The sequence below is a fragment of the Malaclemys terrapin genome, chromosome 25 (genome assembly GCF_027887155.1).
Source record: "Malaclemys terrapin pileata isolate rMalTer1 chromosome 25, rMalTer1.hap1, whole genome shotgun sequence".
NCBI classification, from domain to species: domain Eukaryota; kingdom Metazoa; phylum Chordata; order Testudines; family Emydidae; genus Malaclemys; species Malaclemys terrapin.
The window spans coordinates 7,211,795-8,343,033 of record NC_071529.1 but is presented as its reverse complement, the minus strand read 5'-3'; the positions used below and the strand labels follow the sequence as shown (position 1 = coordinate 8,343,033).

At 45.8% G+C, this 1,131,239-nt stretch overlaps 7 protein-coding genes and 2 long non-coding RNA genes across 21 annotated transcripts; 2 read left to right on the top strand and 7 right to left on the bottom strand.

The window, feature by feature from the left end:
- Positions 1 to 8,709: 8,709 nt before the first annotated feature.
- DCAF7 (DDB1 and CUL4 associated factor 7) lies at positions 8,710 to 32,459 on the bottom strand. Its single transcript, XM_054014196.1, has 7 exons — positions 32,059 to 32,459; positions 22,060 to 22,218; positions 21,443 to 21,554; positions 20,205 to 20,323; positions 18,554 to 18,763; positions 17,741 to 17,858; positions 8,710 to 16,585 (listed from the first exon to the last, which is right to left on the bottom strand). Exons 1-7 carry the CDS (start codon positions 32,194 to 32,196, stop codon positions 16,413 to 16,415), a joined length of 1,029 nt encoding a protein of 342 aa, XP_053870171.1. The 5' UTR covers positions 32,197 to 32,459; the 3' UTR covers positions 8,710 to 16,412.
- A 5,854-nt stretch (positions 32,460 to 38,313) lies between these two features.
- Positions 38,314 to 136,272, bottom strand: KCNH6 (potassium voltage-gated channel subfamily H member 6). Its single transcript, XM_054014412.1, has 14 exons — positions 136,048 to 136,272; positions 128,461 to 128,691; positions 89,159 to 89,314; positions 70,826 to 71,037; positions 55,589 to 56,014; positions 52,430 to 52,829; positions 51,326 to 51,525; positions 48,565 to 48,817; positions 46,927 to 47,120; positions 45,184 to 45,283; positions 44,045 to 44,341; positions 43,424 to 43,604; positions 40,821 to 41,019; positions 38,314 to 39,729 (listed from the first exon to the last, which is right to left on the bottom strand). Exons 1-14 carry the CDS (start codon positions 136,121 to 136,123, stop codon positions 39,451 to 39,453), a joined length of 3,204 nt encoding a protein of 1,067 aa, XP_053870387.1. The 5' UTR covers positions 136,124 to 136,272; the 3' UTR covers positions 38,314 to 39,450.
- Positions 136,273 to 157,318: 21,046 nt separating this feature from the next.
- Positions 157,319 to 221,015, bottom strand: ACE (angiotensin I converting enzyme). Of its 2 annotated transcripts, none has more exons than XM_054014398.1 (25): positions 220,449 to 221,015; positions 200,143 to 200,310; positions 192,333 to 192,426; positions 191,207 to 191,350; positions 190,138 to 190,329; positions 188,135 to 188,232; positions 186,116 to 186,288; positions 183,788 to 184,011; positions 179,403 to 179,547; positions 178,217 to 178,315; positions 176,676 to 176,798; positions 173,678 to 173,889; positions 172,913 to 173,049; positions 172,387 to 172,545; positions 168,977 to 169,064; positions 168,138 to 168,281; positions 167,017 to 167,208; positions 165,641 to 165,738; positions 164,317 to 164,486; positions 162,659 to 162,882; positions 162,262 to 162,406; positions 161,822 to 161,920; positions 160,299 to 160,421; positions 158,820 to 159,031; positions 157,319 to 158,090 (listed from the first exon to the last, which is right to left on the bottom strand). In XM_054014398.1, exons 1-25 carry the CDS (start codon positions 220,659 to 220,661, stop codon positions 157,894 to 157,896), a joined length of 3,873 nt encoding a protein of 1,290 aa, XP_053870373.1. In that variant the 5' UTR covers positions 220,662 to 221,015; the 3' UTR covers positions 157,319 to 157,893. The 2 variants fall into 2 exon arrangements, with proteins under 2 accessions (XP_053870373.1, XP_053870375.1); XM_054014400.1 differs by having other exon boundaries at positions 158,844 to 159,031; positions 220,449 to 221,013.
- A 48,471-nt stretch (positions 221,016 to 269,486) lies between these two features.
- On the top strand, positions 269,487 to 292,390 carry LOC128829108 (transmembrane ascorbate-dependent reductase CYB561). Of its 2 annotated transcripts, none has more exons than XM_054014293.1 (6): positions 269,487 to 269,626; positions 286,000 to 286,245; positions 287,225 to 287,323; positions 287,652 to 287,755; positions 288,113 to 288,270; positions 289,249 to 292,390. In XM_054014293.1, the coding sequence occupies exons 2-6, from the start codon at positions 286,041 to 286,043 to the stop codon at positions 289,442 to 289,444; spliced, it is 762 nt and encodes a 253-aa protein (XP_053870268.1). In that variant the 5' UTR covers positions 269,487 to 269,626; positions 286,000 to 286,040; the 3' UTR covers positions 289,445 to 292,390. The 2 variants fall into 2 exon arrangements, with proteins under 2 accessions (XP_053870268.1, XP_053870269.1); XM_054014294.1 differs by lacking the exon at positions 269,487 to 269,626 and adding an exon at positions 273,476 to 273,604.
- A 1,255-nt stretch (positions 292,391 to 293,645) lies between these two features.
- TANC2 (tetratricopeptide repeat, ankyrin repeat and coiled-coil containing 2) lies at positions 293,646 to 904,526 on the bottom strand. Of its 9 annotated transcripts, none has more exons than XM_054014267.1 (29): positions 904,364 to 904,526; positions 902,983 to 903,040; positions 787,065 to 787,128; positions 720,048 to 720,147; positions 598,781 to 598,852; positions 587,536 to 587,715; positions 507,744 to 507,854; positions 467,351 to 467,499; positions 458,143 to 458,329; positions 437,770 to 438,033; positions 413,989 to 414,114; positions 392,795 to 393,076; positions 388,519 to 388,652; positions 376,004 to 376,235; positions 370,451 to 370,617; positions 367,481 to 368,088; positions 343,809 to 343,917; positions 334,078 to 334,200; positions 332,325 to 332,561; positions 329,280 to 329,465; positions 327,209 to 327,302; positions 321,469 to 321,602; positions 320,303 to 320,426; positions 311,189 to 311,364; positions 310,780 to 310,912; positions 309,187 to 309,278; positions 305,900 to 306,046; positions 303,403 to 303,503; positions 296,414 to 301,275 (listed from the first exon to the last, which is right to left on the bottom strand). In XM_054014267.1, exons 4-29 carry the CDS (start codon positions 720,112 to 720,114, stop codon positions 299,334 to 299,336), a joined length of 6,177 nt encoding a protein of 2,058 aa, XP_053870242.1. In that variant the 5' UTR covers positions 720,115 to 720,147; positions 787,065 to 787,128; positions 902,983 to 903,040; positions 904,364 to 904,526; the 3' UTR covers positions 296,414 to 299,333. The 9 variants fall into 9 exon arrangements, with proteins under 9 accessions (XP_053870249.1, XP_053870242.1, XP_053870250.1 ...); XM_054014275.1 differs by lacking the exon at positions 902,983 to 903,040 and adding an exon at positions 310,204 to 310,233 and having other exon boundaries at positions 296,414 to 301,272; XM_054014274.1 differs by lacking the exons at positions 296,414 to 301,275; positions 902,983 to 903,040 and adding an exon at positions 293,646 to 295,975.
- Positions 904,527 to 946,230: 41,704 nt separating this feature from the next.
- Positions 946,231 to 951,337, bottom strand: LOC128829099 (uncharacterized). Its single transcript, XR_008443290.1, has 3 exons — positions 950,499 to 951,337; positions 946,860 to 946,971; positions 946,231 to 946,353 (listed from the first exon to the last, which is right to left on the bottom strand). It is a non-coding gene; the product is annotated as an uncharacterized LOC128829099 (long non-coding RNA).
- A 3,783-nt stretch (positions 951,338 to 955,120) lies between these two features.
- MARCHF10 (membrane associated ring-CH-type finger 10) lies at positions 955,121 to 1,026,159 on the top strand. 3 transcript variants are annotated; one of them, XM_054013992.1, is made up of 11 exons: positions 955,121 to 955,290; positions 961,348 to 961,453; positions 964,909 to 965,064; positions 979,238 to 979,373; positions 988,450 to 988,599; positions 995,809 to 997,201; positions 1,000,696 to 1,000,862; positions 1,004,342 to 1,004,451; positions 1,007,906 to 1,008,019; positions 1,016,157 to 1,016,190; positions 1,025,846 to 1,026,159. In XM_054013992.1, the coding sequence occupies exons 2-11, from the start codon at positions 961,367 to 961,369 to the stop codon at positions 1,025,884 to 1,025,886; spliced, it is 2,388 nt and encodes a 795-aa protein (XP_053869967.1). In that variant the 5' UTR covers positions 955,121 to 955,290; positions 961,348 to 961,366; the 3' UTR covers positions 1,025,887 to 1,026,159. The 3 variants fall into 3 exon arrangements, with proteins under 3 accessions (XP_053869967.1, XP_053869968.1, XP_053869966.1); XM_054013993.1 differs by lacking the exon at positions 1,025,846 to 1,026,159 and adding an exon at positions 1,021,122 to 1,021,180; XM_054013991.1 differs by lacking the exon at positions 1,025,846 to 1,026,159 and having other exon boundaries at positions 1,016,157 to 1,016,268.
- Positions 964,636 to 966,234, bottom strand: LOC128828960 (uncharacterized). The gene is made up of 2 exons (XR_008443265.1): positions 966,099 to 966,234; positions 964,636 to 965,998 (listed from the first exon to the last, which is right to left on the bottom strand). It is a non-coding gene; the product is annotated as an uncharacterized LOC128828960 (long non-coding RNA).
- Positions 1,026,160 to 1,032,544: 6,385 nt separating the features above from the next.
- Positions 1,032,545 to 1,123,646, bottom strand: MRC2 (mannose receptor C type 2). The gene is made up of 30 exons (XM_054014042.1): positions 1,123,304 to 1,123,646; positions 1,086,661 to 1,087,068; positions 1,085,026 to 1,085,199; positions 1,084,007 to 1,084,171; positions 1,082,022 to 1,082,135; positions 1,080,396 to 1,080,539; positions 1,077,349 to 1,077,537; positions 1,075,183 to 1,075,337; positions 1,074,088 to 1,074,198; positions 1,060,506 to 1,060,621; positions 1,058,880 to 1,059,028; positions 1,057,877 to 1,058,094; positions 1,055,750 to 1,055,892; positions 1,054,432 to 1,054,534; positions 1,052,977 to 1,053,115; positions 1,048,704 to 1,048,739; positions 1,046,473 to 1,046,633; positions 1,045,809 to 1,045,876; positions 1,045,160 to 1,045,260; positions 1,044,378 to 1,044,523; positions 1,042,767 to 1,042,881; positions 1,042,375 to 1,042,538; positions 1,041,025 to 1,041,133; positions 1,039,137 to 1,039,375; positions 1,038,876 to 1,039,044; positions 1,038,090 to 1,038,239; positions 1,037,345 to 1,037,464; positions 1,036,160 to 1,036,339; positions 1,033,499 to 1,033,525; positions 1,032,545 to 1,032,765 (listed from the first exon to the last, which is right to left on the bottom strand). Exons 1-30 carry the CDS (start codon positions 1,123,404 to 1,123,406, stop codon positions 1,032,545 to 1,032,547), a joined length of 4,437 nt encoding a protein of 1,478 aa, XP_053870017.1. The 5' UTR covers positions 1,123,407 to 1,123,646.
- Between the last annotated feature and the right edge of the window lie 7,593 nt (positions 1,123,647 to 1,131,239).

Here is a 1,131,239-nt window from a genome sequence, read left to right as displayed (position 1 = left end):
GACTCTGAAATGCTTTTGAAAATCCAAATAAATTATGTCAGCCTGTTCCCTTTTATCCGCTACTTTGTTGAGATGCTCAAAGAATTCTAGCAGAGGCAGGATTTTCCTTTACACAAGCCAGGTAGCTGCTGGTTCCCTTCACCTCTAGAGCTGATTATCAATATCTCTGCAGTGCTAAGGATGCAAATTTTTTCACAGCCTTGAGCTATGAAGCCAGATCAATCTAAGTTTTAAGTGTAGAACAGGCCTAATACAAACAAATAATTTAGTATTTCTGCAATGTCCCTACCCTCTCTGGCACTGTTGACCCCTATAGTTAACCAGCAGACCTAAGACTTCCTGCTTCTGCTATACTGAAACAATTTCTTGCTCTTTGAAGAGTAATTAGCCAAAGGAAAGAAAAATCCTTAGCCCTCCTGAGTTATGTATATTATGCTCCTATTGGCTTCAGAAGGGTTTTCATAAATTTCAAGGCAAGAAAGGACCATTATGGTCATCGAGCCTCTCCTCCTGCATACCACAAGCCATTTAATTTCACCCAATAATTCTGGGATCAAGCTCCATAAACTGTAACTGAGCTAGAGCATCTTTTAAAAAGACATTTATTCTTGATCTAAAGACTGCAGGTGGGTAGAATCCCCGCAACCCTCATTGTTAGACATTTAATCCTCGTTTCCAGTTTGCATTATTCTAACTTCCACCTCCAGCCATTGGATTCTTTTTTATGCCTTTTCAAGATTAAAAGAGGTTCAAATAGCTTCTTCCTGGGTACTTAACCAAGTTACCCCTAAAGCCCCCTTTTTGGTAAATTAAAAAAAATTGAGCTCCTTCGAAATTCTCATTGCAAAGTGTGTTTTCTACACCTCAGGTCATCCGCGTAGCTCTTCGGAATCCTCTCCAGTATTTACAACATGCTGGTTGAAGTGTGGACTGTTGTATTAATTTTGATGGAAAAATGGACCCAGAGAGTCAAAGAAGTTACCGGTCACTGTCTGCCACTAAAGTTGAGTACAGAGACCTCACACTGCTTAGACTTATGGCAATCACCACCGCTAAACATTTTTATAGCCTTTTATTAAAGATACAGAAAAAGGAAAAAAAAAACAGTTAAAGCGTTTCAAATGCAAAGTATCAAGTAAACCTTTCATTTTAAACAATATGTTATTCCCTTTAGCTGTAGGGAGTTTTTATAAGGAAACACCTCTGCCGGTCTTTTAGCTGGTATGAAAGATGACTGATATTTTTGGGAAAGAGAGAAAAAGTTAGTTGAGATGAACTGAAGCTGCCGTTATTTTTTTTTAAAGTCCAAGTCCCCTTCCTTTAAGACAAACACATGCACAAGGGAACAGAAAAGAACAGCAAAGGTAAGAAATGCAACTTCTGTCGCTGGTGCTGACTTTCCCAGCACATGGTCTTAGCAGTGACAGGGCTAATAGGGTGAGCAGGAGGGGTAACCTCCACCTGGCAGCCTTTAGGTACATGTTTGGTGCCTTTTCAAGCATATTATGAAATTGACAAAGAGAGGTGTCTGACACAAATTTCACACAGGGCTGGAGAGCAAGCCCATCCCCACACTCACTGGGCAGTGGTGGCTCCTGTCCCATGTGAGCCCAGCTTCCGACTCCAAGTGTTGTGACCTGGCGGATGGGGTCACGTGGCGCTGCGCTCCCATGAGTCACATCGCACCACCACTGACTCCAATTTGGCATGGCTGCTTCTCCATCATGAGAAGAAATAAGGTGAAAAGGAAAAACACCACAAGGGAGGGAGGGCAGGAACCCAGTCTCACAACCCAGATGTTATTTAGGATTTAACCAAAGCCCGTGGAGGCAGTGATGTCATTGGTTCCTTTCCCTGGCCTGGTCTAGTCAGGACATCTTTCAGCATTAGCACAACAAATGCCCAACAGTGCCATGGTGGATTCCAGGTTTCCCAGAAGATGGTGACCGCGGCAGCCATGACAATGAAGCTTGCTCCTTCCAGTCCACATGTCCCCAGACATTTTGATCTCTTCTCCCACAGCTGAACTCTCTCTTCTAAGGACCCCAAAAGGCAGTGATGAGCAGAATAGCCCATCCCCTCATTATTTTGTTCACCAATTAGGTCTAGTTTCCAACACACCAACTTTGGCCCATTAATTTCCAGTTCCGTTCTCTTCTTGTTTTCCAGAGGTGGTCTCAGCATAGTCCTTCAGCTGCACCTGTGGACCCTTTTCTTGTTTGGACTAATCCAATCTGTTCCCCTTTTGTACCTTTGTCTACATTTTGAGTTATCTCCTTAACTACTCACATTTGGTTCTCAAGGTCACAAGTTCAAGTCCTGCTGAAGGCCAAGATTGATGCTAAAAATGAAATGACTCAGTGTCTGGTGCAAATATTCAAGTTTAGGGGGGGAGGGATAGCTCAGTGGTTTGAGCATTGGCTTGCTAAACCCAGGGTTGTGGGTTCAATCCTTGAGGGGACCATTTAGAGATCTGAAGCAAAAATCTGTCTGGGGATTGGTCCTGCTTTGAGCAGGGAGTTGGACTAGATGACCTCCTGAGATCCCTTCCAACCCTGATATTCTATGATTTTATATAACAGTCAGAACTGGATTTTTGTTACCTTGGACAGCTCAAGAGTACAGGGCTCTGCCCAACAAGACACCACAACTGAACACATTATTCCAGTAGTGGCCTCACTGACACTGCACAGAGAAGTAACATCTCCCTACTTTTACTCAATATTACCCTGTGTCATGACCTGCCCTGTTCCTAGCACCAACACTGCTGTCTCTGGCTTGCTAGTACAGCCCTTTTATCCCCCCGAAGCTTCCTCTTTGGAACATTCGCCTGTGGATATTGTGCACCTCTAGCTGCTTTTCCTAATTCTATTTCGAGGGCCCTACCTCTCTTCAAAATCCCACTGATTGTCACTGCCTCCAAATTCTGGGTTTGAAAACACACTGTACTTTTATTTAGCTAGATTAAATCTAGCAAACCTAACAGTAGCTCTTCTCCCGCTTACTCCCAGAGGGGAAGCCTAATCTTACTGGAGTGCAGCAGCCCTTCTCTTCCTGATCATGGTCTAGCTCCCCGGCCCACTCTGTGATCTTGTTCCCTCTCCCTTCTGGAACAATCTGATGCGCCTCCAAATTCAAGCCCCAAAAGATCCAACCGGACAGGCTGAGTGGAGTGTCCATCCAGGAATCTAAGCCTCTTTGTCCCTGTGCATCCAGCAACAGATGTCCTTTTTTGTCTTCGTCCCACAACGTATCTCAGCATATAATTTCAAGTTAACATAGTTCCTTCTCCACACCATTTATACCGCCAAGGATCAAGTTAGCTCTCTTTGCCACAGCACGAAGATGAGAACTCACATTCAGGCGGTTATCCACCATTGCCCCCAATCTTTGTGTCACCTGCAAACTTTACTGGCACCAATTTGGTACTTTCTTCCAGATTATTGATAAAAATATTGGGCTCAGAACCAAGCCACACAAGAACACTGACATACCTCTACTCTCTGGTTCCCCATCAACAGTTCTGTTTAGAGACCTGTCAGTTAGCCTGTTTGTCATTTAATATCTATCATCGATTTTGTGTGTTTTATTTCTTTAAATTATGCAGTTACACAGTACTAAATCAAGAAGGAAGTGTTATCCCCAATTCACAGATTAGGAAACCAAGCACAGAGAGAATAAGGGACTTGTCAAAGGTCCCACAGGAAGTCTGTGGCAGGCAACCTGGGTTCAATTCCCTGGTCCTGCGTCCCAGCCCAGTGTCTTAATCATCATCCCTGCGTTTTGGCTGGATTTCCATTTTCTGAAGGATACCTGTTTGACTCAAATACCTCTTGAGCCTTGCAATTACACATACTGTTTCTTTTCTTTCCTTCCTGCTTCCTTGTTTCAGGACATGCATCCTTCCTGTGGCTCTTAGTTGCCTCCATGCTGACTCCTTTATTGAGCTAAAAACGTCCTCAGTTACCCTCTCAACTGCCCCATATTCACACAAATTGAACAGGAGACGCGACGAGATAGAATCCGGTGGAAGCCCACCTGAGCCCTTGCAGCAAATATTTACTCACCTGATAGTGTCCTGCTGGGATTTCCCAAAGAAAGGAGTGAAGTTACTTAAGAGAGATGATCTACTCATAGGTTCTGGAAGTGCCATCATCTCATGGTCAACGTCAGCAAAAGCACTTGAGAGATCCAAGTATCAGCATGGATACCTGATACAGAGCATGATTCAAGTCACTTCTCTGCATTTCTTCTGCTACTCTTCATTTATCTTGCCTACCTGGACTGTCAGCTCTTCAGGGAAGGGGCTGTCTTACTATGTGTACGTACAGCACCTAGCACAATGGAGCCCTGATCTTAGCTGGGGCCTTACAGGTACGACTGTACTACAGATAATAATTGTCCAGCCTCTCTCCAGGATGAGATCAGCTACCAGAGTTGTCTGTGCCATCCCTAGGCCTAAACGGAAAGTGAAGGAGACCTAGATAAAATGGGTATAAAACTGATTGAAAACTGGCAGCAGGACCATGCAGGAATGATGGATAGCTAAGAATCCAATTGCAGGACAGTGTCTAGTGTGGCAGGATGGGTGTAGCCTGGCCTCATTCCTACCTAAAGGCACCAGACATTCCTCTGAAGCAAAAGAGAATCACCCCCACACCCACCCACCCTTAGAGACACACTCGGGGCTGCCTCCTTCCCCAGGGAGCCATTAGGACACCTGCCCCATTCTCTGCTGATTCCATAAGGGGCCAAGCTCTGCTCTGACGGCACCTATCAGTAATGATGTTGACCAATATCAAAAATACCGGACCTGCTCAATGGGTAAAAGAGGGATCATCTGCGAACATGATTAGCAGTTCTCTATCAGCCCAGCAGAGGGGGCTCTTAGCCAGTTTATTTAAAGAATTAGGAGCTGTACCCTCCTCTTTAGGAAGGATCAAGTAGGCAAAAGGGATGGCATTGTCAAAAATGGCCTTACCTGTTTCAGAGACACTGACAACTCAGAAGCAAATGATCTAGAATGTTTATGGATCACCCCGATAGATATAGATGGGGTACTAGTTGGTATCTGCTATAGATGACCAAATCACATTACAGAACACTTATGTAGGTGTAGAATATAATAACTGATCATTGGGGACTTCAGTCTGGATGCCATACGGTGGAGGTCTCATGCTGCCAGTAGGAAAACCTCCAACACAGAATTCTGGCTCAGGCCTCATCTTGACAGATAGACAAACTGATCTTTGAACTGAAAATTAGTGATTGCTTAAACACAAGTGATCATGACTTGATTGCATGTATTAGATGTGAAGAGAACTGAGGCCCCAACCAGTAATAAATATATGTGTATATATACATATATATATACACACACACTCTCTCTCTCTCTCTCTCTCGGGGCTTTAAAAGGGCCAGTTTCACAAAGCTGAAAATAATTAGTTAAATCAGCTGGGAGGAAAAATTGAAACAAAAAATATGAATGATAATTGGAAACTGTTTAAGGATATTTTAGTAGATGCCCAAAACCCACATTCCCACAGTTGAGAAAGTCAGCTACTTTGGTTAAAAACAGCCTGACAGAGGGGAAGTGAAAGCAGCAATATAAAACTCAATATATAACAAATGGAAAAAAGGGGAAGTTGATAGCTTCTCATTTATATTTATTAGTAGAAATTGTCTTTTTGCTTCCCATATCAATTTTCTACAAGGAGACATCTCTATCCAGCAGAGTTAAGGATGATAAGGAGGTGGTTGTTACTAGTAATGCAGAAAAGGCAGAAATGTTCAATAAATATTTGTTTTGTATTTGGGAAAAAGCCAGATGATATACACCTCTACCTCGATATAACACTGTCCTCGGGAGCCATCTTACCACGTTATAGGTGAAACCGCATTATAGCAAACTTGCTTTGATCCACCGGAGAGCACAGCCTGCCCCCCGGAGCACTGCTTTACCGCGTTATATCTGAATTCGTGTTATATGGGGTCGCATTATATCAAGGTGGAGGTGTATTTCACATCATATGATTAAATGGTTTCCATTCCAATAGTGACGAAGGATGTTGTTAAACAGAAGCTGCCAAGCTCCACACAGAAGACACTGGGGAAAAGGAGGAGGGCACACACAACTTTTAGCCCAGTGGTTAGGTACTTAGCTGGGATGTAGAAGGCCCCTGGTTCAAGTCCCCCTCTGCCTGCTGAAAAGAAGGGATTGAACGTGGATTTGCCACTTCTCAGATGAGTGCCTTAACCACTGGACTATGGGATACTCTGATATGGGGCTCCCTCAGTCTCTCCTATTAAAGCTATTCTACCTTGGCTAAACAAATAGTCATCAGCACAGGGGGGCCAGATCCTGTATCTTGTACCTCCTAGGTGAGTGCCCTACCTCCCAGTCTATAGAGTCCTTCTCACACTCTCTGGCCCAATAACCAATCATTTATCCACAGCTTAAATGGGCAAGATTCAGGGCACCCCACATCCCATAGCCCAGAAATTAGGGCACTCATGGCAGATCCACGTTCAAATCCCTTCTCCTCAGGCAAAGGGGGGATTTCAACTGGGTTTTTTTTCTACATTCCAGAGCCAGTGGGCTACAAGGGTGAGGAGTGTCCTCTTTTCTTCCCTTGCAAGAACTGCCTTAGACAGCTGACTCCACCTGAGGGTTCACAGCCGAGAATCCAATGTAGAGAGAGCACCAAACTCTGGGATCGGACTTCAGACACGCTCCTCTCTTCAGCATGTCCCATTGGCTAGCTTAGGCAGCTCCCCACCCAGGATGCTGGCTTTTGAGAATCCCATTCTCATGTGCTGCTCTCTCCTCATTCATTGGATAGGGAGCCTGAGCACCTAAACACAGGTATGAGCTTCTAGAATATCACTAGGATTAAGAGTTAGGCACAATGACTAAGTCCCTTTGTGAACCTAGCCTAACGCGACCAGCCAGCTCTCCACAGTTGGGATTCAGTGTGCTAGCCAACACCCCTTCTCCGTCATGTTCCAACAGGCTATTGGCCTACATAAGGGGAAGGAAGGCAAATCCCATTCAAAGTTTCCAATCAACAGATCAATTTGAATTAGAAAAGGAGGATATTTCATCTGGATGGATTTCTATAGCATCGCTCGCTTGAGTACGTGTGCCAAGTAGTGAACTCTGCCCATGGTAAGCAAAGGCAGCAGTGGGAGTTGTGTGCGGATACCAAGTGTGGACATAGGCCCATAACGAGTGCTCACTGAAATGCAATGTTTGGGCTCACAGGGAACGGGAAAGGTGATCGAGATGACAAATACTTCTCACCGGGTGTCTGGATGCACAAGCCAGTCCTCTAAGAACAGCCATTTGTCCAGACTTTGCTGGATTTCACATACCCCAGAACATGAAGCTATACAAAGCAAGTCAGGAGGAGTTAAAAATGTCAGACAAGTGTATTTGTCCCAAGCGGGAAGTGGCTTACTTGCTACACCCTGGTATACCGACGAATTGTTGGCAGGGTACTCCACCAGAGACAGCAGCAGGGAGAAGTCAGTGGAGACAGCAATAACTAAGTGGATGACAATTGGGAAAGGTTTCCGTGGAGAACAGTGAAGTTTAGATCCCGGAAGCAGCCCCATGGGGATCTAAAAAACTTTTCTAGGGTAAAACACATTTCAGAATGATATTATGACAAATAGAAGCAAAAGGCCAATGTCACCATTTTCCACTAAACCTTGATTACTGGAACAAGAAGTCTGCGTTTTGCTAGGAGTAGGCTAAGTGTCTTCAGAGGTAACTCCTTTCTTCAGGGCCATAAAGTTTAGTAAGCATTTCCTTTGAAACCAAAATTCTAAGAACGAGAGGCAGACAGATCCAGAAACAAGATTATTTTCATGGACAATAGATTGCATTTGCTGCAATTCCATAAGCTAGCACATTCATTTGTATATGAGAGCTAACTGTTTAATGTCAGTACATACCTATTTTACTTAGCTCTTATGAAGTAAAGTGGCATTTCCAATTCAGGCATCAACTGACCTCTCCATCAGGATTACAGAAAACAAATGGTTCCATCTGAGAAGGCAGGGTGCCTCTTCAGAAGCCAATGAAACTGGAGGGACTGAGTAGTTAATGAACAGTGCTTTCCACAATTAAGATTGTAGGATGATTTTGTCCTAAATTTACAACTGATTAAAACTTCAGGGATCAAGTCATCATTTGAACTAAAAATAATCCAACTGCCACCCTTTATTTTGATCACTAGAGACAGATTCAATGCACAATAATAATTCGCCAGTAAGTGCCATTTAATGAAGACCAAAATTGTGAATGAAAAGAGAATCCAAAGAACCGGGGTAATAGTGTTTGTATTTTGGGGTTTTTTTAAGTTTATTTTAAAAATAATTACCTGAAAAGCACTTAAATGATCAGTTAAGGTAACCTAGATAAAGGTTTAAGTGCTTTTCAAATGTAGTTCTATGAACTGATCTGTTTGTATGTAGTTTTTGTAACATGTTACTAGCAAACTTAACTTTGAGTTGGTAAAGTTCTGTCTGGGACTAGACACATGAGAACAAAGATGATCATTGAATTTTATTAGCCTAGGAAGCCCGTGGAAAATATAAACCAATAACCCCTTTGTCTGCACATCAGTGAACCTGCAACAAGACACAAAACAAAATCAACATGTTTTAAGCAATCAGTTTTAACTCACCACACAGCAAACTGCATTCAATCTATAAATGTTCAATTTTTATTACAAAGTATGAAAGGCAGAAAATACTGTACCTAATACACAGGAGGCTGAAACTTAAAAAGGTTAAAAAATTGAATAAAACTACATAGGAAGCAGGAAATAGCATAAAAGGATGCAACAGTCCACTTTCAAGCGGTTTCATAAAAGACTGACTTAATTTACAGAGTTTCAATAATATGGTTCCAGGGTTCAGGTGTTAAAATCCACTGTAACAAAACCTTTTATATGGTTTCTCCATAAAAATAATTAAAAAAGGAATACCAGGACACTGCAGTTACTCGTGGCAACAACATGTCTGAATCTGCCCGATAATGGGATGCTAGGATTCCTCTAGTAAAGTATAGTAGCAAAGTTGCAAATCTCAAGCAATATGAAAGAGGGAGGAAAAAAGTGTGCAAACACCTTAGGCTATGCATGACAGCAGTAAAATCGCTATTGCTTTAACATATTTTAGTGAGAACAAGAAATCTGGGATTTCATATGTATGTTTTACAATCATGCTACAAAGATCACACCTTCAGGAAGTTATCACAATGGGACTTTAAAGGGGAACAGCAGAAGGGAATACACATAACAAAATGAACATCTATTTAATTACTAGTAGTAAAAAAAAATAAAAAAAAAAAAGCTTCATCTCGACAGATTTATTCATTACATTGTACACTGCTGGCAACCCAAGTAAAAAAAGTTCCTTTTAAATAGCAGATACCACAAATTCATATTCACCAGGTTGTCGAAATAACATTGCTTCACAGCAGTACTATTTACTGCCAGAGTCCTTCCCCCTTTGTTTAGCAAGTCCTGTGTGCCTTCATTTGGATTTGCCTGACCAATTACTGTCTCTCGCATAGAAGGAAACTTGCATATTTTACAAACAGGAAAATGGACATTCTAAGAGACGCTGACTAGTGTGTATAAATGAGAGATGGAACCAGGGCCTGTAGTTTGTCGTGGCTGCAGAACCTTGCAAAAATTAAAAAAAAAAAAAAAAACCCTCAGCATTGTCCTTTATTAGCTTATCTGAAAAGGAAGCCAAGCAAGTCATTTTCCTCACCAGCAAGGAAATTCTAGATTGATGGTATCTGTGCGCCAGAAGAGGCAGTTGAAGATACTGGGCAGACTAAAGGCTGTCTAGAAGTCTAGCGCAATAGTGTGCAACTTCCTCTTAGAACTGCTCTTGCCTCTATGTTCTGTCTCCAATTGCCAGACAAGCACCCCGGTAGCTGGTGTCTAGTCACACGTTTGTTACTATTTCAGTGCTGGTGAAAGGTGCTGGATCAAAAACCTTAGAGAGTGAGACCCTCTGGCTACAGCATGGGCAGTGCAAGTCTCTTCACTCCCCATACCTTTGCCAATGTACCTCACCTATGACTTAGAGCGACCTTCCCTAGGGAAATTTGGTTGCCAAGCAAACATGGAAAAGTGCTGTTTAAGTGCCACCTAGCATTAAATCCGTAGGCTTCCCTGCAGACATTAATAAGGGGGCCCATCTAGAGCCAAATGTACTCCTGCCCATTAGGAACCAGATCTGGAAACAACCTAATTTCATACAGACCACGGATCAAAACAATGCCTAGACTGGGATTTGAACCAGTGGCCTTGGAGTGAAAAGCAATTGAAGTCATTCAGAGATACCTTAACCGTCCACTGACTGGATAATGCTTCCCTTGGGTTTGAAGTGGCAGAACCATTTTGTGTGGCAGTAGTGGGATGACTAACCCTTTCAATACTTTGAGGGAGGTATAAACAATTGTACAGCCCTACTGTGCACGGAGCTGCACCTTGTGATTTATTCGTTTCTGCCTGTGCTGCGTATACGGAAAGGGTTAAGATAGTCAGTACCAAGGAATTTTGATAGTCAAAGATCTTTGAATTCTGCATCTTAAGTCACAGAAAGCTGCATCAATTTTCCTGACATTATGGAACTGACAAAGACTGCAGAATTCACCTACATCCCAAGATAACTATCTACCCAAACCACCTATCATTACTGCCATATGTTTGAAAGGGCACCTAATTCCAGGGTCTCCCAAACACAACTAGGCAATAATAAAAGTACCCAAAAGAAGCAAAACAAAGTTGTGTTTGGGCAAGAGGCAAAGTCAAGTGCTTGAGAGATCCCTACGGGATCATGCCGTCATCGGCATATAAAGCCTCACAGTTTGTAGTGTTAACAGCATTTTCAAGTGCTCGCATTTTTGGTGTTGCTTTTCAGGTGGTTCTGGCGTGAAAGAGGTCCCCATGTGCTGACAACCAGAGCCAGTTTGGAACTGCAACAGTCAGGAAACTCTCACGCTGTATTTAAGATTTTATTAATCGGACACAGGGTTCAGAGTCAAACGCCAGCCTTAAAGGACTGAGGTAGGAAGGTTATTCCATTCCTAACCCTAACAAAAATATACCTGCTAAAGTTCCATCTAGAGCACGAAAACCGACGTGCTCAGCTTCCAGAACTTATATTTTTAAACAAAAGTCCAAAAAAATGTATGTATATGCCAATACATTAGCACAGACATACATTTCTCCAATCGAATCGCAGTTAAGAAACGATCTACAGATCACACGGCTGTGGATTTATCATCTCATCAATGAATCTATTCTGGTTGCTGACCTTTGTTATCCAGTGTTCAAAAAAAGTAATTAGAAGCAATGCAGATGTGTGATCACAACTATATTTTGAAGGGATCATGAATTTTGATTCTGATGGGAAGCAAGGCCTTGCTTCCCATAAGTACCCACGGGGCCTTAAAATAAGGAACAATCTGCAGTATCAACCTCTTCTCTTTCTGTACTTTGAGACCACTGAATTTCTTACTCAAGAGATTGTCAAGGCAACCTTGACTATTAAATCCTAGCACATAGCAGGGTAAGTTTAGTTGCAGTAACCTACCACAGACTGATTTAATTCAGTGCTATACAGATTTAACATACAAATGCACTGGCTCATCCTCCAGCTAGCTTTGAGAGTCTCACCTCATCTTTGGGTTGGGAGCCAAAACATATTAGCTGCCCATGGGATAGTTGGTATCCCGGGCAACTGGGTTTTTAAAATGCAGCCCAATGGCTGGAATTAGTTAGCCAGAGAAAAGATACAAAACTACTGAAGTTGGAGGAGAAATGGCACTTCAGTCCCGTTACGAAATTCACTTCTGTGCCAAGCTCACTGATGCTTCGGGAAAGGTCTAAGGCTGTGGTTCTCAACCCATTTACCACTGGGGGCCACACATGCAGTTCTCTGTGTTATGTGGTCTGCACCCACACAATATATATACACACTACCTGTATGGCCCTGAGGATGTCACATGGGCCTCAGCTGTGTGCTGATTGGGCCACAAGCGGTCCACAGGTTATGAACCACTGGTCTAAGGTCTCCCTCTCTATTCTCCCACCCCGACACAAAATGTAAAGGCAGTTTCTCTGTATAGTCTCACAATCATTTAAGAAGCCACCACCAAAATGAGTCACTGAACCAGTTATTTCCACTAACTCTGGAAGAAATAATGCTTATGGAGATTGGCAAGAGGTAAATGTAAGGGGGGCTGAGGTATTTAAATTCATCAGCATAAAGGAACCCTGCAAGGTTTCCACATCTAATTGGACTATTTAGCGGGTGGAATCTGCTGCTAAGTAGTTTTTTGGTCATTAACCCTCAGCCCCAAATACCTCTCGGAGAAGGGGGTTAATTTGCCATGCAAACAAATGAGCTGATGGACAGTTCAACTCCTCCCTCATTGCCCCTTTTGTGAGAGCAGGAAGGCGGGGGCACTGAAGCCTCATTTCCTTACCTAGATGGACATGCCATTTGGATTACTGAACTCCTTATCTAGAAAGGTTTGGGGTAATTTTCAGTAATGCTCATTAAGCTACCAAATGACTTCTGGAAACAAATCATGTCTGTGCCCTCAATGTCCCCTGGCTTCCACCTACGGAATGACAGCAGGACATGACCCAAAGCAAGTAAAGAAGCCAAAAGCAGTCCAGCTGGCCAAGCGAGCAGGTGCTTCCATTGCAAGGACCTTTGGATCAGAAGCCTAATCGCTACAGACAAAGCCACAAACGTTCTGCAAGAAATCTTAGGGAGGAAGGCCCCCAAGCGGAGGTCTCCTCAGCATACATAACAGAACCACTTCTGCTGGTAATGGAAGCTATGAAGTTGTGTGTACTCATTAAGTCTCATTTTCACATGCTTTTAATGCTCAATTCTCATTGGTCTAAAACTCTGTTCTTAGTCAAGGTGGGATTATATTTTTGGAAAGTTTGAGGAAAATCCCTTTGGCTGTTTCAGATGGATGTTTATTCCCTTTCCTTAACGCAAAAAACTCTCTCTCACTAGATCAACTAAAACGTCTCCAAGTGAATTGTCCTCCATGACCACCGCTCAGCTGGGTGGGAGGAAGAGTGTGGTTTAAAAGGTGTTCAGATATCACAGTAATGGGCATAGTACAAGATGTGAGAGAAATAAAGCATCTGACTTGCTGTACCCAAACAAAAAGTGAGAACTGTGTTTTTCTCCGACAATCTACAGAGAAGAGTCAATACCATTCTGCCTAATACAGCTTGTAGTGGGCAGAGAAGCCACATAGCTCAGTGTCTGGCCTGACCATAAACAGTTTGCAGGAAACTAAGTTTCTCATTGAAACATGAACCTATCAAGATCAGACTAGAGAAAATGGTGGACAAGAAAGAAACCGTTATTAAGATCATGGGATCCACCTTTTTTGATACATTCTTTGTAGTTCTGCAAAAAGCGTTCAGCTTAAAGAACATTACGTTGCTATCATTTTTTCCTTCTGAAGACCGCAGCTAGAAACAGATGTTCAGCTACACTGTTAACTCAGCCTTGCGGAAATCTGTGTGCAGCCACGCAGCAGCAACGCAACCTTTACCCACACAATTTACATCAACAGAATAAAACTTCAAAGCCTAATTGGGACTATTTAAATACTAACATTATGAAAGTAGTCCTCCCCCCATCTCCCCCAAAACCCTACTTCCCCAAAACATGAAATGCAAAACTTATTGCAATGTTATATAAACACATTTAGTTTGCACAGTCAGGAAGCAAAAGGTTTACGCTTCTCTCACTGGCATTAGCTTGTTTATACTGTGCCTAGTACTTGTATTTAGATACACATGCAAGAATTTTTCATGTACTATTGTTACAAGTATATCTAAACGAAAGCAGCCTACACCATACAAATGAATGTTGCTATGAGAAACGCAACTTTCATTTTCTAACATGCTTGCATATTTAAGTTTAACTTTAAAGGCGCAGCTCTACTTTGAAGAGTGCCCAAGTTTAATGGGTGGTTCCACACTTGTGGATCAATGATTTCTGGAGCAAATTCGCTTGGCAGACCAGAGATGCATGTGTAAGCTATCTGGCAACCATGCCAGAATCGGAACATGCAGCCATGCTAGGAATCTGAACACCAGACAGTTCTTTATGGCTCACCCATCAATAAAAATTCTGCAATTGGAACTTAATGAATTTTATTGACAATGTGTGAGACTGAACAGAATGCGCCTCATTCTCCCAGAGACGCGTTTGCTCTGCACTGTTAACGGGAGTAAATATCTGTCACGAATGAGAGGTGATCAGATGAATAAGATGCTTTCGTATACTCTGTTTTCTATTTTTTAAAAAGTCACCCGTAGGATAATTTTTGCTTGTTGTTACCAGAAACATCTAAGATTCTAATTGAAAAAGCAGACATCTCTATTTTTCAATTTTAATCTGCACTTGACAGCAGGCTGAACATTTAGGTTCATTGACTCATTCCGGTCTTCCCTGTTTGTCTGGGTCTCAGAACAAGAGGGACAGAGCATTTAAAATAAAAACCTGTGGTTGCAAGAGAGTTGGCCAGGGACTTGGGAGAGAAGGTGTATGTAACTGAAGCTACTTCAAATTGGAAACCTAATATTCTTAGAAAAAAAATTAAATTTTGCCTTTTTATGTATAATGCTACCTTTGGTTTTCACTCAATATCAAGATTGTCTCTCAAAGTAATGAGTCAGGGTCAGCTGCTCTGGATCTTGACCTCATCAGCTCAGTCTATTGTTACAGAACAAGGTGATGGTTAGACCTCACCAGTGTGGTGTTCAGTGTGTCACCTTCTCATTTGAAGGGTATTGCAGTTAGCTGATCAAAACAAGAAAACGACATCATTCGAACTACCCGCCATGTTAAGACAATGAAAGAATTTTGCTATCCCTCCGCATAAAGCATCATGGTGACAGAGGGTCGGCCTCGCTCTCCTTCACCTTTCCACTTCAGAAAGGGAACTTGGATGAAACTAGAAGGCTCCCCGCACAGCATACCTATCCTGCTCCTCTTACAAGAGTTGCAGTACCTAAGAATGACAACTAGAGCCAAAACAAGGTCTCCATTTGAGACACACATTGGGCAACTTCTTTTAATTTAGACCCAACCCTGTATGTTACTTTAGGAAACTTTCCTTTACAGGGGCATGACTTGCCTTTGGACAGCAGACCAGCTGTTCTAACTGCTTCTATCACAGTCATCCAACAAGATCTGACAGTACAATGCTAATGCTTCTCTCCTTGCTCTTAGGAACAGAAGCTAGCTCTTCACTCGTTCACTTTCTAGAACTCCCAGGAAGACGAGCCAAATGCAAAAGAAACTCCAAGGGATAGGTTAGATACAGAATTTTGCTTAGAATTACAGTTGCCAATCAAGTAAGCTAGAAGGTGTGAAACCATTTTGGTTCAGATAGGAAGCTTTCTAGAGGAATCATTTGACTGGAAGTGTCTATCCAAAATGCATTACAAGTCGCATTTTTTACTAAATGTTTTCAAAAATAGCTCTAGTCATGCCAGTATCTTCTCTCTAAATCTTGTCACCATTCAGTTAAGTAATACAGCGGTGGGAGACTCAATAATTCAGTGATGATCTAACTGACAGCCCACCACAGTAACAACTGCCTCTAGCATCAGTTAAAAAGACAGACCTGTGCGACAAGTAATGGTACTTTACAGCACCTGGCAATTCTGACCAAATGGTCAGGGGCACGTAGCCAAGGCAACAGCAACAGTTTTACTGCTAGGAAGCCTACAATGATGCTCATGACCCATCATCATCATCATCAACAGATCCTGCTTGGGGCTTATGGAAGTGGATCACATGTCAAAAATAAGAACTGGGGTGAAGAGCCTACTTAATAGAAACTTAGTCCAATATATAAAAACGTTCAAACGGTTTAGGGACGGTAACAGGAATGATTAAAAATTCCTGCAAAGGCGGTGGTTAATATTAATGTCTTTTCTTTCCACCTAGTTTTGCACTTACATCTATCAAACTAATTGGATGTGCTGCCTCTGCTGGCTGACAAACACATGGACGTATGCAGCAACTTAAAACAGTCATTTAAAGCCTGTAATGCTCATTAACACAGTCAACAAACAGATATACAGAACTTTTTAATTGAGAAAAATATTAAAATCAAAACCCAGAAGGTCCAAGAGGCTGGGTGCGTCCCTTCGTTTTCTGAGTCTTGTAGGGACAGCCGACACCTGCCATTAACTCCAGCAACAGTTTCTTGGAACAGTAGATGCAAAGCAACAAAAGATACTGGCCACTTGAAACATGTTTGTTCTTACTTTAGAGGGGAGGGGAAGTTATAAAGCCCTGCCTCAGTTTGCCACAGACCAATAGTGTTACACTCTCAAGATCTCCAGACAGTTGTTGTAGCAGATAGCTATCCAGTCCGGCTGAGTCGATGCCCACTGTACATTGTTGATTTCCCCTTCTGCTGTGTAGGCCAAGATTGGGTCCTCAATGGCACGAGGCATTTGCTGGATATCCCAGATGAGAGCCTGATGGTCATCCGCTACAAACCGGTAAGAAAGAATTCGAATCAATCATCTCGGAAATAGGTAGAGGCATATTTACATGGCTAGTTGGAGGGATATTGTATTTTAGCTTGCTTTTGAGACTGAGTGAGAAGTCCAAATGAAACAAACAAACAAACAAAAAAGTAAAGTTGGGCAATTCCCCCAAATATGGAGGAAACGAAGATCACATAAAATGAAACAACTCCACTCCACCATAACCCCGCTCGAATAGCTCTTTAGATCACTACACATCTTTGATACACTCTCAAGGGAAATGGTGGCAGCACCATCGATAGGCACATTTAAGAACCAGCACTTGGAGAAAGCACTGAATATACACTGGCAGGAACAATCTTGCATTGGCCAAGGGGATGGACTAGATGGAACCTAAGAGACCTTTCCTGTCTTTAACTTACCTGGTTTTAAGCTTTGTGTCCAAGGAGATCTGCCCAATTTTCTTAGAAAATTAATACCGTTTTCTGACCATGGGTGCACAGCTCCCAATGACTTACATGAGAGCCCACACACTTAGCCAAAACCAAAAGCATGGTCTAATGGATGTTAAGAAGCCATATACTGAATCTCTACTGTGTGTGCAAATATATTACACCTTCAGCAAAAAAAGGGCCCTCCACAAAATATTCAGCCAATAGCAACACTAAATGCATCACAAACTAAAAATGCAGAATTTGAGCACTGCCAGCAACTATAGTTTTATTACACGGAGAGAAAACAGCCCTTTGAATAAAGTGGTTAGCTGTTAGGGAATGCACCTAAAGCTAATGAATGACTCCAACATTCATGACGTAAGAAAGGTGTTGCCTCTTTCACAGTTCAGACATTGGGACACAGTCCCCCATTTTCAAGGCGAGACAGCCCAATATTCAAACTGCTTAAGAGGCAGCAGCTTCTCAATTTCCCTGGAGAATTCTGGGAAATGGTGGAGGTAATAAAATGAGCACCTATGACAGCTGGATAGATCTACGGCCCTAGTCTTATTTTTTTTTTGCTCAAAGAGCTGGAGAGATTAGAGGTAGTGGAAATTATTGCAGGAGTCCCAGGATAGAGGTTCATACATTCAGAAAGCTCCTGGGGGACAAGACCAAAGAGGGAGGAGCTGAGAAGGAGAACAGATCTCTCCCCATGCTCACCTGCCGTACAGATATGACAGGAAGAGTGAGGCGCCCAGGCAATGCCATTCACACATGCTCTGTGGTTGTTTAACCTGGCAACAGGTGTGCAGGGAACTCTGACGTCTAGAATCACCACCTTCAGAAGCAAAAGTAAAAATGTTTATTCATTTGTTTCCTGCAGAAAAAAACACCAAAAGAAAATGAGACACTTTGGCAGAATGTTATAAATACAGCACTGTCTCTAAAGACACACACGACTGACCAAAAGCTGTTTTGAAAGCAGCTAGAGAATCACTGTACACGTTGTGTAATATGTAACACAGGCAGAGTGAATTATGAAGTTACAATTCTATGGAGGAGTACTGGTGATGTCGAACTAAAGAAAAATCTACAGTGCCTTTTGGCGTCACTGAAGCAAGATGGAACTTAAGAGTATCAGCTCAGAGGCATAAGGACCAGTCTCAAAATCAGCTACAGGTTAAAGGAGCCTTTCAACATCCCAACACCTACAGCTGCAAATAAGTATACAGCCATATGAAATCAAGTCGGCTTTTATAAAGAAGTGTTAATAGTGAAATTCAGCAAGTATGAGAACTTCAATACATTTGGAAAATGAACAATGCAGTGAACAACTCCATAGAATAACTCATTCCAATACTTTTCTCAGAAGCTGGGCTTCTTGCAATCCGTATCTACAGCCCTGTCCCTGATACCCAATATTAAGCACATATGTAGTCCTCTTCTCCTCCAACATGCTTTACAAACATTGACTAATCAGTAAGCCCATCTAAAAAGTCCAACAGCCTATAGGGCAAATGCTCAGTGCCTCACCTCCATACCATCCATGGCCATTGTTGCAAGATAGTTGGGATCCTGCTTGTTCCAGCAGAGACGCAGCAACGGATGGTGTTGTGGATCCTCATAGATAATGGTGCTGTGCTCCAGATGACGAAGGTCAAACATCCGCACTGAGCCATCTGCGCCAACTGATGCAAACATGTCTCTCCCGCCACCCGCGCGGCTAAATGCAATGTCATACACCTGCTCAGTGATAGGGGAGATAAGAACATGGCATTATTTTAACATTCATTTTGGCTCCCATTTCTCCATTTTCAAGGAACGTGCCCTATTAATTCCTCCTCCTCCTCCCACCAGTTAGTGTTTGCAAACACAAGAACAGCACACAGGCATGTCAAAGTAATGACAGCACTGCTCTCTAGGCAGTTTGAGATGGGAGCATGCTAGGAGTGCTAACCACACAGCTGTGCCAGCTTCTTCATTATCTACATCTGGGCCTTTTCCTCTCCAATAAAAATATCACCATTACATAGCTGGACTGCATGTGCTACATATACTTACAGAGAAAAATACAAAAGTCTTAAGATCCATTGTGGCACCAGTTTATTACCAGATATGTTCTCTGTCTGAGGAATGCACTAAGAGTGCTTTTCCATCTAAATAGTGTGTCATCACTAACTATTTACTATGTCAGGCATTTGATTTTACTAGGGAATTGCAATGAATTATAGCAAATACCACAGGTATCTTGGTGTAGAACAGGGATCTCAAACTCAAATCACCACGAGGGCCACATGAGGACTAGTACATTGGCCCGAGGGCCGCACCACCGACACCTTTACATATAAAGGTACAAAAGCCCCCCCCTCCCCCCCTTCCATCCCCTCCATTGGGCCCCACCCCTGCCTCGCCAAAACTACTAAAGACTCTAGTAATGCTCCCTGAAGTAAAGGGGCAGAAAGTCTCAGGGAATGAAGAACCCTTTCCTTTCTCCCCCACCCCCATCAAAATGCTCACAGAGGCTTCCTTCGAAAGGCATAGGCAGCAAAGAACCCCGCTCCACTCCCTCATAAATGCAGCCAGGGAGCAAAAAAAATTTGTTTAAAAACAGGGAGTTAGAATAAGTCTTAGAAAAATGCTTATACTATACAGGCCTGATCCTACAAACCCGTAATTGCATGAGAAAGTCTGATATGATGTCCCAAGTATAAAAGGAACAAAGAAGGAAAGTCTAGAGGGTTCTGTCACTACAGGGTGATTTGGGTGCCTTAACTGTATGTTTCCATGTTTTGCTATCTTTAGGTTTCTTTTAACTTTAAAAAAAAATTAAAAATGAAGAAAACATTAAAAAGTTTTACCACCCTTAAATTACGAATATAGCTCTCAACTTTAAACTGGAGTTAAGTTGTGTCTGGCAACATTTTATCAATTTAATACAAACTAGAACAAAACAGCAAGCATATTCCGCAGGTCACTGTCTAAAATGAGTAAAAGCGAGTATGTAGAATTTTCAGGCTACAAGCAACTGAATTTTAGACAGATATGTAATGTAGAATCCAAGTCTTTTTTCTAAATCCTCAGATTTTTCTGGAGAAAAATGGGAGTTAGGTTCATTCGATAGACCTTTAACAGGTTTAATGCAGACAACTGTATGAATGAGAAAAAAGAAGAGTAATATCATCACCTCTTTGTCATGTGCAATGAGCTGGGTCTTGACATGGCCCGATACCAGATTTACTCTTCCCAATACCTGCCCAGTCTCCAGACCCCAGATAGTACAGGTTGTGTCAATACTAGAGGTACCTGAAACAAAAAAGTGTCTGTTAATGGTGGTACTAACATAGAGCTGCAGAAATGTCATCTTATCACTTACGGGATTAGTCTCAGATGTGCTTTGAGATCTCTGGGTGAAGAGAACTCTGCATGAGCCAAGTATTATGGTTAAAATGTTTGACATGCCTGAATTAAACGATGCATCACAGGCTGGATCTGGCCTGCACATGTGTGTGGCCCACATGACTCAGGTTGTGCAGAAATTTTGTAGTTAATTCTCTAGCCCTCACAGCTGTAGAGAAAGCCTTACAAAGATGAACCAAGCATAAAGTGAGATCATCTCTGCCTGAGTGTAAAGACAGCCTAAGATAAAGACTCAGTGGGGTGAACTCCCCTGCCCGATACAAAACTGACTGGAACAGCAGCTCTAAAGTCCAACAAGGGTGGTAGTGAAGCCCTTCGGGGTGGGAATTGCTGCAAAAGAGGAAACAGCGGAATAAATGTTACTACTGAAAGGAAGTATTGCCCCCTTGATCTCTGTTCAAACTTCCCCCTGATGCTAGTGGAGGTCCTGACTATGAACAAGGGGAGTATAACCATCCTGGATTCATACCCCATCCCACAGATTATAATTAAACAATGAATTTAGCTCTCTGCTCCAAATGAGAGGGACACCTGGTTTTACTCCCGTTGTTGCAGAGGCATTTCACTGTAACCAACATGGTGCAGTGGCACCAGTGGGGCAACGTTCTGTCCAACATCATCTGGCACAGTTCAGCCATTTGATTGTAGCTGAAGAGTCTGTGTATAAATTTAACACTAACAAAAGGTGCCAATCTGACAGCCTTGAAGACTGAAACCCTCTATTCAACATATAGGCTGAGCACAAGCGGCAGCCAGGGAACACTCCCAACCCATGTGCACAACCCTGAACTGGAGATGCCTCCTGGGGGGTGGGGGAGGAGAGAGAGAGTGTTCAGTCTCCATGGGCTGCTCTTTTGTGACATTTAAGGGAGCAGGTTTTTTGCGATGTAGAAACAGGGCCACTGAACACCCATGAGCTGGTAGTAAGTTCTAGTCACTACTCACCTGGGCTAGATTCAAAATGGTCCATTTTATATTGAGTATTTAATGGGTCAGCAGTCTTACCTAGAAGATAAGGATCCACTTCATTCCAATCAAACGACGTTAACGGGGCACAAAAATCAGAGTTCTTATTATTGTTCAGCAAGCACTCCAGTCGGGTCTCAGTTTCACCCACCTTCAGGAAGAAGTTAAAGACACAATGACTGCCTTATTGAATGGCCTGGATGCAAAATCCAAGAGGTGCCCCATAGAGCATAGGCCTTCAGAACTTCAAGTCTTAACTGTGTTTGACATTGGTTTCTTCCATAAATATCTACTGTGAAGAGCTTTCAGAGTGTTTGAAGTAAAACTGAGAAAGGTACATATGCTCTCCCCTAACAAGTAACTATTGAGCCTTGCCATCACATTTAATAAGCTACTTTCATAATTCTGACATTGCTAGAATACTCAAGATACCTCGCAGCCATTGTATTGTTATTCAGAGAGGGTTCTACGTTACTTTGAGACTGTAGGTAAAAGAACAAATTATCCACTATGTTGGCTTCCCCTCCGGCAATATTGGTGAGCATAATGCTAGAGATAATGTGCCTCAAAAGAAATGGGACTGGGAGAGAAGGGGATCAAAATGCAATGCAGTTAATGGCACATACGTGGTGCTTTTCAAGAGGCTATTTACTTACTCTCCACACACGCAGGTAATCACCGCTGGTTGCCAACAGGTCTGGATATACTCCCTTGGTGTCAGGAATCCACATGAGCTTTGTAGTAGGATATGGGTGATCAAAGGTGTTCCTGCAAATGAACTCTGAGCTCTCCTCATCTAAACCAACAAGCTGGACCTGTAAGAAAACGTCTATCAGTTAAAAACTCACTTTTCTGCTTGGCAAAATAACCATGTATATAACAGTATTAAGACAATGTGTATAAGTGCTGCATTTTAAATGCTATATTAGCAATTAAGAGTCTATTAATGATATGCCAAAATAAATGCCAGTGTTCATCTTGACAAGCTGCAAGATACCTTCCTCTCTTCCACCTTCTCAAATTTTAAGGAATACAGTCTATGGTAGGACACGAAAGATCTACTGCTAAATACAAGTCATTGATCTACCACTACCATTATATTTTGCACTTCTCTAGTACTTGCCAACCAAGTAACTCCTCTAAAAGCATTTTGAGATAACAAAACCAAACCACTCAGCTCCTTCTGAGGTACAAAAGTATTAACTAATTTCATTTTATAGAAGGAGAAATTGGGGCACTGAGAGATGAAGTGAGTTGCAAAGTCATAACCAGACCACAGATCTGTCCCCCAAAGATGAATGCTATTTCTTCTCTTCCACCTATGCTGCTTTCAGATTGACAAAAAATTTATATCAACTTTAAAAAAGGAAACATGCCCAGTCTTCCTACATATAAACCTCAGAGTGCTTCCTGGTTTCAGTAGATGCATATGCATTACAGAAGCCTCTTTTCTAAGAATATGGGTTTACAAGGTAAGTGAATGAAAGTGACATGCTAGGGTGCCATATTTATTCTCTTTACATGACTTTAAATCAGTTTCCAATTCATAAGATTCACCCCAGGTCTCCAACAGCAAAGTGCTTAAAAATCATAGCAGATGGTATAACACAAGTGACGCAGTCAGAGTGACAGTATTACAAATACTCTAAGACCTGGAAGAAGAAATCAAACTTTAAATTTTTCTGCTCCTTTATATCAAAGATTTTTAGCAGGGTGGTCTATGAAATTTAGTATTGACAAGCACAAATTAAGGCACAAAGTGGGGAATAATTTGAACTTCTCCAACACTTCACTGCATTCTAAACTGGACTATGTCTACACTGCACACCTTGCAGCCGCGCTGTTGTAAGGCACACTATGTAGCCATTCTATCACCGGGAAAGCTCTCTCCTGGCGACAAAATAAAACCACCTCCAACGAGGGGCAGTACTTCGTCACCAGAAGGTGGCTCCTACTGACGAAGTGCTGTCCACACCTTTTGTCGTTCAGGGGGCAGGGGTGTTTCACACAAAAGCAACAAAAGCTTTAACAACGGAAGTGCCAGGGTAGACAAAGCCTTAGATATAACACGGGGGGGGGGGAAAAATCCTGGGTATTTCTGTGGCCTGCTCAATGAAAGTCTCTGCCTCGTCCTCCATGGGCTAGAGGTGAATGCTACAGCTAATCAGGGCCCTGCTGGCTTAGATCAAAGGAGCTGCCTGGCCTTAGCTATTCAGTTCCTGGCTGGGACCAGAGGGGGCAAGGAAGGGTGCTGCTCTCTGGAAAAAGGAACTTGGGGGTATATCCAGAGTTTGTTTTCTGGCTGCACTTTGCACAGCTCAGTTTGCAGAGAGAGAATCTAAGAACCTTAACCCTGAGATTAGGGTGAACCTAAGGGGCCAGATAGCAAGAGGCCCAAGGAAGAGATAGCAATTAATTGAAACAAGCCATATATGGGTGTTTATAGGGTCCATCAGCTGGAACCTGGAGTAGTGAGTGGGCCCAAGTTCCCCTACTGGCCACAGGAAAAGTGGTATAAACCCCAAGAAGTGATGGAGCTTATTTGGGAACCTGAACAAAGGGCCGAATTTAAAGGCCGCAGAGCCCTCTGAGGGCAAACAGACTGTTTATTGGACTCTAATACCGTAAAAGAGGTTTGTGGTGGGGCATCTGCCCCACACTAGCCCATAAAGGGTTAACAGAACCCTAGGGAGGCTGTGCAGGAGACAGCCAATTGGAGTGGAGCAGCCCCTCAATACCAGGCAGGCTCATATAAGAAGAGCAGCAGGGCAGAGCAAGTCAGTCACTCCCTGGAGCTTGGAGGACTGGCTGCCTTACAGGCAGAGGGCAGATAGCACCTTGGACAGAGCAGTGCTGGGCAGGATCAGGGGAGCGAGAGTGAGTGAGTACTGGCGTGCTGAGACCCTGAGACAAAGGTGGAGAAGATGCTGGGGCTGCGGGAAAGTGGCCCAGGGAAGTAGACAGGGGTGGGAGGGGACGCAGCACGTGGCTGCCATCCACAGGGTCCCTGAGCCGAGACCCGGAGTAGTGGGTGGGCCTGAGTCCTCCTCTTACACCAGTAACCACTGAGGAAGTGGCTGGACTGCCATTCCCCTGGAAGGGGGGAGAACGGAGTGTGACACAGCCAGAGGTCCTTGTGGTGACATGGGTCCAGGAGCAGAGGTGACAGTGGGTGAGACACCACCAGAAGACGGTGCACTGCCTAGCTGATCCCCGGGACATCCAGCAGGAGGCACCACAGTGGTGAGTCGCACCCCGTTGTAGGGTTCATTTGGACTTTGTGGCTTGGCTGGAGTGCCAAGCCACAGAAGACCCACCAAGGTCAGTCAGCAACCTGCCGAAGGCATCAGGGGCGAGAGGACTGCAACACCATACTCAGCCCCAAACAGGCACTCAAACAGGAGCATGCCCCTTCAGTTCCTCTCAGTTCTTTCCCACTTTCTTCCAGCTCTCAGGTGGAGAGAAGGTTTATTACAATAACTTTTCTAAGCAATAGTTTATTCCTGAGGGCATTCTGCACCAAACATGTAAAAATTCTGCACCGAAAATAAAAATTCGGCACACAATATTTTAAAATTCTGCAAATTTTATTTGTCAAATAAATGTGGAGGCTCCAGCATGGCATGGGGGAGCACAGGCGACTGGCTGCACAGAGGTGGGAGATCACTCTACAGCTTCCCCAGGGACATGGACTCAGCATCCAACCCCGACGCAGCGCAAGGACCAGGCCTGCCCCTCTGCATTAGGTGCACCAGGTATGGGCAGGCAGGCTCAGCCCGGCAGGGGTGGCGGGGCTTAGTGGGGGGGCGGGGGAGGAGCCAGGTGTGTGTGTGTGTGGGGGGGGGGGGGGGGTCTGTGTGGGACCATCTAGGTTTGGGCGGCTCAGCAGGGGATCTGGGTGCAGGGGAGATCTGGATGCAAAGGGGCTTGCTAGAGGGTTCTGGATGCAACGGTAATGGAACGCTGCAGGGGGTTCCAGGTGAAGGTAGGGTAGGATGCTGGGGGAGTGGCAATCCAGGTGCAGCTGGTTGGGGCACAGTGGGGTGGAGATCCGGGTGTGAGTGGCTCATCGGGGTGGTCCAGGGTGAATGGGGCTCATCAGGGGGGTTCTGGATGCGGGGGGTGGATGAGGCTCTGCAGGAGGGTCCTGGGTATGAGGGGTCTGGATGGATGACAGATGGGGGAGCAGCTCCCCGTACGGTGCAGTTCCCCTGCAGCTGAGGAGCGATGGGTGCAGGAGGTGGGGGGACAGAGGGGAGTTGGCAGAGCTTCCTGCAGCTGGGGGAGAAATCTGCGGGTTGGTCTGACCTACCCCTGGATGCCGTGCAGGTGAAGAGGAAGTCCCATCTTCCCCAGCCCAGCGGGGACTAGTGCTGAGCCCAGCACAGGGTAGGAGCCACCAGCCAGGTCTTCCCCATTCCCACCCCCTGCCCTACAGTGATTTACCTCTCTGCCAGCTGCCATGGGCACCCAAAACATACAGCTGGGGAAGGTCGCATGACTGCTCTCGTGGCTTCCCTTTGCTTCCCCATCAGTCATTTTTCTGGCACCTAATGCCATCAGCAAAGAAATCTACGGGGGACATAAATTCTGCACATGCGCAGTGGCGCAGAATTCCCCCAGGAGGAATAGTTGTATATTTGCCATGGCAGCCTATGTTGTCAAACAGTTACTGAACACAAAAAGCTTTCTTAATGCAACATTAAGCTTGCACTGCTAAAAATCAAGTAATCAAGAGCTTAGATTCTTACAGCACTGCTAGCTTGGCCACACTGCGCCTACGCGCTATAACGACACTGACAGACTCTAAATACGTTCTATGGGTGCAATACCCGAGATCACTTATTCACTGATGCTTCAAAAACTCCCACATCCCAATCTGGGTCTATGCTGGTTATGTCCTATGTATGTATCTTGTGAACCTTGTACTTGTAACCTCTCATAACTTAAGCCTGACCCCAGATGTACAGTACCTTCCTTCTTAAATTGTATAAATTTGATTTTAAAGAATAGCTATAAAATTTTTATGTGAAATATATTTAATAAAGTTTCACATGCTCTGGACAAGTCAATATTCCTGTTCATTTCTGAAGAGGATTTTAGATTAGAAACTGATTTAACATTAAAATTTTCCTCCTTCTTTACTTTTTCTCCATCCCTGGAGTCTAAATGTCCCCCCTCTAAGCTGGTTTAAGACCTTCAAGTCAGTTAAGTGCTTGAACTACTTATATTAGTGAGCACTTTAGATGCAATGCATGGATATACAGTGCAAAGTTTTCTATTGCATACAAGCAAAAAGCCAACTTCTATTTGTAAATTAATATCCACTTTCTTTCAAACTTGATTATGGACAATTCTCAATGAGTACTATTTACCTGCCAAAGGTAACTATTCAGCTATTTGAGTTGTGTGTAAAAAAGTGTCTTTTTTTAAAAAGACTTTTGTTTTTCCACTGTTTAATTAAGAAACTGTAAGGATTTTACAGCTCCCGCATCTTAACCCTCCTGACCCCCAGACACCACACACTGAAAAACTTCTGCCTCAAAATATGAATTTTCCAAAGAAAGTTATGAGTAAAGGAAGGTAAGATTGCAAGACAACTTGTCCCTAACTGAATGAATCATTGCCAAATTAATTCAACGGGATTTACGCAGCCATATGACAAAGTGATTTCTAGCTTAGAACTAATCTGCAACAGACAAACATTGTTACAATAAAAAGAGCATCTTGCTACTCCGGAAGGCAGACTCCTATCAGAGTATTCAGACCTTCCCTCCTTTGAACCCTCCCAGGTCTCTCACCTGATTAGTTATACCAAGGTCTTGTCTGCCAGACACATAATGGTCTCAACAGAACAGAAAGATTATGAACACCTTGGGAAAGGAGGTTGTATGTTACCCTGAAATGTTCGTAACTCTGAACAAAACGTTACGGTTGTTTTCAAAAATTTACACCTGAACAATGACTTAATACAGGTTAGAAACTTTACGATGAAAAAAATGCTGCTTTCCTTTTTTTAGTAGTTTACATTTAACAACGTACTGTGCTTTTTTGGGGGGTCTGCTGCCTGACTGTGTACATCTGGTTCCAAATGACGCATGTGGTGAACTGCTAAGTTCGTAACTGTGGTGATCGTAACTCCGAGGTTCATGCTGCAGGGAGAGTATGAATTGATACGGACAATCTGGCTAGGTTACTGACCAGTATCTCAGCTGTAGTTTTTGGTTTAGATTGCAAAGAAGATTGTGATAAGACAACTTGGCAGATCTATTGCTTCAAATCAGCATTTCCTAGATGTGAAAACTGAGCCTCCCCTTCAAGAAAATGAAAACAATCCATCCCTCTTTAACCCTGCCAAGTGTTGGTAAAGGCTTAGCCCCAGATGAGTGGAGACAGATTGTGCCATTTTCACGGCAGTGCTTCCTTTCTTGTAGGCAGTGTTGCCTAGCGGCTAGATCGCTAGGCTAACTCAGGAGACCGGAGTTCTATTCCTGGCTCAGCCACCTTGGGCAAGCCACTTCACCTATGGGGGGAGGGATAGCTCAGTGGTTTGAGCATTGGCCTGCTAAACCCAGGGTTGTGAGTTCAATCCTTGAGGGGGCCACTTGGGGATCTGGGGCAAAATCAGTACTTGGTCCTGCTAGTGAAGGCAGGGGGCTGGACTTGATGACCTTTCAAGGTCCCTTCCAGTTCTAGGAGATGGGATATCTCCATTAATTTCTAATTTTCTATGCCTCAGTTTCCCTATCTGTAAAATGGGGATGATTATATTAACTGCTTTGAGATCTACTGATGAAAAGTGCTCTAAAATCTAGGTATTATATGCTTTGAGTAATGAAAGTTTACAGTGGTGACATCGGAGTTTGTACCCACTGAAACAAATGGGGCAATTCATAATCTGATTATTGTATCAACCCCCCTGCAAACTCAGATGGCTAGGACTACAGTTAACCTTGAAAGTGTGACTGAAATGTCTCTTTACAACTTTGACAGCTAAAAATCTTGCTTTAAAAAAAGAGTGAAAGCTGAAACCGTGGAGAAAAATTAAGAGTCCTATCTATATCCCTGGCTAATCATTCATGCCTCTCACTTGTAAACAGTGCCTTAAACGAATCCAGAAACGTATTGGGTGCAGAATGTGGCAGTCTACTGGAGTGGAGGACCAGCACCGAGTAACACCAAGTGACAGCTCACACCACTGCTTCCTATTGAGTTCCAGTCTGAACATACAAAGACCTTAATGATTTGGGATGTTGCAATCAGCTAAGCTCCCTGGGTCCAAAATAACTCATGTCTGTTGGCCTTCATGGCATGCTGCGAGAAGTGCACTTATTCCTATGGACTGCTCCAGATGGTGGGGCCTGAACTGCCTCAGGCAGGGAGATGATAAATTGGGTTTTATAGGGGGTTATATTATGTTGTCTGTCAAGGTTGGGGGGTAAACTGCTGTTGTATTATTCATTTTGTATCTTGCATCAGGAATGCCCTTTTAGAAGAAATCCAATCCAATCCAAATCAGATAAGAATCTGTCCTGCTTTCATCCACTGTAAGCAGTTCTGCTGTTGAATATGAGGAGCATTGAATCTTTTAAAAAGCACCAGGCTTATTTTTCTTGTAAATAAGGAAGAGAGGAATATTGGCATGCTTTCAGCAAATCTACCTTCCTAAATAGGAACAAAATGGATGATATTCATTACAACGTTGACTTGCAATGCATTAGAAACACAGGGGAAGCAGAGAAGTCAATGTTCCCCAAAGCAAGGGGAATAAAATTAAGAAAAAGATTGTTTTGCAGCTTAAGAAGCTTTAAAATTTACGAATATGAAAAGTCACGTTAGTTTTAATTTTTCCTTTAAATGCTACTGACTGTACCTCAATTTTTTGTAGGTCATTAGGCTCCCTTATGTGATTGGCAAGGAAATTTGCCAGCGGAGATAAGGCACATGTAGTGTGACAGTTTTCAGACCTGCCCTATAAAGCTATCCTCCTCCTGTCCCTGAAACTAATCAGTTATCAAACCAAGAGTGGTCATGTACTTTACAGTCCCAAATTACAAAGCTCCATTTAACTGAAACTTAAATAAGTTCTTTCATGATCCCAGAGGTTATATCGTACCCATGAATAGATATGGACTAGATCTGAAAGAGCCACTTTCCAACTAGCATGGCCCCCATAGAGTTAGCTTGCATCTGCACCACTGGAGGACAAACTTCCCTCCATTTTCCTAAATGTTTCCTTGCAACATTCAGCAAACTGGATTATATCATTATCACAAGAGTCTCAGTGGGGTAACCACCACCACATCCCAGTGCTTGTAGGCTTTGTTTGCAATCAAGAGTGAAGAGGCGTCGGAGACCATGCAGAGCAAAGACACAAAGTACTGGAGACACTACCATTACTCTAAGAAATAGCTCTACCAATACTCTAAGCAACAGCTACAGTTTTATTTAATGAAGACTGCAATCTCCCTGCCAACATTAGGTATCTTTTTACATGGGTAACTACTGATATTTGTTAGCACCATGAAACTGAAAACCTATACATGATGTCAACAAGTCTGGCAGTGTTTGATCAAGATCCCTTTTGAGGAACAGCCAAATGTGAAGTTTGAAGGTCTTGTTTCAATTTTTAAAAGACTGAAGAAAATATGTACCTTCATTTATTTCTACAGCAATATCAGGCAAACAGATTTGCAACCCACTCATCATGCCCTCTATTTTCAATTCTACAATGTAAGTCTCCCACTCTTCAGTACTCAGAGGGAATGGAAAACAATGGGACAGATGCAGGGCAGTAGTAGCCCAATTGGGAATATCCCCAGGACACAGGTTAGGCTACCACATGTTAGAGCCGCTTTAGAAATGGCCCAGTCTTAGGGAAGTGCAAAGATGGCAAAGACACCTTCTTATCCCCCAACCCCCTTCACATAAGCTGCACATTCAGTTACCTGTCAAGAGTCACAGCACAGAACCTTGCCTATGTGCTTTTAATCAATCCTACCACTTCTAGTCCAATCCCCATTTGAGTTTATTTTAGGTCCTTTGCATACACAGTGCTAGAGCATCGTATTTACAATAGATTGTTACCTGACATCATGCATATAGCTAGAGAGTGCAGCTGCCTTTTTTAATCAAATGCTTTGGATTTAATTATGAGACCATTGTTCTTTTAGCCTCTCAGATTTTGGTCAGTTTGATGGTATTGACAGGGTAGTGTCAGATCACGGACAGAGTATCAGAAGATAAGCGTATTGAGACAGTTCTAGTACAGCAGAAGCCATTGAACTCACCCTTTGCCAACCACAAATACAAAATTACCATAGAAACATACTAAAGTACTGGGTTAACACTGGTATCTCAGATACCAAACCATGAAAAATTGTTGACAAATGCTCACAATGGCTGTCATTGCATTTTTCAGGGAGTGTTTCCCCCTTTGTCCTATAAAGCTTTAACTTTCAGATGTTTTGGAATTAGCCACTGTAAGGGGCTTCCAAAAGTGTTCGTGTTTTCCCTCCCACCTCCCAAAGAACTCAAACCAGATAACTGGATTTAATTAGCATTTAAAAAAAAAATCTTTGGGTTGAAACCAAGCTGGAAAGTTTCAGGTCAAGAGACTTTTTGGAGGAAGCTGCAATTGTCATTACATTCATTCATTATCTGCCACTATGACAAAGACCAAATCTCTCTCGACCCAAAAATGAGCATTAACCCAACACAACTTAGTTTATTAGTTTATTTTCCTCCCTACTATCACCCCACACTCTTAGAAGAGAAACCTGCATTTCTCTCTGCAAGTTTACCACCTGCTATTACAACATCTAATATTATTGTAACTGAAACACTTTTTTCAGTCCATTCAACAGCCCTCTGTATAGTCAGTTTTCTCCTGTTTGTATGGGTCTTTCACACAGAAATGGGAGATTTAAAGGGGAAAATGCAATTGTAAAATGACAAAAGTTGGCATGGGAATGCAAGGGAGAGTATAGTGTCATAAGATATTTTAAACTAATTTTTTAACAAATGAATGGTTTTCAAGTTGACAGTCTCAGTGCCATTTGTGCTCCCATGGCCCCAACGTAACTCACCAACTGTGAGTGTGACACACATACAGCCTGCTGGTTAAAACAACTGCACATCATACTTAGTGCTCTGGTCATCTACAGTGCTATCCATGTGGGCAACAATTTAGCCATTGTAGAGGATGCCTCCCCAGCCCCCAAATTGCCCCCCCCTTGTTACATTTCTCCACAAAGTTGTAAGCCATCCCACTCCCCTACACCAACTCTGTTGTACTCTTCCCTGCTTGGAGGCTTCCCATTATACAGATCCACAAAAGGACTATGCATCCCCAGCCCCGCAATCCCACCGCCCTACCCTTAACTCTGCCCTCCCCCCCCAGCCCCGCGATCCCACCCCCTACCCTTAACTCTGCCCTCCCCCCCAGCCCCGCGATCCCATCCCCTACCCTTAACTCTGCCCTCCCCCCCAGCCCCGCGATCCCACCCCCTACCCTTAACTCTTCCCCACCCGGCCCCGCGATCCCACCCCCTACCCTTAACTCTGCCCCACTCGGCCCCGCGATCCCACCGCCCTACCCTTAACTCTGCCCCCGGGCCCCGCGATCGCACTAGCCTTCTGCGCCCCCCGCGCACCTTGTTGTTGTACTCCTCCACGAAGCTGCCGAGCGCCAGGCGGAAGCGCTTGTCGGGCCGGACGCTCCAGTTCATGGCGTACACGGTCCAGGGCGCCTCGTACTTGTAGATCTCCTTCCGCTTCCCGTGCAGCGACATGGCGGGGCCGGGGGGCGCGGGCAGGGGCCACGGGCAGCCGGCGAGGGGCCGAGGGCCCGGGTGAGGCGCGCGCGGGGCGGGGGGGGGTCTCGGTCCGAGCGAGGCCTGAGAGACGCCGAGCGGGGCCTACGGAAGCCGGGCGCAGACGGGCCGAGCGGGGGACGCGGGTGGAGGGCGCCGCCGGCTCCCGGCCCCGAGTCCCGGCTCCCAAACCCGGAGACACTGCGAGCCGCGGCGGAGGCCGTTTGGGATTCGGCCCCTCACACAACAGGAGCGGAAACCACGCGGGCTGCCCCGCCCGCTGCGCGTCCATTGGCTGAGTCGACCGCCACTCAGGGCATCCCGTACAGCCGTTGGGTGGGAAACCTGCCAGTCAGAAGCGTTCCGGTCTCTTATTGGCCACGGTACCGCTCATTCTAAGCAGGCGCGCGCCGCGTTAGTAGAATCATCTGCCACTCCGCTCGTTCCCGCCCCAGAAGGATGGGATGCTCTTTCTCAACATCTCATTGGCTGCGATGGGTCGCAGTGGCTTCGCCCCTTCATGAGGCGGGACCGTCTAGCTCACTGTCCTCCTATAGGCTGGGGAAAAGTGTCAGTCAGGGGTGAGCTGTTGGGCAGCAGGCGGGGCTTGGGGCCCAGCAGGGGTTAGCAGAGCAATTTGAGCCTTCGCTTTAGACGTATCCTGCAGTGAGAGAGGTTCGAATCCCAGCTCCGACAACTAGCGGGGCTGTAAACACCCTCGGCCAGATCAGGCTCCTCTAAGGAGCTCAGCTCCCATTTAAGCAGTAATATAAGGGCAAGATTTTCAGCTGTGCCAAGCAGCCCATATGCTGAGCAATTTTGAAAACCATGCCCCAGGTCAACCCTTGTAGGTTTATTCAAAGGGCGGGTGAGGCTGCAGGTCGCTGCTGGGCTGTGGGAGGAAAGAGTCCATGTTGCTTAGACTCAATGAGTGTATCCCAACATGGATGGAAACACATTTCCGTATGCTAGGGACATTTTTCAAAACCTTTGCCCCATTGCTGACAGCTCTCCTAAGGCATGGGAGGAGAAGCAGAGAAAAGTCTAATTTGTATGGGGCCAGATTCTCAAAAGATTGCCGCACCTGTTTAGCCAGGTACCAAGGTTAGTGGCCAGATTTTTGCATAGGAAATAACCTCAGTGTCCTTGGCCAACATTTCTCATTCTCCCACTGTTGTGGTGTGGAAGGTAGCTACTGCCCTCTGCGTCACAAAGGCCAAGAGAGAGGTCTGAATAGTTGTCGTAGGCCAGCTGGTGAGGGGACGATATAACATCAGTAGTGAGATTTGTTGCAATCTTTGTTAGCCAAAAAGGAGTAATTTGGATGAGAGAGGGAGAATGGCACTTCTGATATGCAGTGGCGGCAAACAGAAGCCCCTTTCAAAGTTCTTCTGAAAAGTGGCTAAAATGGCCCCTCATGTTCTGATCAAGCCCATTCACTCTTGTTACATCCAAGCGAAGGTTGGATATTAGGAAACACTATTTCACTAGGAGGGTGGTGAAGCACTGGAATGCTTTACCTAAGGAGGTGGTGGAATCTCCTTCCTTGGAGGTTTTTAAGGCCCAGCTTGACAAAGCCCTGGCTGGGATGATTTAGTTGGGAATTGGTCCTGCTTTGAGCAGGGGGTTGGACTAGATGACCTCCTGAGGTCCCTTCCAACCCTAATCTTCTATGATTCTATGATTCTAAGGGACTCGGGCTTCTGCAGCTGCCTTCATTCAAGTGCCAGGTTAACCGTTATTCTCATGACTTTTCTAAATAATAGGATTGGGAGTTGGCACTCCTGCACTCTGCTCCCACCTTTGCTACCAGATCCCTGTGTGACCCTGGGAAAGTCACGTCTCCATTCTGTGCCTCAGTTTCCCATCTGTAAAATGGGGATAATCTAGCATGGAATAAGATAGTGGTGTCCTGTCTGTCATGTAGAGCTTCTGGGGCAGGGAACATCTTTGTTTCTTGTCTGTATGGTGCTAAGAACAAAGCAGCCATGAGTCTTGACTGGGTTCCTAGGTGCATAATAATAATAATTAATAATTAAAGAATTTGCCAATTACACAAGGCTTTTCCTGTTATAAGTGCTTTACAAGCTGCTCATTACTGTAGTTCTCACAATGGCCCATGAGGTGGGGGTAGCACCATTTTCCTCATCTTGCAGATAAGGAAACCGAGGCACAGATCGAGGTAAGTGACTGGGAAGATCTTGCAGCAGGCCTGTGACAGAGCTGGCATTCCTGATTCCACCTACGTGACTTCCCTGTGGGTTTCTGGGGCGGCACACGGAGGAAGGATTTGGGCATGTCGCTTGACAAGAGGCTGGAGCCATTTACAGGCACTATGAAGCCACAGGAGTGGGGCTCTGGGACCCACAGGCTGTATCTAGTAGCCTGCATTCCAAAACCCTCCATGGCGTAGGTGCCTCTGGTGCAGTGCTGTCCTGAGCAGCACAGCTCTTCCTCAGGCTTTGGTCACTTTTCCTGGCCTGGGACTAAAATTCACTTCAGTTCTGTGAGATCTACCACGGACAGGTGCTGAACGGACAAAGCAGGAATTTCTGTGTGTACATCAGGGTCATGAAATACAAGCATCCCGTTGTAGGCATTTCTCATCCCTTCGAAGAGACACTGAGGAACAGAGGAATTGTCAAGTCCATCTTGTCCAGCGTCCTGTCCCTGACAGTGCCCAGAACCCGCTGCTTCAGAGGAAGGTGCAAGGAACTCTAAAGTGGCTCGTGACGGGAGAACCTGCCCATAGGGGCAGTTTCTTTCTAAACTCATCGGTGGTTGGTTAGCTCGCTGTCTGTGGGGAGGACTGGTAGCACGTTACCGCTGCTGTGTGGATGAAAGACCCAGCCATGTGCCAGCCCCCAGAGATCCTAGGGGAGCTCAGTTGCCTTTTGCCTCTCCAGGCAGAGGCAGGAGCCTTGTGGGAGACAAAATGCCTGCGGCTAGAATGTCCCTGCTGCTGCAGAAAGATGAAACCGACGTTGTCCTGAAATAGAACTAGCTGTGTGGTTGGAGAGAGAGAGACTCTGTGTGTGTGTGTGGGTGTGTGGGTGTGTGGGTGTGCACGCGCAGCAGGGGCCTGGGACACGGGGCTGGGGTGAGAGACACAACAGCAACAGGTGCTGCAGCGTGGTGGAGAAGCTGGCTCGGTGAGCCCAGCCCAGTGTTGGCAGGTTGAAGGGTATGTTTACACTGCAAAGGAAGCTGGGATTGCAGCGTGGGCAGGCGTCCTGCCACTGGCTTTCATGAGGGTGGCAGTGGTGGCGGGGAAGTGGCAGCGTGGGCTCCTGTGCAGGCTAGTCACCCCAGCACAGGCCTGCCCCACGCCAGGATCCATGCCACAGCATCTTCACTGCTCTCTTCAAACACGCCTAACCTATAGATCCCCTCTGCCCCGCCGTGGCCCAGCTCAGAACCCTCCCCTGTACACACACCTCGACCACAGAACCTCCCAGGTACACTCCCCCCCAGCACATACCCCCTGCCCAGCCCCTTCTCCCCACAGTGCTTTATGGCGTTGAGATGGCGCCATCCCCTTCACAGCTCAAGCCCATCTCAAGCAGCAGCAGTGCGAGCTTCCCAGTCGGAAGGGCTCTCCCCCCTCCTCCCCCGAACGGCTGTGGAGAAACCAGACTGCGGGCAGGGGATGCTGCACAAACTCCCCTTCCCTTTTGCACGGCTGCTTCTGCCTTCTCCTGCTACGGGAGAGCCCTGGGCCCCTGCTGAATCCTGCGGCGCAGTTTCCATAGCGACGTTGCTCAGGTATAGCAAGGACATCAGTCATTGGGGTGCTGGCTGTGAGGGCACAGGCCAGACGCCTCCTGGCTGCAGCTTAGCGAATTCTCTTCTCTGAGCCCCACCACGCCCTTTAATGCAAGAGCTGCCTTGGCTCCAGCTAGCAGTTCACTGGCACACTCTCTCCGCCCTGAGTGACTAGGGTGGCTATGACTGAATAGCCAACACGGAGTCAGTGTTGAACCAATGCCCCAGCATGGGGCTGCTGGAGGAGCTGCAGAACCCAAAGTGTTGCCATGGGTAAGAGGAGGGTGGATCGGCTCGTGTTTCTGGCCAAATTCCCATCTCAGCAGCTGTCTCTTCACTGCCCTGCACCTGGTCTGGTCATTGATGCCTGCACAAACAGGTGTGTGCATACTGCAGGATCAGACTGGTACCACGTGACACCCAGGCAGCACACGTGGATGCCAACAAATGGCACAAGGGAGAATCAGAGCATGTTTTCGCACCACATTCCTCCCCATCCTATCTGACCCGCCACGGTGCCAATTCCAGTAATATCCTGCCCAGCTGCAGTTGAACCTGCCATTTCAGTCGGAGATGAGGTTTTTCACTTCCTGTCCTAAACTCTTGAGGAGTATTAAACAGCTGCCATGTTCCATCCAAGTGGTGGCTGCATTTCATTGGTGGGTGAAATAATTCTGGTGCATATATGCAGTGTGTAAAGTGCGTGGGAAGAAAGGGGGTATATCTCATTGCCCAGTTCCATAGGGTAGCTCATGGACTGTACCATGTTACTGTACACACATTTTCTCCTACTTACTGATACCCATGGCTGGCTCATCCACAGGGATTGAACCGGGGAACCTTTTGATCTAGAAGCATTAGTCTCTCTTGCGTGAGCTAAAGGAGAAAACGTCTTGGTACGAAGGCCATAGCAAATTCACTCTCCTCTGTATGTTATCCAGCCTCTATGGAGTGACAAAGCCCCAACTACCTGTGCTGAGATGCGTCACCGCTTCTCACACACACACACACTCAGATTAGGAATAGCATTGGGCTGGTGTTTAGCACATTTTGCTGTGCATTACGAGTGCAGCTATTACAGGCATTTGCTTTGGAAATGTCCTGCCGTTAGCCCCCATTACTGAAAGAAATGAAAACCATCTTTCACTACGAATCCTTTGTGCCTGTGGGTTGTTTTGGCCTCTCTGGAAATGGCCATTGTGCATCTTAAAGTCTCCCTGCCGCATCTGCTTCCAACGCAGGTGTTTTTCAGCCCCGGCAATTTAGTAGGACGCTTAGTTTTTACAACCCTTTAAACGCTGCAGCCTCTGGAGCCGTGAGCTCCGAGGTCTTGAAGAGGCAACAGCGTTCAGGCAGTTGCACTTCTAATCAGAGGCCGCAGGGTCCTAGACGAAAGCATCCAACTCATTGCTTTACCCTGAGCTGTCCTTCCTGAGGGGGTCGCCTGGGTAGCCCATCCTTGGAATGGCTGTTGAGACCATCAGTGTTAAGGTCAGCCAGGTAAACGGCCCACATGAGGAGATTCATCCAACAGTGCAAAGAAGACCAATTAAAGGCATGGAGCATCGAAGCTGGGCATTTTCAAAGGGAGGTGTTGGGTGCTTAATCCCCTTAGGCCCTCTGGGAGTCCAAGCTATAAAGCCGGCTCTGAATACAGAGCCAACATCTCCTGAGCCCACTGCTACACAGAGGTGGAGAAAGCCTGCCCCGTGCATGCGTAAGGGAAGCGCTGTGCCCTGGTGTCTCACACCTTTCTGAGGGTTCACAGCACCGCTTCCATGTGGCTGCTCCCCAGTGGCGGCAGGGTGGGAAGACTGAGGCACAAGGCAGGGGAAAGCAGGGGGTCCCCACATCAGAACTTAGTTAGGTGAGTGCCCCCAAAGCTCGTTTTCTCTCTGGACAAAGGGGAGAACAAGCAGATCAGGTGCCTCTGCCATGGTCAGAGGTGGCTGTTCAAATCTCCACCCTCTCAGATTTCTGCTCGGCTGCGAGCGCGTGTTGGATTATTTCGGGGGCAGGCCAGGCTGTCCTTACAGAACGACCTTTGCAAAGAGCTGGGCCGGACAAAGTGCTGAGATCCAGCCGTGTTCTCATTTCTGCCGAAGGGGAATTCCACAGACGAAGGCCCCGTCTGGGCTCCGGGAGAGTTGCACTCTGAGCACCACTGGAGTCCCTGACAAGGGCAGCTGACAGGGAGCGTCCGGAGATCTTTGTAGATTAGGAGCAGGGCTCTGTATTGGATGGGGTCAGGGTAGCGCTCAGAGCTCCACAACCATGAGCTCGCTCCAGCCACTCTCCTGGCCACTCGACAAAACACAGCCTTGAGCCACGTTAGGTGCCAAAAAACATTTATTAGCAAAGTGGACACTAAGAAACGCTCACAGTCTTGCTATTCTCACAGGGAGCTCAACATGGCGTGAGCCGGCGGCCGAGACTACCTCTACAGCATCTAACCGAGTGGAAGGCAGCATTGCTAGGCGGGTTTTCTCCTGCAGGGGAGCAACGGGGTCCCTCGGTGTGTGTGTGTGTAGGGGAGCATCTATGAAACCATTATCAAAGGAGACAATCTCCGGGCGAGAGCTGAAAACAACGCGTCTGGGGGTTGGTTTTGCTTTTCTGCTTTCCGGAATTGTGCTTATGGGTTTTGTGCTTTCCACTCACGCCGGGTCACAGTTGAGTTTGTCTGGGACGCTACGGGGGCTTTGCAAGAGTCGGATGCGGGCTGGAGGAAAGCTTCTCACGCCTGGCTGAAGCTTACGGTCAGCCTTGCTCTACGGGCTGCTGGCCAGGGACCTGTGCTGAAGCGTGCTAGAGGGGAAACCACCACCCTCGTTTCTTAATGACAGCCAGGTAGGACAGGGATTACTCCTCTCCTCTGCCCATCCTCTGGACCTTACACCTCCAGCTCCTTCATTCTCCCACTATCTGATGCCATTTATCCCTCTTTCCCTCTCCTCCTCCAGACAACATCGTCTCCAGGATGAACAGCCCCAGTATGGTGGTGCACAAAGGTCCCGTGGTGCTAGGCGCGGTATGAACACAGATGTCGCGGTGGTCCCCGCCCCATAGAGCTGCCAGCAAGGTGGCCTCCCAGCCGTGCATTCACTCTCCTCCTGCGGTTGTGGCCCATTTTGGTGGCACCAACACAGGGAGGAAGCCTTGGCGAGGAAGAGGAGGCTGGTGCCATCTGGCTCCTCCAGCCCGTTGGCTTCTTGGTGGCCATCAAAAAGAGCCGCGTTGGGTGCACTCTATAATGTGCAATTTGAATCTACTCTACATAAGCCTTTGGAGAACAACGATCTCTGAACTCTCTCCACTCCCCTCCACCGGGGCAGAAGACAGCTACAAAGTGTACCCCTGAGCCAATAACATTGTCCTCCTCGTCTTGCCCCCACAGTCAAAACTGAAATCAGTGAAACCAGTTCTCAGTTGCGGTTCCTCTTGGCTTGGTTTGGCGCGTGTGCGTCTCTAACTGCCGGGAAGCACCGGGTCGGAGAGATGTCTCTGAATGTCTAGGTGCTCGGAAGAGGCTTCAAGATGCTCGGGGAGGGAAGGGAAACGAGAGCCGCGGAAGAGTCCCCGTGTGTTTGTTGCCCTCTGGTGGGGCTCTGGATTGGGGAAGGTCTGGGAATGGAGTTCCGGCTGGGAGTAGATGGTTTTCTCTGAGGCTGCCAACAGGTGTACCCCGCTTGACAAGGAGTCCCTGGATTTCAGCTGGAACTTTTCTATCTCTGTGTAGCTTGGGCTCTGGTGGAGAAGGGGAAGAAAAGGAGACATGAGGGTGCGTTGTTATGAGATTAAAGTTCAGCAACTAGGGTCTTCTGGCCAAGAGGCCATAGCGTCCCCTAGAGAGAGAGAAGTCCATTGAGCAGGTGGTGCCAGCCCATACAGTGGGGCAGCTTCTTGCCTTTTCATGGGGACACCTTGGAGAAGAGAAGCCCCCACCCCGTCATTGGGAAACCCCTTACAGCTCACACACACACTCCCATTGGTCAAATCCTGCTGCTCTAGTGACGGCGCAACCCCCAGTGCTGGAGCCACATCTCAACAGATTCAGAGGCCTGGTCTACACCAGAAAATTAAGTTGGCTTGAGCAGTGTAGTTAAGCTGACCCGAGTCCCTGTGCAGCTGATTCATGCCAGAAAGGGGACTCTACTCTCTTTTTCTCCAGCACCCCAAAATAACGGCTTTGGGGTGCTGGGTGTTCTCATTCCAGGCTTCTGCTGGGCTTCATCCCCTATCCAGCCCCAAGGGCTTAGGCCAGAGGGGATGACCTGGGGGATGATGGGTTTCGAAACGGCCCTGGGTTAGTCGGAGAGGGAGAGGAGAAACAGGAGCAGGGGGACCTCGCCCAGAGAGAAGCAGTGGGTGAGGTGGTAACATCTCCCCAGTCTCTCCATCCCCCACATCGGTGAGAGGAAGCTGCCTCCCTCATGGCCAGACCCTTCCCCACACTGTGAGGAGAAATGGGAGGGGAGCAGCCCCTATTCTGGACCCTCAGCCCAGCCCTCTCTGCATCTGGAAGGCAGGGGCAGCCTTGGAGAGCCAAGTCGCTTTCCTTCCAGGGTCACGCGCGCAATGACATGCCAGGGGACCCCCTTGGTCTGTTCCTCTGGAGGAGGAAGCTGCTCTCCGCTGTGAGGAGACGGAAACATCTCCCCTGGAGCCCCCTCAGCCTCGGTTTGGGCTCCGCACTTGTACTGGTCTTTGCTGTGAAGCGGGCTGAGGTCGGGAAGTACTGGGACTAGATCTGCTGGGCTGCCTGAGGCGGAAGGACACCGCTGCCAGCCAAAGCGCTCAGTCTCAGTGTTTAGCCAGCACAGGAGTCTGTGAGTTACCTCCCCGGGAGGAGTCAGGTCCTTCTCCTGCAGCGGCGTGCATGGTGGAGCAGGCTCCATGCCCCTCGGGCCCATGCTGTACATGGCCAGGCTGTGGGAGGACGGCGAGATGGGGCTGTATGCGGGCGGCACTTGGGACAGCTGGCGCTGCAGGAGCTGGAGGATTATATTAATATCCGAAGACATCCTGGACTCCAGCCTGTGGGACAGATCAACCAGCGTTAGCACGGTGCATCCCAGGGCCACCCTCTTTCATCTGGGGCTTTGCCTGGGCAGTGGGCTTTGTTTGGGCTGCACGGAGCAGGCAAAGTGTCTGGAACCCCAGTGTGGCCAAGCCAGTGCGGCCCACGGAGGGTGGCGTGGGAACCAGCGAATCCAGGGAGTGGCCAGAGCATGGGGGGTGGGGTTTGTCAAAGCGCCTTTTGATTTTCCAAGGTTGCGGCAGATCCTCCCAGCTCAGGTTGGCGAGGGCAGGGTCAGACAGCCGGCTCCATCAACGGACAGAAGATGCTGCAGTCACCACCCACCAGAGCCAGCCCAGGAGAAAAGGCTTATCCCAAACAGCCTGGCCAAGGCGTTTTCCAGCCCTTCCCTTCTAAGGCAGGAGCTTCGTTTGCATCTTCTTGTCGTGTAGATGGGTCACAAGGACACCCAGTGTTAGGATGGCCAGTGCTAACCGAGAGTCTTGGAAGAGAGACAAACTCAGATCTCAAACCAATCGCTATTGGGATCACGCTGGACTGGCTATTGCAGGTTTTCTTCCACATTCCCCTGAAGCAGGGCCGGCTTTAAGCCAATTCCACCAATTCCCCCGAATCGGGCCCCGCGCCTAAGAGAGCCCCGCGCCCAGTGGCAGGGCTGCCGGGGTGGGGGCAAGTGGCCAAGAATCCCTTCCCTGGCTAGAGGCTCCTTTTTTATTTTTACTCACCCGGCAGCGCTCCGGGTCTTCGGCGACACTTCAGCGGCGGGTCCTTCACTCGCTCTGGGTCTTCGGCAGCAGGTCCTTCAGTGCCACCAAAGACCCGGAGCGAGTGAAGGACAAACCGCCGAAGACTACGAGTGCCCCTGGTGAGTACAAGCCCCAGATGTTTTTTTAAGTGTTTTTTCTTTTTTCAGTCATCCTTGCCGGGGCCCCGTCAAAACTGTTCGAATCGGGCCCCGCACTTCCTAAAGCCGGCTCTGCCCTGAAGCGTCTGCAGCTGGCCACTGTCAGAGCCAGGCCGCTGGGTTAGATGGAACCCTGAGCTGATTGGATCCAAACTGGCAATTCCCATGGTCTGTGGATTTACACTATTATTTATATTACAGTAGCAATTAGAGGCAACTAGAGCGGCAACCAAGCCCCATTCTGCTAGGCGTTGTGCAGTCACAGAGTCAGAGACCGTCCCTGCCCCCAAAAGCTACAGTCTAAATAGACATAACAAAAGGTGGGAGGGGAAACAGAGGCACGAGGAAGGTCAAGAAACTGCCTCAAGGAAGAGAACCCAGGTCTCCTGATCCTAATCCACTGGGCCATGCTGTCTCTTCAACAGCCAGGCCCAAACAAGAAGCCAAACTCCCAGGAGTGCTGGGGAAGGCTGGCTGCAGATTTGACTCTGGACTTCGGGGCTGTCCCTGTCTCCATGTGGGTCTGGTAGGGTGGAGTTCTGGGACCCCTCTCTGGAGAAGAATGACTGAGAATATTCCTGCGTTTACATCACAACCCAAAGGGACCATTTTTTTGAGAGAAGTAAATGGAAATTAAAAGACAGTTCTCCGATCTCAGCGGAGCCTGCTGCTGTCACTACATGGCCACCAGGGGGTGCATCATACCTAGTCGGCAGAGCACATGGGAGTTTTTATTAAGTCAGTGAAAAAACGGCTGAGTGATGCAGGGCAAATACTTCTTGGGCCTAAAGTGAGACACCGAAATCTTCACTTAGGCACCTAGATAAAAGTGGCCTGATTCCTAGAGGCACTGAGCACACACAACTCCCACTGCACTGAATGAGGGCTGCAGGCAGCCGCTGAAAATCACATCTTTATCGAGTTGCTTCCACATGGGTGTAACTTTTGGTCGCCAGCGGTGGAAATTCCAGCTGCACTACTGAAGTGGCAGATTCACCAATCTGAGCTCCTTTCCCTTCTCATTCAAATGCTGGCCCCTTCCTTACTATTTACACGGCAACTGTCACGGCTTCGTGAACAATTCACCTGCCTAGGATGGTCGAGCAGGAGGAAGGCGGCCGCTCTTCATATAAGCGAACAGCGGCAAATGTAAATGCAAAGCCTTCACTTCCTGTCCCCATGACTGAATTCTGTGGGAGCCACTGTAACTAAAGCCAGTCTGGGCCCTGCTGAGGAAATACGTTAGCAGCTGCTTCCAGATGTCACCACTAATCACAGTAGGGCAGGATGCTCCATGAACATGCAATACTGAAAATAGCCAGCAGGGAGAGCCCACGTCACATCACAGAGCTTTGTTAAACAGCCCTGTTCGATGTGGGTCTTTTAAGGGCGGGGCGGCAGATGCCATTCACTGGGTTGGCCCAGAAGGGGTAGCACCCTGAGCCACTCAAGCGCTGCAGGAACCCAGGCTCCGGCCTCGGAGGCGCTGCACCCACCTGCTGAGCTGAGCCTGCAGGAGCTCCAGTCGGGATTCGATCTGACCCTGCCCGTAGTCCAAGCGCAGAGGGTTGGCCCGGGAGTTGTGGACCAAGGACGCATGCGGCAGGGGCTCTGGGTGGAGATTTGGCTGTCTGTCCTCCCAGAAGGCGAGCATGTTTGGAATGTCCCCGGGGGTGGCTGCAAAGAGGAGAGTTCACAGCTGCTGTTGGAGCAGACCCGAGATAACCCCACCCACCCTGGCACCAGGAATTCCTGGTCAGAAAATCCCGACTCTGCAGTCCCAAACAAGCTCTCCCTGCAGCCCCAATGGTAGTTTGCCCACCTCTGGCCTAGGCTGAGGTTTGTATTGTGATACCATCACTGTCTGGATTCCCCAAAGAGCCAGATCCTAGGCAGGGCATGTTGCTCCTCCCAAGGGTCTGGACTTGCCTCCATCTCCCGAAGATGGGACACTCTCCCTTCTCCCTCCCACGGTGCCCCGCAGTGGTCACACTCGAACCCTGGACACTGGTCAGCCCTTGAGGGGCCCAATTGGATCTCAGCCCATCTCCCCTCGCTGATAGCCAGCGCTGGGCCCCCCGGCTCCCGGCAGCGCCCCAAGACACAATCACCGCTACCCGCGTAGGACTGGCTGTCGTCCGCCGCCTGCTTGCTGACATCGGTGCCACTGGCGCTGGGGGTGACCAGGCTGAGCACGGCTGGGGCAAAGTCGTCCTTGTCGGAGTCAGGAGAGGGCTCGGCCTGGGTGGGGCTGGGGGGCTTGGCCTCCTCGTCGCTGGTCTGCGAGCAAGGCGTGGTGCTGCTGCACAGGTCATCCCACTGGTCCTTGCTGAGGGGGCCCTGCAGGTTGGTGAGCTCCGAGTAGGTGTGGTACGGCTCGGCATCCGAGATGCCCGTGTCCAGCCCGTCCGGGTCTGTGAGGCAGGGGGTGCAGACAGGTTAGTACAGACACCCCAGGGCAGCCCCTTCAGACCCCATCCCCACCGTGATGCCAAGGGGCTTCAGGAGCCCACGAGAGAACCATGGGGAGCTTTGCCCAGCATCACAGGCATGAGGGGGAGGAAAGGGCTGGCGGGCATCTGCCTTGTGCGGGCTGGATGGTGCTCAGCACTGCTTAATAGACGGTGAACAGGAGAGGCCGGCTGGTGCTCACGGAGGGGGCCAGGCCAGCCAATACCATGTCTCAGGGTGGGCACGACGTGATCCAGTCAGTGCCCTGCTTTGCCTCTTGGGCAGTGGCCTGGGCCCTGCTGTGCCAGCAGCAGATAAGCTGGTAAAAGCCCCCCCCTCCCCCAGGCACTGGTCAGCCAAGGCTCTCAAATCCCCACCCTCCCACAAGTGCCCAGGGTGGAGAGCGGGCTGCCCCAGGGCGCTCAGCTGTCAGGACACTGCCCTGGCAGGGTGCAGGCCAGCTACCTCCCCTCCCCACAGCCCTTCACAAGCGCCAGACACCCAGACCCACCCTGCGCCATGGCACACAGAGCCGCCCCAGGCCCTGGCAGGGGAGTCGGGGCGTGGGGAGACCGTCGCTCTCTGAGTCAGGGGCCCAGATTGGCTTGAACCAGCTCTGGCATAGCTGAGGCCAGTCCCTCCTGTAGTGCTGGTACCACAGTGACAGGGGGCATTGGGGAGACGGGAGAGAAGCAGCTGGAGGGAGAAGGTGCGGGGGGGCAGAGACGGCTGTTCACACCCTCCCCGTCCTGCCCAGCAGCTGCCACCGATCCGAGGAGACCGAGCCCGGTCGGCTACGACTCACCGGTCTTGGGGGGCCGGCAGAGGGAATGCTTGCGCCGGCGCACGCGGCGGTAGGAGCAGTCGTAGTCCTCGCTGAGCGGCGAGCGGGGGATGCTGTCTGCCTGAGAGGGAAGAGGGCGCCGAGCGCGAGAGGGGACTGTTAGTGCTATGCAAAGAAACCCTGGGGTGCCTCGCCGCAGGCCATGCTCCCGGTCCCCTCTCCCCAAGCCCGCCGGCAGGAGATACTGAACCGGACCCTCCTGAGGTGTGATGAGAGACCCCCAAGGCTCGGTGCCCTGGGGGACATGGTACAGTGTGAAGGAGGGCGGATGGGGGGTGCCCCATTAGTGGAGTTAGGGGGTGTCTCTCACACACTCATCAGCCAGTGTCTCTGGAAAAAACAAACAAACGGTGGCAGCCAATCAGATCGCCGAGCAGGATTTAACAATAATGTTTATGGGGCAAAAATGACTCCAGAGCCTTCAGCCAATCACAGCCTTGATTGTTCATAAAAGCGGGGACTTCTCTGAATAAGCTTATTTGTGATTGGCTGAAGGCTTTGGAAACCCTCTTTTTTCCCTTAGCAATCTGACCCACCGTCTGATACCTGAAGTCAATTGGACTTAAGCATGTGGTTAAAAGTTCAGCGTACTCTTCTGGATTGGTGCCAAAGTCATGACGTTTACATAGTGATGTCATCACATGACATCATCAGTATACAATGACATCATCATGACAATGCCATCTCTATGGGACAGTGCCTTTAGTCCCAGTGTTGTAACAATGTGACCCAAATCACATCACGTCAAGACCAGAGAAGCACGTCATGACAAGACCATCACTGCACACTGCAGTAATGTGACGTGCTGCATCATGACAATGAAATCATGCCCTCACTCAAACCATTGTGTCACATCAGTGTTACATTGTGGCACAATGACATGGTGTCATGTTGAAACAATGCCCTCACGTTGTGAGAACAGCATCATGTCAAAACACGGGACAACAGCACCACGTCACGAGGCAACATGTCACAGCAAAACATCGTCATATGACACATCACGACACCACCATGTTGACATGTGGCCACATTGCACCAAGCCATCACGACACCACGCTGTCATGGCATAACACTGTCTTGTCACAACAAAACGGCACCTTTGATGACTGCACGACCCCATGCTGGGCACTGTCACGTCTCCCATACTCCCTCCCATCACAACCTAACGTCAACACGTCTTGCTGGCGTAGTCTTGCAACATGATGACCTTGCATCAGCCTGAAATAACCTTTGAGATGTTTTAATAGTGCTGTGGTCCTGCAAAACTGGGGGGAAGGGGGTTTAGCTGAGGACTCATGGAGCCACATTTCCAGAAGAGCTCAGGGCCAGATTTCCAAGCTCTCAGCACCTACAATCACGGCTCCTAACATGCCCCCATGGGCTGGGCTCTTGTGAAAATTTAGGGCCAAAATCATGATGTTCACAATCCCCAGGGGGGGGTGCTGAGCTCTTCTCAAAACCTGGCTCTTATTGACTCGAAAGCAATTAAAAGCTCAGACAAAGCTTTGAAAACGTAGCCCTTGGTGCCTAGCAAACATGTGAATGACCTGAGCTAGGAGCACAGAGCGCTTGTCAGTCTATGCTCCCCAGCACCGTTCCCGCCGGCGTCCCTCGGCCCCGTTCCTCCCCAGCGATTTGGATGGGGACAATTTGCAGCAGCTGCCTCTGTTCTCCTAACTCTCCACACCTACGCCTGAGACTCACATCTCTCAGGTTGAAGGTTATCTCTAAGTTGCTCCAGAAGTTGTCGGAAAAGGCCGGGTACATATCCAAGACCTCCAGGAGGTCCTCCCGCTGGATCTTATGCAAGTCGCAGTAGGTCAGTGCCCGGACGTCCGCGTTGGATTTCCCAGGCCGGGCATAGAGGCTGATGGGCTCCCCAAAGATGTCGTTCTTCCCTATGCAATGGAGAGAGGCTCATGAGGGCATGGGTGGTGGAGTTGTCCCCAGCGGCTCTAAGGCTTTAGAGAGATTGTTCTGCTGGAGTCTGGATTCACTCAGCAGTCTACGTCTGTGTCCTCCTCTCCTCCAGCTCCCCACCTTCCTCTGTGTCCTCTCCCCTGACCCACCCACTAGACTCCTGCTCGCCGCTTTGCCCCTTCTGCCACGCCTCCCTTCTCCAGATCCACCCCACCCCAAGGCCTCCTCTGCCAATCCCTTTGCTACTTGCGCTGTTGCAGATCTTTGTAAGCTCTGTAGGGCAGGGGCCTTGTCCCTTTAGCTGCTCTGTAACATGCCATGCGTGGGCCTCTCGAGGGCTCTAACACTGAATTAAAAGACTGTCCCCCGTTAGGCCAGGAGTGCTGAAATTCACCAGCCCTCGCTGAGGTCACGACATGTGAACCTCACAAAACTGTGAGAGTCAAGTCAGCTTTGTAGCGTAGTCAGCACTCCCTTCCACAGCTGCTTAGTCCAGGCCAGGACGCTGGGTAGACCCTCTGTGGAGACATGCGGCCGCACGGGCTGGGAGCTAGAGAGAACCCAAAGGGTCTGTCTGTGTCCGGCAGCCTCAATAAAAATCCCCTTGGAATTCGTGACAGGTGAGTCTTGGCTTTCCCCTGCCCACAGGGACACAACAGGATGAAACATCAGCAGATGTAAGTGCTCCTCCCAACTCTCAGAACCTCTTGGGTTTGGAGGGCTGGGAGAACAGGCCTCCTCTTTCATGATCTCCGATGCTTCTTGCTTTAGGCTGCGCCAGAGATGTCACAAGATCAGCCGTCTTGCGTGGGATTACAGTGATTGTGGCCCTTGCCTGCAGGGGGCAGCATTTTGGGAAAGAACAGGGTAGGGGGGTGGAGGAGTTGGGACCCGCCAGCTTCTTCCCAAACCTAGAAACAGGCAGAGTCCAGGGGTCTGAGCTGGGTTTGCTTCGACTCTGATTTGATCTGAGCTCGTTCCTCCACTCCTAGTCACAGCCAGGGGTGGATTGAGACCAAACCGGGCACGGATCCACCCGGCTGCTGGCATCTTCCAAACACACCCTCCCAGCCTCCTGCCCCCTCCCAGCCCTGGTGGATGCTTCTTCCCAGCCCCACTACAGCAGAGGGAGGATCTGGTCTTTCCTCCCAAGCGTGGGCTCATTCTGCCAAGTGAGTCAGCACTGGATGCTAGTGGAAGCCTAGAGTTGGGGAATGGGAACCAGCTCCCTCCTCTCCGTCCGCAGGCTGGGTGACCTTTTGGGGGGGGGGGGGTGTCTCACACCACCAGCTGAGACTCATGGCCCGAAGCAGGGAGTTATCAGGGGAGTGGGACGGTTCTCTGCTTTCTTCTGGCAGAGCCCCTTCTCTCTCCCCCACCTCCCACCCCCACATCGCGCGCCGGAAGGAAGGACTCTTCCACCTAGGATGGCCACCACAATGTCCTCCCGGAGAATTTCGATGGAGCCGCGGGAGATGAAGTAGAGGGTGGTGAGGACATCCCCGTAATGCACCAGGGTGTCTCCGGGAGGCGCGTGAGTCGTCTTGAACTTCATGGCCAGGGCTCGGAGGCAGCCCTTGCTGGCCCCCCGGAAGGCCTTGCAGTTCTGGAGCAGGGTGCGATTCAGGTGGAGGCAGATGTCAGCCTGCAGGCATTCGGGGAAGCCTTTCAGCACCTGCATGGGGAGGAGGGGGCAGCCGGTCACACAGCAGGCCCAGAGGATGAACCCCACCTCCCCCGCCCCCGGCCGTCCTATAGGCAAGCACAGACTGGGCTTCCCGTGTCGCAGTTAGATTGAGAAAGGGATCCAAGCCATAGCCTCCGCACTGGACGTAGCCAACGACTACGGGCTCTGTCTGTAATGGGACAATCCAACCCGTCCGCTCGCGGCACAATCCCCAAGCACAGGGGAAGGGGGGACGGACTTCAGCTCTCTCCAGCTCTCTTGGACGCAGGCTCCAATGGGATGTGCTGAGAGGTGGGGGGCTGGGAGTTTGTTCCCAGCTGTGGAAGGGGGTGGGAACCAGAGGGGTGGAGAGTGTGTTTGTGCGGAGGAGGGCGCTGAATGGCCTGTGGCAGCCCCAGGATAATAATAATAAAATAATTAATGGAAATATCCCATCTCCTAGAACTGGAAGGGACCCTGAAAGGTCATCGAGTCCAGCCCCCTGCCTTCACTAGCAGGACCAAATACTGATTTTGCCCCAGATCCCCAAGTGGCCCCCTCAAGGATTGAACTCACAACCCTGGGTTTAGCAGGCCAATGCGCAAACCACTGAACTATCCCTCCCCCCTAAAGGAGAAGCCCCCCCCTCCTCTTCAGTCCCTATGCTGGGCCCTGCACTGCGAATCCAGCCCTCTAGGAGCAAGTCAGCATGGTGCCTTCAGTAGAACCAGCACAAAGGGAACTGGCCTGGTTTTAGGTGAGGTCACTTTATAATAATCTAGTGACTCATCCGCTGGTGCCTTCCTGATTTTAGAAGCTGTTTCCTCACTGACCCCCAAAAAACAAATAAAAACACTTGGGAAATTCCAAACCCAAAAAACTGTTGTTTAAAAAAAAATAATTAAAAGTGATGGTTGCTTGCAGTTACCCCTTCCTTCTTTTACAGAACCCACGCCCTGAAAAGCAAGGAAATGAATAGCGAGGGGCATCCGAGATATCTCCAACCACATGACAGCCTCCAGATATCTCCAACCCTTAGTACCTGTCCTGAGGGTCCCCTGGTCTTGAGCTAATGACTGAACACCAGGCTAGGAGTCAGGAACTCCTGGGTTCTGTTCTTGGCTTTGACACTAACCTCATTGTGTAGCCTTGGGCTGGTCACCCACCCCTGGCTCTGTGCCTTAGTTTCCCCCGTTTAAAATGGGGGTAGGGATACTGACCTATCTCACAGAGCAGCAGGGTGAGTAATTAGTTAATATTTGTATAGCACCTTGAAAATATAAAGCACTCAGGATTACGATGAGAAACAGACCCCAGCCACAAAGTTTGGGGTGCTTGGACTTGGGGTTTGGTTTGGCTCATTATAATGCAAATGGACCAGAAGCAAATTTTGAATCAGGATCTGAATTTTTCCAAAGCTGGGGGGGGGGTGTCCATACCTACCATTCTGGCTTGGGCCCATCTCTAATTATTAGTATCAATGTCTAATCTAAACTATTTTCTTCAGTAATATCATGTGGCTGTGAGTTCCTCAGGTTAATTACACATTTTGTTGCTTGGCTTCCATTTCGCCTTGACCTGGTGCTTGTCAAGCACATGGAGCAGGGTGAAAATCTGCAAGCTGACCCAGCGAGGGGAATACATTCCTCGCCCGAGAGGCGAGATGGACTCTTTTTTATAATTGACTGTCCTCTCTTCTCCTCGGGTTCACAGCACCCCGTTCTGGATGGCTAGTGTCTAAGGAGGAGGGCTTCTCCCGATGGCGAAGGCTCAAAGGGGTCTGAGCGAAGGCCTTTCTCTCATAATGCTGCTCTCCCATTGATCCCCTTCGCTCCCTCATCGCGGCCTTTCCAGATGCTAATTAAACTGGACTGAAGTTTATTTAAATGCCGTCCTTTCCCTGTCACCCACAGCACAACCTGCTTTGCTTAGCAACCAGCGGCGCAGAGAGGAAGTTGGATCGATACGCGCTCCAGAGCCTTTCCCCAGCACCCAACGGAAACTGACGCTGGACCATAGCAGTGGGCTTTCAGTTCAGCTTCAAACCACCGGCAGCTCAGCCCGCAGCCAGGGAAAGCCTAGGAGAGCACACCCTCGCCTCCTCCCTTCTCCTGACCTCCCCAGCCACCAAGCTAAGTAGTGCGTATCTAGCTAGCTAAGTAATGGGTCTGCGTGGAGACAGACGGACCCACTGTTCATTCACATGGCTCCAATCAGGCACCCATGCGATACTGACGCGATCTCATCTTGCCCTGCTTTCTTCCAGCCCGAACTAAAAGCACTGAGAGTGGGACAGGAGGCAGTGGAGATCGGCTCAGGATTCTGCAGGGTGCCCACCACGGAGCTAGGAGCCTTCCCAAAGCAAGCAGCACCATAAATTGCCTTCCTATTTCCCTCCCCACGGATGCCTCAGGGTTATTGGCAGCGGCTCTGCAGGACCCGGGACCCAGATCCCTGCCTGACAGCGGCTCAGCCCCATGGGGGTGGCGGTTCCCCTCTCATCAGCCAGGCACTCACCGCGTTCATGTCGATACCGTTGGTGTAGGACCAGGCGTGCTGGAAGTACTCCTCCAGGCGCTGGCGCAGGGGGTTGGGGATCTGGTGGAAGCGGATGAACTCCTTCACCCTCAGCATCTGGGTGTGGTAGCGGGCCGTGCCCGAGTACAGGCGCTGGATGATGGCAGAGACGTTGCCGAAGATGCTGGCGTACATCAGAGCTGCAAGGAAAGGGCTGGGGTCAGGGATCCCACAGAAGGGATCGACCTTTGGTGAAGCGAGGGTTGGAACTGCTCCTGGACACGCCCCATGGACAGCAGCTCCAACCCCCTCCTGGCTGCCTTCTCACCAAGACACCTGATCCCCTCCCACGGCCCCCATGTGTCACGGCTGCTTCCCTTGCTGATCCAGGGGGATGTGAGCTGCTCCAGGTTCCCAGCCATGGGGGGTCATGGATGGCTAGGGGGACTCATGCTGGGGATTGGGGGCATGTCTGGCAGTGGAATGGGGGGCTGTAGGGCCAAAGCACACTGGGTATTGGAGTTGTCTCTTGGGTCAAGCTGGGGGGGGGATCAATCCATGCAAAAGTCCCTTACCCTGTTTCTTAGCTGCCAGAAACCCTCTCTCTCTCTGGTCTAGTGCCCCCTGCCTAACCCCTCCAAATGCTTAGTACAGGCAGTCTCTGGTTGTCATGGATCTGTGAGCTGGCCAGTTTCCTACACTTGACTCTCAGGAGCCTCCCCAAGCCAAGCTGGGTTCTCCGTGCAGAGAATACCTCTACAGGCAGCTGTCTGCACCCAGGTGCTGGGCCGGGCAAGCACTCCCCACCCTTCTCAATATGAGCTAACCCACTCCTCTCCCCAGAGCAGCCCCTGTGGCCTCTGGCCACCACTGCATCCCAGGAGGGCACATGGGAACAGGCAGGAGTGGGGAGGTCCCCCAGGTGAGGGTCACGTGGCCCAAGAGGGCGAGTGGGCAGCAGATGAGAAGTCCCCCAGCTGAGGGTTGTGTGGCCCAGGAAGGTGAGTGGGGTGTGGGCAGCAGATGGGAGGTCCCCCAGCTGAGGGTCATGTGGCCCAGGAGGGCGAGTGGGGACCAGGCTGGGAGGCCCGGCCAGGTACTCACAGCCAATCAGCATGACACAGATGGAGAAGATCTTCTCGGAGTTGGTGTTGGGGGAGACGTTGCCGAAGCCCACGCTGGTGAGGCTGCTGAAGGTGAAGTAGAGCGCGGTGACGTACTTGTCCTTGATGGAGGGGCCGGAGGAGAGGTCGCTGTCATTGTAGCGCTTGCCGATCTGGTCGCCCAGGTTGTCCAGCCAGCCGATCTTGTGCTCCATGTAGGGCCGCTCCACGTTGCCGATGGCATACCAGATACAGGCCAGCCAGTGGGCGATGAGGGCGAAGGTGCACATGAGAAGGAAGAGCACGGCCGCCCCGTACTCGGAGTAGCGGTCCAGCTTGCGGGCCACACGCACCAGGCGTAGCAGCCGGGCTGTCTTCAGCAGCCCGATCAGCGTGGTGGTCTGCAGATGGGACAAGTGGGGAAAGGAAATCAGCCAGCAACCAAATGGAATCCTCAGTGGAGGTGACAATTAGAACTGGGGACGAGGAGCCAGGACGCCTGGGTTCCATTCATGCTGCTGGGATACAGTGTGGTCTAGTGGTTAGAACAGAGGACTGGGAGTCAGGATTCCTGGGTCCTCGTCCCAGCTCGGGACAGGAAGGACCATTTAGTGGTTTAGGAAAGAAGCCAAGACTCTTTGGTTGTAGTCCTGGCTCTGAGAAGGGAGGTCTCTATTAGTGAGAGCAGACGACTGGGCGTCAGGACTCCTGGGTCCTTTCCCAGCCTTGCCACTCATTTGGCCAAGTCCCTCATCTCTCTGTGCTCAGTTCAAAGGGGATAATACCCCTGAGGGAGGGAAGCATAATTAATGAGTGTTGGTAACTCGCTTTGGAGATCCTTGGGGCTAAGGATGGGCGAAATATCAGGACCTGGTGTTCCCGATTGAAAAGAACAATCCCCAGCTGTGAACCGAAACGCCAATCAATGCCCGCTGAGCGGCTCCCTGGCTGATGGGGCAGGCGACAGCCAGAGTAACAAGGCTCCTGGCCACAAAGCCACCGTAACGAACAAGCTACAAAACTCCAATCGGAATCACAGAGGCACAACCACGTGGTCCGCACCATCCCCAGCACCTTTCATGTGGGGAAATGGAGGCAGAGGGGGCAGGGACTTGGCTGAGGCGACACCAGGATTCAGGGGCCAAGCCAGGGGACAATGCCAGCCCATGGAGAGGCTTAGGGAACCCCCCAAATACCCGAGACTGGAGACTGACTTATCAGCCCCCTCGGCAGTAAGCCATCCTGGCCTTCAGGAGCGGCTATTTCTGGCACTATCTCTGGCTGCTGTATGACCTAGAGCAGCGTTTCTCAAACTGGGGTCCATGAACACCTGGGGGTCCGTGAGAGTACTCCAGGGGGCCCGCCAGGCCCACTGATCAACTCCTCCCCCTCCTCCCCAGTGCCGCCTGCACGCCAAGGAACAGCTGTTCCCTGGCATGCAGGTGGCACTGGGAGGGAGGGGGAGGATTTGAGGGAGGGATGGGGAGGAGTTAATCAGTGGGGCCGACGGACCCCCTGGAATACCCTCAGCTCCCCGGCGTGCAGGTGGCACTGGGGGGAGGAGTTGAGGGAGGGAGGGAGGGAGAGGAGTTAATCAGTGGGGCCGACAGACCCCCTGGAGTACCCTCAGATCCCCGGTGTGCAGGAGGCACTGGGGGGAGGGGGAGGAGCGGGGGACGGGGTGGAAAGAGGTGGGGAAGAGGAGGGGTGGGAAGAAGTGGGGCAGGGGTGAGGCCTTGGGGGAAGGGGTGGTGTGGGGGCAGGGCCTGGGGATGAGTGGGAGGCTTGGAGGTCCTCAAAATTTTTTAAATCAAAATGGGGGTCCTCAGGTTGCTAAAGTTTGAGAACCGCTGACCTAGAGCAAGTCACTTCCCCTCCTGCCCATTGTCGGTTTCGACCAGGACAGGGACTGTCTCTTGCTATGTGTCCATCCAGCGCTGAGGCCTGATCTCTGTTAGTGCCTCTGAGTGCTACCCAAACACGAGTTAACAACAGTGAAATCGTCCCCAGGCGTTCCCTAAAACATCTTTCTAGGCTTAGAACGGCCACAGCAGATCCAGCTAGTCCAGCAGCCTCCTCGATATCTGGGGCAGATCACTGGTCTAACCCAGCATCCTGCCGTACTAAATCACAATCCCTGGTCTATCTACTCCAGTCTCCTTCCTCCTTCAGGGGGCAGGGGCCACTCCTCAATGGGGAAGCCCCCACAGTCGAACCACGCTGTGTGGACAGTGGCTTGTTCCTGGGGGCTCAGTCAGAACCACGAGGCAGCACTCCCTGGCTAGTCTGAAGTGCAGCTATATTGTCGTTGGGTTATTCACCAACAGCAATGTCAGCTCACAGCTGCTAGGTGTATACCAGGAAAAAGACGTTTCTCTGCTGCCCTTTTATCAATCTTCCCCCTCTCTCTTTATCTCTTCCCCCCTCTATCCCATCCCTTCCTATACAGCCTTTTCTCCCTGTCTGTCCATGGAGGACAGCCCGCTCAGAGTAAGGCAACTCCTGCAGTGTCTCTGTACCAGTCCTCTAAGGCGGGACTCAGACTTTGGCTATCTGCTATTTTAACGTTGCAAATAAACCCAAAACAAAGTAACCTCTTGGCCACAACACTTCCTGGACCCAGCTCCTCTCCTATCCCAGCTTCACCTAACATTCCCCAGGAGATGGTGCAGACAAGCCTTCTTAACTTGCCTGCTGGCTCCTGATTGGTTTTTGTCTCTTCCCAGCCCTTCTAGGCCCTTGGAGGACTAAGTCTTGTTGGTACCTTCTCTTGAGTGGGTTTCTCCTATGTAGGAGCTTGTCATGGTGCCTCCAGCAGGGGGTAGATCAGGCCGGATAGAATTATAAAATATCAGGGTTGGAAGGGACCTCAGGAGGTCATCTAGTCCAACTCCCCGCTCAATCCCCAGACAGATTTTTGCCCCAGAACCCTCAGTGGCTCCCTCAAGGATTGAACTTCAACCTTAGGTTTAGCAGGCCAATGCTCAAACCACTATCCATCTATCCACCCACCCCTCTATCCATGTCTCTCCCTCCTCCATCTGTAATTCCATCGTCAATATGGTGTTTGGGCACCAGAAACCCCAGGCAGACTGGTCTCTACTCTACCCTCTAAGGGCGCAGCCCAGGTCTCTGGGTTCTGCGTCGTACCACTGCTCACCTCATCAGAGCCGGAGCGGAAGATGAGCAGGTCGAAGGGGATGGCAGCCACCATGTCGATAAGGAACCAGCCCTTGAAGTAATGGATGGCGATCTTGCCAGGGTGGCTCACCACCTCGTCGTTGATGTTGACATAGGTGGTGCGGAAGTTGATGATGATGTCCACAATGAACATGATGTCCACAATGAGGTCGATGATGTTGAGCGGGTTGCAGGAGTAGCCGCAGTTCCAGCGCTTCTCCTCCTGCTCCTCGTTGAGCAGAAAGGCGGCCGAGTAGGGCGTGAAGACGGCCGTGTAGATGACCAGCAGCAGGATCAGCCAGTCCCACACCGCCTTGAAGGGGCTGTAGTGCAGGATGGTCCATCGGTGGATCCGCGGCGCCTGCAGCTTGTACTCCGGGAGGACATCCGCGCCCAGCGACAGGACCTGCCAGGGAGATGGGCATGGGAGGGGCACAGGGGATGCAAGAACCAGGGGGAAGGTGGGCTTAGAAGGTCCTGGAGCCCAACTTTGCCTGATGGCATCAAGTGTCCTCAACATCCCTTCCCCAATCAACCCTCCCAACTGCTCTGCCCTTCCCCAGGCACCCACAGGTGTTCTTCCAATGTCACCCCCCCAAATAAGGTGAGCTCTCTCTCTCTCCTGCCTCCAGCGTGCTGTTGCTTGTAAAAGGCCTAGGATCATTGGTCACCATTCAACAGCGGGGCGGGGGTGGGCAAGACGGGACATTACGAAACAGACTGTCACTCCATTTATCCAGGAGCTCCTGGTCCCCATTTCAAGGCAGGCAGCAAGGACTGGGTAGAGGCCAGCTGGGGGCCTAAAGAGAAGCTATAAATCTGGCCTGAATTTCAGAGCAACTGCAGTAAGCACTTAATGGAATTCAGGTCAGTGATTCTCCTTTAGTTGACTCATCGGCACCAAGTTTCTAATCTGCCAGGGGGTGCTCACCCTGACTCCACCCTGGCCCCGCCCCGCTGCACCCCTTCCCCCAAGACCCCACCCCTGCCCCGCCTCTTCCCGCCCCCGCTCCATCCCCACCCGCCTCTTCCCGCTCCACCTCTTCCTGCTCCCGCTCCATCCCCACCCCTGCCCCGCCTCTTCCCGCCCCTGCTCCATCCCCACCCCGCCTCTTCCTGCTCCACCTCTTCCCGCCCCTGCTTTGTCCCTGCCCCACCTCTTCATGCCTCTGCTCCATCCCCGCCCCGCCTCTTCCCGCTCCACCTCTTCCCGCCCCTGCTCCATCCCGCCTCTTCCCGCTCCACCTCTTCCCGCCTCTGCTTTGTCCCTGCCCCACCTCTTCATGCCTCTGCTCCGTCCCCACCCCGCCTCTTCCCGCTCCATCTCTTCCCAACCCTGCTCCGTCCCCACCCCGCCTCTTCCGCTCCACCTCTTCCTGACCCCACCCCACCTCTTCCACTCCACCTTTTCCCGCCCCCACTCCGTCCCTGCCCTGCCTCTTCCGCTCCATCTCTTCCCACCCCCACTCTGTCCCTGCCCTGCCTCTTCCGCTCCATCTCTTCCCACCCCCACTCCGTCCCTGCTCCACCTCTTCCTGCCCCACCTCTTCCTTCCCCTGCTCCGTCCCCGCCCCACCTCTTCCCGCCCCATTTCACCCCCCTCTCCTGAGCACCTCCTGCACACTGCTGAACAGCTGATTGCGGTGGGTGGGAGGAGCTGGGAGGGAGGGAGAAAGGGGGGAAGCTGATCCATGGCGTCAAAATGACCACGGCAAGACACTGTGTGACAAGATGGGTGTGATGAGGTAGTGGCAGCAGTAGGGCCCCAGCATGGGGCTGGGGAGGGAAGGAGCCATCAAGGAAGGGCCAAGGGGACATATAGCGAAGTATCATGCACTGGAGCCCTGCCTTGCTCCGGAGCCCAGGAGAAAACTTCCTCTCCCTTGCTGTAGTTTCATTGAGTTTCCGGCCAGACGGGACCATTAGCTCATCTCGTCTAACACAGGCCACTGCATGTCACCCTATGGTGAGCTTACTGGCTCCAGCCCCTCTCGGATCCATCTGACCAGGACACAGTGGGGAGATGCCAGGGGAGGTCTCGGATTCCCCAGTGGCCTGACAGAGGAGGGAGTTCATCTCCACGAAACAGAGGGATCGTTCGGGGTCTTTCCAAATCCAAGGGGAGCCGGAACCCATCTGGTTGGCACCTGCTGCCCGGAGGGCAGGGGAGGGATGTTCAGCCCTCAGGGTCCCAAACACTAGGTGAACCAGCAGCTCTAGACTTCCTGGACCCCGAAGGGAGAGGCCAGACGCCTGCTCTGCTCCAGTATCTTCTGCACCGCGCCCCAGCAGGATGGAGGAGGGAGCCACCCAAAAGTACCGCGGAGAAAAGCCAGCCCAGCGGGGTGGCCCTTGCTCACAGGCAGAGCCAGGCAGCGCTGCATGGCGAGAGCCCTGGCCTGGCCTCCCAGGAATAACACGGGGTGTCCATTTGCCTACACCCGTGGCTGAGCCAGGAGGTTGCTCACCATCCAGGGTTGAGCGTAAGGCCCCGGCCTGGTTGGTGCCGGCTCTTTGCTGGCTCGTTGGCTGAAAGGTAAAGGTCCCATAGCCCAGCGAGAGGAATCTGAGGGGACCTTCCTTTCCTTCCCTCCCCCCCCCACACTAGGCTCCCCCTGCCATCAGGGCCCAATTTTCCTCCCACTGACACCAGGTTTACACCACTGGTGTCCACGGAGTTACTTCCGATTTGTGCCAGTGAGCGACGAGGACAAGGCCCTTAATCCTGCCAGCGCTTTGGGCCTGATGCTCCATTGCCAAGAGGGGTAACGCGCTCCCAGGGCAGGATGGGCGTGTTTCACACTCTCTTGGCACTGGGGTCACTGGTGACATGACGGCAGCAGGCGGCCTGGTCCTAGGGGCGTGGCAGGAACCGAGCAACCCCAGCTGTGCCTTTGCCTCTTGATCCTCCTACTCCCCCCCCCCCCCCGCATACTTCTGGGGGTGAGCTTTACCGGAGCATCCACTGGACTCACTGGGTTTCTTTTTACCTGGCTGGTGTCCCTCCAGATACTGTCCACAGTCCCCTCCGTGTGCTCTCCCCTCATCGGCCCCAGCATTAACAAACCCAGCTGTCTAGGGCGAGTCCAGATCAGCGACGGCCCATTCAGATTGACCCCCCCAACCACCATATGTGTATCTCAGCCCCACCCTGCCACCCACTAGCCAGCCCCGCAAACCAGGGCCTCTCCACTGACCAATGGTCCTGCCCTGCATCCGCCTCCTCCAGCCAATGCCTCTCGACTGCCAGCCCCTTGCCCGCTGCCCCACCGTTAGGGTAATTCCTGCCTGTCCACGTCCCAGCCTGAAACTTAACAGCTGCTGGACCATGGCGTGGTTTGGATTTCCTGCACCCAGGCCCGGCTCCCCCCACAGGCAGCAAGATGGTGTCTCTCACACACACGGGTACATGCATGCCCAGACCCACATGCACACACGCCGGCAAAGGGCATTCAGGAGCCTGCCGCAGATTAATCAAAATCAATCAATGGCCAGGCCCCGGGTGGGGAGGAAGCCACCAATCAAGAGCCGGGAAGGCCAAAGACGTGGCTGGCAAGGGAGGGAGAGGGAGTGGAAAAAGTGACCGAAATCCAATCGTTCCGAAGGGGGATGTGCTGCGCTGGCGGGGTCAGGGAACCGACCGCCTCATCCCGACAGGAGCAAATCGGGGCAAGGGGAGGGGAACTGGGACCCCCCCCCCGAGCAATGCAAAGGATGCAGGGGGCAGGATCAAGCTGCCTTTAAGCCTGGTAGCAATGCCAGGGCATGATCCGAAGTCCTTTGGAGCCAACAGGAAGCACTCCCATGGATTGTACAAGGCTTCGGATCAGAGCCCGAGTAACAATCACAGCAGAGCAGGAAGCCCGTATGATACATTCCAACGGGGGCCTGATCCTGAGGGACTCCTCACGGCCCACTCATGGCAGTAGGAGTCAGGTGGTCTCAGCCCCTCGGCGGGTCTAACCTTTGGGGGGTGGCTAACACAGCTCCCTTGCCCTGCTCTGAGAGCTACGTATACACTGCTCACGTGCCAAGTTCCGCGTTATCTTTCTCGGCCGGCTTCCGGCACACGCCACCTGCCCGAGCTCCGGCCTTTTGGTTTCAAGGCTGAAACGAACCGTTTCAACATGAATCGGCGGAGCCGGGGAAGGAGCAAGGGAGGTTGGCTTATGGAATTCAAAAGGCTTCTCACTTGGCTGACCCTGCCCAAAGTGGAGGGATTTGGGGACCCTTCGAACTGAGAACAAAACGTGAGAGAGAAAAAACATCTCCCGGAATTACAGCCCAGAGCCAAGCCCCAAGTTCCAGCTAGTCTGTGTATCCGTCCAGCCTCTCCAGCGATCCTACCCAGCCAATGCATCCATCTAGGGAAGGAATCCGGATCATCTACCACCTCCAGTCATCGTAGCCGAGGCACCCGTTCACCCTTGCCATTGCTCTATGGGATTTCTAAGGCATCTGCTGCCTTCATATCCAAGAACCACTGGGTGTGACTCATAAATCTGGAGTAACTTCTCTGACTTTAGCGGGCTCACTCCAGATTCACTCTGGAGTAATCAAGAGCAGGATTTAGTCAGTCTCCTGGTCGCCGGCGGGGGGAGGGAGGGTTGTTTGCTTTTAGTAGCTGTGAGACCCAAACTCCCAGAACCCACAGAACGTCAGGCGGCAGAACAGGAGGGGAGAAGGAGCACGTCTTTCCCCTTCGTCCCCTCAATCCTGCCTCACTGCATCAACCCAAACCCAGCAGGTCTCTGACTAGCCCGATGCACCCAGGGCAGGAGGGGATGCTGAGGCTGCAGTAAGGGGCCCCACGCAGGGCCATGAGCTCAAGGCTGGTTCCCAGGCAGAGATTTGTACGTTCATCGCAGACGTGTGCGGCCGACCCCTCTGTGGCTTTAAAAGTCCAGGGCACAAAGGAGGCTGGGCCGCTCCACGCCAGCTCCCCACCCTCCCACCCCCGGCAGGAGTTTCTGCCTCCCCAGAGAGCAGGGCTGGCTAGGTCAAGTGGGAGTTGTTTCCTGGGGAAAGGACGGCTTCCCCCGCCCCCCTTCCCCGCAAAGAAAAGAGCCAATGTGTCCTGGCTCCCCTCTGGGGTTTAATTCACTCTAGGGACAAACGCCCCCTGGAGCCGCTCTCCCCATGGCAATAGCAGCCTCCCCCTGTCTCAGCCTTGCCCGTCCCCCCGTCCCGTCCCCCCATCTCACTGCTTACCGGCTTCAGCTTCAGTTTCAGACTCATGGTGTGCTGGAAGTAAGGCTGTGTGTGAGCAGGGAGCGAGGCACAGGCAGGGAGAGGATCCGTGTTCCCCAGCACAGATCTCTGGTGCTTACATCACTGCCCTGGGCAGAGCTGTGACCACACGCGACCCAGCCTCCGCCCCACCCCGGCCCCACTACCAGTGTCTGCTGCCTGCCAGACAGTGCGGCTTCAACCTGCTAGACAGGGCACTTCCACCCTGCCTGGCGCCTCTGCGCGGGAACTCAGACCCTCCCCTGCACACACGGCAGCTGCCTGGGGCTCGGGGTCAACGCTGCCCTGGTCTCCCTCTGGCCCCTTCGGGGCAGACTCCTGTCTGCCGCGCTCAGTGCGCTGAAAGGGAGCGGGGGGAACTGACATGCTGCGGTGCCACTCAGAGCCCCCACAGTTTAGCTGATGGTCCTCAGGCCTGGCTGGCAGCCCCCCTTACCCCCTGCTAGCCCAGGATTGGGGAGCAGACAGTGTGGATCCCAACACCTGACGATGCACCTCAGCCCTGACCAAGCTCCCCACACCCAGCTCTGCCTCTGAACCCTGGTCCTGACACGCCTGCTATCCCAGCTCTGGGCTCTCCACACCCAGCTCTGCCTCTGAACCCCAGTCCAGACCCACAGCCCCCTGCTACCCCAGACCTGGGCTCCCCACACCCAGCTCTGCCAGTGCCCTATAATCCCGACCCACAGCCCCCTGCTACCTCGGCCCTGAGCTCCCCACACCCAGCTCTGCCAGTGCCCCATAATCCGGACCCACAGCCCCCTGCTACCCCGGCCCTGAGCTCCCCACACCCAGCTCTGCCAGTGCCCCATAATCCGGACCCACAGCCCCCTGCTACCCTGGCCCTGAGCTCCCCACACAGCTCTGCCAGTGCCCCATAATCCCGACCCACAGCCCCCTGATATCCCAGCCCTGGGCTCCCCACACCCAGCTCTGCCAGTGCCCCATAATCCGGACCCACAGCCCCCTGCTACCCCAGCTCGGGGCTCCCCACACCCAGCTCTGCCTCTGAACCCTGGTCCTGACTCAGTGGTGGCTTGGTGATGGGGATCAGTGTCTACTGAAAGCTGGGATGAGGGTGCCCAGAATTCCTGTTTCCCTGTTCAATGAGCCAGTCTTTGGACTCAGGTCTCCCGTGGTGAAGGCCAGGCCAGGGCACCGATAACCAGCCGGGCACCTTGTGCGAGCAAGAGGCATTTGGGGCACACAACATGCCCCAGGGGACTGACGATGCTGTAATGCTCTCGGCCTGCACACAAGCTGGTGCTGGCCAGACCTCGGCGGAGCTGGGGCCCAGTCTGAGCTCTGTCACTTTGCACCCACAAGGCCCACAAGCCACCACAGCTCAGAAGAACGGCCAGACTGTATCAGACCAGCGGTCCGACTAGCTCAGGATCCAGTCTTCCGACAGTGGCCGGTGCCAGATGCTTCAGCTCAAGGTCCTAGAGCGTGGCCCCTGGATACCCGGCTCTCCTGAAACTGGGCTCTGTGGGACAGGGGCTTTTGTTACCCCAGGTGTCCATATAACACCCAGCATCCTGACTGGGGCCTCCACTATACACAGGGCCTGATGAGGACCAGCTCCTCCAATGCCTAGAACTCCTCCTCCCTGCCTGCCTTGGCCAGCGGACTTTGTGGCTTCATCTCAGCCAATGTCTCCCAGGAGGAACCTCCTTCAGCACAACTCCCGCGTCCACTCCCTCTTCTGAGCTCCCATCACCACCTCTGCCACATCATCCCGCCACTCCCCTGCCTTCAGCCTCTCGCCTGGACTCCTGCAGCTCCCTTCCCTGAGGCCACCCATTGCCACTCTGCCAGTCTCCTGCTGCTGCCAGGCTGGGCCCAGGGGCTCTGGTTTGGTTGGGGGCACTCAGGGGGATCAGTTGTGTAAGGACCCCAGTACAGATGAATGGCTCCTACTGTCCCAGGCCACAGGAGCGACCGCGGGATGAGGCCAACGTGCTCCGTGCACTTGTAGTCGAATCAAGCAGTGACCCCAGATGGGGCGAGGCCGCGGCTGTCAATCATACGGTCTGCAGGAGTCAGCCTCTGGTTCTCCCAGTTGCTGAGTCGTTACTTACACGGAGCACTAATGGGATTTCACCACCCGCTTTGCCTTGCCCGTGAATTATTTATCGTCACGGGGACTCGGCCAGGGGCATCTCTCCTGGACCTGAGCGGATGCTCGGACCCCCGGCTGGCCCATGGGAGGCCCACGGGGCCCGATTCCCTCTTGCCTTGCCCTCGGTGTCGTCACTTGCAGCAGTGCCACGCGGGGGGACGTTGCCACCATTGTGGTTTAGCAGCACTTTGTGCTCCCTTTGCACGGGGAGTGGGGGACAAGGCAATGCGCAGGGATGTTCTCAGCACACTTGCTTGTGAGCAGCTGGTGTGAGCGTTTGTGGGTCTGGGCCCGGGTCTAAGGGACACCCTGGGGCTTGATCCAATGCCAGATCCAGCCAGCAGCAGGCGTTAGAGCAGGGCTTGTCCGAGCAGGGTCCAGCGGCTCTGAGGGCTCCCGCGGGACCCCACCCGCATCTTCCAAAGGAGCTGCCACCAAAACAACTACCCCGGAGCCCAGCCCAGGCTGGGGGAGGGGGTTAGCCCTGGACGGCTCAGCTCTGCTCCCTTTGTATCGCTCTGAGCTCATTTTCCTGACGGACCTCTGCCTTCCCTCCCCCACCCACTTTCCTTCTCCTGGCCTGTCAATCTCTCCCCCACCCCCTGGAACCCACCCCCAGCTCTTTCTCGCCCCTCCAGCCCCTAGCAGGCAGGATCCAGGCACCCCGACTCCCTGATGACTGAGTCACTCCTCGCGCTGACCCAGCCAGGGCTGCAGGAGCTGGGCTGACATTTCAGCACCTGCAAGCCCAAGGGGTGTGAAGAGCTGCTCCAGAGAAAACAGGAGCTGGTAACCAGGCCTCCTGCAGCCTCTCACCTGGGCCAGGGGCCCGCAGTGCCAGGCTGGACATGGGGAGTGACCGCCCCTGGTCTACCTGGGCCTGACCCCCGTGAAATGGGACGGAGAAAGGGCTGCACCTCAGCGGGCACAAGGCCCCCCCAAGCTCTGCTGAACCTCCTCACTGCTGACCTGCTGCTCCCCTGAGCTCCCCCCGCCAGCTCTGCCAATGTCCCTCTACCCCCCTCTGCCACTTCCCATTATTCCAGCCCCAGGAAACCCCCATGAACCTTGCCCCCGTGCCTAATTCGATGACAGCTCCTTGATGTGAATACCCGACCCGAGGGGACTCAGGCAGAGGGGGGAGGCTCATCTCACCTGGGATCCAGGCTCGCACTAGAAACCGGGGGGGGGCAGGGGGAAGAGGGGTTTAGCCCCATGGATGTTGGGTGTGTGTCGCTGGCGCTAGCCTGAGTGCGCACAGCCAAACCAGGGCCCGAGTACGGCCTAGTGCAGGGCTGGGCAAACTTTTTGGCCTGAGGGCCGCATCGGGTTTTGTAAATTGTATGGAGGGCTGGTTAGGGGAGGGGGTCGTGGCCTGGCCCCCATCTCCTGTCTGCCTCCCCCGGGACTCCTGCCCCGTCCAACCCACCTGTTCCCTGACAGCCCCTCTGGGAACCCTGCCCCATCCACACCCCCCCGCCGCTCCCTGTCCCTTGACTGGCCCCGGACGCCCGCCGCCCCATCCAACCCCTCCTCTCATTCCTGATGGCCCCCCCCAGGACCCCTGCCCCCATTCAACCCCCTGTTCCCCCCCGACCCCTCTCCACACCCCCCGCCCCCTGACCACCACCCCTGAACTCCCCTGCCCTCTATCCAACCCCCCCTGCTCCCTGCCCCCTTACCACGCTGCCTGGAGCACCGGTGGCTGGCGGTGCTACAGCCGTGCCAGCTGGGTGGAGCCGGGCCACGCTGCCGCCGCTGCCACCACCCCGCAGCACAGAGCACCGGGTCAGGCCGGGCTCTGCAGCTGCACTGCCCCAGGAGCTCACAGCCCCACCGCCCAGAGCATTGTGCTGGCGGCGGAGTGAGTGAGCTGAGGCTGTGGGGGAGGCGGGACAGCAGGGGAGGGGCCGGGGGCGAGCCTCGCAGGCCAGGAGCTCAGGGGCAGGATGGTCCCGTGGGCTGGATGTGGCCCACGGGCTGTAGTTTGCCCCGCAGGCCGTAGTTTGCCCACCTCTGGCCTAGTGGGGGCTGGAAGTCAGGACTCCGGCGTTCTGTTCTCCCTTCTGGAGGAAAGTGGGATTTCGAGGTTGCAGCAGGGGCTGGGGGACAGGATTCCTGGGTTCCTTGCCCAGCTCTGGGGGAAACGGCGTCTAGTGGTTGAATACAGTGTGCAGGGGGGTCGAGATCCAGCAGAGATCACCCAGAACCCAGCCGGCATGGAGATTTAAGGGGAGAGGGGAACGGATATTTCCCAGAACACTCGCTGTGGATCCATGCCAGGGCCGGTGGGGAGCACACAGGCTCGATGCTGGCCCTCCCGCCCGCAGCAGGGACCTGTCAGCTTCAATCCCGTCACCTCCCAGCCACCTAATGACCCAGTATCGACAGGCTGGTGTGGCCGAGCCAGTGTCAGCCCCGTCGCCTAGCAGCGGGGCCCTGTGCATCGCGGCTGGCTGCCTCTGCCAGGCACGCTGGGCCCTCCGGCCCTGGTGCACATGGCATCCAAAGTCAATGTGCCGCTCGGGGTGGAGGCTTTTAGGGGTAAGCAGGAGAGGGGAGCAGTGTGCCCCTTGAGCCATTCCTAGGGGCTTGGCGGGGGAAGTGGGTGCTGGAGGAGGCTCCTCTCCCAAGTGCCAGTATTTGCCAGCTAGTTTAAGGGCACATTACCAACCCCTCTGGGGCCTAGTGGATTGAACACCAGGCTAGGAATCAGGATGGTGGTTGTTTTTTTTCCCACCCAACTCTGGGAGGGGAGTGGGGTCTAGTGGTTACAACATGGGACTAGAAGGAAGGACTCCTGGGCTCGGGAATGGGATTGAGTGGTTAAAGCAGGAGTCTGCAAGTCTGGATTCCTTTCCCAGCTCGGGGAGAGAATGTTATCTAGTGGTTAAAGCAGGTGATCTGGGGGCCTTGACTGCTGGTGTCCTTTTCTAGGTCTGGGAGGCAGGTTGGCATAAGAGATAGAGCATTGGGCCATGGAGCCGAGATTCCTGGATGTTATTCCTGGCTCTGCCCAAGATGTCCTGCATTACTTTTGGACAAGTCACTTGTGCGCACTGTGCCTCAGTTTCCCCATCCGTAAAAGGGAGATAAAGAGACTGATCCCTTGGGAGCACCTTCCAGACACTCAAGAAGAGACAAGCCCTAACCCAAGGAGCTCACAGGAGCCTTGCAAGATCCTTGGATAAAATGTGCTCTCTATGTGCAAAGGATAAACAGTAATGCTGCTATATGGTTATTAATAATAATAATAATAATAATAATTACTCCCACACTACCCCCTGGGTAATATCTGCTTTCACTCCTACCGTCCCATCTGCACTCCACATCAGAGCAATTCTTAACGACTTTTAATTCATTCAGTTAAACTCAAACAACATCCTGTGTGATTCTTTAAAACCCTTGTCTTTTATTTGCTTATGAGGTGGAACGCAGCCTGGCAGCCAGTCCTGCACTCCCTGCCCCCCCAGCTCTCTGTCTCTCTTAGGGTGGGTCCCAAATCCTGGGGATTGACAGCCCTTGTATAATTTGCACCCCAGTTAGTGACTCTGCGATGGTTATTCCCCAGTGTCTAATCCCTTCTTGGCACCTACTGAGCATTTAGCCTCAATCACATTCTGCAGCAGAGAGTTCCACAGGTGTCCCAAAGAACTTCCAGAATAAAAAATTGGGGGCAAAATCCTAACTTGCTTTCCACAGGTGAGCTGGGGGTTGGGGAAAGGGTGCAGGGAGCCCCTCTGCATGAGCAGAGCACAAGTGGGAGCTACAGCAACATTCAGGAGCTCTGGCTGACGCCCAGGAGTTCCACACATCCAGAGATGCAGCTTCCTTTGTGTGTTCTGCCATGAGGTGGCACTGTGCCTGGGCCCATCCCTCCCAAGCCATCCAGGAACATAAGAACAGCCACACTGGGTCAGACCAAAGGTCCATCTAGCCCCATATCCTGTCTTCTGACAATGGCCAATGCCAGGTACCCCAGAGGGAATGAACAGAGCAGGTAATCATCAAGTGATCCATTCCCTGTTGCTCATTCCCAGCTTCTGGCAAACAGAGGCTAGGGACACCATTCCTGCCCCTCCTGGCTAATAGCCATTGATGGACCTATCCTCTATGAATGGATCTAGTTCTTTTTTGAACCCTGTTATAGTCTTGGCCTTCACAATATCCTCTGGCAAAGAGTTCCACAGGTTGACTGTGCTGTGTGAGGAAATACTTTTGTTTGTTTTAAACCTGCTGCCTATTAATTTCATTTGATGCCCCCTGGTTTTTGTGTTACGAGGAGTAAATAACACTTCCTTATTTATTTTCTCCACACCAGTCATGATTTTATAGACCTCAATCATATCCCACTCTCCGTTGTCTCTTTTCCAAGCTGAAAAGTCCCAGTCTTATTAATCTATCCTCATATGACCACCATTCCATACCCCTAATAATTTTTGTTGCCCATTTCTGTACCTTTTCCAAGTCCAATACATCTTTTTTTGAGATGGGGTTACCACATCTGCACGCAGTATTCAAGATGTGGGCATATCATGAATTTATATAGAGGCAATATGATATTTTCTGTCTTATTATCTATCCCTTTCCTAACGATTCCCAACATTCTGTTTGCTTTTTTGACTGCTGCTGCACATTGAGTGGATGTTTTCAGAGAACTATCCACAATGACTCCAAGATCTCTTTCTTGAGTGGTAACAGTTAATTTAGACCCCATCATTTAATATGTATAGTTGGGATTATGCTTTCCAATGTGCATCACTTTGCATTTATCAACATTGACTTTCATCTGCTATTGTGTTGCCCAGTCACCCACGTTGGAGAGATCCAGTTGTAGCTCTTAGCAGTCTGCTTGGGACTTAACTATCTTGAGTAGTTTTGTATCATCTGCACATTTTGCCACCTCCCTGTTTACCCCTTTTTCCAGCTCATTGATGACTATGTTGAACAGGACTGGGCCCAGTACAGACCCCTGGGGGACACCACCGTTTACCTCTCTCCATTCGGCTCTTTCACTAGTGCCTCTCTGCGGGTCTCACTCCCTGAGCTCAATGGGCCATTCATTGCTGAGCCATTCACGTCTGCGGGTGGAAGCGGGAATACCTGCGGTTGGGCGTGTAAGGCCATGGACACCAGGGATGTGGAGTCTCAGTCTATGCATTAAAGGAACCGGGCTCTCTGCTCTCTGACAGACCTACCCGTAGGCGGGAAGGAGGTGGCCGGGTGGTTCCCAGTTAATGTAACCTCCCCCCCCCATGCTCCCTTCCCTTCCAAGGAGCCTGGAAAATGGAAATACCATCACCGTGCGCAGCCTCCCATATGGTGAAGGGACACTGCCACCTGGTGGCTGCCAGAGGAACAATCAGCAGCTCTGCTCGCTGGTGTCACCTCCACCAATTCCTGCACTCAAAGCACAGAAAGGAGACCTCCGCAGCACACACACAGACGGCCCAGCCATGTGGTTGGCTGGGGGGGGGGGGGAAAATCTCTTGAAGAGCGGGGGGCCAGGAAAAGCCATGCCAAAAGCAGGTACATCCAAGGCTGCCCGGGGGGCCAAGAGAGGCAATTTCCCACAGGCCCCACAGGGCCCCCCCCCCCGAGAATATAGTATTGCAACCAGGGCCGGCTCCAGGCACCAGCTTCTCAAGCAGGTGCTTGGGGTGGCTGCTCTGGAGCGGGGCGGCAGGTCCAGGTATTCGGCGGCAATTTGGCGGACCGTCCCTCACTCCGCCTGGGTGTGAAGGACCTCCCCCTGAATTGCCACCGCAGATTGCGATCGCGGCTTTTTTTAGATCGCGATTGCTGCTTTTTGTTTGTTTGTTTGTTTTGTTTTGGCTGCTTGGGGCAGCCAAAACCCTGGAGCCGGCCCTGATTGCAACTTTTTTTTATGGAAGGGGGCCCCCCAAATTGCTTTGCCCCAGGCCCCCTGAATCCTCTGGGCAGCCCTGGGTACATCCTCTTCCCCCCGCAGCTGGGCAGAAAAACATGCCAGGCCTGGGGCCTATTCAAGAGTAAGAAAAAAGAAAGTCAATCTGACTTATTTCAGGGGTGCATGACTGAAGGTGCAGATTTCACACACACACACACACACACACACACACACACACACACACACACACACACACACACCATGCGGCTGTCCCTGCACGCTCCCACTGCTGCTGAGACACAAAGCAGAGTTTTCACCCAGGAAAAACGACTCTTGTCGTGGAGGGTTGCTGCCAAGATGAACAGCTTGTTGGCGCCAGGAAAGAACGACGGTGTCGTGCCAGCCAACAGCCAGGGAGAGCCTCGCAGCTGGCACCAATCCGCGAAGGTTTCCACGGAGCACCGCCCGTTTATGCCAGCTGAAACCCACTCCCTTCGCCAAAGCTCCACTGATCACCAGCGGAGAGCCGGGCCCACAGGCCGGGGCTGAGCTGTTCTGTCCCTGGCCTGAGCCCAAACACCTCCCAGCAAGCAACCGAGCAGATGAGAGAGAGAGGGAGGAGATGGTGATTATTATGGGCTAGATCGTAACTGTGCCATCTGCCCCATTGTATCCCTGCTCCCCCCTTGCTCTGGGGGAGGAGGAATTACTTCAACCCTTTGCTCAAGCCGCTCCCGCCTTAAATATGCCCACCAGCTACTCTGGCTAATAAATAAGGGGGTGGAACCAAGGGCCAGGGCTCCACCTAGTCCCCGCCCCTCTCTGCCGTACGGCCCCACCCCTCAGAGGCTTGTAGTGGAGGGTGAAAGGCAAGTAGTAGCCACAATCCGAGCAGAGGAGTAAGGGAGAATGGACCTCCCGGTCATTCTCCTGCATGGCTGAGGAGGGCAAGGACAATGCAGCCCTAGTGACTGTACCCCCAAACAGTGACAGCAACCCCACAGCGCGACCTCCCCCGCATTGTGGGGTTTGCCCTAGAGCGGCCCCCCCTGGGTTGGACAGACAGACAGCGTCATGGCCAGCATCCAGCAGACGCTGGTTTTCTGGGGTTAAAAACATGTCAGAACGTGTCTGGAGCCCATCTTGGCCACGATCTCTTGTTCTCTGCCATGAGTGAGGGAAGCCCTCTGGAGAGCCACGCGCATGCACTGAGCCCACACGGGCGCTGGGAACAGCTTTCAGTGGGGCAGTCATAGGGGAGCCCAGGTGCAAAGAGAAAAGCATGGACAGAAAGAGTGAAACACTGCCAGGTGGGTGTGTCCGTCCCCAGCCCCGGCCGTGCCGGAGAGGAGACATGGAACTGAATACCAAGCACACAGGGACCCTTCCCTGTCCCTGCTCAGCCGCTCCATGAAATGCGTGAATCTCCCTCTGCCCTGCGGCTGTTCCACAAACGATCACAAGTGTCCCCACCATGCTATGGACGATGGGGAACGGCCTCACTCGGCCCCCAGGATCCCGACTTCTCCCCACAGGACACGTAGTCTGGCCAGGGTGGCCAGCCCACAAGGGAGAATGGGGACCTGAGCCAAACCTCCCAGGAGGCAGTGCGGCCCTGGTAGGGAAATGCCCTTTAACGTTGACTTGACCCCAACGTGACATTTGGCCATTTCCAACTCAACACTTTTCGGAACTTTTCGTTCCGTGAAAAATCTCAAGACTTCAACAGTTTGACCCACAAAAGAAAAAAAAAAAAAGTTGTCAAAATATTGCAATTTCTTGTGGGACAGAAATTCCAATTTTCGCTCAGCTCCACAAACTAATGTGATCTGCCCCTCCCCTCCAAATCTGCTCCACAAATTAGTACGCACGCCCCCCACCCTGCCCCATGCCTGCTCCATGAATTAGCATGATCATTCCCTCTACCTCCCAGGAGTGCCCCTGGCCTGGGGAGAACTCCCCCACACACCCCGTACCTGTGTGACTTTCTCGGTGACGTTCTGCGTACGCTCCGTCACCTTGTGGGGTGCGATGATCTCGATCTCAGTGGTAGAGCCCGAGCGGTGCTTCTCCAGGTTGAACTCCACAAAGTTGAGGGTGAACTGCGGAATCTGGCTGATGGTGCGGTACCTCGTGAGGTCTGACTCCGAGGTGGAGTTCTGGGGGTTGGGCTTGACTTGGGAGGCCTCTGGAACAAACCCAGGAAGGAGAGAAACACTCAGGAGGGCGTCAAAAACAACGATTAACCATCAGCGTCCTAGTCTCTGTGGACAAGGGAGCCCAGGATAAACCGTCTGAGAGAACCTCTCTGGAGAGACAACGCTATTGCGACGGGCCCATTTTGCATTGGTACCCAAACACAAAGGCCAAAATTCTCCAAAGCCACTCGTGATCTTGGGTGCCCAACTTAAGGTGCCTGAACGGGGCTTGGTTTTCAGAAAGAGCTGGAGCACCCACCCCCTAGAAACCAAGCCCCTCTCAGGCGTCTCAAGCTTGGTGCCGAAAAACGGCAGCACCTAAATCCCTAGTCACTGCCGAAGCATAGGCCAATTGGCCTTGATTTTGATAGCCACCATTGGTGGTGGCTGACGCGGCGGTGGCAGGATATGAATGTAAACAGAATCCAGAAAACTGTCAGAGCCCTAAAATTACAAACAGGGCCCCATCAGGCAAGACTCTTGAGTCTGTTTTGCCTCAGCTCCTCCTGCCCTCCGAGCTGGGTGGGCTGTTCATCCTGGCTCCTCAAACTAACATCTGCTGGAGGGACGGGGAGTGGAGCGCTGCTTTGGTAGGGCAAAGAGAGCCCAGCTGGAGTCCTACAATCTGCCTCCAAAGCCGTACTGCATCCCATCCAATCCATCCCTATGGGCCAGGGCAGGATGGTTCCCTGTGGGGGATTTTCTAGTGTTCTTCTGGTCTAGTTTAATGTTCCAGGCATTAAGGCTTCTTCTACCCCTTTCCCTGGGACATGATTCTCCAGCCCAGTGGATCTCACCAGCAGGACATTTTCCCTAAAACACCCTCAATTTTTCCAATATAAACAGCTTACATGTCAACCTTCCTTCATTCCACCCCCTGTTCTACCCAGCTAGTCTCATTCCCCAGCTCCTTGGGGTTTACAACCTTTCAATAGCTGTGGACTCTCATGTTCCCCTGCCTGACGGCGGCTTAGCCAAGTGGCACATATTCAGCTCATTACATAATACATGTCAGTATATAATGCCTGCATCTGTAACTTTTACTCTATGCATCCGAAGAAGTGAGGTTTTTACTCACGAAAGCTTATGCCCAAATAAATCTGTTAGTCTTTAAGGTGCCACCAGACTCCTTGTTGTTTCAGCTCATTACAATTTTCCTCCTCAATCAATCCCTCCAGCCTGCTGACCGTTTTAGTTTCTTTTCTCTGGTCCCCAACCTACTAGACAGTATCTTTCTTATGAGAACAAGGAGCCCAGAAATGCATTTGTCCCAGAGTCTTACAGAGGAGGACTACTTCCTTCCCTGCCTCAATGCATGATATCTCTGCCGCCACCCCAAAGTGTACTGGCCTTCTTTGAGACATTGCAAACTCCGGTCTATTTTATTGTCCACTCTCACCTCAAGGGGCCAGACGGCCAAAAGAACAAAACAAGAGTGGGACTGCCCTACCCTTAGTCCCTATCAAGTCAATGGTAAAGCTCCTACGGATGTCAATGGGAACAGGACAAGGCCAATGCTGACGGCTTAGGAAAATCCCACCTTTAGCGGGGAAATTTTCACACATACTCAGCACACTGAGTTCTTCTGAAAGTCTAGATGCAGGGGTCACGCTGGGGGCTGTGGCGCAAATCTGGCCCTCATTTAGGGGCCTAAATGGAAACTGAGCTCTTCAGAAATTCCAGCTCCAATTGTGGGTGCTGAGCACTTGAAAATGTGTCTGAGCTATTGAAAACATAGGCCCGAGGCCTTTCTCAGCTTTCCTGCTCCCCAGGTCTCCATCTCCCATCGCAGGACTGTCTGATGAATGATTTCCGCCCCAGTGTATTCACTTTGCATTTTTTTTTCTGAATTCAGTCTCTTTCACCCACCTTTCTAGGTCTCTCCGGATTATTTCTCTGTCCTCTCTGCATGTCTGCAGTAGAGCCCGTTGGACGTTTTTCAGTTAAACGTCTTTTTTTTCTTAAGTCAGAAAATGCCGATTTGCCAAACCCAAAACTCACGGCAGAAATGTGCCAGCTTCAATGCCAGTTTGGTGCAGGACGGCATTTCTGGTGCGATAGAGAGAGACCCATAGCAGTGGTCAGGGCACACGCCTGGCAGGTGGGGGATCCTGCTCCGAATCAGCTGCCAAGTGAGTTCCCAAACCACTGAGCTATTGGTTCTGCCGGCCTGACTCTCTCATGTTTGGTTCCAATGCAGAACTAAATAAATTTAAAAACTTCGACATTTTTCATGCAATCTGCAACGCCTCCCGATTCAGTATCCTCTGCAAAGGTCAACGACACGCCGTGACCATGGGGCTGGGGTTTCCGGATTAAATACTTGGTCTCTCATCCTTAGAACATGTATTATAGCTACTGTATTCACTCATCTAAACTCACCCCTCCACCAGTGGGACCGGAGTCAGGAGAGAGCCTGGAGGGGCTTGGACATGGCGGATTTACAGCGCAGACTGGTTCACTCAGAGACTTTCATACACAGACCCAGATCAAAGGCATACCGGTGCCTAACTCCCCTTGGTTTCAAGGATTTCAACTCCCATTGGTGTCAGTGGGAGTTCGGCACCTACATTCATTTCAGGAACTGGGCCGTAGAGACACTGCTGGATCTACAGGCCAAGACACATCCAGAGACCCCCACACTTGGAAACATACTGGAGTCAGTTTATGCTCCGGGAGACACACTCCTTATCGCTGCTTCTTTAAGGCAACGTAGGGTGAAAAATTCCCCCAGGGACCCTCAGAGTGGAGGGCCCATCTGCTGGAAGAGCTCTGCATCACCTCCCCATTGGTAGAGACACATCTGCTTGTGCTTTCCCCTACCTGAGTTCGCCCTCCTCTCCCTGAATTTTCTCTGGAACTCAGACCTGGTGACCTCAAAGTTGTCCAAGGAGGAGACCCTGCGGAGGTTGCCCCCGGGGCGAGGCCGAACCAAGCCCCAAGCAGCGTCAGACCCCGGTGGGCCCAAGAAGGGAGGCTCTCGTTTCGGGGATGAGTGATGCACGGTGGGGACGGCCTCCAGGCTCGACCTCCTCTCCTTTTCCAGGAGGGACTCGGTCTCTGACTGGACACAGTTCTCCTTGGGAGGAGTCTTCAAGTCCCTCAGAATCAGAGAGTCGCCCCTGGGCTTGAAGACAGCCAGGAGAAAGCGTTTGGTTAGGAGGAGTCCTGGAATGCTGAGGCAGGAGGGGAGGAGGGTCAGGAAAGAGGAAAGACAGAGGGCCGGGTAGCGCTGCCGTGTCGTGGGTTAAACTCCCACTGATACCAGAACTGAGCACACCTTGTTACATGGCTAATGGAATCCCACCAGCCTCAAAAGCCTGCGAGCCCCGACTCCATGTCCGACTGCGGGGCCCCACCAACAACGTCCTGTTCCGTTAAGCCTGGCTGAGCATGGGGTAGCTTGCAAGGTATTGCTGAGCCACTAGCAGAGAGTAAACGGGCCGGAGCAGGAGGAAAAGAGGAAACCCCAGAAGTGGATTTACCTGGCACGAGGTGGCTTCTATTCACAGTGTTTCTAGGACCTACGGCAGGAGAGTGAAAAGCTGAACATGCCCTTTCCTCTCCCCACGGCCTGCTGAGGGAGTTTAAAGAACCAATGTACTAAGTCCTTCACTTGCGGTTGACAGATGCCGCCTAATCCACACCAGAGAGCAAGATCACTGGGGAAACTGCCAGACGTGCAGATTCAGTTATTCACAGGTTTTCCTCTCCCACCCTCTCCTCGGTGCCTGCTAAACTCAGGGTTTTGGAGCGTGAGGCGAGGTCTCCTGACTTAAGAGACTTGTATAATGACAAGCCTGAAAAAACAACCAACCCCTAGCCCGGAACGTACGCTGCATGAAATCTCGGCGCCTCAGCAGTGTCACGTTTCTGCCTCTGGGCCCAACAGAGACCAGGCCCCAACGATTTAAGGAGTTTCCCCGCTGTCAGCCAGGGTAAAAAGCCCAAATTGCACATTTCAGGCTCTCGCAGGGTTTGGCGACCAGAAATACGGTGCTGTCCGTGACTCTTCTGAGGGAAACCAACCCAACCCCACCTCACCCCAAACACCCTGCCAAAGTACTGACACTAGCTCAACTCTGCTTTGTCCGCAGAGATTCTGCACAGCCCCCGCCAGGCCATTCTCCAGGCTGCTGGCCTCCATCACCGCGCTGTTCCTCAAAAACCTTCACAGCTCCATCAGAAGCGGAGTGCTTTTATTCTGCGGCTCACAGCCTTTTCTGGCTAAGCAAAATGGATCACGGAGATCGGAATTTTATTACCTCCAACTCTATTGCTGATGGCCCCTTTGCTCTTGCTAGGCAGCTATCACTCAGGGAAGACTCCACTCAAGGCAATAGAAAGTCAGCTTGTCCCAAAGGCACTTAGCAACACTCCAGATGTCTTCTATGTGGACATACTTAGAGCCTTTGACAGCCCAACAGGTGCCTTCTACCTATATGTCCCTAGAGCTTTTGACAGCCTAGCAGGTACATTCTACCTGTATGTACCTACAACCTTTGACAGCCCAACAGGTGCCTTTTACCCAAAACGTACCTACAATGTCAGGCAACACAGCAGCTGTATTCTCTCTTGACATACCAAGTACACTTGACAGCACACCAAGCACATTGTACCTGGACATACGTAAAACATTTGGCAGCACAGCAGATGCCTTCTACCTGGCTGTACTTAATGCTTGGCAGCACAACGAGTACCTTGTATCTGGACACACCTAGAACATTCGAAAGCACAGCAAGTGCCTTGTGCCTGGATGTGCCTAGAACCTTTGGTGGCACAGCAGGTGCCTTCTCCCTAGACGTATCTAGAACATTTGGCCGCACAGCGTGTGTTTGCTACTTGTCCATACCTGGAACATTTGCAGTAGCCAAGAGGATCATGAGAACAGCAACCTCTTAAAAAGTTCTAATACTAACAGGTCAAGAATCTTTTCCCTGCCCCATTAAGTTGATGCAGTCATGACTGTTGCTGGCCCTAATGCATAGGGACAATGTAATCTTTGCTTGTACAATAGTGGGGAAGAGCTGGACAAGATGACTCGTTAGAATGTATTTGAAACTCAGGGCTTATGATAATGCATGGGGTGACACAAGAATTGGCAAGGCAATTTTAAGAAATGTGTAATTTCAAGGAATATTTGCACCAAAATTTTGGAGTTTTGCCCATTGATTTCTACCAGATCCACGCAGCTCCCAGTGCCACCATCTCAACCCCCCGCTATATCCTTTCTTAAGAGCCATGTATTTGTGCAATATTTCCAGGCTCTCTTCCTACCCAAATGGTTCTAGAATCTGTTAACACTTCGACAAAGAAAGTCCTAACAAGCTCACCCCTAACCCTAATCCAAACCCCTGGGGGTTCCAAAAGGCATTTCTCACCGCTGCACTAAACTGTGCTGCCACCCGAGAGCAGTGGTAGGAAGGCCGGTGTGCGAATGCACATATGTAGTTGTATGTATATATGTACCACTTCTTCCTCCTGGTTGGAAACAGAGCAGTTCAGCTGTGCACCACAGCTTACGTACTGCCAGCAGCTAATGGGATTCTCCTTCACTTCTAGGGGTAAGGGCTGGAGCTCTTAACGCAGGAGGTTCTAGGGTCTGTCCCCACTGAAGTTCCAAGCAACAAAGGCAACAACCACAAAGTCCCTACCTAGCCACAGCTTTGGCTCAGGGTTTAACCATTAAGAGAAAGACACTAAATTCAGACACCACAGCCGCTACTGAAGGGGGCAGAGAAGGGAGAGCCAAGGAAGCGCGCTGGGTCCTGACCTAATGTATCAGCTTATATCGTACAAAGTCTACGGTTACCTTTCCATAGTCAATGGCTACTCCATCAAACTCACTGGTGGGCAGAGATTTCCGCTGGATTTTGAGTCGCCGCAGGGACGGGAGACTAAACTTCAACCTCTTACCTTGACCTTGTTAAAAAGAAAAAAAAAAACACAAACAAAACACAAGAGACACAAATGTAACCTAGCTGCAGGTGAAGCCAGGTGCCCTGGGCAAAGCGGGTAGGGGGGGGAACGGGGGGACAGGGCCAGGGACACAGCCGAGCTGTGCCCAGCCACGGGGAGGCACCCATGTGGGTGGCCTGATCGGACGGCTGCCGATGGCTGTGATGAACATTCAGCGGTTCTGGATTCCGCTGTCAGTTCTAGAGTCTGGCTAGCAGGGGCAGAATCGACGGGCAGCGAGGCTGGGCCGTCCCAGAGCCCGCCAGTGGTAACATTAGGTCACTACCAGTCCAGGACTGCCTGGGATGGGTGTCCTAGAGAGGAACGGTTCTGTATCCCAGCCCCCTGGCTGCCTGGACTCAGCTGTCACCCAATCCAGTGCTTAATTTGTGCCAGGGTTTAGCTCCGGCACCTCTGGTGGCAGTTCATAGCCCCGGCACCTACCGCATCAGTTATGAAAGTAAATCATTGCTTGAGCCTTGATGCCTCTTTCGTTACAAACTAAGCACGGACACAGTCCCTGCACTATGCCACAGAGACCAACTCCTGGACATTCGCAATGATCAGCTGGGATCCCACAGTGAAATCCAAGTTTCCTAGTGCCGTGCAAGGCCACGCGGAGAATTTCACTGGTGACAGGACGCGGAGCTCTGAGCACTGGCTCCATCCCACCTCTGTGTCCAGTTTATAAGCCCAAATGCCTCTCCTTAGCGGGGTGGACACATTAGGTCATCCTTTCTCCTGGTGCAGTCAGATGTCATTAGCTCATGGGACCTTCTCCCAACCCCTGCCCGTGAGAGGAAAATCCTGGTGTGGATTCTCTCCCCCAGGGAAACGCTAGCACTTGCCCCGATTTATTTGTCCCACCCAAGCTGGGAAATATACAGCTGAGATTTCCAAAGCCATCTAAGGGATTCGGACAGAATGGGAGCACAGCGTCTAAATCTCCTAGGTGGGCTTTGGAAATCAGCCTCTAAACCTACCACGCACCAAAACGATGTGAGAAGAACATCCGTCGGGTTGCGAAGCCAAGCGCTCCAAAGCTGGGGATTGCTAGAGTTAAGGTTGCCTGTGCCCACGCCTGCGCTCCCCGCTATGAATGCCCCGGCAACGAGGAGGAGGAAGCTGCTGGATCTGAGTGCAGAGGGGATACAAGCCGTATCTGGGAAAGGGGCAGGGGGAGTAGATTGGGGCAAGGGGGTGTGGGAAGGCAGGAGGACTGGCAGTGGGGAGAGGGAAACTGGGACTAGGACTTGGGATGGGTGTAAACGGGGATTGGCTGGGCGAAGAGGTTGGGGAAAGGACCTGGCAGGGACACTGAGATTGGAGGAGCTCAGGGAGGGCAACTGGGAGCCAGTAGGGCTGGGGGATGTGCGTAGGGGGTGGACAGGGTGACTAGAGGCCAGCGGGGAAAGACAGAAATAACTCAGACGAGGAGCTGGGAGAGGGAAAATGGGACTGGCTCAGCAAGGAGACTGGGAAGCAGGAGGGGAAGAAGGGGACTGGGAATCTGGAGCAGGACACTAGGCCTGGCTAGATAAGAAGAATGGGGTTGGGATAAAGATCCCAGGGTGGGGAAGAGACTGGACTGGGATAGGTTGGGAGGTGGGGAGGGGCAGAAGGGATCAAGCTTGCATAGAAGAGGCAGAAGGCTGAAGCCACTAGAGCCCACTCCCCTCCAGAGGCTGGAACGGAACCCAAGATTTCCGAGTCACACCATTGCTCTGCTGTCAGCAAATAATCTGTGATACCCACTGGCAAAGTGTCCCATCCTCCTCTAGTGCTGGCCCACACAACCTACTATTGCTATCAGTTACTCCCTAAACTCATATGACAGAAATCCGTGCAGTGAATCTAGAGGTTCCAACCCTGCTGATGACCCATGTCGGTGCCAGTATGTCGTCACAGGATGGAATTTGTTTTTTTCAGTTTGCTCTTTTAAAAACCTGGGAAATTACCCACAAAAAATATGTTAATAGAGCTTTATTATGGTTGCAAAGCCCTCAAAAGTTAAGAAATGCCAGAGTTAAGGTTGTCCGTGTAACCTTAATTCAGCCCCATTGTGTATATGCATTACGATACAGCCTCTAATTACATGATCACACACTATTTCTTCCAGTAGACCCCTGCCTCATTCAACGCACAGTATGGCCCTGCTTAGGGGATGGATCAGGGTTGTGTAATAAAGGAGGCAGTTGGCTGTAGGACCTTTGCCTCATTTGTTGCTGAAGTTGGGGTGGATAGGATAGGGGATTGCAGGCACAGAAAGGATGGCTTCATGGTTAATAAGGCAATTGAATGGTGTTCTGGAGACCTGGAGTCTACCTCTGCCCAGGTCACAAAGTTCCTGTATGATGCTAGGCAAGTCATGTAAACCAAACTTTTCACAGGTGGTCACTAAAGGCACGTTCCTCATTTCCTGGCTATCTGATTTGAGACTCTGGATTTGCCAAAGTGCTGAACACTCCCAGCTGCAAGTGAAGGCAATGGGAGCTGTGCTTTGAACATATAAAGGTGCTATATAATGTTAAGTACTCTGAAAAATCTGGTCCCACATACCTCAATGTGAGCACCCAAAATCAGTGGCAGTTTTGACTTCAATATCTCAGTTTCTCAGTTCCTGTCTGTAAAATGGAGCTAATACTGCTTCTCTGCACAGGGGTGTTGTGAAAATACATTGACTAATGTTTGTGAAGCACTCAGGCCTAGACTTAAATGGGAGTTAGATGCCCAAATAGCTTGTAGGATCTGGATCTCACAGTATTGTGTTAAGCGCCATAGAAAAGCCAAAGAGGAAATGAATAGGTCTGTATTGAAAGCCGGCTTTGAACAGTGTGCAGTACATAAGGCCCAGGGCCACACACCGAACAGGGAGAAAAGAAAACATTGAATAGCTACTCCCTAAAGGAGCATCATCCATCTGAATGAGGCAGGGGTCCTGTGGAAAAAATAACGTGTGAGCATGTCATTAAAGACTGTAACATAATGCATACACACCGGGGGGCCGAATTAAGATTGTAAAAACAGCCTTAAATCTGGCATTTCCTAACTTTTGAGTGCTTGACTTTGCCACCTCAATCATTCTTTTATCATAGTTTGTGTGTATAATACAATACATAATGTGCATAGTGTCTATATATACACACATACACACACACACACACACACACATACATACCCCATACAGATGTAATATAGTATTTTAAATAAGTAATAGATCAATACATACAGCAGAACCTCAGAGTTACAAACCCCTCAGGAATGGAGGTTGTTCATAACGCTGAAATGTTCATAACTCTGAACAAAACGTTCTGCTTGTTCTTTCAAAAGTTTACAACTGAACATTGACTTAGTACAGCTTTGAAATTTTACTATGCAGAAGAAAAATGCTGCTTTCCACTTATTTTGTTAGTAGTTTATGGTTAACACAGTACTGTACTGCATATATATATATATTTTATCTCTGCTGCTGCCAGATTGTGTACTTCCGGTTCCAAATGATGTGTGTGGTTGACCGGTCTGTTTGTAACTCTGGTGTTGTAACTCTAAGGTTCTACTGTATTATTTAAAATACTGTACAATTCATTGCTATATTTACAATATACTTACTATCTATGTTTTAACATAAGTATTAAATGTACTATTAATAATTTTGTATATTTATACACAAAACTATGTATACACATATATAAATCTACATTACTTCATATATAAACTAGTAATATATTCTGCACGTGTAGAATTGTTATATAAATCTAAACAATTATTAAATATTCACCTAGACAGGACAGATTACCATTTATACATATATCAACGTATGTATGGATAGTTTTTGTGTATAATTATGAACGATTATTATTAGTACATTTAAAACTTGCATTAAAGCACAGATAGTAAGTGTATTATAAAAATTACCAGTGTAGTGGAATTGCACGTCATTTAAAACCTATGGTTGGTCACTATATTTTAAATAAGTCATACTCACACATGCAAATACATATGTACAAGTATGGATATATTTCATACCCACACTCACTGTATATTAAATAAATTGGTTTTTTTATAGTGGCTCAAAATCAGCCTGTTATCATTGCATCTAAAATCAGTATATTTCATACTTTTAAAGTATATCATGTTTTTAATATATACACCTCTACCCCGATAGAACGTGACCCGATATAACACGAATGCGGATGTAACGCGGTAAAGCAGTGCTCCGGGGGGGCGGAGCTGCGTACTCCGGTGGATCAAAGTAAGTTTGATATAACACGGTTTACCGATAACGCAGTAAGACTTTTTGGCTCCCTAGGACAGCATTATATCGGGGTAGAGGTGTACACACACACACACACACACACCTCTTAATGCATCCATATATACACATGTATAATACTTTTATTAAGATTGGTGTAAGCTTATTTAGCTGTATGGATAGATACAGAGTATTATATAACATGCACACTATAGCAATTGAAATGTATTACCATACCATGTTTAGAAAACAGCATTTGATTTTTAAAAGGTTATGATGCCTTTGGAGATACTACGCACCTATCTCACCTTTAGGTGCCTAAATTCCTTTGAAAATCTGACCCTTCATCTCTCCTTGCCTCACTTTCCCATCTGTACAATGGGAGTTATAATTCTGCCCCTGCAAATACTTATTACGTTCTAGCTATGCTACTCAATTTCCCCACGTAGCCAATCGGTAAGGTCTCCAGGGCAGCAGCTGTTTCTTACTAGGTATTTGTGCTGTGCCTACACAGTGGGTGGAGGTTCTACGCGGAAGAGTGCTACAAACAATATAATCAATACTAATAGATGTCTATGTGTCTATAATAGAGAGTTCCGGCGAACACCTCTGAAATACCATGACACGTGGCATCGAGCCTCATTTCAACACAGGAACAGCTCGAAGCTTTGGGAAACCCAATCCGACACAGGAAGAAAACACTACAATCCCTGTATTGTTTGTGCACTCAGGGTTGACTGCACTGCACCCCAATCAATGGAGACATGATTAGGTGCCGCTCACCCCCCAGCTTTTAACCAGGTTAGAACTGGCCCCCGGACGCTGCTACAGTTGCAATGTAGATGGGCCCCAGACCCCAATTTCAAAGCCGCTGGAGAGCAGCGGTGTTTGGATCGAGGGTTACTCCATCTCTAAGAGAGAGGAAGGAATATGTTGGAGCCATGCTGGTTCCAGGACATTAGAGACACAAGGCGGGTGAAGTGACAAGCTCTGTGGGTGAAAGAGACAAGCTGTCGAGTGAGTCCCTTTCCTAGACCTGGAGGGCTCTGAGAAGCTCAAACTCTTGGTCCCTTCCACCAACAGAAGTTGCTCCAATAAAAGATATCGTCTCACCCACTTTGTCTCCCAGGAGGGAGAGACAGACACATGCTCTATATGGGCCAGCAAAGGGATAGCTGGCACGGCAGCAGGACGAGATGCCAAGGCACAAGTGCCCATCCCGCTCATGCTGTCGGAGGAAGGAATGTGGTGCCAGGCAGCCGCAGAGCAGTGCAGGGACCCGATCCTGGTGCATGTGGTGGGGTCCATCCTCAATCCACCACCATGTGTCCCAAGGGATCACACTCTGGCTGTGCCCAGGCCCCCCATCCTTTGGCCACCATTACATGGCTGAGTGGCCCGGTCAGAGCCATAGGGCTGGGCCTTTTAAACGCTTTGCTGCTGGCTTGGAATGCGCGAGGAGGCTCCTGAACTCCCCGGGAGGCTGCATTTCTGCCACCAAGCATTGGAGGGGCCCTATGCCCCTTAACGCAGCAGCAGTTTGTTTGCAGAGCTCCCTGTGCTCCCCGCTAGCACAGTGATGCGGGTGGGCAGCTTGGAATCTCCCATGGACATGCCCCCAGATCACCCAGCTCCTCTCGGCCCTGCCTGCAACAACTGCTCTGTGCTTCTGCTACAGGGGGGCAACAAAGCGGTCACTTGCCCAATGGGGCTGGCTGAGCACGGGTCTGAGAAAGGGCCCAAGGCTGCCAGCTCCGCATAGGAGAAGAATCCGTGCTGGCCCGTCCTAGGAGATAATTCTCTCCTTGCCTGGGGGGAGGAACAGCTCCAGTCCCCGGGGATTAGGAAATGGGAGGTAAGCCCTTTACAACGACTCTGCCCATCACGTCCATTGACAAGACTGCAGGGATCTGGTCCAGTGTGCAGGTGGCACTGCTGCTCTCTGCTGCATGGAATCAGAACTGCTCAGCTGTGTGTCATAGGACTTATACTGCTAACAGAGATTCCTCCTTAAGCTAAGCCACAGGGCCTAAGCGCACATTCCAAATCAGGAGGTTCCAAAGCCTACTCCGCTGCCATCATCAAGTTCCAAGTGGCTGCTGTGACAGCATAGTGACAACCATGAGGTTGCTAGGTGGCCACAGATGGTTATTGATGTCTCTGCCGTGAGGCTGGGGAGAGCCAGTTGCATTATATGCTGGTGAACGCTAGAGGGAGGTTGGGGAGGAGGGGCAGTGGAAGAGCTTGCACAGAGAAAGAATCCAGCATGCGGGACTGGGCCTGCGGTTCTTTTTTGGGCTTTCGCCAAATGCCAGAGTTCAGGCTGGCCCATTCCGAACAAACGACCTGTTCAAATCTTCACCTGGCATTGGCTTTCACTAGGGCCAGATTTTCAAGGACCTGACTGCCACAACTGGGGCCAGATCAGAGCTCAGTTCCCATGTAGGCACCTAAGTAAGGACCACATTCTCAAAAGAGCCCAGCATCCAATGTGGAGGGAGGGTGACAGGGCTAAGTACTGCTATGCTGAAAGGTGCTAATGGCTCCCAGGGATGGTCTGGAACCCAAAGACTATCACAGACCTTCTTAAGCCAACGGGGGTGCCAAGTACTCTTTTTTTAGGCTCAACAGAAGCAATCAAGCCCCTTTATGTAGTAACGACAGCTGCACACAATGGGGGCTACCACCCAAGGACTAGGCTGCAAAACAGGTCAGAGCTAAGTCAGGTAGATTAACAGGGTTTTCCCTCGTTGCAAACACAGTGGCTAAGATATCAGTTGCAGGGTGGTGTGAGGAACCAAGCCAGCAGAAAAAAAAAAAACAGTTGTGAGCATGACCCTGAAAAGAAGAAGAGAGACAGAGCTCCTTGGGCACAGAGCTCGCTGGAGTGGCAGACATGGGAATTTCTGAGCAAGGAAACTGCATGCTGTTCTTTGTTTCCACTGTGTTCAGGGGAACAGGACTTTGTGGACATTTCTTTGCAAATATACAAGTTTACTCCAAGAATAGACCTGACTCACCTCTCAGATTTTTCATCCAAATGTAAACAACCATGCAAGGCCCTGAATTTTGGCTAACTGCTTAGGCCAAAAGGGACAACAGTCCTGGGCTAACCAAACTGTGTTAGCTGACCTGGGCTAACCACTGACCAGCCAAGATGAACTAGTTACGGTAGTGAAGCAGTTTCAGTTACAACCTCTTCCCCACCCTGCTCTGTAACTTTCTGGCACGTTCTTTTTTAGGGGCCAAACTATCCATGCTTGGTCTGAGCAGAAAGGGTGAATCTGTAATGCCAACTTGGAGGAGAATCCGATCAGTCAAAGTCTGAATGATGAGAAGAGACACCCAAAACCAAACTTTTCTACCTGTAAAAAAAATAATATTTCCCCACACCACAAACAACTTCAACACAGAAGGAGTCTGAATCTTGCCAAGCAGATAATGATCATGCTGGAGGATGTCTGAGACCAGGCTGATAACAGTGAGATGAGACAGAAAAATCCCTTCTGATTATGTGCATCTCGAACTTGGTTACTCTGTCACCTCTGCGGTACATCCAGGGTGGACTATGTATTGTGACAACCTACAACACTCGTGACTTCACCGCTCCTAATAAGTCAAGCTGAGACGTGTCGATACGGTCATGTGACAATGGGAAAGAATCTCGGAAAAAGAGTCGCTTTCTTCCAAAACTGAACAAGGAACTTTACTGGAATCAGGAAACTGCTCTCGCAACTTCACTGGAGAGCTTCTGTCAAGACCGGTGGCTCTGAACCTTTTCAGATTACTGTACCTCTTTCAGAGTCTGATTTGTCTTGTGTACCCCCAAGTTTCACCTCACTTAAAAACTACTTGCTTCTAAAAATCAGACATAAAAATACAAGTGTCACAGTGCACTGCTACTGAAAAATTGCTGACTTTCTCATTGTTACCATATAATTATAAAATAAATCAACTGGAATATAAATATTGTCCTTACATTTCAGTGTATAGTCTATAGAGCAGTATAAACAAGTCATGGTCTGGATGAAATTTTAGTTTGCACTGACTTCACTAGTGCTTTTTATGTAGCCTGTTGCAAAGCTAAGCAAATATTTATCTGAGTTAATGTACCCCCTGAAAGACCTCTGCGTACCTCCAGGGGTACACATACCGTTGGTTGAGAATCACGGGTCTAGAAGCTTTCTTTAAATGGGGAGCTGGAAGCAGGCAAGAGGGGGTAGAGAAACGGGGCACATATCCTTCCCGAAAACACTGCACAGCAATCTGGAATATCGAGGTGACACTGGGCTGGATTCTCCACTGTCCTGCCTGGGGTCTTGCCATTTGCACCAGTGACAAGTGCGTGTAAATGATTCCACTCTCGCATGGTAGCGTTGTACACCCATTTTGCACTTGGGTAAGTAACTACCCAAGGCGCAGGGCCGTGGAGAAGCAGACCCTCAAAGGACAGCACCCAGCCTTTCCCAGTATGCCATGATCTAAAGCCCCTTCCTGATGGGACTCCAATGTCCCCCATGGAGTGGCTCCCGCTCGCATCAGCTGGAATCCTGGCCCGTTGTCACTGGCTCACGCTGCGACCAGCAGAGAGGAACCACGGACATCGCGGGTACTCCCCTGGCTTCTGGGTAGCTGCTGCAACTTTGCACACAGGCACAGCTCTCACATGCCAAAGGCCAAGAGCCGAACTAGTCTCCTAACAACAGCAAGCACCGCATATTTACGTATGCATGTGCCTTGCTCCAGCTGGCCAGACCTACCCTGCCTGCCCCATAAACATCTGCAGTGCTGTGGGCACAAGCTTCCACTTGCCCGTTGTTTTTTAATCTCCACATTGCTACAGTGACCTTGAGTCTGAGGCACTCACTGTAGGCAAGGGCTCACAGCACCCACTCACTGCAATGCAGCCACCTCTGGGGTGGAACACAGCTCACAGCAACCTCGGCCAACCTCTTAAGGCAGGAAATGGAGAAGAATCCCATCCCCCAGAGATGCTAGGGGAGGGACTGCAATTACCCAGGCTGGAATCTTTGAGGGATGCCAGACTCACGTGGAAAGCACCATAGGATCTTGAACAACCGTGACAGGCCAGGTGTATTTCTCAGCTGGAAAATAGCCCCTTGGTGGCTCCTAACCCCCTGCTGGAAGCGTTCGTTCAGCACTGGCTCAGAGGGCCGGTACATATAAAGCAGCCCCATGGCACTCCCAGGGTGTCTCCCATCCTAGCACTGAATGTGTTTAGTTGGTGAGACAGGCGTGATCGCCGTGCAGAGCGGCAGGGCTGCACTAGAAAGAGACAGACCGTTTATGCGAGGGAAGGGGGAGATACATGCAAAACGTGCTGGGCTGTCAGTTTCTTAGGAAGCTAACATGCTCTGAAAACCGATCCCTGATCTTGGCTTTCCAAAGGGCAGCTGTGGCAACATGAGCTCTGGAGTACAGGGGACGATGGCTCTGCCGGGGAGAGCAGCGTTAGAGTGTCTAGCCAGGAGCCAGCCGAACGGAGTTTGTGACGTGTCCCTGGGGTCTCATGCTGTGGGTCCAAGACTACATTACACTGTCCCCTCTGAATTACAAGATCTGCGCATACGATCTCCACCTGCCGGGGTAGCCCCGTATTACATTTGTATTGGACAAAAAAGTGTTTCTAGCTCGCACCTTCTGAGGATGGGTTTTAGAGACTCACTTAAGCCAATCCTATTGAGATGAAAACAAATCCAGAACCCCGCTCACACCCACCTGCTGCCACACGGATTCACACGGATTCCACGTACATGTGAGCATATGCAACAATCCAGCAAACCCACCTGCAGAACTGGCTGGATGTTTAATACACACGGCAAGAGCACACGACACAATGAAATACCTCCAGTCCAAACATATTTAAAGGGCAGCATCCCGCCTCCTGATCCCAGGGGAACTTGACTGGATCTGCTGGATTTTACATATATATTCTCTCCAAGGGGTGACGGAATTCACAGAGATGGACAATCCACCAGATTGGAAACATTTTAGACTAGAGAGAAGATGGAAACTACTTTGGAGAGCCAGTGGGCTGCTGTGTAATCTCTGGCAAATCACTTCATCTCTCCAGGCCCTTACTGACCTTCCCACTCTTTGGGACAAGCGCGGGCTGTTATTCTGTGTCTGTACGGTGCCAAGCCCCAGGGGGCCCTCCTCCCACTCCCCAGAGTTGAGAGAAGGACAAACACCCCCGCAATGTGAAATGCACAGCGGTGCTGTCCCTGCTCTTGCTTCCAGACACCCAGCCCCAGCATGGAAGCAACGGGGATGCAGTGACCCGTGAGACGACGTCGGACCTCACACACCAGCGCCAAGGGAAACAGGGCAAGGAAGGGACATTATCCACGGTCGCTCCAGCCAAGCCAGGGGTGAGCTGGGGAAACAGGACCCAGCTTCCAAAATCTTCTTTGCCCCCTAACGCTGAGGTCTCAGATCAGTCTGCTGCTCTGAGTTCCCTGAACACCCCTAGAGCCCAGTGACGGAACAGACTGGCAGCAGCCACTGCCTGACACGTCCAACCCCCTTTCCCCAGCTCCCCATCAGGCACCTGGCTGGCTGGGCCACACTGCAGCATGAGGGGAAGGGATTCCTTCCTGAGCCCTCAGGAGATCAGCTGATAGTCTGAAGCATGAGAGCTGCTTCCCACCCCCCCACCCGATAGCATCAAGACTAGTGTCATTACAGGTCATTGACGGTAGTATCGGTCTCCTGAGACTGAGGCTGGCATGCCAGGGTGCATCTCTCCAAACCAACAGACAACATTAAACCCAAGAGAGCGTTAGGATGATGGCCTTGCCAGTTGGAGGGGCGGGGGGAGAGCACGGACTCAGCTTTCACTGGAAATCCTGACCTCGGTGGGACCTCCCTCCAAGCTCCCGAGCCCCGTGTATGAACACGAGCCGGCAGCAGGGGCGGGGCTGCAAAGGGACCCGACAGGGCCGGCAGCAGATGTGCCAACTGGTAGAAGAGCAACAGCGATCCCGGTCAGGAGGCTGTCTCCAGGCAGCATGCCGGAAGGAAAGGGCTGGGCCGGGCCCTGAGCACCAGGCAACCCATGGAGGGCAAGAGGACAGGGGGATAGATACTGTACTTTAATGGCGGTACCTCGCTAGAAACCGAATATGTACAGAGTGTGTATATAGGGTCTGTACAGAGGCAGAGGACGGAGAGGAGTATAGATAGGAAAATACAGCTATAAGCAATGTATGGGCAAGTTATACAGCAAGCTAGCTCGAGAGGAGGCGCGGCTGTATGCGAGGCAGTTACAGATGTGCTGCTGGATGGGAGGGACGGGGGTACCTGCTAGCAGTACAGGCCCAGTTTGGTTAGGTGGGAGCGGATGAGCTATTGGGGAAGGGAGGGTTGGGTGACAGGCAAGGCGGGGTTCAGGTACTGTGTGGGGAGGTCCAGTCCCCTCTGAGGGGAGTTGGGGCATTAGGACACATCTAGGCGAGGTGTAACCATGTGTGCGCGGGGCGGGGGCGGATGCAAAGGGACAGGGAGGTCCGAGGGCAGGGCTTCCCCCGGAAGATTGGTTCTGCCTCAGGATCCCCAGGACTCAGTTTCCTCTCGGCCAGGGAGATTAGGCTCCATCTGCCTCCCTTTGCAGAGCTGCCTCCTTGTCTCGCTGTATCACTGCTGGGGAGTCGCTCTCCACGGCTCCAGAGTCTTCAAGATCGTCCTTTGGCAACACGCCGCCTCCCAGAGCCAATCGGCAACGAGGCCACCGCTTGGTCAGGAGCTCAGGCCACCAGCCCCACAGCTCAGGCACCTCTGAGTTCCAGAGAAAATTCCAGGATCGGCTTCACCAAGCGGAACCTACACAATCCCCCGCCCTCCCTCCCCGTCCCCGCCTGGGGACCCCGGCTCTTGCTCACCTTGGCGCCAGCCCTGGGACAGTCGCTGGTGGAGACTCCGGCTGGCGCTCTTGGCGATGAGCTCGGCCAGGTCCTCAAAGTTCAGGATGAACATGATGACGGCTGCTTCCTCGTTCTTCACCGGGACCACGTCCACCAGGCACCGGAGGCACGACGCTGCCGTGGGAAAGGGAGCAGGGGTCAGATCGTAGCAGGGGGAGGAGGACCTAGAGCATCTACCACCACTGCAACCCAACCCCCACCGAGTACAGCTCATACCCTAAAACCTGGGAGGAGAGATCACCAGGGCAGGGTCCCCTCTACCGCTGGGCATTCCCATTCGACCACTAAGTCCAGCAAGCTGAGCTCTGACAAATTCCCAGAGCCCCCGGCAGGCAGCGCGCTCTCAGCCTGCAACAAGCCAGACCCACCTCCCCGCAGGCTGCTGCAGGGGTCCGCCTGATGCTGACCCACGGCCGGAAGGGGCAGCAGATTTTCTGGGGGTGCAGCGGGAAGCTCTGTGGCAGAGCAGTGGCTGGGTCAGATAAACGGCAAGACAGGAGGGTGGGGGCTGCTGGAGGCATTTGCCAGTGCAGCAGCCCTCGTGTGATGGCCGCCATCTTGGCCGACAGTGGGGCAGATACCAGAGACCTCCGGAGCCACGACGCATGGCTCCCTGGCCAGCGCTCTAAGAGTTAGAGGCCCATATCACGTCAGGCTATCGATAAAGAGTTAAAGGATGGGAAATTAATCCATACCAATCAGCATGGATTCATAGAGGGGAGGGATAGCTCAGTGGTTTGAGCGTTGGCCTGCTTAAACCCAGGGTTGTGAGTTCAATCCTTGAGTGGGCCATTTAGGGATCTGGGGCAAAAAATCTGTCAGGGACAGTACTTGGTCCTGCTAGTGAAGGCAGGGGACTGGACTCGATGACCTTTCAAGGTCCCTTCCAGCTCTATGGGATAGTTATATCGCCATATATGACAACTGGGCCTAGCCAGACAAATTTGGCATTGTACAATGAGATTACAAGCTGGTTTGATAAAAGTAATTGCACTGATGTAATACACTTAGACTTCTGGCAGGAGTTTGAGTTAGTCCTGCCTGACATTTGGCTTCAAAAGTTAGCACTATACAAAATCAAAATGGTGTGCATTAAATAGATGCAAAACTGGCTAACTGATGGATCTTGAAATGTAATTGTTCATGGGGAATCATTATCAAATAGGAGCGTGTCTAGTAGGATCCCACAGGGATCAGTTCTCAGCTTGTAGAACTGATGAATGAAATTGTTTTTAATTGTTCACTTTATTAATGTAACTTCATAAGTAAAGTTTTATGAATGAAACAATATTCATTCATAAAACCGGTTACCCCAATAACTGGCTAATTAACAATTAAGATGCTTGTTAAGAGCCATAGCTGTTCAGTCAGCTGCCTTTGTAAGTTTCACTATCAATCCAATTCCTGCTTAAATCACTGAGACTTGCACTGTTTCAGTATTCTGTCAAGTATCAGAGGGGTAGCCGTGTTAGTCTGAATCTGTAAAAAGCAACACAGAGGGTCCTGTGGCACCTTTGAGACTAACAGAAGTATTGGGAGCATACGCTTTCGTGGGTAAGAACCTCACTTGCATCTGAAGAAGTGAGGTTCTTACCCACGAAAGCGTATGCTCCCAATACTTCTGTTAGTCTCAAAGGTGCCACAGGACCCTCTGTTGCTTGTTTCAGTATTGTAACTTCTGTTCACCATTTACCTATAATAAATATAGGTAAATGGTGAAGTGTTTTGCCTACAGTGTAACTTCTGTTCACTGTTTGCCATCCATTATACTTGTCTATATTGTAACTTCTGTTCACTGTCCCCATTTTACAACGCTTACTCCATTTTGTAAGGGCTTGCTGCAACCTTCATTTTTGCAAACCCTGCTGTAATCTTATTAGCTTAGTTTAGATGTGTGAATGAGGTATGTATGGATGATGGAATCAACCTCCAGCCCCAGCCTGTCCTGATTAAATAGAGTTCAAACACCAAGGGCTGAAGATGCAGACAAGAGCCCTAACAAAGTAAGAAGAATCCACCCTAAAAAGAAAAGGTACAATAGAAGGAAGATCAAAGCCCGGTCCCAGGCTGAAAGTCATGTCTGCAATTGACGGGTGATCAATCACCAAACCCGGAGGCAGCGTGACACAGCAAGACCTATAGACTCTGGATTCAAACTAAAGCCTACAGAAAGGATGGGTGAGATGGAAAACTTTGGAGGAGGGTAACATTCTGCTGCCAACATGGAAGGGCATCGGTGCATGCCCAACAGAGACCCAGCTCGTCCTTGTGCCCGGCTTTCCTGGCCAGTTAGCCACCACAAGCTACGAACCCAAGCTGCAAACTCAAGCCACAGACTGAAGCAGGACTGGTAACTATGCAGCACGTCTGTGTGTGTGTGTGTGTGTGTGTGTGTGTGTGTGTGTGTGTGTGTGTGTGTGTGTGTGTGTGTGTGTGTGTGTGTATTAGGTATAATGTGTGTGTATAAGGATTAAGATATTAGTTATTGGTCATAAATCAAATTGTTATCATAATCAATGTGGCATCTTTATCTTGTCCCCTTTAATAAGATCCTGCTAGTTTTTATTGGTATAACAAGCTCCGGGCTATTTTTATCAGTGATCTGGGAGGAAAAAAATGTTTTCTAAGGAGCTCAAAGTGCTGAGTGCACCCTGGGAACTGAGCTCTTGAATATCTAGCTCCAACTGTTGGTACGAGGACTTGGGACTCTGGCCCTGAGTTTTTTGAAAAATGTGGGCCTACGTGGCGTGTCTTAGCCAGTGCCGATTTGTCGTATACGGGTTTTTTCCAGGACAGTTATTTATGTTCATTAGTTTTTAATTGGCACTTAAAGCATTGGTAATTAAAAATTCAGAACAAAATCTGAAACTTATCTGTGCTCATTTAGCCTCCTGAGACTTGCGGTTCATAATCAATAAATAGCTAATTGCCATGCAATAACGGTGGCAACTCTAAGGATCGGTTTAAATTAAACAGCGTAATTAAAAACAACCCGTTTCTAAGCCTTGCGCATCATGTATCTACTTGTTCACTCCTCTCCCAGGGCTCAGGTGTGAGCTGCCTCACGCACCTGTGCAGGGCAGCAAGAGGGGGGGGGGGGGGGGAGAAATGTCCTGGCCAATCTGGGCTACCCACATCCCCAGTCTGGGGTGTGCCGATGGGGGAGGAGTGGGCACAGCCTGGCTCCACCCCCTCTAACACAGTGGCCATGCAGTTGAACCAGAGCAGAAGAGGAAAGAAGATGTGCCAGGCATAGGGCAGGCTGACACAGCCTTCTTCCTGCCTGGAGCAAGCGGGGACCAAACGGTAGCTCTTAAGGCTCAGTTGGGTCCCCGGTCCGTTGCTGGGGCAGTGCAATGACAGTGTCTCCCCTACTGAGGAACGTCAGAACAGAAGCAGGGATAGATTAGAACTTCTGCAGAAAAGGACCTAGGGGTCACAGTGGACGAGAAGCTGGATATGAGTCAACAGTGTGCTCTTGTTGCCAAGAAGGCTAACGACATTTTGGGCTGTATAAATAGGGGCATTGCCAGCAGATCGAGGGAGGTGATCATTCCCCTCTATTTGGCATTGGTGAGGCCTCATCTGGAGTACGGTGTCCAGTTTTGGGCCCCAGACTACAAGAAGGATGTGGAAAAATTGGAGAGAGTCCAGCAGAGGACAACAAAAATGATTAGGGGTCTGGAGCACATGACTTATGAGGAGAGGCTGAGGGAACTGGGATTGTTTAGACTGCAGAATAGAAGAATGAGGGGGGATTTGATAGCTGCTTTCAACTATCTGAAAGGGGGTTCCAAAGAGGATGGATCTAGACTGTTCTCAGTGGTGGCAGATGACAGAACAAGGAGCAATGGTCTCAAGTTGCAGTGGGGGAGGTTTAGGTTGGATATTAGGAAACACTATTTCACTAGGAGGGTGGTGAAGCACTGGAATGGGTTACCTAGGGAGGTGGTCTCCAAAGTGGGGTGCGCAAGAGGATCGTTGGGGGTGCGCGGCAGGAGGAACGCTTCCCCCCCCCCGCTTCATCTAAGCGGCTTTTTTTTTTGCGCTTCGGCAAAAATGGTAGAGCCGGCGCAGCAGGGGGTATGTGCTCAATTTTTTTTTTTTTTTTTTTTTTTTTTTTTTTTTTTTTTTTTACTGATATGGGTGCGATTGGAGACCACTGACCTAGGGAGGTGGTGGAATCTCCTTCCTTAGAGATTTTTAGGGTCAGGCTTGACAAAGCCCTGGCTGGGATGATTTAGTTGGGGATTGGTCCTGCTTTGAGCAGGGGGTTGGACTAGATGACCTCCTGAGGTCTCTTCCAACCCTGAGATTCTATGATATTCTATGAACTCAGATCCTCCTGCTCCTGAAGCCCAGGTCCTTGCCTGCTGTCCAGACTCCATCCGGGAGCGGGTCTCTCTCTCTCTCACACACTCACACACACACACACACACACACTTGCCAGTTCATTACACTGCCACATTACAAACGGCAGCACAGAACCGATTCACTTACTGTCTCAAGAGACTCTGTGTCAGAGCCTGGCTTGAGCCACTAGATAAGACTAATAACTGTTCTCCTGCATCTGAGTTTAATGAGCATTTAAACACTTTTATCCTGAAGGGTCACAAATATTTGAATCTGTAACTCAGCAGGCAGCTTTTCAAACACAGGCTAATAAAGATCTGTGTGGTGCACCTGGCTCCCTCTTTGTCTACCCAAGCGGGGGCTGCCTTGTCAGCATTTAATAAGCCAGTGGCTCCGGGGAGAGAAGTTTCCTTCGGTGAGGCAAGATGTATGGCTTTAATAACAATGGCATTTGACGAGCTGTATTCATCTGGCACGGAGATTGGATAACTACATCTTGGGAGAGCAGAACGCAGACAAACGGAATGCTGGAGTCAAACATCATCCGTGTAACGAGGTGACCCAGATCTGTATGATTTCAGCGTACCATCCTTCGCGGTCTGCTATTTAGCCAACCGTCCCTGATCACAGATGGAAGCAGGGCCTGGAGTCGGGTCAGGTCATTATCTCCACTACTAAGCAGCCGGCAGCCTCACAAAAATGCACTGGAAAGGATTTTGGTATCACAGCATGAAGATGCAAGTATGTCATGCCATGATATAGAGAGACAGCCAGAGAAATAATGAGCGAGGACAGCCATACACGCTGAGTATCATGTTCAGTACCATTCTAGTTACTTCCTACTTTCCCATTAAAATACATACTAATCCCATGCTAAGGCCCCATGAAGTGGCGTGGTCATTGCTTGCCAATCCCTTAGATGCGAAACACCCTCGTAATAACATGCCAAGACGTCATAAAGCTGCGTTGTATAGACCTGCTAACCATCATTGCAATAACATGCCCACTTCCTGGATCCCAACAGGACACCATGAAACTACGCTTTGATTCCATGCCAGGGCATCATGAATGCCCACTGCAATTCCATGCTAGGCCACTAGGAAATGGCACAGCAACGACACAGTTCTCCTGCCGATCATACCCGATGCACTTAAAGCAACTACAAGACTAATTGCAATTGACCTAGACTAGAGTCTACAATTAAAATCTTATGGCAGCCCTTTCCTAGAGCAGTATGCAATCACCCCTGGTACTGGGTGACCTTTGAAAGGTTTCATGTTTAGTAGGTTTCGTCTGGCAATGGGCAAGAACGGGCTCTCTCGGAAGATTCCCAGCCTGGAAGGAAATGTTGGGAGATGGAGCTCAGTTCTTCTTCACTTCCTGGGTGTCCTATCGCAGCGGTGTTAAACGGCTGCCCTGCCCTAGAAGCAGCTGCATTTCTACTTGTGCGCTGGGGGTGCGCAAAACCATAAAATGCCTTGGGATCCTCTGGGACGAAAGCTGCTATGTTAGTGTACACTATTATCCTAAGAGGGGGATGCACCAACACAATGCAGCACCGCACTGGCATTGCCCATCCTCATGTGCCTGGGCACATTTGGGCAACAGGAAACCCCATTGGCACGCTAGCCCCGAGGGGACGGCTTTCCTCCTTGGATCGCTTGGGGGTTTTAAGCTCTTGCACTTGCTAGTGGAGTCTGAGAAAAACTGCAGCAATCGCTCCTTGTGCTCGAGATAGGACCGTGGAGGTGGGCAAGTGAGAGAGAGAGAGAATATACTCCTGTTCTACAAACCCTCGCCTAGGCAAGGCTCTGCAGAAAGCAGCTCAACCTCTCTCAGTGGCAATTCGTTTCTGTTTTGTACAGCACTGATTCCTTATCTCCCTCATTCTGCTCTGTGATTAACAGGCGAGCAGTTCACAAGCAAGGGGGATTAGCACATCAACAAGCACCATGTTGCGCTGATGGTCCTATCGGGAGCTTCATTCCCTGGCATCGCCAGCATCCCCCTAGCCCTTTCTCTCAGCCATGGGGGGAAAGGGGAGGGAACAATCTCCTCGCTGCATGCAATTTTAAAGAGCTCAGGCTTCTGTAATCAGGAGCAGATGGCCGGCATCTCAGAACTTTAAAATCTGCCCTGACGTCAGTTACGCACACACACAAAAGAACGGGAAAGCAATGGTCACAGTTAAATCCCTTTAAAGGGCCAGACAGCGGGGATTATTTTTTCAATCGATATCGGATAAATCCATTTAGAGAGTGAGGTGGGCGGGGAGACAGGGCTGGTATTGTCAAGAGAAAAATCCACTTCGAGGGACGGGCTGGTCACGTAAGAATCAGAGCTGATGAAATAGTCAATAAAAAAATCCCAAACCGTCGACTCCACCCTAATTTGCAAATATTCGTATGAGTTAAAAAGCAGGGCTGGGCGCGCTGAGCTGTCAAATCACACTCAAAAGTTAAGTTGACCCGGCTACAATGTTCCGGGGTGTGAAAAATCTACACCCCTAAACAACATAGTTAAGCCGACCTAACCTCCGGTGTAGACAGTGCCAGGGGTTCTCCTGTCAGCCAAGGTAATCCACCGCCCTGAGCGGCGGTACCCACATCAACGGAGGAATTCTCCTGTCTCTCTAGCGCTGTCTACAGTCGGTATAGCTATGCCTGGCTGTTTCACACCCTTGAGAGATGCAAGTTCCCAGGATAGACAAGCCCTTAGTTACCACCTCTTGGGGAAGTGGATTAAATACAAGGATGGGAGAACCTCCCCTTCCATCGCTGTAGCGTGTCTACACTGAAGCACTACAGTGCTGAAGTGGTTTAAGTGCAAACAGAGCCAGAATCCAGGAGTACAGCCGCCAGGTATGCATGGTAATGTCTGTGAAATCCCGAAGATTTGCCTGACTGCAGACGCACGGGAAGATTCCAACCCAGAAGGGACCCTATTCATTAGCCACCTTAGTTCTTTAAAATTTTTCTAGCCATCCAATGAGAACCAAAGCCACCTGACAGAGCCGCTAATCACATGCCATGAAAAACAAACCAAGTGTTCACTAGTGCCCCATACGTGAAAATGACCAGCCCGTGGTGAATGCTAATGAATAACGAACACTGACCAAGAGAACTGGGATCAGGTATCACTCATAATGAACGTTATTCCTCCCAAAAACGTCAACCAGCGGTGACAACAACACTTTGCAATCAAACAGCATCTTTCGCCCGGAGGGGCTCGACGCACTTTACAAAGTGAGGGAAATATTAGTATCCCCATTTTATATCAAGAGAGAGTGAGACAGGGTCCGTGGTCACAAGAGAATTAGGGGCAGAGTCAGGCACAGATCCCAGGAGACCTGATTCCGTCTCCTCCCTCCACTCTGATCACTAGACCGCGCTCTCCCCAAGCTGGGAACAGAACCCAGGAGTCCTGACGCCCGGTCCCCTGTGCATCGTTTTGTAGGTGGTGGTGTAATTTAGGCCACACTATGCTACCTCCTGTAAATGATGCACTGGGATCCAGCTGCATCCCATGGCACCAGAGACCTCACACCAGGCTGCTGCCTGATTAGGTGAGGACGAGAGGCGGGTGGGGGAACTCCTCTGCCCTATGGCGCTGGAGCAATGCCCCCTGCGCCAGCCCCCTCTGAGTCTGTTGCCTGGGTTGCAGCACCTTTGCAGAGGGTGTCCGACTGAGCTGAGCCAAGAGGGAAGGTGGGTGTCATTTCAGACCGAGGTGGACCAGCTGTTTGCTGGGTGTCCAGTGGGGAGTCGGATGCTGCCCCTGGAAGCGACTCTGGGATCTCAGGAGAAGAGAGAAGAACAGACTAGTGAGTGGAAAGCAGCTTTCAGGGGGAACAACTGCTAAGCAGGGACAGATGCAGGGTCCCTCCGTTTCGCCTCCTCTTTTTCTCCCCTCCCGCCCCATAACAAGCCATTTAGAGTAGGGCGGAGCTTTCCAAAGGCACCTAGACCTGCACCTTCATTAATCCAAGGCCCAGATCCTCAAAAGGATTTAGGCACCTATCTCCCCGCGCCAGATTTTCTTAGGTAGCTTTGAAAGTCCCAGCTTGGACACTAACCCTGGTGGCCTTTGCTCCTCCAGTATTTACCTTGGTGAAGCAGGCCAGAGTCTGGGCCCCGACCCTTGTGAGCTGGACTAGGGTGACCAGATGTCCCGATTTTATAGGGACAGTCCCGATTTTTGGATCTTTTTCTTATATAGGCTCCTATTGCCCCCCACCCCCGTCCCGATTTTTCACATTTGCTCTCTGGTCACCTTAGGCTGGACAGACCAGACTGCAGGGGACTGTGCTTTCCGCAAACACTCCAGTCTCCGTCCCCGCCCGTGACGCTCAGCTGATCCGACCCCCCTTGCCCAGGGACACCCGGCTCTCCGCTGAGTTGCCTGGTTGTCCCCATCCCCACCGCCTCTGGCTCTGGGCGCTCACTGGTTAAGAGCCAGACGCTACAACTGCACACGGCAGGCGCTGGCTGCTCCTCGCAGGTTCTCTCTGCCAGACGAGATCGTACTGCACCATCTGGGCCCCAGGCTGGCAGGGACTTCCTGAGAAAGTCTCTCTTGGCTCCCAGCGGCGAGGGGGAAGGGAAATGGCAGAGGAGACGAGACAGTGGGGGAGGCAGCGTCCAGCCCTTGGAGCCAGGACTCGCCTTCTCCTCCCAGCCCAGAGGGCTGGTTGGGTGGGGATGCTGCAAGCCACCTTCGTGCTGCCCAGATTCTGCCTGTGCTGGGGGCCAGGGTAAGTTAGGTCAGACTCCCCCCAGCTACCTCCAGGCTGCTGCGCCAGCTGGAATTCCTGGGGAGCCAAGTGCCACCCCCCCCTTTTAACACAACCTGCCCCGGCTCTCCTCCGATGCCAGGGCCCGCGCGGACAGCAGCACAGAGCCGCTTACGCCAGCGCAACCGTTTCCACGCTGGGGAAATCCTCCCCTAGGCCGCTGTAGCCCACTGTGGCCACTATATGTAGCTGGTGCAGCCTACGAGACCCAGGGGAGAATTCTGAACCCATCCAGTCCCCCGTCTTCGGTGCCTGTCCCGATCCCAATCCTCCCGCATGGGCGGAGATCACTGTGCGCAGGTTGGACCAGGCCTCCAGGCTAGACTAGCCGCTGTATTGTTACCCTGCTGCATGTCTAGAGGGGCTCCAGAGGAGGATGGTCACTGTAATTAACCCCTTGCTCACTCAGGGGGCTTCCCCCATCACAGTGAGTTTGAGGGCACATGTGGACCAGTCCTAGGAAGCAAGTCTCCTGGTTTCTGGGCTAGACGCAGCCGCCTGGGCAGTGGATGATTTCAACCCCTCCTGGTGCCCCAGCCCAGATCAAAGATTAGAGGCCTGGGGACAGGATGTGTCACGCTGGGTCAGAGAGTAGCTGCAGTATCCCCCTGGTTACAGGCCTCAAGTTGTCCTTGCAAAATGCAGTAGTGTGACCAGACAGCAAATGTGAAAAATCTGGACAGGGGTGTGTGTGTGTGTGGGGGGGGGGGGGGGGGGTAATAGGAGCCTATATAAGGAAAAGATGCAAAAATTGGGACATCTGGTCACCCTAAAATGCAGAGCCCCTTAGAGTCAAAGCCAGCCCTGCTGTAAAGCAACGGGAGTTGCATCTGCTCACATCAAGCCTGAATTTGGCATAACGGCTCAGATCTGGGCATTGGGCTAAAATTCATCCCAGCCATACCACCACTGACTTCAGAAGCCTTTGGCCCAGTGTCCCCTTTCCCGGGCAAGGCCCAGAGGTTTCCCGGGATTCTCTCAATCTCACAGGCAGGCCGCTGGAGAGGAACCATCTGTGTGAGCAGAGCTGCAGCTTGGCCCCTGAATATTCTCGTAGACACAGAGTAATTCCTCCCGGCAGGGCCGTCCGCAGCTAGCGAGAACGACCGAGCAGGACCCTCCCCTCCCAGGGTCCCAGCTTCACTTCGGCTGAGAAACAGCTGCCTCGGTCAGACCCCGACTCAGGCCTCCTCCTCCCCCATCAGCCTCTGTTCCAGAGCCAGGAATATAGCGCTCTCTGCAGGGGAAGGGGGGATGGCAGGGCTGCTAGGCTCTCCTCTCAGCACTCACAGTGGGGCCTGGTTTGGCACCCGGGGGTCAGATTTTGCAAAGCGCCTAATATTGCACCCCCCCATACCAGGCTCTGGGGAAAAGCCAGTCACTTGGGGGCTGGCACATGGGTGCTGGAGCACTTGGAAAGTTGGCCTTAGGGCCCCAGCAGGGCTGAGTGCACCAAGCTCCTTGATGTCAATGAGACACTGACCACTGAAAACCAGGCTCTTAATCTCAGCCTGTGCCTCACTTTCCCTGTCTGTAAAACAGATGATTCTTCCTCTTTCCCCCTCCCCCCCACCACATGACACGTGAGCCTCATGGATATTTGTAAAGAGCTTGGAGACCCGTGGATCAGAGGTGCAGGCAAACTGCAGATCGGGCAGGGGGAGGGCTTTACGGTGCTGCAGGAAGCCAAGGGACCTGTAACAGAATAATCAATACAGGCTTTCAAAAGGTCACACTCACTTCTGGGCTCATTTTAATGAGTCGATTCCTTTGCTGGAGCGCCATGTTTGCTGCATGCTCTTTTCTCAGCATTACCAGGGTTGGGATCAGGGGCTTTTGTGCCAAACACCTATCAACGAACTCCCCCTCCCTGCCCCCAAAGAAATCCCCCCATCCTAAGCAGCGTTTTGACCCTCAAAAAGGGAGAAGGGGCCGGAGATTCCACGAGACGCATTAGGGACTCTGTGTTCTTGCTAGTGATTGGATGTGGAAGGTGCTCTGAGACCACAGTGATGGACGGCAGGAGAAAACCCGAAGACGGCCAGCCATTTTTCACGCCCCCAAAACGTCGCCACTGTGGCCAACCTCACAAAAATGCAAGCTGTCCACAGACCCCGAGGCACATCCGTGCCTCGCCCCCGCTGCCAGGAAGGTGCCGGCATGATTGGGGGTGGTTCTGAATTTCCCAGCTGGCAGGGGACCGGTGCAGCTGCCCAGCGCGTGGCCAGCCTTTTGTTGCTCCTCATGCCCGGCCGCAATGGGGTGGAGGGGAAAGGCAAACGGGAGTTTTCAAAAAGCTTTGCCTGAAACATCGTGAGCCGGCTTTGAGCCCGACTGAGGCTCCAAGTCCCGCAGCGCAATAAGATACTAATGGGCTTTGGCAGAGAACTGCGGACGGAAGCTTGGACGTGCCCAGTTCCTCTCTGCCTGCGGTGGAGTCACAGCAGGGAGGGACCTGGCCCAGGCCGGATCCCGTGCTGCTATCCTCAAGCACGAGCAGACTGGGAAACACACCGCACCAGCATGGGTGGATGGGCTTGTTCCGCCCCCTGCCATCCAAGGGTCTGAAGCAGCACCCTGCTTAAAGCAGCTGCCCCAGGCTGAGCGGGGCACACCTGCTCAGGCACCATTGGGTCACGTGGGGAACCTGGCAATGTATAAACGGTCCCGGCTCTCCCTCACACGTGTCCCTATCCCAAATCAGCAGCAAGCATAGTGGAAGCTCGCCCAGCCATTACCCGCCCTCGATGGGCTTGGGGGGAGATGGTAAGAGTCCCCGGCTCCCAGAATGCACAGTGCCGGAACGGGCTGCCTTGTGCTTCTGCTGGCCTTTCCAGCATCAGTGATGGCGGGGACAATTAGACTTTGCCCCCTCAGCCGGGTCCATTTTGGGGCCCAGTGAGCCAGACACCCACGTCTGCCCTCACTTCCCATCCCCAGCCAGCTCCAAACTGAAACCCCCTCCAGCCCCTCCTTCTCTGCTGAGTTCCTTTCCCGGGCCAGGAGGTCACCTGACCGGTTTGTTCTCCCACACCTTTAGCATCCCCTTGCGGGGGGATATGGGGGAGAAAGAGAAGGGCCTGGGCCATTAGTTGCCAGGAGACAGAGTGTCGGCTAGAAACTGAGGCACCCACACAGTATTCAGAGGAAACATTAAGAACAGTCCCACTTCATCACACCAGGCCAACTCCACCCGACTACAGTTCGATCCATTAATAACTAGCTGGCCGCTTGCTGCTTTCCTCAGCGTGGCTCTGCTGCCTTGGTGGTAGCAGCTGGGGTGGGAGCTCTCCTCCCATCGAGTCGCACCCCAGGATTTAGGCCTAGGGAGTAGTTCTAGGGAGGTGTGGCATTGTCAGAGGAGAGGCTAACTAAGGCCAGCTCCTTTCGCTCTGCCCCTGGGGCCTTCTTTCCCCAAGGGGTGCTCGGGCTGAGAGAATACTCAGGCCAGCTGGTATGTAAATCAGCCTCGCTCGTCATCCTGAGAATCCGCCCCCTAGGCTCGTCATCTGAGCTGGTTGAACAGTTTTTAAGTTGTGGCCAGCCGGGCAAAGCTGCAGTTGGGACGCTGCTGGCTATCAGCTCAGGACGGAGGTGTGCAGCACTGTATAACCCCCTGTTGAGCGGGTGCTCCAGGCCCGCTCTGCAGAGGATCAGAATCTGTTACGGCCCCAGCAGGGGCCCCAAGTCACGCCCTGCTGTGTCCGCCAAGATAGCAGCTGTCACAATAGCATCCCCTGTATTGCAGCAAGTAAGGGCCTACGTGGAGACCCTGGGAGCACCGCTCCTAAGCTAGCACGGGTGTCGGCTGGCCAGCGGCATGGGGAGCAGGCGCTGAGCTGCTGTGGGAATACGCTGAATGGAAAAATCCACTGTCACGTCTACAGAATGTCAATGACTCTATATCTGGGCCTGGATCGGCGTGACTCTAGATAGCGCGGCATAATCCGTGCAAGAGGGGGGTGCCCGCAGGTGATTGATGGTGGTACAGGCAGATGTCCCGTAGATTAATCTGTGTGTTTAAGAATTCAGTTCTTGGAGACTTAATGGAGCAGGGCGCAGAGAGATTTCCAGTCAGGGGAGAAGAACAGGAGTACTTGTGGCACCTTAGAGACTAACAAGTACTCCTGTTGTTCTTTTTGCGGATACAGACTAACACGGCTGCTACTCTGAAACCAGTCAGGGGAGAGTTAACTCTGAGCAGGGGCTGGGGGCGGTGGGAGAGAGACAGGCAAGGATGGAGAAGGAAGTGAGGAGGGCGGGAAGCAGGGTGCAGGGGAATGAAACAAAGGGGTAATGGAGGAGAGAAGGGGGGAATGAATCAGGACGCAAGGAGAGGGAAAGCACAGCACTGGCTTTTGAAGAGGAGGAAGGAGCGGTGGAAAAAAAAGGGGCAACACCCCCCATGTTTACAAGTTTATTCAAATCTGATCCAAAAGGTGCTACCAGAGGGGTCCGTGAGCCCAGGGACCTGGGTATTCAGGCAGCCACAGACTCTGACACCTCCTGCTTCCCCCGGGCTTGAAATAACCCAAGAGAAGACGCCCCTGAAGTATTTGACATCTGCCCTGCCAGGTGGAGCCCGGCTCTTGTTTTCTCTGAGCTAACACTCCCATCCCTTGCATCTGAAGAAGTGAGGTTCTTACCCACGAAAGCTTATGCTCCCAGTACTTCTGTTAGTCTCAAAGGTGCCACAGGACCCTCTGTTGCTTTTTACAGATTCAGACTAACACGGCTACCCCTCTGATACTTGACTCCCATCCCTGTCTCCCCAAGGCCCAGCCAGGGATGCTGCCGTAGAGGAGACCACAGGGTTCTGCTCCTTTCCTGGGGAGAGGTTTTCCTATAACTAACATCCCTCTCTGGAAAGTGAGTGGATACCAAGCTAGGGGTTATGGGGACAGAGGCCTTCGGCCTTGAGATCACTGGCTTAAATCCAGTCCCGGCTGGGATGAACCAAGCATCTTCCCTATGCGCTGGCTCTTCCAGGAGGTGGGTCCAAGTCCACTTCCTAGGTTACAAACCACCGTGCATGAACAGCAGCATTGGTAGCAGGCTCAGTGGAGCGGCCAAGGACTGACCGGGGCCTGGGGACTGAATTTTCTTTTCAGCCTTAGCCTGGCTTCCCTTCCTCAGCAGATTGGTGGAGCAGCATGTGTGAGAAAATCTTGCACAGCACTGCCTCTTCTCTACCTGTTCTGGGGCCAGAGGGCTACAGGAGCTACTGGTTGGTGTGGGATGGAAACAACAAGGAAGGGGTGGTCCCTTCCCCCTTGGAAAGAGAGAGGCCCCTGGAGAGCTATGGCATGAGGCCAGACTCCTCGCTCCACCACCCAACTCTTGGAATAAGTTGCTCAGCCCTTATTTTAACTTTTATCCTCCACCAAGTCTGACTGTTCCCCTGCTATGCCTGCCCACCTCCTGCTGGGCTCCGCCTGCTCAATGTAATGTCTCATTAGCACTTCAGAGCAATCTACCAGCTGCAGTTAGCATCCCCTTCACCTCTGGTGCTCTGGGGAGCCTGTGTTTGGGGGCTGTGGGTGACAAAAGACTGACTAATGAAGGGAACCATCAGCAAGTTCAGTCTTCTTTATCTGCCAACCAGCGCGCTCCTTTCACCTACCCCTTTATTGTCTGTCTATCCAGCTATAGCTCTTCTCTATCCACCCAATCTCTGTCAAGCCAATCTACTCTGTCTAAGCCTTTATGAGCTGCCTCTACCTGGTCCTCATTTAGGTGCCTACCTGGGATCAGAGCTCCCTTGAAAATCTGGTCCCAAGCAGTGCCATAACAAGGGCGAGGCGTGTGAGGCACTTGCCTTGGGCTCGCAAAGCGGAGGGGTGCAACTCTACCGCGATTGGCGGCAGCTCTACCACCGCCGCTTCTTCGGCGGCGGGTCCCTGTCGGAGGGAAGGACCTGCCGCCAAATTGCCATCGCTGCTTCATTCATTCTTCAGCGGCGATAATTCAGCACCGAGAAGGAAAATGGATAAGAACCAGAAGCAAACCAGGGAAACATGAGTAGCAGCGAGAGGTGCAATGTTTCTGTTTCACGGGGTTAAAGCAGTGGATATTTCCCTTAAGCTTAGCCCCATGATTTAGAAACCAAGCTGCAAAACATGCCATTCTCAGGAGAGCCCCAAGTGCTTCCTGATTCAGGTCACGTTAGAAACACCACAGTGCTTCAGTTCTGCCATTTCCTGTCCCAATGGAAAGCAGGATGTATAAGGGCAGTGGGAATATGGAACACACATGGATAATTAGATCCATGCCAGCCTGACATCAGTCCCAGGCAAGATAATGAAGCAGCTGATACAAGATTCAATTAAAAATAAGGATTAATGTAATTAATGCAAATCAACATGGATTTATGGAAAATAGATCCTGTCTAACTTGATTTTTTTTTAAATGAGATTACATGTTTGGTTGACTCGATATACTTAGTCTTCTCTAAGGTGTTTGATTTAGTACCACACTACATCTTGATTAAAACACGACAATGATCTAAAATTAACACGGCACACATTAAATGGAATAAAAACTGGGTAACTGATAGGTCTCAAAAAAAATATCAGAGGGGTAGCTGTGTTAGTCTGGATCTGTAAAAAGCAACAGAGTCCTGGGGCACCTTTAAGACTAACAGATGTATTGGAGCATAAGTGAATACCCACTTCGTCAGATGCATGAGTCTGATGAAGTGGGTATTCACCCACAAAAGCTTATGCTCTAATACATCTGTTAGTCTTAAAGGTGCCACAGGACGGACGGACACACACACACACCGAGCGCGAGTGTGTGTGTGTGTGTGTGTGTGTGTGTGTGTGTGTGTGTGTGTGTGTGTGTGTGTAAGTAAAACTGTATATGGAGAATCCTCCAGCAGGTATGTTTCCAGTGGGGTCCTGCAGGGATTGGTACTTGGCCCTATGCTATTAACATTTGTAGCAACGACCTGGAAGAAAACAATCACCAATACAGTTTGCAGATGACACAACAATTGGGGGAGTGGTAAATAGGGAAGAGGACAGCTCATTCATTCAGAGCTATCTGGATTGCTTGGTAAACGGGGCACAAGCAAAAAAATATGCATTTTAATATGGCTAAATGTAAATGCATACATCTAGGAGCAAAGAATGTAGGCCCTACTTTTACGATGCAGCACTCTATCCTGGGAAGCAGGGGCTCTGAAAGATTTGCGGGTCCGGGTGGATAATCACAGCCGAACATGAGCTCCCATTGCGACACAGTGGCTAAGAGCTAATGCAATCCTGGGATGCGTGAACAGCGAAATCTTGTAGCAAGAGTAGTGCTGTTATTTTACTTCTGTACTGGCTCTGGTACGACCACGGCTAGAAAACTGTCCAATTCTGGTGCCCACAACTCAAAAAGGATGTTGATACATTAGAGAGGGCTCAAAAGAGAGCCACAAGAATGATTAAAGGATTAGAAAACCTGCCTTAGAGTGACAGACTGAAGGAGCTCCATCTATTTAGCTTAACAAAGAGAAGATTAAGGGATGACTTGATTACAGTCTAAGTATCCACATGGGGAACAAATATTTAATAATGAGCTCAATCTAGCAGAGAAAGGTAGAACGTGATCCAATGGCTGGAAGTTGATGCTAGACAAATTCAGCCTGGAAATAAGGCGTAAATATTTAATGATGCGCGTAATGAACCACTGGAACAATTTACCAAGGGTTGTGGTGGATTCTCCATCACTGACAATTTTTAAATCAAGATTGGCTGCTTTTCCGAAAGATTGAACTTTCCCAAAGTTATTTCCAGAGTCTATGATCTAGTCTGACTTCCTGAACCACACAGATGACCACGGTGGTCCTTTCAGGCCTTTGAATCTGTGCATCCACCCAGTTTCTTCTCAGAGATGAGAAGGCTGCACATTCTAGGAGGTGGTTTGGATCAGTCCTTATTTTCCATCCCAAACAAGTTGGCTCATTCCTTGGACAAAACCCATCAGAAAGCAGATTTGCTCCTGCTGGCACATGTTGTAAATGCATTTCCACAGCTTTTCTAACAGTAATGTAATCACAGCTTCCCATGCAACACCCACCCCGCTGTCTAACACATATGGTGTGTGTAAAAGTGTTACATTTCTCCTTGATTGTGACTTTTCGTTCCTGTTTTGATCATTGATAAGCGTGAGCAGCTACAACGTAGAATTATAACGTGGGCCTGACAGACACACACGGGGAATTGCAAAACAAAGGCCGATTCTGCTCTTGCATTTTGGAGGGGGCTACTCCAGATTTACACCAGACTGGGGGAGTCAGAATCAGCCCCAGAGACTTTGGTGTTGGCAGCAAACAATTCACCATGTTTTGTCATTTCCCTCTCCACATAGACCCAGAGTCCCACTCCTGCTTCAGGCATAATACAACCTCCACCTGCAACATCCTCTATAAGCCGGTTAGACCATAGTTGTCTATTACATGGATTCTTGCACCTTCCTCTAAAACATCTGGACTTTTTCCAGTGTGGAAATCCCTCTGAGCAGTATAGTCCAACAGGCATTTCCTGTACTAAGAAATACTGTACTTTTAATGACCACTAGAGGGCATCCTACACAGTGCCTTTACCAAGCCCAAAGAAACTGCTCTGACTCATGGACTGGGTTGGATTGTGCTAACCCTACAGGAAAACACGTCCCTCTCCCAGGAGCGTTTCTGCCATAGTAAACACTCAAGACATTGGATTAGATCCCAGTGTCCACCTCTTGGAAACACACAGCACCACAATTCACGGGCGAACAAGTGCCGAGGCCTCCCTGTGCTTCACCTCTCTCAGCTAAAGAGAAGCCAACCTGCTGCCGTGCGGTCAGCGGCAGGGTAGTTCCACAGCAGCTCCGTGGGAACGAGCTGGGGTGGCAGGAGGGGCGTGAGAAGTGGGTGAAAGCTGGCAGGGAGCAGAAGGCCCATGGGAGCAGAAGGAAAGTTGCACAGAGCAGGTTCAGCCACTTCAACTCCATTGTCAAAACCACCACATGGAACCTTCTCCCTCCTCAGGCCGGGTCACGGCTGGCGGGCGGTCTTCCCCAGGCTGCCGCCCTGCTGTTTATTTAATGTTTATTTCTCTGACATTGTGATCACAAAGGAGGCTGAGAAAGGTTCTGGCTCAACTGCCCGAGAGACCAGAGTCCTGATTTTATCTATAGGGTGGGCACAACAGTAGCACAAGCTCCCCCACATGAAGCATCCCTTCCTAACCCGCCTTGGCCCCAACCTGATGGGGCCACACCAGGGCCACGGGAGGGGTTCAGTCCCCATGGCTCACTGTCTCTGGCCAAGGACAGAGGCCGCATTGCAATGGGAAGGGCTTGGATGTGGTCTCCCGTCCATTAGGAACTGCACGGAGATCCACCAGCTTCTTTCACAGAGGCCACCAAATGGCTGAGAGGTAAGAGCCCCTTTCAATTGCTATTGACCTGGGCAGGCTTTGAACCACTGACCTAGAGCCAAAGGCCCCCAGATCACAGTTAACTCCACCCCCAGCCAGCCAGCAGCCTGTCCTTGCCTGCTACTGTGGATAAATAGGGGCCTTGAGTTTCCCAGCCCCTCCTGTCCCTTGACCTTGATAAAGGCAAACATTTAATAACATAAAAATATCATAATAGGAGCTGTCCTCCCCCTGCTAGCTTATCCCCTGCAGCAGCTAGAGTGGTTAATGTATTTGGCCGTATCATTAGTATTAAACTAATCAACAGGACATGGGGTTTTCCAGGAGTTGGAGACAAAAGCGGCATTGTTATGAATATTAAAAAAAAAAACGCAAGCCATTAATCTGCCCCCGGGAGTTATCACCCAGTCCCCCCTCCCCAGCCTGGTTTTAATCCGCAGGGTCTCATGGCAGAGTAGCTAAATCTACATCAGGGTTATATAACAGCCCAGGAGATGGGAGCTGGCAAGGGCATGGAGGTGAAAGAGATCCCAACCTGCACTGTGGGACCAAACTGGCAGAAAGATTCAGGACCAGTCATTCTAGTGCTCAGCTAGGTTTTCCCAACCGCCCAGCACCTGCCATGCTGAGAGCGTCTGAAAACCAGGCCTTCCATTTCAGTGCCCTTGTGTCCCACTGTAGTGGGCCCACCCCGAGGCCTCTCCCAACGAGAGAGCATTTGCAGATGGTGAAGGCTGGACTGGGTGGGTTGAGTCTTTCACCATTACCTCTTGCCTCCTTGTTTTTCCAACTCAGCGTGGTATTCACATTAAATGCCAGCCAAGCGCCCTGTCCAATGATCAGGTATCTTCAGCATAAGCATGTTCAGACTGAGAAATGAGTTTAGCTTAGCACCTAAATAGCCTTCTAGCAATTTTACAGAAACAATGGTTCATGTGCTTACTCCCCGATGGAGATAAATAACCATTAGTGGCCGCCAGTCTCTCATAGAATAAGCATAAACAGCCACTGAGGTAATAAATCAGGTCCATGCTATTAGTGCATCATACAATACATAATTATATATTCTACACATATGGATCCACAGATCTCCAAGTGCTTTCCCAATGTAGGCATCATTGTCCCCTTGGTACAGATGTGGAAAGAAAGGCACAGAGAAGTGAAGTGAATTAGCCAAGCTCACCTACCAGAGCCAGGAATGGAACCCAGGAATCCGGATTTCCAGGCTGTTCACTCAATCCATATGTTTGGACAGCCTAGGGAGTAATCTTGGACTCCTAATAGTCTAGGAGGCATTCAGTGCCAACCCTTTGAGAGCACACGTCAAAGAGGTCAAAGCTGAGACCTTAATGTGAATCTAGTGGCAATGACCTTTCCGCTGACACATGGCACAACCTCAAAGTCCTAACAGGCTCGGAGGAGTTTGGATGGGACTGTTTGTACGTTCAAACGCCCTCCGTTACACTATAGAGATGAAGAGACTTCGTTCTTGTGAAGCAAGTGGGATTCATCTAATCAATAAACCTCAACACGCACAGCACCATGGGCAGATGACATGGTAAAGAACCCTGGCCAACAACCCTAGACAAAGTGTCCCTGGGATGGGCTGGGGCAGGAGGAGGGGAATTTGGATTCTCAACCCCCCACCTCAGCCCCGTTCTCTTCCCTCAGTCATGAGCTGTTCTCCAGGGTGCACCTGAGTCTGGGGTTCCTGAGGCAACACAAGCATCTCTCCCCTGAGGTTGCCCCCTCCCAGTGATCGCACCCAGCGCACTTGCCAGGGGTCTGCCCTGAACAGAGCAGTGGAGCAGCAGGGGATTGAGATGAGGAGAGAAAGGGCAGAGACTGAGTGACCCCCCAGTTTGGCAACACGAGGGAGGGGCTCAGAAAGGGTGAAAATAGAAACAGCCTCCCCCAGCGGCCATGTGCAGTGCGCACACACACTTTTCCCAACATGCAGTGCATAAAGTGGTTTGAAAAAAGCAGTGTGGGGGGGGTCTCAACCCCCACATCTGCCCATCCCCCTGCCCAATAATTAATTCTGCCTCACCACCCCCACCAAATCAGTCCTGTCCCCCTTTGCCCCCCACAATCAAATCAATTCTGCCTCTGCTCTCAGCTGTTCTGCCTCCACATCTGTTCTGCCACTCTGGCCCCTCCGCAGTCCAGCCCCCCCGATCCCCACCTCTACGCCTCCTGTAGCTCTCAGGGCTCTTCACCCCTCTCCCCCTTCCCAGGCCAGGCCTTGCAGTGAGGGGAGGAGCAGAGGCACCCTCCTGTCCTTGCTGCTCACATTAGGGGAGGATGGAGCAGAGCCACCCTGAGCTGCGGGGCTCTTCCCGCTGCCTGCCCTCCTGTGAAAATAGCTTCAGGTTGGGGCGGGGGCCTGCCTGTGTCCTGTAGCAGCTTTGATTTGTTGCTCTTCCCCAGGAGGCGGGCGCATGGGGTAGGCAGCCAATCAAGGGCTCAACTTTCACTCTATGCATCCGAAGAAGTGAGGTTTTTACTCACGAAAGCTTATGCCCAAATAAATCTGTTAGTCTTTAAGGTGCCACCAGACTCCTTGTTGTTTTTTTAGGGAGCTGAAGTTCTCACCATGATGAAACAGGCTCCAGCCCAGCCAAAGTGAAAAAAGTCACGAGAGGTGGCAAAGCCGACTAGCCACTGCCTCCTCCCTCATCTTCCTTCCCCCCTTCCTCCCCTCCATGGTCAGCTACTCTGTGCTTGAGGGCGCAGCCAGTGTAGCCCTCAGGCCGGTTAATGAGCGACGCCGGGCTGCAGCAGAACCGCCCAAACGGCTGCAAGGAGCCAACAGGTCTGCAGATAAACTCAGCAATAGGTCACTGGCTGCTCGATGCTTACACAGGTCTCTCCTGTCCCAGCCTTGTTCCTAGCCCGGCTCCTGTCTCACTCCAGCTCTGCTCCAGCTCTGCTCCGACTCTTTGCTCGCCTGCTGGGCCCTGCTTTAACTACTAGGTCAGACTGCCCGATCTCTGACATCTATCCCCCTCCCTGATAGTGTGTGTGTGTGTGTGTGTGTGTGTGTGTGTGTGTGTGTGTGTGTGTGTGTGTAAGGGGGGGGGTAAGAGGGTGAATAAATTTGCCTAGATCTGCATCTGCTTATGAACTTAACAGCTCCCCCTACTAGAAGTGAGGAGCGGGGGGAGGGGTGTCTCGTTCTCCCCAAGTCTCCATCCAGGAACAGGCTACAGTTGACTGAACCTCCATTCCACAGGGTCGTCTGACATTCCCATAGCTGCCTTTCACAGCCCGAATTGGAGCCAAAAGTGAAAGTGTTGACATTTTCTGCCACACATGAATTCAGAAAGGGTTGTTTCAGAAACACCTAAAGGTTTCATTTCAACTTGATTGATAGATCGGATTAATAAACGTTGAAGCAATCAAGTTGAAATAAACACTGGGGTAATTTCCCATTGAAATGTTGAAGAAATCAATACTTCCCATGAAACATTTCAATTTCATCCAATCATTTTCCAATGGAAAAAAAACTCTTCAGTCACAAAATGTTTGACCAGCCCAAGAACAGGTCGTGGTTAGCACCAGCACCACCCTTGCCCACCGAAGCATCTGCCAGCAGTTAAAGCCGGGAACCATTTGAAACACTTGCAAGTCTCCTCTTGCCTTTCTCTCCCGAGACAGCAGCGCAGTCAGCTGGCTTTGGACGTGAGAGCCTGGCGGTTTTACACAGCTCTGGGTAATGAGCATCAGGCTTCTGGAGCACAGGTGCCATTGCAGCTTCACACCATTTAAAAATATCCCAGTAACGTGAAACCAGCGAGAAAGCTGGAACTGTTCTCCCCCTACTCAGCACAGACGCCCCATCAGATCCCACACCTACTGCTCACCAAGAGCTGGGCTGGAGCCCAGGTTTTCCTCGCAGTGAGATGGATGTCATGTGGACTCAGGGGGGGACCTTAAAGGGTGAGGAGGAAGCACCCCCCCACACACACCCCTATGGAAATGTTTGTGCAACACCATCCCACGGGATGTCTTGCCTAGAGTGACTCAAAGGAGCACGGGCAATGGGATGAAATTAAGCAGAGGAAAACGGACCCAATCAAGGAAACATCTGACAGCAGTGGCTGCAATCTGGAAGTGCCAGAGATCTATTGGGGGTGGAAGTCATTTAAGATCAGGCTTCTCCAGACTATTGAGGAATCCTGAGGGGACAGGTCGATGTTGGCCAGGGAGTGGGAGCAGAAGGACTAGGGCCTGGATGCACAAAAGGAATTAGGTGCCTACGTCCCTGTTTTAGGCTCCACTGCAATGCACAAAATGAATCTGGTAGTTGCCTAAAAACTCACTCGACACCTAAGTTTTTGCAGTAAAAATTCCCTAGGTGCTGATTTTTCTGCCTCTGAGCATGTGCACGGCTGCATCCCCCCTCTAGGTGCCCCGACACTCACCTCCCAACTAAGCCCCAGCACAAGTCACAAACCAGGGAAGATATGTGCACAGCTGCTTAAGTCACATACAGGGCTTGATCCAGTAGATGTGCTCAGAGGCCACCTATCAAATCGGACCCTTCAAGTGAATTCACACAAGAGCCAGGGGAGAGGAAGAGGAGGAGAAAAATCCCTCATAACTTTTAACCCAGTGGTTATGGTACCTACTGAGGATGGGAGCCCCCTGGTTTGAGTGTCCCAGTGCTGCCCCCTCCCCCTAAGGAGGAGAAGGGATTGGAGCCGTTAAGTCCAAGGCAGACTGCAAAGAGTTACAAAGGATTTCACGGAGCTGGGTGACTGGGCAACAAAGTGGCAGATGAAATTCAGTGTTGATAAAGGCAAAGTAATGCACCTTGGGAAAACAAGGCCAGCTATACATATACAAACGATGGGATCTAAATTAGCTGGTACCACTCAAGACAGATCTTGGAGTCATTATTTATAGTCCTCTGAAAACCAGTGACAGTCCAAAAAGCGAAGAGAACGTTAGGAACCACTAGGAAAGAGATCGATAAGACGACAGAAAAATATCATAATGACACTACATAAATCCAAGGTACGCCCACACCTTGCCTACTGCATGAAGTTCTGCTCTCCCCATCTCAAAAGAGATAAATTAGAATTGGAGAAAGTACAGAGGACTGCAAAAAGGATTAAGGGCACGGAACAGCTTCCATATGAGGAGAGATTAAAAAGACTGGGACTGTTCAACTTGGAGAAAAGACTCCTATTTCCTCTTAGAGAGGTCTATACTATCTTGACTGGTGTGGAGAAAGTGACTAAGGAAATGTTATTTACTCCTTCACGTAACACTAGAACCAGAGGTCACCCAATGAAATTAATAGGAAGCAGCTTTAAAAAAAAAACAAACAAAAGGCAGTACTTCCTCACACAATGCACAGTCAACCTGTGGAACTCATTGCCAAGGGAAGTTGTGAAGGCCAAAAGTATAACAGGGTTCAAAAAAGAATTAGGTAAGTTCCTGGAGGATAGCTCCATCAATGGTTATTAGCCAAGATGGTCAGAGCACAACCTCATGCTCTGGGTGTCCATAGCCAATGGTCACCAGAAGCTGGGAGTGGATGATGGGATGGATCACTCCATGGTTGCCTGGTCTGTTCATTCCCTCTGGAGCACTTGGCATTGGCCACTGTTGGAAGACAGCAGACTGGGCTAGATGGACCATTGGTCTGACCCAGTGTGGCCGTTCGTGTTCTAACAGGGATCTGCCACCTCTCAGGTGAGTCCTCTAACTGTTCTGACATGGGGTTCCCCCAATCTCACCTCTTGAAGCTGTTGCACTCTGGCTAACTAATTAAAGAGTCATTAGAGCAGAGGACTGGCTCCTAATGTAGGCGCCTGGGTTTCCCACATTAGGGGCAAGTGCTGTAACCACCAGGCTGTAGGGTCATTTTCCTGCTTCTCTAACCCAGATGACTGAGGGAGAAGAATTGGGGTGGGGGAGACTGAGCACAAGCATGACAAGGACTATCACCTGGTGGTTAGAGCACTCACCCAGGATGCAGTCTCCCTGCTCCAAAGGCTTGCACCCTGCTAACGAGAGTCTGACCACCTGTCATAGAGTCCCCGGGCGATGCTCTGGAACTGCTCCCCACAAAGCCAGTCAGGACTTTGGGGAGCCTCCTTTCCCCAGAGCAGACCATCTTCAGGGCAAGAAGCTCACATGGCTTCACCTCCTGGGAGCATTCAGCATATGCCCCTCCGTGCACTTCCCACAGCGAGTCCGCCCAGGCGGGGTCCTGGGGAAGCCAAAGGGTTCTGCACCCCCCACTTTGCAGTCAGACGTGACTCTCAGCCAGCCAGTAAAACAGAGGTTTATTAGATGACAGGAACATGGTCTAAAACAGTTTGTAGGTACAGTGGCGAATGGGACCCCTTGGCCGGGTCCATTATGGGGTTCAGAGAGCCAGACACCCACGTCTGCCCTCACTCCTAGTCCCCAGGTAGCTCCAACTCTGAAACCCCTTCCAGCCCCTCCTTCTCCCTGCTTTGTCTCTTTCCTGGGCCAGGAGGTCACCTGATCTCTTTGTTCACCTTTAGCTATTTCCTTGGGGGGGGGGGGGGGGGGGAAGAGAAGGGACCCTGGCCATTTGTTGCCAGGGAGACAGAGTGTCAGTGATTTATGCACACTGGCCTTTCCCCACCACCTAGAGACTTAAGAAATGCATAGGGAAACTGAGGCACCCACACAGTATTCAGAGGAAACATTAAGAACAGTCCCACTTCGTCACACCGCCTGCTCAGGAAGGCATGCTCCCAGCTACTGTGCAGCCACACCCAATAGCACCTCTCTCTCCACATTCATGGTAGAGGAGCATCAGCACCTAACAGGAGTGATTTCCATGGTGCCTAACCATCTGGCATGGTGCTAGTCAGCATCACAACACCTGCCTGCTTTTGGGTACCCAGGCCTTGGTAATCTAGTCTGGGAGTTTTCCTCATCTCCCAACAGCTATGGTCCTGCTCCCTTCCCATTGATCTCACACTTCAGCCCTAAGGGCAGGGCCCCCCTCAGCCTGGCAGTCGTATCCCTCCGAGGCTGCTCAGGTCTCTTGGACGCTGCGTATTGCCGATGGGGCAGCTGAGTGGCTTTGGCTGCAGGGAGAAGGGCGAGGGAACCAATCCCCCATCAACTGCCGGGATCCCAGCCACCTTCCAGCCAGACCCAAGGGGCTGGCAAAAGGCAGCCTGATGTGCGGCTCCAAGGCAGTGAACGACGCTGGATAACACGGGGCCTTTTGGCCTTTCCATGCTAAACCTCTGCAGCCCTCAGGCATTAGTGCAGCTTAGCTGAAAGCCGGGCACCGAAATCAGCAGCAATTAAACCAAGTGTCGTGACGCCACGGCACTCCTGAGAGCCCAGCCAGGCCCAGCCAACGCACCGCTCTCCCGTGCCCCAAAGGGGATGGGGTCCTTTCATTGGAAAGACCCTTCGCGTGCACACCACATGGCCAGCTTCACACGCCCCTGCACAGAGCTTGCGGGCCCAAGCCAGGAATTCCCAGGGCCAAGCACCACCGAGAAGCCTTGAGTCAGCGAGTGATTTGGGGAGGGGCTGGGGTGCTAAGCTGGTTTCATGAAACAGAGGCTCTTCGGGCCAAATCCAGGGATCCTCTCTCAGCCAAAGCTCCCACTGATCTTTGCAAGCATTTGGGGGTGCGCGGCCCCAGTCAGGATCAGGGGAAACGGAGCGAGGCCCCGAGGATGTGTCCCGCAGAGACTAGAGATGGGCAAAGACTGCACCCTCTTCCAGTGCTTTCCACTCCTAGGTCCCAAAGGAAGCAAGTACCACAATCCCCATCTTACAGCAGCAAACTGAGATGGAGGGAAAAATGACTCGCCCGAGGTCACCCAGCAAGGCAGACTTAAGGCTGAAATGCTGCTGCCAAAAGTCTGAGAGGCAGATTAGTACCGCAATGAACCAGCTATTGTATATGTGCAGTGCCCTGTATTGGAACAGCTCACCTGTGTGTCAGACACCCTACACTGCTAACAGAGAATGGATATTCTCCTTTAGTTCAAGCGATGGGAGCCAGGGGCGTTTGAACCAGTAGGATCAGAGTTCTCACCCAGTGAAGTTCCTAGTGGCCACTGTGTGTAGCACAGCAACAAATATCACTGCTAGATAGCCTGAGAACGGCTTTGGTAACTGATCCTTGTTTCACAACAGGGAAACTGAGGCACAGAGTGAGGACATGGTGCCATGTTAAGGTGAGAGTCAGTGACAGAGCCAAGAACAGAACCCTGCTCTCCCAACACTGCTAGACCTGATCCATATCTCACAGCACACCTGCCTCTCCCGTTAATAAGGAAAGAGGAACTTCACTGCATTTATATTGCATTAACCGAGCCCCATATGGCTGGAGCTGAGGGGGTTTTTACTCAGCAGGTATGATGGACAGATTCTGCTCCCAGCAACAGGAACATGTCATTCTTCGAGTCCTGTTTTGCGTCGGATGCTGGAGTCAGACACTGCATCAGTGTACGTGCAGCATGGGAAGAGAGATGAAGGCAGCTGCAGCCCTGAGTGAAGTCACTTCGGGGGGGACCAGCCCCAGGGACATAAGTGAGTGTTTCTCCGTGACAGAATCTGCCTCTGGAAGTGTTAATAGGATAAAGATGCTGAGTATGGAATTCATCCCACGCTGATGGACGGGTCAATGCAGGGACTGCTCCCATGGGCTGCCGCCCCTTGAAGGTTAGAGCGGTCTCTCTACCAGGCAAGGAAAGCAAAACAGCAAAATGCATGGGGGCCCCTTTACACAGGCCCCTGGCAATGCCGGGGCCTCCCAAATTTTGCTCAACCAAGGGCCACAAAAAAGGCAATGCACCAGCTGCACTCAGCATACAAGCAGAGCGCAGCCTCCCAGGAGAGGAGCAATTCTCAAATGCCAAGCTTCAGTATGCTGGGAGCTGTAGTGTCCACAAGGTTTATATACTGGAGAAGGGAGCTAAGCAGAAAGGCTGTCTTGGAGCTAGCAAACTAGTAGGTGCAATTGACACCGCCCCTGTTCTACCCTACAGTGATCAGGAGCGATGGGATTGACCGGCTACAATTATTTAGATTGCAGTGGCACCTAGGAGACCCAGTCACAGACCAGGACCTCACTGTGCTTGGTGCTGTACAAACACAGCAGGAAGAGACCCACCTTCCCCAGGGAGCTCACAGTACTCCCAAACCTTAAGAGATCATGAGTCAGACCACCCCAAAACAAAACGAGATTGGCTTAACAATCCTGAGATTACAAACAAAAAACTGCCCAGTAAATGTTGGGTTCTGTTTATTTGCCTTCTGAGGTTGTACTCAGGCCAAGTTTTCCAGTTTTTCTCTGCAGCTAGAAATGTTGTTTTTTAAAATGAAAGCTGATATGCTCTCATTCACATGACTCCAGGCACTGGGGCTTTAAGGAAAGCACCCAATATCACAAGACTTGTAATAAAATTGTGAGCATTCAGCTGGCAACACGGAGATATCCCAGCTCTGTGGGCACAGCAGCTCACCCTAGAACTTGCTTGGAGCAATGCACCCATGCCGGCGACCGCTACGAAGCTTTGTAGAAGAGACGGGACCAAGGCGCTCGAATTGGCCCTGCCTTGGGCTCCGCGCTGTCACTTACACTTGTGCCAGGTGGGTGTGAAATGCTCCCCAGTGGTGAGAGCGACCGGGGAAGGCAGAATTTTAACTCCCTTTGTATGTTGTCAATGACACCACATGGTGCCAGGCAGAGGAGACGCAGGCCCCAGGGAGGAGTTAGAGATGGAAGCATTCAGGCCGGGTACCCAGGTACAGCTGCTTCCAGGAGCTCTGGGAGCGGTCAGATGTGCTCAGCTCCCGCGTCAGAGACACATTGTAAACACCAGGAGCCTTAGATCAAGCATCACAACGGTCTCCCTTCACCGATTCTGCCTGGATCTCCACTGCCTGTCACATGGTCTTTTGCACCTGTGCCAACCAGCTGTAAAATGCTACCAAACCAGAGTCACCTGGTGCAGATAAAACCAGCTGCTGGGCAATGGAGACTCAGGTCTCTTCTCTCCCAGAGTAAGTTCAATCCCCCTGCTGGAATCGAACATCCCTTGCCTGCTCAGGGGCTCTAGCAACATGTTGAAAAGGTGTCTGTTCAACAGGGAAGTCACCAGCACAGCTCCACCTGGGGATAGCCAGGAGAGCAGTGCCAGCAGGAAGGATTTCTCGTCATTGTACATCCTATCTCTGGGCTCAGTACAAGGGACCTGGGCAGGAATGCTCCTTGCTGTGGTCTTGTGCCGTGGATTACCCCAGTGCAAAGTGGGTGTGAAATACTGCCACCCACTGGATGCGCTGGTTAGGTGGGATTTTGCATTGGGGCAAGTTACAACACAAGGGTGCAGGGCAGCCTTCCGGCCCCTACTGCAGCAGTGTGGCCGGGTAGCATTTTGCACGTGCTTTGCAGTAATGCAGATGATTGCACAAGGTGCAAGACAGCAGAGAAGCAGGCCCTAGGGCCCAGTGCATCCAAAGCAGTTAGATGCCTAACTCGGCACTTAAATACCTTTGAGAATTCAAGCCTCGCTGTTCAACTCCAGCATCATTTGAGAAGCCAACACAGAGCTCGGAAAAGCAGCCGAGCAAGGCAGACGCTTCTCTGCGGTTGGGCCTCCCGCAGGGAAGAGATGCCGTGAAGTTCCCATCACTCATTTTCCCCGCTCCCCTCCCGAGACAGGTTGCGGGGGTGGGTCCCAAATGAAGTGAGTTTGCTGGGCTCACTGCAATCCCTAATTCACAACCCCATTTAGCCCCACCACTGATTGTCTCTGGCCAGGGAGGACCAGACCTGGGATAGCAGAAGGTGCTGCAGGTCAAGGCTGAGGAAGATCCCTAGAGCTGGGGTAGGGTGAAGGGCCAGGACCGGAATAGCCGGCTGCGCTGCAAATTATAACTGCTTTAATAGAACTGCACGAAGGAGGCTGACACCAGCTGCCAGCGGGCTTTAGCTGGTGTCGCCAGTTTCATATTCATAAGCATCAGATGCCTGCAGATTACAAAGAAAACCACTCCACGCTAATAGAGGCTGCCAGCTGCTGCTGCTCCCTGGGCTCCGGCAATATTTCATCCATGCCCTGCATCCCCCACGAGCAAAGGGAAAATAATCCCATTCAGGGGCCTACCCATTCCCGGCCCTTGGGCCCAATTCTCCATTGGCCCAGCCCTTGTGCATCATTTGCATCAGTGCAAGCTGGGTGCCCAATGCGGATTGCCACCCACTTTGCACGGCTGCAAGAGACAATGCAACGTTCAGGGCAATGGAAAACCAGGCCCTGTTTTGTCGATGCAGAGCCGGCCCCACATAGCCTAGAGCTGCATCCGAGTGCCCCTAGAGTGCCCCTCAGCAGACATCTCCACCAGGGTCTGCGGGATTCCACTCTCATGACCCCCGGATTCCCTCCCTCCAGCTTGCAGACCAAAGCCAGCAGCGCGGCATCTCTGCTCAGCACGGCCCCATGATGCGTTTCTGGAAGCCCAGCATGAGGGCTGCCTCGATAGAGGGGGTTAGGTCTGGGCAGCGGCAGGGGGTTTGGGCCCCTCCAAGGTGCAAGAGGGAAAGCAAATGCCAGTCTGCAGCCAAGAGCATGAATGGTAGCAACAGCTGCTCCTTTTTGCATTAAAGCAAAGTGTCAGGCTGCCTCCAGCGTCTCCTTAGACTCTCCTGGTGGGGGCACATTAGAGCAGAGCTACTCCCCACGGTCCAGGAAGGGAAGAGCCCAGGAAACAACACGGCGTGAGCAGGGATGGATGGATGGGACTGTCGCCCTTGGCAGCTCCCTCCCTGCCTGGGGAGCTGGCTGAAGCAAATGAGCTTGTAATTAACCTCCTGGCTCTCCTGCTCGGTCACTGTCAGTCATCTTGTAAGGAAATTAACTTTGGACAGATTGCTTGGCTTTGAACAGGGTGATTAGGGATGCTGAATCAGCCACGTCCCGGCTTCTGCTGCTTTCCACAGTGGCCCCTGGACCCAGTGTGGGGCAGAGTGGGAAGGACCCGCCCCCCACATACACACACTTATCCTTTTACCCCACCATGTGCTGCCTGACAAGGGACAGACGGTAGCACTGACCAGCTCACGTCTCTAGCTGCCGCATCCCCCCTCCACCCGAGTGGTCACAATAGCCAGCAACAGGTCTACATGAACTCACTGGCTCCTGGGGGCAGAGATCCCTTTTAAAGCCCCATGCAGAAATGAAACTCAGGTCTGAGGAAAGCCACTCAAGCCACCCTAGCCTCAAGAGTGGCGTGGACTCCCCCACCCCCACCCATCCCAGTAGGGCATCAACTCCAAAGCCCAATGACAATGGACTTGCCAACACCCCTCATTTATTTCCCTGCTGACCCATTCAGTTACCCTCTGCCATTCCATCTAGAGGAGCCTCTCCATTAACAGACACTAGAATCAGTATTGTAGTAGCATCCTAAATGCCCCAGTTCCAGGCCCCGTGGTGCTAGGGGCTGGACAGTCAGTGAGAGTCCTTGCCCTGAAGAATTTACACTCTAAATAGACAAGCAGAGGGAAAGGTGAAGTATCTTGTCCAGAGGCACCTGCAGGGTGGGGAAATAGTCCCATGGCTCCTGGACCAATGCCTTTACCCACTGGACCACACTGCCTCTCGAGCAGCAGAGCTTGTATCTGGTGTAGGCCTCTAGGTACCAGCAGTCAGGGATGCATGTAACCACTAGGATTCCACACCGCTTTGACCATGGAAGGGCAGACCCGTTACAAGAGCCAAAGTGACAGATGCTAAAGTCAGCAACGTCAAGTCCTCCCAAAGCGAGAATGCAGAGGGAAGAGGTTACAAGCATTGTCTCCTCACATTGTCCCCTTGCCCTCCGATAGCACCTTTCATCTGAGGACATCAAAAGACTTTGCCCAGCAACCAATCCTGAAGCAACTGCCCCCCACCCTCCCGTGATGCAATGAAGAGCAGCAGGAGGAGGAAATTGTGACACAGCAGGTCAGGGGTGAAGCTGAGAATAGAACCCTTGTCTACACAGGGACACTCAGGAACAGGAATCCAAATTAACTAAAGGTGTGAATTTAACTCCAAATGTGAGCATCCACACAGGGGTTTAATGTAGTTTAACTAATCCATTTTAAATTCATACCTTTAGTTAATTCGGATTAATGTTCAAGTGTCCCATGTAGACAAGCCCCTTGTCTAACCAGCGTGCCCTTCCCGATGTTCTCTGCCTCACTTCATGATGTTGAAAGTGATGGAAAATGACTGAAAAAGTAGCCCCTTCTCTGCTGACTTTAGGGACTGAAATAAGGGGCTAGTGCTTTTTACTCCCATTAGCCCTACGGAGTCAGCATAATGAGAATGGGAGTTGGGGTTTATTCTCTCTAGCGCATCAACACAATTGCTTATTAAGTCCCAATCAGCGACACCATTGCAAATTCCTTGGAATCCATCGAGGGTATTGCTGAAGACAGCGGAGTCGGCACTGCTGTGACCGAGAGCGTAAAACGGTCTGCGGGAAGGGAAGAACCCAGTTTGACTCTCAGATCCCAGGCAGATTGGGCAGGGCTGGCAGCTAGAAAACCTTTTAACCTGTAACTGGGCAGGTTTGATCTGGCCAAAAGGCAGGTAAGTAGGAGGCCCTGCTATTTTTGCTGTGCAGACCCGCACCTTTAAGAACTCATGGTCCACCGACTTACAAAGAGATGGTGCCACCTATGAGAACTCGGTAAACAGTTGAGAAGGGTGTTGACAGGTAGAGGTCCCAGTGGAATGGGAACAATGGCTTGGCCAGCAGTTCCTGCAACAGCTGCCAAGATCAGTCACCATCCTGCAGTGGTAGAGCCCGGAATAGGAGTCATGGGAAGGGTCCAGAGGGGAGAGGAATTTGGTGGGCCTGCCTTCCCATGTTCTTGGCAGGGGAAGCAGCCAGCCCTCAAGCCCTTAGCCGGAGAACCGCTCCAGGATGAAGAGCCCTGCTTTTCAGAGCACCGGGGAGCAGGTGAGGTGGCTTTTCTTGCCACACCCATCCTAATCAGCTCCCCTCTCTTGCAGCACAGCGCCGGTCTGGAGCCAGCTGTAAGGAGTGCAAGCGGGAGGAAGCAGAGCTTGGGATAAGGGATCATTTCTGTATAGAGGATGCAATGCAAGACTACGTGGCAGGAGGCGTTACTGAGCGTCAGAGATAGAAGCAACAGACTTGGATGAGAAGTTCTGACTTCTCGGTCACAGAGCCCACGTGTGGATCTGAATTCACCAAGTCAGGGACGGTGGGGCGCAGGGGTGCCGTTTGGACCTGCCCCTGCTTTCCTCTGATGCAGCCTGTGTTAGGAGGGGGATCTCTCACCCTTTCAGGAAGTTGCACCGAGTGAACCAACAGAGCTGGGAAAGACCTATTAGATTACATGTCCCTGAGATGACTAAGCAACCAGCCTCCTGTCCATGGCATCCTTCCTCTGATGGGCCATTACCCTCTGAGCCACCTCGTCCAAGGGACATCTGAGTCACACACATGTATGTGTCAACGTGCACATACACACACATGTGCGCACACAAATATTTATTGCTGCTGGACCCAGTGCAAGTGCCACAGCCCTCCCTCGCAGTTCTGACGCTCAGCGCCGTTTCCTCGGGGGGTAAATGCCAGCAAGCGGCATAGCCCCTAGCAGTGGCTTCTTTCTAGTCAAAGGAGCGGACATGTCTCCACTAGGTATAATTGTGTCTCTGGCAGGCCGTAAAAAGCAACGCAACAAGCAGGCGAGCTGCCGGGCCGGCTGCACTGCAGTCAGAAACGGCAGAGCCTGGAGATTGGTGGCGACGTTATAAAACAAATTTTAAAAAAGAGGATTATCAGGTTTGGAGCCTCCGCTGTGTAATTAAGCGGCAGGTCCCTCGCACGCAGGCCCCTTTCTTTGCCGATAAGCCCCATCTATAGTGGGCTGAACGCTCACAGGCGGAGCGCTGTGGGGAGACAATGCTCCCCTTGAAAAGCCTAGTGCCGCGGGGCAGGGTTTTAAAAATAGACATGAACGGCTTTCTTCAAGGCATTAAAAAAAGCGGCAGCCGCTCTTCCAGGTTAAGTGCCGAACTGGTTGAGCTTCTCCTGTGGCCAGCAGAACACGGCACAGGGGAGAGGAGGGAGGTTAAGGGTGGCTCAGGGCACCCTGGGGCAGGGAAAACCACTGGGGAGAATTTCCAACATTCTTGTTGTACACCGGGGAGCCCTGCTCACGGACCGCAGCCCCGCGGTGTTAGGTGCTGTACAAACACTGCCCGAAAAGGCTAAGCTCTTTGGGGAACAAACTAAATGCTCCCGTTTAGGCACTGGAATCAGGGCCAGATTTCCCCCTCCCCAAGAGTTCTCCAGTTGGATGCTGAGCTCCTGGGAGAACATGGTCTCCGATGGGGGGTGCTGGGCACTTGAAAATCCGGCCCTCTTCGCTTCTCGCTCGCAGGGCCCACGCAGGTGGTTGCTGAAGACCCATCTCTTCTGAGAGCGCTTTGGTGGGGCCTCTGTGAAGCGAGTCAGCACAGAGGGTTCCCAGCCACTTCCTAGTGGACGGCGTCCCTATTGCCCAGAACCAGCCGGACTGACCCAAGCCAAGGGGCCGGTTAGTGCAACTCAGCAGATGCCACAAGGACTGAACAGCTCATGGAGGTGGAGCTGAGGGTCAGCCTGATAACACAGCACAGAATAGGGGGGAGCTTGTCTGGGGGGCACCATTCACCAGGGCTGTCAATCCAGCACCTTCCCCCAGTATAAAGCACAGGGGGGAGGGGCATGCTGGGACCCATGAACATCAGGGGCCAGAGTTTCAGTGCTGGACTCTTTGAGGCCCCCCCGCCCCCGCACTTAACTGGGAATGCAAATCTGACTGCCTGGACATCCGAGCACCCAGCTGTGCCTACAGAAACAGGGTCAGGTCTCCATTCCAACTCAAGCCCTGTGGCCCAGCCAATGCAGTGGCTCGGCTGGCCATTCTGCACCAGTCCGGCCTCGCCCGTGTATCTGGGCTGCCTGCAGTCGGAACATCACCATAGCTGTGGTTTGTCAGTTTAATCGTCACCCCAGGATTCTCTCCCCCCCGGCGGTTGCAACAATCAGTCTCTGAGCAGGGCTGGCGGAGTCGCCTTTCCCTCTTTAAGGAGCCCTGGCAAACACCGAAGGCAGCAGGAAAAAAAAATCTCTATCTGCAGCCTCTGAGCAACTCCTGCCCCCCATCCTGTAACGTCAGCGCTCTGGCTCTCCTCCTGCCGCCCCTAGATCACACTGCACTTGCACAGGCTGTCCCCCCTAGGGAGGCACATTGCCTGTCTAGCAGAGATGCTGAAGGAGCTCGGCACTTGGCAGGATCAGGCCGTTAAGACACACCCATGCTTGGCTCCTCATAGGCAGAATGCACTGTCTCTAATGTGAAGACCTCCCCACCCCCCCTATGACAGAAGGACACAGTAGACCCTTCTGAGAAGACAAGTCCCCTGTGCCCCGGCTCTTAAAGGGAAAGCGCAGGGCGATACAGACGCTACCCTGGTCACTACAGCTGCTTAGCGAGAGGGGCAAATCACCAAACATCAGATTTTAAAGTTGCTCCACTAGAATAAAAGCAATTAACCACCCTGCAAGAAGAGAGACTCTGATGAGGTCTTTGTTACTGATGCGTGCGGCCAGTCATTCGTAATGGGAGGACTCCAGGAATGCAGGGGGAGCAGAAGCCAAAGCTGCAGGAAGGGAAGTGTTATTTTCCCTCAATAGGAGCGTGGTGAAAGTCACCCTCATTCAAACAGGGACAGCATTCACTGAGTCCTAATCTAGGCCATCAGCCTCCTGGCGCATGACAGCTCTCTCAGTGCCACGCCGGGTCACCCAGGCAGTGAAACAGGGACAGGTGAGATGAGAGGTGCTGTGGCCAACAGATGGGGCACTGGGCTGGCAGGCAGGACACCTGAGTCCTAGTCTAGGTATCTAAAGCACTTATGTGTCCCCCTCACTTCTGTCTTTAAGGCATTTATCTTCACACACTCCGGGGAGGCAGGGCAGTGCAATTATCCCCATTTTACAGATGGGAAATGGAGGCACAGAGGCAGAATGTCTTGCCCAGTGTCACACAGGCCAATGCCCTTCCTGTCTATTCTGAGCTTCCCCTGCTGCATGACTTTAGGCAAGTCACTTAAGGTCTGTTTTCCTCTCTTCCCCCCCTCCTGTCCCCCCCCCCCCCCCCACACACACAGACCCTTCATCTGGCTAGCCTATTTAAGTTGTAAGGTCTCCAGGTAGGGTGACCAGATGTCCTGATTTTATAGGGACAGTCCCGATTTTTGGATCTGTTTCTTATATAGGCTTCTATTACCCCCACCCCGATTTTTCACATTTGCTGTCTGGTGAGGTTACCCGATCTTCAGGGCAGAGACTGTCTCTGGCCTGGTGTTCATACCTAGAACACTATTCCCCACCCCCACATCTCCATTGGGGTTTCAAGGATAAAACACTAATAAGGTGCCTCGGGCTGTTTACAAAACAATATTTGCATATCTAGCGAGTACCTAATGTTCTAAGCCCTCTCCCAGGGGAGCACCTATTGGCTGTGGTTGGGGCTCCATATGCTTCCTGTTTGCAGCATCAAGCCCTCAATGTTTAACTAACTCCCCGCAGCATTAGAATTAATCACCGGCATTTCCCAGCAAAGCTTCATTTTCATCTTAATGCAATTCCATCTGCGCCCGCACTAGCCACCTTCTGCTGGAGGGAAGCAGAGCTTGGATCCCGCCAGCAGAACACCGCCTGGGTACGGCGGGACCGCGCTGGCCAAGGGGAAGCAGAGCCTTGAATTAACAGTCGAGTTTCTGCTCGGTCGGCGCTTGCAGGGCTCGATCCAAAGCCCGCAGACGTCAGTGGGTGTCTGCCCATTGATTTCCAGGGGCTTTGCCTCAGGAGGACGTTCAAATGGTATCACATTCTCCTGCTTACGTAACACACACACCTGCTGGGTGGGGTGTTCTGGCCCATCTGGTGGCACCGAGACCACTTAGCGAGAGAGAAAATGAATCCGCTCTACCGCCTTAGTTAACAGCCAGTTGGATTTCAGCTCATGCAGTAGATGCTCACGCGCTAAGCTCTAGAGGCCGCAGGTTCGATCCTGCCTGCTGACAGCCAGGGTCTGTTGGCGTTACACTTATACCCTAACCAATCAGATTACAGGGCAGAGCCATGGCCCAGCCTGTAATGTGCATCCAAAGTCTTGTTTTTGCTTTAACAAGCCCCCCACCCCAAAGCTGCTTGGGTGGAAGGAGGAAGCCTTGTTTGCCACAGCTGGCAGCAGAAGACTGGCAGTGCAGCAAATCCGAGCCCCATCTGCCCCACCAGCGGCAGCGGCCTCAGAGAGTCGTCATTCCAGGGGCAGTAGGATACAGTCAGAGCCCTCCTGACCCCAAGGAGCCCAACTTTGGGCACTGCACCCGTGGGTGTATTCTAAGGGAGGAAGGATGGTGCGAGCCTATGACCCAGCCTATGACCTCGGTATCACTGTGCCTGTGGACGAGCAGACATCCCCTCAGCGCACGCCCTCGAGGCGGGGCGTGGTGTAGCAGATGCCTCTCGTCTAGGGCTGACAACCGCTCTGGCCCTGTAGCGGGCTCCTTCTTGGGACTCGGCCACCTGGCCAGGTCGCTTTTAGCCCCACCCCTTCTGGGGTAACAAAGTCCGACCCACAAGAGTCCAGTGTCCTTTACCTCAGGTTTCAGCCCCTGCCGCTGGGCCCCATGGGCCTTCAACCCTCAGGGCTTCAAAGGTTCTTATCCCCTTCTGTCAGGGGGCTTTGCACCACCTTCCCCCTGGGCTGGTGGGGTAACCCCATCCCTCCCTCTCCTCTAGGTTCCAGCCCAGAGACCCTATAGTGAGCAGGCAAGGTCTGTCTAGTCAGAGCCACCCCTGCAACCACCCTGGGCTTCTTCCTCCCTCAGCCTGTCAGCCAGCCTTTCCCAGAGCCCCATCCTGGACCCACTGCGTACTTGCATTCTCCTCAGGTGCCAGGATGTCTCAGCCTTCTCAGGCCCCACGGCCTCGCTAGGTTCTCTCAGAGCTGGATTTGCAGGGCTCTCCCCTGGAGTCCTCCAACAAGTCCCCAATGAGAATACAGACTTCAGCCACTTCTGGCCTCCTCAAGCCTCAAGCTTTTATCCCTCTCAGGCGCCCCTTTGTGTCCCTCCTCACCCAAACACCTCCCTGGGCTGCCTCTTTGGAGGTCTAAACGCTGCCAGAACAAGCCACAAGCTTAGTAGCTTTGCCCCATTTCCTGGCCCCCTAGAGAGAAAGTTCTCTATTCTAGATACCATGCATCCTCATCAACTGTCTGCTACCCAGAGAGGAACTGAGCATTCCCTACTCCAGGGTGGGCCTCCTCTTTTTGTACTAACCACTTGGCTCCTCCCCCAGCTAGGACTCATCTTTAATTGGGCCTGGCCCAACCACCAGGTGCCACTGCTAATTAAGCTCCCCAGCTCCCCTTAACCCTTTCAGAGCCAGGGTGAGGCATATACCTCATCACAGCGCCTCAGCCCCCCGCCCCCAGGAACATGGCAATAATTGCTCTGCCCTGCCTCCTGGAGGGTTATGAGTTTCTGCTCAGCCGTGACTGTGAGGTGCTCAGATACTATGGGATGGGGTCCAGACAAGTACCTAAGGGAGATAGGTTGGGAAGTTTGAGGGCTGGACTTTGAGGTTTGAATCATTGGCGAAAGGTTCTGGGTCAGGACCTGGGATCTCAAGCACGAGGGAAGTTCAATCCAGAAGACTGCTCAAGACCTTCTGTCGCTTTAGAAATAGACAACACTTCAGGGGACCTTTCCACAGCCCAGACTGACGTGGGGCAGCCAGACTAAGGATCCCGTCCACAGACTCACTTGGGGAGGCCTCTTTAAAATGGGCCCATCAGGTCTGATCCTGCCACTTGTGCAGTATGGGTCTGATCCTGCCGGAGGGGGAAATGCTCCACATTGGAATGGTGACACGCGCTTTGCATCGACGTAAATAACACCACAAGGCGCCGGAGGACCAGGCCCATTGGATTTGCTTGTGTTTGCTGGATGCTCAGAATGGGTGTAACCTGCCCTCCCCTGCAAACTTGGGCTGCGCTCAGATCCGTGCATCTGCACTGAAACCCAAGCTGCCATGAAGGCAGAACTGGGGCTGGCTGGTTACAAGGTGTCACTTTTGGAGAAAGCAGAAGACAGGGCCCTTATCGCAATGAACGGGAAAAATCAAGACTGAGCAAAGGAGCCCCATAAGGATGTTCTCTGTGCTCCCCATGACAGTGGCTGTCGCCTCCCCCCCATACTGCTCCCCTTTGCCACCCCCAGTCCTGGGATCTGTAGGCAGTTCTGTCGTGTTTTCAGTCCAGTTCAAGGCCAGATCCTGTGCGGCCTGCTCCCCTTGTCACCCCGTTGGTGAGAGCAGAAGGTAGCCCTCCACATTTTAAGCCTCTCAAGGCCGGGTCCTGGGGGCTGATTCTGCTCTTGTTCACCCTGGGGTAAATCAGGAGTAGCTTAGGGGAAATCCGTAGAAGTACATCAGTAGGAAAGGAGAATCAGGCTCGTCTGTACAGAGGGAGACCAGTCCATAGTGCTGTATAAATAGCAATCATCTCCCACTAGCAAACAACTCTTAGGATGGCTACCCCTGTGTGCATCCCCCACCTAGCTACCCATGTTGCTATTTCAATGAGGGGCTCTTACTGTCTTTCCTGTAGTAGAGGATCTCTAGCTTGCACTCCTCGGATCCCAGCAAGGCCTGAGTCAGCTGCGCGATGGAGTTTTTGGTGGTCTCAGGCCCGGTGAGGAAGTCGCAGGTGCAGGGGCGCTGCATGACCTCCACCCGGGAGTAGCCGAACATCTCACAGAAGCCATCGTTGCAGTAGATGATGGCGCAATTCTCCATCTGGGCGTTGGCGATGAGGAACTTGCGGTCTGCAAAGACGCATGGGAAGCAAAGGGTTAAAATAAAGGTGACTGCCCCCAAGTGAACTTCCTAGCGGAGGATGTGCGGGTGGGAGTGACAGGAGGTTCTCCACCTGCAGAGCTGGGTGCAAAGATTTGCCAGGGCACCGTCCTTGTAGTCTTCATGCAAATAGGGTGTCTGAGGGCAAGATGCTTAGAGAGGCAGCCTGGGGCAGTGGCCAAATCACAGAATTACTCAGAAAAGGTGAGTTCTGATCCTGCCTCCACCAGTGACCTCTGATAAGTCAGTTCCTTCTCTTGCCTCACCGGTTTAGATTGTAAGCTCCTTGGGGCAGAGACCGTCTCTCCCTACTTGTTTGTATAGTGCCTAGTACTGTGGGGCCCTGATCTCAGCTGGTGCCTATGGGTGCTACTGGAATATAAACCATTGGGTTTCCCCAGCACCACGTGGGATGTTTCCTTAGCTGGAACAGGGCTTCAAGGGGCTTTTTAAAACCATCCCCCATCTGGGGGATGTCAAAGCACTTGACAGATATGAAACATGGCAGAATCCCTATGTATATGATCTCCATTTTATAGAAGGGGAAACTGAGGCACTGACAGGCCCGGTGACTTGCCCAGTGTAGCAGCAGCAGGACTGGGACTAGAAGCCAAAGCAGCCTGACTCCCAGTCCGCTGTGCTACTGCCACCACTAGCAATATCCCAAACCGCCTCCTGCTTTCGCTGTATTTCCCTCCCCATCACTGCAGACGAGCGAGACAGCTGTGAGTAAAGGGGCGCTGTGACGGGATGCGCCAGCCCTGTGACAGGCGCTTTCTCCTTTCCTTGCTGGTGCAGACAGTGAGACGCAATTCTGGAGCTAGGGAGCCTGGTCCACCCCTGGTGTCCCTGCCAAGTGGTGTTTGTGTGCATGGGAAAAGTGGCTTTTGTTTTTACCACGGCTGCTGTACGTGGGCACCGTTCTACTGTGCCCCATTACACCACATGAGGATCTAACGCAGAGACAGTAGAGATGAGACAAACCCTCAGGTTCTCTATTCATTAACCTATGATTTATTGAATAGTGCCTAGAGGCCCCAGCCAGGATCAGGGCCCCAGTGCAAGGTGCTGTACAAATATATAGTAAGAGATTGTCCCAGCTTTTACAGTCCAAATGGACAAGACAAAGTATGGGAGGGGAAACTGGTGCCTGGAGGGGTGACGTAATTTGCTCAAGGTCATACAGCAGGTCAGTGGCATAGCTGGGCGCGGACTGCCAGCTAAGGTCCTCACCACTAGATCACACTGTCTCCTAGGATTATTGCCTACAGCCCTTTGTCTGGCATGTTGCCCACTTTACACGTCCTATATGATGTTCAGTCTAAGGAGATTTCGGTGGAAAAGCAGCAGGTGCTTCCTGGCTGTGAGATCGGCTCGCCCGTGGGATTGTTTCCCGGGGGGAGCAGCAGAAGCCCCATCAGCTGTGACCTTTGAAGCTAGACGGGACCAAACGCAAGCACACGTACAACAGGAAATAATCTGGCATTTGCCGGGGGAAGGACTAAATGAGCTGATGGGTCTTTACCATCCTCAGTCCGATTCTCCCGACGCTGGTGTAACTCAGGAGTGTCTCTTTGAAGCCAATGTGTACAACGGGCATAAGTGAGTCAATAATTCATTGATACATTTCCCTTCTCTCAATGTCATCCCTTTGCTCTTTTTTTCCCTTCCATGACCTTCATAGCACCCTCTGTAATCCCTCCTCCTCCTCGGGGATCTACCCTGCACACACCGGTGGGTGGCTAGTTCAACCCCTCCCACCCCACCTTACAGCGATCACCTTCCCCGGCCTGGTTTGCTCTTTTCAAAGTTTGCCCAAGCGCAGCACTGCCTCTTGGCTAGTTTGTGGGCCAGATTATCCATCTGGGGGGGCCCAGCTGGGCCAAGGTGACTCACGCACTGAGGTTGCTGCAGGCTCGGTGAAGGTAACTGCACTGCGTGCGCCTGTTAACTTCCCTCTGAAGGGGTGTGAACGAGGTGTGCAGCCAGATGTGGGCAGTGGAAGCATGTGCCTGCGCTGAGTAACTGGAGCAGGGAATTGAGAAACAGAATCCTAGAAGTGTAGGACTGGAAGGGACCTCGATAGGCCATCTAGCCCCGTCCCCGGCAGTGAGGCAGGACTCAGTATTAGCTAGACCAGGGATCGGCAACCTTTGGCACACGGCCCATCAGGGAAATCTGCTGGCAGGCTGGGATGATTTGTTTACCTACCGCCTCCGCGGGTTCGACCGATCGCGGCTCCCACTGGCTGCGGTTCGTCGCTCCAGGCCAATGGGGGCTGCGGGAAGCGGAGCGGGCCGAGGGATCTGCTGGCCACCGCTTCCCGCAGCCCCCATTGGCCTGGGACAGCAAACCGCAGCCAATGGGACCTGCGATTGGCCGAACCTGCGGACGCTGCAGATAAACAAACCATCCCGGCCCGCCAGCAGATTTCCCTGGCCAAAGGCTGCCGATCCCTGAGCTAGACCAGAGGTTTTCAAACTTTTTTCCTGGTGACCCAGATGAAGAAAACTGTTGATGCCCATGACCCAGCGGAGCTGGGGAGGAGGGGTTTGGGATATAGGAGGGGCTCAGGGTTGGGGCAGAGGGTTGAGGTGCGGGGGTGAGGGCTGTGGTGTGGGGCCGGGAATGAGAGGTTCAGGGTGGGGGAGGGGGTTCTGGGCTGAGGCAGGGGGTTGGTGTGCAGAAGGGGGTCAGGGTTCTGGGCTGGCAGTGCAGGCTCCAGGGTTGGGCTGGGGAAGCGGGGTTTGGGGTGCAGGAAGGGGCTCTGGGTTTGCGTGGGCTCAGGGCTGGGGCAGGGGGTTGGGGCAAGGGCTTACCTCAGGCGGCTCACGGTCAGCAGCGCAGCAGGGGTGCAGAGGCAGGCTTCCTGCCTGTCCTGGCACCATGGACTGCGCTGCACCCCGGAAGCGGCCAGCAGCACGTCCAGCTCCTAGGTGGATGCGCGCGAGTGGCTCCACGCAGCTTTTGCCCGCAGGCACCCCAGCTCCCATTGGCCAGAAACCAGCCAATGGGAGTCTGGAGCCAGTGCTCAGGGCGGGGGCAGTGCACACAGTCCCATGGCCCCCAGCCTAGGAGCCGGACCTGCTGCTGGCCACTTCCGGGGCACAGCGCGGTGTCAGAACAGGTAGGGACTAGCCTGCCCTAGCCAGACAGCACCACCAACAGGACTTTTAACGGCCCGGTCGGCGGTTAGCTGCCACTACCCAATGCCTTACATTCCACAACCCAGTACTGGGTCACAACCCGCAGTTTGAAAACCATTGAGCTCGGCTGCCCCTGACCAGTGTTTGTCTAACCTCTCCTTAAAAACCTCCAACGATGGAGATTCCACAAGATCCCTAGGCAATTCTTTCCACAGCTCAACTACCCGGACATCCGGACAACAGACATGGACGTCGTGGGCTCGGGGAAGCCTTTGGATGACTCCACAGAAGGCAGCGGGGAAGGGAAGGGGTTGGGCTGCTCCATCAATGAAGGTTCCTCTGCCTGTTACCGTTGCTTTAGCTCTCTTGGGAGGCTGTCCTGTAAAGCTGAGGCCGATGATACGAGGGGATTAGAGCACGTATCTCATCTCCTGTCCTTAATGTAATCTAGCAACGTAGAGGCCACGGCTGCTCAGACCGGCAGCGAGCGGGAAGTTCATGGCCACATTCAGCTCCTGATTCTGCCCCACTGAAATCAGTGGGGACCTAGGGGCCGGGGTGTACCCAAGTGGGAGGTGCCCTTAGCAGGTGTGTGAGAACATGGCTCTCCCGAGCGTCGGCATCTCTTTTGGCTGGAGCCGGAGCCAGTTCTTAAACACAGAGGGCGCATTTGGGGTCTAGCTATTAAGCTCGCTGATTACACAGGAGTGGCATTTGCAATGTGTTTATTCCAGTTCTGCTGTTTGCCTCCTTTCCCACCTGACCTGAGGAATGTGCATTGGCAAAGGGCCACGCTCACTACGGAGCTGGAGAAGCCTCCTGCAATCCGCAATGGACCCACAAGCAACTCCCGGGCCCCTATTTGCAGTCCTGCCATGGCAGAGAGCTGGAGAAGAGCCGTTCTCACTTCCCTGGTGCCTTTCAGCAGAGGAGGAGAAAGCGCCTTGCAAACATTCCCGAATGGTGCTCCAGCACCTGCAGTGAGCTGGTGAAGTGTCACCATTGTTACCCATTTGAAAGCTGGCTAAACTGAGGAGAAGTGGCATGAATAAGTGAGTGCGCAGCAATGCCAGACACAGAACCCAGGATCCAGGTGGAGTTCCCTGCTCAACTCACTAAATGACTCTGACCCCACTGGCAGATGGATCTAGACGCTTGCTCAGGGGATGCCATCACTCCGTATCGCCCAGTGCGCTGGCCTGCCACTCTCTGGCACCGGGAGAGGATTAGTTTCAGTGAGTTGGGGCTTAGAGCAGAGCTTGGGAGGGGAGTGGGCAGCCGGGTGGGTGGGCAGAGGGAAAAGAGGCTGTTGATTTTAACTAGGCAGCGCAACTCTGCTTACAGGGAAATGGAATTAAACTCCTGGATTGTTTCATTGAGTCACAGCAGGCGGTCGGGCAAATACAAGCCGGATCAGAGGGGCACGCAACTGGCCTTCACTAAAGGAGAATCTGGTACAGTGTGTGTGTGTAGGAGGGCAGAATCCATGGAGGAGATCTCAGCTAGGGAGAAGAGGGGGGATGTTATTAGCTGGTAGCTTTCAGGCCTGCTCCTGCTCTCACTCACCCCAGAGGTTATCGGGGCAGCTGGTGTCAGACTGGGATGCGTGAGCAGTAACCTGCATGGGTTACAGGTTAAACCACATGCCCAAGGCGTCGCAGAGCGAGGCATTAGCGCCCAGCAGCTCCTGGCTCTCAGCCCCCTGCTCTGCTCAAGCCATCACACTGGGCTACCTCAGGTTAGAATGAGATGAAATCCTGCCTCCAAAATGGGGATCGGGGATGGGCTCCTACAGCTGGAAGGAGCCGTGTGTGTGTGTATGCGAGAGAGCCAACGAGCAGGCCTTTATTTTTTGTGCAGCTGTCCCTTTAAGAGGTAGCCCCAGCTAAAGACTATGGGGCACTGTTTCAAAAGTGGCAGCAGGGAGGTTTACAGCAGCAGCAGCAGCAAGTTATCAAGTTCAGGCCCGCCTGGCCGCGGCTTTGGCAGCTGGCAGGGGGCGAGGGAGGCTTGTCTGTTTGTGGATGAGCTAGTTCCCCAGCGCCCCCCTCCCCAGCACTCGGCTGGCACGAGGGATGCAGCTTGCCAATTTAGATGGATAGACAAGGCAAGTTACATGAACTTCCCATTCACAGGATCACGTCCCTCCCCACAGGGGCCCTTCTCTTCTTTTGGCAACTACAGATCAATCGGGTAGGGAGGAAAGGCAGCAAGTTTGTCTCCCCAGCAAACTCTGCAATGGGAGACAGGCTGAATTATGCTGCTGGAGGGACCCAGGGGTCCTAATTCTCTGGCGCCTTGCAGCTGGTGAGCAAAGTGATCTCTGTATCTTCTGCTCTGGTAGCATTGGGCACCCACTGTGCACTCACTTGGCATTGGGGTAAGTTACCCCACGGGGGTATCAGACCTCACACGTCTAAAAAAGACAGCTCCCCTTGCATCGGTTACCGCCAGGGAACTGCCCTCCCCCAAACGATGCCAAACGCTTTAGAAGCAGAGAGCGCCACTGTCCATTCATTGTGTTAGAGGTGAAAAAAAGAAACCCACTAAAATTCATGTAAAGAGATTATTTCTAGCAACAGCAAATGGCAGCATTTCGTCAGGGGAGGCTGCCTGGGAGCATCCTATAATTTAAGGCAAATGGCACCAGACAGCCCATTTTGCACTAAAATAAGCACTTCTACCTGGCCATTTTCTAGCTGAACATTCTGTCCCCTACATAAAAAAAGGTTTTATCCTCTCCTCCCCACCCCTCCCCCCGAGGAGTTACATTTTAATCAGCTCCTGATCTCGGGTATGTTAGTAAATCCAAGGTTACTCTGTTGACTTCAGTGGAATTACTCCAGAGTTATGCTGGTGTAACTAAGACCAGAGTCCACCCCATTTTTACAGTCTTGGTTGATGGCATCTGGCCAGCAATATCTAATCTATCTATCCCCATACACCCCCTCTACCTAATCAATCTATCTATCCCCACACACCCCAATATCTATCTATCCCCATACACCCCCAATATCTATCCATCCTCACACCCCCCCTTTACCTAATCAATCTATCTATCCCCACACACCCCAATATCTATCTATCCCCATACACCCCCAATATCTATCCATCCTCACACACCCCCTCTACCTAATCAATCTATCTATTCCCATACACCCCCGTCTACCTAATCAATCTATCTATCCCCACACACCCCAATATCTATCTATCCCCATACACCCCCAATATCTATCCATCCTCACACACCCCCTCTACCTAATCAATCTATCTATTCCCATACACCCCCGTCTACCTAATCAATCTATCTATCCCCACACACCCCAATATCTATCCCCACACTCACCCTCTACCTAATCAATCTATCTATCCCCATACACCCCCAATATCTATCTATCTATCTCCATACACACCCATCTACCTAATCAATCTATCTATCCCCATACACCCCTGTCTACCTAATCAATCTATCTCCCCATAATTCTATCTATCTATCTATCTATCTATCCCATATACCCCCTATCTAGCTATCAATCTAGCTATCCCCATACACTCTATCTATCTATCCCCATACACATCCATCTATCTAATCAATCTATCTCTATCCCCATACTTTCTCCCCATATAGTCTACCTACCTACCTATCTATCCCCATACACCCCCAATATCTATCTATCCATCCCATATACCCCCTATCTAGCTATCAATCTATCTATCCCCATACACACCCACCTATCTAATCAATATATCTCTACCCCCATACACTCTACCTACCTATCTATCCCCATACACCTCCAATATCTATCTATCCCCATACACACCCACCTATCTAATCTATCTATATCTATCCCCATACACTCTATCTATCTCCCCCACCCACACCATCTATCCCTCGATCTACCCGCCTCTCTCTGGGACTGGCGCACGGGTGCCTCGCTGTTCCCAGCCTGGCCATGGCTGGGGCTCCGCGAGTCTTTAACGCGGCTGACGACTCGGCAGGAAGTTTTGCAAGTCCCCCGAAATCCCCCCGCGGGGAAGGGAGCCCGCCTCTCGCCGGCAGCGGCTGCGGGCAGGGAGGGATGGAGCGGCCCCGGCCCGTGCCCGGGGAGCGCGGTGCCCGGGGAGCGCGGTGCCCGGCAGGGCAGGGCAGGGCAGGGGGCGGCCCGCGGCGGTACTCACTCTGCCCTTCGAATTTGCGGATGATGGTGTCCAGGTAGGTGTTCTGCGGGGCCACGTGGCCCCTCCGCACGGGCATGCTGGAGTCCGGCCCAGGCTGCCCACCGCCGGGGAGTTGCGCCCCGCTCTCCGCCGGAGCTGCCGGTCGCTCCTGGGCTTACCCCCGGGCCGCCCCGAGGGCTCGCTCCGGCGTCCCAGGGGAGCCCATGCTCCGCTAGCCTGCACCGGGGGAAGCCCCTTCCCCGCCCTCTGCTCGGCTTCCCGGCCGGGTGGGCAATGCGCGTCCGGGCAGGGGCTGGGTTTCTCGGGGGGCGGAGGAAGAGGCCGGGGGGCGGGGAGGGGGAAGGCCCCGGTGGGAAGAAGGAAATACAAGCCCCGGGGATTCTCGATGTGCTTAGTCACCGCGGCCCCGCCAGCGGAGCTGTCAGCAGCAACAGCTGTGAGCCTGACAGTCTCCAGCCGCCTGCCTCCCTGCCAGCCCGGCTCCGGGAGCCGGCCCGAGACGGAGCCCCGCCCGGAGCCGCCGGATGCTGCTGGGAAGCGCTGGGGGGGGGGATCGCAGGGGCGGTCTCTCCCCCGCGCCCAGCCACCACCTTTCCCCGGCTGTTCCGGCGCCCCGGCACCGGGGAGGTGCCCAGGAGGGCTGGGGCGCTGTCCGCCGGCCGTGGTGCTGAAGCGCCGCCCGGGGCTCGCCGCTAATCCGGGGGCGGAAGAAGCCAGGGGGCGCCGGCGGGGGCGGGGGATGGAGCCCCGGACTGTCCAATTTGGGGGCTCCTGCCCTGTCCCCCCCCCTTTTGCCTGCGCCCGGGAGCGGGGCTGCAGGCTGAGCTGTGGGGGAGTAAGCCATGTACAGCGCCGGATCCCCCCACCCCACCGTCCGCTCCCCCCAGTGTCTCAATGGGACTGAGGGTCCCCTCTGAGCTCGCCCCCCACCCCCTCCCATTTCTCTTCTCCCCCAGCACCTCTGCACCGTGCCCTGCGGCTGGGGGTCAGTGTCCCTCCCGCTCGGCGCCTCCTTCCCCATAAACAGTCATTGAGGGCGATCCTTTCCTTCGATGGCAGTAGCCCCCTATGGCACCGATCAAGGAGCCCCGGTGCTAGTCCGGGGCTGCTTAAGCCGGAGGTTACAGGGCCAGAAGTCAGGGGGTGGGTGGTGACCACCGCGCCCTTCCCCGATTGCTAAATGGGAGAGGGGCCTGGCTAGATGGGTCCGTGGAGGGCGGGTAGGGAAAAGGGGCCCCTGTATGGGAAAGATGGAAAACCGCTGTGCTAGCACCATCCAACTGTGACCCTCTTTACCTGCCCTCCTCCCATCACCACAGTCCCTGCTCCCCACTAGTGCTTTTCTAGGAGTGGGGAAGGGGCGGCTGGCTGGGCATGGCACCGGGATGCTTTCCCTACAGACCAGCCAGTCTCAGCACAGAAATATCCCCCCACCCCCAAGGGTTTCCAAGTAACTCCAGGGCTCAGGGCTCCCAGGTCCCTGTCTTAATCACTGATCTCCTTCACAGTGACCTCCCCCGGCCTATGATCACCCCCCACCCCCATGAGCGGAGGACCATGGCCGCTGAGGGTATTTTGATTTTAATTATGCACAACTTTCCATGCATGAAATTGGTCGAAGAGGGTTGCAGGCTGGTGTCTTGCAGGGGAGTTCCCATGAATATTCCAGCAGCACCTCACCCAGAGGGAAATACACAAAGCCCTTCTCTTGCCAGCCTCGGATGACAGCTCGTGATACAAAGCAGTGACCAGGGAGCGGGGCCTGCTCATTGTACCGTGGGAACCTGAGCCCGAGGAAAGGAAGGAGATTTCAAAGCCCATTGCAGAGTGTGGCCGCTGCTTTCATCTATGGCGCTCGTGAAATCTGACCTTCCCCCGCAGAGAAAACTTGTTCCATTGTTGAAAACTCATTTTCTCCAGTCCAATTTCCACAGCCGTCTGGGTCATAATTCACTGTGATTTATTGAGGAGACATTCTTCTGTAGGACAGGGCTGCAGCTTCAGAGTCTGGGCAGAATTGCGGGGGGGGGGGAGTGGGAGTCAGGGCTTCTGGGGTCTGTTTTCTCACTGATGAGCTGAGAGAATTGAGGGGAAATTTCTCCGTGCCTCAGTTTCCCCATCTGTAAAATAGGGATAATACTCACCACGGTTTTCAAAGGCACTTTGAGATTCTTGGATGAAAGTTGCTGTATGACAAGACGAAGTATTATGATGTATTAATAGGGTCCCTAGACAATAGAATGAAGACAGACTGAGTTTGTTGTTTCCCACATTTTTCTTTTAGGTCTTTCTTCTTTTTTTTGCAAGCCAATACTGGATGTTTAAAAAATGAACCCAATTAACACATGTATTAATAATAAATAATAATAAAATTATTATGTTAGCACCTAGTGGCCACAATCAAATGTCACGGCCCCATTAGATTCTTAGATTCCAACGCCAGAAGGCACCATTGTGATTCCCTAGTCCAGGGGTCGGCAGCCTTTCAGAAGTGCTGTGCCGAGTCTTCATTTATTCACTCTAATGTAAGGTTTCGCATGCCAGTCATACATCTTAACATTTTTAGAAGGTCTCTTTCTATAAGTCTATAATATAGAACTAAACGATTGTTGTATGTAAAGTAAATAAGGGTTTTAAAATGTTTAAGAAGCTTCATTTAAAATTAAATTAAAATGCAGAGCCCCCCCGGACCAGTGGCCAGGACCCCGGCAGTGTGGGTGCCACTGAAAATCAGCTCGCGTGCCGCCTTTGGCACCCGTGCCATAGGTTGCCTACCCCTGGCCTAGTCTAACTGCCTGTATAACACAGGCCAGAGGATTTCCCTTAGTTAATTCCTGCGTCAAGTCAAATAGCTAGTGGTTGAACAAGAATGGAACTTTTAGAAAAACTTCCAGACACGATTTAAAGATTTCCAGGGATGGAGAATCCACCACAACTCTGGTCAATTGTTCCATGGTTAATGACCCTTCACATTCAGAATACATGCCTTATTTCTAATGTGAATTTATCTACCTTCAAATTGCAGCCATTGGCTTTTGTTCTGCCTCTGCTAGACTAAAAAGTCCTCTCTCAAATTTATCTTCCCCATGGAGGTACTTACAGACAGATCAAGTCACCCCTTAACTTTCTCTGTGATAAGCTAACGATTCAGCTCCTCAAGTCTCTCATGGTAAGGCAGGCTTTCCAATCCTTTCATTATTCTTGTGGCTCTTCTCTGAGCCCTCTCCAGTTCTCCAACATCCTTCTTGAGGTGTGAACACCAGAACTGGACCCGCGATCCCAGTCGCAAACACTAGGAAATGTACACACATTAAATGAATTCAATAGTCCCTGTCCCATCTAAGGCTCTGAGTCAGGAAAGCAATCAAACCCATGTTTAATTCCATCCCTAGTCAAGACAGCTCTTAAACACGCGCTTAAATAAGGTCCATGGACTTCAATGGGACTTAAGCATGTACATAAAATTAAACTGGTGCTTAAGAGTTGTCCAAAATAGGGATGCTTACTTGGATTGGGGCTAAAGGGCTTGGTCCTGCTCCCATTCAAGTCAACGGAAAAAATCCCATTAACTTTCATTGGGCAGGATCAGACTGTGTAAGTAACTTTTTCCCCTACTATCTGTTCTCTTTCTTTCTCTCTTGGACTTCTTTCGTCTCTTGAAAAAAGAACAGGAGTACTTGTAGCACCTTAGAGACTAACAAATTTATTAGAGCATAAGCTTTCGTGGACTACAGCCCACTTCTTCGGGCTGTAGAACTCCTGTTCTTTTTGCGGATACAGACTAACACGGCTGCTACTCTGAAACCTTTCTTCTCTTGCTGTCTTCTCCGCTCCCTTCTCCACATCTTTCTGGAGAGGGAAAGCATAAGTAGGAACCAGTCTGATTTCCGGTGTAAACAAAATCCTCCAGCTTATCAGTGATCTCTTCCTATCTCCCTAAAGTAAATGAATAAAAAGCCATGCGTGGGGCTGTGAAAGCCAGTGCAAGCCAAGCACTGTTTCGTTTGGGAGGGAAGATAACAAAGAGGGTTGTAGGGTTCCAAATAATACAGGCAGGATGTAAAATATTTGCACATTGCAGGGAGCGATCGTCCATACTGAATATGGAATACGCGTTGCCATATTTACGGTAGCGGAGACAGTCACGGAACAAGGAAATGTGGGGGAGGCGTATTTAGCTGTGATTACACGTATTTAAATAATAAGACCTAGATTTTTAAAGGCATTTAGGTGTTGCTCTGCTCAGCCGTGCAGCAGCTGACTGATTTAGGAGCCTAAGACCCATTTTCAAAAGTGACATGACAATGTATTCGCTGTGGCCCAGATCCTCAAAGGTATTTAGGCACCTAACTCCCCTTGGTTTCAATAGATGTCAGGAGCCTGAATATCTTTGAGGGTCTGAGCCTATGTCCCTTTTAACCCTTGGCCACTAAGGCTGGGTCACACCCAGGATAACTATGTTGATTGGGGTGTGATTTTTTACTGACAGTTATAAAGGTACAACCACAAGGCTGGATGTAGTTATACTGGTATAAAGGGGCCTTGTACTAGTGTAGCCTATTGCCCTTCCCGGTATAACCAGTATAAGTGAGTCCACAGTGAGCGGATTGTACCACGTTAACTATATGGGGCTAGTTAATGCCACACAGCTTTTAGAAGCCCTAAGGGTGTCCCCCAGATTCTCAGTCATTTCGCAGCGGGGTGCTGCTTTGAGATGTGCACGCTGATCCAACGGGAACTAGCCTTCCCCTCCCCCAAACTCTCTCCAGGATCTGGGACACGCTGTTTCCATGATCGCTCAGCACACACGTGGGGGAATCAGTCAAGTGGTTGATGCCAACCTTGATTTCACACCCTCACCTCCCCCAGTCTTGGAGCTGACAAGTTTCCAGTACGGGTGTTGCTCCAGCGGGCTGGGGCCTTTGATATGAAGGCAGCTCCACAGAGGCAGTCAGCAGGAAAAAACATCCCCTCATCGTTTTTTTTACAAATCAGCCGTCTCTCCATTAGAGTCGAGTTTGGATGCTCGCCTGGCTCCCAGACCCGACTGGCTAACATGGTTTTTCTAGCCTTTCCCCACCATCGGCTGTATTTTGTAAAGCGGGTGCACGTGAATTCAGCTGTGGATTGACAGGCCCCGCACCTCCCACAGAACATGCTCTGCCCGTGTAGCTTCCCGTCACAGTTCCCCACACTGTCCCCAGCCAACAGACCTCACTCCTGTGCTGGAGAAGCGAGTTCAGGTTCCAGGGCCCATCCAGTCACTGGCCTCTCTGCTGAAGTTTCTCGTGAGGGCACCGTCAGTAACACGCCTGGGGTTACTTGGGCTGTGAACCTATGGTTTAGTCACAAGCACCTAATGGAGGAAGGCGACCAACTCCCACTGAAAGTCAGCGGGAACTGGACACTTAGTGAAGTGTTTTTGAATGCTCATCCCCTTCCTCAGTCTAGAGGGATGTGCAGGGCCTGCTTGCCCTCTGACAGTCCTCTGCTCCGACCCCAGGTGAATAAACTCCCAGCCTCGCCCGGCCCCCATTTATACCCCTCACCTGTGAATCATCAGCCCCCATCACTTGATGCCGTTCAGCTGCGGCCGATGATCCCCAGCACCCGTCTGCCAGAACAGGGCTGCCTACAGCTCAGCCTCCCTAGGCCACGAAAGGGCAGACTGCCCTGTTACATTCTCCAGCGCTTTTGAAGTCTACTAAGAGTTAGGTTGAGACCTACCCACTCATTTCACTTTAGCCACCAACCGGCTGCCAGAAGGCGGTGGCTTTTGGTCACCGCTCACCTAGACCTAGGTTTGAAGTGGCATGTTATTTTCTTCACGCTGGTAAGGAAATTCAGCTTTCTTAGACCAAAGAGAATTTTGCCTTCAAAGGGCTTTTTAAAAATTGGGTCCTTGACCCTTTAAAAAAAGCCTCCTTTATGACAAAGTCATGACAGTTGATGCATCATGGGTTTTTTTTTTTTCTTAGCTTTAAAACATCAGGCATATTAACCTCGGTCTCCCCTGACTTTGCTGGAGCACTGGTGGGAGGTCTCACAGATGTTTATGATAGGCACTTGCTCTCAGCTGGTGCTGAGCTCGCAACAAAGATACCCTTTCTCCAAAATGTTCAGGAGGTGTAATGGTTAAAAAGGGCTGGCTGGAGGGATAGCTCAGTGGTTTGAGCATTGGCCTCCTAAACCCAGTGTTGTGAGTTCAATCCTTGAGGGGGCCATTTAGGGATCTGGGGCAAAAATATGTCTGGGGATTGGTCCTGCTTTGAGCAGGGGGTTGGACTAGATGACTTCCTGAGCTCTCTTCCAACCCTGATATTCTATGGTTTTTCTGTCACAGGCTTTTGGGGCTGAAACATTGTTCTTGTTTTTTAACAATACAAAATTTTTCATATTTTCTATATTGTTTTTATCAAAGTGAAATGAGAGAAAACATTCATTTCAATTTGATATGAAACAAAAATACCCTTTTTTATTACTTTGTCCCCTTTTCTCCTCCCTTTTCACTGGCAAAAAACAATAATAATGAATGCCTTGCTCTCATACAGAGCTTTTTATTAGTAGATCTCAAATCACTTTACAAAGAGGCCAGTATAATTATCCTTGTTTTACAGGTGGGGAAACTGAGGCACAAAGAGGCCAAGTGACTTGCCTAAGGTCGCCGAGCAAGCCTGTGGCAGAGCCTGGAGCCGAACCAAGTCCAGCCAGCCCCAAGATTAACAAATAAACAAACAGAAGCCACTACCCTTCTCCTTCTCCTCCTCTTCCTCTCAATTGCTCAACTTTCAAGCTCTTGACTCTTACGAGATTGTTGTTTTGTTAGCTCTCCAGTCACTATAGAATTCTCCAGGGCAGATAAAACCTGAAATTGCTAATGTAAAAAATAAGCAGGAAAGAAAACCTTTCTTAAAAAAACAAACCACCCCCTTCTCAGGGCTTCTGTCTCCACCCTAGAGACGTGAAAAAAGGCACACGCCTCTTTCTTTCTTTCTTTCTTTCTTTCTTTCTTTCTTTCTTTCCAAGCTGCCTTTAAACGAACCCTCTAATTTTCTGGGGTGCTTTTAAATGCCTCAGGAGGCTAAACCCAGTGGATTGCACTCTCAGCCTGATTCTCCTGTCACCTACCCCTGTACCAGGCAAGAGTAACTCCATCCAAGTCAATAGAGTTAATCTGGTAGAATGGGGCATGGGGGATTAAAGAGAAGCCAGAGATTTAGGCAAGCCCCTCACTATTTCCGCTTGAGTCTCTTCCATGGCTGAAGCAGGCTCTTGTGAGTCCAGTGACAGCACTACCTCTGCCCGGTGACTTATTGGTGTCACTGGCCTGTCAGTGGCACTCGGCACAGCCTGTCAGGCTGCGTGATGGAGGATGTCATCTCCCCGGAATAGTCTCCCAGCAGATTAACTCATCCGTCGAAGACAGGAGCCCGTTCATCAGAGGGGACCGTGGGGGTGGGGATGACATTGGACTGGAGTGCTGAAGATGAGAGCAAGAAAACAGCACTTGTTCACACTCCAGGTTGTGTAAGTCAAATGCTCTTGTGGTACCTTATTTATTAACTCCTTGGCCTCTCTGTGTCAAACCCTTCCTCTCCCTGGCTCAGGGCCCCCCCAGCCTCCTTCCTGGGGCCAGGGCTGCAACTGGGGAACAGCTTCCCCCCGACCCACCAGCAGTCATTCTCCAGCCCTCTTTCCCAGGACACCTCTTCCTCGGTTCAGGAGACCCACCAGCCTCCTTCAGCAGGCCAGCTCTCTGAGGGGCCAGGGGGCCGGACCCACCCCCACCCCTCTCTTCTCCTCCCCATCCCAGCCCAGGGGGAAGCTTCTCTTTTATCTCCCCCTCTAGCCGGATTGAGCCACATGGCCTGCATGTGACCGGGCTCATTCTCCCCACCTGGGGAAGAGAGTGGAGTGCATGGAGCCATTACACCTCAAAGGGTCCAACCACCCTGTGACCCCCCCCCGTTGCTGCTGGGGGCCATGGAAGGCAGCCCCCCCTTTCCTGGAGCTGTCTCTTGCTGCCTATAAGGGAGGCCACAGCCCTCACGTAAGTCCCCTGTAGTCTGATCCAGAATCACAGGTCCCAGTGCCTTGCGTGGCTTAGGCAGCCGCTTTGTCCCTCAGCACTGGGTCCTCAAGCCCTTCGTAGGCTAGTACTCACGTCTTAGGGAGATCGGCTGCCGCTTAGGCCACGTTTCTGCCCTGGGGCCGTGGCCGTCTGCCTCCTGCTCCTGTCAGGCAGGACCTGGCCCAAGGCAGGTATTTCTTGGGCACGGGACCTCAGCTGTGGCCCTCACTGGTGGAGTCTCGTTCCAATCAGCTGGCCTGTGTGGGGCCCTTTCCCCATCTGGAATGCTGTTCCTACAGGGCAGTTTGGCTTGTGCCATATGGGACTAAACGACTGAGCGATCCCAGCTGGGGGTAGATGGCTTTTAACCCAAGCCATGCTGGTATTTTCCAGCTCTCTCAGTGCCTAGGAGGAGGTGTCGCCGATCTTTTCATTTTGCATGAATCAGAGACCCCCTCATAAACCCCATCACCTGGCCCAGTTCCCCACGGCGCGGGTCACGAATATCTCAGTCTCCGCACGCCCAGGAAAGGCTTGGTGGAGAAGGGAATCCATAGAGCCCAGCCGCTGCACGTCTTAGCCTCCTGGTGGCTGACGCTGGACCAGTCGAGTGGCATGAAGATCTGCCGGAGGGTGTGAGTTCCGGATCCAGGTCAGGTCCTGGTTCTCTGAGGGGAGGAGCACACGCCCAGCCTTGCAGGGACGGGGAGTCATTTGAAATGGTCCCAGAGCTAATGGCCTCCAGCTGCTTCCACGCGGAGCCTTCCGTGGTTGGACAAATAGGCTAGTAAGCAGCAGAGTCTCGAAAGGGGAAATATGCCTGAAGAATAGGACCTAACCATGAACATAACTCTACAGTGACTCCTCACTTAAAGTCGTCCCGGTTAACGTTGTTACGTCGCTGATCAATTAGGGAACATGCGTGTTTAAAGTTGTGCAGTGCTCCCTTATAACGTCGTTTGGCAGCCGCCTGCTTTGTCCACTGCTTGCAGGAAGAGCAGCCCGTTGGAGCTAGCTGGTGGGGGCTTGGAACCAGGGTGGACCGGCAGCCCCCCATCAGCTCCCCGCTCCCCTAACTTCCCTGTGCAGCAGCTGCCCAGCAGGCCATCAATTGCAGCTGTCCCTCCCCGAACTGGCATGTGCTGCTCCTGCCCTCTGCCTTGGAGCTGCTCCCGGGAGCCTCTTGCTTGCTGAGCAAGCGGGGGAGGGGTGCTAGTGTCAGGGTGCCCCCCTCCCCCTCACTCCTGCTCCCCATCCGGTCACCTCCACAGAGCAGAGGGGGACAAGATAGTGCTCAGGACGGAGGGAGCTTGCTGGCAGCGGCTGCTGTCTCAACTTGCTGATCACCTTAAAAAGGCAATGTACTTAGAGTGGGGTCGGCGTACTTCAAGGGGCAATGCAGCCTCTCTCTCTCACACACACACACACAAACACACACACTGTGTGTCTCTGCCTCTGTCTGCCATGCTGTCTCCCCTCCCTCCATTCCTGCTGCCTTGTAGAGTGTGAGAGTTAACTCTTGAGGGCTCAGCCGAGTGCTAGTTCATCATTTAGCAGTAAGGCATTCCCTGGAAATATCCCACGCTCTGACTCCTCCACCTCAACCAAGCTACACAATCATCATTGCTGTGTGCAGCATTAAATTGTTTAAAACTTCTACTGTGTGTGTGTGTGTGTATATATATATATATATATATATATATATATATATATAAACATAAAATATAGTCTTTTGTCTGGCAAAAAAAAAATCCCTGGAACTTAACCCCTGCTACTTACATGAATTCTTATGGGGAAATTGGATTCGCTTAACATCGTTTCACTTAAAGTAGCATTTTTCAGGAACATAACTACAACATTAAGCAAGGAGTTATTGTACTTTGAACCCAAAGGCTCTCAGGCTTCAAAGCACTTTACAATCACCCATGAATTAAGCTGCCCAACACCCCTGTGAAGCATAATTATCCCCATTTTGCTGGTGGAGAAACTGAGGCACAGCTAAGTGCTATGGCATCCCAAGGTCACACGGCGAGTCTGTGTCAGGGCTGGGAATAGAGGCCACAAGCCCTGCCTCCTGCTCTGACCATCTTCCTGCAAAATCCCACGAAACGCTCCAGTCTGTTGAATAAAACACAAGCAACCTTATTGTCTTTCATTAGCGGTGGTGTTACTGCCCGTCTATACTGCAGTAACGCTTAGCGGCCAAGCAGGTCGTTGTCAAAGAATGCGGAATTCTGCCTCCCACAGGGAGGGTCCTTTCCAAGTGACAGCGCGGGAGGGGGAGTTTGTATGTTGCGGGGCATCCCATCTCATTCCACAAATTAATCCTGGGTGAAAACCAATCTCCCATGCTGCGCAGGGCTGGGGAGAAGTAGCATCAAGTGCTTCCATTACACGCTCCATTGTCAAGCAGTAAAAACTGAATTGCTTTTGAAACCAAAGCAATTTTCTTTCTTCCTCTGCCACTTACAAGGCCGTGGAACAGCAAGTTCTTATCAGTACAAATGAGAGTGCGGCATGCTGGAGTTCAAGGATCCACGCGCCGATCGCTACGCTGGGACTGCAAACCTCTTCCCGAGCCGGCTCATCATACGTTCCCATATTGTGCTATGCTGCGTGAGCTAGGCAGGGTCAAGGCCGGATGAATATTTTGCTGACTAGTGGCTCTCGAGGCCCGAGCAGGCTCCAGCATCTTCAATGCCCCCAGATGTTGTGTTTGTAGCAAGGACAATAGCCTAGATGCTGATCTCATGTTGCGTCAGTGTGAATTCATGTTGTTAATAATGATGGTCCTCCGGAGTTACAGTGGTGGAACCAAGATCAGAATCTGGCTGTTTTTAGACACACACACACACACTCTCTCTCTCTCTCTCTCTCTCCTGGTTGTTCAGTCAAATAACTGCTAATAAGCACCATTATCCCTCGAATAGCGAGTGCACATCCTGGGAGTCCCTTGCAAGCGATACTTTCTTGTTGTCCGCCCCGATCCCCCTTTCCACTCAAGCTCCGCTCTGCACAGGAATGACAGTGCGGGAAGCACATGGGTCACTGGGCTCCCTGTACCCCAAGGCTGGTGGGGGGAGGGGGATTAGCCCCCACCGTGTGCTAGTGCAGCACATCAACATTGGAGGGGTGCACTAGTGCAAATGTCCTAATGTAGAAAAGACCTAAGATCGTCCGCCCCCTGTCTTCTCCACAACCTCCCAACTTCCACATGGCAACCCCAGCATTTGGTCACATGACAGAGTCAGTAACAAGAAGCCAGCTTGAAAGCAATGCACTAGGGGCCTTTGCTACCTGGCCTGTTTAGCTCCTCTTGCTGGGTGCAGGTTTCTAAAGTCATTAGGATCAAATCTGCCCCCACTGCTCTGAGCTCTCCAGTTCGCTTTGCACTTGGCTTCCGGCCTCCCGGATATCAGTCAGGATATCAGTGTCGATCAGGAATTTGATCACAGACGCACTTACACCAGGGAAAGGGTTGATGAGAAAGGACATGAAGCCGCCACTCAGGGCAGCTAAGGAGTTGGCCGGAGAAGCTGCAAGGCATGCAGCGTGGCATTTCTCCCTGCACTGTGCTGTCGCATTTCATGCTGCATTGTGTTGCACGATTGTTTTGCACTATACTGTTGCAGCACTGCACGTGGTGCAGAGTTGCATTGCATGTCACTTTGCACTGAAATACTGCCCTGTGATGTAACACTGATGGTGCTTGGTTTAGACCCCAGCTTCCCTTCTGTTCCTCTGCTAAGTGAAATCAGGGGGTCCGCGGTCCCAGCCTCCAGCCACCTCCATGATGCTCTGGGTCCAAGCATTCCAGGCAAATACAGCCCAGGCCCCTGGAAGAGATGAGTGGGGACATCTGCTGGCCATGCAGAGAGTTACACCCCATAGCACACCTGACCACTCCTAAACAGCTGGGAGCCCTGCACCCCCACTCCCGCCCCCCCCTCCCCCCGTTGCCACATACCTGAGCTTTCCCTGTGGCAAGGCACTTTGCACAGCGCCATGGGGGTGGATCCTGCTTCTGACATAGCACATGGCCCCCGCACTGGGACCTGAATCTCCTCTCGCTCCTAGCGGTTGGCCAGGAGCATAATTCCCCTGGGGCAGGTCCCACCCGTCTGCAGGGCTCTGAGACAGAAAAAGACCTCACAAGGGGTTGAAAGAGCCCCAGAGAATAGCCCAGCTCAGGGCCCTATGCCTCCCACTCCTGGCTCCCAGCACGGGGTGATGCCTGGGGTGCCAGGTGACCCGCGCTGGGGCTATGCTGGGCTGAGGACCAGCCTCCCCCTCCTCTCTGTTGAGAGCCGCTGGGCTCCTCCCATGAGGCAGTCGCCCCACCTGGGTCCCTGTGTGACTAACCCTGAAGAGCGACTGTTTCTGCCCGTGCCAGCAGTATTTTTCCATGAGCTCCTTGTCCCTGTGGGTGAGAGAATGTGAGGAATGTGGCACCACTCATCCCTGTGCCCCCTCCCATCCCTGCCTTAGCCGGGAGGGCCTGAGCCAGCGTCTCACCACAGCCTAATAATAGAACATCCAAACTGGGGCAATAGACCGGGCCCTGGCTGGCCCCTGGGGCAGGGAGGGCAATGGACTCAGCAGGGCCTTTGCTCACGTGAAGGGCAGATGGGCCTGGATTAGGGGTAGCAGGTCTGGGGGGAGGATTTCTGTAGCTCCCCCCCAGCCTAAACCTTCTCTTCCGTAGCCAGTGGCTGCACCATGGTGGCCTGTGGCCATGGCCAGCCCCAGGAACACAGGAGAAGGGAAATCTCTCCTGCAGCATTCGAGCTTCTGCACTACGTTCTCCTCTGGCTGCAGAGGCCAAAGTAATAGAAATCAGAGAAACGTTGGGCTGGAAGGGACTTCAAGGAGTCATCCTACTCCAGGCCCTGCACTGAGACAGGACCCAGTAAACCTAGACCAGCCCCGATGGGGCATTTGTCCAACCGGATCTTCAAATCCTCCAGGGCTGTGGACCCCACAACCTCCCTGGGAAGCCCTTTCCAGAGCTCAGCTACCCCGAGAGTTCGAAAGCTTTTCCTAATATCTAACTGAAATCTCCCTTGCTGGAGATTAAGCCCATTACTTTCAGCGGACATGAAGATTAATTGATCACCGTCCTTTTTCTAACAGCCCTTAACAGATTATCAGCCCACCCAGTCTTCTTGTCTCCACAGGTCAGGTTCTCTAAACCTTTGATCATTTTCGTTGCTCTCCTCCGGCCTCTGTCCAAATCTTTGCTAACGTGCAGTGCCCAGAAGTGGATGCAACACTCCCGCTGAGACCTCCCCAGTGCCCAGCAGCGCGGGACAATGACCTCCCGTGTCTTACATCCACCACGCCGGTCCAGGCCAGAATGATATTAACCTGTTTTGCACCTGCCCCACAGCGTTGACTCTCATTCAATTTGTGATCTACTATAAGCCCCGGATCCTTTTCAGCAGCACGACCTCCTCGCTGGCCAGTCCCCACGTCAGAGTGGCGCCTTTGATTTTTCCTTCCTAAGTGAATGACTTTGAACGTGTCTGTATTGATTTTCCTCCTCCGAAGGAGCCGTCACACTGGGGTCGAGTAGGACAAATCCCTCCCCACCCACATGGAGCGAGGGCGGGAGGTGCCCGTGAAGCAGCTCTGTAGCCCGAGGGCTTGGAGTAGTGGCTTTTCTCACCGAAACCTCCCCAGAACCTGGCGATGGCACCATGCTCCGGTCATTGCCTGTGTGAACAGGGCTGTGGTCAGTGGAGCTCCGCAGATCCTCTGAAGTCTCTTTGCAGCCAGCTGGAGTCCGCCCTAAGCCAGCCATAACAACAGGCCCATGGGTGCCGCTTGATGGGCCCCGTTCTTGGGAGGCAACATCAGGGTGCTCCGTAAACACCCAGCCTTTCCTACCCCTTAGGGTGACCAGATAGCAAGTGTAAAAAATCAGGACAGGGGATGGGGGGGGGGGGTAATAGGAGCCTATATAAGAAAAAGCCCCCAAAATCGGGACTGTCCCTATAAAATCGGGACATTTGGTCACCCTACTACCCCTTCTTCTTTTAATCCTGCCAGCGAATTCCTCCCCCCGCAAGAGACAACACCTCAGAGGATATTGGGGAGAGGAGAAATCACCCCACCCCACCAACAGAGAAGGAGACATGAGCCACACCCATGATCCCTTAGGGGCATCATTTCAGCTTGACCCAGAGCCAGCACCCCCATTGATCCAGGCCGTGCTCCAAGCAAAGTCTGTCCCCAGCTCAGCCAGATGAAGGACCTTCTGCATCAAAGCTCTTTTCCAAGCTGCGTGCTCTGCAAGTCTAACTAGGGTGACCAGATGTCCCAATTTTATAGGCTCCTATTACCCCCCAACCCCCTGTCCCGATTTTTCACACTTGCTGTCTGGTCATCCTAAATCTAATGGTGGACACCGCTGCTTTCCCCGCTCCCTCGGTGGGGATTCGGGCTGTTAGCTGCCTGGATAAAGAGGATGCAGCTGACCTTGTCCTCCCAGAGATTGTGGATTTCGTGGGGGAACGTAGCAGCCGTACAGAGCTGACCGACGCCGCAAGCTTCCCAGGCACTGTTCCTCCATTGGCCCCCTCTCACTCGTGCTCTGCCACCTCCAGCCCTGGGCCTGCGTCAATACCAGTCGTACTGGTGATGTGCACAACTTGGACGCCTGGCTTGGGCCACGAGATCCGTCCTCGCGGAGATGGATTCTGCCCTCCCCAGGTGAGAGGTGGATTTAACCAGCTGTGGAAAGTCGCCATCCTTCCCAAGAATTCTGCTTCGGCTCCACAGGCACCTGCCAGCAGCAAACCCGCCACATCCCAGCTGTCGTTCAGCTGGCAGTAAAATGAAAAATGTGGCTCCGGGCAGCCTGCGCGCCCCAAACCGGCATTGCACGGGACATGCTGGAGAAGCTGCAAGGCATGCAGCGTGGCGTCGCTCCGTGCACTGTGCTGTCGCATTGCACGGTGATCTCGCACTACACTGTTGTACCTTTGCACGTGGTGCATGGCTGCATTGCACGGCATGTGACTTTGCCCTGGAATGCTGTCCTGTGATGTAACACCGAGGCATCTCCGTGCTGCACTCATCAGTCTTGCATTAAAATGGCCATATGGTGGCACCCCTGTGGCACTGTTAATCAGCAGACTCCTGAAAATAATTGTCTGCTTAATCCCCAGGCTTCCCAGCCATTTCAGCAGCTGGGTCGTCAGACTCACTTTCTTACAGGAGACGAGACACAGAGGCCTGGATGTCTGTGCCGTGTCCCCCTCAGAAAAGGGCTTGGAGTTGTTGGGGAGCAGTAATCTGCATGGGTGGGACATAACAAGGCAGGAAATTACCCACAACCCTGTTGTCAGCTTCCATTTCCCCCCTGAGATTGTGGGCCACAGCCTGTCTCCTGACCGAGATCAGGCAGGAGGCTGAAATTTACAAGAGCAAGGGCTTCAATCCAGCTGTGTGATTAATAATGGCTTTTTGGTTCACTGGCACTTTACGAGGGCAAAAAAATTGGTTTAGGATGAACCAAAATCTAAATTTTTAGCAAATCAAATAATCATCATTGTAAGTCAAACAAAATGGTTTGTTTTGATTTCAAGCTTTTTTCTTTTATAAACACCTTTTTGGTTTTCATTTTTAAATAAAAAAACGGAAGGAAATTTTTAAACAAAATGTCATTTTGAAAAACAACAACAACAACCCACACCCCAAACTATTTAGACTTACAGATTTTTGGGGTTTTTTTGGGGGGGGGGAGGGAAGAAGGAGCAGAGGGTTTGACATGAGCAATTCAGTGAAACCAACACCATTTTTTTTTTTTTTTGGCAAAAGAAGGTTTGTCCAATATCCACCTCCTCCAGTTGCCAACTCTTGTGATTTCATTGTGAATCTTCCTCTATTTGGTGTTTTCCCTAAAGCCCCAGTGCCCGGAGTCCTGTGATTTCATGAAAAGCTCAGCTTTCATTTAAAAGAAAAAAGGAAGATTCTAGCCACCCTGGTTGCCAAGAAAAACTCGCAAATGTGACCCAAGTGCTCAAAGGCCAGAAAGCAAATAAAAACAACCCACAGTTTATTCTTCAATTCCTGATTTTTAAACCAAACTTGTAATGTTTGGAGGTTTTGGGTTAGCCATTCAGCAAATATCCTGCTCGCAAGCTAAATACAGCGGAAGGACAGAACAAGACCACACAGCCCACTCTGCAACATTGCCAGCTCTCATGATTTTATTACAAGTCTTGTGGTATTTGGTGGTCCTCTTAAAGTCCCAGTTCCCGGAGTCCTGGGATTATGGGAGAAACTGAGCTTTCCTTAAAAAAAAAAAAAATAAGATTTTCTACTGCCCCTTGGTTGCAGAGAGAGCTACAGCAGGGATTGTACAGAAAGACCCGGTGGGGATCAAATCTCTGAAAACCACAGGTCAAATTGGGCCAGCGCACAGCAGCTAGGAACACCAATATCTGGCTACATCTTGTGCCTCAGAGCTTTCATGAAGCAGAGCGAGCCCTCCCTCCCCTTACACATAAAACCTTCCGCATGTGACTGGAGTGTAACTGATGAAGTGACATCTGCTCAAGGCTGCAGCTGTGAGCAGGTTTCACTGGTGTGATGGGTTCATTTTTAAAGCTCCCCCCCCCCCGCCTTCAACTTTTATTGATTTAAATTGTCACAGTGGCAGGAAATGATGCGGGGGGGGGCACGAGACATTAACAATGCAATGACAGTAAAGGTTGAGATTCAACGAGTTAAAGTTTTATAGCTGTTAAAATGCAAGTTGTCGACATCACATGTTAAAATACAGCATCAACATCCTTAGCTCAAACTACCTGATTCTCAAGCAGCACTTCTCTTCCTTTGCCTGGCTGTCAATTCGGATGGTCAGTGTTTGAGTCTGTGCAGCGAGACTGATGTTTCCCCAACAGTAACCAATAAAAAGCAAAGGTTTATAAGCCTCATACCACTTCTTTAGCGCCTCCTTGTGGCAAGGATGGGCACCTCTCTCATCTCGGCGATCCGCCTCTGGCCAGCAGCATTACTTTAGATGGGTTTCGGAGTCCAGGGCACAGCCCTCCAGCTGTGTCTCTTAGTGAGTTTGCCCCCTTCCAGGGGTTCACAGTAGTCAAAATGAATCATTAAAAAAAGCAAAATACGTCTACAGTCCACAAGAGGCGGGGTCCCTGCAGGCCCACAGAGTGTGAGGAAGAAGCAGCCCTTGGAGGAGAGTCAGATGCCTACCCCCTGGGCATCCAAATAACCAGGGTTCCAGGGCTCCAAAGCCAGCGACTCCCCTTACTGACAGGGCTTTGGGGGCCAGAGCGCTCTCCCAAGTTAGTAAGGGGAACGGGGAAGCCCTGTGTTCTAATCCTGCTTGCTTCAGAGTGCCATCTCTCACTGAGCTGGGACCCTCCCTTTTAAAGGGCCACCTTCCCCAGGCTTGACAAGCCTCACAGGTGTGGCAGGCTGGGGCTAAATGTTATCAGAGGAGCTCTTTAACCCCTTCTTGGCCAGTGTGGGGAACAAGTTGGGTTTGTTAACTCTGAACCCTAATGATGACCGATCCTTTTATACCCAGCTACAGTCACCCAGCAAGCTGTTTAGATCCCACTGTGACAGCCCATTGTGACATCCCATTGTAACAGTTTTTCCTATTTTTGTAAGAAATAGAAGAAAGAAATCGTAGAAGGGGAGCAAGGGGCACTTATGCATGTTTTGATTTCCATACAATGGGTTGCTCTTGCTTTGGCTAATGCCACATGTTCCCTTTAAATCCCCTCATGAACTCCCCAGGCTACCAACAAGTGCTGCGCCTCTTGGGATGGGGAAAATTCCAAACTCCGCAACAGGAGGAAGCAAACGCTTCTAGCACTTGAGGGTTCAAGCCCTTAAACTTGTCCCCCGCCTAAGGGGAAATGGCGTCATCCTGCACTTCGCTTGGGGGACTGGGGGAGGAAGTCGTTCCGGTGGAGCGGATCAGTGGGCAGAGTGTAGTGGAGTGTATGATAAAAGCAGCTTGTCAGACAGTCCATCCCACATCCTATCACAGAGCTAGCAGTGTTACATAAAGTATGCGGTGTATAGCACTGTGTCTGGCAGAGAGGCAGGATTCAATGCAAGTTTGGGAGCCAGGATTCCTCAGTTCTATTCCCGCCTCTGCCAGAGACTCGCTGTGGGTGAATTGTGGCATGTCCGTGCCTCAGTTTCCCCATCTGGAAGGGGCTTGGAGATCCTCGGAAGGAAGATGGTATGGAAACTCTCAGCTCTCCATCCCCTGACACTGGGGGCTGTTTGAGGTCTTGGCTGTTTAAGGCTGCAATAAATCCCTGGCCTGGGATTAGTTTTGTACCTAATCACCACAGAGTAAATACTGGTCTTGTTTATAGGAGAAGAAAGAGAAGGGAGGGGGAGCCCCAGTGTGGCTGATGCAGAGATAATGGGGGAGGCGGAGAGATCAGGAGGCAAGCAGCTGACTGCTGACTCCAGTGCCCTCCCTGCTCTTACATAAACACATGGCAGCTGGTCTGCTGCGAACCTCGGGCAGAGCGCAGGGCACTGATCAGCTAACCGGGGTACCACTCCCCACAGCCTGCCCCAAGCCTGGCAAGTGGAATTTTCCACTGGCTTCATCTGACTAATGAGCCCAGGCCCTCACTGCAGCCCATCCCCCCATAACTAGAGCTGGTCAGGTCATTTCCGACAGAGCAGACGTCCATTGGTCAACTCAGCTGAGTTGAAGTTGAACCATTTCGCAAGAATGGGTCAGTTTCTCTGACATTTTCTTCAGAAAAGTGTCGGAACGAATCACGCTGATTTTCTTGCCTTGATAAGGAAAAATGTTCTATTGCTTTATTTTGTATCTAGTCTATCTGAATTATTCAAAATCAAATAAAGCAAGGAAACGATTTTCCTTATCGAGACAAGAAAATCAATGCAATTCGTTCGGACACTTTTCTGAAGCAAACGTCAGTGAAATCAACATTATATATTATTACAGGGGTCTTCAACCTGTGATCCCTGGGGTATGCAGACTATTTCTAAGGGGGCCACAAAAGGTTGTTGTTACCATAGAACAGCGGTTTTCAATCTGTGGTCCACAGGGCCCTGGGAGTCCGCAGAATATGTCTAAGATTTCGAAAGGGGTCTGCACCTCCATTTGAAATGTTCTAAGAGTCCACAAATGAAAAAAGTTGAAAACCACTGGATTATTCTATTATCCATTTAATATTATATATACACCAGTGTTTCTCAAACGGGGTCGCCGTTTGTGTAGGGAAAGCCCCGGTGGGCCGGGCCAGTGTGTTTACCTGCCCCCTCAGCAGGACGGGCTGATCGCGGCTCCCACTGGCCGCGGTTCACCGCTGCAGGCCAATGGGAGCTGCTGGAAGTGGCGGCCAGTACGTCCCTCAGCCCGCGCCACTTCCAGCAGCTCCCATTGGCCTACAGCGGCAAACCGCAGCCAGTGGGAGCCGCGATCGGCTGGATCTGCGGACAGGGCAGGTAATCACACCGGCCCGGCCAGCCAGGGGCTTTCCCTACACAAGCGGCATCCCAAGTTTGAGAAACACTGATATATACTTAGGGCTTTTGATATTAGGTTTTAACCAATAAACACCATTAAAACACTCCTGATACAACTAAACTAAACTAAAAAAAAAAATCAGCGTTTCTTGGCTAAGCACCAGAACTGGTTACTTGTATCTAAGAGCTTGTCTGCACTGAGCAGCCGTGCCCACTACGGGGTTGTGATTTCTAAAGGACATGCATGCATTGCACACTCATTGGTCTGTGTAAACCCTGCTGGTGCACACTAAAGTTTCCCTACTGAGTTTTAACGCAGTGCTGTTTGAGACAGAACTATGTTAGTGCACTTTAGGGAACAGTACAAAGAGATTAATTATTATAATGGAAAGCGAGAAATTCCCTCCCCACCATTCTTGGATATCTACATAAAACTCAAAAATTGCTAAAAATAACCCCCACAACATAAACCCCCCAGAACAGAAGCCCTGCATAGATTCAACGGTTTATATTATATTGTAATGTTCTGACCTTATCAAAATGAAACGTTGCAATGGTTCCAAACGGACCTTTTTCGGCATTTCTATTCTGCGGGAAATTCCGACAGTTTGACCTTTGGTTTTGTTCCACATCAAAACGAAGCGTCAACATTTCCCACCGAGTGGAAAATCCAAGACAGTCGGAAACGTCTACGTCTCTTTCAAATGCAGAATAAAACCAAATTTCAAACGGTCAGAATTTCCCCCAGACTGGAAATCCCATTTCCTGACCAGCTCGTACCTAAATAGGTGCTAAGTTCCACCTGCAGGAGCAGGTCCATGTCTATCTAGCGAGTGTCTCAGAGGTGACAGAGGTCAAACGGGCTCTTTGAATCACTGCTAGGTTGATCATGCTGCCTTTTCAGTCTCCTACTGTATGGGCCTAGGACCTCTTCAGGGCAGGTTCAACAGGGCCGATACACTGTTGCCTAATAACTTGTGGGGTCACTGACATCAGCACAAAATGGGTGTAAGGACTCCTGTGACTGCTAGAGTAGGCCACCTGCCTGCCCAGGGCAGTGGGAACGGGGCCCTAGTCATTCTGTGTAAGCAGAACACTAGCAAAGCAGAATTTTCCCTCGTTTACATTTGGTGGAAGCCTTCTGCACACCCTCCCAAGGGGCAATGCAGTGGGGGGGGGGAGGGAGGAGGAATCAGGCCCAGGTCTTTTCTATGCTCTGTAAAGCACCATGTGAACTTGACAATGGTTTATAAATACCCACTAAGCGGCATGAACCATGGGGATGGAAGCAGATTCTGGGGCCACACACCAAGGTTATGCAGCTGTCCAGCCAGCCAGCCCATCTCAAGCCACTGAGCAACTGTAACACACGTTTCAAACAAAGGTTTTTGTTTTGTTTCTGGAATTTCCAAGGCGGTGCTCTCAGACAACGGAATCGGGCGTGTGACTGTGCAGTCCCCAGGGGTCTGAGTTCACAGCTGTGGTGTTTAAGTACGGACAATCGGATACACGTGTATGCTTGGGAGAAGCTACACAGTCTGAAGGCACAGCGCTGGAGCGCAAGCAAGCAACAATCCAAGGCTCCGATTCAGCAACCTTCCGGTAAGAGGATTTCTGTTGTTATCTGTATGTGTACACGCTGTGAGTGTAACAGAAGGCTGCCCCTTGCCACTCCCTGAACAAACAACAGGGACATTTCACAGGGGGAAAAACATGACACTTTATTTTTCATCCATGCATGTAAACAGCCTGGCGGGTGGACACGCCCGAGGGAGGGACTCTGTTGGGAAGCAAACTGCCCCTTTCCCGCACAACGCTTCCTACTGCTAACATGAGCCCTTTCGGTGTTCCCAACCGCACAGCGGAGCTGCGGAAATGACTTCCAGGCACAAACCGACTCCCCTGCCCAATTAATAAAACCATTTGCAATCACTAGGGAATTCATCCATGCGATGTTGATTCAAACTGGCCCATCAGCCCCAGGGGGCATAAGAAACAAGCCACGCGATCCCACTCCTCGTCTTGGGGTTCTTTTTTCCGGGAATCCAAACAGTGACAAATAAATAATTCTCTGCTGCTTTGGCTCTTGCAAAAGTTTTGACCTGATTGGAAGGAAGAGTCCTGTGCATCTGATTGCACTCCTGCCTCAGTGCCACACGCGGCTCGCACACATGCCCCCGACACACACAGGCCCGTGTGTGCGCGCACACACACCCACACATTAGGCCCAGGTGGGCATACGTGGCAAAGGAAAGGAGTGAGGTTTGGCATTACTTCAGTTCCATTTGCGAGCTGGATTTGTGGGCCTTTCTCCTTGAGGAGCGGAATTTGACGCCCAGGACGATGGTGGCAATGATGAAGAGGAGTCCGAGGACAAGCAGGATCCACTGGCCTGCGGCGGCTTGGTTCCTATCCAGCGACATCCCCAGGAAATTGACTTTGGCATTGGCACTAGACTGCGCTTGACCTGATTGAGAAGCAAGAAGAAAAGGCGGGGGGGGGGGGGGGTTGGAGCGATTTGCTGGGCGGGCGCACGGCAAACGGGTGGATCTGCCGAAGGCCCCATTCCTCTGCGCAAGTGGAGCCATGTAACCCCAGGGGATTCTCGGCAGAAAAACGCCCCGGACTCGCGGGTGGGTCCTTGCCCAGGGAGCGTTTGAAAACAGGCCCCTGGCTCGGGGGGGAGCGTCTGTTGCTACCGGTTTGCCAGGGCCGGGTCTACCGGCGAAGGAGCCTAAGCACCAGGCTGTCTTGACAACGACTGAGCTAAGCGCCTTGTGACGCGTTGTGCGGGGTGTGACTGTGACAGCGAGCTGCCTGCACTCCCCCACTCCAGCCCAACGGACATTTCCAGCCCCCCACTTCCCAAACAGAGCAGCCTCATTTAGATCCCTTCCAACCCCACCTGTGAATGGACCTGGTCCTCGGGTGTGAACACCGACGACTGACAGCCCTGGAGGGTGAATCCCAAAGAGCAGCAGGGCACGCTCCTCCCCCAGCCCGGCAGCCCCTCCCTGCTGCGTGCTGGAGAGGGGAGAGGGAGGAGTCCAGTCTCAGTGACCCCTTCACTCCGTGGTCTCGCCCCAGAGCCTGCCAGCAAGCGGGGCCGGCGGGAACGACGGTGGTGTGGGACTCAGCGTGCCAAGCCAGGCCTCCCACGTAACGTGCCGCGTTTGCGGCTGGGCAGAACTCTCACCCCCTCCGCTGGAGTTGGAAGTACCCGCATACGGCGTCCAGTTGTACTCAGGCCAGCCCAGGGTCTCCCTGGTCCTCGTGTTCTCCTGGATCAGCCAGTCCGTCAGCGGCTTGAAGTAGGTCATCAGGGCGTCGGCCGACATGTTGGGCTGCCCCGTGATGAGCTGCATGGCCTCCGGCCAGGGCTTGCTGAAGCCCAGCTTCATGGCGTTCCTGCGGACGAGAGCACTCGCTCCTCCAGGCACTGCTGCAGCGGATGTGGGTGCCCCAGCAAACAGTCCCGGCCTCCCACCCCGGCCCGCTTAGACGATCAGGCGGGTGGGTGACTGCAGCACATGGAGGCACACCCCAGCTGGCTAGCATGGGTACCAAAAGCAGCGAAGCCACGGCGTCATGGACGAGCCGCCCAAGTACGTACCCAGGGTCCAGGGGCTCTGCTGTCCATGTCCAAGCTAGCTTGGGTGCATCACCACTCCCCTTCGACCGCTGGCAGCCAGACCCTTAGGCAGCACCGGTGGGTTGTGCCAAAGGCCTCCTCTAGGGGGCGCCACAATCGCATGCAGGCAAGGCCAGCCCGTTACTAATGCAGAGGGCGGAGGCTGAGCCATGGGCTTTAATGGGGCGCGAGGCAGGAGGCAGACGCGCTGGAGGGTGTGGAGCGGGAGGCCGTTTAACCGGCAGGACCGGGCCGTGCTGACACAGGGCACCGTAGCTCAGAGGAAGACCCGGTGCTCCGGCGTAGAGCAGTCTCGCTGCAGACCCATGCAGCAGTGAAAGGGTTAAGTCTAGTATTGCTTTTCTTGGGGGGAATCTTCCCTAAAACCAGCCTTAATCCTTGCAGAAACCAAGGCGCCACCTAGTGGTGTCTTCTGATATTGCACCATCTCCCTAGTGCAGTGGTCCCCCAACCTTTTCTGTCAAGCCCCCCCGCTTACCAGTAATGGAATCTATCCACCCCCCCGGGAGCCAAGCCAGGGCTGGGAGCAGGGGCTGCAGTCGGAAGCCAGGGTGGGAGCTGGGGGCTGAGGTGCACCTCCCACCTCCACCACCTTGAGCCAGCCACGTCACTGGCAGGGTGGGGCCGAGGCGAATGCAGAGGTACTGGGACCAGCCTGTCCACAAGTCTTTGGACTGGTGAGGCACAAGGATCCCAAAGCACCCGACCAACCGTCACTACTGTAGCCCTCTGGGAAGCTGCTGGGGCTGCAGATGGGGAACAGGAGGCTTAAGTGACTTTCCTGTTGAGTCAGATGGGGAGCTGGGAATAGAACCCAGGAGTCCTGGCCCTCAGTCACTTGCCCTACACGTTCGCTCCCATCACAGAGGTGAAAGTCCCCGGGGTTAAAGGAGGGATTTAAAAGTGGAGCCCGGGAACTGGAAAAGGCCATCAGGAGACGTCTGAGAGGGCAGGCTCTGTACCGGCCCCCTGGCGTCACTCCCGCCACGCGGGCTCTGGGTCTCTTCCCGCTGCCATACTCACGCCAGCAGGGTTCCGGCTTCCTTGGACTGGTAGATGTCACATTTGTGCAGGGGCCCTGTGTCACCGGCGGCTTTGCAGAGGGCTTGGTGGAACTGGAACTGGATCACAAAACTGACAAAGTACCTGGATTGGGGGATTGGAGGGAACGTGAGCAGCAACCCTGGGGCCTCGACAGGCCACGTCAAGTATTTCCAGGCCAGGTGGAACCTGGCCGCGCATGCGCTTTGTCTGAGAGTCCGGGGCGCAGCAGGCCTCAGATCCAGCCCCGCGCTATACAGCATGGAGCTAGGGTGACCACCTTTTCCAAATGCAAAAACGGGACACGTGCAGGAGCCCCGCCCCGCTCCATGGCCCCGCCCCATGCTCCTCCTCTTCTCCCAGAGGCTCCACCCCCTGGCCAGGCCGGAAGCCGGAGCTGGACAGTGGCAATAGGCACCAAGGGAGCCTAGACTGCTGTGGTGACCAAACAGCAAGTGTGAAAAATCAGGACGGGGGTGGAGGGTAATAGGCGCCTATATAAGAAAAAGCCCCTATAAAATCGGGACATCTGGTCACCCTAGCTTGTGGGGAGCCCCGGACCCTCCACCAGCCCTGGGTGTGGGGCCGAGGTGCCTGAGTGCAGCCCCTGGCACATGTCCCCACTCCCCGGGGCATGCCTCCCAGGGCAGATGGAGGGTCTGGAGCTCCTCACAGCAGCCCAGTCTCCCTGGGTGGCTTTTCCTACTGCCCAGCTCCGGCTTCCAGCCTGGCCAGGCTCGGGGCCTTGGAGGGGAAGAGGAGCAGGGGGAGCCTCATGGTAAGGGGGAATTAAGGCCCACCTCAGCCCCCCATCCCACCCCTGAGCCTCGGGCAGGCACGGAGCGGTGCCACGGGGAATCCGGGACAAATGCTGTCCTGGAGTCATTCAGCCCAGAACCAGGCCTTGAAATGTACATTTCGGGACTGTCCTGCCCAGTCAGGTCACCCTCCACGGGGCTATATTCAAGTGCTTGTTTGGACATACCGATGTCAATCGTCAGAGGTGCTGCTATGTTTCCAATCGACTGCAGGGGGGAGCTTAGGGCCCAGGACATTGGGGTTAGCCCCCCCAGTCTGACAAAAAGCACCACGGGCCCTTTAATCATTCAAAGAGCGATGGCAGATTAGCGCCAACATGGATGACAGCACTGCTCGCATCACCACTGCTTCCCCCAGCCCCCCAGCCTTTCCAGAGGGCTCGCCCCCAAGCCGTGACCACGTCCGGCCCTGCTCCCGGAGACACCCTGGCACAGCTGCGCACGCTCCCTGTGCACGTGGCTGACAGACAGATAACCCCCGGGCTGTAGTTCTTGGCATTGCTGGACAGGTCTAGTAGCAATGCCCATCCATGGCCCACCCCGTCAGTCCCTCCTCTCGTTGCAGCCCTTCCGCCCAGGCCAGATGAGTGGCTACGGGCTGAGCCGGCTCGTTGCCAAGCAAAGGCGAAGGGAGTCAGTAGGGGAGGGCCAGGGCACACGCGTGTAACCCCGGCCCGGCCTGCGTACCTGACATAGGGAACGTTGGCCGGGATGTGAAACTTCGCACCAGGATCAAAGTCATCCTCTGACCTGGGCACAGGTGGGCACAGCCCCTGGTACTTCAACCTGCAGGGGGCATGAGGAGAAAGCAGCGGTTAGGGACCTCCAGTCAGCACTGCTCCACGGGATGTGAGGGAGACGCCCTGTGAGCAGGGGAGGGGGCACGCAGCCAGAGAGGGACTGGTGAGAGCAGCGATAACCAGAGACCTCGTCAAGGTCGGCGAGGGGAGACGCAGTGGGAAGCTGTGGGACCCGACGGGACCTCCAAGGGGAGCATCTTCCATTGAAAAGAGATGGGTCAATTCCCCAGATTGGACCTCACGCGGCAGAGAACTGCTCCAAGCCCTTTGCTGCCCAGGGGCGCGATCTGATGTGTCCCCAACGCCAGGCAGGAGCCTCCGACTGACCTGAGGTTCCACCACTGCTGGTTATATTCGTCCTCCCGAATGCGCCCGTCAAACACCTTCCAGCGCCACTGGTCCATCAGGTACCCGAAGGGCAGGAAGGCGATTTTATCCAGGGCAATGCTCATCAGGTAGTTAATGTCACTCTCTGCAAAGGAGGGGGAGCGGACGGGAGGTCAGCGAGGCAGCGCGTGTAGCCACCCAGCAGATCCATCGTCACCCCCACTGGCCAGCAGCCCATCGACATCATCCGCCTCTGATGGGCCTTGGAAAGTTCTAAGCCGACTGCTGGATGAGCAGCCAACGGCACTCAGTACCAACCGCTGACAACCTGCCCCCAGCCCCTCCCAGGCTCGCTGACTTCCGGGAAGCCCTGGTGAGCGGCCCCCGGGCAGCTCACCGTTGTTATCCTCCACGCGATCCAGCAGACTGATGCTGTGCAGGTGCTTGGGCGTGGAGACCGACAGGGCCATGACGTCGCCAATGGCCTCGTGGAAGCCGGGGTTGGCCCCGTCGCGGAAGGAGATTGGCTGGTCCTTGTACTGCAGGAAGTACTGGACGTGCCCCATCTCGTGGTGGACGGTGATCAGGTCGTCCATGTTCACCACCGTGCACTGCTTAATCCTGGAACGTGAGGGGGGGGAAGAGAGAGAGTGAGAGAGAGCGCGCACGGGTTAATGGGGGCGGGGGGAGGAAGAGAGAAGGGGAGAAAGTAAGCAAGCAACTATTATGTTGGCACCTATAGAAATACCTGATACACTCAGACAGACAGACCCAGTCACGCACTCAGACAGACAGACATGCACCCAGACGGACAGACACAGTCACGCACCCAGACAGACAGACCCAGACGCACCCAGAAAGACAGACATGCACCCAGACGGACATGCACCCAGACGGACCCAGTCACGCACCCAGACAGACAGACCCAGACGCACCCAGACAGACAGATACAGTCACGCACCCAGACGGACATGCACCCAGACAGACCCAGACACGCACCCAGACAGACCCAGTCACGCACCCAGACAGACCCAGTCACGCACCCAGACAGACACCCAGAGACAGACCCAGACGCACCCAGAGAGACAGACATGCACCCATAGAGACAGATACAGTCACGCACCCAGACGGACATGCACCCAGACAGACAGACATGCACCCAGACGGACAGACACAGTCACGCACCCAGACAGCGAGTGAGTCTCAGAGCCCTGGTCAACTGACGCAGGCTCGCACTGCCAGGCTGAAAACATCCGTGTAGATGTTGGGGCTCGGGCTGGAGCCTGGGCTCTGAAACCCGACAAGGCAGGAGGGTCTTGGAGCCTCGACTACTATTTTCAGCCCCGCAGCACAAGTCCCTGGATCTGGGCTCCGAGACTCCCTGCCGCAGGCTGTTTTAGCTGCATGGACGTACCCCCCACATGCAGTTCCCAGGGCTGAAGCAGGCTTCCTGCAGGGACGCAGGCCTGAAGTGGTGCTGGACTGACACCCCGGTGCAGAGCTCTGTGTTGTTATACCCAGCCATGGACAGAGTCAATCTGCCTGCAGGCCTGGGCCAGGGCTCAAAATCCTGCTCCAGATAGGGGCGGGAACAGCCTGCCCTGCCACTGGGTTTGGCAAACAGACAAAACATCAAAGCCGTGGGCCGGGCGTCCCAGGGGGCAGGGAGCGGCCTGGGGCCCGTTGGGCAGGGCGTCCCGGGGGCCAGGGAGCGGCCTGGGGCCCGTTGGGCCGGGCGTCCCGGGGGGCAGGGAGCGGCCTGGGGCCCGTTGGGCAGGGCGTCCCGGGGGGCCAGGGAGCGGCCTGGGGCCCGTTGGGCAGGGCGTCCCGGGGGGCCAGGGAGCGGCCTGGGGCCCGTTGGGCCTGGTGTCCCGGGGGGCAGGGAGCGGCCTGGGGCCCGTTGGGCCTGGTGTCCCGGGGGGCAGGGAGCGGCCTGGGGCCCGTTGGGCCGGGCGTCCCGCGGGGCAGCCAGGATTGGCTATCGCTCTGCTAAGACCCCTCTGCCCTGTTCCAGTGCCAGCCTGGGGCACTGCCCAACCCTGTCCCTGGAGGCACCTGAAGTCCTTGCGGTTGTAGAAGTCCCACGCAGAGGCGTGGCACACCACCTCCCGGCCGGCTGGCTTCTCAATCATGGACTTGGCCCAGAACTCCGGCGGCATGGGGATCAGGCCCAGGGAGGTAAAGAACTTATCCGATTCTTGAAACATCTTCTCCGGGGTCCAGCCCTGTGCAGCCAGCAGAGAGAGCACATGGGAGCCGGGGGCGAGGCTGCTCCAGGACGGACGGGGCAGGAAGCCGGGGACGGTAACACAGCAGCACTTCTCGCCTCTGAAACTCAGGGCATGAGCCTGCTCCCATCAGGGTCAAGGGCCAAATTCTCATTGGTTGCAGTGGGAGCAGGAGCAGGCCCTTGGAGTACTTAGCAGAGGGGGAGAAGGAGGATTCCTGCAGCACCAGGGCTGGCTCTGACGCTGTCCCTGACAGAGCAACGACAGACACAGGCCATCGGGAAGGAGGGACTCCGAGTGTGTCCACACTGGGAACCAGCAGAGCTACGTCCCTCAGAGGGGTGAAAATCCACACACACCCCTCCCCAAGCGATTTAGTTTAGCTGATCGAACCCCTAGTGTAGACAGCGCTAGGCTGAAGATTCAGGGATTATCTCCTGGGGCAGGGGACTGCAGTGAGTGGGATACTCTGCTGTAAAACTGGAGAGAATCAAGATAGCACCTTGCAGAGAAAATCAGAGTTCTGCTGCTGGCGCCACCTGGTAACCAGACCAGGTGGGTCCTATTAGCTCCACCCTGGATGGAAAAGGGGTTGAATCTCCTTTGCCTTGCACCTTGTTCCATCATTCCCAGCTGTGCTACGTGGCTGAAAATCACTCCCAGCTCAGAATGTCAGCACTCCCCACCCTTGCACGGGTGTAAAATAACTATATAAGAGCAACAAAATCAGGGCACAAGCACAGTGGGGTCCTGCAGGGACCTGCCAAGCTCAGGAATAAACAGATGGAGGTTTATATTTCGTTTTGCTAACGGCAAGGGGGGGGGCTGTATGGGCCAGGGAGTCAGTGCTATGTTAAGTATCCTCTGAAGAAGTGGGCTTTTTACCCACCAAAGCTTATGCCCAAATAAATCTGTTAGTCTTTAAGGTGTCACCGGACTCCTCGTTGTTTTAGTGCTCTGTTAGGCGCAAACCGGAGCCGCTCCTTAGAGCTGTCCCAGAACCTCCTGTTACTGAGTGCGGAGAATCAGGCCCAGTGGCTGCTGGTTATTCTGAGACCTGGACTGTTTCCCGGGGGAAGGGAAGTCAGCACCACCTAGAGAGGAAAAGGGGTTCCCAAGAGCAGAGTCTCAAAGGGTTCGAGCGCACTGACCTGTTTTTGCATGGCCGGGGTGGCATCCACTTTAGTGGCACTAGGGTAGGGCACCACCAGGTCAAAAATGTTGGACCACGACTGGGCCCACATATTCCCTAGAGACCCGCAAGGGGGTTTGGGGGCAGGAAGGGGAGGAGAAAGGGAGAGAAGAACAAAGGCAAAGTTACTCCCAGCCCCGGAGCCAGAAGGGACGTCACTACCTTAGGCTATTTTCAAAGATGACAAAGGGCTTTGGACGCCTGTAAAGGGAATCCCAGGGGTGGCTCTGAAAGCCTCAGCCCTGGTTAAGGTTAAGGTCCTGGCTAAGACCTGGCAAAAGCCAGTGTAACTCCACTGCTGTCAGTGAGAGGCAGGATGGTCCAGCGGTTAGAGCACGAGACTAGGATTTAGCAGACCTGGGTTCAATTCTCTGTTCTGCCACAGACCTCCTGGGTGACCTTGGGCAAGTCTCTTAGGCTCAGGTACTTAGGCTCCTGCCTTCTCTTGAGTTCTATGGAAGTTAGGAATTTTCATACCTTCGAGGATCTGGGCCTTAGCCACTCTGTGCCTCAGTTTCCCATCTCTACAATGGGGATAATGCCCTTCCCTCACATATAAGCTTGTGAGGTGCTCAGATAGTGCAGGGATGGGGCCAGAGAGACAGAAATGGAGCTGCCCTGGCTTTGACACCCAGCTTCAGCTCGGGGCCAAGAGCCCAGAGAGGGGGGAAAACGTCACCCAGCCTGTAGAGCAGCGGACTGCAAAGCAGAACTCTTGCCTTGGGACTCGCTGGGACTCGGGGTAGATCAGACAGTTCACACGGTTGGATGCCCAGAGTTTGGTACCCGGAGCCAGACTTTGCAAAGAGCTCCAGGCGATTTCGACATGTGCAGCACCTAATGTGCTGGGCTCTTTGCAAAGCCAGGCCTCACCGGCGCTGGGAAGTCCGGTCCCTAACCACAGGCCCTGTTTTTCAGAGGACGGGGGCCCTTTCGTTCATAGAATATCAGGGTTAGAAGGGATCTCAGGAGGTCATCTCGTCCAACCTGCTCAAAGCAGGACCAATCCCCAGACAGATTTTTACCCCAGTTCCCTAAATGGCCCCCTCAAGTATTGAGCTCATAACCCTGGGTTTAGCAGGCCAATGCTCAAACCACTGAGCTATCGCTCCCCTTACGCACCATCACCCCCACATTAACAGGCTGATTCACAGCCCCATGGAAGACTTGCCACAGGAGCCAGCTAGGAGGATGGGGTGATAGGTCTCTGGGGCGGGGGGCAAAGGAGAAGAAGGCCCATCTCAGCCGTCAATGGCCCCAGGCCATCCCAGCACCCAGACAATAATGTCCCAAGAGAAATGCAATGGCCCCGGCTGTGCCCAGCGGGGGCCTTACCGAGCAGGTGAGCTGGGATGGGGCCCTTCAGGTTGATGCGCTCCTGCCCGTATTTGTTGTAGAGGGCGCGGCGCACGTAGGCATGCAGGTTGAGGTACAGGGGCTGCAGCTGCTGGTAGAGCTGCTCCAGGTCCGCTTCGAAGGTGGGCGTTTCGTAGAGGGATCTCCAGAAGGCCCCGTTGTCCGGGTGACCTGCCCAGATGTAGAAGGAGAGCGGGGATCGTGAGCCCTGCCGCTGATCTCCATGGGCTGCACCAGCCCTGGCCTGGGGACGGCCCTGCCCCCTCGCTCCGGGGCTGGAAGTGTGGGGTGAGGGTGGCCGACTGAGCCATTGTGGTTGGCTCCAGGTGACCTTCCTCGTCTCCCTCATCTAGCTCCTGTCACGCTGGGCTCTCAGAGACCCCTGACCCCTTTCCAGGCCACAGCCAGGACCTTGCTGAGGGCTGCGGCTTTTTACTCCACTTCCCTTCAGCCAAGTCCGTGAACCCTGCGAGGCGTTCGCCTGGGGCTGTGGTGAGATGGTCACAGGAGCCTAAGGAAAGCAGAGGCCTGGGGGGAACTGGGCACTGAGGAAAAGGAGGATTGTGTCTGAGTGAGGAGCTCAGGGTTGGGCGCAGGGAGCTGGAGGCCTACGATAAATCTTCTGCAGTGGGGTAGGGATGGGAGCGGAGTGGGGCAGGGATGGGGGCGCATTGGGGGGCAGGATAGCAGTGTAGTGGGATGGGCACAGGGGGTGGGGACGGGAGCATAGTGGGGCGGAGCCGGGGGGGCGGGTATGGGAATGCAGTGGGGTAGACATGGGAGCGGAGTGGGGCAGGGATGGGGGCGCATTGGAGGTAGGGATAGCAGTGTGGTGGGATGGGCACGGGGGTGGGGACTGGAGCACAGTGGGGCAGGGATGGGGGAGGGGACGGGAGCACAGTGGGGCAGGGATGGGGGCACAGTGGGACGGGGGCAGGGACGGGGGCACACTGGGGCGGGGACGGGGGAGGGGACGGGAGCACAGTGGGGCAGGGACGGGGGAGGGGAGCACAACTGGGAGAGGGTCTGCCAGCGGGCAGGCTGTGTCTTTAGGGAGCGGTGGGCCCTCTCCCTTTTGGGAAGGCAGTTCCATAGCTCACCATTGAGCCTGGCTGCCTTGTTGCTTAGCTCCACGTATCTCTTGTATTTGCTTTTGATTTCCTTCCCGGAGGCGTCCCGCCAGCCCTTCCAGGAGAAGAGGAGCTCGTCGTAATCCCGCGACTTGGCTAGGATGTCGGTGAGGTCTGCAAAGAGAAGAAACGACCATGGACTCCCTGCTGTGCCGCGTAACGTCCCGGGATCTGGGCACCCCTGGAGTTCCCTGCTGAACCCACATCCCCAGCCACAGCCTCTTCTACCCGTAGATCAGCCACCCCAGAACGGTTCCCATTGCCCGGTCCTCCTTCACCTGCCCAGGCTCTCCTCCTAGGCCTCTACTGCAAATGTCCCCATGAGCTCACCTGGCGGGACCGTCTCCCGCTCCCTGCGAGCTCATCCCATGGGACCGCTGCTCCCTGCCATCGTTCTAACTCCGCTTTTCCCTCTAAGTCACCTTCTCCCAAAGCCCTCCTGGGGGAGCCCTTGTTGATCACAGTTTGCTCTATGGTCCATGTGAATGTAACCCATCCTCTATATTTCACGTGCTCTGTGGTGGAACCTCATTCTGCTGGGGAAATCCTAGTTGCTCCAGAGCAATCCACTAGGGTTGGCTAATACATTGATACTAGGAACCGTTGGCTTGTAGCCCTCACAGCTGAGATCAAATGAGATCGGAATCACCCGGGCATTTGGGAACTGTCCCACTCTCTCCTCCTAGTTTGCTGCACACACATATGGAGATCCCAGCCTTAATTTCTGGGGCATCTTCAGAGAACTTCAGGTGCTGGGTGGTGGTGGTGGTGGGCACCTACCATTCCCGGGAGGACATGCTACATCTTACCAGGATCCAATGGATAGCACTTGCCCTGTCCCTTGCAGACCTTGGCTACGCTGTATGTGGTCTCCATATCCGAGAGGATGTTGTTGTACTGAAAAAGAAATTGTATCCACTTAGATGCCTGCTTATTGCTCTGCGCTCGGAGACAATCATAAAATATCAGGGTTGGAAGGGACCTCAGGAGGTCATCTAGTCCAACCCCCTGCTCAAAGCAGGACCAATCCCCAATCCGACACCTTAGCCTGTCTCCAGCCACCCTTCTCTGGCCCTTCCATCCAGAGATCTCAAAGCACTTTACAGGCATGAATGAATTCAGCCTCTCCACTGCCGGGAAAGTAGGGAACGAACATCCACGTTTCACAGGGTGTGTATATGGTGGGGGGGGATGTGTAGGCACAGAGAGACGAGACCTGCCCAAGCTCAATCTGTGAGCCAGTGGCAGCCCCAGGGGCCCGAATCTCCAACCCACCGGATGCCAATCTCCCTCAGGTACTCAATGGGAGTTCTGTCTCTCCTGTAAGGGAGGCTGGAGCCTGGGAATCCTGAGTCCCGCTACCGTGCTCTGGGCATTAGCCGATACTCCTCCCTGCCCTCCCACACAAACACTCTCTGTCTCTTTCAGCAAGAGAACATGGGAAACCAAGTGGTTTAATGGTGTCAGTCCACGCCTGGCATAACGACTAATAGAGCCATTGAAAAATGAGCCATAGGTCAGTTGCCTCATGCCCCCGTTCTCTGTATAGGCAGAGCTCCTGTGTCAGACTATATCTCCCATGATGCACCAGAGTCTCCCCTTTTGGGGATGGGAGGCAGTGCATCATGGGACATTGAGTCCAATTGGGGAACCCAAACAACAAACGAGAATGGGGGCACGAGGAAACCAAACTCCAACTCCAACAAGGCACCATGGCAGCATGTCCAAATTGAAATATTTTGACTTTCAGGCATTCAGTTTTTAGATAAAAGAAATCAGTTTTTTTCCATGGAAAGCAGATCCTTTTTGCAAAACAATGAAGTTGAAAAAAAACAAACAAACAATGTTCTGTCAAAAAAAAAACAGTTTTGATTGAAAAATGTCGACCAGCCCTAATCACTAATCAGCCAGCCAACCCAGACATGGTACCAAATTCATGGCCTCAGGCCTTCCTGGCTGGCCCTATGTGGCTTCCAAGGGTCAGAACTCAGCTTCCCCCTACAACACAGACGCCACCACGTGGAACTAAAGGAGAATCTCCAGGAGGTGTTCGGAGGAGCAGGGCCCATGACAAGCGCTTCTGCTTTTGGGGGGTTATTAATTTCATTGGGGGGGGGGGTATTTTTAGCAATTTGAGTTTTATGCAGATGTCCGAAAATCAGGGGAGTTTCAGGACTTTCTCTTTGTACGTACTGGAATGAATCATGATCTACAGGACCCGTTCCAGCATCTCTCTTTGTAACGTTCCCTCGTGTGCTCTAACATAGTATTTTTTCAAACAGCATGGTGTTTAATGGGCACTAAGGAACCTTCAGGGTGCACTAGCAGGGTCTACATCAGTGGTCTCCGACCTTTTTACGCCCAAGATCACTTTTTGAATTTAAGGGCAACCCAGGATCTACCCTGCCCCGCTCACTCCATCCCCCGCACTTGCTCTCCCCCACCCTCACTCACTTTCACCGGGCTGGGGCAGGGGGTTGTGGTTCGGGAGGGGATGCGGGCTCTGGGCTGGGGCCGAGGGGTTCGCAGTGTGGGAGGGGGCTCCGGGATGAGCCTGGTGCAGGGGGTTGGGGTGTAGGAGGGGGTATGAGGTGCTGGCTCTTGGAGCGGGGGCAGGGGTGCAGGAAGGGGTAGAGGGTGCTGGCTTTGGGAGGGGGGTCAGGGCTGGGGCTTGGGGTGCAGGAGGGAGTTTGGGGTGCAGGAGGGGGCTGGGGTCTGGCCTCCCGCCGGGCGGCATTTACTACAGGCAGCTCCTGGTTGGCAGCACAGCGAGGCTAAGGCAGGCTTCCTGCCTGCCCTGGTCCTACGCCGCTCCTGGAAGGGGCCAACATGCCCCTGTGGCCCCTGGGAGAGGGGGCGAGGGGCACATGGCGCCGCATGCTGCCCCTCTCTGCCGGCACCGCCCCCTCAGCTCCCATTGGCTACAGTTCCCTGTTCCCGGCCAATGGGAGCTGCGGGGGTGGTGCTTGCAGGCAGGAGCAGCATGCGGAGACCCCTGCCTCCCCCCCGCCCCACGGGGGGCCACTTCTGGAAGTGGCGTGGGAGCTTGCTTAGCGGTAGCCCCCCTGCACCACCGGAGATAGCAATCGACTGGGAGAGTCGCCAGGTTCGACCTATCGATCGCGATCAACTGGTTGGTGACACGGGTCTACATGGACCAATCAATGTACAACACATTAGTGCGCTTTAGAATTCACACACACACCCTCCCCATGGTGTGCATTACAGCTCCGTGTAGACAAACCCTTCGATACATGTAACCATTTGCAGTGTTTATGGGCTAACACCTATTTCATTTGTCGTGTATTGGGAGGGGGTTTAATCAGTGTCCTACCTAGGACACACACAGTTGAGCAGTACTGATCCCATCCAGGAGAGGGCAGTGGTGTGCGCGCACGCGCACACACACACACGCTCCCTCTCCCTTGGTCTGCCCCAATAGCACAGAACCCAAAGGGCCTCTTTTAAAATGGGCCTGTCACACTGGAGTATCTGGGAGTCGGGGGAAGCATTTCTCTAGGGGCGAACTGACCTGCTCAGTAAAGTCTCTTTATTGTGACTGGGAATAATCAGTGTTTTAATGGGGATGTTGTACCTCCTGCCCAAGCCTGCTGGGAACCCACCCCCCCATCCTAATGTGATGTTGTGGCTACGACGGGGGCTGCGCTCGGACTGTGCAGCTGGAGGAGGCGGACGGGCAGGGAAGGAGGGCACGTGCAGACACACGTTGGCGTACTCCGGCTGGATCATGAAAAACACATTTCCAGGTAGGGTGACCAGACAGCAAGTGTGAAAAATCAGGACAGGGGGTGGAGGGTAACAGGCGCCTAGAGAAGAAAAAGCCCCAAATATCGGGACTGTCCCTATCTGGTCACCGTATTTCCAGGATCAGAGCTAGCCCAGGTGCAGCCCTCCAGCCAAGGGCAACACAGAGTTATGCAAAGCAGCCCACAGCTGCCCCTGCTTTTCCTAGGAGGTTACAGGCCCCAGCATGCAATGCTCCAGTTGCATTTCAAGAGCCAAGCCACACTGCATGCTGGGACATGTCGTCTTTGGTTGGTGAACCCCGTGGGGCAGGGATTGTGCCTTCTCTGCTTGGGAAGCTCCCAGCGTGCTGGCTCAGCTCCGCATGGAAGACGTGGGAGGCCACAATCTGCTCCATGTTAAGCAGGGCCTTCTGGGTGCTGTCCCAGGACACCCTGCCTCCCCCTCATCTCACCTCCTTCAGCTCTAGTTCCGGCAGGGCGGCTCTCTCAATGTCACTCAGTTTCTTCAGGACGCGCCTGACGCTCTGGTCCTGGAAGTCAGAGTAGTCGAACTGCCGGGCCTGCATGCCGTGCTTCAGGGTGTGGGCTGACATCTCCAGGTTCTTCTCCAGCTGCAGGACCAAGGGGGGACAGGAAAGGAATCACCCGATTGGGGGTGATCAGACGCAGCCCCCACTAAGAATACTGGCGCATGTGATGGGCAGCTATGGCATGCTCTCACCACGGGCTGGCCAGAGACCTAGGTCTAGGTCTAGGTCTAATTTACAAATGAGGCCCAACTCATTTAGGGGTGCTGGGAGAAAGGCACCTCCCAGCGTATGAATGCTACTCTCTGGCTACCAGTATGTGGATGCCTCCCTCCTGGTAGTAGCAGGAGTTGCCCTGGTTTTCTGGGCTTGTCTGCAATGGACTTTGGGTACAACCTGCCTGACTTTGCTGTCAGCGTCACACTGTGTGGCCTGCAGCCCGGTCTCATACCATGATCTGCTTGTTGTGGTCCGTGATGTTGGTGTTGTACGCCCAGGACGCCTCGCTGTAGGCGTTCCACACCACTTCGGCCGTGCTGTTGTACTCCGCCAAGAAGGCTTTGGCTTGTGCTTCATCCGCTATTTTATCTAGAAGGGGGAAAAACCCAATGGATAAAGCCGCCAAATGAGCTCTTCCCCTTGTGTGAGCAGAACTTCCTTGGAGAATCCATGACTGAGCCCTCGCCAGTGCCACAGGCTCTCCATGCACCTGAGTGGGCTCTACTTCCTGCCCCGGTGCCCCCTTAGAGGGACATGTCAGGAGAAGCCAACAGATGAGTGGCAGGTGGATGCTAGTGGAGCATCTGCCTTTGTTCATCTGGACAGGAGTAACCCGGCATTCTAGACTGTACTAGTCAGCCAATCAGAATGCAGCACAGAATGCTACCTCATGGATTATCTGTTACATCAGGAGAGCAGGAATTACTATAACGAAGGAGACCATTGGTCCATCTAGTTGTGGATCAGGTGTCCAGCCAATGACGCGTGTTTCAAAGGAAGGTGCAGTGCCCCACGAAGCACGTGATTGTACGATGCTCTCCAGAGCCCAGCTGGAGAACGGTGCTATTTCTGACTAGCCCATCTCACCGCGCTCTAGCAGAGACATCCTCCACCTTCCACGGGTATTCTGAGCAATGCCACGCTGTTTCCATCTGGGGACACCTCCCAACACCCCTGAACCCAGCTCTGGGGCAAAGGGACAGCGCTGAGGCTTTACCGATGCCATCAGGGTAGCCCTCAGGGACAGGCGGGCGCCACTCGAAGTCCGGCCAGCCCAGTGTTTCATTCCTTTCGTTGTTCTGTTTCTGAAGCCACGTTGTCACAGGGCTGAAGTACTCCAGTAGGGCCCCAGCGTCCATCTTCTCCATGCCAGTCAGATTAAAGAGGATCTCTTGCCACGGCTTGGAAGAGCCAGCTTTCAACACCTCACTGCAGAGAACCGGGAAAGCAAATGCCAGCAAGAGACAATGAGATGGACAGCCCCAAGCACAGCATGGGTGGTTTTGCACATCAAGATACGGGTGTGATACTGGCAGAACAGGTGCCAGCTCATGCCAAAATCCCCATGGCTCCATTGAACGCTGACACACACATAACTGGAATCAGTCTGCCGCCCCGGGTGTTAGTATTATTAAAACAGGTATTAGAATGATAAAAATGTGTCTAGACTTTATTGAATGCTTGTGAGTTGCTGCATGCATTAATCTCACTGATAGCATCTGTACCCTATAGTGTAATATTTGAGCGGTTGTATTGTGACCCTCTGTGACTCTCCAGACAGGAGAGAGACATTAATTACTGTTAAGTGCTGATATCAACAGAATGTGTTATGTCCTCCCCAACAGGAAAGGTCCATCGACACCAGACAGACTATTGTGGGACGTTAAAGAGCAGAGCCGTCCTTACCAATACGCAAACTACGCAGCTGCGCAGGGCACCAGGAAATTTTGGGCACTAAATTGCCCCAAATTTCCTGATGCCCTATGCAGCTGCGTGCTGCTCCAGCGGCCAGCCCGATCCCCCGGCCAGCTGAGCCGGCCAGGAAACCTGTCCCCACTGCTGCTCCGCTCCTGCCCCGCCTCTTCCCACCCCTGCTCCACCCCAGCCCCACCCCCATTCCACCCCTTCCCCAAAGCCCCTGCTCCGCCCCCACCCTGCCTCTTCCCACCCCTGCTCCACCCCAGCCGCACCCCCATTCCACCCCTTTCCCAAAGCCCCTGCCCCTGCTCCGCCCCCACCCTGCCTCTTCCCACCCCTGCTCCACCTCAGCCCCGCCCGCACTCCACCCCTTCCCCTGAACTACGTGCCGGGGGACTGCAGCAGGGGTCAGAAGCGCCCCGCACTCACCGGGCAGCGGGAAGTGGAGCAACCCGGCCCCAGCCCACTCCGCTCTGCCGGCTCCCAGCTCCGCCGCCAGTGAGTGTTGGGGGGTGGTTCCCCCCGTGACCCCCAAGTCCCAAGGCTGGGAGCCAGGGGAGCAGAACGGAGTGGGCTGGGTCACTCCACTTCCTGCCGCCCGGTGAGTGCAGGGGCGTGCGCACCCTGCAATCACCGGTCGGCAGGAAGTGGAGCGACCCAGCCCCAACCCGCTCCACCGGCTCGTGCTGGGGGGCGGTTTCCCCCCTGTCCCCCAAGCCTGCTCCTGCCTCCCACAGACCTTGGGTGCAGCCCCCCTCTCCCCCCGCAGAGGCCTGGGAATGCCTCCCCTCCTCCTGCAGAGGCCTGGGGCCAGTCCCCCCCATGGGGGGGCTGCATGGGACACTACAATGTCTAGGGATGGCCCTGTTAAAGAGGATAAAAGACTTTGTTGTTCTGCCCTCCTTCCCATGAAGAGGAGTCATGTAAGTGGATTCCTCTGATCAGCTGAGTTTGCAGCTCAGAGCACATGGCAGGAAGGGAATAAAAACCCCAAACAAAAGGAACCTGGTATCTCTACGCTGCTTGGATGCTGGGGGGGAAGGGGGGGGGGCAGCAGGGTTTTCTAGATATAAGCAAGAGATCCCCAGCTGCTTCCCCTGGGCTAGCCCTAAAGGACATACAGCTTGTGGATTATAGAACTTCTATTCCCTTTTGAAACTGGATTGTAATTGATTTGTGTATATATATTGACCTGCTTTAACCTTGGAAATAACTCTCTAATTTCCTTTTCCAACGTAAGCAATCTTTATATAGTTTATGATAACATTGGCTACAAGTGTTGGCTTTGGTGTGAGAGCTCTGGTGTGGCCTGGGGTCAGTGACTGGTCCGTTGAGACTGGGACTAACCTGAATATTGCTTAGCTGCAAAAGGCATTTGCTTGACAACAAACAAGGAGTGAAGTAACTGAATATTGCTGTGATTCTTGGCATAAGGGACCATCTGTCACAAAAGTATCTTCACCGGGGTGGTGAGGTAGATGGGGGTATCCAAGGGGACTCCATGCATAGGCTGTTATAGGGCCTGAGGAGTTCCCACTTGGTAACTGTTTGATGAGCTTTAAGTGTAGAACTCATAGTCAGTTTGGGGTTTGTGTCCTGCTTCCTAACAGTCTGCCCCGAGTCAGTGCAGCCAGCGTTATGGGCAATCGATTCCCAGGCTTCAGGAGATCAACTGGGCGCTCAGGGGAGCATCTCTTCTCACCATGTGCTTAGGTCACTTGGGAAAATGACACCCAGGCCCCTAAATCACTTAGGTGTCTTCAAAAATTTGACAGCTGGACTTTCTGTTTTTGGGCTTCGCTCTGGCCTGGAGTTGCACCGACTTACACGAGTGCTGGATTTGCAGAAAGCAGAGTCTTTACACACATCACCTGTATGCAGAACCTGTCCTTAGCTGGGACTTGAACAGGGATTCAGGCATTTAAAACAGCCACTTGAGCTAAAGGGTAATCTTCAGCTAGCCCTAGTGGAGAGACTGACAGCCTCCCGGACCTCCGGCCTGTAGGGAGCAAGGCCATCACATATCCCCCAAATGAATGGATGCACTGATCCCATACGAACAGCCAGCCTGGCTCAGACCAGCAGTCCCTCTAGTCCAATCTCATGTCTTCTGACAGTGGCCAATGCCCGATGCGTCAGAGGGAACCAATGAGAGAGAGGCTAGTGGGGAATGAAGACACACACACACCCCTGCCTTTTGTGACCCCTCATGGTCCTTTCTAACTGCCCTGCTAGGGCTGGGGCACCGGGTTGAGCAGCTCACCCCCTTCTTTCCCAAATCCACCCTTGGCTCTCACCTGAGTTTCGCTCCCGCCTCTTTGGACATGTAGATGTCACAGGTGTGCAGGGGGCCAGTGTGATTGGCAGCTTGGCACAGGGCCTTGTGAAACTGGAACTGCAGGATAAAACTCACAAAGTACCTGCGAAGAAAGCAAGTGCCATAAGAACATGAGAACGGCCAGAGTGGGTCAGACCAAAGGTCCATCTAGCCCAGTATCCTGTCCTCTGACAGTGGCCAGTGCCAGGTGCCCCAGAGGGACTGAACAGAACAGGTAATCATCAAGTGATCCATCCCCTGTCGCTCATTCCCAGATTCTGGCAAACAGAGGCTAGGGACACCATCCCTGCCCATCCTGGCTAATAGTCATTGATGGACCCATCCTCCAGAAACTTATCTAGTTCTTTTTTGAACTCTGTTATAGTCTTGGCCTTCACAACATCCTCTGGCAAGGAGTTCCACAGGTTGACTGTGTTGTGTGAAGAAATACTTCCTTTTGTTTGTTTTAAACCTGCTGCTTATTCATTTCATTTGGTGCCACAGCAGAGTCCTCAGGGCTGAGCAATGGGAACAGGGGAGAGACCAGCTGATCTCCGCTGCGGGGAGGAGGTCCCATCCATCTATCCACATATACACCCACTCATCCATCCACCCACCCTCCTGCCATTTACATTCTTCACCTCTTTGGAATCATTCTAGGCCCTGAGCAATAAAGTGCCCAGATGGTGACTGGTGCGATTAGGCTGTTTCAGAGTCCGACCAGGGGTTTTTGTGCTGACAAAGGGGAGGAGATGAGAGAGCGCACTAGGGTCAGACAGAAGCACTGTGTACATTTCACCGGCTCTGCCCTGTACTCTGGTCTCCTGACGCTGCACAGCTGGGCTCCCCACACTGTACTGTGCTGTACCCCAATCCTGACCCACAGCACCCCATCATTGCAGACCTGGGTTCCCCATACTGTGCTGTACCCCAATCCTGACCCACAGCACCCCATCATTGCAGACCTGGGTTCCCCATACTGTGCTGTACCCCAATCCTGACCCACAGAACCCCATCATTGCAGACCTGGGCTCCCCTCACAGCTCTGCCGATGGTGATTCTGTGTTGTGCCATTACAAACATTGTGAGAATCAGGGGCGATGGCATCAAATATCTTTAGGTTACCCAGGCTCTATAGGAGAGTCTCCAGGAGCTGTCACTAATTTTAAGGTTCACTGGGGCCCAGCCACATACCAACTTAGCTAGTACACGGCATAGTTCACCCCTTATTATTCCAGTGCAGGGCCCCACGCAGCTTTGCCTCCTGGCCTGCAGAACTCCCCGCCGGCGAGACAGATAGGTACGGCCGAGAGCTCTGCGGGTGCCCCTCGCTGCGGATCCGGAGGGCCCTGCCTGATCCGGACAACAAGCTGCAGCCACTTCCTGTGGCTTTTGTGATACAGATAAACGTGCCCCAAAGGACTAGAGTGGAGGCTCGTCAAATTCAGGCCGGTGGATTGGCCCAGCACACACACCCCCACGCGAGTGGTCCGAGAAGCAAGTCGCATGCAGGTCCAGTACCTGATGTAGGGGGTGTTGCCGGGGATGTGATACTTTGCACCAGGGTCGAAGTTGGTTTCGTTCCTTGAAATGGGAGGACAGATGCCCTGATATTTAGTTCTGTAAAACAAAGGGGGTGGGGGTGGGGGGGGACAAAATGAACAGCATTAGCAGGGGCCTGAAGGAATCGGACAGATGAGCCAACCCTCAGTGAGTGAGGAGTAAACAGGAAACAAGAAGAAGGAAGAGGGAAGCTATAGTGATGAACAACCCTGAACGTGTCTGGGGCTTAATTTCAGATATTTCTATCAACCCACCCCCCAAACATACCCATCCATCTATCCACATATACAGCCACCCGTCTACCCACCCACCCGCCCCAAACATACCCATCCATCTATCCACCCACCCGCATACCCACCCATCCATCTATCCACATATACACCCATCCATCCATCTATCCACCTACTCACCCACATACATACCTATCCATTCACCCACCTACCCACATACATACCCATCCATCCATCCATCTTTGCACAAAGATCCCATCCAACTATCCACATATACACCCATCCATCCACCTACCCACCCACCCACATACATACCCACCCATCCATCCATTCATCTACCAGAGTACTGGCCTGCTCCCAAAGCTAAGAACATGCTCTCTTGTTAGATTTCTGGTATTCCATTCACAGAAATATTACAGGAGCGGCCTTGGTCACAAGGTTCCTCCACTTCCGATCACAACCAGGATACACGAGTGCAGAGACGGCCACAATGGCTGCCCAAAGGTATCTGATCTACCCACATCAGTGAAAGGTTCGAGTCTGATGTTTGGGTCAGTTTCTTCTTTTCTCCAGCCACATTTGTCCCAGCCTATTCTCAAGGGTAAAATGCCAACTACACTGTTTCTATTCATTTCAGCCCACTCTGGGGCTGAGGGTGAAGTAATCCGGGCACCTCACAAGCAATCACCATCTGTTTGCCTGGTGCATCTTTCAAGCCAGAAATAGCACAAAACTATTCATGCTTCACACATGCATGTTCACTTATGCACACACCCATGCACATACGCACATGTGCACACACCCATGGGCGCACAGGTGCACACCCACACACACCTGTGCGGGAAGAAACCCACATGCACAGGCATGTTCATCGACCACACACATATGTGCATTCACACCAACGTGCCCTTTACCTCAGATACCACCAGTCGTAGTTGTAGCGGCTAGGCGGGGTGCGGCCACTGAAGACATTCCAGCGCCACTGGTCGATGAGGTAACCGAAGGGGAGGAAGGCAATCTTCTCCAAGGCCATTTTCAGCAGGTAGTTGATGTCACTCTCTGCAAGAAACAGAGCCGGAGTGAAGCAAGGAAAGAACCTGGGGGGATGCAGACGTTAGCCCAGGCTTCCTGGAAAGAGCCCCCGGATCTCTGCAGGTGGGAGTTGTGCACAGGCAGCTTCCTTAGTTGGCCAGAGGAGCAGAAAGGTCTGCGGAGGGTATGGGGGGATCTGAAACAGCATCATGACACCGGCGCAGGGCTCGACGTGTCCCTTTCCTTCAGCGATGGCATCGCGAGGCGCTCCTCCCTGGCTCTCCTGACTAGAGCGGGGGGACATTTTTTTGACAAAACTTTTATTTTTTCCCCCCACCAAAAAAAGCCCCTGCACCTTCAGCTCCCCCAAAGCATCGTGGCGATTCACGCCAAATTCGCCAAATTGTTTCAGCCGGAAAAAGAGAAAATCGAAAAAAGCTGCTTTTTCCATTCGAAACGACTTTGGGTTTCAAATTTTACGTCCATTTGATTGGATTTTTTTCCGAAACCCCTTCAAAACCAAAGTTTGTTCGACCCGAAACGATTTTTGTCCCGACGTTTCAGGTCGGCCACTGAACCGAAAAATCGGTTCTCCCGCAGCTGGACGCCGGAGCTGGCTCTCGGAGAGCCGCCGCGGCAGCGGAAAAGCAGCTGGCGTTCGTCTCCATTGACGCCAGGCCACGGGGAAGGATTTCCAAAGGCTCGGCGTCCACCCTCAGGGCCAGGTTTGGGGCTGGATGGGACCACAAGGGGCTCTTCCATCTCTAACCTGCGCTCAGGAGGGGAATCACCTTTTCACTAACAAGTCCCAGGCCCAGCTCTCCACTGCTCTGCACCTTGGGCCCGCCTCTCACTCCCACTCCGGCCCCACTCTGGCCGTGTAAATGGTCCCAGAGGCGAGTGGAACTGTAATTTGACTCCCCTGTTGTCTGGGTGGTGTAACGGGGAGCTGTGGCCAGTGCGAAGTGAGTGTGAATTGGTGCGTTCTGACCTGGGAGCATTTCACGCCCGCTGAGCGGGAACCAGATCCCATGTGCATATTGCAGGTCTCTTGTGTGTTTCCACAGCGGTTGCTGCTGCTCCCAGTGAAGTCACTAGGGTGACCAGACAGCAAAAGTGAAAAATCGGGACGGGGGGTGGTGGTAATAGGAGCCTATATAAGAAAAAGACCCAAAAATCAGGACTGTCCCTATAAAATCGGGACATCTGGTCACCCTGGAAGTCACTGGCAAGACTCCTATGGGTTCAATGGGAACGAACTAGACAGGAAACCACCTGGAAGTCAGCACAGGTCACTGCTGTACAAGCCCCCGGGAGAGATCACTTTTCCCCTCTGGGTGGTGAGTAGGCAGCATTCCAACCCCACTCTGGTGGCACCAGGACCCAGGTGGTACCTCCCCTCCACCCTTCCCATCGCTCTAGTAAATCCATCCCCTCGAGAGGCAGTAGCGTGGTTGTTGTATCCACCAGGCAAGGTATTAACAAACTTCAACAGAACTTTATTTACAGTGGAAATCTCTTTACCAAGCTGTAGCTGCACACTCTGTAACTCTCCCAGCCTCCTCAACTCCTCCCCCATCCTTCCTGTTTCCTGTCCTTTCAGACTTCCAACAGCCAGTGCTCCCAGTTCTAATAATCACATGCAGCATCTAAACACCACAGTGGTGGACAGAAGAATCCTTCTGTCAGCCTAGCGGTGTCTACACCAGGGCACCGGTCGGCTTCGCTCTGACGCTCAGGGGCATGAAGTTGGCACGTCCCTGAGCAAGGTGGCTAGACTGACCTAAGTTTCTGGTGTATGCCAGGCCAGAGTCTCAGGCTGGTCGTGCAGAAGCAGTCAAAGCAGGGAGCTGGGGACTTCTGGAGAACTTTCTACTGTTTTGATTGGACTGTCTCAGCCCTGCAATTGGCTGATTGCGCCAACCCTCCCCCTCATCCTCTCTCAGTCTTTTCACTCCACCCCTAGCCTCTGATCCCTGCCCTATCCCCCTCCCCATCCCCTTTCCAGTTAGCTGATCCCCTCCTACCTAAACCCACCCAAGAAGTACAGAAATCATGCCGTTTGCTGCCATCTGCTGGCATGTCCTACCCCTTCCCCTCCGGGTCTGCCTGGCCCATTTGGGTTGTTAGCTCTTCCAAGCTGCGGCTCTCTGCTAATCTTTATTCAGCGCCTAGTTCCGTTCTTGGCTGGTCCCAAGGCACAATCCAGCTGTGCAGGCCAGGACGGAGGTGCACTGGCAGACCTCCAGACCGTAATCATAATCATCAGCATCAATACAATCCCAAGAATGTTCCTTCCCCTGCAAAGCCGCCGCTGGCTTGCAGCAGCAGTTTGCAAAATTCCTTTGGCTCGTCCTGGTGCTGTCTGGCTCAACTTGTGGCCCGGTTAAAGCCCAGCTCCAGGACAGATCCTTTCCAGCAGGCACTAGTCGCTTTCACTCAGACAGCTGGCCCGGGCCTAAGATGGATGTCTTTTCAGAATTCACTGATCACAAAACCCAGCCCAGAGAGCTGACTTCTCCTTGGAAATAGGCTTGCTTGGCGGCAAGGAGCTTTCCGTCCAGATTCCAGGAAGAAACCAGGGACACCTCTGCCAAGAAAGTTCTGTTCCGCTGGCAGGGAGAAAGGTTTGCTTCAAAGCAAACGAGGCACAGAGCCCCGGTTCCCAAGCCGGCCTGCGATTTAGCACCCAGAGGTGTTCCTGTGGGAGTCCTTCAGGGGTGCAGACAATGGCATCTCGGTGTCCGGGCACCAGCCCACTCCTGCAATCGGATCCAAGCTGGAGGCCACTTTCCAAACCTGGGCCCCGGCTCTGCACTTGCACTGGTTGCTTTGCATCCAGATAAGTGAAACCAGACTCGGGCCCGTGGTCATTCAAATCTTAAGGACAAATAATCCACAAGTCCTTATGCTGGTTTTGCTCGGGCAAAATGTCCGTTGACGTTCACGGGCCTGAACCAGAGAGGTGCCGAGCATTCCAGGGAGCCAGCGGGCTGGGCCCAGGGACAGTTTTCCCTGCGTAAGAGCGGCCTGGGTCCCAGCCTTTGCTCCCCAGGCTGACCCAGCGCGTGCAGGGTGACTGATCAGCAATAGGGTCAGCCGCAGCAGCTGCCAATAAAGCCCCGGCTGCCCTCCCCCTGAGCGGCAAATCGTCCGCTCTCATCAGAAGAAACGAATTGCCGGCGACCTTTGCTGCGCCGTCCCGTCATCCCACTAGCTCGCGCGTTCCGCCTCCTCCTCACAAAGACGCTCGCTTCACGGAAACGCCTTGACCTGCCTGGGGCAGCCTTTGGCTGGGTTATTTAAATGAGCTGTTTCTCCTTCCTGCCCTTCAGCGAGCAGTTCCCAGGGCAGCAGGGCGGGCAAGCGCCCGTGGCTTCAGAACCAGGCGAGCCCCGAAGCTCAGCCCAAACAGGTCTTTGGCTAGAGCAAGATTGAGGGAGGGGGGAAGGTTCATTCTTTGGAAGGGGAAGTGAACAACTGCCCTGCTGTTGGTCAGGAGGATGCTAGCTGGGTTCCTTAGACTCATGCTGTCCACGTCTCTGGACACCCGGGCCCAGAGCCTCATCTGGTGTAAGCTGGTGTAGCTCCGATGAAGTCAGTGGAGTTAGGCCAGTTTACACCAGCTGAGGATCTAGGCCTTTACTTTCAGGTGCTACTTTGGGAGGCAGCATGGGCAATTGTTAGCACGAGGGGCCTGTAAGCCACAACTGCTAGGGTCTTGTCCAAGCTCTGCCACAGATGTGCCATATAACCCTGGTCACGTCACTTAACCTTAGTTTTGCCCTTTGTCAAACAGTGATAATGATACTCACGCACTTTGGGAAGTGCTCTGAGATCTCTCGATTTAAGAATGCCACACAAGTGCTAGGTGTGAGTGGCACCAGCCAGGGACGTATGACCTGCACCAGCATGGAGAGCAGTCCCCAGGCAAGGAGCGACGACAGCTAGAAGCACTCAGAAAATCCCCTCAGAGCTCACTCTGGACTCAGATGCTCTCCCGGACCAGCCAACATGCGACACAAGAGCTGGAGGGACAGGGCAGCCGGGGGTGTGATGACAGTTAGCAACTTGCACGCCGGAGGCAGGGGAGAGTGTGTGGAAGGTGCCCTGGCTCAGAGCCAGGGCCATGGCGCCGTAGGGCATCTTTCCTCCCCACAGATCTCAGCTCATGCAGCAGCCCCCTACCCGCCCTCCCCTCTCCCTGCCTCCTGTCCAGAGGAGGTATCCGGTTCCCGGTGCCTCGGGGGCACGTCCCCGCTGGTACCTGCGTCCTGGGTGACTTGACTGAGGAGCCCGATCTTCTTGAGATGGCCGGGAGTGGAGACCGACAGGCTCATGACGTCGCCGATGGCCTCGTGGAAGCCAGGGTTGGCCCCGCTGCGGAAGGTGACCGGCTGGTCCTTGTACTGCAGGTAGTACTCGACGTGGCCCATCTCGTGGTGCACCGTGAAGAGCTGCTCCATGGTGACCGTAGTGCACTGCTTGATCCTGCAGGGCGAGGGGCAGAGTCCTGTCCACACACGCCCTTTGACCCGCCCGCTCCCCCCTGCTGGGATACACTCAGCCCCGGGAGGGAGCCTGCCAGCCCCTGGCAGGTGGGAAGCAACATACTCGGTGGGGCAGGGAGAGTCAGCAGCCCACACAGCCCCCCGCCCCCGCTGGGAACACCCTCCTATTGCTCTCTCCTAGCTCCCCCCCGGGAACGGATGCTCACGGCAGCACAGACGGGACCCTAGGGTGCTGGGGAGGGTGAGTGCAAAGCGGGACTCCGGCAGGTGGTGTTGGCGGACAGGGGAGAACACGGGCTGCCAAGCCGGATGGGAACGTCATCTTCATTCCCAGCTGTAGCTAAGGCAATGGCTACGCTACAGCCCCCGAGCGTGGACACAGCGTACGCCGGCGGGAGGAGGATGGGAACACGTTAGCTATGCAGGCAGAAGCCCCCCATAGCTGCATCTCTGCTGGGGGGGGGTTGCTGGCATGGTTACATGGCTAGGAGGTGCGGGGTGTGTGTGTCACCATCGGGGGTTTGCTGGCATGGTTACGTGGCTAGGAGGTGCGGGAGCGGTCACACTGGGGGTTGAGAGCATGGTTACGTGGGTAGGAGGTGCGGGAGCAGTCACACTGGGGGTTGAGAGCATGGTTACGTGGGTAGGAGGTGCGGGAGCGGTCACACTGGGGGTTGAGAGCATGGTTACGTGGCTAGGAGGTGCGGGAGCGGTCACACTGGGGGTTGAGAGCATGGTTACGTGGGTAGGAGGTGTGGGAGCGGTCACACTGGGGGTTGAGAGCATGGTTACGTGGGTAGGAGGTGCGGGAGCGGTCACACTGGGGGTTGAGAGCATGGTTACGTGGGTAGGAGGTGCGGGAGCGGTCACACTGGGGGTTGAGAGCATGGTTACGTGGGTAGGAGGTGTGGGAGCGGTCACACTGGGGGTTGAGAGCATGGTTACGTGGGTAGGAGGTGCGGGAGCGGTCACACTGGGGGTTGAGAGCATGGTTATGTGGGTAGGAGGTGCGGGAGCGGTCACACTGGGGGTTGAGAGCATGGTTATGTAGCTAGGAGATGTGTGCGGGGGGGGGTCACATTGGGGGTTGCCGGCATGGTTATGTGGTTAGGAGGTGTGGGGGGGTCACACTGGGGGTTGAGAGCATGGTTACGTGGGTAGGAGGTGTGGGAGCGGTCACACTGGGGGTTGAGAGCATGGTTACGTGGGTAGGAGGTGCGGGAGCGGTCACACTGGGGGTTGAGAGCATGGTTATGTGGCTAGGAGGTGCGGGAGCGGTCACACTGGGGGTTGAGAGCATGGTTACGTGGGTAGGAGGTGCGGGAGCGGTCACACTGGGGGTTGAGAGCATGGTTATGTGGGTAGGAGGTGCGGGAGCGGTCACACTGGGGGTTGAGAGCATGGTTACGTGGCTAGGAGGTGCGGGAGCGGTCACACTGGGGGTTGAGAGCATGGTTATGTGGCTAGGAGGTGCGGGAGCGGTCACACTGGGGGTTGAGAGCATGGTTATGTGGCTAGGAGGTGCGGGAGCGGTCACACTGGGGGTTGAGAACATGGTTATGTAGCTAGGAGATGTGTGCAGGGGGGGTCACACTGGGGATTGAGCACATGGTTATGTGGCTTGGAGGTGCGGGGGGATCACACAGGGGGGTTGCCGGCATGGTTATGTGGCTAGGAGGTGCAGGGGGGGTCACCTTTGGGGGGTTGCCAGCATGGTTACGTGGGTAGAAGGTGCGGGGGGATCACACAGGGGGGTTGCCGGCATGGTTACGTGGCTTGGAGGTGCGGGTGGGGGTGTCACACTCCTGACCGACTTAGCTAGGCCAGTATGTGTTGACCAGGCCTAACTCCTATCTCAGGAGCTGCTAGGAAGAAAGCAGACGTGGGGCTGGGCTGGGAAACTGAGGCAACCGGACATCTCTCCTGGCAGGTGGCACACTCAGCTCCCCCCCACCCACCCGATTCCTTGCAGCGCTAACGGCCCTTGTCCCCTTCCCCAGCCCACCCTCCCCAGGCTGTGCGTGGAGTCAAGCGGCTCCCCAGCCTCTCTATCCAGTCGGGCCTGGCCTCCCGCCCCCACACACCTGAAGTCCTTGCGGTTGTAGAAGTCCCAGGCGGAGGCGTGACACATCACCTCCCGACCGTCCGCCGGCTTCTCCAGCATGGACTTCTCCCAGAACTCCGGCGGCATCGCCAGCAGCCCCAGCGAGGTGAAGAACTCCTCGGAGACCCGGAACATGTGCGTCGCGTTCCAGTTCTGGGCAAGCAGAGCCGAGGGAAGCCATCGTTACACGGGCCGGGAGGAGGCTGCCTGGGGCCGGGCCGCTCCCAGGCCAGTCAGGCAGCGCAAGTCTCAGCAGTGGGAGGGTCACGTCCTTTTCCAAGGGGTGGCGAAGGGGGCCGGGTTCACAGCCCTGGAGAACAGGGCTCTCTGCTGAACCCCAGGATAGATACAGTAGGGCAGAGATGGCTCCTATGGGATGCGCGGTACCTGCCTAAGGCTGCTGAGATACACCACGGCAGGGCAGCCCGAGAGATGCTGGTAGCTGAGAAGATGCCAGCAGCGGAACACTGAACAAGTCGGGCTCCTCTCCCTGCAGCCCGGAGCCTCGTGCCGCCATTTGCATTAGCGCAAACCGGACTGGTGGTTTCCCCCCCGCACTGGTGCAGATGACGACACGACGTGCAGGGCCCTGACAAATCCGGCCTGCTGGGTTGGATCGTCAACCCTCTACCCCCTCCCCACACCACCGCGCTCAGAGGGCACGGCCCAGGCTCTGTCACCACTCAATCAGCTGGCGGTCCCTCCCTTGCTTGTCTCCTGCCCAGCCCACCGAGGGCCTGTTCCCAGCCCTGCTCCCAAGCCAGGGAGCCGGAGACACCATCGCCCATTAACAGCTCGCGACTGTGCTGAGAGCATGTGAGTGGCCCACAGTGATGTAAGCTGGGGACCCCGGAGCTTTCCTTTGGCTGCAGGGGCACCCGCAAGGCTCACGGCGTCCAGCTGCCTGGAGTCTCTCTGTCTGCCCAAGAAGAAATCTCTCACTCACCCCCTGCTGCTTATCTTCCCCCCCTTCCCTCCCTTCCCCATTTCCTCCCAGCCCTTCTCTCGCTTTTTTCTCTTTCTTGGGCCAAATTCCGCCCTGGGGTCCAGTCCCCTTGCACCAGCGAGGAATTGGACCCATTCTATTCCCGCGCTGTACACACCGAGTAACGGTCCTTCACCCGGATCTTGCCGAAGAGATTCTGGGAGGGCGGCCAAAGCAGATTGGCCCAAGTTGGCAGCCTTTTTATCAGCCCTTCCCCAGAAAATTAGATTCGCCCTGGGGCTCAGACCTGGAGGCTGCTGCCACTGAAAATGGTTCGTTGTCGTGAGTTTCCCCTGGAGGCAGTGACCACAGAAGGGAAGCCCCCCTCTCTTTCTCCCTCTGCTGTTGGCCGTGGGCTGGTGGTGCTACGATCACTCCTGTCAGCCCTGCAGTGTGGCACTGCATTCTCCATCACTGGGAGTTTGAGTATCCAAACCGGATGTTTTACTAAAAGATCTGCTCTCGTTCAACCAGGAATCAATGCAGGGAAGTCCTCTGGCGTGCAGGGCCGCCCAGAGGATTCAGGGGGCCTGGGGCAAAGCAATTTTGGGGGCCCCTTCCATAAAAAAAAGTTGCAATACTATAGAATACTATATTCTCGTGGGGGCCCCTGTGGGGCCAGGGGCCTGGGGCAAATTGCCCCACTTGCCCCCCTCTGGGCGGCCCTGCTGGCGTGTGCTATGCAGGTGGGCAGACCAGGTGACCACCATGGTGCCTTCTGGCCTCGGAGTGTCTCCGTCTATGCCTCCAGCCAGGCGCTGGGGGCGATGCAGTTTGCATGAGAGACGTTCTATGGGGTGAAACGCGCCCGGCTCAGTACAGCCCTCCAGGAGCGACGCGGCCTATTGCCACGGGCAGCGCTCTGCAAACCGCCCCATGGGCAGCCGGTGGGAGTCCTCATCTCTTGTGGGGTGATTTACCTGCCTCTACCCACAATCCCTGGCACTCAAGCCCCATGCCAGGCTTCGGGGCAAGAGGCTAAACAAGGGCAGTGAATGGCCGCCAGGTTCTTACTTGCTGCACCATGGTGCTGGTGACGTCCAGGTTGGGTTTGCCCGGGAAAGGGACCATCATATCGTAGATGTTGTTCCACTGCTGGGCCCACATATTGCCTGGAGAGAGAACAGCACAGCTCAGGGGTTTGCTCCAGCAGGCAGCTGTTCCTATGAACCAACTCTGGCTGCCTCTAGACGGGGCAGAGCGCTCCGGGCCCATCAGCACCCTTTCCTCCAGGGAGAGAGCTTGGCCTGGCTGCAGACAGCTGAACAGAACCGACGGCCGCCTACTGGAGCATCCCTGGAGAAAGGGAGCTTTGGAGAGCAGCAAGGGCTCGTCGGGGAGAAGGTATGTGACGGCTCCTTCACTTTCCTCCCTGGTTTCAGCGCCTTTTGGAGCTGGAGAAGGAGAGGTTTCCTTCCCTTGTCTCTAGCTGCAATAAGAGGAAGCGCGGTCCAATGGTCAGAGCACGGCATAGGGCCTCCCAGGCTCTGTTGCCTGCCCTGCCATTGACTCATTGGGCAAATCGCTGCCCGGCTCCGTGACTCCGTTTCACACCTCGGTACAACAGGGAGGATGCCGGGAAAAGTGCGGGAAGCTCTTCGGACGACGGGCACTACGGAAGAGCGGGTTACTGACGCCAGCAGGTGAGGGAGGAGATGGGGCAAGGGCGGCGGGGTGGGATCATATGCCCTCTGCCGGGATCTTTGCAATTGTCTGATTTCCTAACCCTGCCTCAGCCCTTGGGAAGGCGCTGCGGTGCCCTGCCATAACTACTGCATGGAGGGTGGTTCACAACAGTCTATGCAACCTCGTGCACAGAGCTTGGCTTCAAGCGTTTCCCATTCCCTCGTGCTCCCGCCCACCCCTGCCGCCCAATCGCCTGGCATAAATTCAACTTCAAAGCCGCGTAATTAGCACGCACGGGTGGGTGGAGGAATCTGTTCCAGTGCTAAATATCTGGGAATTCCTTCCCCAGGCTGTGCAGCCCCAGCGGTGACTGGTCAGACCCGGTGCTGGGGTTTGATTGGGTTCTTCCCTCTGCTGTTTTCCTCTCTTTGGGGAGATCTGGAACTGCCTTGAGCAGCTGCTCTGCGCTGATAAAAAACTGAGAACAATATGCTCCCAGCTCGAGCAGCTGTGCCGCTCACACGGCCTGATTGTCGGGGGCCACCAGCATGAGTGCGTGTCACGCAGTGACGGGCTGATCTAAGACACTGTTACAGCTCAAAGCACTCTGCGAACTCTGGGTCGGCAGCACTGTTGAAAGGCAGACACCGCTGGAGTTGAGGATGGTCGCTCCAGAGCATGCAGAAGTGGCAGGTGCTGGGAAATCTCCTCTCTTAGAGAAAGTGCCCTGGAGATCTTTAATGCCAAGGCAGAACCTCAGTGTGTAGGATCTCCCAGAGCCACCCTGTGTGATGGGGGCCCATCAACGCCACGGGAGCCCTTGGGCCTCATTCAGCGTTGCTGGGGGAGCTGAGTGCGGAGCAGCCCCTGCTACGCCCAGCGGCTCCCGAGCTGCGCTGGGGCAGGGAAGGAGCAGAGGAACATGTGCAGGGCGTGTATGGAACCCACTCGGCGGCGTGCTCTGTCCTGCTCTGGGGATGGCTGGGACACCGGCAGAGCGTGATCGTTTAGCTCAGGCGGGGGAGGCTGGTGCCTTTAGATCCAGAGGTCTTGGGTTCGATCCCTGCTGCCAACAACTCCCCACAGGGTACGGCGTTCCTTGCACATGTAATATCCAGAGCTGGGCATGTAGGGCTGCAGCTGCCTTCCCCGAATCTCGCCTCCCACTGCTACCCAAATGCTCCACAGTTCCCCCTCCCTGTTGCTGACCTCATGTCCACCCTCCTCCCAATTCCCTTAGCACAACCTCAGCCTGCACTGCCCCCAGCCCAGCCCAGATCTGCATGGGCACACCCCCATCCTCCTGAGGCAGCTATTGTCTTTGCACCCAGGAGTGGGAGAGGCGGGCGTTCTTCCCCAGTGGGCACAGGGCCTGCCTTGTGCTCACTTACCCAATAAATGAGCAGGGATGGGGCCCTGGAGGTTGATGTACTTGGGGCCATAGCGTTCATACAGCTTCCTCCTGACAAAGGCGTGGAGGTTCAGGTAGAGGGGCTCCAGCTGGTGGTAGAGTTCCTCCAGATCGTCCTCAAACGTGGGCGAGTCGTACCAGGAGCGCCAGTAAGCGCCGGTATCCTTGAAACCTGGCAACGGAGAGCACAGGGCCAACAGCAATGAACTCCAGCGTCTTGCCCGGGGGACGGCATTTCGGGGACCGCCCCTCCTTGCCTTTCTGCACAAAATCATCTCTGGGGGAGCAAGGATGCCTGCTGGAGGGCTGCATGAAAGGCAGAGAGAGGCCCTGTCCCCATTGGTAGGGACACCTGCCCCTGCAGGTGAGCTGCCAGCCGGGGACAGGGGGGGAATCCCCAGCTGGTACATCCCTGCTCATTCCCCCGACTTTACTGAGCCGGGGCGTGGCCAGAGGAAAGGGGGCGTGGCCAGAGGAAAGGGGGCGTGGCCAGAACTCTGCTAGGCCCAGGCTAGAGCAGCCCCGAGGTTCCCTTTGCTGCAGAGCAGCGCTTGGCTAGAGCCAGGGGTCTCGCGCAGTGGGCCAGTGTCTGATCTCACTTATATTTCACTGCGGGGGTGTAGCTGAGCACGAATGCACCAGCAATGGGGAAACTGAGCCCCGGCTACTGCCCCGGCGCACGGGGCTGCCGTGCTGAAATGGAGCCACGGCCATCGAGGCCGGCATCCTGCATTGCCCAGCGTCAGATGTGGCATGAAACGTCCCGGGCTTGACTCTCCCCTCGCTTCCACCAGCGGGGTTCCCTGGGCTCCTGAGTTACACCCGGGCGAGAGGCGAGTCTGACACCTCGAATGCACTTCTCACGCAGTGCCATGCGGTGGGCATGGGGCGACGCAGGGAGGAGAGGTGCCTCCTGACCCCAGGAGGAGCGATTGCCTTTCATCAGGTGGTGCTGAGTTTGGGGCTGGTTTGTGAGGCTCCCCCAATCCCCTGCCCCCCGCTTGGGGACAGAGATGCCTGCAATAGCCACTGTCCTAGGTCCCTCTCACCGTCCATCCTGTAGGCCTCGTTGCTCAGCGTCACAAACTCCTCATACTTGGGCCTCAGGGGGTTTCCAGCTGAGCTGTGCCAGCCCTCCCAGGCGTAGAGCAACTTCTTGTAGCTGCGGGAGTTGGCCATGATGTCGGTTATCTCTGAGGCACGAAAGAGAAAAAGACGACAGAGAGTCACGCCAGCTTTCGTCACGCGCGGGGGGAGTTTCTTTCCACCCTCAACAGGTCTCCCCAACTTCCTAGGGCTGCGCAGATCCCCAGCTGCACGGACACAGCTGTGAACCCCCGTCTGGTTCTCTACGGCTCGCAGCTCAAGCAGAGACGGAGCCAAACGCTCACAAACATCGGGGTGCCAGACAGTGCCCTGGCTTCACAAGGGGCCAGAGCCCCGGGAATGGTGGGGTGTCTGCAGACCAAACCCCGGTGGCCCCTGTGCCTGTAACATGCTGAACAAACACCCCAGATCCAACCAGCTCCCCCACCCGGGGCGCAGGACATCTGAAACTGGAGCAGATCCTGCAGCTGTGGAGGGAGCGAAGGTTGTGATGCAGGAAGGCTTGTCGGCTCTAACGCCCGCCAGGAGTAGCCCGACACCCCCTTTCTCCTCCCCTCGCCCCATCTCCGTTCAATGGCAGCCGTCCAGTCCCCCCATAGCAGCTCCTCTAACGTAGGAGCTCTCATGCCATTGGACCCCCTCATCCTGTTACCTGCCTGTGGTGAGCGGCCAGTGCCTGAGACTTCAGAGAAAGTGTCTGAAGGCCCATCGCGTACCCGGCCGTCTGTGATTCCTCCCTGCCCAGATGAACCGGGGAGTCTGATTTCCTTCCCCTCAACTACCAACCCTGGCTTAGAGCTTCCAAATTCCCCTGAAGTCAGTGACCAAACTCCCACTGACTGGTCGGATCGGGGCCACTGAGCAAGCAGGAGGCTTTGCGCTGCTTTCTTGCCTCCTCGAGAAGGGGCCCAAATCTGGAAGGTGCTGATTGCGCCCGGCTCCCATTGGCTCCGGCAGAGGCTGAGGGCGCTCAGCACCTTTCAGACTCAGGCCCACCTCCTGAGCAAGGCGCTTCCAAGTTCAGAAAGCGACGGAATACGGGTCAGCTGGGACGGGAAGGCACCGTACCTGGCTCCAGAGCCCAGCAGTTGGAGGTCTGGTTTGGAAGACACACCTTGGCGGTGGAATAGATATTGTCCATCTCGCTCAGGAGGGTGTTGTACTGGGGGAGGAGGCAAAAGCAGATGTTAGGGGTCGAAGGACATGGACTCAGGGCTTCCTTCAACACATGGGCAATCCAGTCCGAGTTCAGGCACGGGGATACCCCACCTATGTATTGACAGCGCCTCTGAGGCGCTTTTCACTTTGGTACGTGGTTCTCGGTGCATGTAGTTTTTCCAGGGAGGGTGTGCATGCGTGTAGTTTGGTGCATGTGTAGACTGGAGGGATGCACACCTGCATGCGGGAGTATGTTGTGGTGGGAAAAAATTGTCCGTGCCTGTACTTTTGTGGGTGAGTTTGTGAGGGTGAATGGGAATGCAGGTAGGGGTGGCTGTGTGCGCGGTTTGGCTGGTGTCGTTTAATGTGTGTGGAGGAAGAAGGCTGGGCATGCGTGTGGTTTGGGGGGTGTATGGGTGGGTGATTTGGCAGAAGGGGGCTGTGCATGCATAAAGGTGGAGTGTGCTTTTCTGTGGGCGTGCGTTGTTAGTGCTCGTTAAAATAAGGGGCAAACGGGGAGCCGATCCGACTGGTTAGAAGGAGCCAGGCCATGCATCTTCCAGCCTGCCCCGGGCCCAGACGGCTCAGCGACCCACGGTGAGGAGTGGTGATGGGGTGTAAAACAGTGTCAGTGACCCTGGGTTCCTGAGTCAGCCCGCCTGCCACCGACAATCTGCAGGGGACCATGTCAGGCTTATGTGGGATCCATTGAAAACGAGGGACGCCCATCCCGAGGGCCAGATGAATGCTGTAGCCGGCAGAGGGCTGACAGATGCTGTGCAAAGAGTCCCTTCCCTGCCCCACTATCTACCAACACAATCCGATCCTGACCTAGAGCGACCCTGCTACTCATCGCTCTGCCAGGACACCCCCGGCTCGACCTGCAGCCCCCACCGCTATTCCTGTCCTGCTCCATCCCCCCGCACACAGCTCTTCGCTAAGGCACCCGAGTCCTCTGCAACAACCTCTCCGCCGCCAGTTTTCACACCCACTCCCCATCTTTACCAGCCTGATCTGCACCACCCTGCCAATCCACCCCTGCTCTGCCAAGGCACCTACATCCCAGCATGGCCACCTCGCCTTATGCCAAGAAAAGCAGCCTCATCGATGGTCTATGTCCCTTTCTGTAGATGGGGAGCTTCCTAATATAGCCCACATAGCCAGCTGCCAGTGAACGCTGGGCTGTGGGCTGTGCCCACCTACCCTCCCACCGCATAGGACTGACTTCGGCAGCGCTCAGATCTCCAGGGAATACAGTTCCTTGGATTGACCAGGAAGCCAGCAAAGTGCTGCTGGAATTGTATTCAGCAAGCAGGGTGTCCGGGGGGATAGGATGCTGAGTTAGGAGAGTTGGTCTCTATTCCTGGTTCTGCCACTGGCTGGCTGTGTGACCGCCGGCAAGTTGTTTCCCTTCCTGTCTATTTAGGTGGTTGGCTTTTTCCAGCAGGGACTGTCTCTCATTCTGCGGGTGTGCAACCCCCAGCACGAGGATGGGACCCTGATCCCGGTTGATGCCTCTAGGCTCTGCTGGTGCTTTTCCCATGAAGCCAGGGGGGCATTCTTGTTGCTGCTGAAAATGTGGCTTGGATGATGAGATGGAGGCCTGAGGCCCTGACCACTTGTGACCACTAAAGATCCCACGATGGTTTTCAGATAAGTAGAATGGTTAGCCCCATTGTTCCGGCCAAATTCCAGTTTGGGAAATCACATCCTGCCTCCTAAAATTCCCCTTAAGCTTTCAATGGTGTTGGGGTCACTAGGCCTGCCTGAGCCAGAGTTCTTCCATGTTTAAACTCTGTCCTTCCATGTTTAATTCTAATCGGCCTCAAAAGCCACGGGCAGAAATTGGAATGTGTAAACAGCCAGTTAGCAATTACGACCTTGCTCAAACCAGGTACCAAGCGATAATGATGAGGTTTGCATGGAGAAGGGGTAATAAACTAAGGGTAAACAGGACCAAATAACTGTTTAGAGGAGTGTTACTAACAAGCTAGATTTATAGCCCTAGAATGATTTAATTGCTTAAATGTATCAACATGCCTTCGGTAGGGAGGGAAGGGGGAGTAAAGGGAGAGATAGAGGGGGGGTGGTAGAGAGGGGTGGGTGGTGGTAGAGGGGGGGGTTAGTTGTAAAATGTATAAGAAGAGAGAAACTGTTTTTGCTGGTGTGCTTGATTTGAGACTTGCCTGTCTCCTTGCACCACTTTGAGATCTCAAATAAACTTTGATTGTTTCTCCACCCCGGTACGTTTATTGGCGCGAAGCACTCCGGGCAACGAACCCCGCTGTTGCTGTCCTCGGGCCTCTGTGCCGGCAACAATGGAATGGCCATTAGCGTTTCTTGTCCTAAATTGCTGTGTGGCATCCTGTATTAAACAGCTGCCACATGGCACCCCAGAGGGGGCTGCATTGCAGTGGTGGGTAAAACGATTCTCACTGCTATAGCTGCGAAGCACTTTGGGAGGAGTGCAGCTATTTATAATGTCCTTTCCCTCTACTGCTGTAGCTGGCTCAGTTTAGGGAACGAGCGGAGATCAAAGTTTGGGAAGACAATTGCATTGGTTATTATGGTCACTGCCAGCAACGAGACAATAGCAACTGGGCATTCTCTGCATCCTGCACGCAACTACAATCTCCAGGAGAGGAAACGGCTCGGCTTTGTCCCTTCCTCAGGCTGAACTCGCTGCTGGAGGCGGGAGGGGGCCGGGCGGGAAGCCTTTCCTCTGGAGAAGGAAGGTATTTGCAATCACTACAAGCCTTATGGCTGGGAAGGACTAAATACAGCTTATCAGCAGGAAGGAGATTTCAACACGTGCTGCTTCTGTTCTGCCTGCGAAGAATGGCTGAGGCGTCTCTCGGCGGCAGAGGGACGCTGCTGACGCTGCTCTCGGGAAGCCTGGCCTACCGAAGGAGTACGGCTGTGAATCTAGCACCAGCACGTGGGGTGAGGTCCCAGTGTCACAACTTACACTGCTACGCGGTAGTTCATCCTGGAGCTTCCCAATGCCCTTCGCAAACCGGACCCAGGTTCCGTGGGAGAGCTCAGCTCCCAGTTAGGCACTTAACCCAGTGGGCAGATTTCCCAAAGAATCCAGTTCACCGGGCATACATTGAGCTCTCCCATTAGCCTGTCCCGCATTGTGGGCACGGAGCCCTGGAGGAGCAGGCCCTGAGCTTTTTGGAAAATGTTGCCCTGCTTGCAGAGAAAAACAGCTTTGGCCATCACCCAACTGCGACTGTCTCTGGGGAGGAGGCACAGCACGGCATTAGAGCAGCAGCACCAGCACACTGCAGAGCGTTTAAGAAGGGGACATTTTGGAGGTGTGAAATGCTCTCACCAGTGCAAATGATTTCACTATGCCCAGCGTGAGTGTGTAATGTTCTCACCAGTCCCAGTGGGTGCAGACTTCAGCTCGGGTCGCACTTTGCACCCGATTAAACGACAACACAAGCTGTTGGGCAGCGGGCAGCCCAGGCCCTCCCAATTCCTACCTGACAAGCCCCATACGCCCCCCTCCCGCCCCCGTCTGCCTCCTATTCATCTGCATGGAGCTTTGCTGGCGCTAGCGCAGGGCCAGGCTATGCTCCATGGTGAGGTTGCTTTGCTGGGAGGAAGGGGTGCTGGTGGGCACTGGCTGGTACAGGCAGAATGAGTCTGGTTAAACCTGCACAGGGTTAGGAGGAGGGTTGGAGCAGCAGAGCTCGGGGTCTCTGGAGTCACCCCTTGCTTTTAAATCAGACTCCACTTGCCCGCCAGGGAGCCAGGCAAAAGGGTTTCTGCGGAGAGCGGTAACTTGCCTAGTCTCCAGCGTTCAGAGTGGGGCCTGCCTGACACCCCGGAGCAACCCGCTGCCCACATTCCCAGAGTCACGCCGGCACCGCTAACCCCATGGGCTCTGCAGATGTGGGCAGGGTCTGCACATGGATGGGAGGCAGCCACGGAGCACCCAGGGGCTGTGGTCAGTCACGAGGCGGTGCTCTTCGCGCTGACTCATTCCTGACTAATTGCCCGCCCTTCCCCTCAGCATGCTGACTTCTGGAGCGGGTAACAACCATGACCCGCTCGCTGGTGAGCATCACAGATCCCGTGAGGCTTCTCCTGACCACAGGAACGGCCTGGAAAAATTCTAGCCTGGACAGTGATTTCCTGCCAAAGCTGCTGCTGTTTTCATTTCTGCTCTTTCTCCTTTGGCCTCGGTGCCTTTCCTTTCCCGCCTGGATTTTCCTTAGCACCCTGTCCTGCTGCATTGTGCATTTTTTTTGACACTGTGTCAACTGACCTGGGAGCAGCGCCTGTCCTCCCCCCGTTCCCTTCACACCTCTATGATGTGTCCTCCCCCGATCAAAGAAAAAATGTGCTGTCTTTGCTTCTCTGACCTATTAATCTGAGGCCACTACCGCAGGGCTTGCCCCCAGCTGCCCTTGTGTGCCCCCCTTGGCATGGTGTAGCAGATGTGAGACCAGTTTGTGCCTCCAGGACGCCTGCCCTTTGTACCCACACTGCTCCGGAGGGCCTGATTCCCCATTGCCCCGCGCAGTTGTTTACACCAGTGCAAGGTGCTATCAGATCCTCATTGCAGCCTTTTCCCGCCGCGGGTTGAGCTTTCGTGCAAACGCATTGCCCAAGCTGCAGGGCAAATTGGCTCCCACACTTTGCTGGCCGCACACCTGGCCAGCAAGGTACAGAAAAAGTCATTTCGATCGAAGCCCTGAGGCTTGGAGACATTGATGCCCTGGGAACCAGGCCGTCGTAGGAAAGGCGAAAGCCGTGGTAGGGGCCCCTTTTGATTCGGCAGCAGGGGCGTCATTTCAGAAAAAATCTTGGGGGTTGGGGGGAGTTGTATCAGCATCTAGACTAGACCATTAGATGTGAACGTATGATACCCTGCAAAGTCGGGGGCGGGGGCCAAACGGGGTGCGCATGAAAAGTCTGGGAGGGCAGAACTGCCCTCCTTGTCCCATAGCAAATTACAGCCTGTCCAGCGTCCTGACACAGCGACTTTGTAAGACAGGCAGGATGGTCCTGACAGCCCCTGCTCTGCCACAGCCCTGGGTGACCTCAGGCAAGTCACTTAACCTCTCTGGGCTTCGGTTCCCCACCTGTACAATGGAGAGAAGAGCCCTGCCCTGCCTCTCAGGGGTATTGGGAGGCTGCACTCACTAAACATTGTGATTGGCTCAGATGCTGTGGGGATGGGGAGGCAGAGAAGTACCTACATAGACAGGAGGGCTTGGGACCGGTTCTCAGAATGGGGTAACATCTCCATGCCTCTCCGCACCATCTGCTCTCGGGCCCAACAGGCCGCCCTGGGCAGGTGCCATGAATGAGGCTGCTGGCTGAACGGATTTTAGAGCGGGGCCCACGCTGACCTCTGTGGCAGCCCAGGGTGAGAAGGTGACTGAAAGCCGCCTTTGCCCTCCAGCGCCGTGGGCCGGGAGGTTGGGCCTGAACCTTCTGGAGCGCAGAATTTCAGACTCTAAATCAAGCTGCTAGGAACCGTTCCCCTTTTTACTCCTCAAGCTGAAGCCTGGGGCAGAGCCCCTCCGCCACTGGGGCTACATGTTCTTTATTTTTTTTGGGGTGCCCAATTTGAGAGGCCTTAAAGGGGCCTGATTCCCAGACTGTGCCAAGCATCTGCCCTCTGCAAACCAGGCCCCCTTCAGACCGATCTTGGCTTGGGCCCCCGGAATCACTAGGGACTTTGAAAAATGTAGGCCCTGGAGCCCGGCCTCCCTCTGGTCTTCCTACAGCATCTCACGCCTCCGCGGGACTGGGGCCCGTTGGTTTATTTCTGGCTCCCCTGGTTCTTCTCCTTCGCGCGGGAAGCACTCCGGCACCCGCTGGGTTTCAATTCATTTGCAATGTTTACTTCTTCCAAGAGAAACCCACTCAATCCGCTTCCCAGTCACATACCCTCCCCTTAGGCACTCAACACTCCTTCCGCTCTCTACCTTCGCTGGTCCGCTCGCGCTTCTCCTGGCCCGAGAGTTGGTGGGTCAGTTCCCATCCATTTCAACGTCAGCTTCCCTTGGGCCGCTGTGAAAACTCTGCCTGCTACCTCGCACTCCTATCTGATGGCCCTGATTGCTTTCCGACCTTCACTCCACCTCTGCCTTGGCCTTATTCTAATTGCATGGGGGTTCCTTGGGGCGTCACACAGTACAGGAGCATGCACTGACTTACCTTTAAAGGACAACCATGGTGACTAACTAACAGGGGGTCTGCTCTTTTAAGGGTCAGGGGCCTGAGCGGGCCAGCCAGCCCTGTTTGATTATCCCACCCGGCTGGAACCGAAGCTGCGAGAGGGAAGTTGGCTGACTCCTGAGACTGGCCCTGGAGCAGAAAGACCTCTGACCCCGCCGGCCATGGGACCAACTTTGTTCTGGGTCACTTTGCTAGTTCGTTCTTGGAATGAACAAACCATACACTGAGGAAAGGGCCTGCCCATGACCTGGGCATAGTATTTAATCCTTCCTGGGCTGGGGAAACAGCCCTACTGCTGGTTATAAATAGGGACTCTATATTTACTAAATCCACGTAGGCCATGTGCGGAAGTTGATAGCTGGATAAGAGACCTTGTCGGAACGCTCAAACTGCCGTGGGGATGAACATGGAATCGGAGACCTGGCTCTCCTACCTGCCACTGCCTGGCTGATCTGTGCCTACGGGGCCATGCGGGGACGCAGAATCACTGGAGCACAAGTCCAGCACAGCCATGCCTCCTTCCACCGCAGCTTTGCCCCAGAACACGCCCAGCACTGGGAGCTCTTGTGCAGGCAGCGCAGATCTGGCAGATCTGGAGCCACGCATGGCAGGGCCCCCTGCTGCACGGAGTTATTATCGGGGGGAGACGGGGAAGCACACCCAGGATGTCTGGGTTGGTGTTTCCCACCTTCCACCTGCAATCGCTGGACTCTGCTACTGCCGCTGTGTTGCTCTTTGCCGAGTTTCGCCCTGCCTGTTCGTGCTAGAGTGAATGGAGCTGGCATTCCACCCCAGGCAGGCTCCGGCAGGCGGGAGGAGCTGCACCCACTCACAGCAGGCCTGCAGTGGGGCCAACGGGCAGAAAAGCAGCTGGGAAAATCCGAGCTCCATATTTTAGCCGGAGCTGGTGACTCCCCATCAACGCGGCTCCATTCGCAAACCAAAAGATGGAGTTTCTGATGACCTCCTATGTCCCAAGAGCCTAACCGAGACCCCCCCAAGAACCTCCCGAGACCCCCCCAAGAACCTCCCGAGACCCCTGCAAAACCTAGCCGAGACCCCCCCCAAGAACCTCCCAAGACCCCCTCAAGTGCCTACCCAAGACCCAGCTGAGCCCTGAAGACTCCTCCCTACGCGTGCATGTGCACCCCCCCCCCCGATCATTCTCTTGCTCTCTTCCCCAACCCCTCAGGGACTTGGGGGTATGTCTACATGCAGTTAGACACCCATGGCTGGCCCGTGCCAACTGACTTGAGTTCGCGGGGCTCAGGCTGTGGGGCTGTTTAATTGCAGTGTAGACTTCGGGCTTAGGCTGCAGCCCGAGCTCTGAGACCCTCCCACCTCGCAGGGCCCTAGAGCCCAGGCTCCAGCCCAAACATCTACACTGCAATTAAAAAAAAACCCATTGCCCAAGCCCAAGTCAGCTGGCCTGGGCCAGCCACGGGTATCTAACTGCAGTGTAGACGTGCCCTTAGCTTCCCCACCCGTTCTCAGAGCAACCCAGCACGATGCCTACCTGCTGACGCTTGTCCAGGGGCAGGTTGGAAGGCCCCAGGGTCTGGATGGAGCCAATGATACTCTTCAGCTGAGTGTCTGTGAAATTCTTCCAGATGGAGCCATAGAGTTCCTTCGCTTTCTTCCCCCAGACCTCTGTGAAGTTCTGCTCCTCCAGGGAGGCCAAGATCTGGAAGGCAGGAGGAAAGACTCTTCTGTGAGAGATATTCCCCTTCCCTGGGAGAACCTTTTAGCCATCGCTCCCGGGGACCGTGTGACACGCTCTGTGTGGGGCTCTAGGGAGCGGGAACCAGCCCCAGCGTGGGCCACAGACTGGCAGACCTACGCAACTCCAACCAGCAGGGACAACGAGCCCAGCAAAGAGGGAGGCACAACATGGTCCCCTGCCTCGCTGCCACACCTGTAAAATGGAGACAATGAGAACCACCTTTGTAACAGATGCATGAGCAGTAGTACAGCACCATGGTCTAGTGGATAGGACACCGGGCTGGGACTCAGGAGATACAGGTTCTGTTCCTGCCACCCACCTGCTGTGTGACCACCGGGGTGCTACTTCACCTGCCATTGTCTGTTTCCTCTACTGAGTTTTGTCTATAGAGACAGTCAGCTCTTTGGGGCAGGGACTGTCACTCACTAGGGGTGTGTCTATAGTGTAGCTGGGAGGGTGCTTTCCAGCATGGGTAGACAGAAGCTCTAGCTCATAGGCGCCGACTCTGTGGGTGCTCTGGGGCTGGAGCACCCACGGGGAAAAATTAGTGGGTGCTCCGCACCCACTGGCAGCCAAGCTCCCCCCTCCTCACCTATTTCTCCCTTCCCCGAGCATGCTGCATCCCCGCTCCTTTCCCACTGCTTCCTGCCCCCTCCCCGCCGCCTAACAGCTGTATGGTGGCGCTTACGACTTTCTGGGAGGGAGGAGGAAGAGCAGGGATGCGGCGCGCTCAGGGGAGGAGGCAGAGAAGAGGGGTGGAATGGGGGCGGGGCTGAGGTGGGAAAAGGCGGGGTGGGGTGGGGACTTTGGGGAGGGGTGGAATGAGGGCGCTGCAGGGGCGGGGTCGAGCACCCACCAGGCAGAGGGGAAGTCAGCACCTATGCTCTATGAAGGGTTAAAATCCATGTGCATTTTATAGAACAACCTGGTATATGAATTGTGCCAGCTCTTTTCCAGGCCCAAAGTCCAGAGTATGATCAAGAGACCAGAGGCCAAATAGTGATCAGCTAGGAGAAAGCTGGAATAAACAAGATAACACTGCCTTTGCTAAGATAGGCTTGGTCGGTAGAAATGCCAGATGTTGAAGCAATAACTGAATAATTATGTTTCAAATTGAACAAAGAATCCCTGTTCCTATTGCGTTCGTCTCTTCTGCAGGGAAACGTTCTTCCCACAGATCCAACCTTGAGTTTATGAAAAGTTGACACGTCAGTATAAGATATGGCACCCTTCCACCTCCCTTCCCAGGGACCAATGCTTGCCTTAAGATATAAAGGAGACAATCGTTATTGCCCTATACTTTCCCTGTGTCTTTGCTTTAACCCCTAGGAATGTACCTGTTGGACAATCAAAGGAGTTGCTCCATTCCTATGGACCCCAAATCAGAATTCAACATATATATTTTATACTAATAACGTTTTATCAAAGTATTAATTAAATGTTAACTTGCTAACTTGAGACCACGGGCGGAGACATTATGTAACCTGTTAACCATTGGCTAATGTGCTATCTTGTCTTGCTGCAAAACCTATCCCAGGGCGTGGAACTGTCTACCCCGTCACTTCCCCCTACCCATGGAAAATCTATATATTCTATTGTAATCAATTGATTGGCAGTGTCTCTGAGCCTAATAAGCCAGGTGACACTCCGCCAGTGCTGTGTGTAATAAACTCCTATGCTTGACCTCTACACGGTGTGGATTTATGTCCTTCATTCTAGCTTGCTAAAAATACCAGTGTGGCTGGCATGTGACTGTCCACCCGTGCTGGGAAGCCCCCTCTCCGCTGCAGTGTAAACTTACCCTAGGTGCACGTACAGCACCCAGCACAACCAGGGCCCGAATTCAGTTGAGGCCTCTAGATGCTACTGTCACTTAAATAATAACCAAGTGCTAATGGGAGTCCTAGGTATTCGTATGAGACAACATGGCTGGGGGGAAGGAGTGCCCACTGGAGCGCGGGTGGCGGGGCTGGAGAGGGACTGTCCCAGCTTTGAGGCAGTGGCTCGTTTGTCGGTATTTTTGTCATTCCTTTTCCTAAATCTGGTGCAGCCACAAAACAAGGCTGGATGGGAAGCTAGCCCGCACAGTATAGGCAGGGCCGGCGCAACCCACTAGACGACCTAGGTGGTCGTCTAGGGTGCTAACATTTGGGGGGCGGTGACCAGATCTTCGGCCGGCCCGGTCGTCAGCGGTATTTTGGGGGCGGGACCTTCTGCTGCCTCTATCAGGGGCGGCATTTCAAGGGGCGGGACCTCCGCCGCCTCTGTCGGGGGCGGTATTTCGGGGGCGGGATCTCCGCCGCCTAGGGCGGCAAAAACGCTGGCGGCGCTCCTGAGCATAGGACCCACTTCCCTATTGCCCTGCACCGTGGTCATTCCAGTTCTATGAGATGGGTATATCTCCATATATTATTTACACCCTGCTAGAGCTGTGTAAAAGGGCCTTAGTATGAGAATCAGGCCCACTTTGCACTGGTGTATACCGGTACGTCTACACTGGGGGGAGGGGGAGGCAGCAGTGACTCTTAGAACTCAGGTCAACGGACTCGGGCTCAGTTAGCAATGTAGACGTTCTTGCTCAGGCTGCCCACCAGGCCCTGAGGCCCTCCCCGCTGGCCTGCATTTGGGATAGGCCAGATCTGAATTCCCCACCATTAAGTTTAGGAATGTCTGAATGCAGGATTTTGGTCTGTCCAGTTATATAGACAGATAAAGGGGGAACCCTAACGTTCGGATCCAGGTTCAGATTCACGATTCCCCTGGTATTAAGATTCAGGGTTTGTTCAGACGATGGGTGTAACCATTCACGCCCAGCAAGGCCAGCGGTCCATCGGGCAGCAGGACTCCTTTCAGTCATGATTGCTCTGATCCCCATCAGCAGCAATTCCCCCAGCTGTTGAAATGACCTCCCTCATTATCCTGGGTTCCTGCGGCTTGCCCCATTCATTCACTTGCCGCCCTCCGCTCGCTTCTGGCAACTGACACCAATGGCTCATTGCCCAGATATGCTAGGCAAGCCCAACACTGCAGCTGTGCAGATGAAAACCTGACGTGGAAGTCGCTGTGTAAGGATGCACTTTACAAGAGATCTGGCCAGGAAGGGGGAAATAATCAGAGGTGAGTCGCAGGGTTGCGCTGATCTCTGACATTTCTAAGAGGAGACACCAGTTTCCAGCTAACGTGGAAATCGCTCCAAGTCCCACTCCCTGCCTGGAGCTTCTCCAGCTGGCAAACGAGCTCCAGAAAGGGTGTCATGTGAGGTCCCACTTTCGAACTGAACAGGAACAGCAGGTGGATTATAAGTGGCTCCGGGTAAATGTGCATCTTTTGCAGCCTTGCTGGCAGCTGCAACAGGCAAGGTTGAATAAACTGCACTGTTTGCAGGGGAAAAACCTGCTCCATTTATAAGTGGGCTATAGATGATTAACAGGAAATTATGAGATGTTTTCACACATGGTTAGAGAGTCCAGCAAGTCAATCATTTGCTGATAACTATCTCTGGCAGCTTCTACGCATGTGCTTAAAAATCAACAGGACACGTACAGCTCATGTCTGCAGTGTGTTTAAACCTTTTATACATGGAACCTTAGGAGAAAGTGGAACCAACCTATTCCTTACATAATCCTGCTCTGCTAACCACAAGGACATGCCATGCACCTTCCAGGAGGGATCTTTCAAAGCGCCGAGTCTCAGCCCTGTTCCCATTGACCCTGACGGGAGGCAAGTTAGAGCAAGGCTGAGCACTTTGGAAAAATCCCATCTTTGGTTCAATGATGGCTCAGCATTGTTCACTCTCACGCTCCAATCACAAATCTTGCACTATTTGGTGTTTTTCTTAAAGAACCAACTCCTGGAGTCACATGATGATGGTAGAATCTTGGTTTCCATTTAATTTTTTTTTTTTTTTTAAAGCAAGTTTCTAGCTCTTGTGGTTGCAGAGAAAAGCTTGAAAACATAAGGCAAGTGAACCCGAAAAGCTAAAGACAATAGAAGGCAAAGAAAAAAAGAATCCTACATTTGTTAAAACTCTTGCTTTTTAACCCAATCTCATGATGTTTGGAGCCTGATTTTGGAATGGCTGGAATTGCCAATATGGAGACTTAGTTTAAACTAAGGAAACAAACCAACTAACGAAAACCAGTCTCCAGCGGAGAGAGTGTAGTGTGTGCATTTCACTTGGGAACAGACTGCAGCAAACGTCTCCACACACAAGCAGAATTCTGGGAGGTTTAAAGGCACAGTGCACTGAAAACAAAAAGCAGCGGCATTTCATAGTCACATACACATCACTCTAGCCATTTGTCTACCCAAAGTATTTCTAACGTGTCCCTCACTCTTGAGTCTAGGCACCAGCAGCATCTAGATGTATCAGACAAAAATGTATTGCATATAAAGAGAGCTGAATTCAATGTTACAGTGGGTGTTGTGAACACACATTCCAGCCAACCAACTCCCATTTGCATTCAGGAGCCAGCATGGGCTAATAACTAGCGCATGGGCCTGGGAGACCTAAGTTCTAATCCCATCTCTACCACGGACCTGCTAGAGGGCCTTGCGCAAGTCTCTTTGCCATCTTGTACCTCAGTTTTCCCATCTGTAAAATGGGAACAATGACACTAATCTCCTTGGTAAAGCATGATAGAAAGTGCTAACTAAGAGCTAGGTATTAATTATAACATTACTAATACGTGAGGGGGCTGGAGGGTTATTAAGTGATGTGGGCACCCGGCTGCTGGGCAGTCCCACTACCTGATGTCACATAGCACCTCTTCAGGTGGCAATGGCCTCAGGGTAGCTGGCTTTGAATTGGGAAGAGACCCGTAGATCTAGCTTTGTGCCCTGAAAAAATCTGAATGACCCCAGGAATATTTGCGATTCCGGTAAATGCTACTATTGTATTCATTTTACACAGATGCAGGGCTCCCTCCAATAAGCAAAACGAGACTGTTTGACTTCATGAGCCTGGCTGCCAGTGCAGGTGCATCAACCCCAAGCAAGGCAGCCACCAGTCCCTCCCCTTGTCACTTGGCTGGCTGCGTGCATGTGCAGCTGACACTTGGGTAGCTGTCAGGTGCTATGTTAAACCCCCACTTTGCAGGGGTGGAGGATGGAAAGGTGGCTCCGGAAGGGGCCGATTCCCACCCTAAGAGCCCAGGGAAAGGGCTGAGTCGGCTCTTTTGCTTTGGAGCGTCTGGTGGGCAGATATGATGATGAGCCTGGAAACTCTCCATCACCCCCTGCCCACTCTGCACTCTTGTTAACACTCCAGGAAGTTCAGGGGCAGCTCCACATCCCTTCTGTTTCTCACACTCCCCCTGGTGCAGAGGGGTCCCACCAGGTTCCCCCTGCCAACCAAGCCCAGCAGCGAGGGGCAGGAAAGGCAGGCACACAGGGAGGTCTCCACACCCCTCCATGCCATAGAGGAGGTCTTCCTCACCGGCATGGAGGGAGGAGAATCCAGGCATTAGTCCCCAACCCCCTGTGGCAGGGTCAGCCTCCACGATGCCCCCTTGTGGCCTGCTGTGGCACTACTCACCCTACCTCAGTTTCCCTGGAGGCAAAACTCTGCTCCGGGGATCTGCACCTTGTATCAGGGCTTCCCGCTCTGCACCTGCTGGCTCCCCCCCGCTGCTGGTTGGGCTTGAGACCCAGCTCAATTCTGGTCCTCAGCTGGCCACAACCTTTCTACTCAGAGTGTGTGTTCTCTCAAGTTAACCCTTCTCAGCAGCCTGGCCTACCTGCCCCCGGGAAACTCTTTCAGGCAGCTGCTTCTCGCAGCACCCCCAGGCGTGGTGCCGATCACCAGTGTTGCCAACAGGCTAGTTTTTGCTGTGCCTTGCCTGTTGCAGTGCAAGGAGCCGGGGCGGGGTGGGGGGGGAGAGAGAAGAGGAGGGTTGCCATGCGCACATGCAGCCGTGCGAGCAGCGATCTTGTAACTACCAGCCATGCACATCACAGCTGGAAGCACACCGGCACCCAGCTCCCACTCTGCATCCTGGGCCCTCCCCTGCCAAAACCATGGTTGCACCTCCTGGGGCTGGGGACCTGAAAGCGGGAGAGAGCCGAGGCTCGTCAGCAGAGAGGGGTAAGGAGACCCCTACCTCCCTCACCCTGCTCCTTACCCATCCCTGCTGGCGAGGCTTAGGTCTGTCCTGCTTTCCTGAGCTCTTGTGGGAGCACCCCCAACACCATCATCCCCTCAGGGGGCTCCAGGAAGTGGGACAGACTCACTGGTTCACCACCAGGGACTCTTTCTGTTGGCAGCGGGGTTGGCCAGTGCCCAGTTTTTCCTGCATCTCAGAAGTGGCCACCCTACAGATCACAAACCAACAACAGTCCCAAAAGAAACCCAAAAAGGCCCTCCACCCTCCTGGGCTCCCTCTCCATCCTGCTTGCACGTACACTGCTGACCTTCCCAACTCTCCCTCCCTGGAGCTCCAGCTTCTCCTCAGAGCTCCCCCGGCAGGGCTGCTGCACCCCCTGGCTTGAAGCGGTTTCCATCACATACAGGCTTTGCGGTTTGGTTCAACGGCTCTCAGCCCCCTCCACTATACAAATTGTTCTCACGCCACAGGTCCCCGGAGTCCTTCCCACAGGCTGGGATCCTTGTTCCCAGTCTACCTTCCCCCACAAGCCTGCCCCAGGAGCCTCTTTCTCCCCTCTCAGCCCATCACAGGAGAGAACTTTCCTTTGGCAGCTCTGCTCCCTCACTGGGCTCCACCAGGTCTTTATGGAAGCCACCTGTCTCTTTCCCAGCTACAGCTGATAAGTGACTGAAGCCATCTGATTCCCAGCCGACCAGGATCACCTGGGGGTGTGTGTGTAATGGAGCAGGACTCACTCATGCCTCCTACTGGAGGTCTTCAGGAATTAGCTCTCTTCCAGCCTGGGTGCCCTCTGCAGGCTGGTGTCCTGCTTGTAGCTGGCCCCGTGTCCCTCCCAGACCCTGGTGCCCCTTTACCCTGGGGCTACCCCCTAGCAATACCCCCACCGGTCTCTATGGGTCTCCCCTCCCTGGGAAACCCCCCCACCCTCTAATCCCCACCTTGCCTCAGTCTGGGCTACTGCCAGTCATCACCAAGCCCCGCTCCCTGGGGCAGACTGCAGTGTAAAAGCCACTCATCATAGGCAAGGGGGTTCAGACCTGCTGCCTTTGCTTGCTTCCCAGTACCGCTATGGGCCTTGGACCAGGCCCTACAGCCCAGGGAGTTGCCAGCCTGGAGCTTCCCTGCTCCTTCCCCAGCCCTGCTTTGCTCTAGTGCCCTTTCTGCAGGCAGCCAGGCCCTGCTCTATCCCAGCCTGGAGAGACAGTCCTGGACTGCTGGCTCCCAGCCTTTTTATACAGGCCAGCTGTGGCCTGATTGGGGCGTGGCCCGGCTGCAGCCGCTTCCCCAATCCGCCCAGTTTAGCAGCTCTCAGCCACAGCCTTCTCCCAGGGCTGACTTTAATCCCTTTTCCGCTGGAGTGGGGGAGCCGCCCCACTACAGGGGGGACAGACTGATCTGTCAGAGATGAGGCTAAGCCTGACTCCCCTTAAAGGGCCAGTCAGACAGGGACACCCCCACATAGGCATGTGGAGGGGCCGGTTTGCAGCTCTACTGGCCTTCCCGTGGAGGGCTCATTTCTTCTTCTTCTAGGAGCGCTAGTCATGGTTCATTTCACCCTCCCCCATCCCTGCCCAAAGCCCCCCGAGGCAGAGTTTCGGCAGGGAGAGATGAATGCCATCCTAAAGAAGCCAAGCCCTGAAAAGCCTGGAGTAGTTCTGGACCCCGGGAATGGGATTCAGAGCCTTTCGCCTTGGGGACCGCAGAGCACATCCAGCCAACGGTACTAGCCCCAGTGACAGAGAGTTATTGCCACATCTCCATCAGCTGTTTGGTGGCCTCAGGCACCGGCAGGCAGGTGTCCATTGCTGTCACACCTGGCATTAGGTGGTCCCTGTGTGGGCAATCTCAGGGGACGGATTGGCCTCGGAGACAGACTTCGTCCACCCCAGGATAGAGGAGGTGAGCCAGGGACAGGCAGCTCGCACTGTTAGTGTATTCACTGCCGGAGAAAGAGAGGACCTTTGAAGTCCAAGGCTGCCAGTCTGACACCTTTCCCCAGTGCTCTGCCCACCTCAACACCTCCCGCCCCTGCCCCCGTTTTTCAGCCTGAACTAGGTTTCACGTTCCAGGCACGGCAGATTCACCCTTTCGTTTCTGGGGAGAGCCCCGTTCCGATCCCATCAGACTGCTCAGTCATTCGCAAAGGCCTCTCCTGTGTGCACTGTGGCAGGGAGGCAAGTCACTCGCTCTGATTTCTTGGCAAGATTCCTCCTCTTCTCCCAGTGACCGGATGCTGCCCATTGTCTTAGGGAAGGTGCGGTGTGGACAGGGCCGGCTCCAGGCACCAGACGAGAAATCACGTGCCTGGGGCGGCACACTGTAAAGGGCGGCATTCCAGCCAATCTTGGGGCAGCCAGCCCAGCCCTGCAGGGGCACGAACTAGCGATCCCCGCTGCTCACCGTGCCGCCAGGCTCCCTGGGACGCACCACTCCCCACCGCCTGCACCGGCCTCCGCCTCCTGCGCCGCTCTGAGCCCGGCCTGGCCGAGCCACCTTTAAAGGAGCTGCTAAGCCAGCACCTCCTGCAGCCTCCGGGGGCTCCGCCTGCCCGGCTGGGAGAGGCACCCCAAGGCCAGAGGGGGGAGCCCCTCTCGCCCGGCTGCGAGCAGGCTGCAGTGCCTGGCTGCCCATGGGTGGAGGGAGCGGGCAGGTGCCGCCCTTCAGCCCCCTGCGAGCCACCTTGACCGCCCTCCACCTGCTCCCTGCGGCACCCGGGTTTTTTTTTTTGCTTCGGCAGTCCGGCCGCCTTTTTTTTTTTTTTTTGCCTGGGGTGGCAAAAAAGCTAGAGCCAGCCCTGGTTGTGGAGAACAATCAAGGCTGTGTTACCCACAGGCTTGAGCTGCTCAGCAACTCTGGGAACGGCTGCAACCTGGAGAGTTCACTGCAAAAAAACCAAGATCCCCAAAACAAATTGCAATGACGCAGGGTCATTTGTAGGGACTGAACCTGGCACCTCATACGCTAAAAATCCTGGGCTGGCTGATGCCAAGCCTGTAATAGACTCATAAAACCTCTCCTGGAGCCCTGCCACTCGACAAAGAGCAACAAAGGGGTGCTTGGGAGTTGTTCAAAAACGGGTGGAGAATTTGGGATGACTTATTTTTCTTCATCGATTCCAAGACCCAAAGGGACCCCTGCGATCATCTCGTCTGGCCTCCTGTACGACACTGGCCTAGAACTGCCCCTCAAGAATTCATGTTTGAACTAGAGCAGATCTTTTAAACAACATCCAGTCTCGATTTTAAAATGGCCAGTGATGGAGAATCCGCCGTGATCCGGGGTCAATTGTTCCAATGGTTAATGGCTAGGAATTCGCCATCAACTCCAGCAGGCCTCATCATTACACAGGGTCTGGGTGAGGGCCTCAGGGCCTGATCCGTTGACTTCAACGAGAGTTTTGTCTGAGTCAGAAGCCCAAGGTTTGGCTCAGCCCAAGCCTGATGCGCTTCACCCACAAACGTAGCGGAGCAGAACACACGTGGCCGCAGGGACCGGTTGTCAATCTGCAGGGTCGAAAGGCGAAGCGGCTTCCTGGGAGCTGTTCTTGCTTGTGGTGTGTGTTAATATTTTGTTGGCTGGAAATGTTGACTTTACAAGACGGGCCTGGTGCAGATCTGACAACATAGCAGCAGGGAAGGAAAACATGCTAAGTGCGTGTTCTTGGGGCAGTCTCTTAGAGTTTATTTGATAGCTCATTAGCTGCTATTTAAGCCTTTTCAGCCAGTCTCCAAGTAGGCTGGGTTGTTTCATTTCATTCTCCTCTTCATTACTCAGGCCTCATTTTCTGGGCAGCAGATGTGGGTGGATACAGCTAAACGGTGCATGCGGCCATGCCTGGGTGTAGGGTGCCCAGCTAGCAAATGTAAAAAAATCAGGACAGGGGGTGGGGCGGGTAATAGGCGCCTATATAAGACAAAGCTCCCAATATTGGGACTATCCCTATAAAATAGGGACAGCTGGTCACCCTACCTGGGTGTGTGGAACAGCTGTTTGCTTCCACCCCCTTTGGAGTCGCACAAATCAGGTTTTGATCACACAGCCATTTGAAGAAACCTTCGCACGGGGGAACCCAGATTTGCTCTTTTCCTTCCAGACGGCCAATCGCCGAACAGAAAGGAGACCAGGTGGCTCAGGAGACCCGCCCACATAGCAAGTAGTTGGCGGCCCCTCCTGAGGTTGAAAACTGGTTGCCTCAAGCTGTTGGGCAGATGCTCAGGAGAGGCATTGTGCGAGTCAGTGCACGAGCCATTCACCAGGAGACATAAGGGCTATGTTCCCCAGGGCCTGCATTCCCAGTGCTCTGCCCTCCCCTCCCTTTATAACAGCCGCCTTTTAAAACTAGGGTTACCATACGTCCGGATTTTCCCGGACATGTCCGGCTTTTGGGGGTTCAAATCCCCGTCCGGGGGGAAATCCCCAAAAGCTGGGCATGTCCGGGAAAATCGGGAGGGAGGGATGGAGGGCTCGGGCGGGGCCTCTTTGGCCGGGCCGGTGCGGGGCCGGGCCGGGGTCGCGGGGCCGGGGGCATGGTGCCGGGCCAGGCGCGGGGCCGGGCGGGGAGCTGGGGGCGCGGTGCCGGGCCGGGAGCCGGGCGGTGCGCCGGGCCGCGGGCCGGGGTAGCGGGGGGGGTGCGCGGGGCCGCGAGCCGGGCCGGGGTAGCGGGGGGGTGCGCGGGGCCGCGAGCCGGGCCGGGGTAGCGGGGGGGGTGCTCCGGGCCGCGGGGCCGGGCGGGGAGCCGGTCCGGGGTAGCGGGGGGGTGCGCGGGGCCGCGAGCCGGTCCAGGGTAGCGGGGGGGGGGTGCGCCGGGCCGCGGGGCCGGGCGGGGAGCCGGTCCGGGGTAGCGGGGGGGTGCGCCGGGCCGCGGGGCCCGGCGGGGAGCCGGTCCGGGGTAGCGGGGGGGTGCGCCGGGCCGCGGGGCCCGGCGGGGAGCCGGTCCGGGGTAGCGGGGGGGTGCGCCTGGCCGCGGGGCCGGGCGGGGAGCCGGTCCGGGGTAGCGGGGGGGTGCGCCGGGCCGCGGGGCCCGGCGGGGAGCCGGTCCGGGGTAGCGGGGGGGTGCGCCTGGCCGCGGGGCCGGGCGGGGAGCCGGTCCGGGGTAGCGGGGGGGTGCGCCGGGCCGCGGGGCTGGGCGGGGAGCCGGGGGTGCGCGGGGCCGCGGGCCGGTCCGGGGTCGCGGGGCCGGGCCGCCGGGGGGTGCGCTGGGCCGCGGGGCCGGGAGCCGGTCCGGGATAGCGGGGGGGGGGGTGCGCTGGGCCGCCGGGGGCCGGCAGTGCTGGGCGGGCTGGGGGTGGTCGGCCGGGGCTGGCACCCCAGGGCCCGAGCCGACCCAGGCTGGCGCCGCCGGGGGGCCAGCCTGGGCCGCGCCTGCTCCCCCCACACCACCCCTTACCAGCTTCAGGCTTCCCGCGAATTTAATATTCGCGGGAAGCAGGGGAGGGGGCGGAGACTTTGGGGAGGGGGCGGAGTTGGGGAGGGGGCGTGGGCGGGGCTGGGGGCGGGGGCGGGGCCCCGTGGAGTGTCCTCCATTTGGAGGCACAAAATATGGTAACCCTATTAAAACAGACAGTTACCAAGCTTTGATCCGGTTCAAAGGTCCACTGTCCCAGCCCCACACCTCACAGCTCTGCCTGCCTGCTGCCTCTCTTATGGCGAATGACACAAGGAGGGTAAAGGGGAGAACGCCCAGACACGGCACCTAGCTTTGCAGGTCAGTGAGGCGAGCCGCCTCTATTGACGGTCTGTAATTTTCAAAGCTGAGTTTCAGATCTGCAGGCCGAGGGGGAACGGCCTCTGCTCCTGAGACGTAACCCGTCCTTCCCCCCGCTCTTCTCAAAACACACTCACACCCCAACACAAGCCATGCTCCTTCAGCATGGGATTCTTGGGCTTTTTCAGCCTGTCAGTCACACTCCCCTAATCACCAGAGGAGAGGGCTAGTGCCCTCCCCCATCCCTCCATGCTGATCCCACTGTCTCTCCAGGACTCTCTGCCCAGGAAGTTAACAAGGAGATGACTGCACTGCATCAAGCCCATTGGGGTGTCTCTTCTGTGGGGTTCTGGTATTGCTAGGGATTGGCTTCTACAGCTGTGAGTTTCCAAGAGTCTCTTACACGGCACCCAAGCAGGTCTAACACTAACACACGTCTTGCACGGATGAGCAATGACAAGATCCCCATGCAACTCCAAAGATTTTCTGATAGTTGTTTTTCCCGGGGGAATGAGGGGCAAATGCAGTATCTGAGGAAACACTGGAGAAGAGATGTCAGTCAGCCAGAGTCCACAGACACACCATTTAGATAGACAGATAGATATGTATGGGGATGGAATGATCATCAGATAGATCGATCGATAGATAGATATGCTTAACACTGCTTTGTTATTATAGAGTTGCTAATCGGTGCGGAACTACCGACTGACTTTCTTGTAAAAAATTGATCGTATGATTTATTTGGGAAAAAAATATATATATATATACAGAGAGAGAGAGAGAGGGAGAGAGAGATTTGTGATCCTGGATCTAGCAAATATACTATATGAAATAAAATGTTTGTCAGGTTAGATCTTATCAGCCTTCTCACTGTCTTCCCTTTAGAGAGCTGATTGTTTAGGTAAATGTCACTGATTTGCTAATTACCAGGAAGAAAGATAGGAGAACATAAATTTTATTAGAGAATATTTAAAAAATAAAGACGGTACAAACGATTCAAGGAGTCAGTTGTCAGTTATTGGGGGGAACATACAGAGTATGGGGGGGATGTTTGTTATGTTGGGGTTGGCAGCACACATAATACATACGAACTGTAGAGTCCCCAATTGGGGGGGTGGGCGGTGGGCGAGATAAAGACAGTTAATAATCAGTGAGGGTCAATCATTCACACATGGGGCACAAATAGTCATGGGCACAAGTAGGTGGGTTGGATGGTGGTGATGGGGCGACCCTCACGGGGTGGGATCCAGGGGAAAGAAGCCCTGCAGGGTGGGGGGGGTCCCAGGCCCAGACAACTGTCAGCAATACCAGTGCAACACAAGGTTGCCACTGGACTCAGATTCTCCGCTGCCCTGTTGTCATCTACACCTTTGCAAGGTGGGTGTCAAGTGCTCACAAAGGAAGGCAGCATTCCACACCTACCAGGCACTCACTTTGCACTGGTGCAAACGATGACTCCGGGTGCAGAACAACAGGGAATCAGGCCCATGATTCCTATAGCAAAGCAGAAGGCACCATCCTCTTCCTAGGGCTTTATTTTCATCCTGCCCCATATGGTGAAACACTCCTCTATCCAAAAGTTACTGAAGGGGTTTCTCTGGTGTATTAGCTCTCTGCACTGGGAGAGCCGGGCCCCTGGGTCTAAGCATGGCTTTGTGAGGGGAGGGACATGAAAAATCCAACCAATATACATCTGTGAAGCTCTCTCAGCTCTAGATCAGTATTTCTGTGGTCTGATTGCTGGTTTGGAGCAGCACACAGGTTTTAGGCACCTTCACCTGGGATGACCTGCATAACTCACTCGTGGATTTGGGCTAGAGGATGGGGCACGAGACTGACACTCCGGAAACTTTGCTTCCGTTTCCAGCTCTGCCACTGCCTGCTGGGTGGCCTTGGGCAAAGCACTTACCCTCCCAGCCTTTGTCTCTGTTAGACTGTAAGCTCTTTGGGGCAGGGGCTGCCTCTTGCTTTTAGTACAGCGCCATGGGGCCCTGGCCGCAGCCATAGCCTATAGGTGATACTGTAATAGCAGTGACGAATAGCCCCCATGGCTAATGGGGCCATCTCACTCCTCAAGCCAGTAGCTTTCACGCTGCAGCAGTCTCTCTGTCTCATCCTTCCCCACTGGAGATTCTGCATCCGCCCCCGTGGCCCCATTACACTCCTCTTTGGTGCACACCTAGCTCCCCCTCCTCCATGCCCGCTACAAGTCCTCCTGCCCACCCCCATACTGCATGAGGAGGCAGATTCCCTCCCCACACCCGCGGTGCTGCCAGTGGGGGGAGCAGCTTTAAACCCCAAGCCACAGCAGCCCACATTTTAGGCTATATTAGGTGTGTCTCCTCCCCCCGCAACCCCAGGGCCCTTCCAGTCTCAGGGGCTCCCCGCCCGCAGGGTTAGACCCGAGGACAAAATCAGTCTCCTCTGGACCTTTGGAGCATCGGCCGCTGGGGACAGGAAGGGGTTTGCCCAGGACACTCCATGGGCCCTACGCTTCTCTGCTGACGCTTCGACAAGCTAAAGTTTACCAGGCCTGATCCCCGGTTGGTGTAAATCAACAGCTCCACTGAAGTTAATGGCGCTCCGGCAATTGACGCCGCGAAGGACCCGGCCTGTTCTCTTTATTTCTGTTGAGCTGTAGGCAAGCGCCAGTCATGCGGAAACCCGACGGGCGGGTGCCAACGCCGCTCGCTGCGGGCTGGGATAATGGAAGAGACATGTCATTCTGGCGCTTTCCCACCAACTAGGCAATTCAGACCCCCTGGAAGGGACACCCAGGCTGGGGAGAGCCCCACTAGATTCACCCCTCCCTTCTGCCTGGCTTGGCTGATAAGAAAAGTCACCCGAGGAGGCCTGCTAGACTCAGCCTTGCTTCGCGGCTCTAGGGCTTTGGGGAGGAGCCCAGCTGCGCTAGGAGAGAGCTGTCACCCTTCCCCACCGTGCTGACTGCCAGTCCCCTGTGCTAACCACTAGCCCACACTCCCTTCCTAAGCCGAACATGACATTGGTAGCACAGTTCCTGTTTTCTGTCCCTGTTCCTGTTTTCCTTTTAAAATGTCAGAACCTCCAGAGTCATACGGTGCCTGTTGTTAAACGTCTGTTACAAAACACAAAGGCTTAGCTCTCACGCTGGGGTGGATCAGCAGAGGTCAGGTGGCTGAAGTTCCGACCCACAGTGCAGGACATAACACTGAAATCTTGGGCCAGCGCCTCGGCTTTGAGTCTTGTCCCCTTGTGCCATAGACTCAAAAAGGGCCTTGCATTCCAGGGAGCCTGAGACACCAGGACAGCTGGCAACTGGCATAGGTTAGAGCAGCCCTAAGGCTGTTCTAATATACGCTGGGGGGGAACAACAAGTGCTCAGCTGCCTCCAGGAGTGGGGCAGAGATAAAGATAACGTAGGGCCACCTTTGACCTCCCAGCTGGTCCAGGCTGGGCATGATTTGGCTGGACCCAAGGTTTCTGACCTCTTTCCTTTCGTCAGCTTGATTTCGCCACCTTAATTGTGCACTAACATAGGTGTTCATCGGTGAGCGTGACATGTTGCCTGCAGAAGTGATGGTGCCCAGTGGTTAGAGCAGGGGCCTGGGGTTCCCCGCTGCTTGCTCTTGAGTAAGTCACTTTCCCTTCCCTGGGCCATTAAAAGGGGCACAAGACTCTCGTTGGGCACGGTGAGACTTAATCCCGGGGGCAGAGTTGTTTGTGAGCCTGCCATTACAGGTGCCATAGCTGCCCAGGGGATCTTATCGTAAGGACTGAAGTGAGATCATTTCATAGCTGCAGCTCGTCAGCCATCACGCAGCAGGATGTTGCCCTTGTGTTGTCCCCAGCCCTGCCAGACTAGGAGAATGCAAACAGAGCGCAGATGCCTCTGAGTGAAGAACTCCCTGTGATTTCTTGATTGCCCTGGCAAGGCTGTGAATGGCCAAGCAACACCCCCTTTAGGGGGCTGCTCTGTTGAATGACTGAATCTGGACAATCCCCTCTGCAAAAGAGACAGCTGGCCCTCCAGACATGCATGAGGGGCCATGGTGGAGTCTCCTCCATGCATGGAGAGGAGACATTAACCACACATTGGAGACGGACGCTCAGCGCGCGCACACACACACACATTTTAAATGCACAGATCACACACACATTCTTATAAATACAGACACATACGAATACGCAGGTAGTAGTAGGCATCATTCAGTCTTGAGAGACCCTGGGTATGCACACCCTTGAGGGGTAAAGAATTTACTCCGTTGGTTTTATGGCAGCCGCGAAGCTGGCTGAAGAGACCCACTCGAGAGAGACATTCGCTGCCGCATCTGTCACATTGAAAGGTGATGTTTCGACCCTTTGGGCTATGCCTTCTGCGAGCTCCTTTCTCCTCTGCGAAGCTGGACAGCTTCCTCTCGGCACTCTGGAGACCTTTGTTAAGCTCTTGTTTCTAAAGGCTGCGGTCTTGAACGTGATCTTCCCAGTTGTCCACGTCCATTTCTTTGAGGTCTTGCTTGCACACATCCTTGAAACGCAATGTAGGGCATCCTTTGGGTCTTTTTCCAGATGCCAGTTCACCACAGAGGATGAACTTTGGGGTGCACCCATCATTCCTTCGGCACATATGCCCAAGCCAGCGGAGGCGTGTTTGCATGCCGGGTATGCTGGCCCATTTGAGCACCTCAGTGTTGGTGACTCCATCCCTCCAGGAGATTCCAAAGATTCGACAAAGGCAATGAGCCTCTTTTCCTGATGAGAGTACAAGGTCCATGTCATGTGTAATGCTGACAGACCCCGGTCATCGGCAGGCAGGATCGAACCGGGGACCTTTGGAGCCGAGTGCATGAGCCTCTACCACATGAGCTAAAGGGCAATTGGCTGTTAGCTAAGGCTGTAGAGCAAACTCATTAATCTCTCTCTCTAAGTGGTCTTGGTGCCACTAGATGGGGCAGAACACCCCACCCAGCAGGTGTGTGGGTTACACTTGCTCCCATACAAAAGTGTGCTGCTAACACATTCACGATGCACACAGTTCTGTGTGTGTTCTGTCTGTTTGTTGTTTTGCCAGACCCTCTTGTTCAGTCTAGGCAGTGTTGTGGCAGCTTTGCCAATGCGGATGTTGAGTTCCGTTTCAAGTGAAAAGTTGACTGCAATAGTGGAGCCCAGGTATGTGAACTCAGTCACCACTTCATGTTCATAGTTGTTGATCTTGATGGACGGTGCTTCCTCAACTCCTTGGCTCATTATGTTTGTCTTTTCTAGGCTTATAGTAAGCCTGAAGTCTTGGCAGCCTTTGGAAAAACTGTTCATTCGGTTTTGAAGATAAGCTTCTGTGTGGGTTGTCACTGCTGCGTCATCAGCAAAGGGGAAGTGTTGGATAAGGGCTTCCCGGGTCTTGGTTTTAGATCTGAATCTTGCATGTGTACATACACATCCACCCTCCCCCCCAAGCATAGAATCGTAGGACTGGAAGGGACCTCGAGCGGTATCTAGTCCAGTCTCCTGCGCTCATGGCAGGACTAAATATTATCTAGACCAATGTTCCCTCTAATTTTTTACGTCCATGTACGGAATGGATTTTGTTATGTGCACCAATATGGAGGTGATGTGTGGCGTGGATGGGGCCGAGGGGTTCGGAGTGTGGGAGGGGGCTCAGAGATGGGGTAGAGGGTTGGGGTGTGGGGGGGTAAGGGCTCTGGCTGGGGTGCAGGCTCTGGGGTGGGACTGGGGATGAGGGGTTTGGGGTGCAGGCTGCCCTGGGGCTGCGGTGGGGAGAGAGGACTCCCCATGGGCACCTCTCCCTGGCCACGGCAGCTCCAGGGCTGGGGCTGGGGAAAAGGCATCTCTCTCCTCTTCAGTCCAGGCCCTTGATAGCCTGCTGCACAGCCACGCAGCTTAGAGGGAACTTAGGTCTAGACCATCCCTAACAGGTGTTTGTCTAACCTGCCCTTAAAAAACTCCAGTGATGGGGATTCCACAACCTCCCTAGGCAATTTATTCCAGTGCTTAAGCACCCTGACAGTTAGAAAGATTTTCCTAATGTCCAACCTAAGTTGCAGCCAGGATGGTTTAAGCCCATTGCTACTTATCCTATCCTCAGAGGTTAAATAATTTTTCTCCCTCCACCTTGTAACAACCTTTTATGTATTGAAAACTGTTCTCATGTCCCCTCTCAGTCTTCTCTTCTTCAGACTAAACAAACCCATTTTTTTCAATCTTCCCCCATAGGTCATGTTTTCTAGACCTTTAATCATTTTTGTTGCTCTTCTCTGGACTTTCTCCAATCTGTCCACATCTTTCCTGAAATGTGGCACCCAAAACTGGACACAATACTCCAGTTGAGGGCTAATTAGCGTGGAGTAGAGCGGAAGAATTACTTCTCGTGTCTTGGTTACAACACATCTGATAATACAGCCCAGAAGGATGTTTGCTTTTTTTGCAACAGTGTTACACTGTTGACTCATATTAAGCTTGTGATGCACTATGACCCCCCAGATCCCTTTCTGCAGTACTCCTTCCTAGGCAGTCATTTGCCATTTTGTATGTGTGCAGTTGATTCTTCCTTCCTAAGTGGAGCACTTTGCATTTGTCCTTATTGAATTTCATCCTATTTACTTCAGCCCATTTCTCCAGTTTGTCCAGATCATTTCGAATTTTAATCCTACCCTCCAAACCACTTGCAATCCCTCCCTGCTTGGTATTGTCTGCAAACTTTATAAGTGTACTCTCTATGCCATTATCTAAATCATTGATGAGGATAATGAACAGAACCGGACCCAGAACATCCCTGCAGAACCACACTCGTTACGCCCTTCCAGCCTGACTGTGAACCACTGATGATTACTCTCTGGGAACAGTTTTCCAACCAGTTATGCACCCACCTTATAGTAGCTCCATCTAGGTTGCATTTCCCTAGTTTTCTTATGAGAAGGTCTTGCGAGATAGTATCAAAAGTCCAGATATACCACGTCTACCGCTTCCCCCCATCCACAAGGCTTGTTACCCTGTCCAAGAATATACATATATATGGATATGTATACGTATGGATATTATTTGACAGAGTAACAGAGTAATGTATATATACACGTCTAGCCACATGCACACATACACTTCGTTACTCCCCTGTGGCCAGATCTATACACTGTACACACACTTCCACATATACATGCATATTTGCACACACATATGTATATAGACATTTATAACACCCACACGCACTTACACACACATCTAGCGTTAGCCTCTTCACTGAGATGCCTGGTACAACCCAACAGAAGTCAGTGGGGTTACCAAAGGGTTGGCATCATGGCCCTAGACCAAAGTTGGACACCTACAGATACGTCCGGACACACAAACACATTCAGCCAAGTCCACGGTACGCATGTAGACACATGCCCACTGTACAAAATCACCTATGGGCCAGATCCTCGGCTGCCCAACACAACCCTGCCCCGATCCTGGCAGCTCTGGGCAACGGGCTGCCCTCTGGCGCAGCGGGGGTCTTGGCACACAGGGGCACTGGCACGAAACTTTAGTTCAGGGCCTGGGTCCGAAGGCGGGTGCCAGGGGCTGTATCCATTCACTCCGTTGCCCCCGGCTCAGGCTAGTGCAGCCTGTGGCTACCGTACCCCAGAGCTCCCAGGGCTGTTATGGCAGCCGGGAGTCCCCAGCCCAGGGGACCCCATCCTCCCTCCCTGCTCTCCCCCGCATGGGCAGGCAGGGGGAGCCGGGATCCCACTGCAGGAAGGAGACGCCCCGGAGCTAGGACAAGTCTCCAGAGCGGAGCCACGCAGGGACACGCGTCCGCCCCAGCATCTCCAGCCAGCAGCCAGGGCACCGACTCGCGGCATCCCAGCGCTGCGCGGAGCTCCGGGCACCAGCCTCGCCGCCGCCCCGGGGAAAGGGCTGCACCGGGGAGCCGCGCTCCAGCCCATCCCCGCGGCTTCCCGGCCAGCCGCTCGCCCCGTCTAGTTTGCAGGGTCCCGAGCGATGACCGCGTCCGCTCCCCGCAGCTCGCAGCCGGTCCGACATGCCCCTTCTTCCCCGGCAGCCCCCGGGGGGCTCCTCCCCGTGCCAGCCCCCAGGCAGGAGCGCACAGAGTCCGCCGGAGCCAGGCAGCGGGTGGGGGGCCCGGCTCTGCTTTCCCCAGTGCCCGATGCCCCTAGGCAGGGGCGGGGGCACCGACCCTGAATGGCACCTGCTCCCCCCGGAGGGGCTGGGCCGCCCAGGGGGGGCTGCCCCCCTCCCCCGCCAGCCCGCGGCGTGGCCCCAAAGACACCCCCCGGAGACCCCGCCCGGGCTCCTACCTGGCGCTCGGCGTTGGGCTTGGTGAGGTTGGTGTTGTAATCCCAGCTGGCGGACACGCTCCGGAACAGGACCCCCTCGGCGGAGCTGTTGTAGTCCTGCGCGAAGAGGGCAGCCCCGGGCTCGCTGGCGTCGGTGTCGGGGGGCAGGAGCCCGGCTTCCAAGGCAGCCGCCCCGCCGAGACAGAGCAGCAGCAGCCGCAGAGCTGGGGGCATCCTGGCACCCGCGTCGGCCCCGAGCGCCTGGCCAGGGAGCCGCCCGCAGCGGCCGGCGGCTTATAAGCGCTGCCCAGACCCTGCCCACCGAGCCGGCCTCTCCCCGCAGATAAGAGGGAACATTTTACTCTCCCTTCGGCGGCTCGTAGCGGGAGCCCGATGAAAGAGCCACTCGCGGTGCCAAAGTCCTTCCATGCAGCACAGGGAGGGGAGAGGAGAGGGAATTGGGGAGAGGGGGGAATGGGGAGGAAGAGAAGGAAGGGGAGAGAGAGGGAGAAGGAAGATAGAGAAGGAGGAGGGAGAGAAAAAAGAAGGGGGGACAGAAGGGGGGAGAGGGGGGGCAAGAAAGATAGAGAAGGAGGGAGAGAAAATAGAAGGAAGGGGGGAGAGAGGGGGAAGGAGGATAGAGAAGGAGGAGGGAGAGAAAAGAGAAGGGGACAGAAGGGGAGAGAGGGGGGAAGGAGGAGGGAGAGAAAAGAGAAGGGGGGACAGAAGGGGAGAGAGGGGGGAAGGAGGAAGGAGAGAAAAGAGAAGGGGGGACAGAAGGGGAGAGAGAGGGGGAAGGAGGAGGGAGAGAAAAGAGAAGGGGGGACGGAAGGGGAGAGAGAGGGGGAAGGAGGAGGGAGAGAAAAGAGAAGGGGGGACAGAAGGGGAGAGGGGGGAAGGAAGACAGAGAAGGAGGAAGGAGAGAAAAGAGGGGGACAGAAGGGGATGGGGAAGGGGGAAGATGGAGAGAGGAAGGACCAGGTGGGAAGGAAAAGAGCAGAAGGAGGGAGAAGGAAAGATGAGGGGGAGCTGGGATCTGGCTCCTGGGCACTGGGCCCCTTGCTCTCCAACTCCATCTCCAGGGGAATGCCAGGCCCTCCCCCCGGGGCAGACAGCTGCCTCCCCATGCAGCCCCCTCTGCCCACCCGGACTCCAGCTTCTCCCCTGCACTGTCCGCCAGCTGAAGGTGCCCAAAGGCCTGGGCTGTGCTGAGCTAGAGGGACGCGGTTGGACGGCGGGGAGCCACACCGGCCCGGGCTGAGCTGGCATAGGCTCATGCTCGCTTTGGGGTTTCTTTCCCGGCCCAGCCGCTCTCGCGCCCCCTCCCCCAGTCTCCCAGCTGAGCTCAGGCAGACCCTCGGGTGGCTTTGGCGAGTCCCCGGCTGCAGGCTGCGCCCAGAGCCTGCTGGCGCTTGGAGAGGTGCAAACCGGGGTCCGGGGAATTCCACTGCAAGGGGAGCAACAGGCCCCAGGAAGAGCCTTCGCTGAGCCCTTGATCTCCCCAGGCCAGGGGTGGGCGGACTTGTTCTGCCCTTTTCCTGTGGATAGGATCCTCGAGGGGGTCACTAACCCCCTTTCCCTTCTCCTAGCACTAAATGGGAGGGGGGTCCTGGCTGGATCCCACCGAGATGTGAGGAGAATCTGGGGGAATCTGGAAAAGGCTGAGAAGCACTGGCCTATTCTGTATCTGGTCAGGTGGAGATCAGGGCTTGGGTGAGTTGCACAAGCCAGGTAAGGCGGGGGTGGTGCTGGCAGGGTGGGGCTCACATGCAGGAGACGGGTAGTTTCTATCAGTGGCTGGGCCGTTTCCTTTCCCCTTCAGCGTAGACAGATCGCGGCGCCGTTCCACTCCGGCTGCTCTTTTGTTCCCGAGCTCCATGAGCTGACAGCTGGCCGAGGTCACCTTGGCCATGGCTTGCACTGGGCTACTGACCACCAGTCACATCCCACGTCCCGAAGTCGTCACTTTCCTTCCTCCCTGGAACCGAAGCTGTAAAGCTTGGGACGATGCGCACATACCTCCCCACCCAGGAGCAGGCGCGTAGCCAGCTCACCCCGTCCTGCTGCAGCACCCATCTGCACAGCCACCTCCTTCCATCCTGAAATGGGAGGTACCTGCACAGGGTGGCTGGCCCCTTTAATAGGAGAGGGCCCAGTTTCCTCCTCCCCGCCTCCCAACACAATTAGCTGACCTCCCAGAGGGGGAAGTTGCAGAGGGTCATCATGGCACTCAGGGGGTCGGATGTTAGCCTGATGAATAGCTGGGCCAGAACTCAGTTAGGGAGGACTTCCAGGGAGCAGGCCCCAAAGTAGGGTCTTCAGGGAGATCCCTAGAAGGGGCAGCAGTGCTGAGCTGAAAGAGACTCCAGGATTCTGGGGAAAGCAGCCTGGGTTGTACCAGGTTTAATGGCGCCAGTGGCACCAGGCCCACACTCGGAAGGGGCCCATAACAGCTACATGGGGGCCCACAAAAGGTCAATCCGACCCGGAGACTGGGAGTCAGCACCTTCTAACAGATCCAGAAAGGACTTAAAGGTAGCCCAGAAGCGGCTGAGATCTGAGCTGGGAGGTGGGTGGAAGAGTAGCCCGGGAGGGGCAGAAGCATCTTTGTGAGTTTGGACTTTTGTTGTCATGCAAGGGGTTGAATTTGTTTAGTGATGAGTCCGAGTGGTTGCTCTGAATCAGCAACACTGTCCCATGTGGAAAAGCTCGGGGGGGAGGAGGAAACTGAGGCAGAGATGCTTCAGGGCCACCCCATTCCCAGAGAGGGCGCTTAGTGCCCCTGTACAGTGCTGTCCTCCCCCCCATGGGGTCCAGAATGTAGCTGCCCCATCACTTTCTATTCATTTTGTTTTGCTGGGGTTTCCCCGCCCAGCAGCCCTGGCACGGAGCTGTCCCCGCCTCCCAGGGAATGCCTCCCTGCTGGGCCTGGGAGGACTCTCCCAGGACAAGAAAGCCAAATAAAATCACATCTGTGTCCCTGGCTGCCTGTGAAAGGAGGAAGAATCCAGGCAGCAAGGGGGTTCCTGCTGAGCTGACGTAAAGAAGAGAGGCCACCCCTCTGAGGGCTGGTCAGCAACACGTAGCAGAGGATCCGCTGTGTCAAGAACCTGTCGGAGCACAGGGCTGGGAGCCAGGAGACATGGGTTTTATTCCTGGCTCTGCCACTGTTTCACTCAGTGACCCTGAGCAGACCACTTCCCTGTTCCCTGCCTCAGTTTCCCCATCTGACAAATGGAGGTCATAATGCTGACCTGCCTTTGTAAAGATCTAGGGAAGAAAAGCACGAGGACTAAGAATTACAACCTTCTGGATAGAAGGATCTTTGTAAAGAGAATCCCATGTCCCTGGGTCCCCCTGCGAAATAAACCATCCGGTTAGGGAAGACTCCATAATAGAGCATCTAGTTAAAAGACACCTCTCCCCCACACCTGTAAGAAACATCGTCTGATTGGAAGATGTCCTGTGAAAACAACAATCCTTGGATATTTAGGTTGTCAGCTCCTTGGGGCGGGGACTGTCTGTGCTGTTTGTACAGCGCCTTGCACAATGGGGTCCTGCTCCAGGACAGGGGCTGCTAGACACTTCTGCAATACAAGTAAAAGTCAGACTAATTGTGGGTTAAAGCTGGTTAATTCTCATCTGCTCTACGTGCAGGGGATCTGTGCTCTCAGCGGCCTTGCTGACAGCAGCAAAACCCCACAGCCTGCCTTCAAAGGGCGGTGCCCAGATGTTCTTGCTGAAATTCTGTGTGGCTCGTGTGCAGGCACCAGCCTGCAGGGATCCAAAAACCCAGCCCGTGGGGCCTGATCTGCAGACAGCCGAGCACCTGCAGCTCCCACTGACTTTCATTGGAAGTTCGACTTGTGCTCGCCCTAGGGGGTGTAGCTATGGGGAGGGGGTGGGATGGAGCCGCGCTGCTCCAATGGGAGCTCGAGCAGCGCACTCCCCAGGGTGCAGGGGGAGAAGGGACAAGATGCACCCTGGTGCAGCCTGCTCTCCTCCCTCACTGGGACGCTGACCCAGCCTTGGGGTGCCCCTGAGCACAGCGGTTGTGCTCTCCTAGCACCTCAGGGGGCACAAACCACCTCAGAGGAGGCAGGGCCTTGGCTCACCGCTGCTTGGCCATCCACACTGACTAGACATGCAAGGGCAGCAGGAGGTGCCCTCCTTAGGGATGGCACAGCAGACTTGCCTGGGTTCTCAAGGAGGGGCGTGCGCCTCCTGAAACCCAATCCCTTCTGCCACCTGCAACATGGGCTGGTGCTCATCAGGCACAACTGAACCCTGAGCAGGCACGCTGTGAACCCCCGCCCCCCCCCATACACACCCTTTAGCAACATGAGGATGGTCTCAATCTTGTAACCGAATTAGACAGGAGACCCCGGCCCCAAACACAGCCCCGAGTCCTTCTCCTGCAAGGACAGCTGTCATAAATCCATCCTCTTCCCTTCGATGTACTGGAATAGTGCCTGGCGTTCCTGCACCACTGAGCACCCTCAGCGCCCATCGGCATCGGCTGGAGATGTGGGGTGACTGACCCCTTGGAAGATGAGCCCCACAGCCCCTTTGATCCAAAGGGAAATGTTTCCCAGACCCAGGCTGAGATTCAGGGCTGCGCCTCCTGGAGGCCCAGGATAGAACATACAGTCTGGTTGGAAGGAGGAGTGGGGCAAAGGTGGCTGAGGGAGGGGCTGAAAGGTGAAGCCTCCGAATTCAGATCTGCTCTAGGGGCAGAATAGTACCTGCTGCAAATTAGAGCAGCCCCAAGGGCTCTGGGTTGCTCTGCATTCCGGAATCTCTGAAGCCGCATACGCTAAGGAGACAACCTCTCCCACTCCGACACAACCCCACCTGACCCTGACATCCCCTCAAATGGCCCCTGGGCCCAGCGTTGCTGTGTGCTGTGCTTACTGAATGATTCTTTCCTAGCCCCCTGCCGCACAGCTCCAGCTCCCGTTCCCTGCCCGGCAGCATACAGGGGCCAGGGCTGGAGACAGAATCAGCCCATAACACAATAGGGGCCCCGTCCTGCCTCCCAGCAACACCCGTCCAGTCCTACAGACTGCAGTGAGGGGCTGCATGGAGAACGGAAGGTAGTTGCAAACGAGTGAGTTTTGCACATTAGAGAGTTAGGAGAAGAATAAACAATGAAAAGAGCAAATACATCTCATCACAGGATCCTTTCCATCCTGCGGAGAACTGGCTCCGCGCTGGGATCCTGGTAATTCCTGGCAAGCTAGTAAATACACGGGCCTGTGTTTCCCGGACACTGGGAAGTGTCAGGCATGTAGAATCTGACTCCATTCCTTAGGTCTGAGATCTCTGCTAATGGAGTGGGAGAGAGGGTCAGTTCTGGGGGCAGATTAGCAGATTATTGCCCTGTACAGAGAATTCACAATGACAAAGAATAAACCACACTGAGCCAACTGTTTGAAACTTGCGGCTCTAGCAATCTTAGGTACTTAGAGGGCTTCTATTGCCAGGATATCCAAATGCCTCAGCAGCTGGAGTGAGGCGTCCTGTTAAAAGCTGTTAAAAGACCTTCAATGGCAGACTGAGCTCTCTGTGTGGGTAAGTAACGCTAGGAAGGAATGATGGAAGCCGCTCCCAGGATAGTGGCCCTCCCTGGTTGATGGGGCACTAAGCAAAGGGGAGGGCTGTGATTTGCGGAGGGAGTTAGGCGCCTACCGCCCACCGATTTTCAGTGCAAGTTGGAAGCCTTAATCAATCAAATCTGACCAGTTGCCTCAGTCTCGGGCAGTCTAGTAGGCAGCATGTAGAGCCGCCGAGACCTCCTCTAGGGCGACCAGACAGCAAATGTGAAAAATCGAGACAGGGGGTGGGGGTAATAGGAGCCTATATAAGAAAAAGACCCAAAAATCAGGACTGTCCCAATAAAATCAGGACATTTGGTCACCCTAACTTCCTCTGCAATGCCACCCGTGACAAACCTCCTGCTGCTTGCTCCCATGTGACAGAGGTCACCTCCTGCATAGCGTAGGCCAGAGAACGTCACCCACTGCTCCCTGCACCAAGCCCATAACTTCTCTTTGAGCTCTTGGACCTAAAGACTGCAAGTGATGGAGAATCCACCAGGCCCCTCTGTAGCATCACATCCCTAGAGTTAGGTCTTCAGCTTGCACAGGGACCTGTGCTTACCTTGTCAATCAGCAGGGGGTTATTGTTTATCTATAACCGAGGACTTGGCTTGGGAGAGAGCGTGCCGTTGTAGTTAGAATCGGAGAGAGGGACCTTCGCTGAACCACGCTGGGCCTCTGTGAAATGGGGACTGTCTTTTCCCTGCCTCATGGGGATTACTGTGAACGACACGGGGTAACGTTTGTAAAGTGCCTTGAACTCCTCGAATAACGGGTGCTAAAGAAGTTTAGTGCAGCTCCCGCTGAAGCCTCTGGATGGCATTAGTACTTAGCCATGCTCTTGACATTGCTGGCACTCCTGGGGAAAGAACCAGGCAGATCTCTGGGGCAGCTCTGAAGTCCTGCTCTACCAGCCCTCACACGGCTGGTCTATTCAGTTAAATCAGGGCCAAGGGGAATCTTGCCTGCAAGGCTGTCACATCTGATCAACTTCTCCTCACTGCCTGTGGCTCCCTTCAGACCTGTGGGTGCTGCTCGTAAGCTGGCTGGCGGAGGTGACATAGTCATGCGAAGTGCTCCTGTGTTTTGGAGGGGCTGAAGGTGTTGTCCCAGCCCCAGGATGGTGCTAGAGGAGATGGCAGCAGAAAGCAGAGCCAGCAATTCAGTAGGGGGCGCTCTTCCTTCAGAGTCAGACCAAAACCCATGTCAATGCTGTGCTTCCGGAGATGCCACCTTTGGCATGAGACTCGCAACTGAAGTCCAGACCATTTGTGGGCAATAAAGTTCCTGTGAAGCCATTCCTGAGAGAGGAGGTGTTAACTGTGGTGTCCTAGCCAAATTCTATTCCAGGCAGTTATACTCTGCCTCCCTGAACTCCCACTGCAGTTTCAGCTGGGGCAGGGGGGAATATTCTACGCTGCCACTCCTAAACTGTTGTGAAGGGTTGCTGTGCGCTGTTAAAAAGTGGCCCGGTTCTATCCCAGAGGCAGTTGCATTGCAGCAGTGGTTGCAGCCATATATTTGGAGATCATGGGACCTGAAATATGCTCAAGAAATGTATGAGTTTCATTAAGATCTTAAGGAAGGATGCAAAACCCTTTCCACCGGAGCCACAGGAGTGACTGTGGTAGCAGTGGAGGCAGAAGGCAGAAAGGGAAGGGAGCTTCATGAGTCACTGTCTGGGTCTAGGGAGTTTGTAGATTTGCTATTAGGAATCAAGCTCCGAGACCCTGCCATGCCCAGCAGATTGCAACACTGAAAGCAGGCTCCGAAATCCCAGCTGGGACGCTGTAAACAGTTGGGAAAGCGGAAGCTCTCAGAGAAATTCTGTTCCCAAACGGGTTCAATGGTGGGAGACGCAGGAGACGCCTTTGGAAGCTGTAATTAATGAGGTAGGATTTGGGAGAGCTTGGGAGTGTTATGGAAGAAGAATTCACTTAGGAAACCTTGGGGCCTTGAAAGCCGGCTTGAGAAGGGCCAGCTGATTGATGAACCACACAAATCATTGTTTCCATCCATGTCATGCTGCGGAAAGACGGAAGGACAGGCCTGAATTCAGCTTCCGTTCTCAGCTACACTGGGATAAACACAGAGTAATTCCATGGACCCCCGTGATGATATTCCAGATGAGCGCGGTCTGAATACATCCATGGATGGTTAAATTTCTTGTGGGCTGAGAGCCCAGTATAGCCCCTGGAGAAATCAATGGGAGTTAGACACCTAAACCCTTGTGAGGATCTGGGCCCAAAGCCCTCTCTCATTCAATACAACAATAGCTTTCCCACAATGCATTGCCAATGAAGTGACAGAGCCGCTTCCAGGGGTGAAAAGACAATCTGAGCCACAATCGTCTCTCTGCTAGCAAGGCACCAGTCAGCGTGGAGATTTCGGGGGTGGGGACCACTCTGCTTTTCACAGCTCCGGCTGGGATCAGAAAGAGACACACGGAAATGCCATGAAAAAATGTTGGGTTCCCACCCTAGTCAGAAACAAGAAGCAGGCGAAATCTCTGGAGGGAGCTAGTTCTCAGGAGGTGTCCAGCCCAACTAAAACAGGAGGATAGGTCCATCAGTGACTATTAGCCAGGATGGGCAGGGAGGCAAAACCATGCTCTGAAGTTTTCCTAGCTCCTGTTTGCCAGAAGCTGGGAATGGGCGACAGGGGATGGATCACTTGATGTTTCCCTGTTCTGTTCATTCCCTCTGAAGCACCTGGCATGGGCCACTGTCAGAAGACAGGATACTGGGCTAGATGGACCTTTGGTCTGACCCGGTCTGGCCGTTCTTGTGTTCTTAAGACATCAGAGATACATTTGGAGAAACTTACAAGGATGCAGATATTTATCCAACCCCCTGAACAGTCTGAGGTTTGCCTATCGCTGGTCTTAATGCTCAGACTGATACTGAAGGCCTCTACGCTTATTTTAATTGCTTGTTGCTCTTTTAAAATGTCTATTTATGCAGCATGGAAAAGTAAAGCCAGGCAGAGTGTGACACACATCCGAGTATAATGAATCCACATGGGGCAGACAACAGACTAGATACAACTCATTTCCACAGCTGGGATACTAGGGCTTGAAGTGCTGGCTGACGAGTTCTAAGCAAGCAGCAGTAGCCCGTGAGCTGAAGGGAACTGCATCTTAGCAGGACTGATAATGGATCTTCTATGCTCTGTCGCCAGTTGGGAAATCAGGAATTACTTATTCATTCACGCCAAGCCAGGAGATTATAATAGGTTGGCTGGTTCTTATGCCCGTGCTGAATGTATCCCAAGGAGAGAAGAAGGTGAGACTCTGTTCTGGAATTCCACTGCTCCCAAGCCGACCTGGTTGCCAATTTAGGTTGGACGTATTCCTTGGAGGTTTCATCACATGACATAATCTTTAATTAAATATTAATCTTTAATTCCTGGAGACTCCAGGACAATTCTGGAGACTTGGCAACCCAGCTGAGATTCTCAAAGCGCTTTGCAGACACTAATGATTTACTCCTCAATAGAAGACGATCCTGGCTTGTGACTGGCCGAAAACAGTCACGTGACTGGGCGGGCTGTATCTGATGTTCAGCTCCTCAATAATTCCAAGACCTGGGGCAATGTCATGCAAGATTACATGTGTGAAGGGCTGGTGCTATCTGAGCTCTACCGGACAGCAAAGGATGGTCCAGTGGTTAGGACGTGAGGCAGGGACTTAGGAGATCCTAGTTCAATTCCCTCTTCTGTTATAGGCTTCCCGTAGTAAGTCCCGTAAGTCCCCATCTACACTGCATTATAAGCCCAGGCCTGGTTCCAAGCCTGTGCTTAAGCTTCCACACTGCATTGTAAACCTGGCTTGACAACTGCCGGACCCGAGTTTCACAGCTGTGCCTGTAACTGCACCACGCAGACCTTCTGACTCAAGTCTGCCGCTTGACCTGCGTCCACACTGCAAAATGACCTGGGGTGGACACGAGCCACGGCGGGACTCAAACTCTGACCCACCCCACTAGCAGGGTCCTAGGACCTGGGTGCTTGCTAACCTGAATCACACTGATTTGTGTGTGGCTGGAAGGGGGCCTGGGGATCACACCTGAGTCAGAGCTTGAGTTTCCTGTACAGTGTAGACAGACGTTCCGGACATAGCTACACAGCAGCTGAAAGGTTAAGCCCCAGTGTGGGTAGACATATCTATGCTAGCTCGCCTTGCTCTAACACCTAAAAACAGCCATGTGGCCATGCCAGCTCTAGCTGGCTGGCCGAGTACAGATCCCGAGGTCGAGGTGGGATTGTACTTGGGCAGCTAGCCTGAGCCACCGCCGTGCTGCTATTTCTAGGGGTCTGCCCGCCCTGGGAATTACACCTCCCCTCTGTGCAGACAAACCCTTCGCTTCCATGAATCAGTTCTCCACCCACAAAACGGAGACAGTCGAACTTCGCTTGCCCGTATCATAAAGATAAATGCATTAAAGATTGTCAGATGCTGTGATAATAGGGGCCATCTCAGTGCCTTTGATCTCTGCTTCCCACTAAGCTATCCGAGATAAATTGCAGCGTTCTCTGGACTTCTCATTTCATGACCTAAAAAACGCCTGTTCCACTAAAGAAACATCGGGCTCTAATGAAAGAGAATTCCCAGGATGACCGCTAGGCATGTTTGGATGTAATGGTGATTGATTTAAGATGCTGGGGTGAGAGATGGTCCAGATCTGTTGGATCACTGAATTAATCCCTTCCCTGTAAGAGAGGCATTGAACTGCTACTGCAAAAGGACACAAAGAAGCTGCTTCATATTACAGGGAACGTCAGATCAAGACCTATTGAGATAAAGGCACAGGTGATGCCAGTGAAGGGCCAGATTTTTAAGGGTATTTATACCCTCCGTGTCCCCCATTATGCTAAACGAGCAGGTGAGCACAGCCAGGGGAAGGGAGTTGCCACGGGTCACGCGGTGAGTCGGTTGCAGAGGCAGAAATAGAATCCAGGAGTCCTGACCCCTAGTGCCACACTCTAACCACTAGACACCGCTGCCTTCAATATCAGATTAAAGAACATACATGGGCTCCCCCTAATGGCAGGCTCAGTAGCTGCACAGACATTTCCTTGCAAGGACCTGTGCAGAGCAGTTTATCCAGAGGGGGGCTATTGACGTATTCTTCTCTCCTTTACTCTTCGCTGCTACCGGAAACCCCAACCAGGACGCCTCACTCCAGCTGCCTGGCACCAGAGGAGGCTGTGGGTGGGGCGAGCACCCACTCCCCTCCGGGCTAAGCGTGTCATCTCCCACACCAGCCGGAGCAGCAGGGCCGAGGCCGCCTGTGTTCTGCTTAATTGGAACTCCAGGCAAAACAGACAAGTGGGGCTGGAGGTATTAAAGGATGTGAAAAATGTGTTGCCACGGAGACGGATGCTAAGCCGCCCCTTGGAGAGTGTGAGAGAGCCAGCGAGCAAGACAGAGCGAGGGAGCTCCGAGGTCAGTCTGTGCACCCGCACTCAGGCGTGCTTCCACGCCACACACGCGGTCGCGTGGCACACGCAGAGCTTCGCACATGTGCAAACAGCTCCACATGCAGACACCCACAGAGATTTACACACATGTGTAAGTACACCCCCCCACACAGCTTCACCTGTATGCCTATAGACACACATCTACACACCCAGGTGTGCGACACACGCAACTTCACACTCCAGCCCCTCCACTGACACATGACCACGCAGACCGAAACTCAGCCCACACGCACAGATTTCACACGCACTCAGCACAGCGTGTGGCACATTTGCTGGCTAGTGTAGCCATTGACTGGGTCAGGCGGCATTTTGCAGCCTGCTACTGTGCTGTGGTGGAGCAGGAATACGTTATTTCACTCCATTATTATTATTATTTTGCTTTTGATTAATATAAAAAGGCATCCCTGGTGCAGCCAATTTAGCCTGGCCACCTGGGGAGAGGGATACGGTCTCTCACTCCCAAACATAATGGAAAACATAAAGGAATAACACACACATCCTCACACACACATATACCCTCCCTCCCTCTTTCTCTCTCTCACACACACAAACTCATTCCGAGACCTTCTCTTGAAATACACAAACAGTCTAGGCCCAGATCATGCCTGGCCTCTGAGCTGTTCATCATCATCATCATCATCTAGGGTGGCCAGGTGCCCTGTTTCAACTGGAAAGTCCGGTCAAAAAGGGGACTGGAGAGATCTGGACACCCAATGTTCAGTTACTGCGGGCTGGGGAGGCATGGAGGCACAGGGTCTCTAACCCTACCAGCCTCCTACCTGTGTTGGACGGCTGAAGATCCCAGCTCCGGCTCTGCAGGTGAGTCCCTCCTGACCCAGGCGGGAATAGGGAGTGGGAGGGGGAAAGCAGTGAGCGATGAGGGGAGGGGGGAAGAGGCGTGGATGGGGGCAGGGCCTTGGGGGGAAGAGGCGGGGCAGAGGCAGGCCTTTGGGGGAATAGCAGGGGTGGGGCCTCGGGGGCAGGAGAGGTTCCGGCACTCCTGCTGGAGTGTCCGGTTTTTAAATATTACCCAGTTGGTCATTATCATGTTTATTACGGTAGCACTAAGAGACAGTTAAGCACAGTGTAACTCCATGTGACAGGCGCAGTACAAACATAGCATACCCGATGGTACCTGCCCCAAAGGAGGGTGGGCTGACACATCCACAGCCTCGGTGGGAGGGGGGAGGGGCGAGTCCTGGGGCAGGACGATGGGGTTTGTGTCTCGGTGTGCCTAGGGCGTACTCCCTCCCTGCTCATAGCCGCGCTCCTGAATCCACGGGACATCAGGGGTGGACACAAACCACAGGTGGCTGTTGCCGTGTTTGAGATGTGCCAAAGCCGGAGTGTGGAGAAGGCTCACCGGCCAGGGTGTCCGGCGAGGAGACTTGGTGGCTCCTAGCTCCTGATACTTGGGTGTTGTTTACATTAAGCTGTGTTTAGATCACAACAAGCCTCAGTCAAACACCAGGCCCTGGAAAAAAGGTGTGTGTGTGTGTGTGTGTGTTGTTCTGCCAGGGAATTATTACAGCAACCTCGGGAAACGTGACGCTCTGCACACCCTGAGGCCCATTGTTTTCCAGAGGGAACGGTTTGTGCCGGAGTGAGGAGGAGGCTGCCAGGAAGAACATTTCACTCTCTCTCCAACTTGAAATCTTTGGGCCCAGCGAAGTGACGGGGAGTTTGGCCATTAACACCAATAAGGCCAGGATTTCACCCTTGGTATTTGTTCCCTTTGGGGGGTCCCCCCACCCCGGTTCCCATAACCTGAAGCAATAGTCACTGAGACTGGGAAATCCATTATTGCTTTTTGTGTCTGTGAAGAATCTGGTGACCAGGAAGGGGACTGGAAAACAACCAGACCTGGTGCGGAACATACATCACAGGGCTGAACGTGGGCCAGGTCACCGAGCTGGGGAATACAACTTCCAAACTGCCAGCTGAGTTGTTGAGGGGGGACATTTTTAATACTGCCAGGGGGACAACCCTCTCTGATTGGCTGCTTTCCCCACTGGCTTGCCCACCCCCTAGGGAACAGCTGCCAATCACAGCTGCTGCCAGAAGCCGGCAGGGCTCTCTCCCCTCCCGTCAGGAGCTGGCACCATTTTTGCGGGAGGGGAAAGGAGGGGGGAGAAGAAAGGGCCCAGCTGCTCAGCTCCATCCTCCCCTGTGATGTGAACACTGGGGTGGCTTCTTTTTGCTCCCCTTTTCCTTCCCTCCATGCAACAGCTGGCCTGGGAAGAAGGGGAGGGGACCATGCTGCAGCCCCACCTCCCAAGCCTGGGAAGCACCCATGGAATCAGCGCCTATGCACCCTGGGGCACAAGGGGGCACTTGGGAGGTTTCTTCATGATTTCTTTATGAAGAAGTTTATGGCTAGAGGCAAATAATTTGCAAATATGCAAATCAGTCCATTAACTAACTGTCATAAAATATCACACACAGCTACACAACCTTCGCCAGCTATGAACAACAAAGAAAGAACAAATATGAAGTCCATGGGGTGTGTGCGTGCGTGCGAGAGAGAATGTCTCATTCTGTAACATTCTGCACCCCAGTGGAAACACAAATGCAGCAGATAGGGAATATCCCCTGCATTTAAAGGAACACAACACAAAAAGAACCCAGAATGACACCCTTCCCCCCATCTCTTTTCGGTTACCTATGTCGCAATACCAGTATAAATGTAAGCCCTGAAGCCCCAGGGAGCTCACTATTGACACCTGTTGGTGATTAGGAAGAAGACCAGTCCAGAGCTGCAGGAGAGCTCCAGATGGACAGGGGCTGCATAGGGGAGGGAGCTCTCTGCTGACATCTGTTGGTGAACATGGGAAAGTGACTGAACGGGCCAGGCCTCATTTACATTTCAGGTATGTGACAGTTTGGGTCATTTTGGTTAAAATACAGTTAGGTTTTGAGTTGGGGAGCAGTAAAGTTCTGTTATCCCTGGTGGGAAATGAAAGGACAAGGGAACTGCACCAAATGTGCCTGGGGCAGGGAGGTCATCCTGACCAAGCTCACAGTCAAGCACAATTGTGTAAGGGAGCCTGGAGCAAGCTAGAGGAGAGAGGAAAGCACTCCTGTTTTATTGCTGTGAGTTCCTTTCTGGCAGTAAGGATTCTGATGCGGGTCCCTATCATGGATCCCTTTCTGAAGATGCTGCACCGAGGCAGCTTCAAGACAGTAGGTGGCTTTGAGGTATCAGACAGCTCTGAGACAGTCAATGGTGCTAAGGTTGGAATAGCATGGGGTGCAGTGAGATGCATGGGTAGAGCTGACGGGGAAGAAAGGCAGGCTTGGAACAGTAAGCAGGCCACAGCTGAGGAGAGAGGTGCATTGGCACAGCAGAAGTTTGCAATATGCATTCTGGGCTCCAGCCAGCATTTTGTTCCTCTGTGACCAGGGTCCTAGTGGGGAGCCAACTGTGGTCACTCAATTAGGGCGAATTGCAAAGAATGGGGCAGACAATCCCATAAAGCTGGTGGATATTCCAATCCTTAGATTTACCAAGCCAGCATAAAACAGCTCCTTTATTACCTTACTGGTTACTCAGACGTCCAAACAACACAGTTCCCGTAAAGTGATCCAGCCTCAGGCCTCCATCCAGGTACCCACGTCAAATATGATGAGAATTTCTGTAAATCTTATTTCATCATATAAAAGATAAGGTTCTACCAATCCCAAAGGATCGGACACATCACCTCCCAGATTAATGAATGTTTCCGATCTTACCCAAATACACGTTACAGCCAGTTCTTATTAACTAAACTAAACTAAAATTTATTAAAAAACAAAAGAGAGAGACTATGGTTAAAAGATCAATGTACATACAGACATAGAGTTCAATTCATTGAGGTCCACATTCATAGCAGATATGGTGAGCCTTGTAGTTGCAAAGAGTTATTTCAGAAATAGCTCATAGGTTATAGTCCAATGTCCAAATCTCATATTCAGGGCGTATCAGCATAACTGGGACCTCAGTCTTGCGACTCAAACTTCCCCTGATGAAGCCTGAGCAGATCTGAGATGACAGACTCAAGACCCAAAGATCTTTTATACAATTTCATGTCTTTTGACAAGTTGGGATTTCCTTAGGGAACAAAGGGTAATTAGGATGACTTAGAAGGAGGTCCATCACTGGTACGTAGCTATACGAATTAACGTACGGCAATTTGCTTGTTCCTCCACCATTCACAGTACATTTCAAAGAGAGATGAATACCATATCCCGTGTTTACAATTCGTTTAAATGCTAGGATGTTCTTTTGACCTCTGAATGATCAGAATACAACATAAGCAGAGACTGTTGATTACATCGGTGGACCGTACTCACACATATGTAAATACACAAAACCACAAACATTATCTCCCCACATGCCTTAGGAGGGTTATTTATTTTGCAGGATGTTTAACCTTTTCTAGCCATGCATCACATCCTCTCACTTTCCTCTTGCACTTTGTATTCATTGTTTTGCAAAAAACTCCCTGGGCTGGATTCTCCACTGCCCTGCGCCGTGCCTTTGTGTACCCCAAGCAAAGTGAGCGTAAAGCACGAGCAGGCTGACTTTGCACTGGTGTAAGTGACGACACCAGCTGCAGGAGAATGGAGAAGCAGCCCCCGCACACACACTCCCGCATTTACACCCATCTGCCTCCCTGCTCCAGTCGTGACTCACGGCACCAACTCTTCCCTGTGTCAGAATCCCGGGCTTTGCTCTCCTTTCCCTGCAAAGGCACCTCGTGGGAATGTGCTAGTATCTGCTGCTCCCTGACATGACGTTAATTGGGTTCAGCGACCAGAAAACAGAGGACAAGTAAGATCTGCTCCACGCAAGTCCGGGAGGCTGCCCAGTATCCTTCCATCACCCGACAGACAGGGCTAAGCACAGCAGGCGGCCGCGCTGCCTGTGGCTCCATCCCCCTCACCATGGAGAGCCCTACAAAAGGAGGATTACAAGAAAGGGCCGGGGGCAGGCGGGAGAGAGCATGTCAGAAGGAACTGAGTTGATGCCTCTTATCAACTCGCCCCTAGCGAGGCAAAAGAACCGGGGCGGAGGGGGGGGGGGGAGAGCTCGGGGCTGGCTGAGCGCTGGGCAAGGAGGTGACTTAAGTGGCAGGATGTGCCGCCATGTGCAGTCTCTGAACTGCACCTCGCAGGGTAAATATGGTAGCCTGGCTTGGAATGTTACAGCCATGGCAACCGCAAGAGGTCCACGGCGATGCCCTATCACAAAGACCCCCACTAGGGTCTAGGCCTCAGTAAATGGGGCTAATGGCACTTCCCTGCTTCACGGGGGTGTTGGGAGAGACGGCGTTCAGCTCCAGTGGGGACTGGGACCCATATTAGCACCTGTGATAGAACGGGCTTCGTGCAAACCAAAGTGCCCAGGCGCACAAGGGCCCTGCTGGCTGGAACAGCACATTGACGCTGAGCCCGGGGCTGAGTCACTTCCCCCTCGGTGCCTCTGTTTTCCCCACCTGTAAAATGGGGAGATGATCCAGACCTCCTTTGAAGTGTGCCTTGAGCGGGGCGGGTGGGAAAACACTAGATCAGACCCGGGGCTGCTGTTATCTCATTGAAATGCCCAATTCCCATTCATTTTAATAGGAAGCAGGTGTTCAAATCCCCAGCGAGCTGTGCACAGCCCAGCCTACACGCTTCACTGTTTTAGCAACTAATCTGCTAGTAGTGACCCAGGTAAGAGATTGGGTTAAGGACTTTATTTTACCTGGACTTGTTCCCACCGGATCCTTTCCAGGCACACAAGCTCTGTTGCGTGAATCCTCCTGACAGCCATGGTTTCACTATCCTGTAGTCACAATGCCCCCCTCAGGAACTGGTAAAACCACTGCAGCCAGGAGAATTTTCCTATCTCCAGACCCTGGTTTGAAATGATCCTGGTTTATTTACTTATGAATGCAATCAATTATCATGCCGCGTAATGCACTAAGCTGCTTTCCCAGATGCTGGGATGTTGCTGGAAAGAAAAAAAAAGTCTCTATTCCTAATTTTTCATAAAAACAGCTCTTTCGTGCTCCTTTTTTTAAAAAAAACCCTTTTTCTGCAGTTAATTTTAGGCCTGGGATTACTAAAATAATTATGGAACATTGGGCTGAAGTACTGTGTCCAAAGCAAGCAACACCAGTAAATTACACTAAATTAATCTGAGCGTTATGGCCAAAGCTTAGAATGAAAAAAACAAACATCAAATCCAGCCACTGCTGTGCTATCTTTCGAGGGCCACGTGACTGCAATGTTCAAAGCTCTTCCTTCCTCTGCCTCTCTGCTTTTACAGCTCGAGCGTGACTTCTTGAGAGGCGTGAGTGTGACAATGACCACAGGAAACTCTAAGCGTGTCTACATGGGGATAAGAGCCCCCTGGCCTGGCCACAGCTGGGCTGGGCCAGCTCACTCAAGTTCGTGGGGCTTGGGCTGCAGGGCTAAAAACTGCTGTGTAGACAGCCCGAACGTCTACACAGCATTCCCTGGAGCCCAAGTCCTGCAAGCCCACATCAGCTGACCCAGGCCAGCTGTGGTTTTTTTATCCCCATGTGGACGTACCCTAAGAGGCCAAAAGGCACCTGGACTAGACATAGAGCTAGTGCAGCAAAGCTATGTAAGTGTCCAGACTCATTTTTACAGGTATTGGGGATGAAGCACATGGAAAAACATTGGATGGCGACCAAGCAGCTTCCTAGCAGACCCCATGGTACAGGCCACAGCCACCCAGCATAGCAACAGATAGAAGAGATCTCTAATCCCATGCTCCAAAGGCACTGGCCTCAGCACGTGTGCTAGAAGAGAATCTCCCTTAACTTTCAGCAGTATAGGGCTTGTGGTGCATAGGTGAACAATTCTGATTCCAGCCAGTAGAGGGCAGTAACATACATAGGCACACACATTCCCTACAATATACTTGCACAAGAACCTTTCCTCTTTAAGTCTTTGAGTGCTACCATAATACAAACAACAACAGTGTTGCCCCTCTGCCCAAAGATAGCAGATGCTGGGACCCCATGGGTTGGATTCCCGTTGGAGGAAAAAATCTGTGACACAGAGCTGGGTATATTCTTAGTCCTTCCTGCTCGGGCATGTGGTCCCAGCATCCTACACAGTAAATATTTGGGGTCAACAGGTGGCATCAGCTCTCACTGAGTGCCAGGCAGCGATGTCGGCTGGCAGGAGGCAGGGAGGCCAGTACCATGTATAGCTCAAGCCGTTCTTCCGGGGCTGGTCCATATCCCTGTAGCTCTGAGCCACACAGGGCTGGCCTCAAGCCACACAGGCTTCTGGCCAGCTCTGCTCTGTCTCCACTCCCAGCACCGACTGGCAACCGGTCAGAGCGGCCTCGTGGCAGAACGTCCGCACCAGAGCCCGCCTGGGCAGGTTAGACCCCCACGGAAACAACCCTGCACCCCAAGCCATGGGAAGGGGAAGTCGCCATCCAGCCCTTCGTGACTTGCACTGAGCATCCACCAGCAGGGCCGGCTCAAGCATTTCTGCCGTCCCACGCGGTGAAGCGGAAAAAAAAAAGGTTAAGCCGTGATCGGCGGCACTTCGGTGGCAGCTCTACCACGCCGCCTCATTCTTCGGCGGCAATTCGGCAGCGGGTCCTTCGCTCCGAGAGGGACTGAGGGACCCACTGCCGAAGACCCGGACATGCCGCCCCTTTCCATTGGCTGCCCCAAGCACCAGCTTCCTTTGCTGGTGCCTGGAGCCAGCCCTGTCTACCAGGCCGGGTCAAAATCCCAGCTCCACAATAAGGCCTGGGAGCTGGGTGACGCGGAGAGGGGAGAGTAAAGAACAGCGAGGGGCGGAGGAGACATTCCATTGCTGGAAGTGCTGAGGGTGCAGGTGTGTCTTGTCCTGTCCGCCATGCGTTCCCAGTCTGTATGGGTCACGCTGCTGGGTCTTTCCCGGGGTGTCTGACTCGACTGCTTTCTCCATCTCCCCACCCAGCCCCTGCCTCCGAGTGCTGCACTCCTCATGCGACATCAGCCTTCAGCCCATAGCCGCGACCGCTGAGGGGAAAGGATCGGGACCCTGCCACCCTAAGCAAAACATGCTCCTATCCCCTGGCTCGCTCTCTCAGTGCAGCTGCTGGGCTCCTGGGCTCTCACTCCTGTTCCGGACACAACTGAGGCTGGAATGGGGCTGCCCCATGCGTGGAGGACAGTGGCAGGGGCTAGTGGGAGGGCAGACCCATTAATGGGAGACAGCGCAACCAAGCGATCAAGCCCCTTCCCACCCCATAGGAATCTAGGTCCAGAGAGCCCGGCTGGTTTAGTCCCTCCTAGGAATAATCTTGTGTTTTAAGTCATGTCCCAGCCGGGCAGGGGACTGGGCTCTGCCCTGGGGGTGAGGGAACAAACTGCCAGGGGTTTAACCGCCGGCTCGAAGGGGAATTCTTGCTTCTGATTGAGCCTGGGAGCCTGTAATATTTGTTATTGGCCACCAGCAAATGTCTCCTTTCAGCCACTGGCCGGCCACGGGCAGAGCCCAGCCTCCTGGGAACAGCCGACATCTCTGCTCCCCCTCTCCACACCCTGGGGGTCTCGCTCCTTGCGCGTGACCTGGGGGACGGGGGGGCGGCACCAGTACTATTTGCGGAGCTGGATCAGGCAGGTATCCCCCCCCCCATCCCCGTGCTAACGGCCTACCCCTTCTGCTTAGCACGAGCCGCAAAGGCCAGGCCACAAGTGAGTACCTGGGTCGACACAGGACCAGGAGCGAGAGGCGGCGCTAGGGCTGGTTGGCTGGCTGGGGCTGGTTAGCAAGCGAAGCAGAGTCCTGACAGACGGGGTGCGGGGATGGATTTTCCCTCTTCTCACAGCTGCTGAGACCACTGACAGGCTTGGCTGCAAACCCACAGGGCCCAACGGCTCCCTGCTGTGTCCCCGGGGGGCGGGGAGTAACAAGGATCCCGGTAGGGAAGGCACCAACTCCCTAGGGCCGCTTAGCTGAAGCTTGTGCTATTACGTGGGCAGGACATTTGTAACAGATCTATGGCCAGCTAGCCCCATCGGCTGTGTTGCCCAGCTGGAAAGCTGGTAGTGTGGGATATGGACAGCCCTGGGCCAGGAATCTAGTCCCAGGGGCTTCCTGGTTCCTATCCCCCTAGCTGCTCTGGTCATCATCTCTCGATCTGTCGTCGGTTTTTCAATAGCCCCTGCCAATGTGCGGGCAGGGGCGTGGCACAGCAGGGTCGACACATCCTAACTCAAAACAGCGGGCCATGAAATTGCAAACCCGTTCCACACGCCAGGGTCTCAGGAAGGCCCCAGTTAGTTAAACTGACTTCCTGTGGCTTTCCAAAAATAGCCGTGAAGGTAATTTGGTGCCAGCTTCTCTCCACCAGGGGAGAAATAAAATCTCATTAAAATATAGATTGAATTCCTTCTTTAAAAGCTACAGACTAGGGTTACCATTCGTCGGATTTACCCGGACATGTCCTCCTTTTGTGTGCTAAAAATAGCGTCCGGGGGGAATTTGTAAAGCACTCACAATGTCCGGGATTTCCCCCCCGCAGAGCAGAGCGAGCGGCTGGGAGGGCTGCAGGGAAGTCCCGGGCTGGACTCAGGAGCAGCTGTAGAGGAGCCGGATCCGCCCTGCATTCTGAGCCGGCAGCTCCCTTGCAGCCCAGTCCAGCAGCACTGTGCAGGGCCAGACCGGGTTTTGTTGTGCAGGGCCAGGGACCGGGTTTTGTTGTGCTGGGGAGCTCAGCCACGTGTCCGGCTCGGCTGCACAGAGCCCAACACTCTGTTCTGAGCAGCAGGGTAAGGAGGTCAGGGGGCAGGAAGGTTCTGGAGGTGGCAGTCAAGAAACGGGGGGGGGGCTTTTTGGGGGGAGTGGAGAAAGTTTTGGGCAGTCAGGGTACAGGTAGGGGGTAGGGTCCTGGGGGGCAGTTGGGGGGGGTCTTAGGAGGGGGCAGTTAGGGGACAAGGAACAGGGAGTCTTAGGTAGGGGGTGGGGTTCTGGAGGGCAGTTAGGAGCAGGGGTCCCAGGAGGGGGCAGTCAGGGGACAAGGAGCAGGAGGGGAGTGTTTGGGAGTTCTGGGGGGGGCTGTCAGGTGGCAGGGGTGGGGAGATGGATCGGAGCAGTCAGGGGACAGGGAGCAGAGGGGTTTAGATGGGTTGGGAGTTCTGGGGGGGGGGCTGTCAGGGGGTGGGGAGTGGTTGGATGGGGCGTGGGAGTCCCAGGGGTCTGTCTGGGGGTGGGGGTGTGGATAAGGGTTGGGGCGGTCAGGGGACAAGAGGCAGGGAGGCTTAGATAGGGAGTGGAGTCCTGGGGGGCAGTTAGGGGCAGGGGTCCCAGGAGGGGGCAGTCAGGGGACAAGGAACGGGGGGAGGGTTGGGGGTTCTGGGGGGGCGGGAAGTGGGAGGGGCAGGGGCGGGGCTAGGGCGGGGCTCCTCCCGTCCTCTTTTTTTCTTGCTGAAATATGGTAACCCTACTACAGACCAAACCAGACAGCTGCTTCCTGGGTGCTGTCTGTAGCTTAATGGGACAAGGTGGGCTCCAGCTGGGGTGTTAGTGGGCGTAGGAGCAGACCTATTTCACTGGTCTAAAGAGGTCTCCTCTTAGACAGGCTGTGAGGGGCCTGGGCCTTGTGTGAGTAAGGGCTCTGCCTCAGTGCCCAAGAACTGACATGTGGCTTGTCTTGATTCTGTTCTATTCTACTTAGGTTCTTTTGCTGCATCTGTCACCTGGGCACCCCGCCCCAGTCTCAACCCAGGAAACCTTCTGCCAAGGGGAAGAGGAACATGAGCTGGGCACAGAACTCCAGCGCAGGCGGGGCTGAGTGTCCTTAGCGCTGGGCGTTAATTCTGCGGATGTTCAGGAGCGAGCTGACGCATGCGCTCACTTCTGTTTGCTACCTGGCCGGTGGATTATTTGACTAGTATCAGGGGAAGGTGCATTGAGTCCCACTCACTCCAGTCCCACGGAGAACCTCTGCCAGCTTTCCAGAGGCTGGAGAGGCCTCGGCACTCCTGGGTGTGGTGCAGTCTCAGAGCTTTGCTGGGGAGCCCCTCACAGTAGTGATGTATAAAGTAAACGGGGCACATGAGGGTGTCCCATTAGAGAGGACAGGGGAAAACCAAGACTCTGCGTCTGACCCAAACAGAGTCAATCAGCTGTGCTCTTCCCACCTGAGCTGAGCTGTGGCTGTGATCACTCCCCTCCATGCTTCAGACCAGTCATTGGCCCATCCTAGTCTATCTTCCTTTAACCCCTCACCTCCCATAATCTAGTCACACAGCTGCAGCCCCGCAATTGCTGCTGCTGCTGCCTTGTGCCAGCTAGGACGTTGGGTGCTGGCCAGACGCTGGCGCGGTTTGACTTGTGACCATGAGAGGCTGCAGTCCGTGGCAGGGCTGTGCCTACAGCTGGAGTCTGCGTGAATGCATGATGGCTTTGCACAAAGGGAGGAAGGTGAGTCATTCTACCTTCCCCCCTATGACTTTAGGCAGATATCCCTGTAGCCCCCCGGGTCCGGCTGTGTTTTGGGTCTCCCTCTGGGCTCGATCCAGGGAGGCCGTGAGACTGGCTTGTAGCTTGTTACTCTGGCTCTGGGATCAGTCCCGCTCTAGTGGCTGCCAAAGCACCATTCCAGAAAGTTAGTGACAAAGCCACGTGCCGAGCCACTGAAGGCAGGGTCCTTGCCTTTCACGTACCCTCAATCCAGAGGCGGCCGTGAGTTGGAGGCAGAGCAGCAAATGCTGGTGCATGCGCATCTGATTGTGCCCTAGCTGTGGAGGAAGGTCCTGGACTTGGAGGGCCTGCCTGGCATCTTGTGTTATTTACACCTGTGCAAAATGCTACCATTCTGATGTGCTCGGCAGTGGGGCGTTTGGCCCTCAAATCAGAGAGAGACTGAGTCCGCCTTGGGGACCCTGAAATGGTGATGGATCCAGTCCCCTTTGGCCTTATTCTACCCACTCCTGGCTGTTTCTGGAGCCTGCATGCAGTGAGGGAGGTGTTGGTAACCGGCTGAAGGGAGGAGCGGGTGAGGGAAGGGGTGATTTGGGACAGAAAGCATTGTCAGGCAGGCACAGGGGATAACATGCTGCATGGAGGTCAGTCTGCCCTATGCAGGCTGTGTATTACCCTTTGCTTTTCCATATCTCATCTTCCATAGTGTGGTAAATCAATGCTATCCCCAAAGTCCCCTAGGGTCAGTGCCGGAGCTAGGAATAGAACCCAGGAGTCCTGACACCCAATCCCCTGCACTAACCAACCTCCTGCCTGCCAGTCAAGGCAGTCTCAATGCAATGCTTACTGGTGTCCACACCCACCTCTGCGTGTGTTACCGTCTCTGGGAAGCCCCAAGGTCTGTCTGACTGCTGGGTGATCTGCAGGCCCCCAGATCTTAGGGTACGTCTACACTGCAATTAACGCCCCCCCTTCCTCCCCCGGCTGGCCCATGCCAGCTATCTCAGACTGCAGGGACTGTTTAACTGCTGTGTAGACCTTCGGGCTGGGGCTGCAGCCCAAGCTCTGGGACCCACCCACCTTGCAGGGTCCTAGAGCCCGGGCTCCAGCTGCAATTGAGCCCTGGGAGCCCAAGCAGCGAACTGGCAGAAGGAACCTCTTGCTGGGTGGGAGTGGAGACAGAGGCCTTTCTGCTGAGTCTGCGATTACCAATATTCTTATTGCTACTCCCTTCCAGAAGGGAGACCTCGCAGTAATGAGCTGCAGCCACCTCCAGCGGGGGATGGGATTAAACGTCCCCACCTCCGCCCATGCCACCGCTGTGGCTCTGTCTGCGAGGACGCTTCTGCCTCCAGCCTCTTCGGGCCCAGCCCGCTTGGAGCAGTCTGGAGAAGAGAGATTCTGCATCTGCTCCAGTGTTCAGCCCCTGCCACAGGGGCTCGGGAGGTATTCGAAGCAGGGGGTTGAGACTCTCTCTTCCCATTAGCTGGGGCTCTCTCGGCGCCCGCGATAACAGGAGTGTTAGGCCACCCCCTTCTGCAGACTCCAGTCTCCCAGGATCTTCCAGGGAAATGGGCAGTTTAAGGGTTAAGATTCTGGACCACATAGTGAGCAGAAGATGCCACCTGGGGGGAAGGGGGGTTATGCTGGGAGTTTTCCCCTGGCCTCTTGTGGGAGGGTACGTCTATACTTCCCTCCGGGTTTGGCGGTAAGCAATCGATCTTCTGGGATCGATTATCGCGTCTTGTCTAGACGCGATAAATCGATCCCGGAAGTGCTCGCCGTCGACACCGGTACTCCTGCTCCGCGAGAAGAGTACGCGGAGTCGACAGGGGAGCCTGCCTGCCGCGTGTGGACCCGCGGTAAGTACCTTGTAGTTCGAACCAAGATACTTCGACTTCAGCTACATTATTCACGTAGCTGAAGTTGCGTATCTTAGTTTGAACTGGGGGGTTAGTGTAGACCAGCCCTTAGTTCCAGCCCCTGTACCTGAGATATGTGAGCCCAAGAGCAAAGTCTGAGCCCAAGTCTGGAAGGTGGGAATGTGTTTTCCCAGCTCGGCCTTGGTAGCCCCTCCGCTGACGATGGGTGCAGCTGAACTTGGCTCTGCAACAAGGAGGGGCAAGGCTGAGCCGTGGTCCAAGCCACTTCAGAATCTGGGGCTCCCACTTGGCTGTGACGAGGGGCCTAGAGAAGAGCTGAGAATCGTAACATTATGAAACGAAGCCATTCAAATCTGGGGGCCTAGGCCGGTTCTGAGGGTCTGTCCCCCCCCCCCCCGCCCGGGGCAAGTATTCGCACTAGACCACCCACCTCCAGCCAGCTGAGCATCTACTGCCCCTTCTGCTTTAGCTGTTCTTTAGTCTGGATACGACATGCCACATGTAGGCCACCTGCCCCACACTCATGTCCTTCCCTACACAGAGAGCAACTGCACGGTCCCAGACGGAGAATTCTTTGTATTCGATGACGAGAACAGCCACCCAAGAAAGAACCAGAACGTGTCTCCTCTGCAACATGCCGTGTGCCTCGGAATGCCATGGAGCAGCTGAGAGGTAGACTCCTCCTTTTAAAGGTACAGTACGAACCTAAGTCCTAACAGATGCAGGCTGCATTCGCCACTGGGCCTAGGGGAACTGCTCCATCCCATTCAGGAGCGATAGTCCAGCTTTCTAATAAGATTCCAGGATTCTCGCTCTGTGTGTCACTCTGAAGCATAAAATGTCTGTCAGTGTGACGAGAGGGAAGTAGCTATAAGCGTGGTTGGGAACTCTCTTGGGTTTAGAATACCACCAGGTTGAAACATCACGGGCTCTTATGGTTTGTTGCCAGCCAGTGTGTAAATTCTCAGCCATTCTGACTTTCTGAATTACACCCGTGTGGTGCACAGCTGCAGTAAGGCTTGGATCTAGGCCATGCCGTGAGTCTTAGGCTATTGTGTTATCGGAGGAAACTCATTGGATTACCACCCTCAATGTGCTGCTAATTTGCATGCAACAAACTCATTGGTTGTATGGGTTACTTGGCTCAGCTGCCACCCACATAAACCAACACAACTCTCCTAGCATAACACCCTCTTGACACAAATCTACACAACACCCAGCGCACACACTAAACCCAAACCCACAGTGTGCCTCAGGGCAGCACGTACCCCTCATTCGCCACCCGCAAGAATCAACACCAATCTCCCTGGACAAAATAAACCCCCGCGCAAATCAACACGACTCCCCCAGCCCTACACACACGTTCACCCACCTTTGCTCATACTCCGCATAAAACCCCAGCCATGGGTCATCGCCAGGCTCCGTCAGTGCTGGGAGTTTGCAATCTGCTACTGTCCATTTTCGGCATTTTTACATGACTTTACAAATGTTACCCATGTGCCAATAGGGGATTTCAGTTACTGGTTGGTTATAACATGAATGGTGGCAAGAAACCCCACCCTGTCCCCCAAATGACCTTATCTTCGGGGGGGGGCATATAGTGAAGTGGTCATCAAGGAGTTAATTGGGTTCCTACGAGTATTAGGGTTTGGATCCATGCTCCACTCCTTCCCTACTTCTGGTTTTGTCAATGGGTGTTCCTCCCCCTCCCCCTGCTGTGACGCACTTCGAGAAAACAACGAGTTCCCAGCCTGCAGTTCTGTGAGTAAATTAATTTTTCCTTGCCCTGAGTGGCCCCTTCCCACAAGGGAGATTTCCCTATGACAGGGAAACTCTGACCCATCCCCTGCGTTCTCTGGTACCCTGGGAATCCCAGTGCTCAACAGGTGGTGGGAGCAGGCGGGGCGGTAGAAGTAGGAGTCTGCCATGGCTGCCAAACAGTGGCTCAGCCCCAGGCGGGTTTTCCTGCGCCTGCTGCTCATTTGGCTGGCTCGGTGAGTGGATGAGCAGCACGCGGTGGTGGCGCTGTGTGTTTTGGCATCTCGTTGTTGTGTTGCAGCAAACTTGCAGATGGCTTTTGCTCTGTCTGTTGGCAACAGAAGGCCCCGTTTTTAACAGCGAGGGAGCCAGGATGGCTTTCCTAGGGTTTTGCAGAGACGGTCAATACAGCGAGTCGTGCATGAAACCGTGGCCTTAAAAAACACTCAAGCATCCCAAGGACACGCTAAGACTGATTGACTCTTTCCTTCTAGGAGCCGACCCTGGCCCCTACATGTCACTCTGGTGATGTACAGGGGCACCCCAGCCAGCCAGGGTAAAATCCCCCCAGAGCAGACACAGCATAGGATTGACATCCATGGCCCTGCCCTGCCCCTCTCATGGCTCCTGTGTAGTGGTGTCCTGGGGGCATGTGGGGATGAGAGGGGAGTTCCCACAGTGCTGCTCAGGAGAGTTTCTGAGCTGTAGCTAGGGTCAGAGTTGGTTGATCCAGCAGTGAGAGCACTAGCCATTGGATTCATGATAGACGCTCAGTCTGTGCTTTTCCAGTGCAGGCCGGTTTTATGCAAGCAGGGATTACAAAAGTACACGATACATCATAAACAGTGGCCGGTGCGTTCTGCGGTCAGGGTCGTGCCTGCGAGAAACAAGCAGCAGATCTGATCTGTGAATTATCTCACCCCGCGAATAGGCCCCCAATTAATAACAGTAATTGCTGACTTATCATCTGAACTGCACGCTCAGCTGTTGCTGTGGGCTGAACGCAGCAGAAATGCTCCTTATCTGAGTTATTTTTTCCGCCTTTGTATAAGCGCCTGTCAGAAGGCAGCTGTTTTCCTAACACTCACCGGAGGATCCATTGTCCAGGGGAAGCAGAGGGTGAGGCCAGATCCTGATGCCGAGATTGCGGTGCTCTGAACGGCGCGCCTTGCCCTCGCATTCACATCCTGTGTTGCACTCTGTAGTGAGAATGCCATGCTTCATACGAAATGTCGCTCTGGGGCCCTTTTTGCTGGCTTCGCTGTGGTGCCAGAGATACCCCTTTGCGTTTCTCCAGCGCCTCAGAGTGAACACGCCTCCCACGCGGGGGTGAGAGAATTAACCCCGTTTGGGTTTAATGTGGAAATGTAGACCCAGGAGCCTGATTTCACCCTGCACCTTGTGTCTTCATTTACATCCTGCGTAAAACGCGATCCAGGCAGACTCCTCCACTCAGTTCTATTGAGGGTAGCATTTTACGCCCTGCCTTTTGCACAAGTATAAATGATGACACAAGGTGTCAGGCAGGAGAGAATCAGCCCAGAGCATTTAAGTAGCCTGCCTGGATACACGGTGTAGGAACCGCACCCAGATCTCCTATCCTGTCACGTACCAGAGCCGCTTTTTGTGAGTCTGTGGCTGTCTTCTGAAAAGGGCCGCGGGTGATGCCGGGTTCTTCATAAATCCATTCCTCCTCTCCAAGGCTGGCCGAGCGTGGGTACGTATAAATAGCTCCAGACGCCAGACCATTAAGGAGACAGTGTTTTGGGCCTTAAAAACCCTCCAGATCCATTTTTTATAGGTGCTGGCCAAGTGCAAGCCGCACACAAAAAGCTGAATGTCAGACACCTGAATCCAAGCCCAAAGGCAGCGGCTGGGTACGATGGTGGCTGGGTTTGCCCATGGAGTCTCTGAGCTGTCAGTATTTAACTTGTTCTCTCCCTCTCTTTTTGTTTTTTTCCTGCCACCCATCACTGTGGTACCTGAGCACCTGCTATGGACAAATCACTAGCAACAGTGAAGTCCCTTTGCGTGTGTCTCCACTGCAGTGAAATGCCCGTGGCTGGCCCATGGCAGCTGACTCGGGTTCAAGCTACGGGGCTGTTTCATTGTGATGTAGATGCTCGGGCTGGAGCCAGGACTCTAGGACCCTCGCAGGGTCCCAGAAGCTGAACTTCCGGGACCCAGGCCAGCTGTGGGAGTTTAACTACAGTGTAGACAGACCCGTTGTTGCTTTGCTTCAAGATGCTGGTTTCTGGAAGATTTCCTGTGAACCCCAGTCTGTTAGGTACCATTGAATTAGACAAGGAATATGATGCCAGTGCCCTCCGAGGCTTGGGGAAGGCATGGGCAGCCTTCCTACCCCAACTTGCAAGTTGCTGATCATGAAGGGGCTCGAGTTGCAAAATTCAGGGCCCAATCTGGTCCCCTCTTGTGTCTCCGTGCAGTGCTGACCCGCCTGTGAGCGGGTGCCGTGCATTCCAAGCAAAGAGGTCGATTCCTTTGATCCAGGGCAAGGTTTATTTTTTTTTTCCACCGGTGGGTCACAACCCTGGCGAGTCACAGAGGCAATCCGGAGCGGGGTGGAGCGCAAAGCACTGAAAGTTGTATTACAATGGAAAGCAAAGAAAACCTCACTCTCTCGCTCCCCGCACACCCTGACGCTTGGAGGTCAAGTCTTCTCCGTCAACCTCGCGAAACACACATGCAGAGATCCTTTAATATTGGCTCGGCGCTGTTGGCATTGCTACCTTGTTTTACTCGTGTCGGTAATGTGAGGCGGTTGTGAATATTTTTGACTTTGAAGAAGGGGGTCACCCACATAACCCTGGCCGAGGCGATCTAGGTCATCTGGAGAGGGCAGAGTTCCCCGTTGAGAAGTCCTTTGCCAGGGCGTAAGCAGCTCTTGGGCAGAACAGCTTCCCAAGAAGATGTGTATCCCTAGCTTAATACAGGGTGGTGTGGCACCAGGCCGGCCAGATGAGTGCAGCATCAGCAGCGCTCCAAGACAAGTAAAGGTGGGATCCGTGCAATGGAAACAAACTCAATCAGAATGTGTCGTGCAGCTGGGTCTGTTTTGCTGCTACCCGGAATCCCAGCCACGTGCAGCTGGCTGCTGGCCAAGCGGGCAGCTGGATTGCATTGGCCTTCTGGCCTGAGACATGCCATGTAGATTTGCAAATTTTCTGCTCGCTCCCCCGGGCCTGCTCCCCCACTGGTTAATTAAACTCAAGGGCTAAGGCAATGGTATGGGAGTCAAGTAGCCGACATGGGGATTTTGCACTGTGCTGGGAGTTCGGCTGAGCGTTCGTTGATACTGGTCTGTTGAGTGGGGGTGATGGTTTAGTGTGTAGGGGGTCTGCACATGGGCGTGGCGAATTCCAGCCGGAGTCTCTGCTAAATACAAAACCATCAATGGTTGGAGGGAGCAGAAGGGGACTGCTGAGACTAGAGACACGCAGAGGGCCAAGTGCAGATCTTGGATACGCCACTATCGGCCTGGAATAACGAGGAGCAAAACTTGGCCCCCCTGATTCCCTAGTGGGGCAGCTCCAGCAGCACTAGCGGGGCTGGGAGCGGCAGAGGATGGAAAGTGCAGGAGTTTTTACCGCTGTGTCAGCACAGGGTGCGTCTACACTGGAGCTGACAGGAGTCATTCCCAAGTGAAGCAGCCGTACCGGCGTTCGCTGCGATCGAGGTAGCATGCTAAAGTCGCAGTGCCTGAGACCCTCGCTATGTACTCGCTGCTCTTTGCTCCCCACCGCTGCAGAGGTTCTTTAGTCATATCCTGAGGCCCCCACTGTGCCGTGCTTAACAGCCTGCAGCCCTGAGATCCCCATACGACCATCCCAGGGGCTGGCCATGTCCTCTCTGAATTCTCTCCACTCATTCAGGTTTCTTGCACCAACGAACTTCCAGATCTCCGCAGTCCAGGCAGGGTCTCTTGTTCTTTCACTACCAGCCCCATCCTTCCTCCCATCCTTTCACATCGCTGTCCAGCTCTGCGTCTGCCTCTCTGCCCTGGGACGCTTGCCAGAAGCGGGCTGTAGTGTTAGTAACTCATTGCCGAGGAGAAACTACTGAAACTGCTTCATCACGCTGTTGTTGCAAGTAGATTTACAGTACCTGAGTGGAGGTCTGGGCCATGTTAACGGCATCCCCCCCCCCCCCCCATCCCTCAATCAGCCCTGCTCCTGCTTCCAACTGCTAAGGCCCAGACTCTCAAAGATACACCCACTGCCGCTCTGAGCCCTGCAGTGACGGCAAACTTTTGTCATGACCAAAGAAAGCTTAGCCAGTGGAAACGTTCAGGCAACGTTGAGTGGGGGTGGGGGTAATCTGCAGAGCTTTCCCCTAAGTTATCAACTTTATGAGCCTATAAAATGTAACAAAGTTCATTACGATAGATTTTATTTTTAAAAAAACAGAACCGCCCCGGATGCTAATAAGCGCGACTGCTGCTAAAGCAATCATCATCCCCGTGCACGCCACTGCAGTTGTTTATCCGCGTGGCGGTTAAAACCTCCGTGAATGGTACTTCGGTCCTGTTTTGAAAAAGATGAACTATGTGCAATAGCTGCAGGTCTCTTATCTCTGAACCTTCCCAAGGAGTTTGTGTTCCCGGCTAAGACAAATGCTGGACTCGATAATTGCCAACAAAAACAAATACTTTCAAGCCATTTAAACGCAGCCTCCTGGACAAAGCAGAGAATTTCGTTGGTTTCCCCAGTTCCCTTTGCATGTACGTGAGATTATACCGTGGTTATACAGTAGTATTGTCAGGGCAGCTGTGTTCTAAATGGGGCGAGCTGCAGCCCCCTGCGAAGTTAGAGTTGACAGGTTCCGGCGGCAGGGAGGTTAATTCAACATGTCCCCAAGGGTACCCCGATGACATCGATTGTGGGCCAATTTAACCATGAGAGGGAGCACGCTCTAGGGATGAAGTCACAGCTTTAGGACTCAGGACTCCTGGTTCCTATGAATGGCTCCGCCACCTACTCCCTGCATGACCTTGGTGGTGTCACTTCTCCTTTCTGTGAAATGGGGAGGAAATACCTGCTGGGAGATTTGAGAGGATTCATTGTTGTCTATAAAGCAGATCCTAGGCTGAAAAGCAAGTTATCGCTCACAGGAGGCCCTTCAAGAGAACAGCCGGGTTAGTGTTTAACCTGGGCTCTTTGGCCATATTACTGGCTGCAGCCTCTGGGGTGCTCTACCAGCCAGAAATGGGCAAGGCTTTTTCTGCTGTCAGAAGACAGGATACTGGGCTAGATGGACCTTTAGTCTGGCCCAGTATGGCCGTTCTTATGCTACACTGCTCCTAGTCACTGCGCCGGTCTTATATTTGCCTGATTGCACAGAAACAGCAACCAGGGCTTTGGAGCAGAGCCCGGAGCTGGAGTGCGGAGCAGCTCCGGAGCAGTGGAGCTGCAGGTTTTTGCCTGGAGCTGGAGCGGAGCCGGAGCACAGCTCCAAAGCCCTGACAGCAACACCTAGTTCTTCCATCGATCTGAAAGCACTACAGTATCAGTATCCCTATTTGACAGATAGAGACACAGAGAGGTCCAGGATCACCCCAGCAGCAGAGCCGGGACTAGAATCCAAGTCTCCGGAGCCCCAGCCCAGTATCCTATAACCTGGACCACATCCCCTTCCTTCCACCAGAACAGGGGAGGCACAAATCGTGAACCGGACTGGGCCATGTCCAGCCACCTCCGCGTGGCCTGTTTGCATCGTGACCCCTCTGTACAGTCACGGATTTCTAGAAAAATACAGACTTTCAAATCTGCTCTGCCTGAGAGCACGTGGGGGAAACCTCAGTCCCACCGCTGGGCCCACCACCATTGACAGTCCCTCCTGCCCATCCGTAGAAGAATATCATCCAGTAGGGCCAACCCATTCCAGGGCAAGACTAGCCAGTGCTGGCTGGCTTATGGGGGGACATGGGTTCCAGTGTTCAGGCTGGATTTCTGACACCGGACTCTGACTTCTGTGGCAAACATGGAATAGTCCTGCCCTGTTGTGTGAAATCAGGGACACATGCCACTTCTGCACCGTGGCGCGTGTTGAGGAGAGGGGCCGGTTCTGTAGTCCACGTGGCTGGGGGGGGAATATATGGAGCCAAGACTGGGCCTCCTACAGGCTCTCGTTGCCATGTGGTTTGAGTTAGGGCTCAGACTCTGAGGCCAAGCTCCTCAAAGGTATTTAGTTTCCGAACTTCCTCAATTGATTTGAGGATCTGGGCCCGCGTGTTTAATGGCGTCAGTCCTGTCTTGGCAGGTGCTGCTCCGTAGCCATCCAAAGAGCTGACGGGCATCGCGTCGGCTCTGCTGCGCCTCTGCCGCTCTCGGTGCCTGCTGCCGGGGCTGGCTGACCGTCCGCTCTCAGGCTGGCTGGCACACCTGTCTCTTGCAGAAGTGGGTGCTGATGCTTCCCCCCTCATTCCCAAGTGAGCAGGAGCAGAGGGTCTGGACAGATGGTTTATAACCTGGCCACAAACGCGGGATTTTCTTACGATAGAAAGCCTGTTCCAGGCTCCACAGCTGTTGATTTCCGAGGCCGCTCAGCACCACACAGTGCAGGGCCACAAGCGAGGGTAGCCCACGTCCCCATGCAGTAGGAAGGCGGATAAGCTGCCCCCTGGACTAAGGAACTGCTATAGAGCACAGTTTTCCAACGCTCTCTGTTAGACACCAAAATAAGTGGCCTGGTTTTCACAGCATGTTGTGGGCAGAGCCCTGGGGAAAATCTAGCCACCTCAATAGGGGCTAAGCGGGAGCTGAGCTCTTCTGAAAATCTAGCCCTGACTCTGGGGGCTGAGCCCGGGACAGCTTAGCCCTAAGCTGGATGGGAAATTTGGCCTTCAGGGACCATGTGCAGCTGTGAATCTAAGATGGTGCAAGACACACACTGAGGGTCTGTCTGTACAGCAGCTGGGATGGCTGAGTGCTTAGGCTGAAAGACGTGCAGGCCGCCCCAGCTCGGAATATCCCAAAGCACTTGGTGAGCCGCTCAGGAGGAGAGCTATGCAATCGGCCACTGAGGTTTCCCGCTCGAGGAGGGAGAGCCACAGGTTCATAGCAGGAGCCGCAGAGAATCTAACGTGCTTGGAGAGGCTGTTCTGGGGGTCCAGAGCCGTGCAGCTGTGTGAAAGTCTGGCTCTGGCCAGCTGCCCGCAAGGGAGCACTCACAGCGTCTCAGCCAGGCTCCAGGGCCGGAGCGGTCCAGAGAGAAGCAGCTGCCCTGCGTAAAAGAGAAGTCAGTCCTGATCTGAGCCAGCTGTGGCACCTTTCGCCTGTCCCCATCAGCTTTGCTCCTGTCCGTATGCTCTGCATTCAGGTTTGGCTGGGATATACCCACCTTTGGCCAGTCCCGTGGTTAGTGAACGTGCAACATTGTTAGCACGATTCCAGCACATCTTGCTGTTGAGTTTGACACTACTTTGGGCTGCTGTGCCCGACTGCACCACGAGGCAGCCTGGGGCCAGGCCAACGGTTCTTCCCACGCCCGGGTCAGGTAGCCAGTGGGATGGAGAACCTCTGATGTCACTCCCTGCTTTTCAGGGCACAATCCCAAGAGTACTTCCGTGTGCAGGATTATTGCTGCCCTACATGCCTGTTAATCTTCCGCAGAGTGATTAATGGGTCACTGCTGAGAAGTTGCATGTAATTATAGAGCCTTGCGCAAGGCGACTACTGCAGTTTCACCCCCCCCAACCCTCCCCATTCTCCAGCAACTCCTCCCCTGCCACTTCAGGATTTCTTGAAATCTGCTTCTCCCTTTCCTTTCTAACCCCTTCCGATGGGTTGTCTAGCTCAGTGCTGCTTCACTGCCTCCTTACTGTGACCCCATGTTGTGACAGAAAAATACGAAGTAGCCAGTTTCGAGATGGTTATAGAAACCTGCTTCTGGATCAATACGGCTGCCCTCAGGTGTGTCGTGACGCTGAAGAGCTGCTCACGGAGCTCCAGAAACGTAGGGTATTTATGCGAAAGTTCTGGACCCACTGCTGGTCATCCCAGGCCTGCATGACAATGTGGTCCCACTAGGGTGACCAGACATGAAATGTGAAAAATCGGGATGGGGGTGGGGGATAATAGGAGCCTATATAAGAAAAAGACCCAAAAATTGGGACTGTCCCTATGAAATCAGGACCTCTGGTCACCCTAGGTCCCACCAGCCTACGCTTCTGGCCCTACTCCAGCAGTGCCAGTCTATGTGAGAGGCATCAGTGGCTATCCTGAGACTCACGAGCAGCATCAGCCCATTCAAGTCCTCCATGTCTGTATCCTCCTCTTCCTCCTTCCCCACCGCCCCGCACAGAAACACTGCCGGTTTCCTGAAACAGAAGCAAAAGCGCCAAGCAAGAGAAGCTCTTCAAATGGTGACTCCTCCAAGTTGCTGGCTCTGGTTGCTGGGAGTGCACGAGATCGCTTGGCAGGATCTTCTAGGAACTTAGAGGAAGTTGTCACTGTCCACCAACGTGTGGCGTGGACAGTCAAGTTTTTCCACACTGCACCTCAAACAAAGGGTGGGAGCAGCCATGTTATGGGAAGACTCTAAGAAATCTGAGATATGGATGCTTCGACTCAGGGCTGCATACTGCAGGGTGGATGCTGGAGCCATGGTGTGGGGCCTAGGGTCAATGTGCAGTGTGGACGCTCAACCCATGGGATTTCAAACCCAGGGTCTGCGGATTCAAGTCCCACTAACCCTGGGCTTACATTGTAGTGTAGACATACCTGTAGACACTACACTAGGTATCTGTCCACTAGGTATCAAGTCTTTCCTGCAAAATAGATCCTCTGATCCCCAGTGAAGGTTACAACCAGAACAAAATGGAGTTCGTGATTTGACCCAGACTATCCCCCAAACTGCCGCGATTACCCCTATTTCACAAATGGAGGAACGGAGCAATCAAGTGACTTGCCCAAGGTCAATCATTGAGTCAGTGCCAGAGCCAGGAGTTGGGGTGTCTCCACGCTGCACTAAAAGACCCATGGCATGACCACGTCAGTTGTGAGGATGCGGGGCTATAAAATTGCAATGTAGACGGCAGGCTGGAACCTGGAGTCAGCTGAGACTTGGGGCCATGGGGTTTTTTTATTGCAGTGTAGATGTACCCTAGTCTCCCAAGTGCCACGCCAGAGTGTGGTCTCCTGAACTGCACTGCCTTGGCAAGATCCTGCTCCAATGTACTAGCCCTCCTCTGGCTTCTCATCTGACCTTGCTCCTGGTTTTCCCTTCTGAAGCCCCCCGACCGGCTGATGTTCTCGATGATGGTTTGTCAGGGCCAGCGTTGCAGTGAAATGGACGCCCAGTTGTGCTTGAGTTTTCATGAACTTTCTGCTACCGTTCACTGGACCCGGTTCAAGATGAGGGGGTCTTCCCCTTCTTCCTCCACCCAGTTTAAACTTCTCCAACAGGATCAGCCCAGCTACTGCAGTAGAACAACCTAAAGCATCTCCTTCCCCAGCATGAGGGCGTCCTCTCAATGCGAGCGGCTCGGTTTGGAACGCTCAGCAGACAGGGTACGGACGTTGTTTTACCCCCCACTGCTTTCTGATTTATCCTCCCGCCCAGCTGCGCCCAGCATGAGCGTCAGATCAGGTGGTGTTGACAATTTTTGAAGACTGACTAGTGAGATCTCACTCTGAATTGACTCATCACCAGTCGGAGGACGTGCAGGGAGAATTTCATTACTGCCTGGTGGCGATTCATCAAAAGCCAAGGCAGATTTAATAAAATCATTATGCCAACAGCAGCCGCTTTAGTGAAAGAGCTCTTTGCAACCACTCTTTATGCCTCGTTATGAAGAGATTGCTAGACAAGAGTACCCGTGCTGCAGGATCTGGTACTAACGAGTAACAACTCTGAGTTAGATTGAGCCATCAAGGTATAGGTAAGCTAGATATTGTTCTAGGGCTCCAATCCTGCAAACACTGGGACTGCCAAATTCTGCCCTCAGATACAAACACGGCTCCAAGGACTGGCCCTAAAAACGCATTGTCGAGAGCATGTCACTTTTTTTTTTAATTGCTCCATTTTATTAATTATCATTATGATGGGTCTTACAGTAATGGCTAGAGTCCCCAGTGGAAAGTAGGGCCACACTGCGTTAGATACGTGAAGCCAGATTTTTGAAACCTGCTCAGTACCCAATGTGCACAAGTCTTTGGAAAGTCCATCGACTTCTTTTCACACCTAAATGGGAACTGCTCTCCTTTGAAAATCTGCAGTGAGAGTCAGCCCCTGGGCCAAACCGCTTCTCAGCTGAATACACCAGGAGGTATTAATTTTGCCATTTTGCAGATGGGGAAAACTGGGGCATGGAAGAATGACACGACTTGTCCAGGAACAGACAAGGAGTGCATGGCGGAGCCAGGAACTAAATTTAGATCTCCAGGTCGAGCGTCTAGACCAGCCTTCCTTTTCTCCTACTTAACCCTGGCTGCTCAAAGGTGACTTTGTGTTTCTTTCCTATTGTTTTGAAATGTTGCAGAAAATCGTAAGGGTCATAGCGGAGTTCTTGGCACATGGACAAAATATGTCAAGCTTTGAAATAAAATCTCTCCTGCTGGTGCTTTTCTACGTGGCTAATTCCACTGGCTTTGTGTTCAACCTTCCACCTCCCATGAAACAGACCAGTGAGTGAGCGCTCTTGGTTTCTCAGTTGAGATTTAGTGCCTTGCGTAGCTGGAAGAAGATACGATGAAATAGACACCAGCAAATGCTTTCAAATGGCAACAGATGCCGTACAGCGAATTCATTTCTCTCAATGAAATATGGATGCCCCCGTGTTGTCTGCCGAATCCAAGCGGATGCCAGGAAACACATCCTGCACATGCTGAGATAAATTAACTTGTGTCGGTTTCAGTAATTTATATTCACATGCCTGCCTAAAGGCACTTTCGCTCTTTGATTATCTAGCCGCACGGCTGTTCTCTTGCTGCTGTGTGTGTAATTTAGTGTTGTGATTTGTGGAAGGTGGTTATTATTTATATTGCAGTATTGTGTTGAGAGTCCAAACAAGATCAGGGCCCCAGTGTGCTGAACAAACAAGTGGTAAGAGACGGTCCCTGCCCCAAAGCGCTTATAATCTAAATTGACAAGACAGATAAATGGTCGGAGGGGAAAGAGGCAAAGTGACTTTCCCTAGTTTCAGCAATTGCACAGCCAGGAATAGAAGGCAGGTCTCCAGAGAACCAGTCCAGCCCCTGCCCGCTACACTACCCTGCCTCTCCAAAGACACTGGATTGACATCCCTTCACACTGAAGTCCAACCAGCAGGTACACTAGCAATCGGAGCAGCAGCAGTGAAAGGGCGTGTGCCTCTCAGCCCTGCCCCGGACCCTCCTTCTGCTTGGACTGACACCAGAGGATCGGGGTTTGTCATAACAGTAACACGTCTTCTGGACAGGACGAAAACCAGCAGCTCATTCAGCCCAGAACAGCCAAGCAATGGCTCTAGCTTTCTAAGAACCTGTCCTGTCCTGTCTCCTAGAGCTGGAAGGGACCTTGAAAGGTCATCGAGTCCAGCCCCCTGCCGTCTCTAGCAGGACCAAGTACTGATTTTTCCCCAGATCCCTAAGTGGCCCCCTCAAGGATTGAACTCACAACCCTGGGTTTAGCAGGCCAATGCTCAAACCACTGAGCTATCCCTCCCCCTGAGTTTGAGCCAAGCACCCCAAGGAGGTGGATTTGGATACGGAGCCAGAATTCATGTTGTGCAATTCTGTCCCATCTCTTATTTGAACCAGCCAAGCTAACCTCTCCTTATCCCATTACCCGAGCCAAAAAGACCTGGCCCTTCTTACAAAGCTGGATTTGCCACAGGTTTGCATTGCACTTGAGTTAACTAGTTGCTTCCCTGGGTGAGCGGCTTCTGGAATCATAGACTATCAGGATTGGAAGGGACCTCAGGAGGTCATCTAGTCCAACCCCCTGCTCAAAGCAGGACCAATCCCCAACTAAATCATCCCAGCCAGGACTTTGTCATGTTTCTGGCGATCTATCAGCGGCGAGAGATGGCAAATGTTGAGGGGCAGAAGCAGTGTCTGAACATAGCGCTCCTTAGGCTGGTATCTTGTGACCAAACACTGCTGGCATAAACAAGGTACAGATGTTTGCTGCTGTCAGTGGTCTTGACAATCTGATCTCTAGCAGGGCCATTAAAAATGCAGTGACTGACCCCCCTCCACCACCAGGTGAATGCCGTGCCCAGAGTGCAGGAGACCTGGTATAAGTCTACTCATCTGCCAGTGTGTAAATACCAAGAAGAGACCAGAATTTACTATGGGCAAGGGGGTAAAAGTAGGGGCAAGGAAGTGAAACTCAAAGGGAAATGTAGGGTCAGTATTAACAAAAGCTTCCAGTCTGTGAGATCTCTTGAGCTGTGGAATAGGGGAAGGGTTGGAAGACTAGACTTAAGCACCGTAGGGAACAGGCCTACATTGACCCAAGTGGAGACGCATCTACTAGCTATTTTCCTTTTCTTTGATCATTTTTACTTCATTGTAGACAATCAATACAGCAAACAGGTATGGAGCCATCTCTCCAGACATGTTCAGCTGGCCCCGTCTAATGCCAAACACTATAGACCAGGCAGGCTGAGCTGTGTCCAACAGGATGACCACTAATGGCGTGTGCCTCTCTGCCTCTGCTGCTCTCCTGACCCAAGTGCTGGGGGAAGGTGCAAAGTCTGGGAGAGGCTAACGAATAAGAGCTTCCCATAAGCCAAAAGTAGACAATGGAATAAAGCTCAGAGAGAGAAATCCATTCATCGTACGTGCTGTTATACTACCTGTGTCTGTCCCATGCAATGAAAAGCCTTGTTGATTAGACATGCTACCGCCCGGGTCTACACTCTGACTTAGCCACGAGCAAATCTCTCCAGCCAGCATCACGTGCTAGCGAGTAGGAGGGTAACTATTTTGGGTCTTTGCTGACCTGGCGGATTCAAACCAGTGACCTAGAGGTGGGGAATCTTTGGGCCCATTTCTGCCCTGACGCTTACACTGAAATCAGTGGGCTCGCACAGGACAGAAGTCGACCTCCTCTATCCGCTGAAGATCCCCTGAGTCATTTCCAATTCAGAGGGCTGGTGCAATGCCAAGGCCTTGGGCAGGATGCCAATGAAAAGCATTGATGGGTGCTTAAGTCTCAAGAGGCAGCTGCCCTGAATGCTGAGCTGCTGTAAAAAGCACATGGTGGAACGGCTCAGCTGTGCAGCCACCTCTGGGCTGGTGCACAGAACCTTCTGCTCCAAAAGCGCAGCGAGGAAGGAAGGTTTTGTAGTTAAGGCAGGGGACTGGCCTCAGGAGAGCTGGATCTGTTAGACTCCCTCTGTGACCCTGGACAAGCCACTACCGCCCAGATCCTCAAAGCTGGTTAGACACCCAACTCCCTCTGAAATGAAGGGGGGTTGGGCACCTCAATAACTTTGAGGATCTGAGCCTAAGTGTCTCCGGACCTCAGTTCCCCACCCCGAAAATAGGGATTACATTCTCTCCCCCACCCTTTGTCTGTCATCTGTTTAGACTGAGAGCTCTTCAAGGCAGGGACTGTCCTTGCTATGGGTATGTACAGCGCCTAGCACAATGGGCCTTGATCGTGGCTGGAGCGTCTAGGCCCCACCTTACTACAAACAATCAAAGAATGATAATGAAAGCACAGGCCCGTAAGGGAGAATCCCTGTTAGTGGTTTGGGAGGTGGGGTCTATGAATCACAGCCCAGGACGGCTGCTTCTGAGGAGCTCTCTAGAATAAGGGGCAGTGGTGCTCTCACTGGCCCAGCTGCTCCATGGACTTGCCTCTTTAGCGAGGGGGAAGTCACTCAGGCCCAGCTCCAAGGTGCCTCGCATCTGTTGATTTCAATGGGAGTGAGGCACCTAAATACCTTTGAGGATCTGAGCCTCAGTCTTCAAGCAGTGGTGTCTCCTGTCTGCTCCGTCCCAACCAGGACTTTCTTTGGGCACCAAGACCCTTTTTTTGACCAGTTACACTAGGAAAAGCAAGCCCCGCCCTGTACAGCTGTTTCACAGGAGACCAGGAAGAAAGTGCAAAGCACCCTGGGGAGATCAGAGTGGGGGTGATGGTGCAGGAACTCAGGGGAGATTGGACCCTATTGACTGTAAAGTCCTGAACTCTAGGAGAGGAGATAATCAGCAACGACACAAAATGGGGTGATAACTGAGTAGCCCCACTCATTGCCCTCAGTGAGTCTCTTTCCATCCATTCTCCTTAACGCTGTGCTAGTCAGTGTCCTCACCGCCAACCCCTGTGGTGACTGCTCCCGGGAAGCTATGGGCGCAGGCCGGGGAGGAAAAGTGACCCTCTCTCTTCTGTAGATCACAACATTCCAGGTCTGAGAGCTGGTTCATGACCCTGGGATACAGCTCAGCCTCCTGGAAAGCCTTCCTCCCGCCAGACCCCAGGCCATTAAGCCATCTCTACCCTTCGAACCTGGGTAGATGTTTGGTCAGCAACATGCAGTTGCTTTCTGCCCCAATTACTTGTTTACAGTTTATGGTGGCTTTTATCTTGCTGATTAGTACTAATAAAATGATGTCCAATAACCTATTAACAAATCCCATCATGAGATGCGGGCTGATGGCAGGTTATACTCTGGACCTTAATGGCAATCACACTACAGGTGTTTTTCCTGAGACTCTAGGGGAAGAGAGGGATTATCATGATTTACTGGTTGTCAGACTTTTTAGGGCACTGAAACTCACGATAAAGGAATAAACTCTGCCTACTGATAAAGTGCAGTTGGTGGCAATTTTCAACCAGGGTTTGTCTGCCTGTAAGGTTGGTCCCGCTACAGCTAGATTGGTTTTGCAACAGGTATAGTTAAAGTGATGCAACCCTCTAGTGTGGACGTATTTATATCTGAATAAAGGTGCTTATAGCGGTGTAGCTTATCGCAGTGAATGTAACACTCGGGTAGAGCCCTGCAAGTCTGCGCGTATCTGCTTTATAGCCGTCGACCATGCTTGCGGATCGGATGCGGATACAAATTTTGTATCCGTGCAGGGCTCTACACTCGGGGTCTGTATTGCTTAAACTATATAGTTATAATGAAACAAAATCTGTATAGAGCAGACCCCCCCCCCAAAACCCCTCCCCCAGAAACATGCCACCCATGTGCTTAGGGAAAAAGGAATTTAGTGCCCAGTTTTGTCACACCCCCGGTTAAAGTATCACCAAGTGAACTTTGCTATTATTTGGATCAGCAATTATGTAAAAAAACAACAGTAATCCTGGGCAGATTATTATCCTGCACCTTGCCCGTCAGTCAGGTGCATAGGGCAGAGAGGCCATAAAACACTGCCCATTGCATCTTACATCCATGTAGCACTCAGTTTTCACTAGTGTAAATGCCTGTAGATGGTGCAGGGCAGTGGAGAATGGGGTCCTGAACTGGTTTCTGTCTCTGTCGTGTTGGCTGAGTCTCTGGGAACCGTCTTTGAAAACTTTGTAACAAGGCTTGAAAAGTGTAAAAACCGAGAGTTGTTTTGAATGTGATTCCAGATTGTTTAAAGCAGTGGTTCTCAAAGCCGGTCAGCCGCTTGTTCAGGGAAAGCCCCTGGCGGGCTGGGCCGGATTATTTACCTGCCTCATCCAATCGCGGCTCCCATTGGCCGCGGTTCGCCGCTCCAGGCCAATGGGGGCTGCGGGAAGTGGTGCGGGCCAAGAGATGTGCTGGCCGCCCTTTCCGCAGCCCCCATTGGCCTGGAGCGGCAAACCTCAGCCAGGGGGAGCCACAATCGGCCGAACCTGCAGACGTGGCAAGTAAACAAACCGGCCCGGCCCGCCAGGGGCTGTCCCTGAACAAGCAGCAGACCAGCTTTGAGAACCACTGGTTTAAAGGGCTCTCGTGGGAGGAAAGAGGATGCAGTGGTCATGGTGCTAGTCAGGTCTGTGCTCCGACACAGCCTCTCTGGAAAACCCTGGGCAAATCAGCCAGGCCCAGATTCTCCAAGGAATCTAGGTGCCTAACTCCCATCTGTTTCATGGAGGATTTTTGATGTTTCTAAATTTGATTTCATTAAGATTTGGGAGCTCTGGGATTCCTGAGTCCAAGGCAGGCTGCCTGGGAGTCGCAGCCCCTTGGAGCCCTGGCTGCCGAGGAGCCAAGCAGGTGAGCTGGCAGAAAACAAGGCAGGTTTTTGATTGTTTCCCACGGAAACCTGCCTGCGTTCTGTTGGGACTTCACTGAAACGTCCCCACAACGTTCTGTGGAGGGGGAACGTTTTGTGGAGGGGGAACGTTTTGTGGAGGGGGAAAAAAGGTTTGTTCCTTTTGCCCGGCGCTAATCTTAATGTCCGTTGTGCAGCGGGGAGAGGGAAGGGTCCTGTTTTGGAAAGTGGGCATTGCACAACAGTTTAGGACAGGAAGTGAAGATCACCCCTGTATCAGATTGAACTGCTTGGGGAATGCAGGTTGTTGGGCCCTGATCCTGCTCGGTGATCCATGCGCATGGGCGGCCGGCTGCCCGTGTCTGAAGTCCCAGTGAACTCACGGAGGTTCCATGGGGGTCTGCTTGCATAGATCAGCACAGATGGGAGTGGGGGGACACTGTTTTAGGAGGGGATGATAGAACACTCAAACGAGCTTCCTACCCCACCCAAACTACTTAGGGGAGCTATTCCTATGGGGTACGTTTAGATGCAAAGCACTGACATTCTCTCTTGGAGCCCATCCCCTGTGTAGCACGTTCCTGTGTGTTAAAGGGGATTTAAATACCTGTCACATGCACATGAAATTGGCTGGTAGATTGAGCAGGAGACTGGACATAAAGGCACCTGGGGGTGTTCCTGAGCTTAACAGGACTGTAAACGAAGGGTAGTCACGTGCGCCCTTCCAACAGCCCCTTTAAAGCACTTTACAGACACTCCCCGATCAAGCCCCACAACTTGCTGTGAGTTACGATTCCCATGTTAGAGATGGAGACGCTAATGCACAGAACAGGCCGCAGCGAGTAAGAATGGAGGCTAGAAGGCAGGTCTCCTAGCTCCGTTGACCGTACCTTTGTTACACATTATAGACACTGACAGTGCTTCCTACAATGTTAAGAGCTGCGGTCACCTTGAATGGCAGGGACTCTAGAAAGCCAAAGTTTCTGGCACCTCCCCGTGACAGTAGGGATGAATCTAGCTCTTGCTGCTGGTTCAACACAGGATTTCTGGGTTCTTTCTGCCACCTCGTGGCCTGCAGCCCTAAAGACACCCGAACATGGTATTTTTCAGAGAGGAAACTGATTGCAGGCACCAAGGTGAGTGGCTTGGACTTTGCACAACAGCCCAGCACTTTGCATGCATGTCGGGGGATGAACTCTTGTGAAAATCTGGCCCCAATTGTGGATGTTAAGGGGCAGATTTCCAAGAGCTCAACAACCCCTATCCCAATTCTATACTGCTCTCGTGCTACAGGGGCGCTATCCTGGGCCACTGCGATTCCTCTACCATTCCGGCGCACCAAAGCAGAGGTGCAAAGGAGCTGGGGAAGGGGGAGTGTACAAGGGTTTGCCAGGGCTCGACCCTCTCTGGGGTGGCGGGGAGCCACACCGGCTCACTACTCACTGGTGCTTGGGTACTTCGTCTGGCTGCAGGGTCTCCTTCGGCAGCCCTTGCGGTCCTTGAAGACACCGTAAGCCCGACCCTGGCTCAGGGCGGGGCACAAATGCTATGTCAGGGGCTCAGGCCCTCGGTCAGGGCTGAGCAACCAGCAGGAGTATTTAGCCCAGGCCCTAGGTCAGGGCGGGGCAACAAACGCTGAGTCAGGAGCTCAGACCCTCGGTCAGGGCTGAGCAACAGTAGTAGGCCCCAAGCCTCAAAAGGCCTGGGAGAGGGGGAGACGGCCACCCACGAGTTGGGTGGCAGGGGGGACGCAGGCCCCCCCACTCCACGGCGTCCCAGCCCGGGGCCCTAGCAGCGGCAGAAGACCCACTGCTGTGTCAGTGGGGATCCCGTCCGCAACACACTGACATGGGCTCTGGCAGTGCTGCAGCCAGACTGGGGTCGGCTGCCCCCGGGCTACTTCCACACTCCCCCTCGGGTCGTACCTGGGTCCTGGTGTCGGCCTCTGGGGGATCCAGGACCATGGGTTCGTCAGGGCAGGGATTGATCTGCAGGTCCAGCAGCTCCTCCGGGTAGCAGGCACAGGGCAGGCCCGGCCAGTCCTGGCGGCCACCTTGGGCCACGGGGTCTTCCCAGTCACGAGCTAGGCTGGGGGCGTCTGGTCTCTCCGGCGGCTGGGACCTGACTGAGCTGTGCGGGTGAGCTTTTATACTTCCGGGTCGCCGCCTGACCCTCTGAGGGGCGGGCCCAGAGCTCCCTAGCTCCGCCCACTCCAGCCTCCGGATGGGCTCTTCCCCCTCCGGGGCGGCAGGGAGCCACACGGCCTCACTACAGGGAGTCTCTCCCCCTGTACCGTCACAGAGAGGCGAAATTTGGAGTTTGGTGAGCATGGAGATGTTTTATACCTTGGAATTCAGGGAAAGGCCCTTTGCCGCGTGTTGTTGCAGAAAGATTTGGAGTTCTGCATGCCTGACCTCCCAGGTTATCTGGACATTTTGGTAAATATCACACAGTGATAGTTTTCTTGAAGGATAGCATAGTGGACTAGAATCCAGACCTGGATTTGTTCCTGCCACTGCCTTGTTGTGTGAGCACCCAAACCCACTAAACCAGGCTGACCCATGTCCTAGTTTATCTTCCACTCCTCCAATTTCCTACTTTCTCCCCTTTTCCCTGGCTCTTCGTTGCTGTAATCCCAAATACACACCGCTCTCACAATCCCTCTTCCCCATGGTACTGGCAGCCAGAGATACTACTGCAAATAACAACCATTTCAGCCATAAAGCTGCACAGATCCATTTTAAACTACTCCTAGAATAGCCTGAATTTTTGAATTGGGCCCACGTTTTGGACGTGTAACAAACACATTTCGCCTGTTTTGGGATTTCAGTACGAAATCTCCCAGCTCTGCTGTGGGCCCAAGGGATGGTTTATCCAAAGGGAATGTTTAGATTCCAGGCGGCAGGGCAGTCTTCACAACGGGATGGAACATTTTGGCTTTTAGTAGTTATATTCTGAGGACAGTAGAGTGTCAGAATTGTCCATTTTGGTCACGAGGGGGCACACGGTTCTTCAGAACCTCCCTGGTGGTGAAATAGCAGCTGGTCCTGCCCTTAGGTCATGAGCCTCAACTTCTAGTGAAAACAGAAACCACCAAGTGAACTTATGTATCAAAAGTGAGACTCGCGATTAGCCAGCCCCAGCCCTGGTGTAAGTGCATTCAGCTTCACTGATTCCACCAGTGGGCCCAGTGACTCTTTCACAGAGCTATTCATTGCGTTATGGTCATTTGTAGCGGCCCCAACAGAGATCAGGGCACAGAGACGGTCCTTTCCCCAAAGTGCTTACAGTCTAAACGGGCAAAGGGTGGGAGGGGAAGAGAGGTGAAGGGATTTGAGCAGGGTCACACAGCAGGTCAGTAGCAAAGCCTCACTTTTGATACATAAGTTCACTTGGTGGATTCTGTTTTCATTAGAACCAAGTCTCCTGCGTTATAGTCTAGTGCCCTGGCTGTGGGCGCACACAGCAATTGCCCTATTCCTCTAATAACGGACTCAGGAGTGTGGTTGCCAAAACAAGTAGGTTCTGACTAAGGAAATCAATCCAATAACACTTTCCTGCCTCTTCTCTCTGTTCCTTTGGGGCAGAAGCACGGCCATCACTCGCAGAGAGCTTTGAAGTTGATTTGGTTGTAGTGAGATTTTCCTAATTCTCTTTGTGTTCTGGTGCAAGCCCAACATGATGCGGCGGCATTCCCCATCGCCTCGGTACCGCTCCCCAGCACCATTGGGGTCCACCCCTCCCTGGTTGGGCTCGGACTATTCCTCTGAGTCCGAGGCGGAGCTGTTTGTGTCCCGACACAGCCGGTACCGCTCAAGATCCCGGCACCGGTTTCGGCACTGTAGAGCAGAGGACCCCTCGGTACTGATGGGGTCCTAGGTGCCCCAGTGACAGGGCCCGGTACAATGGCCCTTTTGGAAACACGGGGCCTATCACCAGGCCCAAGGGCATAGTTCCAGGGCGGCATCAGTAGTTTCCATTGCCCATGCCCCCCCTCTGCAACGTCAGTCGCCCCTGACACACCCAGGGCTCCTAAGGACACACCACTGGGTTCAGACCCCGGGCCTCCTGGATCGGATGCATTGTCAGAGCTGCCAACACCTGCGGCTCCCGCACCACCAGTCGCAGCAGCGGTGGATGTCCCCGAGCACATCACCAGGAAACCGGAGGGGCAGGTTCCCTGTTCCACCACGAGCCTCATCTTCTTCTTCGCCAGACGAGGCAGTAGCGGGCACTATTACATCCTTCCCGGCAACGGACATAAAAGCCTACCAGGACCTCCTTAGGCGGGTGGCCCAGAACCTCAATATGCAAACTGAGGAGGTTGTGGAGGACTCGGACCCAATGCTCGAAATACTCGCCCCGGAGGGTCCCTCCAGCGTGGCAGTGCCACTTATAAAAACTATACAAAACACCACGAAGATGCTCTGGCACACCACGGCCTTTATACCACCTACAGCCATGGGTGTAGAGAGGCGTTACTTCGTTCCACAAAGAGGGTATGAGCACTTCTTCACCCATCCCAACCGGGGACCTTGGTGGTGGATGCAGCAAACCACAGGGAGCGTCGGGGGCAACCAGGGCCTGCCTCTAAAAATATGGAAGCCAAGAAGCTGGACCTCTTCAGTCGAAAGGTATACTTGACCGGGGGGCTCCAGCTTCGAATTTCCAAGCAGCAGGCGGTACTTATCCTCTATGTGTACAATTCTTGAAACATCCTCTCCAAGTTTCAGGAACTGCTCCGGTCGGAGTCACGACAGGAATTTGTTGCAGTCCTAGAGGAGGGCAGAGTGGTGGCTAGAACCTCCCTCCAAGCTGCTCTGGACTCGGCCGACTCGGACTATGGCTATAGCCATTACAATGAGGCGTAGCTCATGGCTACAGGTCTCGGGACTCCTGGTAGAGGTCCAGAATACAATACAGGACCTTCCATTTGACGGTGCGGGGCTGTTCGCTGACAAGATGGACTCGAGACTGCCAGGGACGGCTCCAGGCACCAGTGAAGGAAGCAGGTGCTTGGGGCGGCCAATAGAAAGGGGTGGCATGTCCGGGTCTTCGGCAGCAATTTGGCGGCGGGTCCCTCAGTCCCTCTCTTCCTTTTTGAGCTGCCGCCGAAGAGGAAGTGAGGGGGAGAAGGACCCGCTGCCGAATTTGCCACCGAAGAATGGAGCAGCACGATTGAGTTGCTGCTGAAGTGCCGCCAATAGGCTTTTTTCCCCCCCCCCCACTTCGCTGCTTGGGGTGGCAAAAAGCAAACGAGCAACCCTCAAGTCTCTGGGAATTCACACGCCAGCATCCCAGAGAAAGCCCTTCAAGCCCCAGCCCCCCTCACGCTTCTATCCAGGGCCCCCTAGGCGGGACTATAATCGACGGAGGGGCAGAAACAACAGGAGGTGTCCTCCGGAGGGCTGAAAGCCAGCAGTGTTTTAAAAGTTCCTCCTTGCTCTCCCTCCTGAGAGCAGCCGAATAGCTGTGAGGGTGGATGCTCAGCCCCTGGGAGAAGCAGGAGAGGAAAGTGAAGGTGGCTGCATTCCTTTCTCCCTCCAAGTGTGCAGCCTCTCCCAAGCCTGCTCCCTGGTGGAAGGAGGATCTCCCAGGCCAACACCTTGACCACTAGACCATGCTTCCTCTCTGGGCCTGCAATGGCTCCTCCCAGCTTCTGGGGGTTGTGGGCAGCCCCTCTGCCTACCTTCCCCCAAATCCTCCTCCTGGATAGGAACAGGGAAAGAACAGCTGGAGGTAGTGGTGGCAGCATCTGGGGCAAGGTGTGGAGGGGGGAGTAGTGTCCCCAGCCACTCCCCTCTAGCACCCATCTACACCCCTAGGCATGCCACCCACACCCACTCAGTTTTCCACACAGACATCTCCATCAAACAGCCTCCAGCTTCTCACCCAGCCAGCCCAATCTAGCACCCGTTGGCCAATGCTTGGAGCAGGGTGTGCTGACCAGGCACTAGAGTTTATGTTATTTACAAGTATGCAGGTTAGCTCAACATAATTTGCATGACATCACCCATGGAGCTGCACAAAACTGGCCACAGCAGGGTCTGGATGGAGGGCTGGGGGCACAGGAAGTGGAGCCGGGGTGGAGGGAGGGCAAGGAGTGCAGGGGTTGCTGAGTGAGGGCCGGCGGGGGGGGGGTGCAGTGGGGGCAGACAGAAGGCGGGGGTACAATGGGGGGCAGAAAGGAGATTGGGATACAGTGGAAGGTTGGGGTCACCATTGGGGGGAGCTGAGTGGGGGCAGACAGGAGGCTGGGAGAAGAGAGGGGGGGACACAATGGGGGTAACTGAGTGGGGACAGACAGGAGGCTGGGGGAACGGGGGGCACCGTGCGGGAGCTGAGTGGGGGCAGACAGGAGGCAGGGGGAACAGAGTGGGGGGACACAATGGGGGGAGCTGAATGGGGGCCGACGGGGAACAGCCCCTGCCAATCCCGCACGAGAGCTCTGCCCCCTCCCCCGTTACTCACGTGCACACTCCAGCCCCTCCCCCTACAGGTGCACACTCCTCCCGCCCAACACACTCACCCGCCCCGCCCCCTTCCTGTCTGCACACTCCAGCCCCTCCCCCTACAGGTGCACACTCCTCCCACCCAACACACTCACCTGCCCCGCCCCGCCCCGCCCCCTTCCTGTCTGCACGCTCCAGCCCCTCCCCCGCCCATGGAGGGTGACACGCTCCTACCCCCCCCCCGCGCGAGTCGGGCCCGGTGACGTCACGGCCCAGGTACCTGCCCCCGCCCCGGGCGTCAGCAGCCGCAGCCAGTCAGCGTGCCCGTTGCCCTGGCAACGCCGCGGCCCTGGGCCCGCTCCCGGGGAGCAGGAAGCGCCGGCCCGGCCCTGACACCACACGGGCCACCGGCTCCTCGCCCCGCCGGGCCGCGGCCTGAGCCCGACGCCGCAGGTAGGAGCGGGGGCCCGGCGCCCGCTGGGTCAGAGCCCGGCTGGGGTCTTCCACTGCGCCCATCGCCGTAGCGTCTGGGCGTGAGGGGCGTGGGGTCCTCCCGCAAGCTGAGACCCCCCCCCGTCCTGGGGTCGGTGCCTCTGAGCCCCAAGGGGTTAATCCCCCCCCCGTCCTGGGGTCGGTGCCTCCGAGCCCCAAGGGGTTAATCCCCCCCCCGTCCTGGGGTCGGTGCCTCCGAGCCCCAAGGGGTGACCCCCCCCCTTGTCCTGGGGTCGGTGCCTCTGAGCCCCAAGGGGTGACCCCCCCCGTCCTGGGGTCGGTGCCTCCGAGCCCCAAGGGGTTAATCCCCCCCCCCGTCCTGGGGTCGGTGCCTCCGAGCCCCAAGGGGTTAATCCCCCCCCCCGTCCTGGGGTCGGTGCCTCCGAGCCCCAAGGGGTGACCCCCCCTTGTCCTGGGGTCGGTGCCTCTGAGCCCCAAGGGGTGACCCCCCCCCGTCCTGGGGTCGGTGCCTCTGAGCCCCAAGGGGTTAATCCCCCCCCCGTCCTGGGGTCGGTGCCTCCGAGCCCCAAGGGGTGACCCCCCCCCTTGTCCTGGGGTCGGTGCCTTGAGCCCCAAGGGGTTAATCCCCCCCCTGTCCTGGGGTCGGTGCCTCTGAGCCCCAAGGGGTGACCCCCCCCTCCTGGGGTCGGTGCCTCTGAGCCCCAAGGGGTGAGAGATCCCCCCACGGCCCCCCCCCGGGTTGGTGCCTCTGAGCCCTAGATCCCCCCCCCCCCAATCCCCATGTCTCTAGCCCCCAGCTGAGCTCTCTGGGCGTTCACTGCTGCGGCTCCGGTCCCGAGGGCTATGCCCCAGGCAGGATTCTGGCTGCTCAGGCCCCTGTCTCCTGGGCCAGGCTGAGGCTGTCTTGGTGCTCAGGGGTGTCCTTGCTCTGATGCTGTTCGCCCGGCGTGGGGGAGGCTGGGAGCATACAGAGCTCTCAAGTATCCAGCGTCTCCTGCACTAAACCCTGATTGACCCACAGATACTCTCTGTGGCGGGCACCATCCCGTGCCAGCCAGCCAGGGTGAGGTTCTGGGAAGAGCAAATACCTGGATCATTTGTTTGAGCCCCCCTGGAGGTTTTGAACTCATAGCACTAAGCGTGGGGGAAAGCGAATGCTTAATAGTGGCAAGATTTTTGGGGTAGGGTCTGGAGGCCCCAGCATGCAAGGTGTAATTGGGCACAGGATGGGGGCTCCTGTTTAGGGGGGTAGCTGGCATGCCAGTGCTTAGGCTTCTAACGGGTCAGGGGATTCAGGCTGGCATGGCCAGAGACGCTCCACACCCAGAAGAGGCACATAGTCAATCCCGACATTAGTGGGGGAAATGCATTCGGCAGCTGCATTAAGGCTGATGGCATAAGTGGGGTGCAGTTCAGTGCCCCGCTTTCAGATGCCACGGCACAGCGCCACGTCTAGTCTGTCTGAACAGTGCCGCCGGGGAGTGACGGACTGGTAGGAACTGTGTGAGACTTGGCCTTTTGCGGTCGTTCTAGTGAAGCTGGGCTCTGTGCCTTAGTTCCTGTGGGTTTGCAGTGCACCTCTTGTTCTGTTCTGGGTTTGACCAGGCCTGTCTGTGGGAAGGAGGGGAAAGGTGGGGCCAGTGTTTTAGCAGAGAGGATCCACTGCCTCTCACTTGCCTTTCTCAAGGCGTGGTGCTGTCCTGTAACCTGCTCCCTCCCTCCTGAATGTGTCTGGCTTTACAAGGGCTGGTGCTGTGCCAAAAAAAATGAGTGTTTTGCACCTGCTAGCGGAACAGGATTGGTCCCTCAGTTGACTGATGACAGTCTTTTCTCTCTGCTCCATTTCCTGGTCAGCAGATGGACCCTTCTGTCAGTCAGTGCTGAAGCTGTGTGATGTCTGAGAGATGCATTTAGTCATATGATGGGACAAGAGGGCAGGGACCTTTAGACAGGACCTTAAGCCAGGTACCACCCACCCTGTCCTTTGTATTCTCGTATCCAGTTGCCTTATGCTTCCATTTGTTGGCAATAATTTCATTATTGCATCACAAGCACTTGAAGAAACTGAAGAGCGGAGAACATTTCCCCAGGCGGACTGGATTGTTTCTCTCTTTTCTGCAGAGTTTCTACAAGCCTGTAACAATTGCCCCAAAACTGTTTATTTAGCAAACTTTAAATAGCCTTCTTTTCTCTTAACCTCCCTTCCCTTCCCTTGGGTTTGGTTGGGGAGTTGATTGACACTTGGTTCTTGAAAAGATTCACATTCCCGTATAGATTTCTTATTTCCATAAGATATGCTAGGCAGACCTCACTTCCTGGTGGGGGTGCCCCAAGTAACTGGACTTTTCCATCAGCCACCACTCACAGGGTTCTATCAGATCAAACCAAATGAGGTCCAACTTGGAAAATGATCTGAAACACGTGTTCAGTGTGAGAGAAATACCCAGGCAGCTGTAATGAAGAACTAGATCTAGGGGCAAGAGTGGGCAGTATGTTAGGAGTTTGCAATGGGATGTGTAATTCTGGATGGCAGATAGCACAGTGGTTAGGGCACTAGCCCAGGACCCTGCTCTGTCACATACTTCTGGTGTGACCTTGGGCATGTCATTTAGTGCCGCGGTGCCTCAGTTCCCAATCTGTAAAGCTGAGGATAAGAGCACTTCCCTATCGCCTAGGGATGTGTGAGGATTAACTGCATTAAAGATTGTGGGCACTCGTATGCTGTGGTAATGGGGGGCAGATAAATTCCTAAAAGAGACACTGCATTCACAGAGCAGGGAGGTAAGAGTTCTTCTCTGCAAGGTGCACCCGCACCTAGCATATTGCATCCTGCTTTGGGCACTGAGTTACCAGAACAGTATTGACACTGGAGGGCGTTCAGAGAACAGCAACTGACCTGACCTGAAGGGTTTGATTTATACGGAAATTTTTAGCCATGGGCTAGAGTTCCCAGGGCTCAGCCTCCACACTCAGGACTGAATTTCCAGAAGTGCTGGTCCCACGTTTGCTGACTTGTTTGTCCGATCTGTAAAAGTGCCCAGCACCCACTGTGCCACATACGGCTAGGAGGTTTTAACAACAACTCAGCACCCAGCGTGCATCTGATGTATGAGCTCTTGTGAAAATCTAGCTGTAAAAATTCCAGCTGGGTGTTGTATAGCTTGGTTAGTGATGACTAAGGAAGGATATAACACTCTGCAAATATTTGCAGACTGTTAAGGCCAAGGAGGGAGGGAATTGCTTTGTGTAGTAACCTGAGGTTTAGCTAGAAGTAATAGGATGAAATCAAGGAAAAGCGTCGGCTGAATATTGGGGTATAACAAGCTCCAGCGTGTGAGCTGTATTTGACTGTGCAACAGTCTTCAACTGAAAAGGATGAAGCCCCATTATTGGGTCTTTAAAAACTAGACAAGGGATTAGAAGATGCCCCGGAGAGACCAATCCTGCACTGACTCGTGCAGATAGACTGGACAGTCAGGGTCATTCTACCTCAAACTTCCTGATTCTGTTAAATCACCAGCTGTAAAAACGCTTTTGAGAATGGTTGCATTGGTTGGTTTTTTTTGGTCAGATGCTTTATTTCAAGGCTCCGACAGGACGTGTGTCTCACTTGTTTCCTGTGCCCATGGGGGGGCTTGCTTCAGTGGCTAAATGCCTGGGAGCTGAGAATTGGCACTAATATCTCATGCTCCTGTTTGCCGTGTCAAGGCCACTGCCGTGTGAAGCGGAATGGGTTAACTGCTTCTGGGCGTCTGTTTCCCAGCATGCATAGCTTCATTGGGGATCTTGCTTCAGGTGTTACCAGTTTAGCTGAGGCTGATTGTCAGGAGGTGATTAACCTAGCCTGAAACATCAGGCACAGCTGAGAGCACTGGGTGAGCAGCTGTCACTTGGCAGATGATACTGAAGCGCAGAGAGGCTGTTCTCGCTGCTGTTCGAGACTGAAGTGGGGTGTGGACTGACTGTCTAGGAGTCCAGGTGAGTCTTACTCTGCCTAGTTTAGCACTGACTCTGTAGGCTTTAATTTTGGGAGTGTGGGGTGGGGCTCTGACCAGCAGCACTGGCCAGCCCCCGTAGCAGGGCTAACTCTATGGGATCTTGATACTGTGTGACTGATCTGTATTTTCCAGCAGAGGTGTATTTATTTGGGGTGGAGTACGTCCACCCATTAGACTGGGGGGTGAGGTAGCAGCTCCAGATGCATGTCTTGGTTTTTCTTTTAAGTTATGGTCCCCTCCTAGTTTCCATCCTCACCTGGTGCCTTGTGCGTCCCATTGGGAGCTGTGTGAGCTGTTCGATGGAAGCAAACCGCAGCTGAGTGATAGAAGGACTGGGGGCACTGGGGTGAAGGGGCCCTGGCTTGGACGTGAGGAGAGCTGGCGTTTAAATCCTTAGTGCTGCAGTGATAGAGGGTCTGACCTGCACTGGGTGTTTCCATTGCTGGTTAGGTGGGTGGGGATGCAGAGAGACTCTCTTATTGCTTATGGCATCAATTAAGGATAAGATTGTCACAGTCACAGATTCTGTGACTTTCAGAGACCTCCGTGACATTTTCTGCTTCAGCCCCAAGGTGGCAGGGCCAGAGCGGTCAGCCGGCAGTGGCCCCGGGGCCCTCAGCTGCCTGCAGTGGGGCTCGTGCTCCTCCCCCACCCCAGGGGGTTTGGGCTTCAATCCTCCCCCATCAGTCCCTCCCCCCATAATTTTTGTAAAAGTCACGGACTGGTCACAGGCTTCCGTGAATTTTTGTTTATTGCCCGTGACTTTTACTAAAAAGAATGCTGACAAAACCTTAACCTTTGCAATAATATTTGTGAAGGGTTTTTTCCCTCCTCAGTAGAAAATGTCCCTGTGATACCGGTTTGAGGGGACCCTGAACCGAAGAGAACACGTCTCTGTTCTCCCCTCATGCTATCAAGTTAGTCTTCGTCTGGATTTAGCTCTGTTTCAGGGTAGCTGTTCCAATGCCCTGGCCCTACAGCAGGTTATGTTTCTCCAGGCATGAAGAGCAGATGGGTAGTTAAGTCAGAGTGACCTTTATTTTAGATTTAGAGAACAAAAGCAACGTCTATATCAGAGCAGATGATGAGTGTTTCCTTCCTCTGTGACAGTCTGTCCAGCTATTGTGTGTTCAGCTGTTCTCTGAAGACCAGGAATCCCTTAGGTGGTAAGGGCCAGATTTCCATGTCACAGCACCCACAACTAGGACCATGTTCTAAAAGGGCTCAGCGCCCATTGACACCGATGGCCTGTTTGCTCCGCAGTCAGCGTGTTGAGCAATCCCGTAAATCTGAATGCTTCTAATGGTACCTAGATAGGAGCTGAGGTCTTCGGAAAATCTGGTTGTTAAGGGGCAGAACACAGAATATCAAGTCAAAACAGTTATAGCTGGATCCACCTCCAGGCTGACTCAATAGCGCCTAAGCCAGCCTCACGTGAGGCTTCTGAAGGCCATTTTACGATTATAGCAATGCACAGTTACGTTCTGGTAGAATTATTCCCCCTTATACCTGTAAGGGGTTAATGTCTCAGGCCCCAGGTTGTGTGCTTTGCTGCCCGTAATGTTTCCTAGTGCCTTTTTCTGTCTGCATCCATCTTTTTTGCCTGCCGTGAACCTTTCTATGGTTTGGTGCCCAGCCCCTGGGAGAGGAAGGCCTGGTACAGCCACACGCACCGCCAGGGCCATCTAAGTTCTGTCATGGTGGTGGGAATTTCTCCTGCCACCACCACCATGTCCTGCTCTTTCCCAGCTTGGTAACAACCCTTGCGGTGAACTCCCGCCGTACCTGGGATGACAAGTGAGCTCTGCAGGAGGCACCTGGATTCTGTGCCCTAAAAACAGCTGGTGATGTTCTGGTGTCTGCTTGTCAGGTTCTGATCCATCCTGGTGCAGCAGACTGGTGTGGGGACTGGAGAGAGGAAAACCGCAAATGGTATTTGTACACAGCTTTCCAAGGCTCTTTGTTTCTAGGACTGGGGGGGGGGGGGCGACTAACCCCCAGCCATCTTGCACTGTGGATGGACAAATGGCCATTTGTCCACACGGGGGCTTAATTTAGGGCTAGGAATTTTGGGGCTGCCTCTGAGGTTATGGGGTTGGAGGAGGGAGCTGCAGCTCTTCCTTCTCCTCCCCCTTCCCTCTTGGCTAGGGGCGGGATTTCCCTTGGCGAAGAGCTCTCGTCCCAGCATTGGTGGGTGCCTTGATGTCCCCACTCCACGTTCACGAGGAAAGTGCTGTTAGCTGGTTTGCAGATGTATCGTGTTTCCCACCCTGCCCCTGGAGATGTGTGGGAATAGAGGGGCCTGCCTTTGGCTGAGAGAGAGGAGCCCTATGACCCAGTCCCTTAATATTCCCAAAGGGACAGTGCCTGCTGCTTGCCTTGAAACTCCTCTGCTTTTTGATTCCTAATGTCCCTTCCAGAGCCTCTTCTGCCCTCAGGCTGCAAGCGCCACATGCACCCAAGCTGGCATTTTCAGTGCAATCTAATAGAATAAGCCAGTTGTCTTAATCCACTTATCAGGTCTGATCCAATAAGGCCTGCAGCTCTGGCTAGGAGTGAAGTGTGCGTGTTCTTAATAAATCTCCCCTGTTTCAACTGGCGTCTTTAATCTGCCTCTGTCACTTACCCAGAAACTTCAAGGTGGTATTAACAATGCTGCTTGCTGCTCCTGGACCCTTCCAAATGGAGAGACTTCGAAACCCAGCGCTGGGACTAGCACATAGTGACCTGTTTTCCAAAAGAACGTTTGTGTGACATGAAAAGAGAGACCACTAATGTTGAGACACTAACACCTTGTCCTGTCCTCCTCCAGTGGTGGGAAATGCTTCCCTAACCTACAAAGAGAAAATTCCTTGGTGCATCTTTAGCTCTTGCATTGTGCTTGTGAAACTGGGCACACAAAGGAAAGGCCGTTCGGTGTGATCTATCAACCAAATGCAGCACGAAAAGATGGCTCTGCCCCAAAGAGCTAACAATCTAGTATAAGACAAGACACAACAGATGGATATAGAGCAGGGATAGGCAACCTATGGCATGCGTGCCGGAGGCGGCACGCGAGCTGATTTTCAATGGCACTCACGCTGCCTGGGTCCTGGCCACTGCTCCGGGGGGGGCTCTGCATTTACATTTAAATTTTAAATGGAGCTTCTTAAACATTTTAAAACCCTTATTTACTTTACATACAACAATATAGTTTAGTTATATATTATAGACTTTTAGAAAGAGACCTTCTAAAAACATTAAAATGTATTACTGGCATGCAAAACCTTACATTAGAGTGAATAAATGAAGACTCGGCACACCACTTTTGAAAGGTTGCCGACCCCTGATATAGAGAGACAGGGGAGCACAAGGAAACAATGAGACAGCACGTAAGGTTTGAAGTCCCACCTCTGGGAAGGCTATGGGGAATGAAGGCCCTGGTGGTGCACGGTGCCTGGTGGAGAGGCAGCGTGGCAGGCTCAGGTTGGTTCTGTTCTTGACCGTCCCAGACATGACAGGTAGAACCTCCGCCAGGCCTCTCCCCTTATCTATCTTTTCAGCCTTGTTTGATTTCTTGTCAAATGGATTTTAGAGAGGAGTCAACAACTAGGTTTTAAACAAACTTAGCTGTGCTGGTGGAAGAGAAATTCCATTTGTGGAAGCGTAATGCCCCTCACATGAGTCAGCAGCGGGGGGTGAATGGGGACCTTCCCGTTTATCTCTTGAATCAAGACACTTGGCAAGTGGTTTGCACAGTAAATAGGATTCCTGGTTTCAGCAAAAAGATGTGGTAAAGCCGCTGTTACAGAGGCAAACATGTCAACTTCACACACTTGTCCATTCGTTTCCTTAGCCTTTAGCAATGAGGCTTGCATCTGCACTATTGGAGTCTAATTAAAGTGACCTTGTGCAGTCTCCATTATCTTCTCTGTAACACAGGGAGACTGATAGCTGCCAGTCCCTGAGGTCAGGCTGGGTCAATAAAAACTGGGGTAAAGTGCGCAGAAACATTAACTGGGGGAAGACTGAATTCATGGTCTCCTTACTCCCAACCCACTGCTCCTTCCCCCACGGCTCAGGATATGTGGTGGTGGAGTAAGCACCCAACAGAGCCATTCCAGTGGTATAAGGTCCATACGGATACTGCCAGTGGGCTCTGCCCCCTATTTCTGTGCCTTCCCACCCCCCAAAAAGGTTGAAAATTTAAAATTGGGTTGCGGGTGTGGGGGAAATGCTGCTGTTTCAGGAACCACTTGACCAAATAACTCCCAGTTTGCACCACTCGCTCTGCCCTGGACTCTGAACTGACATACCAGTTTCCAAGCTGATCTTATGTATGCAACAGAAATGGTGTTGCAACTCTAGCTAGCACTTGCCACCTCCTAAGAGAAGTTAATTTGTGGCCCTAATGCTGGGTTAGGGAATAGATCATGTGCCAGGTGGGCAATTTGTTGTCTTTGCTCTGGTGCCTGGGCAGAATTGAGAGTCAAAACTGCTTTCCAATTGCTGGATAAACGTGGAAGGGAGGGCATTGCCTGGCCTGGCCACCTGGCTCTGCCAACGTGCTTCATTCCTCTTGTGCAACATCTCTGCTCTGCCAGCCCTGGTCCCCTCTTGAGTAGCCACAGCTCGTGCCAAATTGTGTGTGGTGGAGGATGAGAGCATCAGAGGGAGTTGGCTTCCTCTCCTGGGGCGGATGGCTGGGGATGAGGAAGGCAGACACTAGAGCCTTCGAACGCCCTGCTTCATAAATCAAGGCCCTGTCAATACAGATATGTGCTTACTAGCCTTAGGTTAAAGAATTCCATGTACCACGAGTATTCACACGCTCCCTGGACCTATTGCTGTTCAAGCCTTGGGTTTCTCCACTTTCTCTGTCCCCGTTTCTATTACCTCCCAAGACAGGCTGCGGCATGTCAGACTTTTGTTCATTAGCAATTACTGAGGCTTGGTCTACACGGAAAAGTTACATCTGCACAGCACCCCGACCGACATCGCTATGCCGACAAATCCTCCAGTGTAGACACAGTGCTTCCATCGACCTCGCTGCTACCGTTTGGGGAGATGGTGTTACTACACCGATGGGAAAACACCTTCTGTCGGCGTAGGCTGCGTCTACACTAGGGACTGTGCAGGTGTAGCTATGCTGCAGTAATCTCCACCCATTTTCCCTTCTTCGGTGGAGAGAGAGTGAGACTCTTTCCCCCCCGCCCTCCAAACGCCAAGCAGTTGACAGCTCTGTTCTGTCTCATGTTGGTTCCCAGGAATCCAGTCTAGGGTTATATTTCGTCCCCAGAGCAATGTATGTCCATCTCATCTCACTCACTTATTCTAAGTAGGTCTTAAAATCCCTGCCTGGTTGGTTTTCTTGCTTCCCAATTGCAAAGTGTTGCCTCTTTAAGTTTAATGCAGATCCAGGCACGCCATCATGAATACCAGCGGAGACTAGGCCTTGGGGGTTTCGCTGAGGAACCAGTGCTGGAAAAAGACCATCTGCTCCATGCAGAGAGCAAAACAATCAAGATCTTGGGCTCGTTCTGCGAGCTATCCCTTCAGCAGGGCATCCTGTGAGCAAAGGTTTTGCTGTTTAATGCTGACTCACTCTGTCCCTGAATCGCCAGCTCCTAGTGTTCCAAAATCACGCGTCCAGCTCCCAAAATCATTCAGTTGGCTCAGGGTGGATTGATTTAAATCACCAAGTTAAACACCTCGATTTAAATCAGTGACTGGAATCAATTTTTCTGTTTGTTTTTCAGTTCTATCCTAAAGAGAAGTGCATTCTCACTGGTGGAGTAACCATTAAAACATGTTGATTTTAAAGCTAAATAGAGGTTTTACACTAGAATTGGTACATCTTTTTGCTACTTAGGAGGGTTCACTATGACTGGGTACTTTTATTTAAGCAATTATATAGCTTCATATTTTCAGATTCGTAACTGTACATTTTTAGTATGTTAGAAAATAATTATCTAGTAAATGATATGTTGGTGTACTAACTTTTTGCTCATGATTTGTGTCAAGTTGCATTTGATGGTAACTGGAATTTAAACACACACAACATATAACATTTATTTTTATTTAAACAAAAACAACTTTACATATTTTAAATACAAATTTATCTTATCAAAACGTGTTTCTCATTTATAGTTGAATGACTTCTTAAACAGAGGGATTAACTGCAGTCAGTGAATTAACTGATTATTTCGGATCAGCCTGGGAAAATTTTTAGTTTGCATAAGTGAAAGTGACTGGACCTTAAGTTCGTATTCACCTATGTTTCTTGAAAATGAGACAACAGTCTCCTAAGTTTCTTAGGCTGTCCTGCAAACTTTTAAAACTAGTAGATCTCATCCCCTCCCTCCTCCATTTTTATTCATAGATGGAAGAGAGAAAAGTTTTCCTGCATTTTCAACTCCCAATTGATTTCTCAACTTTGACTGAATTAGTCCAAATGAAGAAAATATTTTTTCTATGCCTGCAGAAGAGGCTACTGCTGTCAAAAGCTGGTTTAGCCCTTCAACAAACTCTGGTTCCAGGTGCTTAGCTAGTGCCTTCCAGTTTAGTGGTGCTGTCTTTAAAGCAACATCAGCAAACACGTACTGCTTGAATTGTCACCTCCAGTCCTGATCTCTATTATGGTTGGCAACATCTTCAGCAGTTAGGCATCTACCCTGACGCTTTAGGTTGAGAATATTGGCAAGAAAATGAGGTGGAGCTTAACTTTGTTCTGGGGCACCTGGCCTTGGCTACTGTCGGAAGACAGGATACTGGGCTAGATGGACCTTTGGTCCAACCCAGTATGGCCGTTCCTATGTTCTTATATTATGGTCTTATGTTGTTGGGTCTTTTTCTTTAATGTCTCCTGAAGTTCTCTCCAAATTTCAACAGCATCAGCAATACCTGCAGCAATCTTTCTGCAATTTGTCCCAAGCTATGGAAATAGGTTTCAGTACATTCAGCATATCTTCAACGTTTCTCCTTAGTCCAATGTTGATTACTTTGGTTGTGATGGTTCCATCATTTTTTGTCATGATTGTCTTCACAGTGTTATCAGAAGAAGTCAGTTCTTAATAAATAGCTCAAAACAGTCAACCACTGAATTCCATTGTACATCTAGGGGGAGAATTAGTTTGGATCCTCCTGTATTTCTCTTTGAAGCTGAAGCAAAGTGGCTGTTATGGAAGTATTTTGCCATTTCAGCAATATTTTCGTTTATTCCTGGAATTGTACTCAAGTCTTTGACAAAGGGTACATCTACGCTACCCGCTGGATCGGCGGGTAGTGATCGATCTATCGGGGATCGATGTATCGCGTCTCATCTAGACGTGATAAATCGATCCCCAAACGCGCTCCCCGTCGACTCCGGAACTCCGCCAGGGCGAGAGGCGGAAGCGGAGTCAACTGGGGCGCGGCGGCTGTCGATCCCGCGCTGCGAGGATGCGAAATAAATCAATCTAAGTCGATCTAAGATATGTCGACTTCAGCTATGCTATTCTCGTAGCTGAAGTTGCGTATCTTAGATCGATCCCTCCCCGTAGTGTAGACCAGGCCTAAAAGAGGCATCAAATGAGAATTGCGCCCACATGTTCTAAGTTTCATTTCTTTCATTATCTTCTTCTAGATTTCTTCTCCTCCTTGCTGCATTTGCTGTATTGTGACAAAGCTACATACTTGACACTTGAATTTTTGTTCAGTATGTTATAGCTGTTTCTGTTACTACTTTTCAGTATTCTACTGTATGGGCATTTCGTGATGTAGTGTTTCTGTTAGCTAACACAATATGGGATGTCTGTCACACAAGCTCTGTACACTGCTCCACCCATCAAGACTCAGATTAATGAATTTCCTGTCAGTGTTTTTTGCACGCGGTTCAACTTCCTTCTCAGACACGGTATCCAGGATCCTTCCAGCAACGTCTGCTCGGCCTGTAACCATCGAACCATTCAATGAAAAGTTTGTTCTGAACAAAATGAAAGGGAGAATCTGTTGTATAAGTGAATTGAGCAATCTTGTAATCTCTTGCTGAACTTTGCTGGTCCTGATAACGAACTCAGCCATGGATTTATTGGATGAAGAAGATTTTTTTTTTTTTTAATACAAGTAATTTACTGTCTGACGTGTGTAGTTGCAGCACTTGTGGTGGTACCGCAGATGACTCTGAAGTTGTATGTATTGCAGATGGTGGCGTATGTTCAGAACCCCGAGTGTCTGAGGTGGACACTGAACAAAATGGCAAAAAAAGTCACTCATTCACTGAGTATTATTCAGTGCACTACTTAAAAAAAAATAGAGATTGTAAATGAAATATTCCTCTTACTGCAGCTGTTTGTACCACTGTTTAAAAGAAAAAAATTATTCTAGATCCATTTTTATAAGGAAAACAATGGGTACAGTCTGCCCTCGATTTACAGGATATTTTTTGCACGGTGCCTGTTATGCATGGTCAATAAATTGTGACCCTTTATTTTTGTACATGGTATGGATTCGTTTTTACATGCTGCAGCATGGTTGTCAAGATGTGCAGATCAGTGGCGTAGCCAGGATGGGACACTTGGGGGGGCCCCGACTTCGGGTGGGTGGGCAGGCAATGGCGGGGGAGGGGAGGCAGGAGGGATGGGGCAGGAAGGATCGGGGCCGCTTCCCTCATCCCCTCCAGCTAGGCTTGCAGGGGGCAATGGACACTCGGGTCAGGGCCCCCACCCCACCCCAGGCACGGACCCAGGGTGCGGGGTCAGGTCATGGGGGCTTGTCCCGCTCTGCCTGCCTTCCCCCCTGGCACTCCAGCCGGGGAGCAGGGTCAGGGGCTTGTCCTGCTCCGCCCACCCGGTGTTTCAGCCGGGGAGCGGGGTTGGGACATGGGGACTTGCCTGCTCCCCGGCTGGAATGCTGGGCGGGTGGAATGGGGTAAGCCCTGCGCCCCAACCCTGCTCCCCGGCTGGAGCACTGGGCAGGTGGAGTGGGGTGAGCCCCTGCGCCAGGACCCTGTTCCCTGGCTGGAGCGCTGGGTGGACAGAGCGAGGCAAGCCCCTGCACCCTGACCCTACTCCCTGGCTGCGCGCTGGGGGCCCCTGGCCAGATTGTCCATTGCCCCCTGCGAGGCCTGCTGGGGTGGGGGTGAGGGGAGGCAGCCCCAATTCCTCCTGCCCCATCTCTCCTGCATCTACGCTCCCCAGACACCCCAGATGAACCCTCGGAGTTCTGACTTCAACAACATGAGCATTATCATATCAAATTTATCCTCAATATCAGTAAGGGTTAGTAGCAAGCTTAAATTTCATTACATTTTTTTAATAAAATCTGTACAGTATGGGATAAATTAGGGAGGTCATCTTGTGAGCCTGGCACCTAACCCCTTATTTCCCATAGACCCTTGGTATCTTGTTACACGATTTCTATTTGCACAGTGTTTGTTCAAGAACATAACCACCGTGTAAATTGAGGCCTGGCTGTAGCTAAATCTATTAAACCCTTATCTCTAGTAACATTCCAAACGGCTTCGGGGGAGGGGGGGGAGAACACTTTCAAGTGTTAAAATTAATAAATGCCTAATAAAGTTTTACTTTTACATAGAAAAACTTCATCTAAGGGGTTTCATTATATTGAGCAACAAAAAGTCATTTCCAAAGTGCAGCGTTAGCAGTAAAAATGTAATTAAGTACTCCCACAACAAACTAACATCCCCTTTATACTTGGAAATTCGTAAGTAAATTTTCCACTCAAAACACACATTTATGACAGTCTGTTAGCAAGACCTGTGGCTACAACACCACTGCCCACAATAATCTAAGCTGTCATTTACTATCCTAGTAAGACATGCCAGGCGGTCCATAAGAATGGTGGGAAAATGAGTTTACTCACCAGCTGATCCAGATTGTTCCAACGTGTCCACATTACCAGCTACAAAGTTAGAGCTCAAATGCAGGACTCCAAAGAATTTTGCCCCTTCTTCCCATAGTGTCCTGCTTTGACACCGGAGTTGCTCCTCCTTTCTGGGTGCATGCTCTGCTCCTTCTCCCTAGTTCCATAACTGCCCTGCCCTGCCCTGGCCCTAACCCCAGAAAAACAGAGCTAACAACAATCCAAGACGTCTGCTCATGTAACCCACATGCCTGTTGCCCTGCAGTATTTTATATGTTTAGAGACAGAGGGAGGCAGTTGAGAAAGGAATAAATTTCTGTTTGTATCTCTGTGTATGCATGCAAGGAGACAGAGCAAGGCCATTTACTTGACGTGCGGGCGCCATCCAAAGCAAGGGCTGGTTGTCACCGGGCCCATCAGTGATTTCCCCTGGGCTGGAGAGTGTTTCCAGGGTGGGTGGAGTTGTCATAATTCGAGAACTGAGCCAAGCAGAGCTCAGGTAGGGGGAAGCTGTAAAATTGGAAGTTGAACTTGATGAGATACATGATGGTGTTTCCTGGAGTCAGAGGCCAGGTCCCAACGCTTGTGATGACTTTGTCAGTCTCTCACACCCTGGGTCCCCCATAGGAGCAAGCCCTTAATACAGTACATGGCCTATTGTGCCATATTCCTAAAGCTTGACCTCAAAAGTTAGATGTTTTCCCCCCAATTCTTTCTTTTATCTAGAAAAGCTGCCTTTTCCGCAAAGTTTTTGCTAGAGGTTCCTGGATTCAGCATTTTCATTTTTTATTTAAATGTTTTGAGAGATTATAATAAGTTTAGGCCTGAACATATTTTGAATTTAAACTCAGATTTAGGTTTAAACAGGTTTATTTTTAAAAATAGATACATTTATTATCATTTAAATAACCATAAAAAAATCCAATTTAATCCAAATTTTTTATTTTCTTTTTTTTTCCTGCCAAAAATTTATTGCTTTTTATCCACCCTGGACTGGCTTAAATCTCCTCATTTAATGTTTTTTTTATTTTAAAGTTTGCTTTATCTGCTGTCTGGTTTTTGAACTTTTAGGATTCAGGGTTTCAAGTTTTTTTTTCTCTGCAATGATGTGTGCTGCAAACTTGCTTTGTAAAAGAAAGCGGTGATTCTCTCACACCCGACTCCAGGAGCTGGCCTTTAAGAAAATCACCAAATTGCAAGCCTCGTGATAAAATCTCAAGAGCTGGCTAGCGGTCAGACCCGTTAATACAATGCTTTACAAACCCAGAGTCATGTTAACATCTTTCCCTGCAGTAGTACAGAAGAGCCCAGTCATGGACCAGAACCACTTTGTGCCAGCTGCTGTCCAAACAGAACAAAAATAAGCGGTTTCCTGACCCCAAAGAATTTATAATATAAATAACACACTGGGGCATCAGCTGGAGAGAGAAGGTCTGAGTATTCCCAGTGAGGATAAAATGGAGATTTTTTTTTTAAAGGGATAGCTCTGGGAAGGACCCCGTGGTGGGTAAGGAAAGGGACGTCTATTCATCTTATTCATTCTTAGCCGTGACTGTGGCCACCGCCTGTGCTAAATTATCCAGCCAAACCTGTTGCACCAGGTGTGGATTTGAGAGATCGTTATAACACCCCAAGCTAACTCTGTCCCCTATGATTAGCCCCGACTGGTTGTAGGCAAACCAGGAAGCTTCTGTCTGTATCTAGGCAGGTCAGGGCTGGAGCAGTGTTGCCCAATGAAGGGAGACACTGAAAGCTGCCACTAAGCTCAGTGAAAACGACTTGACTGGCCAGTTTGGCAGAGCTGTTTCTGGCCCTCTCCTTTCCTCTCCCTTCTAGTTCTTTAAAAGGAAATCCACCCCCAGGGGAACCCTAGCCCAGGCCTACGTCTACACTGCAATCAAGCCCCACGGCCCTGAGTCGCTGAGCCTGGAACAATGGACTCCGGCATGTGGCGACGGGGTTCCACTGCTATTTTCAGCCCGGCAGCCCAAGCCCTGCGAGCCGGAGTCAACTGACCTGTGCTCTGGGTTTGTCTTTGCAGTGTAGACACAGTACCCAGCCTGCCTCCCTCTGGGCGTGTCTCCCTCCAGATAAATGTTGAATAAGGCAATTAAACCCAACAACCAAGTGCTGCCCGTCCACATGCCAACAATGCAGTGTTCGGGCTGCACTTCCCTAGGTCCAGCACAGAGATTAGTGAGGGCGAGGAATAGAGCAAGGTGCTCCGGGCTGGCCAGCTCCACAGGCTCTGTTCGAGCTGGGAGTGGGTCTGGATTAGGATTCAGAGGTCCTGTCTGAAGCTGAGTAGCAATCCAGCTCTGGGGAGACTTGGTTCTGAGTCAGGATGGGCTGAAAACTAGGGATGGGTGTTGGTAGCTGGTTTCTAATCCCCACTGAAGTTAGAAGGGCTCCACGAGGAGTTTTGATCTCCGTAGAAGTTGAGCCGAGTTCATAGCCCTGGTCCCTATGGGCAGCCCAGGGCTCCCACATGCCGTCGGGTTGCCACGCTAATCACTTTTCTCCTTGTTCTTGCAGTTTGAGATTTTGTCCCAGGAGCGTCCCTGGCCTCACCTGGCATGGAGGACGATCTCACCAGGCCTGCGAGCCCGGCAGGGCTCTCCTGGTACATGGCAGCCTCTCAGCTGTTAGGTTTGACTGTGATCGCCATGACCGGCGCCTGGATGGGCCAGTACCGGGGCGGTATTGCTTGGGAAAGCGTGCTGCAATTCAACGTCCACCCTCTCTGCATGGTCATTGGCATGGTCTTCCTCCAAGGGGATGGTAAGCTGGGATCCTGATGCTGAATTGCTGAAGGGCTAAGAGCATTCAAAGTGCTCCCTACCTCTCAGCCAGGGTAGGAGCTGAGCTGTGCTGGAAATGACCCCTTCACTGCCACGATCACACAGATACCTCCAGCGGTTTGCTGGAAAGTCTCCGTGTGTCTGGTGCAGCCTTAATGGAGTGACTCCTGATTTCCATGTGAGTAATTGGCTTGGAATCATGACCTTAATGCCTTCCATTGCTCGGCTGCGGTTCAGCAGTATTAATGCTTTGACGCTAAGAAGGGAACTCGGTCCAGGTAGCCAACCTGGCCAAGGACAGGGACACCTGTCCCCCGGTGTTAGCAATGGGGACTGGAGCTGGGGTAACAGGTGCACTGGCCCTGTGCACTGGGTTGCTTCAGTACGAGGTATTTACCGTTCTGCTCGGGTGCCGGAGTAGGATGCTACCAGATCCCCCCACCCCAGTCTCTGGTGACAGTGCAGCGAACGGCAGCCTCCCGTTCTCCGCGGAGCGGAGCTGACGTGGGCCAAACCCACGGCAGGCAGAGCACTTAGCAGGGAGCTCGGCGTTGTGCCCTGCTGCGTTTCGCACTAATGTAATTGTGCAGAGCTGGGGGCAGGAATCGTCTCCCAGACAGCCACTTGGGCAGAGAGCTGATTGCGGCTGTACAGAGCCGTGATGGGGAAAGTGCATCAGCAGGTGCCCCCAGACAGCCCCTGGGGCTTAAAGAAAAGATTAATTGTAGCAAATTCAATTTGGAAAAGGCAGTTGGGAGAACAAGCAAGTGCTTAACGCTCCCATCAGCATGAGTCACCCTCTGCCTCCCTCCAGCGGCTCTGACGCATTCGTTTTAGTGCCGATTCTCCCCATCCTCGGCGCCCTGGGACCCCACCTGGTCTGGGGAAGGTTCCCTTTGCTCTGGGCTGCAGAGCCGAGGAGGCTGTTCCCTGCCCTCAGGCACGTTTCTCTCCCCCAGCTCTCCTGGTTTACCGGGTCTTCAGGAACGAGACCAAGCGCTCAGCCAAAATCCTCCACGGGCTCCTCCACGCCTTCGCGCTGCTCATCGCCCTTGTGGGTGAGTCTCGGACGCCCCCATGGAAAGGTGACCCGGAAGGACCCGCCTGGCCGTCCCCATGCCCCTAAGGCCGCTGGGTTGGGTCAGCGGCATCCTGCCCAGGGCGGCTTTTCAATCCAGCCGCTTCTGTTACAAGGAAAAGATCATCCCAGGAAGGCTCCCAGAGCAGAGCCCTGGCTGCCCAGGGTCAGTGCCTGCGGTTTGGGGCTCTGCTCCCCGGGCCGGGTCGGGGGGCGGGTCCAGGCTGGATCCCTGAGTGCGGTGTGGGTGCGAACGGGCTAACGAATGGGCCCCAGCCCTAACCGGCCACCTCCTGCCATCCCTGCAGGGGTGATCGCCGTGTTCGATTACCACAGGAAGAAAGGCTTTGCAGACATGTACAGCCTGCACAGCTGGTGCGGAATAGCAGCCTTCAGCCTCTACTTCATCCAGGTGAGGAGGAGGAGGGTGCGCGTCGGGAGAGCTCCGTCCTGCCTTGCCGTCAGACAGGCAGAGTCCTCCAGTGGTTAGAGCAGCGGCTGGGGGTCAGGATGCCGGGTTCGAGCCCCAGCTCTGGTAGATTTGTTTGGAATCTCCAGTCTCTGTTCCTTGGCTGCAGGCAGGCGCTTGTGGCTGTGCCAGCGTCTGAGGAGGGCTTGGCTGGACTAGCCAACGATCGCCAGTCCTGGGTTAGCCGGGCCAGGAGCTATTTGCTCCGATTTCGTAATAACACCAAAACTCCCCGTGGGAAGCTGGGCTCTGCCGGGAAAGGGCCCTTCAGCCCCTCTGCACTGTCTCCTTCCCCTCCAGTGGCTCGTGGGCTTCAGCTTCTTCCTGTTTCCTGGAGCGTCCTTCTCGCTCCGCAGCAGATACAAACCACAGCACATCTTCTTCGGCGTCTTCCTCCTCGCTCTCTCCATCGCCACCTGCCTCCTGGGCATCAAGGAGCTGCTCCTCTTCAGTATCCAGTAAGTGACAGAAGCACCTGGGCTGCAATTCTCAGCGTCCCCCGTGAGCTTAGAAACAAGGCACCCTTGCCGCAGGCCGGCACCTCCCAGGGAAATGGAGTGAATGGGTCGGCCGGACCCAGATTTCAGTCCTATCACCGAACCTCCCTCAGCATGAGGGCGCTCACCTCTCATAAACGTGGGCCTGGTTCAGGCCCTCAGCGGGCAAAGCTGACTTTTCTCAAAGGTAACGGCCTCGGTGGCAAAAATAGCTGGAGGAATCCCTGGCCAGTGCTAGCAAAGCCTTCCCTGGCCAGCTGGGGGCGCCACCCCTCCAGGGGGTGAGCCACGGGCCCTAATGACTGGAGCTACTGGAAATCTTTCACCTGGAACGTTTGCCATTAGGAAACGTAGATTGAAATGTTTTCCAGGCTTGTTTCTGAAGGGGAGAATGGACGTGGGTGCAAATTACACAACCCCCTTCTTGGCCTGATCCCTCGAGCATGTGCAGGGGGGGCGGTGTCCGCGGTCAGCGAACCCCAGGCCCCAAATGCACTTCAAAGCCCTTCCCACGGCAGGCAAGACTCTGTCCCTCTCCTCCCCCCAGCACCTCGAACACATGCAGCTTGGGCTCCCTGGGGCTCTGCAGCTCACTCACCCATGCTGCCGCTGTGACGGGGAGCGTGACCCCCCCCCCCCATGTTAGAACAGGCTGGAGAGCATTTCTTGGGGCCATCTCCGATCAGACCCTTAGCACGTGTTCTTGCCTCTGGCCGTGGCCTCAGAGGAGAGGAAACACTCCCAGGGCCATGGGGGCTGTGGGCCGCCCCCTGCAGGCTCAGGAAGGTTGGGTGTCATTTCCTGGGCCGTGGGTGGGAGAAGCACGGTACCGCGCTCTGGGCTGGACCCCAGGGAACCACATGTGTGGCAGGGCAGACGTTTTCCTCCTCTGGCGGAGGGAACCCTGGTTCTCAGCGCAGCCCCTCTCTGCTCCTGCAGGGCCACCTACAGCTCGTTCGTGCCTGAAGGGATCCTGGCCAACGTCCTGGGCCTGCTGCTGATCGTCTTTGGCCTGGTAATCGGCTACATCCTGACGCGGGACGAGTGGAAGCGGCCGCCCCTGGCTGAGGAGCTGGCCCTGTCCATGGATTTTAAAACCCTCACTAAGGGGGAGAGCCCCAGCAGCAGCCAGTGATGGCTCCCTGGCTGGGGAGCTCTCCCCAGAGGCAGGGCCGGGGTGGACGTTGTGGTCGTTGCTCACTCCTGCATGTACTAGCCCCTCCGGTGTCTGTTGCTGGTGTGTTGGTGTTGCTGTGACCTCTCTGCCACCTGCTGGTTGTTACGCATACAGCTGGCGCGAGGGGGGGGCATCTGCTTTGACCCCCCCGTCTCCAGGGGAGCTGTGTGCCAATGCAGCAGCTCCCAGCCCTATCCTGGTACTAGGCATCATGTCGCTCTGGGACACTGGGTTGTGCCATGTTCTCCCACTGAGCCCTTATGCCATCCATGGCCACTCCCCTGCCACCCAAATCATGGGGGATGGGCTTCGGATGTGCCAGGCTCAGGGGCATTCCCAGCTGCTGGGCAGGGGTTGGATCCCTCGCCCCTCAAGCAGGGTGGCAGCATTTCCATGTCCCAGCCTGTCTGGCACGTTAGCTCGAGGCCCACTAACACGTCTAACTCAAGTGTGGACGAAGGTCAGGGCCTGGCTCGCTCCTTCAGTTGCCTGCACTGACTTCTTCTCCCTCCTCGCGTTCACTCAATGCCAAGCGGTGGGTCTAGCACCACGCTCCACGGCAGCCAAACCCAGTCCTCGAGGACCCTCGTTTTAAACCCGCCCTCACTTGCATGCAAAGCTTTTGGTGTCTCTCTGGCTAGGGTATTTTTAATGATCACTTGGTATGTGTGTAGCCCTAACCGGTCTGCAGCCCCCTGCTGGCAGCAGCACCTATCTCTGATCAGTCAGCGCGGAAGGGGGCATGTACATGTGCTGTTGTCTGCCCCGGGTAAGATAACCCCTCCCCCCCCTTAAACCCAGCCTAAACATCAGTGTTTTTAGAAATCCTCATCGCTGGTGCCTCTCGTTCCCGCCGGGGCCGCCCCAGCTCCATTCTGCTGAGATAAGGCGGCGCTTCGGCCAGCTGATGTCGAGCAGAGCAGAAATGCAGGGTTGGGAAGGTCTAGTGACTGGAGGGGCAGTGAATTTTTTTAAAATTATGTTCAAGTGAAGGCCTGGTTCCCCCCAGCTCTCACTGCAGGGAGCACAGTCCCTGTCTGCCCGAGTGACCCATGGGCAGCTGCCAGTGGCTTTTCTTAACATCTAAAATGCAAAACTTTCCCATCTGCCCCTTTGTTTGCTCGGCTCTGTAAGCAGCTGCAGGACTACAGGTGTTGACAGGCCGTGCTGGTGCCTAGTGATACTGCAGCAAAGGCCTCGCCTCCCTGCAGGGTCTTTGCACAGATCACCTGTTAAATATTCCCTTCTTGCATGACTGAATCAGGGACTAGCCCCACTCTCCAATGGAGCTTTGGACGCAGAGCTCGGCTGCCCCTGGCTGAACAGTGCATGGGGTCGAGGTTAGCAGACTAAGGCCCTGTTTCCATTTGGCTGCTTGAGAACCTTCTAGCCATGCTTTCCTCAACGGGTGGTCGAGCACCCTCCACAACTGTTAATAGTGCGCACCCAGCTCCCTGGTGATCCAGGATGCTGTGTGCGATAACAGCTGTACCCTGGCCAACTTGTTTGTAACACCATTGCTTCACTCTACAACACAGGTGTTCAATCTAAAGCATTTCAAATGGAGACATGTCCCCCTTAGCCATAGTTTGCAGCCCCCCAGGTGGCCACAGAGCACAGGTTGAAAACTACTCCTGTTTCAGGGGGTCTGCCAAGCGTGCTCGGCATTAGGGCCCTGAGCAGAAAGCCAAAGTTGTCCCGCACAGGAGTGAAAGAGAGAGTGCAGGGCCCCTTCCCGCCAGCCCTGGCTTTTATATGCAGAAAACCAGTTGTTGGGGCACAGGTGGGCTCTAGCAGATAACTGCTGGGGGGGAGGAGCTTTGACAGCCCTGCCCGAGCTGTTAATTAGCAGATACCGTTTGTAAACCCAGAACAAATTTATCATGTGGCTGCTGATTCTCGTTGTAAACATTTCCCCAGCCTCTGTTCAGTGCAGATTCTGACTCGTTCCCCTAAAGTGACCTGAGGGTTTGCTTGTCCCACTCCCACCACTGCCTCCCTTTCACACTCCCCCTGCTGAGCAGAGAGGGGCTGGGCCTCTGGAGTGATGCTGGCTCTGTTTACCTCAGCACTCAAGCTGGGCCCCCAAAAATCACCAGGCCCCTGTGAAAACTTCCGCTCACATTTTACTTCCACTGCCAGAGACACACTTAAGTAAACGTCCGTTTGGAACTTCTGTAGTGAGCGAGATCTGGCTTGCGCGTTTGCTAACACTGCCAGGGCGCCTGCCCGGTTTTTGAAAGACAGCCGTCATCCCCTGTCCTGACTGTGGGAAGAAAAGGGGAGCAAATGTGTGGTGCGTGCAGAAAAAAATTGTGCAAAACTATTCTGGCCAGTGTTTGAAATTCTCTCTCCCCTGACTTCAGTGGAGTCAGGATTTCACCCACTTGTTCGGGCTGATCTTGTGTCTCAGGAGAACCGATGCAAGTTCCTTTAGTCTGAAAAACAACTGGCCAACTCCGTACGGTTTGCTCAGACAAGTAACACCCTGCTAGGGCCGTGTTTCCCTTCTCAGCCGTGCACTCATCTCTCACGGCCAAAAAAAAAAAAAAAAAAAGCTTGTATCAGAGGGTGTAAAGTCCCCTGGAAAAATGCCTGCCAGCGATGGGCATTTGCAGCAGATTCTTGTACTGCAGAAACCTCTCCTCTGCCAAATGCATATTCCTGAACTGACCCCAAATGCTGCAGCTAACGTTTACACGGGCGAATATTTTCTAGGCTGTTTTAAAACCAAATGATCTTTAAAGCCGCGTCGAAGGAGCCGCAATCAGTGCATTGTGCTGGTGGCTCATAAATGCTAGTAAGGAAAACACATGTTAATGAAATGCTGCGCTAAACAGTCTCTGTTTGAACTCTGTTTGCCTGTACTGTACTGCACCTGAGTCAATAAATCCTGGTAACTAGCCTGGGCCACTCTTTCTATTCTTTCTAGCTGGCCAAAGTAAGCACAACTCCTCGGGTCATCTTGGAGCCAGAGCTAACAGATTGAGCGGTCTGATTATTTCACGTTCATTGCATGCTTCCAGTAAAGGACGTATCTATCAGCGCTGAGAAGCTGTAGCAAATACGTAAATTAAGGCCCACGTCGCTTGGGTGTGTGAGTTAGTGCCTGGTCCTGAGAGGCTCAGACTTAGTTTAAGGGCCAGATTTGTAAAGGCATCTAGATGCCTAAACATGCATATAACCCACCTACCTACCGTTTAATAATCTGGCCCCATCTAACTTGTGCCCAACATCACTGCATGATCCGGCACTGAGTGCAGTGCTTAACCATGTGACTGCCCCTGTGCAGGTCCTGCTCTTGTCTTTAAGGATGCCAGAGGCCGTTTGGCTCAAACGAGAGGGGCGAATACAGAAAATACCTCTCCTGCCCAGCTAGACAGAGAGTGACTCACATGCTGTGGTGTGTGAGCAAGGTGCTGCCTGGTGGAGGTACCAGCAGGGCCATGGGCTGTAACTGCTCTCTTTGGAAAGGTGGTTTGCTAAAGTGCAGTCACTCAATGCTTCCCCAAGAGCCAGTCGGGCTGCCGCACAGCAGGGGCCCTGAGGTTCTACATACCTTGAGGCAGCAGTTCTCCAGCTGTGGTAAGCATCATTCCCACTAGCATCGTGCACACCACGCTCGGGTGCTCTGCAGGGCTGCTGGAAGCCGGCTAGTCCAACAAAAATCTGTTCTAACTACGCAGCTGCCAATCACGAGTGGCTGTGTTTTAGCTGAGGCTCAGAAGGACTGTTGGGTTAGGTGCTCACCTAAATTACCTGGCAACACCATTTTTCTATTAGTCAAGGTCATGTTATGTATCAACAGCTCAGGGTGCTGGAATGAGCCTTTTCCTCTTGGGGGAGTAGTGGAACTGGTACAAGAAGATGGAGGCAGCCTGTGTGCTCCACATACAAGCTGCTCTGCTGGGGCGAAATCTCGTCTACCAGGCAGTAGGTGGTTCAAGGCAAGGGCATGCTTAGGAAGAAACTGGTCCATTCTCCTGCATCCAGCAGGAATGACAAGAGGGGGCAGACTCTCCCCCACCCCCATACAAGAACTGGGTGCACCCAGGCTCCATCAGTAGAGCGCACCATGCATCCCTGTATGGCTCTGCTAAGACACAATCGAATGCTCTTAATTTCAGGCTGCAGCAATGAGGAAAACACCAGGCCAGACTCTCTTTCCAAGTGTTAACCATTTATAAATAAGTACATTTTTTTCATACGTACAGGTCATTGTACAGATTACAATCTGTATACATGGGGGCAAATGCATTCGGTTGAACTTTTCACATCTATCTCACAGCTCACATGTACAGACAAGAAAACTCTGCTCAAGCAAATACAGCAAAGGAAAAAATAGTTTTTCTTTCCTTATACATTAGAGGCTGAGGGCCTCAGCTGAGTGCAGGAGTTGCCTTCCCCCTGCACAATATCACAACTGTGTCGTGTTCAATATATCCGTAGAGAGAACAGAACATGCATTGAGTAATATACTGTACAGAGAAAGTCCTTTACATCAGAGTTATAGAAAAGCTAAAGGAAAATTAAGTGTCTTAAAGATCTTCCCAGCAAGTGTCTTGAAGGATGGCAAACAGTACTATTTATTTAGTACAAATCATCCAAGGTGTATATACTGTACATCTTTGTACTAATTCAAATCCTCTTGAAAGTGGAGCAGACGGAACAGAGACAAAAATGCTGTAATACCAGGGACAATAAAATGCTGGACAGACATGACACCGTCACTGCTGGAAGCGACCACATTGGAATCTCTAGGTTATTGATGTATTGGCAAAATGGATCTAAGCACAGAGTGACTCCCCTAGTTTGTCTGGCATGTCAGCGCCCACCAAGGCATACTGTAGCTAACGTGACCTACCTCTCTGGGCTTGAGGCTTTCCCACCAACCCATAACAAGGCTCTGTGTTCTAGCAGTGGCCAATCCCCATCGCCTTCGTAACCGAGCAGTGAGCGTAAAAGGGCCGGGCCAAGCGCCACTTCAGGTTGTTAACTGCTAAGTGGCATGAGCGCAACCGAAGGGCTGGTAGAATATAAAGGATACAGTGTACTGATCTGGTGTCCAGTCCCTTTAATAGCGCTGACTGTGTTCGCTTTGTTTTCTCCTGGGTGTCGTGTATACATCAGTAAAAGGTTCCAGTGTGATTCAGCTGTTGTCAGGCGTTGCACACAAATGAATCTTGCTAAATAATTCAGCCCTTAGTGGTTTGTATTAGAAAAAGAGTTTGAGTGAATAAAAGTCCATCAATTATTCAAGTAATTCTGAAAAAGCAGATCCACCTTCACCATTGTGCTTGTGTCCACATGCATCCCCACCACATTTTCCTTTGAGCAACCAGAAGTGAGTAAAGGCATTTTGCTATGGAGGTCTCTGCGACACTGCACAGTAGATACAGTAGCTCTTACCCTAAGCCCTTGTTTAAAGATCGGTAATCGTGGTAGATGACTTGTCTGGAACGTCCAAAGGAAAAATGATGACAACAACCAAAGAGCTTGCAACAGATCAGCAAGGACCCACCTTAGCAATGAAGGTAAAAAACTAGCAGGCGTGCTTGGTGCTCTAAGTAAGGCGTAGCTGGCACTTCGGTTTTCGCTAGACTTCTTCTGGGTAGCCCTGAAGATACAATAATCTTTGTACTAGGGCACTGAGTTACTGGTACTTAGCAGCCACCCTCGCCAGGGCTTACTTAATCCAAATGATGGTTTATGTATGTGCACAAAAACTTCTAAAGAAAGCAAATTCTAGGCCCAGTCTTCAACTAAAACTCCCCTAAGCTACCGTGGATGTGATTCCAACAGTCCAGGTCAGCCAGCAACTGGCCCAGTCCTCACCTACACAACAGCATTTCTCTGCACCCAGTAATGTAAGGAAGAAGGGGGTACAGCTCAGGCAGTCCAGCTTATTCTCCCTCTGAGATGGGTCCAAGGGCCTCACTCCTTGAACCCTTCCCTCCACTAAGCACTATCTTCAAACCCTCCAGTACCATTCCTAAGCTGGCTTGTAGTGATCACTGTGGAGCCACACACAAAGCTGGGGTTGAGTGTAGTCTTTCCAGCTGGTGAATCCCGATCCTCACAGCTGGGATAGAAATTCTAGCTCAGATCAATACTCAGTGCCCTCTCAAGGTGACTCTGTGTGGAGTCACAGTGACATCTAGTGGCTAGTTTGGTTACAACAAGTATTTGTTTAGGAATAACCCCCAGACTACACTCCAAGGAAAACATTCTTGGGGTCTTGACATAGGCATCAAGAAACTGTTTTACCTGGTGCACCTCAAGAATCCTACTTCCGAGAGCAGTCTCAAATTACGTAGCTCCTGGTGGGGTGCTGGTTGGGGGGGCAATGCTGGTAGTCTTAATTAGTCCAACAGAGAAATGTACAGGATCTAAGTATAGCCTACCTGGAAATCCTGACACCAGCCGGGGATACGGTCCAGTACTGTCCTACCTTCCTCAGCAGACAAGCTTACAAGATATGCATCTAACCTGAAGGAGTGAAGGGGCAGCAAGTGAAATTTCAGTCTTGTGCTCTATTGAGTTGCCTTTAGATAGTGTACTCTACAATCGAGACAAAATATGACAGCAAATGCAAACTAATGGCCATGCCAGATACTAATTATGACTTGGAAGATACACACGATTGTTTATTGATTTTCAATTGAGACACGTGTTCCTTACCAATCCAGTAACTAAAGAAACAAATATCCCTCAGGTGTCCTAAGAAAATTGCTGGGGAAGCGCTTTAAAAATCACTGCAAATAGTTTTGTATTTAAAAATTACTCAATCTTTTGATGCTTATATACAACAGTTAGTTCTTGTGCTATAAATGGTATGATTCATTGCTTCATTTCTTTTTTCTTTTTTGAAAAATACACTGAGACAAGAGCTGTTATGCTATTTTCTAATGAAGACACTACTCACGCTTAAATATCCAGTATTTATCATAGTAACAAATTCAAACAGTAAAGTGCACCCATTTACAGAGAGAACAGATGGTAAACCATTAGTGCAAGAATCCTGTGAAAATGTAACACATGATACTGTGGAAAAAAACCCTGCACGCTACAGTATTTAAGCGTTGTTTCATTTTTGTATTAGTGTTAAAGTGTGAGCTGTTTTTTTTCCTCCTTAAAACATCTTCATAAACCCGAAGTTGTACATGTAAGTGCTTTTAGGGGACATTTCTAAAGTACAGTACTGGACTCACATGGCAGTGACTAGCAAAGCAAAGCACACTCCGAGATATTACAATGGCGTTATCTTCGACAAGGATCATCCACTTTGGAGTCTCTTAACAATAAGATTAGAGATGACTGGCTTCTGGCAGCAGCATGGTTCACTGAACTGTATATCAAAAAGGGACGGGGTGAAATTTGATTACTTTTTCCTTTCAGAAGAAACGACTGATGCTAAAAAGCCATTCATTTGTTCAGGAAAGACGGGGCTTTGAACAAAAACAAGATGCTATTAAAAAAAAATCAATGGACACAATCTAGCTAGGTTGGTGCACTGTTGGGAGAGTCAAACAATCAGTTGCTCCTTATAAGGTAGAACACACTTTAAAAAAGAGAGAAACAATACTGGTCAGTTCCTTTTCAATGACAGAAATAGTGCATGCAGCTTCCTTTCCTCGTGGCCCAGCCTGAATGTGTTGGGAAGGAGGCACAGGTAACTGGGAGAGATCCCTGTCGTAAAGCAAAGGGAGAAAATTCTGACTTGCACCTTCTTGCCCCTTGGGGAAAAAAACAAACCTCCAATACAAAGACTGTCTCGGAGAAATATAAAAGTGTCCCACAAATATCCGCGTGGAAGAAACGTAATCCCCAAAGAACACAGAGGCAAAATCAAGAGTACTTTCCATCTGTCAGTGAGACACACACCTGATCTGTCCCGAGGGTGGCGCCACTCAGTTTGGTCTAAGAAGTGAAATGACAACAAATGGTGCTGCTCACTTGACAGCTCCACACAAGTGAAAAGCTCATCGAAGCCAGGGTTTGCTAAGAGTTTTAGGGCTGGATCCTCAACTGGTTTAAAACATCGTAGCTGTGTTGCGGTCACAACGGAGTGACACCAATTTACACTAGCTGAGGATCTGCCCTTAATTTGGTTCAATGAATGTTTCCTTGTATGACTAGATTCACGTAGCCCTTTGGAAACAAACAGCGTTAACGCTTTCTAAGGACCAATTCCCTTTTGAAGAATTGACGTGAGATGCAATACTGGGCAACAGGCACTGTTTTGCTTTAAAACAAGCTACAATATTACTGCTCCTCCCGTCCACCTGGCTGTTTGCCCTCAGTTACTGAAAAGGCTGCTTAAAAACGTAACCAACAATCAATTAAACCGATGCAAAGAAAGCTCCCTCTACGCAAACAAAACTCCGGAAAATGCTTGGACAGTTCTGTAAAAATGGTTTTCGGAAATGTCCCCTGCTTTTCACACTGACTCAACACTAGTAGCATCTGATTGGAAAGAAAAAAAGAAAGAAACCAGACCAAAACAAAAACATTTTCCTGAAATCGATCACATAAATTAATTATAAATATCTCTCTCTTAACTACAGGTCCTTAAAGAGCCAAACATTGTCTCTAACATTTACAGGTATGGAACACAGCAACCGCCTTCCAAAATTCCAGGAACAAATCTTGCAGCTCTAAGAGACACACATTTTACTCATTAATCCCTTAGAGGAGGGCAGCCCCTCACTACCGCACGCAGCTTCCAAAGAGTAGGTGCAAACACAAAGGAAATGGCAAGGCAAGGCTGTGTGTTCAGAAGGACTTTACTCAAGTGACTCCTTGGACACTTTCTGGCTTGGAAACCTCCATGTCACGTTATGCAGCATGATCAAAAAAAAAGATTTAAGATTTCTTCCTCCGTTAAGGTTTTCCTATTCAAATTTTCCTTGTGAGCAAAATGAAAACCCATTAAACTGTCCTGGTGAAAACGTGGTGGTGTGTGTGAGATGCAATCATCTGCTGGAGGTGTGAAGAAAAGATTGTGGTTAATTCTGCTTACAAAATGCACAAGAGGTTTCTAGCCAATTCCTTTGGCCGATTAAAATTCACAAAAGGGGCAGAGTTTGATTGCTCTCTAAATATTTTTAAAACGCCTCAGCGTAAATCAATACTGTGGCATTTGGAACGCAGCTGTCAAAGAAGCAAAGCATCTTATGGTCCCCACTCACTGGGAGAGGCTACGTTATTAAAAACAACAAACAATCCAATTCAGATTAAAATGCTATAAAACCAGCTCGAGCACGTCGGTTATTATGCATAGCTACTTGTTAGTAAAAGCAAATAAAGCCCCATTTGGTGCAGGTAATGAGCTCTTTGTGGGCAAGAGACAAGTGGGAAGAGGAAGGCTCTGGTTGTCTAGGGGAATACCGGATAATGCATATTTTGAAAAGGCTGCCAATTCTTAGCCAGTTTCCACTAGGAATTTTCATAAGCATTTTACATGAGAGCTCCTTAAAACCAAAGAAACCAATTAGATTTGAACATGAACGCTTGCAAAGAGCTGGTTACCTCCCACAGGGGACCGATCTGGGTTAATCCACTCCATGGGTACTAACATATCCTGATTGACAGCTGAAACCTGGGAGGGAACTCAGTCTGAATTGGGCAAACAATACTGGCTTGTTTGATGTTGGCTTCACCGTCAGCTGGATACCAAAAGATTCTGAGTGCGTGCATGGCTGTCTGATCACCACACAGAAATTACCAGAGAAACTTGCTCATGTAGCTACCAAAGAGAAATAATAGTAATAATAAAAATATAGGTGGGAATCAAGCCTGGAAACGTGTGCTGAAAACATAAGGGTCTTACTCCAACAAGTGTCTTTTACACATTAGACTCCACAAACGGTCTCTTTGGTTTGATAGGGGATGTCTGCCCTTGTCTAGAGTCCCTGGAGAGCTGCCTGTACAGGTTGTCCTGGTAGGCCTGTGCAACGGGCAGTGTCCTAGCCACCTTAACATCTGGATATGAGGAGGCTTGGCTGACTCTCTCCAGGAGGTCTCCCCGGGACCCATTGGCTAGCATCCCATGGGGGCTGTAATAGTCTTCCTCTAGCAAATGGCCATTCTGTGCATTGTTGGTTTTGTTATAAAAGGCAATGTTGCTGATTGAAGAAGGTGGGCTAAACGATTCTGGCTGGGGGAGGTTTCCAGGAGATGTCGGACTAATAACAGTATCCACTGAAGACACAGCCCAGGTCCGGGTCTGTTGGTGGAGATGGGGGTACTGCTGAGTCCGAGCAGTTTTATCTATAATTCCCATGAATGGCGTGGTCCTGGAACGGGCTGGTTCACTGGGGTAACTCCCCTGAGGTGGAGAGACTGGAGAAAGTTCATCACATGATCTGTCATAGGCTGGCTTGAGAGGGATCTCCATTTGCTGAATAGAAGCAGAAGGGCGGAAGGTAGGAGTCAGGTTGGAGGTGGATGAAATGCTATTGCTAGAAGGGGAGAATCTGAGGCCAACACTTTGGGAATGAAGCAGCGGTCTTGGAGTTGGTGGGTGAGGCTTTATTTCGTTGGGGTTGATAGTAATGGGCCTTCTGATTAGGTGAGACACATCAGGAGAACCAAGCTGGCTGGAGGGAAGGGAAGAACGTTCCAGATCAAGCTTTGAATGACAGACCGGATAATAGGAAGCGGACTGACTGCGCCCAATCTGAGGGGTCTGAGTGTATCTCATTCCACCCCTGTATGCTGAGGAAGGCCTCTGTGGAAGATCTTCTTTAGTTAGCCCTCCATGCTGGCAGATAGCTCCTGCACTAAGACTGGCTTGAACATGTTGCACTGGTCTACCATCACCTACTATTCCACTAATTGAACCTTGGTAGACCAACCTACTCTGACCAACTCCCATTTCCCCTGATGCAGACTGGTATTTGCTGGCCATAGAATGGGCGACTTGGCTGTAAGCACCAGTTGGAATCACAGTACTAGAATGCACGGCAGAGCTCGGCTGGTTGCTTCTTACGATCTGTGCCTTGGCTGGCTGTAGCCTGTGCCCTTGCTGTGGGACTGCAACAGGAAGCTGGGGAATCTGGAAGGACCTCTGTGTCATTTTGGATAACGGAGACTTTGGTCTACCAGGGAGTTGACTAACACTAGGTTCTTGCTGGTAACGTACTGGGGAGCCAGACTGGGACCTATAGACACTTATACTTTCTGCAGGAGGGCTGGCTCGATACTGAGGACCTCTACGGAGGGGTGAAGGTGGTGGACTTTGATATTCTTTCCCTTGACCTCCAACTGGAGGTGGACTGAAGCGGTAAGAGGAACCTTGGTGAGCAGGGGAAGTATGTGGCGGACTAGGTCTGTAATGATTGTTCTGGTGTGTTGGAGACAAAGCAGGAGAGGTGGACTGGTACCCTTGTCTTGTTGGTGAACCCACAGAACTACTGGATCTGAAGTCAAAAACTTGATGTGACCCAAGAGGCGAACCCGAAATATAGGCTGAATCCCGGTGAGCAGGGGAAGGGGGTGGGCTCTGGATGATGGGAAGCCCTTGGCTGGGCCTCGACTCTGTCTGTAAGCCAATGGAAACATTTTCTACATCCTGCTCAAGATACTCCTCTTCAAAGAGATCTTGCACAGAGTACAGTTCTTCGTGCTGAGCTTCAGGTTCTGGCTCCGCTGGGGGCTGCTGCTGCTGCTGTTGCATCTGTCTACATTCCTCCTCCACTCTCAGCAGCAGCCGCTGGATCTCACGATTGTTCGGACACAGCTTGATGGCCTCGTTCAGATCCTCCAGGGCTGCTGAAAACTGCCTGCTTGACAAGGGGACAGATAGGAGAATTGAAGTTACTCTGGATTTGAACGAAGCCTTTTGGGGATTCTACTGAGCTTAAGCAGCTCATCTTTACTTAGGGAGAGGCTGTGATCTCTACAGTGGCTTTCTTGAGCTTTGCCTTATGTGCCTCCATTTGGTGACTTTACACCAACCAAAGAAAAACATTGTTAGTCATTCTGGGGAGGAGGGAGACATTTCTGGGACAGCACAACCCAGCCCGGTAATTATCCTTTCACTTGGAGAGTGCTTTACATATGAATTACTCCTCAAAGCACCCCGTGGGCTTTGTCCGCAGATTGTCCCCACTTTACGGAAGGGGAAAATGAAGCACAGACGTTGTGCCAAGCCCACCACTGGAGTAAGCAAGAGCAACTCTGTCCACGTCGACGGAGCTGCAGCTGCTCATGCCAGTGGCCCATTTAGCTTCTTCTGACTTGCCCAAGGCCACATAATGGCGGGGTGTCTCTAGAACTCAGGGGTTCCCCCAGTCAATGCATAAGACCAGGCTGCCTCTCAGACTTTGCTGGGTACTGGGTTTGTCTCCTCAGGATGAAGGGAACAAGGCAGGGAGAGGTCCCAACAGTCGCAAGCTCGCAAGGCCCCCGTGGAAGATGCTCTTTGGGACTGACACTGTAAAGGCTAGCCTACGAGGAGTAAGGGGATGGGGTATTCAGGGGAGGTGGGTTGTCATTTACAGGGACACTGTTAGCTTTTGAACAAAATTGAATCTATTTGAACACGATTGTGATCTGGCGGTGAACAGCCTCCAGATTCAACATGTGCCTTTTTATAAAATGCTCCCGTTCACTGCTCCATCATAGAGAAAGAAAAACCCCAAACGCCTCCCAGCACTTTGGTAAGACCCACTCCAAATCAGGGGAGAGCAGGTAAGGTAACTGAATTCCCCAGACCTACGCTGATCTCAATGGTGATGCTGGCGCACAAACAAGGAAGTAACCAAAAAGAGCCATGCTGAGCCTGTTTCATTAGCGAGACGGGGAAATAATGCTGCTTGTATGTAGGAAAGGGCTAAACCATCTGGAAAAGGCATTTGAGGCTTAAACGTCTGTAAATGTTTTGCAACCAGTGGAGAAGGAAAACATTCAAGGAAAACTACAAAATGTCAGTCTGGTTCAACTAGCCGGGCTTGGCTCTAGAAGAGAAGGTCATGGGTTCGCTCCCACATAAGACTTGAACTCCCTGCAGTGACAGCTAGGGGAGACGCACAGTTAAAAGTGTTGTCGTTGGGATGAGAGGTTAAACTGCGGTGTCTTCTCCTCAGCTCTGATGTTTACACAAACGGACATTAAATATCCTCTGGCTAGCGGTGAGTCTCTGCACTGCCATGCAGGCAAAATTGGTGTCTCACTCCACTGACTGAGCAGAGACTAGCAGTTGTGCAGTGACAATGAGCGCAGCCTGAGGGAGAGACTCAAAAGCAAACCCTCCTGCCAGGTCAGGAATGGCATTGACAGGTTCTGCAGGGATCTCGTCTCCCTGGGCCTTCAGGGAGATTTAATGAGGGAATCCTCTGGGCTGCGTCTGAAATGTAGCGAGATCCCAATATTGCATCATCCTAGCGCCCAGTCTGGAGCATGAGCTATTGCTGAAAGCACAATGGCTGGCCTTTGCCCACAAAGTCACTGCACTACTAGTAGCCAAGAAGAAGAACGCTTTAGGATAGACGGATTCATAGATTCCTAGGCCCGAAGGGACCACTGTGACCGTTTAGTTGGACCTCCTGTATAACACAGGCCATAACAATTCTATGAATGAATCCTTGCTTCAAGTCCAATAGCTGCAGTTGAACTAGAGCGTATCTTTTCAGTCGTGATTTGAAGCTTTCAGTGATGTAAGGTGCTGAGTGTATTCCAACAAACTCAACTACAATGAGCTTCTCAAAAGTTCACATGAACGTGCTCCACAGGGATTACTAAATAAGGGAAGATGTTGATTTTGGGGTCTTTTACAGCCGCCCTAATCAATGTTCCTTTGCAATTTGTTCTCACGGGGATACTCATGTAGTTTTGCATGGTCAATTCCTACACCGCTGTGCCCAGACTTGCAGAGAACAGCCCCTCTCACTTCTCTCTCTCTCTCGCCTCACCTGCTGCTGCGTTTGGCCCTTGCTCTTGCATAGTAAGCTTCATAAGATTTCGGTTTCAGCTCCAGTGCTTTAGTGGCAAATTCCTCCGCCATTCCAAAATCCTGTCATTACAATAGGTGTGTAGATAAGTAATTGAATATATATATAGATATATAAATAAAAAAATATATACAACTTGGGAACAAAACAAAATTATATGGACAAAGTTTTTGCATGTAGAGTTGGAAAACCTGATGGTACTTTTCACATGGATCAGACATCATTGATAGCAAGAGAGCTACAACGGTGTCCAGAAGAGGCAAACCCATTCCATAATCTTAGACACTGTCCGGCAACCACACTAACCCAAGGTGAAATTTGCTCCTTTCTCTGCCTCTTGGATCCCAATCAAGTGCATGCAGTCCCTGTCCAGTAACCTACATCCTCCAGTAAGCATCTGCTCTCGCAGAGACTGGAAGGTCATCTCAGGAAGGATTTTCCACTGTTGAAACCATTAGGAAACCCTTCCCCCCACCCCTCGACTCCCCCCGGTGACTGTCTCTGACACATCCCCTAATACTAGGCATCGTGAATAACACTTCTCCGGGAGGAAAGGGATATTGGTGCCTAGACAGCTACGTGCAGCAATGTACAGGACCCATTCACAGTGCACTCTCTCTCACTTCCCTCTGTTCCTCTCCTTTAGGGACTACTTAGCAAACACTGACTTGGGGGTGATGGGGAAGGTGTGGAACAGAATGTAGATTGGTTAAAATGCTCGTGTGTGGCCTTGCCATGAATAGTACATTATTGGCTAAGGTATAATTCTTCCTGATTACCCTTCCCTTGACCTTGTCTTCCCTACTGCCCATGGGCATCGCCACAGAGCTCATGTGAGCACTCAGTAGGACGCCCACTTCCCAGTGGGGTGGCTTTGGTACAGCACCCGCTTGCCCATCATGTCTAGCAATGGCTTTGGGCTGTAACAGTCAGCAGTTCTCGGATATGGTGTCTAATACAATTCCTTTTTGCTTAAAAAATAAGCAAGGCAAACCCCTCTAGGCTACAAATGGAGTTTATTGGTGCACACTGGCTGCAGTCACTAACGAGTGTAACTTGGAAAAGCTTTTGGTATTTTATATACTGAAAAGGACTTCTGGGAACCACAGCTGTGTGCTACTTTACCGGTTAATACAACGTTCCAAGGCAAGTAGGCACTGGCAATATGACTTTGATTTTGACTGTACTGGGCTCATGCGATACTAATCATAATGCACCAAGCAGTCATTCAAACAGGTCATTTGTATCTTAAGAAAACCATGTCTTCATAACAGAAACCCACTGAGGAAAGTTCGCTTAATTTCAGTTCTATTTCCAGACACTTGCCTTTTATTCAAATATCTTTTCTGTTTGGTTTAAAATTGATTAGCTGTTTCTTGAACATATCAAGGCTTCTTATTAAACAAATTTCTGCACCCAAATACACAAAAAATGATAAGAGTGGGTCTGCAAGGACTGATTTTAGTTTGCATCTGCAATTCCAGTCACTCAGCTATCTAAGTCACTTATCTGACAGTGCAATCTATGGTTTAGACGTCCATGGGAGCTAAATGATGGGTGCAATGATATGCCCCTGCAATTCTGTGCCAAAAAAAAAAAGAGCAAGTTTTAAGGCTTGGCTGAAAATTTGGCCCTGAAAGTGCAGGCTTAGCAGAAAGTTGGCTTGTTTAAAGATGAGTTTAACATCTCTGTAGTGTTCTCTGATTGTTGTGTTGTTTGCTAGCCAGCATTAAGATCACTACACATGTCACTTTCATCTGTCCCCTTCAACAGCTTAAAGAAATGAAGGCATCACAAAGTCCCCTCCCTTGCAATATAATCCTGGCCAGCACCTGGGTCTGATGAAGACTTTCACTTCTCAAATCTATGGAGACTGGTCAGGTTGTGGAGATGTGATGCTCTCAGAATCCAGAGAAGGGGAGAGGTGGCATGTGGCTCTTTTGGAGGAACAGAGAGACTCCAGAAGATTATCCCTATGTGCAGCTAAATTAGAGCGGGGGGAAGAACAGGGACATGGCGTTCTGGGAGGAGGGAGGGAGAGTGTTTCTGGATGAGTCATTGCCCCGGGGAAGCGAGAGCTCTCTAAGCTCCCTGATTTCAAATTAATTGATATTCAAATGATCACAATCTACTGACTCCACCCCTCACCACTGCCCTGGAAATCAGAGAAATATTAACCTCTCCACCCTCAAATTCATATTGTCATCAGAAAGGAGTAATAAAAAATTCAGAAAGCTCTAAACATGGAAATGAATTTTTAATCGTTTGAAATGAATATTAAATCACTACTTTACTTCTTCCGAATTGTAAATGTCAGTGCTCTGTGAAGGACAACCAGGTCACAAAGAGGAGAGATTTCAGAGGCCATAGCAGAACCATGGGAGAGACACACTCTTTATGCGCAGGCAGGAAGCTGGCAGCTTGCTCTAAAGGGACTTGAAGAGTGTGTGGAACTTACATTCATTTTCCTTCGACATCGGGAGAGGTTGAGGAGGAGTGACACCTTCAGCTCCCGGAAGGTTTTCAGGTCTTCTCCAAACCCTTCTCTGGGGAATTTCTTCAATGCGTACTGGTAGCGCTGTGCAGCTTCCTTCACTTTACCTTTCTAATAGAAGGGTAAGATGTCAAAATACACCACTTGGTTGATTTAAGAGTGGCAGCAGCTTGTTAATTGCTGACAAGCAGCTGCAGTGACTGTACGGACAAGGTAACACCACTTAGGTGCTGATCTCCTTTTCAGAAAGAACAGCCAGAACATTTGCTCAGGGGAACCGTTTCTAAAATGGAGATGCATTCTGCAAGAACTGCTCCCCCATGCACACAGAGCTCTCAAGCTACAGTAGAAAACAGAGCAGGAACTTGGTAGCAACAGGAATCTATTTGATAGCTAAATCTGTTTGAGTTTGGCTGCCACCGCCTTGTCTACAGCAACCGTCTTGGGTGCTCTCCTCCAGTCCTGCAGCACAATACAGAAACATTAATGACACTGCTTTACGAAAGCACTTTGGACAGTTTCTTTAAAAATTCTCTTTCTTCACTGCTAGAAATTCGCGTTAGAGCAAACTTCTCATCACCCTCCTTGGTCCTATCTTTTATCTGGATGGCAATTGTATCTATTTCTGGATTTCTTGGTATAAGGAAACAGGTTCCTTCTTTTAAAAACTCCCTGGAACTGTTGGAATTGAGGCGTATTTTGTAGGTGAAGTGCTGTGCTCCTTGTGGGAGAGGCAGGGCCAGATTAACCCATCACTGGCCTCTAGGCAAACATACACCTCTGGGGCCTTACCTTCTAACACCAAAAACAACACATTGACTACCTACATTCATACCACAATACGTTGACATAATTCAACTTAAATGGCAGGGGATGCAGAAATAAGTTAAGGTTCCCACAGTAAGATTAGCTCACCCATACTGCACTTAGTCCACGCTCAGCCAGGCTCATCTGGCACACAGGGGTACAGCGCCTGCACCACTCGGGTTTGGGCTGGCCATCCCTCCGTCGTGACGAAAGGACAGCTGGGCCAAAACCATGGGGCGCTGTCAACCCACATGTGAAGGAGGTCCAACTTGGTTCTCCCCCCCAAAATTGGGCCCTAGGCACATGCCTAGTTCGCTTATGCATTAATCCATCCCTGGAGAGGTGATAAGTGCTTTTGAAATATCACAGAGATCAGCTTGAATTCCTTCACCCACTACTGTAATGCAGCTACCTCCGGTGTGTAACATGGCAGCAATATTACATAACTCTTGTGCCAGGGGCCCTGCAGGTGGCCACTTTCTAGATGTCATATAATGGTACTGTAATTTCCAACACTGATGTAATGAACGGTTAATACCACAAACCTAACAACAAGCACCTTGATGAAGCTAAAGATTTTTAGAGTAAATTCCATATACTGCAGGGCTAGAAGGTTGAAAGTTGTAGATAATCAGACTGAAGGTTGCCCTTTCTTCTCACAGGGATGGAAGAGGGCACAGCATATAAAAACAGTATCGTTCTTCAGAAGGATCCGGTAAAATCTGTTCTTTACTGGGTATGTTCCCTTCCCCATGTGATGTGCTGCCCTGCAGGCTACGCTGAACAATTATGCGTAGTGACCTCTCCCTGGGCAAATGGCAGTATTGAAAGCTGGTTTATGGCTGGACTGTGCAGGGGACATCCACGTGAGGACGCTTACTATGTGACCTCATGGAAATGAGGCACAGTCAAAGAGGATGCCCTTTGAGTGTGCTGGCTCACAGGGGATTCAGACGCATTTCCTCTCGCTCCAGGCAAGACTGTGACATCTGGGTCTCTGCCGTGCGTTGGAGGTGGGGTGGAGCTGCCCTGCCTCAGGACCAGCACTGGAGAGACGGTGTCTCTGGCAGGTCCAATGTCTTCTGGGCAACTGGGGAGCAATCCGGTTCACCCATTAGGAGGGAGCCGCTTGCTCCTATCAGCCAGTGTATGAAGGGGACAAAGCCATGATCCCACCTCATTCCCAACTGCTTTTAGGCACCCTGACTCTCTTGAGGAGGAACAAGTAATCTTCGCATTCCCTACAGTCTGAGTAGCCCAAGGATTGCTCCGGTGGGAGGCCCATGAACAGACATGCATGGGAAGAGGGAAGGTTCTTGCGTGCCCCTTTCTTTCACCCTGAGCTAGCCCCTATGGGCAGGCAGGGGCTGAGTGTGGCATAGAAGCAGACATTCAATCCCTATGAATGAGTGTTTGGTGTTGCTCAGCAGCCGTCCAAAGATGAATGAGCTCCACCGGCAGACCTCCTCAGCTTGAAGGATGGTAGCTATTGCCTTTGTTCCGGGTGGAGGAGTTGAGTCTGGTGGAATCCTTAGGGCTTAGACATGGGAGTGAAGGGGAGGCCTCTCTGAGCGGGAGGATAAACCTGGTCATATTATTGTAGCTTCATTTTTTTTTTTTAATGCACAAGTTTAACACATGGGCAGCAATGGTGGGGAAAAGAGAGGGAGGGAAAAACGGGAATTAGGACACATGCAATTCATGACTATCCAGACATTAATTTTGCAGCTGCAAATATTAAGCTTTAAAATCCTTTAGACTCAAGTTCCTCAGTTGTGTCATATATCCCTGGCAGATGAGTTCAGTTACGGTGCCAGCTTTGCATATTTTCTACTTCACTCTCACTCTGAATCATCGCTGGACTTACAGCTTCTTGTGTGTGTGCAAATCTCCAGGTATTGAAGACCAGCTAGAAATAAATGCAGAGCAAAGGGCCTCTATTGCTGTCACTGTGACATGTCACCCTAATGGTAATGACAGGCTAAAAAAAAACATGTCCTGAGAATTTGCTTTCATTACATGGACATTTTTTCCACTATGTTTGCCTGTGACACTCGTATTGTGTTTTCTCCTTGTTGTATAGCTGCGTAACAATGACACTGCCAAGCAACAATATCAGTGTTACAAAATCCCTGTAAACTCTTTGGTTCTGGAGTTGTCAAGGTGGAAAACCAATGACGTCTCACCTCGAAGCCACACAGTGCAGACATATTTTGCTTTGTTTCAGCCCTGTTTAAATTTAGCAATCAGAAGGTAAAACTCCTCTGCAATGCAAGCAATCCAGTAAGCGTTCTTTTTGATAGAAAGGTAGCTATCTCTTGGCTTGGATTAAGGGGGCAAGTGTTGCCTAGCAAACTGACCCCTGAAGAACAAGACCTCACACCACGTAACTCTGTAGCTCTCTCATAGTCATCCCTTGGAAAAATCTCTGCTCTCCCTCTCACCTTATAGAACATGTCCCCCTCCTCCATCAGCTTGCTCAACAGGATGATCATGATGTCTGGTTTGGAGGTGGCCATCGCCCAGGTTGCTGGACCTGTAGTGTACAGGATGCATGATGGGTAAAAAACTCATACAATGCAAGGGTGGTAGGAAGCTAGGTGGGAAAAATATCCTGGGGGGGGGGAATTTCTGCTGGAGAGAACAACTTGGCGCGGTCAAGGAGCAGACTGCTCCAAATTAGAGGGCTGGCAGTTCATCTTGCATTTCTGAAATTAACGCCATCTTCAACACAATGTCTTTCCTTTGTATTCGATCTAAGACTTGGTTCTTTTTAAAATGATCACAAGAGGGCAGCACATGTTGTAGAATAAGCTTTGGGGGAAATGGTTGGGTTTAAAAAATATGTTTAAAGAGGAAATCAAAGTGGTTACATAAAAAAGCATGTTAAGTAAATATATATAAATTTAACAGAGGTAATCAATAATTCAGCCACCTAGATATTAGGACTAGGTTTTGATTTAAAACTTCAGATGATGTCAAATACTAAAGAATGGAAAATTCAATAAGCTGGAGAATATAACAACAAAATCTTTTAGGCAGAGCCCACGCTGAAGCAGGTTATTCTAAGGTCTTGTTCCCACAATTGACTCCCCGTAGGCAGAGAGCTGCACCAATGCAGGGTCTCACTGACTTCAGCGAGTGCAGGCATCCACCCAGACAGGGGCAATTGATGGATCAAGGCCTAATACAGCTAGGGAGCAGTGGTAACATTTTTAGCAGAGTTCATTAGTCTGGGTGAAGAATGAGTCAACCATATTTTAAAAGTGGATCCAATGTGTTTTTCAGGATTAGTTTTTGAGTTCAAGTTATTCTCTGCAACAGTCATTAAAATATTTTAGGGTGAGGTAAATTAAAAGATTAGGGGTCGAGGGGAACGCATGCAGGCTAAATCAAACAGGAGAAAGCAAAGCTGACAAAGCCATCAGATCAAGCCTGATGCTGACAGCGATGAAATATACCTCGAGGGCGACTCGGTAACGTCTGACAACCTTCAAAGAAAGGAGAAAACAGAAAGTTGTAGGAGGGGGGGGAAATGGATGAAGGTGAAAAAAAACAAAAACAAAGAAAGGAAAAAGCAGCAGTGAGAGGCAGGCAGCAAAGAAGCCAATGCACCAGCAAAATCCCCTCCAAGGGCAAGGTAACGTGAGCGGCTGTGTGGAGCAGCGCAGTTAACGCTAGGATCTGAAAGCATATACAGAGCGAGTGAAAGCAGCAGCTCACAGCAATGCATGAATACGGTACTGTTTAGAGACCAGGACTAGTAAAGGTAGAAAAGCATCACCGTAGGAAAGGCCTCGCCAAAGAAACAGCTGCTTATTGGTTACGTTTGCTAAGTAGTATATGGCAGCAAAAATCACAGTTTAACACACAGAGCGCGACAGTCAGAACTCATGTGCTGCACTCTGGGTAGGCAGCTGCAGCTCCGCTTTAACGTTCACACCAATGTTACATTTACACTGCAGGAAGCCAGACCCACGCCCCGGACGTCCTGCTTTAGTAAACAGCTGAAAGAGGGGTTCCCCCCTTCGCCCTACCTATCTTCGCTCCTTTTTTCAGAAGAGTGACCACGACGGAAGTGTTGCGACACCCCACAGCCCTGTCGAGTGGGCGCATCCCGCTGTAGTCAACATGCTCGATCATGGCACCATGGTCCACCAGAAACTGAACCTGCAATGATGAATGCCACAGTCACTACTGCCCTATGCAAGACCAGCCTGGCACAATTCCATGCAGTGTGTACGGAGCTACGTTCTGTTCCATTCTGGGTCTCATCCTGGGCCCATCACTATAGTATCTGAGATAAAGTTACTCTTGTGTTGCTCTAGTCTGCAGGTCTGGGTGCTACGTGAATGCAGTAAGATGGACGAGACATTTGAGCACTAATATGTTATGGTATTTCTGCTGATTTCTTCCTTGTTCTGCAATTAACAACACGGCACTTACCACCTCTGCATCACCATAAAAAGCTGCCAGGTCCAGGGGAGTGCGTCCATTTTTGTCAGCGTGGTCTGTGGCAGCTCCATTCTCTACCAGGGAACGCACCACAGAAAGATGGCCCTTCAGACAAGCCCAGCTAAGGGCAGTCAGTCCTTCTTTGTCCATTAGGGAAATGGACCCACCTGAAAGAGCAAGTGCAAGTCCATGTAAGAGCTCTCTCTTGTATAGGGTTTGGTACTATTAAATAACAACAGTAATCATACTTAGCTACCCAGCAGCACTTTTTATTTGCAGAGTGATGTACAAGTGTTAACTATTTTCCCAGTTTTCCCAATCTGACTATCCCTGTTTTTCTGATGGAGCAGTTAATTGACTTGCTCAAGGCCACATAGACAGTTAAAGAGTCAGGATAAGAACTCAGGAAAGTTCTTCCTTTAATCACTAGACTCTGATGATCAACCAATCAACCTGGCTTTCTGTTGATTTTGTAGGGATATTAAAGTGACAGTGACCCCCCCTCATAATTTGTCCCCCACACTTTAAAATCCAACAGTTTCACCAAGTACAAAAATCTCTTGGGTCTTCTGTTAAAACTTAGTAAGCTACTGTCTGTAGAAACCATTGATTATATCTATCCTGTGAAAGATACTTTACTACTATGTAAAACTTACAAACAAGTTAATTGACTTTGTTCTTGAAGTAATTGATACAATGTAAACAAACACTATAAGCTGTTAAGTGACTTTCACTTCATTCAACGGCTCCTAGGACAGACCCCCACCCTCTGGGATTAAAGCCGTGAGTCTCAAATGAATTAGCACACACCCTGAAAGTGGTGGAGACAGTAAATTAAAATATGGTTAAGATATGGAATGTATGCTGATGAATGCTTGATATACATGGATGGTTAGGGAGGTGCCAGCGTAGAAAGGGAGTATCCATCGGCGGAAGAATGTGTCAAGTGGATGACCAGAAAACCCCCGGAGGGTAAACTGGGATCCACCCCATCACCTGGAAGGATGAGAAACACAAACTTTGGACAGTGTGGAGCCACCAGGAATGTGCCACTTTGGACAGGAATGTGCCATCTGCTGATTGAGTCAGCAACAGCAGGATGAAACAGCTCCCATAGACTAACATAGGAATTAATTCCTATAAGAATGGACTCTAAAGACTGATGACTTTGAGTCTCTGGTTCTGCTGCCAGCCTCCAGGAGCATCAGGTGCACCTGACACAGACTCGGCTCCATCCTCATGACCAAGATACCTGGCCAGTAACTTGGCATGAGCAACTTCTAGGCTGGTAACTATAACACCTATACAGAACTTGAATGAATCTCTCTCTCTATCTATATATGTGTGTGTGTGTATGAGAAATAAGTAGTCAAACAACGTTGTTTCCTTTTATCTTTTGCTTTATCAGTATATTTACAATAAATGTGGCATCTTTGCCTTATCCCTCTTAATAAGATCCTGCTGGTTTTTATTCTATTGGTATAACAATTTATGTTCCTGTAAGTATAATTAAAGAGAAACCTAATGGCACTGTCAGCACAGCCACCATCCACGATTATTAAAGAAATGAACAACATCAAACTTCTTGAGATCCCAGGTCATTATGGACCAAATGCTGAGTAGCTGGACTGAGCCCTGGGCAGATGCGCGCCTGGTGCGTAGCCGCCGCAGGCTCTGATGCAACCTCTGCAGCAGCTCCGCTGCTAAGGCCCCGGCTGCGTCTCAAAGGAAGGTGTGCGCAAACCTCAAACATTGCCTCTAAACAGCTTGTAAAACAAAATACAGGACAATCAGATCCGGTTTTACTGACTTGGTACGAGCTGAGCTCAGGGGGTTTGCATTTCCACAGCTGCGGGAGATAACAATACTAAGAACTGAAGCAGAATCCAGGGAATGCAGTTACCTGCTGTCGCGGAGTGTGGGGGACACAAGGCCCTGCACCCCCAGCTTCCTGCGATTCACCATGACTCTCAGCCAGCCAGTAAAGCAGAAGGTTTATTTATATGCATCCGAAGAAGTGGGCTGTAGTCCACGAAAGCTTATGCTCTAATAAATTTGTTAGTCTCTAAGGTGCCACAAGTACTCCTGTTCTTCTTTTTGCGGATACAGACTAACACGGCTGCTACTCTGAAAGGTTTATTTAGACGACAGGAACACAGTCCAAGACAGGTCTTGCAGGCACAGACAACAGGAACCCCTCAGTTAGGTCCATCTTGGGGTCCCCGGGCATCCCAGCCCCCTTGGGAGGTCAGAGCCCTGTCTCCCTCCCAGCCACATCACCAGCCAGCTCCTGAGACTCTGCCTTCAGCGACCCCTCCCACAGCCTTTGTTCAGTTTCCCGGGCAAAGGTGTCACCTGGCCTCTAACCCCTTCCCGGGTTCTCATGTTACATGCTCAGGTATTCTCCCTCGGTCAGTCTCCCATCCCCCAATGCAGACTATCCTAGCCCCACTCCCCTGTCAGCATTCACAGACCACAGTCAGAACAGTCCCAGTTCATCACACCTGCTCTCTCACCAGGTGCTGCAGGGAAGTAACGAACCCTGAAATCATCACTAAAAGATGAACTAAAAGCCAGACTCTAATATGAAAAGGACACCACATTGGCACAGATGTTACTCACTGAGCACCAGCAGTGCTGTACACACAGTGAAGGACACAGTCCCTGCCTCCAAGAAGTTCAAAATCTAAATCAGTCAGAGGATTAATGGTACCTTGAGGCTGGATAAACACTTGGGAAACAGCTTTATTTTTAAAGCAGAAGACACAGCTCCTGCTCTACTGTGATCTTATAGTGACGTGGGGCTAGACTCACCAAGCATTTACAGCAGCTTAAACCCTAGTGGAAGATCATGGCAACTGAAATCTACAAGAGAGACTGCGACTAACTGGAGTTGGTTCACACCAAAATGCACTTTGTCCCCACTTAGATCTGTAGGCTTTTCTGCCAAACTCCTTCTGAATAGCCAGTCGGATTTGAGATCCCTTCCCACAGACATCAAGAAGCCCACTCTTCTCTCTCAGGAACCAGGCTGATATGGACAGAGAGTCTGGAAAGAGATTCAAAGGCATCCTGGAGTAATCAGCCATAGTGGCTCTGTCTACACAGGAAAAAAAGGTGCTTTTTCAGTTGTTAGCTTAATTTTATCAACCCCACCTCTCATCCTCCATAACACTCATGTAGTCACAGTTTAACACCTTTGAGATCATTTGAGCTGGTGGTGTTGTAGTTATCAAGTTAAATTAATTCAACTGAGCTAACTTGATGGGATCCCTTATGGGATCTGACACTGTCAACTGAGAGCCAACAGGAGAGGGACCCAAAGTTTTCTTGGACAGTCAGGAGCTACTGAAGGATCATCCAAGTTCTGTCTCTCATGATCTAGGTCAGAATCTTTGGCATGAGGGAGGAATGTGAGAGAACATAAATAACTAACGTATGTGAACACCGCTCTTCATGGAAAGAGAAGCGTTCTGTTGCTAGAGCAATGGCAACGTTTTCATTCAAAAGTGTGACAAAGGGACCTAAATCAGCTCCATCCCGCTGAAGAAAGTGCTTTTCCACCACCCACACTCGTGACTCTATTACCAACAGGTTGAAACACTGCGGTATTGAGTTCTTCTTCTCCACTAGGTAAAATGACAATCTCCAGCAAATTCTATCACATCCACTGTGGGTTCTTGACTGGTTCCAAATGCAAAGGGATGACTACAGCCATCCTTTTAGCAAAAGCAGGGGTGCCAGAAGAGTTTTTTTCCAATCCCTCTTCATCCATCTAGGTCAATGTGTTCACTGGATAGACCACAAATCCATTTAGATTATCCAGACAACACGCCTCAGATATCTGCAGCCTTATTCCTTGCATCTTGGCTTCGGATTTCCCTGTGGAGAGGAGCAAGAGCCTAAAATGCTAACACAGGCAAGTTCACTTGGGATACAACCGAGAAAGTCTCCACCGAGAGCTCTAAACACATTCATGGCGCCATGCTTGGGCACAACCTCTAGGGTGACCAGATGTCCCGATTTTATAGGGACAGTCCTGATATTTGGGGCTTTGTCTTATACAGGTGCCTATTACTCCTCACCCTGTCCCGATTTTTCACACTTGCTGTCTGGTCACCCTAACAACCTCCAAATTGGAGTGCATTATGCCAAAAGGATGTGTGGCCAGATGTCTCGTTCAGAAACAGATGGTATATTGCTTCACCAAGAGGCATATACCAAACACAGCTTGGATATACACATGTAAGCCCAGTTTTAACTGTCACCAATAGGAGCTCCTCTTCATCTGACAGCCTTCTCCTACACTGCCCCTCACGATGTCCTGAACAGCTTTTAAAGCTTCGTGAAAGGGTCAGCTAGCCTGTAGTCAGCCAATCAGAGGGCAGCGTGCTCATGAAAGTGGTTACAGAGGACTCATTTCTCTTTTCCTAGCTGCACTCTGGGGATCAAGCAGCCAAAGGTTTCCGCTCTGTTTTCTTCCTGAACCTTCCTGCACAGGTAAGTAAAACTCCCATGAGAACTGGGAAAGGCTAGAAAGCCACAACAACCACCAGCCTTTTTAATCCTTTCCGGAGATCAGGACATGCCCTATTCTAGGGGGACACATGAAGACCCCAGGGTACTGATGCACCAGTGCAGCTTTAAGTGCACAATTCAGACGGCTTCAAGGATGTCAAAATGCTGCTTCTAGGCCTGTCATGCCTGACCGCTACACAAGTGCCAAATCCATGATGCCGTCATTGCTCTCAGCAGGATCTACACTGGACTCTGCTCACCGTGAGGAGTGTCTTCCACTTAACACCGGGGGAAGCCAAACATGACACGAGCCACTAGCCCTCAACTTTGTCAGGTTAGGGTGACCCCCTAGAACTGCTCCCATATGTAGATGAGTTGTGATTCCTGCTGCGCCAGGAAAGGCCCTTTGTGTGAGTGCACCCAGAGCACGTAAAACTGCTGGGCTGCTTCTCCTTATCCGCAAACGAATCAGGCTAAAGACAAAATTCAAAGTGTGACCCAGTCAGCAATCAAACAGGAAAAGATTTACCTGACAAAGAGACACAGACAAGAGACAAGGGAATTGCATCAAACCCACAAGAGTGATACACTGAAGCCTCAACACACTAGAGAACCTTTTACATTTATATTTAAAAGTAAGTCAGCGAATGAGATCGTAAGAGGGGTTCCATTCAACTCTCAGTCAAAAGGGCAAAGGATCTGCTCCAGGATCACCAGGCCTGGCAGAGTGACACGCAGCAACAGATGATGGAAGGTGCAGATCCTACCTGAACAGAGAAAGGAATCCAAGGGCAGCTACAGACCAAAATGCCCAGGTAGGAGTGTGCCTCCGCTGGGGAAGGAGAGGTGGGTGATTTCAATAGCTTAGAACTCAGTGCTATGAAACAGAGGCACATCAAGCTAGAGAGGGAGGAACAAATAAAACTTGTACCCTTGGAAAAACAAATATATTTTCAGTTGTTCTGAGGGATAGATTTTTGCAAACAGCTTTTAAACTAGTCCCTCCTGGTGTGTGGTATAACATCTGTCTCCGCATCGCCAGACAGAAAGATCATGCCATTGCCTGGTTTACAAGTTAAATTGGAACGCACAACCTTTCCACACTAATCCAAGCTGTAGTTTACCAAGTGAACTCAAAGGCCTTGCCTCTAAAAGTTGGCACCAGTGGAACATATGGATCAAAGCCAAGATTATTCACAGCTGGGTCTGCCAGCACTTCAGAACTGAGGGATTGGGGGAGAAAGTTTATTCTGTTGGCTGGTAACTGTCCATACCATCCTGAAACTTCACTGCTCCCCTGAAGAGATGGGAAAGCAAAAGCTGGTCTCCAAGCGAAAGATACATTGATGATCCAGTGTCTGGACCAGGAAGACACAGTATTTAGAGCTCTCTTGTGCTTGCTGAGTCTGTTCAAACAGCTGTTTTGTATATACAGAAAGCTTCTTCATTTCCATGCTAAAGGTCCTTCACTTTACTGCTGTCAGAAAGCAGAGATTGCCAGTAGTGTAGGAATATTCTGGAAGGATGATGGATATCATCACCTGATTCACTGAAAGCAAACATCTGCTGATGATGTGATATACCCAAAACCACCCCAAACCTCTGACTTCTTCCTTCCCCCTAACTATCTTTTGCACCAAGTAGTATAAGATTGGTGGCTGTATGAGGCAAGATGCGCTCTGTCTGCTGAAAAGCATAATCTATATCCAATGTTTCGGACATAATCCAAAACCAAAGAGATCTCAAAATTGAATGCTCATGTAGCGTTCTCAGGCCTCTGGGTACTGCAGTTCCAGCTCACCATATGACAGAATCCATCCAGCTGCAGCCAGAGAATGTCAATGGAATGTCCATGTGCCCAGCAATTCTGGATACTACCAAGAACACCAGGTAACTCTGCAAATGTGAATTTCAAATTGATTGAGGATAGTAACTCTGTTAATAAAAAGTGTTTAGTGTTTACAAATGCTGCCTCTGCTAATCAAGTACAGTTAAATAAGATTTGCGTTGCAACATACTAATTAACATTATGATTTCTGATTCACACTTTGATTTTAATGAAACGCCGAACAGGATTGTCAAAGCCATTGTAATGAAAATACACCATATAGTGCTGGATTCTACCTGGGCTTGGTTTAAGTTTTCAGCTTTATGTTTTATGCTAGTGGATGCTAATTAAGCTATTGTATTACAGAACATCTCTTATGAAAGGTGATTTTCATATTCTTGACCTCTCTACCTCTCCAGGGTCAGGAAGCCCAGGGGCAGATTATCCATGAACTGGACTTTTCTGACCATTTTATATCCAGGACCAGATTAGCTGATTCTGCTCTTTCATGTTTGCCCTGCTATGTAAAGTTTTCCATCCAGTGCTCACCCAGGTTTAAACAGTGTGCATCTCTCTCATGTCTGTTAAATGATACTTATTTTAAGATAGATGGAGAGTTATGAAGGTCAGAATTTTAATAGGGACAAAAAGAAAAAGGGTGATTAATGTGAAAAATCTCAAGAGCCGGCCCATCTCACGGTCCAAGTCACAGCACTAAACAATGGGGATCGCTGTGGCATGCACTCCCAGAATGGCCAGGGTGAGGAACGGGTATCTTGCACTCAAAAGTCTGGGAGCCCTTCAATGCAAAATCATATTTTAAATGGCTACGTAAATAATTCTATGCAGGAGTCTTACAATTCATATTTTAGCCAGCAGGAATACTAGGTAGACACAGCTACTTATGATAAGGAAAATATCCCTCCCCAAACTGGTTTTAGTGTAGAGAGCATATCTGAAAAGAAAATATGAGGACAAACTGGAGCAAAATATTAAAAGAAAGGGAAGCTTCTGGGGCCTTTCCCCGCTGCCTCCCCTCTGCTGGAGATTTTCACTGCTGTGTGCAGCTACACACCGCAATGAGTGGGGATGCAGCCTGCGTTTTACTGTGGCTATGCCTACCCTAGATGTCACCGCAAGGATAGACAAGTGTAGACAAGGTCTAAATCCTTGTCCACACTAGGGATTTTACCTGGTGCTCTCACTAATGTCAGCAGTGGGAGCAGCTAAAACAGCTGAAAATGGTTCAATTACAAATGTTAAATTGTCCCCCAAACTGTGTTCAGTACTGTTTCATAAGCCATGATTGAGCCTTGAGATTTGGTTTTGTCAACACATGCATTTAAATGGTTTCCATCACGACACTCATTATCACCAAGAAGTATGTTTCCTAGTTTTGATGTGGTTAAGGGGCATTGCAACAGATATGGCAATTTCTTGCAATATCATGGATAAACCTTATTGAATTAAGTTTAAGTATCTTTGGGGTCCATTGTATTAAATGCAAAGTCTATGTATTATTGTGGGTTGGGGTTGTATGTAACATCTCTAGACGGGAGATGTGATGTGAGGCCTGGGAGTTCAGAGGACTATATTGAAAATGTGCCAAACAAGAATGGAATTTTAGGACAATAAGTGTTAAGTGGATTTCTTGGGGAATACCTTAGGGAGAGGCTAATGCAAATTCTCCACCTCTGGTTATGCAAAAACCCTATCTTTTGAAGGAGAGGGTATTTGTCTGCTATTATCCATTCCCAGAGACTGGAGATCAAAAGCCCAAGCTGTGTAAAGAAACCAGCTGGTGGTTCTGGTTCTGAATGTGAGACAGATATGAACTTGTTATCATGGGGAAAACCCAGTTGTAGGTTTTGACATGAACTTGTTATCATGGGGAAAACCCAGTTGTAGGTTTTGAAGGACTGATACCTGCGAGAGCTCCAGGCTGGAGCTGGGATGACCTTTGGTAATCTTTTTAGCACACATGTGGTTCTTTTATTGTTTTTAATACATTTTCTCTGTAAAACTTGATGGCTGAAGCTTTCACCAGGTGTTATTCAATAAAGCTCTCAAATGAGCACGTGGTGTTGAGGCGATACACACCCAAGACAGAAAACAAATGAACAACCAAGTCTCAGGGCATGACTACTTCACTCTTATCTTCTAAAATTACAAACCATCGTTTCCAACAATGAAGATCCACTGGTGGTAGCAACTCTGGGAGCCCTAGTGTAGACAAAGTGGCAGCAGCCACCAGTGTCACCTAGTCTTGCCTTCAGCAGGGTGAGAGGACATGGTGGGTAAAATTCCAGCACCCAATCTGCATTAGCTCTCCAACCATTGCAACCAAAGGGTGTGTGTGTGTGAACTGTTAGTAACAACAATGAGGAATTTTAGGAACAACAGTCCAGTGCAGAAACCCTCCAATTAAATTTGGCAGGACAATATTGTCAAACCCGGACGCATGCTGTTTGATGTAAGGGTCATTCTAGAATAGCTGCAATAGCTCTTGCTTTTTTATTTTTAAATTTGCGTTTCAATGTTTTCAATGTGCGCATTCCACAAGTTGTTCAAAGTACTGAGGGGCCTGAGAGTGCCAAATCATGTAATGCGCTTACACACGATCTAACCTTCCCCACCAGACAACAGACTGTCAGTGGTCCCAGTGAGGTCAGTGATTTGATCTTTTGGTTTACCCTGGCCTGTTTCAAACACCAGTAGTATAGTGCTGGGCTCCAACTCAGCCTTGCCTAAGATCTAACCTTGTGCAAGTAAGAATTCCACGGTGCCTAGATGTCCCTCAGAAGCAGCCATCATCAAAGGAGTCCGACCCTGCTTGTCTGCCATGTTTACATCAGCGCCGTGGGTGAGTAAGAGATCTACAATCTGGAAACACGTAAAACAAGGATACAATTGATACAAAGAGGTTCTGCTGGGATTAAATGAGAGCTGAGATACAGCCTAGCAGTCCCCCTGCCTTGAAACCTCACCCAAACCGCAGACACAGAGAAAGAAATTACTTCTTTATCCATATTTTCCCCCCCTGCTAACTGCAGACTTTGGAGTGCCTGGCACCTAACCTATTGCCCAGCCTTTATGTGCCACTGTTTTTTAAAGCGAGGTTTGGCAGGGGGGTTGTAGTGGATTAGATCACTTAGAAAATATTATTGTTTTTAATCTAAATGAACTAAAGTGCACCAAAATACCATGGTCCTGGCTGCATTACAAAGGCTGTAATAATAACAACAACAATAATCCTAATAATAATAGCTCAGTTTGCACCAGCACTTTCTGTCTTTTAGGTAGTTAATAGAGAAGGCACCAGGACAGCTACTGGTTCTTTTAAGACAGCCATTAATTCTAACTCAGGTTACATTTCAAGGCTTAAAGCCTTTTCTATTTAACCATAATGGGTTACCTAGGGAGATGGTGGAATCTCCATCCTTAGAGGTTTTTAAAGCCCGGCTTGACAAAGCCCTGGCTGGGATGATTTAGTTGGTGTTGGTCCTGCTTTGAGCAGGGGGTTGGACTAGATGACCTCCTGAGGTCCCTTCCAACCCTGAGAGTCTATGATTCTATAATAATAAGAGTATCATATTTAGGAGAAACTACTCACATAGCACTAGAAGTGAAGACCTACATCTTCTAAAATGACTGGTGATTTTTTGATGCCTGAACTAAGACACCTTAAAGGGGCCTCATTTTATACGCCCTCTCCAAACGAAACACTGCAGAACGTTTAGGCCAAAGCATTTAGTTGGGCAAGTCAGAAGCCTGATGACTTCAGTGGCTGAACATTTTCTGCATGGAATACTAGTATAAGGGATTATCTAAACCCATAACTTTGTCATTACCAACAACATGCACACCCACCACCCTAGTCAAATGAGAAATAACGTTTGGAGGATGCTGCAGTGACCTCATTTACCTGCCAGTGGCCTTGTCTCACTGCACTGAACAATGGCACCACCCCACGTCGATTTGGCTGGGCCACTGCTGCTCCTTGCTCTAGAAGCAGACGACATACTTCCAGCTTGCCCCGTCCTGCAGCAGCTGTCAGAGCTGAAAGGGGGAGGAGGGGAGAGAGAGAGAAGGTCTTTTAGAACAGCATATTTCCAGAAGTAAGAAAAATGTCTGCTTTGCTACCTTTGGTGATCAGAAAATATAACGTGCTCTATGTTAAACACATTTTCTTTCAATTTCACCAAGCAAAAGGAGCGACTCAGCTTGCTTGTACTTCAGCATTACAGTGAACGAAATAATAATAAAAAAAATTCAATGAAAACAAATGAAAAAACAGTAATAAAAAAGCCTAGTTCACCAAAAAATTGATACCAGAGAAAGAAAGCCTGTTCTGCTCATTCATGGCAATTTGTGAGTAGCCTTCAGTAGGGCTGTGATTTCTGCCAGTAATCTCAAATCTCTCCTCCCTCCAAACATCTGCATTCCCTCCACCCTGAAGGTTACAATTATTATATTCAGGGCCTAGATACTACCCTCATCGGTAGGATAAAAAAAGACACAGAATGGATAGACAGAGAGAGACGATGATACTTTGCTAGGTGTAATTTTCACTAATCATTTATATTTTATTGTCAAAGGTTAGTTCTTTCTGTAAAGAGATCTCATAAGAGCCTGGAAAAAGAGTACTGTAGGACAAAGACCTTTTTCCTTTTCCCCAAGTTGCAATGGACAAGGAAAAAAAACCCAGCTATGATAATCACCAAATAATCTACTGGCATGTGCAACTATGAAGTTCAAGGCAGTGTCATTTGAAACCTTAAACATTTCCTCTTGTGCCTCCTGCAGCTTTTCTGTTGCACAGTACAGCGTACAATCCAGGGATTCTAAAACCAAGTACGTCATTGCATGGGAATGATTTCAATAGAACACACAAACCTCTGGGTACATGCTTTCTTCACAAACACTTTAAAGCCCTTTCACAAAATGTAAGTTGTATTTGTCTAGTTTCACTAGGGAACCTGACTATGTGGGTTTCTTGAAGGAAGGCAGAGAGAGAGAGAGAGAGAGAGAGAGATGGAGTTATTGAAAGATTATTGCCAGCCAGTTGGAAGTTAGTAGAGTTTGTGGTTTTCTTTTTCAGAACTAGTGCAGAGCCGTGCTATTCAAATGGAAGATTTTTGTTTTTTACTATCCCATTTTAGCGTGTAAGATCTTGAAACCCCATCAGGGAAACAATTGGAACACAATGCATATGAACAAGCGTTCTTCAATTTAAATGCTAATTCTGCCCTTTGTTTCTGGGCCAGGACAGCTCCCACCTGCCTTTTTATGCAAAACCAAAATTATCTTTAATTTTCAATATTTCAAGTGCCCTGGTAATATGAAAGTTCCCCTCCCTGGCAAAACGTGCATTGTAAACCCTGACAACATGGCTGGGTTAGAAATTGAATCTGAAAATAGCTCTAAGTGTAGGACTTGTCTTTTACTTGTCTTCAGTATTAATTTTAGACTTTTCAGCTCCTCCCTCTCCTCCTCAACTTCATGTGTATTTCAGCACAGCTCCTCTGGCTCCGTGTTTTGCTCCTTTTAGTAGGAGTCTGAGCAGAAGGTGGGAGTCTATTTCTAACTGATGGCGCATGCTTCTTCTTCTTTGAAGTTCATTTCTGTGGGATGGCTGATTTAGAGGTGTTGATGGGTTTCCAGCTGCAACCCTGTTACTTGTGGGTGATATATTCAACTTCTCTCTCTTCCAAATTGTAGTTTATTTTCTTCTCTTGGGTTTGGGGGACATCAAGAGTTAAAAAAGAAAAACATCTAAATGCTGCAAACAGAAGTGACTATGAAACCCGTAATCGTATCCATGTGGCTTTGAATGTAAGATACAAATGTAGAAGACAGCGACTGTGTCTAGTGGTCACAGGCAAGGGAGGAATCAAGGCTTCTGGGTTCTATTCCTGGGTTTTGCAATTGATTCACTGTGGGACGTCTCTAACACAAAGTATTATTATGGACAATGGTGTAACTGTCAATTATGTAATGTGCATTTATTTTACATTCCTAATGGGCTCAATAACAATGTACTTTTAAATGCAATGGAGCTGTTTGTAAGGAAAAAGTCAACTTCTCTACTGGGAAAAAGAACCACCTTTTTAATGTGCTTTCAATCTCCTGTGTTGTACAATCACCTATTTCAGACTCAGTAGCAGGAGGACACATTTAATGCATTTATCACCATTGTATTTGCACCTCCATCTCTGACTGTAGTATTACTGTTGACACAGATGCTTTCTGCTGCCTTTTGATATTAGTCTTGTATCAGAGGTAAATATTCCATCTGGAACTGACTTTATTGTGCTGTCAGCAGTGCCTAGGTTATGATGTAACTCGGCACTGCAATTCAGATGACAGTAGGATAATATCATTAAGCCAGGCAGTCAATTCTACTCCAGACAAGATTAGAGAGACAAGCAACAGGTGTCGAAACAGAACAGGAACCAATAAGGATTTTCAAAGTTGATTTTAGGTTGAGGCAACACTTTCTGCTGCATTTCTCTTTATTTTTATCTAGGATTGTTAAGTACTTTTTGGAAAATAAAACCAAAACAAAGTAAAATGGAGTCTCGTGAGCCACAGGATGCTCACATTCCCTATGCAATATGTGTAAAAACTAGAGACTGAGGTTTTGACAATTTCCAGTATTGCTGGCTGCTCATTTTTCCATCTTTCACAAGGGCAATCAGATATTGGGCATTCCTTAGCGATGACTCTTCTATTTGAGTGCAATTAGCATGTGAATCAATGCCATTCTAAGGTAACCAGATGGACTCCAAGAACTCTCCACAAACAGATAGAAATATCTAATAGTCATGGCCACAAAAAGGCTTTTCCATTAAAGGGAGCTCTTTGCCAGGGGCAGTAACACACAGAGGGAACAAGGCACATGCTGGAAGTGTCCTTCAGGGAATAGTCAGGCAAGGAAAGTGGCATGGGATGTATGGAAATGGGAGCTGTCTGAGCAGAACATGAAGCTGCTGGAACTCGTCAGGCAGAGGTGCATGGATGAGAAGCCTTCAGGCAGACGTCTATACAGAGTCAGGGATATGGGAGAGCTGTCTGGATGTGAAGGGACACTGCACTGCAAATGAGGAGAGAGTTAGAAACTAGTCCAGAAAATCTGTGTGGCTTAATATCAGGCTTTGTCAAGTTTAACTAGAGTCATTGGCTATCTTAACTCATATCCAATGATATCATAGAAGATTAGGGTTGGAAGAGACCTCAGGAGGTCATCTAGTCTAACCCCCGCTCAAAGCTGGACCAACACCAACTAAATCATCCCAGCCCGGGCTTTGTCAAGCTGGGCCTTAAAAACCTCTAAGGATGGAGATTCCACCTCCCTAGGTAACCCATTCCAGTGCTTCATCACCCTCCTAGTGAAAAAGTTTTTCCTAATATCCAACCTAGACCTCCCCCACTGCAACTTGAGACCATTACTCCGTGTTCTGTCATCTGCCACCACTGAGAACAGCCGAGCTCCATCCTCTTTGGAACTCCCCTTCAGGTAGTTGAAAGCAGCTATCAAATCCCCTCTCAGTCTTCTTTTCTGCCGACTAAATAAGCCCAGTTCCCTCAGCCTCTCCTCAGAAGTCATGTGTCCCAGCCCCCTACTCATTTTCGTTGCCCTCCGCTGGACTCTCTCCGATTTGTCCACATACTTTCTGTAGTGGGGGCCACAAAACTGGATGCAATACTACAGATATGGCCTCAGCAGTCCCGAATAGAGGGGAATAATCACTTCCCTCAATCTGCTGGCAATGCTCCTAATAATGCAGCCCAATATGCCGTTAGCCTTCTTGGCAACAAGGGCACACCGTTGACTCATACCCAGCGTCTCGTCAACTGTAATCCCCAGGTCCTTTTCCGCAGAACTGTCGCTTAGCCACTCGGTCCCCAGCCTGTAGAAGTGCATGGGATTCTTCCATTCTAAGTGCAGGACTCTGCACTTGTCCTTGTTGAACCTCATCAGATTTCTTTTGGCTGAATCCTCCAATTTGTCTAAGTCACTCTGAACCCTATCCCTACCCTTCAGCGTATCTACCTTTCCTCTCAGCTAAGTGTCATCTGCAAATTTGCGAGGGTGCAATTCATCCCATCATCCAGATCATTAATGAAAATGTTGAAGAAAACCAACATCTGTTGGTTTTCTGATGCTGCTTACCAAGGTAAATACAACAGAGGGACATTTTAGTGGTTTTTTGACCAAACGGTAAAAATATTTTGGATTACCATCCTCAATTCCAGAGTCTGTTTTCCAATTAATAGCATAACTTGATATTTAAGCCTTATTTTTAAAGTAAAAGAGAATACATTTTAGATAACACTACCTCTGCACTGGTCAGCATATTGAATCAACAACTCATCTATAAAAATGTTGTCATCATTATACGATTGTAATGAATACCTCTTCAGTGTTCAGGGATCATCTCTAGATAACTATACACTCTATTCCTTTTCCTTCTCCTTCTATGACTCTCTAAAGTAACATTTATTTGTAAAAAAAAAAAATTCAGTTAATATTTCATAACATATTTATTCTGTATTTAGGTCTCCGCTGGTGATTCTGGGGGCTTCATCCTTTCACACTTTCCTGCTGTTGGCCCACAACAATCTTGTTATTGTTCAGGCTGCCTACTGTGCCAATTCTCATCTACATTTTTGTCCTTCACAAGCTCAATTTACCCAGAGGAGGTTCTTCCTGGTAGGCTCAAATTTTGGTGTTGCCATGAACATGAAAACATTCAGAGGTTTGGTTACACGAGTACATTTTCCAAACTACAAAGTCTGAACCAATTCAAGATGTACCCAAGTGTGTGTTCTGTTTACCAAAAACAATCTAACCACACACAAAATTACACGTCACCAAGTGTTTGCATCCTTAGTTCAGGTCATTTCTGACTAAAGCTGGCAGGATCAAAATCATTGTGTGGTTACCCAGACAGGAATATCACTGTGGTAATACCAGTGGTTTAAACTGATTAGTGAGTAGAGCACAAACCCTGTAGCTAACATTTAACTAGCTCATCCAAGTTAAAAGCCAATGGCTCCATTTTGCAGATCTCTATTTGGCAGAGCACAAGCTGTACGTGAAAGGGTGTGGGTTGAAATGCTGCCTTTTTTCTAATAGACACTGGGAAGGTGACACGTCTAGATTGGCATACAGGATTATCAGATAGACTATCCTCCATTAAAGTACATTTGTTTAATTGCCAGGTGTGTTTTCAATGTTACAATAAAGCAATTACAAGCTCGCAGAAAACCAAATGTTAATTTAACATTCAGGAGTTTAAGCGGCAGGTGTTGCAGGTTATTTTGGTGTTGGCAAACATTCCTTTTATAGCTGTGCCAAATATCAAAGGAGAAAAAGAGAATTCAGTGGAAGATGTCCCAGAAAAGATTGCTGGCCTGATCTTTAGAGGTCCTGCACACCTGAATCTTCCAGGTACTCAGTAACCCCGAAAATCAGGCAAGGCACTTTTTGGAAAAATAATAAAGCAGGTTACAGAGCCTATTTTGGCATCTGCAAGGAAGTTCAAATCGAAGAAACTGATCCCCCGCAGTAAGTCATGGTCTAAAATGTATATTTGATATTAGTGGAATCCACAAACACAAACAGGAAAGATAGAAACTGCGGCATCTATAGAAATTACCTGTCTCTCCCCACAGGCTGTCAAAGCTGTTGATCTGTGCTCGCTCCACCTCCTCTTCATCTTTTTCTGGAAGATCGAGCAGGTAGGAGACAATCTAAAACAAAGAGACGTGTCAGCTCATGAACTTCACCATGTTATATATAAACTGCTGACATCTTAACATAAGCCATTCTGAATAAACAAAAGAAAATGAACAAAGTCTCTGCCTGGCACCTCAGCGTAGGTAAATATTCTTCCCGAGATCAGTAACTGAGCCCGCTGCCCTGTACAAGGGAAAAAACAAGTCTCTTGAGACAACTGCACATGACGAGCCTTTATAGTGGTGCTACCTAACAACTCAGAAGCGGTGTATGTTTTGTATACAGATTATCCTGGGCATGCAGTGAATGCTCCACAGTTCCTGGGTTACCCATAGCGACCAGGGCTTTAGTGACTTTCACCTTTGGATCTTGAAGTGCTTTAAAAAGGTGGGTGAATACGAACACCCCCATTTTATTGATGCGGAAATTTAGGCACACACAGGTGATGTGAATTTCCTAAGGTTAAAAAGAGAGTCAACTGAGTGTAGACCAGAACTCCAGTCTCCTGACTGTCTTGAGTTTCAGCCACTAGATTGGGGTGTCTTTAGAAACAATTAGCTCCTTCCTAGCATGAATGACATTTAGGCAGATCGCTAGAAAGGTACCAACATGGTTTCCCTGGCCAGTGTAGACTGGGTTTCAAAGAACTTAATTAATCTCCTCTGAGTGTAAATTTTTGAAATTGGCTAAAATCGCCTTATTGCTTGGTAAGATGATATGAGAAAGCAAGAGATTAAGGAGAGAACAGAGTTTATTGAAGGACAAAGATACATTTTTCTCATCCAAGAAGGGACACACCTACCAAGAGCTACACTAAAGGCAAGAGTGGGGCAACTGTGCCTGTTGTACTCAGCACAGCAGCCTGACAGCAGACAAGGGCAGGAAGCATCTCTCATGAACACAACTTGCAAGGGGGCTTTGAAAAGAAAGGTTTTCAGTTACAATTGCCATTTCTGAGCTGCCTGCTGGGGCTGTCCATTACTGAAAAGCAACGGCTTCCTCAGCACAGGCCCTGGGGAGCCAGAAGTCACAGACTAAACCAGTATTCAATCAGTTTTAATATGTGCTTAACCACTGGAAGAAAAATGGTAATGCTTGCTATGTCAGCAAACTGCTTACTCAGTGGAAGTAACATTCCACCTTAACTTTAGTATAATGATAAATTATATACATTTTAATTATGGTATGATTATTATATTATATAATTACTAATTATAACACTATTTCTCCTGGCTTTCCACCCCCCTTGACTGTCAGCATTTCAGAGCATGGACTACACCTTTTTATTTGTCTGTAAAGTGCCATGTCCATTTATAGCGCTGCACACACAGTAAATAATTCTGAAACCACTTTTTAAAAAAATTACAAATATATCAGTAAAATGCTGGGGACGTTTCCCATCAGAATAACACTGTGTGCTGTTAGGAATCATGTGACCAGGTTGCAGAGAAGCTCTGTTGCTTCAAAGGCACATCTGTTCCTAAGCAATTCAACTTGTGTTCATTTGGATAGAGTGATTTACCCAGCTCCCATTGATTAACTCCTCTGATCTGATCACGTTACTTATGTTTTCATGGACTGAAGTTTCATGATTAATGAAATTAATGAGAGGGGTTTTATTTAAACAGAAATAATTTTTCAGCCAAATATTACTTCCCAACAGGAACATAAACAGTATTTTACATATCATCATCCCTACCCTCACTGGGGAAGTGGGGTAAGCAGTACATGGTTTTACCTTTGCCTACTTAAAGGTATATTCAAATACATTAGGGGCTTTTTACTCTCCCTCTGGATGGAAGCCTGCAAAGATTTTGCCCAGGCCACCAAGGTTGCCAAGAAATCAGTGGATCCCACTGACTTGTGAGGTGGGAGGAAGTTACTGACTCCACCTCCTAGACCCTCTGTGCTCAGCCTTGTGACCAGGGAACACAGCTAACCTATCATTTCTGTGTCCCACAGAGATCCAGAACAGTGTAGTTATGTCTTACCTCAGTGTAGCCCATGCTGGCTGCTGCAATCAGTGCCTGTTGTATCGCATGGCTCTTCTTAAATACCCCCTGCTGTTGCCCAGCCATTGTCCAGTCACATTGAATCAAGAACTTCACTACCTCCAGGTGACCTCTGAGAGCCGCATGAACCAGGGCACACTGACCATTTTTGTCCAAGTGATCCACCTTTCAAGGGAACAGAAAGACAAAATAAAATTAAACCCAACTCATGTTTGAAAAGCCATGGCTTTCTCAGCGTCTCCAGCCCTGGTTTTGTAATAGTGTCACATGTGCAGGGTGTACATTTTCTGCATTCTTCTAGTTAACCATCCCATCCACAACCAGCCAAAGTTCATTCCCAAAGAATCACTGCCCTGAGGACAGACATCCTCTTGGCCACAGCTGCTTTCTTTGGGTAGGTCACCACTTTACAGCTTCACTTTTCGTCACACTAAAAGCATACTGGCTTTATTCCCGCAAAGGCACATTTCCGCTGTGTTCTCAAGTACGCCAGCTGTAGTTCCTTTTGCACTGAAATTCTACCCATTGACTTTGTCTGCCTCAGGATACAAAGAGCCACTGAGTCGAAAGAGAATGTTCTAAACCCACCATTTCACAATTCTTCAAAATGAGCAAAAATACCTCATAATGAGTCCAGTGTTAGAATGATTAGTCAGCCTGTTTTATTCAGCTGCACCTTAGTCAGCCTCACTAGAAGGGGGCAGCAGAGAAACATTAATTAAAACAGAAATTTCAGGTGGTGGTATTATAATCTGCTATCCTACTAGGCACTTGAGGACTGCTTTCTATGTGTTTGTCCACAATGTTACCTTTGGCTTCTAGGTCCTACCATAATACAAATAATATAAGTATCCCAGCAAAACATTTCAACTAGATTCTTTCTACTCATTAACCACTTCACTGCTGAACAACGTATCAGTTTGTTCAGGCAATGCACGTGACCCCTGTTGTTTAATTTATTCACGATACAACCCAACATCTTTGAACCAAAAATAGCTGCTACTGTGTATATTCTTTTGGTACTGAAGGGGGATGCTCACTTCTTTTTTTCCATTTGGGACGGGGATTTTTTAAATCACAGTCCGTGCTCTGGGTTTCCCTCCCATTTCCCCTGACAGAGGATATAATGGGACTCCACTGGGCGTTTATTAGTACCGCTTATCATCAGCCAGTGTTAGGGAGTCACCCAGCTTATCTTTTTTTTTTAAGGTCTATTTTTTCCTTTACATTGTCCTGACAACTCAGCAAGACCTAAAAGGGTCCCTCAGTCATCCTGACATTCGGATTAAAACCACACAAGCCTTTGGTTTGCTTTCAGAACTGAGGCAAAACATTTACAGAAACCACAAATTGTTTCCAGGAGGCTGCCATTTCAGTTCCCAGCAACATTTTTCTGTTCAACAAAATGTTTGAAACTTGACTCGTTACACACAATTAACCCTTGAAATGCTCACCACAAAGCTAAGCAAAGAGTATTCTTACTGGACAAGTTTGACAGAAGTGTTCAGAGAATATTTCCAAAATATTGCAATGGTTCTCACGCTTTTGTACTGGTGACCCCTTTCACACAGCAAGCCTCTAAGTGTGACCCCCCTTATAAATTAAACAACACATTTTTTAGATTAAACACTATTATCAATGCTGGAGGAGAAGCGGGGTTTGGGGGTGGAGGCTGATGGCTCGTGACCCCCCACATAATACCCTTCAGGGGTCACGACCCCCAGTTTGAGAACCCCTGGTGTATTGGGTGTTGCAAAACAATGCTGCTTTTTAACCCTGTGGAGGGTCAAGGACTTGTAGAGAAATGACTTCAGCAAACCATTAGCAAGGCAGGATTCCACAGTTCCAGTATCAGGCCTGAATTCCCAAACACTAATTACAGAGCCTGCAAACCTGCTGTGCCTTTTGTGCCAACGACATGTTTCAAAGCAGCACTTTCTCATAGAAAAGCAAACCTGGACGGCATTGTGGATTCACCTGTCAGCAACTACAAACCAGATTCTAATCTTTTCTAGCACAAGAACAAAAAACTGCAATAATAATAATAAAAAAAAACCATCTCACTCACACATGCACACCAGGAACAATGGAAAATGTGAGACCTGCCAATTAGGGCACGCACAGTGCTATTTTTAGTACAATGCTTGGATACCATGGGAATAGGTGCCTTAGATAAAAAGAGACTGGTTAGACAGATTAAGGCAAGGCCCCAAAGGCCACTGAATTCAATGGAATCTGGGCACCTAACTCTCTTACACTCTTGAAAATCTCAGCCTAACTAGACAGGTAAGAGAGACGTTAGATAGGTAGTAACTGTGTGTGTTGGCAGGGGAGGAATCTTCATAGGTGCAAATGGGAGTTAGGTGCCTTCCTCCCATTGACTTCCAATGGAGTTGAAAACCTGACTGCCTTCTTGTACCTTTGAAATGCTCCCTCTGGACAGAAACACAAGAGGGCAGAGTTGGGATCTCGTCAGATATTTTTAAATTGCTGATGCTGCACTTGGGGCTTATAAGAACATAAGCTTTGCCATACCAGATCAGATCACTGGGGCTACCCACGTTAAGGCAATAACCAGTCCCTCCTGAAGGAGGAGAATCCTCACCATGACACAACTAATGCCCAGGACTATGTGTGGTCCAGCAAACTCACACGAGATGTCCAGCCCTTTGCAGGATTGAGCATTTAATAATGAAGGGTAACTATTGCTTTGTAAGCAAGAGGGTAGGATGCTGAGACTTCCGAAGATGACAGCATGTGGAAACCGTAGGGGTTTGATTTAGACTGTATAGAAAATGTTCCAACTGCGCAGACAGTCTGTTTAAATCATTTAGCCTATCTTCAGGTGCAAAAACCAGAGGAAAGAGTATTGTTAAGAAATGTTACATGGCAAAGGAAAAAGCGAACAGTGGCTCACTTTCTTTTCTGAGGTCTGATACTCCACATACTACCTGCTTTCTCCTCCAGGTCAATGTGGAATTCCTGGGAAGTCAGAGTGTCATCAGATAAATACAGTCTCATTACCTGGGCCCGTTTCTTGCACAGTAGCATAACAATGCTCAGATATCCAGCCGCAGCAGCATATCCAAGAGGAGTCAGGCCACTTTCAGAAGAGGCATCTACGTTGGCCCCAAACTCCAACAACAAAGCCACCATCTCTGTGTAACCAAGGTGAGACTGGACACATAAAATTGGGGCATTGTTCAGAACTTCGGTCCGGTAGTTAACATTTGCACCTCCCAAAATTAGCAACCGACTGACCTGAAGGGCAGAAGAGAAACACATCACCACAATGTGCAACAAAAAGACAAGCCCAAAACACAGCTTTATTTTAGGTAGAGGGAGCGCTGTCTAATCTCTAGCACTTTCAGAATGGACTTTGTTCTGTAATTTGCGTGGTGTTGGAGCAGACTGGCCTTAGCCATACTGCCAGAAACAGGGCCACAGGGAGCCTCACACGGGGAAAGATAGTGGATGGTTTTGTAACTGCTTGATCACCCATCCAAGAGGGGCCTTGTGATGCTTACTGGTCACCCAACTGCTGCTTCCTCTCCTGCTGCCTTCCTGGCTCTGCTCTCTTTGCACTGGGCTGCAGAGCGAAAGAGACAGCTCGTGAAGCTGAGATGAGAGAGAGAGCTCCTGATAGGGAAGGGATAGAGAGGACGACGATGGGCCCCCTCTCCATATGAGGAGGATCTCTCAGTCTGGCCCCACCCTCATGTGGGGAGAGGTATGCAAGCCCAGAAGGTTCTCTGCACTAGATTTTTTTTTCATTCTAGCCACCATATTTGTACATGCTAAGCTGGACACTCCACAAACGTTTGCAGAATGTCTACACTAGCATGTACAAATGTGTCAGCTAACTCAACTTACTTGGCAATGAACTCAAGTTAAAGAACTCTGTTTCTACAAGTGAATTCAGGATGCTATAGGTTCTTAGGCTAATCCACCCTATCCAGCTCATGGGAATGCCATGTCTCATAGCCTGCTAGCTATAGGTACATGCGGTTCCATGCTAGCTTGGCCTGCTCAGATTTATAATCAGAGTTTTCCTTCTAAATAGACAGACTGCCCAGGTCTTAAATCAAGAGTTTTCCTTCACCTAATATACTTGATTCACAGCAAGTGCAACCCTTTTGGGTTTCCCCAAGATGGGCTACCTCCCCCACCATCTGAGGGGACGCAGCTCTACACTGTTTTATCCCAGCAAATACAACCAAGGTAAGTCCAACCACCGACTAGATGGTGAGACATCATATGCAGGGACATGACCAGGCTGGGCTTAATGGAGGAACAAGCTATGCGCATTATACTGGTTTCCATAGCTGCAAAAACACCCTGAGATGAAAAGAACTCTAGAGCAGACAAACCCGCAAGGCACTGTCAGGTTTACTACACCCAAGGGAGCTTTCTGTATATTTGGGAGAAATCAATGGAAATGAAGGATGGTCAGTAGGAACAGATATGACACTGCTCTTTTATGGGAATTAACAGAAAACCCCTGCTGAACATAGACGAGTTGGGGAGTCACTATTCATTGGTATCAACCTTAACTGGACACTTAAAAACCGAGTCCCGGTTCAGCAAGTTGCTTCCATATCGGTGTGACTAAGTTTGTGAGGAGTCCCATGGACTTCAATGAGATTACTCACATGCTTAACATTACACACGTGCTAAGGACCTTGTTGAACTGGAGCCTTGGAGAATCTTTTGTACTTGGACCACTGGAGGCTGAAAGCATTGAACCAGCTCATCAACAGTCTGTTCTGTACAGTACCTTTATGTTAGGGGTGTAGAGGTTTCGCAGAGATGCCAATGCCATTGAAAGACCTTCTGTGCTGTAGGAGATCCAAAGCCCTTGCAGGATAGACGAGGATACCCCTACTTTTTTACTCAGCCCCTAAAGAGAGAGATCGATCCAGTTAGTTCTAGTACCCAACATATTTGCGTTATGTTATGCAGAAGGAATTACTATATGTAATAAAAATTATTAACAAAAGAATTTTACAGATCTCAGGCCGGAGAATTAGATTCCTGCTAGCAATAAAAAGTCAGCTAGCTGAAAATAACTTTAAGCATTTATCATAACCACACTCACTTAAAATTCAACATTTATCAACAAAGTGCTGGCAATACAAAAATCTTATTTTAAAAAAATACTAGACGTGCTGGGGCAGACCCTCTGCTGATGTAAAATGTCACAGTGATGAGCTGCTGACGATACAGAAACATGCAGTTGGGGCTTACTGTTAAAGGCCCATATTCCCTTCCCAATGCATCTTTCTTTAATGGAGAATGAGAATGCTAACCAAAGTACTCTTCCCTGCCAGTTAAGAATAGTCTCTACAGACTAAGGTTGCCATAGAAGCCATTTATCACATTAGATCCCTGCTGTAAACTAATAAACTTGTAGCCCCAAGAAAGAGCCCCCAAGTTAGTACCGACATGATATCCTTAAGCCAGCCCTGTCACTATGAGGTTACATGGGCCCACTGAGCTCTCTTTCAGAGAATCCCATTACACTGGGTAATGTGGCATCTTCTTTTGTTGTTGTTTATAAAGTACCTATTATCGTGGCAGAAACTGATTCACAAAATATTCTTATTATTCACAGAGCAAACTCAACTTGTACTACATACTCCATCATAGCAAGATAAATTAAGGAAGTTTTACCAAAAGAGAGAGTAGACATTTTCATATCTAACATTAGATTATCTCCAACCTTCTTATTTGGTCAACACAGTTATTTTATGCTTACTAGATACCAAGTACTAATGTCTTTTTGAACAGCACTAAATTTTAGGCCATGTAATAGTCAAGTGAGCTTGCTTTCCTGTTATAAGAATGATAATTTCTTCATAACAAACAGATGTTAATCAGTGGCCTGATGATAGGCGGAAGAAAAGGGGAGCCTATTTTTAGATCGGGTTTTAAAAGGATAGCTTTACTTCTATAGTGCTTTCACATTATTTCTACTGTAGTCTCCATGGAATTGTACAGATGTCTTTGGCTACTATTTTGACATATAAGGCCTGATTTCCCACTGCCTTGAACCTTGTGTGGTCATTTACTCTTGTGCAAAGTGTGTGTAACAGCTACCAGTTCAAGTTGGTAGTGCTTTACACTGACTTTGCAATAATGTAAACGACCATACTAGGCCTAGGACAATGAAAAAATTATGCATAAAGTCTCTATAGATTTTTACTGCCATTGTTTGACCATCATCATTTGTTGGTATTAAATAGCAATGATTGTTTTGCCATTGTAATCTGACATGTTCCTCTATACACTTGCATTAGTAGCCTTTTGTCTGAACATCATGATACCACAGACTTGAACGGTTTTTTATCTAGAGACCATTATAGCGCATGTCAGTCAAGTGGCTGGACTGTACTAACAATGGAACAAGAAGTAACTACTGGGAATATTTAAAAGCTTTTTTTCAGTTAAATATACTTGCCATTTAAAACCATTTTATTTTAGAAAAACAATAGAAGATGGCCGTCCTCATGAAGAACTAACAGTTTTCTAAATTTATTATTTTCAAGTCCTGCAGCTTTTAGCTAAACATTTGTCAAATAAAGACCATAAGAACAGCCAGACTGGGTCAGACCAATGGTTCATCTAGCCCAGTATCCTGTCTTCAAACAATGGCCAGTGCTAGATGCTTCTGGCAGTTGGAGATTTAGGGACACCTGGAGCATGGGGCTGCATCCCTGACTATCTTGGCTAATAGCCACTGATGGACCTATCTTCCATGAACTTATCTAGTTCTTTTTTGAACCCAGTGATACATTTGGCCATCACAACATCCCACGGCAGCAAGCTCCACATGTTGACTGTGCATTGTGTGAAGAAGTACTTCCTTATGTTTGTTTTAAACCTTTTAATCTCACTGGGTGATCCCTAGTTCTTGTGTTATGTGAAGGGGTAACTAAATACTTCCCTATTCACTTTTTCCACACCCTTCCATGATTTTATAGACCTCTATCATATACCCCCTAAGTTGTCTCTTTTCCAAGATGAACAGTCCCAGTCTTTTTACTCTCCCCTTGTAAGGAGGCTGTTCCATACCCCTAATCATTTTAACTGCCCTTCTCTGTACCTTTTCCAATTCTAATATATCTTTCTTGAGATGGTATTCAGGTGTGTATTCAAGGTGTGGGCATACCGTGGATTTTTATAGGGGCATTAAGATATTTTCTGTTTTATTAACTATCCCTCTCCCAATGGCTCCTAGCATTTTGTTCGCTTTTTTGACTTCTACTGCGCAGTGAGCAGATATTTTCAGAGAACTATCCACAATGACTCCACGATCTCTTTCTGGAGTGGTAACTGCTAATTTTGGCCCTATCATTTTGCATGTATAATTGGGATTATTTTTTTCCAATGTGTGTTACTTTGCATTTATCGAGAGTGAATTTCATATGCCATTTTGTTGCCTTATTGCCCACTTTTGTGAGATCCCTTTGCAACGCTTCAGTCAGTTTTGTATTTAACTATTTTAGTAATTTTGTATCATCTGCAAATTTTGCTGCGTGTTTATCCCCTTTTTCAGATTATTTATGAATATGTTGAACAGCATAGGTCACAGCAGAGATCTTTAGGGGACCCTGCTATTTACCTCTCTCCATTGTGAAAACTGACCGTTTATTCTTACCCTGTCTCCTGTCTTTTAACTGGTTACTGGTCATCTGATGACCTTTCCATCTCATGACCTATCCTAACAGATGACCTTTCCTCTTATCCCATGACTGCTTACTTTTCTTAAGAGCTTTTGGTGAGGGACCTTTTCAAAGGGTTTCTGAAGGTCCAAGTTCACTATATCCATTGGATCACCATTGTCCACATGCTTGTTGACTCCCTCAAAGAATTCTAATAGATTAGTAATGATTAGTAATTTACAAAAGCTATGTTAACTTTCTCAAAATATCATGTTTATGTACGTGTCTGATAATTTTGTTCTTTACTACAGTTTCAACCAATTTGGCTCATACTGAAGTTAGGTTTACTGGCCTGTAATTGGCAGGATCACTTTTGGAGCCTTTTTTAAAAACAGGTATTATATTAACTACCCTCCAGTCATCTGGTACAGAGGCTGATTTAAGTGATAAGTTACCTACCACAGTGAATAGTTCGTCCATTTCATATTTGAGTTTCTTCAGAACTCTTTAGTGAATACCATCTGGCCCTGGTGACTTATCACTGTTTAACTGGTCAGTTTCTCTCCAAACCTCCTTTACTGACACCTCAATCTGGGACAGTTCCTCAGACTTCTAACCTAAAAGAATGGCTTGGGTGTGGAGATCTCCCCCATGTCCTCTGCAGTGAAGACTGAATCAAAGAATTAATGTGGCTTCTCTGCAACGGCCTTGTCTTCGAGTGCTCCTTTAGCATCTTGATCGTGCAGTGGCACTTATAATTGTTTGACAGACTTCCAGCTTTCTCATCTTCTTAATATTTTTTTCTGCTAGTTGTTCTGTTCTTGGCTAGCTGCTCTTCAAATTCTTACTTGGCCTGACTTATTATAGCTTTACAGTTGACTTGCCAGAGTTTATGCTCCTTTCTATCACCATCAGTAAGATCAGACTTCCAATTTTTAAAGGATGTCTTTCTGTTTCCAACTGTCTCGTTTACTCTGCTGTTTAGCCGTGATAGCATTTAATAGAATCATAGAAGATCAGGGTTGGAAGAGACCTCCGGAGGTCATCTAGTCCAACCCCCTGCTCAAAGCAGGACCAACCCCAACTAAATCATCCCAGCCAGGGCTTTGTCAAGCCGGGCCTTAGAAACCTCTAAGGAAGGAGATTCCAACACCTCCTGAGGTAACCCATTCCAGTGCTTCACCACCTTCCTAATGAAAAAGTTTTTCCTAATATCCAACGTAGACCTCCCCCACTGCAACTTGAGACCATTGCTCCTTGTTCTGTCACCTGCCACCATGGAGAACACTGTGGCTCCATCCTCTTTGGAACCCCCCTTCAGGTAGTTGAAGGCTGCTATCAAATCCCCCCTCACTCTTCTCTTCTGCAGACTAAATAAGCCCAGTTCCCTCAGCCTCTCCTCGTAAGTCATGTGCCTCAGTCCCCTAATAATTTTGTTGCCTTCTACTGGACTCTCTCCAATTTGTCCACATCCCTTCTTTAGTGGGGGGGCCCAAAACTGGATGCAAGACTCCAGATGTGGCCTCACCAGTGCTGAATCTATCCACATTATTGTTCATTCATCCAAGCCATACTTCTTTAACTTGCTGACAAGAATACTGTGGGAGATTGTATCAAAAGTTTTGCTGAGGTATATCACGTCCACCGCTTTCCCTATATCCACAGAGCCAGTTATCTCATCATAGAAAGCAATCAGGTTCAAGCAGATATCAGGTTAAAGCAGGTAGCTCAAACACTGGTGAATCCATGTTGACTGATCACCCTCCTCTCCTCCAAATGGTTCAAAATAGAATCCTTGAGGACCTGCTCCATGATTTGTTCGACCCTCTTACCGTTTTTTTTAATTTGGGGAATATATTTAATTTGAGCATCTATTATGTATTTTTAAATAGTCTCCATGCAGTTTGTAGGCATTTCATCCTTGTGACTGTTCTTTCTAATTTCCATTTAACTAGCTTCGTCATTATTGTGTAGTTCCCCTTTTGAAGTTATATCCTACTGCGTTGGATTGTTTTGGTCCTTTTTCCCCCATAAGGATGTTAAATTTAATTACATTATTGTCACTATTACCAAGCAGTTCAGCTACATTCACCTTCTGGACCAGATGCTGTACTCCACTTAGGACTAAATCAAGACTTGCCTCTCCCCTTGTGGGTTCCAGGACAAGCTGAGGTGATATGTATCAAGTCAATATGGGGATATTTGAAATTCCCCATTATCATTGAGGTTTCTGTTTTTGTAGCCTCTCTAATCTCTCTGAGCATTTCACAACCACCATCCTGGCCAGGTGATCGGTAGTATATTCCTATTGCTATACTCTTATTATTCAAGCATGGAATTTCTATCCATAGAAATTCTATGATGCAGTTTGATTCATTTAAGATTTTTACTTTATTTGACACTATGCGTGTAGAGGAAAAGCTTGTGCGTATTTGGAGGTAGGAATCAAAGACCTCAGGAATTCTGGCAATTATTAGTCCCTGCTTTTTAGATCACACAATATAAAACAATGACATATCAACATTTATTTCAGTTACTTAAGTGAGCACTGTAAAATTTGGACAAATTAGAAGCAGCAATTTAAAAGAAATACTAAACATGATTAGTGTATTATTACATTAACAAATAAGCTTCTATAATCTCTATCAGGTATGACACGAGAAAGCATATCTGCACCATTCAAAATAGCCATCCAAAGATAAAATACTGTAGCAAACGTGGTTAGCAAACTGTACTGAAACAAATATACTTGGAGTATGCAAGACACTCTGATCAACAGAAGGGGGCACTTGTTTTCTATGAAATAAATATGTTCAATACAAAAAGAGTTCAGCTGTAGAAACCAATTTTTATTTCTCCTCAATTCATAGCTAGTGTCTGATTCTTCCCTTTTCTTTTCCTGAGTTATAAAGTCAGGCTGTATTTGTCAGCAACAGCGAATCCTACTTTAATACAAGATTAAACTGCTGAAATAAGAGGAATGGGTTTAATCTCATTAATATGTTCATACACAGGAACAGGAGACTAGTAAAGACTGACTTTGTGCAGGTTTCCAATGCCAATGAACTACAATTCTGGTGTAGGGACCCCTGCGCTATCTCAGTTCTAAATCCTTCCAAAGCAGCTCTGTCAATGTACCTGAGATCTCACCTACTATAACCCTCCCTGTTTCAGTCCAGGATCCTCCCGGTACTTTGTCAAAGCATCTCAGTCCTAACCTCTTACATCCCCAGGCTATTTAAAAACCTTTGTCCGAATCATACTAGATTGGATGGTGATTTTGTGATGCAGAAAAATATCTGCCAGGGACTAGATGTACACCAAATTAATTTTTGTTTGTGACCCATGAAAAGATTAGAACTGAAATGCAGTAGTGAAGGACCTCTGCTTTAAGACAATTTGCCAGCTAAATTCAATGTAATGATCTTTTGCAATACTGTTTCAAGGAATATTAGACAACTTTTCATTCCATTAGCCTCTTTTCATTGCCTGTAATTGTAATCAGTCTCTAATCGAGGGACAAGGGAAGTTCATTTCTGGATCACTAACATTTTAGGCAGGACAGTTATGACTGAAATGAAGGACTTCTCATTGCTTGATGTTTAAAACAATGTTACCTTGAAGTTTAGATTTGCTGGTGTAATTTTTGTAAGTTTCTCTTGATGCCCTTTCATTGCATGGCATGGTTTCCAAGCTGGCTCCCATCTGTTAAGATCCCTTCTTAATCTTTTAAATCAGTTACCGAAGACATTTATACTTTGTTATTTTTTAAAAAACGACATGAGGAAAAAACGACATGCTCAGAAAAGTGAGGGGGCTAAAAGGCACTTGCTTGAGCCATAGTGCAAACAGGCAGTGTGCAAGTTTCCCTACGCAGATCTGTCAAAACACCTCTTTGTGATTGTTATTCAGTGATTTTGCATATCACTGATTTATCACACATTGAAATTCCAGACCTGGGTCTGTCCTGAACAGAGACTCGAATGATATGATCCTTTTGGGATCTGACAGGAATTAGTATTAGGACAAACCCAGTTTTAAAATTTTATTTTATTAGCCAAAATATCATCTGTGTATATCCCACAACTCCACCTAGTCTTACCAAATGTTTTGCACATGGGTGGCGCGTAATGGAGGGTAAGTCTCCCCAAACCTCATGCCACCGGGGGGGGGGAGGGGAGAGAGTTGGAGGGAGGAAGAGGGGGGCAGTGGCAGATTACCACAAGAGCCCATGGGGCCCTGGCCAATTTGGGGCCCCTGGAAAAACCTCTCCCAGCCATGTCCCCGGGGCTGCTTTTCTGGTCTCAGGGCCACAGCGGGAAAGGAGGAGAACGGAGTGAGCAGGGGACGGGACCTCGGGGGAAGCGATAGAGTGGGAGCAGAGCTATGGGGAAGGGGCAGAATGTAGGAGGGGCCATGGGGAAGGCATGGGACCATGAGCACGGCCAGGGGTGGAACAGGGGATGGGCTCTGTGCTCAGAGCTCTGGCAAGGGTCAAGAATCCCGCCGTGGTCGGGCCAAGCTCTCAGCCCCCCACCCCGCCCTGGCTGGGGCCATGGGGGAGGCTGAGAGAAGCGAGAGGGGGGTGTGGACTCAACCAGAAGAGGCCGGGCTCCAGCTGGAAGAGGCGGGGCAGGAAGCTTCACCCGCCGCCCATGGTTTAGCTTCTGATTCTCCTTTCACAGCAGTGTAAAAGGTAACTCCAATGGGGTTATGCTGTTGTAAACCAGTGTACATTTAGAATCAGGACCTTTGTGTTTAGATAAGGCTGCTCTTCCAACACAATACCGCAGAAAAAATTTAAGCTGACTTTATGACCTGACATGCATCTCACTTGGCAGAAGGCTCACATCACAGCTACAAGACACTGATTTTACTAGACGACCAGGCAGAATGAGATGCTGTGAAGGAGAAATCACTTCCTCATAAACAGAAAGTATCTGCAATAACAGGAATGGGAATACGGACACAAGATACTTCTAGTTCTCCTTGAAATGTTCCAGTTTGAAAGTGTCTCTTCCAAGAAACAGCTATGGTTCAATTTGGTACAAAATACAAGCAGATCCTCTTAAACAAACAACTACTGTAAATAAAGGAATAAAAATAAATCTGTTTAATAAACACCAAAGGCTAATCTTTACAGTGCTTTTCCCATGTAAAACCATCTAACCCAAACCCCTTTCAAAACTCTGTAGGACTTCTGTACAACCTGATGTTACACTTATCTGTCACCGAGGCAAATTATTCTTACTAAAATCATACACAAAGGATTTTGCCAAGTAGTTAGAAACAGAAAACTACACTGACATCTTTCGTATGTTAACAGACACTTTCCAGGATGGTAAATATTTTTCAATTCAAGTTGGAATCTATTGCCAACTCATTCACTTAATGAAACGTGAGGTTTATTTAGATTTTGAAATCCTGCCATTTTCTCCATTATAAAGTGTACAATGATAAAGATGAGGATCCAAATTCGGCTTTGGCACTGATGTTAATAGGAACTGACCCCATTAATGTCAGGGCTGAATCTGGAGCTACCTTTGTATGTTAAAATCTGAAAATAATATGCTGATTGGGATTCCTCGCTTTATCTCAAACTTACCCATAATCGCCCGAAATGCTGCAGACCTGCCATTACACATGATCATTAATATAGCCGCTGCAATTAAATAAAGAGATCTAGCAGAATGTTAATAAGGCCTGGTGAAATACCGAAACTATCCTGTTGCTCTAAAAAATATTGGCAAAGTGGGTGCTGAAGTTTAAGCACCTGAATAAGTGCCCTGATTTTCTGAAGTGCCGAGTACCAACAGCTCCCATTAATTTTAAGAAATGATTTATTCTCTCTGTAGCAGTTACAGTGACCTAACCAATTCCTATGCTGATCGGTGAACATTCTTTGGGCCTGAAGATATGACCCCAGTTGTGGGTCAAACTTGATCTTAACTAGTGACCCTTGGGTCACTCTTTGTCTGGAGGGTAAAAATGGACCATTAAGGAGCAGTAACCAGACATTTTTTAATAAGCTCAGCTCTGCAGAAACATGCACTCACTGGTAGATCATAAACAAACTATACTTGACTCATACATTGGGATGTACAGATTAAGAACAAAACATTTTACAAAGGAGGGAACTCATCCTCAGATTACACACAAGGAGACTGAATCAGACAGAAGAAGAAATTTGACCAAGGGTAGTGGCAGAGGCAGGAATAAAATCCAGGTCTCTTGACACCCTGTCTAGTGCCCTCTCCACTTATGGTTCTGTCACTTTTAACATTAAGAAAGTTTCAGAAGAGCTGTGGGGGCACAAAATGAAAACCTGGGTAACAAGGAAGGCATCGCATACTGTGAACAGAATTCCAACCTTTGTCTCTGGCAAAATCTTAAGGCCAGTCAAAATTGTTATGCCATTTATTTGTAAGTCGGGTGCAGAAGTACTCGGCAAGGAGCATTTTAATCTGCTGTTCAGTGTGCGGTAGTTTTAATTTTAATTCCCCCACCCCCATAGAATCAAGGCAGATTTTCCCAACTTTCTGGCCCTTTAAAATTCCTCATGTCCTCACCAGTGCTCAAAAGCTAACTTTCTTCATGTGTTTTGGAAGCCTGAAGCAATAACACTTCTTACAGCCACACTGCAACAAGAACAGACCTTATATAGTGGGTACTGCAGCGTGGTTGTAGCCGTGTTGGTCCCAGGAAAGCTTGTCTCTCTCACTAACAGACGTTGGGCCAATAAAAGACACCACCTCACCCACCGTGTCTCTCTGATAGCGGGTATTGACAGACTGTGTGTGTCAGGGAAGAGGATGGTGTGAGCCTTTCCTTGAATTCTTGTTACCTTAAAAATGTGTGCTTTGAGAATGTGATGTCCCAGCTCAATAGTCTGTTGTCGGTTTAGCTTCCCATCCTGACGAGAAAACCAGAAGGCAAGCAGCGTGTGGCCACTCCTGGGAACAAGAACAAAACAAAAGTTAGTATTCGAAGAATCCCATTTCGTTTTTAAATCCCAGGGGTCTTCCTTGGGGTTGGCGTCATTCAGTATCACCCATCTTATGTGCTGCCTTACAAGGAAGATCTAGGCTATCAGTCTCACTCAAACTACTTCCCCAGCGAATGACTTCTCAGATCCACATGCCTGTAGGGTGCAAGCTGAAGAATATGCACTTAACTGGCTGTAAATTCTGCCCAAACAACTGCTGAAACAGAGCCTGGACGTTTGGTTGAGTCCCTCCAATGAGGATGTATCTCTGCATACTTCTCAATGGTACCCCACTATAATGGACCTCACTTATTTTAGACCCAATTGCTTGATGATTTCTTACTTTAATTCCTTGACATAAGAATTGTTGGGTCATGAAGTTGAGGCTAGAAAAACGTTTCTGTTAAAGAAGAGAGGCATGGATCTCATTTCAAGTTTTCTCTGCAGATACAGCATCTGCTGTTCTCTCTCTCCTTTTAGGTCTCTGTCAACTCATTTTAAATTGTGGGGATGGTTAGAAAAGTGACTACACATAAATTGTACCTTCTCAGGGCTTGTCTACATGGAGAAATCAACCAGAATTGCTATTCACACCCTACCTAAAATAACTTTCAAGTGTAGACAAGCCCTTATTCTTCAGATCTGCTATGTGTTTTCTGAGTCATATTTGCTGGCTTCATGGACAAAGTAATATTTTACATCACCACTTTTTTACTCCTGTTAGCCTTGCAGAGCCAACCCAGCTTGGGAGAATGAACTGGACTAATTCTGATTTGTATACCAAGGCATAAAATAATCGCAGGACTTTTATTACTGGTGAGTGTGTAGGACTTAAGAACTATGTTTGATTTACAGATTCTGGGGGAATTACCAGGATTGGAGGTTAGAAAATACAGTTTTACTTGTAATGTGAACAGGTATGAACTATAATCAGTGAGATACAGCAATTATAGAACCTTATAGTGTTATTTAAAAATCACTTTACAGAGAAAAACTTTTTGAAAGTGAAACATTTTAATAAAATCCAGTTTCAGAAAGAAATTTTTAAGAATCAGCCAAATTCTTCATTCTGTTATATCTTCCTAACACTGTTGTAATTCCACTCTGATGTAAAACAATATTACAAGGGTTTTTAAACTTTCCTGTTGATATTTACAAAGATGGTTTCAGCAAGGGAGAAGCTAATTAACTGACAGGAAAGTGAAAGTGGACTATATATATGGAGTGCTGTCAAGCACAAAGTAAACTGGAAAAAAAGAGAGGAAAATGTATTTCATTAACTTCTTTCAGTTCTAGTGATCTTAGGTGTAATTTGTAACCTTAACACACACATTTCCAGATGAAAATTTTGGTATTTCAAATTGACAATGACCCTTTGAAGATTAAGGACCTGACTCTCTTCTGCTTTGAGCTCTCTCTAGTCATTTAACACCAGTGCAAAGCAGGTATAAAACATAACCAGATCAGAATGACAGAATTCTACATCCACTTTGCACTGGTGAAAGTGACAGCACAAGATGTAAAGCAAAGAAAGATCAGAGAACGTTCCATACTTGGACTTGTGTGGCCTGCGAACAGTGTCTCCTGGTAAAAGAATTTCTTGTTTTTGTTAGAAGTGCTTCTCCTGACAGCAACACCCCTTTCTCACTCTACCCTTAAATATACTGTATTTTTAAAAGGAAAAAACAAAACAACAAACAGATTCACGTGAAGGAACACTCTGAGAAGCAGAGTGCCCGGATACAGTAACCTCCCAGGCTTTTTGAGCGCTATCATGGCAATCTTCTACATCGTTCAGATGTATCAGAAAAATAAATAAACACTGTTAGAACTGTCGTCTTTGTTGTACTCCACAGTGAAAAACACATGTGAGAAGAGAGAGAATTGTCTGTAACTTCCCCTTGACACTACAGATAAGGAACAAAGGCACGTGTATTGCATTATTTCGCTTTTCTAAGACCTTGGAAGCCTCAGGGACTTTTTAAACCCATTTGTTTTCTGGAACCAATGTAGCTGTACATTTAAAAAAACAACAATCTCCCCTCCCCCAAGCTAACATGACGTGACTTGTAGCTTTAATAGGGTTTTTAAGGACAGGGCATACTACTATCCCATTAGTACCTTATCAAATGGAAAAACTAATATGCCAGTGCTTAGAATGATCTAAATGCAACTGAGTAATCTAGACTAGAGGATCAATGTTTCCACAGCACTAGGGCTTATCAGCATGTCTAAATCCAAAGAACGATAATCCTTCGAGACAGGACTTTCTAAAAGGGAAACCACGACCTGTCGTTTTGTTTAAGCGGAGCACGAAAGTGAAGGATTTGTAAACCAGGGCCAGGTGTGCAGCAAGCTTCTGACACACAGAACCTTAATTCTGACAGGTAATACAGAGACTGATGATTATTTGCCAGATTGTCGGATGGTTTTAAAATATGGAGACATGGCCATTAGCAGAGGGATGCAGGAACAATTTTTATGTGGGGGGGATGAGAGCCATTGAACCAAACGTAAAGCCTGTATATGACGGAAACTGCTTCAAGCCAGGGGGTGCGGCAGCCCCCACCACCAGCGCCAGCACCAATGCATTAGCAGAAAAGGATGAACAACAAAACACATTTTCAACCGTTTTCCTTAAAAGGCAGGACTTGAACCTTTTCTTCATGGGTCAAAGGCCAGAGCCTTAAACGTACACATAATTCTATTGTACCTCCCCCCAAAATGCAATGAATGTAAAGATACAATATCAACTTAAATATCACTCTGAAATTTTTGTACTACTATTGTTACAAGTAACGCTTAAGATGACTAGAACTGAAAAGGAAATATATTTATTTCTGTTTATTCAGTTTATGTATTTTGTTTATTTGGCAGCATTTTGTGTATAGTCAGTTTCACTGCTGTCCTCGTGCACCTGTGTAGTTTAATCAGTAACTTTCCTGTTTGTGTGAGTCTTTCACACAGCAGTGATGGACAGAAAATCATGTACAAATGGGATTGGGAACGTGACTGGAAAACCATGAAAAACGGAAGGGGGAGTTTGAAGTGGTTGTAGCACCTGAAGCCACTTTAGGATTCTTCTTTTTTTCTTTGAAATTGACTAGATTTTCAGTCAGTGGTGTCCCTTTAAAGAAAATAATCTCTCAAATGTAATATTCACAGTAGCGGCGGTCTTCTGAAATACACTGACCAAAACTGCAAAGGATGATCATTACCGATGATTAGCCTTCAGAAGTGCCCATAAAGAGACAGAGGAAAGAAAATGGATTAAAAGGAAACAGACACTGTGATGTACTGCTTGAATTTCGTAGGATGCAGCTGCAACTCAAGCAGTACAAGCAAAACTCATTACTACCGTTAGTTTAATACACCAAGTACATCTAATGGCTAACCTGATTACACCACTTATCTGTTGGGCAATGTCCCATACATTTACCTCAACCAAAAGGATGGTGGTTTGAGTCCACTCAGAGAACTCAGCTCTGGGCCTTCCTTGGGAGAGATGTCTGGTCTTATGCACTGGACTGGAAATCAGGAGCTCTTCAGAGCTCTGATTCTGTCTCCATACATGGGCCTGTCAGCCTCAATTTTCCCATCTGTGAAACAAAGCTAGTAACGCTCACACTTGCCTACTGCACAGAGGTGATTCAAGAATAGTCAGAAAATGTTTGGAAAGAGCTTTGAACACAAAGCTCTCTATATTAATGGTAAGTATTAATGGCATATCTAGGCACCTCTAATGTGCCTGGGTCCATGCACCAAAAGATAAGGTGCAATTCTTAACCCATGCAGCCCCAGGCTACTAGGTAGTTCCTAATTGCCTTCCAGCTGCGGCTGGTAGAATGTATGTGTATGTATAATACATCTGTGTGCATGGTTTGGGCTGTTGTTATGAATAAGGCATGCACGAACTATTTCAGAATAAAGGATAGGATTCACGAGCAAAATGTTACCTCTGCAATATTTCTTATACCTTAAAAGCAGTGGCTCTGGGCTTGCTGATAAATATCTGCAGTCACTTGTTCTGTCAATGATAATTGCACACTAAACCTGATTCTAACAGCAGTGTCTTTTTTAAAAACACAGCAGAGAATGACAGTAGTGATTTCTACATCAAGGAGCCCAGTGAAATGATTTGCTTTGAATTTCACCATAGCAGAGGTTTATCCTCAGTGGGTTTCTATTTTTAATGCAAGTTTTTTTGTGTGAAAAATTAATAGTGCTGCCAGCTCTGTTATCAAAGCTTTTGTTCATTCTCCTAGGTGGTATGTGTCACCACATGCGAACGCTGCGCAGTTCATCACAGAATATTCCCAGACCGACATATACATACTCTAGAGACAATGGTCTTGATCCTGCAAGTTCTGGCACAATGTGAGATATGCACAAGACTGTTGCTGTCAGGGCTAATACAAGGGAGGGTTACATGTGGACACTGGAAAAGTTGAGTATGAGGCACAGCCCTCCAGACTGAGCAGGGTAGCCCCTGTGTGCCTGCTCCACAACCAACCAGAATGCAGGGTATGAAAGGGCCGGAGTACAGGCAGAAAAAGGGACATTACTTCCCTTACTGTCACTGGATTTCTTTGAGACATGCAGTCCCTATCTATATTCCACTGCAGGTATGCATGGGCTCCAAGTGCCTGAGACCGGAGAATTCTTGCAATTGGTGTCTGTCAGTCTGTATCTGCGCCCTGCTCTCCTCATGCTCTGCTCTGAAGGTATATGCTTTGAGCAGGGGGTTGGATTAAATGACCTCCTGAGGTCTCTTCCAACCCTAATCTATGATTCTATAAGGGGTGGTGTGGACCGACTGCCTCTCCAGTTCCTTCTCTACTGTTAATCCAGACATGATCGGAGCAGAGGGGAAGGGGAAAGCGTAGCTGAATACAGACAGGAACCACACATCTCAAAGAACTCGAGCTACAATAAGGTAAGTAACTTCCTTTTCTTCGATTGCTGGTCCCTATGTGTATTCCACTGTGGGTGACTGACAAGAATACTGTGACAAGAGGAGGGTATGGCTGCTTGTAGAACCTCTATCCCAAAAGATGTGTCAGCAGAGGAGACTTGGACCAAGGTGTAATGTCTTGTGGATGTGTGGATGGAGCTCCACGTTGCTCCCTTGCAAATAAGAAGCAGGGATACCTTGTGCAGTGAGGTTACTGAGGCTTCTTGTGCTCTTGTAGAGCGATCCTGTACTCTGTGTGGAGGAGCAGATATGAAACAAAGTAGGATATAGCCAGAGATCCACTTGGAGAGTTTCTGGGAGGAAATAGCTTGTCCTCAGGCTCATTCCGCTATGGCAACAAACAATCTACCTGACTTTCTGATCTGTTTTGTTCTCTTCAGGTAAAATATCAACGCTTATCACATGTCACGGGCACACTGCTCATCACACGTCGTGGGCATGAAGCCTCCGCTCCTCGTTTGGAGCATGGAGCTTTGGGAAGAACGCAGGCAAGTGGATAATCTGATTTATGTGAAATTTTGAAACTACCTTAGGGGTGAATTTTGGGTGCAGTTGTAGAGAGACCTTCTCTTTATGGAATATTGTGTATGGTGGGTATGCCATTAGGGCCACAAGTTCACCTACCCTTCTGACCAAGGAAACGGCAACGAGGAAGACATCCTTCACGGACAGGTGAGACATCAAACATGTCGCTAGGAGTTGGAAGGGTGGCTTAGTGGGCGCTAAAAGAACTAAATCAAGGTCCCAGTGATGGGTTGGCATTGATACTTTTGGAAAGGTTCTGATTAAACCTGTCAGGAACCTAGTAGTTACTGGGTGAATAAAGACAGAGTAGCTGTCCTTTGGTGGGTGACATGTACTGACTGTTGCCAAGTGGACCTGCAGCAAGCTAAGGGAAAGACACATCATCTTTAGGGTAAGGAGGTTATTGAAGATACCAGGACTACTTGCTGTTTCTGGAGACATAGGACTGCCGGTCCCAGATAGAGAAATGCTTCTGTAACCCATGCTTGCTTAGTGTGGTGCTCTGTCCCCCCTCTAGTTGTACCTAGCCGATCCAGAGATTAATGAGTCTGCTACAGTCTTGGCTAAGAGTCAAGTGGTTTTTTGCTCATGCAGTAGAGGCTGACGCACTAAGCTTCAGAGGTCCCAGGTTCAATCTTGCCCACTGACGACCGGGGTCTGTTGGTGTTACACTTCCACTTGGCAAGATAATGTTATCTGGTGGAGTCCTTGCTGCTGTCATTAATAACGGCTTGCATGGCTCTGGGACAGGGATGTTCTAGATGTGATGACCATTCGAGCTGTGATATGAAGAGCATCCAGGTTGGGATGACTGAGCTTGCCGTTCTCTTGAGCCAATAGATCTGACAAGGTCTGAATGTTGATGGGCAGTGGGGTTGACATTCACAAAAGACTTGGGAACTGTCTGGGCCATTTGGGTGCAAAAATGATGGCTTGTGCTCTGTCTTGTCAAATTTTCCAAATCACTCCAGGATAGCTGTAGGATGGGAGGAAAGGCACAGTTCAAGTGGCCTATCCAAGGGAGTAGGACAGCATTGCTTCTGGAGTGCTGGCCTTGAGCTCCATTGGAGCAGTATGTCTTGCATTTCCTGCCAATGTACGCTATACTGTCCTTGCCAGTTTCACTATGGCTTCATTCACTGGGAGTGCCATCCAGCTTGATCCCTTGGGTTGTGGGCTGTTTAGAAGCTTATGTCGTGTGTCCTGGATCTCCACTAAGGAAATCCTGAGCTCTACTGCGGCTCTCCATAGCAACTTTTGGAATTGGTTGTGGTTGTCCAAAGGAGATGGCGAATCTGGAGCAACAGCCTCATCAGGAGAGGAGGAAAATATCCCTGTTGGTAACAATGGATCTGGCTTGTATTCCCCCTCTTCAAATCAGGAGGAAATTCTGATTGCTCTCTTGGAGGGGAGAGGTAATATGACTCCCTATTAAATTGTAAAGACCCTGAGTGTTATGTGTACAGGTCCTAAGGGCCCAACCAGTGCTGTCATCAGGGGTTAAAGGTGAGTTCCAGAGGTCCCCAAAGCATGGGGTACCACCTGTCCCAGGGCGGGTGTCAGGGTTTGGGTGGACAAGATTGGTTCCAGGCAGCTCGCAATGTCCGGTTTGGATTGATCTCCCTGAGTGGAGGTGATGACTGTTCCTCTGGTACTTCTGATTCCCCCAATGATGAGAAAGTCGAATCTGGGTCAGTCGATGGTGCTATCAGTTCTGCTAAAGAAAAATCAGTTAGTAGATGGGATGGAGGATGGACTTCTTTTCCCATACACTGTGTCTCCTGACAGGGTCAAAATATCCCCGGTGAGGATTGGTTCTGACAAAAGGGAAGATTGCAGATCCAGGAGATCAAAGATGTCCTCCACAGTTGTGTATATCTCCATTCTTCCCAGGGTGCATAGGGTCCTGTCTGCCTCTCCCGTCAGAGTTGATGTGGAAAGGCTCTTGGCTGGTGAATCCATCTGGGGTCCGTGGGGGTACAGCTGGTGAATGAAGCTCCCATTGGGTGCTCTTCATTGGTACCGATGGTTCTCGGTCCCTTGACCTGGATGGTGCCGCAGACAGCGTTGCTGCTGGTGCAGAGTCTGGTATTGGCAGAGCCTTGCTCCTGTGTACGTTCTTTATCATGGTCCTGGGGCTTAGGACGTGCCTAAATGGGCAGGAAGATTTGTCTGCTTGGAAGATGGAGTTGGGGAGGAATCTGTCCTCTTTGGAGTGGACTTAGATAGGGATCTGCTCTTCAGGCCATTAAGGTTCTTAACTACATGCCAGAAGGCAGGAGTGACTTGGTGGTTGTGTAGCAACATTCTCATTCATTCAGGATTGGGTTTCTCCGGGCTCCCCATCCTGATTATAATTTTTTACTTTGTACAACACTCCACACCTGCTTTGGACAGGATCAAACTCTGTATGTGTGAAAAGTGCAAGACTGGTTTTCTGCAGAGAGCACCTAACTCTCTCAGGACAGCGTGGCTCAATGTCTGATTGGGGGAGAGTAAACATAGTGCTCCCAGGGTTGTGGGGGACGGGACGTGGCAAAGGAGAAAGAAAAGTAGATCAGAGACAGATAAAACAGATACTGGCAAGTGCAGGGCTGAATCATCTGGTCCAAAGAAAGGAAACAAAATTAAAACAAACGGTTGGAATAAGTCTTCCTAATCACTCTGCTTATGATCCCCTTGATGGCGCTCTATGGATGCTCTGACGGTCCACTTCAATCACGATGAAAACTCATGATCTTGTACTCCGGGTAACGTGTGGTGTATTGTGCCCAATGTACTTGGGATATTATTGCTATAGAAACACATTTGAATCCCCATTTATATCTGTCTTTCTGATATGTCTCCTTTGAATTCTTGATATTCTATCAATGCTGCATAAGGTATAAGGTACGGCAGGACTTCTGTATGGCAACGCTACTACAAACTAATCACATTTCATCCTTTTGTTTCACGTCTCAGCTTCTATTTTCAGCAGTAGGTTAAGCTGGTCCTGAAGAGTTCACACACATTGGAATTTTGGCATGCCTTAGAATTCTTGAATCTGTTTAACAGTGACACCTGCTGGCTGAGAAGAAACAATATCAGCAGAAGTGGAAAGGGAAATTATTTCATTGTTATATCGGTGCACCGAGCTGGAGAAATTGCAGAAATTGCCAGGGTAACGTAAAGGGCCTTAGTTTAAATGAGAATGAGGTCCACCGTTTGTATACACAGAGCAGAACGTTATTTAAGGGGAAAGATAAGAATTAGATTCCTCTAGAAATGCTAAAATAAACACATTTACAAATATTAATTAAAAAAAATTAATAAGGATCAATCATACAAAAATTACTGGGCCTAAATGGGTAATTGATCTTGTTTGGTGCTTTGATGCTAAATCCATGGTACGCCCACATCTTGAATACTGTGTGCAGATGTGGTCGCCCCATCTCAAAAAAGATATATTGGAATTGGAAAAGTTTCAGAAAAGGGCAACAAAAATGATTAGGGGTATGGAACGGCTTCTGTATGAGGAGAGATTAATAAGACTGGGACTTTTCAGCTTGGAAAAGAGGTGGATAAGGGGAGATATGATTGAGATCTATAAAATCATGACTGGTGTAGAGAAAGTAGATAAGGACGTGTTGTTTACTACTTCTCATATCTCAAGAACTAGGGGTCACCAAATAAAATTAATAGGCACAGTCAACCTGTGGAACTCCTTGCCAGAGGATGTTGTGAAGGCCAAGACCATAACAGGGTTCAAAAAAGCACTAGATAAATTCATGGAGGATAGGTCCATCAATGGCTATTAGCCAGGATGGGCAGGAATGGTGTCCCTAGCCTCTGTTTGCCAGAATCTGGGAATGAGCGACAGGGGATGGATCACTTGATGATTACCTGTTCTGTTAATTCCCTCTGGAGCACCTGGCACTGTCCACTGTCGGAAGACAGGATACTGGGCTAGATGGATCTTTGGTCTGACCCAGTAGGGCCATTCTTATGTTCTTATGTTTGAAGATTTTACAAATCAGTATTAGGATTGCCCAATACCATGTTGTCGTATTAGCGCCATTTGATAGGGGTGAGCTGTGACTGTGTCAAACTTTTCTCTTCACAGTTCCATTTTAAGGGGGAAAAAAATCTTGGGCTTCCCATTACAATGTTTTACCATAAGAGAAAATTACATCACCACATAAACAAATCAGCTCGGGGTAGGTTTCTTCTCTAGGCTTTCACCATTGGAGACCAGGGTTCAAATGCAGATTGAGGGCACCAATGAACATGAACTGGGTGGTTCTATCTTAGTCCCTAGTGAACATGGATTCAAATCACAAAAGCCTCACATAATTCACCCCGGGTGAGGCCCAAAAGTGAAACGCAAGGGCACTGACTGTCAGAGAACTGACTATCACAATTCACATGCTATTAGTAATTTGATATTCAAGCACATCCCTACATTCCATCATTCATTATCCACAGCACATACAAAAAGCAAACCAAGGTGTTAATTTTGACCTACAAAGCCCTGCATGGGTTGTGCCCTGACTTCCTTACAGAGATCCACTTCTGTTATTCACTTTCCCGGCAGTTACAATCAACTAGCAGATTCCAGTTAACACTCTGAACGCTACCAGGCTGGTCACAGTGTTTTCAGGATGAGGGAGGAACTCACTTCGTCTGCTGGTCCAAAAAAACCCCTAGGATTTGGGCGAGGGGTTGTTTTTTGTTTTTACTCTTTTGAGGCATGCAGCAAACCCGGTTTATTCAGCTATTTCCTGAGCACCTTGTCTGGAGGGGATGAGTCTCACTTGTGAGTTGGGGGAACACTTTTTTTCCCCCCAGTTGATTTGTCAACTTCATTACATCATGTAGCAATATAAAAGAATTACAGGAAGAACTGCAGTCTTCTGACACTGAACATCACTAGATTAAGGAAAGCCGTATTATCCCTAAAGCTACTCCTCCATCTCGTCCTTCCTGCTTTAGTAGGTATCTTCTGCCTACTACACTCTTTGCCCACAGACATGTCCTCACATTTAAAATTCCAGTTTTGTGATTTTAAAATAATTCTCAATGTGCCCAAAGATTACAATGGATGACGAAGATAAAGAGCTAATGGGCCCGATTCTCTTTTACAGGAAGATACCCTTCTATCACTAAGGCCAAGTAAGGGGATTTAAAATAGGTGTAAATTACACTAACTCTCACTTTAAGGCACGGTTACACTAAGGCCCCTTTACACAACTCTGGCAGTGTAAGTGAGCATCAGGCACAACAGATTTTCTTTGTGCTCTGTAAATTCCAAGCCCCCTGATTTACATCCAAGTTGCCTTTCTTGCAGTTAACTGGTGAAAACCTTCCAAAACACAGACAGTTGACACTAGGCCCAGTGAATCTGCTTTTCCAAAAGACTCATGTTCGTATTTTATTCAGAGCTCCACAGTGAACTTCTATTAGAACTGCAGTGCACACAGTACTTCCTGTCCCAGCAAAGACAAGTGTCTCCTTTTCTACTAGACATCTCTGGAAAGTCTCTTTAAAGAAAGTCTACTAAGACAATTTGAAAAAATGTCTCCTGAAAAAACAAAAATGCTCTAAGCCAATGTCCTGCCCAGCACACACACAGAGCACAAAGGTTCACCACTCACGGTGGACATTTTTGAAGGATCATTTGATCGCTGAAGTTAACTGATTGAATTTTGCACCGATGATTTATTTCATGTACCAGTCAGGAAATGCAGCTTTCCTGCTCGAGTTTATGGTAAAAATGTGAGGGTGGGCGAGTGTGCGTCTAGTGCTGGGAGATTTTGTACTGATTTGTGTGTGTGGCAAATGAGGGATGTTTGCTGTGGTGAGGAGCTGTCTGTGTTTGGGGTTATTGTGTGTTCTGGTTGTGTTGTTGTGTCTAGAAGGTCGTGCTATTGAGTTGTGTTGGTGGTGAACGAAGGGTGGTTGTGTTGACTTGTGTTTGGGGAGGTTGTGTTTTGGGATTTTGTGTTGTGTAATTTATAAAGTCAAAATGGCTGAGAACTTAAAAGTCCATGATCCCCACAGTTTGTACAGAGGGCTGTTCCCCTGGCTGGAGGCACAACCACCTCTTTGTTACCTTGCACAGCTGTTATTCCCACCTTCTGATCAGCTGTCACATTCCAACTACCACAGAACCTTTGGACTCCAACACTCCATCTGGTTCTCGCAGACAGTATGAAGGAAGGTGGGCAAATGTGTGTGTAGGGCTGGGAGAGTTGTGTTGATTTGTGTGGGGGTTGTTCTGTGCTGGGAGATTTGTGCTGCTTCCTGCAGGTGGCGAATGACAGGTGGATGCTGTGGTGAGGCGCTGTGTGTGTTTGGGAATATTGTGTGTGCTGGTTGTGGGTGGTTTTGAAGAACTGTGGCAGCTGGGCCACGTAATCCACCATCTGTGCAGTCTCCCTCATATAACCAATGAAATTGTTGCATGTAAATTAGCTGTAGAATAAGGGTGTGAGAGTTACTCGGGCATTATAATGATGCAGGACTTTTGGCATGGCATGGCCTTACTGTTGCTGTACACCACCTGGGTGTAATTAAAATGGCTGATAATTTAAAAATTGTATAGCAACAGATCACAAACCCTGTGATGATTCAACCTGGTGATATTCTGAACCAAAAGAGCTTTCAACCATGCCTGTAGCTGTCTCCATCACTCCACACTGACTCAACAGACATTCTAGGATTCAGAACGACAATCCTGAAATTTTATTATAGCGATTAACTGTGAACTGATATAGAGTTCATTAAACTTTATGCAAGAAATAACACAGGCAAAACAAGAAATGCACCTATGTGTGCAATATTACACCCCATGAAATAAAACACTGATCAGCTTAGGTTGCAAAGCAGGAGAATTCAAAATCTTTGTAATTTTATGTCACTACAAGTGCTATTCTTATTTGTATGAATATCCCACAATTTTCAGACTCAGTCTCTTTCTAAGCTAGTTGATTCAATAACATCTTGGAGCTGTAAAGTCTGCAGCAAAGAATGGTTTTTTCGATTAAGCCATGCAGAGATGAACAAAGGTGTCCTCAACCAGAGAAGTTACCTAGAAATCTAAAAGTAATTGAAGATCCAGAAGAAGTGTGACAAGATTGCAAATTTCTTTGGGAAAGGACAGGCACATTCCCTAATTCTGGGGCAAGATACCTACCCTGTCATGTTCTTTGGTTGCTTCCCTCAGCCAACTAAAATCAAATCACCTTATCTAGACTGTCATTTATATAATTATTATTACAATAATTTTGTTGTGTTGCAGTAGAGTCTAGGGATTCCAATTGTAGATCAAGACCACATTGTGCTAGGTACTAAACACACAACCAAAAGTCAGTCCCTGAGACTAAGGATAGATGGGACCATTATGATCATCTCGTCTGATCATCTGCATAACACAGGCCAGAGAATTTCACCCAGTGATTTCGGTATTGAACTTAATTTGTGGTTTAATTGGAGGACGCCTTTTAGAAAGACATCCAATCTTAACTGAAAGCCTTAACAAAGACCCTATCTCAGCCAAACAAGTATGCGATGCACTTAATTTTTGATGAATACAAGACACAGGACTGTATATAGGATCTATATATTGGTGCTATCATAGCCCAGTCTGCTTCACTATCACCCAATGGCTTGACATGTACACTGATCGGGAGAAATGGCAAAACAGAAAACTGTGGAATCCCATAGAAGAGAGCCCAAGGGGTAACTGCCCAATGCCACACTCTGGGACTTCTTTAAAAGGCAGGAATGGAATCATTCTGACACAGACTGGTCTACCCTGCAAGGGTCTGTAGTCAAATCAACAAAATTTTGTGATCAAAGATTTCTGATGGATGTAATAAAATCAGCAAGGTCATTTGACCCTTGTCTCTTACTAGGAGGTGAACAGTTACCAATTAAACCGCCACAGACATATCCACATGGAGGCTAAGATCAGGATCAAAGAAATCTGACTCTCAAATTGTCTTGGAACCATATTCTCAATCTTCTCCAGAAAGGGCAGGTCAGAAAAAGAATGGTACCTAGCAAGATCTTCACATGTCGAGAGACAGTTTACTGTGCATGTGCCTAACGACCCCCTCATTTGGCGAAAGTTGGCACCCTAATCTCCTTTAACAGGGCATTAACAATCTCTACCGACATCATGATTCATGATAGAAAGTTACCAAGTTTTTTCCAGTCTCTTTGATCAGCAGTCATCTCACTGTTGCAAATCAGTTGAAACTCTGAAATTCTGCTAATGATCCTGATGTAATATTCATATTTCTCAAGGTTTCTTTTTTGTTTAATATTCTATTTGCACTGGTGACATTGTGCCTGTATTTTATTATGTACAGTAGAGTACATGCCTCAGCTTACACTAAACACATGGCTGTCCCAGAGAAGCAGAACATCTCTAGTTTATCCAGGATAATGTAGATGAATTCTCATCAAGAACTCATTCAGGGAAACATCTGCACTGAACTGCCTGAAATAATGGCAGATAACAGAAGAAGCCAAGGGAAGCATCATGGATGGAATTGGGAAATCTCTGGCCACCCTTTAGACTTAAAGGCTACAAAAGGTATTAACTATTTTTTTTAAAAGGATTTAAAGGCACTGTTTTAATAATTTTGACAAAATGAATCTCTGTTAGCAAAGAAGAAATCCTTATGTCCTAGATTAGTTTATAAGCATACCAGCTGACTCACTGGCTGTTAAGAATGGATTACTTTGTATTTTAAGTAAATAAATGTTTCCTTAAGACAGTGTAAAAAGAAATCTCAGGAATACTTAAGAAATATATGTGATAGATAAGACAGATAGATAGAGTAACTAAGCCTTCTCTAAATTAAGGACTCCAATGATCTTGGATTTAAAATATATTTAGCACCTTCACCTGCTGGATATGTTGGGCCTGATTGGGAGTAGTCAGCTAAAAATTCCTTAGAGTAATCAATATAAAGTGCTACCATTTGGGAGAGACCAGTGGACTAACTAGATTGGGTTGAGCAGCAGGGTTATTATAAGTGAGTTGGTCCAGGTGCCCTCTTGTGGCCGGGGAGCCCTTTATTCTCCCTCTACAGAGACTCCACACACTTGTTCCTTCAAATGTTGCTTGTCCCTTATTGGGGTAAGGGTTTATTCAGACATATAAACTCAAAAGAAAAACTCAAAGTCCCCAAAATCTGTCCTGAGACATGCGCTTACCTCACAGCCTGGGTGTGACAAGGGGTTCGTTCATGGTCCTTTTTCTAAATGAGTTCTTAGGGTGTGACCCACCCTGGAGTTTGGCTTGCAGCTGTCCTGCTCTGAGCTGACTCCCCTGTACACTTCCCAGAATCAGGCCTCTCAAACAACTGCTTCAGCTTTCTTACAAGGAACCAGTTACTTGAGGTTCCCTACCTGTGCCAGGTGTCTCTGGTTAGCTCATTTAGCAAGCCTGCTCCAGGCTTCAAGTCTCCCGCAAGCAGCTCCTTCACTTCCTCTGCTGTCTCACCGTTATCCACAGTGCATGTTGTTTTACTACACACCAACTGCCTGATCAATAAAACTAGCTGGAGTCAAAGTACTTTGATGGCAGACCACAATGAAAGGCCATTTGAAAAAAGTCTGGCCCCGAACAGTTTTAGAACAACCAGAACATCTTGGAGATCCACTGGCAGAGAACTCGGGTCGGGATACAGCCTGTTCTAACCACGGTGGAGTGCAAAGGACTTACGAAAGCCCTGGTGCAGCAAAGCATCAAGCAGATGCTTTGATGTCAATGGAACTACTTGGGTACTTAAAGTTAAGCACATGCTTAAGTATTTTGCTGGACCAGGGCCTGAGGGAGGAGGCTTGGAAGGAAATAAAGGTGGTGGAGTAATGTAAAGCAGCAAACTAGATGTACATTTTAGCTGATTAAAATGTGACCTTTACCGTATATAAAACACACAAACTGCACTGTATCTGTCAGTGTTTGGGCTGCATCTATCACAAGCTGGTAACAGTGAGCTACTCTATTCATGGTAAAGTCTTTTTCTGGTGGCTGCAATTATTTCAGATCTCCATGTCATTAATCACGGTTTAGAATCTGCCTGGGTGGCATTTTCCATCTTCTGTTCAGACTGACACTGGGGCTGCAGCCCTGCCCAACTCTTTCAATTCAAAAATGCATTTCAGAGCTTCATTAAAAGAGCAGACCCACCACCTGAGACCAAGTTAAAGCATCACCTTTCTTCTTTCACATTTTCCATCTATGCCACAGGTGTATTTAGTCCAATGCTTTCACTCTAATTATTATTACAACACTAGCTTATACTGCCCTCAACAGTCCCTACTACATTTGCCACCCCGGTTAGTAGCATTTTTTTTATCCTGTCTTGATTCTGTACTTCTGAATGTGATTAAACAGTCAGAGAACAGTGGCATTTCTTTATGACTGTCTACAGGGTTACTTACACAAGGTAATGGTTCTCCTATGTTCATTTTGTCAAGCTGTGATAAATTCCCTCACTATTTTTATAGCTATTACACTGAAAGTAGTGGAGTAAGACGGCCCTATTTATTCCAGGCAGACTTCTGGGACGCCTAACAGTACTATTCCCAATGACGGCAGCACACCAAACTTACTATGCTTTGGTACAGATAACGTTTGCCTGTTTAATTAACTGAAGGACTTGTGATGAATTCTCACGTGTTGTGATCCAACATCTGGAACCCAAGCTTGTCCCCAGTTTATCCTGATGAAGACATGGGATATTGCAATGAAAATATCCCATCTTATTACATTTATTATACCAGGAGTACAACAGAGCCCCAAACTACCACTCCTGTCCACTTGTACCAACATTTCACCTGTATGAAGTCTGTGCACAATGCTAGCATTCTGATTGGATTGCATTTTGTACCCACCCTACATTGGCTGCGTGCAGGTGAAAATGACTGCACAGAGTGCTAGCAAGGGGAGAATATGGCCTCATGTCTTTTTATCTGTGGTGTATGGCACCCAGCATCCCTTTGGGCACTGTAAAATAACTAACCACAACACCATATCCCTGGTGTCTGTGTCCCAGTGAGCTGAGTGCCTTGGCATATATACGTAATTGGGGAGCACACAGAGCACGCTAGTGCTGAAAGTGTTGGCTAAAATATGACAGAACCAAGAGATTTGATTTCTTGAGCTAAATCTGTGATTAATGTATTTGATTTCTTGTGTGAATGTGCCTTAACAAACGGGTCTGCATCCACTAAAACATAAAAAGAATAATAATGACAGGGAGTGGTATGTTTTATCTGTATTGATCAAAAAATAATTGGGGTTTCAAACAGAATGGGATATTGAGCATGGAGAGAGGTACTACACAGGAGAACTAATTTTCTTACTAGCAAATAGATAATTGAGGTGTAAAACAGAAATAGGGGTACTGAGCTATGAAGGAAAGAGACACAGTTTCCTAGATGAAAAGAGAAAATGGCACAGTACCGGAGTCCAGTAAGGGCCAGATTTTCAGAAGAGCCCAGCTCCCATTTAAACTCCTAAAGAAGTGGTGTTCAGCACCCAGCAGCTCCCTTTGGAAACAATGGCTGCTTCTGAAACGGCCACTTCATTTCAGTACCTACATGGGAGCTGTTGGGTATGAGCATTTTTGAAACCTGGACCTGAGAAAAAGAGAGAAAGTGTATATGTGTATGTGTGTACAGTATACACACAAGGTGTGTTTTTTTATACACATACACGCATGTGCACAAGGGATTTAAAAAATTCTTGTTAAAACTGTAATTTTTCTCTTCCTCAAACCGAAATGGCATTTTCACCTCTCTGACTAAAATCCATCAAACACACAAACAAAACCACCCTCCGGTTTGTCCCCTTTACCACACCAGCCAATTATAAAGAAGAATGTACTGCTTAGAGACTTCAGGGACTCTCAGGTTACTGAAAATAGAAGAATAAATGCATTCAACAATTAAACGTATCTCCACAACGACAAACCAAGATATGCAATTTGAAGCGAAATTTAGACAATTAAAAAAAGCCATTGTGTAACACAAGAAAGCAGCAGCATTTTAAGAAGTCTGCAGTACTGAGGTATAAATGAATACAAACGTCATATTTTTGCTAATTTGCACAAACACATAAGTTTGCTGGGTAATATATAGAAATAGTAGCTTCCTGAACTGTGATTAGTTAAGAGCTCCATCTGCAGCAGGATTTTGTGGAGACGTAGGGAGAGAAAAAAGAATGTAAAATACCTGTGCTGTATGATATTATAAGGTAATTCCACTGGAAACCATGGCAACTCGAGATACTGTTTCATAGCTTCACACATTCGGTTTAGATTGCTACAGCACACTAATTCCTACAAGATGTTATTACCAAGCTACCTTTACTTAGAGTTTTGAAGGCTGATATGAACTGACTTGATTCTGCAAAGGTGAAACAAAGAGGACTAGTATCTCTCATTAATTTGTATAGAGCTATCCTGGGGTATTAGCCAGAAGTCTCCTATTAATATTAATCGGCAGTAGCTGTATGTCTAATTCTCTGTGTACTGAAGGGAAATTTACTGCAAAAGATTTATTCCTCTGCATTGTGTTCTAAACAAGACTCCGGTGGCCTGATTTTCAAAGATACTGAGTGTCTGCAGCTCCTTTTACCTTCAAGTGCTCAACACCTCTGAGAACACGACTGCAGATGTCCAAGAACTCCGCAATAAAGCCGTAAGTCTGAGGGTCTTAGGAGGATAGAACTGCATCCTCATTTAGTACAAATGCACAGTGCACAGCAGGCCATTTTCCCTAAGACATTTTTAATGAATGACATTCTGCTCCCTCAGATTAGTACCTCTCCTCTGCATTTCTTATTTAGGAGGGTGAAAGGAGAGTGACTGTCCCCCTAAAAGACACACCACACATTTAAAATTTTCAATTTTAAATCAGAAACTTGCATTGCTAAAAACGACTCCATGTGGATAAACGTTTCTTGACACAGTGAGGGAGAAAAAGTGACATTGCCTCATTTCTGTATATACAGAGCATTTCTCATTATATGTATTCATGGGCCAAGCTTAATGAATACAAATGCAGCTGAGATTTCCTAACTCTGCTTTGCCTATACAACACAGTTACTGGAAGGAGGTAACACTTTTGATCATACAGCAATTCACTCCCTTCTGGGGATCTCACTGTACAGGAGCAAAGCTGTGACCTCTGTAAATTTCACTATTTTTAATCTGAACAGTTATACGCCTCTACCCCGATATACGCTTCCTTGGGAGCCAAAAAATCTTACCACGTTATAGGTGAAACCATGTTATATCGAACTTGCTTTGATCTGCCGGAGTGTGCAGCCCTGCCCCCCGGAGCGCTGCTTTACCGCGTTATATCCGAATTCGTGTTCTATCGGGTCGCGTTATAACGAGGTAGAGGTGTACTATGAGAGCATTTTATTATGAGATGAAAGCAGAACCAGACTGATGTATACACAAACTAGGCATGTGCGTAGGGTCTAAATGTGTGTGTGGGATGGGGGAGGGTGGATTTTATTTTATTTTAACCAATTCATGAACTGAAAGAGCTTCACTCACTTGAGTAAGTGGCATTGTGACCGGCACGTGTCATGGCGGGGGTGGGGAGGGCGGCTGGGCCAAATTTGTGTGCTGTTGCAACCCCATATGCCAGGTTGCAACACTGCTCACTCAGGTGAGGGAAGTTTCCTGTATTAGTGGATGAGTGGGCAGAGATAGTCTTCACACACAGCTGAAGCTCGCTTTGCCGTTCCCAATGGAGCCAAGGAGAGAGGGGGCCACTGGTTAAAGAAACCACTTCCTTCTCTAACAGCAGCAAGTGAACAGGCTGGGATGGGAATGTACTGCCATGGCATGTATGAGAGGGAACATCACTGAAGTGTATTTTTTCCCCTTCTCTCCATGTATCAGCTGTCTGTTGTTATTCATAGTCGAAGGTAGGGGCCCAGAAGTTTCTGATTGCTTAGGGCCCAGTTATGGGTTAATCCAGCCCTGGGTGAAGGCCCAAATGCTCCCTTACCCTAAACACCTCTTTACACAACTCCAGTGGTATAACTGGGTGTGTGGGAGCGTTCTCTGACCAGCACAGAGGTGGAATGACGACTCTAGGTCAGTCTCCTCCCAGGCTTGGGGGTTGTCAGGAGAAAAAGGGAATTCGCCAGCTATTCTACACTGGAGCAATGACCTATAGAGAGAGATTACAAGATTGGGCAATTTAGTGCAGCTCCAGGGGCCAGACCCAGAATTAAGGGGATGCAAAGGAAGCTACCAACCTACCTTGTCCCTTCCTTATCTTTGCTGAGATCAACATAGGCAAAGAAAAAAGGAGACTCTAGTTGAAAGACTCTGAACATGTTTGATGTGGCTTTAGAGGCAGACAAGGAGTAAGGAGACCTGGGGTCTACATTTGACTCCCAGTGCTTTGCTGACTTCAACTCTCTGAGCCTCAATTTCCCCCCATCTATAACAGAGATGACAGCACCTTCCTTCCTAATTTTGGGAAATGCTTTGAAATCATTGCAGGAAAGGTTCTAAAATAAAAAGTCTATGCAAAAATTGCTTTAGCGTTATAGCAATGTTTAGGTCCAGGAGTGCAGAGGTAATGATACATGCACAATGTTAAGTTTGCCCCCCTTGTACATAAACCTTTTAAAATGGTCTCCCTGTATATAGTTTTATATTATATGTCAAATAATACAACTGGCTAACAGTGCTACGCTGACAGTCTGCAGTAGTCATTACTGGTTACAATGCTGGTTAAAGTATCAGGCAGAAGCTCTTTCTTGTGTCCTATTATTAAACAGTCAGCGCTGAGGGGCTCCCTTGTGGGAGAATCTAGAATGATAGTGTTTCCCTTCAATGCCAATTAGCCTTTGCTTTGGTTAGAAAGCTCACGCTGAGAATTCAGGGAAGAAGGCGGCTAGCAGCACAACAGGCTAAAACAAAAATCTGGAGGGCAGGAGGCTTGTTGCTTGACTGTATGTAACTAGAAGAGCATGTGTTAAATTTGAGTACAATACTTAGCCTTTTTGTTTGTTTTTCCTTTTCTGTACTGCTGAGAGGATGGGACAATGGATGTTCCAGTCTTATTAATGGAAGGAAAAAGACCATCCCAGTTGCAGTGCTCCTGACCCAGGTCCCATTATCTCAATTTCCTCCATAACATCCTCCAAATCTGTTCACTTCTGTCAGGGAAAGTCAATTAAGAGCTGTTTCACATGGTCACACTTCAGTTTCAAAGCTATTCTCATGAGAGAATCAGCCTCAGCAACCACTATCTCTACAGTAGCTCTCTGCAAAGTCAACAAGCCTAGGTTTAGCTGTTTGTTTCTGAAATTCAGCACAGGGGAACTACACAGCGCTTCACACAGCGACCACACCTTTTCAATTCCCTTTTTACTGGGGGAAAAATCACTGTGAGCAAACAAAACGCAAGCAAGTTTTCACACACTTGTCCTATTATTAGTCAAATCAGTGGCAAGCTGTGCTCCCATTAATGTAGTGAAAATACATGGTGATTTTTCATCTTAATTGTTGATGAGAGCTTACCTAGCTCTGAGCTCAACATTCAACATCAGCTCTACCCCGAGAGCGGACAGGAAGACTTACATCACACAATAGCTAACTCTCTGGGGCGCTATCTACTGATGACTGAGATGTACCGTATTTTATTACCTGCCATGAATATAAGTACCTTTCTCAGACCTGAAGAAGAGCGCTGTGTAGCTCGAAAGCTTGTCTGTTTCACCAACAGAAGTGGGTCCAATAAAACATATTACCTCAGCCATGTTCTCTCTCTATCAGGATCTGATAGAATTAGCACACATAATGCATTAGAGGTTTTTAATAGTCCTTCAGTAGGTATGGACTCAGGAACCAGTATTACTTATTGTTTCTGTTTCAGTCCATCAGAGCGCTTCATCTTTGCCTCTGGCAAAAATTACTGTAAGTGAGAGAAGCCTGGCTAGCTCTGGTCTGGGATTTCATATTTACAAAAGGTTTTTTCCTCCCCCTTTTACAATGATTTATGGCTTCATCTGTTTAAGATGGTAAATTCGGGACTAAACTGATGCCTGAAAGCCCACAGAAATGAATCTCTCAGTATCACAGGTTGTCTGAGCTCTGAATGGCAAGTTCTGTGACGCGGGAAGGTTGAAACAACGCAGGAATTGGTTTTCCCTCACTATACAGGTAAGAATTAACTTCATGACACTGCACCTGTCAGGCACCTGTACTCAAGGTCAGGGAAAGTCCAATAACTGAGATGATCAACATCATTACAGTACAGGGATTCAAAGCTCCAGATGACGTGTGTTAGTTGTGAAGCCTGTGCAAAACATTCACACTGTGCATAAAGGTTACGAAACTGCATGAAACCGGAACCTCAGCCCAAACTGTTTGTTACCTTCAGAGTGAACCATGGCTGATTTATGATTTCATGCTAAAACCATGTGAAATTTCTGGCTGTGCATGGTTTCAGTGCACAGCCTGGTTGAAACAGCAGTTTTGATTGAGTTTTGCTTTGAGTTTGTGAGTTCATTTAAGCTTGGAGATCAAAGGGACATTCAGAAGGCATAAACCCATGTGGACCAAACTAAGGAGAAGGACGTTCTTGAGATCCTGAGAATCAAAAGTGCTCACATTTACACAGCTTTACAAATGTGCCTCATTACTACGGCACCTACTGCCTAATCCATCAGATGTGCTCTGGTTAACTACTTTATTTGGGTAGAGAAGGAAGAAAATGGTTTTTATTTTCATGCAAAACGTATGCCGTGACTAGTTATCAACAGCACCTAAACCCCCAGTTTTGTCCCATCTGTGATAAAACAGTAAAGTAATTAGTAGCGGGTGCATTAGAGATTCACATCTTAGTTGATGAAATTGTGTATATCCAGTCAAAAATCGCTATGGTCAGAAAGCAGCTGGGCTAAACACAAGTGGATATTAGGGAGAATGTTTTCAGTACAGCAGGCTAGGATTAAAAATAAATGAGAGACATGCATTTAAATGGCTTTGCAAATAGCAGACAACTATGGTGAAAACCATGGTGGGAAAAGCATTGCATGGTGAGAAGTATCTAATGACTCTGAGGAAAGATATAACATGTAAATAATTAACATTGATATAAAGATAACTGCAGAGAGGTGGAAGATGCATTGCAAAGGCTAAGTAACAGGAGAGCTGTGCAGAAATCTACTAAAGCAGCCAGGATTTCCACTCGGAGCAGCTGTATGTTATTTTTTCTACTAAATCCTGTTTACCAAGAAGCTCCATACCTGAGGTGGTAAATGTATTCTTTACCGTGACACTGATAACAGCAACAACTTGCTTTAATGAGGTGAGTGGCTGTCACCTTGGCTGAATATTCAGTTTCAGCAGATACTATCACTATGTGCTGACTGCAGGTTCAAGGAGATGCATTGCAGGGGCTCAGAATATGAATGACTTTCCCAATTTTTATATATCTGCTTCAGGGAACGGGCTACTATAAGTGAAACTAGAACTGTTGGGATGGATGACTAAAATGATGAAGACAACACCTGTACCCAGTCTGAGGTTGAAAGATAGAAGATACATTTTTAAAAGTGTAGTAGTATTCTCATGCTATCAGTGCATTTAAACAAACTATAAAGTCTAATAGTGATTTGATATAACGTATGTTCACAATAGCTATGCCAGGAACACAATAATAATTTATCAGATGGTCACTGTGTCCTTTAAACATGAATTCACACTCCAAAACCAGTGGGGCCTGATTCTGCATTCAGAAGTCATTCAGTGGGAGTTCCATGAACAGAATGGCTTTTGAATCGGGCTCATTGTATATAGATGTGTGTATGTTGTTTGATTTTCATCTCTTTATCATCTATCCCAGACAGATTATATGCCTTTGCAGACATGATGGACTAAAGTCTCCCATTTAGTCTGTACTGTATTTATCCATATTCAATCCCATGAGACAAGATTATTAGGATGAGCGAGAGTGAAATGCTGCAGATATTTTTACGTCAGTTACTTACCGAGGATCACAAAGAAACTTGGTCTTTTCTCCTTCCTCTCTCCAGATAAGCCATTCTCGAAAAGACGGATGAACAAACATTCGTGTCATGTCTCTACGCTTGATAAGAAACATGGAGAGGTTCTCCATCCTCTGCTGAAAGTCATCCCATTCCAGTGTGCCCTCAATGCTACCAGCATTAATGGCCTGAAAAATATGTTCATCTGTTAATGGATGCAGAGATGCCACTGCCACATTCAAGAGAGGCATAACCCGATCAAAGGAAGACTGTGTTGGGAACTTCATATTGCACTGCAATAGGTAAACCTCTGAGAGAGAGACTGGGACTACTTTATAGCTGGAGCTCTTTAGTACCAGGTAGCCCTTCTCTATGAGATCAAAAGTGAGCTTTAGGTATAGATAGGACCCTTGGCTCAAGGTCTTGAGGTGAGAACTGAGTTTGCCAAATGTAGTGTTGTCCATTTTGCCATTAAGGGAGATGTTGTTCTGGATCTCAGAGCTGCTGTGTATTCGATGAAGGATATATGCCTGGAGGTCCTGATCTATGGCTTCGTTCTCTTCCAGTCTATCCAAAAATATCCTATGGAAGGGCAACAACTTAATTATTTCCTGGAAGAAAAGAAAAGAAATTATTCATGTTGGAAGTGCTTATTATTAATAAAAATAAACATCTGTATTTCATCAGCACCTAGAGAGGTATTGGGCAAATACCTAAGATGACGTGGTCCATGCCCCACGGACCTTACAATCTAAAAAGCACTGTAGCGGGTTTCTTTGTGAAACTAGGTGGCTGAAATAAAACCGAGGAAAGTTTTTCCTAACACACTTGCCAAGGAAAGAGGTTGGAGTATTCACAAAGAGCAGTGCCCTTTAAAATTATAGTCCCAACCCAACTAGCTATTGGACATGCCATCAGCTCTCTTCTGTGTCATGCAGATGTTCAGGTTAGGGCATCACCTGTGGACAGCCAAAGCTGGTGGGGTCCAGGACTCTAGGCCTCTCATTGAAACAGAAAGCTTAGTACATCTCAAAGAGTGCTGAGTGCAGCAGTCTTCAGCATCATACAGCAGTTGATTAAATAGAAGGTTATTAGTAGGTATTTCCTACTGCACAGTGAATTCCATAATACTATATATGCTGTTGATTTGCTCAGAGCCAACAGTGGGTTCTCTTTTCTCAGCCAAAGGGCTGTTCTGAATGTGTATAGTGTGGGATTGCACATCTACTATATATCCCAAAGATATTGAGCGCTGGCATGTCTGATCTGGTAAGTTCAGTTTACACTGCTCATGCAGCACAAAGTGAATGTAAATCAGATGGAGGTTTCCCCTAGCGAATTTTACGCTCTGCCCATATAAAGCTAGGAGAGGCAATTCTGCTGCCCCTGCAGGAAACCCCACCCTATGCAAGGGGAATGAGGGGATACATGAAGTGTGTTGTGGTGGGGTGGGTAAATGGAGGTGAATCTAGATTAGCATAAGGTCTGAGAGAGATCTTATGCCAGTGTTGTAAGTTAAAGCAGCCCCTTGAAGCTTTGACTTCCACTGGTGCTGGGTGACTGAGAATCAGGGAGTTGCAACCAGCTCCCCGAAAGTAAAGTTTGGGCACAGAGGAGAATCAAATCTTACAATTCTAAAAAAATTAGGGCTACAAAAGCCCTGACCAATTAAATAACTGAGAGGTTAAAATACCAGGAATGCAATTTAAAATCTGTCATTGAAACAAACATTACAAAAAGAACAGGAGTACTTGTGGCACCTTAGAGACTAACAAATTTATTAGAGAATAAGCTTTCATGGACTACAGCCCACTTCTTCGGATGCATACCGAAAGCTTATGCTCTAATAAATTTGTTAGTCTCTAATGTGCCACAAGTACTCCTGTTCTTTTTGCGGATACAGACTAACATGGCTGCTACTCTGAAACCAAACATTACAAAATCCTTCTTTTCCAAAATGAAATATTTAAAGTACCCTAAAATAAAGGGGAAGTAAGAAAGTGTGGCACTGAAATAGGAAGACTGTGCAACCTGCCACTGTAACAAATACAAAACTTGCTAGTGAGAACGGCAAGTCCCTGCAGTTCTTGATTTACAATAATGGTGAATTACTTCTGGGGTCTGGCTAGGAGAATTACAGCTAAATAGATCGATTGGTATTTTCCTGCCTATTGTCACTACGCTAGAGGAAAATTCAGTACAAGTTCTGAGCAACGAGGATGTTCATTAACTTCTTAGAGACTGTTTACATATATTGTATACATTTCCTTCTGTGCATTCATTGAGTTGTGAGTCCAGAAGACACTAGCATTATAATGTATGTTAGCAACAGAAACTGAGCTGAAGTCGACATAACCTAAGACAAAAGCACTTGTCAGCTACATTGTCAGTGTCAGCAACATTCACTCTAAACCTCAGAAACTGCCTAAGATCAAGTGTTTTAATAGAGATAAATAGCTTCTTGGACCCATGTTATGACTCCTTCAGACTATATCAAATAAACACACAGACCCTGAATCAGTCTATCATGGTTATATTCCCCTCATACTGATGGGAGGGAGTTATGCATGAAATCCCTTCTCCTAGCTTCTTCCCATTTAAGAGAGAATACACGGCTAAGCTCCCGTTTCGTAATAGTAAAGTCTCATGGACTTTGGGCCTGGTCTTGCAAACGCTCTGATGGCGAGTAGTCCTCTCTCATGTGAATAGTCTTACTGAAATTAATGGAACTACTTGCTGAGCAAGGATTATTGACATGAGTAAAGGGTGCAGGATCAGACTCTTGTTCTGTAACAGTAGCCAGAGACAGACATAAAGCAATCTGAATCCATTACAAAAAGACTTAAATGAGATAACTTCAAAAAGATCAGTAATTAAATCTATATGACACTGGTTAAGATTTTCAATAAGAAAACCCATTATGACAAAAATCCAGTGTTTGTGTGTTTAATAAGAAGCATGGTCTTAATATACCTGTAGACTTGTCCTGACCGTCACTATCAACTTCAGCCAGGATGGGAATTTTCCAATCATTTTGCTCAAGAATGATACTATGGTGTCCCCATAATCTGGCTTGTGAAATTCAGCTTCATTTAAACCATCAATTAATATGATGTAATCTTCATCTGGAATCTTCCTCTCTGAGATTACAAGAAAGAGAAAAGGCTTCAGTCCATCGGCCAGCAGCATGGCTACAATGAGTACTCACCACATTGTTTTAAATGGAAGATAAAATCAGATATTGCTATAGACAAAAAGAGATAAAATAACTGTACTTCTCAGGTTGCATAAAATATGTATTTGATTTACAACAACATCTATACAATTGTGACAATACTTCATTAAAACGTTTAAGGCTATTAAACAAGTTACCTTCTCCCCAAACTCAAATATATTTGAGAAATGTGAATCAACATCTCTCAGCAAATTATTACACGTGCTATCACTGGTGACATTAAACATCAACAACACCTTGATGTAAACCTGTTGCAACATTTACAGTTGCTATGTATACGTATGCATAGAAGTACATGCCTCTAGCACCTTTAAATAATCTAGGCTGGGACGTTGTACAGGCACACAGTGGACTTTTTAACCAAATAATGCTCGTGCTGGGCTAGATTTTCGAAAGTGCATGCAAATACTAATACACACGTGCAAACCATGGTTCACGGGCAATACACGTCTTTGAGCACAAAGCAGTTTGCATGCACAGGAGCTGGTCAGATGAACTTTTCAAAATTCTGCCCTCTGTTCAGTAAAGATGGGTCCAGAACAAACCCCTGCCTCGTGAACTTCACAGAAGTTTGGATCTGAATTCTATGGCTCAGGCCATTAAGACGATGACGTTTGCTGACAGCTGAACATGGACATTTTAAAATGTAGGACCCTGGGCAATTTTCATGCTGCTAACAACATAAATACTGAGGAAAAACAGTGGGGTTTTTATGCAGTAAAAATAACATTTCTCGAGCAAATTTTGAAGGCTGAACTTTAAGTTTAGCATTAATAGATGCCAATAAGAGGAACTACATCTCACTGCTACTGCAGTCCATTAAATAAAAATAGGAGTGTCACAAATCTGTCCGTGGCAGAACCCCCCGTTAGGAGTTTTTGGGGAGTGCAAGTGTGTGGGTTGAATTGTCCCCATCCCAGTCGGTGCTGAAGGAATGTGTCCCTCTCGTGGGTTGGTGCTCAACCCTCCGGCTGAGACCTCCTTGCTGTTTCTTCTCCTCTGAGGGTCCCGTGTGAAGCAAACCAAACTGCCCACAGTCAGCAGACAAGGTTAAATCAAAGTATGAAGAAAAAGGAAGAAAGGAAAACCTATCTGCAGCTTTGGTCAGGGCATTGGCCTCTCTTACCTCAGCCTCATTCCCTTCTTAGCTCAAGGGATCCATGTCCTCCTCCTGCACTGGCAGAGGCTCTGTTGGCTGTCAGCCTCTCTCTGGGAGCTGGAAAGCACAACAGCCCATTCCCTTCCCCGGGTTGCCCCTAGCTGAACAGAGTTCCCTCTTTTTAACTCCTCCTCCAGTCCTGGCCTGGTCTGGAGGGGAGAGTCCACTGCAGCCCAGAGCAGCTCCTTAATCTGCTTCCATGCTGGTGCAGCATCACAAGGGGATTTCTGTGTCAACTGGTTCTCTGTACCAGCCAAGGTGACTTATGGAATCAGAAGTTAGAGACTTAGGCCTTGACCTAGCTATAGCGCTCAGGGGTGTGAACTCACAGCCCTGTGCCCCATAGCTAAGTCAAGGTAACCTCTGCTGGAGACATGGGTAGGTCGAGAGAAGAGTGCTTCCCCTGACCTAGCTACTGCTGGACGGAAAAACCACTGCGGTACGAAGTGTCTATACATCAGCACTACCGTTGTGCCCGTAGTGTAGACATGGCCTCATAGTTATCCTCTCCATCCCTGACCCATGAAGGACTATCCCCCTCAGCGCTTTTTAGTGGGGATGTCACATTTATGAATTATACAATTTTTGTTTACTCCCACTGTCTGGGATGTTCACAGGGGTCAACACAACCTTCCTAGCACCAAAGACCTCCTTTAAGAGAGAGCCAACTGCTGGTGTTCCCTTTGGTGGCTGCTTTAGACAAGTTTCACTGTATAATATTGTCTAGTAATATATTAAAAGAATTCTAGCCAGGGACATATTTAGTGCACTATTGTACACGTACAAAAGACAGTTGCATTCTTTCTTCAGAAGTAGACCCTGACAGCAGGACAAGACATTTTCAAGCCATTAGCATATCAAATAACAAGGGCAGAATTTTAACTGCTCAGATTACTTTTTGTACTATGTTGCATTAAAGACAACCAATTTTTGTGGTCATCTTGCTGCAGCTGAAATCTGTAGACAAGAAACAGGCAGGCAAAGAAGGTATAATAGAGGTGGGACACAAGGAACAGGTGTATTTCCTGGCCTCAGTTTTCTAACTGGTTTAGAGCTACAAAAGGTTAATAATAACCATGTCACGCGACAGTATCCACTGACTCCTGTGGCTATTACAGGAGCTATAAACTGAGAGTATGGGTCATGAACATGAATCAGTTCTGTATGGGGACCACTTGAATGAGACATCTCATGTATCAGCTTGGAAAATGGAAAGACTCCTTAATTTTCTCTCCTCCCAAAGGGAATGGACCCTCTTGTACAACACAAAAGAACAGGAGCATTTAATTTCTAATACAGTTAAGATTTTCCTTGCATCATCTCCCTATAAATTACCCTCTTTTCTCTTAGCAGTAAATTAAATCATATTTTATATTTAATGAGCAGTTTAAAAAATATTGCTCCTTTTAATTGGATTATTTGCTATTTTTAACACCTCATCACCCATCTGAAGATTGTGTTATGGCAGTTAAAACTAAATGGCCAAAGACCTGTTTATTTCAGAGGGAACTCCATATATGCTCTGTCATGGCGGCTACAAGGGACTACAATGCTCTTGCTGTGTGTCCCCAGGGCAAAGAGCAGGGCATTCTCAGTAAAGGGTCCTCATGGGAAAGTCTGCAATAAAAGACCCATGGCACGGCCACGGCTGGCCCATGTCAGCTGACTCGGACTCGTGGGGCTTGAGTTGAGAGGCTATAAAATTGCAGTGTAGACATTCGAGAGGGCTAATGACAGGGGAGGGTCCCACAACTCAGGCTCCAGTCTGCAACTTTATAGCCCCACAGCTTGAGCCCAAGTCAGCTGACCCCGGCTTTGAGACTTGGTGTTGCAGGTTTTTTATTGCAATATAGCCATTCCTGATAGCTTGAATTTGTTTCTTCTGGCAAGTCCATCAGAGCCTTTGTCTAGCCACCTTTAGGGTGTGGTGCAAGCTGCACCTTTCTGGAAGTCAGTGCTGCTTAGTGAGTGTGGCTTTGGACTGGTAGTTAGGAGACCTGGTTCTATTCCTGAGAAGTGCTGTTGATTTATATTTGCAATACACTCATGATCCCCACCTGGTTCACAAACCTTCCTTTGTGAAGCACCACAGATGGACTGTGCTATGAAAGTTAGGCATTAGAGTTACCGGGTTAGCTTTTTCTTTTCCCCTTTAATCACTTAATTAAATTTAAAATAAATGGTACAGTGGTGAAAAGAGTTGCCCCTGTGGTGTTTCAGGGAATAAAGAAATTAGTACAAAATGTACCTTCAGAGTAGCTACACATTAAATATCATCATCGTATTATTATCTCTTCATCCCAAGCTTTTTTTATTTCTCCATTTACTGTTAATATCTGTACAGAAAAGGTGTTTATTTTGCATTAAAATCATTACATACGTTTTTTCACTTAACTTTTAAGCAGGATTACAGGACACACTAGGAAATAGTCCTTACGACTCTCTCACCTTGGAGCAAATACGATGGAAGCCTGATTTTTACATCCACATCTCATGTTTCTCATAAAGCTTATATGGGGGATGGGGAGGAGAAGGAAATAAGGTCATTGTTCCCCTAGAAGTTGTTTCTATTACTTGAAGCTCAAATACATTTGAAAAATGTGAATCTCAGTTTGTCAGCAAGATTCAGCATTAATAACAATGAAATTACTGTTTAAAGTTTCAACAGCACCTTGTAAAGGATCTGTTGCTATATTTACAAATTCTTGTATATTACATATTTTCTTAAACCAATTTCCATATGATGTTTATTTTGTTACAAAACACTTGGTACAAATTAGTTTGCCAACAATCTTAATCAGCAACACTGAAAGATTGGGGTCTTGATCCCCGGATCCAGCTGAACTGTGCTCGGGAAAAGGCACAAGAGGGAAAACCTGGCTTCACATAACCTTTGATTTTCCCTGATCTTAGGTGCCAGATGGGGATCAGTTTGGATGGCAGCATAATTTACAGCATCCTCAGAACTGCTCTAAGTTACGTCATCTGGAATGGCCACCCAGGTGTCATTACAACAGCTGTAGATTACTTCTCTTGCTACCAGCCACATCTCCAACAGGGGTGGTTGCAAAGGGTGGAGAGAATGCTGACCTGATGCCACTCAGAGATTTCCCCAAGCCAGGGGAATTCACAGCTGGACAGTTGAGCCGGCTTTATAGTCCCTGTACTGAAGTCAGTATTTAGAATCTAGACACTCAGCTTCAAAGTAGCGACTTTATTTGAACAACAAGCTGCTAAATATGACTGGAGTGGTGTTTAGATCACTTTGATCCATCTATTGCATTGGGGTGAAACATACAATCGTGTTGAACAATTTCCGCAGCCCATATTACACAATGCAGTATTTCTATAAACATGGTTTTGAGAGGGACAGAGTTCTGAACTCCACCCACACTTGACTAGTGTCCATGGCTATGAAGGTCAAAGGTTTTACAGTTAGTCACTCTATTAAGAAAAACTAACTGCATCTTTCTTGTATACAAAAGAAAGAGGAGCAGGTACAGCTGACACTGCATGTGGGAAAATGGAAACGTCCTGAAGGGTTTTTGCTATATCTCTGGAGTCAGTAATTAGGATATGGTCTGTTACCCAGTTGCCCAAAGCAGCTTTATGTAAGTTATCTACAGACTTGTATATTGTCAGCATTTCTGTTTGGAGGCTGAGAATTCCCAAGAGCTGATTAAATAATGAATTTCTGAGGGGTAATTGAGTGGAGAAAAAAGTTAGTGACCTAACAAATGAATGCAAACATGCTATTCTAAGCACAGCTGTGCAAGGCAAATGTTGTCAGCATTCATTTTCAGGTCTTTTAATCCAAATTTTGGATGTGAATGAAACCAAATGTGCTCGAAGTCAAGTGCTCACTAACAATAGCACCCCCTCCCTGGCCTTGGAAAACACAACTGAAGGACTAGGTTGGAAGAGGAGTTACAACCAAAACAAGAGTCTTTTGGTGTATTCTCAGCCTCCCTAAGTCCTACCTTCTCTTCTACAACTCTTGAATTTTCCTAGTGCACTAGGGGCTCACACGGGGAATCCATGTGCTTCTTGGTTTGGAGGCCCACACCCAAAGAAAAGCTAAGTTAAAAATTTGCAGGCTGATAAGAGTTAAAAACAATCTCAATCACAGTACCTTTATGAAGATTTTCCAAGGGCTCTAGGACTCCCCTCCGGAAGGAGGCCATGGGATCCTGAACACAGGATCTCAAGCTGAGCATGCTCTGTAAATGTGGTTCCCGCAGCAGCTGCTCCCTGTAGGCGACAAACTGTGGCGAGCGGCAGAGCAGTGCTGCCACGTTGTGTACAAACTCGGGCACAAGACAGGTGTAGGCATTATCGGCCTGGCAGTAATGATAAGCGACAACCTACCAAAGGGAAAAGAACAAAAATATATCGACAATTAAATTAAACTGCATTAAAGTTCAGCCATTCACAAAAGTAGACAGTGACAACAACTAATTGATCTGTCTGAAGCACTGCTTTGTGTACTGCATGATAGACTTGTGCTCCACTGTTTCCGATCTCCATGTCAGTAATAAGCTGCGATTGGTTTTTAAACTTAAATTTTATTTGGTGTTTTTAAAATATCACACTAAGTCTGGAAACGGATGTACGGAATACAGCAATACGTTAAAAAGAGGACCTTTCGCACTGCAAAACCTGCAAATTACAGATTCTCATGAACAAAGGGGCTGCCAGACTTACCCTACATTCCATACCTTCTCTCACAAAGGTCCTCCTGCAGCGAACTAACTAAAGAAAAATCTCCCCTTCCCCATGGTGTCCCTAAGTCCTAGCCTCGGTCTCACTGCTGCCAACCTTCTCAAATAAACAGAAGTGCTACCAGATCCACTTCCCTTTTCCATCTTTCCACTGGTTCTCCATTCTTCCAGGATCGGATTAAAAACTCCTCCCTCCATGGACTGTGTGACGCTATATGGAATTGTGAGACACTTTATATTATTATTAATACCAATATTATAAAATTGTAATGAATTGTGCCAGATATGCTGTGTAAGGTGTCAGTGAAAATGTTATGATTTGCCAAGTATGGTAATCTTGTTTATATGTTTGTATCACCTTTGTATTGTGAGTTATAGATATGTATGGTATATCTGTATTTCCAAACTTGTGCTATTTTTCTGGGTGACACCCCCAGACAGACTGGCATCATCACTGCCTAGCCTGTTCGATGGCCCATCAGCTGTACAATGAACCCTTTGAAAGGAGCCAGGGGATATATCTTATCACTCAGCAAGGCATGTACGGGCAGGCTGGTGGACAGAGAACTCTAAGGCTTTTCCATGCCATGTGCTGTGAAGCTTGCGTTTGAGACACAGGAAGTACAAGCCACATGGCAAAAGGAATATAAAGGGCAGCCGCATCATCTCCATTTATCTTCAATCCTTCTTACCTCTGGAGCAACTTTTCTACAAACTGAAGCTCTGAACAAATGACGGAATGACCCATCCAAGCTTTGAATGTGTTCAAGAGGGACTTTCAAGCCAACAAACTCACCAATACTGCTAAGAACCTGATATATGGACTTTGAAGTCTCTGTATGTATCTGATTGCTTTATCATTTAACAACTTTCTTCCTCTTCTTTTCTTTTATAATAAACCTTTAGTTTTAGATGCTAAAGGATTGTCTGGCAGTGTGGTATTTTGGGTGAGATCCAAACTGATACTGACCTGGTGAGGTGGCTGGCCCTTTGGGGTCAGAAGAACATTTTGTATAAGTGAGCCGAACTTAGCACATAGGTCCAGTAAAGTGAGAACTGGGAGGCTGAGAACTGGAATGGGTGCTGTGTGATTTCATTTTTCAGATTCTTGGTAACTAGTGTGGGGGATCAGGAGCACAGTTTATGACTGGTTGGTGAGTCTAACTTCAGTGTTAGCCACCAGTTTTGGGAGACTCTGCTCTCCTTTTTGCAGCCTGACCTGATCTTGGCATTTTCTCTGAGAGCTGCCTAGGCACTCCAGGTCACAAGCTGCTTCTGTCTGTAGAGGACAACTCTCTCTGTTCCCTCCACTGCTCTCTCGTTCTCCACCACACCTGGCCACTCGGAGGCAAGTGTCCTCTTCCTGCCAGTTTCGGCCATCTTGGTCAGCCTTTCCTTAGCATGCTTCCTCATCCACTTTCCACCTCTTTTTAAATCTCATTGACAATATCATTTTTCTATAGTTCTTCATTTTAACTCTATTTATTTTATTCTGCAATGTATTTGGGGGTCCATATTGTATGAAAGACATGATATAGTCCTTTGAGGAGCCACAGATGGATCCTATGAGTCGACACTCAACATTGCTCATGGCTGCTTGTGTAGGGTGGCAAGACTTGGGTTTTAATGTCTCTGAACTGCCATAATGAACCCTTGGTTGGCAACAGCCTGTAGAACATCCAAACATGTGCTCGTTCTGAGATGCTGTCAGGAGTGAACATTTATTTTCATCTGAACTAAGCAGATATGACTTTGTAAGGCATCATTTTTCTCATCCTAACTGCATTTTAAGCCTGGGCATCATGAAGTGCATGGAGGGCTATAAATACTAAAAGAGACTTTTCACTTTACTCCCATTTTTGTTTTTGGTAAATGTCACCACCAAAGCTGAAGGCAGCACTGAGAGTTCTTTGCTGAAGTATTTGGTAAAGTTCAATTTAGCCAGTCTCAAATGCTTTCTATCCAGCACCTTTTACACATTGTGCTAATTCTCTGAATATAGATTACACTGAAAAGAAGAAAACAATAAGCATGCAATGGAAGTGAACTGAGAATAAAAGATTACATTTAAAATGTATATTTCCATTATTTTCCTGAGGATTGAGCAAGTAATAACTATGTGATCTTTTGTAAGTGCAAGTCAAGCCATTCCATGTAAAGTATTAAGAAGTCAAGACATTATGCTTTTTATATTAAACAGCAAACGTCAATGGTCACACTTGTATATTTTCTTTTTAAAGACAGCTTCAAAGTAATTTAAACTTGTTTTATGCATATTTTACCTCAAGTGATTCCACATGCTGATGCATGGGATCATGAAACCAATCAGCCATGGTATACCATCTGAACAGTTTCTGCGTATAGTGGAGTTAGTGCTCTTTAGCAATTTACAAGTTTCTGTTTTGAAACTTGAAAAAACAGAAAACGTTTCCAAGTGACTCAGTTCAAAATTTTGTGGGCCCTGAAGGCAGAGACGTCGCTCTCTCTCAGCAGGTCAGAAGTATGAACTCAGATCCTTTGTTTCTACCTCTCATAGTGCTAAAACAATTCCTTGACAACTTAGCTTGTGCACCCCTTGAAAAGATATAAAATAGTACATTTTGGAAAGGTTAGTTTCCTAGAACCACCTGGATCTCCAACTTGGTTGTATAACAAAGAAATATGACTATCACAATTTTTGTAGCCATTTTTTTTTACATTATTTAAAAAAATACCTGATACATAGAAGCTAGAAAACTGACTCTAGTAGACAAATGCCAATAGGAAAGGTGCTGCCACTCCTGACGTGGGGTGAAGGAGCAATTAATTTCTCAGTTAGCGAGAAATGCTTTGTGCATCATCCTCCTGGCTACCAAGAGTGCGTGGTTTGGGCCTCCTATTAAGATACTGCCATTGAATCTTACCCGGACTAGTCACATTGCTCTTGGCTAGTAAGTGTCACAACAATTGAGATCTTCCTTTGCTCATTTTTCCTATTCTTGCCTCTCCAATCTCTCTGCTTCCCTCCCTCTCTCTCCGCAACCACTCTCTCCATTGTGGCCCAATCTTCACCAGTCTCTTTTTCCATTCAGCCTCAAACAACCATCAGCACTCACTCTTTCTCTCTTTCACCACTCCATTCTGTTCCCTCTTCAGTCGCCCTTTTCTGGATGTAGGGCTCAGCCAGAACATTCAATCCTGATCGCTAGAGAAGAAACTCAGATGTGCATTTCTCCCGGTGAAGAATGGGTTTTCCATGCTCTGTGTATATATGTTATATGCGCTACACCTTCAAGGTCAAGCCACTGATTTGATCTGACCTGTGCAGCACAGTACAATAATTAAATTTTACTTGACTTGAATTGAGTTTTGGTTCAGATTAGAAATGGTGGAGGGATTACAGGAGATTAGAAGGAGGAAGGAAGATTTCTTGGCATAGGTGGGATTTAAGGAGGCATCTGAAGGAAAGAGAGGGTGGTTGGTAGATAAAAACAGGAAAATGTTTCCAAGAATATGGGACAACCTCAGTAAAAGAATAAAGCTGAGAGAGGAAGGAGATGCATGCAGTAGTAAGGAGAGAAAGGTTTGGGAGGCGAATACGGAGTAGGAAAAATTAGATCAGTGATGTACGTAAGAGAAGATTATGTAGCACCTGGGAGATGAAGACAAATGAAAAAGGAGGATGGGCAGTTAGGAGTGGCAGTAGATAATGGACAGTAAGAGTAAAAGAAGAAAGAGCTAGACAGAATGAACCTCAAAGGCAAAGGAGTACGAAGGGGAGAAAGGAAGCGTTAGGAAATGTCATATTTGAAAGATATTTTATTTAATAGGATGGGCCATTTTAAACAGTTCTCGGGCACTTCATGTGACATGTAACATCTTCCACTCAAGACAGCATTCCTTTGACATCATGCCTATAGACATGATTTGTCTGTTCAATTTTATAACATGCCATCATTGACATGAGGAGTCTGTTCTGTCTTAGGTCTTTTTATACAGCCAAAGTATCTCAATATTGAGGGCCTGTCACCTCTGACACACTTAGAAAAATGTTCAAATCCTTATAGTGCATCCCTGCTTTTAGTACAAGGCTACAAACTTGCGTTTTAATCAAATTTTAGTATCTAACAGGATTTATCTCTTTTTTTAATCATACAAAATGGTTTGGAAGTAAATACAGTGTAATCCATTTACCTTCCAAAAGGTCATTCACCAAGAAATATTTTAGTTTTAATGAAATCAGCATCACTGTATTTTATTATTTCGTGACTGTGCATATATGTGGGGACCCTGTTTATAGGGAAGGTTCTTTCATTATTTCTACACAGCTGATAGATGCCATCATGTGCCAGCAATGCCCCTCTGCCATGTACATTGACCAAACTGGACAGTCTCTACGTAAAAGAATAAATGGATACAAATCAGACGTCAAGAATTATAACATTCAAAAACCAGTTGGAGAACACTCCCTGGCCACTCGATTACAGACCTAAAAGTCACAATATTACAACAAAAAAAGTCAAAAACAGACTCCAACGAGAGACCGATGAATTGGAATTAATTTGCAAATTGGACACCATTAAATTAGGTTTGAATAAAGACTGGGAGTGGATGGGCCATTACACAAAGTAAAACTATTTCCCCATGCTTATTTCCCGCCCCCTACAGTTCCTCACATCTTCTTGTCAATTGCTGGAAAGGGGCCATTTTCATTACCACTACAAACAGTTCTTTTTCTCTCCTGCTGATAATAGCTCACCTTAACTGATCACTCTCCTTATAGTGTGTATGGTAACACTCATTGTTTCATGTTCTCTGTGTGTGTGTGTATATCTATCTATCTATCTATCTATCTATCTTCCTACTGTATTTTCCACTGCATGCATCCAGTGAAGAGGGCTGTTGCCCACGAAAACTTATGCTCAAATAAATTAGTTAGTCTCTAAGGTGCCACAAGTAGTCCTGTTCTTTTAGCTAAATATTAGTTTGATGGTTTGGTTTTTGGGTGATTGTTGGTGGAGGCCCCTCCTGGCTAGAGGAAGTTAGGTAGAAAAATGTTTTAATGGAGAAAGAAATACAGACACAAAGCAAGGGGGAAAAAAGAAAAAAATTGTCTAAGACCAATAAATGGTGCAGACAAAGGATTATAAACCTGGACTCCAAACAAAGACAGGATTTAGGACTGGTTAAGCCACAACTTGAGGGTGTTGGACAGATGTCTTCATGCTCTTAAATGTAGATTTTATGAAGGGTCACTATTTCATCTAATTGTTAAAACTGGAACTTCATAAAGAAATTCATGCTAAATATAAGTCATACTAGTGTGCTTTTTATGGGATCTTAGATTAAAGACCCCACTTTTTATTTTTATAATGGACTCCAGGTCTTTCTGCCCTTCCTCTCTACTCTTTTTCCATGAGTTCACAACCCCTATCTCCCATGCTGTTACCGTAGTGTGTCACCTAGGCTCAGCTACACAGTGCGGGATTGCATACTACATAGGTGATATTTCTAAAGCGCATCAATGTGCTGTGCATGAATTGGTCCATGTAGACTCTATAGGTGTGCAATAAAAGTTCCCAGGTGCACATTATACATTTGAAACGGTTTGAGACAGCACTATGTTAAAGCACACTAGAGAACAATTAGCGCACAGCACGTAAGTGCAGTTTAGAAATCCCATCGCTGCAATGGCACAGCTGCACCATGTAGACAAGCCCTTAGATAGTACAGGGGGAGGTATTATACAACAACCTTCAGTAGACAGATTCAACAGGTCCATGCCACTAGATTTTCATATATATTGGGCTAGCTCCTCAGCTGGTGTAACCTGGTGTAGCTCCACGGCTGTCAACTTCAACCAACTGAAGATCTGGCCCACTATATATAACCTCAACATTGTGGACATGCTGGCAGACTGCTCATCTTCAGTAGGCAGAACCTTAAATAACTAGGAAATTTGCTTTGTTAAAAACCGAGTTCCACATAAAATAGATGTTACAAAAACCCAAACCCACGTAATTTACCGGGGGGAGCCCTCCCCCCTATCAGAAGGCAGCACGGGGGTGTGTGTTCAGGTTCACTGAGGGCAGGATGGAGACTGAGGAGGAAGCGGACAGATGGAAGGAAGAACGTGAGGAGAAAGGGATTGGGAAGGTGGAGGACATGGAAGACAAGATGCTATGGAGGAGCACAAAGGGGGATAGGACTGGCCCAGAAGACAGGGTGGGGAAACGAGGATCAGAAAGGAACAAGACAATGAGAGGGGCAGGGGATGGCGATGGATAGAGGGGCAGCTCCGTTATCCTCCAGGAGCTTGGGGTAAATAAGTGGAATCCCTCACCAGGTAGCCACTGGGGAGGCTCCCATTTTTGTTTGTGCATGCAAGGTTGAATTTTGAGCCCGAAACAAACATGTACAAATTGGGAGTGGGTGGCATCCACCCAAAGGCTCAAAAATCAGAAGGCAGATGAAGACACATATGTCTTTTTAAAAGGTTATGATTTTTCCAAGCCAGTCTCATGATTCTGAGCAGTCTGTCTGTTCCAGGGTTTTTGAATGCCTGTATTTGGCAATACAGCTTCCCTTGCTCTCTTTCTCTGCAATCCTCACCTGTCTCTTCTCCCCATATCTCAACTCTTAAAAACTGCAGGGGGGGTGGAGGAATGAGGCAGGCAATCTCCCCTGACAAGCAGCGCTCTGAGCTGCATTACTGAGTCAGGCCTTGGGGTCTGACAAACTTCTTATGGTTCATCTCGGGAAAGCCCCTCTGCAAAGAATCATGGGAAGTTCACTGGCCTGAGACTGCTAATGCCAGGCTGGGGAAGCTGGGGGAGGGGAGGCGGAAGAGAAGTAGGGATTGTTCTGATTTCCATGTAGGTGAGCCATTTAATGCTACATTTAAAGAAAACTAGGAAATTAATTCACAACAATCTTTGTTGGGAAAGTTAAGGTTGCTATACACATAACAAGCTTCACTAAACCACAAAAGCAAGGTAATGAATAGTTAAGCCATTTAACCCTCTACTTCTCCAGCCGCAGGGAGATGTCTTACCACTTCCAAAATGACTAACACCACAGACCATACACCCCAATCTTAACCATTGTGCAAAGGATGTCAGCCTTCCAGCACTCCCTTTACTACAATAGCACCTTCCAAACACAAACCTCCCTAACTAATGATGTTTGGAGGGTAACAGAATGCAATGCGCCTAGTGAGGGTGTAACACGGATACACAGTGGCATTACGTTTTCAATATTTTTGTCCATGAACCTTACAGAGCGGTAATCTCTCTGTTTCCTCTTGCAAAGGCTTAGATGGATTCAGTGAGCCTGTTTCAGAGAAAAATTCCAAAAAAGATCACAGCAATTCAGGGTTTTTAGAGCCAATCAAATAGCTTGATAGTTTGGTATTTCTAATACACTTTAAATTTGGTTTAAGATCTTTATTTTCCTTAACTACTTCAGGGAATCACTGAAATCTCCAAAGAGGAGCAACCTTTCCCTCCATGGTAGTTATTCCTGTGCCAAAGTCTCAACTGTAGAATCAAAGTACGGGATTGATGAATCAGAGACCTCAGTGGGAGTCTTGCCAGAGCTCAATGGGAACAGGATAATGCCCATTGTTTCTGATAATTTTTGCTTTTGATAACAGCTTTGTTTTTGGGGGAGTTAATTTCAGGTAACTTCTGTGCAAGTGCTGAGGGGAAGGAAGTGCTTTCAGAACCCAATAACTCATTTTCTTCTGTAGTTTTCCATGGGAAATAGTAGATCTGCTTGCTAGTTGTCTAAATTGGCTTATTTCTAAGGATTTTTCTTCTCCCTGATGACTACGGGTCTATAAATCATGAAAGACTTCAACCTGCTCCCTCAGAGTACAGTGAAAACCTGCTCCCTAACAGTACGGCAAAGAAACTTAAAATAAACGATAAGCTCACATGGCGCTCTCTCTGATACTTTTTATTATTAATTTAATGCTGCCCATGTGATCAAAATTGGTACAAAGTCAAAGATAAAGGCAGCTCCAGCCCCAAAGAGCTCACAGTCTGAAAACAGCCATAGAGAAGTACGCACTGGAAAATCCAGAGGAAGGAATCACAGGCCTTTTGCTTCTATTATTATAAACTCACGACCTATAAGCTCCTGGGGAGAAGTTAATTTGAAGGAGGGATTTGGAAGAGTTGATGCTGATGGCATGTTTTCATCCCCGATTTCTGTAGCCTATGTCAACGATTACTTAAACCTTTACTCTTTTATTCATGGACTTCCATAATGGGCAGGTTATTTTTCTTTATTGTGCTGTACACTGTATACTGACAATATCCCTGCCACCGGCAAAGAGCTGGAATATCAGTACTTAGGGCTATTTAATGTCTCATCTCTTTTCTGTATTTCTTTAAAAATTACTCAGGATAGTGACACGCACACAGGCTATCTTGATGGTGGTTGTCCTTCTACTCCAAACAAGCAGCTCCTGCTAACTTCAATCTATTATTAGATCTTGCTTTTGATAAGGCCTGCAGATTATCATACCTCTGATGTCCGTGACGTTCTCCATGACCGGCTGTGGAAGTTATTGTAATGTACTAAAAATAGGATTTTTCTGAATTAGGGCCTAACGAAAGAAAGAAATTAAATCTCTGACATGTCACGAGAATTGTTTCATTTTCCATGAAGTATCAGCTGTTTTTTTTTTTTTAATGGATGCTGCCAAAGACGTAAAGGTCAACTAATCAACCTAAGCACTGGTCACCTCGAGAGGACACAGTATGCTTTGGAATCCAGTGATAGTTAGTTTTGGAATCAGTCCATGTTTACAATAGTCAAGATAAGATTTACTGTCAGATTAACAACTGAACAAACTAACAGATGCAAAACTGCTACAATAGGAGGCCGTGTACGTCCTTTGCCTTTTAGTTAGTCTGATGGCAAATAACATATCAGCTTTTCCTTTTTTTTTTTTTTTGGTTAAATTTTCAGCGGAGGATGGATTGGGCATTAAAAGTCCTTCCAAATGGGGCCATAGCCAAGGTACTGCAGGTCAGATTTTTTTGGCCTAAAAACCATGACTTGATTCTCTTTTCTCCCTAGTTGATCCAAAATGCCAAAAGAAAAGCTACAGTCTTTGGATGTGAAGTGGGATGTGCCACACTGGTTGAAACAAAGGGCTTGTCTACACTGGCACTTTACTGCGCTGCAACTTTCTTGCTCAGGGATGTGAACCCCCACCCCGAGCGCAGCAAGTTTCAGCGCTGTAAAGTGTCAGTGTAGATAGTGCACCAGCGCCGGGAGCTGCGCCCCTCGTGAAGGTGCACCAGCGCCGGGAGCTGCGCCCCTCGTGAAGGTGCACCAGCGCCGGGAACTGCGCCCCTCGTGAAGGTGCACCAGCGCCGGGAGCTGCGCCCCTCGTGAAGGTGCACCAGCGCCGGGAGCTGCGCCCCTCGTGAAGGTGCACCAGCGCCGGGAGCTGCGCCCCTCGTGAAGGTGCACCAGCGCCGGGAGCTGCGCCCCTCGTGAAGGTGCACCAGCGCCGGGAGCTGCGCCCCTCGTGAAGGTGCACCAGCGCCGGGAGCTGCGCCCCTCGTGAAGGTGCACCAGCGCCGGGAGCTGCGCCCCTCGTGAAGGTGCACCAGCGCCGGGAGCTGCGCCCCTCGTGAAGGTGCACCAGCGCCGGGAGCTGCGCCCCTCGTGAAGGTGCACCAGCGCCGGGAGCTGCGCCCCTCGTGAAGGTGCACCAGCGCCGGGAGCTGCGCCCCTCGTGAAGGTGCACCAGCGCCGGGAGCTGCGCCCCTCGTGAAGGTCCACCAGCGCCGGGAGCTGCGCCCCTCGTGAAGGTGGGTTTTTTAGAGTGCTCTGCTGCGGCAGCGCCTTAATGTTGCCAGTGTAGACCAGCCCCAAGTCACACACTTTGGCTTTTGTAAAGTTATATTCTTTTTAAGGAAAGGAGCAGATTGGAGCTAAAAATATATCCATTTGTCAGTTACATCTCCAGCAGGACTATTTGAGAACTCAGTGAAAAAACCTTTCACTAAAGGAGATATTTTAGGAGAGAGAACACTCTCTGACTGGCCGTTCTGACAGCGTGCGGCGTGTACAATGTACAAGGAACAGAATGATTAATGTGTGCTGAACAATGCAGAGCTGGCAGTTGCATTCCTTTCCAAGAGCCGTATGTGGAAGAGGAGAACACTTGTGAAAGTTCTAATATTTATGTATATAGCCATTCACCACACACTCTTTGCCTTGCCATCTGGGTGCTATGTAAAACAAATAGCGGGCAAGATTATACCTGGTTCCAAAGCCAAGCAAAGTAAGTGTTGGCAATCATTTAGCAAAGAGATGGGTAAACTACGGCCCGCGGGCCAAATCCGGCCCGCGGGACCGTCCTGTCCGGCCCCTGAGCTCCTGCCCCGGGAGGCTAGCCCCCGGCCCCTCCCCCATCCCCCACTGCCCCGATTCCCCACAGCCTCAGCTCACTGCACCGCCGGCGCAATGCTCTGGGTGGCAGGGCTGTGAGCTCCTGGGGCAGCGCAGCTGCAGAGCCGAGGCCTGACCCGGTGCTCTGTGCTGCGCAGTGCATGGCTGGTTGCAGCCGGGTGATGCCGCTGCCTGTCCTGGTGCAGCCGCGCCGCCAGCCACCGGTGCTCCAGGCAGCGCGGTAAGGGGGCAGGGAGTGGGGCGGGGGGGGAGGGGGTTGGATAGAGGGCAGGGGTGTTCGGGTGGTGGTCGGGGATGTGGATAGGGGCCGGGGCGGTCAGAGGGCCGGGAACGGGGGGTTGAATGGGAGCAGGGAACCCAGGGGGGCATTCAGGAAGGAGAGGGGGTGTTGGATGGGGTGGTGGAGGGCAGTTAGGGGCGGGGGGTCCAGGAGCGGTCAGGGAGACGGGGTCATTGTATGGGGCAGGGGTCCCGGGGAGGTGGGGGGGGCGCAGTCAGGAAGGAGGGGGGGTTTGGATGGGGCAGGGAGTCCAGGGGCGGGTGGGGGACAGAGAGCATGAGGGGTGGATGGGGCAGGGGTCCCCGGGAGGCCGTCGGGGAACAGGGGGGTTGGATGGGGCAGGAGTTCCGGCGGGGCCATCAGGAGGTAAGAGGCGGTGGGTCGGCTAGGGAGTGGGGGCTGGGCCACGCCTGGCTGTTTGGGGAGGCACAGCCTCCCCTAACTGGCCCGCCATACAATTTCAGAAGCCCAATGTGGCCCTCAGGCCAAAAAGTTTGCCCGCCCCAGGGAATAGGAAAGCACAAACTGCATGCACCCTTTAAAAAGGAGTAGCAGCAGCAAAGCTCCCCAGAGTTCTTAGCAGTATCTTGCCACTTTCACACCATCAGCAAAGCAGGGCTGTAGCTTAAAGGTTCCATATAACCCAGGATGTAAATGTCAACCTATGGTAACGTGATGTATAATCCTTTCCAGTCAATATTGCAACTGATGTGCAAATCACTTATTGAAGAGTTCTGATCTGTTTATGTGGACGTTACCCAAAAACGTGCAAATATCCCACAAAGCAAAACAATTCACATTCTCATCTTCATCCAAGAGGTCATGCAACCCAAGCAATTATCTCTTACAAAAGCAAGTACTGGACACTCACTCAGCAATTTCATCTGGAATTCACTCCATTCTTCAAGAAAGAGGAATAATTACTATGGTAACCCTGTTGTATTATGACATGCTTTACAGCCTTTAGTATGCTGTCTGGTGGCTGTGAAAAATTAACCCTCAGAGTATGAGGTGAACTCTTGATGTTTCGGGAATTTCATTGTAAAGAGAAATAGATTTTCTGGGGTAATAAAACTGCTCCGGAAGGTCTTCCCCATACCCTCTCTCGTAATCATTTGCATACTCACTGTCCTCTGTCAATATCCACACTGTGTGATGTATACTAAGACAATTTCAGTAATTAAACAGGACACACGCCCAGAAAAGGTCATCAAGAAACTCTTTCAATACCTGCGCGGCGAGTCTCCGCATGGCCTCTTCTTGGCGTCTGCGCATTTCAGGCGTTCCAGGGCAGCTTCCACTCGTGATTGACGAGTGAGCAGAAGGTGGCTGTGTTAGGGGTAGCTCTCTATTTGCATCCACATCTGTGCCAAACAAAGAGGGTAACAGATTACTACAGGCCAACCATGATTGAAACTATTACAAAGTACAAGATAAGGTATCTTCTAACAAACCATTCAAGCGGTTAATATATTTTCTGTAAATATATTCAGTTCAGTCTAAGACCTGAACACTATAGGGGTGCACTCAGGGGAAACTCTCCTGAACAAATTTCTGCCAGAATTAACAGGGGAAAGACAGCAGAGATAAAGGATTAACCTCATTTTACTCATTTTCTTCATGTTAATGTTAGTCATTAAATACATATAGTATTTAGTGAATTTAATACTCATAATAATGTGGCCCCTCTCCTTAGAGTCAGGTATATTGTTGGGCAACGCTCTACACTTCTGCCCATAGGCCTCTCATCTAAATGCTTCTTCTAATTTAGTCCTGAGCCCTTCTGAGCACATGTATAAATGGGGATCATTTAACCCGGTAACTAACACCCAATTCACAACCAAGTAAAGTAACCAGAAAGAGAGAAGTACGAGATGATACCCAGAGGAGCATTAGGATGTTGGGATGGATGGAATCATCTCTAAAGCATAACTGATTCTAAATCTCATTTAATCAGATTTGCTTGCCTGGGTAGAGTGATGCAGCACAAACTAGAAGCCCTCTGGAAACGTCAGGATATATGGCATGTTTTTATTGTTAACTCTTTCAAACTACATTATTTTGCAACCGGAAGTTATTGATTCAAATTTTTTTTAAATCAATAACTTCCGGTTGCAAAATAATGTAGTTATTTACTTAACAATGCATGACCATTGATTTCAGTTTTAAGAGTATTCAAATAGCAACAGTCTCTTCAAACATAGATCCTACTAGCACAGAATTTTCCTGAATGCTATGATGTACCCTTGACTTTGGCCTGAAATCATAATTTAAACTATGATCCATTTATCTGCTGGTAGAAACAATAAGGGTGGTGTCCACGCTCTAAATATTTAATGCATATGTTTAATTAACAAACTCATTTTTTGCACATGTGAACACAGCAGCACCTCTATCTGCCTGAGTTATGAAGAAACTGTAGTGGGATTTTGTTTATTTCCAGCTCACTAACACCAATAATATATTTCTTATAGGACTTTTGGGTCATCTGATCAATACGTAAGTTATTAAACATATTAACAGGATTTGTTTTTTGAATGTGTGTAAATGAAGACAGATACATCTGCCGGGAGAGCAATACAGCAGTGCACAGACAATCCAGGAGGTTTTTGGAGAGTGTTGGGGACAACTTCCTGTGCAAGTGCTGGAGGAACCAACTAGGGGCTGTGCTCCTCTTGACCTGCTGCTCATAAACAGGGAAGAATTGGTAGGGGAAGTAGAAGTGGGTGGCACCCTGGGCAGCAGTGACCATGAGATGGTCGAGTTCAGGATCCTGACAAAAGGAAGAAAGGAGAGCAGCAGAATACGGACCCTGGACTTCAGAAAAGCAAAGCAGACTTTGATTCCCTCAGGGAACCGATGGGCAGGATCCCCTGGCAGGCTAATATGAGGGGGAAAGGAGTCCAGGAGAGCTAGCTGTATTTTAAAGAAGCCTTATTGAGAGCTCAGGAACAAACCATCCTGATGTGCAGAAAGAATAGCAAATATGGCAGGCGATCAGCTTGGCTTAACAGCGAAACCTCCGGTGAGCTTAAACACAAATCTAAGCTTACAAGAAAGGACAGACGACTAGGGAGGAGTATAAAAATATTGCTTGAGTATGCAGGGATATAATCAGGAAGGCCAAAGCACAATTGGAGTTGCAGCTAGCAAGGGATGTAAAGGGTAATAAGAAGGGTTTCTACAGGTATGTTAGCAACAAGAAGGTGGTCAGGGAAAGCATGGGACCCTTACTGAATGGGGGAGGCAACCTAGTGACAGATGATGTGGAAAAAGCTGAAGTACTCAATGCTTTTTTTGCCTTGGTCTTCCCAGACAAGGTCAGCTCCCACATTGCTGCACTGGACAGCACTTATGGGGAGGAGGCAAGCAGCCCTCAGCGGTGAAAGAACAGGTTAAGGACTATTTAGAAAAGCTGGACATGCACAAGTCTATGGGGCTAGATGCAATGCATCCGAGGGTGCTGAGGGAGTTCCCTGATGTGATTGCAGAGCCATTGGACATTGTCTTTGAAAACTCGTGGTAGTCGGGGACGATTGGAAAAAGGCAAATATAGTGCCCATCTTTAAAAAAGGGAAGAAGGAGAATCTGGGGAACTATAAACTGGTCAGCCTCATCTCTGTCACCAAAAAAATCATGGAGCAGGTCCTCAAGGAATCCATTTTGAAGCATTTGGAGGAGAGGAAGGTGAACAGTCAACATGGATTCACCAAGGGCAAGTCATGCCTGACCAACCTGATTGCCTTCTATGATGAGATAACTGTCTCTGTGGATATGGGGAAAGCGGTGGACGTGATATACCTTGATCTCAGCAAAGCTTTTGATACGGTCTCCCACAGAATTCTTGCCAACAAGTTAAAGAAGTATGGGCTGGATGAATGGACAATAATGTGGATAGAAAGCTGGCTAGATCCTCAGGCTCAACCAGTACTGATCAATGGCTCGATGTCTTGCTGGCAGCCGGTATCAAGTGGAGTGCCCCAAGGGTTGGTCCCGGGGCTGGTTTTGTTCAAAATCTTCATTAATGATCTGGATGATGGGATGGATTGCACCCTCAGCAAGTTTGTGGATGACACTAAGCTGAGGGGAGAGGTAGATACGCTGGAGGGTAGGGATAGGGTCCAGAGTGACCTAGACAAATTGGAGGATTGAGCCAAAAGAAATCTGATGAGGTTCAACAAGAACAAGTGCAGAGTCCTGCACTTAGGATGGAAGAATCCCATGCACTGCTACAGGTTGGGGACCGACTGGCTAAGTGGCAGTTCTGCATATAGTTGGGGTTAGTCCAGCTTTGAGCAGGGGGTTGGACTAGATGACCTCCTGAGGTCTCTTCCAACCCTAATCTTCTATGATTCTATATATGTCTTTTTTCAGAATAAATGTGTTATTTATTATTCTGAGGAGTTTAGAGCTCCTTGTTAAGCAAATAACCCCAGCCATAATTTTTGATTCGCTTATTTCCCAGAATTTAGAGCTGGGGGTCTAGCCAATTTACTGCTACTTCAAGGAAGTGCTGGAGTAAGAACTGAAAGCCTGTGTGTGTTTGGTTTGTACAAGGATCTCTTTTCTGTGCTTTGCATGTGAGAACTGTAGAACATTTTCCTATTCAACAGGTCTCTACTGTGTGTGTGGTTTTTAGTTTGAAAACATTTAAACTATGGCTTCTTTAATCTCCCTCACAATCTCTCTAAATAGACTGAGAGAATCACCCAGCAGGTGCATTGCAGGCTTTTAGTTAAAATACATACACAAATCCTGCCTTTCATTACACATTGTCCATTTAGCTCTGGAAGGTGACATTCAATATTTCAGAAAACCAACATTCGGTGTCATTTCAGATGCTTATATGTGGCTGAGAATATTTCATTCTAGCAAACAGCATTTGTCCAACAAGAGGTTTAACTATAGTTTCAGTAGGATAGAGTATCTCTTCATTCCTGTTTTACCCTTCTAAGTGTCGTGTGTGTGATATTACGCTATTGTTGCCTTCCACCTGCAAGGTGGCTGCATTTCAGTGGAGGGGAAGTGATTTATGTTGGTGTGCAGGAGGAAAAGCAGTTGCCAGGCTCAAGATGCAGTGTGTGACCCACCCCAAGAATAGATGGGGATAGATCAATCGTACAGGAAGGAATAGGTAATGTGTCCAGCATAAATGTGTTGTGGTATCGAGTTAGGGGAATAACAGATGGAGGTTTCCCATTAAGCACGCCATTGGGAGAACCCATGATGTGCCCAAGCCAGGGAGCAATAGAAGAAAAGACAGCCTGATTCCTCAGGGGGCCTCAGTTGGCATGAACCAGTTCATGCTCCACATTGTCCAGGTCTGGCACATGAACAGTAAACCATGTCAGAGGGCCCCATTATGGCAGGTTTGGCAACAATCTCTGAACTGGTCTATTGGGGGATGGGAAGAAGTGGTAATGGGATCCTTGTGGGTGAAAGGTGCTAAACACATAAACGTATGAAATTCACCATTTCAGAGCTCTCTCTGTGTAGCAGTACTTACGTTTTGGGGAGGCATGTGGGCTATCAGAGGCAATTTGTCTCATTCGTGTGCCATGGCAGCTGAGAGCAACCAGTCTGGAGATAATGGCAGTTTTACCAAAGCCAATGTTCCCAACGATCACCACCCCTCTGTTCACACTGGCATTGGCACTCTGCAACTGTGCATCTATCTCATGGAACACCCAGTCCCGTCCGACAAACACAGACTCTGTGGTGATGCTTGGCACCTCAAAGAGTAGTGGTTTCAGGGAGATGTCCGGAGGTCTATAAGGTGCAAAGCGTACTGTAAAGAAGAAACACAGGGAAAGAACATACCATTTAGGGCTAGATGGCAATACAGCTATGGTTATGACATCACTTATAATGAATTAGAAGGCTACAGAGCTCACACAGAAAAAAGAGAGTTTACTTGACCATTGGGTTTGCATTTATATTTCAGAGACTTATTACAAATAAAGGCCGTGTCAAAAAGAGCAAAAAGGTGCGTTTTTCAATTGTTAGCTGAGCTCCACTGAAAACCCCCTTAGCTCCCATGTAGACATAGCCAGATAATCTGAGCTTGTCCTCTTGTACAATGCCACCAAAACAAAACTATCTTAAAGCTGTTAAACTGTGTTCACACGGACAGCAAAAGGGGGTTTTAACTGAGCTAAACTAAATTGTTTGAGTCGTTTCAAATGGCCAAACCAAACCAAAACGTTTTGTTCTTCATGAAGGAAAATTCTGCTGAAATCTCTCCTTTCACGCAGAAAATGTTAATTCAACTAACTGCATTTTCCCCTGTGAAAATGTTTTGATCAGCTTTAGTATGAAGGTGTTATCAGCAGGCATTTGGAATGGCTGCAATACTTCTTACTGGTGAAGCCAAAAGTGAGTAAAGCGGTTCATTGCTAGTCAATGCCAACAAAGCCATTCTACCACAGCACTCTTCCTGTATTTTGCATGTGGCACATCTTACTACAGAAGAACTATTTTGATAACATTTAGCATTTTTAACCATCCTTCTATACAGCTAGGCGATCTTTACAACAATTTTTGGACGAGAAAAATTATAACCAAGAAACCACAAAATAATGTTTTTATATCTCAGAAAGTTGCTATTTTAATATCAAATAATCCATGAAGTACGAGGCATAAATCCTAATGTTTTACATTAACAGAAAAGAGTAAATACCAGCTCTCGCTTGCTCTCTCTTAATAGTAACCTTCTACATCCTTGTATCAATCAACAGATCAGCACATCTGACTGTCACACCTGCCCAGTATTTGGGAAATTAATCTGCTCTAACATTGCCGAGGTTGCTGCGAAGGTTTTATTTGAGAGGACAGGTTTGATGAAGGTGGATACATAATACTTTTTTGCTATCTTGGAGATGGAAGTGAAAGTCTTATGGAATATTGGAGCATGTCACCGGCACTGTTGGATGCAAAATAAAGTGGAAAGGAATGCCGGAGACATTTCCCTTAACTTCTGATTTAAGTAGACAAGGTGGGTTGTGATGTGACCTTCTCTGTCATAAAACCTAGTACGCGTTTGTGTTAATTTCCTAATTTCTATCCAGGGTTGGTGCTCCCCAGTATAAATCCCCACGTTTAGGGAGGGGAGACAGGGAGAAGTGGAAGTGCATGTGCCTGGCAATCAGTGCAGCTGAAGCCACTCCTGACAATGTCAACTTTCCTGAAGAGAATGAGAGGCTGCAACTTCATGAAGTTTTTTAGGTCTATAGCATTTCATCTCCATTTAACGGTTACTGAAAGTAAGTAGTCAAACAGCAAACCACCATATTTTGCATTAACCACAAAACCTGTCAGCTGGAGATAACCTCCAAGAAGGACTCTGTGTTGTCACTCATTTCCTGAAACACACAGCAGCCTCTTAAGGGGCTTCTGAAAATGGAGACAGCAAGGAGCAGAGCAGTCTGTCAGCAGGTCTCTTTACCGTGCTCTCCCTTCCTCTGGGTCCGCTGTCCCTGCCTGTGTGAAACCTATCTCTTCACCTTCAAACCTGCCAATATGTAACATCAGCAAAGCAAAACAAGTGACAAATTGATATTTCACCCAATACCGGTTTATCTGGTGATTCATACTATGATTTAGATTGTCATCGTTTTTAAAGCACAAAACCAGTTTTAAAGATACCTTCTTACTGTGAAAACTACATAAAACGTGACATCCCCCTACCCAGGTCATCAGCAACAGCGTTTTAACCCTAGTGCTTCACAGTCCTGGTTCAGAATGCTCCCACCTGTGCTACAAGATGAATTGCTAGCCCCGGGGTAGAGTGGCCATTACAGAAGGACTTTCTCATTTTTTAAAAACAAACTACCCCTCCTCCATTCAGACAGATGCCAAGGAATGTTTGCTCATTCATTTATTTCTGAGCATTTAAATGTTTGCTTGTCGGCAATATTTCATAAAGGCTTATGGGGGAAGGAGCAGCATGAACCATTATCTGCAGATTTACTGTATAACTCCCTTGCTGCAGTCCAATGTTACAGCAGGATTCTGAAAGCCGATTTTTTCACAAAGGGAATCATTTATCACAGGTTGCTTTTAAATGCACAAGATGCTCAATTCAGCTCTCCAGGGACAAAAATTAAAGCACTTTAGCGCAGACATAGGGCCAAGGGTGCTTTTCCTCATTCTAAAGGGCTAACATTAAAATCATTAGGCTTTACAATTAACTTGCCTTGACAGTTTTCCCATTTACTAACTATTACCTTAATGATCTCAGAGAGATCCTCCTTTCAACCAAGCCCTGCTTGTTATGTGCTTTGTACCGCTAACATTTTAGAGCATATTTTTGCCACCATGGACATAGTCTAAGCCTGGTGTATGATTCGATTTAGAATAATGCTGTAGAAAGGCAGGAGATTAAAAAATAAACACTGTCCTTTCAAAGCGCACACAACACACAGAATAAAACTGAGTCCAGCCAGTCAATAAGATTTATGGTTCGCTTTTACACAAACCTTAGCAGACTGTAAATAGCGAACTGATGGGACTAAATGTAAGTAGCTCACTGCTGAGCTACTGCAGGTAGGAGAAAAAGGAATATAATGTCTGATCTAATTAACTCAAGAAATGAAGGTTACGCTCCTGTAATTGGGGTTCTTCAAAATGACCGCTGCACACACATCACACCCACCTTCCTCTCTTCCTCTGAGCCCTAATTTCAATTATAGACTCGGGGAGGCAATGAAAGGTACAGGGTGGGTTGGCAAGTCATGCCATACCTCCACTGCAGAGCCCCGCCCCCTGAGCATTCAGAGCCTGGAGGGGAGGGGCAGGGGGCGCAAGAGGGCTCCAATGGACGCTGCTACAAAGAAGATTCCACTAGTCTAAGCAGCAGTCAGTGCACCCCAAAAGTGGGAATATGCAGAGGCCATTCAAAGAAGAAAATCCACTTATAATATACAGAAACATCATCTTTCTAAATAGATTTCCCCACTACTCATTTATACTCAGAATTCCTCAGAATATTTAGAACCTTTGCTTTAAGACAAACAAGAAGATTTATAATTTTACGCAGTGAAATGTAGCAATAGTTAAATTGTCTCCACAAGTTTCTGCTGAAACCTGTGCAGAGGTATGGAGATTGACATCTGCTAGATCCCCTCCTATAGGCTGGGCTGCATAATGACTAGCATTTGCTGTGCACTCTGCTCTATGCTGATCAGTGCCTGGGAGATCCTGGCTTTGTCTAGAATCACTTCCTTCTCAGACATTGCCTCCCATGTCTGGATTCAGCTCATATTTACCTTTTATTCAAACCTATGAACCAAGATATAAACCAATGCTGATACTTGTTTCTAGAATGTTTAGAGGCATCATCCAAATTTGGCCTTATTTGTATGTAGGAAGCACAGACCTAGAATGCACAATAATTGTATTCAGACTTTATTTTAAAAAAATTCAACCAGTGTAGTTAATACCATGTATACAAGATCTGTAGTTTGGAATGCTTCAAATAATCCTGCATTCACTTAGATCGAAGCATACACTGGCACTGATCTTAGCTGCATCTTCACAGTTTATTGCTAAAATGATCTTTTAATTAAAACATTTCATAATGTGGCCAAAAAAGGCAGCAGGTGATTCCCCCACACAGAGAGGTTAGTCATACAGCATGACTCAAGCTGCTGTAATCTTCATCTTCACACTACAGAATTATACTACAATGGGGGAGGTTTTTAAAGATATATGTGACAAACATCTAACTCCCATTGAAAGTGAATGGGAGTTAGATGCCTATCTGCCATTTGTGTCTTTGAAAATATCCCCATGTGTGTTAAAATAAAGCGGCATAAAAACTTTATAATTTATAATATAATATATAAATATATTTAAGATTATGCAAATGTTCTATAAAATTCAAGAGTTGAGACTGCCTCTATTACATCATAGACAGTATATTTATTAACACATATTTAAAACTGATTTAACTTTGCTTGTTAAATTTTGGTATCATTTAAAACAAACATTTAAATCTTCCCTTGATGCTGTAATGCCACTCACAGGACACTTAATGATGCCCAAATCAGCAAATTAGACTCTCCCACTAAAAATTTCCCCAGTGATATTGTATTAGGTTAATGAAACCTTGATCCCCTTGCATCTGAAGAAGTGGGTTTTTTACCCACGAAAGCTTATGCCCAAATAAATCTGTTAGTCTTTAAGGTGCCACAGGACTCCTTTCAGGGTAGCAGCCGTGTTAGTCTGTATCCTCAAAAAGAACAGGAGTACTTGTGGCACCTTAGAGACTAACAAATTTATTAGAGCATAAGCTTTCGTGGGCTACAGGCCACTTCTTCGGATGCATATAGAGTGAAACATATATTGAGGAGAAATATATACACACATACAGAGAGCATGAACAGGTGGGAGTTGTCTTACCAACTCTGAGAGGCCAATTAAGTAAGAGAAAAAAAAAAAAAAAAAAGCTACCTTGATTATCACTTCAAAAGTTTTTTTTTTCCTCTTACTTAATTGGCCTCTCAGAGTTGGTAAGACAACTCCCACCTGTTCATGCTCTCTGTATGTGTGTATATATTTCTCCTCAATATATGTTTCACTCTATATGCATCCGAAGAAGTGGCCTGTAGCCCACGAAAGCTTATGCTCTAATAAATTTGTTAGTCTCTAAGGTGCCACAAGTACTCCTGTTCTTTTTACAGGACTCCTTGTTGTTCTTGATCCCAAACATCACCTCTTTAAACCACCACTACATAAGAACGGCCATACTGGGTCAGATCAAAGGTCCATCTAGCCCAGTATCCTGTTTCCTGACAGCGGCCAATGTCAGTTGCCCCAGAGGGAATGAACAGAACAGGTAATCATCAAGTGATCCATCCCCTGTCACTCATTCCCAGGTTCTGGCAAACAGAGGCTAGGGACACCATCCCTGCCCACACTAGCTAATAGCCATTGATGGACCTATCCTCCATGAACTTATCTAGTTCTTTTTTGAACCCTGTTAGAGTCTTGGCCTTCATAACATCCTCTGGCAAGGAGTTCCACAGGTTGATTGTGCATTGTGTGAAAAAATACTTCCTTTTGTTTGTTTTAAACCTGCTGCCTATTAATTTCATTTGGTGACCCTAGTTCTTGTGTTATGAGAAGGAGTAAATAACACTTCCCTATTTACTTTATCCACACAAGTCATGATCTTATAGACCTCTATCATATCCCCCCTTAGTCGTCTCTTTTCCAAGCTGAAAAGTCCCAGTCTTATTAATCTCAACCTCATATGGCAGCCGCTACATACCCCTAATAATTTTTGTTGCTCTTTTCTGAACCTTTTCCGATTCCAATATAACTTTTTTTTTGAGATGGGGTGACCACCTCTGCAAGCAGTATTCAAGATCTGGGCGTATCATGAATTTATATAGAGGCAATATGATATTTTCAGTCTTATTATCTATCCCTTTTTTAATGATTCTCAACATTCTGTTCCCTTTTTTGACTTCCGCTGCACATTGACTGAATGTTTTCAGAGAACTATCCACAATGACTTCAAGATCTTTCTTGAGTGGTAACAGCTAATTTAGACCCATCATTTTATATGTATAGTTGGGATTATGTTTTCCAATGTGCATTACTTTGCATTTATCAACATTGAATTTCATCTGCCATTTTGTTGCCCAGTCACCCAGTTTTGAGAGGTCCTTTTGTTGCTCTTCGCAGTCTGCTTGGGACTTAACTATCTTGAGTAGTTTTGTATCATCTGCAAATTTTGCCACCTCACTGTTTACCCCTTTTTCCAGATCATTTATGAATATGTTAAATAAGACTGGGCGCACTACAGACCCCAGGGGGACACCATCTATTTACCTCTCTCCATTCTGAAAACTGACCATTTATTCCTACCCTTTGTTTCCTATCTTTTAACCAGTTACCAATTCATGAGAGAACCTTCCCTCTTATCCCATGACAGCTTACTGTGCTTAAGAGCCTTTGTCAAATGCTTTTTGAAAATCTAAATACACTATATCCCCTGGATTCCCCCTTGTCCACATGCTTGTTGACCCCCCTCAAAGAATTCTAGTTGATTGGTGAGACATGATTTCCCTTTACAAAAAACATATTGACTATTCCCCAACAAATTAAGTTCATCCATGTGTCTGACAATTTTGTTCTTTATTATAGTTTCAACCAGTTTGCCTGGTACTGAAGTCAGGCTTACAGGCCTGTAATTGCCGGGGTCTCCTCTGGAGCCCTTTTAAAAAATTGATGTCACATTAGCTATCCTCCAATCGTTTGGTACAGGAGCTGATTTAAATGACAGGTTACAGATGACAGTCAAATGCAATTTCACATTTGAGTTCCTTCAGAACTCTTGGGTGAATACCCTCTAGTCCTAGTGACTTATTACTGTTTAGTTTATCTATTTGTTCCAAAACCTCCTCTAATGACACTTCAACCCGGGACAGTTCCTCAGATTTGTCACCTAAAAAGAATGGCTCAGGTTTGGGAATCTCCCTCACATCCTCAACTATGAAGACTGATGCAAAGAATTCATTTAGTTTCTCCGCAATGGCCTTATTGTCCTTGAGTGCTCCTTTAGCATCTCGATCGTCCAGTGGCTAACCAGGTTGCTTCCTGCTTCTGATGTACTTACAATTTTCTTTGCTATTACTTTTGGAGTCTTTGGCTAGCTGTAATTCAAATTCTTTTTTGGCCTTCCTAATTATATTTTTACACTTTGTTTGCCAGAGTTTATGCTCCTTTCTATTTTCCTCATTAGGATTTAATTTCCACTTTTTAAAGGATGCCTTTTTGCCTCTCACTGCTTCTTTAACTTTGTTGTTTAGCCACGGTGGCTCTTTTTTGGTTCTTTTACTAGTTTTTTTTAATGGGGGGGATACATTTCAGTTGAGCCTCTATTCTGGTGTCTTTAAAAAGTTTCCATGCAGGTTTCGGTGCTGAATCTTTTAACTTCTTTTTAACTAACCTCATTTTTGTGTCGTTCCCCTTTCTGAAATTAAACGCTGCAGTGTTGGGCTGCTGTGGTGTTTTCCCCGCCACAGGGATGTTAAATTTAATTATATGATGGTCACTATTACCAAGAGGTCCAGCTATAGTCACCTCTTGGACCTGATCCTGTGCTCCACTTAGGACTAAATCAAGAATTGCCTCTCCTCTGGTGGCTTCCAAGAAGCAGTAATTTAAGGTGTCAAGAAACTTTGTCTCTGCATCCCTTCTGGAGGTGACATGTACCCAGTCAATACGGGGATAGTTGAAATCCCCCATTCTTACTGAGTTTTTTATTTTAATAGCTTCTCTAATCTCCCTGAAAAAAGCAACAGGGGGTCCTGTGGCACCTTTAAGACTAACAGAAGTATTGGAGCATAAGCTTTCATGGGTGAATGCCTACTTCATCAGACGCAAGTACTAATACAATACTAATCTCCCTGAGTATTTCACAGTCACTATCACCATCCTGGTCAGGTGGCCTGTTATATATCCCTACTGCTATATTCTTATCATTCAAGCATGGAATTACTATCCATAGAGATTCTATGGTACAGCTTGATTCATTTAAGATTTTTACTTCATTTGATTCTATGCTTTATTTCACATATAGTGCCACTCCCCCACCAGCATGATCAGTTCTGTCCTTCCGATATATTTTGCCCCCTGGTATTACTGTGGCCCATTGATTATTCTCATTCCACCAAGTTTCTGGAATGTCTATTATATCAATATCCTCATTTAATATGAGGCGCTCTAGTTCACCCATCTTATTATTTAGACTTCTACCATTGGTATATAAACACTTTAAAAACTTGTCACTTTTTAACTGTCTGCCATTACATGATGTAATTGAATGGGGCTTTTTTTTTTTTTTTTTTTTACTTTCTCATCAGATCCTACAACATAACGATGCAAACGGACTCTATGCTCCAATCAGAATACAGGGGAGCGGGCCTCAAATTCAGTGTGTCTACAGTAAAACCAGTAGTGTGACATCAGTTTTCTGGACATTGCTGGAAACTTCATCTGTCAGACACAATATCTTGCTTCCTTGGAAAATGCTTTTCTGACCTTTAGGGGAGGGATATTATCACTTTATTATTATTATTATTATCACTTAGTAATGAATATTATTATTAGCCAAAGGGAATTATATTATTACTTAATTAAGCATGTATTACTATAGCAGTAATAGCAAGGCCCCTCTGCTTTCTTCTGCAATAATCTGAGTAGTTCCATCAGAGGCTAATCCTGGACAGGAATATCACTACTTAATTTCTCTATCGAACATTTATATTCTCTTTCCAAGGTCAATTACAGTATTTTTAAATTTACAGTAGAAACTGATTACATGGAAACCACATTGCGCTAAAATTGTATATACAGCAGGTCTGTATTCAAAAGGACTGTACTATTTTATGGAACACTTTGTGTACCTTTGTGTACACCCACCCAACTCCCATGTTAGCACTTATGCTACAAATGATGGGAGAATTTGTCTTTTATTTATTACTATTATAGTATATACAAAGAAAAAGCCCTGAAAAACCTTCATTTTTTGACTTCTATATGAAACATAAGCATTGCTAAAAATAAATCCTGAAAAAAAATGAAATTAATAAACCCTGACCAATAGAAGTTTTATGTAGAATTAAGTCAAACAGAAAGCTGTAAAAGATTTGAGCTATGGCTTAGGAATTTAAAATTGTACTCAGTTTGATCATTTGTATGTCAAGATGCAAATGAAAATGGTCACATGAACCTTCGATGCCTGTATTGCATATTTTAAGGAAACCCATGAAGAGCTGTAAAGGAGGACCGTACATGGAAGCAGATTTCGGTGGAACTCTGGAGAATGACACACAGACAGAATCTATACCTCATTCATTTCAACTGTCTCCAGTTGAGATTGTTTTGCTTGTTTGACAGGTTATGGCTCCCAGATGCCTCAGCAATAGCCACTACACAAAATGCACAAATAAATAACTGAACAACAGCTAAGGTCCGTCGGAAAAAAGCTCTATGTTGTATTTCTCCAGATGCTTCCCCAACTGCTTACCCTCCTATCTGGAAAGAGTAATAGGCAATTCAGCCCCCATGCAGACTTAGGGTACGTCGATACTTACCTCCGGGTTCAGCGGTAAGCAATCGATCTTCTGGGATCGATTTATTGCGTCTTGTCTAGACACGATAAATTGATCCCGGAAGTGCTCGCCATCGACACCGGTACTCCTGCTCCGCGAGAGGAGTATGCGGAGTTGAGGGGGGAGCCTGCCTGCCGCGTGTGGACCCGCGGTAAGTACCTTGTAGTTCGAACTAAGATACTTCGACTTCAGCTACATTATTCACGTAGCTGAAGTTTCAGAGTAGAAGCCGTGTTAGTCTGTATCCGCAAAAAGAACAGGAGTACTTGTGGCACCTTAGAGACTAACAAATTTATTAGAGCATAAACTTTCGTGGACTACAGCCCACTTCTTCGGATGCATATCTTAGTTCGAACTGGGGGGTTAGTGTGGACCAGCCCTGAGTGTTAGGTCTTGAGGGTGATGCATGGTAGTGATAATGTTATGAACAATACTTTCTCCTTGGAAATGAAGTAAGAAAGTTAAATAACTTTAAATAGTACCTCAAATTACCACAGTACTGAATTTAATTACATTAACCATGGTTAGGGTTATGTTACCAACCGTAATATTCCATTGTAAGTATGCACGCCTTACCTTTCAAATTTACCAACAAATTGTTTCAGGTTTTATTGTTTAGCATTTGACCCTTTCCCAGACTGTGGGATGAATGTCTGCCGCAGTTACGAAGACAAAACCACACAGGACAAAGATGTTTCAGTTTTGTTTACTTTCTCTGAATATCTCCACTGACTCCTTTTTTCCATCATACCAAATTTATGCTTCATTTCCATAGCGTCAAGCCCTCTGGCATTCTCTATGTATCTGTTCTTGTCTAGTATTGCATCACCCTTGTCCCAACACTCCACTAATGATATTAGGTATCAGAGGGGTAGCCATGTTAGTCTGAATCTGTAAAAAGCAACAGAGGGTCCTGTGGCACCTTTAAGACTAACAGAAGTTAGTCTTAAAGGTGCCACAGGACCCTCTGTTGCTTTTTACAGTGATATTAGCTTATTTCTGCTTCCACTTGGTGCCCACTTCCATACCGTCATCACTTCACAGAGAACTCTCCCTGAACTGATCCATAAGGCCAATCAATACCTTCTTTGTATCCTTTTGTTACACCAACAAGAAATTGGAAACAGCACTGCGGAAGGGGAAGTATAGTTGATATAAATTTAATAAACAAAAAAATCCAAAGGTTTATAATGTATATAAAAAGGTACACATTTTTGTTACGTTCCTCTTCCCCATCTTTCACATGCTGTTGGTCATAGAATCATAGAAATGTAGGACTGGAAGGGATCTCAAGAGGTCAAATAGTCTAATCCTCTGCACTGAAGGCAGGATGACATAACCACTAGACCATTCCTGACACGTCTGTCTAACCTGTTCTTTAAAATCGCCAATGACAGAGATTCCACAATCTCCCTAGGCAATTTATTCCAGTGCTTAACCATCCTGACACTGACAAAGTTTTTCTTAATGTCCAACCTAAACCTCTCTTGCTGCAATTTAAGCCCATTGCTTCTTGTCCTATCCTCAGAGATTAATAAGAACGATTTTTCACCCTCCTCCTTGTAACAACCTTTTATGTACTTGAAAGCTATCAGGTCCACTCTCACTCTTCTCCAGACTAAAGAAACCCAATTTTTTCAATCTTTCCTCATAGATCATCATGTTTTCTAGACCTTGAATAATTTTTGTTGCTCTTCTCTGGATTTTCTCCAATTTGTCCACATCTTTCTAGAAACGTGGCACCCAGAACTGGACATAATACTCCAGTTGAGGCCTAATCAACGCGGAGTAGAGCAGAATTACTTCTCATGTCTTGCTTAGAACACCCCTGCTAATACATCCCAGAATGATGTTTGCCTTTTTTGCATCAGTGTTACACTGTTCACTGATATTTAACTTGTGGTCAACTATAACCCTCAGATCCCTTTCCACAGTACTCTTTCCTAGGCAGTCATTTCCCATTGTATGTGTGCGCAACTGATTGTTCTTTCTAAGTGGAGTACTGTGCATTGATTCTTACTGAATTTCATCCTATTTATTTCAGACCATTTCTCCAGTTTGTCCAGATCATTTTGAATTTTAATCTTAACCTCCAAAGCGATGCAACTCCTCCCACCTTGCTATCATCCACAAACTTTATAAGTGTACTCTCTAATGCCATTATCTACATAATTTATGAAGATATTGAACAGAACTGGGAAGGCGCGGACTCCATGGCAGCCCTGGAGTACCCCTGGAGAAAAATTAGTGGCTCCTTAGCAACCACCGGCAGTGAAGCTCCCCTCTCTCCCCCCCACTCACGCTTGCCAGTGGCCCCCACAGATAAACTCCTCCCCCTCCCTCTCAGTGCCTTCTGCACGCTGCAGAACAGCTGTTCCGCGGCGTGCAGGAGGCGCTGGGAGGGAGGGGGAGGAGTGGGGATGGGGTGTGCTCGGGGGACGGGGAAGGAAGAGGCAGGGTGGGGATAGAGTAGGATGGGAAGAAGCAGAGTGGTGTCTGGGTGTAGGGGTGGAGTGGGGGTGGGGCTTGGGCTGAGCAGGGGTTGAGCACCCCCAGGGAAAACTAGAAGCCAGCACCTGTGCTGGGGACCCCACTCACTATGCCCTTCCAGCTTGACTGTGAACCACTGATAACTATTCACTGGGAATAATTTGCCAACCAGTTATGCACCCACCTTATAGTAGCTCCATCTAATTTGTATTTCCCTAGTTTGTTTATGAGACAATATCAAAAGCCTTACTAAAGTCAAGATATACCACATCTACTGCTTCGCCCCATCCACAAGACTTGTTACCCTGCCAAAGAAAGCTCTTAGGTTGGTTTGCCATGGCTCATTCTTGACAAATCCATGCTGACTGTTGCTTATCACCTTATCTTCAAGGTGTTTGCAAATTAATTGCTGATTATTTGCTCCATTATCTTTCCAGGTACTGAAGTTAAGCTGACTGGTCTGTTATTCACTGGGATGTACTTATTCCCTTTTTTATAGATTGGCACTATATCTGCCCTCTTCCAGTCCTCTGGAATCTCTCCCATCTTCCATTAGTTTTTGAAGATAATTGCTAATAGCACTGATATCTCCTCAATCAGCTTGAGTACTCTAGGATGTATTTCATCAGACTCTGGCAACTAGAAGACATCTAACTTGTTTATGTAATTTTCAACTAGTTTTTTCTCTGTTTGAGCCTCAGATCCTACCTCATATGTTACACATCCAATCACTACTAAACTTTTTGGTGAAAACCAAAACAAAAACATCAGCACATCTTCCATTTCTACATTTTCTGTTATTATCTTTCCCCGCTCACTGAGTAACAGGCCCACCCTGTCCTTGGTCTTCCTCTTGCTTCTAATGTATTTGTAGAATGTTTTCTTGTTACCCTTTACGTCTCTATCTAGTTTAATCTCATTTTGTGCCGTGGGCTTTCTAATTTTGTCCCGACATACTTATGTTATTTGTTTATATTCATCATTTGTAACTTGACCTAGTTTCCAATTTTTGTAGGACCCTTTTTTGAGTTTCAGATCATTGAAGATCTCCTGGTTATGCCAAGGTGGTCTCTTGCCTAACTTCCTATCTTTCCTACGCAGATAGTTTGCTCTTGTGCCCTAATAATAATTTCTCTGAAAAACTGCCAACTCTGTTTTTCCCCTTAGACTTACTTCCCATGGGATCTTACTTACCACCTCCCTGAGTCTGCTAAAGTCTGCCCCTGCGGCTGCAGCCGGACTCAGTGCGCCTGGGCTTGGGGCTTCTTCCCCCATGGCTCCTGCTGGGACTCAGGGTGACTGGGTAGGGGCTACTTCCCCTGGGGCTTCTTCTGGGGATGGGGCAACCATTTTTCTTGGGGGCCCTCAAATTGGCCAGGGACCCCTGCTTTAATTTGCCACTGGCCTGGACTAAGAACCCCTGGTACCTACCCACCTTCATCTCTGGAAACCTCCTCTAGCCTAGCCCTGAGGTCAGCACAGAGATGAGGATGGCAATCTTGGGATTCCCTCTCTAAAACAGCTTTGCAACCCCCCTCCCCCCCAATCCCATTTTGGATCTGGACCCCCACGGTTAGAACATCCTAAAATTTCAGATGTAAACATCTGAAATCGTGAAATTGACCAATTAAAAAACCCTCTAACTGTGAAATTGACCAGAATGGACTCTGAATTTGGTAGAGCCCTAGGCCAGTGTTTCTTAAATGTGGCCACCATGGCCGCATGCAGCCACCAGTGGCTGCAGAGGGTGGGGGGTGCTCAGGCCTCCGGACAGCTCGGAGCTCCTCCGGGTGGAGGGGGAGTGTACAGAAGGGGCAGAGCCAGGGGTTAGCCTCGCCAAAGGGGGGCTCCACCTGCCACCCATGGCTGAGTAGAAGATAAACAATAATAAACAAAGACATCTTGACTCCCATCGGAAATACAATATCCAGGCACTGAATTCTAATGTAGAAGGTTCCACCATTAAAATGCATGTAGCTTACTGTTACTTGTTTGTTGATGTAAATTTGAATGCTCAGATGCCCCCTAGGAAATTTAACAGTCCAAACACAGCTAATTAAAGCAGCAACATCTGGTCATAATGAAACAACTTTCCTGCACTCGCATACTAAATCTAAAAATAAAGACTTTTTTCTGTGAAGTGATGATAAATTTACACACAATAGCTAACCCTGACACATGCCCCAAACTCTCCTGTCTGCATTACTATACACACAGCAATATGGTAGTGCTCACAGATCACATTTATAAGCCACATGAAAGCTGTGGTCTTTGGGAAAGTGATGGATGGGCAGATTTATGTCTCCACAGCATACAGAATACAGATCTTTCTACATAAGTAAATACATTTTCATTTTGAGTATGAAACTATTACATTATTGTTTTAATTTATCTCATGCATTACTTTGTTTGGAAGGGATACTAGCAGATCCTTAAAGATCTAGTCTATTTTTTATATTTATATCTGATTATTCCCCATATCCAAATGGTTATTAACTTCCAAATTCAAAACAGTTTGGATTTTAGGTTCCAGTTTTGGCCCATCTCTAATTATTATTATTAAATACAACAGGTAGCATTAATGTAATATTAAGGTTGAAATATCCGGTACTCAATCAAGAAATTCTAAAAATTAAAAATGTATTCACAACATTAACTTAGTATGTAATTTTCAAAGGAGTTAAAGGGAATTTGACACTCATGGGAATAGACTACGCTGTAAAAGGTAAAATGTGGCCAAATTAACATTATAGGAGAAACCATAATCTTTTAAATTTCCTAACTATTGACTGTTTGACATTTAAAATAAATGCCGCATTGACACAAAGTTGTTTTTTTTATTTCATTTAAAAATATTAGGTATGATAACAATAGTAATGTATTGGTCTTCTATGGCCACAAAAATGAAAGTCATGGAAAGGAATTAGGGGACACCTTTTCCACCAAATAGCTTTCAGTGTGCTAGGCAGCTTCACTGCTCAGTGTCTGAGGCTATGTCTCCACTACTGCAGTAAGTCAACCTACGTTACGCAACGCAGCGCAACTCCAGCTACGTGAATAACATAGCTGGAGTCGATGTACCTTAGGTCGAGTTACCGCAGGGTCTACACCGCGGGAGGGTCGACGGGAGAGTTTCTCCCGTCGACTTACCTTATTCTTCTCGTCAGGGGGTAGAGTACAGGGATCTATACTGGAGAGCGATCTGTTGTCGATTTGTCAGGTCTTTACTAGACCCGCTAAATTGACCGCTGCTGGATTGATCTCAGAGCGTTGATCCGGGCTGTAGTGTAGACCTGCCCTCCAATGCCTAATTCTGATGGATAAGCCAGAATTGCATTAATGACATATATTGCCTTCCATTCAAGACTATCCTCTCGCTTTCCAATTGTCAGGAATGATACATAGTCAATACTGATAACCACAGGTGGTCTCTGCTGAGAATGCCTCGGTTCACACCAGAGACCAAGAAGGAGTGGGGCTCAGACCTAGTAATTATGGCTTTCAAAAAATAATATTAAGAAACAAGGAAGGAGAAATCTGATTCAAGGAGCTGACAACGGACAACCATCCACAAGCCTACAAACTATCTGCTTCTGATTTTTAGTTAATTTTTTAAATTAAAACTGTTTTTGATTTAGAGTTTTATTTTCTTAAAAGAACAGGTTGCTATTTCCCCACGCCCACATTTTGGGAAGGTTTTCTTTCCTTCCCCTTCCAGCTCTTTTACTAATCAGACCTGAATTCCAAAGTTTTGCCCCAAATCCCTCCCCAGTACCTATTAGGAAGCGTGTACCTGAGACCTCTCTATGAACCTGAGGCCTGTCAGACACGTACTAAGAGAAGAACAAATTACATGAAACTTTCCCCTGTAATTGGCTGTAGTCTCAGTGTTCCATTTAAAGTATGCAACGTTGGTAAGTACCCTGCCAGAAAGAAAATGTTTAGTGCCACAACCATTTGGACATCAGTGCTGAGGAGGATATGTTCTGTATTTCACTAGCCACCAAAGTTATATTTCTACCAAATGCTAGAATATTAATTCCACATGGTCTATAGGAAAAGGCCCCAAATATTTCATTTTATTATGCTGACTAAATTGAATCCTGCAGTGTACTCAGACCATTCCTCATCACTGATTTGTCCATTCTGTTAAACTGATGCCTGGCCAATACCGATTCTAATCTACACCATCAAGCCAAGGCTCCATATCTTTAGAGAAGAAAAGAGCACTGAGATTTTGCTAACTGGGTTTTCTAAAACATTTAAAAATAATTTTCATGTGTCACCGATTAGTCACATGATACATGCCAGATACTTATTTAACCTCATCAATTCCTGAGATTGTCTGATGAACATCTCAAGAGCCCATTAACAGTTATTTAATAATCCTCAGCAGACAGCACTCCCCAAGCATAGCCAAGCAAGTCACAGAACTATGGGAACTACCAAGAGTCAGACCCATAATAAAGCCCCATATAGCTGTGTCTCTATCGACGTCATAGAAGGGTAATTAACTATGGGGCCCTAATGAGTCACAGAACTATGGGAGCTACCAAGAGTCAGACCCATAATAAAGCCCCATACAGCTGTGTCTCTATCGACGTCATAGAAGGGTAATTAACTATGGGGCCCTAATGAATTCCCAACCGTAATCTTTGCATTCTAACTTTTGCAAGAGGACAATGATCCTTCATCTTCAAAGCCTATTTAGTAACAAAGGAGAAGAATGGAGAACGAGAAAGTAGATAAAAACAAATTAGGGCGAGAGAAGAAATAGAGAGCAGGTAAACAGTATCACAGCCCTTACATTTTACAGACTAATTCACTGGAGGACAGATGATTGGAAAGGGCTCAGAAGGAGAGGGACAAAAATGTGACTAATTAGCAGGCCAGAGTGTGTGCGCACAAACTGAAGGATCCTGGTTACTTGCTTGGCTTTAGTATTTGTTACAACCACAAAATAAATTAACAACTTGCCTTTTTATATCTGACAATTTGTCAACCCTTCACTGGGTTTTCTATTCACTTTTAATGAAGAATTTTACAGAATTGAGGCTAGAGTCCCATGCTAATATCCTGAACTTGAGATAACTTGTTGAAGTAAATTAAATCTATATTTCTTTGGAAAGAATTAGGGGGGCAGGTAGAGAGTGTATTTTTAGTGCTAAATGAGAGACTGATAACACATAAGCTTTGCAAACCTCTCCAGTAGAGACCTAAAAACACATTTCAATCCTGATTTGAAACACACCTGCTATTCCAGTCCTGGGTCCCTCCATAGCAGAAAATGCCAATCATACCAAAGTAAGGCTGATTGAATAATATGAACAAATGCACAAAATCCGCACAGCTGAGATCCAATAATTTATTTCACTTCTGATCCTAACCTTCAGATTTAAACGCAGGCCTTCAGGAGACACACTTCTGTACCATCTAGATCACTCTCCCCTATACAAACTGAATTCTTAGTTGTAATTTGATTTTGTTGAAGTGCCTGTTAGAAAATTATTTGGCTTGCAGACGCCTTTCTCTTCCAAGGACTAAGAACTCCTTCTGAGCTATGCTGGCAGTAAGCATCCACAGTTCATTATTAGCATTAAGCTGTGTGGTGTACTTGCCAGTTTCCATTTTAGGACCAGCAGCTGGAACACACAGATATCTTGCTGTCCAATACAAAGCCCATACAGTACTAAGCCACATATTAAGAGTATTGCAAATATCTAGAGAGCAACGCCTGGACACGAGTGACTTTATACTTATTAGAATTGAAATGTAGATCTGAGGAACATGGTATTGTCAACTGTCATCTCCTTCTATTCTATGTTAAACAGCAGCATGCAAACGTTGGTATATTAAATGCTTGAGAATCTTGATCCTATCTTCCTTTTATTCCACTTAGATTGCAAACTCTTCAGAGAATACTATTTTTCTGTAAAGAACCTTGCATACATTTAGCAGTATATAAATATCTATTTTTTATTGAGCACCTCCTTGGAGATGGCTGAACTATTTTTATCAAGTTTTCATAAAAATCAATGAAGCATGGAAAACTTCAGCCCAAAAGGCTAAAGTGTATAACAGTTACAAGCAAGTGAAAACAGGGGATTATAATGGAAAGTGTTAGGCACTACTGCACTGCCTATATTAATAATAGTAGCAGTACTTTAGTACTCTAATGCAAGAGTGGTAGCACTCAGGAATTCTCCATCTAATCATCTGTCCCCAAAATATTTCCTATAGAGGACAAGAAGAATGTTTTACATAGTAAATTACCATTGATTTTCCCTTATCTGGGATGGGAACATGATGACAACACTGGTTAATGTTTTAATACCCAGTACTTAGTTCTACAATACACTTCTACTTCAGGGTACCTTGCAACTATTATCTTGCAGGTTAAGCTATATTAACCTAAACTAACCTTAAATTCCTCTGGTTCATGACAGTAAAATGAAAAGTGCACTCAGTATTTGGTTTATAACCTGCCACTTGCACAAAATATTTTTCCTGCTCTGAGCCTTTAGTATTAAGCTGGGGAAGGAATGCAATTCCCCTTTTCAAACAGGTTGATTTAACAGACAAAATGGACCGAAGGGAAGAGTCACTTGTTTAATGTCTACCCATTGAACCTCTCCATGAAAAATTAATATTTGGGCACGAGGGGGATTGGTGAGTTAAACAATAGTCATAATCTTTGGCTCTCAGATCGGAAGCCACTACTTGCTCCACTAAAGACTGAGAACCATCTCTGCAAATCCCCAAGACATGACATACTAAGACTGAGCCCAAGTTTAGGATTTCCAATTGGCACAACAGCTCAAAGACCTGGTCACTAGAACAGGCCAGTTCTACACAGTTTCAAGGAAACATTTGGAACTTTTTAACATTCAGAAAAAATCACATATCCCATGAAAAGAAGAGACTTCCAAATAGTGGTATTATCTATAGTGCTTTCCCTCCCTCCCCTTTGTTAAGATAGCGTGTCACTACAACAAAAACCAGAAACAGACATAAAATATGGAACACTGCTCGCTATTCACATGCAGGCTTAACCGAAAAAGAAAAGAAAAGATGTGGTGCTGCATGTTTTTTTTAAAAGTGTGTCTGGAAAACAATTTGATTCTGTTCCTACAATAAAGTTTAATGTTTTGGATGCAATCACTGCAAATTATGAAGGCTTGGCAAGCTGCTCAGTTAGAACATATGGGAATTCTGTCTGTCCAAGTTTGCTTTCTTCGCTTACTGCCTGCCAGTACATTTTTATAACTGTATCACCAGCCAATATGATTTCATTACAAAGCGTGATCCAAGACGACACAAAATCACTTTTCTCTTTCAGTCAAGGGTTGTGTATTTTGTACAAATCCCCATCAGAATTAAAACCGGCCAACCCTGCAGTGCCATTGGATTGCTACATTAGAAACCAGTCTAGCGTGGACTGATGGGCACATTCCAAACTGCCTTACTTGAGACAGTAGGTCAGCTCCTCAAGGTAAAAATAAACACAGCACCCAGAGGAGAAGAGGAGAGCTTTATGGACTCTTAACAAGCACTGCATGACTTGCAGACATGCAAACATAGGATGGCCCTGTGGCAAACCAACAGCAGGAACTGTCCCACACAGCTGAAACACAACTCAAGACTCAAGCATCTTTTCAGTGTATGCTCATTCAGATACTGTAGTTACAGTATATCTGAGGGCACCAAAAATCAAAAACAAAAAACCCCTCCAAACCCAAACCTTTAACCATGATGCATCTTTTGCAAGCAGTAACTGCTGAAATGCAAACAAATCAAAGTCCAATAAAAGGAAAAAATAGGGTGCAACAGGCTGCAATGTTGACAAGTATGTATAACCTGCCAGCACACAATTCTGTATATAGCAACCTAAATAGACATCAGAGTTTGACGCATTTGCTTTCTAAGCAAATATCACAGCAAGAGCAATCCAGAAAGGGTACTTTAACAACACTCCATGTAGCTCCCTTTGCACTGTTCCTCACAGAAACATGGCCCAGCCACTGGCAAACTACTATCATCTAAAGAGATCAGTACTTGAATCTATTGCTACACCTTCTCTCAAGTTTTCTTTCCCTTCTTATTTGACAATGCTAGGAAGAAACACACTGAAAGACAAGAGGCCACCTCATCTCTCAGTAGTGAGGCAGCACTTCAGGTATATAAAGTATACACTCGATCATAAGCTGGTTCGTTTATAAGCCGACCCCCCAATATGGATAAGTAAAAATGGCAAATTTTTATGACCCATTCATAAGCCGACCCTATAATTCAGGGATCAGCAAACTTTGGCTCCCAGCCCATCGGGATAAGCCACTGGCAGGCCGAAACGGTTTGTTTACCTCGAGCATCCACAAGCACAGAGGTAAATCTAAGTAAACAAAATGTCCCTACCTGCCAGCAGCTTACCCTGACTGGCCGGGACAGCAACTGGTGGAGAAATTTTTTTTTTTGGGGGGGGGAAGCTGGGGGTCAAGGGAGTAACCCCTGTGACCACCCCGCACATGACCCCACCCCTAACCCGGGGCCTCCCCACAAGACCCCTCCCTGTGTAACCCCTCCCAGCCCTAGCCCCGGACCCCCACAGTCTCCCCATCCCATCCCTTCCCACCTTACCTGGGGAGGGCCAGGGGAGGATGTCTCTGGCCTGGCTGCAGCCTGCACCGGCGGGCCGGGCGGCACAGCCACAGCCTGCCAGCCCTGGAGCTGCAGCTGCTTCGGAGGCTAGGGGGAGAGCAGCGTGGCCAGAAGAGGAGAGAGACTGACCCCGCCTCTTCCCTTCTGGCTCTGCTGCCTCTCCTTGCCTCCTCTGTTAGGGGAGGGGCCGTGTCCCACCTCTCCCCTCTCTATACCCGTTCATAAGCCGACCCCCCTCTCTGATGCTTCCCTTTTTTACTAAAAAAATTCAGCTTATGAACGAGTATATACGGTAATATGGGAAACTTTACATAAATCAGATGGTTCCACCAAAATAACAGACAACTGCAGGAAGCACCATATAAAGTCAGATCCTTGTGGCTACTACCTATGGCATGTGGCCGCACAAAAGTCTTCAGCTGGTCCTTACCTCTTAGGTCTTGTTGTATGCGGGCACCTGCCATGCTCTGCCGAGGCATTCGGAGGGACGTACGTAGGGGAGTATGTCTCTGCTCATCCAGGTAAGCTAGATCCTCTAAGTGGGCTGAGCTGGTGGCTGCCAAAGGAAAGCAAACAACTATCAGACCTGGCTCCAAGTCCTGGTATTTTTATTCATCTAGTATTCTCTTTCACACTAAATACTCAGACATTTATAACTATATTAAATCAGCAACACTGAGATGAAGTAAGTCTGCATGTGATATTATAGATTACGACTTTCGACCTTGAAGGGTCATAAATCATATGGTGGACAAAAATGCAAATGTAAAATATGAATTGAGAAGTCGTATTCATATTGCATAGGCCTATAAGAACAACGTATGTTTCCTTCCAGCTCTTTGGTTTCTTAAAGGGAGAAATCTGCATAGACCATGCATGAAATGAAAGTTTGGAAAACATAGGGCACAATAATTTCACACAGTTAGGAATAATGAGGTGTTTTGGTACCACTTCGCTCATGCCCCCAAGATATTTGTACTGGTTTGGTTTCCTGCTGATGCTCAGAAATGACAAGACAAATAGAAATGGAGGTGCTTATAGCTGCCAAGCCTTTCCTATTGAAAGGATTATTTAATTGCTTATGCAAAAAGTTTAACAGACAAAGTCAAAGACTCCAGCTATATAACTGGGAATTTAATAATGCATTTTAAGTGAATGTCAACAAATCTCTTCTTCAATTATTTTAGATCTGCCTAATTTGGACATTAACATCCATCTATTCAGACTGTTAGAACTGCTGATAGAAAATTTAAACCTCCAGGCGAAAAGGGACTTGCACAGATGATAAAGAGAAGTAAGTCTCAGTTCTAAAGAAGACAACTTCACTATACCAACATTATTTGTTCATGGTAGAACTTCATTTGCCTTATAACAATAGATTAAATAGGAGTAATTTATTGCATTCAGTTGAAGGCAACTCCACTGTGTGTATATATGTAGATGCAATAATGCCGGCTGCTAGAAAATGTATCCCTTACCTTGTGGAAAGTGACAGATAATGCAGCGCAGATCATTTTATTTTTTCCAATCTCAAATTAAGAACTAAAAATAGACACAACACCAGCGGGCAGTACACCTGGGCAATACACCTGGGCTACTTCTGCAAGGACTCCGATACAAGCAAAACTTCCATGAGGCATCATATTAAATAGACCAACCAATATATTTTTAAAAATGTAAACTTGACTGAGATTTTGTATTCATAATCAACAGAGCACCCAAGAACGAGAGTGGGGAGAAGGACAGAAAACCAGAGAGGAAGGGGGAGAACCTGTAGGGAGTCCCATCAGTAAACATTCACACACATTATAAATTTGGAATAAACAACTCCCAGTTTTCATTGAAGGGAAACAACCAGACTTATCATTCTTAGCAAGACTGCATAAATCAGTACATGAAAGAGTATTTGTGTGTACAAGGAGAGCTGACATTGGGAAGATTGGGGGAAAAGAGAGGTTGTTAATATACTATAACATCTTAAGAAAAGGATGTTTAAGAACTGGCTTATCAATCATCAGGTATTCAGATCACATTTTAATATTCCTTTGGCTTTTTATAACACCTTGCATCCAAGTAGCTCAAAGCACATTACAAACAATAATTTAAAAAGCCTCACCACTGCTCTAACTACTGTCCCCCTTTTGGGGATAGAAAGCTCAAGTACAGATCAGTTATGTGATTCACTCAGGGTCACACACACCGAGTTAGTCATTTGTACTAGTCCTGATTCCCATTGCCCTGCTCTAACTACTGCAGAGACTGTCTCTCTAGGCACTGTAACCTGAAGCCAAGATCTCACGTGAGACTAGAATCCAAGTACAATGAGCCATTAAGAGATTTACCGTACTTATTTTTCTTTTTTCTTCTTCTAATTTAGAATAAATAAACGGTGCCCACACACAGGCTCTGAATGGCCCTGTCAACTGTCTCAATTTACAAAACCAAAATGCCTTGTGGGTCGAAAGGAATTGATCACGCTTGCCCTGCCTTTCCTCTTTTCACCTGATTGACCATTCTGAATGCCCCAGGACCTCCCACTGGCCAATCTCCCTGATCCATTGTGGGTATGGCCTTCAAAGATTCCTCTCAGGCGTGAGACCACGCAGACATTTCCTTCCTGCACACATCACCCATTCTTCCCTCGCCTCTCCTGGGTTTTCTTTAGTTAACTGCCACATGTTTGCTGCAGGACTTTCTGTTTTGCTGGAGGTTCCACCAGTAATCTTTTCAGGACTAGGACTTTCCCCTCATCACAAAATGGGCACTAAGTAAATATTGGGTTTTCGCTTTCATCAGAGCACACAGAAGGTCTGGTTTAAGGAAGGAATCTGTTTATACTTGTTCAATTGTCACAAGCTTCTGTAGATGTTTACAGCAGGTTAAGTGAGGTAAGGGTGCCGGAATGCCTTCACAGTCGCATTGGCTCAGTGGCCTCTGGCTGCAGTCACTGCTCTGCATTGCACAACAAGGAGCGGGATTCAGTATCTAGCCCAGAAAGTGGAAGTTCTCATCTAGACCCACATCCCTCACCCAAGGAAAAGTCTGGGGATTCTGGGGGCTCTCTCAGTTCTGATGTCTGCTTGATTTGACAGAAGTGGGCTAGCCTCCTCCTTACGATTAGACCCTGTTTCCATGGCAATTTGATAATGTAACATGCTGGGCTTGCCCTTCTGGCAGAATGGGGACTATGCTGTAGCTCTGTTCTGGTTATGTTAGAATTAATATAGTTTTTAATCATATACACACATGGTGTCTTATTTCCTGCACAGGGCGGAGCGATGTATCTATGGTAACTTTAATGCACATTGGCTTTTCCATTGTACTGTGAGCACGGTTCTTTCAAATGCAGTATTTATCAGTGTTTCAGTTCAGTTTTTTAGTGTTTAAGATGAAGCACTTTCTGCAGAGATGGTTACCTGCAAACCAACTGAAAAGTAGGACACATAGAACAATATATGCAACAACCAATCAGACTGATCACACTGCTATGAAGAAATTAGCACATTTTGCCTGGCAACCAGTAAAGCAGGGCCATTAAAAGCTCGATGTGATTACAAGACACTGAAAACACATACGGTACATTTCATCTGACCAATGAATAAATGGAGTACTGCCGAATTTTCCTGGAAAATACCAGACCCCAAAATGATTCTGTTCTGGTGACAACAGAAACCATAGCACTCTTGTTTTATGATTACCAAGAAAAGTACTGGAATGGATTACATTTACAAATAATCCTATTTGTTGTAGATTTCATTTGTTTCTCATTGTTAACCAGTGAGTATGATTTGAAACTCATTTTTATATAAACAAAAACAAGAGTTGACGTTCTGCATAGTGAAAAGTTAGGAGCTGTTTGAAACAAGACTTCTGAGAAAAACAATTGTGGGATGACATCCAGGAAAAAGAGCTCTCATTTTTGATTATCATGCGCCCAGTACAGCATTCAAACACTCAACATGTTTTTTTCCCCTAGAGTTGGTTCCCTGCTTTTCACACAGAGATGCTATATTAAGGCAAGAAGAGTGATACTGGAATTGTTGCCTTTTGCTGAATGTTTACTTGAAGAAAATACTGCAGACCAATCCAAAGGGTTACAGACTCTCACTTAAATGGTATTATTGGGCTGTTCCTTGATATCATCACACACTTTAAGACAGCTGAAGCACGTGGGCGGCATTTCAGCAAGAGGAGGAGCTGTGTGAGATCATCCATCATGTGGATTCCAAACTAGAGAGTCAGTTTTGAATAGGGTTGCCAGTTTTGGTTGGACGTATTCCTAGAGGTTTCATCACATGACATAATCTTTAATTAAAGATGAATCTTTAATTCCTGGAGACTCCAGGACAATCCTGGAGGACTGGCAACCCTAGTTTGACCCACTTAGGGCTAGTCTGCACTACAAAGGCTTTGATGGTAAAGCAATATCAGCAGAGCTCCCTACTGGAGATGCAGCACAAACCAGGAATAAGAGTTCTTTTGCTAGTATAGTTCAAACACCTTCCTGAACATCATCACCTATACTGACAAAAGGCTCTTTTGCTGGTATAAACTACATCTACACAAGGGGTTTTCACCCCTAACCAGCATGCCTATATGAGCAAAACTTTGTAGTGCAGACGTGGCCTCAGATGTGGTGGCATAACCTCCCAAGCACAGCACTAAGGTGGCTCTCTAACCCAAAAAGGTTTTCATGCCACTGCTTTATACTGGGACAAAATCCTCTCTCACCTGGACCATAATCATCCTACTGACTCTACTCTTGTTCAGATAATCATTTCCATACTTCCTATTAATTACACAGGAATGGAAATCACACTGCTTGCTATTCAGGATTTTGAATATTTTGTTTGACTTATTTAATGTGTTCATTATTATTTTAATTGTTTAGCATCATAATGGTCTCAGCTGGAGAAGTAGATGATAAACGAAATGATTACAGTTGAGAATATTTTATTCAATTACTTAATATTAAGCAAATAAAATTACAATTTTAAATTTAATTAATTAAGTAAGTAAATGTCTCCTCCAGAGTTCCTGTATGGGCTTGAACAAGTTATTTCTGTGGGGAAGCACTTGCGCCCAGCTCTCTCAAGTCCAAGTCCAGTGCCTTGAGCACAGGAGAACATACTTTTTCCTCATCTCAGAACACAAAAAAGGGACATTCAATTAAATTGAAAGGCAGCAAATTCTAAATTGAGGAAGAAATACCTTTTCATACAATGCATGGTTAGAATGTGGAACTCATTACCACAGGATGTCATTGTAATCAAGAATTTAGCAGAGTTCAAAGACATGATGCTATAGCTAATGATGACAAAAATGTTGAACGGGGTGTCAAATCTCATACTTTGGGGCTTAAACTCATCTCTAACTATTAGGCATAAGGATGAGACTTTCATGGGGTGCAGATTCTTCCATAACTGCCTACTGCCTTGCAGTTATGGAAGAATCTTTCCCTGACACATCTGGTGATGGCCAATGTCAGAGACAGGAACTTGGTTAGATGGACCATGCTAGACCTCTTCTTCAAATAAACAATTGGGATGGGGAAATGAACAATAACAAACTTGCCTATTTTTCTTTAACCTCATTCTTGGAAGTGGCTGAATCATTTTCACTGACGTCTGCTTGTATAATGGAGGCATGTAAATTTTCAGTCTGAATGATTAGAATTTGACAAAGTTATAAGCAACTCAAAAAGGGACTTTCTAATGGAAAGTGTTAGACAACATTAACTAGTGTTTTTGCGACCAATGCAAAATTTAGACACCCCCAAAAAATGGGGTGAGAAATGGGAGGAAAGAGTTGAAACAATAAGAAAATGTGGTTTTGAACAAGTTTTTCTTATGTTCTGAAATATGCTCTTCACCCTTCATGCTCCTCTCCTCTTACAGAGTTGACCAAAACCAAACCTTTACTGCAAGGAAGGAGAGTAACAATTGATGAGATAATCCAATTCTTTCTAATCACAGTTACAATGGCTGAAAGTTATTAATGCAAACTTAAAGACTCGCAGGCTGATTCTCATTTATCCCACGGCCACTTTACATCACTCTGCTAGTGCAAACTGGCCTTTACACGTGAGTAGACATGTAATTTAGACTCACTTTATGGCCATGTAAATGAGCCTGAGTACTATAAAGAGGCCTCGGTACAAATGAGAACAGGCCCTTAATTTACAAATAAAATAGTTTTTCAATTTGTTTGCTCTCCAAGAGAAAAAAATAGACAAAACTTACTAGAATTTACTAATCTTTAAAACATGCTATACAACCAAACCAGAAACTCATCCTTCAGCGCTCTTTAGAAAGTTTAATAAAGAAATATTCAAGCAAAGGAGATTGGTTATTTCCAAGTTTGAACACTTCCTCTCTTCAAGATTTGTAAATTACACTTCAGTACTGTAGTTTATGCAGATCACAAAATTAGGATAAGGCATATATTTTACTTGAAAGGGAGTTATTAATGTATTACACACACAGCTCAGCAGTTCTGCTGCACTGAAGGCTTCAAAAAATACAGTACACAAACTTATTAGCTAAAAGAACTACTGTTTTTGCGACATCATAGCAGATTTCTTGCTGAATTCTGTTAAATCCTTTGGCACACTCATGTTTTCGTTACCTGGTTTAAGCAGCTCCTGTTTCTTAAGAAAATGGGCAGCCCTGAACATTATACAAGCAGACATGGAGACCCATATTATAGTAGAGTTGTTCATGTGCTTCATTGCTAGAACTCTGATCCTCTCACACATATCCGACTGACAACAGCTGCTGCACAGCAAACATTTCCTGCATCCAATCTCCCTGTCTAGCTCTGCACAAATCTCATTTTAATTCCTCCAAGCACACACGTAGCCATCAAGGATGACCACAAACATTAGTCTCCTTGGCAATTTAATTTGTTTATATAACTCTTTCACTGCTACTGCAAACTGATAGAAGTTTCTTTTCGGTTTTATATATTCTCAGTTAAAAAACAAAACTGAACGAGTTTCTTTAGATGACTCATCAACCAAAACCAATGGGAAAAAAGTCTTGTTATGAAAACTCACATTAGTGCTCAAATAGACATCAATAAAATCTTTTTACCCTGCAGTCTAAGGGAAAACGTGCTTCCACAAGCCAGACTTGCAATCTACACACTAGGGATAATGAATTACTGCAGTGTAAATTCGGTGCATGCCTGGCTGTTTGGCCACGCAATCCCCGCGGATTAACAATTTTATTTTTTAAGGTTTTATTTTATTAAGTATATTGATATCAATTATATGGGATTTTAGGTGTTAAACTGGTATTATTAAGAGGCTCATCTTTCACATGCCATGCATAACTTGGATCTCTCAGGCCCTGTTCACAATTTCTGCCAGATCTAGAAACAGTTTTCTCGATTTGTTTTTGTCAACAGTTCAGGTTTTATGGTTAAAATGGTTTTACCAGTGAGTGGCAGTCAGCGTGAAAGGATAGAAACATTTCTTTAAAATGGCGGCTGAAAACACTTCTTCATTAATTGTGTCTTAATATTTAGAATTGTTTCCCTTTTTCTTCTAAAGGGAGGAAAAATTTTGTTCATCTACAACGGGGGTTCTCAAACTGGGGGGTCGGGACCCCTCAGGGGGCCGTGAGGTTATTACATGGGGTTTCGCGAGCTGTCAGCCTCCACCCCAAATCCCGCTTTGCCAGCAGCATTTATAATGGTGTTAAATATATTAAAAAGTGTTTTTAATTTATAAGGGGGGTTGCACTCAGAGGTTTGCTATGTGAAAGGGGTCACCAGTACAAAAGTTTGAGAACCACTGATCTACAATCATCTTTTTTAGATTAATTTCAATGGACCGGAGTGATGTTTTATGTGATCTCTTATATAAGGGCCATAATTACCAGATACAGGAGAATGTCTCAGCCACTTCACACGTACCTCTTAACCAAAACTCACAAATTACAATGAACGGGAAGGATTTTTAGGAGGAAGCTAAATTCACAGGCCCAAGTAACAAACTGTTGTTTGTCACTCATGATTCTGAGAGGACATCTTGCACAATGGCCTTTAAGCTCTGTCCAACACTACAATGGTTGCTAGCTGCAGAGATGTTTTCCAAGATGGATTCTTGGAAACTATTACAGGTCATGTAATTTTGCCAGTTCATGCTGACCTGTGTTATGGGAAGAAACTTTTTAAATGTAGCTATTGAAAACCTTATAAAATAGCCCTAATCCTGAAGGATGAACTGTAATTTGTGGGTTTCGCTTAAATGACATGTATGAAGTCTGAGAGACACTATTCACACTCCTCCAGTACCGGTGGCTCTTATAAAAGGGATCATATAAGACATCATATTTAGTAATTTACTATGAAAATAGAAAAATGCATCAATTCAATCTGTTCCAAAAGATCAGGGGGTAGCCGTGTTAGTCTGTATCTACAAAAACAACAAAGAGTCTGGTGGCACCTTAAAGACTAACAGATTTATTTGGGCATAAGCTTTCGTGAGTATAAACCTCACTTCTTCGGATGCATAGAGTGAAAGCTTTCACTCTATGCATCCGAAGAAGTGAGGTTTATACTCACGAAAGCTTATGCCCAAATAAATCTGTTAGTCTTTAAGGTGCCACCAGACTCTTTGTTGTTCCAAAAGAGTGACTGAAAAGGGACAAAGAAGATCTGATTGTGATGATGTCATTTAGGGCATGTCTACACTGCAACTAGACACCCAGGGCTGGCCCATGCCGGCTGACTCGGGCTCCAGCTAGGTCAGCTGGTACGGGCCATCCTTGGGTTTTTAGTTTCAGTATAAACATACCCTTAGTGTGCTGATAACAGGGACTGAACAGAGTTGATGAAGCAAAACACACAGGTATTCTGCTGGTCACTGCCACGGACAGCTGGGTTCCTGATGCAGCCCCTTGATGTGCCTCATGTGGCAATCATCATTGTGTTGCCAGATCGCTTTAAGAATCAGTATTTTACATTGTATCATGCTTCTGTGATGGCCATTGAGAGACCAGTGTTACAGCAAACCCTGCTGCAGATCTGGCTTTTTGAGTGGGGACAGGCCCTGAACAGTGCCCAGAAAGTAGCACTGTGGTGGTTAAACTGGGGGCTACTTTGATTCAGACACTGAAGTTAGTCACCCTCACCCGATATCTGCCTACGCATAGCTACCAGAAAGTTCTTCAGAAACTATTCAAAATCAGTTTAACATATACAGTATTAAACTGTAGAAAGCATCCCTTTCAACTGCAAACCTTACTCCACCCAACAGGATACAGTGACTGTGAAATAAAACACTAACACTACAAAATCCCTTCCCGATAATAGTAATATCTGCATATGGCAAATATTATCCTTGCTCTGAAATTGCAGATAAAGAAAGGAGGGCACTGCCAGGGCTGGCTCTGGCTTTCTGTCCACCCCAAGCGGGAAAAAAAAAAACCCTGCAGCGTGGCCGGAGCGCGGGTGCAGGGGGACTCCCTGCCCTGCAGATGTGCCCTGGCTAGCGGGGGGAGGGGAAGGGAGTGGGGGGAGAGAGAGAAGGAGGGCGGCCAGGGCTTCAGCGGGGCGCTGCCACGTGGCCCCTCCCGCCATGCTCCCTGCCGGGAGGGCTCCACACTGCTACGGTCGGCGGGGAGGGAAGGACGCGGGTTGCCCTGCCGGCTTGCTGCAGGGCGCTCCCATCCTCCACGCCGCTGCCCCCTACAGGGCGGCCAGAGCGGAACAACAACAACAACAACAACAGCGGCTGTGCCGCCCTAGGATTGGGCGGAATGCCGCCTCCTACAAGCTGCCGCCCCAAGCACCAGCTTGCTCGGCTGGTGCCTGGAGCTGGCCCTGGGCACTTCAGTTTCAATGTAATGTTTGAACAGCCACCATCACCAACCATCCATAGCCTATATTTCCTTATCATTCAAATCAACAAAAACCAGGAAATACAAAAGGGGCATTAAAATTGCATAGGATATGGGGGAGAAGGGGGAGGGAAGAAGCAGGACAACCAAGCATATAAGTCCCTCAAAGTCTTTTCAACTGAGTACTCTTAGAAAAACTCTTATGTATACATATTTCATTAAAGTACAACTGAAACCAAATAATATATACAACTGTTTTCATTCTAGCATACCACCTGTACAAACAATAGTTCCTTCCTTTCAAACTGATTTACAATCCAAAACCATTTTTTCAAAATGGATCACAAACATCATATTTTGTTTGAATTTAATCCAATTTTGCACAAAACAGAAATGTTAATTTAAATCAAGCACATGATTATTTCACATAAAACACATTTATGTTAAAGCAAAACATGCCACTTACATGGCCAAGAGTCTGTTATGCATAAATCTAAGGTAGTACTGTATTACTATTAATAAGATGCTGGCTGACATAGGAAAATAACTGGAAGAGCTGGCTAAGGGACAGAGAGATGTCAATGTTCATTCCATCGATGGGATCCATCCATTGTTTATCAAAGACATCTGCACATTTAGGGTCCTTTAGGATCCCTTGCTGTTCCTGGATTCTCAGATATCTGTAGTGACACACCGTGCCTTTTTTTCTTCTATGATTTTTTTTCTCTTTCCAATGGGAGGTCTCTTTTTGTTATTAATCTAAACTGCTCATTAACGGATGAAAAACAGCAAACAGTTGATGTACGATCAGGTACAAAATATTATAAAAATGTAGTCTAGTGTAAACAACTGCACCTCTGAAAACAAACTGTTTTCTATGGGAGATCAATTTAATACTCATATGAACTTCACTGTGGGGTGATGAGTTAAGATGTTACTGTGACACAAATGGATTAATAAATGACTATTGTTTGACGCACAGTGTATCCACTTAAAACATCTCTCTGTAGGTAGTTTGGGAAGAAGGTGGTATCAGGGGAAGGCTGAAGAGAACGTTTTTACGACGTATAACTGGCTATTAACATGCTTGAGATTTAAAACAGTACCCAGTTCCTAGCTGTGTTACTCCTTTACTTCCAAAGTCCTCTTCAGCGTACAGTACTTAAAAACAAGCCTTTGGAAATGTTCTTGCTTCATTGTTTTGTCATTCCTAAATGATCCAAGTGGCTGGTTAATTTTGTTTATGGGTCTGTTGTAATAAAAGCCAGAACACCAACATAAGCTGCCAATGTGTCTCAAAGCAGTAACATATGAAACATGTCTTCTTTGGTACTTGTCAAATCTGCGAATGCAGTGTTCACTAATCAGAACAATTATACTTTATTGCTATAACTGCATCCGTTTCCAGTGAAGGTAACAAGAGTGAATCCCTCCTCTAGGAACCTCATTCCCAAACTGTGCTGAATGCTATTCTGTTGTATGGGTTTCATCTCTGAGCAAACTACTCTGGCTTGTTCCATAAACTCATTTTTCTATTAACTACCGCAATAATGCTGTTCATAATTATTCACAGTATGTTTTGGACAATGTATCATAAAATATGCAGATTAAGTAACTAATGAATGTTGTAGATATGATGGGAAGATATTTAGGCACTTATTCTCAGGTCATCTTCTAGAATGAGTAAGATTGGGAGAGGTTAACAGGGAATACTGTCAAAATATTGGCTTTTAAAATGCCACACAGGTTGATGAGCCAAGCTGGGTGAATAGTAAAGCAAAATTATTTGTGAACTTGTTTGCCTAATCCAGATCTTATTTCAGTCCATGTCTGCAAACTTTATTATTATGACTATTATTATTGTTATTATTTTGCCACTGGGGGGGGGTATTAGGTGTTACACAAGTGGATATGGGTGTTCATGTACAAACTCACTAATTCACATGGGGATGAGCACATATATTTGAATACCTGCACTCGTGCCAGAAGTGGTTGCCTGGCCACCATAAATGGAGACAGTGCCAAAATGTTCATTTTAGCAGGGGTGATAAGTCTCCTAAAGTTTGTGCATTTTGAATTACAGGATTAAACTGAAATGGTAATTGCACTTTGTTGTAAAGTGCTAGAATCTTCTAGCCTGCTCTGAAGTAAAAGTGGCCAATGTGAGCTTAGTTCTGAGAGTTCTAAAAGAACAAGTTTAAAAAATGGGCTGCCTGACCTTTTCTATAGATCCCTTTAAAAGAATTAATAAAGCAGTAGGATGTCTGAAATTAATGTGTTTACCTTTTTGTGGTTGCAACTCGTGTATGACTACTATTTAAAGTTTAAAACATTAATTTTCTTATATATCTATATCACACTGGCTTTCGTGAACAAAATAAATATTACAACATTAGCATGAGGAATAACAAAGAGAGAAGGTGACCTGGGTGTTGAGTGCAGCAGAGTAGTCCTTTAACGGGAGACCCTTTTCACATACTCCAGCCACGGAAGATGGAGCAAGGTGTCTGCTTTGTGGAGCTCCTTCATTATAAACAGATAGAGCTGCTGGTAGGTTGCTCTTCAGGAAAGTTCCCTCAATTCTGGAACTTGGTCTGCCAGAGCGTGAGTTTTGTTACATAACTGCTGCAAGGCTTATCTTTTTCCTCAGGCAACAGGGAGGAGGTTGGTGAGGGATGGAGGGACCTTCTTATCACACAGTTCCCTTGATCTTTCTTCAGATCCTTAATGTTACTTCAGGCAAACACATACCATTATGTAAAGTTAGGTATCTTCTGTGTACCCCAAATTCAATTTTCTTACAACTTTGCTGATAAATATGCTACAGATATTGTGGCATCATTATCTACCAGATGTCTGGTCTTGTGTGTGAGGACGGTCCCTCAGACTCAACCAGAAAAACACTAAAATTCTAACTCTTAAACCTAAGCTCCCTCATGGTTTCATCTGTCTTCCGCCTATGACTGCTGTGCACAGTTATAGATAATTTGGAGCTGAATTGTACCCAATTCTGAAAGTAAAAAAATAAAAAGTAGGCAGATTCCTGTAACGCTGCAGTGCAACCCTAAGTCTGGAGGCAGAGCACAGGGGCTATATGGAAATGTACAACAGAAGTAAACCCTATATAAGAAACCTGATTGGACCCTCCCTCTCCAAGTGTGTTTCATTTAACTTTATATTTCTCTCTTTCTAATCTGTATATTACTTTTCTTCTTCTAGTGATGACTGAAAAGTGTTCAGAGCTTTTGATGTGCTCGCTTCTGTCTCAGCTTGATCTCAAGATTGTTTATTGGCATGTTTCTGCAAGACGAGATCATTCTTTGTTGCCTTGTGTGATCACAGAATACCAGAGTCGGAAGAGACCTCAGGAGGTATCTAGTCCAATCCCCTGCTCAAAGGAGGACCAATCCCCAAACAGATTTTTACCCCAGTTTCCTAAATGGCCCCCTTAAGGACTGAATTTACAACCCTGGGTTTAGGAGGCCAATGCTCAAACCACTGAGCTATCCCTCCTCCCCAGTTCAGAAACTGGCTGCTGGGTTCCTTTGAAGAGAGTATGCGAGAAAAAAAGAATGTGAACATATTCCCACTTTAAGAAACCACTTTATAGGTGACCAATTAAACACTGAATCTATCAGCAAATTGCTTTTACTCTGGAAGAGCAGAGGAACTGTTCCCACCATACTCCATTTGTGGTGTACATCACCACAAAGCGGATGATAGGAGGCAAGGCCAGGGTTGGTACAGTCTGTACTCTTTTCTTTAGCCTTCTGAGGGCAGTATATCTTGCTAATTTCAGTTGTTGGGTTGAGTGTGCGGGTAACTGGGTGGTGTTGGTGACTTACAACATACATGAGGTCAGACTAGATGACCTGGTGGTCCCTTCTGGCTTTACATTTTCTATGACTCTTACCAGCACCAAGGAGCTTGAACTGCACCCTAGTCAGGGTAGTGTCTAGATAGCAAAACTTAGCCCTTAGATTTCACATTGCCAAAGTAAAAAGCAAAGGCTGCTCCTTCAAACTGCATCTGCACTCACTGTGCCCACAAAAAAGCCATTTGTATGTGTTTACGCAACACTGGCCTCATCTTTGAAAATGCATCTTTTACTGTTTAAGGAATTCAGAATTAACACTTGCTGCAGATTTTCATTTGTGCTTATTTTATCCTTTCCAAAGGAAGAGAATGGATGGGGTCTAGTATTTGTATGGGTGTTTTTTATTTTTATTATGTATTTATGATGTGGCCAAAATAATGCGAGATCGGATATTTCATCTCATGCATGGCAGAGATATGGAGGAGAAAACATTAGATTTTTTTCAAATGCCAAAGCAAGGTACCTGAGGCGACTAGCGTGGAAAGTGGTATAGAATATAAAATAAAGGGGATTATGTGCATAACTGGATGGGATGGAATAGGAAGAAAACATACTTGAATGCACAGTTTTCAATTCTTTGGAACAATAAAATAGCAAACCAAATGGATTTATAGGGTTCTGAATTGTAAATCTAAGTGCAAAAGATTTTTCAGAGGCTGAGGGATAATTTTAATAGTGATTGCTCTTGAATTGTAACCTTTTCTTCGATCAAAAATTGCAAGCCCTTTTCATTTAGTACAATACAATGGAACTTGCATAATCTTTCCAAACAGCGGAAATGGTCTGCATGGTGAGGGAAGAAAGGTCGCATATTTTTAACAGTCATCCCAAACTGTAATTTGATTGCCTGGGGACAGGTGAGTAGAACAAAAATGGAAACTACAGTAAGCCACCTGCTTGCTTGATTGCTATTGGCATCTTATTTGAAAATAGGAAGTGCCATAGTCATAAAGGACTCCTGGATTAGCTTTGTGACCTCCTCAAACATCTTGGTCATCAGGGCCTCCTATACTATATAAGAGGATTAGGTCTGGTCCACACACAGATTTTGCACCAGTATAACTTGGGGGTGTGATTATTATTTTTTTTTACCCATCCAGAGGGTGCCTCTGTCAGCCAGCGCCCTTTCCTGGCTATGCATGATGTCACGATGAGTCTGCCTCAATTTCTCTCATTCTGCTAACAATCATTTGGCCTGTACCAGATGGCTTCCTCTTATGATTCCAGCCGGGTCATTTATCTCCCCTTCCAGGCCAATACAAAGTCTGACAGAGCAGGAGTCCAGTGACCCTAGAGAAGGATCAATAAGCCCAGGCCCCCACAGTACCAAGGGATTTTACTATTCCTTTTGCTGGGGATGGCAGGGGAACCTAAGCCCACCCACTCTGCTGGAGTCCAGCCCAGAGACCCTGTGTTAAGCAGCTCCTCACAGTCCCTTGCTGCTCCCTACCTCACCTCTCTTGTAGGCCTTTTCCAGATTCATGTTCTCGGATTCTCCCTCACTGGAAGTCTGATCTCCTCGGCAGCTTCCTGCTAGCCAGCTGCTGCAGGAGTATCCGCTGGGCAATCCCTCAGTCTGTCTGGCAGTCCCCCCTCTCCTCTGAGCCGCAATTTCTTATCCCCCAGCTGTGGCTGGCCCAGCAATTCGCCCCAGCTAAGGATGTAGCTGGCCCACCTGTTTGTGCCTTGGTGGCCATGGAAGGATGGGGTCTGTACACCTATGGCATTACCGATATAGTTATACTGGTACAACCCCTAGTGAGGACACAGTTATACCGGTATAGCTTATTCCTCTTCCCATATGGAAACAAGCTCTACCGGTATAAACATATTTATGGCAGTATAATTGCATCCACACTAGGGGGTTGTATTGTTCTACCTGGACAGACATAGCTACAGCTAGTATTGCTAACTTTTTAATCACACAAAAGCGAACACCCTTGCCCCACCCCCTGCCCTGTCCCTTCCCTGAAACGCTGCCATGCCCTTTCTCCGAGGCCTCGTCACCCCTTCCTCTGTTGCTCTCTCCCACACATCCTCACTCATTTTCAGTGGGCTGGAGCAGGGGGTTGGGGTGCAGGAGGGGGTGAGGGCTCTGGCTGGGGGTGCGGGCTCCAGGGTGGGGCCAGGGTGCAGGAGGGGGCTCCGGGCCGGGGTTTGAGATGCAGAAGGGGGTGGGGGCTCCGGCTGGGGGTGTAGGCTCTGGGTGGGGCTGGGGATGAGTGGTTTGAGGTGCGGGGGGGGGGCGAGGGGTTGGAGCCAAGGGGTTCGGACAGTAGGAGCAAGCTCAGGAATGGGGCAGGGGGCTGGGGTACAGGAGGGGGTGCAGGCTCTGGCTTGGGGTGTGGGCTTTGGGGTGGGGCCAGGGTGCGGGAGGGGGCTCTGGGCCGGGGCTTGAGATGCAGAAGAGGGTGAGGGCTCCGGCAGGGGGTGTGGGCTCTGGGTGGGGCTGGGGGTGAGTGGTTTGGGGTGCAGGAGGGAGCTCTGTGCTGGAGCCAAGGGATTCGGACAGTGGGAGCGGGCTCAGGAATGGGGCAGGGGGCTGGGGTACAGGAGGGGGTGCAGGCTCTGGCTCGGGGTGTGGGCTCTGGGGTGGGGATGAGGGGTTTGGGGTGCGGGAGCAGGATCATGGCATGTAGGAGGGGGTGCGGGCTATGGGAGGGAGTTTGGGGGTGGGACAGGGCTCAGAGCAGGGGGTTGGGGTGCAGGATGGGGTGTGGGCTCCAGGAGGGGATTCCAACCAAGGGCAGGGGGTTGTGGTGCGGGTGACAGCTCCCAATCCACGGGCCAGTGGGGCTAAGGAAGGCTCCCTGCCTCTCCTGGCTCCCGGAAACGGTTGGCACGTCCGGCTCCCAGGCACAGGGGCGGCCAGGCAGTTCTGCCCAACGCGCGCTGTCCGTACACACAGGCGCCACACCCACAACTCCCATTGGCTGTGGTTCCCGGCCAGTGGGAGCTGCGGAGCCAGCAACTGGGGTGGGGGCAGTGCGTGGAGCTTCCCTGATCGCCCATACATGTAGGGGCCACAGGGATATGATGGTTGCTTCTGGGAGCCGCAGGGGGCCTGCCTTAGCCCTACTGCGCCGCCGACCAGACTTTTAACAGCCCAGGGGTCAGCGGTGCTGATCGAAGCCGCCAAGGTCCCTTTTTGACCGGGCGTTCCAGTCTAAAACCGGACTCCTGGTTTACAGCAGTACAATTTATGTGCAGACAAGGCCTTATGTTGTTTAACAGAGACGGGATCCTTTGAAAATAAAGAGCCGCACACAGCAAGGAGCATGAAAACAGATGCTCTTTGTGGATGTGGCATGTTTTTCGCAGGATGCTGAGTTCACAGCTCTGGTTGGTTATTTTCTGGCTGCGGGGAGGCTGTTTGCTCATATCCCTGTATTTTTAAAATTATATCAAAATCAACAAAAGGGCAGGATATAATATTTTTCCCTTTTGATATAAATCTAAATAAATACATAAAAAGAGTGTCCTTTCTGATTAGCATATTGATAATTCACACACTGCATTCACTCATTTCCCAAACAGCTGGTTGTTGTTATACACAGCATGTAACTGATAACAGGCTGGCTGCCATTTTGTTTTCTTTTCCTGTAATGTGGATAGTATTTCACTGACCACAAAGAGTCCTGGTTCTATACACTGACTGTCCCATTCCACTTTCTTCTTTTCTCTCCCTTCCTTGTTTATTTAAATAAAAGGGCTTTTCTCTGCAATCCGGCAATGTGCTCTATGGAGGTGTGATTTCTAATGCGCTCTGTCTACGTAGACCCTGTTGGTGCACACTAAAAGTTCCCTAGTGTGTTTTAACATCATGCTGTATGAAAAAATACTATGTCAGCAAAAAATGCTGTAGGGAATTCTGAGTGTGCACCAGCAGGGTCTACATGGACCAGTTATTGTACAATATGTTAGTGGGCTGTAGAAATCACTTCCCTGTACTGCATGTTGGCGCACCATCTAGGTAAGCCCTAAAGATTCCAGGTTGTGGATTCTGATTAGAAGTAGAGATTGCTGAATGCCTTTCTGTGAAGATTGCACAGTGAGAGAGACTGCTATTAATTTTAGAAAAGTGAAATGATATTTCCTCATGCAGTAAAGGCCAGATCCCCGAGAGTCTATGTATACCTGCAAATACTCCTTACCTTGATTGAGTGGGTTATGTCTATGATTATCTACATGGGAGGGTTACTTCTTGATTAAAAGTGGGAGGACTCTGTTTTCTTGTTTAAATTAATTCAGTTTACACAATGCAAACATACCACACAGCATTAGATAAACAGAAGAAAAAACAACTTTTAACATGGCATGGCACTTTTGTAGCCGGCGTTGCAAGGTATTTACATGCCAGATATGCTAAATATTCGTATGCCCCTTCATGCTTCAGCCACCATTCCGGAGGACATGCGTCCATGTTGATGATGTTCATTAAAAAAATAATGCGTTAATTAAATTTGTGACTGAACTCCTTGGGGGAGAATTGCATGTCCCCTGCTCTGTTTTACCCGCATTCTGCCATATATTTCATGTTATAGCAGTCTCGGACAATGACCCAGCACATGCTATTTGATTTACTAACACTGTCACTGCAGATTTGACAAAATGCAAAGAAGGTACCAATGTGAGATTTCTAAAAATAGCTACAGCACTCGACCCAAGGTTTAAGAATCTGAAGTGCCGTCCAAAATCTGAGAGGGACGAGGTGTGGAGCATGCTTCCAGAATTCTTAAAAGAGCAACACTCAGATGTGGAAACTACAGAACCACCAAAAAAGAAAATCAACCTTCTGCTGGTGGCATCTGATTCAGATGATGAAAATGAACATGCATCGGTCCGCACTGCTTTGGATCATTATTGAGCAGAACCCGTCATCAGCATGGACGCATGTCCTCTGGAATGGTGGTTGAAGCATGAAGGGACATATGAACCTTTAGCACATCTGGCCCATAAATACCTTGCGACGCCGGTTACAACAGTGCCATGAGAACGCCTGTTCTCACTTTCAGGTGACGTAAACAAGAAGCGGGCAGCATTATCTCCTGCAAATGTAACCAAACTTGTTTGAGCGATTGGCTGAAGTAGGACTCAGTGCACTTGTAGGCTCTAAAGTTTTACATTGTTTTATTTTTGAATGCAGTTATTTTTTTGTATGTAATTTGACATTTGTAAGTTCAACTTTCATGATAAAGAGATTGCACTACAGTACTTATATTAGGTGAATTGAAAATACTATTTCTTTTGTTTTTTTTACAGTGTAAATATTTGTAATAAAAAAAATATAGTGAGCACAGTACACTTTGTATTCTGTGTTGTAATTGAAATCAATATATTTGAAAATGTAAAAACATCCAAAAATATTTAAATAAATGGTATTCTATTATTGTTTAACAGTGTGATTGATTTTTTTAATCGCTTGACAGCCGTAGTACTTATTAATGAAAACAACTATAATGAGAGAGGCAAACAAATGGTCCATGGACACTAAAATCCATTCTTATAATAGACATCTGTAGTGCATCTGTTTATCCAAAGAGGAGCTACTGGGTCAGTTTCATTCCAAGTCCTGCTTAGGGAATAAGAGAAACTGAAGAGCTTATCCAAGGAGGCCCACTGTTCTTTATCTGCCAAAATATGATTGGGTTTGACTTTTATTTTGGTTTCTGGGGAAAGACCTATACTGAGACCTCTACTAAACTTAGCTCTCTATTTATAAAGTCGCTTAGTTGATGAAATACTGGATTTCTCAACATTTATCATACATTTAAACATTCTCTCAGAAGATAAAAGAAATACATCTAGAGACCTACTGACATTTTTGAAGCAACAGAAGTACCCCAAATCAGCGACCGCATCAGAGGAAACCTGCTAGAAAAACATTGTAAGGGCCTTTTAGAGATTTTTTAAGTGCAACAGCAGGATTGGGAAAATTGAAAAATATCCAAAAGGCTTCAGAAAACTATAAAGAGACTGGGAGTTCTGCAGAGGGAAAAGGAGCCTGTCATCATGAATCAAAAAGGGTGAAAGGATGTTTAGCTCCACCAACTTGCAAGAAAGAAATTGGACGAGGAGACAAAGGCTAATAAGGACATCTCAAAAAGCTTCCCTGAAGAAGTTTGGGGATCAGAAATATCTTCTCCCATATCAAAAAGAGAAAGACAATACTGAGACATTAGTGTTTCACGATCAGGCTGGGTTTCTTTCTGCATTTATAAAGGCAGCTTGAGAATGGTCTTGTGCACTAATTTCAGGCACTAAACTGGATTTTTTTGCAGACTTGATGAAATTCAGAGCTGGAATGGTTTGACTAGCTAGCATGATGAATTGCTCTAATTCACCTCAAAGGACGTTAGATCTGAAGCATAATCTAACTGTCATTGTAAATGTTCAATGCTGTTTTTAAGAAGAAAAATTCAGCTAATCTGGTGGCAAGATTTGGATATTCTACCTTTTTTAAAGCGAAGTGTTAATATACAAATACTACATTCACCTTTTTCTTTGTTTTTTCAAACTCAGAAAAACTATCCTAAGTAGGATGACCAGATGTCCCGATTTTATAGGGACAGTCCCAATTTTTTGGTCTTTTTCTTATATAGGGTCCTATTACCCCCCACCCTGTCCCGATTTTTCACACTTGCTCTCTGGTCACCCTAATCCTAAGGAAGGGAAGACAGTGGCACATATCAGTCACTGGAATGGCACTGAAGGATCACAGATCAACAATAATAAAATTAATATCAAAATTGCCCCATAGGACATTCCAGGGTATCTCAATACTGCAAAAAACAACAACAACAACAACAAAACACAACCCACAGCAACAAGTCTCAGAACCCAGGTCTACAGACACAGATTCATGCTACGGTGTTAAAAACAGTGCTGGTACTCCACTCAGGCTGAACCCTGGGCTCTGAGACTCACCTCCTTTGCCAGGTTTCAGAGCCCAAGCTCCAGCTGGAGCAGGAACGTCTACACTGTTATTTTTAGCACTGTAGCATGAGCGCCATACACCCAAGTCTCTAGACCCACGCTCCGATGCTTGCTGCCATGCGTGTTCTTTTGCAGTGTAGACATACCCCCAGATGCTCTCCAATGCATTCTGGTTTCAGTTATTTCTTGTTTATCTTTCCTTATTTGCTTATCATGTTCCCTTCTTAAGTAAACATTGTCGCTTAATTGTAAAGCTATTTCCATTTGGATTGGGGATGTTATTTTTATTAGTAGTATTTTAACCAACAGCAGATGAAGTAACAATTTTTCTCCATAAATTAAATCGAACCCCAACAACTTTAGGCTCCTTGGCCCAGTGAGATGACAAACATTTCTTCTTGTTCTTTCGCTGCTCAATCTCTCTTGTTCTGCCTGTTAATTATTTCTTAATGGTTACTGCATAGCAAAGCCGCAGTGCTCTTCACAGCTGGTTCTGCCTTAGTACCATAAAATTGCTTATCAATTTTTATACTCCATGCAGTGAGTCACCAATAATTGGTCACCCTATGTGCGCCTAGTGAGCTCATGTGAAAGAAGCCTTCTACATATTCCCACAACTGGACCTTTGAAAAAAATGTATATCACATGTACAGTAACCCATTAATTTGAGTGATCCGCTAAAACACTGAATGTACAGCTCCACTGAATAGAACATTTAGTGCAGTAAATTATCATACACATGACCCTTCAGTGGTCCGGGAGACTATTTTTTATTGAAGTTTCCTTCAATAATATTTGTGAAAAAGTAGCATTTCTGACCAAATACAAAGATGCAGCATACAAAGTACTGAAAGACTAGGATGATGTTTTATTAAGAGAATTACTTTGCTTTACTGAGTTATTCCTCTTCATTTTGTGCTTTTCTGATAGCATGAAGGTATTCATTAAATAGTAATAAATGCTGCTTGTAGATGAGTGAAATTAGAGAATGCTTTCATGCAGATTTTTGTAGACTGCAAAGGAACTTTTTGAAAAGATACTGTAACACCTTCTGGGACAAGCACCGCCACACATTAGTTCCCAGAACTATAGTAAAGTGCTTGCTTACAAAGTAAATCCAAAGCTTGTTTCAAGAAGACAAAACTTGTCTGCTTTAGTTATTTAGGAAGATTAGCACTGAAATAGCGTATTAGACCCAGCCTGGCTAACCTCTGGTACCGCCCAAATACACACAAATAAGCAGGTCAGTCAACCTGGAAAAAATATTTGGTCAGATTTGTTGCCTGAAAACTTTACTATAATTTTACAATAAATTATTTATAATAATTACACCAAGTACTGGATCGTCAGCATTCTGCGCAACTATTAGTTGTAGTATTGTGGAACCAATCATGGATCAAGGCCCCATTTTGCTAGGCACTGCATGTAGAAACAATGACAGCATGAAGGAGGAACTCAAGGAAGCAATGGGAGAAGAACAAAGGTGAGGTTTCACATGTGAGAGATTAAACTTCTCCATAACAAACTTTAGTTGTTCAACCAGAGTCTCTAGTCATATTCTTGCCACCCTGACTTACTCTGATTCCCAACTCTTATTCCCAACTGGGTAGCAGGTTCTTTTAGTTGTAAGTAGGTGCGAGGTGGTACCACAATAGTCAGTGCCTCCAGGTGTTAGCAGCTATAAGTTCTTATCTCTACAGCTGCTTTTAGTCGTTAGCATCCAATGAACTCTACTATGAAGGAGTGTTAGGCCATAAATATTATTCAGTTGTATAGTACAGCCTGCATTGGCAAGACACACAGTTTTGATGCACAGTATCCCAGGTGCATGAGTCCATCATTGATATTTTGCAAGCCAGTTAAAGAATCCTGCAGGGACCAGGATTGACAAAATATATATGTTTGCCAGTTCAACACAAAATTTAACCTGTATTTATTGAATTGCAGATGGGCTTCCAACTCCAACATTATGGATGATGGCAGCTATTCACCCATTTTCCTTACACTAGGATATGGTACAAAATCCAGAAGAAAGGGCAGAGGAGGACAGCAAGCGAGGAGGAATACTTATAAAAAGCTTTTAAATTAGGTTAATATATTTTAAATCTTATCCTTTCTTTCTTTCATGTTTGCCAGTGAAGAGAATTCTAAGGAAGGAGCTGAGAGGTTGTTAAATGCTATAACAAGATATTGCAACATCATTTAGGAATCTTTCAAACACCAGACCTTCAAGGAAATAGAGATGATTTTGGCCTCTAATTTTCAAAATTAAGGTTCAGACATGCTTCACCAGCACTTTCAGGAAACATTAACAGGCGAAATAAATATCTATGTATTGTTTAACAGTGTTTCACAGATTTTGAGGCTAAAGGGACCACCATCTTCATCTAATCTGACCTCTCCTGCACAACACAGTTCATAGCATTTCGTCCAGCGATTATTTTATATATATATTAGATATATACATTTAAAACATATTCAGGGAAAAATCCCACCAGGAAAGCTAGGATGCCAAGTATAGCTATTTGTAGATGGAAAGCCTTATGAAAAGATGCTGGTTTCCCAAAATAGGACTATAATTCCCATGTTTATTAAATGCATAAAGTTATGAAAGCTGAAATTCGAAAAATAAAATGCAACTTTTTGTTGTTTTTACTGAGGGAATTAACCACTACGGCAGCTTGATAAGTAATGTGGTAAATTCACCGTCACTTGGAGACGTCAAGCTTCAGTTGAATGTTTTCTCAAAAGTTATGTTCTGTTCAACCAGAAGTTATTGGATTTGATGGAATTCACTTACGAGGTAGGGAAAAATCACTATGGACTATGTTGTACAGAGAGGTCAGACTAGATGACAATGGTTGTCCCTTTAGCTCTGAAGTCTATAAAAAACTGTTAATACATGCAAACTTCGTCATAATTCTAATTTCTAATGGATGCTTACGTATCTTGTTTAATTGAAAACTGTGAAAGAAATCTTGCTGTATGCTCCCTCCCACTGCAGCCAATATGGAAGAGAGACTAACGTTTTCTAAGATGTATTCTTATATTGTGATGCTTTGCTTTTTAAGTGCCAGCACATATCTTTCCCCATCCTCCTAAGTTTTAATTATGAACTGCAGAAAAGGCTCTTGATATTATTACTGCTGATTAATTTGGAGTTGAAAATGTTATGCCTGGAAATTATGCATTATTTTAGAACTGAGGCTGGGGTTAGTATTGGGATGGCATTTAATCAAAAATAATAACTAAACTTTTTTTAAAGCAGATTTTGAGATCACTCTCAGATGGCCACAAACTTTTAAAAAGACCGGATTTTGGGAGCCTAGATTGCTGAACTAACCGGGAGGAAAATGTACTCCTCCTTCAGTGGTTTTCACTTTCTAAATGATATTTCAGACAGAAATGGAAGATTATCATACCCAATGGCAGTTTCCTGAGGCGATGAGACTTCTCTTTGCATAAAGACATTGTATGAAAACAGTAAATGAAAAGATTGTGTTGATGGCTTGTTTTGATCTGATCTAACAGTAAATAAATCATTTCTTACCTGCTACTGAATTTGGCCGTGGCATAAGGTAAAGTGGAATAGACTGCACAGACTGGGATAAAACCGTCTCTAGGTTCCTTTCTGGGATCTTGTTTAAACTGTAGGTGGAGGCGGTCATATTTTCATCTACGCGATATAAACAGGAGTCCATGCTGGATTTCTGAGACTGCCAAGGTTTCAGGTTTCCTCCAGATCCTAGTTCTTTGCTGCTCTCCCCTCCATATTTAGTGCGCTCCATGTTTTCAGAATAGCTTGTCAAAGTTGCTTGAAGGAACAAATAAAAAAAGAGATGAATAATAAAGAAAGAAGTAGCTGCATACATAACAATATAAGACGATATGTGCAATGAAAATAACAAAAATAAAGCCGATCATATTTTCCAGCATTCTCACATAAATCAGAGATTATAGAACCGAGTGAAGCTGTCCTACTTACTGCTTTGAAAAGTTTTGTTTGACATTACTAAAAGGCATTTGCAGTTATCACGAGTATTAAAATGCTACATATAACTGTATTTGTTCAAACACACAATCCCACAGACTTATAATAAAGGCGATTAAGAACAAATACAAAGTCAGTTTTGCTCATTGTCTCCATTTTCTTCTAATATACAGTGAGTCAAACTGTATCAGTTTAAAGTTTATCAAAAATGCTTGTGATAATCAACTACAGAGTATAACAAAGGACAGCAGCATACTTGTTTTAGAAAAATCAACTGGGTATAAATGTTAACCCTTACGGTCACATCTGATTTCTAACAGAGTTTATAAAGCTTCAAAGGTAATACATAAATTCACCTTTTTACTGTGTGGATTACACTGTTGGTGCTACGTTGTTGGGGTTTATTTCATGGTCTCCTCCTTTTTTTCTTTTTGACTTCAACTTTAGGTATTACTTCCACTATGATACTGCCAAAGCAAAAGCCCTCCCCCCCCCCTTTTTTTAAACTTTGCTCAATATCTTTCAAGTGAATGGGACAAATTCAGATCTGATATAAGTGCATGTTACTCCACTTAAATCAATGGGGAGGGAGGCATCTGACTATATCAGGTCTTAACCGGCCCCAGGTATCCAAACTGCTATCCTACTAATTGATAGGCAGAAAATTCTCAACCTAAACTCATCACCCTCCACCCATCCTGTGCTGTCAGGAAACCAGATATCCAACTTGATCTTGAACTTTCCTATGCCTCAAATGTCTATAAATATAACTAATATAACTTTATAAACCATTCCTCCATTGAAACTCTAATACTTTCATTTCCATTTAACCACTGTAATTACTTCTCCAAACCTAAAGTCTATGTTAATGTGTCTAAAATGCAACAAACTATTGCCACAGGGCCCTGGACAACACAACATGAATTAAGCACTTTCTGTTTACAGTACAAAGATCACACTTATGTTTTCCAAAATATTCTATGATAATGCCCTGTCTTCTGAAAGAGGCTTTTCTCCTTGCATTCACACAAAAGACCATTTCTGAAGCAAAAGATATGGAAAGCCATAATGGCTTGTATCTATGTGGTCTCATTAACAACAACCAGAGTGGTTTAATTTCTTTTATATTGGTAAAAACAAACAAAAAATTACTCCAAAGAAGCATATGCTTTCAGGCTTAAGCTCTTTCTATGCCAAGTTTCAAATTAAAGCAAAATTCGTAAAGAGAACAGTTTCATCTCACAAAAAAGGATTTTAATGGATTTTCTTACACAATTTGAACCACAGCATCCCAAATAATAGCATTTTGAACATCCATTAGCTTCAGTGGAAGTACCAGGGATTAATCTGGCCCATTGTGTCTGATAATGACATTTAATATTTGTAGGGAGATAATATAATGAGAATCAGGGCTAAATATTTATAAATAAAGTCACAAGCATCATAACAAGGGGAAAAAAGACAACCGAAGGAATTAATAGTGAAGCTATTGTACTCTGAACAAGACAAAAGAGATGCCATCCCAGAAGTTACTGTGCCTGTTAGTGTCACAAGAGCTACCTGTCACTTGATTTCTCTGACTTTTGCAAGTTTCAAGTGTTTAAAAACCAAAAGGGAACTTGCAAGGAGACCATCTAATACTCCTACAAGTGCAAAGGGCAATTAAGTGCACCATGACATAGTGAAACGTCACCATTCTGCAGATCCCACTTGTCTTTGAACTGTTCAGAAAAAAGACATGACATAGATGATCTTTCCTTTAACAAGAACGGATTGAAGTCCTTTTAGAAAAGTACGCACTGTAAAATGAGTGTAAAAAAAAAATAAAAATGTCTGGCTGGATTAAAGATCCACGGGCTTATTTCAAAAAGAATGTGGAACCTCTAACAAGGTGTGGCCAAGTGGTTTGGGCACAGGACAGAGTCAGAAACAGCTGAGTTCTAATCACAGGTCTGACTCTAACTTCATTGGGGACCTTGGGCAAATCACTTTATCACTCTGTACCTTAGTTTTTCCCTCTGTAAAATGGGGTAATATTTCCTTATCTGAGAGGTGCTGCAAGGATTAGTTAATGTTTGTAAAGCATTTTTAAGTTCAAAACAACTACAGGAATGCTAAATATTTGATATATTCTTGTTGGCATTTAAATATATATTTTCTGTCAGGAAAACAATTTTATATGTTAAAATGGGAAAATGAGATCAAACAAGAAACAGATGTTGTTAGCAGATCCCCTCCCCCAACACTGTTTAATTATTGGGAAATATGTTTTCAGCTGCCTTTTCTAGAATCTCTAATTCATAGTCTCAGTTTGTGTTGCTGAGACATACTGTACCATGTATTTATGTAAAAATTAATTTTTGCCAAAGACGTATTTCCAATCAATCTTTCCAGAAACATCATCAACGTAGGGAAATAATCTCCAAATAGCGCAAATTGTGGAAAACAAAGTATCTTGACAGATAGGAACTTTAGCAATAATCTTGCTTTAAATGAGGCAACAACAGAAAATGAAGAATAAACCCTGAAGGTCCCCTTCCTAACTGCTAATTTGTGTATACTTGAAATGTAGTTTTCACTGGTTTAAAATCAAGCTGTTTTTATGTGCAAATTCTTCACTGACTCAGATATTTGGGATTGTTCCCTGTGGATTAATTTACCTTCTGAATGGTCTTGGATGATCTAAGTACTACTATGCAGGCTAAAATCAATTGCTCTATGGCTTTAATCCGTTCTGTGAGCTATTTTAAAGCAAAACTATTTAAATTTTATTTAAAAGGACCAAAAAAAAAAAAAAGACTGCTAAAACTCAGCATCCTGAATTAGTATGCAGTGCATGTCTCCGAGGAGAACTAAAACATAAGTAATGGTGCAGCGAACGGGCTGTGCCTACCACAGGCAATCAGAGCTATGAAATTACCACTTCTCAATCACTATTGTAGAGAACATAGTTCTATTTCAGAAAAGTCACACTGTCTACGTCAAATGAGTCTGTCTCAATGTAATACTACATGGAGAAAAGTTAATAAGACTTGTATATACAGGAAGCTATTTAGGCTTGGGATGTGTTTAGGCAGTAGGGGAATACCTGCAACCAAAAAGAGAAGCATGTGAAGCAATTCTTCCCCCAAAACTGCTGAATTCACAGTCTAAACTCTCCTATGGACAGGGCTGCAGCAAGAGCAATCCAGGACAGGTTCTTGGTTCAGAAGATGAGTGTGTTTAAGCACGTATCCCCATGATCTCTTACATTCACCCTGCTGCGGATTAATTGTGCTTTGCGGGAGTAATCGCCACATGCAGTTGCATGGGGACTGGGTATGCAGTCTTGGGACAGATATAATGCAGGTCCAGAACAGGTCTGCCTTTGCATCATTAAAGTGCAAACATGTCCATGTTAAAAACACTGGGCCTGAATTTGGCCCAAGTTATTTATTTTCCCATTTTGGGGAGAAGATACCGCTGGAAATAGTTTGAAGAGGAATTGTATTACAGCAAACACAGAATGACATAATGACATCATTGTAGATAACTATCTTTCTGCCAGATATTTTATATATAATTATACATGCAGAGAGAGAGAGAAATCCCATAATCAAAGCATCAGATTATAGTTAAAATGACCCTCCAAATTATGCAAACAATTTCCCCTGATAACACTACTTTGGTTAGATTAAAGAAATCATAAACAAAGTATTTAGTGTAAATCCCCAGAGGTTTATTTGCTGTGTAACTCTTAACTGTGATTCTATAACTTTCACAGCTGCTATAGCCAATGAATAGGAAATCCTAACAATGAGGAATCTGCTTCCAAGAGGGACACATTTTTATGTTAAATTGCTTGACTGTGTTAATCATGTGATGGCTGCAGGAACATGCATGTGTTCTAGGACCATTTCACCTACAGCGCATTAGTTTAAACAAATTGCGCGATGAGACAACCAAGGAGCAGTGAATTTCACAAATATAACCAGATTATTTAGGACAGGACTCTTGTATTCAGAAATGTCTGTGAAGTGTCAAGCACACTCTTGCTTTCTGCCAAATCTGTGTGCTTTGCTACGCTGCCTGTAACCACAGCTCTAGTCACTAGATGACACTTCCCTTCAAGAGCCAGGAATAGAACTCAGGATTCCTCAGTTCTAGCATTCTACTGCTGTCTAGCATTCAGTTATGTGAACCACTGACAAAATATGTAGTAATTTGCTTCTAGTGGCTGCTCCACATAGCAGACAACAGTTATGCCTAGAGCTCAACTGATAAAGGTCTGACCCATGTGGGGAGTCTTTAGGGTTGCAGGTGATATCATTTCTATTTTTCAGGTTTTCTTTTTTAAAAAAAAACACTGGTTTATTCAATTCACACAATAAATTAAAAGCCATTAAAATCTGTCACTTATGGCCTGACATGCAACAAACCCATTCCATACTTTGTTTACTCATCATACATTTTGATTGCATGTGACCCATTGACAGGTTTGAAGGATGAGGAATATAATGGCTTTAGTCAGCAGCCTATGGTGTCAGTCCCACTGAAAACAATCGACAATTAGACAAACTTTCCAGTTCTTCCCTGGGCCGAGAGCATGCCTAGAAGATTTCAGCCCGAAGGTGGCTTCGAAGCATATGGAAATAGAGGCTTAAAATGGAACGTGGTTTTCTAATACTATGGTGGGCATTACCAGCACCGGCTATAATATTCAAACACATACAGACCTAGGATATGTCTAGATTATGAAAAACTGTTGTTGTTTTTTTTTAAAAAAAGAGTGAGCTATCTCGAGGTACCTAACCCCATAAGCCACATTTAAATTAGATGCTAAAACCATAAAGCCTAGGACCAAGCCTATTTTAACATGTCAGCTGGTAGGTGTGATAAAATATAACTTACCCCGTGTCATGCTACAGTTTTAAAACATGTTAGCTTACACATTTTAAAATAAATGTGTAAGGGGGGGAGGGATAGCTCAATGGTTTGAGCATTGGCCTGCTAAACCCAGGGTTGTGAGTTCAATCCTTGAGGGGGCCACTTAGGGATCTGGGGCAAAATCAGTACTTGGTCCTGCTAGTGAAGGCAGGGGACTGGACTCAATGACCTTTCAAAAGGTCCCTTCCAGTTCTAGGAGATAGGATATCTCCATTTATTTATCTTAGTTTAGGCAAGCCTTCAGTGAACCAGCCACAAAATAATCCATCTAAGGGCATCAGTGTCACCCACATCATTCTTGTGAGCGAGGCTGTCACATATAGAATCATAGATTATAGATTATAGGACTGGAAGGGACCTCGAGAGGTCATCGAGTCCAGTCCCCTGCCCGCATGGCAGGACCAAATACTGTCTAGACCATCCCTGATAGACATTTATCTAACCTACTCTTAAATATCTCCAGAGACGGAGATTCCACAACCTCCCTAGGGTAGGCAGAGTCTGTGACTTTCCCTGTGGGACAGTGGCAGTGCTGGGAAGCAGCATGACGCAGCCAGAGAAAGTACCCCTCAGAACAGTCATGGCCTCCATAGCAATGCAGCATACAACCTTGTGGAGCTGTCACAGGACAGGAAACGCAAAGGTTTCTTTCTCCAGAACAGCGCCTTTAAACCAACACTAGTCAAGGGAGGGAGTTAAAAGTTCCCATAATTCTCTGTGTGCTTAATTTCCTCTAAAACAAGTGATGTAATGGTCACGTTGTTAAAATGAAATCAAAGGTTTGTGGCCTAATACAAATAAGCAATGCTGTCCTGAAAGAGAAAGTCTGTGTGTGACAGAGAAATATGAAACAAGTAAACCAATTTCAGTTTCAAGCCTCAAGGCAATATTATAAATGGCAGCAAGTACACAAAGGGTTTTGAAATATTATGGAAAATACCTTGATAGTGGCATCATCCTGACCCTTTCTGCTCTACATTTTAAATTCCCTAATGAATCAGCAGATGAGCAGAATGAATTTAATGCATCAAAGACAGCAGGGATTCATGCTTGAGATCGAGACTGGAAATGTAAGGCCTGGATATAACCCCACAGCACTACTGCATCGAAAGACACGCCTAGGCTCATATCATAGATTACTTGCTGCAAATACCAGGGCAATGAGATAAAACAGTCCTTACTTTCTACTTGAGTTTATCATGTGCAGAAGCAAATATATAGTTTAAGCATATTTTGTCATGTCTATTATTATATATTTTAAAACAAATCTAGTACCAAGAACCCAAACCTCAAGCAGGAGTCAGTAACACTAATGGCAATTAAAGGGGATCTGTGACAGAGTGCAGGCTCAGAGTGAACAGGTGAGCCTGCACTCTGACACCAATTAGTCCCCCAGAGAAAGCTGACTGAGGTAACCAGATAATCAGCTCATGGGCTGAATGGGATACAGAGCAAATTAGCCCATCAGCCCAAATCTGATAAAGAGGAAGGAAGTGCCAGGAGGGATGGGGGAACAGGGTTAGTTGAGTCCATTCACACAAAGGCCTCAGAGAAGGGAGACCTCTGTTCCCCTCAGGTCCTGATGAGAGGGCCAAAAGCACAGAATATATTGTAAATAGACTGTTTCAAGGGACTGTGGTGGTATTGGGGGAGGGAACTCAAAATAAAAGGCACTGTGACTGCACAACTAATGGAGTCTACACAATTTCTGCAGGGCAAGAAGACAGCAGCGAAGATGCACCCTCTTACAGGATCAATCAAGAAAAGTTAAATATCCTATAAAATATGATTTAAACATGTCCTTAATAAAAAAATATCTAATCCAAGGGTTATTTCAGAGTTAAAATCTTCAGTAGTGATTCATCATCAAATTATCCAGGACACAGAGTTTGTTGCATTTGTAGAGGTGTATAAATCCCAGGTGCTATTTTTCTACTCTCTCTACCTGACTCCACACCCTATGTTTATTATGGGAGGCTGAGAATTTTGGATTTTAGAAGGATGACCACAGCTACTGAGGTCATTTAGACAAATATAATTTTCTCTCTGTGATTTAACCACATGTCTTGATTTGTTTGTCTCTTGAACAAATCTCTTGATTTGTTCTCTGCATCAAAGGCATTACTTGTCCCTGTACCATCAATAATTCTGCTAATTTCTTCCTCCTTTAGAAATGTCAACCCCAAAATCATGAGTCACGTCCACTAAAATAATGAGATTGTCTAAAAAAACACAAGATTTTCAAAAATAAATGTGACTGATTTTTATTTGCCCTTTGGTTTTGGGGTTTTTAGAGTACAACTTGGGTCATGATATCAAGTGTTTCTCTGCAACCAGGAAGGCTAGAAATTGACCTTTCATTTTGAAAGCTGAGATTCTCATCTAATCACGTCCCCAACAGCTGGAACTTTAAGGAAAACATCAAACATTGCAATATTCAGGATAAAATCATGAGCTGGCATCACTACTTCTTCCTCTTGCAACTTTCTGCCCAGTCCACTCAATTTACTGCTTCATTCAGATTCTTTTCCCACTCATCTTTGTTCCTTTTATCATGCTGTACGCCTGGAATAATCTCCCCATCCTCATATGCCACATGCCCTTCCCCTCTTCCGCCAGCCCTGCTCTTCAAGTGTTCCTTCTTCCCTTCTCCTTATTAATAATCCCCTCACTCAATTTCTCTATTCTGATCTGTTGACCTATTTGTTTTATTAAGGACCAGATTCTGCCATCCTAACTCATGTTGAGTAATACCTCACTCCATAAACCATCCCAGTGACTTCAATGGGACTATATATGGAGTAGGGCATTACTCAATGTTCGGAAGAGGCAGAACTGGCCTCTTGGACTAACAAGCTCTTCGTAGGAGGAATGGTGTCTTAATCTATGTTTGGAAAACATTTTGTAACTGTACAGTACTATACACATTTTATTAATAATCATTTTTGTTTTATGGTAGATTGTTTAGACCTCTCAACCCTGACAGTTCCCACAAATGATGCCATAAATACACACAAATTAAATGCAGTTTTCTTTCCACTAAATCTGTGCTTTTTAATGGAGTCAGTATCCTCAAGTGATATGTGTTGTATTTAACTTGATAGCAAATCCATGACCCCACTGATTTTTTCCCCTCACGCCTGATTAGATAACCTGATAGATAATGTCCTTTTTTATCTAACAACTACCACTGCCATCACTTTCAACATTCAGATGCTGTAATGTACAAAAGCCCAGCATTCTTCAAAATTAGATCCTTCACATCTACTTGTTTCCTTTATGGAGGTCCTTTATTGAGGTGCTCAAAAGAATTTAGTTGTGCAGTTCTAGGAAATTTATTGACCATTAACAAATACTGATCGCAAAACTAGAATTATTCAAAGTTTTTTTAGTTCTCAAACAAAAAAAATATTTAATCTGGCTTTATGCTGAAGTGTCGTTTTAGTGTCTCTTTAGTCCTTAAGATATTTAGTTATTCCCAAACAGACCCAGCTTGTCTGTATCATCTATCTTGTTTAGCACACACTCTAGATGAATTCATTATCAAAGCTATTTTTATCTGTAGCAACATGCAACTAGATATAAAGAAGTCTAGAGGACAAAACGAAGAACAGCAAGCATGAAAGCTGCTACACCAGAGTAACTTTTGGAATGAGGGCCCTTCGCTTAGTGTTCGAGCTCTTCATTTAAAATCCTGCAAAATTTAAGAGGAGACAACTGCCTATGTGGAATTAGACAGATCCACCCTATTGCTGCAGCACTGCAAGAGATGTGCACAGTTCATGGGCTTTTTTTCAAGCTATTTCAGTGTCATATGCTTTTCTTCTACCTGATTTACCAAAATCTCACTCAAGAAAACTGAATAACTAAACAGGGAATAAACTGTAGATCACCACAGAGCCTTACTTTAAGGAAGAAACACACACACAACAGCTGATGGTTTAGACAGCACAGCCACAAATGTCACTTTTCCCAGAAAGAGACAAAACACAAAATGGTAGTTTTAAAAAATATTTAGGGAAACACTGACTTGAAACATGCTATGTCCCTAGCAGACTGCTACCAATTTGATATGCTTTGTATTCCATTAGAGAAGATTTATATTTTATTTTGTAGTCTTGCATAAGATAGTTGGGAAATCTCTCTGTGTTTTATCATAGTTAAGGTGTTAGTAGCTGAGCCTTAAAAGTCTGTTTCTTGTTGGAATGTGATGTAGAAGATTTCAAAAGTACATGATTCTGTTACCAGATTTTCTTCAGTAGCAGTCTTTGAACACTAACAGTTGGCTGCTTTTATATTATGAGAGCCAAAAAAAACCTGGAAACTATTCAGGGGTTAAAATTAGGTCAACATTTTCACCAGCTACTCCGTCGCTTCATGAAAAAGGGTTAGTGCTCCTCTCTCTGGTTTTGGCATTCTCCTCTCTCCCTCCTGCCCCTAATTCCCCCTTTCCTTTACAACTTCAATTTTGTGTTTATTGGGGTTTTGGTGCTACTATAAGAAAAGCAACTGAAATAAAATTGGGCATCCTATGATAGCAGAAAAAATAAATCTTTCTCTGATATTTTTCCTATAACTGCAGAATGCAGTTCTCTCTCTCAATTGTGGCTGTACTTAACGATGGTGAAAGAGACAAGCTTTTTTGTGCTCAATCACCAACAGAAGTTGGTCCAATAACACGTTACTTCACCCACCTCGTCTCCCTAATATCCTGGGACCAGCACAACTACAACAACACTGTCCATCATAGAACACACTCAAGGTATTTTTTAAATAAAAATTCTGCAAGTCATTAACATACAATATGGACTAGTGACACTGAGGCTTTTAGAAGAAAAGAATCAAGTTGCTACTTAGAAAAATGGTTACATCATAGGTTGTACTTTTGTAATAAAATAATGAGAAAGTTTATTACATGGGCTTAGCTGCTATGAAAGACAGATGGATAATTGTTATGGTCTATCAGCGTCTAAATCTGTTGGCGTTTTTTAAGAGACTCCAAATATCTATTCATATAAGAAACTATAACAACTCTGAAAGAAAGAAAAAACAGCTCCAGAAAATAACTATGTACAAACACTAATGAGCTAGTTTAAACTGACAGAAGCCAGGAAAATTCAAAATTGAGATTGAAATTTTGTCTTTCCCCAGATATGCTCAATATTTTAGCTAATTAAAAGTTGTTTATGCCATCATCCTAATTAACAGTTGTAGTAAAAATCTAAGCTGGGATAAAGCAATAAAGGACATAATACAATTTTGAGGTACAGTAGAACCTCAGAGTTACGAAAACCAGAGTTATGAAGTGACCATTCAACCACACGCCTCATTTGGAACTGGAAATATGAAATCAGGCAGCAACAGAGACCAAAAACAAAAACAAACCAAAAAAACCCACACACAGATACAGTACTGTGTTAAATGTAAACTATTAGAAAAAAAAGGGAAAGTTAAAAAAAGATTTGACAAGGTAAGGAAACGGTTTCTGTCCTTGTTTCATTTAAATTAAGATAGTTAAAATCAGCATTTTGCTTCTGCCCAGTAAAGTTTCAAAGCTGTATTACGTCAATGTTCAGTTGTAAACGTTTGAAACAAACACCATAACATTTTGTTCAGAGTTACAAACAACCTCCATTCCCAAGGAGTTCCGAACTCTGAGGTTCTACTACATCAACCTACATCTCTTACTTAGATAAACTGCCCACTGAATGGGAGGAGGTGGGTTGAAAATCAATAGGCTGTTTCCCTTCATATGAAGTGTGGGACTGGACCCTTTCCCAGTAAGTGTGATATTATTACCATACAAGGCTCGTCACCAATACTCATCTACACGAAAAGATTAGGGATTTCCATTTTCGAAACAGATATTTAGAGGAACAGATATGTCCTGAAAAAGGTGCAGAGGGCTGGAACTGGGAGGATTCCAAGTTTAAAGAATATTCATTATACTGAAAGGCTAAACAGACTGAACCTTGTATTTTCTGGAGAACATAAGACTTCAAAGTAACCTACTCTAATGCAAGCAATACAATTTATTCAGGGGCTCAGTAAGCATGAGATGGTCATTTATTCACACTGATTAGACGTAAAACCTGAGGAGCACAATCTAAAAAATGTGGAAATAAGGAGTAAACAAGGAAAGCAGACAGGACTGAACTTAAAGAGCATGGGTGGAACAAATAGTTACATGTGGCCCAATTTATAAACATAAGTACTTAAATTTAGGCATTTACGTCCCTACTTAGGTACCTAAGTTCCATTTTATGCACTCAAGTGCTGATTTAGGCACCTCAGTTCCTACTTAGGCTCCTTACATTGGTGCCTAAAATCAGATATTTAGATGCATAAAGTGAAAATGTGTCCCTTTAAGTTTGACAACTGGGACCACAGAGACCATCAAATCACATGGATAACATGCCTTTTAAGGGACGCCTAGACATTTTATGGTGAGAGAAAATATGAGACCGTACAGATTTCCTTACACCATATAATAATAGCTAAGCACAACAAAAAGTTGCAGCCTTGATTAAAAAGAACAGGAGTACTTGTGGCACTGTAGAGACTAACACATTTATTTGAGCATAAGCTTTCGTGGGCTAAAACCCACTTCATCGGATGCATGCAGTGGAAAATACAGTAAGAAGATATATATACACAGAGGACATGAAAGAATGGGTGTTACCATACTAACTATAACAAGATTATGTACACTTCTACCCTGATATAACGCGACCCGATATAACACGAATTCGGATATAACATGGTAAAGCAGCACTCCAGGGGGGCAGGGCTGCGCACTCCGGCGGATCAAAGCAAGTTCGATATAATGCGGTTTCACCTAGAACGTGGTAAGATTTTTTGGCTCCTGAGGACAGCGTTATATTGGGGTAGAGGTGTATTTCTTGGGCTTTGTTGGCTTAAGCCAGACTCTCAGAAATGACCTTTGACATAGTGTGGACTATATCTTAACAGAGATCCATATTATCCTGTCAATTGCTCGTCCCCCAATTTGTGATCACAAAGAGAACCTCCCGAAGGCATCTACATCATCTGTTTATGTGAAAAAGTAACATTAGGCAAGTACTGATTTTATGGTTAGATGTCTTTAGCAGCTGGAAACAAGAAAGATTAGCAAGTAACACGTGACCAGCCACTCTCTGGAACATCATTTCGGAACCACTGTATTTTGTGCAAGTACGAGATACAATGGTCATGCATGTTAGTGGCATTCTTAAGAAGTAATGGAATGCCAATAATGTCCTCATGACTGTATTGCCTTGTTTCATTTGAAACCAACACATCAAGGCATTGAGATGAAGAGATTTTACAAGAATCATATATGATAATGTGATAACAGGGAAATAATCTAGAGTCTTCCGTGAATATTATATAAATAATATACCGGCCTAAGGCAGGGCAGAGATGAGATAATAGATCTATGCACCAATTTAGGAATCAGAGGAGGGACTAAAACTCAAGAACTGTGTGACCTCTAGGGAAATATGTAGGTCTCTTCCAATCGTGAATAAGGGTGAAGGAGGATATGATTAACTTGTAAAAGGAATTATCTCAATACGTTAACTCTCCAGATTTACACTCTTGAAGTAGCATGTGGAGCCACTTGGACCAAAAACCTTTTGACATGCGGGGATCTCTGCAGCAGTGAACAGATTGATCTGGGTGAAGAGCGGATTGATTCCTGTCTACAGAGCATTCTATCCACTACATTCTGTACTAAAGAGAATTCCAGAGTACTGTTAGTCATGTAGACTACGCCTCTCAGAGTGATTATGAGACATCACGGACTCAGGTCTCACCAATATGCTAATAAAAAAACATCAATTCCCAAAATGTCCTTTGCCTGGGAGAAAATAGCAGATGTATGGAAAAATCAGACCTTGTTCAAAATTTCCTGCTAAATATTTAATAATTATTATTTGGAAAATATGAAAAAGTAGGGAAAAACCCATTTCCCCACATTTTGTACAAATTTTGTTGGTCAGAAAATAGTAACAAAGGGTTGAAAGTGTTACTGGAAGAGAGAAAGTGACACCTTCACTTTTTAAGGTATTCCCCTTCCACTTTTTTTTACTGATTTCCCACAGTTGTCAAAATTTTCCATGGGAAAACTGGAATTTCCTGCCAGAAAAATTCCTTAAGGGGATTTTTCCTGCAACTTTTTTTTGTGTGGGAAAAATCCCACTATTGCAGCCTGCTCTATGAAAAACAGTTGACTCAAAGTCAACCCATGAAAAACAGAAGTCTTGTTGGTAGGCAATGGAAAAACTCTGCTCAACTCTCCAACGTATTAGCCTCATCAATGACTAAGGTCATCAACTCACAGATCATCAAGGTGATGTGACATATTAGGATCATTTTAGATGCCTCACTACTCTACACTGCTCTACTCAACTACATACAGATTGCCACAATGGTGAGAAACACCTTCACTTGACCAGAAGACTTCACCTATTCCTCTGAGATGAACAGCTCTACCTGTGGCAATGTGCAATTTCAACACCTTCAGGTTGGATTTTGCAACTCACTCTCATCTGGGGATGGATGGAACCACTACAGACAACAAAAATGACATAGCACATAGAAGCACACATCGCTTGCAACAAAGACTGATGAAAACACACCACACTGGTGCTTTGCAAGCTCCACTGCCTTCTAATTCCTTGAGTGCTCAAATCCTGGTCCTAACTGACAGGTCTGATAATGGACTAGGACACTCCGTGATCCCCCAACACAATACTTCATAGGGATGTTGCAATTGGACAGACTGAGATTCTGACTATCAAGCACTGGGAATAGATAACTACATGTGATTGTGCAGTAACTCCATATAGAGTTCAATAACCCACAGTGATATATCACTCAGAGTACTTTTTACATTTTCATTACAAGAATGTGCAAGCAAAAGTAATACAAACAACGGTTCTGGGAAGTGGAAGAGCTGAAATTAAACTCAGGTTTCCTGACCAATCATGCAAAACACCAATGACTAGAAAAACTAACTTTCTTAAATTATGATCCTGTTTTTTAATATATAGATGGTTGAAAGGGAAAAGAATTCCCTTAGCAGGAAGAATATACAATATTTGAAACATGACAAAGAGCTACTGAGCCAGAAACATCCCATCTGATTTTACATAGAAATTCTTTTTCTTTCAACTGCATCTTTGCAGGTGTTGAGTTGAAATAAAATATACACATTTGTATTCTAAATTCTCCCATCTAAACATGTATTGCAATATGCAGAGGGCACTAATGAAACAGTCACTAAAAATCTGCTAGACAGATGCACGCAAGGGACGCAACCATGCAATTCTGTGTTAAAGTCATCCTGGTTCTTCACTGAGGCAAGTCTTGCCAATGGTTGAGCTAAAGAAAACTAGACAGACTTTTGGGAGCACAAGTGGAAGCTTGCTCTCCTAAAGGTTCAGAAAAGTCACAGGTATGGGCCACAGAGAATCAGCCATGGGGCATGCAAACTCTGCAGTCCAAGGTACTGTCCCCTTGCTAATATTGTCCTTGCAGTGGCCAAACACTGGGGCTGGACACACTGAATATAAAACAGAAAGAGGATTTAAGGTGAGAGAAGCAGTTGTCTCATGGGAAGGCTCAGGCTGTTGTTGGGAGGAAAAGAGGTGTGCTTATGAAACCAGAACACCTCTGCCCCAAGGCAATTCTCATAATTCCTCTAAAACATGAGCCGCAACACTGCTAGGTTAGGAAGGTTAATGCAACTGTGATGATTTGAGGAAGCTCTGTACAACATATGGATTCTGGTTGATATTATGAAGTTATTATGCAGTTGTGACTATGGCAATTGCTGAATCACAAATGTCTGTCTCTGTGTTCACTATTGCTGAGAAGCCTTTAAGCATTTAGTACCAGGGACAATGGTGGGTCGTTAGAACTCAACCACTGTCTATTCAGTAGTTACCAGTAGGACAAAGAGACAAAGGTATTGGTGGTGGGAGATATAAACTAGAGAGGCTCGCAGACGGTTTACTTTCATAGTGGGGACAGAGGTGAGTATCCTGTTTAACTGCAGACTGGTTACAACCAGAGAAGGTACCATGTTTCAGAACATAAGCGATGCGCTACAGCAGGACTCGGAATAGCCCCAGGTAACTCTGACCCCAGCCCAAAGAGTGCGCTGGAGTGATAAGGAAACAGAGGCAAGGAAATGCATGTAGGGTTTATTATTTTTGTGTCGATCTGTGTCTTTCTTGTGCAACTAAGTAAATAGCAGTGGTTTTAGAATTCTGTGCAAAGTCTCTCTCTGTGTTATATGTATTACACTATTCATGTGCCCCTTGAGGAGACAAACTGCGGGCTCAAAAAAACGCAAAACTGGAGTTCTGGGAGATGGTGTGTTTAAGCTATTGGGTAGATGGGGGGCGGGTGTCTGGGGAGTCAGCATTCGTTCTAAGGAATGGGCAGGTGGCTGCACCTCTGAGGAGGGGATGCCAAACAGAAGATCTGCACCTTGAAAATGTGCCCGGGGTCCTAGGACAGTGACAGTTCGCTTGTAATGATGGCCACAGAGCAACTGCCAGTGAGGGAAGAAAGGGGCAGAAAAACAGGATTTGGTTTTTGTTCACTTATCTAAACTTACTCATGTTAACTAGGAGGACCTGGACCTGTTTCCTAAGTGGGAGGCTACTGTCTGGCACCAAACCTACCATCTTTACCTTCTTCACATCTTATAGGACGCCCAAGCCTGCTATGCTACCAAATTAGCACAATAACTCACATGCATTGTGTGTGTGCCAGAAACTGGAAAAATCTTACAAGTAGTGTTCGCTTATCTACGCCTGCTCTCTGGATCTTCTTCAAGTGCTTATCTCTGTGTGTATTACACATACGGATGACAGGCAAGCAGTACTGAAATAGGAGGGAGGTACGAGGATGCAGATGGTATAGATGTCTGTAATACTACAATTCCAAGGGCTGTGCCAGCAGAAGAGGCTTGGACCAAAGCAAAATGCTTCATGAAGGTGTGGATGGAATTCTAGGTGGCTGCCTTACAAATGTCCAGCATAAGCACAACTCAAAGAGATGCTTCTGAGCTCACCTGTGCTCTAGTGGAATAGGTTCTTAACCCATTTGGGGAAGGGAAATGCCCCAACTGATTGGAAAGGAGGATACAGTTAGAAATTCGCTTACAGAGTCTCAGAGAAGATATCACTTGTCCCCTGCTCACTCTGCTATAGCAACAGATAGCAATACTTTCTTTTTATGAAATATAGAATAGCTAACTATTGAGAATGGAGGGCACTAACTGCTGATAGGCAGACCCACAGCAAGCGAAGAGAAAGACCCAGTGTCTTGAAAATGAGAAGGTAGATTCCAAGGGCAGAATGGATCACTGTGATCATAACACAGGCCATAGAACTTCCTCAAAATAATTCCAAGAACAGATCTTTTAGAAAAATATTAAATCTTGATTTAAAAATGGTCAGTGACGGAGAATCCATGACAATCCTTGGTAAAATGTTCTAATGATTAATTACCCTCACTGTCAAAAATGTACATCTTATTTCCAGTCTCAATTTGTCTAGCTTCAATTTCCAACCATGGGATCATGTTATATCTTTCTCTGCTACACTGAAGAACCCATGATTAAATATGTTCCCCATGTAGATAAAGTTTATAATCAAATCACCCCTTATCCTTCTCTTTGTTAAGTTAAATAGATTGAGCTCTTTGAGTCTCTCTCTACAATTGACCAACATCCTTCTTGATGACACTGGTTCTGTTGTGCCCAGATAGAGAACTGCCTCCATTTGGCTAGATAACATTTTTAGAGCCCTGCAAATCTGCGGATATCCGCGGACCATTTTTGCAGATAGTGGATCGGATGCAGATACAGCCACACAGGATTTTACTCACCAGTGGCGGCAGCCTGGGGGGCACAACACACTCACGGCCGGTGGCCAGCAGCTGGGGGTAGGTCAGAGTCAGGGCTGGCCAGCACTGGTTCACCATGCCGCTCCCGGTCCAGCAGCTCGGGCCCCTCGGGCAGTGCCAGCGCTCCCACCATGGCCTGGACCAGCAGCATTGTCCGTGCTCCCGGCCCGCCAGCTCCTGGGCAGCAGGGCCCGGCCACGGGGATTGGAGCAGGCGGGGCCCCAGCGCCCCATCCCTCCGCCCCACTGTGATGCATCACGCACTGCTGCTGCCATCTGCCATTGCTCGTGAGCCTCCAGGAGCAGCACGCAATGCGACACCCCTTCCCTCCGCCCTCCCCTCGAGACCCCACCCCCACACTGCCCCTTACTCCCAGTCCCCACCCTCGCACTGCTGCTTCCCTGCAAGACCCTGCCCCCCACTCACTCTTTTCCCCCACACCCCGTCGCTAGCCCTTGTGAGACAGCTTGCTGCTGGGTGTGGATGCGGATACAGGTAAAAGATGGCTAGCGGATCGCAAGTTGGATCGCGGTTGATTCCGGAAGATGAAGATCCACATTTTTCTATCCACGCCAGGCTCTAAACATTTTCTGGTAGAATCTTTCCTGCTGTGATTATGAATAGTTTGAACTATTAGGTCTCCAAACATGAACACTCTAGGTCTGACACCAATCCAAATGCCAAGCCATGAGATGAAGCGAGTCCAGGTTAGAATTTCTGATCCTGCGGTTCTCGTGAGCCAGCAGATCTGGGAAAGACTAAGTGCTGATGGATTGACATTCATAGGTGGTCTGGAAACCAAAAATCTCTGGGCCAACTGGGTGAGATGACAATGACTCATGCTTTGTTTTGACAAATGTTCCGTAGAACCTGGGATAATAGTGGGATGGAGGAAACCCATATGTTACGTTGCCTGTCCAGGACAGTTGCACCAACGCCCCTTGAGCTGCTTTGAATCAATATACCTTGAATTTCTTGTCAATCTGGGAGGCAAACAGGTCCCAAGATGCATTCCCCACTGCATGAAGATGTTCATCACTTAACTGTGTAATTCCAGCTCGTGATCAGTGGCAAAATGCCTGCTGAGGTTGTCTGCCAATGAGTTCTGAGGCTCTGGGAAGTACAGTATCAGAAACAGTGATGTGGTTCCTGAAACACCAGTTCTGTAAGTCAACTGCCTCTATGCACAGTGTAAGGGATTTTGCCCCTCATTTGTTTCTGCAGAAGTTGGACATCATGTTGTCTGATGTTATCTGTACATGTCAGGAATGTATGAATGGGAGGAATGCATCTTAGTTCCAGGAGATTAATATGCATCCTGGCCTCCCGAGGTGTCCACGTACCTTGTACCATGTGACCACCCATGTGAGCTTCCCAGTCTATGAGGGATGTTGGGGTTGGAAGGTCGGAAAGAGACTCCAATGCACTTGTGTTCTGGGTTTGTCCAGCAGGTGAGTGAAGCCCTAACATTAATGGGGATTGTCACTATCTATTATGTTTCACCCATTACTAGTTGTTGTACAACTACAGTGTTCATGTTGTGACTGATTGGCGTATATACTGACTAGAGCGAGTGAGGCTTGCAGACAGTAGAGATGCAGCCTGGTGAAAGGCATTACGTAAGTACAGGAGGAGAAGATATCCTCTAGGGTAGCATATGTCTGAGTCCGTGCTGCAGAACGAAGGGTCCTAGGTGTTGGTTCCACCGGATCCAGTGCCACAACAGACTCAGTGGTTGGTGGATCCTGACCAGTGCCGACAGAGACAGTGTCCCAGGGGGGAGGGGTAGCTCAGTGGTTTGAGCATTGGCCTGCTAAACCCAGGGTTGTGAGTTCAATCCTTGAGGGGGCCACTTGGGGATCTGGGGCAAAATCAGTACTTGGTCCTGCTAGTGAAGGCAGGGGGCTGGACTCGATGACCTTTCAAGGTCCCTTCCAGTTCTAGGAGATGGGATATCTCCATTAATTTTATCTAGAGCTCGTTTGATACTGGCAGATGTTGGTCCTTTGCCTTGCTAGAGGCAACCAATGTCGGTACCAGAGCCAGTACTGTTGGAGCTTTGCTCCTGTGTGCTTTCCATTGCTGGTTGGGAGGCTTGGGCAGACCTAAGTCCTTCAGATCTGCATGTGAAAACTCACCTGACTTAGAAGGAATTGGGGAGGGATCCCTGTTCCTGGAAGGAAGCTTAGAGGATTGTATATCTTTGAGAGTGTCCCTTACACGCACAGGAAGCCTGAAACAACGGGTCATTAGAGTCATCTGCTCTAGCCTCTGCTCCAGAGCTCTTGCTGCTTGAGAACTGAAACCAGTGTACAGGAGGGTCTCCCCAGCCTGGATCTGATTGGGGTCTCAAGGCTTTCTCTGGGAGGTGCTTCCTCAGTCAGAGCTTTCATCCCTCTCAGGTCCAGGGTGGGAAAGAGTGACACATCCAGCACTTGGTGGAGATATGCGCCTTGCCAAGGCAGTGCTGGTGATGTCGCTGATCGAGAAGGAGTGAGGACAACAGATGTAGTTTTTAAATCCTGGAATTCTGGACACAGTCCTATTCCCGAAAGGGGGAGATGGGTCCCCAGGGTGGGGAAAACTAAGCTACACTAATTGAATAAAATATTATAAAACACTATACAACACCAATAAACTATATACAGTTATATTGACAGAGATGAAGACAATGCAAGGCTAGCGTCAGAGAATTCTGACTCAGGCCATTTAGTGGTAAGAAGGAACTGGAGAGTCGGTCAGTCCGCACATCCCCATACACCAGTGGTGCTGAACACAAGGAGATCCAGGGCACAGGCACAGAACAATGGACACTACTTGCAAGATTTTCCACTCTTAGGTGCATGCATACCTACGTGTGGAATACAAATAGGGACCAGCACTCAAAAAAGAAACAATCCTTCCCACCCACTTAAATGGTATAAATCTGAATCATGCTAACATGTCCTGTTTAACAGCAGAAAGACAGACCCAAAAACTTACTCTCAAGCAGCACCTGCTAAACAAATACACAGAATCATTGCCTAGGTTAGTATTTGGGGGTAGGGGAGGGGAGACAGAGAGAGAGAGAACACTACTCACCTATGATACCACTATCTCTGCTTTCCAGAGTGGATGTAGGGCTGGTAACAGCCCCATAGTTGCAATCCTTGGCTGTAACATTTGTACTGACTGGAGGGAGGGTGGAGCAGGGACTACTGGCTGGTGGTGAGGCAGTGCTGCTGGTCAGCGTGGAGCAGGGACTTATCCGCTGTGTTACTGCTGAAGTCTGAAAAATTGAAACCAGGAACACATCACTCACCACGATCAATTACTGTGAAAAAAATGTATCTATAGCTCACACTAGAGAATTTACCCTCTACAATAAAGAACCACATATGTTTTACGGCTAAAAATGAAAATACCACGATGCTCAGCCTCTGCGAAAAATGTAAAAATATTAACAATTTGGTTTTAATTTCTTTTACACACTGTAAAAATGAAAGATCCTCAGTTCTGAATTCAACAGGAAACCTGGTGAAGTTTGCACAAACTGCGATTTACTATGTAGTAATTTTACTGTTTATGTCAAAGTTTGTCAGGAAATTTTAGCTGTTAAATTTTCCTGTTAGTATTAAGCTGCAATAAAAACAAAACAAAATAATATTACCTGGAAGGATGAGGTAAAACTTTTGCTTTCCACACAAGCAAAGAAACTCCTGGTGACAATTATACTGCATGATCTGACCTTTACTTAATGCTTATGGCAAGAAATAACACAAACAGGAAATCTGTGCCATTTCCATCTGGTCAGAAATCTCAGTTGGCTTGCAATTTTTGTTTTGTGAATGTTTCTTCCATTCAAGAAAAATAACAATGCGTTTACACTGAAAGAGGAAGTGCCAAGTCCCACATCTAAATGAAAGGAATTCTTTCCCCAGAAGAAATGCTTTCCACACCAGAGGCTGACTTCTCATAATTTACAGTAGTGAAAGATTGACTTTGCAAGGCAAAACAAGGCAAAAGCATGGCACCATGAAAAAGATTGCATTTTAAACGTTATTTCTGAAAGAATCTATAAGCAATTGTGCAAATGAATCCCACTAGAGTTAATATATTTAATACTATATACAGAGATTATCTATTAGAAGAGATAAAATCTGTATATATTGCATTTAAAGACTAGTTGTGATGAAGCTGAAATTCTCTGTATCAGGCTACATGTTCAAAAGTGATCTGCATGCTTCCCTGAGAAAGAAAGAAATCTCTTTTCTCAAGATAAAAAATTACTCGGTTTCACCCTATCCTAGAATACCTGTACATAAATAAGACATACTGTGCTGAATTATTGAGGTACAGCAGGTTTCGGACAGGGCTCACTGACCATAAACAAGTTAATGTGGTCTCATCCACCAAATGTAATGACTTATTAAACACTAAAGAGTGCCTACATCAGACCATGCACATACAACTTTGTGATTTCTTGAAACAAACATAACTGTAGCTAGCATATTCCTCACAAATAAATAAAAACCCAACTTTAAAATCTCTTTGACTCTTGATTTTGATAGACGCTGAATCCCTTGCACCAGAAACAAACTTGATATGCTTTTAGCAACACTAAAGGAAGGCTTCATATTTCAAGTGCTAGTGGTGCTCATCGGCACTGCAGAAGTTATGGGGAGGCTACAATTTCTGCCCTCAGACTCACACGCACGTCTCCCATCAACCTCGCTGTGAATTGTGTGTGTACCAAAGGGTAGATTTTCAGCCATTAACTTCTATTTACTGTCTCTATAAAACTTGCCTGTTCAAATTTGTTGGTCACCGGGGACGACAGCAGCAAACCCATGTCATTTGGGTTGTAGATTAGCCTTCAATCGCAGTACTCAAGGTAAAGTTCCTGTATTTTATCCACTAAGTCCCTGAGTTCTCCTTTAGCTTTTAGACACAAAAGAACATTTAGTTCCAGCTCAGAATACGCCGGTTGCACTCAGTAGTTCAGCACCATTGATAGCCTCTGAACAGACTGATTCTCTCAAACCATGTCACTACAATAAGGGAAAGTGACTTCATTTCCTAACAGCTTACTAAGCACTGCAGTACATGGTTACTTCTCTTTGCAATTGTCTCTGCTTTCCGATTGAAACATTTAGTCCCCTTGTACAGTAATGTCTTGTTTTTTGGTAAAATGCTATTGGTGTGGAGGAAATCTCAATAGGAATTAACTTTAATGAACACTTGCTTATTTTACAAGGGATACTTTTATAATAGTTATAGAAAACTGTACCTAACTTTTTAAAAATATCATTTGATCCTGGAATCACTGGGAAAAACTGAACACTGAAGCACAGTGCTTGCAAACTACAGAAGGCCTTTGAAATCTAACTTTTTCTTTTCAAGCATTATATACCGTACTTGAAGCTTGAAAAATGATTGAGACTGACTTTTATAAGTAGGACATGTGAAAGATTCATTGTCTTCTAAATTAGAAGGCAGATCCCATGTGTAGCTAGAGGGGAGCTATCCAATTTGTCACAGAAATCCCACTGTGGCTTGTGAAAATGCTCGCTTACTCAGCCGGCAATCACCAGCCATTTGAGGGAAAATGGAGCATTGTGCACAATAGGTGGGATTGCATAACTCTAAAAAACATGAGGACTGATTCACCACTGTATTACTCTAATTCCATGCTAGTGTAACTCCACTGATTTAATCATAACCATCTACCATCACAGAACTGGAGTAACACACTGGTGAACCAGGTATATGGTGTTCATCCAGACAGACCACCACGAACATGCTTTTATAATAACTCCTAGAGACTGCTATATAGTAGAAAGGAGGACATCCAGGCACTTCCAACCAGCTTATATTTAGACTGATGGGGAGGATTTGTCTTAGAAAATGTTGATGCATCAAAACAGAAACTTTTTGTGGCAACATACCAGTTTTGATTAAACTTTCATCAGAAAAAGTTTCTCAGGTCCAGAATGACATTTCTGATCAAAACCACAGAGACCCCCTACCCTAGAAAGGCCAATAGCCTGGCCAGGAGATCACTCATCTGGGACATGGGAGAATGGCAGAACAGAGATATGAAGTTGGGTCCCCCACATCGTGACTGCCCCAAACACCAGGCTATTGGATATTCTAGTGTCTTTCTTGGTAGATTTTCATGAAAATTTTCAAAAGAATTTGGTTTCATCCCAATGTGAAACAGGAGCATTTTTGAAATCTTGAAAAGTTTTGCAGAATGGGAAAGCCATCTCCCATACAGCTCTAGTTATAATTCCCCTTATGATCTGATTCCTTATAAAAGTAGTCGTGTATGAACATTTGCTAAATTTTTGCACTCTTTTATTCCTTTATCTTTTTAGGTGGCTGCCATCAGATCATCTTTTGAAGCATTAGGAACAAACCAACATGGTTCCTCTACTCTCCCTGCAAAAGGCACACGCACACAGCAATACGAGTAATAGATGAATATAACACTACAAATGTTGCAAACTAAATACTTCACACTCTAGAAATAACAGTGCTTGACTAATGTGTCAATTTTCCCTATGTCTAAGAGCGCTGCTCTTGAAATATTTACTCTCCTAGAAACTACAGATTTAAATCTCAGCAAGGTTGACCTAGCTGTTAATAAGCACATACACTTCATACCATAGTTTCCTGTTTTGGTTCCTTCTGGATTACATTTTAAAAAATGAAGTCTATTTATTTTATGTGGTTATAAGACGGGCATTGCCAGTAGTCCATTTAAACTAATAGCCAATCTCTGACAGTGATCAATAAAAAGATGCTTCTAAGGAAGGTGTAAAATCACCTTAATGGACAATTATGTAACAACATGTTCACAAAGAGAATTTTTTTTTCTAACCAATACAGCTAGTCGCTGAGCACAATGACTTTTATTCTTTTTTAAATCCTAGTAAGTTTAACTGTAGATATTCTTATTATTCATATAAATGTTAAATCTTCTTTGAGATCTATGGATTTCTTTGCCTTAACAATATCTTGTGACAATGAGTGCCACATGTTAAATTATACATTGTGAAGAAACATATTTTCTTGTAATATCTTTTATTGGACCAACTTCTGTTGTTGAAAAAACAAGCTTTCAAGCTTACACAGAGCTCTTCTTCAGGTCTGGAAAACATATTCAGTGTCACAGCTAAATATAAGGTGGAACAGATTGTTTAGCATAAGTAGTTACATATTTCAAGGGACCATTCAACATGAAGTGGCTGGTTAACAGCCCTCCAGTCATAGGGGGACAGGAAGGGAGGGGATGGGAGATGGGAGGGTGTGTTATTGGGTTATAGATTGCTGTAGTAAACCATAAACCCAGTGTCTCTATTCAGTCCATGATTATTAGTGTCTAGAAAAGTTATGAATTGAAGCTCCCAGGTTCATCTTTTGAAAGCGCTCTATAGGTTTCCTTTAATCATGAGGACAGAGGTCAGATATAGAGTGATCACTTTGTGAAAGGTGTTCGCCCACAGGTGATATGGTGTTTTTGTCTTTTATCGTTTTCCTGTATGAGTTCATTCAAGAGCATAGCGATGGTCTGGTCTCACCCACTAATTGTTATTGAGGCATTTAGAGCACTTGAGGTACGGTTTCTCACCTCTTATTTGTCTCTGCTCTAAATTTTACATTTCTATCTTTTTAACCTTTTCGCAAAAGGAAGTATTTCAAGGCCTCAAAATATTTTCATTGCTCTTCTCAGGATCTTTTTTGTTTCTGTTAAATCCTTTTTGAGATGAATGAACAGAACTAAATAATTTGATCTACTTAGATACTTCTATTGCCCCTAGCAACACAGTAGCTATATGCCAGTATTCAAGGTGAGGGTAAACCATGATTTTATATAGTAAGACTATAACATTTCTATCCCTTTCCGAGTGCAACCTAACATCTAGCTCACTTTTTGGATCACTGTTGCATGTCATGCAGATATTTTCTTTGAGCTGTCCTGGATGCCAAAGGTCTTTTTTCTGAGTTGCTAGAACTACTTAGAATCCATCAATAGATATGAGCAATATAAATGGTTCCTTCTAATGTGCAATACCTACAGTACATGAATTGCATCTGACACCATGTTTCTCAAGTGCATAGTTCTGTTAGGGCCTTTCAGAGTTCCAAATGGTTTTCTCTATCCTAACTAGCCTAAATAATACTGTGTCATCCATACATTTTATGTCATCTTTGGGATCTTGCAGAATGAAAGGAGATATACAAATGTAAAGTGTTGTTTAGGGTTACCATTCGTCCGGATTCCCCTGGACATGTCCGGCTTTTTGAGCTAAAAATAGCGTCCGGGAGGAATTTGTAAATGTCCGGACTTCCCCCCCAGGCAGAGCGCGCGCAGCTAACAGGGCAGCCGGCCGGATGGTGCCACTTACATGGGGATCCGACTGCCAGAGAGAGCCCCTCCTCCGCTTCCCCTGCAGCAGAGATCACTCCCTCCCTCCCTCCCTCCCTGCATTCGCAGATCGCCTCCGGCAGTCTGGAGCTCCTCTCCCGCTCCTCCTCCCCTGCTGCCCAGCGTGCTGGGATGAACGGCAGGGTAAGGGGGCCAGAGAAGGGGCAGGGAGGTTCTGGAGGGAGTAGTCAAAAGGGGGGGTCGGGAGTTTGGGGGGGGGGCTTTATGGGGGGGTGGATAAGGTTTTGGGCAGTCAGGGTACAGGAGGGGGTAGGGTCCTGGGGGGCAGTTAGGGTGGGGGGGGTCTTAGGAGGGGGCAGTTAGGGGACAAGGAGCGGGGGGAAGGCTGGAGGTTCTGAGGGGGGCGGGAAGTGGAAGGGGCAGGGGCACGGCTAGGGTGGGGCTCCTTCCGTCCTCTTTTTTGCTTACTGAAATATGGTAACCCTAGTGTTGTTATTCATCTGGTGTTGTATTTTCTCCAAAGCAGAGGGTTTCCATGCCACTTTTTCAACTGTTATTTCAAGCTAATGTTTGCTGCAATTCTAACTAATGTTACTATTGCAGCCAGTTAGCAACAAGATGCTTGGCAAATGGAAATATTCAAACTTATAATATATTACTCTGCCCTGACAAAAAAAAGAGTTTTTTGTATTGATACAGAAATATACTCATCATATATTCCTCTATGCCAATTTTAAATATACATTTCCATTCATAAGACAATTCTGTATTTTCAACATTGTTGCTACATTTATTTTTATATTTCTACTAAAGCATTTGAAAAAGTAAACTTTACTATACTGCTCTCATATTCCTTTTGCTTTACTGGTAGCCAATAAAGCAAAAGAAAGTTTGTGAAGAATAGGAGAAAAAGGTTTTACTCTTTAGCATTTGTGATCTCTCATTAAGGAAAACATGCTTAAGTAAGAAACAGTATATAAAAAGTTGCAACTTCTTAGCAATTTGAATAAGAAAATGTGTCCCTTGCTATAATCAAAATAAAGCACTCGAGTGGAAATGCAATGTGTTGGATTTATAGATTGGGACAGTTTTAGTTAAAAACAGCTCTATTCCTTATTTTCATTTCACCTCAACATTGGAGAGATTGCAAATAATTATATTCTCGCTTCAGAGGGCAGAGCATGGTCAGAATAGCAAGCAACCATCTAGTCCTAGCTTTTTACACAGAGATTGCTTTCACTGCTCAAGCCATATAAACTAATGAATTAAAATCTAGAAAGAGCTTTTCTTTTTTGAAATTCAAGTGCATAATGGTAGCCAAAGTTTCAATCAGATGTCAGCATCTTTGCAAATTAATCTTTGCAAACCCCAACAACATCCCTGCATCCATGATTTATGCTGAAGAATTAACTCTCGGAGGGCTAGTTTAGTGGGATGGCAACAGAGCTGTGACACGTGCTGCAGCAGAAGGGTCTTTACTTTGGGAAATACTTAGATGGACTGCCACTTTTTAGGCCAGGTCTACACTACACACTTATTTCGGTATAACTATGTTGCTCGGGGGTGTGAAAAATCCATACCCCACGCACAATGCAGTTATACCAACTAAGGGCACGTCTTCACTACCCGCCGGATCGGCGGGTAGCAATCGATCTATTAGGGATCGACTTCTCGCATCTAGTAAAGACGCGATAAAATCGATCCCCGATGGCTCTGCCGTCGACTCCGGAAATCCACCGCGGCAAGAGGCGGAAGCGGAGTCGACGGCGGCACGGCAGCGGTCGACTCGCCACCATCCCCACAGCCAGGTAAGTCGACCTAAAATACGCAACTTCAGCTACGCTATTCACGTAGCTGAAGTTGCGTATCTTAGGTCGACCCCCACCCCCATAGTTTAGACCTAGCCATAGTCCCGGTATAGACAGCACTATATCAGTGGGAGAACTCCTGGTGACATAGCTACTGGCTCTGAGGGAGCGCTCCCATCGGCGTAGGAGCGTCTTCTCTGAAACATGAGAGTGGCGCAGCTGCACCAATGCAGTGTTTTAAGTGTAGACCTGCCTTCAGAGGGATGTGGTTAGGAGTCAGAGAATCACAAATGCTAGTCACACAAATGCCAGTGGATTCATACAGTAAGACTGACATCAAACTTGGACAAGGCTGTTTGACAGTCCTCCTGTCTGGAAGAGGATTGCTGCAATCACACCTTCAGAATAGAGGGGAGAGAAACTAAATTCCACACGACTCTATTTAGACTGGCCATTAGCAGCTTAGGGTATGTTTTAACTACGCGCCGTATCAGCGGGTAGCAATCCATTTATCCGGGATTGATATATCGTGTCTCGTTAAGACGCGATATATCGATCCCCGAACGCGCTCACCGTCAACTCCAGAACTCCACCAGAGCGAGCGGCGGTAGCGTAGTCGATGGGGGAGCTGCGGCCGTTGATCCTGCACCGTGTGGACCCCAGGTAACTCGATCAAAGATACTTCGACTTTAGCTACGCTATTGGCGTATTTGGATCGATTTCTCCCTCCCTCACCCCCCAGTGTAGACCAGCCCTTAGATGTGGACTTTAGGGAAATATGCAGCACTGACAGAGGAGGCACTGCTCACAAAAAAACAAACCCCACAACAAATTTCTCTTGGTAAATTAAGAACTTGGCTTTTCTCTATCTTCATTAAGCACATGAATGGTGTTCAAAGGGCCTCTAAAACTTTTTCATGCAAAAATTGGTGCAGAGCCCAAGATATCAATCTACTTCAGAGTGCAACTCTCCCTGCTGTCTCTGTAAAGATATTTTCTTTTACTTATTCTTAAAAGGAGTATTTTCAGAAAAGATGGGTTTTTAATTAAAAAAAAGCCAACAAAAGGAACCATTTATAGTAGAAATCTCTATTCTGCTTTGAAGTATTCAATTTAAATAAGTGCCTGTTAAAAATACACTTCCTAACACAATGTACTATATAGTGCATTTCAAAGAGAGCCAACAAAACTTACACAAAAAACTACATGAAATCATGAAAAACTTAATTAATGTGTTAAAGAATAAACATTTTAGAAAAATCCATCTTCTTTGCTTGGAAGAGAAAAGCGTGTTAACCCTTTGTCCCACTTGTGCCATGGACTGCTCAAAAACACTCATGGAAATCTAGGACAACACAGAGCTTGCCCTCTCCTCCCCCACCAAATTCTCCAGTCCCCCTGCAGGCCAACCTCTTCACTCCCTGCTGCTGAAGGAATACAGCTTCCTTCCTCTCTAGGTTAGCTGATCTATAGCTGCCACTCTTCTTTGGACATCCATAACTCCGGCTACTAACTCTACCCCATCTACTTACCTCCTCCCATTGCTCCAGCTTTTTCACCCACCTGATCCAGCCTACCTCTCTAGCTCTGGCACCGGCACTACTCACCTATCTGCAAGTAACAGCCTCCTTTTCGTTCTTAAAAAAATCAGGAGGGGTTAAATTCAATAGTGATTTGCACCGCTAAATATGATAGAATTTATTTTTAAAAATTCTGTTCAGTGGCAGTGTAAAATCAAAGAGCAAAGAAGGGTGCTGAAAACTTCAGTCTGAAGAAGAGGAGCTTTCCTGAATCACCGGAAAAATAAAAAAATGGCCAATCACACTTCAGAGACGCAGACAAATTTATTATTCCAGTATCAAGTCAGTTCAAAGAGGAACAGCTGATACCAAAAACAAATGGTATCAGCTGATCCCATAAACATGTATTGCTAGTGTGTAATTATGACCCACAGTTTAATAATATGGTATTATTAGCTTTTTCCTTTTGTGAAAATCATTCCATCTCTACCACACATACACCATGTGATAATTACAAAAACTCATGTGCTACATCACAACCAACCAATTATTGCTGTACATTTGTAATGCCGAAGGAGATCTCATACCTGATTCTCATCCTGCACCTCCATGCTGTACTGGGGCCCCGGCTGTACCTCTGTGACTTTCTCGCCAAGGAGGAAGCCCAGGCGAGTCATGAGTGTGTTTGCTGCCTCATCTACGGATGGAGGGGGTCCCAGCTCCTGCTCAGCTTCACCTGAACAACAAGAAAAACATAATTTATGATGGAAACTGTTTAACTTTACTATTGTTTACCCACTGTTTTAATGGTATAGCCAACTTTTCACACAGCAACTCCATTATACGGGTTTTCAGGTCACACACATCTTCTCTGTCTCACTCAACACTATTTGCTGGACATTCATTGGTTTAAATTGTCACTCTGCATTTCTTTTAATACTACCCTTTATTCCTTCTCTCTCTGCTTATTCTCAACACCTCATTTTAGGCAAGATGCAGACAGTCATTCCTTTCCCCCGAAGTTCATGACAAAGCCCTCTAGGCTCAACCAAGAGATGGGACTTTGCTAAAATGCAATCCTGAAACCTCGCTCCTCTCTCACATACACAACCAAATGAGTCACCTCTATGTCACCATTTGCAGAGAACTCATGACTGTATGTGAATTGTTTGATGTTCTGTTAGCAATGCACTCAAGTGACATTCATACCAGTAGGCCCACAGTTTTAAGCAGCTGAAATTCATTATTTCATAACATGAAGGGACTTGTTTAAAGACTGATCTATTGTTCATTAGGAAAGGTAGAGTAAGATAATAGTCCCTTTTTCAGCCTGTCCCAGGGCCAAACAAGGCAGTTCAATTCACATACGTTCGTAGTCCAAAACTCACAATTCGAGTGCACTCCTACAGCCCTTTGGTAAATTAACCAAAGTCTTTCATACTCTCAAAAAGCATTAAAAGCAGAGGTTTTTTTTTAAATCTACTGAGAGATCCAACAACTTTCGTGCAGCCGTTCTACAAAAAAATAAACTGAGAAGGATTTTTGTCACACCTGCTATCTCTGGGAAAATATTGCACAAGAAGCCATAATAGTTCCTAGGATGATATTATTATCTATCAGGTCAAATACTCACTTTTTGTTTTTTCAGAATTTCCAATTATGAATTTACTCATGATATGCACAGTCTTGGAATGTGTGCTGTCTGCTAGGTAAAATACATTTAAACTCTCAATACCTATTTGCAGCATAGACTATAGTGATTTTGAAGGAGGCTATTGGGTAAATGATACATAAACAAAAGGAAAAGTAGACAAAAATGTGGATGCTTTGGACTATTTTATTAATTCCCATTTACTTCCCACAAGAGCCCTTCTTTTTAACAGCTCTAAAAAGCTTCACAGAATCAAATCATTACTGCTAAGGGTCTCTCAAACTGACAAAAAACTAAGATTCAGAAAGTTGAAACTTCACTCAACACGTTCTGTTGTGCCAAGGAATATAAATGCCACATAGAGTCCCCTAATATTTCAAAGCAGCAAGAACACTTGTACCCAACCATGTAGATTAAGCTAGAGGTTCAAATTTTAATCTGAATCTATGGACTTTTGTCAGTTTCATTCAGACCCGTATTGTAATTCTGACATAGTAGGTTGTGTGCTTCAGGTCAGATATTAGAGCCATGCTGGTCAGTCCAGCATGATGAGAGAAAGGAATACTGTCCAGTGATTCCTTTGAAACAGGGATCAAGCCAGTCAAAGTTGGAAAGAACAATATATGCAACCATCATCTGCCAGCCTTCATTTGTTGTTGATCTGTATACTGTCAGAGGGAAGGCACTCTCAACCACAAGGCCATGCCTTTTTGTACAGTTGTTGCATGGACAGCAAAGTCCGGATCCCAGAGCAAGTGCTGGTGTACACAGGCTTCCAGGTGATCACCAGCAGTTGAGGACCCATGTTAGTGAAACCTGCTCAGTGCAGGTCAACATGACATGGCAGTAAAACAAGTGCTCCCACCATTACTAACTCCCGTTCAATTCTACTGATGGTAATGTAGGTGGAAAATTTTTCCTAGGAAATGCTAGAGTAATCAAAGCCCTAAGGAAAAGAGAATAAGTGCTGGAAAGGAAAATGTTCAGCATGTTGACTATAAGCTATAGGTGTGTCTATATATGTTTATGCATATTTTTTAAAACCTAATATCTAACTAACTATACTGTGTTTCTAAAAATACTCAGCATCTGTCTCTTTTTAGGACAGAAACATGGTGCAAAATAACAGGCATATTTCAATTTCAGGCTGAGACTTGAAAAGTATCATCTTAATTAGAAAAAAAAACTTCAAAGAAACATCAGGAAATGCAAAGCTATATGGAAGACAGGAGAAAGGACATAGTGCTGGGGTAAACGTAGGCTCCATTAAAATTCTGAACATTGAAAACAGACACTGAATTATCCTGACCATGGGGCTGTTCTATACAGAGGAGCAGACATAAAGCTGAAAGAGAGAGAGAGAGAGAGAGAGAACCCAAAAAGTAAGAGTTAAAAGAGGGGCAAGAAGTCTGGGTCCTGGCTCTAACTTGAGTTAAGATCACCTCATGGCCAGGTTATTAATTAGTTTAAATTAGTTAGCATATTTACGATGTTGGTTAATAATGTGTATTAGGTTAGTACTGCATTTATAGTGAGAATTACAATGTGCTTCTACTCTGGAAAGTGATAATAAAAAAGCATAATTGGTTTCTGTGTTTATTGCCTCTCCAGCTCTACAGATACTCTCAATGAGAGTAAAAATTGTTTTTTTCCCCCCCGATCATCAGTGTCCCAAAGGTAATCCAGGACCTGAAAATGAAGTTCTTCCCTGTTCAGATCAACATCAGTAACAAAGATCCTGTAGGCCAAGTTCTACACATGTGCAACTTGAGTTCCAAGAGGAGTTGCGGAGAAGGAACTAAGGGCAAAACCTGGGCCTGCAATTACAACGTAGGTAATTATTTTTGGGATAATGTTAAATCCAGAATAAAAGCCAACTCCGTTTCCCAAGGCTGTTCTAGCACTGCAATGCTAGTGGCAGTAAAACCTTATCCTAGTCAGAACAGTCAGCAGACATGACTGATATACAACAAAAAGATCTGTTGAGTAAGATGGTGGCATTTTTACACAGTCACTTTTTTGAATAGAACCCCATTTTAAAGCTCATTTACTTTTTTGGATCTACCTTTTTTTCCTTGAATGAAATGTATCTTACTCTACATCTTATCTTTCCGTTCTTGAATACAGATGTCAACATTCCCAAAAGGTGCTGGAGAACTTAGTATACAGTTAGGGTAGAGGGAGGTTGGTTTTTTACATGTCACTCAAAGCTATTGCTGAAAGGTACAATTCAGTTGAAACTATAACCTTGCATGAGAGCTCAATAAAAAGATTAGTCCGCTGCTCCTAGGGATCCCAGTTCAAGGTCAGAATTTCAATTCCCAGAAGCATAAAACAACTTTTCATTCTCTCGATCATACTAATGCAGATTAAAAGAGCTTTTAAAAGGATATAGATAATGTTGATTAATGAGGATGATTAAACAAATACTTAGTGGGGAGTGTACCTTAGTTTACAGATGCAGCATCTCATACACAACATAGACTCCACATTCATAATAACCAGCAACATTGTGAAATACGCGCCCTGAATTGTCTTACATGGAGACTTTGCTGCTATGAAAATGAATGAATTCTTCACCCAGAGACCTCGCTTCCAGTCACCAAGGTGAAAATACTATCGTATCCTTCGTGAGAATGGAGGGCTGTGTCTGAAGCGGAACCAGTGATTCTGCTGTATGGGAGACTGCCTGCAGAGAGACTGAACCCAGCTCTGTGTGTGGGTAGAGGTTCTATATGTGTCACAGTCCAGTGGGGAATCTGGAGGCAAGGCAAGCCTGTGGAGGATCCCCTGCTAAAGCCCCTGAAGAACTTCCCACCACACAGCCTAGTTACTCAGGCCCTGCCTTCACTGAGAAAAAAGGTTTTGTTTTTTTTAAACCTTGGTGGTAACGAACACATGACCTGTGAGTTATCCTGAAGTAAAAACACAGTGAAAACCAGGCACTTCAGTTTTACCACAAGGTAAACTCATTGAGGTTGACCGCTGGAGGAGGTATAGGATTGCTTACCTCAACAGTAAAACTAAAGTACATGGTCTTCATTGTGCTTTCACCTCAGACAGGTCATGCATGTTAGTTACCCGAGGTAGAAAATGCACCTTTTTTAGCAGTGAAGACAAGTCACCAGACTATGTGCTGTACTGGAGACTGGTTTTGGGTCTAAAAGTGCAAACGAAGGAATGGACTGCATGACAACCTCAATTAATTTCATGCATTGCAGTGGTGCATGGAGAGAGAAGCAGTTTCATCAGTAGCCAGGTCCAAACTATAAAGCTCTGTAAAGATCAAACCAGTGCCTTGAATTACACTTGAAAGCAGAGGGGAACCCAATGCAGTTTGCTGAGCACAGGTGCAATGTTTTCATACCAATTCATTCCACTAGGCAAGCAGATTGGTGCATTCTGGACTATCTGAATGAAACAGGATTGAAATACATCAGGCTGAAATGCATTATTATGATTAGCTAGTTTCAGCAGTACTTCCAGAGTACACTGGGTACTTTGTAGAGTTTGTGGCAGAACAGCTGGTTTCATCTGTCTCAAAGTAGAAACTGCTCTCTAAACAGTCAGAGCTTGATCATTTGAGTCTGTAGGTTTAAACTTGCACACGCTCTTCTGTTCTATATTAACCTTAAGAAGCCTGCAAGTGGTATAAAACTGTCATTTACCTCTCAAATAAACAAACTGATGAGCTTATTCTAAGTCAGAGCACCTTGAAATGGCTGGATGTGGTCTCATTATATGGAGGATAACAGATGTCTGCACAGTGATTACAACTCTAATTCACTTGAAAAGTTCTGCGGACGTCACAAAACACGAAAAAGCACAATTCAAACAGTTTATAAATGCCAGCCAAGTCCTGAGCGTGTCAAATTTACCATAGAGTCACCAAGTGTTATTTTATTATAACTTTCAAAGAACAAAAAACTTGGAACTCAAGCAAGGTAGTGTAATACTGGATTATTCTGCCTTTGGGCTTCATGGTTTTTTTTTAAAAAGTTTGAAACATTTAATTAACTTGATATCCTGGAAGAGACAAACCAGCTCCTAGACATCGATGCAAGGGTACCTGTTACTCCCCTTTCATAGATGATGGTAAGATATAATGCCCACTCACTGAGTTCAGTGAAAGGGCATAACCATTTTATCCTCCATCACTATTTATTCTATCCCTTGAATACCATGGACCAAATTTTGTAAGTGATATTCAATGTATCAATGATAGTATCCAATTCTAAGCTCAGCTACATGCATGCAAAGCCACTGAAGTCAATGGGACTGTGTGTGTGAGAGATCAGAATTTGGCCCATAGGTTGAAGTTCTGGTTGTGTGTCATATCAACTCGCACATTTCTACATAAGCATTACAGTAATACTATAGACAAAGCCAAAACATCTCTCTGCAACTCAATCCATTAGAAGGGAGTTGGAAGGGGGGGGGGGGGCCTAGAAGACTGTCATTTTATGTCTAACATGCTATGCATTATGTCTTCACAAAGAGGCAAGTTAGTAAGAGATTTCCATCTCACTGCAAAAAGCGACAGAGCCTGTGGCACCTTATAGACTAACAGAAGTATTGGGAGCGAAGTGGGTATTCACCCACGAAAGCTTATGCTCCAATACTTCTGTTAGTCTATAAAGTGCCACAGGACTCTTTGTTGCTTTTTACAGATCCAGACTAACACAGCTACCCCTCTGATACTTGACACCATCTCACTGTGTGATTAGAAGGGGGTGTAAATTATGCCACTACTTTATTTTCAAAGTCACCACACTAAAAAGGTAAACCTCATTTTTTCCCAAATGCAGTACACAAAGAAATACATTTAATAAATAAATTAATGGAGATATCCTATCTCCTAGAACTGGAAGGGACCCTGAAAGGTCATTGAGTCCAGCCCCCTGCCTTCACTAGCAGGACCAAGTACTGATTTTGCCCCCGATCCCTAAGTGGCCCCCCTCAAGGATTGAACTCTCAACCCTGGGTTTAGCAGGTCAATGCTCAAATGCTCCCCCAATTTGATCAATCACAATCTCTCCTCTAACACCAACTCCGCCCTTTACATATTGCTAATTGGTTTTAGAGCTGCAGAGCATTTGCATATTTTAACAAGGGATTTTGTGTATGGGGTGTTTTTTTTTCAAAGTTTGTTTCTTGGAGCTACAGCCTCCAAAAAGTGCAGTAAATCCAATTGCAAAAATGAACCATTAGCTCTGACCTGGCACTGAAAATGTCACATTACAGTGATGTCTGTGCCTGGGCACTGGTGGAAAGTGACTGGATGGTGAATTGTATGTAGGCTCTGGAAGTGAAAAGGCATTCACAGAGGGATGAACGGGAAGATGGGACTGAGCCCTTTCTTTACCTTCCCTATACTGTTCCAGGAAGGCTAAAGAGAGGATAGATGGTTTTTAGTCTCCTTGCCTCCTTTTATCTTCATCACCTTCATCACCTTCTGTCCACCCCTAACCTTCCCAAGTTTCAAAGTAGCAGCCGTGTTAGTCTGTATCCGCAAAAAGAACAGGAGTACTTGTGGCACCTTAGAGACTAACAAATTTATTAGAGCATAAGCTTTCGTGGATGCATCCGAAGAAGTGGGCTGTAGCCCACGAAAGCTTATGCTCTAATAAATTTGTTAGTCTCTAAGGTGCCACAAGTACTCCTAACCTTCCCAAGACTCCTGGTGTCCACCCCACACCCTTAAACAAAGTTGTAGCCTAGCTGCTTGCACTGGACTCCAGTCCATCACCATTCCGTTGTTTATGTGATATTGTATTCTGGAGGTATATCCCTGATTCTGTGGCAGGAATTCAGGATGGTGAGATGACTCGCAGAAGACAGGAAGTCCATCTTTTCCCTTGAGCGCTATGGATGAAATTCTTAGATTCACAACACCACAAAACACACAGCCTAGGGAGAGGCAGAGCTATAGTGACTGTAAGCCACTTTTGCAGCCCCTCAAATCCTGGGCTGTCCCAGAAGTGAGAGAGACCCATAAAATAACTGAGGTAGAGCCCTGAGGATTACTTCCATTTTGACAGCCTATCTCCAGCTGCCTAGGAGCAGCCTTTCTGCCCAGAATTTCCCCGGTACTGTATGGGGGTCCCACCCCAACATATCTGATCTGTTAGAGTCTTTTGTATAAATAGGGTACACACTCCAAATGCAGACTGTATCTGTTGCAAAAACCCTTATGACATTTCTCTGAAAAGTAAATTACAGCGCAGCAGCAGAACACAATGTTAAGTTACATACCACGTAAATTATTTACAAGTGATGTACATATTTTCGGGCAGAGGGGTTGTATGCAGAACATCAATCTCAGAGTAAATATTCAGGGTGGAGTTTGTAAATATATTGGTTAGTGTGCATCATACATGCCATTAAAGATGGCTTTTTATAACGATACAGTATTTACCTTTTCCAAGATAGCTGCAAGATTTCCTACATTCAAATACTGCAGAGATCATGGTAGAGTTAACTTCAGTTAATGGTAAAGAGCCAGTTTTTAATGGCGATCACTGTTTGACCACCACTGCTCTGAATGGAATGTTAGACCTGCTCTGGTGTTTGTGACAATGGCCCCGATCCAGCAAAAACTTCAACATGTGCATAGCATTCAGCAAGTGTGTAGTCCATTGACCTAGCAGGACTCAAATTACACATGTGCCTAAGTGCTCTGTTGGATCAGGGCTGATGTCATTCTCTGGTTACTTGGAGGCAACGGAATATACAACCTGTCATTCTACTACAGCTAACAGAGATTTCCCTTAGCTTAAGTGATAGGGTCTGGTTTTTGGACTAGGAGGCCCTTAGTTATAATTCCTGAGTTAAAGTAGTGATGGAATCAATACGAGATAGAACTCCCTGAAAATATGATTTATTATTATGTGCCAATAATGTGCTTGGTGCTGTACAAGTTACAAATGCAATTACAGTCCCTGCCCCAAGGATCTTATTTATATGCAGCATTAACCTAAAAGGTTGATCAACTTAACAATGTATATTGAAGTTACACATTCTCTTAGAGTCACCATCACTGTCCATAGTAATAATGGAGTTTGGTTGCTGAGGTCTATCAGAGGGATTCTCAATCTTTTTCTTTCTGAGGCTCCCTCAACATGCTATAAAAATTCCAGGGACCAATGTGTAAGGGGGGGCAGTTAAGGGCTCCTGGCTTCAGCTGCTGGGATGGGGTGGGGTGGGCGCATGATCTTGGGGCTTTAGCCCTGTGGAGCACCGGGGCTCCATCTGCTGGCCAGGGGGAGTGAGGGAGAGATGTGCCTGGGGCATAGGCACAGTTTGACTTCTATTGGGGGGGGGGGGGGGGGGGGGGAGTCAGGGCCCGGAAGGGCTTGGGCCAGCTCTGCACACCAGGGCCCAGGGAGGGAGCGCCACATCCACCCCGAACTCACCTCAGCAGGCCACCCTGCCTGTCTGGGTTGGGACTGGGGTGGTGGGCACAACCAAAAATTATAACTCAAAGGGGGAGGCTCAGCTCACAAAGTTTGAAAACTGCTCAGGGTGCAGACGGGGGGGAACTCAGGGCTGTGTGCAGGCAGGGGGTAGTTCAGGGTGCAGGAAGGGGGTAGCTAGGGACAGTCTGCAGATAGGGCAGTAGCTCAGGGTGCAGCAAGAGGTGTAGCTAGGGGCTGTGTGCAGGCAGGGGGTAGCTCAGGGTGCAGAGAGAGGGATAGTTAGGGACTGTGTGCCAGGAAGGTTGCGGTTGCTGCTCCCCGAGGGCTCTGCTAGCCCCAGAGCTGGGTCCACTCACCAGGGCGGCTCTTACTGGCTACATGAGCAGTCAAAAGGGGCTGGGAGCTGAGGAGCAGCCACCCTGTGCTGTGTGGCTCCAGCTTCCTGCCTCTGATCTGGCCGAGGGGGGGAGCTGCCCCCGGGACTGCGCTGTTCTGGCACTGCAGTTTGGGGGGCACCACCCCTTTGTGCCCCCCCATCTCTGCCCATGGGCTCATAAGAACAGCCATATGGGGTCAGACCAAAGGTCCATCTTGCCCAGTATCCTGTCTTCTGACAGTGGCCAATGCCAGGTGTGCCAGAGAGACTGACCAGAACAGGTAATCATTAAGTGATCCATCCCCTGTCACCCATTCCCAGCTTCTGGCAAAGAGAGGCTAGGGACACCATCCCTGCCCATCCTGGCTAATAGCCATTGATGGACCTATCCTCCTTGAACTTATCTAGTTCTCTTTTGAGCCCTGTGATAGTCTGGGCCTTCACAACATCCCCTGGCAAGGAGTTCCACAGGTTGACTGTGCGTTGTGTGAAAAAATACTTTCTTTTGTTTGCTGCCATGGACCCCTGGTTGTCACATAACAAGAAAAGATAAATTACCTTTGTTATACTTGTCCGCATTCTTAACTGAGGTCCAGCTATAACGAATAAATGTATTGATTTCACAAAACCTTTCTACTGTGATGATAAAAATAACTGAATTTATTGTTTCCCTCACTCAAAGAAAAAAGGCAAAACTGGATTGTGATAGTGTTATGATTCAATAATTCAAAAATAGCTAAAAAAATTTTGTGCTCAACTGCCAATTCTGAGGAAAGCAGCTACTATTTAATATATAAAAAATATAACCAAAACATTATCTTTCAGGCATAAAGAGCATTTATCTCAAAACAACGGGAAAATTATATATGGTACAAGCATAAAAATAAACACACACACACACACACACATATACTCTCCAGCTTTAGAATGGTGGCTGTTCCTAAAGTGACGAAAAATGCCATCTGCCATTTCTTTTTTTAAAAGCAAGATTAGCTAATCATTTAGTACAGTACTATGATTAAAATTATATATCTAGCTTTAAAAGAATTTGAACCTCTGAAGAATGTCTCCAACACCACCATTGGTACTTAGACTGTAGTGTTCATGTATGGTGGAGGTATAGCTCAGCCTCGGTAGAGCATTTGACTGCAGATCAAGAGGTCTCTGTTCAAATCCGGGTGCCCCCTTCCCTGTTTTTATATTTTGACTTTAGTAAGGCTTTTGATACGGTCTCACATGACCTTCTCATAAACAAACTAGGGAAATGCAACCTAGATGGAACTACTAAAAGATGGGTGCAAAACCATTCCCAGAGAGTAGTTATCAGTGGTTCATAGTCATGGTGGAAGGACATAACAAGCGGGTTCCCGCAGGGATCAGTTTTGGGTCCAGATCTGTTCAATATTTTCATCAATGATTTAGATAACAGTAGAGAGAGTACACTTATAAAGTTTGCAGACGATACCGAGCTGGGAGGGGTTGCAAGTGCTTTGGAGGGTAGGATTAAAATTCAAAATGATTTGGACAAACTGGAGAAATGGGCTGAAGTAAATAGGATGAAATTCAATAAGGACAAATGCAAAGTACTCCACTTAGGAAGGAACAATCAGTTGCACACATACAGAAAGGGAAACAACTGCCTAGGAAGAAGTACTGAGGAAAGGCATCTGGGGGTCATAGTGGACCACAAGCTACCTATGAGTAAACTGTGTAACACTGTTGCAAAAAAAGCAAACATCCTTCTTGGATGTATTAGCAGGAATATTGTGAGCAAGACACGAGAAGTAATTCTTCCGCTCTACTCTGCATTGATTAGGCCTCAACTGGAGTATTGTGTCCAGTTCTGGGTGCCACATTTCAGGAAGGATGTGGACAAATTTGAGAGTCCAGAGAAGAGCAACAAAAATGATTACAGGTCTAGAAAACATGACCTATGAGGGAAGATTGAAAAAAATGGGTTTGTTTAGTCTGGAAAAGAGAAGACTGAGAGGGGACATGATAACAGTCTTCAAGTATGTAAAAGGTTGTTAGAAGGAGGAGGGAGAAAAATTGTTCTTTGTAACTTCTGAGGCTAGGACAAGAAGCAATGGGCTTAAATTGCAGCAAGGGAGGTTTAGGTTGGACATTAAGAAAAACTTCCTAACTGTCAGGGTGGTTAAGCATGGGAATGAATTGCTTAGGGAGGTTGTAGAATCTCCATCATTGGGAATTTTAAGAGCAGGTTAGACAAACACCTGTCAGGAATGGTGTAGATAATATTTAATCCTGCCGTGAGTGCAGGGGACTGGACTAGATGGCCTCTCAAGGTCCCTTCCAGTCCTGTGATTCTATGTATGTTGTAGTATCCACATAGTGAATTTGAAGCTACTTTTCTACTATGGAAGGAGATTTTACCCTGAAACATTATAGTTATGATAAGCAGCAGGTTTACTGAGTGGTTAGGGTTCAACCCCATGACCAAGAGACCTAGCCTGAAATCTTCTTGTGTGGCGTTGGGCAAATCAGTTAGCTTCTCTGTGTCTCAATTCCCCATATAAGTTTCTTAGATAGAAAGATTCTGCATCTATATAGAAGTAGAAGAATATATTTTCTTCCCCCTTAGGAAGTCACTAACTGAAGCAAAAGTAAAAAGGCTGGGGTTTGAGTAACAGCATAAGAGTTTAGGAATTCCCATGCCCAAAGAGACAAAAGATTCATCTAGTCTACAACCCCTTCTCTGAAAAGAGCCAATTGTAAATGCTTCAAAGAAAGGAGTAACACCATCCAAGGTTACATAATGTCTCTTACTTTGCAATGCTTATTGAGCTCTGGGATGACTTTTCTTATTTCAGCTTGTCATTAGCTCCGACCTAGGGGGCTGGTATCCTGCTAGTGTTGTCCTAGCTTACATTGCTGCAGTTTCTATTCTTATTCACACAAGAATCTATTCTTTTTAAAATGTTACTAAATTATTTGTCTTCAAAGTATCTTGTATTAATGATGTGCATAGATTAACTAAAAATGGCATAAAACACCTTTCCCTTTATCCATTTTTAATTTTTTACCTTTTAATTTCAAAAATTAAAATGACTCAGACTTGGAGCCTTTCAGCTAGTGGATATGGGGTCAGAACCGAGAGACTAGTATTCATGTGTTTGCTGCCAGCCCAAAGGCTTTGTTATAGATGTGGGTGGGAGACTAAATATATGAAGCCTGAGTTGCTGAGGGCCCGATCTCTCACTGACATCAGTAAGAGTCCTCACCAACGTGCAATCCGTCCTCAAAGGGGAGGACTGGGGTTAGAGAGAGAAGAAAATTGTGCTAACCCAGTATACTTTTTTTTTTTTTTAAAGAACAAAGAAAAAAAACTAGTATCCCTGCTTTTGCACTGTAAGAACTTGACAACCTTTGGGATTTTTTGATACAGAACATTCCATTATTACCACAATGTTTTACTAAATTAGATGAGACCAACAGTATTTAAGAAGTTACAAAAGAAACTTAATCCAACTCTTACACGATTGATGAACAGGAAAGACACACTAATAGTTTCTGGCTTTTGTCCTGAATCTCCAGAAGTGACAGGTAACTGTGCTCTGTATGACTCACACTGCTTTATGTAAGAGAAATAAATAACAGCTTTTACACAGATGTGAAACAGGTTGTCCCTCTGTAGATTAAAATACCACTCATGTTTAGACTATCTGGTGTTTTACTGGCCAGGTCAGAAGAATCTTGGAAGGAGTAAATCAGAGCATTGAAGTCTTAACTTTGCTGAATCCACAGACGGAATTCAGGAGCAGAAAATATAAAGTAATTTCAGAAACCAGCATGGTACCAACATCCAATTTTCTAGCATGGAAATTTTAAAAGTGAGGGCCTGAGTGAGAGCCCTGGGAAAGCACAGCCAAGCAGTACTAGCTACTCAGACTTCTGTACTCACAAGTGTCAAATTCTACCTTGCAGCTACTCTTCCACAAACCCAATGAAATCTTTGGGGTTGCACAGCTGCAACTGAGGGCGCAATAGCACCCAAGAAACCTCTTGAATTAAAAACAAACCTGCCTCCCCAAGCCTCTGCAGCTGGTTGCTCTCCCTACCTTGTTAGGCAGCACAGCAGTGTCCCTGCTAGCCACCTGACAAACAAGAGCCACAACGCTGGGTTGTGGATGAAGAGGAGAGTGCAATACTCTGGCTGGTTCTGAAAGCTTCAGAGAGCCTATGTGCTGCCACCCTCTAGTTCAGGGGTCAGCAACCTACGGCACAGCGAGCCGATTTTGAGCACCACGCTGCCTGCCCACTGAGAGGAGGAGGAGGGGCGGAGGGGCCGGAAAGCGCCACGCTGGGGGAAGAAGTGGGGGAGGAGGGAAGCTTGGCTGCGGCAGGACCAAGCTTCTGCCTCCTGCCCCGGCAGGGGAGAGTGGTGGTGGGGATCCTGGTCCCCCGTCCCACTCAGCCCCCCCCGCCCACCGCTCTCCCCTGCCGGGGCAGGAGGCAGAAGCTTGGTCCTGCCGCAGCCAAGCTTCTTCCCACAGCTTGGTAAATTCTGGCCCCTCTGCCCCCTCCTCTTCCCTCTCCGTGCCTCGATGGCCCTTGCGAGGGGGAGGGGGAAGAGCAGCAGCGTGCACACAGCTCCGTAGAAGAGGCAGAGAGAGGTAGGGATGGGCCTGGGGGAAGGGGGTGGAACAGGGCATATCCCTCCCAGCCCCCTGCCATGAGCCGCTCAGGGCAGGGAGCACCTCCACGAGCCGAGCACCCCAGCCTTCTGCCCTGCACCCCCCCACACACCCTCCAGCCCTCTGCCCTGACCTCCCCCCAACACCCAGCCTTCTGCCCTGCACCCCCGCACCCCCCCCAGCCCTCTGCCCTGACCTACCCCCAACACCAAGCCTTCTGCCCTGCACCCCCCCCCAGCCCCTCTGCCCTGACCTCCCCCCAACACCCAGCCTTCTGCCCTGCACCCCCCCACACTCCCAGCCCTCTGCCCTGACCTCCCCCCAACACCCAGCCTTCCGCCCTGCACCCCCATACCTCCCCCCAGCCTTCTGCCCTGCACCCCCCCAACACCCAGCCTTCTGCCCTGCACCCCCCCACACCTCGAGCCCTCTGCCCTGACCTCCCCCCAACACCCAGCCCTCTGCCCTGACCTCGAGTCGCCCCGCTCAGCCCACTGCAGGCCTAGTTGAACAGAACCCCTGGCTGGCAGCGGGCTGAGCAGACTGGCGGCGTAAGATCAGCATTTTAATTTAATTTTAAATGAAGCTTCTTAAACATTTTGAAAACCTTGTTTACTTTACATACAACAATAGTTTAGTTATATAATATAGACGTATAGAGAGAGACCTAAAACACATTAACATGTATGACCGGCACGCGAAACCTTACATTAAAGAGAATAGATGAAGACTCGGCACACCACTTCTGAAAGGCTGCCGACCCCTGCGCTAGATTTCACTGAGAGTCTCACGATATTTGGGGCATTTCTTAAAGCCCCTGATCCTGAAGTCAAGTAATTATGTGGGAACCTCAGCTTTCATTAAAAAAAAAAAGTAAGATTCTAGCCCTCATAGTGGTGGAGAAAAGGTGACCCAGTCTCCTCCCCGTCTGGCCATTAATCTGAGAGGAGAAGGAAAGGAACTCCTGGAAACCTGGCAAAAAGTCTGCTAATAAGTAGGAAGACTGCTGGGGTAGGAGTGAAGGCAGAGGACAAGAAGTGGATCAATTGTCCAGGGAATAAGAGAAGGTTAATTGGCTCAGGCATCTGGAAAACCTGAAAGTCAATTAGTTGGGGAGGGTCTGGGTTGCCGGTGTGAGGAAAAGGTCAATTGGATGGGATGGATGTTGCAACAGAGGATGAACTGCTGGGTTTAGAGAAGCCATTTATTGATTGGGGGTACCTATGGGGCAGATGGACTGAATAGCAATTGGGCAGCAAGGTCACATAGGATGGACTCTGGCGGAGGCAGGCCAGGAGGAGGGGAGGAGAAGGGAGCAGAAGAAGTATGGGAAAGGGGGGCAAAGTGTTTATTTATTTAGGGCAAACATTTCAAAAGCACCTAAGCAATTTAGAAAACCAAGTCCCATTTTCAAAAGAGACAGACACTTAGGAGTCAAAGTCCCATTCACTTAGGAGCTTAGGTCATCCCAGAAAATGGGTTTGGCTCCTTAGAAGTGTAGGTGCTTTAAAGATTTTTACCCTTTGGATTTATACAAAAACAAAAATGGGTAATTATCCTTACACACTCACCAACTTTCCCATTTCTTTAAAATACAGAACAAGCACCACATACTAAAGTGCAGCAGTACAATCCACTATAACTCATCATCAGCAAGCCAAGCAACTTGAAAGCTCAGATCCCCCTCTCCCTCCCTTTCCAGCAATTCATCCTATTTAAAGTGTCTGGGGAAAAAAGATGAGCTTAGCAGCGTGTCCTGAAGGTCACCAGATTCAGGCTGTTTTAAAGTGAATTTCACAGCCACAGGGACCATATGGAAAACGTCGTGCCTGTAGCCTTTGTGTGTTCGTAATGGTATGACTTCAGATTAAGTGCCTTTGCTGATTTCAACTGTGGTAGTTCAACACAGGTAGAGAGGCAGGTCTTAGGACACTTCAAAACCACACTTTTTATCCAGAAACCCACAGGTCAGTGGGGATCATGGAATACTGGCTGATTAAGAATGTGGCAAGACACTCTACTTTACTCAGCAGGGGACACTACATTCTGCAAAGGCTTCAGTATGCTGGATGGTTGCAAAGTCAAGCACTCAGAAATTTGAAAATGCCAGAAATAAGGATGCCTGTGAAAACTTACATCAGCCTTCTTGTGGATATATATTAGGACAGTGTCTTTAATTACGTGATCACATACTACTTTTATTTAAGATATACTAGGATCCAACAAGAAGAAAGCCCTGTGGAGCACCTCAGCAAGATTCTCAGTCAACTTCCCCTATTCCAGTGATTCTCAAACTATGGGTCAGGACTCCAAAGTGGGTCGCCAAATGGGGTCACCAGGGCCAGCATTAGACTTGCTGGGACTCCTAGCAGAAGCTGAAGCCTAAGCTCCACCCCCACCCGGGGCAGTGGGGCTTAGGCTCTGGCCCCTTCTCCACCCACCTGGGGCAGTGGGGCTTGGGCTCCACCCCACCCAGGATCATGTAGTAACTTATCAGAAGGGGGTTGCGGTGCAATGAAATTTGAGAACCCCTTCAATTCTGTACCTTGATTTCTGTTCCTATCAGCTTTGTCTCACTACAGATCTTTAAAGTCCACAAGACTTGCTGTCGACCTTAGCAGGTTAGCAGATATAGAGTCAATACAGGGATCCTAGTGACTTATCAAGGTCCACAAAAGCTCATGCAGACTTTACAAAGTCTGGCAAACCTTGGATTGGGAGCAGGAGTCAAGGTACTATCGGTAACAGCCCAATATGTCGGGGCAAAGCCGCCGCAGCAGGAGGACAGAGTCCTTACCCCCCTGCAGGTACCGTAGAGTGGGGAGAGTGCAGGGGCCCCAGCCTGGGGGCAGGGAGGAGACACATGGGGATGTCACGTGTCCTCCCCTTTAGCTGGTGCCATCCCATTATGGGGAGGCACGAGTCGTCTATGCAAGGGCCATTGAGTGGAATGGCAAGTCAAAACCAAGTAAACACATGGTCGGATCAGTTATAAGAGAATGGTTTCTGACAACATCTCTGCAGACCATTCTTCAGGCCCTCTAAGCTGGGGTCAAAGAGAAGCCCAGAGAGCTCAGTTGCTCTGTAGGCATTGCCAAGGGATGTTGAATTTCAGGTGTGGTGAGCTCTACTGATGGTGCTTGCCCACCATTCACTTTTATACACTAGCACATTATAAGTCCCAAATCACCGTACAAATGCCAATAAGAAAATAACTGGGGAAGCTGTGTTGGTTCAGATACTAAGGGAAGGTTATTGATAGATCTTCCTGTAGACATTGCTGGCACTGTCAGTGAGGCCAAGAGGTTGACCTCTTCCATCATATTGTATTAAAAGACTCTCAGATTAATGCAATAAGTGGTACATATAAATACAACTTCATTTTAACAACAAGATGATACAGCCAGGGCTGGCTCCAGGCACCAGCAGAGGAAGCACGTGCCTGGGGCGGCACATGCTAAGGGGCGGCATGCCGTCCATTCTTGGGGTGGCATAGTCCGGGCGGGGGGTGTGTGTGTGTGTGTCTGGCCCTCGATATAGCTTTCGACACGTCTCTTACCAGGAGGGATAAGGTGGTGAACTGTAAGAAAATCAGCCTCAATATTCAGGAGCCAAAATTACAATGTTATATGAAGTTTGGTTTGGTGGTGTTTTTTTGTCCAGGGGAAGAAACTCAGTCAAGAACAATCTAACTTCATGGGCTTTACGTAGATAGGAAAACAAAAAGCATGAAAAGAATCCCACCAAACTAAAAAATAAGCCAGGGTCCTTTGCTTCATCAACTATGCTATCAATTCATTCTTTGCAATTAATTCACTTAGGATATTAGATAAATTAATTTAAAAGATAGCCTCAGATATTTGACTTTAAAAAAAAAAAGTTTCCTGGAGTAAAGTTCTTTCTAGGTCTTCTGTCAAACATCAATCTATACTGGCACTTAAATCCACTGTGATCTCATTACAAAGCTAATATTTCCCAAGAAACTCTTAGAATATGAAAATAAATACACTAGTATTTAGAAAAAAATCTTTTTTTTTTTCCAATAGAGACTGTGGCCCCAGTCCTATAACCCTCATGCACATGCTTGACTTTACTACAATGAACAGTCACATTGACTTTCATCAGGGCCAATTCTAGGACAATTAGGGGAAACAGTCTTGACAACTATATTTTTTTCTTTCTTTCAAGATGAAATATCTATTTATCCCATGTCATAATTTAATGTATGTTACATACAGCTCTGGCAAATTCATTATTTACAACACAACCATTTGCTAATGAAATTGTATCTAACCCAATACTGTCACTGCAAACTAATGATGGGTTAGAGATGGTTGACATTTTTGTTATGAAAAGGTTTTGGTTTCGGTTGGAAAATGGCTTTTTTCAAATAACATTTTTCTGTAAAAAAGTTCACATTTTTGAAATTGTTTGTTTTTCATAAAAAAATCGTCTTTTTTAATACTTTTATTGAAAACATTGATTTTTTTCTGTTTATCAGGACATAGATTTTTAGTAAGTGAAAAAATTATAACAGTTAAAAAAAATCATAGAATGCATGTTCTTTAAAAAGTGCACTTAAAAAAAAAAGAAAATAGGGGTTCATCCATTTTCCAGCCAGCTCTGCTAATCCCAGAGGAGGAATACTCCACTAACTGAAGATGCAACATTTTAACAATGCTAAGAACCACCACAAACCAGGAAAAGGGCTTTAATAGACAAATATTTGGGGATGGAAGGGTGTGGAATTCGTATACTTGCCATCCAACTATTTTCATTTAGGGTATGTCTACACCAGGGGTCTCAAACTCAATTTATCTTAGGGCCAGTGCCAGTCCTCAAATCCTCCCAGCGGTCCAATAATGTCACCTTGCTCCTTTGGCCTCATGCCGCCCTGGCTGCCTCTGCCCAGCGACTAGTGATAGTATCTCTGTCCCTCTCCCCCAGCCAATGGGAGCTGCAGTGGTAGGGAGGCAGCGCCTGCAGCAGACAGAGCCAGCAGCGTGGCTGCATGGGTCTCTCCTCCGGGGAGAGGGGCATGTGAATCTCTCCTGCCCGCTCCCCTCCCGCCCCCTTGGCCGGCAGCCACAAGGGCCGGACGAAATAACTTTTTTGAAAGTTTCCACGGGCCGCAGTGGGGAGGTTCTCGGGCTGCAGATGGCCCACGGGCTGGGATTTGAGATCGCTGGTTTATACCGTAAATGAAAATGTGATTGCAGCATGGGTAGGCATAGCAGTACTATCTTTAATCTAGTTACCACAGGTTGCAACAGAAATATGACACAGCAACACCGACCCTGACACAGGCAGCAACCAAAATATATACCAAGAGTTTCTGTGGGGTTTGTACTGGCTAAGGTAGCCCACACTGCCATGTTCTCACTACCAGAGTTACCAACATCAACAAGATTAAAGCCATCACGGGTACACCTACCCATGCTGAAATCATACCTTCATTTGTGATGCCGGAGTACCTTTACAGATGAAGGAGATTCTATTTTGGGAAGATGGGAGAATTCTCATCAGAACCAATGAATATTCTACGTAAGCCACATATGTTAGGAGTATCTTTCACGAAAACTAACCTCATTTGAAATGGCTTACACTTTATAGCATTGCACAAACATACCTCACACTTAGGCAGAATTGAGCCATCAACAGAACCCTCCCAAGAAATGTCTAACATTCAACAAATGTCCAAAATACAAAAAACATTCACTAAGTAAAATGCTACAAGCAACATGCAGAATGTTGAGGTTGCAGCCCATGCTGTGCTCTTAAGTAAATACAGAATCGTTGTTTCAGCCTCAACACACCTTCAGCTAAAAAATTCCTTAAAGCCATTTACATTATTGACTGGCTTAATAATGAACTACCTGTTTTCATCTATTTTAAGACTTTCTACTCTGGTACCATACATGAAATCAAATAAAGCAATCCTGATTCCCTCAAATGACATGAATAACCCCACAGTATTCCCTAAATAACCCAAATTTATTAAGTTTCTCTTCACAAAAAAAGCACATAAAATGAGCAGTGTTTTTAACACATAGTACAATCTTAAAAAAATCATTTCTCTAGCCTTGTGAATTCCTATATTGAAATTTGCCCCACATATTACAGCAGTATTTGCTTTAAAACCAAATGAGGATAATGATTTCTTATTGAATTTTATGACTTAGTGTGAAGGCTACAATCATTGTATAATTTTTAGATGCATTATAATAATGGATAAAAGAAAAGTAATGCTTACAGTGCAACCTTATACCAGAGAGTGATTATTATTCCTTTAATGGTCAGTCTTTTGCTTCTGAAGAATGACTCCTAATATTACTTAAATTAAATCTGAAAACTGAATCAATTAAGGGCTAACCTTGATGAATCAGGATATTGGTTCATGTAATGAAACTCATCATACATTTTACTTTTAAAACACTGAAGTTTTAATTGAATTATCTTAAATGGGAAAATTCTGGTTATGTTGGAAAAGCCAAAATAGCTATTTCCTAAGAGTGAACACACACAAAATGACAGAAATAAATCTGAAAATTACATTGTCAGTAGTTTTGATTTCAGATTATGTTATTTGCTGGATTGCTGCCCCAAGAATTTTCTCCCATTAGGTGGCATGAACTTGTGGCCATGTCTACACTTCCAAAGTTTTTGCACTGTCAGTTTCAACGGTGATAGTGAACCCGTGAAAGAAAAACACTGGTTTGTGCACTTACTTCCCAGAGGTGTCAGATAGTGTTTACATTTGCAGCACTTCCATGGCGGATGAGAGCAGAGCACTGAGGGCAGCTATCCCACAGTGCAGCTCTCTCCATTTTGATTATAGGTCTTGTGGGAAGAGGTGGGGGATGAGCGCAGGGTCCAAACGCTGGATCGTTTGCTCAGAGGAGCAGCCATGGTCACTTGGCCAGATGAGCACTTGCAAATAAAACAGGAAAGGGAGTTTCAAAGTTCCCAGGGCTTTACTAGGGTTACCATACGTCCGGATTTTCCCGGACATGTCCGGCTTTTGGGGGCTCAAATCCCCGTCCGGGGGGAAATCCCCCAAAGCCGGGCATGTCCGGGAAAATCGGGAGGCTCGGCCGGGGCCTCTTTGTGCGGGGCCGGGGGCATGGTGCCCGGCCGGGAGCCGGGCCGGGGGCCAGGCCGGGCCAGGGTTGCAGTGCCGGGCCGGTCCGGGCCCACGGGGCCGGGCCCACGGGGCTGGGAGCCGGGCCGGGCCCGCGGGGCTGGGAGCCGAGCCGGGCCCGCGGGGCTGGGAGCCGAGCCGGGGTCGGGGAGCCGGGCCGGGGTCGGGGAGCCGGGAGGCGGAGCTGGGAGCCGGGCCGGGGTCGGGGAGCCGGGAGCCGGGCCGGGGCTGGGAGCCGGGCCGGGGTCGGGGAGCCGGGAGCCGGGCCGCGGGGCTGGGAGCCGGGGGGTGCGCCGGGGGTGGTCGGCCAGGGCCCGAGCCGACCCAGGCTGGAGCCGCCGGGGGCCAGCCTGGGCCGTGCCGCGCCTCCTTCTCCCTCCCCCGCCCCCTTCCCTTACCTTACCTGCTTCAGGCTTCAAGCAGGGGAGGGGGCGGAGACTTTGGGAGGGGGCGGAGTTGGGGCGGGGGCGTGGGCAGGGCTGGGGGCGGGGCCGGGCCCCCCGGGAGTGTCCTCCATTAGGAGGCACAAAATATGGTAACCCTAGCTTTACAGGGGGAGGGGTGGACGTCTGTTTACCTGACGTCAGAGCAGCAGAGCTGCTGGCCAGAGTGGTCACCCTAGGTACTGTGAGATATCATCCGGAGACTAAAAGCTGTTTACACAAGAAGAATGTGTCTCCACTTGCACATCACCACAAAAGGGTCAGTGGTAAGAACTGTACGCCTCTCATGGAGGTGGTTTTCTGTTTGCTTCTGAGTTTCACCACAAAAAGTCATTGGCAAGTGCAGATGCTCCCGTGGTTTTTGCACAAAAAAGGGACTTTTTGTGCTTTAAATGGCAAGTGTAGATATGCCCTGCATTGTTAATACATAAATCTGCTTTGCACTATTCTGTATATATTTGAGATATTACATCAAACAACATCCAATTCTGTTTCCGGTCCTGCTCTCTGGAATATGTTCTTTGGTTGTTTATTATTCCTATGAAAACACTGTATCAACCTCACACTAATGTAAATTGTGTGTAAAATGCTTTAAGTGTCTACACATGACACAGGGCAATGGAGAATCACACCCACTAACCTAAATTTTACATAATTTTACACAAACAGACCAGGTACATTTCTAGAGATTACCAGTATCAATGCTCTGAAGATAAGCCAAACATTTATCTGATTATCTTGGAGGCTGACTTTTGGCATGGGTTATGGGAGAGTTCTACAACTGACAAGAGGACATAATACCCGTTTGCAACTTCGGTAAATGATTTAAAAGCATAAAGGCACAAATCCTGATTCCAGCACTTAGTTCAAGAAGCAGAGTATCTGTAGGGAGTTCTATAGAGCAGAAGGGAAGGAATTCTGCCTGACAGGACATGGAACTACTTGGTAACTTAAACTGCTTTGCTACCCATGACTCATAGACATGTCCATCTTAATGGGAGAATAGCCAATGGATTCACTGGCCCTACCCTCTCTGCCCTCACCTAAAGCCCCTCTATGGCAGGGTTGAAGGGGTCCTGACACCCTGCCCTACTTTCCAACCCCAAATCCCATACAGTATACATACCAATTCCACTGCCATCAGTGCCCTTTCTGGTTGTGTGCTTGTATGCACTACAAGACAATACAGAAGTTAGTCTAATAATAGATATAATAGATATTACCTCGCCCTCCTTTTCTCTCTCATATCCAAGGACCAATACAGCTACAACAATACTGCAAAAACCAAAAGACCACAAAGAAAAGACAGACGACCTAAATCTTAACTGGAATAGGCAACCCTCTGTAATGATAAAGAAATTTCTGTGCTGTGTTCTGACTCTGAGCTCCACTAAGCTATATAGCTAGCTAGCATAAACATAAAAGTGACTAACCTTTCAACTCCCAGTCCTCATATTCTATGTATTGCTGCTTGCTGGAATGAAGCTCTGGTCTCACAAGTGACAAGACTGTCTACTAAACCACTCAACCATTTCCCCAACAAATTGGCTTCTCTTCCATTGCAGTAAGCCTCATCATTAATTCCAAATCATTAAGACATTCTCTTACATGAATTCCACAGACACTCGTTATAAAATAAAATTAAGGACTATGCCCACCACCACATATAAAATTACATCAATTCCACTTCTTCCAGATGCCATTAGGCTGATGTTCCCCTCTAGTGTTCCTTCACAAATACCCACAGAAAGACAGTGAAGAAGTTTTTAAAAGACACTGAATTTAAACTGAAAACAGATTAACATAATTTTGATGCTATCACAAAAATCAATATCCACTGTGCTTTATGCTCTGTATTCAAAATTTTCAAAAAGCTCTGGATTCATTTTTGAGCCTAGATTATTAAGAAAAATCAGCTACCAATTAGGCACCAAGTATCACAAATGGAAGCTGCTGGGGCCTGTACACTTTTGAAAAACAGGTCCTTTATTGAAGTTCCTAAAATGGTAGCTGAAATATTTGGATAATCTTCTACATTTTGGTGGAAGGCAGATGTGGAGGAAGCAAAAGGACCTACTGGGATAGTCTTTTAGCTGATGTAAATCAGAGCTACAGTAATTAATACCAACTAAAATTGTGGGGCCTATTGTTTTCAAATGATCACACTGAAGATTAAATTTGGGTTTCTTCACCCATCTTTGAACACACAACCTCCCATCAATGTTAATCAGAGTGACACACTCACGTGGATGGAAGAACTGACCATACATCATGTGAGACAGGTTGGAGGATGTTATATTAAATTGCTTTCAACGCTGAGTGCTTTATAAGACTCCCAATCAAAGAAAGAACCCTTCCTTTAAAATTAATCTGTTTGCTAAAAAACAAGCAGTAAGATTATCTTAAACAGTGTTTCATATATTAATTGTGCTATATTAGGCTTGTCTCACGTAATCCACTCCAAACATTTTTTTTAAATTTCAACAATTGTTCTGCAAAATCTCTCCCACTCCCTCCTCTTTAAAGTTTCTCACATGTCAGGAATCTGATGCAAGTCTCACGATTGCATATTTTATAGCTCAGTTATGCATCACTATTACTGAGAACTGGGAACAAAATAAACCCAGTAATACCTGATTTATCTCAGTGCTCTAGCAGCTCTAGTGGGAAGTTACAGCTGTTGACCAAATTTAACTTTTATAGTGCATTCTGCCACATGAAATAGAAATAAAGATAGAGGAAAGTCAGCTGGATGTAGAATTGGGAGGGGATCAGTATGCTAGGTATACTGAAAATATGTACAACACATTATTAGACCCTACATTCTCAACTAAAACATTTGAGGATAATGGATTCTTCACTTTGTTTACTTCTTAATATGTCATTTAGGGCTTAGCAAAACTGTAGCTTAACAGAACCCACATCAAATAGAAAAGTGTAAAAGGGCATCTTAAACAGTTGGGGTTATATAGCTATATACAAGTAACATGGTCTGGGGGATAGGAAACTGAGCCAGACCTAGTTCTACTTTCAGCTCTGCAACTGACCTACTGTGTGAGACTATGGGCAAATAACTACCATTATACCTCATTTTCCCACACATATAATGATTCTTACCCTACTTTGTAAAGAACTTTGAGATCTATGCTTTGGCTAGTTGAGCTTGAACGTGACCTTGACTAGCTTCTCTATGAACTTGTGTGGGTATGGAAGGTTTGAGAGTAGGTGATAATTAGGTCTGTTGCCTCTAGGATGAGTTTGTGACGTTGTGCAGTCTATATGGTTTTATAAAAACATGATAATAAGTGAATATAATGTAACTGGAATATGCTTCATGCAAAAGGTCTCTTGTAAGGTATCATTACAAAGCTTATAATCTACTGAGTGTGATCATCCTATTTGTATAAATGTACCACTCTTGTATCTAAAACTAGAAATGTAAAATATAACTCTGAGGGCCTATTGTAATTATGCAAAGTGTGGGCCATTAATGGTGGTTTGGAATCTTGATAACTGCTATTAACTAGGATCACTGTCTGCAGATGGCTGTGTTTACCTGTGAGTCTTCCTGTATAGATGTGTGCTGGCAAGTGGGTAATGAAGTCTTGCAGTGACATGTGATCATGTCACCTGAACTGGAATCCATCTTTAACCTGGTGCTTTTCTAATGAGGGGGGGTGGAAACCCAGAGGAACAAAGCGTTCCCACCTTATGCAAAAAATATATAAAGGGGTGGAACAGAACAAAAAGGAGGAGAGGAGCCATTATAAAGAATCGCCTAGCTATCACCTGAGCGGGAACAAGAGTTGTACCAGGGGAAAGAATTGTGCCCAGGCCTGGAAGGTGTCCAGTCTGAGAAAAAAATTACTAAAGCATCTCTCAGGGTGAGATTATCTGTATTCAGTTTGATTAGATATAGATTTGCGCATTTTATTTTATTTTGCTTGGTGACTTACTTTGTTCTGTCTGTTACTACTTGGAACCACTTAAATCCTACTTTTTCTGTATTTAATAAAATCACTTTTTACTTATTAATTAACTCAGTATGTATTAATACCTGGGGGAGCAAACAACTGTGCATATCTCTCTATCAGTGTTATAGAGGGCGAACAATTTATGAGTTTACCCTGTAAGCTTTATACAGGGTAAAACAAATGTATTTGGGTTTAGATCCCATTGGGAGTTGGGCATCTAAGTGCTAAAGACAAGCACACTTCTGTGAGCTGTTTTCAGGTAAACTGGCAGCTTTGGGGCAAGTAATTCAGACCCTGGGTCTATGTTGGAGCAGACAAAAGTGTCTGGCTCAGCAAGACAGGGTGCTGAAGTCCTGAACTGGCAGAAAAAACAGGAATAGTAGTAGTCTTGGTACATTAGGTGGCAGCTCCCAGGGGGGTTTCTGTGATCCAACCCGTCACAGAGTTCATTTTCATACTGACTGGACTGCTGCATCTTAATAAGGGAAAGGGAAGATTTCTTCACAGGATAGGTAGCAGTTGCTTGTGACTCTCTTTTACTAACCTGAAAGGGCAGGGATCAGAGGCACAAATTTTGCATTGAGTTTTGTTAAGGATGTACAAATACTTCCTTTGTTGTGAATGAGTGAAATTCAAGGAATGATGGCAGGCTGATGGTTTGCTGGCATGAGATCAGATCCATACAGCTTGAATATAGGGTTACCATATTCTGTGCCTCCAAATGGAGGACACTCCACGGCCCCCGGCCCCGCCCCAGCCCCGCCCATACCCCCGCCCCAACCCCGCCCCCTCCCAAAAGTCTCCGCCCCCTCCCCTGCTTCCCGCGAACATTTGATTCGCGGGAAGCCTGAAGCAGGTAAGGGGGGTGTGGGGGGGAGGAGGCACGGCCCAGGCTGGCCCCCCGGCGGCTCCAGCCTGGGTCGGCTCGGGCCCTGGGGTGCCGGCCCCGGCCGACCACCCCCAGCCTGTCCAGCACTGCCGGCCCCCGGCGGCCCGGCGCACCCCCGGGCTCCCCGCGGGCCCGGCTGACCTGCTCCCCGCCGGCCCGGCTGACCTGCTCCCCGCCGGCCCGGCTCCCCGCCGGCCCGGCTCCCCGCGGGCCCGGCTGACCGGCTCCCCGCCGGCCCGGCTGACCGGCTCCCCGCCGGCCCGGCTCCCCGCGGGCCCGGCTCCCCGCGGGCCCGGCTGACCTGCTCCCCGCCGGCCCGGCTCCCCGCGGGCCCGGCTCCCCGGCTCCCCACGGGCCCAGCTCCCCGCCGGCCCGGCTGACCGGCTCCCCGCGGGCCCGGCTGACCTGCTCCCCGCCGGCCCGGCTCCCCGTGGGCCCGGCTGACCTGCTCCCCGCCGGCCCGGCTGACCGGCTCCCAGCCCGGACCCCGGCCCGGCACCGCGCCCCCGGCTCCCCGTCCGGCCCCGCGCCCGGCACTGCGCCCCTAGTTCCCGGCCCGGCACCATGCCCCCGGCCCCGCACCGGCCCCGCACCGCCGGCCCCGGCCGAGCACCACCCAGCCCTCCCGATTTTCCCGGACATGCCCGGCTTTTGGGGATTTCCCCCCAGACGGGGATTAGACAGACGGACCCTACCACATATCCTGAAGGTCAACAGATTCAGGCTCTGTGAGAGCTGTGTGAGAAGCAAGTTCCTGTGCAAGGAAAGCCTGCAACTATGCTCCAGATACTGAAATGTATAAGAGCACCCCACAAAATTTAATTGTCACAGTATTGGAAATATTTCCTCTCAACCACCAATCTCCCTGATTTTTAATCAGACTCAACATTTGAGGCCATAGCTAAGTAGTGTCCCCTAAATGTTTCAAGGGAGTGTTTTTACCAATAATCACAGAAGTACAGATTGCACATGTATGATGTGCTGTCCACTCTGACAAAAGAGAATTACTTAATTCATGTATTTTTTTTTCAAAATGAAAACCCTATTCACAAGAACTTAACATCATTCAAATAAAACCAATTTGACTCCAGCATATTTTTCTTAAGGTCCAAGGGTGCACAGCATATGATCTGCAGTCTCAAGAGTATACTTAAGGTGGAAGTATAGTAGCATGAAGTCCACCAATATTCCTTTGATAGGGTCAAGTCTACCACTATAAAGTCCACTTTGAATGCAGTATATCATGATGCTTTCTTTTGACCTGACAGACAATATAATGATATCCAGACTTTTCATAGTGTAGCATTGATGTTTCCTGAGCTCACTGAACTACTTTTTCCTGGTTTTCCACCTTTTTTCACTTCCACTGTTACTTGTACCTCCCTTTTGTCTAAGACGTCTACTTCTCTTTCACCTTGTTCTTCCTGCCACAAAGTCAGCCAAGCAGCTTCCTTTGAGATGAATGTTAATTATTTGTATGTTACCCACATGATCATGGTAGCTAACAAAGGCTGAGCATTTGTGATGAACTCCGCCTTCTCCAGCTCAGAATCTGAAGTCCATCTCAGAAACTGATATTGTAAAATAATGAGATGAAATCACCTGAGGTTAATTTGAAATTGTATTGTACTGTCTGGTGATTGCAGATTACACAATTTTAATACTTATTATCTAGGTCCACAGATATTTTAAAAAGGAATATAAATGGAAAAAATGAGAATTAAGTTGGAAAAAAATACTAACAATCCCTGAAACTTAGTCTTGTTAAAAATGACTTTTGCTGGGGAAGAACCTTGCTTGCAAGTAAGATTTAGTCTAAAAAGCTCTAGGTGGCAAAGGCCAACCACATAGCAGACATAATGTTAGTATCTGAAAGAGAGAGACAGCTGCTTGAAAACTCCATGCTGACTTGTCAGGGAAGTGCACAGGTGATGGCTATGTAGGTAACCATACATATTGTCACTTCTCCTCATCAGGGAGCAAAATGTTTGCCAAGAACAGAAGAGAATACAGTGGGAACACACACAAAAATACACAATAAATGTCTTCAGACTGGATCTGCAAAGATGGACAGTCAACAAAATAGAGATACAGGAAAGCTGTTCCAGACACCAACAGGTGCAGAGGAGAGAACTGTTGCACTACCAGGATGGGATTGTGAGGATGGATAAAAGGTCAGGGGCCAAGTGAGTGAAGAGAGTAGAGAAAAAAGCAGAGAGAGAGAGAGAAGGGGAAGCGTTTGTGTGGTAATTTGACGCAAGCCTATTGAGTGTTTTAAGAACAATAGGGCAATTTTGAAACTGGACCCTGAAACTAATAAGGAGGCAATGGAGGGTTTTGAAGATGGGGTGATATAGTCATGCTTCCTTGCAGGCTGCAACAAAATTTAGCTTCAAACAGGTATTCAGCTAAAATTCTGATATTTGGCTTCAGAGGATTTATTTTTCAAATGGCTATTCTTCAAAGCTGACTTGGTAGGAGGACACATACCTCCTTTCCCCTGTAACACGGCTAAGCTTGCCTGCTTCATCGCCCCCATTCTGATGGCCAATTTTGACAGTAGCTCAGTGTGGTTTAAAGGAAGAGGCAGTGATTACGATGAGGCTCTGTTCCCTTCCTAACCCTCTTGATGATACCGGCCACCTCTGCCTTGTGGCAGAGTCCGATCAGGCAAGCTGCAGGTCTGAGCTGTCTTTTTTCTCGTAGGAAAACTGCTGGCCTCATTCCTCACTCACTTCTGCAGTGTTTTCAAACTAGTATTTTGCCATTAACAATGAGGTTTGCTTAAAAGAGGCAGAGACAAATCTATTCATCTAGACTTACTTATAGCCATAACCTTCTAGCTCAATAGTTTTGCAAAATATCATTAAGTGCAAAGGTCTTTATGCTTTCCAGAGTGCTTAGTCTGCATCAGACTTTAAAACACATATCATCTTTTTCAGAACAGATTTAATTGCCAATACATCTTTATAGACAGTGGGAGAATAGCCTTTAATTATTAGTAGGAGCTTGGTATAGAAATTTCAGGACGTCTGCTTAATAAAAAGTAGATGGTCTCTCCATGGGAATCTGCCACCATATATGATGACGACATAGGTAAGATATTAACAAAACAAAATAGGGAAAGTGGTATCTAATTAATCACATGCTTTGTGAGGTTATGAGTCTAACTTGTTTTTGATTACTAATATATTCTTGCAATAAATGATCAGATATCTTATGTGTGACTTTGACTAATTTCTATTTAACTTTTCAGATATTTCACCATCCCAAAAATTAGCTATTCAGTACACCCCACTTGTTTAATGCATGTAAGAATGTGTGGGTAGCTGTACTTTGAAGTTTGGAAACTTGGACTTGGGATTAAATGAGTGGCCACAGCGCTGAGAAGGGAACGAGTTTAATTTAGAAGCCCAAGTGAAGAGCAGGACTTAGGGAGGAAGCCCTGGCGGCACCGCTGTATAACAGGGCAGGGACGGACTTAAAGCTAGCCCAGGAAGTGCTGAGAATTGAGCCTGGAGACAGGGCTGCAGACATTACCAAGGGCATAGGGACAAGCCCTGTTGGACCCTTTACTCGAGAAGAGCTTTTTCATTCATGTGCTGGACTGTGTGACTTAGCCAGAAGGCTGAGCCACTGAAGACCTGCCTGACAAGGACAACAGCCAACAGGGGGCACTGCAAGCAGAGAGAGTACAGGTTTGCGTCCAGCCGACAGGAGATGCTCACGAGAAGTGAGTGCACACTGTCACAATAAGGATACTAGAAGTATATCATGTTGATGCAGTGGGCACATGGATAATGTTCTGAAAGTGGTGACAGGTTTACAGAAAGGTATGTGGGAGAAGGAAAATTTAAGAGTGACACCCATCTGATGTACAGAGGAAGCAAATAGGAGACCTGAACTAAAGAGAAAGTTGTGCCAGTGTATTCTCCCCTTCCCCAAGAGCACTCTTTTAGATCTAAGAATGAATAGTGCTATAATAAGAGCTAAGTATTTATTATTAATTATTATTATTATTAGGAAAGGAGTGTGACTGGATGACTAAGGCACAAGACTGGAAGTCAAGAGACCTCAGTTCAATTCCTCTGTTACTGACCTATTGTATGCTGTTGAGCCAAGTTATGTCCCCTATCTGTACCGCAGTTTCCCCACCTGTAAAATGGAAATTATTACACAGTGTGGTTGAAGCACTTTGAGATCTCTCAGTGAAAAGTACTATGTAACCGCTATAATATTTATATTCAAGACATTTAACTGAAGACATTTAGATACAGTCAAATTCATTTGGATAGAACAGATACTAAGAGGAATCAGGAAGAAGTAGAGGAGTAATTAAAAAAGTGTCAAAAGACATATACAGTTAAGCTTCTTCAGTGTAAAAGTTGCTGTTAAGCTGACCAAGAGGAAGGAAGTAGACAGAAAAGAAGAGAATGTTGAGAATCAAATCTTTTGATACTCTACAGAGGAGAGGTTTTAGCATAGAAGAGCCATCAAAGAACGAGTAGCAAAATTATGGAAGAAGGGAACTAAATTCACTCTAGGAGAGAATCAGAGATAGAATCATGGGTTAGAAGGGATTGCAAGAGTCATCTAGTCTAACCCCCTAATGCTTGGTCCACAATGCCCTGAAGTCAAGGCAGATAATAGAGAGCAGAAGGTAATGGTGGTTCTTTGAGTATTCCTTTCGCATATTCTCAATTTGGGATGCACCCTTTGGCACCACCGAACTTGAAGAATTTTTTAGAAAAGAAAAAATGGTTATCTACTTTTTGTAATCTGTTGCTCATCTCCATTCAATTCTAGGTGTGCGTGCGCCCATGTGCGCAGTCGTTCGAGATTTTTGCTTTAGCGGTATCCGTAGGGCCACCTGTGGTGCTCCTTGAGTGCCACATTCATGCATTGAAATATCAGGCGCCACTGGCCATATGCCCTATCGGTTCCTTCTTGATGGCAGCTCCAACAGAGGAGTAGGAGGGCGGATAATGGAATGGACATGAGCAACACATCTTGAAGAACAACAGTTACAAAAGGTAGGTAACCGTTTTTTTCTCCTTCGAGTGCTTGCTCATGTCAATTCCATTCTAGGTGACTCACAAGCAGTATCAATGGAGGTGGGCTCGGAGTTCACGGTCTTGCAGATTGCAGCACTGCTCTGCCAAAGCCAGCTTGTCTTGAGCTTCCTGGGTAATGGCCTAATGAGACGCGAATATGTGGACAGATGACTAGGTAGCAGCCTTACAGATCTCTTGGATTGGTATCTGTGCCAGGAAGGCCACTGACAATGCTTGTGCCCTAGTCGAGTGTGCCGTCACGATCGCCGGTGGAGGCACCTTCGTCAGCTCATTGCAGTAGCGGATGCAGGCAGCGATCCTGGACGAAATCTTCTGAGCAGACACTGGGCGACCTTTCATTCTGTCTGCCACCACAACGAACAACTCTGTTGACTTACAGAATGGCTTTGTTCTATCTACATAGAAGGCCAGCGTCCTCCTGACGTCCAGGGTGTGTAGCCTGTACTGCTCATCTGATGCATGAGGCTTTGGAAAGAAGACAGGTAAGTATATGTCCTGGCCATGAAACCAGGAAACGACCTTGGGCAGAAATGCTGGGTACGGTCGCAGCTCGACCTTATCCTGGTAGAAGACCGTATAGGGCAGCTCCGAAGTAAGCGCCCTGATCTCGGATACCCAGCGGACCAACATCGCAACCAGGAACAAAACCTTTCAGGAGAGAAGCAGGAGAGAGCAGGAAGCCAGGGGCTCAAACAGAGACCCCATGAGCCTCGACAACACGAGATTTAGGTCCCGGGGGGGGGCGGGGCTAGAAGGGGGACGGGATCCTGGACGTGTGGGTAGAGATGCTCCAGACCTTTCAAAAAATGTGCCCATCCAGACTGAGGTGGCAATTTAAGGTGCTGACTTTGATCTACAAAGACCTAAATTAGCTGGGACCTTGCTGCTTTAGAGGCCATTCAAGTTGGCTCCCCTCAATTTAAGAGAGGGAGCTGGAATTAGAGCATTCTGTGTAAGGAGCCCTCAGCTCTGGAACAAGCTTTCATCCCTTGAATGAAATAGCCACGGTCCCTTCCGAGCACACTGCATCAGATATCTAATTACACAGGCTGCTGTGAAGATAGGTCTTTGAGCGAAACCAGATGTTGAGGGACAGGGAAATTTTGTTGTTCTGAAGCTGATTTAATTCTGTTTTCATAATTTACACTAAGGGCATTTAGATGCCCCATTTTTATTGTTTTTAATAAATCTACAAATAATAAAAGATCCTGAAGATCTGTATACCAGCATTGCCTGGCCCAAGGTGCAGTGATCAGAATGACTCTGGTCTTGCCTTGTCTGATCTTTCTTATCACCAATGAAAAGGAATGAAAAGAGATACAGATGTCTGGTCCACATCAATAAAATCCATTTGTTACTGAGTTCTCTGCTGTGAAGCAAAAACAAGGAGAGTTTCCATTGCTGCTTGTGGCAAAGAGACCTACGAGAAGACAGCTTCAAAACCACTTGTGCTGATTTTGTGGTCTGTAACAATTTATCTGTCTACATATTTGTTTAGTGGCAAGTTAGAAGGCCACAGGAAGTATCCAGTCAGCCAAACACCAGTGTCAGAAGGCTACCACTTCCCAAAACAGGCGCTGGGAACAAACATCCCTACTTGTTGAAGCAGAACACTGTTACTGAGTTGTCTGAAATCTATCCAGAATGGCAGGTAAGGATGTAACGTTGCAGGAAATTATGTTGCTAAAAGAGCTTGCACATATAATTCCAATCTAGGCCATGATAATTTTTTAGTTATTTAAAATAACTAAAATAACAGTTCTGACTCTGTATGTATAAAGAAAACAGCTTCTTTAGAGTTATGTTGGTGACACCAAGTCCCAAGTTACACAGAGCACTGGCTATTATTAGATCATAAGATGAAGCTGGAAGAACACCAGAATTATTTGAAGCTGTTTAAGAATCCATTTAATAAGTACAATGTGTAACAGCAGGGTATGAAAGTTCTAGAGCTAAAGATAGTACATGAACAATAAACTGCACATACAATGTTATTTCCAGAAATGCTTGTCCAGAGCCTTTTCCCTTTAGATAAGAAGGCTCTATAGACTAGTCTGAGTTGTGTATCCACTTCATGCACTCGTAAATGCAGCTTTCTAAGTCCGCTCTATGCTCAAATTGCATCAGGTTAGAGGCTAAGTTTACAAAATGGCAGCTGGTCTATGGATCAGTCTAAACTGAGACACAGTTTTGAAACTCATCAAATATGGCAATAGTCCTATCACAGTCAATTATTTCAGCTTTCTACAGTAGCTTCCAGGTTTTTTTCCCCCAATTATTAATACCTACAATTTTTGATCTAGCTATTATTACCTCAAGATACAATGAAAGAAAACAGCATTGTCCTCCCAATGGAATCCTCAAAAGTGGCAAAGGTTTCCAGGGGAACCAACACATTACATTGCCATAACTTCTTTTTGCATTTAGGGCAGATCACTGTGATTTCACATTCCCGCCAAGTCAGTAAGTTAGGTAACACGGGGACAACCAAAAGGTCAAACAGTCAAATCTTTTGGCAGCACTAAGTTTTGTCTTTTCCCATTCTCTGTTATTCTTGAATAAGTTTAGTTCTCTAGTTGTCTTGCAGGTACTGGCAGAGATTCCATCATTAAGGCACAGGACAAACCCACAATATTTTTGAAATGTTTAAAGTATTTTTCTTTTCACTCACTGTTTCTACCACCACTTCACAAAGGCAGAACATAAACACATTTCTTCACTAAAATTATTTTCTTTCATCACATGATGCACATATTGGTTACTGTAGGGTTTCTTGTGAGAGCTGCGTTGCTTGCATTTATTTTATTTTATTTTTTGAGAAAAAGTGCAGAGTTTGTTTTGAAACCCTAAACCAAGATCCAGCTATGAAGAATTATATGGACTTCATATACTTAAAATTAAGAGGTAGAGCAGGCAGAAATCTCAGTCCTAATGTTTCTTTAAATCAAAGAGAGAAGAAAAATGTATCTAATAGTAGGTTAAACAAACAAAACTGTGGTGGTGAACTGTCTTTCACTGTTAATGGAAGAGATACCCATTGGGATATCTAATTCAGTTATTAATCAGAACAGACTTTGATCTTACTGTGAGGGAAGCAAAACATCCACTGACCAAGCATTTAAGATTTGTGTCCCAAAATTTCTGAAGAAGAATTAAATCAAATTAAAAGATAATGCTATAACATGGTTAGCCTTTGAAATGCAATGACTAGGTAATAAATCATGCAAAATGCAACTGAAAACACTGATCTAACACAAAAGGCAATTACTTGAAAGCGCTATCCATCTCAGACACATCTAATAGGTTTCCTGAGCATTTATAAATAACATGTGGGCATGTTTTAGATGCAAAGTTCAAAACAAAAAGTAATCTAGAGACTAAAGTCCTTAGAGTAAAACACCAGGTGGAACAAAGTGAACAGTACACCACACATCATATAAATAAAGCTACTTCTAAATGTCAGCATTAGGGAGACACAATACAAATAAATAAATTCTATTGGCTATCATTAGATATTAAATCACAAATGCCAAAGTCAATACCAAAATAATTCACAGTTGAACAACAGCGACCTAACAATAACATCTTGCTCTTCCGTGCTGTGGCCATGCAAGGTGGGGAAGAGGAGAAATGCTGGCTGTGCTCTGGGTCCCTGAGTGACCCTGCCAGTGTAACACAGGATGGTTTAGGAAGGTTGAGGCAAAACACTTTCTAGTTCACTGCTGCTTTGATTGAGATTAGCACATACACCCATCTATCAAATGGTGAGTGCAGCATACAAACAGAGTCCAGAGAGGGTGGAGGACTTGTTACACTCCTTCAAGATAGCACCAAGTGTATCCTGCTCATGGAGGTACTGGCAAGAAGGTAATGTCGAATCCTCTTTCTTCAAAAAATGCACTCCCAAACAAAACAGAGCAAGATTTAGCTCGAAATTAATAACTATCATAATTACCAAATTAAACCTGGCACTACAGCTCAGAGGAATATTTGCTTTCCAAAAATCCTAAACAACTTATTCATTGTCATCTCTGATTGGATCATTTTGAAATATTGTGATAACACTTTATACAACTGGACCAAATTCTGCTCTCACTTATAATGTCAACTTCATTTGCTCCTTCTTAAATAATTTAATTCATATTCTTCATTGTGCAGGTAAGCATATTGGGTAGAATATTGGTAAGCATATTGGACAGAATGCTCAGATTATAAAAATATTTAAATAGAGAGTGAACATTTTTGCTACAATAGCCCAATTCCTCCCCTACTAACAGAAAGATACCTTCTCTCAGGAATCTCTTACTCCCCCCTTGCTCCTCCCCAAAATGTAACATTCTACAATGATCCATAATACAACATATCAAAAGAAATACTGCATGATACAAGCACAAAAGGCAAACCACAGGACAACAGTTACTCAGGAAACCACCTCCTAGTAATGTGCTGAAACGTGCCTGACGTTTAAAAATAAACATTTTAGCACTGAGCAAAATTCCATCTCTAGGCACCACAAATGGAGATGAGTATTTCTACACGCAGAGTAGGTAATGTTCACCTCTCATCACTATTTACTGTTTTAAACGGCCTTTAAGTGTATTACTAATGAGATTACCTGTCACAGATCACATTACAAATTATTGCTACCCCTACTCAAATGTATCTTTATCCTTGTGTTTTTTCTTCTTTTCTTTAACTTTACCCCTTCAGGGATACCTGTGTTCTGACAGTATTTGATAAAGTCCTTCAGAAAACACAGGCATTTTAGAAGAGGGTTTAAACAGGTCAAATATTAAAGAAATGATTTCAAATTCCTTTGAAACTATTTTGTGCATAAAAACTGCTTGTATTCTTATGGGGACTGATCTCTCTCTTTTATGTACCTTTCTGTACCACCCCATATAACTCAGGCTAGGATTAATCATTTTCTCTATATATTCTAACGGTCCTCGAGATGATGCACCAAGTTTGGTCTGTTTAGTCATATTAATACAAAAACCTGTGTTTAAACTGCATTCAGATTGCAAAGTTCACATCTCAAAAGTGAGGACATGCCAAAATTAAGGTTGCCATGGCTACCTTCATTTGGTGTTCTTGTGTATATGAACCATGATAGAAAAGTTCCATATGATGTTGGGCAAGACTCACAACAGTCTTCAAACTGCCTATGGACTTCTGCTGCCCAAAGTACACTCCAACCCCTCTCATGCTTGTATGTCAGGGGCAGGTCTCTCTGTGACCAGCTCCCAGCCCTGTCTGTCTTTGTGTAGACTTCCACCTCTCTAGAGCTCCTTACCCTTCCTCTTATGAGTTTTAGAAAGCTCTTTCTCCAGCCATCAACTCCTTCCCATGGTTTTTCTCCTGGACTCTCTACCCCAGCCAAGCCTTTCTCTCTCTTTTATGAGTACAGTGAGATTAACTGCCTTCTTTCCCAGTATTCCTTGCTACAGCCTTTAATCTCAGCTTCCCCAGAAATGCAACCCCAGAATGCCTTGCTGCTTCAACAAAGTCAGAGTTGAACTGAGCCATACGCTTGCCTTAAAGGGCCCAGAACACTGACTTACAGGTCCAAGGATCCTCCTGTGCTTTTGTGAGGGGCAGAACTAAGAAGGAGGAATAAAATACCCAACACTAACCCTACCCAGTGTCTGCCTGAGATGGGGGCAGGATGAGGTTTAGCTAGTTGAACCTCGGTCCACACAAGAACTGAGGTGATCCTGGTTGACAAAGGCATGAGGATAACATCTGTCCCTTAACTTGAGGTTTGTGTCCATCTCTTGTTGTACAGGTTTGAACTACACCTCTTCCCTGATATAATGCGACCCGATATAACACGAATTAGGATATAACACGGTAAAGCAGCGCTCGGCGGAGGGAAGGGGGGGGGGCTGCGCACTCCGGTGGATCAAAGCAAGTTCGATATAACGCGGTTTCACCTATAATGTGGTAATATTTTTTGGCTCCTGAGGACAGCGTTATATCAGGGTAGAGGTGTATATAGAATCTAATTAGAAGATCAGGTTACAACCATATTCAGGATGATTTTTTTATCATTTATGCACCATCAGGAGGCTGTGACTGTTTCTTATAACAGCAGATATTGTGACTGTCTTCCATACCTTTGTCAGCTCAAGATTACATCGCTATCATGTGCTCGATGTACAGCAACATCTTATAACCACCTGAAACTGAACCTGGTGCAGGGTTCAGGTGTCTGTTTCTTATATGGGAGTATCATGCACTGAGTCTATTATACATATTCCAGGATCTGCACTAGTTGCTTAATGGTTTTCAGGTGAAATTTAAAAAGATGTTTCTGATTTCTAAATCTCTACATGCCTGTTGACCTTCATACCTGTGGGACAACCACTCTGGGCTTGCAAAGATTGAGCTGTAGCCCTTGTAGTATAATAGAGGGTGAGCTGCTGGCATGGTGTTCTCTGTGAGGACATTTCAATTTCTGGTGTTTCTCAGCCCTATTTAAAGTAGTCCAAATTTTATGATCTTTAGGGCCTGTGCCCAAAGCTCATCTTTTCCTCCCAGCATTTGTGAAGGTGGAGAATTTTGAGATGGTTAGTGGCAGAAAAGAGGAAGTGTTTCAATATTTAATTTGCCTGTAAATTGCTGTTTGAGAGTCAGGCTGAATGGAATCAGCAAAGTTAAGTCATAGTGACAGGACTTTTAGATATTTTAAGTTCTATCAGCGGGTACCTATAATGAAGGAATTGGTGCTCTTTTTACTTTGTATAAATCTAACAGACAAAATAAAACATACCAACCCACCCTGTTATCACATATGCATACCTAGATGGCAATGCCAAGTTCTGTGCATTTTATGTTCCTAACTGCAAACTGATATCTACTTTAAAACAGATATTTTCTAACAGTCTGTACTTGAGGTTTTCCACCCTGAATTCCCACACTCTGAGCACACAATTTCACTAGAGCATGGGGCAGAACAGAATCAGAGCGTTTACAGTCAAATGCTTTAGAAGCCTTTTCAGTACCCCCAACAGTATTTATTAGACATTTAATAAAGTGGGCTAGTTACAACACCTCTGTGTAAGCAAGGGTTGTATGCTATCAAGCAGAAACTCTCAGAGGACTAAGGATTTCTTAAAATGTATTAGTAGAAAGCAAGAGCTCCAGCCTTCAGATTACCACTGTTTTCACAGCAGGAACGCTGGATCCAGATAGTTAAAGCATAACCCAGTTCTACCACAAAAGAAAAGAGTAAATACCCATGGAGAACTGCTTGCATGTACATACCTCATTTTAAGGTTCCAAGGCATGGGGGGGAAAGAGGAAGAAAACAGCGAATCGCACACTATACAAACTCCCTTTTCTGTGCAAATGGCTGCCTCAGTTTCAGAAGTCCTTCCTCTCAATAGATGGTTCAATTCCTATTCAGCAGAACTTCTCATATTGATTGCAAATAAACATAAATAACTACACATTTCAAGTCTGCATAGCCATTCGGACTCTGCATTCTCTGGGATCCAGTAAACTGCAGTTCTACTAAAAGAGCTGCTGGATGCCAAATGTGCAACCAGGCAGCAGGGGGTCAGGCGCCCCCTGACAGATATCTTGACGTGTGGATCTACACACACAAAAAGTCCTCTGGGCCTCCCATAATCTACTTGCTCTGTCTTTACTCCTATCCAGTGCTTCTCATTGACATCCACAAAGGCATGCCTTTTTACTTTCTTTCTTTCTTCTTTTTTTTTTTTTTGTTAAGTACACTTTACGGTTGTTGAGGTGCTGAGAAGCCTCACACATTTTTAACATGTTCATCCACACAATCAATGAGCTATAGAAAGAGAACAGAGGGAAAATTCAAGACTCCACTATCAAAGCAGCCTTTCTTGACTGTCGTCTGCTAGGCCTCTGTGAGTGTCTGCATCCTCCAAAAGTTGTGTCATATTAAATTTGAGAGAGAGAGAGAGAGAGAGTAGTTCTTAATTCCTTTTAAGCAAGTTATGCAATCGATTACAGTTCTTTATTAATACAGCCATGACAGTATTCTTTTCCAATTGTGATTATCACAGTAGAAGATATTTAGTTACACAGAAGGGGCAAAAGTTACATCAGTAAAATTCTGTTTGTAATACTGACTGATTCATTTAGAAAGAATGATCACTTTTCACAGTAAATATGGTCGCAAAGAAAGCATTCTCTGAGTATAGGGATCCAGTATCAACAACTTTCCCATAAGAATTTTATTCTGTTTCAAACATATTTGCATTAAAGAAAGCTGTTCTCTCTTAATATCTGTGCAATATATGGCTTTTCACCAAATCATTCATTTTCTTTAAACACATCTCTGACAAAAGTGATATTGTACTTTGACACTGACTCAAGTACTGGCACCTTCTCTATCTGGACGTGATTCTAAAGGCAAGATTCCACGTGGTCACATACTATTTGGAAGCAATTGTTACCATTTTACTCGGTCATAGGAATATGTTGATCACGTGATCCTATAGCTTATACACTGATTATCCAGAAGAGAAAATTGCAGAATTCAGCAAAGATCTGAAAATGAACATTTCCTGCTCCTTTAAGCCCTGATCTGCAGCCGACTGTAACTGTAACATCTCTGGCACAGCTCCATAAACTATCTTCTCAACCTTAATGAGGTTGCCAAGCAACTAGTACAAGTTCAGAAGAATCTGGGAAATGATACTGAGTCCTCAGCAAGATACAGCTATATAAAGATGTAATGGAATTCACACATCTGTATGCAGCCTGTCAGTGCCTGAAAATATTTACCAAATGAACTGATCAAAAAGTCAGAAAAATATAAGGTTAACTCAGGGAAATAAAATACTTCAGTTCCAACTATGTTTTTAACCAGATTATGACAGAGGCCTCTAACAAGATGTATATGCTTTTAAAGTTCCTAAATTCTGCAGGGTACATAAATTAATGGCTACCTCTGAAATAAATGTGATGTGCTTAATAGCAAATATACAAGAATGTATGCTTATGTATGAAATGATTTAATGATGGAATACACCAGAAGTATGTGTTTTATTCCAGTATTTCTGAAGATATGTCAGTAATGAAAATCAGCGTTAAGAGAGTATGGCTGTTTGATCAGCTTTTATTCACTTCAAATCAACTCTGTAGTAACTTCTTCATATTTTAGGGGGGAATGTGTCACATGAACACACAACCACAAGTGACAAATAAAGTACAGATATCAATTAGAGACTGCCTCCCAGCCAAGTGGGTAAGTCCATAAAACTAGGTTGGGGGAAGGGCCAACCAATCATTTAGAAAAAGGGGGCACAATGCATATGAAACTGTGCTGTGCTGGAAGGGCCCGTCCTAGAGGCTTTGCATGCATGCTTACCAGGGCAGTATGCATCAACGTCCAGTTTCTGTGCTGAAGTGAGCGTTGGTGAGCCAAGCTCAGACTCTGGGATTCGAGGGCTCTCAACAAACTTTGCCTTCCTCAGGGGGGCTAAGGAGAAGGAGGGGGAAGAAAGAAAGAGAGGTCAAGAGTAAGGGAAACAGCAGGCAACAGATGGAAGCACTTAACTAAATGACACACTCTGTCAGACTCATATTAAGTTACCCTTTTTTTTGTGTGCCAGAAAAAAAATGATCTGCATTCTTCACAAAGGAGATGGGCTTATTCAAAAGCTACAACAAACTGCAAAGTCTTACTTTAAAGCGTGCAAGCACTGAAGCACAGTTCTTGGTTGTCTAAACACTGGCTTTTTTCCCCTCCCCTCTCTAAAATTAATCTTTTATGAGGAACAAATGAACCTGGATTCAACAACTACAGAAAGGCTAAGATCATAGAGAGGAAATCAGAGCTTGCTAAGTTTTAAGGTATTTTGAATAAGAATGGTTAGATAATTAAAATGCTTCCTTTGAACAGAAACTTCAACTTCAAAATATCAGTGGCACTCAGTATCTTCTGCTCCAGAAAATTCAGTATTAAATATGAGTTATCTGACTACACAGCTTAAGAAGGAAATTGATCACCTCGCTTAGCCTTGCAAGCCCAGGAGGCCCAAGAGAGTTAAAAGAAAGAAGCAAAAAAATAAAAAATAAAAAAAAATTTTTTGGCTCAGATATTGCCCGAGCTGATATAGTAAGGAAACATTGACTTCTACAGCAATGTGATTTTAGCAACAAATTTGAGCTGTGAGCAATGTGAAAGGCATTAGGCTTTAGGATGTTTGTGTGTAATGAAATACAATTTATAAAAACACTTTCAATGCTGAGATTTTAAACAAAAAATCTTGCCAGCCATTAGAAACAAATCTAGGAAAATAGTTAATATATGCAGAAAAGATTGGATAAAGTTATACAATATTCAAAGTGGAATTGTTATGAAAATTACAAGTGAATGGAACTCTCACATATCCACTGAAGTCCGAGTGCAATCTGAAAAGTTACTTTAAAAATAATATCATGGGTCACCAGGTTTAATCTCGGCAACTCAAATATCCTCAATTTACAATTAAAAAGATTATTTTATACCTGCCAATCCTGCAAATTTTAAATATGGGAATTGAAAGTCAAGTTGGATTCTTTCCTTCTCATGTACTATCACCTGTAATAAAGGTTCTACAGGTCAAATAATACCCTTAATGGCAGCTATGAATCCCACTGTTGCTAATACATGTAACTGCAGGGTTAACTGACTTGCTGCGTGATTGGAAATTAGTTAATGGTTCTGCTGATGCAAAAGGAGGATTACAATCCAGCTCATTTTCTCTAACTGCATTGTTTCTACAGTACTAACAAAAATAAAAAGAGGAAAAAATTACATTAATCACAAAAGCAAAGAGAGCTATGAGACAGAATACATGCAGGGGACCAAATTCTGCTCTCTGTTACATTGCTATAAATGCTGAGCAACTCCAATGACTTGAGTACAATTACTCCGAATTTACACAGATGTAACTGAGAACAGAATGTGTTCCAGGGGAGTTGAGCTGATGACTAAGAAGGTGCCAATGCTATACTGCCACTTTTCTGAATACAACCACACATTAGGTGATACTGAGTTTATGTACTACAGTCACTCTGGGCTCCGAGGGTATGCTGTGCAACACAGCCCACACCATGCAATATGTTAAGTTTAAAATTCCAAGTTATTAGTATGGAAATGATAAAAATTCCATCAGTTATCTGAGAGTTTGAGAAAACAGCCAGCAACACAAAAAATGTTCCCAGAATTCTGATATGGTGATAGAAGAGAAGATTTTGATGAAAACAGATAACTATAAGGAGAATACTATTGTAACATTTAGAACCAACCCAGATAATCATCCCACACAGATCATTTTACTAATATTGCAGCTGTAATTGTACTTTCACAAAGGCATGTACTGAAATTTAGGTTTCATCTCACTGAGGAGAGTCCAGTAACATTATTCTTCCTATTTATTAAGATTTTGTATGGCATACAACACACCCGTACATGAAATAAAGAATACAAGCATCATTTTGACACTGTTTAAGTAAACCCTGGAAGGATTTTAATACAGCTTATAAAGAGGTAATAGCTTGTCTTTCTCTTCATAATAGTTTCTGGCTAACCAATTTTAGAGCCGGGAGTTATATAAAGCTACATTTACATGACATTAAATCAAAAGGAGTTATTGCAGTACAGCACATATAGCAACCTCATATGAAACAAAATAATGTACCCCAACTGCACATTCATCAAGGAATTCAGGTAGCATCATAAATCATAAGATTGAGGCTTACGTGGTTACTTTGTGTCATAAGGACCACAAGATGGAATCACTGATTTAATTTTTGTACATTTGTGGAGAGTGGAAGTAAAATACACAAATCAAATGCATTCTTCTCCATCATTCAATGTGTGTCCCTTGCCCTCCTTACATCTGCTTTCTATATCTCAGAGGTCACTTTCTTTTATTAATATATTTATTTAGAGTTCAGTCTTATATAAATTCCACAAAAACAGATGCACATGTAAAGTGTGTGATGACCATGACATGCATTTAAATTTTTTTTTTTTAAATTTTGCCCTTCTCCACAACTCTGACACTTGTCAACTTTTCATCTTCCCCGTTTCCTCATTTAGGGCCAACTCAGGAAAACATGTAAGTACATGTATTAATCCATTCCCGTTCTGAACAACACTTATGCATAGGATTATGTCCCATTGACTTCAATGGGATTGAAGCATGTACTTAAGTGGTGTCATGAACAGGGATGCTTTCTTGAATCAGGGCCCAAGGAAGTACATTTTAAAATATGTTCCAGACATCATATAAAACTGTTTGTATTACGTCCTTTTCTTGATATCATATCTTTATTTCACTGAGTACAACTCCCTATATTGCTAACAGCAGGGGCGTGCATACCATGGAATAAATATAAATCAAATCTTGTTAAGCCAACAAAGGGGTAAAAGTGAATCATCATAACGACTACATCTCTCCTGCTTATATTGAAATGAACTTGGTGAAAAGTGCTGGACTGAAAACAAGGCAGCCTGAAGTCCTCCATTCATCTGCAAAAAAGGCGTACAGCAGCACTGCATGGCTTCTCCTCCTCCCAGCTCAGGAACACTCTGTCACTGTACCTCAACCTTGTCCTGGAGATACTACTAATGGAGGCCAGAGAGTAATACTGTCGCAATGGCCCATTCAATGCTGATTTTACTGATATGAATCTCAGTCAGAAAATAGACTGAGAACATAAAGTGCTGTCAGATCATAGAAGATCAGGGTTTGGAAGGGACCTCAGGAGGTCATCTAGTCCAACCCCCTGCTCAAAGCAGGCCCAATCCCCAGACAGATTTTTGCCCCAGATCCATAAATGGCCCCCCTCAAGGCTTGAACTCACAACCCTGGGTTTAGCAGGCCAATGCCCAAATCACTGAACTATTCCTGGAATGGGTTTGATTCAGTGACAAGAAATGAAAGGCTTTGTACCCCATTCCCAGTTCCACAGAGTAATCTGGCCTCTGTGATTCACTTTTTGTAGGGAAGACAATATTAATTATAACTATTGTATAATGTCCACATCACATATAATTTTGAGACAGAGAGACTGTACCATGTATGAACAGGGCAGCCATAATCAGCCAGATAAATATGAAAGTCCTGCAGCCATTTTAAATTCAATTTCTTCAGCTTCACATCTTGAAACTTTGATTGTAAAACCACATGTAACTGCTCATCCCTGCCTATCCCTCAGTGTGCAGAACTCGCTCTTCTTTACAGTGAACAGAGGAAAAGAAAAAGAAAAGGGAAAGGGAGGGGACCTGGGAGGATGAAAAGTTGTCACAGATGGGAGACTATCTGAACTGTTCTCTTTCACTACAAAAATATAAAATACCTTAACAGACCAAACTTGAGCAAGGTATCCCCAGAGGGATTGAGGCAGAATTCTCTCTGACATTCAGACAACATAGCTTGAACCGGGACAGAAGAGTTTGATCAAGTACCTGTTCTGAACCCTAGTTACTGTGCCATGGCCTAAGTGCCTCTCTATTATTCATAGTGTAGTTTCTACATCTGTTAAGTTGAGGTTTTGGTCACAAGTATGTTGCTTCATGTACAACTTAACAGAGATGTGTTTGCATCCTTTATTGGAAAAGTTAGTGCCCTTTATGCAGATATAGCTACAGCTGTAAAGACACTGATAGATGTTTTAAAAACCACTGCCCAAAATGAAGTAGCCAACTGTAAAGAGATTTCTTTAGTAACTTTCAATGACTTAACCAAGTTTGAAAAATCACTTCTGAAAGATATGTCCTAGTCTAGAAAAGCCTTGCTAAATTAATTCAGCTCTCAGGAACATTACAAGGGATTCTTTTCTCTAAAACAGTCACATAGTGTTCAATCTACACGTCTTCCTCTTTTGCTCTACTGCTTTCCTTTCTTAACTAATTTTATACCCTTATGATACTGATTTCTCTTCTTTTCCATCCATATTATATTTATGATTTGATATCTGTTATTGGTGTGTACTGTAATATGTTGGGCAAAAGAAAAATGCAACATCACCAATTAAAATAATATCTATTGTTTAGTCTATATTTTTAATATAGTAGGGATAAAATGTAACACCTTTTATGTCAGTGACCACATAAAATTGCTGAAAGGTTATATATCATATAATTACAAGCAATTCTTTGATGCCTGCCTATGATTTTAGATTAAGAAATAAAATGTGTACAAATGGTAAAAATAAAAGATTTCCAATACTTAAAGAGATCATCAAATCTTCAGTGAAATCTGAACTGAGCACTTCTGCTTAAAACGTGTCAATAAAAGCCTGATGTACATATTCAGAATTGCTTTAGAAAGCATACAAATATTCCAGATTAAATTAAACCCAGTAAGGAAAGCAGAACACAACAAAAGAACAATTTGGTCACAAAGAGAAGGAAACATTTGCTCTTGTAAATTTCTACCATTGTAGCACTAACAAACCAGAGAACAATCCTAACACAGCTGCAAATGTGAGCAATCAAACACAAAATGAATTCTTTTAAGAGCCAGTTATTACAGTGGATACAGTGCAGCCAGTGTTTATATGACAGTTCCCGAAAATTTCATTTTAAAACCTGTTATCAATTACAGCCTGTGACACCTACCAAAATGAGTAAGTAACCAGTCCTAAGCAAAAACCTACAAACAAGTAGTAGTAACTGTTACTGGATTTTGTTTGTTTTGTCTGTATTGTTAGTTTTTATGTACAGCCATAAATATTAACTTTTGAGACTCATCTACAATATTGCTATATATAAAGTCATAGCAGAAGTATGTCAGTTTCCTTAAATGAACTCCATGCGGTTTTGATGTTTGACCAGCTGAACCAAACCACAAAAATACTGTTTAAAAAAAAAAAAAAAAATCTACCGAACAACCATGTGTTAAAGACAACAAGAAAACAGTAATCCCTAGACTTCTGCGGGGGTTTTCAGCGAACCTTATCATTACTTAACCTCTATTAAAACAATATCATTTGTTTATTTGAAAGATGTACTCTGCATAACTACTCTATCAAACACTGGATGTTGGTTTTAAATCATGTCTATTGATAGTATTACTTGCTGCCTATCACAATCATTTGTGCCACATGTTAATTACTGCCATCTTTGACACCTTTGGTCATGAATCAGAGTGATACAGTGATTTAATTCCGACATTACACAGGTGAAATATCCCACTTCCTTATAAATTTACAGGGCCTTATAAGGCATGTTTTAATTTTTGGTTTAGAATCTCTGGGATTATCCCATTAACTCTATCAGGAATAGCAGGAAAGCGAAAAAGAGTCCTGTGGCACCTTATAGACTAACAGAAGTATTGGTGCATAAGCTTTTGTGAGGGAATACCCACTTCGTCAGACACATGCCTCTGACGAAGTGGGTATTCACCCACTAGTATTTACCCACGAAAGCTTATGCTCCAATACTTCTGTTAGTCTATAAGGTGCCACAGGACTCTTTTTCGCTTTTTACAGATCCAGACTAACACGGCTACCCCTCTGATACAAAACATTTTCAACAACTTAAAGGATTTTGTTTGGATACTTCAAAGAATCTTTTACCCACAATGTTCCTCTTCTATACTTAGTTTATTACTAACCACTGTTCAATAAGCCGTAATCTACATTTTTGAGTGGGTCTCTTATGGCCAGCTCTTGCTTCCCCAGAAATGAATGGAAGTTTTTGCCAATAACTTTAATGGGAGCAGCCATCAGCTTACAAAAGGTATTCAGTGAAATAACATGTTTAATATGTCTTAGCATTTCTAGCTCTCTGATGTTTCAATAGATGGTGCCTCACACTTCGAAATTATTTCCATAACAATGGGTTGTTCCACTGCCATTATACATCAAAGAAAGATTTCTGCTCTTGTGTTTTAATTTGAAATCATATGATTTGTTTGTTAAATTAGTTAAATACACTAAACAATTGCGCCAAGGCTCATCTTTATTGACATCAGAGGATGTGTAAGTCCAAGTTTAGCCATCAAAGCAGATCTGTTCAGATTCATTTTGTGGCCCTACATCTTTAGAATGATCTGATCATGGCACAGCACTCATTAACATAAAAAAAAAGTAACTTGGGGGGGCAGATTTATGAAGTTAAATTTCTGAGGCGGCAGGGGTGTTTCCTGGCTAATGGTTCTGTTTTTTTGCCATTCTTATAAGTGCCATATAGTTTGCATTATTGAACTGAATGCATATTATTAACATCTGTAAAACCATCCCTTTATTCTCTTTCTTGTTTTTAATTCTTCTTTACTAAGACCAGCAACATACCTATTAAATGAATCAATATTTATGTTTAAAAAACGTATGGACTAAACAGTGACACGGCAGCCTGTATCAGACAAAACTGCAAATAAAATACAATGGGAAACAATTCTTTAAGATGGTGAAATCAGGGACACTTTGCAAAGAAAAACTGGAAAAGAGAAGACACTGAGGATCTGAACATAAGAATGAAAATATTTGTTTGTCATTTATGATCTCCCTATCAATATGGTACCTAGGCCACATATATATAAGTGATGGTAATGAATTTTTATTTGTTATACCAATGGAAGCTACTGGCAATGTAGAATTTAATACTTCCCCCCCTGAACTCCTTAATTCAAGGTGGCTCACACTGAAGTCAATGGCAAAACTCCTACTGACTTCAATGGGAGCTGGTTTGGATCAGCAGTGAGATCCTTTTTCATGCTGAATATTCCATACCAGACTCACTTGACTTGTGGGAGGCTGGGGACCACAATGAAACCGAAACCAGGCATAAAGGCCCAGACTCGCAAGGAGACTTAGGTGCTGCGATGCTCAACTTTGCCGTGCTTAACTTTTTAGGCAACAGAAATTCACAGGGATAATACTGCAATCCACTTCACAAATAGTGCAGCTCAATGCAGTTTAAGTTGAACAAATGGAATTTTATTAAACCCCATGGATTGCTCTGTCCATGTGGCTGAGCTGTTAAACTCTGGCAAATGAAGCGTAAAAATATAATTAGGAAGGCCAAAAAAGAATGTGAAGAACAGCTAGCCAAAGACTCCAAAAGTAATAGCAAGTTTTTTTTTAAATACATTAGAAGCAGGAATCCTGCTAAACAACCAGTGGGGCCACTGGACGATCGAGATGCTAAAGGAGCACTCAAGGACAATAAGGCCATTGCGGAGAAACTAAATGAATTCTTTGCATCCGTCTTCACGGTTGAGGATGTGAGGAACATTCCCAAACCTGAGCCATTCTTTTTAGGTGACAAATCTGAGGAACTGTCCCAGATTGAGGTGTCATTAAACGAGGTTTTGGAACAAATTGATAAACTAAATAGTAATAAGTCACCAGGACCAGAGGGTATTCACCCAAGAGTTCTGAAGGAACTCAAATGTGAAATTGCATTTGACTGTCATTTGTAACCTGTCATTTAAATCAGCTCCTGTACCAAATGATTGGAGGATAGCTAATGTGGCGCCAATTTTTAAAAAGGGCTCCAGAGATGACCCCTGCAATTACAGGCCAGTAAGCCTGACTTCAGTACCGGGGAAACTGGTCGAAACTATAGTAAAGAACAAAATTGTCTCTGCTAAGTCTGGAGAAGAAATAGCGCTTGTATACCCAGGTATCAACCGCAACACAGAGAGAAAGAAAAGATATCCCTATATTGAAGACAAGCCAAAGTATGTATTGTCTAATGTCACATGATTTTAAAAAATAGCTGTTTTAAAATATTGTTTTATCAGACATTCATCTATCAAAGTTTTCTATGGTCTCTAAATAACAATTTAATAGAGGTTGTCACTTTGCTTTTTTTTAGAAATTATATCGCCTGTGGCCTTGTACTACCATCCAACGGATCAGTTCCCACTGAGTGACTTTGGTGGACCCACAATGAGTGTACACTAAACTGAGCTACTGTTTCAGTTTGGGGTTTATTTATATGAATCCATCCGACCTTATTCCCTCAGATTGCAGCTGGTTGACAAGATTAACCACATCTCCTGACATCTTCTAGACTAATTTCTGCTGCCTGCAATCAATCAACATACCAATGAAAACAGGCACAATTAAGTGAAGAATTAGTTCAATAGGCTCATGCATCCTCTTTCCAGGATCAGAGGAACCTCTAGATGATCAATTATCAACATTATCAATTCTTACTTGACCCAAAATTCAGCTAACATATTTGAATTTCACACAGTGGTTTTCCCCACCTAAAAACATGATGTGAGTCTTGAGGATTCCCACTATCATTAAACAAGTAATTCTCAAATAATGTGACCCAAAACCCAACCATTTCTTTTAAAGTTAACACAATCTCTAGAAATAACTGCAGTTAGAGGAACAGAATGATCGCTTCTTTGGTTTCTGAGGATCCTAAAATGTAAAATAAAATAAAAAATTTCATACCAATCTGATCCTACTAAAATAGGGGGTTTGCTTAAAAATGTTGAACTTTCCTACGTCATCGGTGCACAAGGTTATTCTTACCAGATCTCATTTAGGCACTCATTCTTTGCTGAAAAATAAAACAAAACCAAAATACCAACAAACAGAACACAGATTCAGGGATTTGTTTCACCTTTTCCTCTTATTATAATAATTTCTCTGAATTTTGAAAGGTGATATAGGTTCCTTCCTAGTAAAGACTTCCTGCACCACAGAGTTTGAATATGTGCTGTATGTGCTGCCTGTCACAAGTGTGGTGAACTTTCTTATGGTAAAAGCAATAGGATAAGGATTCAGTGTACAGAATAAAGTTGACAAAATACAACAATAAAAATGCATTGTGCATTTGCCATTATTCTCCCTTAATTGTTCATAAGTATCCTTTACATCTGACTTTTTGCCTTTCCGTATGAAATGGGCTGTTTCTCCATAAGCATTAACTGTGCAAAACTATAAACATTAAAACAGCTTTTCCTATTTACACAGCCCTCACAATTTTTTGAACAAGCAGTAATTTTTCATCCCTACTAGTACATTCCTTATAATTGTGCATATTTTGGCCTAGAAAACCGATGTTTGCAGTAACCAATTACAGCAATGTGGCAGACTATAAGTCAAGAGGTCAATAATTAATACGGGTCTCTTTTTGGAATTGCAAATACAGATCTTATTCAGAGAAATGCATCAATTACAATAAATATTATAGAGTCAAAAGAGCCATAATTGGGGTTAGTAAGGCCGAAAGGCATTTTCAGTTGCTACTCCTTCTGACTTTCTATCGTAAGCCCTGTTTGTGTGTACGCTAAGGTCCAACCCTATTCCCAGAAAGTTAGACAATTGCAAACGTCCTATTGACTTCTATTGCAGCAGAATGATACTCCAAATGTAGGAAGTTATATTAAGATAGGTTAAAAAATTACCCATAAACACATATTATAAGTACTACATACCCAATCCTTCAGTCCTTACTAAGACTTAACTCCCACTGACGTCCTATTGAAGTCAACGGACCAAAACTGGAAATTCTTGCACCGCTGCAAATAGAACTCCCATGTGACGTTGATGGGAATTTTGCATGAGTAAGGACTAGAAGATTCATCCAATGATAGGAACTAATAACACAATGCGAACTGCTTAGTTACATAAATATTCAAAAAGTTTAATTGGCACGATTAATTTATAATAATAATTTCTGCAATGGATGTTTGCTTTTCAGTGGGGCAAAGAGCCTGTCTTTCTGATTCTCAGTTGTAATACTCTGATTCTCCTTTATATCCTCAAGGACACTGTCAGTACAGAACTTTAATCGATCACTAGGGCAAGTGATGCCCAGTGTTTATAACAATTATGAATGTGTCATTGTGGATTAGCTTAGAAGGGACCTTTAATGTTTACGTTAATCTAAATATATTTGTGAGTGTGGAGAATACTTTCCAAAGAGGACAAATGCTAGTGTCTTCATTCCAGAACTGTCTCCTAACAATTTACCCGTAATCCTTTGGTCTCTCTCCCATTGGCATGATCCATACAGAGATACCTTTCCATTAGCAAGAATTTCAAGGAGAAAAGTGATGCACTGACTGCTAGCAATGGTGTCCAAAGGGTTGATTAGCAGGAGGTGCACACAATTCCCACCCCAAACTAGATATGCGTCTCTATGTTGAAGGAGGAAAGAGTAACTTTATCACCTAATGTGTTAGCTGGGTGTGAATTAGAAATTGTCTGTATTCTTAATCTTAAAATGTTGGTTAAAATTTATGTATACCCATTTAATAAAATACTATAAAACAAACAGTAGGGGAAATATTTTAGAACGTGCAAAAAAGAAGGCAGTGTAATCGCAAGAACGCTTTAAGAACATAAAGATCCACGGTATTGCAAACGAAAACCCATCTGAGGATTAGAACCTGTCAGCCCAAATTTATAGTATTTTTCTAAGGCACAGACTGGGGATCACTGTTCTTTAAGCATGTTAGTTCTGTCTGAAGATCTGCTCACTGAATCACAAAGACAAGGATGGAATGAATGGTATGGTATGGTCTGCGACAGCTACCCGTTCATTTTCACTGCTGTGCTATCAACACATTCCAATCAGGCATAGAAAACATTTAGAAATTGAAGAGCTACTGAGGGTTCATCCTTTATTTTTGTGGACTGAATATTAGGATCAATTTTATCTGTTAGTGCTTAATTCCAGGATTACAATCTAATATAAAATAACATTTGAACAAAAACATTAGAAATTATCTATTCTTTTAGAGCTATCACATTTTCTCTCTGTCCTATTAGTAGCATTTATTGTGGCTTAACATGAGGTACTTAATATCTGTGCAGCTCACTAATTCCACTGCATTTTCTATTTATGTCATTATTTCTCTGTCATGCAGTTTATGACTGAGCTAGTGTTTAATTAGGAAAGTTTTCTTCAGATTAAAAGAAAGGCAGTTATAAAAGGACAATCTAACGGATTAGTGAAAGACTTCCATCTCAGAAATTCAGTTTCAGCTCTCTAACTAAATGTTTAGTTTTAGTTAAAAGGAGAATTAAAGCTGAATTACCTTCTTATGGCATTTTATGCAAGGTGTTCGGTGTCATTGCTTCCCATTGATATGAACTTATTCTATGCATTTGGTATGTATGTGTATATACATACATAGCCATAGAGAGAGACAAATATGCATCTGAAGACAAGGGAAAAAGCTGGAAGAAATACTGAATTTATTTAAAAAAGAATGGGGAGTACTTGTGGCACCTTAGAGACTAACACATTTATTTGGGCATAAGCTATCGTGTGGGTTTTAACCCACGAAAGCTTATGCCCAAATAAATTTGTTAGTCTCTAAGGTGCCACAAGTATTCCTGTTCTTTTAGCTGATATAGACTAACACAGCTACCACTCTGAAACCTGAATTTATTTCCAGGCTATAAAGAACGTATTGATAAAATAGATAATTAGGGATATTTGACAGTCTGTCTCTTTGAGTCAATTATCTATTTATTTCAGACTGGAAAATAAAATCAACTATTATGCTTCATCTTCACATGCAGTCAGTTGCTAGTCAATTTCACTTAGCTGCTCCCCTGACCAGAAGAATGCCACAATATTTAGGTTTCAGGAGATCAAGTCTGCTTAAAAATGTTTTTTTTTGTTTCCATTGGAATTAAAAAACAACAGATTAGGAGCATTTCCATTCCCTCTCACAAAGCCTGAATATATGAGTTAGCAGGAGAGTTGGAATCCTCATATCCAACCTAGCGGCAAAAAAAGACACGAGCCATTCTAGAAATCCATTACACAGATGCACACAGTTCATATAACCATTGGCCACACACTTGAATTCCCCTGACCTACTAACCCCATTAACAGCCCCCAAGGAAGCTTAGCTCAAAGTGCCCTTGAGTGGTCTGTCCACTTTCTGGCTGCATCCTGTATAAAAGAACTGCTGAATTTCCACTGAGTTTTGGCCCTTCCACAGTCACAAAAGGGAGAACTGGAACATAAAATCTGTATCTTTCTGAATGATGTAAAGGTATTGTTATTTCCAATCAGAGTGAAATAATACCACTGTAAATGCTGGATATAGCCCTCAATAGCAATCTGTTTTGAATTTCCCACTAACTTTGTGACATAAATCTCTCAGATGTGCTTGAGCTGTACTGCAAAACTGCTAATGATTAGACTGAAATGGGAAAAGCCAGAGTACGAATTTAAAAGGGAAACCTGGTAAATCCACTTTTTAAAGATAGCAACAGTGGCAATTCTGCGTTGGCTTTTTGCACATCGTATATTCCCCATCTTTAAGTTAACAATGGAACTAGCCCTGCTAGAGGCTCATTCATGTGCTGGAAGCTGCCCAATGACTATATAATGCTGCTGAGAGCAGCCTTTATTGAAGTCTCCCTGATGGTAAAATGTTTTAAGTGCTGCAGTGTTATTGATCCACAGAAGTCCTGAAACAAATGACTATCAGTTTCAAGGTAGTTGGACCAAACCCACTAAAGCTATGGCTATAGCCTTCAGTCCTCTCAGTCCCAAACGAGTCTTGGCTCGGCTGAAGCCAGAGCTATATAAATACTAGACTATAGAACACATGGTTGTGTCTTCCATGGCACTAATATGTGAAATATTTATAGAAAGGATATTTTTGCATGAGATTAAAACCAAAATTAAAATGGACAAAAATATTTGTAAAGGTAAATAAATATTAATAAATACTAGAATACTAGGATTTTTTTTATTAGAGCACCTATTATAACAAAGAGACATGTCAATGCTTCTTTTTAAAGAAAGAATATCTTGTGCAACGGCAATGGATTGTTACTAATGAACGTGAAAGCTTTCTTCAGTTATGTTTGTAAACTCAAAATGTCAATGGGGACCTAAAGATTCATTAAGTGAACCTGTCTCCTTTCATAACACAGGTATCACAATGTCATCACATTCTCACTCCTGACAAGACAAAATCTTTGCATATCATTTTGACCTTAACCAAAATGATATGCCTTAAGGTACAGATATCAATACTACAGAAGAAATTAATACTTCCAACGTTCCTCATTCTAGTACCATACTAGTTCAATACACAAAGAACTATAGTATTATTTGTGTGTCTCTGGCTGTAACTCACTCCCTTCAACCACTGCACCTCTAAGAAATCCCCTACAAAACACTGAAGAGGGAGGCACAAAATATAATGATAAGCCGCAACAGTGACATGTTATATAAAGATGTTGAATGACAGAGAAAAGAAAAAGCAATGTGTCTCCTAGAAAAGCATTTTATTAAATCAAATTATAATCATCCCACTTAGAGACATGATTACAATCTCCTTCAAATCATAACAAACAAACCGATCAAGATCTCTTCCTGTATAAACAGGCAACACTAATTAATTTCCAAAGCAGAAAATCACTCAGCCAAGCTGAAGAGGTTTATATGAATAAGAACAGCTAACTAAACATGAAAAAAGTTAACTAAGTACAGCAAAACCTATACAGAACACGTGTAAAAAGTGTTTAATAATGATTATTTCAACCTTTCTCAAAAATTATTTGCACTAAATGTGTGTTCAGGAAGAAAAGGTACTCTTCCTAAAAAACTAATCCGTATCTTCCTGTACTTCCAATAGGAATAATAGCTCAATTCCAACTTTGCTTATGACTATAACGCTATTTACAGTTAATTATAGCAAATTAAATGACAAGTTTGATGCATAATTACTACTACCGGAAACAACAGGCAGAAAACCGATCCTCCTCTTGGTCATGATAACTGCCTTTAATATAGATTATACCAGATTGGGAATCCCAGCATGAACAGCTGTTGTCAAGATTACTCTGGCAAAACTTTGAGAAGAAAGGTTCTCTAACAAGGGCGCCAAGAAAAACTCCTGGTTTCTCTGCACACAAGTTCATTTTTAATGTGAGCTGCCAGAAAGCTTCCAGTATACGTGCTTGATGAAAAAGATTTTGGGAGGTGAAGCTAATTAAAATAAATGCATGCAGGTGAAGATATGCTGCTTTGATCTTCCCTTCAAAATTACTATGTTTCTTTTAACTCTTGACTGCCAGTAGGTATGTATGGTGAAAATTCTTCACAATAAGAAGTCACAGTAGTAGAGATTTCCAAGACCATTCCATTATAAAATGTTTTCAGTTTCTTATAAAACTTTTCAACAATCACCTGTTTTGGCAGACATTTCTCATATTTGGTTTCATCCCACAAGGAATTGTGTGTGGAGAGGACAGAAGGCAGGAAGAGAGAAAAGACGTCAATAAAAAATATCTTTTCAGCTGTTTAATTTTGAAAATAAGTAATTCGCTGGTTGATATTTTTCAGAAATTTGTGCCCTTGTCAGATTGCTTTTAAAGCTTCAGAGTTGGCACATACGATAGGCTCTGCTGAATGAGGACCTGTGTCACACAGGGTATATTGTACCATCAAATGTTATGCAAAACTCTATTAAAATGGAAGAGCACCCGCCTAACACCAGAGGCCAGTGCTGAGGTGGGGAACACTTCCACTTCCTTTCCCCCAACAATTTCACTGGCATTACTTCATTTGATGTTAAATTTAAATTGGATGAGAGGGAGATGTCACATGATGTGAGTGCTGAGCAGGAGGCATCTTCCTCCAGCTTCATATCCCACTATCCACAAAGCCCTTTTTTCAGCAGTTCAAGGAGTTACAAATACTGCATGGACACTGAAAATGACCAGAAACCTGCATGGAAGATTAGGACATACTTTAAATGGTATTTATTCTAAAAAAGAGAAGCAGGGTGCCAACCTGCTAATACACCATTGTTTGAAACTGAACCAGCCCATCATACTCTGAGACACGAGTCTAAAGAGAACAAATCTGAGCAAGCCTTAATCATCACACTGTTAAACCAAGACACCAAAATAAAACATTTATTTTGAGACACATCAATAAATGGAAAACCAAAGCAACCACATTTTCTTCTACCCTGATCTATATGTGGAAACTCTCAGAAGATAGAGTTGAAGATCCCCCTGCCAAAAGGAATATTTATTCAGCCATCTGTTACCTAGAAAAGTTCATCTTTCTTTCTGAAGGAAAATGTTGCTTCTCTAATATCCCACAGGATCTTGAGGAATTTCTTGAAGCGTACCACAATCGCAGCTCCAACCTTCCCTTTCCAAAGCTCACTCAAAAAAATTCTGAAAAATTCTGGAAGCGAAGTTCATTTCTGTATTTGTTATATTCAATTGTAGAATTGGGTTCATTGCCCCTTCTTAAATGTTAACATAAGAGAGTACTCCTTGGTTTTTTGATTTGATAAAGTAAGAAAAAAAGTCTTTGATTTTATGATAGTTGGGAATTGATAATGGGATTATGTTAGGAATTTGCCCCATTATGTTATGCTCACCAGTTTAGCTTTTAAAAAATATCCTATATAACTGAAAAATTATATTCTATTTTGTATTATATTTTATTATATTTAATTATTAATTAAATTATTAGTGTTATAGAATTTGATTTATGCTTTACTAACAGCCAGTTGGTTGTATATTTATCTGTAATGTTTTCATTTCTACCTTTGTTTCATTGTTAAAGATGGCAGGTTCTTACTGCTCTCAGGACAAATAGATGGGGTGGACATTACAACTGTGAAAGCCCATGCTTGATATTAATATTTTTGTGCTTTCTTCAATAACATTTTCAATAATATTTCTTTTTGCTCACAGGACTTACTCTGCTTATTGTGGGTGATTTCAATTGTGTTCTCAAGCTACATAAGACAAGACATGCAAACCAAAACCAATATGCTTCCAGGTCTAAAACATAAACAAACTTATAAATGAGCTTAATTTGGCTGAATCTTGGGTGTCACTTAAAACAAAAACAAAACAAAAAGAAAGATACTTTTTCATCCCTCATTCTACTTATTCTCCAACTCTTTAAATTTTACTGATAAAACCTTTATAACAACTCCTTACAGTTACTAGACATTGGTCCAATTTCTTTATCCAATCATGCTCATTTAGACCCTGAGTCTGCAATAAGTTCCATGCAGGCAGTTTTGTGACAATTTCAATGGGGCTTTCTTTGCACATGTCCACACACGGAGCTCACTGCAGGATTGGCGCCATAAAGTTACAATTCTTATTAAATAATGCTTTGTCTAAGGTTTTCAGATAGTCCACAGAGAGACAGAATTTGCAAAAGAAAGTCAGCCAAGATTAGATTTAAAATATCATTGCAGAGTTTTTTAATTAATAATGAGACACCGGATAGTAACCCATACTTTTTACATGGCACCAATAAAAGCAGGTTTCTGGAGCAAGTTAATTTCATTTTCGATTCATTATAACAATATGAGGCAAAAATTAAAGCAACTTTATTTTCGCTTTAAGAAACAAAGTTCCCCCAAGAAGGGTTGCCTAGGTTAAATTTCCCAAATCTGGGGACATATAGCTTCCTTAGAAACTTATCAGAGAGAATGGCAGTTGCACCATGTCGCAATATTTTTATGCGATGAGCCCCAAAACTTATTGTGCTGTGACTTGGTTGCTTAAAAACCCCTCAACAACCACTGCTATTATGAATAGCAATTCTGGTAAAGCTGGAGACTCTACCTCCTTTTAAAAAATACATTATTTCTCCTTACAAAAAAACGACATACCTTGGGCAAGCCAGAATTTAGTAATCTTTCAGAATTTTTAAGGCAGCTTAATTTACCTGAACTCAATGAAGAGGAAGTAGAAATATTAAATAAATCTATTTCCATAAAAGAAATCAATAAGTGCAATAAAACTTCTGCTAAAAATAAGCCTAATGTTCCTGAGTTTTCCTTTTTATTTTTACATTTCTGCAGTGCATATATCTCCACTTGTGACTTACACTGAGATTTGATTGTTAATAATATTTGAATCACAGATACAACTGTATAAACCAGAAAAAGATTGAGCCACTGTTTTTCCGCTCCCCTACCAGGATTATTTTATCCTATCTCTAGCAACGCAGGGTGAGGCTAATTTAGAAGACAAGGAATGTAGGGTGCTATCATGGCTTCATGTGTGCTGAGATCACGGCCTAACATGCTGACCAATCCTGGCTCATTGTTTCCTTTTACTACCCCATCTGTCTGTGTCCGTCTGTTCTCTCGGGTATTAGACGAAGTATTTTGGACAAGGACTATCTTTTTGTTATGTGTTTGTACAGCACCTAGTACAATGGAGGCTTGGCCCACGACAAAAGCTCCCAGGTGCTACAGTAATACAAATAAATAATAAACAACTGTAATCGTACAACCATAGTCTTGCAGGAATCTGAGGACAGTCTACACTTAAAATGCTGCAGTGGCACAGCTCCACCGGTGCAGATTTGCTGCTGTAGCGCTTCAGTGAAGATGCTACTACTCCAATGGGAGAGCTTCTCCCATCGGTGAAGTTAATCCACCTCCCCAAAAGACAGTAGCTATGTCGACAGGAGAAGCTCTCCCCTTGACATAGAGCTGTCTACAGTGGGGGGGCTGATATAGCTGTGTGGCTCAGAGGTGAGGATTTTTCACACCCTGAGCGACATAGTTATACCGATGTAAGTTTATAGTGTAGACTTGGCCTGAGAGGAGAAACAGAAGTATCCAAATTCAAGTATAAGATGCTGTTACTGTGTGTACTAATTAAACATACCACAGCAAACCAAAACTCCTAGGTATGGTCTGAGCTGGACTTTGGATTCTCCATGGCTGAATCCACAGGAAGAGAAAGAACTAACTGTGGGAGTGCCAAATTCCATAGAAACAGAGCCCTAATCTATTTTCAGTATAGTCCCTAAATTCCATACCTAAAAAATGTAACAATTTAAAAGGCCCAAACTAAGCAGTAAAATACACTGTGAACATCCAAAGTCCAAACTAAACCAGGCAGATGAAGTATATTTACACACATAGACACATGCACACACACAGAGAGAATAGATTCTATCCACCCTAGCTTTAAATGGCTGATTGTCTCAAAGAAAGGCCAAGTCATTTCACAGAGGAAGACATTAGTTGTATAGGACTGCTAGGGAAAAATATAGTTTAGGGTACTGAATTTGTTTACCTAACTACTTAATCTTCACATTTTGAGCAAACAAACTTTCAATCTTGTCACTCTTGCCAATATTCTAGAACATGTCATGGGGACCCCCCTCCCCTCCCCGGTATAATTTGTTTTCAGGGCCTCGAGTGTCACCTAAATGGGTAGAAATATTGTTTATACATTCTTGGTGAAACCTTCCCCCCCGTTTCTCCAGACTGTTAGTCTGTACCGTCAGTTCTTGGTGAGTTGTCAGCTACTTCCATCTTATATCATCAGTGAAATAAATGATATTGTCTGTTTAGGGTACCTTACAAAGCTCCAGGATTGGTTGTAACTCTCAGAGAGTGAACAGCATTAGAATACCCAATGGTATCCTCTTGAATATATAGCCCACTGGAGCACTAGTTTTAAATCATTAAAAAAACAGAATCCAGAGGACTTTTCAATCTAAGAATGTACTAGAACACAAATACTTGAGTGGCAAGCCAAAAAGTACAAAGGGTTTGAAAGTACAGAGGGAAGAGAACAAAGGAATGTAACTAGCAAAGAGGTGAAGAGAACATGCCATGTATATTTTAAACATAAATTATGTCTCTGAGATTAAATAGAGGAGAAATTAGCATAAATAGTTGATGAGGAGTGATTTCTCTGTCCACAGGTCAGGACTAGCCTTCATATCCCTAGTCTTCAGCTACGCATTAGCTTTAATGCCAAAGTGAGAAGAGTTCCCTATGTTTCATATTAGAAGTGCAGCCAGATACTAGCCAAAAGGGGAGACTCATATACCATTATCCTCTAAATCCTATAGCACATGGACTTTCTCAAGTGAAACAGTTATTATTAGAAAAGGTAGTAGCACAAGCACATATAGACCTTCTCATCATCTTCCAGAATTAAAAACAAGCAAGATAAAACAAAATACCCCGAACACTTCAACAGTTAGTGTCCAGTTTACAGTGTTCATTACTAGTTAAAAGGGCTCTTGCTCTAATAGTGCTTCATTGGTTTTTTTGCACTGAGGAAAACCTAAAATCTGTTTAGTCTCTTAGCTATGAATGTCTCTAAAAAGGCACGGTATGCCTTTGAGGTGACAGGTTCATCAACATTAGCCGAAGTGCTATTAAGTAAGTAGAAACCTTAAACATGAAAACGCACTCATTTTAGTAGCCTAGACAAGTGGTTCTCAACCAGGGGTCCAGGGCCCCCTGGGGGGGCCACGAGCAGGTTTCAGGGGGTCCACCTGGCATGACCAGTGTTAGACTCACTGGGGCCCATGGCAGAAAGCCAAAGCCCCACTGCATGGCCCTGAGCCCTGTCACCCGGGGCTGAAGCCTAAGCAACTTAGCTTCGCAGGGGCCCTTGTGTATGGGGCCATAGGTAATTGCCTTGTTTGCTACCCCCTAACGCCGGCCCTGGCTTTTATATGCAGAAAACCAGTTATGGCACAGGTGGGCCGTGGAGTTTTTATAGCGTGTTGGGGGGGCCTCAGAAAGAAAAAGGTTGAGAACTCCTGGCTTAGACGTCTCCACAAAGTATTTATTTATGGTCAAACAATGATTAAAAATTCAGAAACAATAACTAACTATTGATAGGGACAGCAAAAAATGCAGTCAGACAGAAGTGAGCAAAACCTTTGGTGGTATCATGCTCTCTCTCTTATCAGGAACAACATGGCCAGGAAGAGCATTGCCAAGTGAAAAAAAAATGTGGAGCATATTATTTTCAATAACGAAGAGGTACCCCAAATATATTTAGCTTGGATTGTGCAGAGCAGCTACCCAGCAAACTGAGAAGTGCAAATAATAAATAATGAGGCTAGCAACCAACCTTGACCTTTGTCTATCTCCTAAACAGACGGGATAATGTCTCTACAACCAGAACATTACATGCACCTACATTTCTATTCAGCCTGTATTTCTGAAATACAAGTCTCCGTTTCGATTGTTAATTCAGCCTGCACTCTGATGCAGCACTAATTGCATTTCTGTTGCTATTAGACTGTCTCACAGTTCCAGGGAAATATATTCATCAGTATGGTGGCACCTGATCAAGTAAACTGTCCTGCAGACTGAAAGCAAAATTTGTACAAGCAAAGAGATTAAGACAGGACTCACTCTGCATTATTATGTGGCAAAATAAACGTCACAGGACTGTTCAGTCGTCCATGAAGAAACAATAGGTTGTACCTGTGTGAATTCTTGTTATGGTAATTTTCCTTCCAAGCTGTCTAAATCTGCTCCCACTGAAGTGAATGGGAATTTAACCACTGACTTCAGCAGAAGCAGTCAGGCCAATGTTGAATGCTTTAGAAAATCCCACCGAGAATGTACAATACACAAGCTAATATGTATTTATTCCCAGACAAAACCTAAGTGAAAGTGGAGTTATAGTGAGAATACATATAAGTAATTTAGGATAAAAAATATTATGGGGATGTCATTATCTCAGAAACAAGCATTACAAAGCCAGGAACGATTTAGTGATGCTATGCAATAAAGACAAACTGTTTGGGGCATGGATTATTTTGTTAAGTGTGTGCATAGTAACTAGCATAATTAATTTTCTGACAATTTACAAGAAAATCTAAGAGCGTTGAGATTGGAAGAACTCAATACACTAAGCCTAGTATTATTTGTAACAGGAAACATGGCCACTTTCAGCAACGGTAAATCTCAGAACATGGAGCATGTGAGCATTTTAAAGCAATCAATTAAAGAAGTGTTGCGCCTTGTTCAGTCACAAGAAACTGACAACTCCTCAAATGAGAAAGAAAGAGAAGTTAGAACTGATTTGTAAGCTAAGAATTTCTGTCACTGTTGAATATTTGGTTAAAGTGTTCCAAGAGCCTACATGAATCATGAAACCCCCCCAAAATTACAATAGCTTTAAAATGGTTAATCTGCATAATATGTTTGGGGTTTATGGTGTGATGATATCACACGTGTAAAGGGGGGAAAAAAACTTGTCTAGGAATTTCACCTGGGCAAGGTAATTTTGAATTGAACTGACATTTTTGATAATCACAAGACTTGTTTAAATTTCTAAATTTTAACCTCAGAGTTGTTTGGCTGAATTGAGAAAGGCAGTCTGATCATTCATTTGGCATGCAAGTATAATTGGCTCATTGATAAAGAACTGTATTTAAGGATGCATACTTCTATGTTGGTACAGGTCACCTGCCCTGAATAGTACAGAATTAGGATCGTTTGCCTACATACAAGATTTTATAGGACTCGATTTGATATCTCTTAATAAATTGTAACATCCCATATTGAAGTCATTTTTTTATCTTTAAGTGTAAATACTACCAACTAACCATCTTTATTTTACTTTCTGTAATTTACTGCCTGCTTTTTAAATTCTATTTTAGTTAATCAATTTATATATTCAGAATAGTTCTCCCATCTATACTTTAGCAAAGGAACTAAGAACAAAAAGAACTGTGGGAAAACTGGCATAGATAAATAGTTAATTAAAACTGTTTATCCAATATGTGTTTTATAATATATCTGTATATGGAAATGCACAGTTAAAGCTCCCAAACAACCTTAACTCGACCCTATAGTGACACCATAATGGAAAAATATTCAAAAAACCCCTAATGCATCTTTAAAAATCAGTGTAATCTAATCTAATCTGGGAGCACACGTTAAAATACAGTAAAATTATGAAAATTCTTTCTTTATATCATGGCAGCACCTAGGGACTCATTCAAGGATCAAGGTTTCATTCAATACTCCAAGAATAAGCACTCTAATTTGAGGGAGAATACACTCTATTCTTCATACATAACAAAGAGGATGAATTCTTGTTGACGTGTAAAACTCAAGTCAACCTTATTTAAAGAGCCGTGGCTGACACCTCCATAACAGAGGACTTTGTAGTTTTATCACTTTTATTAAACATACATATATATACATTTTTGTGTAAGCACTCTGTTAGTAAATATGACTGAAATAATTTTAAAAGGGGTCAATACCAGACATATACATCCATTTATTCTCCTGCTTTTTAAAAAAAAAAATTATTTTTACAATAAAATATATTAAATATTATATTACTTAAATATGCACAGGATGCATATGGTACTTTACAACATCATTTCCAAGCAGTATCAAAATATTTTTGTTTTTCCTGTAAAAGAGGACATTAGCACTTCGTTACTAATTAGACAAACACTTGAGCAATTTCTACTAAGCAGGAGTTCTCTGCTCTGGAAAATTCACTCTTGTAGCAAAATCACTGGTATTTCTCAGGTGAGCAAAGCCATCATCTATTGTGGCATTAATGGCAGACACTGGGGAAATACATTCTTCTATAGAAAGAAACTGGCCAGTCTGGCCTCTTTCCTTAGGCCAGGGGTAGGCAACCTATGGCACACGTGCCGAAGGCGGCCCACGAGCTGATTTTCAGTGGCACTCACAGTGCCCGGGTCCTGGCCACTGGTCCAGGGGGCTCCGCATTTTAATTTAATTTTAAATGAAGCTTCTTAAACATTTTAAAAACCTTATTTACTTTACATACAACAGTAATTTAGATATATATTATAGACTTATAGAAAGAGACCTTCTAAAAATGTTAAAATCTATTACTGGCAAGCGAAACCTTCAATTAGAGTGAATAAATGAAGACTCGGCACAGCACTTCTGAAAGGTTGCTGACCCCTGCCTTAGGCTATGTCTATACTACAGCCTAGGTCAGCAAAACTTACGTCGCTCAGGGGTGTGACTATTCCACCCCTTTGAATGACGTAAGTGCTTGTGTGCACAGTGCGATGTTGGTGGGAGAGCTTCTCTTGCCGACATAACCCCCGCGATCAGCAGGAGCTGTTTTTTATGCCGACGGGAGAGCTCTCTCCTGTCGGCAAAGAGAGTCTTCACCAGATATGCTGCAACAGCACAGCTGCATTGGCTGTGCCGCTGCGGTGCTGTACATACAGATATACCCTTAAAGAAATGTGTACTCCTGCTGTATAGCAATTGGCAATCATGGGGGGCGAGAGGGGAGAGAGGGAAGAGAGGAGGGAGGATTTAAAAGAAAGTGTGGGGAAAAACAACCTCTTCCTAAACCTAAACTTTCCAAAAGATAACTCTGCTGTAAACCCTGTTAAATTTCATAACATCTTTCATGCAGCATTTCAGTTTTCCACACTCTGCAAAAGCAGGAAGCTTAGGGCCCCAATTTTGATTTCAGATATACAGGGACCTCTCTCTTTCTGGGTTACATAATCAGTTATTGTGTTTAAACAAGCATGCAGGCTGGCTGATTTTACAAAACACACAGCTATATGTGCAACTTATGTGCCTGAAATAAGTATCAAGTTCCATTAAGCCAAATAGTTTTTCAAAGGGGCGGGTAGTTACTCTACGAGCCATGCATGGCATGGTTTTGACAACTAAAGGGCAACTGACTGTAGTGGCAAAGAGTTCATGCTCCTCCATCCTCTGCAAACCAATTTTCCTACTGTCACAGATAGGACTGCTCTATAGCAGCCACTGCAGGTTCAAGCATGGTGCTGCAAGTGCCCTCTGCCTTAGCCAGGGTTGCCAACCCTCCAGGAGTCTCCAGGAAATAAAGATTAATCTTTAATTAAAGATTATGTCATGTGATGAAATCTCCAGGAATACGTCCAACCAAAACTGGCCACCCTTAGTCCACAAGCTGCGGCCTCCTGCTCAGAACAGAGCGGCTTGTGCTGTGCGCTTGGTTTCAATTGACCAAAGATAACAAAACCCAAAATCTGGCTGTCTGTGCCTTTAAACAAACAAAGAAATCTCAAATCCAGCGATTGAAGGAAAGGCCTTGACCTGGGTCTGGGCTTCTCGGCTAGCACTGAGAAGTTCCTCCTCTGTCCCAGTCTCCCCGCTCGTTGCCCCGGGCTCTGAGAAGAAACAGGCAAGCCTTCTTAACTAGACTGCTGGCTCCCAATTAGTCTGTGTCGTCTCCTGGCCCTTCTAAGCATCTAGAGGACTAAAGTTTATTGGCAGGTAGCCTGGTCCGAATGGGGTTTCCTGAACCTGGGGGTGTCAGGGCGCTGGCACTTGCAGCAGGGGGCAGACAAGGCCTGAAAGACTCCATCACTACTACCAATCAGAGAAATTTAAAAATGGGACCTTGCCATAAACGGGCAAGAGAAAGTCATAACTGATGTGTATGTTTAAAATTAGCAATAATTTAAGCTGAAGAAATGCTTGACTCACTAAACCAGAGCCACTCATCAACAGAAGCTGGTTCAATAAAAGATATTACCTCACCCACTTGGTCGCTCTGAAACAGAGAGACACACTAGTTCTCTCTCTCTCACACACATACACACACTGACCTTAGGGATACTAGCATTTAAAAAACTGCTTCAACTAAATAAGGGGCACAATTCTGTGTAAAATAACATCTACTGATTTTGTTTGACAATAATCACAAAAGAAAGATAAAAAAGGCAAAAGATGTAAAAGAACAAATATTCCAGATCTTCCACCACTTTGACCAAAAATGGGAGGTACATAAACAAGTCTCGGTTTTCTTGAGAGGTGAAAGGTTGACATACAGGAAAAGAATAAGGTTAAGTTTAAATTACTATTTACCAACCCAGCTCAGCAAAAGAATACATTTCCCCTGCTTAATTTCATGAGATATGACGGTAAAGCAAGATAAATGGCAAAATAAAAAAATAACTCACAGGTAAAACAACGTTATAAAGCGTCATTAACATCATCTGATGAAATAAAGACCTATAGTGCAGAAACACTTAAGTCGGTACATATTAAGAGTCAAACTGTAATGTTTTAAATAAACATTATTTTAATCTAAGGAGTATGAAGGGGGAATTTTAATCTACAGTTTACCAATGCACTACAAGGACACTATTCACATGATTCTCACTTCAAAGAAGGGTTGCATATTTGATAATCAGAAAGATGATCTTGGTGCAATAATGAATGCAATGAAACAAACTTCTGCCTAGTGGTGGTACAAGGTAAGATTGGGGCTACTTGTACCCCATAGCAAAACAGGTTCAAATTTCACAGCAACAACTTCTCAACTCCATGACAATGTTAATTTAGTTTATTACTATGAAATACCCTTAACTCCCATGGCCTTATGCAACTGTTAAGTGGGGAGAATGAAACTTCCTTGCATCCTAAAATAGGGGCCTGAGGTCTCCCTCAAAAATCAGGGGTATGAAGTGCACAGATTTATTAACACTTGTCAGCAAAGGAGTTGAGAATACAACTCATGGTCTTCTTTACACTCCTAGCCCACCATGCCTTCCCCAAGGCTGAAGTGGGGGGCTGTTGTTCCACCTGCAACCTCTGTTCCATCTGGAGTTTACGCTCTCTGGAGCTTGTGTGTTTGCTCAATGCAGATAGGATGTTTAGGGATTTCTTCAGCAAGGCTTTAACAAACTCTACTGTGCACGTGCAGATGACAATTTTCAAAGGATTATAACACAGTCAAACGTGTGGATTTTCAAGGGGAGACAAAAGAACCTCTCTAACCCAAATGCTATTCTTCTGTTAAAAGTCAAATCCCTACACCATACCAGAAACATCAGATCTCACAAAAATAAAAGTAACAATAGCAAAACTACCTATTTTCCCCCTAAACCCATTTTCAGAAATGGCTGAACTATTCAAAACATTTTAGCCTCAGATAGTAGCCAAGTATGGAAATTGCCAAATTTTTACTAGTTTTGGTCTGAAAAAGTTAAAAACAACTGAAGACAGGAGGCTTATAATGGAAAGTGATAGGCAACCTTAATTATAAGTATCACTACTAGCTCTAGCTATAACAATACATGATGGTATAATAGAAAGATTTTGAAGGCATTGGGGTGACCTCATTACTCTCTTCCACCATGTATTACAGAAAAACTAATTTAGAAATGTTCTAGAGTTTCACAAAACATTATTGGTCCAAATTGTCACACTTTTCTGCCTATACAACTAGACTCACTTTGTAACATGAATCCAATTGTACAGGCTGTAGAAAGTGTGTGAGAATTTAAAATTAATACACTTTAGAAACCTCTAAAATTACTCAATCATCAATAATTATAATTTAATCAATATTTACAACTAATTTAGAAAACCCTGAAAATGAGTGAATTTTTTTCAATAAATCATAAGGTCACCATGCTAATATACTGTGGCCCGCCGGAGATAAAAATAAATGCTGTGTTTAATTAGAAAGGAGATGATTCCCCGTTGCTCAGTGGAATAAAGCATATGTTTTTTACCTGGATTGTTCATCAATTTACTGGACCCCAAAACTGTCAGAAGTAAGACTGAGTACTGTCCATCTTATACTTCCGACCAGTGTAATTTTGGTGAGGAAATTCCACATTTGATGGGGAAAAGTGAAAAACCTGAAACATTCAAGTTTTTTTTTCTTTTTAATGATGGTTGTTTGTAAGTGATGGATTAGTAGTCAGATTGAAAGTGAGGTGTTCGGTAAATATAGTCTATTACATGGCTCTGCAATAGATCATTAATAAAATGCTTTGCCACAAGAACCATCCCAGACTCACACCTATAAAACCTTTATATTTTATTTATTTAGGGTAGCTCTCACAATGTGGGGCACTTGCCAGACAGCTAAGAAAGCTCAGTCCCTGCCACCAGGAGTTCACAACTTCAGACAAACAGGGGTTAGGGAACTGGGTTCAACATATCCATAAAGCAGCAAAGTAAGTTTTCCACTTGGTTTTTTTACAATGTATATGTCCACAAGATGTTCCACAGGGAGCATGGCAGAAGTAAAATATGCAGTGATCTTGTACTGTATATCATTTATTATATTGAGATGTGTCTGGTCAGTTATGGTAAACTCAGAGGACAATGCTCCCAATTAAATTAATAAAACTGGCAATTTTTCCCCATGTGTACGTCCCCTATTTGGAAGATGCTGCATTTCATAGTAACAATAATTCTATCATAGTAATGATCAATCTTTTAAATTATATAATACTTTAATGGTGTGTTTCTAGTTTAGCAAGTGCAACACAAAGAAAAACAGATGTATATTAGTGGTGATGAGACAACAGACCACCACAACAAAGGATATTTCTACACGGCAATTAAGAACCCACAGCTGGCTTGTGCCAGCTGACGCAGGCTTGTGGGGCTGTTTTATTGCAGTGTAGACTTCTGGGCTCAAGCTGAAGCTCGAGCCTTGCAGGGTTGTACAGCCTGGGCTCCAAGCCCAAGCCCCAGAGTCTACACGGCAATGAAACAGCCCCACAACCCGAGCCCTACAAGCCCAATTCATGGGTCAGCCGTGGGTCTACACTATGCAGTGTAGACATACCCAAAGTGTCTAATCTGCTACATGACGATCAAACTCATGCACAAAAATGGAATAAAAAAGTGAGAACAAAGCAGTAGAGGTCCTTTGCAGAGAACTTTGTGCAACCTGCAACAGCTGCTACACACCGGTACAAACCGTTAGGAAACTGAGAGTCCACTTCAAAATGCCTTGTGAAATTAGGAAGTGATTAGAAAGACATTCATTTGACAATGCTGAGCTAGATTGCTGTCCACATCTAATCGGATGTTTCAGTTTCTGTAAGGCACAAAATGCTACTTACAGTATGTGAAATGGCACTCAGGCAGACATCACAAGTTCCTGCCAATCTCACACGGCGATTGACAGGAACCAGTGTCCACAAATCACATCAGAAGCAATGAAGGAGCTTACAAGGAGAATATTAGCATATTGTTATAAGGGGTATTCCTTATGCTGTGTCACATTTCATCTTTCTGAAATGTTTCATGACTCTGATTAGCTGCTTTTTTTAATAACAAATTACTTGACAAAATAAGATGTAAAGTGGCAAATACTCTGTTATGCTGGATACAGGACACAATGCTGGTGTTGGGGGAATGCTAATTCTTACAAAAATCAAAATATTTATATAAATTAGCTGGGATTAGATACTTATTATTACTCAATAAAATATCCTTACTTGAAGACAGGAAAAGTTTTGCTCTTTACTCTCTCATTTCATCCAGTTGTGTGATGTCCACTCGGTGCTGACTCACAGAAATGCGAAATGCAGTATATGTGGATATCAATTTTTTAAGACGATAAGAAATAACAGTATTTCCACAATAATGCACCTGTAAATATCCAGTTTATTAAACCATTAATGTTAATGCTGAAATAAGGAAGCATCTGGTAAAGAGACGTGTGCATGTCCGGGGGTTGCCATGAAAAATTCAGCATTTACCACATCTTGGTACCAGAGAAAGTATTATTTCTTAGGCCATATATAGAATATGAATTAAATGTGGTATCTCAGATTCTATGGGGGTGAGGACTATTGGTAAATGTAAATGTTATGACAACATGTGTGTGCATGCATGTAAACAAGTCATATTCTGGGCCAAATATATCTTTGATATAATTCCATTCACATTAGTGTGATTACATCAGGGTTCAATCTGACCCACTGTATGTATTAAACACACACAAAAAGATGTTCAAAGAAAGTTATGTAGGTTGCAAAGCCAAGCACTCAAAAGATAGGAAATGGCAGAATAATGGTTGCCAGAGCAAACTTTATTCTACCCCCTTGTATGTCCAACCTATGCACTGAATGAGGCAGGAGTCCTATGAAAACAACATGTGATTTAAAACTGTATCATGATAGATTAGCACACAGGGCTAAAGTTGCACAAGGAACAGTAAACCTGCCATTTCCTAACTTCTGAGTGCTTGACTTTGGAACCGTAACATTCTTTTAATGAAATGTTTTAAATTTAATTTTCCAAGAGATTTTTTTAAAAGGAAAAACAAATTCTATTGTTTACCACCAGCTTTGGGCTGCATTCCCAAGCAACCCGACTCCAAGAAGACCCGGTCCCGGCGCGGCCGGGGGCCGCTACCGGCCTCACACCGTCCACGGGCACCTCTTAACGGTTTCACGCCCTCTTGAACTCTCTCTTCAAAGTTCTTTTCAACTTTCCCTTACGGTACTTGTTGACTATCGGTCTCGTACCGGTATTTAGCCTTAGATGGAGTTTACCACCAGCTTTGGGCTGCATTCCCAAGCAACCCGACTCCAAGAAGACCCGGTCCCGGCGCGGCCGGGGGCCGCTACCGGCCTCACACCGTCCACGGGCACCTCTTAACGGTTTCACGCCCTCTTGAACTCTCTCTTCAAAGTTCTTTTCAACTTTCCCTTACGGTACTTGTTGACTATCGGTCTCGTGCCGGTATTTAGCCTTAGATGGAGTTTACCACCAGCTTTGGGCTGCATTCCCAAGCAACCCGACTCCAAGAAGACCCGGTCCCGGCGCGGCCGGGGGCCGCTACCGGCCTCACACCGTCCACGGGCACCTCTTAACGGTTTCACGCCCTCTTGAACTCTCTCTTCAAAGTTCTTTTCAACTTGAGACTAACTCCCCCCACCTCCAAATCATGCATCTTCATCCGAGTTTTAAATTCTGAATATTCAGCACAGTAGTACAGACTTCTACCATTTGAGCTACAGGACCATCTACATTAGCTAGTAGCAGGAGAAAAACGCTATCCCAGAGGAAGTGTGCTGAGTCCAGGGGATGTATTTTGTGGGAAGCCTGTCTTGGCTGGATTCCCCCCACATGGGAAGTCGGGCGTTCTTCCCGTGTGTAGTTTTCCTGGGGGTGCGGGAGAGAGGAGTGGAATGCTGGGGCCATGTCATTGGGGGAAGCCCAGCCTGGCTCTCTCCTCACTCCCTGACTCTACAGCTGGCCCTGGTAGCTCCTAGACATTTCCAGTACAGTGTTTGCGGTGGCTATGGCAGTAGTGGTGTAAACCCTGCTCACTCTTTAGAATGTTTGTATTCGGTTATTTTGGCATGCTGCCAACATTTTCCTGAAGAATACAAACCACAAGAGGAAAATGACCAGTTCTAGCAGTTTATCACTCAGCTAAACCTGAGCAGACTTACATGGGACAAAGAAAAGGCACTTCTGTAGCCCTAAGAAAGGGACAGTCAATTATTTTTTTGGCAAGGTCCCAATTTCTTAGTCAAGGTCCAAACTCCAATTCTTTAAAAAAAAAAACAACAACAATAATGATAATAAGTAAATAAAAAGATTTCAGGGTCTGTTCAAAAACATGTGGCAGTCTGAATTTGGCCCACGGTCCACCTATGGACTACCCCTACCCTAGGATTTTCTCCTCCCAAATTTCAAAGGCCTATTGCAATCAACAGATGTATCACAGCTTCTCAGAAAAAGGCACAAAAATCGTTTATAATGGAAAGTGCTAGGCAACCTTTAAATAATACAAAAATCAAACGTACAGCTACAAAATGGGAATAATTGTCTAGGTGGCAGTACTGCTGAAAAGGAACTGGGGGTTATAGTTGATCACAAACTGAATATGAGTCATCAATACAATGCAGCTGCAAATAGGCTAATATGATTCTGGGGAGTATTAACAGGAGTCTTGAATGAAGATACAGAAGGCAATTGTCCCACTCTACTCAGCACTAGCGAGCCCCAGAAGGAGTACTGTATCCAGTTCTGGGCACCACAATTCAGGAAAGATGTGAACAAACTGGAAAGAGTCGCAGTGGTTCTCAATCTATTTATCATTGTGGGCCCCATTTAATACTACTTGTCTGGCCGTGACGATGTCACATGGACTATAGCTCTATGCTGACTGGACTACAAGCGGCCCACAGGTCGAGAACCACGGGTCCAGAGGATAGCAACAAAAATGATGAAAGGTTTAGAAAACCTGATCTATGAAGAAAGGTTGAAAAAACTGGGCATGTTTCGCCTTGAAAAAAGAAGACTGAGGGAGGACCTGATAACAGTCTTCCAACATTCTTTACTCCTGAGGGAATTATGTGCCAAAAAAATTAAAATTCTGCGCAAAATATTTTAAAATTCTGCTAAATTTATTTGTCAATAAATACACAAGGAGGCTCCAGCATGGCAGTTGGGAGCACAGGCCACTGGTTGCACGGAGGTGGGAGATCACACTGCAACCCCCAACCCCTTCCAGGACAGGGACTTGGCAGTGAGGCTGTACCTGACCCTGACACAGTGCAAGGTCCGGGCCTGCCCCAGAAACACCCTGGCGCCCTGCCACTCCAGGCCAGGTGCACCAGGAGTGGGCAGGCAGGCTCAGCCCAGCAGGATCCAGGTGTGAGGTGAGAGGGTCCTGTATGGGGCAATCTGGGTGTGAGCAGGTCAGTGGGGGGTCCAAGTGCAGGGGGGGGATCTGGATGCACAGGGGCTCATTGGGAGGTGCAGGGATAATGGAACTCTGCAGGGGGGTCCAGGTGAAGGTGGTTGGGCTCAGTGAGGGGGGCTGGGTGTGGGGGACTTAGTAGGAGGGTCTGGATGCTGGGGGAGTAGGGCTTGGTGGGGTGGGGGGCTGGGTGCAGCTGGTTGGGACTCAGTGGGGTTTGGGTGTGGGGGGGAGGGGGTTTGTCAAGGTGGAGGTTTGAGTTGTGGAGCAGGGTTGGTCTCGGTGCAGGGGTGGGGGGTCAGGATGCAGGGGGTGGGGCTCAGCAGGGGCATCCAGATGTAGGAGGATGGGGCTTGGCGGGGAGGGGGGTCAGGTGCAGGGGTTCAGATACAGGAGGAGATGTGGCTCGGCGGGGTGAGGTCTGGAAGCAGGCGGGGTGGGGCTTGGCAGGGAGGGTTAGGTGCAGGGCTCAGCGGGGTGGAGGTTTGGCTGTGGCGGGTTTGGGGTGGGATTCTGGGTATGGGGGCATCTGGATGTACACAGGCTGGGTGGCCAGGGGAGCAACTCCTTGTACAGTGACCCCTTCCCCTGTGGCTGAGGAACAATGGGGGAAGAAAGCTGGGGGGAGGGGGGGACGGTGCGGAGCCGGGTGGAGGTGGGTCTCATCTGGTCCCAGCCGCTCCATGTAGGGGAAATACGCTCCTTCTCCAGCCCAGCTTGGACTAGCAGCTGAGCCCAGTGCAGGATAGGAGCCACCGGTCAGGGCATCCCCAGCCCTGAGTAGGGATGGAGAGAGCCAGGCGCCTGGGGTTAGGGTTCTGGGTGAGGGGGGGCTCCAAATGCAAGGGGTGAGGCTCGGCAAGGTGGGGGTTCAGGTGCGTGTGGGGGGAGTCTGGGTATGGATGCATGAGGATTGGACTGACCCGACACCAGCTGAGGTGTCCCCATCCCTGGCCCCTCGCAGTGATTTACCTCTCCGCCAGCTGCTCCGGATGCTCAAAACAATGTGCCCATGCTTCTGGGGAGGTGCATGTGACCGTTCTTGCAGCTTCCCTTTGCTTCCCCACCAGAAAGTCATTTTTCTGAGGGGAGGCAAAGAAATCTGCGGGATACATGAATTCTGCATGTGCGCAATGGCACAGAATTCCTTCAAGAGTACAATATGTTAAGGGCTGTTATAAAGAGGATGGTGATAAACTGTTCTCCATGTCCACTGAAGGTAGGATAAGAAGTAATGGGCTTAACCTGCAGCAAGGGAGATTTAGGAAATACTTTCAACTATAAGGGTTAGTTAAGCTCTGGAATAGGCTTCCAAGGGAGATCATGGAGTCCCCATCATTGGAAGTGTTTAAAAACAAGTTGATCAAACACCTGTCTTGATGGTCTAGGTATACGTGGTCCTACCACAGTGCAGGGGGCTCGACTTGATGGCTTCTTGAGGTCCCTACCAGCCCTAGATTTCTATGATTCTAAATTGCTACCGTTTGCAACTATAATTTGTATATTATTGAACAGGAAAAGGGTGAACACATCACTGAAAATGGTAAGTTTTTAGCCCCAAAAGGGGATGTGGGGGGAGGGAGGAAATGTCTGTTAACATTTTGTATGAAGCAGACACAAACCAAGGTATATTATCCCTTTTAGTATCCTTGGGCCTACAGTACATCAGACATCTGTAGAAAAAGCGATTATAGTTTTATGGGTGCCTGCTGCACATAAGGATATGGTTAGACACTTCTAGGAACCTCAGCAATGTGTGTCCTTGAAGGATATGCATTGGTATGACTCTGAAATACAAGCATATGCAATGAGGTGCGGAAAAACCACATCAGTGTTGTTACAAGAACATTTAGCACGTTGCATATTCTATAAATGGTGGCAATACCATGAGTTGTAATATGTGAGACCAGTTTCCTAAGTGACTTGAGGCAAATGGATATTAATCACAGTGGAAATTAAAAACATAGTTGCAATGGTAATTGTCAGTCATGGGGAAAATATAACTCCCAGTATTCTGATATAGATAGACAAGAAAAATCAGGAGCAAAGGACTAAAATCAGGGACAGTTTCTAATATGGAGGAAGAGGAGATGAAGAAAACAACTGAAGCAGTTTGAATTGAAACAAGCATTTAAAAACACTTAGCTGTATTATGAAATCCTCCTACCCTCGCTAAGGAATAGAGCAATGAAGGGCATGGAGTATTTTTCAGGGGTCACTCCAGGAGAATGAGGAGGAGTGATGTATCAGAGGAGAGAACTGATGGCCTGGTACAACAACATTCCATGTTAAGGCTCCCACCTCAACTTTCTTATATTTGAGAAATTACTTCAATTGTGTCTAGGAATTAGAATAGTCTCAAAACACAAATGGTACTCTACATAATGTTCCATATTATGCATCAATACCTAGGTACAACAGAGTAAATAAAGACAGATTTTCAGTCTTAAACCACTGAAAACTAAGGAAGTAAAATATATACTTGTTACCTGAATTACAGATTTAGTATCTTTGGGATTTTTCCTTCTGTTAATACTGTATTAAAAAAAAAGAGAACCAAAAAGAAAATCTGGTATCAACCTTTTCCAGGGATTGTGTAGGTAGTGACATGTTATTCCATTTGCTGGGATTTTGAACAGCTACACAGTATATAAGCAAAATCCTGGCAAAGAGTTGATTCTGTGACGGCTCTAAAGGGCCTGACAGGCAGTTAATCTTACTATGCAAACACCCATAGAAATCATGAGGGATTTTGTACTAATCTCTATTATGGGGCCCTATTCTGTCAATATGCTGGGTAGCTATGAGTCAAAAATGATGCCCACATATTGAGAGAAGAGTCTTTAGTTTGTAAACAGCACTTTGGAATAACATGTATTAAAAATTGTTAAATATTTCAAATCACTAATTTGCCATTTCCATTTTTCCTTTTTTTATTTATAAAGCTTCATTCATATTGTGGTTTACTGGCTTGCTGTATAAAACATTACTTTTAAAGTAATCTGAAATGTTGTGGATTTGGTACATCTTTAATTAAAGAAAAATTGAGTTGACTAAAGTTGCCTTTAAAAATGGTGTGTCTAATTTCAGAATGCCGAAAATTTAGACAAGTAATTTATGAACCCCTTCAAAATGGAGAAGAGTGCAAGCATGCTAAAACAAAAGTGTGTGTGTATACACACACACTTACATCTGCTGTATTTTTAAAAACTCTCAGCGTCTATCTGTCGATTTACACATTTGGCAAGTCAAATCAGGAGATACATAAAAATGGATGAAACATCAGAAATCACAGAGTAAAAAATTGCACAATACAAAAAAATTCTAGCAGAATTATGTAAATGAAAGATTTCACTCCATCTCAGCAGCCTACATTCCTGGAAACAATATGAAATTAAACAACAGCAGTTCAACTCAGGAATAGAGGGTACTGGTAAAATGCTGATGCCAAAGCCCAGACAAAATGATTTTTTTTTTAAAGGGAGATCATAGTTCAAGTCTCAAGTTTGTAATATGGCTTACAATCTAACAGAAAAATTAAACGGAAAATATGTATTTTTAGAAAAATTAAATCTAATGAGATACTTTTCAGAAAATTCAATCCTTGTAATTGCTGTGTAGTTTAGAAACGCAAGAGAGAGTGGGCTTCTAATCCTACCTCTACTCCCACATAAAAATTAACATTTTAAGTCAATGTCACTGGCAAAAATGGGAGTATTTAAATAATAATTAAAAAAAGAAAAACAATTCAAAATGTTATTTATAGCATCAATGTTACAAACAATATTTGAGTGGCACAAATGTCTAAAATGACATTACAGATTTTAACCAAGACCCCCTCATAAATTGTATGTGTCATGGATATCATGTCCCAGAATGACATTTCTTTGTATTTTTATCTTTTAAACATATTATGTAAATGCTCCTATTTTTGCCAGTGGCACTGACTTAAAATTCCCATTTTACTTGTCAGGAGCATATATTTGAGTAAAAAGACAATATATATATGGTTGAAGGTTCCCTAATCCACTCATAAAGAACATCTGATTTCAAAGGGGTTTGCAATACAGGGCAAAAATACTATTTTGGTATCATGGTCTGACTACGATAAGTGCTATGACCTTCAATGGTCATACTATTTAAAAAAAAAAACACTTATAACTCCTCTACATAATAAAGATACATAATACAACACTGGATTTTTTTCATTGCAATACATATTATGTAAGAAATACTGCACATTTTTGCAAGGAAAAAAAGAACACATTATATAAGTTTTGTAACAGGTAACCAAAGGAATAATAATTAAAGAAGAACATCTGATTTATGTGAGAGCCGTCTCCTAAAGGCTTCCTTGTATACTACAAGTGTCAGAATCCCTTACTCTGCATTGATTTTTCTATAGAGTTTAAATTAGGCCTAAAAAGACTTATATAATTTTAAATCAGAGTCCATGCAAGACACAAAATTGTCCACTGCACATACTCACAGGGTTTTGTTTTTCCTCCCCATCAGTCGGTAGCATGCAATCTTTGCACCATTAAGTTGAAATGCCTGTTAATTCGTAGGTAATGTTGTCATGAGAGCAGCACTTCAGTCAAAATCCTCCTCTGGTCCACACCTCGCACTTTCCCTAGAGCTAGCTCCACACTGCTACTCAGAGCGTCAGTGTGATGTTACAGGTGACATCTCCTGCAGCTGATGTCAAGCTTGGTCGCAAAAGCACAACAGCAATCTCCCTAAGGCACTTGCTGTCCCTAACAAACATCACTTTTGCATCTTCTGGGTCCCCAAAGGAGAAGATTCAAGGATGATTTCAGAAAAGCTTACACAGACACTGAGCTCTCTCTTCATTAAGTCTCTCAGCATTAAACAGCTTTTCTTTCCAGAATGCCGCAGCATATGTAGACCATATGCCTCCTTTGGGGAAAAATGAAGGATTTTTACAAAATCTCTCTGTATGGCGCAGTTAAATTTGCCTTTTTGTTACAGCACATTGCTGAAGGAACAGGTAAATAATGGCGCAGTATATCAGAGTGAATGATTCACTGATGTTCTCCTTAACATTCAGGAGTAACACGAAAGGCTAGCAATGCAGCCCAGGTCCAGAGCTGATGAATGGTGCAGTGCTGCTGTTGTCATGGCAACTAAGAGGAAAAAAGCAGCACCATATAAGGAGTTGTGACATGGATTCCGGGAACAATTTCTACTAAAACGCTGTAAGCCTTCAATGCTTTAAAGCTGCAGCATCCTCTCTCAGCGGCTTGTGTACAGTTTTCATTGTTTAGATTTGAGCAGTCATAACAAATAGTCACATACACAATCACATCAACGGAGGAAACATTTGTATTGGGAATACTGCACCAAAACACAACGTAAGTGAATGTGCTTTTGCTCTTATTTCAAAGATTCCGCTTGGAATGGTTAAACAAAAAGAGTGACAACATGTTTGGCTATAGCCTGGGGAACCTGTCAGTCAAGAACTGCAGAAAAGAAGGAGACCTCAGATGCTATGTAGCTTCATGCAGGTAGCCTTTATGAAAGCAGGCATTGCATTAACCAAACTGCAGCACCATCCGCTGGCTGACTGACAGAGCAACAGTGGCAAGGGTTAGAGATACAGCCACTCCTTCCACAGGCAGAAAATCTCCTCAGGACAACCTGTAAATCAGTCACTGTTGTGCAATGAAGGCTGGCAGCCCTGTAAAGCACCCAGGTTCCAATAAGACACTGACACTGCAGCAAAAACCTACCCATATATATATAGTTACATAATAACCCATAGACCAGAAAAAGAGCTACATTCCATACTGTCACAATCAGGGGGGAAATTTCTCAAACACTGTTAATGTAAGAAAATGTCTTTCACACTTGTCCATGTCTCCAAATAGGTAAATACCATAACCACAAAGGAAACAACAATTATTAAAATTGTACATCTTTAAGCACTATTCTGCTTGTGCGTGGGTGGGGGGAGTGGGTGGAACAGTGCCTCTATCATTAAAAAAATCTTAAAGTGTTTCTATTATTAATCCTGTTGTACCTTATTGGCCACTAATTTGTGAACTCACATTCTCCCACAGTATGGCTTGAGATGAGAGACTAGCCTATCAGAAATCAGCATTATTGATAGTCTTTATTGAGTAGTTTAGGCCTACATCCCAAATTAAAAAAAAACAGCAGCTTAAAATTCTTCTAGCATGTTAGGGGAATTTCTGCTTCCTTGTTCCACACACAAACACACCCTCTCATTACCCCTCCACCCCCACCCCACCTAATAGCCAGGGGAATTATCAGTTGTTTTTTCAAACATCAAACTAAAGAGTGTTTATGGTCCCAGTTTAGATTACACTGATTTTTTAAATCATTTTTTTAAAGTTTTCTCCTTCATGGTGTCACTACAAAGCAAAGTTAATGCTTGGTTTTGGAATAATCATAATATATCTCTTAAGCACTTTCTCAAAATATGACACATACTCATTGTTAACTCCATCTTAATGTAATTTGTACCTGAGAATTCTTTTTTTCTTTAATTAGAAACATTCCACAGATGAACACTAAACGAGAAACTCAGAGAATTATACTGTATAATATTTCTAATGATTTTAAGAGAAAATTGTAAAATTATTTAAGACTGATATTATAACTCAGATGACCAGATTCACCAGTACGCTTTGGCTACTTTGTTCTTCTCCAGAGTGGCATAATACAAAACATAATGAACTGAGTTTAGATTAATGGTCATTTTTTCAGTTATTTTTCATAACTGAACATTTACCTGTTAGCAGTGGCCGGTGCATAAAATCTTCATCAGAGAAATAAAGAGTCCGGCCCTCTTTCAAAACGGCCACCATTTCCTATTGTTCTCAAAGAGACTGAGGCTACACGTAGCTCTTAGTTAAGGTGCCCTCTTTCAAAATGGTCTAATTGTTCCCAGAGGGACTAGGGTTGCCAACCCTCCAGGATTGCCCAGGAGTCGCCAGGAATTCAAGATTAATCTTTAATTAAAGATTATGTCATGTGATGAAACCTCCAGAAATACGTCCAACCAAAATTGGCAACCCTAAGAGAGACTGAAGTCAAACTGTCCTCAGGAAAGATGCCTATACTGCCAGGAAGTGAATAGGAATACTGCAAGGAATAGCTAAGGGCAGCCCATGGCCTCACTCCCACTGGGAGATGTCAGCCATTTTGAAATAGGGTAGGTCTTCATGAAATTCTGTATACAAGAACATTATTTGTCTGCTGGGTTACCATCTTTGAAATGCAAAACAACTGGCCTCCACCCCCCACACCAGGCAATCCCACCACAAACCCAAGCTCCAACCACAAGGCAACTCCGCAAATCCTCCCCTTTCAACAGCCACTTTAAGGTCATGGAAAATTCTCGGTCACGATTTGAGAGAATTCAGATAGAGTTATTTCATTCAAAGTGGTGAATATATGGAATTATTTGTGTGTTGAATTCGTCCATAAATTAAATTTAATTCCTTATCTGTAAATCTGTGGCTACCTGGAAGATTTACAACCCTGAAACTGATCTTATCTCAGTCAAGAAATTGCCAAGCCTGAGGCTAACTGAGCTCTGGTCCCTAAGGGACACAGAAACCCTGCAGCAAGATATGCCTCTTTACTACAGGCATAGATCCACTTAGCCAGGTTACCTACAAGAATATGTCATTAGCAAACAGCAACAACTACCATTATTAGAATTTTGAAGACGACTCAAAGCATCAACAAAATACATCAGGGTAAAGATGAGTAATGGTCATAATTTGGTTCCAGTAAAAAGTTCAGGTATGTCTTCTCTAAAGGTGTTTGGAGAGAGCCATCTCAACTTTAACATCAGCACTCACGAGAAAGCCATCTACTTCCCCCACTGCTATGATGCTTCTTATGATTTCCCACTTGAATTCCGTGCAGGCTATGAAAGCCTTCAGTCATTTGGGCATTCTCCTGATCTTTACAGGACAGAAGACTCGTATTTTGATGTTTTTCTGTATCAGGGAGTGGCTTTATTGTTGGAAAATATCACAGGTGCTGCAGAGCTCCATTAACTCCTTGTTTTTTCTTGGATCTGATAAGATGAAGAAAGGGAAAAAATATTTTGTGGAAGGAAGTAGTTTGAATTCTTTGTGATACCTGTTTTAGTAAACAGTCAGCACCTATTGATGGTTTGTGATTTCCTTGGCTAAACTGTTTAATTCGGTTTCCATTTTAGCAGAGGGCTCATTTGCCTCTCAATAGCTCGAATAAGCAGAACTAGGTGAATCAGATCTGAACTTGGACCAGCTGCTAGAAAAATTACATCTATCACAGGAACGCCATGAAAAGCCACAGACCCGCTATTCCTGCATCTCCTCCGATTACAATGAAGTATGAAGGGAGAAGAATCCCTGACCAAAGCCCAATCTCACCAGGCAGCTTGGTAAAGGACCTCTCCGCAAATAATCCAAAAATACCACACTGGCAAAAATTCCCATTGTGCCTTGTTTGAAGGTCCAGAACCTGGAGAAGAAAGGACAAAATACTCCAGACTGGGAAAGATCTGCACCACTTTGGAGGAACAATCTTCCCACTTTCCTATGCTCTGAGGGGGACCCATGATCCTCAGGCAGCACAGAAGGGGTATCTGGCCTACTAGTATGGAGAAAATTTGGAGCTCTAAGAGACAGTGAGTTCCAGGTAGCAGAATCATCATCTCTAGGAAAAAAAAATCTACAGTACTCATGCAGGGGAGGACAAGGGAGCAACAAAGGAAGAGAGCACTAATCCTGGATCAGGGAAGCCTCAAGCAAATGCAGAATTCATGTCCCTTGTAGATTTCTTTGCTTCCCCACAGAAAAATTACTTTCTGATGGGGAAGCAAGGGGAAGATGCAAGATCAGTCATGCGCCCCTCCCCAGCAGTGTGGGCACGTCATTTTGGGAGCCCAGAACCGTTGGAGGACAGATAAATGACCGGGGGTGGGGGTCGCCAGGGATTCCCCAGCCAGTGGCTCCTACACTGCGCCAGGCTTAGCTGCTAGTAGAGGACTTTTTTTTGTTTCACTGGGTCATTTTGAAGTGTTCTCTACTGAAAAACAAAATTTTTCATGTTTGTTCTTCAAACATATAGTAAACAAATATTAAAACCTGGAAATATTCTCATAGACTGTCACAGGATGAGCTTGGCTTTAATGGGGATTCAACTCCCAGTTTTGGCCTGTGACTGGTTTTCTATTAGATCAATGGAATTGTGGAACCTGTAGTTCAGGCACCATTGGTGTTACAGAAGTGAGAACAAGGCCTTCTGGGAAACAAAGCTGTATAAAGGCAAGCTACTTTTCTCAGTAAGTGGAGAGAAAACCTACTACCACTATGCCTCTGCAGTGACCAAAGTTTGGGCGTGATCTTCGGGAAGTTCCCAACTCAGAAACTGCTAGAGAAGGAGACTGAAAGAGGCTGTGCTGAAGAAGGGCTGGAGTGGAGGCCTTAGGGGTAAGCCAGTCTGGGAAGCAGCAATGAGGAAATGGTGAAGAGAATGTGTGAGGCCGGAGTGGGTAGCAGCTTCACACTCAAGGGCCTGAAATCCAGGCTGAAGCGGATAGGCAAATGAGAGCACAGACTTCACTATGTCTCGGTAGTGCCACCTTGAGGTGGTGTGTTGCAACTCCTTCAAACAAGGGGCAAAGAGCTATTTGTGGATGCACCCCGGAAAGCAAGAACAGTGAATCTGTAACACAAGGATAAAAGTTCATGGTCACAGAGAGTAACTGGAGAGAGGGCTGGGCAGACTTTGTGGAACTCTCGGTACCAAGGGATGAAAATTTGACTTGTGTTCTTTGAAGATCCCTTTATTCTATGAAATCAGTATTTCTTTTTTTGCTGTTCTAATTATCCTTTCAATTTGCCTGTTTGTTTTATAATCTTCCAAATATTCCTTTGTACCAGACTAGTTATATACATATTTAAGTCTTTATTAATTATTATTATTATTACTCTTTACATCCTGACATTAGTCACATTTGTTCCTCTCATGATTTTCTCTGAATTTTAATGGTAGTATATTCAGTAATTTCTAATATATTTTTTGGTTTTCCTGCAATAATTTCCTCCATACATAATAATATTCAAATTACTTAAGGCATTTTTCATTTCCTCAGTTTTGTATTGTTTCCTCAATAACTATATTTTTAAAGTATCAAAGGGGTAGCCGTGTTAGTCTGGATCTGTAAAAGCAGCAAAGAGTCCTGTGGCATCTTATAGACTAACAGACGTACTGGAGCATAAGCTTCCGTGGGTGAATACCCACTTCTTCGGATGCATGTATTCACCCGCAAAAGCTCACGCTCCAATACGTCTGTTAGTCTATAAAGTGCCACAGGACTCTTTGCTGCTTATACTTTTAAATACTTCAAATGGGGTACCTCAAATGCAGTGTGTGATGACAACATCTTGTCAGAGTATATACTTAGCAGTTTCAATCTTACTTAATGTATCTATCTTGCCCCTCCCTAGGATTAAATACAAAATAATTTCTGAAAGGGCACGTACTCTAAAAAATGCATCAGAAAATAGTATGCAATTGTATACTACTCTTTAGACCCAGCACTACTCTTTAGAAACATGTTCCCCTCCTTACTTTTTGTATACATGTTATTCCCAATCAACAAAGTGTCTTCAAGGATCAAACTCCAGCTGTTTGGCTCTGTTATAGTTCATATATATTAACAGAAACAAGCAGGATTCATCTGATCACCCATCTTGCCCTTAACATCCATTCAAACTGCTCCCGCTACCTCAAGAAGAATATTTGTATCACTGTTATTACATGCTGAGTGCCATCAATATTGTTGCTGTTGAACAAAACATGGACCAAGAAATGGCCTCTTCCACAAGTAGCTTATAATTTTAAATTAACTATCAATACAAATGGGACACAAAATGCTCTAGGGGCCAAGGACTAACAACAGAATCGTGCCAATTATTTTTTAAAAATAAAAATATGGCAAACCTTCTTTGTCTGAAGTATTTTATATAATCTGTCTCTGTCAAGTATCATTATTCACCAATATTTGACCATTATCCAATATACTTAGTTTTTTTCAAATACTCTCAACTAATTAAGTACCCAAGTCAAGTATTTTAAGTACTTGACTTTTTTCATGGTTCAATCCTATCTATGTCAGTTTAACTGTTTTTATCCGAACTATTTTTAAACCAAACTCAGTTATATTATTATAATGGTACCCTCATTAGTTTTGTGAAAGGCAGTTTTTAGCTTGTTAGCCTCACCTTTCTTTAGAACAGCTTCCAAAAGAGTTTTGTCAGTAAAAAGCAGCTTTTCCAACAAAACAGCAGAGATGTACACACTACAATGGTACTTTTGTCGGGAAAGCTCTCCAGTTTTGCTAACAACATAAAACCATCTCGACGAGAGGCATAAAGCTTTTTGCGGCAAAATTAAAGCAACAAAGAGTCAGTGTAGAATTAGATGTTGACATTCATTAAGTCACCATAACTGGCCTCCCCCAGTATCCCACAATGCCCACTGTGACTGCTCTTCTCACTGTTTTGAACTCGGCTGCACTGCATACAGCTACCAGGCATGAACCCTCCCCTTTCAAAGCTCCAGGAAGTTCTGACAGCTGAGCACGCGGCTCTGTTCCAGTAGCAAACAGCAAATCATTAACTCAGAATCCTACTCTTTCCCCGCACTAGGAACACAGTGGCAGGTAGGCTGCTGCTGTAGGGATGGGAGCGGGAACTGCTGTGCTGTGCAGAGCCAGGGATGTAGGCAGTGGCTGATGGGGGCTGGGGGGACTCCCTCTGCCTCAGGATTCGTTGCTTCCAGCCACTGTCTGCACTTAAAGAGACAACACGCCAACACACTGTCTCCCCCTCAACACATACACTTCCCCAACACACAGTCTCTCTCACATACACACTTCCCCCCACTCTCTCATACTAGGGTTACCATACGTCCTATTTTTCCTGGACACGTCCGGCTTTTCGGCAGTCAAACCCCCGTCCGGGGGGAATTGCCAAAAAGCCGAACATGTCTGGGAAAATGGCGGCTCTGCTCCTCCCCGACTCTTCGGCTCTGTTTAAGAGCCGGGCTGCCCGAGCGCTACCAGCTTCGGGCAGCCCCGTGCCTCCGGACCCTGCGCCGCCGGAGCCCGGGAGGGGAAGTGCCCGGCTCGGGGCGCAGGGTCTGGAGGCACAGGGGCTGCCCGAAGCCGGTAGCGCTCGGGCAGCCCGGCTCTTAAACAGAGCCGAAGAGGAGCAGAGCCTCCAGCCGCGGCGGCTCTGCTTAACTTACACAGTGTCAGTTACACAGAGCCAAAGAGGAGCAGAGCCTCCAGCCGTGGGCACTTCCCCTCCCGGGCTCCAGCTGCGCTGGGGAAGCGCCGGCTGGGGGCGCAGGGTCTGGGGGCTGCCCGGCAAATCCTGAAGCCGGTAGCACTGGGGCAGCCCTTTCCCCCTGGCTGGGAGTGGAAGGGAGGAGGGGGCGGAGTTAGGGTGGGGAAGGGGTGGAGTTGGGGCGGGGCCAGGGCCCGTGGAGGGTCCTCTTTTTTTATTTATGAGATATGGTAACCCTATCTCATACACTCCCCAACACACACTAGTCTCTGTCTCTCCCCCTTACACACACACACTCCCTGTCACACACTCTCCCCCCTTCCCTCCCCACATCAGTTGAAAAGCATCTGATAATCTAGTAGGATGCCCATGGAACGATGGGATTGAGAAACCTGCATCATGTGATGCTGTACCTGCCCCATGAGTAAGGCCCTACCAAATGAACGGCTGTGAAAAACGTGGCACAGGCTATGAAATCTGGTCTCTCCCGTGAAATGTGGTCTCCCCTGTGAAAAGTGGCTATTGTAGGAGGGTTGCGATATTGCCACTCTTACTTCTGTGCTGCCTTCAGAGCTGGATGTCCAGGGGCTCTTACCGTGCACCAGGCTCCAGCTGCTACTCCTGGCTGGGTTGGGGAGGGATGGGACTTCCTTTTCCCAGCATAGGCTGCTCCCGGGGTTAGGTCAGACCCACCTTAGTGAACATCTCCCAGCTGCAGGAAGCTCTGCGGCTGCTGGCTGGAAGCCCAGCTCTGAAGGCAGCGTCGCTGCCAGCAGCAGCGCAGAAATAAGGGTGGCAATATTGCAACCTCCTACAATAGCCTTGCAACCCTCCCACCGCTCTCTTTTGGGTAGAGACCCCCACAGTTACAATACCATGACATTTCAGATTTAAATATCTGAAATCGTGAAATTTCAGATTTTTAAAATCCTATGACCATGAAATTTACCAAGATGAACTGTTAATTTGGTAGGGTCCTACCCATGAGGCACTGCAAACCTTTCCCAAAGCACCCTGCAGCCAGTTGCACAGTGGGATAGCTGCCCGCAGTGCACTGCTCTCTGTGTCACTGCAAGAGCTGCTGACACAAGGAGCATAGTGTGGACACATAACAGCGGTTTAATTAAAGTGGTTCAGTTAAAGCAGCATAACTTTAGTCGATAAAACTCTGGGCTTGTCTACACTTCCATTTTATAGCGCTCTAACTTGCTGGCTCACGGGGGTGAAAAATCACACAGTGCTAGATAAGAATAGCTACACAAACCATCATTCAAAAAAAAAGAGAATGGAAAACTGAATTATATAGAAGAAGGCACTAATATCTTCTGTAATAAAAGAATGAATGGGCAATGTACAAATGAAAGAAGTAGACTGCAAATGGCTTCAGTGACATGTGACACTAGACAGGTTAAACCAACTCCATGTTTCAAGCCTTGTTCTTACAATCATGATTTCTTTATGCTCCCATATTCTGCATCATCCATACAGGAAAATATATAATTACCCTATGAAAAAAGCCCTTTTCAGAACATAACAGATATTCCCATCAGTACTGTCTCAGTTTCATAGGACAGCCTCTTGTCATTTATTTTAGTATTTTAGTTATATCTATGGGTACGTCTACACTACCTGCCAGATCGGCGGGTAGTGATCGATCTATCGGGGATCAATTTATCACGTCTAGTGTAGTGTAAATTGATCCCCGATTGCTCTGCCATCAACTCAGGAACTCCACCACAGCGAGAGGCAGAAGCGGAGTCGACGGGGGAGAGGCGGCTGTGGATCCCGCGCCGCGAGGACGCAAAGTAAGTGATTCTAAGTCGATCTAAGATACGTTGACTTCAGCTACGCTATTCTCGTAGCTGAAGTTGCGTATCTTAGATCGATCGCCTCTCCTCCCCCCTCCCCACAGTGTAGACCAGGCCTTAGTCTGATTAGAAAATATAACATTCTTTAGAAACAGGGGTGCATTACTAATTGCCTATACATTAATGCTTCTTATGACAAACAAAAATGCCAGAAACTTGAAAGTGTAAATATAATTTTTTTTCCACAAGTCCTTGTGAAATGCATTTATAGAGACAATGCGTATATTCCCAAAACTCAGAGTAAAAATTTCAAAAGCACATAGAATACTAAGTCTGACTGAAAGTCAAAGTGCTTACCTCACTTTTGAAAAAGGGACTTAACTCCTAAGTCACTTGGATATTTCTGAAAATTTTACCTCTATACTTTCAACAAACTGATTTATAAGTTTGTAGTCTCTGAATTGAATTAAAACATTAAAATAACAAAAATTTAATAGCTGCCCTACATTCTTACGCAGATTCTAGCAGCTAATGTTCAACCACATTTACCAGGCTATTTGTCTCATGTATTTTCTCAAAGAAGTCAAAGAACTTTAGAAATCAGAGTTGGAAAAGACTTACTAAGCCACTTAAGATATCCTCTCTGCCAGTGTAGGTACTGTCCCTATATTACATGTAGTAGCACAGTCTCCAGTCTCATATTTATTCCTTGAAGCACGCACTTCAAAATACAGAGTCGAGACAGTTAAGACAAAAATTGATCTACCTTAACAGAGGTCCCATCTCGAATATCTGACCTCATCTTTCCGAGTCCGAAGATGTACTTCCCCCCATCTGATCTAGTCTCACCTATACATTTAATTTTTTTTTAAATTATAGACAGGGCAAAATATATTAGAAATAAAAGTGCATCTTTAGACTCCAGACTGTAAGACCTTCTAAATAGGTATATAATTAAGGCAGAATGTGTTTACGGGGGTTAGAGCAGAGGATCAGGAGTCAGAACTCCTAATCTCTATTTCTGGCCATGGTTTGCTGCAACAACTTGGGCGAGGCACACATTCTGACTCAGTTTACCTATCTCTAAAATAGGAACCACGTCAACTTCACACGGTGGCTGTAAGGCTTAATTAAATCATTCAGGTAAAACTATTTGAGATACTTCTATGGAAGATCTCTTACCCACCATTTTTGGAATAACAAATTATTCTTTTTAAAAACAAATAATTTCTAATTATTTTTCCATACAGAGTCCCAGAAAGATGTAAAATTGCATGCCAGTTATAGATGCTTAAAAATTCAACTACCATTTTGTAAACCCATTTTTACAAAATGGTCAGACCTTCTACACAGATTTCTTTTAGACATGCAATTCTGAAGGACTTCTTGGAAATGAACTAAACATTCTTAATACTGTACTGTTGTAAGCAAAACGTAATAAAGTAATTGTTTTCTTTTCAACACAGACACACTACAACTTTTTTTTTTTAGCAATTTCAGGATTTACTTGCACATCGACTGCACTAACTCTTATGTATTCAAAGCACAGCGATGCAGTATACACAATAAAAACAACAGCAGTTGTATTTACTGAAGATGTCTCAAGATCTTTCCTAAACAAAATCCATTTCATGTACATTCTTATGCAACCATCAGTCTGCATAATCAAAGCTCAGAAAAACCACATTGATGAGTGCAGTATAAGAATTTAGACAGATTAGTTAGATTACATATTAAAGGACAAACAATCCCTTTTGAATTTTGAAAGGAATGAAACAAGGGGAAAACCCTGCACAGATGAATTTGGGATGGGAGGAATTAGTGTTGAGCCTGAGAGCCATCACATTGCCTCCTCCCTCCAATCCCTCGGAAGCTCCCCAACATAAGCTGTGAATGTTTTCTACATTATGTCCTTGCTTGGTAAACCTAAAGGGAAATACATACAAAAATTCAGATGGATTCTGTCAGCTGTCCCACATCTGCGAAATCCCTGGAGAGAGGATTTTTGATCCACAAACAGACACAGAGACCATAGTCATGAGGCTTCAGATGGATGGATTGGAAACTGTCGACACTAATATTGTTACTTAATTTTAATCACCAACATAATACATACAAAGAATTTACCCCTTTCCGAGGCTTAGCTGGAGTCTTTCAATTTGACTTCAGTGCGGTTTGGGTCAGGCCCTAATGGAGAATTATATGAGAACAGACTAATTAGCACAGGTAACTCTTGAGGTCTCATCCAGCACTAATTACCATGCAACCTATGTAGCTTCTACATTACAATTGAATGTATTCCTATTAAAACAGTAACTTAAATACTATTAAATTGGAAAGCTCTCTGGTTCCATTATGGGAAATAGTGTTGCAGATTCCAGAGACACAACTTAAATAATCTGCAGTGCAACAGCTATGAAGTTAATATATATAGCCCAGTAACTGCCTAAAAACTACAACCTATTTTTTAACTACACACTACTTAGTGTACTTACCAACATCTAACATAAAATTTTCTCCTATAATTTAAAATGTCAAACAACTTTCTTTTTAATAGTACTTAAAAATACACTACATAGATAAAAAGACTGATTTTTTCATGTCTCCTAACTGTTCGGAATTACATAATCTTGTTTGCATCTAGATGTAGCTAGTGGTTAGGATAATGAATCAATTTAAGTATCAGACTTTATCAAGCTTCTTATAAAATATTTCCCCCCGCACTGATCTCCCTCTCTGTACTTAAAGCAGCTGCATTATTCCTACCCTCACATTCCTATGGCACTTTCTGGTGCCTGTCCATTCACCTTGCATTCACCCTTAGCATACGTGCGCTAACCCTTTATGCTAAACTATCTTTTTGATCTTGTATTTAGCTGTGACACTCTTAGGGCACGCCTTCACTGACAACGTTAAAGCACTGCCACAACAGCACTTTAACGTGGCTCATGTAGTCGCGGCATAGCGCTGGGAGAGAGCTCTCCACGCTCTAAAAAACCACCTCCACAAGGGGCGCAGCTCCCGGCGCTGCTGCATGGTCTACACTGGTGCTTTACAGCGCTGAAACTTGCAGTGCTTGGGGGGGGGGGGGTATTTTTTCACACCCCTGAGCGAGAAAGTTGCAGCGCTGTAAAGTGCCAGTGTAAACATGCCTTTATTTCCTTTCTCAGATCTGAAGAAGAGCTCTGTATAGCTCAAAAGCTTGTCTCTCACCAACAGAAGTTGGTCCAATGAAAGATATTACCTCACCCACTTTGTCTCTCTAATATCCTGGGACAGACACGGCTACAACAACATTGCATGTATGTTTCTAGGACAGCTGCTCTCTGTCTGCTAAATGTATTTTAATATATTCCCTTTATAGATAAGGCAAAAGAATTCCAGGTACAGTCGAGGTGTACATAGAGAGGTAAGCATTAACAGTTATTCCTGTATATTCATCCCATGTTCTAGCCTTTTTCTCACTACCGCCTCCATAAAACATTCTCCTTATATGGATACTGCTCACCTATCCATACTCCACCCACAGCAGACTATTTTTGTGATTTACGTCTCCCTCTTCTCCCACCCTCACCAATCTTCTGCAACTCTGAATTACTTGGCAAAGGAATTGGCCACAATCCATTCTTTTACAGAAACAGCAAAAACACCCTGAAGTGCTTTTCTTAAGGACAGTTTTGAACTTTGAGGTCTCTTCTTTACCAATAAGTAAAAGTCTTCAGTCCATCTCCAGTGTAAATATGAGTATTAGAGCTGCTAGTGTTAACCTGCTAACCTTCTAATCTACCCATTACAAAATATGTAAATATAAAATGTAAAGCAATCTAAGGACTAGGTGGGATACTGGGCTAAAACATTGCTGTTTCAATTATAGCAACCTGGGTTATAAATCCTGCTTTAGAAGTGAAAATAAATGTGGTGGTCTCCTTCCTAACCACACTAGGCATAAATCTAGATCACACTAAACGTACATTTTGTCACAGACTCCACTCTATTGAGTAAGGGCCCCAAACTGGAATCACAACAGGGTGATTCCAGTCAGAATCGCAGTCCAATGTTTAGGTTGTTTGATGAAGCCTGAAAAATACATACCAGCACAGAGAAGCAAGGCTTAGTCAGTAAAATATGGAGTAACAAATCCATTGATAAAGGCGCAGTTACGGCTATTACATTTGTGCCACTGCCTTCATACGTTTTGAACAATGCTGTTCATTTCATTTTCCTTTAGTTACATTTTTTCTCCATGAACACTGAAGAGATGGAGAGCCATGAAAACAGAAATCTTTCAAATAGACCACATAAGGTCTGGCAAGCTGCAGTGCCAGATTCTCCACGCTGCCTCAGCAATAAACCCAAGTCTAACCTGTGGGCAGCCCACTCTCTAGGGATCAGAGATATTTCAATCTCTGTATTAGCCTCTTCTTGAAATTCACATAAACAAAGATTGGCAAAATTGTGCAACTTGTGCACTGTGTTTTGGAGTTGAAGAATACTTAGGTTATCAAACACTGCACTGCAGGGGCATCATTTGCTATGGTGCCGGGGGGCAGTTCTCCCCTAACCCAGACCTTGGTTTGCCCCCCCTGACTTGTGTCTTCCACGCCCACCTCCCACCATATAATGTTCTATATGCTGATACAACTCCCCCCGCATTGAACTTTTCTGAAACGATGCCTCTGCTGCAATGCTTTGTTCCAAAGGTGAAATGTGAGCATTCAATCCATTGTGGTAGCCAGCCGAGCCGTTCTGCATTTTAAAAGTCTTTCCTGAAATTTCATACAAAAAACTACATTAAGGCAACTCAGTGCAGACTTTATCATTATCCTCTCCCAGCACTCAGATTTGCAGTCTCACTTAGCTTTGACTCTTCCTTCACCTTTTCCCTACCACATCCAGGCCTTGGCCAAGTCCTTTCTGCTTCTTCCTCCACAAAATACAAAAAATCCAACTAAGAGGTCTTTTGCCAGATGACTGCTTGAGTTTTCTACTCTCTCAATCAAAAGGCATTTAGGAGGCAGGAGGGAAGGGGGAGGAGCAAGGACTTGGCTCACAGGCTCCCCCTCTCTCCCCTGCCTCCTGAACAATGCAAACCAGCTGATTGCCCTGGGCAGGAGGCGGGGGGGAGAGAGGGGGAACCTGCACTCCAAGTCCTCGCTCCTCCCTCCTGCCTCCTGAATGCCGCAAGCCAGCTGATTGCCCTGGGCAGGAGGGGGGAGGAGCGAGGACTCAGTGTGCCTCCCCTCTCCCTCCCCTGCCTCCTGCCCGCGGCAATCAGCGGGCTTGCAGCATTCAGAAGGGAGGGGGGAGAAGCGAGGACACAGTGTGCAAAGTAAAGGGGGAGGAGGTGGAGGGGGAGAAGAGGTGGGTCAAGTGTGGGAGGCTTGGGGGAAGGGGTGGAGTGGATGGGCCGAGGGTTGAGCCCTCTGCCCCCAGCAAAGTCAGTGCCTGTGCTTGCAAGAACAGCAAGAGGAGCAGCTGAACAATCCATCCTCTTCTACCCTCTGACTCCACCACCTCAACCAAGCTCCAGCAGTGATGATTGTAGTATTAAATTGCTTGTTTAAAATTGTTTAAAATGTATATAATGCCTTTTGTCTGGCAAAAAAAATTTCCCTGGAACCTAACCCCCCCATTTACATTAATTCTTATGGGGAAATTGGATTCGCTTAACATCGTTTCACTTAAATTCGCATTTTTCAGTAACATAAATACAACATTAAGTGAGGAGTTACTGTACTGGACAGAAGGAGACAGGGAAGCATAGACCCAGAGATTCTGTCCAGATGCACTGATGAAGAATCACATCATTGGTCAGCTGAGTCCTACTAGTACAGGGGTCAGCAACATTTGGCACGCGGCTCGCCAGGGTAAGCACCCTTGCAGGCCTGGCCAGTTTATTTACCTGCTGATGCGGCAGGTTCGGCTGATCGCGGCCCCCACTGGCTGCGGTTCGCCGTCCTGGGCCAATGGGGGTGGCGGGAAGCTGCAGCCAGCACATCACTCGCCCGCGCCGCTTCCCGCCGCCCCCCATTGGCCCAGGACGGCGAACCACGGCGAGTGGGGGCTGCGATCGGCCGAACCTGCCGTGTCAGCAGGTAAATAAACAGGCCCGGCCCGGCCCACCAGGGTGCTTACCCTGGCGAGCCGCGTGCTGAACGTTGCCAACCCCTGTACTAGTACATAGCATGACCATCATCTGATTGTGGCTATTTCAGCGCCCCACCACCCTGACAGTGATCATTTTCATGTGAACAGACTGCTAACGAGCGCCAGTATCCCTTCATTCTGTTAATGCAATTCCCAAAGTTCTGAGTTTTGTTTTGTATTTTGTTTTCTGAAACAGCTAAGGTTATGGTATGCAAAGACATGTGTTCCACATATAAGGCTGATTTCCCAGATTTGCTCACACAATCTCCGTAGGAAGACAGATGTCTCAGGACTGCTTTCAATTATCTGGGTCAGCCATATCAATGAGGCTGAAATTAACTGACTACCCCTGGTATTGTATCTATTTTGGATGCTTTCCATTGCTGTCCTTGCACAGTGGTTTGTTTTGCTTAACACACTCATCACTAATTTCATCTGGGCGGGGAAAGAGACAACTAAAACTACTGCATAAATCTCTCTCACAGGGTGAATTCTCTTTGCGGGATATAAATGTGTACTTATCAATATTGCCCACATTAAGGTGATACTTGCCTGGAAATTGGGTCATTGGGAAGAAATGTGGTTTGCTAGGTATGGACAATGTCTTACAACTTTTATGGACCAACATGCATAAACCTGTATCACACTTTGCTTGAACAGGGGATGGCATGTGCCAAATTGTATGTAATTTATCCCCCTTTACACTCATGTGATCTAAGACTCACTTTCCCCTGCTAAGTTAGATGGCTTCAAAAAGAGAATGGATTTTAATTCACTGGAATACTTCAGAGGGGTTTGTTTTTCCAATAGAAATAAATTCCTTACAGAGCTTAGACACAAATTGAACATGTTAGACTTTCCTTTCTTTCTATATTTTCAGACAAAGTGTGTTCTTATTCATCTTGGGGTAAAAGTTTCCAGTACTAGAGAGCTTTTTCTTTTTTGAGCAAGCCACGTTTTTAAGTTTGGAAGCTCAGAATGTTATGGGGAACACTGCGCACAGCAATTCTGTGACTTCCTTGCCTCTTGAAGAAAAAGTTAAATGGGGAAGAGATCTGCCACAGGTTCTTGAGCCAAAAGTTCCATGTCTTTCAGGTGTGTTTGTGCTGTTTTAATAAATTAGTTAGCATCTCAATGTAAGATCATAACACAATGGAGCTGGATACCAGTCAAAATGAACAAGATGATAATTCCTTTTTCTGGCAGATATTGGAAGCACTGCAACCAACCGGGTTTTGGGCACCCAACACACCAGAATCTTGTAACTTAATATAGATGAACTTTGAAATGTGTGATGGGTGAAACTGGAGTCTAATTCAACTTTTGGGGATGGCTGCTCAGTCAGATATTTATAAGAGATGTGGAATGGGTTCAACAGGCATTGAATCTTATGATTCTTCTTATATACACAGTTATATTCTAGTTTGAAAAGATCTGTATACTAGAAGAATTGACATTCAGAACACTGACACCCCCTTTTACTCCTAAACCCCTACTTCTCCACAAAAGGATATTTTTTTTTGTTTTTTGTTTTTTTTTTAGATTTTAATAAAAGTCTGAAAAGCAAAAACAAAAGCCCACCCTCAAGTAGACATTTTACTTCAAAAAGAGAGATGTGCCAGAGACTCTAAGAAGTCCATTAAGGACTTTGGTACTGTTATTTATTTTCCATGGAAGGCACTTAGATACTGTGGTGATTGGCAACAGTACAAAATCCTGAGATAGATAGAGGGAGAAGTTTATGAATTTATGGTATTCTTCTGCAAATGATTTTCTCACCCAAAAATATTAAATTTCTTGATAATTGGATAGTTCACATAAGAGAAAGCATTTGGGAATATGGGTAAACTTACCCCTCTCTTTTATTGTCTTATTTATTTATTTCCTCCCTCATTTCCTTCTCCATCTGCTTAAATGTTGTTACCATTGTATGTGATGGTTTTACCCATGAAGCTTTGGATTATTTTACAGCAATATATATATATTTTAGAATCCAACCCTTCTTTTCTGTCTTAATGGCTGAAATTCTTGGCCATTCACTGGTTATCCTCTGCCTTGAGTATTAAAATCTTCTCCTCCGATACTGATGGCCTAGGGATGATAGGTTCTTTGTAACTATGCTTGGAAGGATTTTATTTTATTTTTTTTATTTTTTGTTAACTGCAATGAATATCAGTGTTTTTCCACATCATTTTTCTTTTTTAGCAACTTGAATTTTTGCACAAGCAGGAAATCTAAAAAACATACAGGTACTCCTCACTATATAAATTGTTCTGACTGTGGAAGTCAATATTCACAACAGATTCAGAAATAAAATCATATTTGACAGTATTAATTTATTATTAACTCAGTGGTGGATAGAACTGATGACAAAAAAAATGCAATAGTTGTCTAGAAGTGCAACATATATATTATTAACTTTGCTCCAAACTGTGATTAGCAAACAGATTTTTTTTTTCATTAGCTTTTGTGTAGAAGGAGAAATATATGATTGCTGACTTTCACAGTTTAAAATTAAATACTTACAAACCTATCCATAGCTCATTACCAATTCCATAGTCAATCCACTACAACAACCTTTAGGTTAAAAAATTATTTAGTTACTATACATGAAAATGTCCTGATAATTTATAACATCACCGGAAGAATCTGTATTGTTCCAAGAAAGTAAATAAGGGCTTTATAATTCAAACTAATCATGTTTCTTAGTTCATACCACAATATCCATGCATGCAAAATTTAATGAAAACATGATTAATTTCCTTGTTTTACTTCATCAGAATGCTTTCCTTGTATAAACAGGGCTTCTATTAAAATTATGTTTGAAAGTGATGTTACAAAGAGTCAATAATGAGAAAATCTGTATAAAAGCAGGAAGTTCTTTATTTCCCCAGTAAGGCCCTGTCCATAAATTAAACCCTGTAAACCTCAACACTGGATAAATTTCACCCCAAGAAAATAAAGTTTCAGTGGCTGACACTGGCTGGACAGTATCTCATATTTCTAGTTTAGTCTTGCCCTGTTACTATCTATGGCCTTTGACTCTGGAAAGCACTGAAGTACATGCACAAATCCATCTGCTAAAGTGCTGTCCAGAATAGTGACGCTTTCCTGAATCAGAGCCAACAAATTTTTTTTGTCACTAATAAGGCACTTTAGGCATACAGTGAAAATGTTAACCAAATGTACTTGGAAAATAACTACTGTGTACATGCAGCAACTATTGTTACCTTTTAATTACAATGTTTACTCCAAGCAGCAACCAAAATGTCCAGATATCTTCCAACCTATCCCTGTTGTATCTCTATGGATATTTATCCTGCTTTTTTACATTACATTTCTTAACACAAGCACTGTGGTATAACACAACCTCATCAACTGTACCACACATTGTGATTAGGTGCGTTAATCTAAAGCTCATTCCCAGCAACTATGGAAACTCTACATTTGTTTAAAAGTAAACCGTGGGAGAAGAAGCCTTTTACCAATGAATTTTAGTTTTCCATAGCAAGAATGAGCTTAGTTTTCTTAATCCCTCATATTAATCATCAGAATGAAAACTGTGGCTCTTTTGATTATTTATGGGCTTTCCTGAGTTTGACAGAGTTTCAGACTACACAAGACAGTTAGAAAAATCAAAATGTTAGAGTCTTTTCTTCCCAGAGGAACTGAGGACAATTACTAACATGTTGCCTGATGTGATCCTATGGTCCTAAGCCACAAATGAGTGGGGAATTATTCACTGCATCACTGATGGAGAACTGACTTTTGTCCATAAAGATGATTCAGACAAGTTAATTATTTTAAAAGTTCAGTTTCTGAAAACAAGAACATTATACATTTAATCCTTTCCCCTACTGGGGAAGCGTCTTTGTGCTGCATGTTTCTTTGCATTTCTTTAATGAGTGTTTAGCTTTATTCCTAAAATTACGTTGCTAAATTAGGAAATGAGCTATACTGATAGAAACCCCTTTACATCATTGTAACTGCATCCACACTAGGGGCTTGTAGTGATTCAACTATATGTGTTTCTTAACCAAAATAGTTAAATAGGTACAAATAGTGTAAATATAGTTAAATAGGTACAAAATGTGTGCGGACAAGCCCTAACCAGGTTAAAAAGAAGGGAAACTTTTCTTCCCAGGCTGGTGTTCTGAGATAGAAAGAGACTGATTATGAATTGTAGCCCTCTCTTTTTTTGGGAGGAGGTAGAGGCCACTGCCTCTTTAGCTACCTCCCTTGTAGCCCCAGGAGCAGCTCTGATGTGAACCAGGAGTTGTCTCAGAGTCTGCTGGTCTTAGGGTGACCAGACAGCAAGTGTGAAAAATCGGGACAGGGGGTGGGGGGTAATAGGAGCCTATATAAGAAAAAGACCCAAAATTCGGGACTGTCCCTATAAAATCGGGACCTCTGGTCACCCTAGCTGGTCTTCCCTGTTGCAGCTGCTCGGCAGCAGCCCTGTTGGCCACCTGCTTTACTGCACCAGAGCGAGGAGAAAAGTACAGTTGACTTTTTCATTGCCTGCTTCCCTGCTGGGTATGGGAGCCCCTGGGAGAACTGCGCAGGAGCTCAACAAGCTCTTTGTGAGCCTAGAGAGTACTTAAATGATGGATCCCCTTTCCTCCACACAGACGAGAGGAAAGAGGGGAGAAGCTGCAAACCAACAACCAGAGGCCAGATAGAAACAACTGGAGAGCACTATGCTCCAGCCACAATCCCTCCTCGCCACAACACACTCCACGTTTCAAGTGCTGTGAAGAGAGCCATGTAGGTTCTGCTCACTTGGCATTGGAGCAAAGTTCCAGTTCAAGCAAAGTATTGCTAGAGACCACTGTTTTAGACATACTAATACAGCCAGGCAGGAGGAACAACAATTACAGCTAAAGAGTTGTCAGAATGCTTCAGAAATCTAAGAGCTTTTATTCAGAGCTGAAGTTTTAATCCCCAAAGGCACTACTAATGGACTGTAGACTTATTCTCGCCTTATTTCATCGCCTAGTTCTTCACTATTGCAGGAATCTTATTTCAAAACAGAAGATAATCTTCTGGTGCTCGACTCCCAAAAGGATTGACACAGATTCAGCAGCGCAGACCCCTTCCCAGGATTGAAGCCAGTAATCAATCTGATTTTTCAATCAATGAAATCAGTGGTGCCACTTTGGCATAAGACTGGAGTAATGGTAGTGAATGAGGTACCTTATGGGGTACCAAGTAATCTTAGCAGGCCAAAGAATCCAGTCCAAGATGATGTGTATATGTGAAGTGTGCACACATACATATTACATACACTTGCACAACCACACATATTGACAATCTAAAGTGCCTAGAAATTCCCATTTTCATGCAGTTTACTACAATCATCTTGAAAATGGGACTTTTCATCCAGATTTTATCTACAGTAAAACAGACAAGATTCTCCCTCATTAAACCAACTAGCCAAAGATATCGCCAATCCTACATTACTAATTACACTGTTATTCACCTCTACAAGTTCCAGAACATTCCAAGTTATTTAAGTAAAGCATTGCTTGTAACGTAAAGATAATTAGGTTATTAAGAGACTGAAAGTCCTTTCATACTTCAATTTTCCTCACCGAAGAATCCTTTCAAATATAAATCTTCTGTTGGATACACTTATATTTTGCTGTTAGCAGTCTTAAGAAACTAAATCTTTAGGAAAAAAGCCTTTTCAAAGACACCAAGGCAATTATGTAAGTAAGTGGTACCACTACTGCTATCCGGTCACTGCACAGATATGGAAATCACTGCATGAATGGGCTAGCCTCATACAAATGTACGAAGGAACTAAGGAGCATGAAATAACACCCTACAACTGGATCATTTCTTAACAATTTTCTCTGCTCTGAAAGTCACATTGAAAAATCCATGTGGCAACTGTCAGCTGGACAAGAGCCTCTCTTTGTAATACTTGGTTTCCCAGAAATAACCCCCCATCCCCTTTTCCAAAAGAATCAAGCTTTTATTGTGTGGTATTAACAACTGGAAGTAAAAATTAGACAAAAGCAAAAGGACAAACTGAAAATCACAGCTAGGAAGGCTTGATGGAAAAAAATTATTGGGATTCTGGTAACTGCAAAATGTCCCCCTGAATTTACTGTCAATTTATTGGCATCAAGCTGCAAGCTTGCCAATCACTGGGAGATTTTGAAACGTGTTATTTATCAATACTGCTATACGTGCCCTACTATACAAATGCATTTAAAAGATATCTGTAAAACTGGAATAAATTTGCATTTATACATAGTACAGTATGTTAAGAAAAGAAAATATTCAACACTGTAAACTCTTCCTCCTGAATTTAAGGCTAACCCAACAAGTAATAAATAACATTTATCTTTTCTTTAACGAGAGAACACAGAATAATGAGCAAGAAGGATGAGGACCTCCACACATGACCACGCATAATACATCCCACAGGACAATCCCTTTATTTATTAATATAATAAATGGCTTGTCATTCAACAGCCACCTCCTTTCTCAGCTGAGGGCTTCTTTTGCTCTGTGAATTCTATGCACAATCTCACAGTATGGTGGTGAATAAAGAAGATTGACATTACTGTTCTAGGGAGTGTCTGATGTAGAAGTCACCTACATCTGGCAAAATTCACAAGAAATTGTAACAAGCATCAGGGGGTAGCCGTCTTAGTTTGTATCTACAAAAACAACAAGGAGTCTGGTGGCACGTTAAAGACTAACAGATTTATTTGGGCATAAGCTTTCGTGGATAAAAACCTCACTTCTTCAAATGCATAGAGTGAAAGTTACAGATACAGGCATTATATACTGACAAATGGAGAGCAGGGAGTTACTTCGCAAGTGGAGAACCAGTGTTCACAGGGCCAATTCAATCAGGGTGGATGTAGTCCACTCCCAATAATAGATGAGGTGGTGTCAATTCCAGGAGAGGAAAAGCTGCTTCTGTAATGATCCAGCCACTCCCAGTCCCTATTCAAGCCCAGATTAATGGTGTTAAATTTGCAAATGAATTTTAGTTCTGCTGTTTCTCTTTGAAGTCTGTTTCTGAAGTTTTTTTGTTCAATGATAGTGACTTTTAAATCTGTAATAGAATGACCCGGGAGATTGAAGTGTTCACTTACTGGCTTTTGTATGGTGTCAAGTATCAGAGGGGTAGCCGTGTTAGTCTGAATCTGTAAAAAGCAACAGAGGGTCCTGTGGCACCTTTGAGACTAACAGAAGTATAGGGAGCATAAGCTTTCGTGGGTAAGAACCTCACTTCTTCACCTTTGAGACTAACAGAAGTATAGGGAGCATAAGCTTTCGTGGGTAAGAAAAGACGGTTACTCACCGTTGTAACTGTTGTTCTTCGAGATGTGTTGCTCATATCCATTCCATTAGGGGTGTGTGCGCGCCGCGTGCACGATCGTCGGAAGATTTTCTACCCTAGCAACACCGGCGGGTCGGCTGTGGAGCCCCCTAGAGTGGCGCCTTCATGGCGCTGAATATATACCCCAGCCGACCCGGCGCCCCCTCAGTTCCTTCTTGCCGGCTACTCCGACAGTGGGGACGGGGGGCGGGTTTGGAATGGATATGAGCAACACATCTCGAAGAACAACAGTTACAACGGTGAGTAACCGTCTTTTCTTCTTCGAGTGCTTGCTCATATCCATTCCATTAGGTGACTCCCAAGCCCAACTTAGGTGGTGGGGTCGGAGTGAGACATTGCTGTGTGCAAAACCGCTGATCCGAATGCAGCATCGTCCCTGGACTGCTGCACTAGTGCATAGTGAGCTGTAAACGTGTGGACTGATGACCAAACCGCTGCTCTACAAATGTCCTGGATCGGAACATGTGCCAGGAAAGCAGTCGAGGAAGCTTGGGCCCTCGTGGAGTGAGCGGTGAGGTGCGGTGCTGAGACACCTGCCAGGTCATAGCAAGTCCGAATGCAAGACGTAATCCAGGAGGATAGGCGTTGTGAGGAGACCGGTGAGCCTTTCATTCGGTCGGCCACTGCAACGAAGAGTTGCGTCGTCTTTCTAAAGTGCTTTGTGCGGTCAATATAGAAGGCCAGGGCCCTGCGTACGTCCAGAGAATGCAAACGTTGACCCTGGCGAGTAGCATGTGGTTTAGGGTGAAAAACCGGAAGAAATATGTCCTGGTTGATATGAAATGGAGAAACCACCTTAGGGAGAAAGGCAGGATGTGGACGAAGCTGCACTTTATCCTTATGGAAAACTGTATAAGGGGGCTCGGATGTAAGCGCCCTGAGTTCAGAAACGCGCCTTGCTGAGGTGATGGCTACGAGGAAGGCTGTCTTCCAGGATAGGTACAAAAGTGAACAGGTGGCTAGTGGTTCGAATGGAGGACCTGTGAGTTTGGAGAGAACCAGATTGAGGTCCCACGTCGGGACGGGATGACGCTGTTGTGGGTACGTCCGGTCTAAGCCCTTGAGGAATCTAACGACCATCGGGTTAGAGAATACCGAGGACGTGAGTTCCCCTGGGTGAAAGGCTGATATAGCGGCCAGGTGAACTCTAATTGAAGATATTGCCAACCCTTGCTGTTTTAGGGAGAGGAGATATTCCAATATGAAAGGAATAGGTGCCTGTAACGGGGACGTGGCTCGTTGTTCGCACCAACAGGAGAACCGCTTCCACTTGGCCAAATACGTGGCTCGTGTTGAGGGCTTCCTACTGCTCAGCAGAATCTGTCGGACAGAGTGCGAGCATTGCCGCTCTGCCTGGGTGAACCATGGAGCAGCCACGCTGTGAGGTGGAGTGATTGCAGGTCGGGGTGACGCAGCCGGCCGTGGTCCTGAGAGATGAGATCCGGACATAATGGAAGCGGGATCGGTGTCTGAACCGAGAGTTCCAACAGTGTGGTGTACCAATGTTGTCTCGGCCACGCTGGAGCGATCAGAATTACCTGTGCCTGGTCTCTGCGCAATTTGAGCAGTACCTTGTGGACCAGAGGAAACGGAGGGAAGGCATAAAACAGGTGGTCTTTCCAGGGAAGGAGAAATGCATCCGAGAGGGAGCCCGGAGCTCGACCTTGTAGGGAGCAGAACACGTGGCACTTCCTGTTGTCTCGCGATGCAAACAGGTCTATCTGGGGAAACCCCCACTTCTGGAAGATGGAATGTATGACGTCCGGACGGATAGACCACTCGTGCGTCTGGAAGGACCTGCTGAGTCGGTCCGCTAGAGTGTTCTGGACTCCAGGGAGGAACAATGCCGTGAGATGGATTGAGTGGGCGATGCAGAAGTCCCACAGGCGAATGGCCTCTTGGCATAGAATTGACTAACGTGCTCCTCCTTGCTTGTTGATGTAAAACATGGCCGTGGTGTTGTCGATGAGAACTAACACACAACGGCCACGTAGTTGATTGAGAAATGCCTGGCACGCCAGGCGCACCGCCATCAGTTCCCGAACATTGATGTGCAGGGCTAACTGGGGTGCAGTCCACAGGCCCTGGGTATGGTGTTCGTTGAGATGGGCGCCCCAACCCAGAGATGAAGCGTCTGTGACCAGATGCAGAGAGGGTTGTGGGGTGTGAAATGGCATCCCTTCGCAGACCACATTGTGATCTAGCCACCAGGTGAGGGAGGTCAGGACCGAGTTCGGGACCGTGACCACCGAGTTCGGGACCGTGACCACCATGTTCAGGCTGTCCCGATGTGGACGGTATATTGATGACACCCAGGTCTGGAGTGGGCGAAGCCGAAGTCTGGCATGCCTGGTTACGTACGTGCAGGAAGCCATGTGACCCAGCAGGGTAAGGCACGACCTCACCGTGGTAGTTGGGAAGGCCTGTAGCCCTTGAATGAGGCTCGTGATGGTGCCAAAGCGGTTGTCTGGCAGGATGGCTTGTGCACGTCTGGAGTCTAGAACTGCGCCGATGAAATCTATTCTCTGGGTAGGTTCCAGAGTGGATTTGTCCTTGTTGAGTAGGATGCCCAACTCGTTGAATGTGTGCACTATTCTGTGGACGTGAGCTTGAACTTGCTCTTTGGTGCGACCGCATACCAGCCAGTCGTCTAGGTACGGGAACACCTGTATCTCCTGCCAACGAAGGTACGCTGCCACGACAGCCATACATTTCGTGAACACTCTTGGGGCCGAGGATAGGCCGAAGGGAAGGACTGCAAATTGGTAGTGCACCGTGTTTACCACGAATCGCAGGAAGCGTCTGTGAGGTGGGTAAATTGAGATGTGAAAGTATGCGTCTTTCATGTCGAGGGCGGCGAACCAGTCTCCAGGATCGAGGGAAGGGATAATGGCCCCCAAAGAGACCATGCGGAACTTCAACTTTACTACGAATTTGTTGAGTCCGCGCAAGTCCAAGATGGGCCGCAGACCTCCTTTGGACTTGGGGATCAGGAAGTAACGGGAATAAAATCCCCTGCCCCTTAACTCTATCGGAACCTCCTCTATGGCCCCCATGGCCAGGAGCGTAGAAACCTCCTGTATAAGAAGTTGCTCGTGAGAAGGGTCCCTGAAGAGGGACGGGGAAGGGGGGTGGGAGGGGGGGATAGAAGACAACTGGATAGCGTATCCCTTCTCCACCGTGCGGAGGACCCAGCGGTCCGAAGTTATAAGGGACCAAGCACGGTGGAAGTGGGAGAGGCGATCCCGGAAGGAGGGGGCTGGATCCTGGGGGATGACTGGGGCGCCGTCCTCGACCGCACCTTCAAAAGTTCTGCCTGGGGCCTGAAGGTGGTCTAGGTGGCCCCTGGTTCTGGCCGGGTTGAGGGCCGGTCCACCTTCTTCTACCACCTCGCCCTCGCCTCCGGGCCGAGTCCTGTCTCTGACGAGGCGGGGGGGGGGGGGTGTGTAGAAGCGCTGAGGCTGCGGCCTAAATGGTCTGCGCTGAGGGCCCGCAACATGCATCCCCAGGGAGCGCATGATTGTTCTCGAGTCCTTGAGGCTCTGCAGGCGAGAGTCCGTCTTGTCCGAGAACAATCCATGTCCCTCAAAGGGCAGATCCTGTAGGGTTTGCTGCAGCTCCGGGGGCAACCCCGAAACCTGAAGCCAGGAGATCCTCCGCATAGCGATACCCGAAGCCATGGTCCTCGCAGCCGAGTCCGCTATGTCCAAGGAGGCTTGCAAGGAGGTCCGAGCCACCTTCTTACCCTCCTCTACCATGGCTCCAAACTCCTCCCTGGACTCTTGGGGAATCAACTCCTTAAACTTCCCCATAGAGTTCCAGGAGTTAAAGTTGTAGCGGCTCAGGAGCGCCTGCTGGTTCGCCGCTCTAAGTTGCAGCCCTCCGGCTGAGTAAACCTTACGGCCAAACAAATCGAGCCGCTTAGCCTCCTTTGATTTAGGCGCTGCAGCCTGCTGACCGTGGCGCTCTCTTGCGTTCACTGATGCCACCACCAGTGAACACGGTTGGGGGTGGGTGTACAAGTACCCATAGTCCTTAGACGGGACAAAGTATTTCCTTTCCACCCCTCTCGCTGTGGGTGGGATAGAGGCAGGAGTTTGCCATATCGTATCCGCATTGGTTTGTATCGTGCGGATCAGGGGTAACGCCACCCTCGATGGGGCATCCGCTCCGAGGATGTTCACGATAGGGTCCTGCACTTCCACTATCTCCTCCGCCTGCAGGTCCATATTACGGGCCATCCTACGCAGGAGATCCTGGTGAGCCCGAAGATCTATCGGAGGGGGACCTGTACATGACGTGCCCGCCACTGCCTCATCCGGAGAGGAAGAGGAAGATGCCTCCGGTGGTACTGGATCCAATGGAGGGTCCTGATCCCCCTGCTCCTGGGCCGGAGCATCACCTGTACTTGGATCTATGGTGTCGGGTGGCGTGGACACGGAAGCCTCCATGCCCCCTGGCGGAGGCCGAGAGATGGTGGATTCCGGGACCCTTCTAACTGAGTGACCCGAGCGAGAGGTCGATGGTATTGGAGCCCCTTGCTCCTGGTGGTACGCCCACGGGGTCCAAAACGACCAGTGAGATGGGCCATGAGAGTGGTCCTCTGCCATCTCCTGCCAATGGCCCAAGTTCCGTTCCTCGGCTTGCCCTTGAGGGGGGTATGCCGATCTCGACAGGTCCTCCGAGGAGCGAGACACCGATCTTGATGGCCATGGCGGTGCCGAGAGAGACGAGACGATTCCCGTGGGCTGCGGTACCGCACGGTGCCGGTCCGGAGATGATCTATCTCTGCGCGGTGCCGGCGAACGGTGCCTGGACCGCGATCGGTGCCGATGATCTCGTCGGTGTCGGGAGCCGGATCTGGACTTCGACGAGGACCTGGAGTATGCCCGGTGCCGGGAGCGGCCTCTCGACGTCGAGCGTCGACCGTAGCGGTGCCGAGAACTACGTCTCGACGTTGATCGGTGCCGACGATCATAGCGGTGCCGAGACGTAGAACGGTGCCGCGACGAAGATCTTGGCCGCGAGTACGACCGGTGCCGAGGTGATATTCGGTGCCGGGACTGCGAGCGGCGTGGGGACCTGCTTCGGGACCTGGACCGGTGCCGAGGTTCCAGCCCTTGCGATGGAGGGCGCATCAGGGCAGGTTTCCCCCTTGACTGGACCGGGCGAGTCAACGGTGCCGTCGGTGCCAGTGGTTGAGGCGGTGCCGGCTCTGTGAGAGCTATCAAGTCTCTCGCCGCCACGAAGGTCTCCGGAGTCGACGGGAGTTGTATTATCGCCGGTCTCAGTGGAGACGCTATCTGCACCGGACTCAACGGCCTCGGTGCCGGAGTCGACAGTGCTGGAGGCACCTGTTTCCGGTGCTCCACCGGCGGACTCGGCTCTACCCCCGGCACTGGGGGAGCCGGCGCCTTCAGCACGGAGGTCCCCGTCTTATGGGCTTTTTTATGCCCCGGGGATAATGACCGGCGTCGAGGTACTTGCTGCGGTGCCGACGAGGTCCGGTGCCGGGGAGGCTTGTCCGACACCACCCGCGCGGTCGGCATTGCCGGTGCTGCTGGAGCACTGCGCACCGAGGCGCTAGGTGCCGTGGCTTGGCTCGTAGAGGGAGTGTCCGGACTAAGTGCCGCCTCCATCAGGAGTTGCCGGAGCCAAAAGTCCCGCTCTTTCTTGGTCCTTGGTCTGAAGGCCTTACAGATCTTGCACTTATCTGTTTGGTGGGACTCTCCCAGGCACTTCAGACAGGAGTCGTGCGGGTCGCTCGTGGGCATAGGCTTAGCGCAGGAGGCGCACTGCTTGAAGCCGGGAGCTTTGGGCATGAGCCCGGGCCCGCGGCCGGGGGAGAAAGGGGGAGACGACCCCCTTAGTCCCCTGGACTACTATAACAACTATAACAACTTTAAAACTATTTAACTATTTAACTACAAACACTAGAACTATAACTATAACTACAACTGCGAATAACTAACTAAGCTAGGGAGAGTGGAGGACAGCTATGCCGCGCTCCACAGTTCCAACGACCGTCAGGGGCGGTAAGAAGGAACTGAGGGGGTGCCGGGTCGGCTGGGGTATATATTCAGCGCCATGAAGGCGCCACTCTAGGGGGCTCCACAGCCGACCCGCCGGTGTTGCTAGGGTAGAAAATCTTCCGACGATCGTGCACGCGGCGCGCACACACCCCTAATGGAATGGATATGAGCAAGCACTCGAAGAAGAACCTCACTTCTTCAGATGCAAGACTTGCTTGCATCTGAAGAAGTGAGGTTCTTACCCACGAAAGCTTATGCTCCCTATACTTCTGTTAGTCTCAAAGGTGCCACAAGACCCTCTGTGGCTTTTGTATGTTACCATTCCTGATGTCCGATTTGTGTCCATTTATTCTCTTGCGGAGGGACTGTCCGGTTTGGCCAATGTACATGGCAGAGGGGCATTGCTGGCACATGATGGCATATATAACATTAGTAGATGTGCAAGTGAATGAGCCCTTGATGGTGTGGCTGATGTGATTGGGTCCTCTGATGGTGTCGACAGAGTAGGCAACAAGGTTTGCTAGAGGGATTAGTTCCTGGGTTGGTGTTTCTGTGGTGTGGTGTGTAGTTGCTGGTGAGTATTTGCTTCAGGTTGGGGGCGTTGTCTGTAAGTGAGGACTGGCCTGCCTCCCAAGGTCTGTGAGAGTGACGGATCATTTTCCAGGATAGGTTGTAGATCGTGGATAATGCGCTGGAGAGGTTTTAGCTGGGGGCTGTATGTGATGGCCAGTGGTGTTCTGTTATTGTCCTTGTTGGGCCTGTCCTGTAGTAGCCTTAGACATGTGACCTCTCAGCACAATCCTGCAATGTAGGATCATGATGTCTAACTGAAAGCCCAGCCCCACATGAGATAGCCTCTCTGAAGAACGTGCTTGGCCATAGAGCTAGTTCTTGACCATACTTAAGTTTAGATCCCCAGGGAGGACAGGCAGGCACTTTGCACTTGAGAATACAAACCTTATGGACATGTCTATCTAGTCATAGAGCATCCATGTAGTTAAGTGGAGGGACTGAAGGCTCAGGTGGAGTAGGCAACCTTGACCTTGGGAGATCAGGTCTAAGTCTAGTGGAAGTGAAATTGGACATTTCACTGACAGCACCAGAAGAGTGAAGAAACAATGTTGATAGGTCCATGCAGTGGCTATGAGTATGACTCTTATCTTTAGTAATACCCTGTGAATAAGCAGAATTGGTGGGAAAGCATAGAGGAGCCTGTCTCACCATGGCAGTAAAAATGCATCTGTCAGGGAAGCCGGGCTCTGACCCCATAAGGAATAGAACTGCTGACACTTTCTGTTGGTCCTTGTTGCAAATAGGTATACTAGGGGAAACTTCTGGAAGATTTATCTGGCTACATCTGGACAAAGAGACCTCTTGTGGTTACTCACACGATCTGCTCAAGTGGTCTGCTAGGTCATTTTGGATCCCCAGCAGGTAAGAGCTTTCCAGATCTATTGAATTGGCAACACAGAACTCCCAGAGCAGAGTCCCCTCTTGACAGACTGGAGAAGAACATTGCCACTGTGAGGCATTAACATGCGGCTTCACCTGTTCTGCTATGGAAATATTTGGCATGCCAGTCTGACACTCATGTGTAAAGCTGAGTCTTTTGAGGACCATAGACTGTGAGTCGGTAGAGAACCCAATTGGACCCCCGTCCCAGAGCAGACATGTCTGTCACTAGCATGAGCGCCACCTGTGGGCAGGCAAATGGAATGCTTACATATACATTGCCTGGATTTGCCCACCAATCTAGGGAGGTGAGGACATAAGAGGGCACTCTCATCACTGAGTCCAGCTGATGGCGGCTCAGCAAATGGACTGATGCCAGCCAGGCCTGCAGAAGTCTGAGGCGTAGTCTGGCATATTGAACCACCTAGGTGCAGGCCACATGTCCCAGAAACTTCAAACAGTTTTGTGCTGTTGTGATAGGGTGACCTTTCATATCTATAACAACTGATTAGATTGCCAGGAATGTGAAGTCTAGAAGAAAAGCCCTCGTTTGAGACAAGTCCAGTACAGCTGCTATAAACTCTATCCTCTGGACTGGGAAGAGGAGAGATTTCTCAGCATTGCAGTCCCACGTCATTGAACCCTGACCGGATCAGGGCCACACTGCTCTGTACTCGCAGTCTGGATCGGCCCTTGACAAGACAGTTGTCCAGGTAGGGGTAAACTTGAAATCCCGATTTTCGTAGGAATATAGTTATTACTGCCATAACTTTTGTAAAGACACTGGGAGCAGCTGACAAGCTAAATGGTAGTACGGTGAACCGGTAGTGATTTTGATGTACCAGAAATCAGAGGTTCTTCCTGTGAGAAAGTATCTTGTTAAGCTGCCAATTACGTTGACAGCACCAGGCTCGACAGAACCTTTTGCTGTGCCAGAGCCAACTATACCAACTTAGGCTGGGTCTACACTACCCGCCTGAATCGGCGGGTAGAAATCGACCTCTCACGGATCGATTTATCGCGTCCCGTTGGGACGCGACAATCGATCCCCGAATCGACGCTCTTACTCCACCAGCGGAGGTGGGAATAAGCGCCGTCGACGGGAAGCCGCAGAGGTCGATTTTGCCGCCGTCCTCACAGCGGGGTAATTCGGCTGCGATACGTCGAATTCAGCTACGCTATTCACGTAGCTGAATTTGCGCATCTTAAATCGACCCCCCCTGTAGTGTAGATGTAGCCTTAGGCACTGATTTGGAGGAGGAAAAGTGCTTAAATTTAAGGTGCACTCTATCTGATTCCTTCTTGCTCGTCTATATCTTTCCTGGCCTAGGTGAGGGAGCTCACTGCTGGGATTCTGATAATGCTAGAGGTGCACTTTTCACTGAAGCTGCAGCATTCAGCACTGAGTCAGACTAGGATGGTTCAGACAATGGCCTCAGTATTGCCTCCACTAGCAGAAATTTCAGCCTAGCCTCCCTGTCCTCCTTTTTTCCAGGTTTGAATTCCCTGCAAATCTGGCACCAGTCTTTCATGTGTGCTTCACCTAGGCTCTTCAGGCAACCATTGTGCGGGGTCACTCACTGGCATAGGCCTCGAGCAAGCAGCACACGGCTTGAAGCCCAGCAACTGGGGCATACCTTAGTGCTATCAGCAGAAACCTTGAAACGAGGAGATGCAAGTCCAAAAAACTTCATTGGTATTTTTTTACACAACTAAAACTTACTAACTATGCTAACTACTAGACCAATTATATTATATACATTATACACAAAGCTGAGAGAGAACTGTTCTGGTATTGAACAGGGGTTCCAATGACCATCAAGGGCAGTAAGAAGTAACTGAGAGGGGCTAGGGCAGCTCTTCATGACAATGGCATGTGGCACCAGAGGGAGCTTGAGCCGCCCAACAGGTCTGAGGGGAAAAAAATTCTGACAGCCGTGCGCTGAGTGTGCAGACGTCAAGAGCGGAATGCACATATGAAATCACTCAAAGAAAAGCATTATCAGGCTTCTTACAGTGTTTTTACTCATTTCCCCTATCTCTTCTTTCTTCTTATTTTGTGTCCCTGACCGGGAGAGGGGGAGGCATAGCCCCCATGCTTCCAAGATGAGAAGAAAATAAAACCGTAAGGAGAAAACTAGATTAAGTTTATATAATCTGGGGCAGTGTTTCAGCACTCGGCCTTTCTTTCCCCTGCTGGTGGCACAACATGACCTTCTGTCCTTTAATCCTCTCTCGTAGTATGGGAGAAGAGAAAGACATGGGCCATACGTCGTTGAAGTCAGGAAATGTAAAAACTAGATGTTATGGATTCAAACTGACTACAGCAGAAAAAGAACAGCAGGATAAAACAAACTTGAAACTCCAGAGAAACAACAAAGTAGCAAAAAGGGAGGCTTCTTTAACTTAATCTTAACCCTTAGCTTCTCAGCAGGATGAAAAATGGTCAACAGCTTTAATAAGCTGTCAAAATACAGATTCATCTTAATATTTAAATAAGTCCCCTCATATGGTTCTTGAAAAAATATTGATGAATTTGCAGGTCAGGCCTACAGCACCTAAACAGTCCATTTCAGAAAGGGAGGCCTTTGGAGAAAGAGTGTAAAGATTTGGAAGTCTGTAAAAGCCTGGAGATTGGAGGTCCAAGAACTGTGGTAGAGTCATCAAAGGATTAACCATTATACTTGCCCGTCAATGTAGAGGAGCTGCAAGCTGAGCATGGGTAACCCACTGAATGTCATTCACAAAAGGAATGGGAAATTGTACTTAATCCACAAATAAGAAAATCTCAGTAAGTGCAGGCCTTAAACTTGATTAAGTTCTGAGCAACAACAACAAGACTGTGAAGCCTTAAATGTCGTAAGGGTACCAAGCATGCTATTCGGATCTGCGTGGCAGGATTGGCAAGGCCAGTCATGGACAACCAGACTGATCTATACTTGTCCTTCCTGAAGTCCCACAGACTATGTGGATCAGTGGAACTTTGGAAGGTCCATGAGAAGGTGAGAAGTTTCTCCAGAGGATAGCGTGAACATGCCTGTGGAGCTGGGTAACTACTGCAGTCTCTGCACAGATTGGGCATACCGAGCCCGCATCTCTGCACAGTGTGGAATCACTGACACATATGACAAGAATAGAAAGTACCTGGCAGAATCAAAAAGGCAGAAACAATTTAAAAAGCTTCTCTTAAATAAAAGTAAAAATGCATGTGGGCGTTCAAAAAAAAAATCTTGGCCTTAACATGGCACTTTTCAGAGGAACACTGTACTTAATTCTTAGGATTTTTCATATTCTAAGCTCTTTGGGGCAGGGAACTTGCCTTCCTATCTGTCAGCAGAGTGTCTCTCACTATATAAATAATTACTAATTCATTACAAACACAATGTTACCAGATTATTTAGGGTAGTAATGAGCATATCATTTATTTACATATAAAGAATGCATTGATAACTGGAAACGAATTATAATAAAGCATTAAAACAGACTAAGCTAATATGAAACTGGATACCATTCCAAGCTGTTTTTTATATCTTCTAGGACATTTCTTGGCTCTAAAATAAATAACTAATATTTTAAAATAACCTTATTTTTACTATGTCACTCTTCTGAAGAAAAACATATCTGCATTCTTAGACTTTTCATTATAGAAAAGGAAACCCCAGAGGACCACAGCATAAAGTAAAAATAGTTCTAAGCATCCCAGCAGACTCTAGGTTTTTGGACTATAGTGCAGGATATTTTTAAAAATAAAACAGTATTTCCAAAAGGAATGGGCAACAATTCCTTTTAGGTAAAGCCTGAGCTTCATATAATCTGTTTTCCAGACGAACACACACGTGACAGTTAACTTTTCTTAACATGAGGCAGCTTGAAGATTCTTCCAAAATGTTGAATTTGTCAGTGCTCCAATGCTTTCTTTTTCAGAAAGAATTATAGCTTTCGTCTCCTGCTTCTTTGTTGCTAAGATGAAAGTTGCTTTTCAGAGCCCAAAATATTTCACATATTTAATGTGAAGTTTTGGTCCAGTCCTATAGTCTTTATTCATGCAGAATTCACATTAAAGACAGTAGGATAATAAAGCTAGACTACACTCCTTTCCATACGTTAAAATCTTGCTATTGCTTGTTGGTCTCTTCAACTACAGTCCAATCACCCTTTTCCCCTTCAACTCAATACTCACTGATTGAGATGCCTACAACCCTGGTGTTTACCTCCTCACCTCAAAACTTACTACTGGAATCAATTGTTATCAGTGTCAACGCTCTCTGTTCCACAGAAACTGCTCTTGCTAAAGTCGTGAATGACCTCTTCCTGGCTAAATCTCAAAACCATGCTTCTTTATGAGTGTAACGTCTACGTTGAATGTATTCACCAAGCCACCTCCTTCACCACTTTCAAATCCCTTTGCAAAAGTCACTTCTGCCACAAAAGCTAAGAGTTGTGAATCACAGGATACATTTGGGGGACAAGAAAGGGAGAAGGAGCCTCAAGCTATATTTCTGGGGATCTTATCATCCTAGTCCATTTCCCTCTCCATGCTTGTTTGATGACCACTTGAAATGGAAATCTGTTCCTGAACTAAATTTTCTTTATGACATGCCCAACATAACTTTATGATTTTAGGGTTTCTCATAAGTGGCTGGCCCTGTTGATATTTTCTGCAAGAGGAACAAAAAAGCATGGAGGTATTTGTTCTGAGGAAACCCTCCTCCCCACAGCATGTCCTCCCCCTCCAAAAAAAAATTAGATAGATTTAATAATTAGAAATGGAAGGGTGGACTGCAGGTCAAATTTTGCCAAAAGTGTTCTTTTACAAATATATTTTGGTTAATGAAAAAAACATGAACTCAAATTACTTCCAAGATATCAGCTTCCTTAACTTACCTCCCTAGGCCCATATATTCCTGTACACAAGTCATTAGCAAAATCTTATAACTTGGTTAAGAGTACTTTATAGAAGACCATGAACCAAATTCTGCTCTCAGTTACACTAGCGAAAATATAAAGTTACTCCGAATGTATGTCAGTGTAACTGACAAAATAATTTGCCCCCATATGTGTTATAATATCCTCACAGCATATTATAAGTATGAATTAAAGATTTGGGATGGCCTGAACTCAGAATTTTATTTACTGTTGCCCGTGGTACTTTCAATTAAGAAATCAAATACAAATCAACTTTTCTAATGAAGGTCTTTCTTTTGCCTGTAACGTCATAGGATGATCTAAATATGACCTACACCTACATCATGTTCTCAAACCGTGGTTCAAGCATTTAACTCTGTTACTCTCAGTTCAAAATCTACTCCCCACTAAGAAGCAATTCCCTGGAACCTTTCTATGCCTATCAGCAGCTACGTAGCCAGAAAAAAAAAAAACGTATGTGAAGCCAGGTACAAGCCAGATTTCTTCATACGTCATAAATGAAGAGATGGCCATTAAAATATATATTTTGGTAATTAAAAAGAAATCTTTGCATCTGGGGTTTACAGCTTGTATATCAATTTTCAGGTTGTTTCATTTTCAAAGAGCAGAGATAGTAAACACTGGAAACACAGGATTTTCAATGGAAATTCTAACACAACTTTAGCTAGTTCAATATGCATAGAATCATAGAAGATTAGAGTGGGAAGAGACCTCAGGAGGTCATCTAGTCAAACCCACTGCTCAAAGCAGGACCAACCCCAACTGATTCTCATCAATATTACTGATTCTATTCAAAATCAGAAAATAGCATACATACAGCTGAAGAATCATATATATCAAAGTTATTATCGCCTATAAAATTAAGGAAAAGGTAGTAATTCATTTAATCCAAACTTTTCCTTATTTCAGCAGACATGTCAGATCACAAAAATGCTTTAAGCTCACAACCTTCTGTTGGCCTATCGATTTACAAAGCAACTATTATGCCATATTGTGCCACATGATGCAGGACTTTGCTTTTAAAAGAAAATGGAAATATGTGAAAAACTCCTTTAAAACTTTTATCAAGGTCCTATAAAAAGAGCTTAGGAATCATATGCTAACTCCTGTTTGCAACCTAAAAAGCATACTTGTCTTTATAATCTCATTCTCCAAAGCAGACTAGAAAGACTAATAATTCCATTACCATCACTCCTTGAGTAATTAGAAATGCTCATATGGGAGTATTCTATATTCATTCTCATGAAAACAATGCAGGTAGATTAGCTTTCAGGTACAGAATTACAAGGCTTCCTTATTATAATTATATACCTCTTTGTAATATGATTGCCCTTAACATAAGGCCACTTGTAATCTGACTCTCAGTTCTAATGTGGATCATAATAAACTCCCTATTTATCACATGGATGATGTTATATAGAACTTGTAAAATACAGGTCTCCTAAGAGTAGCCTTAAATAAAGTAAAAACACTGTACATTGAAAATAATAATAATTAGATATGAAAAATGAACATTTTGTATATTTTGAATTTTTGCAGGGAACAGAATTATATGCAACATAGCCTTACAAATTTTACATTTGATCGTGTTAGGTGCCGAGCACTCTTCACTCCTTTCAGTGGAAGTGGAGGGCAATCAATGCGGATCAGAAATTGACTCAAGTTTTCTTTATTATACATCAGATATTACTTCTAACAAATTCTAAAGCCATTCATGTGTGGCGGCTCCGTAATTCCTAACTAAAAGCAAGAACTGAAAGAGATCAGTGAATTCCTGCACTGTGTAGTTACTGATTTATCAGTACTTTCCGATAAATAAAATATTAAGTTTGAAACCAACAGTGGCATAGTATCAATATTTAGACACTGAAAATACTGTAGCCATTACAGTATTTAGCTTTCACAAGATATTTGTCAATATGGTGGTAAGTTCTAATATTTAGTACAAAGTCCACTATAGGAATTTGTCCTTTCCTTTTCCGTGACAAAATCTGGATTTAATGCAAATCTTAAAAGAGTGTTTTGGGGAACACTGCCAAGAAAGGCTTTGAATAAGCTACAGTGTCTGTTTTTAAAAGGGTTAATTTTTACTATATGCCTCTGAAGATGACCTAGAACAAAGCAAAGCTTCATGATTATCTAAAGAAAAATGTTACTGAGTATAACCTTCTTATTTCAGCTAATGTCCCTGGACTTGGCTGCCCAAAATCTCAAATGTAGATAATACTGAAGTTCATCTATATACTGAGAAATTGTCTTGGTAAACTCACCCTGAGAAGCAGAGGATAAATGTTTGGGAGAACAATTATATTTATCTATCAAGTATTACAATGTGCTTTACTAAAAGACTAAGTGAACGTATACAGATTAGCAAATAGACAGACTAAGAACTATATGGAGTCTAACAAAAAAGGCACCATATTTTTACAAATTCAAAACCTTCTGGGTGAAATCCATCCCTAAGTATGGAGGTCCTGTCCCGAATCCCACTTGCATTTTCCATGGGGGAGGGTGGCAGGCAGTGCAGCCACCAAGGGGCAACTTCACAGTTTTGTTACAGAGGGAGGAGGCTTTTAGCTGGCCTCAATTAAATCACTGTAGGAGAGACTACTACAAACCCCTTATTTAAAGGACTTGGAAAGGCAGTCTCCAATTACTTCAGCCCATAGGCAAGAACAGAGGCCATGCACCCTAAAGGCCTGATGTAATTTGTGATGGTGAATTCTGTCCTCCCGTCTCCATGGAGCTGCACACAAACACCAGTGAATTATTCCTGCTTTGTGAATGGTGGAACCTGTTTCACCCAGAGTGAATTGAACAACCTTGCAGCACACTCTGAACGTCAACAGCCTTGGGCCATGTCTAGATTAGAAAAATAGATGTTGTTTAAAAATGTTAGCTAATGTATATTAACTAATCTCTTTTTTAAAAACACTAATGTAGATCGGATTTAACACACATAAAAAGGTGTCAACTGGTCAAGCTTTGACTCCCCTGGGGTTGACTGTGACCAGCTAGCATGTTTTAAAAAACATTAAAATGTTTGCATGAGGTGCATGAGGTGGGCGAGAGCAGGGTTGGGAGGTGTGTGTGGAGAGGGTGAGTGGTGTTAATGAGTGGAAGAGTGCAAGAGAATTCTAGGAGGGGGACAGGTGGGTAAACAGGTATATGGTGAAGGCAGGAAAATGTTGGGAAGCCATAGATGTACATGGTATCTGGGAGAGAAGAGGGCCATGTGTGGGGAGTTCCTGTGATAGTGAAACCAGAGTAGTAGACTGGCATGGGCCTGGTATGGGGAGTTCAGTCTCTATACGCCAAGGCATTAATGTCAGAAAAGCTCCTTGTGGCACTGCTATCTCAGCTCCCCTGTACATCAAGGCAGCGCCATGGATGAAGCTGAGGTGAGGAGCAGGAGTCCACAAAAAAAACCTAGATACATCAACACTTGGGGATTGATCTCCTCTCCCGCATTCCCACGCCCAGAGCCCCTTTTGCATACCACATGTCTCCCTAACACAATCCCCCTTCCCTACACATAGTTCTCCTCAGCCCATGTCCATCTACCTGCCCCACTAGCCATCCCCAGTTCCCCCAACACCAGCAAGCACCACCGTGGGGAGCAGGGAAGTGACTGTGTGAGAAGGGTAGGGTGGTGAGCAGGGTATGTGAGGGGGTTAGGACAGAGAGAGCACCCTTAGTTTGGTCCTCAATTTTCTCTCTGTTTTGGGAACACCATCTTACACTCCTTGAGTTCATTCCACCACAGAAAATACTGCTGGGTGGTAAACAGAGGGTTATTACCTGAGGATGTGGGAGCTTTGCTAGGGACAAAGTTCCTTAACATGGCAGATAAATCTCTCCTCCCATTTTCCTTTTGTTTATTCTTCAAAGCAGAGAGGTAGGGAAGCTCAGAGAACAGATCAGACAACAGTGACCAAGTATCAGTGCACAAGAACAAAGAGCAAACCATAGGAGTATATGCCCACCTAGAATTTCAAGAACTATAAAGCACCAGAAGAGCAACATCACTCAGTGAGAGAAAAAAAAAGTCAGAAAAGAATGCAGTGATCCATGATGTATGCTTTCAGGGTAACTTGATTTCTTATAATAAGAGTATCTTTAAAATGCATTGGACATTGAAAGTATATGATGGAATGTTAAAATTATGCACACTAGTGTCAGAGGGGAAAAAAATAAAGTTATCTGTTAACAATGAACTGCAAAAGTGTGGAATTCCATAGCCCAAGTTTCTGATAATTAGCTATTGAAATCTAATTCTTGTTGCTCTCTTATTTTATTATTTTACTCGTTACATGCTTTTCTACTTTCTACTGGACCTTCACTATTATTACTATTAAAGGTAATTTATATAGAGCTGCAAATTTACACAGAGATTTTCAGGGTTAGGCATATTACCTGTCCCCAAAAAGCTTATTATACAGGCATACAGATTGATTTGAAAATTGAAATAAACAGCATATTCATCTGTACCCACCCAATACTCTAACTTACTGTCTCTGTGCTGCTATAAATTAGACCTAGTTTAACCCCAATTTATCTCTGCTTGTGTCAGTAATGTTGAAAATACTATGGAGATGTTGCTTTCAGTCCCATGAAGAAGAACCTCTTAAAAGCAACATGAATTGGCTGTAACAGGACATCTAACCCCTCCAGTCCACCTTAAGTTTGGCATCTCTAAGTTGGTCTGTAACTCTGCATCTGTCTTGTTTCAAAATGTGGTCATATGGAGAGGAAACTATTGTTCAAGATTGCCAAAATTATTTGGGATGTAAAGGAGAAAGCATATTTTATACTGATGATGTGAGATTTTGAGTCCTTTTCAATGGTATTGCTCAATGACCTAAAAACCTTGAACCCTGTTTAAAATGGTTAATAGGGAGGCTCTTACTGAATCCTCTAGCTTTAAGGTGAATTGAAGAAAGAGAAATTCAGGCCCAAGTTAAATCAAGAGAAGTTTTGTCACTGACATTAACGCAGTCATAATTTCACCCAAAAGGAGATACTTTCACTTTGGTCCAAGTATCTTTGTCAAGACTTGACATGTGAAATAGGAAAAAGACACATTTTCTAAAAAAAAATCTAAAAATATTTTTTCCAGCTCTGAATTGGCAAATACTACAAACATTTTCTCTGAAGCATTCATTTTAAAACTTAATTTAAATGAAACGTATTTCTTCAAACTTAAGTGCCTAGTAAAAATGATCTGTCCTCAATTTCAAAGCAACGAGTAAATAGCAAAAAAGCCTTTTTGCATGGAAATATGATGTACTACTCAGAAATTAATTTTAAACTAGTATTTCAGAGGAAAATCTCACCTTCCCTGCTTCTGATTGAGAGAATTCTCAAACTTCTAACAAAATCAAAGATGTAGCTATATATAGCTAATATTATAAACTACATGGAAATCTAGCAAAGGACTGGCATGTAACCAATATACCAGTCTTTAATTCTCTAGAAATGTCCAGTACAGCCAAAGATGCAACATGACCATCACACCAATACCATTATTTGGGGGATCACGTGCATGCATTCCACATGAAAACCATTTTTAAATTATCTCTGAGCTATTCGTTTATAATAGCAATAATGTCTTCATTGCAGGGCATTCCATGGAGAGTAATGATCTCTTGGGACTAATGGCCTATATGCGGATCATTAGTCCGAGGAAGAGTGTTTCCTTTATTGTAATCATTTAAATATTCACCAGCAACAACAAAAATCATTATTTTAAGCAATTATTTGTTTTCACTCTTGTGCAAACAATGATGTACCTATTGTTAACAAAAAAGGCACTTCCATTCTTAGACATGTAAAGTCACTGAAAGAAACATCAAATGTTAGAAACAACTCTTCAGCCCCTCCATATGGTTAAACATTTTGTAGGGGAAGTGCAAAAAATATGTAATTCTTATAACACATTTTTTATATTTTATAGGAGTTTTCCAACAATTCTTAACTGAAGAAATACAATCACATGGAAAACTATTTTGTTCTTATTCTCAGCCCTACTCCACAGTTCGTTTGTGTTAGTTGATCTGTATTGTCAACCATTAATGCAGAAAGGAAAGTTACTCATCCATAGCTGGAGTTCTCAAAGTATATTGCCTGGGAAGACCCAGGCTCATTCATCCTAGTCCCCTGCTTCTTTGGAGTCCTCATTTGATATTCTCAATTGCTGCAAAAGAACTATGGGCAGTGGGGAGATGGGCCCTTACATAACTTCACACTAAATGTTTTCATTCATGGAGCCCTGATGACACATGTGCAACTCTGCAAAGGCAAGATATTCTCAGTGCTCCAGTAACAGGTAAGTCATCTTTCTTTTTTCTTACATGTGTCTATCATTGTGACAGCAAGGATTTTTAAAGAATCCTACAGTATAATGGAAATGGGAGGCTGGAACCCAAACTGAAGGATGGGATGAGTTCTAATTTGCTTCATTTTTCTGTTGACCGCAAGGGGCAGAGCTATCAGTGGGAAAGCACACAAAGCCTAACTTAGAGAAGCAGTCTCCAGTTTTGCACTCACAATTAATTAAGCATACATGCTGTGTCACAACACAAAGATAGCTATCCGCTGTGAAGATAACGGAGCACTGAATGCTGCTTATCAGAGCTTACAACTAAACTGAACCCACAGTTCCAAGGGATCAAGTCAATACTGATATTACAGAAACATACACTACATCTACCATTGCATTATTATTAATTTTTATTTTTATTACAATAGTGCTTAGAGACCCCAACCAGGATTAGAGTGTCATTGTAATAGACATTATACAACCATATAGTAAGAGTCAATCTTTGCCCTGTAGAATTTACAATCTAAATAGACAAGATAAAAGTTGGAAGAGTTCATAGATTCCAAGGCCAGAAAGGATCATTGTGATCATCTAGCTGCACATAGGCCATTGAATTCCCCTAAAATAATTCCTAGATAATTATTCTAATTGTTAAACATTTACACCTCACTTTCAGTTTGAATTTGTCTAGCTTCAACTTCCAGCCATTGGACCATGTTATAACTTTCTCTGCTAGACTGAAGAGTCCATTATTAAATATTTGTTCTTCATGTAGGTACTTACAGACCAGTGTGCTTCAATTAACAGCCTACGAGCCAGATCTGGCCTCAAAGGGCCTTCTGTTTGGCCTGTCAGGCACCAGTGGCTCCATCCTGCTCCCCTCCTGCTACTCTGCCCCAGGCTCCCGATGGCGTCAGCCCCTGCGCTTTACCTGCCAATCCCAGCTGCAGTGTCCCTATGATGACCAGTCTCTGAGCACCTAGTGGGGGAGTTGAGTCCTGAGGCGCTTTTGAAAATCCCATTAGGTGCCTATCTGCATCTTTAAGCACCTAAATACCTTTACAGATCTGGTCCACAGAAACCAAATAAATTACTTAAAATAAACTTGTTTAAAAACATACATGAAATGTCACTCTATGTGCTGCAACAAATAATGTACAGTTTGCTGAAGTCTCTTTCTCTCAGCATGCAAAAATTTAACATGTTACTTAAACTGCTGAAATGTCTCCATCTGTTGGCCTGACTTGAGCAAACTGATTCATGAGGAGACTGGAATTAAGTATATTCTGGTACTACTTACAACATCCCTGAAAAACTAGAATGTGTGCAAACCAGATGATTATTTAAAGACTAGATAGGTCATGCTGTTAAACTGAGATCCAACCCATTTTCCTACAGTAATTTAATATTGCAAACATGGGTGTATATTCCAATTACAAAATCTTGTGACTCCAGCAGGCCATGTAGTTAACTAATGAAGATTTGTGCAAAGAAACTTGTTTGGTGAGCTTTATCTAAAATTTTGCACTGACCGATTTTAAAAGCCCCACTGAACTTATTTAAAGTCCTTACCAGTTAATTTCTTCACAGGTTGGAGCCGAACACTGATAGACTGATGTGTGAGTAAGGGGGAGGATGGAAGAGAGCGAGACATGCCCTCCATAATCCGAATGTGCTGCATACCTTCGGTCACTGGGAGTGGTGGAATAGCGTAGTCTGGTTCAAAAGCACAGTCGTTCTCTGTGGAGGTGCCTGATAGGAATGTAAAAATAAAACAGAACGGTTTGTAATAAAAGGCAGCCTACTGTTTTTATCAATTCCTAGACTCAGGAATTTGCTGGTTTAGGCTGGCTAGAGTCTTTCTAATATTTCCATACTATTTCTCACAAAATCACACAAACTTTTTAGTATTGGACTGCTCCTTCTCATGCTCATCTTACAAAATGTTTATGCTTCCCATGAAGAAATTACATTTATACAATAGCAAAGAGGTGAATGTCTCATATAGAGTAACGAACAACATAACTAGTTAGATTTTAAGTTTTATCATTTTACTTTGTTAAGCATTCTAGAGTGATCAGTTTTAATGTAATTACTACCCTGGCGAATAATTGATTTTTTTCAGCCAACAAACCATTCATTTTGGTTCTGAAAATTGTTGGAATTTGTCAGCAAATTGGAAAAGTCCACTCAGCTTCAAAAAACTGTGTGTGCATGCGCATGTCCTTCTTATAACCTTTAGCCCAGTGGTTAGGAGGCCACTTGCCTTGGAGATGGGCGGTCCAGGTTTGAGTCCCCACTCTGGAGCAAAGACTTGAACTCAGATCTATCTCCTGTCAGGTGAGCATCCTAATCACCAAGTTTACAGGCTATTCAGGGGTTGGTTGCTCTCAGCGTCTCCTTTTGAAACGGTTCCACATTGCACAAATATTTAAATACTCATTGGAGCAGGGACTTGAATTCAGGTCTCGCTTCTACCAGGTAAGTATCCTTACCACAGGACTATAGGTTATTCTGCAGTCAATCTTTCTTATTGAAGCTGTTCGACTTTCTATAAATGCTTAAATATTAATTGGGCAAAAGAGCAAGAAAGAGTGGGAGAATGACTTTAGACTGGGAGATAGAAGATATAGACTCAGATCTTCTCTCTGCCTGGATTACACGGTGCATCAATATTTACCGTCTTCATTTTACCTGCTTCTTCACTTTGTAATAGGATTTATTTATTAATTTGAATTTTTACTACTCTGCAATAAAAGAGCACCTCCTAAAACTCCAAGTGCTCTTGATAATCTTTCAAAAATACACTAATAAATGATGATTCACAGGTTTGTACTCACTTGTATCAGTTTTTGTACTCTGTCATGGTAGCTATAAATGTATATTGTATTCTATTTTTCAATTTCATTGCTGCTTTAAATAATTAAATACTTACATTATTTTATTTAAAATAAATATATTTATAAATGTATAAAATATATTTACATTCCTAAATACAAATATTCCTAAAATAAAAATTTTGTTTGACATAGTTCAGAGTTTTGTTTTGTTTATAGAAGGATATTTGTCAATAGATATACAGAAATTCTTACATTAAATAATATAAAATAGATCTATTTTAAAATAAAGTGTAAGGAGTCTGTTCATAAAGGTTTTCAAATGTATTGTTTCTTATGATTTATAATCCCAAATAGATTTCCTCCCACCCCACCAAAAAGATTCCTGTCTGGTGCACACATCTAAATCTCAGACTAGTCAGAAATCTTTAGGCTCTAAAAACTACAGAATTAACAGACCTTAATGTGTATTTCATGCAATTCTATAGGACCACACAGAAACAGATCCCTTAGATTTCTATTTGTCCAGTGATGCTATCCATTGCTCTTTTCACTTCTCCACTCATTTATTAGAATGACAGAGGAGCTGCGAAAGATGGAGGCTGTTACCTTATTATTTCTTTGATTACCATTCTTGTAGAACAGCAAATCGGAGCTAAGTTGCTGGCTTACAGATGAGAAGTCGTTCTTACAAGGTTACCTGCTAATGGACAGACTAGATTTACTCAGAGCAGATACTGAGTCAGAGGCTCAACTGGTGTAAATCAGCAGAGTGGAGCTATGCTAATTTACACCATCTGATTCTTAAACACTTTATTCAGAAAGAGAGCTCTAAATTTTCTGCAGTCTTATCACTAGGTACTAAAGAGCCTTTGGGCTAAGTAAAATATCTTTACCGAATTGAATTGTTGCCTTGTTTGAATTCAGGTGATAATTTTAGAATCTAAGAGTATGTCTACACTACCTGCCGGATCGGCGGGCCGTGATCAATCCAGCGAGGGTCAATTTATCGCATCTAGTCTAGACGCGATAAATCGATTCCCGAGCGCTCTCACATCAACTCCTGTACTCCGCCGCCGCGAGAGGCACAGGTGGAGTCGACAGGGGAGCGGCCACAGTCGACTCAACGCAGTGAAGTAGGTCTAAGGTTATTCACATAGCTGAAGTTGCGTAACTTAGATCAATGCCCCCCCAGTGTAGATCAGGCCTAATTGAAGCTCCTCAAGAAACAGTGCCGTCAAACGGTTCATTTCATTTGTCCTTGTTCTTTTTTCAAGTTCAAAGTTTAGTCTGTATCTCACTGCCACTCATTTCTGCAATTGCTCTTGAGCCCCCTTCTACCCAAAGCCCTACCAAACAAAACAAACCAACCAAAGAAGAGGAAATTAATAAAAGATCTACAAGAAACTCACAACTCTACCTCAAAGAGAGGCTTACCTCTAGAAAGGGAAAAGTGTGAGAGAAGTCCACTGAAGTTCTCTGTGAACTTTGCTATTGATTTTCTATGGAAGGTACTCAGATATGATGGCATGGGGTGGCAGTATCCCAGTTATTGCAATATAAGCAAACCGAAGACTGATGGGAATTATTATTATTATTTTAATGTAGAGAACATTTGGAAGCAGAATTAATTTCTCCCTGCAACGTATGGAATAAGCAGATCTTTGCTTGTGATCCAGGTTACTTGATGCTCCTTCTCCAGTTACTAACTTTACCAGAATTTTTAAGCAAATATTCTGAATATTCAATAAATTGGGACAAACTGCTAACAATTGTACAGAGACATTTGAATGATATTATAGATATGTATATTTGCCATACTGTATGCAGAGAAGCAAAAAGAAATGTGGACACTGAGTAAGTAATATGGAAAATTATGATTTATCCATTAAGACATCCTTGGTTTTGCTAACTGATGGTCAAGCTCGTACTTAAATAGAAGAGGGAAAATTAGAAATGATGCGTGAGATTCTCACCCCTTTCTTGTCTCTTTATGCCTGTTACAAGTGCCGGAGAGGCACAAAGAGTCTTGAAAAGCCCTGAATCCAGCTGGGGGAGAATTTCCCCTAGTATAGAAACTGAGGAAGATTACTGCAGGACTCCCTCACAAACCCTAGCACAGGGAGTATGCTTTGGGCAGGAGACGCATAGCACCAGCCCAGAACACTGCAGAGATTCTGAGAAGCATAGCCACCCATAGGCCAGCCTGCTGTGATTTCAAGCGGGGCTGTTAAAATTCCACCACTGGTTACTCTGGCCCCCAGAGCAGCCTAGAACTGGGAAGGCATGAAGGTGACTTGAAGCCACCTTAGCCCTTGTTCGTCTTGGGCTATGAGTTCTGTGCTACTCCTCTTAATTATTAGCATTCGGGGCCACAAAAAGAAATGTGTCAAAATCTATGCTAGCATCTGCTACACAAAAGTTGCAAAAGGAATGATCTGCATCAATCTTTAATTTTATAGCGATAAACTGCCACATATTAAATGCCACATTCCCTTTCTCCCAAGTAATGACGACATCTGAGAACTGTTCCTAAGCCAATTGTTTGGAAGTGTGTGCTCAGAGGACCAGAATGGTACTTTGGCGCTTCATATAGTTCAGTTTCTTAAATTACTGGCTTGGAAAGGAGGCTCAACGTGTCTGGGTGCAAAATTAAACATTTGACAAAAAGTACCATTCATTGAGTTGCTGTTCTTTTACAAAAGAGTGGGGTTGCAAAAGTGTAATTTAGGGCATAATTTGGATCTTTGTCTTCACATTTTTAACTAGTTTCTTGGGGTCAGTTTTGTGATCAGGAAAGGATTAACTGATTTCTTAAAAATAAAAACGGATCCAAATTTTCACACATCACTTGCAACAAATCAATTCTAATATTTGAAAAGAATTACTTAAGAACCTTCTGTTTCCAGAGGCATCTCACTAATACACTGGAGTACTGTGGCATTCTGTGATAACTTGCCTCCAAATTTACAATGGTTATCCTTTATTGCAAATATACATTACTTGATATCTGATGCATAAACTATACTTACTGAGCAGAGAATTATGAGAGGTGCATCTAAATTTCTCCCAGATTATCTCATTTATTTGATTTTGCAAAAGATCAGATAGATTTTAGCCAGGGGTTCTGATCACCTTTGTTCCTGTGTTATAATTTTCCTCTCCGAAAGCAATTATTTGATTTCCATTGGATAGCTTTGTGTGACTTTCAGTAGTTTGTGTGAATAAATATAGGTTTATAAAAACTAATTCACAGAGGTGGATAATAGAGCTGAATTGTCACATGTGGATAAGGCAGAAAAGATAAATGCCTTCGATACATTATAATTCAGAAGAAACAACAGCCTGAGTTTATTGTAGCTGTCCAAAAAAGGCTATATCAACGGTGTAAAATAGTCAAGGGAATACATTATTCATTCACATAGCAGAAAACAGATTTAAATAATTCTGAAGTTCTCAGACAACTCCTTATCAGAAAACTGATAAAAAGTTATACATTTTACAGCTAAAATATACGGACCCATAACCAATCTCAAAGTCAAGGAATACTTCACAACATAGCTGTATCCTTCTACAATGAAAAACAAAACAAAAATTAACTATTATTGCACATGCATGTTCAAGTGCAGTACTGGATGCCTCCATGTAGGACTCTTAACATCCATCTGACGATAGATGTTATTTTACTTGCCCACGTATCGAAGATTTAATCCTTAACTGATTTTTTTTTGCTTTTAAGACTTTAATTACCTCAAAGTCATTCTACTGCCGTTTCTTTGATATGCAAATTTCCAATTAATTCATAATTGATAAAAATACTTTGAGCTGGACGCTTTGGTCTGCTCTTTTCACTTCATACTGTTAAATGTTAAGAACATGCCTAAATGCTTTGCTGGATTGGGGCCAGAGTGCTCAGCAGTTTGCAGGATAATGCCCCTGGAGGGGTGCTATGCACAGGTTTCAAATTCCCTGAAAACACAGGTTCAAATTCCAGCATTCTGAGACAGCTTTAGTAAGCACCACACAGTTTACTGCATGTGGTTTTTCGGAAGAGATGTATAAGGCTTGAATGCTATGCATTTGCTCCATTATAGTATAGGTCTGCAACAGAATCTGTGGTCATCATATCTGGCACTTGTCTAAAGCTGAGGGATACGTAGTCCAGTGTATTTCTATACGAAATGAACAATAAATAAAGCAATAATGTGAACAAATGGCTATACACACTGATAGCACCTGCCATCTAAATTCTCAAAATGCTTTGCCAACTTTAATGTACTAACCCTCATAAAATCCTTGTCAGGTGGATGTTATCTTCATTTTACAGATACAGAAATTGGGGCACAAAAAATTAATCGATTTGCTTAAAGTCACACAGAGCAAGTAATTGGCAGAGCTGGACAGAGAATCCAGAATCACTGAATTTCAGTCTCTTGCTCAAAACAGTGAACCATTCTCTTTTTCTTTTTTAGTCATTAATAAAACTTAAATTAAAAATGTTTTATTTATGGATTACCTACCAGATTTTAATTTTAACAAAAAAGTGATTCTGAATTCAGTAAATGCAAAGGAATATCTTTGGGGTGGAAAAACGGGAGAAATCGAAATTCTTGTTTTTTCACAATTGCAAAATTCAAAAGGATTTGAACAGATTATTCTGAAATTTGTTTCGGTCATACAGAATATCTGATTTATAAATCACTGAAACAAAGGATTTACAGTGACTAACCCACAACTTTAGCAGTATTGCTACAACATATACTTACCCAAGACATATCCTGCACAGTGCATATACTAACTATTAAATTGTGTTCTGGATTATTTCAATATGATAAAATGTCATAGACTTAATAGATACATTTTTTTGTGATATTCCAAATTGTATTTTGATTTTTGTTGCAAGAGTCTGATGGTCTCACTTAAATGCTATGCATAACAAAATCTCTAAGCCCCTGTGGTGTAGTATGTATAGTATGTTAGCATATGGAATAAACATAGGTTACAGTTAATAATAAATCACATGAAGCTTAAACACCCTTCATTTTTCCCCATGCAGAAGTCATACTGTCTCCTCTCCTGGACAGCTCTGAACCAATCTATTTTCATCTTCAGAACTTAATGCCAACATGATGATGCTTCTCCTGTCTGTACTAGCCCACATAGGTTGTGCTTATGCAAGCTAAAAGTTAGAGTAAAGTGGTATTTTGTTACTTTTTCCTTTGTTTTCTTTCCCTTTCCTGTTAATTGTGACTATTCCATGGGACACACTCATACAGAGCTCATTTCAAGTGTATACAGAGAAAAAAATCCCAAATTTTGAATGTTTACAAACAGAAACTGAACTGGTGCTGGCTCCATGCTGTGTTTTTCAGCTACTGCTAGGCTGAGTCAGAAGGTGGGTTACATGGGGATAGGAACCTAGGGAAAGAGAGGAGGGGCATGAGTCTTGGAGGGTATAAATGGGTGGCATGGAATAAGACAAGGGATGTGGAGCAGTAGCATGCCTCCAGTATTGCCAACTCTCATAATTTTTTCATTAGTGATGGGGTTTCAGATAGGGCTGGAGCTTGTCTTGCGATGACATGAATGCTCCAGCCCTGTCATGAAGTTCAACCCTGAAGGATGCAGGTAGATTCTCTCCCCCACTGCTCACTGTTTTCACAGGAGGGGAGGGCGAAGGAGGAAACAAAGTGCCCATCAGCTCAGTAGGCCTCTGCTCTTTCCTCCACTCCAATGAGCAATGGAATCTGCTCCTTGCTCTTCCCCTTTATGCAACAACCAGTTTGGGAAGAGGGATAAGGGCACCACTGCAGCCCCCTGACCCAAGGATGGGGTGGAGTGAAGAACCCCCGAAGTAACAGGAGGACTAGAGGTGAGATTGGGGGAGCCAAACTGATGGAGAGATTAGGATGGCTGGGCAGATGAGAGGTTGAGGGCAGCACTGATATGGGGGATAAAGATTGGAACTGGCACTGATATGGGGGTGGATTGCAGCACTGGTGTGTGGACAGAACAGATGTGGGGGCTGTGGGAGAGGCGGAATTGATGAGATAGGCAGATGTGGTGTCAACATTGATGTGGGAACTGTGCCATGGTCAGGCCATGGGTGGCCAGACCTAGTAATAAAAGCCAGAGTCCACAGTGCTGAGACAGGAGTCCAGAGTCAGCTGGGTCAGGATACCGGGAAGTCAGAAGCAAGAGGCAAACTGGAGATCAGAACCACATCAGGAACTAGAGTCAAGCTGGGTCAGAGGCAGGAGACAAACTGGAGATCGGAACTACGAGTCAGATGCCAGGAAATCAAGCTGCAGAACCATGAGCAATAGCACGAGGCTCACATTCCATAGCAGGATGGGGCCCAGTTGTTCACACAGCTTCCTGTTCCTACTGCTGGCTTAAGTAGGGCCAGCCGGTCAATCAACCACCCTGGGACTGCACCAACAGGACCTTGGGGCAGAGCCTCACACTGGCTTGACTTCATGGGTCCCAGATCAGCTGGAGGGTTGGAGCATGGCCATTCCCATGAACTCTGTGGACCTGGGCTCGAGACCAGCGAGTCATGACAAACTAGGATGACAGGACTGCTTTGGGTGTTGGGTGTCTCAGCTCCTGCCTGGGGTTTAAGCCCACCTTTTCAATACATTCAAGAGTGGGCAACACTCATTGTCACACACACACATTGGGAACGGGCAGAAACAGAATCATGAAACTGCGGCTAGATAAGTAAGAGCTATTTACACTAATGGCATCTTAAGTTTACAACATAAATAATTTGTGTGGGACTTTGTCACACACTGAATTGCACTATGGGCTTCAGCAGGCTGAAAAGTATTGAAAGGTGGAATGAAGAGACACTATCTGGATTTGGAATGAGGGAGCCTCTTATAGAGGCAGCAGAAGGTACAATAGATGGGAAGTTCATGAGAGGAAGGGGAATAAAGAGGCTGGGTCCCATAGGGTGGGGGCTGAAAGTGAGGGGAGGAACAATGGAAGCATGAAACTGAAGTGAGGAAGGAAGTGATTCCAGTTTATAAAAGAGGGTTGTCTCCTCCAACCACAACTTTTGAGTGGTTTCAGGTGAATGGAGGAGAAACAGGGAATAAGCCCTTAAATAACTGGATATTTTTAAATTTTCATCTCATTTCTGATCCATCCTGGGGACTTTATGTGCTTCCTCTGATGGTTAGAATTACACAACAATCATTGTGTACAGTCCAGGGAATAAAGGCCCACATTTTCAAAATGTGCTCACACTTTCAAACACACATGCCATACTTCTGGGCAGCAAACAATGAGCATACAAAACAGGGTTTACCATCAATACAATTGTTTTTATAAATAACAAATAGATGATATCTAATGTCTCAATATAGGTTTGTGAAAGACCATATACATTTACATAGATAAATGATTAATATAGTTCGACAAGAAATGACTAACAATAATTTTAAAAAATTATGTATTAAAGTATGTATAAATGGTACCAAAGAAGAAGCAGGTCAGTCACTTTAATCACCAGGTTAACAAGATGCTATTTGGACAAAACTGGCCTTCTCCAGAACTCCTAAATGAAAGTTTATGAATAATGTATCTGTCCATGTGTTGGAGGGAAAGAAAGAGATAAAGCCTAAATTTTATCTTGTTTAACTTGACCATTTCAATTACTGAACGTATTTTTTATATATGTTGTAATTTACCTTTATACGCGTCACCTTTTTTTCTCTCCATGTCATTTTATTACAGACAGGGCTGGCAACATTGCCTACTATTAAAATTGTGTAATTATATGATCTTGTTTTCAATTGCTTATAACTTTGCCAAAATTTAACCATCTGGGCTGAAATCTTCTATGCTAGGGGTCTGCCTCAGGTTGAAGTTTAGTGGAAAATTTCAGCCCAAACAATTAATTTGTTTCCAAGAATGAGGCTAGTAAAAAAGACACTGTTTTGCTCATGTAAATTCAAACACCTTAGTCCTGGCATTTCCCAGTGTTTGAGTGCTTGACTTCGCAACCTTAATAATGATCTTTTAATATGATTTTGTGTGTATATATAATGTTCTTGATCAAGTACTTACTAGCAAACAACATACCTGCAGCCCATAGCTTAGCATTTTTCCTATAGCATGAAAAGATCTTTTCCAGTGAATCACAGGTATGTCTAGCAAGTATTCAGCAGTGTGCTTTAGAAGAACATAGTACCTCAGACCATCAAAGTACCTGATTGTGTTTGATGGACATAACAATCAGAACATTCTGAAATCAGGACTTTAGTTAAACCTACGTATATGTATGTATGTACATATTTTAAATCTAAACAAATTAAACCACATCAGAGAGCACAATCAGAGAAAATGGGCTAGATATTCCCTTTACAATTAAAATTACCAATAATAGCTTTTGTATATTAAATAGAGGGAGGATTGAAAAGAACAGGTTATAATTTACTGTTATTAACCTTTTATTCCCTACCAAAACTCCAGGAAAGCAACCTGGTTCTGAATCCAATGTGGCTCTGGGAGCGTGTACAGTCATTAGAATTCATTGTTTCTTTCTAATCTAGCCTCAATTCTTATTATTTAAGATATACAATTCCAAATTAAAAAAACTATTACAGACAACAAACCTCTATCAACAGTTGCCATTTCACACGGTTCAATAGTTTTAGTTCCAAATACCCATACCCCTAAATTTGTCTGCAGGCTTCAATCACTCAGAATACTTTTGCCAATACAATATTCTGCTGGCAACATTGGAACACAGCCAAAGAACAGAACTATTGCTCTGAAGTCAATGTCACTTCAACAAACTATTCGGACTCTACAGCAACAACAGATTTGGGGAAGGAAAAGAAAAGTGAAACAGAATTACTCCTGGAATCAGGTGCAGAAAACCACAGTGTGAATGAGCAAACATACCACCTAGGAGAGGCTTGTTACTATGGAATGCCTTCTTAGTAGGCTGGTGAGCTGCATTTAAGGCTCCAAACACCAGAGAATGACCTACAACAGTATTTAACAGATCCAAATTCTCTTTTCTACTCCTACTGTATTACTGCTCTCCACAAATACAACATGGACCTCCCACCTCAGTGTTGGAGGATGGAGAAACTTGCCCAAAGGAAATAGTGTCCTTCTGCTGCATTGCAGTGAAGGACAGGATTTCCAGAGCCCAAACTAGATGCTACACACTCTCCATGTTACTACCCATGCACCCGTCTCCAGAAATGGGGGCAGAAGATTCATAGATTCTAGGACTGGAAGAGACCTCGAGAGGTCATCGAGTCCAGTCCCCTGCCCGCATGGCAGGACCAAATACTGTCTAGACCATCCCTGATAGACATTTATCTAACCTACTCTTAAATATCTCCAGAGATGGAGATTCCACAACCTCCCTAGGCAATTTGTTCCAGTGTTTAACCACCCTGACAGTTAGGAACTTTTTCCTAATGTCCAACCTAGACCTCCCTTGCTGCAGTTTAAACCCATTGCTTCTGGTTCTATCCTTAGAGGCTAAGGTGAACAAGTTTCCTCCCTCCTCCTTATGACACCCTTTTAGATACCTGAAAACTGCTATCATGTCCCCTCTCAGCATAAAATAAGTGCCTGCAGAGTGCTTCTGCCACTGCTTTGTGGAATAGTAGGAAGAACTCCTTCATCCCCAGCCCCCAAGAAGATCCCCAGTTCACAGCCTGAGGACCTGAGGATGTGAGGCCCATATACATAAATTAATAGACACTACCGCATTTATTTGAAAGGCTCCCACATGAATATTGTGCACCATACATTATTCCAGCTTCATTTCAACCCTTAAAATGGATCATTTTGTACCTTTCTGATCGGTATTAAATTGGTATATATCTAAATTACAATAAAAGCTACAATAAACCAGAAGAGCTGGATATCTTACCAAAATAGAAAAACTGCACAAAGCGGTAACATAAGAGAAGTAAGCCCTCGAAGGAAAATGATACAAGCATTACCTTGCCCAGATCGGCTCTGGCGGGAGTCTACACTTGCCTGTCTTCGGTCTGGTGGTTCCTCGCTCCCTCCATCTGCATGAGAACCAAAACAGCATAAGTATACCAACATAGCAGATAGGTCAGGTAGACGCAACTTTTCCTCAAATACCATCACTTATCTTCTAGAAACAGCAGAAAAACAGGTCAATCTTGTTGTGTGAGTGACGAAATTAAAAAGGAGGAAAAAAAACAAATGCCTATATCCTGTATGGTATTTTTTTTATTTCTGTATAGCCCACTATAGCCACAATGCATGAGGTCCTTGCAGATGCATAGACTAAAAAAAACAAAAAACAAAACTGCCTTTAATTTTCTTCTGCCGATCCCAGACTTCTTAAAATCAGAATCATACTTGTGCTTTTTCCATGAGTAAATTAATTCCTTTGTCTTGAACAGTTTTGTAAAAATACTAAATTTAACATATGTGAAACAAGTCCACAGTCAGCAGTAAATTGGAATATTGTGTTAAATATTGCTTCCCTTTGAAAATAATTCTATAAACAAACCAGGAAAAAAAATGTTTCTTGTTTTCTCCTCCTGAAACTGTTTAGTAAAGCTGCAGCGGTAAATAGTAACAAGTAAATCTTGCTAGACAGATACTGAAAAGAACATGTAAATATTTTACAATTAATTACATGCCACTCTTCATTGATCAACTGACCAGATTAGTAACAATAGATGAGCAGATCAATAGAGATGTTTCAGTACATGTAGCAAACACAAGCTGAAAGCAGAAACAAGGAACTAGGAATTAAATGCATCATACTGAGAGTTATTTTAGCCTGGCTGTACAGAATGTTAAAGACCATAACAACATACACAAATATAGCAAGTACATGGTACAATCCAAAAGCCATTAGTCCTTACACAGGCAAAACTTCTAATGTCTTTAAGAAGTGTTTTAAAGTGATAAAACTTCTTAAATAGGAGGTTTACATCAGTAAGAACTTCAGGACTGGGCCAATAGCTTTGAGTGTACAGAAAGGTAAAACTTATGATTGAAATAAAAGTATAGTATTATATTAAAATATATAAAATATTTTTATAGATAAATCAACTGAACTTTGTCACAACCTGCTCAGTGATTGCATGCAAAAATGCTTCTTTCTTTTGAATGATCCTGCTGGTTCTGGTTTGAGAGAGACCCTATACTTCAAAAATTGGGGCATATCAATAAAATTAGCATGAGAATGTCTAAAACCCAAAGCTTTGTTTCTTGGCTAGGAAGAGCAATGATCCTAGGACAGCTGTCCACAAAGGCCAGTTTCCCAAAGCAAGTTACAGCTTGGCAGCCCTCGTAACTCATGTCAGCTGCTTTTGGCACGAGGGTGCAGGTGAACTCCAGCCATGTCACTTTCCCTGGTCATGTTTCTACTCTGGCTGTGTAACCCACACACCTTCTGGGTGTGGTGTCAAGGAAAAGATGGCATAGGAACTATTCTAGCAGCTCTACAATGTTCAAGAATCCCACTACATGGGGTTATCCTCCTTGGGTTCACTACGCTGAGTTTAGAGCTGCTCCGTGCCATTAGAGTGGCACAAAGCAGCACTAATACAACTGAGGACGGAGTGGATATACCTACATTGTTTGTTATAGTATAAAATTCTTATTGGAAAATTCCTTCCCTTGGTTTTTGAAAATTATTGTGCATGAAGACAGAATGAAAATCACCAACAGCCCCCTGACTACAAGCCCAGATTGACAACCACTAAGTCATGGACGTTTCAAATGAGTGCTTTCATTCAGAGTATGAAAACACAATTCAAGATGATGACTTGGTTAACTGAATTTTTTATAAAGGGCTCTAAAGAAATATCACAGTAGATGGAAAAAAACAGAAAAATCTATATCTGTGAGAAAGGGCATGCATTATTAAAACATCAAAAGGTACACACTTACTTTTTTTACTTTTATGATCTATACTCTATCACGTAGAGCATTCAAATAAAACTTAAAAATCTTATTAGAATAAAGAATTAAAAAACTAGATTAAAAGGAATAGGTGAAATATTTGTTTCCATGAAATTGGTTTTTAAGTAGTAAAGTTATTTGGAATATCAGATAGTACCTCTTTATACACTGCCTCTCCACAACTATTTAGGTAACAGTGATACTAGTCAGTTAGATTATACTTGAATTAAACACTTTTAAACAACAAAGTAAGCTCAAACGAGCTGTGTTAAGCATACATTTTCACTGGCTAGCATAGAAAAACATCATACATTATCTTTAAAATGCCTTTCACAATAATTTAGAAGCTTAAAGAGCTCCATATTCCCTAAGTACTTTCGTGTATGCCTGAAAAACATAGTAGTTTAAAAGATACTGAAAATCTAATTAATCTAAAATCTGATCTAATTCCACATATAAGGGCTAAATTGTTCTTAAAGGCCATGCACTGTTCGGAGGGAGGACTCTCCTGCAGAAGCAGCACTCACATGCAGTGTGCACTCTGGTGTGAAGTTTAGTAGCGAAGGAAGAGAGATAGCTGGTGTACCATGATCCCACGCTCACCTCAATCCTTCCTTTTTGCACATTTGAGCAGGGCCAGCCACAATTTGTTAATGCCCTTTATAAAAACAATGTAATTAGAATTTAGGAGACAGAGATGCTTAAAGTACCAGATAAGTACCCAATGAAATTACTATCAATAAAGCAATCAGTTACCAATACTGGTTTCAGAATTATCTGGCTCTCCAATTTCCCTTTAAGCAGTGCCTTCACAAACCAAGAGAAATCTCCACTAACATAGGATTTATTGAATGTATACCGAGAGAAAGAAACATCCTGTGCATCTTTACCTTATAAAAGCAAACAACAGAGGAAGACAGAGAGGAAAAGATGAAGAGGCTCAAGGATTAAAACTTTTACACATCATGTACTGTATCTAAGATGGACTCCTACCAAAGTTGTGTAGGGCTACACTTCTGAGAACTCAAATACCTCATTTGTTCTATTTTATTGTCTTGAGATCCTTAACATGTTTCCTACACCTTCTTATATGCCCCTGACTGTACTTTTTGAAAAAGTTCCTGTTTTTCTTTGGACATAATTTTTTACTGTATAGTGGTAATCACTAGTATCAGTTAAGTCCCAGTTTGTTGTATTTAACATTGTATCCTCCAGTGCTCTCAAAGAGTTAATAAAATTAACATGCAATTGTTGTAGACCCATAATTGCTGCAGTTACCTTGTGATGAGAGGTAGCACTAGCAGTCAAAAGACAATATGTAATGATGTGTCTCTTCGGACAGGAAGTGTGATAGACTTCAAGAGCGGGAGGAAGGAAGCCAAATAGCCAATCTGCATCTGGGATCATATTAATCCCAAACTGTTTCCATTTTTCATTTTAACAAGGAAACAATAATTTTCCATCAAACAAAATGAAGCAGTAATACTATAGTTCATTATGTCTCCTTTAGTGAGGCAGTAAACATAACCTGCCGGTTGGAAGTCTGAAGCCTTTTGCCTTAATTTATCAGTATCCTTTTCTGGCTACCACATTTTCATCCACTTTTCAACATCACACCCAAACTGTAAAACTGAGATGGTTTTCATATTCTTTTTCTTTTAAAATAAATATATTGTTGCCCTTTGCCCAGGGGAAGAAGTTTTGAGGCCTGGAGGAGATTTATGTGACACAGAGTCAAGTATCAACCTTGTGTGTTTTGTTTATTTATGTACCATTTCCTCAAACAGAGGTAGCAACTAACTGCACACAGGCAACTTTTTCCTCTTGAAGAAACCTCAAGTAAGGGCTGCTGCCCCATCTTAGAAAGGGTCTGTGTTTGTCTCTCTCCAGGACTCACACATACCCAATGCTTGACACACTCTATAATAAGCCCGTGTTATACTCCTGAGAAACCCCTATTCAAAGGCTCCTCTCCAACCTTATGGTCTGGAAAAGGCAGGACCCTCCTTTTGTGCAATTACTTTGCAATACAAAAGAAGCTCAGAAAGGTCTAATTGCCCAGACAACGAAGAATGCTTGAACCCACTCAATAACCCTAACAACTCTCCCAGGGCATTTATTGCAATATTTTAAAATATCCACTTTGTGACACAACAGTTCAAAAATGATATGTACAGAACTCCAGGTTCCAGCCCTGCAAATATCAGTAACAGGGACTTACTTCAGGCAAGCAAAAGATCCTGCAACAACTCTGCGGGAAAGCAATTGTACAGGAATTTCTGCTAACACGTAACATTCAACAATAAATTGTTGAATCCATCTAGAAATAGTTTGGGAAGATGCAATATGACCCAGGCGATTTTTAGCATAAAACATGAATAATACATATGGATTTATGAAAACTTTTAGTTCTATTTCAATAATATGGAAGAGCTCTTCCCGCACCCAAAATATGTAAAACAGATGCTCACTTATTAGTAAATGGTCTTGGAAAAACTACTGTTAAATTGTCTGATCGATGAGAAATTCAGAAACCACTTTTGGCAAAAAAAATGGGATCATATCTAAGAACAATGTTATCTTTATGAAAAACCATAAATGATGGATCGGCCATCAAGGTATTTAACGTAATTCACTCACACTGCTGGTTGATGTTATGGCAATAACATATGCCACCATAAGAGATAAATAACACAAAGAACACTCAGCCACGGGTTCACAATGCATCTGAAGTTATCATTGCTGATGGTGAAGGTGCCTTGAACTGGATGCCTCTGAGGATATTTGCAATGACTGAGCACCATGTCAACGAGTTCAGAATGTCTCGAGGTAGGTCAACATTTGAACTGTCCAGATCTGTCCTGCAGATTTGAGAAATCCAATGCTGCGTTGGCCTCTTTTTCAGACTCACAAATGGAGTCACATAAGTAATAACTGCCACGAGACCCAGAAAGAAAGTAGCTTTATGAATGACATATTTGAATGTTTAAAATATATTGCACCATTTTTAAAAATCTGCCCTCAGGTAGAAAGGCTTTCCCTGATACTGAGTCCAGTACAGAGCCTGTATATAAAATTCTCTGAGTTGGACAGAGAGTAGAGTTTTTAACATTCAGAAGTAGCACCAGGGCTGGAAAAAAAAGGTGGTTATATAAGTGATGTGACTTAATAGATCTTCACAAACAGCATCCTTCAACAGCCAATCATCCAAAAATGATGAACTAAAATACCCTGCTTTCTCAAATGAACTGCTATCACAGAGAGGCACTTCGTAAATTCTCTTGTTGCTGTGGACAGGTCAATGTAATAAGCTTCTATTTGCTGATAAAATGGGCTAACATGTCTCCAAATAGAGGAAGGGAAGAATCCTTGCTAATCGGCTCTCAATACGCGACCCTCACATCAAATCTGAGGACTGCTGTTCAACAAAGATGACATGGAAGGAGCATATTGTTTAGATTTAGGCCTCAATCTAAAAGATTTCTTCTTGTGTTGGCTCTGGAAAGATGTAGGGTGCTGGTGTTGTAGCTCATGCCTTTGAACTGATGAGAAATAAAATGAGGAAGACTGTGGATAATACTATGTCTCATAATGGAAAGGAGTAGAAGATCATCTCCTAGTAGAAGAAATCAAGCTAAAAAAATTGGGGCCATTGAGCTTTCCCAGTCATCTTTTCACTGAAAAGCCCACCACCTTCAAAGGGGAGATCCTTCACCTTAATTCTAGTATCCAAAGCCAGAGAAAAAGAGCAAAGCCAAGTATGTTTCCTCAGAGTAACTGAAGAAGCCAATCCTCTGGCAGAAGAGCCTGAGGCATCAAACAAAGCTCTGAGAGCATGCTTTGCCACATTTTGACCTTCCATTAGGATCGCATTTGCTAATCTCCTGTTATCATCCAACAAATCCTGCACAAACAATATTGTCTTTTTCCAAAGGCAGAATTCATAGCGAGCCATAATTGCTTAATAATTTGCAACCCTAATACTAAGGGAATCAATATTCTTTCCCTTCTCTATCAGCAGGATTGGAATGTGCTTGTTCAGACCTCAATCTGCTACTGGCAGTAGCCACCAATAGTGGACTATGTACACAACATGTGTGAAAATATGAAAACTGCTCCAAGGGTATCTGATGTAATTTGTTTGCCTTCTTGGAAACAGGCTGGCAAGAGGCAGGCATGGACCAAACTGTCTTAGGATCCAGCAGACCACTGAGAATTAGTAATGATAACCTACTATTGGAGATAACGCCAACAACGTTGAACACTGGATGGAAGGTTTCCTCCATGGCAACTGAAGGTAAGTGCAATATAGACACCATGCGATCCACCAGGTCATGAAACTGCAGACCATCCTCACAGCATCCTCTGTACCAGATGACTGGAGAATAGCTAATGTAACACAGATGTTTAAAAAAGACTCCAGAGGTGATTCTGGCAATTACAGGCCAGTAAGCCTAACTTCAGTACCAGACAAACTGGTTGAAACTATAGTGAAGAACAGAATTATCAGACACAGATGAACACAATATATCAAGAAGAGTCAACATGGCTTTTTAAAATGGAAATCATGGCTCAATCTATCAGAATTCTTGGAGGATGTCAACAAGCATGTGGACAAAGGTGATCCAGTTGAGACAGTGTGCTTGGACTTTCAAAAAGCCTTTGACAAGGTCCATCACCAAAGATTCTTCAGCAAACTAAGCAGTCAGAGAATAAGAGGGAAGGTCCTCTCGTGAATCAATAACTGGTTAAAAGTCAGGAGACAACGGATAGGAATAAATGGTAAGTTTCCACAGTTGAGAGAGGTAAAAGCAGGATCCCCCAAGGATATGTATTGCAACCAGTTGTGTTTAACATATTCATAAATAATCTGGAAAAATGGGGTAAACAGTGAGGTGGCAAAGTTTGCAGACAATTCAAAATTACTCAAGAGAGTTAAGTCCAAAGCTGTCTGTGAAGAGTTACAAAGGGATCTCACTAAACTGGGTGACTCAGCGACAAAATGGCTGATGAATTTCAATCTTGACAAACTCCTCAGAAGGCCAGCTGAGTAGCTTAGAATGTGGTCTATAACAGACAGACAATTACTGTTATATTCCTTTTGCCAGTTACACAGAGCATAAGAAACCATAACAATCATGTACAATAACATTCAGCACAGGTTATAAATGGGTATATGCTACCTGTGCCTTCTGTTTCTAGTTCCTTGTTTTTCTTCTTCTACCAATTATCCCTTTAAAAACCATGGCACAACAAATCCCCCACAAGCACAAGACAAATGCATTTTTTCAAGTGACTGGGAAAGGGGAAACCCACAAGAGGTTTCAGCAACCCTAAAAAAATAATCCAGTGAACAAACCACTGCACAGTAATTACCAGACCAGCCTTTGAATACAAGCCAGTTGCATCTGCAGTTACTTTGATCTCATGTCAGCAATAATATGCTGCCTCCAGCTCACCTCATCCCCAGGTATTCATGTTTATGTTAAAGGCAAAGAGACCAGGTAATAAAAACAGCAATAAAGTGACATCAGCCTGACACCGCTACTCCTTTATTTAATTGCAATTGTCCTTACAGCACAGAGGGTGCCTATTTCTTTTTTTTTAAGTTCTTTATCTCCTTTTTGTCTGACAAAGCAATCATTAGCAGCAGGCAAGCACAAGGGTGGGTCAGGTTTCTCAATGCATGCTGGGAAATCTGCTGCAAGAACAGACTGCATTAGCTATACCAGTGCTCTGTGAAACTGTTAACAAAGAGCACTCCAGCATAATAGCTTGAGTCAATATTTGTAAAAGTCTGAACCATACAATGCACTACACTGTATAAAGACTGTTTGTAAAACACAGGACGCCCACAATAAACCAGGCCAGTAGTTAGAAACGGATTTGATTCCAGCCAAGTCTGTCATCCCTGCCAAAAGAAAGGAGTACTTCATGCATATATATCTAATACAATGTGGCTCAAAAGGCTCACAACTGCCATCAGGATCCTGAAATACACACATGGAAAGTCAAATTACCAAATTTGATCAAAGCATGCTGATTACAACACGGGACTGCAGCAGGATCAATCCCATGGCCTTAGGGCACTGTTGCCATGTGAGCGACCAGCTCAGTTCCCTTTCCAGACTGTGTGTATGTCTCTGTCTTATCAGGGGCTTGCAAGCACCATGGAGGTTGAGCATCCCAGTGGATTCAGGTCAGGCTAAGTAACGACATGCTCTAAATGCAGCTATTTAGTATTTGTTTACAGGAGATTTATCCCTAAAATTGTACCTCCGCTGGCTAGTAAAACAGAGATAAGGAAAGAGGGGACCAGAATAGCACAAATGCATTACTAAAAAGAGACAGTATAATGTAGCCAAAACTTCTTCCTAATAACAAAGTTTACATACAATTTAACAACACTTCTTCTCTTAAATAAACATGCTCATTACAAAATAACTATATTTTCTAACAAATGAACATTGCTATTGAAATCACTCAAAAAAGGGATTTAATAAAAAAGGAGACAATATCACAGGGCTGGGAACCCATTGGCCCTGATCCCCCTCCCACCGTCCGAACCCCTCGGTCCCAACCCGGAGTACCCTCCTACACCCCAAACCCCTTAACTCCAGCCCCACCCCAGACCCCGCTCCCCCAGCCAGAGCCTTCCCTTCCCCGCACCCTCCCGTCCCAGCCCAGAGCCCCCTCCTGTACCCTGAACGCCTCATTTCTGGCCCGACCCCGGAGCCCACACCCCCAGCCAGAGCCCTCACCCTTTCCCACGCCCCAACCCCAATTTTGTGAGCATTCATGGCCCGCTGTAATTTCTATACCCTGATGTAGCCCTCAGGCGAAAAAGTTTGCCCACCCCTGCAATATCATCTAACACAATTCAATCCCTCCATGCAGGGGTTGCTGCACTGAAACTGTATGTGTGTGTGTGTGTGACAGAATCCACCTTATAAAGGGCCAGCTCATATACAGAGAACTTCAACCTTTATTATTGCCAGTACCCTAATTCATTTGTGAACATTACTTCCATTATTTAAACAGCAAATATTTTTCCTTAATGGCTTTCTTATTTCCATCCACCATCACTCTTATCTATAAATGTAATTTTAGAAAGTATTTTTATTTCGTTTTAGATGCATTAATTTATACTTTTGTTCTGTTCTTTATATTAGAATAACAGCTGGATGACTAGACTCACAACTAGAACGCAAAGCTGCACCAAACTTTACAGTAATGAGTCAATGGAGTGCGAAAGCTCAGAATGCAAAAAAGGAAGAATATCAACACCCCAACTATGATATCATTGCCTTAACATGAAAAGCAATCCAATAATAGCTTTCCAACTGTGGCAAGTTTATTATGCAAAGTAATGGGGAGTTATAAATCATAGCAATGTTTTCATAGACATGCTATTACATTCAGTAATTGCTCATATATTGGTCTCCAACAGTCAGAGAGTCAAGGCATATTTTCCACACAAAGACGCTAATAATTAAGAAAATATAATCGATATAGGTACTGCTTGATCTCATATTTGAAATGAGTTTAGAAAAGCAGAGAGTTCATACTCAGTTAATATGGATAGTGTTTTCTCCTTATTATAGTTTTAAATATAGACACACTGGATGTATGAGCAGCGAGAGAGAGGAAGATAATTTCATTGAAGTATGGTACTTATTGTACCCATGTTCTGGGGATAACTTTCTGTATCATAAAAGCTGCAGCATCACAAACAAGAAATCCTTTCTGGAATCGTGGTTATGATGAGAAAAGATGCAGTCCAATATGATGTATTATTAACACTGATTAATATATACCTACAGACTCAGAGTGGCTAACTCTGTTAAGTATCTCTATTTATATTGCACATTTTAATTTTATAGAGAGAGACATACACATATTTCATATTTTGGTGCACATCAAAGTAAGCATTCGCTTTACAGTTATGTAAAGTTTGGCATAGTAAGAGAGGTTGAGTGACTTGCTCTCCATTCGTTGAGCACATGACTAACACCTGTAGAGTCACTATTCATTTCCATTTCAGAAGTGGAATCTGATTCCATGTTCAGTAAAGTTAATGATACTTATCTCCTTTGTAAAGCGCTTCAAGATCAATTGTTGAAAAGTGCTATATAAGAGCTACGTATTATTATTACTGTATACTTTCAACTTTAAACCTATATTGATGAAAGTACTATTTCCAAAGTTTCTAAACAAAACCTACACCTCATCTCGACTATCTGCACTGTTTTACTGCTGGGGAGTTAGCTGGTGGAGAGAATACAATATGCAGTCAAAAGTATGCACTGATTACTGCAAGCAGAAACACGTTGCATGGAAGGCTAATCCAGAGATACAACAGAGACTAAGAATATCCACATTACCAACGAAGATGCCTCCAGAAGGCAGTCAATCCCTATTCAGATGCTCATCTCAAGACTCTGTGCGCTTGACTGTGAATGCTAAGAGGACTGGAAATAACAATGGAAATCCAGTTATATTTTCATGTTGAAGGGTATGACTGGGTTCTATACATATGTATTCAGAACCTTTTGTTTAGTTAATGGATGTGCCCTTATTGACAAGCCAAAGATGAGATTACATACCTGTAACTGGAGGTTCTTCAAGATGTGTGGTCTTATTTGGATTCCAAATGTCGGCGTGTATGCACGCCATGCGCCAGAAGGTTTTCTTAGCAGTGTCCATTGAGACACACGTGCATCATGCATCCCCTCATGCTCGCAGCCAAAGGTATAATAGGCTGTGTGGGTCGACACCTCTCCAGTGTCTCTCTTACCGCTGAGTAATTGAGTCCGCAGCAGAGGGGATGGAGGAGGGGTACTGGAATCCAAATAGGGACCACACATCTCAAAGAACCTCCAGTTACAGGTAAGTAACCTCCTATTCTTCTTCGAGTGATGGTCTCTATATGGATTCCAAACATGGGTGAGCAGCGAGCAGGGATTAGCGTGGAAGTGTAGTCTCTAGTACAGCGTGGCTTACAACTGCGTCTGCAGCCATCAGCTGCCTGATGATATAGTAGGACGGGAAGGTGTATATGGAGTGCCACATTGCTGTGTGACAGATGTTCTACAGTGAGACATCTGTGAGGCAGGTCAATGTGGCTGTGTGCACTGACATAGAATGCGCTTTCATCCATCTGGCGATGGTACATTGGTGCACATGAAACATTCATGGATGCACCCAGAGATCCATTTAGACATGCGTTGCAAAGAGAGGGCTTGTCCCTTGTACCAGTCGGCATTGGCTATACCGTCTTGGTGACGCACAAAAGGAACGGATTTGGGGAAAGCAGAACACTAGTGCACAGTGGAAGCAGAGGGAGTGCAGGACTCTGTCTGCATGGGAGGTGTGAGATTTGGGACAGAAGACAGGAAGATGGATGGTTTCCTCCCTAGGGAGGAATTTCAAGTGTAGCCACAAGGAAATGTTATCTTTGTGGAAGATGGCGTAAAAGGGGTCAACCATCATGGCTGTCAGCTCACTGACCTGTCTAGTTGAATTAATGGCTACTAAGAAGATCACTTTCACGGAGAGATGGGTGAGGGAGCACGTTGCCAGTGGCTCGAAGGGTGTTTTCGAGAGAGCAGAGAGAACGAGAATAAGGTCCCATGAGGGTGTGGGCTTGAGGACTGGCAGGAAGGCATTGGGCAGGCCCTTTAGGAAATGAATAGTGATAAGGTTTGTGAACAGTGAGGCGCCACCCATTGAGGGAAGAAAGGCAATGAGCACTGCCAAGTGGACCTGGACAGAGCTGGGGGTAAAGCCTGATGTTTTGAATTCGAGAAGATAGTCTAGCACAACAGGTATGGATATCACAGTCAGTAGTTGCTGATGGCAGTGAGCTCATGAGGTGAAGTGCTTCCATTTCATTTGGTAGCAGACCCTGGTGAATGCTCTCTTGATTTGATTAAGGATGTGTTGCATTAGACTGGAACATGCGCTGTCTACCCTCAAGCCCCATCCAAAAACCAAGTTGTGAAGTAAAGAGGGCGCAAATGAGATGCTGGAGTCTGTCCCGATTGTGCGTGAGGAGATCTACGAGTGTTTGGAGGTGGCATGGTGTGGAGGAAGAGAATCTGAGGAGGTCCATGAACCAAAACTAACAGAGCCAGAATGCGGTTACAAGCAAATCCCAGCAAATCTTGCATAGCACTTGTGGGAGGAGAGAAATGGGGGGGAAAGGTGTAGCAGAGACCACTCATCCTGGGGAGGAGAAGAGCATCACCCTGCAAGTCCTCTCCTATAGCTCTCCTGGAACAATAAAGGGGCAGGTTGCAGTTCTCGTGAGTGGCGAAGAGATCCCAGCACAGTGTGGCCCATTTGTGGAAGAACCACTGGAATGTGGAATTGTGTAGTTCCCACTTGTGGTTTACCTAGAGTCCTGCTGAGCGTGTCGACCAGGGGATTCTTGGTGTCTGAAGGGTACATGGTTTGGAATGTCACTTGGTGTTTGATGCACCAGTTTCAAAAGTGGATGGACTCAGAGCAGAGGGAAGGAGACTTGGTGCCACCCTGCTTGTTGATGTAAATTACAGCTGTGATGTTGTTGGAGAGCACATGAATGTGTCTGGACTGAATGAGAGGGAGAAACACCTGGCACGCAAAATGGACTGCCTGCAATTCCAGGACGTTTATATGCATCCTAGTGTTTAGTGACGTCCAAACGCCTTGGGCTGTGTGACGTTCCAGGTGTGGTCCCCAACCCATGAGGGAGGGATCCATTGTGATGGTGACTTGCAGGGTAGGAGGGGCAAAGGGGGCACCAACATGACCTTGGAAGAGTCAGTCCACCACATGAAGGAGGCCAGAACTGTCCAGGGGACCAGGACTCTGGTGTCCAAATGATGCCTGTGTGGTCTGTAGACAGAGAGAGGCCACAGCTGTAGGCAACGCATGCAGTGTCACCGAGGTACAGGCTGCCATATGTCCAAGGAGGGAGAGACGGCCTGGAGTCCCACTTTGGCCAACAGCCGTCCCTCATCCAACAGTGCCATGAACTGCTGCTGTTGGTCCAGTGGCAGCTTGTCCCTGAACTCTGTTATTTTATTGTAATTGTTGAAGTCATGTTTAGCTAGCAGAGCCTGATAACTGGCTATGTGGAACTGGAGCCCTGCTGAGGAGTAAACTTCCTTGCCTAGCAGGTCCATCCTCTTTGCTGCTCTGTCTGGGGGAGTGGATTTCTGCGAGTGCTGGTGGGCCCACTCCACCGCTGCATGGACTACGAGTTGTGGGTGAATGTGTAAAAAGGAAGTCTGTTCTACTAATATTGATTCTGCTTATCAATAAGAACACATCCATTTACAGATAAAAAGATGATGAATGAAAATAGGTAACAAAGTCAATGATACAGAAATAGAGCTATAGAGCAAATTTTCCAACATACCTAAATGACTCAGAAGCCTGAGTTCCATCGACTTCCAATGGGATACAGGTTTCTAAATCAGTTAGGTGTTTTGAAAATTTTTTAGCCATCACACACAATTTCACAGTACACTGGAAGAAACTCTTATGCAACATTCAGAATTTCCATAATACCAATATTTGTTTTTGAAACATCTTTTGATGAACAATCTTCATGTGGAATTATGGACAAGGCTAGAAGATACCCTAAAATAATAGCTCATTATCTCAATCATTTAAATAAATGTAATATTGGTCTTTTTGGAAACTACATAAAGTTAATGGGGCAGTGTGGGAAGTAATCAGCTGAAAATAATGTTTACTGTCACTAAATTAGAAAGGTACTAATTTGCTGTAATCCAAGTGCATCAACTTACAATTATTTATATGAGTTTAGATTTCAAGCTGTTTTGAGGAAATACTGGATCATCCAATAAAAGCAACTGAAGTTCTAGAAACTGAAGATCTTCCACAGAGCAGAAAAACAAAAAACAAAGCCAGCATCTTCAGTATATATAAGGGGTCCCAATTTGCCAAGAAAGTGGGAGCTAGAATTTTTATCTACCATTTTTCAGAGTAGCAGCCGTGTTAGTCTGTATCCGCAAAAAGAACAGGAGTACTTGTGGCACCTTAGAGACTAACACATTTATTAGAGCATAAGCTTTCGTGGGCTACTGCCCACTTCTTCGGATGCATATCTACCATTGTTCAAGGATGAGTAATCACTGCTGGTGGTTTCGAACTATTCTCTCAACCCACCAGATTCAGTAATAACTTTCCCGAAAGTGAAAAAAAATATAAAAATTAAACATTTATTTTAGATTATTATAGTGTTAGAACTCAAATTCTGGACAAATGTAATTAATTGGAAATGAATTTCCTACTCAGTTTAGGCCTGGTTTTCAGAAGTGCTGAGCACTCATCTTCCATTAACATCCATGGCAGGGGCGAGTGCTCAGCAGCTAACAAATCAACTCCCTTGTGCTTTGACACCGGAAGACATTACCAGCAAGAATACATCAATACAAAAAATCCAGTCAAGTTATGCACTTATACAGATGTAGAAAACTGAAACAATGTGGTATAAATATACATCATCTTAGATGTTAGAATAATCAAAGACATGCCTTTACACCTGATTAACTACATGATTGGGACAAATACTCTCATTGTGCAAGATTCAACATCTCCTGTTCCTTTAATTGAAAGCTAAGAAAGCCTCATCACCAGATATTTAGTCCTTCGAGGAGACTTCCAACAAAAACAGGGAAGACAAATCTCCTTATTCCTGATGTTACTGTGATAAGAAACAAGCAGAAACAATCTGGGTTTTGTTTTTTAAAAGATGACTTTCAGGCCTTCTCCCACAGAGCAACACAAAAAGGGTATAAACATTTTTTTTTCCTTTGTAGGTCAACTTTAAAATAATTGTAGATTTGTATTTTTGGAAAGTGATTATTTTGAAGGTGTTGCCCCATTTTTACCAATTCAACAACTGTTCCCATGGAAACAGAAGCAAGGGGGGAAATGCTAACAGCAGAGATGTTTGAACTTAATCAGCTATTAAAATATCTCTTGAACAGTTCACCTGTGTTGTTTTTTATTTGTCTGTCTTGTCTTATTCATAGATTCTTCAGGGCACAGGATATGTCTTATTTAAATTAATAGTATTGTAAACTTTTTTAGAACAACACTGCAAGTCCCCTTTTTTAAACAGTACTAGATGATTTTAGGATCTAACAGTCTCCTGAAGTCTGTAGTACAGTACACCATCTTGGTAAAAATTAAAATTGAATAGTAAAAGATTTTCCTGCTATTACAGGGGCATTATTTGAAACAGCACAAATCAACCAGAAGTGGCAAAACCTTTGTCAACCACTCAGTTGCCTCTTTTAACCATTACCCATTTTATAAAGCTGAAGAATGCCTGAGTACCATGCAATAATTGCCTTTAGACCAGTGGCTCTCAACCTTTCCAGATTTCTGTACCCCTTTCAGGAGTCTCATTTGTCTTGTGTACCTCCAAGTTTCACCTCACTTAAAAACAACTTGCTTACAAAATCAGACCTAAAAATACAAAAGTGTCACAGCACACTATTACTGAAAAATTGCTTACTTTCTCTTTTTTGCCATATAAAATAAATCAATTGGAATATTAATATTGTACTTACATTTTAGTGTATAGTATATAGAGCAGTATAAGCAAGTATTTTTATGAAATTTTAGTTTTTACTGACTTCGCTAGTGCGTTTTATGTAGCCTGTTGTAAAACTGGGCAAATATTTAGATGAGTTGATGTACCCCCGGGAGACCTCTGCGTACCCCCAAAGATACGTGTACCCCGGTTTAGAATCACTCTTTTAAACAGTATTATAGTGGTCGCCAGTTGAACTTAAAGAAGAGGCATTTGAAAGAGAGGACGGAGAAAAACATAAGCACATGGGGACAGAGGGAGTATGTGACAGAATGAAGAATATTGATTCATTAGTTTTTAGTCAAACTTTTCTGGGCAAACTCACCTTGGTGCAACTTTATCTGATGGAGACTTGAAAATCAAGTTAAGTCTGGGGATTCCACTATATATATATATATATATATATATATATATATACATATATATATATATATATATATATATATAAATTATAAATAAGCTTGTACAAGAATTCCAGTGTGCATTATATTTCAGCTTGTATTATATTATGGTAGCATCTCCAGAGTTAAGACTGTGTTGCAATTTCCATTTAAAGCAGAATTAAATTCTGCTGTTTTACACTGTAGTCATAGAATCATAGAATTATAGAATATTAGGGTTGGAAGAGACCTCAGGAGGTCATCTAGTCCAATCCCCTACTCAAAGCAGGACCAACACCAACTAAATCATCCCAGCCAGGGCTTTGTCAAGCCGGGCCTTAAAAACCTCTAAGGATGGAGATTCCACCACATCCCTAGGTAACCACCCTCCTAGTGAAATAGTGTTTCCTAATATCCAACCTAGTGGTGAATTCCATCTCCAAATTTGGCAGAATCATCCTTCAAAAGAGAATTAATTTTCTAGGATTCTTTTTTATTTAAAAGTTTACATAATTTCTGCAGTGAACAGCTTTAGAAATACTTCCTTTTTGAAATTTAGACCGGTTTTCAGATTTTTGGGACCCGTTAACTTAAAAAACGGAAAGTTCTACACCATTCAAATTTCACCCACTAATCATCTTCACAATGTCTCAAATATAGGCTAAATGGAAGCCAACATCAATAGAATCAATTTGAATATATTCAGTTGTGAAAATAGATCAGTGATATTTGTGATGGAAAGAGGTAACTTATGCTAATGGAGGACAGAAGTCCCAAATTGATTAATTTTTAATAATAAGAGAGAGATTACAAATAATCAATTGCAAGGAAATAACCAGCAAGTTCACTGAGAGACAGCAAAGACTTCTCCTTCTGGACTGCAAAATGCAGAGGCCTTGTAAGCCTCTGATTTTTGGGCCAATCATCAGGATTTTTGATCTCGAGAAATTTATACAAGCTACAATGTAAAAACATGATGATTTTTAACTCACCTATAGCAAATCGTATCACAGAGATTATCCTCCTGCTAGCAAAGCAAGAATTCTTTAAGATTAGTTTAATGAATGTGTGTACTGAAGAGATGATATCATAAAATCATAGGGTTTTCACTCCCCAGTATCTTTAAAGGGTTTAAGCCAGCTTTCTTGACAGAAAAAGAATTTAAATGAAATGGTAACTGAAACTTGTGCCGTGACTGCTTCAGAGAGACAGGCACAAAAATATTCCCTCTCTGCCTGCTGGTTCCTTGAGTCAGTGGTCATGTGAGAAAAGCTCCTTTTTTAGTAAAAAGAAGAACAGGAGTACTTGTGGCACCTTAGAGACTAACAAATTTATTAGAGCATAAGCTTTCGTGGACTACAGCTCACTTCTTCGGATGCATATAGAATGGAACATATATTGAGGAGATATATATACACACATACAGAGAGCATAAACAGGTGGGAGTTGTCTTACCAACTCTGAGAGGCCAATTAATTAAGAGAAAAAAACTTTTGAAGTGATAATCAAGCTAGCCCAGTACAGACAGTTAAGGAGTGTGAGAATACTTACAAGGGGAGATAGATTCAATGTTTGTAATGGCTCAGCCATTCCCAGTCCTTATTCAAACCGGAGTTGATTGTGTCTAGTTTGCATATCAATTCTAGCTCAGCAGTCTCTCGTTGGAATCTGTTTTTGAAGTTTTTCTGTTGTAATATAGCCACCCGCAGGTCTGTCACTGAATGACCAGACAGGTTAAAGTGTTCTCCCACTGGTTTTTGAGTATTTTGATTCCTGATGTCAGATTTGTGTCCATTAATTCTTTTGCATAGAGACTGTCCGGTTTGGCCAATGTACATGGCAGAGGGGCATTGCTGGCACATGATGGCATATATCACATTGGTAGATGTGCAGGTGAACGAGCCCTTGATGGTATGGCTGATGTGATTAGGTCCTATGATGATGTCACTTGAATAGATATGTGGACAGAGTTGGCATCGGGGTTTGTTACAAGGATAGGTTCCTGGGTTAGTGGTTTTGTTCAGTGATGTGTGGTTGCTGGTGAGTATTTGCTTTAGGTTGGGGGGTTGTCTGTAAGCGAGGACAGGTTTGTCTCCCAAGATCTGTGAGAGTAAAGGATCATCTTTCAGGATAGGTTGTAGATCTCTGATGATGCGCTGGAGAGGTTTTAGTTGGGGGCTGAAGGTGACAGCTAGTGGTGTTCTGTTATTTTCTTTGTTGGGCCTGTCTTGTAGGAGGTGACTTCTGGGTACTCGTCTGGCTCTGTCAATCTGTTTTTTCACTTCAGCAGGTGGGTATTGTAATTTTAAGAATGCTTGATAGAGATCTTGTAGGTGCTTGTCTCTATCCGAGGGATTGGAGCAAATGCGGTTATATCTTAGAGCTTGGCTGTAGACAATGGATCGTGTGGTGTGTCCTGGATGGAAGCTGGAGGCATGTAGGTAAGTGTAGCGGTCAGTAGGTTTCCGGTATAGGGTGGTATTTATATGACCATCGCTTATTAGCACAGTAGTGTCCAGTACTTTTTTAGTAAAGTAACTCCTGTTACCACTATGAGAAATAAGTATCCTACTCATTTGGTTAAAAGAATACTTACGGTATATTTCAAACAAAATAATTATGACCCGGTGAAGGGACATGCCTTCTCCTTGGTGTGTCAGAGACTAAGGAGCTCTTCTGCCTGTTCATCACTAACAAGGTGCACCTACAGTGCTGGTTCAGCCTGGAGGAGGAGGACCTTAAAAAGGGGAATCTGCCACAGGAAAGGGTGGTAAGCAGGAATAAAAGTGCTCTACCTCAGACATTACTGACAACAGACAGGTCAGCTCCTGAAGCTGCACTGACTGATGACAAAGCAGTACACCCCCAGAGGAGGGGCAGAAGGTAGGCCCTACTAAGGGACAATAGCTTCTGATCGGCCAAGCTCATAAATCTGAATCCCAAAAGACTGCATGAGAGACAGGCCACCTTTGCCTTTTTTCAAATTGACAGTGTTCTTTTAACTCATATATTGCATATATCTAGAGATCCAAATAAATCATATTTTTTGCAAATAGCTTACATTCATCACCAAGATGTTTTTCATTTTACATTATTCTGTTGATTTCTCCAGTGACTATTCCCAAAATCAGTCTTTAATTATAAAAATTTTTAATTGTGACCCTACACAGGTAACTTGTCAGATAAAATCCAAGCAAGGACCAAAAATAAAACCAAAATCATTATTAAGCAAACAATATGCATAATAAATTAGCTTTACTGTAAGCCTTAAAAGCCATAAAACTCAGGCTACAGCAGATCATGAAGAGGAGAGAAAAAATAATATCCTGTTCAGTCCTAGAGACTTCAACACCAACAACCATCCCAATTGATAGCTACTGTGACGAGGCTTAGTAAGAGGTAGTTTCTCAGAAAACCAGGCTCCAGAACATTCAAGGATTTATTTTGAAATATCTGATGTGACAAATTGTATAGTATTCACGCATTACTCTTTGCAGATTCTTCTAACAAATGCTCACGGCTGCTATTTAGTATATATTATAATGTGTTGCAGTCACAGAGTAAACCGAGGAAGAGTTTCCATGCAAGGGTCCTCTAATGAATAATAATTAATACACCTCTACCTTGATATAACGCTGTCCTCGGGAGCCAAAAAATCTTACTGCGTTATAAGTGAAACGTGTTATATTGAACTTGCTTTGATTCACTGGAGTGCGCGGCCCCACCCCCCCGGAGCATTGCTTTACCACGTTATTTCCAAATTCGTGTTATATCGGGTCGCATTATATTGGGGTAGAGGTGTACCTAACTCTTACATAGTGCTTTTCAACCACAGATCTCAAACCACTTTACCAAAAAGAGGTCATTATCATTATCATCATTTTACAGATGGGAAAACTGAAGCACAGAGAGGTGAAGTGACTTGCCCAAGGGCAACCGGCAGGCCAATAGCAGAGCTAGGAATAAAACCAGGTCTCCTGAGCGCCAGTCCAGTGCTCTAGCCACTAGACCGCCCTGCCTCTAACTTCTCCCTCATTAATGTTTTCTCCCTGGAGTTAACATACCCTAGCTGACATCTAATTCTCATAATGGTGAAATAATTAAAAATGATCTCTTAACTGAACTTCCATTGCGCTTCATGATTACGATGATGCTTGGATAATGATTTTTTAAATTTGCTTATAATGAAAACATTATATAAATTCATAATTATTCTCTAGAAGCCTGAAAAATATTCTATTTACCAATGTCAGCAAAAGGTTCCCACACCTCAAAATAAATTTAATCCCACACTTACTCCCTCAAGTAATAGTCTGAGCTAACCTTATCCTTATCCCGGCTAAATGATAAGGCTTTGTTGGACCATTGAAGGACAGCAAATTCCACAGTAGAGGGACCTCCACTAAGAATCTTGTGCTGTGGATTTGAGGAGGGAAGAGAGTTCTCAAGGGATGGGGACTCTGTCCAAGCCATTCCTCCCCTGAAAAATAAATTAATTTTGTTCCCTATAAATCAGTCTCTGAGGCTCCTTTTAAAACCTTGCAAGATCCCTGCATTGCTCTTCCCATTGTTTATCTCCTCTTAGCACAAGACCCCATTTGCCTCCCATTTCCTCCTGCATACTGGTTGGCTGCTTTGTTCTTTACCAATGTTGCTAACTTTCAGAAATTTATCATAAGCAATACAATATTGGCCATTACTACAGGAGCTCTAGCAAAAACATGATAAGCTCCTGCTTTCTTGTGAGTTGTGAGAGAGCAAGGCCCACCCAAACAATGGGCTCTCAGCACTTTCATTTGCTGCTACTTATTATTAACCAAGCCAGACCTAATTGCTACCTTATGGGAGATGACTATCATTCAGATCACATATAGAGGTGTATGAGTGTTCTACTGTCTCCCTGAAGAGAGATCTGGTTCTTTAGCTCAAGTGGTAAAGGTTCATCCTTCTAAATCCAGATTCTCATGTTCAATTCCAACGGATGACCTTAACGGGGCACAGTTACACTTGGCTATGCCATAAAGCACCATTTCTCAAACTTGGGTCTGCAGACCCCTGGAGGTCTACAAAGATACTCCAGATGGTCTGCGACCCCTCCTGATCAACTCCTCTCCCTCTCTTTATCTCCCGGTGGCTACTGAAGCCAAATAGGGAGATTTTAGGAGCTAAAAGTCTGGCGGCACAGCAAGGCTAAGGCAGGTTCCCTAGCTTTGCGCCACTCCCGGAAGCGGCCGGCATGTCCCTGTGGCCCCTGGGGGGGACGAGGGTCTCCACGCGCTGCTCCTGCCTTGGCCGGGAACTGTGGCCAATGGGAGCTTCAGGGGCGGCGCCTGCGGGCAGGGGCAGCACGCGGAGATCTCCTTCCCCACGCCTAAGAGCCGCTGCCAGAGAGATGTGCTGGTCGCTTTCGGGAGCCGCCCAAGGTAAGCGCCCCGCTGGAGCCCACACCCTGTACCACGCTCCAGCCCAGAGGCCGCACCCTGCACCCAAACTCCCTCCTAGAGCCCACACCCACTTCCGTACCCAAACTCCCTCCCAAGGCCCGCACCCCCTCCTGCACCCAACCCCCTTCCCCAGCCTGGTGATAGTGAGTGAGGGTGGGGGAGAGTGAGTGATGGAGGGAGGGGGGATGGAGTGAGTGGGAGGTGGGAAGAGGTGGGTCGGGGGAGGGCTTGGGGGAAGGGGTGGCGTGGGGGCAGGGCCTGGGGCCGAGCAGGCAGTTGGGGGTCCCAAACAAGTTTTAAATCAAATTGGGTGTCCTTGGATTGCTAAAGTGTGAGAACAGCTGCCATAAAGATAAATGGAATAACCACTAGACCATACTCTGCTCACACAGCTAAGAATAGAAACCAGGGATCTTAATACCCAAACGTTCCCTACTCACTCACAAATAGATGGAAACAACTACTGGACTTTTGGCAGCCCCATATGAGATGAGTTTGGCAGGTCCCAGTTCCAACTTTCATGTTGCAAACTCACCACTGTGCTTTGCAGCGGATTGAAAACTCTTTGGTAAAGAGAATGTCTATTATGTGTTTGTACAATACTACTCCCTACCACCTCTGTTAGAAGTAGGATTAAAAAAGGGGGTCTGAATGTGAAACATTGGAGAGGGATAGTAATATATTAATAGGTCATTACTCTCTTCACTATGATAAAAAGTGCACCAATGCCACAGAAGAGTGCAGTAGGTGAGGCCACTCAACGCCTGGGCAACAGAACAACCCAATGATTTGTCACTGTGTAACCCAACCAATTTAGTTTACCTTTTGGTTTTCAAATATCACATCACAAACCACTAGACAGAGATTGTACATAAATCTTTTCAATGTATACAATTACTGAGGCTCTGGTCTGTACAGTTTCTCACTGTATCAGCAAGGAGATGCCATTAATCTAGTACCACTGTATTACACATGATAGCTTAAAACATTTTTGCCACTTAAGATGGGACTATGAATCAAATCAGTGGCAAGGGAAGGTAAAAGCAGATGCCCCTCTCCATTATGATTGTAAGGAAAGAGAAACATGCACCAAAAAAAAAAAAAAGAGAGAGAGAGAAGAAAAGCTGCTGGAATTAATTATTTTTAACCTAAACATTTTTTTTTCTAAAATTTGTTTAAAAAAAGAACACAACGTTACTTTTCACTAATCACTACTCCAATAGATATCTGCTACATAAAGCTAACCATGCAAAAGAAAGCTCTGCAAAGTAAAGACACTCAGTGAAAACCTCCTAATATGCCTGACCCAGAATATCTTAAATAAGATGTTTCTTCATTAAATTTTATTCAAATAGTGATAAGGCATTATACTAAAGCAAATAAGCGACAGAGCATGGATCAACATAACCACTCTGGCATCTAAAGAAAACACAGGTTTACCTGTGACCAGACAATGCTATTAATATATACAACAACGTTAAGTTATATGTCCCCGTTATTCTGCAGACAATGTAAAAACTACCTTTCTTTAGGGTAGATAATTTCTGAAACATTTCACAAGACCATCTGTTTTATATTTGGCTCATCTTCCATCAAACATGCAGTCAAATCAGGCTCAGAAAATCAGAATGTTAGATTACTGCACAATATTGAAGCAGCAGCACTATCACGCAGACAAGGTCGCTCAAAAAGTACACACCCATATTCCTTTCTTTATAAAAATCTAATGGAAAATAATTTTTAATGAAGGAAAATACAACAGTTTGCACTGTTAAAAATCCTGCAAATAGTTTTTTCTTTAAAAACCAGCAAAACCGATCTAATGCCTTGTTTTATCTCTCAATTCCTTATGCTTACCTTGAATTTACTGTTACAGAGGTATGTGCATGAAGGCTAACAGCAGGAAGATGGCGCAAAATTCAAAACAAGAAATAATGTAGCAAAGTCAGATGAAACCTTACAATGTCAGAAAGCTTCACAAGGAAGCGACAGTAGAAGAGATCACGTGGTTTGAATGCTACAGAGGCAGGTAAAAGGGTTAATGAACCATGAACAAACTCTGTGTGCTGTAAAAAGTGTTAAGAAAAATTACCTGAAAAATATAAGCAACAAGAGAAAAAATACATTAACTTTCTAAAAGATAGGCTGACCTTCCATGTTTGAAGCAAGAGTTAGAATTAAGAGATGCACCCAGACAACGCAGGGCTATCAGTCACTTGAAATACTTGCCATATTTGTTTCCTCTCCAGACAAACAACCTTATCTCTTCAAAATGACCAAACTCATGGTATGTCTAGACCAGGGATCGGCAACCTTTGGCACGCGGCCCACCAAGGTAAGCACCCTGGCGGGCCGGGCCAGTTTGTTTACCTGCCGCATCCGCAGGTTCGGCTGATTGCGGCTCCCACCAGGCCCGTCCCATCAGGGTGCTTACCCTGGCGAGCTGCGTGCCAAAGGCTGCCAACCTGTCAACATAGCTGCATCTATCCTGGGGGTTTTGTTAGCATATAGCTAAGCCAGTCAGGGGAGTGATATTTTCACATCCTTGACTGACATAGCTATGGTGATATAATCTTTCAGGCCCAATTCTAACAACAACATTTTTGACAAGATCATTACCTTCTGGAAGAGAGTGGACATGTCTCAGATACTTGAACACTTCAACCGTTTCTACATAAGCATTTTTGAGAAGTTACTCAATTTTTGCAGTACCAAAAATGCAACCTCATAGTCATCTAGCGCAGACAGGACACTGGCATTTTTACTACTGTGTCTCCGAGACCTGCTTTGTGCAAGGCCAGGTAAGGAATCACACAAATGTCCTGATTCCTGATGGATGGATCCTTTGTCCCACAACAGAGAGGCTGATGGTGCAGCCTTCTAAGTGAAAGGAGTCCTAGGCCGTATCAGAATGAATATTTATGGCAACAGAACAGACAAAAGACTTGTGGATGGCCAATTTGGGAATGTTTTACATACCGCCTTACCAGCCTGAATCTCAGAAAAACACTTGGATGTGTGGCTTGAAAATGTAGCAGGCAAAGATTGCTATGGCTTCCACCTTGCAGTTCAGGGGATCCCACAGAGACGCATGGAAGTCGAATGGGAGGTCCAAGGGTTTTGACTAAGAAGCCACTGCAGCGTTAGATCAACATGTCCAGAGATCCTAGAATTTTGAAGTCTAGCTTGTAACATTTTTAGGAGAATTTTCACTAAGAGATTAGAAGGCTGCATCTGGAGCAGCAAATCTCCACATAACTTTTAAAAGGGAGGGACTTGTCCAAAGGCCTATCTCCTCACCCTTTAGAAAATGGGTATTCCCATCTCATCTTCCTCCACCTGAGACTCCACAAGGAAAATCCTCAGAGTTTGGGTCATAGGAGACATACAGCCACTCCTAGAGGGGAAGGGGTCGGGTGGGGTGGGGAAATCACATATGGGTGCTTCTGAAGAGAGAATGGCAGGGTGCAACACATTCTATCTCAGAATCATATTCCCTCACCTAAAAGGGGGTCTGCTTACAGGAGGAGGGAGAGGAAGGAAATGGCTTTTTGCAACCTCCTAGTGAAAGAGCCCTGCCAATCGCAGAGAGGGAAGTAGGACCCACAAATGATTTGCTTAGGCAGATTCTTGGTGCAATAGTTGGTTGGGCCTTCAAAGATGATAGCAGGGAGGCCTTCTAGATTTTTTTGATGCAAGCAATTGTCCCGGGTTAAAAGTTTTTACTTCTCCCTCTGAAAAAAGGAGAACATTATGGGGTGGACAGTAGGTACTGGAAGGAAGCGCTCAACCTTCTCTTCCTCTCCATAAGCCTGGCATTCTACTCAGATCCAGACCTACCAGGTGGGATCAGAATCAAAGTTAGGTCACAGAGTTTGGGCCTGCTTCCCATTGGTGAGCAGCTAGGCAAAGAAATGTCCACATGGCTGGTCATTTCAAGAACAATGGTTCTCCAAAGGAAGACTAGAGGAATTCTCTTCAGTCAGGGCACCTTTTCCACTTCTTTTATAATAAAAGACAAGTACCTACTTTGCCTGTGTTGTCTTCCATGACTTCTGTGGCAGAGGCCTAAAGATAGGACCTCAGCTTAAGGTACTTGTTGCCTTCTTTACCAAGACACAGTAAGAAACTGGAGAGCTTGGACAAAGAAGACTTTAAATAGGAGAAGACTTGGTCTTAAGTCTCTTGTTCTGAGTTGTTCATTTGTTTCCTGACTGACACCAGACGAGAGAAACAAATGAAGTAAAGAAAAAGCATCAAATAGTCTGAATACATGTCACTCCTCTCACAGTTAACCAGGATTCACTTGTCTTCTTTTACACTATAAACCTACTAGTTATTCTGTTAATCAGAGTCTGCCAGAGCAGATGAGTCCTGAATTTGTAAGGTGACAAATGACCAAGAAAAATACCATCAACCCCCCCTCACTGCCCCCCAAAAAACACTATAACTCAGGCCTTCTTTGTACCTTACAAAGAAGCAAAAAAGAACAGCAACCTAATTTTATTTTTCTTTGCAAATCACCTTTAAAATAACTCCTTCTTGAGGAATTGTCTTTACCTTCCTCATAAAAGGGCAAAACCACTGCACTGAGAGTACAGTTTAGAGCAGTTCACTCAGTGAGGCCTAGTCTGCACTACAAAGTTAGACCAACATAAGCTGACTTTAATCGACCTATGTGCATATGTGTACACTAAATCTGTCTCCTATCGACAAAAGTATGGTCGACGTACTTAGGGTGACCCAGTGCGAGTGTAGACACTGCATTACCTGTGTCAATCCTAACAGTCCAACAGCAGCTGTCCCACAAGCCCTGTCCCCGTGATAATGGCCTCTGTAGTCATAATTTTGAACTCCATTGCCCACAGGCCACACTGAACTGGAAGCCCTCCTATCCCCCATTAATATTCCCTGCATGTTTTTGAAATGCCTTTTCCTGATTGCCCACCTTGGTGAGCACATCCAATAGCTCACTTTTATTGTGTGCATCTGACCATGCCAGCTCCACACACACAGAGAGCTACTATATGTGGTTCTGCTTCGAGCAGGCAAGGAGTCTTGGATCTACTTGGCTGGTGGGGAAAAGAGGCTGTGCAAGCACAACTATGAAACAGCCATAGAAATATCAACATCTCCATGCAAATTGCACCAGGGATGCTGAAACAGGGCCAGGACAAGGATAAGCAGGAGCGCTGCATGAAAGTGAGGGAATGTCACTGGGGCTGCCAGAAGGTGAGAGGGCAACAAGAAATCTGAAACTGCCCTGCAGTCCTACTGCTTTTACAACTAACTGCATGCCGTACTTGGCTGTAACCCCACCAGCAACTCTCAGATAACTGTACACTTCACAGGAGCAAGAGGCAGAGACCCTTCCTGTGAACAGCAAGGCAAGAGAAGAGATGCAGCTGGGGATTCAAACCATGTCAGGAACTGTTTGAAACTCCACCAGAGTCAAGCTAGTCCTGCCAGCCAAGCACAGATGAGCCCACAAATGAAGGAAAACAGAGCTCGGGTAAGCATATACATGCATTTTTTCCTTAACTTTTTTTCCTTTTCGCTGCCTGAAACCTGATCTCCCTTCCTCCTTCCCTCCCACCAGCCATTCTTCCCCCATTTAAAAATGGCGCTCAACTCACTTGCAGTTTTACAGAACAAAGGCATGGATCTTTGATTGCTTAATTTACTAGTAAAACGTTAGAAACTTAAATGTAAGGGAATACATTCAAAAAAATCAGCATGGCAGTTTGATTACACAATCCACATCAATCGATATCCTGTGCTCAGGTAGAGACAGAACAGAGGTAGACTCGGCATCCCTGTTGAGCTAGGTGGGAGGGGCCACAACGAATACTTTGTTTATCTGAATAGGAATGTGCCTTTTATACTCTTGAGAGATCTCGATTAAACTTTGATGGAAATACTCTACCATCCTCTCTGGAAGATTTTTAGGAATGGAAGCCATGGCTCTTCCACTGCAATAGGAGAATTTCCCATGCTACTCTGTGATAAGTTCAGTAGGCACCACTGAAGTAAGCAGTATAAGGGCCCAGGCGGCTTCTGGACACCAGTAGCAGTTGGGTCTCTGCAACTTTTTTCACCCTCAGGAGTGAGATATCAGGCAAAATCACCACTGCCTGTAAAAATAGTGCCAATATTATACCCAGGGAGAGACACCCCATGAGGCTAGGCTCGATGCTCCAAAGCTAAAGTGACAATTAGTATTTCTTATTAAAGGTATTTATGCGAATAACATAAGGGGGAGGGAGGGTTGAGACTTCTTTTTCCCTTTCCTTGTGACTGTAAATCTAATAGTGTACCTGCAGCATCTAACACTGTTAATCAGCTGCCTCTGGCATGGTGGCCTTGAAAGGTGCTCCCACCACACCTGCTGAATGTCTGACCCTGATCAGGAGGAGAAAGAAGAGGACCGGGGAGGATATGTTCTCCGAGATCCTCCAATCCTCTACAGCCTTGGACCACGAATGCAGATCTCAGAGGGGCCACAGGTCCAAAAGTGGAGAAAACGGCTGCTGTAGGGGAAGGAAAAGGACTGGAAGAGGCATGGGAAATGAACCAAGACATCATAGGTTTGCTCAGGTAACAAACTCAGATGTTGTAGACCATTACTGACCCACATGTCCAAAGACCCTGGACTCAGCAGCCTTCCAAACATTGGCAAACCCCGTGGTTTGCATTCCCTATAACCTCCAGTGTACCAGGTGGCAGCATGGTGTAGATACTCACCCGTATTACTCCATGCTGGGAGACAACAAAGAGAATTACAGCTACACATACACCAAACTGTGAAAGCGACAAGTTGGCACATGTACAGCCACAATCTACCATACTGCTGTAAGCTTTACATACATTAACATAAATGTTCACTGTTGACTTCTGTTTTTACTTGGGGTTTTAAAGTATGATTCACCCTGTTACAGTGTTGATGAAAGGTTTTTAAACTTGTGTCTGTTTACACTTTAATTTTGTTGCTGTTTTCTTTGCACACAATAAAGTTCTATTTCTGATAACTCAGATTATCTTTATTAGTTTATACCAAGCATTACAGAATTCAGAGTGGGAAGCAATAACAAACCCATATTTAATCTCTGTACACACGAGACACTATTTCATAAAAGCATCAGACAGCACTACCGTGGCTGACTGTTAAAATGGTCTTGTAAGGCCTCCTTCAGCCGTATAAGTCCATGGTTGCCTCTTCTAATAGCCTTCGGATCTGGCTGTTCAGCAGACAGCCTGTCCACCTTGCCCCTCCACTCTGGCGGTAGCTTTCCCCCTTTGCCTCTCAGATATTATGCAGTACACAACGTGCAGCTATAGCCAATGGGATGTTTGCCTCACTGACATCCAACTGTGTGAGTAAACACTGCCACTGTCCCTTCAATCTACCAAAAGCACGTTCAACAACCAATTCTGCATCTTCTGAGTTGGTAAATGAATTTTTCTTTCGTGCTGTCCAACTGGCCGGTCTACAGTGTCATGAACCAGGGGAGCAGGGGTAAGGTGTATCCCCCAGATTCACTATTGGCCTTTCTACATTACCAATGATAATCCAGTAGTTGCACTTGCAGCTTTTTGTCATTCACCTTTCCTGACCAGCCCACATTAGCAACAGGGAAGCGCCCCTAATGATTCATTAGCGCTTACATAACTATGGAAAAGTATCCCTTTCTGTTGATGTACTCTGTGGAAAGGTGGGCTAGTGGCAGAATGGGGAATATGGGCAAATCCATCTGCTATTTCCTGTACATTACCCAGACTAACAATCCTGTGTAGCAGGAACTACGTAAAGGCCTTACACACTTGGGTGATAACAGTCTATGCTGTCAAACTTCCAACTGCAAACAGATTGCCCTCTGACCAAAAGCAATCTGATGTTGCAAGCTTCTAGTGTGTGATCACCACTCATTTCTCCACTGTCAATGCGCCTCTCATTTTGCTGTTCCTGCGCTAGAGGTCTGGAGCAAGCTCAGCACGCAGATCAAGGAACTTGGCCTTTCATATCCGAAAATCTTGCAGTCACTGCTTGTCATCCCAAACATGCATTACATTGCAATCCCACCAATCAGTCGTCCTTTCTTGGGCCCAAAAGTGACGATCCACCGTGTGGAGCTGCTCCGTGATCCTATTTGTAAGTGCACCACGTTTTACATTGACACAAGCACTCATGGTGAGTAAGTGCAGCGCCAACACAAGTATTCAAATACGCATGTGATATATAAAAGTTGGCAGGCGTATGCTGACATAACTTGTGTCAACTGAACTTTCCAGTGTAGATGTGGCCTGAGATTGTATCTTCACTGCACAGCTAAACTGGGTGATTAGCACCTAGATTACAGGCAGAAGAGTACCCATACTGTGCCATAGCCAGAAAGTCATGCACTCGTTACTGTATCCTCACTGTTTTTGCACTCACCTGTATGTGTCTGGAGGCATGATCCATGTTTTTTTGTGCTGAGATGCTCTAGGATTCTTGCCCAGTCAATTGGGAGAGAACTTGTCTGTCTTTGAGGGGGAACTGTGGGAAGGGCAGTGAAGAACTATCAGAACTTGAGTGATTTTGCCTGTGTCCTCACTGCAAAGTGCGTGGATTCCAGCCAGAGTGGAAGTAGAGTTCAGATTCTACCCTCAGTTGAATAAGATAGCCCAGGCATCCAAACCTAAGTCAGAGGTTTTTCTGTGTGGATGACAGAGAGACAGGCTAAAACCCAGGTAAGAACTGAGGTTAACTGGAAGAGAATACATACCCGGAGAGCTAAGGAAGCACAACCTGGCTCAGGACAATCCCCTATAGACATGCCACACAGAGTATCTCCTCTTCCTTGTGGAAAGAGGGGCTGAGTTGTCTCTGTGGCACCATCTTACTCCTCATCTCCTCTCTGGACTCCACTGATGATACTCCATGTCCTTCAAGATTTTAGAACTGGTGGATATCACTCTTTCACATCTAATGTTTAGATTCCATAGATTGGAATATGAACACAAGCTTTCCTGCCTTTTTGACTCCCATTTGGTTTTGTAACTTTGAATGAACTAGTTACTGAACTGAACTAGTTAAATACATTGAAAATGAAAAAAATATTCTCTCTACATCTGGAGAAGAGGCTACTGCTGAAAATCTAGCATTTCAACAAACTCTGGTGCTAAGCGCTTAGCCAGTGGTCCTGAGCAGCCATACCTAGTGGTCAGAGCAGGAGTCCACCCTCAGGAATTGAGAGTCAGCTGGGTCAGGATACCAGGGGGTACAGACAGGAAAGAAACTGGATATCAGAACCACAAGTCAGAGATCAGGAGCCAAGCCAGATCAAGACACCAGGAAGTCAAGCCAGGAGAGCAGGAACAGGAACCACAGTCTAGAACAGGGTGGATCCCAGTTGTTCGGACAGCTTCCTGTTCCTATTCTAAGTAGGGCCAGTGGCCAATTGGCTGCTCTGGGACTCCACCAATAGGACATCAGGGGCAAAGTCTCAAACTGGGGCTGGGCTTCACAGTTCCTGGGGCAGTAGTTGTCAGCAGGCTGCCAAGTGGAGGGTTGAAGCATGGCTGTTCTGGTGAACCCGGGTTTGAAGCCTATAGGTCATGAATTTTGTACTGGTAAAACTATTTCAGTTATGGGTGGATGTGATTTTTCACTGAAATAATTATACCAGTACAACTCTAGCACAGACATAACTATACCAGATTAAAGGTGCTTTATACCAGAATAGTTTAGTCATAGAATATCAGGGTTGGAAGGGACCTCAGGAGGTCATCTAGTCCAACCCCCTGCTCAAAGCAGGACCAATCCCCAACTAAATCATCTCAGCCAGGGCTTTGTCAAGCTTGACCTTAAAAACCTCTAAAGAAGGAGATTCCACCACCTCCCTAGGTAACCCATTCCAGTGCTTCACCACCCTCCTAGTGAAAAAGTTTTTCCTAATATCCTACCTAAACCTCCCCCACTGCAACTTGAGACCGTTACTCCTTGTTCTGTCATCTGCTACCACTGAGATGAGTCTAGATCCATCCTCTTTGGAACCCCCTTTCAGGTAGTTGAAAGCAGCTATCAAATCCCCCCTCATTCTTCTTTTCTGCAGACTAAACAATCCCAATTCCCTCAGCCTCTCCTCATAAGTCATGTGGCTCCAGACCCCTAATAATTTTTGTTGCCCTCCGCTGGATTCTTTCCAATTTTTCCACATCCTTCTTGTAGTGTGGGGCCCAAAACTGGACACAGTACTCCAGATGAGGCCTCACCAATGTCGAATAGAGGGGAATAATCATGTCCCTCAATCTGCTGGCAATGCCCCTACTTGTTGCCCAAAATGCTGTTAGCCTTCTGGGCAACAAGGGCACACTGTCGACTCATATCCAGCTTCTCATCCACTGTAACCCCTAGGTCCTTTTCTGCAGAACTGCTGCCTAGCCATTCAGTCCCTAGTCTGTAGCAATGCATGGGATTCTTCCGTCCTAAGTGCAGGACTCTGCACTTGTCCTTGTTGAACCTCATCAGATTTCTTTTGGCCCAATCCTCTAATTTGTCTATGTCCCTCTGTATGCTATCCCTACCCTCCAGTGTATCTACCACTCCTCCCAGTTTAGCTGCATGAAGCTCAAAATCTTGTATCTTTCACCAAGAGAAGTTGGTCCAATAAAAGATATTGCCTCACCCACCTTGTCACTCTAATATTCTGGGACCAACGTAGCTAAAACAACACTGCAAAGATAAAACTATCAGTTTATCTTACACCTGGAAATTTAGCAACTAGTGAAACCAATATAAACCACGTTTAAATTACCTCTGTATTAGACACTGATGCAACCACTGATGAAATACTGTTTCTTGCTCTGGTGCCCACAATTCAAAATGAGGTTGATAAATTGGAGAGGGTGCAGAGAAGAGCCACAAAAAAGTATTAAAGGATTAGAAAACATGATTTATACTGAGAAATTCAAGAAGCTTGATGTATTAAATTGAATAGAAGGTTAAGGGGTACTACACTCTAGCAGACAAAAGTATAACAAGATCCAATGGTTGGAAGTTGAAACTGGCCAAATTCAGATGGGGAAATAAGCACAAATTTTTAATAGGGTAATTAATCACTGGAACAATTTAACAAGTTTTATGGTGGATTCTCCATCACTGGAAATTTTAAAATCAAGATTGGATTTAAAAAAAAAAAGATATGGTCTAGTTCAAACACCAATGATTTTGGAGAAATTCTATAGCCTGTGTTATGTAAGAGGTTAGACTAGACTAGATGATCGAAGTGGTCCCTTCTGCCCTTGGAATCTATTAAATCAACTTAGAGTATCCACACAGAAAGCTTCAGCAGATTAACTAAACTGGTTTTAAATCACACCTTTAGTTAAACTAGTGGAACCTTTAATTAAACTGGTAAAATTCTGAGCATGGACCAGACATCACAGGAACTTTTCATCTCTTTTGTCTGCCTTTCTCTCTATAACTGACCATCAGATTTCCTCTCATGCTTGCCCTCCAACTTAATTAGGTATGAGCTATGTGCTGAAACTTTTGTTTATGCTTATCTTTATTTTATTTGGCAGTTTAATATGTAGTCTGTTCAGCATTTAACTTAATGAGGCCAAATTTTGAATAATATTATATAAAGTAATTACCCTTTAATAATTATTGCTATGATTAAAATTACAGAGAAACTTATTAGTTTTAAAATAATTCTATTTATAAAGACTTGCACTTAGTAGTTTGGTAATGGAAGTCTACAGTGAAACACCTGTTGTGTTGATTGAAATCATTATGACTAAGTTCTCACTTTAGTTCTCTTGTAGAGACAGCTATTGAAAAGCACAGAGAGACACAGATACTAATTACATAAAAATCATGAAACACACAGAGACACAGCATATTATACAAGCAGCAGACGTTACACCAGAACTCAGCAAATATTAATTTTTATTGGCTATCATAAGTCCTAAATCAAGTGTGCATTACCTTTTTCAGAGACCCAGGGGCAAATAAATATATATATATATAGAGAGAGAGAGAGAGAGAGAGGTATACCCATCTCATAGAACTGGAAGGGACCCTGAAAGGTCATCAAGTCCAGCCCCCTGCCTTCACTAGCAGGACCAAATACTGATTTTTGCCCCAGATCCCTAAGTGGCCCCCTCAAGGATTAAACTCACAACCCTGGGGTTAGCAGGCCAATGCTCAAACCACTGAGCTCTCTCTCCCCCCAGGGGTAAGATTATTTCTGAAATCTTCCTGACATACGCACCCTTTTTTAATAGGAAATATTTTGTAGTAATTAAACTATGGTATAAGTTACAGCTAATAAAACATTTAACACTATACAAATTTGAGTTAATTGGCTTATTGGTAAATGTAAACGATTAGTTAATATATGAACATTCATCTGAGATGGCACATAAAAACTGTTATAGATAGCAGGTGGGATGTAGCCTTTGGAAATTAGAATTCAAATTCAGAGTGGGTCACAAGTGAAAACAAATCTGACAGTCACATCTTATTTCTCACATTGACAAAGTTTGTGATGTTTTTTGCATGGTTGTCTGCTTCTGTTCAAGAGATGTTTCACAAGACTGGAATACCCAGAGTGCTGCAGATAAGGTTTGAGGTACAATGGAAGAACTGAGTGGGAAAGTTTTCACAGTATTTGCACACATTATGCCTGATTATGAAAAATTCCAATTAATATTTCACTTTCATAAGCACCAAATTTGCCCCAAAATTTAACAAAATTAAATATAGGCAAAATGTATCTTAATATATGCAAATGATTTTCTCTCGGTAAATCACCAAAAAGCCACAGGTAGAAAACAGGAAGCTAAACATGTCCATTTCTCTGTATTTTTATCCCATTACTACATTAGTCTACTTTGTTACCTTCTTAAAGTAAAGATGGGCAAAAATGGGAACATTTATCTAAATCTGATTCCCCTCTCCAAAATACAGTGGGTTGAGAAGTGAAACCTATATTTGAACCACCTTGATTTTGGTTTTGCAACCCAAAAATATGACCAAAAAAGATCTGCAAAACCCAAAGCACCCCCAGATATCAGATATGTATGTTTAAAAAATAATCTGTTATTTCAGTTACTATAGCTGTTACATTACAACTGAGTTGGAAAAACTGAATTTTTTCTTCAGGACCTTGCAGTTACCTTGAGTTTGATTCAAACATCAAATTGGAATGAGACCAGAAGACCACAAACATTTGAAAGCTAACATTCTCTACAGAAAAACAAAGTAACTACTCATAAATTAGCCACTCACACTTTCCAACAATACTACTGCTCTCCAAATGGGTTGCAAATTTTATGAATCTTAATTCACCATTGGAGACCTTACTGAAAGGTCACAGCCAATATTAACAGTATGATGTCCTGAACAGATTCTAAATGAGGACATAGAGAAAAACCTGACCTAAGTGGACCTTAGCATAAAAATGGTTTTCTGATCACATGGAGTTCTGCAAGCCCTGTGCTGGTAGGATACCTTGGAGCACCTCGTCTCAGCTGTTACAGCTCTGAACTCCCCAGATCATAAAGTTCCACAATTTGACACTTAAATGTAATATGGCAATAAAACAAAACAAAACAAATGGGCTTGGATGGTTGAGGGAGGAAAAGAAAGTCTGTGAACTTGTCATTTCAGTGACCAGTAAAGTCATATTATAATTAGCATATTTTATAATATACACATATATATGCATGGTACACATGAGCAAGACAGTATGGGTGTAACATCACGCTTCATTTCCTTCTGGACTGAAGGCCCTTTGTGAATCATTTACAAGGAGCAATTTTTGAGGACAGAATACTTTGCGCCCCTGAACTATTTCTGCAAGCCACCTCTCCTCCAAACCAACAAAAGAGAATGAGATTCCTGCATAGCTGAACGATGCTTCGTGCAGAGTAACATGCAATGCTATCTACCCACCCGTCAGGCAGGCCATCCTGTGTAATCCCTCATGAGATTGAAACGAGCCCAAACAGTGTTCAGAGTAAATAAAGACAGACAACAAAGACCCAATGGAAAAAAATTCAGTTAGCTAGTTAACAGCAACTGCAAAAAACAGCTGGCTACTGTGTTGCTGAGGTAGTATAATTTCTAATATTATGGCATATGCTTTACTTTTAGAATAGTCACTCTTCAAAGGACCTGGTATCTCTCTATTGTTTCGTTTGTTTTGTCACTGTAAAATCTTTGTATTGCTTTTCTTTTAAATAAAAAAAAGTTCACACAAAACCCCCAATTCTGCCTGTTAATAAATAATATATGGAGATATACCTATCTCACAGAGCTGAAAGAGACCCTGAAAGGTCATCGAGTCCAGCCTCCTGCCTTCACTATCAGGACCAAGTACTGATTTTTGCCCCAGATCCCTAAATGGCCCCCTCAAGGATTGAACTCACAACCCTGAGTTTAGCAGGCCAATGCTCAAACCACTGAGCTATCCCTCCCCCCTAATAGTTCACTGGCTGTGCCCTACTGTATTAGAGTAAAAGTTAAGCAATCAAAACTAAAATATCTCATATAGTAAAATATAGTACTTAAATACATCACCTTTCTTGCCCTTAAAATGTAAAACTTACCCATTTTGTCACCTTTGCAGACATTCATAACAAGAATTTGGGCAAAACCTCAGGTAAATAGAGTAATAGTGGTATACGCTCAAATAATGATAAAGTTGCTGCTATCCTAAAAAGTGAGAGAAAAAACCCAACTCTCTTTAATGGAGTTAAACTGCTTATAAAGTGTACATGTTCAGTAATCCAATTGCATTACTGTAGTGATGTGGTCTAACTGCTTGCCTGAGAGACAATTCAGTTCCGTACAGATAAGACCTCCCACACTTAATCCCTACATCTACATTTATGGACAAAACAGAAGATGTTCTGCTGTCAGGCAACTTAAGCTATTTGCATAAGAGTGATTACCTCATTCACTTTAGGGTGTAGAATGTATACCTAGACTATATTCATTATTGTTTGTCCTTTAGGAAACTGCAGCGAGAGGAGTACATGCAAAATGGTCTCTAGCCTTTAGGTTTTTTAAAAAAAACATTACATTAAAATATAACTATATTGATGAAAGCAAATGATACAGCAGGTATGAGAATCAAAGAGAGAGAGAGAGGTGACCTTGGACTCTCCTCTCAATTGCCACTTGCCAGTATGTGAATGAACTACTTCCTGCCAGAACTTGCGATTCCAGGATTTAAATGTAGCAGACTAGTCATAGCATAACACCTTTAATTATAACCATGCCAAGTTACAACTGACCTCATTATGCTTATACCACTGTACAATGCATAAATGAACAGAAATATAGGGAAGTCTCCCTCACATACAGTACTTGACTCCTTTTTGAAACAACACACAGCACAATAGAAGTTTGAGCAAACAATTAATACACAAAGAGAGAAAAATAAAACCAAGTAAACATTAAGACCCGGATTTCATATTCAATATAAATGAATTAGACTTTTCTCTGGCTATTTAAAATCTGTTCTATTTTTGTGTAGAAATTTATTTTTGTACTTTCCTTAAAAATATGTAATTACCTGCAATAATTGTTCTCTGAAGGGGCACACAGTTGCAACAAGAAATCACTAGTTTTAGGACTGCTCTTGATTTCCAGACACTAGAGAGGAACTTAAATAACTTACATTTCTGAGCAATGAACTCCTGCAGGGGGTATTGCATAATACCTTTGCAGTGGACTGCCTCCTAGTACTTCCAGCCTTCTGACTGGAAATACAGATTTGGAAATATGTGACAAAAACTTTAGAGAAACCTCAGCTCTGAGAAGAAGTGAATGGAAGAGGGATCTCTTACAGTTATAAATCTCAAGATAAAATTATTTACAAGTAAATAATTCTTTGTTTTCCATTGCACCCTCATTCTTATAGACTAAAGCCCGATACTGTAAAGGGAACCACCTAAGCACAAAGTGAACATACCTTGATAAAAATAAATGCACAGTTCAAAATTACGTTTATTTTGATTTCTAAAGAAAGCAATCACCTGGCCATAGCTATAGAATCCCTTGCATCAACTTAAATATCATATACAGTATATTGTGCCATGGCTAAGATCTCTCTCAAAAAACGTGAATAGAAAATAATATCATTCGCTGAATTGCATTTCTACTCTGAACAGTGATTTTGTAAAAGCAGCATCTTCTGATTCTGAAATCTACTCCTTGAATTATTCAGGGTAGGTCTATACTTACCTCTGGGTCCGGCGGTAAGCAAGCGATCCCGGAAGTGCTCGCCGTCGACGCCGGTATTCCTGCTCGGCGAGAGGAGTACGCGGAGTCGACGGGGGAGCCTGCCTGCCGCGTCTGGACCCGCGGTAAGTTCGAACTAAGGTACTTCGACTTCAGCTACGTTATTCACGTAGCTGAAGTTGCATATCTTAGTTCGAAGTGGGGGGTTAGTGTGGACCAGTCCTCAGTCTCAGATGCTTACTTCAGTGTCAGAACTAGATTCAATCTCTTCTTCACATCAACAGATGGAAAACCTCTTCCATTTAGCCAGGCAAATAGTTCTAGTTGATAGTTTTCTACTATTCAGCAGCACATCCTGAACTTCTTTAGAGCAGGATTCCTCCACTGATGTTAACCATGAAGCCTCCAGGCCGTCGGGTGAAGGAGACAGCCGCAATTCTGTGAAATTAAGTCTACATGAAGTAGGAGTGACAGTGAGGGACGGATTGAGAGGTCCAAAAGTTGTGATAAACAATATTGATAGGGCCATGCGGAGCAATCAGCATAAGATGGGCCTTGTTCTGCTTGACTTTGCATAGAACTCTGGGCAGAAGGGAGTTTGGAGGAAAGCATACAGCAGAACCTCTGATCACAACAGAAGAAAAGCAGCTATTAATTAATCCAGACTGTGGCCCGCCCAGTAGCAAAACTGATGACATTTTCTGTTGTCTTTTGTTGCAAACAGATGCACTTGGGGAGTTCCCCAGAGCTGGAAAATGGACCTTGCTATGTCTGGGTGGAGGGACCACTAGTGGTGATTGATAACCTACCTGCTCAGGTGATCTGCCAGTGTATTCTGAGACCCTGGGAGGTAGACCACTTTCTGAAGTATAGAGCTGCTGATGCAGAAGTCCCAGAGCAGAATTGCTTCCTGGCAGAGTCGTGAGGACTGGGATCCCGTTTGATTACACAAAACATGGCCATCATTGTCAGTCAGCACCAACATACCCCTGAAACTAATGTGAGGCAGGAATGGGATGCAAGCTAATCAGGTAGCTCTCATCTCTCTGATTTTTATGTGTAGATTGTGATATTGGGTCGACCAGAGAGACCTTGGGTCTGCAGGGGTCCCAGGTGAGCCCCACAACCAATGTCCAAGATGTCCATGTCAAAGGTAAGAGATTGAAAAGGAGGAGCGAAGGGAACTCTTTGCAGACATTAGTCGGGTCTCTCCACCAATCAAGGGAGGATACAATTTGGTACATGCCCTAACATGTCTACATGGTGCCTTCTTGGTGAATAAACCTCAGCCAACCAGCCTTGAAAGAGTATGAAATGCAACCTGGTATACAGGATTACATAAGTGGATGCTGCCACATGCGCTAGCAGCCTAAAATGTCTCCCTCCGTGGTGAGGGGATAAGCCTTTAAGTCTAGAATGAGGTTTTGCACTGCATGAAACCTCATCTGAGACAGTAAGACCCTAGCTATTGTCGAGTCTCTGGGTTAGGCTAAAAGGGGTAAAAAACAAGGGAGATGTCATGCTAGGAGTCTACTACAGGCCACCTAACCAGGTGGAAGAGGTGGATGAGGCTTTTTTCAAGCAACTAACAAAATCATCCAAAGCCCAAGATTTGGTGGTGATGGGGGACTTCAACTATCCGGATATATGTTGGGAAAATAACACAGCAGGGCACAGACCATCCAACAAATTCTTGGACTGCATTGGAGACAACTTTTTATTTCAGAAGGTTGAAAAAGCTACCAGGGGGGAAGCTGTTCTAGACTTGATTTTAACAAATAGGGAGGAACTCGTTGAGAATTTGAAAGTAGAAGGCAGCCTGGGTGAAAGTGATCATGAAATCATAGAGTTTGCAATTCTAAGGAAGGGTAGAAGGGAGAACAGCAAAATAGAGACAATGGATTTCAGGAAGACAGATTTTGGTAAGCTCAGAAAGCTGATAGGTAAGGTCCCATGGGAATCAAGACTGAGGGGGAAAACAACTGAGGAGAGTTGGCAGTTTTTCAAAGGGACACTATTAAGGGCCCAAAAGCAAGCTATTCCGCTGGTTAGGAAAGATAGAAAATGTGGCAAAAGACCACCTTGGCTTAACCACGAGATCTTGCACGATCTAAAAAATAAAAAGGAGTCATATAAAAAATGGAAACTAGGACAGATTACAAAGGATGAATATAGGCAAACGACACAGGAATGCAGGGGCAAGATTAGAAAGGCAAAGGCACAAAATGAGCTCAAACTAGGTACGGGAATAAAAGGAAACAAGAAGACTTTTTATCAATACATTAGAAGCAAGAGGAAGACCAAAGACAGGGTAGGCCCACTGCTTAGTGAAGAGGGAGAAACAGTAACAGGAAACTTGGAAATGGCAGAGATGCTTAATGACTTCTTTGTTTCGGTCTTCACCGAGAAGTCTGAAGGAATGCCTAACATAGTGAATACTAATGGGAAGGGGATAGGTTTAGCGGATAAAATAAAAAAAGAACAAGTTAAAAATCACTTAGAAAAATTAGATGCCTGCAAGTCACCAGGGCCTGATGAAATGCATCCTAGAATACTCAAGGAGCTAACAGAGGAGGTATCTGAGCCTCTAGCTATTATCTTTGGAAAGTCATGGGAGACGGGAGAGATTCCAGAAGACTGGAAAAGGGCAAACATAGTGCCCATCTATAAAAAGGGAAATAAAAACAACCCAGGAAACTACAGACCAGTTAGTTTAACTTCTGTGCCAGGGAAGATAATGGAGCAAGTAATTAAGGAAATCATCTGCAAACACTTGGAAGGTGGTAAGGTGATAGGGAACAGCCAGCATGGATTTGTGAAGAACAAATCATGTCAAACCAATCTGATAGCTTTCTTTGATAGGATAACGAGCCTTGTGGATAAGGGTGAAGCTGTGGATGTGGTATACCTAGACTTTAGTAAGGCATTTGATACAGTCTCGCATGATATTCTTATCGATAAACTAGGCAAATACAATTTAGATGGGACTACTATAAGGTGGGTGCATAACTGGCTGGATAACCGTACTCAGAGAGTTGTTATTAATGGTTCCCAATCATGCTGGAAAGGCGTAACGAGTGGGGTACCGCAGGGGTCTGTTTTGGGACCGGCTCTGTTCAATATCTTCATCAACGACTTAGATATTGGCATAGAAAGTACGCTTATTAAGTTTGCGGATGATACCAAACTGGGAGGGATTGCAACTGCTTTGGAGGACAGGGTCATAATTCAAAATGATCTGGACAAATTGGAGAAATGGTCTGAGTTAAACAGGATGAAGTTTAACAAAGACAAATGCAAAGTGCTCCACTTAGGAAGGAAAAATCAGTTTCACACATACAGAATGGGAAGAGACTGTCTAGGAAGGAGTACGGCAGAAAGGGATCTAGGGGTTATAGTGGACCACAAGCTAAATATGAGTCAACAGTGTGATGCTGTTGCAAAAAAAGCAAACATGATCCTGGGATGTATTAACAGGTGTGTTGTGAGCAAGACACGAGAAGTCATTCTTCCACTCTACTCTGCTCTGCTCTGGTTAGGCCTCAGCTGGAGTATTGTGTCCAGTTCTGGGCACCGCATTTTAAAAAGGATGTGGAGAAATTGGAAAGGGTCCAGAGAAGAGCAACAAGAATGATTAAAGGTCTTGAGAACATGACCTATGAAGGAAGGCTGAAAGAATTGGGTTTGTTTAGTTTGGAAAAGAGAAGACTGAGAGGGGACATGATAGCAGTTTTCAGGTATCTAAAAGGGTGTCATAAGGAGGAGGGAGAAAACTTGTTCACCTTAGCCTCTAAGGATAGAACCAGAAGCAATGGGTTTAAACTGCAGTAAGGGAGGTCTAGGTTGGACATTAGGAAAAAGTTCCTAACTGTCAGGGTGGTTAAACACTGGAATAAATTGCCTAGGGAGGTTGTGGAATCTCCATCTCTGGAGATATTTAAGAGTAGGTTAGATAAATGTCTATCAGGGATGGTCTAGACAGTATTTGGTCCTGCCATGCGGGCAGGGGACTGGACTCGATGACCTCTCGAGGTCCCTTCCAGTCCTAGAATCTATGAATCTATGAATCTATGAGTCCAGGATCATTCCAATAAATTCTATTTCCTGTACTGCAGACAGGACTGACTTGTCTGTGTTAATCAGCAGGCCAAGCACACTGAAGGTGGATCGGATTATGTTTATGTGGAACAACACCTGCAATCTGGATCAATCTCTTATTAGCCAGTTGTCCAGGTAAGTAAAAAACACAGGTCTCTGACCTCTGGAGGAATGCTTCTACCACCACCATATACTTTGTAAATAAACATGGGACAGCCAAAACCAAAGGGGAGCACTGTGACTGATGATGGTGACCACTGACGGTGAATCTCAGAAATATTCTGTGGCTCTGATGAATTGCCACATGAAAATAAGCATCCTTTAAATTGAGAGCAGAACACCAGTCCCCTAGCTCCAAGGAAGGAATAATGGTAGCTAAAATGACCATCCAGAACTTTTTTTTTTTTAAAGGAACTTGTTTAAATCCCTTAGATCTAAAATAGGCCTGAGAACTCCTTTTGTTTTGGGGATCAGGAAGTGTCGCGAGTAAAAGCCTTTTCCCCTGAACAAAGGAGGGACCTCTTCTATAGCTCCTACAAGAAGTGACTGCATCTTTTGCAGTAACACTGTCTTATGAGAGAGGTCCCTGGAGAGACACAGGGAAAAGGAGTGGGATGGGGGGAAACAGAAACAAATTGGAACATGTATCCCACTTCCACTGTGCTTAGAACCCACCAATCTGTTGTGATATGGGTCCAAGCACAACAGAAGCGGGACAGATGGTTTGCAAAAATTGGAGAAGAAAAAGATGGCACGTTTAGAACTGGTAGACTGCTCTTTAACCACCCATCAAAATGAACTCTTGGAGGATGCTGCCTGTCTCTATGAACCGGCAGCTGCAAAAGCAGAGAGTGGTGGTGGAAGTCTTTTGTAATCTCTGCTCTTCCTCCTTGGCAGGTCCTGGTCTCCAGGGGCAAACCCCTGAAATTGCTCAGACTGGTGAGGACAGAAGGCCTTCCGCTTCACCGCTGGACTGTAAATGCCCAGGGACTTCAGGGTCACTCTAGAATCCTTGAGACTATACGGACTCTTGTCAGATTTGCCGAGAAGAGTGATGGCTCTTCAAATGGGAGGCCCTGGTCTGTTTGTTGATCAGGAGGGAAGCCAGGAGATTGTAACCACAACCAATGCCTCATCATGATGGGAGAGGCCATGCTGCGAGCTGCAGAATCTGCTGCATGCAGACACTCATGCAGGGCTGTTTGGCAACCAACTTGCTCTCCTTGATCGATGTCTGGAACTCTTGTTTCGCATCAACCAGAAGCTTGTCTTTGAACTTTGAAATTGTATCCCACAGGGTAAAATTGTAGCATCCCAGCAAAGCTTGCAATACAACGCTGTAACCTACCTGTTGAATAAAGCTTCTCCCAAATTAGTCCAGCTTCTTGACCTCTATTCTTCAAGGCTGATGCCTGGTGACCCGATTTGCCCTCTCTCATTGGCTGCCAACACACCCAGGGAGCCCCAAGGGGGAAGACTATAGAGGGGACATAGTACTTCCTCTCCACTCTTTTCGCAGTTGGTGGCAGGGAAGCTAAGGTCTAGCAAAGAACCTTGGTAGGCTCTAAAATACTGACATTAATAGGCAGAGCTATTCTAGTCAGGGCCACAGATGCCAACGTGTCCACCAGCATGTGGGAGTTTTCTTGGACCTCTTCCAGGTGAATGTCCAGGGCCATAGCCATCCTCCTCAACATCTCCTGATGTGTCTTAAAATCATCAGGAGCAGCGTTCCCTCTAATTTTTCCCATGCATGTGCAAAATGAATTTTGCTATGTGCACCAATATGGAGGTGATGAGTGACACATCTCCATATTGGTGCACATAACAAAATTCATGTAGCAGGGATGGGGCTGAGGAGTTCAGAGTGTGGGAGGGGGCTCAGAGCTGGGGCACAGGGTTGGGATGGGGGGTGTGAGGGCTCCGGCTGGGGATGCAGGCTCTGGGGTGGGGCCAGGGGTTTGGGGTGCAGGCTGCCCCGGGGCTACAGCGGGGCGAGAGAGGACTCCCTAAAGCTCTCTCTCCACACAGCAGCACCTGGGCTGGGGGAGAGAGGTGCCTCTCCCTGCCGTGGCAGCTCCGGGGCTAGGGCCACGGGATAGGCACCTCTTCCCTGGCTGTGGCAGATCCGGGGCTGGGGCACAGCCGCACAGCTTAGAGGGAACTTAGATCAGGAGGTGAAGAAATAGGTTCCACCACAATTAATTCATCAGATGAGAAAGAGGACACCAATGCTATTTGGGGCTAGTCCAGTTCCCACTCTTTTCTTGGATATTCACGAAAGGGGTACTGAATTGCTTGATGCTGGGCTTGGTCCCGATACTAGAGTGTAATTTATTGGTGGTTTTTTTAAAAAGGACAGGAGAAAAAAAATAAATTTGAGTTTATTTTCTAATGTCCTTAGTGTGCTCCATTCAAAATCCTATGGAAATGTGTGAGTAGGAAAAAAGTCAGCAGGATGACTCATTAAGGTGAAAACCCAACATCACATTAGTATGGAATTTAGGATGCATCTGTAATAATACCTTATCACAGAAGAACTTAGTTTAAGGAGGATCAGTCACTAGAGACTGAAGCTCACTCACTCTATGAGGCCAACCAGCAAAAATAGGCTTCTATATTACAATACCTGAGCTCACAAATATCAAGTGGCTTAAAGGGGCTATCAGAACATTTTATGTATAGATGCTGTTCCCTGAGAGACAAGCTGTATCATATTTAATGGAAGATGGATTGTTGAAAATGAAGATTCTTTCCTCTTTGCAGATCATCTCAGGCCTGACACCAAGCTAGTATAAGAGCATCAATGATAACACAGCAGATGTCAACCCCAAGTGAGGCAAGTCTATTGGTGCAGGTACCAGTGCTCTGTACATCATGAATCAGGGCACAATTTTCAATTCTAATGTACCCACAAGAGCTCAGAGACACTTGGCTTTGGCCAGTCGAAAGAAGCCAATATGTACATGATTTAACAGTGTCTCAAATGCAAGGTGACCCATCAGCATCTACACTATTAAGACTGAAGTCACTGGAGGCCTCAACTACTTGCTTCTAAGAAAGAGGGGCACAGAAGGAGAAATGTTGGGAATTGAGCCAGATCCTTTCAAAGCAAACCCTGCTCTACAACTGAAAGGAGGTGAGGCATTTTACATTGCTGGGGTAATACATCATTGACATTTCAACATCATAATAACAGAACTGGCCTGGATATTTCAAGCAAATCAAAATAAAGCTTCAGGGACTATTTCACCATACTCATATCAATGCGCGCAATACAAACGATCTATGGAAGTTCCCTGCCAGCTATTGTGTTAGGAGCACAGACTCAAGACTGGCAATCTATTGTAGCATATAATTTTGAAAAAATCTGGATTTTATCCAGTTAATTTTTATACCTAACAGCATTAGCTGTGTCAGAAGGATTTCTGCATTTTATGCAGATTTTCTACTTTTACTTTATACATTTTCAGGTGAGATATGATGCAGTCAGTTACTTGAATGAATCAGTATGCAACAAAAACCACTGTTACAAGTAATTTCAGTGAGAAAGAATAGCTATGAGCAAGATAGTTTTAATTTTGTCTAACTTAACACCACAGTGAAAGAGAGCCAAAAACACCAAGAGCAAGTGACTAAGCAGCTTTCTGAATACAGATGTTAACAACACCTTGGTTCATATATTACCAGCCTATTCAAGTTGCTGAGGCTTTATGCAAGCTATTGTTTCCTTCTCAGAGCAAGTAGAACAAAATATGACATTTCAGAATCCCACACCATTCATTAGAGTGTTTTGAAATTAAAGGTGAAGCAAAGTCACCTTTATATTTCTTGGGAAAACTAAAGTTGTAGAGTCTAGACTGGTAGTCTACTGACAAGTTCTAGGATCTGATTCAATCCTGCCACAAGAGATAAAAAACAGTGTTGGAAAGGGAATATAAAATAGAACATAGTTTACCAACCACTTTTCTACAGAATTCTAATGTATATTCAGATATTTTTATGGTTTCTATTTTGCTCATTTACTGGCCCAGCAGTCACTGGAACACTAGTAGTTTTAATAATCTCCTGATTGTTCAGATGATATGTTATTTTCAATCACCACCAAGATATTTTTGAATATTGATAAAAATCCAGCTGTTTAAAATTAAAATACATTTTCTTAGATTTATTACAATTATTATTACTGGCTTGCTATTATAAGGTTACTCATGAATGAAGATCTATTGGAATTTCCCCTTTCCAGAAAAAGAGAGCACTGAAGCATTTTCTGGGAGAAAAAACACCCTCCAAAGGAATTAAAGAAATTACACTAACTTTGCAAACCAAAAGGAAAACACAAATGAAAACAAAACAAAATAACAAAAAACCCAGTAGATCAAATTCGGCGTCTACCAACCTAATCATCTCCTACCATTTTTTAAATTTTGAGCTGCACAAAATGCTTAAAAGAAGAAACTATAAAGGCCGAATACACTTACCAATACAGCATTGTGTTTTCTTCACCCAAGGAACTTAAGAGGAAAAGCTTTGTCTTGATAAAAAGTATAAAAAGATTCTTTTCCTTTGAGCTGTCAAATCGAAATCCTTCTATTGTTAAGCATACTCCAGTGTCCCTACTGGGAGCCCATTTCTCCTTCTTATTAAGGTTAAGTTTGCAACCACAAATTGCAACACCACGAAAATGTATTCAATTTCTTAGCCATCTACCACTACCTCTTATCTCTTTTAGGGTACGTCTTCACTACCCGCCGTATTGGCGAGTAGCAATCGATTTATCCGGGATCGATATATTGCGTCTCCTTAAGACGCGATATATCGATCCCCGAACACGCTCACCGTCGACTCCAGAACTCCACCAGAGCGAGCGGCGGTAGCGCAGTTGACGGGGGAGCCACGGCCATCGATCCCGCACCGTCTGGACCCCAGGTAATTCGATCCAAGATACTTCGACTTCAGCTACACTGTTCGCGTAGCTGAAGCTGCGTATCTTGGATCCATCCCCCCGCAGTGTAGACCAGCCCTTAGAATCAAGCCAATAAGGAAATGTCTTACAATGGTAGAACTGTAAAGCAGATGGAAATCTGCAGGTTTTTACAAAACCAGACATATATAAAACAGAAACAGGAAAATAAACTGTCATATGGTGAGATTATAATTTGCATTAGCCTTAGGCAACCAAAATTTGTTCCATAGATACAGACAAACTCATCTATAACCTAACAAAACCTTTGCTTCACAAGAAATGTTTTGGTTCCCATGGTGTAACTATGTGTCACTGCTAATGACTAATAGCAGGAATACAGGCAAGTTACTCGTTAATTGCACATGTAGCAAGCATCAATAGTCAGGCCTAAATTAAAAAGGTGATAATGCAGCTTTCAAAAAGGGATTAGCGAAGTGTCAAGCCCCGCACTGAATCAGATCAACACATTGCACAATTTGCTTTTAATTGATCACATTTAATGGTTAAATTTTACATCCATCTCCAAAAGGCAAAAACCTTTTCAACATTTTAAAGAGCAATATATAAAGAAAAATCTACAAATCTTTTTTTCAAGTATAAGAATATAATAATCTGAATGATAAGTGAATAATCAGGTTTCCTTAGTAATGAGGCCTTAACCCTGCAAGGAGATGCCTTAGTGGTCTCTGAAGTAAACAGGATTCTGAATGGGTGAAGTGGTGTGCCTGTATGCAAGTTAATTGTAGAATCAAGGCATTTATAGTGAAAAAAAATGGCAGCATGGAGTTAAGCTTCTGAACTGGTTTAAGCTGCAACTTTCTTCAACTGAAACCATTGCTGACACCCCTTGTCAGCAATCAGTAGTTCTTGTTTCAGCCTTTGAGAAAGAACTTTAGAACAGGCACCTTAGGCTAGGTCTACACTACCCGCCTATCAATCTCTCACGGATCAAATTATCGCGTCTCGTCAGGATGCGACAATCAATCCCCGAATCGACGCTCTTACTCCACCAGTGGAGGTGGGAGTAAGCGCCGTCGACGGGGAGCCGCGGAGGTCGATTTTGCAGCCGTCCTCACAGCGGGGTAAGTATTTGCGTAGCTGAATTTGCGTATCTTAAATCGACACCCCCCCCCCCCCGTAGTGAAGACCTGCCCTGAGAAACTAACAAATTTATTTGAGCATAAGCTTTCATGGGCTACAGCCCAATTGGTTAGTCTCTAAGGTGCCACAAGTACTCCTGTTCTTTTTGTGGATACAGACTAACACGGCTGCTACTCTGAAACTTTAGAACAGGATTTCTGTATATTAATGTTTGTTCTTAATAATGGAGTTCAGCAACACTAACTCCAAACTGAGGCAGGTTTTGAAATTTCTTGCTTTTTGGAAAACGCATTTTGAATTCCTATTTCTAAATGTAAGAGTGTTTTGACAAACATTTTATATATAGGGGAAGTGATTTCAAAAGCATGTAAACATTCTATCTGTTAAAAATATAATTTCCTTATAAACAATTCTCCAAAGTAGTAGTTTCTGTATTTTATATACATTGTTATCAAAATGAAATGTTTAACTATGTTTGCAGAAATGGCCATGATGATAGTTTATTTTTGTCCATTCTTGCAGTTGAACTGTGTCCAGTAGACAGAACCAAAACTTTAAAATCACTTAATCTTTCATACATAGTATTTCAATAAATACATTCACAGGTAATTAAAGAAACAAAGTTCTACCAGACCAAGTTTAAATTTCACTTTTATTTGTCTATTATTATAGGTAGAGCTGGTACTACAGCCCATAGTTAAAGGTCGCTGATATTTCCCCTTTATAAAATCCTGTTTTCAGTTGCTTATAACTTTGCCATATTTAAGCTGCATGGGCTGAAATTTTCCCTGCCAGGTGTCTGCCTCAGGCACAATGTTTTTGGACAGTTTTAGCAAAAGTGTTTCAGCAGAGGTTTTTTTAAGAACAAGCTTCATGAAAAATAGGATGCTTTACCTGTGTTAAAGTCTCAGAAACTTTTAGTTGAGAAGCTTTAGTGCCTCCATGATTTGGAGCTGGGAATTGAAATTTGGCAATGGGGTTACTTTGTGTCAGGAACTTGCCTTTTTCACCTCCTATGAAAATCCACCCAAATTTGGTCATATTTATAAGTCTTTGAAAAAACTGTTGGCATATGCTCAGTAGAGACCTGTTAGAACTACACAACTGAAAATTCAGCAGATTCTGTCCTCATTCAGATTGTTCTAGCCTCTCACAACTCTGACATGTAACTGGATTACACAGGTGCCATCCCCATAGGACAACTGTGCATACTCCAGCTCAGGGCTACCGAAGCTCTGCCATACCATCTCTGCAACTGCTGGAGGCTAACATACTACTTCTATCAGTTCCGAATGGCGAACCGCGGCCACTGGGAACTGCGGGTGGTTGTGCAAATGTAAACAAACGGTCTGGTGGCCTGCCAGCAGATTACTCTGATGGTCCACCACTGATCTAAAGGATTCAAACCTGCTGAGAACCATGTGGGTGTCAATATGATGCCACAAGATTAAATTTCTGTTTTTTTCAGTTTGTTTTTCTAAAACCTAGGAAATTATACACAAAAAAAAAAACCTGTTAAAATATTACAGTTGCAAAGTCAAGCAATCAAACAATAGGAAATGCCAGTATTTAAGGTTTCCTGTGCAACCTTCATTCGACCCTCTTGTGCATATAAATTATGATACAGTGCTTAATTAACCGCTACCAAAAAGTTTCTATGTGATGATAAGCAAGTCGCTTAAGCAATATTTTTCAAGGTGGTCACTAACAATGTGTCCCTCAATTTCTGGGTGCCCAACTTGAGACCCTGGGGTCAAATTTATAGGAGTGCTGAGCACTCACAACTACAACCGAAGTCAACAGGAGATTTCTTTGAACATATAATGTTAGTACTCTGAAAAAATCAGGTCCTAGGCATCTCAGATTGGACACCCAAAATTAGCGGACACTTTTGTCCTAATTCTTTGTATCCTCAGCTGTAAAATGGGGATCATACTACCTTACCTCACAGGTGGTTCTGAAAATAATTAATGTTTGTGAAGCACTCAGCTACTATAATGATGAGCGCCTCAGAAAAGCCTATTAGGAAATTAAGTGCAGCATTTGAATAATGTACAGTTAATCCAGCCTGGGGCCTCATATTGAACAATGAGGAGAAAACAAATTTTTAAATAGCTACTTATTCAGTGAGCACTGTCCATCCTTGCACTGAATGAGACAAGAATCCTGTGGAAAAAATAGGACGTGATCATGTAATTAAAGATTATATCATAATTCATATGGACAAGGGGACGTATATTAAGAATGGGCAAACTCCCCTAATTTTGGAATTTCCTAACTTTTGAACACTTGGCTTTGCAACCTTACAGTTCCTTTAATATACATTTGTGTGGGCAAGCATAAAAAAGATGATCTTTCTTATGGACAATGTATAGCACACAAGTATAGCATACATTTGTCTATAGGGTAGAAAGCAAGTTTAAAAAGTAACTTGATAACACATATATATTAAAAAATTATTAAATATATTTGGCAATTAAACAGTTAAATGTTAAATCCATTAATATTAAAATATAAGCTTCTGGCTATCCATGTCTGGTCTGTAATCACTGTGATGTTTTAAACAAAGAATGAATACAGAACATATCTTGAGAACACATTTATTCAAAAACATTATTATTCACACTGGTTGGATATAATGCACTATAAACTGTCTAGAAATAATTTTATAACCTCCAATGGTTCTTAAATTATCTTACCGAGATGTTTAAATATTGAAATGCATCAAATATTGATGTCTGACAGTCTTGGTAAACCCTTAACCCCAATTACTGTAGTACTCTAACCAGTACCCTTTTTAATTTGCAGATAAAAACTGTGTTAAATGGAGTTAAGCTTGAAAGTATCAGTAATTTAGGGTAAATCACATCCCAAAACCAAAAATGAAGTTGAGATTACACTTTTGAAAAAAATCAAAAAATGTTGAGGTAAGAAATGCATAGTTCAGGCACCTAAAACAACTTAACTCTGCCCTGTAGTACTGCAGTAACAGCATGATTATGATTAAGACATTTCAGTGTCTGTGATGCCAGATCAGGTTAATTTGATTTTTAAGGCATATTAGGCTGACTGGATTTTTTGTATTTCCCCGTTTGTGAAATCATTACAGGGCAGAGTTAAGGTTATTTGAATGGCTTAACTGTGCATTTCTTAAGTAATGTTTTGGATTTTTTTTTTTTTAGTTTAACCTTAACTCTGAATTTCCTGGGTTAATAATGGTTAAAGCAAATACTCACCAGCAACCACACACCACAGAACATAAACACTAACCCAGGAACCTATCCTTGCAACAAAGCCCAATGCCAACTCTGTCCACATATCTATTCAAGGGACACCATCATATGACCTAATCACATCAGCCACGCCATCAGGGGCTCGTTCACCTGCACATCTACCAATGTGACATATACCATCATGTGCAAGCAAGGCCCCTCTGCCATGTACATTGGCCAAACCGGACAGTCATTACACACATTGAATCTATTTCCCCATGTTAAGTATCCTCACACCTTCTTGTCAAACTTAAATGTGCTATCTTGATTATCACTACAAAAGTTTTTTTTTCTCCTGCTGACAATAGCTCATCTTAATTAATTAGCCTCTTAGAGCTGGTAGGGGAACTCCCACCTTTTCATGTTCTCTGTATATATATATATATATATATATCCTCACTATATGTTCCATTCTATGCATCCGATGAAGTGGGCTGTATCCCACGAAAGCTTATGCTCAAATAAATTTGTTAGTCTCTAAGGTGCCACAAGTACTTCTGTTCTTTTTCTGGGTACAGACTAACACGGCTGCTACTCTGAAACCTGTCATAGTTTTAAAGAATTTTATTAAGGCTATAAATTAATCTCAGTTAATGCCTGCGATTAACTGAAAACAAAATTAACACACATGTGGAGTGCTAATGTAAAATCCAACCTCACTTGCAAACAAGAGCTCACGCAGTTGAAGGGAGCTCACCTAGCACAGTAAAAGGAGTTTAATCACTCTGTTTAACAGTGTGATTAAAACTGCGATTAATTGCGATTAATTCTTTTAATCTCGGGCTTAACTGTGATTACTTTTTATCTCATGATTAAACATGATACGTTTTTTATTTGCTTGACAGCCCTAAATTTCAAACATGAGCACTAAACAAGAAATGCAGAGAATGCGACCATGTGATATTTCTAATTGAAGATATGTACTATCAATCTTAAATCATATTTTAAAAAAACAAAACAATTTGGGTTTACAGATGTTTTCCTTTGCCAAAACAGCACAAAGCAACCAAAGCATACTGGCAAATCTAATCTGCAACTGAGTTGTTGGTTTAGAGTGGTATATGAATATGCTGGATTGGAGGGAGTCAGGGAGAGTCCAGTCCCTGAGTCCTAATTTCTCTGTGCTTTAAATGCTCCCCACCACTCCAGCCTCAGAACCCCTGCCAGTGTTGCCTCAGTGTGCAGTGGAGCGAAGGCAGCAGCGCCATAGGTAGCCTTTCACACACCGATACCCAAAGCTAGCGTGCAGCCACAGAATCTGTAAAGTGACACGTGGGCCAAATAGTTTACAAATAAGAACTCTTGACACATGTGCCCAATCTCGCTCATACCACTGAGTCATTACCACCAAATTAGCTGCAGAAGAAGGATGATGAATGGTAAAATTATCTGTGGTGTCCCAATGGCCTCACTTTACAGTTACATGAGATGTTGATCTGAGCCTGTCTGTAAACCTATACAATCAAAGCAATTAGATAAAACAATAATCAATAACAGCTTAAATACAACCTAATTTCTTCAAAGATAACCTATGCACAAGATTTAAATTAATGTTTACAGTATGGAAAGTTTGACATTTCTGTATTAGTCTATTATTAAGATGATTCAGTACAAAGAAATGTCCAACTCAGTTGCAAAATTTTTAAAGAATCCAGCTTTTAATTTATTTTTTGCTCTAATTAAAGGATTTACTTGTGAATTCTCATAAAATTCATTTGTTGAAAAAAGAGTGCTGTAATTTTGGGGAAGATATATTCTATTTTTCACAGAAAACAGAGATTGTATCCTTATTTGAAGTGCAGAACAAAATTAAATTTTAACTATGCAGTAACGACCAGGTCAGCACCTTAATAACTACATAACCTTTGAGCTCCAAAATTAATATTAGTGGCACACATATAGGAATGGAGATTGTAAACCTGGATCTTGCAATGAACAATTAATCTGTTCTTCTGCATATTTCTCATTGTTTTACTTGTCTCTAAAATACAAATGTGGTAACTGTTACATTGATATAATTGTATATATGGAGAGCTTTTTGTGCATCACCAAATGTTTTGCGTATGCTGAGACTTGCTTGTAATTATTGCTTGAAATTATCTTGAAGAACCTCAGTTACTGCATAAGGTGAGTAACCTTCTCTTCTTCTTCAAAAGATGTCCCTGTGGGTGCTCCACTCCAGGTGACTGTAAAGCAGTGCCTTTTAAGATGGTTGGGGCTTCGGAGTAGGAAATAAAGCAGCGGAAAGTACCGCTCGGCCAAGTTGAGTATCTGTTTTAGGGCCTTGCGTGATGGCGTAATGTTTGGCAAAAGTGTGTTCGGATGCCCAGGTAGCAACCTTGCAAATGTCTGTCAATGGGACATTGTTTAGAAATGCTGTGCAAGTGGAGATGGACCTTGTAGAATGCGCCCTGATGGTTGTGGGAGGCTGAACGACCTTTAATTGACAGCATAGTTGAATACAGCCAGATATCCATTTAGAGAGCCTCTGTGTGGATATGAGCGCTCCCTTGGATCGTTCCGCTATGGATACAAAGAGTTTAGGAGTAGCCTGAAATGGTTTTGTTCTGTCAGATAAAACGCCAGAGCCCTTCTAACGTCCAGCGTGTGCATGGTCACCTCGAACGAGTTGGCATGTGGCTTGGGGAAGAAAGTTGGGAGCTGCAGTGGTTCGTTAATGTGGAAGGATGAGTGCACCATGGGAAAGAATTTGGGATGGATGCATAACATAACTTTGTCCTTAAGAAAGATGCTATATGGGGGTTCAGTCATAAGCGCCCCTATCTCCCCTACACGTCTTGTAGATTTGATGGCAACAAGGAAGGATACTTTCATAGAGAGGTGTAACAAGGAGCAAGTTGCCAAGTGTTCGAACGGTTGACAAGTAAGGACGGTGAGTAAAAGATTTAAATCCCAAGATATAGTAGGTGGCCTCACTTCTGGATAGAGGGCTTGGATGCCTTTTAGGAATCGTTTGGTGATAGGGTGAGCGAAGATTGAGGGGTCATCAATCTTTTGATGGAAAGCAGTGATTGCCACTAGGTGGACCTTCAGTGAGCTGACAGAAAGGCCCAACTACTCTGAGTTATAGGAGATAGTCTTGTATCATTGGGAGAGGAGCAGAAGCAGCGTATGCTTGTTTTGTTGTGCACCATATCATGAATCTCTTCCTCTTGTGTATGTAAAGTGGAGAGTGTGGATAGCTTTCTACTGATTCCTATGCTGCCATGTGGCACAAAAGTTGTAGACATTCATGGGCCGTGGTTCATGGGCTGTTGCGCGCTGTGGCCATGATTGTTTGTATGAAGTCAAATCTGTCCCGTGGGAGGGATGCCCTCGTTGTCGTGGAGTCAAGATAGGCGCTGATGAATACCAGCTGTTGGGTAGATTCTATTGTTGATTTCCTTGTGTTTATTTATAGGCCGAGGCTGTGGAAGCAGTTTACTGGCATTTGCGTGGAGTGAACGGCTTCGAATCGAGTATGAGCCTTGAGGAGACAATCGTCCAGGTAAGGGAATATAATTTCTCCTTGCTTCCTCAGATGCACCGTTGCCACTGCAAGGATCTTGGAAAAGACAGGGGGTGCTGTTGACATGACGAAGGGTAGCACCTTGTATTGATAGTGGTCTGTGCCTAACGTAAATCTGAGAAACCGCCTGTGAGCAGGGTGTATCATCACATGAAAATAGGCATCTTGGAGGTCGAGGGTTGAAAACTGTTCCAGTGCTGGTATGATAGTTGTTAGAGTGACCATCCAAAATCTTTGCTTCCTTTCGAACTTATTTAGTAGCCTGAGGTCGAGGATGGGTCGCCACCCCCCCCTTTTCTTCTGCGTTAAAAATTAGTGGGAGTAAAACCCCTTTCCCCGGGTTGTTTGGGGACCAACACCACTGCCCCCAATTGGAGGAGATGTTCTACTTCTTGGCACAACAAAGTTCGTGAGAGGGGTCCCTGAAGATGGACAGGGTGGGAGCGTTGACTACGGCTGTGGCAGTGGATCTGGCTACAGAGTCGGCGGCATCTAGTCAAGCTTGAAGCATTATGTAGGCAATGGTTTGGCCTTCGGAGACTAATAATTTGAACTGTTGTCTCTTTGCTGCCGGAATGTCATCAATAAAATTGTTAAACTTAACGTAGTTTTTGTGGTCATACTTAGCCAGTAGGGCCAAATAATTGGACACTCTGATTTGGAGTGTAGAGGAAGCATAGACTTTTCATCCAAAGAGGTCTAGCCTCTTGCTTTCCTTGTCCAAAGGGGTGGATCTGAAATGTTGTTGCTTGTCCTTTTGGTTGGCTGCCTCTACCACCAGTGAATTAGGAGCTGGATGTGTAAATAAGACTTTAGATGCCTTAGGTGGGACGTAGTATTTTTGATCAGCCCTTTTACAGGTAGGTGGAATTGTGGCTGGTGTTTGCAAAACTGTTTTGTCCATGATAGCAGCGCTGATGGGCAATTCTATCTTAGAGGAGGAGGAAGCATGTAAGATGTTGGTTAACTCATTCTGAGTTTCTGACACCTCTTCAAGGGCAATCTTAAGTTCATCGGCCACTCTTTTAAACAGGTCCTGAAACTGGGAAAAATCATCTGCTATTGTCAGTGGTGGAGGCATTATAGACTCATCAGGAGAAAAAGGAGGAATTTGTGGGTGGCGAGGTGTCTGGGGCAGTATCTACTGCCACAGGTCTTCCTGTATGTCCTCCTCCATCCTGTGTGAGGGTGGCGGTGGGGATTTTGACGCTTCCCTATGAGGACTAGGGTGTCTGCTGTGGCATCTTCTATATGACCCCCAAGGTCTCCAATAAGGCCACTGGCCTGGGTAGGGCATGGGAAGTCCCAGCCATGGGTGTCCATACCAGGGAGGGATGTTATGGTCATAGGATGATCGAGACCTGGGTGGTGCAGCGGTCATGGGTGTTCTGATGGGGGAAGAGTGGTGAGGGGAGAATACCCCTTCAGCCTCATTGTCCTCATCACTGGAGAATCGCAATGGAATTGGAGATAGATACTGATGTGGAGCCAATAGTCTCGGGGTAACATCAGTACCAAAGAGAAGAGACTGTGGAGTGGATGAGACAAACAAAACCCTATGGTGCAGGAAAAGACGCGGCACCGATGGTGTGAGTGCCATGGGAAGCGGCGTTATCTGCGCCGTCGGTGCAGAGGGCTGTGTGGGTGCTGATGTCACTGGTATTGGCACTGTGGTCCAAGGCAGGAGCAGTCACCGGTGCCATCTCCGTCAGAGGCATCGGTGGTGCCGTGGTGGAGGCCAGCACCTTGGAGCTGTTCGCCTCGGTACTGGGGCGGTGGGTGCCAGCGGCGGCCGTCTTATGGAGCAGGTTAGATAAACACCTGTCAGGGATGGTCTAGATAATATTTAGTCCTGCCTTGAGTTCAGGGGACTGGACTAGATGACCTCTCAAGGTCCCCTCCAGTCCTATGAGTCTATGATTCTTAAATGTATTAAAATTTTAGAATCACTTCAAGTTTAGAGGGAAGAGAGCTGTTTTACCACTTTTCAAGCTTTAGAAAAAAAGGTTACATTTGAACTGATGCAGACAATGTTGGGCTGGAGGTATGTATGTAGATCCCATTAAGTGCCTGGGGAAAGATTTTTCATTATTTCACTGCTTTCTTATTAATCTAAAGAAGAATCTTAAAGGCCCTGCATAAAATTGTGTCTCTGCCTAAATCTCTGTGCTTATTTCCTCCTACTATCCCTCCCACTGCCTACAATATGCACCTCCTTCCCAACCAGCCACTTGACAGTCTTCTCCCACTGCAATCGTCATGCCATCTTCATGCTTTTCCTTACACCTGGAACAGCCTCTCTTGTTCCCTTTGCATCGAACGACCTCCCTTTCCGCCTCCTAATCCTTCTTCAATCACACTTTAACTGCACAACATGCAGAACTCAAACCACCTTAAAACTGTGTGTTACCTGTCTGAACTAGTAATTTAATTTAGATGAGTAGTTCTTTGGGGGCATGGACAATGCCTTTTCTTGTGTCTGTACAATTCCAAACACACTAGTCACAATCAACTTTTAAAAAAAGGTCAATAAACGTACCAAGGCAAAATGGACAACAGCAGCGCATGACATAAAATAAACTATATTCATTTTTCCACCATACTGCAGTAGCATATTCTGATCATGTAACAGCTCTGTTGTGTACACATGCTGAGTCACTGCTCATCTTGCAGATCCTCTTGAGAAAACTATACAAATCAACACATTTTAAATAACTGAGTTTAGCAACGCAGATATTTAGGTCATTAAACAGCAATTGAGGCAACGAAAAAGCAGTATTTTATGGGCCACTAAAGCACTTATACAACAGGAATATTTTGAGCCATCCTTCCCTTTCCTTTTTTTCCCCATTATAAACAATAATATTCAGAATATTTCTATTCTGAAGATGTGCAGTTTGTTCATATTCCTTACCCTGCCATGTCTAAGCACTCTTTGTACTCATAATAAACTAATAACACTACCTTACAACTATGCTGGATAGTTTAGTTGCTTCTCCCACAACTAAGTGAAATGATAAAAAAGGAAGATAATCACCTATACTTGACTTTTCCAACTGTATTTTCTTCATTACCTTCACATTCTTTTGAGCACAATTCTTAGTGCCATCAGTGGTAACAAACTAGAAAGCAATGACTGCTGGAGCTATCATAACATAACATGACTCTCAAGATTATCCAGAGATGCTGCCCGGGCCAGGTGTGCAACATCCATTCCTACCACTGCAGACAGAGACTGGAAAATATGACTCCCTGGAGGACATTTGAAAATACAATCCATGAGAAGAGGGATTCTTGAACTTAATGATGCATAATCATGTATGTATTGTAATTGCTATTTATCAAGATTGCAGATACGTTAAATGCAATCACGTATATGCAGGAGGCCATGAGCCCCAGAAGCCTTGAAGGGACACATGGATTTAAAAGCCAACCAGATGAACCTCTGATCCCAGCCCAAATGGCACAAAGGCTGACTCTGGATACTCTTAAATCGAGCTTGTGGTTTGGAGGTAGGACAGTTTAGAGGTAATCCTACTCTCCTAGAACCTGAAGATTCTAAGTAAGAACTCACTTACTTAGAAAAAGTAAAGCACTGGTCACGGTTTCCCAAACTGGAATCGAGGCAACATATGGGATCCAAGGAAACATAAATTTGCACTAACATCTACGATTGGATCAACAGAATCCAAAACGCAATCACCCCTCTTCCAACACTCTAGTCCATGTGATACAACAGGCACCCTTCTCATACCTACTTAAAGCTTCAGGTGTGTTCCTCCACTGGGGACATTTTATTGCTACAAACTGCACATTATTTTAATCTTGATTTTTTTTAATGCAGGACTCTAATGAGGAAAATTGGCTTTATAACAGAGAATGGAATGGACAAGGAACTGCTTGGAATCAGGCAGTGGCACAGACTATAACTAGGGTGACCAGATAGCAAGTGTGAAAAATTGGGACAGGGGGTGGGGAGTAATAGGAGCCCATATAAAAAAAGCCCCAAATATTGGGACTGTCCCTATAAAATCAGGACATCTGGTCACTCTAACTACAACTAGCATCGAATCATTCAATCGCACAGACTTACCTATTCTAAAAATTAACTATTGATACTAAATTACTTATTTGTCCCCTGAAACCACATATAATCTACAAACTATAAAAACAGAAAAGAGTAATACACAGTGATGGTTCAGCAAAATGCACCCTATGGGTAGCAGGAACAGAAGTGAGGGTGGCAGCGGGACAGTCCTTTAGATAAAATATGCTTGCACCAAATGTGGGTTCACATGAACAAATGTGCACAGTATCAGAGGACACTGCTTTGTCGATGCTTTTGAGGATGTGGTACATCCCAAACCCATCTGAAAAGGGGGGGGGGAACTACAGGGGCAATTCTCAGTGGTAAAACCTGCATTAGGAAGGTGTAACTGTTAGAGGGTCAACCTGCAATTTATCTGCATCAAAGAAAAAAGTGATAACATTGCTCACATAAAAAGTTAACTATTTAATGACATTTCAACACATTATATTGACATTGTGCAGCTAATTTTTTCATTTCATAGAGACAGTACTATGTGCTGTCACCATCATATCACACACTAAATAAGTATTAGAGAAGCCACTAAACAGAGTACTGTTATCAAGCTTCAAGACAAAATAGATGGCATTATTTTTGAAATGGTTCCACAAGCTTTCTGTGTTAATCTGAGATAATCTTTGCATCTCTGCAGTAAGATTATATATATTTAGTCTTTAATGTAGAAAGCATTGACAGATATAAATCTTCCCATCAATAAATTATTTCAGAATAATATCTAATATAATTTGAAAATGCAGGGTGTCTACTGTGTAAGTCCCTTGTCCTGATATTTTCTGATCAATTATTGCATAACCACCTGCAGCATAACCAAAGCTGCAATAAACTTGCAAGATCTCTTGCTTGGCTTTACCCTGCAATTATTTTAAAGATGATTTATGCTTGATTTACTCTTACACAGCATGTGAGATCATTATAACCTTAGAATCTACTTATCTGACCTAACAGCACTTGGAACAAGAGGCATCCTATTTTAGCAATAACTCTCTGATAAAATAACCTTTTATAATTAAACTTATTATTTGACTGCAAAAGGCATCTGCCACGAGCCTGGATGAATATATGTCATCATATGGAAACAAAGTTAATCTAAAGTAACAGCTTCATAAATATTAATGAATTTTAAACCATAAATCAGTATCCTTTAGATTGTTAATCTAGATGTTAAAAGTTTTCATAGTGTGTCTCAAGTTAAAAATGTCTAGTTAATATTTAAATAAAGTTTGAGGAATGTTGCATATACCAACAAGGAACAATGATTTTTGATCAGTGCAAATAAGGAAATCAACAGGTCTAAGTGACTCTAAGGTCATAATTATTGTTCTAGTAGTATTCTGTCTAAAACATCACATCAATTTAAACAGTAAGCTATGATCTGTAACTTTTATTTCCCCAAACAAAACCACAACTCTCATAAACCAATTGAAATTAAGTCCACTGAATCCTTTAGCATCAACAAATTTAGCATACCCTTTTACCGTACCCCATTGTTGACAGTGGAATAACTATGAAGAAATCAGGCCCCCAGCTTCATGAAGTAAAACACAAGACAACTGACTTTATCCTCCTTCCTTTTAAATACCAGGTTCCTCAAAACCTTGCTCATTAAAGTAATCCTTACTCATGCAAGTAGTTGCACTGAGGTCAGAGGAACTGATAATGTCAGTAAGGATTACTCTCGTGAATGCTGTATTGCAGCGTTAGGGCCTTAGCATGCTCAGTGTACAGCCTGTGATAGGGCAGTGATTTCGCTCAATTGGTACATCTTGTTGCTCCATTAAAACTAATGGGCCCACTTTCAGAAGTCTTGGCGCAAGCTCTGCCTCTTGTTTAACACACATGGCCCTTATTTTATCCTAATGAAATTAATATTTACAAATGAGGAATTTGTATATGTGCATAGACAATTTTGATGTAAATATGTTTTCTGCTGAACTAACAGGACTAATGTCTGCAGCATCACCCAAACATGTCACATTATGTGCAATAGAACTCATGGCATCACCCAAACATGTCACATTATGTGCAATAGAACTCATGGCATCACCCAAACATGTCACATTATGTGCAATAGAACTCATGGCATCACCCAAACATGTCACATTATGTGCAATAGCACTCATGCTATGAAATGGTGTAACGTTTACCTGAACAGACCGCCACCTACTTTATAACATCAAAGATGCTATAGCTTGACAAAATAAATGTAAATGAAAATATTTCACCTCAGTTTATGTTCTGAAAGCAATGAAACAGATGACCATGCCAGCCTTAAAGTTACAATTCCATGGCTGGTAAAGATTTAAGAGTGGGATATCAGATCTTTTGCAAACTCATTTATGATTCTCTGCCTATCTTGTTTTTTCTTCGGGAACATTATACTTATTTTTCTTGAAATGGAAGGGGACAAGAAAGTGTAATATATGCAAATATCATAGCGCTTAAATCCTTTTGTAGTGAATTTAGCATTTGTGAAGACACAAGAGTAACAGACATGAAGACCAACATCTTTTACGTAGTCATAGAACAGCCACTGCATACCATAGGTAGCAGCACTGCAAATTGCCAAACAACATATCTTAACTTGACATAGAAGGAACACTTCAACCAATAAGAGAGAGGTTCAATCGATTGACCATTTAATATTGGCTTCTCTGCTGAGACTGCCAAGAAAGGGGCCAGTTAGTACCAACTGCAGTGGTATTTTTGTGAGGCTGAAATTCTCCATTAGAATCTAGACAAAGGTTATCAATTCAATTCCAATACAGCAAGCCATTAAATAGCTATCAGATGGAAATCACTTTTGGTCACAGTCAGACTTGGTTAGACTCCTACTGGTACCTAAACACGAAAGGATTCACATCCAGTTACTAATCTACTGAGTCAACTAGTCCTCCCAATACTGCAAAACATGTTTATTATCTGGTTCACAATGGCAGAAAGGTCAGTTCTCCAAAGTGAAAACAGATATTGCAAATGGCACAAAAACTTTCCCTTCATTGGAGCATTGTCCAGGAGGAAGACAAACCAATGTGTGCAAACCCATAGACACAATCTGACCTATACCTTTAAAAATACACTATTTCATAGACTCCTCCCTTCCTCCTTAACAAATAAAATCATTGGGAAGTTTGAAACTGAAATCTATTTCCTGATCTAAACAGCTTTTCTTGCAACACATACAACACTTTGTGATTGAAAGAGCTCTCATGTGTGTCAACTTTTTTTTTTTTTTGTTTAAAAAGCACTGAAGTATTTGCTTTAAAGAATTACATACTGCACGCTGTACATTTGCAAAGAGAGCAGTACCACTAAAGTCTGGGTCAACTATTCTTAACAAAATTCCTTCAAGGAACCCTAATAGCAGTCCCTAGCTGCACAGCTGAAAATTTATCTAGCATTTAATTCTTAATAAAGAAAACTTTGTTTTTACGGAGCAACTGAAGATTTGTTTGTAAATTTTCTTTAATAAAAATTGTTTTTCCTTTCTGCCATCTCAATAACATCTGGCCCAACAGCTAGTCAAATAATTGTCTTTAGTTTAATTCCCTTTCAATTAAAAAAAATCTTAATTGCAGCCAGCTCCTCATCTGCAATTTGCAGCACTAATATCCACCAGCCATTTTGTTTTCAGCATGTAACACTAGCAACCAGCTGTCTCCCCCCTGCCTCTCTATTAGCATATCAGATAATTTAGAAAAATCAGCTTAGAAGCAGACTGTACCAGTAATGGCTGATTTTTATCATGGGGAATATATCTGTACATATGCTGCTGCTACCTGATTTTTCCATTTTTTTCTGGTTCTGCTCTACCAGCCTTGACTCAGCAAGATTTCTTATCTTTATCTTCACCACTAATATACCTACAACATTTCACATATTATCTGTAGCCTCTCAACTGCAATAAAACAAAGGTTGAACTACTGTGGTTTCAAACAGAAGAATGCTCTCACTACACAGTTTCAGAGTATAGCTAACCTTTTAAATATTTTAAATTAAAGGGAAGAAGGCATACATTTGGTTAAGTAATTATAACTATATTTCACCAGAGCAGCTACCCATGAATAATAAATATGTAAAGGCTACCATGCATTATTCTCCTTTCTCGAGGGTGTCCCTAATAAGCATTAGACAGAAAACAATTCTCCACCTGTTTTGACTGCAACATCCTGCTGTTTGAATGCCAATTATGTTTTCTCATAGAAAGTGTCCCTGAAGTCCAACATGACACGTTTCTGCGGCTAAATTAAGATACTTTTGAGGCTGGTGGCCAATGCTTTTTTCAAGTAATCGTCTGTCCTCAATGTAAAGCTCTTCACCATGTCATATTTCCAAAAGCTGAACAAGCTGTGACTCTCTTTATTCTCATTAGACAAAATGTAAACTTTTCCTCTTAAGGGAAATTGTAAAACCTTTACCTTTGTTTTAAACTTATCTGTAAGAGTATAATCAGCCACCGTAAAGTATGTTAGCATCAATGATTAATTTGTAATGAAAGAGGTGCCGGGGCTCAAACCAATTTTTTTACTTTCATAGCTGACGCACGAAGCCCAGAGGTGCCTGGGCTATGAACTGCCAAACCTAGAGATGTCAGGGCTCAGCCCTGGCACAAAGTAAGCCCTGGTTAGAATGTTGTGGTATGTTACAGTTACACATTAACAAGCAAATTACAGATCACTTATTGATTACAGAATATCTAACAGCCGCCATTAATGTGACAAAAATATTCACTTCAGAATGTTTCTACTCTTATCATTTCTCCATGCTGATGTGGGAGCACATCGGTTGAATGGTTCTCACTAGTGCTGTACCTTGTAAAATAGCCAATCAGATTCCTTTGTTTCATCTGCAAAGTTCTGTCAGAGTTATGTAACATTCTAGAGACATGAAGAGGTAGAAGAATATAGTATAGTAGATCCCTTATAACTACTAGAGTACACACTGAAGCATTCGGTTACTCTTTTTGGCATCTACAGGTCTCATACATTGTTCTGAATTTCATGTCAGTTATGAGAGAGTGGCATCTGTGAAGAGCAATATGAGGCGATTTAGGCATCAGAGGAAAATGGGGATGTGCACCTTCTTCCCAGAAAATGTTACGAAACATATTAAGTATGAAGTACACAGTACTATTACATCAAGACTGATGTTCCTTGTGCCTTGAGCTACGTTTTTCTGGTGTAATAAAGAGGGGGTGGGGATTGTGCATGTACAATAAAAGCACAAAACAGAAGAGTGCATTAATAAACAAATGAAACAAACAGAAAAATGGAAGTAAAATGTTAAAATGTCAATGCTTAACCCTTAAAATACAATACAATACAATACAATAAATAAATAAATAAATAAATAAAATTTTATCCCTTAAAATACAGTATTTCAATTGCCTGGTTAGATACTATTTTCTCACCCAACAAAAACAGGATTTTCATTACAAAGTCATATCATAATTGAATTTCTAAAAAGATGCAAGCACACACATGCCCAAAGAGCTAAGCAAAGCAGCATAGATGGCTGTGTACTTTATTTACATGCTTAGCTTTTTCTGTTTGTTGAAGTGTACATTCATGGTATTCTCCCTTAATCTGAAGACAAGGGGCTCCCTAATTTTAAACACTAACATGCCCTCTTGCCCTCTATCCTCCCTCCCCCATGATAATGCACCACTGCTGAAAATGTTGCTCTGTGACTGATGTTTTTGAGGGGAGCGGGAGGGGGAACTACACTATTAACACATTTCAGCCCAAACTGTCAAGCGCACACCCAGCTGTGGCTGGTGAATCCAGCCCCCAGCCCCTTCTCTACACTCTAAAATCAGCAGCATCCCATGACCAAAGCTTGTGAATCAGCAGTATGTTAACACATGTATTTCAGACATCAAAAACTAAAGAGAAATCTAGATATATTTTTAAAAACTGAAAAGTTATAAACCTCCAGCAACATAACAATGATGTGATTATAATGTATAATTAGGAGATCTACTCTGATCAGATTGTATTGAAACTACAATTTTTGTTGATATTATGTTTTTCACATTAACATTATTCTGATTTACTTAACTGTCTATGCTTCTATACAGGCTTAAAAATAAGAAAGATATAAATGAAGATCATAAAGTAAGAGACAGGTTTTTTTAAATGTTCGCATTTGTGTCCTTGGTTTCTTAATGACTCTTGTCCCAATTCCTTATCCTCTCCCTCATTGTGTGCAATATGGCCGATTTTTACAAACATTTGACTTTTAAAAAAAGGTAATAATTTAAAGTCTAGTTATTTGCAATGCGAACTGAACAGTGTTTTACAGTCATCAATAAAAGATGAAGTGTCAACTCTAGTGTTCATTCCTCTGATTTTCGAAGTCAGCTCAGAATCCTCTACTAATGCTCTATAATATCATAAAACAATAACAAAAAGAGAGAAACTGGCAGAAGTTGAGAGTTAAAAAAAGAAAAAACATGCATTTGCTTACAAAACAAATTATTCAGATGACACATCCATAGTATTAAAATGAAAATAAATGTTTCTTTAAAAATTTTATAAATATTTTAACATATACATGGAGGCACATGGACACACACATATATATGCTGTATATATACTGTATATTTTTAAAGCTCCACACACAATCCGTATGTATCCATATATAATTACATAGCACTATACAAATGCCCACAAATGCATGCTGAAAGAGACAGGAAAACATAATTCATCCTGATTTCTATCTCCTCCCTTAATCTTACTAACATAATCTCCTCTCCCACTCAATGTTACAAACCCACCTCTGGATCATGTTGAAGATTATTTTTTTCTACACCCAGAACACACTGCACCATTTTGTCTGTCTTCTGGACAGCAAGGAACAGGCAGAACAGCAGTGAAGGAGTGTACTGGAGTCAGCAGAGTCAGTGCCTGCCTCATACTGCAGTCTGTATATTGAACGCAATGAAACCCACAGGTGCCTACGTAAAACACTTCAGCTGCAGAGAGCAATGCTTCCTCAGCAGCATGTCTGTGCTCTACTTTCACTTTTCATTAACCCATGGCCTGCTCAGAATGTTCGTGCAAGAATCTTGACTTAGAGACAGCTTTCATATTAAGCAGCTTAATATAAACTCCAATTTCTTAAATCCAAGTACATTAAGGCTAGACTCAAACGGAAAATGAGAATTTCAAACAGAATAAATCCCACCATGCAAATAATTCTATAGCATATTAAAATTATTCTCTCTCACTTTGCTGGTATTAATTACTAGCAGTTTAAAAAATCAAATTTTAAACAGTTTTTCATATTTAATATTTTAAATATTTCATATATATATATATATACACACACATACACACACACACACATATATATACACACACAAACGTGCAGTATAAGTAATAATCTGAATCAGGTGACTGAACAGTTATTTGGTACTTTCGCATGTTCTCTATATTAAAGTTCCCTATAGAGCAAGCCATCTGCCTAGGGGAGAACCCACCACTGTTTGCAATATGCAGACATTCTAATTAGTGAAGGAAAAAATAGAAATTTGGCATACATGACAGCAGCAAATTATAAACAAACCTAACTCCACCCATTTATCATACAAATTCTTCTTTAACAAAGAAAGGTCACTCAAGCTGTAACCAGGGACTCAATGAAGTTTTTGCTGTTTTTTTTTTTTTTTAATTGCAGGAGAAAGTTAACTTGCAAATTAATCTAAATATTGTCAGCTCAGTAACTGCCACACTTAGTGCTTCTTGCCACCTTTTAAGAAGTCCCATTTTGTTTCTCTTCCGCTAGACTTGTTCTTCTTCTCATCTATTCCCTAAAATATACTCATTAGTAACTTACTGTAATTAACTTGTCTTATGGATATATTTCAACAATTAAAGTCCTGTTAGGAAAAGAAATTAAGTAGAATTCTGAATTTTTCAATACAAAGTTTTAGTGTGGCTGGGATAAAGGTAACACAATTCATTTTGCATGCAGATGTATGTACAGGACCACATTACATCTCAAAAGATGTAAAATCTAACTAAGAAAAATAGTATTCCTATCTTATGGACTTACCCCAAAATTTAATACGACTTGGGCTGAATAGAGGAAATCCTGGATAAGACATAGTATTGTTTATTATCATTTACAATACTCAAAAGTGTGCAGGTAGGTGGCTTAGTGTTCAGATAAAGAGAATAAGGTCTCGGTCCCTAAAAGCTTATAATTTATATTTCCGACAAGACACAATGAACAAGAAAAGCAAACAGTGGCAAATGAATGAATGGAGAATAAACATTACCCCCCAAAAAAGTCATTTGTCTCCACTTAAGTATATTTGTGATTATTTATTATTTCTATTATGGCAGCACCTAGAAGCCCCAACCGAGATCAGAGCCTCTTTGTGCTCAGCACTGTACATAGTAAGAAAAAGTACCTTTCAAGAAAAAATACCATTGGTACATGTTACATATACAAGTGTTTTGCATGCATGTATGTGTTTGTGTAAGTGGTTTATGTATATGCAAACACAATTTTTTTCCCAAACATAATTACATGCTTTATTTATAAAATAAGTCTTATTGGGGTGCTTTGTTTTTTTGTGGAGGGAGAAGATGGAATGAAATGAAGAATGGAGGATCTAGAGTGAAAAAATTATATTATTAACATGTATATAGCACTTTTTATTCATGAATCTGAAAGCATTTTACAAATATAAGTGTTATCCCCAAAATACAAACAGACACACTCCCACAGATGAGGAAACGAAGGCAGCAGAAGCTAATTTTTCAAACAAGCACTTTTGTGCTTTCTCCAACACTGCCCCACATTCTTGGAAGGCTCTTCTCATAAATATTAGCAAAGCTACCTCATGGTCCTCCTCTAAATCCATTCTCAAAACTCTCCTGTGCTGTGATGCCTACAAAAAACTTGACAATAGTTAGGCTGGCATATGCACAGACCACTGCCTGTCAAGCTCACCAATGCTGTCTCATTGTTTATTTGTACTCCCCAACTTGTCTCTCTCCATCTGTTGTCTCTTGTTCTACAATTAGACTGTAAGCTCCTTGGGGGGCAGAGACTGTACTTTTTGTTCTGTTTGTACTGTGCCAAGCACAGTGGGCTTCCAGTCCACAACTAGGGCTCATAAGCACTATGGTAATACAAATAACAATAAATAATAAATGACTTTCAACATCAGACAGGTGAAAAGCCACAGAAATGAGAACAGACGTTAGGTCCCTTCATGCCCAACCCAGTACTCAATCCATTAAATTGCAATTTACCTTGATACAAGAGTTTAATCTGCAATAGAAAATGTAGTTCTTTATTTCACAATAGCTCCCTTACCAAAAAAAAAAAAAAAAAATGAAGAACCAAATTAGTGCCTATGCTGGGTCACTGGTTGGGATGACACATATAGATACCTCACACATAAAATACAAGAGTGCCACAATTTAAAGCACTATTAAATAACTTTGGGGGACTAGAAACGTACAAAATGGCATTAGGTAGTGGCCATAAGGAAGCAGACAGCTCAGACAAAAATATTTTGCATTCATGTAGCAATATTAATCTTCAAAGCATTTCACAAATGTTTGTTAATTAATCCTCAAAACATCTCTGTGATGATAGCTATCTGTCCTGGGTAGTTTAGACACAACAAATCCTGCATCGTGGCAGGGGTTAGACACTAAATGACTCTTGTGGTCCCTTCTAAACCTCTGATTCTGTGTTTCTATGATGGGAAGTATTATCCTAATTTCATAGCACAGGAAACTGAGGCAGGGATAGATTAAGTGACTTGCCCAAAACCACAGGAGGAGTCAGTGTCAGATTCTTCCATTTTGGTCCACAATATTTTTATGAAATTTCTCATAGGAACTGACCACATCTTTTAAAAGTCATTGATATTTTAATCTTTTTTGTTGTTGTTATTTTAACAGAAATTATGCAAGCACTAGCTAACAGGGAGGAAGGAATGGATTTGAAAGGACTTCAACATTTCATTTTCTATTTCATTTTCATTTCAAGGAGAAATAAGGTATCAACTATCTTTTCAAATGTTCTTTTGGAGATTGTTAACCAACAGGAAAAGTGTAAGGGGAAACAATTAAAAAATATTTACACACCCTTTACAATAACAAATTTCATATTGTGGTTGAAGGTGAAGGATTGGAGAAGGGGCAGAAGTCTGCGGATATGGCTCACTATTGTATGGTGGAGTAGAAAGTTTAATGTATAACATTCTGGGATTACTTTACCCCTTAGGCACAGGGACAAACAACATACCTATTTGCCTTGGGACCCGGAGATCACAGCAGTGTGGCTATATCTCCATATCATCAATGAATAGTTGTCCCTTATGTCAGCATCAAGGTGCCCAGGTTCCAGTAACAGGTCTCTCTCATGGAAAGGACCTTGCTCTTTATAATGTGAGGCTCAGACAAAAAACGGAATTAATTCCCTGGAAATAATATAACTTGCAGAATTCCAGAAGGTAGTCTACTAGCTTAAGGCAACGCAAGCTTCTGCCAGAAATACAGACCTATTGATTTTCTAATAAAGCAACAGTCAAATATAGTATGGGGAGAAATATCCAATAATAGTACAATTCTACAAACCAGGACAATGATAAGAACATAAAACGTACTAAACCACTGCCTGCCGGAATTTGACAGACTCAATTGATGAAGGTTGATTTATTTGTATTCGTAGTTAATGGGACACAGGGAGAGTAGAAAACATACTAACTGCAATCTATGCTTCTAGGGGTACGTCTATACCCAGCCGCTAGTTCGGCGGCTGGCAATCGAACTTCTGGGTTCGACTTATCGCGTCTTGTCTGGACGCGATAAGTCGAACCCGGAAGTGCTCGCCGTCGACTGCGGTACTCCAGCTTGGCGAGAGGAGTACCGCGGAGTCGACAGGGGAGCCTGCCTGCCGCGTGTGGACCGAGGTAAATTCGAACTAAGGTACTTCGAACTTCAGCTACGTTATTCACGTAGTTCGATTTGGGGGTTTAGTGTGGACCAAGCCTAGAGAAACTGAGTCACATGACTTTATTCTAACATTTCTGAGCCCAGGAGATGAGACTCAGCCAGAGAACCAAACATAATATCATGCAATTACCATTCACTAACCCAATACAAAACTTGAAATAAGGCCTGGTCTACACTGGGGGGGAGAGCATCGGGAGGGCGGGGGGAAATCTAAGTTACACAACTTCAGCTACGTGCTCCCGCATCGACTCTGCCTGCGCCTCTTGCTTCGGTGGAGTACTGGAGTCGATGGGAGAGCGCTCAGCAGTCGATTTATCGCGTCTTCACTAGATGCGATAAATCGACCCCTGCTAGATCGACTGCTCCGGAGGTAAGTGTAGACATGCCGTAAGACTGGTTTACACCACTCTGGCAATGTAAAGGAGCCTTAAAACTTTTACACCTGTTTTATACTCCTGGGGGATTCACAAAGACAATGGGAACAATTCACTAAGGAGGCAGGCTGCTACATTCTGCTCTGCCTGAGAGGACAGAGCTTGCTCCACGCCTACCTGCTCAGAAACAGCCCAAAGCCCTGTCCCTCCATGCTGAGCGTGCTGCAATAACAGGCGAGAGGGACAGAATGCCTCTCTCTCTCTCTCACACGCACAACCGCCCAGCCCCCCACCCCCAAGGTGATTTACATCTCTACTGGCTGTTCCAGATACCCAAACTGACTTGCCTGAGCTGCCAGGGAAGGGTGTGTGACCACTCTTGAGGCTTCCCTTTGTTTCCCTGTCAGAAGTAATTTTTCTGCGGGAAAGCAAAGAAAACTGCAGGGGACATGAATTCTGTGCATGCACAGTGACGCAGAATTCCCCCAGGAGTAAACTATGCTTTGATCTACAAGATTTGAACAAGACAACTGAGAAAGCATTAGCTGATTCTTACATTTATTCATATTAATGTATTAATTTTTACAATTTATAAAAACTATTGTTCCATTTACAGGCATCTATTATGTGTTTTAAGCACACTCAGGATAATAATCTCATAATTATCCAATATAATAGACTGCTCATGACTGCTACAGTGTAACAATAGACTGATAATTTAGCAAGCAAATCGGCTGATGACCAGTTTTTCAATGGATGGGTTGCCAGACTGAAAACTGGAAGATCAAATTAGACAAAGAAAGTTCACAAAGTTCACTGCTAGCCATGTTTAATACCACAGAGATTCACATGTACTCATTCACAACAATAAGTGTTTGAAAAGATAGTAAACAAAACTTTTGCCAAGCTTTAAGATGTTGCACAGCCATTGTAGATGACAAACTGATATCTAGATCTACAACACAAGAACAGGCCAACCTATGTTCCATGCTCCAGAAATCTAGGAAAAAGGAGCTCAAAAATTAAACCCAAAAATGCATTATCAGAGTAACTGAATTGTGGTCACATTCTCTTAATTGACGGTGTCAAGCTGAACTCTACAAAAGTGACCTCAATTACTGATTTTCAGCCACCAGAGAATCCTGATGAGCTAGAAAAAATATTAAAGATATTAGTTTACTTCGTTAAATTTGTACTGCTAAAAGATCTCTTACAGCAATAAAAATAATCAGAGTACTCAATTACTTCATCACTATGCATATGGTAGCCAAGCCACACTGCTGTATGTCTTTTGGAGGCAAGTATAGGGAAAATCAACACTACCAAAGCTACTATGAATGAAACTGCACCTGCACGAATTGCAATCCAGTATATAAACCCAAGTCAGGGAAGAGTGTAATACCCGCTGACAGCTCAAACACATCGTGTCTGGAGAGGAAGCGAAGACATGTGAAGTAAAAGTTCATTTATTCATGTCCTGTTTACCTGTGACAGACAAGAAAATGACAGAACTAATGGATTCAGCTAAGATCCTTTGCAATTCACATTGATGGAAATCATCATTGATGGTTTGGGAAAAAAACTGGATCTGATATATGGCACAGAATACTGGTCATTCCCACGAGGAAATACCAGTTATGGATGATCTGATTTTAATGCGAGAAACCTGCGATAACATGATCACCAAGGCCTGAAATAACAGAGTATTAATTCAGGATTCATGGGAACACAGAAATGTAACTGTAGAGGCAGATTTGCACTGCTATCTTGAAGAAAAGGCTCTGTAAAATCCAGTTTCCTCACAGCATCTCATGTCAAACTGTAAGCTCATGATCCTTCATGTCTCACCCAGAGCAAAATACTGGATAATTAAAATTATGTACATATAGTGGATTATTTCACTTGCTGGGGCTGATTCTTTCCCTTCATCTCACCCCTATATAGTGAGTTGTATAAGAGCTAAAAGAAGAAGCCATAATGGGCTGGGGAGGGGGAGGGGGATTCCACTGACACAGAAGCAGCACTGGACTAATGTAAGGCCTTGTCTACACTACCACGGTAAGTCGTCCTAAGTTACGCTACTCCAGCTATGTGAATAATGTTACTGGAGTCGACGTAGCTTAGGTCGACTTACTGCAGTGTCTACACTGCACTGCATCAACAAGAAACACTCTCTCATCAATTTACCTTACTCTTCTCGTTCCAATGGAATACTAGAGTCAATCGGAGAGTGCTCTGCCGTCGATTTAGCGGATCTTCACCAGACCCATTAAATCAACCCCTGCTGCATCAATCACAGCAGCTTCGATCTCTGGTAAGTGTAGACATGGCCTGAGTGTACCTATGCTGCCCCCTCTTTGCAGGTCGCAACATACTCGACATGTCACGGTCAGAAGTGGGAGGGGGCATGCTCATAGTGTTCAGTGCCACAGTGATTCTGGGTTCCAGTGCAGCCCCTGGGCAGCCAGGGGGAAACTATGAGCCCTTCCTCCCAGGGTTGCTTTAATTTAGGCCAGGGAGATGTCTTGGCCCCTGCAACAGAATCCAGGCAAAAGAAAGATGGCCATCTTTACCTCAGACCCCATCCTGCATCTGCTGTGCAGTGCCATTCAGGAGGCACAGCTTAGAACTTTTCCCATTGTTTTGAGCTACAGAGACTGAGAAACACAAACTCTGAAACCTACTGCTAAGCATAAAGGACTCTGCCCAACACAGAATACCTGAAGAGATTGTGTCCAGCAATAGTCTCCAGTAAAATTTGCACAGAGCTACAATTTTGTTTCATGACATGAAGTCCTGTAATCTAAAATCAAATGGGCAAAAAGAAAAAAAGGAGTATAGACTTAAAATGCCCATTAGTAAAATCCAAGCAGATTGCAGAGAGACTGACATTCATACCTTGCCACTTGAGAGTATAGTATTACAGCAAATGATAGCATAGGATCACCTCCACTTCTGAATCATGGTAGTGTTTCATTTTGCTTTTCAAAAATCAGCAGTTGAACCCAAAAATCATGAATGTAGGAAAAGCTTAAGGCTAAACCAGTCCACTAATCCAGACATTACATAAATACTCGGAGGGGTAGCCGTGTTAGTCTGAATCTGTAAAAAGCAACAGAGGGTCCTGTGGCACCTTTGAGACTAACAGAAGTACTGGGAGCATAAGCTTTCGTGGGTAAGAACCTCACTTCTTCAGATGCAAGTCTTGCATCTGAAGAAGTGAGGTTCTTACCCACGAAAGCTTATGCTCCCAGTACTTCTGTTAGTCTCAAAGGTGCCACAGGACCCTCTGTTGCTTTTTACATAAATACTGTACCTTTTCTCTAGGAAAAGAGAGTGGACATGCAAAATCATGATGGTCAATGGTAGCCTAATACTATTTAAAGCCAAGTTACAACACTCTGAAATATTATCTTGTACAGATGGAACAGAGGAATGTTTAGATGCAATCACAGAAATTTCCTAAAATTGCAGGAGGTAAATTTTCATCCATATGGTTGTGCTTACAACTCAAGAAATTCTATTTGCAGCCAATAAGTCAGTTTTGTTTACCAGGAAAGCTCACACCACCTGGGTCAGACCAAAAGAATTCAAAGAGAAACCAGCATGCACAAACACAGACATGTTACTCATGCTCGCCATAGCATAAAGCCATCTGAGACTGCATGTATAAAACATTTGTTATTAAGTTCATATTTTAATGTGGTTTGAAATTAAATTGTAATTTTCTGAAATACGTAGTTAGGAAATTTCTAGTCCACAGTAATTGTAAAATTTACATTTACTTTATCTTCTATAAATTTGTTGTTGGCACCAGATGGCACTCTCACAGATTGTTTAAACAGAACTTGTAAAACTAACATACATAGTTATATCCTGAAAAATACTGTTAGTAGTGATAACATTTTTCTTTTTCTGCGTATCTCCAGTTAAGTCGGCTCAGTGTTTAAGTCTCTATAACTGGAAACATTTCTTAGTTAGAGAAATATTGCCTACAGCAAATACCCATCCAAACAAAAATTGTACATAGTGTCAAAAAATTACAATTGACCATATATCCCTAGAAGCATTTAGTACCTTGCACGCAAACATTTGTTGAAAAATACCCCAACAAAAGAACCATACCCAGCCATTAAACCAATTTATATTAATCAATATTATGTCACCTTACATAGTTTTTCTAGTAAAAATACATTCATTAAAACATACAGAATGATATGTATAAAAGGGAAGTGGTGACAGCTAAGTGGAATGGGTAATAAATGAAACCGTCTAAAAGTACAAGCATTCAGTACACATGCGAATCCCACGAAAAATAGGTTGCATCTAATTCAGTCTTTTCTAACCTTTGATAAGTCTTTTTTAGAAAAGAATAGAGGCCATGACAAGGCATATCTGACCACAAGATTTGAAACACATATAATGTACTTGACATATGATACACATAAGTACCTCTTTTCTGGTTATGTATAACCTGACTCCTGAGTTCTAGAGGATATTCTGACTACTTAAGTTAAAGAGTTACAGTTGAAGGCTATGGCATGTCCTGATTGGGCTACCTTCCTCATTCATCTGTGAATTTTTCTGATACGCTCTTTAACTCAGTTTTTTTTAAATCACCTAGAACGCTTCACATCTTAAATTCAAAAAAACCTTGACCACTAGGAAACTTACTGACCTCTGTGTTTAATTAAAACTGGCATTATGCCTTTACAACTGCAGTTGCCATCAAGTTTAAAACAGGTTTCAGAAGGGTAGCTGTGTTAGTCTGTATCAGTAAAAATAATGAGGAGTCCTTGTGGCACCTTAGAGACTAACAAATTTATTTGGACATAAGCTTTTGTGGGATATAACCCACTTCATCAGAGGCATGGAGTGGAAAATACCGTAAGCAGGTATAAATATATAGCACATGAAAAGATGGGAGTTGCCTTACCAAGTGGGGGGTCAGTGCTAACGAGGCCAATTCAATTAGCTTATGCCCAAATAAATGTGTTAGTCTCTAAGGTGCCACAAGGACTCCTCATTGTTTTTAAGTTTAAAACAGTGATTTATGCTAACAGAATTATAGGGCCCATTGTAAGAGATTAAACTGATTTCCATCCTTTTTCATACTGGTTTTATAATCATTAAAACAACATGAATCCACATTTTGTATCTAAAAATCCCTTCAGACAGACAGATTTGATCTCCTCTAGGAAAACTGAAAGGTGGTAAAATTACCAAGCATTAAATCCAATTAAAGGTATTACCTCACCCACCTTGTCTCTCAAGCATTAAGAAAGTAGACTGATTACCTTCAACGTATTTGTAATTTTTAAGGTCAGTTGGAAGGGGAATGGAAAGGGATCTAAGCAATATCCATGTAGTTCAATCCATCACATTCTAATTTTGATGAAAAGACCCTAAAACTAAAAGTTAGAGAGAAAGTGAAGCTGAAATGCAGAAAACCATTCTAGGAGCTAGTGAAAGGGAAAGACGGCCAGAAGCTGAAGAGAAGAGGCCAACAGCAGAGTAGGGGGTAAGGGTGGTGTGCGGAAAACTGGATAGGAGCTGGGTGACAAGGCAGTAAGGCTGGTAACCACGAGCTCACACTCCTCTTCATATCTTGGAATAGAACCCAGAATTTCCAAGTCTTAACACGCCTGTGCTGCCTAGCAAATAGCTACAAAGCCCACTGGCAAAGTGTGTGTCTCATCCCTTTCTAGTGTCTGGTCCACACCAGGCTTAGCAGCCTATTACAGCTAGCAGTTACACAGCTCAAGTTGTAGAGGTCTGTGCTGTGCGTCTCAAGAGCCTAATCTGTTAATGAACCAGGTGAGGGTCAACACTGTTCCACATAATAGAACTTTTTCCAATTTGCTTACTTAAAAAACCCCTAGAAAATTCCATTAAAAAAAAAAAACTATGTTAAAATAATTACTATGTTAAAAGGTTACAAAGTGAGTCAATCAAAAGTTAGGAATCTCCAGGACTCATTCAGCCCCCTTGAGAGTATGCATTTTGTGAGTCTTTAAATTACATGATCACATTCTATGTATATGCAAGCCATTTTCTGAAGCATATTATGTTATTTTATATAACGTTTCATATTTGTACAGTCCTAGCTGATTTTTAAAAAATAGTTGTGCTAAAGGCATATTAGAAAGCCTTAGTAAAATCTCTCAGATGAAAGGAAAATAGACATGCCATGGTCTTTAATTGTAACCCTTGCAGCTCATCCAGCCAGCAAATAATTAACTTTGAAGAAAGATGATCAACTCCCTTTTTCGCACTTAGGGATCCTTTAAGCTGATGTTAGACTCCACTTGTCTTTTTTGAGGAAGCCGTAACCATGGAATCCACTCCAGGGGAGAAGCGTCACTTGCTCCTAAAGTCTTGTGGGAGCATATATTGTCCTTGAGCAGATTTAGGGGAAAACAAAGACAAAAAACAACACACAAAAATGACCTCAGGAGAGACGGTCTCATTGATTGTTAGAAGGTGGGGGATGCACTTGGAGGGAATACCACAAAAAAAACCCTTACCCCAGCAAGTATTCCTAATTCACTTGAGACAGCCTGCTGGGTGCGTATAGGGTACCTCTCAGATTCAGAGTCACGGGATACATCTCCCTCTTCTGAGCTGTAGATCATCAGACAGGTCACAAAAACTCAAGAGGGCAAGGGTAGAAGCAGTGACTGAAAGATCTTTTTACTAAGAGGAAGATTTGTATTCACTCCAAATAAATGTCTGGAAACAGAGGAAAGAGCCTCAGAGGTTAAGTCTCCTGGTAAGAGTTAGCAGGCAGGAAGAACTTACTGATCCCCTGAAGCACCATGGGAAAAAGGGTATGGGGGTTGATAGTTAAGAATCTTTACCTCGTGGAATTCTTGAAGCATCTCTTCCTCTGAGAGCCAGGCTATTTTGTGGAGAACCTCTTTTCCTATGAGTGAGCTTTGCTCTACTTTGGGTTGGCAAAACATGTTGGTTTTGTCTTTTGCACCCCCAGCAATAATCACCTCAGTCTTGAATGCCTCGCTAAGAGATGCAGTGTTTCGCCGCTGCTTTGGAAAAGATTCTACCCTTGCAGGAGGGCTTCTCTCCCACTTAAAGGTTTTGTATATCACAGATTCTGAAAGAGCTTCAGCCACTGCCTTGCTACACTGAGTTAGTGGAGGTTTCTGTCAGTGAGAACAGAAGAAAACCCTACAGGCCCCATGGAAAAGTATTACTGTGCAAGGTACAGTTCAGGTGGTGGTTTTTGTTTCTTTTTCTCTTTTTTCTTTTTCATTAGCCTCCTCTGGTCAAGAGACAGATGGTGTCAGCCAGAGCCACAAGGGGCATTTTCCTGCATGTTGTTGAGTGAGGCAGGAATCTAAAGGCAGGAGCAAAGGAGATAGAAAATCCTGGATACTGATTGCTCTTCATCTTGCCTGTCAGAGCAGTAATGAGGATGGCCCTGTTGCAAAACCAAGACCCAGTAACCTAAGTAAGAACAAGGTTCGAAGCTCAGCAGCAACTATGTACATTATGCCTGGGTCCCAGTGCCAAGAAATCCTACCAAAAGTCAGCCAAAACTGAAGGGAATCCAAAAAACATGCCTAAATCTCAGTAATCCAGTTCTTCCCCTTTTCCACCAGACTGCAGAACTCTCAAAGTGACTACACAGGAAAATAAAAGGACTTCAGGTAAAAATGTTTAATTTGGAAGGTACACTTGAGACTATCTACACAAAAATAAATTCCCTCAATGGTCATGAAACCAAGGTATGGCATCAACCTAAAGGAGTAGCAAAGTGTTTGCAGTGAGTAGAAGGGATTTCAATCAGTATTTGCTAAATATAGTGCAGGATCAGACAAGTAGATAGAAATAATAGAAAACACAAGTCTATACCAATAACCATGGGATAGTTACTGCAATGAAAAATTCTTCAACTTTCTTAAAGCAACAGTGTCCCTCCACATAAGATTTTGAAATTCAAGATGAGATGTTAAATATTACAGGTAACATTTTCAAAAATGCCCAAGTTACTTAGAAACCTAAATGCGATTTAAAGTCAACAGGATTTATGAGCCTAATCCACTTAGGTGCTTTTGAAAATTTTACCTCTCAAACTCCTGCCAATGGGACATCTCTCAAATAAAATAGGAAATACAATTATTGCTACAACAGCAGATAGGAGAAACAGAATTTTAGCAGCAGCTAGGGAAAGAGAAACAAAATTTGAGAGAAATGTCCTGGATTTTAGCCCACGCTGACACTCCCACAGCAGAGACTTGCTGGATAGGAGAAGAGCATTCAGAGATCAAACTACAGTTGCAGTTCTGAATCCTCCAAAATTCAGAATGATATAAAAGTAAAGCTCACATTTTTGGGAACTCAAAATTGGCTAGATAATGTTAACTAAAATTATTCAAAAGCTTCCAAGGAATAAAATTTGCAGGTGTAAAAACGGGAGTTCAGCTAAGAGTTCTATTGTTATGTTCTTATAATGCACCCATTACCTTGGTGTCTTAGTGCCACACAAATTTAATAAGCTGAATGCAACACCATCTCTGACTCTCTCTCTACCCTTCCTCTATTCTGTAGGGACTAAGGTTTATTTGCCTCTTTTAAAATATGTGATGTATTTGTATTAACTGTTGATGAGGTGACTGAAGGTAGACTATGACAAAGAAATGGGCTTTTTTATATGGTTCCTTTGGTAGACCATGTTAGCCCCAAGTTCTATTTGCATGTCTTGGCATTTAGCTCCGTGGAGTTTTTAGATACCTGGAATAAAGCCTACAATGATAGTGGTACACTTCTACCTTGATATAACGCTGTCCTCAGGAGCCAAAAAATCGTACCGCGTTAGAGGTGAAACCGCGTTATATTGAACTTGCTTTGATCTACCAGAGTGTGCAGCCCGCCCCCCCGGAGCACTGCTTTACCACATTATATCCGAATTCGTGTTATATCGGGCGGCATTATATCAAGGTAGTGGTGTATTGTTATGACATTGCTCAAAGTGGGGCAGCTCAGTCATTTTATCCTTTCAAAGACCTTGAATAATTGGTATAATATTAGCTCTGCTTAATACATTTATTTGACCAACTAACCACTTTACCAGTAAGTGCTTTCTCCTCTCACCTCCTCTCACACACGTTTTCCCCCTCCTCCCGCCCCCAATGCTTCATTAGAGCGTGGTTAAACCTTCTATTACAAAGATTTGTCTGATATAAACATGCTTATAATCTATTCCAAATGCCCCTTCAAAGGTAGATATCCCAATGTACTCTTAAAGCATCCTCAATTATTTCTCTCCTAAGTCCCATGTGCTGTGTGCTATTTTTCACACAATTAGAAATTTAGAGCTAAACCTCAACGTGGTTCTGATTCATCATTTTCACCTAACAAGTATACTGTGATTTTTAACTCTGAAGGGCATTTGCAAAAATGCTGGTTCTAATGCTAATGAAAGTGTGCAATATCTTTGATGTTAAACCTCCATTAAAAATAATTTCATAATAAGGGCTTCTCTTTTTACTGACCACAGAAAATACTGACCCTGACTTTGTTTCTCACCAAACCTGAGGATGAGTTTTATTATACATAATATTTCATTTCACTCGTGCAGAACTATGGGCCTGATCCAAAGCCTACTGAAGTCAATGGAAACATTTCCATTTATTTGAGAGGGATTTGGATCAGGCTCTATGGGCTTGATCCTACTAAGCACTCTGGTCCTAATCAAGCAAAGCACTTAAGCACTTAAGCATGTACTTAACTTAAAGAACATGAGTAGTCACACACACTTAGGCCAGGACCTACAAATAGTCATCCAAAATTTTACTCTCGCCTCAGAGTTTCTTAATCTCCTATCTCTAAAGCTTTCCCTGTGGATCTCTCACATGTTTCTTGCCACAACCCCTCTCAGGATCCTTCCCTGCCTTCTCCTCTGATGGGATGGCATTACCATCCTCTTACTCACACATGGGGTGTCAAGGCTGGATCCCCACTTTGAACTTTAGGGTACAAATGTAGGGGCCTGCATGAAAACTTCTACGCTTAACTACCAGCTTAGCTCTGGTTCCGCTGCCACCATTTCAATGGATTCCATTCCTGGGAAGCCTTGAAAAACCTTCACCAATTCCCTGGTGAATACAGATCCAAACCCCTTGGATCTTAAAACAAGGAGAAATTAACCATTCCCCTCCTTCCTCCCACCAACTCCTGGTGAATACAGATCCAACCCCCTTGGATCTAAAACAAGGAAAAATCAATCAGGTTCTTAAAAAGAAGGTTTTTAATTAAAGAAAAAGGTAAAAATCATCTCTGTAAAATCAGTATGGAAATTAACCTTACAGGGTAATCAAACTTAAAGAGCTCAGAGGACTCCCCTCTAGTCTTAGGTTCAAAGTACAGCAAACAAAGATAAACACTCTAGTAAAAGGTACATTTACAAGTTGAGAAAACAAAGGAAAACTAACACGCCTTGCCTGGCTATTTACTTACAAGTTTGAAATAGGAGAGACTTGTTTAGAAAGATGTGGAGAACCTGGATTGATGTCTGGTCCCTCTCAGTCCCGAGAGCGAACACACTCCCCAACAAAGAACACAAACAAAAACCTCCCCCCCCCAAGATTTGAAAGTATCTTGTCCCCTTATTGGTCCTTTAGGTCAGATGCCAGCCAGGTTACCTGAGCTTCTTAACTCTTTACAGGGAAAAGGATTTTGGAGTCTCTGGCCAGGAGGGATTTTATAGTACTGTACACAGGACAGCTGTTACCCTTCCCTTTATAGTTATGACATGGGGTCACTGGTAAGACTCCCAAAGAAGATGCAGAAGCAGAAGTTCCTCACCCAGGTCCCTCTCCACAATAGGGAAGAGGACGTGCTTTAAATATCCTGTTTTCTGCTTGCCAGCAGGTCCCTGTTATTATCTATAATCACATGATTCCTGGGACCTGTGAGCCCCAGAACACCTATTTGCTTGACTAAGGTTGTGCCACGCCGTAAGCCTGCCTCTAAAGGTCCAACACATTCTGTAACAGCAGTTAACCTTTAAGTTTTATAATATTACCTGTTCGCAGTATTCGAATAATTAGACAGAAAGGGGGGGGCGGAACTAACATACTATGCAGGAACAAGTAATCCACAATACTCTTGTAGAGAAGATTTTTGGTTTAACCGTACTAGACAGTGTCCCTTTAACAGAAAGTCAAAGGGAACTAAACAATAGGAGCAATATGCTTGAAACTTGGCACACAAAATCCTTTGCAGCATTATTCAGATTCACATGCAAAAGTGTAAAAACTCACGGTGGGAGGCCACTAAGCAAAAAGTTTGGAATAATAAATATTAGACTTCACAGCACATTTTGTTTCTCCCATGGAAATGTATGTGATTTCTTCCATCTTGTCTCCTTTTCATAGCACATCCTTTCCGAATTAATTCACAAAGCACTACCCATCTACTCAAGATTCCTTTTTAGTGTGTTGCTTCCAAGAAAGTCAGCCAATACGAGGATAAGAACGGCTGTACTGGGTCAGACCAATGGTCCAGCTAGCCCAGTATCCTGCCTTCCGACAGTGGCAAGTGCCAGATTTTACAGAGGGAATGAACAGAACAGGGCTTCTAGCAGTCAGAGATTTAGGGATACCCACAGCATGGGGTTGAGGCCCTGACCATCTTGGTTAATAGCCATTGATGGGCCTATCCTCCATGAACTTATCCAATTATTTTTTTGAACCTAGTTATACTTTTGGCCTTCACAATGTCTCCTGGCAACAAGTTCCACAGGTTGATAGAGCATTGTGTGAAATAGTACTCCTTATGTTTGTTGCCTGTTGCCTATTAATTTCACTGGGTGACCCCTAGTTCTTGTGTTATGTGGAGGGGTAAATAACACTTCCCAATTCACTTTCTCCACACATTCATGATTTTATAGACCTCTATCATAAACCCTCTTAGTCGTCTCTTTCCTAAGCTGCACAGTCCCAGTCTTTTCAATCTTTCCTCACATGGAAGCTCTTCCATATTCCTCATCATTTTTATTGCCTTCTCTGCACTTTTTTCAATTCAAACATATCTTTTTTGAGATGGGGCAACCAGAACTCCATCCAATATTCAAGGTGTGGGCATACTGTGGATTTATACAGTGGCATTATATTTTCTGTCTTGTTTTCTACCCCTTTCCTAATGGTTTCTAACATTCTGTTAAGTTTATTGACTGCCACTGCACACTAAGCAGATGTTTTCATAGAACTGTCCAGGATGTCTCCAAATACCCCTTTCTTGAGCGGTTACAGTTAATTTAGTCACCATCATTTTGTATGTATACAAGTGACTATATTTTCCCGTGTGTACTATTCTGCATTTATTAACACGGAATCTCATCTGCCATTTTCTTGCCCAGTCACCCAGTTTAGTGAGATCCCTTTGTAACTCTTCCAAGCCAGTTTTGTGCTTAACTATCTTGACTAATTTTGTATCATCTGCCAACTTTGCCACCCCACTGTTTACCCCCTTTTCCAGATTATTTATGAGTACGTTGAACAGAACTGGTCTCACTACAGATCCTTGGAGGACCCCACTATTTACCTCTCTCCACTGTGAAAACTATTTATTCCTATCCTTTGTTTCCTTTTAACCAGGAAATTACTGATCTATGAGAAGAACTTCCCTTTTATCCAATGACTGCTTAGTTTCCTTAAGAGCCTTTGATGAAGGACCTTTTCAAAGGCTTTCTGAAAGTCCAAGTACACTGTATCAAATGGAACATCCTTTCTGACATCCTCTAAAGAATTCTAATAGATTGGTGACGCATGATTTCCATTTACAAAAGCCATGTTGACTCCTCCCCAACATATCGTGTTCATCTATGTATCTTATGATTCTGTTCTTCACTATTCTGTTTTTTACAACCAGTTTGTCTGGTACTGAAGTTAGGCTTACAGGATCACCTCTGGAGCCTTTTTTAAAAAAAATCAGCATTACATTAACTATCCTCAAGTCATCTGATATAGAGCCTGATGTAAGCGATAGGGTTATATACTACAGTTCTACAATTTCTTATTTGAGTTCCTTCAGAACTCTTGGGTGAAACCATCTGGTCCTAGTGATTTATTACTGTATAATTTATCAATGCTTTCCAAAAGCTCCTCTATTGACACCTCAATCTGGGACAGTACCTCAGATTTGTCACCTAAAAAGATGGGCTCAGGCATGGAAATCTCCCTCACATCCTCTGCAGTGAAGACTGAAGCAAAGAATTAATTTAGCTTCTCCACAAAGGCCTTATCTCCCTTATGTGCTTCTTTAGCACCTTGATTGTCCAGTGGTCCCGCTTCCTGCCTGTGATGAACTTTAAAAAAAATTGCTATTCATTTTTGTATCTTTTGCTACTTGCTCTTCAGATTCTTTTTTTGGCCTGTCTAATTATATTTTTACACTCGACTTGTCAGAGTTTATGCTCCTTTCTATTTTCCTCAGTAGGATTTGACTGCCAGTTTCTAAAGGATGCATTTTAATTTCTATTTAACTAGCCTCCTCATTTTTGTGTGGTTCCCCTTGTTGAAGTTTAATGCTACCGTGGTGGGCTTCTTTGGTATGTTCCCCCCATAAGGATGTTAAATTTAATTACATTATGGTTGCTGTTACTGAGGGGTTCAGCTATATTCTTCTCTTGGGCCAGGACTAAGTCAAGAACTGGCTCTCCAGGACAAGCTGCTCCAAGAAGCAGTCATTAATGGTGTCCACAAACCCTCCTCTGCTACACACATTCTTGATCAGAGACCAAGAATTAGCTTTATTTTCTGACTTTAAACACTGAGAAGATTCTTTCTGTAGCTCTTTACACATTTTTAACTTTTAACAGTACATTTTCAAAATTCAATAGAAAAATGTCCTATTGGATTATGGGTTTCCTGATGAAGGCAAGGAACATTCATTACCATTTTAAAATAATCTTAACTTTTTGTTTCCTCATATTGCTGCAGTTTCCATATTATTATGGTATATCAAATTGGAAGGGGTCTTTGAATGGGAGGAAGCTGGTAGCAGAGTATTTTTGACAGGAGGTATTTGGCTTTGGAATTCACTTCCCTCTTTGGTCCTTCACGGCTGAAATTTGGGGACCTTGAGGCCACCATGTAAAGTTCATCTGTTCTCCCAAGCTTTTTTCTGAAGAGGAAGGGTTATCTGGAAGTTGTGTGGGATGATAGCGTTGAGTTTATTTTCAGCGGGCTTTGGTGGAGTTTAGTTTGTCTGGGTTGGGAATACTATTTTAGTGTACTGGATGTTTCATGCGCTTTCACCTGTTTATAATTGTTTTACATTTAAACTGCATTACCTTCCAGAAGCTCCTATCAAAATCAGGGCCTCATCGTGAAAAGAGCTTTACAAATACAGGCTGAGAGACAGTGCCTTCCCAAGGAACTTCATTTGTGATTTTTAACATTTATTCTATACATATAGAGAACAGGCATGCGAGAATGGAAATAAATGTGACTAAATTAAATGTGACTTACTTTTAGTATTGCTAAATGACATCTAAAAATTTAGAATGAGACTTACTTTAAATCAAAATGTTGTACTATTATTTCCAAAATCGCCTCATTAATAAGTGACTTGTTCCGAAACCATCACTAGCTCTCTCTCCATGCTATGCTCTAACATATGCTATGCTGATGTAGTTGCATGGATTTGGAATATACAGATAATATGGTGTAATAGTTCAGGACAACTGCACCTGTATTCCCCCCTCTATGGTCAAGCAAGGCTTCCAATCCTCAATCATTGCCTCTCTTGGGTGGAAACATATGTTTTTCTCTCTCTCCTGACTGCGGTATTTCCAGACTGCACAGTCCCTTGACTATACTGTGACATCCCAAGCAAAAGACGGACAGCCTAAACAGGTCTGCTTCACTTCTCTACTCAGAGACAGTAGTTTAATCGCATACAGTTATAATTAACCAGAATTCTTTCTAAGCCAGCACTTTTATTCTTAATGTAAGAAGAGTATTACGGAGAAAATGTATTAAAAACAGTGAAAGAACTTACACACATGCTAATAAGCTTACCAGAGATCACCCCCTGACTCCAACAAGGGCTGTAGTTGGTGATAAATCCTTCAAACCTTGCACAGGGGGTTTTCTTATGGTCACAAGCTCAACGGAGCTTCAGCTCAGCAGATTCATGGCTCTGAGAGTCACTCTTTTAACTCATCTGAATTTTTGAAGCCACCATGAATAGGAAATAACCATACAGTGGGTTTCTGCCCAAGCCATAGCTTCAAAAGGATGGATCCAGAAGTGGGTCATTTGAGTTCTCCTCCTTCCAAGTATTTCCTGGGAATCCCCCTACTTTGTTTATCTAGCACACTGTTTCAACGAGTTTTTTGAAGTGCAAAACACATCATAGGATTTATATTAGCCATGCCTTCTCCTTACAGAAGTTATATACAATCCCACAATAACACAAAACATTTTCACTTTTAATACAATGAACTCCTAAAATACTTTTATTTAATTCACCAAGGTTTAACTAAGATATTACAGGATATTGTCATATCTGTCACAGATGAGACTTTCACTTTTTCTTTGTATTTAAAATACATTGTATTGGTTTCTAAAAGCTTTAATAAATGTTTCATATCCCAGGCACATTATCCATGAGAATTTATTTGAAAACAAACTTTGGAAAACTGTACAAAGTTAACAACAAAGAACCCTGATTGTGACCACATTAAGATCGCAAAAATATTAGGTGCCAGCGATCCATGTCAGTTGTGTATATTGTATTATTAAAAAAGAAAAAGTGGTAAATCTTAAGTTAATAATGTATTGAGTACCCCATACCTCCCCTGGTATTTGGTGCATTCAATCAGTCATTAAATGTACACGCTTACTCCTAGCAGGAGTGACTCATTCACATTAATGGTAGAATAGATTCACATATTTCCATGGATATGTCTTCTCAGTTTTAGATTTTATGTCATATGAGCTATAAGTCGTTACTAAACTTACCTGCAAACATATGTGAATTAAAGTATAAATACAAAGAAGCTGAGTTTGGTAATCAAATCCTTAAACAAGTCCTTGATGAAACACACATCCATGTTTACAGAAATCTCTGAGAGAATCCAGTACTTTACCTCTTGCACATGGAAGCCAATTTGTATTCATCCATAAAGTTTTTTTTATCATCAAACAAGTAAAATACAGGAGCACTTTCTTGATCTTCTTATGTTATTTTGTTGTTTCCGTGACTAACACTGCTGCTCAGGCCTCCCTTTCTGTTGTCAACGTAATGTAATCCACAGCACATGCCAATGCCAATGCAACAGCATCAGCAGTAGCATGAGCCAGAAAGATGGCTAGTACCTAGCCAAACGGAGTCCTTAAACTAGTCTCCTTCCCCTTTCTGGCTTCTCCTTTTCAAAGCTCTAAAGAGCTTCCATTCACAGGAGATTAATAGGGCTCTCTGGCCCTAAGCTATTACGTTATTCATCCTCTCTGTTGTAAAAGTTGGATAAAGTCCAGCAGCTTGGATTTCTATCATGCACAGTATCCAATAAAGAGACATTTGGAATAAAAACTGTGATAAATCATTACTGTTGCCAACTGTAGCTACAAAATAGTAACAGACACTGTCTCTTTTTTTTAAAACTCAAAGTTCATATTAACCTTTTCTAAACTGCTATTCTTTGCAAAGCTTTCTGTCAAAAAACAACTGTGAAACACTTTGTAGAGTAGATATGGATGTATTAGCCTATGAGCATATCAATAGGTGTCATTCTTCATCTAGAAGAGAATAAGATGCCCCTTCTATTTTCTATAAATAAATATGCTTTCTCTTATTATCAGAGCCTGATCTAACTCTCAAAGTCAACAGAAAGACAGCCACTGACTTTAACGTGAGCTGGAATGAGGACCAGATTTTCAAAGCTATTTAGGCATCTAAAGATGCATATAAGCACTTAGTGGGATTTTCAAAAGTGCCTAAGCAGGTTAGGTGTCTGAGTCCCATTTGGTGCTTATACGCTTTTGGAAATTTCACTAGGCACTTACCTGCATCTTTAAGTGCCTAAACACCTTTCCAGATCTGTCCCTAAGTCTTCAGTGTTTGTCACAACTGATTGTACCCACTTAATTAATAACATGAAAAGTTACTTTTTAAATTAGTTTTACCTTTTAACTGTGGTTATTACGATACTTCATAAATGTGGTAAATTGTAACATTCTAATAATAGAATCATAGAATATTAGGGTTGGAAGAGACCTCAGGAGATCATCTAGTCCAATCCCCTGCTCAAAGCAGGACCAACACCAACTAAATCATCCCAGCCATGGGCTTTGTCAAACCAGGCCACAAAAACCTCTAAGGATGGAGATTCCATCATCTCCCTAGGTAACCCATTCCAGTGCTTCACCACCTTCCTAGTGAAATAGTGTTTCCTAATATCCAATCTAGACCTCCCCCACTGCAACTTGAGACCATTGCTTCTTGTTCTGTCATCTGCCACCACTGGGAACAGCCTAGCTGCGTCCTCTTTGGAACCCCCCTTCAGGTAGTTGAAGGCTGCTATCAAATCCCCACTCACACCCCAGTTCCCTCAGCCTCTCCTCGTAAGTCGTGTGCCCCAGACCTCTAATCATTTCCGTTGCCCTCTGCTGGACTCTCTCCAATTTGTCCACATCCCTTCTGTAGTGGGGGGACCAAAACTGGATGCAATACTCCAGGTGTGGACTCACCAGTGCCGAATAGAGGCAAATAATCACTTCCCTCGATCTGTTGGCAATGTTCCTACTAATACAGCCCAATATGTCATTGGCCTTCTTGGCTGACTCATATCCAGCTTCTCGTCCACTGTAATCCCCAGGCCCTTTTCTGCAGAACTGCTGCTTAGCCAGTCGGTCCCCAGCCTGTAGCGGTTAGGGTCACCAGATAGCAAATGTGAAAAATCGGGACAGGGTGGGGGAGCCTATATAAGAAAAAGACCCAAAAGTCGGGACTGTCCCTATAAAATCAAAAAGAACAGGAGTACTTGTGGCACCTTAGAGACTAACAAATTTATTTGAGCATAAGCTTTAATGGGCTACAGCCCACCTCATCGGATGCATAGAATGGAACATATAGTAAGGAGATATATATACATACAGAGAACATGAAAAGGTGAGAGATGCCCTACCAACTCTAAGAGGCTAATTAATTAAGATGAGCAATTATCAGCAAGAGAAAAAAAACTTTTTAGTGATAATGACGAGAAGGTGTGAGGATACTTAACATGGGGAAATACATTCAATGTGTGCAATGGCTCAGCCATTCCCAGTCTCTATTCAAGCTTAAATTGATGGTATCTAGTTTGCATATTAATTCAAGTTCAGCAGTTTCTTGTTGGAGTCTGTTTTTGAAGCTTTTCAGTTGCAAGACTGCCACCTTTAAGTCTGTTACTGAGTGACCAGAGAGGTTGAAGTGTTCTCCTACTGGTTTTTTAATGTTATGATTCCTGATGTCAGATTTGTGTCCATTTATTCTTTTGCGTAGAGACTGTCCGGTCTGGCCAATGTACATGACAGAGGGGCATTGCTGGCACATGATGGCATATATCACGTTGGTAGATGTGCAGGTGAACGAGCCCCTGATAGCGTGGCTGATGTGATTAGGTCCTATGATGTCGTCACTTGAATAGATATGTAGACAGAGTTGGCATCGGGCTTTGTTGCAAGGATAGGATCCTGGGTTAGTGTTTTTGTTCTGTGGTGTGTGGTTGCTGGTGAGTATTTGCTTCAGGTTGGGGGGCTGTCTGTAAGTGAGGACAGGTCTGTCTCCCAAGATCTGTGAGAGTGAGGGATCATCTTTCAGGATAGGTTGTAGATCTCTGAAGATGCGCTGGAGAGGTTTTAGTTGGGGACTGAAGGTGACGGCTAGTGGCGTTCTGTTATTTTCTTTGTTGGACCTGTCCTGTAGTAGGTAACTTCTGGGTACTCTTCTGGCTCTGTCAATCTTTTTTTTTCCACTTCAGCAGGTGGGTATTGTAGTTTAAGAATGCTTGATAGAGCTCTTATAGGTGCTTGTCTCTGTCTGAGGGATTGGAGCAAAAGCGGTTGTATCTTGGAGCTTGGCTGTAGACAATGGATCATGTGGTGTGTTCTGGATGGAAGCTGGAGGCATGTAGGTAAGCATAGCGGTCAGTAGGTTTCTGGCATAGGGTGGTATTTGATACAAGCACCTACAAGGGGCACTCTGCTTGATACCGGCTGCCAAATAGACATCAAGCCGTTGATCACCAACGAATTCACAAATTTAAAAGTGATATAGCTGAAAAAAATATTAAATATTTATATAGTCCCATAAAACTTTTCATTGTGTGTACTAGAAATTTTAATAACTACATAGTCCCTGCCTTAAAGAATTTGCAAGCTAACTCTGATGCACTCTAGTGCATTAGAGGAAGCAAAGCAAGTAGGGAAAGAATGAATAAAAATAAACAATATAAAAAATAATCTAAGTCATCAAGCAAATCATAAACCCTGGTACTTTTTAAACAAACGGAGGTAGCTCATGAAGGGGAGGAGTAAATGGTAGAGAAGTAAAAATTTGTGGTGGAAAGCAAGGCAAAAATAAGGTTGTTAGTACAGTTCAGAAGGAAGTGAGTGAGGATACCCGGCTCACAAGAGGAGGGATATCATTCCAGGTGTAGGGAGCAGCGTGAAAATAAGTACTGAAGGCAAACGCAGAAGGCGGCGATAAATGGAGTTACAAGCCAAGAAGAATGGGCAGTGTTCAGGGACCCAGGTGGGAAATAATGGGAGAGGACAGAGGTTGTGTAGTCACTGCAGAGCATGAGAGGTAAGGGTGGGGAGCAACAGGAGAAGAGATGCTTCAGAAAATGTTACCCAACACATCCATCTCTTCTGTTTGCTCTTTGTAACTAAGTGCTTTGCTTCCCCCCGCCCCCCGATCTGTCACTAAATAACTGTTTTCAAGTGGAAAACAATACATATATTGTACAAGAAAAATGAATTTTAATATTTGTTTGGGGCAAATAACATTGAGGTTATCAATTTCAAAAAGTGGCTTTCATTCTCATACTAAATAATACAAAGGCCTCTAGAGGCACTGTCAGTTTTATTTGGGCAGTTACCCAATCAGTTACTGGATAAAATATTACTAAGTTTCAGTTTAATATTAATTGGACATTCTAGTAGAGAGTAACGCAAGTGTTATTTCTCTTCTTATTTCAACTTTTTTTTTAGCTAGGTGAAGTAACAGCTATAAGAACTAGATTCAGGTTATTGTCTGTCTGTCTCTTCTATTTGACAGTTTGAAAATTAGCCAATATATTTTTCTCTACTTTTCTATTTATTTTGTTGCTCAAATCAGAAAACTTTCACACACACACACACACACACACACACACACCTCACAAACACAAAAAATGGGTTGAGGAAAAGGACAGACAAGGGTTACAATAGTAAGATTCAGACAAGAGAACCTGATAGTGAGGCACTCTCATTTGAAGATTAGCAGTGGAATAAGCCTTTCGGCCATATAAATCCCGACTCTTGAGTTCCTTGTCTTTGGGACTGGCTTTAGGATGGAATGACAGGCACACTCATTAGCTGCCATGACCACCAAGAAATAGGGAACTGAGTGAGTAAAAAAAAAATCAAAATCGTGTTGAGGGAGTTGATATTATCTGCCCACATGTTTGGCCGTATATGGTATAGAAGCCAGGGTCCACGAGAAGCTTTTCCCCAGCTCCAGTAAGGCTTCACTGATAGGAAGGGCAACCCAGGACAGCAATCTGTAAAATATAAAGAAGGCTGTTGGTTTTTCTTGCATAAGTTCCGCCTGCACTCCTAGAGAAGCAACGTCCTCCTTGTGAGGTCCTGGAAGACCTTGAAGTCCTCTGGGAGGGGGAAGCCAACGTCTTCAGAGTGACAGCTTCATCTGGAGATGATGATTAAATATGGATGGGAACATCCAGGGGTTCCTGCCATTATTTCACCTTCCTCCGTAGGACCCAGTCCAGTGGGTATAGGGATGGTTGCAGGAACCTTGGTAGACATTTCTTGCAATGGGAGAAAAGAAGGCTTCCTCCTAGAATGTGACTGTGATGGAGATCTAGAATGCCTTGGAGCACCCCAAGAGCACTCACAGAGAATATTGCATTGTCTGAAGTTATCCACAGTGGGGTACACCATGCTGGAGCCTCTTTATAAGAAAACCAGTCCTGGTCCCTAACCCTGGTCAGAGGTCTATAAGGCAATTTAAAAGACTTCAAAATTGATACAGGTTCCTCCCTTTCACAGTCCGAAGATGAAATGTAGGTTTCTTCAGCTGGTAACACCAGAGCTGCCTTAAGCAGAGCTAGTTGTAGCAAAGGAGTGTCTGGTAGGGGAAGAGATAAAAGACCCCTTGCTGACATGCAGGCCTGCGGAGTAGAGGGCACCAAAATAAGTAAGTGTTCAGTCCATCGATGCCGAGATAGATCCAATTGGCTGGAATGAGGAAGAGGGACACGGTAAGGGTTAAGACACTGGTCTTGATGTGACAGAGCAGCCTCAGACAGAGCCAGTGGGTGTCTAGATTTGTGGTGTCATGAAGTGGTAGTGGATTTACTGGAAGTCTTTTTAGCAGAAGACCAAGACTCGGAGCACTTGTCAGTATTGAAATACTTAGCACACTTAGAAGAGGCTGATTGTGAGGGTAAAGTGTGACATTTCTCACCAGACTTTAAAAGGCAGCCAGAAGGGTGATCCTTGTGGTCTATGAATCTGCTACCTCATGTTTGAGGCTCAGTTCCGACATGGAACACGTCGGTTCTTTCATAAGGTGAACTTTGAAGTGGAAATCTTTGGGGGGGGGGTTCGGTCCTGGCAGGGAAGAGGTAAAAATAGGGTATTTGTCCCTTACATAGCCCCCCTCCCTCTGCCTTCACCAAGGCAAATCAAGCAGCTCTTGTGCCTATCCATACCAGAGAAAATCACATTGCACACTGCCTGAATCCTGGGGATTTTTTCATAATAAAAACACCAGATGCCTATTCTAAATACTATAACTAACTACATTAACTATACTAAACTAAATACTATAACTATGTACAGTATAAGAGTTCTGAAACATTGGCTAACTGGAGCAAATGCTACCGGGAGCTCCAACTCTTGCCCAGGCAGTGAGAAGGTACTGAAAGGGAGGTGATAGACACACCCTTTTTATGCCATCAGCTGAGAGTATCAGGAGATATGGGGAGTATGCACCACCTAGTGGTATTGCTGTCAAAAGTCTCTGATTGGAGTGTATTGAGCATACATATTACAGCAGTGGAAGCTATATGTGCATAATCACTTGAAGGAGAACCATATGTCTCAGCCTTAGATACTGATGAGTAATGCTTCCCCTGTAATGTATTTATTAGGGCTGTCAATTAATCGCAGTTAACTCACGCGATTAACTCAAAAAAATTAATCGTGATTAAAAAAATGTAATTGTGATTAATTGCATTTATAAGAATAGAATACCAACTGAAATGTATTAACTATTTTTGGAAGTTTTTCTACATTTTCAATATTGATTTCAATTACAACACAGAATACAAAGCGCACAGTGCTCACTTTATATTATTTTTTATTACAAATATTTGCACTGTAAAAATGATAAACAAGAGAATTTTTTTTTTTTCAATTTCTCTCATACAAGTACTGAAGTGCAATCTCTTTATCGTGAAAGTGTAACTTACAAATGCATTTTTTTTGGTTACAGAACTGCACTCAAAAACAAAACAGTGTAAAACTTTAGAGCCTACAAGTCCACTCAGTCCTACATCTTATTCTGCCAATCGCTCAGACAAGCAAGTTTGTTTACATTGACGGGAGATACTGCTGCCTGCTTCTTATTTACAATCTCACCTGAAAGCGAGAACAGGCGTTCACATGGCACTTTTGTAGCCGGCGTTGTAAGATATTTACATGCCAAATATACTAAAAATTCGTATGCCCCTTCCATGCTTCAGCCACCAGAGGACATGCTTCCTTGCTGATGATGCTCGTTAAAAAAATGTGTCAATTAAATTTGTGACTGTACTCCTTGGTGAGGAGAATTGTATGACTCCTGCTTGGTTTTACCCGCATTCTGCATTTATTTCATGTTACAGCAGTCTCGGATGGTGACCCAGCACATGTTCGTTTTAAGAACACTTTCACAGCAGATTTGACAAAATGCAAAGAAGGTACTGTGACAGGGCAAGGCCAGATGGCTATAGGAAAGTAGTGAGAAACAGGTATGTTAACCCCAGGCTAAACAAATCCCTGTTACCATGGTAACCAAATGGCAGTTGCTCCAGGTTAATCAAGACACCTGGGGCCAATTAAGATCCTTCCAGACAGCAGTGGAGACAGCTAGGTTGATTGGGACACCTGAAGCCAATCAGGGGCTGGCTGAAACTAGTTAAAAACCTCCCAGTTAGTCAGGTGGGCGCGCATGTCAGGAGCTGTGGGAGGAAGTTGCGCTGTTGGACAGACTGAGCAGTACACACCATATCAGGCACAAGGAAGGAGGCCCTGAGGTAAGGGTGAAGTGGAGCTTGAGGAAGTGGGGGCTGCTGTGGAGAAGTAGCCCAGGGAATTGTACGTGTCCTGTTTCTAAAAGGTCAGCTACCATAGCTGATACTATTAGGGTCCCTGGGCTGGAGCCCGGAGTAGAGGGTGGGCCTGTGCTCCTCCCTTTGCCCTCCCCCTCCCCCCCCCCCCCCGATTAATCACTGAGACTGGGAAACAACAGAGAGTGTGCAAGGGAGGATAGTTTCTCCTCACCTCCCTCGCTGGCTTATGATGAAAACGGCTCAGTAGACTGTGACCTTTGCCTCTAGAGAGAGAAGGGCTATGTGGAGGGTCACAGTGAGCCACTGAGGCTAGCAAAATCCGCTAAGAAACACGGGACCCACGGAAACAAGGACAGAGATTTGTCACAGTACGGACGTGAGATTTCTCAAAATAGCTACAGCACTTGACCCAAGGTTTAAAAATCTGAAGTGCTGTTCAAAATCTGAGACGGACGAGGTGTGGAGCACGCTTTTAGGATCTTAAAAGAGCAACACTCTGATGCAGAAACTACAGATCCCAAACCACCAAAAAGAAAATGAACCTTCTGCTGGTGGCATCTGACTCAGATGATGAAAATGAATATGCATCAGTCCGCACTGCTTTGGATCGTTTTAAGCAGAACCCATCATCAGCATGGAAGTATATCCTCTGGAATGGTGGTTGAAGCATGAAGAGACATATGAATTTTTTGCGCATCTGGCACGTAAATATCTTGCAACACCAGCTACAAGAGTGCCATGTGAATGCCTGTTCTCACTTTCAGGTGACATTGTAAACAAGAAGCAGGCTGCATTATCTCTGCAAATTGTAACCAACCTTGTTTGTCTGAGTGATTGGCTGATCAAGAAGTAGGACTGAGTGGACTTGTAGGTTCTAAAGTTTTCCATTGTTTTATTTTTGAATGCAGTTGTTTTTTGTACATAATTCTACATTTGTAAGTTCAACTTACATGATCAAGAGATTGCACTACAGTACTTGTATGAGATGAATTGAAAAATACATTTTTTTGTTTTTTACAGTATAAATATTTGTAATAAATATAAAGTGAGCACTGTACACTTTGTATTCTGTGTTGTAACCGAAATGAATATATTTGAAAATGTAGTAAACATCCAAAAATATTTAAAATAAATGGTATTCTATCATTGTTAAACAGCGCAATTCGTTTTTTTAATCGCTTGACAGCCCTAGTATTTATTTCTATTAAATGCAAAGATAGAAACAGAATTAACGAATACTTAAGAGATTGCAGGATACAGCCAAAGTAACAGAGAACCAAAATTACAGTGTCCTCAATATTTCTGTGTTTGTAGTTCCCTATTCCTGAAGCTAAAGCAACTTTTTCTTAGATTTTTACTGTATGTGTTTTAGAGACATTTATAATCAGTAATATCACTAGGCAAACTGAACTCTGCTAAAAATCTCAGTAAATACCACTAAGCACGCTCAGAAATTATTTTTAACTGCTTCAAAATGTTTAACTTCCCTCCCAAACCCAGCAAAACTATGAATCCTTAATGAAGATTCTATGTCCATTCCAAGGAATAATTATAGAGCGTGCTACAGGAATCTGCTTTAATAATTGTTGTATTTTAGTTAATTTATCTAAATTTTAATAGAATTTGCCTTGGTTCCGATTCATCATAACTTGTGTATATTAGTTCAGTAGGGGTAGGGAAAGCACGTGCCGTTCAAACGTTCAGCTTTCAGAACTTCTTGAAGCAACTACTAAATGAAATGCACATTTGTTCAATATTATTCTATATAAAACTCCCGAATATAGTCGTTATAAAAATAGGTCTGCAGACATCTGCCAAAATCATCTACAACAAATGGGAAAACAGCATAGCAAAATCACTACCACTGACCCTCCCCTCACCATTTATTTAACTATCTTCTCATGTAACCACAATCAGATGTTGTAAAGACAGACAGTGATTAGCATAATACATCTGAGGATGGAGCTGGACATGCTGAGAGCACAGGGAAGTTAAATTTGGCATGATTGTGTTGTCTGAAGTCAGTTTTTCAGATTCTACCTTATATCTGCAAACAATATTACAACAAATATTATGCCCTAATATAACTCAATGGCATGCCCTCTTCTTGAATAATATGTTCAGTTCTAGTCACCCCTTAAAGACTATCGAAGAAATAGACAAAGGTCTAGAGATGGACAGTGAAAATGAAGTGACTGGAAAGTTAAAAAGTCAAATATATTGAAAGTGAATTTAATAAAGTCACAATCTACTCAACTTCTCTCCCATCTAGCTGCAGCTCTGGCAGGTGTCATCTAAGAGTTTTACCACTAAGTTTAGAAGCTTAAATATGAAAACGAGATGAAATAATCAGATGGGAGGACTTATGTTGCATTTTTAAGGCCTAACAATAGACCTGGGAGTAAAGAATAACTTCGCAGTACTTTTATCATATCCTATCCAATAATTAGTGATTCTTCCATCTGCCCAATTTCATGAAATTCAGAGGTACATAGAAAGGGAAGAACATATTCTCATCTCATATGGTCAAAGAGGAAGTTGTGTTGTTCCTTTTGTTTTGTTTATGAAAGGTCTATAAAAATGCAAACTATGGGAATGAGCTGGGGAGATCCCCGTGTAATTCAGTTAAATGCAAACTGCAGGTGCTCAGCACTTCTCAGGATCAGGCCATGTGTCTGAAGAGATGAAAAAGGACACATTTTGACAGCATACCAGTCTGAAAGTTCACATGACTAGAAGTACTTCTCACCAGGCATAAACTGCAAAACGTATTTACAAATATATAACTCTGAGGTATATAAACTTTGAGGCAAGTAGGTCAGCGGTGACAACTTGTTAGAAAACTAAAAGGGCAGCATCTAATCTCCATGTTAGTTTGCATAACTTTTATAATGAAAATTATAAAAAAAAACCCAAAATGTTCTAGATAAAACTACTTTCATTTCACTACAGGATTTTTAATACTTGTTTAGCCATGGACTGCTTTTGTCTTACATTCTTCATGTTATCTTTGTTAGTAAGATATTGAATACTGCTGCAAATAAAGACATTTTGGGGACATACAGTCCATGTTACGAATATCAGCAAACAGAGTGGTCACAGTTCCTGGAGATATGACATCTCCTAGAGACAACAAAGCACTTTCTGATGCAACCAACATTCCAGTACCACTGAATGCAGGCCCAGAAGTTTCTGACAATGCTGGAGCTAATTGAAGAGGTGCTTTTGGGACGCCCCCACTGAGCAGCCAGCTATGGAATCCTTTCTTTGGTACTCATGAGGCTTCTAAAGTCATTGACAGAAACATCTACTGTCACTGCTGCTACAGGTTGGGAAGCTGCTACTACTAAGAATGGAAACTATGAACTTTGAACTAATGCCTCTCCATTTATGCTGAGAAAAACACACAAGTCTCCATTTAGTCAGGAGAGCTGTGCACTTCCTTTTCTTAGCAGGCCTACTGGCCTGTAGCAGGGTTGGCTTCTTCAGCACCTCTTTGTGCCTCACCATTTCTCGGCACTTCCAGGCAGAGTGTTGATAAACTTAAACAACAGTTCCAAAGGAAACATAATAGAAGTTCCATCCACCCTCTCCTAGGCCACCCTACTCTACCACAGAGTGCTGAAGGACGAGCTTCTACCTGAGCCGCTGACCCACATCTGGTTCTCTACGGATTGGATCCTTCTTCTCAGTCTACCTTAGGCAGTCTGCCTGGGGTTTGTCCTTCTCCCAGGCCTGTAACGCCTCCTTCCTGCCTCCCTCCAGTCTCCTGCTAAAGGGACAGCCTGCCTGTAAAATTGCCATTTTGGGGTTTAGAGCAGACTGAGCCCTAACCCCCAACTACTGGGAGTACATAACTCTCCCAGACTTGAGTAAAAAACAAAACATTTCCCACTGGCCAAGAGAAAATAGTCTGCTTGTCTGGGTAGAGGAGGAAAGAGAACTCCATTTTATGGTAAATAGAAGCAGCAGTTGTGTTCCCGGCAGCCTATCAAGAAAGCCCATAATTGGGCTAAGTATGACTGAGTATTCCCCCTATTAGTTCACAAATGGAACAGCAATACATTGAAAAAAATGCTCATTTAATTCTACCAGACAAGATAAGTTTCTGTTCACAGGGAAGAAAAAGGAGAAGGGATAGTGCAGGAATATAGGGAAAGGTATGGATGTACCAGAAGCCTTAGGGCTGGTCTACACTGGGGGGGGGGGGGGGGGAATCGATCCAAGATATGCAACTTCAGCTACGCGAACAGCGTAGCTGAAGTCGAAGTATCTTGGATCGAATTATCTGGGGTCCAGACGGCGCGGGATCGATGGCCGTGGCTCCCCCGTCGACTGCGCTACCGCCGCTCGCTCTGGTGGAGTTCCGGAGTCGACAGTGAGCACATTCAGGGATCGATATATCACATCTTAACGAGACGCGATATATCGATCGCAGATAAATCGATTGCTACCCGCCGATACGGCGGGTAGTGAAGACGTACCCTTACTTACTGCTCGGCAATGAGCAGTAAAGGCAGGCTTAAGTCATAGGAAAGAGACAAAACTGACTAATGGGAAAAATAGTTTTTCATTAGAAGGATTTCGGGGGAGAGGGTTGTTGTGTTTTTATTTACAGAGCCTAGATTTTAAATTCAGATTATAGGAAAAAAGTAAAACATGATCTACCAAGATGGATGTCTGAATTACAGGGCTAGCTGCATCTCTGTCCCCTCTTCCGGTCTCAGTGAATGCACCACTGGACCTCTTGTCTTCACCTATCCTGAGGTGTAATCCTGTGATTTTCCCACTCTTAAACCAGGCCCTGCGGTGCAGTATTCTATCCACTAACTGGAACTACTCAGCAGGCTTAGCTAGCTGTTCAGCACCTGCAAACGTCCGTCCAGAAGCTTGTGACCAGTGAATAATATCGGTGACCAGGCAGCTTTCTCAAACCTTCCTACTGTTTGATCTTACCAGCAGGAACAACGCATACCATAAGAGAAAAATGGTTTTAAAACAATTAAAGGTCTATATGCATTTCTACTTACCCTAAGCCCTACCATCCTGTGTTAGTCGACCAGCTTAGTTTTGCTTCTTCAGACCCTCTAGTAGAGCCTGTCACTGGGTCAGTCTCAGTACCCTAACAACCTCCCCACTCTCTAAAGAGCAACTTTTTAAACGCTAAGGGCAGGTCTACACTAGAGTGGGGATTGACGCTCTGAGATCGATCCACCGGCGGTCGATTTAGCAGGTCTAATAAAGACCCGCCAAATTTACTGCAGGTCGTTCTCCAGTCGGCCTCTGTACTCTACCTCTGATGAGAAGAGTAAGATAAGTCGAAGGGAGATTTTCCCCTGTCGATCCCCTGCTGCGTAGACCCCCGCAGTAATTCAACCTAATGTACATCGACTATGTGTACTAGGTCGATTTACCGCGGTAGTGTAGACACAGCCTTAGTGTTCTTTTGCTCTTTTGGCTCCCAGCCTTGGATGAACAAGTCTTGAAACTTTGGCTGGAACCTGGAACAAGCATCTCCCCAGCTAATAGCCCAGGCATTGCCTCTTAATGATACTCACCCATGTTTACCAGGAGGTTACTTATCTTAAGCTATTATAGTGTCTTCTTTCTAGTTTCCTAACAGCCCTGCTATTAAACTAAACCAACATATACATACAGTGAACATTCCAATAATCCAATAAAGCCATACAGTAGCTATTCCAGAAAGCAGGTCACACACAGCACTCAAATTACAGATTAACCCTACATCCTTCACAATGCACTAAATGATTTATGGTCTCTAATTACTCCCCTGGCTATTTCGTCAAGAAAATAATAACGTACTAAAAGCATATATATTTTAGTTAGTTTGAAAGTATCTATGATAAGCTACTGCAATATAGTTTGTGTAATAACATTTAATGGGATCTCTCCTAATTATTGGTTCTGGAAGGACATATTTAATGCATGTGAAAGCTAGAGGGGCCAAAGTCTTGAATTACAGGAAAAAATTAACAACAAAAAAGTTTTTTTCATATATGCAATTGAGAGGCTTTTTCAGAATAAGGATGTAAAGTATGAACCTTCTTTGTGAGTCTCTTCTGGGACTATAGATTTCTTTATACTATCATATACTCAGTAAGAAAGCTGGAAACATCACTGAGACTTGTGAAAAAGAGCAAATTTAAGGAACACCGCCCCCCCCAAGAGGTGAGTTCATAGATCCTTCTCCTCAAGTTCACAGCAGTGCTGTACTCCCACATAACAGAAATAAGGCAAGTACAAAATTTAGATGTACATTTGTTAGTTCTACAACCACTTCATATCTGTCAATTTCATTCATTGTTTGGAAAACCTAACTGAAATGATGCCAAGCCATGTGATATGAAAGTTCACAAGTTAACTAATTACTAAGGGAAATTACCCCAGGCTTTCTGTGATTGGCATCTATTAATATATGTTCCTTGTAGGCAGAAGTTGGATGCATCCAATAGTTTCAGCGTTCAAAACTCGCATAAGTACAAAACCTAATGCTGTATTTGAATTCATCTACAGAAATTTTAAAGCAAGCCTTGCTTTTGCGGTATATCAAGATCTGCTCACAAGAAAATATGCCTTGCATTACACATTAAGCAAATTCAGTTAAAAAACCTGAAAAAGGCTCAATAGTTATACTTTAATTTAAAAATAGGATAACAATCCTATTTATTTATTCAGACAGACACTGTCATTTAGTTTTACTCCTTAATTACAAGTTCTACAGCTATAAAAAACAATTTTACTCAGTAGCTCTTACAAAAGAATGATTAACCATTTTTACAGCATGGATTATGATAGACTTCATTTTCTTGAAAACATGGTTTCAGATTAAAGAATCAAAGTTTGTTTATTACACAAGAGTAAAAACCAAGATTATACCAAAAAATAAAGCTAAACATCAGCCATTGTGTATATTTGTGCTTTTATTGATTGTATTCAGCGTTTCGTCTGTAAAATCAGAGACATAAACCTCTCTCAACTGACTAATTTTCACTTTTAAAACACATGTTTTATGGATGGGTTAAAAAAAGCACTAAGTCTTCTTGATCTGATCTGAAAGGGAGACAGTTTCTCTTATTAAATCCCCTCAATTGTTGGTAATAGCCTGTTTTCAAGGAAACATGTATTTATTTTCCTCTGCATTTCTTGTGGCACAACAGAATATTAACACATTTTAGGAATAAGAAGCGATCATACAAGGCAAAAATGTCAGTATACCTTCTCCTTTGCATACCAGCATCATCAATATTAGCATGACCCCAAGTACATGATTGTTAGGAAACTTGTACTCCCTCTACTGGTTCAATAGTAAAACATAAAATATAATTAATTTCTACAAACATTTTATACATGTTTGTAGAACATATAAAAATAAAAAACTATATTAAAAGACCATTATTCAAGTTGTAAAGTCAAGCTTTCAAAATTTAGGAAAAGCCAGAATTAAGATTGCATATGCAACCTTTATTTATTTCATTTGTGCATATGCATTAGGATACAGTTTTTAATTTTAATCTGATCATATATTCTTTTTTCCACAAGATCCCCGTATCATTCAATAATAGGAAAAACAGTGCTCACTTGAAATCACAATCCCAGTAGCAAGGATTTTTTAATAAATACATAAACTTGGTGTCATAACCTATGTCTGCAGAATTGCAAATATAGTACCTATATTTAAGAAAGGGGTGGGGGGGGGAAAGTGGTCTGGGAAACTAGAGGCCCATTAGTTTGACCTCAATTGTATGCAATGTATTAGAACAAATTTTGAAAGAAAGAGTACTTAAGGAGTTAAATGGTATAACATGGTTTTACAAAAGGTGGATCATGCCTGACCAACCTGAGAAGATAACCATTTTTCTAGACAAAGGAAATGCAGTAGATCTAATCGATCAAGATTTCAGTGAAGTATCTGATACAGTTCTATATGGCAAATCAGTTAAATTGGAAAAGATGGGGATCAATATGACAATTCAAAGGGAGTAAGGAACTGGTTAAAGGGGAGACTATAACAGGTCATGCTGAAAGGTAAGCTGGCAATAAGGAGGTTACTACTAGAGTTTCTCAATGATTGGTCCTGGGACCAATCTTATTATAACATTTTCATAAATGATTTTAGCACAGAAAGTGCTACTAATTTTATTAGATGACACAAAATTAGGAAGTGTTGCTTCCTAATAAATTTTGTAGACGACACAAAATTAGGAAGTATTGCTAATATGGAAAAGGACTGGAATATCATACAAGATCTGGATTACCAAGAAATCTGGAGAAATACAAATGGGATGAAATTTTACAGTGCAAAGTGCAAGGCCAGGCACTTAAGGACAAACAACAAGAATTTTGGTATAAGCTGGGGACCTATCAGTTGGAAGCAACAGAGGAGTATAAAGTCATCCTGTGATCAATCAGTACACCCAGATCTACAAGCCCTAAAGTGATGTCATGAAAAAAGGCTAATGCAATCCTAGGATGCATCAGGCAAGGTACTGCCAGTAGAGATAGGGAAGCGTTAGTACCATAATACAAGACAATGGTGAGACCTCATCTGGACTACTGTGTGCAATTCTGGTCTCCCATGTTTAAGAAAGATGAATTCAACACTGCAGAGAAGGGCTGCTAGGATGATCAAAGGAATAGAGTACCTACTTTACAAGAGGAGAATTGGCTTGTTTAATCTAACAAAATAAAGGCTAAGGGGAAATATGATTGCTGTCTACAGATACATCAGGGGGATCAACACCAGGGAAGGAGAGGAGTTATTTAAGTTAAGGGCCAAAGTTGGCACTAGAACAAATAAATATAAACTGGCTGCCGATTAGTTTAGGCTTGAAATTAGACAAAGGTTTCTAATAGGGCTGTTAAAACAATCACAATTTAAAAAATGAATCGAGATTAATCGTGCAATAAATAGAATACCATTTATTTAAATATTTTTGGATGTTTTCCTCATTTTCAAATATATTGATTTCAGTTACAACACAGAATACATACTGTACAGTGCTCACTTTATATTTATTTTTATTACAAATATTTGCACTGTAAAATGATAAAATAAATAGTATTTTTCGATTCCCCTATTACAAGTACTGTAGTGGAATCTCTTTATCATGAAAGTTAATTCTACATTTGTAAGTTCATATACAAAAATAACTGCATTCAAAAACAAAACAATGTAAAACCGTAGCGCCTCAGTCCTACTTCATGTTCAGGCAATCACTGGGACAAACAAATGTGTTCACATTTGCGGGAGATAATGCTACCTGCTTCTTGTTTACAATGTCACCTGAAAGTCAGAACAGGCATTCACATGGCATTGTTGTAGCCGGCGTCACGAGATATTTACGTGACAGATGCACTAAATATTCATATGTCCCTTCGTGCTTCAACCACCATCCAGAGGATGTGTCCATGCTGATGACAGGTTCTGCTCAATAACGATCTAAAGCAGTATGGACCGACGCATGTTAATTTTCATCATCTGAGTCAGATGCCACCAGACAAAAGGTTGATTTTCTTTTTTGCTGGTTTTGGTTCTGTAGTTTCTGTAGAGTGTTGCTCTTTTAAGACTTCTGAAAGCATGCTCCACACCACAACCCTCTCAGATTTTGGAAGACACCTCAAATTCTTAAACCTTGGGTCAAGTGCTTTAGCTATCTTTAGAAATTTCACATTAGTAACTTTGCGCTTGTCAAATCTGCAGTGAAAGTGTTCTTAAAACAAATAATGTGCTGGGTCATCATCTGAGATTGCTATAATATGAAATATATGGCAGAATGCGGGTAAAATAGCGCAGGAGACATACAATTCTCCCCCAAGGAGTTCAGTCACAAACTTAATTAATGCATTATTTTTTAACGAGCGTCATCAGCATGGAAGCATGTCCTCTGGAATAGTGGCCAAAGCATGAAGGGGCATACGAATGTTTAGCACATCTGGCACATAAATACCTTGCAATGCCATCTACAAAAGTACCATGCAACCGCCTGTTCTCACTTTCAAGTGACATTGTAAATAAGAAACAGCCAGCATTCTCTCCCATAAATGTAAACAAACTTGTTTGTCTTAGCGATTGGCTGAACAAGAAGTAGGACTGAGTGGACTTGTAGGCTCTAAAGTTTTACATTGTTTTGTTTTTGAGTGCAGTTATATAACAAAAAAATCTACATTTGTAAGTTGCACTTCCATGATAAAGAGAATGCACTACAGTACTTGTATGAGGTGAATTGAAAAATACTATTTCTTTTGTATATCATTTTACAGTGCAAATATTTATACTAAAAATACTAATATAAAGTGAGCATTGTACAGGATTAAACAAAGACTGTGAATGGCTACCCAACTACAGAAGCAGTTTCTCCTCCCTTGGTGTTCACACCCCAACTGCTAGCAGAGGACTTCACCCTCCCTGATTAAACTAACCTCGTTATCTCCATACTCATTCTTGCCTGCATATTTATACCTGTCTCTGGAAATTTCCATTACATGCGTCTGACGAAGTGGGCATTCACCCACGAAAGCTTATGCTCCAATACATCTGTTCGTCTTAAAGGTGCCACAGGACCCTCTGTTGCTTTTTACAGAGCCAGACTAACACGACTACCCCTCTGATACTTTGTGTTCTATGTTGTAATTTAAATCAATATATTTGAAAATGTAGAAAAACATCCAAAATATTTGATTTAATAAATGTCAATTGGTATTTTATTGTGTAACAGTGTGATTAAAGCTGCGATTAATAATAATTAATTTTTTAATCATGATTCATTTTTTTTTTTTTAGTTAATCACGTGAGTTAACTGCAATTAATTGACAGCCCTAGTTTCTAACCATCGGAGGACTGATGTTCTGGAACAGCCTTCCAAGCGGAGAAATGGGGGCAAAAAACCTAACCTGTTTCATCACGGAGCGTGATAAGTTTATAGAGATGATGGTATGATAAGATTGCCTACCGTGAAATATGGCCAATCCATGACTGCTATTAGCAAATTTCGCCAATGGTTAGAGATAGAATACTAGAAGGAGAGTGCTCTGAGTTACTACAGGGAATTCTTTCCCAAGTGTTTGGCTGATGGGTCTTGCCAACATGCTCAGGGTCTAGCCAATAGACATATTTAGGTTGGAAAGGAATTTCCCCCCAGGTCAGATTGGCAGATTTTTCTCACATAGCCTGTCCTGATCTCCATCTTCTCAGGCTTCTAATCTCAGTCCCAGTCTCCTGTCCTCCACTTCCAATAACAGTGTCCTTGCACAGTTAGTCCCAGCTCCCCCCCTCTTCATCAGATCGGTCTCCCTACCTCCACATCCTTTTCTCGCCTCCCACATAGGCACCGACTCCGTGGATGCTCCGGGGCTGCACCCAGCGGCAGCCCAGCTCCCCTCACCCCCCCACCCCACCTCCTTCCGAGTGCGCTGCGTCCCCACTCCTCCACCTACCTCCCAGTGCTTCCCGCCCAGCCACTGCCAAACAGCAGCATCAGCATGCTCTGGGAGGAGGCAGGGAAGAGGCAGGGCTGGGGCAGGGATTTTGGGAAGAAGTTGGAATATTGGCAGGGAGGGGGCGCAGTTGGAGCGGGGACTTTGGGGAAGGGGTTGGAATGAGGGCGGGGAAGGGGTGGGAAGAGGCGGGGCCTCAGGGAAGGGGTGGAGTGGGGACGGAGCTGGGGGTCAAGTACCCAGGGGAAAGAGGGGAAGTCGGCGCCTATGTCCTCCCCTGGAACCACTGCCCATTCCCAATCTCTTGGACAATTTTCTCGCCAGCCAATACCAGTTCTCCCCCTGCACCTGGCTCCTCAATGGATCTGTCTCCCTGCCCCCTCACCACACTGCTCCTCAGTCCCAGGCTCCTTGTCCCGCCAGTCCCAGTCTCTGCAACCATTCTCAGTTTTTGTCCAACCTACTGGCCGCCAGCCTCCCATACCCTATTTCCCTCCCCTGCTCCAAGTCCCAATCTCCGCTCCCAATTCCTTTGCCCACCCTGTCTGTCTCAGTTTCCACCAACCCTTACCATAATTTCCAATCCTAGTTTCCTTCTCTCCTTACCTGCTAGCCTTTAAAGTCCCAGCTTCCACATCCCCATTCCCCTCTATTCTACTTGTCCCACTCTAATCCCCACCCCACTCACAGGTCCAAGTCTTGTCCCCTCTATGTTCAAATCAGGCAGCTTCTTCCTCCATGATGCTTAAGAGAAGCAGGGGAGTCATTGCAAGCACAGGAAAAGCAGGCTCAGTGAACCACTCACAAAGATCTACATGGAAATTGAAGGACTCATCAATAAAATTTAATTTGCTTTACCCAATGTGTAGTTCCTATAAAAGTTTCATAGATATATGGTGTCTGTTTCCAGAATAACATGAATGAAAATCCGTATTGATTCACCCCAAATCATCTAGTTCATTCCAACTCTTGCTTATCTCTCAAATATGCTATCTTCCATGCTACCTTCCATCCTTCTCAATTAAGTAACAATTCCTGAGAACATTTACAGTTATTTACAGAGACCTGTAAACATATCATTAATTACCCCTCGTTTTCTCTTCATGCTCATTACCACATGAAATCAAACTATAGACACGAGTTCTACGTGCTCTAGTCAGCTATTACTTTCAACCATTGTGGGTATGTCTACTCTGCAATAAAACAGCCATGCCTGGCCCGGGTCAGTGACCTTCCCCACTTCCAGCTCGAGAGTGGACAGTTACACTGAGATTTTATAGTCCCATAGCCTGAGTCCCATGAGCATGAGTCAGGGGACATGGGCCATCCGTGAGTGTTTTATTGCAGCGCAGACGTACCTTGTAACACTTGATATGAAAAATGTTATACTACAGCCAAGGAAAGAAAATGATTGATATTGTGATTTGACTGTTCAGAGATAACAGTGCATACCAAGGGATCTCCAAGCCAATCTGAAACATTAAAACTCAGAACAGTTTCATAAAAATATCCCACCTAAAAGTACAGGTTTATGAGCCAAGACAACCATTTTCAATGAGGCAAAATCTTTGCATAATAAACAACTTTTCTGAAGATGCAGAATATTAAATACAACCTGTCGGTCAATGGAGACAAGCTTTATGGAGTGTTTCTGTAATATATGAGCACTCTATAGATACGATTGCAATAATACTGGGGAGTTAAAATACTTGGAATTCCATATAGACCTTTGATATTTGAGACAAATTTCATATACATACACAATTAGATCCTCTTACTAAGTCTGTTATAAAATACAGTAACCACAGGGTTACGTTTAAGGTGTTCCGGCCCGATTCTGGATTTAACTGATTGTTAAAATCATATTCGATTTTTCTGACCCTTTTGCCTCTTTCTACTCCTTTTCTCATACACACACAGACAAACCCAGTTCCACCAATCCAAGCTCTAGCGCTTGCATTTGAAACTCTTTGTTCTAAAGGGTATACACTGTATGGCTTTTACTCAAGCTTTTTCACATGCTTGTGTTTTGGGCGCTACTGTTATTGTTTCAGACACTTCTTTGTAATGTCTTCTTTATATTTATCCTTGATGTAAGGTGGCAGTTATTTCTAACCCATAACAGCATTCTCTGTGGTAGAACATTATTCTTCCACCTTTGCTGAAGAAACTTTCAGTTAAGATTAAAGGCAAAAAAGGACTATTAATTCTAAAATAAATAAATACCCACAGAGAGAGAAATTTACCCTTTGCACAAGACCTCTGTGCACTCTATCTAGAAGTTAAGTTTGAAAAGTCTGTTAAGATCATCAAGGACCAAAACAGTTCTGATGCCAGATGTGAAATTTCTTGAAGATTCCTTCAAGGACCCATTATAAAATCAATTTTAACTCATAAGCTAATTAATGGATTTACTTGTAAATTCCCAGAAAATTTGTTCTATGTACAAAGACTAAGTGCTATAAGTGTCAGGAAGACACACTTTTATACTCAATAAAGATCATCACTCTGCAGAACAGTCAGGTAAGGAAACAGTATGAGGGCACTTAAAGGAGTACAAATCATCCTGGGGCCGGAAATGGTAGTAGAAAAGGGGCCTGGCAAAAGGCCTGAGACAGAAAGAGAGAGAAATGGCAAGCTGTAGAAGTAGTGAACTGGAAGTGAGTTGAGGTGTCCCCTGCCTCGATAGGCTAGAAATTTGACTGTACAGGATCCAAGTATCTATTGACCTGCCTCTGTCATAACAGCCGTGGACTGGTATTCCCAGCAATACCAGGACTGGTGAATTGGATATGGTAAAAAGAATGGCTGTGCATCAAAACTACAGACTGTAGCCAAGATTCAGCTGCATACAGTACTTCTACTCTTCACAAAAGATATTGTGACCCACTTATATCACTATCAATCACCATGCTACTTGTGCAGTTGTTTAAGCAGACATGTAGATTCTTTGAGATTTGAGTTACTGTGGCTGTTTAATCCATAATTATTTGAATTACACATCTGGTTTTAATTTTATCTCCAAAGAAGAGAAAAGGGAGAATAAAAATGTGTTTTAAAACTCCTCACTAAGTTATATATCCAACATATTAAAGGGGGGGGGGGGGGCAGAAAGTACTGCCAGGTTTCAAAGAGGACATAGTAAAATATAAATATGAATCTGACATAAAATGGAACCAAATATGAGGAGTTTACATTAACATTCCTTAGAGTGTCTTAGAAATAACTTTGTAACTCATTTTTTTCTTGTGTTTTTTAAAATAAAAAGAATACTTTGCTCTTTACCATCTGCTTACAACTCTAACAGTACTCAAAGCCAATAACAGAGTCGCATTCCATATTTAAAGATTAGAGGATTGTTAGTCATAGTGGAAGAACAGTCTACTGCAGAAAAAACATGTCCAAACTAAAATATTGTTGAAGCTATGAAATAGCTTACCAGGTATAGCTATAAAAGATGTTGACAGCATTGTTTCTACTGCACAAGTACGTCTGTGACCCACAAGACAGGAAAAGAAATATTAAACACCAACAGACACAGAGAAAGAGAATTTTATTGTATACAAACCACTGCTAAAATCTCACCGACACTGTTTTGAAAGCACCAATCAAAAGATAACCACAGGAACCAGCAAAATCCAGTGTTCAGTGCTGCAACAGTACTTAACTTTTTAAGCAATGGCATTGTATATAACTATAAATACATATTTATGCAATTGATGTTCCTTTTTTAGAAATACTCTGAATTATATGTGTTTGTGAACCACAGTACCATAAAACATAACAGAAAAAAAACAACAAAAGCTGAGTCAAAACAAATTGAAACCACATTTCTTTAAAATTATTGCTCAGCCCTTTTTGGAAGAGAGGAATAATGAGAAGGCATTATAATGCTACAACTACTAGTGTATTTCTAATCAGCCAGAATTACCAAGACCACATCACAACACACAGACATCTTTAGCTTGACTTTACTGACCTAGTTTGCTGACTATAGTTACTTCATATAAGCAAGACTGCAAAGAATTACCATTTCAAAGGCCTATGTGTTCATTGAGATCCCACATGAAAAAAGCCACAATACTTTTAACCATGTTTGAAATGCTTACTCTTTAACTTACATACAGAAGAATTTGTATTCAAGAAATCCAAAATACATTATGCATCTTTGTCAAAAATATTATGGGCTGTTGTTGCAGGGCACCATCCCAGAAAATGCCTCCTTGTGGCATGGTATTGCCCTGCAGGTACCCTGCCCTCAGCTCACTCCTTATTCTCCCAATAACTAAGTCACAGTCTAAAGTACTTAAAGAAACATTCCCCCTTCTTGGGATCTAATCAATGGAGTATTTATGAAGCAATCTCCTTTAGCCATTCAGGACCAAACCTGTCCCTCTTGAGGCTTCCAATTCACTTGTGTTCCAAGGGTCCAGGTTTCCACTTCCCCCTGACTCAAGGTGCTCTGCCAATCACACTGCAGCCACTGGTGAGTCTTTCCCACAGGTCTCCTCCTGCCCTGGTCCCTAGAATTACAAACTTTTCCCTCTTCCTTAAAGGATTCCACAGCCATCATGGGACTGTGCAACACTTAAAGCTGGTGTCCTCGGACCACCAATATCTGGGTTTCATCCCAACTCCACAAAGCCTCCCTAAATCCTAGGACTTGTGCCTTCCCCTTAGTTCAGGGCCCCAAAACCCTCCTTCTTGGTGCTACATTTGGTTCAGGCAGGCTTCCCCATGCCATTTTCCTCCTCAAGCTGTCTGCCCTCTTTCTTCCTTTGCACATCAATCAAGAGCTGGGCTTTAACTCTTCACTACCATGTCAACACATGCTCCTGATTCCCCAGCTGATCTGCCACTCCCCTGAACCCTTGTTTCCTTAAAGGCCCATGCCAACAGGGTTAGCTGGCCCGTGGCCCCTCTACTCCCTAAAGGGGAGAGGCCACCATTACAACTGTACATTAATTATATATATATTTTTAAATGAACATACACCTCGTTACATAGAAAGTAAATCAACAGTGAACATAAAACCAGGTAATAAATCACATTAAGTCTTAACTTGTAGCTGTATTCAAAATTCTCAGCTAAAAGTGTATCTAGCTCTATCTTGCTTTAAATAACCAAAAAAAGAAAAAGTAAAGAAAATTGCACAGCAAAGGGAGAGTGAAGGAAGCAACACTTCAACTACTGAATGATTCCAATATACTCTTAAATTTCCCCTCATCAGGCAGCCTATGGTAATTTCTCATATGGGCACACACACACACTTGAAGTGGAATGGATATGTGCAATCACTTGACGAAAGATTATATTTCCATTGTAGATTTTGTTTCCAATTTACAATGTCCATAAAGGTACCACTACACTGCAAAGTAAGCTGTAACTGTAGCTTTAAACGAGGTAGTGAGAGCAGCAACAGTAGTGAAGATGTGTTAACGTGGGCTTCAGTGCAAGCTAGCCACCCCAATAGAAGCCTGCCAGGAACCCTAGGTATGTATAGTTGGGTTGCTAGCTCACACCAGGGTCCATGCCATCCCATCTTCATTGCTACTGTTATCCGGGCTAGCCTATTATACCCTTTATTTGTAGACGTACCCTAAGAAGTTTGCTTTGGGAGGCAGGGACACTATCATAATACTTATGCAACTCCCAATGGTATTTATTTTGAAAATGTTCTGTAATTTAAATGCAACATGTGAACAACACTGATGAAGCACAGATTAAGTGCTTCACTGATAAAACTCATAGCCCCTACCAGGTTTTCAGCAAGCAGGATTCCTGTTTAGGCCTCACTCAAGTTTACAGGGTGGTGTAATATAAAAGCTTGAGGATACAGGAGACCATAAAATTTCTACGTAACAGTGAAGGCCGCTGAGAAGTGAGAGCCCAAAATCCAAATGGGGGGCGGCGGGGCTGTTCTATTTTTTCTTATTTTTGCTCTCCTCATTATAACAAAAACACTCAAAAAACACAAAAATTAAATAGAGTAGAAAAACTTGTTGATTGAAGGACTGTTCTTTCATTGCTAAACTATCAGATCCTCACTACCAGTTTCAAGTCCTGTATCACAGGCCAATTCTTCCTACTATATTTCTCCAGTTTTTAATGTTCTTGAAGCTGCCCTCTTTAAACTATCATAAAATTCAACTGGAATGAGATTAACAGCAAAATAATATTTGGGGAGACATAATACTCCCTTAAACACTTTATTTTTATATTAATTAGACAAATTAGAGGATTGGGCCGAAAAAAACCTGATGAGGTTCAACAAGGACGAGTGCAGAGTCCTGCACTTAGGACAGAAGAATCCCATGCACTGCTACAGACTAGGGACCGAATGTCTAGGTAGCAGTTCTGCAGAAAAGGACCTAGGGGTCACAGTGGACGAGAAGCTGGATATGAGTCAACAGTGTGCTCTTGTTGCCAAGAAGGCTAACGGCATTTTGGGCTGTATAAGTAGGGGCATTGCCAGCAGATCGAGGAACGTGATTGTTCCCCTTTATTCGACATTGGTGAGGCCTCATCTGGAATACTGTGTCCAGTTTTGGGCCCCACACTACAAGAAGGATGTGGAAAAATTGGAAAGAGTCCAGCGGAGGGCAACAAAAATGATTAGGGGTCTGGAGCACATGACTTATGAGGAGAGGCTGAGGGAACTGGGATTGTTTAGTCTCCAGAAGAGAAGAATGAGGGGGGATTTGATAGCAGCCTTCAACTACCTGAAGGGGGGTTCCAAAGAGGATGGAGCTCGGCTGTTCTCAGTGGTGGCAGATGACAGAACAAGGAGCAATGGTCTCAAGTTGCAGTGGGGGAGGTCCAGGTTGGATATCAGGAAAAACTATTTCACTAGGAGGGTGGTGAAACACTGGAATGCGTTACCTAGGGAGGTGGAGGAGTCTCCTTCCTTGGAGGTTTTTAAGGCCCGGCTTGACAAAGCCCTGGCTGGGATGATTTAGCTGGGAATTGGTCCTGCTTTGAGCAGGGGGTTGGACTAGATGACCTCTTGAGGTCCCTTCCAACTCTGATATTCTATGATTCTATGATTCTATATTCCAAATATTGTTCCTCCAAAACTTTCATTAGTTTTAGCATTCAGGCAAATGAGGGCTTGATTACACCAGCGAGGGCAAACCCCATTCAAGTTTCACACCTAACACAATTCTGTTAAATTCCTTTTTCTTCATTTCCAACTAATGTGCCATTGTAGAGCTCTGGGTTTCTTGAACAGAAATCCACAGTAATGTCAAATTATTGGTTTATTTTTTAATTAAGAAACAATATTAATGGAAGATGAGTTTATGCCCAGATTGAGAGTGGTACAATAAATGTTGAAATGAAACTGAGAAATTTGTTTTAGAAGTGACAGACAAATATTACAGTACAAGCAAGAAGTCAATGAACATTATATTCCTGTTAAATTTTAAAATGTTGAGCTAAATTAGTAAAGGAATACTCTTACAATCCGCATACAGCTGTGATATCTAAATAATGAAGCATCATAGTTTATTAGTTGTAATAACTGCATATTTAACAATCAATTTAAAATAATTTTAATATGAGGTAATTTAAATAAGAATCTGTTTTTTATAAAAGATGTTTGTACAGGCAAATAATCTCATCTCTGCAGAATTCTGTCAAGAATTAATCTTGGTCAACTCAGAGAGCAGATTTTGTTTTTCTGGACAGTATACCTCCACCAGAAACAAGCAATATGACAATGTCATAAAAGTAACATTCTTTGAATATTTATTGTATTTCTGTGAAAAATACTTTGTGGCTGATTATTTTGGGGGATTTTTATTTTCAATTTTTATCACCAAGGGATAATGGATAACTATCTAGTAATCTGACAGGGTGATAAATTCCTTTTTGTATTACATTAGACTGAAACCAAACTACTTTCTTTATTGACTTAGCCCATCATATTTAATTTCACCAGAAGTTAAAAGCTAGTAGATAACCCAATACCAAGCTCCTAAATTATTCTTTACAAAGAAAACAGCTTGAAAGATTTATTGATTTTTTTTTCTTGCTTGCATGGCAAAGAATCAGAATTAAATATATTTATTAAGATACAGAATCAGCAATGAATTCATATATCATGTTACAGATTGATGGGCCAACATTCAGCATTTGAAATATATTATTTTCCAGTGTAGTTACACGTTACATTAGGACACTGTTCCTCCTTACAGACTCTTGTTTTCATCCTTCTCCAAGCAGCCAATCGGTAGTTTCCAATGAAACAACTTATTTCATCAGAGGCAGATTTGAAACATGTAGTGTTAAATCAATATAGTACAGCTGATGTGGACTATTATAAATTACACCTATTCATAAATCTGGTCTCATATTTAATCAGCAAAACATTTTCCTTCTCTTGTCAGTCCCCATCTGCCTGGAAAAAGCAAGCCAAATAAAAAAATTTTACTTCAGAATTGTAACCTCTCATTCACATTTTGTACAATTAAAAAATGTCCATATTTGGAAGGTTATGCATCCACACTACAAGACTGAAAAGATGAATGAAAGGGAATATTTTCACATTAGAGATCAATATCAAATCAATCAAGACCTGGCCTTGATGTGGAAAGCACAATACATGTTTACTTGTCTACTATTCAATTTTCAGGAGGATCAGGAACATGAATGCAAAGGGATATATAGTTCCATGGGCCTCTAAAAATATATTTAATACTCCACATTACTTCATTTTATGAAACTGCCTCAAAGTCTACACATCTATTAATATGGACAGGTGTCCATATAATCCATTCCTGCAACAAGAGACTGCAAAGTATCTTGACAAAGAACTTTAAAGTCATAAAACTCTGAACGACAATCAACCTCTCAGGTTCCAGGTACAGTGGATACCATTAAGCAAGAGCCATTCACCACAGTAGTACAGTATAAATACCTCACTGCAGTATACATATGAAATTTAAGAATTAATTTAGTAATGTCAACAACATGGCAACCACTTTGGAAACTACCTAAGCAAATTGGTACATTGGCCATAAACAAGGTTCTAAATGAATTGCTGATGTCTAAAAATTGACATGGAAGAAAATTTGCCTGACAATGCGGTCAACTGTCAGTAAAAAACAAACAAAGACAATAAGAGAGAGGAGAAGCTATTTTTTAATCTCTTTATCTGAGAGAAACAGCCAAATATTACTTTGACTAAAAAAAAATAGAGATAGAGAAAGAGAGAGATCCATTCTATTCTATATGGATTCATATACCATGCTCCTCACTGATATCAGAACAACTTCCAGTAGTGCATTAAGCAATGTGACTAACATCTGGCACATTTGTTCTCTTATCCTCTCCCCGGGGAAAGGAGTGTGTGCAATAATACCGTATATTGTTCCAAAGCTTCTATAGGAAGTTTAACGTTCCTCTTCCATTCTGGAGTATTTATACCACTTGCAACAAACATTCTTTTCCTTCACACAAATAGGAAATGGAACAGTATTGTTCAGCATCTTTTCTCTTTGGTTTCTTTAGATCTCATATCCTTATATACATACTGACTATTTCAAGAGTTTGCAGTGTTGTTGTAGCCTTTGGTTCCAGGATATAAGAGAGACAAGATGGGTGAGGTGATATCTTTTATTGGACCAAATTCTGTTGGTGAAAGAGACCAGCTTTCAAGCTCCACAGAATTTCTCCTCAGGTCTGGGAAAGATAATCAGTGTCATAGCTAAATACAAGATTGTTAAGCATAAGCAGGGTGAGCATATGTCCCATTTTGGCCGGACACTCCTTTTTTAAGCCCTGTCCTGGCAGACCCGACTTTTTTGGCAAAAGTGGGCATTTGTCCCGTTTGCTCTTGCCAATTTGATCAGTTGGCAAGAGCAAATGGGACAAATGCTCACTTTTGTCAAAAAGTGGGGTGTGGAACAATGTGCAGGATAGGGAGTGTGCAGTGACACCGGCCCTGTGCAGATGGGAAGGCAGCGCTCGGGCAGGGGGCAGGCAGGGCTCAGGGAACAGCGACACTAGCCCCATGTGGGGAGGGGGGCTTGGGCCAGCCAGGCACAGGAGGAGGGCTGAGACTAGCCCCACGCAGTGTCCCATTTTCCATTTGGGAAATATGGTCAGCCTAAGCATAAGTAATTAAAATATATTGCAAGGCACCATTCAAAATGAAGTAGGGTGTTAACATCCCTGCAGTCACTGGACAAAAGAAAGATAGTAGGTTACAGATTATTGTATTGAGACATAAAACCAGCATCTCTACTGAGTCCATGATTTTTGGTGTCTAGCAGAGTTATGAATTTTAAGATCCCAGGCTCATCTTTTTGAAGATGTTGTGCAGGTTTCCTTTGAGGATGAGGACTGAGAGGGTAGATATGGAGTGATTGTTTTGAACAAGTATGTGGGTGAAACTAGACAATCACTATCCTCTCAAATGAAGTCACATATTAAAATGATAAAAGACAAAAACACCATATCACTTCTGGGCAAACACTTTTAACAGTATGACCATTCCATATCTGACCTCTCAGCCCTTGTCCTCAAAGGACACTGCACAACATTTTCAAAAGATGAGCCTGGGAGCTTAAACTCACAACAATGCCAGACAATAATAATAATTAAAAAAAAAAAAATTACCTCGCCCACCTTGTCTCTTATTTCAGGAGTATCAAACATGTGGCCCGTACTACATACTCAGATTGTGTTTCATTTTTTTAAAGTACATTTCTAGCCCTCACTGTTGCAAGTGAACAGAGCATTAACTGTGCTGTCTGCCTGAGTCAGCAGTCTGATGACTCTGAGGGTACGTCTACACTACATATCTCCGATGAGTGTGTTGCTATACTTTGGTGTGTTGCTATACTTGTCAATGAAAGGCTCTGGTGTGTTTGGGGGAGGGAGGGCAGCAGGAAAAGGCTTCAGCACCTCCCCGCTGAGGAAGGGCTCCAGCAGTAGGGATCTGGCAAAGCCCTTTCCCTGCACCCAGAGCCGTTCACTGCGGTAGGAGAAGGACTCCAGCTGCAGAGAGCTTTCAGAACCTTTTCCTGCTGCCTCTTCCCTACCAGAGCCTTTCCCTCCTGCCAGAGTCTTCTTGTGGTGGGGAAAAGCTCCAGCAGCAAGGAGGTAGTGGGACACTGCACTGCTAAAAATAGCAGTGTAGACAGGTAGGCATGGCTTGGGTGAGTAGAGAGACATTTTCAGACGTATCTTTACTTTACTCGCCTAAGCCATGCCTCGCTGTCTACACTGCTATTTATACCTGTGCTGGAGAGCTACATAGGTATGTACACTTTATGGCACTGAAAGAAGCATGCAGAGTAGACGCACCTAGTGTCAACTTTAATGCCCAATGACCATACTAGTTATTTAGCTCTGGATGATTTTAGCAGATGAATGGAAAAGAAATTGGGAGTTAAGCACGTGGGAAGTGGGGTACCGGCAACCACTGCAAATAGTGAATGGAAAATGGGGAAGGAAGAGAAACAAAAAGCAGAACTAGCCATGCTCCTAAAGGTGAGCTTTCCCCCCTCACCAAGTGATATTAAATGGAACAACAAGGTACTGAATTAATAACTAAAAGTTTAGATATTATACAGGCATATTCTATTCTTTGTGCAGACCTCCATGTGAAATTATTCTGAGTTTGGCTATGGACTGAGGGAGGTATGCCCGGCTGACTAAACTTCAAAATAGAATAGAGCCTGGGCTATCATATCTTCTGAATGTGTTAGTCATTATATGAAATTCAAAGCATTTCTGACAATTAATGTGTTTCTTTTCTATAGATGAGGATAATGAACAGTAAATGCTAAAAAGAAGTCCTGACCACAATCAAAATCAGAGTTTAATGTTGATTAAGTAACACTGGAACTCAAGTCTGCTGTGTCTGTCTAGAAGTGCATAAAGAGTTCCTTCATAATGGTTTAACAGCTCCACAATCCATCTATTCAAAGTTACAGCAACAAAAAATACCAGAAAGAAATATACAAGAAAGTTGCTGAAAGTAGCTATGAAAGAGGTTTCAACAAAGACTTGTAAGATACGGGTCATGTTCAAGCCCACAAGATTTGGTATCCTGTACTGTCTCAGATGCTGATTTCAGAAATATGAGTAAGGCACCATGGATTCTACAATTTAAGAGCCATAGAATTGGCAGATGAATTTACCCTTTTGGCTTACAAAGGCTTTTCAGGGCTACAGAAATTAGTTTTTTGAGAAAACTGGCTACTCTCTTGACTTCTACTAACTTTCTTGTCTATCTAGCTGTAACATACATAATTAAAGAGTAAGAATTCTCTACTCCAGTCTGCCTGTCCTCCTCCTCCACTACAAAGGGGAAATTCCAAATGATTTTAGTGTACAGATTGCAGCTATGTGCTAAGCCTGAGCCTGGATGAAGTGGAAGAGCTTCCCAAGCCAGCTGCTCTGACTTGGACAGCGCCAAACAGCATCATCAATGTACCCTTGTCTCAAAGAGACAAAAGAGGAACATGACAGTTAGAGGCTCCTTGATCCCTTAAAAGTGCATGTTCCCTCTTCTTTCCTCACCTTACTGGGTGCCCATCCCATTCCTCTACCACTTGCTATGGTCTCCCAGCAAATACACAGTCTCTCTCTCTCTCTCTCTCTCCAATGAAAATCTATATTTAAATTGGTAGGCTATAAAAGTTCTGTAGACTATAATAAAAATGTATAGTAATATTTTCCAAACTTCTTCTTCACAGATAGAAAAGACACGCACAGCATCTCTCATAGATCAAACCTAGCCAAAAAGTGTGGGTTAATACTTACTGTAAACACATCCGTAGGAGGGCAGGTGGAAGGAGTGCAGTGTAAAAAGGAGGGACTTTGATGGCTTATTCATTGCAAGGAATCTGGGTGTAAATTTTAATTTTAAAACTCTGTTTGTTTTCTCTATCAAGAAACCAGTCTATATACCTTCGTTCTTTCCACACTGATTTCTGAGTAAATTCTCAATTACACTGTTCACTACTGGAGCTGAACACGTGTCAAACTAAGGATTAATGGCAATTTCACCCAACAAATATATTATAAACCAAGATTTAATATCTGGGGGGATCCTGCCTTTCTTTCTGAAGATTATAAATATTAACCACATATAGAGCACAATGCAAACAGGAAACATTTATATTTTTCTCCGTTTAATTACTGACTACCTCCAGATATCAATTCCATTTATCACATTGATCAAGTTACACAGAGACAAATAAACAAATGAGTGTGCTGCAGTACAGTACATAAGATACCAATATTTCTAAAGGTAACATTACTTGTAAGTAGTTATTAACACAAGCACAAACTTTGTTTAATGACAGTTAAGGTGACAGCAGGCTATACTTCATCCATCAAAAAACTTAAACACATGGAAATAAAAAGTTAAAGAAAAAAATATCCTTAAATCCTTGCCATATTCCTATTGCCTACAACACTGTCGATAACATACTTCAAAATTCTGTAACACTTTCATTTCCATCTCCAACCGATATCAAAGAGCAACACATACCCTAACTGCATCAAACTCACATTTTAATGCAAAACTTTAACAGCAACCTCAGCAATGTTATGGATGAATAACTTCCCAAATGCAAAGAATCTGACAGATGTGCTGATCAGTAGATTAAATAGAATGAGACAGCTATTAAGGTTTTTGTGAATGTGAGTTTGATAAAGTTGTACAATGTAGTGCTCTTCGATATCGGTTGCAGATGGAAATGAAAGTTTTACTGAGTGTGCTATCAACAGCATTGTAGAAAATAGAGTGTTCTATGTGTATGAATCAAATCTGCACCAACCCGACATGAAAAATTCAAATAAAAATTAAATTTAGGCAGTGTATTTTATTTTCACCACTTTTACAACACTTCTGAGAAATAAAGGGAGCTCCTGTCCAAATTAAAATTCTGTTGCCGCCTCAAATATGGTGTCACTATCATTCCACCGTAACATAATCTTAATAGGCCTGATCTTCTCTAATTTTAAAAACAAAGCAGGTTTGGAACTGTTTCGAACTTAAACTGGTGACTATCTGAAGCTCACTGGTGTTCAAGATTGTATGCATCTGAAGCTCACTGGTGTTCAAGATTTTATGCTTTTCTGAGATGAGATGTGATAGGTATATTACCATTTTTTATATATCTTGTCAGATGTAGAAGTAAGGTTCTGCTATGTTGTACAGTGAGACCTGGGTTTGACTTCTGCTACTATCATCTCATTTCCTGAAGCTTCAATAAACAGATCACCACCACTCATTATCATGCAGACATACTGACATGAGCAGATATCTAAATAGATTTCAAAAGGTAGACAAAGTCAAGTCTGGTTAACACTTGAATAGAAGTCCCTCCCAAAAGAGGACTTTGTAGAATACACATATCTTGTGTGCATCAGAATGAGTAGGCAATTTCTTACAGAACCTCATCTTACAGTTCTAGCTGCATTTCTGCAACATTGCCTTTCATTACATAATCACACTCCAGTTTTTTCCATAAGCATGAGTGGCATTATATATTATTGCATATGTTTTATGTAAGCACGTTCATACACAAAAGATCTCATTGTAAAGCGGTGTCACAAATTCATTTTTCTTGGGAAAAACTTAACTTTAAATTAACGTCCTGAGCCCTGTCGTGTGTCCCCCCCCCATTGAGATGGGGTAGTTGGGGTGCAGGAGTGGGGGGAGGGGGACACCATGACATGAATTTAATTTACATGATTAAAACCTGAACCTTGAATCTTAATGTTAGATTAGCATAGGAGTCTGGATTCTTTTTACATCTAATGGCTTGCTTTTCTCAGTGTCTTATTTTCCAATTTAATAACTATTTTTGTGTCTATACGGTGCTTATGCCTTTTCCTAAAATGAATCATAGTCTCGCACACAATAAAGTAAGAAAAAGAAGCACTCTAATAATCTATAATGATGTTCTGAGTCTAGAAGACCATGCTGGGTCACACTTCAATTAAACACACATACAGTACAAATATGGCAGTAAAATCATTAAGAGCAAAATTGAATATGACTTAAAATTCAGTGTAACTTTTAATCAAAGATATAGATAAAAAGGTATGTACAGTAACTCCTCTCTTAACGTTGTAGTTATGTTCCTGAAAAATGCGACTTTTAGCGAAACAATGTTAAGCGAATCCAACTTCCCAATAAGAATTAATGTAAATGGGGGGGTTAGGTTCCAGGGAAATTTTTTTCATCAGACAAGATTTATATATATATATATATATATATATATATACACACACACACACACACACACACACATACACACACAGAGTATAAGTTTTAAACAAACAATTTAATACTGTACGCAGCTATGATGATTGTGTAGCTTGGTTGAGGTGGTGAAGTCAGAGGGTGGAACATTTCCCAGGAAATGCCTTACTGCTAAATGATGAACTAGCTTTTGGCTGAGCCCTCAAGGGTTAACTGATTGACGTTAATGTAGCCTCACACTCTACAAGGCAGCACGGCAGAGAGAGAGACACACCGTGTGTGTGTGTGTGTGTGTGTGTGTGTGTGTGTGTGTGTGTGTGTGTGTGTGTGTGTGTGTGAGAGAGAGAGAGAGAGAGAGAGTGAGAGAGAGAGATGCGCATTGCTCCTTTAAGTAGGCTGATCCCTCTCTAAGTACACTGCCTTTTTAATCAGATCAGCAAGTTGACACAGCAGCTGCTGCTGCCAGGAAGCTCCCTCCGTCCTGAGCCCTGCGTGTTTCCCCCCGCCCCATGGAGATGGGGTAGTTGGGGTGCAGGAGTGGGGGGGAGGGGGACACCATGACATTAACCACCTATCTCCCCCACCTGCACAGCGAGCAGGAGGCTCCCAGGAGCAGCTCCAAGGCAGAGGGGGGAGGGACAGCTGAACTGCCGGCAACTGATAGCCTGCTGGGCTGCTGCCGCACAGGAAAGTTAGGGGAGTGGGGAGCTGATACGGGGGCTGACAGTCCACCCTGGTTCCAAGCCTCCACCAGCTAGCTCCAACGGGCTGCTCTTCCTGCAAGCAACGGACAAAGCAGACAGCTGACAAATGACATTATTAGGGAGCACTGCACAACTTTAAACGAGCATGTTCCCTAATTGATCAGCAACGTAACAACGAAACAACGTTAACCGGGATGACTTTAAGTGAGGAGTTACTGCATGAGGAGGAGTCTTCATTTACTTACCACTGGACCTGTTTTTGCGGTTTGATTTCCCACCTGTAAGAAGCATCTTGAGACTGTTTCGAAACATGGCTGCACTATTCTGCTCTGTGCACCCCAAAATCTGTGTAAAACAAAACAAAGGTATGGTTTGGCATATGAATATAAGCTTTGATTTGTCAACATGGAAACATTTTGGAAAAACAGTAAGAGGAGCTAAAAAGATAAAAACTTCAAAACACTACACTGACAGCAAAAAACGGAACATAAAACATTAAGACTTTCTATATTCCCTAAAAATATAAATTGCCAGTCATAAAATCTAACATTTCAAATACCTTTATTCATTCAGATTGACTATTTTCAGTAGAATACAGAATTTCTTCAACACTGTTCACTGCCAGTGCCCATGTTGAATAGTTAAGCTGAATTATTATCCAGCTCTGTTTCTATGGGTTGGGAAGAGTATGACAGTCAGCCAACTGACACTATTACCAAGGCTGAACCTGCCAGGGACTATGGCATTGCTCAGAAGATCTGTCAGTCTTGCTGACACTGACTTACAGACTACAAGGTAGTGTCTTTAGCTTCAGGGACAGTTAAATATCACATATTTCGGTAAGTTGACATAGTCGTTAAATGTACAAAAGAAAAAACAGAAGATTCCAAACTCAGAAAACGTTAATTTGGCTGATGTTAATACAGTAATCAGTATCTTTTCCTCAGTCTACGTCAAAAGTCCTCAGACTGTGGGGAATGCCCCAAATGTTCAGGGGGGGTGGGACCCGGGCCAGCCCAAACAGGGGACAGGGAGGGAGCGTTACCCAGCCCTGCTCTGCCCCCAGCTCTGCTCCTAGCCCCAGTACCAGCCTTACCCACCACAAGCTTGGCTCCACTCCCATCTCAACCCCAGGCCCCCAGCTGTGGCTCCGCTCCCAGCCCCAGCCATGTCTCCAGCCTCAGCCCCCATCTGCAGCTCTTCTGCCCCCAGCAAGCCTCGGCCCCATTCCCGGCCCCAAATCTGCCCCCAGGTGTGGCCTAGCCCTGGTCCTCTTACCCCTATCCATGTCCCCCTCCCTCCCACCATTTCTGTGGCCCCACTCCCAGACTCAGCTACCGGGAGGGGGCACAGACAGGGGTAAGGGTGTGTGTGACCGTGAAATGCTTGGGGACCACTGGTCTGTGTGTGTCTTGTACGGAAAAACTGCACAGCTCCCTTTTCCAGACTTCATAAGGTGCTTCAGAGTAGGCAATTCATTTTAAAAACTAGATTAAAACAATAGTAAACAACTCAAAGGTCAGGAAAGTAAGGATATACTTGCAACTTAACTGGGTGTATACATTAATGAATTCTTCAGTTACATGATCACATTAGTGCTCAATTAATATAATATAATACATATTTTACAACTTGTGATATGCTTATTGTAGGGTGTGTTATGAATGAGACAAATTGTACACAAGTGACTAACTTTTTTTCAAATACACGCAGAGCAGTATACAGAATTCAAAATGCTATATAGGTGCATCTAAGGTTGTCAAAAGTCATTGTAATATTCTCTATTCTATTACTGGAGAAATATTATCATTTAATTAGAGACAGCAATAAAAATACATACTCACAAGGGAGTTAAACTTGTGTGGGTGACCATAACTTTAGCATTTCCTGACTTTTAAGTACCTTCCCCATATGACCATAGGAATCTTGGAATATTTTTTTATTTTGCTTTTAAACAGAGTACAGCATATGCACTTGGTATGTGTTTGAGGGTCATTAACGTCATACTACATTATTTCTGATATCCTATATAACTATATTAGAACTGAAAAAAACTTTGTTTAGGCTTCCCCTCTAACCTGGAAATAAATAATACACCATTTCAGAGCAAGTTTTCAGACAATCAGTTATTATTCAAAGCTTCCTCCTATTTGGCAAGCAAACTGAAGATCTTGAACTTATCAGCTTGGCCACATACACAACAGTCCTAAATAAGAGTTCTGTTATTTCCTATAGACTGTTGTCATGCTCTAGTTCAGTGGTTCTCAATCAGGGGCCTGGGGAGCTGCGAGCAGGTTTCAGGGGGTCCGCCAAGCAGAGCCAGCATTAGACTTGCTGGGGCCCAATGCAGAAAGCCGAATCCCCACTGCATGGGGCTGAAGCCTGGGGCCCCGAGCCCTGCCACCCGGGGCTGAAGCCTGGGGCCCTGAGCAATGTAGCTTCATGGGGCCCCCAGGTGGTCTCCAGCTTGCTACCCCCTAATGCTGGTCCTGGCTTTTATATGAAGAAAAACCAGTGGGGGTGATGGGGGTAAGAGGCCTAAGGCTGGGTTGCACCTGGGGGCAGGTCTGGGGCTGGGGCTGTATTGTTGGGGCACAGGTGGACCATGGAGTTTTTATAGCATGTGGAGGGGGCCTCAGAAAGAAAAATGGTGAGAACCCCTGCTCTAGTTTACTATACAAAAAGCAAAGCTCTGGGCTTTGCACAATCTTCCTCTGATTTCAATACGGTATCAATAAGATTGTTCCTTTAAATAAATAGTACATTTCATTACCAGATATTCATGTACACAACCTGTGAAATATCAGGAAGAGTAAAAAATAATTTACAAGTCTAAACTACAGGTAAACAGAAGGCAGAAGAAATCAAGGTGATACTTGAACATATTATAGGAGTAATAATCCCAAATAGAAAACGCAGAAATGAAGTACTAGTCAAAAGATTTAGGCTGATAAAACATGCAATGCTGTATCATTATGCATACAGTGCAGCTGAAAGAGTGTCTCATAGAGGTCACTAGCAAAAAGGTTTCTTGGTCCACTAATCCAAATATACTTATCTGGGCTTTGAGCCAGAAAACTAGAAGGCAATAAATTTCTCTGTCCACTGACTGCATGTTTACACCACCAATTGAGACTTTGTTGTATCTGAAATTAATATTAACTCTTCAAGTGCTTTTCTACAGATTTGCAGCTAAAGAGGCCAAACTGCTATATAAATCCTCACCTGCTGAAAAAAGAGGTTGTAAAAAGGGATGTGTTATAGGAAGAGTTAACAGATTATTCCATCAAGCAGATACAAGACTATTTTTTGAGACAGGATTATTCATCGATTTTGATATTACTGTTTTTTCTTAAACTTTTATACTAAAAGAACATCTTTTAAATAAAACATTTATGAGGGAATATGTTTGCACGAATACTCTGTACTACCAGGAACTCAATTATTTTATGGTTCCAAAAATATGAAATTTCTAAGACATCTCCTTGCGCCTCCTTCTACGGGTACCACTGACAGATTAGTGAGAGGTTCACACAGTCATCCTACCCATGGTGGCATCTTTCTGCAGTGTGATTGCAAAGCAAGTAACAAGCAGTATTTGAGGGGAGACAGATCCCAATTGGACCTCTCTACCTCTTGAGAAGGAGGCAGCGGTGGGCAATATACCAGTTATACTGGAGATGATTATTGTGTGTAATTTATCAAGGAATGCACAAATACATCACCTTTTTCTCAGCGAGGTCCTTTTCTATCCCATTTTCAAGCTGGTTTTAAATGAGGCAGAATGAAGTGAAGTGAGATGTTCAAGGTCAGACTAAATAAATAGGTAAACTGCATTAAGAACCTAGTATAGAATACTCAAGACTCCCAATCTTTTACTCTAACTACTAAACCACAATTGGTCACCAATTACTAACTAAAATGGAAAAAGCTCAAGAAGTAGAAGGAGACCAGCAGAGCACTTCACTACAATTAAATATTTTACATCCCATGAGAATAGTTGAGACTATGCCAATCTGGATAGGAAAGCAAGAAGAGAAACAAGACACTGTAATGGGATTAGCTGTTGAGGGAGTGCTCATCTAAGCTTTTTAAAAAATCTAAACAAAACAAGAAAACTCCCACACATCCCAAGATAAAGCCATCCCCTGGATCTGCCAGTACATTTTGTGTTTTCTATCAATTTAGATTACTAAATCCGTAGGGCAGTCTGTTTCTTCCTTTGAGTCTTGTACAACGCTGACCACATTATTGGCACACAAAAAGTTCATTTAATCAGTTCAGCTGTAGAATGACGTTTCAAGCTCGTTCTCATTTTAATCAAACCACTTTGCTCAGCACTAATGCAGTTACCGGTAATTTTTTGTTAGACCACCCCACCTCCCCCACCTGTTTGTGAAGAATGTCAAAGCCCACAATGATTCAGCATCACTTTATCACAAGGAAGAAATCAGTGAGAAGCCGATATAAATAAAAGTTGATGTCACAGAGCACAGAAAGATTAATCTAGAATGAAGAGAAAGAATCAGATCTGCCAGTCATCAGAGTTAATAACGTGCCACAATGGATGCTAGATAGTCTGCTATTAATAAGTCAGGTGGGACAAGAATTCTAAGGTATTCCCATATATGGTACAGTAGAACCTCAGAGTTATGAACACCTCGGAAATGGAGGATGTTCGTAACTCTGAACAAAACATTATGGTTGTTCTTTCAAAAGTTTGCAACTAAACATTGACTTAATGAAGCTTTGAAATTTTACTATGCAGAACAAAAATGCGGTTTTCCCTTTATTTTTTTAGTACTGTAGTTTATGTTTAACACAGTTGTGTACTGTATTTGCTTTTTTTTTTTGTTTTGGTCTCTGCTGCTGCCTGATTGCATACTTCCTGTTCCAGTTGTGGCTGACTGGTCAGTTCGTAACTCTGAGGTTCTACTGTATCTTCAAAGTTTGTAATTTCCAGCGAGTCAGGCAATGAGAGATCCATTTGCAACCTTTTGCATATGATTCGCCCCTCATTTATACGAATGTAAATCAGGAGTATCTTCTCTGCAGTCAGTGGAGCGATACTAGAATCATGCTCTATTTTTAATATTTACCTATGCTGCATTTGTGAGTTTCTTTTTCGTAACCAGTTCCAGCTTCCTTGGCTCAACCATATCACTGGTTTCATTTTTAAATATATAAAAATGTTACCCACGATTACATTTAGATCCTCTTTTTGCAAAGCAATGGCCTGGTAGCCATACCTCAACTGAAATAAGTATGAAGCACAAAGACCAAAACAAGTTCTACAGCTGACAGAAGCTCAAACAATTCAGCAAATACACCAAGGCAACCTCAAAGTAAATGTCAAGGAGATAAAACAAATGTAAGAACAACTTTATGCACCAAAGACATCCTTTAGTATTATTAGACACTTCATATGTAAAACCGAATAGGTAGTTCCAACTACCTTCTAATAACAAAAGAGCCATGCTTCCTGAAATCCATATTTAGACCATTACTGGTTTTTCTATCATTGGAATCCACTGCAGGATCAGGCTTAGAAAAGGCTTTTCACAAGCTTCTGAGGCAGGAAAGAGACTCCTCTTTTTTAACTAGTGCAGTCTCTCAGTCAGCAGACTCCACAGATGCCTTGTGAACTCCACTAACATTGCTCTAGTCTTTTGCCTTTATGCTCAGAGGCAAAGGTTTTCTCAGTAGCTCCCTCTGGGCTTGTCTACGTTACAAAATGTTATTGTTTTTAAACATGATTATGAAGAGTTGAATTACCTGACACTATGCTGCTCGGACACTCTGATCAGTGCAGACCAAGAAATGTCACGTTGAACACTGTGTGCTAATGGTAAGCAAAACCTGCTGGGACCAAGGTTTAATCACAATTATCTGACATGATGCTGCATTTGATTTGCCCTGCTTTAAACTGAGCACTCAGTCATCATTAGCCTGATGTCAGTTAAGATAATTTCACAACTATGTTTGAACAACATTTTGTAAAGCAGACAAGCCTGCTGAGGGCTTTTTCCCTCAGTAGTTACTGCCATCTTCCTGTCCCACCAGCTTAATCTCCATCTGGTAGAGAGAGTGTCTTCAGTGGAGTATGCTGAGGAAGAATGGAGTCTCATCCAGCCAAGCAGTTCCTAGGCCCACTCTAGCAGCTCCCGTGAGTCACCAGGATCCAACAAGATTTTGTTCCAATTGCTGGGGCAGGTTATCCATAAAATTGTGGACTAAAAGAGACAAATATTTTTACTGTTTTATGTGCTACCATGGCATAATAGTATTGGCTTGAACAGCTCTATTAGCCAATTACTTCTACCCTCAGAAAAACAGATCTAATTTTATTAATAAGTTAATACAGAAGACTACAAACACAGGCAAGATGTAAACAATATTTCTTTTCATCATGCTGTACAACAAAAGCAAGAGATCCAGCTTAACACAGATCCATAGACATAACTATAAAGATAGAAATATATCAATAAACAATTTTGACAACAAGTTGCCTAACTAAACACAGAATAGTGTTTGTCATTGTGCTGTTATATGCAACCTTGATGGGAGAGTGAAGAAAGTTCTCTTTCCTTTTCCTCCTTTGGCTGAATAGCAAAAGCACCATCCATGTGACCCTACTTTGGATTATGCATTGAGATAAAATGGTTACTTACCTTTTGTAACTGTTGTTCTTCAAGATGTGTTGCTCATGTCCATTCCATGTTAGGTGTGTGCACGCCCACGTGCAGGGCTGCCTGACATTTTTCCCCCTAGTGGTATCCGTAGGGCTGACTCTGGTGCCCTCTGGATCCCCGTGCTCATGAGTCAGTATGTGGTGTGACGCCGGCCCGGCACCCTCTGAGTTCCTACGTGCCATCAACTCTGGCAGCAGGCAAGGAGGACAGGTCATGGAATGGACATGAGCAACACATCTCAAAGAACAACAATTACGAAAGGTAAGTAACTGTTTTTTCTTCTTCGAGTGCTTGCTCATGTTGATTCCATGTTAGGTGACTCACAAGCAATAAGGGTGAGCTCAGAGCTCACGGTCGTACTGCTTGCAACACTGCTTTGCCGAAGCTGGCATTGTCCCCGGGCCTGCTGGGTGATGGTATAATGGGACGCAAAGGTATGAATCGAAGACCAGGTGGCAGCTCTGCAGATATCTTGAATTAGTACTTATGCGAGGAAGGCTGCTGAAGAAGCCTACACTCTGGTGGAATGGGCAGTCATGATAATAAGCTGACACTCCTACTTGCTCATAGCAAAACTTGATGCAGGCCAATATCCATGAGGAGATCCTCTGAGAGAAAAACAGTAAGCCCTTCATCCTGTCTGCTACCACAATGAAGAGCTGAGTCAACTTATGGAAGGGTTTAATCCTTTCAATGTAGAAAGCTAAGGTCCATCTAACATTTAAAGAGTGCAGCCTGCGCTCCTCATTAGACCTGTGGGGCTTCGGAAAGAAGACCAGGAGGAAGATGTCCTGATTATAGTGGTAAGAAGGCCAGATGGGGGCACAGCAGGACCTTATCCTTACAGAAAACCAGGTAAGGGCATTCCGACGTCAATGCTCTGATCTCGGAGATCCGTTGGGCTGAAGTGATCGCTACCAGGAAGGTGACCTTCCATGAGAGGAGCAGCAGGGAGCAGGATGCCAATGGCTCGACGTGGGGACCCATGAGCCAAGAGAGAAACAGATTTAAGAAGGGACTGGGTCACGGACCTGACGGTTGAGCTTCTCCAAGCCTTTCAGGAACCTGAGCATCATTTCCTGAGAGAAAACCAATCTGCCCTGGATTAGAGGATGAAGGGCCGAGATAACTGCCAAGTGCACCTTAACTGATGAAAGGGCCAAGCTTTGGAGTTTGAGGTGAAGCGGGTAGTCCAAGATGGATTGAAGCAAGGACGTGGAGGAGAAAACCCCCTGATCTGAGGCCCAACAGGTAAAGCGTTTCCACTTGGCCCGGTAGGCTGATCTGGTAGAGGGCTTCCTGTTACCCAGCAGGATGTGCTGGACTTGTGCCAAGCAGGGATGTTCCTCAGCATTCAGCCACACAGAAACCATGCTGTCAGATGAAGGGACGCTAGGTTCGGGGGAAGCAGACAGCCCTGGTTCCGTGAGAGGAACATAAGAACGTAAGAATGGCCCTACTGAGTCAGATCAAGGGTCCGTTTAGCCCATTATCCTACCAGAATAGGCCATCAAGTGATTCATTCCGTCTCTCATTCCCAGCTTCTGGCAAACTGAGGCTAGGGACACCATTCCTGCCCATCCTGGCTAATAGCCATTGATGGACCTATCCTCCATGAATTTGTCTACTTCTTTTTTGAACCCTGTTATGGTCTTCACCTTCACATCCTCAGGCTAGGAGTTCCACAGTTTGAGTGTGTGGCGTGTGAAGAAATACTTCTTTTTATTTGTTTTAAACCAGCTGCCTATTAATTTAATTTGGTGACCCCTAGTTCTTGTTATGAGAAGTAGTAAACAACACTTCCTTATCTACTTTCTCTACACCCATCTTGATTTTATAGACCTCAATCGTATCTCCCTTTAGCCATCTCTTTTCCAAGCTGAAAACTCCCAGTCTTATTAATCTCTCCTCATATGAAAGCCATTCCATACCCCTAATCATTTTTGTTGCCCTTTTCTGAACCTTTTCCAATATGTCTTTTTTGAGATGGGACAACCACATCTGCTCACAGTTATTCAAGGTGTGGGCGTACCATGGATTTATATAAAGGCAACGTGATATTTTCTGTCCTTTTATCTATCATTTTCTTAATTATTCCCAGCATTCTGTTCGTGTTTTTGACTGCCGCTGCACATTGAGTGGATGTTTTCAGAGAACTATCCACAATGACTCCAAGATCTCTTTCTTGAATCGTAACAGTTAATTTAGACCCCATCATTGAATATGTACAGTTGGGATTATGCTTTCCAATGTGCATTACTTTGCATTTATCAACATTAAATTTCATCTGCCATTTTGTTGCCCAGTCACCTAGTTTTGAGAGGTCCTTTTGTAGCACTTTGCAGTCAGCTTGGGACTTAACTATCTTGAGTAGTTTTATATCATCTGCAAATTTTGCCACCTCACTGTTTACCCCTTTTTCCAGATCATTTATAAATATGTTGAATAGTACTGGTCCCAGAACAGACCCCTGCGGGACACCACTATTTACCTCTCTCTATTCTGAAAACTGACCATTTATACCTACCCTTTGTTGCCTATCTTTTAACCTGTTACCAATCCACGAGAGCGCCTTCCCTCTTATCCTGTGGCAGCTTACTTTGCTGAAGAGCCTTTGATGAGGGACCTTGTCAAAGGCTTTCTGAAAATCTAAGTACACGGTATCCTCTGGATCCCCCTTGTTCACATGCTTGTTGACCCCCTCAAAGCAACTCTCTGGGGGGGAAATGTCCAGTAGCTGTGCACATGGGTGCGTACACACCAAACATGGAATCGACATGAACAAGCACTTGAAGAGGAATAAATAATTTGGTTCTAGTATACCCCAAAATACCAGAATCAGAGAGAAAAATATGCAATTCTCAGATTCTCCAGTAATGAAATACTTTTTTGAAAAATAATCTGCAGTATAAAAAATGGTTTACACATTTTTATTAAGCATCACAACATCCCAGAGAAGTTGGGAAGTGTTATTGCCTTTGTACAGATGGGTAAACCGAGGCACAAGTCTGACATTGACCAAACGGCTTAGGCCTGGTCTACACTAGGCGTTTATGTCGAAGTTAGCGCCGTTACATCGAATTAACCCTGCACCCGTCCACACCGCGAAGGTATTTAGTTCGACATAGAGGTCTCTTTAATTCGACTTCTGTACTCCTCCCCGACGAGGGGAGTAGCGCTAAATTCGACATGGCCATGTCGAATTAGGCTAGGTGTGGATGGAAATCGACGCTAATAGCTCCGGGAGCTATCCCACAGTGCACCACTCTGTTGACGCTCTGGACAGCAGTACGAGCTCGGATGCTCTGAACTGCCACACAGGAAAAGCCCCGGGAAAATTTGAATTTGAATTCCTTTTCCTGTCTGGCCAGTTTGAATCTCATTTCCTGTCTGGACATCGTGGCGAGCTCAGCAGCACTGGCAACGATGCAGAGCTCTCCAGCAGTGATGGCCGTGCAATCTCAGAATAGAAAGAGGGCCCCAGCATGGACTGATCGGGAAGTCTTGGATCTCATCGCTGTGTGGGGCGATGAGTCCGTGCTTTCCGAGCTGCGATCCAAAAGACGGAATGCAAAGATCTACGAGAAGATCTCTAAAGACATGGCAGAGAGAGGATACAGCCGGGATGTAACGCAGTGCCGCGTGAAAATCAAGGAGCTGAGACAAGGCTACCAGAAGACCAAAGAGGCAAACGGACGCTCCGGATCCCATCCCCAGACATCCCGTTTCTACGAGGCACTGCATTCCATCCTCGGTGCGGCCGCCACCACTACCCCACCAGTGACCGTGGACTCTGAGGATGGGATAGTGTCCACGGCTGGATCCTCGGACATGTTAGCGGACGGGGAAGATGAGGAAGGAGATGAGGAGGACGAGGCAGTCGACAGCGCTCACAACGCTGATTTCCCCGACAGCCTCTTCATCACCCTTACAGAGATCCCCTACCAACCCTCCCCAGCCGTTACCCCGGACACAGAATCTGGGGAAGGATCAGCCAGTAAGTGTTGTAAAAATCTAAACATTTATTTGTAACAGAACAGGAATATTAACAATTTAAAAAATGGGTTTCTCATGATTAGTTTGATTAGCTTAACGGTTCAGTCATGGGCAGTGCAACTATTGAAAAAAAATCTAGCAATGTCCGGTTTTGCATGATTGTCCTGCCCAAGCCGCTCTACTGGTTAGTCACTGCTACAGCAGCTACAGTAAAATGCGGTCTATATGTCCGGGGATGGAGCAGAAATCCTCCTGTGACATCTCGAGGAAGCTCTCCTGGAGGTAATTGGAAATCCGCTGCATTAGGTTCTTGGGGAGAGCGGCCTTATTGGGTCCTCCGTAGTAGGACACGTTGCCACGCCACGAGACTATCAAGTACTCTGGAATCATTGCTCTGCACAGCATGGCGGCATACGGCCCTGGTCTTTGCAGGCTTTCCCGGAGCATTCTCTCTTTCTCGCTGTCAGAGATCCTCATGAGGGTGATGTCGCTCATGATGACCTGCTTTGAATGAGGTAGGGGAATGTTAGTGTTGGGACTGCTTTGCCGTTCCTTTACAGAACTGTAACCGCTGGTTTGCAGCCACGCGGTGGAGGCGGGAGAGGGGCAGCCGAAAGGGATCGTTCCCGGGGACAGCCGCGAGGGTGTGGGACAGGAGCAGACTTCCTGCTTGCCGAATTGCTGGCAGCAGGGACCGACATTGATTTCAATGTGAAATGAGGCCATTGCTAATATTAAAGTTTTAAGCTGCCACAAGTCTACGGCTTACCATGTCTGCCTGCAACAGAAATTCCGTTCTCCTGAGAGGCTTCTCAAATGTGCTGTAGAAGACCCCAGGCACTGAATGCGAAGGCCGAGAATTCGACCTTGTGCTGAGTGCGCATGTGATAGGTGCTGTGCATGGTCTTGTTCACAGAGAAAGACTATGTTCTTTGTTCACAACTACATTTATCTTTCTGAGGAATTCACTCCCTTTTTCCCATTCCCACAGCCCCATCTGCGACTGTCTCACAACCTAGCCTGTCATCACACTCCCAGAGGCTAGCGCGGATTAGGCATAAGAAGAAGAGGACACGGGAGGACATGTTCTCGGAGCTTATAGCCTGCTCCAGAGCCCAGGCAGCACAGCAGACCCAGTGGCGGGAGAACTTGACCCGAATGCACCAAGCCAACATGGATCGGGAGGAGAGGTGGCGTCAGGAAGACCAGCAGGCGACTCAAACCCTGCTTGGACTAATGAGGGAGCAAACGGACACGCTCCGGCGCCTTGTGGATGTTCTGCAGGAACGGAGGCAGGAGGACAGAGCCCCGCTGCAGTCCATCTCTAACCGCCCTCCCCCGCCACCAAGTCCCATACTCCCCTCACCCAAAGTGCACAGAAGGAGAGGCGGCAGAGTCCCTGCTAACTCTCACTCCACCCCTGCAGAGAGCTCGAGCAGCAGAAGGCTCTCATTCCCCAAAATTTGACAAGTTCTTTCCTTCCCGCCTGACACAAGCCCCCGTCCAAGTTTCACTTTCCCAGTTCCATGTTTGGTTGATAATAAAAAATACGTTTCTGTTAACTACTGTTTCCATCATGTTCTTTTGGAGGAGGGGGGGATAGGGGGTTGGTAATTCGACAGGACAGTCACCTTTGGCAGGGTATATAGTCGGGGGCAGGCACAGCAGCAGGGCACATACATAGTGCAGTGATGCAGTGACTAGTTACCCTGGTTAGTCTGGGAGGTTGTTTTCATGTTATGTGGTGGGGGGTGGGTTGCTCTGTGACTTTGTGGCGGGGAGGGCAGTTACAGATCTTAAGCGGCGGTCCTTAGGCAGGATCACAGAGCCACACAGCAGGGGATCTGTAACCGTCCTCCCCCTGCCACAAAGTCACATAGACCCCCCCATACACACAGTCCCTATCAGGAGGGGTGACAGGCTCCGTTGAAACAACCATCCCACCGCAGCGGAGCCTGTCAATCCTTGAGTTTAGAAGCTGCATTCGCGCCACTACAGTACACCCGCTCCGCACCACAGTCTGCGTCCCAGTTTTAAAAAATTCCCGCGAATACAGTATTAAAGAAAACGGTGTGCTTTAACAAAGTAGAACTATTTTTATTTTGAAACGTGTGTTGGAAGTGGGGTGAAGGGGGTATGTAACTGGATAGGATAGTCAACATTAACTGGGCAAAGAAACGGGGGCAGGTTTAGCTTCTCAATACACAAACTTTAAAGTCACAGGTTACCCTGCTCACTCAGGAACTTTGCTTTCAAAGCCTTCCGGATGCACAGCGCTTCCCGCTGGTCTCTTCTAATCGCCCGGCTGTCTGGCTGTGAGTAATCAGCAGCCAGGCTATTTTCCTCAACCTCCCACCCCGCCATAAAGGTCTCCCCCTTGCTCTCACAGAGATTGTGGAGCACACAGCAAGCTGCAATAACAATGGGGATATTGGTTTCGCTGAGATCACAGCGAGTCAGTAAGCTTCTCCATCTCCCCTTGAGACGGCCAAAAGCACACTCCACCACCATTCTGCACTTGCTCAGCCGGTAGTTGAAGAGTTCTTTTTCAGTGTCCAGGGCGCCAGTATAGGGCTTCATGAGCCAGGGCATTAGCGGGTAGGCTGGGTCCCCGAGGATGACTATAGGCATCTCCACATCCCCAAGAGTTATTTTGTGGTCCGGGAAGTAAATACCTTGCTGCAGCCGTCTAAACAGACCAGAGTTCCTGAAAACACGAGCGTCATGAACCTTGCCCGGCCATCCCACGTAGATGTTGGTAAAACGTCCCCTGTGGTCCACCAGTGCTTGCAGCACCATGGAAAAGTAGCCCTTTCTGTTAATGTACTGGCTGGCCTGGTGTTCCGGTGCCAGGATAGGGATGTGAGTTCCATCTATGGCCCCACCGCAGTTTGGGAATCCCATCGCTGCGAAGCCATCTATGATCGCCTCCACGTTTCCCAGGGTGACTACCTTTGGCAGCAGTACATCAACGATTGCCTTGGCTACTTGCATCACAACAACCCCCACGGCAGATTTGCCCACCCCAAACTGGTTCGCGACTGACCGGTAGCTGTCTGGCGTTGCAAGCTTCCACAGGGCTATGGCCACTCGCTTCTGGACAGTCAGGGCTGCTCGCATCCGGGTGTCATTGCGCTTCAGGGCAGGGGACAGCAACTCACAAAGTTCCAGGAAAGTTCCCTTCCGCATGCGAAAGTTTCGCAGCCACTGGGATTCATCCCAGACCTGCAGCACTATGCGGTCCCACCACTCAGTGCTTGTTTCCCGTGCCCAGAATCTCCTTTCGACGGCATCAACATGACCCATTGCCACCGTGATGTTCTCGGCGCTGGGTCCCCTGCTTTCTGAGAGGTCTGTGCTACTCTCAGACTTCAGGCCATCACCGCGTTGACGTAGCCTCCTCGCCTGACTTTTCTGCATCTGCCTCAGGGAAAGGTGTATGATAAGTTGCGAGGCGTTGAGAGCGGCCACAACTGCAGTGATGGTTGCAGCAGGCTCCATGCTCGCAGTGCTGTGGCGTCCGCACTGTCACTGACTAGAAAAGTGCGCGAACTGATTTCCCGCCGGCGCTTTCAGGGAGGGAGGGCGGGAGTGATGGACGGATGACGACAGTTACCCAAAAGCACCCTGGACACATTTTTTTTACCCAGAAGGCATTTGCGGCTCCACCCAGAATTCCAATGGGCAGCGGGGACTCCGGGAACTGTGGGATAGCTGACCACAGTGCACCACTTCCAATGTCGACGCTTTCCCCGTTAGTGTGGACTCACAAAGTCGAATTACTGTCCTTAGTGTGGACACACACGTTCGACTTTGCAATATCGATTCCAAAAATTCGATTTAAGTAAAATCGAACTACTCTCGTAGTGTAGACAAGGCCTTAGAATGACTAACTACACAGCCAAGAATAAAACCCAAGTTATTACTCTGAGACCCTTGCTGTAACCATTGTACCATTTTGCCTCTTCAGTTTTAGACTCCACATGTACTGGAGCATTGGACATCTCTTCCTAAAAAGTCAGGGCCCCATTTTCAGAGATACTGAAAACTAGGAAGTGAATGAGAACTACAGGTGCTGAACACCTCTGAAAATCAAGTTCCAAAGTTTTCCACATACCACAAAAAGGGGAATCCATGTTAGACAAATTTCCTCTCCACCCCATCATTATTTTTGTTGTGATGAGAGCACACAAACATGTGTACGATAATTCACAGTGGGGCAGTATATTTACAGAATTTCTATACTCAGTGAAATCTGCAGGTTTTTTCTCTAACAGTTACCCCAATAAAACCATTAAAGTGTTCATTAAACTACTATATATCTTCAGTAGAGTTTAACCTTGGCTAATTAAATATTTGTAAAATATAATTATATATCACCACCCCACAACTTATTTCAGACTAAGTTCATTGGTCCACTGTTCAGAATGTCCACATCCACATAAACTGACATCCAAAAACAAAGGTGGAAGATTTTCATCTTTCCCTTTCTGCATTCACTCACTTTCAAGGCTTTTATTTTGGAGGAGGGAATGCCTTGTCTGTGTCTTCGAACAGCACTATGGAACCAGGGAGTAGGAACAGAGAGTAAGTATCCTTCAGAGTATTTAATTAATATACTAATTAGAAGCAGAAGCAGTTTAATTTCTTCCAAGTATTTAATTAATGTACTAATTAGAAGCAGAAACAGTTTAAACCAAGTACTGCAGCACTGCGGGGAGGGGGGAGCCAAGGCTACCCCTTCCCCACCAGCTCCCTTTGGACCCAGAACTGTGCAAGGGAGATGCATAAACCCCTTTGGAGACACTAAGATCCTTTTAACACCTGGCCAAGGGGAAAGAAACTGAAGGGTGAAGACAGCCAGAGAATGAAGCCAGCAGATCAGTTGCACATAAGCAGGGACCATCAGATGCTGACTATGTCACAAGACTGTTTCCTATAGTTTCCAATCTTCCCTGTCCCTCAGTCTCTTCACCTCAGCCTCACTCCTTCCTTTCCTCCTTCTCACAGCATATTCCTGCTAGGTCCTCTCACCCTTCCTTGTTTTTTCCACCTAGCTAATCCACTCCTCACTAAACCACATTCAGAACATTTAAACATTTAAAAAAGAAATAGTAGCACTAACGTATTTTAAAACCAACCCGCTTTTTCTACATTGCAGCCTTTCCCCCATACCCTTTATCTACCTTGTCTATTTAGACGGTAAGCACTTTGGGGTAGGACTCTCTCATTCTATATTTGTGCAGTACCTAGTACAGTAACTCCTTACTTAAAGTCGTCCCGCTTAACATTGTTTCGTTGCTGATCAATTAGAGAACATGCTCGTTTAAAGTTGCGCAATGTTCCGTTATGTCGTCGTTTGGCAGCCGCTTGCTTTGTCCACTGCTTGCAGGAAGAGCAGCCTGTTGGAGCTAGCTGGTGGGAGCTTGGAACCAGGGTGGACCGACAGCCCCCCATCAGCTCCCCGCTCCCCTAAGTTCCCTGTGTGGCAGCCGCCCAGCAGGCCATCAATTGCTGGCATTGAGCTGTCCCTCCCCCCACTGCCATGTGCTGCTCCTGCCCTCTGCCTTAGAGCTGCACTCCGGAGCCTCCTACTTGCTGTGCAGGGAGGGGGGGAAGAGGGGGACTAATGTCAGGGTGTCCCCCTGCTCCTGCACCCCACTTACCCCATTTCCAAAGAGCGGGGGGGGACACGACAGGGCTCAGGACGAAGGGAGCTTGCTGGCAGGAGCTGCTCTCTCAACTTGCTGATCTATTTAAAAAGGCAATGTACTTAGAGTGGGGTCAGAGTACTTAAAGGGGCAATGCAATCTCTCTCTCTCACACACGGTGTGTCTCTCTGCCTCTGTTTGCCATGCTGTCTCCCTTCCCTCCATTCATGCTGCCTTGTAGACTGTGAGGCTACATTAACAACAATGGGTTAACCCTTGAGGGCTCAGCTGATTTCTAGTTCATCATTTAGCAATAAGGCATTCCCTGAGAAATATCCCACCCTCTGACTTCACCACCTCAACCAAGCTTCACAATCACACAATCACTGTGTACAGTATTAAATTGTTTGTTTAAACTTATACTGTGTGTGTGTGTTCAGTTAACATCAGTTAGAAGACGTCAATTCCTCTAAAGATAAATATTCTCTCATGTGGAGTAGAGATCAGAGTTCTGGAGAGATGTCTTAATAAAAGAAAAAGAATGCTTAACTTAGATAAGAAGTGTGTACATGTTGCAATCCTCTATCAAAAAACGTTTATAGTAACAAAGTATATTACTGATAATAGCAATAACACAACAATCAGAAAAGATGAAACTTTTCACAACTCTTTTTTCATACTACAATGGGAAGTCAGAAAAATGTTTTGTACATTATTTAATGGATTTTTAGTGGCTGTTTCACTAATCTCAACAGGTAGACGTGACTTTAGGCTGGCCACTGTTTGCTGCTACAAGTCAAATTGCTTGAGCTCTAATTTGACTCTCAAATTACAATGAAAATAGAAAATGTAAGAAGAAAACAATTTTGACATATAATTTGTTTTGGATACAAGCAGACCTCTGGGTTTGATGTCAAATTACACAACATTCTGGGCAGTTTTTATAAAGATTCTGTCTGTGGCAGGGAAAAAAAGGACAGAGAACACACCTTTTTAGATTCAGCTTTCCAAGAAAGACTTCCTAAGAGTTACACTATGGCTGTGAGTAAAACAATTGTATTGACCTGGAATTCATGGCTGAACTTTCTTAGGTAATACACATATTTGAAGTCATTTAGGATAAGCATGGAGCAGCACTTCAATTTCTAATAAAGCTGAAGTGTCACAGAGAAGTTAAGCAGCAAATGAGTCAAATTTTATTTTTGTCTGCTGGAAGTGGGAGAAATCAATCTCTAACACACATTTTCATCAAAAGACAGGAACAGTAATATTTATCCATGCTTTCCTGAACATTTATTTTCTTTGAGTAACAAAGTCCACAGACCCATTACAGTGTTACTTCAGTTGCCTTGCAGTTTGGAGGCAGAACTAAACCAGTCAACCATGGACAGCAGGTGAATGGTCCACCACATCAAGTTCTCTCCAGTTCAGACAACTTCCACAATTCCATCCTACTCTCCTAAATTAGAGTTTCTATTAATTATTCTTTGAAGAAAAAGCACACAATTTCTACTACTGCAGAGCAATGAGATAATTTAATGAAATAATTCTAAATCGTTGGATATCAATTTTCATCATTATTCTGGATGATCCATTTGTCCCCAGGGTGGGCAAAATCTGTGGGTCTTATTACTCAAAGAATGGAAATTTTCAGGAACGATTGGATAAATTTTCCAAATTTTTTGTGTGTGCTAGATCTGTTACAATGGGATTTTCATAGCAGTGTACCTTCAGGAAGGAAAGCATCTTTTAATTATGGATAAGGCTGCGAGTTTGTCATGTAGGTCACGGATTCCATGGCTTTCCATGGCCTCCGTGACTTCTGCAGCGACTGGTGCACCTGGCTCAAGAGCAACTCAGGCAGCCCCTGTGCCAGGCACTCTGGCTGCTGCTGGGGCAGTCTCGGGCCCCTGCATTCTCGTGCTCCCCCCTCCCCCCTATGCAGCACCAGAGTTTGGGTGTGGGAGGGAGCAGGGGCACGGGATAGGGTGAGGTGGGCTCTGGGCAGTGCTTACCTGGGGCACAGCCCGGAAGTGGCAAAATCCCCCTCGTTCAGCTGCTAGGCGTAGGCTTGGCCAGGCAGCTCTGTGGGTTGCCTCCGCCCAGAGCACTGGTTTTGCAGTTCCCATTGGCCAGGAGCCATGGGGGAGGGGGGGGAGAGGAGAGGGAGCGTGCCTGCAGGAATAACTAGCTAGGCAATAGTATTTTAGAAAAGGATCTGGGGATTATAGTGGATCACAAGCTGAATATGAGTCAGCAATGTGATGCAGTTGCAAAAAAGGCTAATATCATTCTGGGGTGTATTGACAGGAGTGTTCTATATAAAACACAGGAAGTAATTGACCGCCATTGGTGAGGCCTCAGCCGGAGAAGTGTGACCAGTTTGTGGACAAACTGGAGAGAACTTAGAGAAAAGCAATAAAAATAATAAAAGGGGGGGAAAACATTATCTATGAAGAAAGGTTAAAGAAACTGGGCATGTTTACCCTGGAGAGACGATGAGTATGGGGCACCTGATATAGCACTCTTCAAAAATGTTAAGGGCTGTTATAAAGAGCACAGTAATCAACTGTTCTCCAGGACCACTGAAAGTAGGACAAAAAATAATCTGTTTAATCTGCAGCAAGAGAGATTTAGGTTAGATATGAAGATAAACTTTTTAACTATAATAATAGTTAAGATACTGGAGTATGTTACACCAAGGGAGGCTGTAGAATCCCTGTCTTTGGAAATTTTTAGACAAACACCTGTTAGGAATGCTCTTCATAAATTTGGTCCTGCCTCAGAGCAGGGAAATGAACTAGATGACCTCTTGAGGTCCCTTCCAGCCCCACATTTTTATGATTACAAGAGAACTAACTTCTCTGCCCTGAGATTGTCAGAACTCCTAAAGGCTAGGGTTTGATGTATGACAGAAAAAAGAATATTTCTTCAATTTACTTTAGGGATGAATGCTACGACAGTTCATAGGACTTCTTGTTTGAATTAAAAATACAATACTGAGTTTGAGAGTGTCATAAACCATGATGGGGATGGTCTGGCCAAGTGGTTGGAGCCATAGCAGTTGGGGCTAGTGCACGGAGCCAGGGGTCAGAGCTGGAATCAGGAGTCCAGAGTGGGGTTGGAATAAGGCCAGAGAAAGAGCAAGGCTGGAGCAGGCTAAGGCTTGTGGAGTCTATTATCACTATCAGGCAGGGGAGAGTTCCAAACCATGAAGTAACATTGAGCAGGCTGAGCTGCTGTTTCTCCTATGAGGCTTATATACCTGACCTGAGTATCACCAGACCAGCTCCTGGCTTGCGGATTGGCTGGAACTAGCACAGGAATGACTCATCAGCACATGTGGCTTAATCAGGCTCTAGTTCAGGAATGACTCATCACCTTACAGAGCAAAAGCTCCCAAATTCAAAAATCTCTCTGGAGATAGCAGCTATTGGGAAGTCTACTTTAATAGACTGAAGTATAATTACACGTGTCACAGGGGTTCAATTGAGGCAATGGTGTAACCATCAGAATGAGGTTCCAAGGTTGTGCTTTATGATCTTATGAGTCTGGAATCAGGATAAGTTGTCCTGAGACAGCATTCAATGTTACGATTTGTACAAAATCATCTTTTCTTAAATATGCTGAGAACATTATAGAACAGACAACTTTTTTACTTAAACACTCTTTATACACCCAATTAAGTCCCTACTGGAGAAACTCAAGATCATGTTTCACCTTTTTAACATAGTAGTTTAATATGGACTTTAAATCAGACAGTAAAATAAATTTTATTTGTTGCCTTCTTTCTAGAGTCCACGAGAGTGATAAGCACATCATCCAAATATCTATTCTGAACCTATCTAGTCTTGGATGGAGGAATGTTTTTTTGCAATTGATGTCCTTCAATTGGAGAGTCCAGTGCTAGGTTAATCAGACCTTAGAACCACAGTCTCCTCAGCCACAATGGCATAAACAGTATCACTAACACTCTTCTATTACTATTAGTTATTTGTATTACCATAGTGCTTAGGAGTCCTTCTTATATACTGCTCTTTTTTCCTATCATTGCATGGTCTTGTGTAGAAGTGTAAACTCATACAACAGAGATCTAGCCCAGCTTTTCAAGAGATCATACTCATCACCTTGCATTCAAGATCCAGACACCTGGAGAGACCCCCAAGGTTCTTTACTGCTCTTTCCAGATCCAAAGCTATCAACCACCAGTCCAGCAAACTGACTTACAATGAATGAGGCCACTTCTGGATGTAGGTTCCATTTTGTTTAATCCAACTTCTGCCATGTAAACCGTGGTGTTCATCTCTCCCTTGATGGGCAGTGCATATAGGAAACTTTGATCTACCCAAGAAAAGAGAAGCTGATTCTCTCTGAAGTAGGGCTGACTGTTTTCTTCCTAATTTATTTATGAAAACCTCATCAGATAGGTCTGCCATAAACAGAACAAGTCTGTTATACATGAAAGGAACGGAGCTCTGAACCTCAATGAATCATAGTGTTCCAGCCAGTGGATGCTTTGCTCTCCCCCTCTTTCCCACCAGCTCCCCTCGTACCCAGAACTGTGCAATTTGGCTCCTGTCTTTGACAAGAGCCTTTCCTAGACACTTCAGGTGCTTGGAGTGTGGGTCACTAACTGGCACTGGCTTCTTGCAGGCATTCATAGATTCATAGATTATAGGACTGGAAGGGACCTCGAGAGGTCATCGAGTCCAGTCCCCTGCTCGCATGGCAGGACCAAATACTGTCTAGACCATCCCTGATAGACATTTATCTAACCTACTCTTAAATATCTCCAGAGACGGAGATTCCACAACCTCCCTAGGCAATCTGTTCCAGTGTTTAACCACCCTGACAGTTAGGAACTTTTTCCTAATGTCCAACCTAGACCTCCCTTGCTGCAGTTTAAACCCATTGTTTCTGGTTCTATCCTTAGAGGCTAAGGTGAACAAGTTCTCTCCCTCCTCCTTATGACACCCTTTTAGATACATAAAAACTGCTATCATGTCCCCTCTCAGTCTTCTCTTTTCCAAACTAAACAAACCCAGTTCTTTCAGCCTTCCTTCATAGGTCATGTTCTCAAGACCTTTAATCATTCTTGTTGCTCTTCTTTGGACCCTTTCCAATTTCTCCACATCTTTTTTAAAATGCGGCGCCCAGAACTGGACACAATACTCCAGCTGAGGCCTAACCAGAGCAGAGTAGAGCGGAAGAATGACTTCTCGTGTCTTGCTCACAACACACCTGTTAATGCATCCCAGAATCATGTTTGCTTTTTTTGCAACAGCATCACACTGTTGACTCATATTTAGCTTGTGGTCCACTATAACCCCTAGATCCCTTTCTGCCGTACTCCTTCCAAGACAGTCTTTTCCCATTCTGTATGTGTGAAATTGATTTTTCCTTCCTAAGTGGAGCACTTTGCATTTGTCTTTGTTAAACTTCATCCTGTTTAACTCAGACCATTTTTCCAATTTGTCCAGATCATTTTGAATTATGACCCTGTCCTCCAAAGTAGTTGCAATCCCTCCCAGTTTGGTATCATCCGCAAACTTAATAAGCGTACTTTCTATGCCAATATCTAAGTCGTTGATGAAGATATTGAACAGAGCCGGTCCCAAAACAGACCCCTGCGGAACCCCACTCGTTACGCCTTTCCAGCAGGATTGGGAACCATTAATAACAACTCTCTGAGTACGGTTATCCAGCCAGTTATGCACCCACCTTATAGTAGCCCCATCTAATTTGTATTTGCCTAGTTTATCGATAAGAATATCATGCGAGACCGTATCAAATGCCTTACTAAAGTCTAGGTATACCACATCCAAGCCTGGGGACCAAGGCATGCCCCGGCACTGGGTACTGGAACCCAAATGGCAGGAACAGCAGAGCACAAAAAAAGGCCCCCAATAAAGGAAACCCACTACTAAACTATCCAGACACTATACTGTTAACTATTACCACTATATACAAATGTAAAACAAGTAAAACCTGCAGCAGCAAGACAGATCCTCCAACAATCATATTAGGCAGTAAAAAGGAACTGAGGGGGCTGCTCTGGCCTTTATACCATCACATAGCAGTGCTCGGCAGCAGAGGGAACATGCACCACCCCAACAGGTACCAATGAGGGGAAAATTCCCAACAACAGTGCACTCACACACCTGAAATGTAATGCGCAATCACGCGAAGAACAACACTGGAGTCTGATTCTCATTTCTATGGAGATCCCTCTACAACATGCTGGCAGCACCATAAATGAGCCTTAAAGTGGGAGCAAAAGTAATTTATGCCCACGCCAAGACCTCTTTACACTGGGCCTTTGTGTAAATGGGAAACAGGCATGGAGGGCTTGTCTACACAAACAATTAGGCTATAGAATCATAGAATATTAGGGTTGGAAGAGACCTCAGGAGGTCATCTAGTCCGATCCCCTACTCAAAGCAAGACCAACCGCAACTAAATAATACCAGCCATGGCTTTGTCAAGCCGGGCCTTAAAAACCTCTAAGGATGGAGATTCCACCCCATCCCTAGGGAACCCATTCCAGTGCTTCACCACCCTCCTAGTGAAATAGTATGTCTTAATATCCAACCTAGACCTCCCCCACTGCAACTTGAGACCATTGCTTCTTGTTCTGTCATCTGCCACCACTGAGAACAGCCTAGTTCCATCCTCTTTGGAACCCCCCTTCAGGTAGTTGAAGACTGCTATCAAAGCCCCCCTCACTCTTCTCTTCTGCAGACTAAATAAGCCCAGTTCCCTCAGCTTCTCATCGTAAGTCATGTGCCCCAGCCACCTAATCATTTTCATTGCCCTCCGCTGGACTCGCTCCAATTTCTCCACATCCTTTCTGTAATGGCGGGGACCAAAACTGGACGCAATACTTCAGGTATGGCTTCACCAGTGCCGAATAGAGGGGAATAATCACTTCCTTCGATCTGCTGGCAATGCTCCTACTAATACAGCCCAATATACAGTTGGCCTTCTTGGCAACAAGGGCACACTGCTGACTCATATCCAGCTTCTCATCCACTGTAATCTCAGGTCCTTTTATGCAGAACTGCTGCTTAGGCAGTCAGTCCCCAACCTGTAGCGGTGCATGGGATTCTTCTGTCCTAAGTGCAGGACTCTACACTTATCCTAGTTGAACCTCATCAGATTCCTTTTGGCCCAATCCTCTAATTTGTCTAGGTCACTCTGGACCCTTTCCCTACCCTCCAGCATATCTACCTCTCCCCCCAGTTTAGTGTCATCTGCGAACTTGCTGAGGGTGCAATTAATTCCATCATCCAGATCATTAATAAAGATGTTGAACAAAACCGGCCCCAGGACCAACCCCTGGGGCACTCCGCTTGATATCGGCTGCCAGCTAGACATCGAGCTGTTGATCACTACCCATTGAGCCCAACAATCTAGCCAACTTTCTATCCACTTTATAGTTCATTCATCCAATCCATACTTCTTTAACTTGCTGGCATGTCTACAGTTACAAGCTTACAGCAGCACAGCTGTACCAACAGAGCTGTACCGCTGTAAGATCACTCGTGTAGCTGCGTTATGCCGAGAAGAGAGTGTTCTCCTGTCGACATAATAAAACCAGCTCAATAAGTGGCAGTAGCTATGTAGGTGGGAAAGCATCTCCCGCTGACATAGTGCTGTGCATATGAGCATTTATACCAGCAAAATTTATGTTGCACGGGGGCTATTTTTTCCCCACACCCAAGCGACAAAAGTTTTGCCAACATAAGTGCTAGTGTAGACATAGCCTTAGTTTGTGGAAAACTGGGGCTTGCAATAGCCTGCTGTATACTAACTGTCCATGTGGAACCTATAGACACACATTAACAGTTTATTAAAGTGCTTTGATCTAGTCCTCTTTGATCAAAGGGCATTAAAGAACTGTTAATGTGCATCAGCAGGCTCCACAAAGGCAGTTAGTCTGCAGCAAACCAGTGAGCAGTAGAGTCATATCCAACTTTGCTGTGTACTAAATGTTCATGTAGACAACCCCTAAGTGTTTACTTGCCAGCCACTGCTGAGATTTTATGAATTGTTGCACAAATACAAATTTTCCTTGATAGAAGAGAGTTGCCAACTTGGCTCTGCAGGTCTTATCTGTGGACACTGTTTCAGCCACATGGAACCTCTAATTATCTGTCTCAGCATTTATATCATACCAAACTCTGGAGTGTCTGAGTAGCTAATCCATTATCTATGTATTTATATAGCCTTCATCACCATAGTATTTAGACACCTTACAGTGATGAACTGATTTTATTTTCAATACCCTGTCACATTGGGAAGTATTATCCCTATTTTACAAAAAGGAAACCGAGGCATGGGATACACTAAGTGCCTTGTCAATGGTCATACAAGAAACCTACGGTAAACCTAGAAATTTAATCCAGGTTTCTTGAGTCCGTTGTCCTATCCTACATACATACTCTCTCTTGTAGTGGAGACTGATGAAGCCATAGAAGAAGCCACCCTGAACTTAATGATTCAATCTGTGTGTGTCTTCAAAAGGAAAGATTAGACTGAATCAAAGTAAAGCAAAACACTGGCTCAGTCTAACTGCTCATCTCACAGATTCATCGATATTATAGTCTACCCCCAAGCTCCTGCATAACACAAGCCATACAACAATCCCTGCATCAAGATAATAAATTATGGTTGAGCTAAAGCATAACTTTTAGAAAGAAATTCAGTCTTAATTTAAAAGGAAAATTCAGCACATCACTTGTTAAGTTGTCCCAATGGCTAATTACCATTATCATTAAAAATATTTGCCTTATTTCCAGTTTGACTTTTCCTCGTTTCAGCTTCTAGCCATTGGATCTTGTTATGCATTTTCCCTGGTATTAGATATCAAGGCAATAGTACATCATGATCAAGTCACCTCTTGCCCTTCTCTTTAATAAGCGAGATAGATTGAGCTACTTTACTTTTTCACTGCAATGCAGATTTTCCTTGATTCATTCATGCTGTTTTTTTCCTGTACTGTTTCCAATCCATCCCTTTAAAAAGATGGATTCACACTGTAATGTTGTGTCCACCAAAACTGGACATAGCATTCCAGTAATGGTCACAACAATAGTATATGCAGATATGCCACCAGTTCCCTATCCCTATTCAATATTTCCCTGTCTTTACATCCAAGGATCATTTGCCTTCTTAGTCCTAGCACCGCACTGGGAATTCATGTTCAGCTGGTTATCCACCATGGCCCTTAAATTATTTTCAGAGTTACTGCTTTCTCATACACAGTCCCCCATCCTAATGTTTCTTGTTCCTAGTTGTACCTCATTTGGATGTATTAAAACTGATGTTTTGTCCAAAGACACTCCAGCCTACCAACCAATCTAGATCACTCTGTAGAGTTCATGTGACCTTGTCATTATCTACCACTTCAATTTTTGTGTCACAGGATGTGATAATTTTGCGGCTCTGTCTATACAACTTATGAATTCTGGTTGCTATTGCAAAGTTATTCTGAAGTTATAATAAAAATCCTACATCATGGAAAGCCTATATCTGTATATCCACCATTGTGGACGGGACCTACAGCAGGTACACTCCAGAAGGTGTACAATAGGGATCACTTAAAGTTAATGACGGTGCTTTGACCATACAAAAGTTATGGAAAAGAGTTACTTTTCCCAAAGGAAAAGATACTTCCTTCTCCATCTGAAGAGAGCAGTTTTGGTGACGCAGTGGAACGTTACCAAAAGACAAAACAAAGAAAGCTAGGTGATCAGGGAATTATTAAAAGAGTCACATAGGGAAAGGAAAGCCTTGGGCAAAAGGAAGAAAGAGGTCAGTCTGGTTAAGGGCAAAGGAAGCAAGCTGCCCTGGGAGAAGATGGCTCTGTGTTCTGGTCCACAAGTCATACATTGAACCCAGAAGGACCTGGACACTCCCAGATCGGACCCTGACTTCTGCCCAAATAACGTCCTGGAGTGAAGATAGAGAAATAGGTGTAGGTTTTATTATTTTGTATGATCTGTACTCTCCTGTGCTTTATATGACAATAAGTGTTTCTCTTTGTAAAATTACCACAATCCTTGGGACACAGTTAAACTGTAAACCAGAAGACTCACATCTTTCAGTGGGATTCAGGGAAAGGATATGTACAGGGTGAAATTTAATAAGGACAAGTGCAAAGTACTCCATTTAGGAAGGAACAATCAGTTGCACAAATACAAAATGGGAAAATGACTGTCTAGAAAGGAGTACTGCGGAAAGGGATCTGGCGGTCATAGAGGACCACAAGCTAAATATGAGTCAATAGTGTAACGCTGTTGCAAAAAAAAGCCAACATCATTCTGGGATGTATTAGCAGGAGTGTTCTAATCAAGACACGACAAGTAATATTTCCACTCTACTCTGTGCTGATTAGGCCTCATCTGGAGTAGTGTGTCCAGTTCTGGCCACCACATTTCAGGAAAGATGTGGACAAACTGGAGAGAGTCCAGAGAAGAGCAACAAAAATGATTAAAGGTCTAGAAAACATGACCTATGAGGGAAGACTGAAAAAATGTTTAGTCTGGAAAAGAGGAGACGGAGAGGAATATGATAATAGTTTTCAAGTACATAAAAGGTTGTTACAAGGAGGACAGAGAAAAATTGTTCTTAACTTCTGAGGATAGGACAAGAAGCAATGGGCTTAAATTTCAGCAAGGGAGGTTTAGGTTGGACATTAAGAAAAACTTCTTAACTGTCAGGGTGATTAAGCACTGGAATAAATTGCCCAGGGAGGTTGTGGAATCTCCATCACTGGAGATTTTTAAGAGATTAGATAAACACCTGTCAGGAATGGTCTAGATAATACTTAGTCCTGCCATGAGGCAAGGAACTGGACTAGATGACATCTCAAGGTCCCTTCCAGTCCTCTGATTCTATGTGTTTAAGCAATTAGGGTACCTTGGGGGACAGTGCTGGTGGGCTGAGGAGCTCTATTTCCATGAAGGGGTAGCAGACAGAATAAGTGTCTGGGAGAGGACAAGGGAAGAAACAGTGCTGCAGCCTGCTGAAACCAAGGAAGGCTTAAACAATGTGGAGACCCAGGAATCCAGAGGCTTAGGTTCCCTTTGAAGCAATCTGATGGGTGGCCAGCAGGGAGTGCCCGACTGGATCTGAGACCCCTGCAAACTTTACTAATAACGATTTTGTATTTATCTCAGTTTCGACAGCCATCTGGATGGCTGCTGCTGAATCTTCAGCAACATGAATTGAAGTCTGAAGAGATGCCTTGAAGTCTGTTCCTGCTTTGTTGCTGGTACTATCCCCTGTTGAATGGCTAGAAATACACTTCTGTAAGCAAAATCTTTTAATCCACATGACTGACCCTGATGCAGGGAGAAAGAACCCAATGAATCACAAACTTCTGCCACCTCTCTCTACAAATCTGAGGTGTTGTAGTAACATAGATGAACAATCCTCTTATGAAAAGATTGAAGTTCATATTGCTCCTAAAATAGACACAGTGTTTTTGAACCTTAACTATAATGTTGACTCATATGCTGTTGAGAAGCAAAGCTTGAAATGCTTCTGTGAAGGAAAGAAACACTGCCTGCACAGAGTAGAAAAGACTGGAGAACATCTAAGTAGCAGGGACTCAAAAATCTATGAATTAGGACCATTAGTAAGCCTGAAAGCTAGAGAAGAGCTTCAGAAAACATATCAGTATGAGATACAGCAGAAATATTCACTCTGTTAAATGACTAAAATAATGTAAATGCTGCCTCATGACTTAATTTCCAATCTAGTTATGATACACAGTGGTAATTTTAAAGAAACGCAATTATGATATGCTAAAGGAAGAATTACTATGAGGAGATAGAGGATGGTCTTTTTGTTAGCTCAGATAGACTTATCTGCCAGTAAGTTAGCTAATCTTTCTGACAATGCAGATACAAGACAAGCTCTGAACAGCCGGATAACAAATGAATGCAATGACATCATCAGCACACTGATAGTCTCAGTAGACTAAAAGCTCCCTCCTTCCAAGTGAAAACCACAAGCTAATTTATTTCAAGACAACACTGCATGTTTCTTACCAAGCTAGGTTGCATTTTTATTTACTTGTACATTGGATATTAATATTACACATAAGAATCCATGTAGCTTTCTCTTTTGATCTATCCTTCAACAACATAAATATCCTGGGCACACACTGTTATATTAGAAAAACAAAGTAAACAAAGTTTTGAACATGAGTAAGGAGGTATGATGCTGAGATTTGTCCTTTTGTTCATAATTATCTCTTGTGCTGATGGGTGGAGGTTTTCAGCCTATATTTTTCATAGAACACATATGTTTAACAGAGTAGACTGTTTTCTCTTCCCTTTAAAAAAAACAAACTATACACTGTACCAAGAATCTCAACTGAAGGGAAATCTCAAGTTGAAAATAAAGATAAAAGTTTTGTCTTTTAAAAGGTACATTTGAACATCTGAACCCAGACATTTATCTAGTGTAAATCACCATATTTCCAGTTAACTCAGTGAGTGATGCCAATTACACCAAGTGAAAATTAGGCCCCATAAACACTATAATTAACAATCCTTTTAAAAAGGTCAGTTGAGTAAATTCATTTTACAATTTTCACACAACTCTCCAGAGCAAAACATTGTGCTAGAATGAAAATAAGTATACGATGCTGAATATAAGAACATGTGGTATTCCACATATGCTTTCTTTACACTGCTAATCTTTTCTTTATGAAGCTTGTTTAAAAAAAAACTTAAATGTATTGTTTTTTCAAGTTTTCATATGAGACATTTTTATCAGTACCTGAATTCAAATGACAGTCTACTAAAACATAGGTGTTTCTTTTAATGACACACAGCACTTAGACAACCCCTAAATTGTCAAAAAGGACTACTCTAATCTGCAAAGATCACTTTCAGAAGCTGAGAGTTCACCAAATTTTTATGATAACAGTTTTAGAATGGTAATTTCAAAAGGTTTCACTTATTAATTCTGGTTAGAATCCAACAACTATCCCATGAGTAAAAACCCTATATTTTAGCTGTTGAATGAGGTTTCGAATCACTCTTCACTAGGTGTTATTATAAATGTCACACATCCATAGCAAAAATATATAAAAGCTTGAATATGTCAACTTGCTAAGTATGCCTATAAATAAAGGATGTCTGATGCCAAAATAACCCTCTCTACTGAAATGTTATCTATATTAGCAGTTTAGAAAAATAATTATTTGTTAATGACAAACCTTTGACTTTTCCATTTTAAACTGACTTTAAATAAAGTCTAGTTTGGTACAACTAACAAGATTAGTATATATTTAGGTGCTCAACTACTATGGTGTTAGGCATGGTATAAAATAAATTAGATTTATTAGACCTTGGTTTGCCAAACTTTCACAGCTGGTGACTGCTTTTCAGAAATGCCTCATGGCTCACTCCCCCAGGACCTCAAAGTCTAACCACATGTAGGTGAAATTTTGTAAATATAATTATATCAGAAATAACATCTGATTATGAAGGTCCTAAAAGCAAATCAATTAACAGGAGGTACCTGATTTTAAACACACTCACAGTTTACTGTGAAGGATGATCTTGTCTTGCTGATGAGCCATTCCACATGAATTTAAATTGGGGGAATACAGTCAAATCATTTTTGAGGAACAAATGACAGTGTTACTTTGTTGTTCCTGACACCGTCAGATTGAAATCTGACACACAGGTTACAAGGACTAAAATGGGTAAGTGGAATACTCTTCCTTCAGAGGCAATCAACATCTGCTGAATTCCTGGACAAGAGAAACTCAAAAATTCAATTGCAAGGTTTTCCCTACAGGAGAGATCTTTTAAAATTTATTGATATTTTCATTTCTTGCACATGTGCGTATGTATATACTTTATATATGCATACATTATACACTGTTCCAAGAGTTGTGCTAGTTGTACAACCCGGTTGTAATGCTAGAAAACAAACTGAAATAAATAGAAAGACACATTGCAGAAGGTAGTTTTTCAACTCTTCATAGTCTGTACAAATCTCTCTATGTTTAAACGGAAGAGGAGGAAGCCATGTTGACTTTGCCACAAAAAACAATAGGGGTAAAATTTTCAACATATGTGTAAATAACTTAGGACCTAAATCCCAGTTTCAAAAGTCACGTCGAAGAGTAAGTTCCACTGAGTTTCCTATGGCACTTAGGGGATATATTACAGACCATCTCACCAGGATGGTGATAGTGACTGTGAAATGCTCAGGGAGATTAGAGAGGCTATTAAACTAAAAACTCAATAATAATAATAATAATAGGGGATTTCAACTATCCCCATATTGACTGGGTACATATCACCTCAGGAAGGGATGCAGAGATAAAGTTTCTTGACACCTTAAATTATTGCTTCTTGGAGCAGCTAGTCCATTTCTTCCATGTTTGGGCTGCTGTCTCTTTCATTACTATATAGCCATCTCCTGGGAGAAGGAGGTTGTGGCAAGGCATGGCAAATTGCAACCAAAGCTGGCAACAATAACCTGGACATCAGCAGCAGCTGAGAATGACAGCCCAATAATTAGGGCATGCTGACCTCAGAGGCAACTGGGGAGGACAGCCTGATATTTTCCCAATCTTTTAGGTGAGGTATAATAAACTGGAGGGAACTTTGGGAGGTGGGCCTTCACCCGCTGCCAATGACTGGCTCTGCTCCTAAGCTGCAAGGAGACTGACGTAATAGATCTGTGGACCTCACCATGAAGAAAAAACAAGTTTCTATTAGACCATGATTTTCTATGATGAGGAACAACAGAGAAATACTGAGCCCTTGTCATCTATTATTTAAAGAACCGGTAGTCAATACAGATCAAAGAAGCATAGAAATGTAGGATTGACTGAAAAGGACTGCGATAGGTCATCTAGTCCAGTCCCCTGCACTGAGGAAAAACTAAGTCTTATCTAAACCATCCCTGACGGTGTTTGTCTAACCTTTTCTTAAAAGCTTCCAATGGCAGAGATTCCACTACCTCTCTAGGTAATTTGTCCCAGTCCTTAACTACCCTTACAGTTAGGGAGCTTTCCCTAATGTATAACCTAAATCTCCCTCGCTGCAATTGAAGTTGTTTACTTCTCCTCCTGTCCCCTGACTAAACAAACCCAAGTTTTTCAATCTTTCCTCACAAGTCATGTTTTCTAGGCTTCTATTCATTTTTGTTGCTCTGCTCTGGACTTTCGCCAATTTGTCCACATCTTTCCTGAAGTATGGTGCCCAGAACTGGATACAATACTCCAGTTGAAGCCTTATCAGTGCTGAGCAGAGTGGAAGGATTACGTCAAAACCAGATGCTGGATTTTCACATGTAGTTCCTCTGCCTCTCAGGGTGCAGGCAGACTTCCCAGTTGAGAACTTCTGGAAATAGAGAAAAATTAAGAGTGGGCCAAGCTAAGAGACTGCCTTCAGGAACTTGGTTACAAGGAAGTTTTACTACCAAAGTTCAGAAACAGCTAGTGAGAGAGAACACCACTTATTATTTTCCCAGATTCAAGGAGTCACACCGAAGGGGCTCAACAGAAACCATATGCATAAGGTTTATTTAGTCAGTTTAAAATGCAAAACTCAAAAGGAACTCAGCATGCACAATCATATTTGGATTATCTGCACAATCTACTGTGAGCAGCATCCCATACTGATGACTCAGATGGGGAGAGCATATTTTGTGGCTGGGCTTTGAACAACATCACCACCTTTTTTATTCCTTCCAAATTTCACTTTCCTTATAATTTTGGAGGGTAGAGGCTAGCAGGTAACTTTTTCTTAAACCATTTCTGAACACCGTCAAAATGGAAGGGATAGTGGATTCCCTTGCCAATATCCTGTAACAGATGCACCAAAAAGAAAATGTAAACCACAGCTTATAGTGGTGGTGAGACTGGAAAAAAAAAAAAGTAGTGATACTCTTCAAGGTCTCCCTTATAAAATTATCTCGATGCACATGAGATGCCACTCACAGTTGATAGTGCAAATGTTCAAAATATGATTGCTTATGATCTCTGGGACTGGCTCCCCCATTCCCAGGCATCAATACACCCCATAAGTGCTGCTGGGCTACTCATGCTTCACTTCTGCTTGGTTAGGCTCATATGCCCCACTGAGCCCCTTGAGTGGGGCTCAAATGCCCTGCTAGGCTCTATTAAGTTCCTAGAGTTTGGCTTCTTCTTGACTAGTTAGTGAAGAGGGGAAGTGGTAGTACTCTCAAATCTACTAATTCATGGTGTCAAAATGAGCTGTTCCTCAAAGCAGATTGTTCAGATCTTCAAAATATGATACTCCCTCTCTTTTCTTGCATGCTTTGGCAAGCAGTGAAATAGGTAAAATGTTAACGTTTACATCATCATCACTGGGCATCTGAGTTATCATCCTTTGAGATGAATGGAGCACTTCACACTTATCAGAATTACTGTTTTCAGGTTCTGTGAACATAGGCAGACCTCAGTTCATTAGTTAACCTCACAAAAGTGAACAAAATCCATCTCAGCAACTGTAACAGCCAGAGAAGTCTCTTCCTCCTCACCCCACCTTTTTTAAATAAAAGCTTAGATTCTGGAGAACAAGAAGGCAGCATGAAAAATGTACTGGTACACTGTACTGGCTCAATCCAAGCCACCATATAGTAAGTATAAAGTTCTCATCTTTCAGGAGATCCCTAGTTTTGAAAGCAGGGGCACAGAGTCAGCCTGTACAGTGATCCTTTCTTTCTTTTAAGTAGAAGAAGAGACTTTGTGACAACCAGAGTAGTACCTCTCAGGTCAAATGATCATTTTAAATAGCCATTCCAACTTGTCCAGGGCATTGTGAAGGGACACACGGTCTTCAAGAAGCAGGTCCAAAGACTTAGAATGGAAAGCTGTTGTTGGTGGAAGTGGGTGTGCCAGAAGCTGAAAAGAGGTGGAGGGGAGGAGAAGAAAGGACAGGAAGAACAGAGCTGTTACTGAAGGCACAGATATAGCATTTACAGCCCTTCTCGCTCATATTTTCCTTGGAGGAAGTTTCATTTGTCTTCCCCTTTTTCCATGTAGTTTCATAGCTATGCTGAGCAAATGGATGAAAAATGGACCTCAGCAGACAGGCACCATGTATAGATAGATTCTTCGTGCAAGGCAGGAGAACAGAGGAAGTCTGTTTGCAAGCCAGGCGAAGAGAGTTTGTTTACAAAAATTCTGTATCCAAATTGGCTACCACATCATTGACTGACAGATGAGTACTTACTAGTTTGTCCATACTATTGCCAGCAACAACACAAGGACTGGGGGACTTCAGATCATCAGAATTATAGGGATAATATGAACAGACCTGAACCTTCAAAAAGAGATCTTTTTCTAGACTTTAAATGGGTGCTTTTTAAATGCTCTTTTTTATATATTATCTTGTCTTACATTTCTAATCTGCAGACGATATCTTTATGCATTATTTACAAGGTATACCATTTCTCACATTTTCAGAAAAGCAGGGCAGAATCATTTGATAAAATGACTGGTTAAATTAACATAAACTTAACTGAAAGAAAAAGTTACACAGTAGTTTTGTGTTTAATTTTTAATTATCATTATATATGAATTAGACCATAGCATTTATTAAGTTATATAAAGTTGAGTTTAAAGTAGATTGTGGTCGTTCTTGAAAGCTAAATCCCTTGGATTCCAAGAGTGGGCATTCTGCGCTAGATATACAATTAATTATCAGAAAGGATATTTCAAAAACTTTAGCTATTTAGAGATTATACAGAATCACACAGCAATTTTAAATGAATTACTGAATCAAAATTAAGCTGAGATGATAGAGCAATATATAAAAAAATCAAAGCAAAAATTACTTTGGTTACTTCTTTCTGGGAATACTCATTTGGCTCGAAGTGATTACCCCCTTTTTTATTTTGGATATGCATGTTGTGGCTGCTGCCTCAGATGAAGGGGAAAGAGGGAACAATGTAGTGATGGTAGGAACACTGGATCTAGCATAGTACTAGGGGAAGGGAATGGGTCAGCGAAGTAATCCTACCTACCTTTAGTTAACTGAGATGATAGCTATGGGGGTGAGGGGGTGGCGGGGTGCCTGTTTTTGTTTCTTTATCTGTTCATGCATCTGGGCAGAGTTCCTCTGGGCCACGTCCACTGGCTCCTTGGATACTGTTGAGGAGCAGTAGGCATTGTCCAGGGTTCTCTGTCCTGTGTCCCCTTCAGGTTCCCTAGTTTTGACCATTTGTTACCGTACCATATTTCATTTCTTGTATTCATTACATTGTACAATCTGCTCCTCCCTAGAGGAGAGCAGTGACAATGCCTGCACGTGCCTTATCCCTCTTGAATGACCAAAGGTTGGAAAGAGGGAATTCATTGACTTTATAACAGGAAGCACTATTAATTACATCTCCTTTTTCATTTGTACCATGTGTGGGAGCAGAAAAGTCTTTTTCCCCGCCTTTCTAATAAAAAGGCTTAATGGTTCAGCTTTAAAAAATTCTCAAAGTGTTTTGATCTAGGTGATTCTTAAAATAGGCAGCAATCTTTCATAAATAGTTCATTTATACCAAAGTAACATCTTACTGCAATTTTCGAGTCTCGACTGCTCAACTGGACCAAGGGAAAAGACAAGAGTGGCAGCAGGAGATAGGTAGAGAACTTCTGTTACCTTTTTTTTTTTTATTTATTAAGTAAACCTCTTCCCTCTGTGATCTCTACAGATGGAGGAACCATGTGTAGGCGCCTATTTTGAATGTAAATGAAACCCTAGCAACATGGTGCTAGAGTTTCCGCAGGAGCAATTTATGTTGTACTCTTGACTCACTGAATGTGAGCTCAAAAGCTAGCTGAGCTTCCATGGGGCTGTTGAAGCAGCTGAAGGACAGGTTACTAACCTGTACAGTAACTGGAGTTTTTCAAGAAATTTTGTCCCGGAGATGGGGAACTGTATACACCCGTGCACTTTTGATCAGAGATTTTTGTCAGCAGTGCCCGTGGATCTGCACCTGTGCCCTACATGCCCTCATGCTCTAGTTCAAGGGCATATAGGGAGAACAGGACCCATCGCTGGTCCAGTTCCTTCTCAACCATGAAGCCCAGAGGCAATAACTCTGGAGCAGAAGAAGGGGACGACAGGTAGTGGAGCACCCAGAGGTACAAAACTTCTCAATAACGCCAGTTACTGTACAGGTAAGTAATTTCTCCTTCTTCAAGTTATTTTCCCTATGGGTGCTCCATGTCAGGAAATTTCTAAGCAGTGGCTCAATTACAGAGGAGATGAGATCTGTACAGATCAGATAACAGCTTTACGAAAGGCCATACCTACTCTCGAAGCATGCAATATAGTATAATGCTGGGAAAATGTGTGCACAGATGACTGGATGCCATGCAAATGTCTGTGATGGGTATGTTTTTAAGTAGGGCAATAGAGGTGGACGGCTATAAAAGTGGACTTAGCTCTAGTGGAACAGGCACTCACCCTAGGTGGCGGATGTACTCCAGAAGCTTTACAGACATGCCAAAATTCATCCTGAAACCCACTTCAACAGGCTTTGAGTGGAAATTGGGTGTCCCTTCATTCTCTCCATGAAAGAGACAAAGAGTCTGGAAGAAACAGTGAAGGGTTTGGTCCTACTGAGATAGTAGGCAAGAGCTCCTCTTCCAACCAGAGTATGAAGACTGACTTCCTCTCTCATAACAGCGAGGCCTGGGGTAAAACACTGTCAACTGAATAAAGAACAGGAGTACTTGTGGCACCTTAGAGACTAACAAATTTATTAGAGCATAAGCTTTCGTGGACTACAGCCCACTTCTTCGGATGCATCCGAAGGCAATATGGACCATTGGGTACACCAGGCTTGGAAACACTTCCACTTTTCCACTTGTGGAGAGTTTCCTACTATTCAGCAGCACTGTCTGAACAAACCTGCTCTAAGTCCAAGACCCATCGAGGACCCAGGCCTTGAGGTGCAGTGATGAGAGGTTGTTGGTTAGGCTATGATGCCCAATCCCCAAAGAAGTCCTGCTGTCAGAGGAAGGCTAAGAGGCAGATGAAGAGAGGGGAGAATCAGGTCTGGGAAGAATATCTACTCTGCTCACGATGGCACTCTAAAATGGTCAAAGCTCTATCTTATTTCAGTTTGTACAGATCCTTGAGGAGCAACAGTGTAGGAAGATAACTGAATTGCAGGACACGAGGATGTTTCCCAGTCAGTTACTTCTACTTGAGCAGAGGGCACAGTCTCACCAGTACTTTGTGCTGGACAGCACCGCAAACAGATCTATCTCCAGTGAACTACAGGTGAAATAGATCTCCTGAAATACTGAACCACTCAGCTCACATTCCTAGTCCTGATAGAAATGCCTTCTCAGCGAGTCTGCTATGACATTTTGCAGCCAATGTCTATGTGGTGGGATATGCACCAATTCCATAGCATTACCAACTCTGTGCCTAAGGGTTTGGATCTTGATCCTCCTTGGGAATAAACAGAATACATCGTTGCTCTGTTGATGATTACTCTGACTGAAAGACCCCTGATGTTGGGTAGGAAGTGATGGCAAACATATTGAATTGCATGAAGTTTTAAGAATAATGACATGGAGTAACGACTCCTCGGGAGTCCATTTGCCTTAAATTGTGAAGCCCTGGGGATGGGTCGCTCAACCTACCAGGGAGGTGCCTGTGATGACGACATTGGGAGGGAAGGCAGGGACAAGAATGGAATTCCCACACAAAACCTTTTCAGGTTCCTTCCACCAGCTGAGGGAGTCAAGGACACTTTGAGGTATAGCTACAAGCTTTTGCTGTGGCTTGTGTGCTCTACTGTAGTGTGGAAATGAGGCTGGAAATTGTGGTGAACCTCTCTGCATACAGGTATGCCCTGGAAGTTGTGGAGTCTAGAGTGGCTCCAACGAAGTCTATGTATTCCACAAGTGTTAAAGTATACTTTTCTGCACTGAGACGAAGGCCTAAAGAATGGAAGAGGTTAGGGCCTTGTTAGTTACCAACTGGACCTTGAGGAAAAAACGACCAGTCCAGGCAGGAAAAGATGATTATTCCATTTGACGAAAATGGGATGGGATGACGGAAAGGACCTTTGTGAAGACTCTTGGGTCAGTTAAGAGGCCAAAGAGTAGAAAACCATATTGGCAGTGGTCCTTGCACACGATGAATCATAGGACGCACCTGTAAGATGAGTGCATGGCTATATGAAAGTATGCATTCTGGATGTCAAGGGCAACAAACCAGTCCCTAGGATCTACGGATAAAATTACTGCTGCTTTATTCTTACACAGTGATTCAGATTACCATCCCGAGTCACTGTGTAAAAATAAAATTGTTTGGAGTCCTGAGATTCAGAATTGGTCTCCATCATCCTTTTGGGGGAGGGGGGGGGGAACCAAGAAATACTTGGAATAGAATCCTTTCCCGATGAGATTCAGGGGAATGGGTTTGATAATCCCCAGGAGCAGGAGAGATTGTACCTCCTGCCTTATGAGCCCCTCGTGAGAAGGATCATTGAATAGGGATGGGGAAGAGGGATGGCCCATCAAGACAACTTCTAAGATCCATCAGTCTGAGGGATGAACTCCAAGTGGTCTCTATAGGGCAGATGGAGAGTGGACTGATGCAGCATAAGATCCATAATAAGGGGTGATTTGTGACCTTCAGCCAACATGTCAAAATAATCACTTGGAAGAGGTCGCCAACTGAGAGGTCACTCTATATGACAGTGCCTTTTTGTGGAATCTGAACATCTTTCTAGGTGGTTCCGTTAATCTGAGGGAGGTTTGGTACTCAACTGGGCGAGACAGTTGTGCTGTCTGCAGTTTGCTGTATTTTCTTTATCATAGGCATGTATATGTTGAAACATCGCAGAGTCATCCTACAGTCACTGAGTGAGTGGAGGGATCCTCCATCACTGAAGAGCTTAGGCCCTTCAAAGGGAATTTGTACCTCCCTGGGAAGGCCAGAGGATTCAGCCATGAGGTTCAATGCATGACTTTAGCACTAGTTGCCACAGAAAACAAAGCTGTGTCCACCTCATTGAGGAAAACCTGAAGGGAAGCCTTTGCAACCATATGGCCTTCTGTAATGAGAGCTTGAAACTACTTCTTGTCATGAGGCAAATGATCAATAACATGTACAAAATTGCTGTAATTTGTAACGTCATTTTTGCCACCAAGGACTGATCTTTGCTCTCTCTACAATTCAGGGTTGCAACTAATAGCTCTTGCAGCCAAAGAGATCCAGGTGCTTACTGCAGAGGGCAGGAAGTCAATCTGGATTGATACTGCCTATTTTTGCCATTGACAGCACTGACGACCAAAGAGTTAGGGGAGATGGGAGAAAAGGTCTGTTGTCCCCTTGGCTGGTGTACATTTTGTTTTAAATCAGTTCTTTTGCATTTGCATGGGATGGTCACTGATATTGGCCATATCATACAGGCCAGTGATAGTAAAACATCATTAATGGGCAAGGAAATCTTGTATTGAGGAGTGGTATGTAAAACATTCACAAGGGAGTCATGATGTTCTGGTTTTCTGCCAAAAGGATCTGCAAGGCTTCTCCTATTCTTTTTATTAGGTCTTGAAAGGCCTTAAAGTCAGCCATGTGGGATGATGGAGAGGCATAACTACCTTGTCTGGTGAGGAGGATTTGTTAGATGGTAGAGCTTCCATGACTACTCTTAACTTCTGTTTCTCTGGAGGGTCCTTGTGCGGAAGAAGGTATCAATGTGCTGGTGGATGTTGATCTTGGCGGGTCCTCTTTCCATGAGGGCATCCTGTAGAATTCATCGCCATAAGGGGCTCAAGGGTTCCAAAAAGCCCACTGTGGTGGGGTATAAAGGAGTGAGACACCAAGGGTGTTCCTGCCAAGGCTGACGGGGCAGTTGCCAACTAGTTCCTGAGGTTTCATCTTTGGGAAATACCTTAAGCGAAGAAGGTTGGAATGGGAAGATGGTGGAATCCCAGACAGAGATTTGCGCATCCAAGAAAGTAATCTTCCATATCCAGAGGAGGAGTGCTAGATATCAGTACCGGAGGCTGTGTCAGTACTGCAGATCGAGCCCATGCATGCAGATGTAGTTGTTCCGAAGGCTATGCCAACTTCAGAGGATATGTCAGTACCAGCAGGAAATCCTTCTTGGTATAGAATCATAGAATCATAGAATATCAGAGTTGGAAGGGACCTCAAGAGGTCATCTAGTCCAACCCCCTGCTCAAAGCAGGACCAATTCCCAGCTAAATCATCCCAGCCAGGGCTTTGTCAAGCCGGGCCTTAAAAACCTCCAAGGAAGGAGACTCCACCACCTCCCTAGGTAACGCATTCCAGTGTTTCACCACCCTCCTAGTGAAATAGTTTTTCCTGATATCCAACCTGGACCTCCCCCACTGCAACTTGAGACCATTGCTCCTTGTTCTGTCATCTGCCACCACTGAGAACAGCCGAGCTCCATCCTCTTTGGAACCCCCCTTCAGGTAGTTGAAGGCTGCTATCAAATCCCCCCTCATTCTTCTCTTCTGGAGACTAAACAATCCCAGTTCCCTCAGCCTCTCCTCATAAGTCATGTGCTCCAGACCCCTAATCATTTTTGTTGCCCTCCGCTGGACTCTTTCCAATTTTTCCACATCCTTCTTGTAGTGTGGGGCCCAAAACTGGACACAGTATTCCAGATGAGGCCTCACCAATGTCGAATAAAGGGGAACGATCACGTTCCTCGATCTGCTGGCAATGCCCCTACTTATGCCGTTAGCCTTCTTGGCAACAAGAGCACACTGTTGACTCATATCCAGCTTCTCGTCCACTGTGACCCCTAGGTCCTTTTCTGCAGAACTGCTACCTAGCCATTCGGTCCCTAGTCTGTAGCAGATTTGGCCTTCCTGATTTCACTCCTGCACGCCTGAGCAATATTGTTATACTTCTCCCTGGTCATTTGTCCAATCTTCCACTTCTTATAAGCTTCTTTTTTGCGTTTAAGATCAGCAAGGATTTCACTGTTTAGCCAAGCTGGTCGCCTGCCATATTTACTATTCTTTCTACACATCGGGATGGTTTGTTCCTGCAACCTCAATAAGGATTCTTTAAAATACAGCCAGCTCTCCTGAACCCCTTTGCCCTTCATGTTATTCTCCCAGGGGATCCTGCCCATCTGTTCCCTGAGGGAGTCAAAGTCTGCTTTTCTGAAGTCCAGGGTCCGTATTCTGCTGCTCTCCTTTCTTCCTTGTGTTAGGATCTTGAACTCGACCATCTCATGGTCACTGCCTCCCAGGTTCCCATCCACATTTGCTTCCCCTACTAGTTCTTCCCTGTTTGTGAGCAGCAGGTCAAGAAAAGCTTTGCCCCTAGTTGGTTCCTCCAGCACTTGCACCAGGAAATTGTCCCCTACACTTTCCAAAAATTTCCTGGATTGCCTGTGCACCGCTGTATTGCTCTCCCAGCAGATATCAGGGTGATTAAAGTCTCCCATGAGAACCAGGGTCTGCGATCTAGCAACTTCTGCTAGTTGCCAGAAGAAAGCCTTGTCCACCTCATCCCCCTGGTCTGGTGGTCTATAGCAGACTCCAACCACGACATCACCCTTGTTGCTCACACTTCTCAACTTTATCCAGAGACTCTCAGGTTTTTCTGCAGTTTCATACCGGAACTCTGAGCAGTCATACTCCTCTCTTACATACAACGCAACTCCCCCACCTTTTCTGCCCTGCCTGTCCTTCCTGAACAGTTTATATCCATCCATGACAGTACTCCAGTCATGTGAGTTATCCCATCAAGTCTCTGTTATTTCAATTACATCATAGTTCCCTGACTGTGCCAGGACTTCCAGTTCTCCCTGCTTGTTTCCCAGGCTTCTTGCATTTGTGTATAGGCACTTAAGATAACTCAACGATCGTCCCTCTTTCTCAGCATGAGACAGGAGTCCTCCCCTCTTGCGCTCTCCTGCTTGTGCTTCCTCCCAGGATCCCATTTCCCCACTTACCTCAGGGCTTTGGTACCCCTCAGCAAAAGGAATTCAGGCTCTTCCATGACTTGGAGATCCTTGTGAACCTGGGCACTGTTCCTCAGTATGAAGTATATTGATCCGTACCAGAGATGATACAGATGGACACACTGTACACTCTATGTGGCCATGAGCTGAGAAAGGTGGTACCGTAGCAGGGGGCCAGGACAATTTCTTCAAAGAGCCCTTGTGTTTGGAGGGCTACAATCTGGGTATTAACTGATGGTGCCAGACACGGCTGGTTGCAGAGACACTTCTCAGTACACAGTGTACTGGGAGTATTTTTTGTTGGTACCAGCAACTCAGTACCGAAAGAGGTAGAAGCCTGAGCAGTACCCATAAGAAGATGCGAGATCTCATTACTCCCTGGTGTTAAGAGTGACATTCCCCTTCTTCTGGGATTTCTCAGAGGAATGAAGTCTTTTTGTCTTAGAAGACTTTGAAGAGTCCAAAGGTGACCCAGGCTCTTCACTTACTGGAGCAATGGTGGATGGTGATTTTCTTTGACAGGAAGGCACAAATCACAAAATAGTTATTTCCATTCCCACACAATGTATAATTTAATAGCTATTAAAAGCTTACCTTATTTATAAGGAAGATGCAGCAGGCAGACCAGAAAGCTGGAGCTTGCACACACACATGGGGCCTGCCCCAGGGGTGAGGGTATCAGGGGTGAGGGCATGCAGGCCCCATCCCTGCCCCATGAAAGCCTCCTGCATCCCCGGCTCAACTGCTACAATCCTACCATGGCCTCACCAAGCAGTGTTTACCACAGGAACACCCTTATATAGTGAATCCTGGGTGTGGCAAGTTATACCAAGTTCTACATTCTTAGAACTTTCTGGCATTGAATTTCACTACTGGAGAGAGAAAGTTGTGACATTTACATTAAATCACAAATTGTCTTTAAATGTGTATATATTTATCAGTTAAATAAAAAAGAATATGCAAAACATATTTTGTAGCTTTTGGAATTCTTGGTCAGGCTATGTCTCACTTGCCTGGGCTGACGAGTCACCCCCGAGCTGAAGAAGTCACTGGAGCATTCTGAGCAACTGAGGCCAATGCACAAGGGGGAGAACTGGACCCTGCAGGACTCAAGGAGTGATCCATAAGGAACAGTTTCAGCCTATCTTCTCCTTAGTTTCCTGGATATACTCTTGAAGCCAGAGCAGACATTACATGTGAACAGGAAAGGAGACTCTCCTAGGCAGCAGGAGTGTCCACCACTGATGGGAAAGGACCTGTGGCACATCTGGCAGAGTTTGAAGCCTAGGGTTTTTGTCATAACCTGAGTAGGAAAGGCTGAAAACACACAGGGGCCCAGGGTGACAATGGTCCTGATTGCAAAAAGTGGGAGCGGGAACTCCCTGAAGGCACAAGCCAACACCAAACAAAAATAAATACTTAATACGATAAAATAAAGAGTAAAATAATTTAAAAGCTACTTAGCTAGCTAACAGACACCACAGCACTCTGTCTCAAGCCACAGGTAGTTCAGAAGGAACTGCAGCAGCGGCAGGCCCTCCCTATATGCTCTTGTACAGGAGCATGAGGGGTTGTAGGGCACAGGCATAGATCCAAGGGTACTAATGACAAAAACCTCTGATCAAAAATGCACAGGCACATCCCTGGCGTGGCGCATCCATAGGGCCAATTACTTGAAGTAGTATACTAGATCAATCTCAAAAAGGACATAAAAAAGCCAAGGTAATAATATGCATAGAACTTGAAAGAAAGCCCATAATTTGCATATGCAGCCTAAAGATAAATGAATATTTTTCATTTACAGATCTTTGGAGGCAGGCAACAGGCCCATTCTCTTTCTGGCACATTCAGGGGTTCCTCACTCTCTTCGCTGAAGGCTGACCCTCTCCTATTCTTCCCTTCTACTCCCAACTCTGAGACCCCATGAACATACTTACCCTCCAGCTATTACACCTCTAGATTCATCCCTCTATTACCCCACTGTAACCTCTTCCTCTCCAGCTCCACTCTCTAGGCTTGCACTAGGAGTGCTACGTGTGCTAACATGTTCTTCCTCTTGCATTTGTATCCTTACCTCCTAACTCCAGCTGCTACTGTGTCAGCTCCAGCTGCTACTATGCTACTACGCTTGTTCTCATTCCCATTTCTTGACCTCTTGCAGCAACCGCTACCATACCCCTACCCAGGGCCGGCTCCAGGCACCAGCTTGGCAAGCAGGTGCTTGGCGTGGCCACTCCAGAGAGGGGCAGCAGGTCCAGCTATTCGGCAGCAATTCAGCGGACGGTACCTCACTCCCGCTCCCAGCGAAGGACCTTCCGCCGAATTGCCGCCGCAGATCGTGATCGTGGCTTTTTTTTTGGGGGGGGGGGGGGGGGGCGCCTGCTTGGGGTGGCCAAAACCCTGGAGCCGGCCCTGCCCCTACCCCAAATCCCTTCTCCTCCACTGCACCTTCTCCAGGCCCCCTTCTCCTCCTCAGGGTAAAAAAAAAAAAAAAAAAACCATATATGACATATTCAAACATCTGTCAGTGTCCCTACCCAACATATTTCCCTCCCCAGTCCAGGCATATATTGTCACAGATCGGGTCGAACACCCCCAATTGGCCACTCACCATATTACCATGAGGGGACTTCAGCCTCTGGATCCCCATGTTTTAAGGCTCAGGAGTTTGACTAGAATCCAAACACCGTTCCAGTGGTGGGGTGCCTATGCACACACTCAGAGTATGTATTCCCTGTCCAGCACCCAGTCCTGAGAGCTGCGACCAAGTGGCCCAGCTGCCTCGCACCTGGAACCAATGCTGACTCTTCAGATTCCACAATATTTTAAACATATCTTCTCCTCTAACTCCATCCAAAGGTATGAGCCTTTTGGTTTATGCAATGTGGTATATGTAGCATATAACAGATACTTTGACCAGAAATCTAACACATGATACACATATACACAGAGTTAATTTAGAAAACAACAAACATGCTGAATTCTCCCCTCTTCACATACTTCACTCTACCATGCCTATCCTTTGGGAGTCCCTGGGGAACCATCTATATTCAGGTAAGCAGTCTCCATCCAGCCACACCTCATCTGGTTCCTGCAACTGCTCCCCTCATTTTAAACTGGTAAACAATGGCCAGAGACACACAAGTAAAGACATTCCTATCCCTTATAACCTTCCACTACCAAGTGACTTCACTGGCAGGTGACTTTTCTCCTAACAAACCAGTTCTCCAAGGTAGAAGACAGCCTTTTATCTAGGGTGCTTCCTTTCTGAATGGAGGACCATCAAGATTTAACAACTCTCTGTTAGGTCTTTGCCAGTGTTTGAATTTTGATCCAACAAGGTGGTGAAAAAACAACAGACAAAAGGCTGCATGTTCAAAATGGAGTTTGCAGCTTGGTACAAATACATACAGAGAGTTCATAAAGTCACACAGAATTCATAAGCTGTACAGACATTCCCCAAATTGTCACAACTCACCCTGCATACGTGAACTATTCAGCTGCCTTCCCAATTCAGCTTTTCTTCCTTCCCCACACCCAGACCCTGAAACCTCTTCTCCCCACTTAGTCTGGCTCCAAGCATGCTACTGCTGCTGAAGCAAATGCTGCAATCTCCCTTTCTTCCACTGCCAGTTATTCAGTTCCTTCCCCTCACCCCCTGAATGAAGAGCAGCTGAGGAGAGGGAAGGTGCTGATTGGTTGGCAGGAAGTTTCAGGCATCAGCCCAATACATAATGGCAGCTGTCCAGATAAGGTTAGAGAAACCAAGGCAGCAGATTAGGTACCAAAAACCACACCAAATGCTGGCGGTTAGGTAACTCTGCTGCACAATGCTGATCAATGTTTATCAATCCTCCTGTATCTCTCAGGCCTATTTCATTGTTCCTTCTGCACTGAGAGAGAGTTTGCAGACTGTCATTGCAATCTGTCGTGCTGCAAAGGCTAGTGCACATTAGGTGGGGCTAGAAATCACTATAGACCACTGAGGGCCTACTATAGTTTTCTCCTTGTTCAGGTCTCTCTCCTCAGGCAGTTACAGATGTTGCATCTGCTAAAGTCAGAAACTAAGGTCAAGGAGTCACTTATATGCAAGGGATGACATCATCAAGAAAGCTCAATAGATTATCTCCATCTGCTGTCAGGGGAAATTATACTGAGGCATCCAGAATGGCCTCTAATACCAAAGAAAGGAAAAGAGTTTTTTTCTAACTGCTTGCCCTGCAAATTCAGACAGGGATCTAAAAAGTCAACTTGAGTTCTTTTTGCCTCAGATACCACAACCAATAAGATACTGCAAGCCAAATTCTGTCCTCATTTACAGAAGTACAACCCTAAAGATTTCAATAGGATTTCATTGGTGTAAATGAGGAAAGAATCTGGCTCTTCATTTCAAAGCTACCTAAAAATTCACTTGCAGATCTGCAAGCCCAATTAGAATCCAGCTCCCTTTCCCAAAACTGTGTTGGCTGTGCACAGTTTATAGCAGTAAGTAGTAGTAAACATATATTTTGGTCACTACAGTAAATAGATTTGACCCTCACTAAACACAGGCAGTGGATGTTGAGTAAGAAGGTATTGTTTTTAGATGGTACTTTTTCAGAGTAGAACAGCACTTTTGAGTCACTGTAGTCTTCAGTGTGTAAACATAAGAAAACAGAATACAGATATGAAAAAATTCTTAAGCAAAATGTTTTCATTCTATGTATTATATACATGTAAGATACAATTTGAAGAGTTTTATTAACCTGTCCAGCTAGATGTGAATGGTTCTGCTAATCAACTGTGCGGCATTTCAATCACTCCTGGGTGGCCACCATACTGCACAGTTCACAAGGAACACAGGGCCAGAGACAAGGGGAGTAGTTTATAGACTCCTTCCAACAGCTGAAACGGGTCCATACAAAGGTCTATATATTCAGAGTCAACTGTGCTTTGTCCTGTCTTATCTTCTTCACCACCTTCTGAATTAATAGAAAAAGCAAAAGGTATATAGGCGGTTTTCTCCCAAATGTATTAGGAAAGCATCCAAGATGTCTGACTGACAATACTTTTTGCTGAACTAGTTGCAAACAGGTACACAACAGGCTGACCCCAACAGGAGGGGATCTTTTGTATCACATAGTATCTGAGAACAGTCTTTGCTGAGCTGTTCTGCCGCACACTACTCCCCTGCTAAATGAAGAGCGACCAGATAGATGTTACGTAGTATGCACCAATCCCATGGACCAATTGCTTTGGCACACAACAGAGCTGAATGAGAAGAGGAAGTTACTCACTTAGTGCAGTAACGATAGTTCTTCGAGATGTGTTTCCTGATCAGTGCTCCACTGTAGGTGTATATGCGCCCCTGCGCCTCTAATCAGAGATTTTTGGTAGCAGTGTCCATTGAGACCAGACAGGTGCTTTCCCTCCCTCGTGGTCTGCCTCGAGGCTATCTAGCACTGCACTGGCGAACCTCCCCACCCCACCCCCAGTGCCTTCTCTGCCACAGAGCCCTATGGAGAACTCCAAAGTAGAGGGGAGGAGGGCTGGTTGTGGAGCACCCATAGGGACACACATAAAGACAATGGATTTCAAGGCAGACTTGAGCAAACTCAGGGAGTTGGTAGGTAAGATCCCATGGGAAACAAGTCTAAGGTGAAAAACAATTGAAGATGGTTGGCAGTTTTTCAAAGGGACATTATTAAGGGCACAAGAATAAACTATCGCACTGCGTAGGAAAGATAGGAAGTATGGCAAGAGACCACCCTGGTTTAAGCAGGAGATCTTCAATTATCTAAAAATCAAAAAAAGAGTCCTACAAAAAGTGGAAACTAGGTCAAATTACAAAGGATGAATATAAACAAATAACACAAGTATGTAGGGACAAAATCAGAAAGGCCAAGGCACAAAATGAGATCAAACTAGCTAGAGACATAAAGGGTAATGTACCCATCTTTTCCCAAAGATGAAACTGATAGCAGGACATTGATTGGTAAGGCTGCGAGTCTGTCAAGGAGGTCACGAAAGTCACTGATTCCGTGACTTTCCGTGACCTCTGCAGTAGCCAGCAGCAGCAGTTTGGGTGTGTGGGAGGGAGCTCAGGGCAGGGGATTCGGGGGTTGCGGGGGGGCGTTTACCTTGGGGTGGGGGGCTCCCCAGCTTCCAATGGCATGACCCTGCAGCTCCTAGGCAGAAGGGCCAGCGGACTCCATGCACTGCCCATGCCCACAGGCCCCAGCCAATGGAAGCCGCACAGCCGATGCTAGTGGCAGGAGCAGCGCTTGGAGCCCCCTGGCCCCTCCGCCGCCTAGGAGCTGCAGGGACACCCAGAGCCGGGTAGGGAGCCTGCCATCCCCGCCAACCCTTTCCCCACCCAGAACCAGTAGGGGGTCCCAAGCCGTGCGCCGCTGCCCTCCCCCCAGCACCCGCGAGGGTCCTGGGCCACGCGCCGCTGCCCGCCTACCCTTCCCCGCCACCCAGCACCAGTGGGGGTCCTGGGCTGTGAGCCGCTGGGCTGTCTTAGGCACCTTAGCCTTACTCGATGGTGCAATCGAAGCAGAAACAGGCCTCTTCATATTCAGATCCAAAGACTTCTGGAAGCAAAAAGTCTAGCAACAAGAGCTTCCTTAAGCAGATGCACCAGCAGCCTGTTCTGTCTCCCTTTATATGCTTTGGATTTGAAGGTCCAACAGATGGAACACCCAGAAGGAGTGATTCTCTTCAAGGCACTTAAGACACCTCACATGGTCATATGATGCAGAAGATCACTGGGCAGGAAGCACGTCTCCTGAAGCCCACTTTCTTCTTCTTTGGCTCCATCATCTCATAGAACCTAATCCAAAATCTATGTTAACTTGTTATAAACTACTCAACACACTAACAATACTAACACTAAAAGTTAAGAACAACATACTATCCTAAACTAAGGTAGGAGAAAACTCCAGAGCTGAAGGACTGGAGTGGTTCACTTCTGTTTGGTATTTGCAGTTGGAAGGAACTGAGACAGTAAAGAGTGCAGTGCCCCCTTATATAGCCTGGCCCTCGGAATGTCTGTGAATACTGAGGGGAAGGGACGCCCATGCTCTCCAACAGACACTACTTGCAGAAGGTTCTACCATTAGACAGCACTAGCTGGCATATTATCTATAAGTGGGAATATGCAAAGCCACTTGAAGAAGAAACTAGGGTATCTGTGTGTCAGAGAACATGACAGAGTTCAAGAGGCAGGTGAAAACTTGGGGAGAGGTTGCAGGTATGAGATGCAGGGATAAGAACTTGTGTGCACACTTGGGGAGGGAGAGAACCAGACAGAGTGAAATTTTGGAAGGAACACATTAACATTTGGCATTTTGGCAGACATTAAAAAGCACCAACACATTTAAAGAAATTAAAACTGATCTTACTCCCCTAACCTACTCTTTCTTGAAAAGGGAAAATACTTATTACTCTCTTGAAAGGAGTATAGGAAAATTAAGTTCTCATTTATCAATAGAACAGGAACATTTCTGAACTAATAAAGATTAAATTCCCACATATTCCTTGCCTACATAGACCACCCATTTTATAAATAGAAAATAATCTAATATTCCTGATACAATAGACTCAACTGCTCCTTGATGAAGTCTGTCAACTATACTGAGTTGTATACAATGTGTTTATCTATTGAATGAGGGGTATCTTCTGTTGAGATCTGAGCTAACATCACAACAATTATCCAGTCTGCACCATAAATTGGGCTAGTGTAGTAGAGGTCACAGACCTACGCTTTCTCTCCTAAATTACTGTTACTGTAATCCCCCAACAACTAATTGTATTAGCAATGAGTAAATTAATTTTTAAATCTTAAGAAACCAAATATTTCCAAATATTTTTTTAAATGAATATTAGACTGCTGAAGGAAACTGGCCTTTTAAATAAAAACATTACTTTTACAATTTATACTAGCTATCAAATCTAGTGAAAGATATCTGGCTACTAGGAAACTGAGATGAGTAGTATATAACATTAGGTTACCAAAGACTGCAGTTAGAAAAATCAGACTTAACTTGACAGCTAAGTTACCGCACCTCATACAACTAAAATTGTTACCAATATTAGCCCAATCACAGCTGTGCAGATATCTTTTTAAATGTTTTTTTTCCTTTTGCTGTTCATGCTAAAGTCATTTTCCCCCACGGTTTGTTTAAATTTTAGATCTTCAGAAAAACAACAGAGTATGGGTCAAGGGTAATTCCATCATTAAATACCAATTTAGAAAGCTACAACTTGTGGTTCTCTCGAACAAATTCCTGTAGCTCAAAACCCACCATCAAATAGCAACACTAGAATAACTTCTGCTGTGCCTATGTTGTATCTGATGCTGAAGTGGAGTGGGGAGAGCGAGGAGACATTCACATAAATGAAAAATACCTTATTACATAAAAAATACATTTGGTGCTTTGCTTATTCTTTCCTAGAACTTAAAAACAAATATTAAGTTAATGAATCGTCAGAATGTATTACACACGTTATAGCAATACTACATAAATTATGCATCTTTCTGACAGACACATTGACAGAAAATAAAAAGTGTGGCTTATAGCCTGCAAAGATTAAAGACCACTGCTCCAACAATTACATTTTTACATGTATCTGAAATGAAAGCTTTCTTACATTTTCATAATATATAAATTAAACTCCTTCTGCAATTAAGTCATTGGAAAGCTAAATTAGCCTGGCGACAGAGCTTTGTTCAACGATTGTTATGTCCTCTCCTCCCCTTAAATAAGGAGTAATTATCATTTCTGAAACCTTCAAGGTAGCTAGTTAGTGCTTTACATTATTTTTGTATGCGTCCACTAAAATCTGTGTTATACTAATTAATCAACTAATTGTACCAATCAGTTCAGCTACAATAGTCATTTGCCAATTAATCTCACTTTTCAGAGAGAGTAATTCTGTAGTCAGGATTACAGTTTTTGTTTTGTATTATTTTAATTGGCTCAAACATTTCATTTTTATTTTAAAGAACCTAATAGATACTTTGAATTCTCAGAAATTGCTCATTTAAATGTAACAGGAGGGGTAGCCGTGTTAGTCTGGATCCGTAAAAAGAGACAAAGAGTGTCTGACGAAGTGGGTATTCACCCACGAAAGCTTATGCTCCAATACTTCTGTTAGTCTATAAAGTGCCACAGGACTCTTTGTCGCTCATTTAAATGATAATTTATACTGAAGTAGAAGCATTTTTCTATGAAGCAGTTTTATCCCTATGTCTGTGCCACAAGAAGTTTCTGAAAAGAAAATTATTCATTTCAGTGGGCATGTTCAAAATTCCCATATGAACTATGATGCAGGAAGTGACTGGTTCCACTTTATTCAAATACAGGGGGGACGGAGAGCTCAGTGGTTTGAGCATTGGCCTGCTAAACCCAGGGTTGTGAGTTCAATCCTTGAGGGGGCCACTTAGGGATCTGGGGCAAAATCAGTACTTGGTCCTTCCAGTTCTATGAGATAGGTAGATCTTCATATATTATTCAAGTTCTATTTCAGTTTTCTTTCTACTCACTTCTCACCCTTCCAAACAAAGATTTAAAGTTAGAAGGCTACCAAAACATTAAAAATGTACATTATAAAACTATTATGTAAGACCACATAAAACTCTGGCTAACCTGTTCCATTTTTGTTCCTATGTACGTATCTTGCTTCTAACCTACACTATTGCTTGACTCGGCATTTTTCATGGTATAAAACAGTAAAAGCTGTCATTTTACTCTTAGCCCATTCCTTTATCCTCCAGTGTCCTTCATATCCTTAAAGCTGTCAGAAGTTCACTGTCATTTTCTTTGTTTTACTACCTTCAATGATTGTGACCCCATGTCACAGCTATTGTTCTTCCAGGCAAAAGAGAAGTTTTCTTCAGAATTATTCAGTTCAGACCACCACTGAGCAAAGACAGGCATTCTTTGTAACAGTCATAACATTTAGAGTTTATCTTTGGCAAGAGGATGGAATCTGGACATGTGAAGTAACACCCTAATTATAATTATATAATCATTTTCTCTAGATTAAGTTCAGGGCCAGTCCTCATTCCAGTTCAGGTGAAAGACCTGTCCACAGTGTTGGAAATTTATTAACCTGACTTGATTCAAGATGGCTTAAGGATTATGCTGCTTTTGCTACTGAACCATTCAGCCAACGACTTAGAGGAATATTATGACAATTTATAATGCAAAAACATTGAGACTGGCATGAACCTAATAGCAGCAGCATGATATATTACTATGCCTTACAAAGGGGTAGTGACTGATGAAATGACAAAGAAGGCTACTAGAATGCTGATGGCAGAAAGCTCACGCTAAGTCATATCAATTATACTATTGAGAATGTTTATGTTCTTGTACTGTGGCAGAGAACATATCCTTTTCCTGTTCAGTAGAATCAGAAAAGTGTTGTCCAGCAGAACTTCTTACAATGGCGGGGAATTCATTGACTTGACATACCTTAATAAGAGTGACAAGGAGAGTGAAAGTAATGTCTCTTATTGGACCAATTTCGGGTCAGGAAAGAAATATGTTTTTAAGTTACATAGTTACTTCAGATCTGGGAAAGGTATTCAAGAGTGTCACAGCTAAATACAAAAAGAACAGGAGTATTTGTGGCACCTTAGAGACTAAAATTTATTTGAGCATAAGATTTGAGACTAAAAGGTGCCACAAGTACTCCTGTACTTTTTGCGGATACAGACTAACCCGGCTGCTACTCTGAAACCAGCTAAATACAAGTTACAGATTGTTTTGCATAAGTAGTTAACACATTCAAGGTGAAGTGGCCTGTTAACACCTCTGTAGTCAGAGAACAGAAAGGGAAGTTAGTGGGATACTTATTGTTGTAATAAGCAGAAATCCAGAGCTCCCAGGCTCATCTTTTGAAAGTGTTGTGCGGGCTTCCTTTGATGACTAGGATTGAGAGGTCAGATATGGAGTGATTGTTTTGTGAATAAAGTGTTCGCCCACAGGTGATATAAGATTTTGTCTTTTATCATTTTTCTGTGAGAGTGCATTTCAGAGCATAGTGACTGTCTGGTTTCACCCACATAGTTGTTATTGGGGCATTTAGTGTATCGGATGAGGTACACCACATGTTGTGATAGGCATCTTGGAATGGGCCCATGGAACGTAGGACCCGACCCATGGATCTTAAGAGGTATGTTTTGGGAGGTATTGATGATTGTAGCAATCAGGGGTCAGAAACGTGTCCGTGGTAAAATATTTGGTAAAAATGTTGAGGTCCATGGTAATTTTTCAAAAAATTGAATGACATAAGCCCCGCCCCCATGTCCGTCACTAAGTACGGTAATTTTGTCAAGTGTCTGTCACGCAACATGGTGGTGCTGACCCCTGGTAGCAATGGAGATATTTCTGCAGGTTTTGCATCTGTTATGGCAGAATCTGGTGCTGCTTTGAGTTGGTATGTCCTGGTCTGTGGGGATATTGCTTCTGATGATGAGCTTAGTGAAGTTGAGGGGTTGTTTGAAGGCCAAGAGAGGGTATTTGGGAAAGATTTATTTCAGAATGTGGTCCCCATTGAGTATCAGATGGAATTGTTTGATGATATCCCATATGGGTTCCCGTGTGGAGTAGTAGGGGGGGGGGAAGTTGGAGGATTTTTCCCCAACATTGAAGCAGGTTCTCTTGGGGTATTTGGGAAGCCCATTCCATGATGCAAAGGTGGAGTGTCCTTGTTTGGTTCAGGCAGATTTAATTCTCCTCAGAGCATATTATGTGAATGCCTGATTGTAGATAACAGATTTCTTGGTATATTTGGATTGGTCACTGGAGCTGTGAAGGTAAGTGTGATGATCAGTGGGTTTCTTGTGTATAGTTACAGAGGGTCGTGTGGCACCTTTGAGACTAACAGAAGTATTGGGAGCATAAGCTTTCGTGGGTAAGAACCTCACTTCTTCAGATGCTTGTATATAGTTCTGCCTGTAGGGCTCTGTTGCTGAAGTGGATTGTGGTGTCCAGGAAGTTAATGCTGGTGTGGGAGTGTTCTAGAAAAGGTTTAATGGGTGGATGGTGGATATTGAAGTTGTGATGGAAAACTATGATTGTCTGTCCAGAGGATGAAAATATCATTAATGTATCTCATTTATATCATTGGTTTTGTGGTGCATTTGTCCCAAAGTACTTCCTCAAGGTGGCCCAGGAAGAGGCTGGTATATTGGGGAATCATCCTAGAACCCATGGCTGTTCCCATGCTTTAGGCAAAGTGTTTATTGTTTAATGTATAACTGTTATGGGGGAGGATGAAATGGATGAGTTTGGCAATGTATTTGGGCTGGATATCTGAATGTTGTCCATTGTCTCAGATATCTGAGGCAGGCAGAGATGCCGCCACTGTGAGGAATGTTGATGTGTAGGGAGATGACATCCATGGGGGTTAGGATGAGTAACATTAATAAGAGTAACATTTCTCTCACAGTAAAGAATTTTCTGTAGACTTTGAAGATAATATAAATATGTTGGTTTAACTTAATAGCTAGCCATGGAAAAAAGAGCAGGAAACAGGCCAGTGGCTCGAGATTCCCACCCATCTGCCAACACTTAAGAGACAGTGCAAAAGCCATTCACTTTGATGTTCTACCTCTGACCCCATGTGGAGCTCACCCAACTGGTTTTGTACAGCAGGGTCCAAGTTTATGAATACAGGGAACAAACACCCAACTGATTTATAAGGGCACTCTGTCAAGCAGGGGAAAGACACAGTTGAGAGACAATGTAACTACTTTGGGTGACTAAATAAGGGAGGCTTGCCTAGGGATGATAAACTTCTGTATAAGACAGACATCTGTGTAGAGTTTTTGTTGTTTGAAAATATTTTCTCTTATGTTATGCTTTATTCCTGCTATTAACATTAAACAATACTTTGGTTTAAGAAGGCTGTCTGGTTACTGTATTCACCACTGGGTACAGTTGATACAAAGAACCCAGTCTAATAGTGAGAGTATAATGTAATGTCAGCCCAGCAAAGGTAGAGGCATGAGGCCTGAGATTTAAGGGATTATACTCTCAGAAACCAGAAAGAGTTCAGAGATGCAGCTTTCCCCGTAACTGGGACAACAATATGAGGTACGGGGTAATATTTTGGCCTGCAGCATCACTCGTACATGGACAGATAGCACTCAGGTCTACATCTCTGTTTAGTCTAACCCAGGTTTTGTGTTCTCCATGCTCTTCAATACCTGACAGACATAGGGAAGCAAATGTGTAAAAAGTTGCTTAGGCTCAATCCTGATAAGATGTGAAGCAAAATGGCAGATTGAAGGAAGCATCTAGAGGTATGGATAGATATTTGAAAAAGCATCTTCTATATGAGATCTATGTCTAATGTCACTGATTTCAAACTGGGATCCTTGATAGAACGGTACAGTCTGATGGAAGCATTTCACCTTTCTTGACTTGTGGAAGTTCAATATATAAGAACAGGTTTCAGAGTAGCAGTCGTGTTAGTCTGTATCCGCAAAAAGAAGAACAGGAGTACTTGTGGCACCTTAGAGACTAACAAATTTATTAGAGCATAAGCTTTCGTGGACTACAGCCCATTTCTTCGGATGCAATATATAAGAAGGTTGTGTTAGCTGAAAATATAGCGCAAGCTATTTGCTTATCAATTTTGTGATCTAGTTTGTGCTCACTCTCACCATAAATTATATTCCCTTTTTGTAATTCTTGCTGTTTGTTCCTGGGGTTATACTCCCCAGGTTGTGGCAGCGTGTTATATATCTCCAAAAAATCCAAACCTTTGGAGACTGCTGCCTCTTGTGAATCACCTGAATTTGGTATGCTTTATCTATCAGACAGCATAAGACAGACCTATTCGTTTGCTCAAGCTTTTTACTGGGCCTATACATTTAATTTAAAACAATTAACAGATTTTTTTGTTTTGTTCTTTAAAGAGCTGGTAGAAAAGTTATTGATCCTTTACATTGAAAGAAGTTTAAATTTTTAATTGAATATTTTGATCACTGAGACCTGCCCTGGAGTGACTCAGCAATATGCAAAGTAAATTGCTCTCACAAAATAACCGTGTCTGAATTAAACTTGGTTCTCCCACAAATTTGTGCAGAATTCTAATTTTGTTCCAGGCCTAACTCAGACACCATCAGTTAGCAGTTGTGAATTATGTTCTCAAAATAAAAAGGACTCACTTATTTTAGACCTCCCAGCCTTACAATCACTAGCAGCTTGTTGGTTATACTCAGCAATAAAACTGCTTACAAATGTCCATTTTGTCTCTCCCAACAACAATAATCAGTATTTTTTAAATAGTAAAACAGTAACATTTTCTATTAAACCTATGATGACATATGACTTATTGTAAGTCTAGAATGTACTTAGATAAGGTTACAGATGGCGCAGTTACACAGTTTACACTAGTGAAACCACAGGACAACTCACGGAACTGAATGCTGTAAGAAGACACAGTCAAATTATTACTTGCTTCATTAGGTAAGTAGGCTAGCTACCACAAGCTGTTAATAGACAACCAAAAGTAGAGTTTTGGAAGGCTACTAGTTTAACATGATTTAGCATGATTTTTTTTTCCCACCATAGATAACCTTTAAAAGCCACCTTTAGTTTGGATTTTTAATCAAACTTCCCCCTTTATTATATTTATTCTAAATAACTCATGGTGACACTGTCTGAGTGCACATGTTCTCATTTTGTAAAAGAGATACTACTTATAAGTAAACAGTAGACATAACATTTCCAGGAGGGGAAAGGAAATATAGCAGACATTTGAATTTCAAAACAAATCAGCCTGAAAGTTAAAAAAAATAAATTACTAGACCAGATGCTAGCTTATTGTGGAGGAAATAACATTTTCCACCTCAGTCACAATCATCAGAAATTTTAACATGTATTCTAGTACGGCATGTATTTGTCTGCTAGTTTTGAGGTAGTATTCAAATATAAATATTTAACTAAATTTTGTAATTAACAGGCAATCTAGCCAAACACAATTAGCAGATTGCTCTTTTAAAACACAGCAATGGCAATGATAAACAAGCAACAAAACCTTTTTAAATAAATTATGGATTTATAATTCTCATTACCCCAAAATATAACATACAAACTGAACAGTGAAAGAAAAGGAAAAATACAGCCCATGAATAGTTTAAACCAAGTGTATTCAAGCATTTATGAATACCATCTATAATGTATACAAGTATATAGAACTTGCTTTCAACAGCTGCCAGATTGAAACTTTCCATGCTCATATAAATTATTCAAAATTTTAGCCTACACTCTTTTATTTTTAAAACTGTGTCCAAAACCGAGCAAATGTTAAGGGAGACTACCTAATTACATGAGGCCTAGTAGCGTATCTCTACAAAATATGTTCACTATCACCATTTTTGAGCACTCTTCCTACACTTGATACTTTGATCAACGTAACAAATTTAAACAATAGCAGAGTAACCACGATGAGGTTGGTTTACCATACTGGCAGTATTAAGTTAGAATGCACATCTCTGAAGCTTCATAAACTTTATGGTAACAGCAGCCTCTTGGAATTAAATGTTTTGTCCTGCATACTGCAACCCCTTTTGCCTACAGCATGAGATTGGAACAACTTGAAAGTCTAAAGGATATATTCGAAATTCTCACTAGTCCATGCAGTGCAACAAAATAAAATAGAATTTAGAGGTGAAATATTCAGGAACTCTGAGAATGGAAAAAGCAAGTTGTGTTGATTGTGTGCAATGCAGGACATGGGGGGAGCCAAGAACTTTTTATTATAGCTTAAAAAAACCAGGAGGATTAAAGATCTAAAAGTAGGAATCACAAAGTACATAATTTTTTAAGAAGCTTATTGTCTAAGAAGTCATATCTTGTAGCCCTGGTATAATCTAGAAACTCCCTAAAATGCATTAGAATATGGCTTTGGACACTTAAACATCAAAAGAACAAGCCAAGAGCTGGACCTGAGCAAAAATGCACACTCTCCTACAAAGAGGTGTGCTCCTCTCTGTGGTCAAAGACAAAATTACCTGGACTATGGTACTGCTAGGTGTTAATAAGAAACACACCAGAAGCTCAAAACAAAAAGGGAATTATGGTATTTTAAGAGTACTTACCTGCTTGAAAGGAATCGTGAGGCTTAATTCATTAATGTTTGTAAGTACTTTTTTTAATTTTAATAATTACTTACATTGCAGTAGCACCTATAGTCTCCAAATGAAATCATGGATCCATTGTTTTAGGAAATGTACAAACATATAGTAAGACCTGACAATCCGAGACCCTGATCCTGCAATCTCTTATGTGCAGCCAGAGATCCACTGAAATAACAGGTACAGAGATCCGCCCATGTACAACGCATTGCAAGATTGAGACCTTAATGTATATAACAACAGATACAAGGTGGGAGGAAAGGGAGCATTAACCCAATTTTACATATGTGAACTGAGGCAGAAAGTTTAGATGATTTGCGCAAGGTCAGAAAGAAAATCTGTGGAAGAAGCAGGAATTTAACTCAGGTTTTCTGAATCCAATCTAGTGTCTTAACCACAAGATCATTCTTCTACTTGAGGCTTCCAGATTCTTTGATGAGAGGTGTAACAAGTATGTATAATCTTAATGAATAGGCTAACCAGTGTGACACAGAAACTATTTCCATTGCCTTCAGAGCAATTCAAGTTGCCAAGCACCTAAGCTGGATTTGAACAGTATGAAGCTGTTTCACTGGAGTACGCTGGCAACCTCTCTGCTGGGTCCTATGAGTTGCAAAATTTGAATGTTCTTTGGATGAACTTAATAAAAATAAAGTGAAATTCCATGCAAAACTTTACATAAATTCAATGTTAGCATTGACATTTTAAATATGTCAACAGGAAATTTAGTTATGATTCTCACAACAGTCTTACTATCTCAAACATATATACACAACCATACATTGAACAGGACAGTAAAATAAACTACTACAGATGTACAAAAGGGCTGATTATAATTGCTGTAGGAGGCCTAAACCAGATTCTTATTTCAGTTACTATTCACTGGTGTAAATCCAGTGGAGTTACTCCTAATTTAGAACAGTGCACATTAACTGAGATTGAAATCAAGTTCCATGTTTTGGGATCTACAGACCACTGTATGTTTACTTTCTCACTTTAAGTCATTACAATACATCCTATGCCAACTGAACTAGTTAAAAATCAATCATTCGCTCATTTTTAAAACACTCAAGAAAAAGAAGGTAGCGAGATCATGAGTACATACTGTAATCCAACTCATAATGAAACAATGGGTCAGATCCTCAGCTGGTGTAAATTGGTATAACTACACGGTCTTCAATGGAGAGACACTGATTTACACCAGCTGGGGATTTGGCCCATATCTTTAAACCAATGTAGCTTTCTGTATTTAAAACACTTATTTTAAATCTAATTTCTGGAGAAATAAAATCTATCAGGTAAAAGACAGCAAAAAAGTTGCAATACATTTTGTATAATGCTGCATAACTGCTGTTAACTGCTCTTAGAATGATCCATTCTAGGCACACGAGTGTTAAGAAAATATTTTTAGCTTTAACAAAATGAAGTGACAAAAATAATCCTCCTCTGAGAATAAAAGATAGCTCTTTGGGTGAGCAACTGAAGGAGAAGATGGAAAATGCTGACTTTCTGAAACCGAAGGATAGCCAACTGGTCTTAGTCCTTCTTTCCCTTTCCCTCCCCTCCAACCATCTCTTCAACCTACAGATCCAACTCTAAATATGTAGACTCTAAACATTTCAGTATTTGAACAAACAATTTATGTTCCCTTCAAGATACCTCTTATTATCAGCAATCTCATTCAGTGTGTACGGCCTCATCTTATTTTGGAGTACTACATCCTAAACTGAAATGTTCATGAGATATCCTGTGATAAGTACCCTACCCAATGCCACCATATACATATTTTTTAAAACATAACACACAGCTTGATCACAAAAAAAGGCCAAATGGTCCACCAAAGCTTATCACTTTTAATTTTTTTCAGTTTCTCTCTTTGCTTTAACTCTGCAGCCTTAAAACTCCATTTTTTTTTTATTTTTTTGGGGGAGGGGGGGGAAAGAGAAGTTGTCTCTTAAAATCTTTTATATTTAGTGTCAGTGGCTTTCTTCCAGACAAAAACAACAAAGAGTCTGATGGCACCTTAAAGACTAACAGATTTATTTGGAGAGGAAGATGATGTCTGTCTGTATCTGTGCAAGTTTTTTGTTGAGGTTGATGGATTTCCACTCCATACGGCTAAATTTAGTGCCTTGCATGTTGTCAAGTATCAGGGGGTAGCCGTGTTAGTCTGTATCTACAAAAACAACAAAGAGTCTGATGGCACCTTAAAGACTAACAGATTCTTTAAGGTGCCATCAGACTCTTTGTTGTTTTTGTAGATACAGACTAACACAGCTACCCCCTGATACTTTTCTTCCAGATGTTCACTACTCTGCAATACAGATTTCCTGACATTCCTGTTTACTTTTTAAAAGACCACTCTCCCAAATACTTACTTTTAAAGTTCAGTATAGCCCAGTTACCTCCATGGCTGCCCTTCCACAGAAACTCCCCAAGCCTTATAGCCGAGTGGCCGACACACCTCTCTCTCTCTCTCTCTCTCACACACACACACACACACACACCATTTGAAAGCTTATTATGTCTATTTTAAAATTAGGTGTGATATGGAGCTGTCAAGTGGTGCCATTAGAAATGGGGAGAAACAATGACACCATCAACACATTACAATGACCACCTTGAAATAGCTGCATTCATATAGTCTAATGACTCCCTGTATTATTTCAACGCCTAATATTGGATTTCTTTGTGACCTCAAAAGCATCACATCAACAATCTAAAGGGTAAAACAAAAATCTAATAATACCTTTATACAGGTACCACTGAAATGTAACAATAATGGTGATCTTTCTAATCAACGTCACTATCATCTGGTTAATCATTATGATCTCTGTCCAGAGTGTGTGGGTTATCACAGTCTTCACTGTCTTGGCATGTACACACTTTGTGCAAGAGAGATGGTTTTGACCATATAATAGTTGATTGTGCAGTGACCTCTACTGGTACAAGCACAAGATCTTTTAGAGGCTCAGATGCCATTGGGCCCTTGAAGAATACAGGAAGTAGTTCATCCACATTTTTCCATTCATGCTGCTATAGTGATCCAACAGGTATGCGTGAAGACATCCAAATCTTTGCTTGCCAAGATGCTCTTTTGATATGTTTTTCAAAACTGTCCTCACAAGGTTGCAGTTTGGGCAGTGACTTGTCCTTTTGGATGGTTAGATTGTGGTGCAAGCAGTTCAGATCTCTGTGGGTCTCCTTTTCTTTCTCATTCTGATTATACAGCACTGCTACCAACTTCCTTGCTACAGAAATTGCAGCTTTTCCATCACTCTCTCCCAGTTTGTCATTATCACTTAAGTAGTAAACTCCCTTTGTTTTGCAGCATTAAACAGAGATTCCCCCGCCCGCCCCTCCCCCATACCAGTTAGGGATGACAGAGTCACATCCTGTTAATGCACATACAGCAGAAAGCATGTTGCAGAAGTCAGGAGTGAATGTGGCACAAATCGCACTCCCATGTATGAAGCGATAGTTTGTCAGTTGAGCTGGTAATGCTTCCTGTTTCAATCCACGTTATGTGCTCCATTTTTGGCCAGGAGTGAATAGCAAGGACAATATCATCTGTACCAGGTGACCTAATTACTATGGTTCCTTTGACATCAAGCCATACTGGCACATACAGGATGCAGAAGCATCCTTATATCTGCTTCCTCTTGAGTACTGTACAAGTCATGGGCTTCTTCAACATTGCAACAAAGTGGTAATTTTCTTTAATATTTTTGTGACCCCTTAACATGGGTCTCAGTTTCCCCTCTGTGTTGCATTGTTACTGGGTGGGGGAGGAAGGGGAGAGAGACTGTGCTGCAGCTATTTCAATATGATGTAAGCCCTCTATTTTGCCTGATGCAGTGAATGCTGCTGAATACTTGGAACCTGTTTTGGGGAGAGATTAGGGCACAGATGAGAGTTGGATAGCTGAAGCTCAATCCAGTTAAAACTAAAGTGATGCTGGTAGATTGGGGAATTGCATCTAAACGATATAGTGAGAATAATTTAACTGCAGGTGTATATCCTCCATTGTGTTCATATTCATAATCTGTGGATTCTGTTGGATCCCCAAGCTATTATTATATGATCAAACAGCAGCCATTCACTGGAATACTTTTTTGTCTCTGGCTAGGAAACTGCTCCAGTTTTTTTTTTTCCAGATGTGGACCTTGCTACCGTGAGTTATGCCTTCATCAACTCAAGATTGGATTATTATACTGTGCCCTACATGGAGCTTCTAAGTGTTCTTCTAAACTTTCTTTAAAATTAATTCAATTTGTCATCCAAGTTGCTGTGACGGATCATGGGTCTCAAACACAGGACTTCAGGACCCTAAGCAACCACTACTCAGCAACTCGTTGGTACCTGGAGGGAGTGTTGGCTAGTGGAACTTAGCTCAGTATAGGCACCACTCATGAAGCTCCCCACTGGAGGAGAAGTCCAGCCTCTCTGACTGGCTCAGACTCACTATTTAAACCAGAATGAAACACACAAAGTTGTCTGAGCAACTAGGTGAACCACTGGCTGGCTGCTACACTGGACCCTACCTGCTTGTCTGACTCTGCTTATTTATTCCACATTTTAGCTATCTCCCTACGGCATGAATGGCCAAAGGGTATGCAGTTTCTTTCACCACTTACCTTCTGTAAAAAAAAAAGCATGACATCATAACTTGGACAGCAATTGGTCTGTTAAAGTGTTCAATTGACAACACCGTATGCATGAAAAATAGCAGGTGTTGGTACTGGAATGAGGCCAGCACTCCAAGCCAGGGATACCTCCACGTGGATATAGTCTCCCTAACTGATACATTTCTAAATTGCAATTTATCCAATTACATATGAAGCAAAACTATTCCATAGAAATGAACTGTACATTTATATTTAGACACATACTACACATTACACTATAGAATGGTTAAATGTTTTTTCTAAAAATCTCATACTAAAATCAATGTAGCCTGCATTAAAATACTCTCCCCTAACACAACCTACTTCAGAAACACAAACTTCCTTGTGAAGCAGTTAGCGTTGCTAGAAACGTAACATACCTGACCCAAGCTCACAAGAGGAAGCAAATGAAAAGTTAAGCAACCTTTTCTCCTTACCCACAGACATATACCTTACCATTAATACAATTACTATACACCACAGATCATGTACTTCAACCTTAAATCTACCCCTGCAACCTTCTCTTCTCCACATAGCCCTTTACCAAACTACCTTCTCCTAACATTATTATTTGTGGACTTTTGGTATAATAGTATGTTGTGCTGAGAAAAGTTTGGTAAAGGGGTTGATGGAAGACTGGTCTCCTTAGAGCATATTTAATTCCCTTACTTATCTGGGTTTTAGGCTTGGTCTACACTACCCCCCCCAATTCGAACTAAGGTACGCAACTTCAGCTACGTGAATAACGTAGCTGAAGTCGAAGTACCTTAGTTCGAACTTACCTTGGTCCACACGCGGCAGGCAGGCTCCCCCGTCGACTCCGCGGTACTCCTCTCGCCGAGCTGGAGTACCGCAGTCGACGGCGAGCACTTCCGGGTTCGACTTATCGCGTCCAGACTAGACGCGATAAGTCGAACCCAGAACTTCGATTTCCAGCCGTCGAACTAGCTGGTAAGTGTAGCCAAGGCCTAAGACAGGTATGTTATGTTTGTAGTGACTCTGCTTCACAACGAAATCTGTATATTAATTTGCTAGATTATTTTAAATAGGAGCATGGTGCTGACTGAAGGATGGGATGGACTTGTGGGGTATGTTTAATTCCAGATATTGACAGGGAAAACTTCATGCACCAGCAATTGGTAAACATGAATAAAGCTAAGATTTTTTCAGTTATCTGTAGTAAAAGTCAAACAGATCACAGGCAATAAACAAAAAATCACGGAGCCCATGACTTGTCTGTTACATAGGGGGTGGGGACAGCCCCAACTCCAGCGGCTGCAGTGGGGGTCGCAGCCACAAGGGACACACAGCCCTGGCTCCAGAGCAGGCCCAGCTGCGAGACAGGGGTGCACAGCCCTGGGAAGGGGAAGGACATGGCCCTGGGAAGCCGCAAGGGGGGCGCGCAGCCCCAGCTGCAGCCTCCAATGAAAGCCGCGGGGCTAGGGCACGCAGGCCCCACCAAGCCCAGGACACCGCAGAACTTGGGCGCGCGGACGTGCCTGCAGTCCCGCCAAGCCCAGGACGTCGCAGGGCTGGGACACGCGGCCCCGGCTGCAGTCCCACCAAACCCGGGACACCGTGGGGCCCTCCCCCAGTCCAATGCTGCTTCCTTTGTTCTTGAAGTGTCATCGATGCCAGGGGTAGAGAGAAAGGGAGAGATAATTTGGGGCATCTGCTCTCCCTTCTTATAGTTCTTTCCCTTCTTTGAAAATCATCTCCAGCTGAGGATCAGAAGACAGAACGTCTGTGTGGACGGGAACCCCAAGCTGTTTCTTTGTCAAGATGTAGATTTTTCACCTGTCAGCTAGCCTTTTGTAGTTTGTGAGCGCTCTCCAGATTTGGAACATGTCTTAGTAATATCATACAGTAGAATCTTATAACTTTACATACAATGTTGCCACATATATTTTACCAGGACAATAATGCTTAGCAAATTATGAGTTTTCAAATGATGCCTCACAATGCATACTTTGTACAAAATCTATCAATCTTGTAAAAGGGGTGAACACAAGGGCACAGACTGTCCCAACAGGCTGCCCAGAAGCTATAACCTTCTCTATTGCATCGTATCCACACGGGTCAGATAGGTCTCTTTCTGCAGAGATGCACAGGAGTTATACATTTTAAGGACAGAAGAGACCATTGTGATCATCTAGTCTATCCTTCTGTATAGGACTTCTCTGAATTAATTCCTGCTCCAAGTCCAATAGCGATGACTGAACTAGAGCACATCTTTTAGGAAAGCATCCAAACTTGACTTAAAATTTTCTAATGATGAAGAATCCCCCATACCTCTTAGTAAGTTGTTCCAACAATTAATTACCCTCACTGTTAAAAATCTGTGCCTTCCTTCTAGCCTGAATTTGTCTAACTTCAACTTTCAGCCATCTTGTTACTGTAAGTTCATTAGGGCAGGGAACCATCATCTTGTTTTATGTCTGTACAGTGCCTATGACTGTAGATGGGGTCCCAGTCCAGGACTAGGGCTCTTAGGTGCTACTATAATTCAAATAATTAATAATATTATGTAATTTCTGTTCCCCACATAGTACTTACAGACCATGGCCAACCCACCTCATAATCTTCTTCTCTGATAAATTTAAACGCTTGAGCTCCTTGAGTCTAGTACTATAAAGCACATTTCCCAAACCTTTAATCAGCCTTGTTGCTTTTCTCTGAAACCTCTCCAATTTATCAACATCCTCCATGAAGCAGGGACACCAGAACTGGACACACAGTATTCCAGTAGTGGTCGTACCAGTGCCAAATACAACCTCTCTCCTCCTACTGAATATGCCCCCATTTAAACATCTGAGGATAGCATTAGCCTATTTAGCTACAACATTGCTTTGGGAATTCATGTTCAGCAGATTATTCACCAGAAAGTCCAAGTCTTTTTCAGACTCACTGCTTCCCAGGATAGTCTCTCATCCTGTAAATATACCCTATATTCTTTGTTCCTAGATTTATACATTTACATTTGACCATACTGAAACATTGTTGGACTCTGCCCAGTTCACTAAGCAATCCAGATCACTCTATCAATTACCTGTACTCTTCATTATTTAACACTCCCCCAATATTTGTGCCACCTGCAAACTTCAGCAATAATGATTTTATGTTTTCTTCCAGGTCATGGATAAAAATATTAAATAGCATAAGGAACAGATCCTTGTGGGACACCATGAGAAACACACCCACTCAATGAGGATTCCCAATTAATTATATTTTGAGATTAGTTAGCCATTTCTAAACCACTTAATACACCTCTACCCCGATATAACGCGACCCAATATAACACGAATTCGGATACAACACGGTAAAGCAGCGCTCCAGGGGGGCAGGGCTGAGCATTCCGGTAGATCAAAGCAAGTTCGATATAACGCAGTTTCACCTATGACGCCGTAAGATTTTTTGGCTCCCGAGGACAGCGTTATGTCGGGGTAGAGGTGTATGTGCCAAGTTGATTTTGTATCATTCTAGTTATTTAATCAAAATGTCGTGTGGTACTAAGTCAACTGCCTTCCAGAATCCTAAGTATATTACACTAACACTCTTACCTTCTCATCCAAACCCGTAGTCTCATCCAAATGATACCAAGTTATTTTGACAAGACCTATTTTCCAAAACCTATGTTGATTAGTATTAATTATATCACCCTCCTTTAATTCTTTATTAATTGAGTCCTGTATCAGCTGTTCCATTATTTTGCCCAGGATCAATGTCAGGTTGAATAGACCTATAAGTACCTGGATCATCCCATTTACCCTTTTCAAATACTGGCACAACATTAGCTTTCTTCCAGTACTCTGGAACTTACTCAGAGGTATTAAAAATCAACATTAACAATCCAGAGAGCTCTTTGACCAGATCTTTTAAAACTTTTGCATGCAAATTATCCAGACCTTCTGATTTAAGAATGTCTAACTTTAATAGCTGCTATCTAATATATGTCACTGTTTGAAAAGTGGGGAGTATTTCATCATCATCATCACATCATTTGAATACATCATCTGGCTTTGTCACACATACTGAACACAAATATCTATTGAACGCTTCTGCCTCTTCTGAATTATTATTGACAATTCTACCATTTCCACCTACTAATGGACCAATAACCTTGTCAGGGTTCCTTTTGATCCTGCTATACTTTGGACTCAGCCTGGGATACAAGTACGTATCCGGGGGGGTGGGGGGGTGAGCAGGCCTTTTATAGAGGTGGCAACAGGGGAAAGGAGCTACAGCTGAAGGCCCCTTACGTACTGCCAAAGCTGCTTCTTGCACTGTCAAGATGGCCTCTCCAATCCTGACTGGCTTTTTTTCCCTACCCTGGGAAGGGGGGTTGATATAATCCCACCCGCATTGGGTTGTGAAAGAGTCCTTTTCCCCCCATACACACCCGGCTGAGATCCCCACTGAACCCAGATCTTCCCTTTTGCCTCTGGCTTTTCTCATCCTAGGTCTCTCTGAAGCCTTCAGGAGGACCAGTCACTGAAAACACCTCAGAAAAGAAAGCAGAACTGAGAGGATAATCTCTCCAAAACATCAAATGCAGCCCTGAGACATGGCTGGGAATTAAACCGACAAGTGATTAGCCAAGCTGTTAGTCTAGTATTCGGTAATCAAGTTTGGAATTTTCCTCAGAAAAGCTCTGCAACAGGGAGATGTGGCTGGGCTGCCTGCTGCTATGGAGGCAGCACAAACTGGAGGAAGCTTTTAGTGTAGATAGTAAAGTACGATACTAATTTTGTGCAAATTTTATTATAAAATTAATCTTAAGTTATATTAATCAGTAACTAAAAACAAGCTTGTTGCTATTTACAACCAGAGGAAGAGTTTAGAACTCTGCATGATTATATTTTTATTTAACTCAATTTTATGCCACTTATCTCTAAGAAATAAGACAAAGCTCAAACATTAATAAGGAAGATCGTTTCATGCCACTTTTCCAAATCTATCAGGTCAGAAGAACTAAAACTGATAGTTCTGACAAAGGAAGACTGTATTACACCTCTCAATTAATAAAAGAATAGCACAGACATGAACATGAAAAAAATACAGGATTTCCATTTTATTTGAAGGAACAGTCTCACTGATTTAATAAATAAGATGGGGGAAGCGGGGGCTCTCCTACCTTGAAATGTGAAATTGAGTTAAATTTCTAAGTGATGATCGCCTTCCTCCATGTGCCAAAAATCCTGCAAGACACAAAAAACAACAAAATTTAGTACTAAGACCCTCAAAACATTCCATTTATCTATCTGGCAAACTACATCTCACATTTTTGGAATTCAAAATTAAAGTTACAATAATATCATCACATGAACAGCTCACAGCTTTCTACGGGGTATTAATGTATCAGCTATCACCTCTTAGTTCTCCTCACCATTAAAATTCCATAGTTGTAAATCTTTAACTGATCAAAATTAATTTTGATCACCTGGAGCACTTTTTTTCACCCTCAACGATTTTCATGTGAAGAACTGAGAAAGTATAATGTAGTGTTTCTTTCAATATATACACTACAGTGTAATATTTAAAAAGAAAGCACTTTATACCATTTTTTGCAACTACCCGTAAGTATTTTTTTTTTGTGCGCACTACTAAGCTTTTTGAGTTAACTCCTGAAGACTTTACTTAGTTTTTATTCTGCTCTTCTTCGAGCACAATTCTCACTGAAGGGGAGTTAAAATTGAGTCGAAAATTTCAGGATTTAGTTTTGTTCTTGTATCAAGTATGTACAGTAGCTGTTTAATTAGTTCATCAGTCCACATCACCTGGTATCTTTGAAAAGGTCACAAATATTGTACTGTATTTTGAAACATAGTATAAAGTCTATGGAAAGATGTTTTATCACATATATTAGTATTGTGATGTGTGCAGAATCCTGCTTGTTGGCATCTACTGGGACATTATCACAGAAGGCTTCATTGATATACCTGTTGCTGTTTAGAACAAAAAAGTTGAAAGGAAGAAGAGAGGTATAAACGAACTATAATTAATTGACAGTTAGGGTTGTATCAGGACACATTCACTAGCTCAAAAACTGAAAAGCATGGAAATAAGTTAAGAGACAAGTCTCCTGCATTCCTTGCCACTATCACAATGCCTACAACACTGGCAAATAACACATTCCAACACTACATAAGGCTTTCGTTTCCACCTCCAACAGATTTCAAGAAGCAATACATACCGCAGCTTCATCAAACTTACACTTTAGTGCAAAACCTTAACAGGGGCCTCTCAGATGCTCTTGCACCAACATTTTGGCACATCTGACAGTCACACATTCCATACATTTGGGAAGTTATTCTGCCTTAACATTTCTGAAGTTACCAAGCACCTTCCCATCTCCAACCTCCTATTCCTGAGCAAAATAACTGAGCAAGTCATAACCGCTAAACGCCAATATGTGACATCAGCCAACTTCCTGGATACCTTACAGTCCAAGTTCAAACCAGGGCACAGAACAGAGAGAGCTACAGGTGCACTAAAAGATGACCAGTTCTTATAGCCAATGACAGGATCTCCACTTTTATGCTGCTGGACTTCTCTGCAGCTTTTGACACATTAGACCACTAGATACTGCTAACCTGCCTACATGACAGACCAGAAACTGATGGCCCAGCACCAAAGTTGTTCCTATCATTCCTCTCCAGCAAAGCCCATAGTGCTTAGGGGTAACTGTTCCTCCTCTATAAAGACCCTCGCCTGCGGTATTCCATAGTGCTCTATACTATCCCCTCTTCTCCTCAGTATCTACCTGAGACCACTAGAAGAGACGAAGAACTACCATGGGCTCACCTGCCAACAATATACCAGTGACTCTCAACTATATACAGGGATTCATCAGATGCCACTTATAACGCTTTTCAATTGACTACCTGTTTTGCCCCACAATGCTTGTTTCGCCCTTACGACGCTTGATTTGCATAAAGTTCGCCTGAAATCACTTCCTGGTTGCATCATACTGGTATAGAGCTGGAAGGGGTCGCTTCTGATTGGTTTCGAGGGAGCAGGATAGCTTTTTGCCGGGTAGGGTTGCTGCTTATTTTTGATTGGCTTCCAGCCCCAGCCAATCCGAAAGCTTGAACAGCAATTGGCTGAGGCTCAGCATGTGTGCCATTCTCCTTGGCTTTCTGAGCCTGTGTTTCCAGCATTCTGAGCAGCATATGTGAGTTTGTGTGTTCATTTGAATGCTGTTTACAAAATACAGTGTACAGTAAATACACTGGATATTGCAACATTAGTCATCTATAATTAATTTAGTACAAAAATCTGGGTTACTGTGGTGAAAATAGTGTATCAAGCCTTGGTTCAGGAACCAATCCCCCCCTTCATATAATTGATTCCTATGGGAAAAGCAGTTTCGACTTACAACATTTCTACTTACAATGCAATTCTGAGGAACAGATTGTGTCATAAGTCCAAGGACTCCCTGTATCTCATTCACAACTAATGCAACTATGACTACTACAAGATGTCACAGTGCCTATCAGAAATCAAAGAATTTTGGACTTAAAGGGATACAACCTTTTTACTCTGTACTATAACAAGCCTGACCCATGGGGAAAGGAGACAAAGTCTGCAGGAAGTCATCTAGCTTGTACATAGAAAGGCCCACAGCAGATACAGGGAATGGCAGACTTAATGACAGTCAGAGTCGGAGATGTTTCCATCTCCATGGGCCTTGGCCTTGATTGGCCAAATTAAAGGGTTTTTGAATTGCTAGCTCTATGGGGCCAGAAGGGGGGGGGGGGGAGGCAGCTATGACCATTAGTGGTGATAACCATGAGGGAAATGCTGCAGGATAAGAAGATCTCGGAGACGATGATTACAGTTAGTGGAGTAAGGTGACAGCTGTAATTGTGAGTGAGTAGCCCCTTTCCTTTTGTTTTGATGCTAGTTCCAGAACTCATTCAGAGGCACCAGACAGCTGTAATCATTAAAAGCTAATTTGTTCTTCATCCTATAAGTGATCGCTTTGTGCCTGATTTCTCCAACTCCAGTTCCAACCCATCAAACCCAGAACTTTCTTTCATCTGCATCCACCCACTACTCAGGGTCCCTAGCCTTTCCCCAGGGGAAGAGGGAAGTAACACTATAAAAAATACAGCACATCCGCTCCTAATTAACAGCACTTATCTCAGAATACAGAACACATTTTCTGAGGCTTTACAAGTAAATCCTTTGATCAATTTATCCATTAAAATTAAATAAAACTATGTCCTTTAAGAAATTAGCCTTCTGTGTCCATCTTTTATTTGTCCTGAATCATCTTAATAATGGAATAATGCAGACACTCCAAACTTTCAATGAAAATAAAATTAACTGAAATCTTGTGCATATGCTATATTTGAAGAAATGAAGTTATAATTAAGCTAAGTTATTAAAATTGTATCTAATTTATGCTTATATCAGGAACAGTCAGGTTTAGGTCCTCAGTAATGGTAAATTAAGTGGGGCTATTGTGACATCAGAGTTACTCAACCAAACACCATCCTTTCTCTAAAGCTAATTTTCATGCAATAATTCTATTGGTTGAAATTACTCAGCAGTATGAGGGAGACTGGGCGCATGTCAAGTATTCTCATTGATAGATTAGCCATCTCCACTGTCATTACTCGTTAAAGAGTCTGTGGCTACATGCCAGCTTGTTCATCAGCACTTGAAAGGCTTGCCAAGTCACTGCTTCCCTGGTTCACTGTGCATTGAGGCAACACTGCCAGGGGAACTGAGGCAGTAGTGCTGGGGGAGCTCAAAGCACAGACACACTGGGACTCAGAGGCTGAGTGCTCCCTGCCCCCTTCACATACCACCAGCCTCATTAACACGGTCCTCTAAACCAGTACTGCTGCATATTTACTGCTTATTAGATGTCTCTCTGCAAAAACAGTGGAGATAAGGCACTTTATATTTACAGCAAGACAACTAAGTGGGGTCAGTCATGCACAGTAGAATGCTGACCTCACCTCACTGCCTTCACGGTAAAAACTACAAGTGCCTTCTCTCCATTTAGGATTTCCAAGTGAGAAAACTACTGCATGTTAATTATCTCACTGTAAAAAACCCACCTTTGTATCAGTAATGACAAACCCTAAGGCAGAGGTTCTCAAACTGTGGTCCATGGACCACCAGTGGTCCGCGAGTTCCATTCAGCTGGTCCACAGATAGTTCCCTCTAAGATGCTAGCCTGGGCAGCCACACACAATAGAATGAAAGGCCACCCACCTAATTAGGGGAGCCACGCAGGTGTGGCTCCATTAATAAGGTGCTTGGCCCTGGAGAAGGTGAGATGCTGGCCTTGGAGGGAATAGAGGGGTAGGTGGGAGGGGGCAGTGGGGTGAGAAGAGGGGGTGGGCGGAATTTCAGATGTGCATGGCTGTGGTGACCAGAGAAAGAGGCAACTTTCCACAGCTCCAGGGCTGTGGCTGCTGAGGAGATATGGCCCTTGGTCCCAGCTTTAACTCTGTGGCTGCTGCGGTGGGGGAGAGAGGGAGACCCCCCCCTTCTTCCCAGCCCAAGCTTGGGGGCTGCCATGGCGTGGGAGAGAGGGCACATCCATTGCATTATAAAGGTAAGACTACTGATATTAAAATATGAGTTGTGTGCTTTTATTTGTAGAACAAAAAGAACTTTTATTACTATTAAGGTTTTTTTATATAGTGCTTTATCCAAAGGGCTTTACAATAGTTAGCTAATGGTACAAACAACATTTGGAAAGATCATTAAGTGGTCCACCGAGATCCTCAGCAATTTTCAAGTGGTCTGCGAAAAAAAAAGTTTGAGAACCACTGCCCTAAGGGGTGGTCTACACTTACAGTGCTGCAGTACTTAGTGAAGACTCTACCTATTCTGACGGGAGACCACCTTCTGTTGGCGTAGGTACTCCACCTCCCTGGGTTGGGATAAATGTATCACTCGGAAGTGTGGATTTTCCACATCCTGAATGACTTCGTTATAGGGACAAACTGATAGAGTAAACCAAGCCTAGAACTACTGCAAATTAACGGCCAGATGGACCAGTACATCTCATTGGCTTTGATTTTTTTTTTTTTTTTGTGATGCAAAGCAGCTCTAAGGCGAGCGCAATTAGCTGATATAGTCTGGCTTTGATGTAACTATGATTCTTCCCTTGCATTTTTAAAAAGTATTTAAGTAGGGTTACCATATTTAAAAAAAAAAAAAAAAAAAAAAAAAAAAAGAGGACACTCCACTGGCCCCGGTCCTGCCCCAACTCCGCCCCTTCCCCGAAGTCCCCACCCTAACTCCCCCTCCTCTCTCCCAGCCACGCGAAAAGGGCTGCCCAAGCGCTACCGGCTTCACGGTTTGCTGGGCAGCCTCCAGACCCTGCGCCTCCATGGTTTGCCAGCACAGCTGGAGCCCGGGAGGGGAAGCACCCAGCCGGGGGCGCAGGGTCTGGAGGCTGCCCGGCAAACCATGAAGCCGGTAGCACTCGGGCTTCGGGCAGCCCCCATGCCTCCGGACCCTGCGCCCCCAGCCGGGCACTTCCCCTCCCAGGCTCCAGCTGCTGTGCTCCTCCCCTAACTCTTCAGCTCTGTTTTAGAGCCGAGCTGCCCGAGCGCTCCGGCTTCAAGCAGCCCCCTTGCCTCCAGACCCTGCACCGCCGGAGCAGAGCAGCTGGAGCCCGGGAAGTGAAGTGCCCGGCCGGCGGCTCAGGGTCCAGAGGCAAGGGGGCTGCCCGAAGCCAGTAGCGCTGGCTCGGGCAGCTTGGCTCTTAAACAGAGCCGAAGTCTGAGTCAAGGGAGGAGCACTGCAGCCGCGGGACAGGAAGTGCCCGGCCGGTATTTTTCCCCGGACATGTTCGGCTTTTTGGCAATTCCCCCCAGACGGGGGTTTGATTGCTGAAAAGCCGGGCACGTCTGGGAAAAAACAGACGTATGGTAACCCTAATTTAAGGTTGATAATATATATTCAAATCCTTAGAAATATCACGACAGCAATCTTTTAGTTTCTTGTTTAGTGTTCATATATACATTTTTAAATCTTTTTTAAAGACTATGTTAAAATGGAATTAAGGGTGACAATACATTTCAGTAACTTCATGGGGAATAAACATTGCGGTAATGTTGTAGTTATCCCAAAACCTAGCACCTGAAAATCCAGGAAATTCAGAGTTAAGGTTACACTATTGTGTGGACACACACACACACACACACACACACTTTCCAATCTAAAACCTTTCACCAAAAATAATTAAAAAATATATATTTGGTAATAGTTTGAAAAAACCACACACTGTGCTATACCGTCTTCTTAGACAGTGCTATGTATTACTGAATGTCATAAAAAGTAGCAATATTTGTAGTAATTTTAATGTATAATTCATGTTGTAATGATCCAGGGATCTCTTAACTCAGGGAAACAGAAACAGTATGTGGGTTTTGGTTCTCTTGGCACACTTAGTCTGAACTAAAACATTAGATGCAGAATCAATTTAACATTAACAACAGTTCTCTCTAATTTTCTGGGAAAGAAGAGAAGAGGTTCTCAAACCAGCTTTTCATAAAGAAAAACTGACTACATTTGGTTACCTTTATTTTACAGCAAGCCCCTTGAGTGGCATATTTTATTCTATTAGAGGGTTGATTTAAAACAAAAACAAAAACCAAAAAAACACCTGCAACATATATTCATAATAGAGTATTATTAGTCTGCATGAATACAAGTGAAGAATACAGAAAATCAACAAGCTCTAATTCTTTGCTGAACTTTATTTGTCTGGAAGGTTTGAGTAACTTCTAGGCAATATAGAGAAAGCTGCACTTCATGAAAAATATATTGATGACTGGCAGCAAATAACAGAGAAACTGAGTTAGATAGTTTCATCTGCATCTCAAAACCACTGTACAGTTTGGCAGTGTTAAACAGAGGGCTATAATAATAGTAAGTGCTACAGATCAGTATGCAGTCAGGTTCGTAAATAGAGCTATGGGGGGAACTTTGCATAGTTTCAAACCATACGCTGCTTGTCTCCAGCCAGTGCTTCTAGTTCCTGACTTTTATGATTACTAGGAGACAGATTCCATAACTTAAAAATAAATCAGAGGGGTAGCCGTGTTAGTCTGTGTCCACAAAATCAACGAGGAGTCCGGTGGCACCTTAAAGACTAACAAATTTATTTGGGCATAAGCTTTTGTGGGTAAAAACCCCACTTCTGGCCATGCATCTGAAAAAGTGGGGGTTTTACCCACGAAAGCTTATGCCCAAATAAATTTGTTAGTCTTTAAGGTGCCACCGGACTCCTCGTTGATTTTTTTAAAATAAATGATCACCAATAATACTGGGGGGAAATGTTTGTATATAAATTATATGAAATAGTCAGTTTGGCCATTTTAAAATGCAGTATTTTGTTACTGTAGTTAAATGTTAAAGTAACAACTTATATTTCCAAAACAATTTAAGAGAATTTATGTACTATAGCTAAAATAGCAATATACAATAGTATTTTTCTTGAAATATCTCCCAAGTTGTCTGGTCATTCACGACCCTCCAAGACATTTGCTCTCCACAGGAATGATACTACTGGAGAAATCCGGGTTAAGACTTTCAAATGCTGTGGTCAAAGCATTTGAAACAAACACCTGTAATTGAAGGAGACCAGATTGCACCCAGATCTAACCAGGCTCAGACCAAGAAAGGCTTTCCTTATCAATCACCTCCATAAAAAATCCACAATCCCAAGAAAGCAAGCACCTTTTAAGCCTCTTTATGTCTTCTTCATAACTGTTTGCCACCACTTAGACAGTAAGACAATAGGAGGTACCTTAAAAATAGCTATCAGATAGAGGGAAGACAGCTTTCTTCGTTAAGGTGGTGGATGCTTCACAATTTGATAACTGAAAAGCTTAACAATTTATACCATTTTTTGGATAACTAAAGATATTTCTTTTAAAATATTTCAGCAGCTTACTGTCATGGGTCTACTTAACACCTCATAATGCAGCAACACATTTTCAGTTTTGTATTTTACAGTACTAGTTAATCTATAGTTTATACTTCATACATAATGAGTGTTGATGACCCATAATTTGCTTGATGGTATTTCATCTGTATTCAGAGTGTAGTTCATGAATGTTCTCTGCAGTGAGTCTCTAAAGAGTGAACTTCCATCCACTCATAATTACATTACAAATCTTTATGTGACTGCAGCAGCTCTTAGTGAGCTGTCAATAAAATCTGCACATTGCTAAAATGCTTTTATTCCTTAAATGTCTATAATCCTCTTTCTAATTATACTTGTAGATTCTGCACTTTAATTAATGTTATGAGACTTCTAAATTCTGAAATGTTGTATCTCAACAAGTTTGCTGACAGAATATTAAACAAACAATTATGAACAACTCCCTCTCTACCCCTTCTTCTCTATTTAAAAAAAAAAAAAAAATCAGTCACATTGTTTTACAATCTGAACCATGCTACCATGTTACAAGGCATGATTCAGATATACGCTAATATTCTAAAGCCTGAGGGTTTTTCCAATTCACAGCATATCAAAACATTTTCTGGTCACTAAAGAAAAGCCAGGCCCCATTTCTGGTTCTGTTTTTCCAAGAAAATCTTCTTAGTCCAGGTAGGTAGAAGACAGCAGCCCAAATTCTTTGACTGCTTCAATGGTTCTCCATAAGTCTCCAAATCCAATTTAAAAAACAAAAAACCCAACTCTTGTTTTCAGAGCTCTACATACGTTTACTCTGCCCCCTTTCATTGCTCTTCTATCTACCTTCTCACTCTGCTCCTCCAGCCTTGGCCTTTCTTATCTCAGGAGTTGCTCATAAAGGCCCATCTGTGCCAAGTTTCTACTTTTTCTTTTGAGATACCATGCCACTTTTCAATCTCATCTTAAATTCTCTGTTCACTTTAGCCTAACATGAACACTGAAACCCTGCCCATCTCCCTCTTCATTCCATTATTGAGTATCTCCAATTTTATCTGCAAGGATATTTCCATGGATCTTCTACTTTTAAATTTTAGCTCTTCTCTTTACTCACTATCATCTGACATTTGTTCCCCTTTCTGCCAGTTTTTGACTTCTACCTAAATCTAATACAATTCTTGTTACATTTAAAATGCCTAATCATCAGAAGGGGGAAATGTATTCTCATACTTACTCAACACCATCCATTAAATATGGTTAAAGCACTTTCAGATTGCATCTCATAACCACTTTATGTACACAGTAATGTAGTATTACACATTAAAACATTTACATTAAGCTATCACTGAAAAAAAACTGCATAACCATATGAGATCTGTTAGTAAAACCAGTTATCACAGTCCCTTACACCAATATATTGTTTCTTCAAAAGAGGAAGCAAACTTAAGCCTTGTCTACATGGAAAATTTTTACCAGTTATATCCACATAATTATTTCTGTATAACTCCCTGGTGACATTCTTAGTCCAGTATAAGACGAGTTTAAATTCACACTTTAGCCCAAGGGGTCTCGCAACAAATTTTTTGGTGGCCTCAGAGTGTGGCCACCAACTCTTGCTGATGGCTGCTCTGACAATTTTTCCTAAAATACTTAATTAACTTTAGGAAAAACGAATAAATATGCACATATACATTTCCAAATCATTGTAATTTATTTATGTAGGGTTTTTTGCAATAATAAAAATAATGTACAGTTGTTTCTATTTTTTACTGGACCTAAACAGACTAGAAACACAAATAAGGTGCTTTGCACGTTCTTGTCTTTGTTGTTTTTCCTTTTGGTTTTTTTGGTTGCCTTTTTTGTTTGTTTGTTTGTTTGTATTTTTTTTTTTTTTTAAAGACTTGCTGGCTAGTAAGTTGCTGCTGTGAAAAAAGTGATACTTGTATGTTAATATTACTTTTCACAGCCTCCCAGCTAGCTACTAAGGCTATGTCTACACTACAGACCTTACAGCAGCAGAGTTGTACCACTGCAGCTGTGCCGCTGTAAGGTCTCCTGTGTAACTGCTCTATGCCGGCGGGAGAGGCTCTCCTGCTGGCATAATTAAACCACACCAATGAGCAGCAGTAGCTATGTTGGCAGGAGCGCGTCTCCCACCAACATAGCGCTGTCCACACCAGCGCTTCTGTCTGTGAAACTTTTGTCGGTCGGGGGTGTTTTGTTCACACCCCGTTCGACAAAAGTGCTAGTGTAGACATAGCCTTAGTCTGCTGTGAAAAGTGATATTAACAAACATACAAATATCACTTTTCACAGCAGGCTTACTCAGTCTTGGCATGCCAGGATACCAATTAAGCCCTGAATGGTGAGGTGGATAGAGAGGCAGCAGGGCCAGGGTGATAGGGGGTAATGAATGGGGGCCTGGGGAAAGCAGCGGGGGCTGGGGCAATGCTCTAAGGCTGAGCCCGGGGCCAGAGCCCACTGCCATATGGACAGGGGCTGGAGCCCACCACTGTGCAGCTGGGGAACAGAGCCCAAAGCCCTGAGACAGACCCCAGTGCCTGGAGATGGAGCCTGAAGCCCTGCAGTTGGAGCCTGCCACTTGCCACCACAGGGCTGAAGCCTGACTCCACCACTCCTGGGAAGGTGGGGAACTGACTGGCTGCTTGCTCCTCCAGTGTTTGTCTCCCCAGAGGGGATAAGGCTCAAACCCTGCTGGAGGCCCCAACAGAGGGACTGCTGCTGTCCCTCCTCCCCCGACAATCATCATCTAGGAGGCTGTGGCCACAAGAAAAGCCCCTGGAGGCTGCATGCAGCCATGGTGGCCGTATTTGAGAAACACTGCCTTACCTTATATCAAACAAACAAAAAAATTTCCAGTGCAGGCAAGGCCTTGAGCCCCAATGATCTGCATGGAAAAAAAGAGTTTGACCACATGGAGAAAATTTCAGGAGTGGGGCCTTAGTTTGGAACCAACTGTGCTACCAGGTGGATATACATACACAGGCACCTTTGGTAGTGGAGGCCAGAGCTCACTTAGAATAGTCTAAGCATAGCCACAGTGCAGCAATGTAATTCAAGTGTCTTGGTATTATTTTCTTTGAAGAATCTAATATATTCTTCTTCACATACTGCACTATGCTGAGTAGAGGAAAAAAAGAAATCAGACACACACTTCCCCAAAGTACTACTACTAAATAAAAACACACACAAAAAAAAAAAAAACCCAACCCTCCCCAAATTAAGGAAAGAAAAGAACTTTAAAATTATAATTAAAGTCATCATACCCTGCAGCTTTCTTTTTCTTCACAAAATATTATATTACTTTTACTTGCAAGTCTACTTAAAATTAATTACTGAACCCCCTTCACTAGCAAAAAAAAAATGTCAAGATGAGTGATTCATCCAAGGGCCCATAGAATTTTCTCCCCCCCCCCCCCCCCCCAAAAAAAAAGGTAATAAAAAGGATTTCCAATGAAAGGAGGGGAAAATGGACTTCAATGGTTCATTCAAATGTGCAATTTCAGAAAAACGCACTTTCATCTTGTCATAACTATAAAGGGAAGGGTAACAGCCCTCCTGTATACAGTACTATAAAATCCCTCCTGGCCAGAGACTCCAAAATCCTTTTACTTGTAAAGGGTTAAGAAGCTCAGGTAACCTGGCTGACACCTGACCCAAAGGACCAATAAGGGGACAAGATACTTTTAAATCTTGGTGGGGGGAAGGCTTTTGTTTGTGCTCTTTGTTTTGGGGGTTGTTCGCTCTTGGGACTGAGAGGGACCAGACATCAATCCAGGTTCTCCAAATCTTTCTAAACAAGTCTCTCATATTTCCAACTTGGAAGTAAACAGCCAGGCAAGGCGTGTTAGTTTTTATCTTTGTTTTCTCAACTTGTAAATGTACCTTTTTGCTAGAGTGTTTATCTCTGTTTGCTGTAACTTTAAACCTAAGGCTAGAGGGGATTCCTCTGGACTCTAAGTTTAATTACCCTGTAAAGTTATTTTCCATCCTGATTTTAAAAAGATGATTTTTAACTTTTTCTTTAATTAAAAGCCTTTTTTTAAGAACCTGATTGATTTTGCCTTGTTTTTAGATCCAAGGGGGTTGGATCTTGATCCACCAGAAGGTGGTGGGAGAAAGGAGGGGGGATGGTTAATTTCTCCTTGTTTTAAGATCCAAGGGGTTTGGATCTGTTTTCACCAGGGAATTGGTGAAGAGTCTCTCAAGGCTACCCAGGGAAAGGAATTAGCACTTTGGGAGTGGTGGCAGCGGACCAGATCTAAGCTGGTAGTTAAGCTCAAAAATTTCATGCAGGCCCCCACATTTGTACCCGAAAGTTCAGAGTGAGGAAGCAGCCTCAACACATCTCTATATAAATACAAACACACTGTGATAAAGTTCCTCCTCTATCTTGGTGGGTCCTGCGCTTATTGGCGGATTTTCTTGCCTCAGAGATTCACTATGTGGGTTGGGGAACAGCCCAGAGACCTTCCCCTCTGGAAGAACCCACAGTCCAGGTCAACTGGGAGGTTTGGGGGGAACTCGGGCCCACCCTCTACTCCGGGTTCCAGCCCAGGGCCCTGTGGACTGCAGCTGTCTATAATGCCTCCTGTAACAGCTGCATGACAGCTACAACTCCCTGAGCTACTTCCCCATGGCCTCCTCCAAATACCTTCCTTATTCTCACCACAGGACCTTCCTCCTGGTGTGTGATAACACTTGTGCTCCTCAGTCCTCCAGCAGCACACCCTCTCACTCTCAGCTCCTTGCGCCTCTTGCTCCCAGCTCCTCACACACACACACACACACCACAAACTGAAGTGAACTCCTTTTAAAACCCAGGTGCCCTGATTAGCCTGCCTTAATTGATTCTAGCAGCTTCTTCTTAATTGGCTCCAGGTGTCCTAATTAGCCTGCCTGCCTTAACTGGTTCTAGCAGGTTCCTGATTACTCTAGTGCAGCCCCTGCTCTGGTCACTCAGGGAACAGAAAACTACTCATCCAGTGACCAGTATATTTGCCCTCTACCAGACTCCTGTACCCCACTGGTCTGGGTCTGTCACAACACACACACAGTTTTTATCTTACGTGAAAAATTATGGCTCATGAAAAATGGTGTAGCCCTAGAGACAACAGTTCACCATCCAAAAAATAGATCACTGGCTCACCCATGTGCATCAACCAGACCTTGAGAGATCATCTCTAGGAGAAGAGAGTAGTGTCAGTGTCCATGCTCATTCTCACTTTGGCCATCAATGAAGAAGCCAATTCATGTCAATTAGAATTTTTGTGATTTGAATATGTGAGGTGCTGATGATAGTCAAAAGGAAGTACTGTGTACCGATAATGATGGCCCCCTACCACTAATCTGAGAAACTTCCTGTGGTTTGGGAGTACCCTGACATGAAGGGTCCTGAAGTTTAAGGACAACAAGCGAGTTGTGATCCTGGGATGGAAGCATTGATGCCAGGGAAACCATACAAAATCTCACATACTTGATGAACTTGTTGAAATTCTGAGGTGTCCAAAATGCGTCCAGGCTGCTCTTGGATTTGGGAATTAGAAAATACCTCATGTAAAAACCCCTTCCTTGAAACTGCACAGGAACTCCTTTTACAGCCCCTAAGGAGAGAAAAGTCCAAATTTCTTGAACAAGCAGAGACTCACGAGATAGGTCCCTGAAAATGGTGAAGGCAGGAGAGTGGGAAGCGGGGCAGTAGAAGAGAATTGAATATTTCCATCTCATGGTACATAGGACTTACCTGTCCTTTATGGCCTCCCAAGCACCTAAAGAGTGGGATAGTCTGTTCCTAAACAGGGGAAATAGCCACCAAACTGCAAGTGACTGAACTGTTATCCTCATGGGAACCGCCAAAAGGGAGGTTTCCCCACAGATAGTTGGGTACGAGCCTCCTGATTGGAGCCAGAGCTAGAGGATCTCCTTCTCTGAGGTCTATGCTTCTTTTTCCAAAAATCAAATTGCCTGGGTGGATAGACAGGCTGTCTACAGAATTGTTGCGAGTACTAAGGATTTGGAGGTCTATGCTGTCATCTCTTAGGATACAGAGACCTCTAAGGAACAGCCATCCATGGTCTCTGAAGAAATGTAATGTCTCGTCAGTTTTATTTGATAATAGAAAAGGACCATCAAAGGGAAGGTCCTCTATAGCCTGTTGTATATTGGGAACAATACCAGAATTTTGCAGCCACAAGACTATTCTCATTATTATTACAGAGGTAATAATTCTAGAGGAAACTTCTACAACATCCAACACGAATTGATGAGATGTTTTTGCTACCTGACGGCCCTCTGCCAAAATAGCCTTGAACTATTACCTTGTGTCTCGAGAAAGCATATCTGTAAATTTTGACAGACTGCCAATTAAAAAAATTAAACTTAGCAAATAGTGCTTGCTGATTAGCTATACACATTTGAACAGATGAAGTGGAATAAATCATTCTATCCAACATGTCATTTCTTTTGGTTCCTCTTTATCTGGTGGCTGAGTTGAACGTCCTTTGCCTCGCTCGCTCATTCGCAGTCGTAATCACCAGAGAATTCATGGCTGCATAAGAATGAAAACACTCAAATCCCTGGGCAGAAACACAGTAGTGCTTGTCTGCGCACACAGCTGTGGGAGCCAACAAAGTTGGAGTATTCTATAGGGTTTTCACTAATTCCAAAAGGGCCTCGTTAATTGGAAGGGCCACTTTCCCAGTGTTGCCCCTTGAAAAATATCCAGCAGTATAATTAGATCTCATTGCCAGAGGATATTTTGCAGGGCAAGAATTTAACAGGTTCAAAGAAAGATTGGATATTTATATGGATAACAAGACTATCCAGAGTTATAACAGCTAATGTTGACAAAACATTTTGAAAGGGATCTAAAACCTCCATGCTTTAGGGTTTAAACTAACCTCTAATTGTTATGGATTATAATGAGATTTTACTGGGGAGCAGATTATCCCTAAACCTCCTACTACATATTTTGTTGTACATAACTCTGAAGCATCTGATGCTGGCCACTTTTGGAGTAAGATACTGTCCTAAAGGGACCACAAGGTCAGATCCAATATGTCAATTCCTATGTTCCTATGTATATTTTGATGATTTGTAAGATTTTTTACTGTGTATGAGACCTTTTGGACAGAATAATATCCAGAAAACAAATCCTTTAGTTTCAGAGATAAAATTTCAGTGACTACTCACATCACAGAGCAGTATGGTCTGTCAACTGAATTAATGGGAACACACTTCTTTCATTATTTTAAAAAGGGAAACAGTGTAAGGCACCAAACTTTGAAATTATAAAACATTGCTCCATGACCTGTACTGGCAGTCAGCAGGTTTCTAGATAAAACTCAAGGTGTTTTTAAACCTATAAAAACCTTTAACGATTAGGTCCCAGCTACCACAGATATCACCTTTCTCCACAAACCTTTGTGCTATAGTTCAGATGAGCAGAGGCACTTGAACTAGAGCTCCCTTGATGTAGAAGACAGGAAGCCACTTGTATTCTTTGGGATTGGTCTTTGACTTTGGAACTCATTCCCCCTCTATCACTTTTCTGCCATTCCAGGCCACCAAAGTTCAAATATATTTAACGTCTCAGAACATTGCAAATCCCATTTTTATGAATCCCCGGCTTTTAGAGATGAGCTGGATTCAGGGTTGGAGGGATTTATTGTGTGTGTTATTGATTTCTTATTGTATTTGCTAAGAGCTATTTTATTTATGTTTTATGGTTGGATGCCCAGCTCTTAATATGATATTGTACTGTGTGATTATTTTATTCTACATAAAATCATAAAAATGTAGGGCTGGAAGGGAACTCTAGTTATCTAGTCAAGCCCCCTGCGCTAAGGCTATCTAGCCTGTTTTTAAAAACCTCCAATGATGGGGATTTCACAACCTTCCCTAGACACCTATTCTAATGCTTAACGTTCCTTGCCATTAGAAACTCTTCCCTGCTATCTAACCTAAATCTCCCTTGCTGCAGATTGAGCCTATTACCTCTTGTCCTATCTTCAGTGATCATGGAGAAGAACGGATCACTGACCTCTTTATAATACTGTATCTTAATTTATACAATAGGAACCCAGATCACTAACCATTTCATTAAATTAAGATAAATAAGTACATATTTCATCTTGCTAAATGTTAGATTTTAGGGGTCTTCATTGCCCATGGGTTGGTTGCCCAATCTTTCTCTTTCTTACATTAATTTCAGATTTTTGGCTATTTACTTTTTTTATTTTTTTTTTTTTTTATTATTATTATTATTTTAGCTTCCTGGGCTAAGAACAAGCTCTAAGGTTACCTTTGGAATTTTCTTAGGTTCATGTAACATGATGGCAGAGGCTTGTGCTAAGTTGCTCCACAGCAAATATTACAAGTTGCTTACTCCTTGACCATCATCAGATGAACCACTTTGTTGAGTTTTATTAAATGGACTGAAGAGAAACAACATAAACCAACAGAGCGTCCTGTGGCACCTTTAAGACTAACAGAAGTATTGGGAGCATAAGCTTTCGTGGGTAAGAACCTCACTTCTTCAGATGCAAGACAGACTAACACGGCTATCCCTCTGAACATAAACCAGATTTTCAGAGGTGCTGAGAACCCAGTGGCTTTTGGACTCACCACAGCTGAAAAATCAAGCTGTTGATTCATAAAGTACCATCTATTCTATTTTTCTAGGTAGATGGTCAGCAATATAGTGCAAGGCACAAGGTGGATGATGAAATATCTTTTATTAGACCAACTTCTGTAGGTGACAGAAACAAGCTTTTGAGCTTACACGGAGTTCTTCACAAAAGTGTAAGCTCAAAAACTTCTCTCTTTCACCAACAGAAGTTGGTCCAATAAAAGATATTACCTAACCCACCTTGTCTCTATCATATCCTGGGATGAACACGGCTACAACAACATAGCAGACATCAATATTGTGCATAATTTAAAGTCAACAGGATGCCAGATAAGGTTAAATTAATAAGAACTCCATAATTCTACTCCCCTTAAGGTGATGTTTTATGATAGTAAAGATTTTGTATTTAAGTAGAAATTTCACAGCAATATTGCAAGACTAATTTAATTTGCTTATTTTGAAATCTCCAACACAAATTTAGTACAGATTGTATATGGTACAATGATCTTAACAGTGTGACCAAATTTCCTCAGAGGAATCAACAACTTATTTTTTCTTCTGTCAAGAGAACATAAAGTACAAAGGCATTAATTATGATGACCATCTGTCTCTGAAAGCCATGCCACTTCATCACTGAACTAAACAGGCTGCTCAACCAGTTGCACTGGTGAGAAATGTCTGAACTGGCCTCATGTATAGGGAATTTCATTTTACAATGAGATTGATCTTCTAATTTTGTCTGTCACTTGCAGCAGCTGATATTCATCTGACAAACTGCTTAAGTTTGGATGGCATTCTGAAATCAGATTAAAATCACAGCTATAACTTCTGTGCATATCTATGTAAGAAACAGTCTAGTACTAGAGACCTAATTCCAACTCTAAATTGCATGAGTTCCCTTTTAAATAGGATGTGCTATTTAGTGATTGTTGTATAAAAACGGTTACTGACCTTCCATAACTGTTGTTCTTCGAGATGTGTTGCTCATGTCTATTCCCCATTAGGTGTGCGCATGCTGTGTGTGCTGTTGCCGGAGATTTTTCCCTCAGTGGTATCTGTCAGGACAGCTCTAGCGCCCTCCTCTGGTGCCCGCACTTATGCATCGTATAAAGGGCGCCACTGGCCACATATCCTCTCAGTTCCTTCTTGCCGGTCAAGTTCGACAGAAAGGTAGAAGAGTGGGTCATGGAATGGACACAAGCAACACATCTCAAAGAACAACAGTAACGGAAGGTTACTAACCATTTTATCTTCGAGTGCTTGCTCATGTCCATTCCACATTAGGTGATTCACAAGCAGTACCTCAGGAGGTGGGCTCAGAGTTCACGGATATAATGCTCTTCTGATTGGGACTTGTGCAAGTAGTGCCACTGAAGAGGTTTGGGCTCTTGTAGAGTGAGTGGGTAGGAGGTCAGAGGTGTGACATTCTCCTGTTCACAGCAAGCCTGAATACAGGTGGTTATCCAGGATGAGATCCAATGGGTTGATACTGGAAGTCCTTTCATCTTTTCTACTACTACTACAAAGAGCTGCAAAAGTGTTTAGTCCTCTCTATGTAGAAGGCAAGGACATGCCTAACATCCAGTGAGTGCAGTCGCTGCTCCTCAGAGTTCTTGTACTCCCATCATTACCAACCTTGGGTCCTTCCACCAGATCAGGGAGGTGAGGACCATGGGTGGAACAATGAGCACCGAGTCCAAGTGGCATCTGTTCGGGGAGTACACCAGTTACATCTGAAGGGGCCTGAGATGCAGTCTTGCATGCCATACCATGTAAGTGCACACGGCCATGTGCCCCAGCAGCTTGAGCAAACTTGGGCTGTAGTAATTGGGTGGATCGTGACCTCAGATATCAGGTCCGACAGTCTGGAATTGGGTTTCCGGAAAGAAGGCTCTGGTCTGGGTCGACTCAAGCACTGCCCCAATAAATTCTATTCTCTGAACTGGAACAAGAGATGACTTTTGCTTGTTTATCAACAGGCCCAGCACTCATAAGGTGGCTTGGACCATGCTGATGATGTTCTGTACATGAGCTTCTGACAGATCCTTGATCAGCCAGTTGTCAAGGTACTAGTAGACCTGAACACCTCGCCATCTGAGGAAGGCCACTACTACAACCATGCTCTTCGTGAAACCCAGGGGGTGAATTGGTAGTGGCATTGGATCACAATAAATTTAAGAAATCTTCTGTGGACACGGAAGATAGAAATGTGAAAGTATCCTTTAAGTTGAAGGTGGTGTACCAGTCCCTGGATCCAGGGAGGGAATGATGGAGGCCAGGGAGACCATGCAAAACCTCTGTTTCTTGAGATGTCAGTTGAGACAACAAAGGTCCAGAATGGGCCAGAGGCCCCTCTAGGTCTTTGGGATTAGGAATTAATAGGAGTAAAACCCCTTCTCTCTCAAGTCTTGAGGAAAAAATGGTTACTTACCTTTCATAACTGTTGTTCTTCAAGATGTGTTGCTCATGTCCATTCCACTGTACGTGTGCGTGCCCATGTGCTCAACCGTCAGAGACTTTTGCCTTAGTGGTACCCAAACGGCCAGCTGTGGTGCCCTCTGGAGTGCTGCGCTCATGGCGTGGTATATCAGGTGCAACTGGCCCTGCACCCTCTCGGTTCCTTCTTGCCGACAACTCCGACAGAGGGCAGGAGGGGGGTAATGGAATGGACATGAGTAACACATCTTGAAGAACAACAGTTATGAAAGATAGGTAGCCATTTTTTCTTCTTCAAGTTCTTGCTCATCTTGATTCCACTGTAGGTGATTCACAAGCAGAATCCCTGAGGTGGGCTTGGAGTTCACAGTCTTGCAGATTAGAGTACTGCTCTGCTGAAACCAGCATCAGCCCAAGCTTGCTGGGTCAGCGCATAGTGTGAAGCAAAATATGTGGACGGGCGACCAGGTCACCGCGTGGAAGATTTCCTGGATCGGCACCTGAGCTAGGAAGGCTGCCGATGACACCTGCACCCTAGTCGAGTGACCCGTCACGGTCGCCAGTGGGGTCACCTTCGCCAGCTCATAGCAGTAGCAGATGCAGGCCATAATCCAGGATGAGATTCTCTGGGTAGACAGTAGGCAACCTTTCATCCAGTCCACGACAGCAACAAACAGTTGTGCAGACCTACGGAACAGCTTCGTCCTCTCTATGTAGAAAGCCAGTGCCCGCTGGATGTCCAGAGTATGCAGCTTGCATTCCTCATCTGTAGTATGAGGCTTTGGGCACAGGACCGGTAGGTATATGACCTGACCAGTATGGAACTGGGAGACTACCTTGGGCAGAAAAGCCAGATGCGGACTCAGCTGGACCTTGTACTTGTAGAAGATCGTATAAGGCGGCTCCGACATGAACATCCTGATCTCGGACACCTTATAGCAGGGGTGGTCAACCTGTGGCTCCGGAGCCACATGCGGTTCTTCAGAGGTTAATATGTGGCTCCTCGCATAGGAGCTACAGGCGCCAACTTTCCAGTGTGCTACAGGGTGCTCACTGTTCAACCCCTGGCTCTGCCCCAGGCCCCGGCCCCTCTCCACTCCTTCCCCCAAGGCCCCGCCCCTTCCCCTGAGCCTGCTGCACCCTTGCTCCTCCTCCCCTCCCCCAGCCCCCCAAGCCTCCTGCACACCACAAAACAGCTGATCGCGGCAGGTGGGAGACACAGGGATGGAGAGTTAGGTGCTGATCGGCGGTGCTTCTGGCTGGTGGAAGACACTGGGGGGGAGGGGGAGCTGACAGGTGGCTGCTGACATGTTACTGTGGTTCTTTAGCAATGCACATTGGTAAATTCTGGCTCCTTCTCAGGCTCAGGTTGGCTACAGGCCGAAGTTAAAGTGACGAAAAAGGAGACTTTCCAAGAGAGAAGCAGAAGGGAGCAGGAAGCCAGGGACTCAAAGAGGTTGCGGGGGCCTGAGCCTGGACAGCCCAAAGTTCAGGTCCCAAGGAAGGACCAGGTCCTGGACATGCAGGTAAAGGTGCTCTAGACTTTTCAGTAACCATGCCCCATCATGGGATGGGTGAAGACTGACCTGCCGTGAAACAGAGGACAGAAAGCTGAAATGGCCACCAGGTGCACCCTGACCAAGGACAGCAACAGGCCCTGGAGCTTAAGGTTCAGCAAATAGTCCAGGATGTCTTGCAAGGGGGCCTCTTCCGCCCAGATGCAGTGATCCGAGGCCCAACACATGAACCGCTTCCACTTAGCCAGGTAGGTAGCCCTGGTGGAGGGTTTCCTGCTGCCCAGCAGGACCAGCTGGACACCTGTGGAACACTGCTGTACTTCCCTGCTCAGCCACGCAGAAACCAGGCCGTCAAGTGCAGCGACGAAAATTCGGATGCAGCAGATTCCTGTGGTTCTGGGACAGCAGATCCGGCCAAAGAAGCAGCTGCAACAGGGTGGCTGCCAAAAGACTCAGGAGCATGGCAAACCAGTGCTGACAAGGCCATGCCAGGGCTAAGAGGATGACCGTAGCTCTGTCTTGCTTCACCTTAAGCAGGACTCTGTAGATTAACGGCACCAGTGGGAAGGCGTACATCAGTGCTCCCGACCATGGACTCAGGAAGGCATCCCACAGGGAACCCTTGTCCCTGGCCAGCTGAGAACAGAACACGTGGTACTTCCTGTTCTGTCTGGACGCGAACAGGTCCACCTTGGGAGTTCCCCAACTGCAGAAAACTAGGTGACCACCTCTGGATGGAGTGACAATTCGTGGCGAGACGAGAACGTTCTGCTGAGGCGATTCGCCAGGATGTTCTTGACTCCAGGCAGGTGGGTGGCCACAAAATGAATGGCATGTCGCACACAAAAGTCCCAGAGGCTGAGCGCTTTCCGACAGAGGGCCGAAGACCTGGCACCGCCCTGCCTGTTGATGTAGAACATTGCGGCAGTATTGTTCGTCAGGACCTGCACCACCTTGCACTCCAGGTGGGGAAAGAAATCCTGGCACGCCAGGCAAACCACCCTGAACTCCTTAATATTGATATGAAGGGCTAGGTCATGTTGTAGCCAATGGCCCTGGGCGTTGAGCTTGCACAGATGGGCCCCCTAGCCCAGATCCAACATGTCCGAGACCAAGGAGAGCGAGGGCGACAGGTCGCGAAGGGGACACCCTGAAGCCCCGACTTGGGATCCCACCACCAGTCCAGAGACAAGAGGACGTGGCTCGGCACCATGACCACTCAGCCCAGGGGGTGCCTGCTTGGAATGTAGACTGAGGCCAACCACGTTTGCAGAGGCCTCAGATGAAGCTGGGCGTGGCTAACCAAGTAGGTGCATGTGGCCCACCAGACGCAGGCACATGTGGGCCGTGGTGAGCGGTTGACTCTTTATGTGGCTGATCAAGTCCGAAATAGCCTGAAAGCGTGCTTCCAGTACTCCATGGCCCGTGTGGAGACGAGAACCGCTCCAATGAACTCTATGCGTTGAAACAGTGTTAACATGGATTCTTCTGTGTTTATTAGGAGACCCAGATGGCTGCAGGTGGAGTGCACCAAATCGAGGCTCCTCTGGACCTGCTCCGGAGACCTGCCCTTGATAAGCCAATAGTTGAGATAAGGGAAGACACCCCTCGACACCTCAGATGAGCTGCCACCAGTGCCATGCATTTTGTGAACACCTTGGGGACCGAAGACAGGCCAAAGGGTAACGCTGTAAACTGGAAATGGTGCCCTGCCATTATGAAACAAAGGAAATGTCTGTGTCCCAGGAATATGGAGACTTGAAAATAAGTGTTTTAAGTTGAGAGTGATCCAGTCCCCTGGATCCAGGGAAGGGATGATGGAGGCCAAGGATACCATGTGGAACTTCAAATTCGTGAGAGACTTGTTGATGCCCCGCAGGTCCCAAATGGGTCTGAGCCCCCTTTTGCCTTCGAGATTATGAGGTAGCGAGAGTAGAATACTCTTTTGCGCATATCCCAAGGAACTTCCTTCATGGCCCCCAGGCCTATGAGGTTCTCAATCTCCTGAACGAGGAGTTGCTGATGAGAAGAGTCCCTGAAGAGGGATGGGGAAGTGGGGTGATGGGAAGGAGGGGTGGCCAAAAATTTAAGGGTGTAGCCACGAGCCACTATGTCCAGTACCCAACAGTCTGACGTAACCCGCGACCAGGCTGAGCGGTAGGGGAAAAGGCAGTCGAGGAAAGGGCAGGAAGGATCCGGGCAGTTGGCTGCTGTGTCGCTCCCGAGCGCACCCTCAAAATGAGTGCTTCTGGCCCCACTGGTGTTTCGCCAGGCCAGGCTATGCAGGAGATCGGGACAACGAACGGCAGCAGTGGTTAAACCCGGTGTCCCTTTTTCTCGCAGGCCCCTGTCGAGGCTGCCACTTTCTAGGTGGCGGAAGAGGCCGGAACGGCTGCCTGGACATCTGAGGTGTGTGCATCCCCAGGGAGTGGAGGGTCGCCAAGGTATCCCTCAGGCCATGCAGACATGCATCTGTTTGGTCGGAAAACAGGCCAACACCTTCAAACTCATGAAGAAGTCCCACGGACTGGAGCCAAGTACAACACCTCTTGGTGACAGCAGAGGTCGTTGTCATCCAGAGCTGCCTGGAGAGAGGTCCTGGCTACATTCTTACCCTCCTCCAAGAGAGCACAGAATTCTTGCCTTGAATCGTGAGGCAGAATGTCTTTACACTTGGCCACTGAGTTCCACAGATCTTCCCAGCAAAACTTGCTAGTTAGACATACGCAGTTGAAGGCTAGCCACTGAATAAACCTTTTTCCCAAACAGGTCCAAGGGTTTGGGGGGGGGTGTCTTTTTGTTTGGGGTAGCACTCATCTGGCCCTGCCTGTCCTTCTCGTTGGCTGCCGACACAACCAAGAACCCTGGGAAGGGGGAGGTGTGAGTATAGATATTCAAACCCACTTGCTGGCATATATTCCTTTTCTGCTCACTTTGAGGTGAGGAGCAGAGAAGGAGTTGCCACAGGGCTTTGACTAGACCTATTACAGACTCATTAATAGGTAAGGCCACTTTGGAGGGAGCTGCTGCAGCAAAAATGTCAATAAAGCTGTGGTATGTTTCCTTACGCTCCTCAATTTCCCGCCGCAGGTTAGCTGCTATCAGCTTCAGAAGGTCCTGATGGGCCCTGAAGTCGTCCTGCGGGAATGAGCTACTGGGAACCAAGACGGCTTTGTCTGGGGAGGAGGAGGAGAAAGCTTGCACCAGAGGAGGGGCTCCTTTCTCTTCCTCAATGACGTCCATAGGAGCCACATCCTGAACATCAGTACCGGAGTCGGGGTCTGGTGCCGATTAGAAACAGGCAGTAGCCTGCCACTCCAAAACCACTGAATAATATCAGAGGGAGAGTGACCTTGGTACCAGGGGAAACTCCCAAGGATTCCAGTATGGGCACTGCATAGGCCACTGGCCGGTTAGCCAGGTGCCGGCGGGGGGGGACCCACACCAAGGTTCAGTGGTGCATAGGCTGGGTGCTGCTGGTGACCGTTAGGCTGCACGAAGGTTCCCTTTCAGACTCAGATGAAGAGTCTTCCCTCAGTGACCACAGTGGAGCAGTACCCACTTTGCCTCCATACAGCACCAGGGATTCGGGGACCAGCAGTGGACTGGAGATGGTCACGAAGAGGGAATCAGTACTGGCTTACCCTTAGAAGATGCCAGGGCAGCTCAGTGCCGGGAAAGGGATCGACGCTCCCTACTACTTCCTGCTCCCAGTCATTGGAGCTGGCAGCTGTCATATTGGAATTAGGGGAACCGGAAGTGATGGTGAATTGCTAGCCACTGCAAAGGCCTCTGGGGTTGAAGTGACAGACAGACCACTGGTGCTGCGGTTGCTTCTGGGTGTCGGCAGAGGGTCCTGCACTGAATGCTCTGGGTGGAGTCGACGGTGCTACTGTGGGCCCAGGTGTGGAGGAGTGGCCATGTGCGGGTCGCACTATGCTGCTTTCCCCATGCTTGTCCTTTTTCTGCACGGGCGGCGCCCTCTGTCAGTGCACTGCTTTTTGTGTTTCTTCCGCAGCATCAGAGATGGTGAACCGTGCTGGGAAGAGCATGGTGCCAAAGGAGCGCTTTGTGCGAAAGCCGAAATGCTCTTGTAGAATCTGAGTGGCTTGGCTGTGAGGCTGGTCTGAGAGCAGCTTCCATTAGAATAGCTTTCAGTCTTATTTCTCTGTCCTTTTTAGTGTGGGTGTAAAGTCCCGACAAATCTGACATTTGTCCCTCATCTGAGTTTCTCCCAAGCACTTCAAGCAGCTGGCTTGCAGGTCACTCATGGGCATAGGTTTGCTGCAGGAGACACAAGGTTTGAAGCCTGCAGACCAAGGCATGCCCACCCCCTGGGGGGAAGACAGTCCGTTGATGACAGGGACTATCTATTTACACTAATGCTAACTACAATATCTAGACATTAAAACTATACTTTAACTATGGAACAGAGTCCAAAAAGATACTGAGAAGGACCCTTGCCGAAGCAAGGAGTCATTCCAGTAACTGACATGTGCAGTAAGAAGGAAATCAGAGAGTGCATGGCTGGCGGCATACCTTATACCGGTGCAAGAACTGGCCCGACAGATACCACTGAGGGGGAAATCTCTGGCAACAGTGTGATGTGTCGCGCACACACCTAACATGGAATGGACATGAGCAAGCACTCGAAGAACAACATCTAAAACAGGAAAAGAATTTGGATACTCCTCAAATCACAATATAAATATAACTGAACCCAAAGTAGTAAGAACTCTCATATAAAAAGGAATAAATCTGAAAAAAGTAGAATGCTTCCCGAGAACAAATGTTATTTTGCCCATTGGATACAGTACAGGAGAACTTGCCAAGTTCTCTACATTTTGACTAACCAGACTTTAGACTTGAACTATACATATGATGCTCAACAATAGCATTCTAAAAACGTTATCCACCCAATATATAAAGCTTCCAATGATAACATTTATAAATCAAGAGTTTTCAGAAGTAGAAGCCTAACATGAGGCGGTTAAGTTCATATTTAGGCACTTAGGCCAGTTTTCAAAAGTACTAAGCAGCTCCACTGTATTTTGAGTTTAAACATTCACTTTTTAAATGGTGATCATTGTAAACTATGCAGTTCTTGTTTCCATGTACCAAATTAATTAAATACAGAGCATTTCAGAAACTTCATCATTATGAAAACAATCTACTTCATTGCTGTGTGCACACAGTGCGCACCCATAGGCACACTTCCTCCCCACTGCATCCACGTTCATTTAATTATCTTTAACTGAGTTCAAACCAGTTGTTTTGGGTGATGTATTCACCATAATATGTGCTGTATGTCAAAATATACCAATCTAGTGGTAGAATATGTTAAATATGTTCAGAGAAAAACAATAATTTTCCCTCCAGTCACATTATGCTTGGAAGACATGCTGTAATTCTCCTACACTTAACGGGATCAGCAAATGGTTAGAAGAGAACTAAAAACAGCAGGTATCATGACACTATAAAAACAAATGATAGCCACATCTGTCACTTTAGGACCAACCCTAATCCCACTGAAGCCACTGAGGGTTTTGTCATTGACTTCAATAGGAGGAGGAGCAGTACCTTGACAAGATCCTCTGTTTCAGGCCAGCTAGTTCACAACAATAGGAAATGCACTACGTCCTATTGGAAAATGTACTGCTCAGTGAATTGGTGTCAAAAGAGAAAAAAAAGGGTTGGTTTTCTAAGCATTTTAGTCCATTCCAACAGAAAACAAAGCACCTTCTGACATCCAGTCTATAAAGAAGGTAGTTACTGGGATGCACGAAACAGTAGGGTTCACTGAGGCCTTGGCTACACTTGAGAATTCACAGCGCAGCGAGAGTGTAGTTGCGCCGCCAGCACTGCGAGAGCTCTCTCGCAGCGCTGTAAGTACTCCACCTCTCCGAGGGGAATAGCTTGCAGCGCTGCGAACGAGCGTGCAGCGCTGCAGGCGCTGATTACACTGGCGCTTTACAGCACTGCACTCGCTGCGCTCGGGGGGGGGGAGGGGGGGGACACGTTTTCACACCCCTGAGTGCAGCAAGTTGCAGCACTGTACAGCACCAGTGTAGCCAAGGCCTGAGATGAAACTCTGCCCCACCTTGGAGAAGAATTTCAAATGAATCTGACACCATCTTATCCTTAGGACCTGAAGTTCACTTACTCTTTAAGATAAAGTCACTGCCGCCAGGAAAATGAACTTCCATTTAAGAAGCTCAAGCTCACAGGAGCTGTGCAATCAAAAAGAAGCTTTCAGCAGCTTTGTCAGGACCACATTAATATCCACAAAATAGGGGGCTTTTGATATGGGAAAACATCTAGCTATTCACCTAAAAATTTCCTTTCTTCTGGAGGGATGTCCACAGAGCCACGCAGTAGGTTTTCACCATGTCAGTTACTAGGAGGCAGAACCAGACATGTTCATCACAGGCAGACAGGAGGGGCTATCCCATTAAGGTCCCATCAAGATGTTATTCACAGCCAAGGGAGATGGAATACTAGTAAATCATTATTAGGCCGAAAGGAACGGAATGTAGAAAGAACAATACAGACCTAAAATTGTCTCTTCTAGGGTATAAACACAATGAGGGACTTAAAGAAAAAAAATATATAACCCAGGGTAGGATGGATCTGTGCCATATCCACTAATATCCATTTGTAAGACTGTGAAAGCATGAGCAGAAGACCAAGTTACAGACATACTATTCTAATGGTGAGGAAAAATACTGATTTCTCACAAGATGACTCTAAGGAGAAGAGAGGTGAATGTATCTATGACCAGACTGAGCTCCCAAGGTTGATGTTTCTCGGTCTTGACAGAGTTTGATAAAGCATCTGCTCTAAAGAATCTACTGATATCTGGATGAGACATCAAACTTCTCCTGATGTGGACTGAAGGATACTGTAAAGCACAGCTACTTGACCTTTGAAAGTGACTATGGATAAACCCATAAAAAGATTCATTGAAGAGATTCTAGTACCTGGGCTGCTGGTGCATAGAATTACAAGTATCAGGGGATAGCTGCATCTGAAGAAGTGAGGTTTTTTACCCACGAAAGCTTATGCCCAAATAAATCGGTTAGTCTTTAAGGTGCCACCGGACTCCTTGTTGTTTTTATAGAATTACAGAATCGTATATCTGGAAGGGACCTCAAGAGGTCTTCTAATCCAATCCCCTGCATTCATGGTGGGACTAAGTATTATCTAGACTATCCCTGGCAGGTGTTTGCCTAACCTGCTCTTAAAAATCTCCAATGATGGAGATTCCACAATCTCTCTAGGCAATTTATTCCAGTGCTTAACTTCCCTGACAGTTAGGAAGCTTTTCCTAGCGTCAAACCTAAACCACCCTTACTGCAATTTTAGCCCATTGCTTCTTGTCCTATCCTCACAGGTTAAGGAGAACAAGTTTTCTCCCTCCTCCTTGTAACAACTTTTCATATACTTGAAAACTGTCATCACATCCCCTCTCAGTCTTGTCTTCACCGGACTAAACAAACCCAATTTTTTCAATCTTCCCTCACAGGTCATGTTTTCTAGACCTTTAATCATTTTGGTTGCTCCTCTCTGGACTTTCTCCAATTTTTCCACATCTTACCTGAAGTGTCGCACCCAGAACTGGACACCATACTTCTGTTGAGGTCTAGTCAGCACAGAGTAGATGGGAAGAATTACTTTGCTTACAACACTCCTGAGTAAAGAAGCCATTCAGTGTTATCGATTACGAAGTTGTTTAACCGGTCTGCTGCTATGTGGTGCTTTCCTTTTATGTATAGAGCACACAGTCATGAGACACTTCTAAAAGATTAGAAGGGCAACTTCTTTCTGAAGGGATGATGAGCTGATGGTCACTTGGTTGCTGATATAGGTAGTGAATGATGCACTGTCTATCATTATAAGGATATTCTCCTTTCCCTGAGATAAGATATAGGACCATAGGACAAAATGAATTGCTCAATTCTAGTTAACTGATGCTGCCTTTCTCCTCATCCCTTCCAGGCTGACATCTATCATCACCACTAATCTTACTGGCTCATAGATTTTGAAACCTTTTGAGAATCAGCCCAGCTCCATTCACCAGCAAGAGGACCTGATAACTTTGGATGGTAATTTTATACAGGTGAAAAGCTGGGGTAAGATGTTCTGTTGAAGAAACAACAAGAAACACTAGTGATCTCATGCAATGTATACCATCAGCCCTAACAACTCAGAAAGAGATTGGATTGATTATCTGTAGGTTCTGAAAACACTGCATAGTGCCTCTTTCAATCTGATTTGCCCCTCTGGAGACAAAAAACACCTTGTGTTGGTAAAAAAAAAAAATACCAGACACTATTTAAGTATATGATGGACTGCGTTGGCATCTACTGACTTCTGTCCCTGTTGATAACAAACCCAAAAGATTGAAGAATCTAAATGGTGAGGTGCACATCAGCTGTAGTGTTGTCCCTTGAGATAGCTCATATCAGCAAGGCATCAAAAAAATAGGGTACACGCAAAATCCTCTGAATGCTTCTAGCGCTTTTTAAAGACTCTTGTGGCTGAAACTAGTCCAAAAGGTAGTAAAAGTTACTAGAAACCCTGAGACCTATAACAGAAATAAAGAAATCAGCAATATGATGGCCAAATTGGTATATGCAGATCACCTTATTTAAGATCTATTAAGAAATTCTGCCTTGGAGACGGCTACCAAAATGGACTTCAAGGTTTCCGTTGTGAACTTTTTTCTGATAAATTTGCTCAGATGTTTGAAATTAAATACACCTCTATCTCCTCCAGATCTTTCCTGGACAAGGAAACAGAAGAGTACATTTTTCTGTTTCTTGGTGGATTTGTGAACTCCAGAGTATCAAGAGTGAACTATATTGAAGACTAGAGCTGTGCAGAGGACAGAAATTATATTTTGCAAAGGATTTTGAGTCAGAACAAAACTGGGGGGAAACAGTTTCTGATTAAGTGAAACATTTTGTTTTTACAATATCTGGTTTAGCCTTCTCTACCTGAAGAGGTTGAGCTGATCTGACAGGCTCCTAAAGGGGCAGTCCCATCCCTCTTCACATGACAGACAGGTCTCTTAAGTGTTGAGAGACTGGAAACCTAGTGTGTGCATCTATGAACATCCTAGCAAGGAATGAAAGGAGGTCTAAAAAGTGTCAAGTCCCTCACAAACATAGCAAAAAGGGGCTACAAAGGTACTAGTCTTTGACTATACCATAACAGACCACAATGGCTATCAAACATACTTTTATGCAATTAATCTTCAAATTAGATTTAGCCAGGTAAACAAGGCAGTCAATCACATTTAGTCAGGACAAACGAAAGGTTTCTTATGGAACATGACTTCACCTTACTGCAAATTTGACTTCCTTGGTATTTTAGGTGCTCCTGCTAAGATGCCAGAAGGATACAAGCCAACTTCTCAGAAACACTATGTCTATGCATTGCTATCCTTTCAGGGAAAGGGATCCTGGGCCACAGTAGTGATATACAGATATAGATATTTTTAAACAGCCTTCCTGTACAGATAATATAGAGCAGGTGCCAATATACAATCTACCAAGAGGCTTGATAACCATAGGCCCTAGAGCTCTTTTAACTCATAAGCCAGTTTATGGAAGAGCACGAGTTTAAGCAGAAATGTAACAAAGAGAAAGCTCCTTTGGCAAACACAGTAAAGAGGGAACTGATTGAAGTGTTCAGAAGGAACTATTTATACTTTCAAGGAGACAGAGCTCAACTACCCATAGGGAGCCTGGCTCACTACAGCGACCCTCAAGATTCAAATTTCTTTAAGAGCTGAGGGATGTCAGCCAGTCTTGTTCTAAATAGCTAACACCCAGGAGTGAGAATCCTGGCAGAAGATATATTTATATAAGTTTTCAAATAAAGTTCAATTAATAACAAACCCTTCTATATATATATATATATATATATATATATATATATATATATATATATATATATATATATATATATATATATATATATATATATATATAAACAAATTACATTACTAAAATTTCACTGCCTCTTAAAAAAATTCAACTTCAAAAAGTGCATAAACATTCTATTTAAAGAAACAATGGAAAATAGCAGTTTAAAGAACAAATGAAAATCTCCATTCAATGCATAAGTTTAAAGTTAACAGATTCACACAAAATAGTGTAACTTTCAAGAAAAAAGAATTAAACCTAAGCCTGTACTGCTAAATATATTATTTTTAATTTTTTTTTTAAATAACTTAACATAATAGTATGGTGAAACAGAATCAATTGTTTTTACCTAAGGATATCTTGCAGATTTATTATTCTAGTGAAATAAAGGAAAGAACTGTATAACACCACAATCAAGTGGACTCCTGCATACTACAGAATTCAGTATTATCACATATCTGTTGTGATTATAGACAGTCAGCAGTTTTAAAATAGATCTAAATACCTTTGAGATGGCATTTTCATTTAAATTCAGTCAGTAGGAGGAATCTCAATGTGACCAAGTGCAGCACTAAGAATTTTACAAAACCATCCTTCAATATTTACATTTGTATGCAAAAAAATGGTATATTCAAAGATCATTTAAATCAGCTTCTGTACCAAATCACTGGAGGATAGCTAATGTGACAGCAATTTTTTAAAAGGGCTCCAGAGGTGATCCCAGCAATTACAGTACCTGGCAAACTGGTTAAAATTATAGTAAAGAACAAAACTGTCAGACACATAGATGAACATAATTTGTTGGAGAATGGTCAACATGGTTTTTGTAAAGGAAAAACATGCTTCACCAATCTACAAGAATTCTTTGATGGGGTCAACAAGCATGTGGACAAGGGGATTCAGTGAATATAGTGTACTTAGATTTTCAGAAACCCTTTGATAAGGTCCCTCACCAAAGGCTATGAAGCAAAGTTAGCTGTCATGGGATAACAGAGAAGTTCCTCTTATGGATTGGTAACTGGTTAAAAGATAGGAAACAAAGGGTAGGAATAAATAGTCAGTTTTCAGAATGGAGAGAGGGAAACAGTGGTGTCCCCCAGGGGTCTGTCCTTGGCCCAGTCCTATTCAACATATTCATAAATGGCCTGGAAAAAGGGGTAATCAGTGAGGTGGCAAAATCTGCAGATGATACAAAACTACTCAAGATAGTTAAGTCCTAGGTAGACTGAGAAGAACTACAAAAGGATCCCTCAAAACTGGGTGACTGGGCAACAAAATGGCAGATGAAATTCAATGTTGATAAATGCAAAGTAATGCACATTGGAAAGCATAATCCCAACTATACATATAAAATGATGGAGTCTAAATTAGCTGTTACCACTCAAGAAAGAGATCTTGGAGTCAACTATCATCTTGGATAGTTCTCTGAAAACATCCACTCAATGGGCAACGGCGGTCAAAAAAGCGAACAGAATATTGGGAATCATTAAGAAAGGATAGATAATAAGACTGAAAATATCATATTGCTTCTATATAAATCCATGGTACGCCCACATCTTGAATACTGCGTGCAGATGTGGTCGCCCCATGTCAAAAAAGATATATTGGAATTAGAAAAGATTCAGAAAAAGGCAACAAAAATTATTAGGGGTATGGAACAGCTTCCGTATGAGGAGAGATTAATAAGACTGGGACTTTTCAGTTTGGAAAAGAGATGACTAAAGGGAGATATGATAGAGGTCTATAAAATCATGATGGTGTGGAGAAAGTAAATAAGGACGTGTTCTTTACTCCTTCTCATAACACATGAACAAGGGGTCACCAAATGAAATTAACAGGCAGCAGGTTTAAAACAAACAAAAGGAAGTATTTTTTCACACAACGCACAGTCAACCTGTGGAACACCTTGCCAGAGAATTTTGTGAAGGCCAAGACTATAACAGAGTTCAAAAAAGAACTAGATAAGTTCATGGACGATAGGTCCATCCATGGCTATTAGCCAGGATGGGCAGGGATGATGTCCCTAGCCTCTGTTTGCCAGAAGCTGGGTATGGGCGAAAGGGGATGGATCACTTGATGGATAACCTGTTCTGTTCATTCCCTCTGAGGCACCTGGCATTGGCCATTGTCAGAAGACAGGATACTGGGCTAGATGGACCTTTGGCCTGACCCAATATGGCCGTGCTTATGACAGTCTGACCTTGAAAAGGGGAATACACTGGGTCTGTCTGGTTATTTCTTTATTTTCACATAAATATTGCATAATAATATCTTTACCTGAAAACCCTACAGACACTTGTAGGTTTTCATTTCTGTTTACGAATAGGTGTTCAATAACTTCTTGCTTTCTTTGTCTTTACCCTTAACATGTTACCACCACCTGTGGAGAATAAACTAACCACACACACACGCTTTTGGCAACATTATGCATTTGGGTGTTCTCAGAAAAAACAACTTAATTATTGTTTTAGGGCAACTCCAGCACTTAACCCATCTGTTAAGCTTCTCATATCTATTAACTACAGCAGTAAGAACTGGCTCATTACACCCCATTAAAATGTGCAAACAAACTACTCCAAAGCTTATTATTCAAAAATATCCATAAACAGCTAAATAAAATAATCTTTGCAGTTTATTACTTCATAAGAAGATAGCAAATTACAAATTAAAGGAGGGCTGTCGATTAATTGCCGTTAACTCGTGTGATTAACTAAAAAAAATTAATCGCGATTTTAATCACACTGTTAAACAATAGAATACCAACTGAAATGTATTAAATATTTGATGTTTTTCTACATTTTAATATATATTGTATTCTGGGTTGTAATTGAAATCAAAGCGTATATCAAAGCTGGTGACTCCTACCCTGCACCAAGCTCAGCTGCTAGTCACAGCTGGGCTGGGGAGGACAGGACTTCCTCTTCCCCTGCCTGGCATCTGGGGACGGGTCAGACCCACCCCCAGATTTCTCCCCCAGCTTCAGGAAGCTCTGCAAACTCCCCCTGCCTCCACTTCCTGCACCCGCCGCTTCTCAGCTGCAGGGGGAGGAATCCCTATACACAGAGCTACTCCCCCATCCGCCCAACCCTCATGCATCCAGACCCCCTCATACCCAGACCCCCCACGCTGAGCCTCACCCCCCCACTCAGAACCCCCCACTGATAAGCCCCACTCCCCCTGCACCTGGACCACCCTTATGAGCCACCCACACCTGGATTCCCAACCCACTGAGCCCCACTCCCCCAGCATCTGGACCCCCACCGAGCTCCCCATACCCAGAGTCCCTGCTGAGCTCTATACCCCCCACACCCAGACCTCACCTGCTGAACCCCAATCACCGTCACCTGGACCCCCCTGCAGAGTCCCATTACCGTTGCACCCAGAACCCCCCAAGTCCCTGTGCATTCAGATCCCCCCCTGAGCCACCCGCACCCAGACTGCCCCACACAGAACCCTCTCAATCCACACCAAGCCCCTCTACACTTGGATCCTGCCTTGCTGAGCTGCCTGCCCAAACGGAGCAGCAGGACCTTGGAGTGTTTCTGGGGTGGGGCCGGTCCTTGCGCTGTGTCAGGATTGGGTGCAGCCTCACTCAACCCCCACCCCCCCAAAAAAACAATGTAAAACTTCAGAGCCTACAAGTCCACTCAGTCCTACTTCTTGTTCAGCCAATCGCTCAGACAAACAAGTTTGTTTACATTTACAGGAGATAATGCTGCCTGCTTCTTATTTACAATGTCACCAGAAAGTAAGAACAGGCATTTGCATGGAACTTTTGTAGCCGGCATTGCAAGATATTTATGTGCCAGATATGCTAAACATTCATATCCCCCTTCATGATTCCACCACCATTCCAGAGGACATGCATCCATGCTAACGATGCTCGTTAAAAAAATAATGCGTCAATTAAATTTGTGACTGAAGTCTTTGGGGGAGAATTGTATGTCCCAGCTCTGTTTTACCCGCATTCTGCCATATATTTCATGTTATAGCAGTCTCAGATGATGACCCAGCACATGTTGCTCATTTTAACACTTTCACTGCAGATTTGACAAAACGCAAAGAAGGTACCAATGAGAGATTTCTAAAGATAGCTACAGCACTTGACCCAAGGTTTAAGAATCTGAAGTGCCTTCCGAAATTTGAGAGGGATGAAGTGTAAAGCATGCTTTCAAAAGTCTTAAAAGAGCAACACTTCGATGCGGAAACTACAGAACCTGAACCACCAAAAAAGAAAATCAACCTTCTGTTAGTGGCATCTGACTCAAATATTGAAAATGACCATGCATCAGTCCGCACTGCTTTGGATTGTTATCAAGCAGAACCCATCATCAGCATGGATGCATGTCCCCTGGAACAGTGATTGAAGCATGAAGGGACATATGAATCTTTAGCACATCTGGCACAGAAATATCTTGCGATGCCGGCTACAACAGTGCCGGGAGAACGCCTGTTCTCACTTTCAGGTGACATTGTAAACAAGAAGCAGGCAACATTATCTCCTGAAAATGTAAACAAACTTATTTGTCTGAGCAATTGGCTGAATAAGTAGGACTGAGTGTACTTGCAGGCTCTAAAGTTTTCCATTATTTTATTTTTGAATGCAGTTTTTTTGTACATAATTCTATATTCATAAGTTCAACTTTCATGATAAAAAGATTGCACTACACTACTTGTGTTAAGTGAATTGAAAAATACTATTTTTTTGGTTTTTTTACAGTGCAAGTACTTGTAATCAAAAATAAATATAAAGTGAGCACTGTACACTTTGTATTCTGTGTTGTAATTGAAATCAATATATTTGAAAATGTAGAAAACTTCAAAAAATATTTAAATAAATGGTATTCTATTATTGTTTAGCAGTGCGATTAATCACGATTTTTTTTTAATCGCTTGACAACCCTAAATTAAAGATAATAAATGAGAACCACCACCACCATGTGCAACATTTTTTTATTTAGGGTCAAATCGCCTCCTTATTCTTCACCCCCTTTGAGAAACCTGTTGGATGTATTAACTTTTCTGCAGGTAACCAATGGGGACTCCCCATCTGTAGATCCAAAAGTCCAGGAGAAAACAGGAATGGTGCTCTGTTGGTAGGTAACCCCCTCATACAAGAAAAGTGGAAAGTCTATACATTTCTATGGGGGAGGTCTTAGTCCAAAATAATATAAAAAGTTTATATAGTATCTTTCGTCCCAAAAGTTCCCAAAATGCTTTAGAAAATACATGTATATGAATCACTTTACAGACCGCTAAGAATCCTGAGAGATAGTATTTTTGGTGGAACCTAGCAGACGTGTAGTGCTCAGCAACAATACATTTTAATTTAACACAGGAAATGAACAATCTTGTAACTGTATCCAAATGAAACTACAGTTGGAATTTAGGTAAATGAATATAAATGGCCATCTTGGAATCGAGCCAGGACACTGAGTTAACACTCCCATCTTCTGCACAAAGTGCCACAAGATCTTTAATAAGCAGATGAGTTCAGGAATTCACATATCCATCTCAACAAAAAACATTTCCATTTGGCTAGGTAACATTTTCTGGTGGAGTTTTTCTGCTATTAGTAAGAGTGAGTTGTGTGACTTCAGAGCAGGAACAGTCTAGGCTTGGTGCCTTTCAAAAAGCTATCTGTAAGATGAAGCGCATTCATGCTGGGATGTCTGACTCTACCATTCTCCTTGGTCAAGAGACCTGGGACCAAATGCTGATAGATATACAGGGTGATATATGTAGGAGATTCGGATACCAGAACTGGCTGGACCATTTGGGGGCAATGTTGAATCTTCCATAGAACTTGAGGTAGTAGTGGGATGACAGGGAAGGGATAGCTGAAATTATCTGTCCAAGACAGTGGAAGAGCATCACCTCTGGAATGCTTACTTTGAGCTCCCCTGGAGTAGTGCATACTGTAATTCCTGTCTGCCATTCCAAGTGGGGGTTCCCCACTCACCAAATCATGTGACTCCCACTGGTGATCAATACTGAGTACCTGCTGAGGTGGTCAGCAGGGATACTTATGGGATTTCCTCTTCGAGCCAAGTGTAGATAGATCCAGGGTGCAGGTTTCCCAGGAGTCCAGAGCGCAGCGACTCATCTGTCTTTTCATTGAAAAGTTTGGTCTTGTCGAAGGACAAGTCCTCCACAGTGTTCTGGACCTCCCTAAGAAACCCCAAACAGTGTAGCCATGATTCCTGGTGCATTACTATGGCAGTTGCCATCGACCTCAATGTAGCGATGGCTGCATCAACTGCAGATTGCAGTGAAGTTCTGGCCACCAGCTTGCCTTCATCAATAAGTCCATGAAATTGAGCCCTGCTTTGCTGAGGTAATTTGTCCCTGAATTACAGGAAATTTGAATAATGTAGAAAAGGCTTCCATATTAGAGGGGTTGGCTCTTGCGTGTTGCTGCCTAGACCTTGCTGTGGCAGCCTGAACAACTAAGGCATTTGGTGGGGAGTGGGTAAATAGAAACTCTTCTCCCTTAGCCAGGATGAAGCAATGCTTCTCAGCCCCTTAGGGTAGGGACACACGTTGCCATTGTATGTCATATGGCTGCTGCCAGTTCCAGTATGGCTTCATTCATTGGAAGTACTATATGGCTGGATCCCGTGGGTTGCAGGCTGTCTATGGGGTTTGAGGCAACAGAGGGTCCTGTGGCACCTTTGAGACTAACAGAAGTACTGGGAGCATAAGCTTTCGTGGGTAAGAACCTCACTTCTTCAGATGCAATATGCTCCCAGTACTTCTGTTAGTCTCAAAGGTGCCACAGGACCCTCTGTTGCTTTTTACAGATTCAGACTAACACGGCTACCCCTCTGATACTATGGGGTTTGAGTTGCATGTCCTGAAACACCGCTAAAGAGATTTGGAACTCCTGTGTAGCAGCTCCTGGAATTGCTTGTCGTTATCTGGAGGGGACGGTGAAGCTGGAGCAAAGCTAGTATTGACGAAGATAAGCCGTTCATAGTCTTACTCTTCTGTAGGGTCAGAAGGAAGGTCTGGTTGCTCTCTTGGAGGGGTGGGGTGGTATGACTCCCTATTAGATCACTCACAGACCATGGGCATTGTGCATATGGGTTCCATGAGCCCCAGTAGGAAGGGTGAAAGGCAGATTGCAGAGGTCCCCAAGGCATAGGGTATCATCAGTCCTGGGCGGGGGCATGCCTGGTTCCAGAAAGCTCCTGATCTCCTGTCTGGAATCATCTCCCTTAGAGGAAGCAATAACAGTTCCTCTGGTAGATCTGATGCCCTCAATGATGAGAAAGTTAGATCCAGCTCAGTTGGCAATGTCATCAGTTCCATCAAAGAAAATTAACAGTTAATATACAGGATGGGGGAGGGGAAATACACTGTGAGGTCAGTCTAATGAGATAATCAATTAACAGCAGGATACCAAGGGAGGAAAAGTAACTTTTGAAGTGGTGAGAGAGTGGCCCATTACAGACAGTTGACAAGAAGGTGTGAGTAACAGTAGGGAGAAATTAGTATTGGGGAAATTAAGTTTAGGTTTTGTAATGACCCAACCACTCCCAGGGCCGGCTCTGGCTTTTTTGCCGCCCCAGGCAAAAAAGCCTCCCGCCGCCCCTGGCCCCCCGGCGGGGAGCACGGCAGGGGAGGGCTCCAAGCCCGGCCAGGGCCCCGCTCTCCCCGACCGGCAAGAGTGCTGGGGGAGGGCAGCCCCGCTCTCCCCGACCGGCTGGAGTGCCGGGAGGAAGGCGGAGAGCCCGGCCGCAGCCCCGCTCTCCCCGGCCGGCCGGAGCGCCGGGGGAGGGCGGCGAGCCCAGCTGCGGCCCCGCTCTCCCCGGGTCAGCGCCGCCCCCCTCCAGGTGCCGCCCCAAGCACATGCTTGGAGGGCTGGTGCCTGGAGCCGGCCCTGACCACTCCCAGTCTTTATTCAGGCCTAATCTGATGGTATCCAGTTTGCAAATTAATTCCAGTTCTGCAGCTTCACGTTGGAGCCTGTTTTTGAACTAAGCTGTTTGTTGAAGAATTGCCACTTTTAGGTCTGTTATTGAGTGACCTGTTATTGAGTGACTAGAGAGACTGAAGTGTTCTCCTACTGTTTTTTTAATGTTATGATTCCTGATGTCAGATTTGTGTCCATTTATTCTTTTGCGTAGAGACCATCCGGTTTGGCCAATGTACATGGCAGAGGGGCATTGCTGGCACATGATGGCATATATCACATTGGTAGATGTGCAGGTGAACGAGCACTGGATGGTGTGGGTGATGTGGTTAGGTCCTATGATGGTGTCCCTTGAATAGATATGTGGACAGAGTTGGCACCGGGATTTGTAGCAGGGTTTGGTTCCTGGGTTGATGTTTTTGTTGTGTGGTGTGTAGTTGCTGGTGAGTATTTGCTTCAGGTTGGGGGGCTGTCTGTAGGCAAGGACTGGCCTGTCTCCCAAGGTCTGTGAGAATGAGGGATCATCCTTCAGGATAGATTGTAGATCCTTGATGATGAGCTGGAGAGGTTTTATTTGGGGGTTGTAGGTGATGGCTAGTGGCGTTCTGTTACTTTCTTTGTTGGGCCTGTCTTGTAGTAGGTGACTTCTCGTTACCCTTCTAGCCTGTCAATCTGTTTCTTCACTTCACCAGGTGGATACTGCAGTTTTAAGAACACTTGATAGAGATTCTGTAGGTGTTTGTCTCTGTCGAGGGATCGGAGCATTTGAAGTGAAGAAACAGACTGACAGAACCAGAAGGGTATCGAGAAGTCATCATCAAGAATCTACAACTTATCCTGAAGGGCGATCCCTCACTCTCACAGATGAAGTGGGTTCTAGCCCACAAAAGCTTATGCCCAAATAAATTTGTTAGTCACTAAGGTGCCACAAGGACTCCCCATTGTTTTTACTGGGGGAGTTGGTACCAGTGCACAGGGCAGTACCAGTGGAGCATTGGTCCTATGTGCTATGTTGGTCCTATGGTCCTATCATGGCACTCACACTTAAGACATCATAAATCTTTAGGGGCTTAGCATGAAGACTTGCCCAACTTGGTTGAAGTCAAAGAAGGATCCGTCCTCTTTGGAATGGATTTAGAAGGGGATCTGCTCTTGTGCTTAGAGCATTCCCTGCTGTCCTGACAACACCCTGACAGATGATACATAGGCATAAGCTCCCTCACTCCTGAGTCAGGCCTCATGCTAGGAGGTGCGCTCCTTGATGACTCTGACCGATGTACAAGAGAGGTCCCCCAGCCTGGTTTTGACTAGATTCTCATAGCCTTTTCCATTAGGTGGGTTTTGAGTCAGAATTCCCACACCTGACAGGTCTGGCTAGGGAAGGAGTACTAGATACTGCACCTGGCAGAGATACGTGCTTACCTAAGGAAATAGACGCAGTGCTGGTGGTTGTCTCTGACAGAGAAGGAGTGGGGACAGAAGACACAGTTTTTAAAGCCCAGTATTCTGGGCATAATCTAATTCCTGTACTGGAAGCCAAAGGGGTCTCCCTGGTCTAATTAACATCTAACTATTCTAATGAAAGTATAAACACTACCTGCTCTAAGAATAAAAACTGACAAACTCTGACATATTTACAGGTTTGAAGACAAGGAAACTGAATAGAAAGGAGAAGCTGCAGATCCTGGAGGTTCCAACTCAGGCTATGTGCCGGTAAGAAGTAACTGAAGAGGTAGTCACTCCACCCTGCCCCTTATCCCCTCCCTGCAGAGCACAAGGAGAGCAGGAGTACAGGAGCAGACCAAACAGACACACACACATATTCTCCAGTCTCAATGGAGCACATGTGTACCCACAGAGGAATACACAGCATTCAAAGAAGAAAAGAATCTTCTTACCAAGGCAGTTAATGTAGTTAAAAAAAAAGAGTTTAAAAAACTATTAAAAAAATATATTTTGCTGAGCAGCACAAAAACCTGTCTGTATAACAGTGATGATATACTCAGAGCTTCTAATTTATAATTGATAAAAACTTTAATATTCCTTTTGGAGTCTATAGTGTGTCATGCTGAACCATACCAGATCCAACTTTTTTAATCTTTGATCAAACAATGTAGGCAATAGTAAATGTTTATTGTGACAAAGCAAAAACAAACTATAACTACCTCAGAAACATGAAACATCAATTGAAATTTAATTTAAAACATTTTTTAAATAGTTTCACAGGTACTACAACTGCCCCTCAGGGATTTTACAACTATGCTGTCCCCTCCCCATCCTGTTACTATGTAAAAGATAGTCAAATTCAGTGAGTGCCTATGTGTAGGAGAAACAGCAAAAGTGATTATAGAAACTACTGTCAAACATAAAATAAACTGAAAATATTGGGAAAAAAATATTTTTCTCTATCTTGGGAAAAAAATTCAGACAGAAGCTGGATATTTTTAACTGGTCAATGTGACTAATATAAAAACAGGAGAAAATCAGAGCATGAAAATAAAGTTAGGATTCTATAGTTTCAGGTGTTCTCTATGATTCTGGGGCTTAACTCAACATACCACAGAGTCTAAGCTTTACATTTTAAAAAATAAGTTTCTTCTTTTTCCTTGTATGTAAATATATAGAAATCACAACGTAAACAGATATTCTTTTACTTACTTAACCTAGTCTGCAGAGAAAGTCTTCCAGCCAACAAATGGCCAAATCCTGAAGTCATTGCAAAACTCTCATCAATTCCAATGGGAATCTTGTCTGAATAATGGCTGCAGGACTGGTTATAATAGCAGTGAAGTTGTGAATTCACAGCAACACCATCACATTCCTCTCAATGAGCTGTGAACTGGAAGGGCTAACTGGGACTACTAAACACAGAATTTACACCCACTCATCCCCATTCTAAAAAAAAAATTAATGCAAAGTTAAGTAACAAGTTAAATAACAAGGTCAGGAAATACAAAACTTAAGTTTCCAACAGAAATGTTAACTCGGCTGCACTGCACGTATGTAGCATCTTCAATTCCTCTTTTATTGGCTACCCATATAGTTTGAAATATTGTTTGTTGTTTTAGACTTAGACATACACACACACACACACACACACACCCCTACCTTAAAATAATAAGGACGGGCAATGCAGTCAGATTAAATTGCAGTTGGCATCTAAATGCAGTTGCATTTCTTTGATTTTGCAATTTTGTCTGTAAAACCTTTATGTTGCCATTATGAAATTAGGCTCTGGGAAAAAGATTAGAAGAAAATCCTAGGAACTGACTAGTTTGAGAGAGCAAACTTAAACTGAGCTTTAGGTCATTGTTATTTCCAAATGCCATTAAAAGAACAACCACAGGAATAAGGGTGATGGATGACACTACCGCAGAAAGTATGTGGTCCACGCTTGAGTGAGGCAAGTACTCTGCCTGCTCAGAAGGAAAGCACTATATGAAAATTATAACAGTAATATAATGTAATATTCTACAATCATTTTATGCCCACTCCTCTCTATCTACTTTTTAAAAATGTAGGTTGGGGGAAAGAAAACCAAAGTGACATTATTTTGGATTTCTGCAGGAATGCATATGAAACTTTCAGACCACATACTGAGTCATGAAACTAATGATGATGATTACAGCAAACATGTTACAGAATAAGCAAATGAAATACCATGAAATCTGAGATTCTCAATTTGTGGTGCAGTGGAGATTACCAACCTCAGCACCACCTGTTCTACAGTACTGGTGGTGGAAAAAATTAAGAGAACCTAAGAACTGTCTCAGATTGAACATCTGGACAAAGGTGGGCAAAGCCAAATGAAAAGCTGGCAAAAAGAAAGGAGAAGAGCACAGAGTGGGGGGAGACACCCATTCACCCCTTAGTGAAGAAATGCTTCCAAACCAGGTACTGAGCTGAGGGGAAGAGACAGACTGCTTCTAAACCACCCTCCCAGTTTCTTTTCATTCTTTCTTCACTATCCCTCTGGAGTGTCTCTTCTCTGCTCCCTCAAGAACACACAGGCTGCACAGAGATGCCAATGGCTCTTACCAAATGTCCCATGCTGGGAGATGTTTATGCATTCAGGGTGGGAAGTTATCAGGAGGAAAGAGGAGAGAGCAAACCAAGGGGAGAAACTGGCAGGGAAAGGAGAAAGAACACAGGGAAGAATAGAAGGAAGAAGGAACTGTGAGGGACAAAGAGAAAAAAGGAACAAAGTTAGAGAGAGAAAACAAAAGCAAGTGATATGCAGGAATAGGATGAGGGGAAGAGGGCTAGGGACAAACCTGCAACAGAAGGACTCTGTACTAAAACAGAAGTATTTATACCAGTTGTAGCACGTTATTTTTTCAAGTCCTATTTCTATTGCATTATACCTAACAGACTCCTTTCTAGTGTCTCCAGATGACCTAGTTAAAACTCTGCAATTCAGTACTCAAGGCTACAGAGAAAAGGAACATGACGACTGCTTTCACTATATTTTATTAACATGACTGCACTAACAAAATGTCTGTAACCTAATGTGTGGTAAGCATAGAAACAAGTGACATGAGACCCAAGAGGGCAGCAACACAGATGCTGAAAAAACACAGTGATAAAAAAGAGGAATAATTTTTTTAAAGCAACCACGCAGAAGTAGCATAAACAATTCTCTTGAATTTATTTGATTACAGAGGACAGTTATCTGTATTTGCATGGAACCGCAGCAACATCCAATGGACAAGCTGGTTTAAAGATGTGTATCCCTATAGATACCCAAACCCGCAGATGTGTTCTGTATTCACACTGGGTTTCAAGCAACTCTTGTCCCCAGCATATGAATAATTTTAAGATTTTAATGTGCCAAAGAATAGGTTCTTTGAGTAAACTGGAGGAGAAAAAAGGAAGAGGTAGAAATGAATGAACACTATCCAGACTTCAAAGGAATTATCAACTCTCTACTTCACCAGACTGTGGTTTTCATTAGCACAGCTAATGACAACACAGATCATCTTTTAGGGATTGAAATCATAGTATTACTGAAGAAAGGGATTTAAGTGACATTTTGTGTCACTTCCCTTCATTTTTGATCTGCTAGCCTGGCTACCAACCACCATTGCAAGAAAAATATATGCTGAAGTAGTAGAGGAAATTTATTTTGCAGCAACCTCCCTGTAACAGGGTGGCAGCTGTAAGGCCTGGGACAAGTCAACCCTGATTAGTAAAGACGCACACCTGGGTTGCAGAGTAGCAGCCGTGTTAGTCTGTATCCGCAAAAAGAACAGGGGTACTTGTGGCACCTTAGAGACTAACGAATTTATTAAAGCATAAGCTTTCGTGGACTACAGCCCACTTCTTCGGCTATGCATCCGAAGAAGTGGGCTGTAGTCCACGAAAGCTTATGCTCTAATAAATTCGTTAGTCTCTAAGGTGCCACAAGTACTCCTGTTCTTTTTACACCTGGGTTGAATGATGTGCTTCCCTATAAAGGGCAGCAGGAAGCTCAGGAAACTGCAGTGAGTGAAAAAGCCTCCCGTAGAACAGACTCAGAGCAGAGGAGTTTGGAAGCCAGAGCCAGAAAGCTGAGTTCTCCAGCCAGTAAAGCCTAGGAGTGGTAGTTGAATCAGAAGAGAGACAATAGACCCCTCGGAAAGGAGGGCCTGAGCTGGGCCCAGTTTAATACAAGTTTAAACATTTTGTGTTTGTTTCAGACAACCAGAGAGAGAAACCACTGAGTTGTGTCTGTGACAGAGTTTGTTGCCAGCCTGAGAGGAACTGGCAAAGGGCAAATCAAAGAGACCAGGGAGAACAGCAGCCCAAACACCAGCAGTCTACACTTAGGGCATGTCTACACTTACACTGCTGCAGTGATCATTATTTGCACTGTGTAACTAACAGTGCATGTCAAATTAATTCACTTTTCTTACACATCCTTACTTTTCCACTCCTCCTTGACCACCCTCTCCATGTTTACATTGTAACAGCATTTCTTTACATGCAAGGTAGATGCACATTATCATAGTGGCAGTGACCTAATGAATGGGCTTAAATACAGGGAGATGTTCCTGCTGAGAGAGTTCTTGTTTGGAATAAACCTTTAACAGAAACATTCCTACTCCAGCACAGACTTTTGCCTTGTGGAAAAAGTAGAGACCTTTCTGTTAAAGGTTTATTCCAAACAAGAACTCTATAAGCAGGAACATCTCCCTGTATTTAAGCCCATTCATTAGGTCACCCCTAATGAAGTGTCTACATGATGCTCAGAAATACGTTAAACATATGGCCTTCAACGAACAAACAAACTGCAAGGAGTTATGAACTAAGTCACTCTATGTGCACAATCAAAACTAATGTATGACTTCATAAACTGACTTCATAGAACACTGAAAAGAGAAGAGGCATAGGCAAAACAGTACTGAGTACACTGGAGTGAGGGACAATTTTACATTAAACTCACCCTTAACTCCCCTCCTACAAGTCTTCATTTAAGGCATTTTCTGTGTCCAGCAAATATAACATAGGACCAGAATGGTATAAAAAATTTGTTCAATTTAAAATTCATTTTATATATGAAAGTACTCAAATGATTACATTTATTGGTAGCAAGTTTAGTACTGGGCCCATGTTTTCTCATTTTAAAAATTAATAGATAGCAATCATAGAACCACAGGACTGGAAGGGAAATTGAGAGGTAATCTAGTCCAGCCCTTGCACTCATGGCAGGACTCAGCCTATGTCTACACTATGCAGCTTTTAGCTAAAAGGCACGCAGTGTAGCCGCTGTTTGTCGGCTCTCATGCTGAAAAAGTGCTGTTCACACCAGTGCTCGTTTTGTCTTTCGGGGGAGGAGTGTATTTTTTTTTTAACACCTCTGAAAGACAAAAGTTTTGTCGTTCAGTTGCCAGTGCAGACATAGCCTAAGTATTATCTAGACCATCCCTGACAGGTGTTTGTCTAACCTGCTCTTAAAAATCTCCAATGATGGAGATTCCGCAACCTTCCTAGGTAATTTATTCCAGTGCTTAACTACCGTCACACAAAGTTTTTCCTAATGTCCAACCTACATCGCTCTTGGTGCAATTTAAGCCCACTGCTTCTTGTCCTATCCTCAGAGGTTAACGAGAACAATTTTTCTCCCTCCTCCTTGTAATAACCTTTTATGTATTCGAAAACATTTATCATGTCCCCTCTCAGTCTTCTCTTCTCCAGACTAAACATACCCAATTTTTTCAATCTTTCCTCATAGGTCATATTTTCTAGACCATTCATCATTTTTGTTGCTCTTCTCTGGACTTTCTTCAATTTGTCCACATCTTTCTGGAAATGTGACGCCCAGAATTGCACATAATACTCCAGTTACGGAGTAGAGAAGAAGAATTACTTCTCATGTCTTGCTTACAACATTCCTGCTAATATACCCCAGCAAGATGTTTGCTTTTTTTGCAACCGTGTTACACTGTTGACTCATACTTAGCTTGTGATCCACTATGACCCCCAGATCCCTTTTTACAGTACAGTAGAACCTCAGAGTTACAAACACCAGAGTTGTGAAGTGACCGGTCAACCACACACCTCATTTGGAACCGGAAATAGACTATCAGGCAGCAGGGATGACCAAAAAAAAAAAAAAGCAAATACTATACAGCACAGTACTGCATTAAACGTAAACTACTAAAAAAAATACGAAGAGAAAGTTTTTAAAAAAGATGTGACAGAGCAAGGAAACTGAGGTTCTTACCCACGAAAGCTTATGCTCCCAATACTTCTGTTAGTCTTAAAGGTGCCACAGGACCCTCTGTTGCTTTTTACAGATTCAGACTAACACGGCTACCCCTCTGATACTTGTTTCTGTGCTTGTTTCATTTAAATTAAGATGGCTACAAGCAGCATTTTTTTTCTGCATAGTAAAGTTTCAAAGCTGTATTAAGTCAATGTTCAGTTGTAAACTTCTGAAAGAACAACCGTAACATTTTGTTTGGGACTATGAACATTTCAGAGTTATGAACAACCTCCATTCCCGAGGTGTTCGTAACTCTGAGGTACTACTGTCTCCTTCCTAGCAGTCATTTCCCATTTTGTATGTGTGCAACTGATTGTTCCTTCCTAAGTGGAGTACTTTGCATTTGTCCTTATTGAATTTCATCCTATTTACTTGAGACCATTTCCTCAGTTTGTCCAGATCATTTTGAATTTTAATCATATCCTTCAAAACACTGGCAACCCCTCTCAGCTTAATATTGTCCACAAACTTTATAAGTGTACTCTCTATGCCATTATCTAAATCATTGATGAAGATATTGAACAGAACCGTACCCAGAACTGAGCCCTTACAGGACCCCACTTAATATGCCCTTCCAGCTTGATATTTAATATTTGTTTCATACTACTTACTGCCGCACACAAATCTTTGAGATTTAATTATTAAGCATTGCTTAGGCAGCATTCGCTACCTTTTAGTTAAAGCTGGACACATAAAAGGTTAGATCCACATATAGCAAGGCATCAGAATGCTTTACAAGTAATTAGGAAACACAACACAACAACAGTTTCAAAAGACTGGCAAAATTCATCAATGCAATATCATTGAACGAAGCAAAGAACAGTGTCACTTTTTTGGAAACAGTGCCCTAAATGCAGCTGGAAGGGATTCCATTAACGGTCAGAGCACTGGCTGCACTGAGAAGGCAAGGACTTTCTCAAAAACACTACAAGCCACAGAAAAAACTGGTACAATATTACACATTTTTAAAGGCCCAGATAACATAACTTTGGTGCATCAACGGAAATAAACTTAAGTGACAAATTATATTTTAGTAGGGAACAGCCAATAGAAGAGGAATAAAGTATATAAGGTGTCAGCACGCTGATTGCTGTGGAATACCAGCTTCTAGACAGTCTAGCAGTGTGATGGATGCACAACAAGTGTAGCAGAAGCTCCAAGCACTAGACTATTCTGGCTCTAGTCCTTCCTGGGTTACCATAAACACTCAATGTAATAAGTAACAAAGGATTGCTTTACTAGGGCTGCCCAAAATACACACTGCAGTTACCCTAAGCACTATTGTTTTAAGTTAGAAACAAAAGAGGAACCAAAAGTTCCTAACTCAGCTCTTAAGGACAGTCTAGTACATAGAGGATTTGGGGCCAAATCCTCAACTGGTGTCCATTAGCCTAGCATCAATGGAGCTATGCTGATTTACACCATTTGAGGGTCTGTCCCATTAAGCTGTATCCTGATACTCTGACTTGTAACCTACTTTCCATGAAAAAAGAAGAACAGGAGTACTTGTGGCACCTTAGAGACTAACAAATTTATTAGAGCATAAGCTTTCGTGGACTACAGCCCACTTCTTCGGATTCCATGATCAGGTACAGACCTGTACAACAATGGAAAGTTAAAATCTGATTTCCTCCTCCTTTCACAAATGGGGAGAGTCGTTAGTGAGCAGAAAATTAACACACTTGCTTGCGGCATATTAACATCCTGGCATAGACAAGCCCTTAGATGACTCCCAGACCTAGTCAGACAAGGTTCTGTTCCCCAAAGAATTTACAATCTAGAACTTAGACATGACAGAAGTGAGGGAGTGAACAAACAAGGTAAATTACATAAATATGATCATACAGTGATTTATTCAACTTTTTGTCAACAGTCTAAAAACTACATGTTGTTGCAGTGTTGGTCCAAATAAAAGATATTACCTCACCGACATTGTCTCTTTAAACAACTATATGTAATCAAGTGTCTATATAGTTACCTATCTCTAATCCTAACATTTGTTTTCACAGTTGTAACTGGGGAATTGCAATGCTAACAGTTTATGAAAACCAAGTAATATTAAAATTGCATTCCATATTGGCAAAATGATATCAAATGATATTTTCCTGATTACTAATATGAACAAATCTGTTCACCTCTTAGCTAAGCACACATACATATACTAAACCCACTCATACTTTTTATGCCTTTTACAGGTGAGTGAATCGCCTTCTCATTTATTTGTTTATAGGACAAAGGAAGAAAGTGCTTTATAAAGTAAAAAAAAAAATATTGTCACCAAATAAGTTTACCCCAGTCCTCTGAAAAGCATGACAGGAGGGAAGGAGCTGTAAAAGGAAAAATCAGGGGATCTCCATGGGAGCTTGGCCAGGGATAGGAGTAATATTTTTTTTCTAGGCAGAAACTTGGTAGATATTACCTCTGCAAAAATAGAAATATGTGTTTTAACACATCAAACAAAAATCTATTTGGTCACTTTAATACTTGTATTCTAATTCTTCTTTCCACATACTTTGGCAGCAATAGACTTGAAGATAAAAATACATGGAGGAAAATATGCAAAACTGTGTGCTTTCGTATGCTTCTATAAACAGACTTGATTTTTAAAAACTAAATATTGATGGGTTATACCAGGGGTCGGCAACCTTTCAGAAGTGGTGTGCCGAGTCTTCATTTATTCACTCAGTTTAAGGTTTCACGTGTCAGTCATACATTTTAACGTTTTAAGAAGTCTATAATATATACATAAACTATTGTCGTATGTAAAGTAAATAAGGTTTTTAAAATGTTTAAGAAGCTTCATTTAAAATTAAATTAAAATGCAGAGCCCCCCGGACCAGTGGCCAGGACCCGGGCAGTGTGAGTGCCACTGAAAATCAGCTCGCGTGCCGCCTTCGGCACACGTGCCATAGGTTGCCTACCCCGGGTTATACTATAACCATTATAGACCTAGTATGCAATGTTTTAAAATCAAAATCAAAGTGTAAAGTAAAACTAACAGACAGTAACAATTAGGTTATCACACAAGTACACTACCAGGGAATTCATATAGCAGACCAGAACATCTTGAAGAGTTAAAAATGAGTAAACAGCAAGCATACAAAATACATATGTTTGTATATTTAGCCACATAAGTAATAAACCTTGAAAATGCTCTGCAGATAAATTTAGTCCTATGTAATGTTTCCTCAAAGGAACAGAATAGCCCTAAGCAGACAAATAATTCACATTTTACAACGGTCAGTAAATATAGTTTTGATATGTGTTTAGGGCAATAAAAATCACTGCAGAAAAAACATCTTATACTCCAAGTTTATTTTCCATCAGTAACTTTCAAAATAATTATGCTTATTTGACCTACAAAATCAAGATTTTTCTGCCAGTGCTGCATGCTCAATCGCATAACTAAAAACCCAAGCTGTATCCTTCTTCATACATCCTCACCAACAATACAAATTCAGAAACTAATATATCAGCGTTATCGATCATGCAATAGGAAGGTAAAGTTCTGCACAGTGGTATATAGGGGAAAATACATGAACAAAACAAACTGCTATTTTTAATAAGTCCCTTCCTAGACTATAACTACTTTCTGCAACTTTCCAAATGGTTATGTTTCTCTACTGAATCATATACACCCACGTCCCAGTTGCTTGCAGTTCTTGGTATGTTCAACAATTAACTGATGCAGCTGAATCAGGGGACATGAAAAAAAATTATTTTCAAGTGCGAGGCTATTCATAAAAATGACATCATAGTTCCAGGCTTCTTCTTCAGTCACCCTAGAACACACTTTCAAAGTTTACAAGTTCAAATGATGTTTTTTCAAATTGCCAGTTCTGCCAATACTACCTGGGTTTTTAAAGCCAAGGTGGATTCTCTCTGCAAACTGAATATATCTAATAATTCTGTTAACGTGGGAAGTATAACAGAATCCAACTTGCTGTCCCACAGCTCTATTAGCTTTTCAGTGTTGGCCAGACCTAAAACTTGGTTTTGTCAGTATTATAAACCAGATAGGACTCAAAGGCAAACAAAGAAAAGATTTCCTGAATAAGGTTTTGACTGATTAGTTAGTGCTGTTCTTAAATCTCATCTGCAAACTTTGCACAGTTTATCAATGTAAACTTGTATTCCTTTATTGTTACCTCCTTTTCCCCACCTCAGCCTCTTCACCATCTGCTACACCCACGGTTTGGATCTTGTCTTAACCTAGTTTGTAAAGTTCTTCATACAGCATTTGGGGGAGGAGGAGGGCTCACCTTGACAGAGGCCTCTGGGTACTAGCTCCCATAGTACAAAGAATAAATATGATGAGCTGCTGACTGTACTGACTAAAGTAAGTTCTTACTACTATTTATTCTTGAGACAAGGTGGAAGAGGTAATATCATCTATGGAACCAACTTCTGTTACTGAGAGAGACAAGCTTTCAGGCTTACACAGAGCTTTTCTGAAGACCACCTCTCTCAGTAACAGAAGTTGGTCCAATACAAGATATTACCTCACCCACCTTGTCTCTCTAATATCCTGGAACCAACACAGCTACAACAGTACCGAACAGAGCTATTTATTCTTGTTATTCCTGCAACGCCAACGTAAGTAAGAGTGTAAAAGCTGGACTCAAATCAACAGAACTGTTTAATACTTTCTAATAACAATACAAACCAGTTACACCTCTGAAATGCCATGGAAGACAATGAAGTTGTACAGCTATAAGCCAACGACATAATCTGTCCTGCAGAACCTTTATTCTTGGTGATGTGCAAGAAGGAACGGACCTCACTTTACTTCCAGTTCCAAGGTTGAGTTTCCAGATCTAGCAGTTAGACGAGTTAAAAAAAAAAGAATAACACAATCTCAAATCTTCAGAACTGCCTGTCAGAGCAGACCAATGTTTTGAGGTTTCTAAGCCACGGTTAACTCAGCTATGCTGCATATCCTGTAAATTTTGTGGTTTACTTTTAATTAAATCAATAAAAATATATTAAGCTGCAGCTACATTTAGAAATCCAGGGCAGTTGCTGCTGTAGAAATAGGCATTAATCCAGATATAATTTAATTCCAATCTTGTACCTTCTTTCGTTAGTTGCCTACAACTGCAATGTTTAAGTCTTTATTCTGTGAGGTGGTGGGCATTAGACTCCTTTTGAAACAGGAATAATGTGAACACCAGACAAAACTATTCTTGTAGGTGCTAAAATCTTACACCTATGTATCAGAGTGTGTTCTGCAAGTAACAGATGCTGGTAGCTAATGCTACTTCAAATTAAATCCATCACTTACAGTCTGACTTGGGGAAGAATGTGACCAAAGCTGACAATACTCTTATTGTAAAAGATTATTTTCCAGTGTCTGCAGAGTATGCGATTAGATCTCTCTCGTATGTGAAGTGCAGCAAACATTCAAAATGATATGTCTCTGTATTCACTAACAGACAAACCCACCCCGATAAGTAACAACTTTACACCAAATTATTTTGAAAACAGATGTTTTAGGACTCCAATTGTAGATGGTATCTTAAAACATAATAATTTATTTTCATAGTTGCCACTTTTGCTAAACCTCTCAAAGCCAAAAGCTATTTAGCGATTTTTAAATCCCCAGAGGGTGCTATAATGCTTTATTAGCTGCCCGGATAACTGGAACTACATGATGAGGATGTGTGCTGGGAGAAGGTGAGGTTGCAAAAACAGTTACCCAAAATTATTAATCATTTATATTCTGTAAGCTCCCAAACGTCACAATCAGGACTGGGGCCACATTGTGCTGGGTGCCATTCCAACACAGTCTTCCCCCATAGGTCTAATAATCTAAACAGGACAAAAGTGGTTTTTTTCCTACTACGGTGATCCACAGTTGGTTGAGTTAACACATTATATCTCCTTCTCCTCATCCCAAAGCATCTTTATAGACCTAGGAAGCAGTTACCATGTCACCATTCATTTCTGTCCATAGCTGTTTCTTCCATTAAGCCCAGCTTGTTCGTGTCCCTGCGTACAATGTCCCACCATCTAGTCAGTGGCCAGCATCTAGGTCGGAGCAACAACGGTTTGAGTTTGCTTTTCTTTAGTATTCTATTATCTGTCTTTTACAGTGTCCTCACAATTGTAATCTTTTAGATTTCAGCCAATCCCATATCCTGATTTCACATCCTACTCTCTTAACATCTTCATTTGTCTTAAAATGAATCCACTTTACACCCACCATCTTCCAAAAAACTCTCATCTCTACTGCCTCCAACCTTCTGATGCTGGTTTTATTTAATGCAGCTGCTGGCAGATCATAGAGTAATAATACAGTTAGTATAATTGTTTGATAAATTTTCATTTTGGTAGCAAACGTAATGTTACACTGGTCTACAATTTTTGAGAAGTCATCTGCTTCAGAGATAAAATGTGCTATTCGTTATGTATTTCGATGTGCTGAATTCAAATATGACAATTAAAACAACTGATTGGCTACGGTTTCTAAAATATTTAAGTTTTTACATTTTATGTCTATGTATATTGTGTAGATAGAGTTTTAATCATAAATTGTAAACCTAGGTCTTTTCATGTGTTTATGGTTGCTTTACATGATAATATTTCATCTGTCCTGTTTATGTAACACTTTAAAAATCAGCAAAAGGGTTATATAAATAAAATTTATTATGAAACAAAAGGCAAAAAAGTATTATGTACATAGTTTAGTCCTATTCAATGTCTACTTGGCGCTTCTTGGCTTGTCTCTTGTATTCATTAAATGGAGCATCTCTTGTCACTGTCCAGCAATAGTCTGCAAGCATTGATGGGCTCCATTTGCCCTGATTGCATTTCTCCATTGTTGCAATGTCCTGGTGAAATCGCTCGCCGTGCTCGTCGCTCACTGCTCCGCTGTTCAGTGGAAAAAAATCTAGATGAGAGTGCAAAAAATGTATCTTTAGTGACATGTTGCAACCAATGCCTTGTATGCCTTGAGGACAAGGACAACCTGTAGTTGTCTGCCTTGTTGTTTCCGAGAAAATTTATTGCCACTAACTGGAAGGCTTTCCATGCCGTCTTTTCCTTGCCACGCAGTGCATGGTCAAATGCATCATCTCGAAGAAGTTAACGAATCTGAGGACCAACAAAGACACCTTCCTTTATCTTAGCTTCACTTAACCTTGGAAATTTTCCACGGAGGTACTTGAAAGCTGCTTGTGTTTTGTCAATGGCCTTGACAAAGTTCTTCATCAGACCCAGCTTGATGTGTAAGGGTGGTAACAAAATCTTCCTTGATTCAACAAGTGGTGGATGCTGAACACTTTTCCTCCCAGGCTCCAATGACTGTCGGAGTGGCCAATCTTTCTTGATGTAGTGGGAATCTCTTGCACGACTATCCCATTCGCAGAGAAAACAGCAGTACTTTGTGTATCCAGTCTGCAGACCAAGCAAGAGAGCAACAACCTTCAAATCGCCACAAAGCTGCCACTGATGTTGGTCATAGTTTATGCACCTCAAAAGTTGTTTCATGTTGTCATAGGTTTCCTTCATATGGACTGCATGACCAACTGGAATTGATGGCAAAACATTGCCAGTATGCAGTAAAACAGCTTTAAGACTCGTCTTCGATGAATCAATGAACAGTCTCCACTCATCTGGATCGTGAACGATGTTGAAGGCTGCCATCACACCATCGATGTTGTTGCAGGCTACAAGATCACCTTCCATGAAGAAGAATGGGACAAAATCCTTTTGACGGTCACGGAACATGGAAACCCTAACATCACCTCCTAGGAGATTCCACTGCTGTAGTCTAGAGCCCAACAGCTCTGCCTTACTCTTGGGTAGTTCCAAATCCCTGACAAGGTCAGTCAGTTCACCTTGTGTTATGAGGTGTGGTTCAGAGGAGGAGGATGGGAGAAAATGTGGGTCCTGTGACATTGATGGTTCAGGACAAGAAATTTCATCCTCTTCCTCGTCTGACTCAAGTGAGAATGATTCTGGTGCATCAGGAACCGGCAGGCCTTCTCCGTGGGGTACTGGGCCTATAGCTGATGGAATGTTTGGATAATGCACAGTCCACTTTTTCTTCTTTGACACACCTTTCCCAACTGAAGGCACCATGCAGAAGTAACAATTGCTGGTATGATCTGTTGGCTCTCTCCAAATCATTGGCACTGCAAAAGGCATAGATTTCCTTTTCCTGTTCAACCACTGGCGAAGATTTGTTGCACAAGTGTTGCAGCATATGTGTGGGGCCCACCTCTTGTCCTGATCTCCAATTTTGCAGCCAAAATAAAGGTGATAGGCTTTCTTAACCATAGTGGTTATACTGCGCTTTTGAGATGCAAAAGTCACTTCACCACCAACACAGCAGAAGTTATCTGCACTGTTCACACAAGTACGAGGCATCTCTGCTCACTTTGGCTAAACAGAAATGTGTCCCTTTGCAAAATCAAACACTGACAAATAAGAGACCACGACACTGTACGATTTCTAGAGCTGATATAGGGCAATTTGTTCAGCAGAGTGATGTAAGCTTCGTTATGACTGCATCATTCATGACTTCTAGGAATAACATGATGCAATTCATATCATGTATGATGCAATACCAGCTTCAGATTGCATCATTCATTGTTTTGCCTAAAAAGCAAGTACTGTCCAAACCCAGTCATAGATTTATTCATAGATCCAGTCAAAGATATATTTTAGTCATTTCCGGTTTAAATTGAGATCCCTTCCCTTTATAACTCACTTATCCTCCGCCATTCCAAAGTCAAGGGTCGTATATACTGACCCAATAGCATATCTTGAAAACTAGAGCCAATCAACAATTTTAAGCATCATTTTCGTTCTCAGTGACCCAGAATTAGTAAAGTTTGACTACATTTATTTCAGAAGCATTTTGGCTGTAGAGCCGCGTTATCAGTCCATAATTTCATCAACTGCTGTGCAGCACTTATAGCTAAAGCATATCTCCTTCTAAACCTCATCCTTGATGGGACCATCAGCACTGACCAAGATTCCTATGTACTCAAGATTTTACTTGTTCTATGACTTCACTGCAGCTGCATTTCAACACTTTATCTATCATTCCTCCTCCAAGATACAAACACTTTGTCTTCTTGGCATTTATTGTATGATTATGGGGATTAAAGATTTTTGCTGTTTTCATCGACTTCATGAAGGCATTTAATTCGGTTTGGAGGGAAGCATTACGGGGAGTAGTAAAATCATATGGCGTTCCAGATACAATAAATACTATTATAAAAGTTATGCATGAAGACTCCTGAAGTGCTCTAAGACTTGGTGGAAAATTAAGTAAGAGGTCCAAGCCAAAGTTTGGTATAAGACAAGAGGGCATGAAATCACCATTGCTTTTCATCTTTTTCTTAAACTGGACATTCAAAATGGTAGAGAAGTTGGAGGGCGTAACATCGGGTGATCTAGAGTTAAGCTCTTTAGTTTATCCAGATGACCAAGGATAAGATTATGTCACGGAAGTCACTGATTCTATGACTTTCAGAGACCGCTGTGACATTTTCCGCTTCAGACACAGGGTAGCAAGGCCAGAGGTGTCAGCCACCGTGGGCAGCCCCCAGAGCCATCAGCCGTCGCGGGCAGCAGAGGGCCCCCAGAGCCATCAGCCACTGCGAGGGGGCCGAGCACCAAGCCACTACGGGGTGGGGGCGGCCCAGAGCGCCAAGCCGCAACAAGCAGTCAGCTGTCAGCCGCCGTGGGCAATGGGAGGACCCTGGAGCTCCAAGCCGTTTGGGCTGTGGCAGGGGGCTTGGGCTCTCTTCTCCGCTGCTTGAGTTTCAGTCATCCCCCTGTCAGCCCACCCCCCCCCCACCATTATTTTTAGTAAAAGTCACAAAGAGGTCATGGTCTTCCATGAATTTTTGTTTATTGCCCACAACCTGCCCATGACTTTTACTAAAAATAACATGACAAAATTTTCACCTTACAGATGACGTACAACTGGCAGGCACATTTGAGTTAATTATATATATATTATATAAGACTATGTTTATGCTGCTTGATGGTCACCATTATGTCATTACAAGTCTAATTAAATCACTGTATAAAGTGCTACATTGGAGAAAGTGTAAACTGACTGATGAATGGGAAAGGATGGAATTGTTAGTGGAACAAACGTGGCAGTCAACATCACTGTAAATTACAGGATCAAGCTGGTAGGGCAAGGCTAAGGACTGGTCTCCACTACTGGAAGATTAACGCTGCCGCAATCAATGCAGCAGTAATCGATTTAGCGGGTCTAGTGAAGACCTGCTAAATCGATGGCAGAGCGCTCTCTGGTCGACCCCGGTACTCCAGCTCTCAGAGAAAAGAGAAGTCAACTGGAGAGCATCGCCCATAGACGCAGCATAGTGATGACACCGGGGTAAGTCGACCTAAGTTATGTCAACTCCAGCTACATTATTCACGTATATGGAGGAGCGTAACTTAGGTCGACTTACCCCCGTGGTGTAGACAAACCCTAAATTGTGAAAGGCCTTTAAGCCACAATCTAGCCCCACAGGCCAAAGCTATTTAAGAGATGTGCTTGATGAGGCTTATGAGAAATACAAAAATACTAAGCAGGTTTTTTTGTTTTGTTTTATTTTTAAATAGTTAACCTTCATTCTTTTCCATAGCCATTTCCTTCCCTGCCTCACACTATTGCAGGCAGTATAAAAGGCAGAGCTGCACCAGCTCTCCTCAGTTCCTTCTACCAGAAAGGCTCTGATAGCGAGGGGGAGGAAGCAGGCTCCTAGAATGGACATGTGCAACACATCTCGAAGAACAATAGTTACAGAAACAAGTTAGTAACCATTTCTTATTCAAGTGATTGCACATATCCAGACCAATAAAGGTGACTCACAAGCATTTCAAACTGGAGGCTGGCTTGGCATCTACTTCAACAGGGATTGTAGGACCACATGTGAAAAACTGGCATAATCTCTATATTGATGAGAGACGGTATAGTGAGAGGCAAACGTATGGATTGATGACCTGGTTGCTGCCTTACAAATGTCCAAGTTGGGTACACATACCAGAAAGGCCTCAGAAGCGCCCTGAAATCTAGTAGAATGGGTCAACACACTAACTAAGGGTGCGATATCAGCCTAACGGTAGCATACATCTGGAAATCCAGGCAGAGATCCTTTGGGTAGCCATTAGATGGCCTGTCATTCTGTCCAAAACCACAACGAACAGTTGCAACTGTAGTCAGGAACTTCAGGTGAGGTCAAAGGTAAACCGTGTCTCTAAAGATCATCATATTAGGAGATTCTGATACTAAGGCTTACAATTCCCCTACTCTCCTAGCTTAGGTAATAGTAATCAAAAAAGCCACCTTCATCGAAAGATACAACAGAGAACAGGTTACTAGTGGCTCAAAAGGGGGACTCATCAACTTCACTAGAACTAAATTTAAGTTCCACAGGGGAACCAAGCTGTATACCTGCGGATATAATCTGTCAAAACCCTTCAGAAATCTAACGAACATAGGATTGGAAAAAGCAAGCAATTATCCACGGGACAGTGGAAACCTGAGATTGCGGCTAGATGGACTCTGATGGTACTGACAGCTAACCCCTGTTGTTTCAGGAACAAGAGATAGTCCAACATATGCTGAATAGGAGCTCAAGCTGGGGAAATACCTTCCTCTCTGGACCAAATGAAGAATCTCTTCAAATTAACAAGGTAAGTAGTCCTACTTGAAGGCTTTCTACTATTTAAAAGAACTTTCTGCACTCCCTTAGCACAACCTCCTTCAAAGGATGTCAGACAGGAAGCTCCACACTGTCAGATGGAGGTTTAGAGGAAGGAGACAGTCAGGGTCCTGGGAGATTATATCTGCATCCCACGGGAGTGATAGTGGAGATCTCACCAATTGGGCTGGTAATGTTGAGAACCAACATTGATAGGGCCATGCGGAGCCATAAATATAAGGTGAGCACAATCTTGTTTGACTTTGAACAGGACTGTGGGCAGAAGCGGAATTGGAGGGAAGTCATTCAGACAGGAATGCATTTGACAATGTCTGTGAACCCAGGCTGTGGCCCACTGGGGAACAAAACAAACAAACAAAAATGACATTTTTGTCTGCTCTTGTTGCAAACAGGTCCACTTGGGATGTTCCCCACAGCTGGAAAATGGATTCAGACACATCTGGACAAAGAGGCCACTTGTGGTGACTTGTAAATGACCTTCTTAGGTGCTCTGCCAGAACATTCTTAACCCCTGAAAGGTAAGCAGCTTTCAGGTTGATGGAACTGGTGATGCAGAAATTCCAAAGCAGAATCACTTCTTAGCATAACTTTGTCGACTGGGCTCCCCTCTTCGTTTACATAGAACATGGCTGCTGTGTTTTCTGTGAGCATCAACAAATTCTGCCCCATTGATATGTAGAAGGAACACCATGCAAGCCAAACGGATCGCCAACAGTGACGACATTTATATGGAGCTTTAGATCTTGGATAGATCAAAATCTTGTGTCTGAAAGGGACTTAAGTGACTTCCCCATTCTAGACCTGATGCATCTGTGACTAGGGTGAGTATCTGTTGTGGAGGAGCAAAGGGGACTCCCATGCAAAGATTTTAGGGCTTTATCCACCAAGTTAGGGAGGACAAGACATGGGTAGGTACCTGAACCACCATGTTCATATGACGACAGGCTGGTGAATACACCAAGGTTAGCCAGCCTTGTAGGTGCCTGCAGTGCAGCCTGGTATGCTGCACCACATAAATGCACGCCGCCATGTGCCCTAGAAGCTTGAGGCAGTTTTGTACAGGATGTGCTTTTAGATCTAGGGCAATGACCCATATTGTTTGGAATTTCAACCCCAGCAGAAAAATCTCGGCCTCTGTAGAGTCCAGGACTGCTCCAATAAATTATGTTCTCTGTACTGGAGTCAGAGTAGATTTCTTCATATTGGTAGGCGCCCCAACACGTTGAAGATGGACTGTATAGTGACCATTCTGGACAGTACCTGAGACCTGGACCAGCCTCTTACTAAGCTATTCATCTAGGTAAGGGACTACATGGACTCTTGACTTTCGCAGGAATCCCGCTACCACAGCCATGCACTTCTTGAACATGCAAGGAGCTGCTGATAGGCCAAAGGGCAGCACTGTGAATTGGTAGTTGGATCCATTGAACCATGATCCTGTGGAATTTTCGGTGTCTCTTGTGAATTGCCATGTGAAAATAAGCATCCTTTAAGACAAGGACGGCATAACAGGCCCCGAGATCTAGGAAGAGATAACAGAAGCTACAGGGACCATCCGGAATTTTATTTTCTTTAGGAATTTGTTTAGCTGTCTTAGAACTAAAATAGGCCTGAGACCTCCCTTCACTTTCAGGATTAGGAAATATCAGGCAAAATCCCTTCTCCTGAGCAACATGGGAACTTCCTCTATGGCTCCCATGAGGAGGAGAGGCTGGACCTCCTGAAAGAGCATGTTCTTGTCAGACTGGTCCCTGAAGAGGGATGGGTAAAGGGGTGGGAAGGAGGGATAGAAACTAATTGAAGGGTGTATCCCAGTTCCACCATGCTTAGGACCTACTGATCCATGGTGATGCAAGACCAAGCCCTTAGAATGTGGGATAGGCAGTTGGCAAATAGTGGGGTGGGGAATTATAGTACTCTGCTCTCAACTAATGGGTCAAAATATTTGTTCAGAGGACCCAGTTTGCTTAAATGGACTGGCAACTTCAGAAGAGGAGGGAGGAGGACAACACCTCTTGTGACTTCTGCCCCGCTTCAGGCCAGGTCTCGGATATGAGGCATGAAAGGCAGAAACCATTGAGACTGCTGCAGGTGGAACAGCTTTCTTTTTGTCGCTGGTATTTAAAATCCCAAAAACTTAAGGTCATCCTTGAATCCTTAAGACTACATAGCCTCCCATCAGTCTTTTCAGAAAAGAGTGAGTGGCCTTCAAATGGGAGGTCTTGGATAATTTGTTGAACCTTTGGGAGAAGACCTGACAACTGCATCCAAGAGAAATGCCACACATTGATAGCAAAAGCCATAGCTCGAGTTGTAGAGTCTGCCACATCCCAACTTGTCTGCAAGGCTGTTCTGGCAAGGAACTTGGTTTCCTCAACCATAGCAGTGAACTTCTGCTTTCCCTTGTCCAGAAGCCTGTCCTTAAATGTCAAGATTTTCTCCCACGGTCTAAAATGTACTGACACAGGAGAGCCTTCTTGTTCGTGATTCTAAGCTGTAGACCCCCTGTGGAATAAAGCTTCCTTCACAAGAGCTTTCTTTCTCTTCAATATCAAGGCCTGTTGTCCTTGCCTCTCTTGTTCATTAGCAGGAGAGACTACTAGGAAGACTGGAGAAGTATTGCCTTAAAAACTTTGGAAGCCCTGCAAAGAGACATAATATCTTCTTTATACCCTTTATGCAGTAGGAGACAGGGAAGACAGGGTCTCCCATAGTACCCTGACAGACAGCAGGATAGGCACATTAATAGGGAGAGCTACTCTAGAGGTTCCCACCAAGGCTAAAACATCCACGTTGTGTGACTTTTCCTATATTTCTTTCGGTTGGATATCCAGAGATGCAGCCACCCTCTTCAACAAGTCATGAGGAGTTCTATAATCATCAGGAGGGGAAGAAGCAGACTCTTATCACCTTATCAGGTGACAAAGAAGAGGACAAGGGATGTTGAGGTGGACATTCCTCCAATTCCTACACAAGAGAATCCAGAGAATGAAGTTCCCTGTGCATAGTACCAGTTCTGGTACCAAGGTGTGCAGATGCTGACCCTGTTGTACATGCTCCTGCCACCTAACAGTAGTAGAATCATGGGAAGGGAGCAGAGATGCTCTAGGCTGTAAAGGGAAGCCCCAAGGATTCCCAAAGGGTCACTGATATGTAGAAGGAACCCAGTTATGTCCAGACCATTGGTTCCTGGAATGCTGACGCTGTGGCCGATACCACAGTGGGCAAGTACCCCATGAGGCCTGCTGAACCTACCCATTCCCAAACGCATAACAGTTGACCTCACAGTCTGATGAAGACTCCATTTCACCTGACCAAAGGGGAGCTGACCCTATGGGTACCACAGACATTGGTTCTAAGCCTAGAGATGGAGGTACTAGCAAGATCATTCATAGAATCATAGAAGATTAGAGTTAGAAGAGACCTCAGGAGGTCATCTAGTCCAACTCCCTGTTCAAAGCAGGACCAACCTCAACTAAATCATCCCAGCCAGGGCTTTGACAAGCTGGGCCTTAAAAACCTCTAAGGATGGAGATTCCACCACCTCCTGAGGTAACCCATTCCAGTGCTTCACCACCCTCCTAGTGAAATAGTTTTTCCTAATATCCAACCTAGACCTCCCCCTTTACAATTTGAGACCATTGCTCCTTGTTCTGTCATCTGCCACCACTGAGAACAACCTAGCTCCATCCTCTTTGGAACCCCCCTTCAGGAGTTGAAGGCTGCTATCAAATCCCCCCTCACTCTTCTTCTAAATAAGCCCAGTTCCCTCACCCTCTCCTCATAAATCATGTGCCACAGTCCCCTAATCATTTTTGCTGCCCTCCGCTGGACTCTCCCCAATTTGTCCACATCCTTTCTGTAGTGGGGGGCCCAAAACTGGATGCAATACTCCAGTGCCACATAGAGGGGAATAATCACTTCCCTCGATCTGCTGGCAATTCTCCTATTAATGCAGCCCAATATGCCGTTAGCCTTCTTGGCAACAAGGGCACACTGTCAACTCATATCCAGCTTCTCATCCACTGTAATCTCCAGGTCCTTTTCTGCAGAACTGCCGCTTAGCCAGTCAGGCCCCAGCCTGTAGCAGGGCATGGGATTCTTCCATCCTAAGTGCAGGACTCTGCATTTGTCCTTGTTGAACCTCATCAGATTTCTTTTGGCCCAATCCTCCAATTTGTCTAGGTCACTCTGGACCCTATTCCTACCCTCAGCGTACCTACCTCTCCCCAGCTTAGTGTCATCCATGAACATGCTGAGAGTGCAATCCATCTCATCATCCAGATCATTAATGAAGGTTTTGAACAAAACTGGCCCCAACACCGATCCTTGGGACACTCCGCTTGATACCGGCTGCCAACTAGACATGGAGTCATTGATCACTATCCGTTGAGCCCGACAATCCAGCCAGCTTTCTATCCACCTTATAGTCCATTCATCCAGCCCATACTTCTTTAACTTGCTGGCAAGAGTACTGTGGGAGTCCGTATCAAAAGCTTTGCTCAAGTCAAGGAACAACACATCCACTGCTTTCCCCTCATCCACAGAAGGCAATCTGGTTGGTAAGGCATGAATTGCCCTTGGTGAATCCATGCTGACTGTTCCTGATCACTTTCCTCTCCTCCAAGTGCTTCAAAATGGATTCCTTGAGGACTTGCTCCATGATTTTTCCAGGGACTGAGGTGAGACTGATCAGTCTGTAGTTTCCCAGATTCTCCTTCTTCACTTTTTAAAAGATAGGCACTATATTTCCCTTTTTCAAATCGTCTGGGACCTCCTCTGATCGCCACGAGTTTTTAAAGATAATGGCCAATGGCTCTGCAATCACATCAGCCAACTCCCTCAGCACCCTCAGTTGCATTGCATCCAGCCCCATGGACTTGTGCACGTCCAGCGTTTCTAAATAGTCCTTAACCAGGTTTCTTCACCACTGAGGGCTGCTCACCTCCTCCCCATACTGTGCTGTCCAGTGCAGCAGTCTGGGAGCTGACCTTGGCTATGAAAACCGAGGCAAAAAAAGCATTGAGTACTTCAGCTTTTTCCACATCATCTGTCACTAGGTTGCTTCCCCTATTCAGTAAGGTCCCACACTTTCCCTGACCTTCTTGTTGCTAACATACCTGTAGAAACCTGTCTTGTTACCCATCACATCCCTTGCTAACAGCAATTCCAATTGTGCTTTGGCCTTCCTGATTACACCCCTGCATGCCCGAGCAATATTTTTATATTCCTCCTTAGTCATCTGTCCAAGTTTCCACTTCTTATAAGCTTCCTTTTTGTGTTTAAGCTCACCAAAGATTTCTCTGTTAAGCCAGGTTAGTCGCCTGCCATATTTACTATTCTTTCTGATCAGGATGGTTTGTTCCTATGCCCTCAATAAGTCTCCTCCTCTTGGGAGTGGTGGTCATGGAACCCCCATCCCTAGGACAATGCAACCAATGCCTTCTGGTTGATTGGGTCTCCTTCTGATCCATTACCTCAGATGACTCTTCCAAACCATTCTCCACCATAGTACCTGTGCACGGAGCCTGAAAACAGTTGCTGGCTTCCCTCTACATGGAACCCTTTTGAGAGGTGTGCTAACTGTAGCTGCCACTGGAACCAAACAGTGTGTCAGGGCTGAAGCCAGAACTGTGTACACTATACCCCAGTACTGGGGGAGTCCTGAATAGTTGGGGAAACTGGTACCAACAGGTTTAACAATTCCTGAACTGCCTCATTTAGGCATAGACGGCACTGAAAAAGGCTCTTGCCCAAAAGTTGTGTCAGCTTTTCAAGGATCGGTCTCAACGGGCCCATCCAAAGCTCGAGTCAGTGATCCCTCTTAACTTAAGGATTGTGCCTGTGGGGAATTTTGCGCCACTGCACACATGCAAAATTCATGTCCTGTACAGAATTTTTTTTCTCCACAGAAAATATACTCTGCCAGTGAAGTGTTGCAGTTATGCCTTGCGCCCATCAGGGGTTGCTGTGGCACCAGAACACAGAGCAGCTGCTCCTGGGTGGGAGCAGCCCCAGCTATGGATAGGGAAGAGAAGAGGCTGCGTTCCTCACTGTGCCCTACCCATGGGGACAGGTTAGGAGGCACAGGATATAGGGGGATGAACAGCATAGGGCACATGGAATTGCTGGGGGAGTCACAGACTAGGGATCAGAAGGGCCAGTAGGAGGAGACAGACTGGGGCATGGGTTGAATGGGAGTGGAGGTGCAGGGACATATGGGGATGGAGGGAGGAGAGGTGGCTGAGTGGGAGTGCAGGGACACATGGGGATGGGGGACGGAGTGCAGGGAAACATGGAAGAGGGGGAGGGGTGTGGCTGAGTGGGGGTACAGGGACACATGGGGATAGGGTGCAGGAACACATTGGGACAGAGACAGTTGTGCCTGACTGAATGAGAGAGGCTAGGGGTCAGCCAAGGTCTGCATGGGGGAGGCTCCCTAACTATCCCTCCCCACCCCAAAAAAACCCTGTTCCATACTTCTCCCACCCACCCTCAACAACCCTCCAAGTTCACAACCAGGCTCCTTCATAGCAATTACTTCCATTTCCCTTAGCTCTTCCATTATGCCTGACTCCCCCAAGCCTTTGCACTGCTTCTGAGGGGTGCGGGAAATATGTTTCTGTATTGTAGTTAAATTAATTATTACTCAGAGTTCCGTATTAATATGCCTTGTAAGGAATCTGTTTGTCAAAACACATTTCCTGAATCCTTTTTGTTGTATTTATTGATACAGACATACTTGCTGACAGGTATTTTGAAATAAACTACCAAACTAATTGAAAGTGGCATGATTTTATAGTGTTATTTTGACAAATAAAATATGCAGAATTGTAAAATATTGTGCAGAGAATTTTTAATTTTTTGGCACAGAATTCCCCCAGGAGTAACTGTCTCTCTTTGAGTGGAGTTTGAACCCTCTACAATGTGACGTTTATCACTCACATGAGTCTCCCCCGACAGCTATAGCAACTGGGGCACAGGTCACCCACTGGCATAGATTTGTTACCTAAGCGATAGGACTTGAAGCCAGGAGAACAAGGCATGAGTCTGGTACTGGTACCCAAACAAGAACTGGCAAATCCACACTCCTAAACACTTATCTAAACTTACTTTTATAGTTAAACTATGTACAAAAACTCTAAACTAGCCTAAAACTAACAGAACAAGTAATATTACACAAAAAAGGGTAGGACTTGTAAATGCAAGGATAGCAGCTCCTACAACCATCATGATCAGGAGGAACTGATAGGGATCCGTGACAGTTCCACCCTTTATACCTACGTGCATTTGGCACGAGGGAGCAGAGGACACTCATGTCTCCCCAACTGGTACTGCTGCAGGAAAAAAAATCTCTGACAATAGTACACTAGGCACACAGAATGGGCAACTGCAACTACTTGAACCACTCTTTCTGGAGGTGGGGAGTGAAAATCAAGGCCAGATAGGAGTTATCTTCTTGAAGATACTAGAAAAACCCTTTAATAGAAAAAAGCAAGCAATGCAATACCTTAGTGAGGAACTAGGACTCAAATACAAGCTTCTGGGACCTCTTGTTATTCAGCTACAAAAGCAGTATTAAGACTCCTAATTGGTTACATGATGTAGTCAACCCTTGATGTGTTACCCTCTAACATCTGGGGACCTGTTATCACAACTCACTAGCAAAATAGGTTTGTTGGACCAAATGCACCTCTAGTGATTGTGTCATTTAAAAAAAAGCCACACAAAGCAATTCAGAATAACTAACAGAACACTTTGAAAATTCTCAATTCTGGATAGTGAGGCCTGTTGCAAATGAGGATTGAAAAATTTAAAAGATCAAGGTAGAAGGGAGGAACTTGAGAGACAGTTCCATTTTTCTTCTAATTTTGCATCTTGGTGTACTGATTAACAGTTTGCTTGAAGGCACAGAAAGACTCACTGTATTCCCCATACTGTTGCCAGAACTTTAATAATATAAAATACACATTATTCTATTAGTGGTTCTAAACAGCAACTCAATAAGCTTCCCAATTTGCCATAAATACACTGTAAATCATATGACTAACTGCAGCATATCCAATTAGAAAGTGATAAAATGAGCTTTATGATTTAATCATCTAGAGGAATAAACTCTCTGACATATATAGTGTTATGATTGGAAAGCCCAAATTCTGCTTGTATGGAAGCCAACTAAAACATCTTAAGTATATTTTAAAACAAATGTTTCCATCAAAACAATATCAACAATTCTAAAATTAGTTAGAAAACTGTTTCTGCAAAATATTTATGTACTCACTCATTACAGAATTTAAAAAAAATAAATCTATAGTATTTTACCTCACATTCTTAATTACTCTGGGCTGCTGGCTCTCTACATTTCCCTTTTATACTAGATATTTAGTTGTCAAACAAAACAAAAACATCCTTGAAATGTTAAGTGGAATCCAATATTTTATCTCCAGTTAACTTCCATCATACCAGATTTAGGATTAAATAGGTGTTATACCTCAGCATGTGCAATCTGTCACTGCTAGTTATCATGTCAAACATTTTGAGAACTTATTTATTTTGAGGCTGCCAGAGTAAATAAGAAATCAGGTAATCTTATCTTAATATCAATAAGATTGTATTAAATTTCATATCTGTGTACAATAAATAAAATGACATTAACATCAATATAATAACATAGTTGTATGCCTCTTCTCTGTATAGCTATGTTGCCCTCTACTCTGTGGAATGTCAGACCTACTCAAGCTCATGAAATCACATCACCCTCTAGTGTCTGAAGTCTAGAGAATATAAGGCCATATACAAATGTGACATTTCACAGGTTACCACCCATAAAGTATGATAGTTAACATTTTTTTTGAAAGTAGCTATCCCACAGTGCTTGTAGCCAAGTGGAATTTTGGGTTGGGCTTGCAATGCCTCATGGGACCAAAATATTTGCGCAGATGGTTATGGGAACATGATGTTAGCCTCCCATGATGCACTTACCTCCCTCTCTCCCTGAAATCAATGGCAAAGAAACCAAGCCTTTTTCGCACCTAAGCACCTTTTTTCCTAAACCTGGATTACCCGTGCAGACACCAAAGCACAGCAAGCATGGACCCACTCAGCTGTACACTGTTGTTATGGGCATTACAAACACCTCATGCCTTATCCTGCAGTATTTACTCAGCCAAAGCAGGAGCCACTGCATGGAACAATGTGATGCCACGCAAGCAGGCCTGCTGGAAGCCATGAACTAGAGCAATTCACAGATGCTGGCGAGTCACACATCACCTTGATATGGTGGAAAGCCATTTCTGGGCCCGGGAAACGAACAGTGGCTGGTGGGACCGCATAGTTAAGCAGCTATGGGATGATGAGCAGTGACTACAGAACTTTCAAATGTGTAAGGCCACTTTCATGGAACTGTGTGAAGAGCTTTCCCCAACCCTGAAGTGCAGCAATAGTAAAATGAGAGCTGCTCTGACAGTTGAGAAGGAAGTGGTGATAGCTCTGTGGAAGCTTACAACGCCAGACTGCTACCGAACAGTGGAGAATAAATTCGGAGAGGGTAAATCTACCGTGGGATCTATTGTGATCCAAGTTGCCAGGGCAATCATTAGACTTCTGTTAAGAAGGGTAGTGACTCTGGGCAACGTGCAGGACATAGGGAACCCCATCATGGCAAAACCATCCACTAACTGCAGTGGGGCAATAGAGGGGGAAAGCATATCCCTATCTTGGCACCAGACCACCTTGCCAAAGAGTACATAAACAGAAAGGAGTACTTCTCAATGGTGTTGCAAGTGCTGGTGGATCACAGGGACTGTTTCACCAACATCAACATGGAATGAGGGGGAAAGGTGCATGATGCATGCATCTTTAGGAACTCCGGTCTGTTCGGAAAGCTGCAAGCAGGGACTTTCTTTCCAGACTTCAAAAAAACCCATTGGTGATGTTGAAATGCCAGTCGTGATCCTGGGCGACCCAGCCAAACCTTGCTCCCATGGCTCATGAAGCCATACACAGGCAGCCTGGACAGCAGTTCAACCATAGGCTGAGCAAGTGCAGAATGGTGGTGGAATGTACCTTTGGACGTTTAAAGGCCGCTGGCGTTGTTTGCTTACTAGGTTAGACCTCTGTGAAAGCAATTGTGAAAGCATTGTTCTTGCTGCCTGCTGTGTGCTCCATAATATCTGTGAAACAAAGGGAGAAAAGTTTCTGGCGGGGTGTGGGGTTGAGGCAGACCGCCTGGCAGCCAATTTTGAGCAGCCAGATCACCAGGGCAATAAAGAAGAGGCCATTGAGGGGCTCTGCGTCTCCATGAGGCGGTGAAAACTAGTTTCAGAAATTATCAACAGTAATGTTACACTTAGGTGTATTGTTGCTTACCAAGCAGTCCCCTTCATTGCATTTTCTCCCCTGTAAACTCCACCCCCACTACCCACAGTGTGCTGAATGAATAAAAAGCCTTTTCTACTCAATCCATTAAGTTTTATTATGCTTACAAACACACAGAGACAGCAAACAAAAGTAAGATATCAGCCCTTTTGCCCCAGGTTAAAACTGGTGGGGAGAGAGGAGAGAAGAAACCAGAACAGCATGCTTACAATTGCACTGCAATTATGATCAAAGGTGTGGGAATGTGCACCTTCTGGTCCTTGTACCCTTCCCTGGAGTTTAGTGCAAGAGATATGGATCCCCTCATCCCCACTGCCCTCATCCTAAGACATCTGGGGGAGGAGAGGGATGTGGAACTTGGCGACGATGGCAGCAGGTTCAGCATAGGCTGCAGGGGGACTCTAGCATCCAGCTGCCTTTCTTGAACTTCAACCAGACACCTCAACATGTCTGTTTGCTCCCGCATAATCTGCACCATCTCGTCCTGCATGTCACGCTCATGTTCCCTGCATGCTCTCCTGTCCTTGCTGTCCTTGTTCGGCTGTCGGACAGTGCAATCCTCCATGCGCTGAGCTCTGTCCTGTCACTCTCGGAGGCGCGCATTAACTCATTGAACATGTCCTCCCAAAGTCGTCTTTTTCCACCATTTAATCTAGGAAAGTGTTTGTTCTGGCATGGAGGATTGTCCCAGTGTGGAGGATGTGCCAGCAGACAAGGTTTCAGCTGCAAAGAATACAAAGCACAAGGGTAGCATTGACAGTGCATACATTGTTTCTGGTGCAAGGTTAATTCTTTTTATAAAAGAACCACCCCTCAATGCACTTCCCTGCAAGTGACAACGTAATCACAACCGCTGGCTACTCCAAGAGTCAGTTTGCTGCTCCAGCCATGGTAAGTAAGGCCACAAGGCATGGGCGAGAGCTCTTCTGCTGCAGCTTTTGTGAAGACATCCTTCTGATCAGTGGTTCCAACCTCAGAAAAGCCCCCCTCCCTCAAGCAACCCGGATGATGCTTAAGGACAAGCATCAGTGTAAATCCCCGCAAATAGTTTGATTGTTACAAAAGCAGCACTGGGTTGGGGAAAAAGGGAGACAAACAGAAAGCACCCCCCCCTCAATTTTTTAAATGCTGGTTGCAATACGCAGTGATCCCTTCCAACCACAACCAAGGCACGCTTAGAAAGTGTGGTTGTGTGACCCAGAATTCACCAAACGGGACGGATTACTTGTCAAATTGCTTGCAGTTTAAGGGCTAGCATTTAAAAGTTCCCCCATTTCCCCTAGGTGACCATATGCAATATCACTCTCCTGAGGTGGAAAGGGAGCAGATGTTGTAAGCATGTGGGTGTAGACCTGGTCCTTATGGTACAATGCTGTGTGCCGCAATGATGCCAGAAGAGTTAATACCTGAGTGGTGTGGAACAGTGTCCTACCATGGTGGACAAAATAAGGCAGCCCTTCCCAGAAACCTTCTGCAACGTATTGCCAAGTACCTCCATGAAGGCTTCCTTGAGATCTCTATGGAGGATTCCAGAGCCATCCCCGTGCACATAAACAGTCTTTTTTGGAGACCACCCTCTGGGTAGCTAGAGTGGCCACCAATAACCACTATACTTTTTTTTTGTTCGGATTCAACATTAAAAATAACAGCATGTAACCCCTACAATTTGATTAGAAATGTGTACTCAACACATGTGCCAACCCCAGCATCACACACTGACAACAATTGGTCCTGTGAGAGGATGGGCTCAAGAGTTAAAAAAAAGTTCTTGGCTGTTGGGGAGAATGGATCTTCCACTTGCTTGCCTCACATTCTCCTCCTCCTCGTCAACAATGTCCTCCTCGTTCTTGCTCGAGGTTGCCTGGGGCTCCTGGGAGCTATCCACAGACTTCTTTGGGATAGTGGTGGGGTCACCGCTAAGAATCGCATGCAGGTCCTCATAGAAACGGCATGTCTGTGACTCGGAACCAGAACGACTGTTCACCTCCCTTGCCTTCTGGTACTCTTGCCAAAGCTCCTTTATTTTCACATGGCACTGCTGCGTGTCCCTGGTGTAGCCCTTCTCCCCCATGCCCCACACAGTTTTAGCATAGATGTTAGCGTTTCTTCTGCTGGATTGGAGCTCTGCCGGCACAGACTCTTCTCCCCACAATGCAATAAGTTCCAGCATCTCCTGTGTATTCCATGCTGGAGCGCGTTTGCAGCCTTGAGCATCCCTGATCAGCTGTGCTGACGAGCTCTCCACTCTGATCAAACAGGAAATAAAAATTCAAAAATTCCTGGGGCTTTAACAGGGGGGGGGGCAGCTGTTTCCTGTGTACCTGGCTGACGTGCCTTGGAGTTGAAAGTGCTCTCCAGAGCGGTCACAGCAGAGTACTGTGGGATACCTCCTGGAAGCCAATTCATTTGCATTACACAACGCACCGTCTACACTATCCCTATGTCAACCAGTGGTTGTCAAATCAAGCGCTACACTTCTCACAGAGGTGCAGTACAGAAGTTGACTTTACAGACCCTTTAGGTCGGCGGAAGGGACTCGGTAGCGTAGACATATATATTATTAAATTGACCTAACTCGGCTTATGTTGACCTAACTTTGTAGTGTAGACCAGGCCTCAGAGTCCTATTGTGACAATCCTGACTTAAAGTGTTTCAGGATGTGAGGCAGGAGTGTAGCTGAGGGGAAGCAGGGGGAGCGGCCGCTCCCCCACTGACCACATTCTGCAAAAGTGGCGCCTTAGGTGCCGACTCCCTGGGTGCTCCAGGGCTGGAGCACACATGGGGAAAATTGGCAGCCCAGCTCCCCGGTCCCCGCCCAGCTCACCTCCACCGCTGAGCGCGCCACCACGTTCTGCTTCTCCCCCTGGCTCCCAGGGCTTGCGCCGCGAAACAGCTGATTCGCAGCAAGCTGGGAGGGAGGGGGGAGGAGGGGGAAGGAATGCGGTGCGCTGGGGAAGAGGTGGGGCCAGGGCGGGGATTTGGGGAGGGGTCCAATAGAGGCAGAGAGGGGGCGGAGTCGGGCAGGGATTTGGGAAGGGGTCCAATAGGGGCAGGGAGGGGCGGAGTCGGGGCGGGACAGGGGGCAGGGATTTGGGGAGGGGTCCAATAGGGGCAGGGAGGGGGCGGAGTCGGGCGGGGCCGGGTGGAAACAAAACATAGCGATCTGGTAGGAAAGAACAGAGACTTTTTCCAAACGAAAGCTACAAGAAATTAATAAACAAAAACACACAATGAAAAATGTGGTCTCCACCCCTGCAAGTGCTTTAAAAGCATCGTATCAAGTTGCATACCACATTGCCAAGAATAAAAAGCCTTACACAACTGGGGCAAAACTGGTTCTCCCAGCCGCAAGTGACATTTGTAGGACGATGCTTGGTGACAGTGCAGCAGAGAAGTTAAAAATGATCCTGGTGTCAGACAACACAGTTAGCCACCATGTCAGAAAATATCAAGGCACAGCTGACCTCTCGATTGCAGTCCAGTTTATTTGCAATCTGGTTAGAAGAAATATAACCCATACCCCAGTCAAAAGCTCATGATTTATATTAGCCTCTTTGGATTTTCAAGGTGTTCAGCAAGGGGATTTGTGTTCACTCCTTCATTTCAAGTCCAATCCAACATTCTCCATGCACTCAGAACTCACACATATTTCAACAAGAGTCTTGGTTCCACAAAAAATACAGGATCAGCCCCCTAATTTTCTTCTTGAGGTGGAAGCCAAGAGAATTTGCGTTTCTCATATTATTACAAGCTGAGAAAAACTCTTAAAACTAGCAGAGACCGCTAAAAAGTACAACAATAAAAATATCCTGAGACTCCGTATAGTCTGGACACTGCAATGCAGAAATATGACTTGACATGCAAAACAACCACAAGTAGCAAATGAATTTTGAATTACACCCCATCTGATCCCTTCTTGTTCCACTCATTCAGGTTACCTTTATGGAAGGGGGCCTATACGGTCTTGAAAAACCCTTCTGGTATTAGGAAGGTAGCTCCTGGAGGCTCCAGCTAGATGAGGGCCCATTGTGCTAGTAAGAGACAGTCCCCTCACTCCAAACAGACAGAGGATGGAGTATTATCCCCATTTTACAGACAGGGAACTGAGGCCCAGAGAGATAAAGTGACTCATCCAAGGTGCCCCCAGGGAGTCTGTGGCAGAGGCAGGAACTGAACCTACATCTCCCAAGACCCAGTCTGTTGCCTTATCTAGAAGCCCATCCCCTAAGCTGCAGATGCCCCCTAAAGAATGAGAAATGCTCCAGAGATCATGTCTGCACCCCACATTTTCCAAGATGGCAGCTGAGTTTTCTCTAGCAGCAGCAGGACTGGCTGCTTTAAATGCTATATTTAAAATACCCCCACCCCACCGCAGAGATTGTACCCTGGACCTGTAGCCCCACAAGTACCAACCCCCTTGAGCCAAGGGAACTACCTCATTGGCTGTGAATAAGTGGAACCAGCCACTAGGGGGCACTGCACTCCCACAGCCTACCCAATGGTTACACCCATAGATGAGTGAATCTGATCCTCCTCCTCCCCCCGCCTTCCACTAAAAATACATCCAGGATCAGCCCCCTCCCCCACGCTGGCACAGAAGATGGCCTGGTCCCCACTGAATCCCTCTCACATATCATGCAGTCCCCCTGCATATCTGGGTTTGTGGGGTGCTCCCCAGCACCTCTCGCCACAGGTTCTTTTATGCACAATGTAGGCTCCAGCAATAAAACCCAGACACCTAATTCGAGCCCTCAGGCATCTCTCTTGCCTCTCTGCACTAAGCCTTCAGCCACTTGGAATTGCTCACTGCCTCCCCGAATGGGTTTGTAGTTGATATTCTGCGCATGTCACTGGTAATACCTTTGTCTGATCTTTTGAAGACATTTTGCTGCAGCAAATGGAACTTGGGAGGTTTTTTTTAAAAGTTGTGGGTTTTTTTTTTTTTTTTTTTGACTGAATGGCACACTGGAGAGAGGTGATGGATTGATGGCTCTGGTACCTACAGTCACCTCTGTTCCTGTAGAACAGGAGAGTAGCAGGGCCAGCCAGCCAACCCTCCCCCTCCCCACAATGATTCCCCAATGATGGGCTTCTGTAGATAAATCTCTGATAATTTTCATATAACTTTACATTGTGCCTCTTCATATAACCTTGTAGTGGGTCTACCCACATGTGACCTGTTTTCATGAAACTTTGTATCAAAGCCTCATATAGAAACCTTATACTGATGAGCCTTAGTATATGAAAACTTTGGATCAAAGCCTCATGTAGAAACTTTGCATTGCCCTTGGTATAATGTTATAGCCCTAAGGATAGAATAAGATAGAAGAAAAAGGTCTCTTTGCTAAGAATAGACTAAGTTTTCCCCCACCCCTTAATCAACTGCCCTGTTGAATGAATGAGGTGTGAATGAGTAAAGGTTTGGAAGGCAGCACCTCCAGACAGCTGCAACTGTTGGACAGGGGATGGAAGCCAGACCCAAGGACAATAAAACTTGTCAAGTGGGCTAACATACTTGTAAAACAATATCATTCTTGTGTATTTATTTTAGGTACAAAATAAATATAACGAATTTAAAAGTATGTAATTAGTAATTTAATATGTCGGGTGGCGCCTTTTTTTATGTGTTCGCTCCACCTGATGTTAGAACCTGGCTACGCCACTGATGTGGGGTAGTCAAGTAAAGGTTGTAATTCTGATCTTGTAATAAGATCCTGATAACTGATAAGTTAACTGATTCTGCCCCTGCTTTTCTGCTATATCGGGAAAGCAATAAATAAATAGCAAATTGCCTTTCTTACTCTTGGAGGCAACACCACTCTTAAACACAGTATGTGTCCTTTGATTACTCAAGTAATTAGATTTATCATCTTTTGCGGAGCTATTTTAACAGTACTGCTCTGTAAAATAAATTTTTGTTGACTAGTATGGCATTTTTTCCCAATCTTGTGAACACAAAACACAAAAATCTCATCATAACATGTACATCATAACATGTACATGAGATGGAAGAATTAAAGTTGCCATGGCAACTTTAAACCAAATTACCTGGCTTTAATAGATTTCAGACCTCAAATTCTGTTTTATTAATGTAATTTTAAAACTGATTATGCTTTACATGCTCCTTTTTTGTTCTCGGGGCTTGAAATATCTTTATCTTTTAATGTGCTCTACTTCCTATTAAATATTGGGTATTTAGTTTATAAAAGTAGACAGAAAACTACAACATAGGTGTTCTGTGCTTTAAATTAGTAAATAAATGGCCAGCACAGCACGCATCTCCTGGTTTAGAAAACTCTCAAAGAAGGATAGATATTAGGTATGTACAAACCTGAAACTATTCAAATTTTAGCCATAAAGTTTTGTGATGCATTGCTTTTTGATGTTATCCCAGTAGAGTGCTATGGATAGCACGGGAGGGTTGAGTTGGGGACTGGCTGGTTGCCTTTAACACCACATTGCTCCACATTGCTCCTCCAACTGTTTTTGCTTAACCCTATAGGCGTGAAAAAGTTTTCGCCTATAGGGACCCACTTTCTTGAGGCAGTGGCAAAGCTGATCGGGATGCTGGGGACATCCCCAAGACCATTCAATATGGCCAATAAAGAGCCTGGTACAGTACTAGGCCCCAGCTGTGTCTGGTCCAAGTGTCCCAATCTCTGGCCTGGTCCCCACTTAGTCCGGACTTCGGACTAAGGTATGCAAATTCAGCTACGTTAATAACGTAGCTGAATTCGAAGTACCTTAGTCCGAACTTACCGCGGTCCAGACGCGGCCGGAAGTCTCCCCCCGTCGACGCCGCGTACTCCTCTCGGCGAGCTGGAGTACCGGCGCCGACTGTGAGCACTTCCGGGATCGATCCGGGATCGATTTATCGCGTCTTAACCAGACGCGATAAATCGATCCCAGAACATCGATGGCGTGCCACCGGACCAGCCGGTAAGTGAAGACTAGGCCTCTGACTCTACTCTTCTCAGATTCACATCAACAAATACAAAAACAGGAAAAGGAGGAAGCTTCAGGCTCTTGGTAATGTGAGACTTGAAAGCCCACCTCTGAGTCTGACAAAGGATCAGAGTACTCCACGAATTAAGGTGGTGAAGTACCAGGAGTGACCCACTTTCTCCCAGATGTCCAGAAAAAAAGGCCTTGGGAAGCTAGATGAACTCAGTTCAAGGTGTCTACAGACCCCGTATAATCAAGTGACAGATGTTCTGCTCAACTTGGTTTTGAGTCTTTCTTGTGGTCAGAGAAAACCACCTGTGTTTTGCACCTGTGACTTGGTTAACAAGATGGTACAAGTTATCTTTAAAAATCTATCCTTTGGGAAAATATGCTCTACTCCTTATGGAACAGATGATGGTGCCTATGAAAATACAGTAGAACCTCAGAGTTCTGTACACCAGAGTTATGAACTGACCAGTCAACCACACACCTCATTTGAAACCGGAAGCACACAATCAGGCAGCACTAGAGACAAACAAACAAACAAAATCAAATACGGTACTGCGTTAAACAATAAACTACTAAAAAAAATAAAGGGAAAGTTTTTAAAAAATGACAAGGTAAGAAAACTGTTTCTGTGCTTGTTTCATTTAAATTAAGAAGGTTAAAAGCAGCATTTTTCTTCTGCATAGTAATGTTTCAAAGCTATATTAAGTCAATGTTCAGTTGTAAACTTTTGAAAGAACAACCATAACGTTTTGTTCAGTGTTATGAACATTTCAGAGTTAAGAACAACCTCCATTCCCAAGGTGCTCGTAACTCTGAGGTTCTCCTGTAATCGCTTGAGTAAACAAATTTTTCGTTGATCCTTATGTCCAGTTGTAATACAGAGCAGATAGTCTGCAGAGCTTGGTGACAGAGATCTTATTAACCAGGTGAACTGCCACAACTACAAAGCATTTGGAAAAAACTTGTGGTGCAATGGATAGGTCAAAAAGAAATATACATTGGGAAGATCTTTGTCTGTGTAAAATCTCTACTATTTCCTGTGAGGTGGCCTTATACATATTAGAAAATACACATCCTTTAATTAACAAGTCCTGAACTAACTGTCTGATGTTAAAGAAAGGATTATGCAAACTAGTGTCACCATACAAAACTTGAACTTGCACCATACTTGCCAAGTCATTTCAAATTCAAAATGGTACTAGCTTCTTCTGTTGTCTTGTAATGAAGAAATATCAGGCACAGAAGTCATTCTCTTGATACTGGTGAGGCAGGCACTTCCGCCATTGCTCCCAGATGAAGTCAAGAAACTTAGGCCTGGTCTACACTAGCAGGTTATGTCGAATTTAGCAGCGCTAAATCGAATTAACCCTGCACCCATCCACACAACGAAGCTATTTAGTTCGACATAGAGGTCTCTTAAATTCGATTTCTGTACTCCTCCCCAAAGAGCGGAGTAGCGCTAAATTCGACATGGCCATGTCGAATTAGGGTAGGTGTGGATGGAAATCGACGCTAATAGCTCTGGGAGCTATCCCACAGTGCACCACTCTGTTGACGCTCTGGACAGCAGTCCGAGCTCGGATGCTCTGACCAGCCACACAGGAAAAGCCCCGGGAAAATTTGAATTCCTTTTCCTGTCTGGGCAGTTTGAATCTCATTTCCTGTTTGGACATCGTGGCGAGCTCAGCAGCACTGGCAACGATGCAGAGTTCTCCAGCAGAGGTGACCATGCAATCTCAGAATAGAAAGAGGGCCCCAGCATGGACTGATCGGGAAGTCTTGGATCTGATCGCTGTGTGGGGCGATGAGTCCATGCTTTCTGAGCTGCGATCTAAAAGACGGAATGCAAAGATCTACGAGAAGATCTCAAAAGCCATGACAGAGAGAGGATACAGCCGGGATGCAACGCAGTGCCGCGTGAAAATCAAGGAGCTGAGACAAGCGTACCAGAAGACCAAGGAGTCAAACGGACGCTCCGGATCCCAGCCCCAGACATGCCGTTTCTACGAGGCACTGCATTCCACTCTAGGTGCGGCCGCCACCACTACCCCACCACTGACCGTGGACTCTGAGGATGGGATATTGTCGACGGCCGCTTCCTCGGAGATGTTAGCGGACAGGGAAGATGAGGAAGGTGAGGAGGAGGACGAGGCAGTCAACAGCGCTTACAACGCTGATTTCCCAGACAGCCAGGATCTCTTCATCACCCTCACAGAGATCCCCTACCAACCGTCCCCAGGCGTTAACCCGGACCCTGAATCAGGGGAAGGATCAGTCAGTAAGTGTTTTAAACATGTAAACATTTATTTTGAACAGAACAGGAATATTATCAATGGGTTTTTCATGATTTGTTTGCCCTAGGCGCTCTACTTTTTAGTCCTTGCCAGTGCAGCTACTGGAAAAGAAGGTCTATATGTCCAGGGATAGAGCTGAAATCCTCATGGGACATCTCCACGAAGCTCTCCTGGAGGTAATTGAAAAGCCTTTGCATGAGGTTCCTGGGGACAGCGGCCTTATTGTGTCCTCCGTAGTAGGAAACTTTTCCTCACCAGGCTATCATCAAGTACTCTAGGATCATTGCCTTGCAGAGCATGGCGGCACACGGCCCTGGTTTTTGCTGGCTTTCACGCAGCGTGCGTTCTTTCTCGGTCTCAAATTCTCAGCAGAGTGATGTCGCTCATGGTGATCTGCTTAGAATTAGGGGAATGTTACTATTGGGACTGCTTGCCTGTTCCTTTACAGAACTCTCACCGGTGGTTTACAGCCACGCAGTGGAGGCGGGAGAGGGGCAGCATACAGGGATCTTTCCCGGGGACAGCCGCGAGGGGGTGGGAAAGGGGCAGAGTTCATGCTTGACGGATTGCCGGCAGCAGGAACTGGCCAACAATAGGACCATTGCTTTGAATGTGAAAGGAGGGCACAGCTATAATTTAAGTTTTAAGCAGCCAAAAGTCTACGGCTTACCATGTCAGCCTGCTACCCGAATTCCGCTGTCCTGCCCCGCTTGTCTGATCTCCACTGCAAGACCCCAGGCACTGAATGCGAAGGCCGAAAATTCGCCCTTGTCCTTAGTGCGCATGTGATAGGTGCTGTGCATGGGCTTGTTCACAGAGAAATACTATGTTCATTGTTCACAAAAAATTATCTTTGTGAGGAATTCACTCCCTTTTTCCCATCCCACAGCTGCGAATGTCTCCCGACCTACCCTGGCATCCCCCTCGCAGAGGCTGGCGCAGATTAGGTGGAGAAAGAAAAGGACACGGGACGACGTTCTCAGAACTTATGGGCTGCTCCCGAGCCGAGGCGGCACAGCAGACCCAGTGGAGGGAGAACATGTTGCAATACCAGCGAGCACACAGCAAACGGGAGGAGAGGTGGCAGCAGAAAGACCAGCAGGCGACTCAAACGCTGCTTGGACTAATGAGGGAGCAAACAGACACGATCCGGCGCCTTGTGAATGTTCTGCAGGACTGGAGGCAGGAGGACGGAGCCCCGCTGCAGTCTCTCTCTAACCGCCATCCCCCGCCACAAAGTCCCATACCCCCCCTCACCCAAAGTCCCAAGAAGGAGGGGCAGCAGGGGCTGTGAAAACTGTCACTCCACCCCTGCAGACTGCTCAAGTACCAGAAGGCTCTCATTCCAAAAAATTTGGTAAGTCCTTTCCTTTCCGCTTCACATAAGCCCCCGTCCCAGTTTCATCCCCTAAGTGTGTAGTTGATAATAAAAGATACGTTTCTGTTAATTACTGTATCCATCATGTTCTTTTAGGGGAGACTGTGTTTGAAGGGGGGGGGGTTGGTAATTGGAGAGGACAGTCACCTTTACCAGAGTACAGACACAGGGGCAGGTTCAGCAGAAGGTCACACACACATTGCAGTCACTAGGCACCCTGGTCAGTCTGGTAGGTGGTTTTCATGTTCTGTGTGGGGGTGCCATGTGACTTTGTGGCGGGGGAGGGCGGATAGAGATCTTATGCAGTGGTCCTTGTCCTGGATCACAGAGCCACGCAGCAGGGGATCTGTAACCGTCCTCCCCCGCCACAAAGTCACATAGCCCCCACGCACAGAGTCCCGAAAAGGAGGGGTGCCAGGCTCCGTTGAAACAACCAGTCCACCACTGCAGACCACTCTATTAGCAGGAGCCTGTCATTCCTCGAGTTTAGAAGCGTTCTTTCCATCAGTACGCCCGCTACCCACCACAGTCGGCGTCCCACTTTCAACACTTTACCGCGAAATGCATAATAAAGAAAACGGTGTTCATTAACAAAGTTCCATGTCTTTTATTTTTAAACGTGTGTTGGAAGGGGGGGGGACGGGGCGAACGGGGTATGTAGCTGGAGAGGATAGACAACAGTAAGTGGGTAAAGAAACGGGGACAGGTTCAGCTTCTCTTTAAACAAACTTAATAGTCACAGGTTACCCTGCTCACTGAGGAAACCAGCTTTCAAAGCCTCCCAGATGCACAGTGCGTCCCGCTGGGCTCTTCTAATCACACGGCTGTCTGGCTGGGCGTAATCAGCAGCCAGGCTATTCGCCTCAACCGCCCACCCCACCATAAAGGTCTCCCCCTTGCTCTCACACAGATTGTGGAGCACACAGCAAGCTGCAACAACAATGGGGATATTGGTTTCGCTGAGATCAGAGCGAGTCAGTAAGCTTCTCCATCTCCCCTTGAGACGTCCAAAAGCACACTCCACCATCATTCTGCACTTGCTCAGCCGGTAGTTGAAGAGTTCTTTTTCCACTGTCCAGGGCGCCTGTATAGGGATTCATGAGCCAGGGCATTAGCGGGTAGGCTGGGTCCCCGAGGATCACTATAGGCATCTCCACATCCCCAACAGTTATTTTCTGGTCCGGGAAGTAAATACCTTCCTGCAGCCGTCTAAACAGACCAGAGTTCCTGAAAACATGAGCGTCATGAACCTTGCCCGGCCATCCTATGTTGATGTTGGTAAAACGTCTCCTATGGTCCACCAGTGCTTGCAGCACCATTGAAAAGTAGCCCTTTTGGTTAATGTACTGGCTGGCCTGGTGGTCCGGTCCCAGGATAGGGATGTGAGTTCCATCTATAGCCCCACCGCAGTTTGGGAACCCCATCGCGGCGAAGCCATCTATGATGATCTGGACGTTTCCAAGGGTCACTACCTTTGACAGCAGTAGCTCAACGATTGCGTTGGCTATTTGCATCACAGCAACCCCACGGTAGATTTGCCGACGCCAAAGTGATTCGCGACTGACCGGTAGCTGTCTGGCATTGCAAGCTTCCAGAGGGTTATGGCCACTCGCTTCTGGACAGTCAGGGCTGCTCGCATCCGGGTGTCCTTGCGCTTCAGGGCAGGGGACAGCAACTCACAAAGTTCCAGGAAAGTTCCCTTCCGCATACGAAAGTTTTGCAGCCACTGTGATTCATCCCAGACCTGCAGCACTATGCGGTCCCACCAGTCCGTGCTTGTTTCCCGGGCCCAGAATCGCCGTTCCACAGCATCAACATGACCCATTGTGACCATGATGTTCACTGCGCGGGGTCCCGTGCTTTGCAAGAGGTCTGTGCCACTCTCAGACTTCATGTCCTCACCGCGCTGCCGTAGCCTCCTCTCCCGATTTCTCAGCATCTGCCTCTGGAAAAGGTGGATGATAAGCTGCGAGGTGTTGACAACGGCCATGCTCGCAGTGCTGTGGCGTCCGCGCTGTCACTCACCAGAAAAAACCAAAACCACCCTCGACACATTTTTTCCCCAGCAGGCACTGGGGGCTCGACCCAGAATTCCAATGGGCAGCGGGAACTGTGGGATAGCTGCCCACAGTGCACCGCTTCCAATGTCGACGCTTGCCCCGTTAGTGTGGACTCACAAAGTCGAATTACTGTCCTTAGTGTGGATACACACGTTCGACTTTGTAATATCGATTCCACATATTCGATTTAAGTACAATCGAAATACTCTCATAGTGTAGACATACCCTTAAAGTCATGCAATTACAAGTCAATCTAGCATCTGATTACAGAGATTCAAAAACAATTTTGCTATCCACATGGTAGTATAGCTTTCAGATCCCAATTGGTGGATCAAGATGATTGAACCACTTTTCAGACTACTACTAACCAGCTGATTGCAACATAGAACAACTCAAATTAATATAATGCAAACAATGTTAAGAATTAAGTGTGAACTAATTGTAACTGCAGCACCCCCTAATGTTAATATGGTATAACAGTCTCCATGGTAAGCCCCACTTAAAAATTCAGAAATTTTGTTTCATCAAGGGTCATTCTGATATTCGTCTTCTTTTGATTCATATTATCATCAGTTCAAAAAGATTCTTCTCCCTTTGAGATTTGTGCAATATTTTTTCTTGAAGTCAAAAGGACTTCAGATACAATGGACCTCTGTTAAAACTTGAGGAATGCTGGGATATTAGTGAAGAGTAAAATTGTACTACTATTCGCTTTGTCTCTTGCACTGCATTAACACTAGACAAAAAAAACAATGATTTCGGCTTATTATTAACATAACAAATCAATGTTTTATGTATCAGAAGTTAGCTTTCATTTGTTTTGCTTGCCAGTATATGTAAGCAAAGAAACTCAATTGCCAACATAAAGATATTATTTTGTTAGAATATATGTAAAAAGGATATTATCAAAAACAATAGTTTGAGATGAAATTTTGGCTTGTTTCAAACAGTTTTAAACATCACAGGGAATTGTATCCAGTTTCTAACACTGTAATTTTTTTAAAAAATTCACAAATCTCTTTATTTAAAAAAGTTAAAGAGTAGTTGGTTTTGAAATACAAAATGAAAGCCAATTTGTATGGATACATAAAAACTGATTATTTTTTAAAAAAAAATTTTAAAGGAAATTTGAATTTACAACCTCCTTTCTCAAAAAATAAGCTTACTATAAATTACACCTCATCAAAATTAATTTAAAAATTAGTTTACTATGTTGAAATGGATTGAGGAGATAGATACATAATGCATTTCTGTGCATTATTTATCTCAGTAGGATTCATGAGACAGCCTTATAAGTCTACAACTATATTAGACTTCCAAAAAGATGCTGGAATCCCTGAAATTAGGCTACATGTGTATGAACACTAAAAAGGAGCAAGTGTGCAAAAACTATCAGACCAAACTACTTAAGTTTTAAATCAGATCTAAACTTCACTTATGTAGATTCAATTATGGGTATTCTATGACCATACCAGGACAAATCAGGGAAAAAGTTAAGAATACTGTTTGGTCTAGTCTACAGTCTACTCTTCTATCAGAGTTTATAGTTTAAAATCAATGGGACTTGTATTCCTAAAATACTTAGTCACCTTTGAAAATCCTGCTCCCCTTAAGTGCCTAAATATGGACTCAGGATCCTAAATTTTCACTCCTATTTTTGAAAATGTTGTCCCTTGTTTAATATATAAAAAAAAAGTCTAAAATAACTTTGTTAATACATTAAGAAGAGCGATTACCTAACAGAAACTGTACTTCAAGAATCACCCATGTCCAGTCACACTTGCAGAATAGAACCTCCTACCAGTGAACATGTGGAACCCTCTTTCAAAGTCATGTCCATAGGCGGAGTGCATGAGTACCCTCACACAGTGTATTATGTCAGACAGCCTAGTCCAGCATTTCTGAAATGCAGCCACTGTGGCCGCATGCAGCCATCAGGGGCTTTTCTTGTGGCCACGGGCTGGGATGTGGGGGAGAGCAAAGTAGTGCCTCCTCCCCCTCCCTGTTGCTCCTGGATGCACTTCTTTGGTTGTTGGGGCTACCAGCAGGGATTGGGCCCTGCCACCCTCTGGAGTCACCTAGGGCACAATGCTGTAAGAGCAGGCAGCCAATGAGCTCCTCGTATTCCCAGGGGCAGTGGGGCTCAGGCTTTGGGCTTCAGCCCTGGGGTGGTGGGGCGGCAGGCTCTGGACATGGGGCTTCGGGCTCCAGGCCCAGGCTATGGCTGTACGATGGCAGGCCCTAGACTCCGGCCACACGGCTTCGGGCTCCATCCCTGGACCCCATCCTCCAGCCGTGAAGCTTCAGGCTCTGGCAGCAGAACTTCAGGCTCCAGCCCCCCGCTGCCTCCCCTAACCCCCATCTCCCCTGGCCTCCACTGCCTCCCCCGACCCTCCATCCAGGACTTAACTTGTCCCCAGGCTTGTCAAACTGAGTAAGTCTGCTGTGAAAAGTGATACTTGTATGTTTGTTAATATCACTTTTCACAACAGATTGACTAGCCATCAATAAATAAATTACAATGATTTGGACATGTATATATGCATATTTATTTGGGTTTCCTATAGCTAATTAAGTATTTTAGGAAAAAGTGTGAGACCGGCCACCAACTCTTGCTGGTGGCCGCATTCTGAGGCCAAAAAATTTGTCCCGAGAACCCCCGGCCTAGTCTATATAAAGGGTGTGCATTTAACCAATTGCCTCAGCTTATTTTTCTGAACCTGTTGAGGACACATAGGACTTCAAAGTGGACAGGAAGCTAGGAGTGAAGAAGGAGTGCACGGAGGCAACTCTCAAAGAACCTCTCTTTCTTCTTAGAAGGCCTGTATATATTCCTACTTGTTAGCAAATACAGTAGTAAGAAATGCACCACCACAAATGGACAGTGGACAAAGAGGTCTTAGTAAAACATGAACTGTACAACCGCTCCCCCAAATTAGGCAATGGAGAGTGACACTAAATCCAAACAAGAATACTTGGTGAAGGCATGCATCGAACTTCAAGTTGCTACACTACAGATCTCCACTATTGGGATGTGCCTAAAACAAGCCATGGGGACACCACTGGCTCTTGTGAATTAGGATCTTAACCCTCAAGCACTGCCACTAACTACTTTGTAACAGTTTTATGCAGTTCTTAATCCACTAAGAAAGTCTCTGTCTTGATGTTCTCCCTGGGCATCTTTCTCCATAAACTAGACTGTTTTATTTTTCTAAAAGATTTCCTTTTCTAGATTAAAAGCACAGCGCTCTCTTAAAGTGCAGGATGGGAACAGGGTCAAGGAAAGAGCATAAGGAAAGAAATTCTCTCTGAAAGCTGGAAGTCAAATGCTACATTTTGGAATAAAGCTAGAGTGGGTTCTGATCACTAGTTTAGGTTCATGACCCACCGTCTTTAGTGGACTGACCATCAGAGCTTCCAGCTCACTAACCGTCTTTGCTGAGGTAATGGCAATAAGAAATATTGTCTTTAAGGAAAGATGTTGAAAAGACTGCTCCTTAATGGCAGGGTCAGCTCCAGGTTTTCTGCCGCCCCAAGCGGCGGGAAGAAGAAAAAAAAAAGCCGATAGGCAGCACTACGGCGGCAGTTCAATCATGCTGCTCCATTCTTCGGCAGCAGTTCCTTCACTCCCTCTCTTCCTCTTCGGCAGCAGCTCCCGCTGAAGACCCAGACGTGCCACCCCAATAGCGGACTGAGTGCCGCCCCTTTGTATTGGCCGCCCCCAAGCACCTGCTTCCTTAGCTGGTGCCTGGAGCCAGCCCTGCCTAATGGGTTTGAAGGGAAATCCTATCAGTCTTGTTAGACATAGATTAAAGCTCCAGGAAGAGGGAAATCCCTTTGTATAAGGGAAGGCATTGACAAATCCTTTATAAGAGTCTGGCAACTGTAGGGAGCAAGAAAATTGGACTCTCCTTAAAAGGCTTGTGGGCATGCCAATATAGATGCTAAGTGGACTTCCAACAAAAAGACAGAGTCCTTGAGGCTCTAAACCAGGGATGGGCAAACTACGGCCCAGTGGCCACATCCAGCTCTTCAGACACTTTAATCTGGTTCTTGAGCTCCCGCCAGGGAGTGGGATCCGGGGCTTGCTCCGCTCCATGCTCCAGCATGTCCCCCCTCCAGCTCCTACACGTAGGGGCAGCCAGGGGGATTCCGCACGCTGTCCCCGCCCCAAGCGCTGCCCCCACAGTTCTCATTGGCTGGGAACCACAGCCAATGGGAGCTGCAGGGATGGTGCCAGCAGATGGGGCAGCATGCACAGTTGCTTGGCCATGCCGCCATTCAGGAGATGGAGAAGGGACATGCTGCTGCTTCTGGGAGCTGCTTGAGGTAAGCGCCGCCCAGACCCTGCACCCCTGACCCCCTCCCACACCCCAATGCTCTGCCTTGATCCCCCTCCTGCCCTCTGAACCCCTTGGTCCCAGCCCGGAGCACCCTCCTGCATCCCCACCCCAGAGCCCACACCCCCAGCCGGAGCCCACAGACACGCACGCAACCTGCCCCAGCCCGGAGCCCCTTCCGACACCCTGAATTCCTCATTTCTGGCCCCATCCCAGAGCCCACACCCCCAGCCAGAGCCCTCACCCCCTCCTGCACCCCAACCCCCAGTTTCGTGAGCATTCATGGCCCCCTATACAATTTCCAAACCTAGATGTGGCCCTCGGGCCAAATAGTTTGCCCAAATCTGCTCTAAACATGATCTAAAATTGTAGACATTCCAGTTTGCAATGGGATCAATTGCTTGCTAAAAGATCAAGAGAAACTTTGAGCCGAAAAGAGAGGTGGTTCTCTGGACAGCTCTAACGTCCTCATACCAATGTTGTCTTGCCAATGATCGGGCCACCAGAATGACATTTGCTCTGTCCTTCATCTTTTGCAGCATTCTGGGAATGAGAAGGTCTCTGGGACTAATCTACCAGAGAAGTAGATACTTTGTGTGTCTATCTGGTCCATGCAGTTGTTGATGTACTGAATGAAAACAGGTCCACATCCTCACTTCCTGAAGACTAAGACAGAGACTGTTGCTTTCAAGGACCATCGGTGCTAGTTCTAAGCCTTTCTGCTGACTGAATTCACTTGCACGTTGTTTTTTCCTCCTAGATGCTGAGCTGAATGTAAGTTTTCTTGTCTCTGGGCCAAGGGTAGTGTGTGCTACTCCTTGTTATGTAGTACATGGCTGTGGTGTTGTCTGAGAGGACTCGTACTACTTGATGTTGCAATGATAGGATGAAAGCCTCAAGGGCCCAGCAAACTGCCCTGAGCACCAACACATTTATGTTCAGCTGTGACTCTCAGGAGTTCCAGTGTTGTATGTAGATTTATTTTTTTTTTTTTAAGATATTGGTCAATAAAAGGAGGACTGCCAAGGAAAATTTTTATCTAGAACCCAAATTCAAAAAGACTTTCTATTAAAAAATTAAGACAAAAAGAACAACTACATCGAAAAATTAAAAGGGCACAAAAAATAACTCTCTGAAATTTCACGCTGATTGGTCACCTATTTTTAGAGAAAAATCATGAATTCATGTGCATTTTAAGCGTATGTTAGAACATAATAATAACCATGGAGCTGCTAGCCAACCATTTATTTAAGGCAAACTTTAGGGACAACAGGGTGGATTACAGAGACATTTAAAAATCACTTATATCTAAAATGTCTTTACCTATCATTATTATGGGTGAGATAATATCTTTTATTGGACCAAACTTCTGTGGGTGAAAGAGCCAAGCTCATGAACCACGCAGAGCTCTTCTTTAGGTCTGGGAAAGGAACTTCCAGAGTCACAGCAAAATGCAAGGTAGAACTGATTGTTTAACATAAGTAGTTAGCACATATGGTAAGGGACAATTCAAGGTAGAATGCCCATTAACACCTCTACAGTCCTAGAACAAAAAGAGCGGGTTAGTAGGTTACTGATTGTTGAAATAAGCCATAAATCCAGTGTCTCTGTTCAGTCCATGATTTTTAGTGTCTAGCAGAGTAATGCATTTAAGCTCCCAGGCTTCTTTTAAAGGCCATGTCTACACTACCAATTTGTGTCAACAAAAGTGATGTTGACATCCAAAAGTCGACATGTTAAAAACCACAATTTTGTGTTCACACTTGCTCCCTCTGTCGGCAGATCACGTCCACAGTGGGGGCACCATCATCGACAGTGTGAGCAATGCTAGGTGTTGCTAGGTGTTGTGGGATGACAGAGTGGATCGCGGAGGATCTTGGGACAGTGTTAAATGTCCTGTGATGCACTGCTTTCTGTCCCAGAACTCCATGGGCTTCCGGCTTTTTTTCACAGAATTTTTTCAACGGCGCTTCTTTGCTGTGCACCCTGGCATCTTTGTAAAAAGGGATGGATCCTACACTGCTCTTCTATGCTCTGTTAACTGTCATGAAGACATTGCGGATGGCAGTGCAGTTAATCATGAAGTTCCAAACTGTAGAAAACTTGCAGGCGCCCGACATTCTGCATGATATGGATAGGAGCAACTTTAGATTGCTTTTGGCATTCACAGAGCAGGTCTTGGGGTAGACAGTTACTTTTGGGCTTGTGAAACAAGCACTGAATAGCGGGATCTTATCGTCATGCAGGTGTGGAAGGACAAGCAGTGGCTACACAACTTTCGGATGCGGAAAGCCACCTCCCTGGAACTGTGTGCGGAGCTCGCCTCAGACCTGCAGCGCAAGGACACCAGAATGAGAGCTGCCTTCTCAGTAGAGAAGCACGTGGCAATTGCTGTGTGGAAGCTGGCAACTCCAGACTGCTACCGGTTGGTTGCAAATCAATTTGGAGTAGGAAAGTCAACCATTGGGGCTGCAAAAACAATGAGGAGTCCTTTTGGCACCTTCGAGACTAACAAATTTATTTGGGCATAAGCTTTCGTGGACTAGAACCCACTTTATCAGATGCATGAAGTGGAAAATACAGGCGCAGGTATAAATACATGAAAAGATGTGAATTGCCTTACCAAGTGTGAGGTCAGTCAATTAACAGCAGGATACCAAGGAAGGAAAAATACTTTTGAAGTGGTAATGAGAGTGGCCTATTTCAGACAGTTGACAAGAAGGTGTAAGTAACAGTAGGGGGAACTTAGTATTGAGGAAATTAGGTTTAGGTTTTGTAATGACCCAACCACGTTAATGCAAGTGTTCAGGACAATAAATCGCATCCTGCTATGAAGGACTCTGACTTTGGGAAACGTGTGTGAAATAGTGGATGACTTTGCAGAAATGCATTTCCCTAACTGTGGAGGGATGATAGATGGCACACATATTCCAATTTTGGCACCAGACCACCTTGCAATGGAGTAAATCAATAGGAAGGAGTACTTCTCCATGGAGTTACAGGCACTTGTGGATCACCGTGGGTGTTTCACTGACATCAATGCAGGGTGATCTGGGAAGGTGCATGACACATGCATCTTCAGGAACACCAGCAGGGACTTTTTTTCCTAATCAGAAGATTACAGTGGGAGGTGTTGAAATGCCAATAGTGAACCTGCGGGACCCTGCGTACCTCTTACAGCCACGGCTCATGAAACCTTACAGAGGACACCTGGACAGCAGTAAGGAGCAGTTCAACAACAGGCTCAGTAGGTGCCGAATGACAGTTGAATGTGCCTTTGGCAGATTAAAGGCTCGCTGGCGATGCTTTTATGGCAGGTTGGACCTCACTGAGGATAATATTCCTATGGTCATAGCCGCGTGCTGTACGTTGCATAATCTCTGTGAAGCTAAGGGTGAAAGGTTTGCTCAGGGGTGGAGTGCCGAGGCAGACTGCTTGGCCACTGATTTTGAGTGGCCAGATACCAGGGCTGTCAGAGGAGCCCAGAGGGGAGCTATTCACATCAGGGAGGGTCTGAGGCAGCACTTTGATAATGACCACCAGTAATATATCTCTGTCTGAGTTGCTTCAATGTAATATTACATGTAGTTTTCCTATGGGGCAATGACGACATTTGTGGCCTTATATTCCTGCAATAAAGTGATTAAAATGCCTGTGCATATATTGGTGATGCCTGCAATCTCACCTTGTAGAAGAAAATTAAAGATGATTTACCATTATAAAAGTTTGCTTTTATTGCACAAGAAACAGCACACACAAACACACAGATGCTTGACGGGAAAGGAGGAACCAGGAAAGGGCAGACTTTCACATCTGTGTGTAGATTCCAGCTACCATTGTGAAAGTTGTCTGAGTGGGATGAGTGAAGGGGAAACCGAAAAGTCCCGGAAGGTGGAAAGGAATGTGAAGGCAGAGTTTGTGGGGGGCATGGAAAAGAGTTCTGAATGTGCTGCAGTGGAGGTCGAGCACTAATCTGCTCGGTCTGCAGCATTATTATGGACTTCAGCATCTGTGTTTGCTCCTCCATTACTTTAAGCATCTGCTCAGAAGCATCCTTAACAAACACGTGATTCTCCTTTCTGTCCCGCCGTTTGGCTTCCCAGCACGCCTTTCACTCCCTTTTTTCTGCATTGGAGCACTGCAGGACTTCCCGGGACATGTCTTCTTTGCTGTGTCTTGGGCACGTTCTTATCTGGCAGAGACGCTCGGTCGGGATGCATGGGGTGTTCCTGAAGGCCACATCTGGTGAAGCACAGGGGACAATGCACAGAAGCAGGATTGTTAAATTCACGCACAGCATTGAAACATTTCTGTTAAATACACCTTTTGCAACATTGCCATCACTTTCTCACTGACCCTAGTGAGGCACACATCTCTGCGAACACCCAAAGTATAGTGAGTGTTGGCGCGGGGGAGAGGGAGGAGCTCTACATGGGGAAAAGAGCACACTCTTTGCAAGGGTCATGGTGCAGCACTCTAGGGAACAAATTCTAAAATTCTCCCACACTTTTCCACAGACTGGGGTAATTCTAGCAGACATCTCACTGCTAAGAGTAAACAGAGAAACGAGGGTACATCTACTCCATACTTGTGGCTTCCTCCCTGGTCCCTATGCAGCTCGCCTATGTGCTGCTTTGGTCTCTGCACAAGTAATTGCCAATGGCACGGGAAAGTTTCCTACAATGGGGGAAGGAACACAGCTGCTCTGCCCCAGACCCTTCGGCAGAGGATTACCGAGTAATTCCAGGAAACTGGAGGTACTTTCCTGGAGACCTCTCTGGAGGATTCCGGTGAGATCTCGGCGTGCATCAACATCCTGTTCCGCCGTACTGATTAGCTATGCAGGGAAATGTGCAGCTCACAGAAACACAGCCAGCCTCCCATATTTCTATGCCTTGAACCCACCTCCACACTACACAAACCACAGCCACTTATCAGGAGTCTCATTTCCTGCTGCTTGCTCGCCAGAGAGCAGCTGCTGAGACTGGCTAGACACCTCTGGAGTGGAGAACAGTTCCTGGCTGCCTGCCCCACTGAGCAACCCCACTGGGAGCTGCACATCCTCATCTAAGTCCACCTCTTCATCAATAACTTCGTCCTCTGGGTTAGGTCCTCTTTCCTCCACCTCTGTGTCCTCCAAAGTATCCACAGGGCTCTTGGCGATGGAGGTGGGGTCACCACTGAGGATAGCATCCAGCTCTTTATAGAACCGGCAGGTCTTAGGTGAAGCACCTGAGCGACGGTTTGCCTCCCTCACCTTATGGTATGTCTGCCTTAGCTCCTTTATCTTCGCTCTGCACTGCAGCGTGTCCCAATCATAGCCCTTTTCGCACAAGCCTCAAGAAATCTGCCCGTAGGTATCCCAATTCCTACGGCTCAAGGGCAGCTAGGACTGCACAGCCTCCTCTCCCCATATACTAAGCAGATCCAACAACTCTGCAGTGTTCCAAGCAGGAAAGCGTTTGCTGCGATAACCTGCCATGGTCACCTGGGAAGATGCAATGAGAGCTCTCCACGCCGAGCAAACAGGAAATAGAATTTCAAAAATTCACAGGGCTTCTAAGGGGGAGAGGCGGATGGTTGCTTACCTGGCTGCAGGGCAGTGGAGTTCAAAGTGCTAATCAGAGCGGTCAGGACATTGGGCATTGTGGGACACCTCCTGCAGGCCAATTAAAATGATGAAATGAAGAGTGGTGTCCACACTTGCACTTTGTTGACCAAAATGTAGAGGAAAAAAGACATAAATCTCTCGTGAGGGTGGATGTATTTTGTCGCCAAAACCAGGCATTTTCCCCAACAAAAGTCGCCTCGTAGCGTGTTCGCACTCACCATTTGGGTCGACAAATGGCAATTTTGGCAACAAAAGTTGGTAGTGTAGACAAGGCCAAAGTGTTGTACAGGTTTACTTTAAGGATGAGGACTGATATATGAGGGATCATTTTGTGAAAAGTGTTTCCTCCACAGGAGATAGGATTACACGGCTACAACTACACTGCATACCATTATTATGGCATTCAAGATTGCGGTAAGTTAAAGCTCAAAGAAAAATCTCTCAATTCTTCCAGTTTGCTTACTTTATCTCTGACTAGCATTTTGTAATTAACTCCATTATTTCCCCTGTGTAGTCTGTTACCTATGTTGTTTTAGCAGTCAGCTAAAAGAGGTTTTCAAATAGTAGCAGCAGAGAGAAAAATATTTTAAACTGTAAAACCACGTTTGGCAGCAAGATTGAGAGAGAGGTGCAGCATCTAAAACTATTAACATTTTTTTCAACTGACTAGGTTTCAAGTTGACTGTGTCACTTTAAGGATGAAGTAACCATTTAAAAACAGTTCACTTTAATTACTTCTAATACCCTGAGTATAGGCAGAAATATTGGTTTCATGATAGCCATTTATACACAGCTTTCTTATATGGAGAACTCTTCTATTCTCCTATTCCTTTCACTCATGCCAACAAAGAGGCTGACTTACCTGACTGCAATACATTTGACCAGCGTCATTCCAATCTACAAGATAAACTGTTAGGATTGAACTAGTACAAGTACTTAGTCTAAAAAAAGTCACTGAAGCACATGGACAAATCATAATTATTCTGAACTATTAGAGTCTAACTCATAGTCCAAAAACTACCAATACTCATTAAATTACTATCTCTGTTAACAGTCTATAGTGTTTCACTTTACAATTCCTTTACAAGATGCCATTTACATGCTAAATCAAAAGTTTCAGACCACCACACAAATCCTTATTAGCAAAGGGAAAAAAGGACATATCCATTAAAAACCATAAATATGACAAACCTATTTTAAATAAAGGAAGATTACCAATTCTTACACCAGCATTTGATACTGCAACACGTAATTCACTACACCTTGCTAAACATTCATCTGGCTATAATGTGTGCTTACTTGATAAAGCTTTTATTAAAAACTTGAAATTTCTGAACATATGGTTGGTGGTAGCCATCGTGTTTAAAAGCGATGGTAAAAATACACACGGATTTTAATTTTGTTTAATTTTTGAGTGACAGCTTTATTTTTTTGCTGTAATTATGGTATCTTGCTGGCAAAGCTATCAATACTTTAAAAAATATAATTTACAAACAACACGAATTATATGGGAGGCCAACTGGACTAGCCAATAGTATGGGAACTCAATTTACCGCAATTGCTTCCAATCTATGTGTAAGTTATGTTGATTAAATAAAGTTGGGGAAAGGAGGCCAAAGAGCTCTTACATTTCAACAAAGGAAGAAATTACAAATGTGAGTGTGTTGAGCTATTTTTGATACAGTAACTGAATTTATTTCTGAATTCTATCTTTAAAACTTCTTTATACAGAGCTTAAAAATATTGGGCCATTCATTACTTGGAAAATTTACAAATACTTTCACGACATAATATACTGATGATCAAAAAATTAAACCAACATTTTAGAGGTCCCCAAACACATGAAAATATCCTTTGGAAAAATGTATCTGTTCAGTCTGTATTAAAACCAAAGCTTCATAACACTTGAGAAAAGAAAAGCAGGTTTTAATATAATCATTTCCTAAGATCTAACAATTTTCATCACAAAGCAGCAAATATACACAGTGGATTATGCTTTTTAATCACACTTCGCTTTCAGAAGACAGAGTTATCCAGATTCTTTCCCTTGCTTCATCCCTGGGGGAAAGGGATAAAGGTTATAAATAAGACAAATTTCTCCAAGGAATTTGCTTCACCAAAAAGAGTGATTTCACTGAATTTTCACCTTTTATGTTTTAATTATGATAGCAATTTTATGATTCTCCAATCACTTTCCTCTTTTTACCTGCTTCTTTAATCCCACAGCAAAGGTGGGAAACAGCAGCCTTTGGAGTCTGTGTCAAAGCTATTCCTACCAGGCAGATTGGATGTTTTAAGAATACCTTGGGCCTCAATGATTCATTAAAGGCTCTATTGATCTAAGGAGCAGATGTCCTGCTCCTAAACAGAGACCTGCATATTATATTGCAATGTGCTTTCAATGGTACCACAGCAACAATTTAGAAAATAGATTATATACAATTAATATTTCTATACAAGTGGGTAGAAAGGAAAAAAATTCAAAGTTAGACGGATTTTACACATGGCTATTTCTTGCCTTTTTTTTGTTTTTTGTTTTTTTCTTTGTTAAGGCAGTATGTTATCTTATTGAATGACCTCTCCCTGTCTACCATCACACGATTTGAGGCGCCCAAGCCTTCACAGTCACTACCCTGACAGGTCATCCATATTGCCACCATATAGTAGCACTGTCCATCTTTCTTGGCCACCTAATAGCTCAAAAACTTCCCTAGACAGGCAACAAAGTTCTTCATTACCACTCACCACACACCCTATATAATTCATATCCAATTGTCTTCTGCTATACAACCCACTCTCTCATGGGACTCTTGCCCCCCACAGATCACTAATCTTAAATATGGTAGAGGGAGATATCCCAAGGGTGATACTCTTCCTGAACCCTGGGTCAGACCCCAAGGATTGATAGGAACAACCCTGGTTACAAAACCTAACAGTTCCACAACCTCAGGGCAGACCAACCACCATCACTCCAAATCACCAATCCCTCAAACCCATCTACAAAATAATCTTCTCCCAATTCCCCACCAGATCCTCAAATTGCCCTCCCTGTCCTCTCAGCACTAAATCTTAGATTTTCATCCTCCTTCTTTTACCAACCCATCCCCTCTCCAACTCACCTCCCTGCACATAATCCAGTCCAACCACATTCTCAAAAACACACAAAATTCAACTGTACAAACTTCAAACAACTCTTAATAGTTCCTCACATTCCTGATGGATTGGGGGTAGGGCTGAATCCAGAGCTCTTTTATACCATCCTGTTCTTCCACTCATGCTATCTATTTGGAAGATTTCCCTCTTTTAAAACATGATGAAATACCACCAGTAAAGAGAGTGGTATTTTCCTGATTTTTTGCAATTTTAAATATAAAATGTTAATGGTTCTTGTAATATCCAAATTTTTTATATATATATCTTCTCTTTTCCATGAGGAGGATTAGGACTAAAACATGGAAGAATTATCTCCCAATACCTATGGTAGGCAGAACTGATTTTTGCTTAGAACTCTGAGGAAGGTTTCTTAGCACTTTATCTGTGTAAACAGAGTAGTACAAAACAGTTCTGTCCACTATGTGAATTCCCCCTTAGTCAATTTTTCCTCAGACACTATGAACAACAGAAAAGTAACATTCTTAGTGACAAAAATTGGATGTACTCTTTAAAGGCTGAAATGGAAGTCTGTCAGATCTCAGAATAGAAGACACTCTCCATGATGAGAATTTCATAGAATAACAGAAGATTAGGGTTGGAAGAGACCCCATACACCTCAGCTTCAACACATTTGCTACTTTCAGAAAGCTTATTACACAGGGAGAAATTCTTTTCACATGCAGTTTTTATAATGGAATTAAATATTGCCACTTTTCATGCACATTGACACACTATGAAATGCCATCTTGCAAAAATATTCAAAATATAAGTCATTTTTAGTTGTCTGCACTGTATGAATCTTGGCCAAATCCTAGAATAAACTTTTTTATGCTGAATGTCACCTTAAAGGCAATGTGACAAACTTTCTGTTGCTTTAAAAGATACACTTGCCAATTACACCTGCAAATAGCATTAATCAAGTCAATCTACCCCTGTGTGATTAGGAAATGCTGTAAAGACAAATTTCATTAGCAGGAAAGCACAGTATTTCACTGGGGGGAAATAAAACTTTATAAAAGTGCATAGGCTGTCTCTGGCAAGATCCAAAAGTATTTTTGACATGGACTGTAACCTGAAACCCTCAACTGTTAGAAAAGTTAGTATTTAAAGTTGAGGTTGACTTGCAGGATCAGCAGAATTGGGGGGAAAGCATACAAATAGACTCATAGACTCTAAGGTCAGAAGGGACCATTATGATCATCTAGTCTGACCTCCCGCATGATGCGGGCCACCAAACCTGACCCACCCACTCCTGGAAGAATTCTCTCCCTTGACTTAGCTGTAGAACTCCCAAATCATTATTTAAAGACTTCTAGTCGCTCAGAATCCTCCAGCAAGCGACCCCTACCCCATGCTGCGGAGGAAAGCGAAAAACCTCCAGGGCCTCTGCCAATCTACCCCAGAGGAAAATTCCTTCCCGACCCCAAATATGGCGATCAGCTGATCCCCGAGCATTGCAGGCAAGATTCTCTAGCCAGACCTTCTGGAATAGTACTCTGTAGTAACTTTTAATATCCCATCATTGACCATTGTTATCGACCTATTGACTAAAATCACTGTATCCCATCAAACCATCCCCTCCATAAACTTATCAAGCTTGATCATAAAGCCAGAGAGGTCTTTCGCCCCCACTGTTTCCCTCGGAAGGCTATTCCAAAACTTCACCCCTCTGATGGTTAGAAACCTTTGTCTAATTTCAAGCCTAAACTTCCCGACGGCCAGTTTATATCCATTCGTTATAGTGTCCACATTAGTACTGAGCTGAAATAATTTCTCTCCCTCCCTGACACTTATCCCTCTGATATATTTAAAGAGAGCAATCATATCCCCCCTCAGCCTTCTTTTGGTTAAGGTAAACAAACCGAGCTCCTCGGGTCTCCTTTCATACGACAGATTTTCCATTCCTTGGATCATCTTAGTGGCCCTTCTCTGTACCCGTTCCAGTTTGATTTCATCCTTTTTAAACATGGGAGACCAAAACTGTACACAGTACTCCAAATGAGGTCTCACCAGTGCCTTGTATAACGGAACCAGCACCTCCCTATCCCTACTAGAAATACCTCGCCTAATGCATCCCAAGATCGCATTAGCTTTCTTCACGGCCACGTCACATTGCCGACTCATAGTCATCCTGTGATCAACCAGGACTCCAAGGTCCTTCTCCTCTTCCGTTACTTCCAACCGATGCGTCCCCAGCTTATAACTAAGATTCTTGTTAGTCATCCCTAAATGCATAACCTTACACTTCTCACTATTAAATTTCATCTTATTACTATTACTCCAGTTTACAAGGTCATCTAAATCTCCCTGCAGGATATCCCGATCCTTCTCCGAATTAGCAATACCTCCCAACTTTGTGTCATCCACAAACTTTATCAGCCCACTCCTACATTTGGTTCCGAGGTCAGTAATGAATAGATTAAATAAAATCGGACCCAAAACCGAATCTTGTGGAACTCCACTGGTAACCTCCCTCCAGCCTGACAGTTCACCTTTTAGAACGACCCGCTGCAGTCTCCCCTTTAACCAGTTCCTTATCCACCTCTGGATTTTCATATCGATCCCCATCTTTTCCAATTTAACCAACAATTCCAAATGGTCCCTATTTCAACAGAAAGGCATCGGTCAGTGTGCTGAGACTGAGGCCCGCACAATAGCAAAATTGACAACATTTCTTGTTGTCTTTTGTATCAAACAGGTCAACTGATGTGATGACCCATACCTGGAAAACAGATTTCACCATGCTGTTTTTGATTTGTAACTAAAAGAAAGCTTCCTGCTGAGAAAGTCCACCAGCTGGTTTTGGGAACCAGGTAAGAGAGCTGCCGTGACGGTGATGTTCTGCTTGATGCAAAAGTGTAAGGCAAACCCGCAGCCAAACCACGGCTGCTCACTCAGATGCCCCTCCAAGAGTACTACCGTGAGTCACCACTCAGGCACGCAGCAACAACTCAGATGCACCAACTTACTCTTCCCACAGAGCCTGCAATGACTCAGCCTTCAGGCATACAGCAGCAGCCTATCTCTGAGTAGAGCCTGGGTCAGATGATCCCCAGGATCAGGTACTGTATTTCCCCAACCCTGCCAGAGCTGCAGATCAGTCTGTGCAATAGCACTACCCAGCCAGGAACTCTCCTGCTGCCTCACACTGTAACAAATTCTCTAGACTCTCAGCCTGCTCCTGCTCCCCAGTTCCTGCCACAGCCTTGCCCAAGCCCTGTTCCAGTCTTGTTCGTGCCCAGCTCTTATCTGCTCCAGCCTGGGTACTGATCCATTACCTCCACCTCCTGACCACTCAGCTTCAACCTCTAGCCTGTATCTGGACACCAGCTACAGAAATGATGTGGCTTCTTCATGGACTCTGATCACCCGGCTTTGACTTCTAGACTTCAGCTACAGTACTGATTTTGGCATGTCTACGGACTCTGATCTCAGTTCTGACCCTGGTATGTCCCCGGATCTCAGTTCTGGGACTGGTTCCTTGGAACAGCAAGACTGGGGGCAGTGAAAGGGAGGGAAGACGAGTTGTCAGAAAGAAAAATGAAGTATAATACAACAATTTAAAACATTAAATATATCAATCAGACATCAATCAATCCATCATCTTGAAAATCGTACACAATTGCAGTTGAGCTAAAAGTAAATTTTAATCAAACTTATGGCAAAGACTTACTTTAAAAGGGTATTCCTGGAATCTCAGTTTCATTAGTAATATATCTAGGAATATCAACAATCTGCATCATTTCTTCTCTGCTAGAGATATTTCAAAAAAGTGACACTAGAAAAAAATACCTTGAAAGTAACAACTTTTACATAAAGAACAGGAGTACTTGTGGCACCTCAGAGACTAACAAATTTATTAGAGCATAAGCTTTCGTGGACTACAGCCCACTTCTTCGGATGCATCCACGAAAGCTTATGCTCTAATAAATTTGTTAGTCTCTAAGGTGCCACAAGTACTCCTGTTCTTTTTGCGGATACAGACTAACACGGCTGCTACTCTGAAACTTTTACATATTCTATTAACATTTTTGCAACTTCCAAATCAGACCATCTTAATCTGCTCTCTTGTTCAGGTCATTTCTAGCACTCCCTCCATAAAAAGAAGAACAGGAGTACTTGTGGCACCTTAGAGACTAACAAATTTATTAGAGCATAAGCTTTCGTGAACTGCCACAAGTACTCCTGTTCTTCTTTTTGCGGATACAGACTAACACGGCTGTTACTCTGAAACTCCCTCCATAGTCGTCATCTTCTCCCCCTAGTTTCTTTAGAGAAAAAGAAAGGATAAAACTCACCCTCAAACTCGCACCTACTAACTCCCATAGAAACTCTGTTGTTAGTTGCTACCTGCTGAGCAAGTGCATAAGCATTTCCAGGATCAGGTCTTTAGTTTACAGCCGAAGTGAGAATGGGCATGAAGTCCTTAGAACTTTTCACACTAATTCTAGTAAGCAAAAGAGCAGGGCACTAGATCTGACTATCTTAATGTACCTTGAGTGTCATAAATATAATTTTTCTCAATGAGTCCTGGAGGAGCATCCAAGTGTGTATGCAGCAAAATCATACAACTGTTATGATTTCTCCCCTCTGTTCACAATAATCTTTATAGTAAATAATTAGTAGATGCTTAGATTTCAACACAAGACCCCCCCACACCTTCTTTCAAATGTTCATTATGAACAATTTTAAAGTTAGCTATTCAAAAGCATTCATTCTCTGAAAACAAAACATTCATCAGATATACAGAAATACTTTCTAGTCCCTGCTTGCCGTCAAATTCTTATAATACATCATCTATGTACTTTCAATTCTACAGCTACATTCTCTTTTCAAATGTTACTAATGAGAAAACGAAACAGTGTTCTCAAGAGATTCAGGAAAGTAAAGGCTATTTTAATTAAACGAGATTATTGCCAATGCCAACCTACGAAGTCAACATTTACTTTGTTTGAAGTAACTGAAAGAGATGGTCAGTCTGGTAATCTATTGATTGCATATGCACTGCCAAAGAAGGCTCAAGATTGGTACTTTGTACCTTGAGTCTCAAATTATACCAGATCAGACATCCTTACTGGGAAGAATCAAGAACGATGGACTCTCTCTCTGAAGGACACCAGCACTATGCACAATTATGAAGATACGATATCACAGATCTCTGGAATATCTAAAAAAAATTGATAAATGTTTTTAAAGGGGCACTGTCAATTTAATTAAATAATGAAACTTTTGTCTGAAATTCCGTTTACCTACTTTTGTTACAAGTAACACCTAACATTCCTGTAACTGAAAGATTGGAGAAAGAAAACCAGTTCTCTATTTTTTCAGTTTGTTTGCTTTGTGCATTTAACAGCACTTTGGAGACTGTTCCATTTTATAGTTCTTTCGCATAGTAACAGTGGAGGGAAAATATTAGTTAAAACTGTAAAACGTGATTACATAATGCAAAGATTGGTAACGGGCAGCAAGAGGCAGAAGATCATACTTCCCACCTGTTGTTTTTAACCTATTTCAATAAAAACAGAAAATGTGACTGCAACAAAAAAAAAAAAAATCAAATTGGCAAGGGGGACTACAGGGCAGGTATAGTGCTGACATTTAGAACTCACTTTTAAAACTGACTACATTTCAAGTAGTGTCAATCTCTATAATTGCCCTAAAGTTCCTCTTGCCAATTTGTGATTTTTTTAACATCCAATTTTCCATTTTTACTTGAGTTTAAGTTGATAGTATAATTTTAATAATCCTTATAAAGGGACATGTTGTGGCCCATCCTGCACACTGTACAAAGCACACAGTGGATGTTGGGGAAGATGTCTCCAGGCTTCAGAGGGCTACTATGTTCCTCCTCACACTCAGGTAGGTGGGGAGAGGAGGATCCTTGGCTATGCCAATGCATTGGTAAGCGTACCCTGAACTGGGGTATAAACGTATTACAGCATATGCCCTCCCTGGAATCATGGGAGACCATAAAGGAGATTGTAACTTGTAACAGTGAGCTGCCCCTTGCTTGGATTTAAATTATAGTGTCACAATTGAGCCCTTAATAAACATACTTCTCATTATCTAAGATATAATAGTCTCTAATTTAGGACAGTTACATTTGGAAAGATATTTAAGTATATAAAAGTAGAAATAACCACTTTTGTTTTCCTTGAAATACTTCCTCAATTTTGATGTGTGTGAAATAAAGTAGCTGAGATTTGCATTAGAAAACTATTGCCAAAGTTCATAAAATATTTTAGAAACAGTTCCAGCAGCCACCTTGGATAAGTGAAAACTGGCTTCATTTATCCTCCAGTCTCTTTCACTCACATTCACTTTAAAATGTCATTTATTTTACACATTATTATTTACATATACCATATGTCCTAGTGTTCCTAAAAATATTCAGGAGTTGAGAAAACTACTTACCTGGGTTCTTGTTCTCTGCAATTGTATGCTGTAACAGATCCTCATTATGATCCCAACATACAACTGATAAGAACTCCTACAGCATTAGAGTTTTGGGGGCAGTTACTACCCACACATGGGCAGATGGTATATTCTATCTCCGCTAACTGCTGTCAGCATGGTGTGATCTTTTTCCTCCCAACCACAAGATATATAGCATTAACAAAACCAAACATTTATCCCCATCTCTGCAGAGGAGGTGGCTGGGCAAGTGTGACTCTATTACAACTTAAACCTTCAAAGAACAACAATTACAGCCAAGTAATTTTCCCTACTCTAAGGGCACCAATTGTAATAAATTCCCACTCCTGAAGACAAAAAAGCTCCAGAAATGCCGCAATGAAAGACCAAAGATTAGCTAAATGTTGTTATGCAGATTTCAACCACTCTCTAGTACTCCAATAGTGAGACTACATATCTCAGAGTTGGTCTACAGTACAAAGTTAGGTCATCATAACTACATTGCTATGGGCTGAGAAAAATTTCAAACTCTATGCAACATAATTAAGCCAATCTAACCCCCGGTTGGACACTGCTAGGTTGACAGAAGAATTCTTCTACTACCTAACCCCTCTTGCAGAGGTGGATTTACTACAGCAATGGAAGAATACCTACTAAATGTCTATACTACAGCGCTGTGGCAGTAGCATTTTTAATGCAGACATACCTTTAGACTAATAACTATTTGAAACTGGGTTTCTCAAACCAGATCATGTTTTGAAAACTAAGATGGTAGACTCGGACATCTTAATGAAACACTTATCTTAGGAGGGGTCATGTCTGCCTCACTGAACAGGAGGAAAAAAATGTATACTCTATTAAATCAGAACTATGGAGAGAAGGCCTCCCAATTTTCTAATATTACTATTCCTCTCTGATCATAAGAATATTCTAAATGAAAGATATTAACAAAAATTGCATTAGACCCCAATTTGATAAATTAGAAATATGAACATGAGACCGTACATCACTTTGAAAAATGCACTACAAATTCTTCAGCAGAATTACACAGTTGTAAAAATATGCATCGCATCACTGCATGTGTAATACCATTCCGTACATATATTTAACAGGAAAGGCATACCACAAGGCTCATGACCTAATGCAATGGAACTAAAAGTTGAGAGTCAATAAAGATTAATTCACATTTTGATAATTATATCACTTTTAGGAGAATGGTGTCCTACAATAAATATGTAGAGAACAAACAATATACTTACCTATCAGTTAGACTATAAACTGGAAAAATAAGGAGCATCCCAACTACTTTTACCAAGCTTGCAAAACAAAGAATTCAAGAATGATTATTTTTTAGATGTTGAGACTTGCTGCACAAAGAACAAACCACAACCCAATACATTCTGGACAACAAAAATAAGGAGGATGCTCAGAGTAGTAGCTACCATAAATAGCATCAACTAACAGAATGAGCTTAAAGTTTGATGCAATTCCAAAGACCCTAAATTAAATAATTCTCTGAAGAGAACTGGCTGGAAATTCCAATACAAGTGTGGTACTTGAAGAATGAGAATTTCTGTTGATGCAAAATCATTACTACTGTAGGTCTACCCATATATTAAACACAAAGAAGCAAAAAAAAAAAAAAAAAAAAAAAGAAAGAAAGTCCTGCTTTTAGTAGCAAATGTTTTATAAATGTGGTTGCAACGACCAGGTCTTCTCTGTTTTAAGTGAATCCAGAACACAAGCAATAAACTCTTCACCTTGATTTCAATAAAGGATGCTGCCACAACAAAAACATGGATGTGTCAACATAACTCTTCCTGTTCTGGAACTGTCTCCCTCCATCCAATTCCATATCTCAGGCTGCATCTCCAACATATCCTTTTGGAAATTTCACTATTTGAACTCAACGTGGTCAAAACTGCATACTTTATTTTCTCCCAAATGTTTCTCAGGTTCTCTGTTACTGTGAACACAGCCACCATCCTCGCTGTAACCCAGGCTTCTGGTACTGGAGTTAACAATACCTCCTTTGCCTCATTCATCCATATCAGATCCACTTCTTGTTTCTTGTTACATAAAGATTTCTAACAATTTCTCTGTCCTCACAACTAAATTTCCCATCTTGATTACTGTAACCTTCTGCTCACTTGCATCCCTAATACCCATCCAGTCCATTCAAAATGCAATCACTAATATCAGAATGACTGCCAAGGAAGATTATCACATCTCACCCCACTCTCCCTCCACTGGTTGTCCCTTCTCTAATAAATCAAGTTAAGCTTCCAGCTACAGTCATGAACTCTCATTGCAAGTCCGCCCCACCCTACTTACCCATGCTTGACTCTAATCATGACATGCCCCCACCAATGCCAGATGATTTGATGTCCTATTTATGCCTCTCATGCCATCTCCATGCTTTATTCCCAATATTATTGCCTCAGAATGGAAAGCTGTTCCTCAGCTGGTCCACAAATCCACTATCATCTTCTCATTTAAATCCCTCTTGGAGAACCATTTCTTCTGCACCAGCTACACTTATGCGAATGCAGGGAATCAAATGTTGGGAGGAGTTTATGGACACTGGAACAGAAACTGGGAATTGGCATTGTGGTGGAGAGATTCATGGAGTTTAAGACCCGAAGGGACAATTCTGATCATCTCATCTCAAAGGCCACAGAATTTCACCCAGAAATTACTGAATTAAATCCATAACTGCTGGTTAACCAAAGAATCCCTTTGTAAATTGATATCACATCCCTTGGTAAGTTGTTCCAAAGATTAATTATCCTCACTGTTCAAAATTTGCACTTCATTTCTAGCCTAAATCTATCTAGCTTCAGCTTTCAAACACTGGACTTCATTAAATCTTTGTCTACTGTATTAAAGAGCCTTCTACTATCAGAAATCTTTTTTCTACACAAAGGAACCACTCACCTAGAAGAGGAAGAAAGAAAAGAGGGGAAATAATGTTTACTGAAGAAACTAAAAAAAAAAATGCAACAAAAAACATTACTAAAAAAGACATGTGCCTACCACTCTCCTGATGACTTTTGGCTGGATTCTGGTCTCTCTACTTTGTAATAATGTCCCCTTATCAACAGAAACATACGTTTTACAGATATGAACTAACACAGAAGCAACAGGTAGTGGAAGCTGAACTGTACTCATCAGCAGAAAAGGTACTGGCAGTCAGAAGCACAAGGGTCTGCTATACAGTACCGCATAAGTAGGACAGAATTTACCACCTGCTGATTTAGGGGAATCATAAGAACACAAGAATGGCCATATTCAGTCAGACCAATGGTCCATCTAGCCCAGCATTCTGTTTTCAGACAATGGCCAATGCCAGATGCTTCCAAGGGTATGAACAGAACAGGGCAGTTATGAAGTGATCCATCCCACCTTGTCCAGCCTCAGCATCTGGCACTCTGAGGCTAAGGGACAACCAGAGCATGGGGTTGCATCCCTGACCATCTTGGCTAACAGCCATTGACGCGCCTATCCTCGATGAATTTTTTTTTTTAACCTAGTTATACTTTTGGCCCTCACAGCATCCTCGGACAACAAGCTCCACAGGCAGACGAGGCATTGTGTGAAGAAGTACTTCTTTTTGTTCATTTTAAACATGCTGCCTATTAATTTCATGAGGTGATCCCAATCCTTGTGTTACGTGAAGGGGTAAATAACACAGCCTTATTCACTTCTCTACACTTGTCATGATTTTGTAGACCTCTATCATATCCCTCTTAGTCATCTCTTTTCCAAGCTGAACAGTCCCAGTCTTTTGAATCTCTCCTCATATGGCAGCTGTTCATTTTTCACAGAGTCATAAGGTTAGAAGGGACGCAAGGGTCATCTAGTCTAAGCCCCTGCCAAGATGTAGGATCTGTTGTGTCTAAACCATCCAAGGTAGATGGCTATCCAGCCTCCTTTTGAAAACCTCCAATGAAGAAGCTTCCACAACTACCTATGTTCCACTGTCCTACTGTTCTTACAGTTAGGAAGTTTTTCCTGAGATTTAATCTAAATCTCCAATGCTGTAGTTTGAACCCACTGCTTCTTGTCCTGCCCTCTGTGGCAAAAGAGAACATCTTTTTTCCATCTTTTTTATGGCAGACTTTCAAGTATCTGAAGACTGCTATCATATCCCCCCCTTACTCTCCTCTTTTCCAAACTAAACATACCCATTTCCTTCAGCCTTTACTCATATGGCTTGCATTCCATCCCTTTGATCATCTTTGTTGCTCGCCTCTGGATCCTTTCCAGTTTTTCTACATCCTTTCTATACATTGGTGACCAAAATTGGACACAGTACTCCATCTGAGGCCTAACTAGTGCCGAGTAGAGCAGTTCTATCACCTCCCATGACTTGCATTCTATGCATCTGTTAATGCAACCTAAAACTGCATTTGCTTTTTTTGCAACAGCATTGCATTGATGACTCATATTGAGGTTGTGATCTACCACAACTCCCAGATCCTTCTCAGCAGTGCTTCTTCCAAGCCAGTTTTCCCCCATTCTGCATTTGTGCATTTGGTTTTATTTCCCTAAGTGTGGCACCTTTCATTTGTCTTTGCTGAATTTCATGTTGTTGTCTGTAATCCAGTTCTCCAATTTATCAAGATCCCTCTGAATTTTAGCTCTACCCTCCAAAGTATTGGCAACCCCGCTCTCCCCTCCCCCCACCCCCCAAGCTTGGGGCCATCTGCAAACTTGATAGATGTAGATATAGAAAATATACCTAAGTCATTTAATCAATTCCTGGAGGTGAATGCCTGGCTGCAACGATGGCGTCGCCAGGAGGGCTTCAGCTTCCTTGACCTTGGGATGCTGTTCCAGGAAGAAGGACTGCTAAGCAGACATGGGGTCCATCTATCAAGGAAGGGGAAGAGCATATTTGGATACAGACTGACTAATCTAGTGAGGAGAGCTTTAAACTAGTTTCAAAGAGGGCAGGTGACCAAAGCCCACAGGTAGGTCAAGAACATGGAAACCTGGGAGAAGGTTTGGAATTTGGAGGGAGCATGAGTGTTATAGCAGGGATAAAGGAGACACAAGACAGAACTGGGGGGCGGGGGAATCAAATCAGTATCTTAGATGTCTGTATACTAATGCAAGAAGTAGGGGGAATAAGTAGGAAGAATTCAAAATGCTAGTCAATAAACATAACTATGACGTAGCTGGCATCACGGAGACCTGGTTGGATAATACACATGACTGGAATGTTGATATAGAAGGGTACAGCTTGCTCAGGAAGGACCGGCAGGGAAAAAAGGGAGGAGATGTTGCCTTATATATTAAAAATGTATACACTTGAACTTTGATTGAGATGGAACTAGGAGACAGACTTGTTGAAAGTCTCTGGGTAAGGATAAAAGGGGTAAAAAACAAGGGTGATGTCATGGAAGGGGTCTACTACAGACCACCTAACCAGGAAGAAGAGGCTGTCAAAGTCAGACTCAGGATTCACAATTTGTCAGATCACTCTGTTTATTAGCAAAGCGCTCTGCTAATACACTCAGATAATGTGAGCACCATGCAAGACTCAAACTATCTTATTTATACAGATAAAAGGGCACGAACTTAACAAGATAACAAAAGGAAGCAGAACTGATAAGTTTACCTGGGGCTAGACATACATATTTTATTTCCTTACTATTACCAATCTCCTGTTAACGTCCCACCATTAGCTTAAGTGGACCCATTGTTTCATACCTTAATGTTTCTCTTCCTGACAACTATATTTCAACATCCTTTATTCCTGCTTAAAGGAACATACAGCATTTATTTAATCCAATCTATTTTTACAATATAATTAATTCTACTTTCACAAGGTGGATGACGCTTTTTTTAAACAGCTAACAAAATCATCCAAAGCACAGGACTTGGTGGTGATGAGGGACTTCCAGACATCTGCTGGGAAAATAACACAGCAGGGCACAGATTATCCAACAAGTTCTTGGAATGTATTGGAGACAATTTTTTATTTCAGAAGGTGGAGACAACTACCAGGGGAGAGGCTGTTCTAGATTTGATATTGACAAATAGAGAGGAACTGGCTGAGAATTTAAAGTGGAAGGCAGCTTAGGTGAAAGTAATCATGAAATATAGAGTTCATGATTCAAAGCAATGGCAGGAGGGAGACCAGCAAAATAAAGACAATGGATCTCAAGAAGACAGACTTTAGCAAACCCAGGGAGCTGGTAGGTAAGATCCCATGGGAAGCAAGTCTAAGGGAAAAAACAAAAGAAGACAGTTGGCAGTTTTTCAAGGAGACATTATTAAGGGCACAAGAGGAAACTATCCCACTGCGTAGGAAAGATAAGAAGTATGGCAAGAGACCACCCTAGCTTAACCAGGAGATCTTCAATTATCTAAAAATCAAAAAAAGAGTCCCACAAAGAGTGGAAACTAGATCAAATTACAAAGGATGAATAAAAACAAACACCACAAATATGTAGCGACAAAATTAGAAAGGCCAAGGCACAAAGCGAGATCAAACTAGACAGAGACATAAAGGGTAACAAGAAAACATTCTTAGAAGCAAGAGGAAGACCGAGGACAGGTTAGGCCCACTACTCAATGGGGGAGGGGGAGAGAATAACAACAGAAAATGTGGAAATGGCAGAGGTGCTTAATTACTTCATTGTTTTGGTTTTCACCAAGAAGGTCGGACATCTAACATAGTGAATGCCAGTGAATATGAGGTAGGCTCAGAAGAGGCTAAAATAGAGAAAGAACAAGTTAAAAATTCCGTGGACAAATTAGATGTCTTCAAGTCACCAGGGCCTGATGAAATGCATCCTAGAATACTCAAGGAGCTGACTGAGGAGATATCTGAGCCATTAGCAACTATCTTTGAAAAGTCAAGGAAGAATGGAGAGATTCCAGAAGACTGGAAAAGGACAAATATAGTGCCCATTTATAAAAAGGGAAATAAGGACAACCCAGGGAATTACAGACCAGTCAGCTAAGCTTGTGTACCCACAAAGATAATGGAGCAAATGATTAAGCAATCAATTTGCAAACATCTAGAAGATAATAAGGTGATAAGTAACAGTCAGCATGGATCTGTCAAAAACAAATCATGTCATACCAACCCGATAGCTTTCTTTGACAGGGTAACAAGCATGTGGACAGGGGGAAAGCGGTAGACGTGGTATATCTTGACTTTAGTAAAGCTTCTGATACTGTCTCGCATGACCTTCTCATAAATAAACTAGGGAAATTCAACCTAGATAGAGCTACTATAAGGTGGGTGCAAAACTGGTTGGAAAACTGCTCCCAGAGAGTAGTTATCAGTGGTTCACAGTCATGCTGGAAGAGCATAACGAGTGGGGTCCCACAGGGATCAGTTTTGGATCTGGTTCTGTTCAATATCTTCATCAATGATTTAGAGAATGGTAGAGAGAGTACACCTATCAAGTTTGCGGACGATACTAAGCTGGGAGAAGTTGCAAGTGCTTTGGAGGATAGGATTAAAATTTAAAATAATCTGGACAAACTGGAGAAATAGTCTGAAGTAAACAGGATGAAATTCAATAAGGACAAATGCAAAGTACTCCACTTAGGAAGGAACAATCAGTTGCACACATACAAAATGGGAAATGACTGCCTAGGAAGGAGTACTGCGAAAAGAGATCAGGGGGGAGAGGGTGTCATAGTGGACTACAAGCTAAATATGAGTCAGTAGTGTAATGCTGTTGCAAAAAATGCGAACAGCATCCTGGGATGTATTGGCAGGAGTGTTGTGAGCAAGACATGAAAAGTAATTCTTCCGTTCTACTCTGCACTGACTAGGCCTCAACTAGAATATTGTGTCCAGTTCTGGGCGCCACATTTCAGGAAGGATTTAGACAAACTGGAGAGAGTCCAGAGAAGAGCAACAAAAATGATTAAAGGTCTAGAAAAAATGACCTATGAGGGAAGATTGAAAAAAACTGAGTTTGTTTAGTCTGGAAAATAGAAGACTGACAGGGGACGTGATAACAGTTTTCAAGTATGTAAAAGGTTGTAACAAGGAGGAAGAAGAAAAATTGTTTTTCTTAACCTCTTATAGGACAAGAAGCAATGGGCTTAAATTGCAGCAAGGGAGGTTTAGGTTGAACATGAGGAAAAACTTCCCTGTCAGGGTGGTTAAGCACTGAAAGAAATTGCTTAGGGAAGTTGTGGAATCTCCATCATTGGAGACTTTTAAGAGCAGGTTAGACAAACACCTGTAAGGAATGGCCTAAATAATTAATCCTGCCATAAGTGCAGGGGACTGGACTAGATGACCTCTCGAGATCCCTTCCAGTTCTGTGATTCTATGTTCACCACCACCACACTGAGAACAGATCCCAGTGGAACCCCTCTTGAGACCTCCCTTCAAGCCGACATCATTCAAGTAATAGTTACTCTTTGTTTGCAGTTGTTTAACCAATTGTGTATTCACTTAATGATAGTTCGGTCGAGCCTGCATTTCTCCAGAATGTCATGTGGGGCTGTGTCAAAAGCATAGCTGAAATTCAGGTATATTATATCCACCACATTCACCCCATCCACCAAATCAGTTACCTTGTCAAAGAAGGAAATCAAGCTGGTTTGGCATGATGATGAGTCTATGACTCTGGTTGCAGAGAAGCAACTGCAGCATGTCCTGAGGCTGTACTCAGAGGAGCTTTTGGATGCCACCCCTGAGGAATGGCTCACTGTGGAAATAGCAGCAAAAATGGAAAAGGCAGAAGCTGCCCCAGAGTCTGGTAAGTTTCTGGCTCCAATTTAATGTTTATTAATATAGGAGCGGGAAGGACTTCTGTTCTATGAACCAATGCAAAAGTTGGTTTTTATGTGAATAATCCTTATTCACATAAAACGTGTATCCACCAATGGCAGATGTATGCCAGCACCTTGGCGTCCCCACACCCTCCCCCATGTGGAATTGAAAATAGAGACTGGGAAATGCAAACAGTAAAAAGGGGATTTAAAAGGGGATTTAAAAATTTTACTGGAAAGGTACACATTTTTGCTCAGGCATTCCTGTTTGTTAAAAATAATAATCTTATAATGCAATCCCTGTAACTACACCACTCTGAAACCACTCAATAATGTAAAACATTGAACTGGCACCCAAGTTGTTCCACAATTGGGGGGAGGGGGACGGGGGGGGAACAGCTGTGATTTTTAACTTACCATTGTCTCTGCACTTCTTTCACTGCGATTAACCTGGCTGTGTATAGGGAGTTTCTGTGGTCTGAAGCATCCCTCTCACAATATACTGAAGTTCAGTTTTAAAAAGTAACACTTTTTGTCCTTGAAATTCTACAAGGATTTTTTCTGTGATCCTGCACTGAGCTATTGGAGAAAACTCTTTTTGTCTTCTCCTGTTCCAGGTCCCTAGACCTCTACAGGCTGGAGTATCTGGCGCTCACCCACACTGCAGCAGAAGCCTGGGCCTCTCTTCTTCTACGGATAAACATGACATTCTTTTGACCAACCATTCACTAGAATGCTTTGAGTAAGCTATATACCTCAACATAAAAACTTCACAGCAACGCTGAAGTTGCAGAAGTGCAACAGAAACTCACTAATTTTCACTAATAACTGAGGACCATACTGCCCCCTTTCACAGAAACATTTGGGGAAGGCAATCTGGGAGGAAGAAATACTCCATAAAGTTCACTTCCCAGAGTTTTCATAAATCTGTCTTCCACTGGGGGGAGAGTCCACAGACTTAGTATGCTACTCCTTTTCCTCCTTTCAGCCCTACAGAACTTGAAGATAGAGCAGGAAGGGAGTTTGGCTCCATCCTTCCACTCGCTTGGAGGACAATTCCAATAAAAGATACACATTGTTTGTTTGCCCCTGCAGTTATAAAGTGGCATCAACAGAAAGAGCTAATATAGCTAGCTTTAATGGCCCATCATAGTGTAATCAAAAATCCTAATCAAATGGTTCTTTGATAGTTTATGTGAAATTAGTTTACAACAATGGGACTACTTGTGGTGCAAAATAAGGATTATTCACATAAAACAGGGCTTGCAGGATTGGACCCTCATTTTGGATTTATGCCATTTTATCTAATTATTCCTTATTAAAAATGAACAGAATAGCAGTATGTAACAAATTACTCCGAATCTTAGAAATTATGAATACAAGATTGTACTATAAAGCGCCCTTTCAATTCAACATTGACTCTCAATTTTACCTTCAGCCCTGACACCACAATACCACTAGTCTACTCTAAACCACAATCTTTCAGCCAAAAATGAGTTCATCCCATAAACAGTGACTAAGTGACAACAACTGGATAGTAATAACTGGAACGTCAACAAGCATGATTCATCTCATATTTTTTCATTACTTCTATCAATTTGAGAAAGTATACTACTTACATAATTCCCCAGCCATTAGCTCACACAATACCATTCCCTATTCAGAACTAAGGTCCCAAGATGCATGCATGTGCATAACTATATGCACATGAGTAGTCCCATTGAACTCAACAGGATTACTCATGTGCTTGAAAGTTACGTAGGTGCGTACATCTAGGCAAGACCAGGACCTACGGGTCACTGCTTGCGGTTGCTGCTTATTTGGTAAATGATGCTTCTGAATTTTCAGAGCCTTGCTAACAAGTAGCGGGGAAAGAGAGGAAGGAGGGGAGGCACTGTCAAATGTGTAAGGGCCAAAATACAGCCTCTCTCTCTTCAAGAGCCAAAATATCTTTTTTTATATCAAATGTCTTACTGTGGTGGTGGATTTTAAACAAAGGCTTGCTTTATGTAGCGCATAAACAAAACCAATACATTCTGCTCAATCTATAGTAGTCAAATATATTCCTATGAGTGGAATATTGATTCCACTGAAATTATGCATTCTCTCAAATGTGGCACAAAAACCAAGTGGCTTCCAAGTTAGAGGTATTTATTTTATTTTTATACCATTATTGATGAGAGCGTGCAAGACTATGCAGTCTGTTTTCTTAAAGATTTATAAATTAAAATTTTATTTTAAAAACACACTGTACTCAGGTTATGTGCTTGTTTGTCTACCAGCATAAAAAGAAACATGTTTATTTCAAGCTGTATTAGAAACATGCAATAATAAATGCTGGCCAAATAGAAAGCCAAAGTAGCTAGTGAGTATTTTAAACTGTAAGTCTTCTAAAAGGGTATTGCAAACAAGAGTTTTAAAAAATTAAAGATTTCTTTATTTAAAAAAGTAACTTCAGAGTATCGCTTTAACACACAGAAATCTGTCACAAACCCCACTGAAACCAGCTTTGTTCTTCCATTAGAATTATATGTCTAATATAGCTCTAGAAGAGCAAGTTGGATTCTTCTCTGGCTTATGAACCAATTACTCTTAGGGGAATTCTGTACTATTGCACATGCGCAGAGTTCATGTCCTGCACAGAAATATTTTTTTCTCTGCAGAAAATACATTCAGCTAGAGAAATGCTGCAGTTATGCCCCTTTCACCCACCAGGGGCTGCTGTTGCACCAGAACAGAGAGCAGCCATTCCTGGATAGAAGTAGCCCCAGTTGTGGATAGGGAAGAGAAGAGGCTGCATTCCTCACAGCACCCTGCCCAGAAGGCCAGAGGATGTGGAATGGGATATAGATGGAGGGACAACGTAGGGCACATGAAGCTGCTGGGGGTCATAGACTGGGGTTCAAAAGGGCTAGTGGGGGGGGGGGACAGACTGGGGCGGGGCACATGGGGACGGAGGAGGAGGTGTGGCTAAGTGGGGGTACAGCGACCAATGGGGACAGGGGAGGAGGTGGTTGAGTGGGGGTGCAGGAACACATGGGGATAGGGGCAGATGTGCCTGACTGAATGAAAGAGGGAAAGGCTAGGGGTCAGCCAAGGTCTGCATGGGGGAGGCTCCATAACAATCCCCCCCACAAATAAAACTGTTCCATACTTCTGCCACCCACACCCAATAACCCTCCAAGTTCACAACCAGGCTCCTTCACAACAATTACTTCCCTTTTCCTCAGCTCCTCCATTATACCTGATTCCCCCAAGCCTTTGCACTGCTTCTGGGGAGTGCAGGAAATACATTTCTGTATTGTAGTTTAAATGAATTATTACTCAAAGTTCTGTAGTAATAGGACTAGTAAGGCATCTATTTGTCAAAAAACATTTCCTGAATTTTTTTGTTGTCTCTATTGTTACGGACATACTTGCTGACAGGTATTTTGAAATACATTACCAAAATAAATTGAATCTTGCATTGGTATGTTGTGTTATTTTGACAAATAAAATATGCAGAATTTTAAAATATTGTGCACAGGATTTTTTATTTTTTGGCATAGAAGACCCCCAAGAGTAATCAACAAAATTGAGACATACGATCCTGGTCCTGAAATCAGATCATTGTGTAAGAATGCACGCACATGGAGTCCCACTGAATTCAATGGGGTTCTGCACAGGCACCTGGGTCCTCTCATTTCTCCTACTTCCTTCAAATGAATCTAATGTATATTTAATATTTAAAGTGGCTGATTTTTTTACAAAAAAAAAAAAAAACACAAATTTTATTAGAAGATCACAAAAGGAAAAGACCAGGACAACTCCATATGAGGCGATTATTTTATGAACTTTTTAAAACAAGCTCTAACAAGTTCATAATATGCTACAGATTCACAATCTATTTTATAAGGCCCCAATCCAGCAAACATTTACATAGGTAGTTAATTTTACATATTGTCTTCAGTGAGTCTAGACACATGTGAAGTTAAGCATTTCTGTGTTTGCAAGATGAAGGCCTAATAATTTGCAAAAGACAGAATCTAGCTCTGTGGGCTCAATCTTGCTCCTACTGACTTCAGTGATTTAACACCTGGCCATGCATGACTATGTTGTTCTTAGACCCTTAAATAGCACTTATAAAGAAGTTTCTGTACATTCTTGTTTTTATCTCAGGAATAATGATAAATTTTATCATAATAGTTATAAACCATTGTATCAGTAACACTGTGGAGTTTGAGTATTCCGGATACTACACTGAGCCAGGGGTGGCTCTATGTATTTTGCCGCCCCAAGCACGGCTTTCGGCGGCACACCTGCGGGAGGTCTGCTGGTAACGCGGATTCAGCTGCGCGCCTGTGGGAGGTCCCAGGCCACCAAATTGCCACCGAAACCGCAGGACCGACGGACCTCCCGCAGGCATGCCGCCGAAAGCAGCCTGACTGCCGCCCTCACCAGCATGCCGCTCCCCGCAGCATGCTGCCCCACGCACACTCTTGGAGCGCTGGTGCCTGGAGCCGCCCCTGCACTGAGCATACGCAATACACACTGTTATGGAAAGGCAGTTACTGCACCCATTAAGGCAATACTGTAGGATACATTTTCAAAGCTTTAGAAATGGATTTCACCACTCAGCTCTCATTGCTGTTAATAGAAGTCATACAGTTAACTCCTCCTGTATTACTCTGAAAATTTAAACCCAAAACCTGTTTTGCAAAAGAAAAAAAAAAAAAACATTTACACCCTTTTCTGCTTTGTTATGATGTATAACAAAAAACAGAAAAGGTACATTTGAGGGATTTAAAAGCAGGTGGCTGATTTTAAAAAAAAAAAAAAGAAAAAAACTAGACTAGAGGACTAGATGGAAGCTTACTTACTCATCAACTAACCACTAGTTCTCCTGTTCCTCAAGAAAGCAAAACAGGGAATTCAAGACCTGCTTTTTCTAATAAAAAGCATAAGCAGGAATATAGACAACTTCAAAAAAAAATCAGGCTTTCATTACTCTGTATAAAGAAATAAAAGAAGGCAGAAACATTCTTTTATTGCAGGTCATATGAAAGGGATTTTTTCCCCATTGTTTCTATTTTAAATGACATAAAAATGCTATTATTGTCACCAATATAGAAAATAGTCTAAAATTTAAAAAATGAGTAAGTCTACACAAATGAAACAAAACTATTTAAATAATAGGCACACAAAGAAGGATCTGAAGACACAGGATTCTGCAGAAGACCCAAAGTTATTTAAAACTAAAAAGTTAGCTGCTGAAGTAGACTTATGGTGAGCACAACAATATTCCACATGGAGCATGTTTTTATTGTTCACTTAGGATCCAATCCTGCATAAATCTTATGCACAAGCTTAACTTTAAACCAGTGGTTTTCAACTTTTTTTCATTTGCAGACCCCTAAAAAATTTCAAATGCACGTGCAGACCCCTTTGGAAATCTTAGACATAGTCTGCAGACCCCCCCAGGGGTCCACGAACCAAAGGTGGAAAACTGCTGCTTTAAACACACAAGTTGTCCCGTTGACTTCAGTGGATATACTTGCATGCACAACATTAAGTATGTTTGTAAGTTTTTGCAGAATAGAGACCTTACTTTAGAAAAACTTCATTGAATATAGTGGACATATTGAAGGACCGTTAGCCATAGTAATGTGTATAGCTCATTATTCAAAAGCTATACACACTTATTTCCTAGTAATCTGAAACTTTAAAAGGCTCTAATTGGATGTGTTTAATAATCATTTACAGAAATATGAGATCCATTGTAACCTGGTTCACAGTACACCAATCACTTCAAAAGACAATGTCATGAGTTCTAGTGGTAACAAATGCAAAATATGGAAGGCAAAAAGGCAGATAGGAATGGCTATAGAGGGAAAGCCAAGCAATCACAAAAGGTATTGAATTTATTTTCTATACACTATATTAATTCAACTTCACTATCATAGATAGCATTGTACAGGCAAGTAGTAATAATAAATTAAATTTTTACAGGCAAAATTCTAACCTTCCTTGCACATACGCTAAATCAGAGCAGGCTACATACAGCAGTCCTCTGAGCTCTACGTGGAGTGTGGATGGCAAGTTTTGGGAGTGTGTATAGCTTCTTGTGTATATGTTGCCTTTGGTGTCTGGTAGTAAGAGAAGCAAATGCAGTACTATTTACTGAGGCTCTTTTAGGAGCAGCAATAAAGAGTAGAGTACTGCATAGTGTGCTAGTCACCACCCCCCAAGATATCTTATTTGCTGTAGGTAGGGTATCTCAAGGACCCTTTACTCAGGCATTACCACTCCACTTTTTCCAGAAACCCTCATTCACAAGCCCAAAATTTGCCACATATTGGGATTCTGATTACACCAAACCACAACAGCCAATATAAAATAGCTTTATAATTGACTTGCCTATAAATCTTATATTTCATTTTAAACACACACACAGTGGTATGGTGTCTGTCACTCCAGTAAGAAATTCAAGTGTGGATATAACTAGGAATTCTCTTAAAAACAGATGTTCTTGGCAAAACGCACTCACTTTATTCACTTGTCTTTACATTTTCACATTAGGAGATTTTTTTTTTTTTGAAGGTTTATGGTTTTCCTTTCATTTTTCATCTGAACCCTAGTGCTTCAGATCCATCGTTCCAAGCTCCACCTGGGAAATGCTGCAAGCAGGATTCCATGGACATCTTTCCATGTTGTTGTTCTCCCCCTCACCCAATTTCATCCTTGCTACAATACACTGAACAGACACAAATCTATGTTTCACTTCCCAAAGAGTATTAATTAACCATTTCAGCTCCTATTACTGAACTCCACCAGATCAAAAATATTTGGTCAGCATATTTTGTTTCATTTTCCTTATACTAGTTATTTTCACCTTTGTAAAAAGACACAAACATACAGTTCACTCACAGATGGCTTACCATATTACATTTCCTCCTGAACTTCCACTTAGAAATGGGTGAGAGATCCTCTCTTTCCCTGGTAAAACATACATGTAATAGAAACTGTCTGTCTTATATCTCATTTCTTTTTACGTTTTACCTCCAACAATCAACCCAAGAACACCAGTAATAAATAAAATTCTGCTGTATTTTTCAATTTGCTCCATATTTGTAATCTTTATTCACACTATGGGAAGGGTAGGAAGGGAAGATATTTAACCCTTGTTTTCCTTGCATAGCACACAAGTAACAGTTTTTTTGTGTGTGTTTCTTTCATGTGAATTCTCTCTGCAGCAGCAAAGTCTCTGGAAATAAAATACACCATGTTCTGACAGCCACTTTTTCCCCCCTTTGTCTTTATTTTTCCACATTGCTTAAGGGGAGGTTTGTCTCATTGTATCATTATAGTTAAACCCATTAGCCTTTAAAATAAACATATATCATTTAAGACCAACCTTATGCCCATTCAATCTGTTGTTTTAAGGACATTTACTTGATCTTTTAATTGAAAAAAAAATGGTTTGTATTGATACCATTTTAGTAAATTCATCTTATTAACCTAACATTTACTAGACTACTTAAATATATAACTATCCATAAATTACTGTGAGCTTCATATTATTGATTACAAATTGATATCACTGATCCAGTGGCCATCTATTTGACAGTCCTGGTACTACTGGTCCTTATATTATATTGAGCCAGTCTCCATACAAGAGGTGCAACATCTATGCAATTGACAGTCCCTCTTTATATTGGTAGAAGGGATCCAGCCCCCCTGTGATCAATTGGCTGTCAATACCACACTATCAAGGTATTTTGGAACCAGTCCCTATTACTACAACTCTCTCTGTGTGTGTACCATTTACCCACCCCCATGAACATGGCTCACGGATGGATCTGGTCGCCAGCCGCGTCACTCCCATAGGTGCGAACAATGCGGTGCTGGTCGATATCATTTCAACCCAGTGACCAATGCACCCCCAGCCTTACTGCCCCAGGCTCGGTGAGATCAGTCCATGCCCATGCCACCGCCGGGCTCTCTGCGCCGCGCAGCCGGTCCCCCCTCAAAAACGCTGGGAGCACCGCCAACCTCCCCCCCACACACACCCCCCGTGGGGGGGGAGGGGAGGATTGAGGCGATTTCCAATCGCCCATCGATACCAATATCGCCACACAGACCCCGATCCGTCACGAAATATCGCGACACCCCCCCCCAATGGCTGCGCCGCCAAGTCCCCGCACCCCTCCCGCCTCCGAGACGCCAGCGCCGATCCCCACACACCTCCCCCCCCTCCCATCGACACACGCCGCCTAACCCCCCCCCACACACACCCCCCTCAGGAGTCGCTGTCCTTACCTGGGGCGGCGGAGCGCGGGCTCCGAGGCGAGGCTGCCCTCCGACTCCGGGCGCCTCCCTCTCACCACATCCCCGCTGGCCCCCGGGAGCCTTCCCTGCCGGGGCGGGGACAGGGTGGCTGTTCTTGCCCCTCAGCGGCTCTCGCGCTCCACCGCGGCGGTTACCTCAGCCCCCACCCACCCCAAAAAAAATATAAAACACCCCAAGGCTCCCCCCCCCCTCGTCCGGATCCCCTCCCCGCAGAGCGCGAGGGGGCGGGCGGGCGCGCGCGCGCGCGGTGTCCCAAGGGAGGGAGCAGCAGCCCCTTTGCGCCTCGCGCCTCTGGCCTCGCGCCCGCCCGGCGCGCGTCCGCGCAGCCAACTCGCTCCCGAGTCGCGCGCGAGCGCCGGCTCCCTTCTGGGCTCGCGCACTCGGCTTGGGGAGGGGGAGGTCTCGGTGGGAGTGAGGAAGGAAACTCAAGCTACCCCTCCCTCTCTCTCTCTCTCTCTCTCTCGCACGAGCGGGGACGCACGCGCTCTCCCAGCCTGTGTGTGTGTGTAATACACTGGAGGTGAGCCGCGCGCGGACCAGGAGGGGTCTGGTTTAATTATTCACGCGGGGCGTTGCTATGCAAATCGATGCTCCTCCCTGGCCCTGGCACCCCGCATAGTGTGCAGGAGGGACGAGTAATTCTTCACGAAGGGCGGGGTTATGCAAAACAGGTCGTCCTTCACCTCCCCCCGTGCGTTGCTTTTGCACCTGGTTTCTATCTCTGTCCTGTATTCATAACAGGGGGGGAGGGTGAATTTTTAATTACTTATTATATATTAATTATCCCTGTAATTACTGCATGTAGGGGACCAAGGTCTCTGTCTATGAGTGAGCTGGGGGCTGGGTTGAAGAAGCACAGAAGACATGGGAGGCATCTGAAGTCCGTCGGGTCGTAGCCTTGTGACGTTTGTGATGTTCATGTTAAATCGGCAGGAAAACTTTCCCAGCAAGGAGGGGGTAGGTCTTTGGAGACAGTTCCCACTTTTAGAATTTTCTTTTATGAAGAATTTGGGATACTGGAATACTCTAGCATGAAACCCACGTTTGTCTGGGTTACTAGAATGCATTTTTACTCCTTTCTCTCTCCAAAGGATTTCTCATCTGTGCAAATGTGTGTGTGTGCAATGCATTACGCACGTAAAACGTATTTTCGGCAAGGTGGGTGGTTGTGCAGCGCTTGTGGTGTGGAATGTATTGGGGATGTATCTGGTGCATTTTTCCTACCATGCATTGTTCAGAGCTGCAACTGATACTGACAAAAATTATCTGCTACTAAACCAACAAAAGGGAAGGATGGGACTGAGGGGGAAGTTTCCGGCTCCAGCAGATGAGAGGGATTTTATAGAAGCAGGACCTGTACACAAGAGTTTTCGGGTGAATTCTGTTTCTGGGGATAGAGCTCCAACAGCTTATATGTCCTTCAGCTCCTCCAAGAGGACAGAAGGCGTTAAAGCTTTTTTCATTTTAAATCCTGATTTTTTGAAAGAACTAGGACTGAAGGGAGGAAATTTTCAGTGATAGTACTGTGAGGCAGTGGAAATACAGTAATTTCTACAGATAAAACTTCAATTAATTATATACAGCTCACTGGAAGTAGAACCTTCCTTCTACCATCTATAGGATGCTACTTGTTTATGTAAGACAACTATCCTAGTGTAAAAACATCACATTTTATTTGATGCCTGTTAGTGTATAAAGTCTTTAATAAAAATAACTTACATTTTAAAAAATGTAAGTTATTTTTATTAAAGACTTTAAGAGGGACACTCACTGTTTAAGTTTTGTAAAACAAGCTATAACAAACCTAAGACAAACATTATCAGATTATTTTCAAGGTCCAATTAAAACACTTAGCAAAATATTGTAACCAAAATGCTGCAAAGAATGAGCTATACCATGAAATCTAAAGAGTTAATTTGCATTACTTTATTGGCCAAGCTGAGTGAAATGCAAATACTAAAGAAGTAGCATAACTAGTGAAAAGTAAACTAGATTTTTAAAAATTCTCTAGGGTATAATACTAATATATTAACTGTAGAAAGGACAGTTTTATTGGATTTTTCATCTGACCATGACTCTTTAAAAATAATTAATCAAAAAAAGTTTAATCTTATTCATCAGTAAAACCTTCTTTCTAGTCCCAGCATACAACATGTTCCCCTTAATTAAATTAATTGTAAGTGTACTACACTCTCTTGGGATGTCTTGTCAAAGCTTCTAGGTGCAGATTACTTGCCTCCATCTGATTGCAGAAAGGTTAAGAGCTTCACATCACATCTGTCCCTGGTGCCAAAGTTAATGACCAAATAAATTAAGCAACAGGGTGAACTGCAGTTCTGAGCTGAGTGAATTATTTGCACAAAAGATAATTAATTACAGTAGAAGCAATCCCAGTTAGTTTGAAACTGTTAAAAACAAACTATAGCTACATCAGTTTTATTATTTAGTATATGAGAATTTCTGGCTGGTAGCATTAGAGCCCACCTCCTCTTATTTCTGGAATTAAGGAGCTATCCGATTGGGTGCACATGCATTCAGGTCCCTGGATTTTGCCTCCTGATTCGGTGATTTCTTTCACTGACTAATAATAATATAATTTAAAACAGCACATCAGCAGCACCTTTTAAAAACATTAGGGAAATCTTCCAAAAATCCTTTTGTTTAATTCTACAGCAAAAGTGCGTTCTGTAATTATTTCTATATAATTGTCTCTCATGTCACATTATAGTTTTTTGAGTCCACATATATTAAAAGCGAATAAGTAGCCAGAATTATTCCTTTTGCCCTTATGAGGTGTACTTGCATGGCAAATACACACTTCACATACTGTTGCAGTTATAGTGGTTAGGAGTAATAATACTTCCACCTACAAGAAAATATTCTCAGATGTGCTGTTAATTACTTTATATAGCTACCCATATTTTTTCTGAAAAAAGTAAAGTATGTTTCGAGACAGACATTGCGTAAGAAAGGGAGACCCTGTCGCTTCAGGCCAGCTCCTACTCCCACTGCAGAGCTGGAACGTGGGGCAGGGGTGACAGTAAGGACATTGAGTGGGATCCAGAAAGAGACCGGCAGGTTTGCACTTAAATATTAGCTCAACCTAGCTATGTTGCTCAGAGCGATGAAAGAATTTGCACTCTGGGCACCGTAGTTAGGCCAATCTAAGCATTCCAGTTCTAGTTTACGACTGTGCGCCCCCGCCCTTCACACACACACACCATGGGGGACAAGGTTAGAGGGACAGGCTGGCAGGGAGAGGCTGCAGTTTAGGACTACACCAGTGCCTACTGTAGACACAGGCTAGATCAACAGAAGAATTCTTCCATCAATGTAACTACCATTGATTACCTACAGGATAGGAAAACCCCTTCTGTTGCTGTAGTTGGTCTACTGTATCGTAGACATCTCTGTAGGCACCTAAATTCCAGACCTAGGTACATAACCCAAGACTTCTGCATCTAAGTCCCAATTTTGGCTCCACTGCAATCCACAAAACTCCTACCGAATTCTGTAGGAGCCTAAATTCACTCAATGCCTAACTTTTCAAAGTAAAATTTCCCTAGGCACCAGAGTTTCAGCCTCTGGGCATGCACACTGCTGCCTCCCTCTATGCGTCCAAATGCCTGTCTACTGCCTGAGCTCCAGCATGATCCACGAATGAGGGGAAAATAGACGTTCAGCCGCCTAAGTCATATGCAGGGCCTACTTATTGGATCAGGTCCCCCATTCAAAATGTAGTTGGAGGAGGTGGTGTCATCCGCCTTGTAACTTTGGAGACCCAGGTTCAATTCCCCTATCGCTGCAAATGGGGAGGGGGGCGACCCTTGTTCAAGTCCTACCTCTCCAAAGAGTACTCTAACCACAGAGCCGGAGATGACCCAGGCCTGCCGATAGTGCGGGGTGGAGCAGAGTGAGGGCAGCTGGCTTCAGCAGTCTTATTGAGGCGGCTCAGTCTCTGTGAGCATGCTCAGTACAAGCCAAGCAGCAAATCAGGGAGGGATGCGCATGCCCCCCACCGCGTCTCCTCTGCACTGAGCTAGGGGATGTTCTGATGTGGGGTTCAGTCAGCCTCTGCTGTTGAAGCTGTTCCATTCTGGATAAAGAGTGACAGGACCAGGGGGACTGCAGCATCATTCTCTATCTCATTCTGGTCCGAGAGGGAGGAAGGATGTAGTTTCTTAGATATCTGAAATCCCTGCATTGAGATACAAAGACTAATGTGTTGTTGTTTTTTAAATGTATGTTGTAGGAGCATCCCTCCATATTTGGCTCTAGGAAGTGTGAGTAATTAAAACATGTAAGAAAATATAGATTTTTACCTCCCATATCTACCTAATTAAGAAAGATACAATCCAGTCCTAGTAAACATTTAAGGAAGAAAATTATTTCAGATCAATTCTAATATTATTTAGCAATGTATTCTTAAATACCAGGATATGAACTTCCCTCCCACCTCCACCAGTTCAAAATGGCCCAGGTTTGGTGACCTGCAAGGTGCATCTATTTGTGGAGACGGCTATGGAAGTGGGTTTTTAGAGAAATTATTAATTATTTGTATTATCATAGCCCCCAGAAGTCTGTGTCACAGACCAGGACCCCATTGTGCCAGGTGCTGTATAACCCCAGGATAAGAAGACCATCACTGTCCCAAAGCTTGCAGTCTGAAGTATAACACAAAGGACAACAGCTGGAATTATATTTGTAAAGGGGGGAGGGATTTTTATTCTGTAAGCTATTTAATTATCCTGGAGCCTCGGATAGGTGCCTCTTTATTTTTGTATATATAGCTAAATAAATAATGCAAATAATTTCAAGATTAATTATGCAAATAAATTGGCGTATTGTGTCCCTTCTTCCAACAGCGTTTTCTTCTGACAACAGGATTGCCCCTCTGCTGAGTGGTAGCAGATGCTGGGGCCTTGCACATTATCTTTCCCCTGGAGGAGAAATCAGTGACATGGAAGCTAGGTATATTCTCAGTGTAACTAGATTTAACACATTCACCAGTTCTGGAACAAGATGATCAACTAGCATACAAAGCAATACCTTCTTTCAGGAATCTCAGCCCAACGCCAATATCTGGTAATCTGGTTCCCAGATAGCAACTCTGCTTCAAGAATTGATTCTACTGAGACCAGTGCAGAGAGCAAACTTCTGCTTTCACAACTCTCTCTCTCCAAATCCTTGTACAACCAAAGACTAAAAAAAAAAAAAAAAAAAAAAATTACTTACTTGCACGCTAAGAAAAAGAATTTGGGAGATTATGTGCAACAGCACTACCATATCAATATATTAAACATCAAGCAATCATGTCCACAATATAAAGCAAATAATAGCTACTCCCATTTCCATTACCCAGTAGATTGAGAGAGAGAGAAAAAAAACAATAATACAGTTTTAACCCAAGTTAAAGCAACTAACTTTTGGGCGGGGCTGGGCGGGGCTGGGCGGGGCGGGGCGGGGCGGGATAGCTCAGTGGTTTGAGCATTAGCCTACTAAACCCAGGGTTGTGAGTTCAATCCTTGAGGGGGCCACTGAGGGACCTGGGGCAAAAATCAGTACTTAGTTCTGCTAGTGAAGGCAGGGGGCTGGACTCGATGACCTTTCAAGGTCCCTTCCAGTTCTAGGAGATAGGATATCTCCATTATAAATAAATTTGGTCAAAAGATTATCCTTGCATGCACTCTGGAGGTCAGTAATCTGAGGTTCTGGGCATCCTCCATAGGGTTTGAATTCCACAGCAAGAGGTCCTCCAGAGAAAAGGTCCCACTTTTGGTTCTCAAAAGATTGCACTATTATTCTTGTTGGCAATGAATGATTGGGTGTGATAAAGGGTGTCATGTAATGTAATCTAATATTTGTTTTGGTAGCAGCAGACAAAGATTATATTTTTATGTAGGATATTTATATCCCACAGCTATTTAACCCTTCCTCCCCATCCTGAAGTGCTACATAACTCTCTCTGATGGTCTCTCTTTATGGATAAATAGAAAAAACAGAGATATCTATCAGCCCCAGGGTGAAATTTCGTAGTCCTTTAACAAAGCTCCCATTATTGAATAAGTTAAAAAAGGAAGTAGAATGTATCCAATTAAATGGCATTGGATACATTCTTCTTTATTTATTTAGGGAATTTAGAGCGATAGAATGTATTTATGCAGATCAAAATTTAGCAGGAACACCAGGCTTAATACCCTTACTCTTGAAAAAGGTACCATGGGAGTTTAATGATTACAAGTGATCAAGATAACATCTCATCTGAAATAAGGCACCTCCAGGATCACACTGGGGTATTCTTTCAGCACTAACAGAGATGGAAGAGAATTACATAAAGGGATCACAAACAACTTTATAATTGTACCTTTTGCTTTATTAATGTTACAGACCTAGTCACAATATTCTTTGTACTTGGTATAGATACCGGGTTTAATTACTGCAAATGGCCATTATAGAGATTTTACTGGTAATCACTGCATCTGCTGAGTTACCAACATCACTTTCTACAGCACCTAGATTCTTCTCGAATATGGTGATCTAAGTTGCAAAAGATAAATTTGTCCATTTAATTAATACAAATATGAAGCTTTGGGTAGTCTCAGTAAACCTTTATGTTTATTCAGAAACAAAGTAATCATTTCTAAACCAGAAATTGGTAAGGTCGCTGTTGAACATGTCTATAAATAGCTATATCATATCTGAAGAACACTATGTAAAGCCAGACTCTTTCCTCCCCAAATAAAACACAAATCTTTCTACCAACTGCAACCAAATCTCTTGGGTTGTGATCTGATGTCCTCTCAGAAGGTAAACCAGGAAGGGCCTGGCTAGTAGTTGAATAGGAGACCACCACAGAATACAAAATTCTGAAATATCAAAGACACAATGGGCCTGATTCTCCAGTGCGCTGTACCTTAGGTAATAGCTTAACTCTGTACAAAATGGGTGTAAGAGACTACCAAATCAGAATCCAATCTGTGCACAAATCATCAAACAAGGTGCAAGGTTTTTACGATCTAGTAATATCTGAACAAATGTTTTATGATCATCCTGTACCATGAATTCTTAAGACTATAGATTCCAAGACTACACACATTTTACAAATCAATGAAATAAAGACGGTGAATAATTAAATAAGTGTTTAGGGTTTTAGCCATGACTTAGATACCCACGTTTAACTCCCTTTTTCATCATAGGCTTCCCATGTGACCTTGGGCAAGTCACTTTAATCTCTTTGTTCCTCAGTTCCTGTAGGAACTGTAAAAACTGTAGAATCTATAAAATGGGGATAACAGCATTTTCCTACCTTACGAAAATGTTGTGAGGCTAAATACATTAAAGCTTGTGAGGCATCAGATACCACAGTAACGAGGACCATTTCAATACCTAATAAAGGGAAGATAAAACATTTAAAGTTCACTGTTCAGAAGTTTAATAAGACCAAAGTCTGTCTTTTAAACTGTATTTTAGAAGTGTGGCTGGTTGAAGCCATTTTCACAAAAGGAAAATGTGTTAGTTCATTCAATTTCATCACCACCACCACTCCCATAACCGCATTGGTCTTTGGGGCACCATCATTGATGAGCAATCAACCAGTTGTTTCCACCCCTGATGATTTTGTGTCAGTGCTTGAGTCTCTGCAAGGTCCATTCCTGTCCACTCTTTTATGTTGTCAATCCATCTCTTCTTCTGTCTACCTCTTCTTCTCTTCCCCTGTGCTGTCCCTTGGAGGAGGATCTTGGATAGGCCAGATCTTGTTACCTGGCTGTACCACTTCAGCTTGCGCTTCTTCACGGTCGTCAGGAGGTCTTCATATGACCCAGCGCATTGGGGATGATGTTGCAGACCTCTTCATTAGTGACGTGGTCGAAGTAGGAGATGCCCAGGATTTTACGGAAGTATCTCATCTCTACTACCTGTATTTTCCGTTCAAGTTCTGCAGTAAAGGTCCATGTCTTGCATGCATTCAGAAAAATGGAGAGGACCAATGCATGCAGCAGTTTCAATTTGGATTCCAGGGAGATGTTCTTATTCCTCCAAATTGGCTTTAGCTTTGCCGCTGCTGTTTGTGCAGTTCTTGCCCGAATTTCTGCCTTGGATCCTTCATCGGTGATGATTGCCCCAAATATTTGAACTGTTTCACTGTCTCCAGCTCTTGTCCACTGACAGTGATATGTGAGCTGATCCCATCACGTTTGTTTGTCATCAGCTTGGTTTTCTCTGCACTGATTTCCATACCATATTTTGTGGCGGTTTCATCCAATCGTTTCACAAAGTTGGCAAGTTCATCTTCGCTGCCTGCCAGACCATCAATGTCATCAGCGAACCAATGATTTGAGATTGTTCACCCCCCCAATGCTGACTGTGCATATGTGATCTTCTGGGGCATCAGTCATTATGTGTTCCAAGTAGACGTTGAACAGTGTGAGTAAAAGAAGGCAGCCTTGCCGGACTCCAACAGTGGTGCAAAACCACTCTCCTATTGTGCCATTGATGAGAACTGCACTGCTGGCCTTAGCATACAGTTGTTTAATGGTAAGAATAAGCTTATGGCCAATATTATACCACTACTACTTCATTCAATTTAGTTCTGCCAAATACAGTATAACTCTTAGGTATGATGGAATAAATCAGGGGTCGGCAACCTTTCAGAAGTGGTGTGCCGAGTCTTCATTTATTAACTCTAATTTAAGGTTTCGTGTGCCAGAAATACATTTTAACGTTTTTAGAAGGTCTCTTTCTATAAATCTATACTATATAACTAAACTATTGTTGTATGTAAAGTAAATAAGGTTTTTAAAATGTTTAAGAAGCTTCATTTAAAATTAAATTAAAATGCAGAGCCCCCTAGACCGGTGGCCAGGACCCGGGCAATGTGAGTGCCACTGAAAATCAGCTCACGTGCCGCCTTTGGCGCACGTGCCATAGGTTGCCTACCCCTGGAATAAATGGTGTTTAGTGCAACAGGTGAAACAGCCCTATATATTCCATGAACCTATAACAGTGTGAAGAGAACATGTCAAACTCTTTACCAACAGAATATGTCTCCCCTTCAAATACTATAATAAATCAATACAGATTTTCTTTATTTCTTGCCTGAATCAAAATCCAAAGCACAAGACAAGGACAGTAGTCTGAATAATTGTCTTCATTAACTGAACAGCACCACTCCCCAGGCAAATTGTGGAGTTTTGTCAGAAGCAGAAACAGCACAATCATTCTTACTGGAAACAACAGTTCTGAAAGGCTATTTTCCCTTGTAGACTAATCTTGAACCCACTGAAGTCAATGGGAGTTTTGCCACAGGTCTGGCCTTTAGAAAACAATTTAAATAAGCCAGGCTTACAGTAATAAAACATATTACGTGGCCAAACTCACAAAGCGCTGTGCACCACCGGCAAGGTCTTGTGATCCCTCAATTCCCATGGAAATCAATGGGAATGAGAGACACTTGGCACCTGGCAGAACTGGACCTTGCAGCAGGATAGAAGGATGTACATTGTTTTTGGAAACCACTGTTAAGAGTAAAATTTCATAGATGAATCCACAATAATTTTTCCATGTGACCAGATGCATACTTCAATCCAGACTTTAAATCTGTTACCCAGTTTTGGGTGAGAATGTTTCAAATGCACTGTTCCTCTCTCCCAAAGATCTCCTTGCTTGGATATACTATGCATGGAAGACTTCATTATCATTAAGCCACAACAAAGCTCCCAATCCACTTTTCATGGCATTCCTAAACTATGCACTCCACCCTGATTCATTTTAGGAAACTGATAAGACAGCTGTGAAAATAACACCGTGTAAAACACTCTCTCATATTACAGACCAGCTGGCAGGATCTGCACTTTATTTCCCCCCCCCGCCCAAGGGAATAAAGACCATTGTTTATTCCATTTTTAAAAGGCATTGAACTAAAATGTATCTTTTTCCTAATTAACCCAACAGGGTATTGTTAAATAGGTGTGTACTTGTACTCTTGTATAACACTATTGCTTGCAAAAACAGCTATATGTTAAAGATTTTCTTATTATGAAAGAGGGAGTGGTCTTTTCCTATTATTAAAATGTTTGAATTTAAATTGTATTTATTTCCCAGTTCTATCCAAAGGCAGTGTCACAAATACTGTTCTTATTCAGCGCTTATTAATGTTGCCATTAATTCAGTTGTCATTTGACAGCACCACACCACTGGATGGTTTGGCACTGAATCTACAAAATGCACACATTGATACCCAGTACAGTCATTGACTATTAACTACCATGCTTGTACACTTACAGGTCTGCAACCATTCTGCCTGGGTTATGATCCCAAGAGCTCTCACAAGCTAAATAGGGTCAGGCTAGACCAGTACATACTTGATCAATTATTGGGAGCTTTCCAGAGAAAGTTTTGGGGCTGGAGAAAACATGTATAATTCACTAGATAGCAGTCTTCCTTTTGAGTCAGAAGAAAAAAAAAAAAAAATAACCCTTCACGTGGCTTCAGATAATATTGTCCTTATGCAGTTGAAGATGCAACATTTTTGTGGAAATTGAAAACCACAAAAATTGGTCTTGACTAGTCAGGATTACTAAAAACTTCATGGCAATTTTTGCAAGATTAGGGATCTTGGGTTTAGCAGGCCAATGCTCAAACCTCTGCGCTATCCCTCCCCAAAGTTTTAACTGGATCTGGTGATTCTTCTACAACTCCTCTTTACACTCTTGTGTATTGCTACCATGCACTGTTAAACAGTTGCTACGTTTCACCTAAAGACGACCACATTTCGGTGATCGACTCCTTTGCTAGGCATACAGTTTATCACTTTGTAAAGCAGTCTGGAAATGAAAACCTTCAGGGTGAACAGTGCTATAGACATATCGGATTATATTATGCAAACCTAAGTTACATTTGCAAAGTTAAAGGTTATGCCATTGATGCTAAATTTGTAATTTTCTTTTAACTGTCATCTTACTCCGATTGATCCTAAATGTCTGTTAGCAGTTGTTATCTCAGCTCTTGTACCCTTCCCTTGTATTATTCTTTTGACCCACATTTAACAGGGCACATACATGAAACAGCAGTTTCCTCCCCCAAATTCAGATGTAATACCTGTAGCCTTTATTGGGCCTGTAACTGAAAAAGTTTGATGGTAGGGTCACTACCTACAAGGACAGCTTTGAAAAGCAACACTGCATCTGGTGCTACTGGGCTAGTTGTGTGCACGTGTACAAAGGAGTATTTAAGTCTGTAAGAAACCCAGAGATCTCTCTATACTGTTTGCATTTAAACATTTATGGGGATGGATGGATGAATGGGGTGGGAAGAAGCTTATGCCACAGTTTTGATCCCTTTTAAGTTATTACAATTTCAGACAAAAGCACTGTCACTAAGCCAAAACATTTCTGCTACTACCTGCCTCCAACATGAGCCTAACTCTTGAGGTACAGAAGTGAGGAGTGTTGCATATGCAACACCACCTCATAAAGGAGCTCCAGAGATTTGGGGGGTCAGGTCCGGGGTAGAAGAGGGTGGAGCAAGACACTAGAGGGTCTCCACAGTTCTGTCCCCTACTCAGATCAGGGATTTCCATTAATCAGTTCCATTGGGAGCTTCCTTACTTCCTGCACAGTCCCCTCCATAGCTGCTTCAGAGCAACTACAGTGGTCCTCAACCAATGGCAGTGTAGCTCTTCCATCGTGTGTATGCTGTCCCATATCAGAGAGAGGCCCCTGTCCTTGCACAACAGCTACTCCTGCCAATGATCCCCTACATCTGAGAAACCTCACCTCCTGCAAACTCCATGGCCCTCCCACACCTCTTACCTGAGGGGATGCTTCCAAGCAAACTTCACAAGTGGTGCTTTGGTGAGTTGTCTTGGCCTTGTGGGGCTTTCCTCTGGGAGTGGGTAATCTGGTGCAGAGTTTTCACTGTTTTGTTCTCAGTTTATGTACTCACTGCCTCAGTGTTCCACAGTAGATTGAGCCCAGGATAGTCCAGGACTTTAATCACTTGAGCCAGATGGCTCCTGCAAATACCTTTGTCCATCCTAGTTTTTCCTTCTGGGACTGTTTTTCTCCATAACACATTTTAACAGTAAAGCTTTTTAGGGAAAAATATATCTGAACAGAATAAAAAATAAGCAAGTGCTAAAATATCTGCAGTGCTGGGGAGATGCCAAAATGCCCAAATATTCCGTACCCAGTATTCAAATTGTTTTCAAGCAGCTCCACACATCTTTATTCTAGACACTTTTATGCCCCACAGAGAATTGTCCTGATGAGCCAAGTAAATTACAGCAATCAAAGCAGTTCAAAATCGTGCAAATGTTAAAATGAAGATGAAACTATCAGCTTCAGAAGCCTGCTTTAAGAATCTGGTGTGCTGCTACTACTGCTCGGATCTCACTTAAAGATTGTGTTGTAGTTGTTATGGGAATGACAGGAGTCCAGAAAAAGAACTTTGGAACAATTTACAGCATAATTATAAACCACAAGGTGTCTACAATTGTGGGCGGTCAGGTAACTGCTTGTTCAGTTAACTCGGAGAAGTTTGTATGCTGGTTAGTAACTGCTACCCTGTTAGGCAACTCTTGAATAGCAATACTCCAAATCAATGGAGGTGGAGGGAGGAGGAGCTGGTGTTTGCCCAATAGAATATAGAGCAATAACATAAGTGACATAAGTGTTGGGGGAATAAAAATGACTGCTTTCATGCATGTTAAAGAAAATAGATGGTTCGGCAGAAGGCTGGGAGCTGATGATACAATCTGTTTTCAAGCATTTAAAAAAAAAAAAAAAGGCAGTTCAACACGCCTCTAGTGTCAGGGAAGACTACTTTCCTATGGCAAGCGTCACCTTCTGTGAACGGGATGTTGTTGTATACCCTCTTGTACAAGATGGGGATCTTTTGCATTCTTCTGTGGAACAAAGTGAAGACAGCTAGGTGATCTTGTTGCACCACCCCCTTGTAAGATGTGGGGTCACATTTTAAGTATCTTCCTAGCAGATTCTTTGTCCAGTTCTACTTACCCCAGGAAAAATGATTTCAGCAGAGAGTGTTTTTTGAATGGCAAATGATTGGCTCACTCTGACAATGTTCCAGAGCTTGTGGTAATAAAGTTGCAGAGCAAGGGAGATCTGGGGAGGACAAAAAGTACATTTGGGGTGTAAGTTTGGAATAATAGCTGCAACATTTCTGCCCTTGACAAGGGTCTGGATGAAGAAGAGTGACAGTGCATCCAAAAAGTGAGAAATTTTAGCAAAAAGGGACCACCAACTTCAAAGGGTTCAGTAGGAGGAAGATATGGTACCATAAAAGGAAGACCAGAAAGTGAATTAGTGGGACTGGTTATCAAATTGAAGGCAACCATGAGTTCTAGAGAGAATATAGATAGAGTGAGGTTCAGGGATAGAACTTAGTGGGGCCTTCTGTTATGGGACACAAAAAAAAAGTAATTAAATCTCCGTTAGAAAGGGAGGTAAGTGCCTAGGAAACTAAAAATGCCATAAAAACAAGTCAACTACTACCTAGGAATCATACTGGAGAGTGGCCCCTTCAGCTATTATCTATTATTGTTATTATATTTATTACAATAGCACCTAGACCGGGAGCTACCACCACTGCCAATAGTCCAGGCAAGAAGACAGGCCTGCTTGATCTAAAGCAAGCTGTCAAGTGGAGTGTGGACTTACGATTCTTACAGCAAAAAAATGTTGTAAGAGTCTGTCTCTTCTCTAAATGAAGCAAAGAGTTTTTTTCTCTCCTGGAGATTACAAGAGGCTGAAGAAAAAATACTTGACCTCAAAGTCTCTTGTGTAGGAAGGTTTAAGCCTAGCTCAAGGAAAATAATCCAGTGTTTTGGATTGACAACCACTGGCCATCCAACAACAAAATGTTGCAAGCCTGACCAAGTTTTTCTGTAAAGCTTAAAAAAAAAAAAAAAAATCTTAAGTAACTACCTTTATATTTAACTTCATAAATACACGACAAAGAAAATAAACATTAACAAATATATCTGGGTAACTCGTTCTCTAAACACCCTTTGGGAGTCCACAAATAAAGAAGCATTATAATAAATAGACAATGGCATAAATGTAAAATTCTACCATTCCATCCCACATTCTAATAGAGAAATACTAATTAACACACTCAAGAAGCCGAATACTGAAATACTTGAAAATTATCTCACCTAGGAAGAGAAACTACAGCAACAAGCCGTATTTGGAAAAAAAATCTTAAGATTGAGCATTGGACAAGGAATACGGAGCCCCAAGATTTGCCAGAGAGAGAGAGAGGGAGGGTGTTTGTGCATATATACAATCCCATTCCTTTACACTTTTCCCTTGTTTGTGGGCCAATAAAAACTGCTAAGCATTGTCAAAGTCATAACAAAATATACTTCTGAGTTTTGAAAATAATTTGTATTACAGCAAAGAACAGAGTGATAATGTCCAAATCCTTATGTTTATTTTTAATTAACTTTTCTCTGAACTTGTACAGCTCTGGCCAAATGAGACTGGTATACTATAACCCTCTCTTTGTCCCCAGCATAGGAAAAAATTAAAAGAATAAGTTGGGTAACCACCGAAATTGGAGTCCACCTGAACCCTCTTTTCCCTGTTGCTTTTGCGTCTTTTTCTCCCTATGTGTCTGTCTCACGGATGAAATATATAGCCTGTGTTTTGCAAGAGGTCACATGACATGCTAGAGAGAATCCTCAATTTATTCTGGCTCTATTAAAAAAAAAGTTTCTGTACGAAATCCTGGCCCCATTGAAATAAATGGAAAAACAGGATTTCAAGTTATGAATCACAGGGCATATCTACACTGCCCTGCAGTTTGACCTACAAGGGTGCGAACAGCAGTGCGCACCAAAGTGTTTTGCTGTACCTCCCCCATGTAGAAACTGTGGGTGTTAACTAACAGGTTCTTAGTTCACATTAACATAGTCCAAACTGCAGGGCAGCATAGACATGCCCCAAGAATCATTTGAGGAACTGTCCTTTTTGACATAGGGCTTGTCTTCACTACCAGGGAGATCAACGCTGCTGCAATTAATGCAGCGGGTGTCGATTTAGCAGGTGTAGTGAAGACCTGCTAAATCAAAAGTAGAGTGCTCTCCGGTACTCCAGCTCCCTGAGAAGAGTAAGGTAAGTCGACCAGACAGCATCTCCCGTTGATGCAGTGCAGTGAAGACACCGGGGTAAATTGACCTAAGCTATGTTATTCACATAGCTGGAGTAGCATAGCTTAGGTCGATTTACCCCAGTAGTGAAGACAAGCCCTTGATGGAGTAGTTTGACTGTCGTTGCTGTTTCCATCTGTGCCAGATTCCTTGGATATCTGGCTGTAGATTTGTTCTAATTAGTTAATTAGCTTTCAATATATCTGTTGTACAGTGTGTAGGTGTTCTGTGATATTTAACCTATTTATAGGATAGGTTTCCCCCCCTCCCCACACAAGCAAACTTTAGAATTTAGGGACACTTTCCCTACATTGCAAAAAAACATATGCATGTTAACAGGCATAAAACCATGAAGGTTTTTAAAAACAAAACAACTCTTGCAGTTTTTTCCCCATTATGTTCCTTTCCTATTAAAAAAAATCCACAAATTACACGAAAATCTGATGGATGTTGATATTAGACTGTTAGACAAGACTTATTTACAATACTGGAGAGTAATTAGTATCAACAGGACCATTTTCCTGTGGGTTCCATTAAATTAAGTATTTATTCAGCCAGCATGGTTTCAACAGAGCTTGTTTATTCAACAGCTGTTTTGTTTACCATGACATTCTTTCTACAATTAATTTAATTCACTGCAGTGACACCTACAGGTGAAGGTGGAGGAAATTAACTTGCCTTTGAATCTGAAATTAGCTGTCAAAGCCACCAAGAGCTCCTGTGGCTGTGTGTGTTTGTTTATAATAAAATGAATTGTTTTAGGAGTATTCTCTCCTTTGCTTTCACTCTCAATTCAGAAAATAGAGGCTAAACCTACTGGGGGAAATCAGCCAACAGCTCACTGTTCATTATCCTGAGCCATGTATTGACCCCATCAGCAAAGTACCAGCATTCAAATCAGTAGTTTCTGGAACAAAGAGCCAAACAGATGAGTGTAGCTGAGTTATTGGGACAGTTTCAAGGGTAGGAGTTGCCAATCTAATATAATTTTTGCCTTGTAGCTAACAATTTTATTCAAATGCAATAAATGTCCCTCTTCCTCCTTGCTTCCAAATGGCCTTCCAGATGCTATTTTTATTAAGTGTTCATGACAAATACATTCACTATTGTAAAAATGCCAAAGATTCTTAACACCAGTAATTTAGCCACGTCTGCTGTGGCTTCATTGAATGCAACTTAGCTCTACTGCTAGAGTCTCTGACAGAACCATGTAAACATACAACGGCAGGCAAATGTGTTATAGCTATAATGAAAAGATAATAATCAGAACACATGGGTCCCACTTCTCTGTTCCCTCTGCACCTTCTTTATTTGCATTATTGCAGACGGAGTAAAACGTTCCCAGTTTAGAATAGTACCATTTTGCTCTCACTTCCACCAGTGTAAATAACTACAGAAGATACCATGCAGGAGAGAATTAGGCCCAAGAAAAAGATGGTTTATACAGATATGGTGAATATAATTACATGGGCAACCTTAATTCTGTCATTTCCTTATGTCAAGTGCGTAATTGTGCAGCTTTAACAAACAGTCTTCTCCCTTTTTTTAAAATGTATATAATTTCCTAGGGAATATTTAAAAAAAAAAAAAAAGTACAATTGTAGCACCTTCTTCGTCTCATGCTTCCTCAGACTCTGAACTAGAGCTGGGGGAGAGAAAAAACTTTGCTGATCTTTTTTTGCTAGAAACTAAGAAGATTTTGTTGAAATTGACATTTTTCATGGGAAAATGTGGAGATCAAGGAAACTTTTCAACTTTCCATTTTTTTTTTTTTTTTTCCAAATTTTTATTTGAAAAGGTTTGTTGTTTTTACCTCCCCTCCCCCACTTTCTTACCCCTTTCTAACTTTTGCCATTTGGAAAACACTAAAAGTGTAGAACACTGAAAGCTTTGGAACACTTTCAGAGAGAAAATTTTGGTTTAAAAATTTATGGAAAATAGTAAAAAAGATCAATTGAAAAGATCAAAAGGATTTTTCTAGGGGAAGCTCATAGACTTTAAGGTCAGAAGGGACCATTATGATCATCACAGAGGAAAAAGAGTCCCATTTTCTGACCAACTCTACACTGAACTATGGACCTTCAGCACAATCCCCTGCCACTTGAGCAAAAGGACTAAAACAGCAGGTCACAGGAGCAGGTTGTCCTACTGTGTGTGCCAGCTAATTAAGGAGGATGAGTACCAGTAGATAGTATTTGCATTTTACAGACAGCAGGGTCAAATACAAAGCTTTTGTCGGCGCTTTTGAAGAGGCAGTGTGGCTAACAGATGTGGGTCTGCCATATTAGAAGTTTGTATTCTATTCCAAGCTTCAGAGTAACAGCCGTGTTAGTCTGTATCCGCAAAAAGAAGAACAGGAGTACTTGTGGCACCTTAGAGACTAACAAATTTATTAGAGCATAAGCTTTCGTGGACTACAGCCCACTTCTTCGGATGCATATCGAAGAAGTGGGCTGTAGTCCACGAAAGCTTATGCTCTAATAAATTTGTTAGTCTCTAAGGTGCCACAAGTACTCCTGTTCTTCTATTCCAAGCTTGTGTAACTTCTCAGTAGGGTGCAAGGCCTTGCTTAATTTTAAGAGCTGTGATGGGCACAGAATTATTAATAGCATTCAGTAGAAGAAGTCTAGAACTCATGGTCTCCTGCTTTTCAGCCCAGTACTCTTCCCCTAAGCAAGATAGGAGGAGGATATATTTTGCCTGTATCCTGTCCAGAGGTTCGGCTATTATTCCAGATAAAACTAAGTCCTTGGCCATTACCAACATACATATTCTAGCTCCAGATTACAATCAGCTCAGTATTAACCTGTCCGGACAGGACACTGGGCAAGTGGCAGCTGTCAAATATTTGGGGCGTTGTCATAGACAGTGCTGGAGGTTGCTCAAAAGATGTGGATGCATGTACAGCAGCAGCTGCCGCCATGCTTCGGGTCCTTCAGTGGCTTCTGTGGGGACATCATGCTTTCAAGCTTGCAGCAGATCTATAGAACAACAGTTCTACCAACTGTGTTGCATAGAAGCAATGTGGACACTGGAGAAGACTGAAGACCACTGCATTGATATTTTCGATTCTTGTTGTCTCTATCAGCTGCTCCATGTCAGGTGGCAGGACAAGATCAGAAACAAGGATATTCAGAGCTGAACCCAGCAACCACCTCCATCAGCACTGGTTTTGTTTTCAGTGGCTTTCTTGGTATGGACACAGTATAAGAATGGAAGACCAACAAATTCCAAAGCACGTGTACTAGGGAAAGCCACTACGCAGCCGTTGATCACCAAAAGCCCAGGTGGCACAAAAAGATTGCCAGTGATGGACATAAATGGACTATACAGTCAGACCACAACTCTCCTTGGTAGAGCTCGAGCTGTGTGGCACTCGATTTGCAAAGAGGCCACATCCCTCTTTGGGATTTGCCATGAGGATATCCAGAGGTTCTGCTGTGCATGTACAATGCTGATGAGGGATTTTAGCAGCAATAGTACTGCTGAGCAAAACAGATGGGAAATGGCAATTTTAAATGATTTTTAATTTAATAATTATCATTTTTAACTAATCGGACTGGATTTTCACTGGGCTCAGGACTATTTCACTGCTGAATTTCAGGCTCCTGCTCCAAAGAATGGAGTCTCTAGAGCTCTTCAAAGAAACAGTTGGATATTTTTATAACAGCCTTAAGCAACTTAATTTAGAGGTTGCTACCACTACCCCATAATGGTCTATTTGTGCAGACCATACTTACATCAGTGGTCCCAAGGGGAGTAAAGGGCTTCACGATAGAGTGCCTTAATTATCTTATTAAAATATTCAGATTGCTATCATTCAAACTGTGAACTCTCTTCAGAAGTGGAATTAAACAACACAACAAAATTTAAATGAGGTATCTCTTTTCTTGCTTAATTGTGCATTAAGTACATGCAGAAGCACAAGTGACAATCAGAAGACAACAAAAGTTGTGTAATATTTGTGAATTATTGAGTAACCTGGAATTTAAAAAAGAAAAAAAAAGGAAGTTCAGTGGGCAGTTTGTAAACTGAGAATCTTTTCAAAAACAACCTGTAAACATCTGTAGAGGAAGTAGCATCCTTGAAAAACAATGGGTCATAAATCTTTTTTTCTGTGCCTGACATTCAGTGTATAAATATGGGCCAACATGGATAGTAGCTAGGAGTATTTTTATCCTACTGTGATTTCTTCATGTCTGAGGGAAGCCTGTCTAAACCACAGAGAAAAGGAATCTTCTATCAAACCACCACAAATATTTGTCCTGCTTTTCTTAGATGAAGGGTTCTCATTTTCAATCACTTACTCCCTGTACGTCTTGGCTTTTAATGTAGCGTTGCTGCGTTTCTCTCACTCAATATTCATTAATTCAGCACTCTTCCAAGTAGAGATTCCTACATATGTTGGATTGCATCCAGATTACCCAAAGGGGGATGACAATCACACAAAGGGAGTAGGGATTGTAAACCTAGTTTAGTCAAATGAGTGAATTCTCCCAAAATTGAGGGCTGGATTATACCATCCTTGCTCATACCGAGGAGCACCTTATTCTGCACACAGATCTATTTAAACGAATGGGATGATTTGCACAGTCAATTCAGGTCAGATTTTTCAAAGGTTCTCAGCACCCAGCAGCTCATAGTGTGATATTTATGGACAGTTTTTCAGAAGAGCTCAATTCCGAAGGTGCACCTGATGTGCTGAGCTCGGAAATCTGGCCCCAATTGTGTGTGCTGAGGGCTTCTGAAAATCTGGCTCTTACCATTCCATGTGCACAAATGGTAGAATTTTGTCTCTGAGAATTCTTTCACTAGTTGATGTGTATATACTGATGCAAGGCCCCATTCACCTAGCATTAAACTCATATAATAAACATAGCAAGAGTCGTAAATAACATTGCATCTAACATCCAGAGGATCATTTCAACGCAGAATTTGTTTGCGCACGTAAGCTTTGTCTATTCATACACATGCATGAATTAGAGCAGATATGGGGATAAAATATCAGGGATCTGATCCTGTAAGTGGCAGTTGAGTGCACTCCGCATATTGCAGCAGGCCACACGATTGCAACTAGGTTGTAACAAAAGGCTAGTCACAGTTTGTCAATCCAATTCATCTTGTTCCATCTCATCCTAGGACAGTGTGCTTCAGATCACACACAAAGGGGGTGTCTGCTTTTAAATTGGATCACACTTACTGCTTAGGCATGGTCTTCAGATCATCACACCATTAAACCAGATGGCACCATTCTGAACTGTCCATTGCTTCAGTTTATGCCTCATCCCAGTTACTATGGACCTTTACCAGCAAAGTGGTGTTAGTCTGTCTCCCAGTCACTTTCTGTCATCTGGTGTCTTGTTTCCTGTTCCTAGAATCCAATCAATGCTGAATATTTAGGCATGAAAATGCAATTTATGTAGTGACAATCTTCTTGAAAAATGTAAAGACAAATGTTAGTCTCACTGTTTTTCATCTGATCCAATACGACTAAAATAGACGGCAGGATAGCATAATCAAGATGTAGCCATCTGTCATGTTGGTACTTGAAGGCTGAATCCCTAGCCTTACTGTGATCACATATTTAAAATGCAACCTAAGAATTTGAATTTATCCTTTAACTCACTGCCACACTATTTTTTTTTAACATCTGTAAAAAGTTATATAGGCAGAATCCTCCTGAAAGTACAGAAAAGGATAGACTTTAAGTTGGACTGACAGGAATGGTCATTCATGAGCAGTAAATATCCACTGAGACAGTACCTGGACTGTGGATAAATAGAAAATTGTTATCTTCAGAAATGTTAGCCCTTCACCTAACAACCACTGCAAGATATTAAAAGAACAAGTTACAGTTGACAGCATATTTACTGGACTGAAATTGTATGAAGGCCTCCATGAAGAGATTTGTAGAATCAGGTTTGCTTCAATTAAGGTTGGGATATAGACACCTAGTGAAGATAACTATGGTCAGTTATTTCTCAGGCAATGAAGTCTGCATAGTAGACCCAAAGGACATTGCAAATTCATAGCACAGCATCATAGAAAATATTAAACAACAAAAGCATATGGGCCATTTGTTAATGTCATCTTATGCTAATGATGACACATACAACTATGCAAAGTAAAATTAGTGTTGATGTAAAGTTTGTTATTTCTACAAGGATTGGTACTGCTAAATATCACTGTGGGCTGATGTGACATGTTCTTTAAAAAAAAAAAATTGTGTAAGACATGAAGGGCCAGATTCTCTGGTGGTATAAACCAGTGTAACCCACTGAAGTCTAGAGAGCTGTCAAGTTGCACCATCTGTATGTATGTATCCAAATGAATCCTCAGGCTTCAGTACCAAGGTAAGATTTATGAGCAAAATCCCACTGAAGTCAATGGCAGTTTTGCCATTGACTTCAGCGAGGCCAGGAATTCACCTTGTGTGTTTTGGAAAGCTGTATATTGGACAAGCTCCTTAACAAAACTGTCCAGTTCACACTATTGCTGTCTGCCAACTGGACTCTTACAGGAAAACTCTCTTGATTTCAAAAGGGAATAGAAAACATCATGACCAAAAATACATGTAGCTGTTCAGCCCAACGTGGGTGTAAATGAATCTCTGCTTTATAAATACAAGATGATTACTGTGAGGGCCAGGAAGAATTTTATCCATGTACATTATACAACAGAGCAGATGTATGGTTTGTCCCCCTATCTTTTTCTGCGGCATACCAGGATAGATGGCCCCCCCAATAGCAAATCCTATGTTTATTTGAAAATGAGGAGTTGACTCGTAGCAAACAATATCTTGTCTGTCCCAAATTTTATCACCATGCTCAATATGTTTCCCTTGTATTTTGGAAATCAACATAGGAAAATAAATTAGAGGGAGGCAGACAGGAAGTTAGGAATTCTGGGTTCTATTTCTGAATCTGTCACTGACTTTGTGTGCACCACTGGGCAAATCACTGGACTTTCCCATGCCTTGTTTTCTTCATTGGGAAAATGGGCATAATACCTGCCTCACAGGGAAGGGAAGGGCTAAAGCTTAATTAATTGTGTGCAATGTGCTCTCAGATACTTAGGCGAAAGGTATAATTGGTGTAAAGAGCAACTCTTGACAAAGCCTCTAGCCAGTTACTAGCCAGAAGATTTATCCTGCTTTCTAGCAGTCCATGTAGTGTGTAGGGAGCTAGGGAAAGAATGGCTACCTCTCTACTGCCTGATGAGCTTCAAAGGGCCACAGGAGAAAGGCTCCTTCCCCTCCTGAAGCAGAGGTCAGAGCTCATAAGTGCTCAGATTTGCCACAGCAATAGCTTGTTTTAAAATGTGAATTGGCAAGTGAATTTGCTGAGGGCCAGTGCAAAAAAATAAAGCCAGGAAGCTGGCAACAGAAATGGCTGCAGTAAGGACGTCTACAGCCACCATCTGTGCATTAGAGAGGGAAGGAAGGATCCCAGGGAGCTGGTCCCTCAGGGAAGGGTGTACCCAGAAGAGAGAAGGATGGAGAAGAAAGTCTGTGGGAGACAGAGTAGAAAGCAGCCCAGGGAGAGAGCAGCAAGGCTGGGGACTGAGTAGACTTTGCAACTTGTGGGGTCTCTTGGTGGGAACCTGCAGTTATGGCCAGGCCTGGGTTCCCCTACCAGCCATTGACAGAATGGCATTGCCAGGACAGCAGGTCCATTGAGACTCCATAGCCCAAAAGATGAAACCGCATAAGAACTTGGCTGGAGAGCCGAATCATGAAAAGAAAGCTGCAGCTCCTAGAGCAAGAGAGGAAACAGGTTGAGGCCAGGGGAGAATCGGACCTGGAAGAGAACTATTCCCAAGAGCAGCCAGGAGGAGGCGCCAACCACAGCGAAGGGACCTTGTGACAGCACACCATGCTTAATGACTCAACTGAATAAATATTGGGTCTCCTCAAATGGCTTGAATTAAGCTGTATCCCTGCCTCTGCACACGTGTACTGGGGGTGAATGCCAGGGGCTCTTTCCCAGCACACCAGTGCTGGAGACAGATATTATCTGGCTCCTGATATTGGAATGCACGATGGGGTGGGGCTGGCTACTAATCGTGCTAACAGCCCCAGAAAGGGGCAAATCCAGAGGAAGTTAGAGGCCTAGGTCCCCCTTTCTGCCTCTACATCGGGGAGAATGCTAGATACAGTTTGTACGCAGATGCAGAAATGACTGCTTGCCAACTTGCTCCTCTCATGAGCCACAAGGCATTATGCCTTTGAAAGGCGCAATGCCTCTAGCGACACACTGGAACAGAGTGTCCTTTTCAGCTCTCCAATGTGGCTCAACCTTGCAAGGAGCCTCACTGAGCCCTCTCCCCTTATGTTTTATAGGTTTTCCCTTAAAAAAAAAAAAAAAAAAAAAAAGAAGACTTCCTGCTAAGTATCTCTTTTCTCACTCCTATGATGTACTGAGTCACAAAACATTTAATGGTCGTTCTCTCTATATTGTGTCAGGGGTGCATGTAATGAGAAGGAACATATTATTCCATGTAGAAAGGAGGATAAGCACAGCATGCAGTCAGCTCTCTTGCTGCTGTTTGGGCTTGGCTCAAGACGAGAGGCTGGCAGGCTGCTGCCTCTTCTCCTTCTGTTGATTTCAGATGCCCTAAAAGAATGAGAAAATTCACTAAAAATTTTCAGGCAGTGTCAGTCTGACAAGTTCCAACTCAAAATGGCCTGCTTATACCTCTGTGTATGACAGTATGCGGAGTATGACACTTCTCCACACGCCACCAAAGTAGCTGGGCTTCTACCTCCTTAACCCACAGACTTCAGGGGATATACTAGAGATATCTGCATGAATGGCCCCTAACTACACCCTGTTGCCTCGACTCACTTGCTTCTACCTCCAAGCAGGGCCGGCTCCAGGCACCAGCTTCTCAAGCAGGTGCTTGGGGCGGCCGCTCCGGAGTGGGGTGGCAGGTCCAGGTATTCAGCGGCAATTCGGCGGACTGTCCCTCACTCCGCCTGGGAGTGAAGGACCTCCCGCCGAATTGCCACCGCAGATCACGATCGTGGCTTTTTGTTGTTGTTGTTTTGGCTGCTTGGGGTGGCCAAAACCCTGGAGCCGGCCCTGCCTACAAGGGTCTGATCCAGCAAAGTTAATGTTAAGCATGTGAGTAGGCCTGTGAGCTTCAGTGGAGTACTTGTTTGCCTAAAACTAAACCCAAATTCCTGAGTAGATATGGTTTCCCTGAATCAGGGTCATTGATTGTAACCTCTCAGGGAGATGGACTACATCTTTGTATGTATTTGTACAGCACTTACTATGATGACATGACTACAGTATAAAGATTTAGTAAAAACGTTTTTATTTCAGCATACTCCTTCAAAATTGTTTACTAGGATTAACTCATGTGCCCCACTTTGTAGGAAAGGTTAGTAAACTAATTTCTACTGTAAAGGTGAGTAAACTGAGGGAGAATAAGGCCACAGAGGGCGTCAGGACCAGAGCAGGAATTAGGCAAGTCAGTTAAATGGGCTTGGACACCTGCATCTCAGAAGGCTTACCCTGAAACACCAAGTGTGATCAGCTGCAAACCTGAGACGCCAACGAGGAGTTTCTTTTCACACTGTGCAGATGGCATCATTTTAATTACTGGTAGGCATCACAAGGTGAATAGAACATTCTCTCTCTCTTTTTTTTTAAATATATGGACTGTTGTATCTGCCTTCCTTTCCTGCACCAAACAGTCATCATGAGAAGAGGCAGAGACAATAAAAGCAAACACTGCAGGAAGGCTGCTGTTTATCACATACTAATTATTTAATACTAAAAAGACAAAGTTGACAGAATGGAACATATGACCATGATGACAGACTCTATTAAAAAACACTTTGCACTGGCTGCATTTCCTAGTTACCACGGCATAGAAACAGGTTGCTAGGTAACAGTCTGCAGTCTCCAGTTCCGGCCATCCTGGATTCGGAAGTCAGCCATAAAAGGAATTCCCATACCAGTGCATGGTTGCCATGGGGACCATACATAAGTGATGCATCCCAGGTTAGAGGCACAGCTTAAACAACATTGTTTCTCTCGTTTTAACGCTTTCCAGACCTTAAATAAAGGGACCTGGAATTTCAAAAGCCAGCTTTTAAGCAGAAAAAGATACTGATGGTAACCAGTTAGTCAGCAATCACATTTCAGGGGTACACTCTCAGAGCTTCCACAAAACCAACTTTTTTTAAAATGTTCAGATTTTCTGAGACTTTGCGCACACATATAATTAACAAGGACAAATATCTGCAGTATCAAATTGAAACCAGCAGTCAAGCAACAAAGTAAGGTGCACAGTACATATTTAACTGTATTCCTGGAAGGAGTTAAATAGTAAGGAGAGTGGAATGTGCCAGGTAGACAGATGTAGGATTTAACTATCATATAAATATAGCCTGAGCAGGGGGAAAAAAGTCAGGGGACATTTGGTGAGGTAATTTAGCCTACTGATTAGCGCAAGACAGAGTCAGCCTCCTGGATGTTATTGTTGGCTCTGTTACTGACCCATTGAGAGACCACAGGCAAGTCAATTAACCTCTCTGTGCCTCAATTTACACAACTGCGTAGGTATAAAACTATTTGGGTACAATTGTACTTGCTGATCTCACAGACTGTGGGGCTTAGTGTTTTTAAAACATTTTGAGCTCCTTAGATCACAGGTGCCATAGAAAGGTGAAGTCATTAATTTGGGGAAGTTTACTGGAATGACATGCAAGAGTAACTATGTTGACATGCGGGAGTAAGTTTGTTTGATCAGCCCAATGGAGGCCTGAGGGTATCAGCTTTAACAACTTGCACAATATGCCCAGGGTCTTCCTTTCCATGATTATTATTACAGGATTATTATGCTGTTAAACCAGATGTGTACCTTGACTGGGGACTTCATTTGTCAGAACCAATGAATGCCAGCTTTTAACAATGTCAAGCCCACATTCATCTCACTGTGCTGGACAGTAGCTGGCTCCTGAAAAATACACCATGTGCAAGTGATGAGGAAAGACAAAGAGCACCCTTTACATTTGCAGTGACATCCCTCTGAAGGGCAGCTGAATGAGGGTAGTTTGCCGCTGATGAGCTCTTTTTTCCCCCCTGGAAGAACTGTCTAAAATGGCCTCGTGAGCCAAAATTAAAGTAATTATACTCAGCCTTGAACTGAACACAAAAAAGGTTATTCACTACAAAAGCCCTAGCAACCATGCTGCCCTGAAAGAAAAAGAATACCGCTTTTGACAGTCTGTAATGAAAGTGACACACAACTATTAATTTTATGTCTGTCTTTCAAAAGTCTCTAATAATAAGTAATTCTTTCAAAGTATCCATTATTGTTCCATATTAAAGGACTTTGCCATTCCCTAGCTATGCCTTTTATCAGGATAAATGTCCACTTTATTCCTTAATTAAAAATACTCATTCTTTTTTAGAATATACCTAAGTTCAGAAAGGAGCTATAAAAGTGCCAAAACAAATCTGTAGGGCTTAGTACAGTAGTTCTCAAACTTTTGTACTGGTGACCCCTTTCACACAGCAAGCCTCTGAGTGCAACCCCTCTTATATAAACGTGTTTTTAAATGTATATTTAACACCATTATAAATGCTGGATGTAAAGCGGGGTTTGGGGTGGAGGCTGACAGCTCGCAACCCCCCATGAAATAACTTTGCAACCCCCTGAGGGGTCCCAACCCCCAGTTTGAGAACCTCTTGCTTAGTATGTCATATCTGAACATACAGATGAATCCCATCTGTTCCCTACATTAATTAGCGGCCTTAGCACAATGTTTCACTTCATAGTCACCTTGTGCAGTTAATATGTTTCTGCCTAGTGCAAGGAGTGAGCTAGACCAGATCCTTCTGGAACAAGTCAGGATTAAAGCTCTGGGGATTTGCACCTTAACTAGCAGGAGCCAAACAGCTAATTCCACATTTGAGTGCCACCATTTTTCCTGCCCTGCTACATGAGAAGTGATTGTAGGGTGACCAGACAGCAAGTGTGAAAAATTGGGACAGGGGGTGGCGGGTAATAGGTACCTACATAAGACAAAGCCCCAAATATCGGGACTGTCCCTAACATCTGGTCACCCAAAGTGATTGTTAAGATGTAGATAAAGACTAGACAATAATAGCAGATGCAGGTAGGATTGGGCATAGCTCCTATAATTGTATTACAATATAATGTTACTGCATAATGAAAAAAAGGAATTCAATCCTAGGAGCAGAAATTGCTGTGTAGTCAGCATAATCAGCCCCTAAGGATACAGTACTGCCTCCAGCCATTGATCCTGCCGAGTCAGGAGTGGCATTAACAGGTTTCAGAGTAGCAGCCCTGTTAGTCTGTATCTGCAAAAACAGGTTTGCTAGTCTCATTCAGCCCTCAGCTGGAAGTGCAGGGGCTACCATCAGGGTCTTGCGTGTGAGGGACTACACTGAATTAAAACAAGGGTATTCTTAAAGAACCACAACCTCCCCTTCTCCCTCCCAAAAAGTGTGTATGCAAAACCTGCTCTGCTAAAGTATAGATGAATAATACTTCACGCTTTTAGCACCTTCTTTTGGAGGCGCTCAGGGCGCTTTATAACATAAGCCTGTGAAATACTGCCAGAGAAACAGAGAAGATCATAGAGCAAGCCAATGGCAGAGATGGGGATAGAAGCAGGGGTCAGGACACCTCAAGTCCTGCACATAACAGGAAAAGTGCAGTCTTGTAGAGTTAGGGAAACACTCATCTACTTGCAACCTGGCTACCCCAGCGCTTGCAGAGGAAGGCGAGGTGGATTGCCCTGTGAACAGCTCAGGAGAGCAGTCCAGGAATAGGGGGAAATGCATCTGTTGTAAATAGAAATGCCTGAATGGTGATAAAGCAGAGTGTAGCACCCTCGGCTACACACTTTGCAGATGTATTAGCATGGTGCCGTTTAAGCCATTTTGGAGCTTGTATAAGTTGCCTCCCCGGTTACCAGCCAGTCAATGTGAATATATGTAACGCATGGCATTTTACATGTTCCCTTCTGTGCCCAATTCACAAACAGAGTCTGTTGCAGGCCCCAGCTACACAGCCTGGAGGTTTAGCTTCAGCTGTAGAAACTCATGCGTTTAGCATTAGAAATCCTCTATTCAATCCCCAGGATTAGCCATCAGACATGCATATTGACGGAGACTTCAGCCTTGAGGGTCTGCAGCAGAATGACTTGGCTCAACCTAGTTTGGGCTTCCAACCATCTCTTTACTCCTCTGTCACGTGCCCTGACAACTGGGAATCCTGAGTTTTCACAAAGCACTGTCTGTGTTTGGAGTCAGCCACTGCATGTTGCAAATGACGGATTAAAAAAATTGCCTATTTGACAGAGTTCAGGGGTGAAATCTTGGCCCCAGTGAAGTCAATGGCAAAGCTTTCATCGATTTCAGTGGGTCAGGATTCATCTAAGGACTTTATGATGGTACATTCCATGGTCTTCCTTCTGTGACACACACACACAGGAAAAATACAGACATCATGATAAGGGTATTCTTACCATGAATGGAATTTTGACAGTTTTGCCTCACCACATTTAGAATGTGACTGTTACATACAGTGTGCTAAGTATATTCTCTGCCTGGGTTCCCTCATCTAAAATGTGGTTACATCAGCATGCTCTATATTGCCTCGGGGTACTATTAAATGTAATGCAAAATAAAACAGAGCAATACTTATTTATTGCATGGCAAACTCCCTGGGTTACCATGGAGAGACCCAAGACATCTCCATTTTGTGATCAGAGGCCCACTCTCCCACTGCTTCCACCCACTGCCTTCTGCACTCACTGCTTGTCCTGTGCTGATCAGTAGGGAGTGGGATGATTCTTTGCAGATTGCATTATAAAGATGGCAAAGTGCTATTTCAGCCTCCCTGGATCAGATGGATCACAAAACTTGCTGCACTCACTAGACCACACTTAGGGTTTCAGGTCCTGTCTTCCCCCAGCTCCAGTAAGTGCAGCCCATCAAGCTCCTTTGGCCAGAATGAAGCTCCCTCCCCCACATCTCTGGTCCCAGCAAGGAACTGACTTGCTAAGGCCCTACAGCTCCTTTTATCTGAGCCTGCTGGGCTCTGATTGGCTACTTCTGTGCAGCCTTTCTAGGCAGCCCTGGAGGACCCACATTCACTGCTCTTTGCCTTGAGGGGGAGGGAGGAGGAGGAGGAAGGGTATATAAGACCTGCTACACCCATCACACCGAGCATGTTGTTGGCCCAGTACCACTCACTCCCATTCACTGAGCTTGATTTTCAGTTATGCCATTTCTGCAGAGATGGGGACAGAGGGAAAAAATTTACTTTATGCAGCCTTTGCATTTGACGTACAGTAGAACCTCGGCATTACAAACTGACCAGTCAGGCACACATCTCATTTGGAACCAAAAGTACACAATCAGACAACAGCAGACACAGGTGTCAACTTTTTTTGGCGCTGGTGGGTGCTTATGCCCCCCCCCCCCTCGCTCTGACTCCAGCTTGCCCCAAAGTCCCCACCCCAACTCTACCCCTATTGGATCCCTTTCCCAAATCCCTGCCCTGGCCCTGCCTCCTCCCCCAAGCACGCCGCGTTCCCCCTCCTCCCTCCCAGTGCTTGCGCCGCGAAACAACTGTTTCGCGCGGCAAGCTTGGGAGGGAGGGGGGAGCAGCAGGATGCGGCAGTGCACTCAGGGAGGAAGTGGAGGCAAGCTGGGGTGGGGAGCTGCCGGTGGGTGCAGAGCACCCCCCAATTTTTCCCCGTGGGTGCTCCAGCCCTGGAGCACCTACAGAGTCAGCGCCTATGGCAGCAGAGACAAAAAAAGCAAACAATACTGTACTGTATTAAATGTAAACTACTAAAAATAATTTTAAAAAAAGCAGCATTTTTCTTCTGCATAGTGAAGTTTCAACACCGTCTTAAGGAATGTTGAGTTTTAAGCTTTTGAAAAAACGGCCATAATATTTTGTTCAGAGTTACGAACAATCACCATTCCCAAGATGTTCATAACTGAGGTTCTACTGTATTCTGGCACCACACAGAGCTCTGTCCTGCTCTTGGTGTAGCTAGAGGAGTCTCAAGGCTAAAACTCAGATGAGAAATGGTATCATCGAACACTTGCACAATGGATTATTTTAGATACACACACACACGCACACACACAGCAAAGCTCAAAAGCAGACCTTCACAAAATGAATCTCTCCACCGGCTTGTACCAGCAGGCTCTGTTTATTTCCATTGTTTACATAGTGGTTTAGGTGTACAGAGCAGTGTACAATGGGTAAAATGTGCTGAATAAATAAAGATACTCCAAAGATCTAACGACTAATGGCACCAGAGAGGTGCAATATAGAGCACACATGGAGCAGGGTGTGGTGGTTATGGCTGGAATGCATCCATTTTTTTTAAAAAGGCGAGGCAAAGCCTTTGTGAACTCTACTTGGAAGGTTATTTCCAAGAATATGGAACAGCATAAAAAGCAAGCACAAAACAGTGGTGGTCCAAGGAGAGAAAGGAAGGTGTCAGTACAAAGAACTGTGCTGAGTTTAGGGAGCTGGGGAAGATATGTAGAGGGTGGAGTTGTGTAGAGCCTTGAGGGCTGAAATGAGGAACTTGAACTTGATACACAGCACTGTCATATATTTTAATCATGGTACATATTGAGCCAAAGTTAACATATGGCTGGTAGACTTGTTTTCCTTTTTAAACCATATTATGGAGGTGTCTATCAGTGACTCCATAGTTAGGGTTGTAGTCTTATGCTTACCAGCAATTTTATGCCCATTTTATTTCTCAAAGTAGGTGGCCAGTGTGAAATTTCACACAGGGTTAACTATCACGCCCTTTGAATTTTCTGCGTAGGTCCCTCCCTGCCCTTTTAATAAAGTTTTAAAAAGGACGTACTTGCATTCTGGCTGAAATTTGTCTTTGGCAGTCCTCCTTTTCCATTGTTGACCGATATCTTACAGAAAGGATTGTTTCTTTACACAACACTGAACAGAAAAAGAGGAACCCGACTAGGCCTGTTGCAACAGGTAGGGTTGGTGTTTTTATTATAAAATAAATAAATAAAGAGAGAGATTGACAGACAGAGACACAGGCTTTGGGGTCATTTTTAGCAGTGATTCACATTACAATAGAAGTTTATGTGCTATGCATACAAACCTGATTGATGGTCTGATTGATGCAGGCTGGGCTTATGCAAGCATGAATGAGGCAGGCTGTGCACGCACAAAGTCTTCTCTGTCAGGAGCTTTGCTTTTCCTCTTGTGATCTCCTACAGCAGAGAGGACCTTAACAGCAGCCTTAGCTAGGGATCCTAACTTTGCCCTGGTCTACACTACGAGTTTAGGCAGGGGTGAAAGTAACTTAAAGGACTTAGCGGAACGCCGGAGTCCTGAGCGGGTGTGTGGCCTCAACCAGAAGAGGCGTGGCCTCCGTCAGAAGAGGCGGGGACTTTCAAGATTTAAAGGCCCTGGGGCTCCGGCTGTGGCTGGGAGACCCAGGGTCTTTAAATCACCCCAGAGCTACCAGCTGCAGAGGCGGCTGGGAGCCACGGGGCTCAGGGGTGAATTAAAGGGCCCGGGGCTCCGGCTGCTGTGGCGCTCCGGGCCCTTTAAATCACCGCGGGAGCCCGGCTGCCGGAACTCTGGCGGGGATTTAAAGGGCCTGGGGCTCCCCGCAGCAGCAGGAGCACCGGGCCCTTTAAATCACGGCCGCACAAGCCGGTCCAGTCCGGCACGGTGTACTGGCTCTTGCCGGTACGCCGTACTGGCTTACGTTCACCTCTGAGTTTAGGTGAAATTTAGCAGCGTTAGATCGATTGAACCCTGCACCCGTCCACACGACAAAGCCATTTTGTCGACTTAAACGGCTCTTAAAAATTGATTTCTGTACTTCTCCCTGATGAGGGGATTAGCGCTGAAATCGACCCTGCTGGGTTGAATTTGGGGTAGTGTGGATGCAATTCGACAGTCTTGGCCTCCAGGAGCTATCCTAGAGTGCTGCACTGTGACCGCTCTGGACAGCACTCAACTCAGATGCACTGGCCAGGTAGACAGGAAAAGCCCTGCGAACTTTTGAATTTCGTTTCCTGTTTGGCCAGTGTAGCAAGCTGATCAGCACAGGTGACCATGGAGTCCCAGAATCGCAAAAGAGCTCCAGCATGGAGCTAATGGGAGATAGCGCATCTGATCGCTGTACGGGGAGACAAATCCATGGTATCCGAACTCCGTTCCAAGAGACGAAATGCCGGAATATTTGAAAAAAAAAAAAAAAAATCTCCAAGGGCATGAAGGATAGAAGTTATAACAGGGACCTGCAGCAGTGCCGTGTGAAGCCTACCAAAGAGGCAAATGGCTGCTCCGGGTCAGAGCCCCAGACATGCCGCTTCTATGATGAGCTGCATGCCATTCTAGGGGGTGCCCCTACAACTACCCCACTCCTGTGCTTCCCTCCTTCCCCACCCCTCCCAGGCTACCTTGGCAGTTATACCCCCATTTGTGTGATGAATTAATAAAGAATGCATGAATTTGAAACAATAACTTTATTGCCTCTGCAAGCAGAGATCAAAGGGGGGGAGGGAAGAGCGGTTGGCTTACAGGGAAGTAGAGTGAACCAAGGGGGTGGGTTTTCATCAAGGAGAAACAAGCAGAACTTTCACACTGTAGCCTGGCCAGTCATGAAACTAGTTTTCAAAGCTTCTCTGACATACAGCATGCCCTGCTGTGCTCTTCTAACCGCCCTAGTGTCTGGCTGCGCGTAATCAGCAGCCAGACGATTTGCCTCAACCTCCCATCCCACCATAAATGTCACCCCCTTACTCTCAGATATTGTGGAGCGCACTGCAAGCAGTAATAAACGATGGGAATATTGGTTTTGCTGAGGTTTAACCGAGTCAATAAACTGCGCCAGCGAGCTTTTAAACGCCCAAAGGCACTTTCAACCACCATTATGCACTTGCTGAGCCTATAGTTGAACTGCTCCTTACTACTGTCCAGGCTTCATGAGCCATGGGAGCAAGGGGTAGGCTGGGGTAGGTGCTGCCAACTGCGAGAGCAGCCTGAGGCAGACGCCTCCAGCTGGCATGATATTCCAGGCAGGACAGAATCTCCGTTAGACGAAACTTAAAGAAGAGAATGACCTGGAGTCACTCCCATTTTTGTCCAGGTGCCCCTGACCGACCTCACCGAGGTCAGCCAGGAGCACCCACATCTGCCCAGGCGCTCCCGACCAACCTAACCGAGGTTAGACAGGAGCACCCATGGGATGACAATGGCTAGTAGTCATATTGTACTGTCTGCTGTCCGCAAGGCAAGGCAAGGGGATGCTTCTGTGTAGCACTGCAGTACTGGGTCTGCCAACAGCACCCAGGAGACATATGGTGACAGTGAGCTGAGCAGGCTCCATGCTTGCTGTGGTATGTCGTCTGCATGGGTAACCCAGGAAAAAAAGGTGAGAAACGATTTTTTGCCGTTGCTTTCAAGGAGGAAGGCCTGATGACATGTACCCAGAACCACCGGCGACAATGTTTTTGCCCCATCAGGCATTGGGAGCTCAACCCAGAATTCCAATGGGCTGCGGAGACTGTGGGAACTGTGGGATAGCTACCACAGTGCAACGCTCCGAAAGTCAATGCTAGTCTCAGTACTGTGGATGCACACCGCCGAATTAAAGCGCTTAGTGGGGACACACGCAATCGACTGTATCAAATCAATTTAAAAAAAAAAGACTTCTATTAAATCGACCTAATTTTGTAGTGTAGACATACCCTTTGAATTACGAGCCCTGCCTCTAACTCCTGAATGACAATTAAAAAACACACCATTTACTTGCTAAAACTTTTTAATTGAATATACACACACAGAACATTAACACTTGTTCCTCTACAAACTGTTATTATCGCTACAGAATGTGAACGACACCAAAACTATAAGCCTAATAAGCCCCACACAAGGTTTTGTTGCAAATTGTTGGCACTCAGATACATCAATATCTTGAGACAAGAATTAGCAGAAGTCAGCTTGGTTTCCACCCAGAAGTAGGCATGAGGGAGGAAATCTTTACCCTGAGGATCTTATGTAAGCATGTGATACAAGCGGAAAGAGAAATTTGTGTGCGCTTTGTAGATTTTATCATAACCTAACACAACAATACATTCTTCAAGAATATATAATATTGACTCAAGATCTACCATAAATAAAAAGACTGGACTAGGACAAAAGCAGCAGTGCAAATAATATGAAGCATTGCAGCATCAAGAAAGGTGTACATCAAGATTGTATTCTCTCTCTGCAACTATTTAATATATCCGTAGAAGGTATAATAAAGGAGAGTTTAACGACACCAGTCAGGGCATACATGTCAAGAACATAACATATGCCAATGGCCTAGTTTACATCACATTGACTAGGGAAGAACTTCAGACCATGCTTGTTGCAGTGAACAACACCAGCAAGAAATATGGAATGACCATCAACATCAGGAAGACAAAAGTCAACACAGTAACACCTATACTTCGACAATCAAGTGGTGGAACAAGTGAATAGGTTCTCCTATTTAGGGAGTCTAATAGCATCAGACAGATGTGATGAAGAAAATCAAGAGAAGGATACAGGTTGCAAAAAAAAGGATCAACAATTTCCAAAGACTTGGGTGTTGTCAAAAGCTGAGGGTATGTCTACACTACGAAATTAGGTCGAATTTATAGAAGCCGGTTTTACAGATATTGGTTTTATACAGTCGATTGTGTGTGTCCCCACATAACATGCTCCAAGTGCTTGAAGCCGGCGGACCGCGTCCACAGTATCGAGGCTAGCGTCAACTTCCGGAGCGTTGCACTGTGGGTAGCTATCCCACAGTTCCCGCAGTCTCCGCCGCCCATTGGAATTCTGGGTTGAGATCCCAATGCCTGATGATGCAAAACAGTGTCGCGGGGGGTTCTGGGTACATGCTGTCAGACCCCTCCCCCTCCATCAGAGCAACGGCAGACAATCGATTCGCGCCTTTTTACCTGGGTTACCTGTGCAGACAACAAACCATGGCAAGCATGGAGCCTGCTCAGCTCAGCTCACCGTCACCATATGTCATCTGGGTGCTGACAGACATGGTACTGCATTGCTACACAGCAGCAGCCCCTTGCCTTTTGGCAGTAGATGGTGTATTACAACTGGTATCCGTCGTCGTCATACTCCAGTTCAATCATAGGCACCTGGGCAGACATGCTTTGTCTCCTGGAGACTCAGTCCTGCCGGCAGTCCTACTGAACCATTTTGACGATGATGGCTAGCAGTCGTAGTACAATATCTTCTGCCAAGCACCCAGAAGATGCCGAGGGCTATCAGTCATGCTGCACTGTCTGCTGCCAGCTTAAGATGTAAAAAAATAGATGGACCAGATTTGTTCTGTATTCATTTGCTTCCCCCTCCCTCCATGGTCACCTGTGCTTCCCACGCTGGGCAAGCAGGAAATGAAATTAAAAAGTTCGCGGGGCTTTTCCTGTCTACCTGGTCAGTGCATCTGAGTTGAGAGTGCTGTCCAGAGTGGTCACAATGAAGCACTGTGGGATAGCTCCCAGAGGCCAATAATGTCAAATTCCGTCCACACTACCCCAAATCCGACCCGCAAAGGCCGATTTTAGCGCTAATCCCCTCGTCGGAGGTGGAGTAAAGAAACCGGTTCAAAGGGCCCTTTAAGTTGAAAGAAAGGGCTTCGTCGTGTGGACGTGTCCAGGTTAATTTGATTTAACCCTGCTAAAGTTGACCTAAACTCGTATTGTAGACCAGGGCTGAAACTGAACATCTGCCCTATGGTACTGAAATGCTACATATGATCAACTCTCCTGTGTGAAGGTGAGAGCTGGACATTTAAAGGACACAGAAAAGACTTCGACACCATTTGAGTTAAATTGTGCATATAGTTTTAGTTATCAAGCTAAAGAGGCGATGAGAAGGAGAAGTTTTAAAAGAGCACAATTACTTGAGACCCTAGGTAAAGTAAGATTTTTGTGGACACAGCTTACCAATTGCAGAGTGACTCACTTCCAGCACTCATGCCATTAGGGAAGATTGTAAGCAAATAGTAAGATGAAGAAAGGGCATAGTTGTGTCAGCAATATCAGGTAGACTGGTAGAGGAGAGTGGAAGTTTTACAACTCTGTTGTGACCGCAAAAGATGGAGCTATCACTTGAAGAACTACACTTCTGTGCACAACCCTTTAGTAAACGTCAGTCTCTCAACACAGTTAACCACTGTACCAAGGATCCACGACTCGTGTTGGGGGAAACAATCTGGTAAAGGCGCATATGCAGAAGGGCAAAAGGGGGTAGAAGTAGGGTTGCCATGTGTATTGTACAGTAGCTGTGGTCATGGTAAAACATGTTCTTTCAGGTGGAGGAGTAGACAGCATGTATTGTTCAGTGGCTTGCGTGTAGCAACTAACTTTGTTGTGTATTAATTTTGTAATATGTAAATCACATTACAATGTGTCCCAGGCAATTAGTACTTACACCAGGGGTTTTCAAGCTTCATTACACTGCGACCTCCTCTGACAAGAAAAATTACTACACGACCCCAGGAGGGGGGACCAAAACCTGAGCCCACCTGAGTGCCATCACCCCGGGTTGGGAGGCCAAAGCCAAAACCCCACCAACCCAGGTGGGGAAGGGGTCAAAACCAAAGCCCCAGCTAGGGGGCCTGTAACCTGAGTCCTGCCCAGGGCTGAATCCCTTGGGCTTTGGCTTGGGCCCTGAGCCCGAACAAGTCTAAGCTAGCCCTGGCGCCCCCATTAAAATAGGATCCAGACCCACAGTTTGAGAAGAGCTGACTTATACCATGTACTCCAGAAAGGGACAAACAAAAATAATGGGACAGAAGAACCAGGGCCGGCTCTAGGCACCAGGCACCCAAGCACATGCTTGGGGCGGCACCTGGTAAGGGGCGTCGGGGGGAGCGCGGCATTCCGCGGGGGGGGGGGGGGGGAGGCGCTCCGGCGGCGCTGGGGGGGCGGGCTCCGGTTGCGCGGGGCTTGGCGAGGGGGCTGCGCGGGCGCGGCGCTGGAAGGGGGTTCCGGTGGCACTTGGCGGGGGCGGACTCCAGCGGCAGGGCTCGGGGGGGGGGGGGGTTCCGGCGCACGGCGCTCGGCGGGGGGGCGGTGCTCTGGGGGGGTTCCGGCGGCGCTTGGCGGGGGGGGCGGCGGTGCTCGGGGAGGGGTTCCAGCGGTGCTGCCCGGCGCTCGGCGGAGGGGTCTGGGGGGGCGGCGCTTGTTTTTTGCTGCTTGATGCGGGGGGGGTGGGGGAGAAATGATGCCTCAGTGGCATGCTCCTTTTTTCCCCTAGGAGCCTGTGGTGATGAGGTTGTGCAGCTTGGAGACGGAGCAGGTGCTCCCCAGCCTGCCCTAGGATTACCAGTTTGGCAGAATTAACACTGGTACTGAGGTGGAATTTAATGCTGATAGGAGCAGGATCCGGTTGCAAACCTCTGTTGTTCTCCTCAAGGAAGGCGAGTAGAGCAAAAGGTTAAGAGGTAGCATCCACTGGCAACCCACTGCTGTGCTGGCAGAGAGAAGAGCAGGGCCTACAGGCACAGAAGGCCCATTCCTCAACATAGAGGTCCCTGCACCTGCAGGGCTGAAGCATCCTTTCCATGTTAGAGTATCAAGAGTCTCCCCACCACCCTCCAGTTTTCACTATGAAGTCCCTCAGTTGTACTCTTCGATCAGCCAGAGTGGTGTTTGATGAGCTGCCAGGAGGAGTACATTGCTTCAGTGAAGCTCTGTTGACAGTCAACCTAGGTAGTGAGCCACCATGAATGGGAAGTAGAAGGGAGGTTCAGCCACCTCTGTAACACTACCTCCCCTCTGCCAGACCCTGCACAGTCTCCTCTATGCATCTGGGGTTCATGCCGGGAGAGGAGGAAGAGAATGGGCAGCCAAAGGAAAGCAATGGGCAAGACAAACGTGATGTCTGGGACACACACACACACACAGCTCCTCTCTGGCCCCACACATGGGTGTAAATACATGTATTAATCGAGGACAGATGCACATAATGGTCTAGCTGCAGGTTTCTGTGCATGCAAATAAGTGAGCCTGCACATTTTGGGGGACACACTTTCAGACTCCTTTAATGTGGTCTAGAAAGTAAACTCATAACTCAAACTTCTTTATATCCCCAGATTTTGTTTGTACTCATGTTTGCCCCTACCTAGAACCTTTCCTGAGATACTAATATAAGCCAAAATACTGAGCATCCAACCCTACTCCCATTGAAGTACATGGTAAAATTTATGGTCTGCAGCGAGTGTAAGATAAGCCCCCATCTTAGTGATGTTCCAGCAATTCTTTCTTACTGAATTGTTCCGGGGGAGGGGGAGTGGGAAGGGGGGAGAGCAGGAGGCAACACATTTACAGAATAATTACTAACTAAATCTGACCAAATGGATAAGATGCGTTTGCCTGGTCTTTAAAAAAAAAAAAAAAAAAAAAATTAGGCATGCAAGATGAGTCACTTATTTTCTTAAGTATACGCACCCCTAAGCATACTATTTTAGTGATGTGAGAGTGGGTAACAAAGTTGTGACCATTTTACTTCATCATAGTCAGGTTCAGAATCTTCAGAAGAGGCAACTCCTTCCACTATCAGTCTAATAATTGCAGCAGCCAGATTTCAATACATCCGCAGCCTAAAACAACAAACACTATTTTCTTTACTTTAGTTGCTAAGTTCTGGGTCACTGGTTGGCAATTCATTCCATAAAAGTATACTAATTAAATTAATTTAGTAATCATGCATTGTCTTCATATAAAACCAACAACTTTTGGGGCCAGTCCACTCCAATGGTTTTTCTACAGTGCATCGCAGGAAGTCTGTGTGTGGGTACCATACAAGATCTCTAGTTTCCCAGGATGTTGCAAAGTGAGGTGGTAGTGGAAGGATTTTGCTCAGTGCATTATGGAATGGGCACATGTCTTTAGTGACATCCCTTTCCCTAGCCTCTGAAGGAACTTTGTGTATAGGCCACAGACAGAGGTGTGTGCAGTCATCCTCACTAGGTACTTGTGACATGGAGGACAATTTCAAAGAGAGAAAAATGGGCCATCCAGAGGATCATCAGGGGAAAACAAAACAAAAAACAGTATTGTAACAGGAAAAAACCCACAGTAATGCCAATTCCTGCTCACACGGAAGATAATGCAAGGTTTACTACTGTCCTAAACTGGAGAAGAATTGATTTGGACAAAATGTCACACCTGGAACAACTATGGAGTATCCTGCTTACTTGTTTTTACATACCTTTTGCCACTCACTGACTGATGCACATTTATAATACATGAGAGTAAAAAATAATGCTACCCATTAACAAGCAATTGATATACAAGGTTCAGAGTCAAGACTGCTCATGTAACCCTCCCACAGAAAATATCTGTCTCCAGTATAAAACACCACACAACATTGACTACCTTTGATTCCTCACAGGGATTTCAGAGGACCAGGCCATCATTCTGAAAAGTAGTAAAGTTGATACTTGCTTGCCCTCAACGAATTTGGACTGAGGGACTTTTAAAGCAACACCCTTTGTTATGTTGCATCTACCAGCAATCAGGACAGCTATTAAAAAGGTACATTACGATACATAAACTTTAGAGTTTAAAAAAAAAATACAACTAAGCCTTGAGCTTGCTACATTGACATTAATAGGACCTTCCATTAGGATCAAATCCCGGACTGCCTTGTTACATGTGCCACAGGTAATGGTGCAGGCATAGAATATCAGAGTTGGAAGAGACCTCAGGAGGTCATCTAGTCCAATCCCCTGCTCAAAGCAAGACAAACACCAACTAAATCATCCCAGCCAGGCACTGCAGAGCCACTACATTTCTCTCCTGTCAGTGCAGGTTAGTAGAAGGAAGTGGTTCAAGATTCAGCATCTCAGTCCCACATAGCTACCCAAATAGGCCTGGGACAGGTATTTCCCCTTTGTAGCTGGGGAAAGACCAAGCAGCAGATTGTATCAGAGCAGGAATCAGTCACAATGTCAGCACAACAGAGTGCTGCCCCTTGCTTGGGTATTGTGGGAAGGTCATGATTTAGCCCTCACAAAGCAAACAACCTGCATAGCAGAACCCAGAAAGAACGAAGGCTAAAAAAAGAAAACCCCATAAAAAGGACCTCAATAAAACACCACGTTTCTGAAAGCGTAATGCATTGTTGTGGTTTTCAATGTAAAATATAGTTTACAGCAAACTTTGTAAAATTACATGCTTTGCCTAGAAAGATATAGTTACAGACAGGAGGTAATTACTAGTCCATTTCTAGGAGTCAGAATCCTGGTGTTCCTCCAGCTGCACAGTGCATACCTGCTAATTGTCATGCATTTACACTAAACACATACTTTTTTGGCTTTAGTTTAACCAAAACAAACAAAAAAAAAAAACCCAAACCAAAACAAAAAAAACCCACTCCTTTTGGTGCCTCGAACCTACAGTTGCAATTAAGTCAGTGATTTTGATTAAGTTATTAGCACTTAAAATGAAATCTAACAGACAAATGAAGCTTAGCCATTACAAACATTGAATTTATCTCCCCTTGTAAGTATTCTCACACTTATCAAACTGTCTGTACTGAGCTATCTTGATTATCACTTCAAAAGTTTTTTTTCCTCTTACTTAATTGGCCTCTCAAAGTTGGTAAGACAACTCCCACCTGTTCATGCTGTGTGTGTGTGTGTGTGTGTGTGTGTGTGTGTGTGTGTGTGTATATCCTTAATATAGGTTTCACTCTATATGCATCCGAAGAAGTGGGCTGTAGCCCACGAAAGCTTATGCTCTAATAAATTTGTTAGTCTCTAAAGTGCCACAAGTACTCCTGTTCTTTTTGCGGATACAGACTAACACGGCTGCTACTCTGAAATCAGACAAATGAAGGTTACTTACCAGTAAGTCAGGCACATTCACACTACCGAGAAATGCACCTCTGGGTTCAGAGACCAATAGAGCCTTTCAGAATCAGTGCCATTACAGCATACCCCAAATGTTCAAGAATTATGTATTGGGACCCCTCAAAATGATGATTGGCTTAAACATCATGTTTTGTTTTGTTTTTTTAAATCACTACTTTTGGGCTTTGGTTATCTGAATTCTGTTTTTTGAGCCTTCAGGGTACACTCCAGTCACATTTTTAAGCTTTTCTCTGTAATCATAGGGGGATAGAAGCATGCTTAAAATAAAATAAATAAAAGAAAGCTGCGATTCTCACCTCTCCAGGAGTTGGGGCTTTAAGTAAAATATCAAATATGACAAGATTCATGATAAAGTCACAAGAGTTGGCAACACTGCATTGCCCAGATTCCAGGTCAGCAAATGCACTTCACAAATGACAGCAAGATGAGATAACATGCACAGATGGTCACGTAAACCTGACCTGGGCCCAATTCTCATTTACACTGTGGTCCCTTTGTGCTGCTCCAGCACTGTGAAAGGCCCTTAAAGTGAGTGCTAGCATAAATATAATCTACAAACATTTTAAGGATCTTTCACACTGCCAGAGGACACAGGTCTTAGTGTAAATGAAAATCAGGGCCAATTGGGGGGGGGGGGGGGGGGAACCAACCAACCACTAGCATAGGCAAAAGTTACACCATAAACAAACTTATTAAACCTGCATGTACCTGAGGAGAAAACAGTGCCAGTAGAAACGGACCTTTGCATTTCAAAGCTGCAGAAGGATTCTTAAGAGCTGGTTGATCCTGCTTATCTGAGTAATACAATGGATCCATCACAGCTGGAGCTTCATCCCGCTTCTCCTTTTAAGAAAAAGAGTCTTAGGAGTGACCCTTAGATGTATGAAGAAGATCATTCAAAACTAGTGGAAGGGGAAGAGGAGTTGAATGTTCTAACAGAGCTACGGATCTTATTTATTTTGAGCCTGGATCCAGAAACCAGTGTCAATTTAGGCACTTGGGTAGGCTTTTTAGGAACTAAAGACAGGCTGGAATTAAGTGAAAGATGGTCTCTTTGGGTCCTGGATGGAACCCAAGGACTTAGCTGACAAGGCCTCTTGTAGGAAGAGTGCCTGCAAACAGTTCTGCATCTTTTTCTTTGCCGGCCATCTGTTTAAGCCAGTGGTTCCCAACCTGGGGTTCATGAAATGTGTCAGGGGGGTCTCAGAAAAAGTTCTGTAATGGTGGACAGAGACCTCTCTAAGGACCCTGGGCCTGGGGGCTGGCAGCCCAAGCCCCATGACCATGACTTCCTGGCAGAACATAAACTTCGGTTGGATCTGTACACTAAAACCAATATATTTGCATACCTAAAAGGACTTTGCACAACGTTCAGGCAATACTTTCTGGCTATGTCAGGCGATAATGACTGGATTCGCAACCCCTTTGATGATACTACTTTCTCAACGCAGATATTGAGCACTGAGGAAAAAGAGAAATTAATTGAAATCTCCTGTGATTACGAACTGAAAAGGAGTTTCAGAAGTCTGTCATTGATCAACTTTTGGCTGAGTTTAAGAAACGAGTACCCCCTGCTGGCAGAAAAAGCTACTATAGTTTTGTTAACGTTTTCAACAACATACTTTCTCACATAAGTATTTTCCTCGTATGCACATCTGAAAACCAAATACAGAAGCAGACTCAATTCTGAACCGGACCTGAGACTTTATCTTTCTCCAATGGTTCTGGACTTCCAAGAGCTATGCAGATCAAAGCAAGTGCATCCGTCACACTCAGGAGATTTAAACTTCAAGACTCCTTATGAGAAATGGAAAGGGAGGTGGATATTTTTTGCTGTTTCTAAAATTAAATAGGCTACTAGTGTTGTTTTTAAAATTATTAAGAAGAACAAGTTTAAGCTTCATTGTAGTCGTGCGTTGTTTACCTGGACTGCTCAAGACCCGAATGCTTGTGGGAGGAATTCTTTATTTGAGTTGGCTTCTTAAATACCTTCATGCTGTTTCATGTCTGGTACTCCTTGATGAAACATGTAGGAGGCTTAATCGAAGTGATATGAGCTACAAAAATGAAATCTTGGAAGAGTGTTGCTATTTTCATAATGTAATAAAATTAATAATGTAAGGATAAATAATGTAATAATAAATAGTGTGTAATAGGGATGCCATAAAAAACCCAAATACTTCTATAATTTATGCTCAGATAAGGGAGAAAATCCCTGGAAATATTCATTTTTAGGAAGGGGTTCACAAGATTTGATATTTTCATGAAAGGGGTTCGTGGGTTGTTAAAGTTTGGGAACCACTGGTTTAGACAATATAACACCAATGCACCAGAAATGTACACATACAAACATACAAGTCAGCAGTATTTTTTTTCCTTGTAGCAAATGCAAATCTTCATAACAGCATGGTAGGATAGTCAGGATGGAAAAAACTGCACCCCATTTGGTCATATTCCATAGCTTGACGTGTAGTTTCCAAAATTTTGTTTAATTCCTTTAAAAGTTGTGTCATAATATGTATCAAAAGGTTTCCTTTCATTATCAAAGCCCGATTTGTATAAAACGTAATAGAAGTCAGTGGAGATACACCAGGGATACATTTGCCACTTATCTTTGTTATTACAGTACCTTAAATATTAAAAAAAGGTTTTAAAAATCAACTTAATTTTTTACCAACTTTGCTTTATTTAACTTTTGCATTTTGTTAATGCTAGGTACAATGAAAATAGCCAGATTCAGTTTTTTTTCCAGCCAATGTCACTTAGTTCTAATGTAGTAGCATGATGTGCTGTTTGGATTCCAAACACTTCAATATTTTAAAATTCTCTTGATTACTTAATTGCAATGAGGAATAGGTGTAGAGTCAAATTTTTTGTTTTTATTATTTTTGATCCATTTATGGATTGAGATAATCCACCATGCAGGAGCTGAAATACCGTTGTAAGTATCATAAGACCAGATCTTGTGTTATTTTGGCTCCAATAAAGGGCTCCCTGAGGTACACCTCTACCCCGATATAACACGAATTTGGATATAACACGGTAAAGCAGTGCTCTGGGTGGGGCGGGGCTGCGCACTCCGGCGGATCAAAGCAAGTTCGATATAATGCGGTTTCACCTATAACACGGTAAGATTTTTTGTCTCCCGAGGATAGCGTTATATCGGGCTAGAGGTGTAGTTGAATAAGGCTGTGAAAAATTTACAACGCAAATACCATGATATTCATGTTTACCCAAATGCCACTATTTTCAGCTTTGTTTATGTTCCTGTGACTTCCACAGGATAGTAGTAATAATAATAAAAAATTAATCTCTTATTATTTCAGATTAGTTTACTGGGCCTATTCAAGGAGTCTGATTATGTTTGTTGCTGTAAGGACACAAATTTTGTATTGGATTTATAATGGTTCGGGATTAAAGGATGTAATCTGTACTCAAGGCATGGTTTGCTGTGGCATAGGCTCCTCCTAGAAACAAGGTCTTAAATCAAATAATTAGTATCCTTATATGACACTTTAAATAAATCCATCCAAAAGCTGGATTTTTCAGTATTTCTAAAATAAAAATGCACAAAAGAAGAAATCCAGGTGTTGAAAATAATTTGATATTGCTCTTTCAGAGTATGCTAGGGATATTTTGCTACAGAAGAATTCCACAGACATCTCAGGCAAGCAAAAGCTTCTTCTCAGGGCACATTCACGATACCATTACAAAATGCTGCATTGTACTGCGCCTTATCTGTGGCTTGCACAGAACAGGAATCACAGGTATTCACTTTATAGTACTAAATTACAATAAAAAAAATAGATAAGTACAGAACACACAAACTGACATGTAAATCCAGGGATTCATTGGTGGGATAAAGTAAACTGGAATAGCAACCTCCGGTCTGTAATCTATATAAAGAAATAATCATATGGATAAAATGAGTTGGTTGTCATTTTAGTTCTGTGCCTTCATCATCTGCCCCACAGAACTGCTATGTTCGCACAACAACACTTAATAAAAAGTGACTGTTGAAAGAAGGGGAGAAGGAAGGTCAAACATATATATGTAAGTGGCAAATTAAAATAAATAAATAAGATATATATACACACACACCGCAAAAAGCAAACTGACCAGCAATGCGATAGAACCTGCTCCTAGTGAAATCGTTAGTTTTGACTTCACTGGGAACAAATGGGATTCTGTATCAGCACCATAATGGACTAAGATGTATTCTATGGACCTCCTTTGAGCAGGTGGGGGCATAAGAGCAGAGATGAGTGCAGATATTCCTTCCTTCTGCCCCCCCCCCTTTGTGCACCTGTTCAAAGGGAAGCCAGAACCCCAGACTTCAGATTATTGGCCAGATTTACAGACATTTAGGCAGTCAGCAATAACATGATAACCATGTAGGAGGTAGAATTAGATTGCTGATGATAAAGACAGACTGAACATCCAGTCACATGGTCTTAAGGACCTAGTTAAAAATCAACCCATGTGCCACTCTATCAGCAAGGAGACTACATGCCTCTGCCCCCCAAGGATTTACCTTGATAATGATGATGATTGGGTGCCTAAAGATGCAGAGAGGCATTTTTGTAAATCTCACTACATATCTAAGCAGGTTAGGGGCCTAACTCCCATGATCTGAGAATAGCTTCTTGGGACTCACACCAAGTTTAGTCTGTAAGCTCTTTGGAGTAAGCATTGTCTTCATTGGTATGTCTTGCACAGCTCCAAATAAAGTAGGCACTAAAAATAAAGTAATATCAGCAATAGGTATGTTAAAGGAACACCATGACCTCCCAAGCACTCCCTCATGGGTGAATGTGGCTCCACAATGTCCTGCCTCAGTCTCCCCCTGGATGAGGTAACAAAAAGTCACGCTAATTGCCTTATAGCAGGATCAAGAAGAAGCCAAACACTTTACTTTACACCCACATGGCTCCCTCTAACAAAGTTTCTAAAATGAAGACTATATATAGTGGTATAAAGGTTCTTACCTCAGAGCCCAGACCAAACTTAAAAGTCCAAGAAACAAACGTATCCGGATCCCAGCAGCAACTTGTTCTCTGGTAAGGCCTCAGGCTTCTCCACTACCTGGAAAGTTCTGCAGTCTTTCCCCTGCTTGCTCAGGGTCCTTCGCAGGCCTCCCTCCCTTAGGAGTACAGCTTTTGGCTAGTTCAGGCTCCCCAGGCACTCCTTCCCTCCAGAACTTCCTTTCTCCTCAGGGGCTCTCCCCAGCTGAGCTCTACTAAGCTTTTATTAGGCCCAGGTGTTCCTTACTTAACTGCCTTCTAGATATCTGAAGAAGACCTCCAAAGCTTGTCTCTCTCATCAACAGCAGATAAACAGCATCACCCACCTTGTCTCTTCCAGTTATTGGGAATCTGGGGAAAGGTGGACACAAGCCTGCCCACAACTAAAGACTCCTCCCCCAGTCTAAGGAAAGGAGCTACTAGCTCCAGATCCCAAGTAATATTGTGGGTCAACTAATGAAAAAACAGGGATGGAACTCCTTGTCTCTTTCAGCTGTGTAGGCAGTTAACTATCTTCAGGTAGAGCTGGGTTGGCTTGCTTCCTTCGCAGAGCCTATCACTGGTAGGCTGGGGAATCTGACTCCGCTTAAAGGGCCAGCCCTGAGATAGGGTGAATATTGCACCAGGAACAAATACTCTGCCAGTACTGCAGTATTCTGCCTCTAACTCAACCTTTTAGTTTGTTTCAGTAAAAGGAGGTTGTATGGACAACAACATTCAAATAAAGCTTATGGACTGACACCAACAAATAAGGAAATTCCAAATTAAGGATATCACTGAGTTCTGAAAGCTCTGCAGTACTAAAGGGGATGAGTTAAGGGTAGAGCGGGATTCTTAATTTTGAATTTTCTTTGATTGTGTTGGTTTCATCCTTTCAAGCCTGAAATGAGCAGCTGTTTACTAGGATGTCAGCATGACCCAGATATATTCAGTCACAGTGCAGGAGTGTGTTTCACAGATGTATCCTGTATGTAGTAAATCCTGGAGTTGGCAAGTTAGATTTTAAAGGCCTTCTTGTTACCAACTAGACATTAGTAATAGTCTAAACTCCTATATCTCTTTTAATTTGAAGATCTCAAAACACTAATTAGGCCCCAGTTCAGCAAAGGACTTAAAGGTGTGCTTAACTTTAAGCATGTGAACAGTCCCATGCCATTTTGTAATCCCCATTCTTTATACTACCACATTCCCTCCTCAACTCCACTGTCCCCAAATAGGAGACCAGCAGCGGTGAAGAGATATGGATTTGTTTTATCATCTGTATCTATTATCTCCTTTCAAGGTTTTGAATACGATAGCACTGGGATTTGACGCTGTGTCAGGCTTTCTGAAAAATCCAGAAAAGAGGAAACTTTGTCCTGTGCTTCAGAAGAGTTCAACTGAAGTACAGGAAAGGGGAGTGTAATAATAATGGTACATAATTTACCCCATTACCAGTTACATACTCATGTGATTAAAATTAAGCAAGTGCTTTGCTGAATCAATGTCTAAGTCTCACATAACCCTCTTCAGTTAGTGAAGTAATATTAAACCCATTTTACATACATAGAAATGTAGGCAAATATGTAAACTGACCCAAGGTCCCACAGCAAGCTAGTGGCAGAGCTGGGAAAAACTCTCAGGGGCCCGGGGCAAATTGCCCCACTTGCCTCCCCCCCTCCCCCCCCGGGTGGCCCTGGTTCACATTCAGTTGGTTACCTACAATGAGCCCTTTCAGATGCCTAAATGACCTACATTGTTATTTCAGAGTTACAGATTACCAGGATATAACCCCACATTCTGTATATAGGACCTACGTTCTTTGTTCCAAGATATGTGTGGCTGTGCATTTGGCCAGATAAAACCACACGATTTGAATGAGCTCACCTTACCAAATGATTCAGCTGTGCACCAGTGACCTCCCCTTGCTGTCAGTCACTGCTCAGCCAATCTTTGTGTCATCTGCAAATGTTACCAGCAATGACCTGACACCTTGGCACCATATTGTTATGTCTGACCTGACACAATGTGACAGTGTTTCACAGAAGCAATCCTGAAAGGGAATTTGGGTACCTCATGAACCATGACCAGAGTTTCAGACACACTCCAACCCAGAAGGCAAGTTCTATCTGCCTCTGAGAGCCCTGTGCACTGATAACAGGTAGTCAGATACAAGGGCCAAAATTTGACTTGAAACTCCCCACCCCCACCCCGAAAAAAGCAGAGTCAGGTAGACACAAATTTTTTCATGAATTTGTGTTGATTTCAGCAAATTGTTGCAGTTGAAACAAACATTTAGATTTTTTTTGGGCGCTTCACAAAATGACCAGAGGAAGTGGTCTGCCACCACCACCCTCTTATGATCTTTAGCTCAGTGGCTAAGACCTTCATCAGGATGTGGGAGAGCGGGGTTTGAATACCCATTTGTCAGCAGGGACTTAAACCCATGTCTTTACCCACCCAGGTGAATTCCCTAAGCACCAAGTTATTCTGGGGGTAGATCTTGCTTCATCTTTCTTGCTGAAGCTTGCTCACTTTGTATAAAGTTCTTAAATGGACATTGGGGCAGAGAGTGAGAGAATGAGTCTAGCCTGGTACTCAGGGCATTGGAGGAGGGACTCCTGGCTTCCAGTCCCTGCTCTGGAGGGGAAATTCAAACCTGGGCCTCCCACAGCCTGGGTGAGTGCTCTAACTACTGGCCTAATAGTTAGAAGGGGGCCATCGCCAGCCCCAGCTTTGTGAATCTAGCCCTTCATTTCCTTTTACTGAACGTACCTAAAATGAAACTTCGCTGACTTTCTGAGCTGCTGAAAATTCCAAAACCATCTTGGTTGTGGTTGAACAGGAAGGGGATTTTTGTTTTGATTTGTCAGAACTGCCAGTGAACCAGTTGTCCGGCTCTAACCAGGGCCTAACTCCAGTGCCTCACGGTGGCACCCCAGGATCCTGTGACCAGGGCCAGCTTTAGGCCAATTCCACCAATTCCCCCGAATCGGGCCCCGCGCCTAAGAGGGCCCCGCGCCCAGTGGCAGGGCCGCCGGGGTGGGGGCAAGTGGCCGAGAATCCCTTCCCTGGCTAGAGGCTCCTTTTTAATTTTTACTCACCCGGCAGCGCTCCGGGTCTTCAGTGGCACTTCAGTGGCACTTCAGCGGCGGGTCCTTCACTCACTCTGGGTCTTCGGCAGCCCTTCGGCAGCAGGTCCTTCAGTGCCACCAAAGACCCGGAGCGAGTGAAGGGCAAACCGCCGAAGACTATGAGTGCCGCCCGTGAGTACAAGCCCCACACGTTTTTTTACGTGTTTTTTTTTTTTTTTTCAGTCATCCCTGCCGGGGCCCCGTCAAAACTGTTCGAATCGGGCCCCGCACTTCCTAAAGCCGGCCCTGCCTGTGACTGGGGCACGAGCCACCCCCACCCCAGTCTCTGGCTCTTCACCCTGGCTACTATCCCCCTTGCAGCCCCATTTTCTGCCTGTATTTGCCCCTCTACTCCTCCTCCATCCCCTCTCCCATTCCCTTCCCCCTTCTCTCTGCCCCTCCGCATTCCCCTTCCCCCATCCCCTTCTCTCTGCCCCTCCCCCATTCCCTCCCCCTTCTCTCTGCCCCTCCCCCATTCCCTTCCCCCTTCTCTCTGCCCCTCCGCAGTCCCCTTCTCTCTGCCCCTCCCCCATTCCCTCCCCCTTCTCTCTGCCCCTCCCCCTTCTCTCTGCCCCTCCCCCATTCCCTTCCCCCTTCTCTCTGCCCTCAGCGTTCCCCTTCCCCCTCCAACATCCCCTTCTCTCTGCCCCTCCCATTCCCTTCCCCCTGCCTCCCAGTCTCCCTCCCCCTCCAGTTTCCTGCAGGCGACGAGGCCCGCTCGCTCCCCGGCGATTGGCTCCGGCCACAGGCGCGCGCTCGCTCCCCCCGGCCCGCCCCCGAGCGGCGCGCGCTGCAGCCGGCAGGCCGGCGCGGTTGCCTGGGGAACAGCCAGACGCCGGCCCGGCAGCGGGACTAGCTGGGGAAGGCCTCGCGCGGTGAGCGGCGGGGGGCCCGCTCCTCCAGCAGCGCCCCCCACACCCCCTCAATTCACCCTCGGGGGGGGCAACCTCCCAAACACCCCCCCCAGCGGGAGACCCCGCCCTTCCCTCCCGGGGGCGAAACCTTCCACCCCTGCCCTTGGGGAGACCCCCGTCCTCCGCTCCTGGGGGGGCCTCCCTAACCCCCCCCAATCCCTTGGGCCCCAGCTCCCCTGTCAGCGAGGACCGTGCCTGTACTTCCTAGGGGGAACCTCCTAGAAGACCCCACCCATCGGGGGAGCACCCCAGTATTCCCCCATCCAGCAAAGGCCTGTTCCTGGAGCCCTGTTAAACGCACACTCCCAGGGGAGTGCTCCAGCAACCCCCCCACCCCAGGGAGCAACGCTTCCCTCAGTGCCTCAGAGAGGAAACACCCCCCAGTTAACCCCATTTGGGAAGACACCTCCTCCTCCTAGGGGAGTGATCTCCCCAAACACCCCTTTCTCAGCATTTCCATTAGAGGGAGATCTCTCCCTCCCCCCATCTCTAGGGATGAACACCCCCCCCCCCCGCATCCTCTCATCACAGCAGAGCCCCCCTGATCCTCCCACAGGGGATGCCTCCACAGCATTCCCCGCATCCTCAGGGAAGGGAAGCCCACCACTCATTCCTAGGGAGTGTTCCCAGGAACTAGCTTTCAGGCTTTCTTAGTGTAGCAAATAACCCCCCTGCCATATGTCCCCCTCCCAAGGTGTCTCCGGGGGAGGATTTCTGCACTCTTCAAAGGTATGTTGGTAAAGCCAGGTAAATCCCCACTCCCAAAGCACTGCCCTTCGGTGGGAGGCCTCATCTAGCTTCCTATCCTGCATCCAAATGTTCAAAATACACTCAGCTGAAAAAGTACAGGGAACCTCTAAGACATGGGAGGGTCACTGACAGTGTGAGTTTATCTGAGGAGGCAGTAACAGGGGTCATCCAAAATGTTATATGTGCTGGGAGAGGGACATTTGATTTGGGGTGCACGCTAGGGCTTTTTATGCAATGTGGGATGCATACTGCTGGGTGCGGGAGTCACCCAAAAGAATATGAAAGGAAGAAGTGTGATGTTCTGAAACAGCTTTCCAACAGCAGTGGGGGCAAACAACCTAACTTATTTTAAGATGAAACTTGATAAGTTTATGAATGGAATTGTATGTTGGGGTTGCCTCGGCTAGCAGGAGACTGGGCTCAATGATGACCCTGGAGTTTTCCAGTCGTATGTTAGTATAAATGCTGCCAAGAGCACTTATCACCTTAGAAGGCTGGAGCTGTTGTCTCATTTGTGTCTACTCAAGCCTGACACTGGTTCTAAGTGTTCAGTAATTTCCCCATGAATTTGCCTCCTACTTCTCTCCAGTCTATGTTTCTTTTTCTTTATCATTAACCTAGTCTACTATTAAAGTGAAGACTATTTATCCTGGCCCTCCCAGAGGTCTGCCACATTTCTGGGTGTTGTATTATGCAGCCACCTGTTACAAAGTGATGAATATGGAGGAACTTCTGCAGAGATTTGGCATTAGGACAGGTGATGGTTAGCATAGGTTTCACAGTATTTTAATTTCTTTTAGTACAGTGTCCCAGATGCAGAACGAAGAGTGTGATAGGCACAATACAAACCCTTACTCATGCAATAGTTCATACTGATGTGAGCAGTTCCCTTTGCTCTAATGTAAGGGGTTGCAGGCTTAGAACATATATGAAATAAAATAAATAAATATAGTCAAACAACCAACCCCCCACCAACACAATGCAATGTACTATTTATGTCACTATGCAGCTGTCAGACTTGGGTGTGGTTTCCCTTCTCCTCACAGAAATATTAATACCCAATACTGGTACCTCCAAAAAATCATGTTAGGACCCAAAGACCATAAGATTGGTTTAAAAATCATGAAATTAAAAGAAAAGATTGGTGTTCTTTTTATTTCCTGTATGGTTTCTGAGCATTTAGGATGTGCTTTTGTCACTTTTTCAAACTCTCTCATCCACCACTGTAAAGCCAAAAAAAGTGTTCTTGATTTTTTTAAAATGAAAGCTGAAATTCTCACTTAGTCACAGGCCTCCAGAAGATACAGACAACGATAATAGCTGAGCTAACTTCTGCTCTCGTTACCACTGTTATAAATCCCGATTAACTTCAGCAGCGTGACTGGCTTTATAGTGGTGTAAAAGCTGCCTTTGGCCCCTGGAGAATAATTCCAGCAGAATGACCTCAGGTATTCTGATGGGAAAAATATTCTCACTGTTTGTGTCAGCATTCTTAGAATATTAAGTAATTGAAAATGCCTAGGTAAACAGAATGTTTATAGGAGAGAACCATGGCTTCTGGCTTTGCATTCCCTTTCCCATTTCTCTATCTTCCCATGCCCCTTCCTTTCCTCTTCCTTCCCTTCCCCTTTTCCCTTCCCTTCTCCTATTAATTGTGAGCAGGAATTACCTTCAGAGAATTAATACAGACCACCATAGTACCGTCAGGGACCAGTAGCTGCAGTGAATACACCAGTGAGTGCATTTTAAATTGAGAGAATTTCAAAGGTGAGGAGCTGTCAAAGTTAAAATGTAATTTGTAATAACTATGAGAATATGAAATTTATTTACAGTTAGCAAGTATGTCCTTATTTCTGATAAATTCACCATTATCTCATGAAAATAAATCCCTGTATCCTTTTTATAGTTCTTAAAAATCATCACTGATTTGTGTGGGACTATTAATGCTTGTAAAAGGCCCTGAACATCTCTTTTTAATTACTGAAAATATACGGCATGGGCAACATTAGTTTAAATTCTTCCACTGTGTCCTCCCAACATACTTCATCCTTGATCTGTAGGAATGAAAAGATAGGTCTGTTCTCTGAAGCTCAATTACAGCTTCTCTACACAAAGGATTTCTCAACATAGGGAATTATTCCTGAATAACTTTCTGATTGATTCTATGTGTGCATTCTTAGTCTGGATTAATTCCACAGATTAGAGTTAATTCAGAATAAGGCACTCATATTCCAAAACGAAAGCATCCACATATGGATTTAATTAGAAATAGCTGTTCTGCTTTAAATTCCTACCCTACTTTATTCTGGATTAAGTTTTGTGTTTAGATGAGCCCTAAATGCTTGGTTTCTTTTCTGAGATTGCCAACAGAGAACCAGTTAGTGCCATACATTATGATGCTTCTTGTCTAGGTCCTAGCAGACAGAGACAGTCGATTTCATTTTGCATGGGCCACTTTCCAGTTTATCAATTACACAGAGTGAAATAATGTATATATGCACATTATGAGGTTTTCATGACATCATGGGAATCTTGAGAGTGAAACTTGCATAGATCGTTATATCTGAGATGTTCTCACAGACTGCCTGTGTTTATTATATGGGATGGACCACACAAAAAGTTAAGAAGAATACATTATATCTGTCACAGAACAAGATTTACAGGTATATAATTTATTGTCTGGACTCCACACAATCTTTGCCTGCCTTATTTGATGACATCTGTCAACTCCTCTGAAAGAAGTAGCATTACTTTTAATTAACTTAATATATATCTCCAAAACCTTTTGGTGCTTTTAGCATGTCTATCTGACATTTTCAAACATCAAATAATTGACTGTTGTTCATCTTCGTAGCTGAACCTGGCTACAGCCAATGTTATTGCTCTTTTCTCTTGACAGATGCTAAATGGGTTAGGCAGCAAGACAGCAGGTTCACGGTGGCTGCTGCCTGACGCACAGTTGTTAGGATTCTTGATGTCCCTGATCATCTCTGAACTGAGTATTTGAACTTCATTTCATTTCTATTTTCAGGACATCCATTTTCTATTTGAGGAGCCTGGTTTGCCTTTGTCATTTCCTCAGGCTTCTGGGATTGTTTAAGAAAACTTTGTCACACATACTTTCTGCAAGAGATGACTGGATCTTGCTTAATAGTCTAGGAGCTTTCCTGTTGCTATCACTGATTTCTCTCACTAATTCTCCATTAATTTACCTCAGATCATTTTCGCTGATGTCTTGAATGCAGCTCTCTGTACAGGGTGATCAGCATACATGCCCTCCAGAAATGTGTACACTGCTCATTTAGACCAAGTCAGTATGATCTCGTACATTACTGCATTTTTATTATTATTTTAGATTTAGTTTGAAGTAGTTTATGTTTCTGGATAAATTTGGGAGGTAGCATGGTCCAATGGGTAGGAAACTAGACTGGAAATCAGGAGACCTTGTTTCGTGTCCTGGCTCTGTAACTGACTTGCTGCGTGATCTTGGGCAAGGCGTTTTACTTCTTTGTGCCTCTGTTTCTCTCCTACTGTAAAGTGTAAGCACGCGCTTTGATACAGGGACTGTATCACATTAGATAGCTGAATAGCAACTAGCATAATGGAGTTCCAATGTGAATTGAGACTGCTAGGCCTTGCTGAAGTAATAATTTTCCTCTCTGCTTTGAAATGCCGTTCTTGGAGACCATCAGATGTGATTATTCAACTTGTTTTAAATATAAATTAAAAATATATTCTCTCCTGTGTGGTTAACAAATGTTAGAGATTAATAAGGCTTCTTTCAGCAGGACTGGGACCAAACAACAATTTTCTGTTCTAGACCCATGTTTTCAAGGACTCTTTCAGAAACCGTAGCCTTTTGGGATGATATTTTTCATACTTGGAGTCCTGCTGAAGGTGATTTTTTTGAGTGAAAATGGTGCAGTAGTGACATACAAAGCTGGGAGAAGAGCTCCTGCAGACCTCGTAAGATGCAAACACATTGGAGAAGGGCTTCTAAGCACTTCAGCATAGATTACGTCTTTATGGTGCAATCCTAAGTAGGGTATGAGGTGCAGCAGAGCTATGATCATATTAAAAAAAAAAAAAGATGCTTTTGTGTTAGCAATTTTTAGGGACCTCAAATTGGTATTCATATAGGTAATGCAGTTCCATACTCATGGTATAATGATATGAAACCATAGGCACTAGCCCCTATAACAATTTCTGTAGGTTTCTGGGAACCACAGGAAGGAGGGACAGAAGGGGTATCAGGTCCACGTCCTCTCCCTTCTCAGCCTTCCCAGAGGAGTCCAAGCAGTGGCTTTGCTCAGATTAGACTGGATCATCAAACCATTGTATTTGTAGTGGTGTTGCCTGACATGTTATGATAAGCTTTGGCCCTGAATAATGGTGGCCATAAAACCCATGTTCACTACATGAGGAGGGTGAAACAGGACCACACATCATTTTACAATCAATATAGCAATATGCTTTGAACAAACACTTTGTACTTATTCTTGTAATTTAAAAAAAAAAATTAAACAAAACAACCCAGGCCATTTTAGGTATCCTGAAAGTCATAAGAAAAACTGGGATTGTCCCAGTGAAATTCAGACATACGGCTTCTGTAGGCAGAGAGAGTTTAGGGGAGGACTGGGTCTTAGGGACAGACCATCTCCTAGTGGCCTTCTGGATGGTGCAGCCTACACTCCCCTGTATCTCGTCTGCTAGGGGAAGCTAGGGTCAGCGGCAGCTCCAGGCACCAGTGCTCCAAGCGCGTGCCTGGGGCGGCAAGCCATGGGGGACGCCCTGCCAGTCCCTGCGAGGACGGCAGTCAGGCAGCCTTCGGTGGCTTGCCTGCGGGAGGTCTGCCGGTCCTGCAGATTTGGCGGCAATTCGGCAGTGGGTACGCTGAATCCGCGGGACCGGGGACCTCCCGCAGGTGCGCCGCCGAAGACAGCCTGCCTGCCGTGCTTGGGGCGGCAAAAAAAGCTAGAGCCGCCGCCCCTGGCTAGGGCCATGGCATCACCTTTCCGTCTTCCTGTTCTGCCTATGTTTATAAACTGGTAAGGTTGCAACTGAGGCCAGTTGCCAGAACCCAGGAAATATTAGCATTAAAGGTAGATATTTCTCCCTCACATTTTAGTAGAATGTTGCCACTAAACTCCTTTTTCCTCATGCCATAGATTAAGGTATCTAATAAAAATTGCTGTATATTTTTCCAGTTTTCCATACAGCAGTAATCCAGTTATGTGCAGAGGCATATCTAAAAGTTACAGGAAGTTACTACTATGGCAAATTTATTACAGTTTAATGTAATACGAGAACCATAAGTATGAGCAAAAATTCTATCAGGTTATATGCCAAACTGAGGCAGGATGAGAATTATGAAAAGTAAAGGAGCCTTTCTTCTAGCGACTTTTTAACTGTGCTTTTCAGCTTCAAATTTAATTCTCTCTCATATAGTCATACAAATCCATGCACCTTTGTACGCTCGGCTGCCTGAACTTACACTGGTAGGCGGAATAGTGGATTCAATACTGGGCCCAGTCCTACAAGGTGCTAATAACCTCCTTCATGGTGTTGAGCACATTGGCAGTTGCACATTGCAGAATCAGGCTCCAGTATTACAGTTCAGTACAGATTTGAGAAATAATCATTAGCTTCTAGTAATTGCACAGAGGAGACAACTAATTTAAGCTTTTTGTCCTTAATAGGTCTTGGATTCATACAATTCTACATTAATAAATAATTTACTTAGATCAGATTCCTTGTTGCTATCTGTAACACTACTGCTGTACCAGATCACCATGCAGCAAATTTGGGCAGATTGCCTGCGAATGATCAGAACGAGTTCATTCATGGTAGTTGTACTCTGTAATTAGTAAAGAAAGGCTGTAAGAATGCCAGCATGGCAGGGCTTTCTTTAAACAGGAACATCTCTTCTATCTACCATTAGTAATTAACACAGAGAAAAGGCAATTAGAGCAGAACAAAACTGAAGTAGTGAGATAAAAAATGATCTTTAAGAAGACATATTTGCTTTATGTGCAGGTCCTGGTTACCTACTGTAATGTACGACTCCAGAGAAAGACAGAAGTTCATCAGTGATGCTCAGTACGTGAGGGAAATGCAACACAAGATGGATTCAGAGTATCAGGTGCGCCCAGAAAGCAATAGACTTTGGTCAGCTATTCATTATTTGTTGAAAGTTACCTTCACTTGGGTAGAACATTAGCTGGTGATTAAACAGCTGAATGCTACTGTTTTTATATATATTCATTTCTAGTTAGGGAACTTACATTTTGTTATCTTATATTCTAATATCAGTAGAAATCAGTAAGATTTCATAACTGAATGTTTTCAGGCCATTCAAACGAAGTCTCCTTAAGCAGTTGGTTCTCCTGCACAAGAGTGTTCTCTGTACCTCTCGCAGTGCACTCCCTAATTTAGCAGGAATATTTCTGCTCCCTTGAGGCCCCTCCACCAGCCCAGAGAACCCTGAGCAAACACATTTCCTCCCACTTTCCTTCCCAACTACCTTGGATGCTTTGTTGCAGGTCTACCTACATTCCTGCAGAGAGGCTTTGTCTACTAGCAGTTACTCACCTGACTAAAATGATGGAGGTTTCTCTCACTCAGCAGGAGTGAGATTTACTCTTCTTCCCAATCAGCCCCTATCTATGCTGGGTTCAGCCATTTTCTACTCACCCTTTCCAGGCTTGAGACATACTGCAGGTGTAGCAGGGTGAGAGGCTGATTGAGCTCATAGGCCCTTTTTAACCCCTTCTGACTCAGTGCCTAACTTTAAACAGGTGAGTAGTTGAAAGCAATGGAATTACTCTATTCACATACTTAAAGTGAGGCATGTGTTTAAGTACCTTACTGATCCTCAGATGTATTTAGCTGCATAGCTTCCATTGATTTCAATGGAAGTTAGGCACCTGAATACCTTTGAGGATCTGAACCTTTGTGATGTGTTAAGCACCTTCAGTTCTCACTGATGTCAGTGGTAGACATGTGGTGCTCAGTATCTTGAAATATGGGATTCATATTTTTCATTTATTTATTAGGATGAATGTGAAGCAATATCAATGGGCTACATTTGAAACATTCCCCTGGGGCAACCCACTTTACTTAAGAATATTATCATTGTTGCTGTAAATGTTGAGAAAGAGGGTGCTGGCAGTTCTGCTGCTGTTGGTTTTATTTTCAGCGTTCCTAGTACATTTTGTTCAGAATGTTTTAAAGTGGCTTTTTATTATTGTCACCTCCATAGTTGAGGTTAATTTGAAATTTTCACAGAAAGCAGTGATCTAGGTCCCATTCAGCAAAGTACTTAAGTATATGCTTAAACATTTTGTTGAATAGGATGGGCTTAAGTGCATGTTTAAAGTTAAGCCCGTGCTTAAGTGCTTTGCTGCATAAGGATCTTAATTTTTTTCTTAAATATTAATGCAGTATATCCTCTCCCAACTTACTTTTTGAGTACACAATGAATTTTCTGAGGATTTGCAAGTAAATCTGTTATTTAGTTTGAATTAAATATTTGCATTATACACCCTTCTTAGCATTTTTTCCCATCAGTTTGTTATAGAATATAATTTATGACAAGTATCATGACATATAATTGATCATCAGTTACTTTCAACCATATTTGCAGAATAAGTCACCTATGTGGAAGCCAACAGAAAAGGTGCTTTAAAATGGCTTCTCCCTTTTCAACATATATGTTCCAATTGTATCTTCAAGTCATATCTGCATACACTAGCTACATTCTCAAGAAGGTGCACACTATAATGTTTATGGGTAAGACTGTGAACCCCTTATTCATAATGGTGGGTAGTTACACAAATAGTGCCATTGTATTAATTGGCAGTATTTGTATGCACAACTGCTCATCAATGTGAATAAGGGGGTCAGAATTTGTTTATATGAGAGTAATGTTAATTCTGTAGCAGAAAAGATTTTTCCCTTATGGGTTTTGAGAGTAAGCATTCCTTGAAGCCTCTAGGCCAAAGTGTGCTGTGTAACACCTGTGTAAATCTGAAGTACCTCCATCTACTGCAATTATGTAACTGAGAATTTGCCTTAAGTGCCATAGGTTAAACTTTATAGATACATTCAAACAAAGGTTCCACAGGAAAAATATTTAGTTACTATCATAATTATTTATTTGTATTGTGGTAGCACCTAAGAGCCCCAGTTATGGGCCAGGGCCCATTTGTGGTAAGCACTATACAAATATACGACAAAAAGGCTATCCCTTTTCTAAAAGGCATACAATCTAAGTTGAGCAATATTTTAGCTGCGAGACTCTCAGTGGACTTATAGTTCCATGCAACTTTTAGAATGTTTTTCCAATCTGCGTACTCTATAACATGACATAACTGAATTAGGGTTGAAAATGACAGAAGTAAGTTGGTATACAGTACACATCTCAAGTGTCCTGAAGGTTAAAAACTTCTACTCAAAACTCGTGGTTTTGTGAGCTACCACACTTCCAATAATGCATGGCCTTGCCTTGGAGATGCAAAACATATAGGTTCAGATCTTCTGTACTGGCTGAGTTGCACTTCAAGTAAGCCTAGGAAGGTGGGAGCAACAGTCCTTTAATACACTCTGTGCTTCCTAATCCTGGTTTGATGAGACGCCTAGGAAGGTGGGAGCAACAGTCCTTTAATACACTCTGTGCTTCCTAATCCTGGTTTGATGAGACTCCTAGGTTGGCAGGCCCTGGCCCCAGGCCACATTAGAGCAGCCTCACAGGCCATTCTAGTAGCAGAGGATCTACCGAGTTTAGTGGCACTGTGATTATATCCTGTTTTTCCCCGCCGTGATACCTACCCCAAGGGCTAGGAGGAGAGGGTTGCAGAAACCACTGTTCCAGGCCTACACCATCTGGGGATTCCAGCTTTTTAGGGGGAATCCTTGGGCAGCAGGATCCATTGGCTCTGTGGCCATTCCATACTGGCAGACCAGGGTAAAGTAGTAAAGTATTCTGAGTTCAAGGGATTTGGCTGTGGGATCAGACTAATTGGTCTGACCCCTTTGCAAGCACACTACAAAACCCTCCTCTTTGACACAAGCATTTCCATAGTAACCAGAAGGATGATGATTAAAAAACCCCAAACCTTTCATTTCCCCCAAAGGAGCCTCTTTAACTAGTGAGAGGAGAGGAGCAGAAATCTCTGTGAAATCCATTAAGTACCTCACCCTGCACATTTAATTTACTTGGGAAGTGCTTTGATTCTGTGGTGATGGGCGTTATAGAAAATCCTAAAATAGATGAGTGCATGTGTGTGGGGAACGGGACATAGGAACACATACACACACACAGAGTCTGATGAGCTGCTGCACAGTTTATTAGTTGTTTACATTTACCAGGATTATTGAAGCACCAAGTCAGGTAATTATTCCGATTAGTGTTAGGCTTAGACAGTCAATAGGTTAATTCTTTCATCCTATGATGTATTTTGTGACCGGTGTGAGTACAGAACAATTGGAGATGAGACTGTCTTGTCCAGGTGGACTGTAGCTAGAAGTAAGACTCAAGTTATTCAGAAGTAAAAATCTCTCTCTTATTCCAGACAAAGAATGTGTTTTGTTCCTTAGGCTTGCCTGAGAAGACAGGAGCAGAATAGAGAACAAACTGAGAAGAAACGAGAGCAACATGCCAGGCAAGAACAGAGACAGAAAACCCTATCTTCCATCTATGCTACACGCAGTTATGAAAGACCATGGATATCAGGCATACCAGTTACCAGACAGGTACTTAAACTATAGGTCACCCAGGGTTTGATAATTTAAAAGATAAAGTCAAGCGGAACAGAATATTGTTACAGGGTAATGGTCTCCTGCTGCTGCATAAAATTCCAGGGAGAAAGGGAAGCAGTTAATAAGAAATGATTGGTGAGGAACAGCCAAAATATTTACTTTTACATTGAGCCTATGAGTGTTGCATTCCAGTGACTTTATTTTTTTCTGTCAAATTATGGACGTACATGTAATCATTTTTTAAGAGGGATGCTGGGCAAGATAAGTAACATTGACTCACTGTTCCATTACAGAATAACTACATTTTTTAAAAAATGTGATAGTGAATTTAAGGGCCGTATTCAGGAGATTTTCAGTAAACTGAACGTTAAATTCTTCCATCAGATCCATGTCTGTGGAATCTTTCCATACTTCAAACAGTGAGTCAAATCCTTGATCCTGATAAAGCAGCAGCTTTGGTAAATACAGCAGCACAAAGGAGCTTTAAAGCTGGCCTAATGGGCCAGCTAGGTATTGCCTTAGTACAAGAGATCTCCAGCACTCACTGTGGCCCCTTAGAGCAGCCCTGAGGCTGCTTGACCCCACCAAGCTCAGGGAATTGAGGAGAGCAGCTGTGCTATAAAGCCACCTTTACCACCATTTAGGGGCCTGCAATGTGCACTGTTCACCCCAACCCAAGGATCAAGACCGCTGTTTCTGTTATCTCTGCAGTACAGGCTTGGAACTAACTGATCACCAGAGGGGGGATGGCTTTGATCTGGCTTGAGCATGTTGTTTCTAGCATGACACACCTAAAATCTAAAATCCCAATAAATTGTGCCGTTTGGGTGAAAAAAGTATGACAGTGGAATAACAGTACACTGCAGCCTCCTCTAATGTGGAACCAGTGACTCAGCAGATGGATGGTTACCAGGGATAGGTTCTCTCACTAGGGAAAGAACAAATACTTTATGTGGATTCATTTTTTTCACACATAAATTAACATTTTAAGTACTGGACTCTACAGACCTATTAGACAACATATATACCTTTTGACTTGTGTATCAACTGTTTGGCTTGTACACAAATATAGTCAGTAATTGCCATGGTGACTGTGAAGCTGAAGGATGCCCAACTCCCAGGCAGGTGAAGAGGAGCTGCTGAAGGGCCAGGGAGCTGCAGATAGACCAGGGATGGAGTATGGATTGTCAATTCTTGATTCAAAAACTTAAAAAAATATATACTATTAACCTTTTAAAATATATCAACATGGAATAGAGATTAAAAAACATAGGTACATAGGAAGTGATGAACTGGATAGGACCCAAGGGCCATCTAGTTTAGTATCTGTCTCTGACAGTGGTTAATCCTAGCTGCTTTGGAGGAAGGTGCAAAAAACTGCAGTAGGCAAATACGGGATATGTGCTCCCAGGAAAAGTTTCCTCCAGCTCTGAAACACGATGGTTTATATCCCTTCCAAAATTATTGTTTTGGTTTATTTTAACATTTACTGTTATGTGACCTAAAAAACCCCAGCTGTACTATAGGGTCTCATTATAAACACTGTACAACTGCATACAGGACTTGGCAAAGCATGACATAGCTTTTTCAACATTTATTGGATGTAGAGCTCCTGCTAACAGTTCCCCAGACTTTACTGTCTCTCAGACTATAACTCTCTAAGATGGGATAAGTAAATTTGTCATGTGAACACAAGATCCCTTTCATGCATAATCATCGTCCTAGGTTCCCCCCAAGATCATGGGGCAAGTATATGTCTCCAGGTTATGTCCTGCTTGAACCTTACCTACCTGTGCTTACTGTTGGTAGTGGCCTGCAGAGACTCTCAGAGCTCAATTAATCTCTTCAATACCCAGCAGGGCTCTCTTTGCAGCCTCCATGACATAATGATGATAGAGCCAGGGCAACAGTGCCTGTACAGGGAGGTTTTCAAAAGCATTTGGAGCCCTGAACATAGCTTTATTTGACTGTAAATCAAAGAGAAAAACCCAAAGTTTTTCACCCAACTGAGAGATCCAGTGCCTTTTCTTCCATTTTATTCCTGGCAGAGACAAATGAAAAGATCACAGCAGAATGGGCCACAGTGATAATAGTTGCTTCTGACTGTGATGATGCTGTGGTTCTTGAACTTAAACCAAATACAGATACCACCTGTGGTGGTGCTGTCTCAAGTCAGAGACTTTTTCTGATACAGGGCACGTAGTCCTCCCAAACTCCAACTTGCTATGTCTAGCAGCCTGGAAGCTGAGAAGGAGGAATTGATCTCCCGGAGATACTCACAAAAAAAAAAGTCAATGAAATGCTCCTGTCTCCCAGGAAGAAGTCAGCAAACTCAGCGCATAGAAAATATGGGCAAAAATCATATATTGGTGTTATAAATAACATACATGAGCTCAATCAGCAAAAATTAAGTCCATGTTGAAGTTTTTGCAGTTCAGCTTGCCTGTGGGTAGTAGATCAAACGCTCGCAAAAAGCATGTTTCAGCCATCTCAAACACGGTCAGCTGCAAAAGACCTTGGCTGATCACTGGACCACAACACATATGTATATTGATTCCTGAGGGTGGCATCATCATCATCATTCACAGATTCCCCTCGTGGATCCCTAATGTAAGCACTGAAAACCCCTCCTTTTGAGCCATCGAAGTCATAGAATCATAAGGTTAGAAGGGACTGCAAGGGTCATCTTGTCTAACCCCCTGCCGAGATGCAGGACTTCTTGTGTCTAAACCATCCAATACAGATGGCTCTCCAGCCTCCTTTTGAAAACCTCCAATGAAGAAGCTTCCATAGCCTCCCAAGACAGGCTGTTCCATTGTCCTACTGTTCTTACAGTTAGGAAGTTTTTCTTGAGATTTACTCTAAATCTGCTATGCTGGAGTTTGAACCCACTACCTGTTGTCCTGCTCTCTGTGGCAAAAGAGAATCACTTTTCTCCATCTTTTTTGTGGCAGACTTTCAAGTGTCCAAAGACCGCTATTATATCCCTCCTTAATCTCCTCTTTTCCAAACTAAACATACCCATTTCCTTCAGCCTTTGCTTATGTGGCTTGCATTCCATCCCTTTGATCATGTTTGTTCCTCGCCTCTGGATCCTTTCCAGTTTCTCTACATCCTTTCTATACATTGGTGACCTTAATTGGACACAGTTCTCCAGCTGAGGCCTAACTAGCGTTGAGTAGAGCAGTACTGTCACCTCCTGTGACTTGCATGCTATGCCTCTGTTAATGAAACCTAAAACTGCATCGCATTGCTGACTCATGTTGAGGCTGTGATCCATCACAACTCCCAGATCCTTCTCAGCAGTGCTGCTGCCAAGCCAGTTTTCCCTCATTCTGTATTTGTGCATTTGGTTTTTGTCTTTATTGAATTTCATTTTGTTGTCTATAGCCCAGTTCTCCAATTTATCAATATCCCTCTGAATTTTAGCTCTATCCTCCAAAGTATTGGCAACCCGTCCTAGTTTTGTGTCTTCTGCAAACTTGATCAGTATGCATTCCGTAGCTATATCCAGGTCATTAATAAAGATATTAAACAACACTGAACACAGAACAGATCCCTGTGGAACCCACTTGAGACCTCCCTCCAATCCAACATCATTCCATTAATAGTTATTCTTTGTTTGTGGTTGTTTAACTAATTATGTATTCACTTAATGGCAGTTCTATCGAGCCTGCATTTCTTCAGCTTACTTATCAAAATGTCATGTGGTACTGTGTCAAAACCCTTGGTGATGTCCAGGTATAATTATGTCCATTGCATTCCCTCATCCACAAAATCAGTTACCCTGTCAAAGAAGGAAATCAAGCTGGTTTGGCATGATTTGTTCTTGGTAAAGCTATATTGTCTGCAAGTGATTATCCCCTCATCCTCCAGGTTTTCACAAATTGAATGTTTTATACATTGCTGTAGTAGCTTCCCAGGTATCAAGGTCAGGCTGACTGGTCTATAGTTTCCCGGCTCTTCCTTTCCCCCCTTTTTAAAGATGGGTACTATGTTAGCCTTTCTCCAGTCTTCCAGGACCTCTCCTATCATCCATGAGATTGTAAATATTATTGCCAGTGGCTCCGAGATTTCTTCAGCTAATTCCTTCAGTACTCTTGGGTGAATAGCATCCACTAATTTGAATTCACTCAAATTGGTCAGAAGATCTCTGACATGTTCTTTACTTATCCTTATCCGCATCCCTTCCCCTTTATTGTCTATAGTAACTTCAATAACAGTCATCCGCTTACATATTTTTTGTGAGAAGACTGAAGCAAAGTAGGCATTGAGCCCCTCTGCCTCCCTATCATGTTCTTTACCAGCTCACCTTCTCCATTGAGCAGCAGACCCACGCTGTTCTTGATCTTTCTTTTTGGTCTGACCTCCTCCTTTTTCCCCATACCTATCCTTTCAGAACAAGCTACATCCCTCAATGATGGTACTCCAATCATGGGAGTTGTCCCACCAAGTCTCTGTGATGCCAATTAAGTCAATTTTCTTCATATACCATGACTTCCAGTTCATATTGCTTGTTCCCCATTCTCCTGGAATTTGTATACAGGCATTGAAGATATTTTGCAGACTGCCCTGTTGCTTTCCTTTTTGCCTTTTTACTGCAGTTGTGATTTCTAGACCCTTCTCCAGAAATTAGCCTCTTTCTCTTGTCTGCGTTACTTGAACCTAGATGCACGTTGGCTGGATTTTAGTTACTATCCCCCATAGGAGCTAGTTTAAAGCTCTCCTTATCAGGTTAGCCAGATGATGTCCAGAGATGTTCTTCCTGGTATTTGATAGATGGAGCCCCACCCAGCACAGTAATCCTCTTTCCTGGAACATCAGCTCATTGTCGAAGAAGACAAAATCCTCTTGCCGACACCATCTGCATAGCCACGCATTTACTTCCACAATTCGATGGTCCATGCTCAGGCCTTTTCCTTCAACAAGTGCCTCAAACTCTTTTATCCTTCTTCCCAAAGCCACAGTCTGCAGAGATCCGCTCAAGGTCATTCTTCGCAGTATCGTTGGTGCCCACATGGATAAGTAGGAAGGGGTAGTGGTCTGAGGGATTGATGAATCTCAGCAGACTCTCAGTCACATCCTGAATTCTAGCTAAGGCAAGCAGCACACTTCTTGGGATTTCTGGTCCGGACAGCTGATGGATGACTCTGTCCCCCTTAGGAGGGAGTCCCCAAGCACCACCACTCTTCTCCTCTTGGGAGTGGTGGTCATGGAACCCCCATCTCTAGGACAATGCATCCTATGTCTTCTGGTCAACGGGATATCCTTCTGATCCCTTCCCTCAGATGACTCTTCCAAGACATTCTCAGCAGTAGTACATGTGCAGATAGCCTGAAAGCGGTTGCTTACCTCCATCTGCGTTGGGGGTATATTGGTTGTGCTCCTTCTCCTGGAGGACACATGCTCCCAACTTTCTTCCTTGTTGTTCAGTCCCCCCTGCACTGCCCTTTCTGATTCTTCAGCATGCTGTGCTCACAGTACCAAATCCTGACTTCTGTCTAGGAAGTCTACATTTTCTCTGACGCAACGCAGGGTTGTTACTTGGGTGTCTAGTCCTTTATCCTTTTCTTCCAGCAATGGAGGTCAGTGTCTCTGTGCTTTCTCACATTCAGTCTCTTTTGCTGTCAACTCCAGGAGGAGAGTTTCAGAAATAGGTGCATTATACAGGAAGCTATAGTACTGCACCTTTCATCAGCGTAAGATCATTCTCAGAACTGATGCTTTTCATAGCAAATGTTCATTTGTTTCCCATAACACAATTTAGTGGTACTACTGTAATTCTGTCTGAGTCCCAAGTACCCAAGGAGACCAAGTAGTATATTCTAGACATTAGCGGGGCAATCAAAATATATATCAGCATCGCACTGAGGTCTAAAGAAAGGCAACATCCCTTCCAGTGCTTTACCAGCCAGCAATCCAGAGCAGGGGAAAAGGCCCTTAAAAGCCTCCATAAGAAAACGTGATTAAGAGATGCATCTAAGACTTGCAAAGCAAATGAGGTAGCCCCACTTGTTGATATCACTACACATTTAATCAGAAGAACAGCATCTATGTAGTCAGACAGGTCGAATGCATCATACAAGAAAATGTGTAAGTCAACAACTTGGTCTTCAGTACGCTTACTCAAGACATTACAAAGTAGACATCCTGTCCTTTGCATATTCAAGCATTGGCAGGAAAGTTCTACAAGTGTTATCTCAGTAACACATCATACCCCTGAGGTTTGCAATAAATGTGTTAGTTATCTAATTAGCACCCCTTCCTCTTTGGGAATGTCTGCATTGCCATGTAAGCCCAGGGTTAGTACAACTCAAGTTAGCAGACCTTGGGGTTGTTACCCTAGGGCTAGAGTGTCTACACTCATTTGTAACCCCAGGTTAGGAATTGTTGAATCCTGGGTCCCAACCTGGGGCACCAGCATCTACACTGCTTTATGTATGTCTGAGTCCCACCACCCATATCCGAGATTTCCTAATCTCTTCCCCACCCCCACAAAAAATTGGCCATTGTAGCCCTTTTTTCTTGTTGCAGCATGGGAAAAGCTGACTGTCCACTAAACTTGATAGTCTGTAGGACAAAGAAAGTCAGCCCATGGGATTGTGGGATACTTTTGGTGGATTCCCAGAGCACACGTATGGAAGGGCTGCATCTACACAACAAAACAATAGGGCTTGGACCCGGAGTCCCAGCTTATTTTAGGCTCAGACCTTCCACCCCCATGGGGTCCTGGGACCAAGCCCTGGGTTAGGGTGATTTGTATGTAGATGGAAGGGGAGTTAGGCTTGGTCCCGAGTTCAAACCTTGCGCTTACACTGCAGCGCAGACATATCTTTAGGACCACTAAACAATCACTGCTCAGAGCATCCCTTGCAAAAATTGCTGGACATGCAATGGTCTAGAAAAGAAAAAAAAAAAAATTCTTACCTGTGAATGTATTGTCTTGGTTCCCACAATCCTGCAGTTTGACCCATTTAGGGAGGATTACATGTGAGGGATTATAGAACAATCAGTTAATTTTCTTAAGTTTATCAAAGACGCTTTTGCAAGTGTAATCTCAGTTTTACATGAATAAATACTATTGCTACTTTAAAATTTTGTTCTGAAAACTACCAACTATGGGTAGGGCTTCCAAAAGATGGGACCCAACCCCAGTGTCAGAGATCTGCTCTTCCTCCAAGCTCCTAAAAGACAAAGGAAAATCCACTATAAAGACTATTGGACATGAAATGCTTAAGAAGGGAAATAACCACTGAGAATACTTTTTTCTTTCTGTGCTCTAAACAGATCTTGTCCTGTAGGAGGTCAGATATGGAAGGATTCTACCAAGGCAAAAGTGAGGACTAGAGAGTAAATCCCATTCTCAAATCATGTCATTACATTCACATCCCAGTCACTCCCTGATACGTATGCTGTTGGTAAATGTAGAGCTAAGCAGATACTGTTATTCTGAGCTGGGGAGCATTCAGACTGTCCTGTTCTGTGAACAAAATGCTCTGACTTTTGGACTCAGCTAGAGCTCAAACTTTGCAGTCAAGGCATGTTTTGTCTGGGTGTGCCGGACTCTCCGCCTTCCTATATTTTTTTTTAAGGTGACAAAATGTTTCTGTAGTAACAGTGTTATGTTTAGGATACATATTTCTGGTGTGATTTGATCACACTGCTCACTTACCACGGTCTATTCTACAGAGATTGTTATACTGCCTTATCTCTGTATTATATGAGCACTTTCAAGTAGTACATTGAGCAAAATGACCAATATTTGTCACATGTGGTTCATTCTTTTTCTCATCCTCGCCCCAGGAGGAGGATTGTATGTGCAGCGTAATGTTTTGATTTTAGTTTTTTATTTTTTAATGTCCATGCTACTATATGTTTATACAGGAAAAGGTGAGGTCAAAGAAGCATTCCTTGCCCTTAGAGTGGAAGGTGGTGAGGATTTATGGTTGTCTGTAGTTCCTGCTTTGTTCCACAGTCTTGGACTGGACCCTGAGAAAATTCTGTCTCCTGGAGTTAACTCTGAAAGTTACACTTTGTGCTTTTTCTGTTGTATGAGCCTCCGGCTAATACTCCTACACCCTTTCCCTGAATTTGAGAATCTCCAAGAGTGGGAATCGATTATAATTTGAACTTTTGGAGACAGACTTAACTATGCTTCAGATGCTTCCCAGGTAGGCTGATGTTCTTTGCATAGTATATTCAGATGAGGGAACAAGTAAGGCAATGAGTCTGTGTTTAGTAGACAGAACAAGGTTCACTGAAAACACCATGCATGAAGCTAACTATTGGTATGGTATTTAGTCATGTAAAACTGAGATTATACCTACAGGTTTCAGAGTAGCAACTGTGTTAGTCTGTATCCGCAAAAAGAACAGGAGTACTTGGGGCACCTTAGAGACTAACAAATTTGCATATCAATTCAAGCTCAGCAGTTTCTCGTTTGAAGCTTCAAAAACAGACTTCAACGAGAAACTGCTGAGCTTGAATTAATATGCAAACTAGATACCATTAACTTGGGTTTGAATAGAGACTGGGAGTGGCTGGGTCATTACACATATTGAATCTATTTCCCCATGTTAAGTATCCTCACATCTTCTTGTCAACTGTCTAAAATGGGCCATCTTGATTATCACTACAAAAGTTTTTTTCTCCTGCTGCTAATACCTAATTTTAATTAATTAGCCTCTGACAGTTGGTATGGCTACTTCCACCTTTTCATGTTCTCTGTATGTATATATATTTCTTACTATATGTTCCATTTTATGCATCTGATGAAGTGGGCCGTAGGCCACGAAAGCTTATGCTCAAATAAATTTGTTAGACTCTAAGGTGCCACAAGTACTCCTGTTCTTTTTGAGATTATACTTGCAAAAGTGTCTTTATAAACTTTAGAAAATTAACTGATTGTTCTATTTTTCCTCACTATTGGTTGAACACTGAGCATCTGTGGGAGTAGCGTGACTTTAGAAATACTCTCATAGCTCAGTTCCCATTGAAGACACAGAAGGTATTCAAACTGATTTCTTTTGTTCTAGTTGCATGCTGCAATCTACAGACAACTTGTATTTAGGCTCAAGTCACTAGATTTAATCAAAAAAGAGCAAGGAAGTCAAAATCCTCAAATAAAATGTGAGAATTATTCTCATAAGGGCACTAATCTTGATGAAGACTATTTTGAGTCAATGATAATAGCTTGTTTTGGTTAGATCAGATTTTTTCTGAAAATCTCATTTCTTTTGGTTAAACATTCAAATTTCCCCTTTTTATTTTATAGAATTGTACTAAACAGAGTGCAGTCTCTGAGGGAATCATTGTATTGAGTAAAAACAATGAGGAGTCCTTGTGGCACCTTAGAGACTAACAAATTTATTTGGGCATAAGCTTTCGTGGGCTACAACCCACTTCATCAGATGCATGGAGTGGAAAATACAGGAGCAGGTATAAATACATGAAAAGATGTGAGTTGCCTTACCAAGTGTGAGGACAGTCCAATGAGACAATTCAATTAACAGCAAGATACCAAGGGAGGAAAAAAACTTTTGAAGTGGTAAGAAAGTGGCCCATTTCAGACTGTTGACAAGAAGGTTTGGGTAACAGTAGGGGGAAATTAGTATTGGGGAAATTAGGGTTTGGTTTTGTAATGACCCAACCACTCCCAGTCTTTATTCAGGCCTAATTTGATGGTGTCCAATTTGCAAATTAATTCCAGTTCTGCAGTTTCACTTTGGAGTCTATTTTTAAAGTTTTGTTGTTGAAGAATTGCCACTTTTAGGTCTGTTGTTGAGTGACCAGGGAGACTGAAGTGTTCTCCTACTGGTTTTTGAATGTTATGATTCCTGATGTCAGATTTGTGTCCATTTATTCTTTTGCGTAGAGACCGTCCGATTTGGCCAATGTACAGGCAGAGGGGCATTGCTGGCACATGATGGCATATATCACATTGGTAGATGTGCAGGTGAACGAGCCCCTGATGGTGTGGCTGATGTGGTTAGGTTCTATGATGGTGTCCCTTGAATAGATATGTGGACAGAGTTGGCACCGGGGTTTGTTGCAGGGTTTGGTTCCTGGGTTGGTGTTTTTGTTGTGTGGTGTATAGTTGCTGGTGAGTATTTGCTTCAGGTTGGGGGGCTGTCTGTAAGCAAGGACTGGCTTGTCCCCCAAGGTCTGAGAGAGTGAGGGATCGTCCTTCAGGATAGGTTGTAGATCCTTGATGATGCGCTGGAGAGGTTTTAGTTGGGGGCTGAAGGTGACAGCTAGTGGTGTTCTGTTATTTTCTTTGTTGGGCCTGTCTTGTAGGAGGTGACTTCTGGGTACTCGCCTGGCTCTGTCAATCTGTTTTTTCACTTCAGCAGGTGGGTATTGTAGTTTGAAGAATGCTTGATAGAGATCTTGTAGGTGCTTGTCTCTATCCGAGGGATTGGAGCAAATGCGGTTATATCTTAGAGCTTGGCTGTAGACAATGGATCGTGTGGTGTGTCCTGGATGGAAGCTGGAGGCATGTAGGTAAGTGTAGCGGTCAGTAGGTTTCCGGTATAGGGTGGTATTTATGTGACCATCGCTTATTAGCACAGTAGTGTCCAGGAAATGGACCGCTTGTGTGGATTGATCTAGGCTGAGGTTAATGGTGGGATGGAAATTATTAAAATCATGGTGAAATTCCTCAAGGGCTTCTTTTCCATGGGTCCAGATGATGAAGATGTCATCAATGTAGCGCAAGTAGAGTAGGGGCGTTAGGGGACGAGAGCTAAGGAAGCGTTGTTCTAAGTCAGCCATAAAAATGTTGGCATATTGTGGGGCCATGCGGGTACCCATAGCAGTGCCGCTGACTTGAAGGTATATATTGTCCCCAAATGTGAAATAGTTGTGGGTGAGGACAAAATCACAAAGTTCAGCCACCAGGTTAGCTGTGACATTATCAGGGATACTGTTCCTGATAGCTTGTAGTCCATCTTTGTGTGGAATATTGGTGTAGAGGGCTTCTACGTCCATAGTGGCCAGGATGGTGTTTTCTGGAAGATCACCGATGGATTGTAGTTTCCTCAGGAAGTCAGTGGTGTCTCGAAGATAGCTGGGAGTGCTGGTAGCGTAGGGTCTTAGGACAGAGTCTACATAACCAGACAAGCCTGATGTTAGGGTGCCAATGCCTGAGATGATGGGGCGTCCAGGATATCCAGGTTTATGGATCTTGGGTAGCAAATAGAATACCCCTGGTCGGGGTTCTAGGCATGTGTCTGTACGGATTTGTTCCTGTGCTTTGTCAGGGAGTTTTTTTAGCAGATGGTGTAGTTTCTTTAGGTAATCCTCAGTGGGATCAGAGGATAATGGCCTGTAGAATGTGGTGTTAGAGAGCTGTCTAGCAGCCTCCTGGTCATATTCCAATTTATTCATGATGACGACAGCACCTCCTTTGTCAGCCTTTTTGATTATGATGTCAGGGTTGTTTCTGAGGCTGTAGATGGCGTTGTGTTCACAGAGACAGAGTGAAATCCTGGTCCCGTTGAAGTCAATGGCAAAACTCCCATTGACTTCAGTGGGTTCAGGGTTTCACCCCTGGGTTCTATTCCTAAGTCTGTCACTGGTCTGCTGGGTTACTTTGGACAAATCACTTCAACTCTCTGGTTCACTTTTCCCCATTTGTAAAATGGAGATAATGATATTATCCTACTTAGTGGAATGCTTTGAGATCTATGGATGAAATGTGCTTTATAACAAATTAGTAGTAGTGTTATTAACTTATGTGCTGTGGTTCCAAATTATACAATCTGTCAACAAATGTGATCAGTAGATTGAATCTGAACATCTCTTCTTGAAATCTGATTTTTGTGAGGATGAAGTGGAAAATACCAATAATGATGGACATTAAAATCTTTATTAATAAAACTGGCCTGATCCAATAAACAGAAGAGAGATACCAAGATGGAAATTTTGTGGAATCAGAAAACATGTAGTACTTTCTCCAAGAATCCCAAATCTCTGGCCCCAACTTCATAATAAAACTATTTTTTTATTAGTTATATCTAATAAAATATATTGTTATATCTTAATCAAGTGAAGTTTTCAAGATGTGTCATATCAGAAATTCTTACCTGAGTACCAAAAACTGTTCACTGATTTGGATGACAAAATATGGTCTGCTTCCTATTGACTTATTTCTGTAACACAAACAAACAGTGCAGCATCTTGAATGTATAGCAGTGATACAATTTAAGAAAATAATCTTCATTAAAATGTACAGTTTACCGCAGAAAACTGAAAGAATTATAATCAGGGTGAAGTGTGCTTGGCAGAAGCAGTAGGGAGAGAAACCTTAGGAAAAAAAAATGTACTTCAGGAAGAAATAACAATAAAACTGATGAATATCTAGTGATCTGTGAATATCTAATATTTATCATTCTTGACTCTACCACATTGCTTCCTGAGCTGTTTCTCTATAATTATTAACAAGAACCTCTACTAATAATCTGCTCTTTTATTTAGAAAATTAGGTGGTTTTGCCCCTGCATGGAAAAGTGGAGACTTTCTTTTACATTTATCTTTCTTGTTAGCATTTATTTAGAAGATTCAAATAGATTTCTGTAATGACTCTTCCTGTACAATCATATGAGAGAGAGATTATGTACATGCATAATTTTCTGGCATACAGACATACAATCCTTCCAGTGTATGTATTTCTCTGCATGTATAAATGAAGGCCCAAATTCTCCACACCCCATCCAAGTCATTGTGCTTCACATCTCTGAAAAGGGATGGGGGAAGAACTGTCCCCACTCCTTCAGGGTCTGGAGTGACAATGCATTATGATCAGCATTAGGTCATCAGACACACTTCGAGAATACACCTCTACCTCGATATAACGCTGTCCTCAGGAGCCAAAAAATCTTACCGCGTTATAGGTGAAACCGCGTTTTATCAAACTTGCTTTGATCCACCGAGTGCGCAGCCCCGCCCCCCCCCCCAGAACACTGCTTTACCGCATTATATCAGAATTCGTGTTATATTGGGTCGCGTTATATCAGGGTAGTATATTTAAACACTACCAAACAAACAAACAAAAAAACTGCTGTTTGGTTCCATTGCTATCATGTTGTAACCAGTAATTCAAAGCTACCTAAAATCTTTACTTGATACCAGAGCAAGTGGGAATCAAATAGGGACTGCCATCAACAAGAGCTATGAACAGGATCAATAGAAACCTGCAGAGCATATTTTTCAAGAAGTCTGAGCAAGTTTTCCCCTCAGTGTGAGGAATTGTTGGGACAACAATGCTAACAGGGAAAGCCCAGTGTTCCAGTTTGGGCACTTAATATTTGGGTACTCAAATGAGAATTTAGGAGCACAAAACACCTATTTTTATACTTAATCTCTCCTAAGCAATTTACATAGCAATCTAGATGATCTACACTCATACCCTAGTATTAATAGTAAATGGATGTGTGTAGCTCTGGAAAATTATGACACCATAGCCACAAAGATCATGCCTCTCTTGTAGAGCACAGGAGGCATAATTGTCTTGTGGAGTAGGAACATACAAAGTGTTTTGGAATTGAATAGCAGCAGTTTAGCTTGGGTGATTGCATTGTGATCTCCTTTATGGTGTTAACATGTAAATGATCATAGGTTTAAACTAGTCCTGACAGTTAACCACTCTAGTAAAATTAATGGGAGACATTCACTCACACATGTTAGGATCATTGTTTTGCTTTCTGATTATAGATTTAGGGCCAAATTCTGCTCTCAGTTCTATTGCTGTAAATCCATTGACTTCAATTGAGTTACTGCAGAATTACATGGGTGTAAGCAAAAGCAGAATTTGGTTTTTAATGTCTGAAGATGCTGATCTTCATAGTGAAGGTTCCTGCCCATTTGAGAGAGTTTTCATTTTAATCCAAGCATAGTTTTGAATTCTCTGGAAATACCTATTTTGGTATATACTTTGTATTGCTCTTAGATTTCTGTTCCCCCAGCTTTGTGGAGCTGTGAATATAAACGGGTAAGGGAAGGAAGAATCTTCTTAAAAATGGATGGTGTATTCCTTTTGTTCCTGGCTGGTGCTAGAAATTTTGCTGGTATATTGCTTATCTTTGAGCACAAAACTTCTCACCTTTTCTCACTCAGAGAGTAGAAGGTAGTTGTTCAGTCACTGATGTTTTTCTTTTTACTCTTCTAGACCTCTGCAGATGAGGGTTCTGGGTCCGCCATCAAGTCTTCTGCAAACAGATCAGACTCAAAATTTCCTGCTATAGAAAAAACATCAAGCAAGCAAAAGCAAAAACTTCCCATGAGCTCCAGCAAAATAACTCCAGGTGAGCTAAAGAGTGCATAAAATGGAACTAGTTGCCACGGTATTGGGGAATTAGCAATTATGTAGAAGATGCCTTGTGGATTCAGAGTCCTTATGGTACTGCCGTGCACACTCATGGGCCTGATTCTCATTTACATTTAAGTCACTTTACACCATTCTGGCAGGGTACAGTGACCTTAAAATGAGTACAAATGAAATTTACACCTGCTTTACGGCCACTTTACAACACCAGGGTGACTTAACTGTAAACGAGAATCAGGCCCATATGACAAACAATCTCACTGGAATTAACTGAAACCCACTAAGCCATTTTAAAATCATTTAGTTCCCTTTTAGAACAACAGAGATTCATTTTGGAATAGCAATAAAAGGCACTGCAGGGCATGTCTGTATGTTCTGCAGTCTCACTTATTTGGCCTTGGATCTCATGTTCACAATGAGCAAGTCTTACAATCACCTGACTTCTTCGGGGCCCTGGGAGGGTTTTTGATTGACTTCAATAGGACTCTAGTGGGAGCAGAATCAAACTAATATCTGGAACCCAGGGGTGTGTGTGTTAAAATAGCAACTGAAAATGTGGGATTGGTGTTTAAAACACAAACAGATGATCAGAATTAAGGGCAGCTTTCCTATCATAAATAAAGTTAATTAAAAAAAAAAAGGATTCATAATTCTAAATAGCTGCTGTTAATACCAAAAAGTGCATGAATAAATTCTCAGAAAATGGGATACGTTTAGCCAGGATTAACTAATCAGCCTGTTGCTTTAAAGAAGTCAGTTAGTATGCATGCCACCCAATTATTTTTTAAAATGGTATTCCATTTGTGAAAAATGCTTTAAATATTTATGCTGTAAAAGTTATCCGCTAAATATAATAGAAGGTACCTTTCCTTTGATACAGGGAGATTTTGGAAACATGGCTACATCTCCAGAGACAAAACAAAACAGGCCCCCAAAGACACAATCAGAGACAACAGTTGTGTGGGAATGATTTCTTATGATCCATGCATGTCCATGACATTATATAAAGAGCCTGCAAAGACAGAAGGCTATTTCAGTACGTTCCTGAAAGGATTAATTACATCAGGATTATCCATGTGGCCAAAGTTAAAGATCCCTCAGTGTTTACATTATAAATCACTACCAGATATTTGAGATAAATATATCAAATGCTCTGGGCTGAAATGGTACATAAATTAGGGTGGGGTTTTTTTTACACTAAATTTGGGGTGGGAGAGGGGAAGAATCAAGCTGATGATTTTAAACCTAGTTTAAAATTAAAATTTATCTCTTATTGCATTTTGGCATCCCACTAATTAAAAACAATTTCATTTATCAAAATGAATTTTTTGCAGGTAATGAGGGCCTAGATATGCTCTCATTTGCCCTGGTGTGAATCTGTATTAGTTCTGCTGCCATCAGAGTAATTTATAGTGGAATTTAGAGCAGAATTTGGGACTTGGGCATTTTGCGGGAAAAGTGTAATCAAAACAAATGAAGGCCCTAATCTTGCAACTGACTCTGCATGAGTTGAAACCTATGTCCATGGAGAGCTTCACTGAAAGCAACAGGGCAGTACAGGGTTCTGCCACGCAGAATCAGTTGCAGGATTAGACACATCTTTTCATTTCAAAATGTGGATTCCTGAGCATATAAGAAGGGAAAATTGAATGTTTACCATATTATACCCTGAATCTTTTTTAATGTATTTATCCTCACAGAACTCCTGTGAGGTATGAATTATTCCCATTTTACTGATGGGAGACTGAGGCACAGAGAGACAGAGTGGTTTGCCTGTGGTCACAAAGGAAGTTTGTGGTAGAGCAGAAAATTGAACCCAGCTCTCCTGAGTCCCAGGCTAGCACCCTAATTACTGGATCATCCTTCCTCTCCCAAACTTGTAACTAGTACAGTTCCATGTCCTTTGTGAACATGAGCAATGTGCTGGGTCTCAGGGCAATTAAAGAGCACCAGCAATTTATCTTCTTTGATTCTGTGAATAGAAGTTTGGAAATAGCAGTTTCGCTAACTCCAGGAGCTAGCAATTTTCAGTGACATAGTAAATGCTTTGGTTTGAAGCGGAGAACTGATCAGGTTGTCATATATTCTTGATGAATACCCTATGTTCTCAGTCAGAACTATTTAGACTAAAGAGGTCTCTCTGACCCAAAGACGTCTCTGTGGGCCAGATTCTCATTTACACGAATGTCTCATTGCTATATTTGGCAATGTAAAGGGACACTGAAATAGATGAAACTATGATTTACTTCCGCTTTACGGCCCATCTACACTGACCAAGTAGCATAAAGGAGCCTTAGTGTATATGAGAATCCAGACCTGTGTGTGGATTTGGATGCTTTCTTGAGATGGTTCACTGAAGTTAAAGATGAGATACTCATTTATATCAGGGCCTTATTCCAATACACATATATCAGACCAAAAAGGTAAGAAAAATTAAGTACCTGGGAAAATGGTGCAAGGACGGGGTAGGCCCATTAGTCAATGGGTGGGGGGGGGGGGCGAACAATAACAGAAAACGGGGAAATGGCAGAGGTGCTTAATGACTTCTTTGTTTAGGTTCTCACCAAGAAGGTTGGTGGTGATTGGCATTCACTATGTTAGACATCCAATGAAAGTGAGGTAGGATCAGAGGCAAAAGTAGGTAAAGAACAAGTTAAAAATTACTTAGGCTAGATGTCTTCAAGTCACCGGGGCCTGATGAAATGCATCCTAGAATACTCAAGGAGCTGACTGAGGAGATATCTTTGAAAAGTCATGGAAGGCGGGAGAGATTCCAGAAGACTGGAAAAGGGCAAATATAGTGCCAATCTATAAAAAGGGAACTAAGGACAAACCGGGGAATTACAGACCAGTCAGCTTGACTTCTGTACCTGGAAAGATAATGGAGCAAATAATTAAGCATTCAATTTTCAAACATCTTGAACAGTGGTTTTCAAACTGTGGGTCACGGCAGCTCTGGTCAGCACTGCTGACCGGGCCGTTAAAAGTCCCATTGGCAGTGCTGCCTGGCTAAGGCAGGCTAGTCCCTACCTGTTCCGACACCGCGCTGTGCCCTGGAAGTGACCAGCAGCAGGTCCGGCTTCTAGGCAGCGGGGGTTGGAGCTCCACATGCAGTACCAGTTCCGCACTCCCAATGGCCAGGAATCGGCCAACGTGAGCTGGGCGGGGGGGCTGTGCCTGCAGGTGAGAGCTGCGCGGAGCCGCTTGTGTACCTCTGCCTAGGAGCCAGACCTGCTGCTGGCCGCTTCCAGGGCGCAGTGTGATCTGTGGTGCTAGGACAGGCAGGAAGCCTGCCTTAGCACCCCCGCTGCCTGGGAACCGCCCAAGATAAGCCCGTACCCCAATCTCCTGGCCTCCCGAGTCCTCCCCAAAACCCAGAGCCCTTCCTGCACTTCAAACCTCTCATCCCCAGCCCCACCCCAGAGCCTGCACCCCCAGCCCAGAGCCCTGACCCCCTCCTGGACCCCAATACCCTGCCCCAGCCCAGAGCTCTCCCACATCCTGAACCCCTCATTCCCAGCCCCACCCTGCAGCCCTCACCCCAATCCTCTGCCCCAGCCCTGAGTCTCTCCCACACCCCAAACCCCTCATCCACAGCTCTGTTGCGTCACTGGCATCAACAATTTTCTTCAACTGGGTTGTCAGAAAAAAAAATTTGAAAACCACTGATCTAGAAGATAAGAGTGATAAGTAACAGTCAGCATGGATTTGTCAGGAACAAATCATGTCAAACCAACCGGATAGTTTTCCTTGACAGGGTAACAAGCCTTTTGGATAGGGGGGAAGCGGTAGACGTGGTATATCTTGACTTTAGTAAAGTTTTTGATACTGTCTTGCGTGACCTTCTCATAAACTAGGGAAATGCAACCTAGATGGAGCTACTAGTGGTTCACAGTCATGCTGGAAGGCATAACGAGTGGGGTCTATGCTGGGATCAGTTCTGGGTCTGGTTCTGTTCAATATCTTCATCAATGATTTAGAGAACGGTACACTTACAAAGTTTGTGGCCGATACGAAGCTGGGAGGGGTTGCAAGTGCTTTGGAGGATAGGATTAAAATTCAAAATGATCTGGACAAACGGACTGAAGTAAACAGGATGAAATTTAATAAGGACAAATGCAAAGTACACCACTTAGGAAAAAACAATCAATCAGTTGCACACATACAAAATGGGATATGACTGCCTAAGAAGGAGTACTGCGGAAAGGGATCGGGGGTCATAGTGGACCATAAACTAAATACAAGTCAGTGTAACACTGTTGAAAAAAAAAATGAACATCTTTCTGGGATGTATTAGCAGGAGTGTTGTAAGCAAGACACAAGAAGTAATTCTTCCTCTCTACTCTGCACTGATTAGACCTCAACTGGAGTATTGTGTCCAGTTCTGGGCAGCACTTTCAGGAAAGAAGTGAATAAATTGGAGAAAGTCCAGAGAAGAGCAACAAAAATGATTAAAGGTCTAGAAAACATGACCTATGAGGGAAGATTGAAAAAATGTGATTTGTTTAGTCTGGAAAAGAGAAGACAGAGGGGGCATGATAACAGTTTTCAAGTACATAAAAGGCTGTTACAAGGAGGAGGGAGAAAAATTGTTCTTCTTAACCTCTGAGGATGGGACAAGAAGCAATGGGCTTAAATTGCAGCAAGGGGGGATTTAGGTTGGACATTAGGAAAAACTTCCTAACTCTCAGGGTGCTTAAGCACGGGAATGAATTCCCTAGGGAGGTTGTGGAATCTCCATCATTGGAGATTTTTAAGAGCAGGTTAGACAAACCCCTGTCAGGAATGGTCTAGATAATACTTAGTCCAGCCATGAGTGCAGGGGACTGGACTAGATGACCTCTCAAGGTCCCTTCCAGTCCAATGATTCTATGTACTGTCTGTCCTGCTTTTTTTCCTTGCCATGGTTTGAAGATGGTATATGATGAGAGGACTCTAGGAGTTGGCTAGCAAAGCAAGTTCCTGACCACTCTTTTGTCTATTGGTAGAAGGCATGCACAATGTTTAGATTTTACTGGGTGTCCTGTGCCATGGTTTGTGTGGTACGTTATATTCTATCCACACCACGGCAATATTCTTGGTGTTGTTTTATGTCACTCTATTATTGTCCTGGTACAAGACCCTCAGAGGTGCACGTAAGTCGGTGGCTTCCTCTGCCTGTGTAATGAGTTAAGTAGGGCCATGCACCAAAGATCCTCACATTCACATAGCACTAATGTTAGAGTTTATTGTATGCTGTCTATCACTTAACAGTTTCTCATGGACAGCTCTGTTTCCAGGACTGGGGGTTGCGGTTATAGGTCATGTTTTAAATCACTTTTAAATGCTTGCCTTCTCTGCATTGTTAGGTCAAACTATGGCTTGAGTTTTGCTCCTAACCCAGCTCCTGTTCACACACTTTGGGTATTTCCAGAGCTGGTAGTCAGACATGTTCTAGCTGTGCTCAAACTAACATGTTATGTAGAGGTATGTGCTCAGGTCTCTAGCACAGCTGTTTCATTGTGTGTCTTTACTCTCACTTGGCCTTGGGCAGCTCATGTGTTGTAATCAGAGTTTACTAACTCAAGTTAACTGTTGCAGTGAAGATGAGTGTTTTTATAATGGGCTCATTTACAGTGAATTTTTGTTGCAGATGTGTAGTCTACCCCATCCCGTATGGCTACTATGAGCACCTGGAATCTCCTTCCCCTTTTCCTCTTTGCTACTGACAGCATGGTGCTGGGGAGGATACAGTGAAAGCAGTATGCAGTGATTTCAACCTGCCTGTTTGCTTTTTTGCACTCAATGAAATTCATCAGATTTCTTAATTCCTTATCTGCTATGTTTCATAACACAGTAACTGGAGAAACCAGAATGCAAGAGGCTCTTTCAGTATTATTTTAGCATACACTTTTGTGTATGAAAGTGAACATACAGAGAATTCTATCGCAGAGTGCCCAGGAGGGTTGTCACAAGCAGCAGGCCTTCCCCAAAGTACACAGTGAAAATCAATTCAGCGTCGCATTAGAACTGGGGCAAATTAAAAAGCTCAATAAATGTTTACATTACTCTGTCACTTACTTATTAGACATTAAAGTTCCCAACGCTGAAAATCCCACCTCTTGTGTTCCAAAATAAAGAGATATTTGTGGTACATAATTAAACCTTAATTAAGAGTTCCTCTGCATATACGAAACCATAAACATCTCCAGCATACTCAGCAAGGTGAACAGTCTGAGCCCTTTAATTTTAGGTCTACATCAGCAGCTGTCTATTACACTGAGGCATTATCGGTCATTTCTGTTTTTCCAACTGAAAAGAAATAGAGGAGATCTGTTAATTATCTTTCGGACCTAACCTTTGCACTTTCTGGCACTGCAGCTACTGGGAAAAGTAGCATTTAGTAAAAGGGGCAGAGGGTTCCTATGTATTTGTTTATTGTCTGAACCAAAAATCTTCCTTCCCCTAGAACTGTCCTTTTATATTAGTGGCTCAATATCACCTCTTGATCACAGCCCAAAGTAAATCAGCTCTTCCTTCTTGGTGCCTATCTCAGCCAACCAGCTTCCTGACACTCACTGAAAATTTGATAGAACATTTAATTCCTCTTCTTTCCAAGGCCAAGTGAAAAGCAGAGCCCTCTCCTACTCACAGCTGGAAACAAGTTGCTTGGTGAACTACCAGTGCCAGGACTCCTAGGAGTGCCTTATGAATTGAAAATACAGATTTTTTTTGTTTACTTTGGCGACATGTCCTCCCCTCCTGCATAGAAATACACAGAAGGGGAGCACTTGCATGAAGAGAGCTACAGCTCCTGTGTCCATGAAGATACAACCTATCATTCCCTTACCTACATGGGATCTGTATAAAGAGCAGGAATATAGTCTGCCAAATACTTAGAGGCCAAAGATCCATAGAATAGGGCCTGACCCTTCAGACTCTGGGTATGTATCCTGCTCCCTATCTCTTGACGCGGCTTGACTCCTCTGGCAGCTGCACTTTTGACTCCCTGAAAGGGGTCACGGAGCATATGGGAGGAGGTAATGTTAGTCTTGGCATTAATTAATATATTGTTCATATCCACTGGTTTGTACAGGGAAAATGCTGAATGGAACAGCTTTTCCTTACCCCTCTCTTCTGCCTGGCCACACTACCTTTTTGGCACAGTGCTGAAGTCTTATCTTTATCTGGACTGGGATTGTGAATGCTCTCTAAAGTTTGGAGGTGTTCAAATGAAGATTTTTTTGTTTCAGGTCCATCTCCGTGTGACACTTTCAGACCAGAGATGCTTATCTTTGGCCTTTATCTTTCAAATGAGGGTAAAGCCAACTTTCCAAAATTAATAATAAATTAAAAATAGTGACAGCTCAATCTGTTTAGGATCTAGCTAATTTTAAACTGGAGGCCTCTTTATCAGAGATAAAGAGTAATAATTCAAATTTCCTAATGCTTTCCTGGCAAATCCTGTTAACCTTCTCCATGGGCAGGAGGCTCATTTAGGGCCAGATTTTCAGAGAGATCAGTACCCACAATCAGCTGGATTTTCAGAAGAGTTGAGCTCATGTCTCCAACTGTAAGTGGGTAAATTTTCAAAAGAGCTCAGCACATTAGCTGTGCGTTGGGCAATGAGATCTTTTGAGAATATGGTCCTTGTTTAGGTGCTGTAAGTGGGCGCAGACTCACCCTGCAGCGCCTCCTGCTGGTTGTCCTCGGGAATTATCATCCAGCCTCCAGAGCGCCCTCTTCAGGCCGGTGTCCCTCACAGGACCCCGGTGCCCCTTTAACTGGGTGCTGCACCCTGGCAGTAACTCCACAGTTCTGGGTCTCCCCCTCCCAGGGGAACCCCCACCCACTATCCCCACTTTGCCTCAGTCTTGGCTACTGCCCAGTCCCCACCTAGCCCCTGTTCACTAGGGCAGACTGCAGTATAAGCCACTCGTCACAGGCAAAGGGGTTTGGACCTGCTGCCTCTGCCTACTCATGGGCTGTCCTGTTGCAACCCTGCACCTATTCAGCCTATAGTCAGCCGGGAGCTCCTAGTTCCCCTGGCCCTTCCCCAGCCCTGCTCCCAATCTAGGTGTCTTGCTTAGGTCCTTGCAGCCAGGCCCTTCTCCCTCTACAAGCAGAGGGAGACTTACTGGGCTTCTGGCTCACAGTCTCTTATAGGGGCCAGCTGGGCCTGATTGGGGCATGGCCACAGCTGAACCTACTTTCCCCAATCAGCCCAGGCTGTTTGGCCCAGCCACAGCCCTCTCCTGGGCTGGTTCAAGCCCCGCAGGGCAGGAGCCGGTATCCACCCCGCTACAGGTGCATAAATGGCAGCTGGGCTTTGACAATCTGGACCCCATTGCGCATGTTGAGCAGTTAGTTGAAGAACTGACTGAGATTTTGAAAATCTGAACCTTAATTTCTATGCTAGGTGAATCCTTAGTTTGTCTTTGGAAACCGACAGTTACCCCTATGGATATGGAGATTGACCACCAAACTGGATAGTTGGTCAGTACGTAATGAAGTGAGACCAGCTACCAAGCCTCCTAACAGAACTTCAGCTGTGATTTATTACTGGAGAAGACAGGTCTTTGTTTCAGCTTTCAGAGATTTATGGAAATTCCCACTGCTTTGAACATATTCATTTAATTAGAGCTGTTCATAAAAGTTATTTTCCTTGAAAAAAGTTTTAAATTTCAAAATAGAGCTTGAAAAAATTCAAATGTTTCTTTATGGGTCTCTTAATGAAGAGAGATTGGTATTTCAATATTGAGAAGCTAAATGTGAGTTTGGATAACCCCCCAAATCTCTGTTCACTGAATATGACTCTGTATATCCAAAAAAAAACAAAAAAAAACGTTATACACATTTTGCAGGAATAAATTGTCTGGCATTTTTTCTTTGAAATACAAATTTTTCTTTCTATTTTCAGTTAAGTATAAATGACAAAGATTTGCCAAAAGAGAAATCAGTGCTGATGTAGACCTTGGAGGGACTTATCTTCTAGGTCTTTTAAGAACAAATATTTTAATGGAAGCTCTTTCCCTGAAAATATAATAAAATTACTGAAAACGTTTTTTACTTAACAGCTGCCCAGAAGCAGTCATTATTAAGGAGGAAGAGAATGAACCAGGGAGGATTGTTGGGAAGCCCAGACACACAGAATCTGAGAAAATTGGAAGACAGAGACAGACAGGCCTCGTTGCTGCAGGCAAAGGCACAAGTTACCAGCGCATCTGGTGAGAAGAATCTCCTTTACGACTCTTTTGGTCTGTAGAAACGTAGAACTGTCTATTTCTAGGCTGCTGAGAAATGGATCTGTAAGAGTTCATTTACACCATGGTGTCCCCACTCCAGTACCATGGAGAGGCCTTAAACTGTCATTTACCTTCACTTTAAGGTCCATTTACACTACCAATATAGAAGGGGCCTTAATTAACGGATATTCTCATATTGTCATTTGATATATATATTGCCATAGAGGAGACATAAAAGCAATTCACTAAATAAAGTAGTCATCTTAATAAATGTATAGCTTTAGAAAAATGTATCCATCCTCTAAATTCTGTGCAGCCTATCTATCTAAATTAAATGGCTGATCCAATTGATTGAAGAAGCCATTAAACATTCTTAAAATAACTTAAATATACTGAATAAAATAAACATCACATATTACTGCATTTTATTTTTCGGTCTTTGATAACTTTTGTATAAGATAAATACCTCTGAAATTCTAATCTAACACATGGCTATACACAACTTCATGCCTTGGAACTGGCCAAATAGGTTGCCATTGACTGGATATTCTGTTGCAGTAAAGCAGCAGACAGGGTCACACAATTATAGGGCTAAAAAGGGACCTGCACTAAGGCAGGAGCAAGTGTACCTAGACTGTTCCCAAAAGGTGTTCAGTCAACATGTTCTATAAAACCTCCAGTGATGGGAATTCCACAACCTCCCTTGGAAGCCTGTTCCAGAGTTTAACTACCCTTATGGTTAGAAAGCTTTTCCTAATATCTAATCTAATCCCTTGGTATATCTTAAACCCATTACTTCTTATTCTACCTGCAGTGGACATGAAAAATAATTGATCACTGTCCTCTTTATAATAGCCCTTTATGTATTTGAGGACTTATCAGGTGCCCCCTCAGACTAAATATGTCCAATTTTTATAACCTTTCCTTGTATGTCAGGTTTTCTAAATGTATCATTTTTGTTGCTTTCCTCTAAACTCTATCCAGTTTGCCCACACCATTCCTAAAGTGTGGCATCCAGAGTTGGACAAAATATTTCAGCTGAGGCCTCACCAGTACCAAATAGAGCGATACAATTACCCTCTGTATCTTACATACAACTCTCCTGTTAATACACCCCAGAATACTGTTCACCTTTTTTGCACATGCACCACATTGTTGACACATATTACCTGTAACCCCCAATTCTCCAATTTGTCAAGGTTGTTTTGAATTTTAATCCTGTCCTCCAAAGTGCTAGCAACCCCTCCCAACTTGAGATCATCTGCAAATTTTATAAGCATACCCTCCCTTAGCCAAGTCATTAATGAAAATAATGACTAGTATCAGACCTGTGGGACCTCACTAGACACATCCCCCAGTTTGAGAGCAGAACATTGATAACTAGTCTGAGTACTGTCCTTTAACTAGTTGTGTACCCCACCTTATAGTATTTCCATTTAGACCACATTTCCCTTCATTGCTTAGGAGAATGTCCTGTGGGACTGTGTCAAAAGCCTTACTAAAAATCAATATACATCATGTCTACAGCTTCCTCGTGGCCCCTCTCCCCCCATGCACTAGGCCAATAATTCTGTCAAAGGAGGAAATTAGGTTAGTTTGGCATCATTAGTTATTAACAAATCCATGCTGGCTATTACATATAATCCTATTATCCTCAAGGTGCTTACAACCTGATTATTTAAGAATTTGTTCCGGTATCAAAGTTAGGCTGAGTGGTCTATAATTTCCCAGGTCCTCTTTGTTCCCCTTTTTAAAGATAGGTACTATGTTTGGCCTTCTCCATCCTTTTGGGAACTCCCCCATCCTCCAGGAGTTCTCAAAGATAATTGCTAATGGTTCCGAGATTGCTCCAGCTAGTTCCTTAAGTCCCTAGGATGTGTTTTATCAGACTCTGCCAACTTGAGTACATCTAAATATTTCTTTAACCTGTTCTTTCCCTGTTTTGGCTTGTATACAGCCCCTTGTTGTTAAATTTAATTCTGTTAAGTAGTTGGTCACCATTTACCTTTTTAGTGAAGATTGAAGCAAAATAGGCCTTATGCACCTCACCCTTTTTGTTGTCATCGGTTATTAGCTCTCTTTCTCCACTAAGTGTAGGACCTACACTTTCCTTCGCCTTTCTCTTGCTCCTCATATATTTAAAGAACCTCTTTTTATTGCCTTTTATGTCCCCTGCTAGGTGTAACTCATTTTGTGCCTTAACCTTTCTGAATTTGTTCCTACATGCATGTACTATTCTTTTATACTTCTCCTTGGCAATTAGTCCATGTACTCACTTTTTGCAGGATTCCTTTTTGATTTTCAGGTCATCAAAGAGCTACTAATGCAGCGATAGTGGACTCTTCCTAGTCTTTCTATCTTTCCTTCTCATCAGGATAGTTTGCGGTTGTGCCTTCACTCATGTCTCTAAGAAAGTACCATCTCTCCTGAACATTTTTCTCTTAGATCAGTGGTTCCCGAACATTAACAACCTACTAACCCCTTTCACGCAAATATCAAATCTCGTGAACCCCCTCCTAAAAATAAATATTTCCAGGGATTTTCTCCCTTACCTGAGCATAAATTATAGCAGCAGTGATCTTGGAAATAATTTGGGTTTTTTATGATATGCCTATTACACACTATTTATTATTATTATCATCATCATCACATTATTAATTTTATTACATTATGAAAATGGCAACACTCTTCCAAAATTTCAGTTTTGTAGCTCATATCACTTCGATTAAGCCTCCTACAGTTTAATCAAGGAGTACCAGACGTGAAACAGCATGAAGGTATTTAAGAAGCCAACTCAAATAAAGAATTCCTCCCACAAGCATTCGTGTCTTGAGCAGTCCAGGCAAACAACGCACGACTACAACAAAGCTTAAACTTGTTTTTCATAATAATTTTAAAAAACACTAGCAGTCTATTTAATTTTAGAAACAGCAAAAAATATCAACCTACCTTTCCATTTCTCATAAGGAGTCCTGACTTTTAAATCTCCTGAGTGTGATGGATGGAGGGTGGTAAAGCACTGGGATGGGTTCCCTAGGGAGATGGTGGAATCTCCATTCTTAGAGGTTTTTAAGGCTCGGCTTGACAAAGCCCTGGCTGGGATGATTTAGTTGGTATTGGTCCTGCTTTGAGCAGGGGATTGGACTAGATGACCTCCTGAGGTCTCTTCCAACCATAATATTCTAGGATTCTATGATGCACTTGCTTTGATCTGCATAGCTCTTGGAAGTCCAGAATCATTGGAGAAAGATAAAGTCTCAGGTCTGGTTCAGCATTGAGTCTGCTTCTGTATTTGGTTTTCAGATGTGCATACGAGGAAAATACTTATGTGAGAAAGTATGTTGTTGAAAACATTAACAAAACTATAGTCGCTTTTTCTGCCAGCAGGGTGTACTCATTTCTTAAACTCAGCCAAAAGTTGATCAATGACAGATCTCAAACTCCTTTTCAGTTCATAATCACAGGAGATCTCAATTTCTCTTTTTCCTCCGTGCTCAATATCTGCGTTGAGAAAGTATCATCATCAAAGGGGTTCTGATCCAGTCATTATCGCCTGACATAGCTGGAAAGTATTGCCTGAACATTGTGCAAAGTCCTTTTAGGTGTGCAATTATATTGGTTTTAGTGTATTGATCCAACCAAAGTTTATGTTCTGCCAGGAAGTCATGGTCACGGGGCTCGGGATGCTGGCCCCTGCGCCCAGGGTCCCTAGGGACGGCTCTGTCCGCCATTATAGAATTTTTTCTGAGAACTCCCTGATACATTTCATGAACCCCCAAGGGTTCACGAACCCCACTTTGGGAACCACTTCCTTAGATTTTCTTTCCATGGGTCCTTACCCACCAGTTCTTTGAGTTTGTTAATGTCTGCTTGTTTGAGGTCTATTATCCTTATCTGCTGCTTAATCTATACTACATACTACATCTCTACCTTGATATAACACGATTAATCCTTCCTTTTCTTAGAATTATGAAATCTATCATTTCATGATCCCTTTCAACCAAAATTGCCTTCAACCTTCAGATTCGCAACCAAATCCTCTCTCTTGATCATAATCAAGTTTAAAACGTCTGTCCCCCTGGTTACTTCTGCTACTTTTTGAAACAAGAAGTTGTCACCAATACATTCAAAGAACTTAACAGACATTTTGTATTTTGCCATATTACTTTTCCAACAGATGGCTGGGTAGTTAAAGTTCCTCATTACTACCCCATCTTATGTTTGGATATTTCTGTTATTTGTTCTAGAAATGCCTCATCCACCTCCTCCTCTGATTGGGTGGTCTAGAACAGGTCCCTACCATGACATTGTCCCTGTTCCTCCCCACCCCCTTTTAAAGACTTCCAGCTAAACTGCCTCTTACTTCCTTCTGGACGTCAGAACAGGTATTTGTATTCTTGATATCTAATACATCACCGCTTCTCTTTGTCCCTGCCTGTCCTTCCTGAACAAGCTATGCCCCTCTATACCAACATTACAGTAATCCTACCAAGTCTCTGTGATGCCAATTAAGTCATAATTTAGTTTATATAGTATTACTTCCAGTTCCTCCTGTTCATTCCCCATACTACATCTCTACCTTGATATAACACGAATTCGGATATAATGCGGTAAAGCTGCGCTCCGGTGGATCAAAGCAAGTTCAATACAATGCGGTTTCACCTATAACACGTTAAGATTTTTGCGCTCCCAAGGACAGCGTTATATCGAGGTATATATCTACTCAATATGTTGGTGAGTTATGTGTGAAGATGCTGTTCTCCTTCTTAGTCAGGGGGGCCCCATAACTTCCCAGCATTCCTCTTTCCTGGAACATCCCATAGTTGAGGAAGACAAAAGCCCTCCTGTCAACATCATCCGTGGAGCCACGCATTCATCTTGCTGTCCTTATGGGAAATGTCCCACTCGAGCAGCGTTTATTCTGTACTGTATATTACAAATTTTAACACCTTAAATAGTTACTATAAAGAATATCTGTTCAGTAAAAAGTCAGAGAATTGACTGTTAACATTTAAAAATATAAATATCCTAGGTTTATTATCTGGTGATCTGTAGAAAAGTCATATTCCAAAGAGACTAAAAAAAACAAAAATGTAAAATATATAGTAGAATGTATCTTTAGTGCTTATCCAAGTGCTTAAAAATTTTAAGGTGATTAATCCTCAACTCCCTATCCCTAGGAAATTGGGTAAACACAAGGCAGATATGTTAATGTCCACATTTTCAGAAGTGCACTAATTTTGTATTCCTCAGGTTTTTTTTTTTTTTATAGTTGATGTCAATGGTAGCTACTCATGCTTAGCAACTCTGAAAATCAGTCCATTGATGTCTGTAGCTGAGCACTCAAAAACGGAGACATCCAAAATAAGCAGCTTTTTTTTTATTTAAAATGTTGACTTAAGTGACTTGACCAAAGCCCCAGAAGACGTCACTCACAGCTTCTCTCTCATTAGAATTCAGGAGCTATGAGCTCTGTCTTGTTTGTAGATCTAGGCCCTCTCTCTCCCCCTTGCTTCTTATTCTCTCACTGTTGGGTCAGTTTAATTAAACAATTTCATTAACACCACACCTGTCACCAATACCTTTATAATAGGATAGCTGAATTTTGCCCCTCATGTGCTTTGTCTCACCTCTTCTTACCATGTTATTCTTCTTAATTGTAGAATAACATGATAAGAAGAGGCAGATACAGCCTAGTGATCTGTGAAAAGTCTGAGGTGAACACAATCTGTTTTTCCTCCTCTAAAAGCCATTACTCTCCCTGAGTCCATACTGTGTACTGTGATAAAAGAAATAAAAAGCACATGGTCATGGCTAAAATGGAAAATCCTTTCCAAAACCAAGAAATATAGGACTAAACCCGGCCTTGGATGCATCTGTGTTCTCCTGTTAAAGTCAATGGGAATTGTAGGAGCACTTCCCTGAAAGAAGTTGCTTGTAATTTAGAGAGAGGAAGCAGTGGTAAGCCTATGCACTTTTATTAGACTATGCCCTTAAGAGCTGTTCTTTGCTTATCCCCTAACACGCTCATGTAATGTCAGAAGATGTTACAATAGACACAGGATCTAGTTCCATTTTCTTACTAATTTTTAGTCATACTTGGAAAGTTTTGACAAAGGATGCCTTCCCATTATGACGGATGGTCTGCCCTCTTCTAGCCAAACTAAATTGGCTATTTTGGATACTGTAATGGAAGACCGACTATATCAGAAATCTTTTTCAGGTCTTGGTTCTTGATTTTCATTCATGCTAGGTTAATGGTGACTAAAAGTGATTGATTGCAGTTCAGTGGTCTTTGTGAAATCAGCATGTCTCAGTCCTGTTTCTAGGCATCCATGTTAGAAACAATTGCTATGACCACAACTGGCATTTTATGTTGCACTTAGAAACCAAGAATTAGATGGTTTCTTGGAGAACGAACTATTCTTAACTCCCTACAGGTGGGTGATCCTCTACGATACAGTCACTAATGGGCACAGAGGATTTCAGGGATATCATTCTGACCCCTTTCACCAACAGTACACATCACTTGGGAAGGAGCATTATTTGGTGGTTAGAATGGGTGACTGGGAATCTGGAGACCAAGAGTCTGTTTGCATCTCTACTGCTGATAAGCTGTGTGACTTTGGGCATGTCATTTCACCTCTGTATCACTTTTTCCATTTGTAAAACATGGATAATACCTACTCAATTTGTGAAGAGCTTTGAAAGCCTTAGACAGAGGTGCTATGATGCTATTTACAAATAATTACCATAAATTTTGAACAGAAAAAAAATCTAAAACATTGTGATAATTTCTGTTGATCACAAAAGGGCATTTCCTTCTGGAACTACACATTGAATGCAAGTAGTAGGTGTGACAATATTTATGCTGGGAAGGAGACATGTGTTAATTGGACCTCCAGAAGTGCCAGTGCACCATTTAGCATGATTTATGAATTTCCTTTATATGGTCTTACAGGTGTACAGATAGCAAAGTAATATTGATTTCTTGTCTGAACCCTAGAAGAGTTTATGAATAAAGTCTACTAATTGTGTTAAAGGGCACTAGAACTGCAGTTACCTATAACTAAATGTGTCATAACATCAATACCAGAACCGCAGTGGTAAGAAATAGCCACTTAGAGCATGTGTTAGGCACTAGAAACAAAAAGGATCAAATGCTGAAAGTTGATTTTGTTTTCACTGCAGATCTAGGAGTGACAAATGAAACTATGCTCACAAACAAGAAGCGATCACAAGAGAAAAGGAATGTAATCCAGTCTTCTAAGCTAAATCTCGATCGTAAAGGTCTAAACAAAGATAGCAAAATAGGAAGTGTCCTTCCACAGGATCAGCAGTCTCCAACTCTATCATCTACATCTACCTTGCAAGGAGCTCATGGTTCCTTTGTCTCAAATGAGTCACATGGTCCATCTTTTATACCCACTAAAATGGCCCCTTTGAAGTTTAGAGATGAAAACTTTTATTCTATGCTTTGCTTAAACATGGAAGAGACCTGTGAAGAAAATGATACGAAAGATGATGATTTACTAGAGAAGGAATTCCTTTCTTTCAATCTAAATCACTCTCCTACTCCTCTAGAACAAATTAGGAAATTTAGTGGAGCATCCTTGGCACAAGATGAACAATGTAACCCCGAAGAAGCTGGAGATGATAGAAGCATTTCATCAAGAAGAGTTGGATCTTCTCATCAACCATTAAGACAACCCAATGTCATGGACACAGCTGTTGAACAGTCTTCATTAAGGCGAAGAAACTTTAGGGACTATGGAAAGTCTTACACTCCAGATGGGAATTCTTCTGTAGGTGCTGATTGCAATGAAAATGAAACTCCATTATTTAGTTCAAGAAGCTCACGAGCTGAAAGCAGACCGGGCAGCGCACCTATTGCTGAGACTCTTAATAACATTAGCTCTATAGATAGGCCTAGCGTCAATATTTATAACAGAGAATTGCAAGACTATGAAAGCAACCAGAGGCGTTATACTGATCTCCTTACTTCTGCAAGGTCAACAGTTCATAGACCATTATTGCATTCTGCATATAATCCTCCAAGATCATTAATACAATCTGCTCATAGAGCTGAGGTCTCAACAAATTTGAGCTCGACAACTGTATCATCTCAAGTATTGGATTTGGATGGAAGTTCAAGGTTTAATGTCCGTAGACCCTTGTCTCCTATAAGAAATAGAGATTCTTTTTCTGCTACAGGAAGTTATGAATCTTCATCACCTATAGTCAGTACACCTGAAGATAGTAGCCTACTGGATGATAGTATAGATAATGGTTTAAAGAGTACATCTGCAAATGCTGCCTTACATGATGAAGAGAACTTACTAAATTCACATAGTTCTTTTTTATCTATAGATTCTTCCAGCCCATCTTTGTTTCAAACGAATTTCACAGCCCACCTTCACATGGCTGGCACATTACATGATCAATTACCACTTGCTTTGCTGGCAGTGTCTGATTTACAAAATCAAAGTAGTGCTATGAGCAGCATTACAGCATGTGATACCACAAGTGCAAAGGAAATAAACAAACATGCAGACCCAGAGAAGCTTAAGAAACTGCAGGAGAGGTGAGAAATATGTATCGTTACCTTTTTGACATGAGCAATTAGCCGAAGTTTGAGGCCCTGTGGGTTGTTTCTATTGGGAGGAGAAATTGATGATGGAGGCAGGTATCTTTGAAGAAATCTTTTTTATTTCCAAAGAACATACAAAGTCCTGTTTCCCTGAACACAGAAGGAAACAAACAACTGGCGATATTTTCTTTGCTCACAGCTCCAAGCCCATTCAGCCAGCATTCAACCTAAAAGCTCTTTCTATAGGTTTTTCTCAGGGCCATACTCTGTGCTTGTTCAGGCTGCACCTGGCTTTCTTCCTCTTCTGTGGGGTTTCTCCTGCTTCTCGCTCTCTCTCTCTCTCACATACATACACCACTCTACTAAAACAGTCCCTGGGAAGCCCCCCCTCCATCCAATTAGTTCAAATTCCCGCGCAACCTCACATGTGCTTGTGCCTGTATTTTGGGCAGCGACATGTACTTCTGTTTGGGGTGGAGACTTACTGTTCTATAAAAGGATCTGACTGTTTCTTACAGCTATCTTAAATGAAGGATGGCAGTTGCATACCCTAATTTTAATGAGACTTGGCTTAACTCGTAACAGTATAATTATACACATCCATGATTTCACAGCAACATGCAGTTCTATAGCTAAATGGAGAGCTCTGTGGAATCTCTCTGTGGAGAGCTCTGTGTTTGTTTATATTAAGGTTGCTCGGTGTTTGACCTTTTGGATCCCCTTTGGTAATAAGTGGCTGGATTTTATAATCTTTGAAAATTTCCATATGGTTAAAACTCATTGCTAGCTACCTTTGTGTACACAGGTGAAGAATTAGGTAGTAACCCCTTTCCCTCCCCCCAGATTGCCCATTATAGTTACAATTTTCCCTTACTCAAATACTTGCCATTTTTCACAACTTACAATGATACTGAAGCTGCTTATGCCATCAGTTTTAGTAGGGCGTGTCTGCACGCACGCACACACACACACACGTGCCCCACTAGTAAAAATGGCAGTACTTCTCGTTGTTTCCAATGGAACACAGGCTGTGGAAGATAACCGCCATTTTACTACAGCAAAACATAGATTGCATCCTGATGGTTCTGACACACGACACTTACCTTGTGTCAACCCTGAATATTTGCTCATGTTGCTGAGGTTGTAATTAAGGTTTGTGCAATACGGTGAAGGAGATGAATGTGTTCTTTGCAGTATGTTTCTTTATCAGTTGAAGGCAGAAGTAAATTCCTTTGGATGATCTGGAGTCTGTCACTGTCAGTGGAAGTGTGCTGGGTGGGCATTAGGATATAGTTAAGAGGTGGCTCAGCTTATTATTTTTTTGCTTTTTAGGGTATCATAGCCCTCCTTAATCTCTTTTAGACCAAGTTTTTGGTTATGCAAGGAATATAGATAAAAAGAAGACATCCATACAGATGCTAAGGAAGTTAAGAGGATTGTCTGTTCTAAAAACTTGTTAGCTGACCCAGTTTCTTCACTTTCTTCCCTAAAAACTGTAATTTCCTTGACTGAAAAGACTTTGATAAAGGCGTATTGGTCAACTCTGGGTTTCCTGCTGCTGACTAATCAGCAAGCTGCTCTTTTTCTCAAGCAGTTGTTTCAACAATTAAGAACAAAGATGTTTTCATGAAAATGTGCCTTTCCATCCCATCTCTTCACTCCCCCAGAACATAAACCAACTGGCCACATATTCAGTTTTGGCACTTAAGAGAAGTGACATAGCTCTGAGTCATACACTAGTACCAGAATGTAAACTGGACCCTTAAAAGAACAAAGATGCTTTATTTCAAAAGGTGTTAACCCTTAGAATACCACAGACATGCAAACCTTATGTATGCTGCCCTGAAAAATGACTATAGAAGAATAAACTCATCTCCTCCTCTACCCCCATCTCCAACAAGAGCTCTGTTTCATTCTCAGTCCCAGGGCCGGTGCTTCCATTTAGACGACCTAGGCAGTCACCTAGGGCACCAGGATTTGGGGGGGGGGTGGCATTTTGCCACCCTCGGCAGTAATTCGGTGGCGGCGTGGTGGGGTGTCTTCCGCGCTCCGGGTCTTCGGCAGCAATTCTGCAGCAGGTCCTTCACTCGCTCCAGGACCTGCCGCCGAAGTGCCCCAAAGACCAGGAGTGTGGAAGGACCCCCCCACCGCAGAATTGCCGACAATGACCGGGAGCACGGAAGGACCCCCGCCTAGGGCGCCAAAAACCCTGGTGCCGCTCCTGCTCAGTCCCCTACCCTCTTTCTTTCCTTACTCCAGCCCAACATGTCCACTTCTTCCTACCCCCCCATCCCCTTTCCAGAAAACCCCACCCACCAACTCTAGGCTGTAACAGACTGTGGCTTTTTCACCCACTTCCTTACAGCTACCGGCCCCAGATAGCTGCACTGCCACTTTCATGCGCCCGCTTGACTACCTAATACCATCTGCTGTCCCCCAGCAAGCTCTTAGCCCCAGGGATTGCTAGAAAACTAGCAGCAGAGGGAGATGAGTCATGTTGGAAGGGCAGGCTAGGAAGGAAGTGGGAGTCCTGGGGATAGAAGCTTCTCCTATTGTCTCAATCTGTCCAATCTCCAATCAGCCTGTCCTGAATAAAGATCCCTGACACAGATCCTCTAGATACTCTACAAGCACCAGCAAATAGCCCATCACCAAGTGATGTATACCTGGGGACTGTCCCGTTTTCTAAAGATATACAGCATTTTAGACACCTCTATATAACTCTATAGGGTCTCATGTTTTATCACCATAAAAGGAAAGCAGAGGTATTTTTTTGAGTTGCTTTTTCACCTTCAGAAAATTTGTTTATGATGAGTTTGCCAAGTTTAACTAAAATCAATCCAGTTCTCAGTTGTTTTGTTGTTTAGAATTATAGTCCTTGAACATGAATCCTTTCTGGTCATTTTGATGCATGCAAGAAGTGTTGATTGTAGTTTAGTTTAAAAAAAAAAAAGTTCACATTTTTCTCCATTTGTTTGTAGTTGGAGAGTCATTAAAATGTCCTCTCATCCCTATACACTGTTTTAACTTCTAGTTAAAATATATTTCCCCTTAAAAAAAAAAAGTACATTCCATTTATTTCCTTGATGTCAGCACAGCACAGCTTTGCAAATAAGGCAGTACACATTAGCTACCACACCCTAACTGGTTCTGCAGGGGTTGAGTGTAAAACATTGTGGTTCTTGTATAAAAACAGCTGTAATTTCTGAGCTGTACACTGTCAATCATGGATTCAAAAATTAAAAAAACCCCAAGGACTTAGAAACCACAAGATTCCTCTCCCCCCTGTACACCTTGTTTGACAGTGAATAATACTTGCAACTCATTGGATATTATTTGTTCAGATCACTGACATGTACTGAAAGATGTTTAGGGAAGCCTTTTTAACCCCCGTCCAAAACATGTTAATTAAAATATAAATTGAGTCTAACGTTGGACTGTAAAGTTTAGTGAAAGAACACTTCTGATTTGTTTTATTGTGTCTTTAGTCTACTGGCAGAAGACTCAGAAGAGGAAGGAGACCAATGTCGGATATGTCAGATTGCTGGGGGCTCTTTAACCAATCCACTGGTAGAACCATGTGGGTGCGTAGGAACCCTACAGTTTGTTCATCAGGAATGTCTAAAAACGTGGCTGAAAGCTAAGATAAAATCAGGTAGGAATGTGAGAGGAGAGTACAACAAGTGCAACAGCATGTCACTAATTTAAGAAACCTCATCATGTGAGGGCCAAATTCACCTTTGGAATCACTCCCTGCCATAAGTGGAGCTATACCAGGTGATATCAGTCGAGTTACACCAGGGATGAATTTATCCCATAGGTTTGTCAACATTTTAATCTTTTTCCACAATGCAAAAATTAGGTCAAATAACTGCAAATATTTCATGGCCTTGCTTAGACTCCTGGCCATTAAATCAACAGATGAGCACAACTAACATTCTAAATTTCCAGAGTTTACTGTTTAAAATAAGCCAAAATATATATCAAATGCTGAGGGATTTACACATTACCAGCGGTATCATGTGAACATCAAATTTGTAGGATCCATAAACTTCACAGGTAAGACTAATTAATGGGGAGGAAAGGGAGCATGTTGAATGACAAATCCATAAAGTGAGATAAACGTGTGTTGTTTTTTTAAAAATATTGAAATAGGGGGAGAAGGAACCTGCATAGGATGAATTTTAATGCTTATGAAAGTAACTGGTAGCTAGAGAAAGGTACACTGAAAATTATTGCTATGCAAGCTTCCCTTATCTTCATCCCCCAACTTGGTCAATACACACTAATACTAAATTGAAACAGTCCAGGTATTCTATTTCCATTCTTGTCCTGAATGAAGATCAACAACGTTATTGTGCTATAAATGTGAATTGCAAAGCAGGGTTTTGCAAAGTTTTCCATAATATGGACCATATTTTAATACAAAGCTTGTCCTGTAAACCACTCCCCCTTACATTTGAAATCACACGTCAATTAAGCCATTGCTTGCATGGAAAAGGAATATTGAGCATACATTTGTGTGTTTTAGCTGTCTATTAGTGCAATTTAGCAGCTAGCAATGAAGGCGAGGAGTCAGTGTCATCTAAGAGTCACAGAAACAGGTCTCAGCCTCCAGAGATAACAATAAGCAAGTTTATCACTTAATTCCATATATTGTGAGAACTTACTGTTTAGTTTTGTATCAAAAATTCTTTTCTTAGATTCAAGAAGACAGGAGCCCACACCAACCTTGTTTTACTCTTCACCAGCAGAGGCTGTAGCAGTTAAATGCAGATTCTTAATCCTTATTCAAATTCCTGACTGAGCCCAGTATCCGGGGAGTGAGCTACTTCCCTCATCTTCCCTAGATCCTGCCCTGGGTTCAGGGAGAGTTCAGCCAGGCAGCTTGGGAGCCGGAGTGAGAAAGAACACTAGCAAGGGGAGAGAGAGTTGGGATGGTATACTGGAAATTCATTTGGTATTTGACTATGTGTTTGGATGGGCAGAAATGGGACTTCTGGTCAGCAAAGGATTTTTTTTTAGGTGTCTGGCTGTAGGGTGAGGCCCTGATCTGAGTATCTGTAATAACCTTAGATTATTTTCAATACTCCAGAAAAGTTTATAGAAGGCCACATGCTTTTAAACAATACTAACCACATATTAAATATAATACAGTGGGCCCCAAAGCAACTGGAACCCATTGTTCTATCTTAGAGTTTTATACAGGCACCCGCCACCACAATATCTGACTGCCTTCCACAAAAAAAATCAATGGCAATAGCAAAGTCCCAAGAGGATTTCATGGAGGCTCTAGTATTTCTTCCATTTGGGGGTGAAAATCTACTTGAGGTTTTTTTGTTGTTTTTTTTAAACACGGATTTTATTAATTTCCTCCTCTTTATTGAGGTGTGTCTCAGGGCAGGTCTTCACTATGGGGGGGGGTGTCGATTTAAGATACGCAAATTCAGCTACGCGAATAGCGTAGCTGAATTCGACGTATCGGAGCCGACTTACCCCGCTGTAGGGACGGCGGCAAAATCGACCTCCGTGGCTCCCCGTCTACGGCGCTTACTCCCACCTCCGCTGGTGGAGTAAGAGCATCGATTCGGGGATCGATTGTCGCGTCCCGACGAGATGCGATAATTCGATCCCCGAGAGATCGATTTCTACCCGCCGATTCAGGCAGGTAGTGTAGACCTAGCCTCAGTGTCATTTTTATGGGGGAAAGCAACTGGAGCCGATTGTTCCCTTCTTTGTTGATGTGGGAGGGCAGGAAGGGGAGGAAAGACATCCAGTAAAAATACTAGGCAGCACACTGGACCTTTATTTGGTTGGTATTGACCAGGCCTTGAGTGTAGAGACTTGGTGTGGATGCTATTGTTATATTTTACTTGAGACTTGGGTGGAATTTTCCTGCACCTTTTCTCTTTTTCACCACTATCCCCACCAGTTCAGTGAATGAAATTCTGTTTCAGAACGTATAGGTCTCACTATGTTGTCATAGAGAGACTAGCCAGAGAGTCCAGTCTCGTTTCCACTGCAGTCAGTGGCAAAATTCCTGCAGACTTCAGTGGGAAGGAGCCCAAAATATTTAAAACAAATACAAATAGAAGTGTGTTACTGGTTATCTGGAGTTGTTGTTTTTCAAATGTGGTTCCTGGACTACAAGCAGACTTCTAGTGTTTTGTGGAATTAAGGACTTGGAGAAGCAAGCGGTGGGTGTTGATAAGAGAGAGGGCTCGATACGAAGACTTCTCTAATGAAATGGCCTGCCAGAAAGAAAATTGACCCTCTGAGTTAGATCTTACTCACCATTTTCAACTCCGCTTTTTGACTCTTCAACTTGCAAGGGGAAAAAACCAAAATCTATCTTGGACTCTGTTATTGGTTATTTTTCTACAGTATAACAATACATACATTTATAGGTAACAAGCAAGAGAAGAGACTATTTCACATCATACTGTCAGTCTTGAGTGAGTTGGTCCCTAAGGGCCAGGCCCATACAGTTAGGGCCAGATTTTCAGAAAAGCTGAGTTTCCATTTAGGCACTGGACTAAAAAGCCAGATTTCCGAAAGATCTCAACACACTGGGTGCATGCTGGTGGCTGAACTCTTTTGAAAGTCTGGCCATAAGTGTCACAATGGGAGTGGAGGACTTTTGAGAATCTGGCTTTCATTTAGGAACCTAAATGGGAACTGAACTGATCAGAAAATCTGGTCCCAGTTGTGGGTGCTGAGGCCTTGGAAATCTGGCCCTGAATGGCCACTTACATTACTTGAACTTACATTTGTTTCAAACAAATGAACATATAAATATTACTTTTCTATGTCAAATAAACCATATTGATCAAGGTATGCATCTCATAACTCCTGCATTTGTGACCCATATCTGTTACAGTTTTGTAAATGGTTATACATCACATGGAGTGTAATAGACAATACAGCTAGTATTTAAAACCATTATACAAAGCTCACATAAGACTGGGTATGATTAGAATAGAGTTCAATGGAATTTAGATTCAAAGCTAGCAATTGAGTAAAAAAATGGCTTAAAAATAAAGGTTCCATATAGTAGTGATTTTGTAATATACGGAGCCTCTGTGCTCAATATGGACTTACAAGTTCAGTATTTAATTCCTCATTTAATTTCAGGTGCTGAGCTGGGGGCAGTGAAAACCTGTGAACTGTGTAAGCAGAGCCTGATAGCTGATCTGGATGATTTTGATGTGAATGACTATTACAGAAATCACCAACAGTCTCGGGTAAGAAACGGACTCTTTCCAAATAAAGGCCTGTAATCCTATTTTGCTACTGCTGGCTTGCAGTACTCTGTGCGTGTAATGATCTGCCATCGTGCACTGAAGCCAGCTAAACTGCAAGGAAGAGATATGCTTCTTTACCCCGATTTAAAGAAATGTAAAAAAGCCCCTGAGTAATAAGAGTCAGAGAATAATAATCACAGTTCATTTCACAAAACTGCCCAGTATCATGAGGTTTTGAGTGAAGGAAGTTTGTAATTACCTTTGGAGATGGGGAATAACATTCTTGTTTGCTAGGTAGAGATGACATTGCAATGTGCAAGCCTCTTGAGGGGGAGACTAGCCAAGGTTAGTTGTCCTCTGCAGCATCTTACAATTTAAAAAATACACAGACAAACAGAAGATTCAGGTGGATTTTTTATTTTCAAGGAATTGAACATCATTTCATTATTAATATTAAAGTGTTATTTTTGAAACAAGTTAAATAAATTTATTTTAAACAGAAAAATGCAGGGGTAAGATATAGAGATATTGAGAGCTGTAAGAAAACAAACCTAGCATCATAATAGTGATGGGAGGGTTAGCTCAGTGGTTTGAGCTTTGGCCTGCTAAACCCAGGGTTGAGAGTTCAATCCTTGAGGGGGCCATTTAGGGAACGGGGGCAAAATTGGTCCTGCTAGTGAAGGCAGGGGGCTGGACTCCATGACCTTTCAGGGTCCCTTCCAGCTCTATGAGATAGGTATATCTCCATATATTATATAATAGATTTAGTATTTTTTAGCTTTATGCCTGCCAAAGAGTAGCTTAATTTTCCAGAAAATAAATATTCCAAGCATGGAGTGCTAATACTTTACTATAAGATGGTGATGGGGTCAGCTTGTTCAGAAACAAGATAAATGTTGTTCATAAAGGGAGACAGGAATGACAGGGTAGGTCATGCTGGTGGGGGAGTGGCAAAATGTGAAAGAAAGCATATTGTCAAATAGCAGGGTCTCTACACTCTGGAATAATCACACTGAACCATAAACAGACTAAAGTGATAAGCACACACACCCCTTTTTAAACTTTAGAGTGTTTTACAGAATTACAGGCTGTACCTATATTGGGTACAGTTTGATGATTCAACACATCAAATTCACACATTTAAGGACATACTGCAAAGCTCATCTCTTTTCCTAGGCATTTGAAAATGGGTGGAATTGTAAGGATGAGTAATTGTTGGAGAGATATGGGGAATTAAGGTAATGGGAGGTCTTGCTTGCTGGTTGTGATTTCTATCTGTTTGTACTGATGCACTTTTAAGTATTATTTGTGATGTATTCTAGTTATGCCAAAAGCACCTAAAGCATATGGATAGATATGCTATTTAGCATTTATAGAAATCTAAATAAATAGTGCAGTGTGCCAGAGTTTTCCCACTGATTCGTAGAAGATAGCCACTTCTACCAGATTGTGTTTCTCAAATTATTTGCAGTAAACAATGTATATTTCCCCATCTGCATCGCTCTAGGCCTTATTTAGTTATAAAAAAGTAAATGATTTCCCAGCATGCTTTGATAGAAGTGATACCACCAAACTATTTTCTAGCTGATCGATTTGCCATTGTGCTGTAAAATGTATATGAATATAAAGGTTCACTTAGAAAGAGATTGTCTGTAGATACCCATTGAAAGCGCAGAGGAGAACATCATGGCTTGGAATATAATTCCCTGTCTGAATGGAACCAAAAAAACACAAACAAGCAAAAACACCATAAGTGCCAATGAAAATACAGCTTCCAAAAACGATTTGAGGAGATTTTGTAAGTGCTAAGCCATGCAGATGAATGCTGTAGTTTCAGGAAGGCTGTAGTTTCCAGATCAATGACCATCTCTTAGGATTATTACACTGGTAGCACTGACAGAGGATGCTGTTGAAAAAGTTTAACCAAGTGACTTGCTCAAATTCAGAGAAGCAGTTAGAATTGATGAGTACCTGTCTCCTGGTTCTGTGCTTCGGCTATGCCTCTCAGGGACTACTGTACCTGAATGCTTAATTTTTAAGCCAATGTTCTTAATCAAGAACATGCTGCTTAGAACCGCACTATTAGTAGTAACTTCAAGGGTTCGTTTAGTATTCAGTGTGCACCATTAAAAAAATTATCACTTTTTTTTTTTAAATCTCTGCTTCAACAGTGAAAGGTAACTACTTCTGGGCTGGAAAGATGGCTGTCGTTCTGAGCTAGCAATATGATACAGTGTATTTGGAGGGGAAATTGTTATAATTGTTAATTTCAGTGATTCTTTTCACCAGTGGCAGGTTGAGGCACTAATGACGTAGAATAAAACGTAAACAAAAAAATAGTCAAAAGCCAGGCAAAATAATGCTTACATTTTGTTCTGCCCATTGATTAGATTCACAATTAATAACATTCAGCTACAGAGGGGGAATTTGGGAAGGCAGAATTAATTACCTACCCAGAGTGCTCCCAAGACACTGGGTTTTCAGCACCCCCTATGATTGCTACAAGAGCTGTGAGATCTTTAATGCCCACAGATGGTCAGGATCTCAAATTTCCATCATATCAGAAAGCTGAAACATCCAGCAGCATAGCATACTCCACTCCATGATATAGCATTGACAGGGAAGAGTGCCACATGCTAACTCTCCACACTCATGGTTTTCCCTGGAGAGCTTCCATCTAATTATGGAAAGGCCCACTCCTCATTTGCATGTTAGATCTGATGATCTGTATTGTATTTGATATGTGCCAAAATATACAGCAGTTTAAGATAGCATAGCTTCATCTTTTTGTTAATTATTAGCTGAGATTTGCCATTACTTGTGCCAAGAAGTTAACTTATATTTGTTTTCTTCCTGTTTAGTGCTGTATGGAACCCAACTGATTTTCTCCTCTTTAATTTCCTTCTTATAAGATCCCAGGTTACATTCTAGATTAAATTCTATGGTCTGTTTTATGCCAGAGATCAGACTAGATGAGCATAATGGACCCTTCTGACTTTAGCCCCCGCACTCCCCAAGCCCCTCACGAATTTACCAATCCAGAGGTGAGCCTTAGACAGGACTCTCTTTAGAGTCTTTTGCTCCTTTAATTGCTTGACAAAGATCAGTGTTGAATCTCTCATCAACCCTATGTCCTTAGTATGTTGTGTTTTAGGAATGCTGGCAGTCCCTGCTGGCCCTGCAGTCTGATAGCTTCCTGATCCAGTCTAAGCCAGATCACTCATATGTCAGTGCGGAGACCTTATTATGCTAGGCTATTGTGTGTGATAGTCACTACTCACAGTAATTAAGAAATTAAATACAGGCCACAAAGATAGTTCAGACTTAATAAGTGAGTTTGGTAGGTAATATAGCCTCTGGCTGAAGTAACTGAGTACTGGTTCTAGTCCTTCAGGTCTTTAGAAACCAGCGTTACAGTAACAGTAAATAAATTGGCTTTCTTCTCTGCACACAGGCACAAAGTGAGCTAATGAATTCAGGTCTCTACCTTGTGCTGCTCCTTCACCTTTATGAACAGAGGTTTGCAGAACTCATGCGACTAAACTACAATCAAGCCAGTAGAGACAGGGTAAGAGGAGTGAAAATGATAGTGCTTCAAATCACACACCACTACTCATTTTTTACTTACATGACTCCTTATCCAGCTAATGATGCCTCCCTAGTTGTCAAGCCCACAGAAGCTCTGCAATCCACTTAAAATCTATGGCAGTCTTCCTTTTTCAAAATCAGCCACATGAAGTTTTATTAAGCAACCTAAGCCTTCCTCAGAAGTACAAGCTACAATCCTGCCTAACATTATCCCAGGGCAGGATGGGTATTTCCCCCACTGATTACCAACTATTTACACATGCTCCATACCCTGTGTGGCAGCTCCACAAGATACAACTGTGCAATGGGGGGGGGGGGGGGGTTTCTTATGTGTTTCCCTTGCTTACCAGCCACAGTAGAAGAAAAGTTTTCCAAAAATATATATATATATATTCTGGGATTAACTATGTGCATGTGGAAATGCAGCCTGAACCACTAAAGAATGAGAATCCCAAACACCTTGTCTACAGAGCAGAGTTGTGCCCTTGTAATTTGTATCAGTGCATTGTATCCACAATCTGGCTAATCTGGTTAACATAAACCTATTTACAATGATCTCACACAGAATTCCCTCTAGCTGTTTCAGTACCAGTGCATTCCCAGAGTTCCCCACCCAGATCCCTGAAATGGGGTTTGTGGGAAGCAGATCTCCCCAGTTAGAGAGCTGCTATACCAAGTTTTTTGAATTGTGGCCTATATAAATAACATGATTCAGTGTGTAAGATAGCAGATATCTAAAACTGAATAACAGCAGTATTACATTAAAAGCGTCTTTACTTTTTTTAAATAAAATAAATCTTGAATCTGTTGTATTGCACCCTGTGAACAGAAAACTTTTATGCATAAAATTACAGTCAGAAGCACTGGAGATACTGCATAGGGTAAGTGCAAGAAGAGTTGTAGGAGCCTTATAAAAGCATGCTGGGAGACATGCCAAATGCAGTGGTGCAGCTGCCACACCAGTGATTTCTACCAGCACTACCACTGCGATGGTCAAGAGTGACTTGATGCAGGTTGCAACAGTGGCAAGCCATACTTTGAACAAACGCAATTGCACAAGTACTGGCAACAACTGTGCACCATTAAAAGCACTTTTGAATGTGGATCCAACTGGCCTAATTCTCAGTTACCACATGCCTGCAGCTGAGGCACTGTTAAGGTGGCTCAGGTCTACTCTAGTTTTCACTCTGCTTCACATGGCCACATATGGGCCCTGAGAAGAAAAGAACAACTGAAGGTCAGGATTTGCAAAAGTGTTTATGTGGTTTAGGAGAACAAGTCTCAGCGACTTTCAATGGGACTTGTGTTCAAAGTCACATAGGTACATTTGAAAATCCCACCGATAGTGCAGTGCATGCTAACCATGCCTCCGATCCAATCCCTGATCCAAGGGCTAGGAACAGGGTCATTTTAAGGCCCTCATATCAGTGCTACACCATCCAATCACGCCCCAGTGCAACTGGTATACTCTGGGGGCTCGTTCCACCCAATTTAAGGCTGCTTTTTGGTGCCAACGTAGTATAAGGGGGTCTTTAATGTGACTCAGAATCAGGACTAAGCTCTGTTTCAAGCATATACACAAGACTTCAGGACGATTCAGAATGCATCCGATGGTGGCACCTGGTATCATATTTCACAATAAAAAATTGACATGATGCAGCTTGTTGGCATCATGGACATATTTCAGAGCAAGACATATTTCTGTTCTCTTAGAGCACTTCTTATGAGTTGCAAAGCTGCCACAGAGGCTTTTCATTCAATTGGCAGGAAAAGTCCATCTGGAGTTGAAACTGCTCTGTACCTTGTGGAGCTCTTTGGAATGACATTTTTATTTTTTTAATTCACAGAACACTGCTTCATTGGAGTGTTATAAATATAGTTGAGCTGGTCTGAAAAGGTCACATATATTGATCCAGTGGCTTTGGGTGCTTGTAGCTAATCTGTGGTCTCTCCTTGATACTGATGGGAACTGAGGCTTTCAATCCTGACTGTCTGGAAGCTGGAAAGGATTTTTAATTAGAACATGACCTATGGGATATTGGATTCTCTTGATACTCACTATGTTTTGAAAAGCTGACTATAAAATAATCCAGACTTTGCTTTTAGTACAACAGTCCTCGTTACATCGTTATTGGCCTGATGTGTTTATCTTTACAATTAGTAGTTTTTCAGCCTCTTTATACCTCTTAAGTTTCCAAGGCCCATATCATACAATTAATTAAGATTGAGTATTTGTCATAGAAAAAATTGGAAAACTCACAACTTTGTCATGGCAAAAAATGCAAAAAGTCACAATTTTAGCTGGAACAAACAAGTCAAACCCTACCTATTTTTAAATATAATGCATTTTTAAAATTTTAAAAAGCTTATGAATTGGGGCAAAGAGAGGCCCAACCTTTTCAAAGGTGGCCTCTGATTTTGGGTACCTATTTTTGGTAGCTCATTTTGAAACACCTTATTTTGATTTTCAGAGATGTTGAACACCCACAGACGCAGCTGAAGTCAATAGTAACTCAGCACATCTGAAAGTCAAGCAGAATGTGTCTCATGTTGACCACTGAAAAACAGAGGCACCCAAAATCAGAAGCCACATTTGAAAACTTGAGCCTAAGTGACCAGTGCAAGATCACCTACATAGCGAGCTAGTGAGAGAAGTAGGAATAGAACCCAAGTGTCAGTAAGATCCCTGTTCTTAACACTGGGCAAACTTGTCCGACACGGGACAAATACTACAAGATGAGGGACAAAAAAGCTACTACGGGAAGCTTAAAAATAATTTTATTTCTTTAACATAAATAATATTTTCCGTAACCTTGTGATTCAGTATTTTAGGTCACACTTCACGGCATTTTCAGTGTAAAACAATACACCATTGCTGTAGTGAGAGGTTACAGATAGTCTTGTCATCAAAGCCGGTTATAAAACAGTATTTCAGCAACAGGCAAACACGAAGAACCTTTAACAAAAACACTTCAAATGGAAAACCGAACTAAGATTTAGATCCAGGGCTTTTGTTCAGTGAAGCTCATGATATTAGTCAGTGGCTAATAATGAGTATAGTGTGATACAGTGAGTCATCTAGTTTCACTTCAAAAATATGTGCCTTCTCAGACATGATTCAGCACTTCTTATATAAATATATTACAGCAATAAAAGAGAGAACAACCAACAAGGGTAGCCAGGAGGTAAATTTGAGACTATAAATGAGAGACAATTGAGAAATACTCTACGCCCCTGTTTTGAGCACTTGCTAACTGCACACTCCTGCCATTGGGCTTCCCGTGTTGTTTAACCTTCCCTTCCACAGAGCTACACATTACAGCTATTTGCGTGGGGCATAGCCAGTGAAGAATATTTATCTCTGGGGGAGAGAGAGATTTTTTTGTGCTTCTATAGAAATTGTTCCCCCCCCCCCAGAGTCACTCCCAATGAACTCTCTCTCTCTCTCTCCCCCCAATGCTTAGTCAGACTGTCGGCCATAGAGATTTTTTTGTGCTTCTATAGAAATTGTTCCTCCCCCACCCCCACCCCCGCCTGACAGAGTCACTCCCAATGAACTCTCTCTCTCTCTCTCCCCCCAATGCTTAGTCAGACTGTCGGCCATAGAGATAGTTCGCCATTTGGTCCGTTCCTGAGCAACCGCAAAGGCTTGACGGCCTGAGAGTACAACATCAGAACAGACTTGATGAACCCATGTAATAGGGGGGTCTGTCTCTGGGCCGCCTCCACCCCTCAGTTGGTGGAATTTTATCCTGGATATTACAAGCCACCTGGAGAACGGTGTTTGCTGGAACATCTTGTGGTATTCTTGCGACATGCCCAAAAAAGCGTAAGGCACCGCCTCCGGACAATGGCCCCAGTAGTCTGTAGACCTGAATGACCATAAACATCTGCATTACAGATGAAGTCATTCCACTTTATGCCCAATATACGACGTTGACATTTTGTGTGGAAAGCCTCCAGCTTTGTCCAGTCTGTGTGGCGTAGTGTCCATGTTTCGCAGACATACAACAGTATGGGAAGGATATAGCTCAAATAAATCCTGAACTTGGTGCTCATACTAAGATGATGTTGATTCCATATCTGTTGTAAACAGCACATGGCAGATGCTGCAACGCCAATCTGATGGAGAACTTACGTGTGAAAATTGGAGGAGCTGGTAAGTATAGAACCCAGATAGCAAAAGCTGGAAACTGATTTGACGGTTTCGTTGTTCAGTGAGAATGGAGTCGCAGGTGGACCTGGTCCTAGATTTTGCAGTTTTGTGTTTGACCATGAAACATGGAGACCAATTTTAGCTGACTCCTATGCTGGAGTGCCTCACAAAACCTATCGGGGCTCTGTACTAAAAGATCATCATCATCAACGTAGTCAAGGTCTGTTGGAGATCTCTCACTCACCTCAATGCCTATGGACCTGACGGAATGCTATATTATGAAATCCATTGCCTGACAAAAGAGTGCAGGGACCAGAACGCAACCCTGCCTATCACCAGATACTGATTTAAAAGGCGCTGACCTCCGGTTCAACAGACGAACATGGGCATTGGTTCCATTATGAAGCTCTCTAATCAAGTCCAGCAGAGTGGTAAGGACACCTACGCCCTTCAAGCCCTTCCATAACGCGACACAGTCTACTGAATCAAATGCAGCCTTAAGATCAACATACGCTACGTGCAGGGGCTTCCTGAAATCATGATGTATCTCTGACAAGAGAAGGGCCAAAATGGCATCTAACGTGGACCTGTTCCTCGTAAAGCCTGACTATTGGGGGTGACACTTCCGATGTAGCAAAGGCTCCAGGCATGCCCGCAAAACATGCGCAAACACCTTTCCTGGAACAGAGAGCAAGGTGATTGGCCTGTAGCATGGGCAGCAGATAAGGGAGGCTGGGGGAGGCAGTGCCTCCCCAAACAGCCAGGCGTGGCCCCACCCACACTCTGCCCCCAAGGCCCTGCTTTGGCAGTGCTTCTAGGCTCCAGGGGGCGCTCGGGGGGGGGGCTGTGGGCACTAGCCAGCCTGGGCAGAGGCAACCGCAGTGGTAGGGGCTCTGAGTTCCGGGGCATGCGGAAGGGGCGTGGCCTTGGATGGAAGGGGCGGGGCCGAGGGCTAGCCTCTGCTAGCCAGCGGTTCACACACCGCCCATGGCCTGTAGCTCTTACATTCACTGCGTGGTCCCTTGCCCTTATAGAGTGAGATCACAATACCGTCCTTCCAGGTGGTTGGCAGGTTACAGTTCTCCACACCAGATGAAAGATGGCCAGTAGTGATTCTGCTACAGGATCAATAGCACATTTTAGCAGCTCTGAGGGAATGCCATCAGCACCGGCTGCACGTTCATTTTTCAATTTAGCGATGGCACACTTCACTTCATCCAGTGTTGGTGCATCAGTACAAATGTCTAGATCCGGAACTGCAGTGACTGCCAGATGAACCAGCTTTGAACAAGTGGCAGCTGGAGGATGGTTCAGAACACTGTGATAATGTTTCACCCAGCGTGAGAGAATGTCATCATCCGATTTACATGGATGGCCTTGGCTGTCGTTCAGGATGCCGTTTGTAGCGACTACCTCTTGACCACTTAGGTTGCGAATGGCACGGAATGCTGGCTTCAAGTCACCCCTGGCTAAGCCAAATTCAACATCATCCACCACTTGGTTATAATATGCCTTGTGATCGCGGAGTGCCAGGGTGTTAAATTTTCGCTTCAGCTGATTACGAGTGTGCTTATCACCATGCTGGCAGGCTGCAGCCTTCAATTTAATTATCTGGAAGGCCTCCTCTGATAGCCATGGTCGACGTGCTGGGTGCCTATAGCCAATTGTCTGCTCAGCAGATTGGTTGAGGGTAGAAGTGAACAGAGATCAGGCAACCTCCACGTCATCTGGCAGATTAGCTAGAGCTGAGAATCTGTTGCTGATGTCAATACAAAACCTGTTGGCTAAATCTGGCACATGGAGTGCGTCGATGTAAAACTTCTTCATCATCGCAGAGGGCTTACCTGCTCATTGGAGCATCAACACCATGCGGGTGACCAGTAGAAGGTGATCTGTGTTCGCCACGCATTCTGCAACATGATATACTCTACAGGAGGTAAAGAGACACCTGTTGTGTGTAATGATGTAGTCCAAATCCTTCTGAGTGACGCCACCATGAGAGATGCATGACATCTGCTGTATGCGTCGTTGCTTGAACCATGACCCAAGAATGGAAAGATTCTGGGAGGCACAGAATGTAAGCAAGCGGCGAGAGTTATCATTGGATATGCTTGAACCATAATGACCAATCACCTGTTCAAACCCAGTTTGCAGGGAGCCAGTAACTGCATTTAGGTCACCCAGGATCACGAGATTATCATTTGGAGGGACTGTGCATACTAGATGTTCCAACTGATCATAGAAATTATCTTTAACGGAGTCAACAGATTCCTCTGTTGGCGCATAGACTACTGTGACAGTGAGGTAACGGTGCCGCTGTTTAAGACGTGCAGTAAGTAAACAAGGAGACACAGGTGTCCAGGTTGTCAGGAAGGACTTGGCCTCACCTCGCAGTAGTAGTGCTACCCCATATAGATGGTTGGGGCTGCTAAAATACAGAAGTAAAGAATCTTCCACCTCGTGACGTCCGTGATCTATCAGCCTTGCTTCTGTTAGTCCTGCGATTGATATACCAAGACTGTCCATTTTGTGTGAGACAGCGACCTGATGACCATGCCTGTGAAGAGTTGCAACATTCCAAGTTGCAATTTTGGTGGACCGTTGGCGATCTTAGATACAATTGGATGCATTGTCACAATGTACTGCAGCCATGCCTGCCAACAGAGGACACGTGTCCCCAGGGGGGCTTTGGCACAAACCCATCATGTCTGCACCGAGGGGAGACAGCACCAACAAGGCATCTACAGCTGAAAGTAAGGCAGGGGCTTTAACCCTGGTGCTGAGTACTAGGTTATTCATGGTAAAAAACAACAAAAACAAAAAAAACAAACAAGAGCGAATGATTATCTTGAGAAATACTTCGTCCCCCTGGGATGAGACAGAGGCGCAGTAACGCAATCCTTATCCTGGTCTACCAGTACTGGCTTCACGCTGTGCGACAATAGTCATTAAGTCTTTCTCAGTGATCTCCTTCACCTCGGGTAACTAGGTGCAGCTGCTGCCCTGTATCTTCGCCGCCTGTGTTAGCCATTATTTTCAGGGTTCACGTTGAATCTGTCCACCTTGCATAATGCCCAAGGCAATATTTCAGACAAGCCTTCATCACCGATGGCATAGCTCCAGCGAGCAATCCCCTACTTCAGATGTTACGGCCCCTCCACCGCGATGAGGTACAGGTCGGACTATTCCCCTGTGCTCCTCTGCTTTAGGTGACATCTTGCCATGAAGTAACAAAAGCGCCCCTGCTGAAATAACCATGCAGGTTGTCACAGTAACAGGCTAAGGCTTGGCCTCTTTACCTCTTAAAATCTTTTCACTTCTGATTAGTCCTGGAGGTGAAAGTTATCAAACCAACTTGTAGGGTTACAGACTTGTAACCCTATGTAGTAACATGATGTGTCACTGCTTGGTTTGGTTCTATCCTCACTGCTTCTTACAACATAAGGAATGCTAATGTAAAAGCACCAAATCCAAAGTTTCCTACATGAAGAAAAATAACATTGATACAAAAAAAAAAAAAGTCCCAAACTAAGTTGCAACCTTATATCTTATTAATATTATCAATACTGACAAACTCAAATGCTGATCCTGGGATGAACTGCTTCAAAGAAACGAGTCTTTAGCTATGTCTAATAACAAACCAGATAGAGGTTGTGACTGTTTATAACAGTCACCGGGAAGCAGGAGATTGGACTAGATGACCTCCTGAGGTCTCTTCCAACCCTGACATTCTATGATTCTATAACAAGTCATTGTAACATTAAGAATAATCCTTCATTTTTTGTATCTTAAGTGTTAACAGTGCTGTGATTTCCTAACTTATCATGGTTTTTAACAATTTCCATGCCTTCTTAAAGTGTTTTCAAGATATTTCCATAGCAGTCTCTAGGTATATTAAATTGTATGTCCGATCAGTGTTAATGTGGAGAATTTTTATTAATTCTTGTCTCCTTTCTCATAGCTCTCAAGACAGCCTAGAGCAGAAGAAAATGAAAGTAGGTTTTTGGAGTTCAGAATCACTTCAGAGATTCTTGCTTATTAGTTCTCATTAAACATGCTAACCCTCAGATAGTGGCAGGAAGTACTAAGACCCATACAGATGTAGAAGTTAACAAACCAGAAAAAACAATTTCTGGAATTTCAAGTTGCACAAAATAGTCAGGAAGATTTGTATCACACCAATGTATACAAATTTTTAATTGAAGGTCTTTACAAAAGCAATAAGGAGAGAAAATAAAGAAGGAAAAAGCTAATGTTTTGGCAGAAAACTTCCATTCGGGGGGTGGGTGGGTGGGTGGGTGGGTGTGTGTGTGTGTGTGTGTGTGTGTGTTCTACAGTAAGATTTTATGCCTCATTTATGAGCTATTTTTAGAACACCCAGAAGAACGATTGGTTACTCATTCGTTGAAGACTTCATCCATTTAATAAGGCTTTTTGTTTTATCCATTGTTTTTGAGTGCTGACATTTGGCTTTTCTCCTTTGGATTGATCAGAAAATTTTAGTTGTCCATGCAGGCTTAGAAAGAAACACTAAAAGTGAGACTTTGCCACACATAAAACAAGGCAAATAGTGAGATTATTTTTACGGGACTAATCACAAGCTGTAAGAAAATATTTTGGTTTCACTTACAGAAGAATCTTAAACTCTCTGGGCTAGAATGTGGAGCTCTTACTTAAATCTAGTGAGCATTTATTCATGCAGATAGTACCATTGAAGTCACCTGTGTAAATGCTCACCAACAGGTTCCCTAGTGTCCTTTAACAAAGTTCTGTTTCAAACCGCATTCCATTAAAGCACACTAGAAGGTCTACATCACAGGTAGTGAATAGGCGGACTGCGGGCCAAATTCGGACTGCCAGGTGCTTTAGAACAGACCGCAAAATCTTTTATTTACTTATCATCATGATTGTTATTGAGGTCTGAAAAATGTTTCTCTGAAGTCTGGACCTTGACTATACCTTGATCAAGAAATTTGGATCTTGACAAAAAAATATATTGACTACCCTGGTCTACATGGACCAGTTACAACACAATGAATCACTGTGCTTCAGAAACAGGGTCGACTCCAGGCACCAGCTAAAGAAGGAGGTGCTTGGGGCGGCCAATACCAAGGGGCGGCACTCCGGCTGCTATTGGGGAGGCACGTCCAGGTCTTCGGTGGCAATTTGGCAGCGGGTCCCTCTTGGAGCGAAAGACCTGCCGGCAAATTGCCACCAAAGAGCGGAGCGATTGTGCTGCTGTGGCTCCCCCCCCCCCCCCCCCCCCCCCGCTTGGGGCGGCAGAAAACCTGGAGCCGGCCCTGTTCAGAAATCACACCCTGTAGAGTGCATTACCCTACCATGTAGACAAGCCCTCAGTTTTCAATTTTGCTTTGCAGTTTGGTTTTAAAGCCTCCTTCCTGTAAAGTTTCTAGCTTCATCCTTGGGGTTGACCTCCATGTTATATAATATCATATATCACAAAGACTTTTCTGTCCTACAGCTGTGAGTTGCAAAGAGCATTTAAACAAAGCAAGCTTTAGATTTAGAGCAGTTGTCTGGCTAATGGTTACTTTCTCATATAGGAAGAGATTAACCCATCAGTTCTGAGGGCAAATTCTTGCCAAGTTACACTACAGTATATAGGGAGTCTTATGCCTCTATCAACAGGAAGGACTTTTGTCTCTTCATCCCAGAAGTAGAGTGAAACAGAAATAAAGTGGAGAAAAAACTTTGTGGCAAATGATTTGTTAATCCTTAGAATGTTAACATTCCCCCAAGACATGCCATTGCCATCTTGTGGCTAAAGCCATTTCTACTTTCACCTGTTTTGATTCCTTGTTTACAGTGGTATCGCTAAAGAGAAACCAGAAGGTAACAAACGAGAATAAATATTTTAAATACATGTTTTACTGCTGCTAGAACAACCAACAAATTTATCCATGGTCTTGCAGTGCCAGTTTATCAGTTATAATTGTGATATATGAAAACATCCTCTCTTCTCCCCAAACATAACTGTACTGTTAGTGGATAAGGGTCATTACTCTGAATCCATTTCAGACACATCAGCTACAGAGAAAAATATCAAATTTTATAAACACAATATAAATGAGGATGTAAAACTAGTAACTCATAGACTCATAGACTCATAGACATTAAGGTCAGAAGGGACCATTATGATCATCTGGTCTGACCCCCTGCATGCTGCAGGCCGCAAGACCCTTCCCTGGTCTCTACCGTTGAAGTCCCCAATCCTGTGTTTTAGTGACTTCAATCGGCTGAGACCCTCCTGCTAGTAACATCTGGGAAGAACATTGACAGCTTGTGATTCCACCCATAGGCAGACTCCAGGTCTTGTACCTATAGTGTATGGCACGTGTGCTCACAGCCAATCTCTTTTAGTATGCATCAGGTTAGACGCTAGCAGACTTGATTCACTCTCTTGGTGTTTTTGCCAAAGCAGCACTGTTTCAGTTTTATCGTGTCATACTATAGTGACACCTAGTTTCTAGTTAGGTTAATTACACCCAATTTCCCCTATGCATGCCCTGCAGTGAATATACCTAGAGCCTATTTTCTTGGGGCTTTGGCTTCAGCAGTCAGAAATTTCTGGTTCTAAGCAAAACCTGCATTTTGCATATGCACTTATTGCCCCTAAACGTCATTAACTGAACCAGTAGTTAGAATGTAATAGTCTAAACTATAGCAAAATACCAACTACTTAGTTAGGCTGGTCCAGCTATAAGTCCTTGGAATATAAAATAGCTACAGTACAGGCTTACAGCCATCTTTTAATTAATTGGCACCATACCATGAATCTTGAAGATTGATGGCTCAATGCTCAGTGTTTTCCAGGCCTTTCTGTCTTGCCACTAGACTGCCACGTTTTTCCTCATCTCACATATGCTGCTAGTCCGGCAGCTCATTCCTTATGTAGAGTCAACCCAGAGGAACATATTTGCTTAATTGTCAAACTGTGACAAATATCACAGCTTCCCCTGCCAGCTCCACCTGAGAGATCCCCATTACATTTTGTCTGGGATAAAGCAGCCTGTGATTAATCTTAAACCCTTTCTGTGCTGAGCATCTCCTTCCCTTGTAGAGGCACAGTTCATAGTGGGGCATGTCAGAACACAGAGAAGCTTAACCTTACATTTCTCCATGCAGTCTTATAGGTATTCTCCTGTTTTTAAAATGATTCCATATTTCACAATCCTTTGCTTTGACCATGAGACTACATTGTGTCTCCAGTTGACTAAGTCATTGCAAATAGACATCAATTCTCATTTATTACTTAGCAGCTTTCTAATAGACCACTCTCTCCACTGTGCTCAACAAGTGAACCTAATCTAGATGACAGGTTTCAGAGTAGCAGCCGTGTTAGTCTGTATCCGCAAAAAGAACAGGAGTACTTGTGGCACCTTAGAGACTAACAAATTTATTAGAGCATAAGCTTTCCGAGCTATATGCATCCGAAGAAGTGGGCTGTAGACCACGAAAGCTTATGCTCTAATAAATTTGTTAGTCTCTAAGGTGCCACAAGTAGTCCTGTTCTTTTTGCTAATCTAGATGGTCACTTGCTGTCCACCATTAGCACCATGTAGACATCTAAAAGGTCGGTTTTAAACCCTTGTTGTTGTATGGGTCAGTAGCTTGTGTATTCAGAACAAATACTTTTGTCTTTTGGATACCTGACTCTCAGCACCAGAGTTTTAAAGACGCAAGTACCAGTTGTAAGGCTATTGACCATTTTAGCAGGCATCTTGCTGTAGGTTTGTTTTCTTGCAGAACCACCACCCATGGAGAGGCTTTAATGTTGTCATTTGCTGGTGCAGCCCAACAGAGCACACACTACATTACTATTGATCTAGCTTAAGCTCCAAGAAAGGAAAACAATTATGCTTGTTTATACATACATAACCTGCTCAGCAGGTGTTACCTGTGTTGGAGGGAGTGGTTACTGTCTCATAAGCAGCTCAACGATGGAGCCTCTCTCTGCTGAAGCCTGAACTTCAAATGGAACCATTCAAATACCAGTAGATGGGAGCAGTTTCTATATTTATTTTTGGAATATGCTGCAGTTTTTACAAAAATTATAAACAAGGACCAAAGTATCATTTATACTAGGCTAACTCCAATGAGATTAAACCAAGGTAATAGCAGAATTTGTTTTTTTAGCATTCCTTCCCACAATGAAACAGCCCTTTTTTCTGTTCCACTGCATGCATACCCCCTTTTCATAAATAGTGGGCTCAGAATAGTCAGCCAAACACTACTAATAGAATAGAGGGGAGTAATAGCTCAGAATCTGTGGGTTTGCCAGTCACATGATCGTTAGGAAACCACACTTGCATTTGTACTTCTGAGAAGTAATAAATAAGGCCATTTAGGAAAATAATACTTTGCCCTTCTTTAACAGCGTCAACCCAATGACCTCAAAATGTTTTACAAATATTAACAAATGAGGTTTCGCAGCACTCCTGTGCGATATGCATTAGCATCCTTATTGTACAGATAAGGAAACTGAGGCACAGAGATTAAATGACCTCCCCAAGGCACCACAGGCTTCCTGTGAAACATTTGGTAATAGTACATCCTTTTCTGTTGCCACAAGACCATGTTTTCCCACAGTAATTCAAACTGTGCAAGTCCCAAGGCAGTGTCAAGCAATGTGCCCATTTTGCACTTTGGGGGCCTAACTCTGCCCTCAGATAGGCATGCATAACTCCATTTGACTTCAGAGGGAGCTGCCTAGGCATGTCCGATAGCAAAATTGAACTCCTGGTAGTGCTGAGAAGCGGCAATGAGAGATTGCCTAGTTATTCCTGCTTGTGCTTTGCTGTATGCGTTTAAAAGAATAATTTTTAGGTTGCTGCATTCACTGAATATTATTCCTCTCTACGAAGGGAGGAATTCTAAGAAGTCTTTTTTTCCCTCCACTTTACAGATTCAGAGTCGGGGAACAATGGATAGAAGAGTGCTTCCCAGATTGTCCAATGAATTTGGAATTTGGCAAAGAGGCTTTTATATTGAATACCCTTCTCCATGTGTTTTATATCCTTTTTTTTGGTCTTGCTTTACACCAAACTAAAACAAGTGTGTACATGTCACACGATCCTTTTCACAGGCCCTATTACTGTCTTTAGAAGTGGAAACACCAATTGATAATTACTTTAAAATAACATGGAACAAAGCAGCTAGTAGTGAAAAAAAATGCCATTTCTATTGATTATATCCTAAAACTGCTCACCATAACAGAAAACAGATGACTAGCAGGCAGTATGTGTTTTTGACTGGCCTTCTGTAACCTTTACAAATCAGAAGTTACAGAAATGCATGTGGTTGCTTTATGGTGTACTCTGGACCCATACTACATTTTCATTCTGTGATTCAGAGGTTTCTCCTGATTAGAGCTTGGGTTTGTACAGTAAAGTTAAATCATCATATATACAGCTCACACTGGAATCTTCTATAGCATTCTTGTAAATTTATTGATTTACTGTATGTGATGACAAACCTATTAGTGTATCGTCTCCAGCTTGAGTGGGACAGACTTTCAGTAAAATAATTTTATTCACCCCCTTAACATTAGCGTACACTAATTTTTAAAGAACAAGAAATACACAAGTTCTTTTCTTTTTGTGAGGAAGAGAATAGGTGCTGGAACTAGGAGGGCTGCCACACCCCCTGGCTTGAAGTGGTTTCCATTATATACAGGGTTTACAGTTTGGTTATAAGGTTCTTAGCACCCCCCCTATACAAATTGTTCCAGCACCTGTGGGGAGAAGGATGAGGGAAGGAAAAAGTCACAATCCTGACTTGAACCAGAGGCAAAGACTGATGTAGTAAGACATCGAACCATTAGTTATATCCACAGACAGCAACTAGAACACTTATCCATCCCTTTGGTGTATTGCTATGTTGGTAATAAATGGCATTTTGCAGCATTTCCTGAATAGTGGAATATGAGGTGGGATGGAGACTGAATGCTTCACAGAGTTCGATGCTGTGTAATCAGCCTGGAGCACTCAGGATTTCACACAACTTTGAACTGATCAATACAGATTTGCTGTAGCTTTCCTTTCAGGCAATGATCAGATCTGTAAATGACTAATTTCTCTTTCATTTACATGGGGGGGAGGGGTCTCCTCCTGCCCACAGGGTGCATGTGGCCCCATAGAGCACCCCACTCCTTGGGGACCCACAGAGACTATTCTGTTGGTCTGGGGTCCACACAAGGAGAAGGGGCAGACAATTACACTGCCTTCCCCCTACTCTGGCCCCACAGACCTTAGGCAGAAAAGAGAACATAGATGGGCTATATTATCTTTTTGATGAAGCCTCAATAACCCTTGGGAGGTTCTGTGGACTGCATGTGATGGGGCTGAGTTCCCAGGCTATGCAGCTCCATTAGAATTGCAGTGCTGGGAACTGCAGGGTGCAGTTAAGAGGGGCCAGAGTTGGAGCAGAGGCCCACTTTCTGGGGATCGCCTCAGTTTCGGGGTTGGCCCCACAGCTCATTTCATGAGGCAACCTCCAGCCCCAGACAGAACAACAGGAGAACTCCAGGAGGGAATGAATCCTCATCGAGATTTTCTCCCATAGAGACCCATCTTGTAGGTTTTACTGCAGGAGATGACCGAGGTCTGAAGAATTTTATGGCAGTCCCTAAGACACATTACCAGGATGGGAAAGCTTATGCCCATCCCCTGGATTTTGAAATTCTAAGCTCCAGTTGGGCATTTTATCTCTGACTACTGGAACATGCAACTACTGTTGCATTTATTTTAGAAAAAAATAAAAACCAGTTAAAGTAAAAAAATTCATAATAAGGGCCCATTTTTGTGGATGCTTTTGCATGTGAGTAGTCCCATTCATGTAAATTAGTCCGTTTAACTGCAGGTGAGTAAAGTTACCCAAATTTGTGACTATTAGCAGGATTGGGAACGATGGGCAAGATCCTCAGCTGGTGTAAAGCAGTTTGGCTTCTTTGGGGGTCACCTACAATAATTACTAAGGTGATTAAGAAGAAAGCTAGAAGGAAAAACATTTAATCCAACTCACTCCTCCTCTCTGCTAGTTTTACAGTGGTGTAATTGAGAGCTCAAAATCTGACCAGAGGTGCTGAGCTGCAGTCCCTATACAGCTTGTCTACATTACCAAATGGACCACTGCTGACACCGGGTGCAGCTAAATCTGTGCACAGTGTGGCTTGTCGTTAGCTATACTACCATCTAAACCACGTTCGGCAGCACTTCAGCTGCCCCTGCTGACATCCATTGTCAGCAACAGGTAACTTTCTAGTGTAGGTTTTAGAAACATCAGTTCTGGATCGTTTAGTGATAAACAAGGTGGCCTGGAGCTTGGATAGCAACTCAAAATATATTAACAGATTATAACACCATTGTATCAATTAGCATGGTTATCAGAGCAAGAACTTAGCTACACAATGAGAACTTAATAGTTGTTTAACTAGCTATTAGTCACATAACATCATATAGCTTGTGGTTTGAGTAAAGAGTACTTAGCAGAGTTGTCATTGTCTATGAGTAAAATCACTTATTAAGCATTCACCATATCCACTGAGCATTGTGTTCCTCCATTATCCTTCTCAAGTAGTGTCTCCTGAGTCCAGACTCATGACTGGATTCTGGGAATCGGAAACAAAGATTTTGTGGTTACTTGTTTTGTACAAACCAGTTCTCTTCAGAGGAGTGGTTTTCACCACTGGGTGAAATGAAAATTGCCACCAACAGTTGCTTTTTTATTTTTTAAACCATGTACAGTAATTGTAATCCATATGGCACTTTATAAAAATACTATAGAAACCAGAGCTACCAGTAATAGGCTGGCAAAACCAGTGGGGGTTTTTAAATGTATTTATTTATTTGGCAATGTGAGTGGAATCATTTTGTGTTCTTTTGAATGGCCATTTTGCCATGAAAAGCTGTTTTCAGCTGTTTGCAAAGAATGACTACCTGGGCAAATGCACAGTAGTGTGCTCCCCCTCCCCGCACCCAGATGGATTTACACTTTTTCTCCAGAAATGCTGTATCCACTCTGAAAATAGTCAAATATATTGTTCCATCTGATACGTCTGTGTGTGCTCATGAACATCATTTTTTCCCTGGGAGCTGGGCACAACGCAAAGAGTGATAGCACTAGATGGGGCTGATAAAACCCCATTCCTTGATGAGCTGCTGTTGCTAGAGAGTGATTTGAATCCTCTACCTTGGGGTACTGAGTTTGCCATAACAAACTGTCAGGCAAGAGTTAAAATGTAGCCAACAGCTAAAACAGAAACTGCAGATCAAGCGGGAATGCTTTAGAAGCCGAAGGACACCGACAACTGTAAACACTTGATAAACTTCTATGGTCAAATGTCTGCCCAGTAACTCGGCTCTTCAGAGGTGAGGTGAAGTGTGCCTCCTGCTGGCTAATCTTGGTGTGGCAGAGTGGTCAGCCTCAGAGATACCACCTGCATTTCTGCCTGACAGAAGTAGTTGGTAGGAAATTTAAAAAGGAATTTAAAATAACGAGGATACTGAGTATCCTTTTCTAGATCAGCTTGGGCTAGACCAGGCTTGAGTGCGAAGTGAGACTATAACAAAAATAACCTCATAGAGTTCACTAGCCATTCCCTTAAAGCAGGTTTATCTGGTTCAAGTTTTAAAAAATGACAATACTTATTCCATCTTATTTCCACCATTTCTTATGTTCCTTTTGCTACCACAAGCCACTTCTGCCTCTGAAAGTTTTAATTTAAAAACATTTCTCATTCTGGACTTTATTGTTTAAAACCAGCATTGTAATTGCTACGGAGAGCCCTCCATAACATAAGCCATCTACCTGAAATCAGGTCAAGTCACCCTGAAAGCTTTAAAATTCCAGAGTGAGGGTGACTCAAATGTCCTCCCCCCCCCCCCTGCAATGTAGTGTTTCTCAGAAAGATTTCCATTGCTGTTTGTCATTAAACATCATGGCCCATTGTGACTTTCCTGTCAACCCATCAGCTTCTCTTTCCCCCACTCTCATGAGGAGTGCACTGAGGGGGGGGGGGGGGAAATCAACTGCTGTTACTCTTAGCTTTTCTGCTTTCAAGCTCCATCTCTGTGTGAGTGTTTTTTTTTTTAAATCAACGAGCAAAAGCAGCAGAAAGCTTCAGTAGGACACATAGCACCAAATGCTGCTCTGATATGCAGTCTCATTGAGATCAGTTGGATTGTGCTCGGTATAAACCAAGGCAAATTTTGATCCAGGCAGTCCAATGTTAATCAAAATTAATGGTCAGTGTGATAGACATAGCATTTTGATTAAAAAACTAGAAAGATATAAAATTAACATAGCACACATCAAATGGATTAAAAGCTGGCTAACTGATAGGTCTCAAAATGTAACTGTGACTAGGGAATCATCACTGAATCGGTGTGTTTCTAGTATGGCCCCACAGTGATTGGTTCTTGGCCTTGTGCAATTTAACATTTTTATTAAGGACCCGGAAGAAAACGTAAAATCATCACTGATAAAGTTTGGGAAGGACACAAAATTTGGGGGAATGGGAAATAATGAAAAGGATACGTCACTGATACAGAGTAATTTGTATTGGTTGGTAAGCTGGGCACCAGCAAATAATGTGTTTTAATATGGTTAAATGTAATTGTATACATCTAGGAACAAAGAATGGAGGCCACACTGACACAATGGGAGACTAACCTGGGAAGCAGCGGCTCTGTGGATAATTATAGTGGATAATCAGCTGAACAGGAGTTCCCAGTGGGATGCTGTGGCCAAAAGGGCTAATGCGATCCTTGGCTGTATAAACGGGGATCTAGAGTCGGAAGAGAGTTTATTTTACCTCTGTATTTGGCACTGGTGCAATTGCTGCTGGAATCCTGTGTCAAGTTCTGGTGTCCACAACTCCAGATAAATTGGAGAGGGTGCAGAGAAGAGCCACAAGAATGATTAAAGGATTAGAAAACCTGCCTTATAGAGATATACCTAAGGAGCTCAACCTATTTAGCTTAGCAAAAGAGAAGGTTACTGCGTGACTTTATTTCCGTCTGTAAATACCTGTTTGGGGAACAAATATTAAACAATGGGCTCTTCAATCTAGCAGAGAGTTATAACATGATCCAATGGCTGGAAGCTTGACAAGTTCACATTGGAAATAAGGCATAAAAAAATTGTTAACCATGAGAATTAACCAACCATTGGAACAACTTACCAAGGGTCATGGTGGATTCTCTATCGCTAACAATTTTGAAATCAAGTCTGGATGTTTTTCCTAAAAGATTTGTTCTAGGAATTGTTTTTATTCAGGTCAGATTAGATACCACAATGATTCCTTCTGGCCCTGGAATCTATGAAGCACATGCTTACATATAAGCAATATTTAAGCTTGGTCCTGAAAAAGGCTGCTTTCATGAATCAGGCCCAGAAAACCAAGTGATAAAATTGATAAATAAATATTCTAGGCTCAACTGATCAAATTCAACCATCCTGAATTTTAGCCCCCGAATCTTCCAACACTTATTGAGGAAACCCCAGAATGCTGGCTCCAAATCGGATGTACCTCATAAACTGGTGGAACTGGCTGTCAAAATATAAATATCCCCTTTGAAAAAAGTGCACCGCTCGCTGACTGAGATTTAAAGAGAACAACAAACAACAGCCGCCTCACTCTAGGGGCAGCAAAAATCAACCTGTAAGGTCCCTTGACTATCTGCAGAGCCGCCATTAACAAACACAACTCCATCAACTGGGTGATAACAGAGGGGACACACACAAGCGGAGAGGAAGGCTAAATCTGAGCTCCAGCTCCTCGGGACCATTAGGGACCCAAGGAAAAAAACAACCCTTGCATTTGACAAAAGAAAAAAAAAGAAAAAAATTGGTGGGGAAAGGAATTTTATTTCCAAGTTTCTAGAAGGCTCGTACAAAACATGGAGAGTTAAAGAAAAACATATAGGGTCCTTTCAAGCATTTCTTCACATTATTCTAACGGTGATAGGAAATACCATTTAACTGTATATGAATTTTTCCGGTAATCCCAATCACTGTCAACTGATGACAGGAATCTTTCCATGCAGAATTTCCCCTAAATTGTGCAGTTCTGAGTTTGTTATTTCACCTTGAAAGAAAAAGAATTGATCAGAAACATAACCAGCCCCCCCCCCCCATTTTTTTAAAAAAGTGCTGTAATCCCCTGCTATTTCAGTACAGGGACCCCTCTGAAGTCTTCAGCCCCAACCAGCACCACCTTTCTTTTCCAACCTGGGGCCCCCCACACAGCTATGCCAGTAGACCTCTATTCAGACCAAGCAACCCGCCTGCTATTTGAGTTCTGAAGATCCCTGGGGAAGAGGCTGCCAATGCTAACAGTGTTGTTTTGTGTGTGATGTAGCTAAATGCCCACTGGGGATTAGGATGAGCTCAGCACATTCATTTTCCTCCTCATCAGGTTTTTCCACCCAGATCTTCAAAGCTCAAAGGCTAGTGCATTTGTTCACTGAGCCACACAGCCCGCCCGCCCCCGCCCCAATGTGTACAAACAAACAGCTCTGAATTGGAAAAAATCCTCAGGAAATAAACTCAGAGAAAGCCACAACAAAGAAATGGAAATGGGGCAGTTCCATTGTCTGCAAGTTGCCCCTCACGGTGAACTATTGTGGCAGATTTTAGACACCACCCAAAATAAACCAACCAAAAAGACAAAAACTAAAAAAAAAAAACCCACCAGGAAAACAGTTTTACAAACACTTAATTTCCAGCTTAAGTGAAATCAACAAATTTTAAAATTCATAATCATTAGAGTAACAAAAATTAGCTATTTCCCATTGTCTTTAGAACAACAAAAATTCATGCCTCGGAGGCAGAGGGCTAAAACCAAGTGTCTCTTGCAGGGACATGCTGTCCCGCTCCAGAGATGTTGAAGGCCTCCTTCACGTCCCATTCCTATCAGAGATCACCCCTCAAGGGCCGAATGTCTCTCGCTGTCTCCAGTCATCTGGTATCCCGACTCTGGCAAAGCGTTTGTCGCTGAAGCCAGATGGTGGAGTGGAAAAGCTGAGTTCCATTCCTGGTTTCTTCCCCAGGAAACCCAGGCTTCTCTTATTGCACAGCTCAAAAGCATGAAAGAAGGGTATTGGCCATGCATTGCCTTCCTCCTTCCTAGCTACACTTAACACATGAAACAGGCAACCACAAACTCCCCGGCCATCTGTGTGAAAAAAAAGGTATATATGCAGCACGCATTCAATACAGTATACCGAGAAGCTATCATTCCTTTTAAAAAACCCAAACATCCAAAATCAAGCCCACCCCCCTTTTATCACAGTCCGAGTGAGGCAACCAATTCCAAACACAACAGAAAACAAACTAAACACTCTGGGTTGTTTCTCCCAAGAAACACGATTGGTCTGAAAGTCAGCAGAGATTAACAGCAGAATGGCTGGTATGGAATGGTCCATGCTGGGGATGGAGGGGAACAGATTGAGAGAGAGGAGAAAGACCATCTGTCTGGCAGCTCTGCGGCTGGGTACTGGAAGAGGGAGAGCAGTGAGTGTCATGGAATGCTAAACTGTATTATACAGTTCAGCCACTAGGTGGCACTATGTGTAAAATACCTTATTTAAATGAACCTCAGTCATACCTGGCAGAGCATTAAAGGATCTTCTGATGAGCAAACTCTGTAGCCAGTCCATATCTCGTATAGAAGAACATGATGTGGTGACAGGAGTAAAATAAGAATAGAACAAGAAAACAGCAACAAAGGTTTCAAATAGAAGGAACAAAACAACAAAGGTTGCAGGATCTCAATGCCCCCGAGAACTTCAGCTTTGACAAACCTTCACAATGGACAGAATGAAAACCATATTTTGCAAGTTTCACATTGCTACCAAGCTCAACAAGGAAACTGATGATATATAGGTATCTTCTTTAATTTATGCTATGGGGAAACAAGCAGAACGTATCTTTAAATCCTTGACTTTCCTGAAGACCATGAAAGGGTTCTGGCTATGTTTGATGCATACTTTATACCTCAGAGAAATGTGGTTTATGAAAGATTTTTTTCACCAGAGAATTCAAGAACCAGGGGAAAATGCTGAATGCTTTATAAGAGCGCTGCATACAATGGCTGAAAACTGTGATTTGGAAATGCAAAACATGAAAATATCAGAGAGGTGCTAGCTACTGGGTTAACAGATTAAAAATCTTTCACAGCAGCTACAATTGAAGAGAGATTTAACCCTAGCCAAAGCTATACAGAGAGCAAAGCATTCTGAGCTGGTGAGACAGCAAAATCCAGATCAACTTGACAAACTTGAAACACCTAATGGTTTAGAAACTGTAAAAAGACAGTTGAGTGTTAAAAATCATTATCACAAAGCCCCTGAGGCAAGGAAAAAGAACTTCCAGGCTAAGAGGGACAAATTCCAGCCTACACGCACATGGTGTGAACAAAGTCATATCCCAAGAGATGATGCATATCCAGCCAGAGGCACACGGTGTAATAAATGCAGGAAATATGGACATTTTCCAGCTATTTGCCGCACCAAAGCAGTCAGGGAGGTGACTCATATTACAGACAATCAAGAGCCATTGTTTCTGGGATCTACCACTTGTGATGACACACCTGCCTGGAGAGTGAAACTGAATATTCATAGCAAGACTATTGACTTTAAAATTGATGCAGGAGCTGATGTCACAGTCATGTCAGAAGAGAGACACAATCACCTTCCACACCTCCCAGAGCTCAAGTCACTTGACACAGCTCTGACTAGCCCTGGTGGTATTCTGAACTGCATGGACCAGTTCACCATAGAAACAACTTACAAAGTCAAACGTTTTGCATTCAGAGTGCACAGGATCAAAGATGAACAACCTTCTCAGCTGCAGCGTAGCAGCCGTGATAGGCCTAGTGAGAAAGGTGGAAGAACTCAATGGAGGATCTGATGATATTGGACTTTTGAGAGGCGATTCAGTACAAATCAACTTAAGAAACAATGCTGAACCATACAGTGTACAAACATCTCTACCAGACAGACCTGGCAAGAGACTAGCCGCAGATTTATCTGAATTCAGAGGACATCATTACCTGGTCATTGTGGACTATTTTTCCAGATATAGAGAAATAACGTACTTGAAAAACATAACGTGTTGCAGTGTTATCGAGGAACTGAAATGCACTTTTGCACACTTCGGTATTTCAGGACAACTAGCGATGAACAATGGACCACAATTCACTGCAGCAGAATTTAAGTCATTCCAAACGAAATAATGATTTTAATCATATTACTAGCATCTCATTTTACCCACAAGCGAATGGAGAGATGAGAGAGCTCTACAGACAGACAGGAAAGTCCTACAGCAGGAAGATCCATTCATTGCTTTTCTGAGTTACAAATCAGCAACAACAACAGCTACTGGATACAGTCCAGCACAACTCCTGATGGGAAGACAACTCACACCTTCTGTTCCAGCTTTGGAAAAGAACATATTTCCAAAATAGCCACACATGAAGAGAGTAGCCAAATTGGATAAAAAGGCTGAAAGAGCTTCTGAACACTTTTAGAACAAATGCCACTCAGAGAACCACCAGGTCTAGAACCTGGTGACTGTTCACGTCAAACTGGATGGAGAAAAAGGATGGGCAACTCCAGCTGTTGTAAAGAAAAAGAATTCAGCACCCAGATCATGTGTGACCGAGACCAACAGTGGAGAGTTCAACCAAAACCGTTGACATCTACTGTTTGTTCCTCAGAAAGAACAATCAACGGAGCAAACTCTGCACATGGCAGAGGCAAAATGACTCCTCAAAGATTCCAAACCGACCACTGCCAGTTGCTGCAACTAACAGCTAGCCAGATAGCCAAGTGTTCCATATTCGGGTTGTGTAATTAGAAGAACAGTATGATTCAGAGGCACTTAACAGACTGATATATACTGAACTTCAAAGACAATGTGATAGTTCAAATACTGTAAGGTAGGAATGTAGAACTTAATGGGGGTGAAGTCATGGGAACGATAAACTGTTACACTGCTCAGCCACCACATGGCAGTGTGTGTAAAATACCTGATTTAAACGCATGTCAACCATCTCTGGCAGAGCATTAAAGGAACGTATAATGAACACATCTGCTGTGTGTAAACAAGCTCTGTAGCCAGGCCATATCTGGCCTAGGAACATTTTGTAGAGTCAGGGGCCTTTCATTCCTTACTCTGAGCTTCCTGTCAGAAATCTGCAATCAGAACCACACCGACCAGGCTGCTTGGTGGCTCAAGTCTCATTGTAGCCTAGCAGCTTTGGGCATAAGCCACTTATCGGCACATGAGACAAAGCGGGTCAGCTCATCTTCCAGTTCTCTACATCATTCAGGCATGGTGGACGTGGCTCTGTTTGAGTCCACGGGAGAGGAGAAGTTGGGGTGGGGATGGGCAAGGGATCCAGTCTCTGACACCCTATGGAATAAATATAATTGCACTGTGACATGATGAGAAGTCGCAGGAAAAATGACAGGATGGGAACAAAGGCTACATGGAAAACCATTCCCTTGCAGCCCCCCTCACCCCTCCCAATCAGACGAAGCGCTAGAAGAGAAGGGAGTGCTCACACTCTTGTATCTGGCGGGGGGGATGGGAAAGGAGGTCCTCTCATCTAATCCCAGGGGAGTTAGTGGGATGCCACACTCCGGTCACCGGGATACCCACACTGCCATTGCTGGAGGGAACGTGGGCCGTGTAGCCATGCTCTGCTAACTGAGGGAGGGATGGAGAAAGCGTCTGTGCTGCAGTAACCCAGGGAGGTGTGGTGGAGATAGCTCAGACATAGACGCTTGGGGAGGGGTGGGGAGCCCACCCGCCTGGATACATGGATGGGGGGGAAGGGTTGGGTTTAGAGATCTCTCACCTGGAGGGAAGTTCTCTCTGGCCACCAGCCTGTCTCCTATGTGGCCTCAGGGGAGCCAGTCCAGAGAGCCACATAATGGCCCTAAATGCTCAAGCCTAATGGTACCTCAGGGTTGCAGGTGCCTTGGCTCCTATGTAGGTCTCTGAAAGGCCCTAACTGGGCGACATTCTGCCCTCCCCCTGCGGCCTAGGGACTGCCTTCCCCCGAACTCCTACGGGTGCTGCAAACCGACGGGGCGGCTTTGTGCCTCCCAGGGCATGCGAGAGGGAGACGCTGCTGGCCCCGTGTTTGATTTCCTGGTGACAAAGGCCCTGGTTCCACCCCAGACCCCTTTTGGCTCTTCTTCCCAGTCCCAGCCGCAGTGATTCTGCTGTTGTCCTTTGCTGACCTTGTGTATTTGGTGTGGAGATAGTGTGCCTGGTACTCTCAGTCCCCCCCCCCCCCCCCCCCCGCTCCCCCCATTAGTCTTGCTGTTCGTTCATCTCCATGTCAGACACCAGAATGTTCTTCTCGGCAGATTCGCTGGGGTTGGAGGTGGTGCGGCTGTAGCGGGCGCTCTCAAAGGCCCCCCGCTCGGAGCTCCGCCGGCGCTTGTACAGGTAGACGGCGAGGGCGATCAACGCGCACAGCGCTAGTGCTGAGAGGACAACCACGGCGATGGCGGTCGTGTTGTCCGGGAGAGCTGAGGGAGAGGGGAAAAAGCATGTGAAACCCACCCCACTAGGCCCAATCCCGGTCACTGTCTCCACTGAACTGAAGGGAAAGCGAAGTACAGCAAGAGGAACTGGCTTGCCCCAGGTCACCACAGCCAGGTCAGTGGCAGAGCAGGGCATAGGACCCAGGCGTCCTGACTCCCAGTCCTGTGCTTCGGCCCCTGCAGTTTCCCGGACAACGGGTTAGGGGTAGGGCAGGTCACTGCAACACAGACAGCTCCCACGGCTCAGAGGTTGGGAGCAGGGCCCCCAAAGCAGAGGTGGTTCCCAGGAGGGCTGGGGGGTGTCCTTTTCCACACTTGTTGAGCTTGGCTCACCAAGGGGGCGTCTATCCTGCCTGGTTCCACTCAACGTGCCATACTCCTCACTGCCAAGCCGCAGCGCATGGACGCCCTGGATCCCAGCAGCGGATGCAAGCCTTTCCTCTCTGTCTGGGGGGGAATGAGCGGAGCAAGGGGGCAGTGTGCTCACACAGAAATCAAGTGTGGCCCCTGCCTTTGGGAATTCACAGGGAAAGCTCTTCATCCAAAGATGACCCTGGCCAGTCTGCCAAGCTACGGGCGCAGCAGCAGGTGGCAAACACGGGCACTCATGTTGCCAGGCCCCGGTACTCCCTTTGTCCCGCACAACCCCTGGAGCTGGGGCTGGACAGGAACAAGGCCTTGTGCCCATGTTGATCTGTGACCCTGCTGTGCCACTCACCTGATCGGGAGAAGCTGCTCTCCTCAACTGCAAGAGGAATGAAGAGAGAGACAGATCAGTAGCCTGCCAGAGTGTCCTTCCTTCCAGACCCATTCCTGCCAGTGGGGAATGGTGTGTTCCTCCCCTGACGCCCAGCCCTGCCGGCTACAGCTGGGGCAAATGGCTGCGGTAATACAGAATACGTGCCCAGTCTACGCATTGCCTCAGCTCTCTTCCTGGACTGGCACTTGACCTAGCCCCACCGAGCCTGCCCCGCACTCGCCGAGTCCCTAACACCCGCCGAGCCTGGTCCACACCTGCCGAACCCCTGGCACCCACCGAGCCTGGCCCGCACCCGTCAAGTCCCTGACACCCACCGAGGCAGGTCCACACCCGACAAGTCACCGTCACCTACCAAGTCCCTGTCACGCCCTGAGCCTGCCCCGCACTCGCTGAGTCCCTGGTGGCCTCCCCACCCCCGCGATTCCCTGGCACTCCCTGGGCATGTCTGTACCTGCCAAGTCCCTGTTACTTGTTTTTACCAAGTCCCAAATACCGGGACTGCCCCAACCATACCCTGTGCCCTGCCACAGGGACATGGGAGCAAACAGCCCCAGACTGCAGGGTGGAGGAACCACTGACTAGCTCGGTCCTGCCTCGGTCTCCCATTCGCTTCTCCACAAAGTCCCCACCACAATGTTGAAGACTCCTTGGCCCAGCGCTGGGCATGAGCAGACTCCCCATGCAGCAAGAAGGGCCCCAATTTGAGTCTTTAGCATGTATGATGGGGCGCCCAAAATATTCCTATTAGGGACCCCAATGGGCTAGCACCACCTCTGCCTGGGCCTGATGTTGTTTACGTTGCTATTCCAACCCTGGGCTCCCCGCCCAGCTCCACCAACGCCCCTAAACCCTACTCCACAGTTCCGGCTATTCCAACCCTGGGCTCCCCGCCCAGCTCCACCAACACCCCTCAACCCTACTCCACAGCCCCGGCTATTCCAACCCTGGGCTCCCCGCCCAGCTCCACCAACACCCCTCAACCCTACTCCACAGCCCCCAGCTATTCCAACCCTGGGCTCCCCGCCCAGCTCCACCAACACCCCTCAACCCTACTCCACAGTCCCCAGCTATTCCAACCCTGGGCTCCCCGCCCAGCTCCACCAACACCCCTCAACCCTACTCCACAGCCCCCAGCTATTCCAACCCTGGGCTCCCCGCCCAGCTCCACCAACACCCCTCAACCCTACTCCACAGTTCCGGCTATTCCAACCCTGGGCTCCCCGCCCAGCTCCACCAACACCCCTCAACCCTACTCCACCGTTCCGGCTATTCCAACCCTGGGCTCCCCGCCCAGCTCCACCAACACCCCTCAACCCTACTCCACCGTTCCGGCTATTCCAACCCTGGGCTCCCCGCCCAGCTCCACCGATGCCCCTCAATCCTACTCCACCGCCCCCAGCTATTCCAACCCTGGGCTCCCTGCCCAGCTCCGGCGACGCCCCTCAATCCTACTCCACCGCCCCCAGCTATTCCAACCCTGGGCTCCCCGCCCAGCTCCACCAACACCCCTCAACCCTACTCCACAGTTCGGGCTATTCCAACCCTGGGCTCCCCGCCCAGCTCCACCAACACCCCTCAACCCTACCCCACAGTTCCGGCCATTCCAATCCTGGGCTCCCCGCCCAGCTCCGCCGACGCCCCTCAATCCTACTCCACAGGTCCTAGCTATTCCAACCCTGGGCTCCCCGCCCAGCTCCGCCGACGCCCCTCAATCCTACTCCACAGTTCCGGCCATTCCAATCCTGGGCTCCCCGCCCAGCTCCACCAACACCCCTCAACCCTACTCCACAGTTCCGGCTATTCCAACCCTGGGCTCCCCGCCCAGCTCCGCCGACGCCCCTCAATCCTACTCCACAGGTCCTAGCTATTCCAACCCTGGGCTCCCCGCCCAGCTCCGCCGACGCCCCTCAACCCTACTCCACAGCCCCCAGCTATTCCAACCCTGGGCTCCCCGCCCAGCTCCGCCGACGCCCCTCAACCCTACTCCACAGCCCCCAGCTATTCCAACCCTGGGCTCCCCCCCCAGCTCCACCGACGCCCCTCAATCCTACTCCACAGCCCCCAGCTATTCCAACCCTGGGCTCCCTGCCCAGCTCTGCTGATGCACCTCCGTCCTGATCTGCTACTCCCCACCCACAGCTCGGCTATTACAATACAACCTGACCAGCCGCAGCTCTTAACATGTCGATCCTGCACTTCTCCAGAGCAAAGGCTGGCAATTGCACTGCGCTGCACTCTGGGTGCTGAGGACAAGGTGCTATGAAGTATCTTGCCCCCGCCCAAACTCCTCTAACCAGGATCTGAGGCCAGGTCCCCAGAGGCAGAAAATCAATCCACGACACCTCGACAGCACCTGAGCCCCAGAGCGATTTCCTGCATTGGCCTGCTAAACCCAGGGTTGTGAGTTCAGTCCTTGAGGGGGCCATTTACGGATCTGGGGAAAAAAATCTGTCTGGGGATTGGTCCTGCTTTGAGCAGGGGATTGGACTAGATACCTCCCGAGGTCCCTTCCAACCCTGATCCTCTGCACCGTTGGGAGGTTCTTTTGTTCTCAAACTCTTTCTTGGTTTGCAGTGAAAGCCACCAAGCCAAGTCAACCGGCTCCCTGGGGCCTCTTACCTCGGGGGATCTTACAAATGAGCCCCATGGTGACATTAGAGCAGGAGCCCAGGTGCCAGACCCCGTTACTGCTCTGGATCCAATAACAGCTGTTCTGGCTGAGCATGCTGGGGCCGGTGTCGTGCTGGCCCCAGTTGGAGTAGTTCATGGCTGTGTTGTCATGCCAAACCAAGGTGCCTCCTAGGAGAAGGGAAGAGACCATTACACAGGGCTGCAAGGGGAGCCGGGGCCTTGCCCAGCCGAGAGCAGCAGGGCTAGTGACCTATCTAGTGTCACACGGGAGCACGCAGCTGCTGCCCTCGTTGGACAGCGCAGACTGTTGATGCTACAGTTCCCAGCATCCAATGCTCTATTCTGATCTGAGCGGCAGCCGGCAGAGTCTATAGGTTCCAGCAGGATGAGCGGAGTGGCCTGGCCACGTTGAACGCGGGGACTGGTCGTCTCCCAAGACGTGGGTGGCTATAAGCTGCGTTGCAGAGCAACGTGGGCTGCACTTGGCCCATGGGCTGCCCTTTGACCAGTCCTGGAGAACTGTGCTGAATCCTGGCACCATGTCCAGCGTGGCCTGCAGGTCCCCTTAGATCAGCCCTGCAGGTGATCCAGGCAGGTCGAAGACACTGTCTCAGGCCAAGCTCTCCCTCGGGAGACCGGACTGGGGCTGCAAACGTCCAGCCACTCCTTCGTCTCGCTTCCCCTGGGACTGACGCAGCAAACCCTTCTACCCCAAAGTGCCTAGAGCTACACAGGCCATTGCATGCAGAAGACACATCTTCCCCCAGAGAAATGGGTAACAGCGCCTACAAGAGAGTGCTTGGCTTCCACATGCCTGGACTCTTTGATACGTGCAATCCCTAAGCGCTCATTGGCCACAGTGCATCGCTGAGGACAATAACACTGAGCCCAGATCTAGCAATTCCCCTCTGTAGATCTCCAAGCACCTCAACACAGGAGGGACAGTGCCATTATCCCCATTTGTGCAGACAGGAAAACTGAGGCAAATAATGGAAGAGCTGGGAACAGCCCCGAGCTCTCCTGACTCCCAGTCCAGTGCTCCACCCATGGGGCCACGCCGCCTCCTGACACCAGCGATCGGCAGCGAAGTCAGAAGCGCGGCTCCAACCTCTCCGGTTTCTAAAAAACGCTGGAGCCAGACAAATCACTCCCCTTGCAACGTGTTTCTTTTACCTTTGGGATTAAACGTCATCCCCAACCAGGCGCCCTTGGACTGGCTCTCGTAGGCTTGGAGATGCTCCCAAATGAACACATTCTCCATCTCATCCTGGATGGACAACACTGTGCCGCCAGCTGCGGAGGAAAAGGCAAATCAGCCAGGAATGTTACCAACCGCTCAGAGGAAGGGAGGCGCAGCCTGCGGGTGCTGGATTTTGCTCCCAGTGGTGCACCTGTGCGCTTTGCTGAGACCTAACAGGAAGGGGCCTTTGTTTACGTAGATCCAACGCCCAGCAATGGTTCCACAGACAATCAGCTGGTGCAAAATGCCCGAGTTCATCAGAGCTCTGACAATTTACACCTGCTGAGGATCCGCCCCACAGCCCTGCGAGAAGAAGTGATTATTGAAAGGATCAGCTGATCACATGCCGAACACACGGGGAGATTCGGCCTGAGAGTGACTGAAGTGGGGAAGCCCCAGGACAGAGATACACGAGGGCAGCGGGCCAGGAGAAAGGGGGATGAAGGTTAATTTATACTGGCCATGAGGGATGGCAAGTGCTGGAGTCCATGCAACTGGCTCTGCATGGGAAGCGGTGGAAACTGCACTGCTTGGGGTATTTGAAACGAACTGGACAATTCACCGGCAGGCACGTTCCAGGGACCAATCCTGCCCGGGCAGTGGGGGAAGCCCACGATCTAACGGGTCATAACCACCTTGCATTTGCTCGGGCTCGCGGCACTCGAACCTCATTCGTACCTTTCTGGCATCTCTTCATGGCGTCCTTCTGCCCCAGAGTGACCTCCATGTGGAAAGTGTAGCAGTGATTCCTGAAGGGGATCCAGGAGGAATCCTCCACCGACTTCGGGCAGCTCCCACTGTAACTCCACTTGTGTGATGGGGGGAACCCTGCAGAGGAGCCGAAGAATGGGTAAGGAGCTTTTCTTGTCCCTGGTGGTTCTCCACCCCCTCAGCCCCACCCTCGCTCCGTCTCTTCCCGCCTCTGCTCTGCCCCCTCCCTAAGGCCCTCGCCTGCTCGGTGCTCTCTGCCCTCCCCCCAATCAGCTAATCTGGGGTGCCATCAAACAGCTGTGGCTGGATCAGGAAAGAGCACCCCAAGGGGGTGCGAGGGGGAGACCAAACAACTCTTTCCAGGGAAACGGTGCAAGCCGGAGCATTGCTGATGACCCACCAACACTAGAGTTTCGGTCTTGTCTGTGCCCTGCCTTGCATGGACGGGCAAGGAGTGGGGCAGGGAGCATGAGCAAGAGAAAGCTCAGGCCATGTCTGGAACACCTTCCTGCCCAGCCAGCTCTGCTGGGTCCCTAGGAAGCACTGCAGAGCACAGCGTGCGCTCCTTGGATGGATTCTTGCTGCTCGGCCTGCAACCCGCCCAGCCATGGGGTCCGAAGCCACAGCCCGGCGTGCAAGCAGCACTCCCCTGATCTGCAGCTGTCCAGTGGAGTGGCACCAAGGGGGCCCGATGTGCTTCTTCCCCCCGCTCCTCCTGCATCTCCTCTGCTCCCGGGAGGCCAGCGCACAAACCTGTGTTGACCTTGCAGATAGCCCCTTGCAGTTTGGTGTCACAACCGGCCGTCCGCCAGGTCCCATCCACGTCCATGTAGGAGCAACCTGTGACCTGCCGAGGCTCCCCATCCTGCCAGTTGACATAGGAGAGGCTCTCTTCTGTGAGCCAGGAATAGCTCCGGCCTCCCTGGAAACCACCGACAAAGGGGAAGGCTCAGGGGCAGCTCAGACCACCACCTCTCCCCTCCACAGCCGAGGGGACAAGCCCCTCCCTCCTACCTCCTCATTGGCCAGGCCGATCCAGAGCGGGGCCCGCAAGCTGCTGATGGCCTGGGTGAGGTAGGCCTGGGTGTAGGGATCCAGTACGCTGGCCAGCGTGGCGTTGCGGGTCTCACACAGCAGCAGGGCCTCCTGCCACTTCAGGGGTTTCTGCAGGATGCGGTAGGTGCTGTTGAGGTAGGAGAGCAGGGAGCTGGGGGACGGAGGGTAGCTGGTCCGGGATGAGCTCAGAGCTGGGTCTGGGGGAGGAAAGAGAGACGGTCAGATCTTCGTCCAGAGTCTCCCTTTGCACTAGGGCGATGCCCCTCGGCACTGCCACAGGGCGTCCCATCCCAGTGCGGGAGTGGGCCCTGTGGAGAGGGCGGGAACGGGACATAAGAACGGCCGTACTGGGTCAGACCAAAGGTCCATCCAGCCCAGTATCCTGTCTGCCGACAGTGGCCAATGCCAGGTGTCCCAGAGGGAGTGAACCTAACAGGTAACGATCAAGTGATCTCTCTCCTGCCATCCATCTCCACCCTCTGACAAACAGAGACTAGGGACACCATTCCCTACCCATCCTGGCTAATAGCCATTAACGGACTTAACCTCCATGAATTTATCCAGTTCTCTTTTAAACGCTGTTATAGTCCTAGCCTTCACAACCTCCTCAAGTAAGGAGTTCCCCAAGTTGACTGTGCGCAGTGTGAAGAAGAACTTCCTTTTATTTGTTTTAAACCTGCCGCCCATTCATTTCATTTGGTGACCCCTAGTTCTTGTATTATGGGAACAAGTAAATAACTTTCCTTATCTACTTTCTCCACATCACTCATGATTTTATAGACCTCTATCATATCCCCCCTTAGTCTCCTCTTTTCCATGTGAAAACGCCCCCATGAGTAACTGTCGCACCAGCTCGGGGCAAGCATCTCGCTGGGCAAAACACGCCGCTGAACGGACAGCACAACGCCCCACCCCCGGTGGGCGGCACCCAGCTCCAGGAGAGAAGGCAGCCATCAGCTGCAGGTTTTTGTTCAAACCAGGAGACAGGCTGAGTAATGTGCGTGTGAGCGTGGGCTGGGGAGTCCCAGCCTGGGGGCACCGTGGCGCCTTCAGAGTCTCACAGCTGTGTCTGTTTAGCACATGAGGATCCGGGTGCTGTCCACACGCAGAGCGAGACATGGGCCGGTGGCGCTGAGTGAGCTGCAAACGCTGCCCGCGTGGGACAGAATCCCGTTAAGGAGAAGGGCAGGCGCGACGCCGGTTGCTGAGACGTGGCAGGAGGGACGTGGGGCGCTTTGATGCTGGAGGGTGCAGCACCGTATCAGAGATGGATTTAGCTGGTCCTGGCACAGTACTAGAGCTGGGCCCAAACCCACAGCCTTAGCTGAGGATCTGAAAGCACCAGGGGGTGCATGTTTGGAGCCTGTATTTGGGCTCTGATTCAGTGCTCTGGCGTGGCTGCTGAGATACTCCAGGGAGGGGCATTCGAGGAACGGCGGTTGCGTTTCTTTGCAGCGTATTGTCGGACACTCTCAGCTGGACAGACACCTAGTGCCTGGGTGGCGCACAGGCTTCCCGCACCGATCCGTTCCCCAGCTCACGTTACAAGAGAATTTGGACAGTCAGCCCCACACGTGTGGCTAGTACCAGAGAACCCAGGCACAGCGCACGCTGCCCGGAGACGCTGGATGCTGACAGCCGGGCGCAGAGCTGATCTGGCAGGAGCCAAGCCCAGCTGCAGCCAATGACCCAACAGAGACAGCTTGTAGGGGGCCGTGATGCCAGCTCACCAGGGGCTACGGTTACAGAGCTCATTTCTGACCTGCACCTGTCCCGCCTTCTCTGCAGTAGGTGCCACGGGCAAGGCACCCGCACACGCTCGGTGCTGTTGGCCCGTCTCCCCTACCTATGCTCCGCTGGCAGATGTAGCCGTGCTTCTCCTCCAGGCAGTTCCTGTCGTCCCAGCGGCCAGTGAAGTGGGGAGGGGAGCCGTGCCAAACCATCACGCAGTTCGTCTGCAAAACACAAGCCAGCGAGGTCAGCGCTGCCTCTGCAAGCCCTGCTCCGCTCGGAGGAGCGGAGGCGACTGGCCGCGTGGGCTGAGTGGCAAAGGCAGCCCCTCATGCTGACACGCAGACCGGTCGAAAGCCTGCTTGGCTCGACATGCCACAGCGAACATCCTTCCCAGGCGCGCACGCCATCCCTTGGGCCGCAGCCCCCACGGGTCCTGCATTCCCGCTGGCGGGAGGGGACGACCAGCCGTACTCTGGAGGTCGGGTGTGTGTCATTACGAGTAGTGGTATCCCGAGCCCATCCCCTGAAACCGTCCCTGGGAGCGGAAAGGATCCTGGCCCCACATTCTGGCTGCCTGGCACCGTGATGGCAGCCAAAGCAGGTGGAGAGACTCCTCTAGTGAGACCAGCCCCACGGCACCCGCTCCCAGCGTGGCCAGAGCATGGCCAAGTCTCTGCTCCCTTCCTGGTGGTGCCGAGAGCCAAACCAGGCTGCTGCCAGCCTCCGGACTGGCACCATAAACCCCACCCCCTCCTGTGGGGCGCCGAATGCAGCCAGGGCTCCAGCCCGTAGAGTGCTACCGGGCACACTGCTCCCACCTATCTCCCGGACCTTCAGTCCCTGATAACTGCCCTGGCGGCAGCACGGGGAGAGACAGGGGAGCTAGAGACACTGCCCCACCCCACCGCCAATGCAGGCTGATCCCCCTGGCGTATTCTCCCCCGCTCTGTCCAGTCCCCTTTTAAACCTCCCATGCAGCAGGGCTCCCTCCCCAGCTCCTTGGGAGATGGTTCCACAGCCCGACAGCTTCCGCCGTCAGGACCCATTTCCCCCTTTGCTCATTGTTCATCCCAGACTCCTAGGTATCCACCCGCGCCCGGCTGCTGTCTATGGCTCCTCTCCCGGCCTGGGGATTCGCATCCTTCAGAGACGTGCCCAACAGTCACCTCTCCTCTCCTAGCCGTTGTTTAGCCAAGCAGAGCTGCCTATTGGCCAGTGCCCGGAAGATAAACCTCAGGGCTTCAACAAACCTCTAAGTATTAGGAATCAGGAGGAGACCTGCCTGGGGGTAGATTATCTGCAGGGTTCCTGCTCCTCCCTCTGAAGTCAGTGTTGGGGATGGGATACTGGGCTAGCTGGCCCAGCTCTGGGAATTCCTACGTTCCACCCACGCCCAGGCAGTCGGGCTGAAAGCAACGGGCTGGGCTAATGCGGAGAGAAAGGGGCCCAGAGAGTCGCTCACCGGTTTGTCGTTCGCTGTGGAGGTGCCGTATCCGGAGGGCTCCCCTGGGGCCCAGTTGACGTATCGAAGAGGTTCCGATTCCACCCACTGGAACTCCTGCTTGGCGTCGTGGAGGCCGAGCCAAAGGTCAAAGGTCACATTGGGAAGGATGGAGGTTATAAAAGCTGAAAGATGAAAACACAAGGGAAGCAGGGAACCAGCTGATCAATGGCGGAGTCACAGGGCACTGGCGAAAGCACATGCTCCTGACCCCTGTCTGCAGGTTCTGCACCTGGCCGGTCTCGGGGCCACAGCCCAGCTGTTAGACCAAGCTCCCCACAGGCAGCCCTTGGGGTCCTGCCCTGAAACTGCTCAGCCCTGGCAGAAGAAGAGGCCCCAGGGGGACGCCCTACCTTGCTCTAGGTGGTTGGAGATGGTGGCCAGCACGGCGCCCTGGCTCTCACATGCTTGCTTCGCTTCCTGCCACTTCACCTGCTCGGCCTTGTTGTGGCCCTTGATGCTGAAACACTGGGCAAGGCCCGAGGGCAGATAAGAGACGTTCAGGGGGCGTTTCCCCAACCCAATGAGCAACGCACCCACCCGCCTCCCTGCCTACTCCCCTTCCTTGTGCTCCTGGGAACTTGTCTGAATCACTAGTTGTATTACTGCAGCACCCACTTACAGACCAGAGCCCCAGTGTGCTAGGTGCTGTACAAACAGAACGAGAATGATCTCCGCTAGTAGACCCTTTACAAACCTGCACACAGACGCACCTATTCCCCACCTTAACCCCCTCCCACATACTGCCCTTCCCCGACTGACCACAGACCCCCTCTGCCACAAACACACCTTGTATCCTCCCCACTTCCCTACACACATGCACAATCCTCTCTCCTACACGCGCACACACAACTTCCTCTTCTGTCCACGTACCCAATGTAGCACTTTCCTCAGCTCCACAGCCAGGTCGTGGAAAGCCCCAGCAATGCTGCCCCTAGACCGGGGTGGGCAAACTTTTTGGCCCGAGGGCCACATCTGGGTGGGGAAATTGCATGTAGGGCCACGAATGTAGGGCTGCGGCTGGGGCAGGGGGTTGGGGTGCAGTGTGCAGGAAGGGGCTCAGGGCAAGGAGTTGGGTTGGAGGAGGGGTGCAGAGGGCTCAGGGAAGGGGGTTGGGTGCAGGAAGGGATGCACAGCGCGGGAGGGGGCTCAGGGCAGTGGTGCAGGGAGGGTTGTGGAGTGCGAGAGGGGGTTCGGGGCAGAGGGTTGGGGTGCAGGCAGAGGGTGCATGTGCAGGCTCAGGGCAAGGAGTTGGGATGCAGGAGGGGTGCTGGGGGTTCAGGGCAGGGGGTTGGGGTGCAGGAGGGGCGCGGGGTGTGGCAGGGGGTTGGGGTGCGGGCAGGGGTTGGGGTGCAGGGTACGGCAGGGGGTTGGGGTGTGGGCAGGGGGTTGGGGTGCAGGAGGGGTGTGGCAGAGGGCTGGGGTTCGGGCTCCGGCCTGGCAACATTTACCTTGAGCAGCTCTGGGGTGGCAGTGGCACGCACCGGGGCCAGGGCAGACTCCCTGCCTACCCTGGCCCCGGCCCAGTCCCTGCATCACTCTGGGAAGCAGCCGGCACCACGTCCCTGCAGCCCCGGGGGAGAGGGGAGACAGAGCGCTCTGCGCACTGCACTTGCCCGTGGGTACCTCCCCCGAAGCTCCCATTGGTCAGGAACATGCAAGAGCAGCGTACGGAGCTGTATGCCCCCTCTTCCCCAGGGGCTGCAGGGATGTGGTGCTGGCCGCTTCCCAGAGCAGCGTGGGGCTCGCGGCGCCACAGGGGGGGCAACCCCACAGGCCGGATCCGGCCCGCGGGCCGTAGTTTGCCTACCGCTGCCCTAGAGAATCCTAAACCAGGCCTGGGAGATCAGAACCGCAGGCGGGCACTTTGCACAAGAATAAGCAGAAAAGCAAGCAGACGCACATGGGGCGGGGTGGGACAGACAAGACAGACGGCCGTTGCGTCTGCAGGCCTTCTGGAATACCTTGTTGATGAACGGGATCCAGCCCCGTGCGCAGCCGCCAGGAACGGGCGTGGGCAGTGGTGGCAGAGAGGGCTTCACAGCAGTGGTGTTACTCCGTTTGCAGATATACGGCAGAGCAGTTAGACACTTCTGGTCCCCCCAGTCCTCTTCAGAGAAAAGGAGAGAACATGGACTTTCCTCTATATGCTCCAGGCAGCCCGTAGAACGTAACTCCCTCGACTGGAAGGGGCTTTGCTATTGCAAATACCTTGGTGCCTCCAGCATACCAGCTACCTCGACTATTAACCTCAGTTTGGGACATCTGTACCGGGCATGTGCAGAGGGGACGGGTGTGTAGGGGGGTCTGTCATGTAGGACTCACCTGCACAGTCCATGGTGGGTACATGGGATACTGGCTGGATTAGTCAGAGCAAGAGACTTGGAGTCAGGACTTGATTCCCAGCTCTGCCAGTCACTTGCTGGGCAAGCCACTTAGACCCAGCGCCCCTCCCCACCAAGATTCCCCCGGGGCTGACTCTCAGAGGTACCTAGCACCCGTAGCTCCCATAGACTTCACTGGTGGGTGCTCAGTGTCTCCAGGCTGGGCTCCCAAAAACAGAGGCACCCAAACATCAGAGCCGCTTACGAAAATGTTGGCTCCCCCCATCTCCATGCCTTCGCTCTCCCATCAGTGAATCGGGGATCATGGTACTGAGCCGCCTGGCCGGAGGGGTCACTGACGGGGCTTTGAGATCGCTGCTCTGATAGCACGGCCATTCGCCTAACACGTACAAACCTCTCACCTCTGCTGGCCGTCACGTACACGCACTTCTTCTCCTTGCTGATTGGCCGCGGCTTGCCCGGTGCCCAGGAGATGAAGTTCAGGAGGGAGCCGTCGGACCACCTGGGGAAGGCGAGGGCGGGAAGTGTCAGCAGCGGCACATGAAAGGGGGTGGGGGACGAGGCTACCGAGCAGGTTCTCGCACTCAGAGCTGGGGGGTGAGTCCTGCAGCGCAGGCTCCTTGCTGGGCAGCTCTCCCTGTGCCCCCTGCTGCTGCCCATGCACTGGGTGCACTCACCCGGCACGGGCCGCTTATAATCGAGAGGGTGGGCTTCAAAGCAGCCAGTGTGGTGGAACAGCTGAGGAGTAAGTCTGCTACCATCCAAGCCCAGGGGAGCCGGGTCACTGACTGCAGTGGAGAGGGGACCAGGAGCAAGCCGTGTGTGCAGGTATCACTACTGCCCTCTGCTGGTGGCACAGGCAGACCTGCGCAAGCATGTGGCTGGAGCTCCTATTCCACTCCCAGGCCAGGCACCGCTCAGTGCACACCCCACAGCTGGAATTTAACGTGGGGTTCCCAGTTGGATTTGCACTGAAACACAATCCTCTTTACATTGGGGGGGGCATGAAAGGAGAGCAGGATGCATGGGGAAAGAGGGGGGCAGACTCACTTGAATCGCCCGTCGTTTTCGTAGGTGTGCAACCCGATCCACCAGTGCTGCTCCTGGCCCCTGGAGAACTGGGGAATCAAAACACGGGACACATCAGCGTCACAGGCCAAGCAAATCCAGCAGGGCCCCATTCAGCTATTACCTTCTCCGCCGGGACCTACAGGAGCCGCCTGAGCCTGGCCCTCAGTCTGGGCTGCGGCCAGCAGTTTCTCCAGGCTTAAAACGTGGCACAGGTGCCCCGTGGCTATTGCGGGCTGGCTGGGTGATGAGCTGTGTGCAGCCTCTCAGACCCTGCAGTGCCTTCCTCAGAAGGGGAAGATGCTCGGTACCCACCCTCCTCCTCCTCCCTTCTCTTCATGCAGCAGCTTGGGGGAAACCAATGAGATGCTTTTGCTGGTGCCAGTCAGTGGCTTCATGCACCAGCCAGTGCAGTGCACCACAACACACAGAACCAGTTACACTGGGGTAAATCCAGTAAGTCTGCCGGCGTCGGCTGATGCCCAGTAAAATTACACCCTTGCGACCCTGCTCTGGCTTCAATGATGGGAAGGGAGCATTTCCCACGACTGTGCAGACCTGCTCCCTGCTGAACGGCAGCGCTCAGTGACACGCAGGTGTCCGACAAGGACCCACGGATGCCCCCTGCTTGGCTACGTTCTCCTACCTTCTTCAGGCTCTGGCCCAAAAAGTCCAGCTCAGCTTGGTTATGAACCGACACCAGCTCGGCTTGAAACCAGGTGCAGATCCGCTGAGCCTGCACCCAGGTCGAGTGATGCTCAAAGAATTTGTATTCTGCGTCCTGATATTTCACCCACTCTTTGCTGCCTGTGGACACAGAAGCACAGACAAGACGAGGCTGATGCTGGCTCGGCCGGGGAAAGCAGTGATGGAGCGAGGAGAGAATCTGCTCTTACAGGAACAGGCCCGTCAGCAGCCCTCTATACAGCTTCCTTTGCATCTGTCCCTCTTGCCACAGGTGCTGGAATGCAACAAGCAAGGGGGTCTCCCTTTGGCAAGCTGGAGACATTTTAGTACCGTGAGAAACTGACAGCGCCAATGACCAGTGGAGCATCCGCGGTGCGAGCTTCCCCTCTGCAGCTCTACCAGTGCCCCCACACCTGATCTGCAGCCCCTCCTGCTGTGGGATCTCCCCGCAGCCCTGTTCAGGCCCCTCAATCCTGCTCTCCAGCACCCTGCGCTAGTCTCCTCCTGGCCCTCAAGCCGGAGCTACACACCCCGTGCCATTGCAGTCTTGCCTTCACCACTCCCTTGTCAGTTCTGCCAATTTCCCTTACTCCTGACCTGCAGCACTCTCTGCTGCTCCAGACTCGGGACCCCCAGCAGCACAGCTCTGCCGATGCACTTCAGTCCTGCCCTGCTATCCCAGCCCTCCCTGCTCCGCTGATTCTGTGCGGCTCTTCCACCCCGACTGAGGCTGACGAAGGCACGGTCAGGGGGTAGGCGGAGGGCAAACGCCTCGCACTTTGGCTCCTCCCTTGCACTTCCATCGGGGACTCACGAGGTGGGTGGTTAAGCCCACGGCTCCCACGCTCCTGGGCACAGAATGAGCCCGAGGGTGCCCTGGGTTGCTCTCCAACGGGATCCATGCATGTTTGCGGCTGAGGGCATTTATCCACCAACGCCATCCCCCCTTCTGGCACTGCGCGGCTGCTGGCCCTTACTGAATGGCAGTGACATCCAAGCCACGGCTGAGCAAACCCTTAGGGGCGGGTCAGTATCTGGGGTGGGGGAGCAGCGCACCACGGGAGTTCGCCTGCAGGCGGAAGGTTGGGCTCTGTGTTGTCCTTGTTACACAACTGCACAGCTGTGGGGAGCCTGGCCAGCATGGGAAGGACGGCAACACCCCTCGCTCTGGGCACCTCAGGATCGTACCATGGCCCCTCCAGAGAGACACCCAAATCCAGCATTCTAGCTTTGCAGCCCAGTAACCCCTGGGGCCAACTGCACCCCGGGCCTCGAGAACAGCTGGCTGCTTGGTTTAGTAACTCTGTCGCTTTGGGTTATCCAGAGCCCTCCCCCTCCCCCCCGCCACTGCTGAGACCCTGATGCCCAACAGACCAAATTCACGCCGGATACAAGTGGGAGAACTCTAGTGACTCCTCTAGGGTTGCGCCTCCTTACACGATGGGTGAATTTTGTCCGTCGGACATCCAGCTCTCTTTGCCGAGACAGCCGTCCGTTTCACCCACCGCCTGCTTGTTTCATTCAACGGCACTTGCAAAACTTTACATACCGTTTGGAGAAAGACTAGTCTTGCGGCTGGAATGCGGGTTTGGGAGCCAGGACTCCTGGGTCCTTGTGTGATGCTGGGCAAGTCATGCCACTGCCGTGTGCCTCAGTTTCCCCCTCTGTAAAACGGGGCCAGCGATACTGACCGAGCTCCAATGGGGTTTCTGAGGCTTTGCTCATTAACGTTGTTGGGTGGGAGGCACCATGGAAGGACAGACACATCCACACGGGGAGACAGACGCTTCGTTGGACAGGCACTCAGTCACATGCAAACAGGGGAGATGCACACAAGAGGCAGACTCTTCCCAGACACACGCACACCCGAGATCATAGAATCACGGACTATCAAGGTTGGAAGGGACCTCAGGAGGTCATCTAGTCCAACCCCCTGCTCAAAGCAGGACCAATCCCCAGACAGATTTTTGCCCCAGATCCCTAAATGGCCCCCTCAAGGATTGAACTCACAACCCTGGGTTTAGCAGGCCAATGCTCAAACCACGGAGCTATCCCTCCCTCCGCGCACGCATGCACCCGCCCACCCTCCCCCCGGGATGTGGGCACGCTCATCGGGGGAGGCAGACAGCAGGGGATGCGCAGAGACGCCAACGTGTACGGAAACCTCCAGGAGATGATTCAGTAACACACCTTGGGTGGGGATCTCTGGCTCCTTCACATCAGCACCTGTTCAAACACAGAGGAGAAGGGGGATGAGGGATGCTCCTGAATTCAGCTCAACTCCTGCCTGCGGGCCTCAGCAGCTCAGATTCCTGCAAGGAAGACGCTTTCCCCCTTTACGTTCAGGCCTGCGCCACGTCTGAAGAATCCACTCAGACTGATTTCAATTAAATAAAAGTAACTTCCCGAGCCAAGTGGTTTTGGCTGGCAGCAGCGTCCTCTGGCTTTCATACCGCTTCTGAATTATGGATCACCCACTTCCGGAGCCTGCTGACATTCTCGCGCTCTGCTGTCCGGGACCTGGGGGGGATGTGTATGGATAATGACTTCTAATTACAGGGATATCAGAGCACTGCAGCAGCTGTTGGCACCTGCAGGGGGTCTGCGGTGATGGGAGGGAGAAGGGGAATTTTTATTTCATGAATTTAGAGCTGGTGAAAGGTGCAGGACGGGGGAATCCACAGGGCAAGCGTTGCGTGGACAATAGCAGCTTCACACAATCACTGCCTGCAACCCTGACCGGGAATCATGCAGGCCAGAATTCCAAAGCAATCAACACTCCCAGCTGTGGCCAGGTTTTCCCAAATGCTCGACCCCCAACGCGCTGAGGCCTTATGAAAAATCTGGCCCTAAATCTCACCATGGGTGGAGGGCTGGAGGCGGTGCTGGGGATTGAGGACTTGGGGGGGAAAAATCTAGCCCTTATTTGGGTGCCTAAAAGTGAACTGAGCTCTTTGGAGAGTTTGTCCCTTGGTGTCTATTGGAGATTTGAGCAATTTAGCAACTGGACCGAGGCTCCCGACACTCTGAAGACAGGCCACTGAGGAGCTCTCAGATCGCTGGTAACGACTTTGGGCCAGCGCCAACCTAGACTCTAAACATGAAAGACTCCAAGTGCCAGACTCAGTCCCCTCCGCCAGCCAGCTCCCTGCCAATCGACCAAGGGTTTCAGTTTTTGCTCAGTGTCCTCAGAAGCCCCCCAGATTTGCTATTCGGTCTGAAGGGGCACGAAGCATTGGGAAGGTCGAAGAGCTAAAAGTGCATCAAGCAAGACCGTCTCTTCTGCTCTCTAGGGGTTTTGCGGATGTGTATAAATAAACCACTCAAGCGCCACTCTGGTGGTTTACAACAGCACCAGGAACCTTCAATAACAATTCAGCCTTAAAGGCAGAGGGGTTGTGTGCCTGTGCACGCCTATATTTAGAACAGGTTTTCTAATTATCTACACACGCACGCACACCCCTGACACACACACACACACACACACACACACTGCATCTTCTATAAACATCACACACAAAAAATTATAATAATCAAGCTTAGAAGCGTTTTGTAATCGCTTAAATCTCATTTATCCGTCTGCCCCAAACTTCCCTAACAAGCTCAGACACTAGCCCTTCGGGGCCACTAAGCTCATGGTACATTTCAAGCTTCAGTTACCTTTGCTGAAGAGGTCTCAAAAAACTAGGGCTTAGATTCTTCCATGAACAATGGGAGAAATGGATTATTTTCCATCCTGCTGTAACTCCAACCGTGGAAGGGATTTGGCTCAAAAAAGAAAAACCACCTTTATGCCAAAGCCAAATCTGAACTGAGCCAGCCCCGGAGGTGAACATTTCCGAGCGATACGAGCGTGTGACCGCAGAGGGGTGAGGGGTTTACAATGGAAATAGTTTTAATGACACTGACCACACCCCAACTACTGTAATTATATGCATGCTTGCTACAACTGGCCTCAGTATCTCTGTGCCCCTCAGGACTCCACCAGGAAAACGGAGATAGCACCACCTTACCTCCCGGGGTGTTGGGAAAGTAAAGTCAGTAACATTTGTGAATCACTCAGACACGGTGCTGCTGCGGGTGTCACAGAAAAGCCCTGTCGGAAATTAACAATTCTGTATTCAGAGCGGAGTTCGGACGGTGTGCAACAAATGATGGGAGGCAGTGTAGCCTAGTGGATGGGACAGGGACTCAGGAGACTGGGTTCAATTCCTGGCTCTGCCACTGCTTTGCTGGGTGACCTTGGGCAAGTTACTGCCCTGTGTCTCAGTTTCCCATCTGTCAAATGGGGATAACCATACTGCCCTCCTTTGTAAAGCGCTCTGGGATCAGTGGGTGAAAAACGCTAGATAAGAGATACAGTGTTTACAAAGCTTGAGGCCACACACTGAATGATCAGGTTAAAAATTCGTACTGAAGAGCTGCTCAGGCAGCGAGCACTATCTTGTGCACTGAATACAGCAGGGCCCTGTGGAAAACGAAGCGTGTAACCACGTAATTAAGGACTGTGTCATAATGCATATACAGAACGGGGCTGAATTAAGGTTGCACAGGAAACCTTAACTCCGGAATTTCCTAACTTCGGAATGCTCGCAGGTTTTTTCGCGGTGCAATGTATATTTCAGAAAACTCAACCTCTCCTCACTGGTTGTGTGCTGCGAGTTTCGGGAGGCTACACTATAGTCTTCATACAAACCACCAGGTGGAATCCCTGCTTTAAACAAGAAACTCAATGGAACCATAAACGACTGAGTCACAACCAATTCCTCCTTATTTCAACGGCTATCCAGGGATTTGGTCCAAAATTCCTTCACAGCTTTGAAAATTTCAGACATCATGTACAAATGGACAAAGGATCTGTCTTCACTTCCTTTCCCAAACGGTCATGTGGGCTCACTGTGATTAAAAACGGTTACAGCGATGGACAGCCAACATTTTAACAAAGGGCTCCCACAAAATTACTCCTCGCCTGCCAGCAATCCTGCCTCTGTGCATGGTCATGCACAGATCAGAGGAATGAATTCATTGGTTTTCCCATTTAAACAAAACTACTTTCTCATAAAAATAACCCAAACCACTTGGCAAACAAACTTAAGTGCATTTGCTGAAAATATTTAGATTTCGCTCCTTAAGCCCGTCAGTGTGTTGATAGTACTGTGGGGAGGGGCGGAGGGATCAGCGTGTGTAATTTGAAGAGTGTGTGCATCTGTGTGTGTAGAGCTTTTAGGGGAGCCGTGGTGGGTGGAGATTTCCTCCCACCAGGAATTGTTCAGAAACATCTGCAGTTTGGGGCTATTCCATTCTACCCACATTCTTGTCCCAACCCCATCACCGGAGTTTGAGTGCCTCCTGGCATAGGCGCCGACTCCGTGGGTGCTCTGGGGCTGGAGCACCCACGGGGAAAAATTGGTGGATGCTCTGCACCCACTGGCAACTCCCCACCCCCACCTCAGCTCACCTCCACCCCACCTCCTCCCCTGAACGCGCCACTTCTCCCCTAGCTCCCAGCGCTTCCCACCGCGAAACAACTGTTTCGTGGCAGCAAGTGCTGGGAGGGAGGGAGGGGGGAGGAGGGGGAACGCGGCGTGCTCGGGGAAGAGGTGGGGCCGGGCGGGGATTTGGGGAGTTGTCCAATAGGAGCAGGGAGGGGGTGGATTTGGGGCAGGGACTTTGGGGAAGGGGTTGGAATGGGGGCGGGGCAGGGGCAGGGCATGGGTGGAGTCGGGGAGGGGCCGGGATGGGGCACGAGCACCCACCGGCACCGGGAAAAATTGGTGCCTATGCCTCCTGGTCATGCTTCGAGCGATGTGACTGACATCTGTCACGTGTTCCATCTTCTCGCCCATCCTCTCTCTCATTGTGTCTGGGAGTGCAGTGTTTTGGGAGGGTTGTTTGGGGGTTTGTCCCCTCTCCTCAATCTAGTGCATTCCGAAGGCAGAACATTTCCTCCTCAAATGTAGCTATAGATGCTCCCCAGCAAGACATCAGCTCTGGCCAGGAAGGCTTAGGGTATGTCTACACAGCAAAACGGGGGGAGGCGGGTTGACTCGGGTTAACTAACTCAGGGTAAAACAGCAGTGAAGACGCAGCAACTTGGGTTAACTGGGTGAGTTCAACCCCAGGCTCCTGTCCAGGCTTGAGGTTGAGCTGCTAAGTGACCCTTTCTTCACGGCTACTTTAACCCAAGTTAAGAACACCCTTATTTTTGCAGTGCTGACACAGCCTTGGTTACATCCAGAAAGAGGCGGCTCTATCTCAGGCAGGGAAAACTCCCTACGCTGCCTTGGTAACAGACTCCAAACGAGCAGCCCCTGAGAGCCCCCGTCAGTGATCCCTTTCCTACCACCCAGGGGTGCTGGGAGGCTGAATTTGCCCATGTCTGCAAAGTGCTCCAAGATCAGCGGACGGAATACACTGCATTCTCCTCCTCCTGCCTCCGCCCTGTGCCCCTCTTCCCCGTTACCTTTGGGCAGTTTGCAGATCCAGTCCAGCTGTGATTCACACTGCATGGGCATCCACTGCAAGGACGCCAGGTCCAGCACTGCACAGTTACGGATGTCGTCATCGTCATGGTTACTGCGGTCAAAGTTGTGGTAGGAAAACTGGGAGCCAGGAAAGATGGGCAGTTAGAGCCTGCAAACTTGTCACCCCACTGGGCTGGACAATTGGCTCGTACCGTCTGGTCTCCGGGTGCAACGGATCGGAGGGTTGATCCATCTATAGCGCTATGGCATTCTGACTCCCATAATGCACCCAGCCAGGTGTGCAATGCTGTACCTCCCCAGTGCCCAGCTAATCCCAGTAGCAGCGCAAGAACGGTTTGCCCCATCTCAGCCTCATTCGCTCTGCCCTACACCTTGCATCTGTGTAAAAGTGGGTGTGAAAAGTTCCAGGTCAGGACAGTGGTGCTTTCCATCCATTTTGAACACACGGCGCAGGGCACCGGGGAATGGGATCCCAATCGCTAATATGGGTCCAGAAATGATCCAGCCCTTTTTCTAATATGTGGCCACAGTAGCTGTCCTATGGTGGAATCAGAGTCAGGTGGGAGCAGGGACTTCTGTGTCTTTCTCTCTTTCAAAGCCCAATGCTGCAGTCACTGTCTTGTAGAAGGATCAGACATGAAGGATTAGGCCAGTGGTTTTCAACCTGGAGTCCGCAGACCCCTGGAGGTCCACAGATTATGGCAAAGATTTCCAAAGGGGTCCGCACCTCCATTCAAAATCTTTTAGGGGTCCGCAAATGAAAAAGGTTGAAAACCACTGGATTAGGTCAAAGGAAAGTCGAGCCTCTATGGCCTCTCTTGCGCCTCGGTGGCTCTCTATCCGACCAGCCAGGAGGACGGGAAGAGTCCCAGGGACTTTGTCAAAGAGAAAAGAGGACAACCCCGGAGCCGTACCAGTATTATCCTGTCTCAATAAAACAGCTTTCAGTGCCCAAGGGGATCATCCCAGGGAGACATAAAGACGAGGTGCTGGCCACTTGTGCTTAGTAAAAAGCTCATAGCTCATTTGGCAAGTCAGAGGATCCGATCCTCGGCGGGGGCAAATCAGCATTCCTCTGTTAACGTCAATAGCGTGACACCGGCTTGCACCAGCTCTGGATTTGTTCTGTGGTGCCCTGACCAAATTCCAAATGGGTAATTGTCACCTTCTCCCTCCCTAAAATTGCCCCTCTCCTGAACTACCGCACAGCACCGCTGAACAGCTGCTGTCGTCCACCCCAGAGGTGGCTGCATTTCAGCAACCAGTGAAGTGGCTCCTCTCTATCTATCTATGTCGATGGTTTGCAGTCAGGGTGTCCGGCACTGTGAGGTCTTTGGACACCCGCGCAGAGCCCGTGGCCGCCCTGCTTGCCTCTCAGCGCATGGCACTGCTGACCTGGCACCTGTTCCTGTGCAAAGCGCATCTGCACTCACCCCGAGGCCGTCGCTCCACCTCCAGCTCCTCTCTGCTCCAGGATCCCGCCGGTTCAAGCCAATCCAGAACCAGTGCTGCTCGTGGATCTCCGGTTCCGATTCACTGGAAGAAACCACACGGAGCTGGTGAACTGGGGGAAGGGGAAACACTGCCTGTCTCCTTCCTTTAGCATGGAGCCGGCGGGGGAGCTATTAGGAAGAATGCCCAGGGCCAGTTCTAATGCCTCCTGGATGCACCGCAGCGAGAATGGGCCAAGCACAGGTGGTACATCCCACAATGCAGCTGCAAATATGATTTTATCCCCATCCCCAGGAATACCAGTGGGAAAAAATCACGTATACACCCACTTGAGGCACTCGTGTGTGCATGCTTTGCCTACAGCCTACACCCTGCCTAGGCACCGGCACTGGCAAAACATACATGTATGCACATGTGCAGGGATACACACAGACACAGGACATACAAAATGCCACACAGGATCGGACCAATGGCCCAGCTAGTCCAAGTACCCTGTCTGAGATGTTTCAGCGGAAGGCACAGGAACCCCGTAGCAGAGAATTATGGAATAACCTGCTCATGGGGGTTTAGTAATTCTGTCGCTTTGGGTTATGGCCCAGAGCCCCCCATCCCTGCCAAGGGGGTGGGGGAGTTCCTCGGGCAGTTATTTAGAGATGCAGTTTCTCATTGGCTTATGCCCTGTAGCAGAAAGCTTCACACTCCTTGGTTTCAATCTTTACTCTGTACCTCTGGGTGTTCTCGTGATCCATATTAATGCCTGGAGTCCTGCTAAGGTCTTGGCCTCAAAGAGGTATTGTGGCAGTGAGTTCCACAAGCCAATCATCCCTTATGGAAAAAACGTGTTTCCTCATTTTACGGCTTGCTCCCTAGAATGTCACGAAGCAGCTCCTTGTTCTGACAAGGAAGGGTAAATAGCTACACGTTTCTCACCTACCTACTTGCCAATTCATATTATTACCATGGGCTCCGGGCACCGTCTCGAGTCTATTCAGTATTTCGTACACGTGTCAGGTCCTTGTTGCCTCCCCAAAGTAAACAGTTCCAGTCTTTTCAGTCTCCTGTGCTATGTACACACACGATACGTACCCGCTCACTCAGGTCAGTGTACATGCTTTGCCTACAAAGCCGTACATATGCACACGGACAATCATGCACATGAGCACACAGACACATACGACAAATACATGCAGACTCTTGTACACACAGCCGCCGTCACATGGGTGCAAGAGTGTATGTGCATGGGCACGGGCACCTAGATCGGTGCACACGCCCACGCCCCCTTTACAACCGACGACTCACCCGAAGATCTTGTTCAGGGTGTTGGCCACAAAATGCTCCTCCTCGTAGCTGCCCAGGCTGAGAAGCTGCGCCCCCAGGTCACGGCAGAACAGCTGGGCCAGAATCCAGGTCTTCTTGTCCTGCAGCTTGTCGTAGTTAAACACCTGGCGTGGGAGAGAGGGGCAGACTCACAGCTCTGCTCCCTGCCCAGAGCACGCCCACGATTCCCTTCTGCTGCTTCCAAGCTGCCGCCCCTCTCGCCGGGGGCACGTTACACACAAGGAGATGTGGAGCCTGCTCCAGCCCGACCTCTGGTGCATCTGGCTGGGCGGCCGAAGCCCGTCTGGTCACGGTGGATTCTCAGCAGCACAGACCAGGCACCTACCACTACACCCCACCCCATGGCCAGCTCCCCGGGGGGCCTCCACACCGTGTTTTAAAGAGCTTCAAATGCCCGCGGGTGCCAATCACAGCCTGGTGACACGCAGGGCCTGTCCCATAGCACCGGCTGCCCTGTGCAACATGTACCAAGAGCAGCAGAATTGAGCAGGTTACAGAAGCTTAATGCTCCAGCCGAGAGTGCAGTGAGCAAAGGAGAGGGGTGGAGGCTCTCCAGAGCTAGCAGGAGCTTCTCTGCCATCCCAAATACCTAGAGATAGAAAAACCTCTCGGCCAGCTGCTCCACCTCTCAGCCTGCCGCATCCAGTCCTGGGGATGAGGAACTGGCTCGGCCAGGCAGCCTGCTTTCCATCCTCCACAATGACAGCAGCAGAGAGACAGACCCAGAGGGGTGTAATTACCCCCTGCCTCCGGCCTCTTGCTGCTAGGCAGCTCCCCACACACTGAGGCCAAGGCCCAAGGAGCCTTCTCCACCACTCCCTGCCCAGGAGGCAGCTACACTGCCGGTGCTTGGGCTCCGGATGCCCACGGACTGGGGGAGTCCAGCACCTCCAGCAGCACTGGTACCCTGAGGTGTTTGGGGAGAGCAGGCCCACAACTCTGTCCCACCCTCTAGCCAGCCAGGAGGGCTGGATGGGCGCACAGGGGAGGGAAGCTCACCTTGGAACTGGGCCGAGCAGCAGGGGATGCAGTGTCTGCCTCGCCCCTGCAAACCTCCAGGAGCGTCTGCCAGAATGCAGGACCTCTGCACCCTGCCTCCAGGGCAGGGCTGTGGCTTAAAGGCATCCTGCCTGGGGAGGGCGCGTGTGTGACAGACTCAGTCTGGCCGGTCTTGCTTCCCTGGGTGCACACTCGCTCCCTTCCCTCTTTACAACCACGGCCGTCTCACCTGCCTCGCAAGGGCACCAGTGAGGGCTCTACAGGTCGCCTGGTTTCCCTGCAGTGACCTCTGTGGTCATGGCTGGCAGAGGGTTGCCAGGTAGCCGGTTTTCGACTGAACAGTCCAGTCGAAAAGGGGACCTGGCAATGTCTGGGCAGATGTACTGACCGGACACCAAAAGTCCCGTTACCGTGGGCCAGGGGACGACGGAAGGGAAGGGTGGAGAGGCTCTAGCTAGAAGGAAGGGGGAGGGGAGACAGGAGCAAGCAGGGGTAGGGCCTCGGGGGAAGAGGGAGAGCAGGGGCGGGGCCTTGGGGTGGGGGGAGAGACAGAGCGGGGAGGAAGGGGTCTGTGTTCCGGTTGTCAGCAGTTAGGAAGTTGGCAATCCTAGGCTGGCAGCTTTGGGGTGGGATGCAGCCACCCAAGGATACAGAACGTGTGTCTACACCGCACACTAAGCCTGGGTCTGTGGGACCCAGACTTTCAGTGTTTCCAGCCCTGTGCTTGAGTGTCCACACTGAACTGCAAACCGGGGCTTCCAATTGCTGGCCCCGGGTCTCACAGCCGTGCTAACGCGTCCACACCGCACTACACAGAGTTTCTGACTCAGATCTGCAGCCTGAGCTGCGTCCACACTGCAAAATTACGGGGCTTGGAGCTGAGCCTCACTGGGGCTCGGGCTCTGACCCACCCACTAGCAGCGTCTTAGGACCCGGATCCTGAGTGCTCACTAACCGGAGTCAGACTGATTTCCATGTGGACGGAAGAGGAGGTTGGATTCAAACCTGAACCAGGGCCTGGATTTAGTATACAGTGTAGACAAACCCAGAGAACCCTGCTGTCTTCCCTGGGACACGTTGGTTTCTTACCTTGTAGCAGTGTCGGAGCTTGGGGTCCGAGCTCCATCCCTGGGGGCATGAGCCGGTGAGGCTGGGCGTCGGGTATGGGGCTGGTAACTCGGGGTTCACCGGGGTGCCCAAGTTCTGCCTGCAGATGTATTTGGCCCTGAATGTGCTGCAGTTCTTCACCTCCCATAGCCCCATGGAGCTCCCCGTGGCCAGGGCGACGCAGCCGCCTTTGTTGTAACCTGGAACGCTCGTGGAAAGGGGGCAGAGAGGGGGACAAGGTTTGAGCCTAGATAGTGGAGTGTGGAACCCAGCCACCCACCCGTGGTGTAACAGGCCCCCGCCTAGCGATATCTTCGCTGACCCATCCCCCTACCACCAGGTGGGCACCAAGCAGACAGACCCCACTGCTGCCCTGGGGCATCCAGAAGCAGGGGAGGCATGGCTGGCGGTGCCACCCTCCAGAGGGTAGAATGGGTGAGGCATGGAGAAGTTACGCGATGGGGACGGGGGGCGGTGGGGCTAAAACATCTCAGGAACGAGTGGGACCGATCCTCTCCCCGTCAGGGCCGGTGGGCCCATAGGAAGTTGAAATGGACCAAAGCTTCCAGGGGCATGCAGGAGCATCCCTACAGGATGCACCCCAGTGTCCCCTGCTGACTGGTTCCCGTGCTGGGGCTGCCGTGGGAGATGGCCCCACAGCCCAAGAGATTGGACTGTGGTGGCATTTGCTTTGTCTAGTTCCCTCCCATGGCTCTTTGTTATCCCCCCATGTGCAGCTCCAGATGGCTCCCCTCCCTGCTTGGGGTCTACTCCCTTCACACCAGGAAGATATGGAGGTAGAAACTGCTGCTGCCGTTAGCTGGCTACTGCTCCTTCTGCCATCGGCGTCTGGCCCTGTGCTCCTTGCCACGGCAATGCTCAGGGAACAGAGGCTGCCATGTGTTTTGCTGGGGCGGAGAATGAGGGGAAATTGGAGGAGGGAACGAACACCCTCCCTCCTCCCAGCTGGCTTCTGTGCCATTACCGGGCTGGTCGCGGTTCCAGTGGGTGTACATGACCTCGTCGCCACTCAGCCAGCGGAAAGCGCCCGTTTTGTTGTTGTCCTGCAGCGCCGTCCAGAAATACTCACTGTCCCAGCCATAGATGAGGCTGCTGACGTACGCCTGCTCAAACCTGACACGGGAGAGCAGTGGGATGCCCTGCCGTTAATCTTCCTCCTCTGTGGCTCTGGCCCCGAGACCCGGGTCTGTTCCCGCCCTCAGCCCTAGTGGAGGCTCCGGCTTTTAGCGCTGGAGAACCCAGTTCAATCCCCAGCGGCTGTCACACAAGGAGTACAGTCCCAGACGCTTTCTGCTGAGTCCCCTGCTAATTAACTCTGCCTCCTGTTACTCCTGGGGGAATTCTGCACCAAAACATTAAAAATTCTGCAACAAATAATTAAAAATTCTGCGCACAATATTTTAAAATTCTGCATATTTTATTTGTCAAAATAACATACTATAATCACAACAGTTTCAATTATTTTTGGTCATTTATTTCAAAATACCTGTCAGCAACTATGTCTGTAACAATACAGACAACAAAAAAAGTTTCAGGATATGTTTTTTGACAAATATATTCCTTACTAGGCCTATTAATATAGAACGCTGAGTAATAATTCATTTAAACTACAATATAGAACCGTATTTCCCATACTTCTCAGAAGCAGTGGGGGCTTGGGGGAATCGGGGGTAACCGAGGAGCTGAGGGAGAGGGAAGTAAATTGCTGGGAAGGAACCTGGGTGTGAACTTGGACGGTTGTTGGGTATGGGTGGGAAAGGTATGGAACAGGTTTTTTTGGGGGGTGGGAAGGGATTGTTAAGGAGCTTCCCCCATGCAGACCCTAGCTGACCCCAGCCTCTCCCATTCAGTCACATCTGCCCCTGTCCCCATATGTCTCTGTGCCCCCATTCAGCCACTCCCTTGTCTCCCCTGCCCCCATGTGTCTGTGCCCCCACTCAGCCATTCCCCTGTCCCCATGTGTCTCTGTACCTCCCTCCCACCTATGGCGCTGTGCTTCCATTCCCATTCAGCCCCTGCCCCTGTCTGACCACCCCATAGCACCCCATGCTGTCTGTCTCCCCATAGCCCCTGTCTCCTGACTTGGCCTGACAAGCTCTGAGAAGAAGGCAGCTCTCTCTCTTCCCTCGCTGGACCTGAGATGCAGCTTTGTTCTATCGCCACAGCGCTCTCTTGGGCAAAAGGTGGAACTGCAGTAACAGTTCTGCAGAAGCTTTTTTTTGTGCGCAAAAAAGTTAGAAATCTGCAGGGCTCATTAATTATGCACATAAGCAGTAGCGCAGAATTCCCCCAGGAGTGTCCTGTGGTAAGTACCGTTATCCCCATTACATAGATGGGGGAAAACGGGACGTGACTTGCTTCAAGGCTGCACAGCCAGCCACTCAGTGGCAGAGCTGGAAATAGAAACCAGGGTACTCCCTCCCATCCCTTCTTCAGACCACAGGCCACCTCTGCTAATGAAGTATTCAGCACCAAGCTGGGGGGTGGGGGATGGGACTCCAGTGACCTCAGCTACGGTTATGGGAGTTTCCCAGAGGGAATGGAAGCCGAACACCCATGACAACAGAGCTAATCCCCAGAGTGCACCCACCTGTTGGTGATGGTGACAAGGGTGGCCTTGTAGTCAGTGCACATCTTCCGTGCATCGCTGTAGGTCACACGGTCTTCTCCTAGCCAATAGCAGGAGGGGCTGTGCCATTTCCAACCCTGGGGCAAGAGAAGACAATGATGGTAAGACATTTTGCAGACTTTAGTACTGTCTGAGCAGATGTGCTTTCCAAGTGCCCTTTACCCACAATGCAGAATTGTCCAGTGGAACTCACTGCTACAAGATGTTACTGAGGCCAGGAGCCTAGCAGGATTCAGACATATACATGAATAAGAACCACCTCTGCAGTTCCACTAGGTAGGATAAAACAATCTGCTGGGGATATAAACCCTCTTGCTTCAGGCCACAAGAAACCCCTGATGGCCTAGGGTCAGAAAGAGCTTCCGCCACAGACACGTTATTTAACAAGCGTCCACTAGGGGGTTCCTTGCATCCTCCTCTGAAAGCAGCTGATGCTGGCCACACGCCTAAGATAGACGCTGGGTTTCATCCAGTCTGGCAATCCCTATGCAAACTAACTAGAATTACTTAGGACAACACTGTTGTCCCTCATCCAAAACCCAGCGGCAAAGAGCCCCCTGCAACTCCTGGGGCACTGGGCTCAGCATGGCTTCAGCAGGAAGAGCGCCATGACCTGACTCACCACCATCACTTCCTGAAACACCCTGGGTTTTTCTTGGGAGGTCTCCCATCCACAGGCTAACCGGGCTTGACCCTGTTTATCTGGTGAGATCTAACAAGATTGCAGCCCGAGAGGATAGGGCTGCAGAAAAAACATTGAGGCAGCTTCAAAGTAACAGAAAAATCTGCGTTGCCAACATCCCATCCCCGATTGGAGGTTCAGGGAGGGGAATACAATCCTCTCCTTATGCGGGAAAGCCAAGCAAATAGCAAGTCCCACCGCAGTCCGCTTTAATCGCCTTGGTTTGCTGATGCTGGAGCCTCTCTGGAGTTGGGGACACAATAGGGTCTATTCTCTGCCAGAGCAGTATGGGCTGACGGGCAGGAGGGACTGTGCAGAGCGCTCCAGAAACGCTTGGCAAAGGCAGCGCAGGCAGCCACGGCTGCATGGGGTGGGAGGAAGGGGGCTTGATCGCTGCAGAGAAAGGGAGGAAGAGTGAAAGGAAACACTTGGAACAAAAGAAAGAGCGGGGAGGGGATTTTCCTTGCCCAGACTGAGACCGGGGTGGGGGTGAAGGAAGGAGGGGCTCAGCTGGAGAAATTGGCCTTGCTCAGGCCTGGGCCACATTGCCACTTTCCCGCGCCCTAGGGAAGCTAACAAATCATGTATGGTGTGAGCAAAACAGGCTGAACTGTTCATCCACGCCGTCGGGCCTGCATTCCCCTCCCTATTGCCACCCCGAGTCCCAGCACTCCAGTCCAGTGTGCAAAAGACCATCGTCTCCGCCTTTGCTAGCTACACACACTGCCACAACCCACCTCCCACCAACTTCAGCACCACCAGCAGCCGGCCCGACCGCGACAGCTCCCATAGGTGGGAGCAAAGAGGCGGGTGCCGGGCAGGATACGGAGTCACGCACTAGCTTTGTGTATTACAAAAGTGCTAGGCAAACCCAGCTAACGAATCCTCACAACCAGAAGCACAGCTACGTCCGACATGCCAAGGAGGGATGTCAACAGGCTGGAGGGCATGTCCCCTTATCCCTACCTAGCTCCACAACCCGCTGCAAGGTAGGTAAGAATTATCATCCACATTTTGCAGATGGGGAAACTGAGGCAACGACCATGTGGGAGGACCCTTCCCAAGGCTCACTGAGGGCATTAGCGTCAGGTCCAGGATGTGAACTCCCAAGTTCCCGGCTCCCATTGCTTTACTCAGAGCACTCGCCTGAAAGCGCGTGAAAACCCTTGCATCAAGTACCGCCTGTTCTGAGCGCGCTCCCGCTGGAATGCGGCATGCGACAGGGCAATGGCCTCATGCAAACCCCACCTCTCTTTTCTTGGGGGACTTCTAGCCACAGCCTGATGCCGACGTAAAACCTGCGGCAAAAAGTCCCCCACAGCAACCAGATAATTATCCAGCCAAATCTGCAGAGGATTCTATTTCCAGAGTGGTATGCCAGGTGCCTTTCCCAGAGGTATGCAGAGGGCACGGGCGCCAAATTTTATTTTTCTAGGTGAGTGCTCCACCCTGCTCCTCCCCAAGGCCCCAACCCCACTCCAACTCTTCCCCGAGGCCCCGCCTCTTCCCACCCCATCCCTGAAGCCCCACCCTGTCTCCACCTCTTCCCACCCCTGTTCCGCCCCCCCAACCACCCACCAACCGCTCGCTGCTCTCTGCCCTGTCCTGAGCGCCTCCCGCCAGCCAGCTGATCGGCGTCCCCGCCAAAAAGCTGTGGCTGGTGGGTGCTTGAGCCCCGGAGCACCCATGGAGTCGGCACCTATGGCAGAGGAGCTCTTGCCCCAGACCGAAGAGACGACCAGGAGGTGAGGGAAAGCCTCAGAAGGCAGCAGCTCAAGCTACAGAATGAAGCCCTGATTGCCAAGAAACATCGTGATTATTTCCCGAGGACCCGAGGTCCCTGGCTGGCAAACAGGAAGAGTGTGATCCCTGCCCCGGGAGAGCCCACAATCGAGAGACAAGACAGAAAGAAGGAAGCGCAGCTGAGAGCGCTGGAGTCACACAGAGAGGGGGGCTGGTGCCTCCTCGTGCATGGCTTCTGAGCCGACAACACCGGTGTTAATAATTATTGTTTCGCTCCAGTTCAATTGATTTTGTTTGTAAGGAGCAGTGCTGCTAGGGTGACCAGACAGCAAATGTGAAAAATCGGGACGGGGGTGGGAGGTAATAGGAGCCTATATAAGAAAAAGACCCCAAAATCGGGACTATCCCTATAAAATCAGGACATTTGGTCACGCTCAGTGCTGCAGTGACGATAGCGCCTTTCAGCCGAGGACCTCCCGGCAAAGGTGGGTCGGGATCGTCCGCCTCAGCTTACCAGTGGGGTAACTGAAGCACAGGGGAGGCCGGAGTACAAACAGAACCCAGGAATCCTGGCTCCCAATCCCCACCAAGGAGCATGGCTTGCTGTGGGCTCCTGCACCCGCCTCTCACTTCCAGCGTGAGACCGAGCCCTCTTGTCCCCTCGCCCCGATCTGATACCAATATATCTCCGTTAACGGTCATGGAGTTACCGCTGCTTTACCCTGGTGTAGGCAACGGGAGACTGGCTCAGACCAGGAGTTGAACTCGCATCTCCTCGGTGGGTTCCAACCCCCGGCTGGCCTATAGTTGTGGGTTACAAACTATTACAACCTTACAGATCCGCCGGCATGGAAATCAGCAAGACAGAAGGGGGAGATGGGGGGCCAACGTCAAGAGAAACAGCATTTAAACGAAGGCTGGAGGAAGGGAGAACGGTACCCTTTGGAGCGGTACATGGGTCACCCTCAGAACCTTCCCTCTAGCCCTGGGGACATGCCAGGGGAATTGCAACCTGCATTCCTCCAACACTGGCTCTCAAAGGGCTCTGGGACACAGTGGGTTAATACACCAGCCCCTCTCACCCATGGAGACCTGGGTTAAATTATTGCTGAGCAGGAGTTTGGCAGCCCTAGTCCAATCCCTCGTCCACATCTGTCTGCATTACAAAACCACCGCAGCGTTTGGCATGACAGGCAGGCGCTTCTCGGAAGAGGCCCCAGCTGGGAGCAATGAGAAATCTTCACGGCAGCATTCAGAGGGGACCTAGGACCGGGGGCTAAGCTGGGGCTGCTGCAGCTCAGGAGTGATGGGCATGGCAGGGTGGGCTGCAGGTGGGGGGAAAGGTGTGTTTTGTCACTGGGAGCTGGCAACGCCACCTGCTTGCAGCCCAGCTGCTCTGAGCTCCCTCCCTGGTGGTCCTACCCTGCACTTCTGCTGTGCACCCTTCTCAGCTGGGATGACCAACTGGGACCCTTTGGCCCGCCCACCCTGTCCCACTGCTCCTGGTCTCCCCCTCCAGCACCATCCTCCATCCGCTAGTGCTTCCGGTCCCCTTCTTTCCGTGTGCTTCCATCCTCCCTCCTAGAACCCACAACCCAAGTCCCCATCTCCCCTGCCCCATTCCCCTTCTAACCCAGTCCCCAATACCTCTCTCCGCTGCCCACCACCCAACTCATATGGTGCCCCAGTGCCTGACTTGCCTGTGGATTTTACCCCAATCAATCAGCGGGGTGGGAGGGGTATGGATGATGGGGAGAGGGAAGGGAAAAGAAAAGAGAAGCAGCTACTTGGCTAACCTGGCAGGGCAGCCTGGGAGAGACGTGTCCGATAGCTTGAGGAGATGGTGTTTCCACTTGCGAAAACCACCACCACATTTTCTTTATAGGACAAAGAAGCGCTGCTACTGGCTGTCTTGCAGAAGTCAATGGGCTGGGGACGGGATCCTACAGACCAACCCCACGGAGCTGGGGAGGAGAGGGGGCGGCCTCCCCCATTGCGTAGCTGCTGGCTCGGGAGACGTGAGTGTCTGGATCTGGTGTAGAAGGCATTTGGGAGAAGGAAGGAGGGTTCTGGTGTGGACATATTAGGCTGACGGGCAGGACGCCTGGGTTCTACCGTCAGCTCTGTCACCCTCTGCGCAAGCCAGTGCTTTCTGTCTCTGTGACACGGGGACAGAGATACGGGTCCTGCTCACAGTGCATGACTGCCGGGGAAGCGCACTCCCGCCCCGCAGACGGGCATCGGGTGGGGGGCTGGGAGGGGCAGCTGTGTGAGCAGTGCTAGAAGGAGCCGTCAGGGCAGAAGTATGGGGGATGCTGGGGGTGGGGCTGTAAGGACAGCACTGGGGGGGCTGCGAGGGGAGACACATGGGGAGTACTAGGGGGCCCTGAGTGAGTGGATGAAGTCTGCAGTGTCCTCAATGCCCCTGAGGCAATACTTGTGGGCAATTCCCCCTCAACAACACACTGCTGGCAAAACAGCCTCTCAGACACTTCTACTGAAATCCCAGAGCCTTTCTTCCCTCTTCCTTCCACATCCCTGCCACCATAGGCGTCGTTTGACTTCTATATTTGGAGGGCGGCTCCAGTCAGGCCCATGAGGCCACGCGTGGGTGGGGGTGGACTAATCCTGTGCCTGCCCACAGGGGCACCGTTTCAGATTTGGGGGCGGGGGGGGGGGGGCAATTTTAACCATGGTTCCATGGGCTACTTAGGCAACTGAAAACTCTAGTGTTTTTGCAGATAATAATTTAGAAATATCCAACAGGAGCATTGTATCTAATTCCTATGTCAAGAAAAAATTAATTAAACTTTAGACCCATTCAGCTCTAATACTAACACGTTTGGACATCTTGTGGCAAGTCACATAAGGGACACTGGTTAGGTTTAAAATTGTAATGTCTATTCTTACGGAGATACTCTTACCAAAGTCAGAAGGGACCATCACGATCATCTAGTCTGACCTCCTGCACATGGCAGGCCGCAGAACCTCACCCACCGTCTCCAGTTACAGACCCATAACCTCTGGCTGAGTTACTGAAGTCCTCAAATCAGGGCTTAAAGACTTCAAGTTACAGAGAATTCATCATTTACACGCGTTTGAACCTGCCAGTGACCCATGCTCCGTGCTGCAGAAGGTGAAAAACCCACATGGTCACTGCCAATCTGACCCGGGGAAGAATTCTTTCCTATGATGATCAGATAGACCTGAGCATGTGGGCAAGATCCACTAGGCAGATACCTGGGAAAGAATTCTCTGTAGTAACTCAGAGCCCTCCCCATCTAGTGCCCTGTCTCCAGCTGTTGGGGATTTTTGCTACAGGCAGTCGCCGATGGGCCACATGCCATTATAGGCAGTCCTGTCATACCATCCCCTCCATAAACTTATCAAGTCAGTCTTGAAGCCAGTTAGGTTTTTTGACTCCGCTGCTTCCCTTGGGAGGCTGCTCCAGAACTTCATTCCTCTGATGGTTAGACACCTTCACCTAATTTCAAGCCTAAACTTGTTGATGACCAGTTTATATGTATTTGTTCTGGGGTCCACACTGATGCTTAACTTAAATAACTCCTCTCCCTCCCTGGTATTTATCCCTCTGATGTATTTATACAGAGTAATCCAATCTCCCCATGGCCTTCTATTGATTAGAGTAAACAAGCCAAGCTCTTTGAGTCTCTTCTCATAAGGTAGGTTTTCCATTCCTCAGATCATCCTAGTAGCCCTTTTTTGCACCTGTTCCAGTTTTAATTTATCTTTCTTAAACATGGGAGACCAGAACTGCACCTAATACTCCAGATGAGGTCTCACCAGTGCCTTGTATCATGATACTAACACTTCCCTGTCTCTACTGGAAATACCTCACCTGATACATCCTAGAACTGTGTTAGCCTTTTTCACAGCTGCATCACACTGGTGGCTCATAGTCATCCTGTGACCAACCAATACCCCCAATTCTTTCTCCTCCACTGTCACTTACAACTGATAAATCCCCAGCTTATAGCAAAAAGAACAGCGGCTGTTGGTAGCTGAAAGGGCAATGGAACAAGCTATGTTGGGAATTTCCCTTCTGGATTGTATCCCAAACGAAATGATTAGAGAATACAGCGGTGTGAAAAATACTGTCATGGAAAGCAGATATAATAAGCTACGATGGGAAGGCCACACAGCATGGTTCACGGACAATAGACGGACCACAATCATTACTGAGTGGTACCCACAAGAACAGAAAAAGACCACCTGGTCGGCCTCCAAGAAGATGGGAAGATGACATTGTTAAATGGTTTGGACGAACATGGAGAAGAAAGGCAAGAATGTGAGAAGAATGGTGGATGTGTTGTGATCGGCGCAATCTTAATGACAGCTGAAGACCGATCAATCCAGGTGATAGTAAAAATTCTTGTCGTTAGTCCCTAAATGCATGACCTTGCACTTAGCACTATTAAATATCATCCCGTTTCTATTACTCCAGCTTACGAGGTCATCCACATCTTCTTGTATGGTCTTCTGGTCTTCCTTGGTATTGGTAATACCTCCCAATTGTGTGTCATCCGCAAATTTTATGAGTACACTCCCACTTTTTCTGCCAAGGTCAGTAATAAAAATGTTAAAGAAGGTTGGTCCCAAGACCAATCCCCGAGGAACTCCACTAGGGATGGAGAACTTCCCTCCAGCCTGACAGCTCACCTTTCAGTATGATCTGTTGTAGCCTTCCCTTTAACCAGTTCCTTATCCATCTTTCAGTTCTCATATATTAATCCCCATCTTCTCAAATTTAGCTAATAATTTCCCATGTGGAACTGTATCAAATGCCTTACTGACATCCAGGTCGATTAGATCTACTACATTTCCTTTGTCTAAAAAAATCAGTTCTCGTCTCAAAGAAAGGTATTAGTAACTTCCTTACCACCTCTTCAATCCAACGACTGAAACAACTGTAGAAAATCTACAATTTCTGTCATTTAGGCTACTCACTTTTTGCAGTTCACCAAGCTCGGAACAGATCATTTAACTTTAGGGAACTGTCTGTCAGCCCTTTCTTATCTTAATCCGTGGTTAATCACTCTGTTTATAAACAAAATTCTGACTCCCTGCCTCTGGGAGAACCCCTTACAGTGCACACTCAGGTTGCCTGCCTGAGGCTTGAGGGGGCAACGCCCCCCATGCCCCCTCATTCCGCCTATACCTGCCACATCCGGATAAGGCTGCCCCTCGCCCTCAGCTCTGACAGAGTGCGGGATGCTTCACGAGGTGAATTAACAGACTCTGATGGAGGGAACGAGTGGAATTCGATGGCTGGATCCCCCAGAGACCTGCCAGCTGGGCATGAATTCAGCTGGCCTCCGAGTTACACACCGGCTGTGCTTTTGTCCTCTGAGGCTAGGTCTACGCTACGGGGGGGGGGGGGGGGGGGTTGACCTGAGATATGCAACTTCAGCTACGCCAATAGCATAGCTGAAGTTGCGTATTTTAGGTCGACTTACCTGGCTGTGAGGACGGCGGCGAGTCGACTGCTGCCGCTCCCCCGTCGACTCCGCTTCCGCCTCTCGCTGCGGTGGAGTGCCGGAGTTGACGGCAGAGCGGTCGGGGATCGATTTTATCGCATCTACACTAGACGCGATAAATCGATCCCCGATAGACCGATGGCTACCCGCCGATCTGGCGGGTAGTGAAGACGTGCCCTGAGTCAGGCTATGCAGCGCTGGCTTTAAGTATCCAGACAGCAACCAAGCACAGAAAGGCGCTCTCGCTTCCCTTGCTGTGGGCAGCGTGTGTGTGTGTGTGTGTGTGTGTGTAACAGATTTCATAGCTCAGGCTGGAACGAGGTTACAGAGAGGTACAGGGCAGCAGGCCAATTATCAACAGGCCATTGATTTCCTTATTGCAGATGACAAAGAGCTGGGGGGGAGGGCGGGAGGAAGGGAATGGATTTTTCTTCATTATAATCTGCAGTCTCAGGATCTCATTTCATTTTCTGGCAGTTTTATCCCTTAGCAATCCAGGGACAGCATGATGGTTTGCAACCAGAGGCGTGCTGTAATTCTGCTGATCTCATAGCTAGGCACGCTTAGGCCGGCCGGGCTGTGATGGGAAATCTCCCCGGTATTAGAAGAACTGGTCGGGGTGATCTACTACGTGGCGTTCTCTGAGTCAGGGCTGAACCCAATGCTCCAGTTTGGCACTAAGGGACCTTGCCCTCAGGGGCACCTTTTTTCAGATCAGCTCTAAAACGGAGGTCCTGAGTACGGCTGGTCACTGAAGATCAAATGGCGCTTTCCTCCCGTGTAAGGAAGGGATATTAACACTGGTGTTCTCACCAACCTAGATAATGATATTCTCCTTTGCCAGTTTACCTGGAAACTGGATTCTTCGTCACTTCCTCTCCTAAGCTGTTGTGTAGCATTACTGTGAGATGTTAAAACAGCTGATGAGATCCACCTTAGAGGTGTCTGCAGTCAGGGGTGGGAGAAGAGATCCCCAGAGAAATGCAGTTTGGGTTCCTTTAGGATGAAGGATACTACAGTCATTTCAGACCACCAGTGCCTTACTGTCATTTGCATAAGGCTTAATCATCTGGGGGTTTTCAAGACTTGGGTGAAACTCACGAACCACCACCTGTGACCGGCTCTAGCCTCTTCTTCCCAAGTATGGCAAAGCACCTTACAAACAGTAATGGAAGGAGCTTCACAGCCTTCACGGGCATCAGGGGAGTACTGTCCTCATTTTACAAGATGGAGAAACTGAGGCAGAGAGTAACTTGGCCACGGCTACACAGCGCGGCCACAGCAGAGCCAGGAACAGAGCCCAGGGAGACCTTGTGTCTCACACACAAGCACTGACAAAGAGGGCAGGCAGGAGGAAGCTTCTCTGGGGTGCAGGACAGTGTCGAGGTCCCCTATGGGGTCAGTTGGTTCTTAGATGGAAAGTCACTCAGGGCAGGCCCTTGTGCAAAGAGCCCAGAACACAAAACCAAGAGAGATCAGGTCGGGGTCCCTGCATCAGGCGGCAGCACCCCAGTAACTGGGTGAGGACGCATGGACAACACAAGGGGTCTGGAAAAAGAAACGTTCAACCTCGGCACGACCCCTTCAGTGCAGGGCAGTTCACCTCCGGCCCCCACCCTGGGCTGCCTGCAGCGCCACCGGCCAGAGAGCCACCCTGCAGCACGAGGGACCTGCCAGCCACAGACAAAATGACCCCACGGTGGAGACGCTTCAGTTTCCAATTCTGGCTGAAGGAATCTGGCAGCGCTGCAATGCAATTCCCCTCCCCCCACGCACCACGCCCCTTCTGTCCGCTTGCAAGCCAGCAGCCTGACTTGCCAAAGCCTCATCTCCTCATCTGCTGCCTGCCTCCCTAATCCCACCAGGATCTCAGCGCATCAAGGGGCCAGCTCCTTCCCCACGGGCAGGCAGCCCAGCCGAGCCATGCTGGAGGGATTAGCGTGTCCCTCCCGATGTCTGGCAGACTCTGGGAGTTCCCGCTCTGCCGCACGGCCTGCCAAGGCGCGTGGGCTGGAGGGGAAGGTGGCGAGAAGAGAGCGGAGCGACCGGAAAGACACAGGGGAGGCAGCTGCCGCAGCAGCGTGAAGAAGGCCCGAGGCGGCTAATTGCTCTAGAACAAATGCTGCCTGGCAGCTGCTTTTAATCCTCTGTGCAGGGTTTTTTATATTAAGCGGCAATTTCATCAGCCCATTTGCACTTGCGCGCACACACACACACACACACACACACACACACACACACGGCTCAAACACAATGATGGGCAAGCAGGAAGGAGCCCAACCCTGCAGATGTCATTACCAGATTCTGGCCCGTCGAGCCATTCTGAGCCCCCCCCCCCCCCCCCCCCGCAGGGAACCGCGTCCTGCAGCCTCGACTGCCCCAGCAGCGGCAGGGCTCATAGCCCGGGCAAGGCCCCAACTGGAGGGGTTGCTCTGAAGTCAGCCTCGAATAGCGCTGGAGCATTTTTCCGTGCCAGCCAACCAGCCGATCAGGAAGCACGGAACTCACAGCCCTACCAGGCCACATCCGGGCCATCCCCCTGGCCAGCGCAGGAGCGTTCCCTGCATCCGTTTCAACAGCTCTGTACAATTCAGCGTTAAAACGTCTTCCGCTGCTTCGACAGAGGGATCAGGGCAGCTCATTAGTCCTCCATGCAGGAGAGGCTGGGCGTGATGTTGTCAAGTCCCATACTCTAGCAGGAGCAAATGTCTGCATGGCATGACCCCGTCGAAGCCATGCACCGGGACAGCTCTCATGGGCCAGCGTGAGTCAAGCCCCGTCCTTCCTGCAAACCCTGAGCAAAATGAGGATTGACACCCATTTACAAAGGGCCTAGAACTGGACGAGCAGAAGCTGGTGGAAATGCTACGGGATCTGGCAGATGGCCACAGCCAGTTGGTACGGAGTCCCATGTCACTGTTAGCAGCCTTAGTGCCGAAAGAGAGAGGGGGGTGAGATATAATTATACCTAGCTCTCATCTAGCACTTTTCACCTGTAGACCTCACTGCCCTTTATAAAGGAGGTCAGTAACATTATCCCTATATTACAGGTGGAGAAACTGAGGCACGCCCAAAGTCACCCAGCAGGTCAGTGGCACAGCCAAGAATAGACCCCGGTCTCCCAAAGCCCAGACCAGTGCGCTATCCACTAGGCAACACTGCCACCCCATAGGGGCAACGGTGGAGAAAGAAGAAGTACAATGCCCTGGGACACATGCAGCGGCCTGACACACCCACTGTGACTGCACCACAAGAGGAAGCTCCCAGCACCCGGGTGTCAATGGAGGACAAATGAAGAGCGGGACCAGATTTCCAAGCGTGCGCCCAACGCACAGAGCCCGCGTGAGCCCTCTGAGCGGAGCAAGGTGCTTCTGTTCTGAAAACCTGGCCGCCTATTTTGGTGCAAAATCAGGAGCTGAGAGCCCTTCTGAAAATCAGGCCTCTACCAGGGCGGAGCGGTGAATGCTGCAGGAGAGCACAGGGAAGGAGGAAGTGCAGTTTCTTCCCAGAAGAGTGGGCGCACTTTGGACAGCATGCCCATTCATGGCGGCCCCATTCCCTTGGGCAAAGCAGTTTTGCCACGGTGCCCCCAAGCCCCGGAGTAACCATAACCACTCGAACCTCATTCCATTCCCTTTGCGGCTGGTCCCACGCGTGCTCTATCCCCCCTCCCCTGCTCTCCATCCCATCCTGGGGCGGGGATGGGACACCTCTTTTCACCTCTCCTTTTGACATGTCCGGGTCCATTTATGCCATCGGGGCTCCTTCACAGTGTATGAAGGCACCTTCCAGGCGCCGAAAGCCAAGTACTCCTGGCTTTCCAATCCTCTTGGGGCTGCCCAGCCGGGCCAGATGCCTCGGCAGAGGAACAGGCTTTCGGTGAACGGAGCCGGGGGTTGGGGAGGGGACGACAAATCATTTTGTTTGAAACGCAGACCCATTTCAGGATGAGGGCGGGGGTGCATGTCTTACTGCCACCGGTTTGCCGGTCACTTGCTTTGACAGGGCTAATCAAAGCCTGCCTATGGCCCACGGGCCCTAAAATAACAGGGGGGCACAGCCTCGCGTTAACCACACTACCAAGGAACAGATGGAAGATGGGATTTATCCGGCTGGACTCAAATCTGCTCCCCCCTGCTCGCGCTAGCTGCTCTCGTGGATGGGAGCGGAGGGTGCGCACCTTTCGCAGGAAGCGCTCTTCTCCTCCCTCGCCAGGATCTATTCCCGTCACCTTGTCCCACTCGGTGGGAGCAGTGGGTCTGGGATTTCAGCGCTCCACCTCTCCCCTGGTAAGGCTGCCAGCAAGCAGCCCCACGAGCCCCCTCTGCAGCAGACATCAACAGCACGGCCGCGTCCCACCAGCCCCGGGCCAGCACGCAGCTGGACTGGAGACACAGCTCGGCATTGCACAGCTGGCCTGATGCAAGGGCGGATGCACGTCTGGACACTATGCAGCTGGACAGCACACAGCTGTCAGGAGCCATCTCCCCACAGGCCTAGCCCCGGATCGAGGAGTGTGGAGGGGGGAAGGGCGGGGGTGGGGTTTTCTTCAATTCTTCACTCCTCCTTGCTCAGCGTTAACCTTCTCCTTCAAAGCCCCCTTCTGTAATTCCGTTACTTGGTCCCACCCGCCAGCCAGGTGACAGTACCTGGGGCTGGACCCATCAGAGACAAGTCAGGGTTACAGCTCTCCGACACCCCTCCCCTGCAGTCAGGCAGGAAGTCAAGCTGTCTGCAACAAAGCTCCATGCCAAGCTGAGCCCCACACCAGAGATCAAGAGGTAGCCTACAGCTGCGCACACCTCACTAGCGAAGTCTGCCTAGAAGCTGCTGGCTCTGGAGGGCTCATGGGCAATGAGCCGAGAGGCCACGGCCCCACTGCTGTGCCTACAGATCCCGCAGCGCAGCAGCGGGACGACTAGGAAGGAAGCTTTGTCTCACCTCGATGACCAAGGGGTTTAGCTTTTGCATCCCAAGGTCACGGGGGTCGAAGGGAGAAGCCTGGTGTTTCCCCGACCTTCACTGGCCCATTTGGGTTTCCTAAGTCCCTCCCTGGTCATAAGAAATGGAGACACCGTCCCTCCAAAGTATGTGCGCATCGCCATTGGCAAAGGACTGCTCAAATAGGCCCCCACAGCCAGAGCCCGGGGGTCCTCTGGCCTGACATGGGCAAACAGGGTGCCTGCTCCATTCTGAGCCTGTCTGAACTGAAGCAAACAACAGCTCCTTGGCTTGGTCCTTCCAGTACCACATGGGATTCCTTCCTCTGGCAGCAGCCCCGCCAGCCAGGGCCAGCGTGAGGGGGTAGCAAACATGGCAATTGTCTGGGGCTCCGTGAAGCGAAGTTACATCCTATCTACAGAGTCACTGTAGGTAAATGTCATGCGACTGTTACAGTAATTTAGTCTCTAAAAGTGGAAATAAATCGCACTAAAGCAGCGATTTTCAAACAATGGGGTGCACCCCCCTAGGGAGGAATATTGGCGGGGGGAGAAGGCGATGCTGGGGGACTCAGGCGTCAGCCCTAGTCAGTGGAGCTTGGGCTGGTAGAGGCCCACTCCTTAGTTTCTGCCCTGTACCTCAGCAAGGCTAACGGCAGCGCATCCCCCAGCCCGCTCACCTTCCTGCAGCCGTGGTCCTCCTCCTCCTCTCCCCGCTGGCTCACCCGGCCGGGCTTCTTACAGATGGAGGGCAGCGTCTGGTTACACGGGCTGTCGTTCCACCTCCCTTCCTGGAGAGGATGGCAAAGAGCAGGTCAGGCAAAGGGTGGATCACAGCAAATGCAGCTTTCAAAAGACCAGAGATGGGATATTTTCAGGGGCAAGCTTGGGTAAGTCCCACCGACCCTGTACTTCCTTCCCATGCTGCTCTACATTATCCCATCATTGTGGATCCCCCCTTCCCTTTATCTGTCCCCGGTACAGGGTTGGATCTTGCAGAGAACCTCTGGTTGGTTCAAATCTAGTTTAGGAGGGAAGTGGCTGTTGCGTGGCCCGTGTGATAGGAGTTTGGTGGCACTCGGTCCGGTTCTCAGTGGGTCGGCTGCCCACGCATTACAATCACCACCGGAAACGGCCCCCTTGTCAGCAGCCTCTGCAGGAGAAGGCAAGGAATGGGTCGGTCACGGAGACCACCCTCGTGGTCAGGTTTAGGGGACATTGGTGGCACACTGCTGTCTGTGCCACACCCGTACGATGGACACAGAGAGCTCCAGTCTCCGGGGCTGTCGGCACAGAGCTCACACCCATCAATCTAGCTAGTATAAAGTGGATTAGATTTTGATCACTAAACATCAGTAAATGCTGATTTCACCAAGTGCACACAAACCTACCGAAGACGATTTCCATTGATTAATAACTGAAATTTACAGATAGGCAAAGTAAGAAAAACACTGCTTGGAAACTTACTAGGGTTTGACGCAAGGATATTTACAATGTATCCTCTGACATGCCAGGTTGACAATTTGTGTTTTGATGGTTACAAAGCTTAACTTTTTGAATCTCAGCATCTACAGTCATTAAATAATTATTGTCTGACCCCCAAGTAATTTCCCGCAGCTGTACAAATACTTAAAAATAAACATCGAGCTCTGTTGAGATTTAAAATATGTATCGATTGAATTCTGCCAAGCTCCAATTACTCCATTCCAGCCCTGCAAATTGGGTAGGAAAGGTCCCACATCCTGTCCCGCTCCTCCTCCGTGATCAGTCCTCACCGGTCCCCAGATGGTCACACAGTCCTCCAGGCTGTCTCGGAAGTTATTGGGCTCAAAGGGGTGCCAGTACGTGAACCTCACCGGCGTCCCATCTGACCACTCAAAATTCATCTGCAGCTTGAGGTCGTTCAGGCCAATCCAGAGCTCCTCAACATCTGCCAAGCAGAAAGGGGAAGAACAGGTCAGAGTCCAGCTCTGGTGTGAACCTCACCCTACTAAAGCACAGTAGCACGAAGAGAAAAAAGTCTCCCCTCTCTGAGCATTCATGGATGAGAGGAGCTTCTCACAAGTTACAAGCCATGTTGGCTGTGAGCTGCCTGGGACAGAGAGTGGCTTCCTTGTTAGCGGTTTGTACAGCGTCTAGCGCCATGGGGCTCCGATCCTCAACTTGGGGTTTTAGGGGTTACAGATCAATAATAATGGTCAGACTTTCTGAGACATCCAAGGGAGTTAAGTGCCCAGTTTCCAGATCCGAAGTTCTTTTAGGCTCCGTTGACAATCCAAGCCAATGATAACAATATTACATTCAAGACAAATTCATTAAAAGAACATTAGGGTAGCGAAGTCAAACACTCAAACTTTAGGCCATGCCAGAATTCAGGTTGCCCATACAACCTTCATTTTGGCCCCTTTGTGCGTACTTCCAAGTCTCCTCTGCTACCGTAACCCATGCCAGCTAGATTAAAGCTAACACCAGTATGCCTGCCCACGCAGCAATCAGACCTTTATTTGCAGGGTAGACATAACCTGTGTTACTTGGCTGCAACAGGACATTCTGACATGCCAATGGTGATTCAAAACTCTTGATTAAACTCATCCATTGACCTGGGTTTGGAACATAGGACCCAGTTTGTACTCGACAAGAAGAGTACTTTCAAAAGGATATGCCTTGCCTTGGCTACTAATGAATAAATACTCTGCGTGTCTGTTCTTGTGGGGAACGGTCTGAAAGTGCTTTACAAATGCTTCTCCGAGGTAGGTTATAGTATCACTGCACTCCATGAAAAGCAGCCACCTCTTGGATGGAACGTGGCGGCTATTTAACAGCGCACGGGAACATTATTACAGAGCAAATTTAGGACAAGATGTGTAGACTAAAACTATATCTAACTGAAATTGTTGGGGGAAGCTTTCCCTAAGCAGGGACCCAATCTGGAATCAGTCAGGGCAATCCCGATTCTTAAAAGAGTGCCAGGAGATCTTTAATAACCACTAGTGGTCCAGGGCCTCAGTTTTACATCTCGTGGAAACAATGCCATCACCAGAAGCACAGTGCCCGCCACCATCCCCCTGGGGCATTGGGTCAGTATTGACTCAAAGAGAATGGGGCCATTCCTTTTTATTCCTGATTGAGATTAATGTATCAAATGTCAGCCATTGCCCCAGCAGATAAATGATGCACTTAATACATGTTAAGCGCTTCTTGTGCTGTCTCTGATAGATTCACAAGACGTCAGGGACGATACTTTCTACAGCACCTTCCATCTACAGATCTCAACCCCATTCACAGATTGAATTAACTACCGTCATAATCCCAGAGTCAGAGAAGTATCCCCAACCCCATTTCTCAGATGGGAAAACTGAGGTGGGAGGGACTTATCCACGGCCACACAACGAGCCAGCATTAGAGCTGGGAACAGAGCCTAGTATGGACCAGATCATGATACCTCTACTCACTCCAAGTAGTATCTTCCTCCACTCGTAGCCTCACTGGGACCACTCCTGGTGCAAGGTATATTACAGAGAGGAAAGACTGTCCAGTAGCCAGGGCACTCAGCAAAAGCAGGTTTAAATCCCTGCTCCAGCCATGGCCTCTCTGTGTGACCTTGGAGAAGTCACTTAGCCTCTGTGGGCCTCAGTTCTCCATCTGTACAATGGGGAGATTAGCCCTGCCCTGCCTCACTGGGGTGTTGGGAGGATGAACGCATTAGAGCGTGAGGGGCTGAGCTAATCATAGGGGCTCTAGAAGTACCTTTGGTAGATATCCCACGTGAATGCATACATGTAAAGGTCAATATGAACATGTATGTGCAGCATAGAACCATGTGCCAGTGAAGGTATGGGCTCCCCCAGCCACGCACATTCCAGAAGAGCCAATCCACAGCTCTGACCCGGGTCCCTAGCATGTTCCCAGGTGGCAAGTGTGCAGACCTGCTTTAACCCTACCTTGCTTGATCTGTTTGGTGACAAACTCCAGCTCGGAGAGCGTGTGGATGCTCACCAGGTCCCCACCGCCACGCAAGCAGGTCTTCTTCGCGTCTTGCCAGCTCTTCTTCTCGCCAACCAGCCGGTAGCAGCTGGACTGGAAGGGCTGCCAGGTAGGCTCACAATCAACCTTCACCTCCGACCAGGAGTCTGCAGGGACCCAGAGCAGACTGCTAAGGAGCCTTGTTGCTAACTCCCCGCACAGCCCCCTTCTAAGCCCGTTCTCCTCCACGGTGCCAGTGGCGTCCAGCCACATGAGTGCGGGGTCTGTGTTAGGAATGGCAGAGCCCCCAAGCAGCAGGAGGGTCTGGAAATACACCAGACCGGAGTTCCTGAGCCCTGTGGTTCTGCTGTCGAGGGCCGGGAAGGGGAGTCGCACGGATCACTTATGAAGTGGCAACTGTTCCCCCAGCGACGGGCCAGATTCCATCTCCAACTAGCACGTTCTCGGCAATTCCCTCCTCCCCACTCTGTGAGTCCCACTGCCATCCTCCCTGCGAGAAATCTGAGTGCTCCATGAATTCCCCCGGGGCTGCCCCACTTCCCAACTGACATCTTTACACCAGCACCTGGATCAACTGACTTCACAACAGCTTCAGGGGGTCTTCCTGCAGTTTGACAAGAGCGCTGAGGTTCTCCCTTCTTAGACCCCTTTTTCCTACCCCCACCAAGGGTGTGCAAATCAGTCAGTCCAGCTCACAGCCTGCAGGACAGTAGCAACTGAAAGCTACAGCCATGTGGCAGCTTTTTGCTGGACTATATGTAGGGCCCTATCAAATTCACAGTCCATTTTGGTAAATGTCATGGTCATAGCGTCTACAAAAAAAATCTTGAATTTTACGGTTTGAGATATTTAAATCTTAAATTTCACAGTGTTGTGACCGTGGGAGTCCCGACCCAAAAGAGGGTCGGGCGGGGGTTGCAAGGCTATTATAGGGAGCATTGCGGCATTGGCACGCTTACTTCTGCGCTGCCTTCAGAGCTGGGCGGCCAGACAGTGGCGGCTGCCGGGCAGGAACCCAACTCTGAAGGCAGTGCTGTTGCCAGCAGCAGCGGAGAAGTATGAGTGGCAATACCATGCCACACCGCCCTTACTTCTGCACTGGGTGCCCGGCCAGCAGCCACCACTCTCTGGCTACCCAGCTCTGAAAGCAGCACAGAAGTAAGGGTGGCAATACTGTGGCCCCCCCTACAATAGCCAGATTTCATGGTCCGTGATGCGTTTTTCACGGCCGTGAATTTGGTAGGGCCCTACCTATAGGCAATGAGCATGGTGAGCTGCAATCCAGTTCTCAGTGGATGGATGTCCACATTGCATGAACTGCCACCACCACAATCAGCCTTGTCACATAACTTAGGTTGCTCTGTGTTTGTACAGCACCTAGCGCACTGAGGTCCTGGTCCAGGGACTCCGAGGGGCTATCACAGTTCAAACAGAATTATTAAAATAGTAATAAAACAACAACAACATGCTGACAGCCCCATCAGAAACAGCAAGAGAAAGGCCACACTAGTAAGAAAAAAAAAATCTCTTTTGGAAACAGATTTACTGAAGGGGGGGAAAAAAAAAAACCACCCACCAGATAAATAAAACATAGAAAATAGAGTGTGAGGAGAAGAGCCAGACACAGCCTGGTGCATCGGCTGGTTGACTATTTCTGACACTATCAGGTAGAAGGTTGTCAGTCAGATACTGGCGTTAGATGTTCCATATATTTCATGTTGGTTACAAAGCAGCCCGAGTGCAGCTGTAGGAAAGCAGTGACAGAACACACATCTCAGCATGCCTGCCCCAGGTGGCAGGCCAGCAGCTTGGAGAATGCTTTGAACTCATCATAAGGCGGAACCGAGGCTGAAGCGCTGAGCAGCTGGGAGACCTGACCCACATGGAGCTGAGAACGGAGTCACTCAAGATAACCATCAGCTACAAAGCAGAGGAATTTGTTCAATGATTTAGAGCGCCAGACACCCAAGAAGCCTTCTGATTGGACAGCAGTAATGTGTCACACCCAGAGCGATAATGCCCCCTCCTCCCCCCGGAATACGATTAAAGCTCCCATTTTGCCTCTTCTAATTTCCATTTCATAATTGCACCGAGCGTCTCTAGGCTGTACCGCTCTGGGGGGAGTTCGTTCTCTTCTTGTGTGGCTGAAAGGTAGGAGGCCAAACACACCTGGGATGTGTAATCACCACCTTGCAGACAGAAGGCAGCGGAGATGAAAGGGGCCTGGAGGAAGGAGGGGAAATGAGTTGCGTTTCCATGGTGCGCATTAGCTTTCTGGCAGCTTTCCCACGTACTGTACCCACGGTGAGCACCCTCCAACACCAGTCACTTAAAGGGGAGCTGGGGGGTTCAGCCTCTCTTCGTGTCAGGCCCTAAGGTCTTATGAAGGGATGGGGCGGATTCTCCACCGCTTTGCACCACGGGTCGTCACTGACAGCTGCACAGAGCGATTCCAAATGGGGGCAAAACCATGTGACATTTTAATATCTCCCAACTGGAAGGGCAGAGGCGGGAAATAATCAGAAGAAACCAGTTTGGCAACTTCCGAGAGCTGTCTGGTTTGCGTGATGGGCAAAGGTTCCCACTGGCTGCTGGGGCAGTTCTTGTTCCCTCTGCAGGAGGCGGTTGCTCATCCCTCGTCAGAGGAAGAAAAACACAAGCCGCAGTGATAGACGCAATTCTGTACTTAGGGTTCTCAGTAAGCGGCCCTGGGAAGGGAAGTGTGGGAGAGACCAGACCCAACCAGAGGTGCGAGGCAGTGCAGAATCAGGCCCCATCCCTGCCTAGGATCTTAGGGTCTCATACCCAGAGGTGCTGAACACCCTCGCTTTCTTTTTTCCTCCTTTAAAACAAAGGAACAAACCAATACTGACAGCTGTGCAGAGTGCGTCCAGGGTTTGAGGGAGAGGGGGTTGCTTTGTTATTAAAGAAAGGAAAAGAAAAGCTGTGGAGGAGAAGAAAAAGATCTCTGGATACTGCAGTGCGGGCAGGCTCTCCAGCTCACCTGTCGTGAACGGATCGGAGGTGGCATTGGGTTTCTTCTTGCAAACATAGGGCAGGGCGATGCTGCAGTCCCTGTTCTGCCAGCCCCCCGAGGACTCCGTACGGATCACCCCGCAGTTTTCTTCGCTGGGATTGTCAGGCTGGTCTACAAGCAGGAGATGGGGGTGGGGAGGGGGTGAGAAGGGAGGAGGAAGGGTAGGGAAAATACGAGCATTAGAGCCCATCCCCTGGATGAATACACAGGAGTTCAAACAGAAACCAGAGCAGAAGAGCATGGTCCGGCTAGCGGACACTGCCAGATGCTTCAAAAAAAAAAAAAAAAAAAAAAAAAAAAAAAAAAAAACCCGAGTAAAACCCTAGAGTACTGATTTTGGAGCAATGCTATACAGCAGGGGAAATTCCTTCCTGACCTCTAAAGCTGGTGATCAGCCTATGCCTTGAAGCATCAGCGCCTGGGGCCTCTAAAACCACAGCTAGAATCCTGGCAAGTGCTATTCTCATTCCCTAAAATGTACTAGGGGCTGATTTTCTGAAGTGCGGCGCAGCCACAACTACCTTTGAAGTCAGCATTGAAAATCCATCCCCCTAAACTACCTCCCCCAATAATATCCTGCCACAGCAATTGCCACAGGCTAAATACAGGCAGAGAAAAGGAAGGAGCGACTTTAAGATGTTGCCTTTAAAATTAATTGCATGCCCCCGAGGGCCTGTCTCGTGGAATGCGGGAAACAGGAGCAGACAGCTGGCCTCTATTAGACAGGACCATTCGTTATTTTATATTCCATGGCAAAAAGTGACATCAAGATGGAGTTTAGGCTGAGAGTTTGTATCAGTAACTTAGGGGTAAAGATCGTTACAGGGATGCTGGAATTATCCCCAAACCAAGCCTTGTGAGCCCAGGAAATCCAGAGTGAACGTTATGTTTCAGAGAAATCCGAACACAGTGAGAGATGGAAATACAGTTAAGGCACCCGAGCAGCCTTAACTCTGCCCGGCCATGCAATAACCACAGCATTACAATTAAAGCATCTTAGTATTTGTGGTCCCAGATTAGATTAGAAGTCAATGGAGCCAGGATTTCACCCCAGGAATTATTGCTGGAGTTCACCTCCAGCATCAGGTTTCATGTGGCATGGAGTTCCATGGAGTCTCACCACAGCACATGGCCCAGACTTCTCTGGTGTCCAGTGGCACACAATGCCATGGCAGCTCCGGGCTCAGGCACATGGTTCCCTGGCACCCGGCAGCCCTGAGACCCAGTGCCTGGCATGGCCCCGATGTCCCCATTTCCACTCAGTCCCCATGCGTCACGTAGAGTAGAGAGACGTGATGTAATTCCACAGACGGCAAAGTGCTGCTGCCACATATGCGCCAGCAAATGAGCCTGCCTGTTAAACCCTGCAGCAGCCTGGAGCATCTCTCCTCAGCCTTCTGGGGCAGGACTCTGGGATTTGCCACAACACAACAACAGAGGATCTCTATGACCCTCCCGCTTCTGCCGTGCTACCCATGGACAGCATCTACATCTGCCTTTGTCTCCCTCCTGCTGCGAGTTTGCCAGGACCTCACCCCATTGCAGAATGCTGCTCCCCATTTGCATCACCCTTTACCCCTCGGCCAGACTTACCGCTCTCCCAGTTGAGGTACTTCAGGGGCGAGTTGTCGGACCACTGCCAGCCCCCGTTCATGTCCAAGTCATTGAGCCCGATCCAGAGGGTGGAGCTGTATCCTGTCAGCAGCCCTGGGACAGAGAGAGGACGCCGGCGTCAGACACCTCCTGTTCTGGGAAGGCCTCACAAGTAAAGCATCTCTAGTCTAGCGGACGCAACAGGGCCCCCAGCATCAACTTCCAAACACGGCTCTTTCCAGCCCCGGGTCCACGGCATACAAACTGCCACTGCACCCGGGGCCGCTTGCCCTGCTCATCGGCGGGCAGCAGAGACGACAAAGAGACCAAACTCCCCTGTCAGCCTGAGGACCGTGTGGGTGAAACCGGCCCTCCCGCTACTGTCCAAGGTGTCTCTCTTCTGCCACTCACCAGGCGGCCAATCCAGAACCGGTAAACTAAAAACATCACTCGCGCTTCTTCCCTGCTCGGAGCCCTGACGACTCCAACGGCCTCTTCCACGGAGCCGCCCGCCCGTGTAGGAAATACAACAGCTGCGGCCTACGCGTTAGCTGCACGGCTGCAGCCTGCCACTGGCTGTGTGCGCATTGCCTCCCCCACACGGACTGCAGCAGGAGGGACACGCGCATATCCCTAAATCCGGGCAGCAAGCTCCCGTCTCGCTGGGTCACGCAGACCCTCCAAGGAACCTGCCCGGCCTCACCTTGCCGTGGTTTGCTAACCACCCATGTACCTCTAGAGGCCGCCACACACCTCGTTAGGCAAACGGGCATAGCCACCTTGGCAGGTTCTCCAGCTGCAGAAACTGCTCTCTGCCAAGTTCCAGGCTACAGCCGCGTCCTGCCACACCCACAGGTCGCTAAAGGGTCCCCCTTGCAAGGACCCACCCACTCACTCTCGGAAGGGGGTTAATATTGAGGTTAGTGAGCATGGGCGACGGTAGCATAGGCAGGGGAAGGCTGTGCCTCCCCAAACAGCCTGGTGTGGTCCTGCCCACGCTCTGCCCTCAGATCCCTTCCTGCTTGCTTCCAGTTCCCTTCCCGCGCTTCTGTGGCCGAGAGGCTAGGGCAGGCAGGCGGGGGCGCACAAGGCCTGGGACTGGGGTCGTTGGGGCCATGCCATGCCGCCCATCCGTCTGGTGCTGGGTCCACGGTGTCCGCCTGGCGCACCAGGGCTGGAGGTGCAAGGGGGGTGGGGTGGGGGAGGACAGTAGCCACGGGAGGGGTGCACTCCAGGCTCTGGTGGGGGAGGGAGGGCGGAAGGGGCGGGAACTCACCTCAGGCAGAGGGGCGAGGGCTAGCCGCCCCCAACAGTGCGTTCACTCGCCGCCCATGTTAGTGCTCTATGGAAGACTTCAGAGAAGAGCTGAAGAGCCCAGGGCAGCGCTAGCCAACAGCTCAATGGTAGGTTTATAAAGCCTCTTCCATTCAGGCTTCCCAAAGCAGCCGAGTCCAGCACACCACTCCCACCCCGCTCTATGGCACCCACACCCCGCCAGCACCTGCTCGGCCTGGGGGACATCACCCCACTCAGAGCAGCGAGAACCCACAAAAATCTACTCCAGCCCTGCAGACAACGAGCTGATTTGCCTTACAGCGCCATGCCCCGTTTTGCAGCAAGCTGTAGGCGAACGTGCACAGCGACGCTATGGTGAGCGCACGAGGACGTGTTCCAGGAGAGGGTGCTGACACAATTGTAGTGTTGAGAGGCCAGGGACGTCCCCGCTGAGCGGCCTGGCAGCCAGCGCAGAGGAGAGCCCTACGGCTGCCGCTGTCCAGACAACCCTGGCGTTTGCTGGGGATGCCCTCGCTGAGGCAAACGCGGCCTCTCCCTGGGGCGAAGCTCGTCTACAAGGAGCGCTGGAGGCTAAGTGCCGGTACTAACCGGTACCTCCACATCCCCTCCGAGGAGCCTGAACCAGGGCCCCCCATTCCAAGCACCCCTTCCGTTCCCGGGCCGGCCCCGGTGGGGCAGTGCAGACGCACCGTTGATGTAGGTCTGTTCGTGGATCTCGGTGATGCTCAGTAGGTTGGCCCCCTGCTGCTCACAGCTGCTCCACGCCTCCCGCCAGGACAGGGTGGACTGGAAGTTGAACTGGTAGCAGCTGTTGGTCAGGTGATCCTTGTCCCAGAAGGTCTCGCAGTCGTTGCCTGTGGGGATTGATGGGAAGTGGGGCAGGGAGAGCTGGGGGTTAACTCTGACTCGTGCTCAGAGCTCCCCGGAGAGCCAGCGGCAGGCGGGCATGTGCCTCTAATGACCCGAAGTGCAGCCCCCGTTAGGCTTCCTTCTCATTACAGAGGCTGCAATTTTCTTTCAGGGACACCACAATGGCACCACTGCAGACCCAAAGGGCTGGGGCGGCCTCTGACTCTGGCCAGGTGCGAGACCATGGCAAATGCATGCAGCGTAGCAGGCAGACAACTGGCCATTACCCCCTTCTCCGAGCCAGGGTTACAAAGCATGATTAACCCTGTGCCCCGCACTGGGCACCTTGCTCTGCCAGGCATCCCTCTGACTGCCTCAGGACTCTCAGAGTTTGGGGCCAGTCGGGCTGAGGAAGGGTTGCAGAATCCAGCTGGGAATCCAGCCCCTCACCAGTGCCAGGCTGGCATCCCCCACCCAGCTGTATCCCCCACCCCCTCACCAGTGCCAGGCTGGCATCCCCCACCCAGCTGTATCCCCCACCCCCTCACCAGTGCCAGGCTGGCATCCCCCTCACAGCTGCAGCCCCCACCCCCTCACCAGTGCCAGGCTGGTATCCCCCACCCAGCTGTATCCCCCACCCCCTCACCAGTGCCAGACTGGCATCCCCCTCACAGCTGCAGCCCCCACCCCCTCACCAGTGCCAGGCTGGCATCCCTGACACAACCCTTCCCTCTGCAATGCTAGGCTGGCATCACCCAAAGAGCCACCCCCACCTGGTACCAGGCCAGTTATTGATGATCGTAGCCCCCCCCCCCCACCTCTTGTTGCTAAGCTCCTGGACGGGCCAATCACCACTCACTCTTAATGGGACAGAAGCCCCATCGTTCATCTTTCCCATAATCCTGTGTGGTGGCGCACCACAGATGCCCATCCTCCCGGCCCGTGCTGGTGCAGTCATGGAACCATTGGTTGTCGTACTTGAAGGGGATGGTGCAGGGCTTCCCGTGGGAATTGCCTTGGATGGTGTAAATTTCTGCAGAGAGAAAAAGTGAGTGAACCTTCCCCCTAGCTCGGCCTCCCTTCCTGGGGGACAGAGGGCTGCCGAGGGAAAATGCAGTCCCCAAGCCCACCATCGTACCTTCGGACAGTGGGACCACTGGCTGCAGCACTGAACTCGGACTCAGCCCCTTCTCCCCACTGAAGCTCTACAGAACGGACTCTGCCAGCCCTAGATTTATTATTCTCCCCCTACCAACCCCACCTGCTTTGTTTGTTTGAGCTTTCGGAACCCCTGAGGCCCGACTCGCCATTGCTCTGCGCCTGGTGCAAAGCTGTTACTGATTCACACCCACTCCCCACTGGCATAAGGAATGACCCAAGACGAAGGGCAGCGGAGAATCGGACCCTTCGACTGTGTCCACACTAGCACTTTTGTCGGTAAAACTTTTGTCAGCCAGGGGTGTGAAAAAACACCCCTCGACCAACGTAAGTTACACCGGGAGACCTTCCAGTGGTACAGCTGTAAGGTCGCTAGTGTAGACATAGCCTTAGAAGCTGGGGCTTAATCAGGTTTTCACTGCAGGCTTCGATTTGTTTCCAAGGGTCTCAGCAGGACGGTGCATTAAATAACATCGTCATCATCCTGTTTGCCGGTGCTTTGAGATCCTAGGAAGAAAAGTTGCAAAGTTCTTTGGACCATTCAGCTACTTGTATTTCAACGCCCCTGCAGCCTTGGTACAGACTGTTCATTCGTATCATGCACAGCTCCCTGGGAGCCAATCATGCCCATCAGTATAAACGTTTACTATATTTATGGGAGGAAAAAAAAATGATTTTGGAAACCCTTATACATTCTTCCCCCTGGGGATTTCCCAGGCAGCCGGGCTCCTTGGCCCCTATCCTGTAATGGGACAGACCCTTGTGGAGTCGATTCAAGCCGATAGAATCGCACAAGGGGTGCGAGCTAAGGGCCCAATCCAATTCCCATTTGTGCTGGCTACAAGACAGACTCGATGCAGGATATACAGCGCCTGGCACAATGGGGTCCTACTCCATGACTGGGCTTCTAGGGCTACCACAATACAAATGAATAATCCCCCTAATAAATCATAATCCTCCCTTTTGGCCCTAAAAATCTAGGAAGCCAATGAGAGTCTCTCCACTGACTTCAATGGGAACTGGATCAGGCCCTAGCAGATATCAATGCAGGATCGGGGCCTTGTGCTGTTAGCTGTTTGGGGCAAGGGCTGTTTCCTTCAACTTCGGTTAACAAACAAATAAATAAAATAAATAATGATGATGATAAGACTGAAGACCTCATTTCAAACAGTAATAATGGGCACATGGCTGAATTCTTGCTGACTCTGAGACCTCTACAGCACCTACCACAACAGCACCCTGATCTCAGTAGGAGCCTCTGGGCTCTACTATGACCACAGAACAACCAGAGATCATGGGGACAATGTAGACCCACAGAGCCCTCCCCAGGCGTTACCAGAGTAGGGGCTGGAGCACAAATCTTCATGGGTGGTGTAGACGCTCCACTGCCCGCCGCGTGCCTGATCTCCTCTCTCGACAGGAGCCAGGGAGAGGTTCCCTGCCTTGGCGTTCAGATACTGAGAGAGATGCTCCCCTAAGCTCCGGCAGCTCCACCTCATGTTGACGGACTCGCGGTCGCACTCGTAGGTGGCCAGGGACTGCACCGCTGCGGTGGAGTTGATGCCCTGCCAGGCGACCCCGAGGCACTGCATGGTCCCGAGGTTGAAGAGTCGGTTCCGGGAGACCCATTTCCACTGCTGGGCTGGGGCGCTGACGTTGCAGGGTTTAGAGACCTTCACCAGGGTGTCCTTGGTCTCCAAGCAGCCCTGCAGCCTGCTGTTGTAAATCAGAAACACCTTGGAATCTGGAAGACAAAGAGAATAAAGCCAGTGAGAAAGGATTAGGCCCTGATGTGAACGTGAGCCGCCTCTGCTGCGATACCAGCCTGGACAACAATTACCAGGGCCGGTCAATTCCCCTGCTGCGTTGTACAGCACCTAACACAATAGGGCCTTGCTCTGACCATGTCCTCCGGGGCATACTGTAACACACACAGCATAACATATCACACTGCTTTTCAGGGCGCTCACGTCTTGGGGTGACGGCTGTTTATTCCTTAGCCTCTGCCGCCTAACAGGATAATGAGGAGGTGCATTTTTCCCACCGACTTACATGGAAGGATCCCCAAGTGCTTGAAAAACAATAATTAAGCTTCACGGGATCTCAGCAGGTGAGTTTTAGGTATAGATTCAAAGATCCTGGCAAAAAGGAATTTCTTTAACAGGGAAATTAAAGTGTCTTTAAAACTTGAGCTTGCACCGATCGCTCTGAGTTCACGAACTGGCCCCAAAAACTCAATTGGCCTGTTAAAAGGATGCTAGGTTGCCTCATAACAATGGATTTTAAACTAGCTCTCCACCACTGTAAGCACAGCCCAGGTCTAGGTCTTCTTTAGCCAATTCGTTCAAGTCTGAAAAAAATATAGCTATGCGGGGAAATAAAATGGTGTTCATCACTTTTATGCACATCTGGGGCCTTGTTTAAAAAAAAATATTGGTGCACACAGTACTTTGGGGAAGGTCTCACGCCATGTGACTCACGAGTTCGGCCCTCCTGATGGAAAGCACTCTGGGAAGCAAAGCAAACGACTCATGATACGCGGGGTTAGTTTTTCTTCTCTTTTCCTTATTGCTCATGTCATGTTTGAGGTTTGGTCTTTTTATGCCTTGTTGGTGGGGCTACGTTGTACATTTTTCGCTACGCTTCAGTGATTTTCAAAGGGGCCGCAGGATGGAGGGGCTCGATTCAACGGGAACGGCGCGCCTAAGCCCACCCTAAATGGTTTTGATCATTTGACCCTTGGGGAAAATACTGGAGGGAAAGTGAGTTGCTCAAGACCACACACACAAACAAGTAAATCTATACCGCAGTTACGGGGTGCGATCGCAGCTTGTGTAGACGTACACCAGAGCTAGCCTGGGTATCGCAGCAGTATGGGTTTGAGCACAGACTACTGCCTGAGTCATTACCCAGGATTCCTGGCAGACAAGCACAGCCTAACATCCTGTAACAAAACTTCGAGACAGCTACACGAGCCGCAATCGCACCCTGTAACAGACGTCCCTGAAGTCAGCGGCTGAGCTCGGAAGAGAACCAAGGAATACCGACCCTGCAGACGCACCACTCTCTTAACATAAGTGACACTTTCACATAGTTGCGGCTTGAAACACGACCACCCTTAGAACTCTCGGATCTAACAAAACCTTTGTTTCGTCATCGCTAAGGTTGCATTACAATACAGCCTACCCACCCAAAACCTTGAAAGCAGGGAAATTAACTCTGGGACAAGTCTTCTGCACTCCCTGCCACTTTCCCATTGGCTACAACACCGTCAACAACACGACAACCCTCCACAAGGCTCTCACTTCCACCTCCAACAGATACTCGCAAGCACGATTTACTGCGTCTGCACTGAACTGTCTCTCTACTGGCAACTTCAGACTCCGGTGTATCTACGGGCCAGCCTGCCCTGCCATCACGGACTGGTCCAGTCACTTGGGAAGTGAATCTGCCTAAAAAAACCTGCTTGGTTTGTGTTAGACTGCAGCTTTCCAGAGCTGTGTGAGAATCAGAGAAAACCTACGTTTCTCACCAGCTGATGTTCTATGGCGTCACTGTTAATGCAGTGGGCTCATCTGGGTGCATTTCCCTCCCCCCCCCCCAGTTATAAAGGGGAACGTGCCAAGCTGCTATTGTATTAATCTGCACATGAGGAGCAACATGTGGCATAGAGCGCGGAATAGAGCATTTCAAATGTCTTGCAAAAGAGGCCAAAAAACCCCAAGACTTTCCAGTAAAAATTTCAAAAAGGGGTGATTCTGGAACTCTTTGTTCTAGTTTTATCAACCTATTTTTCATCATGAAAAAACTGAATCCTACTCAAAAGTTTACACTCTATGGTTAGGGTTTTCGGCAGAGGGTTTATCATTTTTATAAGATTTTTACAACAATAATAAAATGTCTTTAAACTTCTATCAAACTGAAATTTCCACTCCAAATTAACTATGCCGTTGCAACCAGTGCTCCAGCATAATGCAGTTGCAAACAGCTCACAAAATTTAAATAATGTCGTTTTAAACTGACTTGTTGTTTAAAAACTTTTTTAAATTGCTTCTGTTTTTGTAGGACTTAGCTATAAATAATATTTTACGTTCCTGAAGCTGGCTTTGAAACAGAAGTGATCTAACAGTCCAACTCCCAAGTAAAGGTAACACCATGAATGATATTAAAGTAGGGTCATGTCTACACTGAGCCGTCGTGTGGATTCAAGGGTGTGAATGGCAGAGCACACCAAAGAACTGCATTGTAACTGCAGTGTGTGGACACAGCATCCACACAGCGCAGGTCAGAATGAAACCCTTTGATGGGTGCTGCAAACCAGACCCCCGTAATCTGCACTGCAGCACAGCCTAGACAAGCCCAAGGAAACAAAACAAAATCAAGTGTTAATTTCAAGCTTTCATTGGAGGGGGGAATAAAAGAAAAATCAATGTTTGCTAAGTGGAAAAGGATACAAATTTGAAGAGAAAGAAGGATGGGTTGCTTTCTCTGAGAGAAGTTTCATACATGATGGAGAGTGAAAAAAATAACTTCAGCTAAGATTTAATCATGGATATTTTTAGTAAAAGTCATAAGCAAAAAACAAAAAAATCATGGCCCATGACCTATCCGTGACTTTTACCACAAATACCCGTGATTGACTCTTGGGAGTGCGGGGGTGGGGATACTGTGAGGAGGGTGCTGTGGCGGGAGGGAGCCCGCAGCACCAGCTGTGCGGGGGAGCCCCGGGGGGCTTGCTGCCACTCCAGCCATGATGGTGGGGGGGAAGCCCCAAGGGACCTGCTGCTGCTCCCGCTGGGGAGGGGGGAGCCCCAGGGGGCCCACTGCTGCTGCCACTGGGGGCGGGGATGGAAGCCCCGGGCGACAAGCTGCTGCAGAAGTCACGGAGGTCGCAGGAAGTAATGGAATCCGTGACGTCCGCGATCTCCGTGACAAACCCATAATTTTCAAAGTCGATTACTTAAAGTCAGGCACCCAATGCCAGATTCAGGCATCAAATAAGCGTTCTGATTTTTAAGATGCTCGCTGTGACGCTGGCAGATCAGGTGCCTGCTCGTGCCAAGGCCTTGCTGAAATCCTGGCAAACGCATAGCTGGAAAGCAGTCTGGCTCACCTGTGTGTTAGTATTGCTAAAATAGATGTTGGTGTTTAGACTTGATGAAAGGCTTGTAGGCTGCTGCATGTATTGATCTCGCTTATGAAACCTGCAGCCCGCGATATAAAGTCACACTGAGGGTTTGCAGTGTGAACCTCTGTAACTGTAACACACCAAACAGGAAAGAAGCACTAATTAATGTAGAGTGCGGGGCCTGCCCACAAGGAAGCCCACTGAAACCAAACGAGCCATTGTGAAACATCAAAAGACAAAGATTTTGTTGATTGTGTCCCTCTCATATGAAGAGGAGACCAGTGCAAACATTTGTCCCATCAGCTTGGACTCTGGGGGAAGGAAATAAAAATCCCTGACCAGAAGTACCTGTATCACTACCCTGCTTGGAATTTGGAGAGGGCAATATTTCTAAGCATAAGCAAGGGATCCCCAAACTGCTTAGCTTGGGCTAGCTACAGAGGACATAGAAAGCTTGGGTGCTGGCTGCTGAGTCTTGCCCACATGCTCAGGGTTTAGCTGATCGCCATATTTGGGGTTGGGAAGGAATTTTCCTCCAGGGCAGATTGGCAGAGGCCCTGGGGGTTTTTCGCCTTCCTCTGGAGCGTGGGGCACGGGTCACTTGCTGGAGGATTCTCTGCACCTTGAGGTCTTTAAACCAGTATTTGAGGACTTCAATACTTCAGGCATAGGTCAGGGGTTTGTTACAGGAGTGGGTGGGTGAGATTCTGTGGCCTGCGTTGTGCAGGAGATCAGACTAGATGATCACAAAGGTCCCTTCTGACCTTAAAGTCTATGAGTCTATATCGCAGCAGTTTCTGTTACCTTTTGGGACCTAAGGCTGTGACTCATTTGTGTGTGTATGTTTAACTGCTTCAACCTTGTAAATAACTCATTTCTTTTTCTTAGTTAATAAATCTTTAGTTGGTTTATTATCGGATTGGCTACAAGTGTCTTGAGTGTCAGGTCTGGGGTAAGGACTGGTCATTTGGGACTGAGAGTAACCAGAAAATTGCTGTGATTTTTGATGTAAGGGACTATCTATCACAAAGGCAAGTTTGCCTGGGTACAGGGTGGATTCGATTCAAATCAAATTGATTTAAATCATGATATAAATCACTAGTCAGGAAGACTTGATTTAATCATGGTTTTCTACATAGAAGTACATTCTTGTTGGTTGTTATAACCTTAATACATATTCTTCACAACTCAGAGATAGAAGTAGGTTTCATTTTTAGAAGGTACACACTATATATTTTTAAACAGTGATTTCTTTTGAAAACTTTTCAGATTAGTTTTACAGCTATATCAGAAAATGAATAAGTGTTTGGTTATTTCACTTACCAATGGTAACTGAAGCAGAAATTTATGAAGTCATTGGGAGGTGAACTATCTCCAATTCAACAGGTTAATCATTAATATTTGGAGGATTTTCTTGCTATGCTGTATTAGGAGGAGATCACCACCAGACAGACATTTAAATTGTTTTATTTAACTAAAACAACAACGTTATGTAGTCTGGACTTTTTTCTTCAACAGCAAATATATAATATTTTAACAAAACAAGCATATGTCCCTCGCGTCTCACATTTATCTCCAGACTTCTTCTCCTTGTCCAGCTCTATTCCGCCCCCAACAACCTTCTATTCGTTGAACTTTTTGAAGCTTTGCACTTTTAGAGAGAGGTAAGGGATTGACTGTGTACACAAATTTGCAGAGGGACAATAGAGTTGAGGTCTGTTATTTCTCACCTCTATATATTATTTATTTAAAAACATTTTTGCTATTAACAAGCATGTTACCTCTGGAGACACAAATCCACAGTTTGAGAACTGCAAAACTAAGCATCTCTGATGGTATCTTCTAGACTGAGCACTGAATCCCATTGGGTAGATAGAAAGATTAACCTAAATAATCTATACAGAAGCCTGTGGAACCCCATAAGATTGGGTCCCTAATCCATGAACTATTGGAACTCATTTACCAAACATGTACTGTTTAAAAAAAGAATATATTGTCTCATACTGTAGAATTAGAATTTATAATCCCTATTCCATGATGAGTTATCTTTGAGCTAGAATGTACCTTAATTAAAACTATCTTTAGATAAAATGCTTTTTGAGGAAAAAAAAAATCTATCAAAAAAATCCGATTTAAATAAAAAAAAAATCAATGATTTTTATCCAGCCTGCAGGATAGGCAGAAGTGCCCAAGGGGACTGTCTGTGACTGCATGGTTAGGCTGTGATAGGACTTGAGGAGTTCACACTTGTTACTTGGTTGGTGAAATCTAAGGAAGGAACTCTCAACCAATTTGAGGTTTGTGCAGGGCTTCTCGACAGCCTGCCCGTCACGCTCATGAGTTACTCCAGACACTCCGCCTCCACAACCCTGTTAACAATCATTGGGAGTCGTAGAAGCCCCAGTGGAGATCAGGTTATTTTTAATCTAGGGGTCTAAAAAAAGACGGATCTAGGTGCTGAGTTTTAGACAGCCAAGTTTGAAAATGTTGGCCCTGAGCTCTAGAAACGTACTCGCTGGTGTCACTTTAAGCTGCCGCCGTTCTGCATTTTTCAGGCAAGTCTGCAAGCAAGACCCGGGGTCTATTTGCCCAATTGAAAGGCAAACTGTCCCTGCTCTGAACTGCGTGAGGCCTGTTGGTGATGCCAAGCTCCTCCCAAAGACACCCCCCCCTGCAATTCTGTAGTCACAAGCCTGGCTGTCTCAGCTCCTCCACTCCCAGACATGAATTTAATGCCTGCGTCCCTGGAGCCCTCAAACAGAAGGAGAAAAAAATCCAAACGCTGCCGATAAAGACGCCCTGAAGCTCTTGCCTACAAAACTAAATCCATCAAGAGCTGAACAGGGCCTGAAACGGACAGTGACCTGAGCGCGAACTTCGCAGCAATGCTCTCTGCAGGGAGTCCAGCGGGTCGACATACCAGATTCACTGGAGCACAAATTCATACCAGCTCTGCTCCTCAGCATGGAACACCGAGGGGACAGAATGAACATCACTAAACCTCTCCCAGCAGAGAACATGCCCTTTTTTCAGGGACGCCGAAGGAGCAGGAAAGGTGGGTGTCAGGTGACTGCAGGGAATGAGCAACATATTCCAACATTGCAAACATTTCCACCAGATCCCTCTTTACAGGGCCTGGTACAGTACACCCATGTCGGACACTGGGGCTTGTTGTTACAGCGGCTCTTTTGGGGATGGGTCAGACATTTCTGAGTGTTAACGGAATCAATAAAAAAAGGCTTTAAGCAGAACCGTGCACAGTCTTTGTGCACAAAGCACTAACATCAAGCAGTCCTGCAGCAGGAATGTCCGACATCAGAGCGTATTCAGTACCAGTAGTTCCTTAGGAGCACTGCAGTACCGGTTTCATAATGGTGTTGCAGGAGCTAAAACCGAATTAGCAGCACCATATACGCAACTACTGCAGGAGGAGGACTCTGTTGGCCACAGGCAATTACAGCATCTTTACGCGAACCGCACTATACTGGACCGTTGTATGGAAATCCCAGCATCTTCGTATGTAACGGCACTGTCATGCTGCCAATAGATGTATTGTTATTGCTAGCACCTTACTGGCAGTCAATGGCAGGGCATGGTATCAGGACCGGAGTGGCTGCTTGTGTTAAGATAACCTTGAAAACTGTCCCTAAAGCTTAATAGTCAAGGGGGAAAATATACTAGTCAGCGCTGAGAAATGTGGATTATTAATCACGTTTATTACGACAGCATCTAAGGACCAACCAAGAACAGGACCCCGTTATTCTAGCAGACAGGCCATCCCCTGAAGAGCTATCTGTACAAATGCTTGTGAAAGCTGTGCATTGCTGACCTCGCCTGGTGTGGGACAAGCACTCTGCTGGCTGGGAATGGCCGGGAGGGGATGGGGGGACATGGGAAGGAAACAGAGTCTCAGTGGCTGGGGGAGGCAGGAGAGGTGAGGCGGAAAGATGCTGTTGCTGGAGCAGGCCGTGTGGCTGCTGGGGGGTAGAAAGAGAACAAGGGCTTCTAGGGCAGATTTACAATCAAAGCTCAGAGAGGTGGCAGAGCACCGGACTGGGACTCCGGAGACGTGGGTTTTATTCCCGGCTCTGACACTGACCTGACGTGTGACCTTGGATGAGTCCCTGCACCCCCCAGTGCCGCTGTTTCCTCTCCGAACCTTGTCTCTTTGGCCTATTAGATAGTAAGCACTTTGGGGCAGCGACCATCTCTTATGTTATGTTTGTCCAGCACCAACCGCAATTGGGCCCCTGAATCGGTTGGGGGGGGTGGTCTCTGCATGGAATTACAGGACAAAGGCAGGTTTAAGCGCATGAGTCTGACGCTCCTTAACCTGCAAGTGCTCTACGGGGAGCATCCTCCAATTGGGGTGACAGATGATCACATATTCAGTTGTGAACATCCAGTCATCCAGATGTTTGCACCTGCGGTTAACTGAAATGAGCATACAGTCATCCATATGAAGACACCTGTCTGGACTTTTGTACAAACAGCGGGTTCTTTAAATAGCCCGTTGATCGATGCATTCCACCCACTAAATGCAGGGGCGAAGATCTGGCGGATGACACCTCCACGGCTTGTCTTGTCTCACAAATGTTCTGTCCATGGTAATATTTAGCACTTATACGGCGCTCTTTGTTTTCAAAGCACTTTACAAACTTTAATTAACATCCCCTATGGATAGGTGATTATCCCTTCAAACAGATAGGGAAACTGAGGCTGAGCGGTTACGTGACTGGCATTTCCATCTTTGGGCCCAGTCAGCAAAGCGCTCTGAGCCCTGGAGTAGATCTCAGGACACACCGGTTCTATTCCCGGCTCTGCCAATGGCTGACCTTAGGCAAGTCACGGCGCGGCTCTGTGCCTCAGTTTCCGCCTCTGCAATAACACGATCCTGTTTTCAAACCCGACACTTACACTTGGGTCCTGTCAGATCCACGTTGGGTTGCAAGGTTCTGCCAGGGGTGCTTCACTGGTACAGTATACCGATACAGCTACGCTGGCAAAGCACTACTCTGATGGACGCAGCCTGGGGCTAACATTTTCAAGAGTACTTAAGGTCCAGATTTTTAAGGCTATTAAGGCATTGCTCTGCTCAGTAGTGCAAGGCCGAAGTGACTCAGGCCACGTCTACACTAGCAATGCTTTGCTGGCGTAGCTGAACCACACTATACCCACAACGCACTCCTAACATGGACCAGGTGACACTGGCAAGCTGGGCTTCTGGTGGTACAGTAAAACTGCCCCCCTCGAGTTATACCGGTAAAAGCTTACAGCTGTGCTAGTCTAGCCGCGTCTACACTAGCGGCTTCTGACGACACAGTCTGTCGGCCAAGGATTCCCCCTGAAAGAGCTGTGCCAGCAGAAGTCTCTTGAGCAGGCGTTGCCTTAGTGGGCTAAGTTCCATTTTCCAGAAGTGAATTAGGCCCGGAGGAGCCCAAGTCCCACCGACTTACAATGACATGCAGGCTCCTAAAGGACTTTACCTGAGGTGACCTTTTCCTCAGGCGACCATTCAATTAGACTCTCTTTTGGGTTTGGGGCACTCAGTAAAGAAATGGGATAAATGTTTCCTTGGCAGGCCTTTCTAGGTACCCGCCGCTGTAGTCTCTAGACACTAAGTAATTAAAAGACATAAATCCTGTCCCAAAGGGGCACACACTATACCCTCCATTCGTTAATTACAACATAATTACTTATGAATAGCCAGTAACATTCATTTCTCAGGAGCCGTATTTGGCAAGAGGAATAGCTATTCACGCTGCCATTTTAAGCTCCTCCCGATGCCGCCCTTCTCATACCAACACGGCACGAGGTGGAGTTTTGGATCCAAGAGCTCCCCTGCGAAGGCAGCAGCTTTCCCCACGGATGGAGGCAACGGGGAGCAGCACGCCATCTCTCCCAGCGGTAGATAACTCTGCCTCATGCTACGGATGCCCACAATGAGATCACTACAGCCCGATCTAGCAGCGTCTTGTTCAGGACAGGACTGATGGGATGACACTTTGTAAACACCTAACACAACATCTGTGACTGGGCCTCCTGGGCCCTGCCACCATACCAAGAAAGAAGAATGAGACTGGACGCTGCTGGTAGTTGGAGTTGGCCAGAACCACCAGGATCTCTGACTGCAGCTGCCCAAGCTAACAAGTAACTCATGGATTTATTACAATGGAGTTCTAGGCTGCATGGATACAAGAAGGGAATCTTGTAGGGGAGGGGTTCTCAAACTTCATTGCACCACAACGCCCTTCTGATGACGAAAATTATTACGCGACCCCAGGAGCGGGAACTGAAGCCTGAGCCCAGCTGCCCTGGGTAGCTGGGCCAAAACTTGAGTCCTACTGTCCTGGCGGGGGAAAAGCGGGCGGCAAAGCCAAAAGGCTTCAGTCCCAGGCAAGGGCCTGTAACCTAAGCCCTGCCACCGAGGGCTGAAGCCCTTGGGCTCTGGCTTCAGCCCTGGGTGATGGGGCTCGGGCTTCAGCTTTGGCCCCGGGCCCCAGCGACGCCATTAAAATGGGGTCCCGACCCACAGTTTGAGAACCGCTGTTATAGGGAGTTTCAGAGAAACAGCCATGTTAGTCTGTATCCGCAAAAAGAAGAACAGGAGTACTTGTGGCACCTTAGAGACTAACAAATTTATTAGAGCATAAGCTTTCGTGGACTACAGCCCACTTCTTCGGATGCATATATTCCATATGCATATGTTCCATTCTATATGCATCCGAAGAAGTGGGCTGTAGTCCACGAAAGCTTATGCTCTAATAAATTTGTTAGTCTCTAAGGTGCCACAAGTACTCCTGTTCTTCTTTTTGTTATAGGGAGATAGTCAGTGGGCCATATTCATTCCAGAGACAGCTGCACTGATCTCTATCCAGGTTCACCAAGGGAATAACGTATTAAACCCCATATGTTCGGCTGATGGAATCACACTTTTAAACTTTCTGAATGAGTTTTAGTGCTCATGAAAGAGGGGCTCATAATGCATGTAGGCAAGTGCTGGGCAAGCTTCTCCCATGCGGCACTGCTCATGCATCTCAGTTCCCATCCACCCCACTGCTAGTCCAGTCCCAGGTTCCCTGCACGCACACTGCTCTGCCCATACCCCTCAATCCCGCCCCGCAGCCCACGCTACTATTCTAGTCCTGGGCTCCCCACACCCAGCTCTGCCGATGCACCTGTCCTGCCCCGCAGCCCCCGTCCCGCTATTCCAGTCCTAAACTCATAGAGTCCAAGGCCAGAAGGGACCATTGCAATCACCTCTACCACACGGGCCACAGAACTTCCCCAGAACAATTCCTAGAGCAGATCTAGAGCACACAGAGCTCTGCCGACACACCCGCAGCAGGATTTTCCATGCAAGGCAATGGAGTTACACTGGTATAAAACAGTAGAGAGAGAAGAGAAAGACCCCTTGTCCCTTTTCTAGGGCTTCACTAAGGCTCAGCTCAGCTGCTAAACGCAGGCTGTTGTTCTATTTCTAATCCCTGGTCTGTCCAGGTGAAATTCTTTTCCTTGTCTTGTCTTTCCAAAGATGTACCCTAGCTGAATGGGCCAGTGATGCTGTATTAAGACCAAGTGTCGCCATGGCACCAAGTGAAACTTTAACTTTGAGACCCGGAGAGGATGGGAGATGAAGTAGGGTTTCCCCGAAGTGCTTCCTCCCCATCACTCTATTCAGGTCATTACACCGTGCCCATCACCGTGGTACCCGAGGAACTCTCAGTGGTACATTAAGCGATATGACTAGCGCCTGTCGCCTGTGGGTCATCCTCCCGGGGAAAACTGGGCATGGATTTCTTAATGGTTTATAGTTCTTAACTCAGAATAACGCAGGCTTTGAGGAGAATGATTCAGACACCATTCCACACGCAGCTGCCGACTGCCGGCTCCCTCGCAGCCCAGTCTGGCCCTGCCACTCCTGGGATTGGCTTTTGGAAACCCGCAGGTAGGTGACACATGCCCTGCCTCTCTGGATACTGCCCACTGGGGGCCCCGATTTGGAGAGGTGTTAAGTGCCCTCAGCTCCCGCTGACTCCAACATGGGGCAGGGACTGGCCCCATCTCCATCCTCCGCACCAAGGTCTGTTCTGAAGAGCTGCTTTGCTTTTCTATGGTCTCTCACGGCTGAGGTTTACAAAGCTGCCTAAAGGGATCTGAATACCCAGTTCCTGCTAAAACCAACGAGTGTCCAAATCCACCAGGCATCTTTTAGGAAGCTCTGCCTTAAGTTGTGGGCCCCAGCCATATGTCACCCAAAGGTCAAAGGAAGCTGTCCAGACCAGAGGGGGGTGGCTGGGACCACAAAGGCAGAAAATAACATCTTACTCTAAAAAGAGACAGGCTGGAGGTAGAAAATTATAGCCTGGGGCGTGGGACCCGCCAGCTACAGAGACTCTCCCTGAAAAGAAACAATGGAAAGTTACCTTCAGGCAGCCAATTCCCTTCCACGCTCCGCTGCTCTGGCTTCTGCAACCTCGTGAAGGCACCGGAGAGACGCCGCCGACACGGCCAGGGGGCTGGCCGGACATACCCAGCAATTTTAGCCCTGGTGATTGACAGCCCCAGAGACGGAAGGCCCAAGAGAGTGCTGGCACAGCACGCTTCCCCTTTGCAGTCCCAGCAGCACTCGCAGCCACCGTCCTGCCCTGGAGACCCCACTTTCAGGGGTGAGAGGCGAGTCCAGCTTCCAAGGGCCCATTCACACCCTGGTGCCTCACCCGGGGTTGCCAATAAGCAGAATCCATGAGCACCCAATGCCAATGCACCTTAATTGAAAACGGGGCGCAGCCCCACAATTGGCTTCGCCTGACTGGGCCCCGGCTGACACAAGAGCCCCGTAAGAGGCAAGCGGCGCATCGGTCACCTGTGGGGTCGGAGGAGGGGCAAGGGAAGAATTCAGAAGTTACAAGAGGCGAAGTCCCACGAGGTGGACGCTGTCCCTAGGGCTGGGATCGAGAGGCTCTAACCCTGCTGCTGACGGCGTAGCCTTCCCAGCAAATACCCGGTGTGGCGGGCCCAGCCGCAAGTGGGGGCTTTACCCTTCATTAAAAGGGCACCAAGACCAACATTTTCAGCCCCCATCGCTTGCTCCCGGACATCGACGGAAATAGCAGAGGTCGAGCCGCGGCGGGACACAAGGGGCCCTGCAAAGGCCACACTGAGAGAACAGACCAAGGCGGAATCCACCTCTGGGGAATGTCATTGAGGGGTGGGAGTGGGGGGGGGGATGCGCAGTGTCTACGGCAGGGGTACCTTCCTATTTGCCATCACCAGGCCCCCAACTTCTCCCTCCATTCACTGTCACCCTGCCCCCATCTACACTCCCCCAAATTTTGGGGGTAACGTTTTCCCCTCCAAACCGCCCCCAACCCCTTTGCCAGTGGTAAAATAAAGAAGCGGGGGGGGGGGGCTCTCCCCCAACCAAATAAAAACATTCTATTTAAAAAAAAAAATCATTTTTCAGCAAAAACAAATCATGGAAAATTTTCTTGGCGTGGGGGGAAGCCAATTTTTCATCTAAAAATGTTTTTTTTGTACAAAAAATAATTAATTAAGATGTCATCCATGCTAATTAATAATCCTAGAATAAGGAACCCTTCGACTTCAGTCTTCCTGGTAGGTGTGCCGCACACACTGCTCCCACAGGTCACAACGGAGCTGCCTCTCACCAAACGCCAGGCCCATCCTGCTGCTGGGGCGTTATATAGCTGTCCCAGCTATCCCAGAATGCCCTGCTGCCAGGGCAGGACTCCGCCTCCTTGCTACCTAGTACTTGGGTGCAGCAGTGCTCATAGGCGCTGACTCTGTCAGACACCGGCAGCCCCCCATCAGTGCCTCTCCTCCCCCCCCCCCCGATCATCACCTCCTCCTCCCTCCCAGCACCTTCCACCTGCTGCAATCAGCTCTTCTGCGGCATGCAGGGAGGGAGGGGAGAGGAGCAAGGGCAGGGGGTGCTCAGAGGAGGGAAGAAGCGGGGCATGGGTGGGGCCTTGGGGGAAAGGGCAGCGCTGGGGGAAGCACCCCCTCGCCCCCAGCACATTAGAAAGTTGGCACCTATGCGCTTAGGCAGCCTCTGTGAAAAAGAAAAGGAGAGAGCCGGCGGCTATGGTGCCCAGCACAGGGAGTTGTCCTTGTATCGTTCATCCCATATTCACCTGAGTAGAAAACACCAAAGAGAGAAATCTATACTACTACCCTGGGGGCAGTCCTTCCCGGAACAACGCTCCCTCCCAGTGCCCCTTCTTAACACAGGCCTTTTCCAGGCACACAGCTCTGGTGACTCACATTTGCCCACGCTCTCTGCCTGTACAGCTTTGCCAAACTTCAACAGTCCTTCCTCTATCTCAAGGTCTGTCTCACCCTGCCGCCGGAGCTGGGATCGCAGCACGGGCTGGCATGTCCATCACTATTTATCCACACAACACCCCCACCTGGGCATGGTCTGGGTGAAGGGCAGAAGGACCGAGCAGGGTACAGCCGGGAGCTCAAAGACAGCAGTGGCTTTTCCTAGGAAGCCTGTGAAGTGCAGGTGATGGAATGTTATGCTTGGCCCTACCAGCCCCGCGGCCTAGGAATGGAGGAATCGTCTTCCCACACACACAAGAATGGGGACTGCATGACCTACTTCCCTTAGCTCAGAGCGTGGTGCGCAAAAACAACAAATTGTGCGAGAGGGGAAAACAGCAGGAGGAGGAGAGAGGCTGGGGGAGCTCATTGCTTTCCCAAACTCTGCCCACCCTGAAAGACACAGACACCCAACAGACACAAGTGCCCCACAGCAACTCCTACTGCTTTGGTCCCCCCGCCTTCCCTTCCCCCAACTCTGCCAAGGTACCTCAATCCTGACCCGCAGCCCCCCTGCTATTCCAGGCCCGAGCTCTTTCACAGGTCTGCTCAGGCACCTGAAACAGGACTTACGACAAACCTTCTTGATCCCTCCTTTCTCTCTGGGAGGCCGAGGAGACCGGGCACTCGCACAGAAGTTAGGGATTCAGCACAGGCCACTGTCTGACTGGGGGCCCTTCCCCTCCATATGCCTCTTTCCCCTCTCTGTCTTGCCTGACTCTCTGGGGGCAGGAAACGGTCTCTCATTAGCAGTATGTAAAGCAGTGGCTCTCAACCTTTCTACAGGACCCCTTTCAGGAGTCTGATTTGTCTTGTGTACCAAACGACTTGCTTACAAAATCAGACACAGAAATACAAAAGTGTCCCAACACACAATGACTGACAAACGGCTGACATTCTCATTTGTACCATAGAATTATAAAATAAATCAATTGGAATACAACTATTGTCCTTACATTTCAGTGTATAGTCTATAGAGCCATATAAACAAGTCATTGTCTGGATGAAATTTTAGTTTTTACGAACTTTGCTAGTGCTTTTTATGTAGCCTGTTGTAAAACTAGGCCAGTATCTAGGTGAGTTGATGTACCCTCGGAAGACCCACCACAGTCAACGTGCCAAACCCATCAGCCTGCCTCAGATCAAGCGCACTGTCCACTCCACCTCCGCCAGCCACCTCTCCACTGGTGGAGTGGGTTAAACTCACTGCATTTGGGTCCACTGCTGGGCCTTCTTCCTAAGGACAGGGGCTTCCATCCAGTCATCCTCACCGGTCCTCTGAACTGTCACGCAGCATCTCTTAGAAGGTCCAAGTCACAACCGTGCAAAAGTCTCTACTATCAACCGACAGAGATAAATCAACCAAGGCCCCAAAACATGGATTTACCAAAATACCCCCCAAAACTTCTGAAAGTGGAAGAGCAGCTTAAAATTAACTCTCACAGCCACCTAGGAAGGCAAAGGTCACAGCTGGACGGACGCTAACCAGAGCCTAGGAGGACAGCTGCTTTTCAACGTGCATGCTCTGAATCCACTGCCAAGCTGTGGGAACGGCCCTGGACCAGCTCGGCCAAAAGGTGTAGGGACAGAGCAATGTGCACACGCACGTCATACAGGGAACGGCCATCTCACCTGGTGCTACAACATGGCTACCTGCAGTCTTATAGCATTGCTCTCTCCCCCGGAGCTAGAGCATTGCACCTGCAGAGAGCCAGACTCAGTAAGAACAGCCGTCTCAGGCAGGTGGAGACCCACTTGTAACCCATTCATAGCCTCAGAGATGGGGAAGACTTATTAAGTCCCACTTTGTCCAGTGCCCCCTTGGCGAATGCAAGATTATTCCCTATATTCCCCCAATATTTTGTTTTGCCTGTTCCCCTAGGAAGATTATTCCACAGCCTAATAGTTCTCACTGCCATGAACTTCTCTACTATTCCCTTTCTTCAACTGTATCCATTTACTCCTAAATACACCCCCTTAACCTACTGCAAATGTTCCCTCTCCTTCCTGAGCATTCCCATCCTTCAGATGTATGTGAGTCATCATATCTCCTCTTGGTCATAAATGATTTGGGTTGTCTAAACTTCCCTTTTGTCTCCTCCCACAACCATTGGTGTTGCTCTTCTCCCAACTCCCTCCATATAGAATATGATCTTCCCAACCGTAACTAGCCTGTACCGATGCTGTACACACTCAGGGTGGATTTTCAACAACCTCTTCTATTCCCAAGGAAGTCAACGATCAGGGCTTTTGTAAAACACCCCAGCTCAGCTGGTGAGGAGCACAAGTTCCTTCTTCCAACAGAGTTTCTGCTGGTAAGAAACACACAGCTTCGTTGGGCCACAAAGCCACTGCCAAAACTGTTGAGAGTTGCACATAAGAAACCATTTGCAATGCGCAACAAGAAGTCTCACTGGTCCTACAAAACTCAGAAACAACGTTGCACGTTTTTGAGTGTCATCTACTGGCACGCTAGCTACTAATGAACTGTTTACGTATATTCAGACATCTCTCTTTCACAGAGCACTCCTGTAACAAAGACATTGTAAACTCGCATATTTCTTTCTTTAAAAAGCCCCTCTGTATCTCCTCCTGATGGGGCCTGGCAGTGCAAGTGAGGGAGATGTAAGAAAAAAAATGCCAGTGTAGAGAAGAGCGAGGAGTGAAAGATTACTAGACACTTCAGCACATGCTTAGGTGCTTTGCTGAACAGGAATGGCCTTCAGCACGTACTTCGAATTAGGCACATGCCTAAGTGCTTTGCTGCACGGGGGACAAAGTTGGCAAAAAAATGGCATCTTTCCGATTCCTAGACGTGAAGGCTCAGAGGGTCCATTACGATCCTCTAATCTGACCACCTGCATCACAAAGGCCACGGAACCTACCCAGAGATTCCTGCATCCAGCCGATAACTTCTGGCTGAGCGAGAGGGGATCTTTTAGAAAGACACCCAGTCTCAATGTAAAGACATCAAGTGACGGAGAACCCACCACATCCCTCGGTAAGCTGCTCCAATGGTTAGTTCTCCTCACTGTTAAAAATTTGCACCTTATTTCCAGTGTGAATGTAACTAGCTTCAGCCTCCAGCCATTGAGTCTCACTACGCTTTCGTCAGCTAGACCAAAGACCCCACTAGTAAGACATTTTCTCCCCATGTAGGTATTTCCCTACTTGATATCATATTGTCTTCACATCCAACCCTCCAACCGCTCTCACTTATCAAGAACATTTCCCCAACATCTCATCCCAGTTCCAATCAAATGTGCATAGGAATTTGCCTCAAAACAAGATCTCCTCACACTGCTGACCTCCCCTTTCCAAACTAGTCCAGGGGTGGCCAAACGTACTGACCCACCAAGCCACATACGACCATCTTCTGACGTTTGTGTGCCAGGATATGCCAGCCGGGGCTTGGGGCGTCAGCCCTGCGGGAAGGGGAGTCTTAGGGCTCCAGCCCTGTGGGAGGCACCTTCTGGGGCTCGGGGCTCCAGCCCCATGGGACATTCCTGCCGGGGCTTTGGGCTTCAGTTCCGCTCCTGCTGACGTCCCAAGCGCCACCCCCCCCCCCCCCGCTGGGCAGAAGCCCTGAGCTCCCCCCCCGCCCCACCAAGTCTGGTAGGTGGAGAATGGGGGGGGGAGGGAGTATGGGGACCTTTACGAGACATCATTTGGCCACCCCGATATAGTCCCTGGAACAGGGCCGGATTAAGACTGTTAGAGGCCCTAAGCACAGAAAAGATTATGGTGCCCCCCCATATGTAATTCAAAATAAAAACAATACTATACCGTAAAATAAAATGTTATTTTTCGAAATGACAAAACTTACATGCATGCTGAAATTAAAATAGCTTCTTTCTAGATTTTCTGATTGCTAAATTCTGGATAAGTTCATCGAAGCTGACTTGACAAAGCATGTCTGCTTCCATGCACAATAGGGAAAGTGAATCAAGTCTGTCCTGACACACTGCTGTTCTCGGAGGGGTTTTTTATTCTTTTCAGCTGAGAAAAAGAGCGTTCTGCGGAGCAGTTCGTAATCATCAATGTTAGAAAAATACATAGTGCGATCTCTACATTTGGAAACACACATTGTATTCCGTCTTTCAATATTGTGTGATTGGTGATTTCTCAAATGGTCCAGTGTGGTGTTGACAGTCGTACGGTCCATGATCTATCCAGTAAGCTACATCATCGGTACTGAAATCAACCCACATACCAGGATCTTTTCTCCTATTTACAGCATGAGCAGGTTCAGTCTCTGACACATCCACACCTTCTAGAACAATGTCTGTTTTACCACCAGGAGTAGGATGATAAGTTACAGTCTCTGATTTCCTCGCATTATTTCGATCTACGCCCCCCTGGTTTAGGTGGGGATAAGTAATAAAAAGAGAACAGAAAAATGGGGGAAGTGTGTGTAGTGGAGCGTAAGGACGTCTAACAAAGTTCTGATTTTTCCCATGATGACTACTTCAATGCTTTTTTTGAAATATCAAATATCAAATTTTTTCAAAAAAAAAAAAAAAATCTTTTTTTGGGTGCCCCCTGCTTTACTGGTGCCCTAAGCACGTGCTTAGTCTGCCTGTTGGGTAATCCAGCCCTGCCCTGGAATTAAACAGAAACAAGAGCAGCTAAGTGCAAATACCAACTATCCTCCCAAGCAGAACTCCCAAAAAGTCAAAGCAGTAAATGATGCTACAGTGCTACACTCCAACCAGTGTATCAACTCAAGGCTGCTAGACATCTCGGCCACGGTACAATCTATGGGTCCACGGAGATGAAAAGAATCACCTCCATAGATTCGCTGGGTTCCCATGTTAATGCTTCACAATTTCCCAGTCATGTCACCATCCTGTCAGAATCCCAAGTAATGCCCTGACTGGCATCTCTCTCTTGGTCTACATGAATTGGAGTTAGTCCTCTATGAAACAGGCTCTTGCAGCGGCTAAGTCACTGGTTCAAATCCAGCACAGGTCAACAGTGCCAGCAAGTTGTCACCATCTCGTTTGGTGGGCTGTGTGAAACGAACGTAGGGATTCCAGTGCAGATCGCAGCGAGCTGCTGTCTCCTATCACCACAACTGGCAGTAATTTGCCCTCCGACTGGGAGTCCCAGCAGAGAAGACATTAGGCCTGGAGCCTAAAAATCCCTCTCCATAGAGATTGTCCCTTGAGCGGGTCAGGAAATGACTTCCCTGATTCTAGGAAAACACCCTTTTTGGTTGTTTACACCAGCATTTTTTAAGTTTCTTTTTTTGTTTGTTTGTTTTGCTTTTCCCATTGTCACTGGCAAAGAATGAGCTGGTAGAGGAAGAACTTTGCCCTCTCTCCTATACCTGCTCTGAACGTAAATGGCCTTATACTGAAATATAAAGAGCTCCCAAGGGACGTCCAGGTGACATCTTTGGCCAGCACGACACGTATTTATTTATTCAAAAAAAGCTTTGTTCAGCGACGCTGAGAACACCAGGCTAACAAGGAACGAAGCAGGATCTCTGGAGGTCTCTGGTTCAGTCCCCAGTATGCTGGCCAGGATGGTGGCCATCACGCAGTGCTGGCTCTGGACAGGTCCAGGGGTATCAGGGCTGGTTGCTTATTATTCATTCTTTATATTCCTACCTAAGGAGCCCGCGCGCATGTTATTAAAATTTGCTGCCTATCCCTGTAACCCACCAGGGCTTTTAGCTCCTGCCACCGAGTGCTGTTACAATGTCCTACCCCTGGCAACATGGAGCTGCCTCACAGCAGCTGCTAAGCGGTGAGGGGTGGATAGAGACTCCTTGATGTGGAGTTCTCTCCCTCCCTCTTACACACTGCAGAGCATCTCAGCTTGCACCAGAGCAAGACAAGGATTAGGGCCAGGCAGGTGCAGAACGGTCATCCCATTGCACGGAGGATTTCAGTATTTCAAAATCTGATTTTGTTCCAAATCCAAATTCTCTGCAAAAGGGAACAGAGCCACGGCTCTGCCTGGGGAATGGCCACAGAGCCACAGACCCTGGAAGCCCAGCCTGCTAAAAGCGGCAAACCTGGGAGCTGGGACCTTCAGGACTTCCAGGCTGTTGGCGACTTGTTGTCAGCACACCAAGTGGGCCGTTGAAGAGACAGGCAAGTGAGCTGGCAGGAAACCAAGCAGGTTTCTGAGGGGGATCCCGTCCGACAGGCAGGGGCTTTGAGGGAAACCTCCTGGGCTCTGTCACGATTGCGCTGAAATCGTTTCATCTCTGAAGAACGTTTTGGTTCTGATGAACCGGCAAATTCTGACCAAAAAACGTTTTGTCAGAATGTTCCGAGAGGCTTTGTTGGGGATTTTGTGTTTGAGCGTTGGGAGCTGGAACAACCGGCCCTTGCTTTTCCAATCGGCACACAACTAAACAGGCAAAGTACAAAGAGCAGGGCAGGCTCAGGACACTCAAGCAGCCCCCGTTCCCCTCCAGGGGGATTTCATTTCTTAGCAAGGGCCATTGAAGAGGTTTGACTTCAAAAGCTCTGCAGCCATAAAGCCGTTTGATGTGTCTTTGGCTTGAGGAGCTTTTATCTGGCTGGTGACACTAGAGAGACTAAAGGGCACTAAATTGGTGGCTTCACTGTCCTGCCCTCACCTTCTTTTCTTTGAATGATGCCTTTAAAATGAATTCAGGGCCAGATCTGACCCCCTGAAGCCTGATGTCCTCTGTCCACAAACATAAGCACTGGCAGCGGTATTATAAACTTCTCCCGCACTGCTCTGCTAAGATGCCTGACTTGGGACAGACCCCCCTTAGCGGTGAAGGAGGCAGTCTGTCTCCATGGCCTATTTGATCCTTGGCCTCTCCTGCCAACAAGGGTGGGCTTTGCTGCTTTGCATGGTGAGCGCTTCTGTGATAGAGACTCCCCTCTGCTCAGAAAGGGCCTGGGACGAATGAGTTATTTGGCAGTGTGGCCTAGTGGACAGTGCACTGGGCTAGGATTCAGGAGTCATGGGTTCTATTCCCAGTTCTGCCACTGGCCTGCTGGGTGACCTTGGGCAAGGCACTGTCCCTGCTCTGTGCCTCAGTTTCCCCAGCTGTAAAATGGGTAATGATACTGACCTCCTTTGTAAAATGCTTTGAGAGCAACAGATGAAAAGAGCTAGATATTCTTTGACATGGATTATTAAATCACCATCAGCTGGTGGCAACTTTGGACAGGGCTTGAAAACATGGGAATCTTTCCCAGGTGAGTGCCACCAGCTTCTGCAAAACCTAAGCTTTCATTAACACAAAAAAACAAACAAATGTTTCTCGCAAAAAACCTTCCAGGCCACGGACTGAATGTAAAGCAATGCAGAGGCATCTGCCTGAGCCAGCAGACAGACCGCTCCAGTGTCGCCGCTGCTGCTCTGAGTTTTCCCAGGCTGCAGCAGAGAGGAAATTCACCAGTTACCATGATTTTTCATTGCTCCCATAGGGCTCTGCATAACCAAGATGAGTAGTCAGCACATCACAGAGGGTGCTCGGTGCATGACAGCCATTCATGTGAATGGAGTCATTCCGTTACCTCCCCGCCTTCCCCACCACACTGAACTCGCCCTCTCACAAACCAGTCACTAATAAGGCACAGAACACTCTGGGTGAAATCTTGGCCCCACTGAAGTCAGTGGCAAAGCTTCCTTTGACTTCAGTGGAGCCAGGATGTCACCCAGTGTTTCTGTAACAAACAGTATACTTGTCTTTCACATAAGGTTCTTAAACTGCCTTCTATCATGGAGAACATAATAATACCCGCAATAATACCTACCGTTACTATGATTTATTATTTGTATTATTGTAGGGCTAGGAGCCCCAGCCATGGATCAGGCCCCCATCATGGTAGGTACTGTACAAACACAGAACAAAAAAGGTCCCTGCCCCAAGGAGCTTAAAATCTAAGAATACCACCGACCTGTTATTTAGTGCATTTCATCTGCAGATCTCCAAGTGCCTTACAAAGCAGATAGATTTCATTGTCCCCATTTTGGGTAAAACACATCAGCTCCCTGTGCCTCAGTTTCTCCAACAACCCAGTGGCAGAACTGGAAATTGAATTCGGGTCTCCAGAGTCCCAGTTCAGTGCACTGTCAGCTATGCTCCTATCTATGCCTACAGCACTCAATAGTCCCAGGCAGTCTCTCCCCTAAGTGCTGGACATATTCAGAGTGATATGGCCATAGACATAACAATCATGAATGTTGTGACTGTTTCCTAGTGTTCTTTAAGATACCTAGAAGCTTCAATGACTGATGCTGGAAAAAGGCGGATTATAGAGATAATTAATTAATTAACCCTGTGAAATAGGTAAATCACATCATTCTACAAATGGAGAAACTGAGGCACAGGTAACACGGGAAATCTATGAGCAAAATATAGAATCCAGTGGGCCCAGCTCCCGGCCCCCCTCAATGCTCCCACCACTCAATGCACACCCTCCCTTAAGTCCGTTCAGGCAGTAGGTTCCTCGCTCTCTTTCCACGCAGGCACGACGGCAGCTAGACCCACGTGAATCCAAGACTCCCACACAATCCTAGCAATAACAGCACCCTGCATCTCAGCAGTACTGCTCGCCCCAGAGCAAGGCACACCCGGCACTGCTCGCCCGAAGAGCTGCCTCGCAACTGGAGTTTCGTCTCAGTTGGGGTGCTGGCGTGGTAGCCCCATCGTCCATGCAGAGTGCGTGTAGCCCAGCAGCTCAGCTGGCCTGTGTTTGCTCTTCCTCCTGCCAAGCAGCTAATACCTGCAGGGACCGCACCCCACAACAGGATTTTGGTTGGCTTTTGTGCAGTAGCTACATGGGGACATCCTTTGCTCCAGGCCCTCCTTGAGTCTATACTCAGGGGCTGGCCAGAATCTGACTCTCCATCCATCCACAACAAGGTGACAGGCACCTCCAACATATGATTAGTTAGACAGAACCTAGAACATGTCCTTATTTACTTTCTCCACACCAGTCGTGATTTTATAGCCCTCTATCATACTCTCCCTTAGTCGTCTCTTTTCCAAGCTGAAAAGTCCCAGTCTTATTAGCCTCTCCTCGTACGGAAGCTGTTCCATACCCCTAATCACTTTTGTTGGCCTTTTCTGAACCTTTTCCAATTCCGCTATCATGCAGCCACCTCTCCAATTCCGTTAGAAAGGATTAAACGGGTCTAAGGGAGTTATTTAGACTGTAAGCTCCTTGGGGCAGGGCAGGGGCTGTCTGTGTCTCCGCATTCTGTGTTTCTATGTTGCCTGGTACAATGGGATCCTGGTCTGCGACGGGAACTCCTAGGCCCTACTGCAATAGAAATAATAAAATAAAACATTCATCTTACGAACCATCTTGTTTCAGGGCATGAGCCAACCGCTGACCTCCAGGGGTCAGGAAAACACTTCCCCGGTGGCAGGTAATTCCATCATTGTCAAGGAAATGCATTCTCGCCCTTCCCTCGGAAGCGCCTGACGCTGGCCCTGGTGGAGGAGTGGCCAATGCAGTGGGCTGGGACTTGGCAGCCAGCGTGCAGAGAATCCTGGCAGAGGACCCCCAGCGCAAGCTGCTCCGTGCAACGGAAAGGGCCCCCCGGGATCTTGGATGTCTACACAGGGGTCTCAGTTTGTACATTCTCACTCCCCGAAAAGCCCTCGCCCATGGAGCCGCGTGGAACTCACTCCCCCTGCGGCACAGGAGGGAGGGCTGCACCCACCTTGCGAGATTTGAAGCTGAAGGTCCAGAGAGTCCAGCTATTCTTCTCCCTGACACTGGGACCCTATAAGGGCTAGACACATTGCAGAGCCCCTGCTTGGGGAGCCCAGGGGTTAGCGCTCCTAAGGGGGCAGACAGGCTGATGGCTCTACTTTCTTTTGGATCTGCCATCTGCAAAGGAACGGAGTGGCCAGCAGGTTACCCTGCACAGCCATGGTGTCCAGGAAGCAGCCTCCCCACGGGCTGCCCCCTCCAATGTAACACTGCAGCTACAAGCCAAAAACCCAGCCCTCAGCTAGAATGCTACTCAATTCTCACGCACAGAACCCATGCCAGCCAGTCAGACAGCTGGACGCCCGACTCCCAACCACTGATAAGGATTTGACGAACATTGCACTCTGCAAGGACTAAACTCTCCTCTCACCCCAGAGGGGCTCCGTCTTTGGCAACTCTCCCAATATTCCATGTTTTTCTTCCAGCCCCAGCTCCTGGAGTCATGTGATCATGCGAGAGTCTCAGCGTTCAATGAAAAAAAATAGCACATTTTTAAGCCCTTGTGGGTGTGGGAAAAAACTTGAAAACATCACCCACGTAGGCACAAAGGCTGAAAGGCAAACCATGGGGAGTACTGTTTGAAAAAAAATCTCCCTGTTTTTAAGCCAACTTCATGATTTTTGGGGACCCGACTTTGATCGCACAAGGCTGAGGCGCACTGGGGAGGCAGCGTGGGAAAACTGCCCACGCCTTGGATTGACAGAAGTCCCGTCTCCAGGGCCGACGCCTTTCAGGCTCCACATTCTGTAAAAACCTGGAAAATCATCCTAATGTTCTGGGCTTTTTAAAATCTATGTACTGCTTTTATGATGAAACAGCTTTCTAATTGGCTACGGCACGCAGCAGCCTGATCTCAGAGCCGGTACTTGGTCCTGCTGTGAAGGCAGGGGACTGGACTCGATGACCTTTCAAGGTCCCTTCCAGTTCTATGAGATAGGTGTATCTCCATATTATATAGGGAACAAAATATAGAGAAGAGAGTAGCGGAGTAAAGTTAAGAGATTTCTAGCCTGTCATGATGCAGCGAGGAATACAGCGAGCAGCTGCTACCGTCCTGCATCATCATCTAATGTGCCCTATAATTCCACGTGCCACCATCTAGATCAGGGATCTCAAACTCAAATCACCACGAGGGGCACACGAGGACTAGTACATTGGCCCGAGGGCCGCACCACCGACACCTTTTCATACAAAGATACAACCCCCCGCCCCTTTTCCCCCGGTCCTGCCCCCACCCTTCCTTCCATGAGCCCCGCCCCTGCCCCTCCTCTTCCCACCCCTTCTCTTCCCCCATTCCAACCCCTTCCCCAAAGTCCCCACCCCAACTCCGCCCCCTCACTGCCCCAATTCCAACCCTTCCCCAAATCCCCACCCCAGCCCCGCCTCTTCGCCGCCTCCTCCCCTGAGCACGCCGCGTCCCCGCTCCTCCCTCCTGGAAAGTCTGAAGCGCCGCCAAACAGCTGTTTGGGGGGTGAGGGGAGCCATGGGGGGGAGCGCAGGAAATAACTCGGCGGGCCACGTGTTTGAGACCCCGATCTAGATCAGTGTCTCGGGGATCATTTCATTTACTAGGACAGGTTCTGTCCCCTGCCCTGGCCCTACAGCCAGGGGCATGGCTAAGACTGGAGAGTCTTGGGAGCACAGACAGATTCTGGGCTGTTCGGAACCGCGGTGAAGTCCACTGACAGCCCTCAGGAGGCTGGGACCCCGGCCTAAAATCCCAGAGGTACAAAATGGGCTTCTCCCCCCAGCTCTCAGCCACCATATGCAGGAGCCGGAGAGCATTATGTAATGACAACGCTCTGCTCCTTTGGCATCTGTCACTTAAACATCTCAGACCACAAGCACAAAGCATTACTTCACAAAGAAAAGCCAGGGAAAGGGACACAGGCTGGATTCTGCTCTCCGTCCCAGCTTGGTAAAACTAGAGTAACTCCCTGGACTCCAGCGGAGTAAATCCAGATTTACAGCACAAGAACAGACCAAAATAAGGCCCGTGTATGTTTTAGCATGAGGCACAGTCTCCAGCAATATCCAAAACACCCTCTCCTCCCTGGCGTTCTGCCCACCACGACATGCAGGCTTCAGGGGGTGGTGTGGAAGTCACAACATAGCTCTCACTTTGCAACTGAGAGCTCTTTATGGCAGTGCTCAGAGACACAGTAATACACCTTGTACCTTCGGCAAGGATTCGACAAGCACATAAATATTTATCCTGAGGTCACCCATTCATTTAATTAGGGAAGAACAAAAAGGGATACAACAGCACATGTTTTGGCCCATAGCCTTTAAGGCCAACAGGAAAACATTCTCTGAGGTATGTCTGCGCTAGGAACACCCACTGGCTTTTTACGAAGCCGCACCCACAGTGTCAAGCAAACCCCTGAAGTCACAGCTGCGGCTGCTGCCCAGAACCTGTATCCCTGTCTGTATTATGTGCAATTCCTTTCTAAAAGCTCACTGAGGCTCTGGTACAGAGGAAGTGCAAGTCAAACTTAACAGCCAACCCACGCCCCCGAGCTCGTAGATGACAAGCCGTCTGCAACCTTCAAAACATTTTTACACTTAAGAAAATTCTCCTGGGTACGTAGAGGCTCAGAGCCTGATTCTCCTTCCCTTTACACTAGTATAAATTAGGAATAACTCCACTTAACAATGGAGTTACACTGGCATGGACTCACAGTCAGACCCCAAAGAGAATTGATCTTATAACTAAGGTGCTCTTCTACCAGGCATTCCGACTAACAATTATTTTTACTTGCATTCCATTACTGCCCAGAGGACCCAACAGTTATGTTTACGGCATACAGACAGAGAAGGTAGAGAAAAACCACCAAATACTCTTTTTGGAAGGTTGCAACATAACACAACACTATAGTTCTTCGATCCAGAACCCTGACACACAGGAACCCAAAACAGAGAAAGAAAGCAGTCTGCTCTCTAAGGCAGAGAGCCACAACTCACTTCACCTTGCTCTAGGCTTAGTCTCTGCAGACTGACTGCTGAAGACCCAGATCACATGCTTCCCTACAGAGCCCCCTAGCCTGCAAGCAGGACCAGGAAACCCTTTATGCTTAAAGTGGCAGCTTGTCATTATAACACAGTTTTCAATACATCACACCAACTAAGACCAGAGCCCTGCTGTGCTAGGTGCTGTCATACATGTGGTAAGAGGGACAACCTCTGCCTCGAAGACCTTACAATCTAAGTAGACACAGGGCGACAGGGGAAACAGAGGTGGGGAAGCCACTTGCCCCAAGGGGCATGGCTAGGAATAGTGACCTAGTCCAGTTCCGTATACATGGGACCACAGTGCCTCTAGAGAGGAGTTCAGGCTCCAAAACCCAAGCCTGGGTCTTGATTTTTGTCCAAACTTCCCACTAGATCTAGGGGGAAGTTTTAAAGTCAGATATTTCAGTTCAGACCCTGCTTACCATCAGGGGTGCCTGCTCTACTTCCCCCTCTTTAAAAAACATTTTTTTCTAAAGGGGGAGAAATAAAAGTGATCTGGGCAGAGCTCAGGTCTGATTTTCCCATCAGCGCTCCGCCTCCCTTCCGGCATCCTTCCCAAGCACAAGCTGTCCCATCAGAGAAACACATTGGCTCAGGCTGGGGCCTGACTCAGCAGGAAGTGGATCTACACACTCAAGCCAAGAAGTAAAAGAAAAGAGGTTTTTCACTAAACCTCAAGGAAAAATAAACAGCTCTCTCGCTACAGGGAAAGAAAGGGAATCTGGCGATGGGTGGGATTTCTGTACGAAATGCCACGAAGCCTCACTCAGGCCCACCAAGAGCCAACGAACAGTGCATGTGGCAAAGCAGCCTGCACGGTGGGGGAGTTACTCGAATCCCTTCTTTGCTGTAGCTGATCTCACTTCTTGGGAGACGAGTACTCTTGGTTCTTATAGGACCCAATTCAAAGTTCATTTAAGTTAATGGGAATCTTGCTACCGGTGCCAACGGGCTTTGGAGCTGGCCCATAGACCACATTTTATCGGATCGTCTCAGAGCATTATACAAACATTCATTCATTCTCCCAACCCTGCCCACGATGGAGGCAAATACTATTTATAGCCATGTGACAAAGGTGAAACAGTGCACTGGCAGGTTAAATGAGTTGCCCAAGGTCACATGGTGAGTCAGAGGCAGAATCCAGGAGCCCTGGCTCCTAATACCCCAATCCAACTATTAGACCTCATTTGCACCCACATACAGGCCTGGGTCAGCCCCTCGTGCCTTCCCACAATCTAAGCCTCATTTTACTTTGGACAGATCCAATCGCAGGATCAGGGCCTTCGATTCTACCTTCCCGATTCCAACACCTAATTTCCATCCACAAACACCACCGAATAATCTTCAAGAGCCGAATTCTGCCCGTGGACGTGCATGACTTCCAGTGCATCCAAGCAGAGAACTGTGCATGCATCAAAGGGCAGAAATAGGCCGAGAAAGTCACAACCTACTTCCCTACTGGCTGCCATGGGATTTTTCCATTGCCGATTACCAAATACAGGTGTTAAAAACAACAACGACGACTTCTTTTCTATCAGTTTTCCCATTGCCCACCCTGTCTGATCAATGCAACCGTGACACCGCCCTTGTTTCAGGTGGACTGAAGTGCGACAAGGAAGATGATGGGTGGTGGTTATTATTATTGTAGTGCCTAGGAGCTCCAGGCACAGACCAGGGCCCATTGTGCTAGGCACTGTACAAACAGACCAAAAAGATGGTGCCTGCCCCAAAGACTGTATCTATGTGCAGATATTTTGATCATTGACAACAAAGGGTAAAATATTTAAAATACGTGTGATAATTTAATGGGGCTTTATTAAAGTACGTGGGCCTATTGTAACATATTTATAGCTCTACATCCCCACATATGCGCAAAGACTATATTTGCAAAATTTGGTGCTGGTCTTTGAATGCCTCCGTTTTCGGGCACCTCACTTGGCCTCAGTTTTCAGAGGTGCTGAGCTCACACAGCCCCCAGGAGTAATCTCTCTTCTTAGCTGAACTCTATCTTAAGGGCTCGTCTTCACACAGAAATTGTAACACTTTACTTACGCTGGTAGCACTAACGCAGTGGTTCCCAAACTTTAACAACCTGTGAACCCCTTTCACTAAAATGTCAAGTTTCGCGAACCTGCTTCTAAAAATGAATATTTCCAGGGATTTTCTCCTTTACCTGAGTATAAAAGCAGTGATCTTGGAAATATAACATTTGTTTTTATGACCTGCTTATTCCACACTATTATTAATTATTATTTATCATAACAGTATTGTTAATACATTATGAAAACGGCAACACTCTTCCAAGATCTCACTTTCATAGCTTGTATCACTTTGAATAAGCCTGTAATAAGACAAGGCTCCTATGTTTCATCAAGAAGTATCAGATGGGAAACAGCATGACGATATTTAAGAAGCCAACTCAAAGAGTTCCTCCTTCCACAAGCATTCTGGTCTTGAGCAGTCCAGGCAAACAAACAAAGCTTAAACTTGTTCTTCATAATAATTTTAAAAACAATACTAGCTGCCTATTTAATTATAAAATCAGCAAAAAATATCCACCTCCCTTTCCATTTCTTATAAGGAGTCTTGAAGTTTAAATCTCCTCAGTGTGATAGGTACGGTTGCTTTGATCTGCTTAGCTCTTGGAAGTCCAGGGGCTCCAGGCCCCGTGCTCTCCGGGGTCCCTAGGGACAGCTCTGTCCGCCATTAGGAAATTTTTTCCCAAGAACCCCCTGTAACATTTCGCGAACTCCCAGGGGTTCACGAACCCCAGTTTGGGAACCACTGTACTAACGCAATGCAAGCTCACTCCCCTGCAGTAATGGAAATAAGCTATACTGGTATAAAGCATTTTTTAATATGGGTACAAGAGAGTATAAACCAAGAGGATGAAGTTGGTTCCTTATTCGCAGTACCAGTTACTTATTTGTGGTTCCCACTTCCTTATTCAAAGGCAAGATGGGACAAGTAATCTACCACCGAGAGCTCTTGACACGTGCCCCATCTTGCTTTGGGCTAGCATCAGCGCTTGATAGGCTCTCCATCGAGACAGCTACACCCTGTGTCACTGGGACTCAAGGCCCGGGTCCCGCTCCTTTTCACACAGCACCAGGCTCACTCATGCAGATGCACTAGTGCACTTTGATGGCTTTGCGCTGCTCTGGTACCCATGAGGCTGCCCTCAAACGTTAACTTTACGATTAACACTACAGATCTTCCAAGCCACAGAAATACCGCACGGCAGCATTGCCTTTGAGTTTCTTGCTTAGTGCTCACATGGGAAATTTTTATTTAAAAAACAAAACAAAACAAGGAAACAGCAAGATTAAACAAAATATGTTAAAGTGTAGTTAAGGTTGAAAGCATGCACCAGTAACTGAAGGGTTACTGAACCATTACAGGGATGTTTTCATTATCCTAGAACAAATCCTTACAAACCCAGGAAATTCAGAGTTAAGGTTATATTTAAAAGAAATCCAAACATGTTAACGCATAGAAATGAACCACAATGCACCTAAACAGCCTTAACTCCTTAACTTAACCTTAGTGCTGAATTTCCTGGCTTTCCAATGCTTGGTTCTGGGATAATTACAACATCCGTGTAATAATTTGCACCTCTAAATTATGGAGATGGAGTCTCAGCCTTCACTCCATCTTAATGGAGTCTTGTCTTGTAATTCACATTAGGTTTTTTTAAAACCCTTTCAAACCAAAGCTACAACGAAGCCCCCCCGAACGGTCTGTTTCCCCTTTAGCCACCCCTGTTCCGTTTTTACTAGGTGCTACAGTAACACAAATAATAAATAATAATGAAGGGGCCAGGCTGGCCACAACTAAATAACATCTTGTATTTAATCACAGAGCAGACACAGCTCCGCAAGTGCAGCAGGCGCTTCCCACCCCCTGACAATGTGCCCCACCCTTCGAGGGCCCACTTTGGGGAAAAGGGGCATTCGGTCTCCAAGGCCCATTCTAGTCTTGGCAGCTTTTCTTCTCTGTTATCTCCTCACACTACTTTTTCTATAGTGTCTCATGCTTTACAAGGTTTCTGTTTATTCAGTTTTTCTGCATGCCCCAATCCCCTTCCCGCAATGTTTTCTTTTGGATTTAACCTTCGATCCAGTGTGCGTTTCTGGCCTCTCTGATGAGGGTTCAACCGTGGCAGTGGTTTTTGTGCTTCGGACACCCATCCACGGGGATCTGGACTGAGACCCACCAAAGCGGTCATAGAATCATAGAAGATTAGGGTTGGAAGAGACCTCAGGAGGTCATCTAGTCCAATCCCCTGCTCAAAGCAGGACCAACGCCAACTAAATCATCCCAGCCAGGGCTTTGTCAAGCCGGGCCTTAAAAACCTCTAAAGGATGGAGATTCCTTCACCACCCTCCTAGTGAAATAGTGTTTCCTAATATCCAACCTAGACCTCCCCCACCGCAACTTGAGACCATTGTTTCTGGTTCTGTCATCTGCCACCACCGAGAACAACTGAGCTCCATCCTCTTTGGAACCTCCCTTCAAGTAGTTGAAGGCTGCTATCAAATCCCCCCTCACTCCTCTCTTCTGCAGACTAAACAAGCCCAGTTCCCTCAGCCTCTCCTCATAAGTCATGTGCCCCAGCCACCTAATCATTTTAGTTGCCCTCTGCTGGACTCTCTCCAATTTGTCCACATCCCTTCTATAGTGGGGGGCCCAAAACTGGACACAATACGCCAGATGTGGCCTCAGCAGTGTCAAATAGAGGGGAATAATCACTTCCCTCGATCTGTCCACCCAGGCCAGCAAACAGCTGTCTGGTAAGAACATCTTTCAGTCACTAGCAAGGTGGGCTGGATTAGAACCAGTGACCTAGAGGTGAAAATATCCACATCCCATCCCTAGCCACCCAGTCTCCAATCCATCCACCCCTCTTCCTTCCACACTGGGAACTGGGACCCAGGAAGCGATGCTCAGGAATCAGAGCAGGCCTGTCATTTTACAAGATGGGTGGCAGGGGAGCCAATAGAAAGAGTGGACGGGAATATTTAAGAACATGGGAAATTTCTCCTTACCATGTCACTATTCTCTGGGCTGACTGATTTGTGCAGCCAGCATTAGTCAAACTGGGAACGTAATAAAAAAAATGTAGTTTACTGTAAATGATTTATGGGGTTTGTTCATTTCCCGAATTCCTTGGGCAAACAACGTCCCCCCTCCAGGCCTGTCTCCCCTCCCACCATTTGTCTATCTTGTCCATTTAGATTGTAAACTCTTCAAACCAGGGCCTGGCTCTCACTGCACGTGTGTACACAACACCTAGCACGCTGGGGCCCTGACCTCAGGGAAGGCCTGTAGGCACGTCTAGAATACAAACGATAACTAATAGACGCTTGCCCTCCGCCTCCTGGGTGCTAACTTAGCCCAGTGCCGCAATGTCTGAGTTGCAAAGACTGCAGGGGAAAGTTTACAGCTAACCAAGTCGTTTTCATTGAAATGGAGGGACAATTAAACAAGAACTGTTCTGTTCGCCTTCTGCTTTGGAAAAATCTTCTCGCTGCCCCTTCCCCATGCGCAAACATCTACATTATGGAACAAACTCCCACAAGCAGCCGGATATGCAGGGGGCAAACCCCAGAACCCTTCCATAGCTGGATGCAAGGACTGGACCTAGCTAAGGGCATTCTTGCATTTTCCATTTGTGCTCCCTACCACACGTTCTCAGTCCTTCCTGAGTCAGACCTCCCAACGGGAGCTCTGCCTAGCAAGGCACGAGTAAAACCTGGTAGTTACTGATCGATCAATTCAACCTCAACTGCTGCTGTGATTTGATCACTGTATCGTTCCGTGCTCTGCGCGTTTCGGGAAATTATATTCATTTATAGCCAGTGATGTGTTTGTTTAGGTTGTATTTGCTTGTACATTTCCTTAATGAAATCCATAAAAAGGACACCACAGTGGTTTCTCTCTTAAGACAGCAACAAGGCTGAACAACCCCCAGGCCACAGAGGAGCCCCTGGACTCTTCCCTGGATTAATAGCTCATTATGCTTACACTTTCCAGTACTCAGTGCATGGAAAGCCCTCACCTAAACCAACAGGGAGAGGGGCACTGCCTCCAAGCTCCCTGGAATTCCCTGCACGTCTATGATTCGATGTCCCGCCTAGCTCTGGCGGGTGACCAGCAAGTAGGGTGACCAGATAGCAAGTATGAAAAATCAGGACAGGGGGTGGGGGTAATTTGCACCTACATAAGAAAAAGCCCCAAATATCGGGACAGTCCCTATAAAATCGGGACATCTGGTCACCCTACCAGCAAGGCAATGGCCACTCTTCTGCAGCACTGTCCCTTGTTAAACCCGCAGACGCACAACCAGCGTTAACTCCCTCTGGGCTCCGTCCACGGATGCTGTGGTGTCAAGAGCCCAGGAAATTGCAGCACGACTTCTGCTGGAAAGGGCCCACACCCACAGAGAGCAGCAAGCATCTGGATCGTGACTCTGCAGACCCAAGGGAAGCTTTGGTCCCCGATTAACCATCCCCTGGAAGGGGAGGTTTGGCAGGAACCTAATGCGCCTCGGACCCCAGCAGCATCAGTTCTTCAGCAGCCCAGGGGTTTTAATCGGGGCGTTGTCCCTTTAAAGCGTGATCAGCAACACGACTGTGAAATGAACAAACCCCCCAGATCCCAAACCAAAGCGAGACTCGCTTCCTGCCTGCTGGCTCGGCCCCACATGCAAGGACCAGCTGCCCCCCCGCCTAATGCAGGCCCAGCAAGATACGTTCTGGGACCAGACCCCAGAGGGCATCATCGTAGCCTGTGATGTGCGAGGCAGAACGCAGCCCGGCCTGCATGGTGTCAATAATCGAAACAGGCCTGATTCGTGAGCAGCAGAGACAAGAAACCGAATATTTGCCAGTGCATCTCAGAGCATTGGCGGCGTCACCTCCAGCCATATCCAATGCCACGCTGCCTGTCCGACTTCAAACCCCACCACAGAGCTGCAGTGGAATGTTACCAGCTGGTCTTAGGAGAGAGCAGCAAAGGAAGGAAGGAACAGAGAAGGAAATGGATGGGGATGGGGGAGAAGAACCGACATGAAAATGGAGCAGAGAAGGAAACAAAGAGAAGGCCTGTGAGAAGAGCAGCGGCGAGGCAGAGAAGAGCTAACATGGTCCCTGTGCTGTGCATAGCTTGGCTGCTTATGCCTAGGGAGCAAGTGGGAAAAGGTGCTTTGAGCCCTAATTCTGAGCACCAGCCCCCCCTTTGCCTTGCCGGTGGGGCAGAGAGGCAGGTTGGCTTTCAATTTAATTTCCCTTGGAATTTCACTAGGGTTTCGGTGACAGGGTGCGGGGGCCCGAAAGGTTTGTGAACTCAAAGCAGTTTAGCAAACACCATGAAGAGTCAGAGAAATTCATCCAATCAGGCTCACGCTCTCACCCCCAGCCAAAGCCCTCTCCCATAAATCCAGCCACTCATCCGCCACCGCGCATGACCATTTCTTCCCGCCCCCCTTCCTTGCGCCGTTAGCCGCAGCTGTAAGGGAGAGCGAGATCTGGTCACCCCAAGTTCAGCCAGCCTTAAGGCAAATGTGAACAGCAGCACATGGTGCCCGGCTTTACACAGGGCTGCCTTCTGGAGCCTTGAACCCACTTACGAATAAGGTTGGTCTTTTGGTTACAGCATCAGAGTGGGATCTGCAAGATCTGGGTTCTGTTCCTGGCTCGTCCTTGGGCAAGTGCCTAGGGTACGGCTACGCGGGAGCAGAAATTTCCCGCTCAGGTAGACATACCTGCGATTGAGCTAGCACGCTAAAACTAGCAATGGCGCTGTGATGAGGGGGAGGGGCTAGTTGCCCCAGGTCTGATCCCACCTGAAACCCTAGACGTACTCAGGTCTGCTAGCTCGCCCCACCACTCCTGCAGTTACGTCTGTGCGAGTTGGAAATTACAGCTCCTGTCGAAACAGTCTGAGACCAACCCGCAGGTACAGGTTTCTCCACCTCACTTCCCCATCTGTAAAATGGGGATAACAATACATCCTTTCTCCTACCCTTAGCCTGCTTTGCCTATGTAGCTAGGCTTTAGGGCAGGGAAAGGGGCTCTCTCACTATGCATCTGCACAGGACCTAGCACAATCATCTCTGTTGTGCTACCGCAATACAAACTATAACAACTGATTCCTCCCAGGTTTCGATAGCCCCAAGGAGTCGGCCAGTTCAGCCAGTAACCGTGAAGGGCAAGGACAGGACCGGAACATAGTTCCCATCGTTACTTATTAAGTAAGAGGAAAATGTCGCCCTCGCAAATTGCCATTTACAAATCTGGTTTGGATTTACGGAGAGCACTCTAATAAATTAAACAGAGGGTTTACGTTTGTTTTTGTTTAGGCCAATAGACCCTATTGTTTTTTTTAATACAGCCAAATTAATTAAAGGAAGCAACTCAATGGACGTCAGTCACTCGCTTATGTAAACAGACACATCCCGAGTTACAGAACAGTTCACATGGCTATTCCATGGGAGGTCTTGAAAGCTGCAGGCCATTTGGCATGTCACATATTTGCCAAGGTAAAAAAAAATAATGTTTTTAGCACGAGAAAGTAAAACGAAAATCATAGCCTACAAGTACCTCTGAAGGCCCCAGTTCAGCAGAGCAATTAAGCATATGCTTAACAGCCAATAGGTCTTGAACCCATGCTTATGTGCTTGGCTGAATTGGAGTGATTGGCTGAATTGGGGCCTAAAAGTATGAACTCCTTAAAAAAAAAAAAAAAAAAAAACCAGAACACCTCCCGCTCAGGAGACAAAAGGGTTCCAGATTGCATCCGCAGCTTCCAGTGCTGGCAATCAAATCCCTGAGCCGCTTTGATTCACATCCAATCTGACCTAATAATCTTTCCCCCCTAAATCCACCCCCTCCGCTCCCCAGTGCTGCTGCATTCTTCTCCTCTGGTGATAGAACATACGATTCTTCTGGGAATTCCTAACGCTGGTCTGACTTTTCTTTTGCATTTAACAGCATGTGTCTTACAAATATCATAAGCTAGAAAAGCCACTTTTTGGGGGGAGGGGTGTCTATCTGGTACAAACCAGGAGTTGTCCAGACTCTTGGGTGCATTTAACCAACTTGGCCAAAAGAGGAAGAACGAATACAATAAATAAATAACCCCCAACCAACCCCCACAGGCACGCTGAGTCTGCTTTGACATGATGGGATCAGTACATCTAGCTAAGCTACTGATGCCTAACAAATGGCCAGCAACCCCTTACAACACACTCGAGTGACACATGCCAAACCGCTGTCACCCAGAGAGAACTAGGGACCCAAGGCATACCAGAGAGGGCAGATTTTTTCAGTTCACTTGGGGGGTGGGGAAAACTTTGTACCGACCAAAGTTTTTGTTGGCCTGGGGCGATGTGGAATATTGATCAGGGTGGAATCACTGGTTAAGCCTCGGCAGCAGAGATGAGCTGATCTTTAAGGGGAAAAGCACTTTTTTGGAGGGGGGGGGTTACTGTGTTTGTAATGAGCTGTGTGGTTTCATTCCATCCCAGCCCCACTTCGAGCAGTGCCAGGGAGCCCTCCACATCTGGTTTCACTCAACTCTTTGCTCTAGCTGCCCTCCCTTCCCTGCACACCCCCACCCACTGCCTCCTTTCCCTCTTTTCTTTCAAAAAAAAGGACTCGATCTAGAGCAGCCGATGCACAAAGGAACCGAGCACCTCCCCCCCCCCCCCCCACATCTCTCACTCACAGACACTTCGGAGTTGGAAAAACATGTGCAAACTCTACCTGAGCGAGCAGCGCCGAGACGCAGATCAAGGCTCAAGACGCAGAAGAGCGCGCATTGCAGCATCCGTGGCCATGGAGAGCAGGCGAGATTAGTGAGTTTCATGCCCAGGGATAGGTGTTGCTGAAGGGTTTTTTTCTTTTTTTGGATGGAGGCTGGATTTTCCCTCCCCCCCACTCTCTCTCTCTCGCCTTCTCTCCTTGCAGAACTCTTGAGGTGGGCAATTGTTTTCTCCCTTCTGTCCTCCTCTTGCTCGGGAGGGAGGACGCTGGAGGGGCTGGGGTGAAGGAGAGGGGGGTGGAAAGACAGAGAGAAGGAGGAGAGGAACACCAAAAAAAAAAAAAAAAGTGTGTCTGCCTGTCTGCTAATGGTTCAAAGAAAGCCTCAGAGTAGACACTGCGTCACCGGAGAGCCAGTCACTTGTGGGCTGATCCCAAAAAAGCAGGGAAGGGGAAAAAAATGTTTCAGGCTTAGCAAACTGGAAGCAAACTTCTGAGGCGCTTGGCACGAAGCGCTGCACGAGCTGTTGCAACAGTTTGCTGGGGGGTGCTGCAGCCTTTCCTGTGTGCATTGCAAAGCAGATTTTTTTTTGGGGGGGGGGGGGGGAATGGGATGAAATGCATGGACCCCGGCCGGGAGGTCAACTATTCAGCCCGATCAGCTGCCACCCCAAACGCCACAGTTCCCCTCTGCCATGGGGGCTCGGGGGCGGTTTGCTGCTGTCTTTGTTAATGGCAAGCAACTTGTGGTGGCGAGGGAGCGGTGGATGCTCCCTCCCCCAGGAGGTTAGCTGGGCACGGCGACATTCCTTCAGCTTTTACAAATAATGTAAACCCCAATGCACTGCTGCTAACCCTTTGCACATTCAAAACGAATCAGGCACCACGTTGCAAAATTCTATGATCTGTCTCCTCCCCCTTCTCTTGCTGCCAGGTAGGAATAACTGCCCCTGAAGTCATTCTCCCAGGGGAACAAGGCACCAGGATTTTAAGGCAACACAAAGTGATCTGCCTTGGTGGACAGATGTTCCTCGAGCTCGAGTGAGAGCAACTACACTGCCCAGAGCCTTTGGAGGACTGCGCTGAGCAATTGTCTAACTCACTCCAGCTGTAGCCTGTTCCCCCTGGTGGGCCAGCCAACTCCAGTGAAAACCGCCACGCCACACCACTCAAGCGTGTGTGTGGGGATGGGACCTGAGTTAGGGACAACACTTGACAATCCTGCAGCCAAGACCAACCCTAAGGGGGTTGTGCCCTCTTGTAACTACAGAGCATCCTCCGATGCTGCTCAACTTGTGGAAGAGGGATAGTTCTGGAGTCCACCCTTGTGGAGGGAAATAAGGGAAAACCACATGGAATATGAGGGACCAGGCTTTGTTTTAAGGGACAGTTTAGGGAAACACCATTGCACGTAGCCCATCATGGATTTCGTCTCTCGTGAACAAATGATCATAAGCTTCAAGTTAATGTTTAAAAGGGTCCTTGTTCCTGGTTTTAACACGTCAGTACATCGCACAGTAAAGGGGGGGGGGTTACCCTAAGGGACAAATCAGTGAAAGACGGGACGTTCTGCATGAAGTCAGACAAGATGATCTAATGATCCCTTCTGGCCTCAAAGCCTAGGAAACGTGGAGCCCCCAGGATGCTTTCCTCCAGCCTCCGCCCAGCAGGCTAGCCCATCCTTGCTGTTCCTGGGGATCCAAGAGGGTGTGGGGTGTTGGCTGGAGGATGAGATGAGGAGGGAGCGTAGTCTGCTTCAGCACAGACCACCTGTGCCTCTCCTGCCCGCTGCTCCCAAGCGGCAGCCCTTTGCCCAGCACGGCCCCAATGGGCCAGTCGTCACTGGACGGCGGCACCTGAGGCACAGAGGTTCATAGTCTGGGCGCATCCACACTGGCCTCTGCAAACGTAATACCGGCAGCCTCCCCTGGACTGCCAGTCAATTCACTGGAGGCAGAAGAGGCGGGGCTAGACCAACCCAAAGGGCAGGCTACTTTCCTGCATCCCCCACTCACCTGTATGTGGTGCACCAGGCCAGCAGTTCCTCCTCCACTTCCTGCCCCCCCCCCCTTCCAGAGGGAAAACACCCAAAGCCTGTGAGGGAGAACTACTGCATGAGGGCTGGGGGCTAGGAGTAGGGGGAGGGGGAAAGCCAAAGAGGCTCTGGGAATCTTCACTTAGCAGGATGAGAAGAGCCCACAGAGGTGGGGAAAATGCCCCTGCAGGGTTCGGGTAAGAACAAAGGAAATGGCCAGTGCTGGGGAAAGACAGAAAATATTCTTAAAATGATGGCAGTGGGCATGGAGGGGGGATACGGGTCGCTGGGCACACAGAGGGCAGTGGGAATGCATCAGTACAGGGCACGTGACACCCAGTTGAGCAGGTCTGATTTCACCCAGCCCCGGGGGGAGACGAGAGCTGATAGTCACCCCTGTATTTAGGCTGCCCAGCACTTCCCATCGTAAAGGCTTCTTGCCACCTTTGATCTGAGACTCTCCCGCCTCCGTTGTTTGCAGCAAGTCTGTGAGCAGCTCCTCCATGCAAGGACGCCGCAGGGGCCCCCACCCTGAGGAGGCAACAACCCTGCAGTGGGGATCCATCCCCAAGCGCACCATTCCCCAGTTGCACTCTCCCCCCCCCGCATCCCAAGGTGTCTGGGTGTCAATGGAAAGGGCATTCTAGGGTACAGGGAGAGCTGCACCAGGCTGGGAGCATGCAATACATGGGGGGAACAACGGGTGGGGGGGGGGGAGAGAGAGAATAATACAGGAACACTATTTTGAAGCACTTGGAGGAGAGGAAGGTGATCAGGAACAGTCAACATGGATTCACCAAGGACAAGTCATGCCTGACCAACCTGATTGCCTTCTAGGACGAGATAACTGGCTCTGCTGATATGGTGAAAGCAGTAGATAAGATATATCTTGACTTCAGCAAAGCTTTTGATATGGCCTCCCACAGTATCCTTGCCAGCAAGTTAAAGTACACCGCTACCTCGATAGAACGCGACCCGATATAACACGAATTTGGATATAACGCGGTAAAGCAGTGCTCTGGGGGGGCAGGGCTGCGCACTCCCATGGATCAAAGCAAGTTCGATATAACGCAGTTTCACCTAGAACACGGTAAGATTTTTTGGCTCCCGAGGACAGCGTTATATCGAGGTAGAGGTGTAGTATGGGCTGGATGAATGGACTATAAGGTGGATAGAAAGCTGGCTACATCATCAGGCTCAACGGGTAGTGATCAATGGCTCGATGTCTAGTTGGCAGTCAGTATGAAGCTGAGTGCCGCAGAGGTTGGTCCTGGGGCCGATTTTGTTCAACATCTTCATTAATGATCTGGATGATGGGATGGAAACGTGGAGCCCCATGACTTCATTGCCAAGCAACCTTTCCCCTGCTAAACCAGTTCCCCTGGTTGGGAACCAGTCTATGTTGTTTAGAGCTCTTCCATTTCACTGGGAGGGCACTTCAAGTCAACGACCCACCTTTGTTATATTTCTGCCACCAGCCCTTGGAATTTCAGTCCAACCTGGCTGCAGACAGCCAACAGAGAAGGCAACGGGGTTGCACCTTCAAAATGGAGTTTGCAGCTTGGTAAAGATACATAGGGCGAGGTCAGAATCTCACCCAGAATCAGTTTTACTAACATTCAACAAATCATAAACACCCCTTCCTCATTCACTGCACTGGAGGGATGCACAAGTGGGCAGAATTAGAATTGCACAGACAACAGTAAATCTGGCATTTCCTACATTGCAACCTGAATATCATTTGTTTCACACAGTTATGTGTGTCATACAAAGATAGAACACAGAGGGCTACCAGGAAGCAGTTCCTGGATGGGGGGTGGGTGGGAGAGGAGTCTGTAGCAAACCTCCTCTCCCCCCCCAACTTCTCATGCTCTTGCGTCTCTGTCCTCCCAGATTCTGGCCTGAGCTGGGAGCAGCAAGTCAAACCGAGGGTCTGTCAGAGACTATGTTTGTGTGGATTTTTTTCTGGAGCAAATGGAAGCAAGAAGCACCAGAAATCTTGGAGGGGCGGGGTGGGGTGGGGTGGGGGGGAATTCTTCTCCGAAGATTTCTAGCCAGTTTTGCAGCCCTGTGCACATGTACACAGCCAAGCTGCTGGAGATCGGCCTGTCACTCATCCCCACAGGAGACAGGGCTACCCAGAGCAAAGTAACAGTTAGTCCAGGGCATGCCCTTCACATAGACGCCCTCGTGACATCTACACAGCTGATTCGAAGCACAGCAGATGGGAAGATTCTGCCAAGGATGGCGTAAGTGCTGTGATATGTGGCAGCATTTCAAGCCCTGCCAGACGTACAGCTGTCTTAATGATGCCTCTAGGAGAGAGCAACTTGGGAAGCAGCATGGTCCGTCGCATAGAGCACTGGAGTCAGGATAGTCATGGCCCTGCCACTGACCTGCTGGGTCATCTTAAGCAAGTCACTTGCCCGCTCTGTGCCTCAGTTTCCCTCCTTGTAAAATGCAGTAATGATACTTCCCTCCTTTTCAAGGTGCTTTGAGATATCTGGTAGAAAGGCTCTGCTTAAGAACTTATCCCTGAGAAGTGTTTAGAAAGAAGAGGATGGTCATGGGAGTCAGGAAACCTGGGTTTTGTTAACGTCTCTGCCACCTACTGTTCCCATGGGCAAGTTGCTTCAGCTATCTGTGCCTCAGTTTATCCATCTGTAAAATGGGTGTGATAACGCTGCCCTAAATCACTGATCGCTGAAAGCACATCAAGTTTCTGGACAGCAATGGGAGCATTAATCAATGACTCTCAGATGCGAGAGCTGGACTGAATCGGAAAGAGCTTGCTCACATCTGCCCATGTGTCACATGCAGAGCTGCTCACAGCTTGGCAGATAGGACTTGTGCTTTAGAAGAATAACATGCCGAGTTCTACTTCCGCCGACCACCCTGTGTACGCGGACCGTGCCGAACATCTGACAACCCCGGTGGCAGTCGCTATGCAGTCATGGAGGCCTTCCAGCTAGGTTTCAGCCACCGTTACCAACCTCACAGACTCATTGAATGTCTCAAACTGCTCAGATCTTGCAATGATCGCGTCATTATCAACGTTCCTCCAGACTGGGGAGCAGGTCAGCCTGGAACGCTGTCGGCTGGGGCTGCGGTAGGGTTCAGGTTGCGCCCAGCTCCCCTCACTCTTACTCCCTTTTCTTCTGGGAGCAGCAAACCTGTCGGATTAAAAGGAACCAAGTAAGCGAAAAGCTGGTGGCTTGCCAAGGTTACAGGCCTCGCTTCTCCACTCTCCTTGGGGGAGCTCATTCGCTGGCATTGCACGTGCATCCAAAATCACTTCCACTTCCGAGGCGGCTTCCAGCCCTTGCCAGAGTCTTTGGTTTTTCACTTGCCTTTTGCTCTTTTCTTGCCAAGTGAGAGAGAAAAGAATCGTTTTCGGATGATGTTTGGTTAACGTTTGGTTTGATGAGCATCCAGCCTGGTTCTGGCTACTTTTATTCCTTGCTCAGCCCCCGTTTTTATTCACATTTCTTAGTAGGCTTAGCTGGGAGAACCGCTGGGATAGAGCCCATCTCCATTTAAACTTCTCTGCTGGATCAGCCCAGTTGGGCGCACTGTCGTTTGCAATAGCATCAGCAATGCTTTGACTGTCTCCTTTGAGTTTGTCTTTCCACAAGGGAGGGAATGCTGCTAATCAGCTATCACAGGCCCGTCCCCAGGTTTCCCCACTTTGGCAGCTTTCACGTAATGTTAAACTGGGGCATCGGAAATCTCTTGTTGTCTGGTTCTTCTTTCAGCCACTAGGCTATTAGGACCAGACCCGATCTCAGGGCTTTTTGAAATCACGACTAGCGCAGCAACCTGCCTGGGACGTGGAGGAGGCGCCAGAAGTCAGTCAGTCTGTGTGCACAGGGCTGGAATGCCAGCTGCAGTTGCAGCACCTTTGTAAATAGTTATGAGCATGGTGTCCTTTCATGTTATTACCCAGCTCCCTCTGCCTAAAACAACTAGTGCCGGGCAGCTTCCACTTGTGCAAGACCCTTTTAAGCATGGCGTGGCTTCATTGGGGTTCTGCTCCGGTGCAGCTGTACTTGTGTTTGTATTCGAGTTCCCACCAAGGCCTCAGTTACACCGGAGTGAATCTGGCATGACATCCTTGCATTTAAGGCTGCCACCTCTTGGGGGAAAAGCAGCTTACGGAAGTGTAGTCACTACTGCATGAGACTTTGTGCAGATTATTGACCAAGTTAAGGTCCATGTCTGTGACTAATTTGCAATGGAAGCGGGCGTGTAATTTGTTTAGAAAAGGGCCCGTGCTGACGTAGCGCTGGTGAAAGGCCCTGGATCGACCATCCTGGTAAATAAAATCTGTTTAGCCACAGGGTGAGCTCCCCATACATGCTGCCCGTACCCCTCGTAAAGCTTACCTTGGTTCGCCCCTGGATTTGGTTCATGCACGCGGGGAAGGAAGCGCTGCCTAGTAAGGGAACTCAGGGAAAGTACTGAGTAGTGGCAGCTGGAGCGCTGATGTTGGTGAGGAACGCCCTTGCTGTTGCTGCTAACCCTGGCAGAAGGGTTGAATAGCCAAGATGCTTATATGGCCCCCATGACTGTAGCTGAGGGCGAGGGCCCCCGAGGGAAGTTACGTGTTGCAATGACCCACAAAGCCTGCACGCTAGGTGGGAGGCACCTAAGCTAGCCTGCGGGAGATGCTGATGACCGGGGTGCGTCCTAAGAACTGTGCTGGGGAGAAGGGGGCTTCCTCAAGCCAGGCGCTGTAGGGACGGTCTCTCTTGTCTTCGTCATAAATCAGGCAGTTCTCAGACCAAGCCAAAGTCACAGGCCCTAACAGAGGGCTCAAAAAGAGAAGCTGGTTGCAGCTTTAAATGTGGAAAAACTGCAGCCTCCACCTCCGGATTCTCTGCTCGTACATGGCTGGGATCTTTTTCCCTCTGGACGTTACCGCACAGGAGCTGATTCATCGTGCCGTGGCTCCCCCGACGCTCTCTTTGTTGGCAGCGGAAGCATTCGGAGTGCAAAGGAATGCAGAATCAGGGCCCAGCCTAGATTGCCTCGCGAGTGACTGAGTTTGCAAACCCCAGTTTCCTGCCGTCCGAGCCATTTGGACCGTTCCGGCCAAGCAGAGGCACACAAGGGAAAGTTGGCAATAGAGCGACGGCTGATGAATTTCTTAATGTGCTCGATAAATCGTGTGTCATCGTTCACCTATTTTTTGGCCACAGATTATTCAGCTTCCGTGAGACGAAGTTCTTCTTTCTCTGCCATTGCAGTAGCTAGAGTCATGCACGTGTTTCCAGAAGCGACGGTGCCTTGGCTGATGGGAGATCAGAGCTGATGACGTTTTCCATCCAGCCCCTTTGCACCATTAGCATTGTCTGGCATCGCCATGCCGCCGAAGTTGCTAACAGGAGTCAGAGCAAGAAAACTATCCCGGTAGCTTTGTCCCATTCCCTGGGAGGGTAACAGCATAGGCAGTGGGCTTGTAGCTCTCACGTATTAAGCACAGCTGAGCTTGGGCCAACCTTCAAGGGACGGCCCCGGTGCTGCAGGAGGTCAGGGTGAGGATTGCTCAGCAAGACATTTGGGAACAAATGCTCCAGGCTCCATGCTATCAGGGAACTGTCCTTTGGAGTGGCATTTAAGACCAGAGGGTCCTGACCATTGGTGGTCATTAAAGATCCGCTGACTCTTTGCTCTGACGTTGGGTGGTGAGATTCCACCTCGGGGATGGAGAGTGTCTCACGTGCAGCTTAACACTTTCTAAGCTAGCGGGTCGTCTTTAAACCAAGATGGGATGTTTTCTGAAAAGATATTTTCTCGTTAAAACTGGAATGGTTTCCAGGGGGCATTGTCTGACCTCCTGTCTGGCGCAAGCCAGACTAGAGGGTCACAGTGGTCCCTTCTGGCCTTAGCATCTAGGAACAC

Coding starts and splice junctions, on each gene's coding strand:
- KCNH6 (XM_054014412.1), bottom strand. CDS start 136,123: ATGCCCGTGCGGAGGGGCCACGTGGCCCCGCAGAACACCTACCTGGAC. Junction 44,342..45,183: donor CTGCCGGCCCCCCAAGACCG/GTGAGTCGTAGC, acceptor CCTGCCTCACAG/ACCCGGACGGGCTGGACACG. Junction 39,730..40,820: donor ACCTGACTCCTCCCGGGGAG/GTAACTCACAGA, acceptor CTTCTCCACCAG/AGCCCAAGCTACACAGAGAT.
- TANC2 (XM_054014275.1), bottom strand. CDS start 720,114: ATGTTTCGAAACAGTCTCAAGATGCTTCTTACAGGTGGGAAATCAAAC. Junction 507,855..587,535: donor ACCTGTGAAGAAATTAACTG/GTAAGGACTTTA, acceptor CCTTCTCCTTAG/CCCCCCTGAGGAAGGCAAAG. Junction 370,618..376,003: donor CTTGGAAAATCTTCATAAAG/GTACTGTGATTG, acceptor TTGTAATCTCAG/AGAGGAAGATTCCAGATGAA.
- ACE (XM_054014398.1), bottom strand. CDS start 220,661: ATGCCCCCAGCTCTGCGGCTGCTGCTGCTCTGTCTCGGCGGGGCGGCT. Junction 188,233..190,137: donor CATCCCTGCTCATTTATTGG/GTAAGTGAGCAC, acceptor TTCTCTCTCCAG/GCAATATGTGGGCCCAGCAG. Junction 161,921..162,261: donor CAGCAGTGGTGGAACCTCAG/GTCAGTCGGAGG, acceptor TGCCCCCTGCAG/GTTGAAGTACCAGGGGCTGT.
- LOC128829108 (XM_054014293.1), top strand. CDS start 286,041: ATGGAGGACGATCTCACCAGGCCTGCGAGCCCGGCAGGGCTCTCCTGG. Junction 286,246..287,224: donor GGTCTTCCTCCAAGGGGATG/GTAAGCTGGGAT, acceptor TCTCTCCCCCAG/CTCTCCTGGTTTACCGGGTC. Junction 287,756..288,112: donor TCAGCCTCTACTTCATCCAG/GTGAGGAGGAGG, acceptor CTTCCCCTCCAG/TGGCTCGTGGGCTTCAGCTT.
- DCAF7 (XM_054014196.1), bottom strand. CDS start 32,196: ATGTCGCTGCACGGGAAGCGGAAGGAGATCTACAAGTACGAGGCGCCC. Junction 22,219..32,058: donor TGGAGGAGTACAACAACAAG/GTGCGCGGGGGG, acceptor GTTTTCTTACAG/GTCCAGCTTGTTGGTTTAGA. Junction 17,859..18,553: donor TGGCCATGGATGGTATGGAG/GTGAGGCACTGA, acceptor TTGCTTCTGAAG/GTGGTGATTCTAGACGTCAG.
- MRC2 (XM_054014042.1), bottom strand. CDS start 1,123,406: ATGAAACTCACTAATCTCGCCTGCTCTCCATGGCCACGGATGCTGCAA. Junction 1,048,740..1,052,976: donor GATCTGCAAACTGCCCAAAG/GTAACGGGGAAG, acceptor GTGTTTGAACAG/GTGCTGATGTGAAGGAGCCA. Junction 1,042,539..1,042,766: donor CTCCAACCACCTAGAGCAAG/GTAGGGCGTCCC, acceptor TTCATCTTTCAG/CTTTTATAACCTCCATCCTT.
- MARCHF10 (XM_054013991.1), top strand. CDS start 961,367: ATGTACGACTCCAGAGAAAGACAGAAGTTCATCAGTGATGCTCAGTAC. Junction 965,065..979,237: donor GCATACCAGTTACCAGACAG/GTACTTAAACTA, acceptor TTACTCTTCTAG/ACCTCTGCAGATGAGGGTTC. Junction 1,004,452..1,007,905: donor GAAATCACCAACAGTCTCGG/GTAAGAAACGGA, acceptor CTCTGCACACAG/GCACAAAGTGAGCTAATGAA.